This window comes from Dermacentor albipictus, chromosome 1 (assembly GCF_038994185.2).
Source record: "Dermacentor albipictus isolate Rhodes 1998 colony chromosome 1, USDA_Dalb.pri_finalv2, whole genome shotgun sequence".
Taxonomy (NCBI): Eukaryota; Metazoa; Arthropoda; class Arachnida; order Ixodida; family Ixodidae; genus Dermacentor; species Dermacentor albipictus.
In genome coordinates, this window is record NC_091821.1 from 35,629,773 (window position 1) to 36,629,772 (window position 1,000,000).

Here is a 1,000,000-nt window from a genome sequence, read left to right on the forward strand (position 1 = left end):
GACTGAGGAGATATTCAGCTTTTTGTCAGGTCTCTTGGTCCGTAAACTTTTTTGGTCGACTGTACGTACACGTACACAATATAGAGACTAAACTCACAGTTTACTTAGATATTGCCTCATCGTTAAATGCCGTGTATTTCAACGGAGTATGGCGAAGATTAGTGGCCAAAGGCTGAAGCTACAATATACTAAACTTCACATTGATTGCGTTACCACGTATTTACATAACCACGTGCAGTTTCTTTTTATAGGGGCCGTCATTCTTCTAATTAACTGCCCGTCTTTTCAGGTGTCCAACAATGCTCTGCTAATGGCTTACTCAGTTTCAAATAATAATTTGAAATATGTTACAGTGGATGGTAATCATTAGTATGAATAATATTTATATCATATTATGAATTTAGTCCAGGAACTCGTCTGCGTCACACCATCCACTGATGACTATTTACTGAGGTCACTTATTCTAATGAACAGCTACTTCTAAACTCTAGCCTAAATAAACTTTTTTCATGGTGTAACCATATGCGTAATAATCGGTGACAAAATTTATTCTTTTATGGAAAACACCAAGAAAAGCCTTTCCTATCAGTAGAATTTTCATGATGACATCGAAAGCAACTAAGCTTGCCCCTCTCCTTGCCACACTTAATTACCTTATGCAAGAACCACCAAGGAAAGTGGCCATTTGTTGTCATTCCAAGCCAACCTTTCAGAGCCTGTTGTCAAGCCTACGCCATGGAACCTATACGATCAGTTAATGTCCGAAAACCACAAGGCTCACCATCATGCTCTTGATAAGGGCTGCATCGTATTTTAGTGGCTGCGGGGTCATTGCGGCATCACTGGGAATGATTTCACTGACGGTGCCACTCGCTACGACCACGTCAGTATTCAAACAGTTCGGGTATACATCTGCCTATAGCGGACGCTGCAAGGACACTCGGATCACTGTTTCGTAAAGTCCCACAAGCTAAGCGGAACGCTCCCTGTCCCTCGAACTGTCGCCTGCGAATACTCAAGCTTTCCCTGACGCTGCAACTACCGCGAGGCCTCTCCCACTGCAGTGCGACGTCATTTTGTCGCTTGTGGCTAGGTGTGGCTTTCGCAAAGACTTATTCCTACCTCGTGTGGATGGGTGACATATTTTCGCGTGGCAGTTGTGGATCTGAGAAGTCCCTACGCCTGTACCCGTCACCAGGACCTACGCCTTCTGCTCCGCATCACGTAGGATCGTTTGAATTCGCGATTATGCTCGGTGGCCAAGGCTCTTGGATTGTGGCAAGATGCGTTGCAAGCCCAGAAGGCTATCAGTACATTACTCCGGTTTCTGAAGTCGACACATCTCCGTGAGTGACAGTAGTTACGGATAAAGCGGCATCCGGAGTTTTCTTTCTTTTTTTTATCATTTAACTCTCTTCCCCCTGCGTAATCGGACGTGCGTCCGGTTTAACTCCTGGCTTTCCTTCCTTTTTCTCTCTCTACCATTCCTTTACTCATTGAAGTTGACGCGTATAGATACCTTGGTGCTAATTGAACCAGAAATCCGAGCTTTGACATACGAGAACGGACGTACTTCTAGCGTATTCCGGCTCCACATGCCGCAAACTTTGTTTTGAAGGCATAAAGTAAAGTGTGATCTTTCTGTGATTCAACCTACTCACCAATCATCGATTTCAAGTTGAAATACACGTGGATTGTCTAGAACATTTACCAAAAATCAATCAATAAATCAATACATTATTTATTTACCATGCCCAGGAACAACCCAATAATAATAATAATAATAATAATAATTTCTTTGCCGTGCCCAGGAACAACCATGAGGTGTGAGTGGGGGCGCATGTATGCATTACAAAAGAAGAAAAAACAGCCGGGCAATATAAGTGAAAAAGAACTATGAATAAGAAGGCTAATCTTCAAGATTGTTAGATACCGCAAGGCGCAAGGTGAACATAAAGAAAAAGAGGAGAAATGCAGTTCAACAATATGTGAAGCTATGACACAGCAACGCAAAGCTCGGAAAAGAAGAATGAGAGTCAGTTATGAAAAATTTAAAGAGCGTGAAAATAAACGTTATTAAGACTATTTATTCTATCTACAGTGGAGTGTTGGCGATGACAGGCAGGAACATCTGAAGGTCTATGTTCTCTGGTGACTTCGAGTGGAATACCAAACATGATACAACGGAGGAGTTCGGGACAGGTGAGGATAGCGCGAAAGAATTTGAAGAGAAACAGAAGGTTAGCGCGATTACGTCGGCAGCAAAGTAAGGGTAATGACAATAATCCAACAGTGCTTGAAAAAGGTCCAGTATCCGTGTTAGCAAAGCGGTGATGATACATACTTAGTAACTTTCCTTCACCCGATCTATAATGTCACTGTTGGATCTAGAAGTGCCATTCCAGACGACCGATGCACATTCGAGTTGAATAAGAAAGATTATTGTGTACAACTTGCAGAGTAGCGTAGAAATGAATTATCTCGATAGGCTACAAACAAAGCGAAGAAAGAGCATACCTCGCATTGCAATGCCTTTAATGTGAACGGGAAAGTGTAAGGTTGTATCAAAAAGTACACCGAGATCGTTGATCTCACAAACCTTACACAATGGCATACAATCTACACAATAAGATACAGAAATACTTGCTGCTTTCCGTGTGAAAGTCGATACTTTGGTCTTAGCAGCATTCAAGGCGAGGATATTATCTTTGTAACATTTAGAAAAAGAAAACAGGTTCGACTACAGGATGCAACAGTCATCAACAGTATGAATTTCCTTAAACATCTGTACATAGAAGGAATGAAGAATTCCGAATAGCAGTAAGAACCTCTTTAATAAAAATTAACAGGAAATGTCATAATACTGATCCTTGAGAGATGTCACTAGTCGTCACGTAAAAAGAATACGTTTGGCCATTGACGTTAACATAACATGATCTATGAAGGAGATAACGGGCAAGAGATTGACAACTGACGAGTCGACACCAAAGTGCGTAAGCTTGATCAGAAGCAGTGAGTGGCTGTCTACATCAAAAGCTTTGCTGAGTTCACAGTAAATGGTGTCAACTTTGAAGTACCGGCGCGAAGATCTGTGTCATGAAACTGGCGAGATTTGTGATAGTGTACCTTCCGGTGAGAAGTCCATGCGGATTCCGAATCAATGAGTTCACAGTAAAAGGCAATATGTTGTCAAGAGCGAGCTCTAAAATCTTTGTTGTGGCACAGAGAAGAGAAATCGGACAATAAATCGGAGACATTGGTTAAACAGTCAGACCTAAATACAAGAAAAACACGTGCAATTTTTCAGATGTGAAGGAAAGTGGAAGTGCTAAAAAATTATTAAATGTAGATGTCAATACTGGGGCAAATATACTGCCGTAAGCTGTTAGAATTGCGGAGGGGTTGCCATCAGGGCCGCAGGATAGGGGAGGCTTGAAACGCTTAAGGCATTCATTGATGAGGAAGGGAACGTCGTGTGCTGATGACTCACACCAGCATTGAAACCTCAGGTCTTACATAAGGATGAGAAATGTCCAGCAAAACAATCCGCGACTGCTTGGACTTCTACCCTGCTAGAGTCGAGCTGGCGGAAACACTCTTCACCTTTACTAAGAGCGCTTGCGGATATGCTTCCAAAATTCTGCCTACAGGTTGGAGATGCTCATTTCCAAGAATCCAATGTACGTTTCGTGATTCCACATATACATCAGCAAAAAAACAAGAACGAACTGGCTTTTTTTTCTAACGCCTAAAACAAGAAACGATCAAGACAGTGCTTGGTTCGAGAAGTAGTGCTTACGTAATATGTCGAAGTTTCTTGCAATTTTTATTTCTAAGGCTAAGTCATTCCAGACCTTATTATTGGAAAATTTGATTAACCTCTCCCTGTATGCACTAAAGCACACAGGCCGTGCACTCGTCATCTAGGCTATCCGTTAATATATATGTGTAATTTTTTTCTTAACTACGCAATAACAACTTCTCCATTGATTGATTGATTGATTGATTGATTGATTGATTGATTGATTGATTGATTGATTGATTGATTGATTGATTGATTGATAAATAGCTTACTGGTAATTGTGGTGCAATTCCGACGCTCATTGCTGAGAAGATTTTGTTGACGTGGAAAATAAACGTTGTGCTCTACTGACAATTGACAAGAACTTTATTGAAGTGTCCTGAGGAATGTGATTGGGGGGGGGGGGGGCGAAGGCTCGCCAGTAAAGTTGATGGCCCCGCCCACGACGGGACCGAGAGGTGGTGACTCTCTACGACGTCGCGGGCCCTCGGGACTACAAGTTTTCTTTCCTTTAATATTATCTCAAGTCTTCCTCATATCGATCAAATTTTAAAAGATGTAATTTAGTAGATGTTGGCTGCAATGTACCAAGAGACAGCAATTAATGTGTGCCTACCAAACTCGTCATATTGGCCCATTATGCCCAATAAAACAAATGAAATCCTGAAGTTGAGTTACCCTGATTTGATTGTGTGTAGTAGGTGAATATCCCCGCTTAATCTGAGAGCCGTTCTTGACGTGCGGAAGGTCACGCGCGCTGCCAGCAGTAAAGCACTAAATTTATCGTACCTTTTTATCCTATCGTGACCTATTCAGTCACCCAGTCATGTCCCGGGGTGCCCACACTTCAAGAGTTGCCCAAGCAGTTGGCCATCGTGAGTGCTGTCTCAGCGTCCCTCTTGCAACTTTCTAGAGAACTTGTGCCTGGCTCCATGCCTCAACGGCCACACGTGCGACGCCGCCGCCGGCTGCTAGCTGTTGCGAAATGAAACCATGTTCACGAAGTCCGTGGGATTGTGAGGACTACGGCACCGCCGGCCAAAACCAGTCGCATGCCACTGTCAGCGTCCGCAACATTCTCCCCTGTATCTTCGACCGCTGCCTATAGAGCACTGAATCCTGTCGAAGCGTATGGGTCGGCGGCGAAGGGCATACATACATTTCGCATTTAGATATGGTGGGTCATGGGTCTAATCAGCCATTTCCTTTCCCCTTTTTGCATTCCCCCTCCATCCCCGCTTGCCGCATACACGGTCAAAAAGGTTTTATAGTGTTTTGAGTATTGTTTTTGTTAAACTTAGACGGACAAACTCCATTTTCTCCGCCGTGAGCCAAAAGAAAGACGTTTATCCTACTGGATTATATGGGGCCGTGGCTGCAGTCCCGATTCCGCTTTAATGAAGTGCTGCAACAACTTTGTGGAAGCGATTTGCCTTGATCTTTCATTCTCCGACACATGATAGAGGAGTGGACAGCAAAGTGCACACAGTGTTGAAACATATTTTGGCGTTGTTTGGGAAGGCTGAAATTCATATGGTCGCGCTTGCTAAACTCTACGAGAATGTTACTCTGTTGTATATTTATATTATGCCTGACCCATACGGCTGTGATACCGCTACAGTGTTTCACATGTCCACGGCTCTGTCAGTGCTGTCGAGAAATAGCCTTTAGACTGGCTTCATCGGCTATTGTTTAAATATAGGATGGCGGAATAAATAATTGAAATAAGTATTTTTGCTAGGGATGTGCTTGGGGCGGACGGTATCTCGTGCCGATATCAGCGTAACGTGCCATAACTGTCTCGCTCGGTGTGGCCATACACCTAATGGGACAAAGGGGTAACGCAAAAGCGGATATTTGACTTAACAGTGGGTGAATGAGGTAAGCCTCAGCCCGGATCAATCTTTCGACAAGGGGATTTGCCTTCATCACCACCATGACGAAGACAAGCTCCTTGTTCGAACAATGATTCGCGGATGAGGTTCCATGCGTTCACGTAATGTTAATCAGCGTGATGAGCTTCCCGCCATTCATGCGGACTATGATAACCGTCCTCGCTACGATGTACAGAGACGATCTCTCGCAGCTGCGCTATAGCTAGTGTTGATCACAGACAACACGGCATTTAAAAAAAACGCCATTCACAACTACTCGAGAACATTTATAATAATGCTGTGTGAGTATTTATATTGTGTGAATATCTAAATTATTGCACGCGAACTTTATGTGCGCGAAAATCAATGTGACTATTTTTTCTCATTGTTTTTTTTTTTGTAATAATATCACGAACACAACTGCCCTCTCGCGGAAGGAGTATAGTCGGCGCCCCATGTAGGCATCCACCTTTCTTCAAGTACAGTTAATAGTGAAAAAAATAGTGACACCAAAATACTCTGGAATGCCGACGTCTTAAACCATCACAACCGAGGGCGAAGAAAGCCCTGGTGCAATTCTTGAGGGCAACAATCCTGCACAACTGGCTTTAGACCCCAGTGATGTTCATTGTGCTGCATGTGAACCTGTGCTGCATGGGGACAGTGTGCGGTGGTCGTGACCCATTGTGATCGTGTGTATGTGCTCTCTCTTTTTCTCTCCCTTTATCTCGCTATTCCTTTCCGATCTTTCTAACGCTCCCGTCCTCAAGTGTGAGGTAGCAAAGCGGTTTTTTCCATTCTGGTTAACTTCCCTGTCTTTTCTTTTATTGAAACGAAAGCAAAATATAGAGATGTAGTCACCTATATACAATGGTAACAGCTACTCCTTTTCATGTGATAGTCTTTCTCCTTTCTTTCGTATATCTCGTTTTGGTGAGTACGTCTAAGACAAGAACCTTATAATCCAGCAAGAGCGTGCGTGCGCATCTGTTTGTGCACAGAAGTGAAAACGGGCCAGTTATACGCTGTAGACGCTAAAAAACAGCACGAACAGCGCAAGACGTTCAGTCTGTTCTTCTTCTACAGTTATTTTGCCATATCTAGAGATGTATTCGATTCAGCTTGGCTTCTCTGCACTTTCTGCACTCATCCACGGTGCGCTGCACCTTAACCCTCCACTCCCCGAGGTGCAGAGGCGCCCCCTGCACTCTCGTTCTCGAGTGCGTGGGGTGCGAGGTTAGGTGTCGAAGTGGTGCAGTACACCTTTGAACCTTACTGGAAAGAGGTGCAGCCGCGCGAACCCACCGCCATAGCAGACGGGTTGCAGCTAGACGATGGTAAGTGTCTGCGTTTGTCGAAATTGATCGCAGACCGACAGAGCTATTCCCGATTCTTGACGAGCTTGGCGTGATCTCCTTTGACGGAGACGCCGAGCTGTAGACTACAGAAGGCAACTTTGCCATTATACTCTGCAAACATAATAGCATGGTTTATATGCCTGCGTAGTGGTGACATTTCTTCCCTTATTTTTGCAGATGGAAGAATGGTGCGGGTACTTTGCACGCCGGGCGGTTCGGCCGCCGATCCCGCTCACACAAAGCAGCCAGGAGCCGCAACTTCGCGTTGCGGAGACGCCACGCCGCGGACCACTGAAGATGCTGCCGTGGACGTGTCAGCCATGCCATCTCGGCAACACGACGCCGAAAAAGCTTTGTGAAGCGGCCGAAGGACAAAATTACTTGCAGAAAGCTATAAGGAGCACTTAGGCCACATCGGGCAAAAGGGGGGACTATGGCGAGGCTTAGCATTCAATGCGTTTGCATTTGCGTTGCATTTTGTATTCTGTTTTTAACGGACGCCCTGAATGAACAATTCGGGTGCTCCCTCACCGTGTTCACGTGACTAATAAATGGAAGTCCCTTGAGAGGGCTTACTAGAGAGTGCGCGTCAACAATAATAAATCCGGCAGTGCTGCTGCCGAGTGCAGTTTTGAGTGGTAAGTATTCGCAGTGCTGCTTTCATTTTATTCGTGGCCTCTTATGCCAGTGCATAGTTAAGCTAACATGTACCTAACGTCTTATTCACAGCGTGTACATGAAATATGTAACAAAACTGACTGTTTCTTACCCAACAAGTCCCTGAAATGCTTTATCCTAAAGCATTCAAATATGACTGAATATATCATATAGAAAACTCCTACATCATGCCAGCTAGGTTAACGAGACTGAATACTAAGAGCAGGTTAAGCATATCAAAGCAGGGGCAGAAATACAAAATAGATTGGGCATTATGTGTATGTTACGCATGGAGAGTCTAACGTTGCGTGCGCTTGCAAACATATGCAACTGCAAAAAGAAATCTGTGAGATTATTCTTTGTATGATTTAACCTGAGACACAGGCCGCCATTGGAATCTGAACCTGGCAACGTTTAACGTTAGAACGTTATCTAGTGAGGCGAGTCTAGCAGTGTTATTCGAGGAATTAGAGGGTAGTAAATGGGATATAATAGGGCTCAGAGAGGTTAGGAGCACAAAAGAAGCATATACAGCGCTAAAAAGCGGGCACGTACTGTGCTACCGGGGCCTAGCGGAGAGACGAGAACTAGGAGTCGTATTCCTGATTAATAAGGATGTAGCTGGTAACATACAGGAATTCTATAGCATCAACGAGAGGGTGGCAGGTCTTGTTGTGAAACTTAATAAGAGGTACAAATTGAAGGTAATACAGGTGTACGCCCCTACATCCAGTCATGATGACCAGGAAGTCGAAAGCTTTTATGAATACGTGGAATCGGTGATGGGTCAAGTCAAAACAAAATACACTATACTGATGGGCGACTTCAATGCCAAGGTAGGCAAGAAGCAGGCTGGAGACAAGGCAGTGGGGAAATATGGCATAGGCACTAGGAATAGCAGAGGAGAGTTATTAGTAGAGTTTGCGGAACAGAATATTATGCGTATAATGAATAGCTTCTTCCGCAAGCGGGATAGCCGAAAGTGGACGTAGAAGAGCCCGAACGGCGAGACTAGAAATGAAATAGACTTTATACTCTGCGCTAACCCTGGCATCATACAAGATGTGGACGTCCTCGGCAAGGTACGCTACAGTGACCATAGGATGGTAAGAACTCGAATTAGCCTATAGTTGACTAGGGAACGGAAGAAGATGCTACATAAGAAGCCGATCAAGGAGTTAGCGGTAAGAGGGAAGCTAGAGGAATTCCGGATCAAGCTACAGAACAGGTATTCGGCTTTAACTCAGGAAGAGCACCTTAGTGTTGAAGCAATGAACGACAATCTTATGGGCATCATTAAGGACTGTGCAATAGAAGTCGGTGGTAACTCCGTTAGACAGGATACCAGTAAGCTATCGTAAGAGACGAAAGATCTGATCAAGAAACGCCAATGTATGAAAGCTTCTAACCCTACAGCTAGTATAGAACTGGCAGAACTTTCTAAGTTAATCAACAAGCGTAAGACAGCTGACATAAGGAAGTATAATATAGACAGAATTGAACATGCTCTCAGGAACGGAGGAAGCCTAAAAGCAGTGGAGAAGAAACGAGGAATAGGCAAGAATCAGATGTATGCATTAAGAGACAAAGCCGGCAATATCGTTACTAATATGGATGAGATAGTTCAAGTGGCTGAAGAGTTCTATAGAGATTTATACAGCACCAGTGGCACCCACGACGATAATGTGAGAGAGAATAGTCTAGAGGAATTTGAAATACCACAAATAACGCCGGAAGAAGTGAAGAACGCCTTGGGAGCTATGCAAAGGGGGAAGGCAGCTGGGAGGATCAGGTAACAGCAGATTTGTTGAAGGATGGTGGGAACATTGTTCTAGAAAGACTGGCCACCCTATATACACAATGCCTCATGACCTCGAGCGTACCGGAATCCTGGAAGAACGCTAACATAATCCTAATCCATAAGAAAGGGGACGCCAAAGACTTGAAAAATTATAGACCGATCAGCTTACTGTCAGTTGCCTACAAAGTATTTACTAAGGTAATCGCAAATAGAATCAGGAACACCTTAGATTTCTGTCAACCAAAGGACCAGGCAGGATTCCGTAAAGGCTACTCAACAATAGACCATATTCACACTATCAATCAGGTGATAGAGAAATGTGCGGAATATAACCAACCCTTATATATAAGTTTCATTTATTACGAAAAAGCGTTTGATTCAGTCGAATCCTCAGCAGTCATGGAGGCATTACGGAATCAGGGTGTAGATGAGCCATATGTAAAAATACTGAAAGATATCTATAGCGGCTCCACAGCCACCGTAGTCCTCCATAAAAAAAGCAACAATATCCCAATAAAGAAAGGCGTCAGACAGGGAGATACGATCTCTCCAATGCTATTCACAGCGCGTTGACAGGAGGTATTCATAGACCTGGAGTGTGAAGAATTGGGGATAAAAGTTGATGGAGAATACCTTAGCAACTTGCGATTCGCTGATGATATTGACTTGCTTAGTAACTCAGGAGACCAATTGCAATGCATGCTCACTGACCCGGAGAGGTAAAGTAGAAGGGTGGGTCTGAAAATTATTCTGTAGAAAACTAAAGTAATGTTTAACAGTCTCGGAAGAGAACAGCAGTTTACGATAGGTAGCGAGGCACTGGAAGTGGTAAGGGAATACATCTACTTAGGGCAGACAGTGACCACGGATCCGGATCATGAGACTGAAATAACCAGAAGAATAAGAGTGGGCTGGGTTGCGTTTGGCAGGCATTCTCAAATCATGAACAGCAGGCTGCCACAATCCCTCAAGAGAAAAGTGTATAACAGCTGTGTCTTACCAGTACTCACGTACGGGGCAAAAACCTGGAAGCTTACGAAAAGGGTTCTACTGAAATTGAGGACGACGCAACGACCTATGAAAAGAAGAATGATAGGTGTGACGTTAAGAGATAAGAAAAGAGCAGATTGGGTGAGGGAACAAACGCGACTTTATGACATCTTAGTTGAAACCAAGAAAAAGAAATGGGCATGGGCAGGACACGTAATGAGGAGGGAAGATAACCGATGGTCATTAAGGGTTACGGACTGGATTCTAAGGGAAGGGAAGCGTAGCAAGGGGCGGCAGAAAGTTAGGTGGGCGGATGACATTACGAAGTTTACAGGGACATGGCCACAATTAGTACATGACCGGGGTAGTTGGAGAAGTATGGGAGAGGCATTTGCCCTGCAGTGGGCGTACCCATGATGATGATGATGATTATGATGACGTGATATGTGTCTAGCGCAAACAGAGCACGCGAGACGACAGAGAGGGCCAACATTTTTGTCCCTTAGAATACTCCTTTACAGGTGCACATCGCTTTAGTAAAGTTTGTAATCTCCTTGGAACGGAAGCAACTTAGGTATCATCGATCAAGAACATCTGCCAGTCAATAAATGACTTGCGTGTTTAATGTGTACCGTTCAGTTATAGTTTGCACGTGAATCCATGGCTTTTCTCATTCCACCTTTTAAACTTGGCCCAATTTTCTTACGATGAAGCAAACAACTGGCCTGCATGTAGTTCAATAGATAGTGCACGAACTTCGAACTATTCACGATTTATAGACAATACCGTTTCCGCCGCATCACTCCACGACACGGACGAAAACAGCGGCGTGCAACTGGAGTAACTGTTGCCGTTCGTCCTCCTGTTGCTCTCGTTTCGACCAGGGATTAAGCACTTACTCTCCTAAATTTACACACTGCACGAACACTCCTACAGTTAGTACCTTGAGGGACGAAGGCGCCCTTTATAGGGTTAAATGTCCAATTACTCCCGTTTTCCCCTGCACTTTTTTTTAGTGCAGTTGTTTTCAAAAACAGCTCTTTCTTACGATGCGCATGACGTCGTCTTCGTCCGCTAATGTACTGCCTGCTGCGGTCGTCAAAAGCTATGCTTAGGAAGATGCATCCCTTTCATAGCCTTATGTCCGAACAAAGAAACTAAGACGCTAGTACAAAGATGAAAGAGTAAGAAATACAACAAAGACAAGCGGAAAAATGGCTTCAAACGCAAGCTTAGCGAAAGATAAAAAATAAATCAGCAAGTAGTACGTGTATATACTCCGTACTGGGTATTTCTGGATCTTTCAAACCTAAAATAAAGTCCACTTCAGGTTTTGGACCATCCAAAGGGATGTATCCATAAATGCTTCCCTGCAGGACAGGCAGCTGCCCTTCATCGCATGACCGTAATAACGACGATTACGATACGACCACAACCACGGCATGGCAATGGATACAGGACCGTGACGGCGATGACGACTCACACTTCTCTTACCTGCAATAAAATCCTGCATGGGTGGAGGCACACATAGCATTTCATTTCGGACAATTTCCTCTTCCAAGGAGACATCACGATGAAGCGACAGACACCGTCAATAAGCTGAATAACAATAATGTCGTTCTTCAGCAACTGCACCAACGAAGCAGCCTGGCCCACTTTGGCACGTGGCCATGCTTATTTGCAAAATACAGCTATCGCCGAGCAAATGTGTTCTCGTTACAATAATTTGTTCTCGCAGTCAATAATTTACATGCTTGCCTTACGTGTATTTCTCCCTGCCTATGAAGTCATTACCAAGAAGGTAGACGACTATTTGTAAATTTGTTATGCAAAGAAGCTGCCACTCGACGCTCATTTTCGGCGTCTTCGATAACCGCGGCGATACGACGCTGCCTCCTTTTAATCCTTCGCAGACACTCACATAATTACCGCGAACGTTGCTTGTAAAATGCGATTACGAGCAAAAGCGGGAAGGAAAATGGCTCATTGGCGTCATGCTTCCTGCATGACGACTTTCCGTCTACAAGGCTCTGCTTCGCTTTTGATTTAGTGGCGAAAGCTGCTTCGATGCACATTTAATGCACCAGATTCATCTGTCTGGACTATTTTTTGCAATTACTAATGCAATGATTCTTCATGGGCCTGTGACATCCCTCCGCGTTGATATCCTTACAACGAGGTTCTTGCCGCAGCAAAAGAGACAGCAGGGCAGATGAGGTGCTCGCTGTTCTTCTTCTATCCTGATTGACCGTGCATGGTTATAGCATAATTATGCAAGTGAGCAGCTAGCTCTCCATGCCACTATGACGTACGTCACTGAAGAGCCAACAGAGAAATGGGTCGTATTTTGTGATTATAAGGCAGCTCTTCGCAGCATCAAGTCTGCATTACAATCATAGAACTTATGAGCAGATGATATCTGACATCAGGGAAGGGCACCACCATGCTCTGGAAAGAGGGCGCAACATTATGTTTCAATGGATTCCTGCTCACCGTGGCATCATCGGCAACAAATTAGCTGACAAGGCTGCCCGGTCTGCCCACGAAGACACCCAGACACGTCCAACACCTCTGGCGAGGTTGGACGCTGCCAGGGAACTTCGCCTACTTGCACGCAAAAAGACACAAGATCTCTGGAGTTCAAGTGCTTTCAATTGCCGATTAGATAAACTGGATCCCACGCTACAGCTACAACTGCCATCTAGCCTTTCCCGCGGCGGAACAACCTTGATGTGCCGCTTGTGGCTGGAAGTGGCGTTCACGAACGCATACTCCTATCGTTTGGGAATGGCCGAGAGACCGATGTGGGACTCCTGTGGGTGCGAGGACGCCATCGAGCACCTATTGTGTACCTGCCCTCGCTACAATGTACAACGCCTCTCTCTGCGGGCAACTTTACACCGACTGGACTCAAGACCGTTCACCGAGTCAAAGGTACTCGGACCGTGGCCTCACCCGTCACTGCCACGAAAATCTATTTGTGCACTAGTGCAATACTTGAAGTGCACCGGCTTAAGAGACCGTTTGTAGTGTCCCTGCGTATATCGTCCCGCCCACACGCACTCAGTGCTCACTCTCTCCCTTTTTTCCTCTTTCTATTCCCGTTTCCCCAACCCGCAGTGTAGGGTAGCAAGCCGGGCGCTCTTCTGGTTGACCTCCCTGCCTTTCCTGTCCTTGCATTCTCTCTCTATATTCAAGTGACGAAATAAGAGCGCTTCATTGAAGGCTCGACCACCAGCTACACGTGGTCACTGCAGAATAAACCCAGTGTTGTAAATTCATTGTAATGAAGGCTCATTAGAGCCATCTGATAAACACACGATTTTTAATTAGAAGTATTATATGTCCCATGAGGCAGAAAATCCGGCGTGATCAAGTGACGGTACTAAAAATCATAATCATCAGTGACGTCATCAGTGTCTTGCATGATGTCACTAGTATTACAGAAGATAGTAAAAGCTATAACAACGTTAGTTAGTAGTAAATATGGTTAATGAACCTAATTAGAATGAATTAATGTGAACGGAACCAAGGAAAATTAGAGTGAATAAAAGTTAGAAGAAGTTAGAGTAAAATTACTTAAGGTGGAGTAGGGTGAATTAAGGTCAAGTAAGGTGAATGAAAGTGAACTAAAGTGGATTACAGTGGATTAAGGTTGGTACAAATGAGAACAAGGGGATAAGTCGGATTAAAATGGATTAAGGTGCAATAAAGTGTATTAAAGCAGAGTTGTGAAGTACACGTGAGAATGTGTGACGTCACGCACTAAGGACGTAACCAATTAATTACAGACGTCATCATGCTTTCGTGTTGAAATCACGTGACGATACTTAAGTGACTCCCAATTGTGGGTTCCGCTGGAGTGACACACAGTTCCCCAAACGGTGTGTCAAACGGTGTGCGGTGACATATATATATATATATATATATATATATATATATATATATATATATATATATATATATATATATATATATATATATATATATATTTTTTTTTTTACGAGCGTCCGTCTCCGTCTCCAAGCTGCTCCTAAATTGGTCCATTTGACTAGATCTAGTCTTCATGTCTATCGGCAGAAAGGGGAAATAGGTTGAAAACTAGAGAAATTTCAAATAAAGCACTGCGGTGTCAAGCCTCGGCCTATAGTAACTGCCAGATCAGAGTTCTATAGTGGGCTCCGCGTACTCTTTTCTAGGTAGAAAGCGCGATTTACCGAGATTGTTCTGACCTTGCGACTTCAACGCGTATGTGCATTTAAAGTAAGATGCACAGGTGACTTCCTCGGCTATTTCTCGGCGTGAATCAACAATGTTTTAAGCATGACTATTTCGCTTTGTACAGCCACATCATTTCAGCTTGAAGCATCATCGCTCCTTCTGCTCGGGGTCTCGCAGCAATACTTCGCTAGCCGTACGCACCATTAACAAAGGTCTTGTAACAACGGAACAATACTTAATGCATTGCTTTGAAATCAGGTACCCTCGAAAAAATATTTAGTGTGAAAGGCAACCGCCAAACAGTATCATTCCCCTTGGCGCGGCACACGCCTCGCGCGCGTGCTTGCTGAGCCGGCTCCCCACAATCGCCCCCCGCCGCCCTTACTGCTCGGTACTGCTGTCGCAGCTTCAATATGAGCACTTCAATACGCATGCGCCGCACTCATGGCTGAGTCAGGATCACGCGGTAGAATCCGTCGGCACGTGCAGTAAATGACATGGTGATCGAAGCGGAGACATGGGCTGCCATGCAGAGAGGACGGTGCGACGACAACATGACGAACACGGCATGTCGACATGCCTGCGCGGGACGCATGGGAAGAAGCTTCCGTCGTGATGTCACCAGCGACTGTGTTTTTTCACGGATATCCTGATAACAAGATCATAACTGCTTAGTCAAGTAGTATCGTTCTTGTCTTCTACACCACCTCCAACCCCGCCTTCCGCTGCAGGGTCGTAAACAGGATTTCTGTTCTGGTTAACGTCCTCGCATTTCTTCTTTTTTTCGTCAATCTGTCGGTGGAGTAAAATACAGCAGTAATACGGAGACGACAATGACAGGACAGGCACTAAGACGTGGTTGCGCCCAGCAGGACGCTGGGACATGTATACACCTAAAGAATTACAAAAGAAAAAGAAAGAATTGTAAAACACGGATTTAATAATGTTAAAGTACAGGATGTATCAGACGTATCTTGGAGCATCTAGAGGTACGCGGTCATGGGCTTTGACCGACGTATGTTACATCAGTGGCTCGCTGTACGTCGCCATAATGAGTGCTGACGTGCGAGAGCGCGCGGCTCGCGAGCCCATGGAAGGACTGACAGCGTAAGCTTTCCTCAACTCACTTGCAACACGCAAAGAAAGGTTTACTCAACTTACTTGCAACACGCAAAAAATATAATAAAAGAACGAGTGTTTTGATTCTGCAAATGCAAGCAACGCAAAGACATTATGGCTGCGGTTGCGCAGGCCTCTTCGCCGAAATATGAAAACTGGCGTTGCCGTCGAAACAGTCGTGCGAACACACTGGCGGGCGGTATAAAGTAGCCTCTTGTTTTTCATTGCTGCTGTTTTTTCGTTGTATATTCAATAGTGAGGAGAGCATGGGGCGCTGTTCTGAAGTGATGTCTCGTGCTTCTTTATCATTTGGCTACGAAAAAAAAATAAGAGGGGGGTATACTACGAAAAAGAATATATGTGACGTAGAGGGAGGGATGAATGCATCGGGTACAGGTGGTCGCGTTTGTATAAGCACTTTCCCCGTGAGTAGTGGCTGAATATTGGCTTGTGTCACAAGGAAAGACATGTCTCAGTGGAGACGCGCGTATTAGTGAGCATAAATTGTTTTCTTTATGCAGAAAAGCCATCTCAGTGAGTCAGGATTTTCGCCGCACAGCTCAGGTGAAACTAGGAGTGGTCGCCGACCACTTGTATAGTGCACTGCATTTGGCTATCTTAAACTGCTTCCTAATTGTTCTGGTCATTGTCATCACTGTTGGAAATGAGTCGCCCCATCTTATACAAACGCAGAAGGACCATAGCGGAGATTGACCATCAAGTCGCTCGGTATCACTAAGTGTTATATGAGCGCAGACAAAAAAGCGGGGTTAGTTTAAGCCCCATTGTTCGGAAACATGATTCTATCATCTGCATCGCGTTTGTGCAAGCAACAAGAATTTACGGTTGCGATGTTCGGCCCCTTGCATATCACTGAAGTGACCATGCAGCGAGAACAGCGTTTTTCCAATTATATGATATGACGAGGGCTTCCAGTAGAATATCTTATTTTTACTTTATGCTATATGTTTACCTACCATATGAATTAAACCTTCTACACAAGTACAGCAATTATCAGGATCAAAAGCATACAATATGAAACGCAAAACTCGGCGTGGCAATGCAAATAGATGTCTGGAAAAGGTTGGGCGAAATTAACGCGTTTTGCGACGCTGACATCTACTTCCGGCTTTCTGGGAAAATTGACGCACTTGCGATATGTCGGGAGGCAACAAAAAAAAAGGAAAGAAACCCGCAAGGTGTGTGTAAGCGAACGAAAGAGGATATGGCGCGCCAAATGTCACGTTAATGACCCAGCTGTCGGACTCTTCGCTCTCATCTTTCGCTCCGGAAGCTCATTAACAGCAGAGACGATAGCAGCCAGTTCGGTCGAGGGAAGGCCGCTTGGCTGTCCAGAACTTGACCGGTACATAACGCCGGCCAACGGAACCTTGGCCCGAATATAAGAGCAAATTGAAAGAAACAGCGGTACAGAAACAAGTGGACAAGAGGGTTAAAGGAACGATGTTGATGCGTGGCAAGAGCCCCTCACACGTGTTTTGCAATCTGGATCGTGTCTTCCGGCACGTACGTCTGCACCCACGTCTGCACACACACACTCGTCCAAACACACTCACGCATATATCACCTCTGATCGCGCTTTAGTTCCGCTCGCCCCTATCCTATCCCAGTGCAGGGAGCATTTAAAAAAGAAATGCACATACCGGAATGCTTCGTGAAGTCCAAATCAATCTGTTTTTGTGTCCCATTGGCACCACATGCATGGTTGTCCATGCATTTTCGATCGTCTTGCTACTAAAACAAGGAACGTGTGCAAAAGGCCTCGCTTTTCAAGCGGAAGAGCCTTTTAAACTTATCAATTCGGGTACAGCGATGTACTGAAATTATGAATCACCCTTTCGAGAATGACAAAAAGAAAGGTTCTCACCAGCTTATTTTTGCTTGTCGTGAGTCCCAAACGAACAAGCACACCAACGAAAACGGGTGAGATCCTTCGTACCTCCACGCACTCTGCCAGGAGCAGAAACGCTTTGAAGACTCTAAAACCACCATTTCCGCTGCCATATCCTGTACCAGGCAAAGAAAGGGCGTCGGCAACATTTGCGCCCAAAAAACTATAAGGAAGATATCTCAAGTTAAGCGTGACGCACGTTTCTTGTTTCTTTTTCTTTTTTTTGGAAGGGGGGGCAAGGGGGGGCGAAATGGTTTCACACAATCGCACTTTCGAAGCGAAACCGCGGTGTCTCCAGGGCCGCTTCAATGCCTACTGCGCTGTGGTCTACGCGGTATCTGTAGCACTCCACGCAGTCGGATCACATCTGCGGCCACCTTCTCATTAAATGCTTTGGAACGTCGATTTCAACGCAATATATCAGCAAGGTATATCGCTAATTTTAGTGCGTGCCACATGCACTGCTTTGCTTGCAACCAGTTGTTTAGGGGCACTGAACTGTATACCCACGGCTCAGGAACATACAATGGGTCTCGCATTCGGCGTCTCGAATGCGAGACGCCGAATGCGTCCCGCACTCGTCTTTACCCGCTCCTTTTTTCTCTGTACGGCAGCGCATATCTTACCTAGCTTATTGGGAGCAGTGAAAGCAACAATAAAATCATATCTACTTGCAACTTTTTTTAAGCCTGTGCGACGCTGAATGAATATATGGAATAGCCACTACTCTTTTTTTTTGCTATTACTGCTTTCTGTAATCACGTCCGTCCCTCTCGAAACCGGCTTCTTTAGGCGCGCAGCCACAGTGGCCACTGCTACACTAGGATAACCTGCTTCTAATAGGCGCCGGACCTGCGCACTAAAACTGGCACTCATTTTGTGCATGCAGGATCTGGTAAGGGAAAACTTAAGGCACGACATGGCAATTCCGTTTTTTACTGCTTTGGAATGCTTAGATTGAAAGTTTAGCAACGGCTTCGAAGATCTTGGGGAGTACTGCCAACAAACATGATGCCAACATGCCAACAAACATGGGTAAAAGGCAAAAGACCAACAGATATTTGTCCAGTGAAGCACAATAAGAACAACAGTTTTACTGACTGTCATATGAGTATGGTTTATAAAATTCCCCTTAGCTGTGGCCAGTTCTACGTAGGGCAAACGGGACGGTGTATCAATCAGAGGCTAATGGAACATAAAAGGTCGTTCACCGGTGGATCGCCTTCTAATCTTTCGCTACATTGCCGAGATTGTAACTGCACACCAGAGTTAGATGAGTGCGTGATATTGTACAGGCATACGAATGAAGATACGCGTCTTATGGTAGAGGCATGGCATATCTATAATGGTGGAGGTGCGTGCGTGAGTCAGCCTTCGATTACTTTACATAAGGAAGAGATTAAGTGCCTTAACAGTTATCTCTCACGTAGACCGGCACGTGTACCCGACTGACACGGTGTTACCATTCCTGAGCTTGCGCAGATGAGTTTTGTGTCTTCTTTCTTTTTTCGCCTCGGTGCTTCCTTCAGTTGATAGTCGGCGTTCGTGTTGTCCACTTCTCTACTCTTGTGTCCTGTCTGCACGCCTCACTTCTTTTTTGCATAATGAATCCCAGGCCTTACTTGCTATACGCTTTAAAAGCACAAACACACGGGCTATTGCGCATTTTCGACAAAACTTGGCTTCAGCCGAAGCGATGGTACGCCACGTATACAGAGGTGGCGATAACCCAGGCTCGCAGCCAGATGCTTGTAGAATGCCTTCTATGCGCATTCAAGACATCTGTGAGTACTAAGCATGTTTTCGGTCGTTCCTAAGACAGAAATTTCCAGGCACACGCTACAGGTTTTTGAGCCCCCTGGCGTTATCTTTTACGCCTTCTCCCTGCGCAAGCAACACACTCCCATGTTATCGCTCCTGGCGATCGTTCGTCGCGTTTTCGACAAGTGTGAGCACCGAAAGAAGGTATATGTTGTTGCGGGGCCATAAAAAGCGTCACAAATTTGTCCGACTGCGATTCAGTACACGCCAAACAATGTCACCACGGCCGAGCTACGTTTCACTAAGTGCACCGCAACGCCCGGTGCACCCAGTGCGGCCAAAAACTACCCCAAAAGTACCCAGATAGGTTCCAATAACATTGGGGTCAGAGAAAGCATCACATTATGTCCAAGTAAGATTCAGCACACACCAAACTGCGTCACATAATGCAGCGCAGACTGTCACGCAGACTGCATGTCAAAGAAAATTTGTCACCTTGCCGTGTTACAATAGCGCAGGGATGCGGTGCCAAAAAGCAGCAGGAATACGCAAATATGCCGAGAGCTCAAGTAACCAGAGCTACATTAAATAAAATAAATAGACAGGTCGCCGATCGAACTCTTACGTGAGCAGCGCCGGCCTCGCCTCGCTCGCCTCGGTGGCGTGTCTATGGCGCATGCAGCATGCATCTGGCGTGTCATGGGCTTGTCGCTATAGATAACGCGAGAAAAATAGGTCGCCAAGTTTGATACGCAAAAAAAAATTATTTTTTAGTTTGAGATGGAAAGAAGAATAAAAAATCAAAGAACATTGTCTATTAATTTTATTCCACATTCTTCTCTTTTTTTTTTCCTATGCTCGCGTCCGTTAACGGATGGTGTGAACACTAGGCGTGACGCGTTTCTTGTTGCCAGTTTTCGCCGAGTGTCCACTCTTGTTGAATTTCTCCGTGGTCAATGCGGTAAAGCTCGATAACTATCGGCCTGAGAAAACGTGTGTCAATATTTTCGGATTGAAACGGGGAATGTTCAAAGTATATATACGATTTATATCGAAGTCAGAATCACGTCAAAGGACCCACTCTGGCATTCACGCTTGCATCATAGTACAAGCCGAGGTGGCTCAGCCGTTATGCTGTTCTGCTGCATCAACCCGCGCCTCTTGTGCCACCCTCTGACGCACCACAAAGGTCGATTTAAAGCGCACCGTGAAATGTATTGCTGTTCCATCTAACAGATTTTCTTTACGGCATTATCCCACACTGCGGACTTATACATCGAAACTGCAAGAACACCGCACCTACTTTTTAGGGAAAGGTTATGCTTTGAGTACTGGCTAAATTTTTTTTCTGCAATCACAACATGACCCTTAATGCCAGTAATGAAAAAGCTAATTTGGGAAATTTTGTCCACGGTTGTATTGGCGAGTACCGCACAAATTATGAATTCCTCGCTGCTATGAAGCTCGGTCACAAAAAGCAAGTACCACTTTGTCTCGAATCCCGTTTTCTATTAATCTTAGAGAACCGCGTTGCAGAAATCGGGCGCTATTAGCCGCCTGTTGCGCGCTATTAAAAAAATTAAATTATGGGGTTTTACGTGTCAAAACCACTTTCTGATCGTGTGGCACGCCGTAGTGGAGGACTCCGGAAATTTCGGCCACCTTGGGTTCGTTAACATGCACCTAAGCACACGGGTGTTTTCGCCTTCATCGGAATGCGGCCGCCGTGGCTGGTATTCGATCCCGCGACCTCGTGCGCAGCAGCCCAACACCATAGCCACTGAGCAACCACGGCGGGTTAGCGCGCTATTAGCCGCCGCTTGTGCGTTAATACAGGAAACGCTCACTGTTGTCCTAATTAAGATTTTTCAATCAGCTTCAATCTAAACAAATCGTGCTAGACATTCCAGGCGATAGCGACGAACAAGCATCGAGAGATTTACAGCTAAGGATATAAAAGCACATTGGCCTATATTCGTACATAAGTCTCACGAGCAAAAGAACAGCCTGCCTAACGTGACAATGGAATAGCTTTTCCTATTTATTTACGGATGCGATAGCGTGCGTAATGGAATGCTTCACTAGGCAAGTAGAGGGCGCTTGTACGGCGACCGATTGTTGCATACGCGCAGAAATCTATGCAAGGAACACACACACACAACATGCATGTATATATGTAGTTTTTTTTTTTTCTTAGCAGCGCCAATATTTTTAAAGATTGCTCATGGCAGATAGAACAATACCAACCATTCGTCTAAATTATTCGATGAGGTGGCCATTATTTCTACGGTAAATCAAAATGTTCAATAGAATAATTACCGTAATTAAGCTAATTAGCTTTCTAATTAATTACTTTACTCCACGTATGTCATTCTACGAATTACTGCCGCTGAGTTCACACGGTGTCTCCACTCGGAATGAATTCTCTGGACAGCACCAGTTCCGAGATATTAATTTTCAAGGTGTCCAGTGAAATGCATTAATGTTCCGGTGACTTCTGTGTTCCAATGCATAAAACCGCAGTTTATTAATAGCGTAACTGGAACGCCAATGCATTTGCGGTTAGAACTGTGGTATCTGCCGCAGGCAATCTTTAAAATACTTGGTGCAGCTAAAAAAATAGACACACGTGGGGCATATATATACCCCACCTGCGGGCAGTTGTTTTTTCATCCGCTTTCATTTTCATTAGTTTATCATTTCTTTAATTCAATCAATAAGTACATGTAATTTTCCCTGTGCTGTCCTTGGTGTCCTTGTATCACTATACGAGAAGAAAGGGGGTTAAGTGAGGAGCCCGATTTTATTAATCACATCATAAGAAACCAACAAACAAGGACACCAAGGACAACATAGGGGAAATTACTTTGCACTTACTAATTGAATTTAAGAATGCTAAGTTAGTGGAAATGAAAGCGGATGAAAAAACAAGTTGACGCTGGTGGGGAACGATTACACGTCTTCGCATTACGCGTGCGATGCTCTACCAATTGAGCTACCGCGGCGCCGTTCTCCCAACCACTTTCCGGGGTATTCATGTGATACTACTAGAATTAACGCTGGGAGTGTTAGCCGGCGCCACCACTCACAAGCCTTGGCGGCGGATGTAGAACATTCTTTCCGCCGCAGGCATCGCGAGTACTTGATCTTTTTGGGTGAAGGCAACTGGTCAATAAACCCACACGTGCTACCTGAAGGCATCAATGTTGCCGGATTCGAAATATATATGGGTGGGTCGGGAGGCGAGGTTAAATATGCCAGTGCGATCTTGATAAGATGCGAATAGTGAAAGCGATAGGACACCAAAGTTTGAACTGTATTGAGAGTTTCCTTCCAAAAGTCAAGCTTTTATCCAGGATTTATGCGTGCGGGCTCGACGGGACCATCGATGCCGATGGGTCAGCTGCTCCAAGAAGCCAAAACTAGCCGGAACTCGTCGGTGACGCCCCTTCCTGTGCATACTGGCGAGCAAGAGAAAGTGGGGAGGGGCAGAAGGAATGCCGCAAAGGGGCCCGTTGCGGGGGTCATTCTTTGACTGCTCTCGTCCCGAAGGTTGACCCGTGGCCGTCAGAAGACGCGAGAACAGATTCCAGTGTCGCGATAAGTTCGAAGAACACCTGGTCGTCGTTCCGTTCTTCTGTTGCCCGATATTTTTTTAATAATTTACATCGTTATTGCCATCGGCGCAGCATTGATTCTGCAATTCATCTGTGAGGCAAGTTGTACTCTTTTTTTCTCTCCTATTCTTATGTAACGCGGTCACGCGTCCTGTGCAGCGCACGCCAGTAAAACTCTGGTTACGGCGGCCGCAGAGAAGGTCAAGGCCATTCCGAGTTCGAGCGGTGTCTTTTTTTTTCTTTTTTTTTTTTGACGGGGGGTGGGAGTGGGGAGCAGCATACACGCGTTCGGTCCGAGAATGACGGCGTGCGTAGAGCGTGCCGCTTCGTCGGCGACCGCCCCCATTTGCTGAAGGCCTGTCGCAGCATGTTCGCTGCTCGCCCTTCGACCGTAGCCAGCAGCATGGATTTTGCATTGTAGTATAATCGCTGAAATTTTGCTTGCATGCTGCTATCTTTGTGACCATTCTTATGCCGACGTCGTTTCAAGTTTGAATCTTGTTGGTATTGCATTTGGAAGACTTCATTTCAACAGTATGACATATCTATTGCAAAAAACTTTGATGTGTAGAACCCACCGCGTTGAGTTCATGCAGAAGCGATGCGAGAGTAATATGTCTCTCAAATATATGCTTGTTTTGCTGAAGCGATGAATGCATAAGCCTATTTAATCGTCCTGGCTAGACTTCTCAAATGTCTGTCGCCCTGCCAAAGGGGCGTTAATCTCGAGCAGTCCTAAACTAAATACTCCATCTTATCATTGCACTGCCTTGCTCAGTACGCTACACTCGGTTCACTGAACATAAAAGCACCACAACCGCCGAACTACCTGCCACTGCTTTAATTTTCAAGCGACGTTCGTTGGTGCGTGCGCATGCTCACTATTTCGAATATTAATTTCTAGCACTTCCGTTTCAAATCGAAGTATCCATTTCGAGAATTTGTCGATGAATATCTGAATATTCTTGGAAAGTGGAACTGAGTCGCAATGCGGGCTTTATGACTATGCTCAATTAGCGTACAGGGCAAGGACATAACACGGCGCTGTGTGTGTCCCTGCGCTCTACTTACAGGTGAGGGCAAAAAAGTTGAGTCCCTTTAGCATACGCTAAAGAGGATGAAGGCGAAAGAATGCGTGCTACCGAGGCATTCATTAAATTACTTTGACATTTGGATTCCTTGATACTTCCTATTACTTGTTTTCTCTTTATTAGTTTTTTCTCTTTACTTCTGTTTCGGTCGCCTAGACATCGCCACTGGTTCTGCGTGGTTAATGGTACGTTAGAACGGTCATGGCAAGTCCATGAAGAGAATTAAGACGCATACGCAGGTTCACTGAACGATCTTTTTTGTTTTAATTTTAACACCTCGATGAAAGGCGATAGCCACATATTCTTGCATATATGGTGCCTTCTCCTTTCTTGTAAAGCAGGCAGAATGAGAGGGACGGGGAAAGGCAAATTAGACACACACAGCGCTAGCTTTCAACAAGATTTATTTCCAGTTCTCGCTGGCTTACTTATGCTCTTCAAAACGTCATAAGACACGTGTGCAATGTTCGGCAAACATAAACGAAACCCGGAAAATCGCACGCAGACACTTTTGTGGCCAGTGATTACTTAGAAGGGTGTCTGTTCAACGCAAACCGAGATAATCGAGCTCTTCTTTTTATTGATAGAGAAATACTCGCGCATGCGCTTGGATTTTGGTGCCATAATGCCGGATGGTCAATTTTTCGACCCATGAGTCACCGAAGGATTTCACCTTAGTGCGGGATCTGCTTGCAGGCATCCCACACTACACTCCTGCGCCTTCTGGCGAAGCCAGCGCCTGTTTTCGAGGCATGTCACTGCGCATGCGCGCCCTTCCGTGCTCGCATGTCTGCCTGTTAGCCAACTTCTTGCCAGCTTGCTGTCAGAATCCTGTTGACTGCAAAAGATTACGCTGGAATAGCGGTGTATGTTTCGGCCGTTGTGACGTGCGACCATCCACTGTACTCTCTCCGTGTGGCGTATAACCATTTATGGTTGCAGCGCACAATGTAGTCCACATAGCGTCGTTATCCGATATGCCACTTCATAATGCCGACACTAGTGCTGCAAATTCATTCTAGAGAGAGCGACAGGATGCATAGAGAAATGTAAAAGTGCAAGCATTGCTTTCTGCCCGATGCGTTTGGCACATCGTCCATCGGTACGGGGTGTTTTCGGCCTTGACGCTGCTCCTCGTATTTGAGAATTGTTTTGCTTTTCTACTGTACTGTGCACACACACACACGAGCCCTGACAGCATGGGCAACGGTGAGAAGCAGGACCAAGGAGGTCTAATAGACGCTCTCTGCATACACATCGCGACGTCTAAATAATTTTACTTGCCCGCCACTCCGAAAATGTCGCCGCCTCCTTGTGTTAGAAAAGAGCCATTAGCATTGGGGACAGCAAAATAAAAAAAAAATCACCGACAGTTACGAAGTTGCGATACTCCCTAATGCGAAATCTGAGCGCAGCTGTCTTCGCTTCGCCGTATATTGAGGCATCGCACCGACCGTCGCGAGTCGCGACGCAGTCACGGCGCGCGGCGCTGTTTCCCGGCAACTGTACAACCGGAAAACGCTTGCGGCGAACGCTATGCACGAAGGCAATCGAGCTTTCTGGCTCCTTAGAGCGATAGCTCTACTACACTTTCAAACCCAGAAAACGCCTCCCTCCGTCAGGCTGAGCTTCAAACTCAGCCAAGGTCAAATTGGGTCTTAGCCTGCCACACTGGCGGCTGCTGCGTAAGCCGCGTGGCCGCACATATATTGAAAGCGATATTCGATGAGGACAAAGTGCGCCGAGTGCTGACAGCTTCGTATGCGTTCTGCTTTTAACGCTTTGTTCGCGTTGAAGCGAGACGCATCATGGTCAATTCGCTCACTTCTTTACTCGGGCGTTTTGACAGCGAGTTTCCGCGGTGTTACATGTGTTGATGCTTACCTGTGTGACACCATCCTTGTTAATTTACGTAGTGAGCAAATGCTTACAAGTTTAAACAGCCGCTAAAACTACTATCCTTACTTCCTATTGCTGTGCATTAATTTTCTATCACAATCGCTGCTTCGACTTTAGGCCGAAATGCGATTTTTTTTTTTCCCTGGACGGCCGGCGCCGCCGCTGCTGCGCATGCGCGTACGTGAGCGCCATGCGGTGGTGCTTCGAGGTGGCTTCCTCCGCTTTCCTCCTGGCGCTCTCATCGTTATTGCCGTCTCTCCGGGCGCACGCTGGTGCAACACGCGCACGCTGGTGCGCGAGCTCTGTGTTGCTAGTTCGTCTGCTACGCGTGCACGTGTTTTGCGATGTCCTCGACATCATCATTGTCGTCGTCCTCGTTTTCTTCGTCCAGCGGCGACGATTTCCTGCAAGCGGGAGTCACCGCCGCATAAGACGTGGCCAATCACTTTCGATTCGACCCACTAGAAAGCAGCGACTCCGATATCGCGGCCGGCGTCAGCGAGGACGAACCTCGAGACCCTCGCATCAGCCACGTTCTGTGGTCAGTGCAGCGCAGTCAAGCCGAGGGAAATCTGGGACATGTCAAAAACTGACGCTTAATTCTGCAGTCGCAGCAACACGGACAGCGTCCCACTACAAGCAACAACTGAGAAGAGCACATGCCAGCTCTGACAGCCAACGAAAACTTGTACTAGTGTACTAGACAACCTATTTCTGACATATCGTTTTCGCAGTTGTTTACAATCCTTCCTTGATGTCGATGTCGCGAGGTGCGTCGCTTTGCGGTTGGCTGCACGCACGTACTTTACAATCGATTCTACATATGTTCTAAGTTATATTTGCTGTTACTATTTTGTAGACGATGCGTGTGTGCCCACGTAAAAAGATCTCAGGTGTTCTCTACTTCAAAACTTTGTTAGTACTCCTTTAAGCACGGTAATTCTATCTTGCCGAAATATCAATGTTCGCGGTGTCGTATAGCTGTCTGCAACTACATGGTACCTCCTCAATTATAATAGTAACTAACAACCTATGCAATTATTTCATTTGCCTACTATAGTCGGATAGAACTTAAGTCTGCAGTGAAGCCCGCCCACGCCCTTATAACCACCAACGCGAGGCTGCCAATAGTTGGTACTTAACAAACTTTCCCTGTTACCTAAATAAAGCGGTAACCACACACACAAAAAAAATTATAAGCGCGTAATTTTATACATTTTCACTCGTGTATTATAGTGGAATGGTGAAAGTCTAATCCTTTATTGAACGGAAATAAAACGCTTGCTTCGTTGCAACCTAAGTTTCACTTAAGTTGGCAGTGAAGTTTCATGAGTAAAACGGGCTCAGCAGTGAAATGAACTGTACCGCGGACTTTTGAAAAGTGAAATGCTCAGACTCCATACACTTCGTTCATGTCTGTTGCACGCCTCATCGCGTCCGCCGATGAAAAGACTTCGAGAACAGCGTCTGGTACGACGCCACTTTGAAAAGGTCACGTGACGACAATGTGATTGGCATGCGGAGTAACATAATCCCGTGTGCTCCGTGTGACTTGTTTGCCAACTGCTGTTTTCTATGAGTTGTATCCTGTTATAGACCTTTTTTCTTCCCGTAAGCGGCTCCTCTAACGTCTACCATGCACTTCAACTAAATTTGGCGGGCCATGGCCTCAAAGAATACAGCACGCGCCGCCCAATCTCGTAGGCCATAGCGAGTAGTCCCTGACTACGGCGTGACTCATAAGATCGTGGTTCTGGCACGTGAAACCCCACAATTTAACGCTTACCTCCACTGTTTCCTGGGCCGCAACAAGTCTGGCTTGCAAAGACCCACAACAGTGCACTTTCTTGTTTTTGTTTGTCACCTTTTTTAGCGCTGCAATGATTTTCCCAGTCATGTACGAACTACGTCATCAACATACATTATATAGGTGCATCCGTTTGTAAATATGTTCTAGCTTTTTTAATATCACTTTTAAATATAGCATAAGAATGCCAGCATAAGTTGTTGCGAAGTGGCTGCACGCCTTGGCAATGAAAACCTTTTGTCAGAAGTTAAGCAAAGTGTTTCGGGAACGTAAAAATCTGCATCCTCGTTGCAAAAGTATTGTTGTTTGGGGAATGCTAGGAGCTTGTCTTTGCGTGGTGTACAGCATTATATATATTCCGGTGTCACCTGCTCATTCATTGATACACTGTAGTGCGTCATGGCTTTACGCGTAAATGCCACAAGTTCATGTTTATCAGATTATATCTCCGGGCCCTGTTTGCGGACGAGGATAATCTGAGTGGCACAGCTTCTTGGAGCCTCGCGCTCACGTGTAACTTGTCGCTCCAGACGCCCACACTCATATGCCGTCTAGTACATGTATAATTTAACTGTGCTTGGAAGGGGATCAAGGGGACCAGTCAGCGCGAGATTAAACAACGTATGGCTCGGGACTCCGCCCAGGGGGATGCCACAGTAGGTGTAATGCATAGGAGTGTGGCCGTCCTCGGTGCTCAAAGGATAGCATAGATACTTCTGTATCTCTCGAAACATCCAACCACCGAGGCCTATACCTGCTCGAGAGCGGCGAGGATGGCTTCATATGTAACGTTGTCGTACGCCCCTTTGTTGGCGAGGAACAAAGTGCAGAGACGGCAATACAAGTAATTTATGTTGGACGAACAACCTGCAAAAGTTCTACATGCGTAATTCTGGGGCTTTACGTGCCAGAGCACCCATATGAATATGAGCCACGCCGTAGTGGGGGACTCCGGATTAATTTTTACCACCTCGGGTTTTTAACGTGCACGCAGTGCCCGGTATACCATGGACGTTTTATCATTTCGTCCCTATTGATATGCGGCCGCTGCGGCCGCATATCAATGCTGATCAATATGCCGCTGCGGCCGCATATTGATCCCTTGCCCTCGCACTTAGCAGCGCAATGCCAGCGATACTACGCCACCACGGCGGGTTTCACTCGTACTGCGAGTGCGCTGCAGGGTAAGTGCTCTTTCTGTCGAGATGTAACGTATGACACGTTGGCACAGAAGGGGAGCAGACGCAACACGTACGTTGTTTTGCCAGGCGTGTACAGCTTCCTTTGCTTACCAAATTAGACTCCTAGTCCTGTATAATGCGACACAGCTGTTGTGTCACTTTCGTCTCGTGTGATGCATTCCGATGGGCTTTGGGACGACTTCATTTCTCGCTTGGCCGCACGTAACCCAACCAATACTGCCGTGATGGATGCAGTAACGCGCTCGTTAGTCCATAGTACGAATCATACGTCATACGTACTGGTAGATTAGTGCTTACAACTTGTCACAAGTCCACTCGTCGTAGGTAAACTTGTCGGCAAGGCCACCTTGCCATGAGGCATGACTTACGAAATAATGCCCCTTCCGAGGATTCCTCGTGCCACTATTCGTCACGCGGAAAATTCTAGTTAAGAGCTGGTTTTTAGTTGTAACAAACAATTCGGTTCTGCTTACCACGCGTCACCCACCACACTTCAGAGCGGGTCCACACATGGGGCACTCTGTGTATGCTTCGCCAGCCATGAACGTGAAGTTCAATGTAACGTGCTAATAAATATCAATGCGATATCAATTATATGGACACGCCAGCCGCATTTCCGCCGTCGCCGTGATGTACCGTATAGATTCCAAGGGCGATACCATCCTCGCCACGCGCGTATGCTCTATGTACCATTGAAAGCGTCCGAGGGTAAGCCGATGACGGTGCATCGCGCACGCAAGAGAGGAAAGCGGGCAGGAAGCGCGCCGTCTTCGGTCGCGCGCAAGCAACCTTCCGTAGAGGAGGGAGGGGGAGTGGGGGCGTTGTACTCCTACGGCAACCGCGTAGGGCGCGACAACGCGGACCCTATTTTAAAGCGATCTGCGATGGGGACACAGTTTAGGTGCGCCGACGGCTCATATAGCTTCATGTGCGTTGTATTTTCATCGCTCAGTTTGCATTGAAGCGATAGGCAGCTCGAAGGTCACTTCGCTCGCTGCTGCTGCCAGGCTTTCTCACTCCAGCGTTTTGACGGCAAGTGCCTGCGGTCACCTAGTATGTGTTCATGTTAGCATCTGTGCGCTTGACACCATGCTTGTTAATTTACTTAGTAAAGGAATGTGTGCAAGTTTATACGGCCGATAAAACTACTATCCTTACTTCTTATAGCCGTCTACTAATGCGCTGTTGCCATCCATGCTCGGGCGGAACTACGACTTTTTCACAATAAAACGAATTCGCAGTTAGAACGTGTTCATTGGTCTGCGGCCGCTAAAGTGGCATCTCCCTAACCGCTCTACCTCTCAGGAACCATCCCTGTCAGGCGTGATGGTGAAGCACAGAAAAAAGGAACATGTACTGCAGAAGTCAAATGGTGAATTAGTAAAATGCTACAGCAATATTTCACCACGTATCTTCCCCGCATCAGTTCTCATTCCTCAGCATATGCGGCTGTTTGCGCCCAATTTTCTGTACGCCCCACCCTTCCTGCGTAGACAATAGAAAACAACAAAGAAGAAATTATCTCCAATTGTCAACGCCAGATGAATACCCACTTCCCATTCCATTCTGCGCTCAGTGATTTCGTTCGCAAAGTGGCAGTGAAACGAAATTTGACGAAAAGGCACTCTCCCCGAGAATTCCTATTTCAGATGGCATCGAACCAGATGGCCGGTGTGACGAGTTTCCCTATGACAACTTTTCGCGCGACGAGTGGGATCAGTGGCGTAGCTAGGTCAATCAATACCCGGGCCCATAGGTCTTGTGTCACCTCCCCTCCCCCCCGGGTGTAGTGAGGAAGGCGAGGATATAGAAAATTTTCGGGGAGGGGGAGTATTGTTTCAGCATCAGCACAGCCGCCTTGGATACCGCACATGTCCCCCCCTCTCCCTCCCTTCACTTTCGTTCCCAGAGATCGTGAATGTAGCATGTATACACGCTGTGTTATTTTCTGCGCTAAATACCACAGGGGGGCCCTACACTGATAACGTGTCATAAGCGCATTTGCACATCTGCTGCCAGACTGTAACGCTTGGCAGTCAATACAGATGCGGCATTGTGGTAAATATGGCTCACAAGTAGCGAAACAATTCTAATGGAATTTTAATTAGCCATTTTAGAGACGATATTATATTTCCAAAATTCAAGCCCGTCAGTCATGTTCTCCCAACAACAACGTCACAGAATTCGTCGTAGGTACTACGGCGTGCAGTATTTTGACTGTGAGCAGCCCTGAACCCAAACGAATATTAAATAGCACGTCAGTGACGATGATTTGCTCATCCTATTAGGAAACTCCATCTGCTTTCCTGCTGCGCGGTTGACAACGCTATGACAATTACGAGTTCTCTTCATTCTGATCCATAATGCTTTTCTTTATTTGCCGTTATTGGCAAACCTGATTATTCGAGCTTCGGTACCACCACAACCTTGGGAACGGAACAGAGCTCGCTTCGCGTCGATTCCGGGCGTTACCATGCCAAAAAAAAAGAGAGAGGGGGGGGGGGGGGTCCAATGAAGCCAGTGCCAGCGAAAGCTTACGCTACTGTGGCTCTGCACTCGCAATGGAGAGGATAGAAATATCGACGTCACTGGTGCAGTATTTCATATGTATTTCCGTACTGCCATACTCGGCCACCCACAGTGTCAAAGTACTGCAGGCTTTAGCACCCAAGACGATCTTGTTCAGAGAAGGAATCTTTAAGTTATTAATATGGCTTTGGGGTCCTCAATTCCAGAATTGCAATGTTTCCTCTAAGATTGTTATCTAAGCTGTTGCTTAAGATATCATACTTTAAGATTGCGCGGACTAAACGGAAGAGGCACCCAAGAGCCACATGGCCTAACTATGTTTAGCGACCTCCGCTCCTATCATGAGCGCACGGCGAGTGGTTTAGCGACCACTTAGCAAATTAGCCAGCGCATTCATGCAATTACGTAGGATGTTGATAAAGCTGCAGCCGCAATTCTGCGGCCCTACACTTCTGGTACATGGGGTACAACATGAGCTCGGGCTGCTGGTTACCGGAGCATCTTAAGCAGTTAGGCCCAGTCAAGCCGGCGGAAAGAGCGGTGTCTTCAGACATGACTCAGTTTTGTACTAAAAATGATCAAATCTTTTTTTTTCCTTTAAAGCGTATTCTATGTCAGCTGTGACACCCTGTATAAGATACACAACCTGTTTATACTGCACAACCTAGCTGTCTAAGCTGAATAGTAAGCTATTCGAATTAAATACGCTAAAAGCTAGGTGCATGCGTTTGTGCGTGCGTGTGTAAAGTGTTCTCGAAAAGCCGGTGACATGGTTTTCTTCTCGATAGTCGTCTTCGAAAGTATGCATGTTTATCTAACACGCTTATCTCCAGCACCGTTACGAAAAGTTGTGGCTGACGTTATGGCGTCCGCGGCGTTCCGTCTGTATTTTCTTATTGGAATGCACGCAGTTGTTCCTCCACCCACAAACCTCGAGAAATCCTTAATTGTTCAGTCTGCCGCTCTTGACGTGCTTTCCCTTTCTTTTTTCCTTTCTTTTCTCCTTTCCTTTCTTTCTTTTTTTTGGCAGGCCCGCATTGACGCAAATGGGTGATGTTATTGGTTCCGCCTGCCAATGCAGTCACCGACATGCCGTCATGCATTGCGACTCGCTCCAGTGACGGTGGTAGCTTGCATACCAAGAAATCGACGATGCGCCCAAACAATGACGAAATTGGCATCCACCGATATCGTAGCCACACAATGTTATGTTGCAATGACGTCTTGAACGAGCCGTGCCCATAAAATAGCCTGGATCATTTCTTTCTCGTTCCGAGGTCAGGCACGAGCGCCGAGGCTAGAGACCAAACCCGTGACGTCATACACAGCAGGATAATTCTAACCGCTACAGCAGCTGTTCTCTGCTATTTGGCTACGCTGATTTCTAAGGCTTTCGATTACTTTCATAGAATGCCATGTACCATCATAACTGACCTACAAGTATTATGCAAATCGAAAGCACATGTTGGAATCGATGTGAAGCGAAGCTTTAGTGGAGCAGTTACTAAATAGTATGCGCCATTGCGTATACCGGAATACTGGACTCACTAAAGCTCTCTAATATCTAGTAGCTGCAGGGACCTTGATGGTTCTGTGTGGAGGCCACCATATATTTATTGTATTACTGTGTATTACTTCCTGCATTTACTGCTGTGCTACTAGTGAACCAACTGTGACATATATTTGATTTGGGACGCAGCGTGAATAGACAATAGATTGTGAAAATTTAAACTCCATACTCCTGGTCTGTAGCAAAGGTGAAAGCGCAATTTTCATATTTTGCACACATCAGCGCTTGTACGAACATTGAGGAGACTTTCAACGATGAACAATTATGATAAACGCTAAACCACGTGCCAGTCTCCTTTGCGCATCTTTTCAAGCGCAGACAAATATGTCGAAAGCACTCGCGCACAGCCTCGGGAATCTTTTGCACAACGCTATGCTAGGGTAATGCCCGGCTTAGAGGCGTCAAGGGTGCGTTAACCCATGACGGGTAAATACCTTTCGTGCCATTCGCCGCGCAGGTAGCGTACTGAGATTGTGACAACCTTCACTTTTGGCAACAGAGTTACGTTACAAGAAGACGCCCGCTGTTTTTGTTGGCTTCCGATTTTGTTCTCCGAGCACTTTTTTCCGTTCTACGTTTCTCTAGGCCGTGTGTGTTCTGGGATTTCCTAGTTATTACAACACTTTATTTTATTTGTTCATTGTGGCTTCTTAGGAGACCTAGGCGAAAGACCAAACTGTTCAACGCAAATGTTTATGCCATGGAACCTAATGGGCAATGTTTGAACACGCACCTAAGCTGTCATGATTTGAACCTGCAAGGGTGTCTACCGACGTGGCCGTATTTGCCGACGCATAGCCAGCTTCAGTCTCCATACTCGCCTAGTCAATAATCGAATATAGTCCTTGCTTTTCTGTTCGTATTCGATTCGTGCTTTCGCTATTCGAAACTGTCGAATCCTCGTTCTGTTCGAATACGATAATGGGCAGGAACACCTGTTGCATTCTACAGGGAGAAAGACTGCTGCAAGTGCAGACTTCCATATCATTCTGCTGCATGAGAACCGCAGTTTTTGAGCAGATGAACCATCTCCTGAGCGAATACGTGGTGACCATTTCTGCGTAGTCGTCAAATAAGCATTTATCGCATTCGCCTGCTTAAGAATTGGCTGTCTCGATTTAGGCAAGGTGATTCCTTTGAACGGTGTGCTGTATTATTGCGCTTAGCAGAATGTAGTGCTCGTTGAAGGAGCTATGTCCATCTGGTGGTGACGTGCTGTTCCCGTTTTTTTTTTATTAAGGCGATTGTCATGATGTACCAAATATGATCACTTTTCGTCAGTTGACCTGAAATCTAGTTGATTATTAACGACGCCATATGCATCAAATAACGCGAATAACTATTATTACCAAACAAGACTCCACGGAAGCATTATATTTCACTTTGTTTACAAATTTGAAGTATTCGATATTTAATTTGATATTTTCGCATTTCGCAATATTGGCATTTCGTCCGGGTCAGAAATTTCGCTATTCAAACGCATCTTAACATTCCAATGAGCAGCTCATGCTGAGTCCTGGTGAGTTATAATGCTCCCATTCTGAATGCGCGATTTCGTGAGTCCGAGTGAGCCAGCTTACGTTTAATTCTGGTGAGTCTGAACCAATGGCGTAGTAACAAGGGGAGGGGGGCGTGGTCCCCGGGTGCCAGTTGGGAGTGGGGGGTGTCATATATGTCTGAAGATACCTCTCTTTCCGCCGGTTTGACAGGGCGTAAATGGTAAAGAATGCTCCAGTAACCAGCAGCCCGAGCTCATGTACCCGATGTACCAGAAGTGTAGTGCCGCATAATTGTCGGCTGCGGCTTTACCAACATCCTACATAATAATTACATGAATGTGCTGGATAAAATATTTGCTAAGTGGTCGCTAAACCACTCGCCGTGTACTCATGATCGGAGCGGACGTCGCTAAACATAGTTAGGCCACGTTGCTCTTCGGTGCCTCTTCCATTTAGTCCGCGCGATCTTAAAGTATGATACCTTAAGTAACAGCTCAAATAGAAATCATAGAGGAAACATTGCAATTCTGGAATCGAGGACCCAAAAGTCATATTAATCCCTTAACAAAAATTTCTTATCTAAACAAGATCGTCTTGGGTGCTAGAGCCTCTGACGCGAAGCGAGCTCTGTTCCGTTCCCAAGGTTGTGGTGGTACAGAAGCTCGAATAATCAGGTTTGCCAATAGCACCAAATAAAGAAAAGCGTTATGGATCAGAATGAAGAGAACTCGTAATTGTAATAGCGCTGTCAACCGCGCAGCAGGAAAGCAGATGGTGTTTCCTAATAGGATGAGGAAATCATCGTCACTGACGCGCTATTTAATTTTCGTTTGGGTTCAGGGCTGCTCACAGTCAAAATACTACATGCCGTAGTACCTACGACGAATTCTGTGACGTTGTTGGGAGAACATATGAATGACGGGCTTTAATTTTGGAAATGTAATATCGTCTCTAAAATTGCTAATTAAAATTCCATTAGAATTGTTTTGCTACTTGTGAGCCATATTTTCCACAATGCCGCATCTGTATTGGCTGCGAAGCGTTAGTCTGGCAGATGTGCAAATGCGCTTATGACACGTTATCAGTGTAGTGCCCCTTGTGGTATTTAGCGCAGAAAATAAAACAGCGTGTATACCTGCTACATTCGCGATCTCTAGGAACGAAAGTGAAGTGAGGGAGAGGGGGCACATGTGCGATATCCAAGGCGGCTGTGCTGATGCTGAAACAATACTCCCCCTCCCCCAAAATTTTCGATATCCTCGCCTTCCTCCCTACACCCGTGGGGAAGGGGGGGGGGGGGGAGGTTGACAGAAGACTTATGGGCCCCGGGTGCCGAACGACCTAGCTACGCCATTGGTCTGAACAAGTCCGAGCGGGTCTGCTTTTGGTGAGTCTGGGTGAGCGCGGATAGGACTGCTCTTGGTGAGCATGAATCCGAGCGAGCCCTAAGCTAAATATTTTGAGTCTGAGTGAATTCCGCCTTCATGGCTGACCTATCGGTAAAACAGAATCAAGGAGCGCCTTTGGAGATGCACTGGAAGTATCCCCTCGCGCACTCTCATGGGTAAACAGGAATAACCAAAGCAAGCGGCTGCGAGCGGAGTTAAAAAGATGGGGAGAGGAAAGTGATCAGCGCGCGGTATTGATCATGTGGCATCGGATGGCTGCGTATATTATGCTTTCCTCATTTTGATTGATCACCACGCCTCCTTAATATGACATGCGAGCGTGTCTCGTTAGATTCAGCTTGTGTTGTACCACAGCCACACCGTCGCTTTCAATGACCATTGAAATCAAAGAACATCGAAATCCACGAGTGTGTGATTGGAGTACTATACCGCAATCAAGCATTCACTTTCGACAACCATTGAAACCGAAGCCCACTGAAATTTGTCTAATTGGATCCGTGTTTGAGCTCGCGAGAGACAGCCAATGAGGCTTGCTAACTTCAGTGACCTTTGATTTCAATGTTCATTGAAAGCGAGTGTTTGGCATAGGCTGAATCGATTTTTGACTGGCAGTGGACGCAGTAAGCTTAGTGCAGTGAGTCAGCTCAGCTTCATATATCCACCCCTCTAGCGAACTCTGTAAGCTACGGATGTCAAAACGCATTGAGATAGTTTAATTCGTCATATTTCATTTAAACCTCGCAACCCCATTTTCCCATGCTGCCTCCACAAACACTTGCATTATCCAATTTACACACCCATTCAATGCCTTGCTCATACAATTCGTAGGGAAGGCCCAAGTTATCCAGAGAGCGGTGGCTAGTTTACGCCGTGGGTCAACGTGGTAAACAGCAGGGACACCCCGTCGTAAGCTGGCCGACACACGTGTTCTTGGGAGAAGTGAGGAATGCCCGAGATGGCACGGAGCGCGTCGTCTTTCTGGTAAGGTGGTCGTGCTGCAACCGACGGCCAATTCAGTCCGGCGCTCCTTTCCCAGCACCCTGACGGTGGAAGCAGCCCGAACGCGATGTCGTCGGTGGGACTTTCCGCGTTTAGGAGAGCGCGCCCGTCGACGATGACAAACTTTGCTCGCTCGGGAGACGTTTCCACTTCTGCCAGCCACCCCGTAGTTCGGCTTTCCTGCCAACCACACGTGCCCTCTCCACGCCAGCGCGACCGAGAGGATGCAAGAAATGTAAAAAAAAAAAAAGCGCGCGCGTGTTCCTCCTCACGCGCTCGCGCGTACTCCAGCGTTTTCCCTCCGCTCACGTCGCGCGCCCATTCATGATGAAGAAAAAAAAAAGTGGTCATTTGGTGAATGCTACATAAGCAATTGCGAATCTTTTTTTTTTTTTACTCATATGAATTATGGCAAGCAAACTTCAAAGCGAGATGAAAGCGCAGTTAGCTGAGCTAGCACCTCTTCTATATCACTCCGCCTTCTCTCTCGCCGCACGCGAAAGCGTTACTGAAGGCGAAGAGTGGCGGTGGGAGCCCGGTGAAGGTCCTTCGGCGAGCGACTGGAAACGGGCTTAGCGCTGGCAGCGTCGCCGATATACGATAACCTCCTCCGTCCCTTTCCCACAAAGCCAGCAGCAATCCGGCTCGTCTCGACAGAACTCCTCTCCGATTGTGAGCCCCTCCCAGCGCTTGCGGATGATTTTCTTCCTCTCTTTCGATGAACAGCAGGGAGGAGAGAACTGGAAGCCAGAGGCACACAAAAATTCGTCATGCTCCTTTCCCAAATCTGAAAGCCGCAACCATGCAGACGCCCCCCTTTCTCCCCTTTTACTGTTCTTTGTCACCGTGCTCCTTTCTCTCTACTCACACCCTTCGCCCTTCCGTTTCTTCACTCAAGAAGGTGGGTGGTGAGTGGGGGAAGGGTCCTGGCCTGAGGTTTTTACTTTACCTTTCTCTGTTGGTTCTTGCCCCTTTTTCTCGTCGCTTGTCGTCGGGAAGCGGTATTTAAGAAAGGCAGTCAGCTGCTAGGCTTCCAATAACCCTCCGCGAGTCAGCCCGAGACCGCTCTATTCTATTGCGCGGGCAGACGTGCAAGCCCTTCGGCATCAGCGAGCTTGTGTGCCCCGGACTGCTTGCTTAGCTTCGACTTCCGAGCAGCTCCGGCGTTCGCAGGTCGCCGCACGTGTGCCTCACCAGTGACTGACGCGTGTGATACCCGTCTGTCCAGTCGTCGGGACTCGAGGATTTACTCTTGCCTGGACGCCTGAGAGGAACACCTGCAATCTTCTCGAGTGCGCGCCTCACTTCGAGCCCCTTCTATATATATATATATATATATAATAGTACTGCCCGCTCTTTATACCCGCGCGAGGCCTGTGTCTTCGGCTGCTGACACCGTCCTAATAGGTAAGCTCACGGCTTTTTCTTCTTCCGCAGACAATGCAGTAAACAAGATTGGACTTGTTCTGGCGTGTTCACTGCATTCGTGCGGCCGCTTCTGTTAAGTCATGTTATTGTGAATCACTTACTTCACGACTCTTGGTCTTTCTGGTGACCGCGATAAGACAGCGATTCTTTTCAGGTATCTTTTTATATTTTCTTTCTCTGACGAGTAGCAGCCGATGCGACCTAATCCTCCTTTAAATTTCAATCTAAGGTAACAGTGCCTCGGCTGAGCTATTCGGTGAACACTCAAGTGGCGCGTCTTGTTTTTGCTTCTAAATATCTTTTTGAAGGCAGGACTCGTGTTGAAGAGTGAAAGAAAAGCTTTACGCTATGGGAGTCCGTAGTTCTCCTGCTGAAAGCAGTGTTACCATCCGAAAACAAAAGGTTCTTATGTGAAAATCACTCTTGCTATTATCGCAGAAACCCAGGCCGAACGACGCTGTAACTTCAGTACTTTCTCATCTTTAGAATTGTCCTCTTAATAACCGCTGTTTTCTGCGTGTCTGGTGTCGCACAACAGAGGCAACTAGCCAACCTTACCATCAATTATTAAACATCATAAAACCGATAGATGTCTAATGAAAAGCTCGAGTTGATTCATGCTACCAGCGCAAAATTAGATGGGGCAGAAAGAGAAGCAGACACTACAAATCAATTGTATTAGCACCGCTTCTGCTGGCATCACGTATATCTGAGGATGAACGGAGTGCATGCGTGTTAGCAATGCTTTGCTTCTGGTTCTTGCTTTATGTAGCCCTGCGTTTAGTAAATCTGTTGTCCATCGTTTGCAGTGTCTGCGTCTTCTGTGTCCCCTTTAATTAAGCCCTGGTAATACGAATGGAGAATTCGGCGACCAATTGGCCCGCCTAAGTGAATTACAACTTACAATTCTTCACACTCTTTCATTTAAACGCAAACGTCAGTTCTTGTGCTGACTTGCAGTGAAGATTTATTTTTTCCAAAATATTGTTTCAAAGATGTTCAATGTTACTCGTGGAGAAAGAAAAGTTCCTTTGATTCATTTATTGCGCAGGTATAGAAAATTAGAGCTGTGCCAGCACGCATTCATCGCTAGCCTCAAAGTGGTGAAAGCGTGTTGTCGGCAGCCTGCCAAATCTCGCACCTCCGTAAATCCTTAACGGAAGATGATCAACTCCCGTAGTTTCCGTCCTGACGTTTTTTCTCTTTCCTTTTACATGTGCCAGTGCCTCTGCTCGCGAGTCGGAGGTTGTGTTGTGGAGGGAGGCGATTGCGCTTTCGTCCATGGCGCTCTTTTCGGGCGCCTCGTGCATGTCAGAAAGAGCACCAACGCGCACCAGAAAGCAGTGGCCTGGTTGGCCAGTACATAGGCGAATTACTGGCATTCCGTATAGTAGCGATTCTCGCCTTTTCCCGCTGGACAAACTATTTGGTTTTATAACATGTGGCTCATTATTCTGGAGTTTTCCTGTTCGTGGCACAGTAGCGCGCGATAACAAAGCGCGACGCCCGCTTCGGCAGGACCGCTTCCTTGCCAGCAGTCCTAACTGGCAAGCCCCGAAGAACTATTAGAAGGCCGTCCGCTCTGATGCCCGTAGGCTTGCTTCAACTAACCACACAGTGACGCTTGGTTCGATTAGATCAGCTGACGTTGTGAACGGCACTGCACGTGCACAACGAAACGGCTTGTCGTTCCGTCCTATAACGTCACGATAAGTGCTTATCGGCAACCGATATCTCCCGGGCCCGTTCACAACGGATGCGCAGGTCCAATATAATCGACTCGGGAAGTGTGTTTGGAAAGCGCAGCAGATGGTTGCGTGTGCGCCATGAAGTAAGAAAACAAGGGCAGCGTGGCGGAAACTCGCCGATTCGAAACTCGGTGGAGTGCAGAGCGGTCTGCCCGGTATTTATACGCCCTTATCATAGTCTCGTATCCGATAAGCCACTGCAACGCGCCCGTGACCATGGGACCGCGTATATTGGAACGCGTTTCGAAATCACTTTCTGCACTACCTCGCACAGCGCGGCTCGGCGATATTGGCGAAACAAGGAATCGCGTGACCCCCACGAGCTCGACGCAACTTTCGATTTCGCGAGGATTATACATTGCAAGAGCGTGTGTGGAACGACCGCAGACTTCAGCTTACCCGTTGATCTGTAACTATGCCTTGGAAGTTTTGCTTGCCTCTGCTTGCTTTCGACAGAACGCAGCAATGTGTAAAATTTGGATTTCCGGCAACAGACAGTTTGCTGCGCTTGCAAAGCAAAACGAGGAACTGTATCCGAAATGCGAAAACAGCCCGCTTAAGTAAACAGCGCGCGCACGCGCCGCAAGAACGAAATCAAAAACCGCGCGGTGCACTTTCACCGGTGTCACCTTCGTTACAAAACTGTCCTCGCCGACGAAAATACGGCTGCTGAAACATTTCGTAGAGGAGCCCGCGCAGTTCGAGTGCAGTAGCCTGGTATAACGGCATGGCTATTGTCATTTCACCTGCCCATGGCACCCTTACGCCACCGAGTTCCTGGTGGCGACGACATGTATTACTTGGGCTTTAATGCTACAGATTTAGGGCATTGAAGGAATCTATCTCTTGCGCAGTAGCGCGAAAATCAATACTCGCGTTCAATATTACGGAAATAATTCTGAAAACTTGTCTGCCGGATTCAATATCGCTTACGTTTATCATTAGTATTCCTTATTACGCGGGAGGATGCTTCACTGTTTTTTCGACATGTCTCCTTATCACGACGAAAGGACCGCGTTTGTAAGTTGCACCCCAAAGGGTGGCTATTGGGCTGGTTGCTGAAACGTTGTCACCTTGTGCCTTCCTACCTACGAATTGCGCACTGCAAAAGTTTTTTTCCTTGTTTAAACAAAGTTGTACATATCGGAACAAGAAAACTTACCCCATAAAATCGAGCAAAAGAAAGCATGGACAAAGCGCTATGCGCAATGCGTTCAATTCAAAGCAGTCTACCCGCCACGGTTGCTTAGTGGTTATGGTGTTGAGCTGCTAAGCACGACGTCGCGGGATCAAATCCCGGCCGTGGCGGCGGCATGTCGATGGGGGCGAAATGCGAAAACGCACATGTACTTAGATTTAAGTGCACGTTAAAGAACCCCAGGTGGTCGAAATTTCCGGAGTCCCCTACTACGGAATGCCTCATAATCAGATGGTGGTTTTGGCACGTAAAACCCCATAATTTAATTCCAAGGCACAGTATTTTAAAGAGTGAGCTTTGTAAAGGCCGTACTTGGTAGCGTTGACGACTGCATGTTCGGTACTTACGCATGTTTCCTTAATAGTCACTGCTCAACGCAGATTCCTCGGAATGGCAATGCGCCCGTTCACTAAAAGGTTGATGCGCGCGTGTGAAAGTGCTCAACGAGCTGGTAATCATTCCCTTGTCATTTAAAGGGCTGACCACTTGGCATCGCGTAGTGGAACCTCGATTGTCCGCAGCGCAGCACTTGGCTTCCCCTCAAGCAAAATCTTAGTTTTTAGGGCAGCGTACACGCAGTGAAATGGGCACAGAGCTACGAGTAGCCGGGACCAAATTGGTCGCAACATCCCCGTCTAGTTAGTGAGCGATCGCACCCTATCCTACCATACCCGGGAGCCAAGGCACTCGGGCTCCATTTCTACCGGGCCAGCGTCTGGACTAATCAATAACATTTCGCTGTTTCTCTGGTGAATCTGTGAAACATCCAGCGAACAAAGAAACGTTTCGCGTGGACTTCGAGTCCGCAATGACCGGTGGTTTGTCGCCCCACCAAGGCTGCTCGCAAGGTTAATTACCATCGTAGGACAAGCAGCGCAAGTGCGTAACGAGTAGCGACCCCGACTTTCGGGCGGCTGACAAGTATAGAGGAGCGAGGAAAGAAATTTGCCTGGACCGATGGTGCTGGGCGTCACGGATAGAGCAGTGATATATAAATTGCCGACGTACGGTGAAGGCCGGAAATAATGTGCACTCTTTTCTCTACAATGGGCACCCCGTGAGGCGGATTGGAGTTCAAGGCTTTAGTTCGACGACAGCCGGTGATCATCGTTTGTAAGTGGCACGACTTTCGTGTGCCCACGAGTTTCGTACGCGTGGGCACACGCGTACGAAACATCTGGATAAGCTTGACGGGGCCGTAACAGCACCGTTTAAGGGCCCGTTGGCACATTTAAGTAAAGCAGTGAATCAGAGAAACTATACGAAGCAGGGTCTGGTTTTAAAAAAAAACGAAAAAAAAGAGGGGGGGGGGGTTGGTAGGTAGGCTAGAAGGCGTAGTATGCTATACTTAATAACCGTCACATAACGCTCACAAACACTCAAAACAGCCTAAATATGTCGTAAGAGCGGTTATGAGGGCGCGTATGTGCCGACAGAGCTTGTATAACTGCAAAGGGCTTAGATGTGTGGAAAGACGCACCTTCTCAAATGTTACCGATTGAGGAATTGGTGATGCTTCGACGCTTTCAGTCAACTATAATTGCTGTCTCCAGTTAGCTACTCACATTGATATCCCTGTCTTGTGTGCGCAGACCATCTCATGTTACCAGATTAATTTGCTGACTCTCTTTGGCGCAGGACTTGTTTCGCGCTAACAGCCATGGCTCCCCGGACCGAGACTGCAACCATCGTAGCGACCGAGGCACGCTCCAAGGTGGACCTCGAGCCAGCCAGTACCAATGAGGAAGACGTAATGACGCAAATGCCACCCCTCAAGTCAGAGCCCATGGAGATCATCTGGATCAACGTCTTCAAAATTCTCGTCATCCATGTGATGGCACTGTATGGCCTCTATGTTGCTGTCTTCGAAGCCAAGTGGATGACTATTCACTTCAGTAAGTTCCTTTCGTATCTCTTTGAGCATGATTCAAAATTAGCCATTGCCTTACAAAAACTTCCGACTGCACCCCGCTATGGCCAACATAGGAATGGTGAAACAGTCGTGCAGGTGCATTTCGCATTACACTAATGTGTAATACAAGGCGGCCGCTCGCAGAAGCCTGCTTGCCTCGGCAGACCTCTGCGTCGTCGTCGGTGCTATATACGTGGCGCATGGCGTGCACGTCGATTGCGTAGTAGTCGGGCGGCGCGCTTGGTTTACATCAGGTGCATTCCCGCGTTGCGAAGTTGGCGCACTTGCGCAGTTTACTTGGGCGCGGCGTTGCCGCACTACGGCACCAAATCTGTACCAGCAGAGCGGGCGTTCGCTCCAGGATTTACCACGCCGCGCATATGAAGATGGCAGCAAACGGGGGCTGTAATGGTAGCGAGGGAGCGAAAATAGTGCACTAAATATTCTAATTAATGACGAGCCAGCTTGGATGGCTCCAGATATAGGAAACAGGACTCGCGACGGACCAGAACAAAGCTTTCCTCAGTCCCCATGACAGCCTCCGTAAATACCCCCCCCCCCCCACCCCCGTCTCCCTTTCACATACCCGAGAACGTCGACATTAGCACTATACGCTTTATCGCACTGCATTTCAACATTTAATTTGCCCATAGCATGCTTGGGGAATTCCTTCCTTTCGATCAAAACGAAATGTTTGCAGGTGGGCGTGTAACGTGTGTGTAAAGTCGTTGAAACCTCCCTCTCACTTCAGACGTACACTTGTGCGCATGCAAACGCCCTTAAAATACCGCGAGGCCACCGTAGGCTTCGCTGATGGGTGATGAAGCACCGCGTAAAGGGTGGCCATGAAAACCGCACGCTCGCTGTTTGCGGAGCTCCTGGCCGCACGGTATATCTCGTATTTTGCAAGAAACGCAAACCAATCCGCATCGTTCTAAGAAAAAAAAAAAGCCTGAACGGGCGTACACAAGGTCCTAATGATTACGCGACTGAGTCACTCTCGAAACGCTTGCCGTCGTGGCGCCTGTCTCTGTTTCCGGGTGGAGTTAGTGTATATGCTACCACAGGTACCCTTTGGGAGCAATATACAGAAACTCTATTACCGGATAGCTCTTGCGACGACGATATACGGAGTGAGCGTTTCGATTGAACATTGCTCATTTCCGAAAATATGTCATCAGTGGTTACGGAAGCCCAAATGACAAACGACAAACCTTCGACATCGTCGAGGTTTGATAAGGGCTTTTCTGTATTGCTGCATTCTTTAACTTGCTCTTCTAATATTAACTACCACTATAGCAGTGCGTGAGAGTGGTTTGAGAAAACAGCACGGCTACTGCGTTGTGCCGATAGCGAAGAGTGTGACAGTGTTTACTCTGTGCACTCTTATCATTGTGAACTCTATAATAGAATAGTTTATTATTGTCCAAAATCAATCTTCCCGCCAGCCAAGTTTAGACAAATGTCAAGTCGCCAGTGGTGACCAATGGCGGTTATAATGACGATGATAATTAGCGTTCAGTTGCATGCAAAGAACGGGCGAACTGAATACGCACTTCTAGATGCAGTGCTCGATGACAGTAGCACCAAATCAAAGCGCTGCCTTAAGCTGCACTGAAGATGAACGTAGCAAAGCAGCTGAGTCACTCACCGCGGTTATACCTCCGAAATTGCGCTATGCGGAGTCCGAGGCCAAAGGTTCGATTTACGGCCGCAGTGATGGTAAACTTGGGGCGGGAGACTGGCGAGCACTGGGGTTCGGAGATATTACTGCCAGCGAAATACTGCTGGGTGGTAAAATTAATCCGGAGTCATCGAACTACAGTAACTGGCCATATTCGTGTTTGCCAAGACATTTGAATATTCACCACTCAATCAACACGACAGAAGTAAACTACACGCACTTCTTGACTGTGTCTGCAGCGATTTGGCCCTCAAGTAACATACGTATTCTGCCTGGGATGTTTTAAGTGGTAGTTGTTCAGGTAATAACTACAAACTTGTGCGAAGCCTTCGATCATCTGCTTGTTCGATGACGCCCTTTTCCTCATCCTTTCTGCATGGTCTTAAAAAGTTGGGGTCAGAAGTGTAATCGACTTCCGCGCTATTCCTGTCGAAGCTGGTGGCAAGTATATACAGGGAAATTGGACAGCGTCACTGTCCTCAATCCCACATCGCAAGTACTTTCCTGTGAGAGCTCAAATCCTCCGTCAGGTGACCCGTACGCTTCAACCTTTCTATCAGCTTATTCCTACGGCGAGCCCGGCTCTAATGGGCGTCGACACCAGCGCTCGGAAAGGAGAAAATGCCGACAGCTGTCTTCCGCCTCGTTTGTCAAATGCAAGCCAATCCGAGGCACCGAGGGGGCGTCAAAAAACAGACGCTCTCGGCTCCCGTCGGCTCCGTTTTGTGATAGCCTCGACCACGCGTCCCACACAGGGTGTGAACGGGTCGTGTCGTGTTCTTCTGACATATGAGTACCTCGTGGTAATCCCCACCATTTACATTAGCTTCCTGCCAAAAGCGTGTATGGGATGTGGTATTTGGCTAGAGCTCCTACAAGAGGCCCTCCAGCAGCTTATTTATGCATTCTGGTTCGGGATGAGATGTTTCCTGTCGTGGCGCTCTTCACTGCAGTTGAATTTCCTACCGTTGTTATTAATGGCTGAACACCGCAGCAAAGAAAAATCAGCGCCCGAAGAAAGCAAGTCTAGCGATATAATTTCGCAGGATGCGCACTGCATCACTCTTTATGCGCGAAAAGCAGGGAATAGAAATGACGTGCTGCAAGCCGGACCTGTTGCGGGAACAGCAGTGCCATTCTAAGTGACAGGTCTGGCTTATTGGGTGGATTGTTTAGACGTTTCTGTTCACACCGACAGTCGCGGGGGGGGAGCATCAGTTGCCTCTGATAATCCTGCCTCGCATTTCGGCTCTTTAGTGCGTGCATAAATTACAGCAGCCGCCGTCGCCATATGTATCTGTGCAACGGCGAGCAGAGCAACCGAGGAAACAAAACCTGAGCATTACCACCGCGGCACACTACTCGCAACACAACGTAAATTCGCGTCGCAACGAGAAAGGGGCGGCGATGGTGAAAGCAGCCAGTAAACTAACCCATCTATTTGCATTCTTCAGCCAGTTCCATGTTTGATTTCTTCTATACGGTGCCGACAGCGGCTGTCACAGCGAATGCGCCCTTCGTTGGTGTGTGGGCGATACGCAGAACTTCCCCAGTTGCTCCGTTTCGTCAAGCTTTCGTTCAGCCTTTCGCACACAAGTTTTTTTCTTTTTATACAAGTGAGCGCAGTTTTGCTCCCAACGCAATTGACGATGCTTAACAGAAACCTGTACTATTACTCTCTTATTGCGCACTATGTGGCTTATTTTTTCTTTATTTATAGGGGAATGGAGAAACGAACGTAAGGTATATATTGTTTTGTGCAACACCTCCACTGATTCTTTGGCAAATTGAGAAATCTCTCTGCGTGTTTAGCGCTGCCTTGAAGCATATTGCGTCTGTTCAGTTTTCATCAAGGTGCTTTTCCAAAGGCAAGCGTTTAACTCGTTCGCCAGTGAAGCATCTTGCCGAAATTGCTTTATCTTTCCTCCCCGTAGCGACTATAGGCGGTTATCTTAATGATGTTGAATAAAACATGGATCTTTTTTTTTTTCAGAACGGGCGCTTTCGTTTATTGCTAGATTGATTTTGTCCGTGTCGGTGGCTTTAAATGTGGCTTGTTTCTAAACGATGGGCGCGCGCTCTTCGTGTGTGTCATCTCCGACCTATCATCCCGTGCTTGGCTCGTGACCATTATAACATCTCCGATTTTCGTTAATGTCCTTTTCCTTCGCTTGCGCTTCGTGCGCTTCCTGCTTCCTTCCGAAGGCCTTTCCGCACCCGAGAGAGGAAAGGACACGTCATTCGTCCCATGACGTTCGCCCTGTGAAGGTGCTTAATTCTGCATAGAACTTTTGTTCGAAACACTATAGCCGGGCTGAGACGAACGAACGCCATTAGAGCAGTTATTTTAGGACCATATTCAAGCTCTGCTAGAAGCAGCGGCCGTTACAGAGTAACTAAAAGTGCGACAATCAGTGGGCAGCTTATCAACGTTCTTATTATTGTTGCCGTTTCAGTACTTTTACAAACATGAGTAAAAAAGTAGCGCGCATGATTGAGTACATAACGCGACTCTGTTATTTAAATCTAAAAGGGTCTATAAACAGTGCCTAAAAACTTAAAAAGAACTTGTCCGATAGATTGTATGGGCGGTACAAAACAAAACAAGGTAACATTAAAGCAGAGTTGTTTATGCAAAACGCATGCTTAACACGTATTGGATATTCTGATTTTTCTTTACAGTATTCACGGTGTATTCTTTAGAGTGGCAAATAAATGATTATATAAAATACTGATACAATCAAATTAAACGAATTGATTTCACCGGAAGAGTACCGATGGCGAAGGGTGCAGCAAACGAACACAACAAACGTCCTACATTATGCTCTATATTTATTACGCAGGACAGTGGAGTAGCCAAGTAGCTGTTTGGTACCTTTGTCACTGAATTTTCCCGAGGATACATCACCACGCAACCGCTTCCTTACCCTGATACGCCGTATAAACTGAAATCTTGCTGTATTGCGCCTATGTGGAGTGCGTACGTACTTATCGTTCCTACTTGGTTTTGCGTTTGCGTCTACTACGCAGGTGCATGATTTAGGTGATAAACATGTAGTACGGAAAAACAAAAATCAACCCAACAGACAAGTAGAACGGCGAAAGCGAACAACCACTGCTGCGTCACGTTCGCCGCACGCAGTACGCGTTCAGTGAAAGCCGACTTTGTATGCATGAATGCTCGCCCGTGGTCCGTGCGTCAGTCAGACCACTGCGGAAAGCGCGGAGCGCCATAACAAGGAAAGATGCGCCGCTAGTGAGTGTTCTCCGGCGGCCCCCGATTTTTCTTCTGCGTCACAATTCTTTTGTTTCAAGCGCACCGTCGTTGTAGCGGCGCGCGGCAGAATGCGCCACGTTCACTACACGCAATAGTAGATACGTGCCGGCGATAACGACAAAGGAGCCGCTCAATGGGCCCTTTCCCGTTCGACTACTCCCTGTATCTTTTTTTTTCTCCCTCGCTTGTGTCGAGCACCATTTATTCAACCTCACGCAGGTGATTGCTTCTTTCGTTTTTGGCTTTGGGTTCTGAACTGGCCGGTCTGAAAGCGATTTCCATTTTGTGCTTGCGTTGCGCGTCTCTGGAACCAGAAGAAACCGCCGGGGAGGCGTGGTGGCTATGGCGTAGCGCTACGAAGCCTGAGAGTGCGGGACCAAATCCCGGCCGCGGCGACCGCACTCCTTACGCGTGACATCTACTAAACGAAAGCTGCACGGTAGGATCAGTGGCACACAACGGACAAGCCATCCTCCCTTCTACGGAACATGCCACTGGCCGACCCGAGGCCCAGCCTTCGCTGCTCTGCCGGCAGTTGGAGTTGTGCTTATAGGGTGCAGGCAGAAGCTCCCCCGAGTCTTCGAAGTCTATTCAGCGCCATGCACGACCACAACTTTGGACATGGCGAGCGCGGGCGCGTCACAAGATCGAGACGCGCTATGAATGGACCTAAACCTTTCACCTTTAAGCACGTGCTGCTTTACACAACAGCACCCGGTGCAAGGGCTCGGTACTTCTGCGTGTCAGCGCTGCCACATTCCGCCTTTCGGACAGTGAGTATTCGCCCCAAAATGAGAACCGGTCTTCTAGTTATTTTCCCGCCGTTGGGTCAGCCGTGTCGAACTGGGACGAGTGCGACAGCGCAGCGAGAGAGACAAAGCGAGCTATTCAGAGCCATTCATGCCACGGAATGACATTGTCGCAGAGGCTTTTCAAGCACTCAAGGATCATAGTGGGGCCAAAGGGGGGGTGGCGGCGGGACGCAGCCGCGGCGCAGGATGTGACACCCTCTCAGCGGCAAATGAGAGCTTTGTTGTCGTTGCCCCGAAAATATCCCCCCCCCCCCAAACACACTCCCACAACTTCCTAGTACCCCAGTCCGTCACCATTCTTGCCCTTCCCGAGGCGCGAAACCGTAGTCGTGTCAGCTACTGGGGAAAATTGCTGTACCAAAAAGATACAGCTAGGCACGTCTGTACCTTTGGGTTTCATTTCCCAACTATTCTTGAAGTGTAAATTTCGGCGTTTCTCAGTTAACTTTTAGGCTGAGAAGCCTTTAGTTCTCATCCTTAGGTGCAATGGAGTAGCTGGAAGCAAACTACTCCCGACCTTTTAGCTCTATCCTTTCTGCTAAGTCTACCCTCCCCTATCGGTCACACTACAATTTCAGGCGTTCAGCCGGAAAGAATCCCGCGTCGGCGAACTGTGGGTACCGTGAGCTGAGAAGAGGAGCCCAATTCTCAGACTTTGCTTGCACCATCACACGACGGTGACGGGGTGGAATTCCAGCGCACAGGACGAAGCTAGGTCAAGGCACTGCCACCGCTTTTCAGAATTCTCTTCAGAAAGGCTTCACGCAGAGACCTGCAGAAGGCAAAGTCGTCGTTGCGCAGTAGCCCACCTGTTCATGGCGACATGTGATGGCTTTGCTGACTTTCAAGCGCACCTGACGCACTCTAGAAAAGTTTCCCCTCCCCCACCGCCCTTGCTTACTGAATAAGTGTTGTCAGATCAGGTGTGTCACTTTGTGCAGGCGGAAACAATGATTCCGAATCCCTTAGGAATCCGTTCTTCGGAAAACCACTTCGTGACCGCCAGCTTTCATTGTACGCTTCTTGCTTACGCAAGGGTGGCCTTGACCGACGTTTCAAACGTCTGTCAAGGCTGAGTGTGAAAAAGTACGACCCCCTTCTCCCTCTGTCATACATATATACAGAAATTTTGTTCCGTGGACTCCTAGGACAGCGATGCTGTAGCCGGCGGCGTTTATGGGCGCCTTCCAGCGGCACGTTGCGCGCAACGATATCTCTCCTCTGGAGACATGTCAGGCGTGGGGAGGCTGCGGCGCGGCAGTTCGTTCACATGTGAGCGCTGATGTTAAGTCATAGCTTCCGTGGCGACAGGCTGCGGCCAGTAGGGAACAAGTGGATTGTGGGCGCAAACGTAGCTGGCTGATCTGGCTTCGAGCTCCCGGCCGTGCTCTCTAGAAGGGCAACTGGCGGATTAGCTGCGTGGGTTGCCGTTGACTCGAAATGGCGACCCGACCCAGAGTGTGCTGTTCCGGAATGATTTGTACTAAAGATCGGGTAATAAGATATTAAAACTGGTTTGCTTTTTAAATTGTTTATTCCACACTGTTTACATTAGTGTCATGAGTTCACCCTAATAATTCTCTAATTACTTTCGTCATCCATGTGCGTCGGCGCTACTGTGTAAATAATGCCATACAACCTAGCCCACCAGTCTGTCCTTTTAATTATTGTGGTAGTCCTGAATTGTATTAACCCCACCCCCTTTGCATTCCTCTCTCAGGGCCTTTAGAGGTAATTTTTGAAATAAAAATAAAAAGGGTGACACACGATCGGATTCTATTCCTAAGCGCTAACGGGTTCTGGCGAATGACTGCTTAAGGGTGAGAAATCGGGAGCCACGATTCTATCTATGTACTTATTGACCGGAGTTCATTTTAAAGTTTTTTTTTCTTTTTTTTTTTCTTTGCAGCCTTGTTCTACGTCGTTTGCTCCGGCCTGAGTGTGACGGCTGGTGCCCATCGCTTATGGAGTCACCGTGCCTACAAGGCCAAGCTACCACTCCGAATGATTCTGATGCTGTTCAACTGCATGGCCGGACAGGTAGGGATGAAAGCTTTTGAATTTGTTACATCTGGTACTCGTATTTAAGCTTCTCTTTTTGGGAACGAGATGAAAAGCTTATTGCTTGTACAGTATATGGAACAAACAGGCCTCGTTTCCAGGAAAACACAAAAGAAAAATCTGAGGGGGCTTCCTAGTATAATTATATAAAACAAATTTGCTGTGCACTCAGCTATCAACTGGGGTAGCTAAATAATCTTCTATTCAAAACAATGTCTAATAAAAGGACAGCAGGCATGGACATCCTCAACTCTAACCCAGGTGGTGCAAGAAGTTTGTATTTTCATTTGGCAGAGGGAATGCAAGTAAGCATATATTTTTCATAGCCCAGATAAAACTGTGCTGCGGCAACATTGTCCAGTAGTATTCTATATGGAGATGGCACTGAAACAGGCAGTTTTTTTCTCCGTGGTTAGGGGCGACATTGGGAAGAAAGAACTGCGGAATCTTGTTTTTTTTTTCGCAAAGATCTACGAGGTTAGTTGTCGGTAGCCCCGTTTCGCGTCGTAAGGTTATGGCTCTCGCAATTCCTTCTACGCTTATCGTCGAGGGCTTCAGTGCGAACGGATATTGGAGTTTGTACGTGCGTGTTCGGTTAGGTTAACTTGCTTGACGCCGGCTTTCTTATTAGACGGATAAAACTAAGAGGAAGTGACACAAATCTCGGCGAAATGCTTTGCAGTGGAAATCAGCTGCATAGTTCGTGTTTTTCATAGATAGGAAGATGGCTGGTAATCTGCAGGCTGTAGTAACCAACAGGTGTACGTCAGCACGGGGAGAACGTTCGCATTTCAGTACACGTTTAAAGACTGCACTGCCGCCATATTGCGGCAGCCGGGCGTCCCGAAATGATCGTTTAGCCTTTCGCACTTTGGGACGTGCCAGCGATTCAAATCGATCTCATTGAGGGCCGCAAACAACCTCTGCTGGCAACTTCGCTGGAAGAAAGCGCGTGCTAGATGAGTGCTAGAAAATCTAGAAAATGAGTGCTAGATGAGAAAAAATAAAGTAAAGCTAGTAATCGAACAGCAGCATGTCAACACATTCTGCTTCCTTATTTTCAGCATGCGCATAGTCATAGCTTATTGAAGAAATGTGAATACCAAGGATCGCGGGCAACATGACCTGCCTGAGTGTTCTCTCGCCATTTTGCATCCCACATCGATCAATTTTTCCGGATGTTTCACCTTGCCCAATTTAGCTGGCGGCGGCAGATGCCCTTACATATGGGTATAAACAACTAGCCCACCTGTGTCTTGAATACCCTTACAAAAGGCGGTCACCACCCTAAAACAAGACTTGAATGTAGGCTCCCTAGTTGATGCTGCATTTTAACCAACTCACCAAAACCAGCAAACACAGAACTATAGCGAGAGTTTTTGACTTTGCGGCACTGACATACGGTCAAAGTGAGATTTGCGTCGCAAGAAGAAAGCGCCATCGCACGACCAAGGTCTGAGGCATACCACCCGAAGCAAGTAGAAACGGAGCGTGCTAGGTTTTCGCGATAGAAGCAGGAAGTGGGCGGGAGAGAAACTGGGCGTTTGTTGCATGCACCATCGAAGCGAAGCAAATCACTGGGTGAGGAGTGTCATTTAGAGGCTTTCACCTTCAGAAGTGAGGAAGTTGGGGTCGCTAATTGAAGACGGCGTCGGTGGGCATCGCGGATATTGCCAATGCTTAGCCTAAATATAGCGTTCTCGCCGGTGCCCTTAAGTGGACTGAGTACATGGTTACCTATTGTACATCTATCCCGGGGCCGCATTTGTACCTACACTTCAAAGGAGGCCGGCGTATGCAGAAGCGTGACCTTGCGCGTTGTCTCTGGCGGTCCTCTTGCTTTTGCTTCCACTTTGCAGGGAATTGAACGCTCAGTGACAGGATAATTCGCATATTTCCGCCACTTATACTTCCATAACGGAGGCATGCTCGGGAGATGTCATATGGAGAGCAACTGCAATGACATTTACTGCGTGTCTTTGTAGTCTTATGTAGTTGAAAAGAGTACAGATATCATTAGCTTAGAATGAAAGGTTGCTGAAACAATTTTCGCAGTAGAATCAGAACTTCGTTTTTTTTCTTTTTATAGAACGTCGAGGTTATTGCGCTATCTGTAAAGACGGCAGTATGATACACTATGTGCCACTGAACTCGTTCACTTCAGAAAGCATGAAGAGCCGTAGCATTTTGCACTCCATGTACCTCCTCTTACAATGCGTACACTGTTTTAATAATGCTACGTGCGACTGCAATATGAACTTCTGCGGGTGCAGTCTTGATTGTATGTCTTGCGTTTGTGCGCTCGTGTACTTCCACTCTTGTTTCACTCCGGCTGTACAGGTGTACGTTTATCATTGTCCCTTTCTCTCTGATGGAAGTTGCCAACCTGCTCCTCGCTTTCCTGTCAAGTGTCTATATGTTTTTAAATAAAATAATCCTAATTATTCTCATTTCATGCACAGAATGACATCTATGACTGGGTGCGCGACCACCGCGTCCACCACAAGTACTCCGAGACTGATGCCGACCCGCACAACGTGAACCGCGGCTTCTTCTTTGCTCACGTTGGCTGGCTTATGTGTCGCAAGCATCCCGAGGTTACCAGGAAGGGCAAAGCCATCGACTGCTCAGACGTCGCCAATGACCCCGTTGTCAAATTCCAGATGCGGTGAGCTGCTGCTTTTTTTTCTGCTGATGTTTTCGCAGGTCTGAAAATAATGAGCAACATTGCGCTGTTCGGCACTAAAGTATACCTTGCAAGATGCCTCACTCTACGAGATATATTGTGGTGGACAGAACACGTTGGTTTTGCTGCGCTTGGTCACAGTTGTACACTTTAAGTAGTCATTTACGCATTGCAAATAACGAGAGATAGCTTAATAGTATCTTTAAAGGTTAGCTCAGCGACCGGCTTTGCATGCTACTTAAGGTGAGATGGTGAGCATTGCGAAAAAAAAAAAGGTTAACAGCTGCGTAAATTCGGCTGTACACTTAGCCAGAGGACACTGCAAGCAAAAGTAATTAATGCCTTTAGATATCACGCAATTTGTGGACTTCAAACACGCTACTAGCCTTCTGCATGGTAGCCGCCATTGCGCGTATATGCGGCCGTATTCTTGTACGATCACTCTTGGCGGTGCATTCCCGTTATCCAGATTTTTCGTAACCAGCGCCAGACGTATCGGCATCTACGAGTGACAGCATTCTCCTCACCATGCCAACCAATTGGTCTTGCCATAGTGCCAGAAATGCTGCCGCCGCTCTACGCTGACGTGTCCGGTACTAGTATCGTGAAAGGATGGGATCGTCCGAGAATACCTTTCCCCATTATTTTGGTCTGCACCGGCTAACAATAGCTAAAATGTGCTACCTTGTGCAGGGCACTGACTAAGCAACTGCACTTTCGTAAGCCACTCGCTAAAGGTTCCACTCCCTTGCACCCAGGTACCACATCCCGATGACAATCCTGTTCTGCTTCATCGTGCCGACCGTGGTGCCGTACCGGTTCTGGGGCGAGAGCCGCTGGAACGCCTTCTTCGTGGCCGCCATCTTGCGCTGGGTGTTTCAGCTCAACTCCACCTGGCTGGTGAACAGTGCCGCGCACATCTGGGGCCAGAAGCCGTACGACAAGAACATCTCGCCGGCCGAGAACTTGGTCGTCTCCTTCCTGGCCATCGGCGAAGGCTTCCACAACTACCACCACACATTCCCCTGGGACTACTCGACCAGCGAGCTTGGATGGAAGTTCAACATCTCCACGATGTTCATCGACCTCATGGCCAAGATCGGCTGGGCGTACGACCTGCGTCAGCCCACCCGCGAGATGATCGATCAGCGGATAGCGCGAACGGGCGACGGCAGTCACCCGTCGCAACGGCACCACCACGAGCACGAATATTGAGTTAGATAGATGCCGCCCCGGACGCACCTGCTCTTCTGTCTGCCTCTTGGTTGGCCCCGCTCAGGCGCAGTGCACCCCTGCTGGGCAGCGCGGAACCACTGTTGAACATTCGTATGATTCCGGTGCTTGACGTCACGCGCCCATCTGGAAGATTACTTAAGTCCTGTACCCGGCCGCAGTGTTTTCGCTACTACATGTCATCACGCATCAACACCCACGAGGGCCCCCGCGACGCTATTTTTTTGCTGCTCAGGTTTCTCATTCGCTGCTTCACCGCGTGGCACGGGGCACAGACTACCGCGCGCACGACTGCGCAGGAAGGCTGCAACCTTCTGGAAGACGGCACTTTCACTCGGGGGTAGCGTGCTGCCTGTCAAGGTGTAACTCTTCTGTGCGTCGCGACGGCCCTCGTGAATAGTCCGCTGGACCCGCGTACTCGCGGACTAAAGACGTGTGATGCGTGGTGTTTGCATAGCCGTAGATTAGTACGCTAATGCTCGGTTATGCCATCGTGGAACCAGAATCTTGCGACCACAACTTTCCTTCGTAACGTGACAGATTTACGTGACATTTGTTTTTCTTTTGCTGGTGATACTCGCGAGAAACCATTTCGCCATGGAGACGGAAGAGTAGTGTTCGTGGCGCGCAGTTTGGACTTTTTTGTCTATTTATCGCAGGTAGTGCCTTAGGAAAAAGTAGTCAAAGTGCAAGTGGCCTCATTCGATTATCTCCCCAGAAGTCCCTAGAAGGCTACTGGTAGGAAGGCAATGAAGAAAACTGTAGGAAGCGTTGCCGAGGCTGAGTCTACCTACTTTTGACTCTTCACTAATTTATCGCACACAAGCGGTAAAAAGAAACCACCTCTGGTCTCATGTGAAATCGCTGTGTTGTACTTTGTGCGCTTTCCGCAGGCCAAGCCCGCCATGACGCGGACACGCTCACAGTATTTGAAAGAATGAAATATTCGTGTATTTGTTTTATGTTGTCGTTGTTAGCGTGTGTCGTCCACTTCCTTGATGTGACACTAAAATCATGTCACAAGGGGCTTGAAGTTATCCTATTGATGTCGCTAGCGGCACACGCCTATGTATTGTACCTTATTATTTTTGTGTTCTCGAGGGCATGTCATGTCGTTAGTGTTTAACATACTAGGTGTATCTGTAGGCAGTTTTGTCCAGTCAATTCGTTCCAATATGTTGTCTTTACCTACAGTGCAACTAATTGTGTTTGATGTTGCGCATTAACAACGCCCACGTATGCCTACCACCGATATTACTTAGCTACATCTAAGCATGTATATATCTACTTCACCATGTTGTTGCCCAAATAAAGTTATAAACTGAGTACTTGTGATTAAGGCTGCTTCATTACTCTTATGAAAGAGTGGAGTGTTTTGATGTTGCCATGTATATATGCATGTGAACTACACGTACTATGCATGCGCTGCCTTGCATGCTATACGCGAGGCAACGTGAAAACACTAGTCATCGACAGGCGTCTGTCGAGTTCCTGAAGTCTGCGCTAGTGTAGGGAAACGCTGACCGCTCTAAGGATTAAGTACCACAATGCGGATTGCGGGCGCTGCGATGCGGATTGCGAGATCAGCACAACCGTGTGGGTCAATTCAGCTCCTCCCGAGGCTAAAACAAAACAGCTCGAAAAGAGTTTCCCGGTCATGCCACGAAGGACCATGTCGTTGTGGCTGGAGAAACACGCGACATCTGTCGTGTATTCGTCCCTCGACTATCGCTTGGCGTCGTTAGATCGGGTAAAATATTCTTTGTAAACGATTTTCACTAATTTGGCGAGAGAACAATGATGACCAGTGGGGAAAAAATCGCAAAGCCAACGCAATGTTGGCATCTAAACTAAGCAAAGTTTTGTGCGTCGTTTAGGTGTGTGATTTTTCAAGGTAACGACAGGTTTGAGTGTTGCACGCCACGTTCATTAAAGGTGCAGTTCAGTGCCCTCGGCTGAAGTGCTGAAACCATGAGTTGAAAGCTCATGTGTTTATTTATCTGCTTCATTTTTTTCGTTCACTCGTGTGTGTGTGTGTGTGTGTGTGTGTGTGTGTGTGTGTGTGTGTGTGTGCGCGCGCGCACGCGTGTGCGTGCGTGCAAAGAGGTGCACATGTTGCGCCTCCGGATATATAAGTGGTGTCTTTCTTACAGTGAGCAAAATGAATTAGTTCCATGAGAGGGTCTTGAGGGCGGCAGCAATGAGGGCGATACAAAGAGGCACATTTTCACACGCTTAGATGGTTTCCTCTTCGTCGTCCCGCACAGCAGGATCGCGCGGGGATGCCGGCCGGTGCGTGCAGTAGTACGACACGTGCATGCTTACGGCATTCAACCCGCGTGAAATGACGGGGTCGATTGCACCCCTACTGCGAGACACAGTACCGGTGGGTTGGGGTCGTGTCGAGAGGTGACAAACTTGAATCCGCGGGTGCCTTTCGTGAAATCGTACATGTTTTGATGTTAGTGAAGACCGACATTAAAGTTCTCGGGGACGATCAGAGGCGTCCACTTGTCGTTGTGTCCGGGGTTTGCGCTCATGACGGCAAACTAAACGTAGTGCCCTCCACGTAGTGAGGTCAACTAGTTTCTGGCTCCGCCCCACGCGGCCTCCATCATATGGAAGCGTTTCGCTTCTCCGCAACTCTGGAACGTTGCTGATTTCTTTCGTTAGTGTTAGTAATTTATTCTTCACTTCTTTGTTTTTTTTTTCTTTGGGAGGGTTTCTACTAAGGTTTCCCTTTGAGTTCTAGGAGGTGAGAGCACGTTAGGGTGCGAAACTTCACAACTTACCACTACAGTGTGTCTCTGTGTGTGCGCGCGTACGAGTTTCTGAACTCAAAGAAGGTACCCCTAAATTCACTTATGGGAATTTCGTGCCAAAGCCTGTTGTGCCAAAGCCTGTTGTGAATTCCGTGAAGTGTGATACACTTCACGGAATTCACAACAATTTCTTTTATTTTTGCCGTTCTAGCCCGTGAAATGTTCTAAAATCTGGATAAAGCGTGTATGTGGTTGCCTTTGAATGGGGGGCAATGTGTTATGTGCTTTCTTTACCAATAAACAGTTGACTAGAACCAAGCAGACACCGTCGAAATCTATGACGTCACGCGAACTGCTTTTATGGCAGCGTCGAGGCCGCCGGTCGTTTGCATCTACATTTTTCTTTTTTTCTGGTTCACCAAGTCTGTCACCGTTAAATTGGTTGTTCTGCTACTGCAGGGGTTTACATTACTTACTAATGCAACTAAATATTCTTCTTCAGTGTCTCCCCCTTTAGAGTTGAAAAAAAAAACTTCCCTTCATCCCTTTTCTCGCGCTCCTCTGTAACAAAGAGCCACATATTGCTAATTCGCTTTGGTATGCGCATATCGTCACACGGTAGTGACGGTCAAGAACACAGTAGCGAAGCTGTGTATGGCGAAACTAATTCTTTATTGGGTGCACCTGTGCCCAGAAAAACAGGCTACACTCAAAGCATAAGGAAACGGCGAACACAGTCGGTGATCGTCGAAAACCTGGTCAGCGGGTAAAGCGCCTCGGCTTTTATACATGAGGCATCGAATGTTCTAGAGAAAAAGCTTATTCCCGCATGTCTTCCAGAAAGGATTACCGAATTCGCGTTACGCATACATGCAATCAGATCACACAAGGTTTGGTGACAAAAGACAGCGGACAGAACCATCGATAACATTTGTTAGACGGTGAAACGCGGACACCCAGTGAGCAAGTACACGCGCCAATATGGAAGCAAAAGACACACCAGAGAACGGTGAAAATGGGAATATGGCGATTTATGATCGATAACGTAGGGAAAGTTACCGAAAAAGCGCAGCATGGCACGCCGACTTTACGCTTCCCGTGACGTTATTAGTAATATTGTTCGTCCTTATGAGCGCGCTGTTCTCAACCCAAAGGCTGGCTGGCTGGCTGGTTGTGATTTCGCAACATACGAAACTAAAAGGAAGCCTTGTCACCTGCTCCATCAAAAGATACGGCAGTGAAAGTAAGATCGAGAAGGTAGAAAAGGAGAAAGCTGGATGTGAACATTAGGATCAAAAGAATAGAAAAGAAGGCGAATGAATATAGCTGAAAAGAAGTATAACACCCATTGATAGGTAGACAGGGAGAAATAAAAAGCAATGACAGTGAGGTTAACCGGAGGATGTCTTCGATAGGCGATGCTTTACTGGATAAGGGAGAAATTGGTACGAAAGATGAGAGAAGAAGACAGGGAGGATGAGCATTATGGAACAGTACGTGTGGGTGTCCTCGTGCCGTTTGTAAAGATACGTTACCCGGCTACTTCTCCATCTGGTCTCTTTACCTGCTGAAAGGCCATGCATAACTTTCGGTCGTATATAATTGCGGCCAATACTACTTTATTGCCATCAAACTACATGGCACAACCACCCTTGCCTTTATGGTACCTTCATCGACTTGTAGTGCTCCTCACCTTTCCAGGTATGTGGTCGGTTTCCCTCAGACACAGTGGCGCGCAATTCAGCCGCCTTCGTGCTTACACCGGTGGTTCAGTCACGTCTATATACAAGTTCAACTGCCGTGGTGGTCATTCCAGCAAGATCTGTCAAAATACAGCTCAAACCATCTCGTGTAACATCAACGACAGTTGCAAACCTCGTTGTTGGTAGAAGTTGCCCTTTTCCGATGCTCCTCAAGGGAGTAACGGTATTTCTTTCCGATGCTCCGCAAAGGTAGAATTAATGAAATTAGGCATTTATATGCATTTATACCCTAATAAAACATTACTGAGCTGAAAAAAAAAGCGCACCCGAACGTAACATTCGAACTCAAGTCCTCTCGCTCACAAGTCTGGTACTCTAACCGTTTGACCTCGATGGTCTCTTTCTTTCCCTTTCTTTCATGGTATTTATTACAGTAGCAATCAACCCGACATTCACACGTTGTGCATAGTCAGAGAATGAAGAGCACAATGAAAGTCACCTGGAGAAAAGGCATCGTTCATACTGTGGGTAGAAATGTTGGTTTCACTTTAGAAGGGTGGTAAGGATAGGCACCTCAGCAAAATGGGGTACCAGTCCGGTTGTGTATCAAGTCCATCATAAACCTGTTTTAGGTGTAGTGTCATATGGATGAAATGTACCCTTGTAGGTACAACCGTTTCGGCGTTTCGGTCTATCATAATGCAAAATTGAAGTGAGGCGTGCAGACAGGACACAAGAGTAGAGAAGTGGACAACACGAACGCCGACTATCAACTGAAGGGAGCACTGAGGCGAAAAATGAAAGAAGACACAAAACTCATCTGCGCATGCTCAGGAATGGTAACACCACGTGTCAATCGGGTACACGTGCTGGTCTACGTGAGAGATAACTGTTAAGGCACTTAATCTCTTCCTTATGTAAAGTAATCGAAGGCTGACTCACGCACGCACTTCCACCATTATAGATATGCCATGCCTCTACCATAAGACGCGTATCTTCATTCTTATGCCTGTACAGTATCGCGCATTCATCTAACTCTGGCTTGCAGTTACAATCTCGGCAATGTAGCGAAAGATTAGAAGGCGATCCACCGGTTAACGACCTTTTATGCTCCATTAGCCTTTGATTGATACACCGTCCCGTTTGCCCTACGTAGAACTGGCCACAGCTAAGGGGAATTTCTGCGGTGTCGAGGAAACCATAGAACACCTACTGTGCTACTGCCCATCTTATGAAAACGAAAGGCGAGACCTCTGCACAGCTCTCAATCAGCTAGATGGGAAGCCGTTCACCTTGAAGAAGATCTTGGGACCATGGCCTCGCATATCGCAGCTACAAAAGGCCAGAAAAGCGCTGCTGCGATATCTGAAAGCGACCGGATTGAGTGAGCGCCTGTGATTCGGACTGAGTGACCGACTGATATCTCCAGTGGACTTTCTCTTCTTTTCATCTTTCCGTCCCCCTCTCCCTTTCCCCAGTGTAGGGTAGCCAACCGGGCTCAGTCCTGGTTAACCTCCCTGCCTTTCTTTTATCATTTTCTCTCTCTCTCTCTAAGGGGAATTTGATAAACCACACCCATACGACATTCAGTAAAACTGTTGTTCTTATTGTGCTTCACTGGACAAATATCTGTTCGTTTTTTGCCTTTAACCCGCTCCTTTTTATTCTGTACGGCAGCGCATATCTTACCTAGCTTATTGGGAGCAGTGAAAGCAACATTAACATCATATCTACTAGCAACTTTTTTAAGCCTGTGCGACACTGAATGAATATACGGAATAGCCACTACTCTTTTTTTGCGATTACTGCTCTCTGTAATTACGTCCGTCCCTCTCGAAACCGACTTCTTTAGGCGCTCAGCTACAGTGGCCACCGCTACACTAGGATAACCTGCTTCTAATAGGCGCCGGACCTGCGCATTAAAACTGGCGCTCATTTTGTGCAAGCAAGATCTTGTGAGGGAAGACTTAAGGCACGACATGGCGATTCCGTTTTTTACTAATTTAGAATGCTTGGATTGAAAGTTTAGCAACGGCTTCGAAGATCTTGGGGAGTACTGCCAACAAACATGATTTTGTTCGAAGATCAAGGAAATGTCAAGAAACTGAATTACGCTTCGCTGAGGTAATTCCTTGGTAAACTTTAATCCTCCCCCATAAAGTTTAAATTGCTCACTTACCGAGGTAGCAGCAGAGTCTAATTCTTCCCTATTGCAGAAAATCAGGTAATCATCAACGTAACGAAATATCTTGATAACGCTATCACCTAAGGCTTTCTCTAAGCAGTTGTCAACCTTAGTCAGGTAAATGTTGCTAAGAATAGGGGCAACCTTTGAGCCAATGCAAATGCCTGATTTCTGCAGAAAAACGCCATCTCTCCACCCAAACAGCGTCGACTTCAAGTACATTGAAAGAATTTCTAGAAAAGCTCCCGTGGAAACACCGCATCTGTCAATAAAAGCCGACTCTTGCACTTGTTCTTTAATGCTATGCTAAGGGTCTATCATTCGCGTTTTCCGCAAACTGCGCATTCCGATGAGAAAAAAAACATATCGAAAGGTGCACTATTATCAGAGGTCGTCAGCACGCAATTTCGCCACAAGTCGCAACACACACACTCACTACGTGGTCTTGGGAGGCGAGACTCTCCGAACTGGACCTGGGAAGCCAACTGGCGACCCTCGACCAGGCCCGGCGAGCCGCGATCGCCAGTGGAGCCCTGTCAGAGGGAACCACCCAGGAATAAACCGCGCAACGGTTTCTGCAATAATAAAGTTTCTCCTCCTCCTCCTCCTCCGTCAGCAGGTATCGCACAGTATGAGCGTTAATCTCAAAGCCTTTTTTTTTAAAGTCCGTTGGAGGACATCTCAAAATAGTATGGCGTCGGCGCAGCTAATAAAACAATGTTCAACCGTCTCTGGCACGTCACAAAGGCGACAGTTAACAGAAGAGACAAAGATACCCTTTTTCTGTAGCCATGTTTTTCACCGATATGGTTTCACTATGAAGTTTATAAAAGAATGTTTTGCAGCAAGGGGATATATACATTTTACGAACTCTCTTTAGTACATTGTGACCTGGCCATTGAATGTATAGTGATCAGTAAAATGGAGGCGGAAATAGCATGGACAATAAATCTTTGTATAACGTTAATCTTTATAACGTTTTACGTGACACAGAGTACAAGTATTCAGTGGAAAACCGAACTGTCAGGAAACGAACCCCCAGTAAACTTCTTGCATTAACTCCTACAAGCATAAAGGAGAAGAAAAAATTGAAGCAAGAATTAAATCAGGTAACGCATTAACAAGTGCTACTTGCATGAATGACCGAATTATAGTATGCGATGTATCGTGAAAAAAGAAGAAACAAGACTCTATTTTCCGCACATAAAGATGTACTAAACCCAGCCCACCTTCACTAACGGGCCTGAAAATATTGCCTCGCCTCATGGGCTCAGAAGTTGAAGACCATGCGAAGGTTGCAAATATCCTGTGAAAGCGTTGGATGTAGAGCCTGGCACAAGGAATAACTTGCAATACATAGTAAATTTTTGTTGCCAAGTGCTTATTGCAGGCTTCGGCTTTCCCAACAATAGAAAGTCGGTGTGGAACGAATGTCTGGGCGTAACTTTTGCAGGGCCGAAACCCGTTCTTTCCAATAGTGGGCGCTTAATTTATACGCATCTAGCGGCACGCAAAGATACATCGGCGGGACACCGGTCCACTTAACGCCAGCAAACTGTTCTAGTATGTAGCACCATGAGCGAAACCATAAGCCTAAACTTTTTGAGGAGTTCATTCGTGCTCCTGACACGCTGACAAATTCCTCTATTGTCGATACTACCTTTTCAACACTGGACTTATCCGTGCAGAAGAACGCTAGATTATCTGCGTAAGCTAAAACTTTTACTTCATTACCCACTACAATGAAGCCATGGATGTAACTCGACTGAGTTACGCTTAAGCATAGAGGTTCCAGGTAAAGGGCGAATAGTAGTGAGGACATCGGGCATCTTTGTTTTACTGAAGAGCAAATGGAAACGGGTTCAGAGAGTTGGCCATTAAGAACTAAATGAGTAGTACAACAGGTATAGCAAAGTTTAACGGCTTTAAGCACAACGGAGCCAACATTGGCATGCTCCAGAAAAGAAAATAAATAGGAGTGACTGACACGATCAAAAGCTTTAGCAAGGTCTACCTGCAGCATTGCAAGCTGTTCAGTGGAACCGTAACACTAATGAAGAAGTGTACGGGCGATATGTATGTTGTTTGAATGGATCGGCCCCGAATTCCACACGTCTGATTGGAACCAGTGAGAATGGACATCGTAAATTGCAATCTATTCGATAAAACATTTGAAAAATTTTCATAATCCACGTTTGACAATGTGATTGGTCGATAGCTTTCAACAGAACGCAGTTTTTCCTTATCTGAACTTTTGGAAATTAAAACTGTGTGGGTTTTGCAAAAAGATTGCAGAAGGGAATCCACCTCTAAACATGGAATAAAAATGTCCAATAATATGGGACTGATAATTTATTTGAAAGCTTTGTAAAATTCACAGGAAAGGCCATCAGGGCCGGGTATTTTCGACAGAGGCAGCTGATCAATAGCTAGCTCAATTTCCTGTATCGTAAGGGCATCACTGATGAATGCACAGTCATCATCCTGCAAAAGTTTTAAAAGAGACACAAAACTTTCTAAGACCTTTGCGTCGTGATCATCGGGCCCGGCACTAAACAACACACTGTAGTAAGTTTCGAACTTGGAAATGATGTCATTCGTATTTGTTAGAAGACCACATTCAGAGTATATTTCCGGAATTACTTTGGAAATAGCGTGACGTCACTCGTCAAGTAAAGCTTGACGTGTTGGCTGCTCAGACTGCGGAGCACGCTTATTTCGAGATCGAACTCGCACACCTCTGTAACGCAGTGCATCATACTTTTGTAACTCACATTTCAGATTTTCTATGTCAACAATGTAAGTGCCTGGTATTTCGCATTCCATCTGACAAAGGTTGTATAGGCTCTTAAGAAGCATTTTTTCTTCATTCTTTCTATAGAATGCTTTCAGCGATTCAATTTCTATAGCAACTGTACGAACCTCTTGTTTAAATAGTTCTCAAGCTGCAAATAGCGGCAAGTCCGTAGAGAGAGAAGTTGTTAGGGCAATTCGCATGCGATAAATGAATTCCTGATCATTTAGGGGCTCAGAGTTACAAGCTTCCAGAGTGCCCACTGTGGTCGGAAATTAGTTACAGATTTTTCACCAATCTTTGCGATAACCATACGATGATCAGAGAATGAAACTCAGATGGTAATACAGGACAGTCATCGGGAGAAGAGTGATGAAGAAACAAATCCGATCAAGGCGGGCGTAGGGGCGACCTTGAATTCGTGTATAAGAGCGAGGTCACTGTCCCGACACTCCTATATCAATGAGCCCTGTATTTTCCGTTACGTTAGACAAAACTTTACCACCCCTGTCCCGCTGAGTGTTAATGTCGCTTCGATCACTCGGATTCCATACACAATTGAAATCTCCCATTAACACAATGCAACAATCACAGTCCATTAAACTACGCACAGTATCAAATAAGAGAATTCGTTTTGCAGCGTCATTAAATGCATAGACGTTGACTATTCGCCATTGCATACCCTGCTACACAAAATCACAAAATATATATCGACCTTCAGTGTCTATCTGCATGGTAACTAAATGCTGAACAAAGTAGGCTCTTTTTCAGAAACAGGAGACAGGACAGGCCGCGCATAAACCAAGAGCGTGTGAAACGCAGACATTATATTCAGACAGAAAAGGTCGCAAACCCCTTTATGTCTCGTCATCACTCTCAATCTTCGTCTCCTGCACAGCGATGAAGCCAAGGCGCTTCCTAGACAAAAGCCGGTGAAGCTGCGCCTGTTTCTGCAAAGACCCAAGGCCTCGTACGTTCATAGTTGGGAAGAGAAGTTGCTGAGACAGGGCCATGGTGACTACCCACTATTTAGACTTAATTCTCTATGTGGTCATTCCTAGAGGGCAACGGTGAGGCTCCCTCCGAACCCTCACCAGGCCTCCTGGACCGTGATCGTCGGCACTTTCCTGAGTGTTTTGATGTTTTGCGGTGACGTGCTTTTCTGGTGGTACCAGTCATCTCGCTGTTCGTGCTTGATTCCGATCTGATAGTCGCACGGTGCTTCGGAAATGACGTATCCGCGCTACTTCGTCTGTCCTCTGCCAGCATAGCGCACGTGTTGAGATGCTTCGGTGTAGCAGATGAGTCATCAGCGGCTGCCTCATTCGCATGGCTGGGAAGCAGCTGGTAGCGTGGTCACAGATGCTTCTTTCTCTTCGCTACTTTCCTTTTCCACGGGAAGTTCTGCGATGCCATTGTCTTTAACATGTAGATGGGCCTTACTGGCACAGCTGGTATCCGCGGAAGAGGTAACGTCTCCAGTCGCGTCGAAAACCTCAGTAATATCCATTATATGATCTTGCAAGCTTTCATTTGGTGGCCTTGTTTTGTGTCGTAACTTATCGGCGTATGTTACAACACATTCTTCAGCTGTGTGGCCAGAGCTCCGGCAGGCTTCACAACGTGGGATCCTGCTGTTTCGACGAATGTGCCCAATGTTGTTACAGCGGAGACAAAGTGGGGTCCGGCCTGGAATCAATACAAAGCTCTGCACTCCACAAACAGGTAGCAGATGTGGAACGTCCCCCCCGCCGACTCCATCGGCAAGAGTCAACACCACGTCTCGATTTAGGATACGCATTTGTTCAATTTCCGATACTCTCCAGCTTTTTGCTGATATAGACTTGACTTTTCCGTAAGCCTGGAGCGCATCTGCAATGTAGTCGTCTTCCAAACTCTGAGGAAGGCATAAAAGCTTCTTTTTACTTCCGTGTGCCGGGATCAATAATGACGTAGCGTCTACCTTTTACGGATAATTCTCCGCACGTGACTAGCTTTGATTTTGTGATTGCTGATTTGCATGCCACCATCCACACGTGCGACATCTGAAATTGATCGATGGTACTTATTTCCTTCAGGTCAATAACGTTCAGAAGGGCGTCTCTGAAGTCTTGGGCTCTGTACGGTCGACCACTTAAGTTAGCATGCAGGAAAACGGAGTCCACAACCAGCTTACCGGTAGGAAGACGAGGTATCACAACACGGTAGTCATTGCTGCTGGCTAAAGCCTGAGCAGCACCTCGGCCAGGGGCCGATAAATCCTTTGGAGCGGAGAACATGAAAAAAGCGACCGTTCTGAACGCCGTCTTTTTCTTTCTCCCCTTGACCACGGTGGTCGGTTGACAGGACCGGATATTGAGACAAGGTTTAGCATCGAAACCTCAGTGTGGCAATATAAAAATGACTCAGCATTCTGTGCGTGCTATGCACTGAGAGTCTAACGTTGAGTGTACTTGCAACCATAGGCGACTGCGAAAAGAAATCAGTTCGAGTATTCTTAGGGTCATTTGAACTGAGGCACACATGTATACGTGTAGCGAGCTCAAACGGGGCACCCAAGACGACAGATAAAGCCAATTTCTCTGTCGCTCAACGTGTCCAGTTTGAGCTGCACATCATGTCAGTTACATTCGTAACCTCCTTGGAACGGAAGGAACTTAGGAACTATTGATCAAGAAAATCTAGCCGTCTATCAATGACTTGGGCGTCTAATGTGTAAGGCTCACTTATGGTGCATGCGCACGAAGAGCATGGCTCTTCACATTCCAGCTTTAAAGTTTCGTGCAATTTTCTGACGAAGAGACAAGGTGCTGCTTTGCATGTAGCTTAGTAGACAGTGCACGAACTTCGAATTATTCACGATTTATAGACAATATCGTTTTCGCCGCATCACTCCATGACACGGACGAAAACAGCGAAGTGCATGGGGAGTAACTGTTGTCGTTCGTCCTCCCATTGCTCTCTTTCCGACCAGGGACTAAACACTTACTCTCAGAAATATGCACACGGCACGCACATTCATGCAGTTAGTCCTTTGAAGGACGAAAGCCCCCTTCTTGGAACTAATGGTGCAGTTACTTCCGTTTTCCCCGGGATTTTTCTTAGGGTGTAAGAGTATAGAAATATAACTGCAAATAAGCGAAATATTGCTTGATCTATGTTACATTGGCAGTGGGCAAAGGATACAACAGAAGAAGGTCCCTGGACTGATGTATGCGGACTACATAGTGCTACTAGCGGGCAATGCAAGGTGTCTGCAGAGACTTGCGAATATGGGTGGCAACGCAGCGACAAATCTAGGGCTAAAGTGTAGCTCAGAGAAATCGAGAATTATGATCTTTAATGAAGAAACGAGTAATTACGTGGTATCAATTCAACACATGCTCATAGTCAAGCAATATAGATACATTGGCGCATACATAAACGATGGAAAGACTTAAGCACCCACCAAGATAACCTGAAACTAAAGGGGAAGCGGAATGCAGCAATAATGAAACATAGAGCCCTCTGGGGCTACGATAAATATCCTGTGGTGCGTCAAATCTGAAAGGAGCAGTGGTGCCAGCGCTAACGTTCTCAAATGCCATTCTATGCGTAAAACCGGATATCTTGTCAGGGTTGGAGATATATAGTATATATCGAGACGACAGGCCCTTCACAGAGATCTTGGGCCATGGCCTCGTGTGTCTGCGATGTGCAAAACCATAAAGGCAGTGGTGCATGTATATATATATATATATATATATATATATATATATATATATATATATATATATATATATATATATATATATATATAGAGAGAGAGAGAGAGAGAGATAGATAGATAGATAGATAGATAGATAGATAGATAGATAGATAGATAGATAGATAGATAGATAGATAGATAGATAGATAGATAGATAGATAGATAGATAGATAGATAGATAGATAGATAGATAGATAGATAGATAGATAGATAGATAGATAGATAGATAGATAGATAGATCTGGGGCCCATGGCCTCGGGCGCCTGCTATGTGCAAAACTATAAAGGCACAGTGCCTTTACGGTTTTGCACATAGCAGGCGCCCGAGGCCACGGGGTGGCAATTACACTGCCAACCACAATGCCAGTAAATCTTAATTGCACAGTAAATCCTAATTACACACTAAATCTTAATTGCAATCATCGCACTCTCAGTTAAAACTCCGTAACACTCATTGTTCCTAGTATCCGGGCTGCCATGGACTTCGTTGCAGCTGTCAATCAAGCGGCCGTGCTCGACACGAAGGTGTTTGTTGCAAATGGAGCAGGAGCGTAGCCAGGGTGCTTATGGGGCTTCAGCCCCCCCCTCCCCCCTAAATCTTTTCGTGCGGTCCTGCACCACCGACCAAACAACCCCCGGCGCCGGAAATCATTCTGGATTTTGTCTACAATGTATTTTTCACGCTAGAGAAGACATTTCAGCGCGAACATTGCGAACTCGGCCTGGAGTCACATAAGGAGCCTCATCCTAGCACAAAGTTTCAAGAGCGTTTCGATGGCGAGTGGACTCGTCGCGGCATCTTGTGCAGGCCGCGGAATCTACGGAGCGCAGAGATTTCAATTCCGAAACTTTATGGGTATAAAGTTTTCATGAACTTTTAATGCGAAAGATGCAGTGACATTCCAAAGTCGTGCTTTATATTTTCAGTTCCGGAACTCTGTGGGTTTAATGATGTTATAAACATTTGGCGCAAACGGTACATTAACTTTTCTAAGGTCGTACATCGGACCATACAACGAGATAAGCCAAATCAACACACTAACAGACAAGTTGGCCAATCAAGCAGCGAGGTCCGATGAGACGAAGCTTTGTGATGGTTCATTTGTGCCGCCATGTTACAGGAAAGAATATCAACATTTTTTTCAGTTGTGCCAAAGCATCCATGTCAAGACACTAAAGCGAGCAAGGGTAACTACGTTCTTATTTATTTGTTCTACTTTGACTTTTATTCTTTTCAAATTTATTGTTCTCGCTACCCGCGGGCTGCCAAAGCCAGCCAAAGCGAATGTGTTTTTCTCGTGTTGCGCCGTACGGCGCATTTCGGTGCGCTTTCATTTTTCTCTGGCCGAGTGGATTTTCGCCTGGCAGAGTTTTGGACGCTTTGTGGCTAGCATACGAGAAAACGAAACAATGGTCGCTCGCCACCATCACTGCAGAGATTCGACGGATTGCAACGCGTTCGCTTGAGAGCAACCTCTCCAGAAAGTTTTATCTCGCCAGTTTAAGATACCGGGCAGTATGCGTATGGTTCACTGTGGACCAAGCGTCTCACGTTTTCTTCGACATTCCTTCGGTAGCCACATTAGGTGCCCAAAGTAGGCATTCGATTGTGGCCAACATGCTTTCTATTGCGTTTTTTTTTATTCATTTCGGTGCCCCGGTCTCACAAAAGAAGAAAAAAAGACATTGTTGCGGCGCAGAGAATTGTCGCATGGTGAAAGTTTAATTTTGTTGCTTCTTCTTTTGCAGCAAGTAATGGGCAGCGGGACGCTTCATTTGCCGCATACTCTTATTATAATAGTAGTAATAGTAATAGGGAAAAGGGGCTGTGATCTGTGAATCTGTGTTTGCGCAACATGTTTATTTGCCTTCTTTGACGCATTATATACGATCACTTTTTCTTAGAAAAGTAGATTTATTGGAGACTTATACGTATATTTAAATATCTTATTGCGAGGTTTTGTGTATACCTGCAGTGAATTTTGTTCCCAGTGACACTTTCTTGCCCTTTATAAAGCTGTATCCTCGCATTCCTAGTATACGAGAGCGAGTCAAATGAAAGTGTGCCAATTCATCCCGCGCAATAATGACTCGGTTCATTATCTGCAAGGCATGCGCATAGCACATAAGCATCTCATTTAAAAACGTGACGTGCAGGTGTGAGGATAAACTTCCTTTAATGCTTTCATACATTGGGTTGAACATGGTTGCGTGATATAATGGACGCTCCAAAAGTTGAACTGCGTAGTGTCATGAGGTTTTTGATAGCTGAAGGTGTTTCTCACAAAGAAATTATTCGCCGTATGGCTGCCGTGTATGTTGAACATTGCATTTCATTTGCCACTTTGAAGCGTTGGAGCAAACGGTTCAAAGAAGGACGTGAAAGTTGCAAAGACGATACAAGCCCGGGCCAAAACCACCGTGCAATCACCCCTAAAGCCATTGCAAAGGTTGATGAGCTGATTATACAAGAACGGAGGATAAGCATCGATGAACTGGCTGAGCGTGTGAACATCAGTCGCAGATCGGTTCACATCATAATTCATGAACATCTCGGTTATCGGCTCTTGTGTGCGCAATGGATGCCCAAGATTTTGAAGCACCGCCAGAAGACGGAGAGTTACGGCGCTGCCTTGTCTCATCTGATCCGGTATCAGAATGAGGGTGACGACTTCTTGTCTGCAGTTGTCACCGAGGACGAATCATGGTGCCGCTATTACGAGCCTGAAACACGACGGCACTACTTACAGTGGAAACATTCGAATTCACCACCCCCAAAGAAAGCAAAGGTCGTCGTCATTACCGCCGGAAAGCTGTTGACTTTTTTTCGATCGTCAGGAGCCATTACTGATCGAATTTGCTAAACCTGGAGAGTCGATCAATCGTTTCCGATATTGTGAAACACCGGATCAACTGCGTGTCGCAATAAATAACAAATGATGCGGAAAATTAACGAATCGGGTTATTTTTCTCCACGACAAGGCTTGTCCCCACGTCGTTGATGTGGTTAACACAAAACTGGCAAAGCTCAAGTGGGAAACGTTGCAACATCCGCCATACAACCCAGACCTGTCGCCTTGCGACTTCATCATTTAAAGAAAAGAAACAGTTAAAGGGCAGTTAAAGGGCAGTTAAAGAAACGGCTCAGGGAACCAGACTCGGGTCGGACGATGACGTGAAAGAGTCAGTTACAGAATTTTTGAAGCAGCAACCCAAGGATATTTATGAGACGGAATTCACGCGACTAGTTAATCATGCAGTGGGACAAATGTATCTTGAGACTACTTTTAAATAAAGTGGCCAGTTTGTTATATTCGCATTGGCTCACTTTCATTTGAGTCGCCCTCGTATATTTTGCAGAACTCTTGCTTTCTATATGTGCTCTCTGTTGCGACTATAATTTCGGTGTACTTACAATACACGACCGGTGACAGCTGCTCCTGAGCAATACATTGAAACGAAGGACAGCGTCATTGAGATTTTTCTCTGGCCGTTCCATGTGTACAAAAATGTAAACGAGGTTCTTGAATGTCAAAGTTACATTGAAATATTTCTCCTCAACTTGTTCATTTCACAGCCTTTACATCTGTCAAATGAGCGGCATGCACTTTTCTGGTTTCGCACTGATATAGTTCTAAAGTTCGTGTGGTATTTCCTTTACTTATTAAATAGACCAAAAAACATGGAAGCATTGCTATCAGTCAATTCGGGCAAAATTTTCGGGACATACGAGTATATTCTTTTACAACAAAATACATATTTTGCTTGTCTTGGCAGTGCGTAGCATTCAAGGATTCGTTTGCAGCATGTTTGGCAATGGTGAGGCAGTTATTATTTATGTATTTGATCCCTCGACAAATTCTATAAGGAGGAAGCCTAGGTGCAACGTTACCCCCCCCCCCGAACAAAAATTCTGGCAAGGCCACTGAGATGGGGTGCTATCGATTTATTATATTTAAGTCTACATACCCCTTGTGTCACGTTGGCCCACCCATTACGGGGGTTCGACCAAGAGTGGGCACGCACCAGTATCATGTACGTGCAGTGGCGAATTGTCTGTTCGCCCACGTTTTCTGCTCGGCAAGACAGCAGCCGGCGCATAACTAGTGACCACTAGCCTCCCATAAACGGCCAGGTACATACAAACCGCCAGGTGTGGGGAAGAGCCAAAGAAAGGTTATCACCTTAAAAACGGAACTTGCCGGTAACTGTTTCACCTCCGGTAATGGAATGCGTCTGTTTGTTTTTTGCTCATCCTCTGCTTCTCTTTGTGCTAGTTTTGTTAATTAGTTTTCCTCTCCTTTTTTACATTCAGTGTTCCACAACACTTACATTCCCCGACTATGACATGCGCTACCGGATTCAAATTTCCAATTACATTCGCAAGTGAAACGTTCTAGCAAGGCACAGGCTGCCAACTCCTCTATATATATGGTTTGTTGAGCTGACCCTATATATAATGAAAACGGCAATGTACTATGTCAGTCCACTGACTCCTGGCTTACTTCATTGTCGTGAGAATAACCTGAGAAAATTTATGTTTTCCTAATCACGGTGTATGACAGATCTAGAGTCTGGCTTTGTCCTACTTCCATGATTATCTAGTGAACAACCAGTCAGCGCGTTCAAATATGTTTAGATTACGTGCATAGGTTCAGAGGGAATGAAAACAAGCGTCTTTACTTTTCTGTATGCTTGTTAGAGGTCCCGCGCCTTTAGCACAGAGAGTGAATGAGAAATAACAAGAAATTTCTTCAAGACCACCAACGTCTTGGCCCCTGGAGATAGTCATCACTGACACGAACGAGCTCCCGCAAAGAGCAGAAAATAGAAGGAAAAGGGAAACAAGAAGAACACAAAAGAAAACATTGCTGGAGGCCGGTGGAAACAAACAATAAGAAGAAAATACACAGAGAAAGCGCACAGAAGAAGCTTCACTCGGCAGGCAAAGCCCCACGGAAAGTCAATAAATGACGCACGAAGGCTTTTCAGCGCAAGCACACGTAGTATGCGTCGAACTGTCGCTTCCTCTCCAGAGCCCTCGCATGGCTATTTGCTGGTTAGGGCGGACAAGGAGGAGGAAAGAAGGAATTCCGATGAGTTATGCGTGAAGCTATTTGCCTTGGTCTACGCAGTATGGTTCGAGACTACGCGGGAAACGGCAGGACCGAAGCCAATTACGGGGAATTGCCCTGAATTGCCTATATTCCATGGTCGTCAAGAGGCTTTCAATTTCGTGGGTCTGTTCAGCGTCGTTTTATGTGCGAGCTTTAATTACATATATAGATATATACATGTCACCGTTCGCATAGCTATGTGCACTACAGAACAAAGACATGTCATAGAATGACGGATGGAAAAACAAAGAGAAGCGATGACTTTCAACTGACATTTATTTTCAAAGGACGCGAAATACATACGCAAAGGAACACGAGGCCCCACATGAACCAGCAATAAGAGTAAAAAAATAAACAAACAAGTACAAGAACTGATAATGAACCTCTTTATATAGACACGATGACGTCAGTTGTCACGGCGCATGACCCACAGGGCATCCCAGGTATGACAGTTCTTTTTTGTACAGGAAAACTGCAGGTTTGGCAACGCAATTTCCTTTTGTGATGGCGGCAGCTTCAATGATAACTCTGAATTTATCATTACAATGTATTGCGGCAACGGTTCCTTTTTCAAGTTGCTGGGTACAACCATCCTCCTTACAATGAATTTCGAGGAATCCCTCGTTGCCCTTTTGCACCTTCATCTTGTGTTCCTGTAACCGTACATTTAAACGCCTACAGGTATGCCCCACATATTTAGGCCACACGTGAGCGGAACGCCATAAACTGCGCCTGACACGCAATCCCCTGAGCGGTTCCTATGCTTGACATTACACATGCGCGAACCCTTTAGAACTGGACACGTCCGTGTTGAGAAAGTGTTTTTGATGCACAGAAACAACAGAAACACCTGCTATTTGTATAATATTTCTCAGCCAATAGAATATACCATGCAGGTAAGGAATTACAGCCACATTCATTTATGCTTCTTTTTGCGTTTAAGGAACGGTGTCAGCATTTCGTATAGCTTCCTGCGTAGCGCCTGCGACACAGAAACGAGCAAGTGTCGTGGGTGGCTTCATGCCTCCAAACGGGCAATCTGCATGCTAAATCTCTCATGAACTCCGTGTAAACAGGACTTGTTCAAGGTGCTGCTCAAAAAGGAAAATGCTATTCCATGCTTGACAAGCTCACTGTGCTCAAGCTCGCGAATTAGCTGTCGAAATATGGATATATGAGCCCCCCCCCCCCCCCCCTTTGTTGCGTTTCGAATCAACTTCGAGGTCACAGTGCCACTTACTGAAAGAATGGTACAATACTGATTAGCAAAATTAGGCAATATTTCCAGAGTCATCTGTCCACCCAGTTTCCCTCCTGCCCATTTTTTTCCTTTCTGTTTGCGGTTTCTTGCCTAGATACTTATTAGTATAGTATTTATGCCATAATCGTACGTCACCCTACTGCGTAAGCTCACTGGCTTTGGCGTTTGGCTGCCGAGCACGAGACCAAGAGTTTCGATTCCCTGCCACGGCGGCCGCATTCTGTCGGGGGCCGGAATTCAAAAAGACTCGTGCACCGAGCTTTAGGTGCACGTTCGGGAACCCCATGCACTCAAGAAGCCGTTAAAATAATCCGGAGCCCTGCCTTACGTCTCTCTCGCGCGCCCTGCCCGTGTTGCATCGGAATGTTGAACTCCGTCAATCAGCAAGGTTGTAAATAGAGAAGAAAAGGCGGAAGCTCGGCGCTCGGGAAAGTTGCAATCATTAAGGAGAGAGATGGAACGAACTAAATGACGAATAATTGGGAACGCTAATGGCTCATTGTTCGGCTACGCAGAAAACAAGTTAAGGGCACGTGCGCGTAACAGCCGCTCCTTAAGTACGGCGCTGTTCCAGGGAGCCCGACAACGCATGCTCGCGTGGATGAGCTGTGCCTGCACCGGCGTGCGCAATTCAGCATACACGCGCACGTTCCTACCACTTCAGCTCTCGGCGGGGCCAGAGTGAATTTCGAAATGGTGTTGCAGCACCATCGGCACATCGTTCCTATTGATCGCCATGGTAGGGTTGAATTCCAGTTTCTTCCAAGCGTACCAAAGTTGAAGTGTAATCGAGAGTTCGACGGAAGCCCGTCTGGTCGGTATGAGGCATGACAAAGAAAGACGTACACCGACCTAGTAAAATTTATAAAAAGACAAGACGCTTCGGCTTCCGTGCAGAAGCCTTGTCCAGAATGGAGCGAAAAGTGTTGAAGCGCCTGTTTTAATAGGTTTCAGCAAGGGGCGTGAACACCGCGCGTAAGATGGGCGGAGGGTTCCTTCGCTTCGATTTAGCGCGTGTCCTGTTGAACGTATTTTGAGAGACTCCAGCTACAGAAGTGACTAGTTTCCTGTTTCTTTCCTGGCCGATTAAACTAGACTTCATCTAGACTTCATCAACGACTACGCACAATATCGACTGGATGAAGTCTAGTCTAATCGGTCAGGAAAGAAACTGGAAGTTACGTCAGCACCTGGTGTTTCTCGAGATACAATTAACAGGACACGCGCTCAATCAAAACGAAGGAACCTTCCCCCCGTCTAGCGCGTGGTGCTTGCGCCACATGCTAAAACCTATTTAAACAGGCACTTCAACCTTTTTCGCCCCATTGAATGTGGGCAAGGCTTCCGTACGGAAGCCGAAACGTCTTGTCTTTTTAATAAGTTTTACTTGGTCGGTGTACGTATTTTTTTGCCAAGTTGAAGTGCAACCTCATACTTGATTAATTCGCTCTGAGAGAAGGTTTATTGGCGGCTCCTAATGCAAAGGCACAGCAACCGGGAACGGCGAAGCAGCCCGAAGCACTGTCCAAACGGACGCCAGCAATCAACAGCGCGAGCCGAGACGAGCCGCGCGTTGGTGATGCGGCTGTGCCGCAAGGCGCGTCTTCTTCTTCACAATCTCCCCCCGGACAAAAAGAGCCATCCTGGCGCCTTAAGAATCGGGAGGCAGAGGGTCGTGGTAGGGCTTGAGACGCGAGACGTGGACAATGTCACGTCCACGCCGGCGCAAGTCTTCAGGTGGTGACAGGGGCTCAATGAGAAAATTCACCGGGGATGTTTGCTCCAAGACTCGGTAAGGCCCTTCGAATTTTGGGACGAGTTTCGAGGAAAGCCCCGGCGTTTGGAAAGGGATCGACAACCACACAAGAACGCCTGGAGCGTAGGTCGTATTTGGATGCGTGTCGATGCGGTTTTCTTTCTGGCGCTGCTGTTGCTCTGCCGTAAAGGAGCGCGCTAGCTGGCGGCATTCTTCGGCTTGTCGGGCGACGTCGGAAACAGGTAGACACTCGGAGGCGTCAGGACGGTATGGAAGGAGCGTGTCGATGGTATGCGTAGGCTCGCGGCCATACAGGAGGGAGGAAGAAAGGTGAAAATCCCGTAGTGGCCTGGATCGCGGTGTTGTACGCGAACGTGATGAATGGAAGGATGCGGTCCCAGTTACCATGATCAGATGCCACGTACATAGAGAGCATATCACCAAGTGTACGGTTAAATCGCTCGGTGAGCCCGTTAGTCTGTGGATGGTATGCCGTGCTTGTCCGATGAATAATATGGCATTCCGAAAGCAAACTTTCGACGACTTCGGAGAGGAAGGCGCGACCTCGATCGCTGAGGAGTTCCCGAGGTGCGCCGTGTCGAAGCACGAAGCGATGTAGGACGAAAGAGGCTACATCCCGCGCTGTAGCACTTGGTAAAGCAGCAGTTTCGGCGTAGCGTGTCAAATGATCAATAGCAACTACGATCCACCGATTGCCGTCTGGTGTCATAGGAAGCGGGCCGTATAGGTCGATGCCGACGCGATCGAAGGGTGTCGCAGGGCACGGGAGCGGCTGCAAGGCACCAGATGGGCGTAAAGGCGGCGATTTGCGGCGTTGACAGTCAAGACAGCACCGAACAAACTTGTGTACAAAATTGTACATGCCGCGCCAGTAGTAGCGGTGGCGAATTCGTTCGTATGTCTTGAAGACTCCGGCATGGCCACACTGCGGATCGTTGTGGAAAGCGGCACATATTTGAGACCTTAAGCTGCGGGGAACCACCAGAAGCCACCGACGACCGTCAGGAGTGTAATTGCGTCGGTGCAGCAGCTGGTCACGAATGGCAAAATGAACTGCTTGGCGTCGGAGGGTTCGGGATACAGGGATGGTCGACGATCCAGAAAGATAGTCGAAAAGAGAAGCGATCCACGGGTCACGACGTTGTGCGGTTGCAAAGGAGTCCATGTCGAGAGATGACACGTAATGTGCGGAAGTTGTTGCACAGGCCGAGTCTGGAGGTAAAGGTGAACGAGACAAGGCGTCTGCGTCGGAGTGTGTGCGTCCACTGCGGTATACGACGCGAATGTCGTACTCCTGGATGCGTAGTGCCCAACGGGCTAGGCGGCCAGTGGGATCTTTCAAGTTGGCGAGCCAACAAAGCGCATGGTGATCTGTGACCAAGTCGAATGGGCGCCCGTACAGATATGGTCGGAACTTGCCAAGTGCCCATACTAAAGCCAAGCACTCTTTTTCGGTCACGCTGTAATTGGCCTCAGGCTTCGTCAGTGTGCGACTCGCATAGGCGACTACATATTCGGGGTAGCCCGCCTTTCGTTGGGCGAGTACGGCGCCGAGACCGACCCCGCTGGCATCTGTATGTACTTCAGTTGCAGCTGACGGGTCGAAATGGCGAAGAATAGGTGGGGAGATGAGAAGACGACGCAGCGTAGCAAAGGCGGAGTCACATGCAGGGGACCAGCAGGAGAGGGCGGCGTCACCGCGTAGAAGCTGAGTCAATGGCGCCATGATCGATGCGAAATTTCGAACAAAGCGCCGGAAATATGAGCATAGGCCCACGAAGCTTCGAAGTTCTTTGATGGTCTGAGGCTTCGGAAACTCGGCGACTGCTCGAAGTTTTGCAGGATCGGGTAGAACGCCGTGCTTGGACACAACGTGGCCTAAAATGGTGAGCTCTCGCGCGGCGAAGCGGCACTTCTTGAGGTTGAGTTGAAGGCCAGCGTTCGTTAGACAGATCAAAACTTGTCTGAGGCGGAGCAGGTGAGTAGGAAAATCAGGCGAGAAAACCACGACATCGTCGAGGTAACACAGACATATAGACCACTTGAGGCCACGCAGCGTGTTGTCCATGAGTCGTTCAAAGGTGGCAGGGGCGTTACAAAGCCCGAAAGGCATCACCTTAAATTCATATAAACCGTCAGGCGTAATGAATGCGGTTTTCTGGCGATCGGCCGCAGCCATCGGGACCTGCCAGTACCCTGAACGCAAGTCAAGGGACGAGAAGAATTCTGCTCCCTGAAGACTGTCGAGGGCGTCATCGATGCGCGGCAAAGGATAGACGTCTTTGCGCGTTACCTTATTTAACCGACGGTAGTCGACGCAAAAGCGAATAGACCCGTCCTTCTTGCGAACGAGAACGACAGGAGATGCCCAGGGACTGTGCGAAGGTTGAATAACATCACGGCGCAGCATATCTTCGACTTGGGTGGTAATGACACGACGCTCTTCGGCAGAGACGCGATATGGTCGTTGACGTAACGGCGGATGTGAACCGGTGTCAACGTAGTGCTGCACTTCCGACGTGCGGCCCAGGTGAGGTTGTGAAACGTCGAATGAACTTCTAAATTTGTGCAGGAGATCAAGAAGGTCGGCGCGTTCGCCAGGTGTGAGGGTATCGGCGATGGCAGGCGAGAACGCAACCCTGGACGTTTCCTCAAGCGCGGACATCGAAGATGGTTGGCCGGGGTCGACGTCAAAAGAGTCTCCAGGGACGTCAACCAAAGAAGAAGAGCCGAGGAGTTCCACGAAGCCAAGGCATTCACCAACGAGCAACGTAATAGGCGCACAGAGGGGATTGTAAAAGGATATATTGCTGCAGCCGCCAGCCATGTCAAGCGTCGCGAAGGGTAGTGGGAGAGATTTACGGCTCATGAAGACGTCGGACGGCGTGAAGAGGACCGTTGCATCAGCGATGGCATCGCAAAAGACGGGTACGAGGGCGAAGGAGCCAGGTGGAATATCTGTGTCCTCGCGCACGGTAAGCTTAGAAGGGCGGTCGCAATCTTCGTCCAAGGGTGCGTCACAGGGGGAAAATTCAACTTCGGCGCGTGCGCAGTCGATCACGGCTTTATGACTGGATAAGAAGTCCCATCCGAGGATGACGTCATGCGAGCAGGTGGGAAGAACAATACACTCGACGATATAAACAATGCCGTGAATAAGCACACGTACAGTACAGGCTGCGTGCGGAGTGACGTGCTGCGCGCTTGCCGTACGAAGCGACAGTCCAGAAAGCGGCGTGGTCACCTTGCGCAGCGAACGGCACAGTTTGGCGGCTATCACAGAAACAGCTGCGCCGGTATCCACAAGAGCGAATGCTGGAACACCTTCTACACAAATTGCGACCACGTTAGCAGGAGAGACGCGAGGACTTTGACAGTTCGAATGGGGCGCAGTTCTTGCCTCTTGAACTGCGACGTTCAGTTTTCCTGGTCAGGTGGTGCGGGTCGCCGACGCATTGGGGAGAGCGAGCGTCGGCGAGGGGATGGCGAGCGACGCGAAGGAAATGCTGGGATGTCAGCACGAGCATACGGTTGGGGGGCAGGAGCGGCGTATTGGCGAAATGGCTGGCTGCCGTACTGGAAGGGCCGCGAGGCGTCGCCGAACGCTTGAGGACGACGGCGGCAATATCGGGCGACGTGTCCGGGAGTGCAGCAAGAATAACAGATGGGTCGATTGTCAGGTGTCCGCCAAGGATTAGCACGCGGTGCGGTCCAAGATGTAGCATGGGCTTCCGGTGGCAGCGGTTGGGACTGGGTCGTGAAAGACGCCGGTGGAGGCCTGCGTACTGCCTGGGCGTACGTAAGAGGCGCGGCCACAGGCAGGACTGGCTGCGCATAGGTGAGAGGCGTGGCGACAGGCTGCACTGCCCGCGTAGAGTTGAGATTCATGGCTGCAGGCGGCTGATGTGGTGCGAAAGGGACAACTTGGGCGACCTCTTCGGAAATGAGGGTGCGGAGCGTGTTTGGAAGACGGGACGTGGGCTCCTGAGTGAAGGGGACTAAAGAAAGTTGGCGGGCAACATCCTCACGCACAAAGTCCTTTACCCGCTGAAAGAATGAAGATGGGTCGTACATGTTGTCAAGGCTCGCCAACAAGTCGTCGCTACCCAAAGGACGCCGAGTCGAAGCGCGTTGCTTCCTTAACTCATCGTAACTTTGGCAGAGGCTGACAACTTCAGACACAGTGCGCGGATTCCTGGCTAGGAGCATCTGGAATGCGCCGTCATCGATGCCTTTCAGTATATGGCGAATTCGCTCAGCTTCGGGCATTGCGGCGTTGACTCGTTTACAAAGGTCCACGACGTCTTCTATGTAGCTTGTGAACGTTTCCGCCGTCTGCTGTGCTCGGGCGCGCAAGCGCTGTTCGGCACGCAGCTTGCGAACAGCGGGTCGGCCGAACACTTCCGTAAAGGTAGTCTTGAAGACTGACCATGTGGGCACGTCACTTTCGTGGTTGTGAAACCACAGTTGGGCAACACCAGCCAGATAAAATATGACGTGAGTTAACTTGGCTGGATCATCCCACTTGTTGTGTGCGCTCACCCGTTCATATGACGCAAACCAGTCTTCTACGTCTTCGTCGTCTGCACCGCTGAAGACCTTGGGGTCCCGTTGTCGTGGAACGCCGGTGCAGGTGACGGACTGTGGCGTCGGTGCCGTTTGGGAGGAGCTGTCGGTCATGGCGGGTGGTAACGTTCTTGATCGCAGCTCCAGGGTTTCAAGCGACGGGGTTTGAGTCCCAGCACCTCCACCAATTGAGAGAAGGTTTATTGGCGGCTCCTAATGCAAAGGCACAGCAACCGGGAACGGCGAAGCAGCCCGAAGCACTGTCCAAACGGACGCCAGCAATCAACAGCGCGAGCCGAGACGAGCCGCGCGTTGGTGATGCGGCTGTGATGATGATGATGATGATGATGTCCTGGATGAGTTTGGCGCTTACCCACTCGCGGGGATTGGCCAAGAGTCGGGCAGACTTTGCTTATGTGTTCAGAAAAGGAGGTAAAAATCTAAAATTTTGTTACATGAATTTAGGCGAGGGCAAATCGAAATGGTTCAGTAGATTGTCATGCTACGTAAAGGAGAAAAAAAAAAGTATCTTGAATATATCAATGAGGCAATAGAGGAGGAATGAATAAAATAATATGGTCATCAATGAAATCGGTTTGATTCAATAAGAAATTTTTCTAAGGCGAAGCAAACATTCCTGTGTGAGTGCCCAAGCACAGACGCTCCGAAAGACAGCAGTACCGGAGTGTTCAATGGCAGACCAAGCTGTCGCACTGTAATTTCTAATGTCATTTTCCTCGTGGAGGAGAAACGCCGGCATTCCAGTAGGTAGTGCTCAATCGTCTCTAATGCATTGCAAAAATGGCACAATGGGGATATTGCCAGACCAGATCGGTGCATGTAAAAATTTAGAGATGGGACTCGACAACGTAGTCTCGTTAATGTAACCTCCGTTTGTCTTGTTTTGCAAAACTTCCTGCTCCAAGGGAATTGTAAGTGGCGTAGTTCCAATGATGAATTGAGGTTCGAGTGAGATGTTAAAAGGATGTATCTTCTGAACCTGGCGGACGTGATAAAGCCCGTTGTTGGAAGAAGGGGAAGCACTGGGCCGCTGATAGAAGCCTTGGCCAAGCTGTCTGCCACCTCATTCATAAATATGCCTTTGTGGCCAGGTACCCATATTAATCGTAAACTTCTCAAATGACTTGGAGCCAGTGAGTTCAAAGTTTTCAATATGTGTGTCTCGCCGGGAGCAGTAAGTGAGGTGCACAGCGACAAAGAATCTGTGATTATTACCGCCGTTGACCTGGAAGACTGCAGCTTTCGTAAAGCTAGGACAACAGCTAGGAATTCCGCTAGGTATATTGGAGTGAAGTCGGGAAGCCGAATAGAAAAAGACCAGTCCAATGATGATGAGAAGATTCCAACTCCTGCCTTTTCATCAATCTGCGAAGCATCCGTTGCTATAATTACGTTAGTGTGGAGTTGATTCAAGTGATCCTGGAGTAAGCCGTTAAGAATATGTGAGGGAAGCTGCTTTGCATTATTTGGGTATAGGTCATCATAAGTAATAACTAGTGAATTTGAGATTCTGTTTTCCGTGATTATATCATTTATATTTACGTCTAACGGATTCAATAATGATTGCGATACAATGACTTGTGGCGTGTGAAACCGTGGCCATCTGACTCCAAAAAATTGGACTCGTTGTTTGATGAAGATCGAATGAGACCTTCTTAGTGGGGATTCATAGAGCCTTATAAACGCTTGAACGGTGAGTATTTTAAATCTCATTTCAAGGGAAGGTAATCGTGCTTCCTTGTAGAGTACAGCGTTGGCTACAAACTTTGGAAGCCCCAGACATAAGCGAAGCGCTTCCCGTTCTAGCAAAACTAGTGGGCGTAGCTTGTAAGCCGCGGCGCCGGAGAATAATACACAACCGAACTCTAGTATAGGTCGAATGTACATGCGGTAAATCATTATGAGTGTGTCTCTGCGCATGCCCCATCGATAATTACTTATCCTTCGTAATATCCCCATTGCACGAGAAGCTTTTGAAGTTATATGTTCAATATACGGATGCCAATCAAGATTACCATTATAAATAATTCCAAGGTACTTGACCTTTTCCACTTGTGGGATAGTGGAGTGACGGTATGAAAGGGATATAGTAACTGGGTCTCGTAGGGGAAAGACAAGAACGGCACTCTTATTTACATTAAGGGACAAGCGAATACTGTCCAGCCATGCTTCTAGCTCGCATAAGTATTTCTGCAAGCATTCGTACAGTGACTGAATATCACTTGCTGATGCAAAAAACGCTATATCATCAGCATAAACGTACGTGCTTACATTTTGATGATGAGGAATGGAGCTGAGTAGGATGTTAAACAGCAGCGGGGACAAAACTGCCCCTTGAGGAACCCCGCGTGTTTGTCTGAATTTTCCCGATGAAATTCCGCTTTGTGCACAGTAAAACTCCCTGCCCTGCAAGAACTCTGCAGTCCACGTCACGAAGTAGTCTGGCAATCCAATATCCTGCATCCTTTTTATTAATAAAGGGTATTCCACACTATCGTATGCTTTAGAAATGTCTAACGTGACTAGGGCAGCATATTGTTTTTGGTAACGAGCCAACTGAATTCGGCTTTCTAGGTCGATATGTGCGCACCAAATGGACATCCCTGGTCGAAAGCCAATTTGGCAGGGGCTCAATAATTCTCTTGTGGTTACAAACTGAACCATACGTGCGTTTAATAACCTTTCTATTAATTTTACGAAATTTGATGTTAGAGAAATAGGCCGAATATTGTCTAGGACAAACCCTTTGGTTTGGTCTTTCAGCAGAGGAATCACCTTCGCAATTCTCCACACAGGAGGGAACCATGCATATTTTACTGAGTAATTTATGGTATCTAACAAGCCGTTAGGAGCGACTTCAAAGAGAAGTTTAATCATCTTGGTAGTGACTCCATCGTGACCTGGGGCTGCAACTGGTAAACAGGAAACGGCTTGGGACAATTCTGACATGGAAAACTCTTCGAAATCTTCTGAAGTGCCCTGCGCGTAAGGAGAGAAGGGAAGAGAGGTAGCGAAGCGGGTCTCTAACCCTTGCGCGATAACATTTAGAGAGTCAGCTTTCTCACTTGTGGTTAAAACTACCGACTCCCAGTTGAAGGGGCGTGGAATCATTTTTTGGGATCTTAAAAACCGAAATAATGCACGCTTATTATTTGCTTTCGAAAGGAATTCGAAATGTCGGACATTGTAAGCGTCTTTTGCCTTACCTACCGTTCTTTTAAATGTTCCAGCAATAAATTTATAGTTTTTCCAGTTTTTCGGAGATTGGTTATGCATGAGTTGTTTCCATGCAGCCTTGCGTCGCTTGTAGTCCCGCGAGCAATCGTCATTCCACCAATTTGTAGAAGCAGTGTTTTTACATGCCTTTAACTGGAACTCTGATCTTTTGCGCGAAGTATCAATGATGGAGCAAATATCCTCGGCTTGCAATGGAGAATTTTCCATTGATTTGAAAGTAGTCCGCAGGCAATTTTTAAATGTACGGTAATCCACAAAAGAGTGGATGCGAGCCTGCACGGTGGACTGCGGAACTACCACTTCAAACACAACAGGCAAATGATCGCTTGTAGTCCCGACATTCACCGTTTCCCATGCGGATGTGGGAATACCTGGACCTGAAAATGTAAGATCCAGCACAGATATGAACTGTCCGCGAAGAAACGTAACTGATCCCGAATTTTGACACGAAAAGTTATTTGTGATTGCCCAGTCCCATAGACGCTTTCCGCACGAGTCTGTCCTGGATCCCCATGATGCATGATGAGAGTTGAAGTCACCTGCCAAAATTATATCTTTACCGCATTTCGCCATAACCGAGTCTAGTGGGTGTGTATCCTGCACACCCGAAGGAAAGTATATATTGACTAATGAAAAAGGCCTACTGCCAGGGAGAGTAATTTCTACTGCTAGAATTTCACATTCTGGAGACATCAGCTGGAATGATATATTTGCCCTGTGGCAAAACTTGCTTGAGACCATAATTAACAGTCCCCCACCTCTAGATGGGCGATCTAGGCGGAAGGACCTAAAATTGCGCAGAGAAAATTGTTTTTCAGGGGATAACCAGGTTTCTTGCAGTAAAATTACATCTGGAGAAATTTGAGACGATAGAACGTTTAAATCTGTAGAAGCAGCGAATACTGATCTGCAGTTCCACTGCAATACCCTCATCTACCTTCCAGTGATGAGAGCACCGCAGAGGCCACAGCCTCCTCCAATATGTTACCCTTCGGGTTGACTTCAGGGAGGATTTTCTTGGATTTACTAACTGAGTGGGAAGTGGTAGCCTCAAGGGGAGAACACCTCCTTTTATGTGCCCTCACGTCAATTTCCATGTTTGAGGTATCTGGATGATCAGGGTTGTCTGGGCTATTAGTTGCCTTGGTTGAGGTACCTGCGGCAGACCTGACTTGCTCTATATGGGTTGCGGACGCAATTGCTCCATTTTCCTGAGAGTGGGTTAAACAAGCATTCATGTCAGAGCATGATGGCATGGCAGGAACACTCGGTAATAATTTTTCTAACTTTGAGGTAACCAGTCCATTGAAGCATTCTGTGACGCTTTCTACTATGCGCTCCATAATTTTAGCCATAGACTTTTCAATAGCTTGTGCGATTACCTCTGACAGGCTTCCATCAACGACAGCTTGGGTTCGTGCTGTCACACTCGCATAACCATGGGCTCTTTCTTTTACCGCCGCAATTGCCTCTTGACGTGAGCAGCGCCTTTTGTCCATAACCTCCATTATTTGGACTTCTTGAGTTCTCGCAGGGCAGTTTGAGCAATCAGCTTTGTGGTCTCCACCACAGAGGCAGCAAGAGTCCGACTCGGCCGAGCAATTACTAGCGGAATGGCTCCCGCCGCAGACGCAACAACGAAGGCTGGATTTGCAACCACCCATGCTGTGACCATAGCGCCAACAATTTCGACATTGTAATGGACGCGAGGCAAGCGGGTCCACTCTGAATATTAGAGGCCAGACTTTTATCTCTGAAGGGCAAGACGTACCTGCAAACGTGGCAATTACTGACTCAGTAGGGACGCGTGTATTGTCCACCATTCTGTTGCACCGGTAAACCGCAATTACTCCAGCCGCGGAGAGCTTTTCTAGGGTCTCTGTCGGACTTAAGGAGGAGTCTACACCACGAACTATTCCCTTAGTGCAGGCAAGATGTGGGGGAATGAAGGCACTTACTTGCATCGATCCAAATGATGAGCACTTAAGTAAGTCGTACACACACGCCTGGTCTGGCGAACGGCAAACAATCCCACCTCTGCCAAACTGTCGCACATCAGTGATGTGCAAGTAGTGATGCGTTGCCGCCTGAAGTTCCGCCTGCACTGCCTTCGGGTTGTTGAGCCGGATGGCTCCTCCATGCAGAGGCACCAGCGCCACAGGAATGCTGCTCACCCCACTACGAAAGAAAGCTTCAAGAGGCATTTGATCAGGTGGTAGCGAGGCCGACCAGGGCGGAGATCGCCCTGTGCCGTCCCCTGGAGAACATTTAGACATTTGTGGCTCTATCTCCGTAGCAGACAATGTAAATTTATCTTAAAACCCTGCTAGGTATCTACAAAGCTGGACTAAGTCCGCCCGACACTTAGCCAAAACCCCGAAAGCTCACTGTTACGATCCGAACGACGCCGAGCTTGCCTTGCGGCAAGCTCCTTGCGCGCCTTGCGGCACAGCCGCAAGGCGCGTCTTCTTCTTCACAGCTCAAACAAACGTGCAAGCATGCGATGAAGAAGAGGGCCGACGTGCGACTTGTACCTTCATGTTCGCCTCAGAGCTTGACTGCAGGTGCCGCAGAGCGGGGGCGTAGATCCCATGAACCGAAATGAGGAATCAGTTGAGGAATGTGAAATAGGAATAGAAATGAATGTAGAATAGGAATAGGAATACGAAATGAGGAATAGCACCTGCGCGCGACTAGAACAAGATGGGAAAACATCAATGTGCAGGTAACTCCTGAGCAAGCGTGCACAAACGGGAGCCCGCAACGAGCCTTCTCGTTAATAGGGCGCCGAAGTTCGCCCTCCATACGCTGTGTGTATCGCGCAGCTTTAACCGGACTTTAAAAGTGGTACATCGTAGGTACACCGAGGGCATACTTTTCTTTGCTGTCTTGGCTTACTTAAGTACCTTGTAGTGTACGTGGGTATCTTAAGTTCACTATTTTAAACGTTCACTTTCTGTCATGTAAGTCGTATTTAGAAAAACGCAAAGCCCGTTCCGAAGCACGCAATGAATTTCAGACGAAGCCAGTTACCTTTAAGGTGCTTTTTTTTTTCACCCTATGGAGAATCACGTTGGAGACAAAAAAAAAAAAGAACTACGCCGCTGTACGCGCTTGCGCACATGCATTGCAACACTCTCAACAAGTTTTCAAAAACAAAACCCGAACATCACGAAATTTAAAGGGGTGGAGACATCAAAATTTTCGTTCATGCGTTTGTTGATTCAAACGTTGCGTCATGCTTCAGGGAGCACGATACACACAGCGGGATTCATATATATCCGATAAATAATTTAATTTATTATACCGAGCGATTTCGGTTTCGGTTTCTGGGCTCCGGGGGATGCTATGACGTCACAGAGGAGGAAACGCAACATGGCTTGGTCACGTGGGCCACATAAAATAGTGACGTAAATCTATGCTGCGTCGTCTGCTCGCGCATACGAGTGCTCTGCCAGCAGAGGTCAACTGGCGATTCGAAGTGCATGTCGCGATTATTATAATTATTGCGAAGAGCGACAACAACGGAAAGAAAATATTGCGGCTTGTGAAAGTCGGTGATTCATTCCGAAGCGCCGTAAGCTTTAGCTTCGAAGTGAACCGGAAAAGGCCTAGCCACGATATCGGCGGCGCCGAACGATCAGAGGCGGTGAAGCTGCCGTCGGTGCACAGAGTGACCACTCCTCGGACGCTGATTGGCCGCTTCGCCGTACGGCTGCCGCACAAATGGGTCTCGGGCCCGTGCTCTCTACAGCTAGGAAATCTCGCCGTTCGCGAGCAAAACCGCCGTCGCACGGGGGCCCGCGAACGGCAAACGGCGTGCGGCGAGTTTCCGTGCCGGTAACGTGGACGGGCCTTCACATTGAGAAAGGCCAAGCGAAGGAGAGACCGCTCCGAGCTGCCGAACTATGCGACTATGCGAGGAGAGAAGCGGACAACACGAACGCCGCATATCCTGGTCGGCCGGCTACTGTTTTACACTCAAACGTGCAAAGGCCCGTCGGCACGGCAACTCGCTGCACGCGGTTTGCCATTCGCGGGCCGCCGTGCGGCGTTCGTGTTGTCCACTTCTCTCCTCCTGTGTCTGTGTCTGCACGCCTTACCCCTTCTTTGCATTAAGAAAGGATTTCTATATGCCTGTAGCTCGGTCATAGTGGAGGTTATGCTCGGTCGCTCGGCTCAGCAGGCTCCGTAATCGGCATTTCATCGCTACTCATCATACGTCACGTTTTTGTGCTGGTGTGCTATGACGTCAATATTTTCGTTCCTCCTCTGTGACGTAGTAGCTGCCGCGCTAGCGATGGGTCTCGACTACGAGAAGGAGTTTTTAATGACTTTTTGGAGCTGAATTAAAATTATTTTGAAATGTTTGCAGCGTCCGATACCTCGTTCTGGGTGTCCTTGCATACGGAAGCAGCCTGCAACATGCCTTTTATAGCCTCAAAATTTGGTGTCCCAACCCCTTTAAAGGGCCACTGAAACGGTTCGGACAAATTTTGTAGGCGCGTAGGGTACAGCTTAAGTAGAACATTCGCACCCCAATTTAAGTGAAGCGTTACGTATTAATGGAGCTGCAAGCGATTAGAAGTTACCCTCCTCCCTAGCTATGCTTTTCCTCCTCAACTCGCTCGCCGAGCGAGCAGCGCTAAGCTCCGCCTTCACTGGTTCAGCGTCACGATGCGACGTCACTTCGCTCACTTCCGGTTGTTGAGGAGCACGCCCCCTCCCGCGCGAGGCCTCTCCGCTAGCCGCTTGGCCGTCGACCGAGAGCTATCGAAGCAGCGTGCGTTGCGAGCATTCTGTCGTAGCGCCGAACGTGTCCGGTACTCCGCTAAAAACAGGCAAGCTGGTCATTTCGGCAAATGACTGGAGGCATAAACTCAAGATGATGAAGTGACTTCAGCGTAGACGTACGAGAGCAGCCTGATCGGTCTGCACGGTCCAGACACTTGCTGGCGCAGCGCTTAACCAGTCAAACAAAGCGCTAATATTGCTTTAACCAAGTGTAAAGCATTTTAAACATTTATAAATCAACGTGTTGATGATTATACTCCTGCGAAAAATACACACCCGCAGCAAAGAAGAATACACTTCGTTGCTGCTACTGTGTATGGTTGAGCTCTGTGCCACCAGGTGGCTGCACCATGCAGACCATTCACATTTGCCCTTCTGCTCATCTCGTGGCTCATCCCGGCACAGTCAAGCGGCCAGACCCTGTCCCCTTGCGCTTGCGTTTGCCCTTATACTGGACTCGCGAAACGGTATTGTGTTAGTAATCTTCCGGTGTAAAGTGACGGCCACAAACGCGCTAAGCAGACGACACTTGCTGTGTGCCGGAAGTGCTGAAGTGTACTGAAAAATTGTTCTTGTGCATTCTCTTTATGTTACTTTCTTTTTATAAAAACAAATGAACTAACATTCCAACTATTACGAAGATTATTTGTTTACCATACAGTTGGAAAAATTATCGACCACGCACACTGGTCAGCCAATCAGATAGCTCACCCACGTGACGTCATATGGGTTATTTGCATCATATGGGTAGGGGCGGCTTAAAATTCCGCCGAGCAGTGCGCTACGATCGGCAGCGATGTGTATATTTAAAACCTTATAATAAATTACACGCTTTACGCAGAGCACTTAGATGCATCAATTAATGATCAGAAGGACCTACTCTAACGACTCAGTACGTTTGTAGAAAATCGCCAAAATCGTTTCAGGGTCCCTTTAAGAAAAAGGAAATTGATTCACCTCATTGTTTAGGGTAAACCAGGTAACCACGTCACCATCTTCGTCGCGAAATCTGTATCGTTGTCCACAGCCGTAAATCGTAAGTTATAGGCCAGCGCTGAAAGGCCAGCGCTAACTGGAGGATCAGACTAAGCACGCAGCCCACTCTTCCCCCTTCAGGCTAAGAGGTTGAAGGCATACGTGTTTCCTGCTACTCCATTTCACGTCTACAGAGGCTAACGCGCTATGATAAAACATGCTAAAAAGACGTAATGAAAAAGGAAGAAATGGCGGATGACGTAACGTTACACTTGAGCTCCAGATTAAAAAATAACAACAGAGTTTGAACGTCTTCACACGGCCAGTACTTCGAGGCTATAGGTTGCACGAAACGGCGCTCAAAACCGACGGAAACACTTTGGTCAGCTCTTAAGCCAAGAAAGGAGCTAAGAGATGGAGTAGCACACTGCGGTATATATAAAGGTATAAAGCCCAGCGGGAATAAGATCATCATGGAATGGCGTCTGGATAGCGCACCAAAACACGGACACAAGAAGAAACGACCGCCGAAGACAAGCTTGGCTTCGTCTGTCGTTTCTTCTTGTGTCCGTGTTTTGCTGCGCTATCCAGATACCATTCCATGATGACCAACCAGTCCATATCACCACCCTCGGGGGATGAGGGACCTCAGAATGGCTGGCCAACGTTTCGACAGGAGGACCTATGTTCGTCGAAGGCGGCCTCGTCATTCACTTGTTTGAGCTAACCTGCCGAGGGGCAGGTTAGCTCAAACAAGTGAGTAGAGTGATGTCACGTGTGGTCGTTGTCGGTGGTGGCTGGCTCTAAAGGTAGAGAATGAAAATAAAAGAATATGCGGATCCCACGCACTGTGGAAATCGATGTAAGCGAAGCTTTCTGTGCTGGTTGTTTTGATTTACAATAATTAGCGGTGATGCTGGCAGCAAATGTGTAATTCTTTCAGCGTTTAGTTCGATACGAGAGGGGCGAATCGGTGTTAAACGTTACCTTGCGTGCACCACTGCTGTTTGTCTGCGTAGTCCACAGAGAACACAGGGAGACGTGCTTGCTTGAGGCATTGTTACGCCTCATTGTGCATAATTTCTCAGAGTTGAGCATTATCACTGCCTCCCATGGCACATTGCATGGTGGCAGAAGTGTTAAACTTTAATTGAATTATGGCGCTCTACGTTATTCAATCAATTAATATAAAAGTGTGTGTATACATTGTTTAGATACGTTCGCGGTCTGCACCACGCTTCGCTGCGCTGCGAAGACGCTCCTGTTCCGCGCGACGCTTCTTTCGGGTCTGGGTGTCCTCGACGCTGAGTGCACGCTTTGGAGCCATTTTGCTGACACGTATTTACGTGCTCCTTGTGCATACCTGACGAGCACACTGTTGAGACGCCAGCTTCCAGCGCTCTCTTCAGGCTATGGACGATTGTAATGTTTAAACTATCACAGCTCATCACGTGACCTACAGCCCAGCACCTGTATTTTTGTAACATAGGTAAGCAAACACAGCACGTGCCATGGATGGATGGATGGATGGATTTTATGAGCGTCCCCTTTGGAACGGGGCGGTGGGTTGCGCCACCAAGCTCTTGCTATTATACTACCTAATGTCCTACCTAGGTTAAACAATAAAAAAAGAAAAAAAAACACTATGAACTCTCACAACCAAATTTTCTGATCCCCTATTGCGAACTGTGCTTTTGTACGTCTCCGTTTTTTTTTTTTTTTGTCGTTTCCCTACTTTTATTCCACCAATCCTCCAATCGCCTCTTACTAATCCCTATTGCGGACATGTTTACTTTTCCACTGCTCTCGCTGAACCCAAGGGCTTCAAGGAGGCCAGTGGTGCCTAAATCGACCGCTGGATAGACGTCTTCACATTCTAATAAAACATGCCCCATAGTTTCCCTAGCTTTACCGCAGCAAGCACATGCTTGTTCTTCCTTCTTATATCTCGCTTTATAGGTGCGTGTTCTAAGGCATCCCGATCTCGCTTCGAAAAGTGATGAGCTTCCCTTTGAGTTATCATAAATTGTTTCTTTCCTGATTTCGTTTTTTCCTCTTAAGTAGTTAGTTACTCATGGCAGGTTTCTTTTCCATTGCCGCCACCCATGAGGTTATTTCGGCCTCTCTGACTTTCCGCTTGACGTTCTTTGTTGCTGTGTTGCCCACCATACAGGCCGCATACTTGCTGGTAAGCTTCGTAGTCTTTTTCCTCCTCTGTGAATCAATGTTTTTCCAGTACAGATACCTCAACACTCTCCGAGCCCATTTACTTTCTTCCATATTCCTCAGTCGTTCTTCATACTCAATTTTACTGCGAGCTTCCCTCACTTCCAAACTAGTCCAGCCCATATGATCCTGCACAGCTTCATTTGTAGTCTTCCCGTGAGCGCCCAATGCGAGGCGACCCACTGACCTTTGGTTCCCATCGACTCCTGATTGCAACCCTGATTTAAAGCAAACAACCGCATTTCCAAAAGTAAGTCCTGGAACCATTACACCTTTCCACTTACCTCGGAGCACCTCGTACCTATTCTATTCCCATAGCGCTCTGTGCTTCATTATGGCTGCATTTCTCTTCCCTTCACTGTTATTGTTTTTTTCCTGTGTTTCCATATCGTTTATATCCATATCCATATCGTTTCGTTTATCCATATACCAAGGTATTTATATTCTGTTACCGGAGGTATTTCCTGACCCTGTATCACCACTGTTTGTTCACTGTTTTCATTGAATAGCATAACACCTGATTTTCTAACACTAAATTTCAAATCAAATCAAAATCAAATCAAATCAAATCAAGTTTATTTCAACATACAACAGATGCTGAGGACCATGGACAAAAAGCCAGCAAGGCTTGACGTGGTCCATGGCCCCGTTTTACAGGCAGCAACAAATGCAACAAAGGATTAGCATGGTTAAATACAATAGTAATTGGAAAAATAGGATTTCCACACTAATAATTACGAAACATTAATCATGATAACTATGAGTAAGTGTAACGAAAACACAAAAATGTACGAAAACAACAGCTATTCATGAAATACATCACAAATACACAAGATATAATAAAACAAATGCAGCACTATGTACATCGTTATTACGACACAATATATAACATTATTTAATACAGTAACATATACAGAAGGATTCGATACGCACAATAAAAATAAAATGTTTATACAAGAATTGAGCCTGTTCAAAGAAGATTCATACGTCTATGTACATATTCGCATCTAGATATATGTTTATCGTAGCTAAGAAGTAAGCATTACTTTATGTTTGCCTTGTTTAAATGGTAGGGTAGTCGAAAACGTAACATTTGATAAGTATAATTTGTTCTAGGCCTTGGTAGATCCCATATTTCAGAACTCCTTGTACTGACCGCCTTATGTTTTACTATTAAGTTGGAAATACGTTTTAGGGTGTCGTTGTTTCTTTTAATACTTTAATATTTTAATAATAAATATTTAATAATTTAATATTTTCTTTAATAAATTGTTGCCTTCCTGTCCGCAGATATTAGCTAGACGTTGCAAATCCCTTTGCTTGTTAACTAGCAACACAATATTGTCCGCATAAAATAAACCTGGAAGCTGCTGCTCTACTACTGTACCCTGTAGCCTGTTTGCATGAGAGATTAAAACCGATATTACTTCCTTCTAGCGTCCTCTCCATCCTCATGGATGGATGGATGGATGTTATGAGCGTCCCCTTTGGAACGGGGCGGTGGCTTGCGCCACCAAGCTCTTGCTACGCACTGAGGCGAGCGCCATCTGGTGCAAGAAACCCAGCGGCACGCGTGGCAAGACCATCGCAGCAGCGCCCGGAAAGTCGGGAGAAGAGGGGGATTGCACGTATCCAGCACTTGTGCACAAATGACCGTTTACACTGTGTGCACAGTGTATACCTTACACATTGTAAACCGAAATTTGTGCGCAAGTGTTTGATACGTGCAATATTTCGCGCGACCGCACGCGTGTGGTGCGGCTTGCGGCGATGGGCGGCTCGAGCGTAAATCGACCCTAAGCCCCACTTCAGCCCCGGAACGTCGGAAAGAGTGAGTACTGCTCGTTACGCAGTGACACATAGTGACAAAGGGAGTATAGCACCGCTTCCTGGCATGTAAGTTTCTCGCACGTTATACAAATCCACCCCAACACACACTCACACTTACGCTCACTCTGTAACACGGTGTAAGAATACACCGTGCTCTATAATCAAAAATAAGTGAATGGAATTAATGGATGGTACAGCAATGGGTGACGACTGTACCGACAGTTCATGAATGTTCTAAACTGTATGTTTAGCGACTGTCCAAAGAGTAAACGAGTGACCAGCAATAATATGTCGATGCTACCAGCTATTACAAATACAGAGCGCCCACGCTCCAAGCCTTAATTGTGCGCGGCAGGAATAAATCTACAGCAACTGATCACACCCGGGAGCAGTTCGGCATGAAAGAAACAATCGGATAGCGACCGCACCGAGGAAGGTTACTTAGTCATTTATACAGGGTGTTTCAGCTAAATTAAGCCAGAGCTTAAAAATGTGCCTATGCATTCTAAGACTACGCGACCAAATGCATGTTGCCCCCTTTTGTATGTGTGTTACGCTATCTTTTGTATTTTGCTTAATTAGATAATTAGTCAAGATTAATTAACCAACTTCTGAAGTAAGGAAGCTGGGAAAAAAATTCTGATTAGAAAGTTGCCGAGCGGTTTGTAAAACGACCGAATAAATAGTTTCTATCTTTCTATCTATTAAGTATTAGTGTTTTTCAGCTGACTGCGCATGCCAGCGAAATAAAAAGAATAAAAACACCACATGGCATGCCCGCTTGCGCGTCATGATTGCACTGCTCCCAAGCGTTCCGCGCACAAACGAACATAGCATTTAGCCGGGTGTGCTACCGCTGCGTCTGCTTATCGCTATCATGAACCGCCGCGAGGGAAGCACATCGCTGTCGTAAATCGCACAGCCAACGCCTTCGTCACTGCCCTGCCGCCTTTTAAGCGGTAGCACGCCCTGCTAGATGCTAACTTCGTTTGCACGCGGACAGTTTGGGAGCGCTGCAAACACGGTGCGCAAGCGGATATGTCACGTGGTATTTTTTTTGTATTTTGCGGGCATCCGCAGTAAGCTGAAAAACATTAATACCTAATAGAAAGACAGAAACTCTTTATTCAGGCGTTTTGCAAACCGCTCTGCAACTTTCTAATTCGCATTTTTTTCTAGCTTGGTTTCAACTTGGCTTCAACTTTCTAATTCGAATTTTTTTTTCTAGCTCCGGGGTTAGAGCCCCTCCGGAGTTTTCCGGGGGGGGGGGGGGGAGTCGCACCCCCCCCCCCCTACGCAGACACCCTATGCACACACCCAGAAGTGTCAGTACTAGAGCTTTGTCACCCACACCATTTGAGGTTTCTTTTAAATTTCCTCGACCTTTTCACTTAAAATTTTACTGGGGCTAATAGCTTACTGCATCATTGTTGGCGCGGACCGTGCACGGCTTTTAATTCCTACTTTCGCTTTATTTTGCAAATGCTGACAATAGGAGGAAACGTGCATTAGAAGCACTAGCGGCGGCTGCCTCATTGGTATTTTCTCACTTCAACATTGTTTTAAATTTCCACTGTAAACACCATGCACGTGCACACTATACTTAAATACACACACAGGACAACGTTTAATCAAAGAGATGGAGGTAGCCAATTACCAATTATTTCTAAAGGTATGGATAGCCTATGCCTAGAGAATTAATATGTTGTTGTATGTTCAACACGCTCCAAATTGCTTTGCGGGCTTTCTTGACCATGAAAAAAATCAATAGACTTCAGTAACCCCTTCCCTGCCTTTCCCATACCCTTTATCTCTCTCTCTCTCTCTCTCTCTCTCTCAGCAGAGTCTTTTATCAATGGCGTGTGAAATGCACGTGAATCTTGTGGGCCTCAGTATTGCTTCTCTTTCCAGTAAGCAACGCTAAAGACACGAAAAAAGCAACATTTCTAATAATTTACAACATTTATTATGGATGGAAACATTGTCAGTTGCATGCAAAGGACACAAATATATGCAGGGTATCCCAATTAACTATCATGCACCAAGATTTAAAAAGCAATGCGTTACTCGAAGAAAACTATGTGCATATTGTTTACAGTACAATGGAGTCGCTGCCAGTAATTTTTCAATTACTGAGATTTAATTAGGTAATTGAAGTAATTATCTAGCTCGAGATGTACTATCATAATTATCAAAGTATTAACAAGGCATATGAAGGCACAGCCAAGGGACATCTAACTGCGGTATTTTCAGCGACCTACTAATTGCGTACTAATTTTTTTCCGACTGATAAATAAACCCACGAAATATGGAGAATACCACGTGACTGCTCTCCCACCGGATCATCAAGCAGCGCCATGTATGTATGTATGTATGTATGTATGTATGTATGTATGTATGTATGTATGTATGTATGTATGTATGTATGTATGTATGCATTAGTCATGGAAGTGTGGCGGTAGACCAAACGCATCGACTATCCATCAGAAATTACGAAAACCTCAGATAAATCGGCTGCTTTAAGAAGCAGCGGCGGATAACTGCATCTTTGAGTTGTAGCCTACGCACGGATATTCTAGCATTTATGGCGTCAAACCATCATACTAGTGTGCCGGATGTGGCCGACCAGGTACCAGTTTCCAAGTAATCAGATTGGAGAATTCTAAATGACGGCCTTTCATCCGTATCCCTTTAACCAGCACCAATGCTTGGAAGATAGGGACCTGTATAGCATCTTCTAGATTCCTCGAATTCGGCAACATCATGTGCGCAGATGAAGAAAATTTTCACAAAAACGCCTAAGTAAATTTGCATAATGCACACTTTTAGAGGGACTCCAATCCACACTGGGTAAAGCGCAATCGGCACCAGTACCAGTGGTCACTCAATGCGTGGTTCAGAATTTACGCCGGTGCTATAATCGGTCCCATCTTCGTCGATCCCACACTGAATAAACAGCGTTACGTGAACGAAATCCTTGAATGAGTGGTGGATGAGTTTCTCAACGAAGTCCCGCTGCCACGCCTTCCCCTTGCATGGTATCAGCAAGATGGGGCATCCGCACGCAGCAGCACCCGAGCACGAAACTGGCTGAATGCGACTTTTCATGCGCAATAGATTGGAACCCACCGGGCTGTAAATTGGCCGGCTAGGTCACCTGACCTTTCTGCACTCGACTTCTTTCTTTGGGGTTACGTGAAAGATCGTGCTTACATGACGAAGACGGACGTCAGATTAGTTCAAGGCAAGGATAACGGATATCTGCCGTATAATTCCGGCGTTGGTCATCAAGGAGGCCACTGAAGATGTGATAAAGCAGACTCAGTACTGCCTAGCTGCAGAAGCGGACCTATTCGAACACGTCCTCTAGACTGGTGTTCAACGGAGCATACGATTTCATAGATTTTAAGGGCACAGTGAAATCCGATGTTCTTTTTTTTTTTTTTGCTGACATCCTGATTGCGAATTCGGCTCATTTAGAATATGTGTATTTACTTTCTTAAACGCATCGGTGTTGCCTTTTCTCTACACGTTGGTCGCTTCTCGATCCATTTCTTTCGCTTTTATTTTTTGACACCCACCTGTCTTTGCAGCACGCATACAGTTTCATGAAAAATAAAACGCACCCTTTAATTTGGCTTTGGTCCGAAGGAAGTTTCTGGCGCGAAATACAGGTGGGCGCGCACTCGTTCGATGCGGTGCGAGCAAAGCCGGGATTCTGAAACATTCCATGTCAATTTATTGCTTTTCGCATTTTGTGCGTGGTCAGCGGGGCGCTGCTGCCGCGTTATCAAGGGGCTTTTGTTATCAATGTGATCAGTCGGCCTTCAGAGATGCATAATAAGGGTGACGTAGAAACGAGAGGAAGGAATAGCTGCGTAGCCGGAAAACCTGCTGTTGGTGCTTCTTACGTACTATTATCAAGATGATGCGCTGTCTCTTCGGGATTGCGACAGGCAATGCATTTCCTCTCAATCAGTCACGATGCGGGAGGGAGCGCAGTCACGTGGTATTTTCATACATCGCGAGCTTTTCTGCAAGTCCGAAAAAGTTGTACGCAATTAGTACGTCACCGAAAACACCACAGTTAGATGTCATTTTGGGGTGCCTACAAATGCCTCATTGACACTTTAAAAATTAGGATAGCACTTCTCGAGTAACATAATCATTTGCCACTACCGCATTGGATCCCAGTAACGAAAAAATTACTGGCTGCTACTCCACTGTACTGGAAACAATATGCAATAGGTTTTCTTCGGGTAACGGAGCTGCTCTTTCTTTAAGTTGTGGTGCATGATAATTGGGGAACACTATATAGTTCACTCAGTAACCAAAATATCAAATATATATATATATATATATATATATATATATATATATATATATGGGGGGGTCGGAAAGCTGGTTGCCCCTCCCCCCCTCCGAGAAAATGAAAACTTTTTTTCTGCCCACGGTCGGAGCATAAACTCAGCTCGCACTCTTCTGTGCACGCGAACTGCATGCCGCCACATATGCCGGTCATGTTAGCACAGGGTGCATTCTGGTTCAGCATATGGTGGTTCCGGCGTGAGGTCATAATTCCCCGTGTGCATTATATTGTACATTGCATTGAATATTTTTCAAAATTAACTCATAAGCGATTACGCTAAATAATAATTATGGATTCTTATTCCGGTGCATGTGGAACTGCGTTGAAGTGATTCACTCAGATTCTTGTAATCCGCTTTCGGCAAACTTGACACTGAATTGATCTAGACCTCTGTGTCGTCACAGACGGCGGAAAGCAATATTGAAGTGTGTTTCGAATTGCTCGAGCTTGCGTGAAAATTCAGGACGCAGCAGCAATATGGCAATATACTACACCTAGATCCATCTTCAGCATATCTCCAAACGCAATTTTTACCATAGTGAACATGAAGATATATATATATATATATATATATATATATATATATATATATATATATATATATATATATATATATATATATATATATATATATATATATATATATATATATAGTCATATCATAAGAAGCCAACAAACATTGACACCAAGGACAACATAGGGGAAATTACTTCCACTTAATTACATCCACTTTAATTTCCATTAATTCTTCGTTTCTTTATTTCATTTATTAAGCTCAAGTAATCTCCCCTATGTTGTCCTTGGTGTCAATGTTTGTTGTCTTCTTATGATATGACTAATAAAATCGGGACCCTCGGTTAACCCCCTTTCTTCTCGTTTATATATATATATATATATATATATATATATATATATATATATATATATATATATATATATATATATATATATATATATATATATATATATATATATATATATATATATATATATTCCGTGACTTCCGTAACATACCAGTAGACAATAAGCACGAGCTTGAAAAGCGCTTATGGTTCTTAGTTGTATTATGGCCTCGGGAGGATATAGGACGTATAGGACAGCAGCACTTGCCTCGCGTGCTGAGTAGTTGTTGTTGTTAAAAACTTTATTCAAACGAAGGTGTTCGGGGCACGCAGGCCCCTGGGACCCGGCACGACCGTACTCCACTCAAGAGAAAACATGTCAGCATGGCGTGTCATTGGGGCACTGGGCGTGGAGCGCGACCGCAACCCTAAAGCTTCTATGGACGTCATTGCTTTGCTCTTACGGGCGTACAATACATCTTAGCGTATTAGTACATCTAAAGCGGACAAAATTCATATGTTTTACATGAATCTCAAAACATTTAGTAATATGAAAATACACCTTTTGCAGAACCCTTGTAAACAACGTAACAAATTGACGTAAGATGTAAAATGACATAACGAATTTGTCCGCTTTCAATGGTCTAATGGATACCGTTTACAGAACCGCGATATCTGCTCCTGATGAAGAGCTATAAGTTTGTAAACTTCGTGCTTCTATTTTTTCAAACTTTCGCATTTTTGAAAATTCTTGTAACAATATTCAGGACCTAAATCGCAATTCGGCTTCCAACAGTCACTAGAATTTAACTTTATCTTTCTAATGCAACAAATTTCCTTAAAATCGGTCGAGGAGTTATCTCAGAAAAAACATTTTTGCATTTTACATGTATTTGAATAGGCCACGTGGGAGTTGGGCCCGAGCTAAAGCTTCCTCCTAACAGCGTAATTGAAATCGGGCAGTATTGAAGTCATTTCCGTTTAACAAAAATCCAGAGACATAGCATCTGTTCGCGATCATTAACCGCCACCTAATCCCATATAAGATATGCCTCGAAAATTTCAGGTGAAAGTTTTTTGACATAACTATTGAATAAATGTAGAAGGAAATTCGGCAAATCACAATTCAGGATTTGCCCAAGGACGACCAATTCGCACGCGCTTCCATTCTTTCACATTTGGTTCCCCCGTACGTCGTGTATGTATACGGCGCAAGAAATGCACGCAGCAATGCTTTCCGCACTCACTCTGAAGGCGTGCGCGGACGATGTGCATGCTGGTCGTTCAGGGTCGATGCAACCGATCCGCGGAATGGGCGGTGAATGAGGAGGTCTTCCGGCTGGCTGACTATGTGTACACGCAAAATTATCTTGTGATGCAGCGTTGCCATCTAACTACTTCTGCACATAGTATCTTAATGATTGGGGGAAGAGCTGCAAGTCCTCGGTGTTGTTTGTTTGCCACGTAAGCGTCATTTATTTTTCCTCGCGTGGCGGCCGAGTGGGTCGTGTGGCACGCGGTGAAGTATACAGGTATTGCCTTCGGTGCGGCTACTTGCATTCGTCCCTGTCGCGGCCGGCAATCCCGCTCCTTGAACAAACGAAATCTAAAGCGTGTCAGACCAAACGTTTTAAGCCACACTTGTTTGGAAAGTACGACAAGGTACTTCTTCTGGTAAGACCGTTAAACGAAGGCCCTACGTAAGAGACTAAGAATTCCCAGCGCTTGTCGGGTGTCGCCGTTTGCGCTCAGACAACTATTAGGGCTTTATAGAAGGCGTCTTTAGCGGCATTTATAATGTTGCGACAGTGACATCCAACAGTAGCACATTACGTCACATATGTAGGGCTTCATATCCATGTTAACATGGATGATGCGCTAGCAATACGAATATAAAGCATGAGTGCGATATGTTAGCATTGCATGCATGTAAATGCGGCTCTTGAAATATCTTCTGAACTCAGCCGTAAACGTTCGCATCGCCAGTGGTATCGTTGTCCTTTTATAACTCCTTTTAGTAGCCCCAACATCTAAGTATATCACGCATCTACATGCAAGCACTGAAGCATCAATGACGTGGTAACTCCTACGCTCACCCAATGGAGTGGCTTAGCGGCTATGGCGTTGCGCTGCTAAGCACGAGGTCGCGGGATCAAATACAGGCCGCTGCGGCCCTATTTCAATGGGGGTGAAATGCAAAAACGCTCCTGTCCCGTGCATTATAGGGTACGTTAAAGGTCCCCAGATGGTCAAAATAAATCCGATCGAGTCCCACTACAGGATGCCTCATAATCAGATCGTAGTTTTGGAATGCAAAACCCCAGAATATAATTTCTAATTTAACTCCTAACTTTTCACATCAGCGCATCTTGCGCAATGCGCCATTTTTCATGTTCATGTGCTGCCCTCTACCGCACGCCGTTGGAAATGTTTTGCAAGGAAGTCGGGGCTGCCGGTTGATTTTACTCTTAAGTCCGTTACGTCTCAACACGGCCAGAGGTGTTAATGAGACGTTTGCCACGAGGCGACCCCCACCCACCCAAGAAATCAACGCAGCGTTGACACCGACGGCTGACGGGTCCACAAAAGGCACCCACCCCCCACCACTACCTGAACTGATGACGAAAAGTGCCCTCGTCGAATTCTATACCGGAGCCCGGGGCCGACCGCCGATCCCCATCCTGCCGCATCTTCCACGCCATCGGGCTTCGGAGGCGGGGTTACTGCGAAGCGTTGCGATAGCATGGGCGTGGTATCGCAACGGATTCGATTATTGTGATTTGCTGCCAGACAGTCTTCAGATTTCCTAGTCCACTCACCGAGGGAAGACAACGGCATTAAAAGCGGATACTTTTCGTGCAGTAGGGCCGAGGGTCCTGTTGTGAACTCGGACGTTTAACTTGCTCCTGCGTGGAGTGGGCTTCCGCAACTGGAGCCATGTAACTAAGCCAATAAATTCTTTTTTCCTTCCTTTCCGCTATTGGACGTACTCGTCGATGGGCTTGGTGCATTCCTTGCCCTAGCTAAAGCCAGCCTAAGCCGCAGCAGCACCTGTGTCCATGTTGAGGGTGCGTCGGTTGTGCGTTTCGTGGATCTCAATGAAATATTAGTGACTTCTTCGGGGCAGCGTGTGAGTTTCTGAAAGCCATGTAGCACTCACCGACTACTGGGTGAGAAGTCCTGAGAGCGCTGTTGTGCTAACAGTGCGGCTGATAAAGGCGCACCGAGTTCCGTCTGCCGACGAGCGCGGCTGCCTTGGAGTTTATGTCACCGATGTCGGCTCTTACAGCTAGCTTCTTGTGTTCCTTTTATGCATTCTTTAGAGATTTTTCATATTCAAGAAGTTTTCGAGTGCAGCCTTCCGCGTCGGATTTGCCAAAGCGGTGCATTTGCTTACATGGACACCTACAGCAACAGATCATTGTTAGTTTCGAATATTTTGGGAACGGCGCACCGCTGATATTAAATGTCAAAACGTAGCACCACTTACATATCTGCGCATATTAGCCGCGTCGTTCCACCCTGAGACGAGTCAATGTGTGCGGCTGAGCCACGACAACTGCGATCCAGACACACATATTACGGGCTGTACTGTTTCTCGCGTTTCTTTAACTTCATCATATAGGTGAAAGAGTTGAGGCAGTGACGATGGAGAGGTCGCTAGACGGGTCGCAGAATCCGCACGGCTTTGGAAGCCTAGAAGGTCGCGTGGGATCCACTCGACAGATATTGGCTGCGGTATGCGTGCCGCCAGAAGATGGATCTGTTGGCATATGTCAGGGCTGCGACTGACGCGTCGCAGAAGCCGCGTCGCCTGGAGGGCATCATTGCGGATGACGATGCGGGCCGTGGGGACCATGGGAAAGGCGGCCACAGAGCACAACGCTTCTCGGACAGCAAGGAGTTCAGCACAAAAGGAGGAAGGAGGTTCTTGGACTTGAAACCGGGTCGTCTTATTAAGGGCAGGTGCGCATGGGCAATAAATTGCAGTGGTTGTTTCACAGCCCTTAATGCTTGCATCAACGTAAAGGACGATGGAGCCAAGCGGCAGGTGGGCATCTTGAGCTACAATTCGGTCACGAAGCGACGCCGCCGCGTGAGTTGATGTCAGGCGATGTATATCAGTTGGCTTGTTATCACTCAGCTGTACAAAACTCCAGGGAGGAAGAACTGGCGATGGTGGTGGTAGAAGCGAGTTCGAGAAAGCGTAAGCCCTGAGAGCACACGGTGCGTGTGAAAGGCTGGTCTTTCACCTAGATGATGCCACCCTCCTTTTAACAAGAAAGGAGCACCTCCGGCGCCGCACACGTGCTCTCATACCTCCGTGTGCGGTAAACCTCCCCCGCAGTCTGACCCGTGCAGAGGAGGTTGCGCTTCGGAGGATCCGGGTCGGGGTAGCCCTCACTCCTGCCGTGAATAGGAAGTGGCCGCACTTTCGCCCGCTATATCCTCGTCCTGAGTGTCCACTCTGCAAGTCGCGAAATATTGAAGCCGACATCCACCACCTGCTGTGGGTTTGCCCTGCACTAAAACCGACGAGGCTCCGGCACCTCGCAGCAGCGGGACTCTCGCTGCATAATCGGAGCCATTATACTGCTTGGACTCGGGGACCGCATTATCGATCCCTCTTGGACTTCATTAAGTCAGCAAATCTTTTTTCATTCATTTAATCATCCTTATTCACCCCCATCCCATACCCTTGTATGCCCTGAGGCATTTATCCTCGCATTAAAAAAAAAAGCTTCATCATACTTACCCTTTGCGTGTTCCATAAAATATTATTAGAGAAAACTGTGCTCGGAATAAGCACTCATTCATAGGACGTGTAGGTCTCTCGGGAAAACACGGATGCTATTGATGACACCGTTGGTAACTGAGTGAGGCTATTGTTTATGCTGCTGTACCGAATAAACTATCTCTTCTTTCCAGTTTGAGGCAGAGGTAAACAGTGCTCCTCTGGGATCAACAAATGTGTGAGCATAATAACACGCACAGACCCACCCATCTACGTGACGAATGCGATCGGTAGCTTACGGGTACGGTGACGTACAGATATAGGCACAGCGCTGTGTCGCCACTTGCAGCTTGTTGTGTACGTGCCGGACGAAGTAAAGAGTAGTTGATATCAAATCACTCGAGGGTAACAACTGAACTATAATAGCAGTTTACTTCGTCCTAACTCCTTATTCTTAAGTTCAGGTCCACCGGTAGCGAGTGCACGAACTCGACGCAGCCAGGCCTATAGCCCTATACCTTCACTAAACATGGTCAACATTGGCTCAAACTTCATGTGCGCAGCTTGAAAGGACTGAAGCTTCTACATTTCAACTTCTAAGCCACTTTTCAACATTTTGAGCGCGTATAATTATATATACAAGCGAAGAAGCAGCGGCTTGGGCTGCTGAGCACGTGGTCGCGGGATCGAATCTCGCCCACGGCGGCCGCATTTCGATGGGGGCGAAATGCAAAAACACCCGTGTACTTTGATTTAGGCGCACGTTAAAGGACCCCAGGTGGTCGAAATTTCCGGAGTCTTTCACTACGGCGTGCCTCATAATCAGGAAATGGTTTCGGCACGTAAAACCTCATAATTAAATTTTTTAAAGGAGCAGCGGCTATCGCGTTGTTGGTTTGACGGCCTACAGCATGGGGTTCGGTCGAACGATCACGGTCCGCACGCTGATTTTGTCGCTGCCGCCGACAAGAAAGCTCGTCGCGCTACAACTCGAGCCCATCGGTTGCATCGTTGTCAGCCTGTTGTGATAAAATGGTCTCAGCGACACACTGCGCTGATTAGTTGGTCAATCGCTGGCGTCAGCGTCCTGTCGGTCTTGATTGTCTCGTATCGACCCAGTGTTACCGCGCTGTATGTGAAGTCAGGCACGCGCTGCCACCACCAGCAAGAGAGGGCCGACGCTGCAAGAAGACTTCGTCAGCAACGTTATGTTTTTGATGTGTTGCCCAAGTGTAACGCAGGGGTTTTTCGATAAATTTGTTAGCCATCAATGCAGAGCGGTAACTACGTCCTTAACGGTGCTGTCCAGACGAAGGCCTGGCCGCTTTTTGTTTTAAAGTGGAGTTGCGCTCCATCGCTACGCGCGTTTTCAGAAGAGCAGCGACGTAGAGCCACCAGTGGAGTTCCAACGCGGTACACGGCACGAGTTTTTGCTGCTGTGCGCATCCGGCCACATTCTTTTCGTTCTCTTCTTTTTTTCGGGGCACTCTCCACCGATATCAAGCCGCGAGGCGGCGCGCGCGTCCCTTGCAAAACGTTTCACGACTGCAAAACGAAAGCATGGCTAGTCATCCAATGCCTCTGTGACGTAGAATCCGCAAGCTGATGCCGATTGGTGCTTTGCGCGGCTCTCGACTGATGGCGTAGTCGTTTCAGTGGCAGAGGCGAAGCGAACCGCCTTTATTCGCGCGTCATGGCAAAACTTCGTTTTACGCCACCCCAGTACGTCATACGCTGCCAGACGAAGATGCGGAGGACACAAACGGAACATTGCTCATGACGGTAGAACAATGGCGTAGTAAAAGGGGGGCCGTGGGCCCCGGGTGCCCGGTGCCAGTTGGGGGTGGGGAGGTGTCATATATGTTTGAAGACACCCCTCTTTCCGACGGCTTGGCTGGCCGTAATTGGTTAAGATGCTCCGGTAACCAGCAGCCTGAGTTTATGTACCCGATGTACCAGAAGTGTAGTGCGCAGAATTGTCGGCTGCAGCTTTATCAACATCCTACGTAATTGCATGAATGTGCTGGCTAAAAAATTTAATTTGCTGAGTGGTCGCTAAACCACTCGCCGTGCGCTCATGATAGGAGCGGAGGTCGCTAAACATAGTTAGGCCATGTAGCTCTTGGGGGCCTCTTTTGTTTAGTCCGCGTGCTCTTAAAGTATGATACCTTAAGCAACAGCTTAAATAACAATCACAGAGGAAACATTGCAATTCTGAAATTCAGGACCCCAAAGTCATATTAATAACTTAATAAAAATTTCTTCTCTAAACAAGATCATCTTGGGTGCTAGAACCTGCAGTGCTTTGGCACTGTGGGTGGCCCAGTGTGGCAGTACCGAAATAAATATGAAATACTGCACCAGTGACGTCGATATTTCTATCCTCTCCATTGCGAGTGTAGAGCAACAGTAGCGCAAGCTTTCGCTGGCACGGGCTTCATTGCGCCTCTCTCTCTCTCTCTCTCTCTCTCTCTCTCTCTCTCATTTTTTTTACATGGTAACGCCAGGAATCGACGCGAAGCGAGCTCTGTTCCGTTGACAACCTTGTGGCGGTACCGAAGCTCGGATAATGACATTTGCCAATAGCAGCAAATAAAGAAAAGCTTTATGGATCAGAATGAAGAGAACTCGTAATTGTCATAGCGTTGTCAACCGCGCAGCAGGAAAGCAGATGGAGTTTCCTAATAGGATGAGGAAATCATCGTCACTGATGCGTTATTTAATTTTCGTTTGGGTTCAGGGCTGCCCACAGTCAAAATACTGCACGCAGTAGTACCTACGACGAATTCTGTGACGTTGTTGTTGGGAGAACATATGACTGTCGGGCTTGAAGTTTGGAAATGTAATATCGTCTCTAAAATGGCTAATTAAAATTCCATTAGAATTGTTTTGCTACTTGTGCATGAGCCATATTTACCATATTTGTATGATGAGCCATATTGAGCCATATGAGCCATATTTGTATTGGCTGCCCAGCGTTACAGTCTGGCAGCAGATGTGCAAATGCGCTTACGACACGTTATCAGTGCCGTGCCCCTGTGGTATTTAGCGCAGCAAATAAAACAGCGTGTATACCTGCTACATTCGCGATCTCTGGGAACGAAAGTGAAGGGAGGGAGAGGGGGGACATGTGCGGTATCCAAGGCGGCTGTGCTGATGCTGAAACAATACTTCCCCTCCCCAAAAACTTTCGATGTCCCCGCCTTCATCTCTACACCCGGGGCGGCGGGGGGGGGGGGGGGCGACGAAAGACCTGTGGACCTCGGGTGCCGAACGACCTAGCTACGCCACTGCTCAAGAATGACAATTTTCTGCCTAACAAAATGTGAAAAGTATACGTTAGTTGCTTTCCTTTATTATATTAAACAAATCATGAATTTTACGAGTTCTCCAATCCTTATAACGGCGCACGATGTGGCACTTTTCGAAATTCAGTGTATACAGTCACAAAGAAGGTGTTGAAAAGTCTCCTCGTTACCACATCATCACACGAGGCGTCGTCGGCCAATCCAATTTGGTAAGCGAAAGACTTGGTGAAAGCCACCCCTAGCCATGGTCGACAAAGCAGGGTAGCTTCGCGACGGCAGAGTCCAGCTGGAATACAAAGGCGTAGAGAGGAGTCAAGATTGTGGAGTCGGTAGTCGTGAAAACTTCCAGCGTTCCACAAGGAGAACGTGATGTCACGGCTGATCATTCGAAGTTTTCGAGCGGCATCTGTCCTTGATAACGGTATCGGCTCCTCTTCGTCCCCTTGAAGAGCCGACCGAGCAGCGTTATCGGCGTGTTCGTTCCCTATGACTCCGCAGTGACTTGGAAGTCACTGAAATGTCACGTGGGGTCCTTTCTCAGTTAAGGTATGAATGAGTTCTCTAATCTCAAATACCAGTTGTTCGTGTGGTCCGCGCCGCAGGGCCGATAGCAAAGATTTCAGTGCAGCCTTCGAGTCACTGAATATTGACCATCTTCGAGGTTGTTCTTGGCTGACGAGACGAAGTGCAGCGCGAAGGGCTGCAAGTTCCGCGGCCATCGGTGTCGTTGGGTGACATGTCTTGAAACTGATGGTGGTGGCTTTCGCTGGGAAGACCACGGCTCCAGAGGAACACTAGAGAGTTGCCGATCCAACAGTATAAATATGTACGTGTTCGGCGTACCTCTCGTGCAAAAGGACAACCGCGATAGCACGCTTTGACCAAAGACCCCTCACAGAGGAACTTATTTTAAAATACCGCCATCATAGGCCATCGCAGCAGAGGGCGACGAGGGCACTGTTGCGGTTTTTGAGGGCGACAGAATTGGACAGGCGGCTGTAGCCTGAACAGATGTTGATAGTGCGGCAAGTGTCACTGTGCTGTGCGATGGCAGTATTCGGTGACAGTGACGATTGTGATTGTGTGTCTACGCTCCTTCCTTTCCTTATCTCTACTTTGTTACCACTTTACCTCCCCCTCCCCTCTCTCCCCAGCGTAGGGTAGCCAACCGGATCTTTTTCTCTGGTTAACCTCCCTGCCTTTCCCATTTCCTCCATACCCAGGAATTCTGGACATGCGTTTAGTTTCTTTTTTCGCCACCACGTGGAGTATCAACCTTAAATATTTGAAATTCGCGCCGTGACGTATGCAATGACGCACAACTAAAGAAAACACAATAAAAAGAAGCACACCCTGAGACTGTTGCTTCCCCTCGGCACTTGGAAACGAGCGCGCTTATGTATCAGCGTTATCTTGAAGACAACCTGCTACTTGCTCGACTTGCAATGAATCCACGATTTTATAGACACCTTGCCAGACAGCTCGTCAACATTCCGGGTGAGATGTCTGGCCGAGATAACAGCTCCCGCAAAGCTTGCGTTGGGTTCCCTTTCTTCGTTGTTTTTCTGTTTATTTGTGCACAACTGCGGCCGCGGGCTTCGGCATAGTCAGCGTTATTTTTCTTGTGTTTTATAAGAACCAGTGTGATTCAATAAGAGGAAGCTTTAGCTCGGGCCCTTCGATGCCGGCTGTTCAAATACATGTAAAACGCATAAATGATTTTATGAGAAAATCGCTCAACCGATATGAATGAGAATTGTTGCATTCAAGAGAGAACGTTAGATCACAGTGATCGCTGCAATAGTAATTTTGATCTAGGCCATGGCATTACTGACAAGAATTATCGGAAATCGGCAAATTTGAAAAAGAAGTACAAAATTTACAAATCCGTTAGTGCGGAGGAAAACTGATATCGCATCCCTCTAAACTGCATCCCTTGGAGCATTTCAATCGGACAAATTCGATGTATGAATTTATAACTTATGTGAAGTCACAATGCCTGTTAAGATTTTGCGAATACCATATTCAGGAGTTGTTGGTGTATTTCAGGGTGGCATATGATATATCATTTTTGTCTGCATTAAATGAAATATTAGGTGCAGCTTAGCGAATTCCGACATCATCTTTAGTTGCTGAGGTACAGAGTCGTATACTTCGAGTATTGTTTCTTGAGATTTCGTAATTTTTTTTAGTTTAGAAAACTGGAAGGTAAATAAAAATTGGGTTTCTGAAATCTAATTTTAACTGTTTCTTTTAAGTTCAACATAACTCATGAATTGCGGTGCAGTGGTCGTAAGTAGAAAGGATTAATGATTTCCTAGGTAGGAGCTAAAGCTTCCCGTTAAGTTAGGTTTAGACTAATACTTTTGTATTAGTCTAAACTTGTATTTGTAGAGAAGAAGCAAGACGAGTAGCGCATAAACATTGTGGCGGCCGCAGTTCGATGGGGGCGAAATGCGAAGACACACGTGTACTTAGATTTAGGTGTACGTTAAGGATGCCCAGGTGGTCTAAATTTTCCAGATTCCCCAACTACGCCATGCCTCACAATCAGATCATGGTCTTGTCACGTAATACCGCATATTTTTTTTTAATTTACAGAATGTACAGTTTTTTACAGTAATTGAAAAAGCAGGCTAGTCATTAAAACGTTCACTTCTTCAGACCTAAGCTCGTGCTCATGTTCCTCAGCTTTGTGCAGAGCTGCGTAACATATTTCCACTTGGCGTGGAAGCGCCGTCCCGCTGCTTTTTAGGCAGAAAAGGACTCGTAGCGTTTTAGGCGGCTGACCTGAAAGACGTCATGGGAAGTTTGGATGAAGCGAGTAGTAGTTGTGACCGGAGACATATCGTAGGTTACGTAGGTTACCTGACAGAGGAGCCGGTAAGCGCGGGAGTAGCTGGATATAAGTTTTTCCGAGAGGCGGAAACGGCGGGTGGGAGATCGAAGAGGGACAAGATCCCCGAGAATATAATCGGCGCCCGGTGACTACTGTCGCAAATGCTTTTACTCTTGTTCTGAGAAGCACAAAGGCGACGGTGAGCAACTTGGCGTGTTTCTTGGGCTCGAACACTGACATCGCTTGTATACTAAGACACGGACTCTTGAGGGGTAGACAGTATTGTATTAAAAAGCAATACTGAATCTCGGCCGCACAACAAATAAAACGGCGAGTAACGTGCAGTGTCGTGGCGTGATGAATTATACGCTAATATGACAAACAGGCGAGCAGTATCCCAGTCACGATGGTCATCAGAAACATATATGAAGAGCATGTCTGTTATTATTCGATGAAGCCGCTCCGAAAGACCATTGGTCTGCGGATGGCATGCATTAGTAAATTTGTGCTTGGTAGAATAAGGACGTAATAAGGAATGTGACTTGAGCAGCTGGTCGCGCAGCAATATATATATATATGTGTGTGTGTGTGTGTGTGTGTGCATGTGTGTGTGTATGTGTATGTGTGTGTATGTATGTGTGTATGTGTAGGTATGTGTGTATGTATGCGTGTGTATGTATGTGTATATATGTATGTATGTGTGTATATGTGTGCGTGTGTGTGTGCATGTGCATGTTTGAAGAACTACGTAGAGTGGGAATATACACGAAGAAATATACACCTTATTGACTCTCGTCTATAGACAGTCTAAAGACGAAGAATGAACAACAATAGAGACTGTATCGACTTTTTTCTGTAGACTGTCTATAGGCTGCGAGTAGACAAAAAGAAATAGAATTCTTATCGACATTCGTCTATAGAATGTCTATAGACAAATAACAGAGAAAAATAAATAGAGGCTGTATAGACTTTCGTCTATATGTAGTGTATAGAGAGGAAGTAGACAAAAAAGGAAGGAACACCGTATCAACTTTTTTCTATAGACTGTCTATAGACTGCGAATAGACAAAACGAAATAAAAATCTTATCGACTTTTGTCTATAGAAAGTCTATAGACAAATGATAGAGAAAAATAAATAGAGGCAGTATCGACTTTTGTCTATAGGTGTCTGTTGTGGGAAAGCAGACAAAAAAGAAACGAACACCATATCGAGTTTTTTCTATACACTGTCTATAGACTGCGCATAGACAAAAAGAAATAGAAACTTTATCGACTTTTGTCTATAGACAGTCTATAGACTTTGTATCAACAAAAGTCCAAATCTATAGATTCTATATTAAAGGCAAGGCCGTCTATAAAAAGTCTATAGACTTTCTAAAGACAGTCTAAAGTCATTTTTGTAAGGGTTAGCAGCCCAACACCACACACACTAAGCAAGCACGGCGCGGATATAGAGTTTACTTGAATCTTATTTATATCCACAGAGACAAGATTGAATGGCACTGCCTTTATACCATTATCACTTTCTGAAAGCGAAACCAACGCACAAAGAAAAAAATATATATTAGGAACCATTCCACACTATGGAGATGGATGACCAGTTAAGCTGTAGCACATCAGACAGGATTAGACAAGGGGTCATGTATTTATTTTCACCATTTGGTAATGGTAGTGACGATAGCCTTGTGGTTACTGTGATATATGCGGTTAGCCCGGTTACAACCTTAGACAGAATCTTGGCCAAAGTAGAATCTATGCACGACCGTTGCTACTTAATTGAGTTACTTCGATTGGTCTAGCACTTCAAACCAAATTCTTGTTGCACAAGCTCAGTGAACCATTTCTTTTCTGGTTTTGAAATGCCCACATTGAAGCCTGCAATGGTGATCACTAGGGAAGTGTCATCGCGGCTAACCAATGCAAAGTGCGTGGTCATGAACTTCTTAATACCACAGTTTGGTGTGCCTGTATATAGACAGTGGATATCATAATTCCGTCTTTCGTTTGTACAGCACACACAACTCCACAGTCGGTGCCCCTCTCCTCTTAAGAGTTAAGGTTGTATGGTAGTATACATACATTTCCTCCTCTGCATATATGGCAATGCCTTCTGCGCGTGAAGCCATGTGCGATTCCAGCATACCCATCGACGGAAAATGCATCTTCATTATATTTATCATCATCATCATCATCATTATTATTATTATTATTATTATTATTATTATTATTATTATTATTATTATTATTATTATTATTATTATTATTATTATTATTATTATTATTATTATTATTATTATTATTGGCGGAGCACTCGAAGCCTGCTTTCACCTCCGCCGCATGACAGTCCGATACTCCGCAACCTCCGGGATCGGCCGGCATTTTTGCTCCCTGAAACGACGAATGCATTTCGGGCCAAAGGTACATAGCTTCGCTGTGAACGCGCCTGCGCAGTTAGTACTGCTGCCCTGTATTTTGTCTCGACGGCACTATCACCATCGGCACGGTCTCGCGAGGAGCTGCTAGCGGTTCGCTTTCGTTATCTCCCTTGCCTCTTGACGGCGATGACGCGCTAAATCTGCACCATCATTGCGTCGTGCATCCCTCCTTCGACCAAGCAAGTTTTCGGCGGCACACGTTCACTTTTTTATTGACATTAAAGCATTAAACTGCTCGATTTCGAGAGAAAAAACGAATGTAGTACAGTGCTCACGGAATGAAACGCGTCAATTTAGGGCTAAGTAATGCGCATACTTTAGCTTCAACCGGCTGCAGTTCGTGTCACATCGACGTAATTCTGGCGCGTACACTTACATCGGAGTCCTCGTCACCTTTGGTGACCAAATTCCTAGTGACATGACATGGTGCTCTCGCGTACTTTGCACATATATAGGGTTGTACTAAATGCTCCGTGTCCTATTTCAATCCGTGAGCACTGTACAGCCGCGGTCACGTCTGTGTAGAGCGCGCGAGCAGACGGCCTTGCTCTGCGGGGCGACACCGTGCGGTAGTTGCGGGATCTGACGCACTGTGCCCATGAGCATGCGCGGCCTAATAGACGTGCAGGTCGGCGCACGCTGCTTTAAACCAGCAATTATGTTGGCAAGCGCACGTGTTTTGCCGGTTGTGCGCATTACCCGAGGGCGCCATCCTCCTACGCGCGATGACAAGGGAATTGCGCACGTGAGTGATAGCGTGTGCGATTCTGTTAGGGCACTTGATATGAAAAACTATTGCTTCACCAATCCGAGATAATGTTATTGGCCAATGAAATGACAACATCGCATGCGTGCTGCCTATATTAGACATAGAAGTCAAACCTTTTCGCAGAATTTATTCGCAATAGCTCCCCGACTCACAGCGGATGAGCGACGCGCAATTGCTATTATGGGGCGCACAATGTCCCAAAGAGCGATAGAGTCGGGCGCGTGTTATCAGCTGAAACGCGTAATCTTTTGGCATGGCGATACCGAGAGCGCCCTGAGGAAGCGTACACATTCGGTTAAAGGGGTGGAGACATCAAAATTTTCGTTCATGCGTTTGTTGATTCAAACGTTGCGTCATGCTTCAGGGAGCACGATACACACAGCGGGATTCATATATATCCGATAAATAATTTAATAATAGCATTATTATACCGAGCGATTTCGGTTTCGGTTTCTGGGCTCCGGGGGATGCTATGACGTCACAGAGGAGGAAACGCAACATGGCTTGGTCACGTGGGCCACATAAAATAGTGACGTAAATCTATGCTGCGTCGTCTGCTCGCGCATACGAGTGCTCTGCCAGCAGAGGTCAACTGGCGATTCGAAGTGCATGTCGCGATTATTATAATTATTGCGAAGAGCGACAACAACGGAAAGAAAATATTGCGGCTTGTGAAAGTCGGTGATTCATTCCGAAGCGCCGTAAGCTTTAGCTTCGAAGTGAACCGGAAAAGGCCTAGCGACGATATCGGCGGCGCCGAACGATCAGAGGCGGTGAAGCTGCCGTCGGTGCCAGAGTGACCACTCCTCGGTCGCTGATTGACCGCTTCGCCGTACGGCTGCCGCACAAATGGGTCCCGGGCCCGTCCTCTCTACGGCAAGCAAATCTCGCCGTTCGCGAGCAAAACCGCCGTCGCACGGGGGCCCGCGAACGGCAAACGGCGTGCGGCGAGTTTCCGTGCCGGTAACATGGACGGGCCCTCACATGGAGAAAGGCCAAGCGAACGAGAGACCGCTCCGAGCTGCCAAACTATGCGACTATGCGAAAAGAGAAGCAGACAACAGGAACGCCGCATATCCTGGTCCTTTTCGGAGTCGGCCGGCTATAGTGACTCAAACGTGAAGGCCCGTCCGCACGGCGACTCGCCGCACGCAGTTTGCCGTTCGCGGGCCGCCGTGCGGCGTTCGTGTCGTCCACTTCTCTCCTCTTGTGTTCGTGTCTGCACGCCTTACCCCTTCTTTGCATTAAGAAAGGATTTCTATGTGCCTGTAGCTCGGTCATAGTGGAGGCTATGCTCGGTCGCTCGGCTCAGCAGGCTCCGTAATCGGCATTTCATCGCTACTCATCATACGTCACGTTTTTGTGCTAGTGTGCTATGACGTCGATATTTTCGTTCCTCCTCTGTGACGTAGTAACTGCCGCGCTAGCGATGGGTCTCGACTACGAGAAAGAGTTTTTAATGACTTTTTGGAGCTGAATTAAAATTATTTTGAAATGTTTGCAGCTTCCAATACCTCGTTCTGGGTGTCCTTGCATACGGAAGCAGCCTACAACATGCTTTTTATAGCCTCAAAATTTGGTGTCCCAACCCCTTTAAACGACTGCCCGTTTCAACGTTGCCACTCGTGCAATGCAGTTCTGCATATATATTAGGCCACGCATGCTCCTGGGCACAGTGCGTCAGATCCCGCAACTGCCGCACGGTGTCGCCCCGCAGAGCAAGGCCGTCTGCTCGCGCGCTCTACACAGACGTGGCCGCGGCTGTACATCGAAAGCGGACGGGCCGCAAGGAATGTACAGTACTCACGGAGCGATGCCATTGATCAGATTATCACAAAAGACTTGGCTCGGTCAGGTCGCCCTTATAAACGTTCTTTTTCAGCATCAGTTATGCTTTCAAATAGATTACTTCTAAAACATTTGTGCAATACAGACGCACGTTTAATAATTATTCGCTCAGCTAGATAATCTCGAGGACTGGCTCCAAGCTAATCATGTCCGTTAGCTGCCTAAGATCAATTATTGACAATTTAATTATCGTACCTTCGTTTATTACGCAAACAACAATAAACTTACACCGTATCTAGAGGCTAGCAATTTCAACACTCGAATGATAATAATAATGTAAGGAAGATTTATGTTGCTCTATTAAAGTTTGGCGCCGTTAAAAAATAACTGCCTTGATATTCATGGTGCAGTAGGCTTCTTAAAAAGCAGGTGCGATTGCTTCGATGGGTCTTTTTGGCGCAATTCAACTTCATCAACTTAAGCACCTGTGCCCAACAGTGCACTTCTGCTTCTGCTCCTACGCTATACAAGAAACACTTCAGCGCTACGGTATATCACACAAGGTGTGCGAGAACATTGTGCGTGCTCCCGATTACTATATAAGCCTTGGTGGCATCAGGGTCGGTTTTCTGGCGTGATTAAGCTGCCGGGTGGAGAGCAACGGATAATTTTTAGTACATTGTATGAAATAGAGTAGCGCGCACGTGTGTGTTAGAACAAAAAGTACTGAAGTATTGGGGTGAGTTCCTTGTGGAATATATTTTAAGTGTCTATTGTGAACACATAAAGAAATAAAATACCGGATTTTTTAAAGAATTAATGTTGACATAAGTATGCTAGTCAAGGGAAACATGAGTTCCGACCCTAGTGCCCGAGGTGGAAGCAGCCCCAAACCGCACGGCTACATTGGCACACGGTTTATTAAGGCGAAGGGCTCAAGTGGCTCGTAGCAATTGCTCATACACCCCCCCCCTCCCCCAATAAGCGGTGTCTAGTCCAGTGATACAAAGTAGAAGAGTGATACAAGAAAAGTAGAGGAATGGTACAAAAAATACCACCAGCAATGGCTCCTTCCCGAAAAAAGAACGACAATCAGGAATGGCTAATACCTTCGTAAGGAAGCAAAGATGCAGTGGCTGAATATGAATGAAGGAACCAAAGGAAAAAAAGAACGAAGGAAAGAAAGAAGGAACAAAAGAATGAAAGAGAGAACAAAGAAAGAAACGAAAAAAGAAAGACAAAGAGAAAGTAAAAAAAAATCATGAGCCATTCCACTCCGTGAAGGTGGTTGACGAGCGAAGCTATTTAGCACATGACTCGGAGGTGACATAATTTTGAACAAAAGGTACAAACTCATTTATTGTCCTGAGGGTCGTCATTATTTCACTCGCAACTGCAATCACATTCTTTGAGAATGTCAAATCGGTGCACGTACGCCGCTGGATGGACGGTTGGGCCGGATCAGTGTGGCATCGCAAGGGATATGTCTGCAGCACGGAACGCGTAAACCGCTCCCTTTTCAATACCCACCCATACACATTGAAGTCACCGACAACAGCAACAGAGATAGTGTCATCGCAGCTAATTCACGCAAAGTGAGTAGCCATGAAACTTACGGGACTATGAGTCATTGCATTTTTTGCTTGCTTACTGGGGTATGAGCCATTGATGATGACATTCTTCGACATGCTGCTTTGTATGGTGTATGCGTGATTAGAAAGAATTTAAATACTGTTCGCTTGACTTTACTGAGGGCTCGTAGCCTCTGTCTTAGGGGGCTATGAGGCATTGCATTTTTTGTTTGATTGGGAGTATTCGTGTTGCTATACAGTTTTTTTATTGACACTTTCAACCGAATTATAATATTTGAGAAGTTGAATAATTAATTAGGGCTAGTTATTTAATTAGGCCAAATAAAAAAATTAATCTGAGTATCTCCAAGCGATGGCAAACAACATTACCTTGAGTCTGTTCAGCTACGTTGTATTTGCATATTTTTAATGTTTCTCTCAAGTTACGTGGGACACCCTGTATATACGCATAGGTATATACATTGCTTGACTATGCGTATGACTTGCTGTTGAATTGACACCATGTAAATATTCGTCCTTTCATTACTGATTATAAGTCCCGATTTCTCTGTGTAAACTTAAGGTCTAGGTTTGTCGCTGCCTTGCCACAAATATTCGCAAGTGTCTAAATCACACGCGTTGTCCGTTAGTGGCAGAATGTCGTCATCCTACAACAGTTCGGGGACCTTCTGTTGCGCGATTTGTCTAATACTCATGCAAGATAAATCAGACCCTAATTAACTGTTTTCCAGTAGCCCCCCCCCCCCCCCCCCGCCCCCGACAACAGTGCCACATTGAAGTGATCGCGCATCGCGACAAGCTTGGAGAGGTCGGTTTTCACGCCTCCCATTTCCAGCCACCCTAAAGCTGTGACTTCGGCGTGGCGCCGCTAAGTCAGAGGGTGTGGGTTGGAATGCCAGCCGAGGCGAGCGCATTTGCACGGCAACGAAATGCAAGAAGTGTAGCGTACCGTGCCTTGTGTGTAAGTTGAAAGAACGCCCAGGTAGGCAAAATTAATCGGGAGTCCGCGACTACGATGTGCCTGATAATTATATCGTCGTTTTCGCTCGTGAAACCGAAGGATTTATTATAATTCACTTTAAACAATCAATCTATTCGCGGCAAAGCACTCAACTTAAAATTCCGATATTTTCCGTCCCAACCCATATCTAATCGGGTCCGCACTGCCCCATCTGTTACGAATTACGGAAAAACATTATCCAATGCTTTCCCCCAGAGAGTTGCTATTAAGGTAAATAGCATTATTTGCCTTTATTCAGTCATTTCGAACATATCTGTCCGTCCGTCCGTCCGTCCGTCCGTCCGTCCGTCCGTCCGTCCGTCCGTCCGTCCGTCTGTCCGTCTGTCTGTCTGTAATCTTACGCCGACCCAGTGGCGGAAGTAGTCTATCTGCTTGGGCCCCTAGCTATGTGATCCTTTCATTCCTGATGACGCAAGGAAACCAAGCCTGATGCCACCAATGTTCAGAAATCTATTAGCGCAAATAATGCTCTCGCACAGCTTTTTTGATGTACCATGGCGCGGAGGCGTTTCTTGTACAATGTAGGAGAAAACATCGTAAAGGAAGAGGTGAACGGTTGGGTGCATCTGTTCTAAGTTCAACTTGAATTGCATCAAGAAAACCTGTCCGAGTATTCGCACCTGCTTTATTAGGTGCCTACTGCACCAACAATATACAGGCGGTCTTCTTTAACGGCACCGAATATTAAGGAATAGATCAATGTAAATCTTCCTGACATTATTGTTATCATTCGAGCGTTCAGATAGTAACCTCCGGATACGGATCAAGTTGAGCAGTTGTGTGCGCAATTTACGAATGTATGTTAATTACCATTTAAATAATTGTTTTGGGTGGCTAAAGCAAATTAGCAGTCTGGAGCCTGTCTTCGACATATTGTAGTTGAGCGAATATATGCTTATTAATCATGCTTCCGTAAGAGCTAAGAACAAATATTTTGTAATTAAGCGTTGTCTGAAAGCCTACTGACGCGGAAAACGATCGTGGGTAGCATCGACCTGACCGCTTCCAGCCTTTCGAGATATTGCGATGAATGGCACGGCTCCGTGAGCATGTTCCTTGCGGCCAGGCGACTGTCGGTATTTATTCACATCGTTTTTCCGAAGGCAAGCCGTTTAAAGTTTAAATGTCAATGTAGCAACGAACGTGCGCTGCCGAAAGCGTGCTTGGTCGCAGAAACGATGCACGATTGAATGATAGTGCAGATTTAGCGCGTCTTTGCTCTCAAGGCATTGCGCTGCCGCCAACGGAAGCAAGATAACGAAGTTGAACTGCTTGGCTGCTTCTTACGGGGCCGCGCCAGCCAAGGGCGGCAATACTGACGTCACAGGCGCATTTTTTTGTCGGTTTCGCTTTCACAAAGAGATAATGCTACAAATGCAGTGTCATTCGTTCTTGTCTCGAGGATTTAAACGCGGGTTTTAATGCTCTCCACACTGCGTTTGTTTCCAAGAGTAGGTGTAAGCAGGAAAATGTTCACTCACACCCGAAAACACACAAACACCCTCGCACGCACACATACGCACTCTCTCTCCCTCGCACAAGCACTCGCACGCTCTCTCCATCGCACGCACATATATCCATGCGCGCACAAACACGCACTTTTGCCCGCAGGCATGCATGCTGAAAGACGAATACGCACGGTCGCACACGTGCACATTCACACGCCGCCATGCATGAGCCGCAAGCACGCAAGCGCACGCACACATGCACTAACACGCAGATCCAGGCATGCACACACACCGCGAACACTCACACACACATACACGTACTCGCGTGCATGCATATGCAAATATGGAGGCACTAGCACGCGCACACACTCTCCCCTTGCACGCACACACACGCAGTCTCTCTCTCCCTCGCGCATACAACGCTCTTTCTCCCTCGCACACAAACACACTTTCTGTCGCCCCCGCACACAAACGCACTCTCCCTCACACGCACGTACTCTCTCTCCATCCGTCATACGCACGCACGCACGCACACACACACACACGCACACACACACACACACAAACACACACACACACACACACACACTATACGCACGTACAGCCATCCACACAAACACGCACACATTTCTTCGCAATCGTGCATGCTGAAATTCGAAAACCCGTTGGCACGCGTACACGTTCACACGCGGCCACGCATGCACCGTAAGCGCGCGCACGTGCGCACGCACACACGCTGCGAACGCCCACATACGCTGCGAACGCTCACACACGTCGCGAACGCTGACACACGCATACACGCACTCGCGCGCATGCAAACGCAAATACGGAGGCACATGCCCGCACACTCATACACAGAGCGAACATGCGCATAGAACCATACCCAGGCACGCTCAAGACATGCACATGCATAACCACTCTGTACCATCTCGGCTGCTTCTCAAAAGTCTGCACGTGCCAACAGGCTGCATAACACTCCCTCTACCAATACCTTCTCAATGCTAACTGTAATAAATCGCTTTATGGTTTAAATTTGGCGCTTTTTCAAGCCAATGTGCCCTCTGGCGGGAGGGTGCAAAACGATTTTCTCCTGTCGTTGGACTTCACCTCGCCTGTCTGATTTTCTTTAACTGCTTTAACGTACCACCAATGTTCCGACTAAGTGCCAAAATGCATATGTTGCTAGAAGGGACTACCCTCTTCTTGTAGTCATTTGAAACTTTTTGACCCTCGCCCTATATTCTGAAATATAAATTCGAAAAAAAATTTTCCCATTGAGTTACACTTGTGCGTTGCTGTGAAGTTCCGAAGGAGAATGTCCAGAATTCCTGGACATGTCTCTCTCTCTCAGCATGCTTGCGTGTATACACGCAAGCATGCTGTTGGGGGCCGGCTCGGTGCCATTCCAGCCAGTGTTCTGTAGGCGTGTATAGGCGTGCTCCCGTAACCGCTCACAACTGCTCACTTCACCAATGTAGCTGCGACTAAACAAGAGTGGAGTAGGAAGCAGTTCATGCCGGAGCAAAAGCAGATGTCTGTGTACGCGCTCCTTCCATATGTTTATTATAGTCAATGAAGTTACTTCCTTTTCTTATAGTGAGTAATCGTTTGCTTGCGGAGTTTCCTTCGTCGGCCGGCTGCATATAAAGAAGGCGCATGAATAATAAAATAATGGCCGTTAGGCAGCGCCATTTGCGCGTTTTCTATGTTTTGCCTTGTCCTTAGCGATGTTTTTCTTGAATATGTTACCAGTTCCCCAACGAGCCTTTTGACTCCTGATATCTTGTTGAGGCAAAATATGCTTGGCGTTCGAGAAATGAATCGCGGCAATCGAAACATTTGAACTTTGTTACATTCTGCAATGCCGTAAAGCCCTGCGAGAAGCATACCGACTCGCGCAGAGACATTTAACGCTGTCACTCTAAACTTGTCGTGACCAGAAAGTTTCGCAGTATTTACAGATTGTGAAGTACTGAATGACCTGAAGTTCGTACTCAAGTATATAAGCCCGTTATTTTTAACATGTTTTGTTCGCTGAGGATTGTATTTTTGCAACCACGCAGAGTGCAGAGCGATTTGCACATGCATTCTAAAACTGCTGCAACACACACACACACACACATATATATATATATATATATATATATATATATATATATATATATATATATATATATATATATATATATATATATATATATATATAAGCGCACGTACACATACGCATGCATGCACACAATTTTTGCCCTCGTAAAAGTGATGCCTATTAAGGGGGTGAAAACAATTCTATGTTGTTGAGATTGACCTGAAATAGCCTCCAGTATCTTTTTGTGCCCTTCTTAATAAACTCGTTTGTAGTTATAAGCTAACCAGCTTTTAATTGTTACATTTACAACAAATATGTCAGCGCTACATGTTTCCGAACACATTCGAAAGCCCAGTTTCGTTTGTCTGTGGTGCGCTATTTTTCTCGGGTATCTTCTGCTCAAGTTTAATAGATTGCCTGCGAAATTAAAAGTAGGAAGCTGTTGCGAGCTCCAGCCTGCGCGACAGCGCAGTGCTGCCCTCAAAAAGATATTAACATGATTTGTTTTCAATAATTATGAGCGAGGGTTAAACTTGCGATAAGCTTCATATTCTTTACAAAGGAAAAGAGAAATAACAATTTCCCGTAATTTATCGCCGGACCCACAACCACCGCCTAATGCTCTACAGTACCTATTGAGCTAAAGCGGCGGTTGTCCATCCCTCCACTTTCTCGGGTATCTAGGTGCATGTACTAAGCCTAGTTGGGTGAGTGTTAGCCAGCGCCACATTGTCACAGTGAGAAATAGGGAAAACACTACAAATCGTGAAGATATATACTGCATTACCTGTATAATGCATTATTTACAAACCAGGTAAAAACCCGCTATATAACAAACCCGGTATAAACCCGGTTTGCCCACAGAAACAGTTCTGTAACGTGTGCATGTATGTGTGGTTTTTTGTTTGCTTTCTTTTACATTATATTTCTCTCTCTCACCTATCGCATCCCTTTGCGCCTCCCCTGGTAGAGGGTAGCCAACCGGAGATAATGTCTGGTTAACCTCACCATCTTTCCTTTGCCTTTCTCTCTCTCTCTCTCTCTCTCTCTCTCTCTCTATATATATATATATATATATATATATATATATATATATATATATATATATATATATATATATATATATATATATATATATAAATAACCGGATGTTTTATGTAAAATTGAACAAAATCTTTCAGAATCACCTGTGCCATTTCGCACAAAGCTGATTATCGAGCTGAATTGCTTGAAAAGGTGTACGTTACATACGCTGGAAACCAACACGCAGAAATGACTATTTAATTTAATTTCACTAATTATCTTTTCAACTAACTACTTCAGCGCACATATTGCAATGCACGAAATGAAGCCGGTGATTTGATAAGGCGATGCATCCACTTGAAACAAATTTCGAAACTAGCTCCAGTTTTCAGGAAAGCTCAACTCAAACTTGCTGTAAAAGTTCACTGTTGTTCCGCTTGCTTTTGTAGGAAAACGCCTTTTTATGCATAGAAGTTCAAAAGTTACCGGAACACTGATGCATTTCGTCGGACACCTTGGGAACGCATACCTCGAAACTGGTGACGTCCTCCGAATTCGTTCTAAGTGGATATGACTTTAAAAGTTACCTGCTACAATTCGTAAATTGCAATATGTGGCGTAAAGTAATTAGTTTAAACGTTAATCAGCAAAAAATTGTTAATTAGTCAAATTTTGACTTTTATTAGCGCAAATTATGTATGACTCTGAGATGAGTAACCTAGTTCACGAAGAATAATTCTGCTACAGGTCACGGGTCAATTTTCAAAATTCTTTTATCGATAAAATAAAACGCCACGCGTATATCACGGGGCTACTGTATGAGAAATGAGCTTTCTTCTTTTCCGTGCCTTAGCTGCCAGTTGTGCCGGAATGCGACCTCCCAGAAAAGCTAGCGCTTGCGCCGAACACTTGTGCTTCTAACACCACCTTCACTCCTTTCGCAGTTCTCTCCCTGTGATGCCGGTGCAAGCATTTTCGATGCACAGAATCTTGTATATACAGCCGAAACATGTGAAACATCTTGCGGCAGCGGCGGGACACCGTTCGCCGAAGCGCTTCACATCACAGAAAAGCGGCATCCATTTCCATAACACCTCATTCATGTAAAACGTTGGAGCACATCATTCATAACCATACAATGTAATTACGCGAAACAAACAATCTTTAACGCGTTTCCAGCAAGGTTTCAGCCGTGGATTTAGCACAGTAACCCAAATTATTGAATTGTTCGCGGCATCTCTAAAAGATGACCTAAGATATCAAAGTTATGCTATTTTCATTGATTGCTCTAAAACATTTGACACCACAATACATTCAAAGTTAATAATAAAGCTTGACACCATTCTGAATAAACCTCATTTAATATATTGGATTTCCAGGAGTCATCTGTCGTTGACGTTTCATCAGGAGTATACCGCAGGGGCCGTTCCTGAGTCCTTTATTATTTGAATCAATATTAATGACCTCCCGCATAATGTCACGTCGAATATTCGACTATATGATGATGAATGCATACTTTATGCGAAAATTACACCAGCATGCAACTGATCATCACCGGCCGTCTCCATGACTCTTTCTCATATATCTGTTCATGGCGTGACACATAGCCGATGAATATGAACATAAGTAAAATACTCCTAATGACATTCACCAATAAACTAACCCCATCATATTGTGCTTATTTTTGTAATAACATTTCTGTACAGAAAGAGTATCAGCATTTCAATACTTAGTTGTTATCTCAACTAACTTTTCGTGGCACAAACACATAACCCAAAGTTGTGCTATGGCTCTAAAAAAGACAGTAAACTGCAATTATATAAACCATCATTCTGCCTGATTTTATAATCTGTTTCTATGGTTTAGACTCCCTTACAAGGACCTTGAAATCAATATGATAGAAGGTACAAAAAAAAAAGGCGATTCTGTTTGGCTACCGTTTGGTATGTCCGCTAACTTTTCGCCGCTCTCCAATCTGTAAACTTGCGATCTTTTCGCCTGCACGTCGGCTGCTTAAAGTTATTACATTCAGTTATAATAAATGTTCTCCCCTGGCTGGCAGCAAGTAGATAAGTTTCACAGTGAATCTGTCTACTCGTCGCCATCATGACCTTAACATAACTCCTTTCTATACATTGGTGCTGTTTAGCCACATCATGGCCCTTGCTCCAATGAACTCCAATAATCATCATCATCTGTTCGATCATCACACTAACATCTTCAAACACAGCTTCTTTTTTTTTCTCTCGCTCCATTGATAGTTGCAACTCGTCACCAGGTCCACTCGTTCATTGCCATTTCTTAGCTTTATTGAAGAAATTGGCGATCAATAATGTTTTTGGCCCTTCTTCCTATTTGGCCTTTCCGTTTCTTGGTCCTTCCTTTTGTTTGCGTTGGACGTTTTTTTATAAGCACTGTATTGTTGGATTTCCGACTTTTACATATTACCTTCTACAATGCGCAAAAGCATCTTAGTTTGTGTCTTAGCTTGTTTTTCGTGCGGGCAAACTTTTTCATTATTTGTTTACCTCCACACTCCTGCTATAGCCCCATAGGACTGCAGTATGTAAAACTAAAAAAATTAAAGGAAACAGACAACGCTTGACTGTGTTGCCAGCATGGAATTCGTTCTTCCTGATCTGGGGATATTGTGCATCAGTTAGAGGGAAAGGAGATATTGGTCCTAATCTAGGTTAATTTTGAAAGATTTACGCAAGTCTTCCCGTTCTCGGCAACTATAATTGCAAAAATAAGGGTTATTGCTGGCATCAACATGTTTTCTCTACAACTATGGTATGGTGTTCAACCATACCATATTTGTCGGTCAATGCTGGTATAATCTTTCGCAGAACAAAACTCATTCCACACTCTGAAACCACAGGAGGTAATTCGAATATAGGTTAGGTTTTGTATCACTATTTGACATTCCACTCGTACGATTTGGCTCCATGAAATAAATACTGTTCAAAACACAACATATATAAACTGCTAAATCATTGGCACTTAAGCGCAATGACTACAGAATTGAAATGTTTTAAAAGCAGTTGAGAAAAAAATTTCAACCATAAAATTGGTCAGTTTGAATAAGGTAGGACGTAAGTTAACTTTTATGTATAAAAAAAACCACATAGGTACAGACTGACGAACCAACCACGTAGTGCTGGCAACACTCTGTTAAAAATCGCCGGAATTTTTATCCTTGTCCCGAACAAAGCTCGTTACTAGCACCGGTACTTGATGTCACACGTGCCGTTCTTGTTAAAACATCTCGGGCCAGGACATTCACGCTGCGCTGAGCTTGCCCAGCTACAGCGAGGCGTCAGGCCGCGCGCCACCGCAGCCTCGAAAACACTCCAGTCAAGCCTTGCCGTGAGCGTGAAGTAGACCTCGCCATCTCTCAAGGCCACCTAAAATCAAGTAGGCAAATCTCGCGTTTCCTCGTAGCACGTTTTTTTCCGGCACGCTGAACCCATCAACGTTTTGCTGATGCGTCAGACCTGGCGCATTAAATAGCTGGCACCCAGACGCGGAATTATTGCCCGGCGGACTTTTGCACATTGAATGTCGCGTGCAGGCAGAACCACCTTCTCCCTCCATCAAAAAGACAAACAAAAACACAAATTGAGCGCTTTTACGCTTTCCACACTCATCTTGATAGTATGAGTCCTACATACCAGTCTTATTCAGGGAGTATTTAAAGGGAAGCTTTCATTGCCTACCCTCCCTGGTTTGGCCGGGCTGCTGCTGCCTGCTGCTGCATTGGTTGATACGTCGGCCGATGTGTTGGTGGATATGTATACGAAGGTTATATGTACGCCGATTGTTATTACCAGCAAATGAGCTTATATAACCCCTGCATAATGACCAACAAAGTAGTGCCACTAAGTTCACCTACGTTCAGAGTAAATAAAGTTTAAATCCATATATAAAGCCTGAACAGGAAATTTCGGCTCATAGATATCTCTAAAGCACACATACCTGTTAATGAAGCAGCGGGGTATATTCAACGGACTCATTGATTCCCTTGATTTTCTTTGATTTAGCCATTCCGCATGTGCCACTGGGTGTGTACCCATTTTTGGCCAATCCTCCATGCAGAATACCCGCGTATGCGTCACGGTGACACACGAGTTACAGAATCCTTAAATGTATATACCTAGCTATGTGTCGCACTTCTCCTAAATTAGTCATATTTTCACCGCGGACACGTTTGCATGGACGGTTCCACCAGTTCTAGTAGATCTACAGGAGCAGTGGTCGATGTTTAAACTTTCTCACATTACGACGTTGACAGCGGCAGAATTTGTGGCTATTGAAGGTGCAATCAATCACGTACTCCAGCAGCCACCTAATCCTTAGGCCATTTTGTGCGTGCCTAAGAACCTATTGCTCTGCCTTATCCATCGCGAAAAATAATATATATTTTGCACATGATCTTCCATCCCTTATAAAAACTAATCCTAAAAAGTTCTGGAAGCAAATATGCCCTGATCGTGACACTAAATCCATTTCCCTACAAAGCAACAATACCCCATCCCAGACAATGAGTGTCCCACAATATTCAACACCTTCTTCTCATCGATGTTCACTTCTGAAGATCACTAATCTTCCTGAAGTTCCCGATCTAAATTATCACTACATGACACCCATTGAAATAACGGACGAAGGCATCGTGTGTCTCATAAATAACCTTAAGGTATCTACTTCAGCCGGTATTGATGGCATTCATTCTAGAATATTAAGAAAACACCATTTCTGGGACTAGTAAATTTTTATTTCACATTTTCAGTAATCCTTAGCTACTGGAATACTGCCCTCTGACTGGAAGATAGCTAAAGTAATACTCATATTTAAAACTGGAAACAAAACCTCAGCTGAAAATTAGCGTCCTATATCTCTTACGTGCATCTGCTGCAAAAATGCTGGAACATATTATTGCTTCTCATGTTTTCCGTCATATTGAGCACGATAACTTTTTTACGTTAATCAACATGGGTTTAGAAAGCGCCATTCCTATGAAACATAGTTATTCGAACTAACCACTTACTTGCCTTTTAATATGAACAATAACCTGCAAACTGATTCTTCGACCGCGTAGCTTACTGGCGCATGATTTCAAAATTATCATCACTCCGTCTAGACTCGTTAACTTCATCATGGCTTCGTAAATCCCTTTCGTATCGCCAACAGTTCATACCTGTTAATAATCTGTCCTCTAATATTTCCCCTGTTACCTTCGGTGCGCCGCAGGGCAGCGTAGTCGGCCCATTATTATTCCTTATTAACATAAATGAGTTACCTAATAACATTTCATCCTGTATGCGAATTTTCGCGGATGATTGTATTATCTATCGCCCCATTAAATATGCTAATGGCCACCTGGCACTCCAGTCAGATCTTCATCTTATTAACGATTGGTGCAACACACGGTTAATGACCCTTAACGTATCGAAATGTAAAGTCATCTCAATCAGCCACAAACGTAACAGTTCTAACTATGCATACCATATTCAAAACGACTTATTGTCTGACGTATCCCATTACAAATACCTCGGTGTTAACCATTCTTCAGACCTTTCATGGTAATTTCATATCACATCCATATGCGCCGTCGCTTCAAAGTCTTTAGGGTACCTAAGCCGTAACCTCAGAAATTCCCCTGCTAATATTCGCAAACTGGCTTACTTTACTTTCGTTGGCCCACAACTTGAGTTTGCACCCTGCATTTGGTCTCCCTATCATAACAGCATGGTCACCACATTTAATCCACGTAAAATATGGCAGCACGACTAATCTGAAGAAACTATAACTACCACTCAAGCGTCATTCAGATTAAAACTAATCTATCTCTGCAATCTTTACGAACACGCCGTAACATAGCTCTACTAACATTATTTCACAAGTATCTACACTCCAATAGATCATGCTCATTTCACATCGATGTCCCAGCCAGCACGTCCAACAGACTGCACAATCATTTGAGTTCTACACTTATATGTGGTAGCTTACAGTTCATCAGCGCTTCCACGAGCCATCATAATATGGAATAACCTGCCAGACAACATCGGTTCTCTGTCTAATCCTGATTGGTTCATTCCGCTTGCTCAGGCGCACGTTTCGTGTTTGTGTGACTCAAGAGCATGCCGAGCGAATGAGTGGGCGGTGCGAACCGAGTGCGCTAACGCTATCGCGTTCCGCTCTTGAAGGCGAAGCTTAAGCGTCCTCCAATTTTCTTTTTAATGTTATTGTGTCACTTAACCTATGTACCATTTCTATTGTTATTTCCACGCTGCTTGGTCTTCTATTCTGTACTATGATTATGTTATTCATTCATTCAAATAACTTTATTCAGTGCCCTGCGATTTGGTGGGGTGGGCTTGGACCCCGCCTTGGTTTCAGCCAAGGGTTGTGCTCAAGTTTTGTTTATCACGTACAGGAATTGTTTTCTTTTTTGTTCTTATTGTGCATTCACTGTGGGGGTTTCGACCCCCCCTTACACAATGCCCTACGGGCCTGTAAGGTATTCCAAATGAATGAATGAATTAATTAATTAATTTTCTGCAGTTCGAAGGCAGCCCTAAACACTATTCAGTTTGCCCTACGGCATGGTTTACACGAGCGGGTAGTGTACGAAATCATCCAATCTCACCACCAAGCGCTCGAGAAAGGGTACGAAGTTCTATTTCTATAGCGCAGGTGAAACTGAGTGCTCGACCCATCATCAAGATCTGCGGGTGCCTATACCGCTCTCGAAACCGGGTGCTGCGCGCCAAATTCGATTCCTTGCTCGCCTCATCCCCCTTTGACAATGCAATTCAGCGGGTTTCACCAACTCCCGCTGGAATTCTCTCGACGCTTACTTGCGACTTCGCCTGTCAGCCACTCTCCCGTCGCGAAACAACATTATTGTGTTGCATGTGATTGAGCGTCGCATTTACGAATGCCTATTCTAGGAAGGACCAACAGTGCCGCGAAGCCCATGCGTCCTTCGACGCTCAACAATGTGCTCTTCGAGCTGGTGTAAGCCACTTGAATGACAGACCACTCTCGGGGAAAAAAATCCGAAGAGCTTGGCCCAGGCACTCTTGCAAGTACAAGGCCCCAAAACCTCTGTATTGCGCTTCTCGAAGGCCACTTCACTGGATGAACGCTTGTGAGTAAAAACATGGGCCGATTCCGGTGACAGTGCAGGCAGGCACAGTGGCTCATACCCCAGTGAGGCACTAGGCTTCAAGCGCTTGGCAAAGGGAGGCTAACAGCGCATATATTCTTTGAAATCACGCGTGCAACATACAGGACAGCATACGTTTCAATGAAGAACGAGCACAAAAGAAGCATCCGAACCATATAATTTATAATAAGGCGCTCCTGATAGTCATGCGAAAGACGCTGCGCTCCCCGCATACGTTTCCCGGTAAAGATTACTGTTGCGCAAGCTGCCGCGGCGACGGCAGTTTGCGACGTGGGGAGTGACGTCCCTAGCCTTTCGTAAATAAAAGAACCAGCCTATGGCAATCGATTTCAATGTTGTTGCAGCACTGCTATGGGCGGCGGTGCGCTGTCAAAGTTACCATTACTCCCATCACTCTACATTGTCATTACACCCATTACTCGGCCGCGGCGGCCGCATTTCGATGGGGGCGAAATGCGAAAACACCCGGGGTACTTAGATTTAGGTGCACGTTAAAGAACCCCAGGTGGTAGAAATTTCCGGAGTCCTCCACTACGGCGTGCCTCATAATCAGAAAGTGGTTTTGGCGCATAAAACCCCATAATTTTTTTCAACCATTACTGTAAAGCAATAAAGCATTGCACACACCCCTCAGCACTTGTAGTGGTGGTTTTTAACAAGTTCGCTGAATATTCACTTCCGCAGGGCCGGTATGGTGAGTCAACTTTTTTTATTTTTAAGTATAACTGTTTCCACCTGTATGCGACGTGACCAGGTTCCGCTGCCGTCTCGTCGGTGCTTTTCGCTATTCGCCTTCCAAGCCAAGCTTCTTTGCGTATCGACCATCGTACCGACGCTGCTCAGTTTCACGCTTCCAGACAAAGCCGCGATTGCAGCGACAGAATTGTGGCTTAATCTATCGGGCTCTGTAATGTCGCATAAAGTCAAGACATCTAGCCGTAGGCGGTATACGATGCCTTGGCGACAGCAACAGTAGCACGACGACGACGGCGACGAAGAGAGCATCACGACTGATTGACTGTATACTCCACGGCCGAAGAAATGCTACAACCCATTCAGTTACGACCTGGGAACAGACTGAAGGTTGTGCATACGCTAAACTGGGCCGATCCCGAAGGTGGTGCAATGTGATATAACGTCTCAAAGAACTAGCTTCCCCTAACGAAGGACAGGGGAAATTGGTCCCTTCTCGCTTTTATAACGAAATTGTTGGTACAGCGCGAGGTACCGCCAACCATCTTTTCGCGGCATCGCAGCATAATTGAGTCACCGCAGAGCCAGATAGGTGCCAGATAGGCGCCAGATAGGATGAGCGCCTATCGTTCAGCTGAGAATGTTTCTGAGCGCCTCGCAATTCCCACAGGATGATGATGAAAAACTTTATTTATCCCTCATTAAAGGGAAGGGGGCAACGGAATAGAGGGTGGGGGGAGGAACTACTTGAAGTAGGCCTCATCTATCCTCTCAGCCCACTCCAGCATGGCCTCCCGAAGGTCGGGCCTCGAGCTGCGCAAGGTAGCCTCCCACTGCTCCTCACTAGACATTAATTGCTTGAGGAAAGGGGGAAGGAGGTGCTCCCACAGGAGGAAATGACGGTTAAGCCAGGAACGCGAAACTTGTATGATACATTGACACTTGGGCGGCGGCCATTTCGAAGCCTTCCTGGTACAGTCGATAAATTTAATTGACTAACGAAAATTAACGCAGTTTTCAGCGCAACCGAAAAGATGTACTCGCTTACTTTGAAAATAATCTGAAATCACTTCTTTCGAAATTCATTTGGAAACAAAATTTTTGCTCGTTGCGAACAGATTTACCACCTTTGAAAACTCCCAGATGTGCCACTGGGATCGTTCCTGAAGAAAAATACGGTCGTAGCCCACATTTCTTGTCCCAGATATGTTCCACAATAAAATCGATCGCTAGCAAGTTGTGTTTAGTGTTTTCTAACAAATAGGAATTATTGGCTAAATTGTGAACTGAAATGAGATTCGGGAATTGTATTGACAATATGAATAAATACAAGCTCTCTCTTTTTCCTATATTGGTGGGGTTTGCTGATCGAAGGTTCACCTGAAGCGCCATTTCGCTCCTCGCAGCCGCGGAGACGTCGCGATGAAAGCAACATTCTGATCCTAAAATTGTTATTTCGCTCCTTTCCTAGACTTTATGTCAGAACGTAACTGAATGAATGAATAGAATTTATTGATAGGAAAGACAGAGAGGTCGACCTGAGCTAGTGCGCTCTAGTCTGCTACTCAAAATAATGAAAAAATATACAGGTCCAATCCACATATTAGAATCTTAGAAGGGAAGCTTTCGCGAAGCTGTTAAAAAAATATCAGTGAACTGACTATATTAGCATTCTCCACCATTGCGATTATACCTGCCTGCTCGTCAAGACGGCAAGACGCCGAGACTCCCACCACATGACCCACGTGGCCGCTAACTATACCGTCTCCTGCATTGGCTTTCTCTGCTATGGCACTGTATCCAGAGTCGGCGCGCCGACTGCCGCAGAGGGCCGGTACTGGAGATGCTGGAACAGTAAACTGCACTTGACGAATGATCGACCAAGCACGTTCGCAAAGCCCCAAACTCGAGGAAAGGTCCATTTCATTAACTAAAGTGTGCTCCTAATGACGTATGTTTGTTTCAATTATGCTTTTATTGCGGGAGCAATTACATGGACACTCCAGGCGCATTTCTGCCGTCGTCGTGGCTGTCGCCGCCGCCGTGAGGTTCCGTATCAAGTCGAAGGGCGATAAAATCGTCGCCGCGCGCCGTGAAAGCGTGCGAGGGTGGGCCGGCAAACGGGGGCCAATCTCGCGTGTGCGAGCAGGGAAGGCGTGCCGGAAGCGCGCGCCCTCTCCTGTCGCGCGCGAGGCACGTGCGTGAGGCGAGGGATGGGAGAGGAGGGTGTTCTTCTCCGGCGATCATGCGGGCGCCGTATCTTAAAGGGACCCTGAAAGGCTTTTGACGATTTTCTACAAACGTACTGAGTCGTTAGAGTAGGTCCTTCTGATCATTAATTGACACATCTAAGTGCTCTGCGTAAAGCGTGTAATTTATTATAAGGTTTTAAAAATGCACATCGCTGCCGATCGCAGCGCACTGCTCGGCGGAATTTTAAGCCGCCCCTACCCATATGACCGAAATCACCCATATGACGTCAGTGGGGCGAGCTATCCGATTGGCTGACCAGGGCGCGTGATCGATAATTTTTCCAACTTTATGGTAAACAAATGATCTTCGTAATAGTTGGAATGTTAGTTAATTTGTTTTTATAAAGAGAAAGTAGCAGAAAGAGAATGCACAAGAACAATTTTTCAGTACACTTAAGCACTTCCGGCACACAGCAAGTGTCGTCTGCTTGTGTTACAATGTATTCCATTTTGACGAGAGCTCCGCGGTCACAGTTGGTCTCAGTCTTTTCGCGAGCACTACGATTCGACTTTGTTGCCTTGTGGAATGCAAACGTAGCGACTGGCAATATGTCAAGCTGCGACATCGTGTCCCTCTGCAGGGCAGCGTACGAGCGAACTGTCTGCTGCGCATCGGACTGCCGCTATCCAATCGGCGCCAGGATTTGCACGTTTGTGGCCGTCACTTTACACCGGAAGAATACTAACGCACTAGCGTTTCGCGAGTCCCGTATTAGGGCAAACGTAAGCGCAAGGGGACAGGGTCTGGCCGCTTGACTGTGCCGTAACGGGATGAGCCGAGATGAGCAGAAGGGCAAAGATGAATGGTCTGCACGGTGCAGCCACCTGGTGGCATAGAGCTCAACCATACACAGTAGCAGCAACGAAGCGCATTCTTTTTTGCTAGTGGTGCGTATTTTTCTCAGGAGTGTAATCATCAACACGTTGTTTTTATAAATGTTTAAAATGTTTTACACTTGGTTAGAGCAATATTAGCGCTTTGTTTGGCTGGTTAAGCGCTGCGCCAACAAGTGTCTGGACCGTGCAGACCGATCAGGCCGCTCACGTACGTCTGCGCCAAAGTTCCTTCATCAGCTTGAGTTTATGCCTCCAGTCATTTGCCGATATGACCAGCTTGCCTGTGGCTAACGGAATACCAGACACGTTCGGCGCTACAACAGAATGCTCGCAACGCACGCTGCTTCGATAGCTCTCGCTTGGGGTCGACAGCCAAGCGGCTAGCGGAGAGGTTTCGCGTGGGCGGGGGCGGGCTTCAAAACAACCGGAAGTGGACGATATGACGTCGCATCGGGACGCAGGACCAGTGAAGGCGGAGCTTAGCCCCGCTCGCTCGGCGAACGAGTTGAGGAGGAAAAGCATGGCTGGGGAGGAGGGTAACTTCTAATCGCTTGTAGTTCGATTAATACGTAACGCTTCACTTAAATTGTGGTGCGAATGTTCTACTTAAGCTGTACCCTACGCGTCTACAAAATTTGTCCGAACCGTTTCAGGGGCCCTTTAAAAGCGATCTGCGAGGTTTGCAGAGTGCGCGTAGTGCCGACAGCTTCTTATGCGCTGCGCTTTCGATGTTTCGTTCCCGTTGAAGCGAGAGATGCATGAAGGTCAATTCGATCGCTGCTGCTTTCGCGATTCCTCACTCCAGCATTCTGAGAGCGTGTTTCCGCGCTCATCGAGCGAGAGGTGTTCATATTTATCTGCGCGTGCGTGACACCGTGCTTGTTAATTTAGTTAGAACACGTTGGTGGGCTAGTTGGTTTGAGTGCATGATAGAATGTGTAAGCGCGACTGAACGAAGACGTAGAAAGAAACCGAACGCACAGAGACAGCGCTGTCTGTGTCTGTTTTTTTTTTTCTACATCCTCGTTTAGTTGCACTTACAGATTATGTCATTGTTAATTTAGTTAGTAAGGGAATGTTTACAAGTTTACACGGCCGATAAAACTACTATCGTTGCTATCTACTAATTTGCTATCGCAATCGGTGCTTCGCCTTTCGGGCGAAACTGCGACCTTTGTAGGTATCATCAGTTTTACACTGAGTAATTCCGTAGAAAACAAGGCCAACAGCCAGCAGACCTGTAATTGTACTAAATATGGTAGTGTGTAAATATCCTGTGTGTAAGGTATTCGGCAAGACAGCCACGGTCAGAAAAGTCCGGTAGGGTTCACAGCGAAACCTTCCCTTCAAAATCAGGAATTGTTTCAATAAAGCACCTTGATTAATTCAAGTCAAATTTGAGTTTACGTCCTTACCATTACCTTTGTTTAATTATTTATTTTTGCGAATTCTTATTTAGTTTTTATTATCCTTCCCTCGACAGACACCCCCACTGGCTGTCAATCCTGCGCTCTGACCGAAACGGTTGGAGACCCCTGCCCTAGACCAACGAGCCGGTGACACTTGACCAGTGGGCCATGTTTTCACCTTCGCGATATCTTGGCTGACTGTAATAACTAATTAACCAAATTAATAAATAAATAATAAAGGATAAGTAAATAAATAAATAATGAAGACAAAAATAAGTACACTAAGGCTATGTCATCTATTCACCCATATTTGAATTCTCTCTTGTAGGCACTTGCCTGCACTGTGTGTTGCGAAAGCGCGTGACTATATAGCCACACAAACAACCGCATCCAAAAAGCTTCTAATGGCAGTTATACCAGCAGTCGAAGCAGCCATCATGAGCGCAGCACACGTGCGCTAGAATTATGCGATTTGCCTTATGCGACTATACACTCGCTGCCATAAAGGCATCAGACAGTTTTCCAAGTGCTGAAAGGCTTCCAACAGTTCCAGCAGTTTGCAAATCTCCGATCAGCCACCTTCAGATGCATCAACCGAAGGATCGGATTGTTTTGACTCACCCTTGCAAATTTTTAATAATATCACGCGGAACTTGTTTTGGAACTCGTTTTGAATGTGGCGTTTTTAAAAGCGCGAACAAAAATTCACCAACGAATACGATACTCCCTACTCCGAAATTTGAGCGCAGCTCTATACGTGTTATCATTTCGCGATATATTGAAGCAAAGAAATTGAGAGAGACACGTAGCAGAGTTGGCGATCGTCAAAAATCCAATCTGCGGGTCAAGCGCATCGGCTTTTATACATGACACGTCGAAGGTGCCAGTGTAATCGCTGGTGCCGCGTGGCTTCCAGAAAGTACTACACAATTCGCGTCGCGCATACAATCATATCACAATACGATCGCAAATCATGACAATCGAAACGAGCACGAACGATACCAAACCAAGCAAACAGAGAGCTTACGCGAGCAGATGATAGTACGAAACGAGTGGTCCGGCTGAGACCAGATACGAGTACGCGTCGAGCGGTTGTGCGGGTCCGTATGAGCCCACTTTTCCGCGCGCACGTCACTGAAGGATCCGCTCTCATTGGTCTCCGCCGTGTGCGGCTCGCGTTTTTCAACTCCCGCTCCGCGTTCGCTTTTTCGTCTTTCGCTTTGGTCGTTCGCTCGGTTACGCCGTCGACGCCCACGCTCCCCTAAGTAAAGGGCCCTTAAGAGTTTTGCTCTAAAGAAATACGAGTCAGTGGTCAATGGTCATTGGTCTGTGGTCCCATTCAGCCGCATACAGCGAAACGAAAAAAAAAATTTTCGATTTCTACGATAGGACTCTACTGCTGTCATACACTCAACAGCTTTTCACCTGGATGACACCCGACAATTTCGTTGGAAATAAACATATCGCAATCGTAAACTTAATTGGCTTTAGAAATACTACCTCGAGCACCGTGGTGCTAAGAGCTCTACATCACTTATTTACCTCCTCTGAAGAAGGTGACAGTCTTGCCCGAAGCGCGAGGGTAGAGTTTTTCGATGCCCGAACAAAAAGCTGACATGATTAGAGAGCTTTAGTTAAAAGGACGCAAGGCGTTGAGGCCCCTGGCGCTTGGGTGCGTTTGCGTTTGCGTACACAAGCAGGAACCCGTTATAGGTTAGCGGCCCCAAACGCAAGCCGCAGTGAGGTCGCATGCGCTCGCAGCGCCATCAACGTCTGATCGTTGCTGCCTTGTCCTTATTTAAAATATGAAATCAAGCATATGAAGTAAACTTAAAACATTAAACAGTAAACATTAAACTATTTTTATTAGAAGTAAGTAGAAGCAGTTTATTAGAAGCGATCGCTCCCGATCGCAGCAAACTGCTCGGCGGAATTTTAAGCCGCCCCGACCCATATGACGGAAATTGCCCATAGGACGTCAGTGGGGCGAGCTGTCCGATTGGCTGACCAGGGCGCGTGATCGATAATTTTTCCAACTTTATGGTAAACAAATTATGTTGGTAATATTCGGAATGTTAGTTCATTTGTTTTTATAAAGAGAAAGTAACATAAAGAGAATGCACAAAAACAATTTTTCAGTACACTTAAGCACTTCCGGTGCACAGCAAGTATCGTCTGCTTGTGTTACAACGTGCTCCGTCTTTGACGAGAGCTCCGCCGTCAGTGGCGGTCTGTCTTTCCGCGAGCGCTATGATTCGACTTAGTTGCGTTGTGGACTGCAATTTTAGCGACTGGCAATATGTTAAGCTGCGACATCGTGTCCCTCTACAAGGCAGCAGACGAGCGTACTGGCTGCAGCGCATCGAGCTGCCGCTATCCGATCGGCGCCAGGATTTGCGCGATTGTGGCCGTCACTTAACACCGGAAGATTACTACCGCAATAGCGTTTCGCGAGTCAGGCATTAGAGTAAACGCAAGCGCAAGGAGACAGGGCCTGGCCGTGTGATAGCCGTGTCCCCTTGCGTGTCGCTTCAGGGGGATGAACAGAAGCGCTAACGTGAATGGTCTGCATGGTGCAGCCACCTGGTGGCATAGAGCTCAACCACACACAGTAGCAGTAACAAAATATTCTTCTTTGCTGCTGGCGTAAATTTTTCGCAGGAGTGTAATCGTTAACACGTTGTTTTTGTAAATGTTTAAAATGTTTTACACTCGTTTAGAGCAATATTCCAATGGCGGACAGGCCGCCATTGGAATATGAAGCTGGCAACGTTTAACGCTAGAACGTTAACTAGTGAAGCGAGTCTAGCAGTGCTATTGGAGGAATTAGAGGGCAGTAAATGGGATATAATAGGGCTCAGTGAAGTTAGGAGGCCAAAAGAAGCATATACAGTGCTAAAAAGCGGGCACGTCCTGTGCTACCGGGGCTTAGCGGAGAGAAGAGAACTAGGAGTCGGATTCCTGATTAATAAGAATATAGCTGGTAACATACAGGAATTCTATAGCATTAACGAGAGGGTGGCAGGTCTTGTTGTGAAACTTAATAAGAGGTACAAAATGAAGATTGTACAGGTCTACGCCCCTACATCCAGTCATGATGACCAGGAAGTCGAAAGCTTCTATGAAGACGTGGAATCGGCGATGGGTAGAGTGAAAACCAAATACACTATACTAATGGGCGACTTTAATGCCAAGGTAGGCAAGAAGCAGGCTGGAGACAAAGCAGTGGGGGAATATGGCATAGGCACTAGGAATAGCAGGGGAGAGTTATTAGTAGAGTTTGCGGAACAAAATAATATGAAGATAATGAATACCTTCTTCCGCAAGCGGGATAGCCGAAAGTGGACGTGGAGGAGCCCGAACGGCGAGACTAGAAATGAAATAGACCTCATACTCTGCGCTAACCCTGGCATCATACAAGATGTGGACGTGCTCGGCAAGGTGCGCTGCAGTGACCACAGGATGGTAAGAACTCGAATTAGCCTAGACCTGAGAAGGGAACGGAAGAAACTGGTACATAAGAAACCGATCAATGAGTTAGCGGTAAGAGGGAAAATAGAGGAATTCCAGATCAAGCTACAGAACAGGTACTCGGCTTTAACTCAGGAAGAGGACCTTAGTGTTGAAGCAATGAACGACAATCTTGTGGGCATCATTAAGGAGTGTGCAATGGAAGTCGGTAGCAACTCCGTTAGGCCGGATACCAGTAAACTATCACAGGAGACGAAAGATCTGATCAAGAAACGCCAATGTATGAAAACCTCTAACCCTACAGCTAGAATAGAACTGGCAGAACTTTCGAAGTTAATCAACAAGCGTAAGACAGCTGACATCAGGAAGTATAATATGGATAGAATTGAATATGCTCTCAGGAACGGAGGAAGCCTAAAAACAGTGAAGAAGAAACTAGGAATTGGCAAGAATCAGATCTATGCGTTAAGAGACAAAGCCGGCAATATTATAACTAATATGGATGAGATAGTTCAAGTGGCTGAGGACTTCTATAGAGATTTATACAGTACCAGTGGCACCCACGACGATAATGGAAGAGAAAATAGTCTAGAGGAATTCGAAATCCCAAAGGTAACGCCGGAAGAAGTAAAGAAAGCCTTAGGAGATATGCAAATAAGGGGGGAGGCAGCTGGGGAGGATCAGGTAACAGCAGATTTGTTGAAGGATGGTGGGCAGATTGTTCTAGAGAAACTGGCCACCCTGTATACGCAATGCCTCATGACCTCGAGCGTACCGGAATCTTGAAAGAACGCTAACATAATCCTAATCCATAAGAAAGGGGACGCCAAAGACTTGAAAAATTATAGACCGATCAGCTTACTGTCCGTTGCCTACAAACTATTTACTAAGGTAATCGCAAATAGAATCCGGAACACCTTAGACTTCTGTCAAGCAAAGGACCAGGCAGGATTCCGTAAAGGCTACTCAACAATAGATCATATTCACACTATCAATCAGGTGATAGAGAAATGTGCGGAATATAACCAACCCTTATATATAGCTTTCATTGATTACGAGAAAGCGTTTGATTCTGTCGAAACCTCAGCAGTCATGGAGGCATTACGGAATCAGGGTGTAGACGAGCCGTATGTAAAAATACTGAAAGATATCTATAGCGGCTCCACAGCCACCGTACTCCTCCATAAAGAAAGCAACAAAATCCCAATAAAGAAAGGCGTCAGACAGGGAGATACGATCTCTCCAATGCTATTCACAGCGTGTTTACAGGAGGTATTCAGAGGCCTGGATTGGGAAGAATTGGGGACAAAAGTTAACGGAGAATACCTTAGTAACTTGCGATTCGCTGATGATATTGCCTTGCTTAGTAAATCAGGGGACCAATTGCAATGCATGCTCACTGACCTGGAGAGGCAAAGTAGAAGAGTGGGTTTAAAAATTAATCTGCAGAAAACTAAAGTAATGTTTAACAGTCTCGGAAGAGAACGACAATTTACAATAGGCAGCGAGGCCCTGGAAGTAGTAAGGGAATACATCTACTTAGGGCAGGTAGTGACGGCAGATCCGGATCATGAGACAGAAATAATCAGAAGAATAAGAATGGGCTGGGGTGCGTTTGGCAGGCATTCTCAGATCATGAACAGCAGGTTGCCATTATCCCTCAAGAGGAAAGTGTATAATAGCTGCGTCTTACCAGTACTCACCTACGGGGCAGAAACCTGGAGGCTTACGAAAAGGGTTCTACTCAAATTGAGGACGACGCAACGAGCTATGGAAAGAAGAATGATAGGTGTAACGTTAAGGGATAAGAAAAGAGCAGATTGGGTGAGAGAACAAACGCGAGTTAATGACATCTTAGTTAAAATCAAGAAAAAGAAATGGGAATGTGCAGGACATGTAATGAGGAGGGAGGATAACTGATGGCCATTAAGGGTTACGGACCGGATCCCAAGGGAAGGGAAGCGTAGCAGGGGGCGGCAGAAAGTTAGGTGGGCGGATGAGATTAAGAAGTTTGCAGGGACGGCATGGCCACAATTAGTACATGACCGGGGTTGTTGGAGAAGTATGGGAGAGGCCTTTGCCCTGCAGTGGGCGTAACCAGGATGATGATGATGATGGTGATGAAGATGATGATGAGAGCAATATTAGCTCTTTCTTTGGCTGGTTAAGCTCTGCGCCAACGGGTGGCTGGACCGTGGAGAGCGATCAGGCAGCTTATGTGCGTCTACGCTAAAGTTCGTTCATCAGCTTGAGTTCATGCCTCTACCGTTCCGTCGAAAAGTTCAGCTATGTGTGATTACCGGAATACCAGACACGTTCGGCGCTACGACAGAATGCTCGCAACGCAAGCTGCTTCGATAGCTCTACTCGCCGTGGTTGCTCAGTGGCTATGGTATCGGGCTGCTGAGCACGAGGTCGCGGGATTGAATCCCGGCCACGGCGGCCGCATTTCTATGGGGGCGAAAACACCCGTGTGCTCAGATTTAGGTGCACGTTAAAGAACCCCAGGTGGTCAAAATTTACGGAGTCCTCCACTACGGCGTTCCTCATAATCAGAAAGGGGTTTTGGCACGTAAAACCACATAATTTAATTTTTTTCGATAGCTCTCGCTTGGGGTCGACGGCCAAGCGGCTAGAGGAGAGGTTTCGAGCGGGCGGGGGCGGGCTCCAAAACAACCGGAAGTGGACCATGTGACGTCGCGTCGGGACGCAGAACCAGTGAAGGCGGAGCTCAGCCCCGATCGCTCGGCGAACGAGTTGAGGAGCAAAAGCGTGGCTAGGGAGGAGGGTAACTTGTAATCGCTTGTAGCTCCATTAATACGTAACACTTCACTTAAATTGTGGTGCGAATGTTCTACTTAAACTGCACCCTACGCGTCTAAAAAATTTGTCCGAACCGTTTCAGGGGCCCTTTAACATGCCGCCGTTGCGGCGACAGCATGTCGGTGTGCTCTGCGACCAGTTTCTTTACCACGTCGGCCGTGAAATGCACACTTGCAAACGTCCTCGCCTGCGCAGCCGCTGCCCCTAAGCGGTCACGTGGGTAACGTGACCGTTTAGGGGCATCGATGTTTTTGGCAGCCCCAACCACCTCAGGACGCAAGACGTAGCGATCTGCCCATGCGCAGTACCGTCGCCCCTAGTTCTTGCGTACGCCAGCCGCTTGCTTCCCCTAAACTAAAACTCTCCCCTGCACTGTCTGCTAAAACATTGGTTCTTCCGCCTTCAAGCAGACGGTATAGCTTAACGTGTGCGCCAGCGACGTTCGAATTAGGGACTATTCACGAGGACATCGTTAAGAGGGAACTACGTTCATTAGTTAATTTGAACACAGCATGACGTCAATTATACCTCGGCATTTCAAACGATCGTCTGTCTGAAAATTCGTAAATGCGCGGCGGAGGAAAACTACTTGAAAAGCTGGCAAAGTATAGTGCACGTGCTGCCATCTCTTGAGAATACATTGACCGAATGATCACGGCCTCCCAGATAAGGCACCGCGCGCGGGCTTTTCCAAAATTTTCGTAAGCCATTCCACTCGTACGGAAAGCTCGTAGTCGGAGTCGAACACGTTCCTTCTACCGCCGGGCCTAGCTCACGACCCGGTTTAATATAAATATAATACTATCTTAATATATCAATATCATAATAAATGTATCTCTATGTTTGAACAATATGAATACCTAGGTCAGTGGCAGAAAGTTGCAGTCTCACCCGAAAGGCGAATCTTCGTTTGCGATAGCGGATAGACAGCTATACAAAGTAGAGATAATAGTTTTATCGGCCGTATAAATTTGTTAACATTCACTTACTAGCTTAATTACCAAGCATGGTGTCAGCGCGCACAGGCAGACGTAAACACATCAAGCTCGACAAGTGCGGACGCTTGCTCACAAAACGCTAGCTTCAGGAAGCGTAGCAGCAGCAGCGAGCTAAGTGATCTTCATACTAGACAGTTTTAGTTTAGCGTACGTAACTATAGCGTACGCTATACGCTATCATATAGCGTACGCTAAGCAGCGAACGTTTTCGACAGTTTTAATTGGCCGGTGATATCTTCGGATCTCAGAGGCCATGTGCCGTCGTTGCGGCTATTTCGTACCTGTCGCGATAGGTGGCGCTGACATCTCGAACGTTTCTTTTGCTAGGCTTTGACTCGTTCGAAACTAGAAGCGATCTGGAAAACACCACGAGGTTATCCATAATACTCGGTCGTCGAAGCGGCCTGAGACTAAGCGAAAGCCGTTTACACAGTCATTTGCTACGAACGAAGTGCATTTTACAAAAGCAACGCCAAATTCAATTCGAAGCGGGCAGCCGGGACCACCGCCATGTTTTTGCAAACCCCGCAAAAACGCTAACGCCAACTCGTTTGCGTTGCATACGCCCGCTATACCCGCTATTTCATTTAGCGTTCAGCGCATGCGCAGTGACGACCCGCTATTTTTTTACGTACGCAATAGAGTGTTTTAGTTGAGCGTCCTTACGGTACGCTCCGCTCTGAGCTGCCCCGCTAAGCCACAGGGGAGCGGCGGGCGATTTTCATGTTTTAGTTATACGTTTAGCGTAGCGGAGCGGACCTTTCATAGTTGCAGCGCCCCCTGGCTAAACTCAGGGTAATGAAAGAAAATAAAAACAATTAATGATCACTCTTACACAGTAAAACGCATATCCGTTCTGACGCCAACACTAGCCAAAGTGCTGCGCGGCACGCTCCGCTCAGGCAGCTTCTAAGCGGACCGTGTTCCTCGCTCCGCTATCCCGCTTACGGCTAAGCGGACGACGCATGCGCAATCGTGCTTCCGCTCCGCTTAACTGCTTGGCGGAGCGTAAACACACTCAACTAAAACACTCTATTGGTATAGCGTACGCTATACTAAAACTAGAGTGTTTTAGTTGAGCGTCTTTACGGTACGCTCCGCTCCGAGCTGCCCAGCTAAGCCACAGCGGAGCGGCGGGTGATTAGAGACTTTTAGCGTGTCCGGTATTCGGGCAAGCGCGGGGGTTTGCCGGTTTAGCGGGAGCGCAAACGTGAGCGGCCAGATTGGTGGCGCCAGCTGTTGGCGCAAATCTCAATCACACAAACACAGAGCTAATTACTATATTCTGCTTAGCTGCTGGTGTAAATATAACGAGCTTGATGGCATTGGCCACTACTTTGTTTCAAAAGGGGACGCGCATAATATCCGTTCGTCCATACGCACAATAAAAAACAGCGCTAAACAACAGGACGAGTGAAGGGACACAGACAACAGCGCTGACTAACAACCAAAGTGTATTTATTCTTTCAGTCAGCACATATATATTCCGCCACTATCTCAAACCACAGAATCAACAGAATTGGGCATGCGCAGGGGGGATTGCAATTAATGCGATAGGAAGGCAATCTCCTTCGGAAGGAGAGAAATAGAGGGAAGGCTTACACATGCTTCGCCGCTAACATGAATGTGGAAAGCTTCCGAAATAAGGAGTGCGTGGTCATCGCGGTATTTTGACAGGTAGGTCGCATCTTTGAAAGACGGCTTGCAGCCGCATTCATTGCAGTGCAGTGATAACTGACTATCTTTAGCTCGTTTTTGAACTTTGAGTGCTCGCGCATGCGGTCATTGATGCACCGCCCTGTTTGGCCGATATAAAAACGCTTGCATGAAAGGGGAATCTTATACACCACGCAGTCACAACAGTCCCCAACAAACCTCTGTCTGTGCTGCTTTTTACAACTTTTGTTGTTGTTCTTGGTTACCCGATTGGCTTGATGGCACAGGCTACCTAACTTATTTTTGGCAGTGAACAGCAACCTGACGCCTGCCCTGATGACAACGTTTTTGAGATTATGCTCAACCTGGTGCACATATAGTATAACCGCAATTATTTGCCGTGAGCGATTCTCAAATGGAGCCGCTGCCGACTGATTTTCTCTAAGGCTTGTTGCGAGGCTTTCAGCGATGCTGGTCAAAAGCGGTACCACGAAACCTGCGAGCTTCAGCCTGGCTACTTGCTTTTCGACGCTTACATCCACTTGGTGGTCACAAGACCTGATGAGGGCCGCCTTCGTGCAACATCTTGCAGACAACAAGACAACAAGCTCCGTTTCTTAGACTTTGAGCTATCGTTCTCAAGCAATCATGTATGTTGGAGTTACGCTCCTCGATCTCATAAGAGCCTTCTCCCCTCTTTTTGTCCGCGCACTCAAAGATAGTCAAGCGCTGTATAACATAATATAACATAACATAACATAATACACCGATGATACAAGCGAGTTAGAAAACAGATATGTTGCTGTAAACGCCTCCCGTCCATCCGGTAAAACGGCCTGTCGGCCTGCGTTTACCGGAATGCCGGTCCAGCTAAAGCTCTCTATTATTACATGCAGCATAAATTTTGTACACGTTGGAGACGGGCATCTTTGGATGAGGCACGTTCGAAGCTACAAAACCTTTCCTGTACTTAACTAAGACTGAGCACAAAATGCATTTACAGTCGTAAAATTATCCACAGTTAGTGGGCTGTGTTTGTAATCCACCAAAAATATATTTTTTAAATAGATAGTGCTAAGGTGCTCATTATTTTCATTTGTGCATTGAAGTAGTCGTCAATAATTCCTTCGTTTGATGTGTACAAGCAATGCGGCTGATTTCGTTGTCGAAGGCATTTTATTACGCCTACACATTTTTACTTACGATTAATCTCTACGGCCCAAACAATGAAACGTTCCTTTCCTTCGAGCGCTTCCTAACCTTACGTGAGGCCTCCTTACAGCGAAGGACCGATGGAGGAAGCAAGCATACTCAGAAAGCTCCCTTCATGCGTCCTCACGTAAGGAGCGGTTGCCGCCATGCCTGGGTTCGAGATTACCTCTTAAAAGCTTTAGGCGAACACCAGAACACCACTATTCAATAAAAAAGGTTGTATCGTCGCACAATCTCTAAGTTGATGAGCTAATATAGAGAAGCGTGGACGCTATTTTTTAGTTTTGTTTACTAAATCTAAAGAAGCAGTGCATTACAGTGCGAAACTTGATGTGCTCCAGCAACGCTGGCACGCCGGCGTCGTGCAACGCCTAGCAACGCCTAGCAACGCTTCCATGCCGCACGCGTGACTGAAACGAACGTGCCTGGCAAAACGTACCGTGCTCGCGCTTCTCCGAAGGTGGGCGACAGCACGCACGCGCAAGCAAACGTCACGTGGTTAAGCAGTGAGGCGAAGCGCTCGTTCAGGGTCAGGAGCGGCGTAAGGACGCATGAAGGTAGCTTGGCCCAAACAATAAAACGTTCCTTTTAGGGGTGTGCGAATATTGAAATTTTCGATTACGAATCGAATACGAATAAGGCGAAGAACTCTCTTCGAATATCGAATCGAATATCGAATACATGTGTAGTATTAAAAAATTGCAAGAGAGGTAACAATAGCTTTATTACCCTTTTAAAAATAACATTGCATTTTACAAGGTTGCTTCAAATTAAAGAGGTACTCAATTATAGATAATGGACTCAGGTAATGCCCTCAGTGAGGTAAAACGCTTGTTACAGATTGTCGTGAAGGAAAATTACCTGCTCAATATGGCCAGAAAGTAAACGCTCTCTATGCACTGTCACATTTCTACCGGTAGAAAAGACTCTTTCACTAGGAACTGAAGTGGCAGGGATCGCCAAGTACTTCCGGGCGAGTGCACTTAAAAGCGGGTACCTGAAGCGGCCAATGGGCTGCCACCACTCACAAGGATTCATGCCCCTTTCCAGAAGAGGCTTTTGCGCGTAGTCTGTAACTTCCCTCTCAGGGGCAGCTGCCAAATGTGTCTTCTCTTTGTTCATCACTAGATCGTCAAAAGCATTCCATACACTCGATGCCACCAGTGGACACGAAGTCGACGCTGGCACGGCGGTGTCCCCACGGTGTTCCACGACGGCTTCCTGGAGCTCCCTTGTCACAAGGTTTTTCAGCCAGATCATCTGACCAGATGCCTGATGAACTGTGGCCATAAAGCGCGGATCAAGAAACATGCCTAGGCTGGCCACTTCATCAAATTTCCACTTCGCACAAAGAGCCTTGATACATTTTGAATCAATGTTAGCAAACCCTGAGTTGCCTTTGCAACCTTCAAGGCAATGGAGCATTCCAAAAATAATTGGAATAATAAAGCTTGGTGAAAAAGAAACCGAAACTGATCATGTCTCAAATGCCTGAAGCAGATAGACTGAAACAGAGCATACAGATAATGGCAACTCAGGGTTGCAAAGGCAACCCTGAGTTGCCTTTGCAACCTTCAAGGCAATGGGGCATTCCAAAATAATTGGAATTATAAAGCTTGGTGAAAAAGAAACCGAAACTGATCATGTCTCAAATGCCTGAAGCAGATAGACTGAAACAGAGCATACAGATAATGAGCGGATCATGCGAAGTTCTCAGTTAATAAACATATTCTTAGGAGAATGCGCAGCAAGCATACAATTGGTTAATTGCTCAATTATTCGCAGTCTATCCGAACATTCGCCGTTTCCACCGTTATTCGGCCGTCCTTGGATATTCGTGAATTTCCGAACATGCATTTCTCGAATCGAATACGCTTCGAATATGGAAAATATTCGATTCGTATTCGAAATTCCGAATATTCCAACACCCATAGTTCCTTTCCTTCGAGCGCTTCTTAACCTTACGTGAGGCCTCCTTACAGCGAAGGACCGATTGAGGAAGCAAGCGTACTCTGAAAGCTCCCTTCACCCGTCCTCACCTAAGGAGCGGTTGCCGCGTGCCTGGGTTCGAGATTATCTCTTGAAATCTTTCCGCGAACACCATTATTCTATTAAAAATGTTGTATCGTCGCACAATCTTTAAATTGAATAGCTAATATAGAGAAGCGTGGACGCTTTCTTCTAGTTTCGTTTACTAAAGTTAAAAAAAAGTTGCGCATTACAGTGCAAAACTTGATGTGCTCCAGCAACGCTGGCACGCCGGCGTCTTGCAACGCCTAGCAACGCCTAGCAATGCTTGCATGCCGCACGCGTGACTGAAACGAACATGCCTGGCAAGACGTACCGTACTCGCGCTTCTCCGCAGGTGGGCGACAGTGAGCATGCGCAAGCGAATGCCACGTGGTTAAGCAGTGAGGTGAAGCGCTCGTTCAGGGCCAGGAGCGGCGTAAGGACGCATGAAGGTAGCTTTGGAGCTACCTTATGCTGAGGAAGCACCAAGGAAGCCTTCACCGAGGGCCCCTCAGTAAGGAAGCTTTCAGAGTGACATAAGGTAGCCTCACCCCAATGAAGGCTTCCTTAGTGAGGTAAGGAAGATTTCATTGTTTGGCTTCTTATGCTGAGGAAGTACCAAGGAAGCACCAAGGAAGCCTTCACCGAGGGCGCCTCAGTAAGGAACCTTTCAGAGTGACATAAGGAAGCCTCACTGCAATGAAGGCTTCCTTACTGAGGTAAGGAAGATTTCATTGTCTGGCCCTACGTCTAGGTTCACGCAAACTAAGCACACGTTCTTAAGCGTCCTATATGGATCATGGTCTTAGGCCCTTTAGAAAGTTATCTGTTTTTTTTTTCAATTTTGATACTAATGTGCGCGAATATCTCCAATCGGTCACGTTGCATATATGGCGGCAATGTTTGGTCCCCGTAAAATGCTGAGATTATCATATGAGGCGCAATTGTGCCAACCTGCCGTGGTTGCTTAGTGGCTATGGTGTTGGGCTGCTAAGCACGAGGTCACGGGATCGAATCCCGGCCACGGCGGTCGCATTTCAATGGGGGTGAAATGTGAAAACACCCGTGTACTCAGATTTAGGTGCACGTTAAAGATCCCCAGGTGGTCCAAATTTTTGTAGTACCCCCCCCCCCCTACGGCGTGCCTCATAATCAGAAAGTGGTTTTGGCATGTAAAACCACATAATTTCAATTGAATTTTGCCAGTGTGTTTCAGAGCCGCCACCCATTTCAATCAAACCACCCTCCATCTGTTGGATGCGCTAATCGCGAAACAAAAACCTGAGCTTATGCAGCTCGTACAGAGCTAGGACACTCCTTCCAAAAGAAGCTCCTGAGCAGACACAAAATTTTGATCAAGAACTAACTCACTCTGGTTCATCACACAATGTTCATACGTCATGACAAAGAGGTATCTGTGCAATTTGCGTCTGTAAATAATACCGCTGGGTGGATGCAACGTACGCCGGCTAGAAGAGCGGCAAGATGCTTCTGTAGCCAACGCACCTTGTCGCTCGCGGTCTAACTGGTGCAGTTGATCCATGGGCTCTGAGATATCGCGCGGCGCACGCTGGCAGGTCTCGCAGGAATAGAGAGTTTTAGAAGAGGGGCCCCAAACGTTTGGGGTTCCAAAAAAATAGCGCCGAAGCCACTGCGCATGCGCGAGATGCAAACTGCGTTTGGGTTTTGCATCGGGCTGGCTATTTCACTGATTCAGTGGGAGTCCCAAAAGCTGCTCCGAAAGCTCTGCGTCAATAAACGTGACGGCACCCATCGAAGCGACGGCTCTAACCTAGCACCAAACTGAGCTCGATTCGTGGTAATCAGTGCAGTTCACAAGCTAGAAGTGAGTGCGGCTATCGCTTTCTCTCAACTATAGTTGAGAGAAAGTGATAGCGTCTGTTATGAAGATTGATTCATTGTACGCCACTGATACCGAATTCGATTGTCCATATCATCGCTCGTAGGCCTAACACGGCTTAGCTTGGCTGGTGAAGGCACGTAAAGTTGGTTACTCAAAACTAAGCGCAGCTAATTGCTTGCTGCTGAAGGAAAAACCTCTAGATTGTAATTAAACGGGGAAACACGAACGTCCAAATCACTCTTCTTATCATAAAATGGTATATTTTATTTAGTTATTTATCATAGCTTTTCTTTGACGCCGTAGCAACGCTTCAAGCGCAAGACGCTATATCCGCAAACGCAAAGCCCTATTCTAAAACCCATCACTCCTGCGGGCCCCAACGCTAACACCCGCAAAGCTCTTTGGGGCCCCAAACTTTTGGGGCCCCTATTTAAGACTCTCTAATAATCTACTTGCTTTGAAACTGTGAACCGAGCACTGCGCAGAAGAAGGGGACATCGAAAGAAAGACCCCTACTCACCCAAGCCTCTACCCTCGTTTACTTTTGAAATTATCTCTGTACGTAACGTTACAAAATGTCAACTAGAATAGGGAGTTTGGTTTAAGTAAACTCAAATAAAAGGCGCGAGGAGGAAAGTCGTTAAATGGGGAGACAACGCTCGCCAAACCGAGGCACCAGCAATTCAGATGGGTCGCTTCTTCTCTTCTCTTTTATACAATACACATTCTACGTCCATATTTTCGCGTTGTAGTGACGGGGGAGATGCAGAGAGTAGTGGAAACAGTGAGCAACGAAAACTAACTCTTTATTGGGTGAACCTGTGTCCTGAAATAATAAAAATAAATAAAAATTCACCTCATGCAGGTATTACATTTATGTCGATGAACATTATTCCGCGAGATTGCAGTGAAATCTTACGGCACCTTGCCCATCCTCTCGCGTATGACAACAACCTGTTGTTTGCCAGTACGGCGAACTGTCTACATAGAACTCCAGAGATGTTCATAAATACGTTAATATTAGCAAAATGTCTGAAGTTGTCGGCAAGGTAAAACACACGTACTTCATCACAGAGGCTCGGTTACACCTTCGGAATATACTGAAGAATAAAAAAAATGAGCCAGGAATGAAGAAAAATATAAAGACGAATAATCATAAGTGGTTCACATTTGGAGCTAAGAGCGAAAAGACGAAAAGTTGTTGAGTTAGTCCGGAATTTGAACCCGCGACCTCTCGCCCGCTACGCGAGAATCATAGACCAAAGAGGCTTTCCTTCTTTTGTCTAACATGGTATTTATTGCATTAAAAATGTTTATGCGAGAAACGTACTATACGCGAGACACGTACGTGCAAGTATTAACCTAAAAATCTTACTTTCATGGCCTAGAAAGGACCTATAAATCACTATACACCCTATGCACCACACAAAAACAAGTAGTTTTCAACTAAAAAAAGTGCCATGAACAAGCAACTTATCAAGAGGTCGCACCAGTCCAGTTAAAACTATTTTAAGTCATACATGTTCTTCAAGTGGCCAGTCAGTGGAGCATACTGAAATTTCGACGAAACAATGGGTTCAGCGTTTCGGTTCAACATGTGTGTCTTCCATCAGTGTGTGTAACTGACGACCAAGGAACCTTTCCTATTCGTACGCGGTATTTATTGCCTCCTCTGTAATACTATACACGAGAAGCGTGAAAGCACTAGCCAGAACATCCCATATTGATTGCCTAGAAAGGACCTATAAATCACGATGTGCACACCATGAACCACAGAAAAACTACGATAAGTTTTGCACTTAATATAGTGCCAACGGCAGGCAATTTACCATGAAGTGGTTCCAGCCTGATTGAAGCTCTGTTAAGTCACACTGTTAGGTCAGTAAGCTCAAGTGACCAACCACTTGAGCTTACTGAAATTTCGTCGAAACAATGGGTTCAGTGTTTCAGTCCAACATGCATGTCTTCCATAAGCTATGTCCAATTATGAAAAACATATCAAATGGCACGTCTTCTTCGTGGGGTGCAATGAAGCATCGGATGGTATGCTGATTCAAACTGAAGTCCTTTGAAGCGTATCACCAAATAATACTGCATCTTTACAACTTATGAAGCAATGCTCTATACATAGTTTTGGGTACATCACACAGGCGACAATTCGCTGTAGATACAAAAATGCCTGTCTCATGCAACCAAGTTCTTGCAGGTGGCCTTTCACTGTGTAATTCAAGGAAAAATGCTTTTGTAGATGGGGATAAATGCATCTGGCGGACTCGCTGAAGTACGTGATACCCTGGCAGACTGAAGAATTGCGAACGGCTAAGGGGAGGTGAGAAAATCATTGATATGAAATCTTTATACAGGTGTTTTCTCGACACTGTGTAGAGATATTCAGTATAAAACAAAACCAAGAAGAATTTGCACTGTGAAATATACTTAATAATTAAAACCCCACAAACAAAGTCACTCAGAATATAGGGATGAAACTACAGGTTCGGTAATGCACTAAGTTAACTTATATGGATGCTAGTAGAATTGGGTGTGAAACACCTCGAAAAAAGAAGAAACGATAAACGATCTATCGCACAAATAGATCCGGCAGACCAATTCCGTTAGTACATAAGGGTCTGAAGGTATTATGTCGCCTCATCGGTAAGTAGGTAGAAGGTCACACAAAAGTACACAGAAGTAGCGAATATTCTATAAGAATGTAGAATGTAAGTCGAGGCGCAATGAAGTATCTGCAGTATATACAATACTTTTGTAGCCAGGAACAAGTTACAAGCCTCCGCCCTAGCCAAATATAGAAATGCGGGGTGGCGTAAGAGCATCCGCATCGCGTTGAAGCGCCGGTGCACGTTCTTGCCAGAAATATGCACTATGCTTATATGCCTCCAAAGGAACTCCGAGGTATTTAAGCGATACGCTTTCCATTCTATACCAGCATAGGGAGTCGGTGTAAAATATCATAAATCAAACCAAAAACCTGAGCTTTTTCAACAATTTGTCTGGGCACTAGATGGCATACAAAATTTTTCAGACACTGATAGACTAACGAGCCTTTTCTTTTCTTTGACGCCTTATTTAGACACATAATCTTTATAAACAGTTCACAAAAGGGCTAAAACCTTAACCCGCACTTGGACTGGTTTAAAAACTTTCAATCCTGCCAATTCATTACATAGCAAAATTCATTCAGGTTGCTCTTCCAGATACAAAAATCATATATAGATACTACTTCCTATGAAGCATTCCCGTACCATTCGGACATCTTTATCGGCATGGCGTGCGGCCATCCTTTTCGCCATATGTTTTGGCGCACGAGCAACATAACCATGTCGTAAAACACGTCATTCTCATTTTCGACAGTCAAAAATCGGGTACCCTATGGCGTGTAAGGGAGGTCCCTTCTTAAAGTGCGCTGCAAGATGCCCCACAACAAAAATACTGCATCCCACCTGTCTACGAAAACGTAGTTGATCGGTTCGAGTTTCTTGTACATAAGACAATCTAACGACGACAAAACTTAACCTCCTCACCCTCCCCCCATTTTTCTTTTGCAGCCGCAGCTTAACCTGCAATGCATATCTGTGCAAGTGGAAGAAATACGTTTACATGAATCCGCGACCGGTCATCATCCTTATCTTTTTCAGAAACTCCCTTATACCGCTAGACACACGATCCGGTAACACTTGACATACACGGCATATTTAAACCTTCGTGATATCTTGCCTGAGTGCAAAATGAAGAAGGAAGAAACATGAGCACGAATGAGCATCCCGATCACATACAGCCTGACAGGTAAAACAAAAAATGAAAGGGCTCGTCCGGGATCTGTGCCCGGGACCTCTCGCACCCGAAGCGAGAATCATAACCGTAGACCAAGAACCGGTGATGCGCGAAATATGCGGCATATTTATACCTTCTTGATATCTTGATTGGCTGCAAAACATAAAGAAGAATCTAGCGGACGAGTAAGCAAAGCGGTCGCATTCGGTACGACAGAGAAAGCATGAAAATGAACGGGCTTTTCCGAGATTTTGACCCGGAACCTCTCACACCCGAAGCGAGAATCATACCCCTAGACCAAAGAGCCAGTGATGCTAGAAATCGGTGGCGTATTTATTCCTTCTTGATATCTTGATTGACTGCAAAACATAAAGAAGAAACTAGCGGACGAGTAAGTACAATGGTCGCATTCGGTACGACAAAGAAAGCATGAAAATGAACGGGCTTTTCCGGGATTTCAACCCGGGGCCTCCCGCACCCGAAGCGAGAATCATAGCACTAGACCAAACAGCCGGTGATGCTAGAAATCGGCGGCGTATTTATACCTTCTTGATATCTTGATTGACTTCAAATCATGAAGAACAACCTAGCGGAAGAGTAAGCAAAGCGGTCGCATTCGGTACGACAGAGAAAGCATGAAAATGAACGGCCTCTTCCGGGATTTCAACGCGGGACCTCCCGCACCCAAAGAAAGAATCCTACCCCTACACCGTCGAGCCAGTGATGCGCGAAATGTGCGGCACATTTAAACTTTCTTCATATCTTGATTGACTGCAAAATATAAAGAAGAAACTAGAGGACGAGTAAGCATCGTGGTCGCATTCGGGCTGACAGGGAAAACAATAGATTAAAGGGCTCGTCCGGGATATGAACACGGGACCTCTCACACCCGAAGCGAGAATCATACCCCTAGACCAACGAGCTTTTTTTTGTTTATTTCCGGTTTTGCAACCACAATAGACATACAACACATGAAAAGTCAAGAGGAGGTTAGAATACAATTTGTGAATACATTCAGCGAAATGCCATCAGTCGTGTTGGGACTGGTGTTGTCACTTAAAATTCCCTTAGAGTGACTAAGGGGTCTACCCTGGCTACCCAGGGAGAAACACATTCTTTTGTTTTTTCAACTTTTAATAAACGAGCGATGCTTTCTCGAAAATACGGCCTGGCTGGTCTTCCATCCGGTTCACAGTAGAAACCGACCATTCGTGAGTGCCATATACTGTGCAGGCCTGACAACATGATTAGATCAAAAGGAACTCCTTCTTCGTTGCCTATTGCAAGATACCTTATACCATGGGTGTCTAGTGGGAATTGTTTTTTGATTGTCCTCTGCAACACATCCCGGAGCAACACCGCTTCCCAACAGTGAAAAAAAACATAATCAATCGTTTCTGTCTTTTTGCAAACAATGCAGTCAGAACCCCATGTCATATAAAACCCACGCTCCTCTAGGAAGGTTCTTACAGGAAGAGTTCCGGTATGAAGTTTGAAAAAGAAAGTTTTCGCACTTGGTGCTACTTGCATCCTTTTAACCCGTTTGAGTACGTTCTGACCCTTGCCTGCACTGTATATCGCCCTGTACAACGGGACTGGCAACACTTTATAAGTCTTTATACAATTTCCTCTTTTTAACAGAATATAAATAATCGTTAGAAAAACGAACGCTCAAAACTATCACACTTGCGACTACTTCCCGAAGATAACCTTGTAGCGCCGCCGTCCGGACGTGGGTGCTAATAACATATTCAGGTAAAAGTCGCCCTAATCTTGTCCGGCACACCGTTTGCAGAAATGGGTCCCTGACCTCACGGAAAAAGAAAAATCTATTCACTAATTGTTTGAGAAAAAGATGTGCCAGCCCAAGTCCCCCACATTTTACACTCCTGAACAAATTTGTGTGACTGCACCTTTCCCACGTAGATCCCCACACAAAGATCGCAAAAACCCTATGCAGTTTCTGAACATTTACCCTGGAACAGTGCATCACTTGTATCACATACCATAGCTTAGCCACAAAAAACATGTTTCACACGGTTGCCCTCGCAAACATGGAGAGATAATTAGCCCTCCATGCATTCGCCTTTTCTCGTAGGAGTTCTGCTTGTTGCTGCCAGCAGTCATTACTATATTTGCAGGACTCAAGTGGCACACCAAGGTACTTCACAGGCGTTTTCTGCCATACAACATTGGCAAAAATCACCGGGGTCAACGGCCACACGCCGTGCCAAAACCCCAGACACTTTCCCCAGTTTCTCGGCTTCCTGTTACGTCGCTAGAAAATTTAACACTTCGAATGGTCTCTTCAATGCCTTCGTAGTCAATCCAACATACCGCCACATCATCGGCATATGCGAGCAGTTTGACCTCTGAAGATTGTAAGCAAAAACCATGAATGGAATTATTTTCAATTATTTACAAACATAAAGTTTCAATATATATACAAAACAAAAGTGGACTGATGGGACAGCCCTGACGCACTGAACACTGCACTTCAATGGGGGCCCCCAATTCCTTGTGAATAATTAGTCTGGTAGAGCAGTTCCAATACGCCAGAGCTACACCGTCCGTGACGATGCATCCGACATTATTGTGTTGCAATATTGCAAACAAAATAACATGCGCTACGCAATCAAACGCCTTCTCCAGATCCAGCTGGAGTACGGCCACACACGCTTCAAGTGAGTCGCAACATTCATGAACTGAGCGTATCTTGTGAACATTCGTCGCTATAGTGGCTATAGTTCGACCCTTAATCCCGCACGTTTTGTGCGGGCCGGCTATGTCTTTAATAACCGACTGAAGTCTAGCTGCTAAGACTTTCATTAGAATTTATTGGTCGACATTTGTGAGTGCTATTGGTCTGTATGATGTTACACTCTTCAACTTTTCTACATCCTCTGTCTTCGGAATCAACACCGTGTTTGATTGACCGAAAGATGGCGGTAACGCGTTACCCTCGTACGCTTCGTTAAAAAGTGCTACAAGTATTGCTGACAATTCTTTTTTAAACCGATTGTACCACGTAGCGCAAAACCTATCAGTGCCCGGCGACTTGCCAGGATTCAAATTGTCAATTGCGTGTTCCACTTCAAAAACAGTTATCGGCGCTTCTAATGCTTCTAACGCAACTTTTCTTTCTTCGCTCAGTTGAGGCATTTGGTTCAAAAAATTCGTCTTAAAGCATTCTAGGTCCACCTGCCTAAATGCAAACAGGTTTTCGTAGTGTTCAAAGAACGCACATGCGATACTACCATTATCTGTAACTTCTTTACCACCCACCTCGATCACGTCAATATGATTACGTCGAGCATGCGACTTTTCCAGTCCGAGCACCCTTTTTATGGGCGTCTCCCCTACCGCAAAGCATTCTGCTCGAGCACGAACTATCGCTCTGCGATAGCGTTGCTGGTTATGCAGTTCAAGTTTCTGTTTAATATCTCGTATGTCACTTTTGTATGCTCCCGGTTCTTGGCACTCCAGTTCTGTCAGCTTTTCCAATATTATTCTCTGTTCTTTTTCCTTCTTTCTTGTTTCATACATTTTTGCGAAGGACCGATCGATGGCTTTCATTTTAATACACTGTTTAAGCTCTTCCCATCGATCTGTTATTTCACCCTCACCACTCATTAAATTTTGTTCGATGCAGTCCGACACACGTTCTCCGAAACTTTCGTCAGTATAGTTAAGTTTGAATTCATTTTCCACAGCTCCCAAGAGAAGCTGCCGCCTTTTTCCTTCCTTCCTATGTCACATTTAACTAGACAATAATCAGTGAAGGAAATAGGAAACACACTGTAACTATTACACATTAGTATTGCTTGAAGCGACAAGTAAATACGATCTAAGCGCGCATGGCTATTTCCTTAAAAGTGCATGAAACGCACATCTCGCGTCCCTAGCATACATTCAGCCACATCTGCTAATTCGCATTCTGTAATTATCTCGTTCAAAGCATCCCTAATTTTATCGCTCCTTAATCCTCTATTAGACCAATCTCGGGCACTGAGAACACAATTAAAATCACCTAACAACACCATCTGCTTTTCAGAAGACATATGCTCTTTTTGGTTGGAAAAAAACAAAGTCCGTTCCTCCAACGCGTTTGGTGCATAAGTACATACCACCACGCCATTCAATTCCACTCAAAGCAAAATCACATAAAGCTAATCTACCAGACGGGCATGAAAAAAAAAACCTTGCACCGTGATACCGGATAATTTTTTAACAAACAGCACGCAGCCCGCCGACACCCCTATGGCGTGGCTCACTATCGCGTAGTACCATGGCGTAAGCCGCTGCACCATGCTACGGGTCTCTTCGTCACCATCCACTTTTGTCTCTTGCACGGCTAACACGTCAAGGTCATGGTCGACCAGCAGCCTACACACTTGGCTCTGCTTTCGCTTGGCGACCAGACCTCGAACGTTTAGCGTGGCCAATCTAAGCGACGGGTTGGGAGCCATGGCTATATGTCTAGTGAAGAGTTGGCCCGGAGCATGGTGTTTACCTTTAGCGCCTAGCATCACGATCAATTAGCATCCGATACAAGATTTCTCACATTACAACATCGACCGGATCGGAGCTTGTTGCCCTCCGAGGTGCCGTTGATTACATTAACAACCAACTCGCTAATCGGTGGGCAATATTCTGCGATTCGAAGGCGGCCTTACAATGTCTTCTGTCATCTCTTCGTCGGGGGTCGTGTGAACAACTAGTGTCGGAGATACGAGAAATGCACCATCGTATGATAGCGAAAGGACATCACGTCGTATTTCAGTGGCTGCCTGGCCATTGCGGTATCTCCGGCAACGACCTCACTGACGAAGCTGCTAAGAAAGCACACGAAGGAGCAACCCTTGTTTCTGTACCTTTATCGCGGACCGACGCAGCCCAACACCTAAGCAAGGTAGCACACCGTATGACATTAGAGAAGTGGCACACACCTCAATTCACCCAAGAACGATTGCATTCCCTCGACCCCTCTATGCAACTGCGGATGTTACCAGGGCTTCTGCGAAATGAAGAAACAATGCCGTGCCGCTTACGCTTGGGCGTCGCATTCACCAATGCATATACGTTTTTGATTGGAATGACTGATAGCGCCGACTGTAGTGTCTGCGGTGTCGAGGAAAATATAGAACGTCTACTGTGCTACTGCCCATCTTTTCAAAATGAAAGACATGACCTCTGCCCACCTTGAAGATCTTGGGACCATGGCCTCGTATATCGCAGCTACAAAAGGCCAGAAAAGCTCTGCTGCGATATTTGAAAGCCACTGGATTGAGTCAGCGTCTGTGATCCGGACTGAGTGACCGCACGATATACCCAGCAGACTTTATCTTCTTCTTTTAATCTTTCCGTCCCCTTTTCCCTTTCCCCTGTGTAGGATAGCCAACCGGGCTCAGTCCTGGTTAACCTCCCTACCTTTCCTTTATCATTTGCTCTCCCCCCCCACTTTAGCGCCTAGCACCCAGCTAGACGTCCCCGGGGATGCCCGGTGGACCGGTACCACATGAGAGCGGTGGTCACTTCTTCTCGGCCTTTAAATCTGAGGTAGCAGTGTTCGGTCGTGGCTTGTAGCTGCTGCGCCTGCCCATTGGCGTCTTCGAAGGCCGCCCATCTTCCCCACTTCCTTGATTCTCTGCGTTGCTGTCTGCAGCCTTCTCAAGAGGCCGTTTGACCAAGGCTCCGGCATTGCTGCTCATAGGGTCATCCTTAGCCGACTGGTCCTCAGCTGTCTCCATTCGCTCGGAGGCTTCCGTTAGGCTGCTCTTGCTTTCTTCCTTGGTCGCTTCTGCTGCCTCTTGTTCCGCACCTTCAGTAGTGCTTTCCTTGTCCGGTGGTGTCCCCGCGCCCGCATCAGGTGCAAGCACAACGCCTAGAGCACATGGGGTTGCCTGGTCTTCTGCCTCCTTCGCCGAGTCTACAGCCTCGGCCACATCCATCACCAACCTTGTCGTGTCCTCGCCTTCGGCTGGCCCAGTCATAGAGGCGTATGTACGTACGCACTGGTCCTCGGCGTGTCCAAACCGACGGCATTGCGAGCACCGGGGAACCTTGCAGTCTCGTTGTACATGACCAGTGTCTTGACATCGCAAGCACTGCATTGGCCTGCCAGGAACGAAGACTAGGGCCAGCTCACCGGCGACCCTAATTTGGTGTGGGAGATCTTCCACCTTTACGCCACTGTTGAGCTTGAGCAAGACGGACCGGGTAGTCGTGCCCTTGTCGTTGATACCCTGAACGCGCCATCGCTCTCGGGTGACCTGTACGGCTTTACCGAAAGCCGCCAACGCCAATCTTACATCTTCATCGGCCACACCATGTATTAACCCTGCTGGTCCTGAGGGTCGACCACGATGCAGCGCCGCCCCTTTACCTTCAACTCCTTGACCTCCAGCATCCGTTTCATGGTGATCGCGGTGTTCATGGTCACAGCCCAGACGTGGTTAATCTAGTAGGCCCCCAGGGCCAATACCTCCGGCAGCAATCCTGTTGAGCCAAGAGCGCCCCGGAAATCTTCTACTCTGTAGGGTCTAGCTCGCACGTCGCCGTGCAAAACACGGTGTTTAGCACGACACGTCCCTTTGGCAGTGGAGGCGAAATAATCTGATAGCCTGCGTGATCTTCGCTGTTCCACCTGTTTCCGCGGCCAACAAAGGCCGCTGTCGCCGCTCCACAGGAGCCCATGATTCTGAGAACCGCTCTGCTCGGCTGCCGGAAGCAGAATGACCCAGACCAACGAGCCGGCTGTATTCGAAATGGGCGGCACATTTATACCTCCTTGATACCTCGTCTGACTGCAAAATATAAAGAAGAAACTATAAGACGAGTAAGCATCGCGGTCGCATTTGGGCTGACAAGGAAAACAAAATATTAAAGGGCTCGTCCGGGATTTGAACCCGGGACCTCTCGCACCCGAAGCGAGAATCATACCCCTAGACCAACGAGCCGGCGGTACTCGAAACGTGCGGCACATTTATACCTCCTTGATACCTCGTCTGACTGCAAAATATAAAGAAGAAACTAGAGGACGAGTAAGCATCGCGGTCGCATTCGGGCTGACAAGGAAAACAAAAGATTAAAGGGCTCGTCCGGGATTTGAACCCGGGACCTCTCGCACCCGAAGCGAGAATCATACCCCTAGACCAACGAGCCTTTTTTTTTCTTTATTACGGGTTTCGCAACCACAATACACTTACAACACATGAAAAGTCAAGACAGGGTTACAATATACTTTGTCAACACAATGAGCGAAAAGCCATCAGTCATGTTGTGACTGACGTTGTCACTTAAAATTCCCTTAGTGTGACTAAGGGTTCTACCCTGGCTACCCAGGGAGAAAGACATTCTTTTGTTTTTTCAACTTCTAATAACCGAGCAATGCTCTCTCGAAAGTACAGCCTTGCTGGTCTTCCGTCCGGTTCACAGTAGAAGCCAGCCATTCGTGAGCGCCATATACTGTGCAGGCCTGTCAGCATGATTAGGTCGAAAGGTACTCCTTCTTCATTGTCTATGGCAAGGTACCTAATTCCATGCGCGTCTAGTGGGAATTCTTTTTTGATTGTCCTCTGCAACACATCCCACAAGAACACCGCATTCCAACAGTGAAGGAAAACGTGGTCGATCGTTTCCGGCTTTTTGCAAATAATGCAGTGAGACCCCCATGGCATATAAAACCCACGCTCCTCTAAGAAGGTTCTTACAGGGAGAGTTCCGGTATGCAGTTTGAAAAAGAAAGTTTTTGCACTTGGTGCTACTTGCATTCTTTTAACCCGTTTGAGTACGTTCTGGCCCAGGCCTGCGCTGTATATCGCCCTGTACAACGGTATTGATAACACTATATCACATAAGTCTTTATACAGTTTCCTCTTTTTAACAGAATATAAGTAATCATTAGAAAAACGCGCACACAAAAATCGCACACTCGCCACTACTTCCCGAAAAAAACCTTGTGCTGTCCCCGTCAGGACTTCCGTGCTAATAACATATTCAGGTAGCAGTCGCCCTAATCTGGCCTGGCACACCGTTTGCAGAAATGGGTCGCTGACCTCACGAAAAAAGAAAAATCTATTAACTAATTGTTTGAGAAAAAGGTGTGCCAGTCCAAGTCCCCCACACTTTACACTCCTGAACAAATTTGTACGACTGCACTTTTCCCACGTAGATCCCCACACAAAGATCGCAAAAACCCTATGAAGTTTCTGCACATTTACCCTAGAACAGTGCATCACTTGTATCACATACCATAGTTTAGCCACAAAAAACATGTTACACACGGTCGCCCTCGCAAACATGGAGAGATAATTCGCCCTCCAAGCATTCGCCTTTTCGCGTAAGAGTTCTGCTTGTTGCTGCCAGTAGTCATTATTATTTTTGTAGACCTCAAGTGGGACACCAAGGTATTTCACAGGCGTTTTCTGCCATACAACATTGGCAAAAATGCCCGGGGTGGACGGCCACACGCCGTGCCAAAACCCCAGACACTTTCCCCAGTTTACTCGGCTTCCTGTAACGTCGCTGAAAAATTTAACACTTCGAATGGTTTCTTCAATGCCTTCGTAGTCAATACAACATACCGCCACATCATCGGCATATGCAAGCAGTTTTACCTCTGAAGATTGTAAGCAAAAACCACGGATAGAATTATTTTCAATTATTGACAAACATAAGGTTTCAATATATATACAAAACAAAAGTGGACTGATGGGACAGCCTTGACGCACGGAACGCTGCACTTTAATGGGGGCCCCCAATTCCTTGTGAATAATTAGTCTGGTAGAGCAGTTCCAATACGCCAGAGCTACACCGTCCGTGACGATGCATCCGACATTATTGTGTTGCAATATTGCAAACAAAATAGCATGCGCTACGCAATCAAATGCCTTCTCCAGATCCAGCTGAAGTATGGCCACACACGCTTCAAGAGTGCCACAACACTCAAGAACTGAGCGCATCTTGTGAATATTCGTCGCTATAGTGCGACCCTTAATTCCACACGTTTGGTGTGGTCCGACTATGTCTTTAACAACCGACTGAAGTCTAGCTGCTAAGACTTTCATTAGTATCTTATAGTCTACATTTGTGAGTGCTATCGGTCTGTATGATGTTACACTTTTCAACTTATCTACATCCTCTGTCTTCGGGATCAACACCGTGTGTGATTGACCGAAAGATGGCGGTAACGCCTTACCATCGTACGCTTCGTTAAAAATTGCTACAAGTACCGCTGACAATTCCTTTTTAAACCGCTTGTACCACAGAGCGCAAAGCCCATCAGGGCCAGGTGACTTGCCAGGATTCAAATTGTCAATGGCGCGTTCCACTTCAAAAACAGTTATCGGCGTTTCTAATGCAACTTTTCTTTCTTCAGTCAGTTGAGGCATTCTTTTCAAGAAGTTCGTCTTAAACCGTTCTAGGTCCACCTGCCTAAATGCGAACAGATTTTCGTAGTGTTCAAAAAACGCACGTGCGATACTATCATTATCTGTAACTTCGTTACCACCCACCTCGATCACGTCAATATGATTTCGTCGAGCGTGCGATTTTTCCAGTCCGAGCGCCCTTTTTGTGGGCGCCTCCCCTATCGCAAAGGATTCGGATCGAGCACGCACAATCGCTCCGCGATAGCGTTCCTCATCATGCAGTTCAAGTTTCTGTTTAATATTCCGTATATCGCTTTTGTATGCTCCCGGTTCTTGGCACTCCAGTTCTGTCAGCTTTTCCAAGATTATTCGCAGTTCCTTCTCTTTCTTTTTTGTTTCATGCATTATTGCGACGGAACGATCGATGGCTTTCATTTTAATGCACTGTTTAAACTCTTCCCATCGATCCTTTAATTCACCCTCGCCACTCATTAGAATTTTTTTGATGCAGTCCGATACATATTCTCCGAAACTTTCGTCAGTAGTTAAGTTTGAATTCATTTTCCACAGCTCCCAAGAGAAGCTGCCGCCTTTTCCCTTCCTTCCTATGTCGCATTTAACCAGACAATGATCAGTGAAGAAAATAGGATATACACTGTAACTATTACACATTGGTATTGCTTGAAGCGACAAGTAAATTCGATCTAAGCGCGCATGGCTATTTCCTTGGTAGTGCGTGAAACGCACATCTCGCGTCCCTATCATACATTCAGCCACATCCACTAATTCGTATTCAGTAATTATCTCGTTCAAAACATCCCTACTTTTATCGCTCCTTAATGCTCTATTAGAGCGATCTCGGGCACTGAGAACACAATTAAAATCACCTAACAGAACCATCTGCTTTTTGGAAGATATATACTCTTTTAACATGGAAAAAAACAAAGCCCGTTCCTCCAACGCATTTGGTGCATAAATACATACAACCCGCCATTCAATTCCATGCAAAGCAAAATCACAGAAAACTAATCTACCGGATGGACATGAATAAAAACCTTGCACCGTTACACCGGGTAATTTTCTAACAAACAGCACGCAGCCCGCCGACGTCCCTAAGGCGTGGCTCACTACCGCGTAGTACCGTGGCGTAAACCGCTGCACCATGCTGCGGGTCTCTTCATCACCATCTACTTTTGTCTCTTGCACGGCTAACACGTCAAGGTCATAGTCCACCAGCAGCCTACACAATTGGCTCTGCTTTCGCTTGGCGGCCAGACCTCGAACGTTTAGCGTCGCCAATCTAAGCGACTGGTTGGGAGCCATGATTATAGGTCTAGTGAAAAGATTTGGCCCGGAGCATGGTGTTTACCTTTTGCGCCTAGCACACCGCTAGACGCCCCCGGAGCCACCCGGTGGACCGGTACCACTGGAGAGCGGTGGCAGCTTCTTCTCGGACTTCTTGTCTGCGTTAGCGGTGTTCGGTCGTGGCTTGTAGCTGCTGCGCCTGCCCGTTGGCGTCTTCGAAGGCGGCCCGTCTTCCCCTCTTCCTTGGTTCGCTGCGCTGCTGTCCGTAGCCTTCTCAAGAGGCCGTTTGACCGAGGCTCCGGCATTGCTGCTCGTAGGGTCACTCTTCGCCGACTGGTCCTCAGCTGTCTCCATTTGCTCGCTGGCTTCCGTTAGGCTGCTCTTGCTTTCTTCCTTGGTCGCTTCTGCTGCCTCTTGTTCCGCACCTTCAGTAGTGCTTTCCTTGTCCGGTGGTGTCCCCGCGCCCGCATCAGGTGCAAGCACAACGCCTAGAGCACATGGGGTTGCCTGGTCTTCTGCCTCCTTCGCCGAGTCTACAGCCTCGGCCACATCCATCACCAACCTTGCCGTGTCGTCGCCTTCGGCTGGCCCAGTCATAGAGGCGTATGTACGTACGCACTGGTCCTCGGCGTGTCCAAAGCGACGGCATTGCGAGCACCGGGGAACCTTGCAGTCTCGTCGTACGTGACCGGTGCCTTGACAGCGCAAGCACTGCATTGGCCTGCCAGGAACGACGACTAGGGCCAGCTCACCGGCGACCCTAATTTGGTGCGGAAGATCTTCCACCTTTACGCCGCTGTTGAGCTTGAGCAAGACGGACCGTGTAGTCGTCCCCTTGTCGCTGATACCCTGAACTCGCCATCGCTCTCGGGTCACTTGTACGGCTTTACCGAAAGCCGCCAACGCCGTTCTTACATCCTCATCGGCCACACCATGTATTAACCAATGAAGACGCAGCCGCACCTGCTGGTCTTGAGGGTCGACCACGATACAGCGCCGCCCCTTTACCTTCAGCTCCTTGACTTCCAGCATCCTTTTCGTGGCGTCCGCGGTGTTCATGGTCACAGCCCAGACGTGGTTAATCTGGTAGGCCCCCAGGGCCAGCACTTCCGGCAACAATCCTGTTAGGCCAAGAGCGTCCCGGAAATCTTCTACTTTGTAGGGTCTAGCTCGCACGTCGCCGTGCAAAAACACGGTGTTTAGCACGACGCGCCCCTTTGGCAGTGGAGGCAAAATAATCTGATAGCCTGCGTCATCTTCAGTGTTCCACCTGTTTCCGCGGCCAACAAAGGCCGCTGTCGCCGCTCCACTGGAGCTCATGATTCGCCGTCCGTCACGCTCGGTGGCCGGAAGTAGAATGTCTAGACCAACGAGCCGGCGGTACTCGAAATGCGCGGCACATTGATACCTCCTTGATACCTCGTCTGACTGCAAAATATAAAGAAGAAACTAGAGGACGAGTAAGCATCGCGGTCGCATTCGGGCTGACAAGGAAGGAAAACAAAAGATTAAAGGGGTCGTCCGGGATTTGAACCCGGGACCTCTCGCACCCGAAGCGAGAATCATACCCCTAGACCAACGAGCCGGCGGTACTCGAAATGCGTGGCACATTGATACCTCCTTGATACCTCGTCTGACTGCAAAATATAAAGAAGAAACTAGAGGATGAGTAAGCATCGCGGTCGCATTCGGGCTGACAAGGAAGGAAAACAAAAGATTAAAGGGCTCGTCCGGGATTTGAACCCGGGACCTCTCGCACCCGAAGCGAGAATCATACCCCTAGACCAACGAGCTTTTTTTTTCTTTATTGCCGGTTTGCAATACATACAAATATGAACAAAACACTGCGAGAAACAATTTTAAAAGCGTCTGCCACTCTGAGGCTGACGCGAGGCATTTAAAAGCACTTCATAGATGCCAACTCATCTAATACTGAAATCCAGTCATTGTCCTCGTTTCTGGCCTTGTACACTTCCCGCATGAGGACCATGCTCTCAATAAAGTTTTCCTTTGAAGACTGAATATTAATATGCTCATGACGTATCGCCATTCGTGTTTTCCATAGACTGTGTAGACACAATAACATCAACATATCTTGAGGGACTCCATCGTCATTTGATGTAGGGAGAAAACGGATTCCGTACGGCGTCACCGGTAGCTCCTTTTTTAATGTTCGTTGCAAAATGTCCCACAAGAATACTGCGTCTGGGCAGTCCAGGAACATGTGCTCTATGGTTTCTGGTTTTCTGCATATCAAACAGTTTACTGACCATGCTACAAACAAGCCTTTTTGTTCGAGCCATGGCTTAACCGGTAACGTTTCACTGTGAAGTTGAAAGAAAAAGGACTTGGCTGACGAGCGCACCGGCATCCGCTTTACCCTTTTTAACACATTTCCTCCATTTTCTATACAAAACTTCGTCCTATATATAGGTGTAGGCAGCAATGTGTCGACAACATCTTTGTGGAGTTTCTTTCGCTTAACACTGCTTAAATACTCTAAAGAAAAACGCGTGCACAAGAATTGGTACGCCCATACAACTTCACGCAGGAAGCCCTTGATAGTTGTTCTCGCTGGTCGTGTTGACACAATATAATTTGGTAAAGCGTCACTCAGACACTCCTGAAACACAGTTAATAAAAATACATTTTGTTGATCGCGCAAGAACATAAAACGTGAAACCACTTGCCTCAAAAACAAGTGAGCTAGGCCCAGGCCGCCTCGTTTAACCGATGTGAACAAATTGGTGCGGCTGGTACGTTCCCACACAGATCCCCAGATAAATACGGCAAATTCCCGGTGCAGTTTTTGTATGCTCGTTCTTGATGCGCATATGGCCTGCAGCACGAACCAAATCTTGGCGACGAGAAAGAGGTTGCATACGGTTGCTCTCGCGAACATGGACAGGTCCCTCCCACCAAATTGTTTTGTCTTTTCCTTCACTTCTGTGCATTGCTCTTTCCAGTAATCTTTCGTGTCCCGAAAATGCTGTAGTGGTACACCGAGGTACCTCATAGGGGTAGTCGTCCACTGTACACTTTCCATTTCACTGGGAAAATGTTCCCAACCCCCATGCAATATGCCTACTGATTTTCCCCAATTAATGACACTTCCTGACATTTTACAAAAACTTTTGGCCACATCAACCGCTTTATTAACGCTTTCTTTATCCCGGCAGAACACTGCTACGTCATCTGCGTATGCTAGTATCTTTATTTCACTAGTGCCTACCCTATAACCTACGATTTCACTACACAAAAGTACCTTTAAACAAAATGGCTCTAAATATAATGCGAAAAGCAAAGGTGACAAACAGCAACCTTGTCTCAAAGAAGATTGGATTTGTATATTTTCTGATAATGTATTATTAATTATAATCTTAGAAACTATTTGATTGTAACACATTTTAACACCTTCTAGTAACATACATCCAACGTTCACATGTTCAAGTATAAGAAAAAGGATTTTATGCGCCACCCTATCGAATGCCTTTTCAAGGTCCAACTGTAATATTGCCACCTTCTCTGAAAAGGCATCACAACACTCAAGGACCGTGCGTACCACATGGATGTTTGTCATAATGGAACGTCCTTTTATTCCACACGTTTGGTGTGGTCCAACTAACTTCTGTATGACCGACTGTAGTCGCCTCCCGAGAACTTTCGTGTATATTTTGTAGTCTGTATTTGTAAGGCTAATGGGACGATATGCCCGCACCGAGAGTAGAGTTTGAGGGTCTTGACTCTTTGGTATTAATACCACATGGCTCTCACGAAACGAAGGTGGTAGAACTTGTTTCTCATATGCCTCATTAATTACCTGATGCAAAATTATTGCCATTTCCTTTTTAAACGCCTTACAAAATGCGGCGCCTAATCCGTCAGGCTCTGGCGCTTTACGTACATCTAAATCTTTTATTGCTTGTTCTATTTCTGCGATAGTAATTGGCTGCTCAAGGTTCAGCCTTGCGTCCTCCTCCAACTTTGGAAGCAGCGTTAAAAATTCACTATCGAAACCTTTCGAGTGCTCGCGTTTACTGCCTAACAACTCGCTGTAATATTCATAAAAGGCCTGCTGAATGTGTTGGTTTTCATGTACAATTGCGTTTCCATACGTGATGGCCCTTATCTCCTTTCGTGAAGCGTAGCCTTTTTCGTCCGACAGAGCTCTTTTGGTCAGTACTTCACCGCACCATAATCTTTCTGCGCGCGCACGTATAACCGCACCACGATATTTCTCTTGATCGCCGCTTTCTAACTGAGCTTTTACTTCTTTTATTCCCTTCGCAAAGCTACCTGGGCAAGCACCTTCCATTGTTAAGTAGAAGTTAAGTTGACACTGCAACTCTTTTTCTTTTCTTTGTTCCTCCCGTCGTAAGGTGCATGATCTTTCCATTGCCATTAACTTCGTTTCCTGCTTGAACCATTCCCATGCTTCTGCAATACTTTGATGGTCCTTTTCTAATAGGTTATGAATATGATCTTTAATTTTCTGAACAAAAACATCATCATCTAGTAGTTTAGAGTTTAATTTCCACAACGCCCAATTAAATTTTGGTTTTCTAGGGCCCAACGCAAACATAACTAAACAGTGGTCCTCAAGGGACCTCTTCGGCGCCGTACCACTTGGGCCACTGGTGTCCATAGGGGTTGCCTTCTCCGGTTCCGTCTTCTTTTTGTCTTTGCTGCTGTCCTTTGTGGCGACCTTAGTCACTGCGTCCTTGGCAGACTTTTCCGCGTCCGCCTCTGTTCTTTGCACTTTATCGTCCTTTCCATGCTTGACAGTGCTGCTGGCCCCGTCAGGCTTAGCGAGGACTTTTGCCTTTGAGCCTTGCGTAACGTCGGACCCACCAGCCGCTTCCTCGGCATCAGCGGCATCCATGACGTGCTCTTGTAACACCTCGTCAGACTTTGCGGGGCCTGCGATGTTCGCATACGTCCGCACACACTGGCTGTCGTCGTGGCCAAAGCGCCGGCAAATAGCGCAGCGTGGTACGCGACAATCCCTCCTGATATGTCCCGTGCGGTTGCACCTCAAGCATAAGGGAGCCCTTCCAGGGGCTACGAGAAGTGCCAACATACCGGCTACTCGAAACTGATGTGGCAGATCCTCGATGGTCACTCCCGCCTTCAGCTTCAAGGTTACGGTGCGCGTTGTCGAACCTTTGTCCGTGATGCCTTGCACACGCCAGCGTTGTCTGGTCACGTCTCCGGCTTTTCCATATGCTGCGAGTGCCGCGCGTACGTCTTCGTCTGTAACATGGTGAAGGAGCCAGAAAACCTTTACGCGTATCTCCTGGTTAGCCGGGTCAAACACTAGGCACCTTCTTTCTTTCACCTCAGCTTCGCCGCACGCCAACATATTTTTTTTTTGTAGATTCCGAGTTCCTGAACGTAACCGCCCAAACGTGGTTCATCTGGAACGCACCCAAGGTGACAACCTCGGACAGTAGTCCCAGACGAGCCAGCATGTCCCGGAAATCTTCGGCACGAAAAGGTCTTGCCGTCACGTCCCCGTGAAGGAATACAGTATTCAAAACGCAGGGTCCTGTAGGCAATTGCGGCAAAACAACTTGGTATTCTTTGTCTTCATCGCCAATAAACCTGTTTCCGCGGCTCGGCTGGCCGCAAACACCGCCCCACCGGAGCAAGTCATTCTGCGTCCGCACCGAACGGTAGCCGGAAGTAGAATCCCTAGACCAACGAGCCGGCGGTACTCGAAATGCGCGGCACATTGATACCTCCTTGATACCTCGTCTGACTGCAAAATATAAAGAAGAAACTAGAGGACGAGTAAGCATCGCGGTCGCATTCGGGCTGACAAGGAAGGAAAACGAAAGATTAAAGGGGTCGTCCGGGATTTGAACCCGGGACCTCTCGCACCCGAAGCGAGAATCATACCCCTAGACCAACGAGCCGGCGGTACTCGAAGTGCGCGGCACATTGATACCTCTTTGATACCTCGTCTGACTGCAAAATATAAAGAAGAAACTAGAGGACGAGTAAGCATCGCGGTCGCATTCGGGCTGACAAGGAAGGAAAACAAAAGATTGAAGGGGTCGTCCGGGATTTGAACCCTGGACCTCTCGCACCCGAAGCGAGAATCATACCCCTAGACCAACGAGCCGGCGGTACTCGAAATGCGCGGCACATTGATACCTCCTTGATACCTCGTCTGACTGCAAAATATAAAGAAGAAGCTAGAGGACGAGTAAGCATCGCGGTCGCATTCGGGCTGACAAGGAAGGAAAACAAAAGATTAAAGGGGTCGTCCGGGATTTGAACCCGGGACCTCTCGCACCCGAAGCGAGAATCATACCCCTAGACCAACGAGCCGGCGGTACTCGAAATGCGCGGCACATTGATACCTCCTTGATACCTCGTCTGACTGCAAAATATAAAGAAGAAACTAGAGGACGAGTAAGCATCGCGGTCGCATTCGGGCTGACAAGGAAGGAAAACAAAAGATTAAAGGGGTCGTCCGGGATTTGAACCCGGGACCTCTCGCACCCGAAGCGAGAATCATACCCCTAGACCAACGAGCCGGCGGTACTCGAAATGCGCGGCACATTGATACCTCCTTGATACCTCGTCTGACTGCAAAATATAAAGAAGAAACTAGAGGACGAGTAAGCATCGCGGTCATTCTGCTTCCGGCAGCCGAGCTGAGCGGTCAGCAGAATCATGGGCTCCAGTGGAGCAGCGACAGCGGCCACTTCTGGCCGCGGAACCAGGCTAAACGATGATAAGGAGTACGCCTTTATTTTGCCGCAACTGCCTAAAGGTCAAGTAGTGATTAATACCGTCTTTTTGCACGGTGATGTACGTGCGAGACCGTACAAGGTGGAAGATTTCAGGGACGCCCTTTTGCCGACGGGCCTGCTGCCTGATGTGGTATGCATAGGGGCGTACCAGATCAACCACGTCTGGGCAGTGACCTTCAACGAGGCGACTGCCACAAGAAGGATGCTGGACCTTAAGGAACTTCAAGTTAAGGGACGGCGGTGCGTCATCGTTGACCCGCAGGATCAGCAGGTGAAGCTACGGCTTCACTGGCTGCTGTACGGCGTTGCCGACGAGGACGTTCGGACGGCATTCGCGGCCTTCGGCAAGGTGGAGGAGGTGAGCCGGGAGCGATGGCGCGTCGAAGGCATGGGAGCGAAGACCTCAACCACAAGGACCATCATTCTGAAATTGAAGAGCGGCATGAAAGTAGAGGACCTGCCACATCAGATACGCGTCGGCGGAGAGTTGGCCTTGGTCGTCGTGCCCGGTCGACCGATGCAGTGCCTGCGCTGCCACGGCACGGGACACGTCCGCCGTGAGTGCAGGGTCCCCCGCTGTACCTTATGCAGACGTTTCGGCCACGTCGACGCTGACTGCGTAAGATCTTATGCCACCGTAACAGGCCCAGTAGCTAGCGACGTTGCGGCAGAGCATGTCATGGACGTGGCCGAAGCGGAGGACGCTGCTAAAGGAACGCTAGACACGGTCTCGACAGCGACAGCCAGTGGGACGACGAGTTCGGCCGTAGACTGCAAGGTGGCTGAGCCTACCCTGAAACCGCGTGGGACGGTACAGGTCGCGACCGCTATGAGCCCGTCCACGCGGAGCAGTAGTGAAGACCCGCTCGACAACGGCACGACGGCGATGCAGCAGGACGGGGCCGTCCTTGACGGCGACCGGACTTCGACTCCTGGTGCCCCAGTCAAGCGCCCTCATGACCAGACTAAGGACCGCAACGACGGTGCGACCAGCACCAGCGAAGGGCCGCCGACAAAGACACCACTTTGGAGGCGGATGAGCTTAAAACCGAAGCCGAATGTCCCACCTGAGCGAAAGCCTGCGGACAAAGTGCCGGCCACAAACAACGCCGGGAAACCGGGAGGTCCCGGAGGCGGCTAGCCGAGGGCTAGTCGTGAACGGTAAGCACCATGCTCCGGGCCTACTTTTCTCTTTAGCTCACCATGGCTCAGATACCGTCCCTTAATATAGCCACTTTAAACGTGAGAGGGTTGGCGGCTAGTCGTAGGCAAAGTCGGGTCCTACGGTTGGTCACTGACCACGATGTCGGCGTACTAGCCGTCCAGGAAACTAAGGTTGACGGGGAGGAGGAGACCGGGAGCATGGTGCGCCGTTTCACGACTAGGTATTTTGCGGTGGTAAGCCATGCGTTAGGCACGGCTGGGGGGTGCATTCTTTTTGTAAAGAAACTGCCAGGACTGGAAATTCAAAGTACCTTTTCTTGTCAGTCTGGAAGGATTGTTTTTTGCGATATTGTTTTTTGCGAATTTCAGTTCCGCATCATATGCGTATATGCATCCAATACAGTGGAAGAGCGTGCCCGTTTCTTTTCGAACCTTTCGCAGCATGTTCGATGCGATAAGCGCGTTATGCTGTTAGGAGACTTCAATTGTGTAATGAGCGCTAGAGACAGAGCCAATAATGCCGGTGTGCGTGACAGAAGCAGTGAAGTCTTGTCCAAACTAATCAGTGAAAATGAACTCGATGACGTTTTTGAGTGTCTGGAAGGGGGGCGTGGCGTGACTTTTACACGTTTTCAGGGCAGTAGCCATGCGCGGTTGGACCGAATCTACATTTCGCTGGATACAATTCCAAGCTGCCACGGTTTTTCTGTAGTGCCCGTATCGTTCTCAGATCATTGTCTCGTAATATGTAATGTCGGTATAGGGAAACGCAAACATGAGTTTAATTGGGAGATGTGGAAAATGAATGCCGTGTTATTAAATGATGAATCTTTTGTAAAGGCAGTACGGGATGCCATTAATGGAATACGAGAAGATGCAGCTGAAACAATAGCTGAAAAGTGGGAATGTTTTAAACAAGAAGTTAAAATGAAAGCCTTAGAAAGGTCAAGTTGCCTCAAATTTGAGAGGGAATATAAAGAAAAGGGTTTGCGAACGCTACTTCAGCAGCTGATAACTCTTGAGTGCAGAGAGCCTGGTCTGTACAAAGACGATGTGCGGAGCGTCAAGGAAAAGCTTGAACAGTTCGATAAAGAACGTTATCAAGGTGCCATCGTGCGAGCACGAGCAGATGTATTAGCGGCGGGGGAGACGCCCACAAAAAGGGCGCTTGGACTCGAGAAGGCGCACGGACGGCGAAACCATGTCGATAAGATTTTAATGAACGGGGTTGTTGTCGACGAGAACGAAAGCATACGACGCGCCTTCTTTCAGTACTACCAGTCGCTCTTTGCATTTCAGGCAGCGAATGTAGAGAGTTTCAAAGCCGAGTTTCTTCAGCGGATGCCGAGACTGGGAGATGACGCTAAAGAACGATTGGAAGGCAACATTACCGAGCACGAGGTTGAAAAGGCAATCGAGGATTTGAACTCAGGCAAGTCGCCTGGACCTGATGGACTCTGTGCGGGGTTATATAAGGATTTCAAAAGAGAACTGGCCCCATTGTTAGCAGACGTATTTAATGACGCGTACGAGAAGAAATTATTGCCCCCATCATTTGGAAAAGCGCACACAATACTAATCCCTAAGAGTGATCAAGCTGACAAACTCAGATTCGTGTCATCCTATAGACCTATATCACTAACAAACATTGATTACAAGATCTTTATGAAGGTTTTAGCTGCGAGACTTCAAGGCGTCATCAAGGAAATTGTCGGAGACCACCAAACTTGCGGCATCAAGGGGCGGTCCATTTTTTCTAACATCCATCAAATGCGGTGCGTGCTCGAGTGCTGTGACGTCACCGACGGTGGCGTTGCAGTTCTTCAGCTCGATTTGGAGAAAGCGTTCGATTGTGTCGCTCACGTTATTTTGTTTGCCATCTTGGATCATGTTAATGTCGGCTCCATCATCAGTGAGGGCGTGGCCTTGGCGTACCAGAATTGCACAACAAGATTAATTGTCAATAAGTCTCTGGGGGCCCCCATTAACATCAGGCGTTCAGTACGCCAAGGCTGTCCCCTCAGTCCACTGTTATTTGCCATCTACATTGAAGCAATGTGTGTAGTAATTAACGGAAACGACAAAATACGTGGTTTCAAATTAGCAGCGACAGAGGTGAAGTTGCTCGCATACGCAGATGACATTGCAGTGTGTTGCACAGACAAACCAAGTGTAACGGAAACAGTGTCGGTAGTGAAACATTTCTGTGATGTCACGGGTAGTAGAATAAATTGGGGCAAATCCCTAGGCCTGTGGCACGGCAAATGGGTGTCTGCACCGGACAACTTCGCGAACCTAAGATGGGTCAAAACGCCGACGAGGTATTTGGGTGTTCCTCTCAATAGCTACAATAGTAGTGATGAATATTGGAGGAGTCAAGCCGATGAAATGAAAGAAAAGGCGGACAGATGGAAGGGTGCGAAGCTGTCTATTTTTGCAAGGGCTACAGTATGTAATATGTTTTTTGTCACCAAGTTATATTATGTCATGCAAGCGTTGTATTGTTCGAGAGCAAATGTGCAAATGCTGCACAGAGTGTTTGCTGTTTTCATCTGGGGGTCAACATGGGAAAGGTGCAGCCGAACAAATTTGTTTAGAAGAGTGAAGGACGGGGGTGTGGGTTTGGTTCATCTTTTTGTTAGACAACTGGTAAACCGATTCTTGTTTTTTCGCGATGTGCGCCAACCTTTTCTGCGCACCGTATGCCAGCTCAGGTTGAGCGGCGCTTTGCCGGCACATGTTGTTAGTACGGCAAGCGTTACCGGATCACTTCGTGGCTACTTTAAGGAAGTGGTCGACAGCGTAAGATTTCTTTCTGTTCGATTTTCCATGGATTACCTTTGCGAAGTGAAAAGGAAAAGATTGTATAAAGATGTGTGTGACATTGTTTTTCCAGTGCCGTTATACAGAGCCATTTACAGTGGAGGGCCAGGACTTGATGTACTTAAACGGGTAAAACGCATGGAGGTGCCACTAGGGGTAAAAACATTTTTTTTTAAGCTTCACACCGGAACGCTCTCCGTGAAGACTTTCATTGAAGAGCGAGGATGTATCGTACCATGGGGAACCCATTGCTTGATCTGCAAAAAGCAGGAGACCATAGATCATGTTTTCTTGGAATGTTGGGAGGGCTTTTTTTTCTGGGACGTGTTAAAGCGAACCCTGAAAAAAGAGCTACCAGTGGACCCCCAAGGGATAAGGTATCTGACAATTAAGGATGATGACGGGGTTCCATATGATTTTATTATGTTAAACGCTCTCCACTGTATATGGCGCGCTCGTATGGCAGGGTACTATTGTGATCCTGACGCTAGGCCCGCGCGCGTTTATTTCAGAGAATGTATGTCACGATTTATAGAAATACAGAAAATGCAACAATGTGTTCCGGAATGGCTGTGGAGGCTAGAACCTCTGACAGCCATGAAGGAATTTTAAGTTGACAACGCCTGTCCAATAGGGACAGACGGCTTTTATTGTACGGTGTGACTCTTTTCTTTGTTTTTTTTTTTGTATTGCAAGTGTAATACTGTAATGTGTTGAAACTGCACGTTCTGCGAAAAACCGGTAATAAATAAAAAAGAAAAAAGAGTAAGCATCGCGGTCGCATTCGGGCTGACAAGGAAGGAAAACAAAAGATTAAAGGGCTCGTCCGGGATTTGAACCCGGGACCTCTCGCACCCGAAGCGAGAATCATACCCCTAGACCAACGAGCCGGTGGTACTCGAAATGCGCGGCACATTGATACCTCCTTGATACCTCGTCTGACTGCAAAATATAAAGAAGAAACTAGAGGACGAGTAAGCATCGCGGTCGCATTCGGGCTGACAAGGAAGGAAAACAAAAGATTAAAGGGCTCGTCCGGGATTTGAACCCGGGACCTCTCGCACCCGAAGCGAGAATCATACCCCTAGACCAACGAGCTTTTTTTTTTCTTTTTTTAAACACTTTTATTCAGAAAAGGCATGTACATACATAAAACCCACCTTGGTCTGCTTGACCAGTGTGGTTACTTAAAAAAATTTTTCCTTCGTACCAACTCAAGTACCCAAATCCATGCTGGTGGCTCGGTTAAAGTACTATATACCTCGCGCATGCAGGTTATGCTCTCTATAAAGTTTTCTCTGGCTGACTTTGCCTTGGGGTCTGCGTGCCTGACTCCCATTCTTGTGATCCAAAGGCTATGTAGCCCCAGTATCATGATCATGTCATAGGGGAAGCTGTTTTCATTCTGTACTGAGAGATCGAATTCCGTGTGGTGTTATCGGTAACTCTTTCTTCAGGATTCGTTGCAAAACATCCCAAAAAAAGACAGGATCCAAACAATCAATGAACGCGTGTTCGATTGTTTCTGGTTTCTTGCACAAAAGGCAGTTTGTTGTCCACGGTACAAATATTCCCTTTTCATCGAGCCATGTTTTTACAGGGAGTGTGTTTGTATGTAATTTGAAAAAGAATGTTTTAACAGCTCCTCTAACAGTCATTTTTCGAACTCTTTTTAATACATCTTGCCCTGGGCCCGCAATGTTTGGCGATCTGTATAGTGGTACTGGCATCATTACATCGATTAAATCTTTATATAGTTTCTTTCTCGGTACAAGGCTCAGGTACTCAAATGAGAAGCGTGTTTTAAGTATCCTAAACGACGTGACTAATTCCCTGAAGTAACCTTTTACACCACAGTCGATTGCAGCCGCACTAGACACAACAAATTCGGGCAGTACATTCTTAAGGCGCATTTGCATCATCGCTCTCAAAAAACGGGTCTCTCGGTTCCCGCAGGAACATAAAACGCGACACAATTTGTCGGATGAACAGATGAGAAAGGCCGAGGCCTTCGTCTTTCACTGGGCGAAACAGATTAGTGCGGCTGATTCTCTCCCAATTGGAGCCCCAAATAAAAACCGCAAATATTCGATGCAGTTTCTGCACGTTGACGCGTGACATTGACAAAAACTGCAACGCATACCACACTTTGGCAATCAAAAAAACATTGCACGCACTGGCCCTAGCAAACAGCGATAATTCGCGGCCTTGCCACCCTCCAACTTTTTCCTTCACCCTTGGCGTCAGGTCATCCCAGTAATCTGCAGTTTGTTTATATTGCTCGAGAGGCACGCCTAAATACGCAGAAGGACTTCTTGCCCACGTGATGGTCGCAAATCTTTCTGGTTTAAAGTCCCATATTCCGTGCCAGAAACCGACACTTTTTTCCCAGTTTATCGCGGAACCTGTCTGTTTGCAAAAATCTTTGGTGACGCTTATGGCTTATTCTATGCTATTGCGGTCAGTGCAAAAGATTCCTACATCATCAGCGTTGGCAAGGATTTTCACATGATGCGTCTGAAGCCTGAAACCGTGTACTTTTTCATTAATAATAAGACTGAGGCAGAAGGGTTCATGATAAAGAGCGAAAAGCAGCGATGTCAACGCACATCCTTGTTTTATAGATGACCGGACGTCAATACTCTGGGTGAGGTTCTTGTTAACTATGATGCGTACAGTACAATCATTATAAGCCATGTTTAAACCTTCTAATAACACTTTGCCAATATTGACATGTTCAAGCACCGAGAAAAGAACATCGTGTGCGACACGGTCGAAAGCCTTGGCGAGATCGAGTTGTAACGTAGCAACTCGTCCCGAGATGGCATCACAACATCCTAGAACGCTGCGGGCCACATGCACACTTGTACATATCGAGCGTCCTTTTATTCCACATGTCTGGTGCGGCCCAACGAGAAGCATAACGCTTTGCAAACGTTTAGCTAAAATTTTGGTATAGATCTTATAGTCCAGATTTGTAAGGGGTATTGGGCGATAGGTCCCTACTGATAACAGTCTAGTTGGATCATATGTCTTCGGTATCAAAACAATATGGGCAGCGCTGAAGGAAGGCGGTAATCGTTTTTCCTCATAGGCTTTGCTAATAACGTTATGCGAAATTGGGCTGATTTCTTCAATGAATATTTTGTAAAAGGCTGCTCCTATTCCGTCCGGCCCAGGTGTTTTTCCTGGAGTTAATTCTTTTATGGCACTTTTCACTTCCTCTATGCTTATTGGCTGTTCTACTCGCGTCTTACATTCTTCATCGAGCTTAGGCATTAGATTAATAACCTCGGTTCTCAGCCCAGTTCTATCGCCTTTTTTATTCGCAAATAATTCGCTGTAATGTTCGCCAAATGCCTGCTCAATTTTACTCCTATCTGATGTCTGTTCGTTACGGTAGTTGATCTGTTGTATTTCGTTTTGAGCCGCGTATCTTCTTTCGTCACACATCACTCGCTTGTTGGGCGTTTCACCCAACCATATCTTTTCGGCTCGCGCCCTTATCACTGCTGCTCTGTACTTTTCGGTTGCAATTACTTCTAGTTTGCTTTTCACTTCGCGAATTGCTTTTATATACATGCCGGGATTGCCGCTTTACATACATATAAGAAAATCGAGTTGGCACTGGAGTTCTTTTTCATTACACTTTTGCTTTTCACTAATAATGGTTCCCCTTTCAATGGCAATAATCTTGACGTCGTTCTTAAAGTTTTCCCACTCAGCTGCCCACCCATGTGGCCCTTTGGATGTCATTTTTTTAACTCTTTTTGTCACACACTCCATAAATTTTTCATCTTGCAAAAGTTTCACGTTGAACTTCCACCAAGCCCAATTAAAACGGCTTTTTCTGAGGTTGCTTCCTAGTGTAGTCATGACAAGGCTATGGTCACTGAAAGACACATGTTTCACTTCATAGTGGCCACAATCCCTTGCAAGGTCAACTGTGACATAGATTCTATCCAGCCTAGCACAGCTTCCGCGCTGGTTACCATCACCATAGCTTCACTAGGTTTCCCTTGATGACATTTTCCATTCATTTTGTTGTGCGCGTCGTCACTGTTTGCACCAGCCTGATTTTTTACACACGTTATTGTTTGAATAGCTGGCTCACGTTGTTGTACCGCTGCCGGAGGCGTTTCCACAGGTTTTTGCTCCTTCGTCACCGTGGCAGAAGCTTCTTCAGCTTCAGCCTCGTCCATAATATTATCCAATATGTCAGCGTCCTTTCTGTGGCCCGTTATATTTGCGTACGTGGGCACGCACTCGCTTTAATAATATATAATATTTGGGGTTTTACGTGCCAAAACCACTTTCTGATTATGAGGCACGCCGTAGTGGAGGACTCCGGAAATTTTGACCACCTGGGGTTCTTTAACGTGCACCTAAATCTAAGCACACGGGTGTTTTCGCATTTCGCTCCCATCGAAATGCGGCCGCCGTGGCCGGGATTCGATCCCGCGGCCTCGTGCTCAGCAGCCCAACACCATAGCCACTGAGCAACCACGGCGGGTACGCACTCGCTTTCGTCATGGCCGAAGCATCGGCACCGTGAGCATCACGGGATCCGGCAGTCGCGGCGGATATGCCCTTTACCCTGGCAGCGCAAGCAAAGTGGCGCCTTGCCTGGAATACCTACGAGAATAGGCTCCCCAGCGACACGTACTTGATATGGAATATATTCAGTCGTGACCCCGGCCTTCAGCTTGAGGTTCAGCACGCGCGTTGTCGTACCTTTTTCAGAAATACCAAGGACACACCAGCGCTCCTTTGTCGTTTCCATAACCTCGCCGTATGGCTCAAAGGCCACACGTATGTCGTCGTTCGTCACATTAGGGAGGACCCAGTGAATTTTCACTCGGACATCTTGGTTGTTTGGGTCTACTACCAGACGTTTTCTGCCTTTCACAGTAATATTCCCCGCAGTCAACAACTTCTTCATGCTTTCATGGCTCTTGAACGCAACAGCCCACACATGATTCATCTCAAATGCTCCTAAGGCGTCAACCTCAGGCAGCAGTTTCAAATGTCAAAGGGCATCCCGGTAGTCTTCAACTCTGTACGGCCTTGCTCCTAGGTCACCGTGCAAAAAAAAAGTGTATTCAAAACAATACGACCTTTTGGCAAATGAGGCAGGAGCACTTGGTAGTCCTGGCTGTCTTCCATGTCGTCCCTGTTTCCGCGGCTAAACTGGGCCGCTAACACTGCTAACACCGCTCCGTTGGAGCACATGAAAAACACGTCCGAAGGCTTTTGCGGCCGGAAGTGTAATCCCCCTGGACCAACGAGCCGGTGGTACGTGAAATGTGCGGCACATTTATACCTCCTTGAAACCTTGTCTGACTGCAAAATATAAAGAAGAAACTAGAAGACGAGTAAGCATCGCGGTCGCATTCGGGCTGACAAGGAAAACAAAAATTTAAAGGGCTCGTCCGGGATTTAAACCCGGGACCTCTCGCACCCGAAGCGAGAATCATACCCCTAGACCAACGAGCCTTTGTTTTTCTTTATTGCCGGTAATCAGCAGTACATCGGAAGAGTAACATAAGGAACATATATACAAAGACAGATGAACTTCTCATCCGTTAAGAAAAATTAATTAGTAAAAGCCGCCTGTTATATGTTAGCTGGCATTGTTTAAGATTCTTTAAGATTAGCCAGGGGTTCTATCCTGGCCATCCAAGGCGGAGGACACTCATGTGTAGCAAGCATATCAAGAAAACATGTTATTTGTTCTCGAAAGAAAACATGGGCTGGTCTTGCATAGGAATCGCAAGAGAAGCCTGCCATGCGGGCTTGCCATATACAGTAGAGGCCAGTTAACATTATCTGATCGAAAGTTGTTCCGTCCTCATAATCTATCGGTAGATACCTTATGCCACGTGGATCAAGAGGAAATTCTTTCTTCATTGTTCGCTGTAGAACATCCCAAAACAAAACTCCCTCCCAACAGTGTAAAAAAACATGGTCTATTTGTCTCTGCTTGTTTGCATATGAAGCAATGTGAGCCCTATGACATGTAAAAGCCCCTTTCTTCTAAAAACTTTGCAACTGAGAGTGTACCTGTGTGTAGTTGGAAAAAGAAAGGTTTTATACCAGGCGGTACCTGCATTTTTTTTAACGCTTTTCAAAACATTCTGGCCTGGGCCTCGACTACATATAGTTCGGTACCGAGGTGGGGGGAAAAGGCTGTCCAACAGATCATTGCGCAGCCTTTTTCTTGTGACCGTAAACAAATATTCTTTGGAAAACCATACAGCAAAGAAACGAACACTCAGCAGAATTTCGTTATAGAAACCGAACACGGCCCTCGGTACACATTGAGAGCATATAATAAACTCTGGTAACAAATGCGCAAGTCTAACCTTGCGAACCGATTGAAGAAATGGATCATAATTGTTCCTGAAGAAAAAGAACTGTCCGACTAATTGCCTCACAAACAAGTGGGCCAGCCCTAACCCTCCCTCTTTCACTCGTCTGAACAGATTGTTGCGGCTGCATCTCTCCCATCCAGAACTCCACACAAACACGGCAAATACTCTAATTTCTGTACATTGGCTCTGTTACAAAAAATGAATTGCATAACGTACCATAGCTTAGCTACGAAAAACAAGTTGCAGACAGTAGCCCTGGCAAATACTGAAAAGTGTTTGGCTTTCCACGCCTCAGCCTTCTCTTTAACCCTTTTAAGCTCGCACTGCCAGTATTCATTGCTCTGTTTATAAGCTTCAACTGGTACACCCAAGTATTTTGCTGGCGTTGTCGACACGTGAGGCCACTCCCCATGCCAAATACCGGGGCACTTGCTCCAGTTTACTTCCAGTGATTTGACCAAAGTTTTTTAACAACATTTTGTTGTTTGCAAAACACTCTCCTTGTCTTTGCAACACATGGCTACGACATCAGCATAGGCCAGGATTTTAAATTCTGATGCTTGTATCGTAAACCCATGAATACATTTGTTTTCAATCACTGCCAAACACAAAGTTTCTAGATTAAATTATGGGGTTTTACGTGCCAAAACCCCTTTCTGATTATGAGGCATGCCGTAGTGGGGGACGCCGGAAATTTCGACCACCTGGGGTTCTTCAACGTGCACCTAAATCTCAGTACACTGGTGTTTTCGCATTTCACCCCCACCGAAATGCGGCCGCCGTGGCCGGGATTCGATCCCGCGACCTCGTGCTCAGCAGCCTGACACCATAGCCACTGAGCAACCACGGCGGGTACGAAGTTTCTAGATAAATGCAGAACAGGAGTGTCTGGCTGGGCAGCCCTGACGCACGGAACGTTGAATGCTGATGGGGGCCCCCTGTGACTTCCTAATTATAAGCGTAGTACTACCGTTCCGGTACGCCATGGCCACACCGTCAGTAATTACGGACCCGGCATTTACATGCTTTAGAATGGCAATTAAATTAACATGAGCAACATAGTCAAAAGCTTTCTCCAAATCAAGTTGGAGAATTGCAACTCGCGACCTTAAGGCATCACAACATTCTAGAATTGATCGCATTATGTGTATGTTTGTGCTAATGGTACGTCCCTTGACGCCGCATGTTTGGTGCCTACCTACCATGATTTCCATTACTGATTGTAACCTGCCAGCGATGATCTTCATCAATACTTTGTAATTATTGTTGGTAAGTGATATTGGTCTGTACGACGTTACACGTTTTAGTTTCGCCGGCTCGTCGGTCTTAGGGATGAGCACAGTGTGTGCTTCCCCGAAAGAATACGGCAATGCGTTTACGTCATACGCTTCGTTAAAGACGTCAGCGAGAAGAGGCGACAAGTCTGATTCAAACTTTTTATAAAAAGCGGCGCAAAGGCCATCCGGACCAGGCGATTTTCCAGTTTTTAAATTATCAATTGCCCTTTCCACTTCATGTGCTGATATCGGTGCCTCTAGTCTGTTCTTCGTGTCGTCGATGAGTTGTGGCAGGCGTCCCAAAAACGTGGCTCTAAAGGCGTCTACGTCAACAGTACTCGATGCAAACAGCTGTTGAAAATGCCGGAAAAACACTTGTGCTATGTACTCACAGTCGATTATTTCGTGATAAGTACATCTGCGTGGTTACGCCGTGCATGCCTCCTTTCAAGACCGAGCGCGCGTTTATATGGAGCCTCGTCTGCTGTCAATGCCTGAGCCCTTGCGCGCATAATCGCTCCCCGATATTGCTCTTCATCGCATAGCTCCAATTTCGATTTGATGCTACGCAGATCGTCCTTGCATGCGCCCGGTTGGCTGCACTCTAAGGCCGTTAACTTTTCCAACACCACCCTTAGTTCTCTCTCTTTAACTCTTTCTTCGTACTTTATTTTGCAGGAGCGATCGATGGCGGCTAGTTTAATTCGTTGTTTAAATCTTTCCCACCTTTCGGTGACTCGCAACAAGTTATTTCCCACTTCTTTCAAATATTCCTGTACTTTGCTTAGAAAAAGCTCGTCGGTTAACAATTTGGAATTCATTTTCCACATCTCCCACGTGAAATTGTGGTGTTTTGCTTTGCGTCCAAGATACGTCTCGACCAAACAGTGATCAGTGAATGAAAGAGGCGTGACACCGTAGCTGTTAGACAGGAGTATTACGTCTAGTGACACGTACATTCTGTCTAGACGAGCGTGCTATTGCCCTGGAAGTGTGTGTAATGAACCTCGCGTGTTCCAACCAGACAGTCAGCCACGTTGTCCAGGTCGAACTCGGCTAATAACTCAGTAAGGACATGGCAGCTTTTGTCATTTGTTCTTCGGCCTGTTCTCTCCCGATCTTGGAGTACACAATTAAAATCACCCAGAATTATCACTTCTCTGTTCATGCAAATGTGCATCCTTAAGGATGAAAAAAACAGAGTGCGCTCTTCACAAACATTAGGTGCATATACTCACAGAACACGCCACGAATCATTACCAACATTAAAGTCAACGTACACTAACCTGCCTGAAGGGCATGAGAAATAATTTTCGATAGTTTCCTAATAAATAAAATAACACCCACCGACGCACCTTTAGCATGGCTCACTACCGCGTAGTACAAAGACGTAAACCTTAGCACCATGCCCCGGGTCTCCTCCTCCCCTTCAACCTTTGTCTCTTGCACGGCCAGAACGTCGAGGTCTTGGTCCACCATCATCCGGTACACTTGGCTTTGTTTACGCTTGGCGGCCAGACCTCTTACGTTTAGCGTGCCTAAGCTAAGCGTTGGGTTGGTTGCCATTGCTAATACGAGAAAGTTACAGAGGCCCGGAGCACGGTGCTCAACACAGCGTCTAGCCAGGGGCTAGACGCCTCCGGGCCCATCTGGTGGTCTGGTGTGGTCCGCGGACGGCTGTGGCTTGTCGCCGGCCTTCCTATCCCGATGAATGTTTGGAGAGGGCTTGAAACTGCTCCTTCTCGTCAAAGTTGTCTTTGCAGGTGGCCCGTCGGCATGGTTCTTTGCAGCTGTTTTCCCGTCGGCAGCGTCTAGCGGCCTCTTAAAGGTAGCGTTGCCGCTCGTATCCATAGGGTCGCTGCTTGGGGGCGGATCCCCACCTTCTGTCTCGCATGCGGCTTCATCAACTACAACGCAGTTTTCCTTGCTTTTCTCCCGCTCTTCTGCAGGACCCGTTGTCGTCCCATCTTTCTTTTCGAGGGTAACAAATACATCTGTATCTTTCGCTGCCTTCGATGTCGCTTCTGCATTGCTGGCGCTCTCCTTGTCACCAGCCCCCTCTAGACCAATGAGCCGGCAGTGCTCGAAATGTGCGACATATTTATACCTTCCTGATATCTTGTCAGACTGCAAAATATAAAGAAGAGACTAAAGGACAAGTAAGCATGGGGTCGTATTCGGGCTGACAGGAAAAACAAAAGATTAAAGGGCTCGTCCGGGATTTGAACCCGGACGAACCCGAAGCGAGAATCATACCCCTAGACCAACGAGCCGGCAGTACGCGCAATGTGCGACACATTTATACCTTCTTGATATCTTGTCTGACCGCAAAATATAAAGAAACAAGAGGACAAGTAAGCATTGGGGTCGCATTCGGGCTGACAGGAGAAAAAACTAGAGGACAATTAAGCATTGGGGTCGCATTCGGGCTGACAGGGAAAACAAAAGATTAAAGGGCTCGTCCGGGATTTGAACCCGGGGCCTCTCGCACCCGAAGCGAGAATCATACCCCTAGACCAACGAGCCGGCGGTACTCGAATTGTGCGACCCATTTATACCTTCTCGATATCTTGTCTGACTGCAAAATATAAAGAAGAAACTAGAGGACGTGTAAGCATCGCGGTCGCATTTGGGCTGACAGGGAAAAACAAAAGAGTAAAGGGCTCGTCGGGGATTTGAACCCGGAACCTCTCGCACCCGAAGCGAGAATCCTACCACTAGACCATGACGAGCTTTTTTTTCCTTATTTCCGGATTTCGTCAGTTAGACGTCACACAGTAATTCGTATCTCTGAATTCAACATAACTGGACACATGTCGATACATACTAAAAACGGGACTTTCAGCTCGTACCGCGTAGGTTGGTTATTATGGTTTAACCTGCCATAACTATTCGATTATGGGCAACCATTCAGGTGGCCCGTTAACAGCCTTTAACCCATCTCTAACATATGAAATACTTTCAGCAAAATATATCTTGGCTGGCTTGGGATCAACATGCTCGTGTCTGACATCCATTCTTGTTTTCCAGACACTGTGCATTGTAACCAGCGTCATGACATCATATGGCACGTCTCCTGTTTGCGCAAATGGCAAGAACCGAATTCTGAATGGCGTTAGGGGAAAATCCTTTTTAAGCGTGTCCTCTGTAGGACGTCCCACAAGAAAATTGAATCAGAGCAATCTAAGAAAACATGTTCAATTGTTCAAAGATAGCAAAAATTATATTGATCTTTCGCACACACGTGCACGACATGCGTAGCACCTGTAACATATAAAAAGTTTCTTCTACGAGAAGCATATTGCAAACTATTGCGCGCGCAAATATCGACAGGTTGCATCCACCCTACTTGTTGTCTTTGTCCTAATGTGTTCCACTTGATCAGCCCTCTGTTCGGTATTTTCCTGATAACACCCTAAAGGTACGCAAAGATGCTTGGATGGAGAAGTAAAGTTGATCCCCTCAAGCTGTTGTGGTCTAGAATCCCACTCCCCATGCGAAAACCCTATACACTTTTTCCAACTAATGGCACTTCCAGTGAATCTACAGAAGCCTCTTGCATCACTGACTGCCTCTTGGATGCTCTCTTTATTTTCATAAAAAATCGCCATGTCATCTGCATGGGCCAGAACTTTTATTTCATGCGATAAAAACTGGTAACCCGTTATTTTTTCATTGCTCAACACTCTTAAACAAAATGGCTCTAAGTAAATTGTAAACAACAAGGCTGAGGTGGGACATCCTTGACGGACACTAGAACGCACGGCTATATCTTCGCTTAGTTTACTGTTAATTACGAGTTCAGCCTGGCAATTATTGTATGCCATTTTCGCACTGTCTCTTATTACCTCTCATACATTGACGTAGTCCAGCAAAGCAATGCAAAAATTATGTTATGACACACCCTGTCAAATGCTTTTTCCAAATCTAACTGAATCATGGCTATACGACCACATGACGCATCACAGCATTCTAAAATTGTTCCTGCAGTATGAATATTGTTAAAGATACTTCTTTCTCTTATTCCACACGTTTGGTGTGCACCAACAATATCGGTAATTACTGTTTGAAATCTTTTTGCAATAACCTTCATATACGCTTTGTAATCCCCATTTGTGAGACTTATGGGCCTATAATTTTCTACCGACTGCAATATTTCAGGGTCTTCAGTTTTCGGTATAAGCATAATATGGCTTTTCCTAAAAGACATGGGCATTTGTTTACCGTCATATGCCTCCATTATAATACGGTGAAGCATTTCTGAAATTTCTGCTTTGAAAGATTTATAAAAGGCAGCCCCGATGCCATCTGCTCCAGGTGTCTGGCCATTGCTAAGGCCATCAATCGCTTTCTGAACTTCTTCTATTGGTATTGGCCTTTCAAGACCGATTTTAACGTCCTCATCCAGTTTGGTCATAAGTTAGTTAAATGTGGTTTAATGGCGCAAAGCGGCTAAGGCTATACTGCGCCAAATACAAGGCGTTTTAAAATCCAGTTTAGGAAGGAAAAGGCTGTGTCAATAATCCATATTTTATGTAAAAATCCAGTGTCGTCTAGAAATTTATGGACGTCACATAATGGTACTAGCGGATCATCACCTAAAATTAGAGCAGGGTGTAAAGGTATCTGTAGTTGATATAATTTGTACAAGAGTGTTCATCTGTGTATTTCAACGTGTGTACATGTCAGTAATGTTTGCATAACTGTTAGTGTCTCTAGACATTTCTCGCATGTTGGTGTGTCTTCTTTCGTAAGTAAATAATTGTGTGTGAGGTGTGTGTGCCCAATGCGTAGTCGGCATAAAACTACTTCGATGAACCGCTCCTGACGATAACATGATTTCCACTCGCCAACTATGGGTTTAGTAAGATGTAGCTTGTTGTCGGCACAATGGTCCCATTCGTGTTGCCATTTTGACGTTAAGGTTTTTCTAAGAGCATGGATACTGCCTTTATATGGAAGTGTTGTGTTTGTTATGTCTTTTTGCGCTGCCATCGATGCACATCTATCAGCCGTTTCGTTACCCGGTGTCCCAACATGGCTAAGAACCCAGCAGAAACAAATTGACCTCCCGTGTTTGTTAGGCGGCACCATGTTTAAAATGTCTCCTATAAGGGGTTCCCACTCATATTTCAGATGTAGAGCCTTCAGTGTCCTTAAAGAATCAATGTATATAACTGCATTTTTGTGTTTATCAGCGATAATCTTTTCAACAACCCATATAGCGTAAACTTCGGCCGTGAGAACAGAGGCGTGTTATGGCAATCGTATACTTGTTTCCCAATTTTCCGTTAAGGCCCCCACACCCACGTGTTCTTTCGTTTTAGAGCCATCAGTGTAATATTTCATGTTATTTTGATATGTGTCCTGAAGAGCACGGAATTCTTGCATAATGTGTTCGTGCGGGGTGTCTCTTTCTTTAGATGTGTTTAGATGTGTTTAGATGTATCCAGTCACATAACTGTGTGAAATCGTACCACGGGGGCAACCGTTGTGGTTTTTTGGCAATCTGGAAGACTTCATGAGGAATGTCATAATCCCGACAATATTGCTCATACCGCAGGACAAGTGACCTAATCATGTTCGGTTTATTTATATAGTGTAAGCGTGAGTTGCATTGCGTGAGGATGCTGTAGCATATGTGTTGCGGTGATGACTGAATTCTGAGTACGTAAGAGAAAGTGAGTAATGTTCTGCGCTGCTGTAATGAGGGTTCATTACACTCAACTTATAAACTTTGAATAGGTGACTTTCTGTAGGCACCGCTGGCCAGTCGCAGTCTTAGGTTATGTACTGCATCAAGTGGTCGGACGTAGGTCTGTCTGGCTGAGCCGTAAACAATGGAGCCGAAGTCTGAAAGGCTACGAACAAGATATCGGTAAATACATAAAAGACAGGTTCGGTCGGAACCCCAGGGCTTATGAGATAACACTTTGAGGATATTCAATGCTTTATTTGCCTTGATCTTTAGTGTTTTAATGTGGGCTAGGAAGTTTAGTTTTTTATCAAAGATTACTCCCAAGAATTTATATTGTTGTTTTATCGGCAGCACGACATCATTCAATTTTAAATCCGGGTCTACATACAACCCTCGTTTTTGCGAGAATAGCACTGCAACAGTTTTCTGAGTAGAGAAGCGGAACCCATTTTTCTCAGCCCACTCCATTAGTTTATTTATTGCTATCTGGAGCTGCCTTTCACATGTCGGTAAGTTTGAGGCGTGGCACATTATTCGCAGATCATCGGCTTATATAGAGTGCATAACATAGGGGGGAATGACTATGTTTATAAAGTTCATTTTTACTATAAAGAGTGTTGTGCTAAGTACGCAACATTGTGGCACGCCGTTTTCCTGGATAAATGTGCGCGAGAGCACAGTACCTAGACGGGTTTGGAGTGTTCTGTAGGACATAAAATCAGCGAGAGAGTTTAGCATTTTGCCACGGATTCCTAACACAACGAGGTCACGTAAGATTCCGAATCTCCAAGTGGTGTCATACACTTTTTCTAGATCGAAGAACACTGCCAGGCAGTGCTGTTTGTGCAAGAATACTTCACGTATTTCGTGTTCAAGTCGGACGAGGGGGTCCATCGTTGAACACCCTTTTTTATATCCGCACTGATGAAAATCAATTAGGTTCGTATATAAAGCGTGAATGTTAATCTCGTATTTACGAAACTTTCATACGATTTCGCCAAACAGCTTGTCAGGGCAATGGGTCGAAAGTTGCTTGGGTATGTGGGAGATGTACCTGTTTTTAAAAAAGGCACAACTATTGCGTTTTCCTAACATGTTGGCATGATTCCAGATTCAAATACTTTGTGGAAAAATTTACGAAGAGCATCTACGGATGCTGAGTACAAGTGTGCAAGCATGGAATAATGGATCCGGTCAGGACCTACTGCAGTTTTTTTGCCAGAACAGGGAACCCTGTTAAGTTCTTGTAACGTGAATGGAGCGTTGTATTCGTCCCTTGACATACTAGCAGTTGGTATTTTCTCCTTTTCTGCCGACAGTTTTTATTTTAAGAACGTGTTTGAATAATTAGCCGAGCTACAGACTTTATAGAAATGCTCCCCAAGAATATTTGCTTGTTCTTGTAGTGTTGTCTGAGTACCTGCAGGTGTAAGTATGGGTATCGTGTATGATGAGTACTCCCCCTTAAACTTCCTGACCTGTTCCCACATCCTTTTCGATGTGACGGTGCTATTAATTGCAGGTATATATTTCTGTCAAGACAATTTTTTCCGCCTGTCTCCGAATATATCGAGCTTTCGCTTTGGCTTGTTTGAAATTCAGAAAGTTGTTATGTGTTGGCTATCTGCGTAAGATTCCCCCTGCCTTATTTTGCCGCTTTTTTGCGACGGTGCATTCATGTGTCCACCTAGGATTCAGCTTTTTCCGAACCACGCCAGAAGATTGTGAAATGGCCTTTTCAGTTGCAGAAATAATGCAGTTAGTAAACGTTTCATTAAGTTCGTCAATGCTTAGGTCTGTTAAAATAAGCTCCTCCAGCCTGGCACTTTCTGTGAAAACAGACCAGTCTGCCATTTGTGATTTCCAATGGCGTGGTTTGTGCGATATAATGGGTAGCGTTAATGTGAGGTGGATTATAGAAGGTAGATGATCACTGCCATATGAAGTCTCCAGTACATCCCATCTAAAATCGGTAAAGATATCCGGAGAGCAAATTGCTAAATCAAGGCAGCTAAAATTATGGGAACTAGATGAAAACTGTGTTGGTGCATCTGAATTCAAAAGACAGATGTTGTTTGTCAAAATAAAATCTTCGATAAGTTGTCCTCTGTGGTCGTTTTTATCGCTGCCCCAAAGAGTGCAATGAGCATTAAAATCTGCAACTAAAACAAAAGGCTCCGGCAGCTGGCCAATTAAATTTTTCAGGTCTCGAGTTGTGAAATGGCTGTGGGGAGTAATGTACAATGAACAGATGGTGACAGTCTTAAATGATAAAAGGGTGGCAGCTACTGCCTCGTACGGAGTATTTAGTAAAACGTTCCGTGTGGGGATGCCGCCTTGGACGACAGTAGTGACACCTCCTGATAGACGGTTGGAGTGCTCGCGGTCCTTTCTTACTACAGTAAAACCTTTAAGAAAATGTGTATGTTTGGGTCCTAGGTTCGTTTCTTGAAGGTAGAAAGCTACTGGTGATAACTTATTTATAATGTCTTTGATGTCACCCATATAGTTAATCAGGCTTATGCAATTCCAATTATATATGAAAACCATTTTCTTGGAATTGAAAAAAAAAATATTTGTGTGTGAGCTTACAAGTTGTGGGTGACATGTATTAAAAAGCTGATTGAAGCAGAGGTAATCCAAATTTCTGGAGTCCCCCCCCCCCCCCCCCTACGGCGTGCCTCATAATCAGAAAGTGGTTTTGGCACGTAAAACCCCATAATTTAATTTTTAAGGTCGAAGTGCAGAGGCTCTGGTCAGAAGTCGGCCTGCCTCGTTTTCCTTCCCGCGTTGCTTTTGCGATGTGCACGTTTAGTGTGGATTACCAATTAGCCCAGTCAGCCAGCCACATTACTAAGTTACATTTCTAGTCATTCGTTTTTGTTTTTTTTCCCCCATGTGTTTCGGTCACCCCTCGATTTTGATCAGCCTCGTTGCAATATAATGTGCCGGGCCCGCGCTCTTACCTTGCGCATTCACTCGAAGCATTTACCTCCTGACATAAACGTCTTGTTTAGCGGCTTCGGTCCTTCAACCAGCCACGGCACCAGAGTTTGCAACCTTCTCAATACAGAATGGCAAAAGCAAGCAAGGCTGTTCAGGTAATTCCTGCGCTTAACTGCAACCTCAGCATCGCGTCGTAGTTGGGAATAGAAGATGGCACGAATATACAGCACGCATTGATAATCTCGATCACGTCATCGACCATTTGTGGAAGGGCGAGCAACGGAGGCTCTGGCCAGTGCTTGTTCCATCTTGTTTTGGTCCACGTGTTGCTTTTGCGCTGTTCACAGTTAGCTTTATCTCAACTTGTCAGCAAACTTCGGGCGTTATCTCGGCGCGGTCTTCTTGACATTGGTTCTCGATATCGAAGGATGAAGCGGGATGAAGGCCTTGCCTATGGTCACACACAGGCAGCTGACGACGTCACTGCAACGAAACGGTGGCATCATCTGCCAGCGCTACGGCAAAACACGGCAAAACACGTCAAAACACGCCACTCGGTGACAGATGACGCCACCGTTCCGTTGAAGGGAAATCGGATTTCAAAGGCGAAAGCCTTAAGTGGCTCGTTGCGCGATAGCCTTGAAAAAAAAAAACACGGCATTTAGTCGAGCTGTGCAAAAAAGAAAAAGAGCACGTGACCACCTCCGAGTGAGCGGCGGGTTGAGAGGGGTTGATATAGTGATGTGTCACGGTCACATACGATTATATGTTGACCGCAACATATATACGCGGTCAAGCGCATCATTCCTTCAATAAATCAAATTGAATTCCTTGGCACTTTCTGCCATTTTAAAGCGACTACCTTTATTAGAGACAGCTAATATCCGCCCCTAGCCTCAAGAAAGAAGCATATAGGTGCATGCACGTGTGTTCAGTGAAACATCTATATCTTGATTTTCGTGTAAGTTCCACTGCAGCGCAATAGAAAGCGAGAAAATGCTTTTCCCGAGTATCCATTCATTCCGACCATTGTTGCAAACGAGATTGACCCAATATTTTCAGGGTTTCATATGGGGAAACGAATGAAACAGTATGGCTAATGCAGTGCGGTTTCTTTGCTACGATGACACTGCTGCACTGCACATCGATGCCCCGGCAAAACAACCTGTTATAGTTTACTGCTGGCGCATACAGTGAGCGCAAGCATCCCGATCTATGACGTTCACAATACCCGAGGAACCGGTGGAACGTTACAGTGAGTCCGAGGAGCCACAGAGCGCGTCATATTTATGATGTCAAAAGATACTGTAGCTTGGTACATGGCCGCTCGTGCTGACCTTAAAATTATATTAAATATGTGCAAGGCAACGTTCGCCGTCAATAGTATCTCAATCAAGGGTATCTACGTATGCAAAGGAATGGAACAGTGCAAACCGCACATCATGACTACTGTTTTAGCGCACGAAAGACGAAAAACGAGCATCTCATGTTTAAAGTTCTTTATCAGTGCTCATTTAAGCTGCTTGAAATTATTCTGTAGAGCGTTCAAGACAGCGCACCCATAAGGTCACCGAGAACTGTCTCTGTAATGTTAAATTCTGTGATGAAAGCAAAAAGGGAAATAAGAAGCCCTATACGAGCACGGCACATTTGATCGGAGCGCCTACTTGCTCCGTTGTCCAGGGTCGATACCGGCTGAGGCCAAATGAAGTTTTACGAAAACTTAATTTTCGTTTTGTCACTCCTAACCACTTTGACGCAGAATAGACTGCCATGATCACAAAACTGCAATTCTCAAAGCAGGACAAAGGAAAAAGAAGGTAACATGAGAAAATATGGAAAAGCATATCATCGCTAGCTTCGAATGCAGTAGTGTTGCACTTTGACCAATGGGAAAGGATTAAAAAAACATAAAATGATGGATAATGGCCGCTTATCGTAAAAAAAAAACTATAAGCAGCCAATAATTCTTGTGCAATTCGGCGCATGTCCCTGCATTCAAGCTTTTCTTTCTCTTTCTCTCTGATACGTTTGTCATGAATTATGCATTTTAACAATGAAGAGTTGAACCTTTCAAATTAAAGCAGCTGTCGACACATGCGTGTTGCCTGAAAAGTGTTTCACTTTGGAAAGAAAATTTTATTTCGTTTCGAATACAGTTGATTCGTAAGTCGTGCGTCCGCAGCAGACACGATGCGTATCCAGAATTTTCTATCACTGAGCGTCTGCGTGGTGGCCATTCTTCCTGCTTTAATCACTGGAGCACGCCATATGTTTCTTGTCGTTCGAGGAGAAAGTCACCAAGAATGTCCTGATCTGCATGGGCGTCAGGTACACGTAGTATTCCGGGCCATATACAGGCGTTGATCTCTCGTGGTCACCTGCGAGCAAATGTGTATAACGAAATGGATGAATCGCGCGATCATATCGTTCTTTCTTTTCTTGTTTTTCTTCAGTTTGCCCTAAAAAGGGTGAATATGCTTAATAACTTCGCAAATAAGGTTATACACTAGGTAAGTCTGAAAATAATTTTAGGTTTATATTACGTTTACCTTAAAGAGATCCTTAAATGTGTATAGATGCATAGATTAGCAGCCTTCTTACTGCGCAATTCGGGCGGTGAAAGTTTAATTAGATCGCTATGAATGTGCAGTTGTAACGCATGTTTTTATAACGCATTTATAACGCGCGTCCGTTCGTCCGTGTGCATGTGTGTGTGCGCGCGTGCGCATGCGTGCGTGCGTGAGTGTTTAATAAAGTGAGCTGTGCGTCACCTTTCAGGTGCCTGAGATAACGAAACGAAGAGCGTCTTTGCATGCCCGTGTTGTAAAGCACATGCAACCCAACTCGCTTGGACATGTAACCTCAAAATAAAATCGAAGAATGTCTCTGTAAAACAGTTTAACACTTATAGGGGCGAGCGCACTGGTGCGCCACGGAGCTCTAATAGGCACTAGCGGGAAATAGCGGGAAAGCCCAATTTTCAGTGGCAGGGTGCGATCTGAGACCACTAGACCAGGTGTTGACTGGCATGCACGCTTCAGCTGCATGTGATACCACGTGGCCGCTACCTTTGCATATCAGCGATGACACTTTCTGCATGGAACCACATTTCGAACGGTTCCAATTAGATAAAAATATTTCAAACACATATGAAGCAAGGCTTCATACCGTGATTGTCAACGGCTACGCAGTCAGGCAAAAAAAACGTAGAAGAGAAATACGGAAGCGCAACAAAAACTTAATGTTATTAAGGCTCCTTGGTCGTCACCCAAACAACTTCTGCGGTAATGGGCCTACAGCCTACTTGTACCAACGATAGCGACTTTTGCGTGTTCCCAGCCATATCTCTGACGAAGGATCTTTGTGCTTACTATATCAACGCGTTTCAAGCTGCAATACTTCGCGAATACACAAGCTGCTTATTTATGAGAAAAGAGGGCTCTGCGACGCACACTTTGAAGCAGGGCACTTAGGCAGCAAGGGCTTAGGAAAAAAAAAAGCAGACTAGTTCGTTGGCTCTCCGCTTCTTTGCTATATGCTTTTTAGCACAATAATTCCGGTAAACACTCTTGCAAACTTTCTCCCACGTATTATACCCTCCCTGCAACAAAACTGCACTTGAATTAAAATTAAATTATGGCGTTTTACGTGTCAAAACCACTTTCCGATTATGAGGCACGCCGTAGTGGAGGGCTCCGGAGATTTCGACCACCTGTGGTCCTTTAACGTGCACCCAAATCTAAGTACACTGGTGTTGTCGCATTTCGCCCCCATCGAAATGCGGCCGCCGAGGCCGGGATGCGATCCCACGACCTCGTGCTCAGCAGCCCAACACCATAGCCACTGAGCAACCACGGCGGGTTCCACTTGAATGAAATTATTTACAAATGAGCAGTACAAACACTTGAGAAACATAGCACTAAATAAAGAAGAGGACGAAGAAAGGCAGTTAGTATACACATCTTAATGAAGAAATCTTGGCAAAGCTGCAGCACTGGTAACTGTCTAACTTTCATATTAGCAGCCTTTAAATAACAAGCAGACGACGCGTCCACCTGGTCGTCAGCGAATAATGACGCAAATCCCAGCACGCCACCTCTGTGAAGATTTCAGCACGCCGCGGGCGCCGCCTGATTTCGGACATAATGCCGAGGAGCTGCACTGGTTTCAACGTTCCGGGCCATGCACCACTTCCGGCGAGTGGTAATGGCGGCGCTAGTTCGTTTTCTTTTCCTTTTTTTTAGTTTTGCGGTGGAAAACATCTGCTTCTGCGAGATTTTCAGAACTCGTATATTTCGCGTAAAGCTTTGTACGCAGGCCTGCCCAACATGTACACAATGTTAGCCTTTAACGTGGTCCAGAATTTCGTCGAAGTTGACCTTTAATCTCGTATATCGAGTAAACCTACACCTGTAGACTTTCCTGCAATCGTATCACGCCGACGGGCCCGCGCTCACGCACGTCACCCACTGGGGACGGCCACGTCCCATTGACTGCACCGAAATTGGTGGCGGCGCCACCGCCTCCCGTCGTCGTGACGCCAAGTTTTTCACCTTGCTCAGACAATATCTAGTACCGTGTCCTTTAAGTGCTGTTGAACAAGGACACGTGCGCGCAAGCAATACACGCCGTGGAAACACACATGTCACACACCTGACATGTAGCGCTTCGTTTTGTAGCTCAACTTGGTCTGGAATTGGAGACGCACGGTCTCCTCTTTCGTTTTCGTGGCGGCCAAGTTCATCTCTACCATGCTTGCTATCGTCCGCACAAACACAGCCTGAAATAAAGACAAAAAACGCAAGTAAGCTTCTACTCCTGCGTGCTCTAACACACACACACATTATATCTATCTATCTATCTATCTATCTATCTATCTATCTATCTATCTATCTATCTATCTATCTATCTATCTATCTATCTATCTATCTATCTATCTATCTATCTATATAATGAAGAAGTACGACGTAGGTTCAGTAAGCACAGTATATTTGACTGACGTTTCGGCTGGTGGACCAGCCGAAACGTCAGTCAAATACAGTGTGCTTATTGAACGTACGTCGTACTCTTCTTCATTTTACTACCGGGGCCAGCGTGACATATATATATATATATATATATATATATATATATATATATATATATATATATATATATATATATATATATATATATATATATATATATATATATATATATATATATATATATAGTTGCCATACAGTTGCGGCTGCAAGGATACCTGCTGTTTCGATCTCGATTGAAGAAAAGGTTCGCTGTGGAAAATAGTAGTAGTAGGCATGATTCTTTGTCAATTGAAAACACGAGTGACCATATGATAAAACGTATAGCAAAGGTGAGCAGTAATTTACCTAGAGCATCGCAATTTTTTTTCGCCTTGGACGTCACCTCATAGCTGATAAATTTAACTTTAAAAAAAAAGGGCAGTTTCGCCCAAGGTGAAGCACGGAAAGCGGTAGCAAGGTCTAGTGTTGGCGCTTGAGCTGCTCACACGGTGTTCGGTAACAGTATGCGCGGAAGCCACACGGGGCGAGGCAGCACTGGCAAATCGAAGAACGCCGCCAACTGCGTTACCGGCGTCGCACCTCGAAGGTGCTCACGAGATGAGGCCAACCTCTAAACTGTCGGCGTCCTTAGCGCCCAATAAAATAATTAGATTGATAATTATAGCTTGACGTTTAGTCTCCATTATGCTCAGACACCTGTCCGTGCGCCACGGTGTGGTATGCACAAAGCTCCTCATCAACAGGAACGCAAATGTGCGTGCGCAGAACACTTGTGCGAGCCGCGGTAAGCCGAGAATGCTGCGTGGGCAGCGGTAGAGCCGAGTGAGTGGACCGAGACGGTGCGTCCGCGTGGCTTTGTCGTTTGTGAAACCAAGCGCACTGCGCCTCTCTGGAGACCTTGCAACCTCTCTCCACGCGCGGGCCCGGCAAGCGCCGTCGTCGGTACCAACACAGCACGACAGCAACGCTAACGGGGCGAGCGCACCTCGAGTGTTCGTATAATCGTTATCAGAACAATAATATATATATTGTTACCTAGTGTGTCGGAACGAAACGAAAAAAGAAAACGAAATTTTTGACACCGGATTGAAAACGTAACCGAAACGTTATTTATTGTTTTGTTCCGGAGTGAAGCCGAAATATTTTGTACCGGTTGCCGGTTCAACGCGAAAGTTGGCATTCCGAAGCAACCGACGTCAGGCAACGTCAGCATTAACGTGTTTCTCAGACAGGGACAGTGCGAGCGATAGCCACTCGAGCGCTCCACTAGCCTAAGCCTGCCGCTCGGTTCACCAGCAGATCAGCATCGTAGCAAAACACAGGGCTTGAGCGCTGCAGAGCTTGTCGTTTCATTTTCTACGGTTGCAACGCTTTGTTCCCGAAGTTTTATCATTCGCTTAAGTTCGTTTTATCAGAACAGCGGTCTCGCATTTGGGCGAGTGCACTCGATGACGTGCTGCTTCTAAGATCATGTTCAGTGCCTTGACTCTGAATTATGAATTATGAGATCATGCTCAGTACCTTGACTCAAGGCAGGGAGCATGATTTCCGAATTCAGTTATGGAGAAAAATAAATACTATGTTTTTATCATTACTCTGCTTCGCAAACGTTTGCATGCAAAAAAAAAAACGTTATGAACCGTTACGGATCTTTTTTTTTTTCTTTCTAGAGCAGAACCGGAAGGGAACTTTAATCAGTGGAACGAAACCAGAACCATAACAAAAAAACATTTCATTCCGACACCCTGTTGTTAACCTTGTCCCCGATGCACTTTGGCCATTTCGGGAGACACAGGGGGGGGGGGGGGGGGATGCAGTTGGCTTTGAGAAAGTACGCTCCTTTGGGTATTCGCAGCGGGCAAATATGACACCATCGTTCCATTGTTTCGGAGGCTAAAGTTTTGACAGTGCTATACATAACTTAGAGAGCTAAAAAGCGAAGCTATAGATATGGCTAGGTGATCGCGATAAAAATGCGCTAATACCTTCACAGCGGCGCTCGTACTCCTGCACACATAACGCTAGACCAACGGAGACGGGCTCGCTATCACCACGCTGTCGCCATTCGCAAAGCATACACGCTCTCTCGACTACGAAAGAAGTCACCAGAACCTCTCACCTGTAGGCTAAAATTGGCCGGCTTAGAGAGGTCTCCTGCGCGGTCCTTATACTCGAAGAAGTGTTCCAGTCGCAGCAAAACCTCGTCTCCCTTGTTCCAATGCTCGAGGGTCAGCAGGTGCACGTTGGGGGGCAGTGACTTCGCAAGGGCCGAGCACTGCGTACAAGCATTTGTGCGTTGATGAGACGTTACGATGAAGCTTTTGGCTGTATAGAAGGAGCGCAAACACACGAAGCATAGCGTACAGGAACCACTTCTAAATTTTGTGTTACAATAGCCCGGGGAACGCCACCGAGAAATGTCATGAGAATCAAAAGGAGCGTGATCTTCTGTCTTTTACTTCCGCCCGCACATAAGATGAAATCGAAATGGTGCATGTAAAGTACAGGGCGCGCGCCATACTCCGCGGACGTACAAAACGTCGAGCACTGTAGTAACAGAGGGAAGCGCCAAGAAATAAACGTTTTAACTCTCTCGAAATGCCTTGCCTGAGCCATTTCAATGTTGTGAATGTTATAATATATAACTTCAGTGATTCGCATACCTCCTTTCCTACGCGACTCTATATAGTGACCGTCTGTCTTTAGTGTTACTCGAAGGGAACTTGCTGCGTAAGTTAACACTGCACATTGACCCGTACCAAGAGTGTATTTAATGGGTCCGTATGCATAGTGTTAGCTTGATGAGCGATCTCCTTTACCAAAGCTGCAGCAACTAACTGAACAAGATGTTCTAGATAGTGTTGACTCAGACCCTTGCGGTTGCCGCTAACTTGTGGTATCATGAGCGCTCAAAATTTCCTGAATGCGAGGACGCGAGCTTTTGTTCCCATCCAGAGCGTTCAAACGCTAATGACGCAATACGAGGACCACACTATGCGGCTTGGACCGACCTTTGTTAACAACTGCGCCTTAAAGTTTGAATAAAAGGGGTAGTTACAGTTTTTTTATGGAAACACCAGAAGGCATAAATCACCTAAATGCCGTTTCATTTGCTGCGTGCGGCGCAACAGAATCTGAACCGATCGAAAAAGAAGAGAAAAGAACTGGCGAGCTGCAGTTATCCTTTGATTCCCTTAACTAAATTACTTCGAACAACAATTATTGGTATTATCTCGTGGCTCTTTTATTTTCCCGGTACGCTTCGTTTCAAGCTGCTGCTACAGCGGCCTGGCGGTTTTGAAGAGCACGCGTCCGCTCCCGGGCTGCTTCCCTTTGGGCTTCTGTCTTTTCAGCCTGAGCCATTCGCGTATTACGCGATTTCGGGCTTCGTTTCCGGTCCGATGGCAAGCGTCTTCTTTGCTTCCGTAGTACCGCACTGCTGGCGACAACCGACGCGAAGGTTTTCTCTTATACTCGCCTGTAGCTTCACACACGCCGTGCCGAAGCCCGCGCCCTCTTACTGCGCATCCTTCGGTACAGTTCGGGTAATCTCCTAAGCCGGGGACGGACATCTTTATACCATTTCGTAGCTTATAACGATTGATCGCAGTAGCAGACGGTCCTGGATTAGTGGTTAGAGGTCGGTAAGTCGGAAGATTCATGAAAGGGATAAATTTTCGCACACCCGACTGTATGCACAAAGCAACAAAGGAAACCCATACGGGTTTCTCAGAGAGAACGCATCTCAGTTGCAAGATAGACAAGCGGCCTAGTTGGTTGACATTCATCTTCAGAGCTTTTTAAAGCCCAACGAAAAGCCTAAAGACAGAAGAACGACGGATAATGGACGAAGAAAAAAACTGCTACAACTACGACGCTTCCCTTCTATGAAACCCGTACGGGTTTACTTTGTAACTTCCTGCTACTGTCGGGTGCATGACATTTCTTTTACTTTCAGAACTTTTTTTTATTAGAGTGCTTGTGAACGGACAGGAACGTTGAGCCAATCCCCTAGGTTCGAACTGCTATTCGCATTAACGATAATGATAACTAAAGACTATATACTGATCCTGTGCTGATTGTTCTCTTTAAAAAATTTCATTCATGGGCTCTGTGATTTAGAGCAGTGTGCGCCGTCTAAAATTCATAGTTTCGCCATCCTCATTATAATCATCAGCAGCAGAATATTCTAGGCCCACTGCAGGCCGAAGTCCTCTTCTAGTGATCTCCAATTACCCTGTGCCTGTAATGACGCCTATGGCTGTAAGTTTACTAATAGCAGGCGTAGCGCATGAGCAAACGCGTGACCGCTTTGGTCGTGCGGAATGGTGGAATTCTAAGAAAAGATAATATATAACAACTGAATTCAACTGTATATCGGAAATTTTCAAACTTGACGTACGCGACGTGTGATATAAGTGAAATCCGAAACACGTAATACGCGACGATAGCGTTGTCATGCCAGCCAATGCAAACGTCGTTAATAGCCTGTGCTCAGTGTTCACTTCCGTATGGATTAAAAATAACCGTAATGTGACATTTACCTGGAAATCTTACGCTGCAAGTATACGTATATTGGTTGTAGGGGCAGTTAAAACGAAGTGTCTACGTAAAGAATGCTCCGAAACAAAAAAGGCCACTTATTTTTCTGCAAGGCGGTTCACCGAAAACCTTTCGCGCGGAAAAGTGTTCCGGAGGCCACCTATTGTAGGAAAACGTCGGTGCATTGCTACCAAGCTTACCACTCGAAAAAAAAAACAGCATTGCTTTACAGTGTGAAAAAGTCTCACATCGTAGCGACATTGGAATGCGCGGCGCTAGTTACCGTAGCGTACCCGAGGTAGCCCTGCCCTCAACAGCCTCGGACTTGCACTTACGTTGGTTCTGCACTCAGACGTGTAGGCTGCGCTGTCGACGGGTGCAAAGTAGAGAGTAGGGGCGGCGTACGTCGCCATGGCCAGCGGCCGGTGGACTTGCGCCGCTTGGGTCATGGGGCACAGGGAGACCCGGTGGGTTCCGCGCACCACCAGGCCCCGGCCGTTGTAGTACGACTCGTTGAGGGCCTCGTCGACGCCAAATGCGTCGTCGTACAACAGCCGCCGGTGAACCTGCAGGCATGTGCCATGTAACAATGTCAGGCAACGTATTGTTACACGGCCGACGCGTGGTCGCCTGTTTCGGTTCGCTCTGGCCAAATCAAATTTCGTTCGTACTCACAAAACGTTTATTGCGTCAAAGCGATGCCCTGTTTGGAGCGCGTTCGGGCCCCTGTCAATCGGGGTAGTGATGGGCGAGATAATCATCACGATCGCCAAGCTAAGGGTCAATCGCGGACCGTACTTACGTAACAGAAGTGCTGTAAGTATGATGCCCTGAGGCGACTTGCACGAACATTTAATAGCGAAAATATTAACGAATTTAAGAACGGTTTCTTAAATGCTCCCTAGAGAACACCTAGTCTGCACTAAAACGCGTTCCTAAATTGGTTACTGTTTTAGTTATTAAATGTTCGTGCAAGCCGCACCCGGTCTTCTTGGCTCTCGACAGGCTCGATTCACAGTACCTCTGCCAACATGGGGAAGTCAAGCGAACGAGTAGACGCAGTCTACAGAATCATATAGAGGCATGCAAAATGTGAAGCTGAAGGGCTTGAGCTGTTTCTACGGTTCAAGTGGTTCAGCCACCTAATGACAACGCCAGTGCGCATACACGGAACGTGCAGCCCGGAGTAGTATTCTACGTCACCAAAAACTCTGGGGCCCAAGTTACAAAGAACGTCGTTCATAAGTCCGCTGTGTCACTAACTGGCCGCCTGCACTGATTCTAACGTCAGAGATATTTTTTTTTCTTTTTCTCCCTTTTTTTTTGCGGATATGGGTCCTGCTCCTGGCCAAAGTGGCCAGGCGGAATGCGGAACGTATAGTTCCATGCAACGTTCGCATACAGACTAACCATGCTGCGCTGGGAAGTTTGAGTTAAGCAAAAACATTTTTTGTTTTGTTTTTGGTACTTAACTTGCTTAGTGCATGCTTAGGACTTAATGTACGCAGCGATCTAATGAGGTCGTAATGAGGTCGTTTTATATGAGGGCATCAGCTGTCGCTGAAAGCCCTCATATAAAGCATTCCTTAATCCCTCTAGACCGGAGAGAAGCAACAATAGGGGCGTGCGAATAGTTATTTTTGAGGTCGAATCGAATACGAATCGAATCGTGCCGGAAGAGAATCGAATCGAATGTCGAAAACTTTTCGAATAGTTTTCGAGTATGCTTTTGTCATTCATTACATTGCACATCCTGAAACTTCCCTTATTAAAATCATAAGTGGAGCATTATGGCCGTGGGGATTAAATTTCTCGTACCTTTGCACCAATTTTATGTTTCAGCACAGTTGACGTCTCTAAAATATTCGAAGACTATGCAGAAAGACTCGTGTTCACGAATAGTGAAGATTCGATTCGAAGACCGAATCGGGTAGGACAATATTAAATTCGTTATTCGAAAGTTTCGAATATTGGCCCACCTCTAGGTGGCAATCATTCCTTGATTAGGACGGCGAGACACTTTCCATAGCATGACCTGTACACATCTAGCTAAAGAACGTTTCTTCGTTGCGAGAAAAGCCGGGAAAAGAAAACACCTTACAAACAAAACCTTCCGACGTTGCACAGCGCTCTTAGTGTTCTTGACAGGACGCATTGCGTCCCTACGAGTTGTACATCAAGCCACGTGCCAAGCAATTAGTTTGCTTTAAAAGTAATATCTGTAGAAACCTTTTATGTTCTGTTAGTCCCATACCTTTTCTGCCTTTTTCGTACAGAAATGGCACACAATTCACGACGAATCGATATCCCTTATCTCTTAAATTACTAAAAACAAACGTAATTAGTGTATTGCATACGAGGACGTTTCAATAAGCTTAACGTATAACGAAGTGTGAGTAAGCAAACATGTCGCAGGAAAGCTATTTAATCACGGCGCGCTACGCAAAGAGAAGCACATCTTCCCCATCGAGTTTGTGTACATGCTTTGCTATCAACCTCGAAAAATTTATTTTGTCTGTATTTTTCCAGAACAAAAAATCAAACACTGCCATAAACGAAGAAAACGCACTAAGCGCCTTCATTGATCGTCTGTCTGCTACAAGTCGCTTCAAAATCAATGTTCAACAAAAGGACACTCAGTGTATTTTACAAAAATAAAATGTAACGTAAATAGCAAGTTTGTAACAATTAAGGCCAAGAAAATTGCATTTCTGTCGGAAACTCGCCCATTTATCTCGCATAAGCGTGACAGCATTCTACAAACGTGTCCACCGTGCTGAACACGCAATAGATCTTCGCGATAAAAAACACGCAGTATCGACTCTTCATAGATATTCCAAAATTAAGCGCGACAGCTCGTTATATTGCCTGCATGTGCGGCTTTACCGAGGTTCTCGAAATCCTCGCGCAAATGAGAAGCAAAAGTCCTGACGCTTCGACGTCGTCGCTATATGAGTTTCTGCCGCTGACGGGAGTCGCATGTCGACCACCAAGGAGACGAGAATGAAGGCTAACAATGCCGATTGATAATTTTCCGCTGAGTTTCCAGCAATCAAAACCCTCGAGCGAAAAGAAAGAAAGAATCCTGTGCTTCAGACGCTCGTTTGCAGACATTTATAAGGCGACTATAATGCTTTTATAGAATTTCCTAAACCCATTACGAAACGCAGCGCCTTATTCACATTGACACGTATTCATATTTTAAAGGTGGGCGCTTGCTATTCAACTATTTCGGCAGGCAAGGAATGCGAAGAACCATAGCAGGCCTGGCACACAAGTCTGGCAGGCTAGGTGGAAAAATCAAATTGGACAATCTACGTCACCATTCCGTGCGTTTAAAAGTAAAAATCAATCTTCTCCTCATACATACACAACACACACACACACACACGCACACACACACACACACACATATATATATATATATATATATATATATATATATATATATATATATATATATATATATATATATATATATATAACGTCCCTTAGCTGAACATCGGCCTGTGAAACACGTCGTAGCGGCGATGGGCCCGGATTAATTAGGACAATCCAGGTGTCCTTTAACGTGCAGAAAAAGTGCCGTACACGAGCGTTCTCGTACTCCGCGCACATCAGAATGCGGCCGCCGCTGCTGGGAGTCGAACTCGCAACCTCGTGCTCGGTGGTATAACTCGATATAGCCACTGAGCCACCGCAAGGTTCATTCTCGTAGAAAAGAAAGGAATATCCTCGAAGCTGAGTTGGGTTCTCAAGCTGTCGCAATAGGAGCAATAAATATAGAGCAATATGTTTCGCAATATGCTAAATAGAGCAATATGTTTCGAGCAGGAGCACGCAGCCGGACCAGTCGACATGAATTACCGCTGAACGGCCGTGCAAGAGTGGACGAAGAAGCGTATATGCAAGAACTAAAGGAGAGAAATGAGTGGACACAGCATGGTATCTTTTTTTTTATCGTCCTTGTATGTACTCATCCGCATGAGCACAGTAGTGCCCCCCTGTTTGAAAAAAAGAAAAAAAAAGTCTGCGCTTACCATCAGCTCTACTGAGCCGTTGCGCAGACTGCTGCCTCCCTGAGAACGATCGGTGAGCACGGTGAACTGAAGGTGCCTATTGGTGTCCTGGAAAAAAAAAAACGGAAAAACGACACGCAAAACCAAAATACTGTGAGTTAGTTAGAACGAACAATCAAGATAAACCAACACAGGGTCAATTGATGCGTAAGCATAATGAAGGCACGACGAGTCATCGCTTGAGTATAAAATCCATGCAGGATTGCAACGGCGATAATTTCAAAAACGATTCTGAACAACGAAAAGTTTAGTGGATTCACTATGCGCACACAGCGGGGAACAAAAGTAAGCAGAGGTAATGCACTATGAGCGTCGGAATAAATTCAGAGAATTTCTAATTGCGCCCCCATTGGTAACGTCTATTCTGTCGGAATCGACAATAGAATTCCGCGGCATAGTACAATGCGCGTGGCGCAACGTAATTGAAATCGTGATTCTGTTTCATCCCGTTAATGCTCACACTGCCATACAACACTTCTGGAGCCAAATTCACACAGTTTTGCTTTCGCAAGTACGTTTTTGCCGTTCGCCGGCCGCATCGGGATTGAATGGCATTTTCTCTTACGAACAACACTAGCGTAAAAAGCATTTTGTGAATGAGGGCCTTGTTCTCCCCCGCATGTGTTTCAGTCGGTCATGATTCGTCAACAAATGTGCAGTATGGTGCAAGAAATCAGGCCCCGCGCATTCACGAAAGGGGTATTGAGCTAGACTTGTTCGTAAGGGCACTTGCCAGCCAGCCGTGATATTGAAGATATTATGAGCCAAAGTAGCTAGCCAATGGCAAACGGCACTTACGAACGAAAATCTTTGTAAATTCTGCCCCTGTTCAGTGAAAATAAAAGAGGTCATTTAACGGTATTATTGAACAAGAGAATTCCCTAGTTCAGAGCATGGACAAAATCACGTCGGCATAGCACTTCAAAAAAAAAAAAGAAAGAAATATTAATAAATAGAATGTTATAGCCTGACTGCGTGCGACCGTTGGGCTGAGTATATAATATAGCGTGGACATTGCCTGTGCTGCACCGAGTCCGATACAACTCTCTTGCTCTAAGTCTCTCTTTAAATCTCTCTTTAAGTCTTTATCTCTAACTCTGTATTTTTCTCTTTTTTCTCTTTTTCTAAGAACAACGGGAAAGTCGCAGGGGCAGTCCGCAGTTTATATTATTTGAAACGTGTTGCAAAGCCCTTGCGGGTTAGACCACATGAGTGCGGTGACTTACAAAGTCGCACGACAACGAACGAACGGTGTTCCCTATACAGGCAGCACTGAGGAAGCCGTTCGCTGAACCAGGCAGAAGTACCTAACAACGCGCAAGGCGTTTCCGCCGTCGTATACTCTCGAGAAACGAAATATGCGCTCCTCGTCAAAGCCAGCCACTACTGCTTATCGCGCGTGCAAGGACCTGCGCGCGCGAGAGAGATAAACGGGATGGGTTAACCGTATAAGACTGGTTTCCTACCCTGTACTGAGGGGAAGGGTAGGGTGAAAGATGGAAAGCACAGCATAGAGAAAAAGCAAAGAAACGAAATACACAACAAAAAGAATAGGGAAGGTTGTGATCGTCCATAATAACTACAGTCTACGCAATAGGCCACTCGAACGTAAAACATGAGCTCGCGTAAAGAACAATTGCTCAAGGAGATGATGACGAACCATCTGTCTGCCTGGATATTCAGCGTCCCGACAGCTGGGAGGAGTGTACCACTCCCCCAGGAAAGATTGAGAAACTACGGTTGCCGCTTGGGGTGCAGCGCGTCAAGAACGTGCTGCAGACCAGGAGGCATGAGCTTACCAGGAGGCCTGGACTAGGGCCTTAGTACCTTTGGGACTTATAAACGTCATTTCTCTCTCTCTCTCTCTCCCTCTCTCTATGGATATAACTTTGAGCTGCCTAAATCTAAAAAGCGCACAACCGCTGATAGCCAGTTCTCTCTCACATCACTGTAGAGGACAGACGTCGCTACGGAAGTGGGATGTGCATGTTTCAGCCATTTTACTCAACTTAAACTGGCAGAAGCTCGATGTGTACATGTTCAAGGTGCGCCAAGTGTCTCAACCATGGCGATCAGCCGGTTTCGATTGTTGTTTTTCTTATGTGTCTTTTTCGTTAGCGTCCTATAAATAATGTTCCCGTTGGATATCAGTGTATCTGGAGAAAACTCTAGTTTTTCTTCCTCACATGTGGGTGATGCACCTTTTTCATGCTGTGACTTTTCTTTTGGTGGGGGCAGGGGGGCTAATGAGTGCTTACATCTGTTTATGTAAAAGTGATTTCAGTAAATACAAATTCGTCCTGTTTGTTGTCCACTGTTAAACATAATCTAATTACCAGGTCTTTCTCTATATTTTGAGAGAGAAAGCAGCTTACATCTCTAGCTATAATTTCAATTTAGTTAAGCGTACTATTGAGACAAACTTCGCAAAATTATTTTTAGAGCCGGAAAGCGCATATCGGTGTGAAAAACTCAACTTTAAGTTAGCAAGAATAAAAAAAAACGTCGTTTCAGCCGACAGTACGCGCGTATGTGATAGAATGGAGAATCTACAGTGCTATGTGTATTATTTCTTGCATGCCGTGAACTCTGAAAATACAAGAGCAATTCCTGCAAAAATAGCACTTAAACGTCGCGGACCCAGACACGCAGGCATAGATCAACATCTGTCTTTCTATCAGTGCCCGCGTCGCTTATAGTACCAGATCAACTAGCCCAAAGGTAAATTCCCTTTGCCTCTCACAAACTGGTTCGACTCAAAATGATAATTCGTCTTTACCTCTGCACTGTAGAACACCCTTACACACTTATTCACGCACCTTCAAGGGTTTCAAAGTGTTGTTTTCACTGGCTTTACTTAACGAAAAATAACAAAAAAACATAGACGTTTCGCCACCTATGCAGGTGTTGAAACGTCTATGTTTTTTTGTTATTTTTCGTTAAGTAAAGCCAGTGAAAACAACACTTTGAAGCATGAGTTCCCCTGGCTTTTGGAGCATTTTCTCACCTTCAAGGGTGTAAATTATTTTTACAGTGTAGGCCATGCCATGTACATAAGGACATCAGCACGAGCCTATTTTGTTGCGCTTTCAATATTTACCTACGAGCTTACCCTTATGAAAATCCTGCTGTTGACAGGGTAATAGTTCCCGGCCACTGGCTCTCTGATTTTAACCTTCCAGGACGGCCTGTAATTTAGGCTGAAAGTGAAGAACGGGAATTGTTAGCTCATCCACGAGGGTTCTCATCAAACCTGAACTGACGAAAATGGGGAACTTGCTTTCCTTTCCTACTCAATTAAGTCCCTGAGATTCAGAACCCGTATTCACAAAAGAGATCTAACGCTAGAATGTTTAGTAGAGAAAATTCCAGCCAATCCAGAGCGTATGATACAACAGCCGCGTAAATCGAACGCTGCGCATGAATACTGAACTTTCGAAAACGAAATATTACATATTAAATTATTGGAATTTTATTCGCACTTGACCCAAGGATTTAGACATTCAGTCTTTCTTTTTTTTCATATCGCTATTTTTTGTCGAATGCACGGGAGTACTGAAATTGACGGACCTTGGATGAGTACAGACCTAAGTAAATGGCAGCTACCTAGACAAGTCACATTCAGTGCAGGCAGCATAAGTTAATTAAAATTCAGCAAGAAATATTTATTACCAGGTGTGCTACCATTGTTCAGAGCCAAATATAATCTACTGAGGGTCGAAAAATATGCACTGCTCACAGAGGTGCTATGCTGAGTGAGCAAGTTGAGTAATGGCCGAATTCACAGACGTTCGTTTGTAAGTGCTCTTTGCCATCGACCGGCCATCTTTGTTAATGATAGGTCCAGCTTCAGGATCACTCAGAATTTTCTCTTACGAGCAATTCTAGCGTAAGGGGCGTTTGTGAATACGGGCCCAGTTTTTATTACCACGCGCAGACAGGTACCTATAACAACGATGCATCGTTGCTAAGTTGTTTCCAGATTTACAGCTTCGATCTCGAACGTTATACGCAGTGTTTTCTAATTCTGCAAGCTTTCTCAGTAACAATAACGCCAATTTTTAACCGCACATGAAAAGAGTAATACTCTCCTGCAACAAGTCATGTGCCATTCTTTAGCCCCTTACTGCTAACGTCGTTTTTGACGAATTGTGACAATCATTGCGTTACTGTCGTTCACAAGCTTTCACTCTCGACCTTCCAGTATACATTGCATGCGTCACGAGAGTCAAAAGCACCTGCGACCTCAAACACCATTTTAAAAAAAATAATAGTGACAACAACAACGTGCTTGGGCTTTTTGCGCATTACTGGAGATTTGTTTCCGTGCAATTCAGAGTTGTTCGATCATAGTTGACTGTGGCGTAGTTGAGCGTTGAGACCCCGAAAATTCGTGAGTGAACGAGGCTGTTCTAACTGTCCTCACGGCTCTCAGCCATTTCACGGAAGATGTCTATCTGTTGCAAGCCCACGAGAACGAGAACAAATTGGAAGTTGTGCAAGTGTCACCACAACAAGCGACTTTGTAGTGTATTAGGCCGCGAAGCACACTCAACATAAGAGCTATGGCCACACCTTTAAGTGCTCGTTTCTTTAAATTTGCGTCGGTATATTGCTAATGTATGGTTTGTTTTCTTTGAGCCCGTATAGTATACCGGCAAGCAATATCTTTTAATAGGTTTGCGCGCTCCAGCTTGGCCCTTTGTCAAACTTAGCCAATTTTCTCTATTATGAGCTACTTAATTATTCATATAATTTTAACCTTTCATTCCTAGGCGGAACATTATTTTCTGGAAGATGATAGATTACACGAAAGGACCATGCAGTAAATTAAGAAAAACCGAGAACCATAACTGCATGATTTTTCTACAACAAGCAGAGAAGCATGTCGCAACTACACTTGTCTATTACCTCTCTCGACGCCTCGCATGAAGGTAGAGGTTAAAAAATGAGGGGAAGTAGGAGCAGGGGGGGAGGGAAGAAACATGTTACGGATGCTCACCTTCGCTGAAGAATTTCTCTTCCATTTGCATCTGTGTAAAACACGCCGTAATTCTTGAGGTCGGTGTCGAACCGCGTGATGATTTCTTTTCCATTGTTATCGCTTTAGAGGAGGAGAGAACAAGTACGGTCACAAGATAGAAAAACGTGAAAAAAATAACACAAGAACAAAGATAACAGCATTCTGCATTTAATATTTCTCAAAACAAGTCGCTGACCAATGTCAAGAACAGACATTGGCATTTCGGGAGTTGTAGCAATCCTGAAACGTCGGACTGCGGTCATCAAATTGGTCAGTGACCTGTTTTATTAATGACGATTTTGCCTAACGACAGGGTATCCGTGGGGCCCTCAAGTGCATTTAATACTTACTGAGTAAGTCACCGTTCTGTGTCGAATGTTTCGTATCACTAGGAGATCAGGATGGCGATTTAAGTCATCTTAATTCTACCAGAAAATAGCGATAGGCCAGCAGTTTTCATCGAAGCAGAACCTGAACAATCACCTCCGGTGTTTTGAGCAATCTCTTTGGCATAACAACCTTTCTAGCTTTGATCAAAGTAGGAATCCGATCGCTGGCAGTGCAACATGGTCATCGGTTCTCAAATGGCGGTCAGCGGTACCCGATGATTGCCTCAGAAATTTCTACCTAAACAATTCTATGGATATGCCATTCAAGGACCTCCAAAGGAGAAAGTGAGACAAGTGGCGTGACTTTTCCGACAGCCTGCCTCAGCAAGCTTACACTTTTCACACAAATCCTGATAAGTTGAAATCACCACAAATGACGCTAGAAGATATACAGGAATCAGAAGGTGCATATTTTTGGTGCTACAAAAAAGCGTGCATTGCACTGTTCGTTTATACGGGGTGATTATTTTAAAGTTTATTGGAAATTTTAGACAACGCCTGTGGTAGATAGCATAATTGTTGTCCCTGAGCTGGTTTACTTCAAGAGGCAGACATTACTAGCACGAGAAGTTGAAATATATATTCGACTAACTAATAAAACAACACTATTTAAATTCTTAAATAATTATTTTACAGCACATATTGCATTCTGGGAAATGTGGCGGGTGAGTCTGCCCAGTTTACCCAGCTACCCAGACCCCAGTTTTGAGATATTATTTCCCACAGTGTCGGACGAAATACATGGGCATTCCCGTTACTTTTTTGCTTCAGTGCATAAAAGAGCGTTTTGTTGAAAAAGTAACTGGAACAACCGTGCATTTTTACGGCGAGTTTGATGGCGCACATCCCCAAATTGGTGTCATTCTGGAAATTCATTCCAAGTGAATATGCCCTGCAAACTCACCGGCTGCAATTCGCGAATTGCAATATGTGCAGTAAACTAATTAATTAACAACTGAAGTAGTGATTTTTTTATGAGTTGAACACGTGGTTCTAATTGTCCTGCTAGTAACGTCCGCTTCTTAGAAGAATCAAGCTCAAGGATTAGAATCGTGTTTTGTGCAACAAGCGACTTTTTCTTTTATTCCAGAAAACTTAAAAATGATGACCCCGCATACCATCGAAGCAATCTTGGCAAAGCTACATACAAGGCTAATAATTGTAAATTTTCTTATTAACCGCATTTAAGTTGCACTTAAACAGACGACGCATGCGCCTAGTAGTTAGCGGGCATGACGAAAATCCCAGCGCAGCTCGGGCGCCGGCTAATATCGGACGTCATGTCGAGGAACCGCGCTGGCTCGCAACATTCCCGGTTAATATTGGCGCGGTTCTTCATTTACTATCGCTCTTTTTTTAATTTACGACAACAAGAACATAAATTTTTGCGGGCTATTCTTAACGCATCCACTAGTATTTCAAACGTAACATTTTGCACGGAGGCTGTTCTGTCTCCACGCTTATCAGAAACTAGGTATTTTACACCGTCCAAAATTTCTTTGCAGTTCGCCTTTAAAATGACCCCGTGCAAAAAACAAACATTATATACTTTACGACCAGCCGCTTAAAGCAACAAGACTTCCGTAAGCGCATGGCATACCAGCAGAAAAAAAGACTAGAAAAATAAACGAAGAGAATCAGCCAGTAATAGCGGGCCGCTAATAGCGGTAGCGATAAGCTTGCCGCTGTAGTACTCGCACACTACATGAGAATGTCGTGTCTATTGCAGGATGCTCTTTTGCAGCTCGCATATTTTAGCTTTTCCATTTGCCGTACCACTTCTACACATGTGGAGGCTTGTTCTTCCGTCGTTCGACTTGGAAACTTACCGCACATAGCCATTTTTTTAAAAACGCCAGCTGTTCATTTCACGCATGTGACTTGTCTCCGTAAAAAGCCTCGCCGACGACTGTGAATCTGCTTGTAAGTCTTGCTTCGGCCACATTAATGTGTTAAATATCGCGCGCGAAAACATAAAGCACAAGCGGGATTTTGATTATGAGCACGAAAGCGTAATGCGTCGCGACAGTGATAGGTAACAAGTCACATTCTGCCATGCGCAGTCATACTTACTCCACAGGAATTGAGCCGACCACCCAGTCAAACTCGACAAAATCTGCATCGTCGTAGACTCGTATCACTTGCGTCAGCCAGTCCGAGAACTTTTGGTGAACTTCCTGGACAATTGAGCCATTTTTCTAGGGAGAAAACAAAGTCGGGAATGACTTTCAGTTATGTTGGTTCGTCATGAGCACTGCAAGCCATGCATCGACATATTCTAGCTTGACCATGTGAAACTAAATCTGTTACTGAGCAGTAATGTATCATCACCTAATGAGTGGTGAATATGCCTGACATTAACAAGACGTATTGTCAAGGAAACCGTTGAACGTCAATCACAATTGAAGCATATAGCAAAGTTAGTGGATTTAGATGCTTTATAAAAATATCCAAAGCGTGCGGGCTTTGGGCATGATGAGCCAGTTCAACTCATTTGCGTTCGTTTGTACCGACGGTATTTGCCTAACTGCCACCAGATAACAACATATATGCCATGTGAGCAACTGAAATTTTTTTGAAGCTCGCGAACAATTACCGTTTTGAGATCTTATTCTTAACAAAAGCGCCATACAAACATAAGAGTCCAGCATTTTAAACAGAAAAAGAAATAAAGTTGTTTGTTTTTTTCGCCAGCATTCATTTTCAACCAACGAAGGTCAATGACAGCTAATTTACCAGAGAGCTAAGACGGTGATGGGTCCGCAGCTGCGAGCCTACATGCACTCCGATGCAAGGAGCCTGGCGAGATGTGCTTGTCGGAAACTTTGCTATTCTATGTATTGGGCATAATTAGTATTAAGCTATGGGGTTTTACGTGCCACAACCACGCTGTGATTGTGAGGCACGCCGTAGTCGGGTACTCCAGAAATTTAGACCACCAGGGGTTTTTTAACGTGCACCTAAATCTAAGTACACGGGTGTTGTCGCGTTTCGCCCCCATCGAAATGCGGCCCCTTGGCCGGAATTCTATCCCTCGACTTCGCGCTTAGCAGTCCAACACCATAGCCACTAAGCAACCACGGCGGGTTATTAGCGTTGAAGAGAAATATCTGCGTATTACACATTTCAACGTATACAAAATTAGCCAACCAGGGGTGCTATGCAGGATGCGCCGAGTTTGGCGAAACTCGGGATCTTCACGAGCTCTGGCGACACCCCAAGATGAAAGCACGAATGGTACCGAGACACAGTTTGTCTTTCGACAAGCCTCCAGTTTCATTGGTTTATCTAGATTCACTCTGGCTGGCTATCATTCCTTGGGCGTTGCCTTCTGGGCGGTCGACAAACTGGGGCTCACGTGATCATACCGTCGGTGCATGGTCGTGCCTTCTTTCACTTGTTTGTCGTTCCACCGAGTGCATTACATGCAGAAGCAAGTTGTAAAACAAATGCATTTAGTACAATATTATTAGTTACTTTAACGTGGTTTAGAAGCATTTTGAAGCTTACGAGATGTGCACTGAATGCGTCTTAGACTAACTTGTAATTTAGTACGCTTCGCATTATACCACGAGGGAGCGCTGTAGTGGCGTCATCACATCCATTCACCGGGCAAGCATGGCGGCTAAGCATCGGAGAGGCCCAGTGTAAACAAACCCGTACAACGAGCTTGCAGTGCGCAACGTAGTGATTAGGCTCGACGAAGGCCACTATTTCTTGGATAGTTCTGTTCCTCCGTGGGCAATCTTCCCGTGCACACGGTAAGACTGCCAATAGCTTCGGCGATTTTACAGATCGCAACGCGCACCTACTGCTCACGGCGAAGTGCTGAAGAAACAACTTGTCCGGTGCTGCTTCTGCGAGTGCGCCGACTTCCTCCACTCTGCGTGACTGCGAGCGTCACGAACATTACATAGTGTGGGCAAAAGGCAGACATCCTATATAGCTACCATGCGACAAGGAGGTGGTACCGACGATGGATCTCGCTACCAACACAGTGAAGGAGACATCGACCAACTGCAGATAAGTATATTTCTACTGTTTCATATTTAGCATAATAAGAGTGCACGGATTAAGTCACTTTCGTAGTAACGAACTGAATGTCCAGCAGTTTAAAGAAGGCAGTGAGAACCAATGAGTGTTCGTGCTTTTACGTGCAAGTGGGCCCGCGAAAATATGGTATAGATGAAGGTAACCTTCACTAACTTGGTGAGGCAACAGAAATTCATGAGTGACATTAAGCTAGCAAAATTTATGGAAGAGTATCTTTATCCAAGTGAAATATCAATAGCAAGTACTGATATAAAGCAGGAAACTTTTACAAAAATTTCATGGGTTGAACAGCACATGGAAGGCATTACCGAATCGTGATCGCCACGTTACCGATATCCTTGAAAAAAGTCTAGAATCATTGCATTCCACCGATTATGCAATATGGGACATAAACCTGGAGGTTAACAAAGAAACTTGAGATGTCAAGGACTGTGTAGAAAGCGAAGTAACAAAAATTGTTGCAGATAGCATTAAGGCAGGAAGACAGTGGCGTAGTAAACCGTGGCAACTGATATGCTAGTTGAGATTAAAAAAGAAAGGAATCGGCAGGCAGGCCATGCACGTATTCGATCACTTGTTGCCAATTCATATCAGGTGATTACATAAGCATTACAGAATGAATGTCAAGGAGAGAGAACTACAGCCAAGGATGGTAGAAAATTGCGTAATGGGACAAGAATATGATGTTTGTAGGCATAGGATGCAATTAGCTCGTATAAGACGGGATTGTAGGGTGAGGCATTTGTTTTGCAGCGAACAAAAATAGGTTTGTGGTGCTGACAGTAGAGACTCGTGAAGGTGCGGGGACACCTCAGCTGCTGGCACACTAATCAACATGACAATTGGCTCTGAAAAAGAAAACCCCAGTTTTGAAAAATAAAGCAATGTTGTCCCAACGCATTGTTTTACTATGCATACTACACTAGAGGCTTCCACATTTAAGGGCACTTAGTACTAATAGTGCAACGAGCATTTTTCTTTGTAAATAATGGTTTGTACGTGGCTGATTCATTCCAATACACTTTTTTGCAGCAAAACATTCTGCTGCTGGAGCCACTCAACCGCCTGGTGGCAGTAGGCAAGCGCCAGGCACGTGCTCTTGAGAGTGTGGCAAAGGTCCAGAGGGCTGCTCCGCAACAGTAGTATCGGTGCCCTCACTGCTGTCCTGTCGAGCCCACAGAAGGCACCTTATAAAGGAGCTTTCAGTTTAATGTTTTGTTTATTATTCAAGAACATGAATAAAATTATTGCAGTAAACATTGTGCTGTGCATATTAGGAGGCTTGTAACATGCACTTGGTGTCCCTTCAAAATAGGCAAAAACATAAGACAACCTGTGCCACTCTTGGACCATGTAAATAAAAAATACACTAATGCAGCATACACGTCATCATGCTGTTTGTTCTTTCTATGTGCAAGAATACAGTGCGTGTTCATTAGCCACAAGATGAACGGTGTGTGTAATTCACAATGAAGAAAGGAAACAGCAGGAGCTTAATAATGCTATCACCTATAGACTGTGCATATGACTGCAACACTCCCCGATTCAAATGTGCCATTACATGCATGTTCGAGACCACATATTCTTTAACATTGTCTTATAATTGCATGTACCATATTTCACACATCTTAAGCCCTTGCATAGCACACTTCTGATGTATCCATTTCATAGGCCAAATAATTGTACACTTTGTCCTTTTGTGCTGTATGAAAAGCAGCATCCTTTACAGTCGGATAAAGCTTCAGAAGACAGGAGAGGCCCCACCCAGATGACCAAAGCGCAGCAGCCGATTGCCCACACGTCTAAAGAAATAGTCCCTCTCCAACGAGCAATACTAGTCTGTCTGGCGGCACGATAACAGTCTCGAGTGCGTGCCCATTGGTGCAGGCTTGTGTTCACCTGCCTTAAAGTGCAGATTCCGCAGCCTCCTAAACTTGTATCCGACTATAGAAACACGTAATGCCTTGCACCAGTTGCATAGACTTCTGCAACTTGATAGCACACAATGATCAGGAGCAGAAATCTATAAAGGCATCCATGCAAAGCTGGCTGGCCACACTTCCATTATGAGGGGCTGAAAAAGGTCTCGCCAAATATTCCCATGACGTCCTTGAAAAAGAGGTGGTGTTTGGCACCTCTTTAGAATCAAAAACAGATTACACTGAATGTTGTGTAGCACGTCAAAACAAACTGAGCTTGGTTATTTGCACAGCATGTAATGGGAGGTTGAGCTTCACATAGGAAACAAACTGCTCTGTCCAGTACAATTTTTAGGCCGGTATGGCACCGGTATGGCACCTATTATGTCAACAGTGTCTATATACAAATTACACTTTTCACAGGCCATTGATTTCACCATTATTTTTGTGTGATGGTGCTTTCAATCAGCGCTTGTATTACATGAGCAGGTGGATTTGAAAGCAAAGCTTTGTTTGCAAACCTTCCGACTTCCATAAGTGTGTGGCAAGGCACTGGCATGTTGTCGAATAGCTCACACTTCCTCGGTCCTGCACCAAAGAAGCCCAATGCTCTATTTTAAGTTGGATCGCACAACAATTCAACGGCACACAAAGAAGTGTAACACACACAGCAAAGCATTCTGCTGTGTGTATTTCTCTTTGTGTCCCGTCGAATTGTTGTGCAATTAAACTTCAAGCTTCGATACCAATACACCGTCTTCAACCTCACCAATGCTCTAGTTATTAGGCCACAATGGTGCACATCTTTGAAATTTCCCAACACAAATTAGCTCTCCGAAAAATCACAAATGTTAAATTTTGCAGCACAGCTGTATTTATGAACGTGCCATAATCTTCACCACTAAACTCACAGGAATCAAAGAGGCAAGCATTAACCAGCCTTGCTGCTGCCGTTACCATTATCATGACACCAATGGAAAGACAGTGCCACGTTTCGGTAAAGGGAGTGCTGGAGGGAAAGGTGTGACAGCGAGGGCTTACAATAAAAATAACGGTTACGAGACATGTTCAATGCCAATATATGCTGCATGTCGCTCAGCCTACTTTGGCAACGCGGCAAGTGTTTACTCGTTTGGGCATATCACGTTTTGTGTAATCATCGCTCTAAAGCTGTACAAATGGTCTATTTGCTCTGCAAGTTTAATTTTTTTCATGGTAGGTTAAAGACCCACTTTTCATTGGCATTTGCACCACATTTCTCCCGATATGTAATAATGCCTTGGTGGTTCATGACATCTTCACGTACAGAGAGTTCTGCAGAGTATCGGATGTGCATTGTTCTAATGCTTAAGAATTAGAGCCCCATTATGAGACGAAAATATACAATTTATCCATCCAGAATAACGCCCCCCCCCCCAAAAAAAAAAGAAGATGCACTGAACCTCTGGCACATGCATCGACAGTGAACAGAGCAAACAATCTGAAGTATTTTCTTCATGCAAGCCAAAACACTAAGATTCTCAATGCATTTTCATTTCGCCACAAATGCATAGGCACAACCGGCTTGGTGCAACATCCACATCTCGCGCTGCAACAAATTGTGCAATGCCTCGCTGTTTCATAGTGCGGCCGATAGATTACGCATGACCAAAATTCAGCATTGTGCATACTTAGTAACTTCACCAATGAAGAACCCCAAGTTCTTTATGAGATTAGGATTCATAGGTTACTTCACACAATTAGTGATATCCATTTATCTATCTTTACTTAACCCCTTTCCCAAGAAAGTGAGCCATTTGGAAGGCACCCTGACAGATAAGTAGAACAATCGACAAAAAGTGATCAACCAGCGAAAAAGTCTGTTAATCATAGTAACGCTGACACTGAAGGCGCCTTAATTCCTACGTACGTTCCGTCGACACACCCGACTACGTTCGTAATGTTCCCACGAAGTAGGAAGCATTCTTTTATATATGCCCGCTCCGCCGCAGTATTCTGGAAAGCTAGCCACCGCTTACGCACTGCCTCATCGATAAGCGCGTCAGACACATCTCTGACACAGTTGCTAACAGTAGTTTGATGGCGTCCGATGTAACGCTCGGCGCCGACGCTTCCCTGAAAACTCCCAGTCCCGTAGAAACGGAGGGCACAGATGACTTGCTCTACGACGGTGAGCGAATGAAGCCCGCCACGCTGTCTCCGCAGACGAGAGTCTTCGCCTAGCTCGTCACACAGCCAGCACACTGATGTCTTCGACAGGCGAAAATGACGCTGAAACTCCCCGTCGGTCATGCAGGTGAACGGGTCCGGACGGTCATACTGACGCTTGCTGCCGCTGGATGCAATGAAACAGGCTGCTGCTGCCGCCGCCATGTTCCCGAGTTGAACTCGGAGGGGGTTTCGCGATGTACGAGTTTAGCACGAGTTCGCCTGTCAATCAAAACCAGAGGTCACGCCCCGCGCGAGGCATGTAACTATTGCGCGCGCACCCACTACAGTTGGGCCACGCCCAACTTTTCTTCCGGCAACAGCGACGCGGTGTCGAGCTGAGAGCATCAACAATCTTGACCGCCGACATAAAACACGCACAACGCACTGTCATCGGTGATGTACTGAGCACCACTATCAAAAACAAAGCGTTGACTGTCGCTGGCATACATCTTCTCGGGCTCAGATGGCCGCACAACACGGTTTCATTGCCTGCATTGCGGCGCGTAGCGCACAGTAATTAATTATCGGCACGTCACTGTAGGTGGTTGCAAGGCGTCGAGGCGTCGAGGGGGACGACGATGCTGAGGAGTGCTTATTGCAGCAGTCGTTTCAGATGGCTGCTCTGTCATCGGTGATGAAACGGAGCCACAACGTCGTAAACACGATCAGCGTCCGAGAATCGCTCGCTCTTCTAGGCCCAGTGCAATGGCATTTCTTCATCACAAGCACTGCGCACTCAACAGTTCCAACACCTCTCTCCGTTCGAAATCTGATTTCATAACTGCACACAAGAGCCCTCACCTGCCAAAATGCGAGTGCTGCGGTGTCGTTACGATATCCATCTGCAATCGCTGCTGGCTCCAGCAGAGGTAATCCGCAAGCACCTTCGACTGCACAACACACTCATATACTGCGTACATGCGCTCAGAGGCGCCTTCACTGGGCAAGCGATGACAAGCGATGAATTCTGTCGCTGGGGAAGCACGCACGTTTCGCAATGTATCGCAGAGGCTTCGCGCACAAAGATAAACTGGTACATTTTCACTGAACTGCGTCACTACGCACTCCAAAATAACATACCGCCATTTTACAGCGACAGCTGTTGTGTCGTTTTTAGTTGGTGAAGCGGGGGCCTTAATAGCCTAGTGAAGCGCCTGCGATGAACAGCCGTACCGCGGCGCTGCGTTTCTATTCCCCTAATAGAGAAAGAGTGGCCATGACCCTCCTTGGATCATGACCGACTTTATTGAGAATAGCACTGCAGCGCCCCTAGGCGACTTATCACCGTATGAACGCCCTCGTGCGTGCGACCCGCTTCAATGTACCGCTTCTAAGCTTTCGCCTCCCTGTCGCCACTCACGGCAAGAAGTGCAAAATTTATTAATTTGCTTGATCTCCGTTTGTCATCACAAATTTCTAGCATTGAAAACGAAAAACAGATACCTAAAGAAATAAAAATGTGCGTTATTTTATTTGTCGTATTTTAACGTATTCGTTTGAGTGAAAGTGTAGGTGCAAGAATGCGCCGCATGTACCCCGTTCGCATTCGATGGAGGATAGATAGATAGCGCCCGAAAGATGAGGCACGCCCTGGACGCGCCCGGGAAAGGCGTGGCAAACGGTTCACGGCAAGTGTGCTGACAGACAGCGGGGCAGTCACGGTATCGCAAAGTTGCGATAATCCGTTGATAACAATACGCGGCGCTGGCGCGTTGCGTTGTGCAGCCTTCTGCGCGTGAAACGTGGAAGCAGCGTGCCGCGCAGGGTGCGCTCATGTTGTCATACGCGACTTTTTGTCTACATATTTTTTTACCTGCACCTTCAGCCCGTTCCGCGCTATCTCCGTTGACTGACTGCCGTCGAGCAAACTCGGGCAAAACTCGGGTGAACGAGAAACTCGACGCATCCTGCATAGCACCCCAGGGATCGAATTAATCAATCTTATTTCGTAAGTGCACCTTGTAATTGGCTGGTGGCCTTCACCAATAGTATGTCCAGCATCCGGATTGGCTAAAGCTTTCTCTTACGAAACATTCTAGCGTAAAAGCTTATTTCTTTAAAATACAGGGCCCTGATATTTACGAATAAAAAAAAGAAACCGTCAGCTTGAAATTAAAAGTTCTGTGAATTTTTATGTCGGAATAAAAGCCTAAGAAAAGTGTGCCTAATTTTGGCAATGTAAAAAAAAAAGCAAGAACACTGAATCCGAAATGTATTGAACAGTAAGAAGACTACTCCTAAATGGAAAACATGATTATTTTTTGTTAAGCACTGATTACTGCTCATCTTTGATAAGGAAGTCCGAAGAATGGGTTTTTATAAAGAGATGTATGCCTAACAAATGAAATCATGCAAGCAGATATTTCTTATGAAATTAAAATGTCCAAGCTATGTGGACTTCAATATTTGTTTTTAAATGTAGACCTATGCCGTAAAATGTTCTAGACCCTGTTATAACACATTGTACCAGTTTTAAGTAAATGGTACCGGTGTTTTTGAAGTAATCCTTTTTACAGGTATCACTTTTGAAGAAACGGTTTTAGAAAAGCGCTGCCATTTGGTTGCGTCGCAAAGTCGGCATTCACTCAACAGTGAAACAGTGAAATGATCTGGAACTGATAAAACGCCTGCACTACTGCTGGATTAGTCAGATTTGAATCTCGAGTAACACTTGTACAAGGTTATAATTGCCGCAGATATGGCACAACGTTTTATGCTTTATTTCTTCACGGTAAAAAAAAGACGTTTTAATATGTGGGCCAGAGGTACCATTCCGAAGTGAGCACTGCACGTTTATCTTCGTATTCGTTTTTAAAGCGAAGCTTCCTTTGCCTACCCTCCCAAGTTTGGCGTGGCTGTCGCTGTTGTCTGCTGCTGATAGATTGGTCGGTATCTCATCAGCGGATGTATTTATGGATGTATATACGAAGGTTATATGTGCGCCGAATTTAAGTAGCCGCGAACGCACCTATGTAACCCTTGTATGGATGACCAATAAACTAGTGCCAACAAGCGCCCCACTGTTTGCATAGCAAACAAATAAATTGCTACCTAAAGTCTGAACATAAAATGTCGGCTCATAGGTATATTCACAACACGTCAAACTCTGAATAGAATATCGCATTAGCTTCAACGAATTTCTTTGATTTACTTGATTTTCTTTGATTTAGCCATTCCGTATGAACCACTGGATGTGTGCCATTCTTGGCCGATCCTCCAGAATAGCCGGACAAGAAAACAAAAGTTCAGGATCGCCAGTAGCCCTATAGGGTCTGTAAAGGAGTACGTCTATCTAGGTCAATTACTCACAGGATACCCTGATCATGAGAAGGAAATTTACAGAAGAATAAAAATTGGTTGGAGTGCATACTGCAGGCATTGCCAGATCCTAAGGGGGAGCTTACCACTACCATTAAGAAACAGTTGTACAATCACTGAATTCTACCGGTGCTAACATATGAGGCAGAAATTTGGAGGTTGACAAAGAAGCTCGAGAACGAGTTAAGGACCGCGCAAGGAGCGATGAAATGAAAAATGTTACGCGTGACGGTAAGAGACAGGAAGAAAGCGGTGCGGATCAGAGAGCAAACGGGGATAGCCGATATCCTAATTGACATTAAGATTTAAAAAAGATGGCGCTGGGCAGGCCATGTAATGCGCAGGATGCATAACCGGTGGACATTTAGAGTTACAGAATGGGTGCCAAGAGAAGGGAAGCGCAGTCGAGGACGGCAGAAAATTAGGTGGGGTGATGAAATAAGGAAATTTGTAGGCGCAAGTTGGAATCAGTTCGCGGACAGGGTTAATTGGAGATCACACAGAGATGCATTCTCCTACAGTGGACATAAAAAGAAGAAGAAGAAGCTGATGATGATGATGATGATGATGATGATGATGATGATTGTGTACCATTCCTGGCCGATCCTCCGGAATGGACAGGTGTTATTGTGACACAAGAGGTACCCAATCCTTAAATGCACCTAGATATGTGTCGTGCTTCTCTCGGCATGCATTTGTCATCGCCATTATTTCCTCAACAAGCCTCATACATCGCCTTCGTCCTCTCGTAGACATCTCACACTGTGCATGCGACTGATTGGGGTGTTTGAATTTCTGCATTGCTTGTTAGCGGTGTAGTACACAAACATAAAAATTGCATGACAGTAAAGTCGTGAACTTTGCGGTGGATAAACAAAAACATTGCATAAGATTTTACCCTGTATAGGATGAAAGTAAACACAGTTGTACGCACCGCCATTAGTTTTAAAGCGTTTGCTTAACTGCTTCACTAAAGCTCTGTTTCACATACATTCCAAAATATGCGTTAGACCTGCATATTTCGTTTTATTTTTTATTTTTTATTGTGTGTGTGAAGGAAATGAACTTACCTCAATGTAGACCAGCTCAGCTTTATTCGCCACCGGTAACGGTTCCTGATTCTCAGGTCGAAAGATGTAGGCGCCAGAAGCTCGGTAAAGGAACTGTGAGTTGTTGCCCGGGTAACCCAGGTACCAGTAGAAGGACTGATTCACACGAATGGTGGTCCCCTTCCATGAGATGGCGCTGAGGAGGCCACTTTCGCAGTCGATGAATGCGCTTGTAACCTGGACGGTAGCAATGTGTCGTCATCGTTCCTCGAAGTTACAGCTCCTCAACAAAACACTCGGAAACCTAAATTTTCCAATCAATTACCGCACGCTTGAGTGGCTGAATTAAGAATTCACAGGCTTTTCGTTCTTAAGAACGATTTCACATCGGCCAATCGGTCTTCGCTACCGCTACGTTCGCTAGCACGACTCCTGGGCCTGTATACGAACTGCTTAAGCGCACGAACTGCTTTGTGAATGTGGGCCCAGATCCAGAGAGTAAACACTTATTTGATGATTGTTTCCACCCGTTCCTTTACCACATTTCAAAGAGTCATGATAAGTACTCTTAATGAAGTCCATTGTCCTTCATGACAAGTCCATGTAGTCCATATTTTATCAAGATTATGAAGTTTATTGCGTCCCACGGTGATTCCCAAGGTTTATGGCGTCCCAAGGTGATTAATGTTTTGGAATGTTCGCAGAAATAGTCGAACTAAAAAATAAAATCCTCGTTTACAATCCTCGTTACTTTTCGGTCCTCTCTCGTATTATATAGGCTACCCTAGCTAAGGTGTCGTTAATACAGTATCTATAGCTGTATTTATACAAATACCTAATGTTTCTTTGTATGGCGTAGTGGATGAAACTTACGCATTTATGTGCAATACCTATGTACAGCCCCGTTCCAATGTAATAGACCTCACAGTTAATTTTTTTCAGGCGTTACCATACACCTAAAGACCATTCTCAAGTAGAAAGAGCGACGACATTCTTGCAACCTGATCAAAAATTTGAAGTGAAAACAAAAGCGGCGCGCGTTTGCTGCTTTTGCTCACGAAGGCATGCATGTCGGTCCCGTGAAAACACTTGAGCATTTGTTAGACTAATTACGAACGTCTAGTTGAACATCTCGTCAACGCTTGTGAGAGACAGCTCGGAAAAGTTCGTAAGGTAGGCATGTCGCGTAATGGCTTGACAACGATATCAAGGAACCGCGCTCGAAACTAGCGCCAGTATCACCTCGGCCACCACATGTATTGTGTTGCAGTTGACATAGATGCAAGAATGCTTGCGAGGGCCTGTGACGTTTCCAGTTTTGCAAGTGGGGTGAGGGATGGTTGAGGCTCCAAGGACGGTGGTGACAGCTGTGTCGATCCACAGTATCTAGTTCAGAGTCCTTGCATAGGGCGCAATGCATCGTCGACGCAAAACAAACGAAGAAAAAGAAAGCAGTTTCGCCCGAAAGGTGGATCATTGATTGCGATAGCAAATCATTAGACAGCTATACGCATTAAGGTTGGTAGTTTTATCAGCTATATAAACTGCTATACACATTCGCTTACTAATTAAATTAACAAGCACGGCGTCACGCGCGCACAGCCAAAGATGAACATACGTCCAAGCACGAGAAGACGCCCCCGCACCAATCACCAATCTTCTCGGCTCACCCACGCATGCTTTCCCTTGCACTTGCAGCACAAAGTGAGCGGTCGCGATCTTATCGCACGCGGACTTTATACGGAACATCATGGCGACGTCGACACCAACGCCCAACGGCGAACATTTGCCTGGGATGTCCATATATATGCTATCGCCGTAATAAAGTGCGAGCAGCTGGTGATGAGTCACTCCAACAGCGCGAATAGCAGCAGTGCCGTGGCGTTGTGTGTACCAGCAACGAGCAATGAGTTTCGCATGGCTAACATCGGTGATAGCGTGCAACGTAAGTTCTATCTGTTGTCGCCTGTGCAGTGCGTCTCTAAAAAACGAATAGTGAGCGCCTAAAAGGGGGACTTAGTGTGCGTTACGAGGAACCTTTAGATCTCGGGGCAGAATACGATTTTCCTATCCAAATACATGCAACACACAAAAATGCTTCGGAGACAACCACTAAACCAATTTGAATGTAATTTCTTGCATTTGAGAGAGAAAGTTAAATTATATTGACTCTAGCAAGCAGAATTTTGATTTACGACCCGGTATTTTTCACAAAACATTCTTGAAATCTGTAAGTTCAAAAACCACTCAAAGTTTGCAAATTCGCACCAAAAATATTAAATTATGGGGTTTTACGTGCCAAATCTACTTTCTGATTATGAGGCACGCCGTAATGGAGGACTCTTGAAAGCTTAACCACCCGGAGTTCTTTAAAGTGCATTTAAGTCTAAGTACACGGATGTTTTCGCATTTCACCCCCATCGAAATGCGGCCGCCGTGGCCTGGATTGCCCAGCAGCCCAACACCACAGCCACTGAGCAACCACGGCGGGTACCAAAAATATACATATCGCAGTTCTGTAAACTACATTTGTTATAATATCCAAAGCAGACAAATTTGACTTATGAATCTACAGCTCCGTGGAACGGCTACAATGTTTAGGATGGGTCTGCAAAGACCTACTCACAATGCAGAGATATATAACAAAACATCAATTTCATCATCGATACATCAACTTTGTCCGCTTGATATTGTTTTATTAGGTGAAGTTTAGAGAAATATCGCTTTTTATTGCTGAATCGCACAGTTGTAAAGCTGATACTCGAGCGTTCTTCACTTTTGCAATTTTCCATCAATAACTGTAAATAATACTGACGGCCTAAATAAAAAATCTGCTGATATAGACACTAGATTTTACGTTTAAAGCGAAAGCTTTAATGGCCGCGAACTTGCGATGTCGCCGTCACGGTGCTCCGAGGAGGCACATGACGTCACAACGCGCGCCTCGCCGCGGATATTTCTCTCTCTCTCTCTCTCTCTCTCTCTCTCGCTCCCTAGTCACTACTGCACAGCCGCCGCTGCGCAGCGCCGCGCCCTGTCTCCGCCGCCGTTTGGTATGACGTCACAGCGTGTTCCTCGTCGTTGCACTCGCCTCCGCTCGCTTGGAACTCCTGATAAACGGAACTTATTTCTTTGGTCCCTTGAGGTTCTTTTTAACAAGAATCCATTGTGCTTTATTACTCCCGGCACTATATACAGTGAGAGAAAATAGCGACAATTCTTATCATTGAATCAATTTCTACCCCACTGTGCTTTCTTTAAAAACAACACGTACTGGGTCGGCCTCGGAAAGCCTACACGCTATAGCATAGTCAAAAACATTTTCTCGTGACGTATCTCCGAGTAAGGAGAGCACGGAATTTAACTTGGCCGGGGTAGTGTAAGAATTCGCTTGGCTTGATTTTATTACTTTCTTATCACCCACTATTCACGTCCGGTTGAGTGATAACACAGTCATAGCGCTCTTCGGATCACTGTTGAACTGCAGAAAGGAACAAAATCAGAATATAATCCTTACATCATCCGGCCCTGATCAACGTCTCACTTCAACTATGCTTATAGACTGCATAACTGAGTTGAAGACTTACATTTCCTTTCAGGACCATTTCCTTAGTACCGGCATCGTAGCACGTTGCCGTGGTGTCTATCGGAAGGTCTGGAGGACAAAACAGAATGCAATACTCATCTGTAAATGAAACTTGCAAAGCGACGTGCATATAGTGACGCAGTAGCACATGCAGCTTGGCTGAGTCACGCCGCAAGAATAATATGGGACGCTTAAAATTTCTAGCTAAAGAGATTTATCAGCAATAATCAAACTGAATTAGCGCCGAAAAATTATTGTGTTATGCCAAGTGGTCTCACTTCACAGTTGCTTTCTTCAGAGAGGGATATGTATTTAGAAATGAAAATTCCCAATTCATTTTGCAAGTATGAGTATTTTGCTTTATATGGTATATTATAAAGTTCTAAGCGATTGTCATCCGATGGAAAGCGCTTTTCAATGACTTCCTCAACGAATGCCTCGTGCTTTGAGAAATCGGCGGTTAAAGGAGGCTCTCAGTTACGCAGCAGCTAACGGGCAACTCGAAAGAAAGCAAATTTTTTAAATGGTACATCGATTCTTCAACCACAGTGCAGTTATTACTGTTTTTTTTTTAATACGGAAGAGAGGAAATTTGCCATCGTGATCAAATAAGAAACGAATATGGAATAAGACAAATAAGGCTAGTGCGGCCACCTTTCTTGGTGTGCCTGGGCCGCTTTAATAAGACGTTGTCGGCTTCGATGAAGTACGTCGTGAAGCCCAGCGCCGGCAGGTCGGCCGTAAAGATGATTTCCTGGTCGGCCTTGCTGAACCTTTCCGGAAGTGTTGTCACGCCCGTCGGTATCTTTGTGACCTGTCAACCAAGAAAAGTGAGCAGCTTAGAAAACGCTTCCGCGCACGGTTCCTCCAAAGAAAGGGGGATATTATAAGGCAGCGCACTTTCCAACGCTTGTTGCGCGCACTGTCGAAATCGAAAAGGACAGAATGAAAGTGTAAAGAAAACAACCCTACAATTTACGTGTCGACCTCGCGCTTTAAGAAACAAGAGCTGTTACCCTGCTTGAAACACCAATGTTATTTTTTTATACAACTATGACTTACACACGAATAGCGTGCAGAATAACAGTGGAATCAACTCGCTTACTTTTACAACTAGCTTAATCTGGTCGGCCGCGGTGTATAGGTGTCTTGCCGCGGCCGGTAAGGGACTGCTGATGAGCACCAGGTTAGCGGGCTCCGTTCTCGTTTTGCGGTAGCCGCATTCAAATTGACACACAACTAAAACTACATCCGTGTAGCGAGGTTAGGCCGCGCGCACTGTTTTAGAAATCAATTCCAAGTCCCCGACTGCGCGCATCTCCCTCAGCCAGGCACAAGTTTACATCACGTGCAATACGCGACCGGCGGAACAATCCTCGCCAAGTTGCTCAAAACAAGCGCACGGGTTTACAGCGCACTAGAAAATAACATTTATACAGTTTAGAATCGGGATGTGTTCTTTCGGGGCCCTGCACTTATGAAAGGGCTTCATTATGCCAGCGTAGAAAATGAAGACGAAACTTCCAAATTTTGAAATTCTGCGCCCAAACCGCGTGGTACTGTGTAGTAGGCGCCATGTCAGGGATTTCGAAGTGGTCTTCGCGTTCTTTAATTCGATGTTAATAAGAAACGCTCTTAAAGCATGCGAGGGTGAGACTTTCGTTACATTAAAATGCAGTGTAGAGCTCGTTTGCCCATCAACTATAATTACAAGCAGACGTATTTAAAGTTCACGACGTCACGAGGAATTGGTGCAAGAGGTTCAATGCTCCGCCACCACTCGTCTTTCTGTCTAAACGTCTGTTCCTGGGCACACCAAGGCCGCGCTCGCACGACAAGACTGACCTTTTCGGTATTCCACGTGCGCAATGTAGCAGCCCAGGCTGCACTAACATTCCTCCCTCTATAGTGTCTCCAAAACACGTGAGACGGTACGGGGCTGTCCCAGTCATTAGAGGAGATTGCGAGCTCCTTCCCCTCGCTTATGCTGGCCATGCTGAGCACGGCAAGACTGCATCTTTATGTACAAATAAAAAAGAATGTTACGCAGGTGTTCACTTTCGGTATAGTCACCCTACCTGCGCAGGCACTTCCTTGCGGTTACTATCGAGAACACGCCAAGCGGTGCCTAAAACTGGAATTCTGAGATGGGCGTGGAAGGGCGTCGCTTGAGGGTTGTACACCACGACGGAAACCTGGCAACAAAAAAAGAAAATTAAGAAAGAGCGCAGAGAAAAAAATTGCACCGGGAGGCACAGTATATGCATTAAAACAAGAGAACAAATTCACGAAGCTTTTCTTTCGTAACTACTTCTTGCCATTGGCCAAGCCGCGTTCGCTAACAATATGGTCAGCATCAGGATAGGGTGGAATTCGCTCTTACGAAACGTTTTAGCGTAAGAGGTCTTTGCGAATACGGGTCAAGGAGTGTTCGGAAAATGCTTACCGAAAACAAGGGGACCTGTTTGGAATCGGGAGCCCTAAACATAATTGCTTCACAAAACTTTTCCTTCATGTGAACGTTTCCTTTCTTTCTTTCTTTCTCCCCCCCCCCTCCGTGTCCAACGTGTTCGCTATAAGCTCAACCACTATTTCGGCTGGCTGGTGACCTTGCTTTCAAGAATCTTCACCGTGTCCGAATGGCTTCGTGCACACGAGCCCAGGGGCTCAAATTTACAGGATGCGTTCAATTCGCCGTGCTGGACTGCCCACGGCTGCTCGATACCCTGCGTACACCAATGTTCATAGGCTGAAAGCAGCCTCTCGAGTACTCATGTGCAGCTTGGGACGACCAATCGAAGAGGCATATAAAGGAACCGTTTTCACACGCGAATCGCTTTGTGAAACTGGGCGTCTAATCACAAGTAAAGATCTTACGCTCAATCTGTGCGTAAGAGGAGGTACCAGCCAATCGTGATTTCGTACATACTATTATCCAAGCTTAATTTCTAAAATGAAAGAAGGAATTAGATATTTTACGGTGGTACCTTTATTGTGAGCAATACCATTTTGTGAATACGAAAACAAGGTCATAATACATATTATTATTATTATTATTATTATTATTATTATTATTATTATTATTATTATTATTATTATTATTATTATTATTATTATTATTATTATTATTATTATTATTATTATTATTATTCAGGCTTGCGGTGTGGTATTGGAGCAGTGGTGAGCACCCCTATAACAGCCGTGGGGTTCTAAGTTTGAAGCCAACAAATGACGAGAATTTTTGTCTCACATTATTTACGAAGTCGAGGTGTTCGAGCGTAATATGATAGGGGTAGCCGGGCACCGAGTTCGTAATCGGTTAGTGCATTATGAAATCTTATTGAACGCCTTTTGTGCATTTACTCTAAAGCCGAGGCGGTTGTTTTCTTTATGTGCACAAGCGTTATTTAAGTGCAAATGCAACGAAGTTTTTTCAGCACACAGGCACTGACCTGCCTAGACGTTTCCGTGATTTCGCAGGCGCTAATGTTCAAAGTGTGGCAACGCACGAGCTTCGGGACCTTTGACTGCAGGTTCAGGGGCAATAGCTTTTCGAATGCGTAGTTCGTGTATTTCTGGAATAAAGAAAAAAAGAAATAACGCATGACGGGGAATCGACATCACTTCGGAGCTAAAGGACAGACACGTGAACACAAAAGCAAACTTACATCACTTGCGTTGAGGCCGCGTGCAATGTGCTTCACATAGTCATTGGCTACAGCCTGCTTAGCGGTTCCCCTAAAGAAAAAGACAGAGGAACAACACGCAAGCAGATTAAATGAACTGAACGCGCAAGAAAGAAAGTGATCACCGGCACTAACAACGTACAAGCGACAAGCAGCATACGCGTCATCAAAAGTTTTTTTATTCAGTTAAAGGCCAGTGTAATGATGGCGACAACCGCTCGCATCGAAGTATCAAGGCCGAAAGCTGAATATCAGGATTGGCCAGTGCCATGAGCCTGTGCATTATGGTCGCTGAATAGCTGAGGGTAACTCTGCAGCAATGCTACACACGAGTTCAATGACCCGAAGTGCGCGCAGGGTACTTACGAAGGACGGTAACTCGGGGGCTTGGATGCAACAAGAGGCCGGCAGGCAACCGCCCGAGTCGTTCACTGCAGCCTTAGTACTAAGTAGGCGGAACTGACGCCGAATCCAACGAGCCTTTAGTTCGTCAGACCTGTTCGTGATTATACAGGCATCTTCGCTAATAGTACGCTTGCCCACTACCGCGTCTCCAGCCCTTTATTCTTGATAAGCACTCTAGCGTAGGAATTAGTTTGCGAGCACAGACTCTGAAAAAGGAGTGACCAGACAGGACTTAGACTGGGCAGCTTGTGAAGAGCCACTCAAATGAAAGTTTCATCGGCAGACGCCACGCGCCCGTCGATGCTCAAGAAATGGCGCATATAGAGCGCTGGTCCTCAAAGACCTTTAAAAGTATGTGTTGTGCCACAAACAACATGAATGCTCACACATCGTGGTCGAGCTTACGATTCGCCGAATTTCAGATGAGCACGTTACAAACTTGGGCGATACGAAAACAAGCTCATTGCATCGGTTTTTCTAATTAACAGCCTCCAAGATCTTGGCACAATATGCAAAAAACAGTGAATGCCGCCTTGCGCAAACGATTTTATCGGGGAAGACTGTACGTACGTAATGGCGTCGTGGTGCTGACCGACAGCCAAGGCTTCACCTGCAAAAAAGCAGAGATATGCCTTCGACTTATCATTTTCGGAACAGACGTAACATTTACTTGAAGAGGATGAAACAGACATGTTTACACTGGATCAAGTATACTGGCGATACACTGGATCAATGGAACAGGCAGGGTCACAGTAGCCATTATTGCGGCTATGCAGCGCACTTCGCTTCGACATGTACAACCAACTAGCTGCCCCAACCATGGCCCTTCTGTGTGTGGTTACGGTCAATAGAGAAGGACGTAGTGGCTAAAACCAATGGCTATTTAAAGTGGGCCAACGGGAGCAGTCAGGGATCCTCTAAAATCACTCTTGCGGCGGCTCGCGATAGCCTCGGTGGTGTCATCGAGAGAGGCGCGAGCCTTCACACGGGCGTTTTCAAAGTAGTTCAATGTGCGCCCCATAGCTCCCCGAAAAACGTCGCATGTGGCACTTGAAAAGTTGTCGAAGTGTTCGGCCGGAAAGTGAGAAGGGTGTGAACGCCCCCCTTCCCTAGTCTCCAACGTCCACCACTCAGGAGACCATTTGCACCTCAAGTGCAATGATGTGAGCATTACTTGTCGCTCAGAGTGTAACCTACAAAGTGAATACTGAGGGTCCCAGCCAACGCTAGCCAAACTGTTAAATAATTACGGCAGAGCAGCTCCCTGGGCCTGAGCTAGCATCGGGTCGCTTCCGCATGTTACAGATCAGTTCGTGCATAAGCACAAACCACATCTTACTTCGAGGCACAAAGTTACCCTTTCGTTATTGAGGATAAACCTTGCATTACTATTTTTCCTCTCGATAAAGTACTTAATATAACGCCAACAATACATTTAGAGCTTCCACCCAATTTGACTTGTGATTTTAGGGTCAACAGAGTGAGCAAGCAGCACGTACATACAAATAAAGCACCAAAAGTACTTACGTAATACGTTAAGGGCTGCCTCAGTAACTTCCCTGGGACCAGACAAGACACCCAGTTGCTTCGCCGCCTGAAATAGTGTTTTGTCAGCGTAATTAGCTTCCACGCAAGAAATTTACAATCAGGAGAGGCTTGTTGCAGCAATAATGACTACCACGAGCGCATAAGCCCCTGTGTTCCTTTCTATGTGTCCTAGACAGATGTGCACAACGCAGTTGACAAAGAGCTTTGATAAGCGCAATGGACGGAGGTCGAGCAAAGCGCAAAGCTGAGGTCGAGTTTGCCAGGGCGAAGGGGTGCAAGTGAATGACGTCGTATGCCTGACCCGAACTATGATCACATTTCGTGAACTTGTCATATCTTTTATACCCCCCCCCCCGCGCCATATCACCTTGTATATAAGCGCGTTATTTAACAGTATTAAACAGTTGGTAGTTTGTGCTACGTCCGTCCACGTCCTGTCCTTCCTTAATATCGTCTGTGTAAAACTGAGCGCAATATAACCATGAACGTTCACCAACTAGCCCCCTTCATTGCTTTACTAAATCGTACATTATCCTTTGAAATTATTAAAGTACCGGCCTGCATTCGAGAAAATGCTGTAACCATCATGCCCACGATCGCCACGCCAGAGTTCTCTCTAATAAATTTTGTAGGAAACTTCAAGGTTTGACTTGGCCGAGCGCGCACGCACCTGTAGCTGGTTGTTGGCGTATCGGTCGAGGAACTTGAATGCTGGTCGGCTGGTAAAATATCCAGTCCAGAAGGAGTGCGGGTCGCTGGCGTACGGAAAGAAGTCGTCCGTCTTGGTGGTCCAGCCGGCTTTGGACTCTTGCAGCGCCTTCAGGTAGCACGACGGTGTGGAGTAGAGCAGGTGGACTTTGGTTTTGTCCGACTGAAACGACAGTTGCACACGAAAGGCGGTGAGAAACAGACAATCTCGACTATGCGTATAAGCAGATTTAAAGTCGCTTGCTTTGCTGTCTCCACTCCATACAAAATGCTGACATGCGAGCACTCACGCATGTGCCGCGATATTCGCTCGCAAACCGCCCTATGGCACCGCTGCATGATATACTGGTTTCTTCACAACAACTTTTAGGTTCGAACAGACTTGTTTTTTTTTTTTTAATCGCGTGGTCATATAGCGAAATGTTGTCTATTCCGGTGGATTACCTGAAGAGGCAGACATCACTTGCACAGAAAGTCGTCATATTAAGATCGCTGAATTAAAATATTCAGTAATTATTCACTTTAGTGTGCACGTTACAATTGAGAAATCCAAGTCGAGCAGTCAAACTCAGCAAGCATTCACTACTGCCAGAATCCACCGCCGATCAGCCTGACGCCTGGCCGAAGAAAGAGGAGATGATTGCGACGAGCAAGAAGAACTGGATTTCGAAGAATCAGGTCTCCGTTAAAAGGCTGAATGGAAAGCTGCACTCAAAAATATGATCGCCGTTGAAGGGGACCCACTGCCGGGCAGCAATGGTCCGTCTGTGGAGAAGGACTGGCACATCCATGACTCCTGCAAGGCGAGCGTTCTTCGACTCCCATAAGCGGCAAGTCTACCAGCAAGAACACGAAGAATCATCCCCATGCCAGCCAACATCGGCCAAGCGCGACGAATGTCGCAGACAAAGCTCAAAACAAACACGATCATGGCGCACATCCGGACGAGACATGCCCTTCGTACCCGGTCCTATCAGAAAAGGCAAATCTGGAGCACCTCATTTGGCAGTGCTCGGGCCTTGGTTGTATTCAGCACCGGGTAATCGAAGACCTCCCTATTGAGCAACAATAGGGATGTCTTCCGTGAGTGGATTCACCCCACGAGATGGCCGCCGGAGTGAGAGGAAATACTGGACAGTATCTTGGACTCCAGTACTTCATTTAGCCCTTATAACCTCGCCACAGGGGAAGTCATGAGGTCTGAGATGCTTAGTAGTTATTTGGCTCAGTAGAGTGATTTCAAACAACAAACAAAACAAGTAGTAAAGTCACCTTTGCTTAGCGGAAATCCTAAGACTATCATGCCACTATCGAGATAACCATCCCCAATATTGGTTAAAATGCGCATTGCCCTTCCAGTAAATATAGTCCTGAACGGCTAGAGGGGCGTCTTTCGGAAGCTATTAGCTGGAACGCCGATGCATGGCGCATTTTAAGCTAACGCACGCGCAGTGTAGCGTGTCTAGTTGCCCCGCCGCACGTGCGTCGAGCTTGCATAACATGTTCCAACTACCCCGTCATTTGAAAAAAAAATAAACTGATGTGGCGCAGAGATTGAACTGGCTCGCGATCGAGAAATGTTATGAGTTGGAACCTCGCCAAGGAGCGAGATGTTTATTGTCCTGCTCCATGGCATTTTAATGACGGACACACCGGCCGGTCGGCTGACAGAAGGAAGGCATTGCGCGAAGACCCGCTTGTGGGTCTGTACAGTGGCAGTCGCCTTCAAAAGAACCACGCTCGTAATTTAATTTATTTGAGGACTTTTGAATATCACAGAAAGAAGGACAACGAAAGTGAGGCAAAAAAAATCAACAACGAGAACTATCATTCTCGTTTTAACGGCGTCGTTGTGCGCAGTACATTGTGCACAACATTGTCTGCGGGATAAGAACACCAACGTGCGAAGTACAAAACAATACGAGAGAGCTGTACTCATACCTGTGTTCTATCCTACATCCCTTCTTCCTCGCACCTTTTTTGTTGTATTCACAACGCATTCAGCCCCTATGAGCGCCGGCGCGGCACTTCGGCGGCACTGTCACGGCTTTTCATGAGGATGCATGCTGATAGCCCGAGGGGAAGGGCGACTGCAAAATATTCCATAGTGTTGCCGCGAACAATGTACAGCGATTAACCAAGATTGCAGGCCCGTGCTTCGCAATGTCATATAAAGGGAGCAAAGGTACACAATACGTCATCGCTCGATGACGTAGTTTTGGAGCAAGCGCGCGACGCATAGACGAAGAGAAAGGTTGCAGGAGGGCAGAGAAGGGTGAAATTGCACCGAAGTTATTGTGTTACATTATTAACGCTAACAAGCGGAATCTTCCCGGTTTATTTAAAGCTCATGCTGAAACCGCGCTATAGCATCTTTCGAAAAAGCAAAAAAAAGTTTTTCGAGAAGGTCTTTTGGGCCGATGCCTTAAACAATGCCAGTATTGTAATCAATTTTCACAAGTTTTTCTTTCACGAGCCCTTTATATTATAGCATACTGTGCGTAAAGGCATCCGAGAGCAACTCTGTTTTTTACACTGGCTGTACACGTAATGATAATTTAAACTTATATTCAAACATTGTTGCGTGAAGTGGCCACGTGGCTAGATACTTAAATCTACCTGCTCTATTTAAGAATGTATTTAGTACAGGATAGCGATGACATTTCATGCGCGTCAGTGAAATTTTGCATATATAACCACCTTACCCTGAGATTAGCGTGATGAATCAGCTTGTCCAAGTTGATGAACCAATGACCGGCGCTCTGGTAGTTGAAGTCATTGCCCATAGTGACCGGGATATTTTTCGTCCTGTAGTATTTTGCCTGCGGCATGAGGTACAAAAAAAAAGTAAATTCACGGCATAAAAAGAAATAGCGATAGGGGGGCGTCTTTGCTGAACTCAGCACCGATCATCTCCGCTTTCACTGCGTGCTGCGAAACACTCGTTCCTCAAGCCTTCTTCACCGAAAGATGTTCGGTACACCAACCCAACGTTAGCAGTACTGTTTCAGCAACTAGTAGTGATTTTTTTTATTCCTGAGATTCTTTCTTAGGAGCCTCCTCTCTTGAGCAATGTCAAAAAGGTGCTTGCTCAGCCGTTGAATAATTTTTAATTGTTTCAAGACGATTTTGTTGCGAAATTTTGAAGCGAAGCTTTCTTTGCCTCTGTCACGATCCGCCCGGGTTCATGAACGAGGGAAGGCTCGAGGCACCCTCCGTTAGACAGACGCTCCGTTGCGTGGTGGTGAGGAACGATGACTGACCGCCGAGCAGCTGTGCGCGTCGGTGTTTATTGGTGCGGTGACCAATGTTGCCTACCGAGCCTGGCAGGCCACCGAGCCTGGCGGGCCAACGAAGATTATGCCCGAGGGGGCGTCACATGCTTCTTACATCCTCATTCCCTCCACTTTGCGGATGCTGCTGTCTTGCAACTTTCTGCTGGCTGCTGTCTTAGCAGACAACAGCTGAGGCCACTGGGTAGGTGCCCGAATACAGGGAACTTGGGCGACTGCAGATGCAGCTGGGTATTTGGCACTATGACTCGAGAGGTATGTAGGAGCCCTAAATTTAATTATGTATGTATCATGCTTCTCTTGGAAATACACCTCTCGTGGACATTATTCTCTCGACAAGCATTATTTTGCCCTCGTGACACCAACAGCTAACAGCCACAGCCGACGGACTCTGCACGAGCCATCCGCTATTGCTGCTGATACCTCGCTAACGTAAACAAGCTTCGGGCCATTTAGACTCCAATATTGCATTGTATCTGTCCGTCTTCTTTGATTTATTTTTTTCATTCCTGTTATTATTCTCTAAATGTTTCCGTTGTTTTCTTGTCAGAACCAAATGTATTCTTCTAATTTCATTCAAATCATGATCTGTCCCCATAGTGGGTATGCGCCCGCCATCAGAAATGGGAAACCAAACCAAATCAACGTCGTACAGCCCTCGTGCTTCCCCGCGTCGCGTCGTGGTGCACGAGCCAGTCTTAAAACATAAACAAGGTCAAAAAAGTTAAGCGATACTGACAGATGTTTGGCGTTTACAATTAGCATTTGAAAGCTACTCAGATGAACGCGAATCTTTTATGAAATTAGATCTCGATCTAATGCGGCTCGGCTCAGATAGCGCTGCTCTATGCAGACCACTTCGGTGGCTCAGTGGCTATGTCTCCTATGCCTCCAACGAAGACACGGATTCGGCTTCCCGCCGCAGCGCCCGCATTTTGATGGGGGGGAGGGGGGGCGAAGCGAAAACGCTGCAAGTTTACCGATCATTGGGCGCACGTTGAAGAAGCTTAGGTGCTCTAAATTATAACGCTCACCTCTATACGGCGTCTGTCATAGCCCCTGAGTTGATTGGGGACGTTAAACCCAATTAATCAATCAGCCAGTCGACAAACCGCCTAAAATTGGTTCTAAGCAGCACTGCATTGTTTTATAGAGGCAGGAAAATGGGAAAACTAATAAGAACGAGAAAGCGCTTCTAACAACCGCAGCGCTATTTCAAACCAATGTTATTTCACCCGCCGTGGTGACGCAGTGGCTGTGGCGTTCCAGTGCTGAGCACAGGCTGCGGGTTCGGTTCTCGACCACGGCGAAAGAGTGCAAAGTATAAAAAAAGGAGCTCGTGTAAGTATACATTCAGCTTCCCGTTAAGGAATACCTGCGGGCGGTCAAATTTAACCAGCAGCTCTCCCCTACGGTTTATCTCTAAGCCCCAGTGTTGATTTGGCAGGTTAAACTCAATCACCCAATCAATCAATCAATCAATCAATCAATCAATCAATCAATCAATTGTTCTTCCTACTAGCACCCCCCCCCCCCCAACACAAGCCTAAATTTCCGAAAATAACACCGAGCTACAGCACTCGCGCACCAGGAAAGGATTCAGTATAATTAAACGAGTGCTCCTCAAGGCAAAAACGTCGAACGGAGTCATCATAGCGTACTGTACGTACCGTTGCCCTTGCGTAGCTGAGAAACTCGTCCACCTTGTATTTGACATTGTATTCATCACTGTCAGGGTCATCCTGTAACAGAAAGGATACAACCAGACTGAGCAACTTTGATCCGCCTATATGCGTGTTATTACCAGCTATATATACTTGTTGACTACCGCATCATAAGAGCGCCCTACATCTCATTCTCGCGGAGAATTGCCGCGCACGCGTTGTTTTACCGTTTGTCGGCCATCGCTTTCACTGAGTTCTTGATACCCTTATGTTTCTTGCTACCGGCAGTTTAGAGATGCACTGCATTCCGTTCCAAGCATAGCAGGCAATGCTACGAAGGCGAGAGAGACTTCTCGCACAGCTCGTGCTCGCGACCAATAAATAGTGCGCCACGTAAGAAAGATATGTGATTCGATGCAACGCTAAATCGCATACGTTTATCTCGCAAAACATGGCTTAAGTATTGCATGGAAGGTATGGCAGATATAAACCTACTTACCACCGAACAGGTGGAGTGACACGTAATTGTGACCAGCGGCCACGGTGAACCTCTTGCGCTCGCGACCAAAACATATAGTGGGTCGCATATAGCACAGACGTGCACAAACAATACCCGATTTGATGTTCCCTCACGTGCGAAAATTGTAGCTGAACTGTCAGAAGTACAGCTATTCCGTAAAATGCGTCTCAAATAAAAAAAAACAAGACGAAAAATTCGAAACGTGCGGAGCGAAACTTCTACGAGCGCAGTACTCGCGTGCTATTGCTTGCTACGCACGTTTCCGCAGATAACAGTTAAGCGACATACATGGAGGCTAAAAAGACTTACATTAATCTTGCATACCACATTAAAAAAATGCGTTATTCGGATCACGAACACACGAACAAACACGCGCGAATCGCGCGAGAAAATGAAAACACAAGTCGAAAACTGTCAGCGCCTTCGCTAATAGCTATCACGCGGAGGATTGCTTTAGCACAGATGTACGGCGGCGACTGCACACAGAATGGCAGGTGCCGTTGCTTGCATCATTTCACCCGAGTGTATTCAACCGATAGGCGGAATATAAAAAAAAACATTATCGCTTAATATCGTTAACTGCAAACTTAACTGATTAAGGACCCCTCCCGAAATCCCTTAAATCACTGGAAAGGGAGATGTGGTAATATTCAGCCGCCGTCAAACTTAACCCACTCAGTCAAGAAACATCTATAGCTGTTTAACATTACTAACGAACACGGGTTGTAAGGAGCCAACATAGAATGATATGGAAGGAAGACGCATTAGAGCTAACACCCTTCAAGGCACCCCAACTAGAAATACTCAGCACTCCGCGAGAGAGCCAAAAAAGGGGGCTTACAGTTTGTTAAGTTTATGTATGACGCTGAACGTACTTCCAACTCCCAACCCCCAATTTTATTTTCTCTTTCTCTCAAACAATGTAAAATACATTTCCAGTTGTCTAACTTCATTCTCGAAAGTTTTATTAAATGCATGTGTTTTTTTATGCACTGATTCAGGCTGGCATTGGCCACATGCATCAGCTTTAACATTAGCAGGACCCATACGCATCACATACTGGAACTCATAACGAATCGTGGCACAATGACGCTCACGTTACCTATCGCCTGTCCAAAGGGGATAAGTCTCCGTACCCGGCCTACACTGTGGTAACACGCACACACAAACAAAAATAGACAAAAAAAGGGGATACTTGCCACTATGGCCTCGTCGGAGCAGTATATGTCGAAGCAAAATCCACTCGGCGGACTGTACGTATTTGGGAGAATACCCGTGAAAATGTTGGCATCCTTTCCTGTGTAATGCGTAGAACAAGCACCTCGGAATTTCCTTTTGGGTACAACAAATACGAAGTGCCCATATGGGCGCTTTTAGGTGGCGCCGGCCATTCTCCGTCGCGCATTGTACGGCGCAAAGATGTTAGCAATTTTAAGAACGCGCTCACTCGTACGTTTTACAATTACGCTTGCACACAGCATAAACACTGTCCTCGTGACACGCTTCGTGTTTCAAAAGGGTCATTTAACTCGTCTATTTCGAAAGCCGAATTCGCGGGAGTGTCATTGGTCATTTCAGTACAAGCTGATGCGTTCCTTTTTTCCATGAGCGGCACACATATTTAGTTAAGTACAGAAGGGAACGAGGCCATCAAGTACTACAAGCACAAGTATCAGGGCACAACATACCCTTTAAGTACATTACTCTTGATATTCGCAATCAAATTGATGCGTTATTTGTAGACTTTTTCAAAGCTTTCGACATGGTTATACACAACAAGCTACTAAGTAAATTAAACATAAATTTAAATAATCCTCGACTGATCGACTGGATAGCTAGCTTTCGTAACTCGCGCTCTCAATTCGTTTCAATTAATTCCACTTCGTCCTCAATTGTAAATGTAATATCAGGTGTTCCGCAAGGCTCTGTTCTGGGACCCTTGTTATGTTTACTATTTATAAATGACCTTCCCAACAATATTAAGTCAAAAGTCCGTCTTTTATGCCGACGACTGCGTCCTATACTAGGTAATTTCTTCTCCTAGTGATCACGCCTTACTTCAGGATTCTTTCAACAGATTTTGCACCTGGTGTACGGACTGGCAGATGCGCATTAACTTTCAAAAAGCCGCAGCAGTGTCATTTACAAACAGCCATTTTCCTTCACAGCATGTGTACGCTTTGAATAACACAATAGTTCCCCGGACACAGGTGTACAAATACCTTGGAGTTATCTTCACGCACAACATGCAGTGGTCCCAGCATATTGATCACATTACATCTATAGCACTGAGAAAATTAGGTTACTTGAGACAAACATTATATAAATCGCCAGAACACACTAAATTACTAATGTACAAAACACTCATTCGTCCTGTACGCTTCATGCGTCTGGAACCCGTATAAAGTGCGCGACATTAACCAAGTTGAATCGGTACAAAGGAAGGCCGCTCGTTTCATTTGTCATCGCTACGATCGTGATTTTTCGTCCCCATCCGCAATGAATTCCTTGAATTTATTTCTTCTATGCACAGGGCGGCGTATAGATTCCATGAAGCTATTACATTCAATTATTCACTCATGTTGTCGACTATCCGCTGATGATTACATCGCGTACGCCAGTGCTCTTCCAACTGGGCATTGTCGCACCCTCAACCTAAAGCTTTTCTTTGCGCGCACTAACATCTTCAAACACAGTTATTTCCCGAGAGTTGTCGACTGCTGGAACGAGTTACCCGGTTCTGTTCGTGAATTGGCATTGTCCGATTTTGTAGAAGTACTATAGTGCCATAAGATTGTTGTCCCTTTTTCTTTTAATCTATTCTGTTCAACTGCCTTTTTTTTCTGTTTCTTGCGTTTGTTGCACTCCACTCCTGCAATAGCCCTGAATAGGACTGTAGCATTTGAAAATAAATAAATAAACAAATTTGGAACTCTAATAGAGGCAATGCCGGTGAGCATATGGTTCCAGTCGTTACACGTTTGAGGAAGGAAAAAGTGGAAGTGTGGTTTGCACGTCAACGAGAAACGAACATCTTATGACGACGGTCGACACGAGATGCTATAAAAAATTGCACATGTTGATATAAAAGCGTGGAAAATACATAGCATGCAAACTTGACCTTAACAATTGCTTGGTGTTCGGTCATTACCATAGAAGCGTTATTGCGGTCGCTTTTATTCGCTCTTGACGATGGTTAAAACCATGAAATATAAGGGAGCATCCTTATGGTTCTCCTTGTGTTTATTTCATTTTTTAAATTTATTTCCTAGGGACTGCCACACGAAAAACGGTACCGGAATGCTCACCAAGGTTGTCACTGGCCCTCCAAATAAACTCCAGCCGGTGCTCCTTCTTGCGTGCTGCAAAATCTTGGTAGTCAAGTCGCCCAAAGAAGTACCCATCCATTCCCATCTGTAAAAAAGAAAACAAAACCCTTAGCTCTCGGCGGGCTGAGTTTTTCAGAAAGCCCGAACGACGCCTACAAAAAAAGAAAAAAGAAAGAAAGAAAGAGAAAAATTGAAGTAAATTACGCGATTTCTAAGAGCTGAACCCCACCACCAGTTGGAGGAAGCTTTCGAAATTACGGTCCCTTACAATGTTCACTTGCCACCCCCGCCTTCCCTCCTCCTTTTTTTTTCTTTTTTTAGTGCACAGCCTGAAGGCAATAAAAAAAAAGAACAGTGTAGAGGCCGGATATATCTGTTAACTTAAATCATTACGTTCACGCTACGCGGACAGCGGATAGGTACAAGAGTCAAAACTTGCATGGTGTTCTTAATCAATCTTTATTTAGCATTCATTCATTTACAAAAAAATTAACACTAGGACAAGAACTAAATGCTGCTTTTTTGCAGCTTGACAAAAAATAACAGCAGTGTACAATGTTGCGCAGAACAGCAAGGCGGAAATCATTATTGAAGCAATGATAATATTCTTCAACGATGGCAAACATTACTGCATAATGAATCAATAACGTCCATGTTGCACACTAACTGCAGCCGCCGAAGAAACCACTTTTTTCCCCTTTTCTGCGTTTAATCGACATATCTCCTCCAAAACAGCAGCTTTTCATTCTCGATCGAGAAGTGCCTGCAAAGGAGAAGGCATTTACGTGACCCGACAGCGGCATTTGCGTCGACTTCAGACTTAAAGGAGCACTGGACAAAGATTTTCGGAGTTCCAGAAGCTCTACCGCACGCTTCTCGCAAGTCAAAGGAAGGCACACTTGGCGAGTACGTAGCCTGGGAAGCGCTTTTACGTTAATTTGACACAAAAAGCCAGCTTCGAGATGACGGACCTGGCGCCATCGACATTGCCATGACGTCATTACAACGTAAAATTTGCAGACGCCATGTTGCAATAAGGCTACGGCGTTGTTCATACAAGATAAACAGGAGCACGTTTTTTTTTTTTTTTTCTGGCGGGGCTCGCGTGTGGCAACCGCAACGAGGAATGGAGCCAGCCGGTGAATCATGACGTCGTGATGGATCCACCTCCCGGGTAGAGGAACCGAAACTGGGGCCATCCTCACAAAGCTTTTCGTTCCTAAGTGATTCTTGCAATTGGCCAGCCGCTGTCGCTAATAATATGTCCAGCATCGGGACTGGCTGGAATTTTGCTCTTTTAAGAACAAACTCTAGCGTAAGAGTGAATTGCGAATACGGGCCTTCGTTCGTACAAGCGGGTATTTTAGTAAATTGTTTACGGCGCTCTAATAATCGCAATTATTTTTTCTGCGGACTAGAAGGTCTCGGCCTTCATTCAACGCAAGAAAAATTAAAAAAAGAGAGGTTGAAAATGTCATGTCACTATACTCCAGGCTTCATGCTACACCTCTCGCATTTCAGACTAATAAGTAGATCGCCAATTCGCTCCGCTTCCCATTTTGTTCGGCACGGGAAGATGTTTCGGAAGAGGCACGAGCTGAGCGAAAACATTGCGCACGCACGAATACGCTCAGTCACAAACATCATCCACGGCACGCGCAAGTCCCTATCGTGGAAACCAGAGCGGACAGCGGAGCCTGACTGGGCGAACTGATAATAAATTTTGCTATAAAAAGAAACAAAATTGTACAACCACCGTAGCAGTCGCGTCGCATGAGGCACCATCTGCCGCTTTATGTGCCATCACAAGTGCACCATTTCACATGCCATCAATGAGACTACGAACAACAGCTCTTGGCTCGCACTTGGGTTGGCGCCGCGATCATTGAGGCCATCGACGCTTCAGAAAGGCGGTATACGGGTAAAGCTCCTGGATCGACGCTGTGTAGGCGCTTGAGAGGCAAAGATATTGCCGCCCTCCCCCTTCACACCTCCATGTCTTTCCTCGGGAGTTCGGGTGATTTTCTTGCGAACACACAGTCCGTATGCAGGAGTGGCGAACGTGTGCTCTGCCACCATGTAATTGAATGTTTTCGCATGGTACGAGCTGCTGGAGCGAGCAGCCCAGGCGCGTTAGCGCCAGGCCATCTGCCAAGTACGGAAAATGCGGTTTTAGGTAACGTATCGACTGCGACTGCATGACGATGGAAACTCTTATGCAGACAATCTGAAAATGGCCTGTGAAATTTGGTGCCTGACCACTCTGGCTCTCTTACCTGCGCCAGCAGGGAGGCGTATTCCCTGGAGTGACCGAACGGATCAATCTGCCATCCTATCTTAGGCACGCCGCACTTGCCGAAAGTGTCCTTGAGCAGGCGTATGCCGTAGGTCATTTGGTCGATCGTGTTGCTGTAGTGGACGCAGGCCTCGTCGTTCATCACCCAGCCACCGCTGATAAACTCCATGCGACCTGCATGGCGATGCGGTCTATATTAAACGGCACATGTTCATTAGTAAATCATGTAATGTTCAGTCCTATTCATTTACTATACGAATTGAAAAGTGTCGTTTCCTGTATAGGGGCCCCAATCTGATGACAGGCGCTTGCGATATCGCCACACACTCGATTCCCCAACTAGGCGCACTTTGAAAAGTTATAAGCAAAAACAAACTTGTCTATCAGTTTCGACTTTGCCGTACTCCTCGGTCGCGTAGCTTGACAGAATCAAAGTTATGTTGTTTGCCGTCACTCGGAGCAAGTCATAGTTTTTATTTGGCCTAATTGCATAATTAGTTGTTATTAATTAACTTCTCATTATATTATTTGCAAGATATATATATATATATATATATATATATATATATATATATATATATATATATATATATATATATATATATATATATATATATATATATATATATATATATATATATATATATACGATATATACGATATATATATATATATATATATATATATATATATATATATATATATATATATATATATATATATATATATATATATATATATATATTACAACAGAGAGTTAGCTTTATCCACATAATAGCCTCACTTCACTTAATTTGAGACACCCTGAATTTATTTATTTATTTATTTATTATATTTATTCGAGAGACGGTATAGAAGACATGCCAATCCGACCCCGACCCTTGGCAAAGCCCCTTCGCGGTGCCCCAATATTAATTCACGTCACCATGCCACCCACGATAGCAAGAATAGAAACCTTACCAGACTGCACGAGCGCGTTGAAGCGTGCCTTCCTGGTTTCATTGAGCTTCTTCCACCATAGGTTGAAGAAGCCCGTCTCCACGAAGATGAACCGCCTGCTCGGGTCATTCTCCAGTTCGTTCAGCACGCTCTCGAAGATGTAGCGCACGCCCACGTTTGCGTAATAGTTTTTGGCTGCGAAGAAAAGAAAAAAAAACGATAACAACGTCGCAAAGATGCAGGAGTCGGAAGGAGCTACCGAAGCTGCACCTAAAGTCCACGCATCATCCATCGCTCGGATAGCACATTCCCGCTGCTCCAGCTCGGTTTTATACAATAAACTAATGATGATAATGATGACGTCAATGTATCCAGTGTAAACTTGTTTAAATAACCGTCAGGTTTCCCACATTTTCCTCGCAACCTACAGGGGACACTTCTCCGGCGAGTGGCTCAGACCCTTGCCCTCTAGAGCGTCGATCATTTCAGCTCAGTAAGGAAACTATTCTCGCCACTGGGTTCAATTTTTCTCAGAAATGTTTGGTATGTGCTGCCATGTAAAATTAAACAACGATGAAGTCACCACGAAGATGCAAGGATTTACGGATGGGCCAGCAGTGCTCGCATGGAAGCAAATTTTACTCGCCGCCTAAAATAAATTATGTACGCTTCGTCGGCTGCTGCGGGCGCCATTATCGCTTAACACTGGCCCCGCTTAATCCTATGGCTGAATATATCCTGATTAGTTTGCGTTCACCATTAGCTGAAGCTTCTGCTCGGCACAACACCAGGACCCGGCCGTATAAAGAAAACGTTGTTACAGTATAATTGTTCGTAAGAGAAAATTCCAGCAAATCATGATACTGCACCTACTATTAACTATAAGGAGGCCGACCAAAGGCAAACAGCACTTACGAACGAAACGGTTTGTGAATTCGGCCCCACGGCTCATATTCGCAAGAAATTTCTTACGATAGGATTGTTCGTAAAAGCAGAGTGCAACCAATCGTAAGGTCAAAAATATTATTAGCCAAAGCAGCCGGTCAATGCCAAGCAGCACTTACGAACGAAAACCTTTGTGAATTTGTGAACAACCGCACGAAAAAAACTGACAACGAAGCCAGAGAAACCAAGGGGGAAATCAATTCTTACGCTTAATAGACATGTAGAAGTATTAAGGCAAAGACAAACGAAAGTGGACCAAAAGATAACTTGCCGCAGAGGCGGGAGCCAAGCCCACATCTTCCGCATCATATGGGTGAGTGCTCCCGCGGCCGCCATCGTCCCGTATACTTTCTAGGGAATCGATGTATGCGTAGAAGATTAACCCTGCTAATGTGAACGCTTCGCACGAAAGAAGTGCCACACGTGACCTGCAGCTACAGAGATGCTCGAGTGCCCTCAAACATACGCCTCGAACGAATGATCCTTGCTGCACACATCCAGCCCCTGTGAACAGGTCGCACGTGGCGGTGATGAATCTAAGGCAGCAGTTTCGGCGCCCATTTGGAAAACATAATTCGCCCACGAAAATTATTCGGTCCCTCGAGATGGCGATAAAGAGCGCGTGATAGCTCTCGAAGCCCTGTGAGTGTTTTTGGTGTCGAGAGGCTATACGGAAAGTGTGAGGACGCCATGGCGGCGAGGTACGATGGACTTGACGCAACTGCCGTGGTGAGGTCACCGGCCGTAGCCTCAGATTCAACGTTTTCGTTCTTACTGCCTGTTCGTATATGTTCAGTTTACGGTTATTTCATATTGTTTGTTTGAAGTTTCACCCCACCGATGATGCATGCGCCGCTTTCTTTTGAACTCTAAAAAAAATTAAACACACAAAAACTATACTCGTGGAAACAATTCTAGGGAATGCTTCTCAGCACTTTCTGCAACTGTCTTCATTGACAACTTTAGTGATTAGTTATTTTGGATTTGTTAATTAGCCAACTATTTCAATGAGAGAGAAAGAAAAAGACTGAATTGCTGAAAACGACATCCAACAATATGCGCTTGTTCCATTCACCAAGCGCGCGCCTGCTTTCCGCACCTTATAGCTGGAGTACCTCGTATATGGCGCTTACTAGCAACGCATGAATTGGGCAGAGTAATAATGATAGTTCGCTTTTAATCGCCAGCTCATTATCCGTGTATTTTACTTTTCGCGGTAAAAGCTCACTTCTTATCTTTGCTCGGTAATATGCTTACTTGCCGTCGCGTGGAAGGCATTCAACTAACGCCGTGTGATGTGATTACAAACCGTGCCTAGTATGAAGACTTCGTGTAAAGCTACCAGCTCATGGCAAAGGCCAAAATTTGTCACGTGGCGCTACAGTTTGTCTCTTTTTTCCCCAAAGTTGAACGGCCCGTCGACGTAAATTCAGAGAACTGCAGGGAGGTCTGCCTGCAGCTCTTATAGTGACATCGGACGGCTTGTATCATACTGGCAAAGAACAGCGCTTGCACATTTTCTCTCTGCACAAGTGAAATTCTCGTTGCCTTGCAGTGATTATTCATAAAAAGAAAGCGCAGCTGTCACATGCCTCGAAAAAACTCTCTCGCGACATGAAAATCGAGAGTGGTTTTCTTTTACAATGGATCCATTGTCAACGCTCATATACGACGTTAGTGGCCGCAACGTGACGTCAAGAAACGTTTCCGCGACCTCGAGCCCTGCAGAGAACAAAACGTTTAGCGCCCACCCCTTAGCACTCTAGGCCACGTGCTGCGAAAAATATGTATTTAAAGAAACAGGAGGAAAAGGGGGGAGGGAGGTGAGAGAGAAACGGCAGCAATACGATTGTCGCAAAACAGTGCCGCCACGTGTGAAGTAATTCCCAATTTCTTTCTTTCACGTTCTTTGAAAAGCGTAAGCATTTCTATGCCTACCCAACGAGGAAACCCATCCGTCCGTCCGTCGGTCCGTCACGTAAGACGATCGCTTTCATGATGGGACCCGCAGCAGCGAGCTAATTGACCTTCGCGCTGCCTCTCGCTTCAACGCGAACAAAGTGGCGAAAAGACAGCGCACACGAAGCTATCAGCACTCGGCGGACTGTGTCCTCATCGCAGATCGCTTTCAAGATGGGGCCCACGTGGCCGCGCCATACGCAGCCGTCGCCGAAGTACGATTGATCACGGTTGATAATGGTTCGCAGCGAGAGGATGCAGTTTCATCGACCACGTCTACGTACGACGTCTACCAAACGTGACACTGTTCGATTACGTCCCGTACTACAGCACCTGTTGGCCAGTGCTCATCTTCCACGAAGCAGCGGCATCATCCAAGCGCACCATCGTCCCATATGAAGATGAAGAACAAACGCAACAAGGAGAACCAAACAAGAAACAGTGTTCATGATAAATGTTGTATATTGGTTCATTACAAAATCGCTCTCGTCATTTCATCCCACGTCCACTTCATCTGAGAGCTATACATAACATGAGTTAATGTTGCTAATGCACTCCTCTTCTTTGTAGTCTCATGCTGGTCTCAGTTAACATTTTGGTGTAGCAACCGCGCTTCTCCATTTCACGATTATTTCGCAGTGTTTCTCGCAATTATCCCAAACACAGTAGCGTACGACGACGAAACAGCAGGTGCATGATTAGAATGCTTACGCATCATTTAGATAACTCCCACAAGATAATCTGCGCGTATTTTTTATATTTTTTTTCCATGCGCAAATGTGGTTACGCACAAGTGTGAGCGTAATGCTCAAGACGGTTATGGAAGCTTGTTTTTTTTTTTTGCCAGTGGTGGTCGCGTTAGCTAGGCAAAGCAAATGCAGCGTTTTATCCTCTTTCAGTACACCTCGTCCTAATATTCAATGCTCTTTTCTTCTTTTCTCTCTCTGACTTTTTTTTTTTTTTGAAGCCGTCCGCCGTCATTTCTCCGGCTGCCGAGCCATTATAGTTGAAACAGGTCTTTTTTCTTCCTATTTGAGTACACTGCACACTAACTGTTTTAGAGATTATACACGGCCAGAATAAGCAGACCGTATTACTTTTGCTGGCCTCTTATACGTTCCGTCAGATTAGCCTATGGATTTTCATGCTACGTTCGCTTCCCTGGGAAATGGAGCATGCAGGACAAGCGAACTCGCGCATTGGGATGGCGATGGTTTAGTTTCCGTTCTATGCCGTCTCACATGCTCCAGTTTTCGCGTTGCAGTCACCGACGTATGGCCCCTCTCGACGGATAGATTGCATTGCGACTGCTGTTGAGCGTGCTCAACATTGGCCAACTAATTCTTAGCTCATCGGTGAAATGACACAAAACCAGTGAAATCGTTGAGAACTTCGTCAGAGGTGCGGAGTCCAGTAGATTGCGCTGTTAAGGTAAATATAAAACTACCAATATTACAGGGGTCAGTTATGTACTGTCAGGGAATTACCTCTCTAAGGACTTTCCAGTGTTACCGTTGCATGGACCCACATCATCGAGATTTTCGTTCGTAAGTGCTCTTTGCCACTGGCTCTTACGAACAGTTAGATTGAAGAGGTGCTCATAAGACAAGTGCAAGCCCATTTAGCAGCACTCTGAGTGTTCCTGTCCGCTGCTGGAAAGCTTGATAAATGGTGCATTGTTTACAAAAAAAAATGAAATAATTAGGACCCGTTTTCGAAAAAAAAAAACGTTTTTACTCTGAAGCTGCCAGCAGAGCAGAAGCGAGCCGATAGTGATGTCAGACATATCAATCAATCAATCAATCAATCAATCAATCAATCAAGTTTTATTTTCGCCGCAGACAATGCATTGTTACTGCGAAAATAGGGGACCAGAGAAAAAAGCTGCATCTGTGCAGCTTGACTAAGCTCTAGCCACCCGTACAGCAGCAGTGCCACGACGATTTGTTATATGGATTAAGTTATATAAACACCAGCAAATAAAGAAACGATCAGACACTTCCATCACAAATGGCAGTTACAAGAACAATTACACAGCATACATATTTCAATGAACAATTAGAAGCATAAGCAGTTTCAATACAGTCAAACAAACAGGTCAAGTATGAGCGAAGGCGATCGGCGAATACGAAACACTGTTTACGAACGAAAAGTTTTGTGAATTGGGCCGAAGAGGAAGAAGGGAGGAAAAGTGGACTCACTTCCATAAAAGTACTGGTCAACCGTCTTTAGCCATCCCAGATCCATGTGCGTGTGGGCCAGCAAGTGAACGTTCAACATGCCCGGTCTAGTCGCCGGACAACTCTGAGAAAGAAAACATATACAGCAGTGGACTACTTGAAGCTGCCGCAAAGTAGGTGCAAATTAGAAAACGAAGAAAGCTGGTAAGTCGGCGCAGATTGACCTGAGTCATGTCACTCTCTCATGACCTGGGTCGGGAAGAAATGCCATACAGTGAACAATTGAATAAAATTTTATTCGACCTTATATGGCCGGGCATCTTCAAGCTTTGTACGGCACCTTACCGATGTCCTTACATTATATTGCATTCTCCCACCACAAACTTATTTATTGGACTGATAGTTGCAGAATAACAAACAAGCTTGAGAACCTACGAACAGCGCAACAAATGATGGAACGGGACATGACAGCTGTATAACGTCACGAGACAGGAGGATGTTAGTATTTAATAGAGAGTGAAGGACCGATTGATGGTGTTCTATCTGCAGATTAACAGGAACAAGTGGAGCAGGGCAGGTCATGAATATCGCAGTGCAGATAACTATCGGGTCTGTTAGAGTTACGGAATTGGTGCCGAGGGGATGTAATGCACAGTCGAGGGCAGTAGAGGAAAAATTGGTTTGACGATATTAGAAAATGTGTAGGCATACAGATGCAGTCAGCTGACGCACGACATGGGTCAGCTGACATCCCTAGGAAAAACATCCCTAGGAAAGGTTTTCGTTATCCAGTCGACGTATAATACAGTGGTGATTACAATTACGATGATGATGAACCAGCGAAAAATTACTCGATTTACCTATTTAACTGGTTCAATGCATTCGTGTTTAATCAGTTATACGACCTATCTTCGTTTCCTCACAATCAATAGCGTCACCTCTGGCACGTGCCAGCACGAAAGAGCGCTCTCTCTCTTTGTCTACGAATCTGTTGCCAATATTTACCGAGCAACCTGCGTTGTGAACTTTAGCAGCAAATTAGGGGTGGCCTCTGTGACATTTTATAGGCCTCGTTATCTAACTGCGGACAAGGCTCACTTATACTCCATCCTAATATTCTGGTCTGTGCGCACCCCCCCCCCCCTTCAAATTTTTTTTCTACCTTTCAGTTTTCGCATGAAGCCAATGTCACTGACTGATTTTTTCCTCTTTTTTTTGTGTGTGTGACACGATCTTTTACCTGCACCTGCAAAATGTTTATAAGATCTCGGCGATAACGAACACTTCATTATGCCCCGTTCTGCGAGATGAGCGACTTATTAAAAATGCGGCCCCTTCATAGCTATCCAAGCGAATGCCAAACGAGTGCAAACATTAACTCTCTTCCAAATACTTCGGGCCAGCGTTCAAATGTCGAAGTCGCGGTGGGCAATTTCGCCGCAAGCAAGCTTTCTACTTCCTCTATGCTATAGCAGCAGCAGCAACCACAACCGCAGCAACAACAATAGTTACTGGACTGTGCTTTCGTTGCTGTTGCCCGTACAGACATTCCCTTGTGCGCAGGTGTTTGTGTGTGTATATGGTTGTATTATATTTTCATCTTTGTTTTCTTTCTTTATTGTTGCTAGAGTAACGAATTTGAGATTTGGGTATAGCCGGCTCCGATTAGCCTACCTTACCATGTTTCTACATTTACAACAACAACAGCAAAGACAACAACAAAATCTTCCCCATCTAATGAGCCACAAACTTCATGCAACATTGCCTCAGTGCCACTTTGACACCCATCGTTAAAGATGAGTTATATACTTTCAGCGGCTCATAAGGTGGTAATCGTTTGATGTGCTGATTTCAGCGACTGCGTCCCTGTAGCTTTAAGTGTCATAACAATCTACATCAGTTTACAAAGGATTATGATCTTGTTTTTCTTACCTATCTGCACAACTACTCATGTTTATCACAGATGAAATTGGTGCGTTTAAAGTGTGTAAGCTGTCGCTCAGTTTGTTTCAATATATACATTTTCTTTTTGCCGTTCTGTGTCCTTCGCTGCAGAATTGCTCCGGAGGCTGTTTTCCTTCCTCTACTGCTTGCATACCAGTCACTCGCCCGGCCCGTCGACAAAGCTGGCTTTAGTAAATTTAAACGAACCATCTCACAGAACGCGATCCCCAACAAAAAGAAACAAAAGCAATAAAACACGCTGTTTAGCGCTTGAAAAAAGGAATCGAGCGCTGAACACACAACGGGGACCGAATGTGGATACATCGGGCGCTGCGTGCCTCTCTGGTATGGATGGCCGGCACACGCAGCGAGCTCCAGCGCCAGCCTGTCGCACACGCAAAGCATCGTTTTCACCTCTCAGGAAGCGCACGGTAGCTAATTAGCGATATCATAAACACCGTAGCAAGCATTAACAGCACTTTGCAAAACCTCGAATCACATTAGCCTCTTGACAGCTGTAATTATCCGTGACGCCCCACCCCCTCCGCAAAAGCACTACAGAATGAAAAATAAACGCGAAGCAAATATGTCCAGGGGACAGTTTAGGCAAGGCGTGCAGAAGCAGAGCCACATTAATTAAAGCGCACCGCAGGGTCTAGGCGTCACTGCGGAAGCGGTCACACGTCAAATCAGCACCTCTGTGCCCGCTGCGGTAGCTTTGCGTCTATGGCGTTGCTCGAGGTCGGGGATTCGATTCCCACCACGGCATCCGCATTTCGACAGGGGCGAAACAAAAAAAAAACGCTAGTGCACTGAGATTTAGAGGCACGTTAAAGAACATCACGGTGTCAAAATCAATCCGGAGTCCACCACTACACCGTGCCTCGTAATCCGATTGTTGTTTTGGCACGTACATCCCCATAATCCAATTCAAGTTTAATAATTCTTCCAGGGTGCGATGTGCCATGTGAGACAATGACGATGCTCAACCCTCTCGGAGGTTATGAAATATGGCGCACAACAACGCCTCAGGCAAACACCTCTCCCTGCGTGTTCTGTGTATTACGCATACAAAGAGCAGTGGTGCACTCAAGGTAACGTTTAATATCAACTCACCACTTTCATGCTAGACGAAACATTGAAGAAATTAAACATTCGCTGTCAACGTCACCGCTGATTATCGTCAATCAAATCAAACAGCACAGAAAGCTTCGCTTACATCGATTCCCACAGTGCGTGGGGTCTGCAGAATTTTTTCCGCTGTGTTCCTTCTTTTTTTCTCACTACACTGCAGACTCATTCCATCATTACCGGCGCTGCCCTTGCACCACTCGTAACTCTCACGTATCATTTCTACTTTCAGTATTGTCTGCTCCGCCTCCGAAACCACTGTATCTTCCCACTGCAGCACAGTCGCGAAAACACCACTGCGTTATACCCCGAAGGTATACTACTACCGTTCAAATAAAACTATGCAGATGGGGACTTTCTTGTTCAATGATGCACCTGTGCGCCACTTGTTTCAAACAGGCGGCGAAAAAACAGTGATGTACAGAATTGGAACGCAGTGAAATTACATGTAAAGATGTTGCGGGAGCACATTTTAGTTCAGGTTATCGCGTTACAACGACTAATAAAGCTGCGCGAATACTTTCAATGACCGAGTTAATCCTGTGCGAGGATACACATTGGTGAAGAGTTAAAGCATCCGGACTAACGCTTTAATATCTCGAAACAATTTTCTTCAATTGTTTCCAGCTATTAAGCGTACATCAAGGGTATTTCACTATAAGATGTCAGTCACTGCGAGAAAGCCTGTGGAATTGCACGCGTGACAGTGAAATGCACCAAACCTTACAAATGCTCCAGGAGATCATCTTGAACGTTACTCCCACACTCAAGACAACCCCCTTCCTTTATATTTTTTGTTCGTGCTCTACGGCCAGCTCCGTTCGAGACTTTGTTTTAGATCCACAATGAATTAAGCTCCTACTCACCTCGTATCCACAGTTGAGATTCCTGCGTTTCACGGAAGGCGCCGCAGATACGGAAGCTCCCAGAAGAAAGGCTGCCAGGATGATGGCTTGCGTTAGCTTCATGATGGACCCTTCCCTTTCGGCGTCAAAGGAGGTGAAAAACTCTAATGGTTTTTGATGAATGCCACCACCTGCAGCGGTCCCTGTCGAAGTACAACGAAGAGGGGCAAATGAAGCAGCAGCAGCACTGCTCGGCGCACCACGCGTTGCGAACTGCCCGTAGCGCGTGTAATCAGGGCCGGCAGGAAGTACGGCGGGCGCTGACGGCAGTGAACTCGCAGCCGACTGACGAGGGACCGCGGCCGCGGCTTCAAGTTTCCTACTCGCAATCAGATCTGAGCGATAAATAACGGGTGTCTGGGAAGAAGTGTACGCGGGTGTACGTGCTCTATCGTGTAGCGGGGGAGGGGGGGGGGGGGTAACCTGGTTGCTTCCTATAGACGATTGGGAGAAGCTGCCGGCAGCCTGCCGAGAGAGCTGTCGCAGCTTCGATGAATAAACGTCCGCAGCAATCAGTTGACGTCGCGGGGGTGTTGTTGGGGGTGCATGCACCGCATTATCAGACGCTCCTCCGTGGTTGTCACCCGCAGTACGACTGACAGCGACAGCGTGCGTTCGCGAGATATGTGCGAGATCGATCGGCGCTGCCGCGACGGTCAAATCGCACCCAGCGGGGGAGGGGAAAGGGTTGGCTCCGTACGTCATCATACATCGGAGAGGCGATAACGATAATCTCTCTGTGTACCTATGGTAAGTCATTACTCGCTCTGTGGAAAGTTCTTTCTTATTTTGTGAGCACTGCCAGTCCCGACTGACAGTGCTCTGTGTTTACCACGGGCAAGGAATATGTAAGTCCGCATGTTCCAGGGTCGCATGTTCCACAAAAAGCTCCTACGCTAGAATTGTTCGTAAGAGAAAATTACAGCCTCTCCTCTTGCTGGACATAGTACCGGGGGCGACCAGCCAATGGCAAAGAACGCTTACGAATGACAAGCTCTGTGAATTCGGCTCACGGTCATTGGTACATTCGTTTTTCTAAATGGGGTCGTGGGTCAGGCCAGCTAGCTGTACTGGATCCCACCCATAATTCGGGCAGAAACGCTGGAGTGCAAGAAATGGTGGATTTACGGAAGGCCGGCTTTGCCAACCAAACACTGCATGAAGGTGCTAATGAGAGCCAGTTTTTCCTTATTCCAAAGGAAGTTCTGCGACAATTGCTCCCAAAATTCTGAACGCAAACCCCAGATTTCGTGTTTCACAAAAATTGTGCGAAAATCACCGCTTAGGAAGAACTCTGCAAAGCATGGGTCATCACGTGTGCATGAGCAAAAGGAACCCAGATACCACACATAGTATTGTAACTCGAAAAACATAAACTTTATCTTAAAAGGAAAAAAAAAAGAAAACGGCCGAAGGAAGATGGGAAAGTGCACACCATACAGGGTGTTTCAGGGTGCACATTCAATTTTTTTTTTAATTGCCTGTGGCAGATAGCACAGTTCCAGTCGATGAGCTGCTGGTCTACTCGAAGACGCGGACATTTTTTTCAAAAAGATTTAAATGCATGATTGACTAATTAGCAAAACCTAACTAATTAGGTTTTATCTAATTGCCTTATAGGCATAATGCAATTTACAAATTCTAGTGGGTGAGACTGCAAGGCATTTTCATCATGGCCATTAGCCTATCTTTATGTCCACTGCAGGACGAGGGCCTCTCTTAGCGACATCCAATTACCCCTATCCTGCGCCAAATGATTCCAACTTACACCAGCAAATTTCCTCATTTGATCATTCCACTTAGTTTTCTGCCGTCCTCGACTGTGCTTCCCTTCTTTTGGCACCCATTCTGTAACTATAACGGGTGTAAAGTTTGGAGTCGGGCATGAAATAGATGGTAGCTGGCCCATGCCGTCGTCCAACTCATCCACGCTGAGGACGTTGTTGAAGTGAGAGACTTGTTCTCATCGAGAACGAAGAATATGGGTTTATTTACAGTATCTACATAAGGACGTTGCACTTCATCAGTCTAGCATGACTGCGAGAGAAAGCACCCTGAGGAGCCGCGCAACAGCTCCTTAAATACACTCTGTCCTCCCTAGATACCTAGGTGAGGGAAAACGTTCGATCAGAGTCATCGTAGCCGAGCCGCCTTTGAGGGGGAGGGCTCACCCACACACTACCGCACATGTTTCACTGCCCCCACCGAGGCGAGATGGTCTTCGCAGAACCGAGTCTTGCGTCTTGAAAGGCGTTGGGACGGTACAGCCAAATACATTCCCTCAGGAACTCCCCCGCTCCCGACAGACCAGGTCGGTGATGGCGAGTTCACTAACAAAGCCTGGTTCGCCGACCTCGTCCCGGCATACCGGCGACGAAGAGTTCCTGACTCGGCGTATTGTCCTCCTCACACAGTCAGTCGCCGCAGCAGACATCGTGACGCCAAGAGGCTGCGGAATGACGCCTTGTCGTCCTTTCAAGGAAGTCTCCACAGTAGACCTAGTGGCACCGTTCGGCTGGAGAGTGACGGTCGGTTCCTAGAAAACGCCAATCCCGCTTCTGCAGGTGGCTCGGAAAACTTTGCTTGTCGGCTCCTCTGCAGGCCGTTCCTAACACGGGCCACCGGTTATCTGCGTTACGCATTACACTGCCTGCCCAGTTTCATTTTTTTTTCTTAATGTCAGTTAGAATACCGGCTATCCCCGTTTGCTCTCTGATCCACACCGCTATCTGCCTGTCTCTTGACGTTACGCCTAACATTTTTCGTTACATCGCTCTTTGCGCGGTCCTCAACTCGTTCTCGAGCTTCTTTGTCAACCTCCAAGTTTCTGCCCCATATGTTCGCACCGGTAGAATGCACCGATTGTGCACTTTTCTTTTCAATTATAGTGTTAAGCTCCCATTCAGGATCAGGCAATGCCTGCCGTGTGCACTTCAACCTATTTTTATTCTTCTCTAAATTTCATTCTCATGATCAGGGTCCCCTGTGAGTAATTGACCTAGGTATTACTCCTTTACAGACTCTATAGGCTGACTGGCGATCCTGAACTATTGTTCCCTTGCCAGGCTATTGAACATTATCTTTGTCTGCTGCAAATTAATATTCAACCCAATCTTACATTTTCTCCGTTAAGGTCCTCCATCATTTGTTGTAATTTGTCCCAAGCATTGCTCAACAGGACAATGTCAACTGCAAACCGAAGGTTGTGGAGATATTCGCCATCGATCATCACTCCTAAGCCTTCCCAGTTTAATAGCTTGAGCACTTCTGCCATGCATGCAGTGAAAAGCATTGGAAAGATTGTGTCTCCTTGCCTACCCCTTTCCTTATAGCTATATTTCTACTTGTGGAGAATTAAGGTAGCTGTGAAATCTCTGTAGATACTTTCCAAGATATTTACGTAAGCGTCCTGTACTCCTTGATTACGTAATGCCTCTATGACTGCTGATATCTCTACTGAATAAAATGCCTTTTCATAATTTATGAGAGCCATATAGAGAGGTTGATTGTACTCTGCAGATTTATCGATTACCTGATTATGACATGGATGTGATTCATTGCATAATATACCTTCCTGAAGCCAGCCTGTTCTCTTGGCTGAATGAAGTGAAGTGTTGCCGTGTTTTTACTAGAAATTATCTTGGTGAATAGTTTATAGAATGCCGAAGGCAAGCTAATGGGCCTATAATTTTTCAATTCGTTAATGTCTCCCTTGTTGTGGATTAATATAATGTTGGCCTTCTTCCAGTTCTCTGGTACATTTGAAGTCGTGAGGCATTGCGTATATAGGTGCCGCAAGCTTTTCAAGCAGGTTATCTCCTCCATTGGCCATTAAATCGACTTTTATTCCATCTTCTCCTGCCGCTTTACACCGGGTCATGTCGTGGAAGGCCCTCCTAACTTGGTTGCTAGTTATAAAAGGAGCCTCTCTATCTTGTTCATTACTACTTCGAATGAAGGTAGCGTGGCTACTCTGGGTACTGTACAGGTCAGTATAGAATTATTTCACTGCTTTTACTATGTCTTCGAAACTGCTGATGATATTACCCTACTTATCTCCTAGTACATACACCTTGGCTTGTCCTATGCAAACTTCTCACTGATTTCATGCTGCGCCCATTTTTTCACTGGTTCCTCAGTCTTTTTCCCGTATGCAAGGCATATCCACTTGAAGATAATTGTGTGGAAGACACTATTTACCAGATATGCGCCATCAAAATTGCGGTAAAAATGCAGTGTCGTTCCGCTTACTTTCTTATCAGAACGTCTTTTTACGCATTGAAGCCCAAAAGTAACTGGAACGTCAATGCATTTCTCCGCAAAGTTGGTTTATTAATATCTCGGAACTTCTGTCATCCTAAGAATTCATTACAAGTGGATCCGCCTTGCGAACTCCTCGGCTAGAATTTGTAAATTGCAATATGTGCCATAAGGTAAATAGTGTATTTTTCAGTGAATTAGTGGATGTTTGTTAATTAATTAATCATGTATCTCAATTTTTTCGCAAGTAATGTGCGCCCCTTCGAGTAGACCAGCTCATGGACTAGAATTGTGCTATCTGCCAGAAGAATTTTTTTTTAATTTCAAAGTGTTCGCTGAAACACCCGGTATAAAAAGCACTCTGTGCTTGGTCTCTGCGCTCCATTCTTTACTGCGCAGCAATGACACAGCATAAAACCGCAAGCGCACCGTTATAAATTTGCTGGGAGACTTTGCCAGCCATGTAAGCTCGGTTCCACGTCTTCACTTCAGAGAACTCTGGCATCACGGAGACTGTGCCATGCATTTCATTTATTTCGCAGTAATTTAGGCCGGAATTCGAAAACAAAGAAAAAACTTTTATGCTAGAATTGTCCGTAAAAGTGAACGCCCGACGTTCCTGATGCTGGGCATATAATTAACGAAGGCGGCCGGCCAATGGCAAACAGCACTTCCGAAAGAAGAGCTCCGTGAATTCGGACCCTGGGACCGAATTCCCCAAACATTTATTTCATATGTGCTGCTTGGTTTTGGCTCATCGCCTTCGCTAATAAGATGCCCTGCATCAGGAATGGCTAAAATTTTCTTTCCAGAAGAATTCGAGAATAAGAACTTTTTTTTTTTTTGCGAATACGGGCCTTGAACCTGTATTCGCGAAACTTTACGTAAGTGTCGTCCACGACTGGCCCTCGTCGCATGGATCACTTCACTTTCATGACGATCGCTATCATGAGTGGCGGACAACAAAGCTTATCACGAAACGCCGTTACGTAAAAGCTGTTTTCTGAATACGGGCGTTCGCTCGCGTTCGGCGCAAGCTGGAGCTCTGGGAACACATCCAATTGAGCTGTAACTCCGCCCATAGTCGCAAAAACGCTTTACATTACAACTGTCCGTGCGACCGAGTGCCAGCCGATCGTGATGTCGGGCATATACTTAGCGAAGGCAGCCGGCCGATGGCAAAAAGCTCTCGCGAACGAAACGCCTTGTGACTACTGTCCCTTAGCTCTCAAATAAAAGAAGTAAAAACAGTCAGAAATAAGGAAAAGAGAGGCAGCTTAGAATAGGAAACCACGCCTCCTTACCTAATTCGCTTCCTCGAGGAAGTCTGACGTCACAGCAGTACCCATAAGACTAAAACTCGTTGGCTGTTTAATCGACGTTAACCACTGGTCCAGCTGGTCGAGCGACCAGCTCGACTCTGCGTGCGCCTCAGTTACACGCGACGTAAAGGAATGACAAAACCTCTCCTACCATTCTGACCTGCGTTTGCGCTTCACAAGACAATGATGTGGTTTGTCGTTCAAGGTATTATTGGTAAAAGAACAAGGGGACAAGGAAGACGAGAGACGCATTTAAAGCGCTGTGGCGTAACCGCAGATATGTACAGGAGGCGCCCTGCTCTTACTGTCTATTGTACAATGCGTGAACCTCACGCATTATTTATGCATACAGAAACATTGCGTTCCGACTCGGGAGTCTACGTCTCGGCACAACGACTTTCAGTGAACATGCCTCATGACACCCGCAACAAAGAAGTTAGCATTTCTGATAATGTTTAACAGTGTTATCAGTAATTTTTATTTTACTTCCAGTAAAAAAAAATATAGAATAAGTCCAATAGCATTGCAGAATTCTTGATGAAGTCTGTGCAGTATCAAACACGCGAAACATGCCCATTGTATTCTAGCTCTCCGCAAACAGCGGGCGAACGAAGTCAACAGGTGCACCGGTACGCCAACAATAGTGTATTTCGCAAAACAAGCGTCACAACGTGCCGTGCTTTCAACAGCAACGAGATATATCTTCGGCTTAATTACGATGGTCGACAAAAGTAACGGATCCTGCTGCGCAAGACAGCTTGTACAAGCCGAAATTATTCTCCCGTTGGAAAACTAAATATTCCGTCTTAATTTCACCCCCTTTCACCGATATTGACTCCAGAGCAGTATGCCCCTCTCAGGAAAAGTTGTTTCTTCTCGCGTCTGGGTGGTCTCCAGAGCGCGCATCTCTTTTTACTTACGTCGATCCCGGCATCAAGGGGTGTAATTCCCAAGGCTTCTAATTCGTTAGTGTTGTTTGCCACTTGCCGGCGGCCTTCGCTAATAATATGTCCAGCATAAGGATTTGCTCTTACGAAGAATTCTGGCATAAGCGCTTTTTGTGAGTACGGGTCAAGGTTCTGTGGTGTGTACGTAGGCGCTATAACGTAAAGATATTACAAACTTTCCTATTCCAATTCCGGAATCAGTCCTCCACGAATGTGCGAAATATTTTCGGGCTACCCCCCCCCCCCTTCGCCTGTCTGTCACGCGACGTCACAAAAACCGCGATAGCTCCCCATCTGATACAACGTGCAGGCAATGGTTATGCGTGATTATACCAAACAAAAGAAAAACAAATATTTTTTATTTGACGCCTGTTTGCCATTAGCCCTCTGATATTGGTGAAAAGCTATCAGGCTGCGACCACTTCTCCTATCTTTCACGCGACGTCACAAAACCGCAAGAACTCCCTGCGTAAAAATTACGAGTACACGTTAAAGATGTACTACTACGCCGAACAAAGCTGCATTTTTTTTCTGAATAGCCGGAAACTGCCCCGTTCCAAAAGTAATAGAAAATGGCTGCCCGCAGATCGCACAAGCACTGGCTGCTCGCCCCTACCGGAGAGCGTAGATCTATTTGTGCATAATTTATATTTCTTCCGTGGCAGTATAACGTTATTGAGTCCTTTCGGCACGCATACGATATCGCTCTGCAAACTCTTTGCTGAGGATCCTTTTTTGGCATTTTTAACCTTCCCTTGCACGCAGCCGCCATTTTCGACCAGCCATCGCAAGTTAACTAAGGAGAAGCGGACCAAGAGCTGATGCCGGCACCACCCTATTCATCTGGTTATTTATTTTCACTGTGCTGGCTCGGCCCCATCGAAACGCTCTCCCCTTGGCATGCTCCTCGCCTCTTGTCAGCCAATTAGATAAGAAAAACCTGTCAAGGTAGGCAATGTTATTCGTTTTGAAAGCGAACAAAGGCGACCTCCTATAAGCGAGAAAAGCGTTTGATTGGGCTGTTCAGGCAACGCTGCGGGTAACTGCCCGATGCTTGCGTCAGCGGTTACGTAAATTTGACGTCAGGAGATTGGAATAATAGGACATTGGAATAGTTTCACGTTATGCGGCCCGTAATATGGATGGCTGCGCAGGCCAAAGCTAACTGGATAACACACGGGCCACACACGAGAAGTGGTGACGTCGCTCAATGGTGGACCGGCATCTCGTGAAATCCAATAGGAAGGCCGACAATCGAGTAGCGGCGCTCATGGCGCTCGTTGTGTCGTCGATTTCCTCACTCCGAGCTTGGCAGTTAAAATGTCGGCCCCCTTGCGTTGTGCGACATCACAGCTCCACGCGCGCCAGCTTGGCTTTATATTGGTGAGTCACAGGACCACCTAGCGAGAAGGTTCTTATCCGCTGTCTCGTACTCACTTCAAGAGGTGGCTCGAGGAGCCGTGCATGTGTGCGCCGGCAGGTTGTGTCCATGAGTCAACTTCGTCTGGCTGAGCGGTCTGCACGGAATGTGTGCAGAGACATCTTCAGCTGGAGACCTGTCTTGACACCGGCCCGAGGGTGTGCGCGGCGACATGCAGTAAATGATGATGATGATGATGATAGCATCCTACTATGGCTTATACCCACTGGGGGATTGGCCAAGAATTGTGTGCTGAAACTTTTACTTAATGTTTTGCAGTACTACATATTCGATTTTTTTCAATAAAGGAAGAGAAAAGAAACACACAACAAATATTCAAAAACTTATTCGTTTACTTGATTGTATGTAACCGCAAACTGCATCAAACACGTTCCTGTGTCTAAAACCTATAACTGACGCACCGAAAATAGTATTATTCTGATGATAAGATTAACCCTAACTTATCAAGCGGAATTTCTAGAAGTCCTTTTCTTAATAATTTGTATCGGTGACGCAACAAAAACTAGTGACCTAGGCATGCTGTTTCTTAGCAGTATGGACACAGAGGCGACAAGTTCAGACACGTCCTGTGTAAATAAAGGTTTAAAAGGGGGACACGGCAGCTTAATCTGGTTATGGCTACCTTCGATTGTCTTGATGGACACCACCTGATTGTCCACAGAAATTTAGGTGCTAAAATTCTGTCCATGTTGTTATTGGTCCAATGACATCTCTACGAGTTGAAGATTTTCGATATCTAATCGCTGTTATGTGCGCCACTGCTGGAAGAGCCGACATTATCGGTCCACTCAGGTACGCTCGCGCTAGTTAATCTGCCATTTCAATTAAATTTAGTGTACAGTGACCTGGGGCCCTATAACGTAAAACTATTCCAATATGTTTCTATTCCAATCTCCTGACGTCAAATTTGCGTAACCACCGACGTAAGCACCGGCCGGTCACCCACAGGGTTGTCTGTAAAGACCAATCAAACACTCTCCTCGTTCATAGGAGGTGACGTTTCTTTGCTTTAAAAACGAATAACATTGCCTACACTGAGCGGCTTGTCGTATCTAATTGGCTGACAAGAGGCGACGAGAACACTCAAGTGGAGAGGGATCCGCTGGGGCAGAGCCAGTGCACTGAATATCGATACCCGGGTGAAGAGGGTGGTGCCGGCGTCTGCGATTGGTCGGCTTTCCCTTACTTAGCTTGTGATGGCTGGTCGAAAATCGCGGCGGCATGCAACGGAAGCTTAAGAATGACGCTAAAACTGACCCTCAGGAAAGAAGAGTTGGCAGAATGAGGTGGCAAACCTGCCGAAAGTGCTCGAAAACGTTACATGGCCACACAAGAAGATTTATTATACGCAAATACACCCATGCTCTCCGGCAAGTGCGAGTAGCCAGCGTCTCAGCGATCGGCGGCAGCAATCTTTTATTCCTTTCGGAACGGGGCAGCCTGGGGCTATTCCGAAGAAAATTCAGTTTTGTTCGGCATATTAATGCATCTTTATCGCGTACACGTCACTTTGACGCGGTGAGATTGTGTGGTTTTGTGACGTCGCGTGACAGGCAGGGGAAGTGGGTGCAGCCCGAAAACTTTTTACCAATAGCCGAGGGCTAATGGCGAAAAGGGGTCAAATCAGAAATAACTGTTTTTCTTTTTTCTGTCAAATCATGCATAATCAGTGCGTACACATCATATCAGATGGGGAGTTACCGCGGTTTTCGTGACGTCGCGTGACAGGCAGGTGAAGCGGGAGTGGTCCAAAAAAGTTTTTCACCAATCAGAGAGGGCTGATTGCAGAAACGGAATAGAAAAGTTTGGAATAGTTTTACGTTATAGTGCCCCTGGTACCCATAATTGTTTTAGAAAATTCAACTGTGGCAGAACTAATGTTAGAAACGTCTTTAGAATTGGTGAATTGGATGAAGCTGTAAGCGAAGTACAGACGGAAAGAGTATCTGTTACAATAACCACCCTTATTGCGTTCGAAGGGAGCTCGCGAAGCGCTAAAATCATTGCCAAAAGCTCGGCTTCAAGAACGGGAGTGAAATCAGGCAGTCTCACAGAGAATGACCAGCCAAGAGGAAGCGAGAAAACGCCTACGCCCGCCTTATCGTTGTTCACAGAAGCCTCTGTTGCCTGATTGTACGTGTGCAAGGTAATCTTGCAACAGGTTATTTAAGAACGTGACTGATTGAAACCTAAGTTTTCGGGATAAAATGTCGTCAAATTCTATCTTAATATTCTGATCTGATTAAGTTGATGGAATTACCTCTCGAATGTTCGCATCTAGACTATCTAATTGTTTTTGTGCAAATACAATCTGTGTAGTGTGAAAACGAGGCCAATCCGCAAGAAAGAATGAATTTGGATCATTAATAAACGCGTATTCAGATCGCCTAAGCGAAAAGCTGTAACATTGGAGAAATGTTGGAATTGTTCAGATGCGAAATCTGCAGGGCAATGTTGGTAGGCGCGCTTCTTGATAGATAACATTAATAGCCACTGACCTGGAGAGTCCCAGACACAGGCGCAAGGCTTCACGCTCCAAAAGAACCAGAGGCTTTGTTTTATAGGCAGGGCCACCTGAGAACAATACACACCCTAATTCCAATATTGGACGAATATACATTTAATAAATCATTAGCAGGGAATCCCTACGTAGTCCATATTGTCAGTTACTTAGTCTGCGCAGTAGACTTAAGAAAGGTTGTGCTTTAGATACTACATTTTCTATGCGAAGACTCCAGTTGAGTTTCCTACCATAGATGGTTCCCAAATATTTTAGAGGCTCAACCTGGGAAATGGGTACCTGTTTACAGGATATAGAAATTGAAATCGGATCCGTGAGCGGGAACGCTATATCACTTTGCGCTTTTACTTACATTAAATGACGTGCAGATTGTCTAAACAAATCTAAACACATTGTATAAAACCTAAATGTCACTGTCAGCCGCGAATAATGCAATTTCATCCGCATACATATAACCTTACACGTCCTGACGAAGGGGGATGGAGCTCATTAGTATATTAAATAATACTGCAGACAGGACTGCTCCTTGGGGAACACCGCGATTCTGTCTGAATTTAGATGAGGAACAGCCATCCTTGAAGTAATAAAAACTCTTGATCTCAAAAATTCTGCCGACCATGCAATAATATAATTTGGGAAATTATTACTCTGTATAATATCCAGTAGAAGTGGATGTTCAACGCTGTCATATGCTTTAGATATATCTAATTTCACTAAACCAGAATATTGTCTCCTTTTCCAAACAAGTTGTATGCGTCTCTCTAAATCAGCATGGGTACACCATATTGATCAATCAACTCTGAAGCCTATTTAATTTGGACTTAATATAAGTTATTCGTCCTCCAGGTAGTAATTGTGCAATGCAATACACTCTCTATGAGCTTGACCATATTAGAAGAGAAATAGGTCGTGCACCTCTTCTTATTATTATTTTTCACCCTTCTACCTGGCACATACGCATGGTTGCAGATAGGTAAATACGTCTTTAACTCAAATTAGAGGGTTTATTATATGCAGCCGCAACGGTATTCCTTCATTTTTATACTCTTCTTAACACAAACGTGGGCTTCGGAAACAAAATAATATTTTTCTCTCTCTCTCTTCTGTCTGTCGCCTGTCGCAAAACTGCGGGAAGGAGTTTCACCGCCCAGAACTATATAATCGTTAATAAGTGTCCACATCTGGAAAATCAGAAGTTACAGGGCACTTAAGTCATCTTACGTGCATTGAATGCGAAAGCACTCCGACTCTCCCTCGCCATACTTTTCGCTTGGTCATGGGCTCGAATTGGGCAAAGTCAATTTTGAGGGTTGACCAGGTAAGCTTTCAACGTGGGTCAACTCAGTTTTTGTATTGAGAAAAGTCGTCTCTTTTTTTTTTTTGGGGGGGGGGGGAGGGGTCGTGGCATCCGAGCGACACCGTTGCTGTTCACCGTGGTATGTCGCAGTGCGAGCCGCAGCAGGACCGGCGCCGGGATCGTAACGTCATCATTTGGTCCCCTAAGTTTTGGTACAATCGGATGTTAACTGCAAGGTTCGTAACAGCGCAACACAAGCCGCGGCCATAAGGAAGTTAAAAACGACGGCACGGCGCTGACTCTCAACTGATCAGTTGAGAGTCAGCGCCATGATGTCGTTTTTACCTTTCTTTTGTTCTTGTCATATGTTGCGCTGTTACGAACCTGACAATGAATCCTAACCAACTGGCCCAACTTGCCGTCTTGATGCAGTATGTCAGAGGTTAACGCCGGACGCTCTCCGGATATTCCGCTTCGCGGGGCATATTAATGCTTTCGCATTAAAATAATGCTTACAAAGAGAGCGGTTGCCGAAGAAGCCTGTGCTACTGTCTTACGCGCCGGTCGCTTTCCTTCGTCAAATGCGTGCTGACGTCGATGCGAAGCAGAAAGCTGCGGTTCACGACTTGAGCAAGGGCGGGCACACACGCTAGGTCACTCGACACTTGCAAAAGAGTCAACAGTGGGTCGGTTGCAAAAAACCCAACATTGCGAATATCACAGCTAGGGCCTCCTCTATTTCACTGAGAAGAAACGGCACGTAACCGGGAGGTGGTACAGGTCGGCTCATTACCACGTAGGAACCCACCATGGTTGCTTAGTGGCTATGGTGGTGGGCTGCTAAGCACGAGGTCGCGGGATCGAATCCCGGCCACGGCTGCCGCATTTCGATGGGGGCGAAATGCGAAAGCGCCCGTGTACTTAGATTTAGGTGCACGTTAAAGAACCCCATGCAGGTGGTCCAAATTTGCGGAGTCCCCCACTACGTCGTGCCTCATAATCAGAAAGTGGTTTTGGCACTTAAAACACCATAATTTAATTTCAACAGATAGGAAGAAAAATTATTATGGAGGATAACGAATTTCGTCTAGACTTTACACGCTACGGAGAGAAAGATAAAAAAGACAACGAAGGAAAAGAAATAAAAGAAAGAATCTAAAGAAGGCACTCCACCCGTAACCGCGAGGTTCATGGTTCTATGACTCACGCGCTAAGCCGCCATGTCCGTTTCTAACGCCACTTCTTCCGTGCCTGCTTAAAATGGTTGCTCATGCTGAAGGAAAACATATCGATTTCAGTGTGTATGTTTTGCACCCGAGAAAAAAGAAACTGAAGCTTTTTGTTTTTTTCTATACTTCCAAGTGAAAAATCTCACGCATGCAGGGCGTTTGTTTGAGTGCACAGCGTTTCCTACTACAAGAAGACAATAAAAGAAACAAAGAAGAGCAGAGACAGTCGCATTGTAAATGTGCGAAAGTTGGTAGCGCGCAGAAACGGGCTTGTCGCTAGCTCTGACTCGCACCTGCAAGTTTTATTCGAAAGCGTTATAACGTATGCGGCTATTGTTAGATGAAAGGAAACAAATACAAAGGGAAAAAATATGGGCGACCCACGAGGCAGAGATATGAAAAATGAAAACGCTTCTTCCTATTAGGTGCATGCGCGTAACGGATATTGAAAATCCTTATCGGAAAGTGCGATCGAACATGTGATTCACATAACGTTACTCTGTTTTTATTATATGAAGTACAAACAGCATCCTTGTCTGACGAAGACGGAAAACATGCGTCACGCCTTTATTTTCGCTGTGGCATGATTATTTTTAATGTTATTTTTAATCCTTTGCTTCGTGTAGTCGATATACACGGTCGTTTTCTTTTATTTTTCTTCTTTTTTTATTGTTGCCTTCGTCATGGTAAACCATCAGCTATACATTATGCCTCTTACGAACAATATATATATGTATACTTCCGGCTGAGAGTCAGGGCGCCTATTTGCGTCCTTTACCGCGGAGGGACCCTGTGGCGCAGTTAAAGTGCCGGACACGAGTTTACTCAACTTGCTTATAAATAGGACCCGCGAGACCTCTAAAGTACGCAGCTGTTTATTTGCGTATCCTCTGCCATTCCCTCTTATTTTGTCATTGTAAGCGTGCTCGATCGGCCTGGCGATGTATCCGATACACCTGCGACACTCACTCGGGCGTGCTGCGTCTTTTGCCTTGCGACCATACTGCTCTAGAAAAGTTTGGAGCTTTACGTGCCACAACCACGATCTGATTATGAGGCACGGCGTATTGGGGAACTACGAATTAATTTTGACCACCTGGAATTTTTTAACGCGAACCTGCACCTAAGCATAGGAATGTTTTTGTTTTCACCCCCATCAAAATGCGGTCGCAGCGGCCAGGCTCGAACCCACGACCTCGAGCATAGCATGGCAACGCCCTAGCCACAAAGCTACCGCGGCGGGTGACCAAGCTGCGTCTTTATTCTTTTTTTTTTTAAGTGAAGCTTTCTTTGAGAACCTTTCCGGACTTCGTCGACGGTGACTGCTGCTGCCGTCGACGTCGCCTTGCCGGATAGCTGAACACGTTATTGTAATACGAAAGCGCTAACCTACCACCTATTCCGCCGACGTTGCCACCACGGGATGATTTGCCAAGGATAAAAGTAGACCCCATTACAAAAAATATATATGCACCCGGAAAATAATCGAAAACGACGATAAAAAATATAAATGTAGCAGACAGGACTATCAAAACACATACTGCACTTAAGCCAGTCATAACGCAGAAAGCAGCAAAACAGCAGCAGTGGGGCGCGAATCGACGGTTGCGAAAAAGTGCTCGAGAGTCCCAACGCTTCAAGACGCGGAACTGATGGCAAAAATGCTTGCCATAACGGAAATGACACGCACATCTGACACGATTACAATCCGAACAGACAGTCAAGGCGCTTACAGAGACATTCGCAATGATGACTTGCCTTTACACATGTGCACAAAGGTCCACGTGTACATGCATGCTCACCCTCATCTACACGTACGTATACAATGGATTCCAGGCCACCAACGATTCCGAGGAAACTTAAGAGCAGACCAGCTCTCCCGCGCAGAAAATCCGCGATTTCTTATCGTTTGGCCTGTCGAAGATACATATAGTTACAACCCCAGAAAAGAGCGGAAGATGCAACCGAACGAAAGGCTACATATTTTGAAGTGTCACAGGGAAGAACCAACACTTCTCAACACACCATCCTACACGCATTCGAGAGAAGACACCTCAATCGTACGAAAAGCACAAACACACACATTACTCACGCCACAATATGCGCACTACATTAAGAAGCACCCAGGCTCGCCCACTTGCAAACACTGTGGAGCCTAATCATCAAAAAACACACCTTGTGGGAGCATCCCGGCAGCTGGGAGGAGTGGACCACTCCCCCAAGAAAATTTGGAAACTATGGTGGCCGCTTATGGTGCAGCACGGCAAGAACGTGCTGGGCCAGGAGGCATGAGCCTACACCAGGAGGCCCGGACTGGGGCCTTAGTTCCTTTTGGACTAATAAATGCTATTTCTCTATCACTCTCTCTCTCTCTCATTCATATATAGAGAACAGCACTAATATGTAATTCTTTGTTGGCCGGCCTCAGATGTAGTGCTCAGAGGCCGAATTCACATAGCTCACCGTTCGTGTAAGAGCTGACTGCCGTTCGTCGATTCGCTTCGTTAATTGTCGCTATCACCGGTGGCTTACGCCTTCACTTGCGAACCACCGCAGTGTGCGAAGTGTTGTCACAATATGTGCCCTGTTCTCTGTGTACAGTTGCCTTTATACCGACGCCTTTGTAACGAAGCGCTTTCGGACCTCCAAAATCGTTGGTCTTAGAGATCACTTCGTTGTAAAGCTCGCGCCAAATACCGTTCGCTATAGAACAGGCTGAGCACGTTCGGCCAAGTAATATCTTTATTTAGCATGAATTCAAGAGGTACCTAGTGAATTAAGTCGCTAATTTTTTTTTCTCTGCACAATTTGACGGAATGCGTGACTGCAGCCGGGTTTGCGGCATCCTCGGCGGCTAAATCTTGGCGTGACGCATGAAAGTATACAGAGCATCAAATGCCGCTGTTACGTGCCTGGTCAAAGTTCTTGTTTAGTCTACAGACTCTGCTGCCTTCGTCGAACATCACCTCCTTGATGGCCTCGACTCTGTCCTCAGTTCCAAGCAGATCATCACGTCGGTTTAAAGTTGGGCTATCCTTGCTACTGAGGTGTCGGAAACATTCCGCTCGGTGGCGGCTCCTATGTGCCCGGCCGGCCTGTGGCGGCTACGGAGGGATGTGGCGGCGCTGCTACGCGCCATTCATTACAAAGCAACAAATCAGCACTCGGCGAGGCCTATATTTATTCGGTGTGCAGGCAAACTTGTTGCAGTGGTCCCCGCTGTATACGCGTTAACAATGAACACGGCGGATAAAAATTCGGCCGAGAGATAGGAAAGTCTTCGTTAGACAGCTAATTTCGTTGTAGAGGCGCTCCACTGTAGTTCGAAAACAGCCGCCAATACGACTTACGTATTCAGTAGTGCGATGGCGTGCATCCTGATGGCGCGTTTACGCGAATGCGACGCTTGCGCGTCTCATTTCCTCACTCATCGTGCTAACGTGATGCGCCGCCGTTCACTCGTATAGTGTATCATTCCTCGTGCGTCGGCGCCCAAAATAAGTTCGGGCGTGGTTTTAGCTATAGTGCGCGCCTTCCCTGTAAGCGAAGGGGAGCAAAAGCCAGGCGCCTCACTTTCGCTTTCACCCCCATTTGATTCGATGAGGTAAGAAATTATGTGGTTTTACGTGCCAAAACCACTTTCTGATTATGAGGCACGCCGTAGTGGAGGACTCCGGAAATTTCGACCCCCTGGGGTTCTTTAAAATGCACCTAAATCAAAGTACACGGGTGTTTTCGCATTCGCCCCCAACGAAATGCGGCCGCCGTGGCCGGGATTCGATCCCGCGACCTCGTACTCAGCAGCCTAACACCATAGCCACTGAGCAACCACGGCGGGTGGTGCGATGGGCTAGCCATTTAAATAAATTCTCCAGGAACAACTCCACCCACTTAAAATCAAGCCCCCTGCTGACGCGTTAAGAAAATCCGTCTTCATAGTGTACAGACACTTTTACATAAATGCGATGCACTAAATGTATACGATACGCTATTGCCGCTACTTCCGGAACATCGTAATAGTCTATGGCCCGTATTCAGAAACAGAACTTAAGTAGGGCGTCACTAAGTGCGGGAAAAGTACAAGTGTTAGGAAAGTTTTAAGCGAGTACTTCAAAAACGACACTTAAGTATCACTTTCGAAAGTAACACTTTTCGAGTCAAGTATGTCGTCTGGTGTCAAGGATACGTAAATATATTACGTCTACGATAGGTTCAATTGCAAAAAAAATAATTTTTGCAGCAGGGTAATGTGGACACAACTGTTGCAGTGCTTGCCCGCGCATTCTTCTGGGTAAAATACAAGGAACGGTTTGGTTTTAGCACCTTACTCAAACTCGTCTGGTCACAAGTTCACGTTGGTTCTCGCAGCCACTGCGGTTCTGTGTGTCGCCATCCCGACTTTTTTGGTTTTGCTGCTGAAAACTTGCGGTGTTCTTGCGCAGAGAGTGGGCGTGCGTTGCGTGTTTTCAACCCGCGCGGACGATGGAAAAAAGGAAAACAAACTTTTCCAAGGAAGAACGCGCCGTGCTCCTTGAGTTCGTTTCGCGCCATCACAGTCTTTCGACAGCGAAAAACCTCCGCGTCGTCTCCTCCGGGACTTCTGATGGGTACATGAGTGCAGTAAATGCACCCGCTCACACCAGGAAACCATGCGATGGTGTATAGAACTCCTCCATTACGGATGCCAAATCATTAGCATCTGGCAACTTCACGAGCTGCGGGAACAAAGTCTCGGCAATCATTCTTGACATTCGTGCAATGATCCTAGACACAGTTGCTTGCGAAACATTAAGCAGGTTCCCGGTGACAACCTGAAATGTTCCGGCGCCGTAGAATCGCAGCGCGATTAGAAGCTAGAGCAGCGGCTGCCCGGGGGGACCGCGTTCGTTGTCTTTGGGGACCAGTGGCAACATTTCCAACAGCCGTAGCACCGCTTGCTTAGAAAAGTGGTATCGCCACGAGAATTCCGCGTCGTTCTATACTTCCGTGGGATTCTGTCGATCCTTAAGCCGTGACCGTAATGGCGACACGTATCGGTATGCCTCATCCTCCGTAATATTGCGCACACGTCCGGCGAGATCGTCAAAGTCATCGAGGCTGCCGTAGCAGGCGGCCATCTTGCTTGCCATGCGAAAGTAGCAAAAGTCGCACTTAAGGTTGCCAATGACCGTACTTTACTTTCCGCCACTCAAGTGTCCATTAAAGTTTACTTTAAGTACAGGATTTGCCTATGAAACGCGTTAAGCATCGACCGGCTACTTAAGTCATAAGTTAAGGGTAAGTTCCGTTTGTGAATACGGGCCTGTTTGTCGCGAAAATATTAAACAGTTAAGCACCACAAATGCACACACGCGCTTATGCATCCTACATTATTCGGTTGTAATCCACGAGACGTGCTCTGGGTCAGCAACTAACTGTGTCAGTTGACATGACTGTGAGCAAACAAGCCGGCAACACAGAAGCATATCTGCACTTGCTTTTGAAAACTGCGCTGTTTTCTGAAGGGCGAACGCCCGTGTTATCGCCTCACTGAACGCGATGGTCTTCGTTTGGTTGATGGTCCGAGCGTACCGCAAACACGACTCGTGTGAAATGGCCTTCTCGTCTTTGGGCGATGATCTGTACACAAAAGGCTAGGAAAGGTCTAGTTGTTCATGGAAAGCTATACTGGGCTACAGTGAGGTTCTACATGTTAGACGCGGCGATGCAAATTAGCGAGTTTTTTGAGGCCGTGCGGTCACGTATACTTCACGCGGGCTTCAAAGCGTATATACATGCTGTAATGTCAGCGTAAGGTACACGTCGTATTTGCAAAGACAGCAACATTGTCACTGGTGCTGCTGAAATAATTTTTTTTCTTCCTCCTTTTTTAAGTTAATAGAATTTCAAAAATCGCCCATTTGACATAACAGAAGTTCATTCCTTGAGCCTCGAGTTAGGTTACTCTAAAAAGGGGACATTAGTTCCACGAAAAATAAAAACGCATAACCCACTAATTACAAAGGTTTCGGTAAATAACTTTTAAAGTGATTAGACACATATTGCAATTCACGAATTGCAGCCTGTGAGTACGCAAGGCAAATCCAACTTGGAACGAATTCTGAGGATGACACCACCTTCCAGACATGCGTTCTCGAAATGTATACCACATATACATTGGTGTTCCAGCTATTTCTGAGCTTCAATGCATAAAAAGGCTTTTGGATAAAAAATAAACGAGAACAAAGGCTTTTTACCGCACGTTTGGCATCGCCTATCTCAAAAATGGTGCTAGTTTTAACATTCGTTCCAAAGGGATGTGCCTTAAGAGCTTGCTGGCTTCAATTCGTAAATTGCAGTATGTATCCTAAAGAAATTTGTTTAAAGTTTGACTAGCGAAATTTTATGCAGTAGTCAGTTATGTCTCTTGATTTCTCCCTCAAGTAATGTCCCTCTCTTTAGATTCGTCCTATATGCAACACGCGATTTCTTTTTTTCATTTTTATTCACATTAAAAAAACTATATGTATTAGTGTGACAACTTAACTGCCCGGATTCTCCTGCTAAGTAGGGCCACTGATGCAATTCATTAGACGAATTATGTAGGTACGTCAAGACGTTCTCAGCAATATCGCGTTTTCACAAACATGCATTAGCTAGTTTTTGCTTAAAAACGTATTCCCGGGTATTCTACTTTCGCTCGTAAATTATGAAACCGAAATTTTAACTAGAAGACAGCCATGCATGCGCGCACATAAAAGAATGGTATATATATATATATATATATATATATATATATATATATATATATATATATATATATATATATATATATATATATATATATATATATATATATATATACCTCTGGTGCTTAACTGCCCACATTTGATACTCGTGCCATAGCCAGCACTGTAAAAAGCTCTGTTTATACAAAGATGTAGTTACGGTCACCTTCCTATTCTTACTGAAAGGAGTAAAAAAAATGGCGCTTTAATGCGTCATCCCAGCGCCCTTGTACGTGATGTTTACTACAAGTGCACGCATTTTGCTCGCAAATGTCAAAACAAGGTCTCGCTTTCGCGTTGGTTAATGGTATTCCGCGTATATAAAAAAAAAATCCGCGCTATATTCAAAATTTCCACGCATATTAAACCGTTCATATTTGTGAAAAGGTACACGCTTCCGAAAGAAGGGGGTCTAAAATATGGGCATTAGGAATGCAATTCGCCGCCGCCCATACCGCATTTTTTCATCAAAGCAGGCGATAATTGAAGAGCAGGTTTGTCACATGCCTGAGCGCAACATAATTCGCCTTTTCGACAGCCCTTGGTCATCTGCGGTCATCCTCGTAACAAAACAAAATATGTCTCAGTGCGCCCTTTCATAAACTGTAAAGCCCGCTAAACAAGAGCACCCACCATGATGCGAACACGGCGTCACTGATGGACAACGCGTTAGACAGGTTACAGGGCGCCGACTACTCAACCAGTGCACAAGGCAAACATTTTTTTAAAGTAGCAAGAAAAGACGGCGCTTGCAACACCTGGCAGACTTTTCGAACTAACGCGGAGCCTGTTGGCCTTTAGTTGTAACGCACCGCCTACGTTCCAACGGAAGATCGACACTGCGCTTCGTGGTCTTAAATGGAAGACATGACTGTGCTACATGCACGACATCGTCATTTTTACAAGAGATCCTCTGATCTGAGATTTAGAGCGGCTAGATGATGTGCACACGTACGTGTTTCGCCAACGCCGGTCTTTAGCTAAATACAAAGAAGTGCCAGTTTTTTATCAGAATCCGAATCAGAATCGCTTTTTATTGTGATGATTAGAACGATTACAAGATGTTAATATACAGAAGGAGGTCCCGAAGTCAAAGACTGCAATGGGACTTCCTTTACAAAACGTAATAAAACACAAATTACAGCAGTTTCAACAAATCGTTAACATGGAAGAATTACAGGTTGTAGTATGAATAGCATGACTCAAGAATTACATGTGCATAAATGTCACAAAAAAAGCACTGTAACATAATCTCGTTGACAACTAATAAAGTAACAGCGTAAGTGACGTGGCGAATTAACAAAGTATAATTTGCTAACTCGAATGTATGGGTAAGGCAGAAACAGAAACCTAGTGGTATGACAATGAAAATGAAATGAAGGCACCCTGAAAGAATGGTTGTGAGTATGAAATAGGCATCAGTATACGACAGAATGTAATCTTTATTTGTTTCTTGAATTCGTGAATTTTAAGTGTTTTTATATCTAATGGTGGTGTGTTCCAGAATGCGATAGATGAAACATGGACGCTTTGCGTGCCATAATTAGTACGTATTTTGGGTAAAATGAAGTTCCCATTTATTGCAAACCTGGTAATATTAGTATTTATTAGAGAAGATTGTGGTATCAAGCTATCACATCGTGTGTAATTGATTTCACGGAACAATAAGGTACCTAGGTTATATTTAACGAGTTGTGTGACTGAAAGAATGTGATTACTTCGTAAAAGATATGAGGTGTTGTGGTTATATGAGCTAAATGTAATTATCCTCATAGGCTGATTCTGTAGGATTTGCAATAAGTTTAAATGGATTACGCAAGTTTTTCCCCAGCAAGTAACTGAGTAGTTAATGTGGGAATGAATAAATGAAAAGTATAATGATAGTAAAATTTGATGGTGTCAGGATTGGGGGCTCAATCCCGTCGCTCGTGGTCCGTTGTCAAGATTGGAGTCCGGCATGAATTAGAAGGTAGCTGGCCCATCCCGTCGTCCAAATTATCCACGCTGAGGACGTTGATGAAGGGAAGGACTGCTTCTCATCGAGGACGAGGAATATGGGATTATTTACAATATATATATCAGTCTAACAACACTGTTCGAGAAAGTACATCAGTCTAACATTACTGCTCAAGAGAAGTGTGTCGAGCATCCGCACAACAGCAGTTTTTAAATACTCGGTCCGCCGGCGATACAAGGCGGCGAACGTTCGTTTCGTCATCGCAAAACTAGCCGCCTCCCGCAGGACGGCCTACGCACACAAAGGCACACACGTTCCAATGTCCGGAGCCGACGTCAGAGGGGCCCCGTAGAACTCGAAGCCGTTCCGGGTAGCGCGTTGGGGAGTTTGGGAACAATAGTTGGCTCGCCGAACTCATTCCGTCACAAAGTCGATTTAGTCACGCTGTGGCTAGAAGTTGGCGGCGAAGCTCCCGGTATGTTGGCCGTCGTAGTCATAAGCGGGTGGCAATCTTGCACTGCAGCTCGCCATTCTTAACAGCGCCGGGATGTTGCCGTCATTGTCGTAAGTGGCTGGCAATCCTGCACGGCAGCTGGCCATTCTTAACAGCGCCTCCATGGCCCGAAAAATCTCGACTGTCTAGCGCTGCTAACCGCTGGGCAAGAAGAGAATGGCTGGTGGTTAGGGGGTGATTGATGCCTTGGCTCGCAGCGACCACTTGTGTATTGATGTCACCGCCCCAAAACATACAACAAGGACAGGCAACTGCAAAATGAACCCCACAACACGGCTCTGCGCCGAGATGACGTGCCTTGGCTCTCACTTTAGACCCGCTAGGCTTTAAAAAAAACATAAGTGCAGCAAGAAAAAAAAATGCTGCATTTCAATATGCCAATTTCTGAAGCAATTTCGTTCTGACAAATTCAGCAATCATGGAGAGAATCCTGTTAAATGAGAGGAGATCTTCTTGGCTTAAAAAAATTAACACTAATAACCCTAAAATTTAGGCGGGACCCTCAAACGCAGAATTCAAATTAGCCTGCTCAAACCATTCGCATTGCTATGCAACTTTCCCTTCTTATCTCTAACGGAGAAGCTGTACTCTTGGAGAGTGAGGCTCCATCTGAGCAAGCGGCCAATTTTGTGTGACATTTGATTGAGCCAGTCAGAGGACAGTGGTCGGTCTCGAAGATGAACTTCGCTCCGTAGAAGTAACACGACAACTTCTGGGCGGCCCAAACTAAACAAGCGCATTCCTTCTCTGAAGCGCTGTAGGCTTCCTCCCTTACATTTAGTTTACGGCTGGCATAGAGGATAGGATGCTCCTCGTTATCGTCGCCGACCTGACTAAGTACCACACCCATACCTCTGTCGCTTGCGTCGCATTGAACTATGAATCCTTTTGTGTAGTCTGGCGCGCGAAGCACAGGACGAGAAACCAATAGCGTTTTCAAACTTTGGAAAGCGTTCTCTTTGTCCTTATCCCAGTGTACGTTACTCGGTGCTCCCTTTCGGAGGTCGTCTGTCAATGGACTTGCCAATTGCGAGTAATTCGGAATGTACCGTTGATAGTACCCCACAAGTCCCAAAAATGAACGAAGGTCCGTTTTCGTGCGCGGCTGAGAAAATTCTCCAATCGTAGCTATTTTCAGCACAGCCGGCCGTCTCATGCCCTGACCGACAACATGGCCCAGATAAGTAACCTGCGAACAACCAAACCTACACGTTTCCGCTTTCATCGTTCAGCCGGCTTCCCTCAACCGTCAGAACACCTGTTTGAGGTGCGATACGTGTTGTTCCCAGCTGTCCGAAAAAATGGCCACATCATCAAGATAAGGCAAGGCGAACTCCTGCAAGTCTTTTAGGACAATATCCATTAACTTAGAGAAGCTAAACGCCGCGTTCTTCAGCCCGAAGCTGAGTGCGAGAAGGTGAAAAGTGCCTACAGGTGAGATGAATGCGGCATAGCGGCTGGCACCTTCTGAAAGGGGAACTTGCCAGTACCCCCCCACGAGATCTATAGTTGAAATGTATTTAGCAGCGCTAACTCTTTCAATTCGTTCCTCAATGTTGGGTATCGGGTACAGCTGATCCCTAGTGATGGCATTTAACTTCCTGTAGTCAACACACGGACGAGGGTCCTTGTTAGGGGTTTCTACGAGTATTAGTGGTGACGTGTAGTCACTCTCAGCGGGCTCAATAACTCCCAACTCTAGCATGCACTGTATCTCTGCCTCCATAATCTCTCTCTGTCTTGGAGACACCCTGTAAGGCTTTGATCTTACTGGTTCGGTTGATGTCAGCTCTATTTCATGCGTTATTAGTTCGGTTCTACCCGGCCGATCGCTGAATCTGTCGAGATATTCCCCTAACACCTCTTTTAGCTCATCTAGCTGCTGAGCCACTGAGAGAGCAAATACGAAATTATCATGCAGGAAGGACCTGATGGCAAATTAGACGAGATGGCACTCATAACTTTCTGCTACAAATTGGGGTACATCTAAAAAAAGAGCACGAAAGGCCCGTTGCAGGGAGTTGAAAGCTTTCACAAGGGGAAACTATACCTACATAACTCCACAAAAAAATACATATGAACCAGGCACTTGATATGATCCTAAACGAGTCCAATGGGGGGGGGGGGGGGGGAATTAGGTAAGATAATTTCATAGAGGCAATTCAAGTTCTAATTAGAGTTGCGCTACTAAATAATGCATGTGTACGCGCATTTTCTTTTTTTTCCTATATTCGAAAGCATCAAATGACCCTTTGCGCGAAAAAGTCGGCGTCTGCCGTCTGGACAAGCGAAAAAATTTGGAGGGCGCTAAAAGGGACCCTGAATCAATTTTGACAATTTTGTACAAACGTACAAAGTTGTTAGAGTAGGTCCTTCCGATCATTAATTGACGCATCTAAGTGCTCCGCGTAAAGCATGTAATTTATTATAAGGTTTTAAAAATGTACATCACTGCCGATCGCAGCACATCGCTCTGCTGAATTTTAAGCCACCCCTACCCATTTGATGTCCTTTTCCCTAATGACGTTAGTAGGGCGAGATATCCGACTGGTTGCCCAGGGTGCGTCATCAACAATTTTTCCAACTTTATGGCGAACAAGTGCTGTTTGGAATAGTTGGAATGTTAGTTACTTTGTTTCTATAAAAAGAAAATAAAGAGAATGCACAAGAACAATTTCTCACTACACTTAAGCACTTCCAGCACACAGCAAGCGTCGTCTGCTTGTTTTACAACGAGCTCTATTTTGAAGAGAGCTCCGCAGCCAGAGTCGGTCTAAGTCTTTTCGCGAGCACCATGATTCGACTTTGTTGCGTTGTGGGCTGTACACGTAGCGACTGGCAATATGTCGATCGTGTCCTTCTACAAGGCAGCAGACAAGCGGGGTGGCTGCAGCACATCGTACTGTCGCTAGCTGATCGGTGCCAGGATTTGCGCGTTTGCGGCCGTCACTTTACACCGGAAGATTACTACCACAACAGCATTTCGCGAGTCCGGTATTCGGGTAAACGCAAGAGCAAGGGCACAGGGCCTGGCCGTTTGACCATGCTGTTTCACAGGATGTGCAGAAGCGCAAACATGAATGCTCTGCATGGTGCAGCCACCTGGTGGCACAGAGCTCTACCAAACACTGTAGTAGTAACGAAGCGCATTCTTCTTTGCTGTTGGTGTAAATTTTTCGCAGGAGCGTAATCGTTAACACATTGTTTTTGTAAATGTTTAAAATGTTTCACACTTGGTTAGAGCAATATTAGCTCTTTGTGTGGTTGGTTAAGCTCTGCGCTAAAAGGTGGATGGACCGTGCAGACCGACCAGGCTGCTCACGTACGTCTACGCTAAAGTTGCTTCACCAGCTTGAGTTTAGGCCTCCACCCATCCGTCGAAAGGCCCAGCTCGCCTGTGGTTACCGGAATACCAGACACGTTCGGCACTTCGACAGAATCCTCGTAATGCACGCAGCTTTGATAGCTGTCGCTTGGGGTCGACTGTCAAGCAGCTGGCGGAGAGGTTGGAGAGGCTTCACGCACTCACTCCGAGAGGATAGGAAGTAGGCGACACGACGTGCCATAATGATGCAGAGCCAGTGAAGGCGGAGCTTAGCCCCGGTCACTAGGCGAACGAGTTGAGGAGAAAATGCATGGCTATGGAGGAGGGTAACTTGGTAATCATCCATAGCTCTCTTAATATGACTCCTCACACAAATTGTGGTGCGAATTATTAACTTTAGCTGTATCCTACACATCTACAAAATTTTTCCGAACCGTTTCAAGGGTCCTTTAAGCTTCGCCTTTAAGAGTGGTATGCAATAGCACTCAAACATCCCTGACTGCTTGTCACGCTTCCCAGCAACCACGAATTTCTTGCGGATGCGTAGAGGTGAGTGACATCTGGATGGTGTTGTGCAAGGAACCAAGTGGGCTGCACTGCTCTATGAATGGTAGAAATGCTAGAAAAGGGGTTTATGTTTGAGTTTCCTCGTAACATAGTTACGTTTTCTGGTATATTCAAGTTACAATCTGACGCTATCATGTCTGTAGGTTGTGTTTAGGTTGCACTTTTTGATTTTTCTGACTCATTTTACTTTGAGGCATTTAATTAGTTCAGTAACGCCTCCATGCCATGCAGAGGGCCTACGTGGTTGTGGTTCGGAATGATTTTTCGCAAAACACTGTCTGACGCAGACACCGGATTTCTTGCGCCAAGGGGCTCTTAATGAGGTATCGTGTTAAAACGGCACCTAAATTCTCACTGTCTATGATGCCACATCCCGAGCGCACCTTGGCGGAGCAGAGCAGGCAGGAGAACACCTGCCGCTACATTAATGCGCCAGGTGTTGCGCGAGGGAAGAGGGCATCGTCGCGAAGCCACATCGCCCTTGCTCTTGGAAGCCTGTGTTATCCGCGTGTTCCTTCTCCACGCCGGCTATCACCTGCGTTGCAACTGTGCCTCGGCATGGCCTCAGTTTATAAGGCCAAATCATAACGCACCAACCCAAGATTCCCATTAGATTCTATGGCAGTCGGGCAAGGTTGCATATTATGTCACAGTTCGAAGCGCACCGGCCTTTTGCAAGCTAGGAGGCATTCGACAAGTGACTCAATGTGTTCACTTGCCCGCGAGGAGTTCATAACTCAAAGGACCACTCAGCGGCATTCAACTGGAGATGAATGCCTTTACATCCACATTTCTGTCATAAGTGCTTAGGTACCCTCGGATTTTTTTTCTTTCCCCAGAAGATACACATCTAAATGTTGATTAAGTTACTGATAAGTCACCAGAAGACGACAACGATGAGGTGCACACTTCCTTTTGATGCTGTAAGGCAAACTAACGCAATAAAAAAAGTAAAGAAAGAAAGAAAGCGCGAAGGTATTGGCGCTTTTGGCACGAACTCGCCTCACGGATCGAACGCCTCCGCCAGCGCTCGCCCCGACGCCTGAACGCCTGTATGTTAATATGTTCCTGGTTCCTTGAGTTTATTTAATCGTCGGCAGCCAACCACGGCATGTAGAGACGCAACAGATATATATACATTCGATAAGTGTTGCGTCTGTGCAATTAAATTACACACCAGTCATATAAGAGACACTTTCGAGTGCGTTCGAATTTCTGGATAGCCATGGCTCGAGTTTGCGCAAAGGACCCAATCGAGACCGAGATATTGAATACCGATCGTGCTCGATCGCGCACAATCGAGCATCAAGAAGGAAAATACACCGAGGCTCCATATTTTTCTTTCACATGCGCACAAGGGTCGGGCAAATATGAGAAAGAAGCTCTTGAGATCATGCTCAAAAGGGTGTACGCCATCTTTAGGAGCGCGTTCCAGTGCCAAGCTGCCCAAGTTATATAGGGATATTTTTTGCCCAACGCGGTAACGATTTAGTGCCAGCTAGGCGGATTGGAATGTCTACTAAAACCCTTCCGAGAATTGACGCGACGTCCAATAGCGACTAAAACGTTTCGCAGACAGTTTACGCCTTAACAAAGTGCGCGTGCATGGACATCCCGAAACTACACATTCGCCAGGAGATTACATTTATGTACGATCGCGAAATTGCACTCACTGAATGACATCATCTAGATATGTAAATTTAAGGCAAAGGCGATGCCCTGGATCATACTTCAGCATGGCACCGGCGATCAATCACGGAAGGGACAAAGAATCAAAACTGTCACTGCTTCCATAAAATCAAGTTTCGCGGTAATAGCAGAACTTCCTAGATTAACTTCATGAAGGCGGGAGAGCTGCAGCACTCTAAGTACAAGAGGCGTGTGGAATAAAAGAGCAGCTTACCAATATATGAATGCTCCTCGGCGGTGCACACAGCTCTGTAAGTGTTCGAACACCACGGTACGGAAGACGGAATGCGTGAACCCAGGCCCACTCGAAGCGCGTGCGTCCACGCGCGTGCACAGCGACGATGCTGATAGGTTCTCTGCGACGAGTACTGGTTTCGCTTTCAAAACCTAACCCACCTAAGCCTTTTCGTTTTAACAAGAGGCTTCGGTTTTCCAAGGCGAGACGATGTCGTCAGGCGGAGGCTACAAAGAAATACGTAGACAACTACACGTACCTACACTCTTTCAAAAGTTTGCACCCTTTGGGGCTGATCTTGTCCCACAACGATAATCGTCATCTGTCTTGCCAGCGTTTGATTTCTCGAAAACACTGCACTCGCTACCTTCCTGTCGACAATGCTATGTCACGATGATAACGACGCGCTAAACGTCAACAAACACGAAGTACAAATTGCAAAGGCACTGCGGAGTGCCATACGGCTACTCAAGGAAGTCAAGGTTAACGGGCTGCCGGAAAGCATCAAAGCGGAGCTGGCCTGGTTTCACCAAAGCTTTTTTTTTTTTTTTTGAAGGCTTGGTAGACTCTGCTGCTGAATGCAAATATGCAGCTGGATTTGTATACATGCTTCCCGCCAATCTGTTTTCCGTGCGCTCGCTCAAGGGTCCAAATTTTGGAATGCATCATGTAACCGCGCAAACAACAAGGGACAAAGAAGGAAACACACATGACAGGCGCGGATCTTCAACTGAGATTCTCTCCGGGAAATCCCACATTTAGACATGCATCATAGTCACACTTGCTAATCATCAGACAACCATCACTCGACGTTGGCATGCGGGCGTGAGTGGCACAAATTTCCATGTAAATATTTGAACTCTTTATCGCTCAATGACACTGAAGAGCTGCTTACGCAGCTGCCAGATTGCATTTTTATACAGTAAGCTTCCTTCTTTGTCCCTTGTTGTTTGCGCGGTTACATGATGCATTCCAATATCGATCACCAACTATCCCGCCTATCCCTGTTAAATCAAGGGTCCAACACAAAGTTGTTCCCTTAGTGAATGAAGCCTTGATTGTTCATGCTCAATTAAAGGCTTCTGCAGTGCAGTCTTGGGTGTAGTTGAGAAGGATACTGTAGAACTTGCTAGCATTCTTGTTTCTCCTTGCTTTTTTGTAGGCAGTTCAGTTAGCTCAGGCTGCCCAGGTCGAACTGCAGCTTGCCTTGTTTGATTAAATGATTTTGCTCTGAAGGCGTTGAGATGTGTTCATCTGTCAAGGTTGCTGCAAGGCTTGGGAGCCTGCCTACTTCCAGATAGTGGTGCTGCTGAGGACAGTGGGTCAACACAATGAGGAATAGACTGATTGAATAAGTAAGTCTCAGTCTGACACGATTCTTTTGCAGGCTTGGCTAGTGAAGATGCGGTTGACTCTGGTGCTGTAGTACACACCATCGCTGGTATTACATATGATCCTTTTCTATCACAGGGCACTATACTTGGTTGTGTTTGCTACCAATGGTCTCAATGGGGCACCATCTTAAGCCTTTTTCTCACTGGTAAGGCTCACTGTATTTGATAAATTGCAGTTTTCTGTGCGCATTTCCTTCGCTACGGTTGTTACAAAAGTCGTTTCTAGCCCTTCCCACTGCCATCTTGAATATGCTTGTGTGAGAACTGATCTCCATGTCTCGCCAACTGTGTTGTTTGTTTTCTGACAGCTTGTGATAATTTTCTGTCGATGAGTAGCACCATTGCAGACAGAGCCCCAGCCAGGCTTCCTTTTGCAGTGCTCTTGTTAAGGCTTCGTGGTGTGCCCACGCATGTAGTCTTAAAGAATGAAGGCACGATAAGCGCTGCGCTTAGTTTCTGAAGACAATGTAGGTCACCTGGCTTGGGTCAGGGACTCCTTCCTTAGGCTGACCACACGCGATCGGCTGCTGTTTCGTGCTTGCTTGACCGAGATCCCGGCAGGTCTGGGGAATGGAAGTCGTAGGTGGGATGATTTTCTTCTTTAAGTTGGTTCTTAAAGTACCAGAAAGGAGGAAGGGAAATCCGTACAGTAGGAAATGGTATGGTACACTCGGCTAAGGTGTTTCAATCAATGAACTGTTTCGATCCTTGGTTTTAATAGTGCCACTATGTACCACCATACTAGAGTGCACAGGGGCCGTATTCTTAAACGATCCACTTCGGCTAAAACAACCAATCAGCGCGCACCTGAGTGCGAACTATCGCCAAAGTGCATCGTTTCAGAATATGGCTGCAAGTGGCACAGCTAACACCACAACACGTGCACAGGTGTACACTCAAGCCTCAGCTTATGGCGGATTCCGACAAAACCACCTTAGTCTTGTCGTCTCCGAGATTGGGCGACATGCCGCCGCATCTCGAGGGCAAAGAGTGCCTAGTTTAGGCGGTGTGTGTCGTCTTGTCCTTGTTTTTGTGGTTGTAGCCTGTGCGCTATACAACCCGACAATCACGAACCAACAAGCCCAAATTTTCAAATCTATGTGTCTATAGTGGGATAAAAATTTAAAAAAACGCACTTGGCAACCAACGTACACGGACTACACGGGGTTGTGTTACTCTGCTAGCCAATCACAGAAGCATACAAACCGTAGTCATGCGATCTTTTCAAAATGGCTTCGTACTTGATACCTCCGGAGCGCCTGCTGTCCTTGAAGAGTCTTTTCATCGGGGGAAGCAATCAGGTATGCAACAGACATGGGTATAAAGTGTATGGAGACGGAGCATTTCCTTCTTGAACAGTCTGCCGTACAGTTCATTTCACTGCTGAGCCTGTTTTGCTCATGAAACTTGACAATAAAGAGTTGCAGCAAAGTAAGCATTTTATTTCAGTTCAATAAATTAGGCCTTCACCGTTCCACTATATTAGACGGGTGAAAACGTGTAAAATTGCGTGCTTATAATTTTTGCGGTTACCACCTTATTTAGGTAACAGGGAAAATTCGAAGTACAAACTACTTGCAGCCTCTCCAAGGAACCGTAGCTGGCGGTTATGAGGGCGTGGGTGGGACTTCACTGGAGCCTTAAGTCGTATTCAACAATAGAGAGTTTTAGATTAGGGGACACAAGCGGCTTGCGTACGCATGAACTAGAGGCAATGGTAATGCACATGCGCAGACCCCTACGTCTGCGCATGAGCAGTACCATTCACCCTAGTTCTTGGTACGCAAGATTCTCAGCAGCCTACATCAGCAGAAGAGCCACCATGTGGAAATGAAGGCAGTCCACCTCTTGAGGTTGAACAAGAATGAGCATTGTAGAGAAGTCACATTCCACACAAGGAATTATTTCGTCACCATGCAATAGTTGCAAACCAGGATACACAAGTTGATGTTGCTCGTGTTAGCTTACTTACAACAGAGAGCGCAAAATAACGACAAAAACACAGGGACCTGAAGAAGTGAACAGGACTCCATAAGACAGTAGACTCCTATTAAAAGTAAATAAAGAAAGTTATGCGAGATTGCAATTTTAGTGACATCACCTATGTCAGAGAGCAAGCAAAGCAACAAGACCTCACGTACGTCTTCCTACGAGACCAAATTACAAATTTTCAGCGCAAGAATCCAACATAGACAGAAGATGTGAGACACTACATAGTGCGTCGACATCTGTAAAGGAAAGCTTACGAGCGTGCTAGAGTAGAAAAGCTACTTAAATTACCCAGCAGAAACACACCACAGAACTTCACAGAGAGCAGTTGTGGAAATGCCGGCTTCAATGACTTGATAAAAGCACGGTTGAAGGCAGAGAGTGATAAGATTGAAGTGTGAGAGCACCACAGTCCCAGGCTTTGCTCTCTTATAGTTGACGAGATGAGCATTAAGCTAAAGCTACAGTATAATAAGCTTGGAAGACTGCTTTGTTGACCAAGTAGACATGAATTAGAATGAAGTCCAAGTGAGCCTGTACTGGCAAATTCCTTGCTTTGTTTTTTGATCAATGGACCTTCTACAGCATACAGAATACCAGTTTCTTACTTCTTTTACCAAGGGTTGAATAGCATCCAGCTGTCAGAACAAGTTCGCTATGTTATGAAGGAGGTTGAAGACACAGATTTCAATGTTGTTTATTTGGTAACCGATAAACACAACTTTAATGTAAGTGCAATGAGTCTTGTGTAGCGGTTTCGTAAGGTACCGGATTGAACATCCAAATGACAGTGAGACGCTTCTGTTTTTAAGCTTTGATTATTCTCACATATCGAAAAACATAAGATCCCATTTTTTGACAAGAGATTTTGGGAAGAATGATGAAATTTCATCATTTGATTTAAAGAAGCTCTACAAGATGCAGAAGGCGTGGAAAGTAAAGCCTAAGAGAAATTTGAGCAGGAAAAATGTGTTTCCAAGCAATGTGAGATAAATGAATGTCAAGTGAGCTGTTGAAATGCTGGCTCCAGATCTGACATCAGCTCTTGATTTCCTGAAGGAGCAAGCAGGTCACGGCTGCCACCCTTACTTCGCTGCTGCAGGACCATCAATTTTGTTCATGAAGAACATTTACCGATAGTTTCTTCTACACGACCCCAGCAACAGACATCAGTAAATTCACCACAACTGCCCTGATGTTAGGCACTACGATAATGCTGATAACAGTCCTCTCGAATGGTTGGAGGTAACTTTGTCATTGTACATCGAGGAGCTCACGAAAAATTCTACTTCACCCTGTCAGTTCCTGACAAATTAAACTTGTGAAGCATTGCTGCTCACCACATAATCGCCTGTAGCATGCATACACTTCCTGCCTAGCGGTTGTCAGCGCTAGACAGTCGAGATTTTTCGGGCCATGGATGCGCTCTAAAGAATGGCGAGCTGCAATGCAAGATTGCCACCCAGTTACGACTGGGGGAAAGCAACATCTCGGGAGCATCGCCGCGAACTTCTAGCCTCATCGCCGTTGTGACGGAATGAGTTCGACGGGCGAACTATTGTGCCCCAACCTCCCCAGCGCGGGCCTGATCTGCTACGCGTGCGCGAGCAGCTGCCGCGAGAAAGCCGTTTTTTGTTGCTTCCCACGCGCCGACCGGGACGCAGGACAGCGAGCTACCCAGAATGGCTCCGAGCTACCCGGAACGGCTCCCCTCTGACGGTTCTGGACATTCGCCCGTGGGTGCCTTTGTGTGTGTAAACGGTCCTGCGGGGCGGCGGCGAGTTCACAATGAGTAAACGAACGTTCGCGTCACCTTGTATTGCGGGAGGACCGAGTGTTTAAAAATTGTTGTGGTGCGAATGCTCGAGACACTTTTCTTAAGCAGTCATGTTGGACTGACACTTTTCTTAAGCAGCCATGTTAGACTGATGCACTTTTCTCAAGCAGTCATGTTAGACTGATATAAATACTGTAAATAAGCCCATATTCCTCGTTCTCGATGAGAAGCAGTTCTTCCCTTCATCAACGTCCTCAGCGTGGATAAGTTGGACGACGGCATGGGCCAGCTACCTTCGAATTCATGCCGGACTCCAATCTTGACAACGGATCACGAGCGATGGGATTGAGCCCCCAATCCTGACAACTGGCTGACAGCGGTGAGATGGACTTTGTGACATGGTGCTGTATCTGCGGTGAGTGCTTGGTTCTTGCTTTGACTCTCTAGGCTTCATTTTGTGGTTGTTCTGCTTAGAACTGTAGGGAAGCTAGAGTGTTGAGTGTTAGCTAGGTTGTGTTTTCCTAGCTAGATTTAGAGAGCAGAATCAAGGCAGTAAAGCAGCAATCATGAACTTAAGGACACTGCTGAGAGACGAGTTGTTGATTGTTGGTGAGGAACTGGGCCTATAGATGTACGCAAGGAAATGTTAAAATTGGAATTATTGGAGCTAATTTCCGAAAAAGCAAGTGAGGAAGAAATTGAAACGGGGTTTGCACTTCTGAAAAGGAGACAAGAACGAGAGAGAAAAGAACAAGACAGAGAGGAACGCGAGTTAAGAAAAATGCAACTTCAACTTGAAAGCAAACGTTTGGAGTTGTCTCAAGGGAGTGAAGGCGCTCTGGGACAATCAAGTGAGGCAGAATTATACCGCATGGACAGGCTATTAAAGCCATTTGAGGTCGGGACCGACATAGGCTTGTTCCTAAGCAATTTTGAAAGGACTTGCGAAAAGATGAGCTTCGGCCCGAGTACACGGCCACAGCGGTTGCTATCTATGTTACCGTGTGAGGCAGCGGAGGTAATCGCCAGGTTGAGTGCACAGGATGCATATGATTATGCAAAAGGTAAGGCTAGTCTCCTGAAGAAATACCGCCTTTAAGCCGAAGCTTTTCGGCAAAGGTTTAGGAACACAGACAAGAAAGATAGCGAGGGATATCCGGAGTTTGCATATAGCTTAAAGGCCAACCTAGTCGAGTGGCTTAAAAGCGCGGAAGCGTACGACAGCAGAGACATGATCATTGCATGCATGTGTCTAGAGCAGTTTTACAAAACCATCCCCCAAGCTGTGAAACTGTGGGTGCAAGATACAGGTAATGTAAACACTGTGAAAAGGGCGGCTGAATTAGCCGAAGAGTAGGCAATCCGTAGAAAGTTGAACGCCGAGGAAGGAAACTGGGACGGTCGAAATGGACCGCGGAAACCATTTCCGTTCAAAAAGGGTGCGCAGACTAGACGATAGGAGCCGGTAGACATGGCGGTAAAGCCCGAAGAAACGAGCGAGGAGAAATTTAACGGAGAAACCGCGCAAAAAGAACAGAAAAGAAAATTCGAACCTTTTAGACCAATTTGCTGTTACAAATGCCACAAACAGGGACATATAGCACTAAACTGCGGGAAGCCTAGCGTAGTTTTATCCTACGTGGAGGAAAAAGACGAGAATATGGAACTTTTAAGTCCATATCTTCACGACCTGCAAGTTAATGGGAAACCATGCCGAGTGCTAAGAGACAGTGCCGCCACGATGGACATTGTCCATCGGTCTTACGTAACGGTAGATGACTTCACCGGAGAAGTAGCATGGATAAAACAAGTTGTAGAAGAACACAGCGTGTGTCTGCCCATGGCCAAAGTCAAAATCAGTGGACCATTCGGGGAGCTAGAGACTGAGGCTGCAGTTTCCAAATTTCTGTCACTGCAGTATCCTTACATCTTTTCGAATCGTTCGAATCAGTTACTGCGTGACAAAAGGCTCAAAGTGGGAGAGGGCATAGTACAGGCATTGACCCGAGGCCAAGCTCGTAAGATCGCGGCGCTTTTGACTGAAAATGCACAAGCTCCTTTAGCGGAAGCAGAAAAGGGGATAACTCCAATACCCGAATCCGAGCTACGCCCGAGGGACCAAAGAACAGTTGAGGAGAGCCTGCCAGCCGACCAGCTCAATGAGAGCGTAGCACTAGAGTTTCAAGATTATAGCCTGCAGGAAGAGCAAGTAGACGCACTCACAAGCGAGACAGGGTCGTTATTCGCACCGGCCTCAAAGAACTTTGATCAGCTCTTACGTGTGGCTAGAGAGTCACTGGCAGCCGAGCAAAAAAATGATGAGACCTTAACTAAATTACATGACACAGCTAAAGAAGGCATTGCTAGGCGCAACGTGACGATACATGAGAGAGGAGGATTGTTGTATCGGAACTACAGAGATCGAAAGGGTAGGATTTTAGGTCAGTTAGCCGTACCTACTAAGTACAGGGAGGACCTTTTGAGCCTATGTCATGGAAATGGGTGGTCCGGCCACATGGGCATAAACAAATCAAAGGAAAGATTGCTTATGGAATACTACTGGCCTGGCTGTTTCAAAGACGTAGAAAACTTTGTAAGATCATGCGACGCCTGCCAGCGTTCTGGTAAACCAGGAGAGACATGGAAAGCTCCACTGAAGGTAGTGCCCTTAATAACAGAGCCTTTCAGGCGACTTGTAATAGACATGGTAGGGCCTCTTCCAAAAACAAAATCGGGCTACAGGTACTCGTTTACCATGCTGTGTCCGGCTACCAAGTTTCCAGAAGCAATCCCTTTGAAAGAGCTCAGCTCCACCGAAGTAGTAGACGCGCTTTTACAGTGTGTGCGCGAGTTGGGTTTCCAGCCGAAATTCAGGCAGATCAAGGGCCAGTATTCACGAGCGCACTGCCTTCCACATTCTTGCAGAAGTGCGGGGTAAAGTTAATACACAGTTCTGTCTATCACCCTCAGTCAAACAGTGTAGAGAGGTGGCGTTCGGTGCTTAAGCGAGTTTTGCGTGCGCTCTGTTACGAGCATAAGGAGGACAGGGAGAACTGTCTGCCGGCAACTTTGTTTGCTTTGCGAACGGTTCCACTTGAAGCGACAGGGTTCTCACCAGCAGAACTAGTGTATGGGGGGACACTCCGTTCTCCACTGAGAATGTTAAGAGAGATGTGGGAGGAAAGAGGGGACAGTCCAACAGTGGTTGAATACGTGCTAAATTTACTAGAACGGCTAAGCGCAACCCAAAAACTAGTCGGAAAGAACATGGCGATAGCTCAAAACAACGCTAAATTCTATTATGACAAGAATGCGAGGCTTCGTACGTTTAACGCCGGAGACCAGGTAATGATCCTCAAACCGTCAAGAAAGAACAAGCTTGAAGTTCACTGGGACGGGCCCGTTAAAGTGTTGCACAAACTTTCAGATACTAACTATGCTCTGAAAATGCGCGGTAGCAGGAACTAGGTGAGGATATATCACTGCAATTTGATGAAGCCGTATATAGCGCGGAACGAAGTCCTTAACTATACCATCAAAGAGCAGGATGGCACTAGTACCAAGTTTAAGGAGTATAGGGCGACCTCCAACTCTGAAATCGGCATAGAAGAAGTAGTAGAACACTCGGTAAGCTCGCACGCTCTAAGACCCGAGCAGCTAGATGAGCTAAAAGAGGTGTTAGGGGAATATCTCGACAGATTCAGCGATCGGCCGGGTAGAACCGAACTAATAACGCATGAAATTGAGCTGACATCAACCGAACCAGTAAGATCAAAGCCTTACAGGGTGTCTCCAAGACAGAGAGAGATTATGCAGGCAGATCTCGAGATACAGCGCATGCTAAAGTTGGGAGTTATTGAGCCCGCTGAGAGTGACTACACGTCACCGCTAATACTCGTAGAAACCCCTAACAAGGACCCTCGTCCGTGTGTTGACTACAGGAAGTTAAATGCCATCACTAGGGATCAGCTGTACCCGATACCCAACATTGAGGAACGACTTGAAAGAGTTAGCGCTGCTAAATACATTTCAACTATAGATCTCCTGCAGGGGTACTGGCAAGTTCCCCTTTCAGAAAGTGCCAGCCGCTATGCCGCATTCATCTCACCTGTAGGCACTTTTCGCCCTCTCGCACTCAGCTTCGGGCTGAAGAACGCACCGTTTAGCATCTCTAAGTTAATGGATATTGTCCTAAAAGACTTGCAGGAGTTCGCCTTGCCCTATCTTGATGATGTAGCAATTTTTTCGGACGGCTGGGAACAACACGTATCGCACCTCAAACAGGTGTTCTGACGGTTGAGGGAAGCCGGCTGAACGATGAAAGCGGAAACGTGTAGGTTTGGTTGTTCGCAGGTTACTTATCTGGGCCATGTTGTCGGTCAGGGCATGAGACGGCCGGCTGTGCTGAAAATAGCTACGATTGGAGAATTTTCTCAGCCGCGCACGAAAACGGACCTTCGTTCCTTTTTGGGACTTGTGGGGTACTATCAACGCTACATTTCGAATTATACTCGCAATTATGAAGTCCATTAACGGACGCCCTCCGAAAGGGAGCACCTAGTAACGTACACTGGGATAAGGACAAAGAGAACGCTTTCCAAAGTTTGAGAACGCTATTGGTTTCACGCCCTGTGCTTCGCGCGCCAGACTACACAAACGAATTCACAGTTCAGTGCGACGCAAGCGAAAGACGTATGGGCGTGGTACTTAGTCAGGTCGGCGATGATAACGAGGAGCATCCTATCCTCTATGCCAGCTGTAAACTAAATGTAAGAGAGGAAGCCTACAGCGCTTCAGAGAAGGAATGTGCTTGTTTAGTTCGGGCCACCCAGAAGTTGTCGTGTTACTTGTACGGAGCGAAGTTCATCTTCGAGACCAACCACTGTCCTCTGACGTGGCTCAATCAAATGTCACACAAAAATGGCCGCTTGCTCCGATGGAGCCTCACTCTCCACGAGTACAACTTTTCCGTTAGATATAAGAAGGGAAAGTTGCATGGCAATGCGGATGGATTGAGCAGGCCAAGTTGAATTATGCGTTTGAGGGTCCCGCCTAAATTTTAGGGTTACTAGTGTTATTATATTAAGCGAAGAACATCCCCTCTTATTTAGCAGGATTCCCTCCATGATTGCTGAATTTGTCAGCAGGAATTTGCTTCCGAAATTGGCATAGCGAAATGCAGCATTTTTTTTTTGTTTCTGCACTTATGTTGTTTTATTTGAAGCCCAGCGGGTCTAAGGTGAGAGCCAATGCACGTCATCTCGGCGCAGAGCCGTGTTGTCAGGTTCATTTTGCAGTTGCCTGTACTTGGATGTTTTGGGGCGGTGACATCAATACACAAGTGGTCGCTGAGATTACACAGTCGAGATTTTTCGGGCCATGGAGGCGCTGTTAAGAATGACGAGCTGCAATGCAAGATTGCCACCCAGTTACGACTGGGGGAAAGCAACATCTCGGGAGCATCGCCGCGAACTTCTAGCCTCATCGCCGTTGTGACGGAATGAGTTCGACGGGCGAACTTTTGTGCCCCAAACTCCCCAGCGCGGGCCTGATCTGCTACGCATGCGCGAGCTCCCGCGGGAAAGCCGTTTTTTGTTGCTTCCCACGCGTCGACCGGGACGCAAGACAACGAGCTACCCAGAATGGCTCCCCTCTGACGTCGGTTCTAGACATTCGCCTGTGGGTGCCTTTTTGTGTGTAAACGGTCCTGCGGGGCGGCGGCGAGTTTACAATGAGTAAACGAACGTTCGCGCCACCTTGTATCGCGGGAGGACCGAGTGTTTAAAAATTGCTGTCGTGCGAATGCTCGAGACACTTTTCTTAAGCAGTCATGTCGGACTGACACTTTTCTTAAGCAGCCATGTTAGACTGATGCACTTTTCTCAAGCAGTCATGTTAGACTGATATAAATACTGTAAATAAACCCATATTCCTCGTTCTCGATGAGAAGCAATTCTTCCCTTCATCAACGTCCTCAGCGTGGATAAGTTGGACGACGGCATGGGCCAGCTACCTTCGAATTCATGCCGGACTCCAGTCTTGACAACGGATCACGAGCGATGGGATTGAGCCCCCAATCCTGACAATGCCTGGGAATACGTGTGCTGAGTACCGGCGCTTTCGAGATACATCAATTTTCGTCGCGAAAATGAATTTTACGTGCAACTTTTCCAATGTTGCGGGGAAATTTTTGTTTGCCTAATCGTTCATTTTTCGCGTTAGGCGGCGTCTATGCATGCCTGGGAATATCTGTGTTGAGTACCGCCGCTTTCGAGAGCCTGCAATTTTCGTCGCAAAAATGAATTATCAGTGCCACATTTCCAATATTGTGGGGAAATTTTTTGTTTGCCGAATCGTTCATTTTTCGCGTTAGGCGGCGTCTATGCATGCCTGGGAATATATGTGTTGAGTACCGGCGCTTTCGAGAGTCTTCAATTTTAGTCAAAAAATGAATTATCAGTGCCACATTTCCAATGTTGTGGGGAAATTTTTTGTTTGCCGAATCGTTCATTTTTCCCGTTAGGCGGCGTCTATGCATGCCTGGGATTATATGTGTTGAGTACCGGCGCTTTCGAGAGACTTCAATTTTAGTCACAAAATGAATTATCAGTGCCACATTTCCAATGTTGTGGCGAAATTTTTTGTTTGCCGAATCCTTCATTTTTCGCGTTAGGCGGCGTCTATGCATGATGCCTGGGAATATATGTGTTGAGTACCGGCGCCTTCGAGAGACTTTCAATTTTCGTCGCAAAAATGAATTATCAGTGCCACTTTTTCAATATTGTGGGGAAAATTTCTGTTTGCCGAATCGTTCATTTTTCGCGTTAGGCGTTTCTATGAATGCCTGGGAACATATGTGATGAGTACCGGCGCTTTCGAGACACTTCAATTTTCGTCGCAAAAATTAATTATCAATGCCACTTTTCCAATCTTGTGGGGAAAATTTTTGTTTGCCGAATCGTTCATTTTTCGCGTTAGGCGGCGTCTATGCACTCCTTGGAATACATGTGCTGAGTACCGGCGCTTTCGAGAGACTTCAATTTTCGTCGCAAAAATGAATTATCAATGCCACTTTTGCAATGTTGTGGGGAAAATTTTTGTTTCCCGAATCGTTCATTTTTCGCGTTAGGCGGCGTCTATGCACTCCTTGGAATACATGTGCTGAGTACCGGCGCTTTCGAGAGACTTCAATTTTCGTCGCAAAAATGAATTATCAATGCCACTTTTGCAATGTTGTGGGGAAAATTTTTGTTTCCCGAATCGTTCATTTTTCGCGTTAGGCGTTTCTATGAATGCCTGGGAATATATGTGCTGAGTACCGGCGCTTTCGAGAGACTTCAATTTTCGTCGCAAAAATGAATTATCAATGCCACTTTTGCAATGTTGTGGGGAAAATTTTTGTTTGCCGAATCGTTCATTTTTCCCGTTAGGAGGCGTCTATGCATGCCTTGGAATATATGTGTTGAGTACCGGCGCTTTCGAGAGACTTCAATTTTAGTCACAATATGAATTATCAGTGGCACTTTTCCAATGTTGTGGGGAAAATTTTTGTTTGCCGAATCGTTCATTTTTCGCGTTAGGCGGCGTCTATGCATGCCCACGAATACATGTTGCCAGGATTGGGGGCTCAATCCCATCGGTCGTGATCCGTTGTCAAGATTGGAGCAATTGGAGTCCGGCGTGAATTCGAAGGTAGCTGGCCCATGCCGTCGTCCAACTTATCCACGCTGAGGACAGAACTGCTTCTCATAGAGAACGAGGAATATGGGTTTATTTACAGTATTTAAATCAGTCTAACAAGACTGCTTGAGAAAGTACATCAGTCTAACATGACCGCTTCAGAGAGAGTGTCAGTCCAACATGACTGCTCGAGAGAAGTGTCGAGCATTCGCACCACAGCAGTTTTTAAACACTCGGTCCTCCCGCGATACAAGGTGACGCGAACGTTCTATTACTCATTGTAAATTCGCCGCCGCCCCGCAGAACAGTTTACGCACACAAAGGCACACACATTCCGATGTCCGGAGCCGACGTCAGAGGGGCGCCGTTCCGGGAAGCTCGGAGCCATTCTGGGTAGCTCGTTGTCTTGCGTCCCGGTCGGCGCGTGGGAAGCAACAAAAAACGGCTTTCCCGCGGCAGCTCGCTCACGCGTAGCAGATCAGGTCCGCGCTGGGGAGTTTGGGTACAATAGTTCGCCCGCCGAACTCGTTCCGTCACAACGGCGATTAGGTTAGAGGATGGCGGCGGTGTCAGCACAAAGCCCGCTTCATCGAACGCATCCTAGCTGAAGCGACGGAGAGTGGGGGATGCGCGTCTTGTGCCCCGGTCGTAACTGGGTGGAAATCCTGCATTGCAGCTCGCCATTCTTAACAGCGTGCAGTGAGCACGTAAACATGCCTCGAACAATAGAGCCTCCCGCGAAGTGCGTAGAGCAGTGGCGTAGCAACAGGGGGGGGCCGTGGGCCCCGGGTGCACGGGGCCAGTAGGGGGGAGGGGGGGTGTCATACGTCTGAAGACACCCGAAAATTGTCGATATCCTCTCCTTCCTCGATTACACCCGGGGAGGGGGGGGGGTGACAGAAGAGCTAAGGGCCCCGGGTGCCAGACGACCTAGCTACGCCACTGGCGTAGAGTGTGCTGTCATTCAATTTCTGCATGCCAAGGAGTGCAATATGTAGCCAAAATTCATCAATGAATGAGTAGTGTGTACGATTCAACTTTCACGAGTGACAGCAAAGTGCGACAGTGGTGCAGGAACTGAAGCAGGACACACAGACGTTCATGATGCAGGCGGGCAGGAAAGAAAGAGAGTGTCAACTGATGATCTTGTTCAGCGAGTAGATCAGGCAATTCAAGAGAATCATCAGTTCACAATTTCTGTGTTGAGTGATTTGTTTCCAGAAATTTCTCGGTCATGCAGCTCTCTATACCATCCTGAGTGAGAGACTCCAGTACCGCAAATTCTGTGCGAGGTGGGTTCCCAAGGTTCTGACCGACCCCCACAAAATATAGCGAATGGGCGCAGCCTTAACATTTCTGCAGTGCTACTATGATGAAGGAGAAGATCTTTTGAAGAAAATCGTCACAGGGAATGAGACATGTGTCCGTTTCGAAACCGAAGGAATAAAAGAGCAATCCAAACAGTGGATGCACTCTGATTCCCTGAAAGCAAAGTAGCTCAAGTGAACCTTCTCCAGCAGAAAGTGTGGCTACTGTGTTGTGGGAGATCAATGGTACTCTCCTGGTTGAATTCATGGAACGTGACACAACCATCACTTGAATCTCGTACAGCATGACTCTTGAATGCCTATGAAAGGCAATTCAGAACAAGTGATTAGGAATGTTGCCGTCGCGCATTGTTCTTTTTCATAACAATGAGCGGCCGCACAGTGCAGATACAACAAAGAAGCTCCTGCAGCGTTTTCGATGGGAAGTGTTTGATCACCCACAGTACAGCCAGGACTTGGCTCCCTCTGATGACCATCTCTTAACTCACATGAAATGCTGGCTAGGAGGACAGGAGTTCGACTCAGACAACGAGCTGCGGACCAGTGTACAGAATTGGCTGAAAGCACAGCCGGCTGCCTTTCTTGTGACGAGGGTATAGGAAAGTTGGTACCACGCTATGACAAATGTCTCAATCGGAGCGGCAACTATAGAGAGAAGTAGCTAGAAAGTGTATCTAAATATTCCAAATGTATCAGCTTTAATTTTCACTGCGGTTTTCATTTCACGACTGATCCGACCTTGAAAAAGAAATAGCCCTCGTAGTAATAATGTTCAATAAAATAAAAGTGCACAAAAGCACGCTCGCACAGGTCCAGCTGAGCCGCCAGTTCACCAGTTACTTTCAATTGGTTGACTACAGAGGACTAATTGCATGACCACTTAGATGCCAGTTAGATCCAATAGGCTTGCAACGGACATCTAGATGGGCAGTAAGTTTTATTTAGTTAACTCCAGTCATATCTAACTGGTTGACCAACTGGTCACCAGTTTTTTTTATGTTGACTACCATTTGAATACAATTCAAAATCTAATTGGATTCAAACAGCGTTTACAATTCATTATGAATGGTATGGTCCAATGGATATGGCAAAAATCTAATTGATCCAACACCAGTTGGGAGTAGTTCGAAAATTTCTAATTGGACCCATTGAACTTTTTTGACTGGATGGTGTTGTACATGGTTGTGTGGGAGTGGGATCGCCATAGCACTTGGTCTTGTTGGCTGCCGGGGTAGGTGTGTAGTAACTGCTTCAGGGCCTTGTATCCTTCTCCTTTGCTTTTGGTGAGGTCTAGGATTGCTTCGCGTATGTGCCATGTCTTTTCCGTATCTGCAGGGTGCATCGAGGGAGTCACAGAATCTATACCAGTTCGTCGAGGTGAGTTGCATGGCATATTCTTCTGCTTCCGCTGTTATATGTGCTATGCGTGTGTTCAGTTTTCTGTTGTTCTTCTGTGTTTTCCAGCAGCAGGTGAGGCCTCATCTGCACTGGGTGTAGCAAGTTGGAATCCACCTCTGGGGTCTTGGCAGTTCCGGCGATTTCATTGCGTACTGTCTACCGTTAGGTCACCCATACTAGCCCCATCTGTAATTAGTGAACCAATTCATGTGTGTTTCACACACACACAAATGCTGCTCTACTGCTCGTAGAGCATCATACCAATATGGCAAGTTCAGAAGTTCGAACAAGGGGACACCCCACCCCCTCGGCCTTCAAAAATATTTTTGGCTACACCACTGCCATACTGTAAAACAATGGGCTTGGAAACAAAACAGATCTAGGCTTTCTGACTGATTAAACTTTAGTTAAATGAATATTTGCCTGATGACGATCACCAAAGTAGCAGTGCATGAATTTCTTCAGCACTTAATTGTGACAATGAATGTACATGAATGTCTATTTTTGGTCGAGTCTTTATTAGAGTATATTTCTACTGTGCTTATATTTATTTGTGTGCATGTTGGTGCATGTGCATGTATTTGTGTGCATGTGCATGTTATGCTGTGTGCTATCTAATAATTATGCAAGAAAGATTTGTGTTTATTTTGTGGAAATAGGAGGCAGTCACTTATTTAGGTGTCCTTTAGCATCTCAATTTTTTTCTTTTTATCCAAAAATGGAAATAAAGTATTGGACACCTTACAAAACCTTGAAGGCGACTTCTTTACACAGCAAGAAATGCTGTTGTGGTCTCCATGGTGACGGAAACGAAGCAAAATTTTGGAGCAATACTGACCATTTCAAACAATGAGGCAGATACACAGGAACCTTGCGTAACAGGAAGCAAGGGTGGTTAGATGCCACCCAGCACCTGGTTTCTGGCTAGACAGTCAGCTGCACAATCATGCTGGAGTGTTCACTCAGCAGGCAAGCTGTCTTAGAGGTTGTGCAAAGTGTCTGCTATGCCAATATTGCTGCTGTTAGGGGTAGCAAGCATCTAGAAGCATGTGAAGCCTCCATGCTGATGGTTGATAACTAGCAAACAGCCTTCCTGGCCTTGTATACATGCATCCAGTTACTATGACTGTTTGAGACTTTTGTGCTTGCATGCCATGAAGGGGAAGCACTTTATGGTTAGGCTTACTTAATGCTACTTAGCTATAAAGAATTTAGTGTACAGTAGTACTGCTCTATGTTATGCAACATTCATAAGCACCTTCCTGAAAACACAAGCCAGCTTTACATGCATTCTACCGGCTTCACACATGCAGTCACAATGTTCATTGAGTAAAGCCCGTCGAGTTCAACAGTAGCTGCAGCTGCATGTTGATTGGATTACAAGTTGGGTAAGCAACCAATGCAGGCGGCCCATTTACCTGCACAAAGGAGCTTGATAGGTTCAATGGCCATAGCATTCAGTTACCAGTGAGAGAGACTTTCTGTTATAAAGCTAACTGGAATTTATACACAATTAACAGACCACTTGCTTGTAAAGTGAAATTTTGCTCACCCAATCCCACTAAATTATTTAAGTGAGCACTAAGTAGCCCAGCAACATGTCCTCCCCAATAATTCAGCGATGACACTGGCCTCAGCTGGCAGTAGCATGCTTAATTTTTTTATAGATTATTTGCAGAATAAAGTATTGCTGCATGTGTCTGTGCCTTGACAAATGTGCAAAGAAAAAGGGAGCTGTGACATGGACTTTTTAAAATATCAGTGTTCCACATGAACATGGGGAAAAAAGAATTGTGGAAACACAAGTGTTCCACACTGAAGCTCACATTTTCAAATATTATCTACATTTTTTGAATTGAAGAAGCTGGGCCCTCACATCAATATTTCAATATACAGGGAGTTCCATCTATCATACAGCGCATTTTTATATTAGACGGGCCATTCTAAGTGAAGATAACCAAGTGCATATTGTTCAGTTGAGTAGAGCAGCCACCAGTAATTTTTAAAAATTTAACTATGGGGTTTTACGTGCCAAAACCACTTTCTGATTATGAGGCACGCCGTAGTGAAGGACTCCGGAAATTTCGACCACCTGGCGTTCTTCAACGTGCACCTAAATCTAAGTACACAGGTGTTTTCACATTTCGTTCCCATCAAAATGCCACCGCCGTGGCCAGGATTCGATCCCACGACCTCGTGCTCAGCAGCCCAAGACCATAGCCACTGAGCAACCACGGGGGGTAATTTTTTTATGCTATTCAATTTATTAATTGCAACTACCTAATTTGCTAATTACTGTTCTGAATGGAGTGCTGTCAATGAACACTTTGTAGAATATTGAAACTTAAAACTGGCATGCTTTCAGCGAGGTATTTTTTGCCTGTTTATTCTTTCCGGCTGATAATAAAAGCCCGACAAAAATGAAAAATATCACTTAACTGCCCACCTGCACCAAAAAGCAGTGCCCTCAAACACGCTCCACAGATGCTAGTGAGCACACTCTTTCCACGACGCATCAACCACCAGTTATCGGCACGCTTTGCTTATCAACACCAAGAAGCTGCACTGTCGCAGGCACTAACTGCTATGTAGTTTGCTTGAGGGAGCTGCTTTTTGATGCGGGCTGATAGTTAGTCCCAGGTTATTTTTCATTTATCGCTGGCTTTTTTTATCAGCTGGAAGAAATAAACAGGCAAAAAGTATTTGGCAAACAACATGCCAGCTTTAAGTTTTCTTCAAATTCTTCAGTGACAACACAGCATTCAGAGCAGTAATTAAAAAAATACCTATTTGCAATTAATTATTTAACTGAATGGCATCAACAAACATTATTGGTGGCTACTTTACTCAACAGTGAATATGCGCTTGGTTATCTTCGCATAGAATGGCCAGTATTTTGTTTCAAAATGTGATGCATGATAACTGGGACACCCTGTATAAGCTTCACTGACAGTCCGATGTCACTACAATTTTCATTGTAATACTACTACTGCAATGGCTGTCAGTAATTGTAGTTTTTAGCCGACTGAAAGGCAACTATGGCTGCTATGTCGACTATGGCCTTCTTTCACCAATGCATTCATCATAACACAGAGAAATCAATCGTCGGATGTATTTTCTAGCATGTATGCCAAAATGCGATTAAAATAACCCACTGGGAAAACATTCAACATGCCTAACAACCTAAGTTCACTTGAGGCTGCCTTGAAGCTGTGTACACAAGGAAAGTGGAAAGGAATAGAATCAGGGTGCTTGCACAACCATAAATTTTCTGAAACATGGGAACTTATGCAAACATTTAAGAAGCTATCTTAATTTAGTTAAATCAGCAAGAAAACACAAACAGTGACACTTTTGCAGCATAGCTAACAATGCAGTAGTTTTGGCACATGTTAATTGGGACACCCAATACGACAAACACATGTATAGAGGAATGAAGCCATAACATCCGATATTGATTACAATGGTACAAACAATCTCTTTATTTAATAAAGTGCACTCTTTGCACTAATAAAAGGTTAATGGCAGGGTGCAAACAGTTCTACATGAGGGTTGACGACTCCTCAAGCTCCAACAAAACCACTTCCTTTCCACCCTCGGCACCTTGGCTGCTGACACCTGGACGTCTTGCCCAACTGCCTGGATGTACTTAATAAAGTGCACGCTTTGCACTAATAAAAGGTTAATGGCAGGGTGCAAACAGTTCTACATGAGGGTTGACGACTTCTCAAGCTCCAACAAAACCACTTCATTTCCACCCTCGGCACCTTGGCTGCTGACCACCTGGACGTCTTGCCCAACTGCCTGGATGTACTTAATAAAGTGCACTCTTTGCACTAATAAAAGGTTAATGGCAGGGTGCGAACAGTTCTACATGAGGGTTGACGACTCCTCAAGCTCCAACAAAACCACTTCATTTCCACCCTCGGCACCTTGGCTGCTGACCACCTGGACGTCTTGCCCAACTGCCTGGATGTACTGCCCTTTGACAACTTGCATGCCTTCCTGAGAAATAAGCTCCATCGCCTGCTCACCAGAAACAATCTGGATCCCATCTTCACCAACAACTTGAATGGCACCTTCGCCAACTACTTCGATGCCATCTTCACCGACAATATGCACATTTTCTTCGCCTATGACCTCCGTTCCATCCTCCCCAACAACATGAATGGTCTCTTCCCCAACGATCATGCTCTCATCCATCATTTCTATAGCTTCAGTGCCACCAGCACCAACCATTTCGAGGTTGTGCTCCTTGACCACTATAGCATTGTGAACAGTTCTGAGATGCCTCTTGAGGTCAAAGATAGACACACAGCCCTTGCTGCAAAATGGGCAAGTTGTTTTGAACCTGCGCGTGTGCATGACGACCTGGTGAGTACGGCATCCTACATATGACTGGAAGCAGCGTTCACAGTGCTTGCACTTGTACTTCTCGTTTGTGTGCTTCCGAAGGTGCTGTGAGAGGGCCAGCTTGGAGCCTAGCTTGCGCTGGCAGTAGCTGCACTGGAGTGACTCGCCCTCAGTTGATGGGTGGTGGAAGGCCATGTGTGCTTGCTGGCTGCTCAAGTATTTGAACCGGATTCCACATATGTCACAGCCAAGGGGCCAGTGATCCATGCGCGAGTTGCCAACATGGCGAGGACGCTTGGCATGGTGGTGCTGCTGCTTGTGGAAGGTCAAACCCTGGGGTGCACTAAAACGTTTGCCACAGTCAGTGCATTCATATGGCGTCTTGCCTGAATGGCGTAGTTGGTGGTTTTCCAGGTAACCCTGTGTCTCAAACAGCTGGCCACAGACTGGACATGTGAAGCCCCAGTTTTCCTGGTGAGCAGACAGGTGCTTCTCAAACCGCTCCTTGATGAAGAAAATACGGGAGCACAGGTGGCAATGCAGCTTCTGATGCAGGTGACGCCTTGCATGGTGGGCTGTCAACTCAAACCGGAACACGAAGCCACGATTGCAGATTTCACATGTGAATGGGTATGTGCCTGTGTGGCTGTATACATGGCGACGGATGGTGCGCTCACTGTACGATGTGAAACCACATTCTTCACACTGGAAGTTATGAATAAGGCCCAATCCAGCCACTTGTTCTTCTGTAAGTTTTGACCGATGACTCATGACCAGGTGCTGTTGCAGGTGGCGCTCAAAGTAGAAGCGCTTGGAACAATGGGTACAAGCAAAAGGCAGCAGTCGAGCATGCACAGCCTCCTCATGGCGTTTAAGAAATTGCTTCGCTGTGAAGATCTTGGGGCACTGAGAGCAAGGGAAGCGACGACGCTCAACCTGTGTGTTGTGCTTACGGGTATGAATGTACAAGCTTGCCTTGCCCCGAAATCGAGACGGGCATATTTCACACGCATAGGGCTTTACATTGGGATCACGGTGGTGCTGCTGCAAGTGACGAACCAAGGCTTTTCGGTGAGTGAGCACTTCACTGCACAAATTACAGTGGTAGTCTTTAAATCCTGGCGAAGACTGGCTGGGAGTTACTTTCACAATGTGGCTGCTGCTGTGTGCCCCATATTCCTCCTCATTAGAAAACACAAGGGTGCAACGTTTGCAGGCATACACACCCGCAGTGGGGTGTTCGTCACTGATATGGTTGCACACTTCTCGGAAACTCATGCCTGTACACTTGTCACAGAGCGTGCAGCGAAACTTCCCTTCATCAGGGCCAGTTTCAGGGTCTTTTTCAATGCCATTAAATGGACTGAAGTCAACAGGATACATGTCAAGCTTTTCAGCATGATGCTTAGATACATGCTGCCGGTAGAAGTGGCCTGTCAAATACACCTCAGAACAGAACTCGCAGAAGAAGATTTCCTCTTCAGCAGAAGCCGAGTACGAGCGCCTCTCTGGGCAGGAAAGTTCCTCTCTGACTTCCTCAGAATTAACTGCACTTCGAGCTTGTGGCCTGTTCTCTGTTCTTGTTACAAGTTCCTGATGTGCACGCAGTTTCCCCACATGTGGTTTGGCTTTATGGCCAAGGAGCTCCCTCTTAGTAATAAAGCCTTTCTTGCACTCTGCACAACGAAAAGGAAGCCTGCTGCGAGGCAAGTGTGACCACATGTGGCGTACCAGGCTGAATTTGCTGGGGAACTTCTTACTGCAATGCTTGCAGGCCTCCAGTAAGCCATGTTCCAGTGCACCGTGTTTCTGCAGCTCTGACTCGAAGTGAAATGCCACAGGGCATTGATCGCAACGAAATGCGCCAACCTCATCACCGTCGGACGCCGTACTTTCGGCAGCACCATCGCCGACGTCGTCGAAAGGTGAACCTGGCCGTGACCCAACCGACGCATCGCTGTCGCTGTGATCGTCGACACCACCGTTAGCCTCCGCTGATTTCGGCACAGTAGCTTGCAGAGCCGCGGATTTCAATGTCGCAGAGACCGCCGCCACAGGTGTTACGACCGCAGGCTCGGCACACGCTGGCCCGCCACTTGTAGCATTTGTTGTTGCATTTTTAGTGGGCACGTCTGTGTCGTCTACTTCCTCTTCATTTTCTTCTTCGTCGTCCAAGTCGATGGTCATGGGGAACTCAGAATCTGGTGGCGCTTGTTTCCGCTGCTGTGACGGTTGTGGCAATGCTGGAAGTGGGGACTTTTTGAGAAGGCTCACCGTCTTGTTTGGTTTCGGGACCAGTGGTGGTTCAGCGCCTTCTTTAACGAGAGAGATTCGGATAAAGCATTGTGGGCTGCCATCGACGAGTGGAGACGATACGCGGAACTTCTGGCTCACCATACGGGCAAACTCTTCGGTGAACTTGGTTGTTTTGACAGGCTGTCCTTTCTGGAAGGCACCAAACACGAGGGACACTGAACCGCCCTTAGGGACGCCCTGAGGAAACACGAGCTCCGCCGTGAACGGGTCGATGTCAAAGTTGAGGTAGATGAAAGTCCGCTGCTCGTTACTCGCCATCGTGAACCGCGTGCGGAAGGTAAGCGCGCCTCGCGCAACTGTGTAGTAGACGGAGAAGCACGAAAGATAGCGACCTCACTTCAAATGTCCTCACACACACCGCACAAAAACGGTCTATCCTCGCGTTTGTTTACGACGCACATTTTTGGGGCAGCGTTCCTGAGCGCGTCCAATCTGCGTAGTCTCCGTAGGTACAGCAACCACAGCAACTTCGAACAACCACGCGCCGCACAGATTGATCAAAAAAGAGATGCGGTGCAAAATAATGGATATATGAATGCTACTAGCACGTCCCCATCCCAAACATTCATTTAGCGATATTATTGCGTCAACCGTTGTGCTTATCCCTCTTGGCGTTTTTAAGTACTGGATTGGATTGACTTCAAAAACATAGGCTCAACAAAGGCGCAATTAAATTTTACTTATTTTGTTTATAAGTATTATTCTGGTAAAAAAAACAACTAAAATTGCATATTTACGTGCTGTAGAGCACAAAATTCTTTATAAGGATCTCTAAATAGCACTGAAGGCATCACTGAAGGAGGTGTGACCTGTTGTACCGGTAGTATTCTGTACCGGTGGTCGCGCGGGTCAAGCGATCGGCACTGCATCACGATGGAGCGATGGAGCATACTTGTGTGTGTTGTGGAAGAGTGGAGTGTGCTGTTGTAGCTGTGGTGTGTTGTCAAAGTTGTTTAAATAGTTGTTGGAGCCCCAGGAGACTTGGACAAGAAGCGCATTCAATACACATGTTTCAGGAATGACACTGTGGAAGCTAGTTCTGTACCTGTTTTACACAGTATCGCTAATTTTATTGGCAGTGCAGCCGTGCCAGTCACAGGTTAGTTGGTGCCCGTAACTGCAGTTTTCTGTTTCACCTCTTTTCGACTGTTGCTGTTTCTCTGCTTTTACTAGCACGCCAGCGAGACCGTTGATGCAAAGATCTCCGAGTTCTTCAGATCTGGCCACACTAACAACTGGGCTGTTCTCGTGTGTACATCGAGATTTTGGTTCAACTACCGGCACGTCGCGAACGTGCTTTCCATCTACCGAAGCGTGAAGCGTTTCGGCATTCCTGACAGGTAGGACATTTCAAGTGTGCGTGAAAAAATGTGAAAGCGACAATTTGGCCGCTTATTTATTACTTTGTGATTTCACCACACATTTAGCCAGATAATTTTGATGATCGCCGATGACATGCCTTGCAACCTCCGCAATCCGAAACCGGCCACCGTGTTCAATAACGCTCACCACCACATCAACGTCTACGGCGACAACGTGGAAGTCGATTACAGAGGGTATGAGGTAAGGTTGTCCCCTCCTCCCGTTCATGGCCCCTGTGGCTGGCTATACCATGGTTGTGGCTACCTCAAGTTTGTGCACAGAGTAATTGAAATTGAAATTGATTTTATTCATTATAGACTCCAGCTTATAAAAACAAATAATATACAGAAGGAGGTCTCACAGTCAATGACTGTACCGGGACCTCCTGTTATTTATAAATATGCGTTTTCTAAAGCAACGAATTGAACTACATTAAAATCATATATAAGCAAACATGAAAGAAAGTAAGTACTGGAGAATGCAAAACAAAATTACGAGTTAGTTACAAGAAATCTAACGAAAGAAATTATACAATTGCAAGGAGCAAATGCAGCAAAACCAAATGAACTAAACGAATTGAACAGTAACGGACATTTTACCCAAACATGCAATAAAAAAAAATTTCAAATATACATGACCATAAATGCGACAGTAGAAACAACAACAACAAAACAACTTCGAAATACACATGACTATTAATAAAAAAGAAAGGTATCAGAACAGTGGAATATTTGAAGTAATATGGGTGAAGAAGAAAGAGGGAAAAAAAAGAAAAGAAAAAAGAAGTTAATGTTAAATATTTTCTGCTAGAAGAAAATTCTTCAGATATTTTTTAAATGCGGATGTTGAATGCGAAGTTTGACGCAAAGTGGTATGGAATTCCGAAATGAAAAGGCAGCAAAATGAACTGATTGTTTGCCATAGTTAGTGCACACCTGAAGTAAAATTAGATTATTGTGCAAAGCAAATCTAGTGACATTAGTGTTTATCGGGCAGGTTTTAGGAATTATACATGCAGGAACTTCATTATTCAATAACTTAAAAATAAATATACCCAGATTTTACGTCACAGTTTTTTTGACAGACGGAATGTTATTACAGTGTAGCAATGGGAGAGCGCTAATATTATAGGGACTAGAGGATACTATTCTAATTGCTTGGTTTTGCAAAGTTTGAAGTGAACTGAGGCGAGTATTGTGTGTATTTCCCCAACATATTAACAAGTAGTTAATGTGTGAGTGTATAAAAGCGTAATATAGCGACACAAGTGTAGAACAGTTAAAGAATTGGCAGGCTCTAATCAGTAACCGAATACCGTAAGCAACTTTCTTTTTAATATTCGAGACATGATGATGGAAATTGAGGTTAGAGTCTAGTTCTACCCCTAAGAATGAGCAACGAGTGCTAGAAGGGATTAAATGGGAACCAAGAATTGTTCCGGGGGGGAATTGAATACAATAAACTTGGTTTTCGAGGGATTAATAACAAGATTATTATTTATACACCAGTTTCTAACCTTAGCCAAGTCATTATTTGGTTTAGTAAGTAAGGACGAAATATTTTTATCGTAGTTAATTATGGTTGTGTCGTCGGCGTACAACACACATTGTGAGGATGTTAGACAGTCAGGCAGATCATTAATGTAAATTAAAAATAATAAAGGTCCCAGAATAGAACCCTGTGGTACCACTAGGTTAGTAACCTTAGCTTCGGAAATAGAAATATTAACTATGTTATGTCTATCCTGCAGGTAGGTTCGTAGTAATGTTAGTGCTGGCCCAGTTATGCCTAGAGCTTCCAACTTTAAAAACAAAATGTGATGGTTGATAGTGTCAAAAGCTTTCATAAAATCAATAAGAACTGAACCAGCTAAATACCCTTTATCAATAGCTTCCTTTAAGTGATCCGTTAGGAAGATAAGAGCAAGGTTGGTCGAATAGCCAGGACGAAAACCATACTGAGAATTGGAAAGAATATTAAATTTAGACAGGTAATTGGTTAATCGAGTAACAGTCAACTTTTCAATCACTTTACTAAAGAATGGCAGTATGCATATTGGGCGGTAATTTGTTAGTAAAGAATAATCGCCTCTCTTAAAAACTGGAATTACATTTGCTCGTTTCAGCTCAGATGGAAAAATGCCGGTCCTGAATATTAAATTGATAATAAAACATAAAACATCCCATATGAGATGAGCAACTAGTTTTATGTTACTAGGATGAATATTATCAAGACCGGCACTGGTTACTTTCAGCTTGCGAATGACATCAAGAACCTCATGGGGAGTTGTAGGGTAAAGAAAAAATGAATGCGGCACACGATTCAGTGACAAAGGACGGCTACTGATGACTGGTTTGTCCACACAAGCACTGCAGGTAACACGGCAGAATAGAACGCCAGAAAGCGCGGTAAGGTTCTGACTGGTGGGACTGGAGAGAAAGATTTCGAGGTTGTAGAAGTAAACAGGGAAGTGAGGTGTGGTTTCCAACGAGACGGGATCCACTTCAATCACAGGCTTGGACGAGAAGTGGGTTGGCGACTTGCTGGTCGCGCAGTTGCCTTTTTGGGGGCCCACAGGCGATCAGGAGGCCAGTGTAGGTAGCAATGAAGAAGGTCCCCTAGGGGAACCTCGGAATAGCATCGCTGTCAATAAAAGAAAAAGGAGAAAACAAGAAAGCGAGCTCACCGTGCAATAGGCTACATAAACATGCAGGGCGGCAGAAGAAAGGAAAAGTGGGTAGAGATTGAGGAGCAGTTAAATAGAGAAGAAATAGGAGTGTCTGCAGTTACAGAAACGCACCTTAGAGACTCAGAAAAGCCGCCAGTGATTGCGAACTATGTTTGGGAAGGGTGCAACAGAAATAAATTGGAAAGAAAAGGAGGGGGAGTCGGAATGCTCATCCATCAGGAGGCCAAATGGAAAAAAAAAATGGCTGTGGCTTAGGTAAGGTTAAGCCCAGGATGCGAAGCATACTAGCCTTTATTTTAGTTGTTGAACCACTGTTTAGCTTGGTGAACTGCTGTTGCTTGGCTATATTTGGTTCGGCTAGACGAAGAAACAACTCATGCGTTACTCTGCTTCGCCTTGGACGCCCCGCATTGGACGCGGTGAGCGTCGAGCAACGCAGCGTTCGGCGCGGCAACGAAATGTGCGCCTGAGCAAGAGACGCATGCCTGAGCCTTAGAAACAGCTCGTTTCTAAGGCAACACCGCATTCACTAGAGGCGCTTTTGTACCGCTTTGAAGCATTGTACTCGTGGCTCAGTGGTAGCGTCTCCGTCTCACACTCCGGAGACCCAGGTTCGATTCCCACCCAGCCCATCTTGCAAGAGTTGAGCCAAAGCCACTTCTCCTCTGTCGTGACGTCACGGTGTCACGTGGTATTCAAGGCGACACCGCCGCGCCTGAGGAGCTGGGTTGAGCCCTCGCAATATGCTTCGCATAAAAATTAAATTCAGAATGTGAAGAGCATCTTTAGTTGTCATGTACAATTAGTGGACAAAAACTTGGCTGGGCGTAATGTATTCGTGGGCCAGAAATAATTGCAGAGAGAAAATCAAGAGTTAGTGGAATGCCTAAGTGCTGATATGAAGGGTTTCGGGAATGATGCCGAAGTTATCGTATTAAGTGACATGAATGCTCACTTACAGGATCTAGATGGCCATACCGACAACAACAGGCAGTCAACACTAGATCATTCTGAGCAACATAACCTTGTTATCGTGAATACAGGGCTTAAGTGTGACGGGCAGACCATGCGGAAAGTGGGAAATCGGCAATCGACCGTTGATTTCTGCTTGATGACGGAAGGAATTCATGATAATTTGAGAGAAATGGTCATTGACGAGGAAGGGTATAGCAGCATAGAGAGTGACCATAAAAGCATCATTTTGAAAATGAGACGTGTAGTTGGGAAAGAGAGCAAGGAGCACAATATGGCCAGTCCAAATTTGAATGCTGAGCAAATAACGAATATAGTCATGAGAGTCGAGGAAGAACTTGGCAAGTGGCCAAGCAAAGAGTGGGAATATGGTAAGCTTCTAAGTGTAATAACGACAGAAATGCGGCAAGAGAAACAACTTGCTCTTGGAAAGGAAAAAAGAAACCAAAAGCTGGTGGAACAGGGAGATATGAGAAGCGATCGCCGAATGTGGAAGGCCTCTCGAGAGCACAGGGAGGCAAAAGAAGCGCAGTTGCCGCAGGATGAAGTAGCCAGAAAATGGGAAATATACTGGGGAAAAAAATCTATGGTTCAAATACTGGTTCAGGCAAAGATAAAAGGTGAATGTTGATTGTAAGAAATACGTGAGAAAAAGAAGGCCGCACCTGGAATATTTTGGAACCACATAAACTTATTAGGCAGGAAGTCTCGAACAATACAACAACATATCCTAGGCGTAGATGGAAACAAACTGGAAGGGGACGTGGCATTAAATTACATCCGAAAAATAACAACTGAATCTTTGCCAAGGCAATGACGAGGTTTTACTTGAGGAAAACAAGAGCGTGAAAGAGAACCAGGTGGGAAAGGAGTTGGTGCCGACAAATTTCAACTGAAAGAAAGCCGAAGAGAAAATTTCGAAGTGCATAGCCGCAGGGCTAGACGAGGTTCTCGTTAGGCTAATTAATGAACTAGGTCCAAAAAGTAAGGAAGCTCTGTTGAAAGCAGTAGAAAAAAGTTTAAAAGATAGGCGAATACCAGATAGTCGGCGACAAAGTAGAATGAGTTTAATTTATAAAGGTAACGGGGAGAAAGATAGAATTCATTCATATAGACCATTGACCTTTACATCAGTAATGTACAAGTCATCAATGCAGGCAGTTAAATTAAAGCTGCAAGCATGGGCAGACAATAATGGCATTTTGAGAGAACTTCAGAATGGCTTCAGAATAGGTAGGCGTCTGGATGAGAACTTATTTGTTCTTACTCAGTGTATTGAAATATCAAAAGTAGGAAGCACACCGTTATATGTGGCCTTTTTAGACATTACAGGAACCTATGACAACGTAGACTGCAACATTTTGTGGGATATTCTGGAAGGGGAAGGCTTAGGTGACAATCGTCTACAGCTTTTGAGAGAGATTTACCTATAAAATACCGTTTACGTTGAATGGAAAGGGATGAGCAGTGAGGAGAAAGTTGATATCAACAAGGGACCGAGCAGGGGTGCCCTTTATCCCCACTGCTGTTTATGATGTACATGGTGAGGATGGAGAGTGCGTTAGAAGGAAGTAATATCGGATTTAATCTCTCATACAAACAGGCAGGTACTTACAGTAGTAGAGCAGAATCTTCCAGGTTTGTTTTATGCGGACGACATTGTGCTACTAGCTAAAAAGCAAAGTGATATGCAACATCTGGCTAATATCTGTAGTCAGAAAGGCAAAAAGTTACGTCTGACATTTAGCGTTTAAAAAATCAGGTGTTATGGTGTTTGATGAAAGCAGTGAACAGACGGTGTTAATTCAGGGCCAGAAAATACCTCAGGTAAAGGAATATAAATATCTTGGTATGTGGATAAACAAAGGCAATAAATATATGGAAACACAGGAAGGAAAAAACAGTAACAGCAAAGGGGAAAAGAAATGTGGCCATAATGAAACAGAGCGCTATGGGGATACAATAGGTACGAGGTGCTCCGGGGTATGTGGAAAGGCGTAATGGTCAGGACTTACATTTGGCAATGCGGTTGTTTGCTTGAAATCAGGGGTGCAATCAGGACTTGATGGCAACCAAAGGTCAGTGGGACACCTTGCATTGGGCGCTCACGGGAAGACTACAAATGGAGCTGTGTAGGGTGGTATGGGCTGGACAAGCTTTGAAGTGAAAGAAGCTCACAGTAAAACTGATTATGAAGAGCAACTGAGGAATATGGAACAAAGTAAATAGGCTGGTAGAGTTTTCAGGTATTTGTACAGGAAAAACATTGATTCATAGTGGAGACAAAGAACTAGGAAGCTTACCAGCAAGTATGCGACTTGTATGGTGAGAAACATGGCAACGAAGAACATGAAGCGGAAAATCAGAGAGGCTGAGATAATCTTATGGGTGGTGGCAATGGGAAAAGACACCTGCTATAAGTAACTGCTTAAGAGGGAGAAAACGAAATCAGGAAAGAAACAATTTATGATAACTCAAAGGGAAACTCATTACTTTTTGAAGGGAGATCAGGATGCCTTAGAACATTCACTTATAAAGCGAGACCTAAGAAGGGAGAAGCAGCATGTGCTTTCTGTGGTCAAGCTAGGGAAATGATTGAGCATGTTTTATTAGAATGTGAAGATGCCTGGCCAGCGGCCGATTTAGGCATCTCTGGCCTCCTTGAAGCCCTTGGGTTCAGTGAAAGCAGAGGGAAAGTAAACGTGTCTGTCTGCATTAGAGACTAGTAAGCAGCGATTGGAAGATTGGTGGAAGTAGGGAAACGACAAACAATAGCGGCGGGTAAAAACAAAGTTCATAATAGAGGTTCAGCAAGGTTGGTTATAGGAATGCATCATGGGTTTTTTTTCCTTTCCTTTTTTTAACATAGGTAGGACATTAGGCAATATAATAAGAGCTTGGTGGCACAACCCACCGCCCCGTTTCACAGGGGACACTCAAAGCATCCATCCATCCATGGTGTTGCAGAAGTCGTGGGGCGCAGTAGCGCTGAACTTAGCGTCGGAAGTTGGTGGCTGGGCGTTATCATATGTATTTATTGTGTGTGTGTGTGCGTGTGCGTGTGCGTGTGCGTGTGTGTGTGTGTGTGTGTGTGTGTGTGTGTGTGTGTGTGTGTGTGTGTGTGTGTGTGCCCTTTTACTAATTGTAACAACGTGTCATTATTTTGTATTGTTGGTGGCGCCTCCAGGACACTAAAGCGGCAACGGGGACACAAAGCTAGAAACAGGACTGGTTCATGGGTTGGGAGTTCGTCGAGGCCTGGGCGTGCCAGGGGTGTCTAAAATTGTATGCGAACACCTCCTGGCACACTGCGGCCTCGGCGGCCCCAACCCACGGACCACCCTGCATCCAGCTTTGATCCTCCCTCTGCCCTTTGGGTGCCCTGGTGAACCTCTGCTTCCTATTTTATATTAATCTCAGGTTCTCTTGAGACTACCGTTTGCCGGTTGCATGTGCCCTCCTGAAGCAGCACTTGTAAAAAATTCAATACCTCGCTTCGCTTTGAAAAAAGTGCCCTGCGACTTCTGCAACACCAGTCAGAAACTTGCCCATGGCACTACCTACAATTAACATTTTATTACACATTATCTATATGTACCCACAACAGCAAAAGCTTTAGGTTCATGAGTCTCGAGAAAACGAATTTACGTGCAGCCGATGCATCCGCCCTCAATTCGAAAGGTGCAGTGGACAGTTTCTCAAATGGCCACCACATTATTCACCTAAACTTCACACTGTATGGGAAGATCATGACGAAATTTAAAGGGACCCTGAAATTATTTTGACGATTTTCTACAAACGTACTGAGTCGTTAGAGTAGGTCCTTCTGATCATTAATTGACACACCTAAGTGCTCCGCGTAAAGCATGTAATTTATTATAAGGTTTTAAAAATGCACATCACTGCCGATCGCAGCACACTGCTCGGCGGAATTTTAAGCCGCCCCTACCCATATGACGCTAATCACCCACATGACGTCAGTAGGGCGAGCTATCCGATTGACTGACCAGGGTACATGATCGATAATTTTTCCAACTTTAAGGTAAACAAATTATGTTCGTAATAGTTGGAATGTTAATTAATTTGTTTTTATACAAAGTAACATAAAGGGAATGCACAAGAAAAATTTTCAGTACACTTAGGCACTTCCGGCACACAGCAAGTGTCTTCTGCTTGTGTTACAGTGTCGGTCCGTCTTTTCGCAAGCGCTATGATTCTACTTTGTTGCGTTGTGGACTGCAAATGTAGCGACTGGCAATATGTCAAGCATACATATCTCTTTTTTTTCATGCTGCCTGCCGCCCAGCCACCATTAAATGCAAGCGGCAGCTAGTAACTATAAACTCTGCACCTTAATTTTCAAAGCTTATGTGCACAAGGAGTACTAGTTATTTGTCTATGCCATTTTTAGAACAAATGGGAATGATGCTTCACTTCACTAGTTTACAATGAGCTGACTGGGCTTTGTTCCTTTGGACTTCTAGCATTGGCATACATCTGTTAGAGAAATGAGGCGTGAGACCTAAAATCTGAACAGTTCCATTAATAGGCAGTTCATATGTCAGGATCTGAAAATTCATGATGATCGCCAGTCGGCTTCTAGTTTCTGTGCAGGAGGACGTTTATATAGGCCAGTTAATCACAGGGGACCTTGATCATGAAAAAGAAATTTACAGAAGCATAAGAATGGGTTGTTGTGCATACTACAGGCATTACCAAATCCTCACTGCGAGCTTACCACTGTTGTTGAAAAGTGTACAATCATTGCATTCTACTGGTGCTAACATATTGGGAAGAAACTTCAAGGTTAACAAAGAAGCTCTGTAACAAGTCAAGGACAGTGCAAAGAGCGATGGAATGAAAAATGTGTAACGTTAAGAGACAGAAAGAGAGCAATGTGGATCGGAGAGCAAACGGGGATGGCCAATATTCTAACTGACATTCAGAGGGGGAAAAAAATGGAGCTGGGAAGGCCATGTAATGCATAGAGCAGATAACCGGTGAACCATTAGACTTAAGGAAGCGCAGTCGAGGATGGCAGAAAATTAAGTGGGGTGATGAGATTAGGGAATTCGCAGGCGCAAGTTGGAATGCGCTAGTCCAAGACAGGTAATTGGAGACCACTGGGAGGTTGCTTCAGTGGACATAAAAATAGGCTGTCAGGATCAGAGTCAATGGGCAATTACACAGTCCTGAACAAGACGTTGTAGAAGCTCGACATATATTGAGTGTAATAAAATATAATTGTCAACATCTCTAACATTATTGCCATGTCTTATTTTACTTCAATGCACAGAATTCTATAAATTGTGCATGATGCAATACCATCTAGCCCATAAGTCCTTTGTTTTAAACATTATATTCTAACTGCAATATGATAGCTGTGAACATGAAACCTCTGAACAGTTAAGAAGCAACTTGCCAAGAAGATGGAATGAGATATAGCATGGCAACATACAACACACTCAAGTAGTTCGTAGGAAAAGGCTCTGCATTGCACCTCACCTGCATCCCTTTCTATGCTTCTACCCCTGTATTTTTGTCATATGTACAATCATGGTTTCAAAGTTTTCAGTATCAGATTGCCTGAGCATCACCACTGTCAAACAAACGAACAGAAAAAAAAAGCTGGAAAACTGTTATGTACCAGTCAGCTTGTGCACATTCCTTTCTTCCCTGTTTTGCAGGTCACAGTAGAGAACTTCATCCGTATCCTGACAGGACGCCTGCCTGCTAACACTCCACGCTCGAAGCGACTTTTAACGGATGAGTACAGCAACATTCTCATTTACATGACAGGTATGTAAAGAATGCTGCCACAGCTTATTAACAAGAATCATTTCTAAATGGTATTTCATGTGTGACAACAAGGCTGGAGCTGCAGCATTATTCTATGAATTGTTTAATAGAAAGTCAAGTGCCTATCCCACTACTTCTTTTTATTGCTCTCCTCAGCTCTGTTTGCACTGTTTCTCAAGATTTATTGACTGCTATGCGAATAATGGCACAGCAGGACAGACAAGTTGATGAATTGAGTATAACTATCCCCATTTCGGTCTATGTTTAGAAGCACCCAAGTTCAGAAGTTAACCCAAAAGCATACACCGCTGCATCTCATATGGCTGGCATTTCACAAGGAGGAGACTGAATTTTTTAACGTGTTGATGAATGTGGTCCCTTCCTGGGGACGTCTGTCTGCTTATCATCAGAAATGATGCTGGCGAAAAAAGAAATCCTTGTGTTCCGTAGTGATTCAAATCTTTGACATTCTGTTTGTGAATTGGATGCTCTACCCATTGCACTGAGGTAATTTTATAGGAGTGGAGGAATAATGGCAGTATGTTATGGAGCTTAACACACATGTAGCGAGGCAATTAGGTGTGCCACTTTTCACGTGCTTCATGCAAAGGACCTGAGTGTGGTATATCAAGTGTTTAGACCTCATGTGTAACATTGACAATGCAAATTTATTTGTTGGTACAGCCAGACTGCTACTGTAATGAATAAGAAACATGAACTCTTGTTAGAGAGCATGTCAATGAATAAGCAGCTTCAAAGTATTTTAATGTGGTAACAGGTTTAAATGACATAACTGTGTGGTGAAGTGCTTGCGTTGGCATTTATCATATCAAATGTGGGTTCCTCTTGGCTATTACTGTGACGTTTCGTTTGCTGGGAAAAGGGAACAGTCTCATATTGTTGTTTTGTCTCATTCTTTAATTTGTGACAAGTTATCCCCAATCTTTTCTTTATTGTGCTGCAGATCTACTACTTCTAAATTATCACAGTTAAATCTGTACTACAACATTGTAATGTTGCAACTCATTTACCAATTTGCAAATGCACATTCACTCAACTAATGCCAGCACTGGTCATTGTTCAAATGAAGACGATGTTATGAGCAGTGCATGCTAGCACTTAGCTGTGGCATGTGGCTTTATTTTCATCTCATAAAATCCAGAAACTGTGCACATAGGCTCTGATTAAAAAATTGAATTGGCAGAAAGCATTGTGGGAAACCTAGCTTTACAGTTAAAGGGTTTATTTCTTGTTGGGCGCTGACTATCCGCGGGGAATTTTATGCTTAGAATTTCATCAGCCTTGCAAAGTTCTCTAGCACAATGTGACCTTGGGATTATGCAATGCAGAGCTAGACTAGCATTGATTGCCTTCTGTGGTTGAAGGGGAGAGATGTATACATCCACAATTGATTCTGACACAGAATATGGAAGCAAGTAGAGCTCCAGTGTGCTTGTAACATGCTTTAACCATTCCTTACTTTGATGATTCAGGCCATGGTGGTGATGGATTCCTCAAGTTCCAAGATTCTGAAGAAGTCACCAATGTTGAGCTGGCTGATGCATTTGAGCAGATGTGGCAGAAACGGAGGTAGGTTATTATTGCATAAGATCTCAGCATCAGAGTTCTTAACTTGCAGTAAACTTGCTGCTGAAAATAAAAATATCCGCAGTAGTGTTATGAGAAAGTTTCACAAGATGACATGAGTACCGTAGTGGTGTGAAATTCGTCGTTTCTGCAGCAGCACTGGAGGTAGCTAAATATGAGCAGACTGCATTAACCAGCTGCATTGCACTGTGCTAATAGTACACTTGCATGGTAGCCATGATGATATCTGTACATACTTCCATGTGTCAGAGGTTGCATGTTTGCAGGTGTGAAGTCAGTTAGCAATAGACAGCTTTAGTTTAGTGTAATAGCAGGCTTAATCAAATAGCAAGATTAAAATGTACATGCGCCCATAGAATTTAGCGTATGCACGCTATTCCTCATATTTAACATTGTTGTGTTTACGCGGCTTGCATAGTTTAGGTAAAACATGGCGGTGGTCCTGGCAGCCCGCTTCGAACTGAATTGGGTGTTGCTTTTGTAAAATTCACTTCGTTCTTAGCAAATGAACGTGTAAACAGCTTTCACTTAGTCTTAGGCCGGTTTGACAACATGAATAACCTTGCAGAATTTTTGAGATTGCTTCTCATTTCATATGCGTTGAGAACTAATGAGAGAAATGATTGTGATGGTGATCATTTATTGGCATCTCCTTTGACATGGGGTGGTGACAAATTATAACATAGCCTGCTTGAGTTAATCTGATAGGCTATACATGCTTTTCAATCTGCATTTTTCTATAAATCTCCTTAACCTCTTTTTCTATTCCTCAAACCTTTTGGTATAGCAGCACCACCTATTGGTGAAATCACGAGCTAATAGGAATCGCATGTAGCCTCCAAGATCTCTGAGGCCATGGACGGCAGGCTTGTACTGATTTCATCGCAGATCAGCAGACATGGGGAGTACGAATACGTGCTCCTGGCTGTCATTGTGCTGCCTCTCACACTTTTCGGATGCACAGGCAAAGTTGGCGAATAGATAAAATCGTTTATGCGCACTATGTATGCGAGGATTTAATGTAATTGAATGGTGTCCCGCACTTAAAATACACTACCACACTATACTAAATCTCGGGTTCTGCATAGTTCGCTTGCGAAACGATGATGCCATTTCCCTTAACCCTGCCATTACGCTAACATTAAATGGTCCCTGCAACAGTTTGGACAAATTTTTTAGGTGCATAGGGTACAGCTACGGTAAAACATTGACACCACAATTTAAGTGTCTCATATTATGAGAGCTTCAGACAATTACAAGTTACGCCCCTCCCTAGCCATGCTATTTTTCCTCAACTTGTTTGCCGAGCGATTTGGGCTCAGCTCCGCCTTCACCAGCTCTGCGTCATGATGTGGTGTCATGGTGTCTACTTCCGGTGTCTTGGAGCCAGTGCCCAAAGTCTCTCCAACCTCTCTGGCTGTCGAAGCCTGGCTGTCGATGCCCCGCAAGGGCTATCCAAGCAGTGTGTGATGCGAGTGTTCTGTGGCAGTGCCAGGTAGGTCCAGTATTCTAGTAAATGCAGGCAAGCTGGGAATTTTGACGGATGGAAGGAGGCGTGAACTAAAGTACCTCTATACTACTGTACTACTGCTGTGATGAAGGGGCTTTAGCCTAAACATGAGCCACCTGCATGGTGCAGAGTTTAACCAGCCAAATACAGAGCTAATCATTGCTCTAACCAAGTCTAAAGCATTTGAAACATTTGAAACGATATGTTCATGATTACGCTGCTGCCGAAAATTTGCATCAGCAGCAAAGTAGGGTACACTCGGTTATTGCTTTATTAGCTCTGTGTTTGTCTGGTTGAGCTCTGTGCCACCAGGTGGCTGCACCCTGCTCATGTTTGTGCCTCTGCCCATCTGGCAGAATGCCCAGCGTGCCTGTGTTTACCAAAATACCAGACATACGAAAATTCTCTATTGTGGTAGTAATCCTCTGGTGTGGTGAGGTGATGGCTGCAAACACATAGATCTTGGCGCCAACCAGATACCAACACTCCGATGCACTGCAGCCACTCTGCTCACCTGTTGCCTTGCAGAGGAATACAACGTCACAGCTTGGCATATCACTTATCGCTAGGTTTGCAGCTTGCAACACAACGAAGGCAATTCATGGTCCTCGTGAAAAAAAACCTCGAAACCAACACTGGCTGCGCAGTTCGCCTCAACACGGAGCATGTTGTAACACAAGCAGTTGACACTTGATGTGTGCCAGATGTGCTTGAGTGTAGTGATAAATTGTCGTGGGGTATTCTCTTTGTTACTTCTTTTATATATATAGAAACCAATTAACGAATATGCCAACTATTACAAACATTTGTTCACCGTAAAGTTGGTAAAATTATAGATGGCACAACCTGGGTAGCCAATCAGATAGCTCGCCCAACTGGCATCACGCATGCCAGCTCTGTAGATTGTAATGGGGCGGCTGAAAACTCAGGGGAGCGGCGCTGCTGCGATTGGTAGCAGTGCACATTTTTAAAATCTGGTAAATTACCTTACTTGCACAATTCTATTGCGCCCCCGATTGTAATGCAGTTATTTTACTGCCCAAATATCCAAAAAAGCAGCTTGGTGCCGATTCTACCGCACAGATCAAGTAACGAAACCTGAGTCGACGTGTACCGTGTTGAAGTGATCTTATGGAACAGACAAAGGTGCACAGACACACACAGCTGAATCTTAGCGGCTATAGTTGATTTTGAATTCCGATGACATCTCCTTTTCGCTGTCTACCGACCACAAAGTCATCTTCAGTTCCTTCTAATGCATTAGAAATTGCTTTGTTGCCGCCAGTTGCAGACACACGTCTCATGAACGCCTAACACATGTGACCCTGCCCAGTTACCCTGTTCTTTGGCCAGAAGGATCACCTTACGCTTGAAGGATCCCTCGTAATGATGTCTGTTTTTCCATCCTGCCACTGGACTAGCTCCACTAAAGGCAGTTGAGCAGAAGCATTGCGACTGGCATATAAAGCAAACTGGAAAATGGCGACCGCAAACCAAGGCATTAAACGTCCGTTTGATGGCAGTGTGGCTAGCTACCTTGCAATGAGCTTTCTTATTATTGAGTCTCAGTTCTGTTTTTGACCTTGAATAGAAATAGTTACGATTGTAACCTGCATAAGAATATGAAGCATTTCTTATTCAAAAAATGTGCGCGTTAGAATTGTGCAAATATGGTACACGCTTTACGCGGAGCACTTAAATGCATCAGCAGGACCTACCCTAACGACTTAGTGCGGTTGTACAAAATCATTTCAGGGTCCCTTTAAAGTAAGCCTGTGTAATGAGATGGGAACCACAGTGGCAGATAAGGGATAAATACATTTACAAAATGATGCTCCAGGTCTTTCTTTCTCTTGTAACATTTCTTCTTGCACCTCAATCTTTGACGCTAAACCCTGGGCTACCCGAGTTCAGATTTCCTTCTCTCACAGTGCACGTCCCGTGTACACCATGCTATGTCATGGAACATGTAAATGTCTAAAATATGATAAAAACATGCTTAGTCTAGGGTACTACATTTGTTCCGCATCGCAAGGTGCTGCACAAGTCACAAGCAATGTGAAGGCATCCAAAAAGTTTTACTTCTTACTATCATGCATGGAACACATGATGCCCATTTTGTCTGTAGAGCTCGAGGTCAAGGGTTTGATCTCGACTGTGGCAGCTTTTGATGGGGACAAAATGTGAAAAAAATGTGAAAAGGCTCGTGTGCTCAGATTTAGGTGCACATCAGAAAACCCCAGATGCTCAAAATTAATTTGGAGTTTCCCACTACAGTGTGCCTCATATTCAGATAATTGTTTTGGCACATAAAATCCCAGAATTCAAACATTTTGTCTGCATTTGTGGCTGTTATTAAGTCTAAAATATAATCCTGAGTAGCCTTTCATGCTGTTCTGTTCTGAGCAAATGGTTTTTTTCCTTATTGTCTTTTCAGAAAGTGTTGTGTGGTTCTTAAGAAATGCTTGGCTATAGTCTATTTCATGATATGTTGGCAGCAAAGTGGAAGCTACAGCTGGCTTCATCCAATCGGGAGCATGAATGCACCGTGTGCCTCCACGGCACAGCATCATGTGCTTTAAAAACACGGTGTGGTATTAAACTGCTCTGCCAGCAATAAACCGTATACCCTCGTCTCGACCGATTCAATGCAAGGAAAGCAGTTGAGCACAATGTCGCAGGATAGATCCTGACTGTGGTGGCTGCATTCCAGCGGAGGAAAGTATGCAAAAACCTCATGTACCGTGCTTTGAGTGCATATCAAAGTAACCCAGGTGGTCAAAATTGCTCCCCTCAACTCCCTCCTGCCCCCATCTTAAAAAGAGGAAGGTGAAAAGCATGTTTGTCAATTTCTGAGCCATTAATTGTGTCACTTCTGTGTAAATTTATGGAAAATCAGCTGGTGATGTAGGTATTTTTCTGTTTGTCTTAGTCAAAATTCCTAAACAGTCAGCTTTGTTATTTTCCTTTTTTCCGCATTGTCTTGTCGCATTGGACACAAAGTAGAGAGCCTTGTTTAGTGCACACCACACTTGTTACGGTGACATTTATGTTTCTCGGCAGTTTTCATAATATGCTGCAGAGAGCAATGGAAGGTGCTTCCTTATTTTGTTTTAGCTGGAACGGTACCTGGTGAAGCCTCGAGTTGAGCAGCTAACATTTTCAGATATTTAAACTGCAAGTCTCCGAAGCAGATAGCAGACGGCAATACTGAAGTACGACGTCAAGTTCCTCCATGGCGCTGTAATTCATGGCATGCATTAAAATAGTGTTGATTTTTAAATTTTTTTATTTAATGAATAGAAGTTGCTTTGCTCAATATCTGTGCAGTTTTCATTCCTCCAACATTTTTGGGCAGCATGAATATTCATATATTTAAACCAATTTATTTTAAACATTTGTGTGTATATTAAAAATTCACATTTTATTTTTAGTTATTGCATTTGATACATGTAACTAACTTTCCATTAAGATTAAAATGGAAACGAATGTGTCCACGTGCGGAAATGCAATTTTAAAATATATTAGTGCCTCAGCTTTGATTGAACCAAATCTAGAAGTTTTTGTTGTTTTGCATGGTGTGCAATTGCTTTCAGAAGGGCACATTGTGTTGTGTAGCTCACAGCATTTGCAGCACACGTGTACTAAAATTATCTGCATGCAGGCATTTATGCTATAGGTCTTTTGTCATGGCAGACTTTAAAGACAAATATGGTTTTTTGATAACACAGCCCTATATTTACTGGAAGGGATTGACAACTAATTTTCATGGTAACCCCTCTTCTTCTCTTTTTCTATTATTTAGTGCAATGGAAAACTTACCGGTCATAGTGTCTAAATATGAAGTGGTGATGCGGAAAATGCTGTGGAACATTATTTAGCAGACTTTTTCAATCAAGTTGGTTCGCTCGGTCAAACGCAGGGCCCCTCCCCTGACAGAGGAGGGAAACTTGGCGGAACCCGAGTCCAGTAGCATCCTATTGGGAATTAAGCAGTCGATTAGCTCTTTGCAGCTAATGGTCCAGCAACTAGCAGAAAGCATGGTAGCGCTCGCAGCAAGAGTGACACGTATTGAAGCACACATGGTGCCTGCAGGTGCTAAACAAATCCAAGGTATCAATCATGGCGAACAACTCAACTAGAAGCTGGTTGTGTGGCAGTGAATGGACAAGCGAATACGCGGACCTAGACAGCCTTTTTAGAAGGCTCAAAGAAGACGTTAGCACTGCGACAAGGGTTGTCCAAACCGAACTGAACATGGAAACGATGGACGCAAGATTGGCACACCTATTAGAGGCAAAGAATTGCATCATGGCCAGGTGGAAAACGCAAAGACTATATCGCAGACTGTGAAAGAAAGTAGCGGCACTAAACCGGGAAATAGAAGCGCATCCGATCAAGCTTTCCAAGCAACAGTGGAACGAGGTGTGTGCATCAGTAGACGGACAAATGAGAACCGGGCGAAAATGGAACCTCCTAAAGAAACTGTTAGACAACAGGAAATCTAAAGGCAATCAGAGATTGGCAATCGATAGGATTTTACACAAGCAAAAGGAGCAGGGCAAAACAGAGAGCAAGTTCCTAAAGGAGCTGGCGGAGACGTATCTGCCACTGGGCTCGTCAGGCTATGGCAACTATCCACAATATGCCGGCACAGATGTCGAAAAACTCGACACGCCCTTCACGGAATCGGAAATTTGGGATGCCTTACAAGGCCTCAACGAACGCTCTGCGGCAGGCTCTGACAGGGTTTCGAACAAACTGTTGAGAAACCTAGACGGAAAGTCGGTGGAGAAGTCATCGAAGAAATCAACAAAGCATGGGAAACGGGACGAGTACCAGAGGTCTGGAAAGAGGCCTCGATCATACTAATACCGAAACCTGGTAAACCACTTGCAGCGGAGAACATGCAGCCAATTTCGCTTACCTTGTGCGTAGGCAAGACGGTGGAACATGCCATACATAAGCGAGTATCGCGGTACATAGAGAGGGCCTCTTCCCGCATAACATGGTGGGCTTCAGACCGGGCCTTTCCACACAGGACGTGATGTTACTACTCAAAAAGCATATAATCTACGGCATGACCAGAGACACCAGAGGCCTACTGGCCCTGGACCTAATGAAAGCGTTCGACACTGTCAAACACAGATTTCTAATGGAAGCGATCTTGGTGATGGGGCTCGGCCGGAAATTCCACTCTTACATAGGCTCCTTCCTCAGAGACAGGATCAAAACAGGACAGGCCACGTCCGATTGGTACATGCTGGGCGCGAGGGGCACCCTACAAGGGCTAGTGCTCTCCCCACTATTATTCAACCTAGCAATGAAAGGGCTCTCGGACCGGCTGACGAGAGTGACCAACGTCAATCACGCCCTGTACGCAGACGACATTACGGTGTGGTGCCCGGCAGGGTCCGACGCAGAAGTCAAGCAGGCTCTTCAAGAGGCGCTGGACACAACGGAAGAGTACCTGAAGGAAACGGGACTGCGTCTGTCACCCAGCAAATCGGCACTGTTGCTGTACAGGCCCTCGAAACAAGGCATGAGGAATTTGACGCCTATCGATCAAATACCGATCAAATCAAACACGAGTGCCGGCCAGCTGGTCCCCAGAGTGGGCACTATAAGAATCCTGGGGCTGCTAATTGAGGCTAAAGGCGGCAACACGCAAATGGTCATGAGGCTCACATCTAAAACGGAGAACATGCTCCGGCTGATCCTCAGGGTGACGAACCGCAGGGGAGGGCTCAGCGAGAGCAATCTCATCAGGCTTTACCACGCTTTCCTCATGAGTCATGTAAATTACGTAGCCTCGGTGCTAAAATGGACCAAGAGAGATGCAGCTAAGATAGACACACTGATGCGCAAAAGCATCAAAAGGGTACTAGGTCTTCCGATCACTACAAGCACGGAGCGGTTCGATCGGCTAGGGGTCCACAATTCGCTAGCACAAATCATCAAAGCACAGACCAAGGCACAGGTCGTGCGGCTGTCGACCACCAGGGCCGGCAGACGCATCCTTGAAGAAGCAGGCATAAATGCAGAGGCAGAGTGCAACGCACGCAAGGTCGCACTCAGCGCGGCGGTCAGGGGCACCTTCAAGGTAGAACCGCTTCTGAGAAACGTCCACCCACAATCCAATGAGGGGCACCGAAAGGCGAGGGCCCCAGCACATCTGAAATCGACCGCCAACTGCCCGGGACTGGCAGCATTTGTAGACGCTGCCCAGTACGGCCGCAGCGACCGGTACGCGGCCGTCTCGATACGCTGGGATGGTACGATAATTAACGCAGCATCGGTCAAGGGGGTAATGTCCGAAGGGGCCGAACAGGTGGCAATAGCCATGGCAATGAGGGACCCCGAACGGCCTTACGTCTACACAGATTCGCGATCAGCGGCCAGAGTATTCGCCTCGGGCTCGATATCGTGGGAAGCGACGGCCGTCCTCGGCAGCGACGGAGCCGCGGGTCATCACATCGTCAAATGGTTTCCAGCCCACATGGGGGCCGACGTGAACCCCGACTTACCCAACGTCAACGAGCTGGCGCACGGACGTGCACAAGGACTCGCGCACCGCGGCGATCGTGGCGAGCGAAGTGGCGGGGAGGGAGGGGGCATCGAGACCCGCTACTCACCTTCAACGAAATAACAACGCACTATCAGCTGTCGAGGAGGACCTTTCCACTCCCCCACGCTAAACTCGCTAGACTACAGTCGTCTATATTCAGAATGCTTCAGACAGGGTCGTTCCCCTCGAGAGGCAGACTGAGCCTGTATTCACCAGAATTAGAGCCGCATTGTCTGGATTGTGACGAATCGTACTGCTCGCTAGCGCACATGCTCTGGCAATGCTCCGCGTTAAGCGGCACGGTGTTCAGTAAAGAAGAAAACTGGGTGGACGCCCTGCAAAGCGACGACCACCAGACCAAGCTCTGGGCCGTCCAGAGGGCTCACGAAAGGGTGGAGGCTCACGGGCTTCCTGTCCCAACGTGGGTGGGGCCCGCAACCCCTTCCGACCACTAAACCAAGAGTGGGTGAGGAGGGGCTCCTCAGGACTCAATAAAGTTATTTCCTCCTCCTTTCAATCTGCAGTGACGATGTAATTGTTCACTAAAAGCATGCTGAAAGCAGTGATAGGTGAACGCGATAGCGATTATATGCCAGCAATTGTGGGAGGCTGATGACAAGTGCGGGCGTAGCTGTGAGAAAGTATTATTTTGTTTTATCAAGCCGTTGTGCCTGCAATTCACGTTTTCCGAAGTTTTATTATTTCTACAAGCTTCTGTGGTTTCCTGTCCAACTGCTTTGATCGTTAACCAGCCAAGAGCGTTTCTTTAGCCAAGCTAAAATTAAGTTCTCGAAAGCAAAACAACATTTTTATGCATGAATGCAGTTCAGCGTGTTGCCGAAGCCACACGTGTGCTAATACAGTATTGTAGTGCTGGCATGTATTAATGGCACAACTAGTAGATGGCATATTGTATCTCTCAGGGAGACCACACAACTCTGGATACCTACTCATGAATTTGCGTGCGTGCAACAGCATGTGTACTGCTCGTTAGCGTAGCCTTCCTTTACTTCGTAATACACATAGAATAAAGTGCAAGCATCTAATAATATACGAACTGCAATTTTATAGGGAGACGCTCCTCGAAAAAACATTTCTTTAATATTTGTATAGAGATTTGAATATCCACTCACTTATAGAGCATTTCAAGCAGATTTCAAATATGTAGTTAGTTTCTGTGTAGCTGCTATAGTTCTTAAGTCCTACACAATGGCAAAATAGTGATTTTGCAGGTACTTTATTGGGTGTAATAAATTTTCGCGAAACGCTTTGTGCTGTAGTTTATTTAGCTCTTTGAGACTGCAGAGTGCCGATATGCATTCAGTGTGTTCAATTACTGGAGCTATAAAAAAAATTATCATGAAAATAACTTTCTACAATTACAATTGTCTTATACTAACGAAATTTGGCCTGCATACTCTTGAAAACATGTACAGTGCTAATATCTACTTGAAATTGCAATATCTCCAAGCCGTAAGTTGCGAATGTACATGTTATATTTCAGAGAATTGAGAAAGAAAATTGGTTGAAATATTCAATTTTTTTTTTCATAGTTTCAGTAATTGTACACACTGGCTAGATATCGGCACTTTGCGATCTATAAGAGCTAAACAAGCTACATCACAATGCTTTTTGTAAAAATGTATTACATAAAAAAGTGCACATAAAGATGACTATATTTTGCCATTGTGCATCACATAACTCTAATACTATAACAGCTACACAAAACGTAGTGCCATATTTGAAATCTGCATAGAAAACTCTATACTTGACTGAATTTCAAAACCTCTAATACAAGTAATAAAAAAAAAATTGTTTCGAGGAGCGTCTCCCCTTAAGCACTAAGTATGCTGAACTTAACAGCCAACTTACGTACTGTAATCTTGTCTACTACATCTCGAAAGATTTCACCACCAGGTCATACCACTTGCTAATTTTTGAGACTTTCTTCGCCAATTTAAAATTATAATTCATACTTAAATTGCGAACAGCATGCTGGATTCTATCATTTCAATTCCATCAGTGTCTCGCTACACATTCTGGCCAATTGTCAGCCCCTTTAAGCTTTGCATGACACTTGTCACTTAGTGAATGCACCACCACAGTCTTTCGTGTACATGTTGTGTCCACTTTTGTAGAATCACTGCGAGTCAGCCAGAGTTATTGAGGGCAATCACTCTTCTTGTAGTACTTCTTCATTCCAAGGCTTGGTATGCTTTGAAAACAACTGCGATGTGAAACAGTTCACTTGTTTTCCAAATCTTGTAATGTGCACATGTTTACTTGCTTGCAGGTACCACGAGATTTTCTTTATGATTGACACATGCCAGGCAGAGTCCATGTTTAAGCGTTTTTACTCGCCTAACATCCTTGCCGTGGCCAGCAGCAAGATTGGTGAGGACTCGCTCTCGGTGAGCTCACTGATGGCAGGTGTGCTGTCTCTAGCTTTTTTATATGTTTATGTTTTGCTACAGTATATGTACCCAATAGAAGAGATCTCAGTGTGAGAGTTGCATAGTGAGTGCATGAACTTTGTAGCACTGAGCTGCTCATAAGCAGTGTTCTTTTGCAGCATTTTAGCAATTTCCTTTCTACTCAAAACTGTGAAAACTTTTTAGGCAGACTAAACAAAATCATAGTATTCAGCTACTTGACCTTACCCAGCATATTCCACTGTCTGTGACACTGATATGAGTTTTGAACAGAAACAGCCTACTGAGAATACAGAATCTTGCATCATGAAATGTGTCTGCTTCTGTTTAATTTTGTCTGGAGTTTAGCACAGTATAAATACAATATAGATTTACAAACTCGTACGGCTGCTGGTTCTTTGTGCCAAGCTCCTGAACTTTTGGATTCAACAGATGTCTTCAGTCAGGGGTAGCAAACAGCAAAAAATGCTGCTACATGCAGGTTCTAGCTTTGAACAGGATAAGCATGTGCAAACTATATTGCAATGAGGACATTGTGCTATACAAGGAGTACACAGTTTCTCCTGTCTGGATGGTCACAGTGAACTGATTCATCATTAGTACAATGAAAAGACAACATTTGCGGAAGATGGGGCAGGTGCTAGTTCCATCCTCCACGTGTGTCGTCTTATTGTTGTGTTAGTATGTGTCAAATGAAGCACAACTAATTAGGCCAGCAACAAGTTTTGACGAACCACAGTAAGATGGCAACTGCAGCACAGCGAATATGGGAAATTCTGCACACTAATAACTGATGTAAAATATGAACGAGCATAAAAGATAAATGGTGAAATTTTTATATTGAATATTGGTTTACTCTATTGTGGTTTAGAGGCTTTACTGTGCCATTGCACTCATATGCAACTTTATTGCAGCACCATGGTGACCCGACGATAGGAGTGTATGTCATTGACCGGTACACTTACTACGCACTCATGTTCCTTGAGGAGGTTAGCACCAACAACACCAAGACTATGGCTCAATTTGTGAGTGTTGCATTGATTGATGCTTACTAAATGCTAGCCACAACTACTAACTCAGAGATGATGTGTAAGGTTTCTTCACTGGCAACGCTGTATTTCATTCACACATGTTTATTTAAAGGTATGCTTGAGCTAACAGGCGTGTTTATTTTTTATGCGAAAGTGTCAAATGGCTCATTGAGCGAAAAACCTGATGTCCCGCATCTGTAGCTGCACCTAAGTTCCCATTAGCTGCAACGCCACGTCACGAGCACACTTTGACGGAGAAGTGTGGATGAACGGAAACACCTGCTGCCGCAGTAGTGTGCCAGGTGTTGTGTGAGGGGAAAGGGCATGCCAGCAATGCCAGATCACCCTCAAGGCTGTTTCACATGGCGCGATTGGGGCGAAAAAAATAGCTCTGTCGCGCACCTCGCAGAGCGATTTTCGCTGACAGCTTTCACATGCGTTAAATTAAATAGATTGTTACAAAATGCAACATCTGCTCCTCAGTGATTGCTCAACTTATCAAAGTTTTGTGAACATGCTGGTGGAGCACTGCAACCCTCTAATGTGCCGGCCAACTTTCACAATTTCATTGTAATATGCGCACTTTATGGAGCTTGATTATGATTGCCATAGTGACACTAATAACTTTGATTCTCTCATTTGTGCCTAATACTATAGAAGGAAACTTATTTCTAAAGAATACAAATACAGTCGCCAACTAATTTTTTCATAACGACTTTTCAGACCTGTTCATTATATGGGCCTACCTGTGCAGCAGCTACACGAACTTAACCAGTGTACAGTGGCAACTGAAATTTAGGCAGACATTTACACAAACATTTCATGAATAAGCTTCGTAAACATTTGTAACACAGATCATCCTAGCTGCAAAAACATAGAGCAGAGCATCTGTTGAAAGCTTCCCTACAGAGGAAAGCCCTCACATTTTTAGTGAATAGTCAGTCTTGAGCAATCAACAGTTTTTTGTATTTTTCACTTCACTTCAGTATTTTTTTCGCTACGACTGTAGTATTCTCGAAGTACCAAGGCTGGCAGGTCTGCTTTAATTTTGTATGCTTGTTGCTTTATGCGAGTGAACACATCCAAACAACAACAAAAACATTTCTTTACGTTGGTATCCAGTGACGCATGTCGCACGAAATCGGAGACCTCCAGCACTCCACCTGCACATTCACAAAATGTTCCAAGACTTATTGCACCGTTACTTCTATGCGCATGACAACAGTGAAAATGGATTAGCATTGACAGCTGCATTAGAGAAAGAAGTCACCTCATTAACGAAAACATGGCAAAAACATTCATTTGTGGTGCTTTGGAGAGCACTTTGGGCTTTTCCATTGGTTTCGACTCACTATTTGGTAATTTATTGCAGTCACCCTGCTCCCCTCCTTATGTTGGCCGTGGTGGGCATTCATTATAATGAAGTAAATTCAGCTCTCCTTTCAACTTCATTATAATGAAGCTTTATTGTAGTTATGGTTAACCTGACAGAACCCATTGTAATGTGTAACATAATGTTTTATGAGGTCTGTTTTCATTGCATGGTTAAATGTGCCATGTTTACCTTTTCATGCTGTCAGGCCATTGCATACTCACAGTAGTGGCTGTGTGGCCGTGATTTTTGCCACTGCACACAAGGCTGTGGGTTTGATTCCTGGCATTCCGATTAGGGTGCACCTAAAGAAGCGTTTATCAAGAGTGTGGTAATCAATCCAGAGCTCTCCAGTATGGCATCAATGTTGTGCCTTCTGTGCAGGTGTGGGACACAAGACCGCTACAGTTAGTGACCTTTATTTTTTGAACAACTTTAAGAGATGATCTTGGATGTATCACAGCTTTGATATTGCTCAAGTTTGCAGCAAAATTATTTTTGGGTCTGCCTCATTAAATTAAAGACATTGGGACCTTGGTATGTGGTTCCTGTAGAACAAAAAAAAAAAGAAAACTATAAGAATACACTATATGAAACTTGACTTACAGAGACTGACAACCTAGAGAGACTGACAACCTAGAGAGACTGACACCTAGAGAGACTGACAACTTAGACTGACAACTTAGAGAGACTGACAACCGATATTTAAGGACCTAGTTTTCTATGGCGCAATGCAGAGCTCACCCTTAGTAGTGTTTACATTGGCAGCGGTTACACGGATATTTAGTAAGCAGAATTTTTTTTTCACTCACTCTCTCTCTCTCTCTCTCTCATTTTTTTTATCTGAGCAGCCTCTAAAAACAAAGCAAGAGTCCCTCCTCCAGCAACACTGAGATAGTTGATAGCCCGCATAGCAAATTGTAAAATCCGCCCATCATTCTGTTCTCACAGGAGTAAGTGTAACTGTGATTAACCACCTACATTTTGACCTTTTCAACCAGAAAACACCCGTGTACTTAGATTTAGGTGCACGTTAAAGAACCCCAGGTGGTCGAAATTTCCGGAGCCCCCCACTACGGCGTGCCTCATAATCAGAAGGTGGTTTTGGCACGTAAAACCCCATAATTTAATTTTAACCTTTTCAAGCACTTTTGAAAGTAAATATCTGGTGCAAGAAGTCCACGATGTTGTGCAGACATTTCTTATATTTCTACTGCGTTTTTCCCTAAGTACACGCCTGCATCAGGACTGACTGGCCACCATCATCGTTGTTCTGTTGATAGACGAGCCAAGCCAGGAACTGCGCACACTAGTAGAAGGTCATGTGGTGGGCCTCTTATGCAGCTTCATGTTTTTACCGCGTGGGGTGCCAAAGGTAATTTTTCGCAACTCTTAGCGATGAACTAAAGTTATAAGCGTTTAATGAGAAAAACATGGCTTGTTTTGGCCACTATGATAGGAAATCATTCCATAAGCGGGGTTATCTCTATTCATGTTCCGGGCGGTTGTCTGTCCCTTTAAAGCAGCAAGTTGCAGCAGAAATCTTGACTGCTTTTGCAGCTTGTTGGCAAGTAAATTTATGTCCAAAGAAAATGCATAAACAGTGATGCCAAGCTTTCTTTCTTTATTTTTTTTTTCAATGATGCGAACCCAAAGAAATGCAGTGTTGCTGCAAAAGTTGAGGAGAAATAAATCAGTGGTGAGCACAAAATTTTAAAGCTTTTCTAATAAAAATGCAGGTCAGTGCAGGGGTGGATCCATCGTAACATCAAGGACGAACCTTCAACACTATTAGAGAATGGGGATGTGTGTTAACTGTTCAATTTTACCGGCACAGGAGTATCAGCATGTCTCTTTCTCAGAAGGGGGGAAGGACCTTAAGGCTCACTCTCCGGATCTCCCAATGAGTCAGTGTGTCCTTATTAGGATACTCCAGGATCAATTTATACTGCGCTGCAAGTGTGGCTGGTACTAATCAGCAACAACTTTGTACTTCTTTTTAACAAGCTCTTCCTTAATGCCAATGAGCATGAATGTACTAATCACTTAGTAATGAGCTAGCAGTTGTCAAAGCTTCATGGTGTTTAGACCCGCCTTCACCACATACGCTGCCCATATTCTCTGTTGCAGTTACGTGTCTGTCCCAAGTCAGTGTGCATCTCAACAGCAGTGTCACGCAAAGACTTGTTTACACGTAACCTGGACCAAGTGCCTCTGACAGATTTCTTTGGGAGTGTGCGCAATGTTGAGCTCACTCAACAGAAGGTCACATTGAAGCCCCTGCCACCACCAAGCACATTGCTGTGAGTGTGGCAGCCAGCTCTTATAGTACGTTTGCAGTATTACAGGCACTGTCATTGTTGTCTTGCAGAGACTATGGTAATTTTTCAGGATAACATTTAGTGTTGTAATACTAGAAAAATATTACTGTTATGCCTCTTCCATGTGTGATTAATGTAAATGACTGTGGCACTTCACCAAAAAAGGTTCCATATTTTACTTTTCAACCTGGGGGGGTGGCGGGTTTATCCTGTAAATGTCCACCTAATGGACTTCATTTCGGCCACCGCTGATTGGTTGAAGCTGTCTGGCAGCACCAGCCCAACCAATCAGCACTTCGGCAGCAGCCGAAATGGACAGTCCACAAGGTGGGAACTTAAAGAATTCTTTCCCCCCACCCACCCTGCACACCTGGTTCACACGCTTCTGTTCAACTGAGTAAGCAGTTACGGTAGGTACTGAAATATTGCTTCTTCTGAAATAAATTTATTGTAGCACTTTTGATTACGGTGGCGATTAAAACAATCTCAGACTATGATTTCATGAGAAACAGGTGATTTTAGTGACATAGTTTTCAGTTTATGCAACAATTGTGCTACAGTGTATTGATTGCTTTAACTAGAACTCAGCATTGTTAATCTACTGCCTGCATCAGAAGTGCGTGGGTCACAAATTTTGTGAAGAAGCTCAATTTCTTTCAGTTTGTGCGTAGACTTCTAAATGACTAGAGTCCTGCGTTGGTCATATGTTACTGCAGACTGCAGTTCCTCCATTTCAGGCTACGAGCACAAGCTACATGAAAATTCTGTCTTTCCACAGATCCTGCACCCTGTAAACTTCTGATGCTTACAATATTTGTTGTTGTTGATCATAACAGGAAGCACTGTTATGTTATTACTGAAAGGCACAGAAGAATTTCATGAACATTTCTGTGAAGTAACATATGAGAACATGGCAACAATGCAGGTGTTTTTGGAATAGTGTGTTCATATAGACTAAATATAGCTCAGAGTGTTGTATTTTTGTGGAAGTTTATTGAGTGGAAGGGCAAAGGGTTAACCCTTTTAGGCACTGCATGTATTGTTGTACTTGACAAAATAATGCCTCAAAAGCCTAATTAAATTAGCTAATAAAAATAATGTTACTTAATACGTGTTGCCTACATTTTAAGATGCTTCTGATCACACCTAAATATGCTGTAAAGTTGATTAATATATGTAAGTTGCTTCATTTTAGTCTAATAATCTTTCGTAAGGGAATCCATTAACTCTTTACAGCTTTCTGTTCATGACGAGGAAGATGCACTAGAAGCTCCATGGTTACCCTCGCATTCAGGGAGTTTAATCGAACTTTTAGTGAAGGGAGTACTCTTCTTCTGGGTGATTCCACGAGATCAAACATGCATGACCACTTGATATTTATTATTACCTATTATTACTATTATTATTACCTCCGATTACCATAATGTTTTCCAGTATCATGGCCGAATTAAATGCAAACTAAAACGTTGTGTCGAAAAACTTCTCTGCTCATTTTAATACACTTCACAGTAAATTAGTTCCATGCATTTTTTTATGCTGTCCACAAACAAAAGAAATGTAAAATTCCAAACAAGGCCCAAATCAGAAAAATTTTGTAACTTTGATGCATTTTGATGCGTTTTCTATTTCACACAAAAACTTGAAGAATGTGTCAAACATAGAACATCTTTTTTTTCCAACATTTACACAAAACAATATCTTCCAACATGAAACACAAAGGAAGAAAAAAATACTTAAATAAACAAGCTTTTTCAAAACTCATTTTCAAAAAATGAAATAAATAAAAAAACCGGTTACAATTTTTGAAAAAGCTTTGGATGGAAGTCTACTTATGTCATGGAAAAGTGGGTGGGATATATTTCCTCATTTGCTTTATTCACAAAATATAACAGGCCAAAGTGGCCCATGTTGAGCATGCTGGCTTTAGTGCTGCGATTACTCATTCTGGTTTAACATTTACTCTCTTAAAAAAAGGAAAGGCAATGGTTGCCACAAATGAAGGAAGGTTTACCTTTACAAATGCGTTCAAGAGGCAGTCCCAGCTGTCACATTGTATGTGCTCAGAAAGGCCCGAAATTGGTGCGAGAAGCATTGAAAGTGGTCAGATTTTGATCCATACACGAGGTAAAGGTAAAGCCCGTCGAATGTTCAAGCTGCGCTCGACTACTTCACCTAGGACAAACTTTTTCAAGCTCAGCCAAGAGCACCCAAGAATGACGTTGTCAGTCATCACGAACGGCCAGAGAGATTACGTCTCAAAGTGGTTTATGACACATTCTATCCACGAGACATCCCCGATATTCAAAGCAGCTCACCCCGAATGTGCCATAGCCCTGTCGAAGTTTTACAGCATGCGTCCAAAATGGGTGCTGCTCGCACCACAGCAAGTGGTTTGCTTTTATTGTGCTAATGCCAACCTTTGTGCCTCCGTGCTTGAGAATGTGGCCAGCATGGAAATGTTATTGGAAGGCATGAAAACATTGTGCCTTTGTGGCTCCCCAACCACAGATTGTATGTTGCATGAATGCAAATGCTGCCCATGGAGTGAAATACTCACTTTGGCCAGTCTGGGAATGGTCGACGAGAAGGAGGTCACATTTACTGTTTGGGGAAGCGGTGACTTGATCAAGATGTCCTCTCCAACCCTTTTTGTGAAAGAGCTCAGTAAATGGGTGACCAAATGGATTCCTCGCGTATACATACGCCACACTCAAGCCGCGGCTATTCATGAGGCAAAGAAGTGCAAGCAGCGCGGAAGCATTGTTCTGCATTTTGATTTTGTGGAAAACTGGACAGCCCTTCTCTCAAATGAAACACAATTGCACCATTGGCACAAGAGACAAATATCCATTCTCATCTGTACCGCCACAACAAGGAAAGCGACACACAGCTTTGCTCTCATAAGCGACGACATGCGTCACGACGCAGTGCACGCCCACTACGCCCTAGGTAGAGTGCACGAAGCGTTAGATGAAAGAGCACCCCTCTGCTGTCACGTAACATACGCCAGCAATGGTGCAGCGAGCAATTTTAAAAATAGGTGCCAACTGTACGAGTTGTGCCATTCCAAGTGTACGTCTGTGAGGTGTATATTTTCTTCTACCGGGCAAGGTAAGAGTGCCTGTGATGGCGTGGGTGGACTCCTTAAACAGCAAGCTTCCCTGCACTACCTGAAGTCTGAAAGTGCCGCATCCATTCAGTCGGCTCATGAGATGGTCTCCCAACTTAGCAGCAACCTCAAGAGTGTGGCCCTGCTTCTTACTCCTGCTGCAGCCATCGAGGAGCATCAGCAGCAGAAGTCAGTGGAGTGGCATATGTGGATGTGTGCATGGTATGTGTGGATGAGTGCCTGTGATCTGTCGAGCGGACGTGCACTGCCCGTTGTGAGAACTGCCGCTAGCCAGCTGACGGTCATTAAACCCTTTTAAATACTAACTGCAAAGAACATGCAATAAATTTGTTCAAGCACCACAAGTAGTGTCAAGTTTGTTCTCTCTTGTGTCCCAGAAAACAAAGCAGAAAACACGTTCTCTGTTCTTGCCACAATAAAAAAAAAAAAAACAGGTGAACCTTCCTACGTTTGTGGCAACCGTTGCCTTTTGTTTTTTTTTAAGCGAGTAAATATTAAATGGGAATGAGTCGTCCTGGCACTAAAGCCAGCACGCTCAGCGTGGGCCAGTTTGGCCCGTTATATGTTGTGAATAAAGCAAATGAGGAAATATATTATCACACCCACGTTTTGCACGACATAAGTGAACTTCCATCCAAAATTTCTTTTTAAATTGGAAGTTTTTTTTTTGAAATTTTGAAGATTACTTTTTTTTACATGTCTATTTAACTATATTTTTTCTTCTCTTGTGTTTCATGTAGGGAGATCATCTTTTGCATAAGTGTTGCAAAGAGAATGTTAAATGTTTGACACATTTTTCAAGTTTCTGTGTAAAATATAAAATGCGCCAAGACGCATCAAAGTTACAAAATTTTTCTGATTTGGGCCATGTTAGGACTTTTTACATTTTTTTCGTTTGTGAACAGCATTAAAAAAATGCATGGGACTAATGTACTGTGAAGTGTACTAAAATGAGCAGAAAAGTTCTACGACACAACGTTTTTAGTTTGCATTTATTTCGGCCGTGAATTAAAAAAATATCGTGGTAAGTAATAGAAGGGTGCTGGGGAGGACGCTTTTTGGGAATAACATTTTCGGTTCCATGCAGTTTGAATATTCCTACATGACAAATAAAAACCAAACAAAACAAAAATGTCAAGCGGACACGCATGCTTGATCTCTCATGGAATTGCCCTTCTCAGAGTGCTTGAGATACAACTGAAATGTTTATTTTTGCAATGCCTTGCTGAAAGTATGGTTACGCTATGATAACAACAAGAACAGAAAAGAGTAACTGTGACAACACCATACACAAAAACAAGTGCAAGGTTGCCAGTGTTACTATCGGCATTAGTGCTTAGCGAGTGCACTTTTGAGAAATAGTAACTGTTTCACATGAAATTTTTACAGCATCTTCTTTATAGAGCCAACATAATAGCTTTATATGTAATTAAATGTGAAATTCTTGTGTGCATACATACACCAAACATCGTTTAATAGGCCCCTGGTGGCATGCGTGAAAACGGTGTTAGTGGCCATGTGAAATGACCACAATTACCTTGAGGTTGAAGTGTGGGTGTTTCGTGGTCTTATCTCATTGTACGGTTCTCCATATGATGGGGGCATTACTCTGAGGTGATCAAAAAAAGCAAGATTACCGTGCTGAGTTGGTTCTTGGGCTCTGCATACAGCACTGGCATTTACAATATTAGATTTAACATAGGATTTGCATGTTTCAGAAGTGCAGCACAAAATTAACCAAGTCTGCATAGTGACACCAACTACAGCACCTTCTGGACTGTGAAAATGTGAAAGCATTTTGCATCTGAGGACCTCAACATCGGGATACAGCAATATATACCAGCAATACCTCAAGGGGCTTGCTGGTTTTTGTAGAATAACCTTTCAGTTTCTCGAGGCAGTTAATTCTGCTACAAACTATAAAACAACCCGCAGTTGGTTAGCGAGATAATGCAACCAAGGGGTTAATTTTTCTGAGGTACAAGAGCTCCTGCAAAGTAGCATACAATGTGCAGGAGGCTAGGCTTCTTACGCTCTCAATGCGTCTGTGAAAGTACTTTTCATGGCACCCGCATGCCCTCATCTTAAGGAGGTTCATGGATGTCCATATGACAGGTGCATTACCTTGAGGCAGTCAAAAAAGCCAAATGCCTTGCAGAGTGCAGGGCCTCACACCCATGTGTTTTGCCTAAGACTGAGCTCTGCATGGCTCATCCAATGTGTGAGCACATTACACCAATTTTGAGCTTTTTATGCAACTTCTTTCTATAGAAGGCCAGTTGACTTGAGCCAGTACAAAGAGTTTGGCGCTATCAGCAATAATGTTTTCATGTGTTGAATTTTTATGTTTGCAGCAAATATCGTAACACTTGCCACATTAATGAGGCACAAAAAATATTCCTGCTCTGACTGGAGTGAAAAGAATCTACACAAATTAGGCTCTAGAAAATAAATTTATTTCTGTGGGATCCCCTGCTGACAACTACCACTCCTCCCCCTTCTTCGCCTTTCTCTCTCCCTCTCTCGCTATATATATATGTATATCATGCACATGTTTGCGTTGCCGAAACAACACTTTGCTTAATTTCCGACAAAAGTTTTTCATTGTTAAGGCATGCAGCCACTTTGCATCAAATTATGGTATCATCCTTATGCTATTTTTCAGAATAATTATATTTGAAAAGAACAAAAATTTCGTTTACGAATTGATGTATTTATATGATGTATGTCAATGACCTAGCTTGTACATGACTTGTAAAATGACCAGCACTAAAAATGGCGCCAAACAAAAGCAAGACAGTGCACTATAGCATGTTTTCTTGTTTGTTCGCCAGACTTGTTGCAGCCCAGGTTACAGTGGAGATAACCGTTGTTTTCCAGCCAGATCTTCCATGGCTACGTACGGAAGAGGGCGGGCACTATTTTGCAAGTCGTCTGTCAGTCAATCGCACTTTTGGCATTGTGGGCATGCTATATTATTCTACATTTAAATGTACAGGAACAAAGCTTTGCACTAGAACTTCAGTAGTATCATGTGATGCAAGATACACTCACTTTTGGTGACCTGCTGTCCAACTTGTTTGAAGAGCTGTTTGGAAGTGACTTGCGGTCATGGTATGGTAGTCATCACACGACGCATGTCATTTGATCACCCTCGGCAACTGATAGGCAGACAGTCGGAAGCAGGGCTGATTCCTGTTTAGAAGTCGCGAAAATTACGGCATCGTAGTTTGCCGTAAAATAAGGGCCAGTAGCTTCAAGAGATCTTAAATTTAGTGTCGTGTCTCCTGAAACCCATCTATTCTGAAAATTACCAAGATGTTTAGATAGGCTTTCCGCAGCAAGCAGCACATGTTACGACAGGGTCGGAGAGCCTCAGCTAGGCAACTCACCATGCCATCTGGTGTTGAGCGATCAGGCAGTGACGAGAACCTCTCCCTATGTCCTGTTTGATCCGCACCGATGGCACCGGCTGTTGGAATCTCAGCGCGGCCACCAGCTGTTGGAACCTCAGTGCTGACGCCCGTTATTGCAACTGGGTCGCAAGCCCCAAGGGTAGCGTTGGCCTGGCGGCCTGGGGCACACTGGAAGCATCCGAAGGTCCCAGCAAAGCATGAGGCGACTGCTAACAGAACAACTTGTTTATTCTAGCATCGCAAAGAGCGGGCGGTCAGGTCGACCGAAGTAGAGAGACGGGAGAGCACGTTACTCAACAGAAGAAATCGGAGCCTCTCTCCTGGCGTCCGGGGGCAGCTGCTCTTATACTCTTGCCGTCGCGGGCAAGAAGGAAGGTCACGAGATGACACCACGTGACAGCGAGGCACGGACGGACTGAAAGACATGTAGAGACAAGGAGGTGACGCATCAGCCGGGCCGGCGCCGTTCAGACCTCCTCGCTTCACACTGGGGGAGCTCCTCTCCCCGGCTGCCGCGCTTTGACAAGCGTGGGCACACACACACACAAAGACACGTGGCACTGAACATGCCGGGACGCGCTCGGCGGGGATGCGTCGCGGCCGCTCCGAACGGGCCAAAATGTCCGCCGCTTGGAACGAAGCCCCGGCGTCCGTTGAATCCGCGCCGGCTACTGCGCGCGTCATAGGCGAAACGTAACAGACCGCCCCGCCGGGGGAAGGACATCCCGATGGTCAGGGGACTGCATCCGCTGTCCGGAGGGATGTCGCTCGATGATGCTCATTACCGAAGTCGGTCGTCCCTCGGCGTTTCTTGAGCGCAGCGCACCGAGAAGGCCTCGTTCTCACGTGCAGGTTCACAGAGGACACTGCAAAGTGACTTCGGGAGAGTTCTCATTTTTCTCTCGTTCCCAGCAAGCGTTAGAACTACGCCGAAACTCAGCCGCTCAGTCAGCAAGCACGGCACAATCCTCACTAAGCCATGCCAGGCTCTTTCCCCTTTTATACTACTGCCTAGTTCCTTACAGTAGTCTAGCAGCACTCAGAACGCGTCCACAAATCGGAAAATTGCACTACAAAGTACATCATCACTTTGAAACACTACACAAAAGCAATATGTTAAAAATCCTGCCTCAGGAAGAAAAACATCAATAACAAACAATTTTGAGGCTGATTCCCACGTTAGGGGCTTCGACTTAAGCCATCGGCGTTACCGTTGAGACTCCCCTTTTTGTAACGCACCTCAAAGGAATATTGTTGCAAAGCGAGGCTCCAGTGCAGGAGGCGGCCATTTGTGAAAGAGATAGTCTGCAGCCATTGGAGAGCGCAGTGATCCGTTTCGAAGCATGCGAAGCGGAGATCGCAGCGAGCGACCGTACACTAGCTCAGCTGGCGAAAATCCCGTAGCCACATGCGGCGCGGTCCTCAATGCAAATATCACCCCAGGCAGACACAGCTCTCAGTCAGTTTGTTGTTCAAACCACAAGGCTCTCAACACGCGCTTCATGACGGAGTGAAGCTTCTCAACGGAATTCGACTGGGGGTGGTGCACTGAGCTGTGTAACAGCTTTACCCCGCACCTTTCGAGAAAGGCTGTCGTCAAAGCGCTAGTAAACACTGTGCCCTGATCTGATTGGATTTCCGCAGGAAAACCAACTCGCGCAAATATGGACAGTAGTGCATTGACTATCTCAACTGAGCTGAGTTCTTTAAGCGGCACTGCTTCAGGGAACTTTGTCGCTGGGCAGATCACAGTCAAAATGTGTCTGTACCCCGTGGCTGTTACCGGCAGAGGTCCCACTGTATCAATAACGAGCCGTCTAAAAGGCTCCGTAATGATAGGTACCAACTTCAACGGCGCCCTCGATTTGTCCCCTGGTTTGCCCACCCGCTGACAGGTGTCACATGTCTTCACAAAGTGGTCTGCGTCCCGAAAACACCCTGGCCAATAGTACTCTTGCGAGAGACGGTCCTTAGTTTTCTTAACTCCTAGGTGTCCGGACCACGAACCACCATGAGACAAGCGCAACAGATCCTGACGGTAGCACTGAGGCACGATCAGCTGATCGAACTCCACTCCCCTGCGGTCTATATACTTCCGGTACAGGACCCCACCTCTTTCCACAAAGCGAGCATTTTTCTTGGCGATACCTTCTTTGACAATGCAGCGTATGTTTTCTAGGCTGCCATCCTTCTTTTGCTCGGCTATCAAAGCCGACCGGCTGACTTTTAGCAACCTATCAAGTCCGTCTGACGTAGGCGCTATGAGCAAATCTGCAGATAGCTCTTCTAGCTTTCCCGCATCGGACATTTCCTCTCCAGTATCTGGTGCCTTCAACGCTACAGGCTCAATTTTATTCAGTTCGGGCGTGCTCTGAATATCAGCTTGCTGTGCCTCTGACCCTTTCTCATCGTTCGACAACGTCGGCCCCGCAACTACCGCCTTTGCAGCGAGCTCCCGAACCTTCGATCTGGTTAAGGCCTGAACGCTAGCCTCACCAAACAAAAGCCCCTTCTCGCGCAGGAGGTGATCGGACCTGTTCGAAAATAGGTACGGGTACTGGGGGGGCAGCATAGATGACACTGCCGCTTCCGTCTCAAGTGCTCCGAAAGGACCTTCAATAAGCACTTTTGCTACGGGCAGACACACGCTGTGAGCTTCCACGGCTTGCTTGATCCATGCGCACTCGCCCGTGAACATATCGGGTTCTACGTAAGAGGGGTGAACTACATCCATCGTAGCTGCGGAATCGCGAAGCACTCGGCACTCCTTCCCGTTCACGAGGAGGTCTCGCATGTAAGGCTCGAGAAGCTTCATGTTCTCGTCAGTGCTGCATAATGACAAAAACACTACTTTTGTTTTTGTTTCCGGACACTGCGCCGAAAAATGACCCGGCTTCTGACACGTATAACAAACGCGCGCTTGCCTCGTCTCAAACCGCTTTCTGCGTTCGGCTTCGGCTGTCGCCGTCTCCTTACGTTCGGTCGGACTGCTTTCACTCGCATCCGCACTACGTGTGTCCCCCTTTGCTCTCATGGGCGTGAACTTCGGCCTCTCAAACTTGGAGCCAAATTCACCCTTTTCACCGTCCTTAGCTCCGCGAGCCCGACGCGTCACGAACTCTTCGGCTAGCTCAGCGGCTCTAGCCACCGTACTAACGTCTGGCCTATCCAAGACCCAGTACCGCACGTTCTCAGGTAACCGACTATAAAACTGTTCTAGCCCGAAACACTGCAGAACTTTCTCGTGGTCACCAAACGCTTTCTCTTCTTTGAGCCACTCCTGCATGTTTGACATTAGCCTGTAGGCAAACTCTGTATATGACTCACTTTTGCCTTTCTCATTTTCTTGAAACTTCCGACGGAACTCCTCCGCCGACAGCCTGTACTTTTTTAGCAGACTCGATTTCACTTTGTCGAAATCCTCTGCCTCCTCTCTATCCAAGCAAGCGACTACGTCGGCCGCCTCGCCGGGTAACAAAGTGAGCAAGCGCTGTGGCCACGTTTCCCGAGAGAACCCCTGCTTCTCGCACGTTCGCTCAAAGTTAACCAGGAACAAACCAATGTCCTCTCCAAGCTTAAACGGCCGCATTAGGTCAGTCATTTTGAACAATACTCGTTCTCCTGCACCGTGTGCCTGACTTCCATTACGAGCGCGTTCCATCTCCACCTCGAGACGCTTCATTTCCAAAGCGTGTTGACGGTCGCGCTCTTCTTTTTCTTTCTCTTTTCGTTCTTTTCGTTCAAGCTCATCTTTTTGCTCTTTAAGTTCGCGCTCCTGTCTTTTTGCAGTCTCCCTCTCCTCAATGGTCTCAAGGCATTCCGACAGCTCGTCATCCTCAGCTCCTAACTCAAGAATAGCCCTTAGCAGTTCTGGTTTTCTGAGTTTGTCTGAGACATCCAGACCCAACTCTCTTGCAAGCTCCAACAATTTCGGTTTGCGCAACGACTTCAAATCCATGGCTGCTCTGAATGCTGCTTTCTCTACTGCCTACTATTGTCTTGCCGCAACTAACCCGGCAGCAACGACAACCCCAATTACCAGCTCTGTTTCTGACACTAACAAAAGCCTGGCAAAACTCAGAAGAAGAAAGTCCCGCACTCACCAAACCTCGCAGCCAAGAATTCAGCGCAGTCGTTCCGCTGCAGGCAACCAGTCATCACACAGGGCTCGTTGCACTGCTCCCGGATGGTCGTTGTGCTGCTCAACATACAGTCAACCGCATATCTTCGCTGCTGGCCTCCGTTGTCGCGATCTCACCGCTGGCAACCAGCTGTATGAACCGCACCGATGGCACCGGCTGTTGGAATCTCAGCGCGGCCACCAGCTGTTGGAACCTCAGTGCTGACGCCCGTTATTGCAACTGGGTCGCAAGCCCCAAGGGTAGCGTTGGCCTGGCGGCCTGGGGCACACTGGAAGCATCCGAAGGTCCCAGCAAAGCATGAGGCGACTGCTAACAGAACAACTTGTTTATTCTAGCATCGCAAAGAGCGGGCGGTCAGGTCGACCGAAGTAGAGAGACGGGAGAGCACGTTACTCAACAGAAGAAATCGGAGCCTCTCTCCTGGCGTCCGGGGGCAGCTGCTCTTATACTCTTGCCGTCGCGGGCAAGAAGGAAGGTCACGAGATGACACCACGTGACAGCGAGGCACGGACGGACTGAAAGACATGTAGAGACAAGGAAGTGACGCATCAGCCGGGCCGGCGCCGTTCAGACCTCCTCGCTTCACACTGGGGGAGCTCCTCTCCCCGGCTGCCGCGCTTTGACAAGCGTGGGCACACACACACACACGCACACACAAAGACACGTGGCACTGAACATGCCGGGACGCGCTCGGCGGGGATGCGTCGCGGCCGCTCCGAACGGGCCAAAATGTCCGCCGCTTGGAACGAAGCCCCGGCGTCCGTTGAATCCGCGCCGGCTACTGCGCGCGTCATAGGCGAAACGTAACAGTCCATAATTATCCGCTAGTTTCATTCTTGACACCCTTTATGTGCGTCCTCCCTCACTCCCTCATCGTATCCATCACCGCCCCCTCCTTAAAATTATTTTCTAGTAGTCACTGTTGCACTCAACATTCACTAGGCTATGGAACGCCATGGTGGCGGCCCCTAACATTCCTATATTTCTGTTTCTGCATGAATTTCGAGGCCATTCACCTACCTGCCCTCCCACCTGTTTGTTGTGGCAGTTTCTTAGCTTCCCTGGCCCAGCACCCCCGTCCATGATATAATTTGCCGTGTGCAAATCAGCGTTCTATAGGTCTTTCTTTGTTGTCCCGTTTTTCCCCTCTCCTGTTTTCATTCTTAACAGCATGTACAGTGCTCAGCAATTGAAAGGCGATACTTGGACAGTATAGCGGCCGATGATTCTTGTGCCACCGTTGAGCACTGGGTGATCGCTGAGGGGGCCCGATTGCGTCATGATGCATCGAAATGACCCTCGTTTTTATGTGACACAAGAGTGTATCAGCTCAATGACCCCAGCGTCCAACGGTGGCACAAAAAAGTGCCGGCCGTCATGCTGTCTGAGTATCGCATTTCAGTTGCTGAACACTACAAACGAGCTTTACAGCAAGCTATTCTCAAGTTTACTAACATAATGAAAGTCAGAGACAAGGGAAAGAAGAACAACAATAAAAAAATGGAGGGGGGGGGGTGCTTAGTATGCATTTCCTAGATAAACAAGTCGCAATATTTTCGGAATGCTTTTCTTCCGCACAGTGTGGTCGACGAATCGGTCAAGTACCAAAAATTAGAAGCTCTTTGACAACAGACATGAAGGCCTGGTAGGGAGCAACAGTGCCCCCAAGTTTTATGCATGTGCTTGTCCCATCTTTATGTGGAATTTTTACCGCTCATTCCCCCCTCAGCAGTTATCGTTAACACGATCCGAAATGAGGTAGAGGCTGTAATGTTTGGGGTCGGGCATGAAATAGATGGTAGCTGGCCCATGCCATTGTCCAACTTATCCACACTGACGACGTTGTTGAAGGGAGAGACTTGTTTTCATCAAGAACGAGGAACATGAGTTTACTTATAGTATTTACATGAGAACGTTACAGTTCATCAGTCTAACATGACAGAAAGAGAATGCACACTCAGCAGCCATGCCACGGCTGCTTATAAACACTCTGTCCTCCCTAGATCCCTAGGTGAGGGAAAACGGCCGTTCAACCTGCTACCAATTCGGAGCGTTCAAAGTCATCGTAGTCGACCCGCCTTCGAGGGGGAGGGTTTACACACTCGCTTCCACACAGGTTTCACTGACTACACCAAAGGGAGAGGATTTTCGCAGACACGGGTCTTGCCCCGAGCAGGCGCCTCTTCATCTCAGTGTTAACCCTGCAGACAATGGCCGTTGTTTCTGTCCATGACTTCTAAGCCCCGCGAGACGGCCGTAATACATCTTCTCCCGGGATTTCCACCGCTTCTAACAAGCCGTCATGGCCACAGCAAATCCACTAACAATACTTGGTCTGCCGACTGCATTTAGTCATAGCGGCGCCGAGGGGTTCGCCCCTACAATATGAGTTGCCGCAGCAGGTGGGGAAGGGTTCTACGGTCGCTTCTCGGAAGTTCGCCATCTCCGCAGCTGCAGCTGGCTGGGAAAATTTTGTAGGTCGGTACCCTTGTAGGCCATTCCTAACAACTCCATTTCCTGGAAAATCTCGACTGGCCAGTGCTGATAACCACTGGGCAGGAAGAGAATGGCTGGTGGCAAGAGGGGGGGGGGGACGCCTTGGCTTGCAGCGACCAGCTGTAAAATGACACCGCCCCAAAACATCCAACAAGGACAGGCAACTGCAAAGCGAACCCCACAACACAGCTCTGCACCGAGATGACATATCTTGGATCTCACTTTAGACCCGCTAGGTTTCAAAGAAAACATAAGTGCAGGAACAACAAATGCTGCATTTCGCTATGCCAATTTATGAAGCAATTTCGTGCTGACAAATTCAGCAATCATGGAGGGAATCCTGCTAAATGAGAGGGGATCTTCTTCGCTTAATAAAATTAACACTAGTAACCCTAAAATTTTGGCGGGACCCTCAAACGCAGAATTCAAATTAGCCTGCTCAAAGCATCCGCATTGCTATGCAACTTTCCCTTCTTATATCTAACAGAAAAGTTCTACTTTTGGAGAGTGAGGCTCCATTGGAGCAAGCGGCCATTTTTGTGCGACATTTGATTGAGCCACGTCAGAGGACAGTGGTCGGTCTCGAAGATCAACTTCGCTCCGTACAGCTTAACACGACAACTTCTGGGCGGCCCAAACTAAACAAGCACATTCCTTCTCTGAAGCACTGTAGGCTTCCTCCCTTACATTTAGTTTACGGCTGGCATAGAGGATAGGATGCTCCTCGTTATCGTCGCCGACCTAAGTACCACGCCCATACCTCTGTCGCTTGCGTCGCATTGAACTATGAATTCCTTTGTGTAGTCTGGCGCGTGAAGCACAGGGCGAGAAACTAATAGCGTTTTCAAACTTTGGAAAGCGTTCTCTTTGTCCTTATCCCAGTGTACGTTACTCCGTGCTCCCTTTCAGAGGGCGTCTGTTAATGGACTTGCCAGTTGCGAGTAATTCGGAATGTACCGTTGATAGTACCCCACAAGTCCCAAAAATGAACGAAGGTCCGTTTTCGTGCGCGGCTGAGAAAATTCTCCAATCGTAGCTATTTTCAACTCAGCCGGCCGTCTCATGCCCTGACCGACAACATGGCCCAGATAAGTAACCTGAGAACAACCAAACCTACACTTTTCCGCTTTCACCGTTAAGCCGGCTTCCCTCAACCGTCAGAACACCTGTTTGAGGTGCGATACGTGTTGTTCCCAGCTGTCCGAAAAAATGGCCACATCATCAAGATAAGGCAAGGCGAACTCCTGCAAGTCTTTTAGGACAATATCCATTAATTTAGAGAAGCTAAACGGCGCGTTCTTCAGCCCGAAGCTGAGTGCGAGAGGGCGAAAAGTGCCTACAGGTGAGATGAATGCGGCATAGCAGCTGACACTTTCTGGAAGGGGAACTTGCCAGTAACACCGCACGAGATGTATAGTTGAAATGTATTTAGCAGCGCGAACTCTTTCAATTCGTTCCTCAATGTTGGGTATCGGGTACAGCTGATCCCTAGTGATGGCATTTAACTTCCTGTAGTCAACACACAGTCGAGGGTCCTTGTTAGGGGTTTCTACGAGTATTAGCGGTGACGTGTATTCACTCTCAGCGGGCTCAATAACTTCCAACTCCAGCATGCACTGTATCTCTGCCTCCATAATTTCTTTCTGTCGTGAAGACGCTGTAAGGCTTTGATCTTACAGGTTCGGTTGACGTCAGCTCTATTTCATGTGTTATTAGTTCGGTTCCACCTGGCCGATCGCTGAATCCATCAAAATATTCCCCTAACATCCCTTTTAGCTCATCTAGCTGCTCGGGTCTAAGAGCGTGCGAGCTTACCGAATGTTTTACTACTTCTAGGCTGATTTCAGAGTTGGAGGTCACCTTATACTCATTAAAGGTTGGTACTAGTGTCATCCTGCTCTTTGATAGTATAGCTAACGACTCTGCTCTGCTCTACATACGGCTTCATCGAATTGCAGTGGTATATCCTCACCTCCTTCCTGTGACTTTGCATAGTTAGTATCTGAAAGTTTGTGCAACGCTTTAACAGGCCCGTCCCAGTGAACTTCAAGCTTGTTCTTTCTTGAATGTTTGAGGATCATTACCTGGTCTCCGGCATTAAACGTACGAAGCCTCGCATTCCTGTCGTAATAGAATTTGGCGTTCTTTTGAGCTACTCCCATGTTCTTTTCGACTAGTTCTTGGCTTGCACTTAGCCGTTGTAGCAGATTTAGCACATATTCTACCACTGTTGGACTTTCTCCTCTTTCCTCCCACATCTCTCTTAACATTCTCAGTGGAGAACGGAGTGTCCTCCCATACACTAGTTCTGCTGGCGAGAACCTTGTAGCCTCATGAGGAACCGTTCGTAAAGCAAACAAAGTGGCCGGAAGGCAATTCTCCCAGTCCTCCCTGTGTTCGTAACAGAGCGCCCGCAAAACTCACTTAAGCACTGAATGCCATTTCTCTACACTATTTGACTGAGGGTGATAGACGGAACTGTGTATCAACTTTACCCTGCACTTTTGTAAGAATGTGGTAGTCGGTGCTCTGGTGAATACTGACCCTTGATCCGCCTGAATTTTGGCTGGAAACCCAACTCGTGCAAACACTGTCAAAAGTGCGTCTACTACTTCGGTGGAGCTGAGCTCTTTCAGGGGGATTGCTTCTGGAAACTTTGTAGCTGTACACAGCATGGTAAACAAGTACCTGTAACCCGAATTTGTCTTTGGTAGAGGCCCTACCGTGTCTATCACAAGTCGTCTGAAAGGTTGTTATTAAGGGCCCTACCTTTAGTGGAGCTTTCCATGTTTCTCCTGGTTTACCCGAGCGCTGGAAGGCATCGCATGATCTTACAAAGTTTTCTATGTCTTTGAAACAGCCAGGCCAGTAGTATTCCATAAACAATCTTTCCTTCGATTTGTTTATGCCTAGGTGGCCAGACCAGCCATTTCCATGACAGAGACTCAAAGGTCCTCCCTGTACTTAGTACGTGCCACTAACTGATCTAGAATCCTACTCTTTCGGTCTCTGTAGTGCCGATACAACAATCCTCCTCTCTCGTATTGTCACGTTGCGCCTAGCAATGCCTTCTTTAGCTGTGTGATGTAGTTTAGGTAAGCTGTCATCCTTCCTTTGCTCTGCTGCCAGTGAATCTCTGTCCATACATAAGAGCTGATCAAAGTTCTTTGAGGCCGGTGATAGTAACGACCCTGTCTCGCTTGCGATTGCGTCAGCTGGCTCTTCCTGCAGGCATGAACTTTGACACCCTAGTGACCCACTCTCATTGAGCTCGTCAGCTGGCAGTGTTTCCTCAACCATATTTCCATCCCTCGAGCCTAGCTCGGATTTGGTTACTGAAGTTGCCTCTTTTGCTACTTCCGCTGGAGCAGCCTTTGCATTTTCAGCCAAAAGTGATGCAATTTTACGAGCTTGGCCTCGCGTCAACGCCTGTACTATGCCCTCTCCCAGTTTAAGCCCTTTGTCATGCAGTAACTGATCCGACTGATTCGAAAAAATGTAAGGGTACTGCAGCGACAAGAATTTGGAAACTGCAGCTTCCATCACGAGCTCCCCGAACGGTCCACTAATTTTGACTTTGGCCATGGGCGGACACACGCTGTGTCCTTCTACAACCTGTTTGATCCATGCTACTTCTCCAGTGAAGTCATCTACCGTCACGTAAGACGGATGGACAATGTCCATCGTGGCGGCACTGTCTCACAGCACCCTGCATGGTTTGCCATTAACTTGCAGGTCGTGAAGATATGGGCTTAAAAGTTCCATATTCTTGTCTTTTTCATCCACGTAGGAGAAAACTACGCTGGGCTTCCCACAGTTTACAGCGATATGTCCCAGTTTGTGGCCCTTATAGCAGCGGATTGGTCTGAAAGATTTGAACTTTCTTTTCTGCTCTTTTTGTACGGTTTCCCCATTTGATTTCACCTCACTCTTTTCGGAGGGCTTTTCCTCCACGTCTACAGGCTCCGGTCATCTAGTCTGCGAACCCTTTTTGAACGGAAATGGTTTCCGCGGTCGTTTTCGACTGTCCCAATTTCCATCCTCGGCGTTCAGCTTTCTACGCGTTGAGTACTCTTCGGCTAATTCAGCCGCCCTTTCCACAGTGTTTACATTTCCTCTGTCTGGCACCCACAGCTTCACAGATTGAGGGATGCTTTTGTAAAGCTGCTCTAGACACATGCATTTGACAATCGTGTCTCGGCTCTCGTACGCTTCCGCGCTTTTCAGCCATTCGACTAGGTTGGCCTTTAAGCTATATGCAAACTCTGAATATCCCTCGCTATCCTTCTTGCCTGTGCTTCTAAACCTCTGCCAAAAAGCTTTGGCTGAAAGGCGGTACTTTTTGAAAAGACTAGCCTTAACCTTTGCATAATCATATGCATACTGCACATCAAGTCTGGCGATTACTTCTGCAGCCTTAAACGGCAACATAGGCAATAACCGCTGTGGCCATGTACTCGGACCAAAGTTCATCTTCTCACAAGTCCTTTCAAAATTTCTTACGAACAATCCTATCTCGTTCCCGACCTCAAATGGCTTTAGCAGCCTGTCCATGTGGTAATTCTGCCTCACTTGATCATCCTAGAGCCCCTTCACTTCCTTGAGATAATTCCAAACGTTTGCTTTCAAGTTCAAGTTGCATTTTCCTTAACTCGCCATCTTTCTCGCGTTCCTCTCTCTCTCTGTCCCGTTCTTCTCTTTCCCGTTCTTCTCTTTTCCTACCCGCCGTGGTTGCTCAGTGGCTATGGTGTTGGGCTGCTGAGCACGAGGTCGCGGGATCGAATCCCGGCCACGGCGGCCGCATTTCGATGGGGGCGAAATGCGAAAACACCCGTGTGCTTAGATTTAGGTGCACGTTAAAGAACCCCAGGTGGTCAAAATTTCCGGAGTCCTCCACTACGGCGTGCCTCATAATCAGAAAGTGGTTTTGGCACGTAAAACCTCAAATATTATTCTCTTTTCCTGAAAGGTTGTAATACAATTTCAATGTCTTCCTCACTGGTCTGTTCGGAAATTAGCTGCAATAATTCCGATTTTAGCATTTCCTTGGGTACATCTAGGCCCAGTCCCTTACCAACAATCAACAATTTGTCTCTCAGCAGTGTCCTTAACTCCATGATTGCTGCTTTACTGCCTTGATCCTGCACGCTAAACCTACCTAGGAAAACACAACCTAGCTAACAATCAAGAATCCAGCTTCCCTACTGTTCTAAACAGAACAACCACAAAATGAAGTGTAGAGAGTCAAAGCAAGAACCAAGCACTCACCGCAGACACAGCACCACGTCGCAAAGTCCGTCTCACCGCTGTCAGCCAGTTGTAATGTTTGGGGGTCTGGCATGAAATAGGTGGTAGCTGGCCCATGCCGTCGTCCACCTCATCCACACCGAGGACGTTGTTGAAGGGAAGAATTTGTTCTTGTTGAAGGGAAGGATTTGTTCTCATCGAGAATGAGGAATATGGGATTTATTTACAGTATCTACATGAGAACGTTACAGTTCATCAGTCTAGCATGACAGAAAGAGAATGCACACTCAGCAGCCATGCCACGGCTGCTTATAAACACTCTGTCCTCCCTAGATCCCTAGGTGAGGGAAAACGGCTGTTCAACCTGCTACCAATTCGGAGCGTTCAAAGTCATCGTAGCCGACCATCTTCGAGGGGGAGGGTTTACACACTCGCTTCCGCACAGGTTTCACTGACTACACCAAGGTGAGAGGATTTTTGCAGACACGGGTCTTGCCCCGAGCAGGCGCCTCTTCATCTCAGTGTTAACCCTGTAGACAATGGCCGCCGTGTCTGTCCATGACTTCTAAGCCCCGTGAGACAGCCGCAAGACTTCTCCCAGGATTTCCACCGCTTCTAACAAGCCGTGACGGCGACGGCGAATCTACTAACAATACTAGGTCTGCCAACCCCATTTAGTCATAGCAGTGCCGAGGGGGTGTTGATGTGGCACATCGTCGCCCCTACAATACGAGTCACCACAGCTTGTGAGGAAGGATTGCACAGGAGCTCGGGAGCTCGCCACCTCCGCAGCTGCAGCTGGGTGGTAAAATTTTGTAGGTCGGTACCCTTGCAGGCCGTTCGTAACAAGGCGCACTATGAGTGGGGCCACAATGTTCTCTGCATGGGAGAGGGGATCGCCCCCATGACACCCCTTCCCTCCTTTTGACCACCACTAGCCTTCGCCTTGCTTTCACATTCGGGCTTTTCCTTTCATCCATGTTGCTCTTCTGGAGTGCATCTCCTGTTCTGTCTGTACTTTCTGTTCCATGGAGAAGGAGGAAGAAGGGAGGAGGGTTCGTCAGAAAATTTTGGGTAAGGGGGGTTTCGACCCCCTTAGCCATGCCAATGCTCTAGGCTGATTGCTGGTTCACAATTTTCTGCAGACTTGGTCCCACATGACCTTGTCCTGGTCTTGCTAGCAATAAATATCTTGTCAAGTGGAAGAATTATAATTGCACTCTGTGCATACTGGACATTTCAGCAAAGAATGACAAACTCTCGTGGACATTGCAGTAGCTTATAAAAGCAGTTTAGGGCAGCATATTGAAGGCAGCAGCCATCAGGAATTATGTTAAATTGTAAATAACAAAATTTTAATTCTATTGGGCACATATGCTTGTCGAATTGAAGCTAGCCAGGTGCTCAAAACATGTAACTCTCTTAGTCCCGAGGATGGTGCTACTCGAGTTTATAGGCCCGAAGTACATGGTGAAATTCATTCCACACGTTCTCTCCAAAAGCCTTACTCATGCACTTTGTGACAATACTACACAGCGCACCAGTTTATTTCACTGCTCATTTTGCTGGTGGATATCCCCAAATTGCTGATTTGGGGTAAAGGTCCACCGTGGCATTTTCTGTTGACCTAGTGAAGTAGTGGCAATCTATTCTCCTTAGATCTTTCCAAATTTGTGTAGGTGTAGAAGCACCGCCATGTTCTTCTCGCTGAACTTTGAAGCATACTGAGCCGAATGGTGGTACATCTACATATAAAGAAACAATTCTGCATTGAACGTAGCTAGTGTCACGTCACTCACTGGAGCTTTACAAATTTTGGCGGCTTATTGGATATGTGCCTTGAGCAGTGCCAGAATTCAATTCGTAAGTTACCACAAGGTAATTAATTAACCTATTAAATGCAGCTGAGCTTGAATATAATGAATTTGGATTATAACAAAGTTGGTCTAAAATATTTCTCACCAATATCACCTTGTAACAAATAAAGAATATGATGAAGATATTTTCGTGTCGAACACAACCTTATAAGATGCCTCGACTGTACTACCGGACATCCACTGCCGTGAGTAGTGCATTGGTGAAAAAAACTTCACTCTTTAGTAGGTATTTTGGAACCTCAGATAAATCGATTTTGCAACAGGATGACAAAACTTGAGACTTCAATGACACAGTATGCAGTTTGAGACTACAGTCAAGTGCCTCTTCAACAAACGTCTCTACAACAAAATGACCTGTATAATAAGGAATAATTCTGTCCCGGTTCTGTGTTGAGCTGTGTGGTGCGCGACCTTTACAACGAAGTGAGCTGTCTACTGAATGATTCTGGGACGTCCAAGCACTTCGTTATAAAGACGTTCGACCTTACTCTGAGAAACTAATTATTTTCTCAGAAATTTGATATTTGACTCATGACCTTTTATATTTTTCAGAAGCAAACCACAGGAAAACACCACTGTCAAGCAAAAGCAAGGCTGGCATAAAATTGGCCAATTTTCATTCCTTTCATAGCAGTGCCACATCCACTTAGAGCAACTCGAATTGATACTTAATTAACATGTGCACGACAACCAAGGATAGAATGTCCTTGCTCTTCCGTTGTACAGTCACGCACAAATTGTAAATAAGCACTTGTAGCAGCCTATTACTTAAGATATTTAATAAAGAAATTTAATTGTCTGAGTGCCAAGATTCCTTTTTTTGCTGTGTTGTGAGTCATGATACGTTCTATTTAGAAGGCATGCACTTGAGTTGTGCACTTGAGTAAAATGAAAATATTGTGCTCCTGTAACCAGGAATTGATCATAACAAAGCAATTACATTGAGATGTAGTATATTGGCTCAATCAAAAGGTAGAACTGAAGGAGGGGGCAGCAGTGAGAGGAAGGAAATAAAAGGAAATGGTAACATGTCTACCTCTCATGGCTTGTTTGGCAGTCAGTGCAGTAATCATAAGGCGTGGTCTGCATAGAAAAGGAATTTGATGCAATGCACCACCACATAATAATTACACCAATGTTCCATGCACTGTAGATGGCAAACTCCAGTTTGGTAGCGTTCCTAGTACTGCTGCAAAAGATTGGTAGTGTTTACTATCCAAACTGTGACTGTAATAAATAGCAATGTTTAATAATTCTTGATAAAAATATTGCTATTAAAAGATGGCTGGGGAACTGGTTAGCTTATGGATAGGAAACAAAAAATAAACTCGAGTGAAACGAATTACAGTAGACCCTATTTGAATGAATGAATGAATTGTGGGGTTTTACATGCCAAAACCACGATTTGATTATGAGGCATGCCGTGGGGGTTCCGTATTAATTTTGGCCACCAAGGGATCTTTAACGTGCCCCCAATGCACAAGACACGGGCGTTTTTGCAATTCGCCCCCATCTAAATGTGGCCGCTGTGGCCAGGATTTAAACCCACAACCTCGTGCATAGCAGTCCAACACCATAGCTGCTAAGCCACCACAGTGGGTGACCCTAGTTGAGATAAGCGTGAGGGCACTTTGGTAATAAGTTATGCCTAATGGTACTATAGAAACAACCAGAAAATCTTTAGCTTACCGGAGAATTCTGTCTGAAACAGAGTTCCAGTGATTTACTACCTCGGGCCATTTTGGAGCAGCCAGACGTGTTTCGGAGCAGTAAAATGGGCTTTCAGGGCAGGTTAATGAAAGAAATCACAAAAATGAATGCGTGGAGCTGTTTTAGTGGGCAAGCCATGTGAGAGCAATATGTGGTCGCTGGTCCATAAGCTCAATTGAAACATTAAAAATGAGACCACCGCTTCACCACCGTCCTCACTACGGACAACGATGAAGCAGTGGTGTCCAAAAATGTGCTTTAAAAAATTCACCAATGATTATGATACTCCCTAATGCAAAATTTGAGCGCAACTCTATGCGTGTTTTCATTTCGCTATATATTGGCTGGTGCGGACACGTTGCAAATGGAGCGAAGTGTGGGGCAACTGCCTTGCTAATCGGGAGATTGTGAGAGGCAGCATGTGGGCACAATTCACAGCAGCTGCCGCAGGCCGACGTCAGCTCATGCAGCGCTTTGTTTTCACACTGACTACGCATGCCACTTTGGCACCATCTTGTAGCCGTCATCGCCGCAAAGTCCTTCTTGCGCACCACTATTCTTGTATCACGCTTTTGCCATACCCTCCTCCTACGATTTCCTCCAGCCTCACGCTCTCTTCGCTATCGCATAGTTTCCTACAGTATACTAGAGGGAACTCTGGCGCTGCACTCGTTGAGCCACCATGGGAATCATGGGAAGCACATGGATTTGTCTGATCTTCGTGCTTGTGGATTTAGACGTTCTTGTGGATTTGTTTATTACGCTTTATATGCCTTCGTTCTTGTAAATTTCAGAGCAATTTATACACTTCGAAGTGCAGAAGACACTGCAAACATGCACAATCTCTACTAATTGCAACGATTGAGCTTGTTGAGGTGGCCAAATTGAAGTGCGCCAAGCGTCTCAAGGTACTGGCTTGCCCGTGATAAATTCATATGGCGTTTCATATCGCTTGTCGATGCATGCGTCCGTGGTGTAATGGTTTCAATATCGGGCCTAAGTGCTAGATGACCTGCGTTTGAATCCTGCCATCGGACAATTTTTATGATGTTTCTCTAATCACTTAATATGCAGTACATTGTTGAAAACAAAGAGTTTACAAAGTCACGAAGCTGTTTGAAGCTAGAAGGACGAAGTTTGGGCAAATCCATGTGCTTCCCCTAATTCCCATGCTGGCTGAACCTGCAGCTCCAGTGGACACTAGCGCCAGAGTCCCCCCTAGTAATTAATGTATGGAACTCTATGCACTATCTCCCGCTGCGCTTCGCGTTCGCCTTCGTCTTTCGCTGTGCTCGTTCGCTCGGTTAAGAGGGACATCGCCAACGCTTGCCGCAGGTAAAGGCGTGCACATAGTCCGACGTAGCGTAAAGGCGCGCGCACACTCTGCGTCACGCTGGCGAGAGCAACAACTTCAATAGTTCGACGCACTGGCGCAGCCAACGTAACCGGACGCGGCCAACGCGATCCCCCGGCCTCGAGCTGCACCACTGGAAAAGCTGGCGCCACCGTCGGCGTGACGTGCTAGGAGGGATCACGTGGACATAGCGGCCGCGTCGGCTGCTTCGGGAGCGCCGAAGCGAGCTGAAAACGAGTTTAAATTCCCTCGTACGCTGCGGTCCTCATTTAGCGGCGAAATTTTCCCGCTTCGAGTGTCTCCTTTACAACGCTTGAAAGCATTACAATAGGTACTGGCTGCCTTTGAAGGCGCGCGCTACATGGTAGGCTACTGCTCGGTGCCGCAGGGCCGAACGCACGTAACGGAGGCCGGTGTCAGCCTCATTCACACGTAGCCGCAGGACAAGAAGCTGCGTGAAGCTTGGCTCGCGAAACATAAAACCGGCAAACAGTCATCAGCTACAACTCGGGTATGCAGCAAGCACAGACGCGAGGAAGATTTCTGTTACGGCGCCCGGTCTCCGATGTTCTGAAAACGCGCACCGAGACGCTCGCCCGAGTCCGCTGCCCGACTAATGTCATGACGGTTTGGCCTATAAACTTGTCGATGCTATAGATACTGGCAAGTTGAGTGGAGTGAAAAGGCAACGGTAAGAAGCACATTTAAAAAAAGCATAGCATGTGGTCATGTTTGTGTTATGAATTAATGCACTGGATTAGAAAAAAAGGAGCAGCGGGAAATGGCATGCCGAGAACACCGATAAACATACAGTGCGACGCAACTCGAGAAATAATATTGAAAGGTCAAAGAATTTAGAAGAAAGAAAAGATTGAATCGTCGCGACGGCACATTACAGTGCCCGTAGGCGTCGAAGTCTCTACAGTGAAATTATTTTTGAACAGCTCTGATAGCACCCACGCAACAATGGTTGCTTGCATACTGTCAAATGCTCGTATTCTGCGGCCTGAAGCTCATGGCACGGTGCGAAAACGCGCGCGCGGAGAAAGCGAAACAGTGCGCGGGCAAGCATGCAGACGCGCAGTCGGTCGCTGCGAATCTACGCGATCGCTGCATTGAGGCTTCGTTCTATTACGCTCCATTTAGTTATACAAACATTATAAGAACATATTTCACATAGTTTGCTCTCGGCGTTTACCTACCTTTCACGCAAGAAGCCGGTTCGGGAGACTCCATCGCGGCAACCGCGCGCAGTGGCGTTCACTGTACGTATTCTGTAAAGAGATAGCGTCTGTAAACGATTGTGTGCTTTCAGTTTGCCCAAGATTATTATTTAGACAGTAAAAAACTTCTCTCGTTTCGAAAGTACTTACAGAAATGTCCGGGAGAGCTCGCGCGTGGTGTTTTCAGTGAGCGCTGACAGCAAAACCTACGAGGAGCGCGCCACGTGATCCCTCATACTACGCCAGCGAGGCGCTTCCGATAGATGGCGACTCCGTAACTCCTCGCCGCCAATCTTTTGCTCCATCCGCGCGTTGATCGCGCCAACCCACAATGCATTGCGCGAAGCAAAAATGGCGCCCACGCCGCTTCGCCGACGTAGCCGACGGTCGCAGGCAGCCCACAGTTGGTTCTTTATTCTATGGACAGCCGTTCGAAGCGGCGCGTGGGCTGGGTATCGCTCTGCGCATGCTTCGAAGAGAGCAGCCGACGGCGCGCGCGTGTAGGTATTGACCCTTTTCGCGAAGCTCTAGTGAAACGAGATATGACGCCTGCGCGCCGCACGTTGCCTCAGCGAATTTGGTCCAGTGACCCTCTGGACTAGAATAGGACACACGGAAGAAGTCATATAGGCGTTGCAAAAAGCGGCGTACACAGTACAAGCTTCGCTGATGGTAACAGCCCGAAATGCTCATCCGAAAAATCGGAGCCCTATGTGGACAGAAAAGCTGCCCCGCTCGAGCAGAAAAACTAAGCTAAAAATCATTGTCAATGAGGAAATTGTACCACATGTCTACACCATCAGAGTCCTAGGACTACTAATAGAAGAGGAAGACAGCTGAAGAAACCATCAAGAGGCTGCGCCTCCAAACAAGCTATAGGACTATTGAAAAGAATAACCGGGAAAAGGCTAGCTAAGAGAGAAGGAAGCATGCATGCCCATCCAAGCATACCTCATATGCAGAATGCATGCCTCTTCCTCCAACTGAAAAACTCTGACGTACGTGAGCAAGATATACGTCCTGCTCCGCAGCGTCTACAGAGTAGCCATAGACCTGGCCACCTGGGTAAGCAACGACAAACTCGTGCAGCTATAGGACTTGGCAACACCGTCTCGAAAACCATGCAAGCACAAAGGGCGACGCAGTGGTGGAGATTGTCCTGCGCGCAACAGGGCATGAAGTCTTGAGGATGTTAAACCTCACCCCACACACCGGCCCAAGCAAAAAATTGAAGATCCCAAAGGAAATTAGAAATCAAAATTACACCCCTGCCAAAGAAGATGGATGCGCATAATGCTGGCCAACGGTGACGAAGAGCAGAAGCCCTGCGAAGGTCATTGCCGATAAACCAACGGTGTACGACGCGTCACCCGTCGGAATAGACAAGCAGCTCGGTGGTAGATGTCAGCGGCAAACATGGCAGCGCCCACAGGATCGCCGCGAAAAGGGTCCATAAGGGCGATGGCATTTCGGATGGTGCAACGCAAGCTGAGTGACTGGCCGCAAGCGACGCTCGCCCGCGCGCCGAAAACTTCAAACACGCTGGAGACGTTCCCGGACACTCGAAGCGAGCGGTCGCATCGCCCCTCGCTCCGACGACTACGGCTCGCCCGCCACTTCTCGCACGCGTACGTCTCCGCATTCGACCGCGCTTACGAGCGCAGCCCTTTTCAGGGCTCGCACGACAGACGGAGGCCCCATCTGATGGGCGACCCTCCGAAGAAACAGCAGAGGAAGAGGCCGACGAAGCAAACTCCTGACTGCACCGATGGCCCGGCGTACAGACGAGCCCTGCAGCTCCCCCCACGTGGCCGGCAGTCACGCTCCGGCTGATCGCCTCCTGCCTTACGTTGGAAGCGCGGGCTGAAAGCTCGTACGCTACGCGCACTCTCGGCGGACTCGACGAGCTCCGCGCCGTCATGCACGCCTCCTCAAGTGAGCGCGACACCATCCACGCGCGCCCCACCTGCGCTGGATACTCCCTTCCGCGCATTTCCCTTTGATGCGCCGAAAACTACCGCCAGCGACTACCACGCCGCGCCGTCCGCTTCAACGGACACCACCGCGGCTGCCACTTCGGCTGCCTCCACCGACGACAGTGCCAGCTGCCCGTCGACCGACGACAGTGCCGGCACCTTCTTCTTGCCAACCGCAAGCATGATTGACTCCGACACTGCGTCCTCCCGCACGGACGCGACCGCCTCACCCGAGGCAAGTCCTATCCGCCCGGAGAGCCCCTTGCTTTCGTCGCCGGAAGCTTCCTCGTCGCCTCCGCTCAACACCGCGGAGTTCACCGCACCAGACGAGGGTCCGTGCGCGACGACGGCGGTGGTTCCTCCCGGCGATCACGAGAATCCCGCCGACGGCCCCTCTTCCAACCACAGCCGGCCGAGAACGCGTACCCCAGTTCCTGAGTGAACAGGGAAGCATTTGCTCGAGAACTCTCCGCTGCCGCACGCGGCCGCTAAAGATTCCCAAGCCTGCCAGCCCGCAGCGGAAAAGCTGAAAAACGCCGCAAGAAGGCGACGCCAATTCCGACGGATCGTCGACTTTGAGCCGCATTCCCCACCCGTTGACGGCGGCATCGTTCACGATGGCGCCGTCACGATCCTCTACCGGCCCATCGAGCGCGGGGCCACGTTCCTGGCTCTCTCGCGAGACAGCAGTGTCGCCGCTCAGCTATCCGCCGTACCGGGCGTGGGGCGCGTTCGTGTCAACTTCCGTCGCAACGTGGTAGCTGTGGACGTGACACGCGGTGCCGACTCGGCGCCCCTTCTCGAGGTGTGCGTCATTGGTGACGTGGCGGTGCGCTCGAAGGCACTGCACAGCAACTCCTGTGTAGGTATCATTTATGGGGTCGACTCTTCTTTCGACGCCCGCACAGTGAGCGAAAACCTGGAAGCGCCCGTCGCGGTGCTGTCATGCTCGAGGAGTGGCGCAGGCGTCACCGTCACTTTCGACGGGAGTGTCGTGCCTCCAAGCGTGCGACTTTTCAAACAGCTGCGTGCCGTTCGTGCCCGTCTTCCCCGACCACTACAGTGCGACCGCTGCGGCGTTTTCGGCCACGCCGGCGCCACCTGTTTCCGCGACGCCCGCTGCCTCCGCTGCGGTGAGTCGCATCCTACAGGAGACTGCCCCGCGGAGAAGCCACGCTGCGTCAATTGCGATGACCGACACCCTTCGACAGAGCCGAGCTGTCCCGAGTGGCAGCGCGAGAGGAAGGCGGCCGTGTTGTTGTCTTCGTCTGAGCGGCCCCTTCCGAGGAAAAAAAGCGCTTGAGCTGGCCGGCGCCACATCGTACGAGCCGCATACAGCCGCTCCTTCGACGTCTGCTCGCACCCCGCAGGGCCGATCTTACAGTGACGCCCTGCGTGGCCGCAACACCCAGACGGCCGCTCCTGAGCCGTTACGCGGTCCACAAACCGCTCCGAGCAGCGACCCCAGGGACGCGCTCATAGCCGCTCTCGCGGCTGCACTCCGTGCCCTGCTGGTCCAGTGCCCAGCCATCGACAGCAACGTCCGACAGATGTGCGACGCGGCTCTCGCCGCGCAGGAAGCTCTGCTTCACCACGACTATATAGGCGCGTCACCGCGCCACATAAGCGAATGTCAACAACTTGCCCACGCGCGCTGTTTGGGCAGCCGCCGCCGCGTCTCTTTCACCCTTCTTTCAATTCCCTCTCCCTCTTGTGCTGCGCGGTTGAGGTGTCCTCATCTGAGAGACAGTTACTGCGCTGCACTTTACCCCAATTTTTCCTTCCACCAACAAGAATCTCTATCTCTCTCAAACGCGCTGCGCTCAAATGGTGTTAGGAATGGCCGTACGGGGTGGCAACGTGCCAGCTTCAGCCCGCTGCACGTGTTCCAATCCCATCAGACGGGGCGCACTTCGGAGAACTGCGAATGGCCGGCAGCCACTTGGCGCGCGGTCAGCTCAGGAATGTGGTACTCCGCCGCGCCACCCGGGACGGAGCTGAGTTCTATAAAGCCCTCTGACGTCGGCACCGAGAGCTATGCGGCACCGAGAGTTCTACGAAGCCCTCTGACGTCGGCTCCGGGCTCGAACGTGTGAGCCTTTGTGTGTGTGGGCCGTCCTGCGGGGGGGGGCGGCTAGTTTACAATGCCTGGACGAACGTTTCCGTCCACTGGGACTCCGTCCACGGGGCCCTCGAACGGTGACGTCGAACTATGACGTCAAGCGGAGAGGATATAAGCAGCGTTTGCCGCCTGCTAGAGTGTGCTCGTCGTCGGAAGCTGAGTGCTCGTTGTCATGCTCGAAATGTAGTAGTGAGCTGTGTGCTCGTAAGCTGTTTGCTGTATGTTAGTTTTGCGGGCTCCATATGGGAGTCGCGCTAGACTGCCAATGTACCTCATGCTTTAAATGTAAATACTGCCATTAAACCCTGCTCGCCTAGTCCTGTCGCCTCAAGGTCCTCCCTACAGCTACGACCGCTCCAAATCCGACAACAGGCGCTGAGCCGCGATCCCTATAGGTTGCAGAAAATAGCGCCTTTTCCTCACTCCCGAAAAAGAACGTCGTCAGTATCACAATTTATGGTATATGATTATACCAGGCACGTACGCAGGACTTTTTTCGGGGGGGGGGGGGGGGGCATCCCAAGGTAACTTTTCTATGCAAATGAGGGGGAGGTTACTTTTACTAGTACAAATGTGAATGTCTACCATTTGCCATAAAGATGAGTGAACCGTAAAAGAGAATTGAAATAACGTATATGAAGTAACGTGTATCTCACTGGTACGCCTGTGAGATACACCTCTTCTTTACTTGGCAAACAAAGAACCACCTCAAATGGACTCGCACATGAAAGACGCGCAGGAAGAACCTTGCCAAGAACAAGTTAACAAGCGAAAGTGCAAAATAAAAATTTCTAGTAGCGATTTTTGAATTAGCTCTGGAAGAATTATAGAGAAATGTATATTTGCGGAACAATCACAGTTCTTTTGGATCCTTCGTTTACTGCTCTACCAAGTGCCAAAGCCGACTCGTGTTGTTATTTGGGAAGTTGCGTAACGATGCGTGGTCACCAGTCCCGTACAAATGCGTAGAGCGCAGGACGCTGCGGTTCTAGACGTACTGCGCCCACCGCGGAAGGTTGGAAAAACACCCCCATTCGCACAGCAGGGAAGTGGCTACGTCAGGCGGCTCGACTGACAGCTGTAGAAGCGTCATTCAAAGCACGCGGAATCATTCTCCACTTCCGACGGCATTCTCTTTACTACCTTTTTAAATAAAAAGATGTTGATCCATAAATATTTTCACAATCACTTTTCGCTTTTCCTCCTTGTTTGGCTGTTGCCTGGGCTCTCTTAGTAGATCGCTTAATTACTCATCTCCTTGCAGCTCTTCTTTCCAGTTGCCAATTTGCACGAAAAGTGTTGTACAATTAGGGCAAAACCAGACGAGATAACGGGTGACAGTCATATTGCTTATGGGTTGAACGGTTATTGCAGGATCTGATTATGGACGCTGTTTCGCAATATTTTATTTTGCACCTTATCTAACCCATATCGCAAACATATGGTTCCGAGGATCTGCCAGCGTCGCGGCGAGCCGTCACTCGAGAAAATAATGAAGCAAAAGGCAAAGCTAAACGCAACTGGCGTTTTCTCTGGCCACAACTGATTCCACGAGCATACAGACCAGCTGACTATGAACCGAATCCCTTTACTGGCCCCTGGATCAGTCTAGACAAAGGAGGTTAAAACTAACGAAGCAACAGCAACGCGCGTGATCGCTGAATAGATGGTGACATAAAAACTGTGTTGGGCATTATAAATAAAATAAAACATTATAATTAAAACAATAAACTACGCCCTGCCTGCTGCAATAGATGGTGACAACTGAATTCATCATGAGTTAATCGCGCGGGCACCGAATCGATGAGAAAACTGGCCTCCGCACCCTAGGAGATGCTGATAACTACCGCCATCCAAAAGGAGTGAAAAAATTGACAACCATTACACTCTGTGAAGATGGAATGACAGCGAAAGCTGACGACAATCAAAGTTCTCAAACGAAAAGCAAAGTGTTTCACCTCCGCTGCGGGTCAGCCTTAAGATATTGCAATACCGGGCCCACCCACGGCAAAGGTGAAGCAGGCGTTAAGCACTGGCAATACGTGGGCTGATCCCGAAGATAGGGAAACACCGGGCCGGCCCCTGGCGGAGGTGAAGCATTAATTAAGAACTCACCATACGCAGGCCGATCCCGAATATGTTGCAATATCGGGCCGACCCGCGGCGGATCGTGAAACAGGCGTTAAGCACCCCGCATACGTCGGCCGATCCCGAGGATAATTGCAATACCGGGTCCATCCGCGGCGGAGGTGAAGCAGGCGTTAAGCGCTCCCCATATGCGGGTCCATCCCGAAGATAGTGCAACACCGGGCCGACCCCTGGCGGAGGTGAAGCAGTTATTAAGAACTCCCCATACGTAGGGTGATCCCGAAGATCTTGCAATACCGGGCCCACAGGCGGCGGAGGTATACGTGGGCCATCTCGAAGATCATGGAGAAAGGAAACTGAGGAGAGGCCCTACTATAGTCGGATACAACTTTAGAAAAAAGGGGAGGCCCCGCCCAGATGACCGAAGCGGCGAAGTCACCGGCCGTCCGGCGCATGACGTCGGTCCAGAATGCGCGCCCATTGGTGCACCCGCCTCGGAGGAGTAAACGCCCCCTTTTTTCTAAAGTTGTATCCGACTATAGAGCTGTGCACGGGCCGCAATTCTGAGCCCTGTAGGGGTTGCAGGACGGACGTCGGGATGAAAACCAAACTTGGGAGTATTTATTCTACATTATATACAGAGAGGTGAGCGTCAACTAACAGACGTACAGTCATTACGGGCCGGCAGCAACTCGGACGCTGCGGCCCGCGGCAAGAAGTTCGAGAGAGGTCAATCAGGGAATCAGGGCATTGTCTGGTCTCTCTGGAAGGCTTCTTATAAACCCTTCGAGCACTGTAAGTCACGTCATGTTTGACCAATGGGAGAGTCCGCTCCGATGACGCCACTTTCAGCCAATGGTAGGCGCCCGTGCGATGGTGTCATACCCGGCGAAGAGAGTCGGCGCCTGGTCCTCCTCCCTTGATCACTCGATCCCGGTGCTGCGCTCTTGCCTCGCAGAATTGCAATCCACTTCTAAGCTGGAGAAGGAGGGGGGGCGCTCATGCTCCATTGCACAAGGGCCCACCTGCTCCCGGTGGCTCGGCTCCTGCAGTGGTGGCAAATGCCTTCTTCAAAGGCGAAGGGGATGATTGGGCTTCATTGTCCGAGGCCCCCGTCTAATCCCGGCGGCGCACGACCTGGGGGCCGCAAACTCGTTTGCGCTTGTCTGGTGCTCCTCTGGAATGTGCTTTCCTGCTTCTGCATTCCTCAATTACCTGCGCTGCGATTCGAAGTGGTTTGGGGAACTCGAAGTAGCCTCAGGAAACGGCGCCATATCTAACAGCTCGTCCTCGCCCCGGTTGTTCTGAATGGCCGGTGAACTCAATTCGCCGGCCATGGGGAACGCTGAAAGAAGCTGCAGGGTACTGGGGTCGAGCCTCGTTTGACGAACTTCGGGATCCTAGGCCCTGGAGAACAAACGTCAAACAAACCAAACAACACAGCGCTGCACCACGCGTAAGCGCAGGCTCTTCGCCCCTGACTCGCCAGGCTATTACTGAGTCAAAATGAACCCTGATCTTTTATTTCCCCAATTTTGACAAAACAGTTCCAACCACTCCTCCAAACAGCCATGCATTTCTCCTCGATTGCCGACAAGACCAGAGTACCATTGTTGTTGCAAAACAAAAGGGTCGTTGACGATGCAAACAACAAATGAAAACAGCCGAACATAACTTAAGTGGCCTAACTACACGAACAGCATGTTTTCAATCTATCGCAGTGGCGTACTTATCGCACGTATTGGTGCCACTGAACAATCTGGTCAACCTCACAAGTACGTAATCACAAGCGCACTAGCCTTGTGGTCAGTAAACAGAACGCGTACTTGCGTTGTAGGCAAACTTTGCATTCACGCTTACTCACGTTTCTTCCCTGAAAGTCCTACAGGACACGTGACATAAACGAACAATTAAACTTGCGGGACTTACACACTCCGCAGAACTCTTAAAATAATGCGTCTTTTAATAACTCATTCCACGCGTACTTATCAGAGAAGTCAGAATACGGCTGCCCTCCACACACACTAGCAACCCAGTCATAAAGTCTGCTTCCTTCCGTCCACACAGGACACGCGCTAATGGAACTAAGAACGCTTCTCCGTGCAAATCATGCACTCACTGAAAATCTACGCGCTTAACCTTAGAAAATTCAACACTTAAAAAGAAAGAAGGTTAAATAAAACACGCGCGTTACGATAGGCCTCTCAACAATAACCTTGACCCTCAGGTTACTCACACACACAAAAAAAAGCCTATCTACTTATTAATGAGCATCTCGCGAGACTACAGGTTTACCTAAAACGCATCTTTCAAATCTCGAGCTTCTCGAACGACAACATAAACAAAGCTCAAACCTTACACATTGAAAGAAGTCCTAGTCTCAAATCGCGAAAACCTTCCGATGATCAAAACAAAACACTCCATTTCTACGGAAGCTCTCTTGGCCTCCCTTTCCAAACGCTTATGCCTGACTCCTACTTTGAGTCTGACTCGAGGTGGGCGTGGTCTGAAAGCTACTCTGGCTGCCGAGAGACAACAAAAGGGCTGACTCACTATCAGCTCCCCCAAGACGTTACGGTCTCCTGCCAATTTGCGTCCTGACGCCCCGCTTTCAACACGAACTCGATTGACCGCGTCGCTACTCCCCACCTGGTCTCGTCCTGCCACCTTGCGTTTCTTCGAACTGCACGCTGAGCTATGAAAAGAACTACGGAACGACGAGGAGTTTAACAGCCTCGTGCCCTTTGTCCGCGTCCGTGCAGAACATTCTTCGCGGTCCCCCTTGGACCTGTGGCTTGAACGTTCTGGATGCGTCAACATCGTCCTAGACGACCGCACCTTCTTCCTCGCGCCCTGCCCTTTTGGGTTTCTCGCCATCTTTGGCGGCGCTACATTAATTACAGACTTTCGGTCTTTACCGCGCTTCTTTTTACGGCGCTTTCTCTTTGCACTCGCTTTCATGTCGCCTTCTCGTGCCTCGTGCTGGCCGGTACACATTTCGTCGGCCCGGATCGGTCTCTTACCCGCACCGTCTCAGTGATTTACATTTAAATCTACACTCTCTCTGCCTCGACTGGCGGACAGCTCAACCGACTCTGGAACAATGCAGCAGGCTTTACTCGAGTAAGACAACTCGCACTCTTGCAAACTGCCCTCTACTACATTGCCCAGCTCACGCTGTGCATCGGCACACAGCCCGTCGGTATCGATCGCTGTCTCACGCGCACAGTCCGAATGATTAATAACTGAACCATCCCTATCTAGGCTATCTAGACTGGCGCAGAGCCGCACCGATCCCTGAACAATGCAGTTGTTCTCTCGTGGACTACGGAGCTCGCCATCCCGAGAACTACTCTCAACTACATCGTCCAGTTCGCACTTCACTTCTGCACGCACATCTGGCTCTACATGGGTGCTCGCTTCTGTCGCGTCAACAGTACCCTTTTCTTCGCTAGCAACCTCGCTAACATTACCAGCGACGCACACGCGCGGTAACTGTGCCAATTTGTTCGCAGCTGGCCTAGCTGTCTCTACAGTCATCTGTTGGCACAGCACCTCGTCGCTCTCCTTGCGGCCTTTAACGGCCTCTGTTGCCACTAAGGCATCGTTAGCAGCTAGCCTTTTCCCTTCACTTATGAATCTGCAGCTAATCTCACAGGCACTACTCTTCTCGTCGGCTTTTGGCGAAAGTCCGCTAGACACTTCCTCATTCTTTCGCTCTGTACTACCTACAGAATTCTCAGACAGCCGTTGTCTCTGTGCTAATAACTGATCACAATGCTGTATCTCTTTGATCAGTGCTGCCTTCTCTCTCTCATACTTTTGTTCACGCTCAAGCTTACGTTCCCGATACTCGCGTTTGCGTTCATTCTCACGTTCGTGACGCTCACACCTAAGAGTAAGTTCTTGAAGCTCCTGCTTCCGTTCATTCTCGCGTTCTTCACGCTTACTCTTACTCTTAAGTTCACGACGCTCTCGCACACGTACACGACGCTCGCGCTCCCGTGGCTCCTGTATCACCTCCCAAGCAAGTTCAATGCTTTTGTCATCATTGCCACTATCCTTAATCGCCTTTATGATAGCTGGCGTTTTCATCCGTTCGTCCGCCTCAACTCCCAAATCGTCGCACACCAACAACAAGTCTAACCTCGTCAACCTTCTAAGATCCATGGCAGCTGCCCCGACAGGTGGTTAAAACTGTTTTCCTTAATTAATTTGTGCAAACACACAATGCAACAAACTCCCGATTCCCAGAACTATCAAAATGAACACACAACATTTGAGTCTGGCGAATCAAAAGGAAAAAAACCACGCGCTCACTTACGGTTGCAGCACCCTGCCATCCGGTTCATTTGTCCGCTGTTCCCGGTTCCTCCGGACTCCCTGGGTCGAAGGCTCGCTCCTTCTTCGCTACTCCCAGTTTCTTCGGACCTCTTTCGACGAAGGCTCTCTCTTCTTCGCTCTTCCCGGTTCCTTACGATCTCTCTCGACGAAGGTTGATCCGTAGCGCTGCCACCAGCTGATGCATTCGGAGGCGATCCTACCGCTGCCAACCAGATGTAGGGGTTGAGGGACGGACGTCGGGATGAAAACCAAACTTGGGAGTATTTATTCTACATTATATACAGAGAGGTGAGCGTCAACTAACAGACGTACAGTCATTACGGGCCGGCAGCAACTCGGACGCTGCGGCCCGCGGCAAGAAGTTCGAGAGAGGTCAATCAGGGAATCAGGGCATTGTCTGGTCTCTCTGGAAGGCTTCTTATAAACCCTTCGAGCACTGTAAGTCACGTCATGTTTGACCAATGGGAGAGTCCGCTCCGAAGACGCCACTTTCAGCCAATGGTAGGCGCCCGTGCGATGGTGTCATACCCGGCGAAGAGAGTCGGCGCCTGGTCCTCCTCCCTTGATCACTCGATCCCGGTGCTGCGCTCTTGCCTCGCAGAATTGCAATCCACTTCTAAGCTGGAGAAGGAGGGGGGGCGCTCATGCTCCATTGCACAAGGGCCCACCTGCTCCCGGTGGCTCGGCTCCTGCAGTGGTGGCAAATGCCTTCTTCAAAGGCGAAGGGGATGATTGGGCTTCATTGTCCGAGGCCCCCGTCTAATCCCGGCGGCGCACGACCTGGGGGCCGCAAACTCGTTTGCGCTTGTCTGGTGCTCCTCTGGAATGTGCTTTCCTGCTTCTGCATTCCTCAATTAGCTGCGCTGCGATTCGAAGTGGTTTGGGGAACTCGAAGTAGCCTCAGGAAACGGCGCCATATCTAACAGCCCGCGCCCGGCCCGGGCCCGGCCCGACCTGCAATGAAGCGACGCCGACACAAAAAGAAACAATATCAGGAAAATCAGTTTATTTAAATGACCTTATAATGTTGAACTCTTGCATTCCATATGACAAAATCGTGAATATATGCAGATGCAGCGCGCGCACGCAATTGTTATTCTAAGTTATTGTGAAAAAACAAGTTGTCCATTGATGAAGGGTTAAGGCAAGCGCTTCCGGGTGTGCGTCTTCAGTGCATTGTGAAACCTCGTCCTGGGAATGCCACAAAACACCCGATCGTCCCCTTTTTTGGGTGCCGACAGCGACGAGTTGAAAAAAGTTCACCCGTTTCTAAGGTGCTGCTGAAAGAAAACAGTGGCCTTTCTATAGCATGGGCAGTGACGACGTGTGCTTCCTGTCGACTTCGGTCAACGACTAGTCTTCAAGCAATACCACTGCCCATTGGAAAAGCCCCCTATACGCCGCCGCTTGGCTAATTTGTATGTGTGGCAAAGGCGACCCCGCGTGCGCCGTACAGAGACTTCGCTTCGCAAACGCTTCCCTTCTCAGCATTTTTACTGGGAGGCGCCTGCTTGCAGCGGCTTTTCCACAGCGTCGGTACTTGGTAGAACCGAAAACGCATTCCGAGTTTCCGCTAGCTTTCGTTTGCCTTTTGTTAGCGTTTGTACTTTTCTCCCGTCCCTGTAGATTCCATTTTTGATGAATAAATACTTTGCACTCCCTGCTGTGCCTACATGCGAGACGACAAGCATACTTTCGCATAAGGTACACAGTCGAGATCGGGGAGCCCGACCGGTCCTTCCGAAACATAGAAACCCTGGCCCGTGCCCGGCCCGCGGGCCGGGCCGGGTCCGGGCTTTCGGGCCGGCCCGAGCCCGTGCACAGCTCTAGGCCCAACCCCGCGCGCTAGGAGAAAAGTGTGGAGGAAATGACGTAGTAGGTTCTCCATTTCTTGCTGTCTTTTTTATTTGCTGTAGCGGCCCCGTCTTTCGGGCCACAATGGCGGCTTTCTTATGGCTCTGTGCGCTCACACGTGTTGCTCCGTAGGTTTCTTACCGTATCATAGGCGCCGTGCGGGTAGGTTTGCGTTGGTCTCCGTGTTTTGTTGCGCTGTGTTATCTGGACCATGCTCTCTAGGTGGGACAGGAGGAACTAAAGTTCGTAAAATGAAAGCGCATGCAACCCTGTACGCAATGTACCGCGCCACGGCAATGGACGAAGGAATATGCGTGGCAGATTTCGCCCTCTTTGGCGGAATCATGCTAACGCGTCATCGCAGGCCGAAACCGATGCGTTTGAGAATCTGTACAATGAACGCCTTGCAGCTCAGTGATTCCTACTTTTGACAGCGCATGGTGCATTTGCGGCACGTAGAACGTACGTTATGAATGCATAGTTCGCGTTCAGTAACAACTTGCTTTTGTGCATATTATAAAACACATGTTGCTTAACTGTTGCTTGTTCCTCGCAGTACTCGCGACAGTACGAAGTCGTTTAAGCAGAGCGCGTTCGAGCTTCATGCACACCTGCACAGGTGTACCTCAATGCACGTGCTAGCTGATAGAGCGTTACGTAGAATATGTGCATTTTGCTGCCCTCGGCACCGTGCGCCTGCCAGCCGACGCTTCATCCTGGAAGATGAGAAAGAAGCGGCTGCTTTGACTTAAGGAACGAATCCTCCCTACCTCAGGCGTATCTTATCTGTGCGCACGAGAAGCGCAGGGAAGTGAAGGCTAGCGGATGCGCTGCAGGAGTCGGCAAGGGATCCACAGAACGTACGCCCGCGAACACATCAAACGGCTGTTCCATGGTCGCACGTAGGCCGGCTCTACGCGCGTACTGTTCTGCACCGTGCGCCGGCTGGCTATAGCAAAACTTTGGTTCCGTGAAGCTTCGCTTACCGTGGGCAGGCAGGCACCCCAGGGTGCGCAGTCGATGAATCTAAACGCGGAGTCAGAAATGACATTCTGCCTCCTCGCAGGTGCGCTGTCGTAGAGATGCGTGGCCACCTGAAGTTTGTTCAATAAAGCACGACGATTCCTAAAGCCACAGCGAGAATATGTGTTTGTGCTCATAAACTCCAAATGGATCGCAAATGGGTCGGTATGTCGTACGACGTGTCTCCAGTGCGTTCTTGCAGTGCAGTGAGAATGCGTACATTTTTTTCGTATCGCCAGACGTCGAGCCCGCGAGACCGTCTGATAGCCCCTGGAAGCGCAAGCAGAGAAAATAAGTAGAAGGCAGCGATAAAGGTGAGCTTTAAAAAAAAAAAAACACGCAAGAACTGGGCAGCGGCCAGTACCTGCGGTTGACGAGAACAGTTCAGTTCGCTGGCCTTAAAGGCATGTTTATGTTCATAAAAGCCGGTAAAAGCAGCCGATTCGACCTCACAGCCCAATTTGCGAAGTTCATTATGAACTTCTGTCAACATGACTTCGGCAACGGTAATGCAATGAGACATCGCGATTGTTTAATGTTGCTGCTGAGCGCGCGCGTCCGAGCAGCCCGGTTGCGCGCAGCGCGGCGTGGTTTCGCGAGAAATGTAAACAAGAGGCAGTGACTACAGTGACGGGGCCCGGCACTTTAACATCTGTACTACAGTGACGGGGCCCGGTACTTTAACATATGCGTGCACTACAGTGACGGGGCCCGGCACTTTAACATCTGTACTACAGTGACGGGGCCCGGCATTTTAACATATACACTACAGTGACGGGGCCCGTCTCCTTAACCACAGACGGGACCGGCACTTTACGTCAACACTGTAGCGACGTCAATGTCCGCACAAGCTTCTTTCAAACATTCTATGCAAACAACTTCGAGCACTTCACGGCAGGCAGTGAACTTTATGAAGGTCTTGAGGAGCGACTCCGAAACCCCCTTATGAGGGAGGGGGCCGCCGCGAGCCGTTCCGACGTTGGGAAGGGCAGGCCGTGCCTGACCGCCTCCTCCCACTCTTCTTCTGTGGTGAGATGACCTTGGTCCCGTAACGAGGGACACCGCCAGAGCATGTGTTCTAAAGTGCAGAATGGATCTCCGCAATCCGGATACCTGCGCCGCACGGACGCGGCGTTAGGTTGCCCCTGTGATCCACCACGGCCGCCGCGAGCCGGTCGGACTAACCATATTGGGCGACGTCGACGAACGCGACCGATCGTGGATCGTCGGCGACGGATCCGAGAAGTACGGCCGCTCGGGCCCGGCGTGTGCCTACATTGCGTTGCGGGTGCACGTTGCGCGGGAACGGCGAGACCGTGACGGCCTCCCGCGACCACGCGTCGAGCACGCACCGCCTTTCCCTGACGGGTTCCAGCGCCTCCAGGATCCGCCTCCCCGCAGGCGAAGAAGCGAGCCTGGCAACCTGGACTAACTTCTGTGACCCAACTTCATCGAAAGTGTTGTGGACCCCCAGCTGCATGAGCTTCTCGGTGCTGGCGCCTATGGGGATGCCAAGCACTTCACGGACCGCGGTATTTTATTCCAGTACTGTCCACAACACCACGTGAATTTCACAATGTCAGCAACTTCCGTGCAGTAATCGAATACATTGATTGCACACATACGGATCGAACGACCGCAATGGGTACTTGTCCACGAATGTACAATCTTTTGCGTATGCACTGTAACACGTATGATGATTATAATAAAGAAAGAAAGTTCACTGTAATGGAAGGCGAACGGTAAAAACACATTTAAAAAGGCACGGCCCATGTTCCTGCTTGTGTAGCACCAGACAATGAATATTCTACTGAATTAAGAAAAAGAAGCAGCGGGTAATTGCTCGCTTAGAAGACCGATAAACATGCAGTTCGATGAAATTTGAGAAATAATGATATTGAAGCTTCCAAGACTTTAGAAGAAAAGAAAAAGAAAATTAAGACTGAATCATCGCGACGGAACATCACAAGTCGCCGTAGGCGTCGAAGACCCTAGCTATAACGAAATTATTTTTGAACAGCTCCGACAGTGTCCATGCAACAGTGGTAGCTTGCGTACTGTCAAGTGCTCATATGCTGCGGCATAAAGCTCACGGCACGGTGCGAAAACGTGCTCGGCGCGAAAGCGAAGCATTGCGCGAGGACATGCATGCAGACGCGAAGTCGGTCACCGCGAACCCGTGCGATCGCTGCATTGCAGCTTCATTCTGTTATGCTACATTTATTTACACAGACAGCCATCCCACTATAAGAACATATTTCACATAGTTTTCTCAGCGATTGCTTACGTTTCGCGCAAACCGGTTCGGTGGAATCGATTGCGGCGACCGCTCGCAGTGTCCCAGCTTACTGTACGTAGTAGGCAAAGAGATAGCGTTTGTAAACCATTCTGTGCTTTCTGTTTGTCCAACCCGCCGTGGTTGCTCAGTGGCTATGGTGTTAGGCTGCTGAGCACGAGGTCGCGGGATCGAATCCCGGCCACGGCGGCCGCATTTCGATGGGGGCGAAATGCGAAAACACCCGTGTACTTAGATTTAGGTGCACGTTAAAGAACCCCAGGTGGTCAAAATTTCCGGAGTCCCCCACTACGGCGTGCCTCATAATCAGAAAGTGGTTTTGGCACGTAAAACCCCATATATTATTATTATTATTTCTGTTTGTCCAACATGATTATTTTAAAGGTAGAATACTGCCATTTCGAGAGTACTTGCAAAATTGCTCAGGAGGGCTGCCGCGTAGTATGTTTATTTAACTTTTATTTAACGCCGACGCATGTGAGGCGCTTCCGACAGATGGTGACTCCGTAAGTCGTCCTCGCCCCCAATACCGACATCTTTATAGTGACGGCCCCGTCGGTGTAGTGTTGTTGTTAAAGCGACGGGCCCCGTCACCGTAGTGTGGATGTTAAAGTACCGGGCCCCGTCACTGTAGCGCAGATGTTAAAGTGCCGGGCCCCGTCACTGTAGTCACTACCTAAACAAGAGAGGAGAACCGGTCCGATAGGTAGAGCAACGCGAACTTCCGGCTTCGCTTTAGCTTCACAAAGAGTGACGTCAGGGCCCCTCCTGAGTTTTCTTCCTCCATGCCGCAGATAGTGCAACACCGGGCCGACCCCTGGCGGAGGTGAAGCATGTATTAAGAACTCCCCATACGTAGGGCGACCCCGAAGATATTGCAATACTGGGCCCACCCGCGGCGGAGGTGAAACAGGTATTAAGAACTCCCCATACGCCGGGTGATACCGAAGATATTGCAATATTGGGTCGACCCGCGGCGGAGGTGAAGCAGGCGTTAAGCACCCCGCATACGTGGGCCGATCCCGAATAAATTGCAATACCGGGCCCACCCGCGGCGGAGGTGAAGCAGGCGTTAAGCGCTCGCCATGCGTGGGTCCATCCCGAAGGTAGTGCAATGCTGGACCGACCCGCGGCGACGGTGAAGCAGGCATTACCCCATACGTAGGCCGATCCCGTAGATATTGCAATACTGGGCCCACCCGCGGCGGAGGTGAAGCAGGCGTTAAGCGGTCGCCATACGTGGGTTCATACCGAAGGTAGTGCAATGCCAGGCCGACCCGCGGCGGACGTGAAGCAGTCGTTAACGCTCCCCATACGTGGGTCCATCCCGAAGGTAGTGCAATGCTGGGCCGACCCGCGGTGGAAGTGAAGCAGGCGTTAAGCACTCCCCATACGTGGGCCCATCTCGAAGATTTCGAAGGGCGTGTTATAGGTTCCCGACTCCACATGGGTATGTGCCATTGTTCTTGGACCTTTTCTGCACTATCACCAGGATCGGCCCTTATTATTCTGTTAACGTACGCCGAAAAAAAAAACTACGGAAGTTAGTCATACACTGCTTTCGCTGTAAAAGGCAGCAAAATGTTGACCGCCGAGTAGATGGATTTGTCGACGCTTTAGGAATGTGTGTGAGGTGTGGTGCCTTGAGCGGATAGGGGGATGGGCGCCCCCCCCCCCCTCGGGCCCCCCCTGGGTGCGTGCCTGGATTATATATACTAAGAACTTGAGCATTTTCGAATACAACTTTACATTGAATCTTCGAACACTTTCGTTGGCGGGTGTTCCAACACATACCCATTGGAAATCTTGCTTTTGCCAACTGAGAGAAGGAGTGCAGCTATAAACAGCTCCGCCAGGCTTTATTTGTAAATGCTCCACTTCTATTGTACTTATTATAATTGTTATTTTCCTTGGTGTCTGTGACCTTGTTGTACCTTATTATTGTAAATAATCCTCCCCCTATGTATAATGCCCTCTGGGCCTTCAGGGCATTGAAATAAAAAAATAAAGAGGCATACTATAGCTACGACCGTAAATCATCTACGTCACTTGGTTGGTTCGTACGCATTTGCTCCGAGACTGCCGCGCCTCCGAGTTCGGAATTCGCATACTGAGTGTCAGATTTGATTATGAATACAAGCGACAGCCGATTTTCCGCAGAAACGTCCTAGTAATCTGCCAGTCCGAAAAAAAAAATCAAAGCCCCTTTCTTAAAGAAAGATGGTTGAACGCGAAACTTTCCCCCAATGCAAACTGAATCAAAGTACAAAGCCAACGACCACGCAACGAACCCAAGAAATGCTCAGGGACCGATGCTACGCATATGTGATTTGATTTTTTAGAATTGTACTTTTTGAACGTTGAAATTGAATGAAGACACATTTCGTTAAATTGCATAGCCTTTATTTCAGATCACGTAGCCGTTGATTATACACGCACATACTCACACTTTCACGGACGACTCTACACTTGCACAGTATTACCTTGTGATAGTGTGGTAAACGGTCAGAGGCTCTGCCATCGTAACGTGACACAGCCTGCTTGCAACATGAGCTAGATCAATGCAGTAACGGTGTTGCATCGTGGGTCTTTGTAGCGTCTTCAGTTTCAACGAGTAGCGATCTAGCGCGAAACTCTATTTGCCGTTGTTAGATATGGGGCTCTTTCTTGAACCTACTTCGAGTTCCCCAGACCACATCGAATCGCGCCACTGCTAATTGAGAAGCGCAGAAACACGGAAAGCACATTCCAGAGGTGCGCACGTGCAAACAAGTTGAAGGCCTCCAATTCGTACGCCGCCGGTGGAGCTATTCAATGCTTGACTCTTCCAGAAAGCGAGGGGATAGCCCGGCACTGTTCCAGGTAACGTGAGTCCCGAAGCCAGACGGCTGTGATGTACCGGGAAGGCCGGGCAGCGTCGCACCGGCCGCTTTTGAAGAGGGCATTTGCAAGCCAGCGAGGACATACCGCCGGGAGTAGGGGGCCCTCGGACAATTGGAGCCCAAGCGTCGCCCCCCGTCCGCCTTTGTGACGGCGCGTAAGTCAGCATCGTAAGTCAGCAAGGCAAGACCACTGGGAGCGGCCGGGTGTGACACCACCGCACGGGCGCCTACCATTGGCCGAAAATGGCGTCATCTGAGCGGACTCTCCCATTGGCCGAACATGACACGTCTTCCCAACCTCGAAGGGTTTAAAAGACGGAGACCGCGAGCAGCAGAGAGCATTCGAGAGATACCAGAGCATTCCATGATTCATCTCTCTCGAACGTCTTGCCGCGGGCCGCAGCGTCCGAGTTGCTGCCGGCCCGTAATGACTGTACGACTGTTACTTGACTCTCACCTCTCTGTATATAATGTAAAATAAATCCTCCAAGTTTTTTTTTCATACCGAAGTCCGTCCTCAGCTCCTACAACTGGTGGCAGCGGTGGGATCGCCTCTGAATGCAACAGATGGTGGCAGCGCTACGGATCAACCTTCGTCGAGAGAGATCCTAAGGAACCGGGAAGAGCGAAGAAGAGAGAGCCTTCGTCGAAAGAGGTCCGAAGAAACTGGGAGTAGCGAAGAAGAGCGAGCCTTCGACCCAGGGAGTCCGGAGGACAGGGGGAACAGCGGACAAATGAATCGGATGGCAGGGTGCTGCAACCGTAAGTGAGCGCGTGGTTTTTTTCCTTTTGATTCGCCAGACTCAGATGTTGTGTGTTCATTTTGATAGTTCTGGGAATCGGGAGTTTGTTGCATTGTGTGTTTGCACAAATTAAGGAAAACAGTTCTAACCACCTGTCGGGACAGTTGCCATGGATCTTAGAAGGTTGACGAGGTTAGACTTGTTGGTGTGCGACGACTTGGGAGTTGAGGCGGACGAACAGATGAAAACGCCAGCTATCATAAAGGCGATTGAAGATAGTGGCAATGATGACAAAAGCATTGAGCTTGCTTGGGAGGTGATACAGGAACCACGGGAGCGTGAGCGCCGTGAACGTAAGAGTGAGCGTAAGCGTGAAGAACGCGAGAATAAACGGAAGCGTGAGCTTCAAGAACTTACTCTTAAGTGTGAGCGTCACGAACGTGAGAATGAACGCGAACGTGAGTATCAGGGACGGAAGCGTGAGCGTGAGCAAAAGTATGAGAGAGAGAAGGCAGCACTGATCAAAGAGATACAGTATTGTGATCAGCTAATGGCGCAGAGACAACGGCTGTCTGAGAATTCTGTAGGTAGTACAGAGCGAAAGAATGAGGCAGCATCGAGTGGATTTTCGCCAAAAGCCGACGAGAAGAGTAGTGCCTGTGAGATTGGCTGCAGATTCATAAGTGAAGGGAAAATGCTAGCTGCTAACGATGCCTTAGTGGCAACAGAGGCCGTTGAAGGCCGCAAGGAGAGCGACGAGGTGCTGTGCCAACAGATGACTGTAGAGACAGCTAGGCCAGCTGCGAACAAATTGGCACAGTTACCGCGCGTGTGCGTCGCTTGTAATGTTAGCGAGGTTGCTAGCGAAGAAAAGGGTACTGCTGACCTGACAGACGCGAGCACCCATGTACAGCCAGATCTGCGTGCAGAAGTGAAGTGCTAACTGGACGATGCAGTTGAGAGTAGTTCTCGGGATGGCGAGCTCCGTAGTTCACGAGAGAACAACTGCACTGTTCAGGGATCGGTGCGGCTCTCCGCCAGTCTAGATAGCCTAGATAGGGATGATTCCGTTGCTAATCATTCGGACTGTGCGCGTGAGACAGCGATCGATACCGACGGGCTGTGTGCCGATGCACAGCGTGAGCTGGGCCATGCAGTAGAGGGCAGTTCGCAAGAGTGCGAGTTGCATAACTCGAGTAAAGCCTGCTGCATTGTGCCAGAGTCGGTTGAGCTGTCCGCCAGTCGAGGCAAAGTTAGAGTAGATTTAAATGTAAATCACTAAGACTGTGCGGGTAAGAGACCGATCCGGGCCGACGAAATGTGTACCGGCCAGCACGAGGCATGAGAAGGCGACATGAAAGCGAGTGCAAAGAGAAAGCACCGTAAAAAGAAGCGCGGTAAAGACCAAAAGACGGCAACTAATGTAGTGCCGCCAAAGATGGCGAGAAACCCAAAAGGGCAGGGCGCGAGGAAAAAGGTGCGGTCGTCACGGACGATGTTGACGCATCCAAAACGTTCGAGCCACCGGTCAAAGGGGGACCGCGGAGCATGTTCTGCACGGACGCGGACAAAGGGCACGGGGCAGTTAAACTCCTCGTCGTTCCGTAGTTCTTTTCAAAGCTCAGCGTGCAGTACGAAGAAGCGCAAGGTGGCAGGACGAGACCAGGTGGGGAGTAGCGACGCGGTCAATCGAGTTTGTGAGGAAAGCGGGGCGCCAGGACGCGAATTGGCAGGAGACCGTAACGTCTCGGGGGAGCTGATAGTGAGTCAGCCCTTTTGTTGTTCATCGGCAGCCAGAGTAGCTTTCAAACCGCGACCACCTCGGGTACGGCTCAAAGTATGAGTCAGACATAAGCGTTTGGAAAGGGAGGCCAAGAGCGCTTCCGTAGAAATGAAGTGTTTTGTTTTTTATTTTGAGCATCAGAAAGTTTTCGCGAATTGAGACTAGGATTTCGTTCAATGTGTAAGGTTTGAGCTTTGTTTGTGTTTTCGTTTGAGACGCTCCGAGATTTGAAAGATGAGGTTTGTGTAAACATGTAGTCTCGCGAGTGTTAGTTAATGAGTAAATAGGCTTTCTTTTTTTGTGTGTGAGTAACCTGAGGGTCTAGGTTATCGGTGAGGGGCCTATCATAACGCGCGTGTGTTTTAGTTAACCTTCTTTTTTATGTGTTTTTTTTATTTTCTAAGGCTAACCGCGTGGGTTTTCAGTGAGTGCATGATTTGCACCGAAAAGCGTTCTTAGTTCCATTAGCGCGTGTCCTGTGTGGACGGAAGGAAGCAGATTTATGACTGGGTTGCTCGTGTGATGAGGGCAGCCGTATTCTGACTTCTCTTATAAGTATGCGTGGAACAAGTTATTAAAAGACGCATTATTTTAAGGGTTCTGCGGATTGGGTAAGTCCCGCAAGTTTAATTGTTCGTTTAAGTCACGTGTCCTGTAGGACTTTCAGGGAAGAAACGTGAGTAAGCGTAAATGAAAAGTTTGCCTACAACGCAAGTACGCGTTCTGTTTAGTGACCACAAGGCTAGTACGCTTGTGATTACGTACTTGTGAGGTTGACCAGATTGTTCAGTGGCACCAATACGTGCGATAAGGACGCCACTGCGATAGCTTGGAAACATGCTTTTCGTGTAGTTAGGCCACTTAAGTTATGTTCGGCTGTTTTCATTTGTTGTTTGCAACGTCAACGACCCTTTGTTTTGCTACAACAATAGTACTCTCGTCTTGTCGGCATTCAGGGAGAAATGGATAGTGGTTTGGAAGGGTGGTTGGAACTGCTTTCTCAAAATTGGGGAAATAAAAGATCAGGGTTGATTTTGACTCAGTAATAGCCTGGCGAGTCAGGGGTGAAGAGCCTGCGCTTACGCGTGGTGCAGCGCTGTGTTGTTTTGTTTGTTTGATGTATGTTCTCCAGGGCCCAGGATCCCGAAGTTCGTCAAACGAGTCTCGACACCAATACTCTGCAGGTTTTTTCAGCGTTCCTCATGGCCAGCGAATTGAGTTCACTGGCCATTCAGAACATCCGGGGCGAGGACGAGCTGTTAGATATGGGGCTGTTTCTTGAGCCTACTTCGAGTTCCCCAGACCACATCGAATCGCGCCACTGCTAATTGAGAAGCGCAGAAACACGGAAAGCACATTCCAGAGGTGCGCACGTGCAAACAAGTTGAAGGCCTCCAATTCGTACGCCGCCGGTGGAGCTATTCAATGCTTGACTCTTCCAGAAAGCGAGGGGATAGCCCGGCACTGTTCCAGGTAACCGTGAGTCCCGAAGCCAGACGGCTGTGATGTACCGGGAAGGCCTGGCAGCGTCGCACCGGCCGCCTTTGAAGAGGGCATTTGCAAGCCAGCGAGGACATACCGCCGGGAGTAGGGGGCCCTCGGACAATTGGAGCCCAAGCGTCGCCCCCCGTCCGCCTTTGTGACGGCGCGTAAGTCAGCATCGTAAGTCAGCAAGGCAAGACCGCAGGGAGCCGCCGGGTGTGACACCACCGCGCGGGCGCCTACCATTGGCCGAAAATGGCGTCATCTGAGCGGACTCTCCCATTGGCCGAACATGACACGTCTTCCAGACCTCGAAGGGTTTAAAAGACGCAGACCGCGAGCAGCAGAGAGCATTCGAGAGATACCAGAGCATTCCCTGATTCATCTCTCTCGAACTTCTTGCCGCGGGCCGCAGCGTCCGAGTTGCTGCCGGCCCGTAATGACTGTACGACTGTTACTTGACTCTCACCTCTCTGTATATAATGTAAAAGAAATCCTCGAAGTTTTTTTTTCATGCCGAAGTCCGTCCTCAACTCCTACACCGTGCCCTCGCTACATTAAAGTCACCGCACACGAGGATCGGCATACGATGTGGCTCATCATTTCTCCCAGGAACGTTTCCGCGTCACAACGAGACGTGTTCGATCTGATGTACACGCTGACGATCACAAGATCACCAGTAGGCATCTCGACTGCCACAAGTGTCTCCCACATATAGCTTCTGCATGCCGTTGCCGATACACGGGATCGGCCTTACGGGCACGATGGTGTTCGCGCTTACATTCGCGTACGGCAATTCTGCCGTGCGCTGCACCCGCGGTCTACCCATGGTGACGGCCGGGAATGCATTGCGTGACGTGCATAATGCAATGCAGATACATACAGTTCGTATGGGTAGCGTGGCGTTCAGCCATCTTTTTTAAAAAAAACGAGCTTTGAACTTTTTAAATTGCCATATCCTAAGACGAGCTCGTGTTCAGGTGCACTTGCTGTCTCTGATAAGCAGGGAAGCTCAGAATCGCGACAGGGGTCGTGTCATATGCCTAGCAGACTTCGGGGTGCAGGATGAAAGACGGGACTCGTTCCGTAGACGAAGAAGAAACGAAAAACTTGATACAATATTTACAGATCGTGGATGATAGCGTGCAGTGTCAGGATTGGGGGCTCAATCCCATCGACCGTGGTCCTTTGCCAAGATTGGAGTACGGCATGAATTCGAAGGTAGCTGGCCCATGCCGTCGTCCAACTTATTTACGCTGAGGACGTTGATGAAGTGAAGAACTGCTTCTCATCGAGAACGAGGAATATGGGTTTATTTACAGAAATTAAATCAGTCTAACATGACTGCTTGAGAAAAAGAGTGTCAGTCCAACATGACTGCACGAGAGAAGTGTGTCCAGCATTCGCACAACAGTTTTTATACACTCGGTCCGTTGGCCATACGAGGCGGCGACTGTTCGTTTACTCATCGCCAACTTGCCGCCGCTCCGCAGAACAGTTTACGTACACAAAGGCACACACATTCCGATGCCCGACGACAGCGTTGGAGGGGTGCCGTTCCGGGAAGTATCGGTGCCAATCGTGGGTAGCTCGTTGTCTTGCGTCTGGCCGAGGCATGGGAAGCACCAAAAAACGGCTTTCCCGCGGCAGCTTGTTCATGCGTATCAGATCAGGTCCGCTCTGGAGAACTCCGGCACCATTGTTCGTCCACCGAACTCGTTCCGTCACAATGGCGATGGGGCTGGTGGATGGAGGCGGTTTTGAGCACAAAGCCAGCTTCTTCGAACGCCTCCTAGCTGCAGCGACGGAGAGTGGGGTATGCGCGTCTTGTCCCCTAGTCATAATTGGGTGGCAATTTTGCCTTGCAGCTCGCCATTCTTAACAGCGCTTCCATGGCCCGAAAAATCTCGACTGTCTAGCGCTGACAACCGCTAGGCAGGAAGAGAACGGCTGGTGGTCAGGGGGGATTGATGTCTTGGCTCGCAGCGACCACTTGTGCATTGATGTCACCGCCCCAAAACATCCAACAAGCACAGGCAGCTGCAAAATGAAACCCACAACACGGCTCTGCGCCGAGATGACGCGCATTGGCTCTCACTATAGACTCGCTAGGCTTCAAAAAAAAAAAACATAAGTGCAGAAACAAAAAAAAATGGCTGTGGCTTAGCAAAGGTTAAGCCCAGGATGCGAAGCATACTAGCCTTTATTTTAACGCGACAGCGTTAAGGAGCTCGTGTCGCAGAAAAGCCGGTGTCGTCGGCGTCGGCTCAGGCATGCGGCGCTTGCTCAGGCGCACATTTCGTTGTCGCGCCGAACACTGCGTTGCTCGACGCTCACCGCGTCCGATGCGGGGCGCGTAGTCGCTGCGCCGTAGCAAAGCCACCTAGAAACAGTCTCTGTAGCACGCCGCAACCTTCGCTTCTCATTCCAACGAGCAGCTCTGTCTCCAGGAGGCATCTCACCTCGTGAGTGTCTAGCAGAGGCAAGCCCAGCTGCTTATATACCGCCGCGACGCTGCGAGCGACGGCGCGAGTTGGGAGCCCCGTTTCTCCTCTGTCGTGACGTCACGGTGTCACGTGGTATTGAAGGCGACACCGCCGCGCCTGAGGAGCTGGGTTGAGCTCTAGTAATATGCTTCGCATAAAAAAATGCTGCATTTCGCTGTGCCAATTTCTGAAGCAAATTCCTGTTGACACATTCAGCAATCATGGAGGGAATCCTGCTAAATGAGAGGGGATCTTCTTCGCTTAATAAAATTAACACTAGTAACCCTAAAATTTAGGCGGGACCCTCAAACGCAGAATTCAAATTAGCCTGCTCAAACCATCCGCATTGCTGTGCAACTTTCCCTTCTTATATCTAACGGAGAAGTTGTACTCTTGGAGAGTGAGGCTCCATCGGAGCAAGCGGCCATTTTTGTGTGACATTTGATTGAGCCACGTCAGAGCACAGTGGTCGGTCTCGAAGATGAACTTCGCTCCGTACAAGTAACACAACTTCTGGGCGGCCCAAACCAAACAAGCGCATTCCTTCTCTGAAGCGCTGTAAACTTCCTCTCTTACATTTAGTTTACGGCTGGCATAGAGGATAGAATGCTCCTCGTTAACTAAGTACCACGCCCATACCTCTGTCGCTTGCGTCGCATTGAACTATGAATTCCTTTGTGTAGTCTGGCGCGCGAAGCACAGGGCGAGAAACCAATAGCGTTTTCAAACTTTGGAAAGCGTTCTCTTTGTCCTTATCCCAGTGTACGTTACTCGGTGCTCCCTTTCGGAGGGCGTCTGTTAATGGACTTGCCAAATGCGAGTAATTCGGAATGTACCGTTGATAGTACCCCACAAGTCCCAAAAATGAACGAAGGTCCGTTTTCGTGCGCGGCTGAGAAAATTCTCCAATCGTAGCTATTTTCAACTCAGCCGGCCGTCTCATGCCCTGAACGACAACATGGACCAGATAAGTAACCTGCGAACAACCAAACCTACACTTTTCCGCTGTCATCGTTAAGCCGGCTTCCCTCAACCGTGAGAACACCTGTTTGAGGTGCGATACGTGTTGTTCCCAGCTGTCCGAAAAAATGGCCACATCATCAAGATAAGGCAAGGCGAACTCCTGCAAGTCTTTTAGGACAATATCCATTAATTTAAAGAAGCTAAACGGCGCGTTCTTCAGCCCGAAGCTGATTGCGAGAGGGCGAAAAGTGCCTACAGGCGAGATGAATGCGGCATAGCGGCTGGCACTTTCTGAAAGGGGAACTTGCCAGTACCCCCGCACGAGATCTATAGTTGAAATGTATTTAGCAGCGCTAACTCTTTCAATTGGTTCCTCAATGTTGGGTATCGGGTACAGCTGATCCCTAGTGATGGCATTTAACTTCCTGTAGTCAACACACGGACGAGGGTCCTTGTTAGGGGTTTCTACGAGTATTAGCGGTGACGTGTAGTCACTCTCAGCGGGCTCAATAACTCCCAACTCTAGCATGCGCTGTATCTCTGCCTCCATGAGCTCTCTGTCTTGGAGACACCCTGTAAGGTTTTGATCTTACTGGTTCGGTTGATGTCAGCTCAATTTCATGCGTTATCAGTTCGGTTCTACCCGGCCGATCGCTGAATCTGTCGAGATATTCCCCTAACACCCCTTTTAGCTCATCTAGCTGCTCGGGTCTTTATATATGTATATGTATAGTTTTTATACACTCGGTCCGTCGGCCATACGAGGCGGCGACTGTTCGTTTACTCATCGCCAACTTGCCGCCGCTCCGCAGAACAGTTTACGTGCACAAAGGCACACACATTCCGATGCCCGACGACGGCGTTGGAGGGGTGCCGTTCCGGAAAGTATCGGTGCCAATCGTGGGTAGCTTGTTGTCTTGCGTCTGGCCGAGGCATGGGAAGCACCAAAAAACGGCTTTCCCGCGGCAGCCTGTTCATGCGTATCAGATCAGGTCCGCGCTGGAGAACTCCGGCACCATTGTTCGTCCACCGAACTCGTTCCGTCACAATGGCGATGGGGCTGGTGGAAGGAGGCGGTTTTGAGCACAAAGCCCGCTTCTTCGAACGCCTCCTAGCTGCAGCGACGGAGAGTGGGGGATGCGCGTCTTGTCCCCTAGTCGTAATTGGGTGGCAATTTTGCCTTACAGCTCGCCATTCTTAACAGCAGGTAGCAGTAGGAGCGCATCAGACCGTCTGGGCGGCTGCAAGCGACTCTGTTCTCACAATGGGCCTGTTCTCCCTTAAATCCCTTCGGCGACACTTGGTCGGCAGGAACCGGTTTGGGCGAGTTCTCGTCAGCAGGAACCGAGCGGGGCAGGGTGATGACCTCACCCGTGTCGAATTCTCGATTCGTCGCGGAGAAGAGGGAGTTCTCGTCGCCTCGTGGTAGCCACGTGGCGCATGTAATATGACAGCTCCCGTCGCCTCGTGGTCGCCACGTGGTGCTCGTAGCATGGCACAACACACTTTGCGCTTCCAGTGAACTTTGTGCGCATGCGCTACTCTTGCTGAGCTCGTCGCTTCGCGCCGTTATCAGGCACTAACCGGCCGGCCAGTCGACGCTGGCACGGTACTGCGAATGTAAACTAGCTGTAGTGTTCTACGCAGATGTGCAAGTTGGCTTTCCTGCGGTGTGTTTTTGGCGCTCACGGACGATTCAGTGAGACATAGAAAGCTTGGCTTGAAAACGAACTTGGGTCGTTTGGTGGAAAATTCAATTGGTGGAAAATTCAATTTCGTTGCTTTTTTACAATCCCACGGAGTGCTACAGAAATTTTAATTTTACGCTGTGCGGCACTTCACTGACATGATATCTATTCGAAATACCGCGATGGTCGAGACAGCAGGGTGGCGGGGGCGCTTCGCGCTCGCTCATCGCACAGCCCGATATGCGTCGCGCGTGGTCGCAAAGTGCACATTTGAACGTGCGTCTTTGACTCTGCGGCGTTGTCAGATTAGGTTGTGTTGCACTCAGTTTGGAGATTTCGGCTTACACACGAGCATACGCCGTTCCATCCAGTAAGCGCGCAAACAATCTCGGCAGGTGTTCACGGTAGTTGACCCGACCGCGGATCCGATCTTCTACAACCATTAGTTTAGCCTGTGCGCGTAATCTCACGTCCGATCGCTGAATAGGTCTGCTGGTCCGAACGTACACTGGCCGCAAGCTTATAGCGCAAGGGTGAATTTCCATCGAGAGCCAACTAGCTAGGCCTAACCAACGCCTCTAAAGTTGCGGATTGGTGCGGAGTCGCTGAAAATCGTATTGTATGACACTCCTAAAAAGCCGTGAAATCTCGCAAACGAAAGTGGGTGTCAGACTGGCGCAAGTACGATCACTTGCTGCCGCCTATACAGGGAGACCGGAACCGACCCCATTGCCTAAGGAGTTAATATGGATAAGCCACCCGCATGTAGGCTGTGCAGGCAGTGGCACAGCGGATGCGCAGTGGCCCTGCAGGAGCTATAGGTCACGAGAAAAAAGTCACAGGCCTGCGCGGCACACCCAGCCAGAGATGTAAAATTTCATGAAATTTTGAGGGACATAAAAAAAATACTGGTTTCTTTCACATTTCTTTCTCAGAATTGAAAAAAAAAAAGACGATTGCGCACAGAGCTATTAAAAACCCGACACGTTTATTTCTCTAACACTGAAAATAATATAATCATTACATTATTGAATCACAAAAGGCCCAGCAGCGTTTCTGGGTTCAAAACCTAGGCACGATTTCACGTCAAGGCATTGCTGGCCGGCACATCAAAGCGCCCGACATTTGTATTAATCTGCATCCGACCCATTTCCGCTTGATGCGTAAACGCTTCGCTGTGCAGTGGACAAAGCCTTCCGGACATTGAGGGAGCCTTTTGCGTAGCTTGTTGTACACATTTCCAAACTCGGACCAGTTTTTTTCACATGCCGCATAAGGGGGAATCTGCAGTACGCGAAAGGTGACATGCTCAAGGGTTGGTTGAAGGACCGGTGTGTTCGATGTGTCATCGCCAAACAGTTGAGCCAGGGCTTGTGCACTTGCCCTCCTTCGGCCTTTTGACGGTCAGGGTGCATATTGCGCGGAACTGGGGCCACGTGCATTTTCTTGCAAATGCTAAGCGCAAGAAGTGTGCGGTCTTCCTGTCGTGGTTTTCTTGGTGTTTGGTATCCTAGCCGGGATAGAATGAGGCACCCTTGCATTGTTCGTTGGAGACGTTGCAATTGGCTAAGATGACCAACTAGTTCGCGGATGGTGTTGTGCACCACGAGTCGTAGTAGGAGCGTGGACGCCTGTTGGGGTAGTCCCAGCGCTGCCTTTAGTGCTGTACGGAGGAGGGTGTCCATCTGGTGCATCTCGGTCTGATTCAGGTTATGATAGGGGAGGTGGTAGGTTAATCTGCTAATTATGAGGGCTTGCACGATCCGGAGTACATCTTTTTCTTGGAGTCCTTGTCGGCGGTTTGTAATGCGCTTTATCATGTGCGTTATTTGGGCAACTTGTTGGCGGAGCATGTGTAGGGTATGTGTGGCCTTCCCGTTGTGTTGTATGTGAAGGCCTAGTACACGTAGTCTGTCTACCCTTGGAATAACGTTGCCATTGAGATGCAATGTGATGGCTGGTGGAATATCGGCCTTATTGCGGTTTTTTTTAATACAAGCAGGAGGTCGGACTTCTCAGCTGCACAGGTGAGTCCTCCGGCTGTTGCATACTCTTGCACTATATTTACTGCTTCGTGTAGTGCGTCTTGAATGCTGCCGTCCGACCCTGTGCTCACCCAGATTGTTAAGATCAACGGCGTACAGGGCGGGCTGCACGTTCGGAAGTTTGTCGAGCAGCGGTGGTAGATTTGCCATCGCCACGTTGAACAGGGTGGGTGAGATAACCGAACCTTGGGGAGTCCCTCTGCCGTAAAGTTTTATGATATCTGACCGAATATCACCTAGGCCGATGGTAGCCGTGCGGTCAGATAAAAAAGGCTCGGACATAATCATAGATGCGTTTTCCGCATCGGGAGAATGCAAGATTTAGAATGAGGTCATGTGAGACGTTATCGAAGGCCCCCTTTAGGTCCAACGCCAGAATGGCTCTTGTTTGAGCTTTACTCGGACCATCCACAACATCCTCCTTAAGCTGCAGGAGTATGTCCTGCGCAGACAGACCTGGTCGATAGCCAAATAAGGTATCGGGGAAGAATAGGTTCGCTTCGAGGTGGCGGTGGAGGCGCATTAGAACTACGTGCTCGAAGAGTTTGCCAATACACGAAGTCAGGGAAATGGGTCTGAGATTTTGGAGGGACAACGGTTTCCCGGGTTTCGGAATTAAGGTAATATCGGCGTGTCGCCGTTCCTGTGGAAGCGTTACGTTTTTACAATTGTCGTAGTATGCAGTCAGTTGCCGTATGGCCTGATCGGAGAGGCTGCGTAGTAGTGCATAGTGAATGCGGTATGCTCCAGGCGCCGTGTTACGTCTTATGCCGTATAGGGCTGCCCTCACTTCTGGCTCTGTAATATCGCCGTCCAACTGTGTTTCTTCCTCGTGTGGATAGTCTTTGTACTCCGGTCGGTGATCTGTAGCAATGTCTCTCTATCGAGGCCACGCAGCGCACATGTAGATGTAGAGCCTAGATGTTAGTGGCACGTACATACCCACTCTGGGGGATTGACCAAGAACGGGGTAGTCCCATATAACAAGAAAGAATTACAAAAGAACTGCAAACGAAATCGGAGAATAGGTATATGGGAAGTGAGATTCTAGCTTATGATTTTAATAGGATAAATGGAAACAAAAATACAGCTAACATAATGACCCGTGGCACACTATGATGATGTTGATGCTAATGATTTATTTGCATCCCCTTTTATACGGGGCGGTGACAAATAGTCACCTAGCTGCAAGAGTTAACGATTGAGGTCCAGTTACATGCAACTGCTACATGCAACTGCCACCATGTCGGGACACCTGGTGTAATACAATGCAACTGCAATGCAAATTTGCATGTATCGACACTACATATCGCGTGACGTGTGGCACTCTGGATGGTTATTTATTGGCATCCACTTTGAAGCGTGACGGTGAGTCACCTAGCCTGCTTGATCTAATCAGGTATGCATACATGATTTTCATTATGGTATTTATATACACATATCCTTAATCTTTTTCTTCCTTAAGACAATCCAACCATTTTTTGACCAATCCCCCAAAGAGGGTAGGAGCCTGGCAACAGCTCCAACGGACATTGCCTATTGAAACGGCTACAGGATTGAGCCCAGAACAGCTTACGCTGTAAAAATTTGCCGACTGCGTAGCTCTGGCTGAGCACGAACTATTGTGTGCTAGCACCGTTAAACCTAGTTTTGCATAGTCTGTCTCAGCTTATCACGGGTATGTGCCACTAGGTCTGTGCTAGTCTCCAATGAACCTCTTTGATGCCAATTGGGTTATTGTGTGTGCCAGTATAGGCGCGTGCCACTTTTAAATGAACGTATTTGACCAAGCGCGCGATGTACTCTTCGGCAGTCTCCTTCGCTCGTCGAGTCCTCATAACTTGAACGTTGCAATGGCGCCTACACGGCGTAGTCGCTGTTCAGGAGTTTCGTCAGTCCACGCATTTCTCGTGGCCTCGACATCAGCGTCGAGGCAGCATTCCCTTTGTGCAGAAGTTTCATATGCATGTTCTGATTTTCTCAACCTGTCTGCTTCCAACTTCTCTTGTTTAGCTACAATGTCAGGATCAGTCGACGCGTGCTTACATTGTGGTTTCAGCTGTAGTTGCGCATTCTGTCTAGCCCGGAGCTCCGTGTCGACCAACCCAGATGGACCCGCCGCCTCATCCATGGCCCATCTCCGAAGAACTGCAATACGACTTGTTCTGACGCGCTGCTAAACTATCTGGGAGCGGTGGTTCTGAATTAGAAAGGGAAAGGTTGGCACTATCTTCTGCAGCCCTTGAGGGAGCATGGCTCAGCGCCAAACATCTGCTGGACGTGGAGAACCGCGCACGGCGCTTCTCCCCCACCAGCCGCAACTGTGGCCTAGCATAGCCTCCTATTGGGGACGAGGAGTTACGGAGTCGCTATCTGTCGGAAGCGCCTCCCTTGCGTAGTACGAGGGATCACGCGGCGAGCTCCCCATAGGTTTCGCTTGTGGCGCTCAATAAAAACACCACGCGGCAGTCCTCCTGGACATTTATGTAGGTGCTCTCAAAACGAAGGAAGTTGTTGACTGCCGATATAATAATCATGGGCGAACTGAAAGCACAGAATCGTTTACAGACGCTATCTCTTTACCGAATACGTACAGTGAACGCCACTGCGCACGGTTGCCGCGATGGAGCCTCCCGAACCGGCTTCTTGCGTGAAAGGTAAGCAAACGCTGAGAGTAAGCTATGTGAAATATGTTCTTATAGCGGGCTGTCTGTATAACCAAATAGGGCATAACAGAGTGAAGCCTCAATGCAGCGATCGCACGGGTTTGCCGCGACCGACTGTGCGTCTGCATGTACGTCCACGCACAATGTTTTGCTTTCCTTGCGAGCGCGTTTTCTCACCGTGCCGCTGCAGCATATGATTTTAGCACACGAGCAACCATTGCTGCGTGGAAGCTATCAGAACTGTTCAAAAATAATTTCGTTATAGAGACTTCGACACCTACGGCGACTGTGATGTGCCGTCGCGACGATTCAATCTTTTTTTATCTTCTAAATTCTTGGACATTTCAGTATTTATCAAGTTGCGTCGCACTGTATGTTCACCGGTCTTCTCAGAGTGCGATTTCCCTCTGCTTCTTTTTCGTAATCCAGTGCATTAATTCGTAACACAAACACGACCATATGCCATGCCTACTTTTAATGCGCTTCATACCGCTCCCTTTCCATTCCAGTGAACTTGCCAGAATCTAGTATCAACAAGTTCATACACCCAGCGCTGGATTAGGGGGGGGGGGGTCTAAGAGGGCTGCAGCCCAGGGCCTCACCTCGGACAGTAGGAGAAGGGGGCCCATTTATTCTAACCTGCTTAGTATATGGAACCATGGGCAACGGAACTTCGAGCGACATGCATGATGCGAGGAAATCAGAACGAGCAGACGGGGCCCCCCGCCTAATGTAACAGCATGCGTTTAGCCCGATCATTTGGGGACAGCTTGTCGAGCTGCTAAAAAGAATCCCCCGCCACCCCGGTGGGGCCCTCTTTCTTACGAAGCGAGGTGCGTTTGCTTGGAAGAGTTTTAGTGGTTTCCTGTCAGTCCGTCTGTCCACTGCTGTCTGTAGAGGAGGGGCAAGGGGGCAACACTAAAACATGTAATGTGGACCTAAATATCCCTTGCCCCTCGTCGCTACCACGCCACCCTCCACCTCTCAAATAGTTCCACCGCTGTCCTCTGTCTCATAGAAAGGATGTGCTGCAGTACCCAACAGTGCCTTCCATTCGACTTTTCTTTACCGTGATAATAATTTGGGCGGGGGAGGTCGAGTCCGATAGCAGATGATGATGAGTCTGATGACAGAGTCTAGGCAGGAAAGAAAAGAATACGTCACACGTGCTCTTGTCCGCGTGCCGTGGGGCATGGAATGTTCACTGTTCGGGCTTCGGCCCGTCTCCAGGGCCCATTCCTGCCTAATGGCTGCACACCCTCGCGCGCTCGACGGAAAAAGTAGGACAGACTGGCCGCCGAACTTTCCAGAAAGAAGTAGAAAAAGATAACTCAGAGGCGACGGAGGGCGCATAACTTCGCCCGCGCTAGGAGTCGCCCTCTCCCCTTCGTTCTCGCACTCGGCGTCGACGGGGCGAAAGAAAAATCGAGAACCTCCCAGAACAGGCGATTGCTCCTAGCCAACAGGAAGACGAGACCGGAACGGGAGGAGTGAGTTTGTACGGAGGAGGGAATTTGTGCAAGGAACTCTACGCATATGTGGACGCTGCTAGATATGGCGCCGTTTCCTGAGGCTACTTCGAGTTCCCCAAACCACTTCGAATCGCAGCACAGCTAATTGAGGAATGCAGAAGCAGGGGAAAGCACATTCCAGAGGAGCGCCCGAGCAAACAAGTTGAAGGCCACAATACACGTGCAAACAAGTTCGCGGCCCCCAGGTCGTGTGCCGCCGGGATTAGAAGGGGCCCTAGGACAATGGAGCCCAATCGTCCCCCCTCATCGCCTTTGAAGAAGACATTTGCTACCGCTGCGCGGCCGTAGCACCGGGAGCAGGTGGGTCCTAGGACAATGGAGCATGAGCACCCCCCTCCCCTTCTCCTCCTTGGAAGAAGCGCATTGCCAGTCTGCGAGGCAAGATCGCAGGGGGATCAAGTGATCAAGAGAGGAGGACCAAGCGCCGACTCTCTTCGCCGGGTATGACACCATCGCACGGGCGCCTACCATTGGCTGAAAATGGCGTCATCTGAGCGGACTCTCCCATTGGTCAAACATGACGCGACTTCCAGTGCTCGAAGGGTTTATAAGAAGCATTCCAGAGAGACCAGAGCATTCCCTGATTCACCTCTCTCGAACTTCTTGCCGCGGGCCGCAGCGTCCGAGTTGCTGCCGGCCCGTAATGACTGTACGACTGTTACATGACTCTCACCTCTCTGTATATAATGTAAAATAAATCCTCCCAAGTTTGGTCTTCATCCCGAAGTCCGTCCCTCAACCCCTACAACGCCTGCTTTGGCGCTAGTGACAGACAGACGCGGCGCGCGTCTATAAACGGAAGTTGATCGCGGGAGGCGATTCAGCCCCGAGCCGCCGATTAAGCTTATATAAGCCCGCCTGCTGAGGAGCTCCTGGGGAACGCAACACTCTCGGCCAGCCACGGACCATCCAGGCAGCGTGCGCCAGTCATCGGGACGGCCACCGTTGGACACCTGCGGTCGCGTCGGACTGACAAAGTGCCCGGTGAACAATTAGCATCCATTCATGCGAAAATGCTCGGTCGGAAGCATCAAAGTGGTGGGTCTAAACGAAAGGCGAAGTTAGAAAGAGAAGAGCATGAAAAGAAGCTACCAAAGATGACGAAGTACCGACTGAATGCAGCTTCCGCGGAGCAGTATGATCGCTTTACCCAGAGTCCGTGTCAAACTCCCAATAGTACCGACTGTGCATCTGTGGAGGACTTGCCAACTCCATCACCACGGTTTCCTGGCAAGAAGGTTTGACTCATCTTGGTTATCTGGATCCTGTGAAAACAGTGCCAACTTCGCTCGTCCATATTTTTGAGCAACCGACGCTAAACAAGCCCTGTCCTGTTCCTGAGTCGGCAACGTCTAAGCTACTTGGCCGGGCCCCTGCCACAGAGCTCCAGGTGTACGGTCCGCCATGCCCGATTTCTACTATTGCTGACCAATGGGTGCCAAACCACCCTGATGAGCCTCCTTTTACTGACGAGCGCCAGGAAACAACACTCCAAGAACCGACTCGCTTGTTTCCTGTTAGTTTGGCTTCAAATAATCATGTTCCCACCCACAAAGTGTGCCTCGAGAGGACGAATGAGACATTACTGACAGCTTTCAAAGTGTATGCCTTGACAAAGGGCCATTGTATTTTCAAAATCGCGTAAAAAACCTTACGTCTTCCAAAAGGCAATACAAAACTCAGAAACGCTATATGCCACCTCATCTTTTCCTGCGAAAGGCTGTAAATGGGGAGGCGTACGAGCGACACTGGCTAATGAACTCGGAGTCCAAAGGTTCCATTTACTGTTTCATGTGAAAACTATTTTCGATTTCAAGCAACCCCACTGCTTTCACCACGCATGGCTTTTCTGATTGGAAAAGAGTAGAAGAAAAGGTTTGCACACATGAAAATAGCGTCGAGCACCAGAACTACGTGGCAGCATGACTCGCCCGCTCTAACTCGAGCAGAACAATAGACAAGGAGCTGCTTAAGCATCTTGTCACTGAGACCACTTACTGGTCAGACGTGTTGAAGCACGTAGTTGTTGTAGTTAAGCTTCTAGCTGAGTGCAACCTAGCGTTTAGGGGCAGTGAGGAGATTTTTGCTTCACCGAGAAATGGCAATTATATGGGAGTGCTTGAGGCCATTGCCAAGTTTGATCCCTTTCTAGAGCAGCACATCAAATGCTACGGGAACAAAGGAAAAGGTCACCCATCGTATCTGTCAAAAACCATTTGTGATAAATTTATCGAGCATATGGCAAAGGCTGTCAAGGAACGTCTCGTTGACGAAGTGAAACATGCAAAATACTTCTTTAATTGTTGATTCGACTCCAGACCTTACTCACGTTGATCAGCTGTCAGTTGTTTTATGATACTATTTAAATGGGAAAGTGTATGAACGCTTTCTCGGATTTGTTTCAATTGAATCACGTACCGGCTTATATCTTTTCGATACCGTGACGTCCCTCTCGACGACCAATGGCATCTCAATTGACGATTGTAGGGGCCAGGCTTATGATAATGCGAGTAATATGTCAGGAAAATACAAAGGACTGCAAGCTCAAATCAAACACCTGAACGAATTGGCAGTCTGTGTCCCGTGTGCTGGTCATTCACTGAACATAGTTGACGTGTGTAGCATTGACAGTTGCCTCGAGGCAGTCAAATTTTCCACTGTAATTCAGAGACTGTATGTGTTCTTTGCTGCCTCACCTAAGCGATGAAGGTATCTTTTGGACAGCATGGTCGGAACTGGCCAGCAGCTTGTTTTGAAAAGTTTCTCAGAGATCAGGTGGTCAAGACACGCTGAATCATGTAAGGCCATTCTGAAAAATTTCAATGCACACTCTTGTGTTGCCTTGAAGCTATATCAAAGAACGAGGAAGAAAACGGTGACACTAGGAACGAAGCGCACTCTCTCTTCAAGAAAATGACAAAACTAGAGACTGCATTCATGGCGATTTTCTGGAGTGAAATCTTGGAGCGCTTTAACAGAACGAGCGTAGCACTTCAGAAACCAGGCCTAGACATTTCAACTGCTGTAGACCTGCTGAGCTCTCTAGAAGGCTTTGTTAATTATTTGCGACCTCTCTTTAGTACCTTCGAAGAGAGAGCACGCACGCTAAGTACCAATCAATTTTATCAGAATGAGGGCAAATGCATCATTTTGAGTAAGCACCCAGACGGAAAAAGCCACAGTGCGCTACAAGGCAGAAAGAAGTTTATCGTAGAGACCTACAATGTTGTACTCGACAGTCTAGGCTCTGCTTTGCGAGTGCGAAAGGCTGCCTACACTGAACTCTGCGAAAGGTTCGGATTCTTAAAATTGCTGACACAAGTTGGCAGCGAGGCCTCTCTGGCACAGCAGGCTGAGAAGTTGGTGAAAACCTAGAAAAATGATTTGGAGCCAGCATTTTCCGCTGAAATCGTTCAGTTCGCAAACTTTCCGCACAACTCTGTGTGCACGAGTCCCCTGGGAATAATGAAGTTGTTGCACGAAAGAAAGCTTTTTGATGCGTTTCCGAAGCTTTCTATTGCTTTGCGAATGTACTTCAGCATACCCGTGGCAAACTGCGAGACCGAACGATCGTTTTCCCAAGTTGTCGTTGATAAAAAATCACCTCTGTTCGAGCCTCCTTGACAAGGTGAACTCGCATGCTATCATGTCCATTGAAAGTGACCTCCTCCGTGATCTATCGTTCGAACAGACTATATTTGATTTCGCCAAAGCGAAGGCGCAAAAGATTTTAAAATAGGAGTGTTTGCGCTATACATGAATAGTTCCAATAAGTTCGTTGTGTCGCCTTCCAGCCTCCACGTTGCCAACGAAACGCTGAGCAGTGCAATTCAAGATATGCAAATCTTCGTTGTTCGTCTCGTTTCTTCTTGCAATATTTAGCGTGCTTATAAAGAACTATTTTTGTTGTTTTTGATAGTGCCACATTTATTTGGTGTCGTCCTTGCTTGTCTTGCTTTTAACGAAAATATTTTCAAATAATGTTTTGTAATTACAGTTGGTAATTTTCATCTGTATTCTAGTGTATTTTTATGGTTTTTGTATTGCCTTAAGTATTGTATATATCTATTGCATACTTATGTGTATAACGATACTGCAGTCTGATGATTGAATTTTAATAAAGAATGTTTTAGACAAAACCATGCGTCTCCTCTCGGGATTAAACTTGGTGATGCAAACAAAGCCTAGCTTCAGAAGGGTTGACATCTGAGCTGTGTTGTCTTTTCTACGTTCTTGTTCGTCTTGAGTGCACTAAACTTTTCCTTAAAGCCTAGCTTTTGCTGAAAACAGAATGCAGATTAATCACAAAGTGAACACGTGTTGGTGTTTACAACAGCACGCGTTTCAAGCAAGTTTTGTTGTTTTCCTTATAACAACAATAATAATCCTGTTGATTGCACTTCATTATTTTTAATTTGGTGGAATTAAAATGAAACATGGCATATTTCCAGCAGCGTAACAGGCGACAGGAGCGGGGTTCAGTATAGGGAAAGGGGGCCTGCAGGCACATTAGCCCAGGGCCCCCATTTTTCTTAATCCAGCCCTGCATAGACCTAATAAAGCGTTATGACATTAGCCGGGCAGCGGGTGCGGGCAAGCGTCTCGGTGCACATTTTCTGCTACTCACCGAAAATCATGCAGTCCCGGCACCGTAACAGAAATCTTCCTCGCGCCTGTGCTTGCTGCATACACAAGTTATAGCCGATGGCTGTCTGCCAGTTCTAAGTTTCGCCAGCCAAGCTTCACACAGCTCCTTGCATCCTTGTACGTCCGGCACTGCGGCACCAAGCAGTAGCCTACCGTGCTGCACAGCTCCAAAGGCAGCCACTACCTATTATAGTACTTTCAAATGTCGTCAAGCAGACACCCCAGGCGGTAAAGCCTCGCCACTTAATCAGAACCGCAGCGAAGCTGGAACTTTACACTTTCGTTTTGAGCTCGCTTCGGCACTTCCGAAGCAGCCGCTGTGTCCACGTGATCCCTCATGCCACGTCACGCTGACGGTGGCGCCAGGTTTTCCAGTGGTGGAGCTCGCCTCAATTTGGCTGCAGCTGTCGTGGCGCGCACACTGATTGGCTGCGTCGTGCGAGGCGGGAGCGTGTCATTGGCTGCAAGTGGTTACTTGCCTCCAATGCGTGAACTTGGCTTTCGAGATTTGCACGTGCTGGCTGGTTTTCCTCCGGCCATCCCCATTAAAGCCCCTCCATCAGCTAACACCGGTAGTAGCGTGGAGAGGCTTTAGACCCAACCGACTGGAGAGAGCTTAATTTCAGCAAGGGTAGCGATGGGGGCTTGGTGAATCATTAGGAACACTTGATGCAGCGTGAAACGTGACAAAAGGCACATATAAAAAAAAGGCAACATACAGCGTTGTGTTGCCTTTCTATATGCGACTGCTTGTGTGAGTGTCACGTTTCGCGCTGCATCAAATGTGTTCCCGGTAATGTCAGAGGTGGATGGGACTGGAACCTCTTCCGCGCCGCTCACAAATGTCTATTCACACAGGGAGACAAACGCGTTTGCTTGAGGCGTGTTGTGCCATTGTTCATGACCTTTAAGAGGGTTGAGCATTATAATCACCTCACACAGCACATTGCATCGTGGCATAAGTGCGAAACTCATTCTCTTCACTCAATTCATAAACATTTCACATCGCATTGATCATCCATCACAAGGTAGTGACCAATCTGTGTAACACTAAAGCTCAATGCCTTTCAGACCTCGCAAAACACAATGGAGGCACCTTCAAGCTGACGTTGCTTCAATAAACAATGACCATGCCTTTAACCAAGCATTAGCGAACATTGTATAAATAGCCATTATTAGTACTACCCATTACGTATTACTTTGTTTCACTGCTTTGTCATTTGCTTTAAGTTTATACTTTTTATAATTAGTAATTAGGTAACATTGTATTAGCATCAAAGCTTTTAGTATATTTTATCCTACTGCGCATTTCATTTATTCTTGTTGATTGTTCATAACCACTACCCTCTGCAGTGCCTTTGGCCCCGAGGGCATACTAACAAATAAATAAATTGCTTAACCCTTTCAGCATCACTGATGTATTTGTACACGTTCACAGTTCTGTCCCGGCATGCCACTGACACCAGACAGGAATGAGAAGACCATACAAAGTGAGCATTTTCCCATTATACTGCCATTCTTTTCCTTCTGCATAATCGAAAATAAAACGGTATTGCTTTATAATATCCGAAAAAAGAACAATGCTGAAGATGCTTCACGCCCGGGAAAAAAAAATTGAATGGGTTAATAATGTTTGCACACTATATTGACGCTATTGCTGGCAATCTTGACAGGTATTTAACAGTTTCACGAACTCTTGTGTAGGTTCTGATCTAGGAGAATCTATGCAAGAAAATATGACAACACTGTCAACTTCGAAAGGAAGTTTCAGCACTTATAGGTTCCTTATCATCACTTTAAAAAAAGCCACTAGTAGTTGCATGCCACATCAGCAGACTAGCATCAGTCCAAAAATTGCTCTTCTGAAAGGTTTTATACAGTTATGTGAAAGGAAAAGATACCAATGACTCAGCAACAATAAATAATCCCTGATAGCATTTTAATTACTTAAAATCACAGGTTGATTCACCGCTGGTCCTTTCATGCAGTACCGGAAGGCCTATGAAAGAAGACAATAAATACACGGGTTAAGAATAATCTCCCAGAAGCTGAATTAAAGTGGCATGCACAAGAACTGCCTTCAAATGCACGCACAAATTACACATTAGATATACCGCCCCATAGGAGTCGCTTATCTGGTATAAGTTGCCAAGGCAGATTTGAAAACAGCATATGACAACTTTGAGTTATGTTATACAAGGTGAGCACAGTTGAGCTGATTGGGTACTTCTTAATAGTACATATTTTTGAGTAGCCCTCTATGCCAAACTTGGACAACTCATGCAATAACATATGCAGTCTAGTAAGAAGCACCGCATTTATCGGCGAATTCTTTTTCCCAGAATCCTTGGCCTAAAAGCCACCCCTTGGCTTATACGCGAGGGATAGATGCAGTAACTGCTTCAATATGACAGCAGCGCCATATATTCAATGATCCTAATTTTAATGGCAATGCAAATTCTAGCAACTAATACGGGCGTCACAGGGTGCACATTCAATAGCGATGGAGCTCAGTCAGGATATAATATGAACCATGATCGGCTCTCTTTTGCGGCTTACATGTGTGAACCAATCGTGACCGAGAAATTCAATCCTGATAAGGCTCGAAAATGCACTATGTGACAGCCGTAACTCCGGTGAGTGAAGCAGTGTTTCCCATCACACCAATGCAAAGTGAATGCCGCTGATCATCAACAAGACATCTAAAAAAAAAAAAAAAAAGTGCTGCGTCGACAGCTGGCGGAGAGCAGTTGTGAAACATGCCAGAAAGTGGCATTTAGAGTGAAATCCGGTTATAACAAATCGCAATGTGCACTGCGCTTAGTTAGACACATCCAATAGTTCGAACCAAAACCACATACAGTTGAACCAACTTATAAAGATCCCAGCTACAACGTTTGATCGGTTATAATGACCACATTTCGGCGTACTTATGAATTTTTGACCCTCCCTACGGAAACTGTTTCCAGATATAACAAACATTTTTATGTTGCCGTACTGGTACAACAGACACTTTGAACCTGTTCAAGGAAAAAAGAGGGCACATGCGAAGAGCGAAATCACAGAAGCGCTACTAAACTGGCTGCATGGCAGCGTGCCCTGCTGCAGTCCAACCTCGACGATAATACGGCCTTTAAGATGAGTGAGCGATGGCCTTGCTCGGATTTCGGAAACTGCGAAGAAGGTCACGTGTTTTCAAGACACACCAGCAGGGCAGAGTTGTGCTGCATACAGCATAAGCAGCATGGCGCAGGGTGTGTGCTGGCGCGACATTGGATGCCACGACGGTGTCATTCTCGTTTCTGTGCAAATGTTCGTGCGGCACCATGTGCATTACGCTACAACGATACAGAACTACCATTTATGTCTATCCACCATGGAAACAATGGCTGCTCAAGTGTTCTCGTCGACGTGGTCTGACTGTGAGAACGGTGCACCCCTTGCTGCCACCACCACCAATGTCTCTAAGTGGCCACCATGCAACGTTGCAAAGGGTTGGCGGTTACCACCTTGTTATAAGGAGATCACGGTTCAGCGGCACTTCATTTACGCGTTGCTGATTACTGATAACAGTTCGCGGTGCCATTTTACCTTTCGAGCATCGCTTGCTTTTTTTTTTTTCCCACCAGAAGCGACATAGATAAGGCAATTTTATGGCTCTTGTGTGGCTGACTCGCAGTCATAATGCCAAGACTATGATGCCCGACAACTTTGCAGAATTGCGGCACGCCGCAGTAGTTTCTAGTTTACACTTCCGGGCAACTAGAACGCTTCACTCTTGTGTGCAGAATGCAGTCATGTCCTGCTGGTAGTAAAATATATAACAAGCTCTCGAATAAAAGATGGTGGCTGTGCTTTCAATTTCGAAATGACAGGTGTTCAGACCCGGGCACCGTTTTGAAAGAGCTACACAATACCGGATTAAGTTCTTTAGATGGACGTTGCTAATGGAAGTTTGCAGCTAGGTGCAGGAAACAAGAATGACACCGAAAATCTGGTTTTCGAGATCGGACCAAAGTGCTACTAAATTACAACTGCTGATGCCAGCTTCAGTGCGGTTAATTTTTGAGCATCTTTAAGGGCAAGACCATGTATAATAAAGTAATGATATAATGAAATAAAATTAAATTCTGGTATTTTACATGCCAAAACCATGATTTGATCAGGAGACACGCCGTAGTAGGGGCTCTGGATTAATGTTGAGTGCTAGGGGATTTTTAACATGCCCCTAGCACGGGACACAGGCATTTTGCATTTCACCCCCATCGAAATACGGCTGCTGCGGCCTAGCAGCAGCGCAACACCATAGCCGCTAAGCCACCGCAGCGGGTACTGATGTAACAACCACTTTTTGAGGAACTGTGGAGTTCGTTATAAGTGAGTTCAACTGTACAAGTTTTCATAACAAGTTCAGTGTACACAGAATAAGTGTCGCATTGAAATGAACAATAATCAAATTATACAGTCGCCAACCGATCATTTGAATGCCAATGGCTTGGTGTGCAAAAGAACCTATCTGCCCAATGTGCCTGCGGTCAACCCTGCCTTCCTCCGCAAGCAAACCGACTTGTTTAGTTTGTCTGGCTGGCCTTCCCGCAATGCCAACGCGCATTGTGTGGAAGTTAGCCACAGGCACGTTTTGGCGGTACAGCTGTGGGCACGCGGAGTTCAATATATTAGATGTGTAGTTTGTTATGAGGAACTTATTTATATGCATTTTGGCAAGACTTTTTTCTTCAATACATAACGTAATTTGCTCTATCTGGAGTTATTATAAACAGGTTTGACTGTGTACTAGGATGTGTTTATTTCATTAAGTTTTTTGTCCTGTGTTAGAGCAGGAATGAACTAAAGTTTGTGAATCGGTTGCAGTCACCGGCCAATTTTTTATTGCAATTTTTATTTATCGCATTATTTCAAAAAAAAAGGAAGAAAAAAACAAGATAGGCTTCTACTTTCAGTGTCCAGACTGCAAATTCTCCCAGTTGAACTTATTTGCCTCTTATCGAAGCTCTCTTTCAGGCTAAGGACTTTACACATGTGCGTGTGTGCACATGTGTGTGTGAAAGACAAAGTGTAGCCAACATTCGTGTCACTGGCAGTGGTGTGGAATGGCTGGCTGGCACAGTGAAGTGCTGGCTGCAATGGCAGGCATATCACTAGAAACTATTTTATCAGCTTCTTTTTTTTTTAGGATGGGAACAATATGCTTACACAGGACGAAGTGAGGATGACAGACTAGTGACTAGTCTGTTGTCCTCACTTCGTCCTGTCCAAGCACTGCTTGTTCCCGTCCCAATGATGTACCAACCTGCCCAGTCCAGCACACTCCTTCAGTTTATTTTATAGCAGACAGGAAAATCTTGCTGTTGTGCAAGAAAACTGCCATTTATCGGCAGAAAGCATCCGGAAAATGGCAGACATCAAGGCACCATGCTGCTATTGTATTTGTATGATTATAATGTAAATCCATTTATTTTGCCTTCAATATTTTTCCTCGTTTTTATGATTGCTTTGAATTCCAATAAATGCTAGACTGTAGAACATCTGAAGTCTATTTCACAGCATACAGCAGCTCTAATATTCTTGACACATTGACCTTTAGATACAACAGAACCTTCTCACTCAATTACTGCGGTCTGTTGTAAATGAATAGTTCACAATATTTACAATAATGCCATCACAGCTCAAAATTGTAGCTGTAACTCCACTGCTTAGGGTTTGGACTGAGTAGCAAATAAAAAGGTTCCAAATGAATACAGCACCGAATGGCAACTGCATCACCACTTACTTCGCCCATTCCACAGAAAGGATGAGGTTGTCGTAGCCAAAGCCATTGACATTAGCAATAGCCCGCGCAGCATCTTCACGATGCACAAAATTGATGAACGCAAATCCCTGCAAAAAAAGAAAAGACCAGCAAGTTTTGCTCACGTGGTCAAACACAGAAACATATGTGCAACCAAGATTTTAGGTTACACCTTTGTAACTGAAATACAGTGAAACCTCGTTAAACCGTAGTCGGCCGGAGCTCGGAAAAAGTACGTACTAAACGGTAGTACTGTTTAAGCGAAATAGCATGAGATTGCCCACTTATCTGTCGAAAACGGAACTCAGAGAGAGTGCGATGAAAGGGGAAAACGTGCAGTATTTATTCACTTCGCGGGATGTAAATGTTATTTTCGTTTGATATCGCAGCGGCCTAGCACGACGACAGCGGCCTCAAACTTACTGAAGCTGCGTGCCAGCTTCTCAGCCAGCCCCCCTCCTCTCGGCAAACACTTGCACGGTAGATTCCTCGTTGGCGTTACGTATTCTCCGTGCACGCGCGCAGTAGTGCTGCATAAGTCCCGGGGCGCCTTTTTCATTGCCGGGTGCCGGAGTTCGGAGAACTTTCCGTTTGGAATAGTTACGTTATCGCGCCCCTGTTCTCCTTGCGACGATCGCATTCATGAGGCTGACGTAACGCGCAGCTTCTGCTACTGTCGGGCCTGAATAGCCCGTGCTGTCGCTTTCCGTGTCGTCCTCATCACTGTCGCTAGTTGACACTTCGGCAACAACAGCGGCAACGATGGTGAAAAGTCGAACTTCGTAGCCCACATCTCTTCGCGGTCGCAGCAGCGCTGCCGAGCAACTTCGCATTCCAAATGCCACACACTGTAGTCAACAGCAGATCCATATCGCGGGCCAGCGCCGACTTCTTCGTGTCATGTTCGGTAGCACGGACGATGTCTACTTTTTCTTTTATGCTGAGCACCCGGCGTCTTTTTTATCCTAGCTTCGGCATGACGCGAGTCCTCGCTTGCACGACGCCACAACGCTCACCGGCACGGCGTCCATGCGGTGTCGAAATGATGTTGATGTTGATGCGGCTTCACGTGCAAACGCACAGGGCGCTTGGAGGCCGTTGTACCGATCTCTGAGGCTTGTTGTTCTGCCGGGCCGCCCGATGGAGACGACGCACCGCCGTGTTTGCGCGACGAAAAGTGGAAACACTACGTTTTAACCGATGCGTACGCAATAAGCTGGTACGGTTTATGCGGATACAAAATACATTATGTTCAATGGCCGCCGAGTCGGGGAATTGACTTTACTACTTTTAAACCGAAACTACTGTTTAAGCGGGTACGGTTTAACGAGGTTTTACTGTAGATGGAAAAAGCCAATAAATAAAACTAAACTAGTCAGCAGTACTATCACATGATATGACTGAATATGTAGAACAGTGACTGAACACAGGTGTTTGGACTGTATGAAAGGAGCAGTTTCCAAGTTGTGAAAGTTCTTGGATTTGGCTTCAGTAGTGCTGTCGCTTATAATGCCACTATAGAACTTGCATGCTTTCATAATAGCGCTATAGCAAAGCCTCATTAATGTAGCATATTGGACAATTCAGTCATGCTGTGTGGGGGTGTCACCCATGCTCTTGGAACAAAGGAACGACAACTTAGTAGTGCAAACAATCACACGGGCATTTATTGCACCTTGCATAGACTAATACCTGCTAGCCAAGTTCAGGGTGTCTACCAAGTTTGGTAGATGCGGCATCCCCGCAGATTGTGCACAAGATAAATATACTTATTCGAAAAAAAAAAGTCATTTATGCCGTTTGCCAACTACTGGTGATCTGCATTTCGTGCACAGCGTGACTGTTCATGAGCAACGGGGTGCGCGTTTGGCCGCCGCTCACGCGCAGTGAACTCCGTGCTGATGCGGCATTGGCGAATATTGCACAAGAGGTGACTATGGCGAGACCGCATTCATGTTCACCTTTGCCCACTGCCACACTGCAACTTGCGCTTTACACAAGACAGCAGAGCATTTACAAAATCAAAGCTTACAATAACAAAGCGAGTCTCCATCGCATCTGAGCCAGCCGCGGCTGCATCAGCATGAGTGAGAAAATCAGATTTTCGCTTGGCAGCCGGCTTTGAAGCAAAAGTCTTGCACTTTTTCTTGAGCCTTCACTTTTTCCAAATCATCCGAGCTGCAGTAGTTTTGCTGGAATGCTGCATGAACACCGGTCACTGCCAGAACCACTTCCATTTGCCAAGCCTATCCCATTATTGCAGGGGGAGGCTTCGGCGGTGCTCGGCACGGGTAGCAAACTATTTTCAGCATTTTCTAAAGCTACCGCGCACTTTCACAAAAGCTTAACACCCCTCTTTTCTTCTGTTCGCTGAATTTATGGTTTTTAGCAAACTGAATTTGACATCGTTTAGCACAGAGTTTTGCACGCTCGAGCCGACGACTGCGAAAATCCACCAATGGCATGGCGTGCTTACGGTCACGTGTCTCAGTTGACTAATGGAATTGCGCATTGGGATAACTTTTTTGCTGGCTTTCTTCATAACCATTCAGCACAGAGTAGCAGTGATGTGAAAACTAAATGAGAAGTGTGGCTCTTTCAAACAAGGCCAAAACGATTGCGATCACGAAAAAAAGGCCCCTTTTTTTTGCATGTTCATTAGCAAAAAGTGCAGCTCGCCGACGCGATAAAAACGCCATTATGACCAAAATATTGGTCGAAGATGCGTGAACATTTTTGAGATAATGCGTCAGACACTAGAATTTAAGAATGTTTTAAAAAGTTAGTTTTCTGTAATTTTTTGGACTTAACCCTTTGAGGGTGGATTTTTTTCGCCATGTGCGACCGCCCAGGGTCGATTTTTTTTATTGCAGATTTCTATTCTTAAGGGGGGACACGGCTCTTTGCGGCGAAAAAAATCGCGAAAAAAAATCGATTTCTTGAGAACGAAATTTACGATGTCTACAGCTAATATTCCTTTATTTCACCAAGTTTCGAATCTCGGGGAAGAGTATTTCGTCCGCAGTATCAATTTATAACATCACTGTGAGCTGAATTCCGCGCAAAAACAGCTCTTTTTATCGCGGCGCGTAGCTCTTTTTCTACGCGCGCGATCGCATTCATCTTGGTCTCATTGGAAAGAGGAGCTTTCCTTCTTTAATTTCCCGCCAAAAGTGACTCCGTCAGTACGCCAGTGACGTTGAAATCCGGGGAGAAAAAAAGCCCGAACGCGCGATCCGATTCGTTGACTAGCGCGCGTGACCAAAAACGCGTGCTGTGGTTGGCTGCGCGAGGTTCCCATCGTCTGCTCCACTCCGCAGGCGACGCGACTGCGCGTCTCGTAGGTTTGTTGGCACATGCCCAACGATGTCCGATCCACCGGGAAAGTTCGCCACGAGGCACAAGTTCGGCAAAAAGAAGAAGCGATCAGCTTATAACTTTCAAAAGCGCTCCATTCCTTCCGAGAGCATCGAGAGTAGCTCGCCGCCAACCGCAAATGATGCCGAAGTAGGCCAAGCCAGCTCACAAATGAGTGAAATCGCTATAGACAGCGGCTGCGTTCGGCGTGACACTGCAATGTTGCAGCGTGCGGATTTGTTGCTGAGAGAGATGAATGCTCAAAAAAACTTCGAGTTTTTGCGTCAACGCCAGCAGCAAAGCGGGTGTTGGATTCGCTCACTCGCGCCGACGGCGTTGCAGTCGCGCCAGTCGACGCCTAGGCAGGCTTCGCTTTCCTCAGTAGGACTCCGTGAACGGACTGATGTCGTCAAGTGCAAGGTTTGCGGCGGCAGCGTCGCAGTAGGCAAAAGCGAACGGTAATCTGGCCTCGCCGTAAAGATCGTTATCACGTGCGCGTGTTGCGGCGATATCGCGTCGGCATGGAGCTCGACCCGCGTGAACAACCTTGCCGCGCGGTCGATGCAAGACACCGGAAATCGGCGAACGGCGCTAAACGATGTTTTTGCCGCATTTGGGTGGCCGTGGTCAGAGCGACTACATTCCTGGTGGACTTTAGCCACTTTCACTGAAAAATAATGCAAAATGATTTCTGTACTTTTGATTACATGTGAATGTATTCCTTTTTTCTCGTTTTCTCAAAACACCGACTTTTCACTTGTACACAATGTAGGGTCAGATTTTGGAATTTATGCTTTAAAATTTTACAATTCTGCTTTAGGTCAGACAGTAGGGTAGCCACAATTCGAACAGTAAAGATTGAATTGCTATAAAATTACTAATATTTGATATATCAAAATAGAATTCCTACCATTATGTTCCTTGTGTTTTCTAGTACCCAGGCATGTGCCAATACGAATTTCGCAGCGCATTTTTTCCCCTATTGTGTCTGCAAATTATGAACAATGAATTTCATTTATCTTCATAACTACAGTCGCCGACCGTTTATTCGGACCTCACGGGGACTGCGAAAATGTCCGAATAAACAGGTGTCCGAAAAAACAGATTAAGAGAAAAAAAATTTAAATCCTTTATTTCCACGCACTTATTCGGGCTCGGCAGTAGGCTTGGAAGAAATCGTGAATGCGCCGTTGCACGCTGTTCCGTTTACGCGCAATTAGATAAGCCTGAATCTCGGAGAGGGTCGTACGGTCACTATTAGCGGCTGAAAGCACAGTCACTGCTTGTACACGCTCCGCATGCGACGGCAGCGTAGCACATGGTGCGTCATCTTCCGACTCAGAGTCATCGTCCGGCGGTGCAGCAGAAACCTGACGAATGATCTTGCCGTCGTCGAGTTCTGCGCATGTCAATACAGCAGTGTCAGCACCTATGAAACTGTCAAATGAGACGGTGTCCGGAATCGCAATGCAACCACTGCACAGTTCTCGGCAGTACATTTTCCGCGTCAGTAGGGAGCACATCGGAAGGTGACAAGTCTTAGGCCTCCCGGCACCCGCTTGCCGGCGTTCCCCAGCGCAGTCTGCGCGGGCACTGTCGGCGCCATTAGACCCTTGACGCGATGTTTACGTATGCCGCGTTGGCTAACCGAAACCTCGACACAGCACACAAAGCAAACGCCACCGTGCCGGCACCAGTCGCACAAACGAAAAACGCGGCCTGCTCGCAGCGTCTTGCGCGAAAAAACAAGTCAGCTGCTGGATTGTCTTGACATGGCTTACTAAGCTGAAACCGGAACTGCCGCAGAGCCACTCTAGCTAACCAGCCAGAAACAATGATGATGAGCGGGGATTTCCAGTAGCGCCACTTCGTGGGGCAGCAAGGAAGCTCCGTTCAAAACAAAAATGGCGTTCAGCAAATCGAACCATGCACCGGTCAGAGTCGGTGCATGGCACTCTTGACCGAGTTGGCTCAAGGAGTGTCCGAAAAATCAGACGAGAGGTTGCAAGGTGTCCGAACTTTCGGCAGTTGTTATACATTATGGTCTATGGGGAGAATGGCGGTGCCGCGAGGCTGACCGAATAATCGGGCATGTCCGAATTTTCGGAGTCCGGAAAATCGGTCGGCGACTGTAAATGGCCTATTGGAAAAATAATTACATATTTGAAATCAGCACAAAAGTCTTAACAAGAATGGAAAGTTTCATGAATATTGATGGAAAACATCATGAACATTATTTGAATTACAGTGTCCCCCCTTAAAGAAGCGAAAGTTTCATTCTTGCCTGGTTGGACCCCTGTATCATCCTTGATCAATTTAGTATTCAAGCATTTGCCGTAACCACCATGAACATGTCCTGAAATGTTTTTTCTCGTTTTCTCGAAACGACATTTTTGATGGCAGTGTAGCTTTGGAGTGACGATATCTCTGGTTCTACTCATCTTATTGCAATAATTCTTTTTTCATCAGAAAGGTGGACAAATTGGGAGTGCAGTAGGCCTTAAATGTGAACAAATATCATTACAGAAATTTTGAAAAAGTAATAATTTCTCCAGGGTTTCACTAATGCCTTCTGCTTACAAAAGTTTGACATACTGTAACTTCGGCATAAATCAGTTTAGAACATTCATTCTTGTAGCACTGCAACCTCTGATCATTCAACATCATTTTGATGTACCAGTCTCCTTCATTAACAGCCAGCATTGTAGAGAGAACTTGCCTCCAAATTAGTCCATACAAAAAAACATGAATTGCTTATATTTTGAAAAGTACTTGTTGCATGGGAAAACCAATTGAATATTTGAAATCAGCATGTCAAAATACATAAGTGGTGGAAGTTTTATGAAATTGTGGCCACAAATAAAAAATGAAAATTTAAGTGGGGTGTCCCCCCTTAAGGCTTCTTTCGAAAAAAAAAAAATTACCGCAATTTTTCTAGGGTGACGGTAAAGTGAGAAAAAGATATGTTGCGTTGGTATATATGTACTTTCATTCATGAATAACAAAAATAAACAAGGAAATAAACTTAGAATTAAAAATTTGATGCATTTTTATATACAGTAGAACCCCGCTGTTACGTTCCTCACTGCTGCGTTTTCCCGGCTGCTACGTCGTTTTCATCCGGTCCCGGCATAGCTTCCATAGGATCCAATGTATAAGGAACCCCGCTGTTACGTTATAGCTGTGAAAACGTTCCTGCATGATACGTCGCAACATAGCACCGCGAACCCGCCTGGGCTAAAGTAGGCAACGCGCTCCAACCGCCATTTTGACTTTTGACGAGTTTTGGCTGGGCTTGGCTATGGAACTGGCTGCAAGAAGCCGCACGCCAGTTCGAGAGGCCGCCACTATCGTGCCACTAAGTGGCCATTCGTGAAAAATGCTCTCACTATCATCACTGTGATTACGATCACCGCATGGTTGTTGTTGGACGGGTTGACTCACGGAAGAAAGAAACTCAGGAGAGGCCCTGACGTCACTCTTTGTGAAGCTAAAGTGAAACCGGAAGTTGGCGTTGCTCGTGGCGTTGCTCCGCCTATCGGGCCTGCTCTCCTTTCTTGTTTACATTTCTCCCACACCGCGCTGCGCGCAACCGGGCTGCTCGGACGCGCGCGCTCCGCAGCAATACTAAACAATCGTTAGCACGTTAGCATGATTACGCCAAAGAGGGCAAAATTTCCCGCCGATATTCCTTCGTCCGTTGCCATTGCCGTGGCGCGGTGACGACGAGGAGCACGAGCCGCATGATGCCGGGGAGTTGCCACATCGTAGCTTTGGAGAAGCCGTCGTGGCTCTGGAGCTCCTCCGCAGGTACGTCGCACCTCACAGTGACGCTGACAGCAATGCGGCCTTCCAGGCTATTGAGAAATGTGTGGCGATTTCTAGTGAGCGAAAGGAACGGCAAGCCACCATTATAGACTTTTTAAAGTCCTAAGCGCACTCTGTGGAAATAAATTGTCTATAGTTGAAGCTGCATTTTTTCATTCATTTTCGGAGCTTTCCTCACTGTTGCGTTTTCCCGGCTGTTACGTTTTTTTTCCCCCGGTCCGGTGAAAAACATGAACGGGGTTCCACTGTATTTCCTTTAACGTAGCGAGCCCAGTACTTCCAAGTCACGAATGGCTTGCGCGTTGTCAGCGTGACACAGCATTCTCAACAGGAAAGTAGAGTAGTGAGCGCAGAGTTTTCAAGAAAGGAAGTGCAAGCAAGGCAGATTATTGTAGTGGGACAAATATACACCCCAAAGGGTGCAGCTTTTTTTTTTTTTTGAGAGTGTGCGAAGTTCAGAAAATCGGTCGGCGAAGTACATATTTGAAACAGCTTGGAAATATGTGAATACAACAGACTCTTGCTGCTGTAACCTGCTCGATGTCTGGCTACAAACATACCTTCGACTGCCCAGTGACCTTGTCCTTGGCCAGGTAAATTCTTGCAATCTGACCAAAGGGCCGGAACAAATCCTGAAGGTCCGAGTCTCTCACATCCTCTGACAGATTAGTCACTCTTATTGTCGCTGCCTCATCTGTGAAAAGTAAGGGCAAAATAGTTTATGATCACAAAACCACAACTAAAGTTAACCAAAGCCAATAAACTAAGACCACAACTATTACAAAAAGAATAGCAAAATTAAGTTACTTGGCTATGCAAGCATGCTCAGTAGATTACGCCGCTATAGTCACTATTCTTGAAACAGAGCCTCAAGGGACCAGGAAAATTTGTTCCATTTACCAGGAGTTCCATTTACTGAGGGAGAAAGCTCAATACATTTGCATGAATGCAAAACCAATCAACCATAAGGATGGTGTTCCGTTTAAGAGGCAGTTCCGTTTGACGGATTTATGTTTATCGAGATTCCACTGTATATTTCGATTCTGTAGACTCCAAGGACTGCAAGAATACCATTACAAAAATGTGCGGAGAAAAATTCCAATAACAGTTCTTTTTGTCAGCAGCTGAAAGTTTTACAAAGGAAGGCTTCAACATAGTTGCACTTTGCACACCAACTAATGACTAAATTCCTGCAAAAATCGCTTTTATCACATAGCACGTCGTCTTGAGCCACAGTCCAAATACGCAGTTCAGGAATAGGGTACCTATCCCACAAGAGGTTTTAGATTCCCTATTTTTATAGCCCTTTCCCACACTTGTTATGCTTCACCACAATACTTTTGTGTATGCTTCATCAAGTAACATTTCTGTACAGAGGTGAAGCCGACTTTCGGGAACTGGCATTATGCAATGCACCATGCTTTCCGATCGTCGAAGCCAATCGTGAGGACCGCAAAGGCACAGTCGGTGTCACTGCTGACAGCCGCTAATTCTTTCAATGAAAAACACGGCACCCAATGGCAAGAAGCTTAATAGCAAACGTTGAAACAGCTAGGCCTAGCATTGCCACAGTGGTGGCTACAGCTTCCAGCAAATCTGCATGCGAGAGCGCTGGTTCAAGGTGGTAAGGTAATCAAACGGCAGCGGTGGTGATTTTGATTAATGCCATTTCAGACCTGCGATTGCGGCAAAATGTATGGAAAATCTGACAGCGAAGGGTCATTGCGCCTGAAATTACATTCTTATACATTGACTCTACGGGGCATGTGGTGGTGCCGCGAAGCTGTCCACATTATTGGGCATTTCCCTAAAATTGGGTGTCCGGAAAATCTTGACTGTACACTGGCAACTCCTCCACCTGACGACATGGCGTGAAAGACAATTCGTTACGATTCCCCTCTTTTACTCGAGCCAGCAGTAGGATGACTTTCGTTCCCTTTCAATAAAGTACCAGCCAATATTACCTGATTGAAGCACAAATTCCCCAATTTTTCCCAGAGTTTTTCCAGACTATTCAAAATCCCAGAGAATTCTGTTTTCCCTGTTGGTAGACACCCTGCAACAGATACTTGCTGACCACTACAAATGGCAAAAATGGCAGCATGAGTGACAATTTAAGAAGTGGCTAGCATACTCTTAGTTTAGAATGATGACAAACAAAATATTGAAAATTTTAGCCGTAACATTGTTATGAAGGTGAGGAAGCAATCTTCAGCCACTACATTCATATTTGGGGGGCAAATTAACAGCAAGCTATCTTTGAGAAGTGCCATTTCTGGAATTTTCTGAAAAGAACAATTCCAGCAGTGGAATGTTTAAACATTACAGATGCTACTAAACAAAACTGATTAACTGGTGATAGCATATAACACAGAAAGCAAAAACAAAAATTATAATAACCAGAAAATTAAGCACAAAGGAACAATTCACTCACCCCTGGTGCGGGACTGTGTCATCGACTCTCCACGGCGGTTGGCACCTTCACGCATGCTTGGTGGAATGTACTTTCCAGATTTCACCTTCTCTTCAACCTCAACAGCAGCAACTGCATAAGTAAAAAAAAAAAAAAAAAGCAACAGTCCAAAGCTGATGCATGCACCCATCTACTGCTGCTAACCATCTACAAAAGCAGAGCAATACTAGTAGAACACCTGGCAACAAGACCATATCTGATGCACCCTGCTTCAAATAAGGAATTTTTTCAGAACTATACATGTCTCATGGCTCAAGCGAGTTCGAGATCGACAGCTACCAAATTTAACTGCTGCAGACAGGGAACCTAAAAGTTTTTCATTACACACAATTAAGAGGAAAACAATATTGAAGTTCATGTAAGTGCCATAAGGCCCTCCTCCTTGGAATTAGGAAAAGGAAACAGGCCCAGTCTGCTTTAATGTGTCAAAAGCTTTTAGAGAATGGAGAGAAATGGGCAAACCTACCCGGCTTGGCCTCCTCCTTGAGGTGCTCAGGCAGAGCCACCTTGTCCTTAAATGGGCACTGCGTAGTCCAGTGGTCCTCCTTGCAGATGCGGCACTTGACCATTTTGGTCTTTTGGCTGCGTAGCTTGGCCAGCATGTCCTCCTCAGGGCTTGTTTCCTCCTCTTGGGCACTCACAAACTGCATCTGGATCTCCTCACCCACCACTGTGGTGGCTGCATTTGGGCCTGGCGGGTCATTCTTGGCTGCTCCAAACTTCTTCCATGACTGAGCACAGAAAAGTGGTGTGGAGAACAATAAAGGGATGCTAAAGAGACACTGAATCAGTTTAGATTGACAAAGTACATATTCTTTTGAAATTTTATTTTAGTTAACTTTGATGTAAGTGGTTGATTATGGGAAGTGGAAATGAAGTGCAAACATCCATTTCGAGAAAATTCACAACAAAAACCCAAGTTTTGGAATGTTAATGTGATGTCACAGATTTCAAAGTATTTTCTCATAAAGGGGCTGTTGTGGTGCAGCAAAAGTTGTCAGAAAGCTTTAAGTTTGACCAAGTGCTGTCAAAATCCATCACGTCGTCATGGCGAGCCGGTGCAAGACTAAGGCAGCATAACCACCTATCTTTCATTATTGCATCCTTTATGGCGTTATCAAGCCTCCTATAACGGTAGGATAGCTTTTCTTGGTATTGCAAAGTACCATTTACTTATACAGCCCAACTTATTTTTCCCTTTTGTGTCCCTTCAGGAACTGTGCTGCCTTCTGAGCACTGTGATTTACAGCACTTTTAACTTGCTTGGCTATAAAAACCTATGCCACTACACACTTACTAGTTTACTTATTTCATAAATACTATGCCACATTCTTGGTATAAAGCAGCAAAAACGCAGCCCTTATCTCGTGAAAAATGAATTCAGCAGGGTAGACATGACTAAATATTTGTATTTAGCTCCATTGTATGTGAAGAACCTTTAGCTGGGTAGACATCTTGCAGTATGCAGATGGCCCACAGTGCACGACTTAGAGATGCAGTAATACACAGGCGAGATTTATATGGCTCACCCATGTGACATTATTGTATAGCTGCAAAGCGATCCACGCAATACGTGCCTAACTTTTCAACAATGTGCCTAGTTGAAGCATTTGAATATTAAATATTTTGTGGCCATTTTAACAGCGACAGCATGGCAAACCTCAGGTGGCAGCATGGAAACACTTGAGGGCACAAATATTTCCTTCCCTTTGGTTCTTGACATATAACATCGGCAATTCAAATCAAACATGAAAACTTGTCAATGCTTGGCTAGCATCTGCTGCACCACATGCCACAGGTATGTTGCACATGTTATAGAACTGCATGTGCCGAATGGCATAGCCAGTGGGGGGGAGTTGCACAGGGCACATGTCCCCCCTCTCCCTTTCCCCCAAATTTCTCCAAGTATGTGGCCTGCCCAGCCTCCCCTTACCCCCTCTTTCTATCTTCCCATCCCTGATAGGTGCTCATCTGCTAGTAGTTAATATGATAGCAAATGAGGTTATGAGATGACAGCACACTGGCGAATCACAGGCTGCACTTATTTAAAAGAAAAAAAAAAGGAAAACAAAAGGGGGCCTGAGAATTTGAAACCACATCATCAAAAGGACCTCTCATAGTTAAGAGGAAAAAGTGCTTTGTAATTCCTTTTTTTTATCAATTTTTATATTCACTATTCCTACATGCTGAGAAAGAAACTGCAAATAGTACTATGTGTTTCACTGCCAAATCCACGTATAGATACACTACTGCTACTTCATCCTTTATTTAGAAAAGCCTGGTAATATGACAAAAACAATTGCTACACTGCTGCATTTCTTTACAAACAAAGCTCAAACAGCCCAACAATTATTTTAGTAATGCACGCTATGTTTTTGTGGGACAGGTGAGCAGCATGCATGCTGGGGAATAAAAAGTTAAATTATAGGGCTTTAAGAGACAAAACCACTTTCCGATTATGAGGCACGTCGTAGTGGAGAACTCCGGAAATTTTGACCACCTGGGGTTCTTTAATGTGCACATAAATCTTAGTGTAGGGGTATTTTCGCAGTTCGCCACCATCAAAATGCGACTGCCCTAGCAATCCGATCCTGCAATGCCAGAGAATATTTCTTGCAATAGGCTTATCTTTTTTACGTGTGTGTGTGTGTGTGTGTGTGTGTGTGTGTGTGTGTGTGTGCATATGTTTAAGCGTTGCAGCTCCAGTGCGACAAAGATGCACACGAGAAAGGAAAGGAGACTCTTTCAGCTTCAATCTCGAAGATCTACAGCTGAGAAGCGATATGGCATGAAGCACTGCCAAGCCATTTCAATGACTTCAAGACAAACAACTTTGTTGGTCAGACATGACATGCAAGTGCTGGCTAGCCTTCATCACCCACTTCAGGCCCTTCCGAGCTAGTAAGAGGGCAAAACACTGCCAATTTCTCCCAAAACCTAATTTCAACGAAGGGAAGAGGTAGAGAGGATAAGAATAAAATCCTCTAAGGGGTTCAAAGAGAAAAGCGGCAGAATTTTAGAGCTTTAATGTGCACCTAAATGTGAACATTAGCTCTAAAAGGCACTCGTCGTGTAGCTCTTAGGCACCTGTTCCTGCAGTGAGCGTCAGCCTAACCAAGCGAACGAGCACAGTGAGGGATAAAAATCCGAGGAGAAAGCGGAGGAAGAGGCTATGCCAAAAGTAAAAAAAGCATAGTGTGGCGACAATGGCTACAAGATGGTGCACATTATCTGTGAGGTCTGTCTGCGGCCGCTGCTGTATATAGTGCCCACATGTTACCCACGCATTGGCTCTTACGATCTCCAGGTTAGCGAGGCAGTCGTGCTACACTTTGCTTCACTTGTAGATCAGAGATATTGTAGATCAGAGATAGAGATCAGAGAGAGATTGTCCGCGCCAGCCAATATATTGTCAAATGAAAACACATATAGAGCTGTGCTCCAATTTCACATTAGGGAGTATCGTGATCATAGGTGAATTTTTTACCTATCTTGATGGGTTGCAATGACCAGGAACGAAAACACTGACAAAGCAAAAAAAATTTGCCGAAACAATGTTGTAAATGCACTGTCTTGAACAGGTTGCCGCACCGCAACACACAAGAGCTAGCAGGTAAGAACAAATAGGATACAACCAAGAAACTATTACACATTACTCTCTCACAGGGTGTTTACTATGCTGGCATTTTTAAAGGGACACTAAAGCGAATACACTAAAGGCAAATACTAACTAAAGCTAAAGTGATAGATTCATGCTCGAGGATATCTAAGGCGTCAATGTTACCGTGAACAGAGCCTTAATAATCGAGAAATCGAGGTAAATGCAGTACATGATCAGAGACTCCTCCAGGACATTCAAGCACTTGCTGGATGACGAAAGCACTCAGTTAAATTCTGTCACTAGTGCTCAACTACTCGTTGCAAAAAACATCTGTGTATTCTAAGATCAGATAAAATGCGACTTGATTTCAGTTCATTTCATGTTTAGAAGAAAGAATGCATTGAAATTACCATTGACGACGGCGTGGGCAGTCGAAAGGTTTCGTTTTCACTCGACTCTGCGCCGCACACGCTTCCGCGTTTACAGTACTTTCCTGATCGAGTAGTGCTGCAGTGGTTTTGCTGTCTCGCAAAACTTGCACAAACTGCAAGTAGCAGAGAATCTAACTTCCATGTCATGTCGCAGGATGCCTGAACCGTCTACGCCACTTGACCAAAAAGCAGCTGCAGCGGCGAATCCGCCGCTCTCTCTTGGCTCGGTGCCACTGTCTGTTTGGCGCCATTTTACTCACCGATGGCAGCACACTCTTAAGCAAATGTACACCCTTTGTGTGCAGTGCTCACAGAATTATGCACACGGAATGAAATGAGTCAATTTAGGGCTAACTAATACGCTTATTTTCGTTTCTACCGGCTGCAGTTCGTGTCACATCGACATAATCTTGGCGCGTACACTAAGATCGCAGTCCACGTCACCATTGGTGACCAAATTCCTAGCGACATATGGTACTCTCGAGTACCTTGTACATATGCCGGGTTCTACTTCATTCTCCCTGTCGCGTTTTATTCCATAAGCACCGTACATTTGGGGTGTACATCGACTACGCGACCGGCGTTATTCAGTTGGAACTGCCTCAACTCGCAGATGCTCCGAGCATTGCCCCATCGCACTTGTGCTCGCTTCACGATGCAAGTCCGTCACCCGAGGCAGTTACTTGTGTCATTTTGACCACCCAGCCACAGGTTGCTGACCGTGACTATGTCCTTCGCCCCATCATCAACGTGCTTCTGAATCTGAACGTTGCTGTTCCGCATACGCTGGTCACGGTTACTAATAACGACGTCGTTCTACCGCTTCTGAATTTCAGCCTGTGCCCTCAAGCGATTCCGGCAGGCATGTTCTTGGCCAATGTTTCTAGTCGTTCCGAATTTGACATTGAAAGTCTGAATGCTGACAGTTTATTTGCGCCAATTGCAGCCCACAGCTCTGGTTCCTTAAAGGGACCCTGAAACGCTTTTGACGATTTTCTACAAACGTATTGAGTTGTTAGAGTAGGTCCTTCTGATCATTAATTGACACATCTAAGTGCTCCGCGTAAAGCGTGTAATTTATTATAAGGTTTTAAATATGCACATCGCTGCCGATCGCAGCACACTGCTCGGCGGAATTTTAAGCCGCCCCCCCTACCCATATGACCGAAATCACCCATACGACGTCAGTGGGGCGAGCTATCCGATTGGCTGACAAGGGCGCGTGATCGATAATTTTTCCAACTTTATGGTAAACAACTGATCTTCGTAATAGTTGGAATGTTAGTTAATTTGTTTTTATGAAAAGAAAGTAACACAAAGAGAATCCACAAGAATAATTTTTCAGTACACTTAAGCACTTCCGGCACACAGCAAGTGTCGTCTGCTTGTGTTACAACGTACTGCATTTTGACGAGAGCTCCTCGGTCAGAGTCGGTCTCAGTCTTTCCGTGAGCACTACGATTTGACTTTGTCGCCTTGTGGACTGAAAACATAGCGACTGGCAATACGTGAAACTGCGACATCGTGTCCCTCTGCAAGGCAGCGTACGAGCGAATTGGCTGCTGCGCATCGGACTGCCGCTATCCGATCGGCGCCAGGATTTGCGCGTTTGTTGCCGTCACTTTACACCGGAAGATTACTAATGGCGTTTTTCACTGGTCGATCTGGAGCAGCCGCCTGAATCCTCGAGCGAGCGCTCGGCTTTCACCAATCCGAGTCTGCCAGTGGAGCGCACGAACGCTCCGCGGGAGTTCACACAGGAAGTCTGCGTGCACGTGATACAAACCGGTTCCGCAAACTATGCCCAACACAATGTTGTGCGTACCGACCGGGTACCGATTTCGCTTGAAGACGGAAGTGACGCCATGTGACGCGTTCTATTTCCGCCCGAATCCGCGTCTCGGCGGCGGAGCAAGTGAGAGCGATCCGGCGCGGAGCGAGTTGATCCGAAACGACCAGTGGAACGCGCGAACCCGCTCCAGATCGACCAGTGAAATTCGGATTCGTTGCCGCGGAGCAAAAGATCCTGCTCCGAATCGACCAGTGAAAAACGCCATTACGCAATAGCGTTTCGGGAGTCCCGTATTAGGGCAAATGCAAGCGCAAGGGGACAGAGTCTGGCCGCTCGACTGTGCCGTAACGGGATGAGCCATGAGATGAGCAGAAGGGCAAATGCGAATGGTCTGCACGGTGCAGCCACCTGGTGGCACAGAGCTCAACCATACACAGTAGCAGCAACGAAGTGTATTCTTTGCTGCTGGTGTGTATTTTTCGCAGGAGTATAATCATGGACACGTTTTTAGAAATGTTTAAAATGTTTTACACTTGGTTAGAGCAATATTAGCGCTTTGTTTGACTGGTTAAGCGCTGCGCCAACAAGTGTATGGACCGTGCAGACCGATCAGGCCGCTCACGTACGTCTACACTAAAGTTCCTTCATCAGCTTGAGTTTATGCCTCCAGTCATTTGCCGAAATGACCAGCTTGCCCGTGGTTACCAGAATACAAGACACGTTCGGCGCTACGACAGAATGCTCGCAACGCACCCTGCCTCCATAGCTCTCGCTTGGGGTCGACGGCCAAGCGGCTAGCGGAGAGGTCTCGCGCGGGCGGGGGCGGGCTCCAAAACAACCGGAAGTGGACGATATGACGTCGCATCGTGACGCTGAACCAGTGGAGGCGGAGCTTAGCCCCGCTTGCTCGGCGAACGAGTTGAGAAGGAAAAGCATGGCTAGGGAGGAGGGCAACTTCTAATCGCTTGTAGCTCCATTAATACATAACGCTTCACTTAAATTGTGGTGCGAATGTTCTACTTAAGCTTTACCCTACGCGTCTACAAAATTTGTCCGAACCGTTTCAGGGGCCCTTTAACGGATGACTTCGTGAAAATGATTGCACCTGACATCCCCTCTGCACAGGCCACGAACGTACATCTCCTGCTTACATCGTACAGTGACATCTTTGATTTTGGCAACAAGCCTTCAGGCCAAACATCTGTTGTTCAGTATCGTATAAACACCTGAGACACGAATCCTATTCTTAGGTGTCCCTATCGTGTATTGCATGCTGAACATCGAGTCATCCAATCATAGTGGACAAAATGCTCCGCAAAGGGGCCATCGAGCCATAAGCCAGTCCTTGGGCTTCGCCTGTCATCCTTGTGAAAAAGAAAGATGACACCTGGCATTGTTGCGTCGATTATCGCCACTTAAACAAGATCACGTGAAAAGATGTCTACCCACTACCACGCATCGAGGATGCCTTGGACTGTTTGCATGGAGCTAAATACTTCTGGTCCGTGATCTTCGATCCGGCTAGTGGTAGATTTCAGTTGATGAAATGGACCGCGAGAAGACAGCCTTCATCATGCCGCATGGCTTATATCAGTTCAAAGTCATGTCCTTTGGCCTATGCAATGCTCCTGCAACATTTGAACGTATTATGGACTCTCTTCTGCGAGGCTACAAATGGACCACCTGTTTCTGTTACGTTGACGATGTTGTTTTTTCGCCCACGCTCGGCAGCCACCTTACCTGACTTGCTGCCATTCTTGCGGTCTTCCGAAAAGCCGGCCTCCAACTGAACTCCACGAAGTGTCAATTTGGGCGCAGTCAGATTACCGTGTTGGGACACCTCGTTGATGCATCCGGTGTCCACCCAAATCCAGAAAAAGTTCGTGCCGTACGCAGTTTGCCTGTGTCACGTTCTCCTGATGTGCGCTGCTTCGTTGGCCTGTGTTCTTACTTTCGCCGTTTTGTCAAAAACTTCGCCGACATTGCTCAGCCCTTGACAGATCTTCTAAAGAACATGCCATTCTCTTGGGGCCCGGAGCAGGCTCACTCGTTCACCGCTCTCATCGGATTTCTGACCACCCCTCCCATATTTGCCCACTTTGATCCATCTGCACCGACCGAAGTCCACACTGACGCAAGCGACCATGGCATCGGCGCTGTTCTTGCCCAACAACAGAATAGTACCAAGTGCGCGATAGCTTACACCAGCTGCCTTGCTGTCCCTTGCTGAGAGAAACTGCGCAGCATTTTCTTCCTTGAAAATGCTGTGTTTGCTACTTTCTTGTCGAAAATGCTGTCATGCTGATAATGGGCATGCCATTTGTGACTTGAAGTACCAGGCTCGCCACGTTAAAGAATGGAAATGCGGACAAGGCAGAACAGGATTATTGTGGCGAAAGAGTAATTTTGCTTAAGAGTGCAAAGGGCAGTGATGCGTATGCAACGTCACCACCCCCCGGGTTGGGTGGCGAGAGATTTGAATTTCGGAAAAGGTACTTGGACCCTTCAAATACAATTTTCTCATAAACTAAGTCTTTTCTTGGCACGAAACAAGCATTGCGAGGTTTCTGGAAAAGTATTTAAACAGTCCACACCAACTTAGTACTTGCCTTTAGTGTCCCTTTAAGCTCCCCAATTTTCATGTTTTCCTTTACTATTTTAAGATGACACTGAAGGTTAAAGCGGAGAGAAAAAGAAAAATGTGGGTTATAGCTTTCGAAGTAACTATGCTAGCCCATAATATTCAACTATATGAACAACAAGCAGTAGATCATTTAGCATGCACCAGTATCAGGTTTGACTGAATCATGTGTTCCATGATATTCCAACCACCTGTATAGTATATGTAAATAGTTCCTTTCTTTGCTACAGGTGAACCCAGATATATCGAATTACTGCCTATATCGAACAGTTTAAAAACCCCCTTGGGAATCCCATGCAAAAGTATAGCGCTAGTGTTCGCATATATAGAACTCCCATGCACCGGCATATCGATGTATCGACTCCGTGCTGAGCTGCGCCATGGCAAGTGCGCTTCTCCCACCATACCCCACTCCTGCAGGTGTGCTTCTCCCATCACATCCCACCCCGCACTCTGAGAAAGGGGTGTGTGGGTAAAAGGCACGTGACGAGAAGGACTTGGAGTGCGATTCGGTGTGAAAGGGAAGCGGGAGGGAGAAACCACGCTGACTGCAGGCGCAGCGAGACGAACGAGGTCAGTGCAGCTTGGGCTTGTGGTAGTGCGGAGAGGTGGAGCGGTGCATCTTTCGATTCGCTTTGTTCCTTTTATTCACGAAGCCAATGCGGAGGCTTGAGACTCGTGTGGTGCAGTGCTGCAGACGACGGATGTCTTGACAGTGAAGACGATGACGCTGGATGCCTGGACAGTGAATTTTGCGAGCTCTCGGCATTCACAGGTGCCATCCTAGGCTGAGCTACAGCATGCAATTTCGTCAGCGCTGACGACGGTGTGCAAGCTGTAGCGGATCGAGCTGATGCGGAGATTGTGGTGGACATCATGGGTGATGAGGACGCAGACTCAAGCAGCGGCGAAGGTTCCGACGAAGAGTACCAACCACCATGCACTGCAGCTGAACTTTCATCAGCTTTCAGCGTCATTCGCCGCTGTTGTGGCACAATGGAAGGGGAGCTGGCCTTTCTCATTTGGACACTGTCAACAAGCTTGAGGACAGCTTAATGAACTTGATGGTGCAGAAGAAAAAGCGAGCAAGGGTCACAGATTCTCTTATTCCGAAATAAAGTGCTCTGGTCCTGGCGCTGCGTTTTTGTTTTTTACGCGCCTCGGAGGCACAGATCGGCAAGTTCCCGTTAGTCACGACATCGGGAAACTGCCTTGAGATGTGTGGAGTTGTTAGAGAAGCTTTTGACATGCACATTTTATATTTTGAATTATCGATACATCAAACTATTTCACCATCCCCTTCAAGTTCGATATATCTGGGATCGACTGTATATCCTCTCTGTCCTTTTACAACCCCCTGTGACAGCTGTTTAGGTCTCGGCAGTAATTTCCCTCCCTTTATTTTATTTCAATAAACAAACAATTACATACAAGGCTCACGCCCTTAAAACCAACACGACACCGTCGTGGTGGCATCAGCCAAATTCGTATCACCGAGATTCCACTGTATAATGTTTTCCATGATTGCCAAAATCTTAAGCTGTCAATGAATATTAAGAGATGGAGAAAACAGAACTCACCTTCCTTCTTGCTACAGACTTCGAGACCTGCCTTCTCTCTATCTTGTAGTGCCGCAACACCTGGAACCACCAGGACAACAAATCAGGTTACTGGAGCAAGCTAGGTGGCGCTGTGTTTTTGCTTTCTGCTGTCCCACCCTTAAGTGATGCTTTGCCCATTGAATATTGTCTGATCAGGGAAGTGACGATAGCATCCAAGCCACATGCAGCTGCTAGTCCTGCGACAGGCTTCTCCTGCCAAGTAACACCTTAATGTTACCTCCCTCTGATCAGCTGTCCAATTGATCAGCCCTGCAAACCAGTTAAGATGTCTTCCCCATGCAAGTAACAAAAATCATGAAGTGAGACAACATTTGGTACCTCAGCTTTCCAGCACCACATTCAATACAAGTCAAACATGTCAAAAGCTCTAATAGAATGAGGAACATGATCTCTCAAGTGACCTGTTCCTGCAGCCTTAATGTCATGTTCTGGAGGGAACAAAAACACAGGTTTCATAAAAGTGAAAGCAAGTTCCCCCCATGCAGTGCTGCATCCTCAGTAAAAGCGACCAAATTTCGTGCATTTACAGCATCAGCAAAATTAATGAACATGTATGGAACGACGTGAAATTTTAGACGTGCACGAATTTGTGAGGAATAGTTGACTCGTTCACATTTCACTGGACATTTAACTCAAAGTGAATAATTTCTGATACAGGGCAAGGTAAGCTGCCAGAAATAACTTTGCCATGACTTGAACTGTACTTACATTTAAAAAAAAAAAGTAAAAATCTGGGGTTTAGCAAGCAGTTCACAGCAAGCAGCTGCTGTGAACATCTCAGCCAAATTTAGCAGTCGTGGGTAGCATGTGGATCTAGCAATCTGAGCACGAAGTCGCCTTTCTCTCAAATGCTCTCTTTTCAACAGAAGCCTGCTCCTCACTTTTTTTTGATGCTTTATTTTGTGATATATATTAGATTCCCATACACAGCTGCTACTGGCCAAGAGCCGACATCAATCAAGAAGGGTATTTGGATCAATGCACTTCTTTCTATAGCAACTGGTAGCAAAGTGGACAGTCTGGTTAACCTCCCTGCCTTTCCTTCTTCCTCCTTTCTCTCGCTCTCTTCCTTCTGTTACTTCTGGCACCAGGATTTGCGCATTTGTGGCCGTCACTTTACACCGGAAGATTAACGCAATAGCGTTTCGCGAGTCTAGTATTAGGGTAAACGCAAGCGCAACGGGACAAGGCCTGGCCATTTGACCGTGTCATTTCACGGAATGAGCAGAAGCGCCACCTGGTGGCACAGAGCTCGACCACACACAGTAGCAGTAACGAAATGTATTCTTTGCTGCTGGTGTAAATTTTTTCGCAGGAGTGTATCCTTAACACGTTTTTGTAAATGTTTAAAATGTTTTACACCTGGTTAGAGCAACATTAGCTCTTTGTTTGGCTGGTTAAGCTCTGCGCCTATGGGTGGCTGGACCGTGGAGACCAATCGACAGCTCGCGTACGTCTACGCTAAAGTTCCTTCATCAGGTCCAGTTTATGCCTCCACCGTTTCGTCGAAATGCCCAGCTTGCCTGTGGTTACAGGAATACCCGACCCGTTCGGCGCTGTGACAGAATGCTGCTACTTCGATAGCTCTCGCTTGGGGTCGACTGGACTGCCAAGCAGCTGGCCGAGAGTTTGGAGAGGCTTCACGCGCTCGCTCCTAGAGAACCGGAAGTCGACAACATGACGTGCCATCATGACGCAGAGCAAGCGAAGCCGGAGCTTAGCCTCGATCACTTGACGAACGAGTTAAGAAAATGCATGGCTATGAAGGAGGGTAACTTGTAATCGTCCGTAGCTGTCTTAATATAAGATGTTTCACACAAATTGTGGTACGAATGATTAACTTTAACTGTACCCTAAGCATCTACAAAATTTGTCCAAAATGTTTCAGGGGCCCTTTAAAGAAAAATTTTTCGAATATGAGCTATTTATATCAACCATAGCAAGCTCATTGGTATGAGGCCTGAACTTTATCACAAGCGAGATTCTTTCCGAGCAGCTGGAAAGTCAACCTTAACTGTCCTGACACACTCTCAGCCCACGCACCTCGCTACCGTGTTGCGCTTCACTGCTTAAAGAGTGATTTTGGTTTGGATGAGGGGCGCCTGCATCTCTGCCGGTGAACACTGCCTTTTTGAGCTCAAACGCCTTCAAAAAAGCGGCAGCACACGGCCCCGAACAGCAAGAAACCTAATAGCGAACGTCGAAGTAGCTTTGCCTAGCGTTGCCGTAGTGGTGGCTTTGATTAATGCCGTTTTGGACCAGCGGTGATGGCAAAACGTCCAGAAAATCTGACGGCAAAGGGTTCTTGCATCCGAAATTTTCGTTCTTATACATTGAGTCTAAAGAGTACGTGGTGGTGCCGCGAAGCCCTTTGAATTATCGGGCATGTTTCCAAAAATCGGGTGTTCGGAAAATTGGTCTTAGACTGTACACTGGTAACTCCTCCAGCTGATGAAATGGCATTAAAGAATATTCGTTACGATTGGTCTCCGTTACTTGAGCCAGCATTAGCGAGACTTTCATTCCCTTTCAATAAAATTGCAGCTAATTTTCCCAGAAAGAAGCACAAATTCCCCAGAGTTTTCCGCGAGTATTTCCAGACTATTCAAAATCTGAGAATTTCTGGTTTTCCCAGTTGGTAGGCACCCTGAGACAGGTGCACATGAACACGAGCACGCCCTCTAGCTCTGTCGTGCACAAAGCAAACGCTGCAGTTGTATGTAGCTTGTGGTCTGCTATGTAGCGTGGATACCGCGGCCGCCACAAGGTGCTGCAACGACTCTACTGCCTGAGCGTAAGTGGCTCGCTGAAGACAACCGCATTTGGCATGCTGTTGGCACCAAAATCAGAAAGAGCGGCGTATACGTGAAGATCCAAAATCAATCTTGAAATGCACGCCACGGTGGCATTCAATATGTGGTCCATTGTGGGGACACCCCCCTCTGTTGTAGCCTTCGTAGTTTCAATCACTGAAGGAGTGGAAGCACGGGAAACGTTACGATTGCCAATAATTCCATTTCTGCTGAACGCATTGAAGAACATTTTGCGGCAAAGCATTTATGAAATAGTCCAATTGAGCTTCAAATGCATTTCTCGACTTTGATAAAAAGTGGTTCAGGGCCTTTTAAATAGTCATACACTGGATTGCCTTCTGTTGACAAAAATTGTGCTTTGTGCAATAGAAACAGCAAACTTTTTTGTTGTCCAGTTTATTTCATCACTTCTGCTTTATTGTAACTAGAGCACCACAACATGCTTAATTTAGTGCTGCAAATAGATAGAAGAGCAACAATCTGTCCGATATTTTATTCAGAATCCACAACTTCTGAAAATGTGGAAACCAATTCCAATTTGCACGCTTTCAGCGTTCAAGTTCTTAGTTACTAGAGGCAAACTTACTTCAAGATAGGATTTGTTTTGGCCTCTTCTGACACGCCAGTAATGCACCTTTATTTGTTCAAAACATTGTGTTCACTTGCTTGCAGTGGCGTAGCTAGGTCGTCTGGCACCCGGGGCCCATAGGTCTTATCACCCCACCGGGTGTAGTCGATGAAGGCGAGGATATCAACAATTTCCGGGTGTCTTCAGACGTATATGACACCCCTCCCCCCACTGGCCCCGTTGCTACGCGTGGCCGCTTGCTTGTAACGATGACGAAAACGCAACCACATTATCTGTACAAGTACTTTGTTGAAGCCCTCTGAAAAAAAAAAAATCCAGACTGTTCGCTAAACTGAAAGCGCACTCGTTCAAGTCTCAAGCTCTCTTCCGTAGAGAACTTTTGCGTGCACCGTCATCCATTACAAGTCTCAAGCTCTCTTATGTAGAGAAGAACTTTCGCGTGCACCGTCATTCATTACCTCATGAGCCTCATCCAATTTGGCCGGGGAAAACATTCCTTTAGTGTATTAATTCGCTTCTCGTCCAGCCTGTCACAGGCCCCGCTGCCATATGCTTCTCTTCAACGCGTCAATCTTACATGACAGATTTAGCGATCGCGTCGGCAGGCCGGCATTCGTACAAATACTGCAAGTGTCTCACTTGCTACGCAAGTCTACGCACCTTAACCTTCCTTCCTTCTTCGTCTTCGCGAAATTCGGTAGTGACTTTCTCTTCCCCATCAGCGACTTCAACTTGTGGCACATGCGGAACTTGCGAAACTTGCGGGGGCAGGGCCGGCAGAGGGACATCTGCGAACAGACGGACCAGCAATTAAGCAAGCTCAGTGTCAACACAGCAATACCTAAAACCGTGTCATCTGAAGCGTGATTGGTGTCACATGTAGCACTGAAAACGGCGAATATCTTAGAATGAATACTAGGCCTACTGCCTGGACGTGGAAAACGGCTCAACCACACAAGAGAAAATGACCCAGGGCAAAAGGGATGAAGGCAGTATTACTATGATCTCTTCTGCGCTGAAGTATTTCGCAATGAACGCAAACTAACAAGCCCAAGATTCACCTACGTATCAGCTTAAGCTTACTGTTGAAGAGAAACTGGCGCTCACCTTCACCCTGCTCGACCCGATCAGCCCAGCTAGGAGTTATGCTAGAATAAGAAAAGAGTGGTAAGAAAAGCAACTGCGACATTTAAATAGCACTATAAACAAGAGTAATGGAACCTACGAGTTGTCAGCAACAGGCATTGTTAAACACTTATAAAGCTTTGTGCACGGGGGCACGGTGCGCGAGGAGAGCTTAGCACAGAAAGCCACAAGAACACCAATACATACGCCATAAGTATAGTGCCTAGAATGTACTGGCTAGTGTGCCGTGCACCAGCTCTTTTCAATGGACGAGCGTGGCGCCGCTTGCAATGAATGCCCACGATGGCCGGCAGAGGTCGCTGCCACACGGGTGGGTGCAGACTGCGCGTGTCGTCTGCTTCGCATATCAGTTTCGCAGTTGTTGCGTCGGTTTCTGTGTTTGCGTTTTCAGTGTTATTACAGCGTTGCGTGTTTGTGATTGGTGTTGTCAAAGAGTGAGTGCGTGGCTGTTATGTTCGTGTGCCTGTCATTGCGAGAACTATGCGGCGGCGGTGAAAAAATGCCGAAGCTGAGACAGTGCAAGGAGAGGACCTGCTTTGTGCCGTTGTGTGGAAGCGGTTACCACTTGAACAAAGGGCGTGTATCTTTGTTCACTCTACCATCTGATACGAAGCGGCAGCAGAATGGGCAAGAATGATCAGGAGAACGAACAGAAGGCCGGCACCAACTGCTGCGGTTTGTGGAAAATCAGTTCGAAAACAGCTTAGTCGAGCGCGCGTTCTCTATCACCGTGATCGAATGACGTTGTCCACGAGATTCCCCGCGATAAAACACGCCCACGGTGGAAGTATTCTTCCATCGTGACCACGCCTGAAACCCTAAGCTATACCCACGATATTTCCTGAGTTTGCTAAGCATTCAGCTTACTTTTCCTACCAGGGGGAAAAAAAAGAAGAAAAAACGAGCAGTAGTGCTTTGATCTGATATATACTGCAGGTTATGTTGCACGATAGATTACTGCCCAAAATTCTTGACCACATTGTGCAGGCTTCCTTTGCGTAAGTAAAGCTGAAGCTAGTACAGACGCTGCTTCATTCACTTAATTGTAACGCTATGATATCCGGTTTTTGGTCCAATTTATCAACGAATAGTTGTAACTCCCCTATCTTGTTTCTAATACTCCTACAGTTCCATTGAAATAACACCGCAGTCTCTTTCTGCTTTCCTTTAGTCTTCGTCATTTTCTACTTTTTGAGCGGTAGATTTGCGCACGGAACCAACTTTTCGCGGCCTGACCCGTAGATTAAGCCGTGGTGACTTCATCTTGGCAACGGTGAGATGCTTATTTTTCGCATCCATCGTCATGACTCTAACGGAGAGTTGGCTGCATTTGGCCTGGAAGACCAGCTCGTCCTGATCTCCAGGGGCCAGGCGGCTAGGGAAGCATATGGGTCCCGTGAAGAGGGAACCACTTCCATCGACGGCGTCTAAGAAGATGTCGAGCTCGGCTCAATAAAGTTGTTTCTCTCTCTCTCTCTCTTCATTCACTTCCCATTTTGACAATGGAGGCCTTGCTTATCTATCTTAGCCAGACGTCAACCGCTGTGAAGGCCGGGGAAGATGCTTTTACTGTGTTCTTCAGCAAAAACAAGTTACATGTAGCGAATATAGCTGATTTTTCAGGTCAGCTGCAGACAGCTGGCCTTTCTCCAACCAGGGTGCCCAGAGCATGAAAAACCAGCTTTTGACAGCAGTTGCAAAGTTCTTTGTTTTCTAGAGGTTTCGTTTTTTTTTTTTTGTAAAAGGCATCAACAAAGAGAGGGAAGCGCAAAGGCAACGGCAGGAGCTCCTGAAACTGCGTCACTGCGCGATCTATTCATGTATGTGTGCATTATCTCATCTAGGGCTGTCTTATATGCCTGCGATTGACTGTTGTTACGCATGAATAAAATCTTTGTTACGCTTAAATGAAATATCTGTTTCCTATTTTTGTTCACGTATATCAGACATAAAAAGAAATTTGCACGTATTTACCAGGTATAAAAAAAATGTATACTACACGGAACACCACGTGCAGTCCATTTTACAGGCAATTTTTTTTTTGCTTATTATCCTATCCCCGAGGCCCAATGGGAATTATGAGGAGATGGGTACATGGTTTACAAACCATCAAAATCATTCAAACCTATGAGGACAACAATAAGATAGTAGGCAGAAATAGCAGCAAATAAAATAAAAAGAAAGAACACAGAAATTCAAGTCATTTCAAAAGATGATCGGTTACAGCGGTTTTGAATGGTTATGCATTAATATAACATCAATAGAACAGTAACGTAACCGTATACTTCCTTTACTTTATTAGAATGAAAAATGTAACCTGAAACTTACCCTTAAAAAATTACGCATCATCGCTAGAATAAAAAAACAAGTGTCCTTAGCTATCGCCGAAGATATACACGTACGAAGGCGAAAGCCTTGTAAAGCCTACTCTAATTCACTCTAATACTCCTTAATTAATACACCTTAATCCCTCTAATTCAGCCTTATCCCCTTAATCCAATCACTATAATGAATAATTAAATTTGCTAATCACTATAGCATCTCCTATACACGGCTGGACATGCTTTGGTTCGTTTCTGGCCTTCCTTGGATCGTGTGATATGTTCTGAACCTCGCAACACGGCCTTGGAACATGGAGATCATGGCATTTGCCTTAGAAATTACGTTTTCTCTTCGGCAGCATAGAAACACATCAGCAGGTTCCCCGCTCGAAGCCCAGCTGAGCTAGCACACGCTTTTCACGCAAGCGACAAGCGCTAGAGAAGCCTGTTGTAATCAAAACAAACCCTGATTTATAAATCAGCTGCCCACATTTGAACTGTGCTGCTGCTATAGCTTAATAAAAACAAAAAGCGCAGCAGCCCGCTTGCCGATGCTGTGGAAACACGGCGGGCTACGAAGACCGGATGCTGCCGCGGCACCCACCTGCACTGCAGCGCCCCTAGTGGCAGCCGCCGGCATTCATTGCATTTGGTGCCACCCGAAAGGCCGCGGACGGCACACTAGCCAGTATATTCTAGGCACTATAGCCATAAGTTGCAGTCGCGCACACGTGACGCAGACTATCGTATAACCGTATACGATGTAGGCAACGTAATAAGGGTGTAAACGTACTCCAAAAAAGCGCCTTTAAAACGAGAAATATTTAAATAAATATAAGAGTCATATAATTTTAGGTACAATGAGTTATTACTTTTTGTAGCGGTGGGGGGGGGGGGGGGGAGGAGAGAAGGAATTGGGAATCGCATTTGCGGCACAAGCCGTTCTGCGAGCCACATGGAGCCACTAACGCACTAATCTGTCACGATCTTGTGTGTTTTAAAATGTGAGTTATGTGCGAGTCTGGTTTTCTCGATCATTCAAAGCGCTTCGGAAGTTATTCGCGTTATTTTGTTAGTGTTTAGAACAAGTTGTGTCTTCTACTAATTAAAGATCCCTTCACTATCGTGAAAACATTGTCAGGATGTCCGTTACGCGCGTCATCTTAACTCCCAGATAAACAAAAGCTTGCTTTTAATCACGTTCATTTTGATAATTCAATTTTTAAAATGAACCGGCAAGTCGCAACGTGGTCGTAGGTGACATGAACTTTCTGTGAGGGTCAAGGAACGCTTGTGATTTCATGACATCGTGATTTTTTCGCTTGCAACGAAATTCATTGCGCGCGATGTTAAGCACCAACAAATATGATTCTCGCTGCATGTTCTGCTTTCTCCAGCTTTTCAGAAACTTTGAAAGTGTCGGGAGTTCCTGAACATCTCGGCTTTGTGGCACCTACCTGCCCAAAAAATGGCTTGTGGACAGGGATGTATGCGACCAAACCCGGTGGGTGGCTACGTGCGTCGTCTTGTTTGCTCGCATCGACAAGTAGCGATTCTGACAGTGACAGCCATGTGTTTGTGTATTTCTTGTTTGAATGGCAGGATTTTCTTTTTCATCCTATACGCACGGTAAACGTTACGGCTGGAGGCGAATCTGTCTGTGCTGAATCCGTGAACCTGGTCGCAGCGTCGTCGAGGTTTGGATTGATCTTTGCAGCATTTGATCAGGGTGAGTAAAAGACTACTATGGTAATGTCCCTTTTATTATTATTATTATTATTATTCTCGGCAAATGGCTACTAGCCATAAGTGTATTATCACGGATTCCCACGGAAAGCACGCTTGCCGATTCGCAAGTGTGAACGTAGCCTACGTTCATCATCGGGTGAATGCAACAAACTCGCCTTACTTGATCGTGCAACTTCACTATTGGTGCGCCAGTGGCAGAAAAAGTAGTCTGTTCTACAACAAGGTAGCCAAGTGCATGGTAAATATGTATGTATAGGAAAACTTCCTGCGCCAAACCTTGGCTCTGGGTATTGTGGCCGACTAAGGATTGATTGGTCCAGGCTTGGCAAAGTAGCTTACGCTGATCTGGCTGATGCTGATGTTGGGTCAACTACTTTTGCCAACCTGGCCACTGCTTTGTCTTGCATGGACAGACTATCTGAGAATAAAAAAAAAGTATGGGTACTTAGCCTGAGTTGGACATCTGATTCTAATACGTGTAAATTCTAAATAATTTTACACGCAAAATGATTTAGTAATCATGATACTCTTGCACGTCATTGTGATGCATTACTGCTTCATTGAATTTCATTGTGCCTGCTTTGATAGACCACCTGATAACCACCAAATTGAAGTAAATTTTGCTTTTAACTAAAGCCCCTTTCACATGGTGTGAATTTGACTGCGTTTTCACACTTGCGGCAAATGGGCTGCTGGACTCTTCGTGCGTGTGATTTTTCGGTCTTCAGAGCACTAAACTCCGCGAAAATGCACATGCGCCAAGGACAGGGAACCAATCATAACGTGGATCATAGACACGTCACTGTGGCCTTCCTACTTAATTTTTGTTTTGATAAAGTAACGCACTCAATCACAAATAACTTTCACGAAAACAGTTTTAAAGTTGCTTTACTTTGTTCTTACGCAAGTGATCTGATGCCAAGAATAGTTCGGTTCTCTGCTAGGTAGTTTGCAAATGCGAAAATCGTAGCGGGAGCCTATGTTCATTGGCTCCCGCTTTTATCTTGTTCTCCCCTTGTCGAAACGTTGGTTCCCGCTTTTACCTTGTTCTCATTTTGCTCGTCTTGAATTTTCATCTCCCACCTTCCCCGTGTTTTCCCATGTTTTAGTGGAGTTATTGGCTATCAAAGGCTGCCACTACCATGCCTTATGGCCTTCATTTAATTGCTTGTGCTGCACTCTATGCTGTGCTGCCTTGCCCACACAAACAATGCCTACCCTACTTGATCTGTGATCACACTGAGTTTTGGTGGTGGCTTTACCTCAAGGTCATATAATGCAACCCACTGTTGCGCCACCTGATTTCGAGCCTATATTGTTGGCACTGTGGTATCATTATCTGCTACCAAATGATGCCTCTTCCTTGTTACTAGCAAAATTTGTCTCAGTTTGGCTCTGTCTGATGCACATATTCATGATTTTTAAAGAAATCCAGCCAGTGGTCATCGTGTTTATAAGTGTGTAGGAATATACACGAAATGAGATGAGGATTTCAAGGAGGTGTAGGGAAGAGCGGGCAGTTTTGAATTAAGCTGTAGGCTTCCTGCTGCTAGTATAGGAATATGAAGCTCATTTGTCCATGACATTATTGTCCAGTGACTCGGCAGGTTTTTACCATGTTTTAAAAGTCCCACAGGGCCCCTTTCTGCATGGTGCTTTTTTGCCTGATCTGAGAACTGTTGAACATATAATATATATATATAAATATATAACCACTGATGCGGTAGGCTTGGACCAAGCGCTATATAGAACAAAGATATATGTAATCCAGCACCTACCACTGCTTAGGACGCTCGCGCAGTTCGTAAACAGTCCCTTTGCTGGACAAGCTTAATTCAGACTGTGAGGTATGCTGCTATTACTTGCCAAAACTATTTTATTCAGGGGCGGAAACCTCATCCATCGAACCAAGTAGTCACGCAATGTAACCTGCAGCCCACAGTTTGAACGCTTGTCAAAGTATAACACCACAGCTCCTATCGCAGCAAAACGGTACCCACGCTGTTACGGTCGTTGCATATGTTTCATGGCTCCTAAACCACAGCTTAGAAATAGAGGATAATACTGCAATAAGGTGACATTAGTGAACGGAACATTCAGAATTACACGATCGATCTCCGAGACTGATTGTAGGCTGAAATGTGCGCACGCACATCGCGCTGCGTGTTCCGTTCACCTCGCCGCCACCAAAAACTCCGGCCATGACGCCTTAAACCAATTCAGCACGTCTCGCAGAACCGTTTACACGTAGGCGACGCACGTCATACTAAACAGAACGCATGACTGCGAAAACAAACGCCAGAACCTACTGCCGAGTGTATACCTGCCATGCAAAACACCGCTTTCACTCAAGCCAGTATGGTGCTGCTCATAGGCGGCACCACTGCATTCACAATATGGCGGCGCCTACGAAAGAACGGTGTATAAACAGTGCCGTTGGAGTCGCATTACAATCTTTATTTTCTACCTATGCTGCAATGGTGTCTGCACATTGTTTTGTTTATGCTTGTATTTATTGTTTACCAGTTATCTTTGAAAATAGTTTTGTGTCCATTGCCAGCAGCAGAAGACTGATACACTGAATTTAATGGGAGGAAAGGCGCACTAATTTTGTGGTTGATATTATGTGCAGTGTCGCTATATTATAGACTGTTTAGGTCATGGAGCTAAAACATTATGCAGATCCAACTTGCATGTTGAAACCTGAGAAGCGAATTATTTGTGTAGCGGTTGAAGTCCGTGCAACTGATTATATTTTGCACAATGTATTGCTCCATAGCTTTTACCTACCTTCCAGTGAAGACTGCAATATTGAGAGGCCCCCACCACGTGACTGCACATTATGCTTTCTCCGGGATTTGGCTCGCTCTGCTATGACACTGCATCCAGGGTCAGCATGCTGATCCTGGAGATAGTGCAAAAGTAAACAGCACTTTACTTCGAAAAAGACTTGCCAAGCAGATACCCCAAATCCTAGGAAAATAGGCATAAAAAGCTTTTCTTTATTAAAGGAATTGTGCTTTTGGTGACATATATTTGTTGCAACGAGGTTATCTAGGCATCGTTTCTTCTATCACTGAGTTATTCCGTAGAAAACAAGGCCAGCAGCCAGGACACTTGTAAGGGTAGCAAAGATTATATTGTCCTGTGTGTTAAGCTACTTGGCAAGAGAACGGCACCCAGCCTCGGCCAGGAAAATCTGGGATGGTCCGTGAAGAAAGCTTCGCTTTATAAATTTTACAGTATGCAGACCGCCTTTGCTTTTATAACATGTGCTCCTCTCATTTGCACATACCTGCAGGTGTGAAGATCTGCACCATTGAAGATATCCTAAACTGTGATGCGGAGGAGGGGCCAGGCAGCAAGGGACCAGCTGACAATTGCCCCTTTCGTGTACTGCCAACGACAGGGCCTGTCCTTTTGGTGGCACTTAGTGCAGATGACACTACGCTGGCGGTTGGATTGTTGCGGGATGGCATACCTGTTGCCGACATGTATGATGTTCGAGGCTTTTCAGGCCAGGTAAAAGTTTGAGATAGCCTTGTGCTTCTCTTGCCATACAATTTTAAACTGGCATTGTTCATGGTCGCAACGTGGCATATTATTTGATTTATTGCTGCAGGCACTAGAGACACGACCTATCGCAACGGTACGGCTCAGTGCACAGCCAGGCGTGACTCTGCAGGACTTTGCATGGAATCCAGCGGTGTGCGAAATGTTTGCTGTCTGCCTCGGCAGTGGCTCAGTGTCCATCTATGAGCTTTCTGGAGAATCTCTCAAAATTCTCGGCACACTTCCACCCTCTGCAGGAGGCACCGCTTGTGAGTACTTCTTTATTGCAGCCAATATTGCTTTAATATACTACTGGTATTCTCACAGTTAGGTTCACGCAAGATTTTTTTTTTTTTTTAATCGTGTGGTGAGGTAAGGGTTTGAGCTAGGCAGAAAGTTTTCATTTTTCCCAAAGAGGGTTCCAGCTTTCCGAATCCCATGTATATATACGCCGTATTTACTCTCATGATAAACACACTTGCAAAATGAACGCAGGCCCCTTTTTTCCAATCAAAAAGTGTTTTTTTCTTTTTCTCACATAATGTTCGCACCCTAAACTTGCTGTTGTAAGTAGGAGATGCAGGGTACGATTCAGCATCTGATATGGCGTTCAGCGGGTGCGATTGTGTCCGACGCCGTGTCGGAGGCTGAATTGTACTGTGTCTCCTACTTTTATTGCGATAGCAATTATGTGGACGCTCCAGGTGCATTTTTGCCATCTTCGTCGTCGGCACTCGCGCATGGTGTAAGTGTTGAGTGAAAGCGTGTGAGGGAAGCCAACGATTGCGGCTCAATCTCACATGCCGTCTTTCGTTGCGCAAAAAGCCCCGGGAGGGAGGGGGTGCGGCGTTGTATTCTGGCAGCAACTGCGTATTGGGACAACCGGACCCTAGGGGTGCCGACGATCGTGGCTCAATCTCCCGCGTACGAGGGAGGAAAGCGGGAAGGAAACACACCGTCTTTCGTCGTGAGCATGGCGGTGGGGGGTGTGGGGTGGGGGGGTTACTCATGCAGCAACTGCACCTTGCGTGCCCTATCTTTACAGCAATCTACGTCAGGGGCCGAGTTTATGGCAGCTCATACCTTTGTGCGTGCGGTGTTCTCGCTGCTCAGTTTATGTGAAGTGAATGTTTGAAAGTTTATACGGCCGATAAAACTACTGTCCTTATTTTCGTGTAGCTGTCTACACATTTGCTATCACAATCGATGGTTCGCTTTTTGGGCGAAACGGACTTTTTTAGAGGTGGCCGTGGAAAAAAAGAATTGCTCAAAATTTTACCTCGCATAATGAACATGCCCCCCCCCCCCCCATCCAACTTAGCACATATGTTTCGGGGAAAAAAGTGCATTCATTATACAAGTAAATACGATATATAAATATAATCTATATATATATATATATATATATATATACACACAACAATATTCAAGTGCCACGAAAATTACATTGTTGTAACCAGTAATTGTTATAACCAGCTTGCATGAAAAAATCAAAATAGGGGGATGGCAGAGCTTGATGTGAGAAAACTATACAGGTGGCGAGGCCAGTACCCCTCCCCACCACTTTCCTCCGCCCGGCTGCTGATTGTGTTTACTCATTGAACTGCTTCCTGGGTGCTCTGATCGTGTGTAACAAGTTACGGCTGTCGGCGTTAAAGAATAGCACTGCTATTGGCAGCGAGGAGTTACGGAGTCGCCATCTATCGGAAGCGCCTCGCTGGCGTAGTATGAGGGATCACGTGGCGCGCTCCTCGTAGGTTTTGCTGTCAGCGCTCACTGAAAACACCACGCGCGAGCTCTCCCGGACATTTCTGTAAGTACTTTCGAAACGAGAGAAGTTTCTTGCAGTCTAAATAATAATCTTGGGCAAACTGAAAGCACACAATCGTTTACAGACACTCTCTCTTTACCGAATACGTACAGTGAACACCACTGTGCGCGGTCGCCGCGATGGAGTCTCCCGAACCGGCTTCTTGCGTGAAAGGTAGGTAAACGCTGAGATCAAACTATGTGAAATATGTTCTTATAGTGTTTGTATAACTAAATGGAGTGTAATAGAACGAAGCCTCAATGCAGTGATCGCGCAGATTCGCAGCGACCGACTGCGCGTCTGCATGCCTGTCCGCGCACTGTTTCGCTTTCTCCGCGCGCGCGTTTTCGCACCGTGCCATGAGCTTCAGGCCGCAGAATATGAGCATTTGACAGTATACAAGCAACCATTGTTGTGTGGGCGCTATCAGAGCTGTTCAAAAATAATTTCATTGTAGAGACTTCGATGCCTGCCATGTGCCGTCGCGACGATTCAATCTTTTTTTTCTTCTAAGTTCTTTCACCTTTCAATATTATTTCTCGAGTTGCCTCGCACTGTTTGTTTATCGGTGTTCTCAGCGTGCAATTTCCCGCTGCTTCTTTTTTGTAATCCAGTTCATTAATTCATAACACAAACATGACCATATGCCATGCTTTTTTAAAATGTGCTTCTTACCGCTGCCTTTCCACTCCACTGAACTTGCCAGTATATATAGCATCGACAAGTTCATAGACCAAACCGTCATGACATTAGTCGGGCAGCGGACTCAAGCGAGCGTCTCAGTGCGCGTTTTCAGAACATCGCAGACCGGGCGCCGTAGCAGAAATCATCCTCGCGTCTGTGCTTGCTGCATACCCGAGTTGTAGCCGATGACTGTTTGCCGGTTTTATGTTTCGCGAGCCAAGCTTCACGCAGCTTCTTGTCCTGCGGCTACGGCTACGTGTGAATAAGGCTGACACCGGCCTCCGTTACGTGCGTCCGGCCCTGCGGCACCGAGCAGTAGCCTACCATGTTGCGCGCCTTCAAGGGCAGCCACCACCTATTGTAGTGCTTTCAAGCGTTGTAAAGGAGACACTCGAAGCGGGAAAATTTCGCCACTAAATGAGGACCGCAGCGTACGAGGGAATTTAAACTCGTTTTCAGCTCGCTTCGGCGCGCCCGAAGCAGCCGACGCGGCCGCTTTGTCCACGTGATCCCTCCTAGCACGTCACGCCGACGGTGGCGCCAGCTTTTCCAGTGGTGGAGCTCGAGGCCAATAACAACTGCAAAGAGGTGCCACGTGTGGCAAGCGATATGCGAGCACCGCCGAGGCATCGCTTTGGTGGCCTCAAAAGGGGCCTTTCAAAAATTGCGAGAAGGCTGTTGCGGCAGCCTGTCAGCATGAGAAATCCAGAAAAAACGCTGAGGAGAGATAGCCACAAGCATCTCGTTACATATTTCTCACTGGCTTGCACAAGAAAAGTCTGTCTGTCGGCCATGCATGCTTTACGCAAAGCGTGCCAACGTCCTTCTCCAAGGCATCCAAGTGCTCCACGTAGTGCAGCAGAAGGTTCCTCGTGAAAACAAAGCCCTGGAAGGACTGAATCATCTGCCATGCCTTTTGTGAGGACAATGTTGAGGCAGCCTGCCCTTCTGCGTCGTCGCTGCCGTTGTGGCCGTCGCTATCTGATGCAGTCGCGTTCGCGACGATAGTCTCATCTGTTAGAAGCACTTAGTTTCCAAATATATAGCTGTGTGCTTTCTTTTCACCGGCAACGTTGTGCATTGCTGATGATCAGAGGGCGGGTCAGCTATCTTCTGTTTTGGCAGCGAGTCAAGCTAAGCTGAGAAACCGCGTGGTCAGGAGCGACTTTGACGCAACCGACAAAGACGAACGCGAGCGCAGAACTGTGCTGAATGAGGAGCCACTGAGCAACATGCGAGCAATATGCTTGCGGCGCAGTTACCGCGGTCCATTTGTGTTCGGAGGGATAGAAGACTGACGGGAGAGAGCCGTGTGGAGATGGCTGGAAAATGAGCGCGCAGTGGCTGTTAAAGCAGCGGCCCATCGTGCAGCAGTTCAAATTTCTCGTTTTGTTTTTTTATTTTCAAGGATTTCGCATTTCACTACTTTTCGGCTCTGACATCCAGCAGCCAGACTTCGTTATAACCGATAATGCGGCATTGGGGCATTGTAGTAAGCAGGCTATGTCATCATGGAAAACACAAAAGTTGATGGTGCAGCAGCTTCTCATTGTTATAACTGATATAGTGTTAAAACTGGTATCGTTATTGTAAGTATGCGCACTGTCATGTTAACACGGGCCCTTACAGTACGAAGTGCGCGTGCTCATATTTGTGCCTGTCCTTATATAAGCAGCCCCTTGTCTTATAATAAACACACTTTGTTCCCTGCCTCCCGACCGTTCACATGGTGTCGGAAGTGGGGCGGCGACAAGTTTCGCAAGCCGTGCTCACCACTGTTCTTCCCCACACCCTCGCCCAGCTGCACCCCTAGTACACTCCAGAGAAAGAAGTATGGCGTCGACAGTTCTACCACTGCCAAAGCCACTGGAAAGTACAGGTGGCGCTTACCAGAACTGGATTATTTGGAAAAGTGAGTTTACTCGATTCTCTACGGCGACCAGACTAAGGAAGCAGCCTAAAGAAGTTCAAGCAGCAACACTTCTTGTCACAACTGGTGAAGAAGCAAGGCGGGTGTTCTATACTTTCAAATTCGCAAATGAGGACGAAAAGCAAGACCACGATAAGCTTTCGATAATTCGAGGCCCAGTACAAACCAGTGACGAATTTAACGTTCGAGTTTCATTTCGGCTCCCGAGATCAACGTGCAGGCGAATCTTTTAGCGAGTGGCTGATTGATATCCGAACTCTTGCTTGCTTGTGCGAATTCGGAGAGCTAGGGGACAGATTACTGCGCAGTTGAATAATTCTAGGAGTTAAGAGACAAGGACCTGCAGCAGAAACTTTTGTCTGAAAATCCGTTGTATGCCAAAACATTGGAAATATGCCGAGAAGGGAACAAGCGAAGGAGCACTTTAACGAGATCAGGGAGGCAGCAGTAAAAGCAACTGATGAGGCCACCGTACATGCTGTGAAATCAAAAGTTAGCCTCGGAATTTGCCCAAACTGCACTTTCACACACGGAAAAGAACAGTGCCCTGTGCATAGCAAGCGCTGTAACAAGTGTGGCGGCCGAAATCACTTCGCGCGTGGTTGTCGTCAACCAGAAGCGAGACCGAGGGGCCAAGCATGCAAGATAAAACAGGTTGAAATGGCAGAGGACGAGGGCTATTTTCTTCAAACCCTCAGTCAATGCAATTGATGGCCACGACTGCTGGTCAGCGGCTGTCGACATTGCAGGTTCCGCCATACGCTGCAAAATTGATACCGGAGCCAATTGCTACGTCATGCCCGAAGTGACACTTGGAAACATAACTACGAAGGCAGCACAAGACTGCTGCTCTACGCTACGGCCGTTTTTCAGGCACATAGAAAAGGCGACGAAGAAGATCGAACTTCAGGTCGCCAGTACAACGCAGTCTACCACGGCACTATTCTTTATCGTGAAGCAAGCTGTTCCTGTTACATTGAGTGGCAAGGTGGCTGAACGCTTAGGGCTGATTGGCCGCATAAACACCTTGGACGCCTTGGACACTAAGGAAATAGTAGAAAGATTTCGAGATGTTTTCCAGGGGCTGGAAGAAATCAAAGACGTAGCCTACCACATGGAGCTGAAGCCTGAAGCTCGAGGCGTTGTCAAGCCAGCGCGACGAATCACCATCGCCCTTCAGGAGTGCGTCCGAGCTGAGCTGGACGTTCAAACCAGGAAAGGAGTTGTTTCTAGCTGATGCGCTTTCTCGCTTCCCGAGTGCTACGGAACTAACCGACGAGGCAGAAGAATTTCAATTCAGCATTATTTCTTCGCTTCCTGTGTCAGATCAGCAGCTCGAGAGTATTCGGCACGAAACTAACAAAGACCCAGTATGTCTGAACTGCGCCATTATTGAGCACAGAATGGCTGGAAACAAAAACCATGTGCCGCATGCCCTGCGTCCATACTGGTGTTACTGCAACAAGCTGCATGTTGCGGAAGGCCTGCTACTCAGGACCAACAAAATAGTCATACCTCCTGCCAAGCGACCAGAAATTCTGTGCTTGCTACACATTGCACATGGAGGCGAAGAAAAAATGAAGATGAGAGCCAGAGAAGTAATGTTCTGGCCCGGCATGAACGCAGACATCTCTGCTGTGGCTAAGTCATGCGCAGCTTGCGAAAAGTACAAGCACAGGAACACTAGACTGCCTATGCTGAGCCACGAGATACCAGGCCTGCCAGGGCAATTAGTAGGGCTTGAAATTTTCCACCACAATGACCAGTCCTACCTAATCCCCGTTGATTTCTACTCGTTCTTTTTCGAGGTTCAAAAGCTACGTCAGACAACAGCGACAGCGGTAAACAATGCGTGCATGCTCGTCTTCGTGACTCATGGAATCCCGGCAAAGCTGTGCAGTGATAACGGCCCACCTTTCAACAGCACGTGCTTCTGCTCTTTTGCTGCGCAGCTCGGATTTGCCCACGTAACTTCAAGCCCGTACTATCCTCATGGTAATGGCATGACAGAGTGTGCAGTGCAGGAGGTGAAAAAACTGCTAACGAAGTGTCCTTTCGCAACCCTGGAATTTTACAGCGCCCTGCTGGAGTGGCGAAACATGCCAAGGGACGAGCAACTGAAGTCACCCGTTCAAAGGTTGATGGGCCGCCAAACAAGGACGCAGTTGCCAGTTCTACCCATGAGGACATCCTTCGTAGAAGTGACCGTTGGCGTAGACCGCCACAACGTTACCCCCTGCCAGAGAGACCACAGCATTAGGTCCCTGACATGCGAACTTGTAAACTTTTTTGTTCTCTTTGTTTTCTCTTCGAAAAGAAGGAAGATGTAAGTATGCGCACTGTCATGTTAACACGTGCCCTTACGGTACGAAGTGCGCATGCTCATATTTGTACCTGTCCTTATATATAAGAAGCCCCTTGTCTTATAATAAACACACTTTGTTCCCTGCCTCCTGACCGTTCACAGTTATAAGTGGGTTCGACTGTGTCTATGAATTCATAAGCCCTGTTGAACACCAGCTGCTGCTTAGAGGACGTGTTCGCATAGGTCTCCTTCTGCAGCTACGCAGTACTCAGTCAGCTTTATCACATCTTCAATGGCATTCTTGATGACCGACGCTGGAATTCTACAGCAGACATCCGTTATCCTTGCCTTGAGCTGATCTCACGTCGTCATCTCGATCATGTAAACACAATATTTCATATAACCCTAAAGAAGAAATCGAGTAGAGAGAGGTCAGGTGACCTAGCTGGCCAATTTACGGGCCCATGCCTTCCAATCTATTGCGCATGAAAAGTCTCATCCAGCCAGTTTCGTGCTCGGCTGTTGCTGTGTGTGGATGCTCCATTTCGCTGATGCGACAGAAGTGGAAGATGTGACAGCGAGACTTCGCTGAAAAATTAATCAACCACTCCATCGAGAATTTCGTCCGCGTAATGCCATTCAGTCAGTGTGTGATCGAAAAAGATGGGACAAACTGTAGCACCAGCATAAATTCCGCACCACACATTGAACAACCACTAGTACTGGTGCTGATTACGCTTTACCCAGTGTAGATTGAAGTCACTTCAATAGTGTGCATTATGCAAATTTACCTAGGCATTTCTGCGAAAATTGGCGCCATCTGTGCACATCATGTTGCTCAAAAAAGTCCGGTGACGCATCGGCTTTTCTGAGGGCCCAATTCGAGAAATCTAGGCAATTCTACAGGTCTCTATCATCCAAGCATTGGTGCTGGTTAAGGTGGTACGGGTGAAAGGCCATCATTTAGAATGCTCCAAACTGATAACTTGGAAATAAGTACCTTGGCAGCCACGTCGCGCATGCTAGTGTCGTACCCCACCCCCACCCCAGAAAACTCTGGAGGAGGCTCGGGCCCTGGTGCCCCCCCCCCCCCCCCCTGTAGTGGACGCCTATGGGTTGGGGTAAATATAATGCAACCATTTCTGCAATCAAGTACATGCATTCTTGGTGGGTAGGTGCCAATTAAAGGTTTGTCCAGCCACCATATTTTTCCGCATATAATCCGCACCCCCAATTACAACAGCCCGGGAAGAAAAAAAAGAAAAGAAAATCAGCGTATATAATCCGCAGAAATAACCACATACAACAATGCTCAAATCTTTGCAAAAAACAGTCTCCATTTGCATATGCGTGACTCGTCCATGTCGTATCCTCGGCCAGCGGCTGTGTTCCTCTATTCTTCGCACAAAGCTGGATTAAACAAAACAGACTGGTGGGCTTGTTGGTATTGCATGTTAATAGTTTTTAGTGCTATGAAACGCACGACACGAGAGAAGGCACTGTAGAAGCGCTGTGTCCTGTGTGCCTTCTCTCATGTGTGCGTTTCTTTGCACTAAATACTATTAAAAGCTGGATTCTCATGCTGGACTCTATCCCGGATGAATCAGTCCCGTGGTATGTGGCGTGAATCGGATCACCTCATAGCTAGCATTGACATGACAGCGGTTGAGAGCGCGGACAGAGCAGCCCTTGCATGGGCAATGGCGATGAAGAAAACGCCACCGAACCAAAAATTGCATTGGTGATGTGGCCCACCGATGTATCACGAAGCGCGGACCGAGGGAGCGCAGCGGAAACGAGTGACGTACGAGTTTGCCAGTGCCTTTTGTGTGATTGGCTAACTGCTAAACGCAAAATGGCAACCCGTAAAGGGGACGAAAATGGGCGACCATGAAGCAGGGGAGAAGGAAGCTTTGATGTGCTGGAGTGGAGAGAGGGCAGAGTTCCCTAGGAGATTAAACTTTGAATGGCGGAGAAGCTTGCCTTGAGGTGTTGAGTTACGGCAGCGCGGCGCGTGCTGCCGTGAAGCCACACTTCAAGGCGAAATTCGCATATAATCTGCACCCGAACTTTATTAACTTTCTTGAAATATTGGTGCAGGTTGTACGTGTAAAAATATGGTATGTAAGCCTGGGAAAAAACGTTTTATGAGAATCCTGTTTTTGGTAAACTTATATTGACCAAATTAGTGCCGCATAGGGATGGTAAGGGCCACACAGTTATGACAGAAGTGATGCCCTGGATGTTGAATAAGTTTTGGTTGTCTTGTAACCTTTAGCGATGTAATGGTTGGGGTCAGGCATGAAATAGATGGTAGCTGGCCCATGCCGTCGTCCAACTTATCCACGCTGAGGACGTTGTTGAAGGGAGAGATTTGTTCTCATGGAGAACGGGGAATGTGGGATTTATTTACAGTATGTACATGAGAACGTTACAGTTCATCAGTCTAACATGACTGAAAGGGGAATGCACACTCAGCAGCTGTGCAACAACTGCTTAAAAGCACTCTGTCCTCCCTAGATCCCTAGGTGAGGGAAATATGGCCGTTCAGCGAAACGTAGCGTCCAAAGTCATCGTAGCCGACCCGTCTTTGAAGGGGAGGGTTTACGCACTCACTTCCGCGCAGGTTTCACTGACCACACCAAGGTGAGAGGGTTCTCGCAGACACTGGTCCTGCCCCGAGCAGGTGCCTCTTCATTCCAGTGTTGACCCTGCATGCAATGGCTGCCGCCTCTGTCCATGAATTCTAAGCCCCGTGAGACGACCGCAAGACATCTTCTCCCATGAGTTCCACCGCTTCAAACAAGCCGTGGCGACCACGGCGAATCCGCTAACGATACTTGGTCCGCTGACCGCGTTTTGGTGTAGCGACGCCGAGGGGGTGTTGGTGCGGCACATCGTCGTCCCTACAAAACTAGTCGCAGCAGGTGGGGAAGGGTTCCAAAGTCGCATCTGGGAAGCTTGCCACCTCCGCAGCTGCAGCTGGCTGGGAAAATTTTGTAGGTCTGTACCCTTGCAGGCCATTCATAACAGCGAGCTTTTGGCAGAATCTACCAAAGAAACTGAAGTTGTCTCGCTTTCATGCTTCATGCTTAAGACAATAATCAACTTTTTGTAATTTGGTTCTTTAGTAAATCGTATAATTTATAAATTGAATGGAAAAACTTAATATAAACTCTCAAGTACACATTCTTGCAGAACACACTACTATTAATAGTGATGTTGGCTACCATGTGCTTTGCTTGATCCTCGTAGCCATGACGTTCTTACCAGGAGCTTGGACAATAGTTTTATGTTGTTTACATTGAAGTGCTCTTAATCATGGAAACCTTATATTGCCTGTACTCCATATTCTTGAATGGGGAAATAGTCTTTTCAAATTTTCTGGTGAAAGGGAACGTGGCATAGTGGATGCTCTGGTTATCATAATGTATGTGGTGTGAAATTTCGGCGCATAAACAATCAAGAAACACCATACAAATGAAATGTATTGATGATGTGAAAAAAAGTGCTCGATAAGAGAGCACCAGTAGTGTGGCCACTGCATGTGGAAAAACAATGCAAAAATAGCACATAGTGATCCAAACATTGAAAACGAAATAGCCCTGGCAACAGCATGTCAGGCACTGAAGCACTTGGGAAGCCATGAATAGAAAATGTTATTTGCCTTTAAAAGTACATTTATTATGAACAGCATTGTTATTCATTATGACTCAAGCACTCTGTGAATAGGAGAACTGTCTTCAGCTGGTAAGGAGGATAGCAAGGGTAGGAATCCTTCAGTGATTGCACCATCTTGTTACTCCTGTAAATTGCCATGCCAAATTGTGCTGAAAGCGGAAAAAGGACTGAAATCATACCACAATGTGCCAAAACAGCTTTGACTCTGGCAGGCGTCAGCGCGAGATCGCCAGAGCTCTGCAGGGCATTGTGTGGTTGGTCTTGGAGCTCTTGTAAAAGTAGCTTTCGTATTCTGGCTGCTAATTGGTGCCAACAGCAGCACCCAATCAGGCTCCCTGAATAAAACTAAAAGTAGCAAAATTCTTATATCCTGCTGCCCAAGCCAGTGAGTGAGGGCAGGCGAGGAAATTGAGGGCTTATCCATGCCTCCCTGTTGGTGGAGTGGAGTCACGTGGTTGTGCTTTCACCGTTTCCGCAGAAACAAGTGCATGAGTATCGGTGTGCTGCCGGCTGCACCTTTTATTTTATCGTCTTTTTTTTACCTTGTGCTCGTGCCGTGGTAGTTGCTGTTGATTGGGGGGCTGTCGCAGCAATTACAGCAATTGCACTGATAATGGATTTTCCTTGTGCTCGTGCCGTGACAGTTGCTGTTGATTGCGGGGCTGTCGTGGCAGTCGCACTGATTGTGGATCCTGATATCGCTGCGAACACCGCGATCAAAAAGAACAAACTGAGGGTGTGAGCAGTGAGGGGAGGCACGTGTGTTGAGGGGACTTTGATAAGAAGAGGAGGAAGTCGCTACTTTTAGCATATTCAGGTATCTTGCATCCCATCCCTCAATGTGAACTCCAGTTTGTACAGTGCTTCTAGTGAGTTAGGGAGTGGCAAAGTCAGTCACGTGTAGAATGTTGGTTTGAGCTAGTTGGTGCGGTCAGATTACCTAGAAATGTTTTTGACTAAAACACTGGTGTTCATTACCCCTAGATTCGTTACATCTGTTTGAAAACACCTCCACTCACATCATCAGCACTTAGTACAGAAATAGTATCAAAAATGCATTTAGGCTTCTTTTCAACCCTTCTTTAGTGCTGCAGAATGCAGGGTTTTGTGACTGTTACCCCACCTACTCATATTAATGCTCTAAATTAAAATTTGCGTGCTCCAGACTGCTCCAGTAATAAAAATATATGGGCTATGGGCTGCTCCGGAATCAGAATTTGCCTGCTCTCATCTTTTCAGAATGACATTTCACCTGCTCCAAAAATTGCTACAAAATGATTTTGGGAAGTCTCAGCCCTTGGATAGCCTAACTCCCTGGTTATGTTGTGTGCTGCTAGATTATCTTCTTAATTATGCATTCATGCTTCACAGAAGTTTTCCTCCGAATTATCATCTAATGCTGCTTGGATCCTGCTCCTGTTTCACTCCCTTCACACTCAAAAGCTCATGAGTGCAACAGAAGGTGTGGTGTAAAGGATATCACTTCTTTGTTCATTTTAGGTTGTTCGAAAGAGCCTCGATGGGGAAATCCAGATAGTGCGTATGTCATGATTTTGCCTTGAATCTCTAAATTAGTGTTTGTTAACTTTTATTATTATTTTTGCTAACGGACAATGTCCATTTTTCTTACAAAATGGACTTTGTCTCAAGGCAAGCTACAGAGCAAATTTAGGCTTACCAAATTGATTGAGATGGGCCAGATTTACAAGACTGGAGGTAAATAATAAATGCAAATTTGCATTTTGCAAGATGTTGGTGAAAATAGTTTTCTTCTTCCTGTGTCTTGTGGCGCAGTGTGTTGGAGCCCCAAAGGAAAGCAGCTTGTGGTGGGCAAGAAGGATGGCAGCCTGACCCAGTATAAGCCGAACATGCAAGAGGCCAAAAACATTCCACCCCCTATGGTCTCTGAGAACAGCGTCTTGGGTGTGTCTCTGTCCTCCATTCCTTTTTTTCTCATTTTTATTTTTATTGTGATGGCAATAACATGGATGCTCAAGGTGCACTCATGCCTCCGTCGCTGTATTGTCCCTGACAATGCATATATGGCCTATGCACTGTGTGTTCGAGGTCATGTCATTTGCTGTGACCGCCAGGGCGATCCGAGAAAGCTGGTGCCTTTATACATGCTGTCTTCCGGTGCATCCAGTGTTTCAGAGGCACGGCACAGTGAAACAATAAAAAGAGTGGCAGCACAGAACATTCACGTTGGGCCGCGTAGACATTCTCCGCTGCCAGCACTCCTCATTGTTCATGTTTGTGTTTGGGCACGTGACATCAAACGTGTTTAAATGGATTGTTCGACTACATCTCATCTGGTCGAGAGGAATGTTGAACGAATGAAATAGTGAAAATGCCAATCAGGAAGGGTAGGGTAAAAGACTTGTAAGATGTTAGTGGCTTTCATACAGAAGCCTTGTTGACAGAAAAATAAACTGCCTAAACCATAGAAAATAAGCTGCAGTTTATTTTTGGTCGTCGTTTTCACTATTTCATCCGTTTGAAAAGTGTTTAGTAAGTAAGCAATTGTTTACTGCAATTTATTGCAACTTATACCGCCCATAAATCTATGAGCCTTACTTTGTGCAATACTATAATTTTTTGCTATTGCTTTCAGTGATTGGGTGAAACTGCAACATTTTCTAGGTCATATTTTAGTGCTTGTAACTTCAGTGATGCAATTGCTGTGCCAAACTGTGCTACATCATGCTCAGCCACAGCCTGACTGAATGTGCAGCTTACCAGCAGGCTTATATATCTGTACTTTTGTGTTTTTTTTTACTGTGTTATGAAGATAGCAATTTTGCTACATCTGTCCATTTCCTTCCTTTTTCTTTAGAGACTTGCAGTTATGACATGCTTGAAAGTGTAGTTTTTGAAGTTAGTAAAACACCTGCAATATTCCAGTAATCACCATAGTTTCTTTGCAGATTACTTTTCACAGCTCGAAAAAGCCTTGAAATTTTGGCGGTTCCCATGGGCTCACGTACTTTAAATATTGAGCGCATTTCGGAATGGGTTTTCGGCTGCAAAAAACTACTGCTAATATTGGATGTGGGGCTAGAGGTTGCCTGTGGACATTTTTGAATGACAGCATTTGTGATAAGTTATTCAGGAAAAAAAGGCACTTTCCCATAGAAACATCACCTTTTTCTAGCTTGCGGCAGAGTCCTTCCATTTTTTTTCTGGTCACGAAACTGCCGCCTCAGTTTCATATAGAGCCAGCGCCCGCCGCTAGAGGTGCAACCGTGCATGAGAGGGCATGCGAACGCCGCTACCGCTGTGGTTGTGTGTGGGGCAGTCTCGGTAGTCTAGCTTTCTCAACTTCCTCAACCATCGCTCTAGTTTCACGTAACTATTGTTAGCATTGAATATGCTTAAATTACTGCCTGAGCGCGTCTTCTGCCATGATATGAGCGCCTGGGACGAAAAAAAAAAAAGCCGCTCATAACATGGAGCTTGCGGCGGTCTCAGATAAATAAATAAATAAATAAATAAATAATCTGGGATTTCAAGAGCCAAAACCACTATACGATTATGAGGCATGCTGTAGTGGGGGACTCAGAATTAATTTTGACCACCTGGGATCCTCTAAAGTGCACCTGAATTTAAATAAACGTAAATAAACGTCTGAATTGAGATTTAGGTAGGATTAATGCAAGACAAACTTCGCTACTAAATGTCTTTAAATGCACCTAAAGGTCTGCAAAGCGATGCCATTTCTGAATGAGATTTAGGTAGGAGTAATGCAAAACAAACTTCACTACTAGATGTCTTTAAAATGCACCTGAATTTAAATAAACTGGTGTTTTGCCTTTCGCCCCCGTCGAAATGCGTCCGCTGTACACGGCCGGCTGGTCTCGGTTCACATTTCTACATCAACGCCGTTCGCCTCAACACTTTGGTGGTCTCCGCTTTTTAATATTTGCCTGAGATTAAACTCCGCGCATTCGCAACAAAGCGCCAGTGGTCCCACTTTTCACCAGATGCAAACATATGGGCTGTTGCACCGCCGCTTACCAGTAAGCGCCAACTCCCCGTTGCGCATAGCGCGAGATTGTTCGCCGAGCACAGCTGTTCACTTTCTGTTTAACTGTGGCAGAGAAGGACTCTGACTGTGGGCAGTATCTTATAAGGAGATCAAAAGAATGAAATTGTTATTGCAAAGGGCTGCTACCGTAGAATACTTAATGACAAAGAAAAGGAAATTGAGCTGCTCCATGCGCTTACGATTTCTCAGCAAAGCGATGCCATTTCTGAATGAGATTTAGGTAGGATTAATGCAAGACAAACTTCGCTTCGGTGCGGCTTTTAGCAACGGATTGAGGCGAACGTAAAGTGTTAGGACCTGCGCAGTTGAAACTAGCTGTATTGTAATTAGGCAATTGCTTTAGCAAACAGTCGTTTAGAAGCGTCAGTAAGCCCAGCACTTATTCACGCTGCTCGTGGTTTCGACGCAGAAACGGCGAGACTAGGTATTTTGGTTCTTAATGCGCAACTATTTACAATATGTTAAAAACTTTATAATTCGATTAAGAAAAGAAATAGAACGTGTTGGTGCAAAAACAACATACAAGCATGATCATTCATTTATCATTAAAATAAGCGGACAGAAATACAGACAGCACAGAGGCGTCCGGTCACGAATGGTCCGCCATTCACAATGCAAGAAGTTTGTTAAAAGCATGACACTGATATAAATAAGCGTAAAGAAATAACATCAAACGTGAGAGATATGCATTGGGGGGCAGGAAACAAACACGAGCAAACGAATGGCAATAAATACAGAATGCATAATCGATTGTTTCTATCAACAAGAAAGTCTAAAGCATTTCATAACACATGGCAAGACAACTCTCAAACGAACACAAGTAGCCGCATCACAAATACAGCAATTTTTTTTTTAAGTGGCTTGTTAGAGATGATACCACCATTCTACTTCATCAGCTGTTACTTGCAACACGTGTTCAGCATCGTTGTCCCACCCCGCCACTTCAACTAAACAGCCCAGCACTCGAAAAATTGCGCAGCACATGCACAGGACGCACCCGATCACTCGGCTCGCCTCGCACTGCGCACGCGTTTCGGTACGCGAACGATGCCCTCTGTGGCACAGTGGCGCCGCGTCGCGGCACCTTTGGGCAGTATATGAACCTCTCCCATAGCGTGACGGCGGAGTTTCGTGACCAGAAAAACATGGAAGGACTCTGCTTGCGGCCTCTAGTGATACTGGTTGTTGATGTCTATAATTCTTAGTTATGGTGGAGCTCATGTTGTTGCATGCTTCAAAGTAGCTTTAAAGATGGTGCATGTCAGACATGCATGAGGATTTTTTTTTATTGTTCTGAACTTATTTCTGTCTTATTTATTACTCTTTTTTTCAGTTCTAAGTGTGTGTTGGTTGGCCCCGACTGTCTTTGCTGTTGTTTATGGTCCAGCAACCCGCACAACAGATTCCCAGGCAAACCTTGTGATTGTCGCATTCACGGTGAGTGATAATTTAAAGAACCTTTGTCTTTTCGTAACAACCCTATAATGCAATGCAGTCGAATCTCGTTAATTCAAATATGCTCAATTCGAACTTTCGCTTTATTCGAATTGGCACTGTGGTCCTGTCAAAGTTGTGCGTATTCCAATGGGCGAAAACGCCTGGTAATTCGAACGCACAAGCGTTTGCAAGGGTTAACATACTGCGCTCCGATAATGCACTCAGCAGCGCACCAAATCACGCGGCGGCGCCTCCGACCAGCATTGCGCTGTCTCTGCCATAGAAGAAAGGCTTAAGAGGAACCCCTCAACGCCGCACTTTTTATTCTCTCTTAAATGGCAAGGTTGCCGTTTTTGCGTTGCGCCGTAATGCCCCAGCCACACGAGTGACAAAACATGTGCCGCAGGAGGGATTGTTCCTGGGCCGATTTTTTTGTGATTCGCCCCGATGGCAAGCGAGCCGTGAACGGAGGAGACCAATAAGAGTGGCCCCTACAGTGACGTACGCGCAGAAAACTTATTATGCGGACCCACCCGACCGCTCTATTCCTACTTGCGTCTGGCTCAGGTGGACCGCTTGTTTCGTACTATCATCTGTTTGCGTCAGCTCTCGCTTGCACTTGTTTTGGTTGGTCTCGTTGGTGCTTGTTTTTTCACAATGACCCGTCTAAACTGAGACGTCCTGATGAAAAGGTTGTAGGAGACGGTGTGCCATATCCAGTTCTGTACGACAAGACAGATCCTGAATACAAAGACGCGAAGGTGACACCCAGTATATCATTCTCATTGTCTTTTGAATGCGGTGATGCCGCAACAGAACGAAGCACACCAACATGATTATGATCTGCGGCATTGACTTTGTCATCTTGATAAGACATGACTCACATTAAGAATGCAGGATGAAGAAGGTAAGCACAGTGCCGATCTGTCAGCAGACGAAGGAAAAAACATATGAGCACGCAGAGGGAAGCAGCAGCAATGGAGGCCCAGTCAAGTCTCGGCAACTCCGCTGCTTCGGTGGCAGAGGTAATTAGCGCCATCCAGCAAGCTGGCGGGAAAGCAAATCCTCTTCTTTCCTGCTCTTCCAGGGTGTCTACCAACCGGGAAAATTGGGAATTCTCACGGATTTTGAGTAGTCTGGAAAAACTGAGGGAGAACTAGGGGAATTTGTGCTTCTATCAGGGAAAATTGGTTGTAATTTTATTGAAAGGGAATGAAAATTGTGGTAATGCTGGCTCGAATAACAGGCAGGAATCGTAACCAATTGTCTTTGACGCCATGTCGTCAGCTGGAGAAGTTGCCAGTGTACAGTCAACGACCGACTTACCGATGGATGGTCGTTAAATTGGATGACTTCGCGACACCACCATGTGCCCCATAGAGTCAATGTATCAGAACGTCTGAAATTTCGCACACAAGAACCCTTCACTGTCCGATTTTCCAGACTTTTTTCCACAACTCCCAGGTGTGAAACGGCATTAATCAAAGCCACCACCGCTGCTGTTTTGATTACCTCGCTGCCTCGAACCGGCGCTTTCGCACGCAGATTTACTGGCAGCTGTAGTCACCCCTGCAGCAACGCTAGGCCTAGCTGCTTCGATGTTCGATATTAAGCTTCTTGCCATGCGGTGCTGTTTTTCATTGAAAGAATTCACCACTGTTAGCAATGACACCGACTCCGCCTTTGTAATCCTCGCCATTGGCTTCGAAGCTCGCAGAGCACAGTGCGTTGCGTAATGCCAGTTTTTAAAAGTTAGCTTTGCCTTAGTACAGGAGTGTCATGCGGTGAAGGATAACAAGCGTGAGAAGGGGCAATTCTCACGGGACACGGTATGTATTCCTTAATTATACACTATGTATTCCTTAATTTTACACATGTGCACCCCGATCTCCTGGCACAGTATGAGCACTGATATGTCTAATGAGCGTGCTGGCAGGCCTTAAGAGCTTTTTCGGACGTGCCTGTGCCAATTTTAGCCCTTGAGGGCAGTTAAAGACATGCATTCATTTTTTTCGGACTGCCAGATTTTTCAGATGTTTTTGCGGTACATAGGGAGTCCGAAAAATCAGACATTGACTGTACAACTGACCAAGAGGATGCTTCAAAGGATCCATGAGGTGAACGCATGGCAGTAGGAGGATGAGAACCGAAAGGATCGACGCACTGAGGAATGAACGAGAAACGAAGCGTGCTGCCGCCTCTTTGAAGAAGCTTGAGCGCAAAAAACAAAGTGTTGGCTGACACCGAAATGCAGGTGTTCCTCATTCAAACCAAAATAAGTTCTTCAAACCCAACACTGAGATGTTGTGTACGGGCTGAGAGTATGTCAGGGCAGTTGAGGTTGACTTTGCAGCTGCTGAGAATCTTAGTTGTGACAAAGCTCAGGCCTCATACCGATGAGCTTGCTATCAGTTGATAAAAATAGCTCATATTCAAAAATATTTACTCATGTATGCATCTCCTTATCATTCGTATTTGAAAAGGTTCGACTCAATTCGGAATGGGTTTTACGATTTTTTTCGCTGTGCATTTTACTAACACCTTCCCTCTGTTTTCTTTTTAAATAGACATTACTCCTTACTATTCAAGCTGGATTAAGTCATTTTTGTGTCTCAACGTGCTTACTAGAGAGTGACAGCATCGAGCAACATGGTGTCGGCCTGCCTTGACATAAAACAAAGTTCTGGCTCATTCAGGGAATTTAGCGAAAGTGCTCAGGGAAAACCTGGAAAACTCAGGGAATTTGGAAATGTCAACTTAGTAGACACCCTGAAAATGCTTCAGGCAAGCGAGGCAGCAAAGCGCGCTTATCAACAAGGTGCGCCGGCCAATGGGGGAGCGACGAGGGTGATGCTCAGGAGGAGGAGATGTGGAGCGAACAAATGATCAAGGAATGGAGGAAAAAACAGAAAAGGAAATGCCGTGGCTGCAGCATGCTGGGCCTCGGCGAGTGTGTGCACAGGGTTTACCTAGTCTAGCCTAGGTGACCAAAAGCGGTCGCATTGTCGCACTTTGGTGCTTCAGTTTATGTGCAGAAAGTAAACAGAGTTGCTGACTGATTTTTTTGTACACGGACGGGGTCACAAAAATGTCTGAATATATTGATAGTTAATTAATTAATAATTGCACTACTAATATTCAGGTAATTGCATTGTATTTCAAGATGACAGAAGATGCAGATTGGCCGATTTTATTGCCTTTTTCTACGAAATTCACTAATGCTGGCTCTTCACACTGCTGTGTTGGCGCTACATATTTGTGGGTGTGTGGTGCTCCTTTGTGTGGCCCTCTGTTTCAGAGGAGATGGTAGCAATTGGCAGAACATGACTTCTGGAAAAACTCCAGTGCAGTGCACAATTTCTGAATCGCACATACCACCCTGTCTGTAGGAGGTGACTTCTCTGCTACTATTTTCTCTCTTGGTGTAAAGCAAATGTTGTAAGGTAGATTCAGTTCTTGCTTATAGTAGTGCATCTCTAAAACAGATGACTGCAACTTGTGTCTTTACGTTGTGGGCACTCCAGTAATTGTCGCACTTGCAAATTACTCTTCCCTCAGCAGCATGTATTAAAGTTCTGAATGTCAAATGTGCATAGCGAATATAATTGTAATGAAATTAATTCAATTTGTATTTAAGGTCTTGAAGGCATGCCCATGTTTTTGCTTTAATATTTTTAGCTGCAGAAATGCTCACCAAGCAAAAATTTTAGGGGTGTGTGAATGTACAAAAAGTTTGAATACTTTGAATATTTTATATATTTAATATTTTTTTAGAAAATAGATATTCGAAAATGTTCGAATATTCTAATCAGATCGAATATATTGCAGGCTGCGCAGAAGCAAAGACGGTTCTTAGCATTTGCTTTTATCTAATCTGAGAATATTGAGGTGATTTCGTGCAGAATTTTGTGATGATTTCGTGCTACTAGCGAAATTTCACCTCTAAAGCTTACTTAGCCACTATACGTCTAAACTGTGCTCGAAAGCCAGCCTCTCGGTTGCAAGGGGCACGAGTTTGTCGACAACAAGTTTGTCTTTTCCTTTCATTTCTTCTTCTTCATTTCTTTTTGCAGCACCATCCGCAATTCTTCGCTTATTGCTTGACAGTGCAAGTACGATGAGTGATGACTGGCATAAGGTCAAATGTCCCCAAGTTTACGGGCATTTGATGCGGTATAATAAGGTGCAGGCTGGCGAGGACAGCTAGTGGGAATTAATAAATTTACCAAGTTGCTAGTCTAATCTTTTAACATTAGCAATGCAATTGCAATGTTCCAACATAACAAATTAACCCAACTTGTTAATAAGTGCACGTGCATATCATAATTCAATATTCGATTCATATTCGAAAATTTTTATATTCGCACACCTTCAAAAATTTTCAAAGGAGAAAAAGAGAGTTCATCTCCAAAGTTGCTACAAGGTGTACTTTGACATATGCTCGAGGCAATGATTGAAATTTTCTTACTCCTTATCATGACAATGCTCCTTTTATATGTACAGAAAACATCTCCAGTTGTCTACACTGATTTTGGAGAACCATGCCTGCAGACGGGGGAGCACCCAAAGGAACGTTTTTGGCTTTACCATCAGCCAGATTGGTGAGCACCTTGTAAGCTTGTTCTGAATGCAGATGTGCATATGCTTTCTTGCAAATCATAATATAAATGATGGCATGTTCAATTGCACCAGTCTGCACTACCTATGTCACAGTGTTGTCTACAACACTGAATCTGGATCATTCAAATAAACTTCAAAGTTTTGGCTAGCCTGCTGACTTCTACCATGTTTACCCGAATCTAACACGCATCTTTTCGTAAAAATGGGTTAAAAAATTGCCTGCACGTTTCAGTCAGATATGAAATCAAAACAGTGTTAGCAGTCTTGGCAACAGCCTACCGTCAGTCGTCAGATGCAGTGCCATCGCCATCTCAAAATGGTGACAGCACGTTTTTGCGAAGGTTGCTGTTGTTTCACTTTGTGCTTAACTATAATCTAGAGCTGTATTCTCGGCCAATAACTTTTGGAGATGCTGTCACTTTCGCCAGATTTTGCGTTACTCGGCACCGAATGCGTCGGTGTAATCCACTAGCAGCACTTCTGGTACTGTGTCAAGCTCACTATCTGCGCACGGTGCCAGGAATGCTGTTGGCCACATACTTCGACAAGTACGAGCCGAGCTTCGTGAAAGTTATAGCAGTATCTAAAGTGATCGCTCAAGAATACTGCTGCTCTGTATTTGGTATCTGGGGCCAACGTAGTGCGAAATGTGTTGGTCTCTACGAGTGACATCATTCTTCGCATGGTGCCAAGCACGCTATCTTATCACAGTGCGGAAACATTGCAATTTATCGGCGTGTCTGGTGCTAGTGACGTCATATATAGTGAAAATGAAAGTATCTTTAGAAAGTAATCGTCAACGAATACGACCCAAGTTTGCCAATGCATGGTGCTGCACGCACATATGCTTTCCTTTGGCCTAGACATTCTGTGGCTACGATTTTCTAGCAATTTCCTTTATGCTTTCGGTTTTCACGCTTTGTCAATGGCCAGAGGGACATTCTCAACATATTATCAATTGGATCAGCTGGCCATGAACAGTGGATGATAAAAGTGGCATAGAATTGAGTGGAAAGAAATGCTACAAAACCATTGCAGCCTGTACCTCAACCATTGTCATGCTGTTGATTCAGATAGACAAAAGTACTGTCAGTGTACAGTATTTACTTGCATAATGATGTCACTTGCATAATGATCGCATCCCTGAATTTTGTCGTCGAAATTCGACTTTTTTCTTTCCCGTGTAATGATTGCACCCCGAACTTGTTGCAGCGATATGTCGTGTGCCAAGTCTAGCTAATGATGGTTACACTTACCATCTGTCGAATGCTACGTGAACGACTCTCGAAGACATACCAAGCGGTCTGCTTGCACCAAGCATTCTTAAGCAGATGCCCAATTCCATTCCTTTCATCACTTTCCACGCTTCCATGAAAAAGAAAGCTACAACCAAACTTACCTTGGCTTTATTATTTGTAGGCTTCATAATGGTTTTGGTCAACAACAACAAAAAAAGGCGCCTTTTGATTCTTTTCGTCTGCACACGTAGGTACGCAACAAATCGCGAGCGGCAATGATAGTAGCCGCCTTTACACTGATACGTTAGAAGTGTACCCTATACAGTCAATCCAGAATATGTCGAACTCGAAGCCTTTGTTGAAAAATCCAAATTCTTGCATTTTTTTGCGGCCATGGCTCCGGAACACGTGCCAAAAGCAGAAAGAAAAACGCACTGCACCACACGAGTCTCAAGCCTCCGCGTTGGCCTCGTGAATAAAAGGAACAAAGCGAATCGAAATACGCACCGCTCTGCGTCTCTGCACTACCACAAGCCCAAGCTGCACTGACCTCGTTCGTCTCGCTGCGCCAGCGGTGTCAGCCAACCAAAACACAGGAAACGGGTGCCTGCGGTCTGCGTGGTTTCTCCCTCCCGCTTCTCTTTCACACCCAGTCACACTCCAAGTGTTCCTCGTCACGTGCCTTTTACCCACACGCCCCTTTCTCGGAGTGCGGGGCGGCGTGCGTGAGATCGCGGGAACATCGTGAGAGCTTCGTGAGCAGAAGCGCACTTGCGGGGGTGGGATGCGATGGGAGAAGCGCACTTGCCGGGCTGCAGCTCAGCACGGTGTTCGATACATAGATATGCCGGTGCATGGGAGTTCTATATACGCGAACAATAGCGCTATGCTTTTGCATGGGATTCCCAAGGGGATTTTTCAATTGTTCGATATAGGCAATAATTCGATATATCCGGGTTCGATATATCTGGGATCGACTGTATATACACCCACGCTTGTAACACAGCTAAGATATTTGCCCACCCTTAGCGGAAACATGCTGTATTAGGATAGTAGTGAAGACAAATGCCGCAGTTTCCGCAGCGTGCCCGCCATGTGTTTCAATGTCACTGGCAGCTAAGTGCACCCATCTCTGTTTCTGTCCCCTCAAAGTGGACGTGGCTATGTTATTGTTGCAAACTTGCTGATATTAACAATATTATTCATTACTGATATGGAAGAAGCTGTTTTATTGTGCATAATGTACTCGCGAGAAGGAAAAAAAAATTGCGTTCGGCCTGCTCCGTCGGCCGACATTATTGTTTTGGTGTCCTGTGCTGTTACAGCGGAAGCCGCCTGTTTGTTGTCATAAAAAAAAAAAAAAAATTTGGCTGGAAATTTAACCGATGTAATGATCGCACCCCTGAATTTGCGTCAATTTTTTTTAGAAAAAAGTGTGATTATTATGAGAGTATATACAGTATGCACCGAATTCTCATCGGCAACTACTAGATTGACTAGGCATCGGGAGTTTTGGTTTTTGCAGTGTCAATGACGCAGACTACCACCACGCTGACAGAGTGTCAGTATGAAAATATAATTATTTCTGCTCGACTCAGTTTCCATATTAACACACGGTCGTGGAGTCAAAGTCGGAATTATCGCACGACGCATTGTAAGGTGTCCGAAATTTTGGTCGTCCTTATACATGCCTATAGGGCTAGTGGTGGTACCATGGAACTGTCCGAATAATCAAGCATGTCCAAATTATCGGTGGAAATAATCGGTCGTTGACTGTACAATGAAACTTGACTGCAGCAACCTCTAATTCTGCCTGTGGGATGATACATTTCAATCTGAGCCTTACTTGAGCCTGTGATTCAATCCTTTTTTTCTCCTTGTTTTTCTTTTCTTTCCAGGGGCATCCTCATGTGCATGTCCAGAAACTCTATTGAATCTGCAGTTTTTGGCTGCAAATCTGCTGACAAGGTGGGCAGTGTAGCCATATACTTTTGCCTTAGGCCCTTTATTTTGTATGAAAGAAAACTTTTCGCTTTACTTTCACCTGGAGCAGTTCCAACTTTATTACATCTTGAAAACTTACATTCACCAAACTACAGTGGTTATAGGTATAATGAAGGCCTGCTCTTGCTGAAATGCCGTCAGCAATTTTCTGAGGGGATTTTTGGAGAGTAAAGGAATATTGTAAAACACAGTGTGTGGTGATAAAATAAAGAAAACAGAGTGAATGTGTCTAAAGGCCCACCACTGGCATGAATTGGCACACTTCAACACGTGCCGACAAGCAAAAGTGTCACTTCACGTGCCGATAAGCGAAAGTGTCGCTTTGCGTTGGTTGGAGGAAAATTGCATACAACCACGGCACATGAGTTCTGGTTCGTTGACGTTCGGCCCTTGGCTGTGGTGCACTGTTGCTTGACCATTTTGTCGTCAACCGTCCAAGTCCGGCCTAAAACAGCCTGCTGTAAACTGAGCTTGAAACAGTAAGTTAGTGATTTGTATGCTCTTTTAGATATAAAAAACACGTTTGTATAATGAATGTACGCCTGCTGCAACAGTTTTATTTTTACCTTCGATGTAACAATAGTGCACAAAATATCGACATCGGCACTTCTGCTCACGTCGTCATCTGTCTACAAGATCGCTTTGCAAACACCTGCATGATCAGGCCATATCGTATCAAAAGCTTTCATACGATTTTATTTTTGGTTGCACGTTGCACAACCGTGTAAGAATTAGGCGTGCAAACTATTATTGAAAAATCTGTATTAGAAATAGTATTGTCACATTCTAGTAAAGGTGAAGAAGGATGCAGGGTCAAAACTGGGAGTTATAAATTTAACTCTTTATAGACCATTTCATCGGGCGAGGAGGATAGGGCGCGCGGAGAGCCTTTCCTCCTCTCTGGCTTGGGCAATCCGGCGTGGTGCTGCTTGAAAGTATTGCTGTCACGTGCTGCGGAACGATTTCGAGATGTTTTAGATGGCACTTTGTGAAATTTACACCATGTCCGTTCATATAAGGTCGTCAGGGAAGCCTTTCGGTGGATCATTAACTACAGTAGGCGAAAATATATCTCTTGGGGGTGCAAAAATGTGACTCGCTTTATCAGCTGCGCTGTACACACATTATCTGTCACGGTGTGTGTATGTGTTGTGAACTATTTTGCTTATATCGGTTTTAATTCAACAAAGAAAACCGGTGTCTCTGTATTAGTAGCATGAAATGGTAAATCTGCTCACTATCTGATCGCTTGGCGTTGGGAGTAAAACATTAAGCATAAGAGCGCATGCTCGTGCACGGCCAACCTAAGGCAACCACGAAATAACTAAGCGGCAGGCACTATCAAATATTTGTGATGCAATGGCATCGTTCTCGCGCATTTCTAGTCTAGTAGGCTTGAAATTACCATATGTCTACGCTAGCCTTCCTGCATGAGGTGGATGGCGCTGCTCAACGCAGCGATCACTGCGGTTGGTGATTCAGCACGGTACATATATGTAAGCTGTGCGCTTCGGCATTGCCTTTTTGGCCTGCATACAGCCATAATATATGAGGGATGGCATAAAAAGAATGCGATGCCTATTTTTGAGGACAAAATTTCCGTAATACGTGTGAGTGCATCGTAGAGAACGGAACGAACACAACCAAAAAAGAAATTCGGTTATCATCCTCTTTCCAGAAAACGCAAGAGAAAACGGGCTAACACCGCAACAGGGCCTCGCATAGTCACGCCGCACAACGTTTATAAATATATAACCGCTGATGCGGTATGCTTGGACCAAGCGCTATATAGAACAAAGATATATGTAATCCAGCACCTACCACTGCTTAGGACGCTCGCGCAGTTCGTAAACAGTCCCTTTGCTGGACAAGCTTAATTCAGACTGTAAGGTATGCTGCTATTACTTGCCAAAACTATTTTATTCAGGGGCAAAAACCTCATCCATCGAACCAAGTAGTCACGCAATGTAACCTGCAGCGAACAGTTTGAACGCTTGTCAAAGTATAACAGCACAACTCCTATCGTAGCAGAATGGTACTCACGCTGTTACGATCGTCGCGTATGTTTCATGGCTGCTAAACCGCAGCTTAGAAATAGAGGATAATACTGCAATAAGGTCACATTAGTGATTGGAACATTCAGAAATACACAATTGATCTCTGAGGCTGATTGTAGGCTTTAATATGCGCGCCCACGTCGCGCTGCGTGTTTCGTCCACCTCAACGCCAGCAGAAATTCCAGCCATGACGCTTTAAACCACTTCAGCGCGTCTCACAGAACCGTTTACCACGTAGAAAATGCGCGTCATACTAAACAGACCGCACGACCGCGAAAACAAACGCCAGAACCTACCGCTGAACGTATACCTGCCATGCAAAAAGCCGCTTTCACCCAAGCCAGTATGGCGCTGCTCATAGGCGGCGCCACTGTGTTCACAATATTGGCGCCTACGAAAAAACGGTCTATAGGACGAACTTGTGCCCAGCAATACAAGTAACACTCAATCGCAACGATAGCGGTAAGCAAAGTCTGTGATCATCGAAAATCTGATCTGCAGGTCGAGCACATCGGCGTTTATACATCAGTCATTGAAAGTCCAGCTTATTTACTGGTTCCCATGCGCCTTTCAGAAACTCCTACAGAATTTGTGTCGCGTATGCAATCAGATTGTACAAGGTTCATCAACAATGGACAACGAATAAAACCATCGGTAATATATTCACGAAATTTCTGATACATGCAGGCGCATCCTGCGCCGAGCGATAACATCTTAACATTTGTGGCCTGGTGAAATATGGTCACCAGATACAGATAAAGATGTATGCGTGTCAATGTAATTATGCTTGTTGGCGTATAAGAGAAATGTGAAAATTGGTTTCTGAGAAAATCGACAAAAAGAATTGAAACACCTGCAGTGTTCTAAATAAACATATAGAACAGCTAAAATTCACCTAATTTGTAGCTTGTCTCCACCCTATTCTTGTTTCTGTCTAGTCTTGCCCATGGAGCACTTTATTTTTCCAGGTTGTTTTGAAGCATCAACACCGCATTGGTTGGCTTTCACATTGAGTGGCATTGAATGTATTGCTAGAAAAGTTTTGACAATTTAAAAGCCATGTTCTATTGTAACTGGTTTCAACATGTCAAGTCTTCCTTTCTCGGCATTCTTGAAATGACACACCGTCAGATACATCAAACCTGACAATTGGAGGGTTTTAACAGGTGTCTTTCATCGCCCTTTGACAAGTCGTACAGTCGAACACAACTATATTGAACCCATTTACATCGAATTATTCGATATATCAAACAATTTCTGGTCACGGTATAGTTACAATAAGTATATATAGCAAAAATTACGCTTACATTGAACAAAAATGGCGGCTCCTGATATATGGAACGTCAAGCGGCGGAAAAGTGTCCCAGAAGTTTGCTTTCCTTCGTGGTAGCGGGGAAACCCAGCGGCGCGGCTCCATCCAACCGCTCTCCCTGCGTGACCGCGCTGCCTCGAGCTGCTCAGGCTAGCCGTCGACCCCCCCTCGCAAAAAATGATCCTGGCCCGCCCGCAGCTCTTCCTCAGACAGTCAATCAGAGGCTCTTGTGCGCTCGTCGTGCAAGATTGCGAAAGTGCGAGTTGTGTTTGCGCCTTGTGGGCCTTATCCCGCAGCGTTGCCGTGATGAAATGGCAGAATTCGCCTTTCGTTGTGAAGCTCGAAATCATAAATCGGGTCGGACGCGATGAGAAGTTGGATGTCCCTGCAGCGTGCAAGATTCCGAGGAGTGCTCTTGGCACGATTAGGGCTAAAGTGGCCAAACTCCCGACCCGGTGCTCGTGGCGCCCGACGCATACACATGGCCGTGTACAAGTGATTCTTAATATATGTTGGTTTCCACGTGCTCGGGGATGACCGTAAATTCTGATGAATGTGACGAAGCCTTTGCCAGTGTTGCCGAAGTTTGGAGCGAGCTGTCAGAATTTCCGGAAGCTGTTGACGAATCAACGGTGGACGAGTTTGTGAGTGCAGATGATGGTGTCGCGACCATGGGAGAGCCCGAAAATGAAGACTGCATTGCCGACATCGTACCGAGCACAAATGAAAGTGGGCATAATGAAGAAAGCAGTGATGGTCCTTTTTGCCCACATCCTCCGAAGTGATTGGTGCACTCACACTAGTCCGGTGCTTCTGTGTGAATGCCGAAGGTTGCAGCCTCAGCTGCTCCGACTCGTTAGACAATGTGGGGAAGTGCGTGCGTCGCAGGCAGCGAACTTGGCCGAGCAGAAGTAAATGCAGGACTAATTTATGCGAAACTAGCTAGTTTCATCAATACAGTGATATTATAAATGGTATGTGCTATTATGACATCCAATTATTTAGCAGGCTTATATTGAATTATGCTCTATATCGAACTGATAGGCGTTTTTTCGTGAGTTCGATGTAGCTGGGTTCGACTGTACTATTAAGCACTTACTCAAATGTAAGGGGGCAGTTCATTTGCATGACACACACGCACACACACAGTTTACTCTCGTTACAACGGACCCTGATAACGAAACCGAAGTCTGTAATATACGAAACGCCTTACTTTCAAAACTTCGATCGTGATGTGTAACGACGTTATTACAAAAAGTGAGTGACAAACACCAAAAACACCAACACCAAAAAAGAAGAGTTCCAGTTTTGCCCGAAAGGCGAAGCATTGATTGTGATAGCAAATTAGTAGATAGCTATGCGAAGTAAGGATAGTAGTTTTATCAGCGGTGTAAAGTTGTAAACATTTGCTTACTAACTAAACTGACAAGTATGGTGTCACGCTCACGCAGGTAAACATGAACACATCTTGCTCGATCACCGCGGACAGTCGCTGTCAAAATGTTGGCGTGAGGAAGCACGGTCGAAACAGCAGGCGAATTGACCTTGGCGCTGTCTCTCGCTTCAACACGAACTAAACGTTGAAAGCACAGTGCATACGAAGCTACCGGCACTGGGTGCACTTTGTCCACATTGCAGATCGCTTTAAAGATACGGCGCTTGCGTGGCTGTGCTGTAAGCAGCAGCCACTGGTGTAGTACTCCCCCCCCCCCTTCCATGCCTCGCATGCGAAAGACGACGGCGCGTTTCTGTCCTGCCTTCCTTTCTCGCATGCACGATATTGAGCCGTGATTGTTGGCTGACTCCCGCAAGTCAGTTGCCAGCCCATGTCAACACGGCAAAAGTTCGTATTATACGCCCGATTTTGGCAAAATTTGCCGCTAATTTCGTCCACTGTAGCCGATAGTTCGTCGTAGCGCGGTCCATTAAAACTGGACTTTGTTGCATTAATAAAATAGGTGGAGCAAACTAAGGTTCAAATATAGTCTGTTATATCTGAAAGTTTGTTGTACGCGGGTCCGTTGTATTGAGTGTAGACTGTGTGCATATATATATATATATATATATATATATATATATATATATATATATATATATATATATATATATATATATATATATATATATATATATATATACAGTATTTACTTGCATAATGATCGCACCCCTGAATTTTGTCATCAAAATTCAATTTTTTTTCTTTCCCTTGTAATGATCGCACCCCGAACTTGTCGCGACCGTTTGCGACCGAACTTCAGGGACTGTTGCACAACCCTGATGCTATCGGCATTCGAGATTTCACTGCAAGCAGCAGCAGGCGAGCCATCCGATGTTCTGTGCTCACACCTTCTGCTTATGCATGGCCTACCGAAGTTTTGCAGGAGCCGCTCTTCCATCTGGTTTCTTCAGCTCGACAATCACTTCTACGTTAACGAAGTGAGTGATCACACTTGCGCTATCTCCATGCAAGTCACGAGCTACCAGACGGTCTTTTTGTGGAGCTGTGATTTCTACCAGGCCCGGGCATCTACGATAACCTGCGGCAGGTTGCGATTTTGGACTACAGCATCACTGTGGCTGTGCCTCGCTTGCAACCTATGCTGCCGCTGCTGTGTGGTACATCTCTTTCGGACTTCATGAACCCGACACTAGTAACGATGACACCATCTGCACACTTTACCTGGACTTTGCCATTGGCCTTTATTTCAGTCGCGCTTGGCACTAGGAGGGAGGCCCTGTAGCTGTGCGACTATCGCCTCTAAAGCAGGTGAAGACGAAGGTGGGCTCACATGCAGGCAGCACAAGAATAGAACACGCTAGCGCGCTTGACCTGAGCGGCCGCGGTGTCGGCTGCTCCCATGAGATCCTGCTGCACCATGGCTTGCTAGCCTAAATAAACCGTGGATTCGCTGGCTACCTCTTCGTGCAGCCTTCCCACAATGCTTTTGCCCCTTCACCCTAAAAATATGAGGAATATTGCGCCCCAATATGTTAAGCCTGGTTGTATATGATTGAGTCCTTACAGAATTAATGTGGGTTTGTGTGTGCATGCAAGCGTCCATGTTTTAATGTTGTATCTTATGTGCAAAGAATTATGAGTGATAAGTGAGATATTCGGAAGCAGCAGGGCATGAGAGGAGTGTATCAAAAGTCAAACGTCAAACACTGTTTCAATTTAATGAAGTTTTTGGGCATTTCAAACATGTACTTAGAGCCTGTGTGGCTAGTAAATCTGGCTAAGTGCTATAAAAATGTTGGCTGAGACAAAAGTTATTTCAGGCGTCCTTCTGCATAAGAAGTTTGAGGAGCAAAAATGTTGTCAAAAGTGCGCATGCCATGACATGGTAGGTAGGAAACACTGATGTGCCATTTGTTGTGCTGGTATACAACTTGCGGAGGCCATGGGGCACGCAGCAGTACCCAGTCTTTGGAGAAACAACAGTGCTGACTATTCCTTCTGCGCAAGGGGGATAGAGAGGGATAATGTGCTATATCGTGATCAAGTACATGTTGGGAGGTGGGGCAGGAACGTGCGCCTATATGCCCTCTCTTCCTAGTGTGCACGTTGATATGTGTGCCAAGTGCCATATCTTGGAGATAATTTCTCCACAGCCAGTGCATTGAGCAAGCCGGACAGTTGATGCCTTGATGCACATTGGCTTCTGGTGCGTGTAATGTTGGCGCTTGCGTAGTCTCAAGTTTTCTAGACATGTTGCGAAGCGTTAGCTTGCATTGTGACAGTGCGTTCGTGGTCATCGAGTGAGTTTTATTAATGTTTGCCTGAGCGCATGTGACACCGATAAAGCTGCGAACCTTTCTTCGTGTGGTTGTCCTCTTTGCTATCGCCATCAATACTCCGCCTTTCTGGCAAAACTGCCTTTTCTTTTTTTTTCTTTTCTTTTTTGCTCAGGATGGGTATTCATATCTTATTACACTTTTGTTTGGATTTGAGGGTGCCGGCTACTGGCACTAAGCGTGGTCAGCCATGGCATCCAAGATTTATGGTGTTGAATGACGCAACACATGCAAATCTCGGACACCGTGAGCCACATCGATGCATTTCTCTCAGCGTGATCTGTGCCACACATGCTGGTGCTTGTAACCACGCTATTATGGCCTGACTTTCTTGTGATTTGTTTATAAATCTTACTAACATTTGTTATAAATGCTTATTACTAACAAGGTAGTATCCACTAGGAATTTGTGAAGTTGTTATTACTTCTGAAACTTTAAAACCTCGAATTAATGAAATTCACAATTAACGAAGTTTTCCACTGCAAGTTGTACTTCGTTATATCGAGGTTTGACTGTATAGTTCAAACTCACAGAATCGTTTTTGCCTTGGTTACAGATGCAGTGGGAGCTCTGGGAGCTCGACAGCCACGGGAGAGCTGAGGTGCCTTTGAAGAATAAAGATGAGACATTTCCACTGGGAATGGCAGTCTCGTACAACGCCCAGCGCAACATCATTAGTGAGTACTGTTGTGTTTTACCACTGTCCGCTGCATGTATTGAAGTGTAGCCTGTTATTTTTCTGATGCTCTTAAGTGAAAGTTACCTCCACTGTTGGTGGAAGCTTCGGCCATTTTTAGCCAGTGGGAAAGACTAGTGCTTGATGCAAGAAGGGATGACCGACCCATTCAGTGCCAGGAGCTGTCAATCTGTACATGCAACAGAGTAGAATGAACGTTTTTTTAGTTCTACCATGTTGCGATTTACAATGAGTAAGGTGCAGTACAGTTGCCTGACTAACACGGCTACCAATACAGATAGCAGTAATGTGAATGGTTAAAGGGCAACTCTGGCAATTTTTCGATCGCATCGGATGTCAATGAAATTCACTGGGTACGTTCCTCTGAACACTTCCATGGTGTCCTCAAAAAAGCAGATTTGAGAGTTTCAGATTTTTTACAAATTAATTTAATTAATTGCCTCAAACACCCTACTTTACCTCCTCCTTAGTTACAGGCCACATTGTGTATGGCATCAGGAGCAGGGTGTCTACCAGCCGGGAAAACTGGGACTTCTCAGGGATTTTGAATAGTCTGGAAATACAGGTGAAACTCGGGGAATTTGTGCTTCTGTCGGGAAAATTAGCTATCATTTTATTGAAGGCAGACAAAAGTCGTCCTAATGCTGGCTCAAGTAAAAGAGAGGAATTGTAGCGAGTTGTCTTTGATGCTGTGTCGTCAGTTGAAGGAGTTGGCAGTGTACAGTCAACGACCGATTTTCTGGGCGCCCGATTTTTGGGACATGCCCGATAATGCAGAGGCATTGCGGCACCACTACGTACCCCATAGAGTCAATGTATAACAACGTCTGAAATTTTGCACACAAGAACCCTTCACTGTTCGATTTTCCAGACTTTTTGCCGCAACCGCAAGTCCGAAACGGCATTAATCAAAGTGAACACTGCCGTTTTGATTATTTCACCGCCTTAAACCGGCACTCTTGCATACAGATCCACTGGTAGCTGTAGCCACAACCGCAGCAACGCGAGGCATAGCTGCTTCGATGTTCACTATTAAGGTTCTTGCCATTCGATGCTGTGTTTGCCATTGAAAGAAATCGCCGCTGTCAGCATGACTGATGTATAAAAACCGACGCGCTTGACCCGCTGATCAGATTTTTTGACGATCGCTGACTGTGTTCGCCGCTATTGTTGTGCTTTGAGTGTACTTGCTTTTGAGGGCACAGGTTCAATAAAACACGAGTTTCGCCATTAACAGTTTTTCTGCTTTCTTCACCATCACTACCACGTGACAATATTTTATTCGCTGTGCATTTTACTACCCCTCCCTTCAGTTTTCTATTTTGAATAAAATAAACATTACTGCATAGTATTTAAACTGGATTAGGTCGTTTTTTCATTTTTTAACATGCTTACTTAGAGAGTGACACCATTGGGCGACGTGGTGTCAGGCTGTCTTGACATAAGACACAAGTTCTCTGTCACTCATGGAATTTTGCAAAGGTACTCAGGGAAAACCTGGAAAACTTGGGGAATTTGAAAATGCCAACTTGGTAGACACCCTGAGGAATGCTCCATGCATAGCATGCCAGGATCATGGAAACGACAGCGTCGAGAGCGTCAAGGAGTCGACGATCGTGAGCTACTGCACGGTGTGAGAAGTGTCTGTCGTGAAAAGTTGCGTGCCCTGTAGACAGGCAAGAGATGGGAGGAAAGTGGTGTTGCATTGTTGGCTGCACGAACTTCAGCCCTCGCCATCTGCACACACAGGTTGAGCCCATGCTGATCGTGTTCAGCCGAGGCTAAGCTTATATGTCACAGTTGCATAATTTGTGCGCCTACTGCTAGCAGACCTGAGTGACTGACCTCGAGCTAATTAAGCCATCAGGATGAAGAAAACTCCTCCTGTAGTTCAATTTTGACCATACGGATTTGAAATAAACCATTCCTCATTTTATACAGTGCACACATAAAAAGCGAGAAGCGATGACATGGAGCAGTATCGACATCAGTACGTTGCCATTTTCGACGGAAAGCTGCCAGCCGCACTCGCCAACACTTTCCTAAATTAAATGCAACTAGGAACATGGGTCTCTTTCTATGTATGGTCAGGCAGACTCATTATTTAGCTTCCAAGGTGCACTGCTTGCCTCGTATCCCAAATTGGCAGCAAACCTAGGCCCCTTCGATACAGCAGCATAAACAACTGCCTCGTTCAGCTGCCAACGGTATCAATACTGGCATCAGTGGTTCCGCAAGAAAACTGTGTGTTCTCTAACTGAATGATCATACGCACAAAGTCTTCATCTGTGTCTGCTTTACGGAACATATTGTGTGAGTGAGGAGAATACGAGGAATGATAAGTAGGCAGCATAACAATGCTCTTGTACTAAGGTCTCCCGCTCGCTGTTTTCGAAGGCGTGTGGTCGCTCATATCAGCGCGATTCAGAATGATGCAGTGGTGCTTAAATACAGAAAATCTGCCTGTTTTCATATGTTGTGACATTAATTGGTGTCACTGATCAGCGGCTAGCATATCTCAAACAAACGGTGAGTGGTCGCTGTACCTGCCGATGTAAACAAATGCAGCAGTCGGTGCTTTGGACTATCAGCGGCGTTCTTGCGGGATACAAATGCGGAAAGTCGTGCTCCGTGTCTTACAGTGAGCATGCGAAGCGCTTCGCTGAGAAGGGGTAAAACAAGTTAAATAGCAAGCAGCACATATAAAATCAGTGGTTAGGGCTACCTTTGGTGCTCATGTTGCAGCACGATATGTAGCGCATGGGCCCTGGGCCTCGTGGTGGGGGGTCGAATGCGAACGGCGATTCGGGGCTATTGAATTCGTTGGAATCATAACTGTCAATATTTGACAGACCCGAAGAGCTGGTGCAGCTGATGTCACCCGAAGGTCTGGCTCGGTCACTAATCAGCTGAGCGTCTGCTCTTCGCTGGTTATGGTCGCCCAGCGGGTGAGACCGGCATGCCTTGCGCGCCTTCCCTGCTGGTACACTAGCGAACAAAGACGTTGCACGAAGAGGTTCGCTCGGCTCCTTGGTCAGGGTTCAGTTTCGTTTGCGTGCTTTTTTGCTTATATAAAATAATTTTCAAATTTGCACCACAATTCTACTATCAGACGCATGACAGAGGGGTCTCTGGAACCCAAATATTCCATTACCTTGACATGGTAAAAAAATCGCTGGAGTTGCCTGTTCAGGCCTACAACAGAACTAGAACCATGACAAAAATGAGACAGCCTTTATGCACTATGCAACAGAACACAAAAAGGAAGACTGTGCCAACGATCTGTGAGGCATTATAAAAAAGGGAATCTGGTCTATTTATTGTTATCCAGTAGAAAAAGAAGCAAAAGTCAGTACAATTGGCCGTCCTGACTGGGTCAAGGTGGGACACATGACATTTGCTCAAAAGTCTGAACTGCCTCACTAAATTTGGGACAGTTGGCAACCCTAGTGTATGTGCTGGTTACAAGTCGCAATTTCATAATGCACAAGAGGCCTTTCCTTGCACAAAAAGCTTACTGAATATATCGTTGTGGGATGTGCATGCTGCAAATAATAATACAGTGTGGCTAGTGGAGCCTCCTTTTAGTAGTGAAATGTTTTTAATACATGCAATAATCTCATTTTCTGTAAAGATGAAAATTTCGCATTAGACTTGTTATAGATATGGCAGCTATAATAATTAATTGGGGCCCCAATGCTGTAAAGTGTAGCCATCAATCTTCGCCTGATAATTAGTACATTGATGAGGATGTTGTTCACTGTTAGCACATTGCTCGTCATCATCAGCAGCAGCAGCCTATTTTATGTCCACTGCAGGACGAAGGCCTCTCCCTGTGATTTCCAATTACCCCTGTCCTGCGCTGACCGATTCCAACTAGAACCTGCAAATTTCCTAATTTCGTTGCACCACCTAGTCTTCTGCTGTCCTCTACTGCACTTCCCTTCTCTTGGTATCCATTCTGTCACCCTAATTGTCCAACAGTTATCTAATCTGCGCATTACATGACCTGCCCAATGCCATTTTTTTCTCTTAGTGTCACTTAGAATATCGGCTATACTCGTTTGCTCTCTGATCCAAACCGCTCTCTTGCTGTCTCTTAACGTTACGCCTAGCATTCTTCGTTCCATCGCTCTTTGCGCGGTCCTTAACTTGTTCTCAAGCTTCTTTGTCAGTCTCCAAGTCTCTGCCCCACATGTCAGCACCGGCAAAATGCACTGATTGTATACCATCCTTTTCAGTGATAACGGTAAGCTTCTAGTCAGGAGCTCACGATGTCTGCCGCATGTGATCCAACCCATTTTTATTCTCCTGTGAATTTCCTTCTCATCGTCAGGGTTCCCTGTGATTAGTTGACCAAAGCAAACGTACTCCTTCACAGACTCTAGAGGCTAACTTGCGATCTTGAACTCTTGTTCCCTTGCCCGGTTATTTATCGTTATTTTTGTCTTCTGCTTATTAATCTTCGACCCCACTCTTACACTCTCTCTGTTAAGATCCTCGATCATTTGTTGTAACTCGTCCGCAGTGTTGCTGAATAGAACAATGTCATTGGCAAACCAAAGGTTGCTGAGGTATTCGCCGTCGATTCTTACTCCTAAACCTTCCCAGTTTAATAGCTTGAATATTTCTTCCAAGCATGCTGTGAATAGCATAGGAGAGATTGTGTCACTTTGTCTGACCCCTTTCTTTATAGGTATCTTCCTACTTTTGTTGTGTAGAATTAAGGTGGCTGTGAAATCTCTGTAGATATTTTCTAGGGTATTTATGTAAGCAGTCAGTACTCCTTGATTACGCAATGCCTCTATGACTGCCGGTATCTCTACTGAATCAAATGCTTTCTCCTAATCTCTGAAAGCCATATAGAGAGGCTTATTGTGCTTTGCGGATTTCTCGATAACCTGATTAATGACATGCATGTGATCCATTGTAGAGTATCCCTTCCTGAAGCCAGCCTGTTCCCTTGGTTGACTAAAGTCCAGTGTTGCCCTTATTCTATTGGAGATTATTTTGGTAAATATATTGTATAATGCTGGGAGTAAGCTAATGGGCCTATAATTTTTCAGTTCTTTAACGTCTCCCTTTTTGTGGATTAGTATAATGTTTGCTTTCTTCGAGTTTTCTGGGAACCTTGCAGTTGATAGACACTTTCTATGGAGAGCCACCAGTTTTTCTAGCATTATGTCTCCTCCATCTTTGATTAAATCGACTGTTATTCCATCTTCTCCTGCCGCTCTTCCTCGTTTTATGTCTTGTGACCTCATCGCTAGTTATAGGAGGAGTTTCTGTATCCTTTTCTTTACTGTTTCTAATGGAGGTATCCTGACTCCTCTGGGTATTGTACAGGTCAGCATAGAATTCCTCCGCTTCTTTTACTATATCTTTGAAATTGCTGATGATATTACCCTGCTTATCTTTCAGTGCATACATCTTGGTTTGTTCTATGCCAAGTTTCCTTCTTACAGATTTCAGGCTGTGTCCATTTTTTATGGCTTCTTCAGTCTTTCTCACATTTTAATTTTGAATATCACTCATTTTCGCTATGTTAATCAGTTTTGACAGTTCCGCAAATTCTATTTTATCTCTTGAGTTGGACACTTTCATTCTTTATTGTTTCTTTATTAGGTCCTTTGTTACTTGGGAGAGCTTGCCTACTGGTTGCCTTGGTGCCTTGCCTCCCACTTCATTTGCTGCCTCTGAAGCCAGCCTCGATATCGTTTCATTCATTACCTCTATGTCATCATCGTCATCTCGCTGTTCTAAGGCTGCACATTTGTTTGCAATTACCAGCTTCAATTTGTCTGCTTGTACCCTTACAGCCTCTAAGTTGATCTGTTTTTTCTTGACCAATTTTACTCTTTCTTTGTTCAAATTGAGGTGAATCCTAGCCCTCACTAACCTATGATCACTGCACTTTACCCTACCTATCACTTCTACATCCTGCACTCTGCTGGGATCGGCAGAAAGTATGAAATCAATTTCATTTCTTGTTTCACCATTAGGGCTTTTTCAGGTCCACTTTCTGTTGCTACGTTTCCTGAAGAAGGTGTTCATTATTCTCAGCTTATTGCTTTCTGCAAATTCAACCAGCATCTCTCCTCTAGCGTTTCTAGAATCGACTCCGTAGTTGCCAATTGCCTGTTCACCCACCTGCTTTTTCCCCACCTTTGCATTGAAGTCATTCATTACTACTGTGTAAGGAATTTATTTCCAAGCCTTGTTTATGTACAGTCAAATCTCAATATAATGAATCACACGGGACATCCAAAAATTGTTCCTTATTCTGAAAGGGCGTTATAGTGAAAGCCCTGTAATTAGCGATTCCGTCCATCAACCCATCAGTTCATAAGCTGTCACTGTTTGAGCTATCCAAGAAAATGACGCTGTTGGCTCTCGGCCTGCGCTGTTGCTATTTTCCACAGATTTCGCCACCATGCACCACCGAAGCACCGTATAATAAGAGTGATGCATTCAAAGCTGAAACTCAGAAAACTACTGACAAAAAGGAAGCTCCATGTCACCTCCAGAGTGCAATGTTTCTTGTTGTTTGTTTGTTTTTCACATTCTTGCCGTGGACACCGCAACTGTCTCACTTAAGATGGACACCTGAACTATTCTGAAGTACAAGCGCCCGTGAACTCCACCGTTCGAAAAGTGTGGCCGTGTGGTATCCCAGTGAGTGCGGAGGTTACATTTTGCCACACGTAGCTAGTACGGCCGCAGAAATAAATGCAAAAGAAAGAGGCATGTGCAGAAAGAAGGACGAAAGAAGGAAGAGACGTGGCTCCCGTGCTAGGTGACACTTGCTTTGGCGGAACATGTGCTTGGAAAACCCGATGCGTCGTTGCCTCCGCAATAGATTAAAAAAAGTTATCTCTCGCACTTTTTTTACTGAGTGCTGTCTCAGGTTTTCCTTACCCATGCGCGCTGGCATCCAATTTCTGCACCTTCTCCTCTGCTAATCTACTGTTTCGGCTGCCGTGAAGGATACACGGAAATCTAAGAATTCCCAGATTTGGGAATATTAGTTCATCGTACTGAGTCATTGTTAACATAATACAGAAACTGAGTAATGATCCTTATTCTGAAAAATTCAGTATTCTGAAATTCGTAGTTCTGAAATATTTTTACATTGAAACCATAAGAAGTCAGCAGGGGATTTTTGAAAAGTATGTGTATCTGGTGGTTGTAGTAACGAGGTTTCACTGTATAATTTTTGTCTCTCTTGCTTGCATGCTTATCTTACAGGCAAGACAGAGTCGTGGGCTCCAATGCCTATTCTCCTGGTGCTGTCAACTTGCGGAGGCCTCTCCCCATTCCACATGAAGAACTTGGCTACGGGAGCACCCTCTCTTGTGCGGCCCCCCGAGCCTCTACTTCCAAATGGCCAGCGCAGGCCCATGGGTTAGTGTCTATGTACTTCATATTCACCTGTCTAGGGGCACCAAAAATAGAAAAGGAGTTCTGACACATATTTTCAAATTTCCAAAAACTTTGCCACATGCTTCTGTGCAAGATGAGACTTGCTAAGCGTGATGGTTGAAACGTAAGATTGTTATATTTAATATACAGCAGAACCCCAGTGATACGTTTTCAAGCGACTGCTCCGAATGGCTGCCAGTACAGTTATTAATTGAACGCCACTTTAACAGACGTCATTCTAACTGGCCTTTGCACGAACTTGACGTGTGCCTTCCTATTTGCAAACCGACAGCAAGCAGCAAATGATGCTAAACCCAAAAGTGAAAAGGCAACCGTACTTTACTGTCGGTGCCAACCGTGGCTGACTTGTGCTGTGCCGATGACCGTGCTGAGTGGCGCTGAGTCATGTGATGCACAGTCACCGCTTTTTATCTGTTGCACAGATTAGCCAGATGATAACGAGCTGATTATAACCCACAGAAGCCACCTGCCATAAAGATAGAGAAACCTCTCTGCTTTCTGGAAGAAAACTGGAAAGCAGAGCTTTCTAAGCTATAGAAGATTTCTATTAAGCACAGTATGGCCTGCTATTAAACAGAAAACCACATTGGTGTTCAGGATGACATAACTTCTCTATTTCCTTAGCTTCGGGGGGAAAAAAGCACTAGAGGCTATTCAACAGACATTCTATTAATCAAAAATATTTTCCAGACCTGCATATAAGAACTGGGTTGTTATCACTGCTGTCATACTAATTTAGTGTTCCCTTTAACCCGTAACTGCCATTATGAATTTCGAAAAAGTTATTAGAGGTGCATAATTTTACTTAGACCTACATATTTCGTGCCAGTCTTTTCTAAAAAATACCAGGAATGCCTATTGCATTTTTACTCGTCTTGTTGACAAAAAAAGCAAAATTCATTATGTATTATTTTCATGCCAAAACTACAACCTTCACATATACACATGTGCCAAAATTGCAGAAAGTTCACAATGAGTTAACTCGTCATGGGGACCAGAGGACACTCGTTGTGATGACAAGTTACCTCATCATTGGCAATAACCGGTTAATAAGAGTAGACCATGCCATACATCTCGATTCCTAGTTTCCTAAGTTACTGATAGCTAGCAACACTTTTGTTATGTAGTGTGAGTAGATTCCTGAGCATGTGCAGCACCATGTTTTCTTGCAGAAAATGTGTAAGCATAAAACTGTGTTGAATTTTCCGGTAAAGTCGAACCGACTTATAACAATATTCATGTGCCACGAAAATTCCATTATTATAACCAGTGATTGTTATAACCGGGTTGCATGAAAAAATCAAAATAGGGGGATGGCAGAGCTGTTGTGAGAAAACTATAATGGCGAGGGGGCCAGTGTCCCTTCCCACCACCTTCCTCCATCCTGCTGCTGATTGTGTTCACTCATTTAACTGCTTCCTGGGCGCTCTGATCGCGTGTAACAGGCCGCGGCTGTAGGCGTTTAAAGAATGGCACTGCTATAACTGCAAAAGAAGGGTCACGGGTGGCAAGCGATATGCAAGCTCTGCTGAGGCATTGCTTTGGTGGCCCCAAAAGGGGCCTTTTAAAATGTCATGAAGGTTGCTGCGACAGCCTATAAGCTTGAGAATTCCACAAGAAATGCTCGCCGTGCACTTCTCGCTGGCTTGCATGAGAAAATCCTATGTTCGTCAGCCTTGCAGGCATTATGGGAAGCTTGCCGACATCCTTCTCCAAGGCATCCAGATGCTCCACGTAGTGCAGCGGAAGGTTCCTCGCGAAAATTAAGCATCGGAGGGACTGAATCATCTGCCAGGCCTCCTGTGAGGACAACACTGAGGCAGCCTGCCCTACTGTGTCATGGCTGGTGTCGTTGCCGTTGCTATCTGATGCAAGCACGTTCGCGACGATCGCCTCATTGGTTAGAATTACTTAGTTTCCAAATCTATAGCCGTGCGCTTTCTTTTCACCGGCAACGTCGTGCATTGCCGATGATCAGCGGGCAGATCAGCGATCTTCCATTTCGGCGGCGAGTCAAACGAGGCTGAGAAACCACATGGCCAGGAACAATTTCAACGCAACCAACAAAGAGGAACGTGAACAATTAAGCTGTTTGCAGAACTGCGCTGAATGAGGAGCCAGCGAGCAATCTGGGAGAAGCGCAGTTGTGGCGGTCTATTCGTGTTTCAGAGGGTGGCGTGGTGTAGAGCTATGGGTGCAGCCCATGCGTGTTAGGAGGGGTAGAAGGGCAATGGGAGAGAGGTGCGTGGAGGATGCTGGAAGACCAGTGCGCGGCTGCTATTGGGGCTGCGGGCCATCCTTCAGTGGCTCAAATTTCTCGTTTTCTTTTTTAAAGCGCAGCTTTCTTTGCCTTTTCCTTTGACTTTCCCACTGCTGCTGCTGATGTGGGCTGCTGTGGTGCACATGGCTTCAGGGGGGTGGTGGTTCAGAGTGTGTATATACATGACAGGCCTGAGTAAGAGAGGAAAGGGGACAGGAGAAACTCGTTTTGTCTGCTAATGTCCTTGACAGCTGTAATTTCCATGACTCCCCTCAGAAGCATTGCAGAAACTGCAGCGCTTCCCTTTCTACTAACTTGGGAGGCCAGAGGGGACGCAGACAGAACTGTAGAGAAGAGAAGAGGGAGGAGAAGAGGCAGTCCCATACAAGAGAGGGGGAAGGTGACGTGAGAAGGCAAGTAAACCCCACTACTATAGGACAGCGGTTGCAGGGAAACAGGATAAGCTTAAGTTCAAGGTATGGTACTTGCTGCTATTTGTGAAAAATAAACGCCATGCAAATTTGCCAAGGGGGTAACTTACGCAGGGCGTGCAGAAGCATAGCCGCATTAATTAAAGTGCACCACAGGGTCCAGGAGACACTACGGAAATGGTCGATTGTCAAATCAACACTTCTGTACTGACCGCATTAGCTTTGTGGCTATGTCATTGCTAGATGTTGTGGATTTGTTCTCAATTGCGGCAGCTGCATTTCGATGGGGGTGAAATAGAAAACGCACGTGCACTTAGATTTGGAATGTGTTAAAGAACTTCACGGTCTCAAAATTAATCCCGAGTCTGCCACTACGGCGTGCCTCATAATCCGAGTGTGGTTTTGGTGCCTACAGCCCCATAATCCAATTCAAGTGTAATCCTTCTGCCACAATGCATTGTGCCATGTGAGGCAATGACAACGCGCAGCCCTCTCAGAGGTTATAAAATATGGCGCACAAAACGCCTCGTGCAAACACCTCTCCCTGTGTGTTCTGTGTACTATGCAGACAAACAGCAGTGGTGCACGCAAGGTAACGTTTAACATCAACTCACCACTCTTGTGTTAGCCTAAACTTTGAAGAAATTAAGCTTTAGCCATCAATATCACCGCGAATTATCGTCAATCAAAGCATCCAGCACGGAAAGCTTCGCTTACATCGATTCCCACAGTGCGTGGGATCTGCATAATTTTTTCTTTTCAAGGATTTTGCATTTCACTACCCTTCGGCACGGACACCCAGGAGCCACACTTCATCATTATAACTGATAATTTGGCATTGGGCCATTGTAGTAAGTGGATTATTTCACCATGGAAAACATACAAAAGTTGACAGTATAGCAGCTTCTCATTGTTGTAACCGATATATTGTGTGGTGTTCTCCTCCCGTACTCTTGGGACAAAGGAGCGACAACACAGTAGTGCAAACAATCACAAGGGCATTTATTGCACTTTTCATAGATCAGTGCCTGCTAGCCGAGTTGCTATCCACAAAACATGCCGATGGGCGCGCGACAAATCTAGGAAGTCCGACTCACCGCGACCAGATAGCGAGCGAATATGTTCGCCCCATGCTGGATCCCAACGCCTGGTCGTTCGTGCGTACGGTCACGCGAACGGTGTCGCGTTCCAAGGCGGCCACGCGAGGCGGTCTCGCAGAAGCATTGGTCCGCGTGTGCACGGGACATCCACGCTGTTCGCCGATCCGCCAGGAAAGGGGAAGCGCCTTGTTTCTCGGCGCCCAAGTAACCCCTCCTGTCGGCGGCGTTAGCAGCGCAACACTCGTGCCATCTCTCGTACTGCGCCTCAACCACTCCGACCGCCGCGGGCGCCAGGCCATGCAAGCCGTGCGGGAAAACAAAATATTAGGGGACGCGTGAGTGTTGCGCATCCCCACATCTCCCCAACGTTAAATCACTACATATTCCGGCGAAATATGTCGCACGCTCTAACATCAACGCGTGCTTCGCGAACAAGGTAGTACATGCAACATTGGCCGTGCCGAGGAAATGTCCACACGCTGTCCACAACATGCGAGCCGACTGTCCTTGGGGTACACCGCTGGCATCCGCCGGTAATCCGCCGTCGAGCTTTGCAGATTCGACGGCACGATTCCAGGCCAGGACTCCGGAAACGGCGACGCAGTAGTTGGAACGAGCAAGCGTCACTCGCGCCGACGCGCCCTGCTGGCGAGAGCCGCAATAGCTGTCGGTGACCGCCGGCTCTTTTGTCTGCCGCGGAGGGTTGTGAGCTGGATACAGGAGGCCGCCAAAGTCGCTGCGCCGAAACTGGCCACAGCATCACCATCGTCTGGGAAGGCTCAATCGTAGTCCGGGGCAACAGCGCAGACGATGTGCAGGTGACGGCAAACAAGGGGTGACTCCGTTCACACTGCGTACAATCCACACACTCGGCAAAAACTAACGCAGTGCAAGGGAGAGGAAGTCTGCATGCGCATCGCCCACGTGGTACGATGTTCAACTCGGCTAGCAAAAGATCGGGCGGCTACTCAGTTGCTAAGTTCACGTGAAGGAAGCTCGCTTCCTTGAGTCGAACGAGTAATATCAATTCGTGCGAGGCTAACTAGAATGAGGGAAGCGAAGTGCAACACCTCAACGCCAGGGTCCACCAGGTTGTGTCCCTCCACGTGCGACAGGCAGCTTCGTAAAGCCTTAGGCCTAAAGCGTCGCTATCCTGACAACAACCGGCATCCCAAAACAACACTAAAAATGAGCGCAAAACAGGCAGCCGCGAGAAGACGTCAGTTCTGTTAGGTGGTCCAACTCTGCTCGGTGCACGCAGCATCCGAGTTGATAACGCCCACCGTCCCAGACGGTGTCGGAGCACCCGGTGCCAGGCCGCAATACCAGTCAGCCCGTAGTGGCACCCGTGGCCCGCGGCCACCCGGCTCCCAGAGCTGCGACTTCATCCGAGTCAAAGAGATAGTAGAAGCTATTTACATAAGAAATTCGGACCACCCACGAGGCTTCCGTACTCACTCGCTTCAGGCTTGGCAATGCTCCGCGGGCGCTGAGCCTCGCTCTCCCAGGATGCAGACCACATGGCTCTCGTACCGACGAATGCCATTAAAAAAACACTTGCTAAAAGGCTTAGCATGTTGACATGTTCAAACACACTACAGCCACCGGCGCCTCGCTCAAGAAAGCACGCCGCCAACGCTAGCGATCAAAATCCACGCTAGCCCTATGCTTCGGTTCAAACAAAGGTCTCGAACGAAGCAAAACTGTTAAATCTATGGTTCGATGCCCCAAGAGCCCCACGTTGGGCAGCCAGACGTGGGGTCTCTCACCCATGCTCTTCGGACAAAGGAACGACAACACAGTAATGCAAACAATCACAAGGGCATTTATTGCACCTTTCATAGATCAATGCCTGCTAGCCGAGTTGCTATCCACAAAACATGCCGATGGGCGCGCGACAAATCTAGGAAGTCCGACTCACCGCGACCGGATAGCGAGCGAATATGTTCGCCCCATGCTGGATCCCAACGCCAGGTCGTTCACGCGTACGGTCACGCGAACGGTGTCGTGTTCCAAGGTGGCCACGCGAGGCAGTCTCGAAGAAGCGTGGGTCGGCGCGCGCGCGGGACGTCCACGCTGTTCGCCGATCCGCCGGGAAAGAGGAAGCGCCTTGTCTCTCGGCGCCCAAGTCGGCGGTGTTAGCAGCACAACACTCGCGCCATCTCTCGTACTGCGCCTCAACCACTCCGACCGCCGCGGGCGCCAGGCCACGCGAGTCGTGTGGGAAAACAACATATCAGGGGACGCGTGAGAGTCGCGCATCCCCACAATTGTTAAAACCAGTATCGTTATAAATGGGTTCGCGACTGTACAGTAGACTCACGATAATTAAAACTCTGATAATTCGTACTTTCGGTTAATCCAAACAAAAAACAAATTTTTGGTTGGTTCGCCATGTTTTCAATGTATTTTAAGGCCGCTTAATTCAAACACCGCAATTCGGTTAATTCGTACGTTTTGCTTGTCCATACCAGAAAATTATCGGCTATCGTTGCCACCACTGGTGAAAAATCTGACTTTTTATATCACCACAACAGCGGAAAATGTTAAAATAAGTGCACTATGGCCAAAAAAAATAAAAGAAAGCGAACAAGAGCCTAACAAACAAACGTTCGAAACAAAAGCCTCCCAAAGAGCACATTGTTGCTCCACTTTCCGTGGCTTGCTAGCATGCTTGCTAGCCAGTTCAAAGCAGGAAGTTCGAAATTAAAACACATAACCCTCAAAACTTGTGGAAATGACAACTGTCCACCTGCGTTTGTCAAAACGCTCAAAACTGACGTAAAACCTGACGTAAAAACAAAGAGCATGAGAAAAGGAAAAAAAAAAAAAGGTGCGAAAGTGACGCAAGTAGCATCGGCCGATTCCGAATCACGTGACCGCTCGCGCTTTTCTTTCCCTGGTCGGTCGCCCGCGTTGGTAGCATCATGTCTCCGCGAGGGAAGTACCGAACCCTTTCTGTGAAAGAAAAATTGGCAGCCATAGAAGAAGTTGAGGCTGGAGCGAAGAAGACTTCTGTGGCATTGAAGTATGGAATCACAATAAGTACGCTGACAACGATTGTGAAAGCGAAAGACAAGCTGTGAAACAACGCAGGCCATTTCAATCCCGACAGAAAAATGCTTAGGGAGGCGGCGCATCCGGAGCTTGAGAAGGCAGTTTTTCTTTGGCTGAAGCGCGCTCGGAGCTGCAGTCTACCAGTAAGTGGACCAATCCTGCGAGAGAAGGCCGAACAACTGTCTTTGCGCTTTGGAATTGAAGACTTCAAGTGTAGTGATCGATGGGTGTCGCGATTCAAGGAGCGACATGGCCTCACTTTCAAAACAGTAAGTGGAGAAGCGGCAGCGGTCGATGAGGCGGTTACTACCGACTGGCAGCAGACGAGTCTTCAGAGCCTACTGCTTGAATACTCCCCGGCTGACATTTATAATGCTGACGAAATGGGACTGTTCTTCAAGTGCCTTCCTCAGCAAACATTGTGTCGCAAGGGGGAACGTTGCACCGGCGGAAAGCTGAGCAAGGAGCGGCTCACAGTCATGGTTTATGCCAATATGGATGGTAGTCACAAGCCCGAACTTTTCGTTGTTGGCAAATCGAAGCAGCCGAGATGCTTTAAAGGCGTCCGAACTCTTCCCGTTTCTTATGCAGCAAATACACGTGCATGGATGACGCAGTCTTTGTTTGAGGATTGGCTGCGGAAACTTGACGTGCGGTTTAAGCGCGATAAAAGAAAAGTGCTGATGATAGTGGATAATTGTCCCGCTCACGGTGACGTGGAGGGGCTGGAGGCAATTCGTCTTGAATTCCTCCCTCCAAACACAACAGCTGTCCTCCAGCCTCTGGATCAGGGGGTAATCAAATGTCTGAAGATAAACTACAGAAAGCTACTCCTTAAGAGGATGCTAATATGCATGGATAATTCCATGTCGTACAGCGTATCACTGCTGTCTGTGGGAATGCTAGCTGACGCATGGAGTGCAGTAACATCGGCAACGATACGGAACTGCTTCCAGCATGCCTTCCGCATACCAGGCCACACCAGTGATACCTTGCCTGACTGCGCTCGAAATGAAGGTGAAGACTGCCTCCAAATGGAGAGCGATGAAGCAAGGCTAGGGCTTTCTGCACTCCAAGCACACAACATAGCTGCTGACCTCAGTGAATTTGCGGCTGCCGATGATAACCTCTGTGTGTTCAGGGAAGACACCCTGGACGACTTGGTGGCTGAGGTGCTGCCAGCACAGTACAGCAGCGAAAGTGAAGAGGAATCAGAAGAGCAATCCTCTGTGACAGCAGCACAGGCCTTCCACTACCTTGCCGAGGTCCGCAAATTTCTGACTGTAGAAGAAAATTCTCAAGAACAACTGGCTGCTCTTAATGGCTGCTCAAAGTTCTCTATTCCATTAGAGAACTTTGTTCTTAATGCACATGTAAAGAAAAAACAATCAACAATTCATAATTTCTTCAAACGGTCTAGTCAGCTATAGATTTCCATTAAACTTGTTCTGGATCCTTCACCTCTGCTCTGTTTTTACTGTGTAATTAAAGAGTGAAATGTTTAAAATATGATTTAAGTGGATAATTAATTGTAATGTGCGCTGTAATCTTGCTCAGAGTCATATATGCGAGAACTTCTGATAATTCAAACTTCCTGATAATTCAAACAAAATCCTGGGGTCCCTTCGAGTTTGAATTAACGAGAGTCTACTGTATTTGATATTCGACTTTTCTTTATTTGATTTAATATTCGATTCAAAATCTACTACAGTCGATGCCGAATATATCGAATGCAAAGAGGAGCACTAAATGGTTCGATATATCAATAATTCGAAATATAAAATATGCCTATCTGAAGCTTCTCCAAGATCTCCGCAAGTCTTGGATAGCTTCCTGAGATAGTGAAAAGTGGAAACTTGCTGATTTGCTGCTTCGAAACCATATTGAACGCACAAGTGTTGACTTATTTTTGCTCATGAGTGTCGCTCGCGCTGCAGAATGGTTGTTGCAAAGCTAACCCCAAAATCCTGCATCACCCAGATGCCTGACAGCGGTGCTCCTTGCGCTTGGCAAACGCTTGTTGCTTATTTCTTAGGGGTGTGCAATTACTGAGTAGTACATTTTGAATCGAATATCGAATATAAGAAAATTTAGCACAAGCTTCTTTGCTTCCAGACTTTGTGCAAAAACGGTGCTGCAAATGCTCAGGATGCTAATCACATTACATAACTAGAATCATGCTACCTATGAGCTAATTAAGTAGTGTACCTGTGAATCGAGATGTATAGTATGCTCTACTCTTATTAATGGGAACACCAAATTAGTATGCCAGCGGTGATAACAACTTGGCTTGTATACGAAGGTCTCTAAAATATTTTGCATCTATACAATGTTTGTCAAGTAGAATTAAGTGCTTTTTTCCCTCTGAAGCTGAAGAAAGAGTAAAGTTGTCCTAAATACCAATGGGGTTTTAAGTTAGTTAAATAGTGTGCCATACTTGAGATTGCTTCATGGCAGTCCTCAACTGCTTAGAAAGTATTGCTTTCCTGTGCTATTCCAGAAAACAGGTGGGTTTTTCCATCTTTATGGCAGGTGGTTTCTGCGGGTTATCGTCAGTTCATTAAAGTCAGTCTGCTCAACAGACAAAAGCGGAGAATACGTATCATGTCTCTTGGTACCGGTCATCATGGTCATCGGCGCCTCATGTGTCGACCGTGGTTGGCACCGACTGGAAAGAGTTTTCAAATCGGAAGGTCCACGGCAAGTTTGTGCAACGTCCCTTCCCCCGTATATGCATCTGCAGCTGGGGGGCATATTTAGAATTGCTAGTCGGTACAGTGGGGCGTGGCACTTGCGGAGATGACGGACGTTTGCACGCGTGCACGAGTAAGAGCGGGTGCAAGAGAGGACATGTGGGGACTTTTGCTCCTTGAATATACGACTCTGCCTAGGCACTACAGAGGAGTTTCTTAGCGTGCGTTGTATGCGTTTGTCCCTAGGCGTTCCGGCAGAAGTCGCGGGGTGCGGTAGTGCTGAATTAGCATCGCAGGTTGGCAGCTGGACGTAGGTATATTTATTCAATTGTGTTTTTTACTAATTAAAACAATGTGTCATTATTTCGCATTATTGGCGGTGCCTCCAGGACAGCAAAGCGGCAACGGGGACATCAAAGCTAGAGCCTGGACTGGTTCATGGGTTGGGGCTTGCCGAGGCCTGCGCGTGCCAGGGGAGTATAAAATCGGCTGTCCGCTGTTGCAGACAGCCAATTTTTTATGCGAACACCGCTTCGGCCTCCGCGGCCTAAACCCACAGGCTGGCCCTGCTTCCAGCTTTGATCCCCCCGCGACCGGTTGGGTGCCCTGGAGATCCTGCGCCGCCTGCTTTAATATAACCTCAGGTGCTCTCCTGAGGCCTTTGTTTGCTGGTTACATGTGCCCTCCTGGAGCAGTGCTTGTAAAAAATGCAATCTATCGTCGCGACTAAAAAATAGAGCCACGACTTATGCAACACCAGTCAGAACCTTGCCCCTTCAGACAAAGCAATCACCAAATGGGGCTTCTGTGCCCACTGCTCACTGCACGGGCAGCCAGCGGCGGAGTGTAAACAAACTGTACCACACTCCACTATGCCGGCATGCCTAGGGGACAAACGCATACAACACACGTTCAGGAACCTCCTCTGTTGTGCCTAGGCAGACTCGCATCTTCAAGGAGCAAAGGCCTCCAGATTTTCTCTCTCGCACCCGCTCTGCCTGCGCAGAAACGTTGAGCGCCGTGAGAAGCGCCACACCCTGCTGTACCTTTTTTAAAATTTATTTTATTTCGAATACTGTTTGCCCTTTTCGGGCTGGTACAGGGTGGGAGGATTGACACATTTTGTCAACACATCAAGCAATGAAACAAAATAAATAGATCATGAGAGGTACATTTCCAGCTTCCGTTCAAATGATTTTACAGTCATTGTGTCATCAAAAATCTGTACATCAAGGCCATTCCAGTCTTCAATTGTCTTAGCAAGGGGAGAATATTTAAAAACATCAATTCTGGCATTGTAAGGCATAAAAACATAAGGGTGATTCACACGGGGAGAGACTCTGCCAGGACGTAACAAATAGCGCGACTGATCTAAGTTAAATTTATTAGTAGAGAGCTGGTACAAAAACTTCAGTTGTGCGATTTTTCTGCGTGTTGCCAGTGTCAATAAATTTGCCCTAGCGAGAAAAGCGGTTACGGACTGTGTTTTGCGATATGCTGAATATATAAACCGTGCTGCAAGTCTCTGAATGCGTTCAAGTTGGTTAATCTGATATTGCTGGTGAGGATCCCATATAACACTAGCATATTCCAAAGAAGGGTGTACAACAGCTGTATAGGCTTTAAGTTTAACTGCAGGCGTTGCATGCACCAATTTTCTCTTCAAAAATCCAAGTTTTCCCTGAGCAGATCCACATATGCTGTTCACATAATTCTTCCAATTGAGGTTATTTGAGATGGTGACACCAAGATACTTCAGTTTTGTCGTGCGGGCCATTTGTTTGTTGCCTACAAAGTAATTAAAACACAGTGGTATTTTCTTGTTCGAGACAGTCATACACGCGGTCTTTTCAAAATTAATTTCCATATTCCATTTGGAGCACCAATTGTGGATTCCTTCCAAGGATTTATTCAGTAATTTTTGATCATCTATTGATTTCACGGGGCAGTACAATACAGTCGCCGACCATTTATTCGGACCTCACGGGGACTGCAGAAATGTCAGAATGAACAGGTGTCCGAAAAAGCAGATTAAGAAAAAAAATCCTTTATTTCCACGCACTTATTCGGGCTCGGCATTAGGTATGAAGAAATCGTGAATGCGCCGATGCACGCTGTTCCGTTTACGCGCAGTCAGATAAGCCTGAACCTCGGAGAGGGTCGTACGGTCACTATAGGCGGCTGAAAGCACAGGCACTGCTTGTACACGCTCCGCATGCGACTGCAGTGTAGCACATGGTGCGTCATCTTCTGACTCGGAGTCATCGTCCGGCGGTGCAGCAGAAACCTGACGAATGATCTCGCCGTCGTTGAGTTCTGCGCATGTCAATACAGCAGTATCAGCACCTGTGAAACTGTCAAATGAGACGGTGTCCGGAATCTCAATGCAACCACTGCGCAGGTCTCGGCAGAACATTTTCGGCGTCAGTAGGGAGCACATCGGAAGGCGACAAATTCTAGCCCTCCCGGCACCCGCTTGCCGGCATTCCCCAGTGCAGTATGCGCGGGCAATGTCGGCGCCATTAGACACTTGACGCAATGTTTCCGTATGCTGCATTGCATCACCGCAACGTCGACACAGCACACAAAGCAAGCATCACCACGCCGTCACGCCGACATCAGTCGCACATACGAAAAACCTGGCCTACTCGCAGCCTCGTGCACGAAGAAACAAACAAATCAGCTGCTGGATTGTCTTGACATGGCATACTAAGCTGAGACCGGAACTGCTATAGCTACAAACCGGGCAGAAACGATGATGATGAGCAGGGATTTGCAGTAGCGTCACTTCGTGGGGCAGCAAGGAGGCTCCGTTCAAAACAAAAATGGCGTTCAGCAACTCGAACCATGCAACGGTCAGAGTCGGTGCATGGTGTTCTCGATCGAGTTGGCTCAAGGAGTGTCCGAAAAATCAAACGAGAGGTTGCAAGGCGTCCGAGCTTTTGGAAGTTATACATTATGGTCTATGGGAAGAATAGCGGTGCCGCGAAGCAGACCTGAATAATCGAGCATGTCCGAATTTTTGGGGTCCGGAAAATCAGTTGGCGACTGTATACAATCGTCCGCAAATAAACGAACCTCAACACTAGTATCTATATGCTCGGATATATCATTAATGTAAATCAAGAATAATATCGGCCCCAACACAGACCCTTGCGGTACACCAGAAGAAAGAAGTAAACTTTGGGAGTGTTGGCCATTAATTTCAACTAATTGCAGCCTATTTGTCAAGTATGCCTGAATCCAATTAATAATTTGTTCGTTGACCCCAAAGTCATAAAGCTTGCTGATAGCTTGTTGTGACAGACCTTATCGAATGCCTTTGACATGTCAATTGAAATTACGTCAACTTGCGCTTTCGAGTCGACTGCCCCAGCAAAGCTGTGGATAGTTTCACACAGCTGGGTCACAGTTTATAGACTTCTTCAAAAGCCATGCTGCTTACTGTAGAAAAGATTATTATTTTCTATGTACTGAACTAACTCCTTAGCAATTATGTCTTCCAGGACCTTGCATATTGTGCACGTAATAGAAATCGGGTGATAATTCCCAATGGCAAGCTTGCTTCCAGATTTGAAAATTGGTTTTACTTTTGCCATCAGCCAGTCAGTAGGTATAATACCACTATAAAGCGATAACGAAAAAAAACTTTTCGAGAAAGCATGCCACCCACTCAGAATAACATTTAAGAAAAGTGTTTGGAATCTATCCGGGCCCGGTGTCTTTTTGTTGCCTAGTCTTGGCAAGACGGCAATTATACCTTCTTTGGTGATAACAATATAGTTGTTGGAAAGATTCATGTCAAAGGTGACCGCGAGGTCACCTTTGTCTCGAACTCTCTCTGCTGCAGCCTTCTCCTCACCCGTTTTGGGGCTGCTGGTGCATGCCATAATTCATCATATATTCTTATACATGGCTGCTATTGGGCAATAGCTGACACTAATAGAAAAGCGTGAGCAGATGATAGCGTGCCCATGTAGGAATAAAGTTTGGCCATACTGCTTATCGGTGTCGTAGCTGTCGGGTCTCACCAATTCTGTTTAGTCTGGAACACTCAACTAGCCTTGACCTATGCGAAACTTAACCCCATACCACACGTACGCTATGCCTGCCGCACCTCATGGTGAATGGCAGTTAGCATCTGCAAGAGACACGTGCCATTGTGTGCACACTCCCAGCCACTCCGCTCTAGACGTGCTTCGTGCTGAGCGCTGCAAAGTTGGGTACAATCTGGATTTGCCTGCTATCTGTGCAGGAGAAGACTCGTCTCCACAACATAGCATGGCCATCCTGGAGCATGCGAGCATGCACTGCGGCCCTGCTGTGCACTTACAGTTGTACGTAGCTGTGTAGCTACGCTTGCTGTTTAGAGTAAATACAGTCGAACCCACTAATGTCGATAGTTAATTGCCAAGAAAATCCCATGGTTATAATGAATAATTGTTATAACTGGGTTGCAAAAAAAATCTGCATGGACGAACATCAAAACATTTTACCATAAATCCTCGTTAACAGATGTTTCAAGATATCACATTTCTAGAAGTCAAAACTTTTTCCCGCTGTGGTGTCAACCCACATGTTTTTCACCTCTTATATCGAAAAGCTTTTGCGCCGGACTCCGAATATCTTGAAATCTTGACTTGGAAAATACCAAGGAAAAGACAAAAGGGCGATGAGGATGGGATCCTCGTGACACTGGCAACGAGGATGGCGACGAGTAACCACGGAGCGTCCCACGCCGCCGCGAGCGGTGAAACACCGCCCCCCGTTGCTGTCGTCATGCCGCTCTGTGGAAGGCTCGTGCCGTTCGAGGGAGATGGGTCCGCCTGGCAAATTTACGAGGAGCAAGTCCACGTGTTCTTCCGGGCAAACGACACACCCGAGGGCAAACCGCGGGACATTTTCCTGGCCAGCTGCGGGACCCGCGTCTTCAGCCTCCTGCTCGACCTTCTCAAGCCAGCCACACCGCACGTTAAGACGCTGGGTGAGCTGCTCGCCATACTGCGCTCGCATTTCAACTCGGCACTGTCCACACTAATGGAGCGTTTCCACTTCAACAACTGGAGTCGCCGCCGGGAAGGAGAGACCCTCGGGCAATTCGTTGCTGTGCTACAAGGGTTAGCGAGTGCCTGCGCCTTCAGGGACCAACTGGACTCGCTGCTCCGGGACCGTTTCGTCTGCGGAATCAACAACCCCACCATGCAGACGCGACTCCTGGAGCTTCCCGACCCCTCGCTGGACGACGCCGTGAAGGCAGCGCTGGCAATGGAAGCTGCCGCCAAGGACGCGGGCGAGATTTCCCGTGCGACTGGCTCACCGTCAGCGGAAGCGGTGGTCAACGCTTTGACGACAAATTGCAGTACCTGCGGTCGCTGTGGTGGTGCCCACTCCCCCTCACAGTGCCAGTTCTCTCAAGCACAATGCTTTACGTGCGGGAAAACTGGGCACCTGGCACGTGTATGCCGAAGGGGGAGGATGAACAGCAAACAGCATCAGCAGCCTGATTCAAGCCCAGGTAACACACAAGCCCGCGGTCAGGGTAGCCATTGCAAGGGTATGCGGCGGAGGCGTGCGGCAGCAAGCTCAAGTTTTTCTGCGGCCAGGCTCCACGTCGTGGCTGAGGACCCGCCGATTTTTGACATGTGGCACACAGGCTTTGTACCGTCGTCTGTGCCGCCGTACATGCTTACCGTCGAAATCTGCGGGCACCGTTGCCATGGAGCTGGGCACGGGGGCCAGCGTGTCACTAATGGCTGGGAAACTTTTCAGGTGTACTTTCCCCGGCGTGTCCGTCGAGGTTTCGGGCGTGATGCTGCGCAGCTACTCCGGGCAACTCTCCCAGGTTCAGGGTCAGGCACAGGCCGGCGTTCGTTTTGGCGACAGGGAGGCAACCCTTCCCCTTTACTTAACGAAGGGGTCGTCGCCGACGCGGCTGGGCCGAAACTGGATTCATGCACTGGGCGTTCGTCTGCCAGAGTATCCGGAAGCCAGCCTGCATGGGGTGCAGAGCTGCCAAATCTGCCAGGAGCGTCAGCGAGCCTCGCGTCATGTGGAAAGCACCCCCTGGCCGTTCCTACAGAGACCCTGGTCCTGCCTGATTTTGGGGGACCCTTCAAGGGCCATTACTTCCTGGTGGTGGTGGCCGCCTTTTCAAAGTGGGTGGAGGTTCTGCCTGTCACCACTCCATCGGTAGGCTTGACCATTGCAGCGCTAAGACAGGTCTTCGCCGCCCAAGGGTTGCCGGATGTCATCGTGTCCGACAATGGTCCTGCTTTCGCCAGCGCAGAGTACCTGGCCTGGCTGTCGAAAAACGGAATCCGCCGGATGATGGTTCCGCTGTACCACCCTGCTTCAAATAGTGCAGCCGAGCGGGTGGTGCAAACCATCAAAGACAAGCTCAAGAAGAGCCAGACTGGGGATTTCCGCACGCAGATTGCCCGGATACTATTTCATTACCGGACCACGCCCCACGATGTCACTGGCCGTGCCCCCTGTGAGCTCCTGCTGGGTCGGATGGTCAAGACACCCTTGGACGACTTGCATCCGGACCTGCGATCCACAGTGCTTTTAAAGCAGCTGAAGCAGAAGCTGGCTTCTGACCAAGGGTGCCGTCCCGGGCCTATGCCAGAGCCGGGAGCTCCAGTTTTCGCCAGGAACGTCCGTCCTGGCCCACCCTGGTCTGCCGGACAGGTGGTGTCTCCTGCCAGCGCCTCATCGCTGGTCGTGCGCATGCCAGACGGGGCCATGTGGCACAGACACGCCGACCATGTCAAGCCTCGCCTCGGCACCTGGCCAGCACCATCGACTGCCACTTCTGAGTTCCAGCCCGCAGGAGGACTAGCGGCCGCACCAGTCGCTTCCAGCGGGGCACCACCCACCTCGGAGGCGGCAACAGTTTCCAGTGGTGCGGCACCCGTTGGACCGGTGTCGAGCCCAGCATCACTCACGAGGCCGACCACTACGGACCCTCCGGATGGAGCGAGGCTTGCTTAGGCAGCACCCGGCGTTGCCACACCCGACCCATCAACACCGGTGCCCAGGCGGAGTAGTCGACGGCGGAGGCCACCGGACCGTTACTCGCCTGGGTAGCAGGCAGCATCGACCCAGCTAGGGTGGAGGCAGAGCCTCATATTTTGAACATGAACGTTTGTTTTTTATTTAACAAACAAACTGGGGGTAAGGGGGTGTAGCAAACATGTGACACCCCCTCAGGCATAATGTTCATTTGCCGCCAGGCTCGGGGGCCTGCTAAGCTCGGCAGGCAACATTGGTCACCGCACCGCAGTAAACACCGACGAGCACGGCTGCTCCGCGGTCAGTCATCGTTCAGCACCACCATGCTGCGGAACATCCGTCCAACGGAGGTTGCCTCGAACCCTCCCTCGTTCACGAGCCCGAGTGGATCATGACAGTTGCTTGCTCTCACTTTTCACCTGGTAAGAGCTCGCTAACAGAGCCAGGCGCGGAGCTGCTTTCCCCGCTTTACTTTTCCCCCTTCTGTCTTCTATCACAGCTCACGCACACTTGCTTGGCTGCTCACTGCCATTTTGTTGTGGCCTCATGCAGCTTCGGTAAGCTGGGAGTAGTTTTTTTCTTCACCCCTCCCCCTCCTCATTTAGGACGCTGTCAGTGATGCATCAATATGGTCACAGCGCATTAACCATGACCTTAAGAGAGAGAAAACATCTTTAATGAGCCTAAAGATGGCTTGATTTGCAGGAGTGGTTCCCTCTTCACGGGAATCCATGTGCCATCTTGCCTGCGACCGTCCTCTCAACCAACATGATCTGGTCCTAGAGGCAGGAGCTGTACAGCAGCGTCTCTTTGCTCTTGGGGGTGGGGGGTAGGCGGTAGACGAGCCAAGTCTGGATTTTGTTTGCAATCTATGAGAATGTGCCGGAAGGTTCCTAGCTGTTCGCAGTATTTACATTGTTCGTCATATTGAGTAGGGAACATGAGATGAAGCCTCCTTTGGTGTGGGAACGTGTTGGTTTGCAACAATCTGAGTGTCATCTCTTGAGTCTGATCAACACTATATCAACATATTGTGAGATTGCAGTTTGATAAGGATGCTTGTTTTATGCTCGCAAGATGATGAGGCGTAAATGTTTTGTCACTCGTACGTGCATGTCTGCTAAAGGCGTGAAAATTGCGCTCTTCTTCAGTTCAGTTTCAGTTTTTGAATTGAAATTGTCCAGAATTCATTACAATGCAGAAAGTAGCAACGTCAGCTTTTTGGATGTCTGGAACTGCTAATGTAGGGATCACTGGCTTCAAATGTTGCATTAAGATCAATCATTTCGGTTCTTGGCACAGTACCAGTAATGCCGTTGCCCGTAGACACCAACAGGTCTGTTGCTGATGCATGTGAAAGTGACTGAGAATATTACTGGCCGCATTTTAGAAATGCTCTTTGTGGTCTATGTGCCACCAGCGAGCTTCTGTTTTCGTGATTTCGCTTATCTTGATATTTTTCAAGTTCTTGCAGCTTTCAGTCAACAGGGTCTTACTGTTAAGTATTAGGCAGAAAGAAGCATACGTACTACACTGGAACCCACTTATAGCATTACTGGTTTTAGCAATACTTGGATGTAATAGTAAGCAGCCCAGGCACTGAACTTTTGTGTGTGTTCTATGCTAAAATAAACTGCTTACTACAATGTTCCCATCCCACATAGTGGCTATAACAAATAAACCTGGGTATGGGGTAGTGTCTGCACCAAAAAAAATCAAATGTGAACTATAGGGGAGAAAACAAATGGAGCCGCTTCGCTATACCTTTCTTTGTACCGTGCAGCATGCATGGCATGCCATTGTTGCCCCTCAGCCCTCGCACGGCTTTGTTGTCCCTTTCTTCCACCCTCCGACATTGGCAGAGGGTGGAAGGTAGACAAGAGAGAAAGTGTGCAGTGCCGGATACGCGTGTGGCTGTTTCTCGTTTGGAACAGGGGACGTTGAATGGCGAATAGGAAAGGTAAATATCGCACTCAAAGTATCTATGGCACATACTAGGTCTCCTTGAAAAATTATTTCGGTGATACGTTCCTTGGAGGTACCATACTGATTCCAAGGCCTTTTGTGGGCTTTGTAGGAGTTGAGGAGGACTTCGGGATGAAAACTTGGGAGGTTTATTTACATTATGTACAGTGGGAGTCAATTAACAGTCGTAGAGTCATTACGGGCCGGCAGCAACTCGGACGCTGCGGCCCGTCGCAAGAAGTTCGAGAGAGATGAATCAAGGAATGCTCTAGGCACTGCTGTCTAGGAATGCTCTCGGTCTGCATCTTTTAAGCCCTTCGGTGTCGATAAGACACGTCACGTTCGGCCAATGGGCGAGCCCGCTCAGATGATGCCATTTTCGGCCAATGGTAGGCGCCCGTGCGATGGAGTCACACCAGGCGAAGAGAGTCGCTGCTCGGGTGTTTGTCCGAGGGCTTTCTTCTCCCTGCGGTCTTGCCTTGCTGACTTGCAATGCGCCGTCACCATAGAGGGTAGGGGGGCGACGCCGCCAGGTTGTCACGGCGCATTACAGCCGTCTTTCTTTGGGACCCACTTTACCCGCAACAGTGCCAGGACGGAAGAGTCCCTTCCCTTCACTTTCGGGAAGAGCCAAGCAGTGAATAGCTCCACCGGCTGCACACGAAGTGGGGTCCGCCAACTTGTTTGCATGTGCCGTGCCTCAGGAATGTGGCATCCGTGTTTCTGCTCTCCTTAATTAGCTGTGGTGCGATTCGATGTGGTGTGGGGAACTCGAAGTAGGCTCAGGAAATGGTCCCGTATCTAACAGCTTCAAAGGAATATGGTTCGGGACCCCTTTAAGGTCATTAGCAATGTCAGTGTTTTCCTTTCCAATCTGGTTTGGTGAACACTAATATATTTAACTTTTCCTTTCTGTACAAGGCCTTTGATTTATTTGTAATCATGACTGTGCTGTGACTGTAGGGTGTGGCAAGAGCAATGCATACTGGTGTTACCATGTGACCCTGTCATGCAAAGTGCTACAGAAAAGATTTGACAGTGGCCTGAATGCAACCTTATGCCTTCTCTTCATGCTCAAATGCTGAGGCTCAGTGAACTTGTACATTAAGGCACTCTTCATTGTTTTTTGCCATGCATTATCCCATCAGTATACGGGAAAATTTGAAGCTGCAAGGAAATCATCATCTGAGAATGCACTAATTGCCGTAAACAGGCATTATTCTCTGTCATGAACACATGACAACTGGGAAGTTTCATAAAACAAAGCCATGTCTGCGAGCTTTATTTCATTTTCTTCAAGTGGCCCAATCACGCTGGAATTCTTTTCTTCCCTTATACTTAATAGTTGAAAACAAAGCTAGCCTGTCTTTTTTTTTTTTTTGCAGCCAACCCTCCGCAGCCACCAATGCAACAGACACCGCAACTGGTGTCGCCGACTACATCAACTGGCTTCTTGCCTGTTGGTCACGCTGCTGCCTCTCCAGCAGCAGCTTCAGCTGCTCCTGGCAGTCGTATCAGGTATGTGTTGAAGGGACCCTCAAACAATTTTGACGATTTTGTGCAAACATACTGATTCTTTAGTGTAGGTCCTTCTGATCAATAAGTGACACATTTCAGCACTCAGGGTAAGGAGTATAATTTTTTTACAGTCGAACCCACTTTTAACAATATTCAAGTGCCACGAAAATTCATTTGTTACAACCGGTAATAGTTATAACCGGGTTGCATGAGGAGGAGGAATAAACTTTATTAGTAGGAATGAGCCGACGGTAAAATCTTCCGAGGTGGGCGGCTTCCCTAGTCCAGGATGCCGTGGGCCTGAGCTGATAACTTGGCCCTGCTCACCAGGCAATGCTGGTCTTCAGGGCTCGAGCTTGTCAGCTGGGCCTCCCACTGCTCGACGGTTGGTCCGGTGATGGGCGGTGTCGATGGGTTTTGCTGACATTCCCATACCATGTGGTAGAGGGTATTGGGCCTAGAGCAGAAAGCGCATTTGTGGGTATAGCTCGTAGGGTACATCGCGTGTAGCAGGGTGCCGTGCGGGAATGTGCCGGTCTGTAGTTTTCGGAACACCACCGCCTCTTCTCTTGTCAGCTGGGGATGCGGGGGTGGATAGATCCTCCTACTCAGCCTGTAGTGGCTCAGGATATCGGCGTATCTTTTCGGGACGCTATCTTGTTGGTCTACCGGTGCTCGTGAACCTGGTGGGATAGCCCGGAGAATGTGATCTCGGGCAGCGGCATTAGCCGCTACATTACCCGCCAGGGACTCGTGTCCCGGGGCCCAGACAATGTACAGTTCAGGAAAATTGTCTCGTTTTTCGAGGATGCTCAGGGCTTGTTTGGAAATGCGGCCCTTTTGGTAATTTCTACATGCTGTTTGCGAGTCGGTGATGATTGTGATTAGTTCTTCCTCTCGCTGGCCCGTAGTGGCCGCCAGGGCTATCGCCGTTTCTTCCGTGCAGTCGATGTCTGTAGTGTTTACCGAGGCCGCAGCTACCTCTTGTCCTTGGCCGTTGATCACGCTGATAGCATGGGCCGCTCTGTTCTTGTACTTTGCCGCGTTGGTGTATCGTACTTCTCCTTGTTTTGGTCCTTCGTAGGCCTTACGTAGAGCTTTCACTCTCGCTTGCCTCCTTTCTCTGTGGTATTCAGGGTGCATGTTTCTCGGGATGCTGGCCACCGTGATCTTCTCCCTCAGGGGTAGAGGAACCCGCTGTTTTGTAGACTCATATTCGACTGGGTAGCCCAGTCTTATTAGCATGTCCCTACCCGTGCTGGTGAGCTTGAGTCGCTCTATCTGGCTGGTCTTGTGGGCCTCTACAAGTTCCTCCCAAGTATTGTGTATGCCCAGGCTGAGCAGCTTCTCCATCGACGTCGTCGGTGGAAGCCCCAGGGCCAGCTTGTAGGTTTTTCGTATTAGGGTGTTCAATTTGTCTCTCTCGCTGTTCTTGAGACCCAGGTACGGGGTGCCGTAAGTGATTCTGCTGATTATCAGGGCTTGTATTAATCTGATTGTGTCCTGCTCTTTCAGGCCGTGCTTTTTGTTTGTCACTCTTCGCACCAAGTGCGCGACTTGGATAACTGTCGCTTGCAGTTTTTTAATGGCGGCGAGACCGGCACCGTCCTTCTGGAAAGTGAGGCCCAGAATACGAAGTGTGTCCACCTTGGGTATGTTGACTCCATTTAGTGTCAACGTTGGGTCAGGTGTGTCCTGCGGAGGCCGCCCTCTTGTCCTCTTTTTGAGGATCAGGAGCTCCGACTTTTCCGACGCGCATGAAAGACCGCAGTGGTGTAGATAATGCTCGGTCCTGTCGATGGCTTCCTGCAGGGCGTCTTGTTGTTCGCCCGCCGATCCCGTGCACGTCCACATTGTCAGGTCGTCTGCATACATTGCGTGACGGATACCCCTGATGTTCTCCAAGAGGTTCGGCAATCCCCTCATCGCTATATTGAACAGCAACGGGGAGATCACCGACCCCTGGGGGGTTCCTTTCTGCGGTACTGGGAACTTCTCGGTCCTGAGATTCCCCAGGCCTATGGTCGCCGTTCTACCCGTCAGGAAGTCCCGGACGTAGTTGTATGTCCGCCGTCCGCAGTTGGTATGTTGTAGGCTGTTTAGCACCGCTTCGTGTGAGACGTTGTCGAAGGCTCCCTTCACGTCGAGTGCCAGGATGGCACTCTTGTGGCATGTGCTGAGGCCGTCGATGACTTCTTCTTTAAGCTGAAGTAGAATGTCCTGGGTGGAGAGGTTAGGCCGGAAACCGAACATAGTGTTCGGCAGGTGCCCACCTTCTTCCAGGTAGGGCGAGAGACGATTGTGGACCATGTGCTCAAAGAGTTTTCCCGCGCATGACGTAAGAGAGATCGGACGCAGGTTCTGTAGGTTGATGGGCTTGCCGGGTTTCGGGATCATCGTTACGTCCGCGTGCTTCCAGGAAGCCGGTATACTGCCCGTCTCCCAGATTTCATTGATATACTTTAACAAACTCTCCGTCGCCCCGTCGTCCAGGTTACGGAGGGTCTTGTTGTTAATTTTATCCCTGCCGGGCGTCGTGTTTCTTGTGAGATTTCTTATGGCTGCCACGATCTCCGACTTGGTGAAAGGTTGGTCTAAATCCGGATTGGGTTCCCCCTCGTACTCCGGGTGAATGACTGGCTGCGTCTTCCGTTGTTGCTCGTCTCCGATGTATTTCGCAGTGATGGCTTCGAGCGCTTCTTCTTCGGTTCCCTGGAAGTTGTGTATAAGTCTTTGTATGTGTTGCCCCGTGGCAGTTTTTGATTCCGTCTTCGCCAGAAGGGTCTTTAAAATGGCCCAGGTCTTTCGGTTGCTGAGGGTTCCCTGTAACTGGTCGCACACTTGATTCCAGTTCTGACGTCCGAGTTTTTCAGCATACTCCTCCGCCTGCCGCGAGATTGCGGCAATGCGGATCTTGAGTTTGCGGTTTCTCTTCTGCTTCTTCCATCTCTTCAAAAGTCCTCGCCTGGCCTCCCAGAGGTGAAGTAGGTGTGGGTCGACTTCGGGATTGTCCGCAGTGAGTTGGATGGTCTTTGTGTACTTGGTAACCAAGTCCATCACGTTCTTGGTCCACTCCTCGATGTTCTCTAGGCTGCTGGGGTGTTCATCTTTGCGGAAAGCAGGCCAGTCTGTAATTTTGGCTTGACCTAATCTCACAGGGGTTTTGTGGTGTATGATTTCGGTCTGGATGATATGATGGTCGCTGCCCAGAGTCTCGTCCAGTCTCGACCACTCGACTTGCCTGAAGCCAGTGGAGAAGGTCAGGTCTGGGCTGGTGTCTCTGGAGACACTGTTGCCGATTCTAGTTGGTATTAGAGGATCGGTCCACAACGTCAGCTGGTGGTGTTGTGCCGTGTTGTGCACGTCCATACCCTTCTTGTTGGTTGATCGGTAGCCCCAAGCCACGTGTGGAGCGTTAAAGTCACCCACCACGAGAAGTTTCTGACCGTCGGTGACTTTCTTCACTTCTCTCAGTAACTTGTCCAAGTCCTTTAGTGTGTCGCGCGGAGGACTGTATACATTCAGGATGTAGAGGCTCTGCAGGGTTTTCTTGGGAGGAACCAGCTCAATCAGAGTGTGCTCGATTCTGTGGTTGATTTCGTGCTGCTGCGTCGTGTAGTGCTTCTTGATGAGGACGGCGGTCCTGGTCCTTCCTTGGGCAATGTGCGTTTTGTAGCCACGCATCGTAATATTATTTGTCTCTGTTTCCTGTAACGCGATGACGTCAGGTTGGTGTAGGGTGCATAGGTGAAGTAAATTTTGCCGTTTCCGATTTATTCCTCTGCAATTCCACTGCCAAATTTTGAGGGTTTCGGTCGCTTCTTTCTTCTTTGCTATTTTATTCGCCATCTTGGCTTCCCAGAGTCTCGTTCATCTGGGCTTCTCTGATGGGGTATTTTGGCTTTTTCCTTGCCTGCTCTTTTTCCCTTTCTAGGATGGAGATGCGTTGGTTGAGCTCGTTGCCCATCTGGGTGATCTCCTGGCGGAGCGTTTGTAAGGCTGCTTGGACGGTGGCTGCCACAGACTTGCTTATGGTGTCGACGGCCTGAGCCAGTTCGGCTCGGAATTCATTTCTCAGTTCGGTCTTGTCTTCGGTTCGGGCCTTGTTCACCTTGTACTCTATTCCCGATTCTAGGTCCTCTATCGGGGGAGTATGTTCCCTCGGCGGCGTTGGCGTTATGGTCGGTGTCTGCTGTTTTTGCAATTGCTCAATGACATGTTGGAGCTTCCTCTCCAGGGCTTGTTCCCTGGCCTGAGCTCTTTTGTCCCGTTCCTCCTGACGTCCTTCTTGCTCTTCTAGACGCTTCATGAGCACTTCATTCCGCTTCATCAGGTCGGCGTTTTGCCTTCTGAGGGAGGCGATGGTTTCCTCATATCTCGAATTTCGCTCTTGTGTCGGCAGTGAGGGAAATTGGTCGGTTGTCGACTTGGAACTGGCTATCACTTCCGCCCAGCTGATCTTCTGCTGTTCTTGCTGTGGCTTACTTGTTCGATATTCCGAGGAGCTTGAACTTGTCTCCCTTGTTATAGGTGGTTGTCGGCCTCTTGATTTACTTCTCTCCCTCACGTACAGGGGTGGGGGTCTTGGCTTGAGCCTTTTCTCGCACTCCTTGCTTGCCGTCTCGTGAGGTAGCCCACATAGTTTGCACTGCAACTGGCAATCATGATCTGTTTGTGGGTTCTGCACCCCGCACCTGTTGCAAATGTGTTTGTCTGGGTTGGGGCATACGTCCTGCCGGTGGCCGATTTCTCCGCAGGCCTTGCAATACTGTACCGATCTGCGGTATGGGCGGCAACGTGTGTACGAGCCGGCCACCTTCACATAGAAAGGGATGTGCGGACCTTCGAAGGTGATAACTGCTGAGGTGGATTTGCCGAGCATCCTCGCATGCAGGATGCCACAGTTGTTGGCTGCCAGCAGTTCCGCAAGTCGTTTCTCCGTTGTACACGCAGTGATGCCGTGCACGACTCCCCGTACTGTTCCTGGGAGCGGTTTGATGTACGGCGTCATCTCGTATGTGGCCGCCCCAAGTTCGATGCCGTTGATGGAACCGAGTTTCAGTGCGTAGTCCTCGTCTGCGGTGCTGGCAATTATCAGGTTCTGCTTCCACTGCGTTTGGATGGTTACGTTCGCGCAAAATTCTTTGAAAGGGGAACCACTTGCCCTTGCAAGTCCTTCGGTGATCTTCTCGTCCGGCCAGCTTGACAGTTTCATGCCGGTTCTTGGTCGGTATACCACCTTGTAATCATTCTCTGGCAGCGGCGGCGTCACGCGTCGCGGCGGTGGCTTGCCGTTGGTTCGGCTTCCCTGATCTTGCTGCCGTTGGTGGTTGCTGGTGGCTTGCATGCTTGCTTCTACTCTCGGGTTGCTCCTCGCGCTCAGTCCTCCTTGCTGGTTCTGGGGGTTTCCTTGCTTTCCTCTCTCTTGTATGCGGTCCTCGTTCGGCGCCTTCTTGTTTTTTCTTGCCTTGATTGCTTGGAACCATGGGCCAGCTTGACTCAGCGTCTTGCCGCTGTTCTCATCGAATTCCATGTTGCTCTGGACCGCTGTGGAGTCTTGGCTATTGTTCTCTGTGTCCATTTCGTGAGCACTGCCGTTCGTTTCCCCTGCCATTCTCGGTGCTCGCGAGGCCACGCGGGCCCGCTCCTGGGGCGCGTGCGGCGTTCGGAGAACGGTGTTCGAATATGCCGAGGTGCTCGTTGCTCGGTGCGTCAGGGTAAACAAATCCACTCACCGTGGTAATTCTGGCGACTTTCGATGCCGATTGCCTTGTTGAGTTCAGTGGGACAAAATCGTGAAGGTTGGTTAAGGTTAACCGCAATAACTCACGATAAAAGCAGCAGCCCATGCGAAGCGCGTCCGCTCCACTCGGCCCCCTGGTGGCTTTTTTCGGGTTGCATGAAAAAATAAAAATAGGGGGATGGCAGATTAAGCGTTTCAGCGATTAAGCTGTTTGCAGAACTGCACTGAATGAGGAGCTGGACGAGCCAGCGAGCAACATGCGAGCAATCTGTGAGCAATCTGTGAGCACTGCAGTTTCATCGGTCCATTCGTGTATCGGAGGGTGGGGCTGTGTAGAGCTATGGGTGCAGCCCATTCATGTTCGGAGGGGTGGAAGGGCAACTGGAGAGAGCCGCACAAAGATGGCTGGAAAATGAGCGCGTGGCGGCTGTTGGAGCAGCGGCCCATTGTGGAGCGACTCGAATTTCTCGTTTTCTTTTTTTCTTTTCAAGGATTTCGCATTTCACTACCTTTGCTTGGACACCCACCCAGTAGCCAGACTTCATTGTTATACATCCCTGCCACAGACCTAAAGCTTTTTCTACGCCATAAATTGAGGAATCGTTGGCAAGGCGAGTGGGATACACAAGCAATGAATAAGCTTCACATAAAAACACCAAAACTGGTAAACTGGATAAATGGGAAAATAGCAAAGTACAAGGAAGTACTTCTTTGCCGATTAAGGATAGGCCACACATACGGTACCCACTCTCATCTCTTGACTGGGAGCGATCCTCTAACTTGTGTTGAGTGCGGCAATAGTCTCACAGTCCTCCATGTTCTTATTCAGTGCCCTGCAATAGAAACAGAGAGGAAAAAGTACTTCCCTACTGCGTATCGTAAAAATATACCTCTTCACCCTTCATTCTTTCTTAGCAATGAACGATTTTTTAAATCTGCAAATAGTTTTAGATTTCTTAGCCGAAACCGACACCCTGAAAATCATTTGTCCAGGCAACTTTTAGCACATGACTAAAGGCCTGCATTCAAGGGCTCTCTTGGAACTCTGGTTTCATTGTTATGCTTTGTTGCCTCATGTTTTTAACGAAAGCCCATTGTCATAGCCTGCATCACTACCCACTCAGTGTCATTATTTTAGCACGTATATATTCTACGCCACTTACAGTGGAAGTTTTTAGGCCCGTTTACAGCCATGTCACATCTACCATGATGAATTCATTGTGCACGTCATCCATAATACATCGTTAACATTACCACTTGTCATGGCGCTCTTTGGCCAAACCTGGCCCTTGCGCCATAAAACACCACACACACACATATCATCATCATCATATCATCATCATCATCACTTCATCGTTATAACCGATAATGCGGCATCAGGGCATTGTAGTAAGCAGGTGATTTCACCATGGAAAACATACAAAAATTCATAGTGCAGCAGCATCTCATTGTTATAACCTATATATTGTTAAAACCACTATTGTGATAAGTTGGTTCGACTGTATAGGGTTTTTAAAATATGCATCGCTACAGATCGCAGCAACGCCGCTCCCCTGAGTTTTCAGCTGCCCCTTTACAACCTACACAGTGGGATGTCATTTGGGCGAGCTATCCTATTGACTACCCATGTTGCATCACTGACCATTTTTACAGCTTTATGAGCAAAAGTTGTTCATAATAGTTGGAATATTGGTTAACTTGTTTCTGCTAGTTACTCCCAAGAAAATGTCATTTGGGCGAGCTATCCTATTGACTACCCATGTTGCATCACTGACCATTTTTACAGCTTTATGAGCAAAAGTTGTTCATAATAGTGGGAATATTGGTTAACTTGTTTCTGCTAGTTACTCCCAAGAAAAAGTAACAGAAAGAGAGCACACAACAATAATTTATCTCTGCACTCGAGCACTTCCAGCACACAACAAGTGTCCACTTGTGTTACAACGTGCTCCATATTGACATGAGCTGCCCAGTCACTGTTGGTGTTGAGGTTTCTCTTCGCAAGAACCATGAATCACCCTTGTTGCTTTGTGGGCTGCAAATCTAGCGATTGGCAACATATCCAGCTGTGACATTGTGTCCCTCTGCAAGGCAACTGGCGAGCGGAGTGGCTGCAGCACATTGGGCTGTCAGTATCCGGTCGGTGCCAAGACCTACGCATTTGCAGCAGTCACTTCACGCCAGAGGATTATTGCCACAATACCGTGCTCGTGCAATGATTGGACACAGACGTGAATTTCCCCAGTGATCGTTGTCATTGTGGCGGGAATCTGGCGAGTTTGACGGTGGTGAATAGTTGCTTCCATCGGCAACGTGGAGCTCAGGATTGTGAAATAAGCACACTGCTATATGGGTCAAAACCCATCTCTTCACTCAACTGGCCCAATCACTCCTCAAGCTCTGGGTCTGTTATACGAACAATGTTCGAAACTGGGGTCGAAACAGAATGCTCGCAGTGCACGCTGCTTTGACAGCTCTCGCTAGGGATCGACGGCCAGATGGCATGTGGAGAAGTCGGAAAGGCTTCGCGCGCTGGCTCCAAAGCACCAGAAGTAGGCAACACGACGTCACATCACGATGTAAAGCCAATGAATGCAGAGCTTAGCTCCAATTGCCTCGGGGAACAAGCTGTGGAGGAAAATCATAGTTCAGTAGAAGGGTAACTTGTAATCGCCCGTAGCTCTCTTAGAAGGACCCTGAAACACATTTTGAACATAGTAGTAAAAAAGCAGTGCTAATTTGTCGAAGAAGCTTCTGTGAACATGTGCGTCAAATATCACTACTGCGCTGCATGTGGCAGGGAATTGGCATTCTCGTGCCAAACACAGCGAAAAATTGGTTGCCCCCACTGCTGCATTGCCATCATATTGAAAACATCTGGCCAAGCAGTGCTGTTAAATGATTTTGTGATCATAAAAGCATTCTCAGTTGTACATAATTGCTAATTTTGAGTGCAACTATTTTAAAAGAAAGTTTCAGAAATTGGTATTGAAATAAGTGGAAGCACAAAGTTTACAAATTCATAGGTCTGCACTAACAATAGATATTGCAGTTCTGTAAACTGCATCCGTTAGTGCATTCAAAGCAGACAAATTTGATTTACAAATTTACACCTTACGCGAATTTGTTACATTGTTTGCAAGGGTTTTGCAAAAGTCCTACTTACATATTAGTGGTTTATTTGAAAGTCATGTAGAATACATCAATTTTGTCCTCTTTAGATGTACTATTCATACAATTTACTGAATTGTGATATTGAGTTAGAGTTGTAAACTTCATAGCATTGTTTTCTGAAAATTTGCGATTTTCAACAATTTTTATTAACGCAATGATGGCCTAAATCAAGAATTTGTTACCAGCAGTCACTAGATTTTAACTTTTTCTTTTAAATGCAACAAACGTCACCAAAATAGGTGCAGTGGTTGCCCAGAAAAAGGATTTCTCTTGTACAATGTATTTAGATCAGAGGCCCCGAGCTAAAGCTTCCTCTCAAGTTTTCGGGACTTCCTTGCAGCTTCATAAATCTACGCGTAGCACTCTCTCACTCATCTTGCATATTATATCTTTGCCATAGTTTGACTAATGTCTTTAGGAATGCAACCAGATTGGACTAGAGCGGGGTGCACATTGCCGTCGCACTGCGGTCGCACTTCCGTGCTTCATAAATTCACGTGTACCTTTCTCTCACTCTGTTTTTAAAGCATGAAATGCTTTTAGCTCCCGTTGTCGGCGACCTTCAAGTGACCTTGAGCTAAAAGCCAGAGCCGTTATCCACGTACTGAAACGAGGACATCCGGGCAAGTTGTGAGAATAAAACGAGATTACCTCCTCCCCCCACCCATTGTACAGGACTGCATTACATATGCTAGTTACTCCCAAACAAGTTGCAAAAAAATATTGCTTCCGAGTTCTTCCTAATGTTCATTCACAATATCACTCAAGCTGTAACTTCTAGTATGCTGAAGTTTTATTTGTCATTCCCAATAGGCGGCGTTCAAAAGGCAGATACAGGGCAACATACACCACAATTTTGGGAAACGGAATTTGGTGCGGATCTACAGCGCTCTTTGAGTTGCGGCGGGGTGTGACGCTGGAACCGTCTGATGCGCTGCTTTGCCCAAGGAGGTTTAAAAACGTCCGTGGCTTTGCCTTCATGGAGGGAGGAAAAAGGTAGAGAGCATTATGTTATGCAGTTAGCCTTGGCAAGAGAATGCTCCATGAAGCCAGCCCTTTGCTCAGTGGCGGCCCAACACGTGACCTCTTGCGTCGAGATCACGGAGCAAGAATCTAGATTTGCTGAGATGTTTAGTCGCGCATCCTTCAGGCGCTTTATTCTACCTAGGCACCGTCCATATGGACCGGTGCACAGTATGGCATGGTGCGGTGTGTTGTTGTGGGGTATGCCGTTGCGAACATGCACTACACCCATTTTAACATTGTGGCTAGTATCACCTCCAACCAGCCTGCTTTGCTGGTTACCATTTCATGCTTACATCTACTCTCCATTATGGGAGGGCCAGCATTGTGTACGATGGCTACAACGGGACAGAAGTGATTGCTTTGCCTTGCTTTGTGTCGGGTAATACCATATTTACTCAATTGTAACGCGCACCCGTTTTTCACGACCAAAAAAAAAGGAAAAAAAGGACGCTCTAGATTTTAAGATCTACCCATTTGCTGTGACCTAAAAAAAAAAAAAAGTCTTTTACAGTACCGCGCACCTCATTCTTTCATACAGAAATACAACTTTTTCTAATTTGGAAGAAACAGATGGGCGGTGTTTCGTTCAAACTTTCAGGCAGTGTTCAATGCTTCCTTTTGCAGGGACCTTGCTGTAGCAGACTTTGCTCACTTCAAAAATTTGTTGGAGTAGCTTTGCTCAAAACATGGTCCAGACTTATGGCCCTTCACTAGCAGCAGGTGTTGGAGGGTTGTGTTGCACATTGATGAGTGGAATTCAGTCCTAGTTTTTCACACCATGCTAAAAACCCTACCACACTCTGCATTGCTATGCTGGGTCACGAGTAAATCCAGCATCACCTTGGCAACTCGGTGAAACATCTGCTTTCCATCAGTGTTTTTCATTTTTCCAACCCTAGACCACTGCACATCGCACCTTTCTTCATTCAGAATGTCCTCTGGAAAACTGTATGCCTGTAGTGTGGTAAACTTGGCTTCGAGAGCATTTAAAGCATCTTCAGCAGGTTCATTGCCATATGAATCTCAGGGCAGCAGCTGAGGGAAACTCTGAATAAAGAAACGAAGACTCGAGAGCGACGCCTCTGAAATAAATTTTAGGTTGACCACCTCCGTATTCTTCAGAGTTGCGTTTTCAAGTGGGAACTTGTGCCTCATGTAATGGCACACAGTGGTAAAGTAAGAGTGGACACAAGTGAAAAATTGTGTCTGATCATGTTGACTAAGTTTCTCTACTGATGCTGCTGTACGACACCCAATGACTAGATCACTGTCTGCCTTCTGATTGCGGATATCTTGGCGGATATCTTGATACAGAACTTCAAGCGGAGAAGGAGCACCCTTTATAGTAGTTGGCAAGACAAACCTATTCAAAAGCTCATTTTGGAGTTGGAGCAGAACCGACTGCAGAACATGTATATTTGAGGCGCCTGTGATTGTAGCTGGCAATTGGCTTTCTCAAAAAGCGGGATCACACCTTAAAAAAAAAAATCCGATAGCCAAGTTAATGTCGGAGGTAAAAAAATGAAGCAGCCTTTCTTCATGAGTCAGAACAGCTTCTTGTCTTGCAGACTCTGATAACACTTTGGCTTTTTTTTTACTGCTGGGGCATCCTTCTTCTCGGTTGGTGCTTTACGCCTGCGACTGGCTTTGTCGGGCTTTGCACCTACTGATGGTTTGGGCCTACGAGGAATCTGATAAGACTCTAAAAAGGCTGGGCACTGCTTCTTTGCTTTGAGTTCACTTAAGAAAAAGCTAACCAGAGGTTGCGCCACCCAAAATTAATACTCCAAAAATAGCCGGCAAACTTTCCGGAAGGGAGCAGTGGGAGACTTGGCTCGCCAGCGAGGATCGGGAGATGCAACTAGCGCTTCTCGACCAAGCACGGCGGACCGCTCAAGCCAGTGGGGCCCTGGACTAGGGGCTCCACCCACTCGCTTTCTGCATTTTTTTTTCTCTTTTAAATAAACGTTTTGATATATATGTCAGGCACTTGCCTAGGGACAACCAACGAGTCGGTGCATGCTTCAAAATTTTTCACATTTCTGCATTGTGCATTTCTTGAAATTTAGGCAGTTTGCCCTTGCGTTTAGAGCTTTTCTCCATATACAGTGAAACCTCGTTAAACCGTATTCGGCCGGAGCTCGGAAAAAGTACGTACTAAACGGTAGTACTGTTTAAGCGAAATAGCATGAGATCGCCCACTTACCTGTCGAAAACGGAACTCAGAGAGAGTGCGATGAAAGGGGGAAAACATGCAGTATTTATTCACTTCGCGGGACATAAGTGTTATTTTCATTTGATGTCGCGGCGGCCTAGCACGACGACAGCGGCCTCAAACTTACTGAAGCTGCGTGCCAGCTTCTCAGCCAGCCCCCCTCCTCTCGGCAAACACTCGCACGGCCGATTCCTCGTTGGCGTTACGTATTCTCCGTGCACGCGCGCAGTAGTGCTGCATAAGTCCCGGGGCGCCTTTTTCATTGCCGGGTGCCTGAGTTCGGAAAACTTTTCGTTTGGAATAGTTACGTTATCGCGCCCCTGTTCTCCTTGCGACGATCGCATTCATGAGGCTGACATAACGCGCAGCTTCTGCCACTGTCGGGCCTGAATAGCCCTTGCTGTCGCTTTCTGTGTCGTCCTCATCACTGTCGCTAGTTGACACTTCGGCAACAACAGCGGCAACGATGGTGAAAAGTCGAACCTCGTAGCCGATATATCTCTTCGCGGTCGCAGCAGCGCTGCCGAGCAACTTCGCATTCCAAATGCCACACACTGTAGTCAACAGCAGATCCATGTCGCAGGCCAGTGCCGACTTCTTCGTGTCATGTTCGGTAACACGGATGATGTCCAATTTTTCTTCTATGCTGAGCACCCGGCGTCTTTTTTATCCTAGCTTCGGCATGACGCGAGTCCTCGCTTGCACGACGCCACAACGCTCTCTGGCACGGCGTCCATGCGTCGTCGAAATGATGTTGATGTTGATGCGGCTTCACGTGCAAACGCACAGGGTGCTTGGAGGCCATTGTACGGATCTCTGAGGCTTGTTGTTCTGCCGGCCCGCCCGATGAAGACGACGCACCGCCGTGTTTGCGCGACGAAAAGTGGAAATGCTACGTTTTAACCGATGCGTACGGAATAAGCTGGTACGGTTTATGCGGATACAAAATACATTATGTTCAATGGCCGCTGAGTCGGGGAATTGACTTTACTACTTCTAAACCGAAACTACTGTTTAAGCGGGTACGGTTTAACGAGGTTTTACTGTAATAAGATATCCACAAGAACCTCATCAAACTTAGCCGGCAAGCACGCGGCTCCTTTCTCGGCAGCAAGGTTAATTAGATGGCACGGGCAGCCAATCACAACCAAGTCTTCTTGCATCTCCTTTAAGACTGCGGTGACGTTTTTTTCCCCCTAACATAACGTTTGCGTTGTCGGCGCAAAATGTAATGCAGTTTGGCACGGGCATGTCAAAGGTCTCCATTGCCTTCAACACGAGGTTCCCGATTTTTCTTCCCATCGCCTCCCCGTGAAGTTCCTGAATGCTGAGTAACCTACATTCAATGCGCGAGCATTCCTCGATGTAGTACGTCACCACGATCGGGTACAGCTGTGCAGTAGTGTTGTTGCTTCCGTCGACCGCAACAGCAAAAGCACGATGCTTGATGGTCTCCAGCATCGTGGTCTGCACCTTTTATGCCACATCTCCTACAATTGCTTTTGCCTCCATACGTCCACATCCATAACGCTTCGCCTCATCACATTTCAGAAGCATTTTCCATAGAAGAGACCCAACGTGGTCGCTGACACTAAGGGGTAGGTTGTGTTTGATGAGGAATCCCGTAAACAGTCACTCCGCATGTATGACACTATCGTCGCAATTGTTTCGGAGAAAGTTCACTGTGTTGTCTTGCTGCTCAGTGGTGCGAACACAGCTTTGATGCTTCGCCGTGGAAACGTAAGTGCCTTTGCCACCGTGTGACACGCTGACGTCACATCCACACATTGTACAAAATGCAAAATGTTCTCCTTTTCTTGATGTCAAAATGCATGGAAATTCAGAAGTATAAGATCGCAAAAACTTCTACAGATACTTTTTCTTGGGCTTTGATAGCGCCATGGCATCAAGCACACGAGGATTCTAACGTTACACGCTGCACCGCACACAGACGGCCTAGCCAACACTAATCATACACACAAGCAGCAACAACAAGATGCACCATGGAGGAAGGCATGCATGAAATGCGAGAGCTACGTTGGCTCTGGCTTTGGTTGGTTTACTAGGCACCGTAGTCTGCTCCTTAGTCGATGATACCGATGGTGCTAGTGCGGCCGTTGTTGGTGATGCTGACGATTGCGATGTGGCTACCAATTCTGCGGTGACGGTTTCTCAAAAACCATCAATGCGCAAACAGAGACCACTTTTCGGGAGATATAAGACAGTGATCATACAATCGGAAAGTTCAGTAAAAAAATCGGGTGTCTCCCGGGCGAATCGGAAGGGTTGGCAGGTATGCAGTGCTTCAAGGCAGAAGTGTTAAACATTGAAATTGTGAGGGTTTTACATGCCAAGCCCACAACCTGGTTATGAGGCATACAGCAGGGATGCTCTGTTTTAATTTTGATCACCTGGGATTCTTTAACGTGCACTTTAATCTGAGTACACGTGTGTTTTTGCATTTTGGCCTCGTTGATATGTGGCTGCCAAGGCAGGGATTGAATTCGTGACCTTCAGCAATGCCATTACCATAATTCAGCAGGTACAGAAGTGTTCATTTGATGGGTGGCTGCTTTCTTAGTATCATCTAGGTGCTGTGGTGCTTTAATGCAGCTTTGCATCCACACAACCTATGTCAGTTGTCCACTTAACAAATTTTGCATGGGGTTTATTTTTCAGGAATAGTAGAAATATACTGTAGTGTACGTTGAATTTAAATTTAGCTAGTTTGTCCACAACTGCTGCCATGTCTTGTAGTAGCGTTTCGTTGCCTTATTACTTCGCCTTTTCCCTCTTCGTCCTGCTCCCATGTATGCAAGCTGTGAGCGAAGAGTGGCAAGACTGCTTTTACTCATTTCATGACTGCCTCGACTCTACCCATTCTCTGCCTCCTCTCCCTAACTCCTCTCTAACATTCTCTCTACCTCCCCTCCGGACTGTTGCACATTAGTAGAAATGTAAGCGCTGCAGTTTCTGTGATGCCTTTGAGAGAAGTTCATGGTTAATCACAGCAGTTCAGTGGGTATTGCGGCGATACCCAGGCAGCTCTAATGGGAATTGTGGTGACACAGTGGAAAGATCTAAACGAGTTTCATTGCCTTTCCTCTCTTCTATGTTCCCGCCATGTATATACACACTCTGAACCACTTTCAATGTGGCGTGCAAGTCAGCAGCAGCAGTGGAAAAGTTAAAGGAAGAGGCAAAGAAAGCTTCGTTTAAAAATTTTTTTTTTCTGGATGCAGTTTCAATAGGCAGGGCCAAAAAAGTGTAAATGCACTTAAATGTGGTCATTATAACCGATACATCGTCTTGCAGTGAAACCTCGATATAACGAGCCTTGATTTAACAAAGTTCGTGATGTAACAAACTATTCTCATTTTCAAATTTTATTTCATTGAAAACTATGTTTTTTGCTATTTTGAGGTAAGTTCATGAGAAGATTTCAGTGTAATTAAGTTTTCAGCCATTTATTTCAAGCATATACTTGGAGCCTGTATGGCTGGTTAACCTAGCAAAAAACTTAAAAAATGACTGCCGAGGCAAAAGGTATCTTCAAGTGTCCTTCTGCATGCAGAAACAGCGTCGAAGCGTGCGAGCCAGAACGCAGTAGGAAGGAAACACCGTTCTACCTTTTGTTGTGTTAGTGAGCAACTTGCGAGGACATGTGGCAGCTTGGAGTGCTCCCGGAGAAACACAAGAGGTGACGAATCCTTCAATGCAAGGTGGATGTGGAAGGAGTGAATGCGTGGTAACCCGATCGAGCACGTGGATGGGAACGGGTGTAAGAGACACGCACCTATCTGCCCTTTCCCCCTATGCATTCAACTCCTCATGTACCCTGGCCGTAACTGCGCTTGGTGGTCTGTATGTGGGCTGCACGTTGTCTCTTAAAGGTAATCTAAAGCAGGTGCTGAGGTATAACGAAGATCGTTGGTATTTTGATGGGCATTGTTTTCCCCCACCTCTAGAGTTGGAGGTTTTGTAATTTTAAGTTTCAGAGTCATGGTGCAAAGTGTTCGCTCACGTGGTCACAGTGAGTGTTGTCACTGTAAGCGATTTAATGTAGTTTTTTATTGCAAGTACAACTTCATTATAAATATAAAAGTCTGACGGCACCTGAAATCGTTAGAAGTGGGTCCAACTGTATCTACTAGTGCTTAGCACCGTAGCTTGAAGAACAAAGATATCAAAAATGTTTTGCCAAAGACCAAACTTCTTCCTCAAGAAGTTTATATTTCAGAAATGGCAGTTTACTCCCCAACTTGTTCTTTTGTTGAAATGCACTTAGAACATATTCAGTGTTCTTCAGTTTGGTCTGTTGGCTGGTGCACAAAAAAAACAAAAAGTTGCTTACTTCTGTTTGGTCTGCAGCTAAAAATATTATGGCACATACCACTCCTTTCCCATCCATGCTCAGTACACTGAGCTAAAGTAAGGATGCTTCTAATTTTAGCTGCAACCTAAAGAATGTGGGGTTGCATAGATGTCATACAATGAATTTGTTGTCTTGCACTGAGCACAATCTGACCACCAGATAGCATCAAACACTTGACATTTCTTTTGGATAGGGTCATAGGCATGGTACATCCAGGCAAGAAAAACATTGTAAAATTCATGGCCAGATGCTATAATTGGCATTAGTCAGGTTTTCATGCTGTTTGCTTTCAATTTCTTTAAGACACGCTTTGAGTGTGTCATGACAGGTGGTCAAACTTGTGGGGTCTCAAGTGCTTGGTAAGAAAGGAAACGACTGCACAGTGGTGCAAACACAAAAGAGGCACTTAGTGCTCATTCTATAAGAGTGCTAGTTAGCTGAAACACAGGCAAGGAATAGTTTCTTGATGGAACAGTGCGGAATTGAGGAACTTCGACTCACCATTCAAGGCAGGGTGTCTACCAACCGGGAAAACCGGGAATTCTCAGGGAATTTGAACAGTCTGGAAAAACTCAGGGAAAACTCGGGGAATTTGTGCTTCCATCAGGGAAAATTAGCTGTAACTTTATTGAAAGGGAACGAAAGTCGTGTTTATGCTGGCTCCAGTAACAGAGGAATCGCAACGAATCATTATTGACGCCGTGTCATCGGCACGATGTATTGCCAGAGTAGTTAACGACCGATTTTCTAGACGCCCGATTTTTCGGACATGCCCGATAATTTGCACGGTTTTGCGGCACCACCACGTACTCCATATGGTCAATGTATATTGCCCCGACTGCAGGTCCGAAATGGCATTAATCAAAGCCGCCACCGCCGCTATTTCGATTATCTCGCCGCCTCGAACCAGCACTCTCGCAGGCAAATCCGCAAATCCGTAACCACCACCGCGGCAACGTCAGGCCTAGCTACTTCTATGTTCGCTATTAAGCTTCTTGCCGTGCGGTGCCGTGTTTTTCATTGAAAGAATTCGCCGTTATCACCAATGGCACCGACTCCGCCTTTGTAATCCTAGCGATTGGCTTTGAAGCTCGCAGAGCTCAGCGTGTTGCGTAATGCCAGTCTGCGAAAGTTAGCTTCGCCTCGGTACACTAGTGTTAGGCGGTGAAGCATAAGCGTGGGAAGGGGGCAATTGTCGCGGGACACAGTATACATTACTTAATTACACATGCGTGCACGTCGTCTTCTGTCACAGTACAAGCCCTGATATGCCTAAAAAGCGTACTGGCAGGCCTTCAAAGCTTTTTGAGACGTGCCTGTGGTAATTTTAGCCCTTAAAGGCAGTTAAAGACATGCATTAATTTTTTTCAGACTGCCCGTTTTTTTCAATTTTTTTTTTGCGGCCCCTCGGAAGTCCAAGAAATCGACTGTTGATTGTACAACTGACCAAGAGGATGCTTCAGATGATCCATGTGGTGAAAGGGTGGTAGAAGGAGGATGAGAACAGAAAGGACCAACGCACTGAGGAATTAACGGGAAAGGAAGGGTGCCGCCACCTTTTTGAAGGAGCTTGAGCTAAAAAAACTAAGTGATGGCTGATGCTGAGACACAGGTGTCCCTCATCCAAACCAAAATAAATTGTTTACGCAGTGAAACCCAACACTGAGATGTTGTCTACGGGCTGAGAGTATGTCAGGACAGTTGAGGTTGACTTCCCAGCTGCTGAGAGAAAACCTTAGTTGTGACAAAGTTCAGGACCTCATACAGATGAGCTTGCTATCAGTTGATAGAAATAGCTGATATTAAAAAAAATATTTACTTATGTATGCATCTCCTTTTCATTCGTATTTGAAAATGTTCGACTCAATTTGGAATGGGCTTTACCATTTATTTCGCTGTGCATTTTACTAACACCTTCCTTCTGTTTTCTTTTTAAATAAAATATATATTACTCCTTACTAGTCAAACTGGATTAAGTCATTTTTTTTTGTTTCAGCATGCTTACTAGAGAGTGACAGCATCGGGCAACGTGGTGTCAGCCTGTCTTGACATAAAACAAAGATCTGACTCAGGGAAGGTGCTCAGGGAAAACCTAGAAAACTCAGGGAATTTGGAAATGTCAACTTGGTAGACACCCTGCAAGGTTATGCAGTCAATGTTCACTCATGTTCAACATTGACACTTAAGTTGTTTGCTGGTGTGGTCCCATGAACAGAAATGCATCCAAGTGATCTTGTTCACACATGAAAGTGCCACGCTCTGAAGCTGGATGAGGAGCCCTTCGTGGGACAATCTTGTGGAGTGCACCGAGGTCCCACAGCTTAAAAGAAGCAAATTCCTCTTGCACTCAAGTAATCCATGCCGTCAAGTGGCGCTTGCATTAGAAAAATCACATCATCTCTCATTGCAGCTATACTTGGACTCTACAGTCCAAGTATAGGAACTACAGCTTGGACTACTTGGAACTACAGTTTGGACTCCTGTGATGGTGTTAGGATCGTCACGTTGCAAAGCGTGTGACGCAAGGAAGATGGAGGAGACGGTGCATGATGAGCAAACACACAATTATATTAGACGGCACTTGAACACGAAAAAAATATCTTAAACTAGCCCCACACATACATGGTTGTTCGTAAACAAGACAAATATAGTCTCACGAGGTTGCGGTAGAAGTACGGACTGTGGTGAGGCGTAGAGTTCTTGAAGTGGAACACTCGCTCGTCGACTGATGACCGGCGTGGTGGTAGAGCAGACGCAGCGGCACGGGGCAGGAAAAGGTGGACGGCCCACAGCTCCGTGGACGCGAACAGGCCACTCTGGAGTCTCGAGCAGGCCCCAGGCGCTCGTTTTGATGACGGACGCCTGGTCACCCGAACCACGCGCGTAGAAGCGGGTTCGAGGCCGCAGCAGGCCGTTCCGGGGTCTCGTGCATGGCAGCGACCTGAGGCGTTCCCAGTCCCGAAGACGGACGCCCGGTCAGGTGAACCTCGCCAGGAGATGTCGGTTCCGAAGGCCCGGTGGCCCTAGTCGCGTCGGCGTTCGAACGATCTCCGTTGCGCGAGCCCCTTATCATGCGCTGCACGAGCCTCCTTCCTCTTTCTTTTTCTCTTGTTGAGGACCGCCGCAATGTCGTCTGCTCTTGCGCTCGGTCCTTTTTGTGTACTTCTTCACAATCACCCCCTACTTAAGAAAGTTCTTTCGTTCAAAGAACTTGAGGGTACTCGCTATCTGCTGGTCTACCGTATCACACACGCACCACAATAGCATTAACACTGCACCACAGTTCCGAGCACCGCACACTCGGTAAGTAAGAACACACACAAAGATTACAACACTAGAGTTTTGAGCACCGCACACTCGGTATAATGACAACATGAAGAAGTCACAACACCACGATATAAGGTGAAAACAAAAATCCACTAAACTAACATGCCAGCAAATGTTGTTTGACATTAAAGTTACACTAGTTTGAAGTGCATGCTTTTAGACCATCATGTTGAAAACCCCATGGGAGGGCGACGCCGATAGCTTCCCGTCGGCCGCCGATTCTTTCCCTTCAAACGGTAGGCATGATCATTTTCGGTGTCATCAGTCTGACAAGCAGCTGACGCTTTCGTTAATGGCGGTGATATAGGCGGTCGTTCCTCATACTTTTTCAGTAAATTTATGTGGAACAGTGTCGTCCTTGTCCCGAGGTCAATGACGTAATCGACGTCATTTCTCCTCTCAAGTACAGTGAATGGCCCTTTCCACGTAAGAATCAATTTGTTGTTGTCCGAAGGCAGCAGTAGCAAAACCTTGTCTCCAACAGCTAAGTGACGTGGTCTGGTCTTACGGTCGTAGTGCTTCTTCTGTACAAGTTTTGCTTTTTGAAGCTCCTCCTTGGCCAAACGACAAGTGTCTTCAAGACGCTTCCGTAGCTCAACTACATACCCGTATGAGGTTTTCGCGTCATCATCAATATGATGACCTGTCCATAATTCTTTCAATATCGCCATGGGTCCTCTGACATAACGGCCATACAACAAGTCGAAGGGTGAAAAACCCAGGCTTGACTGAGGGACTTCGCGATAAGCAAAAAGTAATGGTGCCAAGTACCGGTCCCATTGTTTCGGGCTCTCTTGACACATTCGTCTTATCATTTGCTTAAGGGTGCCGTTGAACCTCTCCACAAGGCCATTTGCCATTGGATGATATGGAGTTGTTGGCAACTGCGTAAAAGAGAGAAGACGGCTCAGTTCCTTCATCAGGCGTGACGAGAATGATGTGCCTCTGTCACTGATGATCTCCTGTGGGACTCCCACACGAGAGAACATCTCTAGAAGTGCCTCAGCTATTTTTTCTGTTTCAATACTTGGCAGTGCCACAGCGTCAGGATACCGCGTTGCCATATCGACCATTGTCAGAACGTACTTAATCCCTTTCTCTGACATGGGAGTTAATGGTCCCACAATGTCAATGGCAACTCTCAATGACGGGGTATCAATGACGGGAGTATTTCCCAGTGGTACTCGACCTATTAGATGTTTGGGAAAAGTCCTCTGGCACGTATCGCACGATTTAACAAATCGCGTGATGTCTGATTGGAATCCAGGCCAGTAGAACTCTTCACTCACACGGTCTGTGGTTCGCTTTATTCCTTGATGTCCGGCAAGGATCCCTTCGTGAGCCATTTTCATCACGAAATGACGAAGGCTTCTGGGTACGACAAGCTGTTCCATTTGTTTCTTTGACCGCAGCGTGTATCATCGGTAAAGAATTCCCTCCTTTATAAAGAATTGGACGTCGGCGAACCTAGTCTTCATCTCTTTGTCCACTGCTTCAAAGCATTTACGTAGACTGCTGTCCTCCTTTTGCCTGCTTTTCAAGTCGATTGGGCTGATGTCTAGGGGGTTTATAGCTGGTGCTGGTAATGAAGGCGGACTTGATCTTGGCTGTCTGGTTGTCGCCGCCACTTCCGAGTTGTCCCTGGTTTCTCTAGCAGACGATGATAAAGTGTCAGCAGAGATGGATTCGTTGCTAGAACAGTTTCCACCTTCTGCTCTAAATGATTCATCTGCAGCGCTCGGTGTATAAAGATGTCTTTTCCATTCATTGTCAGGATTGGAGGCATTCCGTACACCTTTCACATTTCCCAGGACAATATCATATAAAGGGTTGTCCATGCATAAAACCCGAGTCTTGCCTGTGAAGAAAGGTGACGCGATTTCCACGGTTGCTTCAAGTAGCTTCAACACTCTTCTGTCCAGAAGACAGACCGAGGAAATTTTTCCTGTCAGCTTACTGTCTGGTACAAGGGACCTCTTGACAATAATAGAGTCACATCCCGTATCTCGCAAGACAGTAGCGGGATGTCCTTCAAGCACACCTTCGGCAGTAGGCATAGACTTTTCGTCTTGTTTACGCGTCTGCGTTCTCCCACGTTCCAAACTTCCGGGAACTCGACGCAAGGTCTGTGTCTCTTCGGTTACTGCCTTGGACATGTCTACTTGTTGCATCGAGCACGAAGCCTTCTCGGTACTGTTGCCTTTTTTCGGGCAGTCACCTGTCTTATGCTCTTGCGCCGGTCCTTTTTGTGTACTTCTTCACAACTCCCCTTCTTGCGAGTGTGTTATGCAGGGAAGTTAAATGCGAGGGGATGCGACAGAGTCTTGCCTTCATCGCAAACTGCTAAGGTGCTGATGTCTCAGTCTCAGCAAGCAATGTCTCGGCAAGCAATGACACACCGCTGAATGCCGCAGTTTTTATTTAAATTTGGAGCCATCGTGTGTGCAGCTTTGCTGCTCAGCTCATTACATTCACTGCTTCTGTATGTCTATACTGTATATCCTCTGTAATGTCCAGACTTGGTAAATTACATGGGGACTCGTACACTTTTTGGAATACTGCACTTATGCCATAGATGGTCTTTATTTGGTTTTTAATCTTGTAGAAAGACGTGAAAAAACTTTCAGTGGTTGCATCCTTGTATGTTTGCAGATTGTGCACATACAGTTGAACCCACTTATGACTATCCCAGGTATAACCAGTTATCGGTTATCAATCACATTTTACTGCATTTACGATTTTCTGTCCCTGCCTATTGAAACTGTGCCCAGACATAATGAACATTTTGAAAAGCTCCGTACTGTTGGAACAAACGCTTCAAAACCAGTCACGGTAAAAGGAGAATGCGGAAGCGCAACCAAACTGGGCACATGGCAGTGCACCCCCCCCGCTCCACTACAACAGTGATGAAAATAAGACTCCAGAGAATAACGAGCAGGGCTGCATGCAGATTTCAAAGGCCGCAAAAGTCACTTGCTTTCAGCCATGCTAGGGTAACCATGCTTTCAAGGCATGTCTCCAGCATGCTTCAGGGTGAGACAGTACAGTGGCCGTGGCCTCCGAGATAGCACTGGTGTACGTGACTGTGCAATATCAAAGGCCACGACAGCGGCACTCTTGTTATTCCGCAGTCATTTGTGTAGTAGCGCATACACTATGCCTATTTTGACTATTTCAACCTATTTGAACAAAAGGCTGCTCAAGCGTTGCCAGTTTATCATTGCTGTAGATATGAATGCGGCCTTAGTCCGCATGAACTCGATACAATGCAGCTCTGTCACACAGCTGCAAAGAGTCGGTGGTTACTACCAGGGTGTCGGAACGTAATGCTTTTCGTTCTGGTTTTAGTTTTGTTCGACTGAAAAAAGTTCCTTTCCTGTTCTCCTCTGAACCGAAAAAAGAAAAAAAAGTATCTGTAATGGTTCGTAACGATTTTTCCTTGCATGCTGGGCACCACTTTGAAAGAGCTATGATGCCGCATTTCGTTCTTTAGATAATGTTTTTAACTGAGACTTGCAGCTAGATGCGGGAAAGTGCCAGGAACAAAAATGAAGACGCTAAAAATACAATTTTGGACCAAACATGTGTTGAGTCGGAACAGCCAACGCCAGCTTCTGTGTTAATTTTTGCATGTTTTGAAGAGAGAGTAATCATATAACGAAATATTCATACAATGATCACTTTTTGTGGAACTACCAAGTTTGTTGCTGAGAAAAAAAGAAGAAAAAGAGACTAAAGTGAGCGCTTATGAATGCATTCTCAAAAACATATAACATAAAATTCCTGAAAATTAAGGGCGTCCTTTTTAATCTAATGCACATAGAAGAAATACTATATTCAATTTGCATTTGAAATTTGAAATGTGAACACCTTCTAAACCTACAATCTTGGGGCCTATAATTTCAGATTATACAAAGTAATTAAAGCTTATGCCTACATTTTTGTAGTTGAAGAGGAGAAGCAGAAAAGCATGCCATTTTAGTAGTGCTGCCATGTTATGTCTGTACCATGTGCTTTCTTTCTGTGTTTAGGAAACCATCAGTGGGATCTAGTGCTGCTCCTCAGCTTCCAACCACAGGCAAGTAAAATGAAATTTTCATAATAAAATTATTGTAGTAAAGTGATACTTGATACCATTGTCTGTGTCTGCATTTTTGAGTATTAAATTAGTTTGCTACAAATCATTATCTATAATTATCTTAATTACAGTACATAATTAGCTAATTATGCACTGATTTAAATATTTTTGCCCTTTCCATGCCACGGTATTATCTCGAGCTCTGACCAAAAATCGCCAAATTTTTTTAAAAGACCCCAATTGCTAACACATTTTTCCTCCTCAGAAAGAACAAATGCACTTCTGCTTGCGCTGTCATTGTCTGCTGCCATCTGCCAAAAGCATGAGTAAGAACTTGACAAAACTAGGCTTGTCCATGCAATTGCTAAAAAATGTAGAGGACTGCTGACGAGCTGGGCTTTCATCCTTGGCCATTTTTACCAGAAACATGTGGGTGAATCCAGCTCGTCCAAGACACAGAATAGGTTAAGAAGGTTCCCATATATATATATATATACATACACACACATATAATCTCATACAGAATACTCTAGACTTTACAAAAGTCCTAGCAGGAAGGCCTAAACAAACAAAATAACTTCAAGTATAATACTACATATATAAAGAAAGATAAAAGGTGGAGATCTTTGGCTATTGTACACATGACATTAGAAGCTTCAGTCACAGCAACAGTATAGGAAGCTTCACATAGGAAGTTCTGGAAATAGTCGGCCGGTATGTCTTTTGGGCAATTTAATCGAGTCCTCACCTGTCCATTGAAAATAAGAGTACTTATTAATACTTAATAAGAGTGCTCTTATTAATATTTAATAAGAGTGAGGAAGTGCTGCTGCACTTCCTCACTCCAGCGTTTTGACCGCAAGTTCCCGTAGTCGTTGAGTGAGATGTGTTTATGTTTGCTTGCGCACGTGGGACACCATGCTTGTTAATTTAGTTAGTGTGCCTATGCTGATCAAACTGCTATTCTTACTTCGTATGGCTGTCCACTAAATTACTGTCGCCATCGACGCTTCACCTTTCGGGTGAAACTGCGACCTTTTTGGCCAAATTGGTGACAGCCAATTTGGTCAAAAATTTGGTCGTAGTTGAGACTCGCGCCACTAATGCCAGCCACATCAGGACGGGGTTAAGACGTGGCCATGCCATAAAAACATAAAAGGCATGCCCTGTTGGTGTTTTGTTTCATGACATTTATTTATGAGCTGTCATTCTCAAAATTCCGAGGAATAACTTTGTAAAGAATGTAAGACAACGTATGCACCACGAAGGCCTGTGCAGAAGTGGTTCAGAATGATTATTCGCCAAGCGATGCCCGCGGCGTTGACACAGCATTTTCTGGGACACGGGGCCCTGAATGCTATCGTGTTAGTATATGACAGGAGTGTGGTACAAACAAAAGACGACCAGAGAAGCTTGTGTCAACATTTACACTGCTTCGCATATATACAATGCCCTCTGAATGCCGTAGCTAGGCATGACCCCCCACAAATGCAATGCAGGAGCTGCCGTGCCTGTCCCCGTGCTCACCTGCAACAGCAATGACAGTAGAGGGAGGATGTGGGCAGAATGTTAGTGAGGGAATAGATAGAGAGAGGAGGCAGTTTTGTGAGCTATGATGCTACAATTCAGAATGGCGATGCAGTGTGCATTTAGTGCCAAGGAGACAGAGGCTCGCATAAAGCGTCGAGTAAAGCAAGAAGAACAAACACAAGCAGAGTGGGCAAGGTAACATTTCACATCGCATCACGACTGTTGTAAGGTGTCAATAAATCACCGCCAAATAATGTCAATGAACGCAAACAGCAGACAAAGCTTTACACACATCGATTCCCAGAGTGCGTGGGATCTGCATATTTTTTCTTTTCTTTTTATGTTTATATCTTTGTTCGTTTAACAGAAATTCGCAAGAGCGACACAAACCATGACAACCCTCTTCAGCCGCCGGGTTGCTTCCCATGGTTTTTAAGGAAGTGGTACAATTTGATGCCGACATCCCCTTCGCGATTGTGACAGTCCTTAACGTAGCAGTTTCTGCGCTTGTTTGTTTTGTTCACACTTCTCACAGAGGAGCTGCCGAGAGGACGCAATGAATCCATTGAAAAATTGGAAAAGAAGGCTTTCAGGTGGGCCTGAGCGCAATACAAGCGGTGGGAAAGTGGCGGCGAGGGCCTACTCGCGGGGGCTCACAACCGCTGCTAGGTGGTGCGACATGTACAGCCAAACTTCATTGCAGGGTGCCTATTGGCCGAGGGGTGCGGCGCTCCCTAGCTGAGGCGCATAACAATGAAAAGTAGACTGAGGGCACTGCGAGCAACTTAGAACCTTTTTAACTGTTTTTCCCTCATGTCCATGGCTTCATTATCTTGTTGCCACTGTAGCCTCTGGCTCTGGTTTTGCTTTTGTACTGTTGGCATGAATAGAAACGCATTACCGTAACGAACGCCTTTTACGTGTAATTACAGTCAACGACCAATTTTTCGGACATGCCTGATAATTTGGATGCCTTCGCGGATCCGCCACATACCCGAATATCAAGCCACTGCCATTTGGATTTTATCGCAGCCTCGAACCGGCGCTCTCGCACACTGATTCGTTGGCCGCCACTATCGCGGGAATGCTAGGCCTAACTGCTTTAGACGCTCGCTGCCAAGCTTCTTGCTGTTTGGCGCTGTTATTTTCATTGAAAAAATTTGCCACTGTCAGCAATGGAGCCGAATCCACCTTTGTTATTCTGGCTGATGGCTTCGAAGCGCAGAAAGCATGCCACGTTGCATAATGTCAATTCCCAAAAGTCAGCTTCGCTGCTATACTCCTCTTGCGCTCAGTTGGGGGCGCCACCACTCTCCAAGTGCGCAGCGCCAATGCGGCCACATTGCGCATTTTGTCCCTGTTCCCTTCCCGGCGCGCAGCTCGAAGTTGTGTCACGTTGTGTTCGGTGAACGTCAGTGCGTGAAAATGGCAACGCAAAACGAGCCCAGCTTGCTGTTTTGCGGCTACGGATGAATAGCAAACATTCAAGAATACTTCAAACGAAGTAGTTTGCTTGGTGGTGGCGACTTGTACACCGCTAATCACGTTTACTGTGTGAGCGTAGAACTACACAGTGCCGTTGGTCCGTAGGAAATCATAGGAAAATGCATCGCACAATTGAAGAGCCAAGAAAAGTAGCCAAGAAATGCACAGCTGCACTTGTTCGGTCCAATAGCTGTAGTTTATACAGAGGCACCTGCTTGTACACATTTCTCAACAATGTTGGTTATGGCAAACTAGTGAGATGCGGCGCCTTCTGCTGTCACAGAGAGGAACAGAGTGCAAACAACTCCGTTAAAATCTGCATCTGTCTGGGTCATCTGAAAAGTTGTAGGAAAGCATCTCGTCAAGTTTTGTTTTAAGTGCTTGGGAAGAACTTGAATGTATTGAAATGTTGCGTTAATCTCAAGCAAAAGAATAATATCTTGGTTGATAGGAAGAATTGAGTAATGAGATATTAGTTAAATGGAGTCGCGATCGAATACATGTTCCCTGGCATTAGGACCACTTATGATCTTTGGTGCATGAAATGAAATGCCTCGAAACACTGCTTGAATTCAGACACAACACAGTGCTTGCAGCAAACGCTTACAACTGGTGTGTGGCCAGAGGGTGGTACATCATGGCAAGTGTCACTCCCAAATAATTTTTTTCTGTTTACTATGGAACACTGAGCACGAAAGGTAAACACATGTCTACCCAGCACCTATTCCGTGTCAAGGGCGTGCCTAATCCGCTAGACCACTGATGCAAACGAAACATGCCTGAAGGCTAGTCTCTCTAAATAATAATAAATATATAGCACTTTTGCTCACCACAGATGTGGATGTGCCAGTTTCTTCCGGTGAGGCAATGATTTCGTTGGCAAGGTCAGTCGAGGAGTTCTCAAAGGAATCTGCATTCACCGTGATTGCGCTCTTGGATGTCAGGGCTTGAAGCACTGCGCGACGTCGCTAAACCCTATAAAAAAAAACCGCTGTAAGCACGCTTAATGAATACCGCAATACGTTTTCGGTTTTCATGGAGACGCAACAATTTCTTTGAACTATCGGTTGAGCCGCGCTTCAAAGTTGTAAAGAACTGTAGCATCACAGCAATTTTTCTCACAGCCGACTCTAACCACTTCACTGGTAACCTTTTTACTAATAACACTCACCTCTTATATCTGTCGAGCTTTGATGCCGGTAGTACTGCATCACATCTGTAACACGGCGGGAACACAGTTGGCACATATGCGGGATGGCCGGCAATCGTGTTCGATTTGTTACCGACAAAGTGAGCACTGCAGATGACTGTCTTGCGTTGCATTGGTTGCCAGAAATCTCCATTCGGGCTAAAAATAATAAAAGAAAACAAGGGAACCAACAATGTGTTAATATTACCTTGAGAGAAAGCGATAGAAACCGCGCGAAGACAGGACGCGTTCGCTTACCGGGCGCGCTGAACGGCAGCGATCCAACGTTGTCGCCGATCAGCCTCGTACAATTTTCAAGGAAAATGATAAAATTCCATCTTCGGCAGTTTCCCGGCGGTATTCATGTAGCTGTTATGACATCCGCACACGCAACAGTAGATAGAAGTCGACTGTTTTCACCGCGTACACACGCTTGCGCTGCTAGGGGTCATCGTCCACCTGCTGCGGCTAGGCGCGGCTGTGCGGAGGGAACAGGGACATTTCGCCAGCCGCCGCCGCCGCAGTGGCACTGCATGTCTGATTTGAAACAGCAGTGCTCGAGGCCTATACAGCAATGCCACGCGGTCAAGCATACTAAGAGTGTGAAAGGACAACTGTCGCGGGACATTTATTTATTTATAGTACCCTCAGGGCATACATGAAGCATTACAGAGGGAAGGCGCTAATAGATACAGATAACTATACAAAGAAGTAAACGCAATAATAAGATAACACTGCATAGTCCAATGTTAAAATAACAAGTTAGAGCAACAGAGTAAGCATATCATAAAATAGACACAATATAATACAGACGGGTAGTACAGACGAAATATAAATGCGTAGTATACATAGTGAAAGTTAGAGTGAGAAGATAAGCACATATTGATAGAAGGTACATCATATTACAAGGTATACTGTTTGTAGATTAGATAGTACAATGGAAATAACTTATAAACACTACTGGTCAGAAGAAAACAGAGCTACTCTACATGTGTAAATATATTAAAGTCAAGGTATACTAGATAACGTTAGTAAGTGGCTTGCGGAAGCCATTGGTGTTAATAATACAGACTAGTGGGTCCGGTAGGTGATTCCATTTCTGGCATGTTTTTGAATGAAACAAGTTACCATAGGTAGATGTTCTGGGGGATGGGATGTTCACTTTATGATGATGGTCTAAGTGTGCAGAAGTAAAAGAGACTGGTTCGATATAGCGTGATTTGAGTGTGGGAATTGAATGGTATATTTTATGGAACAAACAAAGCCGAGCGATTTTTCTGCATTTGGTAAAGGGATATATATTGAGGGCAAGTTTCATGCTAGTTACGCTTGCTGTGTGCTGGTAATTAAGAATAAAATGAACAGAACGATTCTGTATGGCTTCTATGGTGTTAATTAGTATTAATTGACGAGGGTCCCATATTGATTATGTGTATTCTAGATTAGATCGAATGTAGGTGACATATATAGCTGTTGCTTCAGAAAAGGAGGTGCTTGCGCAAAATTGTGCTTCAGGTAGCCCAGCATGTGATTAGCTTTGGATGTATGTTCAATATGTCGCTTACATGAAAGATTATTTCTGATGTGCACTCCGAGGTACATATAACATGATACTGATTCGATTGAGATGTTGTTAACATAGTAATTAGGAAAAGTTACTTGGTTACATGAGATTCTCATGAATTTACATTTTGAGGTGTTACGATTCATGTGCCAGCGAGAGCACCAGGTTGTTACATTATTTAAATCTGATTGTAATGTAACCATGTCAGAATCATTAGTTATCTTCTGGTAAATAACGCAATCGTCGACAAATAAACAAGCAGAACTGTTGATTTAATTAGACAGGTCATTAATATAAATGAGGAAAAGTAAAGGCGCTAACACAGAGCCTTGAGGTACTACCGATTCTACTTATAACTCTGGTGAGTCATTGTCATTAATAGTTGCATATTGAGTGCGACTAGAAAGAAAGCTACAAATCCATTTGAATATGAAAGGGTCAATATTTAAAATTATGGGGTTTAACGTGCCAAAACCACCTTCTGATTATGAGGCACGCCGTAGTGGGGGACTCCGGAAATTTCGACCACCTGGGGTTCTTTAACGTGCACCTAAATCTAAGTACACGGGTGTTTTCGCATTTCGCCCCCATCGAAATGCGGCCGCCGCGGCCGGGATTCGATCCCGCGACCTCGTGCTCAGCAGCCCAACACCATAGCCACTGAGCAACCACGACGGGTTGGGTCAATATTTAGAAGGCTTAGCTTATAGATAAGTAGTATGTGATTATTTTTATCAAAGGCTTGAAAAAGTCTAAAAAGATACAGTCTGTCGCAAAACCAGATTCCAAAAACCCATGCAAGTCATTAGTAAATGTTAATAGTTGTGTTTTGCAAGAATATGATTTCCTAAACGCGTGTTGTTAACAGCTAAAAAAAATTATTTGATTCAAGGAAATTTGTAAGGTGAGGGAAAATTATGTTCAAAGATATTGCAAGGTACCGAGGTTAATGAAATAGGTCTGTAATTCAGTGGGTTATGTAAGTTCCTCCATTTAAAAAGTGGGATCACCTTACCGATTTTCCAGTCAATGGGTAGGGCACTGTCGTTAAGTGATCTAGTAAAAATAAGGGTAAGTATGATGGAGCTGTATTCTGCAGTTCTCTGGAGGAACTTGGAATTAATACCATCAATGCCACACGACGATGACCACTTTATCTTGGAAATTCTGGCTCGGGTGCCTGCTGGGTCGAGGGTAATGAGATCCATTGCCAGAAAGTTTACAGATGGCAAAGGTGGATAGTCACTGATGTTTGCTGTGCAGAATGATTGCGAAAACGTGCTGTTAAGTAGAGAAGCTCAAAGATGATTCAGAACTTGAGCCCCTGAATTGTTTACGAGGCTTATACTGTTATCTTTGGTACATTTAATAATGTTCCAGAAGCGTCTTGAGTTAGTTTTTATCTGAGACAGTAGGGTCGAGTTAAAGAAGTTAAATTTGGACGTGTTTACAAATTAGTAGTCATACTCAAAAGGAACAATTCAGAACTAGAGTTTATAGCAATTAAAACACCACCGCTTATGCTATCGGCACGGTTTAGCCGGTATACAGTAAATATTTTGTTGCAGCGAAACAGCTCGCCTGTCTCTGTTTTGTCAGAGAGCCAGGTTTCTGTTAGTACAACAATATCAGCTCCAGTATCGTTAATTAGACTGTTCAAACTATCTCTTTTAGGAAAAATGCTCCGAATGTTAGTAAAAGTTACGGATGCTGTTGATGAGCCTCCACCCCTCGTGTGTGCCTACTTTTTTTCCCACATAGGCATGCCTTGAACGGGTTGCTCCTACGGACATGGTGACAGCATTGGCCGTTTGTCTGCCGGTAGTCACTTTGATAATAGAATTTTCGTCAGCATTGAACATGTAGCACTTTCCCTCTGAAAATAGTCTCTTGTAGCTTAATTTAAAGTTAGTGTTTAAGCCTCTGCCGAATTCCAGAAGTCTCTTCCGGACATGACGTGTTCCAGTGCAAAAGTCTTCGCTTATGCTGATAGCAGTTCCCCCGAAAGGGCACTGTTCGGAAAACACTAGTTCTTTTGTCTTAAAAGTGGCAAACTTCGGTACTACAGGCCTATTTTTTCCGCTAACAAATTTACCGATTTTATGTATCTGTTATGTATGTATGTACATGGTATGTATTCACTAATTATACATGCACACATGCGCCAACTCTTGTCGAAATATGAGCTACAATACGCCAGATAGATACCTGTGATGACTTGAGCTTTTGGGGCAGTAAAGCACATGCATTAATTTTTTCTGGTGTTTTCGTGGCCCCTAGGGGGTCTGAAAAATTAGGCTTTGACTGGTAGCTAGTTTCTAAGCATAGATTAGTGCCATGTGTACGTTTCAAAGTCTTAATTAAGCCACTGTTACAAATGTTCTCAGTTTCACCTAAACTGGAAACAAAATAACGCATTAGAGTAGTCTCGGAATGGTTTGCATTTGTATTTATTACTTATCGTGCGTTCATGTTATTTTCTATGTAGAGTGAAACCTCTCATAAACCCATACCTAGAAAGAGAATAATGAAGTATGTGGCTATATGGTAGTTAAACAAGTCGGGGCTAACTAGAACGCATTCTTTCTTATCTGTTTTCACCAATATGTAATAACGTAATTTTGGCTTCAAGCTTAGTGTGAGCCCTGTGCCACCTCTGCCAACTGGATAAGCAGTGGCATGAGTAGTGTGAGCCCTGTGCCGCCTCTACCAACCGGATATGTAGCAGCGTGAGATCATGCCAGTGAGATATTAAAGTGGCGGCCTTCAGTGCCTCATGGGTCGAAAAATCCATTGTCTGGCAGTATGGCACCAAAATTCAATGGGAGTCGAACCCACGACCATTGGTGGGAGTCGAAACCTTGAACTTTGGTGGGACCAAAGTTCAATGGCACCAAAATTTGTGGTGCCACCATAGATGGTTGAACCTACAACTATTAGTGGGAGTCGAGGCACTTGAAGGCACTTGAACTCACGACCTTTCATGTTAATTAAGGTTAAGTAAGGCATAGTTAAAATAGAGGTAGTTAAGGCACCCAAACCCACAACCTTTGGTGTAATAAGGCAAAGTTAAGGCACTCGAACCCATGACCTTCGGTGAGAGCAAAATCTAATTGCACCAAAACTGATAGTCCCACAATTGATGGTCGAACCCACGACCATTGGTGGGAGCTGAACCCACAACCTTTGGTGAGAGAAAACAATAGGAAGTAACAGTGCATTCGAATATTGAGTAATTTAATGAAAATCTCGTGAGCATGCAGGCTTTCTCACCTTCATCCTCTTTAGCGTATGCTAAAGTGACTGCCAACTTTTACTTAAGAAAGGTGTTCTACTTTGGGATTTCTCATTTACATTTCATTTGTTTGTGATGGTACATCTATTTAAATAAAAAGGTTTAGCAGTTATGACATGGAAATTAAGTGCTGGCCAAACATTTGATTTCGTGGAATGCAAAGGAATCCTGTATTACGGAGGCACACACTGAAAGAGGTTTAGTGGAGAACAGCACTGTCTCTTTGTTCCCTTCTGTTGTCATATGTGCTATACAGTGGAATCTCGATGATACGATCACGGCTAATACGAATTTCCGGATGATACGAATTTTTCTGTAGTCCCGGCCGAGCCCCATTACTTTGCAACGTGCTAGAGAACGGTTGTTACGAATCAATTTTCGACCCGCGTCGGTTGAAACGAAAATTACCGAAGACACTTGGGAAATTCTAAAGTGTGCTTGGCGAAAGCCAAACGCTGCTGCCGTCTGCACTCCAATTCATTCGCTTTGGTGTTCGGCGATATCGCCTGTCGCAGCTGCCGCTTTGGTTCTGCTTCCCTGCCTTTGGTACCCGGCGATCTAATCAGTCGCTGTTAGCGTATCCGGTCTGCCTCCCTTGCTTTCGCATCTGATGACGTGTTCAGTCGTCGCAGGTGCATTCGCTCCTTGTTCTGGCGTTGGGGGAATCGGGCGTCCGCTGCCGCTTCTCCGAACCGTTTGGCGCGGAATCACTGGGCCGCTTCGGAGCCATGCGTCCCACTCACTCGACTATAACGAGTCGTCTGGTGAAGGAGCGGCGGTGCAGCTGCCACCGCCGACAAGCGCGCTCGTTCTACCGCTACCATAGAGAAAGCAATGCCGCTACTGTGTGACGTCACGGTTGCTATGTACAGCGGCGCCCCCCACCGGCGCGCCGATTATTAAGGAGGGGAGGAGGTTGCGCAGCTGCGCGGAGGAGAGGCCACAGTTGGCACGATTCCAGCGCACGGACGGACGCGACCGCGAGCATGAGCCATTAAAGGCTTTCGCTTTGATAAACGCCGCCCCACCGACGGCCGCGAAAAGAGCAGTGCGCAGTCACGCGATTTCTCCCTTTCTCTTTTGGTGAGGAGGCGCGTACGCGGCGCCGGACAGCGTGGAGGCCGCGACTGGGCGCGAAGAGTTTGAAGCGGTGACGCTTTTGCTGCTTTTGTGCTTTTCCTTCTTTTCCGCGTGCCATCGGAGGAGTAGCTGCTGTGCTTCGCGATCTTTGTGTTAGACGTGGGTGACGGCGAAGGTCCACCATCGGCGGCTGAAACGCTGCACGCGCTCGAAGTTCTGAGGTGTGCTATGGCCGCGGATAAAATCAGCGACGACACGTGCACACGTTTTTATGGATTTGAACAAAGTCTGCTAAGCGACCTGACAAAGAAAAAGAGGCAGAAGGACAATAGAGACTTCTTGTTCAAGAAATAAATGCTTTCTACATACGTGTGCCTGAGTGAATTCACCTCCGACTCCTTAATTTAGCTAGTTTTAATTGTTTCGATGATACGAATTTCGGCTAATACGAATATTTTTCGTGACCCCGTGAAATTCGTATCGAGATTCCACTGTATTGCACTTTGCCTCAAGTTAAGGGTTCAGTGGGTGTGCGCCTCTGTCCCCAGGGCTATTCCATTCTGTTTTTGGGCCCATATGGGAGAGGCCTGAGCCATTTTGACCTATCATGAAGGGCTAATGGTGAATTCAGAATAAAAACATATTGGAATAGTTTTATGTTATACTGGCCCAGGGTCGATTGCGGCTCTCTGGGTCTGCAGTGACATATGGTGACCCGGAAATAATGTTACCGCGTCAACTGGACTGCACAATTTGAGTACATTTACTGATATCATCATGAGCGTCAGTGCAGGAATGATATATTCTTCCAAATGTAGTTTTATAGTGCCACCAATGTTTTCGGCTTTAAGAAAGCATGCGTTGTGCCACCACTCGACCCCCTCTTCCATATTATGGTAGGCTATAGCTACAAAGTGCACTTCTATCGCCCTGCATTCTGATTGGCTTGTGTCAAGGTGAAATTATTTCTATTATGTAGAAATTGCTTTCTGTAAACCACAGTAGTTCATAACTCTGGCCTCTCCTTATGGGCTGTTGGTGAAGCGCATTCCCAGGCACTTCACCCACACTGTCGAGGCATTAAAGGGCCCCCTCACCAGACCACATAGTAAATTTGTGTTATACACTGGAACTTGTTACGTGTCCTCTAGGGAGTGTTCTGCCGTAAACTTTTTCCAGATCTGTTTGTTATTAGCCGAGATAAAAGAATTTCATTTCCGTGAACCCAAGATTTCAGGAGGAGAGCTCTACTGCCAAGAAAGACACTCTCTCCATTTTCCCCCTCTAGCCTCCGCAAGTAAAATTCCTTGCCGGCGTTCTTTCATACCAGAGCTTGAGGATTATGTGACGCATATGTCATGGCGCATACGCCCTGCCTTCTGATTTTTTTTCGCGCATTTTTGCATCACGCGCAAGCTGTTGTGATTGTCTTATTTCACACAGCGCACGATTTTGTGCACTGTGCACAAAGACACCTGACTAGAGGTGTAAGTCAGTGCTACATGAATACGAAGGCAGACACGAGCGGATCACTGCAGGATCACGCACTGGAACACGGTAGAAAATGACATAGTTTTGGTGTCTGCATGTGCAGCCGTGTGACGTGGGAACAAGCAGACGAAACGGAAGTACATTCCTCTTGCCATGGTGCGAAGTAAAACACGAACATGCAGACATTCGATTTGTGTGTTTTGTTATTTCTCGAAACATTAATTAGTTTATTGAACCAACAGATTCAGGGTGTCTACAAACTGGAAAAACCAGGAATTCTCAGTGATTTTGAATATTCTGGAAATACTCAGGGAAAACTCTGGGAATTTGTGCTTCTATCAGGGAAAAGTAGCTGTCATTTTATTGAAAGGGAATGAGAGTCGCCCTAATGCTGGCTCTAATAAAAGAGAGAAATCGTAACAAATTGTCTTTGACACCATGTCGTCGGTTGGAGGAGTTGCCAGTTCACAGTCAACAACTGGTCCGGATGCCCGATTTTGGGACATGCCAGATAATACGGACAGTTTTGCGGCACCACCACATACAGTCAACGTACAAGAATATCTAAACTTTCGGATGCAAGAACCTGTCACCGTCCGATTTTCCCGACTTTTTGCCGTGACTGCAGGTCTGAAACAGCATTAATGAAAGCCAACACCGCCGTTTTGATTATCTCGCCATCTCGAACTGGTGCTCTCACACGTAGATCTGCTGCTACGTAGCCGCCACCGCGACAATGTGAGGCCTAGCTGCTTCGACATTCGCTATTAAGGTTTTCCATTCGGTGCCGTGTTTTTCATTGAAATAATTTGCTGCTGTCGGCAATGGCACCGACTCCACCTCTGTAACCCTCGCGATTGGCTTTGAAGCTTAGAAAGCACGGCGCTTTGCATAATGCTGGTGCCCAAAAGGCAGCTTCGCCTCAGCACAGCAATGTTAAATGATGAAGCATACATAAAGTATTGTGGTGAAGCTTAACAAGCGTGGGAAGGGGCAGTTGTCATGGGACACAGTACGTATTGTCTAATTATACATGCGCGCACCTGCCATCTCCTGTCAGTATGAGCACCGATATGCCTAATAAGTGTACTGGCAGGCCTTCGGAGCTTTTTCGGACGTGCCTGTGGCAATTTGAGCCCTTAAGGGCAGTAAAAGAGATGCATTAATTTTTTCGGACGGCCCGATTTTTCGGAAGTTTTAGTCGCTCCTAGGGAGTCTGAAAAAGTGGGTGTTGACTGGAAAACTGACAAAGATGATGATTCAGTGGTCCATGGGGTGAACGTGGGGCGAACACATGGCAGGACGAGGACAAAAACAGAAAAGATCGTCGCATTCAGGAATGATAGGGAAAGGAACTGTGCTGCCTCTTCTTTGAAGGAGCTTTAGCTCAAAAAGGAGAGTGTTGGCTGACGTCAAGCTTCAGATGACCCTTATCCAAACCAAAGTGAAACCGAATGAAACGCAACATTGAGGCATTGTGCGTGGGCTGAGAGTATGTCAGGACAGTTGAGGTTGACTTTCCAGCTGCTGAGAGAAGCTCACTTGTGACAAAGTTCAGGCCTAATACTAATGAGCTTGCTATCAATTGCTAGAAATAGCTCATTTTCGAAAATATTTCTTTTGTATGCATCTAGTTTAATTTGTATTTGAAAACGTTCGACTCGATTTGCAATGGGATTTACCATTTTCCTAAAGATATTTTATTCGCTGTGCATTTTACTAACCCCTCCCTTCAGTTTTCTATTCTGTATAAAATAAACCTTACTTCTTGTATAAAATAAACATTACTTCTTGCTATTCGAACTGCAATAAATCTTTTATTTTTTAACATGCTTACTAGAAAGTGACAGCACCGGGCGACATGGTGTCGCCAGTCTTTACATAAAACAAAGTTCTGTGTCACTCAGGGAATTTCGCAAAGTTACTCAGGGAAAAGCTGGAAAACTGGGAATTTGAAAATGTCAACTTGGTAGACACTCTGAGATTGCACAAATAACAGATGTTGCCTTAAATAATTCTTGAAGTTACGTGTCACTATGAGTGACGTCACAGCACGAACACATGTACATAGGCGCACTAGCACGTATACGTCACCCTCTGGCTTGGAGCGCAGAACCTGCGAGAAGGGCAAAGGGCATTCGGTTTGAAATTTCAGGTCTTCTTGCGGCGCGTAGTTATGTAATACTTAACAGACACGATTGTTAGTGCTTATTGTACGCACTGCACTTGTCAACTGAAAATGGCCGTACCTGGTGAGGGGCCCTTTAAAGAAAAATGTATCTTTAAAAAATGTCTTGGGTTACTTTTGGAAGTTTTGAACTCCCTATTTCAGAATGCATGTTTTTGTGATTGCTGCTAGTAATTAAATATCTACGGTACTATTACCAAAATTTGCATGCACTAGACGGTTTCAGTATCAGGGTAATCCGATTCAAAATTCAGTTTAAGACAGCTGCAATATAGCGCTCGTGTTCTGTCATAGTTTCAAAGTGCACTGCCATATTCCATATTCCATTATTCCACCAAAATTCAGATTGGTGTGCTCCAAACTGCTTCAAAATAAAATTTTATCTGCTCTAAATTGCCCCAAAATGAAATTAGTCTGCTCCAAGCTGCTCCAAAATGCAGTTTTGTCGGCTCCAAACTGCTCCAAGATGCAGCTTCACTTGCTCCAAAAATAGCTTCAAAATGACTTTGGGCAGTCCCAACCCTGGATATGCATCTTCAGCTATTTGTTTCATAGCATGTGTGGCGTAGTGCCATTCCTTTTGCAGGTAGCGCGAAGTGAGCATCATGTTATGCTCTGGTGACATCGTATTCCGGCATCGCCTGCCAACTCAATTTTGTTTTGGTTTCTTGTCACCGGCTTGAAACACGACACAATAGGAAGATGACAACATGCGTCCCTGGCCAGTCAGGCCCCACCAGCTTAGGGCGGGATGGCTTCTCATGCTGCAACAGTTCTCGCTGAGTGGGCATGTCAAAACTTTCCGTCAAAATGCCCTGCTCGAAGAAGGTGCTGATCCAGGCTGAATTCGAGTAGTGCAATTGAAGCTTGCCCGAAGCCACAAAAACAACAAATGTGCATCCTAGGCCGCTCGAGCCCCTTCAGCTTAGCACATTGGTGTTTTCTGCTACAACAATTTGTGCAATGCTTTTCATTATGAAGGTGTTAACGACAGTTGAGTCTGCCAAATGTTTTAGTCTTTGGATCATATGCTTTCTGGAATAGGAAGCCTTTTCTCTCTCTCTCTTTTTTTTAAGCGTATGAACCAGGTTCTACTGCACACACCTGCTTTAGACGCATTAAGGGTTAAGTTGCAAGTTGCGATAAATGCCCGACCCAGTTTTTATATAGCCGAATGTATAAGTTGACTGCTTAAGCCATCGTGGCTTGCTGTACGCTTATCAATAGGTGCAGACCCTGATCACTTCTTTTCACTTAGAATCTAGTTGTCATGTTTTGATTTGTGGTGTACATATGCTGCACTGTGCTACAGAAGATTTTACACCTTTTTGTAAATGCAAAGGCCAGTATGCTAATTATTTTGGCTATAGTGTGAGTGCATCACTGCCTATATGGATAAGCATATGAAATGCATGGAGGTGTGACCATGGCCACAGCATAGAACACAGGCACTCAGGCTTTGCAGGTGACCTGTCGCTGGAAGCCCTATCTTGATAAGTCTGCACCTATCTGCTTAGCAATGCATGTGGCATTTTGCGTAGCAGCATTCAAAGCATATTGCATGCTTTCAACAGTCAATAGCCCACACGCACTGCCTCTTAGAGTTTTGTTGGTCTAAGTGTGCACTGCTTGCTGAAAAAAAAGCAGCTTGTCATCACCGCAGTGGCTCAGTAAATGCAATAGCTTAACAGCCATGAAAAGTGCTGTATGCATGGTATGATTGTGATCAAGTGGTGGCAAATGCCGTATTTCAGAGAAGCAACACTGGTTCTCGCACAGTAGATTCTTGTATAGACAAATGCATCAGGGAAAGTTTGGCAAGTCAATAACAATGTGCTTTGATTGGTGTAGTGCTCCCTACCAAAGCTTCAAGAGGCTGTATAGTATTGCCTGTCCTCTATCACACCATTGTGGAAAACAGCTGAAAATGTTTTTCACCACTATAGGAAAAAAAAAAAAGGAATCTATTTGCGTGTATTTAGGCAACATTTCCTGTGATGCAGCTTTTCTGCTTTATTGGCAACAGCACACATGAACAGACACAAACTTGTAGTTGCTGGTTAGTACTACAGACCCTTGTTCATATGTTTTAGAAAAAAACACAAGAAAAGACATACTAATTGGACAAACTTATGACCTGAAGCCACTAAATAATATGACAGACTCAACTGTAGTTGACATCTATGTAATGCAAAGTGTTGCGTAAAGCATTGCAGCACGAGTCGTCATGCCAAGCTGGTGGAGTTCAAGTAGCCCGTGACGCCTGTTGTCATTTTTGTAGCTTTGGCAAGCTTTGATTACCCGCTGTAGTGTCATAGTGGCTTTGTCGTTGTTCTGCGAAATCTGAGGACATGGGATGGAATCTTGGCCACAGCAGCGGCATTTCGATGGGGGTGAAATGCAAAAATACCACGCATTTGGTGCACGATAAAAAAATACCCAGGTGGTCAAAATTAACCCGGAGTGCTCTGCTAAGGCGTGCCTCTCAATCATATCATGGTATTGGCACGTAACTCCCCCCAAACAGAAAAAACTTAATTGCACCTTTGAATCATTTTGTCTGGGAAATTTTGACTTGCCCACTAGGTGAGAATCAATTGGCACGAGATGCCGACGTGCGTCAAGTTGGTGGGACCCGAGTGGCCCAGATTGTGCCTTGTCGTTTTCCTTTTGCAGACTGTTTTAATACACTGACAAGTAACTGAAATGAAATTGACATGATGGGCGATGCCGTGAATCGATGCCATCTGAGCGAAACAAGACACTCACTTTGTACCGCCTAAAGCAGGAAATGGCACGTGTTTGGTTATCGCCTATTAAAGAAACTGTTAAAACAGAAGCATAACTGGATTTAGTCATTTTTTGTGTGTTCTCGATTGTGAACTTTGGCGCCGGGAAATTGTATGAGATTGGATCATATCAACGAGATTATACTGTGCGTAATACCTTTTAGTGTTGTTATGCCACATTTCCACCATGTATGAACTAACTAATGAGGTTTCACTTGCACAGAGCTTGCATGGATTTCATATTTTGTATGGCTATCAGGGTTTAATTATAGTGTTAAATGCTAGCTTTTAGGTTCCAATTGCAACCACCAAGGCTCATAGGCTGCTAAATTTTGGTGCTGGTTTATTGTAAGCATTGTACAAGGAATTCTTGGGCAAGCTGGCTTCCACAATTTTTTAGGTTACTTTTCGACTCTAAGAGATTAACTGAACTTTCTATACATGTTATTTTAATGCAGGAGCTGCAGGATTTCCTCCTTTCACCAGCCAGCCTTTCTCCACTAGTACTTCATTTGTGCCTGTATCCACATCTTCTGTGGCAGCTGCTGCTTCCTCTGGCAGCACTGTTGCACCTCCGTCACTGTTCTCATCAGTAAAAGCCTCATCTGCGACAACAGCTTTTTCGTTTGGCTCTACTGGTGGTAGCGTCTTTTCATTTGGTGCCAGTGGAGGTGGGAATGCTTTCTCCTTTGCTCCAGCTACTGTACCCACAGTGTCAAAGTCGACGCCATCTTTGGCTACATCCACAACTCCAAGTCAAGGACTGTTTTCCGTGCCTCTGCCCATGTTTTCAAGTGCAACGACGGCTGCTGCACCACCAGCCTTGGCCTCCATGCCTTCAGCAGTTCCTCCACCCTTTAGTGTTCCTACTACATCCAGCTCATCAGGCTTCCTTTTCAAGCCGGCACCCAAAGCCGATACAGAAGCTAAGGGCTCCCCAGTGTCCCCTGCTCCAGTGCCAATACCAGATCAACCTGTGTCAACAGTCACACAGACAACTTCAGCACAGGAAGCAAAAGCTTCTTCATTGCAACTGAAGACTTCTGCTCCTACGGCAGTAGCAGTTGCAGAAAAGGTGAAGCCCTTATTTCTTGCATTATTTTTCTATGCAAATGCCTGTCATCACTGACTGTGTTGCCATATGACAAAAATTTTTTAAACATTGCATTTGCATACCTTCCAGATTTTACAATTTCTTCATTAAATGCTCAACTATTAGAGCCTGCTTGCAAATATTGTATTGACACCAATAATTGTAAAATTAATTGGGTGTATGTTAGGACAAAAATTATTACAAAGAATACAAATACAGTCGTGGACCAATTTTCCTAGAGTAATTATTGGGGCAGATTGATTACATGAACCTATTCACACATCAGTGACACCAACTTTTAAAATAAAGGTATAATGGCAATTGAGATTTTGGTCTCCAGTGTGTAAGTATTTGACAAATTAATTATTAACTTTGTGGTGCAGATGATTCTTCCTACAGCTATAGAGCAGGGTACCCTTTCACAACGTCCCTGCAGAACAAAGTCTGTGAATATTTGATAAACAGTCGATGTGTTGAGTATTTAAACATTTTTATTTTTTTAGAAGTTCTACTATTTTTTGGCTTCAACTGTAGTGTATTTCAAGTTTCAAGGTCAGCACTTGGAGTCATAGTCTTATAGCAAAGAGCTGTTGCAATTCATTACATGGCTTTCGTGTTATTTGTATGTTTTTAACCAAGGCTAGTGTAAATTATCCTTAAGGATCCCTTTCGCTCGGCCCTGTTCCTTTCTTACTATACACCACTCACAACCTACCTAACTGTCCTCTCCTGGTGATAACGCAGGCGTAGCTCCACTCGAACTGCTGACAAAATGTGCAAAACAAAAGAAAAATTGGAATAGAATGAATACATTGTCCTTTCTCAGTATCATTAAGTGCACTGCGTGCAGAAATGCACAAGTTTGTAAAATAATTCCATCCCAGCTGCCAAAATACTTTGCCAAATTTTTTGCTCTTTAGGGTGCTTGTATATATAGGAGAGTCTTTTGACTAAGTAACATAGAAAGGCAGAGTGGCGATGGATTTATGTTATAGGATACTGCAGCACTGCCACTAAGAGTCTGCATGATTGCTCTGGATTGGGTAGATTTTGCACTACATTGCACAATATTACACATAAGTGCTCTGAATTGGGTGCAAAATAGCTGCAGGGACCTAATGTGATTTATTATTCTCTTACAGCCTTACAAATTGGAGCCATCTAAGGATGCTATCATTGCAGCTATGCATGATGAGGTGAGCATGTTACTGCTATACTGTCCCATATGCTCAGACTGACTTGCATCGCTGGGCACAGACACAGGATGTTTCATATTCACATCTACTGAAATAATGTACAGCCACATGTGTACAGTATACAGTTCTGTTAACTTGCAGAAGCACTTATATTTTGTCTATTTTAGTATTCTGAGATTGTATGTCATAAATAGTATAGTTAAACTTTGGTAGAATGAAAGTGAAAATCAGCACTCTACGTTGTCACAGAAAAATTTTGTTGCATTGAAATACCCTATAGTGTTCTGTAAAGGCTGCACCCCTCTTTCTCAAGCATGCACCTCATGAGTTGTGGCTGCGCGGCACATGTGCGCTACCTCTGTCTGGTATCGACATGGTACATAAAGGCATATGGGTTTCCTCTTCTGTTGTTTCTGAACTTGATAAGTGACAGGGCAATGATGCAGTCATTGGCTGCACAATTTATGCACTTACTGTGCTTCCCTCGGGCTGTATCATGATGTCGATAAGGAGACTGCCCTGTCACTAACCTGTCAACTTTTGAGTGGCAGTGCACCAGGCTAAATGCATTGTTTATTGGTATATGGCATGTTTGAGAGCACTGCAATTGCGGTGTGCAAGTTGACATGTCACATGTCCTTTTTCATAGTTTGTGGGCTTTCTTAAGGATGTAGTAAAAATGATGACGCAACAAACAGGAAGTTGGAAGCTGCTGAATTACATGTTTCCTGAAACACACTACAACCTTCCTATTAGAAGTTATACCCTAAAGTTATTCCTTGGGAATTTTGGTTAGTTAACCTTGACCAATTATGCACTTTAACAGAATACAAAAAATAGTGTGATTCTCTCCATATAATAGCCAACAACATGCATTTGGTTTCCTCTTCCTAGAGCGCATTCACTTATTTTTAAACCTTGGCTAAGGTTAGCTGGGACTCCCTGTACTGCCTTATTTTGCTACACATTGTCAGGAAATTTTGCTCTTTGTCATGACAGTGATAATGGCAGTGATGTCAGGTTTAACATTTTGAGACCAACTTTAGTATAAAATTAGAATATTGTTTTGTTTCACAAATAAGTCAACACTCATTACAATGGATTACAGTAGTCCAGCAAGAAAGGTCCATTGTATCCGAAGTTCGTACCATCCAAAATGAGGGTCACAGTATTTTGTGTAATGGCAGAACTTCGCAAGTGCTTAGCGTTTTATTATTGGAACTGTAGACGAAAAAATGAAATTAAAATAAATGAATAAATGGACATGCGCATGATTCCACAAACACAGTAGCGACATGGCACCTTCGTGTCCACCGTTATCCAGACACTGGAAAGAGCGGATAAATGGCAGCTTCCCTGCTAGAGCTCTGCCCTGCACATTGGAAAAATTTTCCGGCTGGTGAAATATTGAAATCGTGCGACATTTCTGCCATTGCGGCCAGCTCCCTAAAATGCCGGCCACCCGTTGGAAAAATTTTCCGGCAGGTGAAATATTGAAATCATGCGACATTTCTGCCATTGCGGCCAGCTCCCTAAAATGCCGGCCACCCGGCCTGAGCATGTTGCTGCTGCTGCTGATAACACGAACATCGACTACAGTTTGTTTTTTACTAGGATTAATGGTTACTAGAATAAGCTAACGTATTAATTTTATTTTTCGGGACAAACGAGAACCAATGTCAAACCTTTAGCTTGAATGAAAGGTGTGATACGAGGAAAGTTCAACTCGGAGCCTATGTCTAACTGCCTCTGCACTGTATACAAAATGTCTTGAACGCATCATGTGCTTTGCAGTTTGGATGTCACAATTGATGGCCTATCTTCTTTTTTGTGTGAATTGATGCAGTGAGAAACAAAGAATTCTCAAAATGATGCAATTCGCGATCGTAATCAGTTTTTCAAGCACTGCATGCGACGGCTTCTAAGCAAAGTGGATAAGTCATAGTGGCACAAAGCCTGCAGTGGTGGGTGGCGGTTAGCCTGTGGGGTCATCCCGAAAACTCTCTATTTGGTGGGGTATTGCTCGGCATGCGGTTGCTGGAAGTTTGCCGCTAGTGTGTGCATTCCTTAAGAAAAAGTGCATTTTTGCACATTCCACAAGTGGCCGGAAATAGTTTGATGCAGTGCACCACCTCACTCACGCATCGCTGCAGCAAAGTATGTCGTATATGCAACATCATTACATGTAATAAAAAATTTGTCCAAAATATTGTCCCTTGTAGCTGATAGCACATTATAGCCGGGTGAAATTGGTTGCAGGAATAATATAGACAGTCCAAACTAAATAAGAAGAATGGTCTGTTATATCTGAAAGTGTGTTGTATGCTGATCCATTGTAACATGTGTGGACTGTATGTGTGACAGCCTTCATACTCGTTAAAGAACCCCAGGTGGTCAAAATTTCCGGAGTCCTCCACTACGGCGTGCCTCATAATCAGAAAGTGGTTTTGGCACGTAAAAACCATATAATTTTTTTTTTAAGCCTTCATACTGTCAGGATTGGGGGCTCAATCCCATCGCTCGTGGTCCTTTGCCAAGATTGGAGTACGGCATGAATTCGAAGGTAGCTGGCCCATGCCGTCGTCCAACTTATTTACGCTGAGATTGTTGATGAAGTGAAGAACTGTTTCTCATCGAGAACGAGGAAAAAGGGTTTATTTACAGAAATTAAATCAGTCTAACATGACTGCTTGAGAAAAAGAGTATCAGTCCAACATGACTGCATGAGAGAAGTGAATCAGTCTAACATGACTGCTCAAGAGAAGTGTATCAGTCTAACATGGCTGCTCAAGAGAAGTGTCCCCAGCATTCGCACAACAACAGTTTTTATACACTCGGTCCGCCGGCCATACGAGGCGGCGACTGTTCGTTTACTCATCACCAACTCGCCGCTGCTCCACAGATCAGTTTACGTACACAAAGGCAACCCCATTCTGATGCCTGACGCCGGCGTTGGAGGGGTGCCGTTCCGGGAAGTATCGGCGCCCATCGTGAGTAGCTCGTTGTCTTGCGCCTGGACGAGCATGAGAAGCACCAAAATACGGCTTCCCCACGGCAGCTTGTCCATGCGTGTCATATCAGGTCCACGTTGGGGAACTCCGAAACCATTGTTCACACACCGAACTCGTCCCGTCACAATGTCGATGGGGCTGGAGGAAGGAGGCAGTTTTCAGCACAAAGGCCGCTTCTTCGAACGCCTCCTAGCTGCAGTGACGGAGAGGGTGCGGAATGCGCGTCTTGCCCCCCTTGTCGTAATCGGGTGGCAATCTTGCTTTGCAGCTCGCCATTCTTAACAGCGCAAAGGCCGCTTATTCGAACGCCTCCTAGCTGTAGCGACGGAGAGTGCGGAATGCGCGTCTTGCCCCCCTTGTCGTAATTGGGTGGCAATTTTGCCTTGTAGCTCGCCATTCTTAACAATACTTGCCAAGTGTCATCCTGTTACTCATGAGAAGTGTGTGGTAGTTTCTCTACAACTTCAAAAATATGTGTTGGTGCTCCTTATGAGGGTAAGCATGTAACAGCCTTTGCTGCTATGGGCATATCTCGCATTGAATGCTCTCATAATACTGTGTGAAGTGAACTAGGGCTGATTCATTCTGCTCAGTCGAAGCTGGAGGATAAAATTTGTAGCCTCTCCTCGCGAGTCAACGCCCTAGAAAAAATTGCCGAAGCAAATCAGTTTAGTTGTGCAATCTCTGTAGCCGATCCTGATATGACTAAACTTTCCTCAGATATTAAACTAATTTCGAACAAATGCGACGACGCTGAGAATCGACTTCACCGCTCAAACTTACTGTTTTACGAGATCACCGATAAGTAAGATGAAACGTGGTCACAGTCTGAATCGCATATCATTTCATTCTGCTCCCAGGAGCTCGATATCACCATTAATAGTCATGATATTGAACGTGCCCACAGACTTGGCCGCTTCCAGCCAGGAAAGAACCACCCGATAATTGTCAGTTTCATGGAGATTCAAAGACAAAGGGGAAATTCTGTCTGCCAGTTCTGCTAAAAAAACTCGTCGTTTTCAGTCCATGAAGATTGTTCTGCACGTGTGCGCTTGGCAAGGAAGAAACTTTTTTCGTATGGTCAGCAAAGTACTGCTTTTTTCAAAATTCATTTTGATAAGCTTATTATGAATAACAAACAGTTTGTGTATGATGCTGGAACGGATTCTGTGGTCAAGCTAAGTTCATAGCGCTCACCGCATGCACCTAAGTCTTTGGTGCACCACCCTTTGGGAACTCCCCAGCGCACTAACCCTGCCCCAAGAAATAAATCTGTGTCAGTTTTAATAACCAATATCTGAAGCTATTTCCCAAAGAAAGACGCTGTCGAAGCTTTATTGGATGACAACAGCACCGATATCGCCATCTTCACCAAAACTTGGCTCACACCTGATATACAGAATGACGAACTTTTGCACGATCACCAGTCTTTCGCTTTTTTCTGGTGTTACAGATGTGGTCGCCAGGGAGGTGGCGTGATGGTCCTTGTTAAGGGCACCCTGGTTCTTCTGTTGAAATCAACAGTAAAAGTGAAATCTTTTGTGTGAACATTTCATTGGCTCATCGCGCTACTATTATCATTACCTGCTACCAGCCACTTGATTCTGATCACTCCTTCATTGACGACCTAAGTACCATTCTACTTGATATCAAAAACCAGTTTCTCGGCGCTAACCTCATTATTTGCGGTGATTTTAACTTTGCAGACATTGATTGGGACAACCTAACTGCATCTTCACGTCATTCCAGAGATTTCTTTAATCTAATTCCTTCTTTCAACCTCACTGAAACTGTCCGAATACCAACTCGTGGTAGTAACACCCTTGATCTTGTCCTTGTGTCAAATCCTGAGCTAATTCATTCATTGTCATCCACCGACGGCCTTAGCGATCATATGTTAGTGTTGTTCAACCTCGATATTTCAATTCCTTCGCGCCATCATTCAGTAAAGTACATTTGCGACTACAGCAAAGCAGATTTTTCCAAAATCAATGAGGAAATGGTCAAATTTCTCCAACACTTTGAACAATCAGCTCCTAATAGGTGTATTGATGAAAACTGGACTTGCTGTAAAGAAAAAATTATCTCTCTAATAGAATCCTATGTACCCCTCATCTGCATTTGCGGTGATGCCAGGAAACCGTGGTTTACAAATTCATTAAGAAAATTATGTAACAAGAAAAAGCGGTTCAGAGAAGCCAAGAGCTCCAATTCAGCACTAAAATGGGAAAAGTACTTAGAGTGTCTGTATAATTATACGAAGTTGCTGAGGAGCATGAAACGACACTTCTACAACAAGGACTTACTTGACATCCTCTGAAATAGCCCCAAAAAAGTTTTGGAGTTTAACTCCCAACCGTAGTGGCTCACATAACATCTTTCAACTATATCAGGATGGTTCTGTTGTTCCGAAGGAGCTTCGTTTTGACGTTTTGAATGCGTACTTCATGTCCATTTTCACCCAGGAACCAGCTGCTAATACAGTCGAACATGGATATATCGAACTCGAAGGGGATCACGAATTAATTCGATATATTAAAAATTCGATATAAAAAATACAGGCCCAGAGGCGACCTGTGGCGGACGATGACCTACCGATCGGCACATTCAAAAATGACAACTATTTCCGCACACACGACGCAACGTAATGATTTATTTGCCGGAAAAAAATCGCTTATGTTGATCTGCTTCTTCGCCTTGCAAATGAAATTAAAGACGCCAACCTCGATCTTATCGAGGCTGTTCAGGTGCGAAAGCCCGGTTCCTTCCATGTCGCCGCAACAACGGCGAGTCAAGCTGAACGCGGCCGCCACTTCAGTGGCGGAGTACGAGCGTGTAGGCCCCCTCGTCCGGACGATCTTTGTCGCCACTCGAGCTGTCGGCCTGGGTCCCTGCGACTGCAGCTACAATGTTCTCGTCGGCGAGGCTCGAAACAGCCTGAACATTGGTGTCACCATTCACAAAATTGTCAGCAGACACTTCGGCTGGAACGGCAGCCTCCGGGAAAAGGGACGACAACGCGCAAAACGCGTCGTCCATGCACTCGTCGCCGTCGCCGTCTTCGCAGGTTTCGGGAAGTTTGGCCGTCACAAGGCCTGCCTTCCGGAAGCAGTTGGCCACGGTATCCTGCTTCACGTCTCTCCAGGCGCCCGTCATCATTTGAATGGCCTCGAGCAGGTCAACCTTAAGCTCGGTGCCCATGCGGAGGTTCACCAAAAGCCTATCAATGAGTCGCCTCCTGTAGCCGACTTTGAACGACTTAATGATGCCCTGGTCGAGCGGCTGCAACTTCGCTGTCGTGTTCGCCGACAGAAACTTGAGCGCGATGTTTTCGAGCTCGCAGGTGGTGTGATGGGCCGAGCAATTATCGACGAGAAGGCAAGCGTGACGCCCCGACTTGCCCAGTTCGGCGTCCCACGCTTGCAGCCATTCTGTAAACAGCTGACGCGTCATCCACGCCTTCTTATTGAAGGCGTAGCGAACGGGGAGCTGCTTACAGTTTTTGAAGCAGCGCGGTGCCCTTGCTTTGCCGATCACAAAGGGCTGGAGCTTTTGAGAGCCATCCATGTTTGCAGCGCGCAGAACGCTCACGCGGACTTTGCTCATCTTGCCCCCGTGACGCGTGCTGCCCCGGACGTCGAGCGTCTTGCTGGGCAGCATCTGCCAAAACAACCCGGTCTCGTCGGCGTTGAAGATTTCCGCGGGTGAAAACTTCGCGCAAATTTCCGGCCATTCCTTCGAAATCCACTGCTGGATATCCTGGCTGATGACAGCTCCGCTTTCCCCAGAAATGGTTTTGCCAACTATCTTGTGGTGGATCTTAAACCTCTGCAGCCACCCTGTGTTGTGGGAGAAGTTGTCATCACCGAGTGCAGCGGCAAACCATTTAGCTTTAGCCATTAGCATTGGGCCATGCACCGGAATGTTCTTAGCCCGCACCTCTAAACCCCACGCATAGAGGGCCTTTTCAACTTTCTCGTGGGCAGGACTGCGCACACGACAAGCTCCCGACGTGCGTTGCTCCGCCGATTTCGACTTTATGTCCGCCTTGTTTTTTAACAAGGTGCTTAGGGTGCTCCGAGGAATCCCGAAGTCGTCTGCCACCGTCGCGCTTTTCTCGCCCGCCTCAACACGCTGAATGGATTTCAGTTTTGTCGCAAAGTCCAGGTTCTTCCGCTTCTTGACGATGCTTGTGCTTGCTGCGGCCATTGCTTCCGCGTCAGCCCACTACGATCCAGTCACACGTGTCGTGAGACGCACGCAAAACAATAATGAACACGAAACACAAGAATGCGCACAAAACACAAGAATTCACGTGCGCAGCCTCCGCCAACAAAGCGCTCGCGATGGCCACCTCCGAGGGCGACAGCGACGTACGAAAGGCACGAGCTGTGGTTGGCTGAGCAAAACTCGTGAAAAAGCAACAGGAAAAAAAAGGCAAAAGGAGGAGGCCGTCGGTGCCTTCGTTCCCGGCTACATTTTCCGAGCCGATCACTATGGTTACGCGGGGGAAGGATGAGACATTGGGAGAGAGAAAAAAAAGCAGTTCCGCAAGTCTGAGAGCGTGCGCAGCGGGAGTACAGTCCGAGCCTCCCTCTCGCTCTCACATTTTCCGAGCCTTTCGGGGGAGGTGCGGAGCTCGCGGGTGCAGCGAGTGCCGAGATCGCGCAGTGTTCTATATATCCAATGGCGGGTAAAAATATCGTTCGATATAAACGTACGAATTTCTATACTTTAACACAGAATTTTCAAGGGGATAATTTACGAGTTCGATACAGACAATAATTCGATATATGTGGGTTCGATATATCCGTGTTCGGCTGTATTCCAATACTGCTCAGCCCAAATTTTGCTCAAATGCCACCAGTTAGTATCTCGGCAGAAGGAATCTGTAAAATAATTGATAATTTAAATATATCCAGTGCCTCTGGGCCTGACAACATATCTCTTAAAATACTTAAAGGCACAAAAGTAATATCCAGTCACGTGCTACAAATAATTTTCATGCAGTCTATTTCCAGTGGCGAAATTCTGTTCGAGTGGAAGGTAAGCAGAGTGGTACCGGTTTTTAAGACAGGAAGACGCTCTGATTCGTCAAATTATAGTCCTATCTCGTTAACGTGCATTGCATGCAAACTTATTGCATGCAATGCATGTTAACTTATTGTCCTTACGTCCTTGTTTGCTGGCGCTAAATATGCTTTCAATTTACCAACACGCCCAACAAATGGCAATGCTACAAAACTTATTGAACATATAATTGACTCTCACGTGGCAAAGCACCTGGATAATAATTCCTTTTTCTTCCCAAACCAACATGGATTTCAGTCTGGCTTTTCTTGCGAATCTCAACTTTTTGAATTCACGACTGACCTGCACCTAAACGTAGACTCGTCCTTTCAAACTGACGTCATTTACCTTGATTTTTGTAAGGCTTTTGACCGTGTCATTCACCAGCGTCTCATGACTAAACTTTCTTGCCTTTCACTGGACCCGCTGATACTTTCATGGATTCACTGCTTTTTAACTAATTGTTCGCAGTACACCGTCATCAAAAGTCATCCATCTGCCGCTACTAATGTTATCTCCGGAGCCCCTCAGGGCTCTGTTCTTTGCCCGCTTCTGTTCCTAATCTTTATCAATGACCTTCCTGCTGAAATTTCATCGTCCATTCGTCTGTTTGCGGATGATTGCGTTCTCTACCAACGTATCTCTACTATTAACGATCAGTCATTGTTGCAGGATGATTTAACCTTAATACAAAATTGATGTTCGACCTGGCTCATGCAGTTAAATGTATCAAAATGTAAGTTTATGCACGTGTCTCGTAAAAGATCTAACCTACACTTCTCATACACGCTAAACACTACCGCACTATCAGAAGTAGAATCTTATAGGTATCTAGGCATAGAAATAACAACTAAGCTGGTCAAAGCACATCACGTTGCTCTCTGCAAGCGTTTCCAAATCACTAGGTTTCATTAGATGATCACTCATGTTTGCTTCGCCTACGGTTAGATTAATTGCATACGAAACTTTAATCCGTACCAAACTTCAATACGCATCCCCTATCTGGAACCCCCATCAAGAGTACCTAATCCAGGTGTTAGAGGCAATACAAAATCGAGCTGCTCATTTTATAACGTTCAAATATGATTCTCGATTGAGCATTACTGACATCAAAGCTTCGATTGGTCTAACCCACCTGGCATCCCGTCGTAAAATATCAAGTCTCTGCCTTTTTCATAAGCTATATTATCATTTTCCTCATTTACGTGAGAGCCTAATTCTGCCTCCCGTGAGGTCATCACGACGTCTGTTTAATTGTCACAGTGTTCAACGCATTCGTGGTTCAACTAGTTCTTGCAAATTGTATTAATGTGTTTTATCTTTGATCCATGGTTACCATTTCTTATCCCCCTCCCCCCCCCCTTATGTAATGCCCCACCAGGGCTCTTAAGGGTAAATAAATGATCATGATGATGAATGCTTTACACTACAGTCTTGCTGTTATATATAAGGAACAAAAGGGACCAAGCTTACTACGTAAGAGCCGCATCCCCAACTTGGCAGCTCGTAATTTGGAAAAAATTATTTCCAACATAGAAGCAATCGCGTTCGGTGCCCCAAGGCTGTGTGCGCACATTGGCTCATTTTCATGCGCTCCATGCCACTGCTAGATGGCGGGAGCTGTGCATTGACCTCTGATGCATTGGTACATCCGGGGATCTGGGGTGTGCACACGTCGTCAGATGCACCAGTACCATTTTGACCAAACGGGTTGGTTTCACATGAGGGCCGGTTCATGTTGTCAAAATTGTGAAAAAAAAAAAGTGCAGCCTTTACACGAGTCTATACGGTATCTGTTTTCAATTTATTGTGACTGTCCATCATGAGGAGAATGTACTGAAGGACATGTAAAGGGGGCCATTTTCTTCACAAACATGAACATCATTATATCAAGCCTTATTGCTACAAGATATCACTAGACTTTGTTCTCAGTCATGATGTCACAATAAATTCCATTAATTCACATTTTGTAAGGCACGGCAGCGCTATTTTTTGTTGGTTGTGATGAGTGATTTGGAAGAACAAGTAAATGTGAAGTTTTGTATCTAACTAGGAGAAAGGTCAGTTGAGGCAGCTAAACAGCTAAACATAATAGTTGTTGAACCGGTTCAAGATCAGAATGTCTGTGGTAGGGGTGAATGCTGCAGACGTTCAACTGGCATGACAGGTGCAAGTGCAGTGAGAGCTTACAAAAAAACTCGCAAACATTGCTGCTTAGCCATCCACGAACTGTCTGAAGGGCTTGACTTTTTATGGGGAACTTACCACAGAATTTTGATAGATGTATAAGGAATGTGCTGGACCTAGAAAAATTTATGCCCGGCCTCCTCACCACTGAATAAAATGAGGATCTATGCTAGTTTGCACAAATAAAGTGAACAAAGTAGTGTGCTTGCACACACAAGCACATGCATGCATGTAAGTCATCATAGTAAGCATGAAACATCTCTATCATACCATTACAAAAGTGCATGATGTGAAAGAAAACCATGTTACTATCTTACTAAAAGAAACTTCCAGGTTAGCTCTTTACTAATAGCAGAGGTACTCTTTAATAGTGGAGCAGTGCAACATTCTCTCTTCAGGTTGGGCAGATTCTGGGAACTTTTGAATTGCCTCTCTTAGTCCTGCACTGTTTTGCTTCTGTAAACAATTCTTAGTACTTCACGATTCCTTTGAAATCTCTTGTTCCAATAATACGCTGTTTACAATTACACAACTGTTGCATTTTATTGTGTTCTTAGGTAGTTAATATGTAATAGTGTGTGTGTGTGTGTGTGTGTGTGTGTGTGTGTGTGTGTGTGTGTGCGTAGTGTGTGTGTGCGTAGTGTGCAGTCAACGTCCGATTTTTCGGACTCCCTAGGGGCCACGAAGATGTCAGAAAAATTGGGCAATCTGAGAAAAATAATGCATGCCTTTTACGCCCCCCCCCCCCCTCTGTGTGAGGAACACAGGGGGAGGGGGACGCCATCTGTGTTGCTTACAACATTGTGTGTAAAGAACACAGATGGTGCTCTTACACACTTCTCGGGGCCAAGTTTATAGATGCGATGGGCTTCAATGAACTCTCTTTCCTACTGAGTCTTAGCCTTCCCCAAGATTGAAACATCACTGAAGATGGGATGACAACCGCACTCCTTACAGTGCAGCAGAAGATTACCTCCTGTGCCTGTGGATATTAGATTTGCATGCTCACGCATCCAATCATTCACACAGGGACTGGTTTGTCCTATGTAATCTCTACCACATTTCAAAGGAATACTGTGCACTACACATATGTCGCATGTGCGGTGCTTCGTGACATGCTTGGTATTGCACGTACTCTTTCGCCAACTGTGTTGTGAGACCCTCGTGCAAAGTTTTGCAAGCTTACAAGGCGCGGAACAAACAATCTGATGTCGTTTCTTGCCGCAACCTTTTTCAATCTGTGTGAAATGCCATGTACATATGGCATAACCACCAAGTTCTTTTTTATTTTGTCTCGCACTTCGCGACCCCCTCTGTTTTTCATTTTCAAACGTTTGTACACAGATTCAGCCACTGCAGTGATCAAAGTCTTTGGATAGCCTGTCGGTAACATCTCCTCTCTTGCTGGGCGGCAATGTCTTGCATTTGATGCATACAACCATTTTCTACCGCATTTGACAAGCACAAAAAGGCTATGACACGCTTGACCAGTTTCGAGTGAGCGGATTGGTACGGTAGCAACGTCTTTTTTGTTTTTGGATTATAAGTCCAGCAAATGTGACCTTGAGTATGAAAGGTTAGAGTCGAATCTAAAAACCTGATAGAATTTTCTTGTGGTACTTCGTGGGTCAAACTAAGATGTCGAGAGCAATGCTGAAAAGCTGATAAGATACTGCAAACGATGTCAGTGAGACAATCACTTCGTCTGATATTTAAGAGAACAAGGAAATCGTCAACATACCTAAACACACGGGCAACACGGTAATCGGTAATGGCGTCTGAAAGAGACTTGTCGAATTTCGCGAAGAAAATACCGCACAGTACCGGCGCAACACTTGACCCTATACATATACCATTCTTCTGTAAAAACGCCTTGCCATCGAATTTAAGAAAACTTGCTGACAAGTAAAAAGATAAGTTTCATAAAACTCTCAGTCGAGAGGCCGCAACTACCTTGAAAAGAAGTCTCTCCAATAGCTTCCCGCACTGCCACAAAAAGTTCATGTGGAATAGAATAATACAGTTCTTCAATGTCCACAGAAAAGGCTGTGTTCACTGTTAGCACTCCCGATCTCAAGGCGTCGATCACTACGTTTAAGCTGTCAATGCTGAAAGGGTCCTCAGTATCAAGTGCTTTCAAGGAACATTGCAAGAACCTTCCAACAGGCTGCTGTTGGAACAGGCTTCACAAACTTGGCCCCAAGAAGTGTGTAAGCCCACCATCTGTGTTCCTTACCAGGAAAGAGCTTTTATTTCTTGATAAGTGCAGACATGTAAAGATAAGGTGTTGACCGTGTTTTTATGTTGTCCCTTGCGCATGTTCAGTATGGACTTGGGGGACGTAGTTTTCATGAGTGAAGTTCACTTGTTAGTCCTGCCACCTTCCTGTCACTTTATCTATGTCTGCTTCTCGATTTTTTCTACTTTCAAGTTTGCTGGCATTCTCCTAGTATAACCATGTACCAACTAGCCCAACAAGCCACTCTCGTGAACATATTGTGTCCCGGGATAATTGCTCCTCTTAGTATGCTTCACCGCAGTGCGTGGCATATGCTTCATTGCGTTGCAATATGTGTCGAGGCGAAGCTGACTTTTGGGAACCACCAATATTCAACGTGTGTGCGCGCACACGCACACACACACACTTTTTTCATCCACTTTCTTTACATTGATTTATCGTTTCTTTAATTCAATTAAGAACTGCAAATACTTTCCCCTATGCTGTCTGTCCTTCGTATCATTGTTTGTTGGCTACTTACGATATGACTAATAAAAATCGGGCCCCTTGGTTTCCTTTCTTTTCCTTCATTACATGGCAAGGGTCTCGAATCCGGCAGCTTTGATGCCTTCAGATTGCATGTGTAGGTTATTTGACCAGTTGCTTTCACCCAAGAAGTTCACGTAGATGTGATGCCTGCGACAGAAAGGATGTTTCACATCCGCCGCCAAGGCTTGTGAGTGGTGGTGCTGGCTACCACTCCCGGGGTTAATTTTAGTGGATAAAGTACCCCAGAAAGTGGATAGGAAAACTGCACCACGGTAGCTGAATTGGTAAGACCATCACGCGTAATGCAAAGAAGTTGGTTGGTATCCCACCTGTGGCCAGTTTTCTTCACCCACTTTCATATCCACTTATTTATAATTGCTTTAATTCAATTAAGAACTGCAGATAATTTCCCCCATGCTGTCCTTGGTATCATTGTATGTTGGCTTATGATACGACTAATAAAAAGTGGGCCCCTTGGTTTCCTTTTTTTCTCGTTCATGTCTATATATGTGCGATTGATAACACTTCTAAATCAGGTTCTGTGTAACTCGAGCCACTGTAAAGAGATTTCATATAATCAGTTGCATGTTGCCATCTGGCTTCTTACATAAATAATGATAATTTTATTGGCTGAACATGGCTCAGTTGGTTGACAAGAAGAGGAACCCTCCTGCCAAATCCTTTGTTGGGCAGAAATTATATGTATTGATAGTTATAGCAACATGCAAGGTCAGTTTGGGATTCACTACTTCTTTATGAACACAGGAAATTGCCAGTGATGAGCTTGTGCCTTGGTGTGAAAAATGGTTTTTAGTGCCAATTTGGTGTTTATGTATGTTTTATGGACATCAGAAAAACTCATAGGAGGTTGTTTTGATTTCCCTTGATTTGTTGTAACTTGCCAGTTGTACAGAATTCAGTGTCATTGCATATGTGACAAGCTTCCCATACTTTTAATCACTCCCTGCTCTTTCTCTCTCTACTTTTTTTCAGATAAAAGAGTTTGGAAAGGAAGTAAAGGCTTTGAAAGAAAAATCACTGAGCATAGTCATTGAGTCTGCCGGCAGTGATTCCGGCTTGATGGAGATGAAGAAGCTAGGCATTGACTTGGAGAACACTGCTGAGTGTTTGAAGAGTGACATGGAGGTTTGATTTCCCATTGCCCGCCTTTCTTGAAATTGTATTGTGCTTACCCCTTTCAGATGCTGATCATAATAAAGTTAAAGGGACCATAGCACTTCTGTCACCGGGACCCGGTAGAATGACAGGACATCCAACAGAACAGGACATGATGGACGACAACAGGACAGGATAGTGCACATCCTGTTGTTCTTCCTTAAATGCTTAATTTAAGTGCTATGATCCCTATAACTGAATCAAATCAACTAGCCCAAAAGTCGGCACTGCTAATCATAACTTGCAGAGAAAAAAAAAAAAGTTTTTTTGCAATAAACTGTTATGTCGGCCTCAGTAAAATGATATAGGTCAGTGAAAACAAGGGCAGGGTGTGCACAGGTCCTTGAAACTCTTGAAAAGCCCTTGAAATTGAAAAGTATGTTTTCAAGGCCCTTGAAAGTCCTGGAATTCATTCTTGTTCTTAAAAGCCCTTGTATTTCTTGAGTAATACAGTAAGACTGATTATGCAACTTGCTTCTTATGGTGGATTAGCGTGGACCTGGAAAACTTTCAATTTTAGGAACAATGGTAAAATAAAAATAAAAATGAAAAAATTTTTTTTTAAAGTTGTGAGTCGTCGTATCCATCTTCATGCCACACATCTTTGCCACACCCGTCTTTGTGCTGCACACCACACATGGCACGCCTTCATCGCACCTTCGCATGTCTCTGTCCCATCTCCCTACAACCCCTTCCCTGTCAGCACTGCTGACTCGTGTTTCGGAGAGGTAGAAGGAAGACGAAAGAAAGATGGGCAATGCGGCGAAATTCTGCTGCATTGGGTGCGTGGCACAAAGGCGGGTACAGCGGCTTGCTTTCTTTCTTTTCTTTTTCTTTTTTTAAAGTGGGTTTTGTTTCGCTAGTTCCTTCGGCACAACCACCCAGTAGCCAGATGCAATTGTTATTGATCCTCTTCGTGGCGATCCTGTGGGGGCTACCGTGTTTGATCACGTAGTGATGAGTGCATTGCTTGCCTCAACTGCCTCCATTGTCTCCGCATTTACAATGGGTGTGCAAGACGCCGGTGCGGCTTAGCAAACCTCTGTTTCAGGACATATCGTAGACGGTGACTGGGTGAACAACACGAAGCTTTGGCCACAGCTTCAGAGAATGTGCAGTTTAGAAGAAGCTATGTCCAAAGGGTGCGAGCAGCGTATATGGTGCTTGTTTTAAAAGTGAGGCTAAATATGTATTCCAAGCTGTCCAAACATTCTGCTCATGAATTTAATCAGGATTAGTGCGTTTTGCTCTTCATTCTTTATTTGCCAAATATTTTGAAGCAGCACTTTGTCACATTTCTGACTCGGTAAATTTTCTTGGTGCAGTCACTATCTGATTATTTCTGCCTAATCGCTTGTGGGTGTGCTCAATTCCGATAGATTTGTTCTTGCTGCACACAAGGCTTGAAACATGGCCATTTTGTACATTGTAATACCTTGTGACAAAGATGTATTATCGCTAGTAACTCGCTTACTCTTGTGGACCGTCACAAAACATTCAGCTTCGACCATTCGTGCACTATCGGTATAGTCCGTCATTTTTTGTGCGTATAGGGTGCACATATATTCAAGTGTGTGCCCATTCAGTTACCGTATATACTCGTGTAAGGGCCGCCCTCGTGTAAGGGCCGCACCCCAACTTTGAAAGCGGATATTTCGAAAAAAAAAAAACAAAAGTTCAAAATGTCCCGCCAGAAAAGTGTAGTTAGTTCATTTACAGCCAGATGGCGCTGCACGCTTTTCCGCTTTTATTCTACTTCCGCCGACGCGCCGACCACGCTGTTGACAGCGCGCCGCCATATTTGCCTTGTGCGGCCTCTTTGTTGGCATCGTTCCTAGCATCGTGTCGATACGTTGGCAGCGCGACTTCAGATCGGTGTCGTCGGTGTCACTTTGTTGGTTGTAGTGAACCCTGCAGAAGCCAGCGCACGTGACGGACGATGGGCCGGCATCTGAGATCATTCACTGCAGCATTTAAGCTGCAAGTGATTGACTATGCCGAGGAGCACGGGAAGCGGGAAGCTGGACGAAAGTACGACGTCGATGAGAAGCGCGTGCGTTACTGGATGAATCAGAAAGATGCCCTCGCCGCTACTAACAGGAGCCGAAAGGCGTTTCGCGGGAAAAAGTGCAAGTACCCGCAACTCGAAAGCGAGCTCGTCAACTACGTCGTCGACACACGAAGGGACGGCTACGCCGTATCGACTGACATGATACGCGTCAAAGCCCTCAGCATCGCTCGCCACATGGAAATACCCCCGGCACAATTCAAGGCAAGTCGGGGCTGGGCTACGCGGTTTATGAACCGTAACCAGCTTTCTATTCGGCGCCGAACGACGATTTGCCAAAAACTGCCGCGCGAGTACGAAGACCACGTCATTAAGTTTCATCGCTTCGTGAATGCTCTCAGGAGGGAGCATGAATACGACCTGTCCCAAATTGGGAATGCGGACCAGACACCTGTGTGGTTCGATGCACCGGAAAGCACCACAGTGGATTTAAAAGGTGCGAAAAGTGTGTCTGTGCGCACGACTGGTGCAGAACGCCAAAGGTGCACTGTGATGTTGTGCATCACGGCAGACGGCAGGAGGCTTCCGCCGTACGTCGTATTTAAAAGGAAGACTCTCCCAAAAGAGAAGTTCCCTCAGGGAATCGTCGTACGTGCGCAAGAGAAGGGCTGGATGTCCGAGGAACTGGTCGTTGACTGGATTAAGACCGTCTGGGCAAACAGACCTGGAGGGCTGTTACAACGGAAAGCCCTCCTTGTTTTGGACAGCTTTAGGGGCCACTTGACCGACCGCGTCAAGAACCGAGTTGCCGCAACTCGTACGGACTTGGCCGTCATTCCCGGTGGCCTGACGAGTGTGCTGCAGCCGCTCGACGTATGCGTCAACAGACCATTCAAAGTGGAATTTCGCCGATGTTACTCTGAATGGATGGCTGGAGGCGTCCACGAGAAGACCCCTACAGGACGGCTGAAGCGGGCGTCGCTCCAACAGGTGTGTGAATGGATTTTGAATGCGTGGCGTGCCATGTCAGTAGAAGTAGTTGCTAAAAGCTTCAAGGTAACGGGAATTTCGAACTCCATGAACGGCACCGAAGATGACCGTCTCTGGGAAGACGCGGACGCCGAGGCGAGCTCCTCCGAGAACGAGGACAGCGAAATGGAATCCGAATAAAAACATTTCTGGCATGTCATTTGTGACTCTTGCACTCTGCTACTGTTGCATAAACAGTACAGACCTTTGGCCTGTACTGCCTGTACTAAATCGGCCTGATTCGTGTAAGGGCCGCACCTAGCAAAATTTTCGAAGAAAAAGTGCGGCCCTTACACGAGTATATACGGTATTGACACATTAGAGTGGGCGGAGGATTCCGTGCCAGTTAGGGTACATGTGTGTAAACGCTCTGTGCAAAATGTACTATGACAAGAAGCAGTGCTATTCCTGTAACAGGTGTAGCTGAGGAGTTCCGAGAGGCAAACTGACTCTGCAGTCACCATCAACAGTTACACCCAATCAACAGAAACCAACGATATGTACTGCAGCACGACCATACATTCGGGATCACGCTTGCAACTGATCCCGTGCTGTTTATTTCCCATGCCTTTACAAGGTGGCGCAAGTGGCGCGATGCTACATACAGCCATCTGAAATGAAACTGTAACAGTCCTCCCTTCTTAGATCATTCAAGAAAAACATTACGTGGAGTAGCGCTTTACTGGCTTTCAACTTCTGGTACTTCTTCGCAACTGAGGTGTGCTGCATACCGAGTTGGGACAGTTCACAGCAGTCTCTTCTGGGCCACTAGTCACGTTCACGGCTGGCTCAGAGTTTGCAGAAACAGCCAGATGAGTATCGCACACAGTTGTTGGATGGTAAGCGATGTCTGGTGTTGGAGGTTCAGGCTCCAATGGTCCTGCAGTTGGCGCAGAGACTTCTTCGCGTTGAGGACATAGGTGGTTGCTGTGCTGTTACAGCACATCACTGAGCACCGTCACTGAGATGGACGGTAGCTGCTGACGGACCTGTGGTGCTCACGACATGTGCAGGTAACCGCAGTGGGCCTTGATGGAAGTTCTTTGCTATTACATTGTCTCCCACATTCGGCAGTGGAGGACGGCACCCTCTTTCGGCATGCAGCTTCTGCTTGATTGTAAGCAGGACTGAAGTATGTAAACTTTGGCAAAGAACATCCTAAGGTGTCTTGAACGTCCTTCCCATGAGCATTTCACATGGTGCTGTGCCAGTAACCTCATGTGGTGTGGTTCTATAATGAAAAATAACCTTTAAATTTGGGTTTGAAAGGATCCACAACTGCTCTTCTTGATCTTGTTCTTGACAGTCTGTAGAACACGCTCTGCCGCACTGTTGGAAGCTGGATGGTACGGTGGTACAAGCATGCGACGTAGCCCATTCCATGTCAGGAGTTCCAAGTATTGCTCACTTGCAAAGGTGAGTCAGTTATCAGACACAATGACATCCGGCAGTCCATGCTGTGCAAATGCTGTACGCAATGCTGTGATGACAGCATCCGCTGATGTTGATGCCACTGGACAGACTTTGACCCATTTTGAATAGGTGTCAATAATGACAAGAAATGTATTTCCCAAGAACGGGCCCCCAAAGTCAACGTGAAGCCTTGACCAAGGCCTCTGTGCAAGAAGCCAGGGTGTGTGCTGAATGCATTGAGACGTACGCTGCTAAGCTTGGCATGTAGCACAACCCTTTACGCTCTTGGCGATGTCACTATCAATTTCCGGCCACCAGACATGGCTTCTGGCAGTCGACTTGCTTTTCTCAATGCCAGGATGCCCAGCATGAAGAAGAGTCAGGACTTTGCCTTGCAGAGATTTTGGGATAACAACTCTGGAATCGTCCAGCAAGCAACCTTCATGGAAGCTGGGTTCACTGCTCCTTGCTGTGAAGGAATTGCTCTCTGGTCTGACTGGAAGCCCTTCTCGCAGGAGAGCAAGAACTATGTGACTCAGGAGTCGATCGTTTCTTATAGCCAGTGCTTTAATGGCTGGTGACAAGAGTCTCGGGCATGCTTGTCCAAGCATGAAGATTTCAGCAGGTGCAGGCTGTTAGATACGGGACCTTTTCCTGGCATCCTTCAAGTTCACCAGACCACATCGAATCGTTGTTGCACCTAATTAAGCTGCGCAGAAGTGCATCTACCACATTCCCGAGGCGCAGCACGTCCAGAAAAGTTGGCGTCCCCCACCTCGTGCGCCGCATGTAAAGCTGTTGTCCCACTGCTTGACTCTTTCCGAAAGTGTAGCGGGAGCCTGGCACGATTCCAGGTAAGCTGGGTCCTGAGCAAAGCTGCTTTGCGGCTCTGAAAGGTCACTCCAGAACGACGGCGGTAAGTCACCGTGAAGCCCTCGGAACCCCCATCCGCCTATTGTGACGGCGCTTACAAACCTGGAGGGAACGACAGCTGTAATTCACCGTGAAGCCCTGGGAGCAACCCCCCCATCCGCCTATTGTGACGGCAGTTGCAGACCAGAAGGGCACTACCGGGGGCAAGTCATCCCTCGGACAGTGAAGCCTACGGAGCCACCCCCTGAGCCGAATGTGACTGCATTCGCACGGGCGCCTACCATTGGCCGAAAGTGGCGACACCTGAGCGGGCTCGACGATTGGCCGAACAGGACGTGACCTCGAGACACCGAAGGGGTTAATAGCCAGAGACTGGGAGCAGCAAGAGAGCATTTCTTCATTCATCTCTTTCGGGCTTCTTGCCACGGGCCGCAGCGTCCGACTTGCTGCCGGCCATCAATGACTTATTTACTGTTATTTTTTTTTGTATTTCTCTGTTAATTTCTTTGTATTTCTTTGTCTTTTCGCTGTAAATAATGTAAATAAACCTCCAGTTTTCATCTCAAAGTCCTCCTCAACCTCGGCTAACTCCCGCACTCAACGGCAAGGTCCAGTATCCGCTTGGCAGCGGCGGGTTTGCCCTCCAGATCCAACAATTCAGATCAACGCTGTGTGTTGGCAGGGGTAACCTGTTGAGGGCAACGGCATGACCCAAGTTCAGACCTGGCTTGTACTTGAGCTTGTACTTGTAAGCAGAAAGTTTCAGCGCCCATCTGACTAGTCATGGTGAAGCTTCCAGAAGAATGGGCTTATGAGCACTCAAGAATTCCAGCAGTGGTTTATGATCCATGTAAGCGATGAAAGGAATGCTCCACAAGTACTGGTGGAACTTTTCAAAGCCGAATACAAAGGCTAGTGCCTCTTTTAAGTTGGCTATAGTTTTGCTCTGCATGAGACAGACTTCTGGATGCAAAGGCAATGGGCAGTTCTCGACCATCAGCTTCTCGACGTGCCAAAACTGCACCAATCCCATATAGAGAAGCATCAGAACTGAGACACAGTGGTTTCTCTGGATCAAAATGTACTTAGACGGGAGCTGATGTTACCAACTGCTTCACTGTAGTGAATGCATTTTCTTGCTCTTTTCCCCACACCTATTTTTTCTCATTCAGGCGAAGCGAATGCAGAGGGCGGAAGCTTCCAAAAATGTTTGGAAGGAAACACCTGTAGAAATTCACAAGCCCCAAAAAGCTTTGGAGTTTTTTGACTTCACAGGGTGCAGGTGCATGAAGGATTGCAGATACATTGCTCAAGCTTGGAGAGAGCTCACCTTTGCTTGCTTATGATGTACCCTAGGTAGTCCACCTGTGGCACAAAAATTGACACTTGTTGAAATTTAACTTGAGTCCGACATCGCGAAGTTTAGAGAGAACAACACTAAGGTTGCAAAGGTGCTCTGAATCATTCAGACCAGTGACAAGAATGTCCTAAAAATATACTGCATTATGTGGCAGTCCTCGAAAAAGGTTCTCCATTTTTCTTTGGAATTGTCACGTGGTAGTGACAGTGAAGAAGGCAGGAAAACTGTGAATGATGAAACTAGTATTTTATTGGGTGAACCTGTGCCCTCAAAAGCAAGTTGCACTCAAAGAAAAGCGATAACAGCGAACACAGTCGGCGATCGTCTGATCAGCGGGTCAAGCGTGTTGACTTTTATACATCAGTCATCGAAGGTTCCAGAGTAATCGCTGGTGCTCGTGTGTCTTCCAGAAAGTTCTAGACCATTCACGTGGCACGATGAAATCATATTGCACAAGGTTCGGTGACAACAGGCAGCAGATAGAACCATTGATAACTTTCGAGAAACTTTCAATACATGCAGGCGCGTCCTACGCTGTGCGATAACATTTGTTAGGAGGTGAAACGTGGTCACCCAATAAAGATGAACAAGCACACATATCCATACCCCCTTCTTAAAAAGCATCGTCACGATGCTACAAACATAAGAAAGTGAAACACAGAAGGATGTTTATTAAACAATACTAACGAAGAAACAAAGTCGTAAGTAAGTAACACAGCCCATAAATAGAAGGTCCAGAGTTATGCACAAAGTCGAAAGCCCAAAATTCGTTAGCACTGGTAGAACAGCTTAAGTCGCACCACATGGACTCTTTCAGGTTGTGCATGGTGCCACTGTGATAGCGAAATGCCATCTGGTACGACCTCATAGTCGAATACGCCAATGCGTCGGATGATCATGTAGGGTCCGAAGTAGCGGCGTAAAAGCTTCTCCCTAAGTCCTCGGCATATTGGGGTGCAAACCCAAACACGATCGCCGGTCTGATACTCGACGTAGCGTCATTGAAGAGTGTAGTGTCAGCCGTCGGTCCTCCGCTGGTTCTTGATCCGCAGGCAGGTGAGCTGTCGGGCTTCTTCGGCGCGCTGGAGATAGGTGGCAATGTCAAGGTTCTCTTCTTCGGCGACATGCGGCAGCATGGCGTTGAGCGTCGTCGTCAGGCTCCTGCTGTAAATCAGTATGAATGGCATGATCTGTGTTGTTCCTTGCACTGCCATAATGTAAGCGAAGGTTACATACGGTAGGACAGTATCCCAGGTCTTGTGTTCAATGTCGACGTACATTGCTAGCATGTCGGCTACGGTCTTATTCAGGCGTTCCGCAAGACCATTCGCCTGCGGGTGGTAGGCAGTGTCCTCCTCTGGCTTGTCTGGCTGTATTGCAGAATGGCTTGGGTGAGCTCCGCTGTAAAGGCCGTTCCTCTGTTGGTGATCAGGACTTCTGAGGCACCATGTCGCAGCAGGATGTTCTCAACGAAGAATTTCGTCACTTTGGCTGCGCTACCTTTCGGCAGAGCTTTCATTTCAGTGAAGTGGGTGAGGTAGTCTGTCGCCACGGCGATCCAGTTATTTCTGGTTGTTGACATTGGAAAGGGCCCCAACAAGTCCATCCCAATCTGCTGAAATGGTCGGCAAGGAGGCCTGATTGGCTGTAGTAATCCCGCTGGCCTTGTCGGTGGTGTCTTGCGTTGCTGACAGTCTCGGCATGTCTTGACGTAACAGGCGATGTCGGTGGTCAGGCGCGGCCAGTAATACTTTTCCTGTATCCTCGATAGCGTCCGGGAGAATATGAGGTGCCCAGCAGTCGGATGGTCATGTAGGGCATGCAGTACTTCTGGACGCAGCACTGAGGGAACAAGAAGTTAGTTGGCGCAGACTGGTGAGTTGTTCTTTACAAGTAGGTTGTTTTGAAGACAGAACGAAGACAATCCTCGCTTAAATGCCCTAGGGACAACGTCGGTGTGCCCTTCCAAATGTTTGACGAGGCTTTTTAGCTCCGGGACTGCTTGTTGCTGCTCAGCGAAGTGTTCTGCGCGTATTATTCCAAGGAAGGTGTCGCCATCCTCGTCATCTTGCGGCGGTGGGTCAATGGGGGTAATCGGCATGGAAGTGTTTTTGTCCGGACTTGTAGGTTACAGTGATGCCATATTCTTGCAGTCTGAGGCTCCACCGCGGTAGCCGTCCTGAAGGGTCCTTTAAATTCACTACCCAACACAATGTGTGATGGTCCCTGACGACTTTGAATGGCCTGCCATATAGGTAAGGGCGAAATTTTGCTGTAGCCCAAACGATGGCGACGCATTCCTTTTCGGTCATAGAATAACTGCCTTCCACTTTGAGAGTGACCAGCTAACGTAAGCTATCACCACTTCAAGTCAGTCTCTCCTCTGGACTAGGATGGCACCGAGGCCTAAGCTACTGGCGTCAGCGTGGATTTCTGTATCGGCTTCATCGTCGAAGTACGCAAGTACTGGTGGCGACTGCATGCGTCGTTTGAGTTCGTGAAATGCGTTGGCCTGCGGCATTTCCACTTCACTCAACATCAGAGTTAGTTAGATGTGTCAGCGGCTCAGCAATGCATGAAATCTCCTTGACAAAGCGCCTGTTGTAGGCACACATGCCAAGGAATCTACGCACTGCCTTCTTGTCGATGGGCTGCTGGAACTTTGTGATGGAAGCTGTCCTATGCCCATAACTAACCCCCCTACTATCCCCACCCTTTACGAGCGATGGGCGATCATCGATGGACGATGGGCCCTGGAAGCATATAGAACACGTGAAGAGGGAGCCACCCCATCAGGCGCTTAACGCACCCCATTTCATTATGGCTCAATAAAGTTTCTTTCTCTCTCTCTCTCCCTTTAGAGCACTAGGCTGTGAGTGCACTGCTTCCATAAGGATTTGGAGAAGCTGTGCGGCTGTGGTGTGCAGCAGCGTTTGCTCCGGGCCAAGTGCGGCGGTCTGAGAGGGGCCAACCTGCACCTGATCTCCCAAATGCATGCCCGACCCTGAGGGGCCAGTAAACGGCATAGAGGAGAGCTGGGTTGCCAGTCCGACAGGTGCATGCGGCATCACATGACTGACAAACGGATGGAAGGCGGAGTGGGGAGGCTCATGCGCGTCGAAAATGTCACCTAGCTGTGCATGAAGCAAACGGTAGTCAGAAAGCGCAGCGACATTGTTGGCTGAGCGAGCTGGCTTGCACTCGACATTGCCTACCAGCTGCGCTCGGGACGAGGAGAGGCCAGCAAGGGGTTTTGCACCAACAGTGAGGCAAGGAGGCTCCGCTGCGGCGCACTGGGCATTGAACTGTGCTCCGGACAAAAAGGGGCCAGCGAGCCAGCTCGCGCCTACAGCAGAACGGGTAGTCTGCTCCGCGGCGAATCCATCCGAGAAAGGCGCTCGGGGCAAAGAGAGCCTGGTGAGCGAGTTTGTGCCAGCACCTAAGCGGGGCGGCTCCGATACGGCACATTGGGTACTCAACTGTGCTCGGGACGAAAAGGGGCCAGCGAGCAGGAACAGCACGTCAGACGGGCTTTTAGGCACCTGCTCCGTGCGCATCTCAAACAGTTGAGGAAACCCAAAACTGGCAAGGCTTGGACTAGGGTACACATCTGAGCGGTCAACATCATCAAGGGGCTGTCCAAAGAAGGGATCGCGCCCGGTGGCCAAAAGCAGAGGGTCACCGAGGCGAAAATACCTCATGCTGTCGGTGTCGTCGGCTTTAGAGGACATTAAGTCTGTAGCCAGGGGATCAACCAGGAACAAGGGCCGTGAAGGGGCCTGCTCTGATGCCATGCCCAAACCAAGCGAGTTGGGCGCTAGTTATGTGGAGATAAGTTTGCAGAAGGCTCACCTTACGAGTGACAGTCAGGAAAGGGCACGACGCTCCTCCACTCTGCAATGCACAAAGGTGCTACGGCAGGGTTAGGGTTCACCGACTCTCCGACACGGCGTAGAGAAGGCTCAAGAGTCAGATCGCCAACAAACGCGGGTTTATTCACCCAAGATACAGCATAGTGTGACAGTCACGGTGCTTACGAGCAAAGGCTCACCGCAAGACTGATTGATTACGCACGCCCGCTGCACTAGGGCTGTCCTGTAAGTGGTCCACCTAGTGCACAAGCGAGTAGTCGCAGGAGCAAAGGTCCCATGTAGCGAACTCGTTGCGGGCCTGTGAGCATCTGCCGCGGCGATGAAGCGCTCAGCGGAAGGGAGCTCGGGTGGAGAGGGCGCTTGGAGACCGCCACTCAAGAGGCCAATCAGGGCGCGTCCCGGTGACACTTGCTCATGTGGGGACTCGAGCTGAGGAAAGAGAAGCACGGCTTGCACAGGAAGTTAGCTCCAGCGTAGTAGCCATGTCCGCCATTTATCCGTTACAACGGTGGTTCCCGGAGATCGAGCTAAGCACAACGCACAAGCTTGGGGACGAGGCGCGGGGAGGCACTTCGATCCCCACATTGGTGAGGTGGTTCCTCCACTTTCCAAATGCCGTACAGCCACTCTGAAGCATTTCGTTGACTCTGCACCAAACCGCAACTTTGGCCACAAGCTCCCGACCAGACGGTGCTGGTTAGGCCGAGCCAGCAGGGGTGTTGGGCGGCATGCCGTTGTGGAAAGCTTGCCCTTATTGTATGTTCATACCCGTAGACGAATAGCTGGAGATCTGGCTTGAGGTGACGAACACAGACTGTGCTGATGGCAGTGCGTGTGAAGCGAGGTTTGCGAGTGATCAGCCAGCAAGTACCACAAATGTGTAGCATTTCGTGTAGCAAAATTTGTGTAGCACTGAAAAAAACCGCTAGTCATGTGTCCTTGTGTACAGCGCGCAAAATCGTGCGCTGCACGATGCCATGAGCTGAAGTGCATAGTGCCGAGAAAAGAAAAAAAAAAGCGAGGAGAAAAAAAATATGAAGGCGGGGCCTGTGACGTATGCGTCACTCAATCCTCGAGGTTCGGTATGGGAGAATGCAAGGAAGGAATTTCGCTTGCGGAGTCTAAACAGGATGAGTGGAGAGAGTGTCTTGCTTGCCAGTGGAGCCCTCCTGCTGAAATCATGGGTTCGCGGCACTGAAATATTTCTGTCTCGGCTATTAATGAGCAGATTTGAAAAATTTTTGCGGCAGAATGCTCTCTAGAGAACATGTAAGAACTTCCAGCATATAACCAAAATTTGCTATGGGGCCTGGTGAGGGGTTCTTTAAAAAACTTATTACCTCTTTTCGATTCTGTTTTTCAGTCTTTAAGCCATTTTTTTGCTTACCAATACCATTCAGCTCCAAAATTATATTTATCATTTTGCAATGCATCAATTATTGTTGCACGAGCTGCTGTCATGTTCCAGACCCTTAATGCACACCTAAACAATTTCAGTTTTGGTTGCTGAAATAGCAGTTAGCATATTTAGGTCTTAACAGAGAGCATGTTTAGATAAGCAGTGGTATGCCAGCGATTGGCCAATGTCTAGCCCATAGAATTTTCACATCCGTGGGCTGCATGGCTGTGAGCTGTGGTGTAGTACAATTATGTTGCTTGTTCAACACATAAGTCATGTAAGGCATGAGTGGGCCACAAGTATGGCAGCTCCTGTACAACTGCTCAATTTGAAAGCTAGGGTTCAGGTAGAATTGGTTGCATAGGTGTATGTGCTGTCAGCTTCAAAGGTCTACAGAGTGCAGGACTTGAGAGAAAACTGCACCTCTCCATAGCTTGTGTTTACTTCTTGCAATGAAGGGACCACATGGTGTTGTTACACACACAGGTGCAATTTCCACCTTTCAGTACATCATTTGAACAGGACGCTGTTCAAATGTGTGGACGCTTTTTTGCCGCTGAAGCCTCGCAAATGTTTTCAAATTTGCTTTTTAGAAGCACCAAAAAAAGTCCTCTTAAGGTCCATTTGCACAAGTGTGCACCATGTGCTTGCAAAAGAGAAATTGGGCTGCTCATAAACATGAATGTTTGCCCGTTATTTTTTATTTTGCAGCAGACTTTTTTTAACAATGAAACTGCTTATCTGCTTCTGTGACTGAAAGTACAACCACCAGAATAAGATCTCTATGAAATGGCTATGTTTTTCTATCTTTTTATAAATAACAGGATTTTTCCCTGCTTTTACAGAAGACTCATGCAGATGTGCATGCCCTACGGAGCCTGGTGTTTGAGACCTTTGCACTGTTGGAAGAGGCTCGTACAAGGTACTTGCGAAACTGTGATCCCCAGTTTGCAGGACTTCTTAGTGATCGAGGCCTGGACCCTGTCTCAGCCAGCCGATTGTCGGAGGCTCGGCGCCTGCAGCACTATGTTGAAGAACAGCTGCAGGAAGTACATGCACGCCTCGATCTAGATTGGAAGGAGCAGGTTGCCCAGCGCTACAACATGTAAGTCCTTTCTGCTACTCGTAAGAGTACCACACAAAACAGCTTTCCGGTTTTGATAGACCACACTGTAGTTGTGCACTGTTCAGAGTAATGATAAATTAATCTATGTGAATAAAATGTTACAACCCAAATAAGTTACAAAGTATGCTAATAGTTTGTAAACAGTTGTATACAGGTGATCCCAATTATAACGATCCCATATTATGCGAACTTTCAGCCACGATGAACAGTTTATTCACACCCATAAAGTTGTGCAAGGATTCTGAGAGAGCAGTCCACTTATAACGACCCGGTGAGCCTGCTTAGTTCGATTACAACGAACGGATTGAACTGATTGTACAGCTAGGTGTGGCCATGTCTCGGTGAGCTGAGAGAAACCAGGAATGTCACATGGTAAGGCGCAGCCAATCAGCGCATCACTTTTATCTTTATCCCATTTTTTTTCCTTTCTGGCTGATAGATGTGCCCTCACAGCAGTTGCATCACATTGGCACTTATGGTTGGGCTGCCTGTAGCAAAGTCAAGGATCTCAATCACTCTGAAGCAAAAAGGCAAGGGCTACAGTAAGCGATAATGGCAAAGCTACGAAGAAGTTAACATTGTGTCCATAATGTTGAAGATCCCCTCTTTAATATTTTGTGAGCGCCAATATGTCAAATGTTCCCATCCATGGTCCTCTGATGCTTGCTAAAGTCAAGGATATTTGTCTCTTATGGGAAACTGCAAGAATAAGCTACTTTCGGAAAGCTGGCATTTCCTTCTGCTCAATCTCTACAAAAACCTAGTGCAGGACACCAGCTCAGCCTTGTGGACATTGCTGATGAGGACAATTAGTGTAACACAAAAAAAAATGCACACAAGAAGGGAAACCAAAACAAATGTTACTCAACTGTTTAATTGCAGGAATGGTTTCGCATATGCAGTAGAACCTCGCTCCTACTTTTTTGAAAAAGATTCTACAAAAATATGTTAACCAGGAAAATGCACGATCTGAAGTCACTAAAAAAATTTGGCAGGCTCAACTGTACTTGACATGTACGTAATTTGAAGCGTTATGCGAATCTTTGTGTCATGAGACGGCCAAGGTGCGTCACTCTGGAGCCCAAGCAACTCAAGACTCGCACATTGTCATTTTTCAGTTGCTTAGTATTTTTAGACCGCATGGGAAACTGAAATGTAATACGATGTCTGCGATGCCGCCAGAGTGAAACACAATGCTGCACTTCACTGCCTGCTGCAGGGAACGATGAAGATCCTAGGTTATCACCTATTAAAAGTGTGGAGTACACTAACAATGGCACTTTACCCCACGCGCTGGGAAACAGATAGGTGAAAATTCTTATTGCAATAGGGTTTGTTTGTTTGTTTGTTTATTTGTTTGTTTGTTTGTTTATTGACAAAACAACGCTCAAGAGCGGTTTGTCTTGGTGCCATGGCAAAAGGCTGAACTAAAAGCCACCTGACTAGGCCTTTGACACCAGACAGCACGCGCAGCACACAACATGAGCGCAACATGCTTGAAAACACACTGCAAAATATCAAACACATACAAATAAAAATGCATGTACAGAGTATCAAGCACGATAAAGCAAGATAAGGAAGAATGACAGAATTAGTCGTCATCACATTCATCGTCAACAAGACACAGAACTATTAAGGCCAATGGACTACAAATGGATTTGAAGAGAACAAAACAAATGTACAACAAAATTACAACTGTTGGAGGAAATACATTTTAGTTAGTTTTCTGAAGGCAAGCAAGGAGGGAGAACTCTCCATTGTATCTAAAAACGATGGATAACAATTCAGTAGGTTCGAAATTTGCCATTTTAATAATTGCCTACCGTATCTAGTTCTCGTTTTAATCTTCACAAAGTATTTATTTCTGAAGTAATATGGTGTCTCCATATATGTATGAAAAAACAGCTCACAATTTGCTTTTATTTCTAGAAATATCAATTCCAACAAATGCTGTTTATATAACATTTCTATGTATCCGGTTCTCGGCAAAGTATGGGGATGTATGATCACGACTAGATAAGTTTTGAATGAATCGTATACTCTTCTTCTGCATTATGTATAGTCGTTCCAAATTATACTTTGATGTAACCCCCCAAACTAGTAGACAATATTGTATACGGGAATGTACAGTACTAAAATGAAGTTGCTGTTTTAATCTTATTGGCAACAACGTCCGAAATCTATTTAGCATTCCAATTGATTTAGCAATGATACTTTTTATAAAATTCACGTGACTTGTCCATCGAAAATTTTCATGAAATATTGCCCCTAAAAACTTGTATTCTGAAGCCTGCTCTAATGGACATGATTTAAACATTATAGAGCTATCAAGGTGAACTGGTTTATTAACGGATGAGAAGACAATGTATTTGGTTTTCCTAACATTCAATAAGAGTTTATTTGCATCTAACCAGCAGGACAGATTTTGAAGCCATAAATTATCAGTACGAGTGAGAGACGAAAGGTCATTAGATGTGGAAAAAAAAAAAAAAAACATTTGTATCATCTGCGTAAAGGACAATGTCTGTGGTCAGAGGGATGTTGACTATATCGTTTATATACAGCAAGAATATTGTTGGTCCTAATATAGATCCTTGCAGAACTCCATAACCTATGAATTCCATATCTGACTGTACATTCTTAATTACAACGAACTGAGTACGGTTAGTCAGGTAACTACGCAGTAACTTAAGTAAAAGTCCTCTTATTCCATAATAAGGTAACTTTGCAAATAGTATGGGATGTTTAATAGAATCGAAGGCTTTCTTAAAATCTAGGAAAATGCCTATTGTATACAGTTGATTTTCTATATTACAATTTTTTCTCTGATGTTTAATAATGCTGACTCAGTCGATTTACCTTGTTGAAATCGGTACTGATATTCGGATATTAGGCTGTGCTTACATAAATGCTGAGAAATTCTAGAATTTATAACTTTCTCTGCTATTTTGGAAAATAGCGGAAGTACTGATATTGGTCTGTAGTTAGAAATACAGTCAAAAGCACCACCTTATGCAGAACTGAAACCTTAGCAACTTTCATTTTATCTGGAAATATTCCTGTCAACAAAATAATGTAGTATTCATTAAGTGGCAAACTACGTCGGATAGCAAATCTCAGACCGCTTTAATTGGGCTGCTTTAATGCCATCGAAACCACACGAAACATTACTTTTACGACTGTTAATTATAGCAGTAATTTCAACTTCGGTAACCGGGTAAAGAAATAAAGTTTATGGCGAATTGTGTTCTATATGTTTAAAAATCCTCACAGGTGGTCCCTTCCGACGCTCCAAAAGTCAAAAAGTGGTGGTTAAACTCATTAGCGAGAGCCTTACCAGCTAATCTCTGCCCATCTGTTTTCATTTCTTGAGGGACGTCAGTTCGCGTTTTCCGTAGTAAGTCTTTGATAGTGCACCAGGTTTTCTGAGGGTCATAATATATTTCGGCAAATTTACTAGCATAATGAGAAATTCGGGACTTCTTAATATCTGAGCTCAGCTTATTTCTGATCTTTTTAAATTCTACAAGCATTGCCAAGTCTCTGTGTTTTATAAATTTATGGAAGAGTTTATTTTTTTCTTTTATTCGACGCAATAGCTCTCAGGTTATCCAAGGTTTTCTTGCTTTCTTACATTTCTTAATTATCTTGATCGGGAACGCACGATCATATGCTCCAATAATTTTATCAAGAAATCCATCATAGAGGTCATTAGGATTAGTCTCTTGCATTAATCTACCCCATCTATCAACGATACAAGTTGTCGAAAATTATCAATACAACTCGACGTTATAGGCCTAACAGTAATGCTTGTAGCTATGGGTGTCACCCTATGCACCGAGCGTTTCGGAGCAAAACAATAAAGAGACATGGTCACTGATAGCAGTAGTAAGTACACCAGCATTAATATCGCTATTATCAAGATTTGTGAGACATAAGTCAGTGTCAGAAGTGGCCGTTATGCGTGTGGGAACATCAATAACATTCGAAAAACCATTTAACGATATAATGTCAACAAATTCTGTAACTAAATTCGTTTGGTTTAAAATGTTTATATTGAAATCCCCTAAAATAATTACTGCCGATGGGAAAGATGAAAAATACTCCAACATTGGTTCAAAAAAGCGGTAAAATTCTTCTAAGGATCCAGAGGGCGGGCGGTAGATAACTCCAAGTGTGAATACGTTAGCTGTGATGAAAAGGGACTCAAAATCTGGATTAACAGCAGAGTATTCGGGTATAACATTATATGAAAATTCATTTTTGATGTAAAGGGCCATGCCACCACCTCTCCTGTACATAGTGCCTCGCAATTGTAGCCATCGAGCTGTACGACATCCCAGTCACAAGTAAACCACATTTCACTAAACGCCAGTACATCGAAAGTGTAGTGTACAGAAGACAAAAAAGAGTGCAGTTCTTCCTCTTTATCCCTTAAGCTCTGCGCATTTAAATGGTAATAAGAAAAAAAACTTGATTGCTTCTGTTGCACAGATACAGCGTTGCGGAAAGATGCGATATCATGATAACGGCAGGAATCCTTTGCGACGGGCATTGGAAATCTCTATCGCATTTAAGAACAAAGGTTTAACCACCTACACCATTTTTTCGAGGTCATGTTCGTTGCGGATACGAATGACGCCATCGCCCTCGTCCTTACGGACAAGCACATGTCCATTCTTTTGCCACACAAAACGGTAGCATTTTTCTTCCGCCTTCTTTCGCGCAAGGCACAGGAGATGTTTGTTGAAAGCAGTCATGTTGCAAAGATACGCATGTTAGGCTTTTTTAACTTAAGGACAGAGCAGCTCTGTAACCACGCTTCCTTAAGGGTGGTTGAACGAAACCGAACAATTACAACAGATTCTTTACCAGGCCGTGCTGGCAGTTGGTGAAGGGCGTCAACGTCGGAGCTCATTATCTCGGGCAGTTCCAGTGTTCGGGCCAGGTCGTTAGTCTTTTCGAGCAAGTTTTCATTCTCAGTTTTTACAATACCGTGAATTTCAATGTTCAGGCGTCGGCTGTACTGCTCCAGGTCATTCAATTGATGCTTCATTTGCTCAACTACTGGCGAGGTACCCGATTCAATGCGTTCTACCCGCTTCTTCAGAGAAGTAACATCCTTCTCTTGTTTGTTAAGTTTGTCCATTATTTGGTCGTACTTTTCAGAGATAAGAGCGAGTGACGATTCAATGCTGGTCACTTTTGTGACCAGTTCAGGAAGGCCGTCTACTTTTGCGACAAGCGGAAGGAGCATGGAAAACTTATCAATAAGCTCAGTTTGCGCTCAATGTTGGAGGCGTTTGATTCACCAGGGACACATGCGCTTCTACTACTAGCCACTACACAGGTTGCACAGTTGCAAGTAGCTTTCAAAGAGTCCTTTTGTTTGTGGAATTTAGAGGTGCTAAGGCCAGAGCAATCTCCAAGGTGGTAAGGGTAATCACAGGAAGCACATATTATGAACAAATCACCCTCAGACACTTGGCCATGACACTTTAGGCACTCTATCAAGCTTTCCTTAGACATCGCAGAGAAAACGGCAGCGGCAGCAGCAGCAGCAACGGTAGCACAAGAAATAACTTATAGTACAGAAAGGCCGAAAAGCAACCAACCTGCAAAGTAGCTGGGCAAAAATTAGGCAACGTTGAAGCGTGCGCCTGTTCCGCTGCTGCGTGGGAAATGTCAGGGCCCCCGGTGGTCCGTTCCTTTATACGCTCCCAGTGTCCGTCGTCGATGCTGTCGGTGCCATGCAACTTTCGCCGAGCCAGTAGCTTCTTATCCGGTCCGTAGGTCAGGTGACGGTGATAGCGCAGCGGATGCTTCTGCAAAGTAGTTGGGCAAAAATTAGGCAACGTTGAAGCGTGTGCCCGTTGCCGCTGCTGCGGGCGAAAATGGTGGTGATAGCTGTGAATTCGGCGTGCAACAAACTGCGAGGAGATTTGCTGGTGCCGGAATAGGAAACTGTGTGCATGCTGGCATTCTGAAGTGAGACGAGCGGGCAAGTATTGCAAGGAAGCTGCTGCGGTGGGTGGTGTTGCGTACTCCAGGGTAGCGTATCGTACTGCTGCTGAGTTGTAGCGACGCCTGCTTATCGAAGCAGACCGACATTACTATTGGGTAGCGGGGCGTTGTCGGCGGGCTGCAGGCATCCGGTAGATCATGGTGACCGGGCGAGGACGAGACGGTTTCTAGTGCGAAACTTGCATGGTTTATTCAAAGGTTGATGAAAGATGATAACAGAATGAAGTGTTCTAAAAAAGTACATTTCGGAGCCCCTTAAATAGGCTCTCTACAATCGTGGGAGGGATCTTGCTTCCGTCGGCGTCACGTGACCGGCACAGTCTTATTCGCGGAAAGAGGGCCCCTCCTCCTCCGGCTCTACTGAGCCTGCTGCAAGGAGGAGGGCATCCCGCCTCCGGTTATACCAAGCCTCAGGTCCGGGAATCGCAGATGCTTGTCTTTCTCTTTTGGGCATTGCTGGTTCGCGGAAGTTCCCCTGTAGAGCTTGACAGCTCAAGGAAAGGGTCCCTCTAAAGTCGCACGCACGCACACACAGAAAAGAGGCCTGTTAACACTGCGGGGCTTCCGCCAGACCGGCAGACACTCGAGATGACCATGGCGAATTAGGAAGTCACGCTTCATTTTGACGAGGCATGGTGGGTGAAAGTCTTTTATGCACGAGGTGCTAGACGCCAACCGTAACAGAAGTCACGCTTCATTTCAACGAGGCATGGTGGGTGAAAGTCCTTTTTGCTCGAGGTGCTAGACGCCAACCGTAACAGAAGTCGCGCTTCATTTTGGTGAGGCATGGTGGGTGAAAGTCCTTTCTGCACGAGGTGCTAGACGCCAGCCGTAACAGTGGCTACTGTTCTCAATCTCACGCGCTTTGAGTTTTTTATTTACAAGGAATCTTGCAACCAGAAAACATATCATATGATTGCAGTTTGGCAATGTACTGATGGTTGGTGTCAAAAGATATTGTTTTCCAGGAACGTATGAACTGGCTATAAAGAAGTGTAACTCTCTTTGGTTATTTTTGTTCCCTCTATTGCAAACGTTGGTACCGAGAATCGTTCGGAATAAAGTGGCATCAACAAAGCTCTACTGTATATCGCCTTGTCACACACACAATAAAATAATGCCGACACATCACGGACAGAACACATGTACGTCAAAGATGGTTGCGCAAGAAGTCAAACTCTGAGTTAAGTAGTGCAGTTGACAGCTCACTTAGACAACAATCTCTGTTCTTTTTGACAAAAAAACATCTTCCAAAGCAAGTCTAGAAGGAACTTTATGGCATTACCGTACACATATGGTGGCTCACATTACTGCGTGTGGTTGTGAGGCTAATTTCTTGGAGAGTACCATTCTTCGCAGGAGTGGTAACACTTTTTCTATACTTGCTTTGGAAGCCTTTTTTATCAAAAAGAACAAAGATGGTTGTATAAGTGAGCCGTCAATTGCACTACTTAACTAGAGATTTGTTGCGCAACTCTCTTTGATATACATGTGTTGTTCCTATGATGCCTCTATTTTTATGCTGTGCATGCGTGAAAAGGTGATCTATATGTGAAACTTTTCTCGCTATTAAACAGTTGTGAGTCGCGCTTGACTTTGTCCTTCCTTTCTGTGGGCGGCATCTTCTTGTTGTGCTAATTTTCCTCATCAGCAGTGCAAGACCAAGTAGCTCAACAGTTAAGTCTATTGGACATAGGTGTTCAATGCATGCCTTTCTGACAGCGGGTCAACATGGGAAGACTATGCAAGTTGCGTTTTTTTCTTCCAGAAAGTATTAGACTTATTTTGTACAAATCACTGTTGTTACCACATATAAACTATTGCCATCTTGTCTGGGGCACTACAACGCTTTTTAATATCAATGTACTGCATAGAGTACAGGAAAAGGCTGTACGTTGTATACTCGATGTCCCTTACTTAACACATACTTGTCCTCTATTTGTAAAGCTCAATTTGCTGTCAATACCTAACATTTATGAAAATATGTTACTACGAAATTATATGATCAGTATTAAAAGAAACAACGCCCTAAAACGTATTTCCAACTTCAAACATAAGTACAAGGAGTCCTGAAATATGGGAGCTACCAAGGCCTAGAACAAATCATACTTATCAAATGCTATGTTTTCGACTACCCTACTATTTAAACAAGGCAAACATTAAGTAATGCTTATTTCTGTGCTCGGATAAACATATATCTAGATGCAGTGATGTATATAGACGTATGAATGTTCTTTGAACAGGTTCAATTTTTGTATAATGTTATTTTTTTGTATTGTGCGTATCGAATCCTTCTGTATATGTTACTGTATCAAATATTTTCATATATTGTGTTGTAATAGAGATGTACATAGTGCTGCATTTGTTTTATTATCTCTTGTGTATTTTGTTATGTATTTCATGACTAGCTGCATTTATGAGAATTACTCATCGTGTAAGCTTTACTTTTTTTAATATTTGCTCATAGTTATCATGATTAATGTTTCGCAGTTATTAGTGTGGAAATCCTATTTTTCCAATTACTATTGTATTTAGCCGTGCTAATCCTTTGTTGTATTTGTTGCTGCCTGTAAAACGGGGTCATGGACCACGTCAAGCCTTGCTGGCTTTTTGTCCATGGTCCTCAGCATCAGTTGTATGTTGAAATAAATTTGATTTGATTTGACTTGCAGCTGACTGTAGTGTAAATGCCTCTGAAAAGATCTATGATGAAGCAGTTTTGGAGCGATGCATTAACTTCTTCATATAAAGAGATCCAGTGACGAGTATGACCGGGAAACTACCAATCTCACAATATGCCCCTCCTGTGGTATCAATAACCTGTGCCTCAAGCAAAAATTTTAATGCTATTGTTACTAGTGGATATAAATTTAAAATAGGTCATTCAATGTGCTACTAGTTGTAAATATGCAACTAGTTTTTTTTTTCTCTACATAATAAAGCAAATATTTTATACAATTCCTTCTGTTCCAAGTTTTTGGAAAGACTGGCAAGAAGTTTTACTGTAAGCAAACTAAAAGTTATCTGAATGTGTTCCTGAATACTGAAGGAGTGAAATGAGCATTGAATCATGTTTCTGCCTCTATTCTATCCCCACAGGAGTGTGTCCGGGGAAAGGGGATCATGGGGTTGAGCTGATGCCGAGTATTCTGACTTTTAAGGCCCCTCAGCAGAGGCAACACATCCCTTTGGCCTTAGCTTCACGTAGACGGCACCCTCGGACTGACCCACAAGGGAGAAATTGGCAGTTACCTTTTCCTGTCCCCCTCTCCAATCTTTGTCTTTCTCTCTGTTTTTGAATCTTTCGTGTCCACTCTTTATTTCCTTCTACTTCCAATTTTCTAGGATTAACCTTGTGTGGTTAGCCAACCGTGGGTACACCGTATTTGGTTATAGTAGTGCCGTACAGCTGGCATAGGCAGGACCTGTTCTGTCAAGGTCCTGTAGTGTCCCCTCGTTGAGTTCCATGGTGGCGCTGCCGAATCTATCATGTATATCCATGGCAACTTCCTTCCCCCCACTTCCTGATTGCTCTCAGAAACGAGGGCACACCGAAGACGTCTTTCAATATTTTGGTAACCGAACACAGAATTTTTCTTGCTTTTACATAATCTGCTCTGATAAACCTGAAAAGACTGCAAGAATTACCTCACCCTTCGTCATCTCGAAATCTCTGACTGAAGTTTTTGGTCCTGGTTACAAAGCATCAAAAATGGCAAGCAGTGATCTGCTTCTGGAGCTCCAGGATCAGAAACAACATGAAAAACTGCCCAATCTTGTGTCCTTTGGGGATGTTCCAGTAACAGTGACCCCACACTGTACCATGAATACCTCCCGCGGCGTTATCTCCAATGCTGATTTGATACAGAATTGTCTGAAGCTGAACTCCTAGAGGGTTGGACTGATCAGAATGTGATCAATGTTAAATGAGGTGTGATGGAAAAAAAATTGATACCAAACACCTAATACTTACATTTGGCTCAAGCATCCTGCCTGACATTTAAGGGTCGGTTATATTCCGCACATTTCTCTATCACCTGATTGATAGTGTGAATATGATCTATTGTTGAGTAGCCTTTACGGAATCCTGCCTGGTCCTTCGCTTGACAGAAGTCTAAGGTGTTCCTACTATCGAAGCAGGATATGTGAGGATTCGGGTCAGGCCCTATGTCCCAAATCCCCTGTGATGCTTTAAGTGCCAGCATTTCGACCTCAGTTTACAGAACTGCTGAGGCTGTCAGATTTGTGCAAAATGTGATGCAAATGAACACCTCTTCGAATCACGTGTAAACTCCCTCCACTGTGTGAACTGTGATGGGGAGCATGCCGCGTACTTGTGGTCATGGCCATCCTGGAAAAAATTAAAATAAATTATGACAATAAAAGTAAAAGAAAATATATAATTGTTATGTACTGGGAATTACTTTATTCCTCACATAGTACACATACAGAACGTAGCCTTGTCGGAGAGATGGCGACCACACTACATTACTCGGCGCGAACACACTGTCCATGTCATTGTCCCACACCAGGCCTTGCCAGGTATGTGGCTCCACCCATCGGCACAGTGGGGAACGTTCACATGTAGTTCCGGACACTGCCACTATGCGGCTGCACCCGTCCGCATCCGAGGACCGAAACCAGAACTAATCACGGACACAACACCTTTTCCCCCTTTGAAGGATGCCTTGTACCAAATAGGCTGCCGTCTGATCCGTGCCGGTCGTTTCGGTATGCTCGATTCGGATTCGAGTGGACGTGAAGATGGCATAGCTGGTGTGCTTTCCGCTGGATCACTGTCCGTGCCCCACGCGAGCGTTGCTGAGGCTTGTCTGTCCAGCTTTACTTTGCCAGTGCACTTCCTGAGCTGGTTTAGATGGCATCTAACAATTCTTCCTGCGCATTTCACAAGCCAGGATCTGTGGCCTATCCTTTTAACCAGAGTTCCTTCTGCCCAGTCTGGCCCCTTGCCGAATTGTTTTACCCATGCGGCTTCTCCTTGCATGAGTTGACGACTCTTGGGTAGGTCAGGTTGTGCAGCCTCCTGTCCTTCCGATGCAATGATGAGGTCCAACTGGTTTGGCAGCTCCCGCCCGAACATGGCTTTAGCCGGTGTTAGCCCGGTTGACTGATGTACAGTGGTATGCTGCCGAAACAGAAAACGTGACAAGCGAACACTAAGCGAACCGGATGGTTCTCTGGCCAGTGCCCTCTTCAGTTCTCCAACATAACGTTCTGCTTGCCCGTTTGTAGCAGGGTGGTAAGGGGCTGACGTTACGCTTCGAATGCCATTTCTCTGGTAGAAGTCTTGTATCTCTGAAGACATCAATGCAGACCCATTGTCCGACACAACCTTGCGTGGTATGCCAAATGTGGCAAACAAAGAGTGCAGCACACTAATGACTGCTGTTGATGTTGGGCTGTTCACCAGTCGCACCTCCACCCACTTGGTGAAAGCGTCGACAACAACTAAAAAGGTATGTCCTTCTACCGGACCTGCAAAGTCCACGTGCAATGTGTGCCATGGTGTCGTTGGCTGCGTCCAATTTGGAACTGGAGCCTTTTTTGGCTGGCACTGGTCGCATGACTTGACAGTTGTTTCGATCTCGGCGTCCAAGCCAGGCCACCAAAGGTAACTACGCGCACAAGCTTTCATGGCAACAATTCCACGATGGCCTGCGTGAACTAATGAAATGGCCTGTTCTCGTGCTCCTGCCGGTATGACAATTCTTGAGCCCCAGCTGATGCATCCTCAATGGATAGCAAGTTCGGTGGCTCTTCTGCGGTATGGGGTGAAACTGTCTCCCTGCAGACGCTGCACGATGCCATTCTGTACTGCTGAAAATACCTTTGCTAGGATTGGATCCTCTCGCGTTAGTGTGGTTACAACCTCGGCTGTCAACGGCGGTCGTGGTAACGCCTCGAACATGAGCACGTCTCCAGGTGGGTTAGGCTCTTCAATGCGGTCTGGCAGAGGTAGTCTACTCAGCGCATCTGCATTCTGATGACGACTACTGGCACGATACTGGAGGTTGTAGTTGTATGCTGACAGTTTAAGGCACCACCTTTTCATTCAAGGCGAAAGTATTTCTGGTACCGGCTTCCGTGGTCCGAGAATCCCCAGTAACGGCTGATGGTCAGTCATGAACGTGACTTCTCGACCCACAATGTACTTGTGGAAGTGTGTGGCTGCAAAGACTACAGCAAGACCTTCACGGTCAAGTTGTGCATAGTTACGTTCAGCAGCACCCAATGTCCGGGATGCAAACACAATCGGTGCCTCTCTGCCTTGGCTGTCCAGCTGAGCAAGCACGGCACCTACGCCATAAGGGGAAGCATCACATCAAATCAAGAGGGGCTTGCTTTCGTCCTAGTGTGACAAGACAGTCCTCGACAACAAGCACCGTTTCAGCTCATCAAACGCCTTTTGATGCCGTTGCTCCCACTTCCAAGTCTTGTCCTTTGCCAGAAGTTCATACAGGGTTGCTGCAACTGTAGCACGACGCTCTAGAAATCGATCATAGAAGGCCAACATGCCTAAAAATGACTGCAGTGTCTGCTTACTTGTGGGCGCTGGTGCCTTCACGATAGCTTCCACTTTTTCGTCAGATGTGTGAATCCCTGCTGCATCAATCTTGTGACCCACGAATTTTACCTCTGCCACACCAAACTGACACTTGGATTTGCACAATCGTAGGTTTGCCTGAGCCAGCCGCTGGAGAACTGACGCTAGGCGGTCCTTGCGTTCTTTTGCTGTTGCTCCACTCACGATGATATCGTCCAGGTAAACACTAACTCCCGGCAACCCGCTCAAAGTGGTCTCCATAAACCGCTGGAAAATTGCTGGGGCTGCTGAAACACCAAAAGGAAGCCTGTTTACCTTGTACAGCCCCTTTGTAGTGTTTACTGTGAGAATCTGTGCTGTCGCTGGAGTCGCATGAAGTTGAATGTAAGCTTGAGCCAAGTCCAAGGTGCTGAAAACCCGGCCACCTTTCAAAGCGCTAAACACTTCCTCTGTTGTAGGCAGGGGGTATGAAGCCTTTTTTCACAGCTTCATTCACTGTACAGCGGTAGTCACCGTAGGCGCACAAGCTTCCACCTTTTTTCCGCACCCATACTAGCGGTGTAGCCCAGTCTGAGTGTTGGACTGGCTCCCAAATACCGTCTTTTACGTACTTGTCAATCTGTGCCTCAGTTGATGTGTGCATAGCAAAGGGCACAGGCCGTGCCTTGAAAAACTTGGTGCTTGCCCCTTCCTTCAGTTCCAGATTCACTGGCGCACCCGTGTGTCCTGTGGTGTCTTCATGAAAAATGTCTTCATGCTTCCGTAGCAACTCGGTCAAACTGCCTTCCTCCATTGCCTGGTGAATGCCGTGAAGCTCGATGCCCAGCTTGTCAAACCAGTTCCGTCCCAACAAGCTGCATCCAGTGCCCTCGACAACGAGAAGTGGTAGCTTGCAAGCTGCGTTCTTGTGACGAACCATTACTGTTGCCGTTCCGACAACCTGCAATTGCTGACCTGACCAGGTGCACAGATGTATGTCGTCCTGCCTCAGAGAGGGTGGGTGTGCCTGCCATACGGTTTGAAATGTGTCTCTGCTAACCATGGTGCACACTGCACTGGAGTCGATCTCAAAAGTCACAGGTCTGCTGTGCACTGTAAGCGTCAGAGTAAACTTCGGGGTGCTGAATTTGTCTGCCACTGCGTAGAGGTCATGCAACGTTGAAACCTCATGTTTGGTTTCGTTAGTCACTTCCGCAGTTCGTGAAGTTTCTAAGGAGATGCTACGTTGGTAAGTCTTTTTCTCAGCCTTCTTCCTGGAAATGCAAGCCTTGGCAATGTGCCCTTGTTTCCGGCAGTAATTGCAAATAGTTGTGCTGAACTTACAAGTCTTGCGACTGTGCGGACCGTCGCAGCGCCAGCAGCGTTGCGCTTGGTGAGAATGCGTCTTGGACGTCGAAGCGTTCTCGCCGGCGCGCGTTCTCGCCGGCGCGCGTAGCCGCCTTGTTGACTTCCGCATGATCTGCTTTTATCTGTCGTTGCTGCTGGACGGCGCTTTCCGCTCGAATAGCAAAATCATAAGCCTTGCAAAAAGTCAGATCCTTCTCTGCAAACAGTCGCTGTTGAAGATTCTGGTACCGGAGACCACACACGAAGCGATCGCGCAACATCACATCTAACGGCAGAAGCGTTGGATTGCAGCCCGTAGCTTCCTGCTGTGTTGATGATGGCGTTCCCTCAGCTGGCGTCGCCGTAGCTGTTGTTGCCGTCGGCAGCGTGCCGAAATTGCAGCTCGTAGCCAACTTGCATAGAGCGGCCACGTAGTCGTTTACCGATTCACCTGGAAGCTGATCTCGCCTTTGGAACATCGCACGACTGTAGACTTCGGACGGTCGAGGGTCATAGTGTGCCTGAAGTGCGGCCACGATCTCGGCATAGCTCACTTGGTCGGGCGTCTTCGGTTGAAGCAGCGTACAAACCACGTCGTAAATTTGAGCACCACACAGTGTAAGCAAGTGTGCTCGTTGCTTGACAGGGTTAGTCACATCGTTGGCCTCGAAGAAAAACTGTAGCCGGCCGAACCGCGATGCCCAGTTGGAGCCAGTAAACTCCTCCAAACGTGCAGAAAAATCATGCTGGCGCTCAGCCATGACTTACTGGATGCTCCACGATGCCCTAGGCTTCCCTGCCACGGGTTATGTACTGGGAATTACTTTATTCCTCACATAGTACACTTACAGAACGTAGCCTTGTCGGAGTGATGGCGACCACACTACATCACTTGGCGCGAACACAATGTCCACGTCATTGTCCCACACCAGGCCTTGCCAGGGACGTGGCTCCACCCATCGGCACAGTGGGGAACGTTCACATGTAGTTCCGGACACTGCCACTATGCGGCTGCACCCGTCCGCATCCGAGAACTGAAACCAGAACTAATCACGGACACAACAATAATTCAAGGAGGCACACAGACGGGTGTCCTACCTGCCCAAAGTCAGTTTTGCTAAAGTGGTGCATCAGGGGGCAGCACCACAATGGCGCCTGGCAACTGTCCGGCCCACACAGTGTGAGGCGGCGGTGACGCCATCCGCCCCTCGGCGGCTGCAGCTACTGTTGCTCCGCCATCCCAGAAGAAGGGGCCATCTACTTCCGGGCTGGTGGCCGCACGGGTCTCGTCCCCTGAGACGAGGCCTTCACATCAAACACAGCGCTCGCAAGAATGGCTGTCCAATGCACCGCGAGATGTGATGGACATGACTCCCTACCAAACATTGCAGCTAGCACCTAAGGAGCAGCGAGGATCTCTTCACTGCTTCAAAAAAGAGAATCCTCGAATCACAGGGCCTGTAAAGACCTCTATAAGCTAACTTTCTTTCCTTAAACATACTGCATGAAACTCTTTTTAATATAGGCACTCAAATAGTTGATTGGAACGTCGGAGGTCTCCTCCATAATTTCGATGACGTTAAAGAACTCCTCACCAAACTTAGTTCCAGGCTGCTGTGTGCTCAAGAAACGCATCTCAAACACAAACAAATTTTCTTCCACAATATACTATTCTTCATAAAGACCGTGATAATGCAGTTGCGTCATCTGGTGTATCTATTATGGTTGATAGATGTGTAGCCTGTCATGAAGATAAGCTCCATGCACCCCTAGAGGCAGTTGCTGTTCAAGCGGTGTTGCTTAATAAGCTAGTTATTATCAGCTCTGTATACATCCCTTCCAGCTATCACCTTCATAAAACAAAATTTCAAAATTACATTGATGCACTCTCTGAGCCATATATTGTTGTCGGAGATCTAAATGCGCATAACACTGGGGGGGGACTCCCATTGTGATCAAAGAGGGTGGTTAATAGAAAACTTTTTCTATTCATCTGGTGCATGCTTGCTCAATAAGAAGGTGCCGACGTACTATAGCGTTGCGCACAACGCCTACTCCTCAATTGACTTAAGCATAGTATCCAGCACTCAGCTGCTGTACCTCGAGTGAAATGTTATTAAGAACCTTTACGGAAGACTGCTTCCGGATAGTTCTAATCTCAACACAGGATGACTGCTCCCCACATCCTCCTCGATGGAAGGTTGACTCGGCGAACTGAGAATTATTCTGAGAATGTACACGTTGAGACAAGGACATTGCTGGTCTTAATATAGACAGTGCTGTGGCTTACTTGACAGGTTTATAAGAGACGCTGCCATGAAATGCATCCAGCAAACAAACAAACTTGTCTAATAAACGCCGCATCCCGTGGTGGTATGACGAATGTCAAAAGGCAAGGAAAAAACAAAACAGAGCTTGGGGTCTGCTACATGACTGTCCAACTGCTGAAAACCTCATTAATTTTAAACAAGCAAAGTCGCAGGGCAGAAGAACTCATCGACAAGCCGAAAGGGATAGTTGGGAGAAGTATATATCCAGCATTAATTCGTACACTGACGAGAGAAAGGTCTGGAACTGGGTAAAAAAATTAAAAGGCTGGACAGCCGCATCCTCTATCTCTAGTAAATACCGAAGGAGACAACCTGGAAAATCGGGCTAGATTTTCTAGGTGAGCACTTTGAACAAATCTCAAGTGCAGAGCGACAGCACCTTGAATGCAAATGTGGAAGAAATTAAGTGTACAATCGCTCATTCAGTTTAGCTGAACTTCAGGCATCTCTCAATAGTTACAAAGACTCGGCACCAGGTAGTGATCGCATCATTTACGAAGTGATCAAACCCATACACTCAGAAACTCTAAAAACACTTCTATCTCTTTTCAGTGCTTTGTGCGAAGCTGGATACATTCAATCTGCTTGAGAAAGCTATTGTGATACCCATACTTAAACAAGGGAAGGACCAGTCTCTAGCCAGCAGTTACAGACCAATAACTCTAACAAACTGTCTGTGCAAGCTATTTGAGAAAATGATAAACTGGCGCCTAATCTGTTTCTTAAAAAATAACGAAATACTAGACCCCTTCCAGTCTGGTTTCCGAGAAGGTAGGTTGACGACAGAACACCTCGTTCATATTGAGGCCAACATTAGGGATGTCTGTATACATAAACAATTCCTTCTTTCAGTGTTTTTCGGCCTGGAGAAAGCATACGATACGACATGGCGTTTCGGTATTCTTCAGGCCCTTTCCGCAATGGGTGTCTGTGGCAACATGCTGAACACAATCAAAAGCTACTTCTCTGATCGCATCTTTCATGTAAGAGTGGGGAGCAGTTTGTCTAGAACATTTACCCAAGAGACTGGTGTGCCCCAGGGAGGCGGGCTTAGTTGCACACTCTGTCGTAAAAATGAATTCACTTCATACAGTTATTCCATGCACCATGTTTTATTCTGTGTATGTCGATGATACACAGATAGGCTCTAAATCATGAAATATTGCTATCTGTGGATGCCAACTCCAGCTTGGTTTAAATAGATTATCTAGATGGGCATATGAAAACAGGTTTAAACTGAATACGCAGAAAAGTACTTGCGTGCTCTTCTCCAATAAAAGAGGTGCAACACCGATCCCTAGTATTTTTATCAATGGGCATGAACTCACTATCAGCAGTGAACAGAAATTCTTAGGTATTATCTTGGATTGAAACTAACATTTATACCCTATATTAAGTATCTCGGCACGAAATGCATGAAAACAATGAACCTCGTAAAACTTTTGTCACGCACCACGTAGGGTAGCGACAGGAAGTGCCCATTGAACCTGTACAAAAGCGTTATGCATACACATTTAGACTATAGTGCCGTGGTCCACGTACCACTCCGCCGCACCGTGCGCGTTCAATATGCTGGATCTGATTCACCATTTGGGTATTCGCCTGGCCACAGGTGGGTTCAGAACAAGTCTATTGCAAAGCCTCTACACAGAATCGAACGAATGGTTGCTTAGCTTGCAAAGGTCCTACTCTACCTTTACATATTTTCTGAAGGTACACACAAACCCTGAACATCTGTGTTATGCTACTATAAATGATTTGACATGCACCACACTGTTCGCAACCGACTCACAGCAAAGACATTATTCTCACTGTGTGTGAGGAAGCTCAGTGATGAAATAGGTGTCCCACTTTTAGAACCTCGTCTAAAGGCCCCAGTAAAGCTCTTACTGCCATGGCAATGGCAGCGTATTGAATGTGACATGTCATTTGTTCATGTTACAAAGCACACTGCAGAGGAATGCATCCAAATGCACTTTCTAGAACTCCAGTTAAAGTACTCAGGCCCAGAATTTTATACTGATGCATCAAAGTCCCATGCTGGCGTGTCTTTTGCAGCGGTTAGTCCATCATTCTCAGAATCTGATGTTTTGCACCTGGAAACAAGTATCCTTTTCGCTGATGCATATACAGTAATGTCGACTGTTAATTGTATCAGGAAAACCGACCTACCCAGTGCCATCATATTCCCTGGCTCTTTGAGTGTAGTAAGGTCCTTAATGTCACTCTGCGAAAACAAAAATTCTGTACTCAACGAGCTTTAGTCACTTTTATGCACTGCGTGCATGTCAAACCAGCTTGCTGTGATCTGCTGGGTGCCCAGCCACAGAGGCATCAAGGGAAACGTGCTGGCAGACGAGATGGCTACATATGTTACAAGGAAAGCAAGCAACACATTTATACCTGTCCCTGTGAAAGATTCGATGCCTTTTCTCCACGGAAAAATTAAGGCATACTGGCAGCGAATTTGGGATACTGAAATGTCAAATAAGCTTCATTTAATTAAGCCTCAGTTGGGTAATTGGCGATCAAAAATGAAAATATGGTGAACTGAAGTAATTCTTTTTCGACTTAGGATAGGCCATACCCATGGGACCCACTCTTACTTGCAGTGTGGGGGTAACCTTCCCATTGGCGCTAAATGTGGAGAGATGCTGGCCATCCTACATGTCCTGGTGGAGTGCTGTGGACCGTAAGCTGAATAAAAAAAAACATGTTCCTCTAGTTTACAAACAGAATATTCCTCTTCATCCAGCAATGTTCCTTCATGTGGACTAATTTTTCAGCAGCAAATCACTTTTAAAATATTCAAATGATCATTGATTACAAGTTCTCCACCCAGTGAATTCATAGCATGACCTCTTAACAGGGGCTGCTGCTGCGATAGTAACATTTGTATGGCACATGCCTCCAAAGCATTGCATCCATGGTTTCTGATGAGGCAGCAGTGCCAAAGGCACGTACATATCTTAAAAGCCCATTCTTTCAAAACATGTCTTTTATGTTCACTGAACACTTCAAAACCATTGTCATAATTTTAATACATTTATGTTTTACGCACTGCACGATGACACTATTTTCAGGCCCATATACAGCCATATTCCATCAGTACTTTCCACTTCATTCTCCTATTAAATACTCATACTCGCTTTCATGGCACTCTTTGGCCAGACCTGGCCCTTGTGCCTTTAAACATCACATATCGTCATCTACCTCTGTTCTGTCCAGTCTTACGAAAGTTCGAGATTGTAACTTGATATCTGAATACCTTTCCTTTTTTAATATTCAAAATTTCAAAATGTTTCAGGGTGCAGTAACATAGTATTGTATACTTAGTGCATTCCTTGGAATCCTAGATATCAGATGAAGTAATTAAAATTGGTTGAGTAGGAGAGTAACCATGCCTCGTAAAATTGCTGATGGCCAAAAAAGGTTATTTTCGAAATATGGGGAAAGGTAGTCAATGACCGATTTTCCAGACGCCTGATTATTTGGACATGCCTGAAAATTTGGAAGCCTTCGCGGCACCACTACATAAGTGGAAAGTTTTTATTTGTCTGGGGGGGGGGGGGGGAGACAGCTTTGCAAACCCTATATATATATATAACCTTTAATACCAGTTGCATTGAAGAAACATCGTCTTACCCCGAAGAATTGTTCACTGAATTGACGGCCTTATATGAGAATTTACTAGACCTCATAGTAGGAGACAGTTAATTTTCACAGCCTGAGTCCTCTCTCACATCCAAGAATCTGGCGTCTCTCGGTGGTGTCATCTGCCTTCTTATAATTGTCTTATACTTCACAAACACTCGTACTGCTTCACCTTTCCAGCGAAACTGCAGCCTCTCTTTTTCTACTGTGAGTCCGAGTATAAGCGTTGCTGCACATGACTGCTATTGATACTGATTTTGAGTGAATCCACCTTGGCCTCATTTCGTTTACTGAGTGAATTATATATATTTATCACCTCTGCATGCAAGTGGCGATGTTTCCATGCCTAATAAATTTTGTAAATTATAAGAAGAGTTTTTTTTTTCATGAGTTGTTAGCAATGCTTACTGGAAAGATAAGCAATACTGAGACACATGTCATTCACGTGCATTTCACATGCCATTGATAAAAGACTCTGCCAAAGGTGTCACTGAAGTCTGCAGGTTTTTTTTTTTTTTCAGGGTCAAAAAATTGTGCAAAGCAATTTAAAGCAAGGTGAACATACAGCAACATATTCATTCTTTAGGCACAGGCTATCCATACCATTAGAAATAATTGTTAGTTGGCTACTTGCTGAGACTGAAATAATCAGAAGAATAAGAATGGGCTGGGGTGCGTTTGGCAGGCATTCTCAGATCATAAACAGCAGGTTGCCATTATCCCTCAAGAGAAAAGTGTATAACAGCTGTGTCTTACCAGTACTCACGTACGGGGCAGAAACCTGGAGGCTTAAGAAAAGGGTTCTACTTAAATTGAGGATGACGCAACGGGCTATAGAAAGAAGAATGATGGGTGTAACGTTAAGGGATAAGAAAAGAGCAGTTGGGTGAGGGAACAAACGTGAGTAAATGACATCATAGTTGAAATCAAGAAAAAGAAATGGGCATGGGCAGGACATTTAATGAGGAGGGAAGATAACCGATAGTCATTAAGGGTTACGGACTGGATTCCAAGGGAAGGGAAGCGTAGCAGGGGGCGGCAGAAAGTTAGATTGGCGGATGAAATCAAGAAGTTTGCAGGGACAACATGGCCACAATTAGTACATGACAGGGGTTGTTGGAGAAGTATGGGAGAGGCCTTTGCCCTGCAGTGGGCGTAACCAGGCTGATGATGATGATACCTGCTTCTCTTTCAAAAATATTAACTTTGTCCTGTGTATATATTAAAATATATCGTGTCTGTGCATTGTCTTTACAGTGTAAATGAAAAAAAAATGGCCAGGCTTAGCTTGGTTAAGCCAAGAATGCGTTGCATATTGCGCGAGTTGGGGCCCAGCTTTTCCTTTGGCTGTCGTGACGTCACGTCACGTGGTTGCGCTAAAGGTCAATGGTGGCTGCCCGGCCGCGCCCAAGGGCTGAACTGAGTGATTGCAATATACAACGCATAAAAATAGAAGCAACTTAATAACAAACATAGCAAACTTAAAAGAGAATAGACCCACATATGAGACGCGCAGCAATGAACAATGGCTCATACCCTCAATGGTGGCTGCCCGGCCGCGCCCAAGGGCTGAACTGAGTTATTGCAATATGCAACGCATAAAAAATGTTGAAGTGAGAAAATATAGATGAGGTAGCCACCGCTGGTGCTCCTAATGCGCTTGTCCTATTGTCAGGATTTGCAATAATAAAGAAAAAGTCTAAATTAAAGGCTGTGCATGTCCGCGCCATTAGTGATGCAGTAAGCTGTAGCCACTATAGAGAGTTTTAGTATCAGGGCCCCAAACGTTTGGGGCCCCAGAGAAATAGAGTGAAAACCGACACAAACTGCATTTGGGTTTTATGTCGAGCACGCTATTTCACTGATTTAGTGGGAGCCCCAAAAGCTTTGCGTCTAACAAACATGGCGGCACCCATCGAAGCGATAACTCTAACCTAGCACCAAACTGGGCTAGATTCGTGGTAACACATTAAGTTCGCGAGCTTAGGGGAAGTGACTGTGGTTGTCGCTTTCTTTCAACTAGCGTGCGTTATGAAGGTTGTTTCATTATACGCTGCTTATTCCTAATTCCATTGTCGATTTCATTGCACATAGGCCTAACACGGCTTAACTTGGCTGGTGAAGGCACGCAAAGTTGGTTACTCAAAACTAAGTGCAATTAATTGCTTGCTGCTAATAGAGTAACCTCAAAATTGTAATTAAATGCAGAAACACAAATGTCAAAATTACTCTTCTTATCATGAAATGGTATATTTTAATTAATTATTTATAGTAGCTTTTCTTTGATGCCGTAGTGGTGCTGCAAGCACAAGACTATCCGCAGACACGAAGCCCTATTCTAAAACTCTTCACTCCTCCGTGCCCCAATGCTAACAGCGGCAAAGGTCTTTGGGGCCCCTATTCTAAAACTCATAAATAAAATTTTAAGTGAAAAGGTAGAGGCAGCTCAAAAGGAACATCAAATGATGTGGGTAACAGAACTCTGGTAATGACACTTAAGTGGGGGAGGGGCGTGTAGGCATCGGCATCGCCGGTGGAGAGGGGGGGGGAGAGCTCCCTCCCCCTGAAAAACTTAGGAGGGGACTCGTGCAACGGAACCTCCCGTAGTCAGCACCTAGCACCACCATGTACCCCATAGAGTCAGGGCATAATGAAATTTCAGACGCGCAAGTTCTTCGCCGTGTGATTTTCCGGACTTCTTGCCACAACCGCATGTCCGAAACACCGTTGATCGAAGCCACCACTACCGCCATTTTGATTATCGCACGCAGATTCGCAGGCAGCCGTAGCCACCACCGCGGCAACGCCAGGCCTAGCTGCTTCGATGTTCGCTACAAAGCTTCTTGCTGTTTGGTGCCATGTTTTTCATTAAAAGAATTCGCTGCTGTCAGCAATGACTGACTCCATGTTTGTTATTCTCCCCAACGGCTTTGAAGCTCGGAAAGCACGGCGCGTTGCATAAGTTGGTTCCAGAAAGTCAGCTTCGCCTCAATACAGAAATGTTACGCGGTGAAGCATACGCAAAAGTATTGCAGTGAAGCATGAGCGTGGGAAGGGGCTATTGTCAGGGACACAGTATGTATTCTTTATTTTTAGGCGCGTGACCTGCTGTCTCGTGTTGAGTACAAGCACCGATACACCTATAAGTCTACTGGCAGGGCTGCAGAGTTCTTTTGGACATGCTTGTGGCGATTTGAGCCCTTGAGGGCAGTAAAAGGCATGTATTCATTTTTTCTGAATGCCCGATTTCTCAGACGTTTTCACGTCCACTAGGGAGTCCGAAAAATTGGACGTTGACTATAATCGCCTTGTGAGAGAAGCATTCTATACTTCTGGTTCAGGAAAGTTTGGCAGAAAAGCAAGCCAGAAAAGATGCTCTTTCAAACGAGACCAGTATGGCGGGGCTCTGATAAGTGATATTAGAATGGTAAATGGCAAAATGGGTGATTTTCAGCCCTTTCATGGGCAAAACAGAGCATTTCATAGGATAAACATGTTTCTCTTTTTCTCAGTGTCTTGTCATTTTAAGCTAGTTCTATTTTTTTTAATAGATGCACCATGATACATAGATTAGAAAATAAAAAAATTGAAAAATTGATTTTTCAGTGATATTTTTCTCTCTAACACCCAGATCTCCCTTAATCTGCCTTGCACAAACATCTGGTATGCATATAGGCCCTAGGTTTCACCTACAGCATTATTGGGTTGACACTACTACAGACCCCTATCACCAATCTCTACAAATAAGTGCAGTGCCTTGATGCGGCGGCGCCAAGGCACCAACCGGGGGCAGAAAGAGGGGCGAAGTAGTGCACATCTCAGCTTCTACTCCAGCTATGGCTGCGCATGGTATGGCTGAGCGCTGCCACGTGCGTCCTATCTTGGACGTAATCTGCAGTGGGTTCGAAGGCAAGCTAACCCGAAATAGCTGATGTGTTTCTGTGTGCTGTGTTCTCGTGCACATAGTTGTCATTAACCCTTTCGCTGTCGGACCTTTCTGGCCGTGACGCACCCCCAGTGTCAGCTTGGTTTCAGGGAACGTGCATAACAGGAAATGAACATAGCAATTTATTTTTATTATGATTGGTATACAAATAACATAGTCAATGGAATATGCACATTTCAGTGTTCTGCAGCTGTTGTTAGTAAACATCATCATCATCATCATCAGCCTGACTATAACATCCGTTCAACATCCGAATCTGACGATGCGGAACTCATCTCTTCCCCGCATGAGACGCTGTCCGAGTCCGAATCCGAGCTTGGCTCGTATTCTGAATTGGAAGAACCATCGCTCCAATGAGCAGATGAAGGTCCCGCGCACTCAGCCATCCGAAAGTAATTGCGCGCAGGGAGGATGCGCTTTCAGTCGCCCGCACAATGGAGAAAAATAGGAGGTTGTGTGATCAGGAAGACAGTGGGAGATGGAAAAAGGCTAAAACAAAGTTTGAGGGGCTTTACGTTTACTGATGCAAGCCGGAAGCGAGGGTGCGGCGAGAGAGCGAAAGCAGCAATAGGTCTCTTTTCGGAGAAGCAATGGCACGTGCCCCTGATTTTGACGCGCCGTAGCAGACACACCAACAGAAGAAAAATAAAAACCTTCAAACAAGCGGAGATAGCAGAACAACCCTTGAACACATAACCATACGCGCGCGACGCATGATCCAGCGAATGCAGAGCGACCGCGCCACGCAGCAAAGAGAAAGGGGGGAGTGGCAGTCGTACCCCTTCCAATCCCTTCAACCCCTTCCCTTCCAACCCCTTCCCTGTCAGCACTGCTGACTCGTGTTTCGGAAGGGTGGAAGGAAGACAGAAGAAAGATGGGCAATGTGGTGAAATTCTGCTGCATTGGGCGCGTGGCACAAAGGCGGCTACAGCGGCTTGCTTTTTTTCTTTTTTTTCTTTTTCTTTAAAGTGGGTTTTGTTTTGCTTGTTCTTTCGGCACAACCACCCAGTAGCCAGATGCAATTGTTATTGATCCTCTACGCGGCGATCCCGTGGGGGCTACCGTGTTTGATCACATAGTGACGAGTGCATTGCTTGCTTCAACTGCCTCCATTGTCTCCGCATTTACAATGGGTGTGTATGACGCCGGTGCGGCTTAGCAAACCTCTGTTTCAGGAGATATCGTAGACGATGACTGGGTGAACAACACGAAGCTTTGGCCACAGCTTCAGAGAACGTGCAGTTTAGAAGAAGCTATGTCCAAAGGGTGCGAGTAGCATATATGGTGCTTGTTTTAAAAGTGAGGCTAAATACGTATTCCAAGCTATCCAAACTCTCCACTTGTGAATTGAATCAGGATCAGTGCATTTTGCTCTTCGTTCTTTATTTGGCAAATATTTTGAAGCAGCGGTTTGTCACATTGCTGACTGTAAATTTTCTTGGTGCAGTCACCATCTGAGTATTTCTGCTTAATTGCTTGTGGGTGTGCTCAGTTCCGATAGATTTGTTCTTTCTTTGCGCGAGGCTTCAAACATGGTCGTTTTGTACATTGTAATGCCTTGTAGCAAAGATGTATCATCGCTAGTAACTCGCTTACTCTTGTGGACCGTCGCGAAACATTCAGCTTCGACCATTTGTGCGCTACCAGTGTATTCCGTCATTTATTGTGCGTACATGGTGCGCATGTATTCAAGGGACCGCACATTCACTTTCTGACATGTTGGCGATAGAGTAGGCGTAAGATTCCGTGCCAGTTTGGGTAGATGTGTGTAGGTACTGTGCGTGAAAACATACTATGACAGAAAGCAGCGCTACTACCTTTGTCATTGTTTAACACGAGTGGTACTCCCCCTTGCTGATGTTCTGGGGCTGAAGCACTTTCTCTGAAGGTTAGCGATACAACGCTGATGAACGACGAAATTTCTGTATCCTCGAAGAAAGCCGTACATCTCGTAGTGCCGGTAACACATACAGACAATTGCAGCAGTGGTCTGCAAACTTGACTACACAGATTCATTCCATTCCTTAATATGCCAGTCACTATTTTTGCAGCTGACTACTGCACACATCTTTAATCCACATGATTCAATCCAGCATGATTGGAGCACAGTGCGCTATAGAAAACACAGTTGCATTTCCGATAGCTGATGGCACAGAAACAAGGTGGAATCGGTAGTGGTTTCGTATTCGTGTGCTGGTCACTGAAGCTACGTGTGACGTGTTGCTGAAAGTGCCATCTCGTTCCTCTAGGACAAACTGCTCTGCGAAGATGGTCAATAGGTCTCTAAAACATTATCCGAATGTTAAGTGCATTATGTGTTCTTGTTTCACTGTTTCTTTTAGTCAAACATACATGTCATGTTTTCATCCAAATGCCTCCATACTTTTAAAATTTCCCTGAGGGCTAAGGCATTTGAATAGCCCTTTTTGTAATCTCTTTTCCAATCTTTGTGCTTACAAATGTGTATATTGTTTGTGTGTGTAATGGCCACCACCATTTGTTACCTGACTGTGCTTTGCAGACTGTCTCTTTCACCCTCCATACATTCTTTTTCTTTTTCCGCATTGCAGTAAGGATACAGCGGAGCTTTCATCAGCTGAGGCTATCTATCGAGCCTTGCGTGACTGCCGCAACACTGCTGAACTGCTCTGCAAAACTGTGAACTCATTGGAAGCACGAGCAAAAAAGTTGCGAGTGGATAGCAAGCAGAGCAAGTCGTCACCAAGGCCTTATTGGAATGACGCCAGCGACATGGCCAGGCCAGTCTCTTTCCCACCCTGCTTTTATCATTGTGTGTTTGTGTGTGTGTTTTTACCTTTTTGTTTACGTGTTAGTGTATTTCAAAAACCTTGGTTACTGGGCTAGGCATGTCAATGACGAGTGTGCAAATATAAAGATATTCTAGTGCAATGAATAGACATTTACCATCAATATTGAATATCTAATCGAATAACAACGTGCACATGCATTAGCAAGCTTTTTAACATGTTGGTATGTAACAAAAATACTGGGTTGTCGAGATAAATTTTTAACATTCAGCCTGGCAACAATGTACCGAAAATAAACGACACATTTGCTCTGTACCAGAACTTTATTCAAAGACAAACCACGGGCACACTATTGACACGTGCACTTATCTTTATCGGGCAAGCACGTTTCGCCAACTAACAAATGTAATCGCACAGCGTGGGACGCGCCTGCATGTATCCGAAGTTTCTGGAAAGTTATCGATGCTTCTATCCGATGTCTGTTGTCGCCGAACCTTATGTTATCTGATTTCGTCACCTGACGCGAATGGTGTAGAACTTTGTGGAAGGCACGCGGGTGCGAACGATTAGTCTGGAACATTCGACGACTGCTCTATAAAAGCCGACGCGCTTGACCCGCTGATCAGATTTTCAACGATCGCCGAGCGTGTTCGCTGCTATCGTTGTGCTATAAGTGTAGCCTGTTTTGTGGCCACAGGTTCGCCCAATAAAAGTTAGTTTTGTCATTCACAGTATTGCTACTGTGTTCCTTGATGTCACGACCACGTGACACTATGCAAGTTGTCACTTGCTCAATGATGAGCTGCAAGTACCACAGAAGGGTGGCAATACAGTAGACTCTCTTTAAGAGAAACTCGAAGGGACTGTGAAAACTTGTTCGTCTTATCAGAAGTTTGGCTTGTCAGAGGTGCCTCCCTCCCTGTCACGGGGTTGGGGGGGGGGGGGGGGAGTGGCAACATGGTCACATACTCCACCAAGACCACAAGCAATTGTCTGAAATACATGTACTCAATTCACCAGAAATTAAGGGACTTTGTCCCACAAGTGCTTCAGAAAAGGTATGCTGCATTCTTGGATCATCACTGTTGAGGATACCTTTGCAGCACCTACCGACGCTGCTATGCGAGGACTCTATGGTCGACGCTTTCAGCTGGCACCTTGGTGCCTGCTGCAAAGGAAGAGAAAAATAAAGTTTTGCGACGCATGCTTGATGCGCAAGCAGGGCACAGGCATTGTTGTTCTAGAAGCCTGCTGCGCTGGTCTTCTTGGTCGGGTGCTCGACTACTACCCCTCATTTCCCGACATTGGTAACCCAGGAAAATGCGCCTTTCACTGAGTGACACACTGCCATGGCTAACTGGCCAGAGCCCCACTTCAGCCCACCACTACTGTCGTTCCGGTCCCCCTTCGTTGGTGCATGGTTAGCGCAGTTTGAGGTGGCTCTCGAGCTCGGAGGATGTTCAATCCCATGGTACACTGCAGCACCTACAAGCCAGTGAGAGTGACGCAGCTGCAGCAGTGATCTTCGTCCCTTCCCTACACTGCCTGTCCTCTCCTTCGGTTGGCTGGCTGTCAAAAGCCCTTCTGGCAACAGCTCTGACAAATCAGACATTGAAGGCTGTGAACAACATCATGCAACATGGATAAGGCAGATAGATTGACACCACCATCCTGCGACACGAGTCCTGATGGTGTCTCGCATCCACCACCTCATCCTATCCTTCGCGTCATGCCCGCATTGGAGCTCACCAAGCAGCATGAATCGACTGCTGCTGTTCTGACTTTCACAGATTTTCGCCAGCCCGAGTTAATGCCGTCATTGAGCGTCATCTGACAACACCTTCGTAGCTGTCTAAGATGCCACTCGCATCCAAAGCCATTAACCATAGTAAGAACCAAGCTCCAGCCGGCTTGCACCAGACCCCCTTGTCGTTACACTGGCAATGTCGCACGTAAAAGTCTGCAACTTGCGACGTCGACCACAAGTCTGGCAACACAGGACAAGCACATGAACAGGCTAAATCCACCAAGGCTCACGCAATTGTAAAAGTGGGACGATAAAGCTTGCGGCTTGTCATGTTTACCACTTACAAGACCCGGTCCTCGTTCGTTTCACATGGTCTACGTGAAGTGCTACAGAGGCACCTGCCTTCACATTCTCCGTGCAAAAGTACTGTATACCATTCATCCGCAGCACAACTCCCAGCATCGATTTCTTGAATGTCTTCACCGAACCATTTGCTCCCAACGGACTGGCAGTACTTAGGCTGACCACGGACCATTTTGAAACTCTGTTTCACTAACTTACCTTATCGCCGTTCCGTCTGGGCGGGGTGCCTTGTTGCACCTACTGATGCCTCAACGCGGGGACGCTCTGGTCGGTGTTCTGTGCCTCAGTGCCGGCTGCAAATGAAGAGGAAAATAAAGTTGGGCAGCGGATGCCCGATGCGCAAGCAGGGCACGGGCATTTCTGTTCTAGAGGCCAGCTGTGCTGGTCCTCTTGGTTGGGCGCTCTGCTGCGCCTTCTTGGTTCCCGAGGCCTTTTATTTCACATGACTAGCGCTAGGCGCATAGGCATCTACGAGTGATGGCATTCTTGGTGCAGTGCCAAGCATGATATCTTTCACACAACTAGCGCAAGATGCATTAGCATCTATGAGCGACTGCATTCTTGGCACAGTGCCAAGCATGTTATCACAGTGTGGAAGCGCTGCCGCACAGTGACACATCCGGGGATGGTCATGCGAAATCTTGCTAACGCCACCATATCTTTGAAAGTTATCTTCCAAGAATATGGCCCAAATTTGCCAATGCCTTGCTATGCGCACATATGCTTGCCTTTGGCCAAGGCAGACTGTGGCTGCGTTTTAGCAATGCCATTTATGATGTTCCTTTTCACGCTTTTTGTGCTTTTTCAGTGGTCGTAGCGACGCTCCACCCATGTTACTAGTGGGATCAACCGGCCATGAACAGTTCATGACAAGAATGAACGAAACTCGCATGAGGAATTGCACAAATAAAAAATGCAGCCTTTACAGCTTAGTGGCTTGACTTGGCTTTTCTTGCGGTTTGAGCATGGCCGGTGAGTACTAGATCGTCTAGGCACTTTGGTTTCAAGGAGGCGCCGGCAGCATGGCCAGCAACCATGCCAGAAACATATAAAAACCAAAATATTGCCATTTCTGCTCAACTAAGAGACACATTGCGACATGCAAGATATATTTTTGTTTTATTCCCCCTCACTTTTCTCGCTCTCTCCCTGCATGGTTCCACTGTGCCAGAGTTTTTTTCTTCTTTCTCTTTTTTAGAGTGAAAGCTCTACTACGCCATCATCTCTTAGGGTCGTTCATTGGTTCACAATGACCTTGAGCCACCAGATCACGAGTGGCAGGTGTGACGTCATGCCACAAGATCCGCTGTGAAGAAGCGTTGCAGGTGCACTCGCTGGGAGCTGTTAAGAATGGCGAGCCGCTAAGCAAGATTGCCACCTTGCCACCCGATTACGACAAGGGGTGCAAGACGCGCACCTCTCCCTCTCCGTCGCTGCAGCTGGGAGGCGTTTAAAGAAGCGGCCTTTGCGTTGGAATCCGCCGCCTTCCTCCAGCCCCTTCGACATTGTGACGGAACTAGTTCGGTGCGTGAACAATGATTCCGGAGTTCCCCAACGCGGAGCTGATTTGAAACGCATGGACAAGCTGCCGCGGGAACGACGTATTTTTGTGCTTCTCACGGTTCGGAGTGGCACGGAACAACGAGCGACCCTCGAGCGGCAACGATAGTTCCCGGAACGGCACCCGCCAACGTCGTCGTCGGGCATCAGAGCGCGGTTGCCTTTGTGTACGTAAACTGTTCTGCAGAGCAGCGGCGCGTTGGTGATGAGTAAACGAACAGTCGCCGCGTCGTAGGACCGGCGGATCGAGTGTATAAAAACTGTGGTTGTGCGAATGCTGAGGACACTTCTCTTGAGCAGTCATGTTAGACTGAGTCACTTCTCTTGAGCAGTCATGTTAGACTGAGTCACTTCTCTCATGCAGTCCTGTTGGACTAATACTCTTTTTCTCAAGCAGTCATGTTAGACTGATTTAATTTCTGTAAATAAACCCTTTTCCTCGTTCTCGATGAGAAACAGTTCTTCACTTCATCAACGATCTCAGCGTAAATAAGTTGGACGACGGCATGGGCCAGCTACCTACGAATTCATGCCGTACTCCAATCTTGGCAAAGGACCACGGACGATGGGATTGAGCCCCCAATCCTGACAGAGCCTCGCCGCTGCGGTACCACATGACTAGGCGAGGGTTAAAGGGCTAAATATTGTCCGACATAGCATGAGGGCGCACATGTTACATCACGTTAGCAAGAACAACAGCATTTATAGTTTGACCAATGGTTCGACGCACTGGCGCAGCCAACGTATCCAGATGGACCAACGTGCTCTGACGTGCCTGGCGTCGAGCAATGCTCACCCGTGCGCCGATAACGTGAGACTATAAACATGCCTTTACCGTCTGCTTCTCCTGCACTTGGACACTCAGTCTCACCATGAATGGCACACTGGCTGGGCTGTCTGTGCATGCGCTTCAGTGCAAGCGACAGGCTGAATCCAATCATCCAGTAGGTAGCTAGATGACAGGCCACAAAATGTCAAGCAAAGGCAAAGTTGCCTGCTGAAACACTGGAGCAAAGGCAGGTCAAATTAGCATGTTTTATGGAACCTTGCCAAGTGCAGAAGTGTGCCAAGATCGAAGCTATTGCAACAGCCGCTGTCGTTCAGCAACATGAACAACAAGGAGAAGGAGAAGAAGCCATGGATGCAAGAAACGGCACCCAGAACGAACATTTGACGAACCACACGCTTTGGCTGGTGGCACGCTTGACTGCAACAGCCAGGTTTCACAACAGCCAGGTTTCACCGTGACTTCACTTCATGGACAACCCATTCGGCAGTGTGTTTAACGTGTGTGAAAGACTGTGGCCTAACTTTAATGGAACACTGTGTGCATAATCTTTGCAAAACTAAGCCAAACAGACCTTTCGCTCGTGATAACTGGTTCACAAGAGTTAACCTCGGCCAATTTTTTTTCTTTTCCTTTGGTGTCCTGCAGACGCCCTGCCATGACTGCAATCCTTACTGCAAAAGCTCATCTTAACCGAAGAGTATATGCAAAGCATTTCATATTAAGTGTCTTTTTTTTATAGTGAGTCTATGGAAAACAGACCAAACATTCCTACTTCTATTCCTATTATTATTTGGTATATCTGACAATTCAGCTTAACTGAGTTCGTCTTAATGAGAGTTTACTGTACAGTGAAACCTCGTTAAACCGTAGTTGGCCGGAGCTCGGAAAAAGTATGTACTAAACGGCAGTACTGCTTAACTGAAATAGCATTAGATCGCCCACCCACCTGTCAAAAATAGAACTCGGAGAGAGTGCGATGAAAGGGGAAAAAGACGTGCACTATTTATCCACTTCGCGCGAAAAGAGTGTTAGTTTCGTTTGATGCTGCAGTGGCCTAGCAGCGATGAAAGTGTCCTCAAACTTACTGAAGCTACGAGCCAGCTTTTCAGCTAGCCCCCTCTTCTCGGCAAACACTCGCATGGCAGATTCCTTGTTGGCGTTGCATGTTCTCCGTGCACGCGGGCAGTAGCACTGCAGAAATCGCCGGGTGCCTTTTTCATTACGAGGTGCTGTTCTCATCGCGACGATTGCATTAGTGAGGCTGAAGTAACGCGCAGCTTCTGCCACTGTCAGGCCTGAATTGCCCGTGCTGTCGCTTACCGTGTTGTCCACATCACTTTGGCAACAACAGAGCAACAATGGTGAAGAGTCGAATCTCGTAGCCGACATCTCTACGTGGTCGCAGCAGCACTGCCGAGCAACTTCCTCGCATTCCAAATGCCACTACCGTAGTCAACAGTAGATCCCTGTCGCTTGCCAGTGCTGACTTTGTGTCACGTACGATAGCGCAAATTATGTCTAATTTGTCGTCTTTTTTATCCGAGCTTCGGCATGACAGGAGTCCTTGTTTGCACCATGCCACAACGCTCTCTGGCACAGTTCTTTACTCTATGGCAGGGCGGCAAAATTATATTGATGTTGGTGTGGCTTGACGCGCAAACGCACAGGGCACTTGGAGGCCGTTGTTCTGATCTCTGAGGCTTGTTCTGCCGGGCTGCCCGATGGAGATGATGCACTGCCTTGTTCGCGTGACGAAAAGTGGAAACGCTACGTGTTAACTGTTACGTGCGCAATAAGCTGGTACGGTTTATGCAGATGCATAGCACATTATGTTCAATTGCCCCTGAGTCGGGGATTTGACTTAACTACTTTTAAAACGAAACCACTGTTCAAGCATATACAGTTTAACGAGGTTTTACTGTATTTGAAATGCTTCACACCAGGAAGATGCTGCAGCAAATTATTGCATAGTTTGGCTACAAAAAAATGCATGTGTGCTGCATAGCCAAGACTTTAAAGGAATGCACCATACAGGAAGATGTCACTGCAAACCGAGCCAAGCACAGAAAGTGAATAAATTGTCAAAGAACAGCAGAATTTTGCCGAGGATTGAAGAAAACAATTGACCAAGACCCTGGGCTAAACATAAATGGCCTCACAAATGCAATGGGCGTGACAAGGCCCGTCATCAGCGTGGCAGTGCGGGAAGACCTGCATTATACATCCTTTTTTACTGAGAAACCAGCAACTGTTAATTGAGAAGAACAAGGTTCACAGGAAGATGAAGGTCAAGGCGTTCCTGAACAACCTGAAGCAGACCAGTGCTGGTTTATCGAGGTTCTTCTCGGTCGAAAAAAATTTCATTCAACATGGGACAAAATAACTGCCAAAAGGACTGCTGGATATGCCAGAATGAGGCTGATGTACCAACTGTCATGCACACCAATTTTCCCATGTCTGTGATAGTGCTGGGTGTGGTTAGCAGTGAGGGTGATGTGATGGCACCCCACTTTTTGGTTGATGGTCTGAGGGTGACTTCTGACAGCTATGTCAGCTTGTTGGAGATGGTTGTGAAGCTCTAGATGAACAAAGTGGCCACTGGAATGAAGTATGTGTTTCAACAAAGCTCAGCTCCAGCGCAGAAGGCAAGGAAGGTGCAATCATGGGTTTGTGAACACCAAGAACACCCTGAAGGCATTCATAAAACAGGACATGAAGAACCTGGACAGAGAGGAGGTGAAGCATGCCTGTAGCCATTTCAGGTCTAGGCTTGGGAAGGTTCTGGCAGCAGACGGAGATTAGAGTAAATAGTTCATTTGACAATGCTTTTTTTAACTCTACAAAGCTTGTACAAACGCATTTATTTTTTTCATTTTATTTTAGTTGTTCTTCCTTGTATAATAAATTTTCCTGATTTACTTCGATGACCCGGTATACGGTACTAAACCAATATGATAAAAAGTTATTTGACTTTTGTTAATCTGAAAAATTGAGTAACTGTCCTGTCTTCCCAATTTGTGCATTATTGAGAGTTTTAGCATGTTCGGTACTTTGCTAAATGCAGACTGGTCAGGTGGAGTAGTAGGTGAGTGTGGGCACAAACATAAGTGCCTGTACATAGTGCAGCCACCTGGTGGCACAGAGCTTAACCAGACAAACACAGAGCGATCACTGCAGTTACCAAGTGTATTCTACTCTGCTTATGGTGTAAATTTTTGGCAGTGGCATAATTGTGTCCATGATGTGTATAAGAGGACAGAGAAGGAGAGTGTTTAGAGTGACAGCTCTATCACTCCAGGTACAAACCTTGAAAATATCTCGTTCCATCAGGCTGACCTTGAAGGTCACCCATGTTCAAACTGGGACTTAACCTGTCATTACCGGGTGCTGGTAGCTTTGTATACGATGTGCTTTCGACGCTTAGTTCGCGTTGAAGCAAGGCGCAGCATGAAGGTCAATTCGCTCGCTGCTGCTTCTGCTGCATCTGCACTTCCTCACTCCAGTGTTTTGATGGCGAGTTTCTCTGGTGATTGAGTGAGATGTGTTCATGTTTATCTGTGTATGCATGACACCGTGCTTGTTAATCTATTTAGTAAGCTAATGTTTAAACGTTTATACGGCCGATAAAACTACTATCCTTACTTTGTACAGCTGTGTAGTAATTTGCTATCACAGTCGATGCTTCGCCTTTCGGGCAAAACTGCAAATTTTTATGGAGTGGGTGAAAACTAAAACTACACACTACCGGAAGTTGCGTTTAACGTGTTGCAAGAATAGCTTCTGTCAGCCAAGGTAATAAACTACACAGAGAAGAGTTGTTCAAAACAGCTGCACAAGAAACTCTCCTTCCTCACACCCACGTAGTGGCACATTGTGCTTGCTGTGTTTTGCTATAGCTGTGACAGATGGTGTCACCTTTGATTCTCAAATACTTAAATACTGCAGAAAAATGCAGTAAAACTGTTAGCTTGAACATCAATTCATTTCACGACACATGTTGAGTCTGTTTTTCCCAGAAATTGTTCTTAGCACATTTTGTAGCAAATAGCAGGCTGACTTCAATGCTGCAGTTGGATCATTCCACTTGATGACGATACAGTCCAACCGCGTCATAACAAAGTTGTATCTGTCATGAAAATACCTTAGCTATATCCAATATTCATAATAAGCTCACACTTGTGTGCAAATAGTGGCGAGAAACATTTTATTTACTTTATTGATAATTCGTTACACTATCTATGTTCACTATATCTAGGTTTGACTATAATTATGAAGTTAATTATGGTAAATATTAATACTTGTACTACACAGCAGCCAAATTTCTCAATTGTATGTGGTTGTGAGCATAAAAACGTGGTCTCTTAGAATGAACGTTACCTGCTTTCATTTGTTAGCTACCAATGACTATGGGTTTCTTTTCTGGGTTTTCCTATAGGTGTCACTTGAATCCTATTGAACACAATAGTTCATAGGAGGCATTGAAAATACAGATACTGATACTTGTCGTGTCGAATGTATCATTATGCAGATGCAAGATACCAAAAGAGTATCAGGGGAGATCAGGGTTGAAAAATTGCACACAGTTTAACATTGCAATAACGAAATCTGCGGGGAACCTGAAAAAATTCGCTTTTGTGAGAATTTCGTTGTTGCGAAATGAGACAGCACAGATAGGTAATGCGTGAAAGAACGAAACTTTACTGTCGAAATTCCGATAGCCTACTTTGGCAAGCTTTGCCGCATTGCCGACAAGCGCTTTGCCGACAAGCGCATTGCCGACAACCGTATTGGCGGCAGTACACTGTACGCTGCATGCATTGATCACCAGTGGTAGGCAGCACTGCCGTGGAGCATTATTCTTTGTCATTTGTTTTCGAAAATGCTATCACTTTTGCAAAATTTTGCGCAACTCGACACTCGACGCAGAGCAACAGCACGCCATGCAAGCGGCAGCATAATTTTCTCCAGCGCACGCTGTCGCCCATAGTCGCCGACGCATATAGTGCCAAGCGCGAAAGTGATTGTATCTCGTATACCCAAAGGCAATCGATTAAGATTATGGCCTCTTAGTGCAAGTCTAAGTCCGGTACCGAATCCGCACACAATGCCTGTCGGGTGGCACCGAAACCAGTGTTCTTGAAGCCATGGAAGCGTATTTCCGGATGATCACTTAATCACAACCCGATCCGTGCTGCGACTGCCATCTCAAGCACCATATTCCACGTTGGTGGGACATGGATTTCCTTGTTTTTGCTGCATTTTGCTCACCAAGGCGCACATTACACACTGCACTAGCAGTTTGCAAAAACCGTAGTTGCATGCTGGTAGCAACATGCGTGCTGCTTTGAATGGGTATGGTGATCATCAAACAAGATGGCAGCCATGACGTGTTTCCGGCACACGCGATTATGTCTCCCTGCGCTTGGTTGTTTTTGTAAACAAAAATGGCGGTGCCCACGTTAGTGTAATGTTGCGATATTTTACGCAATTTTAGTGCAAAGCAATTGCATTTGAGCACATTTTGGAGCATTCTAGCCTTGCAGAAGTAGGCAAATTTCATTGATGCCGGATTGTGATACAGCGACATTTCATTGTCGAGAGGTACGAAATGCATTGAATCCTATGGGTGTTCGCTGGGGATACGAAAATATTTTGTTGTCGTGGGGTTTTGTTATTGCGGTGTTTCGACTGTATTTATCTTTTTAAAAAGTAATTTCTTATAGTTTGGTTGCAAGATTGCACTTCAGCATTATGTTTTTATGCATAAAATATCAACGCATTTCTCCATCCAGAAGACTGGGAAAAATGATTCCATTCGAGGCACGATGACTCTAGGGACCTCTTTTTTCCATTCATGCTTGACTCATGATGGTTACGGTCACAAGTTTTGCTTAAATTCTGAGCTTTCCTGGTGTAAGAATGAGCTAGCAGTAGACCTGACTGAGCCGTCACCAGCTTATTTACCATTGCTCAGCCGAATTCATGCACTGTTGTGAAGATGGCCACTTCCATAGCTGCACTATGGTTCAACAAAGGCCACAAAGGCTGTAGAACTTCCACAAAGGAGGTTCTACAGGAGCTAGGCACGCTTCAATCTTTTCAGAAAGCTTGCAAGTGTAAAGCTTGCTTTGCACTTCTGTAAAGACTGGTCTGCATTCTGGCCAAATTTTAAGCAGATGGACTATCTTCGGTAGTAATAAGCATCTTTAGAACTTTGAACTTTGTTTTTCTCTTTTCCCAATATTAGGCTGTTTTTACTGCTGGTGCACAATAATTCTTTTACTTAATATGAATGAATGTTAGCCAAATTTTGCATGCATATATGCAAGGATGTATATAATGCAAATCTCTAGGTCTTCTTATAATTTTTAGCTGTTTGGTAGTATGTTATTTAGGAAAGCACTCATCGATGCTCTCAATAATCAAAATTAATTTTTTTCTTTAGATTAAGTGAGTGTAAAATTATTTTTGAGCTTATTTGCAATGAGGTATCCATAAGGAGCAATATATGCCATTTTATAACACGCACTTATGCCTGGTATGAAGCCTGAACCTTGCATTAGAGACTGTACTTTTCCCACTTCCAGAGTAGTCACAGAAAAACAACATATTGAAAACTAAAAATGTATTCGAAAATAGGCAATTGAACTCTATATTTACAGGGTGTCTACCAACTGGGAATTCTCATGGATTTTGAGTAGTCTAAAAAACTCGAGGAAAACTCACGGAATTTGTGCCTCTATCAGGAAAAATTAGCTGTAATTTTATTGAAAGGTTTGAAAGTCGCAGTAATGCTGGCTCGAGTAACAGACAGGAATCGTGATGAACCGTCTTTGACGCCCTGTCATTGGTTGGAGGAGTTGCCAGTGCACAGTCAACTACCAACTTTCCAGATGTTCGATAGTTTGGATGGCTTCGCAGCACCACCACGTACCCCATAGAGTCAATGTATCAGAATGTCTGAAATTTTTGGCACAAGAACCCTTCGCCGTCCGATTTTCCTGACTTTTTACCGTGACTGCAGGTCCAAAACGGCATTAATCAAAGCCACCACCGCCGCCTCGAACCGGCGCTCTCGCACGCAGATCCGCTGGCAGCCGTAGCCACCACTGCGGCAAAACTAGACCTAGCTGGTTCGACGTTCGCTATTAAAGGGTCACTAAAGAGAAAAATGATTTCTTCTGCATCAGTAAATTACTTTTCTACAATGCCAAAACCACCACTCATACCACAATAAGACGTTTGCTAAGCCAGAGAAAGTGCAAGAACGAAAGACGCGTGGCGACGCCTCCTTGAAGTTCCCGCACCTGGTCGCTGTGACATCATAGATATTGATGCCATCTTCTAGGGCCTACTTAAGTATATAGCAGCACAGATTGACTACATTGTGTTCTAAAGGAACCAAATAGTAAACATGGCAAGTTTCGGAAACCTTAAATTAGCCAAGGCAGCCCAAACGCGAAAACATACTTTGGAATCCCTGACGTCTGACATATGGTGTTGGGGTTTTGGCGCGAAATTCAAATACTGATACTTCGACCTCCATTTTCTCATCTAATATTCAAACTATTATTTTGAAATGACTGCCTGCAGAGTTCTCAAACAATGCTTTCGTGATTGGCTTAGCTTGGAAAGCACGGTGCGTTGCATAAAGCCAATTTCTAAAAGTCAGCTTCGCTTCTGTACGGAAATGTTACTTGGTGAAGCATACGCAAAAGTATTGCAGTGAAGCATAACAAGCATGGGAAGGGGCTATTGCCACGGGACACAGCATGTATTCCTTCATTATACACGTGTGCACCCGGTATTTCCTGTCACAGAACAAGCACCAATATGCCTAATACGTGTACCGACAGGCCTTTGGAACTTTTTTGAATATGCCTGTGGCAGTTTGAGCCTTTAAGGGCAGTAAAAGACATTCATCCATTTTTTTCAAGTGACCGATTTTTCGGACATTTTTGCTGCCCCTAGGCAGTTCAAAAAATCGGACATTGTCTGTACAACTGACCAAGAAGATGCTTCAAATGGTCCATGGGGCGAATGAGCGGCAGAAGGAGTACGAGAACAGAAAGGACCTACACATTGAGGAATGAACGGGAAAGAAAGTGTGCTGCCGCCATTTTGAGGGAGCTTGAGCTCAAAAAACAATGTGTTGACTGATGCCAAGATGCAGTTGTCCCCTTCATCTAAACCAAAATAAACTTTTTAAAGCAGTGAAACACAACACTGAGGCGTCGTGTGTGGGCTGAGAGTATGTCAGGACAGTTGAGGTTGATTTACGAGCTGTTTAGAGAGAATGTTAATTGTGACAAAGTTCAGGCCTCATACCACTGAGCTTTCTATCAGTTGATAAAAATAGGTCATATTCAAAAATATTTGCTTCTGTGTGCGTCTCCTTTTTGTTCGTATTTGAGAATGTCCGACCCGATTTGCAATTTTTTTCGAAGACATCCTATTTGCTGTGCATTTTACTAACCCCTCCCTTCTGTTCTCTTTTGGAATAACTTAAACACTACACCTTAGTATTCAAATTGGATTAAGTTATTTTTTTTATTTTTTTCATGTGCTTACTAGAAAGTGACAGCATCGAGCAATATGGTTTCAGCTCGTCTTGATGTAGAACATAGTTCTGCATCACTCAGGGAATTTTGCAAAGGCACTCAAGGAAAACCTGCGAAACTCAGGGAATTTGGAAATGTCAACTTGGTAGACACCCTGATTTAGCACAAATGTCATTCAATCACAACTTGATTATAAACGAAACTGGATCTCTGAGGTGCATCGTTCCTCAAGATAATATCGAAGATACATGTCTTTTTGATACTGCCCAGCCTTGGTTTTGACACTGTGCTTCTGTTGATGTGTTCCTTTCTTGTTGGTCTGTAAATTGTGCTGAAGCTGAAACATGAATTAATACATTGTAGCTTAATTTGCCCCACTGCAAATATGAATAAAATTAGGAAATATATTGCTCAGCTGGCCTGAGTATTAGTACATTGTCCAGCACTCATGAAAGTCATTATGAAAAATTGTATTTAAATAATGGGAAGTGATTCCACCCAGAATTGGATTATCTGGGTAAAAAAACGTAAACCAGTTGCAACTGAATGAGCCCTTTTTTATTGCTGGATATTTTATCATCATGTATCATGTTGTTCGCTTGTTTGTCACAGGTCACTAGCTAAGCTACTCCAGCTCCTTGAAAAGACCGTAATCTATCTGCTTTGGCTTTTACTCTACTGCAGGGAAGAAGAAATAGCTGCATTGGCAGACTGCCTTTTGTCAACCAGCCTTTCACTAGCTTCTGGCAAGGCTGATGGGACAAAACACACTAAGCCACGCAGGGTTGCCCTCAGTGCTGAGAAGAAGTGTTCTCTGGCCGATTATTTTGGTCACAGAGAGGTGACGGTGATTGAGCCTCGAGTGATTGGTGAGCTGTTGTGATTTTATAGACGTCTTTTAGTTTTTTCTTACACCCCAATCACACATACATCTTTAATAGCAATTCATCCAAGGGCGATAGACATGTGTCATTACCACATTGTGCATTTCAGTGGTCATTGAGAAACTTGCATATGTTTGGAAGGAAGATGCTAGGCATGATAGAAAACTTGATTTGAAATAAAAACAAAAAAAAAGAACTTTAGAATGAAGCTAAAAACAAGATTACAGGCATACAATGCAATAAGAAATGAAACTTATTGAGTTGTACCAACAGTCTATTTTGATCATTTCAGCTCTCTATATTCATACACACCACATGAGTTAAGGCATTATTGGACAATTTCGTGCCTTCGGGATGTTTGGAGTGTAGCCGTTACAGCCGTCTTGTTCATGGTTAATTTTGCATTAATCAAGCTAAACATGCTGTTTTTGTGTGTTCATGCTATGTTTTTGCTGCAGCCTATGCTGGAAATGAGTGCTTACTGAAAGCACCATGCTGTTGTGGTGCGATAGAAAATGCATGCTCCAAGCGCATACATGCCAATAGTTAAATGAGAGGAAGCTGAAGACAAACATTCGCTTATATCTGACTACCGTATTTATTCGAATCTAGGCCAATAGCTTTTTTTTCAAATAATCATATACCAAACTCTAGGGTCGGCTTAGATTCGAGGATTTTAAAAATAGCTCTAGTTTGTAATTGAAAATGTTAAGTATGGTGAATAGCTAGCGCCATCTAGAAAAAGCAGTATCGCAGCTGCTATTAGCCATACCAGTAGCCAACTGAAGTACACGAGCGGTGTCGCTGTTTTGACCTGTCGCCGATCGGCGTGGCCTATGGGCGTCTTGCGCTGGAGTTTGAGGTATAGTAGCGGCGCCTGGTGGCGGCGCGGGAAACGACATCTGGGTCGTACCAGCTTGGGTCGTAATGAGCCCTGGCTGTGGCGAAGCACATTTCTAGGCCGAGTTTTGCGTCGATTTGCACTTTTTTCTGCTATGTTGCGAGTGCAAAAAGGCTCGTCACTTCTTATAGACCATGCCGACCACGCTGCGAGCTCGCCGCAGCCTATAGTTTAACGAAAACGGACTCTCCATGTGCCGTGGGACGTAATGCTGGGAGCAGAAGCATTCGGTGACGCCGATGCGGAGAGAACTAGCCCAGTCTCGAAAAGGCGTCAGTGCATTACTTCTGCATCGTGGGCTGCCATGAACAAGAAGGCCTGAATCCCAACATCAGATTCTACCGTTTTCCTTCAAGACCTCACGAAGTGGAGTGCCGGGCGCGCTGCATAGCTGCAGTTCGTCGCGCAGAGGAAGCGAAACTTCGCGCTATGCTGACTGCTTCGCCTGTCTTGAAGCTTGCTTGATTATCTGCATTCTAAATTTTGGTCTTTTGCGCCTACAGACCCAACAGCAAACCGACATAGCAGCAGGCATGGCTGGTAATTCACAATTCGAGACCCGGCCACAGCGACGATTAACAATTCGACCGATGCGAAGTGGTGAAGTGACCAGGTGTGTGCAAATGACCACAAATGGCCGGGCAGATTCGGTGACCATTCACTACCTCACTACGAGCAGCACAGGTTAGAGACTTAAATGTGCTCATACTTGACCTCAAGCCAGCATGTTGAGGCAGCGCAGCAAGGTAGTATTGATTACAGCAGATCGATGTTCGAGCGCTGTCATTAAAAGCTACATCAAGCGAGCAGCGCACGAGCTCGCGCTCATATGCATTGCATCAGTTATTACTAGTTACTAAAAGGGACGAATGGCCGCTACTACAACGCAAGCATAACTACTTGTTTAGCGGCATGCAGTCAACAAAGATTGCAGGAGGCCCGCCATTTCGCGGCATGGCGAAAGACCGCTGCCGTCGCGGCGCGTACGATCGCGCGCTCGAGCAGTTCGTACATCGCGGCGCGTACCGTAGTGTGCTCGAGCAGTTCCGTACACATGATGTCTGCTTATCACTGCTGTGGATCATTTATAGCAAGCATTTCCTCGCGTTTGTGCGCCTGAATTGGGCAGCGTGCAAACCTTAACTGAAGTTCCACTTTGTACGCGACTCGCTTCACTTGCGATTGACACGGTGCTAAAACTTCGCCGCCCAATTCTTGAACGGCGTACACGTATTCGGCACTGCATAATTTCTTGCCCTTACACAGCGTGCCACCCCTGAAAAAATCTTCGGCGGCCAATATTTGCTGCAGGCCGTGATACAACACAACCGAAAGTGGCGGGTCCATATTGTAAACGTGCTTTCCGAAGCAGACGACCGAGCTTGGTACGACCCATTTTAGGACAGAGGGCGCTTTTTAGCACCTTTTTAGCAGCGCCCCCTGGGCAATGCAAGAGCCCCATAGCCTGGTGTTATCGTACACTCAAGAAAAGTTCGCACCATTTGGAGTGTATCTCTGCGACACAACGATAATCGTCATCTGCCTTGATGCGTTTCCTTTCTTGAAAACGCCGTGCCCGCTACTTTCCTGTCGGGAATGCTATGCCATGCTGATAACGTGCATGCCGTTCGTCACTGGAAAGTACCGGGCTCGCAGCGTTAAAGGAAACGCGTCAAGGCAGATGACGATTATTGTTGTGTGGCAGATATACACCCCAAAGGGTGCAAACTTTTTTTGGAGTGTAATGGCGCCAAATAGGCGATACCACTATAATGCCGCTTCCAAACGAAAAGTTATGCTAGCCACAGAGGCATCGTCAAACGTTCAGGCTGAGCGGGACTCCAGCATCGACGAGGAAACAGGGCTACGGGGGACGCTTTTTGCAAGTGCCGCAGTGAGGAGATGACATTGATAAGGAAAATAAGCGTGCGATAACAGAGAGCAGCTGTTCACCGAGATAGCGTTGCGTTTCAATGTGTGTGAGCCGTGCCGCACTGTCTGCACATGCATGTGCGCCCTGACGGGAGCTTGCACGTGTCCGCAAGCGTGCGCGTGGTCTGAGCTGTAGTGACGAAGCTAGCAGCGATGGTAACGCAGAGTGAGCCCGGCATGTTCCTATTAAATAAATGCCGTTTTCATTTTGTGAACGCTGTCCTCACTTTTTTGTTTGGCCTACATGCGCATTCGAGGAAAGTATTTTAATTTTTCTGTCTTCGGACATTCGGAGGTCGGCTTAGAATCGAAGCCGGCCTAGATTCGAGTAAATATAGTATCATATTTATTCGAATCTAGGCCGATATTTTTTTTCGAACAATCATATAGCAAACTCTAGGGTCGGCTTAGATTCGAGGATTTTACAAAACGCGCCAGTTTTTCATTTAAAACTGCTAAATATGATGCATAGCTAGCGCCATCTGGAAAAGTCAGTATCGCAGCCGCTGCTAGCCGTGCGAGTAGCCAACCATGCACAAGCGAGGTCGCCATTTTGGCCTGTGTTGTGTCGGCAAGTTGTTCTTTATTCCATGGTGTCGGCCGTGTCGGTATAGAGGCTATAGCATCGGTGTGCAGCGTGGTGGTATCGTGATGGCACCAAGCAGGAAATGCCACTGCAGTGCCGTTTTTAAGCGAAAAGTTGTGATAGCCGCAGAGGCATCGTCGAACCTTCAAGCCGGGCGGGACTTCGGCGTCGACGAGAAAAACGTCCGTCCTTGGAGGGGACAACGACAGTAGCTTTTTGCGTGCGCCGCAACGAGGATGGCATTTAGCAGACCAAAGAAAAGCCGTCGCCACAAAGTGGAGACAGTTTTGGTCGACTTTGTTTGGACGCAGAGAGGAGCTGCCCTTCCAGTGACAACAGAAGTGCTCCAAGCGAAAGCGAGGGAGCCTGTCAGCGAGATAAGGTGCTGTCGCGCATGGTTCTGCTTGTGAGGAGGGTTGTGTTTCCCTCTCCTTTCGTGAATGCGAGGCTGGTAAAAAGGACAGCGCAGCCACGCCGTGGATGCATTTGTATCAACCGGCAGCAGCTATGCCTGAATAAAGTAACATCGTTCGGCGTAGTGTTCCTGTCTCGGCTCGTAGCCCTGCTCGGCCGAAACGTAACAGGGCCATCAGTTAGAGATTTCTGAAATTTGTGGCATCTGTAGTGCTCTTGGTAATTAAGGAAATTGCACAGATGGCTGCAAACACAAACTGGGTATATATTGCTGCTGCTGTACACGAACACCAGCTAGACCGAAATACATACAAGGAGTGGAACATGCTAAAGAATACACTGAGGAATCAAGCAAGTTCAACTCGCCATGTAAATATATCAGGTTGATGTTTGCCCATGCCATACACCAATGCCTAAGTCGCTTGCAGATGCAGTCTTGCAAGCGTAGGCACATCCAAGTGATCATCTTCCCTGATGCTGCTCTCCAAAGCCAAACAGAAAGCTTTCTGTGGGACAGTCCTGTGAAGTGTACTGAAGAGCGCACAGTCAGTTCGCACATGCTACTTTCCTCCAGCTGAAGAGTAGGAAAGAAGTTCCTCTCGGGCACTTGAGTTATCCATGCAGTCAGGTGGTGCTCACATCGGAACACTTCCGTTGTCTCTCGTCACAGTTGCATACAGTAGTGAACACAACAGTATATTTTGCATTTTGAGTCCTCCGAGATAAACTGCTCAGAAATTTGGTGCTGTATTATGCCAGACCACAAGCCCAAGGGATCAGCCCCTTGAACCCCCACTACTTCGTTATGTTATTAGCACCACATAGCCCGCCCATCGTGCATACAACTTGCGTATTCTAAGAACGAGCATAAAAAAATGTATTCATAAACTGTTATGTGAAAATATGTGCGCACTGGTTAGAAACATTTTAATGATAACTTGTGAGGTTATCCAAATTAAAGGCTTGGCATACTACGGCAGGTCTACTTATATCACAAAAGATCAAAGAAAGAGCAAAAAGTCTCGGGTGTGTGAGATTAAATCCCAGCCGCGGCACTTGTGTTTTGACGGGGGCGAAATACAAAAATGCCCATGTACCATGCATTGGGTGCACGTTAAAGAACCACAGGTGGTCAAAATTAATCCTGGGTTCCCTACTATGGCATTCCCCATAATCATATTGTGGTTTGAGCACACAAAATTCCACAAATTTTTTTTTAAGAAGCGAAAAGAAAAATGTTCTACAGATATCCACTTGTGCACAAACTCGGAAATGTAGGAAACAGCAAGCACCATGAAATTAACAAAGTAGAGCTTTTGGCACTGTCGGCAAATGAAGTCACAATCACTTGAACATGCCTAAAGAGGGGGATGAAGGCTAAAGCCTGCGTGCACACGAGACATTCATTGCATTACTTGACGTTTTCATTCTAATGCATTGTTACTTCCTATGACTTGTTTTCTCCCACCAAGGTTGTGGATTCGAGTACCTTAATTAACTCTACTTTAATTAACTGTGCATTAGTTAACTTCACCCTCATTAACACCAAAGGTTGCTGGTCCAACTCCCACCAAAGGATGTGGGTTCGAGTGCCTTAATTATTTCTATTTTAATTGTGCCTTAAGCTTACTTTAAGGGTTATACGCTGGAAGTTACATGCCCTCTAGGGCACGTTCTACCGTAATAATTTTTGAAATTGGTTCGTTAATAGCTGAGATATAACTGTTTCAGTGCCATGAACCCTTGATTTCAAAAGACGAGTGCCACTTCCAAGAGAGACACTTTCCACTTGCGCCATCTAGCCTCTGCAAGTGAAATTCCTTCCTTACGTTCTCCCATGCCCTAGCCGGAGAATCGTGCAGCGCATATATGACGGGTCCCCCTCTTTGTTTTTTTTTTTTTCCCCTCGCTTTCTTTGCTGCGCAATGCACTTCCGGTGATGGCCTCAAGCGTGAGCTGTTGCGTGTGTCCAATATTGTGCAGCGCACAATTTTGCACGCTGTGCACGAGAACAGTCGACTAGCGGTCAAGTCAGTGCTGCACGAACACTGTAGCAGACGCAAGTGGATCACAGAGCATGATTTCACACTGGAATGCGGTAGAAAATGACATAGTTTTTTGTCAGGGTGCGCAACTGTATGATGTGGGAACAAGCAGACGAAACAAAAGTATGTCTCTCTTGCTGCGGTGCGAAGTAAATCAAAACACGCATACATTTGGTAGCAAGTTGGTAGGTAGCATATGTGGCTGGTTGTTTCTTCATCCACTTTCATTTCCATTAATTTGTTTCTTTATTTCATTTATTAAGCACAAGTAATTTCCCCTATGTTGTCCTTGGCGTCAGTGCTTGTTGGCTTCTTGTTCATCATCATCAGCCTGGTTACGCCCCCTGCAGGGCAAAGGCCTCTCCCATACTTCTCCAACTACCCCGGTCGTGTTATGTCGGCTTCTTATGATATGACTAATAAAAAATTGGGCCCCCTTGGTTAACCCCCTTTCTTCTCATTTAATACATTTGGTTTGTGTGTTTTATTATTTCTCTAAACTTTAATTTGTCTACTGAAGTAACAGATTACACAAATAACAGATGTTACCTTGAATAATTCTTGAAGTCACGTGTCACTATGAGCAATGTCACAGCCTGAACACATGTACAGTGCTCACGGAATGAAATGAAACACGGAGCATTTAGTAGAGCCCTACATATGTGCAAAGCACGCGAGAGCACCATGTCATGTCGCTAGGAATTTGGTCACCAAAGGTGACGGGACTCCGATGTAAGTATACACGCCAGAATTACGTCGATGCAACACGAACTGCAGCCAATTGAAACTAAAGTATGCGCATTACTTAGCCCTAAATTGACGTGTTTCATTCCGTGAAGATTGTACCTAGGCACACATGCTCATATACATCAACCCTCTGGCTTGGAGAATGGCACCCGCGAGGGGAAGGGTAAAATGGCGTTCGGTTTGAAATTTCAGCTGTTTCCGCGGCATGTAGTGATGTATTACTTGGCAAACACAATCGTTAGTGTCCATTTTATGCACTGCGTTTGTCAGCTCAAAATGCCCAGACCTGGTGCGGGGCCCTTTAACACCAAAGGTAGTGGGTTTGACTCTCGACCTTCGTGATATCAATTGGAATCCAAGTTGGAGGTATCGCTGGTTAGCTCATATTTCCAAGTGGGTTCGACTGCCACCACAGGTCAAGGGTTCGACTCCCGCTAAAGGTTGTGGGTACGAGTGACTTTGTTAACTCTATTTTAATTAACTGTGCTTTAACTAACTTCACCTTAATTAACAATAGAGGTAAGGGCTTGAATCTTGACCTTGACTATGTCAATTGGAAGCCAACTTGGAGATATGGCTGATTTGCCCATATCGCCGTGTGTGTTCGATTCCCACCAAAGGTTGTTGTTAAGTGCCTTAACACAATTTTACTGAACTGTGCCTTACTTAACTTTGCCGTAATTAACATCAAAGGTTGTGGGTTCACCTCCCACCAAAGGTCGAAGGTTTGACCCCCAATTTCAGTGGCATTGAACTTTGATGCCCTAACGGCAGATGGTCAGGTTTTCGTCTCATGAGCCATCTAAGGCTTTTGCCTTAAAACTGTTATCCATCTCTGTCCCTTTGGCTGCAGCAATGCACACCCTGCTTGACATAATTGAGAAAATAACAAGAACTAATAGCTTAGAAACATAGGTAATGAATTTCTCACAGGAAACAACAATATCATATCCGTTTTGTTCACTACTGTAACTACGACGCAGGCTTCCGCCATCTAATGTGTGTCATGTGGGGAAGTCAAGCAGGAAGTGCGAAAGACTTCACATATTCCGTGCTCTTCAGCAGATGCTGAAATCAACATCAATAGATGTGAGGAACTCTAGCGTCCCCGCATTTGCCTAAACTTAAATTGCTACTTACTCTGATGAAAACACATTGCAGTGGCTAATACCGTAAACCGGACTATAGGTTAGACCGAAATATAGGTCGATCCCCCATTCTAAAAATGAAAAAAATCTTTTTCAATGGCAAATGTACCGAAAGACACCCTTACCTTGAAACAGATGCGAATCATACACAACAGTGACAATAGTTATTTAAATGCTTGCATGTGCACCCGGCCAATTTTTAACAGTATCGCGCGACCATCGACCTGCATGATTGTCAGCATTTTATTAATGGCGCTGAAAGGCGAAACAAACGCGATATGCGCAGGTGTACACGTGCGCTTACTTTCGCTATTTCGCCGCTCTGTGCCATGATGATAAGGTGCTGGCAAACGCGCAGGTTGATGGTCGCGCGATACTGTTAAGAATTGGCCAGGTGTACAGTTCACAGAAAGGCACAAAGTGCGCAAGCACTACTCCGAATCAGAGCAACGCCTTTGATCAGAGTCGTCCGAACTAGAGTCAGATGACGAGTGCTTCTCGCTGCCCAGTCCAGAGGGGCGCGCGATCTCTACCACTTTCAAACGGATGCATTCGGCAGTCACAGGCAGCGATCTTACACGCAGCTCCTGGACAAATTCTGCAACCATGTCTTCCAGTTCTGCGGTCTGCCCACGAAATGACGTTCTCTGTTGGTTTGCTGCTTCTGCCTCCGCCAGTACCGAATGCTCTTTTCGGATACTCCAAATTCGCACTGTGCGGCGAGGTTGCCATGGTCTTCCGCGCACTCAATCGCCTTTTTCTTGAAGGCGATGGGGAATTGGCGTCGGCTTCTGCTCATTTTGAAACAAAATGTGAAAAAGCAGTCTTTAACCAAAATAACTTTGTGACAATGTAAACCAAAGTGGCGGTGCCACAATGTCGCCGCGCCGCTACTGATGGCGAAGGCGGCTCTTTACTTCATCCGCGCATTGTTGCAAGACTTCCGTTTTTCGCCAATGTCCGGTATATAAGACGAGGGTCGACTTTTCACAATGGTTTTTTGAAAAAAGTTCGACCTATATTGCGGTTTTTACGGTAGCTGTGCATGATCTATGAGCTAGAGACGGTACATGTGGTGGATGCTGCACTAAGGAAATGTCTATGTATCCATGTCCATTACACGCACACGACAATGCCACAGGTTTACATCACCAGCTTGTGTTGCTTGCTGAATGCCATACATGCTGCAGCAGCTCTGCAAGCCACTCGAATGCTCTGCAGGTGGCACGTCTGCAGGATTGACACGAACTCAGTCCAGAACTTATTAAATGTGATGGGGTAGCCAGGATGAACAAGCGTCGCTTGCACTGACACACATTCCCACTGTAGGGAGCCACAACAGTAACTCGGGACTGCTGGGGCCATTCCCAGCAGCTGAGAGTTGCCAGCCAGGTACAGTCAACTGCTCCATCGAACTGGCCACAGGCATATCATTTCCTGGTGGGACTTCGTCGTAATCTCAGGGCAGAAAATGTTAGCGTAGTACACGTGCAAACGAAGGCAAGCCATGGTGACTGCTCATGCTGCACACACTTAGTCTAGACAAACCAATCAATTTGAACAAGGGTGACTAGCTCTGCATATGCATCGTCCTTGGGGTACAATGTTCAGTTTAGCTAGAAAAAGTCTTTCATGGCTTTTCAAATGCTAAAATCACATGATCAAATCACTTTTATGAATTGAACAAGTCATCTTAATTCATGCAAGATGGCAAAGTGCGACCTTCTCGAGGCCACAGTATCACAGGTTGTGTGTCTCCATGTGGGACAGGTAGCTCCAAAAAGCCTTAAAGGGACACTAAAGGCAAATACTAAGTCAAGCTAAAGTGATAGATTAGTGCTCAAGAATCTCTTAAGGCATCAATATTATCGTGAAAAGAGCCTTAACAATCGAGAAATCGAGGTAAATGCAGGACATGATTTTAGACTCCCCTGGAAAATTCAAGCACTTGCCCGATGACGAGAGTACTCCTCAGTTAAATTCTGTCACTGGTAGTCAACTACTCGTCGCAAAAAACATCCTCGTATTGTATTATAAGATGAAATAAAATGCTACTTGTCCAGTTCCATTTCATGTTTAGAAAAAAGAACTCGTTGAACTTACCGTTGACAACGACGCGGGTGGTCCAAAGGTTTCGTTTTCGCTCGACTCTGCGCCGCCCATGCTTTCGCATTTCAATGCTTTCCTGATCACACAGTGCTGCGCTGTTTTTGCTGGCTCACGAAACTGGCACAAACTGCAAGTAGCAGAGAATTCAACTTCCATGTGATCTTGCGGGATGCCCGAAATGTCTAGGCCACTTGACCAAAAAGCAGTTGCAGCGCTGAATCCGCCGTTTTACTCACCGACGGCAGCAGCAGGTGGTGATGGTGCATGCAACGTCACCACTCCCCCAGTTGGGTGGCAGGAGACTTGAATTTCGAAAAAGGTATTTGGGCCCTTCAGATGCAATTTTCTCGTAAACTAAGCCTTTTCTTGGCATGAAATAAACGTTGCAAGGTTTCTGTAAAGGTATTTAAACAGTCCATGTCGATTTAGTATGTCACTTTACTGTCCCTTTAAGTTGATGGAGTCACTACTGACAGCTGGCATCCAACAAAATACCCAGAACAGACACAAAAGAGACAGTGGCCTAAAGACATGGACTTAGTGTAATGGTCTTACCCTGTTCATTGCATGTAGCAGCTTCTGAACAGACAGCGCCGCAGCGCCCAGCACCGGGCTACAGTAGCAGACAGCCTGTAACGACATGCATGGCTTGTAGCCACCTGGCTTCCAGAGCTGCAACTCTCATTGTGAAAGAAAGAAAAGAAGCAGAAGAAGCTGTGTACAGAAAAACTTGGACCACCCATGATGCTTCCGTACTTAATTGCTTCAGGCAAGCTGATGCTCCGCAGGCTCTGTACCTCATGCTTCCATGATGCAGACTATATAGCTGTCGTACTGACAAATATTCTTCCAAATGCATACGAAAAGCATAGCATGTCGAGAAGTTCACACACACCACAGCAACCATGGCCTTGCTCTAATGAAAGCACGCTGCCGATTTTAGTAATAAAAATCCATGCCAGACCTGCCTTCGTATGGCTCAAGCAAAAGCTGTCTTGAAACAAAAGAAACTGTCATCCAATGTTCCATGAGCCCTATGTTGGGCACCAAAATATAGTACCTCAAGGGCTCTCGAGAAGAAAGGAAACAACACAGTATTGCAAATGCATTTATTGCATTTTTGACATCTAGTGGAAATGCATTTGATACAGTCTAACCCACTTATAACAATATTCAAGTGCCTCGAAAATTCCATTGTTATAACTGATAATTGTTATAACCGGGTTGCACGGAAAAATTGAAACAAGAGAATAGCAGAGCTGATATGGAGAAAACTATATAGGCAGGGAGGCCAGTGCCCCTTCCTACCACCTTCCTCCACCCAGCTGCTCATTGTGTTCACTTGTTTAACTGCTTCCTGAGCACTCTGATTACGTGTAACAAGCCGCGGCTGTCGCTGTTAAAGAATGGCACTGCCAGAACAACTACAAAGAGACGTCACGGGTGGCAAGAGATATGCGAGCACTGCCGCAGCATCGCATTGGTGGCCCCAAAAGGGGCCTTTTAAAATTTGCGAGAAGGCTGGCACGGCAGCCTGCCAGCTTGAGAAATCCAAAAGAAATGCTGAGGAGAGAACACCACAAGTATCTTGTCACATACATCTCACTGGGCTTCTTCGATTTTCCACTTCTGCCTACCTGTGGGTTGCCAGAGCCAGCCAGAGCACCTCCGTTTTTCTCGGATTGCTCCGCCCACCACGCCACGCACTTCCGTCGGGCGTTCCTTTTGCTCAGGCTGGATGGTTCTGGTTACCCGGGGGCTGCCACAACGATTTCGGTTTGGCTGCTCTTTGGAAGTTCGTTGGCTAGCAGACGACTAAAAGAGGCGATGGGCGCTTGCCGCCATCTTTGCGGGGACTTCTTGGATTGCAACGCTGGCGCTTGAGGACTTAAATTTACCTCGCTCAGCCAACTGTCTGCGGTCATCTACAGATTTCCTTACTTGTAGCATTCTCTTTTTAGGTGCTAATGCTCCGTTCCGCATTGCGAAGCGATGTGATACGAGCAGTGGTGAACCATTTGAAGCTTTTGTGTGTGTATGTGTGTGTGTCCTCTGAAGGCTTTTTTGCGGCGATCAGCGGGCCGGGCTCTCATGCGTGCATGTTATCTGCATCATGTTCCATGCAAGTTGTAGACACTCATTCACATATATTGCAGTACGTTTTCAGTTCGTCTTTCTCTGGTGGTGTTCCTTTTTACATATCTCGCGTATGTATGCGGAGATATCTCCTTTTTCTGCAGTTAGCAAAGGCGTGGCAGCTAGCTCGTGTTCACTCAGTCTCTCTGTCGTATGCTTGGGTGGAAGCTCGAAACCGATATGTGTCCGAACTGCAGGCCATTGAGTAAGAAAGCACTGGTTGAGTAATAGGCACACGTACATTAGACACACGTACATTGGCTTACTGCTCTCATGATCGTCACCAATGTTGTTTTTCGGGTGAAACTTTTCGCTGGTCACAGGCGGTGTGCATTTTCACGCACCAGCCGCGTTCCCAGCTCCTTAGGGTCAAAATGATAACAGGGTGTCTACCAACCAGGAATTCTCGGGAATTTTGAGTAGTCTGGAACAACTCAGGAAAAGTCAGGCAATTTGTGGCTCTATCAGGGAAAATTAGCTGTAATATTATTGAAAGGGTCGAAAGTTGCGGTAATGCTGGCTCAAGTAACAGACAGGAATCGTAATGAATCGTCTTTGACGCCCTGTCGTCGGCTGGAGGAGTTGCCAGTGCACAGTCAACGACCGACTTTCCAGATGCTCGATAATTTGGACGCCTTTGTGGCACTGCCACGTACCCCATAGAGTCCATGTATCAGAACGTTTGAAACTTCGGACGCAAGAACCCTTAGCCGTCCGATTTTCCAGACTTTCTGCCGTGACCGCAGGTCCGAAACACCATTAATCAAAGCCGCCACCATTGCCATTTTGATTACCTCGCTGCCTCGAATCGGCGCTCTTGCACGCAGATCCGCTAGCAGCCGTAGCCACCACAGTGGCAACGCAAGACCCTCAACGTTGCCTCGACTTTCGTTATTAAGCTTCTTGCCCGTGGGTGCCATGTTTTTCATTGAAAGAATTCGCAGCTGTCAACAATGGCACCGACTCCGCCTCTGTGGTCCTTACGATTGGCTTAGAAGCTTGGAAAGCATGGTGCGTTGCATAATGCCAGTTTCCGAAAGTCAGCGTCACCTCTGTACAGAAATGTTGCTTGGTGAAGCATACGCAAAAGTATTGCAGTGAAGCGTAACAAGCGTGGGAAGGGGCTATTGCGACGGGACACAGCATGTATTCCTTAGAACGACAGAAAGCTGAGCTAGTTGGTAAGGATTCATTATGCAAAAAAGAGGTGAGGCGTGCAGACAGGACACAAGAGAAGACAACACACAACGCGGCGTTCGTGTTGTCCACTTCTCTTCTCTTGTGTCCTGTCTGCATGCCTCACCTCTTTTTTGCACAATGTATTCCTTTATTATACACGCGTGCACCCGGTATCTCCTGTCACAGTACGAGAACCAATATGCCTTATACATGTACCGACAGGCCTTCAGAGCGTTTTCAAATGTGCCTGTAGCGGTTTGAGCCCTTAAGGGCAGTAAATGACATGCATTTACTTTTTCCAACTGGCCGATTTTTCAGAATGTTTTCGCGGCCCCTAGGGAGTTCGAAAAATTGGATGCGGGCTCTGCAATTGACCAAGAAGGTGCTTCAAATGGTCCATGGGGCGAATGAGGGGCGAAAGGAGGACGAAGAACAGAAAGGACCTACACATTGAGGAATGAACTGGAAAGGAAGCGTGCTGTCGCCGTTTTGAGGGAGCTTGAGCTCAAAAAGCAAAGTGTTGCCTGAAGCCGAGATGCAGTTGTCCCCCCTCATCCAAACCAAAATAAACTTTTTAAAGGAGTGAAACACAACACTGAGGCGTTGTGCGTGGGCTGAGAGTATGTCAGGACAGTTGAGGTTGACTTACGAGCTGTTGAGAGAGAATCTCAATTGTGACAAAGTTCGTTCCTCATACCGCTGAGCTTGCTATCAGTTGATAGAAATAGCTCATATTCGAAAATATTTGCTTCTGTATGCATCTCCTTTTTATTCGTATTTGAGAATGTCCAACCCGATTTGCAATTTTTTTCGAAGACATCCTATTTGCTGTGCATTTTACTAACCCCTCCCTTCTGTTCTCTTTTGGAATAACTTAAACACTACACCTTAGTATTCAAATTGGATTAAGTTATTTTTTTTTTTTTTCATGTGCTTACTAGAGAGTGACAGCATCAGGCAATATGATTTCAGCCCGTCTTGATGTAGAACATAGTTATGCATCACTCAGGGAATTTTGCAAAGGCACTCAGGGAAAACCTGGAAAACTCAGGGAATTTAGACATGTCAACTTGGTAGACACCCTGGAGAAGCGCACCATCAGCCACGACAACCTTTCTGAAATCGAAGCCCAAGCATGTCGGCATAAAATTTTATGCGTATAAGACGTACCCGATATCCTACTTTTTCATGTCTTGTGAACTGATGACACAACGCCAACTCATCAACATCGCTGGTGGGCGACGTGATAGCTGCGAGCAGAAATCCTCGAGCTATCGCTTTCGAGGTTACAATCGCTTGCGCACAATTTTGCGTCTTGTCACCGGACGCGTTTAGGCCATCTGTTGCGCTGCACAAGGTGAGGTTGACCCAGTGCGCGTCCTGTGCCGAGTTGCGCGAAATCGTGCAAAAGTGATTGTATCCCTGAATGCAACTATATATTTTCAAGCTGGCAACTCCACAAGTGGGCCAACTACGCCGGGCACGCGCCGGCCTCGCCAGGCGCTGCCATGCCGGTAGCATGTTTACATTCGGCCAGCTGTCCTGGCGTTCGATTTTGGAAACTTCGGGCAGGTTCAGGTTGTCTTGTGATCCCAGCCCACGTGACTTCCTATCAGGACCGGAACTAGTTGGCTGCCATCTGGCTGCCAGCAGGCTGTCAGAACACCGAAAATCGAAGAGGCCCACTGGCTTGCACGAGAAACGCCGATGTCTGTCAGCCATGCATGCTTTACGCAAGCTTGCTGAAATCCTTCTCCAAGGCATCCAAGCACTCCACGTAGTGCAGCAAAAGGCTTCTCGCAAAAACGAAGCCCCGGAGGGACTGAATCATGCCGGCCCTCCTGTGAGGACAACGTTGAGGCAGCCTGCTCTACCGCGTCATTGCTGCCGTCTTCGCCGTTGCTATTCGATGAAAGCATGTTCGCGATGATCGTCTTCTAAGTAAAAAGCACTTAGTTTCCAAATCTATAGCCGTGGACTTTTTTTTCACCGGCAACATCATGCATTGCCGATGATCAGCGGGTAGGTCAGCCTCCTTCTGTTTCGGCAGCGAGTCAAGCGAAGTTGAGAAATCACGTGGCCAGGAACGACTTCAGCGCAACCGACAAAGACGAATGCGAGTGCAGAACTGTGCTGAATGAGGAGCCACCGAGCAACATGCACGCAATCTGCTTGCAGCGCAGTTGGCGCGGTCAATTTGTGTTTCAGAGAGTGGGGCGGCGTAGAGCTATGGGCGCGCAGCCCATTCGTGTTCTGAGGGGTAGAAGGGCGACGGAAGAGAGCCACGCGGAGATGGCTGGAAAATGAGCGTGCTGCGTCTGTTGGAGCAGCGGCTCATCGTGGAGTGGCTCAGATTTCTCATTTTCATATTTTCCTTTAAAGTTTAAGTTTAAGCTCGATATAACAAAGTATTTAACTTTTCAGAACGTCTTGTCCATAGAACAGCATGTATTTAGAACCTCAATATAATGAAGTGTGTTTGTATGTGGTTTCAATATAACGAAATTTTGCTTCTGCCGTGAAGGAATGCTGAGAGAATAAATAAACTTTCACGGACGCAGATGGTCAAATGATTCAATTACAAGCGGCCGCTTGCGAATGCACCTCTCAAATCACGTGCAGCGCAACAAGAGCAACCGCGGAAGTGGAGCCATATCATGTTTCATACAAAGCCCCAGTGCGATAAGATCTTATCGTGGCCTGCACACTTTGCGCTTTAGGTGCGAGTGAAAGTGTTCAAGGGTGAGAAAAGAAAGATGGTGGCTTCACAAGTGCAGCCTTCATGTGCGAGCAAAGGAAAAGAGGGAGAGAGGAGCTCACTCACGGTAATATGATCAAGCGTACGCGAGGGGTGGGTGCGGCGGGTAAGTTGGCGCGCGTCGTTATTTCTGCAGTGCGTCTCAGCCGTGACTGCGCATGGCTGTAAGCACAGCTGAGCGCCTACGCAGCTGTGCACCTTTCTGTGATAGAAAAGGGGTTCGTGGGCCCAGGCGTTCAACACACAGTGAGGAGAGCACAGACATTGCCTTTATCTTGTTCAGGTTCTGGTCATATACGGCACTTAGACACACAACAAAACAATACCTAAAACACTTGAGCATATAAGAGAAGGCTTCATTAACCTAGCCTAACTGTCCTTGCATACGCGGCATACTGTAGTTCGCTAGCATATGTGTCTATTTTCACTTAATAGTCTACTATCACATGCGCAGTCTTGTGCACTCAGGGTACATAGATTTATATGGGTACGTCAGCTGTCCACGCCCTGGCACCGGGTAGGCACGGCTACCCCTCGGAGGGTTCAAGGGCCATGGCAGGTAAAAAGCTCCAATGGCTTCTGCCAGTGCAATTGTGCCAAAGGCAGTGCTGGCGGCCACTCGAGCTGTAGCGCTGTGTGGTTGCGGCGGTGGGCCTCAGGCGGGACTGCAGGCATGGCCAACAGGGCAGACTGTCAGCTGCTGGAGCCGTTCTTTGGTCCCGATGGTTCCCGGACGGCTGCCCGAGCGGACCGTTAGCCAATCATGTGTGGTTTGACCTGGCTGTGTCCGTGAACAGGCAGGCGCCAGGGTGGACCGGTAGCCGTCTCGATCACCCCCGCTGGAACACGTTCTGCCAAATCCTCGCCGGTGCGCGCTCCTTCTCCCGAGTCTTTCGCAATTGAATCTTGGCATGCGCTCTCCTCGTATGCCACACCACCGCGCACCATCACGCGCACATCTTTTACTTGGTCGCACTGCTGCCACGCATTGTAATTATTCCAGGCCACTCATCATACTGCCCTCCACTTTCAGTACGTTGTGTTGCGAGTTTGAGTCACTGCCCTCCACTTTCAGTACGTTGTCTTGCGAGTTTGAGTCCGCAGGCGGCACAATGGAAAACGCTTGAGCCCAGGTCACACACAAGCAATAACTTGCAAACTCTCTAGAACATTTCAACGTATACACTGCACACAGCAGTTCGTAGAGCGTGTCTCGACTCATGTGAGGGGCATTAACAGTCTAATTTTGGGGGTTTTCATACGTTAGTGTAGTGTCTTCGCATGTAATTCACTCTTAGGCACTAGCTCACCTTTGAGATTGGGTGGAGGCGTGCTCAGCTCTTGTAGTAAGGCTGGTCGGCGTGACTATGCCTCTGCCTGCAAAACACATTGCTCCTATAAATTCGTGTTGGTTGTCTATAGGTCATATCGTCTCTGAAAAATCAGTGTAGAGTCCTCCTTCCCGCTGAACTTGTTGGTTGCAGCCTGTCCGGCCACTGGGCCACATCGATGGCTTGCCATGGTTGCGTCTGGTTCAGTGCAAGGTGGAAACAGTCTTTGGTAACAATGGTGTTTTTTTTTTTTTTTTTGAACCCTCTCGTTCGGGGAAACTTTAGCTACCGCCTTCGGAAGCCCGAGTTCTCGATTCGTAGTCTTTATCTCAAAGTGTCTGTTCCACAGTGAATGTGCTTTATCGCATTCTTTTTTCATTGAGCATGCCGCGCATGTCCTTCCATGTCCTTATCTTTGTCATAGGATGTTACCTCCGACTTGACGTGGTCTTTCCTATCAGTCCATGTTGTATGGCTTTGCACCCGTTTCAGACCGTACAGTGAGGCTGTTCCTTCTATATTTCCAAGTACAACATCATAAATCGGGTCCCACATGCACTTAGTGTGAACCTCTCCTACGAAAAGTGGCATATTCAGGAAGATCATAGCTTTTGGTAGATAACGCACCGTGCGGTCCAATAGGACTACCTGGCTGTAAGTCCCAGTAAACATTTCCTTGGGCACCAATGATGATGAATAGCCGGGCAAGGGAACAAGAGTTCAGGATTGCCAGTCAGCCTCTAGAGTCTGTGAAGAGGCACGTTTTCCTAGGTCAATTAATTGCAGGGAACCGTGATCATGAGAAGGAAATTCATAGAAGAATAAAAATGGGTTGGGTCACATACGGCAGACATTGTCAGCTCCTGACTGGAAGCTTACCATTATCATTGAAAAGGAAGGTGTACAATCAGTGCATTTTACTGGTGCTGACATAAGAGGCAGAGACTTAGAGACTGACAAAAAAGCTTGAGAACAAGTTAAGGACCGTGCAAAGAGCGATGGAACGAAGAATGCTAGGCACAACCTTAAGAGACAGAAAGAGAACAGTTTGGATCAGAGAGCAAATGGGTATAGCCAATATTCTAATTGACATTAAGAGCAAAAAAATGGAGCTGGGCAAGTCATGTAATGCGCAGGTTAGATAAACGTTGGACCATTAGAGTTACAGAATGGGTACCAAGAGAAGGGAAGCACAGTCGAGGATGGCAGAAGACTAGATGGGGCGATTAAATTAGGAAATTCGCAAGTGCTAGTTGGAATCGGTTGGTGAAGGATAGGGTAATTGGAGATCGCAGGGAGAGGCCTTGTCCTGCAGTGGACATAAAATGGGCTGATGATGATGATCATGATGACTGCCGCACCACAACGATGTTGCATGCAGTGTCACGCAGTACTCTAATGGGACAGTTTTCCAGCAACCTTTTTGCCACAGGCATGTTCCAATTTGGTCATCAGACATGCCAACTGAATGTTGCGCCGACAACCGGTATTCTTTCCCCATCGTTAAGAATGAGGTAACCCTTCTCTGTCGACCTGTCCTATGATTTGTCCAACATCGCCATGCAGGAGGCTTCCCTGTTGTCCACGTTACAGGCTGGCCAAATATTGCCGTTGTGACCCATCTTGGCACCCATCTGCCCATGTGCGGGGAAACTTCTTTTTGTCCCCGACCAGCAATCCGCCGCCCTGTGTCCCGCTTTGTTGTACAGGAAACAATGCTCAGTCACCCCAGTCCGTCTTCTTGCCCGACTACGTCTTTGATGTGGACGCAACTGTTATCTTGGTATTCCCCTCCTTGCTCAAGTTTTGCAACATCTGGGCTTCCATGAAGCTGTCCGCATTCCTTCAGCGTTCGGCAGCTCCTCTCCTTCAAGAACACCCGTTGAGCTGGAGAGCAGCCCTTGACGAATTGTTCGGTAAAAATCATGTCCCCAAGGCTATCATAACTTTTCTTCATCTTTTGCAATTCAACCCAGTGATCAAAATAGTCGGCCAGTCTGGCGGCATACTGCATAGCAGTCTCGTTGTCTTCAGGCCTGGCATGGTGAAACTTTTCACGGTATCCCTCCTGCACTGAAAACGGTGCAGGAGTGTCGTCTTGAGCTAATCGTAGTCCAGGGCAGCATGCGGATCAAAGCGACCAATGACCATTAGCGTTTCCTCAGTCATGCACAGGCTCAATGAGAGCTCCCATTTCTCTCGCGGCCTTTCCTGGTACGTTGCGACACGTTGAAAACATTGCAGATAAGCATCTAGGTCATCTCTTGATTCATTAGATGCTGGGATCAGTCGATGTGGACTACGAAGTTGTCATCATGGGTGCACTTGAGCTAGCCTGCGCGGTGGCCTCGGCAGCCTGTGCGTTACTGTCACCCTCCTGAAGTTTGAGCTTAAGTTCTAGGACTTTCTGCTCTTGCTCTAGCAGTTTCTGCTGCAGAACCATTTGTTCATTCGCTGCGTTGTGCTTCTCTGCTCTCTCATGGCACAGTCTCGCACGCTGCGCCTCCACCCATTCTCTTAACGCTGCCTCTTTCAGACCCAGCTCTCGACCTAGACTGTACAAATTGTCAGTTTCCATGTCATGCATGAACATAGGCAGTGAATGTTATAAGCCAATCCTGGCAGGCTCGCCAAATGTGATAAAAAAGGGGTTCGTTGGCCCAGGGGCTCAACACACTGTGAGGAGCAGTGGCGTAGCTAGGTCGTCTGGCACCCGGGGCCCATAGGTCCTCTGTCACCCCCCCCCCCCCTCGGGTGTAGTCGAGGAAGGCGAGGATATCGACAATTTCCGGGTTTCAGCACCAGTACAGCCGCCTTGGACAGCACGCACGTCCCCCAGGTCTCCTCTCCTTCGCTTTCTTTCCCAGAGGTCGCGAATGCAGCAGGTATTGGCGGCGAGGAGTTACGGAGTCCCCATCTATCGGAAGCGCCTCGCTGGCGTAGTATGAGGGATCACGCGGTGCGCTCCTCATAGGTTTTGCTGTCAGCGCTCACTGAAAACACCACCCGGGTGCTCTCCCAAAAATTTCTGTAAGTACTTTCGAAACGAGAGAAGTTTTTTACAGCCTAAATAATAATTTCGGGCAAACTGAAAGCACAGAATCGTTTACAGATGCTATCTCTTTACCGAATACGTACAGTGGACGCCACTGTGCGCGGTCGCCGCGATTTAGTCTCCCGACCTGGCTTCTTGCGTGGAAGGTAGGCAAACGCCGAGACCAAACTATGTGAAATATGTTCTCATAGTGTTTGTATATCTAAATGGAGCACATTACAATGAAGCCTCAGTGCAGCGACCGACTGCGTGTCTGCATGCTTGTCCGCGCACTGTTTCGCTTTCGCCGCGTGCGCGTTTTCGCACCGTGCCATGAGCTTTAAGCTGCGGAATATGAGCATTTGACAGTATACAAGCAACCAATGTTGCGTAGGCGCTATCAGAGCTGTTCAAAAATAATTTCACTGTAGAGACTTCGACGCCTACGGGGACTGATGTGCCGGACGTCGCGACGATTCAATCTTTTTTTTTCTAAATTCTTGGACGTTTCAATATTATTTCCCGAGTTGCGTCGCACTATATGTTTATCGGTGTTCTCAGCGTGCGATTTGCCGCTGCTTTTTTTTCGTAATCCAGTGCATTAATTCATAGCACAAACATGACCATATGCCATATTTTTTTTTTTAAATGTGCTTCTTACCACTCCCTTTCCACTGCAGTGAAGTTGCCAATATCTATAGCATCGACAAGTTCATGGACGAAACCGTCATGACATTAGTCGGGCAGCGGACTCGGGCGAGCATCTCAGTGCTCGTTTTTCGAACATTACAGACCCGGCGCCGAAGCAGAAATCTTCCTCGCCTCTGTGCTTGCTGCATACCCGTGTTGTAGACGATGACTGTTTGCCAGTTTATGATATGCGAGCGAAGCTTCACGCAGCTTTTTGTGCTGCGGCTATGTATGAATAAGGCTGACACCGGGCTCCGTTGCATACCTCCGGCACTGCGGCACCGAGCAGTAGTGGCTACCTTTGAAGGTAGTAGCACCTTCAAAGGTAGCCACTACCTATTCTAGTGCTTTCAATCGTTGTAAAGGAGACACTCGAAGAGGGAAAATCCCGCCAATAAATGAGGACCGCAGCGTACGAGGGAACTTAAACTTTCCTTTTCAGCTCGCTTCGGCGCTCCCGAAGCAGCCGACGCGGCCGCTATGTCCCCGTATGTGATCCCTAATAACACGTCACGTCGACAGTGGCGCCAGCTTTTCCAGTGGTGGAACTCGAGGCCAATACAGGCTGTTTTTTTCTGCGCCAAATAACACAGTGTGCTTCACTGATAACTTGTGATAAGCGCATGTGCACATCTTCTGTCAGACTGTAAGGCTTGGCAACCAAAACAAATGCGGCTTCGTGGCAAATACGACTCACGTCACAAGTAAAAAAAATTTATAGAGCTTTAATTACCAATTTTAGCGGCAACATTGCATTTGCAAAATTGAAGGCCGACATTCATATCTTGCCTAACAACAACTTCACAAAAATCGTCGTAGGTACTATGGCCCGCAGTATTTTGGCTGTGGGCAGCCCTGAACGAAAACAAAAATTAACTTGTGTTTCAGTGACGCTGATCTCCCCACCATATTAGGATAACGGAAAACGCCACCTGCCTCCCTGCTGTCGGGCGCCAATGTTATGACAATTACGATTTCTCTTTATTGTGATCAACAAAGCCTTGCTTTTATTTGCTGCTATAGGGACGAACGTGATTATCCTAGCTGCGGTACCACCAAAAGATTGGGAACAGAATAGAGCACGCTTCGTGTCGACTCTTGGCGTCACCATAAAAAGAAAAGAACCTCGATGAAGCCCGTGCCAGCGAAACCTGTTGGTCTGCACTCGCAATGGAGAGGGTTGCGGGATCAACCTCACTGGTCCACTATTTCATATTTCTTTTGCTACTGCCATACTGGGCGCCGCCCGCATTGCCAAAGTACTGTAGGTTGTAGCACCCAAAACGATTTTGTTTAAGAAGTTTTTGTTGAGTTAATAATATGAATTCGAATCCTCAATTCCTGAATTGAAGTGCTTCCTCTATAAGTACTAATTAGGGGATTATTAAGGATATGGTTATTACTTACCTGCCATATTTTTCACGCTACTGAGTTCCTAGTAATCACAGTCACATAAGTTCATAGAATATCCGGAAATATCCATACAAAATTCACGTTTTTTTTTTCAATTCTGTGCAGCTGACACAGACACTGTACTTATGACATGAAGTCACACAATAACAACAGTTTTCTGAAACTTTCGAGGGTAAGAAGGAAAGCGCGAAACATAACGGCAGGTTTCGCAGCGGCTTCTCGGAGCGAGCGGGAGATTGGAAGTAAAAGCAAGCTGAACATCGCGGCGCCCGTGACTATATACAGCCTGTCGAGTCATACGCCGCCAAACTCTTCGGCCGCACCCAATCTGAAGACGATCCAGAGAATCCCATTCGCGACTTTTGAGGGCCGCACTTATGCAACGTCGATCTCAACGAACGCTTCGCTGTAAACGAGAGCGCCGGGCGCGCTCGTTGAACGCCCTCGTGCTGTCTTTGTTCGTCTTCGCTGCGCGTTCTGAACGGATGAGGGACCCAAGAGCTTTTGTTTAGCGACTCCTGCTCCCAGCATGAACGCACGGCACACCCCACATGAAAAATTCCGCTAAGGCAAATAGTTTAGCGACCATTTTTGTAATTAAATTTTTTTAGCCCGCACATTCGTGCAATTATTTTATGGGGTGCTGATAGAGCTGCAGCCGACAATTCTGCGGCGCAACGCATCGGGTACATGAGCTCGGGCTACTGGATACCGGAGCATTCTTTACCATTTGCGCCCAGTCAAGCCGGCGGAAAAAGGGGTGTCTTCAGGCGTATGACACCCCCCCCCCCCCCCCCTCCCGCTGGCCCCTTGCACCCGGGGCCCACGGCCCCCCGGCCCCCCCTGTAGCTACGCCACTGGTGAGGAGAGCGTGGAGCACAGATGTTGCCTTTATCTCATTCAGGTTCTGGTCACATACGGCACTTAGACACACAACAAAACAATACATAGAGCACTTGAGCATATAAAAGAAGGTTCCGTTAGCCTAGCCTAACCGTCCTTGCATGCGCGATATTGTTCACTAACATATGTGCCCATTTTCACTTAATAGTCTACTAGCACATGCACAGTCTTGTGATGGTGCACTCACGGTACATAGATTTGTACGGGTACGTCTCCTGTCCATGCCTTGGCACTGGTTAGCATAGCTACCCCTCTGAGGGCTCGAGGTTTGTGGCAGATGAAAAGCTCCGCTGGCCAAAGGCCGTAGCTGCTGGTTGCACCGAATTCTGCCGAAGGCAGTGCTGGCGGCCACTCGAACTACAGCGCTGTGTGGTTGCAGCGGCGGGCCGCAGGCATGGCCAACAAGGTGCACAGTCAGCCGCCGGAGCCATTCTGTGGTCTCTATGGTTCCCGACGGCTGCCTGAGCGGACCGTTAGCCGCTCGTGTGTGGGCTGACCCGGCTGTGTTCGTGAACAGGCAGGCACCGAGGCAGACCAGTAGCTGTCCCGGCTGGAACACATTCGGCCACATCATCGGCAGTCCGAGCTCCTTCTACCAAGCCTTCAGCAATCGGATCTCTGCACATGCTCTCTTCGCGTGCCACGCTGCCGCGCACCACTACGCACACTTCTTTTACTTTGTCGCGCTGCTGCCAAGCATTGTAATTATTCCAGTTGAACGGAGGCAGCATTGCATCATGTAAGCTGTCTTCCAGCGCGTTTAGTGTTGGTGGTTGCGTAAACTCAAGTTTCATTGATTCGTTGGAACGAGAGGCAGACGAAGCATTCGCTCTGCACTGCCGGCGCTTTTAATGGTACGGTCGTTCCAGTGCAGGCAACGCTATCAGCCACGAGGGCCGAGTGTAAGCGAAAGCGTGGCTGGCTTCGCTTTATTCGTACCACCAATGTGATGATATCGTCAACACGGCATCAAACTGTGTTATTCATCGCTGACTCCCAAATGCTTCAAAATGGATTGTTTTCTCATTCAAATTTGCTTTTTTCGATTGCCCGATAATTCAGAAAATTCTGTGGCCCCTTGTAAGGAAAATCTATCTGCAACTGTACTTATTTGGCTGAAAGGTGAAATTTCAATCCAACGAAATTTCTATGTAACGAAGCAATTTACCGATTTTACTTACTTCGTTATGTCGAGGTTTCACTATATAAAGTTCAACAGCTTTATACGAGCTCACTGAGCTTTGTGATAGTTTGTAAATGCTGCCATCTTCACTGTCTCTATTTTTGGACCACTGTATAACATCTGACACCGATCCACGGGACTCATCGGCCAACAATTGTGAAGTTCCCAGTGCATCATTCCCGCCAAAACTACATGCATTCATCGACTGTTCTTAGCGATTCATTTTGTATCTGCAAAAACCTTCTGGATTCATCATAAGTGTTAATAAGTCTTATTGCAACACAAGAACAGCGTATACTGAATCGCTAGGTATTTTGGGAACTGCAGTCAAATTCTGAGCTCACTATTTCAAATGCTGCTGCCACTTCTCTCCTTTGTTTCAACAGCGCCACCCCTCGAATATGCAAAAAGATAGTTATAACAGTTGCAGTTTTATATTGTATGTGGTAGCACAGCCTGGGAGATTTTTATGCGTGGGTCAACCATGAGCCACGCCGCACACAGAATGCAAATGTTTTCATTGAGTGCATTGTGGGTCACTGGTGGCTCACAGCATTTCACCTCAGCCCAATATTCTTCTAGCTATTGGTAACCTCATACAATAAATATACCTCTGGGTTCATGTGCTGTAAAGTTATCGCAGCCACAAGCAGATGAACACATATAATTTGGCTGCCGCATAGCCGAGTACAGGCCGTGACCCACAAGTGACCCATGACACAGGAAACATGTTAACCTTTTCGGGGTCAATGACGTAAATATACGGCGCCGTCTGTACATTTAAAAATCGCACCAATTTCCAAACTTTTTCTTTCTTGGCATGTGCTGCCGCTATGTGGAAATACATGGAATTTTTTTTCGTGCCTCCCTCTCTGTTTTCGTTGCATGGTTTGTTTTAGAGCTAGTTTGCTCCGGCGCACCTATATACTACAGCTCGTGCATTGGTGCACGCGGGCTTGCGGTGGTTTGGGTTTTTTTCCGTTTGCAGTTTCGGCTTCTTGCGCTCGCAAAACTGATGGCTATCTCGTTACTAAGCGCTCAAAGGGCAGCCACCTATTTCTCGCTCGTTTAGTGCTCACAGAGGTGAGCATAAGAATGGTGCCGCTGTGCATGCGTTTCCTTTTCCTTTCCTTTTTTCTGGGAGACTTGCGAAAACTAATCGCCTCTGGCTGGCGATAAGATGAAGATTAGCAGAAGTTTGTCACACGTTTTGCTTTTTTGACGGGCACACAACTACACAGTTTCCTTCAGTGTGCTCACCTACGCAGTTTGATTACGCTATGGACGTAAATATTAGTGTAAGAGCAGGAACATTTGACACTTGCGAAATATTCTTGTTTGCGCATTTTCTGAGCTTTGAACTATGTGTATAACAATGCATCAAATTTTTTATTCTTATAAGTTTATTTCCTTTCTTTATTGTTGTTATTCATGAGTAAACAATACATATATACCAACGCAAAATATTTTTTCCTCGCTTTACGGTCACCCTAGAAAAATTAGGTAATTTTTTTTCTGAATAAGTCCCTCAGAAGAATTGGAATCAGCAATGAAAAAAATCTACCCTGAAAGGGTTAACTGCCAGTGAATGCTTGTATATGCCACCTGAAACTCCTCCCCCATTTTCTCTTTTTCAGAAACTTTATTTTCTGCAATTTATTTTTATGCAGACACATCACTATAAGCAATTCCTAATTAAACTTACTATCAAGCTTTGCAAGAACTAGGATAATTGAAAACAGTAACCTTTAGTGTTGCGATGCTTCATCAGAAAAGATCATTTTTCATTCCTTCACTCCAGTTGGGAGCTGATTGTCAACATACCAGGCATACCTGGATCAGGACAAGGAGAATCGGGTACCGGGGGTCGCCTTTTCCTTGTATTCAGGGTCTGTCTTGTTGTACAGAATCGGATATGGCGCATTATCTCCAACAACCTTTTCATTGGTACGACTCCGTTTAGACTCGTCATTGTAAAAAAACAAGTGGGAACGACACCAAGCCAACCAAAACAAGTGTGAGCGAGAGCTGACAGGAGAAGATGATAGTGCGAAACAAGCAGCCCACCTGTACCAGACACAAGTACAAATATGGCGGTTGGGCGAGTCCACACGACACCAGTTTCCCATGCGTACGTCACTCTAGAGGCCACTCTTACAGGTCTCCTCCGCTCATGGCTCTCCGCGAAAAATTGGCCGAGGACCAATCCCTCCCACGGTGTGCGTTTTGCCACTAGTGTGGCTGCGGCATTATGGCATGACGCAGAAACGACTACCTTGCCATTTGAGAGAGGGTGAAATTTCTGCTACATTTTTTTTTCTTCGCGTGTGGCATTGAGGGGTCTCTCCTAAGCTTTTCCTCTATGGCGGGGTGAGAGTACTGCTGGTCGTAGGCGCCGCCATGTGATTTGGCGCACTGATGAGAACAGTGTCAAAGCGCGGTATGTCAGAATTAACCGTTGCAAATTATTGCGCTTTCGAATTTTCTCCCATTGAAATACACGTAACTTTGACGGGACCACAGCATCTGTTTGAATAAACTGGAAGTTCGAATTAACAAGATTCGACTGCATGAATTAAACGAATGTCGAATTATCGAAAGTATGAGGAAAACAATAAACAGATGCTTACATCGACACGCTTTTATTTACTGAACAAATCAGCAAATCCTGTTTCTATTTTCCACAATATCTCTGTGAAGCTGCATAATCCTTGTCATCTTGTAAGTTCCTTCGCAGCATGGCCACTACGCATGTCCTCATCTAACACGCGCTTTTCGCTACCGCGCGCACATCCCAATTCTTTTTTCGCCAATGAGCTGGTCGCCAAGAAATCGTCCATCTATCATGATGTAGCCGGCGCTCTTCATCATTGACAGCTTTGCACAGTGTCAAAGTGAAACTACTTTCTGCTGCAACCATAGCGGACGAAATCACGGCCGCTATCGATGCAATCATAGACAGCGACCTTGCAGTTCTGAAGGCACACAGCCGACTCGCAGACCAAGTCAAAACGAAACAAACATTTGCTGCAACAACTGCGTATTAAAGCGCGGTCGCTATCAAGGCGATAAAGGATGCCGACTGTAGATTTGAAGGCACGTGGCCAATGCACTCACCGAGTCAAAACGAAACTACTGTTCGTTGTGAATGTAATCCTTGGGAATGAAACTGTGGTGGCTGCCGATGCGATCATGGATGGCGACTATGCAGCTGTGCAGGCACGCGGCCGACATGCGCACAGAGTCAAAACAATACTGTTTGCTGCAGTCGCTGTGAACGAAACTGTGGTGGCTATTGACTTAATCATGGATGGTTACTACACAGTTGCGAAGGGATGGGGCCAATGTGGTGCTATGCACGGCGGTAAACGCAGTAATAAAGCAGGCACAGAGCGTTCTGTCGTTGCTGGCTGTCGTACTTGTACCATTTCCACTGATGACTATGGTGATGCGTACTCTGACACTTCATTTCGTTGTACGCAAGCGCCGATTTTGCTCTATTACGTCGCACATTCGTGGCACTTTGCACTTGCCCAACTCCGAGAGTTGGCAGAATTTAGCAATGTGTGGCCAGATATGTCTGAATTAACAAGAGTTTCACTGCATTAAATAATGCATATGCTTGCCAGGACCGGAGGATGGGTCCGAATGATCAGATTTTCCTAATTAACAAGGGTTGAATTAATGAGGTTTTACTTGAATTGTCAAAGATGCAGCCAAAAGAAAGAAAAGAAAGCTTTAGAGATACAATATTTGAGTGTTTTGTCACATAAACTACAAATGTAACCATCAGTGGGCCCAGTACTTTCTGCTTTTGCAGCACTATGCCAATCACATTAGCACCATCATTTTTGTAACCATTATAAATGTGTGCAGCCTAGAATGTTAACATAAACAGTTTCAACATATTTGACTTTTCAGACAAGCAGTCAGAGTCAAGGTTGCTTTCCAAGTTAGCATTGGTTCTGGAACAGTCTTTTGCAAAGGATCAAGCACACGAAGAGCAGGCAAATCAGGTGTGTATACTCTGTCTCGAATATAATTCTCTCCCATAGTGCGTGTTTTCATGTTGCGGTTCTTTATTGCATAACCATGAGCATACATTTCTCATTTTGCATGTTCTACAGGGCACCTACCCGGTGCACAGCAAGCTGTAAGCACAAGATTTTGGCATTAAAAGAAACAACTGAAGTTATTGCAGGTTATTTTTGGCCGGCTTTACACTGCTACATACACAGCTCTGATTCTCTATATTACCTGTGAAATTGAAATGGTATAGTGTTCACCTCATGTGCGGGAGATCCTAGGTTCGAGTCCTTGCAGCAGTAAGCCCATCAATTTTTCTAATGGGTTGAAATGTACAACTACCTAGTGCTCAGTTGTTTATGAGTTCTCATCTCAAAAGGGGGCCCTATGGAGATTTGCAAAGGTCTTTGGGTGCCTCTTGTCCTGCCACAGCTTTAGTTGAAATGTTCAACCACCCGCTGCCGCTGTGGGAGGCAGATGAGTGCTGCCACCGGGTACCTGCCGGTAAAATAGGTACGAGCGTGTTCCAGGCCCTGTTCTCAATCACTATGAGAGTCCTAGACGTTTCGAAGAACACCCACCTGATGGAAAGTTGGTGGCACGGGACCACCAAACTTCTTTTTGGCAGGCATTGGTGGGCATTGGCTGTGAAGCATGCATAATGTGGATGATGCATTGCGTCGTCGTCTGCTAGCCACTGCACGTTAACATGTACCCATATGGGGTGCATATTCTCCAAAGACTGTTTACTCTATAGCTTTAATGCAGTTATAAATGCTGCTAGCCATTTTTGACTGTGTACAGAAACATTTAGCCTTGCTCTGTAGTCTTTGTGCATTAAAGGGTCCCTGAAACAGTTCGGACAGATTTTGTAGACGTGTAGGGTACAGCTACAGTAAGTCATACGCACCACAATTTCTGTGAAGCATCTCATATTAAGAAAGCTACGGGCGATTACAAGTTACCGTCCTCCATAGCCATGCATTTTCTCCTTCGACTCGTTCGCCGAGTGATCGGGGCTAAGCTCCACCTTGACTGGGTCTGCGTCATGATGGCACGTCGTGTCGTCTATTTCCGGTTGTCTTGGAGCCAGCGCATGAACTCTCCAACCTCTCCACCAGCCGTCTGGCAGTCGATCCCAAGCGAGAGCTATCGAAGCAGCTTGAGTTGTGAGGATTCTGTTACAGCGCCAAGCATGTCTGGTATTGCGGTAACCACAGGCAACTGGGTGTTTCGATGGATGGGTGGAGGCATAAACTAAAGCCTCTTTGCTGTGATGAAGGAGTTTTAGCTTAGATGTAAGTGATCGGTCTGCATGGCCCAGCCACATAATGGCACAGAGCTTAACCAGACAAACAAAGAGCTAATATTGCTCTAACCAAGTGCAAAACATTTTAAACATTGATAAAAACAATGTGTTCACGATTACACTCCTGCCAAAAAATACACCAGCAGCAAAGTAAAATACACTTTGTCGCTGCTAATTGGGGGCGAGCTCCACCACTGGAAAATCTGGTGCCACCATCGGCATGACGTGGCATGAGGGATCACGTGGACACAGCGGCTGCGTCGGCTGCTTCGGAAGCGCTGAAGTGAGCTGAAAACGAAAGTTTAATGTCCCACCTGCTCTGCGGTTCTGATTAAGTGGCGAGGCTTTCCTGCCTTGGGTGTCTGCTTCACAACATTTGAAAGCACTACAATAGGTAGTGGCGTCCTTTGGAAGCGTGTAGCATGGTAGGCTACTGTTCGGTGCCGCAGCGCCGGACGTACACAACAGAGCCCGGTGTCAGCCTTATTTACACATAGCCGCCGGACAAGAAGCTGCGTGAAGCTTGGCTCACGAAACTTAGAACCGGCAAACAGTCATCGGCTGCAACTCGTGTATGCAGCAGCACAGACATGAGGAAGATTTCTGCTACGGTGCCGGGACGGCCATGTTCAGTAAATAGCAGAAAATGCGCAGTGAGGTGTTCGCCCGCGCTCGACTGCCAGGCTAATGTCATGACGGTTTGGTCTATGAAGTTGTTGATGCTAGATACTGGCAAGGTCAGCGGAATGGAAGGGAGTGGTAAGAAGCACATTAAAAAAAAGTATGGAATATGGTCATGTTTGTGGTATGAATTAACGCACTGGATTAGGATACAGACACAGTGGGAAATTGCACGCTGCAGAATACTGGGAAACATTCAGTACGACGCAACTTGAGAAATAATATTGAAACGTCCAAGAACTTAGAAAAAAGAAAGATTGAATCGTCGCAACGGCACATCACAGTCGCCGTAGGCATCAGTCTCTATAACGAAATTATTTTTGAACAGCTCTAATAGCGTCCACTCTACAATGTTCGCTTGTGTACTGTCAAATGCTTATATTCTGCGGCCTAAATCTCACGGCACGTTGCGAAAACGCGCTCACAGCGAAAGCAAAACATTGTGCACGGACATGCATGCAGGCACGCAGTCGGTCGCTGCGTACCCGTGCGATCGCAGCAATGAGGCTTCATTCTTTTATGCTCCATTTGGTTATACAGACAGCCCACTATAAGAAGATATTTCACATAGTTTGCTCTCAGCATTTGCCTACCTTTCACTCAAGAAGCCAGTTTGAGAGACTCCAACGTGGTGATCGCGTACAGTGGCGTTCACTGAACGTATTTGGTAAACAGATAGAGTCTGTAAACAATTCTGAGCTTTCAGTTTGCTCAAGATTATTATTTCGACAGTAAGAAACTTCCCCCGTTTTGAGAGTACTTACAGAAATGTCCAGGAGGGCTGCCACGGGGTGTTTTTACTGAGCGCCGTAAGCCAAACCTATGAGGAGCACGCCGCGTGATCCCGCATACTGCGCAAGGGAGGCGCCTTCTGACAGATGGCGACTTCGTAAGTCCTTGCCCCCAATTATAATGCTATGTTTGGTTGAGCTCTGTGCCACCAGGTGGCTGCACCGTGCTTACCGTTCACGCTTGCATGTCTGTTTATGCCGTCAAACGCCCAAGCCCAGTCTTTTTGCCCTTGCGTTTAATCTAATACTGGACACACGAAACACTACTGTGAAGGTAATCTTCCGGCGTAAAGTGATGGCCACAAACGCGCAAATCCTTGTACCGATCGGCTGCCGACAGTCTGATGCACTGCAGCCACTCTGCTCATCTGCTGCCTTGCACAGGGACACGATGTCACAGCTCGACAGTCCAGTCGCTACGTTTGCTGCCCACAACGTAACAAGGGTGAACCATGGTGCTCGCAAAAAGAGAGATCAACACAGACCGCACACGAGGTCGCGGGATCGAATCCCGGCCACGGCGGCCGCATTTCGATGGGGGCGAAATGCGAAAACACCCGTGTACTTAGATTTAGGTGCACGTTAAAGAACCCCAGGTGGTCAAAATTTCCGGAGTCCCCCACTACGGCGTGCCTCATAATCAGAAAGTGGTTTTGGCACGTAAAACCCCATATATTATTATTATTAACACAGACCGCAGAGCTCTTGTCAATACGGATCACATTGTAACACAAACGGACGACACTTGCTGTGTGCCAGAAGTCTTTAGTGTAGCCATAAATTGTCCTTGTGTATTCTCTTTCTGTTACTTTGTTTTTTATACAGACAAATTAACTGACATTCCAACTATTATCAACACTATCGAATCCCAGCCATGGTGGCTGCATTTCGATGGGGACGAAATGCGGAAAGACCCGTGTGCTTAGACTTAGGTGCACATAAAAAAAAAAAAACAAGTTGCCCAATCTCCGGAGTCCCCCACTACGGTGTGCCTAATAATCAGAAAGTTGTTTTGGCACGTAAAACCCTATAATATTTTTTAACTATCATGAACATTTGTTCGCCATAAGGTTGGAAAAATTATCAGTGTTGCATCCTGGGACGAGTGGCGTGCTGCGATCGGTAACGACGTACAGTTTTAGAACATTATAATAAATTACACGCTTTACGCGGAGCACTTAGACGTGCCAAATAATGATCAGAAGGGCGTACTCCAATGACTCAGTACATTTGAAAGATCGTCAAAATTGTTTCAGGGTCTTATTAGCGACATATTACCCAAGAAAACTTTTTTTCTTTTTTTTTTTAAACTAGGAGGCTCGAATTTTCGCATTTGGTATAACTTGAGCTCCTCTTGTGAAATATGCAATCAGTTTTATAATAGCTTCTCTGACTGAGTTCTTGTGGACGATGACATGCATAAAACATGCCTGTTTTGTGCACACAATGTTTCTAGGTGATTATTACAAACCAAAATTTTAGTGCACCACAAGTGGTTACTAATAAACTGTAGAGTGGAGAAATGTAGTTGAACGAATTATATGTCAGTCTTTTATCAACAGAAAAGAAAAAAAAATGCTTCAAGAAATTATGTCATTTTCTTTAGTATTCCTTTGTTCTACAGCGCTCAAAAAGATTGAGTGACACTAATCGCACAAGTTAAGTAGATTTCCCCACTCTATGTAACCTGAGGAACTGTGCAAAATTTCATTGGCTGCATGACAAGTGCAAAGGGTAAAAATAGCATGCACAGATTTAGGAAACAGGCAAGAACACTGTTTTGAGAAAAACGCAATTGAAAGCTTATTTCTGTGCCAAATGGCAAAATGCTCACTCAAAGCAGCTGAAACTAGGTGCGGATATAGTTCAAAGTGTTCACAAGCACTTCTCGCTAGAAGTGGCTGCGGTAGATGAGGATACCACAAAACCTCGCAAACGACATCAATCATGTAAAACACAGTGAGCGCTGCGTTTTGCAAAACTTTCCAGCAGAATTCCACTGCACTTTTCTGGGTCACAGTCAGCATGGCCAGCAGCAGCAGCGTAGCGTGACATGTATGCAGAAGAAATAATTGCTGAGGGGCACCCACCATTCATACACTTGAACGTGAGTAGAGAAGCAAGGCCCTTGTGTTTGCTTACGGCCTCCAAAAAGACTGCATTACGGCTTCGCAACTGGCTCCACTTGCACCGCTCCAATGGCTGCCTGTCTCATTCTCTTAAAATGTTGCCATCTTCTCTGACAAACTCGTGAAATCGATAGCATCACAGATATAATCACAGACTCGTTTGCTCGAAGACCACCATGGTGTGCTTGCCGCTTAGGTCAAATTTGTCCCACTCGTTTGCTTCTGTTTGCATTTTCCCTTGAACAATTTGCAACTCCCCTTCTCTCGAAGATGAAAGTCACGCTCTTCAAAGTTTGTTGTAAAAAACTCTAGATACACAAAGCAGAAAAGGTACTTCACTCAGAGGTGATAGGCACCACTCCAGTATGGTGGTATCCAATGGCAGTCTTGCATTCGCATCACATGATTTAAAGGGTCAGTGTAAGCTCTCGAAAGGCATGGCAAAAAAGTATTTTATATATATGTTTTCCATGAATATACAATGCCAATGCATGCTCTGATCAAGAGAAGAGACCTGAAGCTACCTCCTGAAAGGCGGCAATAGTGGCTGACTGTGCTGGCATGCGAGATAGCCGCTCAGAGCGGCAAATTTCGATTGTATTCTGCAATTTCTTGAGGCGCCGCAACTCATTCAGATGCATTTTTTTAGTTACTGCTTGCACATATTTTGTGTTCATTTCTTGCTGCACAGAAGTAGGGTGTTCAACGACAAACAAGCGTAAACGAACAAAAAGAAAAAGTTTTTAATATTTTTTTTTTTCTGACTCGCATCTCTTCTTAAATAAGATCAGTGACTGCATTTGATATCACTGATATCTGATTGTCACACTCTCCATTCACAATCATGTCAATGTCATTGCCATTTTGTGTTTTATCTTATCCTAACAAACGAAGTGGTCACAGCCAGACGGGAGTGCAATGCTCTGGCAATCTTTTTGTGGGATGTGGTTGTGATTCTGCAATCTTTGTGATACCAAGAAACGTTAACTCTTTCATTACCGGTAGAAATGTGCCCATGTTTGGTGTGTTTGTTTTCACATTTTATTTAAAGATGTAGTAGTTGGAACATATACCACACTACAGTAAAAGCTTGTTAATTCAGAACTGATTAATTTCACATTTCGTATAATTTGAAGTAGTCACCGCAGTCCGTCCAATGTATTGAAAGCAATATGCAACGTATCCTGCTAATTCATAATTAAATCTGCACCGCCACCAATAATTCAAATTTCGTGCCATCGTGGATGGGTATAGTGCTAGTGCAAAGGACCACATTGGCGACATTGCCATCACCATGCAGGTCGCGCAGCTTCGCTCTTTCCATCTGTGGCCTTTTGTTTAGGCCTGACTGGAGACAGACGCGTTTGCGCATGGCCAGGCATGGCCAACGGCTCTGTTGCAGGTCGGTTCTCGCCCTCTCTCAGGACCTTGAAGATAAAAGCACAAATGTGACACTGCACATTTAATTTTGTCTTTTTCTTTCTTTGCATTTTTACATCTTGCTGTTACATCTTGGAGACCATGCTCTTTCTCTACGAGGTGTTCTGATGAGAAGCGGCATCGGGTAATGTCTGAAACATGGTGGCCGTGACGTTTATCGGCGCTTGCAGTACTAAACAGCATAGCCTTTGAGATTCGTGGCTATTAAACATATCCCAGCATCACTGGGATACGTGTTTGGCCACCTATACGTATAGTGGAACTGTGCAGCCTGCAGCTATGAAATTACAACGGAGAACAACGTCGCTGCAGGTTGGGGTGTGTTTTGCAAGTGCGTTTTAGAGCACAGCTTTTGCCGAGCGTCGGCAGCGCTAAGGCATGTTTAAAAGAACTGACAACCGATTTTTAAGGGCCTAGTTTTCTATGGCGCAACGCAAAGCTCACCCTTGGTAGTGTTTACATCTTCAGCGGTTACTTCCAAAAGCTGTTGGATATTTAGTAAGCAGAATTTTTTTATCTGAGCAGCCTCTAAAAAAGTAAGAGTCCCTCCTCCAGCAACGCTGAGGAGTGAGAGCGATGTTGATAACCTGCCTCGCAAATTTTGAAAGCCGCCCATCGTTCTGTTTCACAGGAGTGAGTGTAACTGTGATTAAACACCTACATTTTGACCTTTTCAACCACTTTTGAAAATAAAAAGCTGGTGAAACAAGTTTGCATTGTTGTACAGGCATTTCTTATACTTGTACTGCGTTTTTCCCCAAGTACACGCCTATGTCATGGCTGGCTGGCCCCCGTCTTTGTTGTTCTGTCGATAGACGAGCCAAGACGACTCATTGAAAACTAAGGAGAAGGTAGCGCCACTTTTCTGCTCACTACAAACAAAGGCTTATCTGCATATTGTAAGTCAGGAAAAACTTATAATAATGAAAAGTATTCTGCATTTTGATAAAAAGACCAGTAACCGCATGCACTAGTAGAACGTCATGTGGTGGACTTCCTATACAGCTTCATGTTTTTGTCTCATCCTCGCAGAATTCGAATTAATGAGCTTTTACTGTACATAAAGTTATAACTTGATCACTGGTGTTGATTGATGATTGTTGAACCATATTTTAAGGTGTCCATCTGACGTATGTATTTGCCACTTTCCACATTCCAAAAGATAAACTACATTCCCTGAATCACAGTCGAGTTCATATTTAATTAGGTGCTTGAACTTGGACTCGGTACTTTCTGCCACTGAAGTTGTCTGCGTGGGTTCGCATACCTTGCATCTGCTTTTCTTGCAAGGACGACAGCCGATGCAAGGCATTGTTTATGTTTTTGAGTCTATGATGTAATCTCTTATGCTTTTTGGCCACCTACGATTACATGTGTATAATTGTAGGGTTTATCAACATATTGCTGATTGATACATTCTGTATAATTCATCAATCGTTCAGCAACACATTGTCAACGTACAGTGTTGTGTCATATATAGGGGTGAGCAAATACTGAATAGTATATTTTGAATCCAATGTTGAATATCAGAAAATTTATCACAGTTGAATGCTTACAAATTTTGGACAAGAAAGCACTGTGCTTCACATGCTATGTAGTCTACTAGCATTGCATAAAAAAAAATATACCAAGCTATCATATCGGTCTCTTAGGTACATAGAAATTAAGATACTGTACTGTACGGTCTATTCTATTTAACCCTTTTAGGTGCTGTGTACACAATTGTGTACGCTAAGACAGTGCATCAGCAGCAAAGGCAGTGATGAAAGTAGTGATATTTAAAATGTGTTGCATATATCTTGCAACATTTGTGATTGGAATTGAGCTACAAGTTTCATTAACACTTGCAAAATGTTTTGGTAAAATGAGTAGGAAAATAGACAAGTGTTTTTTCTCATGTCACTATGTCATTGTATGTTGATGGTCAACTTCTTTCATTGTTGTTCAGTGTTTTGCACCAAGATAATTTTCAAATGGCTGAATAGGTGCTTTTAGAGCCTGCTAAGCATGAAATAGTTGATCTTCTCATACAGGATGTACCAGCAATGAGTTTTCACATGAAATCCGCATTTTGTAAACAGCACACGTGCCCTGCAGGGACATGCACAGCACAATATGAGACGAAAAATAAACCACAAAACATTTTTGCCATTTTTCGCCATTTCTGTTCGGTTAGAGTGTGCAATTCCAAAAACATGTTCTTTGAGCGCTGACAAAGTGCTGCCATCTATGTAGTAGAAAACAAAGACCACAATAAACATGCCCCTTCAACACTGACAAAATCGCTGACATCTACGTTGTAGAACACGAAAACTGAGTCAGCTTCAAGGTGCTGAAAAAGTGCTGACGTGCATAGTAAAACGAAAAAGAGGGAAATAACTGCAGATTTCAAATGCTGGCACTGCAGTTGTCTATGTAGTAGAAGAAAAACAAAGTGGACATTCTGAGTTCGTCCAAATCACTTGGAACACGAGATTATTGCCATTGATGAGCTGAGCTATTCCGAAGTAAAATTAACCACGACCACGTTGACGAGCAGAGCTTGTTCAAAACACTTAATGGTTTAACAAGGGTTTATGCCATTAGAATAGTGCATGTATTGGATGGGATTTCCTTGATTAACGGGGGTAAAACTGCCTCAGTTCTTGCTGTATTTTGAGTTTGCGCTTATTTTCACCACAATCATTACATTGCTCTGGCACAAATATGCATAGAAACAAAAAGAAACTGTAGTGGGGAAGGTGGAAGAACAAGCTGCAGTTTGAAACTCAGCTTGACTGGCCCCACCTCGCAGCAAAACAAGGTGGCAAAGTAGCAGCATTTAAAAATGTAATATATGTTATAAAATATATAATACATGTTATAATACGCACAAAAGTCCATTTATCCATTGAACGCAAGCTTAGAAGAACTACAAAATATACCATAGAATATTTTTACTGGTATTAGCTCATACAGAACTATGCGTTTCCAACAATCCCATCGAGACTTAAACACGTCATTTCGTGAAAGAAGGCGCAGTTAGTTGCTCAGATGTAACATTAAATTCATTAAGTTGGTTCGGAAGTGTGCAATTTAGCATTTGGAAACCATAGTTTGTTTGGCACCGGGGAATGTTCCAGTACTCACTGTGCGTAGTCAGTCGGGTTGAGGCGTTTCACTCTAGGCATTAAAATATTGGGGGCTCCTCAGTGGGAGATATACAAAAGCATAGGACAGGTGATATCCATATTGGTCTTCTTGTGTGCTACATGTTTAGGTGTTTTTTGCTCTGTTGCTTGTCCTGGTCATTGTTTGTTCTGGTCATTGGACTCCGTATCAGTCTGCATACCTACCAACTATCGCAAATTTTTTGTAGAGTTTATGAATTTGGGCGTGTTTTACGATTTTACAAATGTTAAACCAATATTTAAGAAAAATAAATCCTGTTTGGGGAAGTCATTTTGCTCATTGGTCTCCAAGTTAATTTCCTAGACATATCTCATTCCATCCTAACCATCAGATTCTGCCTCACAGGTGAGGTACAGTCTGATGCACAAAAGTATGTCTGAGCTCTCGCACTTTTTGCGTAAGCAAGAATTGTAAAGCAAGGGGCCCGGACAACCCAGAGTAATTTAACATGTGTGCCTGTAGCGAGTTCATCTAAGCCCCTATATCTATTTTAGTAATTATTTTAGAATTGATGTACTAGTACTTATAGATCTAGCTTAGGTATAGGCCTCTATACAGACTTGCTTTTAGGTCATAGTCTAAACTTACAATCTTGATAAATCAAAACACATGTCCTGGCGCTCTTTGGCCTTAGATGCCCTAGCGCCAATAAACTTCAATCATCATCATCATGCTCATTGTTCTCCAACTGTTCCATCGCAAGTCTTGTAATGGTGAAAGGACACCAAAGGGGTCCTTGCTTTAAGCAAATTCATATGGACAATTTCACAAAGCAGGCAGAATCGGCAATAGCAAGGTTGCTGTAAAAGTAAAGTTTATATTGTTACGTGAAGGATGAGTCAGTAAGACGAGCAGCTATTTACAGGTTATATTTACAATAGCGGTTGCAGCGCTGACCGATTTGATACACAGCACGAGCCCAGTTTGTTCTTCCTCCTCTTTTTTTTCGAGTGATGGTGCCCACGCGCCTCGTTCAAACAATCGAATATCACATGCGTGTAGCATAATCCCCCGGCAGCAGAAGCGACGTCCCGGAGCTTGTAAGTCATCACTGGGAGGGTGATACTGCTTCAGTCGTGTAATGTGCACAATGTCGCTGAACTGGGAAGCAGATGAGGCGTCAGGGGCGATCTCGTAGACGATGGGAGTCACGGTACGAAGCACTTGGTATGGGCCTGTGTAATGAGACAGCAGTTTTTCTGACAGGCCGACCTGACGCGACGGAGACCATAGAAGCACCAAAGAACCAGGCGGGAAATGCACATCTTGGTGTCGCCGGTTGTACAAACGCCTTTGACTCCCTTCGGACTTCAGAAGGCAGTCACGGGCAATTTTCCTTGCTTGGGCACAGCGGCCGATAGCGTCAAGTGCATATTCACTGGTCGGTGCCACAGGAACAGGGAGGGTTGTGTCCAGGGGCAGTGCTGGTTTTCGGCCGAACAGGTGGAAAAATGGGGAATAACCGGCTGTGTCGTGGCACGAAGAATTATAAGCAAACATGCCAAACGGTAGAGCGAGGTCCCAGTCAGCGGGGTCTGAAGAGACATATTTCGCGAGCATATCTGTGAGAGTGCGATTGAGACGCTCCGTGAGGCCATTTGTTTGCGGATGGTGTGACGTCGATAGCTTGTGTCTCGTGGCACAGGACTGCAGGATGTCCACGATAACTTTTGATAGGAATGTCCGGCCATGGTGTGTGAGAAGTTGTTGCAGAGCTAGATGTAATACAATCACGTCGCGTAGAAGAAAATCGGCGACATCTGTGGCGCAGCTTGTAGCAAGCGCTCGGGTGATGGCGTAGCGCGTGGCGTAATCCGTGGCCACAGCGGTCCACCTGTTCCCAGAGGTAGAAAGAGGAAAAGGGCCAAGTAAATCCAAACCACCCCGAAAGAAGGGTTCCTCGGGAATGTCGAGTGGTTGAAGGTACCCAGCAGGGAGCGTCGATGGTGCCTTGCGTCGCTGGCATTTCTCACATGCAGCTACGTATCTTCAAACGGAGTGAGCAAGCCCTGGCCAAAAGAAGCTTTGGCGGATCTGATCGTAGGTACGTGACACACCCAGGTGACCGGCAGTGGGGAGGTCGTGAAGTTAGTGGAGAACAGCCGAGCGAAGGTGTTTAGGGATCACGAGTAGTACAGGGCCATCGGGGTGAACATTGTGGCGGTAGAGTACGCCATCTTGCAGTGTGAATAAGCAAAGGGAACTGTCAGCAAGCGACAATTCCAGGCAGCCAATGATGATACGCAAAAACGGGTCACGGCGCTGCTCGTCGGCGACATGGAGCAGTGGAAAAACAAAGAGAACACAGGCGTCGGTGTCAGTATCAGACGTAGAGGTCACGTCTTCGACGTGGTAGTGAGAGAGGCAATCTGCGTCCTGGTGTTGGCGTCCCAACTTGTAAGCCACTGTGTAGGGATATTCTTGTAGTCGGAGGGCGCAACGACTGAGCCGGCCAGTAGGATCCTTGAGCGATGAATGCCAACAGCGCACATGATGGTCTGTGATTGCTGAGGAGGGCTTGCCATATAAGTATGGGCAGAACTTTTAAACAGCCCAGACGAGAGCAAGACATTCGTGCTCAGTAATCGAATAGTTGCGCTCTGCAGTTGTCAGGAGCCGGCTAGTGTGGGCTATAATGCGGTCGTGTCTGTGTTGGCGTTGCGATAAGACGCCGCCGATCCCATAACCACTGGCATTGGTTCGGACCTCTGTAGGTGCGGACGAGTCAAAGTGGGCCAAGACCGGTGGATTCATGAGAATCGGGATAAGGCGTGAAAATGCGGCAGCCTGAGACCCCACATGAAAGACACGTCCTTCTTCAGAAGTTCAGGGAGTGGTCAAGCCATTGCTGCAAAATCTTTCACGAACCATCGGAAATAAGAACAGAGCCCCACAAAACTCCGCACGTCTTTGACAGACTGAGGTACAGGAAAAGCCGTTACTGGTCGAACCTTTTCTGGGTCGGGTTGTACTCCGGAAGCATCGACGAGATGGCCTAGCACTGTACTCCGTCGGCGCTTAAAGTGGCACTTCGATGAGTTTAATTGGAGCCCAGCCTTGCGGAAGACGTCAAGGATAGCTGCGACGTGCTCAAGATGTGTCTCAAATGTAGGAGAAAACACAAGGACGTCGTCGAGGTAACAAAGGCAAGTTGATCATTTGAAACCTTGAAGCAGAGAGTCCATCATCCGTTCGAACGTGGCGGGGGCATTGCATAAACCGAACGGCATAACTTTGAATTGGTAGTGGCCATCTGGAGTGATGAAAGCGGTCTTTTCTTGGTCTTGCTCATAGATGGAAATCTGCCAATAACCTGATCGAAGGTCGACGGACGAAAAGTATTTGGCACCGTGAAGACAATCAAGAGCGTCGTCGATTCGTGGTAAAGGGTAATGTCCTTTTCAGTAATTCGGTTGAGGTGGCGATAATCAACGCAGAAATACCACGAGCCATCCTTCTTTTTGGTGAGCACGACCGGCGACACCCAAGGACTTGACGAGGGCTCAACAATACCTCTGGCGAGCATCTTGTTTACTTCCTGCTGAATAACTTGCTGCTCTGCCATGGACACGCGATAGGGTCAGCAGTGAATGGGAACAGCATCACCAGTGTTTATTCGATGCTTAACAAGGGACGTCTGACCAAGTGGTCGATATTCAGTGTCAAATATCTCATGGTAGAAAAGCAAAAGGTGGTATAGGGCTGCTGCTTGGTCAGGTGCGAGGTCCGGAGTGACCATAGGACGTAATCGGCCGTCGAGGTTCAAAGCATTCTGCGGGTAATCAGGAGGATCTGGAGATGCGTCGGCTGCAAAAGCAGTGACGTGGTCGTCTTTCACTGACCGGAGCGTGGCCAGGGCTGTGCCTTCAGGTAACAATTGCTTCGTTAAGCCAAAATTGATAATGGGGAGACACATGCGATTAGCTGCAAGGGTTACAACAGAGTGTGACTCAGCGATGTCGCGCACCAGAAGGACATCACGAATAGGCGTGATGACATAGTCGCCATCAGGCACGGTTGCCGTTGAGGCCAATTTGACGGAGGTTAGGGCTTTTGGAGGTAAGCGAACAAACACTGTAGTGCAGAGGGTGTTCGGTTGTTCGAGGCGAACGTCTGAAAGAAGAGGAAGCTCGAGGCACAGTGTACTGGTGGAACAGTCGATGAGGGCAGAATGCGTCGTCAGAAACGAGCCCGAACATTAGGTCACGAGGGCATCTGGTCAGCATGGTGAACAGGACTGGAACTTGGCGGCCAGCAATTCCTATGCGAGCAGTGCACATACACCTGACGGAAACAGTGGCGCCATTGGCGACACGTATGGCTCGAGTGATAGCAGTTGTAAGAACTTTTTTGAGGCGACGACATAGATTAGCGTTGTGGGGGTTCCACTCTGCGTGCGGCTAGGGCTGAAGGCGAGCTCCGGATCTAGCCCCACGCAGTCGCTTCGTGGTACTCCCAACCCGTAGCGCGGGAATCGCGGCTACGCCGGGTTCGGACGAATAAGGCAACCAGCGGTGTCAACGGTAACAACGTTTATTGCTATTAGCAATATCGAACACTCGCAGAGGGACGTCCTCTCAGTAAAAGTAGTAAAAGGCTTGCCTCGTTGTCTCGGTGGGTAAGACAAACGAGGTCACTCACGGGATGCGGCAGGTGCTGTGCAGGCGGTCCAAGGCGGCGGCGTCCCAAGAGAGCGAGTCTCTCCCGGTAGCGTGCTTTTATGCCTTTTTACCTTTTTGCGAGGGGAAGTCCTCCTCGCCCGCCGGATACGTTTCCCTTTCCCGTGAGCTGCGTAGTGGAAGAGGGGTACGCGCGTCATCAGAGCGGCGGAGAAGGGGAGGGCGCGTAGTGCCTCTCTCCCATCTACGCCAGCGCGACCCGTCGGCCACTTGCGAACGGGACGACGCGTGTACGCGGGAGGAAATGGAGGCGGGTGCTCCCCACAGCGTTCATTGTGGACCCTTGGGCTCCAGTACCAATTAATGCAGTCAACGGAACGCCATCTACGTCTACTTCAATTAAGTTCATGTTGGTGAGGAGCGTCAATGAAGGATTTGGACAGGACGAACGTGATGCAGCATTACCTCCAAGAGTTGCATGGCCTAGTTTTTAATCCGGGATGGTCCATAATTGGTCGGCGATGAATCGTGGTGGGGCTGGGGCGACGGGGACCGATGGCGCTGAGGTGATGGCGAACGAGCAGGAGGACTGACATCGACGGATACGTCAGAGGTAGGAGGCATACGGCAAGGCGATTGATGGCGTGGGTCCGCAAATGGGCGAGGGAACGGGGAAAAGGAGCTCGAATATGGTGACGTCCAGGAGGTGCGGCAGTGGCGAGTGACGTGGCCAATGCGGTGGCAACGTAAGCAAATGTGCTTGTTGTCAGGAGTTCTCCACTCGGCAGGGTTGCGGTATCTGGGATGGGAATACAGATCGCCGTGAGGCGGAGCAGTCGGTACCGGTCGGGCATCAGGTCGGGCGTCAGGTCGGGAGAAGGAGCAGGCAGCAGGAAAACCTAGGTTTGCAAATTCTTGCCATACAACTGCCTGAATGAAGGAGATCGCTGGGGCTGGTTGGTCAACGGTGGGTTCACATGAGCGTGAATGGAACGGTGCAGGACTTGTAGCCTCGAGTTCGCAGCAAACAATGCGTGTGACATCCTCATTTAAGGGTGGTGAAGGGGTAAGGTCCACGCAAGGTGACGTCGCAGCCTTGTTAGGGATCCGGGAGAACTGTGGAATAATGCAGCGGCTTTTGGCGAGCTCAAAGCGGCAGCACTCCTTGACAATGATGTCGATGGTGGGCACATTGTTGAAGACCAACAAGTTGAAGGCGATCTCTTTAAGTACGTGGCCGACTTTGTCAACTTGGGCCATTTTCTCGTCGGCTTTCCGGCAAAGAGCGAGCACGTTTTGTATGTATGAGACATACGATTCAGTGGAAGACTTAACTCGGGTAGAAAGCTCTTTTCTAGCAGCCAGCTGCCGACTGGTGGGATTTCCAAAAAGGTCGACAAGCTTCTCCTTGAAAGCATCCCAGCTATAGATCTCGCCCTCGTGTGTCCGAAACCAGACATGAGGAGTTCCGCCCATGTAGAAGAGGACATTGGCTAGAATATTGGTAGGGCCCCAGCGGTTGCTTTGGCTAACACGCTCATACAGGTTGAGCCAGTCGTCAATGTCATTATCTTGGTCGGAGAATAGGCCAGGGTCGGGGGGATTGGTAACCGTAACGTACGTTGTTGTTGGGGTCACAGGAGTAGAGGGAGACACGGTGTCGTCACCGGGAGCCATGGCGGAAAGCAGGACGGTTCGGAACTCCTTGACGAGGACGGGAAATGGCACCCTCTACCACAATGTTACGCAAAGGATGAGTCAGGAGGATGAGCAACTATTTACAGGTTACATTTACAACAGCGGTTGCAGCGCTGACCGGTTAGATTCACAGTGCAAGCCCAGTTCGTTCTACCTCCTCTTTTTTTCGAGTGATGGCGCCCACGGGCCTCATTCTAACTATCAAATATCACATGCGTGTAGCAATATTACAAAAATGTGTTGCTTGTCAGTCTTCGCTGTTCCTAGTTCAATGCTTCTTGCTTGATGCATCCAAAAGCAAAGCATTTTAAATAAAATGCATATGTATGTCTCAAGATATGTGCATTCAGGCAATGCTTTGAAGAAGGAATGCATAGTAGCCACCTCTCCTCATCGGTTTCATGTTCCCAGGATATTACAAACTTTAATTTTGACATGTTGGCAGGGAAGTCTGATATATATCTACTCATTATGGTTAATTCCCTAAGCCTCATGTATAGCAACAACCGATCGTAGCACATGCCACCCATTCAAGTGCCACACGAGTCTCGTCCCTGTTCACACATCTTGTGGGAACCATCTTGTGAAGTATAAGCATACGCAATATTTCCTCTACTCTGCTGTACACCCATTAAGACGCGGCCCTTGTTCTTCCACTGTCTTGTTTTCTAGGTGCTTAGACTTCACTCCAAAGTCTTTCCAAACCTGTACTTGAAACCCTTGTGCCTAGCAGTCTTTGCAGTTTTATGTGCCTGGCTGCCTTTCATTGCCTCTCTTCCATCCCCACATGGTGCGTTCTGCCTCAGCACTCCTCACCTTCTTGTTATCACGCACTCTCCTCGGGAGGCGTTTTTGGGTGCAGATGCTGGTGAGGTCCAGCACCTTTCCTGTATAACTCTCTCACAGTTTCTTAGAAACTCCGGATGGTCAAAATAATCCTAAGCCCTCCCTTGTGTTAGCCGTCATAGCTCACCATGTAGGTTTTGGACATAATGCCCCAACAATTGAAAGAACTGATATGTAGTAGAAATGTAGGCAACATCTGATAGACACCTTCTGTCTTTTGGAAATAATGCCTGAATAGTTAGCTCAGTGTGCTCCCAGTTCTTAAGAATGAACTTCAGTTTGTATGTTGTATTGGATACCATCGTGGCTAAAGCATTGGGGAAAACCTGCTTGAAGGTTATAACATTGTATACCTTCAGAAAATATGTCCATGAAAGCAGGCCATGTCAGGTTTGAAGAAAATTTACCCTCTTGATAAGAAAAGGAAGAGAAAGGAGCGGAAGCTAACACTATATATGGCATGGCAGAGGACATGCCATATATGCATCTGTGCATGTAACAATTCTTGTAGAAGAACAGGGGAATATTGCAGTGTCTGTGTTATATAGTTTGCGTAATGCCTGCTAACTGCTCCAGAAGATTGCTTTGCTGCCTTAAAGTGAGCTTTTAGCTGCTTTGAAAAGTGCTCCTACTTGACTTCGACGAGTTGGATCGCTCCAGTGTCTGTTTAATAGACGTGTGCCTAATCCATAATGTTAAAGAATTTGCTGTAAGTAAACAGCTCTTACGTGCAAAGTATACTCGAATACTGGTTGGTCATTGAGACTAAACATGATTGGTGGCATACCTGTTTTGCGCACAAGCACTGTCATATCGTTGCACAGCATTGCTGCATTCATGTGAAAGTGGCTTATTTGCATGAATGCTTAAATGTTAGGGAATTGCATTTGTTGCCTAAATAAAGATTCTGGATGCTTTACAGCAGGCAGCCCAGCCTTCCGTAGCAAAGCCAGCTGACGGTCAGCAGCACGGGTCAGTCTTGACATCAACTCCTCCCAGGTCAACCTTGCCATCAGACACTAAGGATGGCATCTTGACACCAAAACCGTTTGTGTCGTCTGAAGGGGGTGCACAGTCATTTCTTACGTCAACACCTCTCGCGCGCACTGAAGCAGCAGCATCAAGCAGTGGTTCATCTGGTGTTCCATTGGCACGGTCCGTGCCCTCAGACTCAACTTGTCCTCAATTGGTGCGTATTTATTATTCCTGAAAAAGAAAAAAGTGCTCAGTGCAGTACGAATAGTCACTTCATCCATCTGTGGTGGCGCTTTATTTTATTTTATGTATTTTATTTATTAGAATAATTTTGTCTACAGCTAATGGCAGGGTTAGTAGTATTGGTTTAATTGTGCAGTGGTGTGCGATAACTCACTACACGTGGAGTCATAAATAAATTCCAGAATTTTAGTTGCACCTCAATAGTATAACAAACCTCGATGAATGTGAGGTGTAACAAACTTTTTTTAATTTCCCGATCTTAGTTTTCTCGAAACTGATCTACAGTAAATACTCATAAACTTGACGGCTTTAGAACTGTGGGAAAATTCCTACATGACCAAATAAGTTTCAAGCTATGCAAATATTCTTTGTACTGGCCGTGCATTGTGAATTTAGGAACTTGAATTAATCTGCAATCCAGCAGCTGCTGTCTACACGTAAAAGCAGCAGCATATTACTTAAAGCATGGCGATATTGGCACTGGCCTTCTGAAGAATACACTGGTGTGTCGGAGTCCAGAGTGTGCTCAGTCGTGCTTGTCAAGTACATACTCATGCGGCCCACTGCCAGTTGTTCTGCTGCTCATGATGTGAATGTTAATTAATCAAACGGTGTGTATTTTAATTAATTATGGGGCTTTACGTCTCGAAAAACCACAGTAGTGGGTGAGTCCGGAATAATTTTGACCACCTGAGGTTCTTTAACGTGAACCTAAATCTAAGTACAGGGGTGTTTTTGCATTTTACCCCCATCAAAATGCAGCTGCCATGGTTGGGATTTGATCCCTCAGCTTCGTGCTTAGCAGCGCAACGCCAAAGCCACTACGCTACCACAGCGGGTAATTCATACCAAGTGGATAGGCATGTGTATGTGAACAATGCGCATGTGCAAATCTCACTGGTAATGTTGATAAAATCTTAAATGCACTGCAAAAAAAGGAGTAAGGAATCGGCACCCCCGGCAAGAGGTACCATCTAGATAATCTCTCTGCTGTTGTTTCCCTTTTTTTGCATCCCTCTTTTCTGCTTGTTTGTCCTGCGGGTTCACAGTGCTTTGCACCCATCACAAAAAAAAAAAAACTAAGTTGTAAATATACATTGGTGAAAAGCCTTGGTTAGGTCTTGGTTAAGTCATCTTGGTGGGGTCTGACAAGATGTAAAGAAGTGCATTTCTGGATATTACTTGTATAATCTGTTATTGCTTGAGATTCTTGCAATATTTTCTTCATACGTGTGTACAGAGCAGATGCAAAAAGAATACATCTCAATTCATGGTGCATTACCTGTAAAATAATGTAATGCTCCATGTCCGTGTATAGTGCGAGGGTCTGGTATACTGATCCCTCACGATAGCTACAGTGCATTGTTTGGCCTTCTTATAGGGCCTTCTGAACCTGAACATTATTGTATTATCCCACCTGTGTACTGTTTTGTTGGTCAACCTTCCATTTTTCCCACTTTTGCACTGTGGTGCTGCAGTTCTTTGTTCAATTTGGCTTTATCACCCTTCATACATTATATGTAACCTTTGCTTATGGATTACCTGTACTAAACTGTGCAGCAGAATCCAACCAATATGTGCTTTAAAATGCATAGTTGCCGCTTAAAAGACACAAATGCACAAACATAGATACATTGACAACATGCACACATTGACAAACATGTAGTGTGGGTCTTTTAGGCGACAAATAGTTATTTCGGTAAGTACCAACTAGGCCAAGAAGCAGTTCTTCTCAATGTGTGTTTTGTTGGACATCAGGAATAGATCATAGTAATAACAGGAAGAGCATATTGACATGGAACATATTAGCACTGTATACATGTTATTTTGTATACTGCATACTCCTGTGAGCAAAACTGTACATGCTTCAGTTATCAGGAAAAATCAGTTTCTTGGCAGCCTGTGTTTAAGTCCTAAAAGTGACAAGTGCAGTGCAGCACTTCGCACATTGAGGATGTATGCTTAGACCCCACTGTAGGTTGGCTTTTTTTTTTTTATGGACCATATATATTTGCTCAAAGGGGTACACTAAGGTAAACAAAAAATTTTAGGGCATATCTTGGAAACTGAATTTCCTCTGTGTACCTCTGCCTTGGCCACTTGGCACTACTAGCGAGAGAGAGTTTTGGTATAGCGTCAAATGCTTATGTTAGCATCAGCGAGCTATACAAGGCTAACACTGTTGTATGCTGCAGAGCGTGGCATGAACTAGTCCTTTAAAGTAGCGGAATTGAGTGAAACGTAAACATAAATGACTGCCACCTAGATGTTAAAGTTTGCAAGTACAGGTAAATCAAATATACATACAAAATATTAATCTAACCCTATGCTGTATCCGTATTATCAGCACAACACCGATCACAATGGCAATGACCAATTCGTAAAAAATTAAGCTGTGCTGCCATCTATACAAAATACAAAGTTAAAGCAAAAATTCGTAACCATGGCTTCTGAAATCTGGCAGCACACTTTGCTTGTGATGTGCAGTGCAAAATCTCAAAGGCCAGGTACAGCCAATATATAACGGTTCCTGTTAAGCCTAAACCTCTGGAAAATCAAGAATGAATTTAGAAACAGCGCCATATTGTCTGTAATGCTTTGCTGTCGAAGCATAGTGAGGCAAACCTAAAGCAAATACGGTACATGTATCAGTTGAGAACATGTGGAAAAAGTGTGTAGGATGGCGACAGTGGCTACTGTGACAGGTGGTATCACGTTTCCTCATGCAAGGCTTCCCTTATGTGCGTTAGTGTTTGTAACGCTAAATTCCAGAAATAGTGTATGCTCGCAATAGCTGTAGCATCGCTGATGCGCTCGACATAAGCGCTATGTATCATACAACACTAAATCTTTGTTTGCTGCTATACTCTGGCTAAAACTCTCTATTACTTCGCTTATTGTAAAAAAGCAACTGAATGAAGTAACCAACTATCAAAACTCTTTACATCTCTAATCAAGAAAAAAAAATTTGTTGATGCACCAGGCCCTTTTGCTGCTCAGTAGGTGTACTAAAACAATTAAATGTCTGTTCAAGTTCCTTGCAGTAGGCTGAAAGCCTACGATGAAAATGCGTATCTCATTACGAAAGTGCTGGAGATGTGAAATTAGTGAAAATGATGACAATAACTTCATAAGCTCATTTACAAATGCTACGAAGTGTCTAGTGAGCCTAAAACGAAACTGCATGAAAAAAGTCGCATCCTTTTAGCAAATTGTAAAATAAGTTACAGGCAGGAACAGAGCTAAGCACATGGGCAAAGTGAAGGCACACAGAAAATGACACGTTGCGCTGATTGACAACTGTTATTTCTGTCTGGCAATGTGTCATTTTTCTGTGTACCTTCACCTTTGTCTGTGGGCTTATCGCTGTTTCCACCTGAATATACAAAAAAACGGCCAGCCGATGCCATCACGTTAATCTGAAATAAGTGTTTTTGTTCACCAATTTCCAAAATAGGCATTTATGGGCACTATAAAAGTGATGTGAAACAACCTAATCTGAGACTAGAGTGTAGTAGACAGTGATCGAGTCGGCCGAACAGCGCTCTCCCACCAAGCCGCCGTGTGTGGAAAAATTGTGCAAGGGCGCTGCAAGCGAATTGGATTGGGGCGGGGACACACTTTCTGGCATATTCAACGTAATTTTGCTATGCACGCTGAGACCTATTGCATGCGTAAGCTCTTATAATGGTGCTTTATTTCAACTGCAAAGTTATATTGATTCTTTTTGCTACATATACATGTTTGAAACGGGTTATATAACATGACGTCTTTAATTGTCAAGTGTTGTCAAGTGCGTCGTCTGCTAGCAAGCAAGCATTCGTTGCATGGGTGTTGGCGGACGTCCAGTTTTTCTTGCAGAAGGTCTGTGCAGTGCAATTGTTTATCGTTTTACTTGCTTTGTAGCACCCGCGACTCTTGTTGGCCTGTACCAAATGTAGCTTTAGCTAGGTGAACTGCTGTATTTAACACTGTTTTCCAAAGATAACACACAATTTTTGCCACAGAAGCCGCCTATCTCCAACATGGTGGTACGTAAGAAAATTTTATTGATATTGTGTCATTTTGCGCACACTTCCTGTTGGTGGGCTATTGATCAGGGACAATAACGATCAAAGAAAACAATATTATGGTGAAATAAACCAGGTTTATTAAATGCATGTCGTGAAGAGATGCAGATGACCAATGCACTTGCAGGTACATCTAAGGGTGCATGGCATATATATCCACAACCTATATGTAAGAGAAAAATTATAAGATATGCTAAATGCATTGACTGAAAGTGTAAAAACTCCCGACCGGAATAAGCGTGTTTCTTTTAAAAGCTGCACCAGCCCCAGGTGAACTAATAGACTTTCCGAGAAAAGGAATCAAGGCAATTATTGGATGTTAATATGAACAACAGTTTTAGGGAAAATATCTTGCCTATAAACTCAGACTGAATCGGGGAGACCGGGAAGTCTACCAATGTCATACTTGCCAACCCTCCCGACTCGCCCGGGAGACTCCCGATTTTTTACTGAACTTTCCGATTGTACAATCACTGCCTTATATCTCCCAAAAAGTTGTCTCTGTTTGTGCAATAATGGTTTTTGCGAAACCGGCACTGCAATATCTACAGCCACATCGTAATCGTTAGCATCACCAACAACGGCTGCACTAGCACCATCGGTATCATAGACTAAGCAGCCGACTACAATGCCTAGTAAGCTGACCAAAGGAAGATCCAATGTAGCTCTTGCATTTCATGCATGCCTTCCTCCATGGTGCATCTTGTTCTTGCTGCTCGTGTGTACAATTAGTGTTGGCTAGGCCGCCTGTGTGCAGTGCACTGTGTAAAGTTAGAATTCTCGTGTGCTTGATGCCATGGCGCTATCAAAGCCCAAGAAAAGGTATTTGCAGAAGTTTTTGCGGTCTTATACTTCTGAAGTTCCGTGCTTTTTGGCATCAAGAAAAGGAGAACATTTTGCATTTTGCACGTGTGGGTGCGACGTCAGCGTGTCTCACGGTGTCAAAGGCGACTTGAAACTGCACGTTTCCACGGCGAAGCATCAAAGCTATGTTAGCACTGCTGAGCAGCAAGGCAACGTAGTGAACTTTCTCCAGAAGTGTGACGACAGTGTTGTACATGTGGAGTGCCTGTTTACAGGATTCCTCGTCGAACACAACCTACCCTTTAGTGTCAGCGACTACGTTGGGCCTCTTCTACGGAAAACATTTCCGAAATCTGAAACTCTGAACCGCAACTCTGAAGAATGCGGAGGTGGCCAACCTGAAATTTATTTCGCAGGCATTGCTCTCGAGTCTTCGTTTCTTTATTCAGAGTTTTCCTCAGCTGCTGCCCCGTGATTCCAATGAATCTGCCGAAGACGCTTTAGATGCTCTCGAAGCTACAGTACAGGCACACAGTATTCCAGAGGAGATTCTGAAAGATGAAAGGTGGGATGTGCAGTGGTCTAGGGTTGAAAAAATGAAAAGCACTGATGGAAAACAGATGTTTCACCGAGTTGCCACGGTAATGCTGGATTTACTCGTGATACCGCATAGCAACGCAGAGTGAGAGGATTTTTAGCACGGCGCGAAAAACTAGGACTGAGTTCCGCTCATCAATGTGCAACACAACCCTCCAACACCTGCTGCTAGTGAAGGGCCATCAGTCTGGACCATGTTTTGAGCAAAGCTACTCCGACAAATTTTTGAAGTGAGCGAAGTCTGCTAATGCAAGGTCCTGCAAAAGGATTCATCGAACACTGACTGAAAGTTTGAACGAAACATCGCCCCCCCCCCAGCCCCACCGAAAGTTGAAACAGTGAACGCACCCCCCACCCTTCCTCCCTTGTTGGCACGAATAAAAAGTCTCCCGATTTTTTATCTCGCCAGGTTGGCAGGTATGCAATATAATCTCTTTGGCCTGTCTTTGGGTCTCCTTCAATGTGCCAACAGGCGATGTAAAGTAGAAACATATAGTCTGATCAAATGGTATTTGCTATTCTGATCGTATTCGACTTCAGAATTCACTATTAAAAATTCAGAGCCATTCCACTCTGTGAAGGTGGATGACCAGCGGAGCTGTATGTAACTGTAAAGAAAAAAAAATGAAACAGCAAAACAGTATAACACTAATCTGCACATTGTTATGTTTCTTTGTTTTTACGTTTATCTCGTGACCACAGTAATTACGGCTTTGTAGTCGCAGTGATAGATGGTCATGGTCTCTGTAATAACACTGGAGTTGTTCTTTGTGAATGTTAGTTTTATGCTCGACCGATGGTGCGGCGTGGAGACATTGGTCTTGGTGTAACATTGCAGGCCATACCTTTCCAAGAGAAACACCAAGAACCATTTTCCATCGGGACTAGACACATCAACGTTAGTCGCCTACAATGACGATGGGATTGGAGTCCATGAGAACGATGCACCCAAATATGTTGATCATGAAGTCTTCAAGGTCCCTCTTTGACATTTCGGGATGAACGTATACGGTGGCAACAACGATTCTGTCCCCAGTCTGTACGGCACAAGCATCGGCACATTCCATGGCAAGCCTATCGGCTGTCATCGGCAAGACATAGGGCGCAACAGCTACGCTATCATTTGCTTAGATAGCAGTGCATCAAACCATCATCCATCGCCCATCACCACTTTTGACGCATCTGGCCTCAAATGCAGCTGGGACACATACGCTGATACGATTTTGCCTTATGCTTAAGCTATTTTAGCTCTATATTCGCCATCATCGTTTTTGCCTACACACATCATAAAACGCTGGAAACTAGCCTAAGACAGCTCCACTGCAAAATTATCTAATAGCCGTTTCCATTTGAACAGCACTTTTGAAGTGTCAAAGGTGAAGGGCCGTTGCAAGTGAGAACTCTTATTCCGAATGATGTGCTGCTAGAGAGTCGCGGCTGTTGAGCAGAGGCACACCAGTTATTGAGAGAATTAATGCATTCGCAATTGCAATTAATGCATGCTAATCGGTTCTGCTCAACAAGTTCCTAGCTGCCATCCAATATAAGGGTCCCGTTTTGGGGCACTTTGTAAATCTGCTAACTTGATTCAGGCAAGGAAAATTTTTTTTTTTTTACAGTCTCACTATGTCTGCAAGGCATTAAAACTGGGCGCCTAATGTGGTACCACACTTACCTTCTTCAGTGAACACAGCAGATCTACAAATATCTCTCCATGTATGTGAGGCATGCTGTTCCTTTAATTGCTTCATTATGTTCCTTATGATAGTGCACTGGATAACTGAAAGTAGCTGTTTATAATTCAGAAGCTGCTTAGTTGAGCGAACGTACAGTTGGGAACGGCATTACATTTACGAGAGGTGTGCAATGGCTGCGGCCGTGGTGGCAGCCTCGAATGCTTCCTTTCTCTCGTAGGTCGAAATATAAGATAAGCATGACGTGGTTTTCTCAGAAATCAGACTCGAGAATAATTTCTTTCATTTTCACCCCTAAAAATAAAGCCGAAGGACACAGCTAGCTTCTTTCTTTTTCTGTTCCTATTTTTAAATAAACCAATTCTGGCGTTTGACTTCTGGCGATATGATTATGAAGCATCCTGTTCGATTCTCGCCACCTGGGGTTCTTTAACGTCCAGGATGGAGCTGACGTCGACAGACAAAGGCGTCAAGGGCGGGACTGTCGCTGCTTGTAGAGCGAAATAATCTGTAACTTGGGTGATGTCGTCGCAATACACAATTGCGGTACCCTTCTGGATGTGATGGCATTCGTTGCTGAAGCTCATTGGAAGAACTTCCGCATGCCCATGAGTCATGTCGAGTACGCCTCTAGCAATGGAAACGCCTTGTGTGAGCAATAGTGCAACGATTTGCTTGACAATCACATCCCCATGGTAGGGCTTCTTGCATGATACAGATACAAGGCGGCAGGATCGCGGCAACATGGGGCCTCGTCCCTAGGATGAGGTCTTTGCAGCAGTTGAGGAGAATGACAAAAGTGACAACAAAGCTGGAATTACCAATGTGGATTCGGGCGGTGCATGTTCCCGTTGGTGTCATTAGCTGACCCCAGACACTTCTGATGTGGGGCCCTGTCCACGGCGTCTTCACTTTCCTAATTCAGTCGGCCAGTTCTTGCCGCATAAGCGAGAAGTCTGCACCAGTGTCGACAAGTGCGGTGACGTGATGTCCATACTCCAGAAGGCTGAGATCGGCACAGGCAACGTCGTCGGCGTGAGTATTCGTCGTTGTCATATAGTCTTCATCGGCGTGAGTAGTCGTCGTCATCATGTCGTCTTTGTGGGGAGCTTGGTGGGTATTTTTGGCGTCTTGACACTGGGCAACCTTCCCCCTGGAGGTCGCTGCCATTAGCTTCCCCGGCGTGGACTAGGGGAGAGACCACCCCTGCCGACGTCAGTGATGAAACTCTGACGGTTTGGGGAATTGTAACACAGAGGTAACGGGGACTGCCAGTGACGGCATGGTGAAGCTACCTGGCTGGTCGATAGCTGATCACTGTGCGGGGCACGACGGTCATCGAAGTGCATGGAAATGGCAGGTGAAAAGGAGCCGACTCCAGTGTCTGGATGGGGGCGGTAGCAGGCAATGTAGCCTGGTTCGCTGCAGTGGAAGCAGAGCGGTCGACGGTAGGCCGTGTGCCACAATTTGGTATGACGAACTGGAGGTCGTCTCACAAACTGCCACCACTGCACAGGAGTGGTGGCAACGGGAGCGGTAGCATTGACAGGTCTGGAGGAGATAACAATGCTCCATCTGATGGCCATCACTCGAGAGTGGAAATGCAGAGCTGAAGTCCCTTATTTTATGTTTTGAGATCACAAACATTGTGATTTTCAAATAGAAAAGTCCAATAACAATGACAATGTTCAGGATGTTTTTGGTCATGCCAGAGGCTCTCGTGTTGTGACATCTAGAAAATTTTAGCCAGTTCCCATTGTGTTTTGTTGACCACCATACAGTTTAGCCCACTTACAACGGCCCCAGTTATAACGAATGCTTGGTTATTAGGAATGAGGGTGGTGCGACCATCAAATACGTATTACCGTAATGGCACTACTCCTGACATACAATGAACATCTATGGCCGTAAACTGAACCACGCTGTATAAAAGTTTGCACTTCCTGCAGCTGTGACAGTCGAAGAGAGTTTCCGAGCTTCATGACATACGACCTTCCCCCGTTCCTCCACTACTCCCCCACTTCCCCCATCTCCAAGAACGAAACTAGCAATCCAAAAGACAAAAAAAAATGGAGCACTAGAACCGCAAAAAGCACACCTATTGAGCGCCGTTGGGTGCGTCAGCATTGTCTAGTGGTACTCAGCTTGTCACGTGGCTTGTCTTGATTCCCCAATCAGTGTTCCACATTGTGCACTGCTACCATGGGCAGGCAGTGCACAATTGATGCGTTGCTCATTTGTACAGTTGTTACTTTCTTGGTGCCCGTGGTTTCTACTAGCCTCGTTGCTGCATCTTTACAATTTAGGGAGTATCGGAGGCTCCAAGACGGCTTCATCACAAGATTACGAGAGCTGCAAATCTGCCTAGTGTGATGACGGACTGTGCGCAGTGTTCAACTTTGGCTGTGAAAAGAAAGGCTGTCATCGTTGCAACAAAGAAAGCTATTCTTAATGAACTTGCTTAAGGAGCAAAGAACGGCAGAAGGGTGAAGAAATATGGTCTCCCAAAGTCAACCATTTTGACAATAGCCAAAGAAAAGGACAAGGTTTTAGGTGTAAGTATTAACGCTGACCCAATGACAGGAAAGCGCCTTGGGAAAGCGACCTACATGGATGTTGAAGATGCATTGTTTAAGTGGTTAATTGAGTTGATGCCTGCTCCTGAAACATTCCCATCAGTGGACCGCTGATGCTTTCCAAGGCAAGAAGCTTTGCTTCCCTTTTGGACTTTCCTGATTTCAGCCTAGACAATTGGTGGTGTTGTAATCTCAGCGCTGACGCCCGTTGTTGCAATCGCCACCGCTGGCACGAGTTGTTGCAAATGGGTCGCAAGCCCCAAGGGTAGTGTTGGCCTGGCGGCCTGGGGCACAACTGGAAGCATCCGAAGGTCCCGGCAAAGCATGAGTCGACTGCTAACAGAACAACTTGTTTATTCTAGCATCACAAAGAGCGGCCGGTCAGGTCGACCGAAGAGGAGAGACGGGAGAGCACGCTACTCAACGGAAGAAATCGGAGCCTCTCTCCTGGCGTCCGGGGGCAGCTGCTTTTATACTCTCGGAGTTGAGGGCAAGAGGGAACGTCACAGGACGAGGCCACGTGACGGCGGGGCACGGACAAGCTGAGAGACATGTTGAGACGAGTGTAGTGACTCATCCGCCGGGCCGGCGCCGGTCAGACCTCCTCGCTTCACACTTGGGGAACTCCTCTCCCCGGCTGCCGCGCTTTGACAAGCGTGGGCACACACGAAGACACGTGGCACTGAAACATGCCTGGACGCGCTTGGCGGGGAAGCATTGCGGCAGCTCCGAACGGGCCAAAATGTCCGCCGCTTTGAACAAAGACCGGCGTCCGTTGCATCCGCGCCGGCTATACCGCGCGTCGTAGGTGAAACGTAACAGTGGCTGCACGGTTTTAAAGCTCGCCATGGAATAGTGTTCAAAACTGTCACCGACAAAGCAGCCTCAGTGAACATTGAGGACGTCGATGTGTGGCTCTCTGCCAACGTTCCAACGATAGCAAGCTAGGCTCAGCAGGGCGTATACAGAGCCAAAAAAACTGCCCTCAAAGATCCATAAGCTTTGCATTACCATCCCATTGTGCATGAACATGCGCAGCAGTGACTGGTGGCTACCATTTGTCATCGAAAATTCTCGCAAGCCGCGGTGCTTTAGAAGTTGCATTCCTGTGTTCTTCAGACTCAACAAAAGCTTGGATGACATGTGAATTCAGCCAGCCAAATTCGACCAGGATTTGCTGATGCAGAACAGGAAGGTCCTACTTGTGCTCGACAACTGTTCAGCACACCACATGCCGCTTTCCCTGACTACAGTGGCCATGCTCTTTCTGCCCCCGAATGCGACATCCAAGATTCAGTTGCCGCACATAGGCATCATGCACGCGCTCATGGTGTCCTATCAGTGACGCATAATCTAGTGGATGCTGATAACACTTTATTGAGCAGATGGCAGTGTCGCACTTTGATCTTTTTGTTCACCACTGTGGAAAGGCTTAAGGCTGCCTGGATTGAGGTAGTTGTGCAGGGCATCGCAAATTGCTTCCATAAGGCAGGGTTCTTGGGCCCAGGAACAACGAACGAGGTTGTACAACTACCTCTTGATCCAACACAAGTGGAGCTGCGGTAATGGGTCATTGACACGCAACTGGCCAGACCTGATGTTGCTTGGAATGACTTTGTGGGTATGGACAACGACGCTGAGATTGCAGAGCCATGCGCTGATGAAGCCATTGCACAAGAAATATGAGCACTACTCAAAGGCGAACGCTCTAACAAAAATGTAGAGGATGCTGACCTGCTACCAGTTGCCATAAGCATTTCAACAGCGGTTAGTTACATCGCGTCGATGAAACAGTTTGTTAGCAGCAAAAGCCTTGGAAAGGAGCATATGACCACCCTAGAGAGGCTAGAAGACTGTGTGCTTTCAAAAAGAAGACGCACATAACATACTTCTTTAAGAAATAAACTGTTCTTAATAGACTTTTTATTAGTCAGTTATATGGCAAGTCCCCTTACTTCTATGAAATTCAGATATAACAAATGCAATCAGTGGGATCAGGTTCGTTGGGGGTCTAGGTGGGGGTCTCGAAAAGCTATTTGCTGCAAGTACAGAAATAGCATTTGGCTCAGTCATCCATGACAGTGTTGTCTAGGCTCTAGTAACTGCTCTAGGGCCTATTTAATTATTGGGCAAGATATTTTTGGCTTTCCTCAGAAGGTCTGTACTTATATAGACTAACTAGCGAGAATTTTGTTTTCCTTTCTTTAAGCTGGTTTTTATAGTTAAGTGTTTGTTACCAGAAGAAAGTGTCATTTTTAGTTTATTGAGGTAAATTTTTATCAATGACTTAATACAGTTGAACTAGGAACTACACTAGGAAGGAAAATATGTGTGCAGGAAGACAGTAGCAGAAGAGAAGGACGAAGCACACGATGATTGTGTGACTGCTAAATATTGTGTTGAACCCAGTAAGGTGTCCGTATAGCAATATTAAACTTTAAACTGTGGTGCAGTGTACGGGTATGATAAAGTTTTGTGGTTATTTTTGAGCACTGCAGCAGCTTTAGAAATGTGCAGTGTAATTGTAGGGCAAGTGTGTCCTTGCTTCTACCACTGCGGTACCACTGATAATGCTGAGCCATTTACAGTCATTGTGAAAAGTTGAAGCCACTGCACAAGGACCAGACATGTCGCTAGACACTGTAGCGAAGCTTCTATCACACTCCTGGGGCCTCAAAGTAGTGAGGAGTACTAATTTTTTCAGTCTTCCGAGCTTTGCAATATTGAAAGTTGTAACAGCTCCTGCAGCAAAGTGGCTTCAAAAAATGTTTTTGTATGACTTTCTGCGAGTTAACATGTCTGGAACAAGTTGCCGCTATTTATTGGCTATTCTGTATGCTGCAGTATTTTTCATAGCTCACTTTATTGTGAGAGCAACTATATGGACACTATAGACAATTTTCGTCGTCACCATCGGCATTGCCGTGGTGCTCCACATATATTTAGGCATGTGTATGCTATATGTTTATACATGCCATAAATGCAAGGTAGATTGCTATACTATTCAACCACCAAAGTTGCTCAAACCAGTTTCTATGTTTTTGAATAAATTAATCCTCAGAATTTTGAGCATGGCAGCCCACAAACAAACATCATGAAACATAGCATTCACAGCGCATGGCTTTTATCTTGAATCATCTAAGACTATTAAATATTAAAAGTGCAAAACAGTGTCAGTGCTCAAGCCTGGAAGTTATGTAATTTTACTGTTGCAGCTCTTTACAGGCAGTATAGTGGCACCTTTGTGATGTCATTGCAGGCCGTATACGTCATCTTAAAGCTTTTAACGGCGCCAGAAATATTGGTGCGCTGGCGTATGTCCCGTCTGCGTTAGTTAGACCTGCATATAGTCGGAACACCATTCAAGTAATTCTAGCACAACACTAAATCTTGCTATTGCAGTCAGAGCTGTGACCTTCAGGCAAAACTGCCAATTTTTTCCTTGAGGAAGGTGATATTAAGATGTGTCTGGCGTACAAGAACAATGTAGTTTGAGTCTAAAACTGGGCTCTTTATGTAGGATTTGCTGCGTAAGGGGAGCTTAAGATAGGTCAGCCTCACTTTTCTGGGCCTGTTCCCGTGTTGTCAGCTGTGCAGAATGAACTACTACCATGATGGGTGTGTATTGATAACTTATTCCTTAACATTTTTTTTTTCCAGCCTCTGACAAAGGTGATCGAGGTTTCAGTACAAGGCAGCAACAGTGGTCCAGACCACAAGGGCTCAGCAGCACTTCCCACCATGCTTCCTAGTGAGCTCACTATTAGCCCGCTGACCATGGCACCACCAGAAATATCATCTGCAGCTGTCACGAATGTGGTGACAAAGCCACTTCCAACCCGCTCAGATGCCATTGTCACCACCAAGGAGACTGTTTCACCATCTCCTTTCACACCACCTAGTAAGAATGGCTTCCTTCCAAAGCTTTTAGTGGAGTGCCCAAGGGTATTAGCTAAAATGTTGCATTCCGCATTTAAACCAGTCATACCTGCAAAACTAAGTGTTGAGTGCAGTCAAATTCACTTACACCAATATTCAATTGCCGAGAAAATTGAATTATAAACGAGCTGCACAAAGAAAAAAATGAAAAATAAAGAGAACGGAGGGGTCAGCTATCAGAACATTTTAGACAGAAAGAAGTATAGTCGAACCTACTGATATCATTACTGGCTTTAACTTTTAACCGTACTCAGATGTAACAATGAGCAGGGCACCGTGAACTTTTGTGTATTCTACGGTAAAATAAACCGCTTCTGCAATGTTCCCATGCCGCACTATCGCCTATAACAATTAAATCTGGCTTCTTGGTGCATGCTGCAAGGAAAGAAAATGGAAAATTCTTGAAAGAGAAAAAAAAGATGCGAGCTCTGACACCTACCCATATACAGCGCACGCAGCATGGTGCGCCGTCACTGCATCGCCAGCCTCACATGCCTGTTTCCTGACTCCCATTTGCACACCTGTCACCCCTCCAACGTTCGGTGCAGTCAACTTGTGTTTTGGAGGGCTGGAATAGAGATGGGAGAGAGGCATGCTGTGCAGCGTATGCAGTACACGGATGCCTTAAGGGGGCGGTTCACTTTTTTTTTTCCTTTCAAATATTTTGCCTCTTTCTTTTTCGTGCAGATACCCAGTGGCCAGATTTAATTCTTATAGCCAATAATGCGGCATTGAAACATTGTAGTAAGCAGTTTATTTTACCATAAAAGGCACGCAAACGTTTACTACTCATTGTTGTATCCAATATATTAATATTAAATTTGTTGTTGTTGTAAGTGGTTTTGACTGTAGGTGGATGCAGCTCCTGTTCCTTCCTCGTTTAGTAGACTTCTGCCTACATAAAGGTAAGGTGAAGACTTCTACTATCAGATGGCAGCCATGCCTGCCATCTAATGGATGCCTCTTGGCAATATTGCGAATGGCAGCTCATTAGCCTCTTCCCCTCCTCTCCATTTTACAAAGTGCTCCCTTTGTAAAAGAAAAAGTATGATTGGGCCAATTTCTCATTCAATATGTAGAAAAAAAGAAAGCTGCATACATTTAGGTCAGTGTTGTTATGGGTGGCAAGTAGCATGTGCCCAGACGAGAGTCTAAAATTAATGCGACGGATAGTTGGCTTTTAATGAACCTCCTTCTTGCAGCAGAGTGGCAGGCCTATGATTGCAACTATCTGGACCCAGAGTGGTTACTCTGCACAGTGTAGGAAGGTATCTTAAAGGGGATCTTTTATGCTGCACTTAATTTTGCTGTAGTTGACCGATATGTTGGATGCCCAATTTTCAAACCTGCTTGATTATTCTAACTTACCTGCGACAACGCCACCTACACTGTAGAACCAGCGTATAACAACGACCAAAATTTCGGACACCGCCAATGTGTCGCTTCATTCTTTAGACTAGTGGCGGCGCGTCCATCACCTCCTGAGCTGGTGAAGATGGGCTCATGTGCATGTAGCGTGAGAAAAGGAACACGCTGGCGCGCTCGGCCTGAGGCGCCACGGTATTGGCCGCTCCCGAGACCTCGCAGCAGCATGGCTGGCCGGACTCAATAAACTGTGGACTCTATAAACCTCTTCACGCCACCTCACACAGATTGGTTACACCGGACGACCGAGCCCAGACATGCCTGCGTCAGTGCACTGACGCTACCAAGGCGAGAGTGACGTGGCCTCGCGCAGTCCAGCAGAGGTCCTACGGTTATAGGGTGACCAGGAATTGTACATCGACATCTGGTTCATCCAGCTCGACAGCCGCTTCTGTATGAACAAGATTGCAGCCTCCAGCTGCGTTCTAGGCTCCAGCTGCCACCTCCCGGCCCCGACTTCTACAGCTCTCGCCATTTGAACCGTCGCATCATTCCAGGTCTTGTCATCTCGCATCGCCTACGTCCATCTGTGCCGATCGTTGGCACACACCGGCCCAAACATCAAACCTCTACTCAATCCGTGAGCCTTCTCCCTATTTCAAAGGCAGCTGCGCGACGACTCTTTCCAAGGAATTCACTGGGCCAAACACAAGTGTTTTCCACTACCCTACGGCCTGTCGCTCTTCTTCCTTGGACGTTCCCGCAAGCTATCCGCTTTCTGTTCAGGGGGCACCTCACTTGTCGCCGATTCAGAGGCTCTCCCACCGGCTTCACTAGGCGCACATTTCACTCTCACAGGCACGGCGGCACCACAAGCACAACCTTCACAATGCCTACAGCGACTACCACAACCGTGATGCTATCGGCATTCAACATTTCACCACAAGCATCAGCAGGCAAGCCTTCCGATTGTGTTCTGTGCTCACACCTTCCGTGGCTGCATGGCCTACCGAAGTTTTGCAGGAGCAACTCTGCCATCTGGTTTCTTCAGCTCAAGCATCACTTCTACGTATATATTGTGAGGGACCAACACTTGGGCTACCTCCACACAAGTCCCGAGCTGCCAGGCGGTCTTCTTTTGGAGCTCTTGACTTCTACAGGCCCAGGCTTCTATGAGAACCTGTAGCAGGTCGCGATTTCGCGCTACAGAATCACTGTTGCTGCACCTTGCTCACAACCTATTCTGCCGTTGCTGCCCGGTATAGTCGAAACCCACAACAACATCATTCTCGTGAAAATGAAATATTTTCGTATCCCCGGTGAACGGCCATAGGACCACAAGATGGTATACTTGAGAAGGCGCCAATCGAGCTTTCTACCCGTGAAAAATGGAGTACCACAAGGATGCCTCTTAGGCCCTCTTTTGTTTAATGTTTTTATACATGATATCGTAATCACCGACAGACCAGTGAAGTTTATCATATATGCCGATGATTGTTCCTTACTTATGCCAGGTCCAGATGCAGATACATTAAGGAAGCAATGCGAAGATTTTCTTGGAAAGTTACCCACGTGGACGCACTCAAACGGCCTGAAACTTAGTGCTTCTAAAACTAAAATACTTGTTTTCAGAGCAAAAAATAAAACATTTCATTCAAATCATGTCATAACCTATGAAGAACAGAATATTGAAATTGTAGAATCATATAAAATACTTGGAGTTACATTTAATAGTAACATCAACTGGGACTTGCATGTTGTAAACATATGCAAAAAAGTCTCTACAGTCATTGGGGCGGTCTCTCGCTACCGAACGTTTCTTCCAACGCAAATAAAGTTAAACCTATATCACGCATTGTTTGCCTCCCAAATAAACTACAGTCAAACCCACTTACAACAATATTCAAGTGCCACGAAAATTCCATTGTTATAACGGATAATTGTTATAACCGGGTTGCATCAAAAAATCAAAATGGGGGATGGCAGAGCTGATGTGAGAAGAGAAAATGGTGGGGAGGCCAGTGCCCACCACCTTCCTCCGCCTGGCTGCTGATGGTGTTCACTCATTTAACTGTTTCCTGGGCACTCCAATCGCGTGTAACAAGCCGCGGCTGCTGGAATTAAAGAATGGCACTGCTGTAACAACTGCAAAGAGGTGTCACAGGTGGCAAGCAATATGCGAGCACTGCTAAAGCATCACTTAGGTGGCGCCAAAAGGGACCTTTCAAAAATTGCGAGAAGGCTGCCGCGGCAGCCTGTCAGCTTGAGAAATCCAGAAGAAACGCTGAGGAGAGATCACCACAAGCATCTCGCTGCATGCTTTACGCGAAGCTTGCCGACATCCTTCTCCAAGGCATCGAAGTGCTCCACATAGTGCAGGGGAAAGTTCTTTGTGAAAAGGAAGCCCTGGAGGGACTGAATCATGCCGGACCTCCTGTGAGGACAACGTTGAGGCAGCGTGCCCTACCGCATCATCACTGCCATCATCGCTGTCGCTATCCGATGCAAGCATGTTGGCAATGATCGTCTCATTGGTTAGAAGCACTTAGTTTCCGAATCTATAGCCGTGCGCTTTCTTTTCACCGGCAACTTCCTGCATTGCCGATGATCAGTGGGCAGATCAGCGATCTTCCGTTTGAGCGGCCAGTCAAGCGAAGTTGAAAAACCACGTGGCCAGGAACGACTTCGACACAACCAACAAAAACGAATGCAAGCAATTAAGCTGTTCACAGAACTGCACTGAATGAGGAGCCAGCGAGCAACATGCGAGCAATCTGCCTAATCTGCTTGTGGCACAGTTGGTGCGGTCCATTTGTGTTTCAGAGGGAGGGGCGCGTAGATCTATAGGCACAACCCATTCGTCTTCTGAGGGGTGGAATGGCGACGGGAGAGAGCCGCATTGAGATGGCTGGAAAATGAGTGCGCGGCGGCTGTTGGAGCAGCGGCCCATCATGCAGCAGCTCGAATTTCTCCTTTTTTCTTTTCAAGGATTTTGCATTTCACTACCTTTCGGCTCAGACACCCAGCAGCCATACTTCGTTATAACCGATAACGCGACATCGGGGCATTGTAGTAAGCCGGTTATTTCACCATGAAAAACACACAAAAGTCGATTTGCAGCAGCTTCTCATTGTTATAACTGACATATTGTTAAAACCGGTATCATTATAAGTGGGTTCGACTGTACTGCCATCTTGTCTGGGGCACCACAACGAAAACTAACAAGGATAAAATCCTTACAGTGCAAAAAAAGAATAACCCGGTACATTGCAAATCGCCCACGCCTCTGTCACACCAGTCCCTTGTTCGTGACCTATAATATCATTCCAGTGACAGCTTTGTACAAGTTTCAAATTTTATGCGTACTTTATTCTTCAAAAAGCCTCTTTCATGACTTCTTAACCGCAAGTGCATCACTAGAACGGCATGAACATATTGTTTCCACAAGAAGTACTGATAACTGGTGTGTTCCTCGCTTTAGAACTAATTATAAGCATCAGTCACTAAGACATGATCTCCCTTCAGTTTTAAATAACTACACATTTCATACTAGGCCTATGTTAAACCAATTGAGGCAGCAATTTCTTAACACGTAATGACATATCTATGTATTGAAAAGTTTGTTGATCTTGATTTTCATTTTGTAGGACCTCTGCAGTGTTCCACTGTTGTAATTTCTTTTATTGTGTTTACTTTTTGTTGAACTACTTTCCTTTCTTAGTTTTACTTATGTATGAAATGGTTTCATGTATCAGCTACATTAGTGTATGTGTAACTTTGTTGAACTTTCAAACAGTGTCTATTTCAAGGTGTCAAATTTCAAAGTGTGGATGCTGAACACCTAACGAGATCTTGGCTGCTGATACCGTATTTAACTATGTGTTTTGTATTAGCTGCCTGCCTTTATTTTGTCGTTTATTTTATTTTTTTAGTGATGTCTACATTGTCGCGCTGCTCTACCTTGATGTGGTCTCTTGGGCCCAGTCAAGCTGTTTCGCACAGCTTTTTGCCCAAGAGCTCTGACCATGTGTATGGTGAGATAAAATGAATTGAATTGATTCGATGCATTTCGTACTTCCTGACAACAAAATGTATCTGTACTACAATCCCGCATCAATGAAATTTGCAGGAACGTAACCCCACAACATATTACTTACTCGTACAAGGCTAGCGGGCTCCAAAATGTGCTCAAATGTGACTGCTTTGCTGTAAAATTGTGGAAAATACCACCACATTACACTTGCAAGGGCGGCACAATTTTTGTTTACAAAAGCAACCAAGTGCCAAAAGGAACCGTATGCGCTGGAAACACTTCATGGCTGCCGTCTTATTTGTTCATCGCCCGTCTTAAGCGGCACGTGCGTTACTACCGGCATGTGATAACTGTTTTTGCACACCTAGTGCAGTGCGTAATGTGGACCTTGGTGAGAAAAATGCAGCAAAAAGAAGGGAATCCACGTCTCACCAAGATGGAATTGTTTATGGCGCTTGATATGGCGGTCGCAACATGGAGTGCTACGCATCAGGCTGTGATTGAGCGATCGTCCTGGAATACACATGATTGCTTCAAGAATGCTGGTTTTGGTGCCACCCAACAGGCATCGCCTGCGGATTCGGCACCGGACATAGGTTTGCGCGAAGAGGCTGTAATCTCGATCGATTCCCTTCGGTTATATGAGATGCAATCACTTTCGAACTTGGCTCTGGATGTGTCGGTGCATACGGGCGACAGCGTGCACTGGAGAAATGCTGGTGCCGGCATGGAGCGCCTTTGCTCTGTGTCCTGTGCTGAGATACGCAAAATCTCGCAAAAGTGATCATATCTCCGAAAGTAATTAACCGAGAAAACTGCTCAATGGCAGTGGTGCCAGTGCTGATCAAGGCATGCGGCACACTTTGTACTGCCAGAAATGCAGTTCTATATCCTCCAGCAAGCTTGCCGAAGTGAAGTAATGGAATTTCGACAGTAAAGTTTCGTCCTGCGACGCATTACCTATCTGTGCTGTCTCATTTCACTACAACAAAATTCTCATGAAAGCAAAATTTTTCATGGTGCCCGTCAATTTTGTTATCGCGAGGTTCAACTGTACATATCTCTCGGATTGCATGAACCTAACATCCTCAATGCACAAGACAATGTGTGCCTATGTGCGCTCTGTTTCCATTGCAGACATCCTGATGCAGGACTGGACTTCTTAACGGGCGCTACGCTTTGTATACGCACACCTATTGCATGTCTTTCAATCGTGCTTCGCACTAGGAGGGGGGCCCTGTAGCGGCACAATTATCGCCTCCAGGACTGGTGAATAAGATGGGCTCACATGCATGTAGTGTGAGGAGGAGGAAAAACTTTATTATCATATGTTTGATTTCTTTGAATTACTGGGTTCTTTCTTCTGCCAGGCGGCGTGAGGTGGCCGTAAGCCCTCGACTTTTGGCAATCTCCAAAACCCAGTTGATGGTCCACGGCTGGACTGTGGGATCCAAGCTGGACACCGCTACCACCCAGTCCAAAGTGATATTAAGTTGGAGTTCCACCCTAGATTTAGCCCAAAACAGTCGCTAAATATATGTGTCAGGTCCACCTTATGGGCATTGCAGTTTTTGCATTTAGGTGAGAAGTAGCTCGGATATATTAGTGAATACTTGTAAGGGTTGGCAAATGAGTCAGTCTGCAAATGTCTCCAGGTAACTTCCAGGTAACATCACATGCGAACCCTCGCTGAACCTAGGTCGAGGCCTCCCAACGCCCGGCTGACAAAACCTCGAGCGTAATGCAAACATGGCAGCTGCAAAGATGCTGCCATTCGGGCTGTCATCAATGCTGTCACTTTCATTGCTAAGGCGATTCCTCAGATTTTTTAGTATTGCATGGCCGCTGTGAAGAGAATTTCGTCAACTCAGAACCAAACTACCATTTTGGTCACCGACGCTTGATCAAGTGGCTCTGGTTACTCAGTGGTGGTTAGGTTACTAGTTGGTGGGTTGGCGAGCAGCAAGCTTTTGTGGCAATCTTGCTCTTGGTGTGTTTGTACCACTCTACATGGGAGATAAAGCTTGAGATCAGGTGTATGGACTGGACTGATGGCCCTATGTGTGAAGTATAGTTTGGGTCTGTGGGCAATCCGCTGGCAGCTACCATGAGCACCTACTAAGTTTGTATGTGCACTTACTGGATGAAGCAGCGTAAGCTCACGTGGGCACAAAGTCTAAAAAGCTCAAAATTTATTTTGTACAGTATAGCCTAAAGTGAAAATCCTACAGAATGAAGGTTGCACGTGGGGTATCTCCACTCCACAACTACTTGCGACTCGCATCGAGGTGCACAAGGAAGAACGCAGAACTCACTCATAACTTCTGCCAGCATGAAATTTCTAGTACAATGAAGCACAAAACCGAGCTACAGCCTGTAATCAATTTCTTCTTTTTTCTGGTCTTTTGAAAACAATGAAATTGATTTCACTGTTGAATTCTTTCTGACTGGGTCATTTTTAGTGAAAAAAATTGATCTGTGACTGTACTTGTTGATTCTAGCAACTCAAGTTTTTGAGATTAATTGATTAATTAATAGATTAATTATTTTTTAGATTAATTTTTGAGAATAATTGAGATTTAAACAAAGAACAAAGGCATCTTTTGCAGCTGGTCAGACTTTCGATACAGGCAAACATCCCGACTTTTCTATCATAATAAATTTTATCTTGGCTCCAAAAAAAATTTCATTTTTGGTAAAATATTCAATGCCTCAACAAGCATCTATAACATGTAAGGTACAGATTGAATAGCTTATGCACTAATAGACAGCCATTTTTCCTGCTTTGTTTTTAAATATTCTAATGCATTCTGCTGCCATTATTGGAAGGGGCAGTGGGCATGCTCACCATATGCCGTTTGAAGAAAAATGCCATGATGAGAGAGTGAATGAGATAATCCCTGAGGGAGGCGTAAAGAGAAATTGCATGGGATGTGTGCGATCTGAAGTACCAGGTAGGGAATAATGGGCACTAAGCCACACACAGTTGGCATTGTAATAATGAAATCGTTATTGATAAACTACGCTTTTTGTTCAGTAAATCATTACTAAAATTAGTGCTAATATCACTGATACTGATGCATTTTCTTTTCCTTTAATAGATTCACTTTCATATTTTTATAACTAATCAGTCAAAGAAAACCTGCAGTAACTTTAACTGCACATATTTCTTCATGAAATGCAGTATCTTGCAAAACAGGCCTTCATTTCAGGGCACATGAGCGAAAATTCCTTAGCTTTAAATTGATGCATTGACTGCACACTAGGGAAGTATATAATGAGCAGTACTTGGTAGCAAAGTCTCATGAGCCATGACCGTATGCATGTGTTGGCTGCTGCCATCAAAAGAACTCATTTTTGTGTTCATGATTTGTATCATTCTAAACAGCTTAAAACTTATATGTGGGCCCATTCCCACAGAGAGAGAGAGAGAGAGAGAGAGAGAGAGAAACACTTTATACTGCACTGCAAAATATTTTACTACATTCTTCACAGTCCGAAAATCACGTCCTGAATATGAGCTGTTTTGGCAGCAACAGGTGGGCAGCTGTGCCTGCGTACCTGAAAGTGCTCCTCAAAACGGCTGCATGGCAGCCTACAGTGGTGCCTCTACAGGCGGGGCACATGAGGCATATGAGTACAGTTGAACTAGTTATATTGAACACATATACAGTCGAATCTCAATAATTCAGACTCGAAGGGGCCTGAGAATTTGTTCGAAATTAATGGAGTTCGAATTAAAGGAAGCGTGTTGAACAGAGGACTTAGGTGCAGCACTGCATTAGGTGACACATTAGTGTTGAGTTCCGGAAGTGTGGCTTCAAGGCTGTTGTGAAGCCATACCTCAAGGCAAAATTCGCCTATGATCCACGCCCCGAATTTACTGTTAAATTCTTTAAATTTTTGGCGTGCATTACATGCACCAAAATACAGTATTTGCAACAGGAGGCAGGAGCAGCAGCCGACGAGCAGCCGCACTGTTGGGTTGGAAGCGCCGCCACGGGAGTTGGCATGCGGGTGAGAGCATGGTCGGAGGTGCGGTATGTTCGAAATCTGACTGAGCTGTCGCAGTGGCTTACGTGTTCAAATTACCAGCGTTTTCACACATCGAAATGCGCATAATTTTGACAGGACCACAGCATCAGTTCCAATAAACCTGACTTTGAATTAACGAGATTCCGCTGTATAACTAGTCATCAGATATAACAAAGTAAATAAGAAACAGTCTCACCACTATTGCACTGTAACAAATATATGTTTATAACGAATATTAGATATGATGAAGCTATTTTTGTGTCAGATGTGACTACGTTATAACAAGGCTAAACCGTATTTGCAACTGCTGCTGCAGCACCTTTTATTGTGCTAAATGTGGAGCTGTCAACAGTATCAACTGTCGACAAATTTTGCACTGTTTGGAAACCATGAACGCTGTCATCATTTGCTCTGTGTGAAGCACTGTATACACTGCCTTGTACAAAAGTAAAAATAGAGCATACTGCAGCACTCTCACTTCGCTGTAGCATTTAAACCCTTTGCTTCCGTTCATTTGGTGTTCTGCAGCACATCTTCCTGCTTCATTGAGCATGTTCGGTGTTGTAAGAAAATTGCTCTAAAATGTGCTACAAAATTTACAGATCTAATTTATTCTGTTCACAAAAGGCTTTGTTGTCAGGTAAAGTTGAAGAGAAAAGAAAAAGCTTAAAACATGCAGGAATGCAGAGTGCACTTTTGCATTTCTTGCCCTAAGAACAACTCTTAAATTTTTGAACTTGGCCCTTGAAAACCAAGCACAGCATCGAATACATCTACTTCACAGTTTTCGGTGGCATGTGCTGGAAAAAAAAAAAGAGAGAGAGAGAGCGCACTTTGAAGCCTGGGCACTTTTTTTTTTTTTAAGCCTGGTACTCTGGTTGCAACGGCTAAAACGACAGAGTGAAGTCTGGCATGCAGGAGACTTTCCATTGTTTTACAAACAACACCTGCTGAAAGGGTAGAAAAATATGTCCATCTAGTGTGCAAAACCTAACACAACTAGAAAATAGCCTGCAATGTGCTGCCATCTATGAAGAATAGCCAGGAACAGCCGTTCTTTGAGCAGCTGGTGAATTGCCGGTCACTCTGACATTGGCCTTTGCCGTCGCAGCAGGCTGATTGCCGGCTGCCGAAGCGAATGGGTTTAGGGTGCTCATACTTATCCAGAGTATCCTTAAAGGGCCCTTCACCAGGTCTGGCCATATTGAGCTTACAAGAGCAGTGCACACAATGTGCAGTAACAATCGTGTCTGCTAAGTATTGCACTGCTATGCGCTGTGGAAAGAGCATAAATTTCAAACCAAACAGCGTTTGCCCTTCTCCTCATTGGCGGCAGGCTCCCAGCCGGAGAGGCGACGTGCATATGCAAATGCGCCTACGTACATGTCTGTGCTGTGACGTCGCTCATAGTGGCACTTGACTTAGAGAAATATTCAAGGCAACATCTCTTATTTGTCTAATCTGTCGCTTCAGTAGACGAGTTAAAGTTTAGGGAAATAATAAAACACACAAACCGAAAGTCTGCGTGTTTTTGTTTTACTTCGCACCGCAGCAAGAGGGATGTGCTTCCGTTTCGTCTGCTTGTTCCCATGTCGTGCAATCGCGCGCGCAGGCACCAAAACTGCATCAATTTCTACCGTGTTCCAGCAACGCAATCATGCTCTTTCATCTTCTCACGCCTGCCTCAGTGCTCGCTAATCAGGTGTTGTCCTGCACAGCGTGCAAAATTGTGTGCTGTGCGAAACGAGACAAACCCAACAGCTCGCGCGCGACACCGTCAGCAGAAGTGCACCGCACAGAAAAAAGCGAGAAAAAAAAAAGGCAGGGTCTGTGAGGTATGTGACATGTGATCCTCGAGCGCCGGTATGGGAGAATGCAGGGAAGGAGTTTAGCTTGCAGTGGCTATATGAGGCAAGTAGAGAGAGAGCCTATGTTGGCGGTGACACTCGCCTCCTGAAATCGTGGGTTTGCGGCACTGAAATATTTCTATCTCGACTATTAATGAACCAGTTTGGAATATTCTTTCAGTAGAACACTCTCTAGAGGGCACGTAACAACTTCCAGCATATAACTGAAATTTTCTTATGTGGCCTGGTAAGGGGCCCTTTCAGGGTGTCCATAATTATCCAGAAAATTGGGGAAAGAAGCATGAAGTGTTTCTGGTGAACTTACTTGCATTTGCCTCCCCTCTCCCACCAAGATCAGCAAGGTTGCATGCTGGTGACACCGAGGTGCTCCCAGGAAATCTCGTAAGATAATCTGTCCCCAGCCATGACAACCTTTCGTGGCTCTTATATATGAGCAGTCACACTTCTTCAGGGTCATGCCACCCTAGGCATGTCGTCATTGTCCAATACTGCACTGTCCTAGAAATAGGGAAGTGGAATCCTCTCTCATGTCAGTACCTGTGAAGTAGCATAATATAAAAAGTTCACTGTGTTAACATGAAATGCCATCACTGACATAATGAGATGTGGCCACTACAACACCAAGACCACACCATGCCACATAATTACTGCTGGAATGTGTGCTTTTATTTTTCTTTCCTTTTTCCTTTGTTTTTTTTTACGCTTAGTATCCTGTTATTTGTTTCTAAATTTTTTTTGTAAATGTTCTTTTAACAGTCACGCAGCATGAATTCAAGTTTAAGCTTGCCGGGCAAGGTTCATCAAGTGCAACAACACTTGCTTCAGCATTCTCTTTTAGGCCTACTAGCACCATACCTGTCAGCTCCGGTGCTCTGGCCCAGGCTCCCACCTTTCCCAAGCCCAGTGTGACAGCATCAGCAGCATCAACTGGCTTCAAGTTTGGTGACCCATCTGCATCCAAGCCTGGTTTTGTGGCTGTCAAGCCATCTATGGGGCCGTCTTTCATGCCTCGTTCGCAGGCATCTGCACTGCAGTCTGGAGCTGTCAATGAGAGGAAGGCAGATACTTCAAGTGTCGCAAAAGGTAGGTGTTGTATAATCATCTCATATTACATTTCAATATGTAAGCTATGGAGCTGCTTAGAAAAAGTTCTGGGTTCAATATTTAGCCCCAGCACCTGCCTTTGTTTTTTTTTTTTTTGCAAAATTTTGTAAAATTAAATTCTTGGGTTTCACATGCAAAACCATGATATGATTATGAGGCATGCCATAGTGGGGAGCTTCGCATTAATTTTGACCTCTTGGGTTTCTTTAATGTGCAGGTAAACATAAGTACACAAGTTTTTTTGCCTTTCATTCTCATCGAAATGCGGCTGCCACGGCCGGGAATTGAACCTGCGACCTCGAGATTAGAAGTACGATGCCATAGCCACTAAACTACCGCTGTACGTTTCCCAGATCCACCATAGAAAATTGGAGCAACCCTACTATGGTGTTCTGCACAACATAGCTTGTTTTATAGTAGGTACAGGCGTGAAGTGCTTATGGGCAAATTGTTACTCACATGTTCCAAACAATGTGGTCTGTATGCAGACCACCCTTTACATGTAGTTACAGAGGGCTTTCGTTAATTTGACCTCTGTGGGACTGACAGAATCAATTGAATTATTTGTTGGATCAAATTAAAATAGGAACAAAAAGTGTCCAAACCCATGGCTGGTTTATTTGGCAGTATTTACCAGATTCTAACGAGCACCCAGTTTGTCCAAAGTAGAAAAAATGTCCACTGATGTCTAACATGTGCCCAATTTTATAAGAAGAAAAATTAAGCTTTCCTCACTCTGGCAGTTAGAAAAGAATGAAACCAGCTGGTTTGCTTTCACAGAATGGAAATTTATTTGCACTTAAGGTAGGGGTACCACAGCAGCCATCTTGCAAGTAATTCAAATTTCACTACCAGGCGACAACATGCACTCATGACTGGAAAAACAAATACTGTGCCGGTTCAGCGCAATTGTAGTGACAGGTGATCTGCTTTTGGTAGAAAAAAGTATCTTCCCCAGTCCACCCCTTGTGTTTCGCGAGCGACAACTGCTGCCTTGGTGCGCCATCGTCGTTTTGTTGCTGCGTGCAGTATCAATAGAAATACAACTTAACATTGGCATGACGATTCCTTCTCACCGGGAAGCACATTGCCAGTCATCAGGCCTGAGTAGTGTCTATTTTGTAGTAAAAGTAGCATTAGTGAAGACTGCACAAAAGAAAAGCACTTTCGTCCATCAACCCAGAGTGTGTCCACGACAATCGGAAATTCCCAGAGCAGACCACTGTGTTCGTCTCCTCATATCTCCATTTTTAGGGTCGCATTCCTGACCGTCACGATGCACTTGCTGCATGCAAAGGATGAGCAAACTATTTTATTCGTGGTCGCAAGAACAAAAGGAGAGAGTTCTGTTGGCCGAACCATAACTGTCTTGCGGACAGCTAGCAGCTGAACATCAGCCAGCAGTGGGATAGGGTAAAGAGCTGTGGACAGCCCACGAGAAAGTAGAGATAGGCAGAATGAGAGAGAACAACAAAGAAACGAGAATAGGGGCTATTTTCTGTGTTTGTATTATTTTTAAATGCTGGGGAAAGTTCCGCGCTAACAGCAGTGCCAGCCCTGAGTTTTATATACATACGTAGGTGCAGCCGGATATCAAACACCGACTGCTCCAGAAAGTTGCACAGGCTCTAATGAACTGCATGGTCACTGTAGATGGTTCAGTGCTATCAGCAGGTGACCTGCGCGGGGTAGTAGCAGTAGCTCAGCATACTCCCACGTTGCATAGCGAGACTGTCTTGTTCTCTGAGACATACAGTCTCGTCTATGCAGGCCGTGGACACAAGCTCGCATGTGCATTCGCCTAGTGTCCACGAGCTATGCTCTCCTAGTACATGAGAAAAATAGGAAAGAATCGGATCAAAAAGCGCTGCAGCTACTGTGCGTTTCCCAAGGGGAACATATATAGTAACTCCCAAAGCGCATCCTTGTGGTGCTTCCTGTGCAAACGGCAAAATTGCATGTCAGCCTTGAACAGCCTTTGGAAGCATGTCGAAATGGAAAAAAAAATTAAATCTACTAAAGCTGAATAAAATCTCTGAGAATGTGTATGGTAAACAAAAGGCAATAAAGATTATTATTAGTATTAAGAGTGCTGATCATTCATGTGTATAGACAGCTGTTCCGAGTATATGCATGCACATGCAAGAAAGTGTGATGGAGGCTATTACTTTTTGCAGGTAGCACACATATTCCAGTAAAGAAAAAAAGAAAGAAAGAAGGGTTGGTCCAACGCGATCTCAGAACGAATCGCGCTAGGCATGATCCTCGCTCCACCAACGGATTAGTGAACTCTTCCAAGATTTTACACTGACCTTGCCGGTGCAGGCGTTTGGTATTCACCCATGATCATTTGGGCACTGCAGAGTAAGGACAAAGTAAATAGGCAGATTAAAAATGCACCTCATAATAGAAGCAGGACACCTGTGTCTCAGATATGCCATGTATAAAAAATGGAGTGGACTACTTTAGGCAGCATACTTACTTTATTTCTCTCTTGGCAAACTTGGAATTAAGGTTAGCTCTTCAAGTCTGTGTACCTAAACAGTGGAAAACCAAAGTGATGTCCAGCAAAAATATCTAATACACAGCACAGTATATTGTTTTAAGAAATAGTACATTAAGATGTGTTGCTTGCACTGGTCCTTGCCTCATTTTCAATACGCAGGCATGAACAAAGCCATCGCCTTTGCAAACGTGTCGTTAGCCAAAAATAATGTGCACGTACAGCATGTAACTGCATGTGTTTTTTTTGCAACGTTACCGGGAGTTCCAAATGCTTGTTACACAGATGATTTTGCATATCTCTTCCATCAAAATGCAGTAGCCGCAGCATAATATCAAACTCGCGACCTTGAGATGGGCAGCTTAAGTGCCTTTCATGTGTCAGGTGAAAAGTGCGAGACAAGGGGATAAATATAATTTTATCCCCAATTTTCACAGATGGTAGCTGTGCCACGAAGTTTGTGAACCAGTGGTGTGAGGATCAGATTTGGTGGTTCAGGCGTGGAAAGAACTGCGGGTGACTCGCCTATCAATGCCTTTCCAAAGTATTTGAGTATTCTTGTTTATTATTCATGTTTCAGGTGGAAAGCACCCGACAAGGGGATAAATATAATTTCATAGAAAAGAACAATAGTAAAAAAATTCTGTGGGACTAATGTGCCACTTTCGAACACATATATGGGGTGATTATGTTTTAAGGGGTCCTGAACAACCCCTTGGGCTTGGTGATAAAAACATAATTCATACAGCACGGTGTAAGAACAGGTGATCTGACGATGTGGGGGGCCACTAGGTAGAAACGTGTCTCACTAATGGTGGTGTTTCATGTCTGAACCGCAGCACGGGAGCACGCGTAAGGAGGCTGAAAAGGTGGGAAATTTCAGAGGTTAAATAGTTATAGTTGCACGTAAAATGCATTGAAACAAATAAAAGCTAATTTATTTAGTGTGTCTTTCATTCACTGTAATCATTCAAGTTTCTCAGGTGCCGTAACAGACGATAATGTCTCCAACATTGGAGTCGCGTCGCTTTGCTCTAGCAGATGGCGTTTGACAAAGCCTGGAACCAGTGTGGGCAGACGATAAGTTCTCTTTTTTTGTTGCAATGTTTGCTTTACCATTGAGCAATTAGTCATCCTTGTTCTCAGTAGAGACTTAATGATGGAAATAATGGAAAAGGATGAATAAGCTTAGTTTTTCTTCATCTTGAAAAAGTTTCGACTGGAAGTTCCTGTGGGGCCTAACGAGCCTGCTTTGATGTTTATGAAAAACTACCTTGAAGTCGACGACCAGATGAATACCCGTGTGATTATTATGGGTAAAGCTATACCTCCAGAAAAACGTGGAATGATGAGTAAGCTGTCAGCGCTAAGATTTGAACATTGCCTTGCTCCGAATCGACAAGGTCAGTGTCGATGCCTACGTCGATGTATCCGGCCACTGGAGGCGCAGGGAATGTTCCATGTGGCTAGAACCCAGTGAGGAAACTTGCATGCAGTCGCTGTGGAAGGTTGCCGGATACACTTCACATTCATCACAAGAGGCTTCTTCGGAAGAAACAAAAGCGAAGGCCGTACCAGCGATTTCGCACACCATCTAGCCCTCAACAAATGGCAGCCTTAAGGAGGGCAAGATATGCAGTGATGAAGTCAAAGTCGGGAAGTACACGAGCACGGTTCAAGTCAACTGCGGATTCGACAAGAGATTCTTCACTGCATTACAGAAAAGATGGCCACGAAGGATTCTTACCAGCGTCGTGGTATTCTTGTCTTCGACGAAATTCAAGTGCGTCAAGAGATGACTGTTCACTCAAGAACAATGACATGCTCTGGGTTCACTGACTTCGGCAAATCTTTGCCATGCAAAGAACAACTAGCCGACCACGGACTTGTTTTTAAGTTCTGTTCTTTTGGGGATGCACACTCGCAGCCGGTTGCCGTTTTTGCCAGCAAAGGCCCAACAAAGAGGACTGACCTCGCTCGTCTGGTCATGAAAGCAGTAATACTTTTGGAGCAGGCAGGGGCATTCGTTGGTGCTTTGGTCTGCGACGGCACTGCTACCAACCGCAGGATATGGAAAGAGTGAGTGACAAGTTGGAAAATCCCTTCAATTATTTTATCCATCCTCTTGATCATGATCGCAAGGTCTTCGTCTTTGCAGATGCCCCAGACTTGATCGAATGTGTTAGAAACTGCCTGCACATGCAAAAAAATCTTCAAACTGCTGAAGATTGCGTCTTCTGGGCTCACTATGACAAATTACTTATTGCAGACACCAGCAATCTTGGTTGCTTGTGCGTATGTCCGAAGTTGTCATCTGCCCACCTGAATCCTACAAATGCCAAAAAAATGAGGGTGAAGCTGGTGACACAGATATTAAGTAGAAGTGTGGCTGATGGCCTACAGTACTATTCTAAACGAGGTTCTTTTTGGACTGGAAAATATCCAAGGAACAGTCAAGTTTACCATGATGTTCAGTGATGTGTTTGATGCGTTAAACAGGCGTTTTCCTGCACGCGGCATAAGGCGAGACAGCAAGGACTTTGAAGTCTTAAAGTATTTCTCCACATGGCTCGATTCTTGGGAAACAGAAGTGTCTACAGGAAGAATCCCGAAAGAACGCTTTTTAACCGAGTCAACGGCTGAGGGACTTCGAGTGACACTTTTATCTACAATAGAGTTAACAACCTACTTACTCGAAGTCTGCCACTTCAAGTATGTGCTGACATCTCGCTTCAACCAGGACGTTTTGGAAAGCTTTTTTTTTTTTTGGCACTATTCACCAAGCCGGGGTTCAGAATGATCATCCTTCTATGTCAGCTTTTCTCCAGTTGTATAACATGCTGTCTTTTTACAGCCTGGTAGAAGTTTGGCAACTGCAGCATTGCAGATGGCTGCGACAATCGTCTCCTCACGCTTTCGGATCTCACAACAGCCTTCCAATCCAATTACGGAGAGTCAAAGCTGGAAAAGCTTAAGAAAAAACTTGACCAGAATGTAGATGATGAAGTGAAATGTGAGACCCTTTTTGACCATGTTTACTCTTTGCCAGAAACAGCGGACTCTATAGTCTACTACATAACCAGCTACATGTGCCGCAAGCTCTTAAAGAACGCACCATGCGAATACTGCACCCGTGGACTGGCAGTCTCACTTGTCAAGTCAGACCATTCTGAAGCTTCCCTTGTTAACTTGAAGACTAAAGGCAAGCTGATTCATCCCGCCATTCACATATTTCGCATGCTACAATCCGCAAAGAGCGTCTTTCAGAAAAACGCTGCAGAACGTTCTGCATACTGCCTTACCATAGATGAATTGCTCGAGGAGGACAACTTTTCATTTCCATGCCCTCTGTGCAAAGGCGATGTGGTTGCAGATATTTTGCACTACTATGTCTCTATGAGTATGAGGCAATACGCCAAGCAAAAACGATCCAATAGCAGCAAGTCGCACAACTTAAGAAAGCTGGATAAGCTCGTTTAAAACTCAGCTATGAAGAATGTCTCAGGGATATGTGTATCCTACACCGATAAACTTCCTTTCTCTTGGTTTGCAAGTTGATTCCATATTGGTTTTCTGTTGCCTCATGAATGTTGAATAAAAAGAAACAAGAAAACGATCAGCATCTTCTATCATGAACATTTTATTAAGGAGCATGCACACACTGATTCCATTGAATGCTATAAATGCATGAAAGGCGCAGCATGGTTCATAAGAAACAAGCAGCCTTTGTATTGGTGCTTTATGAACTCTACTATTCACAGAGCCCGTATGTGATACACGCAATATTTAATTTTCGTTTGAGTCTATGCAACAATGATGGTACAGCTCACTCCATTACGAGAAAGCGCTTATATACACGCAGGAGAACATCGTACGCGGTATTCCCCAACACACTGGCTTCACATGAGAAATGAGAAAGGGGACGCAGCGTAGAGTGACGACAGATAGCAACTCTTCATCTAAACGGAACTTGCAAATTGAATTGTCAGCTGCTCCAACAAAAATGCGGACTGCGATCACCGCATTCAGCAAAATATACGTTTTTGATTAAAAATGCAGAATGTGTTGCGGCATTGTCAAATAACTCTGTAAGCTTTTGGGAAATTAAGATAGTACAGTGAAACCTCGTTAAACCGTAGTTGGCCAGAGCTCGGAAAAACTACGTACTAAACGGTAGTACTGTTTAACCAAAATAGCATGAGGTCGCCCTCTTACCTGTCGAAAACAGAACTCAGAGAGAGTGCGATGAAAGGGGAAAAAAACATGCAGTATTTATTCACTTCGCGCGACAAAAGTGTTATTTTCGTTTGATGCCGCGGCGGCCTAGCACGACGACAGCGGCCTCAAACTTACTTAAGCTGCGTGCCAGCTTTTCAGCCAGCCCCCTCTTCTCGGCAAACACTCGCATGGCAGATTCCTCGTTGGCGTTACGTATTCTCCGTGTGCGCACGCAGTAGTGCTGCTGAAGTCCCGGGGGAGCATTTTCATTGCTGGGTGCCGGAGTTTTGAATACTTTTCGTTTGAAACAGAGTTACGTTATCGCGCTCCTGCTCTCGTCGCGATGATTGCATTTATGAGGCTGACGTAACGCGTAGCTTCTGCCACTGTCGGGCCTGAATCGCCCGTGCTGTCGCTTTCCGTGTCGTCCTTATCACTGTCGCTAGGTGACACTTCGGCAACAACAGAGGCAACGATGGTGAAAAGTCGAACCTCGTAGCCGACATGTCTTCGCGGTCGCAGCAGCGCTGCTGAGCAACTTCTTCGCATTCCAAATGCCACACACCATAGTCAACAGCAGATCCTTGTCGCGTGCCAGCGCCGACTTCTCCGTGTCACGTTCGATAGCACAGACGATGTCTAATTTTTCTTCTATGCTGAGCACCCGGCGTCTTTTTTATCCGAGCTTCGGAATGACGCGAGTCCTTGCTTGCACGACGCCATAACGCTCTCTGGCACAGCGTCGAAATGATGTTGATGTTGATGTGGCTTCACGCGCAAACGCACAGGGTGCTTGGAGGCCGTTGTTCAGATCTCTGAGGCTTGTTGTTCTGCCGAGTTGCCCGATGGAGACGACGCACCGCCGTGTTTGCACGACGAAAAGTTGAAACGCAATAAGCTGGTACGGTTTATGCGGATACAAAACACATTATGTTCAATAGCCGCTGAGTCGGGGATTTGACTTTACTACTTTTAAAACGAAGCTACTGTTTAAGCGGGTACAGTTTAACAAGGTTTTACTGTAACCTCAACATGAAAGTGTTAACACTTACATGCACTCTGAAAAATGCAGGCTGAAATATGCATGCTTGAGGCTTGTCAGCCTCCGGTGCCAGCCTCCTAACCAGCCTCCTAGTCACGTGTGCCACCTGCTGGCTCTCCAACATTAGTGAGACGCACTGCCGTCGGACCACCTGTTCTTCTTACAGCGTGGTCCACGGATAGCATACGCTGTTGTGAATATCTCAGCCAAGTTTTGCTGTCATACATAGTGCGTGGATCTTGCAAGTGGAGCGTGAATCACCTTTCTCTCAAATACTGTCTTTTCAACAGAAGCCTTCTCATTCTCTTCTGGATGCTTTATTTTTAAATCAAGCGGATTCCCATACTACGGCTGCTATTGGCCAGTAGTTCACGTCAGCCAAGAAGGGTGTTCAGATCAGTGCGCTTCTTCCTCCTGTTACTGTGTATGTTTATTAACGAAGTTCAATAAACAGGCTGAAATAAGTGAAAATGTGCTTTCAAATTTCTATAATAATTACATACTTCAGGAAGAAGCTGACTATCACCTGCTGAGGCTCGGCCGCTCGCATAGGAATTAAACTTTGGGCACCCTGCTTATCGGTGTCATAGCCAGCAGGTCTCGCTGATTTCATCTAGTTTTGAATGCTCAACTAGCCTCAAACCCCATGAAACCTAAGGTCAGGCCACGCACACGCTTACCAGCACGTGCTTACTCATGGCCGCTCCTGGTTAGACGCCTTGGCAGACTAATAATTGATAGTAAAAAAAAATGTCCGACGAAAACAATGCTTCTTAATGTGAAATTTGAGCGTAGCTTTATGCGTGTTTTCACTTCACGATATATTGAGATAAAGAATTTGAGACCGAAATCACCGCATCGACTGGCAGGCAGTGGGCCAGTGCCGCCAGCGCCTTCGCAGAGGGAGGGCAGTATGGGAACGCTGGCATGATGAGCAGCATCTCTGAGCCAGCTGTGGAAGATGACGACAATGAAGGCGCGAACAGTATATTGAGGCAAAGAATTTTACACCGAAATCACCACACCGACTGACAGTGGGTCAGTGCCGTGAGTGCCTTTGCATAGGGAGGGGCAGTATGGCAGCGCTAGCATGATGAGCAGCATCCGAGCCAGCTGTGGGAGATGACGACAAAGGCGCGAGCAGTGGCATGAGCGCAAGGGGCAATATGGGAACACGGGCATGATGAGTGGCATCAGAGCCAGCTGTGATAGAAAACAATGGGCCTCTTCAATTTTCGGAGTTCTGGCAGCCAGATGGCAGCCAGATAGTTCCGGTTCTGTTAGGAAGTCACGTGGGCTGCGATCCCAAGACAACCTGAACCTGCCCGAAGTTTGCAAAATCGAACGCTGGTACAGCTGGCGAAATGTAAATAAGCTACCTGCATGGCAGCGCCCGGTGAGGCCGGTGCACGCTCGGCGTAGTCGGCCCATTTATGCGTTGCCAGCTTGAAAGTATATAGTTGCATTCAGGGATACAATCACTTTCGCGCGATTTCGCGCAACTCTGTGCAAGACGCGCACTGGGTCAACCTCACCTTGCGCAGCACAACAGGTGGCCTCCAACGCGGCGGATGTCAAGATGCGAAATTGCGCGTAAGTGATTGTAAACTCGAAAGCGATAGATCGAGGATTCCTGCTCGCAGCGATCACGTCGCCCACCAGCGACATTGATTAGTTGGCGTGTCATTGCAAGACATGAAAAAGTAGGTTATCGGGTACATCTCATACGCATAAAATTTCATGCCGACCTGCTTGGGCTTCGATTTCAGAAAGTTTGTTATAGCTGATGGTGCTTCTCATTTTGACCCTAAGGAGCTGGGGACGCGGCTGGCGCATGAAAATGCACGCCCCCTGTGACCAGAAAAACGTTTCACACGAAAAACAACATTGGTCGCAATCATAAGAGCAATAAGCCAATGTATGTGTGTTCTTAGATCAACGGCCTGCAGTTCGAACATATATCGGTTTCAAGCTGCCACCTAAGCATACGACGGAGAGACGGAGCGAACACGGGCTAGCTGCAAAGCCTTCGCTAACTGCAGAAAAAGGAGCTAGATATATACATACGCGAAATATATGAAAACGAACGCCACCAGAGAAAGACGAACCGAAAATGTACCGCAATGTATGAATGAGCGTCTACAACTTGCGTGGAACACGATGCAGTTAACATGCACACATGAGAGCACGGCGCGCTGATCACCGCCGCGAAGAAACCATCAGGGGACACACACACAAAAGCTTCAAGCGGTTCACCACGGCTCGTATCACGCCGCTTCGCAATGCGGAACAGAGCATTAGCACCTAAAGAGATAACGCCAGAAGTAAGGAAATCCAAGGATGACCATAGACAGTTGACTGAGCAAGGTAAATTTTAAGTCCTCAAGCGCCCGCTTTGCAATCCGTGAAGTCCCCACAAAGATGGCAGCGAGCGCCCATCGCCTCTTTTAGTCGTCTGCTAGCCAGAGAACCTCCAGAGAGCAGCCAGACCAAAATAGTCCTGGCAGGTTCTGGCAGCTCGCTGGTAGCCAGAACCGTCCAGCCCGAGCAAAATGAACGCCCGGCGGAAGTGCGTAGCGCGGTGGGCGGAGCAACCCGACAAAAACGAAGACGCTGTGGCTGGCTCTGGCAGCCTGCGGGTAGCCAGAAGGGGAAAATCGAAGAAGCCCAATGACAAATGCGCGAACAGTGGCACGCGCGCGTTCACATGGTTACGCCGATGCGAAAACTTAACCCAGGAACGGGCACTTAAGAGCTGCGCTCTAAAATGCGCAAGTTGGATGTTGCTACGATCCATCGGTCAAGCTGGTGAAGGACAAATCCGGTCGACACCACCTAGCATGGTTGGACTGTAGCATATGAGTGCGAGCACGCACTCAAGCCCTGCCGTGCACAAAGCAAACGCTGCACTGTACTGCAATTGCATGTAGCTGCAGTCTGCTACGTAGCGTAGATACCGCCTAATGTTGCCTAATTGTGGTCGCTATATTAAGAAAAGTATTAAACACACATGAACAAAAATTTGCATTCTAAGTGGGAGTTCTTTGAGCTATACAGTCTCCTTTAGCTTCCCTTCAGCTTCCTCTAGCAAATAGTTGCCGGGCTGTTTACAACGCAAGTTGCTATACTTGTCTATTTTCACTTGCAAAATAGCAATAAAGTAAATATTCAACATTCTTGAACTACATCTAGGAAATAGATAAATATGTTGTCAAGTTACGGCAGGGGGCGGACACTCCGTATACATCCCATTGGCCGTTTTTGAGCAGACGCTCTTTCGACGCTAGCGCCAAGGTCCCCGTCAGTTACGGCCCTAATGAAGGGGCGACGCATTAGGCAAAATGGCGGCGCACATGATTGTTTACGTTGCCATGGCAACAGCAACAGCAGCCGCGCGGCGCCTCCTCTCCCAAACGTTTTTCTTTCCTTTTTGTTTTTATTATGCCGACCCGCTCCACTCTCTTTCTCTCTTTCCCCCATGTCGCGCGCGCCGCTCACTTTTTTTTTGTTTTTACCCGTAAGCGGCGCGTTTTTTCTTTTTTATAGCGCGCTTGTTACCGCGCGCCACGCGCCAGCTCGCAAGCAATGCGCGCGCTACGCGGCGCATTGGCATTGCTTGCGAGCTGGCGCGTGGTGCGCCGTGGGCTATGCATTGGCACGCACGCAGTCTTGCCCATACTTATATTATACCAGCATGTGGCGGGACATAAAAAAAATTCTACTTCCAACACAACAGATGTTTAGCCTCGCTTTATTGACTTCGTTTCCGAAAAGAGATTTTTCTTACAACGTGGTGTGATACACGCTCCAAAAATGAGCAAAAGTGAGAGGTGCATGACATATATAAGAGTACTAAAGACAAAAGTTCACAGATGGTGAAATAACAAAAGAAAGCGTGCAGTGAAAGCGCTAGAAAACGCGAAGGCCATTCCATGTACACACATATAAAAACAACATTTTTATATAACGTCCTCAAGACCTAAATGTAGACGAGCTCCTGATATGTGCACTAAGATATTGCACAAAATTGGACGACGTGTATGACGTAGTCATGACAACTATAAAAAGGGAAAACTCACTAGTAATGGCAAAAACAAGGACACGCAAAACACCTGAAAGATAGAATAAAATGCTAACATTGTTTGATTGAGAGCCATACCAAAAGAAAGCTCACTTATAGATCTGCACGAAAATATATGAAATGCTTGACATGTTCATTACTACTGAACAAATTGAAAAAAAAACATGGCAGAAAAAAATAACATCGTACTAAAAACTGAAACAAACATTATCACATTATTTCGCACTTGGTCACAACTTGAGTAAAGGTGGCAAGGGAACAGGAGATAGTCGGCTTTTGCAGCAGCACATAGAAAACATTCGCAGAAAGGCGTATTCCTCAATCAAAGACCAGGTAAAACAAGCCAACACGACCCTTCTTTCTACCCGAATGCAATGCTTAGCAGTAAAATTACGTCACTTAAGGCACTAAGTCGTACCTACTGGGCTGTCCCTTGTATAATAAACATGAACTGCAAAAATCTGCATGTAGGACACTTGCAATGCTCATGCTTTCCAGAGGAAAAAAAAGCGTATCATGCCTACACATGAAGGTTGTTCGCGCGGTTTTCCCATCGGGGGTTACTGAGATAGTACACAAACACTAACAGTAATTTTTCAGCTGTTAGTTGGTTTGTAGAACGTGATACACAGAAAAAGCACTGAGGGCGGTATGGAAAGCTGGGCAAGTTACTGAAGTTGCAGAATGAGACTTGGCACAGAAAAACACAAGTCACAGACCAGGTGACAATGAGGAGGAACATCTATTTGTCAGCTTTCTCTACCGGGAAGAGGCAAGTGTAGCACAATCAAGGCGCAACGACGTCCGGAGCCTCATGGAGTACACAAATGGACAGGGCTGTGTTCGTGTACATGCGCCTTCTGATGTCCTTGGGTCTGAGCGCTCACCTGTTGTCTTTGGGCACCCGGAACAACCTTGCAGGGCTTGTTTTTGAGGTATTTGTGCACCACTGCACGATGCACGAGCGGTACGAGTCGTGAAACGGGTGAAACATCGCGGAGCACAAGCACACAGCTACCGAGGAACACAGAACTGACTAAACTAGCCACGTCGGTAAACGCACAGCAGCGCACGTATCTCGATGACAGCAGATAACAAAAATAAAGCGTTACGTAGCGGACTAAGCAGCAGCCGGGCCGGCGGGGATGGCACGGCGGCGCGGCGCGTAGACAGTCGAAGGTGAGGGAGTTGAGAGTGTATTACGAGAGAGGGCGTAGGGAGAGGAGCCTAGCGGGGGGAAGGGCTTGGCCACCTGGATCGGCGCGCGTGCGCGCGATAATCTACGAGGCCATGCAAGGGAAACGGATTTTTGCGTCGCCCTGTACACAGATGGCGCCAATTTCCTGCGCCACCGGAACCGAGGAGTGTCCCCCCCCTGGTTACGGTGCAAGTCACAATGCTGTAGATTTTTCAATATATTGTCACAACCTAGACCTGGTTAGCAAAAACCCTGTATCTAAAGGCCAAACTACAAGTAAAGGCCAAACTACACCACTTGTGGGCGAAAGACGCTTTTAGGAACAGATCCTCAAGCGCGATTTCACCGACGTTGTGGACTACGAAATGTTTACCAAAGATGCAGTAATATGGCGCTTCCCCTCATGCAACGTGATTATGGCAGCAAACCCTCGTAGAGATCAGAGCAACAAGCTACGAAAGAACCCTGCGTAAATTACGATGTCAGGATTTCTGTGCCGGCGCTTGCGGAGCTTGTCATCGCGTACATGTTGCATCATGCTCGATCAGGATCTGGAAGTGAAAGATTCCATGGCTGATGCATTTTCTTTTTGAGTGAAATTAGTTTTAATATCATGCTCAATAAAGCTTCCTTGCGTTTGTGTTCCTGCACGTTAAACTAAAGGTCTTGAAGAGACGCACACCAAAACATCCCACAAAGCTGCTTGCGTTTAATTTGCAGAAGGTGTCAAAAGCTATTCTAAAGCTGTCTATCTTCTCCAGACAAATGTTGGTGCTCTTGCTGCCTTTAAAAAATACTAAACAACCTCTAACAAAAGGAAAATGTGAGCCAAGTGGGCACGCGCTGCCGCGTCCACTTGTAGATTCAAACTACCACGGGGCACAGCAAACGCAAGGCATGTGAGCATAAGCTTTCACACGCCAGCATGCGTACATGTTGTTTCGCCTTTAGGCTTATTCTTGGAGGGCATTTATTTTTAAAGCTTGCATATCCACTATATATAATATATATGTATACGGAATTTACAAGAATTAAACTTTTCAATGGTATATACGACAACTTAATGCAATGAGTAGAATAGCTGCACGAAAAGTACTGAAAATGGAGTGTTTGTGCCGCTGGAGTGCGACTGCCGCTGTCCATTGTCATCACTGTCAGACAGCTCTTCATCACTATGGACTACAACCTGCCATTCACAGTGCGGTCCACTTCGTTATCCTTCAAGAGTGCTCATGCAATGTAATTCTCGGCATGGACTTTCTGTATCAACACGGCGCAGTCATTGACCTAAAGTCGAAGTCGATAGCGCTGTCCACAGACCCAGCGATACCGCCGGAGAGGACTTCCAGTGAGTGTGCCATTAGAGTACTTGAACACCAAAGTCAGCATCCCACATTGCATTGTCATTTCCGGCAGCACCGAAACACCTGCAGATGTAGAAGGCATCATCGAGGGTTACCAATGTCTACTGCTCGAGCGTGAAATTTGCATTGCAAGAGGGATTGCTCGAGTGCACAGAGGAAAATTGAAAGTGATGCTGACAAACTTCAGCCAGGAGTTCAAGCAGATCAACAAAGGCATGACGATCGCATACATAGAGGAAATTGTGGAAACCAGCAATACGTTCATCCTCTCGGATTCTATCGGATCTACCTCGGAACGAGTCTTCGACATAAATCCAGTCTCCCCATGAGTCAGCAGCAACTGCTTAAAAGTCTGCTCCAACGACACAAAGACTGCTTTGCGACATCGTTTATTCGACAAATACCAGTTGGAAGACATCGCATAATAACCAAACAATTCGCCAGAGGAGCCCTTACAGAATTTCCAGGCGAGAATGTGATGCTATAAGTTGACAAGTCAATGAAATGCTGCGCGACATCATCCAGCCATTGAAAAGCCCGTGTGCTTCTCCTGTAGTCTTCGTGCAGAAAAAAAATTCACCGACGATTACTGTAATCCCTAATGCTAAATTTGAGTGCAGCTATATGTGTGTTTTTATTTCGCGATATATTAAGGCAAAGAATTTGACAATGATGTAGCTGAGGTCAAGCGCATCGTCTTTTATAGATGATTCAATGAAGGTTTCAGTGTAATCGCTGGTGCTGCTTGGCTTCCATAAAGTACTACACAATTCATGTCGTGCATACAATCAGGTTATAAAACAATTGAAACAAGCACTAGCGAGAGCTGATGCGAGCACACGATAGTACGGAATGAGCGGTTGAGTGGGTCTGCATGTATCAAGTTTCCCGCGTGCATGTCGCAGAAGGGGCTGCTATCATTGGTCTGCGTCTCTCCGCCATTTGCATCTATCATTTGCCGCTCCGCATTCGCTGTTTCACCTTTCACTGGTGTGCTCGTGCACTCAGTTATGACAACGTTCGCCAAAGCTGCGCTCTGAAAGGACGGAACTCTGCGTTTCTGTGTCCATTATCGTCGGTTGAACAAGATCACAAAGAAGGCTGTATACTCCCTCCAACACATTGGATCAGCACTGCAACGCTAAGTACAGGCGGCTTCACCTTTGTGTAGAGCGCGGGAACAGCGGCCACCAGGCCACTCCCGAGGTAGCCAACGACATCTAACAATAGCTGCTGGACTCGAGATAAGTGTCTGGGCATGTGCGGCTGGCGCACCTAAACTCGGGCCCAGCCACTACCGTTAGACGTCGCTGGCTGGCTGCGGAGCACCCTGGTGACAGCTGTTCCCACGCTCTAAGCAACGGTGACATTGACTGTACTTCTCGTCAATAGATCTCAAGACTGGCTACCAGCAAATAGAAGTCGACGAGAAGGGTTGCGAGAAGACCGCCTTCATCACGCCAGACGGCCTCCATGAGTTCAAGGCCATGTCATTCAGACTGTGCTGGCGCACCTAAACTCGGGCCCAGCCACTACCGTTAGACGTCGCTGGCTGGCTGCGGAGCACCCTGGTGACAGCTGTTCCCGCGCTCTAAGCAACGGTGACATTGACTGTACTTCTCGTCAATAGATCTCAAGACTGGCTACCAGCAAATAGAAGTCGACGAGAAGGGTTGCGAGAAGACCGCCTTCATCACGCCAGACGGCCTCCATGAGTTCAAGGCCATGTCATTCAGACTGTGCTCGACACCTGCAACGTTCCAGCCCGTGATGGACACTGTGTTAGCAGGGCTGAAGTGGAGGACCTTGTCTCGTCTGTTTGGATGATGTTGTCATCTTCGCCAGGAATTTCGACGATCACCTTAGGTGGCTTGGAACAGTACTAGAGGCCATCAAGTCATCAGGGCTCACTCTGAAGCTGGAAAAGTGCCACTTCACTTACGATGAGCTTCTGTTCTTGGACCACGTCATCAGCAAAGCTGGAGTCCACCCTTATCCGCAGAAGACATTTGCCATCGCTAAATTTTCGCAGCCCACCAACAAGAAGGTAGTGCGCAGATTTCTTGGCTTGTATGCCTATTACAGGCGCTTTGTCAAGAACTTTTCGCCCAACACCGAGCTATTAACCTTTCTCACGAAATCAGATGTCGAGCTTAGGTGGGAAATGCCGCAAACTGAAGCATTTGAAGTGCTTAAATGACACCTGCAGTCACCACCAGTGCCCGCCCATATTGATGAATACGCTGACACCGAAATCCACACTGGCGCCAGTAGTCTAGACATCAGGGCTGTGCTAGTCTAGAGGAAAGATGTATTTCAAAGGGTCATTGCTTATGCTAGTCGGTCGCTGTCAGAAGCTGATGCCAATTATTCGACCATGGAAAAAAGAATGCCTTGCCATCATTTGGGCTACCACGAAATTTCGTCCTCACCTTTACGGCAGGCCCTTCAAAGTTGTAAGCGACCACCATGCCTTGTGTTGGCTGGCAAATTTAAAGGGACTTCAGGATGCCTCGCATGTTGAAGTCTCAGCCAATAAGCCCGGAAGAGTTCGCTGAACAACAATGAGCAGGCCCAGAGCTAAAAAGCCTCGTCGAATTTTTGAGAAGCGACACCGATGTTGTAGTTAATGCATCTAGCCGAAGGTTGTCTTCATTTTCCCTTCAAAATGACGTCCTCGTAAAGAACTTCTCTCCAGTCCGGGCTACCTACCTTCTCATTGTGCCCGTAGCAATGCGGCCAGAAATCCTGCATGCCCTGCATGATGATCAGACAGCAGGGCACCTCGGATTTTCCCGTGCGCTCACAAGGATACAGAAGAAGTTCTACTGGCCACGCCTCACCATCGACGTCGCTCGTTACTTCAAGACATGCCCAGACTGTCAGCGACGCAAGACATCAAGACAACAAGGCCATCAATACTGCTACAGCCAATCGAGCCCCCTTGCCGACTGTTCCAGCAAAGCAGGATCGACTTATTTGGGTCATTTCCAATGGCAACATCCGGAAATAAGTAGATTGCCCTGGCTACCGACTACCTTACCGGCCACACTGAAACGAAAGCCCTGCCTAAAGGTAGTGCAGCTGAAGTGGTGAAATTCTTCGTCGAGGATATGCTGCTACGACATAGTGCCCTGAAGTGCTCATCACCGACCGAGGAACGGCTTTTACACTGGAACTTGTGCAAGCAATTCTGCAATACAGCCAGATAAGCCACACGAGGACAGCTGCCTACCACCACGGACGAATAGTCTTACGGAGAGGCTAAACATAACCCTCGCCTACATGTTGGCAATGTACGTCGACGTCAAACGCAAGATTTGGGATGTTGTCTTTCCATGTGTAACATTCACTTATAATACGTCCGTGCAGGAAACCGCAAATCGCGCCATTCAAGCTGGTTTATGGAAGGAACCCGACGACGACTCTCGATGCTATGCTGCCGCACATCACCGCCCATCTCCGGTGCACTGAAGAAGCCCGACAGCTGGCACTATAATCTCCGACGACGATACATGGAATTCCAGCCCGGTGATCGTGTGTTTGGGTTTGGACCCCACTATGCCGACGAGGTCTTAGTGAGAAACTTCTGCGACGCTACTTCGGACCCTACAAGATCATCTGATGAATTGGTGCACTGGACTATCAGGTCGCGCCAGACGGCAAAAAGCTGTCCCACCAGCACTGACAAACTTTGGGACTCTGTTTCTTTGTTACTTTTTCTTTGCTAAGCGTGCATATTTTTTTTCTCCTGTTATCTTTGTAGCATCAGTACGATGCTTTCTAAGAGGAGCGGGGCATTGACATGTGTACTTGTTTATATTTTCCGGGTGACCATTTTTTCACCAGCCAACAAAGGTTAAATGATTACTGACACAAAATTTCGAAGTTGAGTTAACATGAGATCAATTTATGTGGGCACACACACATCGTCTGCAAAATATCAACGGCGAATACAGCTTAGAACATATTTAAAATCAATTTTAAAGTACATGCACGCAGCCAACCGCAATACGCAGCACCTCGCGACATCGACATCAAGAAAGGAATGTAAAAACCTAGAAAATGCTACATAACGAGTTTGCGCTGCCGTCAAGGCGGGTCCTGCAAGCAAGTTTCTCACTGCTCCAATCGTCCCGGTCTTTTTTTTTTTTCCTGGTCATGACGCTGACCTCTTTCGCCACTGATGGCGGCACAAAAATCGGCCAAAATTTGTTTCTCACGTGATATAACTCGTAAAGTGACCTCGAAAGTGTGCATGTTATAGAACGTTGCGCAAAAAGTAAATTGTTAGTGTGATTTTGATTCGCAGGTATCGCAAGTGGTCAGTGCAGCCGCTGCTGCAATCGTCTCTGCAAAGCGGCTCGCCCAGCTAATGTTTTTTCATTGCTACCAACGCCGTCGGGAACACTAATTGTATTGTCACTCATGAGTGACATAAATGTGCAGACGTTGATTGTGTTGACGAATATAGATGCTTTATTACTAGCTGCGGACGGTTTGCAAGGGCCGTAGGCCTCGAATCTGATGGCCAGTGAGCTAGGCCTATATACTGTTTATCAGCAATCGCCAGCTCGCTTGGCTTGCTCGTTGGCTATACCTTCAGCATCGATAAGCAGCAGAAGTGGTCCAAGTTCGTGCGCCCCGCTGCATGCTTATAATGGACCCCACTGAAGAGCAGCCAGATTGGCTCGTTTCATTTCGAGCGTGCCTAGTATAAACAAAACCAGTCGAGCTTAGAGCAGTCCTATGATCTTCCACCAAGACTACGTACCCCCGAGCCTGATGCTGTGTCGACTTTTACCTCGCCTTGTGTCCTGCTCTGGAATATGCTTCATTCCCAAAGCACCTTCGGCGAATGGCTCGTACTACTTGTACCGGTGTGTATGTATATTGATAGCTGTCGCTAGCCGCACTTTTCGAGTCGCCGCTTTGTAGTGGATCAAATCAAATGTAGTTGACCACGTCTAATTCGGCATTGACTACCGCATGCAGGAAATAGTCGCCGCTGGAGAATGAAAACGAGGACAACAATGATGGCGAGGACATCGCAAAGCACGTGCAGGCGTAGCAGACTAACTAGCAACACGAAGCTCGCGATGGCTCGCGTACCAGCGTGCATACATCACAGTTTTGTGCGATCACGTGTCCAGCTGTGTTTACATTCCTTCTTTGGCCATCTCGTTGCTCTCTCAAACCGGAACTTGGAATGATTGCTACAAACAAGGCTCCAAATAATTACCTGTCGCACTCTGAAGCCAATAATGTTTCGTGCTGTGATTACTGGGTCATTAGTTACTTGTTGCAGTAGAAAAAACAAGATAAAAAATTTTTGTGGCAGTACTCCTTTAAACATTATCGCTCAGCGCATGACGCGCCTGCATCTATCGCACATGCAATCAGATTGCACGAGGTTCAGTGACAAGAGACAACGGATAGAACCATCATAACATTCCAGAAACTTCCATTACATGCAGGCGTGTCCTGCGCTGAGCGATAACGTTCAACATTTGTTAGCTGGTGAAAGGCGGTCAACTGAGAAAGCTAAACAAGTACACATGTCAATATGCAGGATCTGTTTTTTAGCTGCACAAAATTCCTGAGGATTCGTTCCAAGTGAATACGCCCGGTGAACTTGCTGTCTGTAATTTGTAGATTGAAATAGTGGCCGTAATGTTACTAATTAATAAGTTAATTCCCCCAATTATGCTAATTATTTAAGTATTTTGATTTCTCATAGAATTAATGGCCACCTGATTATTTAGATCAAGGATTAGAATTACACTATCTGCTACAGGCAATTTTTAAAAATTTGGCGCAGCTATAAAAAGACACCCTTTATTTAGGGCACCATAGGGAGTTTCTCCAAAGTGCCATCAGAGCATTTAAAATTCTCCTTCAAGCAGTAAAATAAAATTTAGAATGGTTGCTGTCTGCAAATGGCTCAGCATTTCTTATTGAAATTTTGCAATCATACATGGGAGACTTGGTACACTTAGAATCAATCATTGAGCATATTTTAAGTTCGAGAGTTAATTTGAGAATTGTGAATGGAGAAGGACATTTTTTAATCATTTCTTTGCCGCTGATGAGTATAGTCGTTGCCAGACTTTGTACCAGTATAGCAGAGTATAGTCGACATGAAGCCATGTTTCTGGAAATTGCCGTGGCTGCCACTATTACAAGAGCTGGGGCTTGGCTGTGCACACACAGATGGTGTGGAGGGCGCACAAGGGATGTGTAAAAGTTCTACAGGAACTGGAAATGCCTCTTTAGTGGGAAAATCATGTAGAGCTATGACAAAGAGTACATCTTGGGGGGGATAGAAGCAGAGATTGTGAAGTGTTTAGTCTGGCCATTTCCGTGCTTCCTGAAAGCAGGCAGTTATAAATTGTTGCTTGCAATTTCAATGAGCCACTGCATTAGTGTATTGATTTCTTCATGCAACAGCAAGGTATTGCACGTGCATTTGGCAACAGTACTTTGGAATTAAAATGCAGCGTGGTTACTAGGGTTTGGAAATTCATTTCTCTCTTCATAAGCAGTTCACTGAGTTTCAACATTTTGTTGGGAAGATATTCAAAGAGGCTACAAAGAATCATTGTCATGAACAGCCGAGTTCAGCACACCTCGTCTTCAAGTAGATAATTTCCTGTTTCGTACAATGGAAACATTACTAATGAGGCTCTAGCATTGTAAGGCATAGCACAGTATGTGAAAAAGCAGAAGTATGTAGCAGTAGATTAACTTTTGCATTTAGTAGTAAATTGGTTAGCTTACCATGTATATTGACTATATCACTTACTACACAGCATTTCTTCAGCATTCCATTTTAAATCCAAGCCACGGCGGCTGCATTTCGATGAAGACAAAATGCAAAAATGCTTCTGTATTGTGCATTGAGTGCACACTAAAGAACCTCAGGCAGTCAAAATTAATCCGGAGTCCCACACTATGGCATGCCTCATATTTATATCGTGGTTTTGGCACGTGAAACCCCAGAAATAAATTTTTTATTTAGCATTCCATTTTATATCTTCTGTAGGAGATGCAGAGCCACTTTATGAAGATGTGACACCTCCAGGGTCCCCAACACCAGAACAAGAAAACGAAGGAGCTGTTTCTACCGCAAAAGGCATTCCCATCTCCACTGCAGGTCAGTTAGTTCACTTCATTTGAAGTTAAAGTACTATTCATTTTGGCACGTATCAGTGATTGCAATCGTGGCTAACAAAGAGCAAAAAGCAAAAGAAATTGACCAATAAGAGAAATAACGCAAATGCTGCATTAAACATGATGTAAATGATGCTCATCTTGTGAAGCTGACTGTATTTTCCAGCAAGACATCGTGCCTTTCTCTATTGAAAGAAAAAGTTGATAGAACACCTTCCGCACGTGCACTCCCGGTTTACAGACCATGGTACCATATAATTTTGTTTATTCAATTGCAGTTAGGTTAATTTTTGCTTAATTCGATCTTGTGGGAAGGTCCCAGCTACTGCTAATACAGTTGACTTCCGTTGATTCAACCCTGACTTGACATATTGGTACTGCAGACGTCACACGCGAAACTCAGTGTATATTCATGTTCCATTCACAGCAGGGGCACTGACACAACATTGTACTGTGCGAGTCATGGGAAGCAAGAAAAGCTTGATGGGAATTAAGCTAACATTGTCATGATACTGTGAGATTTGAGATTGTGTTGTGATCATATGTGAACCTTATGGTTTCAATAAGAGGTATCCGAAAGGCTTACTGCATTATTCAACCAAATAATCATTTCAAACCAGGATCAGAACTTCACTTTTGGCCATATCTGTACAGTTTGTGGATCACAGTTGCGTTGAAGAGACACTGTTTATTTAGGCATGCACTGTAAAATTTGAAAGTGTAATCTTAATCATTGTGTCCAAGTACTGTAGTCCACATGTCTTTTTTGTAGGTCTGATTCTAGGCAGCAAGAAAATTCATGTTTTTGCGGCACTTGGAGTCCACACAATTTCTGCCCTGACTGAGCGTAAAAGGGAGATATATGGTGCCACGAGGCTATACACTGCATGTGTATTGCAGAATTCCTTAATGTACATTTATATTCTTTACAAACTTGGATGTGGTTTTAATATACAGACATTGAATCTCTGGGCATAGATAACATACTATGTAATTTGATTTGTTCCTCATTTTTTTTGGTAACTTCTCAATATGCACAAGAGCCTTTTGCTTCAGCAGCTGTTAGCTAAAAGCCATGCATGTATGTGGAACATATCTGGAGATATGTAAAAATTATTTTTACATTCTTAATTTAGTGCACTACAGGGACATTGTTGTATAACTAAAACAAAATATGCTACAGTTTTTTCTTGCCGTATCAGCAAACGCAGTCACAAAAAGTTCGGTAAGGGCATTAAGTTTGGTAAGTAGAACATATTTGCTTTTCCTAATCACTGCCTTTTACAAATCTGGTTTTCCTATTTTGCAATGCAAGACTTCTATCCCATAACTGTAACAAGGCCACATTCTTGCGAGCCTACTCCTCCAGAGTGTTGCGCTTTACTTTTGCGCACAGTCATGCGTGTTTATTAATGTTTTAATAATGAGTTTTTTTTAATCAAGTTGCACAACTGCAAGTTATCAGAAATTGCTTGCAGTGAAAGTGGATGTACACTTTTTTTTCTCTTGAGGATGATGGGAGTTTTGCTGTTGCTTCCTTTCTGGTTGTATTTTAGTAGCATAATCTATGATACAGTCCCTCAGCATATTTTGAGGAAGAAGTTATGGGGACAGATTTTAGGATGAAAAGAAACTATTTTAGGTTTAATTTTCAGTGCTCTTGTACTATTGGCTTAATATATTGCATGGTCTGGCTGTGCATTACATGCAACATGTCACATTTTGTGACATGTTGCACTTGCCACAGACTTCCCAATTGGTTTTTTATTGCACCCTGTAAGTGGCATGGTTGTAATGTAGAACATTGGACCATACTTGTGAATTGTCGGGCATTCATGATCCAGGCCAAAATGTCTATGGCAGTGAAAGCATTCAGGAATACCAAGAGCTTGCTTTCAGCTAACTTTGGCTGTATTCTTAGCAAACCTTCAACACATTCTTGCATACACCAATGCACCTGTTTTTACATGCTCATGTTCATAGATCAGCTCATGCTCGGTACCTAGAACTTGTAAGGTACCCTTAAATGTAACATTAAGTCAGGCAGCCAGCTAATTTGTTTTGTTATCTCACAAAACACAAATAAAGTAACACGAATCATTGCATTCATCTCCAAATGAGGTTAAGCATTATAATAACAAGTTTATCTACTACATTGCACAAGTGTGATGGGTAAATTAACAGAGCCGTCTGCATACAACACTTTATCGTCTGCTTTATTTTCCTTCCGTTTCTATCTTTTGTTTCTGCCTTCGTACTTTTGCACCTTTCATTCAGTTTCCGTAGTAGAGCACTGACCTATCTTTCTTTTCTTTCATCCACCAGTTTCCCCATTCCCAGCTGCAGTGCCAGCAACTGTGCCAGCAACTGTGCCAGCAACTGTGCCAGCAACTGCGCCAGCAACTGCGCCAGCAACTGCGCCAGCAACTGCGCCAGCAACTGTGCCAGCGCCAGCACAAGTCTTTCCCTTCTTGAAAAGCACAACTGCAGCGCCCCCTTTCTCGGGCTTTGGTGCAGCCAGCTCTGGACCCCTTTTCAAGCAAGGCTTTGTAAGTCTGCCATAATGAAATCACCCCTCTCCTCCCTCCCCTCCCTCATCATTCATAATGGTGGCTGTGATGATCATACATAGTTAATTTTCAAGACTATTTCCCAGTCTCTGTTCTGTTGCATGTCCACAAAGGCTTTCTTTATTTTTTCATAAGCTTTGACTATATGCAGTGCTATGACAGTAATGAGAAAGATAAGGTGATAGAGTGAAAAGATAAACTAGGAATGAGTATGTTAAGCACTGTACGCTTTTAGATCAGTGTGGTATTACACTCAATGAGACGGCAATGGCTGGCGTGTGAACATTGGAAAAATATGGGCAGGAACAGAGGCGCTGTGAACTGATCCCTATCCCTGTGCAGAAAAAATCCCCAAAGAGCACTTGTGATTGAATGGTGCAGCAGAAGTGGTAGTGCCTATTCACATGTAAAAAAAAAGTGCTATCACACCAACAGTATACTCTGCTACTGCACTTACCGTTGCTGCCAGTCTAAACTACCTTTCTTCTGCTGATGGTTGTACAGCATAAGTGGATCTCCTGCACTAAGGCCACAAAGCGCTTCATAGCTGCATTAAGCATCTGAATAGAATTAGTCTTAGAAGCAGTTATTACTTCCATGTAAATAAAATGCTTGGAGAAACAATTTCATGGCTCTAGCTCCAGTGCAGCAGCAGTGAGTGCACTTTCTCATTGAAAATTCTGTTGTAAACAAGTTCCTGCAGAAATTTGGGAAGCATAGCATCAGAGATCAGTTTGTTTAACCAATATAGGAAGCATTAGAATGTGTTATAACGATTGACAGCAAGTGCATTGCCGCTTGTCATAGCAATAGGACCACATTGGCCATTTTCATTGGTGTTAACTAATCAGAGGGTTTTTTTTTTTAAAAGAGTGTGTCTGCTATGATGAGAATCAAAATATGGCCTCCACTGTTAAGAACAGGTTGTGTAAGGTACATTAAAGGAGTGCAGGACAGAGAAGTGGATATTTGTGTTTCTCTCATGCGAGGAAATGCAAAGCAATGACAGTAAAAGCTCGTTAATTCACAACTCGTTAATTCAAAATTTCAGATAATTTGAAGTAACTGCCTTGGTCCATCCAGCAATGTATCAAAAGCAGTATTTAACACATACCACTAATTCACACTGAAATATGCACCGCCACGGATTATTCGAACTTTGCGCCATCATGGATGGGTAGAGTGCTAGTGTGCTGGAGCACGTTGGTGTTGCCGCGTGCGCCGCACAGCTTTCCTTTTTTTATCTGCAGCCCTTTGTTTATTCCTGACTGGAGAGAGGCGCGTTTGTGCCTAGCCAGGCATGGCCAATGCCTCTGTTGCAGGTCGCTTCTCTCCTGTGAGGTTCTGTATAAAGCTCAAGAGCAATAAAATCGGCGCTGTGCTCCGGATGCTGTATGTGCGAGCGAAAGCATGCGAGGGTGAGCCGGCAAACGCGGCTCAATCACGCGTGTGCGAGCGAGGAAAGCGGAGTGGATGCACGCCCTCTTCTGTCGTGCCCTCTCTTGTCCACCTCAGGCGGAGGGAGGGAGGGAGAGAAGGGGAGGGACGTTGTTCTCCGGCGGCTTCTGTTTACGGCGCGGCCATGCAGGCATCATATCTTGAAAGCAATCTGTGACGTGGCTAAAGTGCATGCCCGCGTGGCCCTCATCTTTAAAGCGATCTGCCATGTTTGCAGAGTGCGCACAGTGCCGGTAGCTTTGTATGTGATGTCCTTTCTGCGTTTTGTTCGCCTTGAAGCGAGCGCTGTATGAAGGTCAATTCGCTCGCTGCTACTGCCGCGATTCCTCACTCCAGCGTTTTTCAGCAAGTTTCCACGGTCATCGAGCGAGCTGTGCTCATGTTTACCGGTGCGCGCGTGACACTGTACTTGGTAATTTAGTTAGTAAGCGAATGTTTACAAGTTTACACAGCTAATAATACTACTATCCTTACTTCATATAGCTATCTACTAATTTGCTATCGCAATCGATGCTTCGCTTTTTTGGCGAAACTGCAACATTTTTTTTTCTCTACGTCAGTTGGCGCAACGAACGCGCGGATGGAGCAAGAGCCATCTCGACCTCGGGCGCGTCGGACCGAGCGATTTCTTTCTCTGGTTTTCATTAGTTTGAATTTTCGTAGCATCCCCGCAGAATTTGAATTAATGAGCTTTTACCCATGTATTGCAAATAGTAATTGAAGCTTTAAACAGCACACAGAGCAAATAAACTGTGTGCAGAAAGTAATTGGCTCTTAAGTTCTGGCAAAACGTCCAGATTGCGGTGAATGAGGTTGAAAGGAATGCATACTCTCCTGTGACCCTGTGACTAACACACCGGGGCACAATATGCATTTTTCTCATTGGTAGGGCAAGATGTTTTTTTTTTTTTTATTCTCTGTTCTTGTTACTAGCTGGAGGAGCCAGATATGTGAAACAGTTTCCACACACATTAACCTTTTCAGGGTCGATTTTTTTTATTGCAGATTTAATTTCTTCAGAGGGACCTATTTTGAAAAAAATTTACTGTAATTTTTCAAGGGTGACCATAAAGTGAGAAAAAAATATTTTGCGTTGGTATATAAGTACTGTTTATTCATGAACACAACACTAAAATAAACATATATGAATTAAAAACTTGATGCATTGTTATACACATAGTTCAAGGCTTAGAAAATATGCACACGAGAATATTTCCCATGTCTCAAATGTTCCTGCTTTTACACTAATATTTACGTACATAGTGTCATCGAACTACGTAGGTGAGCTACTCAAGAAAACTGTGCGGTTGTGCACCTGCCAGAAAAGCAAAACGCGTGACAAACTTCCACAAATCTTCATCTTATCGCCAACCAGAGGCATTTAGTTGTCGCGGGTCTCCAAAGAAAAGAAAAAAAGGAAACGCCTGCACGGCGGCATGCTTTGCATATGCGAAGGATGCTGCTGTGCATGCGAGCCTTAAGCTCTGTGACCAATAAACGAGTGAGTAACAGGCGATCACCCTTTAAGCGATTAGTAATGAGATAGTCATAGTTTTGCGAGCGCAAGAAACAGAAACTGCCCGTGGAACAAAACTATGTGGCCGCCGTAGTGGTAGTATATAGACGCGCCGGAGCAAACAAACCGTGCAACGAAAACAAAAAGAGGGTGGCTCAAAAAAAAGGATTCCCTGTATTCCCGCATAATGGCAGCATAATGGCAGCACATGCCAGGAATGAAAAAGTTAGGAAATTGGCACGCTTTTTAAATGTACAGACGGCGCCGTAAATATATGGCATCGACCATTTTGGACTTATTAGCGGCGTCTTATATTTACACCATTGTCCCTGAAAGGGTTAATAAAATTTGCAAATTCTCTTGTTGATTCACAGTAGTTTATGGTGATATGCATGGCTCTTGACAAAACATTGCGCATTCTTGGACTTAAATGTGTTTTAGTTCACTTCAAACTTACCTAAGCATATAAGATCTTTCTCCTCACCAATGTCTGTCAACTGATTATTCTTTGGCATTCTCTTATGTGTGTAGCCTATAACAAGTGTTTGCACCGTGTATACATTCTCCCATTACAAATCTATCTGCATAATTTGCACAGTCATTCTATATGTAGTTAGTCTGCGAAGTGGGATGCCACCTGTGAATGTAGCCATGCTACATTCGCAAAAGTTGTGCATTGAAGTTACCCATCGTGGTAGCTTAGTGTCTATGGCATTGTGCTGCCGTTGAGGTCATGGGTTTGACCCCGGCCATAGCAGCCACATTTCAATGGGGGTGAAATGCAAAAACGCTCGTCTACTTAGATTTAAGTGCACATTAAAGAACCCCAGGTGGTCAAAATTATAATGGTGTCGCCCACTTCAGCATGCCTCATAAATGTATCGTCACTTTAGCACGTAATACCACAGAATTAAATTTTTAATTTTTGTGCACTCGGGCTGCTTGAATTGTTCTTTATGCCTGCCGAGTTGGAACTCCTGGAGACTGTTTCATTTACCATGCTCTCACTGAAAGGATGCAGTGTAATGCCGCACTTATGTCGGTGTGTTTACTTCTAGGACCAGCAGAGCACAACACCCGGGAAGTCACTGTTTGGCAATGCCAGTGTGTCATCAGTGTCATCTGCTGCAGCAACCTTCAACTTTACCCTGTCATCTACTAAGGACAAGCCTGCCAGTACACCTCCAACTGGCAGTGTCTTTGCGCCCCTTCAAGCCAAAGCTCCTGGCTCTGAGGACATGCGTTCCTCACCTGGTTCCACACTACCTTCTAAAGACAATTCCCTCAAGGATGCTGGAAAGCCTCAACTGTCATTTCTTTCACTTGCACCATCTATCCTGAAGCAGTCAGCAGCCAGCAGCGCTGCAGTCTCTGGAACACAGGTGACTGTCTCCACGTCGCCATTCCAGCCAGTCTCGTCTGCAGCAAGTCAGCCAGACAGTCTCAACCTGACAGCTGCTGCTACTTTTCCTGCTCATGCGCCAGAAGTGAGTGTAATACAATCACCATCAAGACCTGAGCAGCCCTCTACGGAAAACAAACAGGTCACTTGAAAAAGCCCTCTTTCCGACAAATGGTTTCCACCATGCTTGCAAAAAGCCTTACAAAAGCACGAAACATAGCACTTTTATTCTGGTAGTAAGTTTGAAACTTAAGTAACAAAAGTACTTGAAATTCTTGAAATAATATAATCTAATAATTCTTGAAAAACAATTTAATAAGCGTTGGCTTTAATTCGAAATGGTAAAAATTCAACCTGTATGTCTCATAAATTTTTGTACATGGGGATAATTGGCTTACTTATAGCAATGGTTGGCACTCGTACTAATTTCATTTGCTCTTGCATACCAGTAGATATGATAATTTGCATTACATAGCAGCCGGGTTGGTTCCTTAGTTTCTTTTCTCTGTTTTGTTCAGCTCTAAAATTTTGGAATACTGACCTGCAAACAATGATATCCAAAGGCTTTTGACTGAAATGCAAGAATTTATTTACTTTATATGCCCCACAATCAACTGTATTTGCATGCAACTGTCAATCCATGATGGGAGCAATGTAGTGCATGCAACTGACAATGCATTGTGGCCATATGTGCATGCTGTGAAAGCTTCTGTTTACAAAGCGGATTCATTCTTGTTGTCATTTTTAGCATTATAGTTTGTTGTGCCAGTGTTTTTTTGTTTTTTATCTCTCACTATGCAGGCTCACCCACTTCTTCCAAAGGTAGCCTCCAGTGAATCGAGTCAGACGCATGCTGTTTCCACGATGGCTGCTGCTTCTTTACCAGAATCACCAAGCATTGCATCTACTCCTCCACTTGTGTCCCCTTCCAGCCAGACATCAACACTGCCAGGCACAGTGCCAAGTATGCACGCTGCTGCTGCAGCAGCTCAGGTTGTTTCTACAACATCAAGCCCACCGCAATCCCCACCTGTACCTACTGAGCCAGGAGCAGCAGCACCTAGTACTGTAGCTGTGTTTGGCCAAGGGTCTTCATCAGTGCTCACAGTGGCACCTATGGCAAAAACAACTGGCACCACGTTTTTTGTCCAACCAGCAATGTCTACAGCTCCAACATCATTCATAAGTCCAGTTTTCAGCCAGGCCTCTACAACTTCGAGCCAGTCTGCCTTGCCGGGAACAACTGCAATTACCGCTCCTACATTTGGTCAAGCTCCCACAACAACCACAGCATCTTCACCTGCCCCTGCACCTGCCCCTGCACCACATGCCTTCAGCATGCCACAGGTGGCAGCGGCATCATCGACTGCTCCGCTGTCTTTTGGTGCACAGCAAACAGCTGCCACCACCACATCAGTGCCGTTAACATTTGGCCAGGCAGCTGCAACCACAACAACAGCAGTGTCAGCACCATCATTGTTTGGACAGTCAACCGGTAGTGCTCCTGGTGGTGCTGGTGGTGGTACAAATGTGTCAAGTGGGGCAAATGTGTCAATATTTGGTGCCACAACAACGTCAGCTACATCTGCAACTAGTACACCTTCCATTTTTGGTGGAACAACATTCACCTCATCTACAACGACAGCTGCTACTGCACCGTTCTGGAAGCCAGTGGCATCATCTGCTCCCATGTTTCCACAGTCTGCCGCTACAGGACAATCAGTCTTTGGGCAGGCACCGACAACAGCAACCTCTCCGTTTAGCCAGCAAGTGGGAGCAGCACCAACGTTTGGCCAAACAGGTGGATTTGGCTTCGGCCAGACAGGAGCAGCATCAACTGCTGCAAGCACTTCTCCATTTGGCCAAATGGTTCCAACAACTGCTGCTGGAGGCACAGGCACCTCTTTGTTTGGGCAGAAGTCTTCCTTCGGCTCAGGTTCTGGACAGACACCATCCCTCTTTGGTCAGAGGTAAGAAGAATTTGGCATCATATGGGAGCCAGTGCTAAGCCTGTTGCTTTTAATGCCTATAATTGACATCTGAGCAAGCTATAGACATTATTTTGAAACAGCAACATTATACTCATTCAGTAGTTCCGTGCAGCAGTAGTTCAAGCTACATGACGTGCAAGTGGAGATTCTTGCGCAGCGATAGTGCCACAGTTAGGAACCCATTGGACAAATAAATGGCCTTGACAAGTGGTCTTGTTGGCAGGTGTTTACTTGGGAGCTTCTCTGCAGGTTGCCGGGCACTTTATTCGGTGATTTTGCTTCGCTCTTTAATAAAATATGCACTGAGGCTCTATGATACTGAAAATGGAGTTCTTCACTTGTTCGAATGAAAAGGTGCAGAGAGCAAAAAGTTAATGTAATGCTGCCGTACAGACATTAATTTGCATTTAAAAAGTACAAATAATTAATTGATTTGATGTTGGCCAAATTCATCCATGCACTCGTCACAGCCACAACACCCTGGAGGACTCCGTCCTGAATAGTGCTTTGTCCTTCGAAACAATGGCGTCTACGGACTTGCTTGTGCAGGATCATTCCAACAGGGTGTCTACCAACCGGGAAAACCAGGAATTCTCAGGGATATTGAATACTCTGGAAATACTCAGGGAGAAACTCAGGGAATTTGTGCTTCTGTCAGGGAAAATTAGTTCGAATTTTGTTGAAAGGGAGCGAAAGTGGCAGTAATGCTGGCTCGAGTCACACAGAGGAATTGTAACAAATCGTGTTTGACTCCGTGTCATCGGCTGGAGGAATTGCCAGTGTACAGTCAATGACCGACCTTCTGGATGCCCGATAATTCGGACGGCTTCGCAGCACCGCCACGTACCCCATAGAGTGAATGTATAGGAACGTCTGAAATTTCGGATGCAAGAACCCTTCGCCGTCCGATTTTCCGTACTTTTTGCCATGACCGAAGGTCCGAAACGACATTAACCAAAGCCACCACAGCCGCCATTTTGATTACCTCGCCGCCTCGAACCGGCGTTCTCGCATGCAGATCCGCTGGCAGCCGCAGCCACTCACGTCGCAACGCTATGCCTAGCAGCTTTGACGTTCGTTATTAAGCTTCTTACTCTTCTGTGCCGTGTTTCTTCATTATAGAATTCGCCGCTGTCAGCCATGGTACCGACTCCGCCTTCATGGTCCTCGCGATTGGCTTCGAAGCTCGGAAAGCACGGCGCATTGCGTGAGCCAGTCTCCAAAGTCAGCTTCGCCTCAATACGCAAAAGTATTGCGGTGAAGCGTAAGCGTGGGAAGAGTCAATTGTCACGGCACACAGTATTATTCCTTAATTATAGACGCGTGCACCCGCCATCTCCTGTCACAGTACGAGCACTGATATGCCTAATAAGCCTACTGGCTGGCCTTCGGAGCGGTTTCGGATGTGCCTGTGGCGACTTGAGCTCTTAAAGGCAGTGAAAGACATGCATTCATTTTTTCGAACTGCCCGATTTTTCGGATGTCTTCGCGGCCCCTAGGCAGTCTAAGTGGATGCTTCAAATGGTCCGTTGGGCGAACGTGCGGCGCAAGGAGGACGCGAACTGGAAGGACCTACACATTGAAGAATGAACGCGAAAGGAAGTGGCCGCCGCTTCTTTGAAGGAGCTTGAGTTAAGAAAACAGAGTGTAGGTTGAAGCCAATATGCAGGTGTCCCTCTATCCAAACTAAGATAAACTATTTAAAGCAGTGAAACGCAACACTGAGGCATTGTGCACGGGCTGAGAGTATGTCAGGTCACATCATTATCGTGGTAACAGCGCAAAGGGACACGGACAAAAGGAAGAAACACGACAACACGGGCGCCTGTGTTGTTGTGTTTCTTCCTTTTCTCCATGTCCCTTTTTGGTGTTACCAAGAGTATGATGAATCCTAACCAACTCGCCCACCTTGCTATCTTGCTTCAGCATATGTCAGGACAGTTGAGGTTGACTTACCAGCTGTTGAGAGAGAATCTCACTTGTGACAAAGTTTTGCTTTATGCCAATGAGCTTACTATTAGTTAGAAATAGCTTATGTTCGAAAATGTTGGTTTCTGTATGCCTATCAATTTTATACGTATTTGAGAATGTTAGACTCAATTTGCAATGGGTGTTACCATTTTTTTCTAAGATATTTTATCGCTGTGCCTTTTACTAACCCCTTCCTTCTGTTTTCTTTTTGAATAATATAAACACTACTCCTTAATATTCAAACTGGATTAAGTTGTTTTTATTTTTTAACATGCTTACTAGAGAGTGAAAGCATTTGGCGACGTGATGTGAGCTCGTCTTGACATAAAACAAAGTTCTGTGTCACTGAGGGAATATTGCAAAGGCACCCAGGGAAAACCTGGAAAACTCGGGGAATTTTGAGATGTCAACTTGGTAGACACCCTATTCAAGCTTTTCTTTTACGTGAAAGGAATGAATAAGTTGCCATTAAACATGCTTAGAACAGTGCGGAAGGAGTGCAACAAACCTGCATGAATTCTAATTAAGAAAGCGGCTGGACTTACGAATGTTGGCGAGTGCACCTTGTGCAAAGGAATGTTACAAGAGGGATGAAGAGATGGTGCCACCATCCATTGCAACAAGCTGGCCAAGTGCTCCTTTTAAACCGTCCGCTTACACCGTCTCTCCAACTCTTCTCCTCTGTATCTCGAAATATCTTGGGCACACGCATTTTTGGTGTCAGAGCGAATATGGAACGAATTTTCTACCGCTGGTATCACAACAGCTGATCTCACTGCCCAGTTGCAGTCTTCGTAGATGTTGCCTTCGCCTGTGCTGCAGCACTCGGCACTAGCAGACGACAGGGTGCGGAAGAGCACCTTAAAGATGTGTCCGCCTCCCCAACTTGTCAATAACCCTGTAGCTCCACAGTGCTGCACGGAACTACTGAAACAGGGTATAGGTAGTGCCGGGATAATACATGGCTTCCATCGGTCTTGCGCGCTAAATGCATTCTCTGAAAATACTTCTAACAGATTACTAGTTATGTATCATATTTTGTGTTATGAAACTGGGCAAAAATACACCAGATGGCTGTTGGGTTTGCCGGAGAATAAATCTTCTCTCATTCTGGTGGACTGGTAGCTTAGTGTTGTGACAAAACCAAATTTATTTACAGTCTATTCCGGATATATTGAACCTGGATATATCAAAGTATTGCCTATATCGAACAGTTGAAAAATCCCCTTGGGAATCCCATGCAAAAGTATAGCACTATTGTTCGCGTATATAGAACTCCCGTGCACCGGCATATCGATGTATCGAACTCCATGCTGAACTGCGTCCCGGCAAGTGCGCTTCTCCCACCATACCCCACCCCTGCAAGTGCGCTTCTCCCATCGCATCCCACCCCCGCAAGTGCGCTTCTCCTCTCGAAGATCTCGTGATGTTCCCGCAATCTCACGCCCGCTGCCCCGCACTCTGAGAAAGGGGCGTGTGGGTAAAAGGCACGTGATGAGGAGCACTTGGAGTGTGATTGGGTGTGAAAGGGAAGAGGGAGGGAGAAACCACGCTGACCGCAGGCGCCCGTTTCCTGTGTTTTGGTTGACTGACACCGCTGGTGCAGCGAGACGAACGAGGTCAGTGCAGCTTGGGCTTGTGGTAGTGCAGAGACGCGGAGCGGTGCGTCTTTCGATTCGCTTTGTTCCTTTTATTCACTAGGCCAACGCAAAGGCTTGAGACTCGTGTGGTGCAGTGAGTTTTTCTTTCCGCTTTTGGCACGTGTTCTGGAGCCATGGCCGCGAAAAAAATGCAAGAATATGGATTTTTCAACAAAGGCGGACATCATTAGACGGGTGGAGGCTGGCGAGAAAAAGTCATCGGTCGCCGCGGCATTCGGAATTCCTTACAACACCCTGAGTACGATCGTCAAGAACAAAGCCGATGTTAAGCTGAAGGCAGTGCAGTCCAGTCGCCCTGGAGTGTGTCGTGTGCACATCCCAACCTTTGACAAGGTCGAGAAGGCATTGTACACCTGGTTGTCTCGGCATTCCTAGGCGCCATCGCAGGCAGCGTTACAACGCACGATTTCGTCAGCGCTGACGACGGCGTGCAAGCTGTTGCAGATCGCGCTGATGCAGAGATTGTGGCTTACATCATGGGTGACCAGGACGCAGACTCGAGCAGCAGCGAAGGTTCTGATGAAGAGGACCAACCACCACGCACTGCAGCTGAACTTGCATCAGCTTTCAGCATCATTCGCTGCTGTTGTGGCACAATGGAAGGAGCTGGCCTTTCTCATTTGGACACTGTCAACAAGCTTGAGGACAACTTATGAACTTATGGTGCAGAAGAAAAAGCAAGCAAAGGTCACAGATTTTTTTCTTCCGAAATAAGGTGCTCTGGTCATCGCGCTGTGTTTTTGTTTTTTTTACACGCCTTGGAGGCACAAATTGGTAAGTTCCCGTTAGTCACGACATCGGGAAACTGCCTTGAGATGTGTGGAGTTGTTAGAGAAGCTTTTGACATGCATATTTTATAGTTCAAATTATCGATATATCGAACTATTTCGCGATCCCCTTCGAGTTCGATATATCCGGGATCGACTGTATTAGTACTCCGAGGAAAAGCACACACACACATTTACAAAATGGAACATGTTCTGTGTACTGACCAGTGCTTCTCTACTCACATTTGTCTGCTGAGTTCACCAGACTTGGTGCAGAAGTTTAATGTGTGATTAAGAGCACTGGTTGAATCGGAGCTTTACGGACTAGCAGAATTATGCAAATTATCATTCTGAAAATATGACGGGAGGGCCTCTTCACTCTCCCACCCTCCTTCTTCGGAAGAAAAACACTCATCTGCTAGGCACTTCCAGTACCTTTAATTGCAACCACATGGTGATGTGAAGTGGGAACAACTGAACATCAGTAAGGTGCACTTGTAGCAGATGGCCAAGAGGCTTGGTATTCCTCAAAACATTACCCACAAATACTCAAGTACCCACAAATACTACAAAATCTGACATCCACTCAAAAGTGTCTTAGGCACTACAGATTGGGTACAAAATTAAAAAAGTTTGGCATTCATTTTCTCTTCCAATAAACTGCATTTTCGTGCCAAACAAACGTAGCGACAGTTCCAAAAGAGTAATCTGCTAGTCCTACCTAATTCATTTTCACCATTTAGTGTCCCTTTATGTGATCCTGATTGCAAGATATCTAACTTAATACAGTGGAATCTAAATAAACAGAAATAACTTAAACAAAACGGTCTCTTAAACGGGACACCGACCTCATGGTTGGTTGGTTTTGTACTCATGCAGTTGTATTTAGCTTTGTCTCTCAGTAAATGTACCTCCTGATAAGCGGAACCAATTTCCCTGGTCCCTTGAGGTCCCGTTTAAAGGAGTCCACTGTACTTCCTGGACTAATCACAAATGCTTGTTTCTTTGCCAAGCTCTTGAACATTAGTTTTCTGTGTATTACCTTCTGCAGTCACTCAGTTTCTTTGTCACTCTTCTGCTGTCAGCAAGTTCATGGGTTCAGTCCCCATCTGCAGTGACTGCATTCCAATGGGGACGAAATGCAAGGATGATTGTGTGCCCACCACACTTAGAAGACATGTTAAAGGAGCCAGATGGTCGGAATTCTAATTCTCAGCCCTCCAAGAGTGTCCCTCTTTTAAGCGCTGTGTTGCTTTGGGACATTAAACCCCATCAATCACAGTTCTCTGCATATTTGTCTTCAAACCTTAGATTATAATGGTTCAGGTCCTCAATCATTTGTTGTTAGTCATCTCCGTTGTTGCTAAACAGGACAATGTCATCTATAAAATCTAGGGGCTTGAAATATTTCCCTTTAATCCTTGCTCACCTTGCATTTTGAATACTTTTTGCAAGCAGGCAGTGAATAATAATGCAGACATTGTCTCTCCTTGCCTAGGCTTCTTCTTTTCTTTTTTTTTTTTATCTGGCGTTTTGCAATTGGAAAGAACTATGGTAGCTGTGGAATCCCTATAGATTTCTTTTATTTTTGCATATTTGTGTCTTTTCTATGGAACGGAAGTTGGTGCATTCATTGTTGTTCATTTTTTAATGGAGTGTTCCTTTTCATTTCTAAACAATTAACTGGCCATGGCCAGGCATTGTCATAATCTGACACATGGTCACGGTGAGCTGTAGCATGATATAGCTGTCATTGCCACCAGTTTTTTTCACCTTGCTTTTTATATATGGCGTGCATCATTTCTTGATGAAACTTACTAAAGGTAAAATCTACCAGAATATAGCTTACCTTATACAATTTAAGCTTGTTACAATGAAGTTGCAGCCGAAGCGAAAATACAGTAAACTCTCATTAAGACGAACTCTGTTAACACGAATTATCGCATATAACAAACAACATGGGAATGTTTGTTTGGTTTTCCATAGATCCAGTGGCAAAAAAAATTCACTTAAGACAAACCTGTCTCAGACGTGCTCTTCGGTTAAGACGAACATTCCGAGTGACTGCCACCGCTACCGATCCTGGAGGCTAGGGTGTTGCGATGGACTGCGGGCGGGGGTGGGCGCCTCAAGGCACCCTGCTGGAGGCCTGCGGGCGCACATCACCTGTGGACAGAGGCGAAAACAAGAGGAGGAAACAAAATGAGACCGACATTTCATTTCGTGAATGTAGGTGACGCGCAAGCGTATGGGTGCTATAGCACATACGAAGCTATCGGCCCTCATTGTACCTAGATTGTCCACATCACAGATTGTATTCAAGACATGGCTCGCGCGGCCGTGCCTTACGCAGCAGCCGCCAGAGTAGAACACCCCTTGTAAACGTTGGCTTACTAACTAAACTAACAAGCATGATGTCAGTGTGCACAGGCAAACATGAACACATCCCACTCGATGATCACAGACGTTCGCTGTCAAAACGCTGGTGTGAGGAATCGCGGCAAGTGCAGCGAGCGAAGTGACCTTCACTCTGTCTATCGCTTCCACGCAAACTGAACGGTGAGAACCCATCGCCTACAAAACTACGAGCCATTAGCCCTCCTAGACTGTGCCCCCAATGCAGATTCTGTTCAAGATAAAGCCCGCGTGCAGCCGAAGTACAACACCCCCCTCCCTCCCCTCCCCTCCCTGGTGCCATGCGCACGACGGAAGACAGCGTGCTCCTTCCTCCCTTTCCTTTGCGCACATGAGATTGAGCCGCCATCGTCGGGTCACTGTCGCACACTTTCACTCGCACACAGCGTAGGATGACGTTATAACGAGACGAACCTGGCACATCCGTATCACAAATGAAACCTGTAGCAACTTCCAGAGGAGGTCAGCTCAGCGGGCCTCCACCTACCTTCCTCCTCTGCAGCGCTTCGCCTTGTTTCTCCTTTGCCACTTCGCTCAATGTTACCTAGACTGATGTCTAGGCTGGGGTGCTTCACCGCGTGCTCAGCGCAGTCCTTCGTACTTTCGTTAGCTCAAGCCTGTGCCGATAACCTGTAAGGCTGCAGATGCCTGGCTTTAACTCCCTAGCAAACTTTTTGCAGCAGCACGAAGGCACAGAAGGATTTTTAAGGTAATTAAGTGAGATGACATCGGTTGTGGTTGCTGGTAGATTTGCACTGAAGCGCCGTGCATCCATCATGGACTGGATGAAACTAAGCAAGAGTACCACTTGAAAATAGTTTTCTATTAAGTTCAGCTAAATAAATGCTTTTATGTCATGCTTCCCCCGTTTTAAGCCTATTTCATTTACCATTTCGAAGTAATATATTTGGATGCACCTGATCATGTTGCTAATTATCCTTCTGATAAGACGAACAAATTTTGATGGTCCCTTCGAGTTTGTCTTAAAGGCTGTCTACTGTAATTTTGTTGTCTGATATTCATTATAAGCATATATTTGTTACACGCTGATATCAACTGGAAACATTTTAAGTATACTGTTAATCCGGTGATTCTTTATATCCATGTTTGTTATATCAAGGTTCAACTGTATTTGCTTTAGTGCCCCTTTAATGTATAAATGTTTCAAATTGGCAGAAAATAAATCATATGTCTGTGTTGCTCAAGCTATTTACCTCTTGTGTAGTAAAAGCATTGGAATACGTTTGAAAAATGTAGCCACAGTTTCCCAATAAAAAAAAAATTATAGGTTCTGTGTCACTATTTGCCCCATTTATTTATTTAAAAATGGCCAGGGGGGATGGTGGCATGAGCAGTAGCTCGATGGCTGAACATTTGTCCACTGGCTTCGCGCATATCAATGTGCCCTGCTGTCTATTGCATTTCATGATAAACTTTGATTGTACGAGTACCTATTGCAGCCTCTTTGGCCAGTCCAGCACTCCCACATTTGGCCAGCCACAGGCTGCGAGGTAAATCACGGTCTTAAGTGCTTGGAGCAAGTGCATGAAAACTGAAGCATGCTAAAGCAGATTAGTGACCTGCATTACATGTACCATGAATGCATGCATACATGCATGCCAATTCTTTTCAGCAATGGAACACATGTTCATGAAGGCATGAAAGCGCACCTGTGCACACATGCATGTAAGCTCACTAGATGTTTGCAGGTACGGGCAGATAGTGCCTGGAAACACTGTGTCTTTTGTTTCCACGAGTTTTAATGATGTACTATGAGTCTAGATTGTTTCAAGAACCAGTTGAGTGTGTCATGGCTTATAAGACAGAGTGAGAGTAAGGATGGTAACATTTTTGATGTGAGCGCTAGCAGAACCTTCTAATTTAGCTGAAGCTTCTCCTGGGAGTGGGTGAGAAAACATCCCAGCTGTGACACTGATGGTACAAAAGCAAAGCCCCTGATGCCACAGTCTATCTGCTCACTGTCTTATTTGAAGGCAGTGATTTTATAAGTGTACATTCAGTAATTTCTGATCCATTTCTAAAATAAGTACAGGCCAGCCTCTTACAAGTTCAAGCAAATCATTTTATGCAGTGGGCTTTCCAACATTTAAGATGCTGAATGTGTTGAGTGCACTCATGCCTTAATAAGTGACTATAAAAGCAAACAGAAGCCAAGTTCATGACTGTTGCATACATAATAAGGGGACTCAGTAGGATTAGTACAAGTGTAAGTCCTTGCAGAGCTGTTGACCTGAACAAAAGGTGATGTCCTGAACCAGTGCAAATAATGTTAAACTCCGAAATACAATAGGTGGCTGCATTCATCAGTGGCAAGTGACTACCGATGGGAGCAATTACGGCACAGTGGTGGAAGTGCACTTAAATATATATAGGTATTCTAATAAACGAATGTTTGGCATATTTTCTATTGTATCTTGATGAGAGAGGGTAAGGTAAAGCTTGCAAATGAAATAGTTTTATAGTGTCTGAAGTAATAGTGTCGATTAAAAAGCAAAAATGCGGAGGGTCTGAATTGCAGTGGCATGTATATTCCATGTTTTTGATGCATGGTAATTAATTTGAGCTATGAAGTGTTGAAGATCAGCTTTCGTTGCATTTAACTTATATAATTCAATGTTTTGTTCCTTGTTTTTCCAGCCCTGTGTGTTACAAAATTGCAAGTGAAAAATATAATGCAAGGAAAAGGAGTAATATTTACCTTGGACAAAATAAGTGCAAGAAGATTGTGAAAGGATAGTATGTAAAACAAGTGTACTTTTGTTCTAAGGCTGCACATTTAGATTGCAAGAATATATATGCCTGCTTGTCCAGTTTTTCTTTTTTCTTATCACTTTATTAAGGAACACCATCTGAACCTTCTTAACTACTACTGTCTGCATCGTCTGAACTACTCCCAGCTCTACACCATCTAAACAACTCCCAGTTCCAAAAGCTTATGAGGCTTAGAGTATATGGAAAAGCTGAATTTATGCGTAACTTGAACTTGCCACTTGTAATCAACCACTGAGCAAGAGTCAAACTCTGTGGTCTGTGGCACCAATGTAGTGCTTCTCACATTTATAGATTGCATACTGTAACGGTGCAAAAGTTAATCTTTTTCAAGAGACGTATGACCCTTAAACTTTTGGAGCCAATTATACCTACAATGAACCTGCATTTTGTATTTGAAATACTTTTGCTGTTCTTTCAGTGCCTTTGGCCAGCAGTCGCAAGAACAACAGCAGGGAAGTGGATCCACTCTCTTTGGTGGAGGTGGCTCCGGTTTTCTCTCGGGCCTTGGAGGAAAGCCAGCCTCAGATGCATCCAACAAGAACGTGTTTGGTGGCTCATCATCCTTCAATTCGGCTGCGCAGACCACAAGTATGTCAGCACTACCGTATTCTTTAATATAGGCTGGTACTTTTATGAAAAAACAGTAGGAAACTCAGTGGCCAGCTTAGATTCGAGGATGGGGTTTGGCCACAGGCACCTCGCAGCCACAAAATTCTAGGCACTGTAGGTGTGTTCCAGTTCTAACCAGCGTTGCAAACAGTCTACATTGATGGCTAAGATAGCCTAGAGCCAAAGTAATAGACCCCATCTTGAAGATGTCTGCAACTTGATGCAAGCTCGCATGGATAAGAATGAACTAAGAAAAGCATATAGTATAGCTGTATTTGTATGCTTCGTGTATGCATATTGTCGCAACGTCAGAAACAGTGGTCGTAGAGCGCTGTTCAGGAGACACAGCAGTGGGTCGCCTTTTTTAATGCCGAGCACAACAGCGACTTCTCCTTCACTGCACCTTGACAAAAACGCTCAGGCCTACTCGCGTTGTCCGCTTCTTCATCGGAGTATTGGCGCGGCATTTGCATCCCTCCGAAGGAAGCATCGTCCCGATCCGCAATTTAATCGAGACAGTGGGACAGAGTACAACAGGACAGACTCACACACATACAAAAAAAAAACGAGAACAAAAAAAGACAAAAGTTAGGTCGACAAATACGGCTTCATCCGTACCACATGCACCACTTCGGGTAAGTGCTTGCGGCGACTGGAGCATGGGGGTCCCAGAGAGCAGTCGCCCCCAAAAGCGACCTGGGTGTTTGATATGCGGCGGGCTTCGTGCCCGTCAAGCGTGTCCCCAGTATCGCTCCCGTGGATCCCATCGCTAACGTCTGCAGCCTCATCCGCTTGATGCGTTAGGGGCTGGTTGTCGGACGACGCTTTCTCCACGATATCGAGTTGTGTTCCGCATCGTCCTCGGACGAGTCAAATACAAAAGCGCCGAAGGCGCGGGCGTGACCCGTCACCTGGCGGCTTTGCCGTCTCGGCTACGTTGCAAGTGTCGGTCGGTTCACTCTCAGGAACTCTCAGGAACGACCTCGTAATTCACGTCGCTCAGGCGGTGGATCACTCTGTATGGCCCAGGGTACCGTCGTAGGAGATTTTCGGAGAGCCCACGATGGCATATGGCTATCTAGACCCATACTTTGTCGCCGGGGGTGTAGAAAACAGACCTATGTTGAAGATCGTACCGTTTTGCATCTTGGTCTTGCTTAATGCAAATACGTTTGCGGGCAAGCTGTCTGGCTTCTTCAGCGCGCTGAGTAAATTCGTCAACGTTGGTAGGTAGGTTGTCAAACTTGTGCGGCAGCATGGCATCCAGCGTTGTCGTGGCTTCGCAACCATGGACCAAGCTGAACGGTGTCATTCCAGTAGTTTCCTGTCGAGTGGTATTGTATGCGAATGTTACGTAGGGCAAAATCTGATCCCAGTTCTTATGTTCTATGTCGACATACATGCATAGCATGTCTGCGACGGTCTTAGACGCTCGGTTAGTCCGTTCGTCTGGGGATGATAAGCGCTCATTTTCCGGTAATCTTCACCAGCACCTCCGAACTGAGGTCACTGTATGTAACATAGGCTGGTGTCGTCCTTGTCCATCGATATCTTTAGAACCGAGTGGACTGTGGTGCCACTAATGGTAGTAGCTGCCTTTTCAATGGTGGCTGCGGCCATATAGGCATTGAAGGCAGATCCAGGCATCGTGTACAGCCAGTTGTAGGTGTCCTTCAGCAAGTTGAGTTTGTATGTCTTCTCACAGCCGGCCGGGCTCGTGAGAAACAGTCTTGATAAGCTCCGCATCAGGAAGCATGGAGAACTGAATCACTTCTAGGATGAGGGAGTGCTGCTCAGTTTTGGTTAGATGCATGATGGCGCAGTAATCGCTGGCCATTTAAATGTCGTCCCTGACACAGATGGCACAGCAGGTTTCGACACTTCTAGATACCACGTGCACAATGTCGACCTTTACGCTTTCTGGTTGGTCTGCACAGTGTGCGGTGCCATCTGCCGCCGCTGCGTCGCCGATAGCCGTTTGCTACTGCTGTTGGTCCACGTTGCTGAGAAGTTGTCTGCAGGTGTCTTCGAGGGCGGCATCGGGGGTATTACCCTCAAACTCCTCCCTTTTCTGTACAATGGCGTTTAGGTGCATTTCATAGTGTGTTTTGTACTCTTTTAAAATATCGAGATCGCACCAGGAGGGAAGAAAGAGGGTGACTATCTCTCTGACAAAGTTGTTGGTATCCTCTCGGAGATAGGCGCGGTGTGCGTGATGATGTGAGGCACGTCTCTTCAACTGTATTTACCTTGTGAGACATTGAATGTGTAATAAGCGACAAAGTCTGTGAAGTGTATGTCAGTGAGTTCTTGGGAGGCAGTCCTCGTACTTTTTCACAAGGTTTATACTGCATTTCAGGCAGCAGGTGCCACGCTGTGTGGAAGCTATGCAAGAAGTTCAGTCAGACTATTTATCACTCCATGCGTTTCGTCTATGCTTTGTTGCGCACCAACAGCGTTTGCTCACATGAGCACGCACGCGAGGTTGCCGCCACAACCTGCGAATAAATAAATAACAGTTTTTTAAATAGAAAGAAAAACAATGAAAAACAAATTGATGTAAAAAAACATTAGTAGCCGTCTACCACAGTTTGTTTCTAAGGGCTAAGACGTTTTTCATTCAATACTGAGCCCATATAAAGAACAGTTTCACACGATTGTGGTACAAAACATCAAACTATTTCCAAGTGTGAATGCAGCCACTGCAAAAAGTATCTTTAGTCTCCACAGTATTGCACCTGATGTCTGAAACGGAGTTTAGCTACTCCACCTTCGTGGAGTCTGCTTCCTCTACGAGCTCCCATTGCTGCTTGTGGACGCGGACTTATTCCTTCAGGTGCAAAGTAGCCATAAAGGTGACCTGGCGGCTGCACTTGGACATACCGAGGTGAAGCAGGATCCACATGGCATCCATACTGCTCATCTTGACGCTGTTCAGCATGAGCTTGCCTAACCCCCACCAACAGCCTGTCGAGCCTGAGGTCGGGGCACTGTTTGTGAATGTCTGCGAGCGTATTTGTGCAAGTTGGAGAAACCGGGGTTCGCCTTGTTTACACAGTCCACCACGTACATGGCACACGAGTATGTGTCCACAAAGAGCTGAACGTCCATGTTCAATTATAAAACAGGCAGTGCAGCAGTTAAAGGCGTTCACAATCTTTTAGCACAGCTCTCGTTTCAAAAACACGATCGACTGGTTGATGTCTGCCCTAAATACCCTGAAGTAGTCTTCTTTGTAGCATATGCCATTGTGGGTCAAAAAGTCCTTCATGGAGTTATAGTCAACCTCTTCGAGCCGCTGGTGCATATCGTGGAACTTTGTGCGCAGCACCTCAAGTTCGATCGCGTTAACATTGTGCTTCAGCATGAGTGTGAGCACGAGCTTCTATCATCGGCCAAACAATGCACAGAATCAGCACACCCTCTTGGTCATGTTGCACTTGCAGTACGTGAAAATGGGCTGCTGAATTTGGACCGCTCCCCCCTCGAGCAGATTAATATGGAGACTCATGAGTGATTCTAGTAGGACGACTGACTGAGGCACGTTATCACCAAGCCCTTCTTCGGGTGCCTCATCAAGCCAAATGAGCATGTGTGCATGGATGCTCTCCCTCTGTGAAAACTCTCTTTGCTTGAAGGAGTCTATGACTCGGTGCTTTCCAAAAGAGGAGGTCTCTGTGCTCTGCAGCATTTTTATTATGGTGCACACCATCTTATAAAAGTAGAGGGTGCACACCACAGGGTCATTGTTTACGAGTTCTGCCGTGCATGTCGGTGAACGGGTGGCGGTGCTCCTCCATGGGTTCCTTGAGGCTCTTGATGACTGTCAAGAGGCACTCGTCTTACTGCTTGGACATGCTCAGGGTCATGAAGAGGGTAGGCTTTCCGAGTTGTCGAATCATGAACACGTCTTGCTTGCGTTGCGCCGGATTCCTCAAAGGAAGGGAAAGTCTGATTGCAAGCATTTCTTAACAATGCTTCGATTTGCGAGCACCTTCTTGGTGATGTTTGCCATTGCCTCACAGTTTGGAAAGGTAATGGCAAGCCTCATGTGAATGTGGAACTGCAGAACCTTCATTGCCACAAACAAGACGTGGCATGGTACAATGCCACGATGATCCGTGCACTGGATCTCACTTTTAACAAAGTCAAAGACTGTAGGCCACACGTTCTGGCAGAGCCGCCGCAGCTGCCCGGGATAGATCTGGGGAACCGATAGTTCTTCTACATGTTCATCGTACAGAAGGCTCTGCAACACCTTGTTCTCACCGGGGCTGATGTCGAGGTAGTGGGTCTCATCCCACTACCAGCGTCAGCAGCGTCAGCAGGTGGTTCGCTTACACTGGATCTTAAATGCAGGCTTCATCTAATCGCTGGGCTGTTTGCGCTTCTTAGCGTGCACCAGCTCCTCTGGGCAGCAGTTGATTGCCACCTCCTGAACCGTGACAATGTAGAGTATGTACAGAGAGCATATACAGGACATATGCTCTCTCTGTATTGTAGAGTGTATACAGGGGACTCTAACAGAGGTAGTCTAGCCAGGCGTTCAAGTCTTCTTTGTGCACTGTACCCGAGACATAGACGAACTTGGGGATCTTCATCTTTCTTAAATTGACAAAGATGTCTACCGAACTATACTGAACTGGTTGTCATGTAAGAAGCGGTGGGAACACCAGTCGCTTGCCGATGGTGGTGAGCGGAGGCAGGTGCGCCAATTTTGGCAGGTGCATAAACCTGTTGACTGGAAAAGACACGGTATCTTGCCCTTAATCAGGCTACCCTAGCATGTAGCACACAGTGCGAACCGGCGCACATCCTCATTAGCAAACTCATGCGCCAGAAAAGAAAGGAACTGTTTTGAACCAGGGACACATCTGACACAAACCAGAGCCGGTCAGTCACACTGCACGACGTACCGAAAGGATCATTCAGGAAATTTTGCTCAAAATACTTTTCTGCGTTGGCGTACCGGCTAACGGTGTGGTTTGCTGTCCCACTTTCACTGCAGTCGGATGGACAGACCGTTCTTCGTCCGTCTCCTCGGCGTGGCGCTGGTATTTGGTAGCCCGCGCTCGCTCCACCCTGGCTCCTTGTTCCTCGTCCATCTCCTCGGCACAGTGCTGGTTTTCGGTAGTGCAGTCACTCCAACCTGGATGCTTGTTCTTCGTCCGTCTCCTCGGTGTGGCACTGCTTTTCGATAGCCTGCACTTGCTCCAACCTGGCTGCTCATTCCTTGTCAGTCTTCTTGGTGTAGTGCTGGTATCAGTAGCGCGTCCTCGCTCCAACCTGGCTGCTCGTTCCTCATCTGTCTCCTCGGCGCAGTGCTGGTGTTCAGTGGCGCGCTTGTTCCAACCTGGATGCTCATTCCTCGTGTGTCTGCTCGGCGTTGCACTGGTTTTTGGTAGCCCACGCTCGATTCAACCTGGCTGCTCCTTCTTCGTCTGTCACCTCAGCACAGTGCTGGTGTTCGGCAGCGCATGCTTGCTCCAACCTGAATGCCCGTTCCTCGTCAGTCTCCTCAGGCCGGCGCTGGTGTTGAGTAGCACATAGAATGACTCTAAAAGTGTGCACCCGCTCCAACCTGACTGCCTGTTCCTCGTTCGTCTTCTCGGCACAGTGCTGATGTATAGTAGCCCGCATTTTCTCCAAATGAGCAGCTCGTGCTTCCACCATCTTTGCCGTGTAGCAGTAGTGAGCGGCTTTGGTATGTTGCCACTTGCGTTCTTCTAGTTCCTCATCAGTAAGAACCTCCTTGGACAGGGGTGGGGCATGGCAGACAGCAGGGTGCAGTGGTGCTGATGATGATGGACCTCTTTTATGGCTCGTACCAACTAAGGGAGATAGGCCAAGAATCGGGCTGCAGGAGGTAGCTCAAAAAAGTTTATTTGAATACAAGAAACTCAAAGTAAAAGAAAAAAACAAAAGGATGAACATGTCATCATCTATGAGCTCTCGCTGCTGCTTGCCTAGGTTGTCTTCCTCTTCCTCTCAAGCTCCCGCACCTACTTTTGCAAATGGCTGATTTGGGAAAAATACTGGTACAGTACGGTGAAGTCATGTTGCTGCTTTCGTTGTTGAACTTCTTGGTGGTAAGATCCTTCTTCTGGCAAGGCCTGCCGGACAGCATCGCACAATCCCTTGCTTGCTCATTATTTCATGGCACTTACCCACTACGATTGATTGGCCAAGAAGTCAATGTGCGATGCTGCTAGCAGGCAGAGCTGTCATCGAGTTCCCGCATTTTCACAGATCATTTTATGTTCTACAGTGCTAAATGCATAGATGTTTTTATATTTATTCTTCATTATAAATTGGATCCTTGGCCAATTGCCTATAGGGGGTGGGAGCCACATGTTTGACAGAAAACAATGTCCACTTGCAGCAATACCCAGTTTGCAGTAGTTCGAAACCAACCGAAACCGCAGCTAGTTTTGAACCCTGTTCCCTCAGTCCACACCCAGTGGCACATACCCAGTGCTCCAAATTGGCATCAGAGTTCTGGGGTGCGATCTTGTACGCGTTCCAAACTCGAACGGAGGCGGTCCGTTCTTTCCGTCGCGAAATTGGCGGTCCGTTCCGTTGCGTTTGTCCTATAGCAGACAACACGGAATGATCGACAGCAGATATCACTTCACAATTGACGTCATGGCGTTCGACACCGTTCAAACTGACCAAGCGTGTGTGGCTCGGTGGAACGGACCGCCTCCATTCTATTTTGGAACGCGTACAAGATCGCACCCCTGTTGAACAGCAGCACCTACCTAGTCCCACATCTGCAGTGGCCCATGTCGGCATGAAGGAGGTTCGATGAAGGGTGACATGTACCAATTGCCACATACTCTTTCACCCATGTCGATGCCATGATTGGTTTTGAACTGCGTTACCTCAGCACAGCAGCACAGGACACTATTAGCCCAGTGACCCTGGTAGGCAGGAACGGTTAAAAACATACATTGACAAACATACATGGATACATAGATAGTCCCGGAAAGTGCGTGAAGTATCCTAAGAATGCAAATGCATTAAAAACTGAACAGCAGCACTGATAGAATCCACGGACAGAATGTTTCAAAAAGAACTGTCGCAATTTCTTCTGCTTCTATGACAGTGAAGATGATACATGTGCTTCTTCGAATTAGCAGTAGCAACAGTGCCACACAGCCTGCAATGTGATATTTCAGCATTGTAGCCACAAGGCAGCATAGTATGCAAAGTTCGTGCCCTTTTATTTGGTGGCCAAAGAGCTGTGCGTGATGAAACATTACTCTTGTTTCAAGTTGTCACCTTCTCCCATACTTTTATAGTCCATGCCACTGTGGCTATGTTCCACTCACTGAGTGATGCAAGTGCCATCTGCTTCCAGTTGGTTCACATGAGTATGCTCCTGCATCTATTACTATAGCCAGTTTGTTCCACCACATTTTTTACCATTACTATCGCTGTGGCAGCCTTGTGGGGAAAATTATGTGCAGCATTCAACACTGTCTAGTGCCTACACCTGCTGATCAGAGATGTCCCATACCACCAGTGCACACTAGAACTCATAATTCTTTCCTAAACCACTAGGTAATGCAACATAATCCCCCCTCTGTGCCACAGAGGCATCTGTTACCATTGCATTATTCTTAGCCTTTTCTCCCCTCTCCACTGTCCCCTCATCTTCATCCATGCTGCCCACGAAGTCTTTTCTCCCCTCTCCACTGTCCGCTCATCTTCCTCCATGCTGCCCACCAAGTCTTCCCTTTTCTTGCTCAGACATGTACTTCATGCACTGATGCCCACACACACAGCAGCATTAAAGGGACCCTGAAACGCTTTTGACGATTTTCTACAAACGTACTGAGTCGTTAGAGTAGGTTCTTCTGATCATTAATTGACACGTCTAAGTGCTCCACGTAAAGCGTGTAATTTAGTATAAGGTTTTAAAAATGCACGTCGCTGCCGATCGCAGCACGCTGCTTCGGCGGAATTTTAAGCCGCCCCTACCCATATGACGGAAATCACCCATATGACGTCATTGGGGCGAGCTATTCGATTGGCTGACTAGGGCGCGTGATCGATAATTTTTCCAACTTTATGGTAAACAAATGATCTTCGTAATAGTTGGAATGTTAGTTAATTTGTTTTTATAAAATGAAAGTAACATAAAGAGAAAGCACAAGAACTATTTTTCATTCCACTTAAGCACTTCCGGCACACAGCAAGTGTCGTCTGCTTGTGTTACAACCTACTCCAATTTGACGAGAGCTCCGCGGTCAGAGTCGGTCTCAGTCTTTTCGCGAGCACTATGATTCGACTTTGTTGCCTTGTGGACTGCAAATGTAGCGACTGGCAATATGTCAAGCTGCGACATCATGTCCCTCTGCAAGGCAGCATACGAGCGAACTGGCTGCTGCGCATCGGACTGCCGCTATCCGATCGGCGCCAGGATTTGCGCGTTTGTGGCCGTCACTTTACACTGGAAGATTACTAACGCAATAGCGTTTCGCGAGTCCGGTATTAGGGCAAACGCAAGCGCAAGGGGACAGGGTCTGGCCGCTTGACTGTGCCGTAACGGGATGAGCCATGAGATGAGCAGAAGGGCAAATGTGAATGGTCTGCACGGTGCAGCCACCTGGTGGCATAGAGCTCAACCATACACACTAGCAGCAACGAAGTGTATTCTTCGTTGCTGCTGGTGTGTATTTTTCGCAGGAGTGTAATCATCAAAACGTTGTTTTTATAAATGTTGAAAATGTTTTACACTTGGTTAGAGCAATATTAGCGCTTTGTTTGGCTGGTTAAGTGCTGCGCCAACAAGTGTCTGGACCGTGCTGACCGATCAGGCTGCTTACGTACATCTACACTAAAGTTCCTTCATCAGCTTGAGTTTATGCCTCCAGGCATTTGCCGAAATGACCAGCTTGCCTGTAGTTACCGGAATACCAGACACGTTCGGGGCTACGACAGAATGCTTGCAACACACGCTGCTTAGATAGCTCTCGCTTGGGGTCGATGGCCAAACGGCTAGCGGAGAGGTCTCGCGCAGGCGGGGGCGGGCTCCAAAACAACCGGAAGTGGACGATGTGACGTCGCATCGTGACGCAGAACCAGGGAAAGTGGAGCTTAGCCCTGCTCGCTTGGCGAACGAGTTGAGGAGGAAAAGCATGGCTAGGGTGGAGGGCAACTTGTAATCGCTTGTAGCTCCATTAATACATAACGCTTCACTTAAATTGTGGTGCGAATGTTCTACTTAAGCTGTACCCTACGAGTCTACAAAATTTGTCCGAACCGTTTCAGGGGCCCTTTAAAGGGGTGGAGACATCAAAATTTTCGTTCATGCGTTTGTTGATTCAAACGTTGCGTCATGCTTCAGGGAGCACGATACACACAGCGGGATTCATATATATCCTAAAAATAATTTAATAATAGCATTATTATACCGAGCGATTTCGGTTTCTGGGCTTCGGGGGATGCTATGACGTCACAGAGGAAGAAAGGCAACATGGCTTGGTCACGTGGGCCACAAAAAATAGTGACGTAAAACGATGCTGCATCGTCTGCTCACGCGTACGCGTGCTTTCCCAGCAGAGGTAAACAACTGGCGATTCGAAGTGCATGTCGCGATTATTATAATTATTGCAAAGGGCGACAACAACGGTAAGAAAATATTGCGGCTTGTGAGAGTCGGTGATTAATTCCGAAGCGCCGTAAGCTTTAGCTTTGAAGCGCACCAGAAAAGGCCTAGCGACGATATCGGCGGCGCCGAACGATCAGAGGCGGTGAGGCCGCCGTCGGTGCCAGAGTGACCACTCCTCGGTCGCTGATTGGCCGCTTCGCCGTACGGCTGCCGCACAAATGTGTCCCGGGCTCGTCCTCTCTACGGCAAGGAAACCTCGCCGTTCGCGAGCAAAACCGCCGTCGCATGGGGGCCCGCAAACGGCGTGCGGCGAGTCTCCGTGCCGGCAACGTCGACGGGCCCTCACATTGAGAAAGGCCAAGCGAACGAGAGACCGCTCCGAGCTGCCGAACTATGCGACTATGCGAGGAGAGAAGCGGACAACACGAACGCCGCATATCCTGGTTCCTTTCGGAGTCGGTCGGCTAGTGTTACACGCAGTTTGACGTTCGCGGGCCGCCGTGCGGCGTTCGTGTTGTCCACTTCTCTCCTCTTGTGTCTGTGTCTGCACACCTTACCCCTTCTTTGCTTTAAGAAATAATTTGTATATGCCTGTAGCTCAGTCATAGTGAAGGCCACGGTGTTCTCAGCAGGCTCCGTAATCGGCATTTCATCGCTACTCCTCATACGCCACGTATTTGTGCTAGCGTGCTATGACGTCAATATTTTCGTTCCTCCTCTGTGGCGTCATAACTGCTGCGCTAGCGATGGGTCTTGACCACGAGGAGTCTTTAATGACTTTTTGGAGCTGAATTAAAATTATTTTGAAATGTTTGCAGCGTCCAATACCTCGTTCTGGGTGTCCTTGCATACGGAAGCAGCCTACAACATGCTTTTTATAGCCTCAAAATTTGGTGTCCCAACCCCTTGAATGGTTCAGATTCTAACCAGAAGTGCACCTTCGCTCTGAAGAATATAGATTTATTTCCTTTGTATCTTTATTATTACAAGAAAAACAAATTACAGTCAACGACTGATTTTGCAGACGCCGGATTTTTCGGACGTGACCGGTAATTCGGGCGGCTTCGTGGCACCACCATAATGTATAAGAACGTCAGAAATTTCGGACCCAAGAACCAGGGTAGAACCAGGGTGTCTACCAATCGGGAAAACCGGGAATTCTCAGCGATGCTGAATAGTCTAGAAATGCTCAGGGAATTTGTACTTCTGCCGGGGAAAATGATCCAATTTTATTGAAAGGGAATGAAAGTCGCGGTAGTGGTGGCTCGACTAACAGAGAGGAATCGTAACGAATCGTTTTTGACGCCATGTCGTCGGCTGGAGTTGCCAGTGCGCGGTCAACGAACGACTTTCCGGACGCCCGATAATTCGGACTGCTTCGTGGCACCACCACATATCCCATAGAGTCGGTGTTTAAGAAAGTCTGAAATTTGTGCGCAGGAACCCTTCGCAGACCGATTTTCTGTACATTTTGCCGTGACCGCAGGTCCGAAACGGCAATCAAAGCCACCACCGTCGCCATTTTGATTACCTTGCCGCCTCGAACCCGCGCTCTCGCAGGCAGTCCCTCTGGCAGCCGCAGCCAACACGGCGGCAACGCTAGGCCTAGCAATGGCACCGACTCCACCTTTGTGGTTGTCGCGATTGGCTTCGAAGCTCGAAAGCACGGCGCATTGCATAATGTTGGTTCCCGAAAGTCAGCTTCGCCTCAATGCAGAAATGTTGCGCGGTGATGCTTAACAAGCGTGGGAAGGGGCAATTGTCACGGGACACAGTATGTATTCAATGAGAGCAGCCTTCCGGGCAAGTTGGTAATCCATTACTCAAGTATTATTGCGCAATAAAAAAGACACGGACGTAAGAGAAGAAGAACACACACCAAGCGCAAGCTTTCAACTGCGGAGTTGAAAGCTTGCGCTTGGTGTGTGCTCTCTTACGTCTGTCATTTTTGTTGCGTAAGGACACTGGAGTATGTATTCCTTAATTATACGCGCGTGCATTTGCAATCTTCTGTCACAGTACAAGCACCGATATGCCTAATAAGTATACTGGAGGCCTTAAGGGCAGTAAAAGACATGCATTCATTTTTTCGAACTGACCGATTTTTCGGACATTTTCGCGGCCCCTAGGGAGTTCGAAAAATAGTACGTTGTCTGAGGATGCTTCAAATGGTATGTGGGGTGAATGCGCTGTGGAAGGACGACAACAGAAAGGTCCTATGCATTGAGAAATTCGGAAAAAAGGAAGCGAGCCGCCGCTTCTTTGAAGGAGCTTGAGCTCAAAAAACAAAGTGTTGGCTGACGTCGAGATGCAGGTGTCCCCCATACAACCCAAAATAAACTCTTCAAAGCAGTGAAACGCAACACCGAGGTGTTGTGCCGGAGCTGAGAGTATATCAGGACAGTTGAAGTTGGCAAATACCAGCTGTTGAGAGAGAATCTCACTTGTGACAAAGTTTGGGCCTCATACCTATGAGCTTCCTATCAGTTGACAAGAAATAGCTCATATTCTAAACGATTTGCTTCTGTATGCATCTCCTTTTTATTTGTATTTGAGAAATGGGTTTTACCTTTTTTTTCGAAGATATTTTATTCGCTGTGCATTTTACTAACCCCTCGCTTCTTTTTCTTTATGAATAAAATAAGCACTACTCCTTACTATTCAAACTGGATTAAGTCACTATTCGAACATGATTAAGTAGTTTTTTATTTTTTTAACATGCTTACTAGGGAGTGACAGCATCGGGCGACGTGGCGCCAGCCCGTCTTGTCATGATGCAAAGTTCTGTGTCACTCAGGAAATTTTGCAATGGCACTCCAGGAAAACCTGGAAAACTCGGAATTTGGAAATGTCAACTTGGTAGACACCCTGAGAACCCTGCGCTGTCCGATTTTCCAAACTTTTTGCCATGCATAATGCCGGTTCCAGAAAGTCAGCTTCGCCTCGATACAGCAATGCTACGGGATGACGCATATGCGAAGTATTGCAGTGAAGCATAACAAAAGTGAGAAAGAACAATTGTCACGGGACACAGTATGTAATTTATTAACTATACACTCGTGCACCTGCCGTCTTCAATATGCCTAATAAGCGTACTGGCAGGCCTCCAGAGCCTTTTCGGACATGCCTGTTGCTATTTCAACTCTTGAGGGCAGTTTTGGACTGCCCGATTTTTCTGACGTTCTTGCAGCCCTTAGGGAATCCAAAAAATTTTATGTTGGCTGTACAAAGTACTACAATGCTATCGAAAGTACTATGGCAGATTACATGGCAGATGATGTGGTTTAGAGCCATAATTAAGCTCACCTGTGACTCCATGGGAAGTTTTCACCTTTCCCTTCTCAGCTGGGCACTTCAAGTGTCAGCTCCTTAGTGGTGCAGGAAGCATGGGGCTTTAATTACACCCACATATGCTCCGAAGTTGGCGACACTTGTTCTGAGCTGCATGATTGCTTTGAACAAACTATTTCTTACTTTACTGTTTGATCTTTTACAACCAAAGGAAACAAGGGAGAGGGTTTTGTTGTTGATGCCCAAAAAATGTGAATGGGCACAGACATTTTATATATATATATATATATATATATATATATATATATATATATATATATATATATATATATATACTAATGGTTACAGGACACCCTAGTGAAAATTCTCCAGGAAAATATATTTTGGCATAAAAATATTAGTGGAGTTTCAGCATTTTGAAGCAGATAAGCGCAGTGCCACGTTCACTTCCACAATGTTCAGTGCACTTCCTGAGCTAGTCTATGACAGCCAGGATGAAAATGTGCCTTTGCTCGCTTCTGGGGAAAGTCCCCATGACTACACAGACTGTAACTTGCCAGTGTGATTGTTGATCAGATGCATGAACGTAAGGAGTTTGGCAGTTTAGGGCATCATGTTTTGGTAAATTTTATGCAGTACCAGTGGCACCCATGACGATAATGAAAGAGGGAATAGTATCGAGGAATTTGACATGTCACAAGTAACGCCAGAAGAAGTAAAGAAAACCTTGGGAGCTATGCAAAAGGGGAAGGCAGCTGGGAAGGACCAGGTAACAGCAGATTTGCTGAAGGAGGGTGGGCAGGTTGTTCTAGAAAAACTGGCCACCCTGTATACGCAATACCTCATGACCTCGAGTGGACCGGAATCTTGGAAGAACGCCAACATAATCTTAATCATAAGAAAGGGGACGTCAAAGACTTGAAAAATTATAGACCGAGCAGCTTATTGTCCGTTGCCTACAAAGTATTTACTAAGGTAATCGCAAATAGAATCAGGAACACCTTAGACTTCTGTCAACCAAAGGACCAGGCAGGATTTCATAAAGGCTACTCAACAATATACCATATTCACACTATCAATCAGGTGATAGAGAAATGTGCGGAATATAACCAACCCTTATATATAGCTTTCATTGATTACGAGAAAGCGTTTGATTCAGTCGCAACCTCAGCAGTCATGCAGGCATTACGGAATCAGGGTGTAGACGAGCCGTATGTAAAAATACTGAAAGATATCTATAGCGGCTCCACAGCCACCGTAGTCCTCCATAAAGAAATCAACAAAATCCCAATAAAGAAGGGCATCAGGCAGGGAGATACGATTTCTCCAATGCTATTCACAGCGTGTTTACAGGAGGTATTCAGAGACCTGGATTGGGAAGAATTGGGGATAAGAGTTAATGGAGAATACCTTAGTAATATCCGGACGCCCGATAATTCGGACTGCTTCGCGGCACCACCACGTACCCCATAAAGTCAGTGTTTAAGAATGTCTGAAATTTTGGGCACAGGAACCCTTCGCTGACCAATTTTCCAAACTTTTTGCCGTGATCGCAGGTCCGAAATGGCAATCAAAGCTACCACCACCGCCATTTTGATTACCTCGCCGCCTCGAACCGGCGCTCTCGCGGGCAGCCCCTCTGGCAGCGATCATGAGCCATTCGCTGATGATATTTCCTTGCTTAGTAACTCAGGGCACCAATTGCAATGCATGCTCTCTGGCCTGGACAGGCAAAGCCAGAAGGGTGGGTCTAAAAATTAATCTGCAGAAAACGAAAGCAATGTTTAACAGTTTTGGAGGAAAGCAGCAGTTTATGATAGGTAGCGAGGCACTAGAAGTGGCACGAGAATACATCTACTTAGGGCAGGTAGTGATCGTGGATCCGGATCATGAGACTGAAATAATCAGAAGAATAAGAACAGGTTGGGGTGCGTTGGACAGGCGTTCTCAGATCATGAACAACAGGTTGCCATTATCCCTCAAGAGAAAAGTGTATAACAGCTGTGTATTACCAGTACTCACCTAGGGGCAAGAAACCTGGAGATTTACGAAAAGGGTTCTACTTAAATTGAGGACGACGCAATGAGCTATGGAAAGAAGAATGATGGGTGTAATGTTAAGGGGGGATAAGAAGAGAGCAGATTGGGTGAGGGAACAAACGCGAGTTAATGACATCTTAGTTGAAATCAAGAAAAAGAAATGGGCATGGGCAGGGCATGTAATGAGGAGGGAAGATAACCGATGGTCATTAAGGGTTACGGACTGCATTCCAAGAGAAGGGAAGCGTAGCAGGGGGCAGCAGAAAGTTAGGTGGGCAGATGAGATTAAGAAGTTTGTAGGGACAACATGGCCACAATTAGCACATCACCGGGGTAGTTGGAGAAGTATGAGAGAGGCCTTTGCCCTGCAGTGGGTGGAGACAGGATGATGATGATCGTGATGACGATGACGATGATTTTAGTACACGCTGCTGAAGTGGGTAAAGGGACTTTATACCTGGCCTGGTTGCAAAGCGACACATTATCAGGGGTCTTGAAATGAATTTAAATTTCGCGTGTATATTGTAGATCATGTCATGTAAGTCACTAAAGCACCATATAGCTTAGGTTCTCCGCCTGCACTCCTTTCACCATGGTCTTGTGCGGTGTACAGTCTGGACCCTAGATGGTGCCTCCACTTTTTGCCGGTAAAGCTGAATTTGAAACCTTGAACCAAGCCCCTGTGGGGCATGAAGGGACACGCAAGGAAGCCTGTGTTCATATGCCCTACAATGGAATAGTTTGCCAGCTGGCTTCCTTTGCATGAGAAAGAAGTCCACTCACAACATATTTTGTTCTAGGACATAGATACAGGAGGGTGTTTCCCACGCTGTATACACACAGGAGCGACTTTCCTTAAGGAAAGAACCATGTGCCAAATACATTGCATGCAGGCATCCCTACAACCACCTCCATTTTAGGCGACAGTAGCTATCTGGGCCTAAAACCCCTCCATACGTGTCTTTGCTGACCTGGTATAAAAGCGGTGGCAGCATGTGCATGTAAGGGTTTAGATGAGCCAATGTAATGAAGCCTAGAGTCAAAAAGCATGATGCTGTTCGGGTATAAATGGGCTTCTTTCAACCTGTCTTTAGCAATAATGCTGTTTAAATTGAATCTGTATACTTCGTGTAAGAGAATCTGGATTTATATTTCTAGAAGCAACAAAGCAGCAGCTATAAGATTGCTTTTAGTGTCCATTTAAGGGGGGATGCAAGGCTAAAACCGCAATTTTCACAAAAAAGTATGCAATTTTAGATGTATGTATGTTGTTTTGGATTCCTCAGCTAAAAAAGAATCCTCTCACAAAGCTTATTTGCTACCTGCACTGTAGAAAAGAAGATAAGCTTCTTTTTTTTTCTTGTGACACTGGCATGCACTTGCCATCAAAAGCATTTATCAACGCTGTTGTCAAAATGCACCACAGAGCAATAGAAAAACTGGATGCACATTAAGTGTCCTCATTTGAAAGATAGTTGTTCACACTTTTAGCCATAATAGAGACCTATCAAGGCTGCATCATAACGCAAGATAGTGCCAGAACAAAAGAAAAATTTATGCCTATAGTGAGCCAAGATTTAACATAGTATGTAGTTTTATCAGCTGTATGAACTTGTAAACATTCGCTTACTAACTAAATTAACAAGCATGGTGTCACGCGCACACAGACAAACATGAACGCATCTCACTCTATGAATGCGAACACTCGCTGTCGAAACGCTGGTATGAGGAAGCACGGCAGCAGCAGCGAGCAAATTGACCTCTGTGCTGCCTCTTGCTTCAATGCCAACGAAGCATCAAAAACACAGTGCACACAAAACTACCAGCCCTCAGCATGAATAGACTCTGTCCCTATCACAGATCACTTTCAAGATAGGGGTCGCACTCAGCCACGCCATACGCAGCCTCCGCCTATGTATAACCCCGCCCCCCCTGATGCTTTGTGCGTGATGGCAGACTGTGCGCTTTCTTACCGCCTTTCTCCCTTGTGTGTGTGAGATCGAGCCTCCATCCTCAGCTCACCCTCGCACACTTTGAGTTGCACACACAGCTTGTGGCATACGGCCACGATGATTTCACACTTCGACTTTATACAGAACATCACGGCAATGGTGGAAATGCGCCTGGAGTGTCTACAAGATTGCTATCGCAATAAAGGCTAGTGTGTCTGTACTACAGGCAGAGTGACATAAGGCACACTCGGTCCTACAACGTGACCCGTGTCACTGCCGTGCCACCGAAAGCCACTGCCAAAGCACAGCAGTATCATGATCTGTATGAAGTCCTACTGTTAAGATCCTATTGCTCCCAGTGCACTGTGTGCTTTAGGTGCAAGTGAAAGCATACGAGAGTGAGCCGAGAATGATGGGGGCTTGATGGGTGCCTTCTACTCGCGCGAGCAAGGAGGTGTGGGGGCCAGGTTTGCGCATGTCTCCTTTTATAGAGTGGCTGTGGCTGCACATGGCTGAGTGCATACACAGCCCGCATGTCAGCATTCAGAGGAAATCTATCGTGTGTGCAAAGATTGGACAAGCTGAGATGGTGTAGAATCGTATGCTGTCTTCTCAGTCGTTTACTGCTGGAGGTTGCATAATCTCGAGTTTCGGAGACGTGTTGAAGCAAGAGGCATACGAAGAATTCACTCCTCACTGCCGGTGCACCACTATCAGGGACAGAGTGGATGTGACAGCGTGGCTGGCTTCGCTTCATACTGTCGATGGGAAGATGTCGTCAACATAGCAGGAAATTATATCTTTCGTCGCTGACTCTCAAATTCAACAAAATTATTATTTTTTTTTTCACATTCAAATTTCCTTTATCTAATTGCCTGATAATTTGTAAAATTTTTCAGCGCCTTCCATGCAAGAAAAATTTGGCGGAGATTGTACTTGTTTGCTTAAAGAACCTAATTTCAATATACCAAAGCAAATTGTCAATTTTGCTGACTTCATTATATTGGGGCTTTAATCGTATTTCCCTCAGCTTGGCTCCTTCTTTGATTACATTCTGAACACAATGTACCCACTGCTGATCAGTTACCTTACATTCTGAACAAGGGTTTCAACATACACTGTCTCGAAGGAGGTCTTAGTTACCTCATTTAGAGTTGGCTGAAAATGATACCCAGTGAATGCATAGCACAAGGGCAATGCAACAAGTAACATTCAACTTGCCAAGCTTTCGGTAATGCTAAGTGCCCGGCAAACCTTTGAGCTGAACTAACAAACGCTATCAAAAGTAAGTGCTCGTCTGCTCAGCAGATATAGCAGAAGACGAAACTGAAGCAGAACCTCGAATTACTCCACGGTGCTGTAAAAGAATTCATACATGAGGCTTTGATGTTACTGAATTTATTATAAGGTGTAAAAAAAAAAAGTTTCGTAATAGACTTACTGCAGATTTACCAGCAAAGGCTGTGTTGGCATAGTCTGGGAAAAGTTGGGGTAGCAGGGGTCTTCCTCTCGCTGTTGTCTTGTACATTTAATTTCGGTCATCGGTAGCATTCACTCTCTAGAACATGTCATTCTTTTGTTTTCTTTATTATTATTTTTTTTACATTTTCTCATCATTTCGTACTGCGTGCTTTTGATGTCAGCTGCATTGAATTTCCATATTACTGTATAATATAGCCAACATTTCTGTTGCAGTTTCATTAGCCTCGATTTTCACGTGTGCAGAAGCTTTGAGCACGCAAGTGTCAGAATTCTATATGCGTTATGTGCCACACTCTCGAATAGCTTTATGTGCGCAAGATTTAAGATTTAGGTTGTGGCACAATTTGTAGGAAATGCAAAGTACAAGCAACCATTCAAAATTTATGGTCTCTAAGATCTGGCAGCAATGCCTGGCTTTCCACTTGCCACAAAATCTGACGAGGCCATGTACAGGGACAAGTGTTTTGCCACTAAAAATCGTATTAAAAAGATATTGCGCTTACAACACTGCTCTGTTCTTGCTAAAATTTCTTAGCAAGATCACATTTTCTAGTTTGGATCATTCAATGTAGCATTTGGTAATGTTAGTTGCCTGGTTTTAAAAAAAGAATGCCAAGTTCCTTCATCTACATCTCAGATGCACCCTCAAGCAATTAATGGACGCCAATCTCGAAGGCCATGTTTTGTGGTATTGCACGCAACTGAAGTGGCATAGCCGCCATGTTTTAAGCATTACTTACTATAAGGGGTGCTAACGATGGGGAATTCAAAGTTTCTAGGCAATTAACAGTGCCAAGTACTACGTTTATTGTAACCCCAAAGTGTTCTGTTTCATTATTGCTGCATTTCATTTCCCCTTCATTTTGGTGAGTGCTTCAGTTGGTCTTTCGTATGTATACACCCAGGCATTTATATTGCTTGATTATGGGTACAACTTGCTGTTAGTATAAAAGTGTGCTGGTCTGGACAAGGGTAACAAAAATCAAACAGCATTCGATAACCTTATAGATGCAAGTTGGGGATTTGAGAGGATAGGTGGAAGACCAGACTGATACTTTAACAAAAATGAATCCACAACTAAGCGCAAATTATAAATTGATGCCACGTCATTACTCATCTCATCATTTTTCTTCAAAAACCACAGCTTTTACCCAGAATTTCAAGAGATGTCTCTAATATCAAACATTGCAGACCTCTTTGGCAACCAGGGAGCAACCTCTTTTAAGTCCGCCTTTGGAAGCACAATGGGCAGTGGCACCTTCTCTGGAAGTGGCAGTTTTAGCATGGGTGGTGGCAGTGTGGCACAGTCTGGCTTTGGAGCCTTCCAGCAACAGCAGCAACAACAACAGCAGCAGCAGCAACAGCAGACACCCCCCAAGCCAGGTAGGTGTATGTGCTAGCATGCCAGCGGTAAGGGCACCGTGTAAGAAGTAGCTTAGGTGACTGAACGGCGTGGGCTGGGCGCTAAGCGGAGGGAAGGCTTGGAGTTCTCCTTTCTCGACATGTCAAAAGAGGGCGTTGGAAACTAGCGCCCACTTTGCGCGTGCGCCGAGATGACTGACTGGTTTGCCGCTGTGCCGTCGCGACGCGTTTGTTGCAAACCCTGTTTTGTCACCGCATTTTCAACTTGCCTGTCAGGTACGTCTCAACCTTCGAACGGTTTCATGAGCCTGCATAATGCGAAAGTCTTTCGTACCGTTTTGCAACAGTGGTTACAAGTCTTGCAAACAAAAGTACTAGCTTTTCAAGCCGCCAAACGAAGAAGCAAGGCTTGAAGCATGGAGACGGGCTATACCTCGTAAAGACCGCATACTCCAAAGGACAGATCAAGTTTGTGAAAAAAATTTTGCTTGTCATTTTATCCTGAAGACATGGTCTGCCGAAATTGGTGGTCATATCTTGATGTCTGGAACAAGAAGAGCGGGCCTTTCAAAAGACGCTGTGCTGTCAATTTTGAAGGTGCACCAACCTACCTCTCTAGGAAAATTGAAAGCCCTCGAAAGCAAGTGACACGGCCAGCACTTCCCATGGCTGCTTCTGTGAGTAACCTGAGCAGTTACAACAGCAGCGTGCCGACGTCAGCGAGCAACATAGATGTTTCTGCTGCAGACACCATGGGAACGTCTGCCGACAATAGCAGTTGGGTCGCAAAGTCCAGTGAGAATGACTCATCTCATTCATTGTTCGAACAGCTTTTCACTCAGTGCAGTATCTTGCATTAGCCTACCACAGCCCCTTCATGGGCAGTGAATCTAATCGACGTAGCAGGAGTGAGGGACGTGTTTATTGATGCTGCAGTGGCGCATAGGGCAAGTGACGGATCATCGGTACTGTTTAACAGGAAGGCGCTCCATATCAAAAGTGACATGACAGTCCAAGTCTACATCTTAGACAAGTTAACAGACTCTACTGTAGTGGGGCAAGTCCCTTCGCCACGTCAAGCCTAAAAGTTGAATCCACGGTGAAAGTTTTAGACAGCACAGATGTGTGCAGGGGAGGGCCAAGTTTAAAGGGCTTTCTTGATGTATCCCCGGAATATGCTGTTGTGGACTGTCAAAAGACCTGGAGACACAACAAATGCCTCTTGGTAACGCCTCAAGGTGCAATCTGTCGTCTATGTTCTGGCGTTGCTGACACTAACTTATGGAGGAGGCAATGAGCCGTACACGAGATTTTGATTGGTTTGGGTTGTTCGGAGATGAGAAATGAGCATTAAAGGCCATTTTCACTTTGGCCAACCTTCAACCAGACAGCTACCAGATTCTCAGAAAGGTTCGACAAAGAACAGTTCGATTCGTCGTTCATGCAGTTGACAAGATTTCAGAAGCTACTGGTATGACTTAGCACTCATGTGAGTGGAATTTGAGTGTGGAATTCAGCATGAGACTCATTGCCCGGATGTCGTTGCCAGAGAAGAACAAAAAAATAAAGTTTTGCTTGATTATATGCCTGGATATGAGAAATCATGTCGAAAGTGACCCAGACCTTCTTTCGAAGATCATCAGGGGGGATGTAAGCTGATGCTATACGCCTAGTGCACCACCTAAAGAGGCGCCACTGATAGCCACCTAGCGGGTGCTTCCAACAGTATACACGGGAGCAGTAGCAGGCGACAACCCTTTGCAGCAAGGATGGCTGAAGTTCGCGGCCGCGATTTCTCCTTTGTTCGGGTGCCAGACTGCTTCTTCTGCGGTGACAGCTGTAGGGAAGACGCTGACCTCTGTGGGTGCGGGTATGAAGATGATGTTACTGGTGTTTGGGACAACCCGGTCCACATACGTGCCAGGTGCGTCCCACAGACAAGCGCCATGAACCCCATTTACATGAAGTGGAGCTCATGTTAACTAGCCGATAAATTTTGTTGAGTAATGTGATGTCTCGATCATTTTTTTTTTTTTTTTCAAATCCTACCCTTGCTGTAATGCTGCTTCTGTACCTCAATAACAAGCACCAGTCGTTAGTGCAGACTTATATCAAACAAATCCACACGGTGCGATGTCTGCAAATGTCGTTGTGATTTTTCTTCCAATGAATACATGTGACGTCGCCAAATAAGTGCGGTCAAATTCGCCTCAAGAAGAGTAATTGCGAATTTATTGATGGAAACACATACACTAGTCAACGAAGTCACCAAACACATGGGTTAATAAAAGCACATGTTAGCGCTGTGCCGCCAACGCAGTTCTGCTGCATACACCGGTGAACTGCTGTTCCCGTTGCAGTTTTTGCTATTTTAAATTCCCCAAGGGAGCTGCTTAGATACGTACAAAGCTAAAGTCTGACTAACTTTTCAGTACTTAAGACACCGTGGGATTTATACCCTTTACCAACGACGCAGGGTGAAAACCTCGCAGCTCAAAAGAATCAACAAGATTTATGCATGAAGCAACTAGCAACAGTTAAACATGTGCGAAGCCACGCATAAGATAGATGTAAAAACATGAAGTGCGCGACAGCTGGTGCAAGGATTTACGGGGCCACATAAAACCAACAAGTTCCATTTTTGCAAACTTCTGTAGCTTTAACATACAACACAATGCGCTCGTGCAGTCGTGCTGCCTAGCTAGCGTAACGCGGTAAAGCAGCGGAAAACAATATAAGCGGCAAACGGCATTCCGAACTTGAGCGAAATGCCTTTAAACCGCATGCTGCACTGCAGACAAACTGCGTCGCTTTTGCGTCTAACTATGATAGAGTGGAAAAAAACACCGACACGAAAAAGGAAAGGATGAGAACAAGAAATTTCCTACTGAAGCGACGATCCATTGCTACTGTTGCTCCCGCTGATGAGGCTTTGTGGGGAATGATTAAAACCATATCGCCGGCACGTTTTCGCTGGTATTTGAGCCCCCCACCCTGCAACAGTTCTTCTCAGACATTTCTTGAAGCTTTGGCCACCCCACACATGCGAAGGGTGTTGCCTATTTTGCTCTGAAAACGTGAATAAGACAGGGAAGCACTATCAACGACACAACAAACTACGGCACGTGGCTGGCTCCTCTCTCGTGTGTTCTGCGCAAGGCCACCCCCAGTGGCACGTCCATTGGCGCACACTACGCATATAGGTATGACTCCGAAACCAAGCAAGTTTCGGGCCATATGAAGGCATCTTCAACAAGACCAAAAAAATTCTAAAGTGCACTCATGCAAAGACTATAATCATTCTCTTTTCTTCTCCCCCCCCCCCCCTTTGAGTAGCATTTGTGTAATTATGCAGCAACGATTTGCTCCTTCTGGACAGACTGCCAATCGCCAATTTTAGTTGGAATTATTAAGGCAGTTAAGAAGGAATGTGCTACAAAAAAGCGCAAAATTGAGCAATGTGGTTGACTGGTTTCCTCATTTTGACAGTGCCGCATCTCCAACTGCTTTGACTGTGATGTGGTAATTAGCGTCTCAGTGATAAGCCGCCATTCCCCACACACCGTGTTTGTCAGTCTCAGCTCAGGGCGATTTTTTTTATTATTAATATTTTTAAGGGAGAGATTCGATAAAGAAAGGAGATTTATCATTGTGGACGAGGTGAAGGCAACTTCACAAGGGGCACCCAACCGCATTAGAGGGGTCCTGAAACACTTTTCTAACTAATCGTAGAATGGCCTTACTATTAAAAGACATCGTCCCACAAATCTCATGCTGTAAAAATTTTCCTAATCTTAGCAACTATTAGTGGAGGCATCGCATCGATACCTGGCTTTCTCTTTTTGTCTCCGCTAGCGCGCTGGAGGATACACAGCAAAGAAGCTAAGCGGGCAAAGCCCTGCCCAAAAGTTGGGTGTCGCGGTGGTGAAAGAGCTTGTCGCGGCACCTTGTGGTGACGGCAGTAGACTACGCTACCCAGAACGCCACTGCTACAGTGAAACCTTGTTAATTCGGATTTCACGGGGCCGGAAAAAAAAAATGCCCGAGTTAATTGAATGTCGAAATATTGAGGGTATCAAGAAAACAATAGACAAATGCTTACTATGTCAACATGCTTTTATTTACTGAATGAATGAGCTAATCCTGTTTCTATATTGCACAAAAGTAGTGCGGAAGGTGCAGTTCTCGTCATCTTGTGGCTGATTAGCGCTCGCAGCGGTGAAGGCCTCGCGACTTCTTTCACAGCACAGCCGCAGCGCGTGTCTTCATCTGACACAGGCTTTTTACTACCACATGTACATCCCGATAATTTTTTTGCCAGTGAGCAGGTCGCTGTCCATTGCGATATAGCTGGTGCTGTTCATCTTCAAAATCTTGTCAAAGCTAAACTACTGTTTGCCGCAGCTGCTGAGAACGAAACCGTGGCCGCTGTCGGCGCGATCGTGGACGACGACCTTGCAGTTCTAAAGGCATGCAGCCGACACAGGTGCCGAGTCAAAATGCAACTACTGTTTGCTGCAATTGCAGACAAAACCACGGTCACTCTCAACGTGATCATAGATAGTGACTACGCAGTTATGAAGGCATGCAGCCAACATGGGTACCAAGTCAAAACAAAACTATGTGTACTGTTTGCCGCAACCGCTATCAGCGCGATCATGTATGGCAGCTACGCAGTCATGAAGGCACGCGGCCAAAGCGGGGCTCTGCAGAACAAGTGCAAGAATAAAGGCTTTAGAGGCACAATGCGTTCTGGCGTTGCTGTCATTCACATGATTTCTCTTGATGACTTTGGCAATGTGGACACCACCGCTTCATTTCAGTGTACGCTCACGCCATTTTTGCTGTTTTGCATCTCACATTTATGGTTCTCTGGCATCCCCGAGCTCAGTGTGTTGTCCGAATTAACCGATGTGCAGCCGAATACGTCCAAATTAACGAGAGTGTCATTGCATTCAATAATACATACACCTGCTGAGACCATAGTATGAGTCTCAATTATCCGATTGTTCGAATTACCCGATTGCCCGAATTAACGAGAGTGTCATTGCATTAAATAATGCATACACCTGCTGGGACCAAAGTATGAGTCCGAATTATCTGATTGTCCAAATTAATGAGGGTCAAAGTAACAAGGGTCAAATTAACTAGGTTTTACTGTATATTGGAGGCTACGGCCAGCAGACGCAGCTACACGCAATTGTCGTATGTAGACCGGCAGTGCAAAGATAAAATGATCGGTCTTTTGAGATCTTAGGACATATATATGTTTAATTTATTTAACTCAAAATTAGCAATTGTGTATTACTGAGAATGTTCTCGCAATCACAAAATCAGCTGCTTGCGATGACACTGCATGTCGACTTTGCTGAAGTGGGAGCAAGCAATGTTTTGCTGTGTTTGACACAAAACTGTAAATACCCTGCTGCACACAGCATAGTAATATTTGGCTCACATGTTCTCAGAAGCCTCTACTACAGATCAGCAATGTTTCATACTATGTTCAACAATTGTTTAAAGGTCCCTTTAAGCTTAAAGAGTTCCAGAGTTGCTTTGAACAGTGGGAGAAAGCTCTGTATTGGGGCATTGACTCCGTTAGAAATTATTTTGAAGAGAACTAAGTGCTTTTTATCCTACATGAAATTCTTTTTTAGGAGACAGTCCGTTTTTTGGGTCCCTCCTCTTATTGGTTCCCATTTCCTGTGGCCATTATAGTGTGAAAATGATTTCTGTTCATCTCAATGTGCTGAAATCCTGTGTCTTTTGATCACTGATTTTATTGCGCTTGCTTCTAGTAATATGTATTTGTTATGTGTTCTTTTTTTCTTCCTAATGCTGTTTGAACTGCTTTTCTCCTTTGTGCACAACAGCCTTTGGAAGCCCAGCGGCATTTGGGAGCAGCCCCACTTTTGGTGGACCTCCGCAATTTGGTGGGTCACCTACGTTTGGCAGCAGCCCATCATTTGGTGCTGCAGCCACATTTGGCACTGCAGCTCCCCAGCAGACGCCTCAGACACAGCAGTCAGGTTTCATGATGTGAGTCGGGACTTTACTCTCTCTGTTTTTCTTATTGGACCAAACATTTCAAGGACAACCCAGGGTGGCAGTTTAAGCGTGTTGGTACTTTTATAAGGAAGAATAAAGAAGCGTCAGTTAGCATGGACAGAAGGAAGGCACATTCACACACAAAATGAACATTGTGTGCATTTTGTATTTGTATGTGCCTTTTTTCTGTCTTTGTCCAGTTTGCGCTTTTGTAGTCTTGAAGGATAAGTCTGTATGCAAGCCTGAGTGCTCTATATTATACACTCCATATACAAAACGAAGATTTTCAACATGGGAACCCTCAATGGTATAACTTAAAATAGTGATAGCAACTGGCTATCTAATTAGAGCAATTGTTACATCATTACATTTTAAATAAATTCCACATTTTGGCTTTTTGTGTTCATATAATTACAGTGGAATCCATTTATAGCAACATTCAAGTGCCACAAGAATTCCATTTTTATAACCGGGTTGCATAGGGGGATGGCTGAACTGATGTGAGAAAACTATAATGGCAGGGAGGCCAGTGCCCCTCCCCACCTTCCTCCATCCGGCTGCTGATTGTGTTTACTCGTTTAACTGCTTTCTGGGCGCTCCAATTGCGTCTTAACAAGCCACTGCTATAACAACTGCAAAGAGGGGTCACGAGTGGCAAGCGATATGCGAGCATATATGTTCAGAGGGGTGGTAGGGCGACAGGAGAGAGGCACGCGGAGAGGGCTGGAAAATAAGCACGCGGCGGCTGTTGGAGCAGCGGCCAATCGTGCAGCGGTTCGAACTTCTCGTTTTCTTTCTTTCTTTTCAAGGATTTCGCATTTCACTTCCTCTCAGCTTGGACACCCAGCAGCAAAACTTCATCGTTATAACCGATAATGCGGCATCGAGACATTGTAGTAAGCTGGTTATTTCACCATGGAAAACATACAAAAGTTGATGGTGCAGCAGCTTCTCATTGTTAAAACCGATATATTGTTAAAACTGGTATCATTGTAAGTGGGTTCGACTGTATTTGAGGTCACATATTTGCCGAAGTTACATCTGTTTTCTTCTGTCTGTCCTTTTTCTTGCACTGTTACTCACTTTAACTTCAACATATACCAACCGACCCAAGTTAGCATCTGTCCCATATGTGTATTCACTTTTTTGCTTGTTTAGTAGGCTTCTTCAAGACAAACATGAAGGGTAACTGGAAATAGGTAGTATCAGAAGTTCAGCATAACAGAAGTGCCCTGAATATGTGGGGAAGGGAACAGTTACCCGAGCTGCACAATTTAGCATAATGTTGTGCTTAGCAAAATTTGTCTCAGTGGGAGTCGATTCTACTTGTTTTGCAATAGTGCCTGAGTAACTGGTCCATAGTAAGTACATCATTCACATTTGCAGTAGTAGTAGATTATTGAGCAATGGAGACACAACAGAGGACTATATTGTTAGTACAAGCCATCAGTAAAAAGGTGCAGCATTTGTCAAAATTTAAATTAAAATTTGCCAAATTGAATATTAGCTCAATGGGAACCCTGATGGTGCATTTATGAAGTCTTGAATCTCCATCAAGTCCGAATTTTTTTTAGTCAAGCACCTGCGCGCCCGCTTTAGTGGCGGTTATTGATTCCGTGAACACCGTCCGCAGCATCCGTCTGCAGCTTTGTTAAGTGCAGCCTCTTTATAATTACAGTAAAACCTCAATAATTCAGACTCGGTTGGTTCGAAGAATTTCAATGGTCCCATCATTTTCAATGCAAATTGTACCAGATAATTTGAATAGCCTACGCGGCTCTACTGGATAATTCGTAGTTTCCAGCTGGCAGCAACATGTGACTTAGATTAGGATGTTAGGGCGCTCCATACAGTCGCCGAGCCATGTTCCGGACCTCGCAGAGACTGAAAAATAGTCCCAAAAACTCGTTCAGCCCTCAAAAAATAAAATTTATTAGGCTTAGAGCAGCTTAAAAAATCTCTAATAACGCCCTGCGTTATACTACACTTGAAGGCGATCAGACTTGCTTGGATTTGTACAAGAGGGACATCTTCTCCATATACTTGCATGGCAGATTCCTCGTTGGCGTTGCATGTTCTCCATGCACGTGGGCGGTAGGGCTGCAGAAGTCGCGGGGTGCCTTTTTCATTACGGGGTGCTGTTCTCGTCGCGACGATTGCATTCATGAGGCTGATGTAACACGCAGCTTCTGCCACTGTCGGGCCGGAATCGGCTGTGCTGTCACTTTCCGTGCTGTCCTCATCACTGTCGCTAGTCGACACTTCTGCAACAACAGAGGCAACGATGGCGAAAAGTCGAACCTCGTAGCCAATATCTCTTCACGGTCGCAGCAGCGCTTCCAAGCAACTTCTTCGTATTCCAAATGCCACACACCATAGTCAACAGTAAATCCCTGTCGCGTACCAACGCCGACTCTTTCCTGTCATGTTCGATAGCATGAACGATGTCTAATTTTTCTTCTATGCTGAGCGCCCGGCATCTTTTTTATCCGAGCTCCAGCATGACGCAAGTCCTTGTTTGCACGACGCCACACCGCTCTTTGGCACAGCGCCGAAATGATGTTGATGTTGATGTGGCCTTACGCGCAAATGCACAAGGCGCTTGGAGGCCATTGTTCTGATCTCTGAGGCTTGTTCTGCCGGGCCACCCGATAGAGACAACGTACCACCATGTTTGCATGACGAAAAGTGAAAACACTACGTGTTAACCGATACGTATGCAATAAACTGGTATGGTTTATGTGGATACAAAACACATTATGTTCAATGGCCACTGAGTTGGGGATTTGACTTTACTACTTTTAAAACAAAACTAATGTTTAAGCAGGTACGGTTTAACGAGGTTGTACTGTACTAGGAAACATAAATACCCAAGAAAGTGGATGGGGAAATGGCACCGCAGTAGCTCAATTGGTAGAGCATCACACGTGTAATGCGAAGGTTGTGGGATCGTTCCCCACCTGCCGCAAGTTGTTTTTTCATCCACTTTTCTTTCCATTAATTATTTGTTTCTTTAATTCATTAAACACAAGTAATTTCCTCAATGTTGTCGTTGGGGTCACTGTTGGCTTCATATGATATTTTCCAGTGCAGTTACAGGACTCTTACATGTGTATGAATCCTTGTTCCTGTGTTTTCTGTGTAAATTCTTACATGCTGACATGAAAATGCCTTTTTTTGTACTGCTTCATCAAGGTATACCTTGTTTAAAATTGAAAGGCCAATTATAATTGTAGTGATGTATCTTTCAGGTGATGTTCCCGTAATTTCTTGCAAACGAATATATAAAATGAAGATCGCTAGTTTCCACAGCTTTCAGTTCTAAAATTAAATTAAGATTTTAAATTAAATTTGCAAAGGCTTCTTGACTTCAATATCTTAACTCCTCCTTGTGAGTGTAGGTGACCACTGTCCCTATTATTTTTTTTTATTGTTATTATTTCAAAGTACTGCAGGCCAATGCGGTGGCCCAAGCAGGTGTGGGTTACATCCAACATGAATGTACAAAACAACAGACAACAAAAAGCAAGAAAGAAAGAAAGAAAAAACTAACTGAAGGAGTAGTCATTGCTCTGCACTGGAGCTTCTTGGCTAGTTTTGTAGTAAGGTATTGCTTGAGCAATATATTTCTCCTCTTCAGTGCCTTCGCGTGTAATCAGAAAGTGCCTGATTACGAAATTGTATCTCATAAATCATCAAGCATTATTGAAGAGGGCTATACTGATTACTTCAAGTAAGGCCTAGCATTGTCATTCACTCAGATAGAATTGAAAGTTTGTTGCGTGATTACTTTACGTAAACTGCATCCCTGTGCATCGCATAAAATACATTGAACTTTTTAGTGCATCATGAAAATTATATTACACTCATACAGCATGAGAATGCATAGTCTCCAGTGGGATGTATTGCATATTATGTTCCCCTTTGGATACCATTTATGTTATTGCTGAGATACAATAACAGAGTACAATAGGCATGAGAACAATAGGCTATAGTGCAGCAGTCAATTGCAGTTTTGTAGAGCTTACAGAAGCTAAGACAAAATGTAACACCTTGCCATACTTCATGCACTGGAGCAGGAGACACACAATATGTTTTTATCGGAGTATCATTCGTTATCTGCAGACTAATGCGCCAGAACCATTCATGCTATGAAACCATCAAGAGGAGTGCAAATGTGCATGGATATCACTCTTGTTAACTCATGAGCACTCTGGGAAAGTTTCCCTTTGCAGTCAGTGGCAGAAACACTCACACTCTTGGGTGAGGTCACAGTCTTTCCTAGACTTGGTGCTAACTCAGACTTTCACCAGGGAGAAAGAGTTTGTCTTTCTCACTGACTACATTTATTGCAACAATTGGTCACAATTGTTTCACAAGGCTACCATTTCGCATCACATCAGCACCAGTGTTCACTTAAAGGGAAGCTGAAACACTTTCCGAAAAAAATGAGTTCTCTGCGGCATTCTACAGTTTTGAGTCCTCTGCACACGAATATCTGGTTAAAAAAAAGCAGAAACAAACGCAAGCGGCTGTTTTTTTCAAGAAAACGCGCACCAGCGCCTCAGGGCATCGCGCGAACGCCGCTGTTGCCCGTGATTGGCCGGGGCCACTGTGACGTCAATCGCGGCAATCGCCGGTCGGCGCTCCGTTTCAGAGGGTAGCACGCTGTTCTGTTCTGGCTTCATAGCTGAGTTGTAAGCATTATGGAACGTTCTCGCTGTCTCGGACAGCTTGTATTTTCGCCATACATGCTCGAACCGACAGCTGATACGGAAAACGATGGCGGCAACAGCGGTAACGACGATGTTGAGCGTGCCAACAGTGAGGGCGATTTGTGCACCTTCTCGCGCGTTGGAAATCTTAGCTGGTGCGTGTGTCTTTTTTTTTTTGCATGTAGCTGCACGTTCCAATGACGGGAGAAAAAATGCGCTAAAGTGTCGCTGGGAACTTGCTGCTGGAAGAATGCCGAAGCACTAACTTCTCGTTAGATTGTAAACACGGGTGCAATTCCGCAATGTCAAGCACCTTGCCGCTGCTTGTCTAAAGTCCCGTGGTTTTTTTAGTGTTGATACACGATCGCGAACATAAGTGCGCACATGCAGTGAACATAAGTTGAACATAAGTTGAACATAAGTTTCAAAGTGCGCACATGCAGTGCTGCGAGGTACAGTCACGGAAGTTGCTTATCATACACATCCAGAGATGGCCAGAGGTATTATATGTGCAATATTCATACTATGGTTCGACGACTTTGCGATTGTGGCTCGATCAAGAATCGGTATGCGTGCTCCATGCTAGTGTTGACATGAAGATATTGGGCAGTTTTAGCACCGCCGTGTGGTAAACACGATAACTGCAACCATACGTCGAATTTCACTAGGCAAGCCTATACTCCATTTCATACCTCAGGTGCAATACTGTGGAAGCTACGCACGAAGTCCGGTCACCAAAATTCATTACTGCGCGCGTTTCCGTCTATGCTTCGCAGCCTGCCAGCGGCGTTTGCTCGCGCGAGCATGCACGTGAAGCTGCCGCGACAGGCAGCGTCACAAAAGAACAGTTTACGAAAATCGCAAAAGAAAACAAACGTGAGCGGCGGCGGTGGCAGATCTCATAGCGTCGTTCAGTAAAGCGCAGGACAGAAAGAGGCATGCCAGCACATGCCAGCACGCCGGTCCGGCAGCTCGGTCCCCGCGAATGACGTCACTCTCGCCGGTTCTCTCCTCTGGCAACCACCTCACCGGCACTCCGGGAAGCGATGGGGGCGTGTCCACGGGGGTGACTTAGAAAGTGATTTCCGCCCCTTATATTAACGAAACGAAGAAAAAAAATTCGGAACCGTAAATTATTAGGTCTGTTCTTCCCAATCCCAGCAATTCATGGAAATTGAAAACCATTTCAGCTTCCCTTTAAATAACATGCATTCCAAAAATGGAATAGAATGTTGGGAACAGCCAACCGAATGGTTGACATTCGTGCCTCTCGCCATGGTCAAGTGGAGCATGGCCAAAAATGTGACACAATGCTCAAGTAACTCACCTCTTCAGGAATAACCCTCAGTAATTCAAAATGCATCCTCAGACTCATTCCAAGTTGCGAAATGCAATCCTGCTACGTCCAGCCAGAGTGAACCAAGTGACCAGTGACACTTGCCTCGAGATCTTTACCTGCCATGGTGGCGTAGTAGCTTTGGCGTTGCGCTACTAAGCCTGAGAGCGCTGGATCAAATCCAGTCACGGCGGCCGAATTTGGATGGGGGCAAAATGCAAAAATACCTACGTACCATGCATTGTGTGCATGGTAAAGAACCCTATGTAGTCAAAATTAATCCAGAGTCCTACACTACGGCATGCGTTTTGGCACGTAAAACCCCAGAATGTAATGTAAAAATGAGATCCCCTACACCAACTAAAATGTGCGTTTGCTACACTCAGGTGGAAAAGAAAGTATTTCTTTGCACCTGGGGACCGAACAATCTGAAAAATACCTGCACAGTATCATGGCAGACCATCAGCCTTTGATCATTATTTTGGGAAGGGGTTCTTTTGATCTTCTTCTTACACGAATTCAATGCTTCCACACGTATTCCTTGTGTTTCAGCTACACGAAGCAAACGTTCCATAGAATGGGAACAACCAAAATGCTCTTGAAGACACTTGCAACAAATGATCTGTTGGCAGGGAGGCTCATTTGCAATGGGGTCAATGCTTGCAGGGCGTGCTCATGGGTCTCCAGTGTGCTACCCTTGATGCCATGCAGATAGTGCCGAAAAAGGATAAAGTCAGTAGTTACCTACTTTCGGTTAGCCTTTATTGGTGGCCAGAAAAATATTTCTCTAAAACCCATCTCGCACTGAATTTTGAAGTTAATGCAATTAGCGTTGAAGCAATGTAGCAGACTTCTTTAATTTTCTGTTGCCATCGTCTTCTTCACTTCTCTGTAGTTTGACCATGCACGCTCTGGTCCCATTCTGGTATTCACTGCCTTTCTTTCTCGACACTCATCAGCTTTTGTAGCCGACTTCTTCAATTTTCTGTTGCTGACTTCCTGCCCCTTGTTCTGCTTGTCTATCTGGGCACCCACCCATTGGCAAATACCCATTCTGGAGGATTGGCCAAGAGTAGTCACATACCTAATGTTGCACGTCCAGTTACACATACCCAATGGTTCAAGTTTTCTATTTGGGTACACATCCAGTGGCACATGCTCAGTTGCTTATGTCCAGTGGCCCAAGTTGTCTAGTATTCAGGCACACAACCACTGGCACGTGCCCAGTTGCACATACCCAATGGACTAAGTTGTCTATTCGGGCACATACCCACTGGCACATACCCATTAACCCAAATTGGCTTCAAAATGCTCATTGAAGATCGGCATATACCCAGTGGCACTTTGTTCGAAAGGGAATGTGTTCGGTCACTGCAATGTCACAAAGTGGGCAGTCCACCAAATTTGTAAGAACGAGAGGGAGAGAGCAGCCAATCGGCAAGCGATGAACTCCCCAGAAGTTAACGTGACTCATTTGTCATCTGCTTGGTGGCAGTATACGAGGGCAAATCAGTCTTTGCCCCCCCCCCCCCCCCCCCTTTTTTAAGCCGAATTATGGCTGTAAATGCGAAGTCAACAAATCCATTTCCAGCGGTGGACCTTTCTTGGACCGGCCCGGCCTTATCTGCTGATAGGGCCACGGCACAGCACTGCTGTCAGTTGAAGATGGCGTTAGTGCTTCACACACCTGCGGCATACAAGCAACGCAGTGTGATTTGTTTTCTATGGAGCAAGGGATGAACACCCATTGAAATCCACAGGGAAATGCAGCCCACGTATGGGGAAATATCTTTGCTTTGAGAAGTGTGAGGTGGTGGTGTTGTGAAATCACAAAAGGCCGTGAAGACTTGCATGACAATGAGTGTTCTGGGAGGCCGCATGCATCGCTGACTGACGACAACATGGCACAGGGGCATCTCAAATTTGGTGCTGCGATGGGAGAAATGTCTGACCCGGTATGGGGACTATGTGGAAAAATAGTGCAAGGAACGTAGAATACTATGTATATTTGTAATTTCCTGTATGTACCTTATTTTGGCTAATAAAAAATAGGGGCAGAGACTTTTTGATTCACCCTCGTACTATAAAACGAAGTTTTTCTCACTTTCTAATCAAGAAAAATTTTATATGAAAAAAAAATGGATTTTGTCTTCTCAAGGCTAAACTCGCTTTCAAATAGTAATATGTGTGACTACTATAATTGATTATGATTACTTTCCCTGCATGATCACTAGGTTGTGTCACGCACCGTGGAAAAAAAAAGACAACGGCAACAGTGGCACCTTTTCAAAAGGCAACAATAACATGTAGCACCGCAATGTCCGACGTGGCCCCCACGTCTCGGCGTGTCAGAGGGAGCTGTTAAACACACTGTTAGTTCCGAGAAACAAAAGAGGTGCCGCAGTTGCTTTCTGCCATCACTTCAAATGCATTTTGCACTTCCAACCACTCCACTTTCTCCTCTAGGAACGCCAACGCAAGAACCGAAGCTGCCATTGCAACTGCCATTTTCTCAAATTAGACTGAGTTAGATCCGAACGTGCCATTCTGTTGTCACAGCTGCCGTTTGGATCCAATCCACGAGACGTGCCATGCAAAGCCAGTCTTGTAGTGAGCCCAAGATCAGTCGAATGGAACACCTCGTCTTCTGCTCCTAGCCGACGACGTGCTTGGTTTCAAAATGATAGACAGGAGTGTATCGTCATTTTGGCGTTGCCAAAAACGTGACCACACCTCGCGGCTGAAGTTGTCGGCACTGCCTAGGCCAATTGCATGAGGTGAAACAGAACATCCATTCCAAACAACGACCTCCGATCACGCCCTAGGACTGTCATCCAACTTTAAAATGTTTGCTAAAAGCATCATCAAAATACACTTATGCCTTGATGTAACAAAAGCGCTAAAATTGGCAATTTGCTTCGTTATATTGAAATTTCAGTTTATATTGAAATTCAACCTTTAATGCAAGTAAGTACGGTCACTGATGAATTTTCCTTACATGGAAAGAGCTGCAAAATTTTCAGAATTATCAGTCTATAAGAAAAAGCAAATTTGAATGAGAAAAAGAATGAATTTTGTTGAATTCGAGCGTCGGTGATGAAAGGTAGCATTTCATGCCATGCTGACGATATGTGCACATTGGCGGTTTAAAGCAAAGCCAGCCACGCCTTCACGTCCACTCTGCTCCCACGGCTGGTAGTGTCGCTCGCAGTGGGATGGCACTATCATGAAAAGCGGTGGCAGCAAGGAGCCAATGCTTCGTATGCCTTCTCGGTTCAACGCGTCTTCAAAACTTGGAGATTACACAAGCTCCAGTATCCGTGTGGGAAGACAGCACACATTCTCGGCACGCCCACTTCTTGAACACGCGACAGGTTACCTCTAAAACAGGGCGTGGGGGCTGCATATGCACTCTGCCATGCTGACATCCTTGCAAAGCCAGAGCCGCGCCAGAAAAATAGATGCAAGGCAAACTGCCCTCTCTCTCCCCTACCCCCTTATGTGCACTTGATCGTGTTACCATGAGCTGGCTCTCCTGCCCTCTTTACCCTTGGTCGTGCAAGAAAACAGCGCTCATCAAGCCACCATCTTTCTCAGCTCACCCTTGCGTGCTTTCACTCACACGCAAAACATACAGCGTGCATGGTGCTCAGGATCTAATTGCACTTGGACTTTATAACGGAATATGACTTTCATATGAATATGAGGTGGGCTTGGCGGCTTTGCCACTGCGCAGGCCACTAATCCTTTCGTCTTCGTTATGCAGGTGCTCGGAACATTCATCGCGTGCCTTTTCCTTCCTGGACTGGCGACTACGCCACTGACCGCACCTTCATATTTACCAACCCATCTCGTCGTGGATGTATCAGGCGCCCGTCAACGAGCCACTGCCATCGCTTCACTCGTCTTTGGAACGAAACACCCGTCCTTGGATTATCTGCCCCTCGCAGAAGAATGGGAAGCCCCATCGCATCCAACATCATTACTAGGGCCAGCTATAAAACAGGAGCAACCACCAGTGGCACTTTGTGGGCTTGGCGGCTTTGCCACTGCGCAGGCCACTAATCCTTTCGTCTTCGTTATGCAGGTGCTCGGAACATTCATCGCGTGCCTTTTCCTTCCTGGACTGGCGACTACGCCACTGACCGCACCTTCATATTTACCAACCCATCTCGTCGTGGATGTATCAGGCGCCCGTCAACGAGCCACTGCCATCGCTTCACTCGTCTTTGGAACGAAACACCCGTCCTTGGATTATCTGCCCCTCGCAGAAGAATGGGAAGCCCCATCGCATCCAACATCATTACTAGGGCCAGCTATAAAACAGGAGCAACCACCAGTGGCACTTTGTGGGCTTGGCGGCTTTGCCACTGCGCAGGCCACTAATCCTTTCGTCTTCGTTATGCAGGTTGGTGAGCGTTTCAGCCTCTTTGCTAAAAAGTCTAACAACTACTTCTTAGTACAGCTGCCAAGCCCACAGTGCCTTAACGCTGTTCTTGCTGATTGTTTTCATGTCGTTTTTTCGCTGTTACTCCTACTTTCCGGTGATATAGAAACTAACCCCGGTCCGGATAATGCAGCTATCCTCGCAGAGCTAAAGAAGATATCTACTGGCCAGTCCAAGCTTATTTCTGAGGTTCAAGATCTGAAATCTCAGTTATTAGCGACAGACAGAAATGTATCTGACCTCGGCAAACGAATGGCCGTACTTGAGAGCCATTACGAAAGCCTTAAAACACTTAAAACAGACACAGAAGTTCTCCGCGCCGACGCAACTAAAGCTACTCGCTCAATTTCAAAACTGGAGGCACGTTTTGATGATGCGGAAAACCGAACGCGACGGAACAACTTGGTATTCTACGGTATCCCTGAAACTACACCTGAATCGTACGCACAATCAGAACAACTTATCATTAAACATTGCCGCGAGCATTTAGATATACACATCGACACAAAAGAGATAGAGCGCGCCCATCGTCTCGGACGTCATTCGAACGACAAACCCCGTCCAATAATAACAAAATTCACATTTTTCAAAACAAAAGAAACTGTCCTGTCGAGCGCCCGGAAACTAAAAGGTACCAATTATAGTATTGGCGAAGATTTTTCTCGTGCAGTTCGAATTGCTCGCAGCCAGCTCGTTGCATTTGCCAGAAAGCAATCTGCCCCATTTAATCTGCGCTACAAAACATTGCACATCGGACCGAAGCGCTACGTGTTTGATAGCGTATCTGAAACTGTAAGAGAAGTGCTATAGCAATCGTCCACCCGGAAAAATGTGATTACCCGCCCCCAAACCATGCCAAGGAATAACCTTTCATTGTCTGTCATATTCACAAATATTCGCAGTTTCCTACCTAAGCGTGAACTCGTGTCTAACATCATGATTTCTTCAAACAGCAGCATACTTATACTAACCGAAACGCGGCTTACCCCTGATGTCACTGATACAGAAGTACTTGCCGACTTGGCAGGTTTCCAAGTTTTCAGTAATGACCGCAGATGCACTCGAGGGGGCGGTGTCTTGATTGCTGTGGGCCCCAATTTATCGTGCACACCATTAGACATCGTCTCTGATCTAGAAATGTTATGGTTAATTTTTCGCTCATCGGCGCAATCCGTTTTGCTTGGTGTTTGCTACAGGGCTCCGCATACTTCACCTAACTTTGCAAGTGAGCTGAACAATATTCTGAGTGATCTCGGTACTGCACATCCAAATTCACATATATTGCTGTTCGGAGATTTCAATTATCCCGGTATCGACTGGCAGAAACTAGTTCCCTCAGGTGCGAACCACAGAGAATTAAAGGATTTTATAGAAGTATGTTTGAATGCCAATCTCACTCAGTTAGTAGGGGAACCAACGCGTGTTGCTGGCGTCAGTGCTAATATCTTGGATCTTATACTAACTACGAATCCAGAGAGCTTATCACATATAACTTACCTGCAAGAAATTAGTGATCACAAAGTTATCCACGCCGAGTTTTCGTTCTGCCTTGAACAGAACGAAAAACGTAAGAAAACAATCCTTCTATATGAAAAAGGTAACTATGACGCAATTAACAACGAGCTTAGAAATTTTTTCCCTTCATTTGAAGCCCAATTTTACAGCATGCCTATCCAGGAGAGCTGGGAGGTATTCAAATACAAAATGCAGGACTTGACCAACAAATTCATTCCTAAAATTACTTTCCGTGAAAATCGCCAAAAGCCATGGTACACCAAGACACTTAAAACATTAGAAGGCAGAAAAAAGCGCTTCTTTCGTGCTGCTAAGGTAAGAGCATCGGCTAATGCGTGGCAGCGCTACTATACTGCCGAGAATGCCTACCTGATTGCTGTGAGAAATGCTAAGTTCAAATTTTTCAACAACGATTTGACAAAATTGCTAAATGATAACCCGAGAAAATTTTGGAAGGTCATCAACCCTATCGAATCGCGCGCTATCACTCTGACCAACGAATTGGGTGAAACCATCGGGGACCTCGAATGCGCTAACACCTTCAACATTGCTTTTAGCACAGTTTTCACAAAAGAACCCAGCACACCACTGCTTACGACACCAGCTAAAACTCTGTCTACTATGCCTGCTATAACAATAACTCATGACGGAATTTTATCCTTGTTAGATAACATTAAGCTTTCTTCATCGACAGGCGTCGATGAAATCAATTCCAAGCTGTTAAAGAACACCAGACATACCATTACTGCGTATCTGTGCATTTTGTTTTCTCATTCACTCTCAGTAGGTCACTTGCCAAATGATTGGAAAGTGGGGAAGGTTGTTCCTGTCTACAAATCTGGTAAAAAAGATTCGCCACTAAATTACCGCCCCATATCATTAACGAGCGTCCCGTGCAAAATCATGGAGCATGTCATTTATTCTAATATCATGGCATTTCTCGATAAAAATAACTTTTTTCATCCATCTCAGCATGGCTTTCGAAAGGGCTTTTCATGCGAGACCCAACTGGCCATTTTCATTCATGACTTGCATGTTAACCTCGACACCAACATACTAACTGATGCCATTTTCTTAGATTACGCAAAAGCGTTTGATAAAGTGCCGCATCAACGATTACTTTTAAAACTAAACCAGTTAAACCTGGACCACAACATTCTTATTTGGATCAAAGAATTCTTGTCTAACCGGTCCCAACACGTACTTGTTAATAATCATACCTCCGACCCTGTTCCTGTAACATCTGGTGTACCCCAAGGTTCTGTTCTCGGTCCTCTCCTATTTCTAATATATATTAACGACTTGCCTCAACACTTGTCTTGCCAAATCCGAATGTTCGCTGACGACTGTGTAATTTACCGATCAATTTCTAATCATTGCGACGCAGCAAAACTTCAGCATGATCTAGACCGTGTCCAGGAATGGTGCGACCGCTGGCTAATGACCCTTAATCCGACTAAATGTAAACTTCTTTCCATTACTCGCCAAAAGCACCCCGTTACATTCCCCTACATAATTGCTAACGAACCTATACAAGCAATAACATCGTTCAAATACTTAGGCGTTACTTTGTCCAATGATCTCTCATGGCATGCACATACTACAAACATCATATCATCGGCAAATAGAACTCTCGGTTTTCTGAAACGTCACCTTCGCAATGCTCCCCAACACGTTAAATTACTAGCCTATAAGTCACTTATCCGTTCAAAACTAGAGTATGCGTCACCCATATGGTCCCCACATCAAGCATGCCTCGTAGATGACCTTGAAGCGGTACAAAATCGTGCCGCCAGATTCATTCACTCATCTTATTCTCACAAAATCAGTGTTACCGCCCTCAAAGCGGAATCTGGGCTGCAAGCTTTATCCCTCCGCCGACGCATAGCAACACTTTGTCTATTTTATAAGCTTTACCATTCATCACTTAACAGTGCCCCTTATATAACACCACCCGCATACATATCTCCTCGCACTGGTCACCAACTGCAAGTTTCCCGTACACGTACAAGAACTGTTAATTTTTCAGCATCTTTTTTTCCTCGTGCAGCCAAAGACTGGAACAGCCTTCCTCGCAATATCGTCGTTCTCACCTGTCCATCATCTTTTTCTACCAATGTGACTGAGTACCTGTTGTCACAAATTTGAGTGTTATATTTTTATGTACACCCACCCCTTATGTAATACCCCCTAGTGGGGTCTTTAAGGTAAATAAATGAAATGAAATGAAATGACTCTTCTCCGCTTCAGTGGCCGCTCTTGGTCAGGCAGCAAGCGATTTGAGAGCTGTGTTTGCTAGGAGTTGCTTGTAATTCAACCATTTGCCAATCTGGGTCCATGGAAGCTTTCATTTATTGTCTGTATATTCCTTCGTGGTGCAAGTAAAATTTTGATATATTAAAATCATGCATAGACACACTTCGTTATATTGAGGTTCTGAATGCATGGTATTCTATGGACAAGAAGTTATAAAAAGTGAAGTACTTTGTTATGTCAAGAATATCGTTATGCAGTAAAAGCTTGTTCATTCGAATTCTGCGGGAATGCTAAGAAAATTTGAATTATACAACATTCGAACTAATGAAAGTCAGAGAAAGAAAGTCATTCGGTTAAGGCACATATATAGTCCGACGGATCATGAGCGTACGCGCACACTTACTACGTCATGTTGACGAGAACAATGTCTATAGTTCAAAGCACTGCCACAGACAGTAACCAGATGCGGCCAACGCGGTCCGACATGCTCGACGTCGAGATGGCTGTTGCTCCATCCACACGTTTGTCGCACTGACTGTGCCGACCCACAATGTATGGCATGGAGAAAAAAAGTGCCCATGCAACTTTACTGACCGCAGACAGCCGTTCAAAGTGGCGCGCGAGTTGGGGATCTCTGCGCATGCTCCGAAGGGAGCAGCCAACGGCGCGCGTGGAAGTCTAGAGGGGATGGCATTTTGGCTGGCGCAGTGCCAGTGGCGCAGCGTGACTGGCCGCAAGCAGTTGCGGCCAGTCACATATTGCACGGCTATTACACATATCCCAGTGATGCTGGGATACGTGCAATAGCCTTGAATTTCAAAAGCTATGCTTTTTGGTGCCAATAAATGTCGGGGCCGCTATGTTTCAGACGTTACCTGGTGCTGCTTCTTGGCAGAACACCTCGTAGAGAAAGAGCATAGCCTCCAAGATGTAATAGAAACATGTAAAGATGTAAAGAAAGAAAAAGAAAAAAAACACGCAGCGCCGCGTTTTTATCTTTAAGACCTTGAAAGTGGGAGAGAAGCGACCTGCAACAGAGGCGTTGGCCATGGCTGGCCAAGCACGAACGCGTCTCTCTCTAGTCAGGCTTAAACAAAGGGCCGCAGATGGAAAGAGCAAAGTGGCATGGCCGTAGCCAACGTGCTCCCACGCATGACCACTCTCCCCATCCACTATGGCGCAGAGTTCGAATTATCGGTGGGGGTGCGGATTTCAGTGTGAATTGGCAAGATGCGTTGCATATTGCTTTTAAATACATTGTTGGATGGACCACGGCAGCTACTTCGAATTATCCGAAATTTCGAATTAACAAGTTGTGAATTAACAAGCTTTTACTGTATTGGAGCTTGTTATATCAAGGTTTAACTGTATTGAACCCATACTGCCGACAACTAGTCTGGAGCTCCCGTGGCAGATGGTGAGCACGAACTTCTTCCAGCTTTGGAGTAAGCCCTGTCTCATCTGTGTGCATTATTGTGATATCCAGAGATAGTACACCTGGCGTCCTGAATACCTTTGCCTGTCACAGTATTCTAGTGACTGTGGTGCGTGACAACCCTAGATTTTTGGGTCAGTCACAGCCATGAAGCCAAACAGCTCTACACTCATTTAACAGACTTGCATGCAGTCTTGAACTACGAAGTGGAGATGCTAAGCCAAGCTGAGACTCCATAATCATACTGGAACCAAACAAGCTCTGGGAACACATGCCGCAACAAGAGAATGTTAGATAGTTCTTGTGCAACAATCATTGCAGGGAATAGATAATATTCTTGGTTCCTCTGATGCCCTTACTCACAAAGAAACGACTGGCTGTGTAGAGGAGTCATAAGAGGAGTCGACGTGGAAGTCAGCGAGGCTCAACTCAGAGCGAGAATTGTGAATAATTGGAATCCGGGCGCTTTGGAGGCCAGGCGGATCAAGAACACTACAGCGGTGGTGGTACTTTTTGAGGGAATGAGGGTGCCCAACTACATGGCATGCGGCGTGAGCATGTTTCGCTGCATGCTCTACCGACGCCACACGGAAGTCTGCTACAGTTGCGGAGGACTGGGACACACCGGGTTGACATGTGTCCCAACCCAGGAAGCAAGTGGTGTCGCACCTGCGGCAAACGATCGCCGGCGGAAGCTCACCAGTGCGATTCGCAATGCACGTTGTGCGGTGGCCCGCACCCCACAGCGGCCAAAGAGTGTAGGGACAAATTTCAAGTTCCACATATCGCCAGAAGAAGACGGCGGCAGTGGCGTCGACGCGCCAAGCAGCTGAAGCTGGGAACCGACGTCATCACGGCTGGCGGCAGGAGCCGCTTGCGTACGCCAGCTGTGCAGGAGCGCAGCACTGAAAGAAGCCGCTCTCGCACACCAGCTGCGCAGAAGCGCGGTGCAATCAGGCAGCGCTCCAGATCAAGAGGGCGCTCGGTGTCCAGCATGCGGATCCAGGAGGAGCCTACCTGGGCGGATCGATTCATAGGGAAGAAGAAGAAGGAGCTACAGAGACCCACGGAGGTAACGCGGTCGGCTTTGCCAGAGCATGGTAGTAGGTGACACGTGGACGCATTACTTAAGGAAGTTAAGGAGCTTAGAGAGGAGGTACGCCAACTCAAAGCCGCCAAGGCAAACCCAAAGTGCATTGAAATAGAGGCAAGCAACCAGACGCCACAGGTAGTCGAACATATACCCCGCGTAGGACTCACTAAAGCAAAGCGTAAGGCCCCCCTTCCTAACGACGAGAGCGACTCGGAAACGTCTGAGGGAGAGGTCCAGCAAAGAAAGACGTTGGAAGAACTAGTACTTAGGATAAGTAGAGAAAATCAGGAAAGCGTAAAGCTTTTGATCCAAAGAGTGACCGTACTAGAAAAAAAGGCGGTGATTAAGGCCAAAGCCAAGGTCCGAGCGCAAAGCAAGGCAGTGAATCACTCCAAGGTTGCTCCGGCTGTGGAGCAAGGTATGTTGTTGTAGCATCATGGCGGGCGATCACAAAGAGCTGGTAACATGGCAGTGGAACTGCGCTAATTTTCAAAGGCACAAGGCTCCGCTACGGCAACTTTTGGCGAATGAGGTGGAAAAACCGCAGATTTTGTTATTACAGGAGACACCATGTGACGACCCTACCCTCTCTGGCTTCAACACTGTGTCGGTCAGGAACGAGGGCAGCAGAGGACTAGCTACGATGATCAAAAAAAATCTAGCCTTTGTTGAACATCCAATCCAATCTGGACGGGGTAAGATGGAGGCCCTTTTCGTGGAGGTTATACCGCACGGGCGTCTCAAGCAGAGCGTCTTTGTGCTTAATGTCTATAGCCCGCCGTCGGACCAGAGACAGACGTTTAACTCCCTGCTTAGGAAGGCGACGTCAATAGCCAAGCACTCTCCTCTGATAGTTGCCAGGGACTTTAACCCCCCTCATAATGCATGGCGCTGCGTCAGACGGACTCCAAAAGGAGACAATCTGGCGAGGATCCGGGATGATCTCGCATTTTCGGTAATCATGGACCCAGGGTTCCCCACTAGGCTGGGCGCGTCAGTTGCGCGATACACAACGCCTGATTTGGCCTGTGTAAGGAACGTAGGTAATGTAACCTGGGTCAATAAGCAGGAGAACCTGGGAAGTGACCACTTCATAGTAGCGGTAGCATTAACGGCGGACGCCCGACCGGCCAGGGTATTTCGAGTCACGGACTGGGAGGAGTTCAGGAAACTTAGGAAGGAGCGAACGAGCACATTTTCCTCGTTTGACGAGGCTATCGAATCGCTAACGGAGGACGTCGAGAGCGCTACTAAGGTAGTACAAACAGAAGCGGAGGTCCTAAGAATGGATCCGCACCTAGCGCATCTGTTGGAGGCGAAATCGTCAGTTCTGATGAGGTGGACAACACAAAGGTTAAATCGTAGGCTGAGGAAAAAGGTTGCGGAGCCTAATAGAGAGATCAAGAGATATTGCGCGGAGCTCAATAGGCTACAATGGGACGAAGTCTGCGCGGCAGTAGACGGGTCCATGCGCTCAGGAGGGAAGTGGAACCTCCTCAAGCACCTCCTGGGCGACGCACAGACAAAGCATAATCAAAGGCAAACACTTAGTAAAGTCATACACCGGCACAAACAGGAGGGCGGTACTGAAGAGTCACTTTGGAATGTGATCACGGATAGATACCTTACTATAGGGCCGACACAGGAAGAGGATTATCCGCAGATCGAGTGCGCGACGGTAGAGGAACTGGACACGCGCTTCACAGAATCGGAGATCAGGGTGGTGATCTACAAATTAAACAGCAGATCGGCTCCGGGTCCGGATAAAGTTTCTAACAGGCTATTACGAAACCTGGACGATAAAGCAGTGGAACTACTAACTAAGGAGGTAAACAAGGTATGGGAGACAGGACAGGTGCCTGACGGATGGCAGTCGGCTATAGTGACACTCAACCCTAAACCAGGAAAACCCCTTCATTTGGACAACATGAAGCCAATATCACTAACCTCGTGCATAGGCAAGGTAGCGGAGCACGCGATCTTGAACAGGGTTTCTGGGTACATAGAGCACAGAAACCTCTTCCCACATAATATGGTTGGTTTTCGGCCCGGCCTATCAACGCAGGAGGTTATGCTAATGCTAAGGCAGCAAATCTTTGATAGCAGCACCTGGGACATGAGAGAGATTCTCGCCCTGGATCTCACTAAGGTGTTCGACACGGTGTTTCATAGATACATTCTGCAAGCCACGGCCGGGATAGGCCTGGGAGTCAAATTCCAGGCCTTTGTCAGGTCCTTTCTCATGAATAGAACTGCTACTATTCAGGTGGGGCCGATTCGGTTGAGCGTGTACGGATAGGGAGCTCGGGGTACCCCTCAGGGATCAGTCATCTCGCCACTGCTCTTCAGTATAGTCATGAAGGGTCTCTCAGGTACTGGGTGGCCTCCAGGGCATAGGTCACGCACTTTACGCAGATGACATCACGATCTGGTGCCCAGGGGGCTCCCTAGCTGAAATGGAGCAAGCTCTACAAGCGGCCTTGGACGAGATGGAGGCTTACCTCGCGGACATGGGTCTCAAGCTGTCTACGAGTAAATCAAAGCTGTTGCTTTACAGACCCACAAGGCAAGGGGTTTGGCGTCTGACACCCCTCAACCAGCTACCCGTGGCATTATACGCGAATAATGGGCAGAAAATTCCTAGAGTCGACTCAGTTAAGATACTAGGCCTGCTCATAGACGCGAGGAGCTGTAATGCCTGAACAATTACCCACGTTACAGCCAAAACGGAGAACATGTTGTGGCTAATTGCTAGGGTGTCCAACCGAAAGTAGGGGTTAGGTGAAGACAACCTCCTTCGGATGTACAACGCGTTCCTCATGAGCCATATTAACTATGTGGCGTCAGCTCTAGTGCGGACAAAAACGGAAAAGACCAAATTAAATACACTCATGCGCAAGAGCATCAAGATAGTGCTAGGCTTGCTTATTGCCACGAGCTCCGACAGGCTAGATCAACTCGGTATGCACAATAGCATAGACAAGATTATAGAGGCACAGGTCCCTGCCCAGGTGGTTAAGCTATCGTCGACCCAAGCTGGCAGGCAAATTCTCGACGAGGTTGGCAAGGCTCCTAGGATAATGGAGGACTGGCGTATAACATTGACACGAGAAACGAGGGCGACCTACCTAGTGAGGCCCTTCCCGCGGAACGTACATCCGCAGCATAACGAGGGTAGACGTAAAGCCAGTGCACGAGCCATATTGAAGAAAGTTAGAGATGACAGAGACACCGCAGTCTTTGTCGATGTGGCGCAGTACGGGAACAGGAGAGTGTTCGCGTTGTTGGTTATAGAGGGGCGGGGGGGGGGCTTCGCTCCTCGGCCTCGGTCAGAGCGGCCACCGCGAGTATAGCAGAGCAAATTGCGGTTGCGCTGGCCTAGTGGGACCCAGAGCGTTTCTACATTTACACTGACTCGAGAGACGCAATCAGAGCTTTTGAGTTGGGTAACCTCGCACGAGAAGCGGCCTCTGTTTTAGAGAAAAGGACTAGCCCCGGTTTTCATTATATCACGTGGTTCCCCGCACACATGGGGACGAACGTTCTCGGGGGCTTCCCAAACCTCAACGAGCTTGCCCACGACCGTGCGCGAGAACTCACGCGCCGCGACAGTCTGGAGCCGAATGGGAGGAGGCCATCAGAAGCACGGTACTCCGTAAGCAAGCCCAGGCTATCCAGAGGGCCCAGGAAAGAGCGGAGCGTCACGGCGTTCTGTCTTTTACGTGGGCGCAGCCAGCGGCTACAATGGCCTCCCGTTAGGAGGTCCTGACAGTAGCTCCTCAGGATTAAATAAAGTTTGTTGTCTGTCTGTCTGTCTGTCTGTGTCAGCATTGTTACAGGCCACAGCATTGTCACAGACTGACAGCATTGTCAGCAGATCACATTGGAAAAGCTTTGTGTCGCTATGCCGTCGATAGGTCAGCAGGAACACTAACCAGTGACACCTGACAGCTCTCAAGCTACAACTATAAGCATTACCATCCCTTGCCTCAGGCATGAGGTGTCCATGCCTGATCGTCCATGCCTGACGGGGAGAGAGATGTGACACAACACCTCGTAGTAGCACACACCTTAGCATGCACCTTGTAGTGCGACGAGAGAGCACAGGTCAAAGGGGCAAGCAAGCACATGTGCGCTCACACTTCTTGGCAATAAATGCTTTTCAGCCAGCTGCCTTGTTAAACTGTCTATGTTCCACCTGCTTCAAACCCATGACAATGACTTTGAATGTTTCAAGGTGTACGAGTGTGGAGTTTTCTTTTTCTTCTTAATTTCTTTTTTTTTTTAAGATATCTTCTACCTTAAAGACGAAACCAATGTAGGGAACATGAAATCTAAAAACCAGCTCATGGAAATGTGAGAAATCATGCTGTAGACATTTTTCTAGATCTTCTGCATCATTTTGTCTGCCCCAAAATATGCCATTATCGGCTTATTTTGAGGCAAATTAGCAGACATTTCCTGTGAAGTTTTTTTTTTCTGCATAACAAAAAAAATTTTAGCCTAGAAAAAAAAAATTTTTTTCCCCACACTTCTCCACACTTGATCTCCGCATTTACCCTAAAGGGGCCCTGCAGCACTTTCTAATGAAGCTGTAGAATGCATTCGCAGCATTCAGCAAGAGGCAGTTGAAGGAGTTGCATATGAAAGGAGTTGTCGGCTACCAAAGATTGCCCTTCAAATCGTGCGTTGGGCTCCTGCTCCTTCCATGACATGCATTGTGAAGGCTATGAAGAAAGACATTGCCTGAAATTCTCTGCTCGCTATGCACAACTAGGGCATGGAATTTTTAACACAAAACTGATGGTGAACCTTGGCATAAAAATGCCAGGGTCCACCATCAATTTCGTGTAACAGATGTGATATCGGCGCCAACATGAAAATATGCTTTATCTTGACAGGGATTGCGCCACCATCTAGGAGTGGTGAAGTACTGCATCATGACACTAACGAGCACTGACAGTGAGCACTTCGGTAGTCTCAACAGTGCGGAGGCTCCAACATGGTGTAGCCTGGTGTAGGCCTTCTGCTGAGATGATGACGCAGTTTCCACACATGGTTTGTCTTTCGCGTCGGATTAGCCTGCAACACTTCGTCACCTACGGACTGCAGCTTTAACATGCATCAGCATCAGTGACTTCGCTTGCGATGGCGCCAACTAAGAAAACTGCTATGCTAAGCAGCGCAGAAAGGCAATGTCGTCGACGGGTGAATCTCGTTTTGGTCTGGTGAGAGACACGCCACCATGAAGCAGAACACCTTCGCACATTTGCTGGGCACGCTTCAAACTCTGCCATTTTCATTCCTGAAGCTAAGCACGTCGCAACTCAACCGGCCCCCCAAGACACTATGGATCCGGACCAAAATGCTCGTACCTTCGCTGAAGCGACTCAGAAGCAGGACACTATGTGCCAAGCAAACCTTGTCACACGGTCGCAGACCCTCAAATCATGTGCCTTTTGCTGCAGTGGACCATGAGTTCACGAAGCAATTTACTAAAAACCCGTTCGGTTTCGCATGTACAGTTTGTGAACGCCTGTGGTTTATGGTGGGTTTGTGCAGGGCTCCGGTGCATGCAATGAACAGCTTCTGTGAAGGCACGTTTCACTTTTGTGTTCAACCGATTCCTATGAAAGTGGGATCAAGCATCATCTTTTTATTGCTTTTCATTGATAATGTGATAACCACTACTTTGAGGTTTGGCACATGCAGCTTGTAGAAGTTCTCATTCACCTTAATTACTATATTATGCATTGTATATATTCCAGCATGAAGCACTTATGCTTAGCCAGCACTGAAATTTTCTGAACTGACAGCAGCTTTGTAACACTTTGCATAGTGAGTGGAAGAATCAAGTTTTAGTGGAACATGTTGCAGTTTTGAGACGTTGCCTTTCATATCTGATTGAAGCGCAGCTGCTTGTGACAAAGGAGTAACTGCGTGACGCGCATCTCTTGCCATTTGTAAAGTCATCCCATTTTCACGAACATCCAAGCAGCTGATGTCATGGGTGGCTAGGCATCACCGCAAAGTGCGTAGAGCTCCAGCATGCTTGCTGGAGCTGTACGTCTTGGGTCAATCAATGTATAACTTTTATGTTACTATCTGTTCCTTTGCAGCCAACAAATGCACAGATGCATTTTAATTTCACATTACCATTGAGCACTGTAACTGCAAACAAGATGACCACAGCATCTGCACTAGTTGCTTTTAAAGAAGGACAAATCTAGAATAACCAACAATAACTCTGCTTGCATTCAGATGAATCCAGGTGTTTGCAGGGAATTCGCAGGCCGAAATGCAGACCAGAAGGCACTATTGCAATTTAAAGGGGTTCTGAACTTAAAGGGGTCCTGTACCACCCTTCGGGCTTGGTGAAAAAACACGGTCTGCAGATAGTACACCTGTAAACATCTCAGTAAAATTTTGCAGTTGCATGCAGCGCATGGAGCTCACAAGCAGAGTGCAAAGTCACATATTTCTCAAACACTCTCTTTTTAAAGAAGGCCTGCTCCTCACCTGCTTTTAATAGACCAGAATAGGACAGACAGACACAGACAGGAGGCAGATCACTGCAGAACACTGGGGCTAATGTACACTAATCTGTGGAGCGTATCGGTTGTGGCCTGCCTCAACTTTCCCATAAACCGACTGTCACCACTGACCTACAATTAAATCTAGCATGTCTCCTTTGGAAATGAAATGGGCAGGTACCTTTAGCACCCGAGTTAATTTTGTATTGTTTGGTTCTGTAAATTCAAAGCAATATCTTAAAATTTGACATTTGTTTCAAATCACACTTACTTATTGCCATTGCTCATTAGGCAAATAATGCTTGAGCAAATATTTCACTCTTTTCTCACCACTATGCGTGTTTCATGGGGGTATGGGCAGTTATCTTCAGGTCGCAACTTCTGGATGAATTAAACACAGGTTGTTCATTTTAGCTCAAGGATGTAAGAAGCTGCTGCAAGGAGTGCTGACATGACATCTTTTACTTATCATTTCTTGCTTTATATGGAGGTCCACGACCTGAAAACCTTGCAAAAAAATAATAGCAAGCTTTAGAGCAACCTAAATAATTTACTGTAATAACTTTTTTACAAAATACCTTTGGTTTCATTTTTCACCTTGTTTGAGGATTTGAAACACAGTTATGCACACATCATGTGGTGAGAATTGTGTCTGCTAACTTTTGTCGATGTGTGCTGCGTAAACAGTTAAAAGTTTAAATAAAATGTATACATGCTCTTCTCCTCAAAGGAACCACTGGGGCATCAAGTAAGTATTGTCACATGCAATGGCAGAACAAAAGTGCACAGAACCACTCCTTGAAATGCACTGGAAAGGCGTAAGCCGGTGGGGTAGGGGTCTTGACAAAAGAGAAAAGGGGGCCTTTGGAAGATGGTAGGGTAATGGCGCTTGCAGCCACTGGGAGCGAGTGAGGGTTTTGTTTCAAGAGGGATAACTAATCTTTTTGCATGCCATTTCATTTGCTTCTGTCTTGGCTACTGCCAAACCCTTTCTGAAATTCTTGTGGTAGAATGCCCCCTGGAAGACAATTTATGATTCCTAATGCATAACAAGAATTTCTGAAGGGGCCTGGTGAGGGACCTGGTGAGGGGCCTTTTAGTGCATATCTTGCCAACTCATTCCTTCTCTCTCTCTCTCTTTCTCTCTCTCTGATATTTTTTTATGTGTGTGTGTGTGTGTGTGTGTGTGTGAAAATGTGCCATGTGACGGCTACACCTGTTGCCTTTATTTCTTTATGTTCCTTCAATACAGTCATGCGACGTAAGTAAAAAAGCTCTATTCTATACATTTTTATGCTTCAGTGAAGCTTCCTCAGAGTCGCTTCACTCCTCGGAGTGAAGCTTCCTTGGAGTCATGCAGCTCATAAAATCAGTAAGTTTTAAAGGGCTGTTTCATGCTTTGTGTCCATTTTTTCTCGCCTTGTGCAACAGGTTCAGCAATGTGGAAGGCCCAACTTTCGGAGGCTTAGCTGCACAGACCAGCCCTCAGCAACCAGCAATGGGCTTTGGAGGAGGGGGTTTTGGCTCCCCAGGCTTTGGAGGTGAGGCCTCTACATATTTCATGAAACTATTGTCCTTCCTCATGCTTTGGTCTTGTAGCTGTGTGTGGATCAGTACTGTCTGTGTTCTTATGTATTCTTTTCAATATTGGAATTAGTAGCGGTGAAACTAAGGCATTTGCAGCAATGTAATGTCGCTGTGAATTCACTGTAGTTTTTCATTCAAAGGCATTTGTACAGACACTGTTAATTTGTATACATTCTCTGGTTTAGATGAGTAAGCGCGGGTCTATACATGTTTTCATTTCGTGATGTATTGGCGGGTGCGGGCAATCTGTCTCGTGTAGCACATTGTGAATGGAGTGAAGTGTGTCACGACTGCCTCGCTAATTGAGAGATCATAACAGGCAGCGCGTGGTTGACACGTGAGTGCGATTCACAGCAGTCGCCACAGACAGACCAGCACATTGTTTCCATATATGGTATTGTGCAGCGCACTCTCCACATGCCATTGGTGAACAGACGACGGCATGCTCCTCTGGCGCCATCTTGTAGTGGCCATTGCAAGTCTTGTGCAGCACTACACTTTTCTTCTCATACTGCGGTCCTTGTTCGCTTTTATCTTCCACTGTGCTCATTCGCTCGGTTACGCTGAGGGACAATGCCGACGCTCGCCGCAGGAACGGCCACCTAAGACTATGCTCTATACTGGATGAAATAATGGCACAAAAGGACTAAATGGTTCAGATGGCAATATGTTCAAGGCAGAGCTGAAAAACTGCCTGTGATATATCCCGTGAAAATCTTCCCCAACACGTGAAAAGAGAGGCAACACGCACATTGAAAACGTGTGGTTTGCCTTCCAAGGCCGCCACCACAGGTGCCAGAGCCCTTGGCTAACAGCGCCCCCTTGGGGCAGCTGGGTGCGCGTGGCAGATCACTTTTCTGCTGGCGAGCGTGCCGAATGGGACGACCAGAGCAAAACCTGCCAGCAAGCACAGTCTCGAAGGTCTTGGTAATACAGTAAACCCTTATTAACCCCAACTCTGATTTCTCGAAATGTGGGGTAAGCTGAATTTTTTTTTCTGGCCATGGGTTCGATGCATGTGTTTTTCACCTCTTATCTAAAAAATATTTAGCACCGGACTCCGGATATCTCGAAATCTCCACTTGGGAAATACCAGGTAAATGGTGCAGCATCGGCAGCATCTCTTGCACTCTCTTTTCTTCCAGCAGTGGCTCACTAGCTGAGCCAGATGCCATGTCACCGCTCCCGTGCACTTGCTCGGCTGCTCGCTGCCACTTTGTTCTGGCCTCTCGTGGCATCAATGGGTTCACAGCATTCGCTACAATTGAGCTCTTCCGTAGTTTCAGTTAAAGTTAAATTGTCCGGAATCCATTATGATGCAGAAAGCAGCAGCGTCTGCTTTTTGGCTGTGTGGAAACGGTTATGCTTGGATGACTGGCTTCAAATATTGCATTAGGATCAATCACCTTGACTGTGCCAAGCACATTGCCCTGCCACAGTGCTTGCAATGCCGTTGTCCCTAGATGCCAACTTGTCTGGTGCCGATGCACGGGAAAGTGACCGAGAATATTACTGGTGGCATTTTGCAAAGGTTTCATGTGGTCTATGTGCGGCCAAAGGACTTCTGTATTCGTGCTTTCGCATAACTCGATTTTCTTTTTTTTTTAATAGTTGCGAGTTAACAGGTGCTTAATGGATTATTCATATGCGATATTCACTAAACACTAAGTGAAAATTCACTATATGCTCAAATAAAAACTTGAATAATATATGTTATATTCAGCGCATGCTGACCTTCAGTGAAAAAATGTGTTTCTTTTTTAGTAGCCACATTTACATGAATACAACAATGGCCTATTTACATCGCATTTCCTGCACATGGCATGCATGTAAACAGCAATGGTGGGCTAAGAAGCAAATGCAGCGCAGATGTTGCTGTGCATTGCAAATGGCAGCTGTGACGTTGAGAGGATGTTTATTCAACTAGGTTACAATCAAAGAAGGTTAACAGATTAGCCTAGTTGGTATTCCATTAATTTTCTTGCAAGAGCATATGTGGTGATGCAGTAAAACAGGATGACAACAGGCAAGGATTGAAGGCTCTGCAGTTCTAGGATGGACACAGAAATGTTAAAAATGCAAGATAATGTACATCAATGTGGGCTTGTAAGAAAAAAAATGTCTCCCCTCTTGCAAAGCATGCCCACGTGTGCTACTGTACTTCTTTTGTAAATAAAGTGTAGAGAACAAAGAGGGGAATCACCAAACACATCACTGTTTGTTGGTTTTCTTTATGTGGTTTCTTTTACAAGTATTCCTGCCATTGAGGATTTGCATAACTTTGTTTGTCCAAAAAGACCATTATATATGTTAATCATTCATGCAAGTTGCCAGGAAATATCAAAAACTCCGATATCTTCCTGGTTTTCCACTTCAAAAACAACACCTGATTTTCGCCCATGGAATTTTAATTTTAAAAATATAAAACTGGAAAATGAACAACCCTACCCATATCCTGCTTGTTACTTTGGGACATTTAACTTCACAGTCAGTCAACTTTTGATCTGTCTTCCATATAATATGCGATTAATTTGTAATAACCTCATGATGCAGTGTGTTAGTAAAGATGAATACTGGGCACGTCTTTTATCTGTTTGCAGTCTGGTGAAGCAGGAGGCTTGCAAAGCTTTTATAAGTTTATTCACTTTCACATATTGCCTCTCTGGAATGAGCACGTTGCCTTCCTAGAGGTCCTCTGGAAACACCTAAACAGCTTCTCCTATGTCTGTCCATACATAAATGTACTAGTCGCTATTCATGAAATGTAGACTTGGCTGACTACTTGCACTATTATACTCACAATATTACTATAATCAGGTCTCTTTTTCTTTTACCTCATTTGTGTACCACTATTTTACAGGTTCTTCTCCTGGCTTTGGAAATCAGAGGTGAGTTTCACATGTTCATTTAGAAGAGTGGTAATGTTAAAAGGATTGTCATTGGGATGTGTCCTCGTGTAAAAGAAGTGGAAAAGGAGGCCGATTGGATGGCTGAAGTGAAACATGCAAGGAAGACATGTAAATTGATAGTGTTACTCTATTTATTCTGTTCAGGCCAACACATACTATAGCTGCTGAAGCAATTTTATATTCTGAGCAATTGGTTTGAGAGAAGTACTGATGCGTCAGTGTTCAATTGTCTTGTTTTTTCGGTTGAATGATAGTCGGAGCCCTCTAAACCCTAGGAAGGATCCTGGCAAGCATTTGTTTTTGGTTATGTTGCCTTTTTTTCTTAATTCAAACATGCTGAGACGTCCCGACAGGAAACCATATACAGTTGATTCAGTCTTGGGTAATTCGACTTTTTGCATAATTCAAACACACTGTGAGACATCCCAGTGAAAAACCATATATTGCTTTAAGGAACACTTGTTGAGTTCAAACATGAAAGCATGCCACTTCGCGTTATTCGACTCCATCTGCACCCCTTAATGCGCGCAAGCTTGAAAAAAAAAACATCATCAGGTGTCACTACTGCTTCCCTAGGCGTGAAGCTGCTTTATTTTTATTTTTTAGTGGCCGACCCTCCTATCGCCAGTGAAGCCAACCGTTCCTACTTGGTTCATGTCATGTCACAGCAATCTCTCGACACTCTTCCCCGTGTGCTTGTCGATTTGCACTTCAGGAGCAAGAAGCAGAGAGACTATGTAAAGACTACTTCAAACAATAAAAAAGGATTTAAATTTGTTCAATTTGCAGCCGTTTGTTAATGCGAACTTTCTAATAACTTGACAAGGGTGGAAGTGCTGGGCCAATCGCACCATCATGCGCCAAGACACGAATTTCAAAGGAAAGTGCTAAATGTATCTGAATGTGTGTGTTCAGTGGCAACCACACAGCCAGCCATAGCCATGTGTTGGCTAGCGTTTAGCTTTGGAATCCAAGCCTAAGCAATCCTTTACAGTGTCTGCGTCTCTTGAGTATAGTGTGTAGGTGTTTGGGGGCACATTGTAACTTGGCCGCAGGAAAATGAAAATTTTGTGCTGTGCAGTGCACTACGAATGTCTATAAGTCTTTCACATATGCGTACTATGCATGCCAGCTAAATATTATTCGAACTGGCACGCTTTTTATGGGCAGTCAGAACAAATTCCGGGCTGTCAGCTGAGTGAATAAGTCATAAGGTCTCTTCAGCATGTAGCTTTATCAGTAACTCTGCCAGATTAATGGTGGACAATGTGTGTGTACATACTTTCCAAATTCGCATGTGCATGATATCCGGTCGTCAAGATGACAGTGTGGCACGGTGAAAACAACCTGTTTGCCTTCATGAAACTTCTTGACGAAAAATCTGTGGCAAAAAATTTGGATTCTGGCTACTCCATTTTCGGCATGACCACGACCACATCGAATCAGATTTGCCGCCAGGGACCTAAATTTTCGCAAGCCAAGGATCTAAAGTTTTGGTTTTAGTCCGCCGTACCGGCGAAAGGGCAGTTGTAAAAAGTCAGTGAAAACACAAACAACAGAAACTGAGTTTGCGGCAATGATGTTTGCGACTCAGCTTGTGCAGATTGAGTCTGCAAAATTCAATAAACCATAGTTCAGCATCCAAAGATAAGTTGTTGTTTTACATAGGCTCTATGGGACCTGTGTCGTGCCGCAAATAAGTCTGAATAATAGAAATTGTGCAAGAAATTTAACGGTGGTTGTATATCTCTACAGCATTAGCTGTGAACGCAGCACAGAAAGCGAGTGAATATTTTTTCTTTCTCTTTGTTTTGTTCAAATAAATGTCAGTGCTTTATTGTTTCATGGGTGTAGTTGAGTATTTTTGTTTTCATTGTGAACGAATAATTTAACTTTAATTGGCTAACTTTTATTAACTTAATTAATTAATGAAGTGTCAGTGTAAATGTTTTGGAGGATGTAGAGAAATAACCCATAACGTCACTTAAAGCAGCCTAGGTTTTGTTCAGACCTTTTCTCTTTTTTAATTAAAAAGAAAGCCTGTCAAACCGATCAAGCCAACACCAGAACATCACCGCAAAGGCAACGACTCTGAAAAATTGGCTTGAGTGTCCCTATAATTGCAGTCGCCATAAATATATGCCGTAAATACAGGCCTAGCTTATGGCACTGGGAACAAGTGCGTGCACTCCTTTGACGCTTCAGCAGCTTTTGGTGCGCATCTTCGGTCCTTATTAAATGGCAAATCCCGACCTGTAGGGCGATCTTGTATTGATTTGAAAAACAGACCCTTTGCTTGCCCTCGCGTGATTGGTCAGAATCTGGCTTTTGCTCATGAAAGTCCGGTTCTGATCAATCACACTAGGGCAAGTGAACAATTTGCATTCCCGGCCGTTAAGGGAGTACTGACATAATAATTTAGGTGTGTGTGTTTTAAATAAAGGTCCTAGACCTCTGAACTCTAAAAATAATAGTGACAAGCCTTACAGTGCCCTAAATAATTTTATAATAGCATTTCTACAGCCAGTTTTGGTTTCATTTCTACTATGTCGTGACGTCATAATGCAAGGTATTTATGTGTGAGCAGGGCATTGCAAGGTGTTGACATTCGTTCAGTCTGCTATGCTGTTAAATCGGCTCTCACAACAAGTAGCAGCATAGGAGGTGACCAGGCAAGCAGGAGCAAGTGTGAAAACGTGCAATGGCATGTTCACACATGACTACCTACTGTGTCCGGTCATCATGACATAGCAAACTCCCAGGAAACGAAACCAAAAGTAGCTGTAGTAAAGCTATATTGCATTATTTGGAGCACTGTGAGGTTTGCCTTTTTTTTTTTTTTTGAGGTTTACTGATCTAGGATCATCACTCAAAGCAACAAAAAAAATTTTGTACTCTCCTTTAAATGGCCACGCCCCTAGTTAGCATGTGCGTAAGGTGCAGAATGTACTAGATGATTATGTATGAGACCACTGCTTTCACTGGGCGCTATTAGGAAAGAAGCAAAGATTAGGCAGGAACACACTTAGCATTCACAAGACAACATCGTCTGAAACCACTCCTTTCTATTGAGTGCATTGCATGCACACTGGGAACTTTACATAGACAGAATGGGGGGAAAAAAAAGACAAAAGAACCTGTGTGAGCACAAGTGACAAGCAGGTAAAGTGCACATCGAGGACACACCGACCAAACGAAGGAACCCACCTGAGCACAGGCGACAAGCATACGCCGAGGCCGGACATGTGTAGCACAGCTTGCCTATTATGTTACATGATCACATGCACGATAGAATTCCCAGCATCCCCTTGTATTTCTTTTTCTCGGCTGGCTGAGAATATCACCGATAGCGTTGCGTGTGCAAGAGGTATCCGTTTGTGCCACGCAAGTGCTGGCACTGCCATCTCTTGTTCACTTCGCTGCTTACCCGCACCGCGTGAGGAAACTTCATGGTGCCGCCTTGTGTACATTTCTTGTGTACAATATAAATTAAAAAGCTGCCAATTCCATAACTTCTGATGATGCAAAAAGTCATTACTCTTGATTACAACACAAATGCAGTGTTGAAAAGGGCAATAAGTCACAGGTTTGTAATGTTCAACCAAGATTAGTTCAAATAAAGGTGTTTTTTTTTAATATGGTGGCCCAAAACACAAATTCCACCATCAGCCGAGAGCGAAGTAAATGCTATGAGCACGTGGGATGAACAAAAGATTTTCATGGCCCCAAACGATGGGGAAAATGCAGCAATATGCATGCCTCTCTGTTGCCATTGCATATGGCCGCTCATTAGCATAATTCGCGCGGCTCATCGCACCACCAATTATGACGAAAAATATCTGCAATGGCGGCCCAGCGCAACGTGAAATTGATGTTTACAAAACAGCCCCTCCTGTGACACTCCACATGGCATATTCCTTCAGCCAATCATCAAGCTGACATGGCGGCTATCTTGGATCACCACCACATATTCATGAAATTGCAGATGCATTGCACGGGCTTTTGCACACTACCGCTTACCTTCTTATTGAAGTGCTAACGTCGTAATATTGTGGCCAAGGACCAGAAAAAAAAAGTATTCGTCGATAGCATTTGCATCTCCGCGTCGCGCTTTGTCATCTTGAGGAAAACGCAAAATTGCATTTTGCAAAACTTCCACTTCCCTGCACAAACTTCAAAACACGTGGCCTCTCTACAGTCAATCGGAGAGTCAACATGGCGGATAATGGCAGCCGTGCAGAGGCCATGTGTTTCAAGAATGGAGCCCTAGAACTACAGTGAACTAGAAAATTCTAGTTCACTGTACCTAGAACACTAGTCACGGGAGCAGCGATTGAAGCGCCACCTATGTGAGGAGGGAACAAACCTTCAGAAAGAAACACCGTTTTTACAGCTAGCCAGTTCGTCCGTCTGTCGCCCGTACGCCAAAAACTCCTCCGGCGCAACCCCATGCGCATGCGCGGAAAGGAGCACAATTGGCAGCGCCAGTAGTGACGTCGTTGCTCTCCGTAGCAGACGAGCGCGCGCAGCTGTTTCTCTCCTCGTGCAGCCAAGCGCACGCGGCAACTGCGTACCAAGGATCCGGCAGCCTACCAAGCCGTCGTTTAATTGATCGTCTGAGTTAACCCAGTACTAAACCCCGGGGCCGCACATTTCAGCTCCGCTGGTTAACCAACTCTACGGAGTGCTTGGCCATTGAATTCTTTAATGAAAAGGGACAGTTGGATTTCATTCGGCAACAATTAAATTCCTAATCAATGTTATATACTTGCAGCAAGAAAAGGAAAGACAACTCTTCTTTTACCTAATGATTAACAAAGAATGCCTCCTTCGCAGCCGCTATACAAGGGGGCGTTCATGCCGCTATCAAATGTAATGCAGTGCAGCTATTGAATGCGCGCACTTAAACTTCACGTGTTGCTTTGCTTGTAAACGCACGGCCGGACTCGACTCTCTCCTCTGCGCGGAGGATAGGGTGGAGTCCGGCCGTGGTCAACGTTTATTGTCTAAATTCTGGTGGCGCAGCGTTTGCGTGGTGTGTTTCATCATTGTTCCACGTGCTCAGTCAGAAGTAGTGAATTGTAACCGCCATATAATTGTTTATTTTTAGCTGCCTTTGAGCGGTTGTGCTGGCCGATGGACTTTGGCGTCCGATGGTGCGGCCATCGCTCAACACCCAAAGCTTTGTTCGGCCTGCGAAGAAACGATGTTCTGTGAATGGAAGCGATTTGTACACACGCACAGCTGGCGTTTTGTTGCATCGCTTTCCGCGCTAAAAGCTCGAAATGCCCATAGAGTCGAATAGCGGGTCATTTGAAAATACAGCCCCAATAGCAGGGCACAAAAAGAAATTTCGCGCGTTTGACAACATGACGTCATTTCCGTTTTTAACAGAATTGGCGTTTTGTTATTTCTTGCTCCGCCAGAAGTGGTCCCTCGTCACAAAGGATGGCACTAAGCCCCATGAGTCGCTGCTGAGCCGCCATATTTTGAACGAATGGGCTTCTATGGAAGCTTCGCTACCAGGTGTATTTTATTTGCCTTGCTCCTATCCTGTGAATGCGGCCTTGCCCGGTGGCGCCTGCGGCAAGTGACCACTTAGCTGTTTAGCCGACGAACCAGGCCGGATTTTGCCCTCCCGTGTGAATCCAGCTTTAACAATTGGGCAGTTTCGCCCCAAGGGCGAGTCAAATTATGGGGTTTTACGTGCCAAAACCACTTTCCGATTATGAGGCACGCCGCAGTGGAGGACTCCGGAAATTTTGACCACCTGGGGTTCTTTAACGTGCACCTAAATCTAAGTACACTGGTGTTTTCGCATTTCGCCCCCATCGAAATGCGGCCGCCGTGGCCGGGATTTTATCCCGCGACCTCGTGCTCAGCAGCCTAACACCATAGCCACTGAGCAACCGCGGCGGGTCCCGAGGGCGAGTCATTGAAAGCGATAACAGTGTTTAGCGTTGCGCTGAAGCTCTTCAGACGGTGCGCGAGAAATACGCGGGGACGACAGGTTGACGCGACACAGCACGCAAGACAGCCTATTGTGCGCGCAATGGTCATGCCAGCAGTGCTAGGCAGAATGCTGCCTTCGTTTCGCTGCGGAGCTGATTGAGCGGAGTGTGACGGTGCGACCTCTTGGCTTCGTTGTTTTTGCTGCCACATGCACTGCAAGGTAAATATACCTGGTAGCGAAGCTTCCATAGGAACCCATACGTTCAAAACATGGTGGTCCATCGCCGGTTCATGGGGCTTAGCGCCATCTGTATGTGGTGGGAACACTTCCGGCGGAAGAAAAAAATAATGTGACGCCATGTCCGTTAAAAGCAGAAGTGACGTCATTTTGTTTTCGAAGGCGCGAAATTTGTTTTGTTGTTCTTCCTTTGGAGCTATATATTCAAGTGCCCCGCCATTCGACTTGGTGAGCGTTTCGAGCTTTCAGCGTGGAAAGCGATGCAGGAAAAGGCCAGCCGTACGGTTGTCGAAATCGCATCCCTGCACAGAACATACTTTCTTTGGAGGCCGACGAAAGCTTTAGGTGTAGAGTGCTGATCCTATTGTCGGATGCCAAGCCCGTCGGCCGGCGCAGTCGCACGAAAACAACTACACAATTATCTGGCGGTCGTAACTCACCACTTTTGACTGAACAGATTAAGAAGCAATGAAGCTACCCGCGTCACCAAATTCAGACAAACTTCGACTAGCAAGAAAGCACAAATTGTGAGGGGGGCGTATTTCAACAGGTGATACGAGTGCGCCTTTCTGCCCATTTCAAGACGTGCATTGCACTGCGAGTGATAGTGGCGTCAACGCCCCCTGTAGCGATGGGCGCTGAAACGAAATGCATTTATTAATAATAATAAAATTAAACGTATTTTCTTAACTCATCACGAATATATAAAATTGACTAGGAATTTTATTTTCGTTGAATGAATCTAACTGTGTCTCGTTTGAATTAAAAAACGCGTTTTTCTTTCCCAATGTTTGTTCCCTTCAAACATAGTCGCGCTTCAATCGCTGCTCCCATAACCCCCCATGCTGATGTCGGTGACAATCTGTACTGAACCGCTTTTCGCCCGAAGCTTCGCGACCTATTTGAATTGACCTTGTGCACTGCGTGTCCCTCGCGTTCTCTGGGGACCGTGTAACTCTACAGGCGCGGGCTGCACGCGCGTGCGCCGTCGATACCATGACAGCACGGCGGCGACGCCGACGATGCGGACGCGCCTCGTGTGTCCACATAATCGATATCGCAATAAGAATCCGGCACCTCGGGTTCCCCCTTTCCTTATCGTTCAATATGAACGCCGCTTTTTTTTTTCTTTCAGTCTTTAAAAAGTTTCCACCCTTTGGGTCGTATCTTGTCCCACAACGATAATCGTAATCTGCCTTGCTTGCGTTTCCTTTCTTGAAAACTCGGCGCTCGCTACTTTCCTGTCGAGAATGTTGTGTCACGCTCATAATGCGCAAGCCGCTCTTGACTTTGAAGTACCGAGCTCGCAGCGTTAAAGAAAGGAAAAGTGGGCCAGTCAGATGATTATCGTTGTGGGACAAGATACGACTCAAAGCGCATCAACGTTCTTTAAGAGTGTAAAGGGACACTAAACGCAAGTATTAAGTCAAGCTAAAATGAGAGATTAGTGCTCGAGAACGTCTGAGGTGCTGAGATTATAGTGAACAGAGCTTTAATAATCGAGATGTTGAGGTAAATGCACGACACGATTACAGACTGCCCCGGGACATTCAAGTACTAGCCCGATTACGAAGGCACTGCTCGTTATTATTGCGTCACTGGTACTCAACCACAAACAATAGAAAATATCATTGTATTGCATCATAAAGCGAATGAAAATGATACTTCTCCAGTTCTATTTGATTTCTAGAAAAAAATTCGTCAGAGGCACTTAAGACTGCTTACGTGTGGGAATGCGAAAGCATTGTAGTCGCTTCATTTATTTATTTATTTATTTATTTATTTATTTATTTATTTATTTATTATACCATCAAAGTACAGTTGTACGTTGCATAGGGGCCCCTAGGGGGCAAAAGTAGATATCGAGGCAAAATACGCATAGCTGATTATAGATACAAAATACAAATAATAAAAAAGTCGAAGAAAAGATCAAAATCAAACACGTCGAAGTCAATAATTAATAAAAAAAAGGAGAGAAGGGAGAAGAATTGGACTGGTACTGTTAGATAAGTACAGTCGACTCTCGATCGTTACAACGGACCCTGATAATCCGACAACAAACGTCCGCTTTATCCGAAGTCCGTAATATCCGAAACGCCTCACTTCTGAAACTTTCGGTGTCTAACTTTATTGCAAAGAGTGAGTTACGAACTCCAAAGCAAAAAACAAACAAAAAAGTCGCAGTTTCGCTCGAAAGGCGGAGCATCGATTGCGATTAAGCAAGATAAGCGCTACAGCAGCAGCGACCGAATTCACGCTCGGAAAAACTTTTACGTAGCACGTATTGAGCAACAGAAAACTGTATTGGGAGTTTTTCATGTCGCTTTACAATTTTCTCATTGACACTTTATAATATTATAATATAACATTTGAGAAGTTTATTAATTATGACTATCTAATTCAGCGGAATGAAAACATTTTGAGTATCTCCAAGCGACAGCAAACAACATTACCTTGGTTCTGTCCAGCTACGCGGCATTCGCATCATTAAAAACTGTGGCTAAACTTAGCTGGGACACCCTGTATATGCCTATCTCTGGCCCGTAAGCCGTGTGAAAATTTTTATCAGTCCATGCTTAAAAAAGAAAGCAAAAAAAGCGGCGCGGTAGTCTTAGTGGCTACATAGTGGATATGGCGTTGCGCTGCTAAACTCGATCTCACTGGTTCAAACCAGGTCGCGGAATTCGATGGGAACGATATCGTAATACACTCTTGTACCTTTGTTTAGAAGCACGTTAAAGAAACCCAGGTGGTGAAAACGCCACAATTTGTTTAAAGAAAGAAAAAAAAAGGTAGCTGCGTCCTTGGATGGATGGATACAACTTTCTTGTACGTCCGGCGAGGTTTAACGCGACCCGGGCTCAGGTCTCCCACGGGGGAACGTCAAGGCCCTGCCTCAACGCCGCCTCACAGGCTTGCTGGACTGCTCACGTCTGGATTCCGAGGTCTGAGCTGCGCAGAGCGGCGGCCCACCTCGACGACAGGGTCTCCGGAGCAACTGCCATCCTTCCTATAACTACATTGCACTCCCACAGCATGTGTTTGAGTGTTGCTAGTCCTTCCTGACACAATTTGAGCGTGTCGTCCTGATGCTTATCTGGAAAAATACGTTTCAGACGGAACGGATTAGGGAAGGTGTTCGTCTGGAGTTGTCTCCAGGCGACGGCCTGCCTCCTTTTTCAATTCGGGACTCGGCTGTGGGTATATCCTTCTGGCGTTTAGATATGCACTGGTTATGTCGTTGTATCAGGTGAGCCTGTCCCGTTCTGCGCGAGGAATGTTCGCTATCGTGTGAGAGGCGTTGCCCTGTTCGGCGCGGCGGGTCATCTCTCGCGCCGTCCGGTGCACCGCCTCGTTTATATTCGTGAGCGCGTCGCCTTCCGTGGTGACGTGTGCGGGGAACCATATGATCCTCGAGCTCGCGGTTTTGGGTCTGCCCGCTTTGGCCAGAATGGACAGGGCTTCCTTGGAAATTCTACCATTGGCGTAATCCTTTACTGCCGTTTGCGAGTCGCTTAGTACGACTTCGCATTCCTGTTCTGTGAGGGCCAGCGTGATCGCTACTTCCTCCGCTATTTCCGAGTGTTTGGTGTATACGCTGCATGCGGTTTTGATTTTGGAGTTTGGGTCTATGACCATGTCGGTGTATTTTTGGCCGTTCGGATATTCGGCTGCGTCGACAATGTGCGCGTTTCTCTCCCTGCCGAATGAACGGAGCAGAGCCTCGGCTCTTGCCTTTCTTGTATCTCGGTTGTAATCGGGGTGCACGTTTCTTGGGATGGTTGCCACCGTAATGGTCTCTCTGATTTTGTTGGGGATTTGAATTTTCTGGCCGTGCTGGTTGTGGTACGTTATGCCGAGCGTGTTCATAATATACCTTCCCGTCGTTGTGGTCGACAGGCGTTCGAGCTGCGAGATGCGTTGTGGTTCGGCTATTTCTTCCAGGGTGTTGTATATGCCCAGCTGAGTCAGGAGCTCGGTGCTCGTCGATTCCGGGAGGCCCAGGGCTATCTTGTATGTTTTCCTTATGAGCGTGTTGATCTTGTTCTTTTCCGCAACGTACCAGTTGTGGTAGGCGGCTACGTAGGTGATGTCCTTCGGCTTTATTTTTTTTAAGGTTCTACATTTCATACCTAAATGTAATGCCGTTCTGAACTGTACGTCCGCTCAACTAAGCGACTTCTGTATTATAAACCGCTGCTTTCAGTTATCCGGTGCACTAGCCTAAGTACAATAATAAAACAATTAAAGGAACGGCATGCCTCACATACACGTAGAGATATTTGTAGATCTGCTATGTTCGTTGTAGAAAATAAGTGCGGTACCACATTGGCCAACCAGTTTTAATGGGGTGCAGACATGTCTATAAAATGTTTTCCTTGCCTGTGTCAAATTAACAGATTTACAGGCGTTTTTTAATACTGTTTTATTTAAAATCTTGTTTCTTCAAAAAAACATTTAGTTGAAAGTAGCGCCTTGTCCGTCGTACATGTTCCTCTTTTAGTCCGTGTCTTCGTAGCCCTCTTTTCTTCAAGTATACAGTTGGTTCCGGCCGACAAGGGTCGCGGCCGCGCCAATGCAAGTAAAACCATAAAAATTTTCACTGCACAGACTTTCTGATCTTTCTTCGAGAAAAACAGCGTCCGCTAGCACACGACACACTTGACAACGACAGCGAACTTGAAGACTTCATGTTGAATAACCCATGCCTCAAATACGTATACGTAGCAAAAAGGTGTCGCTATAAATTTGCAGTTGAAATGCGGCACCATTGTAAGAGCGTACGCGCGCAATTGGTCTCGGCGCCCGTAGCGAAGTTACGTTAAATATGCCGCGAAGCGCGTCTCGGTCCCAATCCAGGTCGCCCCCAGCGCCCTCGCACTATTTTTCCACACGCGGCGCCTCGGCAGGAGAGTGCCGCTCGGTCCACTCAACCATTGTCTAGTAGAGCTACAGTGTACTAGATAGGGGCAGCGTTACAGTGTAGTAGAGCCTAGTTCACTCTGGTTCCCTCGTATGTTTCTCTTTCCTCCATGCATTTGGTCAACGAGAACCGTGGAGTCGCCGTGGTGTCACGGAAGCGTGCTGGTCTCGCACTCTGGAGGCCAGGGTTCGATTCCCTGCCAGACCGAAATTTATCCAACTTTCTTTTTAAAAGCAATAATATATTTTCAGGAACCTGACGTCACTTTATTTTTTATGTGGTTTTACTTTTTGCTTTTCAATAGATGAAGCGCCAAAAGTGACGGCACACAAGAAGAAATGCAGACAGGAAGCGCTTTGTCCTGTCTGTATTTCTTCTTGTGTGCCGTCACTTTTGGCGCTTCATCTATTGAAAGCTATGCACCAACAAGCCCCACAACGTGTTTTACTGCATTACTCTTTGCCGTCGGCCATTTTTGTGACCATCATTCGGTCACGCGCAGACTACAACGCCGGATTTTTGCGTAATGAGGCGTATAATCGTTTCGCATTAAAAAGAACTGATTGACGTTACCCTTGACAACGACGCGCGCAGTCGAAAGGTTTCGCCTTTCTCCTCTCTGTGCCGCCCGCTCTTTCGTGCTTCACTAATTTCGTCGTCGCTTAGTGCGGTGCTGCTTTTCCTGGTTTGCGAAACTCGCCCAAACTGCAAGTAGCAGAGGATGCCACGCCCGTGTGATGTCGCGAAATTCCCAAGTGGTCTACGCTGCTTGACCAAGAACAGCTGCAGCGGCGAGTAGAACGCTCTGTCCTGGCTCGGTTTCTCCACGGCCGCGCGTTTGCCTTTTGAGCAGTAGGGTGCGCTCACGCATCGAGGCACCCAATTTAGCAGTATTGAGCAAGAAATCGTAGCGCCGTCTGTCGGGTGCCGCTTTACTCACCCGCGGAACAAAAGGGCAGTGATGGCATGTGCAACGTCACCACTCCCCCGCTCGGGGGCAGGTGACTTGAATTGCGCTAACGTTATGCGGACCCTTCAGATGCAATTTTCTCGTAAACTAAGTATTTTCTTGACACCTAATAAGCACTGCAAGGTTTCTGGAAGGGTATTTTAACAGTGCATGTTGAATTGGTATTTGCCTTTTGTGTCCCTTTAACTGGTGAAATAGATCGTCAGTTTAACAAAATTGGACTGAACTAAAATGTTTACGTTTATTATTATTTTTCTCTGGGACATTACATATGCGTAGTTCATTCCTTCTGTGGGCTTTGTGAAGTAGGCTTATAGTGCCATTCAATTTCATAAAGTATTCGTGCATTGCACGGCACTTTACTGACATAGCGGGAGCGACCCGCACGGACGTTGGCGAAAAAGCATTGCTCTCTCTTGCGATAGCAATTGTATGGACACTGCAGGCGAACGTCCACCGTCGCTGTCGCCGTGATGTTCCGTATATGTCCAAGTGCGATAACGTTGCGGCCACGCGCCTATGCGGTCGTACGAGGGAAAGCGTGAGGTGAGCGGAGGATTCTCGATCTCGCGCGCGCAAGGGAGGAAGTGCGCAGTCTTCCATCACGCGCAAGTCAGCAGAGGGGCGTTGTACTCCGGCGGCGGCTGCGTATGACGCGGCGACACGGGTCCTATTTTGAAAGCGATCTGCGGTCAGTACAGAGGCGCGCCGAGAGCCTCTGGCTTCGTATGCGCTGTGTTCTCGCCGCTTATTTCACGTTGAAGCGAGGTGCAGCACGAACACTCAAAAAACAGTTGCACCTTTTGGGGTGTATATTCGCCACACAACACTAATCGTCATCTGTCTTGCCCGCATTTCCTTTCTTTAACGCTGCGAGCCCGGTACTTCCAGGTCACGAACGGCATGCTCGTTATCAGGGTGACGCAGAATTCTCGACAGTAAAGTAGCGAGCGCCGAGTTTTCAGGAAAGGAAACGCAAGCAACGCAGATGACGATTATCGTTGTGGGGCAAATATACACCCCAAATGGCGCAATCGTTTTAAAAGTGTGCACTCTCTTCGGAAAATTTACACCCTTTGGGGCGTATTTTGTCCCACAACGATAATCGTCATCTGTCTTGCCCGCGTTTCCTTTCTTTAACGCTGCGAGCCCGGTACTTCCCAGTCACGAACGGCATGCGCGTTATCAGTGTGACGCAGCGTTCTTGACAGGAAAGTAGCGAGCGCCGAGTTTTCCAGAAGGGAAACGCAAGCAAGGCAGATGACGATTATTGTTGTGGGACAAATATTATTATTGTTGTGGACAAATATAGAGTAGGTCGTGAAATCCACGATCGAATTCGGAATCAGCGGCGTCTAATGAATCAATCTACATAACACACGCTAGTTGAGAGAAAGCGATAAGCACAGTCACTTCTCCTAGCTTGTGAACTTCACGCGTTACCACGAATCGAACCCAGTTTGGTGCTAGGTTAGAGCCGTCGCTTCGATGGGTGCCGCCATGTTTGCTGACGCAAAGCTTTTGGGGCCGCTGTTTGGGCTCCCGCTAAATCGGTGAAATAGCGTTTCCAACGCAAAACCCAAACGCAGTTTGCGTCTCGCGCATGCGCAGTGGCTTCGACGCTATTTATTTGGGACACCTATTCTAAAACTCTCTATTATTTATCTTTCTGGCGTAAGGACGATAGCGGTTGCGGGCAAACGGGATAAATTTAAGTTCAGTGCACATTACTGTACGTTTCTGCTATTTCTGAAAAATAAACATCATACAAATTTGTCAAGCGGGCAACTTACACAGGGCTTGCAGTAGCAGCGCCGCATTAGAGCGCACCGTAGGGTCTGGGCGACACTAGGGAAGCGGTCACATGTCAAATAAACACTTCTGTGCCCGCCGCGGTAGCTTTGCGGCTATGGCATTGCTCGAGGTCGCGGGTTTGATTCCGACCGCGGCAGCTGCATTTTGACGGAGGCAAAAAACAAAAAAAAAACGCCCGTGCACTTAGATTCAGGGACACGTTAACCCCTTAACTGGCAAGATAAGAAAGAATTCTCCTAGGTTGCATTTATTGCTTTAATTCTCCTTCCTATTGTTCAAATACATACGTTATAAATATGAAAGGGTTTCTCTAAAAACTAAGTGACATACGGTGGGTCGGAAATATTGTTGACCGGCGGGTTAAAGGCAAATTCGAAAACTTGTGTTTGGCACTCACTGCCTTTGACAAGGTAAATGTGTGTTCTTGAGATGCACATCAATGGATAAAAAAAAAGCTTTTTTAAACAAAGGAAAATATTTAGCATTAACGATAATATGACCACCGCGTTCGCTACGAAGACAACGACGAGGTCTTAAAGTTTTGTCACCAAAACATCTGCTGCTGCTCACGGTCGACATTTTTGTGGATACCACTGTTGAGCAGGTACATATATCTAAATTGAAAGCCACAGACTAATGTTCAATTTCGTCTAGTGTTAGTAGATGTTTTTGTAAGGTCAACAATATTGTTGAGCTGCCAGTTAAGGGGTTAAACAACACCACAGTGTCATAATTAATCCGGAGCCCGCCACTACGGCTGCTTCGTAATCCGATTGTGGTCTTGGCACTTACAGCCACATAATCCAATTCAAGTTTAATACTTCTGCCACGATGCGATATGCCATGTGAGGCAATGAATATGCTCAACCCTCTCGGAGGTTATGAACTATGGCACCCAACAACGCCTCAAGCGAACACAGCCCCCTCTGTGTTCTGTGTACTACGCCGCAGTCAAACAGCAGTGATGCACGCAAGGTAACGTTTAACATCAACTCACCACTTTCGTGTTGGACTAAACGTTGAAGAAATTAAATATTCGCCGTCATCATCAACGCTAGTTATCGTCAATCAAAGCAAACAGCACAGAAAGCTTCGCTTACGTCAATTGCCACACTGCGTCAGATCCGTTTTTTTTTTTAATTTTTGAAGTGTGAGCTATTCGGCAAGACAGCTGCAGCAGCCACGGCCAGAAAAGTCCGGGAGGGTTCGCTTTAATAAATTTGTTTCGTGTCCGTGATCGCGCTTCGTTTACACGACCTAGTGTCATATTTCGTGGAAGCTCATGACTCTAGTACTTCCACTAAAGAGTCATGGCCGCCGTTTATTTGTTTGTTATGTGTGCGTGTGTTTGAGAGAGAGGGGGGGTGGCTCTATGGTGGCTTGTGTCGTGTCAGACAAAGGCCTTCGCGACTAAAAATACCTTGCCGCACCATAAAAACGATGCCTCACGTTCGCTCCCCCTACTTTCATTCCCTAACCCCTGTGCAGCGCGGTTGAGGTGTCCTCTGCTGAGAGACAGTTACTGCGCTGCACTTTACCCCAACCTTTCCTTCCCATCATCAACAATCTCCTTCTCTCTCTCTCTCTCTCTCTCTCTCACTCACGTTCGCGCAATGCCGACCTTTAGCTCGCGTGGCTCCGCATAATGGGCCTGGACACTCGATTTTTGTTTCTTTATTAACATTTTATATATATATATATATATATATATATATATATATATATATATATATATATATATATATATATATATATTCCGTTTACAGTGTGCCAGGCAAGAGGGCTTTTGTGGATATGTATAAAATTTAAAATTTGCGCTGGTAAGAAATAAAAACCTCGATTTGCCGAAATCTTCGGTCTAGCTAAGTTCTTGTCTGCACGTGTGATTTCGTTAACTTGAGAGTCGACTATTATGCTGTCGCACGCATAGAACATTTAAGAGTAGATTAGGCTGTTTGTTATCTTTTGAATTCTAACTTTATAGATGAAATCCCAAGGTATGTACACTTCAGTCCTGTTTTGTGAGTGGCTGCTTATGATGTTTTCACTGTTCCCTTACTAGCGCAGAGCTTTCGTATGTGAAATAACCTTGTCTTCTTTTTCATTCCCTCCCCCATTTGCAGCGGCCAACCAAGTGCGGCACCAGCTTTCTCTCAGTGGCGCAACTGAACTTTACCAGAGATTCTCTGTTTTTATGTTACGTGCATGGAACATTGCTGCGGCGTCCTGCTGTCAAATGCTTACAGCAAGTTTCGCTCGTCTCTGTGCAATAGCACGGAAAGTGGTGCTCTGTGCAACATCTATTCTGAACACATAGTCTTCACAGTTATATTCATTTTGGACGAGAGAAAAGTCTGAACTGTGATGTACCGGTACTACCGTTTTAAATGATGATATAATAAAGAAGCTGGTTCAATCACGGTGTTATTTGCTTCGCTGGCAATTTCAGGTGCTAACTGTACATGTATTGTGAGTATGGTTTATTGTCAGCAACCTTTTACGAGGTTCACGGTGGTGGTGAGTTGTGGGGAAGGAGCGGGGAGAGAGGGAATGTGCTCAAAAAGTAAATGGGCCGTGAATGCGCAGTTTGGTCACTTTAGCAATCCTTAGGGGACTGAATCGCCAGGTTGTGTTCCTGAGGTAGCGAATTCCATTCCTTGCTGCGGAGCACCGCTGCGGCATTATTTGGCATGCGCTCTCGTACCGCAATCGCCGGCGCTACGCGGATCATGTACTCGCCGTGCGCGATCTCCTCCACCGGGTTCGTGTTACGTGCGCGGTCACCAGAGAAACGGCAGGCGCCGGCCTTCAACGCTCTCCTGGGCGTCCCTTTCAAGGCGTTGAAGGCATGCAGGTGACGTCTCGCTCGGCGCAGACTAATGCATGCGGCATCTTCGACTGCAGGACGCAGATGCGTGCCCTTATTCCGGCAGTGCTGCAGTGCGGTCTCCTTCGACAAACTTTGCTTGCGTGCAGCGCAGTGCCGCACATCTCGGAAGCTCTTCAGTTGCAGACTGCCACTGCCGCACATGCCACGTAAGCATGCGAACTCCAGCCTAGTCGGCGCGAGCACTTGGAGCGTGTGTGTACCTTAAGGTGAGCCTCAACTCGACGCTGTGTCCCATGCACTGCCGTACGCGTAGCCGCAGGCTGAGGGGCGGCCGCCGGTGGGTAGAGCTTTTTGGTGGGGGCCGACGGACGAATAGGTGTGCGCTAAATTCTATCAGTACAATCTAATTATGACAATTTTATTAAAATAGGGTTATATTTTGAGCACGGCTTTGCGTATGTGAACGGCACCATTTGCGCGCCGGCGAGTTTTCTTTCTCGCTGATGTATTAATTTGGCTCTACATAGCGCCTAACTGCTGGCAAGGGCGCGGTCATTACCGTGCAGCTCTGCGTTTCCGATATGGAGCGAAACTAAAACGGTCTATGCGTTGACGTTAAACGTGCAGGGCGCATGTGTAGAAACGCGAATCGCTTGTCTTTCATAAATGCTAGTGACATTCCTGCCGGCGCAGTCTACTGTATCCTGGCAGCGTGTTGTGAATCGCGGTAGCTTGAGGCGGCTGCGTCTTAGTGACGACCGTATGACCATGGTGCCGCAACATGGCGTTTCCTTTGAACAATATACAGGGAACCTTGGCGCTATCAATGTGACGTCACTTCTCTGAAGACGGATATTAGGACTTTGTCATCTTGGCGGGCCACCTCCCTTCGCTTATTCGCTTACTACCCTTTCATTAAAACATTTCCCTATGGGCTTGGTAGCTATTGTCTAGCTCGCGTTGCGCCGAAACAAGGCGTGGCGACAAAGCGACCCTTCCGTGCTCATTGCCATGCAGTTTTGCACAGAGTGCGGTGTGAGTACACAGACGGCTGCGCAACGGTCCTCAACGGAACCTGGCGCGGTAGCTATGACGACGTAAATGTTTCTCCCACCTGTCCCAAATCTGCTTTGCGGAGGAGGCGGTGGTTTTCGATGACTGAAGCGAGAGTGATTTCTTGTGTGCACCTGTCATTCTTGGCGCACTTGATTGGAAGCCAAACAATCTATGTTAAAAAGATAGAAAACGCAACGGCTGAACAGGAGACTCAGGAAGCGCATAGCAATGTTGAATAGGGAGATTGAAGAACACTCCAGAAATTTACAGAAACAACAATGGGATGAGCTTTGTAATTCCATAAATGGTCGAATCAGATGTGGTGGAAATTGGAACTTACTTAGACATTTGCTGCATGAGAACGACACGAAATCTAATAGGAGAACAGCAGTAGCACGACTCGTCCATCGTGAGAGTCATGACACAACGGAGGAGGCCATTCTGGATCGGCTCGCAGCTAAGTATTTACCACTTAAGGATAGCAATGAGAGTACAGACCTGCCTGAATATACAGGGGAAAACTGTGAGCCTATGGGTCAAGACTTCACAGACAGCGAAGTTCGCGCAGCCCTGTACGACCTCAACAGTAGATCTGCTGCCGGTCCAGATGGCATTTCCAATAGGCTGTTGAAAATTTTGGACGATGATTCTATAAAATATTTAACAGAGTATTTCAACGAACTCTGGAAGAACGGTGATTATCCGAAGGAATGGAGAATTGCTAACACAATTCTTATTCCCAAACCAGGCAAGCAACTCAGTCTAGATAACCTAAGACCCATATCATTAACATCATGTCTGGGCAAAACTATGGAGCATGTCATACTCAATATACTGACTAAGTATGTAGAAAATAGAAATGTTCTTTCGCATAACCTGATCGGTTTCCGTCCTGGACTTTCAACTCAAGATGCAATGCTTTTAATCAAACATCAGCTTATTCTTGCTAGCCCGCTACATACGAGAGCTCTTCTAGGCCTAGATGTAGAAAAGGCCTTTGATCGCATCAAGCACAGGGCCATATTGGATATCCTCTCGGAGATGGGATTGCGTAAGCGATTGCACAATATAGTCAAAGCCTTTCTCGGTGGCCGTTCTGCTTTTCTCAGGTTAGGCGAACTCCAATCGACAACCCTGGAACTTGGGAATCGTGGGGCACCACAAGGGTCTGTCCTATCTCCCATGTTATTTAATTTGGCAATGTCAAAAGTGGCTCGAGGTCTCGCGCAGATTGAGGGTATCCACTTTGCTATATATGCAGATAATGTAACAATCTGGAGTGCGGAAGGTAATATGGGACAAACAGAGACCAAACTACAGGAAAGCATTTATGTGGTAGAAACAACACTTGAGGGTATGGGACTGAACTGCTCTGCTAAAAAATCAGAACTATTGGTATTACGGAGCAGTAAGCGTGGGCGCAAGCCGAACGGATATATCCCTTAGGAAGAACCCCGCATTGACATATACGCCAAGAATGGAGAACCAATCAGGCAGGTGGAGACTATTAGAGTGCTAGGACTTCTCCTGCAAGCGAATGGATCTAATGGCAGGATGATAGAACACATCTCTAACAAGTCAGAAGAAGTCATTAGTCTTCTGCGTAGAGTTACCAACAAGCATAAGGGGCTAGGAGAAGACGGTGCCATAAGATTGGTGCATGCATTCGCCTTTTGCCACTTCTCGTACGTGGCTGGCATGCTACAATGGACACAGGCTGATAAGAATAAGCTAAACGCTCTAATCAGACGACTTATAAAGACTGCACTAGGACTTCCCATCAGCACGGCCAATGATAGCTTATTGCGCCTAGGGCTGCATAACACACTAGATGAGATAGCTGAGGCTCAACAGGTGGCCCACCAGGAGAGACTAATGGGGACACGACCTTAGAGGGCGCTACTTGAAGAAATTGGCGTAGAAATTAACAACCACACCAACGAAGGAGAATTATTAACACAATTACAAGAGGGGCTACGAGAAACAATAAAGACGACCCCGTTCCCTAGGAACATGCTCCCGACACATAACCTCGAGAGACGGAAGGCAAGGGCGAAGGCACTCCTTCAAGACATAGATCAACATAAGCAGCAGGCGGTGTTCGTCGACGCTGCCTGGGTTAAAAATAAGGATGCGTATACCTCCATTGTTGTAGACACTCAAGGTAACATACGGGATGCCATCACCGTCTATACCAAGGACCCAACAGTAGCAGAACAAGTAGCAATCGCCTTAGTCATCCGGGCTAATCGGTGGACACATATTTACAGCGACTCTAGAACAGCCATACGCAACTTTACCAATGGATATGTAACACGGATAGCAACAAAATTACTAGAGAAGGTCAACAGTGAGAGGATTGAAATCCGCTGGTTTCCTGCACATCTGGGGGTGTTGGACGGAGCTCGGAGAAACCTCAATGAGGTGGCAAATGAAGCAGCACGAGGACTTTCTAGCCGTGCTCTTCAAGACCGAGCAACTTACATTTCACCCGGAGAACACAGGGATCGATTATTAACATTTAATGAAATCGTGAAGCATTATTATTTAAGCAGAAGGGAATACCCATTGCCACACGGTAAGCTTTGCAGAGCCCAAGCGGTCACATTACGTTTGCTACAGAAAAGAACATACCCAAGTCCAGATTTTATTAACAGGACCTATCCGGAGAGGGAAACTCAAATCAACTGTAATAAGTGCAATGGCATCATTACTCTTGACCACATGCTTTAGCAGTGCCCCGCGGCCTTCACAGACTGTGACAAAGAACAATAATGGTGGCGGCAAATTCTACACAGCGAATCACTCTCTGACCAATTACGGGCATTCCAGAAGGCCCGCGATGTGGCTGAAGGGCTCGGCCTGACAGTCCCAACGTGGGAGCGGCCCGCGTCAACCTGGGGTTGGCCTTCAGGACCCAATAAAGTTCTTCTTACCTTACCTTACCACACCATCAATGTAATCCGCGCAACAGGTGCCAAGTCATGATATTATATGAGAAAAAAAAGTCATGGTTGTGCCTCATCAATGAACCCTTTGTCGTAAGGATGGTGCAACCCGGCCCAAGTAGTAGAATGCCGTGTCATGCATGTGTATTCGTCCCAACGGTTATGCTTGAAGGGTTGCAGTCCTGATAGATTATATAGGGTCGTCCAGGAAGCATGATTTCCTTCCACTCCTTTGACGCCACCGCTGTTTTCCTCTGAGGACCACCTGCGCATTTACCCTTGGGAGATAGACCCAGCATGGTTGCCGGACCTTTCAATGAATCATTTGGTTCATAGTACACTCTACTTCATAGTAGTTCTTCGTGAATCCCTCGTCACGATGAGCCCTAGCTATACCCCCCCCCCTACTTTCCTCACGGTTCTACCGCGATTGTCTTTACCTCCCAGATCTCCATGGACGTTGAGCCGTGCTTCCTGCGAGGAAGCAGAAAATAGTTCTATTTCCCGTCAAATCTACATATTTCCCATAATTATTGCGCGCTCAGTGGCCTAAAAGTTACCCCTAGGTTACCACGTGTTGAGGGCTTATTTCCCATGAGCTTTCCCTTCACATTTTTTCATGACCAGACTTCAAAATTGACGCCCCTCTAGTCTTTCCTTCCTCCATGCGTATACGTACCATATGCTGGATCAACCACGTCGATGTTTATGCTGAGCTTCCAAGGCATGGTAAATACCTATGAGGAAGAAAGGCCTCTCAGCGAGAAATGAAACTACAAACAAATTTATTTTTTTAATGCGTTACCATTCTTAGGGTATTTCACGCACCTTCCGGGGCTATCTATTTACTAACCGTTTTCCCGCCTACCTGGGTCACTGGGTAGTCCGTGGTCAAATGGGTAGCGCATCGGACTGCTGTTCTAAGATAACACGGTCCGAAACCAACCATCAGACCAACTTGGGTCACTTAATTTGTGACAATGTGTGGATACGTGCCGCTCTTAACGGATCTCTTTCGCGCCAACATCGGTCACTGTAGACGCGGAACTAGGTAGGTACCGTTGTTCGAAGAAACTTTGACTCCGATTTGGAGTACTGGATATGTGCCACTGGGTCTGTGCTAGTCTCCAATGAACCTCTTTGATGCCAATTTGCGTTACTGTGTATGTGCGAGTAGGTGTGTGCCGCTCTTCAATGAACGACTATGACGCCAAATTGGGTAACTATAGGTAAGTCACACTGGGAATGTGCCGTTCTACATTGATAAAAAAGATCCCTTAAATTTATCCGATGCTTCGCGGAATCGAACCCACCTCAAGGGATCTCCAAGTACAGCAGCCGTATGCAATGCAATGAACGGCTTTCACGCCAGCGCTTTAGCAAGCTGCGCCATGAATTCACTAGGCATGTGCCGCTCTTCAATTAACATCTCGCCAACTTGGATTACTGAGTATGTGCCACTGAGTGTGCAGCAAGCGAAGGAACGATTCTCATCGTTCGCAGGCAACGGCGCGCCATGCTTCTCGTCTCGGAGGCCACGTGCTAACTACGCGGCAGTGCCACTAGATGGCGCAGCATGTCGAGGAGCCCGGTTGCCGCATGGCGCGTTTATCGGCGTTTTCACGCACCGGCGCGCCATACATTTCGGAGGCCACGCGCAGGCTTCGCGGCGCTAGCTGGCGTAGTGTGTTCTATGGAAACTGTTGCAACCGGGTCGCAAGCCCCAAGGGTAGCGTTGGCCTGGCGGCCTGGGGCACAGCTGGAAGCATCCGGAGGTCCTGGCAAAGGATGAGTCGACTGCTAACAGAACAACTTGTTTATTTTAGCATCGCAAAAGAGCGGCCGGTCAGGTCGATCGAAGTGGAGAAACGGGAGACCACGTTACTCGACGGAAGAAATCGAAGCCTCTCTCGGCGTCCGGGGGCAGCTGCTTTTATACTCTCGGAGTCGAGGGCAAGAAGGAACGGCTCGGAAGAGGTGCCCGTGACGGCGGCGCACGGACACGTTGTGACAAGAAGTGACGTATCCGCCGGGCCGGCGCCGGTCAGACCTCGCTTCACAGTTGGGGAGCTCCTCTCCCCGGCTGCCGCGCTTTGACAAGCGTGGGCACCAACACGCACACACACACACACGAAGACACGTGGCATTGAAACATGCCTGGACGCGCTTAGCAGGCGTTGGGACAGCGCTGAACTGGCCAAAATGTCCGCCGCTTTGAACGAAGCCCTGGCGTCCGTTGCATCCGCGCCGGCTGTACCGCACATCGGAGGCGAAACGTGACAAAGCGCAAAAGAGGAGTCCCGCTGGCGTACACGCCTTATACCTACCTCGTTTTGACGGTGGCAGTACGTTGTGTCGCTGTATTGATTCAATGCTAACGCATTCCCGTCGACAGTGGACGGAAATGGGTTCTGTCGCAATTTTATTTATTTATTTGTGTCACCCTCAGGGCCAGCGGTAATATAGAGGAAAGTGGTACGTATGCAGACAAGTAATTACAGGCTTTAATGGATTCCTGTTAATACAACTTTAGCTGAAGTAATACAAAGGCAGTAATTACTAACAGTGAACAAAATGCTTAGTAAGTTAAAACGCATGGATACAGGCATCTTTTTTGTCGCTTGATGATACAGTGTGTAGAGCAATGCAAAATCTGGAGTGACTAAGAGTCGACGTCACCAGTGTGGAAATGTTCCAGTCCTGTGAGATCATGAGTTAAGGATTGAGAGCATGCTTGTGTTAGGCATGACATGATTCCCCTCTTTTGTGCAAAGTCAAAAGGAGAGGAAGTACCGAATTTTAGAGCGCAGCTCTTACGGCGCCAGTTCCTGCGACGAACGTCGCCGTGCCTCGGCGTCGTAGCTCTGCGTAACCGAGTGAACGAGCACAGCGAAAGATTAAGTGAACGCGGAACGCAGCGGGAATGAAAGACGCGAGGAAAGCAGAGAGAAGGTGCAGTGGATCTATATACGAGGCGGAAAGTGGAGGAGGGTATGGCAAAAGCGTGAGAAGAAAAGCGTAGTGCGGCGGCAATGGCTACGAGATGACGCTAGAGCAGCGCGCGTCGTCAGAGAGGTCTAGCTGTCGGCGGCGGCCGCTGTCAATCGCGCCCACGCGACACCCACGTGCTGGCTCTCGCGATCTCCAGATTAGCGAGGCAGTCGTGCCACACATCGCTGCATTTGCAACGTACCGCACGAGACAGACTGTCCGCGCCAGCCAATATATCACGAAATGAAAACACGTATAGAACCGAGCTCAGATTTCTCGTTAGGGAGTATCATAATCGTCGGTTGCTTTTTTTAAATGAAAGATGAAATCGAGCGTATGGATTTGGAATAAAACTGAGAAATACTGCATAACTTATATAATAAATACGCTAGAAAAATGACGCAGACGCAGCATCTCTAACAATGTAGTGTATGATGCTTCAATTGTGGAGTTCAGCGCTGTCTTCCCTGTGGCTGCGGCCAAACTGAAAAGCTACAAACATGACATTTTCGCTGAAAATTTTGCGCAAGGATGTGAGTCGTCGGGAAAAAAGTGATCAACCATTACAGAGGAATCAACCACATCGATTTGTTTTCCGTCAGCTCGAGCTTACATCGTCTTCCGGTGTGTTTCTTTTGCAAGCGAGGTCAGCTTGAGCCTCGCGCAGGTAAATGTATTATACCGGGTATTCAAAATTAAGCTTTATGGTTTTCTTAAAATTAGGTACGCGAAGACCACCTATGCATATAAGTAATGTGGCCAAGGGGACACAAAGTGAGATGATAACTATCGCTGTCAGCAGACCAACTAACTAAAATTGAATAATTAACTTTTTGTTGACTGCAGTAAGTGGGTATGTTTGCACTGAAAAGTTAGGGGCAGTCGTGTTTCTACACGTATCATTGTCGTTCGCATGATTACGCATGCAAGAAAGTGAGGATTGGCGCAAAGCTTCTCCCTGATGTGACGTGGACGTTGCGTGCGGCGTTTAGTGTGACAACAGGGCGGAGGCATAGGCAAAGATAACTGTTCCTCTTCCCCTCTCGGCTGGCGAAAGCCTTACAATACTTGGAAATAAGCAGTCACTTTATTTGCGTAGCACAGGCAAGGACCATGCCCGCTCGTCTAGTCACCATTACGCACGCGCAGTGCCCTCCGGCTTCTCCGCTCGCGCCATTATCTTGGCATGGCAGCTGCCGCCATCGTGACAGGCTGCGCGGTCACGTGTTACGACAGTGGTTCTGGGTTCTTCGATTTTTTATTTCGCCAGCCGAGAGGGGAAGGGGGACAGTTATAATCTTTACCAATGCCTCCGCCCCATTGTCCGACTAAGCGCCGTACGCAATAGCCGCGTCACGTCAGGGAGGAGCTTTGCGCCGATCCTAACTCTCGCATGCGTGATCATGCGAACGACGATTAAAATTTGGAAACGGATATCCCGGAGCACAAACACGCTAGAATTCTTCCAACTGATACCGAGTAGAAACACGACTGGCTCTAACTTTTCAATACAAACATACCCACTAATTACTGCAGTCAACAACAAGTTCATTATTCAATTTTAGTTAATTAGGCTGCTGACAGCGGTAATTATAATTTTTGGTCCCCCTGGCCACATAACTTAATTGCACAGGTCGTCTTCGCGTGCCTCTCACTGCCTAATTTTAAGAAAACTGAATCGCTGATGTTTTGGCACAAATAACCGGTTGCATTTTTCATGATCACGCGAAAACATTTTTATAAAAAAATCCGAAGAAACAAAATTTCTTGAAGTTCGTCTGGGCGAAATTCGAGAAAGTGGTCTTCAGTTTCTCTCGTAATGATTAACCCTCTTGCGTCAAATGAATAAAAGGGGATTTTTTAAAAAGCACCAGCCTATAAATGATTTAATGTTTCTCCAAGTGTCCGTTTAATGTGTGGTCGCGTATTCACAATAAGTAAGCGAAAAAAACTGAAATATATATGCTACTGAAACCGCCGCGTGGTAAGCGTAGACTTCGTCTCACCTCCAAGTTAAACGTCCCGCCCGTGGCACTGCGCATAGTCAATATTAGTATTCAGTGTAATAATAAATTGTTACATAATAACATACCAGATACACAACACTGTTACACCACATACTTACAGAGGGAGCAATAATCCTCGTGGATGACGCGCGTCTTCGAGCTAGGTGTGCTGGCTCTCGACGATACCAATCCGAGGTTCCCCATCCTTTCCCTTGCCGGCATTCCCATGCTTATAACCAAGGCCACCGTGTACTTCTCACGTCACAAACAACAGCTGCTCTACGCTACTTCTCCCTAGAGGTGATAGACCGTTTTCGCGGCGATCCCGTGAGCACCGCCGTGTTTGATCATGTGGTGACGCGTCCATTGCTTGCCTCAGCTGCCTTCATGTTTACAATGGATGTGCATGACGCTCCCGTGCGTCTCAGCAAAGCTCTGTTTCGGCGGATACCGTATAGACTGAGACTGGGTAACGGCACGAAGCTTTGACCACAGCTTCAAAGGTCGTGTAAGCGCTTTCGGAGCTCATTACGCTTTGTACAGACGACGCGAGCCGCGTATACGGTGTTTGTACTAAAAGCGGTGCTAGAAATGTATTACAAGCTGTCCAAACTTTCGGAGTGTTTTAGAGCGGAGCTCTTAGGAACCCGTTCCTGCAGCGGGCGTCGGTGTCGTACCTCGTAACCGAGCGAACGAGCACAGCTACAGATGAGAGCAAACGCGCGGAGCGCAGCGGGCAATGAAAGACGGCGAGAAAGACAACGCGATGAGCAAAGCGGAGGAGAAGGGTGCAGCGGAACTATAATGCAGAAAGCGGAGGAAGAGAGTATGACGAAAGCGTGAGAAGAAAAGCGTAGTGCCGCGCAAGAGGACTACGGCGACGATGGCTGCGCCATCGCGCGTCCTTGTAGGGTGCCTCGATGCGCTCGCTCGCCTCCACTCATGCGGCGCTTTAGTGAACAGACGACGCATAGAGCTCGATGCGCTCGCTCGCTTCCGCTCCGTTCGCGGGGACGCGCGCATGGAGCTCTTTATAATATTATAGGCACTCTATGCGTCGTCTGTTCACTAAAGCGCCGCATGAGTGGGGGGTCTGCCTGCGGCGGCTGCTGTGAATCGCGCCCACGCGTCAGCCACTCGCTGCCTCTCGCGATCTCCGGATTAGCGAGGCAGCTAGTCGCTCCACCCTTCGCTCCGCTGGGGTCGTACCGCACGAGACACTGTACGCGCCAGCCAATATATCGCGAAATTAAAACACGTAGACAGCAGCGCTCAAATTTCGCATTAGGTAGTATCGCAGTCGTCGGTGAATATTTTTACTCTTCTTTCTTTATTTGGCAAAACTTTGAAGAAGCGGCTTGTCGTGTTTCTGACCCAGTAACGTTCTTCGGTGCGATCACTATGTGATTGTTTATTTTCTGCTTTATCGCTCGCGGGTGCACTCAATTGCGACAGATTTAAGTGGCGGTAACTCGAAGCAAATCTGATTGAGGTTTACAGCTGTTTGCAGCACACAGAAAGGAATGTACCAATATCGATTCCCTTTCCGTGCTACACGTTCAATTCACTTGAGCAATTTACTGGTGCTTCCTGCTTGAGAAACAGACATGATGAATCTGTTTGGAGAACTGACACAGGCTGCTGTGGTCAAATATTTGAGTGAAATATGCCTCTTGGACCGGTTCGCTGCAGCCAGCAAGAAGCCTAAGGCCCATTCATTAGTAGTGTTGCACATATTCAGGATATCATTGTTCCTCAGTGGAGGTCAAGTGTTCATGTGAGACTTGTGTCTTCTTTAAGAGGCGAGTACGCGAGGTTTTCTTTTATGCACTGACGGAGCAAATAGTTTTCAGTCTGTGTAATTAAAAAACGCAGGATCGAGACATGTTGAGGCAGGATGTGTTTGCATTTTCCATTTCAACGCAGCCTAAGCTGCGCTGTAGTGCCTCGAGTATGCTATAGGCGTTGTAATTGGAGCTGTAAAGAGCTACTTCATGGTTTCAATTCGAAGTTATAGTGAAATGGTGGGTTTCGCGAACAAAGCGCGCCTCGCCATAACGACAGTCGGTTGCTTCCGTTGCAGGAGGGGTGTGCCATATCGTCGATAAAAGCTAGCGAGGGCGACTATATGACACATTTCATCGCTTGCAGGTGATTGCGTGGTTCTCGATCTTAACCACAAAATTTTCTTTCATGGGATTGCTGTTATGGTGCTCGTGACGTATATATATACTATGATGCGCCGTCGTGTTAACAGCCAATGCGTTTCTGGGTGCCTATTTAAGAGAACGGTGAAAGTAGTACCATTTCACACAAAATGCGCGCCTATCTCTTCCATTTAGGCCTTAATACAGTTGCCACATTTGACTAATACAACTCACCAGAGTCATAAGAATTATGATGAAAGCTTCGCTGGGCAGTGTCCTTCTAACACGGATATATAATGTTGACACCAAATATCAAGGTATTTCTTCCATTTAAAATGCTACGTCTCTCATACTTGAGTAATAAGGGAATAATAAGTGTTTAGAGGAGCATCATAAATAACTTCGCGTGTTGAACTTGCAGACGTTCTTTTTAAGCAAAATTTATGAACAGACAGGGTGCATATACGCATTGCAAGACCAGTACGTAGACCCCTTCAGCGCTACATAGCTTGCGATATCCAAGTCGCAAATTTTCATGACTCACGCGGTTTCAAAGAAGAAACTGCGTTCCACGCATGACAACAGAAATAATCCGAAATAACCTTCTGTAAGTACGGTTCAAGCCGCCAATACTCCAAGCACGCACCAAGAAAACGAGCGTGCGCGGCAGCCGAGCGAGCCGGAGCAAGCGGCGCCCTGGCCGTGACGTCACTCGCGAGAGGGCGCCACTCCAAATAATCGCCGCTAATAGATGCTGTTGATGCGGTTGGCAGTGTGACCCGTGTCGACGAAGCCCGGCTGCCGAGCTGTCAGTTCGTTTGGGTGCCTAGAACATCGCCCGACATTATATTCCTGAAGGCTATAGGCAGTTAGCTCGGCCCGCAAGGCCAGTGGGAGACCTGTCGTACCACGGCGTTTACAGCCTCCAAAAATAGCGCGCCGCCGCGCTCAAACGCCCACCCAACTGTTCCCGACATTGGTATCTTATTTTTGTGTCCTGCAGCCTTAAAGCTTGCTCGCCCACGGGAGAAAAACCAATAAGAAAAAAAAGTATCCTACCAGATCTACGCAACTCAGCATTGGTCGGGCAGCCTTCCGTCACCTATAGCTGCAAGGATATGGGTTCGAAATTCCGCGATGAGTTTCGTTTATTCACTATTGTATGCTCCCTCATTCTTTACCCTACAAGAGCAGTAGCTGGTCTAACGACGACGCCATGGCTTTCGTTTTTTTCGTTCTCGTTGCAAAAACCTTCGCAACACTTTGGGAGAAGGTGGCTCTCTGTACGCATGACAAATGCGCCGTTTGAACTGATGCTGTGAATCCCTTCCACTCTGAGCGATGTAACCCACACGTCCGTATTCCATTATCGCTGTTAGGCTCGCGCGAAAACTATCATTGTAGCTGTGATGGTCGCGTAACTGTGTGGCGCGCCGATGCCATCGATAATCATTTCACGCAGTCAATTCCGTCGTACGGTTTCTCACGCTATGTATAAGCTGAGCCCGATGTACAAAGGAGATGGACACACGCGCCATATCGTTTCAGAGTATCCTGAAAACGGAAAAAAATGAACATTAAAATAAAGAGGGGGGGGGTGTTAATGGAGAACCATGCAGGCAGTCATTTAAAAAAGAATAGTTTGATTATTAGATGAGAAAATAAAGGTCGAAGTATCAGTATTTGAATTTCGCGCCGAAATCCCAGCGCCGGTACGTCAGCGTGACGTCAGGGATTCCAAAGTATGTTTACGCATTTGGGCCACGTTGGCTGAATAAAGGTTCGCGAAACTTGCCATGTTTAATATTTCGTTCCTTCAGAACACAATGTAGTCAATCTGTACCACTATATATAATTAGTAGGCCCTAGAAGCTGCTATCAATATCCAAGACGTCAAAGCCCCCAGATGCGGGAACTTAAGTAGGCGTCGCCACCCGTATTTCGTTCTTGCGCTTTTTTCTGGCTTACCAAACGTCTTATCGTTGTAAGAGTGGTGTTTTTGGTGTTGTAGAACGGTAATTTACTGATGCAGAAGAAATGATTTTTCCCTTTAGTGTGCCTTTAAGATGCGTGTGTATTCGGTGTAAATGGTGCTCTTGTTATGTGACATTATCAGTGGCACATAACCAGCCTAACCACTATAACGAGCAAAACCATAATTCAGCCTTCCCCTTTGGATTAGTAAATGAATGCCTGGGATTGCGATGGAACACTCGCGCACCTTCTTTGGGTCCGCCCGCGTTACACTACGCAGAAGGTTGTGCTGCAACTTCGTTGTATGCTTCATCTTTATTTTTAACTTTCTATTTCTTTTTTTTTACTTTATACATATTGCCGCGAGACAGAAGTCTGTCGCATTTGGCCGGCATCGATGAAGAGGTAGAAGTCGCTCCTAGCCATCCTGGCTGCTGTGACTCCTATGCTGCTCGCCTTACTTGTAAATATTTGTAAATATACGTTTTTTGTGCAACATTTTTGGTTCAAGTGCTGGGCCTGTTCTGTTGCTGGTGGAGTGCTGGTGATGCCTGTTCACCATCACCCCAGCATGGAACTCCGAAGTGGTCGCCGCGTTGTTCCCTCGGCGATGGCCACTGAAAGCACCCACCGCGCCGGAACTTACCGCGCAGCCGCCGTCCCCGCCGTCTGTCATCTTATCGCTTTTAAAAGATCCAGGCACCTTCTGTGGCACAGATGACGTGGACATTGAGGATTGGATTTCATGGTACGAGCGTGTCAGCAAACAGAATAGGTGGGAAGAAATGCTTATGCTGGCAAATGTGGTATTTTATCTTAAGGCAACCGCACGCGTCTGGTACGAGACGCATGAGCACGTTCTCACCTGCTGAGACCTGTGCAAAGAAAAACCGAATGACTTGTTCGGCAAGCCATTGGGTCGTCAGCTAGCCGCTAAAGAAGAACTTGGCTCTTGCGCAGTCATCTACAGAATCATACATCTCGTATATTCAGGAGCGATTTGCTGCAACGTTGACGGTAACATGTTTCTAAGTAGACAAGATCGGGCACATAGTCAAAGGTATCGCCGACGATGCTTTCAACCTCTTGGTATAGACGAGAAAACCATGGCCAGGCGGCGCTACTGCGCCTCCTGACAGCGCCCCAATGTGGAAACGCCAAGCAGCGCGGTCGCGTCGTGGCGTAGTCTCCGCTTTGTTTACGTTGTGCCGTCCGCGCTTTTCTTCGCTGCTCGTTCTCGCGGCGCTCCGTTTTCGACGGCGGCAGATCGCCTGCTTGCGCAAAAGCGATGCAAAGATTGCCGTGCGGTTTCAAGAAGGTTGGCGACGCCGACAGCTTTTTTTTTCGTGGCGGCAACCTCACGGTAGGGGAGCGTCTGCTTCCGAACGTGTACGGCGTTGAACACATTGTGGACGGTGATGTGAGAGTGAAAGCCAAGTGCGTGTCACAGGTGTCCGACAAGATCGTTGACGACGTCGAGTTAGAGGTACACACCATGTTCAGAAATTTAGCCACTTTTATTTCAATTAGAACATAAGTCACACTGGCAGCAGGAACTTCTGTTGTCATACTACTCGATGACTGCAGATCCATTGGGCTGCTTCTTGACGGTTCCGTCACTTCACAAAGGCATGTTCTGGAGTCTGTTTCACACGTGTCTTGCTGCTGCTCAAGAGCTGTGTGGCTGCAGTAAGAAAGCACATGTCCCGGTGGTGCTGACTGCTGAGAAGACTGTTGTGATTGCCAGTGGTCTGTTTGGCGCCGCTTCCATCTGCATTGCATATAAATGAAACAGTATGTGTGCCTGTTTGTTGTGGGGATTAAATTACTTCCAATAATATGTTTGTAAAGGTAACGTTCCTGTGAGTGTGTTTATATTATTCTACAAGAGTGGTACCACTACAAGTTATGATACTTGCACACTTAGATACTTAGAAAGCATGGGCAAACAACAAACATAACACGCACGTCTCGAGCGGCTGCTTCCCGACGCACGCGACGACCGCGGCTTGCATTAAATACGGTCTGCTACCACACAAAAGTAGCGCGCGGCCCCTTTCGTTACCTGCACAACTAATAATTTAAGTTGCAGCGTTTGGAAAAGGGAAATAATTCTCTTGAGCTCGTCCATGCCGATCGCGAGGGAAGCCACAGTGCAATCAAATAAATTCGGTGGTTCTAAGTGCCAAAACCATGCCAAAACCACGAAATCATTATGAGGCCCGCTGTAATGGGTAGTCTCAGGAATAATTTTAACCTCCGGGGGTTCTTTAACGTGCACAAAAATCAAAGCACACGGTAACAAGGGTGTTCTTGCATTTTGCCCCTTTCGAAATGCGGCCGCCGTGGCTGGGAATCGAGCACGCGTCGTAGAGCTTAGCGGTGCAACACGCACGCATTTACCGCTAACAAACGGCGGATCCCACCACAATTCAACAACGCGACGCGACTACACAAACGGCCGTGCACTAAAAACAGGCTTATGAGTATTCCGCTTTCAAGATATTACACGCGAATGCGAAAGTATGAGACTTACTTGACTCGGCCGCGCACTGCAGTTATCCATGCTTGTCGTCTGTCCTTCTCGTACCACTTCCCAGGAAATCTGTAGAACTTCACGGGCGGCGTAGGACCTTTCGTGTTTTCGAGGCTGCTGTGGCAATCGACAACACATCAGTATTGCGTGCCACCTTTCCTGGCTGATGAGGTCGCACTCGGCATCGCAAAAATCACACGCACGAGCGCTCCCGCCGTACAGAACACGGGCGCGCGCCAGCGCAGCGACGACCCTCGAAACTTCCATCGGTCCGCTAGGGGAGCATTCGGCGCTGGTGCCGCGCGGGCAAACTTTAGGTTGCCTCGTCAATTCGGGAACTGTGCTACCGTGGGTGCCTTTGTGAAAGAGTGTCGGCGATTCGAACAAGCAAAATCTCGCCGCATCGCCCAGCAAATTCACCAGGCTCCCCAATACTGCCACATCGTCATCATGCGAAGAACCGCCACCGACTTTACAATCGCCTGCTTCGGACACTTTGACACGTATCGTTCGTTGTGAAATAGAAGCGATGTCACCAGCTCCTCTTGCGCCCGATGTCTAGACTGCCAACCAGCCTATATGGTTTCCTTAATTCAAGCCGTGGTTCGACAGGAGATCACTAATTTGGGACTCTCCTCTGTGTGCACCGTGCGCGTTTCACCAGTAATACCAGTCACATGATCACTTCTACCAATCGCACAGAGGGACCAGCCTGTTTACTCGGGATACCGCAATCCCGCCGAGTGGAGGACGCCGGATGATCGCCCAATATGTTTCGCGTGCTCTCGAGTTGGGCATATTGCGCGGCACTGCTGGACAAGAAATCTAAAAACGCTGCTGCTGGTGCCGTCGAACGTCGCCGACTGGCTGGAGCACCCAGAACCCTCCTCCTGAAGGCTACTCCCGTACAACATCGATGTGCTCTCTGCCGACTGACACGCCCGATGTCGACACTCGCACCGCTGCTACAGTGTACTGTACCGCTGTGTATATGGTAGTTCACCATCACCGCTCGACCGCCGATCTCGCTCGCCGCAAGCCCGCCCACCGTTTCCCGTCGCCTGCCAACCCTCGACGCTACGCTCCGGAAAACTAACGAGTGCATGCAGCTCCCGGAGGTGACGCTGCATTATTGACCCGGCTTCGGAGACCTCGTCTGACTACCCCTACCCGCGTTAATTTGCTCGAAGTGACGGTGTTACTGTTACGGCCCTTATTGGCACCGGTGCACAAATCTTGGTGATGAGCGCTTGTCTTCGTGGGAAGATGAAGGAAGTCCTGACACGTGCCGTGCAACGTTCAGTAAGAGTCACTGATGGAAGCACACCTAGCGTTGTTGGAACATTTCTTGCCCGCGTCACTATATCTGACCATCGGACAAGTGCTCTGTTTCTTATGCTTGAGCAGTGCCCATAGGACGTGATCTTGGGCATTGACTTTTTGTCTACACATTCAGCCTTCGTCGACTATGGCGCAGGTGTCCTTCAACTTGGATCCGTCAGCTTGCCCACCAGTGAATTCGACAAAATGGTAACCGCGGACCTTTCACCTGCACACGCTGATGAACTTTGCCGTGTGTTAGCGCCGTATCGGGATGTTTTTGACTTCGACAACCGCCCGCTTGGCCAGAAAATGGTTGTCATGCATCGAATCGACACCGGCGACGCAAACCCTATTCATCGTCGTCCGTATCGCGTTTCTGCTGCTGAACGAGTGATTATACAAAAAGAAGTCAACAAGATGGCAGAAAAAGGTATTACAGAACCTTCGAGTAGCCCATGGGCATCTCCACTTGTGCTCGTCAAGAAAAAGGACGGCACGGGTTTAGGCAACAGTGTTCATCGCTCCGGTGCATTGTTTTTGTCAACATCATGGCTTCGTTGTTTCTTTTATCTTTTGTGTGTTTTTGGCATTTCTATTTTCCTTATTTTTGTTTATTTGTTATTTAAAAAAAATAGTATTATTTTTTTCCTTCATTTTTTACGACGAACGCGCGAACACTGGCCCTAGCGCGTTTGCCCGGTTGGCGCCGAGAATTTTTTAACAGTCCGTTTCTTACATTTTTTTTCGAGAACATTCTTGTGCGTGGGACCTCTTTGAGTCCCACGTGTGACAAGAGTAGTTGAAGTTCGTGTTACAAGTCCCCGAGCCCACAGCGGTATGCGCCATTGAGCGTGGACCCTTTCTGCACTATCACTAGGATCGGCCCACATGAGGATTCGTTTTTGTCAACATCTCGGACACATTTTTTTCCAGAACCTAGCCATAGACAGCTTCGCTGTAAAACTGGACAGAATACTGTCGTCGGACCAGTAAAAGATATTGGGGAAGTAGCCACAACGGACGTCTGTGCTAAAGGCAGCTGGAGCGCTATAGTTCAATGTTGCAGTACTTCGAGATAGGCTATAGCTGTGACAGCGATGCGTGCCGCGTCTTATTTCGTCGCGCGCCGATTTGCGTTTCTTTGTTAATCTAGCTCTTCCGTTCTCTTCCCCTTCCCCCGTGTGGGGCGGCAAACCGGAGGCGTTTCTGGTTAACTTCTTTCTTTTCTTTCACACACACTCTTACCTCCCCTGTTACTCTTCTCCTTGTAATCTTATTTCCCCATTCCCCCAACAGCGCACTTGAGGTCCTCCCCCAGTGTGTGAGACAATTACCGCGGTTTTCCCTCTATTTTGTAGCCAGCTCCTCTTCCTCCTCCAGGAGTGCATGGTCAACGGGAGTTGGCAGAGGACGAGTTTCGTTAATTTTCCTATTGCTCGTGGTAGGAGTGCCTCACCTCGCCAGCGGCCGTATGTACCTAAAGGTATTTTTGGTTTGCTCTTGCAAGACTTCCTTCCGCTAGATTCTATTCGTCTCGTCATCCACCCTTCACGACCAGCCTATCCAAGCAGTAACGCGGGCGGAGCGCCGCTCGAACCATGACGAAGTGCAAAAACGAATAGCGTTGAAATAGAACCGTTACATGTACCCAATAATGCGTAAAACAAAACGTTAGCGCCAACCAAAAATCTAAAGCGACTATCCCTAAATAACTGTTGCCCCTTTCACTGCAGGAGGTCGAAGGAGCAAGCTGTAAAAACGAGCAAGTTGCTGTCTTTGTTGCCTCAATCAGCGCACGACGAGAAAAGAACGCAGCACGTTGCTTGCCTGCTGCAGGATCTGAATCACACTTGCGTTTATTTTAGGCAGGAGACACACGGTACGATTCGGCGTCCGATCCGACGTGCGGCACTGCATGCTCCGACGTGCTAGGCTTTACAACATGCGGCATGCGACGATTCGGGGCACGCGGTGCGTGCATCCGAACGATCGAGCGGTGCGCAATCTCCGAGTTCGTCGAAGAGCGCTTATTTCTGCCAAAACAATTAACACTGCACACAGTTTGGTCGCCCGTAATTAAACACAATTGGTTTACTAGACGCAGTCGTTGCGAAAGGCAAACGTGCAAGCGAAGCGAGCAGCCTCGCTCAGACGGTCGGTGCGTATACTGTCTGCCCGCGAAATGCCCTCGCATCGCGGCTCCCGATCTCGCCAGTAGCTTAGTACTAGTCTACTAGGCGCTGCTTTGCAAAAAAGGCACACGTTCGAGATAATTTTACTGAACTGGTAACTATCGTGTCGGAAACAAACGGCAGCTGGCAAAAGAAAAAAAAAAACGGCGAGAAACCGACCCGCCGGCGCCGCCTCTGTGGAGGGAACGTTAGAGAACGTCACATGCCAGCCGGGCTATAATTGGCTGCGGCCAAATGACGGTGCGGTTGTCGGATGCGTCTGACGATGAAAATCTGCCCTGTTTGTCGCACGCCGCGCGTCCGATCCGGCGATTCAACACGGCACATACCCAGGAATTCTGGACGTGCGTTTAGTTTCTTTTTCCGCCACCACGTGGCGTATCGACTTTAAAGATTTGAAATTCTCGCCGTGACGTATGCCATGACGCACAACTAAAGAAAACATAATAAAAAGAAGCTCACCCTGAGACTTTTGCTTCACCTCGGCACTTGGAAACGAGTGCGCTTATGTGTCAGCCTTATCTTGAAGACAACCTGCAATGAATCGACTTGCATTGAATCAATGATTTTGCTAGACACCTTGCCAGACAACTCGTCGGCATTCCGGGTGAGATGTCTGGCCGAGATAACGGCTCCCGCAAAGCTTCCGGTGGGTTTCCTTTCTTCGTTGTTTTTTCTTACTATTTGTGCTCGACTGCGACCGCGGGCTTCCCTATACACCAGAACACCGTGAATTCAAAAGGCGCCGCCATATTGATGAGCGCCGGTCGCGCCATCTATCCCAAGCGCCGCGAAGTAGCAGGCCTGGGCTGCCACGCCGGGAGATGCGGCCCGGCGCGAAAGCGAAACTTCGGCTTTTTAGCTGGGCGGAAGGCGTGTTTCACGTTTTTTCTAACCTGTCATTTTCGCTGTCTGGATTCAATAAAACTTCAAGACCTCGTGCAAGTCCACAATGGACGCACTGAGTGCTGTGCAGACTGCAGAAGCAAATACATCGGGTAGGTACGCTATTGCGTTTGTACAAACCGCGCGCTATATGCTAGAACACCTGTGAGCTTTTTGGCACGTAACCTGTGAAGGAATTTACAGCACTGTGTTGGTGCCATATATTATTAAAGCACGCAGAACACTGTCATCTGCACTTTCAGTTTGGTCTTGTTTGTAATGGTCTCTACTGGGTTGGCCGCGCTTGGCAACCAACTGGCGAGGTCGTTTGACTGCCTGGTTAGCAGACGCCTGCCCTTCACCACCTGCACACTGAAAACAAAATAGATGTTATAGTAACAAGGGCTGTAGTTCTTTCCCATGCCATCACTTTTGCGAAGATATAAAGTCCTCTCAAAATGAAATAGAAAATACACCAGGCCAATTGTATCGTGCAACCACTTAAGAGTACAACATTCAGAACAAAAGCCTACAGCACTCGAACAAGCAGCATATGATGCTAAACCTGCACTCATTGGAAAATGAGGTACTACAGTAGTTATAATGTTCAACTACATGTGCAGTCAAAGCCCGTATAACAGGGCGAGCATGACAGATGCAGGTGTTGTACAGTTGCACAAACCATGACAGGGCACGTAAAATTACCATCCCTACTTAAAGCTGCATCATCAGGACCCCTTTGGTACAAGACAACAACCGCACCTGCATTCCAAGAAATTAGCCCCACCAACTGCAGCTACCTGGTACCAGACCTGTTTCGCTTATGCGAGGCCATCGGATTGTTGGCGCTCCCTTAGAAAAGAAAACAGTAAAAAAAAACTAGTGAGAACGATCAAAATTTTGTTACAAAATACAAGAATAATTAAGCACCTTATTTTCCTCGCCATATGAACGGAAATATTTTGCGCTTTGCCCCGCATAACAGCCCGCACGCAGTTTAGAGTTCAGGAGGCTCAAATGAATTCGTTACGAATGACACCTGCAACACCAGCTCGTAAAGGTAGGTGCGCTGCAAGAACACCTTCGGCGACGAGTAGTCGTCGTTTACGTTTTTGTGGACGCATGCTACGTGACGAGCAGACTTCGGTTTACTTTCATTAGCAATAACGCTCACCAGCAAGGCCTACAACTTGTCGTTCACGCTTAATGGTCATTCCGTGCACCAGCTGCAAGTACCGCTAACCGCAAACTCAACTGTTCCGCTTAACCGTCGGGAGCTCTGCCTGAATGAAAACACGAAAAGGCTTGCCTTTTTGTTATAGCCAAGGCGAAGCACCGGCGCGGGATTCTGCTCTGTAGGCTTGTTGCCCAGAAAGTGCTCGGAGCAAACCTGCGTATTACGTTTGTAGGGCGCAAAGTTGAACGTGGCACCAAAATATACACAGATCGAATACTCACTCGTGCATTTTCACTGGGTTGGTAGTTCTTCCTATTCACTGCAGCTATCCACCGGTGGCGCAGCTTGGCATTCTTCGTTGCGGATGGAAATCGGCGCAGGCTGAAAACACCGCACCGGCACGATTCCCTACGTGTGTTGTGCTCTTCGCAAACAGCGCTAAGCAACCTGCTCCTTTTCCGCTGGTTGTTTTGGCATCCAAACACGACGCAATGATGCCCAGATGACTTCTTCTACTTTGGATCCGAGTGAACGGGCACATTTCCGCACTTTGGAGCCCTAGAGCTGGCGCTTGCCATGTCTACTGGTCGCCGGCGAACACACTTTGGCAGCCCAGTACAAAATAGCGCCGATCGACCGGGCAACCCGGGTGCGAGAGTATGCGTTCGGTTAGTCTGGATGCGAGACTAGCGTGTTCTGGTCTATAGTCAGCGTTATGTTTCATGTGTTTTCTAAGAACCGGTGTGATTCAATAAGAGGAAGCTTTAGCTCGGGCCCTTTTTCGATACTGGCTGCTGAAATACATGTAAAACGCATAAATGATTTTATGAGAAAGTCGCTCAACCGATCTGCATGAGAATTGATGCATTCAAGAGAGAACGTTAGACCACAGTGATCGCTGCAATAATAATTTTAATTTAGGTCATGGTATTATTGACAACAATTATCGGAAATCGGTAAATCTGAAAAAAGAATAGAAGTACGAAGTTTACCAATCCGTTAGTTGGGATAAAAACTGATATCGCATCCCTCTAAACTGCATCCCTTGGAGCATCTCAATCGACCAAATTCGATGTACGAATTTATAACTTATGTGAAGTTGTTACAATGCCTGCAAAGATTTTGCGAATGCCATATTCAGGAGTTAGGGGTGTATTTCAGGGTGGCATATGATATATCATTTTTGTCCGCATTAGATGAAATATCAGGTGCAGCTTACAGAATTCCGATATCGTTTTTAGTTGCCGAGGTACAGAGTCGTATACTTCGAGTATTGTTTCTTGAAATTTCGAGTTCTTTTAGAATTTAAAAAAGTGGAAGCTAAATAAAAATTCGCTTTCTGAAATGTCATTTTAACTATTCCTTTTAAGTTCAACATAACTCATGAATTGCGGTGCAGTGGTTGTAAGAAGAAAGGATAGCTCATTTCCCATGTAGGAGCTAAAGCTTCCCGTTCATGCAGTTAGGTTTAGAATAATATTTTTCCTGAAAGAAGAACCAAGACGGGTAACGTATTTACATTATGGCGGCCGCAGTACGATGGGGCCGAAATGCGAAGACACACGTGTACTTAGATTTAGGTGTACGTTAAATATGCCCAGGTGGTCGAAATTTTCCATATTACCCCACTACACCGTGTCTCATAATCTGATCGTGGTCTTGGCGCGTAATACCTCATAATTTTTTTATCTACAGAATGTACAGTAATTTACAGTAATTGACAACGACAAGCCTACAGCAGGCCAGTCATTGAAGCGTTCACTTCTTCAGACCTAAGCTCGTGCTCATCTTCCTCAGCTTTGTGCAGAGCTACGCAAAACATTTCCACTTGGCGTGGAAGCGCCGTCCCGCTGCTTTTCAGGCAGAAAAGGACTGGTAGCGTTTTAGGCGGCTGACCTCAACGACGTGATGTGAAGTCTGGATGGAGCGAGTAGTAGGTGCGACTGGAGACATCTCACAGGGTTACGTTGATTACCTGACAGAGGACCCGGTAAGGGCCGGAGTAGCGGGACAAAAGTTTTTTCCGAGAGGCCGAAACAGCGGGTGGGAGATCACAGAGGGACATACCCGGGAATATAATCGGCGTCCCGGTGACTACTGTCGCAAATGCTTTTCCGCTTGTTCTGAGAAGCACAAAGGCGACGGTGAACAACTTCGCGTGTTTCTTGGACTCGAACAATGACATCGCTTGTATACTGAGACACGGACTCTTGAGTGGAGGGCAGTATTGTATTAAAAGGCAATACTGGGTTTCGGTCGCACAACAAATAAAATGGCGAGTAACGTACAGTGTCGTGGCGTGATGAATTGTACGCGAATATGACAAACAGGAGAGCAGTATCCCAGTCATGATGGCCATCAGAAACATACATGAACAGCATGTCTGTTATTGTTCGATTAAGCCCCTCCGTAAGACCGTTCGTCGGCGGATGTCATGCATTAGTAAATTTGTGCTTGGTAGAATAAGAACAGAGGAAGTCGTCCACAATTAAATGGATGGATGTTATGAGCGTCCCCTTTGGAACGGGGTGGTGGCTTGCGCCACCAAGCTCTTGCTAAATGTAAAGAGGAAGGAGCGACCCCTGTCGGTAAGAAGTTGACGAGGAGCGCCGTGCTGAAGAATGACGTTGTGAAACAGGAATAACGCTACGTCTGTTGGAAAGGCTCTGGTGAACGCGTACCAAGTTGTATAATCTGTTACGACGGCAATCCGCTTGTTGGATCAGTCAGATGTGGGGAAAGGTGCCAAGAGGTCTACACGAACGCGATCGGTAGGAACGCCAAGAGTTAGGAGTAAACTAGCAGTGAGCACAGATGGCTTCTTCTAGCGTTGACATAACTCACAAGAAGCGGCAGACAGATCGGTACAGACCAGGCCGAAAGAATCATCGCCGGCCATGGTCGTACGCATTGATTCCCCGAAATGAACAAAAGTTGGTAGATTCTGCAGCTTGGACCGAACAGTGGTGCGAACATGCCGGGGAATGACCAGCACCATCTCAAATTCACTGGGATACATGCTACGCCGATATAAATAAAGTACCGTCCTTGAGTAGGAACATGCCAAGAGAAGGATCACATGACCAAGATGTTAACTTTTCCGTGATACCACGTATGCTTGGATCTCGGCGCTGTTCGGTAGCGAGGTCAGCTAAGCAGATAACGATAACACAGAGAAGAAGCGTAGGTCGCAGGAACATCGTCTGGGTGGCGGTACAAGCAGTCGGCATCTTGATATAAACGGTCGGACTTGTAAGCAACGGCGTACGAGTATTCGTGTAGGCGTAGCGTAAACGCCAAATGAAGCCTTCTGTGCTCACTGCTGGTTTACTCCTACCTCTTGGCGCTCCTACCGAACCCTTCTATCGCGTTGGTGTAGACCTCTTGGCACATTTCCCCACATTGGACTGATGCAACAAGTGGATTGCCGTCGCAACAAATTATACAACTTGGTTCGCGTTCACGAGAGCCCTTCCAACAGACGTAGCCTACTTCCTGTTGCACAACGTCATTGTTCACCACGGCGCTCCTCGTCAACTTCTTACCGACAGGGGTCACTCCTTCCTCTGGATTTCCTTTGGATTTTGTGGCGAATGGACGTGCTTTTCGGGGCTCCGTGGCGGCGACGAAATCATGTTTTTATGCATGCTTTGAGCTTGCTTCTGTTTTTGATTTGCTGATTTTTTTGCCTTTAAATAGTAATTGAGTGGTTTTCTTTTTCTTTCTTTTTTTCTTTATCTCTCGTATTTCGGGTGAGCGGGTGTGTTTTGTGTACATTTGGTTTTGCAGGATGGTTAAAGCGTCCTTTCGCGCCACGTGCTTGTACACGTGCAGCCGGGTGGGACGTTGAGTGTTTGTAGTCTTTAAATGGTAGCTTGGAAGTGGCAAAACTAATAGCTATTAGTGGTTTTACTGTGTGTGTTTTGGTAGAAAAGTGAGAGCGTGGCCACGTGGTTGAGCGCGTGCGAGCGCGTGTCATACCTTCGGTCTCCGCGTCATTGATTGCTTTTCAAACAGCGGTGAGAGTTGCTTTGTGGCATCTTGAGGATTTGGATCCTGTGTGTATCGGTTTTTGCTAAAAGGCACGTGCTCTGCATTGATATAGTATTATAGTATTTGCATCAGTAGTAGTATTATTATAGTATTTGCAAAAAGCCGTGCACAACATGGCGAGAAAGCTGGTAAAGCAGGCAGTGCGCGGGGGGTCCCTCAAGACAGATGATGAGACGGATGAGAATGGAGAAGGCGTCGAAACAACCGGCACACAATGTGAGGTCGATATTAGGCTGCAGAAAATGGATGCTTTCCAGGAAGAGCTTGTCAACCAGCTGCAAGAGCTCAAAAATGAGCTAAACAGGGAGCGTGATGCACGAAAGGTAGTTGAAAAGAGACTTGAAGCAGCCGAGGAAAAGCTGAACAGGGCCGCCATTGTGACCGAGAATGTGCGTGACAATGGAACGCAGACCCCCAACGCGACAGGCGCGGGAGGGTCAGAGAAATACGTGGAACGCAGGCAGGGTGATGATGGGTTAGCTGGAAAGAGCAGCACCTACCTTGAGGCCGCTACGCGGAAAAAGCAGGAGCCGAGGGGACAATGCCCCTTGTCGAGTCCGAATCACGCGGAAAATGACAAAGGGAAGCAGGGAGAGGTAGGAGAGAGTGAAAGGGTGATTATTGCAGGCGATTCAAACCTGGCTGGGTGCTCAAAAGCAATTGTGGAAAGGGTGAAAGGCGACAAAAGAGTAGCGGTAGGGACATTTCCAGGGCGCACACTGGATTCTGTCATGGAGCGAGCAAAAGAAAAGCTCGCGGAAAATGCCCACGTGCGCAACCTTGTCATAGTAGCAGGTGTACTAAATCACGTCCTAAACAGGAAAGGGACCGGACTAGGCCAGCGCTTGGCGAAGGGGGTGGATGACTTGCGCGAGCTATCCTTTCAGGTGCAGATCGTGGTGTGCACGGTGCCGGAGGTGCCTGTGCGTGACAGTCACGTACAAAGAGCCGCAGTGGCTGCTAATGAGGCGATATGGAAAATGAGCCGAGTGAAAGGCTTCGAGGTTGTCGAAGTAAACAGGGAATTGAGAAGGTGTGGTGGTTTTAAATGAGGCGATATCCACTTTAATTAGAGGCTGGCACGAGAAGTGGGCTGGCGACTTGGTGGTCGCGCTGTTGGTTTTTTAGGGGGCCTGCGGGCGCTCAGGAGGCCAGAGTAGGTAGTAATGAAGAAGGTCCCCCAGGGAAACCTCAGAAGAGCATCACCTTCGATAGCAGAAAAAGGAGGAAAGCAAGAAAGAGAGCTCGCCATACAATAGGCTACATAAACATGCATGGCGGCAGAAGAAAGGAAAAGTGGGCAGAGATTGAGGAGCAGTTAAATAGCGAACAAATATGGGTGTATGCGGTTACAGAAACGCACCTTAGGGACTCAGAAGAGCCGTCAGTTATTGATAATTATGTTTGGGAAGGGCCCAACAGAACTAAGTCGGAAAGAAAGGGAGGGGGAGTCGGAATGCTCAATCATCAGGGAGCCAAATGGAAAAGAGTAAATTCACAATGTCAAGAGCATCTTTGGTTATCAGGTACAATGAGTGGAAAAAAAAACTTGGCTGGGTGTAATGTATTTGTGGACCGGAAATAATTGCACAGAGAAGAATAAAGGGCTAGTGGAATGCATACGCGCTGATGTTAAGGGTTTCGGGAATGGTGCTGAAATTGTCCTATTAGGTGACATGAATGCCCACATACAGGATTTAGATGGCTATACCGACAACAACGGGAAGTCAATGCTAGACCTTTGTGCGCAACATAACCTCGTTATCGTAAATACAGCGCCTAATTGTGAAGGGCAGATCACGTGGGAAGTGGGAAACTGGCAATCGACCATTGATTACTGTCTGATGACAGAAGAAATTCATGATAAGTTGAAAGAAATGGTCATCGATGAGGAAGGGTTTAGCAGCATAGGGAGTGACCGTAAACGCATCATTTTGAAAATGGGATATGTAGTTGGGAAAGAGAGCAAGGAGCGCAGAATGGCCAGTCCAACTTTGAACGTTGAACAAATAGCAAATATAGTCACTAGAGTTGAGGAAGAACTTGGCAAATGGCCAAGTAATGAGTGGGAATATGGTGAGCTTCTAAGCGTAATAACGACAGAAATACGGAAAGATAAACATGTTCCTTGGAAAATAAAAAAAGAAACCGAAAAGCTGGTGGAACAGGGAGATGCGAGAAGCAATTCCCGAACGACAGAAAGCATCTCGAGAGCACAGGCAGGCAAAGAAGGTGCAGTTGCCGCAGGATGAAGTAGCCAGACAGACAGACAGACAAAGAACTTTAATAATGAAGTAGCCAGTAAATGGGAAATATACCGGGAGAAAAAGTCTATGGTTCAAATACTGGTGCAAGCAAAATTAAAAGCTAGAAGTGAATGTTGTTTGTCAGAAATACGTGAGAAAAAGAAGGCCGCACCTAGAATATCTTGGAACCACATAAAATTATTAGGCAGGAAGTCAACAACAACACAACGGCATATCCTAGACGAAGATGAAAACAAACTGGAAGGAAAAGCGGCAATAAATTACATCCGAAAAATAACAGCCGAATCTTTCCAAGGCAATGACGAGGTTGTATTTGAAGAAAAAAAGAGCGTGAAAGAGACCCAAGTGGAAACGGAGCTGGTGCTGACAAATTTCAACTGGAAGAAAGCGGAAGAGAAAATTCTTAAGCGCACAGCCACAGGGCTAGACAAGGTTCCCCTTTGATTAATGAACTAGGATAAAAACGTAAGGAAGCTCTAGTGAAAGCAGTGGAAAAAGTTTTAAAAGATAGACGAATACCAGACAGTTGGCGACAAAGTAGAATGAATTTAATTTATAAAGGTAAGGGGGAGAAAGATAAATTCACTCGTATCGACCGCTGACCATTACATAGGTAATATACAGGCTAGCAATGCAGGCAATCAAGTTAAAGCTTCAAGCATGGGCAGAGAATAATGACAGTTTGGGAGAACGTCAGAAAGGCTTCAGAATAGGTAGGCGTTTAGATGATGACTTATTTGTTCTTACTCAGTGTATTGAAATATCGAAAGTAGAAAACAGGCCGTTGTATGGGGCCTCTTTAGACATTACAGGAGCCTATGGCAACTTAGACCGCAACATTTTGTGGGATATTCTGAAAGGGGACGGCTTAGGTGACGATTGCCTACAGCTTTTGAGAGAGATTTACCTAGAAAATACCGTTTGCGTTGAATGGGAAGAGATGAGGAGCAAGGAGAAAATTCATATCAACAAGGACCTGAGGCAGGGGTGCCCTTTATCCCCGCTGCTGTTTATGATGTACATGATGAGGATGGAGAGGGCGCTAGAAGAAAGTTTTATCGGGTTTAATCTCATACAAACAGGCGGGTACAGTAGTAGAGCAGCAGCTCCCAGGCTTATTTTATGCGGACGACATTGTGTTGCTAGCTAACAGGCAAAGGGATTTGCAACGTCTGGCTAATATCTGTGGACAGGAAGGCAACAATTTAGGTTTGAAATTTAGTGTTAGGAAATCAGGTGTTATGGTATTCAATGAAAACAGTGAACAGACAATGGAGTTACGGGGCCAGGAAATACCTCGGGTAACAGGATATAAATACCTTGGTATATGGATAAACGAAGACAATAGATATATGGAAACACAGGAAAAAGAATAACGGTGAACGGGAAGAGAAATTCAGCCGTAATGAAGCGCAGAGCGCTATGGGGATACAATAGGTACGAGGTCCTCCGAGGTATGTGGAAAGGTGTAATGGTTCCAGGACTTACTTTTGGAAATGCGGTCGTTTGCTTTAAATCAGGGGTACAATCAGAACTCGAAGGGGACCAAAGGTCAGTGGGTCGCCTCGCATTGGGCGCTCACGATAAGACTACAAATGAAGCTGTGCAGGGTGATATGGGCTGGACTAGTTTTGAAGTGAGGGAAGCTGGCAGTAAAATTGACTATGAAGAACGGCTGTGGAATATGAAAGAAAGTAAATGGGCTGGGAGAGTGTTCAGGTATCTGTACAGGACAAACATTGATTCACAGTGGAGGAAAATAACTAGGAAGCTTACCAGCAAGTATGCGGCCTGTAGGGTGGGCAACACCGCAACAAAGAAGGTCAAGCGGAAAGTCAGAGAGGCTGAAATAATGTCATGGGTGGCGGCAATGGAAAAGATACCTGCCATGAGTAACTACTTAAGAGGAAATGGTTTAAGTGGAAATGGCGTAAGTGGAAATGGCTTATGTGGAAAAGGGCGGATATGGTTTTGCCTCTAGCTGCGTCAAGTGGACATAGAAGGCGCGCAGTTGAGCTATTTCAACGTTGGCATCCAGGTATGCGTCCGAGCTCAATTGTACGTGCATATGAAACGCTGAGACAGTCTGGGACTTTTACGAAGAAACGACATAAATCTTCAGTCCTGGACGAGGACGTGGAGACAGATATTCCGTCAAAGTTTTCTTCAGACCCACATGCAAGTGTTCGTAGTGTGGGTGCTGAAGCCGGAGTGTCAAAGTCTTCAGTGTGGAGATTACTTAAGAAGAGGCAACTTCATCCATACCACGTGCAACTGCACCAGATGTTGGAGCCCCGTGATTTCCAAAATCGAAAGGACTTTGCAAACTGGCTTATAATCGAGACTGAAGAGGACCCGTGCTTTGTCAACAGAATACTGTGGGCCGATGAAGCTACCTTATCACGTAATGCCCAAGTTAACATCCACAATGCTCACTGCGACGAAAACCCTCACTGTGTTTTGAAGACACATCCCCGATATCAGTGGTCCGTTAATGTGTGGTGTGGAACTTGCGGTACGTGGCACTCTCATTGGCCCCGCATTTTTTGATAACACGCTTACAGGGAAAAGATACGTCAACGACATCCTTGATGGAGCGCTTGAGGATTTTCTTTGCGAAGATCCGTTGGCTAGGATCGAGGATATTCGGTATTAGCATGATGGTGCTCCCGCGCACGGCAGCAGCAAAACTTGCAAATAGCTGCATGAAGTATTCCCGCATCAGTGGATTGGACGGCATGGGCCCATTGCTTGGCCAGCATGGTCGCCAGAATTAATTCCCCTCGATTTCTTTCTCTGGGGTTACGTCAAGGATCAAAGTATACCGGACACCAACCACAACATCAGAGAACCTAAAAGAAAAAAATAATACAAGTCTGCAACTCCATCCCTGATACCATGGTCAAGAACCCCTCGGAAAATGTGCCCGTTCACCATGTTTTGGCGCCACCGCGAAGTCGGTTTACTGCAACCGTCCATTCCACGTGGTCCGGCCAAGCATGGCGAGTGCCGAGCACGTTGGCCGTTTCTACCGAAAGGTCAGCGTCATCCTAAAACCTGCTGAACTCTGGTAGTTCCGAAACATCTGGCGATGGTAAGGCTGTAGGCGAGGATCCGGAGGTTACCCAGGCGACGTAGTCAAATTGCCCCGCGAGCAGTGAGATAGATCGCATGAGGTCCGTGAGGATGTCGGGCGATCCTCTTGAGGAACCACTAGCTGCATCCACGGAGAATACGGCAGCGGCTGCAGAACTCACGGCACCCAGACCCAAGGCCAAAGGACCTGGAACGCCATCCGTTGAGCCAGGGGCAGGGGGGGGGGGGCAACGGTCCTCATTGCAGCCGGTAGCATAGCCAGGGAAGCGTGAACGGTATCCGTTGGCTGCTCAGAAAGAAGCCGATACTGCTTCAAATAAAGTTGGATTCGTTCATTTTTGTCCCGGGGAAGATATCCATGACAAAGCAAGCGGGCACGGCCTTACCTCGCCGCAGTAGGCACCCAGGACGGCGTGGTCCTCGTGGTCCTGTCGACTGCGCCATTGTAAAGGAGGGTGGAGCAGACAATCGGCCGTCAGCCAGAACGCCTGTTTACTTCTGCCTCTTCATCTTCTCTGGCGCCCGCCGTGCGAGCACGTGAAAGTGCATCTTTCCCCTCATGACAATATATATATATATATATATATATATATATATATATATATATATATATATATATATATATATATATATATATATATTGTGAGACGAGGTTTAGGCAGCCAGTCTCTTCTTTATTCTCCGAGACAGAGCCCCACCACCAGGCCCCAAAACGGTGATGATGAGTATGTACAGGTGAGAATATGAAGCGTATGAATAATGCTCACACTAATTTCCCCGCACGCGCAAGCGGCCAGCCAGGCCGCGACTTAGCCAGGAGGGGAACGCCGAACGAATCGTTTTAGGCGCGAAACGTGAACGATCTCCGAACCACGACAACGATGGTCGGATGAAACGTCTACGGGAGTAACGCGATAGTTCACAGGGGATGTTTGTTCGTTAATGATATAGGGTCCAAGAAAGCGGGATTCAAACTTCTCGCACAAACCGGGTGCGCGAATGGGCGTCCAAAGAAGCACTTCCTCTCCGGGACGAAAGGAGACGTCGCGACGAGAGATGTCGTAACGTTGCTTGCGATCTAGCTGACTGACTTCTGTGTTGAAACGAGCACGTTGACGGCATTCCTCAAGTCTCGAAACGAACTGTTCGGGTGTACGGTCAGAGGTATTAGTTGGAGCATTGAAGAAAGCGGCGTCGATGGTGAATGTCGGTGAACGGCCGAAAACTAGGTAGAAAGGTGAGTATCCCGTTGTTCGTTGGATAGCGGTGTTGTGAGCAAAAGTCACGAAAGGTAAAAGTTTGTCCCAATTGTCGTGGTTTGGCCCGATATACATCGATATCATATCTATTAGTGTGCGATGAAATCGCTCGGTTAAGCCATTTGTTTGTGGGTGATATGCGGATGTCGTCTTATGAACTGTGCCACAAGCTCCGAGTACTTCTGCGAGCATTGTTGACATGAAAGTCTTGCCGCGGTCGCTTAACAGTACACGAGGGGCACCATGGCGCAGCACAATGGCATCTAGAAAGAAGGTGGCGACGTCGGAGGCTGAACTAGAGCGTAGAGGAGCGGTCTCTGCGTAACGTGTGAGCTGGTCAACAGCTGTCACGACCCATCGATGACCCGCTGGCGTTATGGGCAGAGGGCCGACTAGGTCTATCCCAACGATGGCAAACGGTGTCTCGGGACATGGGATGGGCTGTAAAAGCCCAGCAGGAGGCGAAGTCGGTCGTTTCCGCCGTTGACACTGAACGCAAGAAGCGACGTACTTGGCCACAAAGGTAGACATGCCTGGCCAAAAGAAACGGCTCCTAACGCGGTGGTATGTTTTGTGGAATCCCAAATGGCCAGCAGATGGGTCGTCGTGCAAGGCTTCAAGGACTTGTGTGCGCATCGAGCGTGGAAGAATAGGTACCCAGCTGTGTCCGTCGGAGTTGTATATGTAGCGGTACAGCACATCGTTGTCAAGCTTAAATAGTCGCAGTTGTCGACGTAATCTGGCATTTGGTGCAGATGTAGTTCCGCACAGGCGTTGAATGATGCTGTCGCAGTAGGGGTCAGAACGTTGACACGAGGCGAGGTGAGTGAGGTGATTGGAAGATAACACATCAGTAACCGATAGAGGTAATAACGGTAATAACGGGAGTGACGACTTAGTCTCATCATCAAGTGGCGAGCAATGGAGAGGTGTACTCGAAGCTAATAATGGCAGCGGGCAGCGAGAGAGAGCGTCGGCATCTTGATGCTTTTTCCCAGACTTGTAGACAACGTCAAAGTCGTACTCTTGTAAGCGTACCACCCAGCGACCAAGTCGTCCGGACAAATTTTTGATTGACGACAACCAGCATAAGGCGTGGTGGTCGGTATGACCGTGAAATGGCGTCCGTAAAGATATGGTCGAAATTTTTGGATCGCCCAAACTACTGCGAGACATTCCTGTTCTGTGATCGAGTAATTCGTTTCGGCAGGTGTTAGTGCGCGACTGGCATAGGCAACAACTCTCTCTCGTGAGGTGGTATCACGCTGTAAAAGTACAGCACCGATCCCATGGCCACTAGCGTCGGTATGCAAGCAAGTCGGTGCGCTGTCATCGAAGTGACAGAGGACAGGGTCGCTGGTTAATGCCTGCTTGAGGGCTTGGAAAGAAAGTTCGCATTCATCTGTCCAAGGGAAAGCAGAGCCCGACGTGAGCAACTTGTGTAGCGGCGACGCCATGGCTGCAAAATGACTGATGAAGCGGCGGAAGTAGGATGCCAGGCCTAAGAAACTTCTTAATTGCTTTTGATTTTCAGGGCGAGGGAAGCGATGCACGGCAGCAACCTTCTCGGGATCTGGTCGAATGCCATCTTTGCTGATAAGATGGCCCAATACTTTGATGTTCTTTCTGGCAAAATGGCATTTCTTTGTGTTGAGTTGGAGTCCAGCGTTGGAAATGCAAGTGAAAACTTCGTCCAAGCGCTCAAGGTGCTGACTAAAAGTTGTAGAAAAAATAACGATGTCATCTAAATAGCACAGACAGGTCTTCCACTTAAGGCCACGTAAAACTGTGTCGATCATGCGTTCAAATGTTGCAGGGGCATTACATAAACCGAACGGCATGACGTTGAACTCGTAAAATCCATCTGGCGTTGCAAAGGCTGTCTTGTCCTTGTCCGCTTCGTGCATGGGGATTTGCCAGTATCCGGATCGGAGGTCTAGACTAGAGAAATATTCTGCACCCTGGAGGGAGTCAATGGCATCGTCAATTCTTGGCATCGGATATACGTCTTTGCGCGTGATCTTATTAAGGGCTCGATAATCGATGCAGAATCGTACGGAGCCGTCTTTCTTGCGAACCAGCACGACAGGAGACGACCAAGAACTGGAGGATGGCCGAATGATGTCTCTTTTGAGCATGTCATCAACGTTATCCGCAATGATTTTCCGTTCTGCGGAAGATACGCGATACGGGCGGCGGCGTACAATCGAACTGCCTTCGGTTTCAATGCGATGTACTGCGACGGAAGTGCGCCCCAGAAGCTTGGAGTGGACGTCAAATAAGGCTCTGTGTTTGTGCAGGAGTGCCAGAAGGTCTTCTTTCTGCGCAGTGGTCAAATCGGGATTTATCGCGGCCGTTAAAGCAGCGGCAGCAGTGTGATAATCAGTTGTGGTAGACAAAGGTGGTGATTCGGTGTGAAGCGGTACCAGCGAAAGAGGTTCGGTGTCAGTAAAGCATGTCACAGTAGAGCCCTGGGAGAGCACAACTGGCGAAGAAGTAGGGTTATGAACAGCGACTGAGGCTCTACCGTCCTGAAACCGTACTAGGCTAGGAGTAAGGCTAAGCCCACCAGAAATGCAGTAACCACTCGGTGCAAGGAACACATCACCATTAATAATAGTGTCGGAAGTCAGCGTCAGAATATGCTCAGTGCCCGCGGGAATGAAACAGTCGGTAGACGTGACAAAACGCAGGCTGTGATCATTGACAGAGGACGAAGATTCAGTGTCTGTCATATGAATAGTTCGCTGACGGCAAGAGATTAAAGCTGAGGCGGAGGACAGGAAGTCCCATCCCAAAATCATCGCGTAAGTGCACGAAGACAGCACGACGAACTGAATGTGGTGGAGGATGCCATCAATGAAAACGCGCGCAGTGCAAACACTGGAGGGCTGAACAAGAACTGCATTAGCACAACGAAGGGGAGGGCCATTATACGGTGTCTTCACTTTTCGCAATCGAGAACACAAATCAGCACTAATAACGGAAAGCGATGCACCTGTGTCAACCAAGGCTTCGATTCGGACACCTTCAACAAACAGCAAAAGTACATTTGACGGGCGCTCCGGAGGCGTTTCACGTTGTCCAAAAGATGCAGCTTTCCCTCCTGAAGCTGCACCATTTAGTTTTCCGGGCGGTGGTCGGAGGACGAAGTAGCCGGTCGTAGAGGGGAAGAAGAGCGCCGCATCGGTGATGGGGAGCGACGACGCGGGAAACGCGATGAACTGGCAGTGTTGAAGTCCTGTGGAGATGGGGAACGTGGTGGATAATAAACGTAGTCAGAACGCCGACGTCGTGGTACAGGGCCAGAAAACTGATCCCTTTCAAAGCCGTCATAGCCACGTCTTTCATCTTGCTGACGGCGTCGGCAAAACCTGGAAATGTGGCCACGGATGCCGCAGTAGTAACACACCGGTCGAGGTGGGCTCCATGCGTTATAAGACGGAACAGGCGATGGTCTTGCAGTGATAGGATTCAGGGACATGTGCGGTGCAGGTGCCTGTTGAGGTGGCTGCTGGGGGGGGGGGGGGGGTGGCGCTATAGAGGCAACCTGAGCGTACGTTGGCGTATGGATAGGGTGCGGGCTCGTGATGTGCGGGCAGGTCACGGCAGCTAGCTCTTCCCTCACGATATGGCGTAGGCCGCCACCAGGAGGCGTCAGATGGACCTCAGGAGGGTTTGACGAAGCTTGGGCGTGCAGTTCCTCACGGATGATGGAGCGAATCAAAGCACGTAGCTCGCTGTCGTTGGACGCCTTGAAATCCGATGTGTCATGGTGTAAGCGGAGCATATGAAGGTCATCGAGACGCTGACACGTACTGATGATGTCGGCGACGGTAGTGGGATTCAGCACTACAAGAGCATTGAATGCTGCAGTCCCAATACCCTTGAGCAGGTGGCGTACACGGTCACTCTCTGCCATCGAGGTGTTCACGCGGCGGCAGAGGGCGAGGACGTCCTCTATGTACGAAGTGTAGGACTCGCCTGAGTGCTGTACGCGCTCAGCAAGCTTCTTCTTAGCGATATCGGAGCGGACAGGCGAGTTCGCGAAAATCTGGCGTAGCTGGTGTTTAAAGATGCTCCAGTTGACCAAATCGAGCTCATGATTGTAAAACCATGTTTTCGCAACTCCGGTTAGGTAGAAGGCGACGTGAGCAAGTTTTGCTGATTCGTTCCAGTGGTTAAAGTCACTCACGCGCTCGTATAGCTCCAACCAGTCTTCAACGTCGTCACCTGGAAGCCCAGCAAATATCGGTGGATCCTTCTGAGGGGTGGTGACTGTCCAAGAAGGGGGTCCCGCAGGAGTCGGCAAGGTGGATGTCGTGGTACTGGTCTGCTGGTCTTGCGACATGGTCGAGTGCAGTTGGTAGAGGCGGCGACCCGAGCGGAGCTCCAGGGATGTAGCGTAGGTGAAGCTGGAGAGAGACCGGGAGCGAGAGGGCGAAGGGACCGGACAGCACACTCCACCACTTGTGAGACGAGGTTTAGGCAGCCAGTCTCTTCTTTATTCTCCGAGACAGAGCCCCACCACCAGGCCCCAAAACGGTGATGATGAGTATGTACAGGTGAGAATATGAAGCGTATGAATAATGCTCACAATATATATATATATATATATACACACATATATATATATATATATATATATATATATATATATATATATATATATATATATATATATATATATATATAGCGCCTTTCTTTAGTTGCACCAAATATTTAAAAATTGCCTATAGCAGATTGCACAATTCCAACACTTGATCGAAATTACTCGATAAGGCGGCCATTACTTCTCCGAGATATCAAAACTATTAAATGAATAATTGACATAATTACGATAATGAACTTATTTTAATAATTACTCTACGCACATATTTCAATCCACGAATTATAGCCGGTGAGTTCGCAAGGCATAACACTTGGAACGAATCCTCAGGACTGCACCAGTTTTGAGATATTAATTTTCAAAGTGTCCGACGAAATGCATTGGCGTTCCAGTTACTTCTTTTAAGAAAACACTGTTTTATGCGTTGAAACACAAATCTAACAGGAACAACAATGCATTTTGTCGGACACTTTCAAAATGAATATCCCGAAACTGGCGCAGTCAAGAGAATTCGTACCAAGTGGATACGCCATGCGAACTCACCGCTGCATGTAGATTAAAATATCTGCCGTAAAATAATTAAATATAAAGTTAATTTGCATAATTATGTTAATTGTTTAATTAATCGTTTTGCTTTGTAGTAGAAGTAATGGTCGCCTCGTCGAGTGAGCGAGTGAGTGAGTGAAAAACTTCAGCTCTAGATTCGCTGGTCTTCTGCGGTCTTCAGATGGAATCGTCCATCTTCTAGCACAACGGTCGGTTGCCCTTAGTCCAGGGCTCCGCTGGATGCTGCTGCCAGTTGTGCTCGCCGAATCAGACCTTCATGGTCTACCTGGCGATCGCTGGAGAGCACTCCCTCCCATTGCTCCGCACTCGGGTTTGGTATAACGGGTACCACGTCTATCTTCTGGCGTGCCCACGTTATGTGATACAGCGTGGGTGTTTCGTGGCACCAGGGGCATTTGTCATTGTATTGTGTGGGATAAATTTTGCTGAGTACGTTTTGGTTCGAGTACGAGCCCGTTTGTAGCGGCCTCCACGTGACAGAGTCCTCTCTGCTAAGGGAGTTGTGCAGTGGTGGATACCGCTTTCTGCAGCCCTTGTAGTAATTTAGTATCGCCAAATAGTCTTGGGGTACAGGTTCGGTCTCCTCGAGGTCGCCTACGTTGGATGCTCGGTAATAAGTGTACCCTCGAGCTATCCTGTCCGCCTCTTGGTTCCCTGCCACTCCCGTGTGTCCCGGCGTCCATACTATCGTATGCCTAATTGATTTGGCCAAGTAATTTTGGCCAAGGGTTAGAATCGTGCTTCCTGCCACAGGCAATGTTTAAAAATTGCGTGCAGCTAAAAAAAAAACACACCCTCTATACACATAACAAAATGAAGCCAACAGACAATGACGTCAATTAAAGCACAGGGGGAATTCTTTGTTTATTTAATTGAAATGTACAGATTATAAATAAATAGAAATGAAAGTGCATATGAAAAAGCAATTGACCGCAGGTTATATACAAGAGGGTGGAGGAGTGGACGAGCGGTAGTGGCGCCGAGAGAGACCCCCGTTCGACGAAATAAATTTCTGGTTACGCCGCTGATGCACAGCAACATCAACTCTCCTGCTGACGACTCGTTCAGAGCATGCAGTACTCACGTTCCTACTCCTCTCATCCTCAAGACTTTAATAAGTGCTGTTATGCCTTATATTTGAACAGAAACGAATATGTGACAATTTCTCATAGTGAATTCTCGAATCGATTGCAAATGGAATACCAAGGACTATTCGATTTGTATTTTAAATGTGGAATATTCGCACACGTCTAATTTTTATTGCTTCTATGGCCTTCGAAAAAAACTATTTCCACAAAAACTCGGTTAACTTCGGCGTCAGAAACTGGACGCCAGGAAGGGAACTATATTCAAGCGTTATCGTTTCCCATTGTATAAAAATTTCAATCTTCCATTTCCGTGATGTAACGACTTGTATTTCAAGGCTGCAGCAGCGCTCCACATTACATGCGTTTGGACTGATGGTATTAGAAAGATGACATAATTATTTGTTGCGCGGCTGAGGAATTCAGGCGTCATTGGATGCCGCGATATACGAGAGCTCTCGGTTCTGTGTTATGCGTGAAATAATGAATTTGGAGGTTTTGCGTGCCAGAACCACAATACGATTATGAGGCACGCCGTGGTGGGGGATTCCGGATTAATTTTGTCCACCAAGGGATCGTTAACGTGCCCCCAATGCACGGGACACGGGCAGTTTTCAACTTCGCCCCCATGGAAATTAGGGCGCCGAAGTGGGGATTTGATCCCGCGACCTCGTGCTTATAGCAGCGCAACAACATAGCCGCTAAGCCACCGCGACGGCTGCATTATGCGTCGTCGCGTTATACGGGATGCGAAGCGTTCCCCTGCCACCTCTGCTGGCTTTCTCGTGCATCTGGGTCAACAGTGGTGGCTTGTAACGTTTCATCTCTGTTGAAGCAATCTATGTGCGATCTTTTTGTTGTTAACGCAACGTTCACTGTAAATAAAATTACACCCATCAGGGCGTAATATTGTGTAATAACTCACCTTCTAAAGAGGTGTTTGGCAACACCCTATAGTTGAGAGTGGAATTAACTTCACTCCGTAAACAGCGTCAGCTTTTCGCGGGTGTGTGTACCGAATTACGCCCTTCAGACAGGAATAACATTAGACGTAACAAAGAGATCATATTGATTACAAAGCAATTTATACTACCTCGCAAACCTGTGGCTCAATATTTACTACCTTAACAGAATCAACTGCACAAAATATTTTGCTGTCACATGTGCATCAACACCACGTCGAGAACACATGGCTCCCCTTAACTCGCCTTAACTGTAAATGCTCTTATAATGATTTTGTCAACCTTGGCTACGCGAAAGTTCAAATCAAGCAAATGCATTTACTCAGCAAAACGAAACAGAAAAATATTTCGCTCGTACGCGACAAATGTGACTCTCAGCAACAGCAGCAGCAGCAGCAGCTTGTTTACACTCTGTGGTTTCGAACATGTGGACATCGTTTCTGACAAAAGTAATTTTACATTTTTTTTTTTCGTAGCTGTGTCCATAAATACAGCCAACATTAATTCAAGGGTCACCAGGCTCCGTCGGATTAGTCTGAAATCTTAAACAGATTTATTAATCGATTCATCGCATTTCTGGATTTACGTTCGTGAGCTAAAGTAATCAACAAAGATCAGTGCGAGATTTATGAGCAAACTTTATAGAAAAGGCAAACCTTGTGTTGTTCGGATTAACACTTGCCTGTCAGCGCTACGCTGCATGAAGGGACATATCAAGCATACCATGCACACTCGACGCAATTGAAGGTCCACAGCTGTTAACCACTGTCGTAGAAAGTTCTGAAGAGGCACTTGCATAGCGTTAGATTTTCTTTCCACTGGCTCAAAGTCCGCATGAATGGCTTTTGTCCTGAGTAGCCACTTAGTTAGTCCTGTATACTAGGCGTGTCGGAACACTGAAGATATTTCGTTCCCTGTGCGTGGTTCCCCCTTGCTGTTGTGTAAGGTGACGTGAGGACGGAGGAACCCGATGTGCGCCTGATATTGCTTGTGATCTCAACCGAATAATCACAACTAAAGCATAAGTCGATTAATTGAAACGTTAATTAATCGATCAAATGACTCGTCGCCAGCGCCGTTGCATCAAAACTAGCATATAGCAACGTAACGCATATATCACTACAGAACACCTCCACAACGTGTATCGGAGCTCCGAATTTGCTTCTAAACGTAATAATGAATGATTTTAAAATAAAAGTTACCTTGCGTATATATCATTCAAATAGACAGCAACATTTATGCGCGTTTTTTTTTTTTAATCCGTAATTTTTGTTTCGCACGTCGCGTGCCGGCTCCACGTTGGAGGTCAGCTGGGACTAGATACGTGGTTACAGCCGACACGTTCGGAAAAGTCTCAGGTGATTATTGCATGTTGTCGGGCGACAAAGGTCACATGAAGGCACATAATGCTAGGCGAGCTACGTTCACGTACCGTCTGGCGCGACGGTGCCTGCATGCCGTTGAGCTACACGCTCTTCACAGCCGTCCCGGCTCGTGGAGTGTACCCCTTCTGTGGCGCTCGTGAGGACTCGGTTTATATCTTTACGCAATGTTTGCTTCCTGCAGCTCTTTTCCAAAGGATTGCTAGTCTCTTTAAGCTCCTAGGCGTTCATTATCAGACAGTTTGATTTTTGCACCCTTTGCCTAATCAGGCGATCAACCAGTTCGTGCTTCTTCTCGCTGAGTGTTCATACCAAGTTTGGTTGGCACGCTGTGATGCAGTTTTCGGAGGTAGGGCGCCGGGCCTTCACGAAGTGTTTGCGAAAGCTCGGAAGGAGGTCTGGTTCCATCTCACCCGGGAGCGGCGCCTCTTGGGCGAGAAGAAGTTTCTCGATATGTGGGCTCGTCCTGCTGTGATTTTTGATGAGTCAGGTGGAAAGCTATCCATTAAGTTATGACGCACGATCCTAAGTTCGCTCGACTCGGCCGTGTGTGCCAGTCCATCTACGGGGTTTTGTTTGGCTGAGTGGAACCCAGAGCCGAAACCGGTGGTGGGGCACCCTCGTGTGGTCACGCTGCTCCGCAGATGGCTTTGGTGCTTTTCATGGTTGTATGCATTGACCTTTTTTGTTTCAAGGCAGTCCGAGGGTCAGTCAGGCTTACGTCCTGTAAGACCGTCATGGCTGTTTGTGTGTTGAGTACAGTTCCTCAGTTGTGCTGCACTACAACAGCCCCCTTGTCCGGGAAGGACCGTTGGCCCGAATCAAGTACCCCCGCCCAATCAGCCCGGGTTGAGGGGGAGCACCAGGGTTAATGTATCGAATGATCTTGGCTTGGTGCGTACATGTAAGCTCTGGGACGCGGCGCCTCCGGGTGCCAAGTCCTCTTCCCATCTGACAGCGGTGCAATAGCGTGTGTATTACAACGGTTGCATGCCTTGTTGGGTCGGTATCCAACGCGTGCTAGACTACTGTTAAAATTAGTTGTGCACTTGCGCTGAGTGACTCTGTAAATCTACTTGTGCAAATAACCGACTGCGCATAATTAATAACACCCTGTGAGACGAAAAGCCTTAATGGTTAAACAAGAAATGAAATATATTTCATACTTTCTGCCGATCCCAGCATAGTGCAGGATGTGGAAGTGTTAGGTAGGGTAAAGTGCAGTGATCATAGGTTAGTGAGGTTTAGGATTCGCCTCAATATGAAGAGAGAAAGAGTAAAATTGGTCAAGAAGAAACAGGCCAACCTAGACGCAGTAAGGGTAAAAGCAGACCAATTCAGGCTGGTACTTGCAAACAAATATGTAGCCTTACATCAGAGAGATGAAGATCATATAGAGGTAATTAATGAAACCGTAACTAGGCTAGCTTCAGAAGCAGCAATTGAAGTGCCAGGTAAGGCACCAAAGCAACCAGTAGGCTCGCCTACTGGTTTCCAGTAGTGAGCTCGCCCAAGTAACGAAGCACTTATTAAAGAAACGACAAAGAATGAAAGCGTCATACTCAAGAGAGCAGATAGAATTCGCAGAACTGTCAAAACGGATCAACAAGAAGAAAGTAAGCGATATTCGAAATTATAACGTGAGAAAGACTGAGGAAGCGGTAAAGAATGGACGCAGCCTGAAATCAGTGAGAAGAAAACTTGGCATAGGACAAGCCAAGATGTATGCACCTAGATAAGCAGGGTATTATCATCAGCAATTTCGAAGATATAGTAAAAGCAGCGGAAGAATTCTATACTGACCTGTACAGTACCCAGAGCAGCCACGATACCTCCATTCGAAGTAGTAATGAACAGGTTACTAAGGCTCCTTCTATAACTAGTGATCAAGTTAGAAGTGCTTTGCAAGACATGAAACGGGGAAAAGCGGCCGGAAAAGATGGAATAACAGTCGATTTAATCGAAGGTGGACGGGACATCATGCTTGAAAAGCTTGCGGCCCTTTGCACGAAGTGTCTCACGACTTCAAGGTTCCCAGAGCACTGGAAGAATGCCAATCCACACAAAGGGAGGCGTTAAAGAATTGAAAAAATATAGGCCCATTAGCTTATTTCCAGTGAAGAGAGAAAGAAGTTTAATGACACGAAATGCCGAGAGGTCGGCCTGAGGTATATTCCTCTATCCAGCTACTCGGCATTGGGGGAAGGGGAAGAGGGAAAGAAAGAGGGAAGAAAGAGGTGCATGATGGGTGACGATGACGATAGAAGGAAGATGTAGAACATATGGCAAGCAATTTGGCATGCTCAAGGTCTGCAATCCAGGCCCGTAATTTTTAAAAAGTTCAGTAATGCCTTGATGGCCTTGAAACTCGACTGAGCGTCTGGCCAAGGGCCTAAAATAACGTCCTCCGACAACGGTGCGCTGTCGAGACGCGTAAGGTCCTTGACCAACCTATGACGCTCTTCCACAAACTTAGGGCAGTCGCAAAGCACATGACCTATCGTCTCAGTCACATTGCACACCTCACAGTGTGGAGACTCGGTGCGTCGCATGAGGTGCACGTATCCGCGCGTAAACGCTACCCCCAGCCTTAGTCTGTGCAGAAGACTGGCACAGCTTCGTTGAATTTTTGGTGGTAGCCTAAAATTCATGGTGGGGTCCAATCTCTGGAGTCGTCTGTGGCGATTATCCGGATTGTCCCAGTGCTGTGCTGTCAATTTTCGGATGACACTGGAGAGGAGACAGTTGGCGTCCGCTCTGGAAAAAGGAATTGAAAGCAGTGACTCTCGTTCTTCGAGTGCTTTCTTCGCTTCGGCGTCGGCCAGTTCGTTGCCCTGTATACCACAGTGACTAGGAATCCACTGAAATGTGATCTGGTGGCCGTTTTCTTGCGCCAAAGTGTAGAGCTCGGCAGTTTGAAGCGCCAACACTCTGTAAGCGCTTTCTTTCAACACCACTCCAAGTAGTTGAAGAGCCGATTTTGCGTCACTGAAAACTGTCCATATTTGAGGAGGCTGTCGCGCAATATATTGAACGGCCTCTCTTATTGCCACGAATTCCGTAGATGTTGTAGTCGTCTTGTTATGCAGACGAAACCGTCGAATGACTTGATGCGCAGGCACGACGAAAGCCGCACCAGACGCATACGACGAGACCGAGCCGTCTGTATACACTCTCACCGAGGAGTCATATTCTTTCGACATATATTCAAGTGATAAATGTCTGAGGCCGACGGTAGGTATTCGCGATTTTTTAGAAATTCCGGGAATAGATAGACGTACCGGTATTTTGGACATTACCCATGGGGGCATATGTGGAAGGTCAGCCGGGGCAAAGTATGCTGGTATGGCAGATGCTTGGCATTTAACGGATCTTGAAAAAGTGGAGTCCGGCCGTATATCGGGTAGTTTCGATAAGGGATGACGTCCATGACGGCAAAGCAGTCGCAGGAATACTCGAAGAGGTTCGCATCGTAGATAGACAGGTAAGGGGGTGACGCGAGCCTCCTCAATTGTTCCGTAGGTTGAGGTGCAACGTGGAACACCGAGATATGTTTTCCTTATTTCCAGTATTGTATAAAATACTCACGAAGATAATTCTCAATAGAATATAGGGCAGCACTGGACTTCAGTCAGCCAAGAGGTTATAGACGGGCTTCAGGAAGAGATCACATCTATGTCATCGATCAGGTAATCGAGAAATCTGCAGAGTACAATCAGCCTTTCTATATGACTTTCATAGATTACGAGAAGGCATTTGTTTCAGTACAGATACCAGCAGTCATAGAGGCATTATGTAATCAATGCGTACAGGACGCTTACGTAAATGTCTTCGAAAATATCTACAGAGATTCCACAGCTACCTTAATTCTCCACAAGAAAAGTAGGAAGATGCCTTTAAAGAAAGGGCTCAGACAAGGAGACACAATTTCTCCAATGATATTCACTGCGTGCTTGGAAGAAGTATTCAAGCTATTAAACTGGGAACGCTTAGAAGTGAGGATCAACGGCGAATATCTCAGCAACCTTCGATTTGCAGATGACGTTGTCCTGTTCAGCAACAGTGGGGACGAGTTACAACAAATTACTAAGGACCTTAACAGACAAAGTGTAAGAGTAGGGTTGACGATCAATATGCAGAAGACAGAGATAATGCTCAATAGCCTGGCAAGGGAACAAGAGTTCAGTATCGCCGGTCAGCCTAGACGCCCTAGAGAGTCTGTGAAGGAGTACGTTTACCGAGGTAAATTACTCACAGGGGCCCTGATCATGAGAAGGAAATTTACAGAAGAATAAAAATGGGTTGGAGTGCATACAGCAGGCATATTGTCAGATCCTGACTGGAAGCTTACCTCTATCCTTGAAAAGGTGTACAATCAATGCATTCTACCGGTGCTAACATATGGGACAGAAACTTAGAGATTGACAAAGAAGTTTGAGAACAAGTCAAGGACCGCGCAAAGAGCGATGGAACGAACAATCTTAGGCGTAACGTTAAAGACAGGATGAAAGTGGTATGAGTCAGAGAGCAAACGGGGATTACCGTTATTGTAATTGACATTAAGAGTAAAAAATGGAGCTGGGCAGGCCATGCAATGCGTAGGTTAGATCATCGTTGGACCATTAGTGTTACAGAATGGGTGCCAAGAGAAGGGAAGCGCAGTCGAGGACGGCAGAAGATTAGGTGAGTTGATTAAATCAGAAAGTTCGCAGGCGCTAGTTGGAATCGCTTGGCGCAGGAGAGGGGTAATTAAAGATCGCAGGGAGAGGCCTTCGTCCTGCAGTGGACATAAAATAGGCTGATGATGATGAGTGAGACCACAAGAGCCGCGTGAGTGAAAATTTCACCAGAGCGAACGAATGCCTCCCATTGCCCCAGTTTGTTCACACAAGGGAAGCGCAGTCGAGGACGGCAGAAGATTAGGTGAAGTGATTAAATTAGAAAATTCGCAGGCGCTAGTTGGAATCGGTTGGCACAGGACAGGGGTAATTAGAGATCGCAGGGAGAAGCCTTCGTCCTGCAGTGAACATAAAATAGGCTGATGATGATGAGTGAGACGACAGGAGCCGCGTGAGTGAAAATTTCACCAGAGCGAATGAACGCACTGCCCCAGTTCACACTTCACGCCAAACCATTGTTTGTGGAAATAACACGCAAGCGCTTCACCACCAATATACAGGTTGTCCCCCATAACTTGAGCCAAAGTTTTAAAATGAAAGGCACTCCGGACGCGAGTTGAACCGAATGCATAATGTTGGCATTGACCTAGAATAACTAAGGTTATTTTTTATTTTCGCCTTAACGAACGGATTAGTTGTTATTAATTAATCAACTTTTTAAGTATTGGCTGCAGACCCCAAGTATGATACGCAAAGTTGTTGAAGTTCTTGAGAAACTTCTCAATAAGTTGTTTCCAACACGATATATCTCAGGTGGTCCTTTTTTTAGCGTTCCAAAGAGAGCCCGCGAAATATGAAAAAAAAAAGAAAAGAAGTACCACGTGACGGTGCGCTTGCGCACCGTTATTGTGCTGCTCTCAAGCGTGCGATGGATGAACAAGGTCGGCTGCAGCGAGACTGCTGAGACTGGCCCGCGACAGAGCGTTATGCCGGATGTAGGTATCTGGGCATGCGGCTCTTATCGCATGACGGTGCAAATGCATGTTGCTGGCCGAGCGTTGCCGACCTTGTTCAACCATCGCACGCTTGAGAGCAGCACAACAACAGTGCTCAAGCGTCCCGTCACGTGGTATTTTTTCATATTTCGCGGGCTTTGTTTGGAACGCGAAAAAAAAATGGCTGTGGCTTAGGTAAGGTTAAGCCCAGGATGCGAAGCATACTAGCCTTTATTTTAGTTGTTGAACCACTGTTTAGCCTGGTGAACTGCTGTTGCTTGGCTATATTTGGTTCGGCTAGACGAAGAAACAACTCATGCATTACTTCTTCGCCTTCAAGAGTGGAACGCGACAGCGTTCCCGTCGACCCGCCAAGGGGTGTAAGACAATGGGCTACAGGGCAGCGACTACGCGCCCCGCATTGGACGCGGTGAGCGTCGAGCAAAGCAGCGTTCGGCGCGGCAACGAAATGTGCGCCTGAGCAAGAGACGCACGCCTTAGAAACAGCGCGTTTCTAAGGCAACACCGCATTCACTAGAGGCGCTTTTGTACCGCTTTGAAGCGTTGTACTCGTGGCTCAGTGGTAGCGTCTCCGTCCCACACTCCGGAGACCCTGGTTCGATTCCCACCCAGCCCGTCTTGCAAGAGTTGAGCCAAAGCCACTTCTCCTCTGTCGTGACGTCACGGTGTCACGTGATTTCATGGTCACCGCCGCGCCTGAGGAGCTGGGTTGAGCCCTCGTAATATGCTTCGCATAAAAAGAGAGAGAAAGGACCACGTGAGATATATTGTGTGGGAAACTATTTAGAGGTTTCTCAAGGTGCTCTGCAACTTTGCGTATCGCACTTGGGGTCTACAGTCAATATTTAAAAAGTTGAATAATTAAACATAACTAATCCGTTAGTTAAGGCGAAAATAAAAAATAACCTTAGTTATTCTAGGCCAATGCTAACATTATGCATTCGGTTCAACTCGCGTCCGAAGTGCCTTTCATTTTTAAAACTTTGACTCACATTATGTGGGACAACCTGTATACTATATATAAACACCAGAAAGTGCTGTTGGCATTTCTTTTTTTTTTAACTTTTCTAACCAGCACTCATTACGCCCCTCAGCGCGGCCTGGCAAGGCACAGCTGGCTGCAGCGCCGGTGTTGAATAGTAAAAGCAGGTCGGTAAGCCTGGCAGAGGCAAAGCCAACGTTGGGCATAGTTGGGCCAACGCCTCCTATAATATACTATGCCTAGAACGTGAGCCGCAAACGCGCTGCCCTTCCCTCGCCTGTACTCTCCTCCTTTTGGTACGGTGGCGAGCGCCTCTTGCGGCCAGCCCTTGTAAACACGCCGGTGGCACGGCTACCGAAAGACGCTACCGGGAGAGACGTCGGCAGCCAAGCGGCTGGCGCGTCGTGAGCTTTCGGCGGCGGCGGCAGTGGTTGCCATGGGGACCGGTACGGAGGCGCGCGCCGTCCTGCGGCGCATGGTCGCAATACTCGGCAGAGAGCTCCCAATGGAAAAGAGAGCGACGTTCCAGGCATATAGTTATAGGAGGCGTTGGTTGGGCAAAGCGACAGCTGTGCGGATCTGACGTCAAGTGATATCCGGCCGTTGGCCACAATGAGCACGACCGTGCTCGCTCGGCAGCTCGGCTGCTGCCTGTTCGTTTCTCGCGTGCATTGACGTCCCCCCATTCAATGGTTCAACTCCGAAAATTTTGTTGAGTGCGCGACAGTGAGCCCGCTGAGCTTGGCGATATTAACGGCTGGCCTGAAAATGGCAACGAGCCTGTGTAGAAGCAAGACTGAACGGTAAGCGGTCTGCTTCTGCGACGCAGATTCCGAGCTTTCCGATGTGCTAATGCCTATTTTATTATCAGCATTCAGCCTCTAGCTTCAGCAGGACGCAGCATCTCCTTCGAAACGGATGGACTTCCAAGTGACGATGAGACCGTGTAAGTTGCCCTCCCGCATACACAGAATATACTGTTTTACGATTTTCTTTGTAATTTTGACGCAGTCATTCTTGTTTCGTATCGTGGCGGTTTGGGGTCGGAATAGGTCGCTTTATGATCACATACTATATTTGTGGAAGTGAAGGTTGTTCAAGTAGCCAGGGCCTGTATTTCGACAACACCTGAAGGCTTATTTTGCACCAACAAAATCGAAGGTGCTTAACCGAACATTAGAATGCCGACCGTTAATTAACAGTGCTGCATGGGTATTCCGCAGGCGCGTCTCAAGCAGCCGTATGGAAAACGTTCATGACCTTTCATTTCTGCTCTTATTTGTTTGAGACTTCCTGTGCATCTCTTCGCAACAGCAGCTTTACTTAAATGTTGTTTGTGTTACATTGTATGTTCATGTCAGTAGCGTTCTTCTTGCTTAAATTATATGCCGTTACGTGGCAATTACCACGCAACTGCAGTCATCGCCGCTTGCAAGATTTTGCCGACGTAACATTTTGGTTTCGTTAACTGCTGTTTGTCTTGTCCCCTTGCAAGCAACCGTAGGATTTTCATTGCTAGATAGTTTGCTTGTTAACTGATTTGTATTGTATGCTCGCCTTGCCACGCGCTGTTTTTCGTTCCATCTGAAGGTCGAAAAGTAAGGTGTCTACGTAATCTTGATAATATGGCATGTGCTTATTCACGATTACTCTGCGTTCGTTGCGTGTTGGGGGTATTCATATGCGTATGCCAGTTAGCAAGAATTTAGGCACTCATGGCAGATTGCTTCCCATATGGTTTGTGTTGCTAAAACTGTGTGTACGTCCGCGCTCCTTGAGCGTTATTCTTTATTACCTTTCATGTCAATGTATAAAAGCAGTAAAACACGGTGAAGAAATGAGGCTGGTGGACCTAATAAGACCTGTAATATAGGTCATGTTAAAGCCCGCATTGTTTATTTTGTAGTGGGAGGCTGTGTCCTCCTGCTGAGTGTGCTTCTAATATTAGAAAATAAGCGACCAATCTCCTGAAGTCATGGTATGTAAGCGGTGGCAGGCGTTTGCATTTCCACCGAACTTTCATCATTACTTTACTGCCCCTTCCACTTCACTCCTTTTTAATGCACTAATTAAGGTACTGATATCATTGTGTGTGCGTGCGTATAAAGTGAACAGAACAGTTTCAGTACAATTTGCTTCTGCTTTTTTAGCAGGTACCTATACTAGGAAATTTTGCCTTTGAATTATGTGGCATATTTTTAGAGGTAATTTAGAGCACCATAACCATTGTGGTTATGGGGCTCTGTTGCTCAGCTTCAAGATTGTGGGTTCAACATCTCAACCACGGTGGCCACATGTGGGCAGAATGCAGAAAATTATAACCATAGGGGGTCTGATGTATTTGGAGACCTCAACTATATGGTGTACCTCAAAGCCCAGTAAGCAGTTTCAGGGCATAAAAATACGAAGATCCTACGCACTGTAGGAATCGATGTCAGAGAAGCTTTCCGTACTGGATGCTTTGATTGACGATAATTAGCGATGATGTTGACGGCTAAAGCTTAATTTCTTCAACGTTTAGGCTAACACGAGAGTGGTGAATTGAGGTTAAACGTTACCTTGCGTGCACCACAGCTGTTTGTCTGCGTACCACACAGGGAGAGGTGTTTGCTTGAGGCGTTGTGTGCCATATTTTATAACTTCAGAGAGGGTTGAGCGTTGTCATTTCCTCATATGGCACATCGCATTATGGCAGAACTATTACATTTGAATTGGATTATGGGGCTCTAGGTGCCAAAACCACACTCGGATTATGAGGCACGCCGTAGGGCTGGACTCCGGATTAATTTTGACACCGTGATGTTCTATAACGTGTTCCAAATCTAAGTGCACGTGCGTTTTCTATTTCGCCCTCGTCGAAATGCGGCTGCCGCGATTGGGATCAAATCCACGACCTCTAGCAATGACATCGCCGCAAAGCTAATGTGGCGGGCACAGAAGTGTTGATCTGACGGTCGACCACTTCCATAGTTTCTTCTGGACGTTGTGGTGCGCTTTAATTAATGCGGCTCTGCTTCTGCACACCCTGCATGAGTTGCCCGCTGGACATATTTGCATGGCGTTGATTTTTCACAAATGCACTCTTAAAACGGTTGCACCCTTTGGGGTGTATATTTGTCCCACAACAATTATCGTCATCTGCCTTGCTTGCGTTTCCTTTCCTGAAAGCTCGGCGCTCGCTACTTTCCTGTCGAGAATGCTGCGTCACACTGATAACTCGCATGTCGTTCGTGACTGGGAAGTACCGGGCTCGCAGCGTTAAAGAAAGGAAACGCGGGCAACACGAATGACGATTATCGTTGGGGGACAAGATAAGCTCCAAAGGGTGTAAATTTTTCTAAGAGTGTAGCAGCAAGTACCATACCTTAAACTTAAGCTTATCCTGTTTCCCCGCAACCGCTCTGGGCTTTCCTTGCCATCTCACGTCACCTCCCCCATCTCTTATATTGGAACTGCCTCTTCTCCCACTCCTTCTTTTCCTCCCTACAGTTCTATTTGCGTCCCTTCTGGCCACGCACGTTGCACTCTAAAAAAAGTTTGCACCCTTTGGAGTGTATCTCTGCCACACAACGATAATCGTCATCTGCCTTGATGCGTTTCCTTTCTTGAAAACGCCGCGCCCGCTACTTTTCTGTCGGGAATGCTATGTCATGCTGATAACGCGCATGCCGTTCGTTACTGGGAAATACCGGGCTCGCAGCGTTAAAGAAAGGAAACGCATCAAGGCAGATGACGATTATCGTTGTGTGGCAGAGATACTCTTAGAAAAATTTACACCCTTTGGGGCGTATCTTGTCCCACAACAGTAATCGTCATCTGTCTTGCCCGCGTTTCCTCTCTTTAATGCTGCGAGCCCGGTACTTCCCAGTCACGGACAACATGCGCGTTATCAGTGTGACGCAGCGTTCTTGACAGGAAAGTAGCGAGCGCCGAGTTTTCAAGAAAGGAAACGCAAGCGAGGCAGATGACGATTATTGTTGTGGGACAATACACCCCAAAGGGTGCAACCGTTTTAAGAGTACACTCTAAAGGGTGCAAACTTTTTTTAGAGTGTAGTAGAAAGGGAAGAGCTGGGCTGTCTCTGCAATGCTTCTGTGAGGAGTCGCGGATAATTGCAGCTGTCAAGCGGCTAATGTGGTGACGGCCAGGGAGCTCCAGAGGGCATTGTGCGCATTCGACGTGGTGGGCTGAAAACGAGTTTCTCCCGTCGCCTTTTCTATTACTGGTGCTGTCATCTATATACACGCTCTGAACCACCCCCCCGGCGCGGTGTGCGCGACAGCAGCAGTGGGAAAGTTGAAGGAAGAGGCAAAAAAACTTCGCTTTAAAAAGATAAATTTCGTACCCTGTTAAATATAATAATTTCGCCCTAGTGGGCTTGGTTGGAGCTAAAGTTGCACGGAAGGTGATTAGCACCCGCTGCTTATAAAATGGATTGGGTGTATATGGCAAAAGCAGCAAAAGAAGTACATGCTGAAGTCAATAAAAGGGGAAAATGGGCTGGTGAGGATGAAAGCGAGTTGCCACAGAAATAACAACCCTAGCAGACGGAAGCGCGCGTGCTTTCGGAAATGTAGCTTTCGAATCCACACATCGCGAGTAACGTCTTGAAAATTTCGGCGACGATTACGATACTCCCTTGTGCGAATTTTGAGCGCAGCCGTTTAGGTGTTTTGAATTCTCGATATATTGTGGCAAAGAATTTGATTCTGAACGACAGGGTCCTCTCGGCGACGGCGCTGTCCGAAACTCTGCTCGGGCGAGCAGCTCGTTAAAGGGCCCCTCGCCAGGCCCCATAGCAAATTTTGGTTACGCGCTGGAAGTTGTTACTTTTCCTCTAGGGAGCGTTCTGCCGCAAAAATTTTTCAAATTGGTTTATTAGTAGCCGAGATAGAAATTTTCAGTGCCGCGAACCCATGATTTCAGCAGGCGGGCTCCACTGCCAAGCAAGACGCTCTCTCCACTCGCCCCGTCTAGCCTACGCAAGCGAAATTCCTACCCTGCGTTATCCCATATCGGACCTGGAGGATCGCGTGACGCATACGTCACAGGCCCCACCTTAATTTTTTTTTTGCTCCTCGCTTTTTTTTTTCCGGCGCTACACATTTCCGACGACGGCGTAGCGCGCGGGCTGTTGCCTCGTTCGCGCAGCGGACGATTTAGCGCGCTGTGCACAAGGAAACATGACTAGCGGTACGATTCAGTGCTACACGAATACTGAGGCAGTACAAGCGGATCGCAGAGCGTGATCACGGCGCTTGAACACGGTAGAAAATGGCATAGTTTCGGTACCTGCGCACGTGACCGCACGACCGTGGGAACATGCAGACGAAGCGGAAGTGCATCTCTCTTGCTTCGGTGCACGCAGACATTCCGTTTGTGTGTTTTATTATTTCTCTAAACTTCAATTCGTCAATTCAAGCAACAGATCGCACAGATAACAGATGTTGTCTTGAATAATTCTCGAAGTCACGTGTCCCCACGAGCGACGTCACACTGCAGACACTATTACGTAGGCGCAGGAGCCCGACTACGTCACCGTCCGTCTCCGGGCGCATTCGCCGCCACGAGTGAAGAGGGAAACAGCGTTCAGATTGAAATTTCAGGCATTTCCGTGGCGCGTAGCAATGTAATATTTTGCAGTCACGATTGTTATCGCGCAATGTATGCTCTGCGCCTGTCAGCTCAATATGGCCGGACCTGGGCAGGGGCCCTTTAAGCAGCGGCAGACGAAGAATTTGCACTGGTTTAGTCGCACTTTGTTCTGAAAACGCGAACACGGGAACGCGTGGCTCGCGCGGCGGCGTCGCACGCGAAGTAGCGCATGCGCAGTGGGTCCGAAGCCCACGCCAGTGCTTTGTTTCCATATATGGCATTGGTGGACGCGGTCGTCGCATGCCTGGTTGCCGCTGTGGACCACATGACGTGCGGAACTCTACTTTCCTCCTTCCGCCATACTCAGCTCCTCCCCTTTCCTCTTCACTCTCGCCGTCTTTCATCCTCGATGCGCTCCGCGTTCGTTCTTTCATCCTTCGCAGTGCTCGTTCGCTTGGTTACATCGAGGGACGCCACCACACAACGCAGGAATGTGCACCTACGAGCTTTGCCCAAAAACCTCAGCTATATGAAGATTTAAGAACTTGCTGGTGAAATGCAGATGTGCAATAGAGAAAAGTTAGCATATTGCAAGCACACATGCGTGAAAGAAATGAAGGTATAGGCAGTTTAAAGGGAAATATAGAATATAGCATGGTTCCTGCTTCTGTTAGAGAGAAAGTGTGAGTTAGAAATTTAAAATGTTCAAGCCAGTTTAGGACCCCTTTAGGTTAGCTAGAGCGATCTGATATAAGCACGACATTTGATGACCCTCTCTTTTATCATGCTGAGTATCTTGTACCCCCTACTATAGTCGGGTACAACTTAATTCTACAGTGAAGCTCTGCTCATGCCCTCATAACTGCCAGCCATTGTTCCTCCGCGAGGCTAGAAATAGTTTGTACTTTAATCTTTCCCTACTACCTAAATAAGGCGGTAACCACAAAAATGAAATTATAAGCGCTTAATTATATACGTTTTCACTCGTCTATTATAGTGGAACAGTGGAAGCCTAATTCTTTATTGAACTGAAATAAAACGCTTGCTTCGCTGCAACTATTTATTGTCAAGTTTCACTTCAGTTGGCACTGAAGTTTCATGAGTACAACGGTGTCAGCAGTGAAATGAATTGTGCTGTGGGCTTTTGAAGAGTGAAATGCTGAGACACCGTACACATTGTCCATGTCTGTTGCACACCTCATCGCTTCTGCCGATGAAAAGACTCTTCAAGAACAGTGGACGCTCTGGAGGTATCAAGTACGATGCCATTTTGAAATGGTCGCATGACAACGATTTTGTTTGCTTATGTAATTGGCTGACGGAGTAACAACCCCCACGTAGTTTGTGTGCTTTGGTTGCCAACTGCTGTTTTTTTAAGTTGTATCCTACTATAGTGAAATGCTTAATTAATGTCAGCTAAAGTCTATGCCAGTGCCTATAATTGCATCTCTGCTGATGAAGATGTGCACTTTTTTTCCTTGCGGGGCCACATTTATGCAAGCAGGAGTTGTGCTGGTGGTCTGTCTGCCTTAAACACAGGATCACATTTCACAAAGCAAGAGAATGTAAAGCTTGTATCTGATTGTAAAATGTGGTATGCACTTTAATGGCATCTTATATACCTCTTTGTCCATTGCGACCAAAGCCACGTTGCCATTGTGCTCACCGCTAGCTTAAGTATAGCAGCTACAGCTGGTGGTACTAATAAATGAGCCCACTTCATCCCGCATGTGGTGACCAATTGTGTTTCTTCCACCATTGAGACAGGCAACAACTTGGAGCTGTATGCATTTACTTGCAGAGTGTCATTGTACATTGTAGAAATGTATGCCATTAAAACGTGCTTGAGCCGAGGGGTGGAATACAACATTGTTTTATTTCCAGGGCACATTGCTGCTGCTGCAGCTGTTATCTTGCAGTTTGCAATGAATCTGGGTATATAAAATCAGCTTATGTTGTTATACAGTAGAATCTTGGTAAACAGAAATCGTTTAAGTGGAACTGCTGCTTAAATGGAACAACATCCTCTAAATTAGTTTTTGTATTTGTGTAATGCAAAAAAACTTTTTGTTAAACAGAACCAGAATTTTCGAAACTCTCTCAAAAGTGAACCACAGAAACAAGCTTTAAAACATTTTTTCAGAAAGAGGCAGGATCCTGATTGTATTTTAATGCATAGCTTGTATGAACCAGGACAGCTTCATGGCACCAGCACTCGCCCCATAGATGTGCCCAAAATAAGGACAGTCAAAATTTCGAACACCTTAGAACACCGTTGCATAATTTCGTTTCCTCCCTGCATGAACGTGCGTTATTAGACCACTGACTGGAGCAGTAAGAGCGGTGTTTTTCTTTTGATTCGTCTCCGGCACCTCCTTGAAACCAAGACTAGCAAAACCTAGCTAGTCTAGTAGCCGTGCTCAAACCATGGGACAAACTAGCTGTTGCATTGACTTTTTATGCTTAAGGGGCTGACAATAGATTTTTAAAGACCTAGTTTTTTATGGCACAACGCAAAGCTCACCCTCAGTAGTGTTTACATCTGCAGCGGTTACTTCAAAAAATGCGTGTTTTATTAAGCAGAATTTTTCGATCTCAGCAGCCTCTAAAAAAGTAAGTCACTCCTCCAGCAACGCTGAGAAGTGAGAGCGATGTTGATACCCTGCCTCGCAAATTGTGAAAGCCACCCATCGTTCTGCTTTCACAGAACTGAGTGTAACTGTGGTTAACCACCTAAAGTTTGATCTTTTCAACCACTTTTGAAAATAAAAAGCTGTTGCAATAAGTTTGCATTGTTGTACAGACATTTCGTATATTTGTACCACATTTTTCCCCAAGTACATGCCTACATCATGGCCGTCTGGCCCCCTGTCGTCATTGTTCTGTAGAGCCAAGCCAATTCATCGAAGGCGAAGGCAGCGCCATTTTTCTGCTCACTACAAACGAAGGCTTATCTGCGCTTTGTAAGTCAGGAAAAACTTATAATAATAAAAAGTATACTGCATTTCAGTACTAATAAAAAGACCAGCAGCCGCTTATACTAGTAGAAGGTCTCATGGTGGGCCTCTTATGCAGCCACGTGGAGCGCCAAAGGTTATTTTTCGCTACTTTTAGTGATGAATTAAAAATAGAAATCCATGTTTAATGAGAAAAACATGGCTCGTTTTAACCACTACGATAGGGAATCATTCCATCAGCGGGGTTATCTAAATTCATGTTCTGACTGGTTGTCTGTCCCTTTAACATATCTAAAAGCATTAACAGGATGTATGGCGTATAGTGCGGCACTCCTGCACATGTTTCTCAGTAAACAAAACTCCTGTTAATCAGAACATACTTTTCTGGTCCCTAGAGGTTCTGTTTAATAAGATTATACTGTATTGTTAAGTGTATCTCTGTTTTCCTCACATGCTGAACTGCTGGCTTTATACCCATGTTTGTTACCTGACTTAGCACTTTATTATTTCTCCTCTTTTTATTTATAGAGTGTACTGCATGGACTGCTCCAGTGCTGCAGCTTTCAGTCCTTGGTCAGAGCAGACTGCACCGACTGGCAATTCCTCATGGGATGAAGTATGTAAAATTTTGTCAGTGAAAGTTTATTGCTTTTCTAATAGCTTTTTTTTTTTCTACTTGTTGTGCATCAAGATTGGTAACGCATGTACAACACACCCTTTGAGGCATGTGGACTAAACATACTTGTGTGTGGCTGGGTATGTTTAGTTGAAAACTTAACTGTTGTGCACGTAGATCAAGTTGATTTGAAAGTGAGTTGCTTTATGTGTCAGCAGCAAGCTGTCACTGCATGAATAAGTGCTTTCTCATATCCTGTGATTCATTTAAAGAATGACTACATAGATGAAGTTGTGCAATCTGGCAAATACAATTTAAAATATATAAAGTAATTAATTTCTGTTAACTTAAGCTGTTGAAAGTGTTTTAATGGGGCTAAAGATGTTAAAGGATGCTTTGAGATGATTTGATGCATTTCAGCAACAATTTTGGTTCATCAAGGTGTTGAAATTTTGCCTCTTTTTGTAAGGTGTTTTTGTGCTTCACACACACAGACACATAAGCAACAGTGACCGTGTAACATCTTTTATGATGACTCTGTCATTAATAAAATGAAGAATTGTGATTGAAGAGCTAGGATTGACATTCGTCCTACTCAACTAAAGTAGTTCAAAAAGATGGGCTCGTCCTTCACCCTTTAAGTGTTAAGCTGAAGAAGTAAAGAAAAATGTGCAGTGCACAGGTTCCGGTAAGTGATGTATGCTCGTCAACAAACTGCAGTAGTTTGCAATGCCTTATGCAAGCAAGTACTTTAAAATAAAATGTGAAAAATAACTGGGCTATTTTTTTTAATGCCATGTGGCTTAAAACCTTTCAGTCTGCTGTAGTGTCAGATGTTGTCAATGCAAGATGGTGAACATCATGCTTGTTCATGGTTTAATGTACGGACAAGAAACTGTTGCAGAACTCAATGTAGACAACTATCTTTGTTGAAACGGACGAGATGCAGCCCTTTGTAAAATTAAGCTATTGGTTATTTTCAAATTTTCAAGGTATTGAAGAGGGATACAGTATAAGCTTTCAGACATATTAAAAAAAAGAAAAAGGGAAAATGTTTGCTTGAGCATACAAATTATTCTGTGCTGCATCAACATACCTTTGCTGAACATGATTGTTGGTGCAGATGGTAGAAAGACATGCCAAAATTGTGAAAAAAAACAGCAAACAATGAAGTTAGCAGTGCGGCAGCTCCTTTGCTGCCACCAGAAGTGGCTAACTTGGTGCGGCCTGAAAGCTCTTTTTTATAATTTTTTAACTGTTGAACTGGTTTGCAAGTTTTCATACTGCAAACAGTGCGAAAAAGCATGAACAAGCGAGACTACGCCATTCCTCTACGAGCTCCCTTTCCAAAGGAGGAGTACAACTACAGCCAATCTCTGTTAATCTGATCTTGATGGCACCGACAAAAATGATTGAATTATCAGGCAGGCCATATTAACCCTTTCAGCATCACTGATGTATTGCTATGTTTTCATGTTTCTGTCCTGCTAAGTTCTTTTTGGCATTCCTTTTGCGAAATAGGAATGTGAGGACCACACCATGAGAGCATTTGCCATTATCCATGTCATATCTTAATTTCTTCACAACCAAAGATAAACCGTTATGTTTGTTTTGTAATGTCCAAGAAAAGAAACCGGACGTAGGGGGTAAGTCTACTCCGAAAAAACCCGACACTGAAAGAGTTAAGAACAAAAGAAAACGTACAAACACACTATTGCTTCATTTGACAGTACTTGCCAGATCCTAACGTGCCCTCAAATCAGATGTGGACCGATGGGTTAATAGTTACAAAATAATGATGTGCCTCCCAAACCTAACGACACATGCAAGCACACAGCATGCATAGGATTCTTGCAATTACAAGTAAAATGAAACGTGTACAGTTTTGCTTCACAAAATGGAAGTTTATGCGCACCTAATGATCGGCAATATCAAACAGCCATTTATCACTGCACATAGACTGCAACATGATGTCTTCCGTGCAGTTCATTATGTTTGATTTAGCGCATTTCCCGAATGACTCCGTTGCAATTACGAATGGAATGGCGGCGTATTGCTACAGTGACACTACACCAGTTCAAGTTCACCCTGCAATGTGTGCAAGTCTGCAGACCGCCAAAAAGCGTGACTCTGTTGCTGCTACCAGAAAACTTATCTTTTGAATGAGTTTTCGTAATCAAAACTGAAAGCGGCATGTCGTAACTCTGTTGCTCTTATGTGATGGCAATGGCGATGATGCTGGCTAGATGCATCTTACTGTAGGTTGTGAATGCCACGTGTTTTGGTTTTACATGCTATTATAAAGCACAGGTAATTTACAGACCACATTGTGGAAGAAAAATTGCGTATTAGAATCGGGTAAAAAGGTTAAAGTAAGCAGCCATTTTCGCTTCAAAAAATAAATCGGTGTTTTTGGTGGGAGATAACGTGTCTTCAACACATTCACTGTCCCATAAGTGCTGCCAAGACGGACGCAGCCACTAGTGGGGTCAATATTAGGGTCAGGCGCACGCTTGCTGACCAGTCAAGTTTAAATTGTGTGGTGAAGGCCAATTCTTGGATCAAAATAATGCAAAGCTTGGGCTCATAGAAATGTATGCGCACCAGCTGGTACATTTGGTCGGGATCAAATTAACAGAAAAACTTAATGAACTATAGTCTAATTAATGGAACTCTACTTATCACTAAACATTTCATAAACTGCAAACACATACACATCTACACAAAGACATTTATAGCATAGCACTAAATGCATGCTGCTACTGCCACCATTCTGGCTACCTGCCAGCTTTTAGCTGCTTTGTTCAAGGTGCTTGCACAGTGCTAATCAGCTAGGATGTGTGAATGTTGGCAGGTCTTATTTGTTTCCGACCCAGGAACAAATGCACCAGAAGGCGCAGGAATTTCCCATGCTTAAATGTGGCCAGGACAGTACCAGTAACAGTACATGCAGGGTTTAGAACCTCTATATTCCCGTAAATGACGTACCCATTACACCCCCAGAGTGACAGGTCCCTCAAGGTAGGAAGGCAAGAGGATGTGTCAAAAAGAAAGGGGGGGGCGGGTAATACTGGTAAAACTTTGCATTGCTCTGGCGCTTGGCATGAAATAGGCGAAGAACTGATATAGAAGCACTGTGCTTTTATAAAGTACTGTCGTACTTCATAATATGTTGGCGAACCTTTGTATATTAAATAGTTTTGCATGGTCTTGCAGATCGCAGTGTTTGGCTGTTGCTACAATGCAGTGTGCTGTAATTTTAAGAGGCAATGCTTTTGGTGGATTGCGACGTCACTGTTAATCCTCAGACAATTAGAATGCACCATGCATGAACTCAGATGCATGGAAAAAGCCTAGGTCATTTTAATACATTAGGTGTCAGTGGTCAAGAGTGTACTCAAAAACACTAATTGGCATCAGCTTACTGGGGCAACAATATGAAATGATAAGGGCTGGATACAATAGGTAAGTTAACATCCATTGTGTTTTAGACAAAAACACACTTGATGTTTTATTGCCGAATGCTCCTGGCACCTGCTCTTTCGTATTGATGCCCTGGTAGGCTGCTATGCACGAATGTCTTACAGTTGGCTCTTCACTTCAGAATTGAATTTGGAGCGCCCCTGATGCTCTAAATTCAATTAAATTGAATGAACTCTGCTTTTTTTTTGTGCTTTTCAACTTGTGTGCGTTTGGCTTGTGTGAGGATAGTTGATGATGTAGCAGATTATGTAGTAGATTATGGCGTGCTGTGCTTTTGCAACAATGGAGTGCCATGGAGTCCATCTATAAACAATGCACATTCATAACTTTGTTGGAGTGTCATTATAATGGGTGGCACTTTATGAAAATATAATGCTTGAATATCATTTTTTGGCCTGCTCTACTAGTGTGAGCAAGCTGTAGGGCAACACCAGATCCACTCTTGCGTTTATTTTGCCCTCCTTGTAATGTTAAGTTTTTTGGTTTCCGATCCGAGGGAACCATAGCAGGGGGGGGGGGGAGCATATGTTATGTAGATGTCAAAATTGTATCACTGCATCTTACATCGCTGCACTCCCTTGTGCTGCTCCTTCCCCTGTTGAAGGATGGTTGCCTGCCGCTGTAGCCCATTCGCCATGGCGTTGCAATGCTGAGGTAAAGGTCGCGGGTTTGCTTCTGGCTGTGGTGGCCGCATTTTGATGGGGGTGAAATGCAAAAAATGTTTGTGTACTTAAAGTTAGGTGCAAGTTAAACAACCCCAGATGGCCAAATTAATGCAGAGTCTCACTACAATGTGCCTCATAATTCGGGTTCCATGTTCTCGCTTTATACTGATAAGCACTGAAAATTAACCCCCGAGTTGGTTTTCTCTGAGTTGGTGAAAACTGAAAAATCCCAAATTAGAGCTGTCCTTGAAAAAGAAAAAAACGAAGAAAAGAAAAAAAAACTGGCAGCTTCACGGGAAGAAATCCACCCTACTTTTTTTTCTTGTTGACCCAGAACACAGGCACATTCAACTGCCCTTGGGGTCGTTCCTTTTTACCGAAACCACATTCCTTGACCCGTTCCCTTCTCTCATCTTTACCAGCATGACGGTTTCCAAGTACTATTTAGGCCTGGCGTAGGTTTCCTGGAACAAGGCAGAAAAAAGGACACAAAAGTACCTAGGACAAGCCCCCTCCCCTGCAAAGCCCTCTACACTTTCAATTTGAGCAGACTGAGCAGAGGAGAGGAGGCGAGTTCCTCCTCACCCTTCGGCATTTTCTTTCTTTCTTCGCCATCTGGAAGCCCCAATAAACGTCGATTTCTTTCCGGCATTGAATTTAGACACTAAAGAACACCAATTCAAAGGGAAGAAAATGAATACCGAAAATACAGAACCATATACTCATGATCAGATTGTGGTTTTGGCACATAAACTCCGAAACTTAATTTAAATTTTTCTGGGGGATGGTTGTGTAAGTGACAACTGTATGCGGTTAATATGATGTGGAAGTTGCAGCTTTTGATTGTCCTTTTTTGTCGCTTGGTACAGGGCATTTTGGTAGAACTACACTGGTGTCGTCTGCTTTTGTGAACAGAACACAGCACTGCATTTGCGAGGGCTTCTGTTTTGGTGTCCTCTTGTACTCGCAACTTTTTTGCCAACATTGTGCAACAATTGTTCAAGTAGTAGAGCTTTTGTGGACAGACGGGAATACTTCAACCTCATTAAGTGTACAAAAGAAGTTGTCATCATAAACATTTGAAAATTAACCCTAACTGTCTTCACAAAGCGAACATTGTTTAACTGCGCTAACAAACGGACCACAGCTAGAGACAGCATGGGACAAGGACGGGCGCCCGTCCTTGTCCCATGCTGTCTCTGTGGTCCGTTTGTTAGCGCAGATAAACAATGTTCGCTAATATGCACCAACTCGCCCAACAACAAGTTCTTCTAAACTACACATGAGTACTCCCCTGATAATCAGGGTGTCTACCAACCGGGAAAACCGGGAATTCTCAGGGATTTGGATAGTCTGGAAAACTCAGGGAAAACTAGGGGAATTTGTGCTTCTATCAGGGAAAATTAGCTGTCATTTTATTGAAAGGCGACGAAATTTGTACGTCCTAATGCTGGCTCGAGTAAAAGAGAGGAATCGTAACTAATTGTCTTTGACACCGTGTCGTCGGCTGGAGGAGTTGCCAGTGTACAGTCAACGACCGATTTTCCGGACGCCCGATTTTTGGAACATGCCCGATAATGCGGACGGCTTCGCGGCACCACCAAGTACCCCATCGAGTCAATGTATAAGAACGTGTGAAATTTCTAACACAAGAGCCCTTCGCCATCTGATTTTCCGGAGTTTTTTCCGCGATCGCAGGTCCGGAACGGCAATAATCAAAGCCAACACCACCGTTTTGATTATCTCGCCGGTTCGAACTGGCGCTCTCGCACGCAGATCCACTGGCTGCCGTAACCACTACTGCGGCAACGCTAGGCCTAGATGCTTCGACGTTCACTGTTAAGGTTTTTGCGGTCCGGTGCCGTGTTTTTCATTGAAAAAATTCGCCACTGTCAGCAAATGGCACTGACTCCGCCTCTGTAATCGTCGCGATTGGCTTCGAAGCTTATTGAAAGCATGGCGCATTGCATAATGTCGGTTCCCAAAAGGCAGCTTCGCCTCAGCACAGCAATGTTGCGCAGTGAAGCTTAACAAGCGTGGGAAGGGGCAATTGTCACGGGGCACAGTGTGTATTCCCTAATCATACACGCATGCACCCGCCGTTTCCTGTCACAGTACGAGAACCAATATCTCTAATAAGTGTACTGGCAGGCCGTCGGAGCTTTTTTGCACGTGCCTGTGGCGATTTGAGCCCTTGGAGGCAGTAAAAGGCATTTCTTTTTTTTTTCCCAGACATTTTCGCGGTCCCTAGGGAGTCCGAAAAATCGGACGTTGACTGTACAACTTACCAAGAGGGTGCTTCAAATGGTCTGTGGGGCGAACGCGCGGCGGAACGAGGACGAGAACAGAAACGACCGTCGCATTGAGGAATGATCGGGAAATTAACTGTGCCGCTTCTTTGAAGGAGCGTGAGCTCTAAAAGGAAAGTGTTGACTGACGCCGAGATGCAGGTGACCCTCATCCAAACCAAAATAAACTCTGTAAAGCAGTGAAACGCAACACTGAGGCATTGTGCGTGGGCCGAGAGTATGTCAGGACAGTTGAGGTTGACTTACTTACGAGCTGTTGAGAGAGAATCTCTCTTGTGACAAAGTTTGGGCCTAATACCAATGAGCTTGCTATCAGTTGATGGAAATAACTCATTTTCGAAAATATTTGCTTCTGTACGCATCTCTTTTTATTCGTACTTGAAAATGTTCGACTCAATTTGCAATGGGCTTTACCATATCTTTTTTTTTCGAATGTATTTTATTCGCTCTGCATTTTACTAACCCCTCCCTTGAGTTTTCTGTTTTGAATAAAGTAAACATTACTCCTTACTGTTCAAACTGGATTAGGTCGTTTTTTTTAAATTTTTAACATGCTCACTAGAGAGTGACAGCATTGGGCGACGTGGCGTCAACCTGTATTGACAGAAAAAGTTCTGTGTCACTCGAGAAATTTTGTGAAGGCACTCAGGGAAAACCTGGAAAACTCAGGGAATTTGAAAAGGTCAGCTTGGTAGATACCCTGAAAATTTGTAGTACCAACAGTACTGCTAAAGAGCAGTTCCTTTAAGTACACGTCGCACATTTCAATGACATCTGCAGCCGCAGTTCATTTTGGCAGAGTTGTGCCACCAGGTTCTCCCACTGTGTTGATGTGGTATTATAAGGTTGCAGAAGCAAGCAATTAGGTGTAGCACTGTCTGCCGTACTGCCTTCCTTTTCTAATGAAACTGCTGTTAATGGCTTGCCTTCCAAGTGCACAGGTCAAGCACTTCAGGTGCATTTGCAGTCTTGCATCATTTTGCCAGAGGTGTCCCACGAGATGGCAGCATTAGTTCAAGCTTTGGTTATGCCTGCAGCCAAATGCAAATTCAGCCAATTCCTGTAACTCGTGGATGCAAATCGAATTGACCAGTTTTTGGTGGCCCACTCTGCAGCTTTGAACATGTTCAAGACACCGTGTTAGGCGTGAATGCATGTTGCACTCAAATTGTCAAGCCAGGAAAAGATATTGGGTTGGTTCTGAAGCTAATATTGATACATGCTACACGTGTAAGAGTAATAAGCAAGCACCTAATTGCGAGCAGCTGAAGTATCATAGCCCTGGTGTGTTCCAGATTAGAACCCAGGACTTGAAACTTTAGAGGCCGTTTCATGCAAAAATTTTAATATTTGGAGAACGTCATTGCAACTAGCATACATTTTGGGATACACCACAAATTGAATGAAATTCAAAGGGAATTTTTTAACCTTCCCATTCTCCCCACAAAAATTGCAAAACAAACATGTTTTATGTAAAAAAGGATTTTTTTTTGTCATTTTACAAACATTGCAACATGAGCATAGGACTTGGTCCCAGTCACCTTTTAAAAAAAAGGAGTTATTACAATTCTTTTGTGTACCTATGTAATAATACCAGTTTAGCTTTGCTTACTCTCTAGGCTGAAGGTGCCACAGTGCTCTTTTGGGTGTCTAAGCACTTTTTTATGCATGGATTTTGATATTTGCACTGTTATTTTCACTTGCGAATTTCAAGATCCATGACCTTCACAGCATGCACAAGCACGTTACATAAAGAAAGAATAGCACTTGTATACAGTGGTGATTCGCAATTAAAGCTTTATTGGCACTACATGTGATAAAAGTACCATTGCAGTTAAACCTTTGAAGGAAAAAAACAAAGAGTGCAAACAAGAAATGACGGTAGTGAAGAGGAATCTGCAAATATCAGTTAACAGTGAAGATGCTACACGAGGTAAGGGAAGAGTAGTTCAAAAGACTAAGGAAAATTAACCTTGATCTGTCTGGAAGGGCCCAGTCTGTAAGCATACCAGTAAATTGTGATGGCATTCAAACAAAGCAGCACCTAAAAATATAACACGTATAACAAATATATGGCAACGCGAAAGCAGAAAAGATCGTTATCAGGTTAGTCTGGTAACAAAAAAAATCAGTTTTCTTTCGTGAGCATAAAATTGAGGGTGTGGTGATGCAAAAGTTCCAAATCACCCTAGCCTGCATCCTAGTAAGTTTCAAGATTCAGTCAATTCTTTTCTACAACTAATCAGACACAAAAAAAAGGTGTAATAAAAGAGTCAAGTCAGGTAAGGGAAGAGTAGTTCAAAAGACTAATGAAAATTAACCTTGATCTGTCTGGAAGGGCCCAGTCTGTAAGCATACCAGTAAATTGTGATGGCATTCAAACAAAGCAGCACCTAAAAATATAACACGTATAACAAATATATGGCAATGCGAAAGCAGAAAAGATCGTTATCAGGTTAGTCTGGTAACAAAAAAAATCAGTTTTCTTTCGTGAGCATAAAATTGAGGGTGTGGTGATGCAAAAGTTCCAAATCACCCTAGCCTGCATCCTAGTAAGTTTCAAGATTCAGTCAATTCTATTCTACAACTAATCAGACACAAAAAAAAGGTGTAATAAAAGAGTCAAACAACAAAATCATAGAGCATAACGCAAGAATCGGCCTATGAGTGCCATGCCTTTTCACATGCAAGACTCCTCTCAGCTTGCATGATTAACATAGTGTGCTAGTACAGCGGATTGTGCAATTATGTTGAATAACTGCCCATTCATTTTTGCTGACATGGCTGTTTTTCACAATTTATACATTTGCATTGTGACATGTCCTGCAGGAATGGCTTAGGGTGGCATAATATCGTGTGGAATATAAAGCAGTGGAGTGCTTTGGCATGGTCCCTGCAACAGTATTGTGCAAATGTAATTGGGAACATATTCAGGGAGTTTTAGTATGTTTGTTAAATGCAGTGAGGTCAGAAAAAAAGGCATAACATTTGAACAGCTTTTTATGTGAACTTGTTGGTCTGGTGATGTTTGCATGTGCACAGACGAATTGTAGGCAGCTCATGTTAGCATAGATGAAGCATTGATCTTATTTCCTCTGTAAAGATATATCTGTGCAAATACATCTGATATGTCTTAGTGTACTGCAGTCGACTTTCGTTACTTCAATCTTGATGGGACGAGCAGAATTCTAATTATACAGTGGGTGAAAATAAAAAAAGAGGCAGAAAGAGCATCCAAGCACCACTGCATTATTTGTGTGTACTTACAAGGTTCAAACATACTCAGTTTTTGTGTTCGAAGTATTCAAAGTAGAAAGCAATGTCCGCTCACATATAATGCACACCTGATTGTTTAACAAGAAATATATGGCACGCCTCTAATTCTAACAGCGAGAAAAAGATGTAGCACGCAGAGTTTACGGAAATTTCTTTATGCTTAATGAACAGCGACGTCACTCTCTTGCAGCTTTTTATCACCATGGGCCACATGTCATCCTCTGAGTGGTGCAATGCAATTGATGATGCGCATTTCTTGGATTCAACCGCCATTGTGAACAGAGTGGTGGTCCATGTCTAGACTAGCCAGTTCACCCTGCGACGCACGCAAAACTGCTGTGCACCAAAAATAAATTTTGTTTGGGTTTTTGCTTTGAAAGTAGAGTGTGAGCTTACCTATGTGAAAACTTGTCCCGTCACCATCGTGTGATGCTAGTGATGATGATGCTGGCACTGATGGTAAGCTGTTGCCAATGCTGTGCATGTGGCTTGCATTCATGTCCAATTGTAACGAGCAGGCAGTTTTCAGACGTTTTTAGAAAAAGGCACGCATTAGAATCGGGGCAAATACAGTGGTCATTCATTATGAACTGTTGTTTCTGTTTGGAACTTTAAGGGCAGGCTTGAAAGTGATTGTTTTGGGTGGGAGATTTCGTGTCTTTGACACATATGCTGTCTCGTAGTGTTTCTTAGACAGATTCTGCAACCATTAGGGTCACTATTGGGGTATGATGGGGGTGAAATACAAAAATGGCTGTGTCCCACATATTGGGGCACATTAAAGGTCCCCTGGTGGTCAAAATTAATCCGGAGTCCCCCACTACAATGTGCCTGATAATCAAATTGTGGTTTTGCATGTAAAACCCCAGAATTCAATTCAGTTCAACTGTTGGGGTCAGATGCTTGCATGCTGACCGGTCAACTTCCATCACTGTGATAAGTTTAAGATAATGGAGCCTTAAATAATTTTCAGACGACCTTGAATTCAAGAATGTACGGTAAAGAGGGGCCTTTATACCGAAGTGTTCGGGACCTCAAAAATTCTTCGTTATGCAGCCCATTTTGTTGCAAAGGTTGCGCACCATACTGCTCACAGTAGAGCAGGCTAAGCACGTTCAACAAAGCAGTCTTTATCTGACATGAATTCAAGACATACTTAGTGAAAAAAGTTGCACATTTTTTCATGCACAATTTGTCTGATAGAATGTACGGAAGACTGCAGCCAACCTTATTGTGCTCAGCTTCACGCCATGCTTTGCCCAAAATGCAGAACCTACGCAAAGTAAATGTGCATACCGTCAAGTGCCGCTATCACCTCCTTTTCCATCAAAATTCTCGGTTTGATTACAGTAACTTCATGGCCTTCATCGACATTCATGTCCTTTCAGTCCTAGATTACTTTAAAGATGTTGTCGGTTATCAGTTATATTGCATCTTAACATCATCTACTGCAATATATTTGTCAGCCATTGCACCTGCTGATGCGTTACACGAAGTGGTGGAGTTGAGCAATTTCTGGAGCAGTGCAGCAGGACTACATCTTACATAAGCATGCTCCTCAAGTGCATCCCTAGTGCTGCCGTTAACGCTGTCACAGAGCACAACTTGGTGGCTTCTGTGGAGAGCAGTGGCTGCACTGCTCTGTGGCATTCATTGTAAAGCAACAAATTGGCCATTGGGGGACGCCTAAGTTCACTCGCTGTAGAGGCATTCATAGTGCACATGAAAGATAGATATAGGGCCGGGTCATGATCAATTCTTTGTTACATAGGTCATTTCATTGTAGAGGCATTCTTTGGCGCGGTGTTCAGCTATAGTCTGTACATTTTTGTGTGGCCAATGCTTATCCAACGTTTGAATAAGAGCGGATGAAGTAAACAGGCATTTTAGTGTTATAATTGTGGGGTCACAAATGCTGGAAAGGCAAAGCACAAGAAATATTTCATCACATGAATTATGTTTAAACTGGTGGTAAAGTGTTTATTTGAATACATTTAGAACAGTGAGCAATGTGTTATAATTTTCCCATGTGTTAATTTTTATATCTGGGTGGTTATCACTTTCACCTAAGTATCGCTGTTATGGGATCACTCTTGGGCAAGATGTGTTTGCTGTGTTGAAATATATGTGAACATTGCCATCACTTCAGTAGCAAGAAGGGCCCATCATCATTAACTACTAGTATATAAGATACATTTTCACAATAATAGACACAACCAAGCTTCTTTTGACTCTTGCACTTAGCCACGTGCTTACTCTCAAAAAAGAGAGAGAGAATTGGATATATACGTTCTAGATTAGAGCCCTTGCTTCAATTTAAGCATGAAATCTCTTTTTGCTCTCTGACATGCTTTCACCTTTTGCAATGGAGGTGTTATTGTGGATACCCTAGCAGCTCAAGTCACTATTATCACTCTTATTCGTAGTTGTTCTCGTTTATGACATAGTGAAATCAAGTGCTTAATGAAACTGTATTAAACATCAATTTTGAGGATTGGTTCTTACCGGCCACATGCTTAAGCATATTGCTGTTAGGTCGGCCCCCATGCTATACCCACGCAAAGCTATTGCTTGAAGTAGTGTTGTTGCACTATATCAAAATTGCGTGGAAGAGCTCACTTTAAAACAATATTACCTTTAACCAAGCATTTTGTTTTTGTGCGGTAAAATAAAACCCAGTGCATTTTTTATTCCTCTGTGTCTAGGACTTCAACACTAGTGCTACAGCCCAAGTTCAGCAAACCCTTGAAGCCATAGACAGTTACTTGTATGAAGAAAAAGATAATGAACCTGGAGGTGCTGACTTGAATGATGAACTCAAGCTTGAGTGTGAACGGTGGAAGCAACAGTTCCCATACCTTCGGTGAACACTTCTGCTCTATTCCTGCTAATAGCTTTGTTTTAAGTTAGCACTATAGAAATCCAGAGCTCAGAGCAGCACACACAGCTTTGTGCCCCATGAAGTATTGCTGTATTTGTTGCATCATGTCACTGTAAGGTCATTCGCTCACAGGAAAACTGTTGAAGATCTTTCAAATTATTGCTAGTGGCTTTTCTGACACTTGAATGTGGACAACATGAAGAAAGTCCATAGGAGGTAGTACAGTCACGTAGAGAATCTGACAGCCGTGAAGCTAGGGAGTACAAAGTCCCCACAAGATAGATTAGTGTTACGCTGCTACAGCTAAGTTATCAACCATCTCTTGTGGTTAAACTAACCATAGTTGCAAGCCCTGGAAAAGTTTACAGATGTACTGTGACATTTTTAATAAATCATTAGCAAGTAGGCTTCATTTTTCAACTGTTATGTAGTGTGCCCTTAAGTGAAATGTAGTTAAAGCGCAAGGGGCCAAGAAGTTCTTATTGTCTGAGTTGCTTATCCTGTCTCCCAAACTCATAATAGCTGCTACATGTAATTTATTTTGAACCATTCCAGTGAAACTTCACTTAAAAAGACCTCATTTTAGTGAAGTTTCCTGGACTTTTTTCACAGCAGTGATGTTACACTTTCTGAAAATTATAGTTAAGTAAATTGGTCTTCTGCATTAAAAATATCAAATCTTGGCCTACATTGGCTTTCACAAAGTTAAGCTTTATGCCAAGTAGTTTAAGTTTGTGTTGATCATGCTTTTTTAGGTATGCTGTATTTTTTTTCCCAACAGTGTAATTGGCAAGAAGCTTGCCTCTCCAACGGCAACTGTTGCTAAAAGTATCATTATAAATGGTGGTTCTACCTCAACAGAAAGGTACTGTAGATCTGTCTTGCTGTATTTTCAGAATAGCACACTGCATGTATGAAACTAAGGGACTTGCAAAAACACGGGGAAACCTGTAACAGCATTTTGTGAACTGTGAGAATGCCATGCACAAGTTTTCTAAATTGTTTCAAGCAAGCCACGTTATGTGCTGTAGGAATGAGTCATGTGGAGTTTGAGAAATAGCTACGTCGTGGCTTTTGTTTCACCTTTTAACACTGTAGTCAAAGCAAAAATGGATGCTGACCACAAATATAAATAGTAACAAAAGATTGTGAACAAGGTTCTCTTACAGGAGCTGAGACGTCTTGTTATTATTTGTTTGTGGTTGGCGTCAATTTTTCCTTTGACTGTGACTAACCCTGACCAGACGAGTTTTCATCAAACCCTTGACTTCAACACTTTCAGATGCTATGCACACAATTGGGTACTTTGCTAACTTGCTCTTTTTCCTCCGGGTGTGTTACTGATGCTACCATTTTCGGGGGTTTTAGCTGAATTTTACACTCCTTGTCTTGTGACTGTGGAGTTTACTGCACCATATAGTGAACGCAGATAAGACTAATGTGCAAAATATTCAGCATGGCGGTATTGAGTTTGGTGTTGTCAGATAAACTTTTGATTTATTTTTCTGTATTTTCAGCATTGCCTATGACTTAAAAAATTGCCCATTGATAAGACAATCATGAGAATGTCTCAAGATCAAATTACAGCACCTGCACTCACCAGGTGTCCTCTCGGTGCTGGAATTTGTGTACAGTCACAAACATGCTCAAAGTGTCATTACGGATGCGTTCGGAATGCTCGATGCAAAGTGGCATGCAGCGTGGAGCAGGGCTCGTCTCTGCTAGCTCGATAACTGCTTGTATATATCGCTGTAGAGTTTGTTGTGCTGCAAATGCCTTCTTATTCAGTTTATGAGAAGAAATGTGTCAATGCAAACAAGCAATGCGGACACAAGCTTTTGGAGGAAATGCATAGAGAAACATTTCGGATGTCGACTCAAGTAAGGACAAGTAGGAGGAGGTTGCTCTAGTTGAATTGATTCTGCTTGCATTGAAGATGCAGATGACGAGAGGGTGCAATATGTAGAATTTGCAGGTATATTGCTAAAAAAGATTGCAAAGGAAACTTTTAATAATAAATATTGCTTTTTCTCTTCCCGCCTCCCTGTCTCCACCCAACACCACCACAACCACCACCAACACTGCACTCGGTGGACATCCCTAAAACCTCTTGAATGCGGATGACACCCCAATGCCAATAACACCCAAATGTCGTACACTTTTTAGGATACATGCCAGAGCTGATCTTCAGTTGACAAATACGTGGCAAGTGAAGTGACAAATACCTGAAGCAATAAAAAAAAATGTAAAAAATACGAATGTGAACATGCCTTTCGGAGAAGGGAAGAAGGCTATGGCCAGAAGCTTGCAATCCTGCCAGAATCTGAGCCAGTTCAGAGCTATCACACTGTAAATTAGAGGGCTGCAGAAGCTGATCGATGATGTGCTGCTTTGCCTGACAAAAGGCCACAGCTGCTTTCACAGTTACCATGCAAGGGAAGCATTGTTGAATTTATTGACCACCATGACGCTTTGTACACAATTGTGCACATACCAATAAAAAGAATAATGATGGTAGTCTCTTGCTTGCCAAATGGCCTGTTTAGTTACACTGAGGCGTACTTTTCTTTTCATATGGTGAGTGACATAGTAGCATAGAGTTAACACTATAGTTCATAATGACTGGTCATGGTGATGTTTTCATAGAAATGCTCGCTCAACAAGAGAATAAAACCTTGCTGCTTAATTTTGCAGTAGAGAAATACATTAGGATGTACTTTTGAACCTAATATGGTATTTGTACGGTGGTTGTGAAACATTAGTTATTGTTTCAAAGGAGCCAGGTAATGTGTCCTCTTTATTATTTCATTCAGCAAGTGTGACTCGGAGGCAAGCTGGTCGGCAGAGGACGAGGTGCTAAAGAAAAATGTTATAGATCATCTATGTGCCATTTTTTGGCCTGAGGTACTGTGTGACGCAACCTGCATAGGTTGATAATTTGCATCATTATGCTTAGTTTAGCTTCTTTGCCATTTGGTTTCTTGCACATCTGCCATGCTGTATGGCATTGTTTCACAGCTGTGCGAGTGCTTGCTTGGAAAGGCTAAATAGTTAGACGGTGGTGTCTAAATTAGCAAAAGAAGGAAGGGGCAGGTTATTTACATCAGTCCATGTATAGGGAGACTTTGTTTCCACGTTTCAAATTAAAGGTGACATTACTTTAAATCATTTTTATTAAATATAAATTTCCCGCTTGTCCACGTTCTCAGCCTGCTGCGGTAGAGTGAGATATTCCCTTTCCGCTTTGTGTGTTGTGCATGATACATTGCATTTGCTGAGTCAAAGCATTGTCTCGCAGAATGTGAAGTTAGAAAACATATCATACTCATGTGTATATTGTTGTTAAACAGGGATGGTACAATAAGTTTATAAATTTCTTTTCCTTGGCCAGGCTAACCACTGATTATACAATCCTGCAACTATCTAAAATCAATCACCCCTTACATATGTAACTTTCTCCAACTTGCATTTCTTTCTGTAAGTGAATAGCAAGCTCAGAATGTCAGAATGTTGCCTTTCTCCCTAGACAGGCCATTGCTTGCCAGAATTACTGTCCTTAAAATCCACAACATAGCTTACTTTAACCTGTACTTTCAGATAATAGCCAAAATTAGCAGTTGGTGCAGGTGAGAATCATTGTCTCTTGTGTGGTTGCAGTCAGAGCATTTAAAGCTGACACTTGAATAAGAAAGCTTGCTTTTGTTCATTTGTGCCAGATCTGCTTATTATACGCTGTACTTCTGGTTGTCTTTTACATAGATACAACATTCTAGATGCACTGCTGTTTCATTTGCCAAAACTTGTGACGTTTTAAAACAAACAGTTGTCCTCTTCTTTGACATTTGAGACTTGTTGACCATTATATGAAACCACCTTGTAGTCTGGAATGAAATCTTGTAGCCTTTGCTTTATTACAGCAAATGTTTTGCACAAGCACACAGCAATTGCATGCATTGAAATTTAAAAGCACCACTTTTGACTCGCTGGAATTTATCTTGCACTGCACTATGTGAAGGATTGCACACTTTTTCGGACTGTTGTTTTTTGAAGATAAGTAATGTCATTGTAGCTAGAGCTTTGTTTTCTGTAATTTTATTTCTATATGTGCACACAAGTATCTTTACTTCATAGCAGGTATCCACTCAGCTTTATATTTTGCACATTTTTAAAATCAAGTTGATACTAAGTGAACCTGTGTTTTTCCTAGGTTCAGCTTTGGCTAGACATCTCTCATCAGCATCTTGACTTTGACCACTTGAGTAAGACCCATTTTCCTTTTATAATTATCGCATATTCTTCTTAAGCCTCTACTTGTTAAGTATTACTCATCAAAATAAAGTGGTTTTGCATCAGATTTATTGGTTAAAAGGTGATTATAGTTGGTTGTAAGTGCTGTATGTTAAAGAAACATTGATTTGCCTCTAAGATATAACTGGAGAACCTCAGCACCTGAATTAAAAGAAGGATAGAGGAACAGCTTGAATCGTCTTTGAAGTGCTCAAGACACAGCAGCTGGTGCCTTGGTTGTTTGACGTGAGCTGTGTATCACTGGCAGGTTCAAATGACCTCTACTGTACATGTGGTTTCACTGTTTGACGTATGACACCAAAATTAATGACTACGCTGACCAAATACTTTTATTCTTTTCCTATTTAGGTACCTTGAATGATGTTCCACCTCAGTATTGGGCTGTTTTTTTTTTTAATCAGGTTACTGGCAGTACACTTCAATTGTTCACCCATAATCATAAAAGAGACTCTTAGGGATTAAATTTATTGAAGATGGTGCTCAAGTATGTGTCCTCGTGTTGTAATGTATAGACCTTAACATTTGATTAAATATTGGGAAGATCTGCGTAACTTTCTAAATTTTTTTGCAAAACCTTTCTCACCTCATTGCTAGTTCACGATGGCCTCATGGGTCATAGTGTAGTGCAGTATGGTTCAAAGGCTGTACTGAGCTACTTCTCTATCTTTTGCAAAGGCAAGGGTCTCGTGAGTCACAAAGGATGAGGGGTCAAAGGGCAACAAGGGAGGGGAGTTTAATCATGCAGTGGAACAGGACAGGCGGTGGGTGCTGAAGACAACTGTTCTGTGCAAAAGTAAAAAAAAGCATCTGCTTCCCATTGATGAGATGCTTTCTGTAGAACTACTACAAGCTGTTTCTTGTGTGTCGCACTGCAGTGCATCTTTATACCTCTGTCAGATGGGCACACCTGAACCCTTAGAAACCTAAGTCCTTTGCCTCAAATGTGCCTTGGTTACTGCCTACTCATTGCTGCTTTGACATTGTTGCATCAGCACATTGCTATATTGTCCTCTTTCATTTCTTCCTGTTTTGCCTTGTCAGTTCATTGATCACACATAACATTTCTTATTCTTGATAACACTTATATTGTAATTGATCTTATGGGGAACATTAATATACTAGAAAATGGGAAGTCATGTTCATTTGATAGTCACGCTTTTGTTCAGGCTTAGTGCTACATAAAAAAGAAGGGAATCTTAGTAGATGCATTCGAGATCGAACCAATGATGATGGGTTAGCTGAGCATTCTAACCACTACGCCATGGCTGGACCTGTAATGTACCAATCGGTTTTTGCATTTGCTGCACAAAAAAGAATGGGTATGTTGCAATTACTCATGGTTCAGCATTGCAACATGAGATTTTTTAAACATGTAGTAATAGTGCCAACTTGACAGTCAACTTTTGCACATTTTTGTAACCTTAGAATGGTTTTGTAAGTGGCATGAATGGTCCTTACAGGGCCTCCCACTAGGCTTGGTCACCATAATGAAGCAAGCGCTCTGCATAGATCACAAAATGTTGATTGTGTCTGCATAGTATAACATTCATGTATGTGGTGAAAATATCCAAAAGATTCCAGTGAAATCCTGTTTGTGCTTATTCTCAGAGCAACCAGTCTGTCATCAGTGGAAACGTCATCACTTCTCTCACCTACTATTTCATGGGTTTCATGCAGTACACAAATAGTCAGTAGCAGCAGTGTGAGCAATGCGGGGATCCATATGAAATAAGAGCTCTCTAAACTGCTGCTGGAAACGTGTCGTGCTCCAAGAAAGGGAGAGAAAAAAAAGGAGGTGCAGGCTGTGATGTGTACACCATGTGGGCCCTTGCTCTGATATGGGAAGAGCCAAGGGAACAGTGCTGCTTTCTGGTGCTGGCAGGGTTGAGGCTCCTCTCCATGCGGACTTCTCTTGCCCCATTCCTCACAAATTTTAATAGGCTTCTGTCTCTGCTATTACTAAACCCTTGTAAAAAATTCGTTCAGCAGAACACTTCCTGAACAGTGCTTTGCAACTTCTAGCAATTAATAAACATTTCTGGTGGGGCCTGGTGAAAGGCCTGTTGAGTGATCACTTACTCATTGTTGTGAGAGCACTAGCTGCTTGAAAGTTTTGATTTTTTTTAACAACACCTAATTTACCAAGTTTTGAGATGCTGTGCAAGTGGAGAGAGGTGAAACCTGCAGACGTTTTCTCTATCCATCCTCCCCACTAGTTACAGTATCTTCCTCAGGCAATGAGGTTTTTCAAGGCAGTAGTGGTGCAATGTAAGCGCTGGTTGCTAGTAAAGTGCAAGATAAAGCGCAAGAACAGGACCTAAACATCGGAATGTGACCTGCAAGATGTGTGTAACTTTTGGGTCTGTTCACTAAGGAGTGTGTCACTGCAATATTGTTGGGGTGCAAGATGATGTTTTTCTGGTTTTTCAGAGCTTGGCTCAGAGTGGTTGTAAGAATTTGGGCACATGGCATATAAATGTTTAACTTCTTGTTTTTGTGCTGGCTTTTGATGACACAGATCTAAGGCACTTGCACTGGGACCTAGACAAGGAGGTACACAACAGCCAGCAAAACTTGGAAGGAGTGTTGACAGTGACACCAAAGCTCCTAAGTGATCGTTTCTCAGAAAGAGCCTGGTGAGTTGACTTTATTTTCATTTGACTCAGGTTGCTAATATTGAAAACATATAGGCAGTCTAGTATTCATATCCGAGGTGACTCTGCATTAGCTTACTTGTGCTGAGTAATGCTTTTTACTGTGAATAGGAAGTTATGAGCTGAAAAGTGGGCCAATTGAATTTGTTTCTTTGTGCATTTGTTTATTCATTCATCGCATGACTCATTTGCACACAGAATGTCTCAATTAAACATGGCAGTTGGGAACAAAGTTACCGCCTTTCAGGGCTGTCACCTGGGCCCTCACTTTCATTGTTGAGCTGGTTCCTTGGTTTTCCGAGTGCTGTACTGCCGCTGCGAAAAGAGTACTGTCAAGTTAGTAGCAAACCATAACTTTGATTGCTAACTGCTGATGGAGCAGGGCTGGTTAGGCCTAGCCTGTGGGGTTGGTGGCTAGTAAGCTGTTATGGCAATATGGTCCTTGAAATGTCTGTACCTGTAGACTACACAGGAGATATGGTATGAGACCACGTACACAGGCCGGACTGACGACCATGTGCTTGAAGCAGAGTATAGGTCCACAGGTAATTAAGTGGAAACTGCCGCAAACACCTACACAGTTTAAAGTGCGTACTGCATGAAATGGTTCAAGTTTGTGTTTTGGCATAAAGTTGCATGCTATATTTTTGAAATATGGTCTAAACTGACACTGGCACGGTGTCAAGGTAGCAGACGCGATATGTGCACTTTGCGATGATGCGCGATGTACATCAAGCTGCGTGGCAGCCAAATGCAAAACACATGTATGGTCTCGATCATCACAAAATTTCATGTAGATGTTGCTGCATTATCTTCATCGTGTTGAAATTCTCCATTGACGCTCCCAACGAACCAGAACTTACTTGATGTTCATGTCGATGGTGTCCCTTTGGCAGCGTTAATAGATACTGGTGCCCAGGTGTCCACAATGAGTTGTAACCTCTGTCGTCGACTGAGGAAGGTTCTCACGCCTGCTACTACACTAACCGTATGCGTGGCCGATGGCAGCACTGTTGACGTCACTGGAATGTGTACTTCCCGTATAAGTATTGCCGACCTCCACGTTTCTGTTCTTTTTACAATGCTGACCAATTGTCCCCATGACCTAATCCTCAGCCTCGACTTTCTTACGGCACATTCAGCTTTGCTTGACTGTTCTGCTGGTACCCTTTGCCTCGAACTTCCTCTACTCACGCATACTCGTGCCGAACTGCCGAACAACTTTAGTATGACTGCCTTTGTCCGCCTGCCACCTAAAGGCTTGACTTTCGTCGATTTGGTATCATCTTTTCCTGTCCCTGATCGTGATTACGTCGCCACACCTGTTCCTGGTGACCTTTTGATGCGCAATATCACTGTGCCCCACTCCGTCGTCACCGTCGCCGATAACCGGACATGCCTCCCCGTCGTCAACTTTGGCCTGACAAAGGAAGTTCTTCCCCAAGGCATATCGGTTGCAATGCTGCGTGCTATAGGAGATGACCACGTCACGACATTTTCAGTTGACGCCTGCTTAGTTTCTATGGGAGACTATTTACAACCATCCGTGTAAATAGTCTCCAGTTCTTAATCTTTCGTTCGTGTAACAATATTATTTCGCATAAACACATTAGAGACGTTTAGCTTGTACGCTATTCCGGTAAACGGGAGCGGTTTGGGCGGATTACCGGATGGTCGGGGCGTAAATGTGAGCGGTGAAGCCGCCTGGTGTTGTAGAGCTCAACCAGACAAACGCATAGCTAAAACTGCCGTAACTCACCATATCCGGCTTCGCCACTCGTGCAAATTTTTGGCAGCGGCGTAATTGTGAACACGATTATGCCACTGTCGAAAATTTACGTCAGCAGCTAAGCAGAACACAGTAATTAGCTCTGTGTTTGTGTGGTTGAGCTTTGCGCCACCAGCTGGCGCCACCGATCGGGCCGCTCACCTTGACGCCCCCGCTAAACCGGAACACCGCCCGCGCTTGCCCGGATACCGGACACGCTAAAGGTCTCTATTATTGAGCGAAATTCTGTAAGCAAATTGTTCTTTGTGCTGGCGTTGTGAAAAAATCATGCAATTGATTTTATCATCGCACTTCATTTTCCTTCTTCTCAGATCAGTTTTTTTCTGACAGTGGCATGCAGCTGTAACCTTAACGTTGAACAGCAGGATGGTCTAGTGTGGTGACGTCCACGTTGTAATTTTGCTCCCTCAGCCTTTTGTTGAGGCAGTGGTGTGTCTGCACCACAAACACTTTATTACAGTGCAGTGGGATGGAATAAATAGACAATATTGTGAACACACTGTGCAAACTTACACCAGTATTTTCTTTTCGCTTTTTGCTTCATTTTTCTTTTTGCATTGGCGCATAGTAAAGGCATTAGGAGTTGAATGCCTGTACAGACTGCTTGAGGAACGATTAGGTGTGGAAAAGGTGACTACTCTAGCCTCTTTGCCTATCTTATGTTGTGCAGGAGCCATTGTGTAAAAGGAATATGGAAAATTTTGGTGTGCTGCCTAACTAAGTCTTATTTATTACTAGAAGCTTGCTTTGATTTTTTGAGGTGGTATTTCATGACCAACAATGGGAGGGGTTTAACGCCTGCTTTTCGAGGCCGTGAAGCTTGAGAGAGGAGGGTTGCATCAACTTTCACAATAAATTTGAAAATTTTATTATGTTCTCCTGCCCTGTTTTAAAGGATGCGGAAGATGCTAGGAATGTGTTACACTCCTGCCAGGTGTGGGCAATAATTACTAACATGTGCGCAGCAGTTCATGACATTCACATTAATGTTAATGACTTTCTCACAACTCATTTGCCTATATAAGATGTCTTATTGCTCCCAGTAATCATAAAACTCCCCTTCATATTTGACATGCTTCCCATGGACGGTGTGTACTTGTCACTATACTTACAAACAGAATCCTTTCCTTGTTTGGGCATGAGGATTTGTAAAAAGATAACTGAAATACTGAATTGAAGTTTTCATACTCACTCTCAGGTGGATTCCTGCCACTGTGACATCTCCCATTGCTTGGTGCAGGGTGTCTTCATCCACTTATCGGCATCTTTTCTATTGCTGGGAGGCATGTGTTCCCGGAGTGATTGCACTTTTCATCTTCCTTGCTCTTGCTGCTATTCCATTTTGTGTTCATTATAGGAGATGTCATGCCTTGAAATCTGCGTGCATACTCCTCGTCATCTGCATTGCTGAGACAGCTGTCGTGACTGTAGTGTTTAAATGGAAGGTGCGTCTCGAGCTTACTTGATCCGTAAAAAAATATGTGCAGCCATTCTATGAAATGAGCACCAACACTTTGCGATTAGTTCAAACCCTTGTCCGAGCCATGCCCCTGCGGTCAAAACTGAACAAAGCGTGTGAGCGTAACATACAGCTATGCACTCGATGCTGTAATGCAGCAGCAGAATCCATAAAATAGAAGATTCAAAGCACTGCCAGTGTCACCACAATGATGTCTGTGGTCTGGCTACTCACCTCATCTTACCAGCGCTGCTGAATCGCATCCCTATTTGTTTACTCCTCGTACAATCCATCCACTTCCAAGTAACTATGGGAGTACACTACAAGGCACGAATGCTTGTTGTCCTGAATTTGTGACAAAGTGGAAATTCAGGCATTCTGCTGCTAGACTTGCATTCTGGTATATTTATGATCGAAAGGATAGGGTTCTAGTTAATGAAAAGAAAAAGCAATTTTTTTTTATAACGGCCAGCCTCATCTGCTACAGTTAGACCTCGATATAGCGAATTTCAGTATAACCAAATTCTTCACATAGCGAAGTGTGTCAAGAATTTTTGTCCATAGAACACCATGTATTTAGAACTTAAATATAACTAAGTGTATTTATACATGATTTCAAGATGAAATCGAGGGTTCGATGGAAGCCCCTCTGGTCGGGATGAAGCATGAAGTAATAAAGCGAAGGACACCAACCAACAGAAGTGCTAAAAATGAATAAATCTAAAAGACGTTTCGGCTTTGCTACGGAAGCCTTGTTCACAATGGGATTACTTCATACATGATTTCACTATAACAAAATTTTACTGCTGCCTCGAAGGAATACCAAGACGATAAAGGCAAGGTTCTGCTGACACAGATGGTGAAGTGGTTGAATTGCAAGCGACTGCTTGCAAATGAACTGCATACACATTTCTGTTTTGGAGGTAATCTGTGGCATGTGCAAAGAGTGGGCCTGCTGAAATGGTGTATCATCATGTGCGCTGTCTTCTCGCACATTTAGTACTAAGGGGCTATTCTGTAAGTGTCCACTTAGTGGACATGTCCATTTCATCTGCTGTTGAAGTGCTAATTGGCTGAGGGTGCCTGCCTCCTTCTGATGCGTACCTCAGCCCAGCCAATCGGGAATTAAGCAGCAGACGAAATTGACATGTCCACATGGTGGACACTCACTGAAAACTCTTCCTGGAGGTTGCATAATCTCGAGTTTCGGAGATGCATTGAAGCGAGAGACAGACAAAGCATACGCCGCTGGCAATTCTTGAGATACCGTCGTCCCACTGCAGGCGACACTAACAGCTACGGGAGTGAATAGGATGCGAAAGCGTGGCTGTCTTTGCTTCGTATCGCCGATGTGGAGATATCATCCAACATGGCACGAAACTGTATCCTTCGTTGCCGACTTTCAAGTTCAACAAAATTAATTTTCCTGTCATTCAAATTGCTTTTTCCAGTTGCCAGCAAATTTCGAAAATTTTGTGGCCCCTTCTGTGTAAAAAAAGTTCATTGGCGACTGTACTTATTTGCATCAAAGGTTGTATTTCAATTTAATGAAATTTCGGTATAACAAAGCAAGTTGTCGACTTTACCGACTTCAATATATATTGAGGTTTAGCTGTTTATCATACAATGATGATGGGAAAGTGTGGTCTATGGGGTCTAGTCCAGGCTCACTGTCATGATATATGCGTGCTTCTTGTTCAGTTTATGGCTGCGAGTTGCCCTGAGTGTCATGTTTTCATACAAAGTGGCACCTACGTAGTATACACAAAGACTTAGCCTAGAAAACGTAGCCTATAGCAGGGTTTTTTAAGCTGGAGTGAGTTTTCTATTTGTGGATAGTTCAGCAAACCAATTATCGAATTAATAATTATTCAAGTAATTAAGTTTTCACTCAAATAATGCTTAATACAGTCAAACCCACTTATAATGATACCTGTTTTAACAATATATCGGTTATAACAATGAGAAGCTGCTGCACCGTTAACTTTTGTATGTTTTCCATGGTGAAGTAACCCGCTTACTACAATGCCCTGATGCCGATTTACCGGTTATAATTTAGAAGTCTGGCTCCTGGGTGTTCGTGCTGAAGGGTAGTGAAATGCTAAATCGTTGAAAAGAAAAAAAGGAACATGAGAAATTCGAACTGCTAAACAATGCCCCGCTGCCCTAACAACCCCTGCGCGCTAATTTTCGAGCCTTCTCCATGCACTTCTCACCTGTTGCCCTTCCACCCCTCCAAACTCGAATGGGCTTCGCCCATAGCTCTACGCCATGCCACTCTCTGAAACACGAATAGACCGCGCCAACTGTGCAGCTGCCAGATTGCTTGTTGGCTCTTCATTCAGCGCATTTCTGCAAACAGCTTCGCTTGCATTCATCTTTGTTGGTTGCGTCGAAATGGTTCCTGGCCTTGTGGTTTCTCAGCCTTGTTTGACTCGCCACTGAAACGGAAGATGGCTGATCCACCCGCCGATCATCGGTAATGCACGACGTTGCCGGTGAAAAGAAAGCGCACAGCTGTAAATTTGGAAAGTAAGTGCTTCTAACCAATGAGGCAATCGTCGTGAACTTGCTTGCATCAAAGAGCGACGGCGACGATGGCAGCGATGACGCGGTAGGGCATGCTGCCTCAATGTTGTCCTCACAAGAGGCCCGGCAGATAGTTCAGTCCCTCTGGTGCTTTGTTTTCGCGAGGAACCTTCCACTGCACTACGTGGAGTACCTGGATGCCTTGGGAGAAGGATGTTGCCAAGCTTTGCATAAAGCCTGAAAAGCTGACAGACATAAGGTTTTCTCGTGCAAGCCAGTGAGAAGTATGTGGTGATATGCTTGTGGCGATCTCGCCTCAACAATTCTTCTGGATTTCTCAAGCTGACAGGCTGTCACAGCAACCTTCTCAAATTTTTAAAAGGCCCTTTTGGGGCCACCAAAGCGATGTTTCGGCAGAACTCGCATATCACTTGCCGCCCATCACCCCTCTTTGCAGTTGTTACAGCAGTGCCATTCTTGAACGCCGATAGCCGCGGCTTGTTACACGCGATCGGAGTGCCCAGGAAGGAGTTGAACGGGTGAACACAATCAGCAGCTGGATAGAGGAATGTGGTGGGGAGGGGCACTGGCCTCTCCGCCATTATAGTTTTGCCACAACAGCTCTGCCATCCTCCTATTTCGATTTTTTCATGCGACCCGACCATAACAATTATCGGTTATAGCAATGGAATTTTCGTGGCACTTGAATATTGTTATAAGTGGGTTCGACTGTAGTGTCTTTTTTATACAAATGTACTCTTCAAGGCTATAAATACAGGTGAACAGGTTGTTCCAATTTTTCTTGATGCAGAACTGTGTTTGGGAATTACAGGTTTAAGCAACTTATGGCATTAGACACCAAATGTAATTTTGTTAGTGCAATTTTGCCAGAGATTTTTGTTAGTTGGGTACCAATTACCAAGCTGTGTGGTGAAAGGGGGTCACTTTTGACAGTTACAGATCATACAGTCCATCCTATTTGCGTTATGCCTGGATGTTTTAAATTACTGTTTATATACCTTTCCATTGGCGGGGGGGTGGGAGCCCAATCTGTTTACTGTTCCGTGGGAGTACAAATGCATGTGCTGCAGCTTCTGCTCTGCTTTTAACCCCTTTAGGCACAGTGTACAGAATTGTGCTCACCGAGATAATGCATGAAAATCGAAGGCACTGATGAAAAAATGGATTTTTAAAATGTGTTGCAGACATCTTGAAAAACTTCTAATTGGACCTGTGCTCAAGTTTGAATAATATATATAAGGTGTTTTAGTAAAACTAGTTGGAAGGTTAACAGCTGGATGTTTGCTCTTGGTGTCAGTGTGTTGTCACATATGTTTAGCGGGTTCACGTCTTTCATTGTTTTTCACAATGTTTCACATCCAGCATACATTTGAAGTGGCTGGATGGATACTTTCAAAATATGTGAGATATGAGTTGATGTTCTCATATTCAATGTTCCTGTAAGGAGTTCTCTTATGGAGTTGACATTCTGTTGTAAACTTGACAGAACTCACTGAACAATTAAATATTCTTAGTCTGCTCTGCAGTTGTGCACTTTTCATGATTTTTAAAGTGTAAAAAGTGTCATGAAACTAAATTTTCGAAGGAAAGAATTAATCAGCGCCTGAAAGTGTTAAGGGGCGCTCTCGCATGTTAACAACAGCCCAGAGAGCATTGCACTGACACCCAAGGGGCTCTTGGAAAATTCTATTCCAAGCAGTGGTATTATCTCAAGGAAATCAAAACCAAGTACACGGGTGTCACCCTTAGTGAATGAAATGCATCTGACTGTAGACTTGGTATATTAAAATATGTGAAGCACCGTACTCCTGTAATGTGTGCATTCCCTTCACCATTTCTCCCTGTTGGCACTTTCTTGACTGGTATGTGAAGAGCCTTTCATCTTGGATCATCCATGACTGGTCTTCTCGAGTATTTAGGACTATCATCACTGCAACAGGTGATTGATGATTGCCCTCAGGTGTGGCATGAGGCGATATCGAGTTGTGTCATCTATATAAATGCCTTTCATAACCATGGCAGTGTATTTGCCTCCATGCCCTCTTTGTTGAGCAATGGCCAACAATACTACAATGTTGTTGCATGCTAAATTCAGTGTGCCATGTGGCACTGTATATATGCATGTGCACACAATGGAAATAACAAAAACAAAATAATGGAAATCTTTACTGGCAGCTCTGGTTCTTCACTTTTCCCTGCCATCAAATTCCAAAGGTGCTTTAAGATGACCATATGGTGAGGCATGTGTGATGTGCATACCATGTGGGATTCACATACTGCATCTTAGAAGATTAAAATTGTGTTACTCATTGCTGTGTTTCAGCTCTTCCACATTTTCCTCAAGGTCAAGCACTGCACAATCCATGCTCAGGCAGGGCTCCAGGCAGCAGTGGTCATGTGATAAACAGCAGCGGCAGTATCAACCACCAGTGGCTTCCAGATGCACTTCAAGGCCACGGCCCTTGCTGCCACCGTTAAGCTCTGGCAGTAATGGCAGTAGCTCCAGCAAAGTGCCTGTGAGTGTTTCTATAGCTGAATTTTTTTAGTCTGTCTACACAGTCATGTAAGGCTTTATAACATAAATGCTATAGTGTTGTGCATCTCAGCATAGTGTCATGAGCCTAATTTCTGGCTGTCACCTCTGCATTCAGGTGGAGGAAAGATGTAAGGACATCTCCCTGTGCCTAGATTTAGGTGCAGATTCAAGAGCCTTTGGTGGTCGAAGCTAAACTTAACCCCACTGCAGTGGCATATCTTAGATAACGTACTAAACAGAAATTATTTACACAGCATTAGTAAATTACGCTGCTTTTACTAGTAAAAAGCCACTTTTACTGTGCAGGGAAGCTTGATAAGCCATAAAAAGTGAAAACAAAATACAGGTGATGATGTTGCTTTGATGTTCCCTCACCAGCTTGCCACAATGTCGTGGATTTTGACACATCTACTCGGGCCTAGTTGACCCTTTCCTTGCCATTCTATTATCACAAATTCTGATCAAGAGTGGCCAAATTATTTTTAAAGACCGCAGTGGCTAACATGTTTTACTTCCTCCACCAGAATAAACTTGCTCCTGCTTATACTGCCCTACAATTGTGGGCTGCTATCTATGAGAAGCAGGACAACACTGAGATGAACCAGCTTGTCAATGGCATTGCTAGAAAATTGAAAGTACTGTTGACAAGCTGAGCTGTTGTCCTTTGCCATTTTTACCTGAAACGCGTGGATGAACCCAGCTCGTCCATAGCACAGAAGGGGTTAACTTGTTATAGGTAAAGATCACTGTATTTGGCACAGCATTGTATTGTATCATTGTATCGGGCCATTGTATCTGATGAACAATTGTATTCTAAGGAAGCCAAAGACCGAACTTTGTGAGTTTGATGGACATTTACTGAGCCACGATAGCCAACTTATGAAAAAATTTGGAGGACGCTTAAGCTTTGCCTTTAAGAGTGGAACTCGATAGCACTCAAGGATCCCCAACTGCTTCTCACACTTCCCGGCAACTGCAGCTTATGTAACCATAATGTTTACTGTGAAACACTGGTAGTGAACATTATGCATAAAGGCGAGCTTTCTGGTAGAAACGTGGCCTCTTGCATGGGTCAATCTTCTGTTGTTTCGGACTTTTCATGTTTCAGTCCAAGAATATTGAACATAAAAGGCATGTGCTGTCAGTGTTTTGTTTCATGATGTTTGTTTGTGGGCTGTCATTCTCAAAATTCCGAGGAGTAACTTTGTAAAGATTGTAAGACACGATATGAGCAACTTTAGTGATAGAAAAATAACTTTAGTGCCATAAAGAATATATACGGCAATTTTCGCTCACGCGATGCCGGACACTGACACTGGATTTGCTGCGACTATAAATCATTAAAGTATATCTTAATATCTGTGGACATAATTTGTGGGTTTTGGCAGCAAATTTAGTTCAACATGGAGAATGTTGACCTCAGTTTTCTCACCTGATAGTCAACCTATTACCCCATATTAACAAGAGTACAGTTTTTAAAATAATACTTTATCGGTCTAAACTGTTCAGTGTTTCTCTTTGCGTCCCTTTAATGCCCAGGGAATGCATTGGGATTTAACACTTTGATAATTGGAGCATTGGTGCTGATCAAGGTGCTTTCACACAAAATAGGCCCCATGTGTCAGAAGAGCATTTTTGATTTTGATGAAATAGATAAGTGTGGCAGTTGTCAAACTAAAATACTAATATATACTCACCGCCTTTGTTCATTGGGTATATGGCATCTTCCTGCTTGATAAGGGGTTATGGGTTTGATCCCCAGCTGTGACAGCCACATTTTGATAGGGGAGAAGGCAGAAATACTTTGTGGTTGGAAATAAAAATAGAGCGATACATCACATGATTTAGGTTAACCTGGCTGTGTAGTAGCAAACAACTGGAAGGGACTGCTTATTGTAAAGGATCTACACATAATTTGGCCAACATGCATTGTGTTAGTAAACATTAGCTTGATCCACTGAGAATACCAAGATTTGCACAGATCAATTGAATTCTGGAAGCACCCCTAAGGTGGAGTCAACAGCCATATAGTAATTTCATATGTTAACTGTAACAAAATACAGTAGATTTACGTTAACTTTACTCAGGGTTATTCAATTTTTCAGTGGCACTGATACATGTCTTTGACTAAATTGCTTCATTATTGCAATATTGACATTGATCCTTGCCAGAACTGTAATGGGTCAACATGCATTCTGTTTAAATAGGCATAAGTTCAGATTCCTTTATTCTGTTTTAAATTTGTAGTTGGTCTACTTTTTCTTACCTTTTTTATTCTTTTTTCATCTACACTAAAGATGTTGTCGGGATCCATCCGGCTATACTTGTGTGAAAACATCCACAATCCTTTGCCTTGTGAGCAAGCCTATACAGCAACAGAGTGAGCTACTTTTTGTCTGCTAGTGTGTACAAATTGTAAGTTCGCATGAACCACTGAGTGACATCCAAATATATACTTTCAATTTATGCTGTAAGCTGCAACATTCCTGTATTCACCTTTATTACCAAGGAAGCCACATTAGGCAGAAGTGTGCTGTTAATAGCTGCTTAGGAAAATGGAGCCTTGCTTTTTCTTCTAAATGCTGTTTATCATGCTTGCTGGCAAGTTATATTAACCAGAGGCTGCTGCACCTTTGTCATATTGGAAAAGTGTTAGAGTGGGCAGTTGAGGAAACCAAACGGGCACATCTGTTGCAGGCCATTAAACATGGAGTTTTTGAATGAGCACAAGTTCTGCAGGCTGCATGCAGTATTTGGAGTTTTAGAGTGTAGTTTGTATGGGTACTTTTACCCACTACCCCCCTCTGCTTCAGATAAAGGCCAGCTGCGATTGAAATCTGGACTGTGTAAAGCCTAGCTTCAGATAGTGCAGGTATTGAGAAGCCTCTGTGTCAAATTTTTCGTTGTGAATACATGGGAATGCATCACAAAAAGCTTTCAAAAATGGATGTTTTCTATGCTGAAACTTGAAAAAGAAGTTGCTGCTATTATCATTTGGCATTTGCTGAGAATGATTCCAAACTCATAACATTAAGAACTAGGGCCGCTTCTTGGCATGACCTCTCTTGTCCGCTAACCACCAGCCACACATATCTGCTTAGGTGCTTATGCTCAAATGCTGCTAATAAAAAAATTGGACTATTTCCAGCCCTGCAGCTTTGCCAAGATTGCTTCAGTAGTAGTATATACAACTTGCAACCAGTTTAGCAGACTGTGGATTTTTAAGCATTAAAAGATCTGTGCACCACTTTTTAAAATATAACGTTTTTGCTTCAGTTGGGTTCTTAGCATGTTAAGGAAGTACCGTATTTACTCGATTCTAAGCACCCCCTTTTTTTCACGATGGCAATGCCCAAAGTGAGGGGGGGTGCTTAGATTCGAAAAATCTAGAATGACCCCTCTCCTCTTTTCACTGCTACATCATGACAAGATGGGCGCGAGAAATAACATTTTATTTTGCAAACATTCAAAAGAAAAATTGATGCAGACAGTAAACCCACCGTTTGTGTAGGATGCTCAGTCACTATCACTGCCACTCGAGCTCATCGCACCACTTGAACCGCTGCTCTCGGTATCCCACAGCAGGTCGTCTTCCGTTCCGTCGAAGTTGTTTGTGATCGAGCATTTCTTAAATGATTTGACCACAACGTCCACTTGAACCCTCTTCCACGCGTCCAAAATCCACTTTGTGATGGTTGATGGGGACGCTTTCTGCAGCTTTCCCGTCGGCGTCTTCTTCCGGTCAGGGTTCCTCACCCACTCTTCGTACTCCTGTTGGAGATTGGTGTTGAAGGGCTTGTTGACTGAAACGTCGAGGGGTTGCAGCACTGGCGTCATGCCACCCGGAATCACAACCACGTCGCTATTGATGTTCCAAAGCTTTGTCTTTACCTCCGGGGTCAGATGGCCGCAAAACGCGTCCAACAGAAGCATCAACCGTGTGCCTGCAGGTCTGCCGAGCAATGATTCCAGAGTGAGCAAGCGCGTTTGGCGGCCTTGGCTACGCGCTCTTCCTAACAAATAGGGGGGTGCTTAGATTCGCATGCAAACTTTTTTCCTAACTTTTTCGCGAAAATAGAGGGGGGTGCTTAGAATCGGGGGGTGCTTAGAATCGCGAAAATACGGTAATTGCAATACAGCAGTAAAAATTGGTGCATGCAAAGGAAGGTTAGTTTATCAAGACATAGTAAAGTACAAGGAAACAAAAAGCTGCTCTCAACTCAAATTTCGGCAGCTTCCACTTTTGCATTTCATCCTTGTGATGATGTTTTTCTGTGCAGCAAACTGCAGAAAACTATTGGATAGTGTGAGAGCTACTTATTTAGTAGGAATGCAGAACTTCTGAAGAGTGGCTTAGCCACATCCAGAAGCTGCTTTCTTGAGGAAATTGAGGATTAGCGGACGTTGCACCACTGATGTTGAATTCACTTGCACATTTGCTAGAATGGTTTTATTCCTGCGTACACACTCACCACCTTGTGGTGAAGTTAATCTAAAATGTTCAAGCCATAATGTAAGTAACCAGAGCTGCTCCTGCTGCTGGGTTGCATGGTACAGCTCCTTTGGCGGTGCAGAGCTGTGGGTGTTGAGAAAGAGTTTTTCCCCCACTCCAGAAATGTGGAGTGCTGGGGATACAATTTAGCCCCACTGTAAGGACAGTGGTGAGCTCTGATGACAAGCTCAGTGCCCTGCAAGTGTTAGAAAATGGGTGTATTTCTTCCACAAATCATGACATGGATCTCCTCCAGTGGTGCCATTTTGTGGGAAACCTAAAATTTTGGCATTGGCCTGATGGTTTTCTCATCATGGCAGCTCGCAGCTTTCAGTAATTTCATTATAAGAAAGCTCACATCTGAAACTGTTATTTTGGTCTCTTTAGAATTTCCTCCTTGTTTCTTCTTTAGCTGTCTTCACTGTCCAGCAGATCTGAAAGGACAAGTAGTGGATCTTCGACATCCAAACTACCACCTATTGACTCTGCCTGTAAGTATACTACAGTAAAACCTTGTTAATGCATAGCCACTTAATAAGTAATTCCGGTTTAAATATAGTCGCTATGAATTCCCTGCCCTGTTGCCATTGAACCTAATGTATTGGCTGACTGCAAAAAGGGGCCCTGAACCACCTCTCGGGCTTGGTGAAATAACATAATATGCAGGTAGCATATGTGGCTGTGAACATCTCAGCCAAGTTTTTCTGTTGTACAGTGTGGAGCTTGCAAGCGGATTGCGAAGTAACCTTTTTCTCAAACGCTCTTTTCAACAGAAGGCCCTGTCCTCACTCTCTTCTAGATGCACTATTTTGTAATTGGACGCACTATTTCATCATTTACTTAGATGGCTGCTATTGGCTGATAGCTGACATCAAGCTGCGGTTGGCTGCATGGCGTAGATACCGTGGCCGCCGCGGGGTGCCGCCATGAGTCCACTGGCTAAGCGCACTGCGGTTCGCTGAGGACAACTGCGTTTGGCTTATGTTTAGCGCATTGTAGGCACCAAAGGCAGCAGTCTTGGCGTCTACGTTAACATCCAAAATGAAATTTGAACTGCGTACCATGGTGACATTTAGAGGGCGGAGCGTTGTGGGCACGCCACACTGCGCCATAGCCTTCACAGTGCAAGGCATTGAGGAAGGAATGAGAGCACAGCGGAGGCCATGTTTGATTGCCTATAAGTCTACTTCTGCTGAACACTTTGAAGTACTTTTTGCGGCAAATCATTTTGGAAATAGCCTATTTTCACTTCAAATGCCTTTCTCCACTTCAATAAAAAGTGGTTCAGGGCCCCTTTAAGCTGTAGTCTCGCAACGCATGCCAAACGGTTAGTGCGTAGTATTTAGTTCATTTTTTGTGGCGCGTACAAGTGTGGAATCGGTGAAATGTCGTATGCGCAGACCATAGATAGGGGCAAAATTGTGGCACATGGGCCTTTCCCGGACTGTATTAGCCACCGATCGTGACGTCAAAACATGGTAGCCACGACGTGTTTCCTGCTCCCATAGCTTCTAGCCCTTCTATGTCGTCATCATGGATGACGATGTGGCTGATAGCCCTTTTGTGTCCAGTGCGCCTAGTGCATTGACCGTCATGAGGGCATTCACAGAGAAATGGTGTCTAATGGAGAAACTGGCTCATGGCCTTGCTTAGATTGAGGATGTTGCTGAATCGCAGACTTCTTGCTTCCTGCTTGCAAAGAAAACTTGTCTGTGTGTGTTTGAGTGAAAATTAACGTTTTTTTTTTGGGGGGGGGGGGGGGGGCGGTAAGTCTATAGCCACTCATCTGCTGTTGTCGGTAATTAGTACATTGCTTAGTGCATACCTGACCCACATTCCCTGATGTCTATATATTAACGAGGATTTACTGTACTCATTCTGATACCTAAATGCATCAGGCTGATACAGAATGCAGCATATTCTTCAAAGATTGCTAGACACACCAGCAGCACAATGAAGTGTAGATGTGTTTAAAACTGGAGGGTTCATCCTTTACAGTTTCTGAGGAAAATTACTGGAGATGAAACTTGCATTGCAGCTGTTCCACCATCATGGGAATGATGGGTAGTAAATGAATTTTTCTACGATTTGATTTGGCTTTGTTGAGAAAGGGAACAGCTTCATTTGTTGCTGTTTGAAGTGCAGCTGTATTGTGTACTAATTGCAGTACTTTAGAGCAGTGGAATGTTTTAAGTTGACCACTGCTTCATTCTGTTATGTTGACTGCATAAATAAGTCTCGATGCTTCTGAGTATGTGTGTCACTAGATCTAGATGGCTTTTGGAAAGTAACACTCGCCGTGGGTGGCTATTTTAGATATTTGGAAAGATTTCTTTTTGCTTGTAATGTTCTGAAAATAACATGATTCTATGAAGTACAGGGTAAAGGAGGCTAACCACTGCCATAGAGTAAATTTTGCAGAATTATAGTAAGTTATAACAAAATGCCAGAAGATTGTCCATAGCTAGAAGGACAAAGTTTAGACAAATCTATGTACTACCTGTCATCTTCATGTTGGATGAAGTGCCATTCTGGTGGGGTGTGTGTACACTAGCTCCAGTATTTCCCTCTAGTAATTTTAGTATGAAGCTCTGTTTCATCCTACTATAAGTTGATTTAAAGCGAGTGTCTATTTTATAATATGCTTGTTGTTAAAAACTGCGCTTTAATTGTAATCAACAAAAGTAATGGGATCAATATGTATACAACTCCTCTTGCCATTGCTGTGTACTTTTCACTAGCTCTGTGAAAGCTTTGATCGTTACAAAAACCAAATTTTGTCATTGACTCTCTCAGCTCTTCAGTCTATGTATGTAGAAGGACATCGTATCAATGTGTCAGAGCGACCCCTGTCTCGAAGTGTGACTAGCTGTTGCCGCAGGCCCAGGGCGGAAAAGTGATGTCTACAGTGTCATGCTGGTGAGTCTTCTGGAAGCAAGTAATATTTAGGTGCTTTGGACTTGCATTTTGTGCAACATTCCATCTGATTTTTCATTAATACATTTCTATCATGCATTGCACCTAATGGCCCATCCCATTGTTAGGGAAGTGTGGCAGCATCCAAGCCTCTAACAAGGGGTGAAAAGAATAGAAAAAGAAATCGTCCATTTCAAAATATGGCTCCTAGTCACCGTTACGGAACGCAGTGCAGAGCAGTGTTAATCTTTGATTGTCAGATTAAGTAATGGACTGCTCGCTGCATACTGCAGCGTTCAGGGCAATGTTTACTCAAGACTAGCCATTTTGTAAAATAGTGCATATGGGTTTCAGCATTGAAATGTTGGTTACTTTAAAAGAACTCGCTGAAATCTATGGAAATCTCTCAGTTAAAGTGCACATCTCTTTGCTGGAACATTGGCTCAATTTGGTGGATGTGCATGCCAAGTGTGTTTTGATCTCTTCATTTTTTACTAGAGGTGAACGAATATAAACTTTTTCAAATACGAATAGTCAATATTGAATATCAAATAGGCAGTATAAAATATGGAATAGTCAGTATCAAATTTCGAATTGTCAAACGCAGATGGATACATTTACAGGAATTATGTGTAATTAGGTACCATGCTTGTACTGTCTAGTGAAAAAATGTACTGGTAACAGTCAAGGACAATTAGCATGAGTTTTAAGCATTAAATTAATAATGGTCTTGTCTTACTAATAACTACACGTATTGCCACTCAACATCTTTAGAGCCTGGTTGCAAACAAGCTTTTTTTAGAATGAATGGACTGCTGTATTGCTAGATTTCCAAAAACGCTAAATAAATGGTTGTTGGAAGAGCCACTGAAGGACTTGTGTGCCATAGACACATTAAAAAAAGGAACCTGTTGCCAGCAAAACCTCACTGGTTATAGCGTGAAAGATAAAACTGCTACAGTAACATTGCTACAGTAACAGACAGTAACATTAAATATCAGACTATAAAAGAAAAGAAATTGCAAGTTGTCATGTATGGTTCTGCCGTGAAACAGAAAAGAACGCTTGCATTGCCCATTTTGTTTCTTCATTTCTTCAAAAACTTCTGTCATTTCACTTCTCATAATTTGCAATACTTTCTTTAGCAGATGGAGAACAGTAACCCGAACTTAAAGGGCCCCTGAAACGGTTCGGACAAATTTTGTAGATGCGTAGGGTACAGCTTAAGTAGAACATTCGCACCACAATTTAAGTGAAGTGTTACATATTAATGGAGCTACAAGCGATTAGAAGTTACCCTCCTCCCCAGCCATGCTTTGCCTCCTCAACTCGTTCGCCGAGCGAGCGGGGCTAAGCTCCGCCTTCACTGGTCCTGCGTCATGATGCGACGTCACATCGTCCACTTCCGGTTGTTTTGGAGCCCACCCCAGCCCGCTCGAAACCTCTCCGCTAGCCGCTTGGCTGTCGACCCCAAGCCAGAGCTATCGAAGCAGCATGCGTTGCGAGCATTCTGTCGTAGCGCCGAACGTGTCTGGTATTCCGTTAACCCCAGGCAAGCTGGTCATTTCGGCAAATGACTGGAGGCATAAACTCAAGCTGGTGAAGGAACTTTGGTGTAGACGTACGTGAGCCGCCTGATCGGTCTGCACGGTCCAGACACTTGTTGGCGCAGCGCTTAACCAGACAAACAAAGCGCTAATATTGCTCTAACCAAGTGTAAAACATTTTAAACATTTATAAAAACGTGTTGATGATTACACTCCTGCGAAAAATACGCATGAGCAGCAAAGAAGAATACGCTTCGTTGCTGCTACTGTGTATGGTTGAGCTCTATGCCACCAGGTGGCTGCACCTTGCAGACCATTCACATTTGCCCTTCTGCTCATCTCGGCTCATCCCATTACGGCACAGTCAAGCGGCCAGACCCTGTCCCCTTGCGCTTTTGTTTGCCCTACGGGACTCGCGAAACGCTATTGCGTTAGTAATCTTCCGGTGTAAAGTGACGGCCTCAAACGCGCAAATCCTGGCGCCGATCGGATAGCGGCAGTCTGATGCGCAGCAGCCAGTTCGCTTGTACGCTGCCTTGCAGAGGGACACGATGTCGCAGCTTGACATATTGCCAGTCGCTACGTTTGTAGTCCACAAGGCAACAAAGTAGAATCATAGTGCTCGCGAAAAGACTGAGACCAACTCTGACCGTGGAGCTCTCGTCAAAATGGAGTACGTTGTAACGCAAGCAGACGACACTTGCTGTGTGCCGGAAGTGCTTAAGTGTACTGAAAAATTGTTCTTGTGCATTCTCTTTATGCTACTTTCTTTTTATAAAAACAAATGAACTAACGTTCCAACTATTACTAAAATCATTTGTTTACCATAAAGTTGGAAAAATTATCGATCACGTGCCTTGGTCAGCCAGTCGGATAGCTCGCCCCACTGACGTCATATGGGTGATTTCGGTCATATGGGTAGGGGCGGCTTAAAATTCCGCTGAGCAGTGCGCTGCGATCGGCAGCGATGTGCATTTTTAAAACCTTATAATAAATTACATGCTTTACGCAGAGCACTTAGATGTGTCAATTAATGATCAGAAGGACCTACCCTAACGACTCAGTACGTTTGTAGAAAATCGTCAAAAGCGTTTCAGGGTCCCTTTAACAGTCGGTTGTTGCGAAATATGCAGTTAGTTTTGTTATTTGAAAAATACTGAATAGTTCAGTTTTGAATATGGGTACAAATAGTCAGTTTGTAATATTCAATTCGTATCTGAAACTTTGAATATGTGCCCACCCCTAGTTTTTTCAACTATAATTCTGCCACAAAATTTTTGCATTTTTTCTTATTAATGGACAACCTTCATCCAGTAAGCATGGTATAAAGCTTCAGTTCATCTAGTACACAAAAACTAATGATTTCTCATTTTAAGTCCACCAGTTCAAAATGTGCTAAAGTGCAGTGTGACTTTATATCAGGTGACGTCACAGCACATGTCGGTGATAATGAAATGGCATTACAATCCACTGCTGTGTATACAAGTCAGCTCAATGTAGTGGTCCCAGAATGCACCGTGCCATTCGAAGACAAGCAGTCATCTGCTGTGCTGCAGAATTCGTCCTTTCCTTCTGGCTCACTTTACATTTCTTCACGTTCCTTTCTGGATTGAAGGGTTCTCCATTGTCTTAGCGCATAGAGCATCACACTCACCTTTCTGACTTCTAATTTCTTTTTTAAATGCACATTTAGTCTCTGTGGCAAAGTCATCTGCAGCTACTACATTTGGCTGATGTCGCCTGTCATTGGTTGGCCCTGATACTCCCACAAGATCACTACTTCTGATTGCCATGTCACTTTTCATCCAAAGCCACATTGCACTAGGCACCCATTTCAAGCTGGTCATTGTAAAGGATTCCATTATTTTTAGTGAGTGACTGTTTATATTGTGAATACTGGGTCAGTAGCTGCTTATAAAAACAAAAATAAAAGAAGTCCCTAGATGTTATCAACACCAAAGCATGTTTTGGTGCAGTCTTGTATAGCATCAAGGTATTTGAGGATGAGTTTTGATTACAGTTATTTATCAGAAACATATTTTACTCAGTTTGTAGACAAGTAAACATTGTTTCACTGTGACATTAATGCTCTACTACAAGCATTGCATTTTCTCTCATGTCAACATTTATGTGTGATAATATAACAAGTTTATAAATAGCTGCTACCAAGCAAGGTTGGTGATGTTAGCATTAAAGTGGTGAATAGTATACTGAAACTTTGTGAATAATGTTTTTTTTTACAATTACCATACATCGTTTTTTCGCAAAATCAAATTCTTTGTCTATGCGAGCAATGATAGCTTGGCACATTATGAACACATTCCAGTGATACTTATTTGCTGGGGTGGCTTAGTGGTTATGGCGTTGCTCTGCTAAGCATGAGGTTGCGGATCAAATGCTGGCTGTGGCAGCTACATTTCGATGGGGACGAAATGCGAAAACGTGTATCGTGCATTGGATGCATGTTAAAGAATCCTAGGTGGTCAAAATTAATCCCCCTTGAGACTCTGGAGACATCCCTTGTTCGACCAGTGTTGATCCCTTCAAGTGTCCATACTCCCGTGTGCCTCTTTTCTTTAAACATGTAGTAAGTAATTTAATATCAAGGTGGTGGCATACCTTAAGTCTCTATTATCATGGACAAATGAAACATGAATGGGACAATGGGCACAAAACCACGGAGGTTTCGAATGTGACAGCCCTAACCCTTTCTCAATATTCGTATTGGGTTTTGTACCAATATATCCATTGATGAATATAGTTGTCTTGATGCCATGATTCTGGAAACCTCTGAGAAATTTGGTAGATGTTTTGTCATTTCATTCTGTATGGAAAGGGTTGACATTTGCATGATTTGTTTTTGCCTAAATAGAGTTGCCATTGGCTTTATTGAACACCAGAAGTACAGAGGTGCTGTGTTGTTATCTGATCTCCCTGAACTACACACTCCTTACTTTGCTTTCTGCATTGTCTTGTTCACACTTCATTAGTCCATGATAAAGTGTCAACCATGTGTTTATTGTCTGATCTTTGGTGTTAAACCATTAAGAATTTGTATACCTGACTATCTTTCAAGATGTGGTTGTCAACAATTATGTCTGATCACTTGCATAGTGTGCTTTTACTAACATTCCAAATAAGTGTAGAGGGGATTATGCACTCCCGTTAAGACGTACTCTAAGGGACTGTGAAAATCTATTAGTCTTGGCAGAAGTCATCTGCAATACTGAAGATCTGCTTTTCTAAGGGTGCCCAAATGTCTGCGACATGAAACAGTAAACATAACAGCATTAAAACCAAAGTGCAGATTTAAAAAGAGTTATTAGAGTTGTATGCTGCATATTATTGTTTTATGCATCTTGTATGCAATTCTTGCTTGCAAGCGCTGCACAAACCTTTGCAACCCGCCGTGGTTGCTCAGTGGCTATGGTGTTAGGCTGCTGAGCACGAGGTCGCGGGATCGAATCCTGGCCACGGCAGCCGCATTTCGATGGGGGCGAAATGCGAAAACACCCGTGTACTTAGATTTAGGTGCACGTTAAAGAACTCCAGGTGGTCAAAATTTCCGGAGTCCCCCACTACGGCGTGCCTCATAATCAGAAAGTGGTTTTGGCATGTAAAACCCCATATATTATTATTACAAACCTTTGCACTTTAACAAAAAGCAGACGTCTTGCCTAGCTTGCTGAAATATTATTCAGTGCCTTCATGCTGAAAAAAAAAAAATGCACCCAAATATTCAAAGCATTTTCACAGCTGCATTGTGTTCGAAATCTGCTAGTTCTTATGGCTCCTTGGCAATGTCCTCATTATCATTATCTGCCTGCAAGGGAACCATGAAGACCTCCTCAATTAATGCTTTTATACTGCAAGCCCTGAATATTTTCATGTCATGTTGGTACTGGCGTGGATGTTTATGTCCACAGAAGTGTCATTTTCATCTTCTGTAGCTGGAAGAATTGTCTCCTTCAAGTCTGTCCATTCGAGCCTCTCACTGAGACCAGTAGCAAACATCAATGATGGCTGCGGAAATTCGGCTTAACCGAATGTGCGGTTCATGTAAATAGGATTGTCTTCCCCATTGCTCCATGGAAAACCAGCCAAATCTTTAGGTTGTTCCTCATATCCAAAAAGTAGACTTATCCCTGTTTGTCTTAATGAGAGTCTACTGTAATTAATTGTGAAATTTTTTTTGTAGTTGTTAGAGGTGGCCCTATGTGATGCCTACGCTTACCAAGTTCCTTTTTCCCTTTTATTCCTTGCAGAGTGGTGTACTATAGCATTGTGCCAAATCTGTACAGATGTTGAATGGAAGTGGTGCACACTCCAGGACAGCTGTCTCGCAAAATGAGACACCTTAGCTCATTGTTCTTTTGTTTTTTCCAAGGTGAGCTGATACTTTATGCAGTCAAAGTTCTGTTCAGAATGTCATTGTGCATGCTCATCTTGCTGTGAACCATGTTCTGCTGAAACTGCAGGGAGTGAAAGGCTTGTGCTGCAAAGCCCTGGTGGTCCTGACTCTGCTCTTTTCCTTCCTCCGGTGTCTTTGTATCCCCTTGCTAGCTCATACAGGAAGTTTTGCATGTTACAAAAATGCAAAGTATTTGTAATATTTTAAAGTTACCTGCATCTGCATGGTTGATTGGACTGGGTTGTAGTTAAATTTGCTTTTTGAGAACACGTAAATTTTGTAATATGCAGTTACTGTCGTCTTGTTCATGTTTCAGTGTTTTTGGTGTGTATTTGTTGGAGTTCAGCTCTTTCATGTATGGTTTCCGCATGATGTGTGAATAAATGATTGTTCTGCTTGTCTCAACTGACTTGTAACTGTGTTGCACGGCTTTATTTATCACTGATTTATTTAAAATCTGTCTTTTTATGAATGCTTGTTGGCACAATTGGTATTCCTACTTGGACATAACGAAATATAAGCGCAGGTAATGGAACGTACATGCATTCTCCAGCACTTATAGTGTATAGATTTTTTTAGGGCTTGGTGCTTAAAACTTACCCATTGATATCTTTCTGTGTTGCTTTTGTGCACTGATATGGTTACATTTATGGTAGTACCTTTGTTACCAAGTGCCAAAGAGGGAGAGAGTTCTCCCTCCTTGGCATCTGCGTTAACCTTAATTAGTTTTCGCACGCAACAAGCAAATTTTGCCAAATCAACCCTTGCTTATGGTGTGCAATTAGTCTTGTCACTCGGCAACTGCAGTTTTGTATGTTTCGTGAATAAAACCTATCGCGGTATGCATAACTTGTTCCGTGCATTGTTTTCGTCTCATTTTGAGAGCAGCTCATTAATACTTATACAAAAGGGAACCATATCTGGCACAATTTTCTCATGTCGTCTGACACGCCATTTGTCATCGAAAAATACCTCGCCTCCCGACTTTCAAAAACAGAAGGTAAGCGGGCAGAAATATTTGGACACCGTGCTTGAGTTGGTTTCAACGGGGCAATGCGTTTTAATTTTGAGTCAGAATTACTGCTGGAGCGAGAAAAAATAAAATAAAAGGAGCGCCGCGAAAAACGCGCGCGCGCGCGCTCTTGGCCTCTTGGCGCGCACGGCGGCGCCATGCGCCCCCTGACGTCATTGCGACGTAGCCGAGAGTCTGTGCATGCGCAGTGACCACGCTCGCAAAGATGGCGGACCGTCGGGAGGCATTGTGTACTTCACCCGCTTATAAGCGACCTAGGCTGGAAAACGACAGCAATTTGCTCGGATTGAGTATACCAAACGACGTAGTAATGCCCCCGAAAGAGTTTAAGCGGCAGAGGTTTGCGTCGGACGCGGCAAATGGTAAGATTGACCCTTCAAAACCAGCGCTTCCTTGTCCGATAGTCTGCGAGGCCTGCGCTCAGCGCACCAGCAGCCTTGCCCGCTTGGCATACGCTCATTGGATGAGCTGCGCGCGCTAGGCCTAACCTAATGCTGCCCTCCTGGCCGGGGAGGAATGGCCGATCACGGACGTGCTAGGGCTGTCCTGTTGCGGATGCCGCTAGGCGTTGGGGCTCAGCGGCTTGAATAAATCCGAATATAGGTCGAAATTTTCTGCCCTGCCTTATTTTTTTTTCGCTATTGGCGCGATAGCAGTCAGAATTTCTAGTGTACTGTCACGTTGGTTTGTTTACATCGTTCAGCGCCGTGGTTTCATCAGCTGATGACAGTGGTACGGTTGGACCCGTGGTCGACATGCTTTCGAAGCGATTCACTATAACATTATATGGCGTGCTGGCAGTTTAATTTTACGTTAATTTTTCATGTTATTATTTTCTTTTGTATCGCGCCGCTCCATGTGGGGGTCTATTTTTCTGAAGGAGATTTAGGAGGTGTAACGGTACTCGTACGTATTCGCGTGCGCAAGTGTCGCTTGCTGGTAGGTAATCGCTCATCTTCTTCTTCATACTTTTTTTTTTTTGCGTTTGCAGAGGTAACATCATCAAGCGACGCAAATTCTGAAATGTGTAACGGGGATTCCGGTTTTCACGAACTAACCTCCACTACCGGCGGCGATCTCGCCAGCGCTGATGGAGTATGCCCGGATAATGACAACCTTGTGACAGGTGAGCGGTGGCGGCACGCGCGAATCGCGCGTTCATGCGTGCCTTGAAGTGGCGCAAGACCACTCGTAAACATTTTGTGCCGATATTTCGGCGTCAGGATCATGTTAAACGTGTTTAACGGTGATGTTTGTTAAATATGAGTAGGAAATTTTGCCGACTGCGCATTGCCGATTGTGATCAAACGGCCACCGTGGCTGGCGTTTTAGTCATTTTGTGCATTAGTGAATTCAAATTGCGGAAAGTTGTACGTGGAGCTTGTAAATTCGGTGTGCAGCTTGGATCATTAATTTGGACGTGGCCGATCTGATGGCGTAAGCATCTGTTGATAAGTATATTTCGGATATAGATTTTTCGCGGACATTTTGCAAGAAAATTTGCGTTGATTTGCTTACGTTTAAGTTGTTTTACCAGCAAATTGATCTTACTTGAAGTCTTTGCTGTTTAATTCCAGTACATCGTCCATTCTGTGCCTTCACTTTGCTGTAGTTACGGCGGCTTAAATGTTTACGTTTAGTTGTGTTTGCACAAATGGGAAAAAAGAGAATCCTTGCTATCGTGGTCTGCTGAGTGATTCTTGGATTACAACATTGTATGCCACATCATAAAATTTGCAGGTTACGTTTATTTCATTCCTTGTCCTTCAGGCCATTCAAAGCCAAATGTCTTGGCTTACAGCGCCTGTTAGCTTATTGAGGGTATCGAGTTATGTCATGTTGAAATTAGTGGCTTCTAGAGGCCACTTAAGTGCCCTGTGGTTGCAAACATGAAAGCATGGCTGTGTGACCTTATTTGGTGGTTTTCAGCCCATTAGTTCAGCTTTTCATTTGCCAGCATGCACGGCTATTTGGTATGTACATTTTCTTGCAGGCTTTTCAATAAAGTAGATGCTGGTGAGGTTCTTGATTTTTTTTTTTAAGCTTAAAAAGTCCCATCCCTTGTACTCTTCGCTTCATGTTTTGCTTTTTACTAAAGCGCAACTTGTTGCTGGGCATGCTGGGTGGGTACTGATGTTGATATTCTTATTGGCTTTTTACTGCTTCAAGTGTACTTCAGAATGTTTCGTTGAAATTGTCCCTGCTACTTAATTATGCAGTGTCAACATTTCATCTTCAAAATTGACCTCTGTGAATAATAATTTGCTGTTGCTTGTGAATTTCATATCGCAGTCTAGTCAGATTATGCTGAAGCAGGTGTTGTTAGCACATGTTTCTGCATAATTGTCAAAGTGTGCAGAAATGTGTGCTCAGAAATGTGTATGGGAGATCCAAAAATACTGTTCTTTGTAGCTGCTCGTGACGATCTGCCTGCAAGTGTGCTGCTAGTTGACCTGTAGGTGATCGTGAATTGAAGGAGGTGACAAGTAATTACGGTTTCACACACTAGTTTGTGTGCAACAGTGTAGCTGGTTGCTGTAATGGCACCCTACAGCTTTTAAGGTAGCAAGCACTGTTAGCATTTCTAAATATGTACATGTATGTCTAGGGATATGTTCTGTGGTCATGGCATTCTACTACTGAGCATGATGTTGTAGCTTAAATTTCTGGTCATTGCAGAATGCCTCGTGCATTTAGATTTACATTCACATTAGGACAACTCAGATTTGGGTTGTAAAACTTCATCAATTGAAGGCAATGAACACTGTGGCATTAGCGAAGTGCTCACAAGCTAATGCCTTCCATTTTGCTTTGCACAGCAGATGTAGTTTCTGTGCAGAATCTGTTGCAGAATGGCTAATATTTACTAACATTTTGTTCACCTGTATGATGTAACCAAATTGTATACAATACCAATGCATGATCGAACATTGACACATGCCTCCTCTAGCACAATTTACAGCTATGACTTCTAGCATGAACTATTTTTCGACATGGCTGAACAGTGTAACAAAGCATGCAAGGTGTAATAAATATGTCAGTAAAATAAGACAAATTTTTTATAGTTATACAGCACTAGCCAACTTGGGTGCATTTCAGTATATTGGTGTAGCAGCATGACTTCAACATGTATGTAATCGGTGAAAGCGGGCTGTTGGCTAACCTTGCTGTTATTATCAGTCAGCTGCAGATTGCAATTGTTTGTAGTATACTGAAAAAGAAAAAAAATATTATAACATATTGCATGGACTGAAACACGTTAAAGATCAGTTCTGTGAAGCCATAGCTATTCTCTCAAGAGAACATGCTTAGCCACCTGCTTGCACAAGCAGACCAAAGCACCAAGAAAGAATGCTTGTGAGAGCTGGAAGACACTTCATGTGATTGCTTGTCTGCCATATTTTGATCTACGTATTTATAAAATTGTGGCTTCCTGTTTAAGCTCTTCAAAGATCTTGACAATGTGTCATTTTTGGGCTCGTGATGGCACCTCATCAGGTGTATTTTGCCACTTTCTGAATGGTTTGAACCCACAGAGGACATCACTGTTTTTTATATATGTGTGCTAGTAAATACAGGGTGTTTAAGCGAATCAAAATTTTTTAAAGGTTGCCTGTGGCAGATGGCTCAATTCTAGTCTGTGAGCCAATCTACTCAAAGTAGCGGGACACTACTTGCACAAAAAAAAATTTATGCAAAATTGACTTAATTAACATGAATCCACTAATTAACTTGATAGCTAATTATCGTCTGACCCATATTGCAATTTACAAATTCTAGCTGGACTTCGCAAGGCGGATTCACTTGGAACGAATTCTCAGGACAACACCAGTTTCGAGATATAAATTCCCGAATTTTGCGGAGAAATGCATTGGCGTTCCAGTTACTTGTGTGTTTCAGTGCATGAAATGATGTTTTGTAACGGATTAACTGGAACACCAATGCATTTCTCGGCAAAGTTCGGGAATTTATATCTCGAAATTGGTGTCGTCTTGAAAATTCGTTCGAAGTGGATCCGCCTTGCGAACTCCACAGCTAGAATTTCTAAATTGCAATATTGGCCATAATGTCATTAGTTAAAATTTCATTAGTGAATTTTTATTAATTAGTCGATTTTGCATCTCAATTTTTTATGCAAGTATTGTCCGTCGCTTCGTGTAGACCAGCTCATGAACTAGAAATGTGATACTGCCACTGGCAACTTCTAAATATTTTTTAAAATGTTTGCTGAAACACTTTGCATACAGGGGCTGTATTTGTGTACCGAGGTCACGCTATTTGTGACAAGAGATTTTTGCATGGTTAAAATAAGCACAGTATCTACCGTGTAGTGTGGAAATGCAGCATGTTCCCAACCATCAGATGATTAGCTGATTATAGTCGAACATGACGAAGATGTTGACTGTCTTTCGCTCAAGTGAAGACAGTAATGACACTCTAGATAGGAGAAGCCCTATGTTGTGACCACTATTGTTGGTAATCTCTAGTAGTGTGCATAACAGTTGTGAAGAATGCTGCAACCTTTATTACTGTCATTCAAAATAGTGTTTCTTTAAGTTCCAAGGAGGGAAGTGTTGGCCATTCGTTCCTGTAAATAAATGTTTATTCTTTGCTGTACAAAATTTGTAGTCATGTTTGATTTATTGAGTTCACTTCAAACTTGCAGGCATATCATGGATCTGTGTGTAGTCATATTATTAAAGAATTTCGTGGCATAAAGAAAATGAGGCATTATGGTACCATTTTCTTGGAAAGAAAAAGGTACCCTTAAAGCACTCACTCATATTCACAGCTATTGAATAAGTGTGAGTGAGTGTGCCGAATGAGATTCAGTGGCAACATGTCACGGCAGCTGACAGTATATGGCTCTCTGCTACTACTGCACACGAGTCAAGGGGAAAATAAATAAGTGGAGCCAAATGAGATGTATGTATTTTGTACTGTTACTGTGCAGGGTGAGCAGTTGCGCAGAGAGCCTGCAGAAATTGACACATTCCAAACACTTCAAAATTCTTTTTCAATAGCAACCATGTCTGAAGAATCACAGCAAGACTACACAAGCTCTTGCTGAGGTCAGAGAATAGTTAATTTAGGTCAAACTATTAGCAGAATATGAGAGGAAGTACTACCAACAAGTTAGTTTTGTCTTGGGCAAACTTTATAAAATAATTTGCATGCTGGGTTGTCTGGCTTTGAATGGGTCTTGACAATGTGTGATTACTAGTCATTTCTGAGGCATGTAATTGTAGTGGAGCAAGACAAGGAAGTACTTTTTACTGGTAATAATAAATGTTCTTTTTGTTAAATTTTTAACGCAACCATTCTGGTTCTTACAAGTTGTAGCAATTACTATATGTCGAAATATGCCTTTATTAATTCGGTAGTGCACCATGATTCATAATAAAAAGTTTTGTGCCTTGTTTGTGTCTCGTTTTTTTAAGGCTTCAAGAGAGCAGCATATGCCTGCTGCTGTGCTCGAAGGCTGATAACAAAGCACTTAACTGTTGTGCAAGCTATTTTGTGTTGCATACTAGGCTGAGATAGTGTAATGATTCTACTCCAATTCTTTTCCTTGTCACGCTTTGTCAGTGGTTCGAGCTACTCTGCTGCATCATCACCAGGACCATCTGGTCGTGAGCGGTAGATGGCAAGAATTGTGCAAAAGGAATCATTCCATTGTATCGGCTCTAGTCACTGAAATAGGAGTAGCCGGTCAGGTGGTGCTTAGAAGTCGTTTAATCGTCAATGATCACCTTGTTTGGCTTTTTCGACGGAGAAATTTCTTGCAAGTTATGTTCTTGCAGCGAAACTCTGCTTTTCGCTGTAGGTGCATAGACATGCCATATTTATTTTGAAGCTTTCTCTTTGAGGATCTCATATATAATTAAGGTTTGTTGTCACCTCTGCACATCTTATTCTCTGTTACTAAAATCAGTGCCAAGAAAGAGCACGGGCTAATTGTATGCCTAATGGTATAATCTGCATGAATGTTTCAGCTTAATTAATACTGAGGCTTTCTTGAGTACTCTTACTTGGCATTGAAAGGTTGCAGTTTTCAGTGTTGCATAAGGTCATGTTGTGTTTAAATGCTGACACAAATAGTTTACTATGGCATCACTGTTACCACAGCGAGTAAGACCTAAGGCTTTGTGCAACTGCAGATGTACTCTTAAAAAAAAAATGCATATATTTAGCACAGTTAATTTGGCAAAGAAGGAAAAGGCTGGGAAGGCTCTACTCATGCCAGTAGTATGACATGAAATGCAAGTTGCTTATGCCTGGACACTCTTGGCCAGCTACTGTTAACCGTGGTGCATTAGGCTTCTAGCAATCTAGCAATCTAGCATTTGGTGGAATTTAGGAGTGGGAAGAGGCATGATGAATAAAAGAAAGAGTACGCCAACCAAGAACTGAAGAACATTTAGTGAAAATTAAAGAATGTCATGGCTCTCACTCGGGAGCCTTGCTCACAATTGTTTTTCAATAAATTCAGTTCTTGGTTATCGTTCTTTCAGTAATCTTGGTACTGGGCACAAAGATTTACTTTGCTGACACTCTGGAGGAGATGCAGACAAAAATATGTTCTCGATAGGGTGAGGAGTTTCTCAAAATGCTGTAAGACTTCATGGCTGCTTCATTGTTTGCTTTCCATAATGTCGCGTTAAGTGGGGCCTGGTGTGCTCCACCAAAACATCAATTAGTTCTGCAAATCTTCAGTCTGTGCATGCTAAGGGTTTCATATCGCTTACTTTAGTAAAGAGTTAATTGTTTCGGCTTGAAGCTGAATCACTTTCAGAAAGGAAGCTGAATTCCGCTTCTAAGAAATTCTTTTTCACTGCACCACTATTTGTAAACTCCTGTCTTTCATACTAAATGATAACATAGTGATGTGTGAAGCATTTAAATGTACATTAATGAATTACAATAATCACAGTGTTGGCCATTGTTTAGGAAGTGAGACCTTGTTTTATTTAGACCATTTATCAATATGGAGGCTGCAGAGAAGCCAGATAAGATGCAGGCAAGTGAGTGGTATGCCTGGTTCATAAATGCTGGTTGCTGGCATCATCGAGTATAGCATGCTAGGCTCTCAAGAGTGGAAACATGCCTTATGCTGCCTTGCACAGTATCTGTGTGGGGACATGAATGGCCTTTAATGCTTATGAGAACTCTACAGCAGTTCCTGATTTTTATATGTGCATGTGTGCATCCATGCAAAAACGCTATTAATAATCGCTCTGTATCAGCACTGCCTAATGTGCATGTATGTAACGTACATTTACATGCATGCATGTAAATGATTTTATGCGAGTTATCCAAAAGGCATTATATTAACTAATAAATGTTGGGGTTTGATAGCTCAGGTGGTTGAGCGTAACTTGCACATGAAACTACTTGCACTCACTGTGGTCATGATATTAGTAGCCATTGCTCGGAGCACATTCCTCTACATAAAATTACTTTCAGCTAAGCTCACATGACAAATGTAATTAATTGATAGGAGTAGTACGAGTGATGAATATGAAAATTTTAACAAAGATGGGGTAGCTGTGTGCGACAGCATAGCTGTCATAGTCATTTAAAACTATGCTGTTTAGTGCATATGCACTTAGCCAAAAAAAGGTCAGGGCAGCTAGTTTGTATCTATGCCTTTTCGTGTTCGTGAGTGGTCAAAGTGGCACTTCGACCCAAACACACGTGAACATAAAAATGCAACGCTACAAAATGGCAGTCCCGGTGTGACACTAGTTTTGGATGTGGCATGCAAATCGTAGGACACAAACCAAAGTTCATCATATTTAAACTTTTTTTAAAAATTTGCCGTAGCAGTGGCTGAATGGATTGTGGCTCAATGGCAATGATATTCTGCTGCTAATTCCCCGGCTGTGGCAGCCGCATTGCAATAGGGCAGAATGTGAAACATTGGACGCATGTTAAGTAAAAATAATCTGGAGCCTCCACACTGGCATCTCTCGTTGAGCCTGGGTTGCTTTGGGATGTTAACCTCTAGCAAATGTCACTGTTTTCGAAACTATGAAGTTTGAGAAGTTGGCAGCTGGCCCAGTTGAATTTTCTTTTATCGTTATGCACTGTTTGCAACATGCTTTTGATCGAGAGTGCACTCTGCAGCATCACTATCTGAAGCTGATGCAAACACTGAAAAACAATCATTTGGAGTAACTGATTCTTTTCAGAGGTATAGGTACTTTACATGATAGTAGTTCTATTTGCATGTAGCTTTGACATTTCTGTTTGAGATTAGTCGTGTAGTTAGCAAAGCAATGTTTGAGTAAATAGTTATGGGCTGGTGCTTAAAATGACACATTCGAGTGCAACTCTTGTAGAGAGCTGTTTGTCATAGCTGCTAATGATCGGTTCCTTCATGGGGATTGATGTCTTAAAGCAACACTGGGCCTCTGAGAGATGTTATGGTGGAGGAGTTTTGACCACCTAGAGTTTTCTGACATGCATGCAAATTTCTCTAGTAGAGTTTTTGCCGCCACAGCTGTAAATTGATCCCATGACCTCATGCTTAGTAGCAAAACATCATAGCTGCAGAGTCACTGTGATGCGTATAGCTGTTAATGCTGTCTGCACAGCGTTGCTGAGGTGTAGTGCTTTGTGTTGGTGTGCAGGCTTAACTACTATGACTCTGTAAGCAATGGTAAGCTGCCGCACGAGATGCAACTTGTGTGATGGGCCTTTTTGTTGTATCTTTTTCGTGAGCTGCATGTGCCACCAGCAAATTATGCTTAGTTGTTTACAAATACTCTAAATTCCTTCACTTTTGCAATGGGAAAGCGTTCAAAATTTTCAGGGAAGACATATGGACACTATCCTGAAAAACTGAAAATTTATTTTACCGGCCAGTACTGTAGGCTCCGGGCTATGCCCCCTAAAACATGGCACATTCAATTTCCTTTGCTGCGCAAATCGTGCATGACGAACAAGTGTGATTGAAGTGCTTTATAGAAGGCTAAAGATGGACTGCGGTGTTTTCAAGAAGACGTTATAAAAATGCAAAGGTGCTTTTGTGGCCCAAGTGAGCCACAAATGAAAGCCCAAAACTGCCAAGTTGAGCAGCCGCGAATATACCCAAAGTTTCCAATCCGTGAACAATTGGGACCATACCATTTCATGATTTTGCAGTATTTAAAATTCAAGATTAAAAAAAAAAGTTGGTAATGACATCATGCTCACTGGTCCTGTTGGGCTTACAATTACTAACTGCAGATTACTTGGAGTTCGGAAGCATGAATAATGTGCATAGCTTTAGATTTTTATGCTCAATGGTATTGTGGGAAGCACGTGTGCTTTGAACCAAAGACTTAGTGTGCTTTGCTGGCTTCCCACAATGCAAGTCTCCAGGCCAAGCTCTGCATGCAGTTTAGTTGATTCATGATGATTTCACTGTCTGCTAGATCGGCTGTAATCTGTACACTGCATCAAATTGATGTATTCTAGTTGGTGGGCACATCGCCATGTGAGCAACATACCGTGAATATGGAAGGAGACAGTGAATTCTTGTGCACTGTGACCTTTCTGTGTGGCTCAAGTGCAGCATGTGCGCTAATTTTGCTTGTTGTGATAAAAAAAGTGGCTTGTGGTTTTCATGACTGCTTTGTTTTGCTATCTTTTACTGCACTTTATCATGATACAACATAACACAATAATCGCCATTAGTTTGAGTTAGGTGCATGTTTAGAAGCACAACATATGCATTTGATTTTTTTTGTACATTGGAGTAATTCTCTTCCATGCTGTTTTTTTTATTTCCTTTTGTAATACATTAGTAGATGTAGTCTTTAGACCAAGTGACTAGCCTTTCACCATTAGTGGCCAGTTCAAGCCATGTTCTTATGTAGCATCTCTCACGGTGGTCTTGCAGCGGGTGTGGCACGTGAAGTGGACAGTTCGGGCCATCTCTTTCTTGGAGCTCTAGGTGCCATTGATATGGCGCCCAAGGATGACAATATCTGCGATGATGATGCAGATGAGGTGGCTTCTACCATCAGTGAACTGTCTGGCCTCTCGGACCTCTCAGACCTAGCTGGGGCTGAATGGAAGCCCACCAGTGAAGGTGGGTAGGCCTCTCACTCTCACTTGCATGCACTGTGAAAGAAGGATTGGGTTGCAACTTTACACTGATGGTTATGGTTTTAAAGCATCAAAATGCCAGAAGTGCCAAGTTATGCCAAAAAATGTGCTAAAAACATTTAAATCTTAGTCTGAAACCTTTTAAGTTCCAAGTTATTCTGAAAAGGAATGCAAAAATTCCGAATTTAAAATTGTTGTATTCTGATGTGTACTCACTGGCAACATTTCGGAGGTTTACCCTGCCAGATATTCCACTAGAATCAGTACAGTGAGAGGGCAAAACCAGCAGCACGGAAAAATGGTTGGTTGCAGTGAACACTTGTGCACTTTAAGCAATGACACACTTTCAGTCATGAGACCATGGAAGCCATCCTGTTGAGGTTACATTTAGTGAAATAGTGAATGAAATATAACCTTGCAGATTGCCTTCCTGCAAACATTGCACATACTAAGATTTCTTCTGGACCCCTTTGAATGTTGTGGCTATACACTACGCAGACACTTCTCTGGTTTCCTCTCTAGAAGAAACACTTTTGAAGCAGAAGACGTACAGATGATAATGCCCAAGTTTGATGTTGTGGAGGAGTTGTAGGATTCGTTCACATTGCTCGGAGTATCAGGAAATGCAAGGTAAATGTGGCAAGTTCGGCTTGTTCACGACACTCGTGATGGTAAATCTTTAGGTGCTGGGGGGTAAGGCGAAGAACCAGCTGTAGTTGCTTAGTGGCTTTGGTTTTGCGCTGCTAAGCACAAGGTCGCAGGATCAAATACCAGCCACAGCGGTCACATTTCGATGGAGGTGAAATGCAAAAGCACCCGTGGGTGCTTAGATTAGGTGCATGTTAAAGAACCCCAGGTGGTAAAAATTACTCCAGAACCCCCCACTACAACGTGCCTCATAATCAGATTGTGGTTTTGGCATGTAAAACCCCATAATTAAATGATTAATTTTGGCAAAAGAAAGCATCGAGAAAATGACATTTAAAAAATTGCACATCTGGAAGCAAATTTTTGCAGATTCTAAATATAGCATTGGGGTAATTATTTCACAATTTGTGTTTGAAAATAATAAATAACAAGAACCAGACTCCGTCCATGTAATAACTTCGTCCACTGCTGCATCATATCAAAACTATCATTGAAGTCGTTTATATCAGAGTCACTTTATGTCTCTATAGCACTGAAAACACTGCCATCACTGTCAATGCTTTCAGTCACTGTCCATGCATTCATCCAGAAGCAAATTATCTTTGGAGCTTGATGACTCAATCAAATGAAAGCTACACTTCCGCGACGTTTGCTGCAACAGGCGACTGGATGCCACCATTATTAAAATCTCTGCTGGATGAACGGAGTCTGTAGGCCCTCCATCGGGGGGGCCAGAGAGGGAAATTGCCAAAATGTTCAAATGGATTGGACGACTCCAACCTGTTACCGGTGCTTAGAAAAAGCACCCAACACATGGACGAGACAGATTCATCCACGGCACTTCTTGTGAAAAAAAATTGTAACCAAGTAAGGCAGGGTACTTGGCACCTAAAGGGTTAATCAGAGGCAAAAGAATGATTGCCTGTGGTGCGATTTACATTGATTCCACTCAGGTATTCGGTCTTTCTCTGATTTGGTGATTGTGGGCACAAGGCACATATTGTGGTATTGTGGGCGTAGCAGGTTTCAGAGTTGCCTGATTTGTGTTTATTAGCAGCAAACCAACTTATTTGTGCTTATGACTGTACAGAGAACTCTCATGGTGTGGATGCAGGACCAATGGGCTGGGTGCAACGCCAGATGAGCGTAGGCGCAGACCCACGTGCTCTTTTGGAACGCCTGCTGCCAGACGGAGCAGTGATCCCCCCCAGTCTTGATCGGCTTACCCTGTGGAAAGTGCTGATCAGTATGCTAAGTGAGGAGGAGCCTCCCCGACGCACCAAGCTGGCACATGTTAACACCCTGGATGACGTGGTCCACCTGCTGCGAACCTGCCAGCGCGTCCTTGTGCTCACTGGTGCAGGCGTGAGTAGTCTGACAGAAGTTTTGGTGTTGTACTAATGTAGGCAGTGAGCTGACATGTTCTGGAAACCGCATCTTTGCACGGTTTGCACTGTGATAATTAACTTAATGCAGTTAATCCTGGATATATCAAACTCAAAGGAATCCCAAAATAGTTTGCTATATGAATAATTGGAAATACAACATATGCCTATCGGAAGTTTTATCTAATACCTCAGACACACGGACAAAACTACAGTCCTTTGCAGTAAACTCCTTTTGTTACTTTGAAGGACCCTTTGTAGAAAGGAGTTGCGCCTATGACACATGGCACCGCACTAACTTTCTTAGGGGGTTCCTCAGATGAATGCTGCAAGAAAAATAGCGCCGATTGTTAAAGCAGCAAGAGGGAAAATATTTTTCAAAAGCTGCATATTTGGATTACATTTAGCTACTGTAGAACCCCCCAAATTTTTTTTTGTGTTTGATGGCTTATAATGTGCATATTTGTTTACCGTAAAAACCCACGTATAATACGAACTTGCATATACAGTCGAACCTTGCTACAACGAAACTCACGGGACGCGCGAACAATTTCATTGTGGCGAAATTTGCCCCAAAACACTGTCAAATTTGACTACACACTCACAAACATCATTTATTTCCAGAAAAAGTCGTTTACCTTTCGTTGTGATGAAACTGACCTAAAACACTGTCAGATTTGACTACACATTAAAAAATGTCATTCATTTCCGAAAATCGTCGGTCATATTTGTTTGCCTCCGTCCTTTGGTCATCATCGCCGTGGTGCGATGTTCGCACTCGGTCAGCAGCTGCATTGCGACGTCGTCATCGTGGGCGCCAATGAAATTACGAATGACGTCAAAAGCGTCCATTCCATCCAGTGCACGAGGCAGGGCCGATGCATCTTGTTCGCCGCACAACACTTTCGCAACGATGTCGTGTCGGGCCTTGAAGCGGGTCAGCCAACCTGTGCTTGCCTTAAAATCGTTGATGCTGAGCATGCAAGCATAGTCAAGTGCATTTTGCTGCAGCACGCTTCCACTGATTGGCATTTTCTTGGCACAGATGTCGAGGAACGCCTTTTCAAGATCCTTGTGTGCAGCTTGAGTCAACTTCTGCCGTTTGGCGGACACACTCGCAGAAAGAGCACTGGTGATTGCTTCCTTCGACTTCAAAATTGTCGACGGCGTGCTGTTGGAGATGCCGAACTCTGCTACAACGTCTCCTTTCTTTCAGCCACTCGAAGCCTCGCTGATGATTCGCGTCTTCACCTCCAAGGAAAGAATGTTCCGCTTTGTCGCCATGCTGGCTGCGCGCACAAGCACAAAGAAAAATCTGCGTCGTTGCGTTGCGCCAGCGATCGTGTGACCTCGGATGGATACGGATTGGCTGTGGCTCCCGTTTGGCAAAGTGGGCCTGCGCCTTGTCGCAAGGCGGCTAGCCCCATCGTCATCACCACCAAACAATGGCGCCCCTCCATGAGTTTGTTTATCGGCGACGGTGCAGTGGGCGTATGTTTTCGGTGAACCTAAGCGGCCTGGATGTATGAAAAATTGCAGACGATTGGGGTTATGTTTATTTTATCGCAAAACAAATTTTAAAGCCCGGCTCAACCGAGGGAAAATTCTGTTGAAGCGAAAACAAGCCCGAAAAATTGTTTGTTGTGGCGAGAACTTTTTCGCATTGACTTCTATGGCTAGCTGACGGGGAGTTGGAAATATTTCGTTAAAGCGGCGTTCATTGTAGCAGGGTTCGACTGTAGTACGAGGTGAAATCTTTGGGATGTGAAATGGAAAAAAAGAAAGTTTAATCCGAGTATAATACAAGTTAGGAAAACTAGACGAAAACATTCATTTAAGGGGGGAGGCTACACTTGAAATACAACTTTTTTATTTGTGGACAGATCTCAACGAAATTTTCACACATTGTGTATTTTAATATGCAGATTCTAAAAATATAATTAATTTTGCCATAGGATAAGTAGTTTCTGATATACTCCAAATGCATTGTATAAGCCGAGTCCTTTGTTTGGAGGAAAATTAGCTTCTAAACAGAAAACCCTAACACAGTAATTTGAGTATAAAGACTATCTAGGATGTTCAGGGAGTGCCATAAGGTATTATTCAATGTTGTAGGCTAATCTGAGCAAGAGTTAGAGCTCATCAAAGATGTGAGAAAAAAATGCCATCTTGGCATGTCAAGCATGTGACCCATTTCAAAAACTTTTTGAGAAGAGTGCTGCTTTGAAAAGGTGCATATTGCTTACTGCATACATTTATCTTTCTGGCAAAAAAAAATTATGTTAATAGCTGAAATAGGACAGAAGCTATTTTACCTCCAAAATTGGAAGTCTGTCGGAATTCTCGTTTTGAGAAATCAAGGAAAAACGTTCTGCAACATCTTTATTGATAATATACCAATAAAATCTCAAGGAAATTCACTAGGGGCATAATCTGGATACATCCTATCTTTTTGCCGCTTTTTGGCCAGCTTCCTTGCGCTCAAAGAGGCTTCTCGCTTCTTGATGGAGTTAGCACTTCGAAGGTCCGGCGCTCCGGACGTTTTCCAGCGCTCGCTGCGCGCTCGCTACTTTCTTCAGTCGTGAAGGAAACGGTGCCTGCACGATCTGTGCCAACACGCGTGGCGTGGGCGGACGAGGTGTTGACGCTAGACGCGCCAGTTTGCAGCTCGGAACTCGATCCGGTAGAATGTCCAGGCAGACCAGCAACCGGCAACTCCGCGAGTATGACAGGCCTAGCCGCCTTCCGTCGCGCATTGCACAGCCGCTTGACGCGTAGTAGCGTTGAGACGACAATCTTTTCCAGCCATCCAGGCAGCGAAATGAGCATCTTATCAAACGTCGCGAAGCAAGCGGCTGAACAAACGTAGACAGCGGCGCGATGAAACCAGAGATAAACACACGTAGCGAGACGCGAGAGCGGTCGAGCGCGCGCCGACGAGCACCGGACCAATAGGAGCGAGGCGCGCGGGGGTGTGCGCGCTTTGGCCAATCGGCGGCACGGACGCAACCTCCAGAAATGACGCGATAGCGTTGGTTTCCCTTCACCGACGCCATTTTGAACTGGTGCAAAATGCGCACAAAGAAAACAGCTTCAAAACAAGCGCAAGATGGCGGCCATCGGCCACCGCGTTCGCAAATGGTGACGGCGCGAAGTTTGAACATTTTTGACCAAATTTTGCTGATTTCGCGTTCACCTTGGCCCCTTTAAGCGCGATTTTTTATTATTTTCCGATTAAATTTAGCTTCTAGATTTCGCGGAGGGATTCTTGAATGTATAAACGTAGCGAAAATGCACTTTTCCGAAAATCGACTTTTTTGTGATTTTTTGCCGTTTCAAGACCCGCGTCCCCCCTTAAATTGCACCCTGCACTTCAATCGCTGTCTTTTTCAGCTGCACTCTATTTTGTCGTACATATCTTCCAAGAGGTATGTATTCATCCTCTGGGCCACCGAGCGCGTTCGAGATGCCGCACTTCTTGAATGCGCAGTGCACAACGTCAGCTGGTATGCTGTACCATGCATCCACAATCCATTTGCATAGCGTGGCTGGCGAAGCCTCCTTCAGCCGTCTGGTCGGCGTCACTGCAGGCTCACCTGAGCGCATCTAATCTGCATAACATCGCTTGACTGCGTCCTTGAACAGCTTGTTCACGCAAACGTCTAAAGGCTGCAGCTGAGACGTCATTCCACCCGAGATCACGACGAGTTCAGTGCCGGATTCGCGCAACAGCCTATTCACCGAGTCAGCCAAATGGCAACGAAATGCGTCCAGCACGAGGATGGACGGGAACATCAACAGTGCACCGGGCCGCCTACACCAGATGGACTTTATCCAGTCGAGCACAAGATTCTCATTCATCCAGCCTTTCTCATAGCATCTGATGACCACGTTTTTTGGCAGCTTCTCACCTTTAGGCACTGTCTTGCGCTTAAAGAGGACATAGGGCGGGAGCTTGCGTCCGTCTGCCGTGCACGACAACATGACGGTTTCTCACATTTTCTCGTTGCTAGTGGACCAGACGTAAACTTGTTTAGAGCCCTTTTTGTGCTCGGTGAGGGGTGATGGCATGTCCAGATAAACCGCCGTTTGGTCAGCATTGCCGATTTGCCCTAGCTGGAAGTTCTTGGACCTGCGCAGCGAAGTAATGTGGCGCTGGAAAGCCACAAGCAGCTCTTTGAATGATTCGGGCAGCTATTGTGAAATCAAAGTTCGGCTGCGTAAGGAAAATCCAGCACGACAGGTGTAGCGATAAATCCAGTGCTTGCTCGCTTTGAAGGCGGAGCTCGGTAGTCCTTTTTCTCTTGCAAGCTCCTTGGCTTTTGCCTGCATAAGCTCCACGCTCATAGCTATATGCACGGCTCGCTGTTGGCGTATGAACTCCGTCAGGGCGAGTTCGATTTCCGGGAATGTCCCACTCTCTGGGCCGTGAAAGCTTTTTCGCATTCCGCTGCACGTCGAAAGGGCTTCCTTCTGTTGACGCCAATCTACCTCCCGACCGCACTGCTGCCGATGACCTGTGCGGCTAAAATAACCTTTCTCTTGAAAGCAGCTGAGTACTGTTTTCGTGGTCCAGACATCATGGTCATTCAATGCGGAATAAAAAAGATGCACGTTGCGAAGCGTGGTTTGCACATGTGCTGCCAAGGTGCGCACTCAACAATAAAGAAACGATGCTGTAGTCATGCAGCAAGAACGAAACCAAGCCGTAGCCACGCAGCAGTAAGGAAGTCAAGCCATAGCCACGCAGCAACAACAAAACCAAAACTTCTAGCCCAAATTTCTGACTTAAATTTTTGTTCGTATCCGCATATAGTATGAGGCGAAAATTTGGGATGCTAATAATAGGGAAAAAAACTCATATTATACGTGGGTTTTTACGGTATTTCATTTGCGTTTTTGTGCTCTCAGCAGCAATCTAAATTGGTCCAGCAAGAATGTGCAGTCGGTGTTTTGCTATGCTACAGTGTACTAGAATAGCTGTGCATGCTGTTTATTCTGGTGCTGGCCACCTTTCTGTCGTCCTTTTTCACATCTTTGTTCTCCCTTCTTTCGTGCGTGCAGGCGTAACATGTTTTATTCAATGTGTTATTTGTACAATCGTGATTGCGTGACAGAACTGCGCATTTGCATCATGGCTCAGCAAAACACTAGTGATGAAGCAAGAGTTGAAGTCGCTCTGACGCTTGTCGCTCTCGGATCTCTTGAAGATGCGATAAATGCAGCCAAGGTTAAAGTGGAAAACATCAGATGTCCACTCACCATGAGCATGCTTCATGTTGACTGCTTCGACAGTGTCCCCTCGAGCCACCAACCGCGGAAGGTGGGCCTATGTGCGCAGCGAACGATGGTTTCACAATGCTAATACATCAAAGACGATGCAGGAAATGACACTGCCGGAATTCAACATGGCGGAAATAGCGACGTGATGCGAGCATTCAAAAATATAGCTAGAGTAAATCTTCACTGTTCGACAAATCACATTACCACTAAAAATGAGAAGATTTTCGCATGGTAAAAAAAATACCTAAGGGGCACCGTAGTTGTGTGGCAGGTTTACTTCTATTGACGAGTTGTGCATGCTTTATGTGAGAGTAACTCCTTTTCCGCTCGAAAAGTAGATGCGCAATCTCCTTTCCCGCAAAGGAACTTTGCATTAAGGGAGATACTCCTTTATTGTGCGTCCCTGCGCTTGAATGCCTTTCTGGTAGATGTCCCCTTACCTAAAGGACATTAGAGTGCCCGTGTGTCAGGGGTACTCTGCATGTCTCGCAGTGAAAAGCAGGAATCTATCAATTTCCTTCTGCAAGGCTGTGTCAAATGTACAAAAGTTTACTTATTTTTTGTAGATGAATATCGGAAGTCGCATGCTCTGTGGTATAATCTTTGAATCTTTTATATACTGATCGCAACGCTTACTGTAAAAGCCTGTGTTGCCTGGCCATTAGACTATGGTGCGCCCCACGCATGTCAAAATGCCTTTGGCACATTTATATCAAGGATAAGGCAGAAATGGACGCAGCACAGTAGCAAACCACCCTGTAAGGATATGCTCCATACCGTCATCAGTGCACTTCTACAGCTAATTGCGCATGAACATGCCTTGCTGCATGCTGTTTGCATGGCTAATTGTCGCACGTCAGCAAGGAGTTAATCAGTCGGACTATTGTGTCAAGTTTTGGTTTTGGAACTAAATCTGGGCGCTCTTTTCGTTTTGGAGCCAGTCGTCATCACTCCTCGTCCACGTTTCCCTTGTGTGCTGCTCGTGTGCTGCTCGGCACTCTGGCACCTCGCATCCCATTCCTTCTTGGCCCTTTCCCTTTGGCCACTGCATCTGTCACTGCATCTGTGTCTGCTGAATATGCACAGATGCTGTTAGATTTGAAAGGCGCTTTCAGTGTGTAGAATATTCGAGTTCATTCCCATTCTCTTGTAACTCTACAAGTAGGAATGAAAGGCACTCAGCGTGGAATCTAAACTCGTGAAGCGCACAGTCTTGTGTGCTGCTACCATGATGGTCTTGCCACTAAGTGCGGAAGTGGTGCATGGTGGTTTGGTTAAATCCGAATTGTAATGTAAAAACCGGTCCGAGTGAAGGTCGGGGCTGGATTCGTTTTGGCTGTACACGGTATCCTAAGATACCATTCATGGAAAGTCTTTGTTGACAAGAAGACAAACCTGGTTGCACAGATGTTTCCAGTTTGGCATCCCGTGGCCAGAGCCACCCAGTGAAAAGGTCATCCAAATTTCTTGTGTGATGCATGTCGGATCAGGAAGCCTTGTGCGTTCTTGAAGCAGAGTGGTGATCTGCTCTTACTGATAATGAACAACTGCAGTCTGCAGCCATCCATTGCGCAGTGAGCAAAACTGGCACACACACCCTGCTAATTTTTCCTCCATGGCTTGTACTGTCCTTCAGATTCAGTTAGTGTTTGACAGAATCTAGCAAAATAGTGCCGTTTCGAATTTTTCAGCATTAAATATTTCTGACAGTGCAAGACATGATCGCTTGACCATTAGGAGAAGTGCACTTGCGAGTGTGAGGTGTGTTGTAGCATTAGAATGTGGTAGTTAATGGGAGTTCGATACACTCATAGAACTTGTTATACTTTTGCGTGGCATTTCCAAGGTGATGTTACAACTGTTTGATATTGGCGATAATACTATATAGGTACAGTCAAACCTCGACGCGGTAGGCAGGAAACACCGCTGCACCGTTTGTCGTGTGGTGAACAACTCGGAGAAACACTAGAGCTGACAATTCCTTCTGTGCAAGAGGGATGCAGAGGGAGTAAATGCATAGTAACGTGATGAAGGGCACGTGCTGGTGGGGGGGGATCAAGAATGCACACCTATTTGAGTTCTCCTCGCGCGCATCCGTGCTTAGGCCATGCGCCATATCGATTTTGGAGGTAATCTTTATTTTGGAGGTAATCTCTCCGTAGCAAGCCGAAATTAATGGTGCCTTTGCACACATTTTGTTGTTCCCGCACATCTAGCGTTCGCGGTCGCGTAATCTCAAGTGTCCGAGACATGGTATGAAGCGCTCGCTAGTGTTGTGACTGCGAGTTTGTGGTCATCGAGTGAGATCTGTTAGTGTTTGCCTAGGTGTATGTGACACCAATAAAAATACGAACAGTACTTTGTGTACCTCTTAGTCTCTTTGCTATCTCCATCAGTGCTTCGCCTTTCTAGCGAGATTGACTGTTTATTTTTCTTTTTTGGCTAAGGACCAATATTTGTATCTTCTTACACTTCTGTTTTTAATTTGTGGGCGCCGGCTGCGGGCACCAAGCACGGTCAGCTATGGCGTCCCAAGATTTACGGTGATGTGTGATGCAACACATGCAAATCTCGGACGTTGGGAGCCACATCGATGCATTGCTCTCGGTGTGATGTGCACCGCACGCACTGGTGTTTTTAACTGCTCCATTATGGCCCACCTTGCAATTTGTTTACAAGTGCTTACTAACAAGTTATTATCCACCTGGAATGATCTGGGAAATTGTGAAGTTGCTTTTAATGCTGAAACTTTAAAGCTTTGAAGTCACGAAATCAGTGATTTAACCAAGTTTTTCACTGCAAGTACAACTTCGTTACATCGAGGTTTGGCTGTACAGTAAAACCTCGTTAAATCGTACCTGCTTAAAGAGTAGTTTCCTTCCAAAAGTAGTAAAGTCAAATCCCCGACTCGGAGCGGCCATTGAACATAATGCATTTTGTATCTGCATAAACCGTACCAGCTTATTGCGTAAGTATTGGTTAACACGTAGGAGGAGGAAATAACTTTATTGGGTCCTTAGGAACCCCTCCCCACCCATTCTTGGTTTAGTGGTCGGCAGGGGTCGCGGGCCGCATCCACGTTGGGACGGGAAACCCGTGAGCCTCCGCCCTTTCGTGAGCCCTCTGGACGGCCCGGAGCTGGGTCTGGTGGTCGTCGCTTCGCAGGGCGTCCACCCAGTCTTCTTCTTTAGTGAACACGGTGCCGCTTAACGCCGAGCATTGCCAGAGCATATGCGCTAGCGAGCAGTACGATGCGCCACAATCTGGACATTGCGGCTCTACTTCTGGTGAATAACGGCTCAGTCTGCCTCTCGAGAGGAACGACCCTGTCTGAAGCATTCTGAATATCGATGACTGTGGTCTAGTGAGTTTAGCGTGGGGCAGCGGGAAGGTTCTCCTCGACAGCTGATAGTGCGTTATTTCGTTGAAGGTGAGCAGCGGGTCTCGGTGCTCCCCTCCCTTCCTGCCACTTCGCTCGCCACGATCGCCGCGGTGCGTGAGTCCTCGCGTGCGTCCGTGCGCCAGCTCGTTGGCGTTGGGAAATTTGGGGTGCACGTTGGCCCCCATGTGGGCTGGAAACCATTTGACGATGTGATGACCCGTGGCTCCCTCGCTGCCGAGGACGGCCACCGCTTCCCGGGATATCGAGCCCGAGGCGAATGCTCTGGCCGCCGATCGCGAATCAGTGTAGACGGAAGGACGTTCGGGGTCCCTCATTGCTATGGCTATTGCCACCTGTTCGGCCACTTCGGACGTTACCCCCTTGACCGATGCTGCGTTAATTATCGTGCCATCCCAGCGTATCGAGACGGCCGCGTACCAGTCGCTGCGCCCATACTGGGCCGCGTCTACAAATGCCGCCAGTCCCGGGCAGTTGGCGGTCGATTTCAGCAGTGCTCGGGCCCTCGCCTTTCGGCGCCCCTCGTTGAATTGCGGCTGGACGTTTCTCGGAAGCGGCTCTACCTTGAAAGTGCTCCTGACCGCCGCGCTGAGCGCGACGCTGTGTGCGTTGCACTCTGCCTCTGCATTTACCCTGCTTCTTCTAGGATGCGTCTGCCAGCCCTGGTGGTCGACAGTCGCACGACCTGTGCCTTGGTCTGCGCTTCGATTATTTCTGATAGTGAATTGTGGACCCCTAACCGATCGAGCCGCTCCGTGTTTGTAGTGATCGGAAGACCTAGCACCCTTTTGATGCTCTTGCGCATCAGTGTCTCTATCTTGGCCGCGTCTTTCTTGGTCAATTTTAGCGCTGAGGCTACGTAATTTACGTGACTCATGAGGAAGGCGTGGTAAAGTCTGATGAGATTGCTCTCGCTGAGGCCCCCCCTGCGATTCGTCACCCTGAGGATCAGCTGGAGCATGTTCTCCGTTTTGGACGCGAGTTTCTTGACAGTTTGCGTGTTACCGCCTTTAGCCTCAATTAGCAGTCCCAGGATTCTTATAGTGTCCACTCTGGGAATCGGCTGGCTGGCACTCATGTGTAATTTGATCGGTATTTGATCGATCGGCGTCAAATTCCTCATGCCTTGTTTCGAGGGCCTGTACAGCAACAGTTCCAATTTGCTGGGTGACAGACGGAGTCCCGTTTCCTGCAGGTACTCTTCTGTTGTGTCCAGCGCCTCTTGACACGTGAAACCCAAACACTACGTGGTTAACACGTAGTGTTTCCACTTTTCATCACGCAGTCACGGTGGTAGGTCGGCCCGTTGTGTCCAGCGCCTCTTGACACGTGAAACCCAAACACTATGTGGTTAAACACGTAGTGTTTCCACTTTTCATCACGCAGTCACGGTGGTAGGTCGGTCCGTTGTGTCCAGCGCCTCTTGACACGTGAAACCCAAACACTACGTGGTTAACACGTAGTGTTTCCACTTTTCATCACACAGTCACGGTGGTAGGTCGGCCCGGCAGAACAATGAGCCTCTGAGTTCAGAACGGCCTCCAAGCGCAAACGCAGAGGGCACTTGGAAGGGTGAAGCCACATCAACATCAACATGATTTTGGTGCCGTACCAGATAGCGTTCTGAATGTGGCCTTTGTTGAGGTGTCGTGCAAGCTAGGACTCGTGTCATGCCGAAGCTCGGACAAAAACCTGGTGCTCAGTATAGAAGATAAATTGGACATCGTTCGGGCTATCGAACATGGTACAAAGTCAGTGCTGGCATGCAAGAGGGATTTATTGTTGACTACGGTGTATGGCATTTGGAATGTGAAGAAGTTGCTTGGCAGTGCTGTTGCGCCACAACCGTTTAGGAGAACAACTGCTTTGACCGCGAAAAGATATCGGCTATGAGGTTCGACCTTGTGCCATCGTTGCCTCTGTTATTGCTGTAGTGTCGCCTAACGACAGCAATGAGAAAGACAAGGAAAGCGACAGCACGGGTGATTCGTGCCGGACAGTGGCAGAAGCTGCACGTTACGTCAGCCTCATGCGGGTGTTTGCCGAGAAGAGGTTGCTGGCAGAAAAGCTGGCTCACAGCTTGAGTTTGAGGCCGCTGTCGCCACTGCTATGCTGCCAAGGCATCAAACAGAAATAACAGACTTTGTGTGCGAAGTGAACAAATAGTGAATATTTTTTGCCCTTTCATTGCACTCTCTCCGAGTTCCGTTTTTGACAGGTAAGTGGGCAGTCTCACGTTGTTTTGGCTAAGCAGTACTACCGTTTAGTACATACAGGGGAACCCCGGTTATAGAACGACAGAAAGCTGAGCTAGTTGGTAAGGATTCATTATGCGGTTTATTGCACGTGTTCTTCGTCGTAATCCTAGCGACCAGCGTTCAGCAGAGGTCTTGAGTTGTGTGGAGCAACGCGAGCACAGCAAGACGGAAAAAAAAAAAGATCACTGTGCTCGACGCCATGCATTTTATTGCCAGTTCGTGGAAACCAGTGTCGCGAAGCACAATCGCTAACTCGTTCAAGCACTGTGGCTCTAAACGAGAGACTGTCTCCTCTGCTGGGGTCGCAACAACCTCGATGCCGCTCGAGGCCGATGCAGGCTTCGTCGACAACGATTTTGATGGTTTAAGCCTCACCACGACCTTTGCCGAGTACATGAAGGCAGACGACAACGTTGCGATCTGCAGCGAGGTGTCGCTGGATGACGCCATCGAGGAGGCTTTGCCTAGTGCCGACACCGCTGCGACATTGGACGAGGACGACGATGACACCACAGATGCCGTGCCTGTGCCTACCACGTTCGCTGAGGTGCTACGGCATATAGACGGCATCCGGAACTTCATCTGTTCACAGATGCCACAGAGGACCTCCTTTTGGACGTTGCCCAACTCGAATGAAAGCTCTTGGTTCACGGATCAAACAAAGTCCAAAAGAAACTTGCCGACTTTTTTAAAAGTTTGCGCCGGCTGGTGGGAATCGTGGCAGCAGGCAGTGGAGTGCCGTAAAGGTTCATTTGAATAAAGCATGATTAGTACCTGTACTGCAACATTAATTCTTATCGCATTTTTTTTGGTAATTTGGGTTTCCAAGCCCTGCAGAATATGTTAGTAGTTTACATTGAAGTTTCTCGTAAATCCGTTGCGCGATATAATTTGTATTTTTATAGGCATAATTTATGTTAGGATTTTACGACGCCCGCATTTTAAGATGCTTTTTTTGCGGTCCTGAGAAAGTTGTATAATCGGGGTTCCACTGTACTTATTCCGAGCATCGGCCAACTGTGGTTTAACGAGCTCTCACTGTATCCTAGTTTGACGTATCTAGAATCGACTGTAATTAAACTACTGTAGGACAAGGTCCTCACTCAAATGCTCCTTATTGCACCTATTATGACTATTGTGCATGCTGTTTGCTTTAGCTAAATCTCTCTCTCTCTCTTTGCTACAGGTTTCGGTCTCCTGTGGAATTCCAGACTTTCGTTCACGAAATGGAATTTATGCACGCTTGAGCAAAGATTTCCCAGCGCTGCCAGATCCCCAGGCTATGTTTGATATTCACTATTTTCGTAAGGACCCAAGACCTTTCTTCAAGTTTGCCAAGGTAAACCTCATAGCCTGTTATATGTATTTTTTATTCCAGAAAAGCACGTCATCTTTTAGTGGATCTTTTAGCAGAGGTGCTCGATTATGTTTGTGATTGCCTAAACATTAAAATAATGTGCTAGAAAGAGTGTTTAAACATGTTTATTTTTTATGGTTTAATTACCATTTGAAATTGAGGTTAGCTTGGGACATTACTTTATGTAATTTGAAACAAACATCCATAATGTGGTGTTTACCAGCATTTTAAGAGATTTAGAACGTAACTAGTTGCACTTTGATCTTTACACCTTGACGCTTCAGTCCTGTATCATTTTTTTTTTACTTGTATCTACTTTTGTATTGCCTGCTTACTGCATGGTACTTTCATGTTGTCATACTACAGTCGAACCCTACTCTATCAAACTCATTTATATAGAATTATCCTCTATATCGAACAGTTTCTTTAATGGTATAGCTACAATGAGTATATATAGCAAAAATTATGCTTACATCGAAGAAAAGTAGCAGTGACTCCCAATATATCGAATTCTTGAAGTGGCACAAAACTGCTCCCGGAAATTGTCTTTTCCTCGCAGCAGCAGGGAAACCTGCCGACTAGGGGTGCGCGAATATTCAAAAAATTAGAATATTATCAACTATTATATCTTTAATATTCGTATTCAATTGGAAAACTAGGTATCCAGAACTAGGTACTAGGAAAACTAGAATACGAATATTCGAAACAAATTGAATATATTGCTGGCTGTGAGGGAGCAAACCTGGTTCTTGACGTTTATTTCTATCTAATATAAGAAAATGTGTCCGATGTTGTGGTTAACTTTGCGATGATTTCCTGCTGCTGGCGAAATTTTGAAACAAGCTTACCCACTGGACGTACAAGCTGTGTTGAAAAGCCAGCCTCTCAGTAGCAAGGGGCACAGGTTTGCAAACAACGAAGAAGCACTTTTGTGCAGGTTCCACCTTCGAGTCCTGAGCTTATTGATTGACAGCAAATGCGATGAGTGACGGCTGGTATAGGGTCAAATGGTTCCGAGTTTACGGGAAATTGATGCGGTATAATAAGGTGCAGGTTGGTGAGAACAGACAACTAGAGGAAATTACTCAATTTTTCAAACCTAACATGAGCCAAATATGCAATCTTTTAGTATAAAGACTAACTAGGTTAATTGTTTTGCCAATAACAATGTAATTGCAATGTTCCAATATCTTAAAATAAACCAACTTGCTAATAAGTGCATGTGCATATCATTGTTCGATATTTGATCCGATATTCGATGCTAAATATTCCTGTTCGATTCGTAATCGGAAATTTTGATATTTGCACACCTCTACTGCCGACACATCCTAAAGGTGATTTAGTCCGGCGGCACGGCTCCATCCACCTGCTCTCCCTACCATGACCGCGCCATGTTGGGCGAGCTGTCGACACACCCTTGCAAAAAAATTATCCAGGCCCGCCCACAGCGCTTGCTCAGACAGCCAATCAGAGGCTCTTGTGCCCTTGTCATGCAAGAATGAGTTGTCTCGCTGCTTTTCTCGTTCATTGTGTTTGCGCCTTGGGGGCCTTCTACCGCAGTGTTGCCGTGATGGCTAGCGCGAAGCGGCAGTATTAGCCTTTCGCCATGAAGCTCAAAATCGTAAATTGAGTCGGACGCGGTGAGAAGTCGGATGCCGCTGCAGCGTACAAGATTCTGAGAAGCACTCGCACCACCATCTTGAAGAATGAGGGGGAATTGGAGCTAAAGCGGAGAAACGACCAGGTGTCCGTGGTGCCTGACGCGCATGCACGGCCGTGTATATAAGACGTCGAGGCAGCCGTGTACAAATGGTTCATCCAAAATTGCTTCAGGCGTGCCGGCTTTGGTGGGCCCAGTAATGACTCTGAGAACTCTGAGAGTGCGACGAAGCCATTGCTGGTGTTGCTGAAGTTTGGAGCGAGCTGTCAGAATTTCCGGAAGCCGTTGACAGATCAACGGTTGACGAGTTTGTGAGTGTGGATGGTAGTGTCGTGACCACGGGAGAGTCCGAAAACAAATACTACCGTATGTACATAATTAAGTCGACCTAATATTTAAAATGAAAATCAGAAGAATCAAAATCAGAAGACCAAAACATGGCAACGTCAAAAAAGCAAGACCAATGAGATATCAGGGGAGCTACAACGTAGTTAAAATTTTATGTTTGCTCTCCGGCCCTACCCGTAGCTTTCCACTATCCCGCATGTTTGTTCGCTTTTCGGAAGGTTTTTCAACATTTTTGAGAGTTTTACAGTGCACACAGCACTCATGGTGGTGTCGATAGTTCATGGAAGAACAGACACTGCTCATGTGTTTCTCTTTCCCTGTAGCTCTTAGTTTGACGCATTCGACTTGACTGCCGGCCATATGCTACTTCTGTGCTTCCTCAGTAGGCATGAGTGCTCCGGGTCCACTAAACATTCGGCGCTCGTTCACAGCAGAATTCAAGAAGGCTGCCATTCTTTACGCTGAAGAAACAAAAAACTGCGCAGTGGGCCACAAGTTCGATGGTTCTGAACAGGTGGTGTGAGAGTGACAACTGCAGCGAAGCAAAATTTTTACCTGTGATGGCAAGTTGCTGAAATGCGCGATCGGTCCCTGCCTGTGACATGTGACATAGTTGTGAAACAAGCCCAGATCTTCGCCTTTTAAGGGCCTGCTCCGCTGTGAGTACAAGTGGCTGGTGACAGAAGACTGGCAAACCTACGCCAACTGGACGTATCAAAAGAGCCTTGCTCATGGCTGTGTGTGGTTGGGTGCTTTTGGCGTGGGCGGCTGTTCCACAAAATGTCGTGGTGGGGTCGTTAGGAAAATGCAGAATTTCGCTGGACAGCAATGCGCTGTGAGACCGTAGCAGCGATGGCAGCACTAGTGAGGACAATATCACAATTGAAGACGAGTAGTCCAGTGACCCTGCCAGCTACGAATAAATTTTCATTAAGGAATGCGCCTGCGGTTATGCCCTTCTTCTTTTTTATGAGTTGGGCCCTATATCGAACTGGTGGATCTTTTTTTGTGAGTTCGATATTACCGAGAGGATCCACAGTGTACAATAATATGTATTGCAACAATTGATCTGTTATGCAGGCATTATTAAGGCAATTGAAATGGTCAGTTTGGTCAAAATTTTCTATTTGCCAATCTATTTATATTTTTCGTGATCCTCGGGCCTTCCTTTACCTTGTAGGGAAATATTATAACTAGAGCTGTGTGAATAGCAAAATTTTGAGTGCAAAGCAAATTCGAATATGAAAAATTGACTGCAAATCCAATATTTTTCTAATATTTTGCAAATCGAATCGAATAATTTGCGAATATTTTGCAGATATTTTCTGAATGCTGCCAAGTTAAAATTATAGATGAGAAGTTCTGGGAAACATGGCTGGAAAAAAATAAACTAATGTATTACACAACCAATATTTCAAAAATGTACTTTCACATAGTTGTTCACAGAAGAAAGAACAGTCCCAGTGTAGGAGTTCTGCTGAATGGATGGTTGAAAGTTGAATTACTTCATGTTGTCTTGGAGGAAAGGGAGTTGTTCAACGTGTCCAGAAAGTAGGCATGCTCTTCTACTGCTAACAACTGCACCAGACACAGAACAGGCGCTCACTAGACTCACTTGTGGCTGGTATGGGTAGTTATCTCTTTGCAAGCTGAGCCAGCAGAGGGTAAGCTTTTGCACCTTGCTCTAGCCACCAGCGGCAAGGGTCCTTCTTTCGGTCAAGAATCGCATCTTGTATCTTTCTATTTCTACCTCTGGCTGTGAATGCTGTTGCTGGCTTACAAGGGTGTCAAGTTTTTTCCACAGTGCTTAGGTAGATTGCACAGCTTCCTGGGCCATCAACACATGGGACACCTGTGTGCTATTCGGTACGCCACTAACTTTTTCCGCATTTTCAGCTACCAAGTTCTTCAGCCAGTTACCCATTGCTCCATCCTCTTCGTACACCACTAGATTGAAATGAGGATCCAAGAACATTGCCAAGATTGCTGCTTAGTCATCTTTGTAGTTGTGAAACCTTGTTTTCAGGCACTTTGCCAAATTAGCAATAAATGCAGGTGTTGCGAACTGTTGCGTCTCAGCATTACTAGGTGTGTGAGTAAGCAGTAAAGGATAGGTATAAGAGCTGAAAGTGTTGGGTAGCTATCAGCTCCAGCTATGGTTGTTGCTTCTTCAAGCGGTTTCCAAGCAATAACATACTCGTTCATTTCCCTCCATTCTGTCGCTGAAAAGCTTTCAATGTGTTCATATGCAGATGCAGATATCGCCTCTCTCAGCTCCACAAGCCTGGAAAACATTGCAACTTTGCTATTCCACCTTGTTTCAACATCTTGCACAACTCGAATAGGCGGCTTGTTTAGTTTTTTTCTGGCAACAATTCAGTCTGTCATGTACCTTTGGGCTGTGCTTGTCATGCCCAACAATGGCTCTTGCTTTTTTACAAAGCAAAGAAAGGCCTGTGTTCATTTCCTTAGCATCGTTGATAGCCAGCTGCAAGGTGTGGCCAGAACAGGTTCTTTCAGACCAAGAAAGAGTATGCATGGCTGCCCTGATATTGCGCGCATTGTCAGTGACCACATAAATTGGAAAAGCCTTCTCTGGATTGTCCCATTTGGCAACCAGACTTTCAAACATTGAAGAAATTCTAGTTGCTGTGTGCTTTCCTGGAAAATAAGCAGTGCTCAGGTTGCTCAGTGCCTTGCTTTATTGCGGCGCGCCGCATCCGTTGACAACGTCGCGCGTGAGCTGTGATTGTCTTGTTTCATGCAAATCATGATTTTGTGCAATGTGCACGAGGGCACCTGACTAGCGGTATAAGTCAGTGGTCAGGGCTACATGAATACTGAGGCACACACGAGCGGATCACAGCATGATCCTGCAGTTGAACACGGTAGAAAATGACATTGTTACGATGTCTGTGTGCGCGACTGCACAACGTGGGAACAAGCAGGTGAAACAGAAGTACATCTCTCTTGCTGTGGTGCAAAGTAAAACAAAAACATGCAGACATTTGGTTTGTGTGTTTTATTATTTCTCTGAGCTTTAAGTCGTCTATTCAAGCAACATATTACGCAAATAACAGATGTTGCCTTGAATAATTCTCAAAGTCACGTGTCACCACAAGCGACGTCGCAGCAAAAACACGTGTAGTAGGCACACTGCACGTGTATGTCATGCTCCGGCTTCAAGCGGGGCGGTCATGAAGAAAAGGGAAAACGGCGTTCAGTTTAAAATTTCAGATCTTTCTGCGGCACTTAGCGATGTAATACGTTGAAGACACGATCGTTATGGCGCAGTGTATGCTCTGCACTTGTCAGCTTAAAATGGCCAGACCTGGTGAGGAGCCCTTTAAGAACATTTGCTTTGACCTTTCACATCACCATTCTTGACCATGACATTTTTTGCATCTTTGCAGGAGATCTACCCAGGTCAATTCACACCATCTGCTAGCCACAGGTTCATAAAGCAACTGGAGGATAACAACAAACTCCTGAGAAACTACACACAGAACATTGATACGCTTGAACAAACCTGTGGTATTCGTAATGTCATCACATGCCATGGTGAGTTTGGCAGAACCATTTTTTCAGGCTAGTCTTTGTGCATGTTCCTGGGGCTAGTAGGTACAGTTGAGTCAAATTATAAGGTAATGAGTCTGTTCATTATATCAGATTTATTTGTTGATAATGCTCATTTTACTATTCAGGGTTGGTGTGATAACATGTTTCCAGGTTGTTTAGTGTATACAAGTAAACCTGGACGTAATGAAATTGAAAAATAAATGCCAATCCTGGTTAACCCACCTCTGAAACATTTATTTAGCAGAAAAAAACTGCATGAATTTTGCTTGCTGTTTCTTTACAAAGCATGGCGTTACACAGTGCTCCAATGAAACTAAATCATCCAAGGTTGCCTCATCATTCTGTGAGCCAACGTGACACCGCAGAACGTCCGTGTCCATAACCTCCCTCATGGTAGGCAACGCGAACAGGGCGTCTGCCTCTGACAAACCATCACTGTCACTGCGATCTTAAATTGTTTCCACAATTGTCGCATCTGAGATCTCTTCCATAGATACAGCACCATTATCTGCACACAAGAAGTCTGCACCATTATCTGCATACAAGAAGCCTTGGGTTACCTTAGATATCTAGGCCTTTATAAATCAATTAGCTACTGTCTCTTCTTTAACTTCCTGCCAGGACGCAGCAAGCATCTCGATCGCTTGATAGTTGTCTATCTTCATCTGCCAGTCAAAATGGATATCCAGGAGAATCTTGTCTATTAAGTGACGGCGATAGCAGCACCTAAAGCTGTTAATGACTCCTTTGTCTAAGAACTGAATGTGCAATTTGCAAGAAAACACTGCAGCTCGTTGTTCGAGAGCTGAAGGCCTTCGACGTGGTGCATGAAGCAATTGTCAAGCAGCAGGCACGTTTGACGCCCTTGTCGCTTGACGTCATTGTTGAACTGCTTCAACCAGTCGGAGAAGATTTCCTGGGTCATCCAAGCTTTCAAATTGGCCACATATTTCACTGGCATTCGCTTGGTTCCTTTGAAACATCTTGGCTGAGCATTTCTCCCAATAACAAATAAAATTCTCTTATCACTACTGTCACTGTTGGTGCAAAGCAAAACCGTCACGCAAAGTATGCTTTGTTTGCCGTCGCATCAATCATCTCCTTTGAGCCCCAGCGTGCAATTCGGCAGCATCTGATACAGTAAAACCTCGTTAAACCGTACCCGCTTAAACAGTAGTTTCGGTTTAAAAGTAGTAAAGTCAATTCCCCAACTCAGCGGCCATTGAACATAATGTATTTTGTATCCGCATAAACCGTACCAGCTTATTGCGTACGCATCGGTTAAAACGTAGCGTTTCCACTTTTCGTCGCGCAAACACGGCGGTGCGTCGTCTCCATCGGGCGGCCCGGCAGAACAACAAGCCTCAGAGATCGGTACAACGGCCTCCAAGCGCCCTGTGCGTTTGCACGTGAAGCCGCATCAACATCAACATCATTTCGACGCCGCATGGACGCCGTGCCAGAGAGCGTTGTGGCGTCGTGCAAGCGAGGACTTGCGTCATGCCGAAGCTAGGATAAAAAAGACGCCGGGTGCTCAGCATAGAAGAAAAATTAGACATCGTCTGTGCTACCGAACGTGACACGAAGAAGTCAGTGCTGGCCCGCGACATGGATCTACTGTTGACTACAGTGTGTGGCATTTGGAATGTGAAGTTGCTCGGCAGCGCTGCTGCGACCGCGAAGAGATGTCGGCTACGAGGTTCGACTTTTCACCATCGTTGCCGCTGTTGTTGCCGAAGTGTCAACTAGCGACAGTGATGAGGACGACACAGAAAGCGACAGCACGGGCTATTCAGGCCCGACAGTGGCAGAAGCTGCGCGTTACGTCAGCCTCATGAATGCGATCGTCGCAAGGAGAACAAGGGCGCGATAACGTAACTATTCCAAACGAAAAATTTTCCGAACTCCGGCACCCGGCAATGAAAAAGGCGCCCCGGGACTTATGCAGCACTACTGCGCACGTGCACGGAGAATACGTAACGCCAACAAGGAATCTGCCGTGCGAGTGTTTGCCGAAAGGAGGGGGCGCTGGCTGAGAAGCTGGCACGCAGCTTCAGTAAGTTTGAGTCCGCTGTCGTCGTGCTAGGCTGCCGCGACATCAAACGAAAATAACACTTACGTCCCGCGAAGTGAATAAATACTGCATGTTTTTTTCCCTTTCATGGCACTCTCTCTGAGTTCCGTTTTCGACAGGTAAGTGGGCGATCTCATGCTATTTCGCTTAAACAGTACTACCGTTTAGTACGTACTTTTTCCGAGCTCCGGCCGACTACGGTTTAACGAGGTTTCACTGTAGAACAAAGCCATCTCATTGACATTTGACAAGTCCGCTGCCTCATAGCGGCCGATAATGTCAGGCAGCTTGTCAGTCACCCACGAACCAGAGGCATCGCTGTCTGCAAGGGCAGGCTTGCCGCTAATGACTCTACTGACGACACCGTTCTTGCCCTTGAAACCTTGTAACCAGTCGTTACTTGCCTTGAAGTCGTGGTCAAGGATGCATGCAAAATCCTTAGTTTTCCCCTGCAGGATCGTGCCACTTATTGGCACGTTTTGTGCCCTTATGTCCAGAAACCACATAAAAACAGCCTTGTCCATATCAGCGTACGTAGACATCTTCAGCCTTTTTTTCTTGCAGCCCAGATCCACTGCATTGCAGATACAGTTAACCCTGGATGTAACAAAATTGAAGAAAGCTCACAATATTTTGTTATGTACAGGTTTGTTACATGCATTTTCACATGAAAACCGGGAAGTATCGTGCAAAAACAAAGGCAAAATGAGGCGGATTTTTTTTAGGTGACCTCACCTCTGAAACATTTATTCAGGTGGAAAGAAACTGCATGATTAGCTTTTTGTTCTGCATGATGACATCAAGCAGCAGCGCTCTAAAGAATCTAAAGCATGCAATGTGACTTCATCATCCTGCGCGCCGACGGAACGATGCGAGACATCCAATGCGTCCATCACCTCTCTCGTAGCAGGCACGGCAAACAACAGGTCTGCCTCTGATGCACCTTCATTGTCACTGCGACATTGCACAATTTTAACAAGCATCGCATCTGACATTTGTGCAGTACATTGTCAGCATACAAAAATATGCCAAGTTCGACGTCGTCGGGCACTCCACCATTCGCACGTAGTGCATTCCACGCTTCAGTGACATTGGGTGGGTTTTCAGGCTCCTGCACGTCGTCATTGATTTTTGCTTGAACAACCTTTAGTTGGGCCTTGGCGAAGCAATTTTAAACCGTCTGGGTTCCAACTTCCTGCAACGATGCAGCAAGCATCTCGATCGCTTGATATAGTATGTTTGTCTTCGTCTGCTGTACAAAATGGATGTCTTGAAGAATCTTATATATCACCCAATGGCTGTAGCAGCATTTGAAGCTGTTGCTTCCTTTGTCCAGTGACTGTATCAGGGATGTGCAATTGGGAGGAAAATATATCAACTCATGTTTGACAGCCAAAGGCCGTCAACGTGGTGCGTGGAGCAATTGTGAAGCAGCAAGTCGATTTGGCAGTCTCATCGCTTGATGTCTTCGTTGAACTCTTTCAACCAGTCGGAAGAGATTGCACGTGACATCCACGCTGTAGAATTGGCCACATATTTAACTGGCATTTGCTTCGTTCCCTTGAAGCATCTGGGCTGGACACCTTTCCCGATAACTAACAGGATTCGTTTGTCACTGCTATCACTGTTGGCACAAAGTAAAACTGTCACGCGGAGTTTGCTTTGCGTGCCACCGTGGCAGTCTTCTCCTTTAAGCACCAGCGTGGGATTTGGCAACATCTGATAAAACGGAGCCGTCTTATCAGCGTTGTAGACTTCAGCCGCCTCGTAGTGGCTGATGAAGACAGCAGGCAGCTTCTTGGCAACTCGCAATGCAGAAGCATCGCTGTCGTCAGGGGTAGACTCACCGGTAATGATTTTCCCGAAGACTCCGTTTCAGCTTTTAAATCCTTGCAAGCAGTTGTTGCTAGATTTCAAGTCCTCATGGCCCAGGATACATGCAACATCCTTTGCTTTCTGCTGCAAGATCGCGCCACCTATAGGCACGTTTGATGCTCGTGTGTCCAAAAACTACGTAAACATGGCTTTGTCCACATCGGCATAAGTCGACAACTTCATCCTTTTTTTCTTTGAACTTCTGCTCGACTCCACTGCACTGCGAATGCTTTATTTTCGCAGTTAAGATAGTCAACGGGTGCTGGCTGGGATGCTGACCCAGGCAGTTACATTCTTCTTCTTCTTGCCCTCAGCAACCGTATTCATAATTGATACCCGCCGTGGTTGCTCAGTGGCTATGGTGTTGGGCTGCTGAGCACGAGGTCGCGGGATCGAATCCCAGCCACGGCGGCCGCATTTCTATGGGGGTGAAATGCGAAAACACCCGTGTGCTTAGATTTAGGTGCACGTTAAAGAACCCCAGGTGCTCGAAATTTCCGGAGTCCTCCACTACGGCGTGCCTCATAATCAGAAAGTTGTTTTGGTACGTAAAACCCCATAATTTAAAAATAATTGATAGCTTGTCCTCGAAAGACAAACTTTGCGCTTCCTTGCCGAACTCGTTTTCGAAGCAAACACCGTGAGAAACATGTGATACACTCCTAAAGTTAATACTCGCGTCGCGTCTGCTCTCATGTTCACACAACTGTCACCGTGCCACACCAACATGCATAAGCCTAAGATAACTAATATAGCCAGCCACAGTAGTGACACCTGGCTGCCTTAATGAACATTTACGTGAGCATGCACACAGTGCCAAGAATAAAATTGGCAGTAATCTAGTTGTTCATTGGGCAAAGTGCGGCTGTTCACCCCCGCCTTGAAGACACATATGCTGAGGAGGTACAGCGATCAGATGGCCAGGGAAATCTTTAAGGCCTTTTAAAATTGTCAGTTAGGAGCCACTAGCGTAAGCGCCCCTTTTGTAGCTCTTTGTGATAAAGAACTTGGGTTCCTGAGAAGTTAATCAGTTTGGATTGTGTCCATATTGCGTATTTTACATTTGTGTAGTTTTACATTTGTGACGCATGCGCAGCAAGAGTTGACTGACGATGACTCGCCTGCCCTTTCTTCCTTTCTTTCAGCCCGCTGTGAATAGTGTATATTTGTGCAGACTTCAATAAACGTGTTGTTAGCAGTCAGCACTGGTCCTGTACTCTTTGTCCGTGCGTTTTTTGGCACTGTTTAAAATGAATGATCTGTACCAACTAGCTCGCGCCCAAACCGTTCTAAATCATCTGTTATATTACATTATTTAGGGCACTATGAGGCTTGCCAGTAATTTTATGTTTTCTACATAGTTTTACATAGCAGTGGGGCATTTTTTATTTTTTTGAGAGAATGGATTTCTTTCACTATAGAGTTCCCTCCTCACACTGTTTCATGTGTATTGTAACAACTGGTAAGAGTCCTGTTACAGCACCACTCCCAATTAAGCAGTGCTTTCACAAAGTGAAGAGTTTGTTTTAACAGAAGCGTGCAAGTGTTTTGCCCATGGAGGACCAACCAAATTCAATGCCCATATTCTGTTTATCTAGCACTTCTCGTTAGATATTATTGAACTGGAGTCTACTGTAATTTTGCTGAAAACTGTCTGCCTTGTTTAGCAACCTTATGACTGTTTACGTAACACGACGGATATTGGCTGGATTCTTTTAAATGTCATAGCGAATCAGTACCTTTGGCAAGAGCAAAAGTGTCCTAGTAGGAAGGTAGAAATCTTGAATGTCTCATCAGTGTAGAAAGTTAAGTAAAGTACCATAATTTTGGACTTCCGGTCTTGAGCGACTGTTCTTGAGCGACTGTGTCGCGTGCTTGAGTCGTTCTGCCTTTTACATAGTGCACAGCAATGTCCTCTTAATACATTAAGCAACTTTCTTAAAAGGCATTGCAAAGCCTTTTTAACAGTTCAGCTCTCCATATTTGAAGGAAGTTGTGAAGTGAGGGAAAACCAAAAAGTTTTTGCCATGTGTTTTCATGCTGCCTCCGTGAGAGTGCCCCTTACAGCACGTTAACCGGCACGTTTGTGATAAGACGATGGGTGCACAGAGGAGTGTAGTAATAGCTTTTTCAACAAGTGATGCAAGCTTGTATTGTAACAGAGTTTAAAATTTTCTAGGCAGTTTGACACATTTGCCTAGACTTTTTTTCTTTTTTGAAGGCGTTTCATAATCGGAAGCAATTTTGTTGTAAAGTGGCGCATAATTAATATGACCTGTTGTAGGTGCTGATGCCTCCATTTTTCTCTTGTAGGTTCTTTTGCAACAGCTTCGTGCACAAGATGTCATCACAAAGTGGACTGCAACATGATCAAAGAGGAGATATTTAGCCAGGTACATATGTGCATCTAATGCACACTTTCACTGTATAGCAGACTAACACAAAATACCTACAAAATATGTTTTTACCAGGACAGCTTAATAGAAGTGCAATAAATTTAAATTATGCTGTTATAATGTTTGGGAGCTGTTTAGCTTTATCTGAGAACCCTTCTTGAAAGTTTGCCTTGAGAGAGGTCTACTGTGGTAAGTTTTTTGAGGTCGGCATCTACTGACAGTCAAGCTAGCTTTTAAGTAACAAGACACGATTACTGGTTCATAATAAAATTTTACTTGGAGTAGGTATAGTAAAACCTTGTTAATATGGAAAAATCAGATAAGTCAAACTTGTCTTCTAATTCCAGCAAGTGTATGCATTACCTAATGGCATCAAACTCAATAATTGGGATGCATTTGGCTCCATGCTGGTTAATTTGGACAACCCTTGAATCATGCAGCATTGCAAATGTATGATGCAAAATAGCAGAAGAGGTGCTAACTTCCAACCAAAATGAAGCAGTGCTGTCTGCATTGCCATAGTCATCAGTGGGAACTGCTGAAACTGTGTGGGAACGCCGGAACTCTGTGTGCTTATTTCTGCTCTTGTGGCTTTTAGTCGTGTGTTTACCGCCGCACATGACACCACATTGGCCGAGTGCCTTCAGAACTGTGTAGTCACCATCCATGATCACGTTGATAGTAACCATGGTTTCGTTCTGATTTCGTGCATGTGCAATGTCACAAACACGGCAGAAGCTGTCGAGGATGATGAGCAATTCTACCATGGCTAGCGTACTGACATTGAACCCGCTGGCTACGTCACGATATATGGACAAACTGCTGTTGACCAGCTCATTGATTAAAAAATGATGGGGATGTGCCCATGGTAGTGAAAAGCACATCTACTGGGATAAGGACCGCGGGTCTTACGCTGCATTTCCGCTGCGAAAGAAGTAGCGAGACTCGCACCATTGCGAGTGTTAATCATTCGCGAATTTAGGAAAATTGCAGCTTACACACTGCTTTTGTGCAAACTAGAAACTGGATTTGTTTATTTACACTGTAAATGAAAGCGTGTTGATGTAGCATGCATTTTTTTATTGCTCACTTGATACCCTCGGGTAATTTGGAGGGCAAATAGTTGCTTTGTGTACCATGAGCAAATATCATTAGTCATAGCTGGAGTATTCAGCGAGTTTAGACAGTCAGACAATTTATAGGCGATGTGGTGACTGTTTGCTTGTGAACGGTAAAATATTATGTAAACAGAGCAAAATTATATAATTATAACTATATAATTATTGTTACTATGTAATTATATAATATTAGTAAAAGCAGAAATTATACAGTGTGTCCCAGCTAACTTTAGCCAGAGTTCAAAAATATGCAAATGCCACGTAGCTGGACAGAACAAAGGTAATGTTCGCCGTCGCTTGGAGATAAACTATTTTTTTCACTCCACCTAATTAGAGAATTAGTCATAATTAATGTACTTCTCAAATATTATAATTAGATGAAAAGTGACCTTGTCAGTAATCATGTATGAATAGAATTTGTTCTGGCACACTGAGGGTCATCTTCTGGCACTGGGGTTGCCTAGATGCCCTTCCATGTACTGACATTACTGGTATAAAGTCGCCGACCGATTTTCCGGACTCCAAAAATTCGGACATGCCCGATTATTCGGTCAGCTTCGCGGCACCGCCATTCTCCCCATAGACCATAATGTATAACAACTGCCAAAAGTTCGGACACCTTGCAACCTCTTGTCTGATTTTTCGGACACTCCTTGAGCCATCTCGATCGAGGGCATCATGCACCGACTCTGACCGGCGCATAGTTCGACTTGCTAAACGCCATTTTTGTTTTGAACGGAGCCTCCTTGTTGCCCCACGAAGTGGCGCTATTGGAAATCCCCGCTCATCATCATCGTTTCTGCCTGCTTCGATAGAGTGGCCATACAGCAGTTCTGGTCTCAGCTTAGTAAGCCATGTCAAGACAATCCAGCAGCTGATTTGTTTCTTTCGCGCACGACGCTGCGAGCAGGCCACGTTTTTCGTTTGTGCTACTGGTGTCGGCACGGTGGTGTTTGCTTTGTGTGCTGTGTCGAGGTTTCGGTGATCCAACGCGGCGTACGGAAACGTCGCGTGAAGTGTCTAATGGCGCCGACAGTGCCCACGCAGACTGCGCTGGGGAATGCCGGCAAGCGGGTGCCGGGATAGATTTGTCGCCTTCCGATGTGCTCCCTACTGACGCGGAAAATATTCTGCCGAGACCTGTGCAGTGGTTGCATTGCGATTCCGGACACCGTCTCATTTGACAGTTTCACAGGTGCTGACACTGCTGTACTGACATGCGCAGAACTCGACGACGGCGAGATCATTTGTCAGGTGTTAGATATGGAGCTGTTTCCTGCGATTACTTCGAGTTCCCCAAACCACTTCGAGTCGCAGCACAGCTAATTGAGGAATGCAGAAGCAGGAAAGCGCATTCCAGAGGAGACACGTGCAAACAAGTTTGCGGCCCCCAGGTCGTGTGCCGCCGGGATTAGAAGGGGCCCTGGGACAATGGAGCTCAATCGTCCCCCTTCGGCTTTGAAGAAGGCATCTGCTACCGCTGCGGAGCCGAGCCACCGGGTGCAGGTGGGCCCTTGTGCAATGATGCATGAGCGCCCCCCCTCCTTCTCCAGCCTAGAAGAAGTGGATTGCCAGTCTGCGAGGCAAGACCGCAGAGAGCCGCCAGGTGCGACACCGCGACACGGGCGCCTACCATTGGCTGAAAGTGGCGTCATCGGAGCGGACTCTCCCATTGGTGAAACATGACGTGACTTACAGTGCTCGAAGGGTTTATAAGAAGCCTTCCAGAGAGACCTGAGCATTCTGGAACATGCCCTGATTCCCTGATTCACCTCTCTCGAACTTCTTACCGCGGGCCGCAGCGTCCGAGTTGCTGCCGGCCCGTAATGTCTGTACGAATGTTAATTGTCTCTCACCTCCCTGTACATAATGTAGAATAAATACTCTCAAGTTTTGGGTTTTCATCACGACGCCCGTCCTTCAACCCCTACACAGGTTTCTGCTGCACCGCCGGAGGATGACTCAGAGTCGGAAGATGACGCACGATGTGCTACGCTGCCGTCGCATGCGGAGCGTGCACAGGCAGGGACTGGGCTTTCAGCCGCCTATAGTGACCGTATGACCCTCTCCGAGATTCAGGCTTATCTGATTGCGCGTAAACGGAACAGCGTGCAACGGCGCACTCACGATTTCTTCAAGCCCACTGCCGAGCCCGAATAAGTGCGTGGAAATAGAGGATTTCATTTTTTTTTCTTAATCTGCTTTTTCAGACACCTGTTTATTCGGACATTTCCGCAGTCCCCGTGAAGTCCGAATAAACGGTCAGCGACTGTACTAATTGTAATTTTTTAAACAATTGAATTGGGCTGGAAGAATGTTGAATAGTTTTTGAATAGGTAACCTAACCTAACCCAACTAATCGGTAGTGCATAGCTACATTCATATCCTAGTGTTCACCATTTTAACAAGTCTGTCATTACGCTGAACTACATGAAGCATGCATTATTAGGAGAAGCTTTACTTTGGGAGCTCCTATAAAAATACTTGAGAACAAAGAAATTGTTTCATTTGCTATCAACTGAACAGATTTTGAAGAGGCTTGTTGCATTTCAAATATAAGAAGTTGAAGATCTACCAACTGTTGAAAGCAAAAGTTTTTTGTTCAGGCTACCATTTTTTTTTTTACAAAAAAATTACTGCAAATCAGGAAATTCTGAAAAAATGAAAAATCAAGTTTACAACTCTTAACTCACGATAAATTCAATCAAGTGACTGTAATATAAATATATTGGTGGATATATTGAAACTTTGGAATTTATTTGAAAATTTGCAAAGCTATTTGTAACCATTGGAGTTGTAACGGTGGCATTTGTGGTTCCTTGTCTTTGCAGAGAATTCCATTGTGTCCCAAATGTAGCCTGGAGGAAGTGGAAGCAAGTGGGGAAATGGCAGTCATGAAGCCTGACATTGTGTTCTTTGGAGAGGGCCTCTCCCAGGAGTTCCACCAGGCCATGAGTCGGGACAAAACCCAGTGTGACCTGCTTATTGTCATGGGGTCCTCGCTCAAAGTGCGCCCAGTAGCCCTTATCCCTAGTGAGTGCCCTTTTTTTTTATGTGTGGCACTGACTGTTATTTGGTTCATACTTTGCTCATGTTCTCTCAAGCTATTTGTGTCTGCTAAATACTTGACCTGGTCATGAGTTCTCACTTTGTGTTGCTAAAGGTAGAAAACGAAGGTTTTCAATGTAGCCCAAATATTTGGGTGTGAGAGTGCAACTATTGAAATTAAATCTGCAACCACTGCAGTGGAGGCTATATCTAGTATTTTTGGGTGCATAGGTGCAGTGCATTGTACATGTTTAAAAAAAATTTAGAAAAGATACAGTAGAACCTCATACATACATTTAAAAAAAATTGCAGAAAAAAGACATACTAACCGGGGAAACGTACGATCCGAAGTAACTAAAAAAAAATAGACGCTCAACTGTCGTTGACATCTAGGTAAAGTGAAGCGTTGCGCGAATCATTGCGGCACGAAACACAGGTGCATGTTGAACTGGTAGTGCTCTGGCAGCCCAAGACAAGATGCATTTTGTTGTTTTCCTATTGCATAGCGTTTTAGAATGGCAACGGGAAACTGAAACAAAATCGATCTGGTGGGTGGCGCCAGATGCCGCCAGAGCAAAATGTGACGCTCACATCACGCCGTTTCCAAAGGCACTACACCCCACACGCTGTAAAGCAGATAGGTGAAGGTGCTTATCGCAGTAGGGTTGGTGGCAATAGGTGTGAATGTGGCCTGTGACGACCTGGGAGGAAATTTGCTGGTACCAGAATAAGAAACTGAGTGTGCGCCTGCATTTCATGTGAGACGCGCGGGCCAGTATTGTGAAGGTAGCCAATGTGGGGGGGCGGCTACTGTGACTACTGTTCTCAATTGCGCGCGCCTCGTGCCTTTTCTTGTTTACATGAGATCTAGCGGCTGGAAAACGTATCATACGTTCACAGTCTGCAGCAATGAATGGCGCGCCGCATTTGGGTTATCGCCTACTTAAAGCGTGCTGTACACTTCCAACGGCACCATGCACTGTGAAACAGATAGGTGAAGATGCTCATCGCAATATGGTAGGCGGAGATAGTGTTGAATGCAGTGTGCGACGACCCAGGAGATTGGCCGGTACCAGAACAAAAAACCTAGTGCACGCCGGCGTTTTCACGTGAGACGTGCGGACGAGTATTGCGGCGAAAGAGCCGCAGTGGGCAGCTACTGCTTTCAATCACGCATGCATCGCGCATTTTTTTAACATGGCACCTAGCGGCCGGAAAACATGTCATACAATCACAGTTTACCAATGTATTGAACGTTGGTGCCGAAAGATAGGGTTATTCAGGAACGTATGAACCGGCAAAAAATAACTCAATTGGATCATGTTTTGTTTTTCTCAATCACGAATGTTGGTGCCGGGAAATCGTATAGACGAGGTTCTACTGTATTCCTGCACATGTGTAATGTGACGTTTCTTGACTTAATTCACATTCTTAGCTTCTGAGCATTTGAGCAGGGATGTCTAGGTTGTTCAGACTTTGTCTTTCTTGTTAGAGCTTGTCATAGTAGAGCTATCCTATGTCTGTATTCTGTAGGTTCGATTCCTCCAGAGGTGCCCCAGATACTGATCAACCGAGAATCACTGAAACACGTCACTTTTGATGTTGAGCTCTTGGGTGACTGTGATGTCATCATCAAAGAATTGTGCAACAGGTGGGTTGTTCTGTCCATTGGCATCAGCTGGCATTGTTTGAATGTGGTAACAATTGATCATAACTGTGGCATTTTTCCTCGCCTTGAAGGCTCGGCTGGGATGTGGCTCCTAGTGACGGGCCTGTGGCACCATTAACAGAACTCACATCACTGCCTCCTCAAGTATCCACCAAGTCATTATCAGAAGTCAAAGAACCTGCCGAGCAGAATGGGACCACAGCAGCAGATGAGAATGGAAACACCCCGACTAGCAGCACATCTGTGGGTGTGTAAACTCTTGTGACATTAATCAGTTTTTGCATGAAAATGTGTTGAATTAAGTTCAGATGCTTTTCTGCAGTGATTCTTGTTTTAAGTGCTAGTTTAAGTGAAAGTGGGATATCGAACTCACAGCACATGGCTCCCCACATGCCACACTGCAGTGAAACCTTGTTAAACCATAGTTGGCCGGAGCTCGGAAAAAGTATGTACTAAACGGTAGTACTGCTTAACCGAAATAGCATGAGATCGAGCATGAGATCGCCCACCTACCTGTCAAAACGAAACTCGGAGAGAGTGCGATGAAAGGGGAAAAAATATGCAGTATTTATTCACTTCGCGCGACAAAAGTGTTATTTTCGTTTGATGCCGCTGCAGCCTAGCAGCGACGACAGCGGCCTCGAACTTACTGAAGCTGTGAGCCAGCTTTTCAGCCTGCCCCCTCTCCTCGGCAAACACTCGCATGGCAGATTCCTCGTTGGCGTTGCATATTCTCCGTGCACGGGCACGGTAGCTTTGCAGAAGTCGCGGGGCGCCTTTTTCATTACGGAGTGCTGTTCTCGTCACGACGATTGCATTCATGGGGCTGACGTAACGCGCAGCTTCTGCCACTTTCGGGCCTGAATTGCCCGTGTTGTCGCTTTCCGAGTTGTCCTCATCACTGTCGCTAGGCAACACTTCGGCAACAACAGAGGCAACGATGGTGAAAAGTCGAACCTCATCAAAATCGTGGCAGTTTGGGCGAGTTGGTAGGCGACCTTGCTATCGTAGCCGACATGGCATCTCTTCGTGGTCGCAGCAGCGCTGCCGAGCAACATCTTCGCATTCCAAATGCCACTCACCGTAGTCAATAGTAAATCCCTGTCGTGTGCCAGTGCTGAACGCGTGTCACGTTCGATAGCACGAACGATGTCCAATTTTTCTTTTATGCTGAGCACCCGGTGTCTTTTTTTATCCGAGCTTCGGCATGATGCGAGTCCTTGCTTGCACGACGCCACAACACTCTCTGGCACGGCACCGAAGTAATGATGATGGGGCTTCACGTGCAAATGCACAGGGTGCTTGAAGGCCGTTCTGATCTCTGAGGCTTGTTGTTCTGCTGGGCTGCCCGATGGAGACGACGCACTGCCATGTTTGCGCGATCAAAAGTGGAAACACTATGTGTTAACTGATACGTACGCAGTAAGCTGGTACGGGTTTTGTGGATACAAAACGCATTATGTTCAATGGTCGTTGAGTCGGGGATATGACTTTACTACTTTTAAAATGAAACTGCTGTTTAAGGCGGGTACGGTTTAACGAGGTTTTACTGTATATTGTTTTGTGGAAGAGGATGATGAATGAATTTTTTGTTGGTTGAGGTGCACTTCATTTTTAGTGGGCTATGTGCAGTATGCACTAATGGGGACAAGGTGAACGCTGAATGGGAATGAATATGTAAACTGCCACGAAGAAGTGCAACTTCTTGTCAGTTTGTGTCTTTGTTCCCATTGAGTGTCCATCTTGTCCCTGTAAGTGTGTACTGCACATAGCACAGTAACAATGAACGTACTCCAACTAGCCCAATTCATCGCTCTGTTGATTGAGGAGCATTACTTGAAGGCCATGCGGTCTGCATGCATATGTTTCTTGTGATAAAGATGGCATGCTTCAGTAGGTAATCCTTGATTGTATACAGACTGTTTTTTTTGGTCTGTGTGCATTCATATTGCTCACACCATAGAAATATGTTCACAGTGCGTACTGCTAAGTCATAGCTTGTGTTATTAATATAGTTGAATCCACTTAAACAAATTATCGGTTGTAACGGTCACATTTTACTGCATTTATGATTTTCCGACCCAGCCGATATTTAAACTATCCAGATATAAACAAACATTTTCAAAAGCGCTGTACTGTTACAACGAACACTTTGACCACGGTAGTGGTAAAAGGAAGGGTGCTTCAAAGTTTTGAAGCACAGAAGTATGACTGAACTGGGCGCATGGCAGCACATCTTCCCCTCTAGTCCAACTGCAATGAAGATACGTCCAACCTCATAAGAAAGTGTTGTGCATGGATTTCTGAAGATGCGAGAAAAGTCATTCACTTTGAACCATGCTAGGTTAACCGTGCCATCAAGGCATGTCTCCGGCGTGCTTCAGGGCGAGGCGGTACAGCAGCCGTGGGCTTAGAGATAAGTGCAGTCTTGGAGGCCACGGCAGCGGCACTCTTTTTGCACAGTTTTCCATGCGGCACAGTGTGCACTCACTCCTATTTAGGCGATATGGACAAACTGCCACTCGCATGTAGCTGTCTTCTCTTTGCTGTTGATATCCATGCACAGCGTGTCGTGCTGCCATGAAGCCACACCTCAAGACAAAATTCACATATAACTCGCGACTAACTGTAGTGGTAAATTTTTCAGATTTTAGAGCGCACCTCTTAGGCAGCCATTCCTGTGGTGAGCGTCAGAGTTGTCCCTCAGTGTAACCGAGTGAACGAGCACAGCAAAAAAAAAAGGGAGGGGGTGTGTAAGAGCGATCGCGAAGCACGGATGAAAGACTGCAATGGTAAAGAGAGAGCACTAGGAAGGAAGCAGAGGAGGAGAGTATAGCGAAAGTGTGAGAAGAAAAGCGTTGTGCCACGCATGATGGGTTCTGTGGAGACAATAGCTACGAGATGGCACCAGAGTAGCACTCATTGTCTTTATGGAAACAAAGCGCTGCATGAGTAGAGGTCTGTCTGCGGCGGCTGCTGTGAATTGTGCCCATGCGTCATGGTTAGCGAGGCAGTCACAGCACACTTCACTCTATTTGCAACGTGCCGCATGAGACAGATTGTCCTCGCGAGCCAATATATCGTTAAATGAAAAACGTATACAGCTGGGCTCAAATTTCGCTTTGGGAGTATTGTAATTGTCGGTGAATTTTTGGTGCAGGTTATATGTGAAAGCATATCGAATGTTGCGTTTTTGTAAGTCAAAAGTGTGATTTAAGCAAGGGAAATGTGACACATATTTTAAGTAGTGTTGGTAATACTGTACTAATAAACTTCTAATTCAAATAACATTTCATTTTTCTTTTAATATAGTCTTCATGGTGAGAAATGAAGGTGCAAAAATTGTTCTAATCTTTCTTGGTGTGGAACTGTGTTCGGGGATTACAGGTGTAAAGGCTTATAGGTTTGTCATAAATTTCTTTTTGTTGTTAACCTGATCACAATAATAATTGCTTATAGCAATTACCATTCTTGCAAATCTTTAATATTGTTAATAGGGGTTTGACTAAATGTGGTGAATGTTTTGGGACATTGTTTATTAAGCAATCTTGCTTTTATTATGATCCAATACCCAGAAATATTGGTCCAGAGCTGGCAAAAAAATTTCCAGCTGGGGGATTGATCATCAGTGATGTGTATTTTTGTTTTGTGTACATGGATATTGCATTTCTTATATTCATGTGTTGGGATCTGATGTTTATATACAGCAGAAGAAGTCATGCCAGATTCTACCAGTGCTGATATGGTTCCCACGGTGGAGAGCCAAGTGGACAGCTTGGATTGCTCGTCTGAGTGTCTTTGGAAGCCAAGAACAAGAGACAGCGTTGCCTCCAGACTACCAGGTGGGTAGTCTGACTTGTTCACTAACTAAATAAAATGAAATGTTGTGGTGCAGTCCTGGTGATAATCTTTAAACATATTTATTAGGTGCCAATAGGTTGATTGCTGAGACTTTGCATGTTTTTCTTAGCTGTCGCTGACCGTTTAATTGCATTTACTACAATTAATGTGCCACATTTCACATTTTTACTACTTTTCTTCTTCAAGCAATATTCATAGTAAAAGAGTAACACTCAGTTGTGCTTCTCCTAAACAAATTGCATGAATTGAGCAGTGGTGTTTGCTATTGGAAGATAGCCATGTAAACTCATGATAATGGCACATCTTTTTTTAGAGATTTTAGTCGGGAAGTTAGGCTGTGACTACAGTCGAGCACTTCTACAATGAACGCTTCTACAATGAAATGACCTGTGTAACAAAGGAATAATTCTTGGCGCTATTGTGAGCTGTGTGATGTGCAGCCTTTGCAACGAAGTGGCCTGCATAAAAAATGATTTTGGAACCCCCAAGCACTTCATTATAAGCCGTTTGACAGTAGTTGAGTGTGCCTAAATCAATCCTGAATAGAGTGGGACCTTGATTATAGGTCCCTCGGTCATGCGACGACCTGCATTTTATGACGAATTGGTTTGGTCCCTGTAAAACTCCCATAAAAATAATGCATTAAAAACCTTAATTATATGACGCAATTTTACGGCGACTCTCTAGTACCATCTTAAAAAAAAGGAAAAAGAAAAGAAAAATGCTCTAAGCAGATGCAGGCTGGCACGTGAGCACACTGCAGCGGGCTGATCGTGGGTTTTATTCGCATTACATTCTAATAATGGCAAAATTCGCAATCTTAAAGCAAATATCCTAAATTCTGTGGTTTTTAGTGTTACATTGACAACCTGTACCTTTACGTCTCGATCCAATCCATAGACAATTCGACTGAAGACGAGACTTGTTTTTAGTTGGAATACCCTGTGGTCTTTTGCGCTTCGACTCAGCTTATTCATGATGTTACCATGACATGCCGTATTCGATATGATGCCTGCATCAAGAGACGAGCAATTTTGATGGCCAAGGAGGAGGGAAACTCCATTGTGGCTCAGCGGTTCAAGATCCCTGATTCACGCATGGCAGGACCCGCAGGAGGCCCTCTTTAAATGCTAAGCTGGTCGGAAGGGCTCTGTGGACCTCGTAGTGGCCTGGTACCGTCCCCAAATCAAATGGTTGTTGGGTCTCTTAAGAAGTACTTATCTCAAACAAGCTCGAATGTGATGCGTGCTCGTGCGATCACTTACGGAGATAATTCGCTTTCGCGAGATTCAGCTCGTCCCGGCTCCGATCCCCTTGAAATGTATGCCTAATAGTGCTCTTGGCACTGATAACGAGCTTGGCACAGCGGCAGGAACACTTGTTGGGGACGCTTTTGGTGCAGAGTCACGTGAAATTTCACGAAAGTGAAAATGGAGAGTTTTAGATTAGGGGACGCAAGAGGCTTGCGTAGGCAAGAACTGGGGGCGACGGTACTGCGCATGCGCAGACCGCTACGTCTACTTTCGTCCTTCGGTTGTTGGGGCGGCCGAAAACATCGCTGACCCTAAGAGTATGGTCCCTAGAATATTGGCTAGTCGGCTGTGCGCCGACGGGAGTGAATACCGTTTTCGAATGATGGTGACGGTGGCACTGCGAGCAGTCCCCATGCTACGGTGCAGCGCTCGGCCACCCGGCTGCGTGTTGGCGAAGCACATGCGCTTGGCATATTGTTTAGCCGTTTATCTCTTTTAACCCTTTCAGGCGCCACTTGCAATTATGCATAGAAAAATTTTTTTTTATATATAAACATTCTTTTTGGGACCTAAGAAACACAAAACCATCGAATTCTTGAAAGTTATCATGAAACTTTATCATGAAACTTTATTATTTGCAACATCGTACACAATTGTGTACACAGCGCCTCGGTGGTCACAAAATTCACTAGTGGAATGCGAGGAAGCAATTTCTCTCTTTTGTCAGGCACAGTGGCACGGCGCATTTCATGCAGAATATCCGGCCGCCTCGTGTGCACTTCTCGAGCTTGCACCTAATTCGCACTTTCTGGTCGCGGGATTCGGGCCAATGGTCAAAGGAGTCGTAGTGCACGTCGGTGCAAGGAAGCGATATTCTTGCTTTTTTGCCCTATCTTTGGTTGTGGTGCTTGGATCTCTGCAAGAGAAGGCCTTCCACGCTTTTTCTCGGGTAGTACCGACTTAATTAATGGTTCGGCAGCTTGCAAGCGAAAATTCATCAAATATAGGAGTTTAGCTCTAGGCAGCGTTTGATTGTCGTGGTGGTAGTCCAGCAAAGAATTGCAGATACCCAGGTTCACAAAAGGAAAAAGCACTCTCAGTGTCCATTTCTTCAGCTTGCGTTTCCCCTGCAGCAGCATCTTCCTCTTCTGCGAGGTTGGTGAACGCAGCTGCAACGCAGGCGTCGGTCGTTTCACACGTGGCTTCTTCTTCGTCGCTTTCCCCCGACGTCTGAAACATTTATCAGCTATGAGCTCCAAAAGCCTTTCAGCTGTCTTTTGGGTTTTCTTATGCTTGTTTGCACTGTAGAAAGAAGAACGACAAATGGCCAAAAAACCTGGAAAGAAAATCAAAGCAACTCTCAGCGTTCTTCATTTCTGCAGTGACCATGGCGCTTTGTACACAATCGTGTACACATGCGCGTGCGAGCGTTAGCGTTCGGTCATCACCTCAGAATGGATGAAATTATCACTCCTCGGTACTTCATATGATGCACAAGCGCGTCTAATTTTTTTCGCTTGCCACAATAAAAAAAAGCGGCTCTAACAAAATAAGAACTTGACTCACCGCTCTTTGCTGCTCCGGCGTCCGCCATTTCTTGTTTAGATATGAACATCTTCACCGAAATGCGACAGATGGCGCCCAAAATGCACATGGTTGTCAGTTTAAGTTTGGGAATGCGCTAAAGCCAACCTAATAGAAAATTGCGGGCCCTAAACGTGAAAAAAACACCAGAAGTACAATGTACACAATTGTGTACAAGGCGCCTTAAAGGGTTAAATAATTTTCTGCCGCTGCATACTTGCACCAGATTAGAGCAGTATTTGTTACGGGTGTGATGAGAGGTTTTAGCTGCGTAAAGTGGTATTCGTTCTCGAAGACTTTTTGTTAAGCTGTATGAAGCATTCGACACAGAACACCAAACGATTGCTCAGTCTGGAATAGCTTGAGCACTGAATTTATTTAGTCATGCAATACTGCTGCCCTTTGGCAGACAAGGCCGCAGTGCTTAAAAGCGAAACAATAAAATTGAAGGGGCCCTTAGTTATCCCAATGCGAAAGCATTGCGACCACGTCGCTATGCCTATGCATTTTCAGTCGTCTTAATTTAACTTCATTCACCATAAATAACACCAAAGGTCATGGGTTGGACTCTCACCAGAAGTTGTGAGTTCGAGTGTCTTAACTCAACTTTAACTTTGTCAGGCTTCAAGCTTAACAGAGAATACAACAGGTACACCAGTGACACTGAAAGGGTTAAGGTGCTATTTGCCTTAGCACATTCAGCCTAAACAACCTGCTGTGCCAGGGTGGCTGGGTGTGTATGCAAGTTTCTAAGCCCAACAGTGTCTTGGCAGTACAGTTGCGGGTGCTGCAAAGAAAACGTCGCTGACACCTAATCAGATTGAAATGAGATTGCTGGAGAACAGAGAGGGAATGAATGTCTCTTCAGAGTAGAGCAAAGGGAACGAGCACATGGATATGGCAAAAGCAGTTTGAGTTGTTCAGTAAAAGGTTAAGGGGGGACACGGGTTGTGGCGACCAAAAATCGCGAAAAAAACTCGATTTTTTTTATTGCATTTTTGGAATGTACAGCTATTATTGCATCTATATTGTTAATTTCATACCGATAACATCAGTATTTTAGCCGCAGTGACGCCTTATACGACATGTACTAGCTGAATTTCAGGTGGAACTTGCGCTGCAACGGCATATTTTCCGAAACGCGCGCCTGCTCTTCCACGTGCGCTAGCGCGGACATCTTGGTCTCATTTGAAAGAGGCGACTTTTCCCATCAAATTCCCGCCAGAACGGGCCCCATTCAGCCATTGGCCACTTAGAAAATGCGCGGCAAAAGAAGGTACTAGAACGCCCTCCTATTCGTCACTCGGTGCACGTGACTTGAGCTTGCCTCCCGATTGGCGGAACTGCATGGCCATCGTCTGCTCCGCGCTTGGAGCCGCGCACTGAGGTGCGCCATCTTGCCCCAGTGTCAACGCGATGTCTGAAACGGAAGCGCAAATTTCGAACGCGGTACAAGTATGGTGCACAAAAAGTGCGACGAACGCTCATCGAAAACCTAAAAAAACGCTGCTCAACACTGCAAAACGCTCAGGACGCCACAACCCCAGCGACCGATGCCGAAATCGTCGATGCAGCAACGGCAGGCCTAACGACCGCATCGGCTGCTGCGGATACTGTGACAAGTCCGCCTGCCGCGGACCCTTCGACCAGCGCTCGCGTACGGCAAGATACGATCTACCGGCAACCCTCCGAGCGGGAGGAGGAGGAAGCGAAAGCCAAAGCAAAGCTATCGGAGTTGTCTTCCGCTCCAGCGACGGAGAGGAAACGCGAGATTTTGGGTGACGGTACCGACGACGCACTTCGCCCGCCTGATGGGACTATGTTTACGATTGTGGATTTGAGTGCCGTGAACACTTTATTAACATTTGCGAACTGCAACAGCTGCAGTGGTGCCTTAGAAATCGTCCGAGATGAGCGGGAATACGGACTCGCGCTCGCTTTGAAGTTGCGTTTTATGTGCGCAAACTGTGGAGAGATTGCGTCGGTGTGGAGCTCGCCGCGCGTTCACAGTGCTGAAGGAATGAAACCCTTTGCTGTGAACGTTTTGGCTACGCGTGCCATGCAGGCAAAGGGGGACCGGCAGACCGCGTTCAATGACGTTTGTCTCGTTGATGGGCATCGGCCGTCGGGCTCTTCACACGAAAACGTGCCAGAGCTATGTGAAGACGAAGTTGACGCCAGCGGCCGATCGCGCGGCGCGTAATCTGACGTGCGCGCGGTCGGTTCGCGAACTTTACGCCGAAATGAACGTGGGTCATACTGGGAACATCGTTGTGTGCAAGGGAAAGGGCCTCAGAGGCCATAATTAAAGAACTATGTCTAAATGCGAGCGAACAAAGTCGCACCCTCATGGCCGAGAAAGATAGGCGTCAAATGGCAGCATCAGCCAAGAAGTGCAAAGCATGAGAAAATTTGTGCCAGTCCCTCAAAAAGCGGCACACAGGGGCTGGGAGTCAGCAGGACTACATGCCTGGTGCCTACTGAGCTGTTCCAGCTGTAAATTTGTAAATAAAGTAGGGTTTTGCACGTTTTCTCACTTATCTCAAAACATGTTTATGGCTCACTTCACTAGACTGTCGGAGTGATAGCTCATGATCTACAACAGCTAGAGCGCTAATTCTTTCTTTAGCAGAAAGCCTAATCTACATATTAAAAAGTGCTGAGAGCAGAATTTCAAATTTGTGCATATGTATATTTCCATTTTATGAATTTTCTTTTGGTGTGGTAGCCTTAGGTCAAGGAAAGAATTTTGATCACCTCCTGAATGGCTAATTAAAATTTGATTTGAAAACTTTTTGCAGCATTGCAGTTATTGCACATTATAGTATCTAGCCATGCAATAATATTCACTTTCTGCAGAGCCGTTTTTTTTTCATTGTCTCCGGAAACAATAGAGTGGCAGCACGGTCAATCTCCTGAACTAATGAACCTACAAGAAAAATTATTGCATATTTGAAATCAGCACGAAAAACTATGTAAGCTTGTGCATTTTCATCAGATTTGGCCATAAGATGCAGGAAATAATCGCCACAACCCATGTCCCCCCTTAAGGCTTGTAATTTGAGAAGTTGTTTTTTAAATTTAATGAATTTAATGCTCTCCCTGTCATTGTGCTTGCTTTCTGCTGCTATTTTCTCTAGTTCCGCATTTTTGTTTGGTTCTGCTAAGACTCTGCCTCAACTCAGAACTGTGTTGAGCAGTGCGAAAAAAATGTGTGAAGCACTGCCATGAACGCATTAGATGGGGAATCTCTGTCTCAGCAAATCGTTCAATATTGCTGCAAAGCATAAATTATTATTTTTAGCTAATAGTATTTTGGACGAGCACTAGCTTAGGTCTCTCTGTGACTGGCGTGTAACTTGAACATAGCATTATAGACAGCTCTGCACGGCTGGTAAATGGGTAACTCAAACTCCAGAACAGCATGGTGTCACGTTATAAAATGCATTCTCAGTCAGTGAAACAACCTGACCTTGCACATTGTCACTTATTCAAGTGACATTCTACTGTTTATCACAGCGTTCAGCCCAGCAACGGCACTGAGTAGGCATGTCTGCTCCAATCTTTGTTGTCTAGATGTCAGGTGCCAAATCATTTTCCTGTCATTACATACACAGAATTTTAAAGATTCCCAGTGGCCTTCCGCCTTCCCTTTTTTTCCTCACTCATGCCAGTCTGAAAAGTATGTGTGGCACTGTTACAGAGGGCCACTACCTCTTCACACCACCATCCACATACATCTTTTCTGGGGCGGAAGTCTACATGGAATCTGAAGACTCTGACAGTCCAGGGGCCTCATTTACTGGTGAAGAAGAGGAAGATGCTGAGTCAGATTCCGAGTCATCACGCTCATCCTTCAGCTCAGATGAGGAAGAAAGCCCTACGCACACATCTGGCCTGGAGAGTCCATCGCAGGGTAACACCATGGACTGTGAGCCAACTGAGCAAAGTACCACCACAGCCAGCACTGCACCACTTGTTAACAACATAAACGAATCCATTGTCATCAAGGCACGTGTTTCTGAAGAAGAAGGCTCCAGTGATGTAGAATGCAACACTCTTCGCTGCTCCTGAGGTTCTGGTCTCCTCTGCCCGTTAAGAACCATGGCTCCCACTCTTGCTTATTTATTGGTAGCGCATTCCCCACAGCCTTTTGTGATCCGGCTCTCCCTGTGGCCAGTAGACTTGCAGATGAGCAGGTCCAATTGGTCTTCATTGGTTGTTAAGATGGTTTCTGGCTTTGTGTTGCCCTCGCTGCCTTGGGCAAGGTCATTTGGGGAAAGTGTGTAAACTTTGGAGGGGCTGTTGCACATTCCCTCCGAGTGGCTGTGGGCCTGCTGCATGTTTTATTGTCTCTGATGGCTTTTTACTTTTGTGAGCCCTACAAATCCTAGGGCAGTGTTCCCCTGCTAATGTTATCACATTTTGTTTTCCTTTTGAGCTATGTTGCATCTTTCTTGCGCTATCTGTAATATGCTCAGGCAGTGCATGTCACTTAGACAATTCTGTTGAGCCTGGCAGCGGCGCATGTTGTCCAAGTGCAGCTCCAGAGCATTTGTGGTCTTTCTACTACTACTCTCGATGGAGAAGTTCTTTTGTGTCATGTTGTGACTGTTGTGTACTGCTTGCCCCCTGTGGGATGGAAATGTTGGCATACAGCCCCCCAGCCAGTACACATGATAGAGACACTTTGCCAAGACTCTTCAAGGTCCTTTGCCACTACGTGCATGTACATATGCTGCCCCATCTCCACTTTTGGAACTATTGTTTTATAATCTTGTTTCTGTTACTTTGTTGAGATGTTAAAATCATGCCCTCCTTGATTTCTTTCTAAATTGTCACCATATTCTTACATGGCAGAGGTAATAATTCCAGACGTGGAATGGTGCAGAGGATTCAGTTGGGATGGTGTAATTGTTGGTTTTGTATACAAGATGTAAATACAGTTCTGTTGTCCTCAGCCACGTGTGTTTTTGCTGCCTCAGCACATTTTGCAACACAACCATTTCATTAGAAAATTTACCTTTTCGCACAGTGTCACTAAAGCCCTTGCACACCTCTGTGCTGTTTCTATTCATTAAATGATCACTTTTCGCCTTTTCTTAGATATTCTTACTGTGTGAATACTTGTGTGGATATGTTAAAACATAGATTTCAACTTTGTAAGACATATTTACTTGTATGCAGTGTGTCAGGTTGGAATGCTGACTTGTTGTTTGCTGTCTTGTGCTGTTATGAGAAAGAAAAAAAAAAGCAATTTTCCCGTTACACATATTAACAGCTGGGAATGGTATGTTGCAAGCAGTTTGGCTTCATTCGAAGTGCGATAGTGTATGGGTGTTCCTAAGCTAGGGTCAACCTTGCTCAGGTTTGGGTGCAAGTTTCCTAGAAAAACATATGCTGTGTGCCTGTTCACATAACTTTGTTGATATCCCCTTATTTTTTAAAATTTTTTCTTAACTCCCATTACTTGTGTCTTGGGCAATATCCTTGAAAGAGTTCATTGAGTTCTTGGGTTCACTTTGTCTTTTTTGAGCCTATTATCACAATTGTTGCTGTGTGTGTGTGCATGCCGTTACCTCTGCATCGCTGAGTTGTTTGCTGTTATTGTGATGTTTTGGTAGTGCAGCTATGACTCGATGCCCAGACTTGTATTATTCACTGCTAGGTTGTAGTCTGTCATAGTGGCACATAATGACAGCGCACATCCCAATTTATGTGCCCCTCAGTATGCATCTACAGTAAGGTCAAAAGAAGCAATACAAAAGCATCTGCACAAAAGGTAAAGCCGAGGTGCAACTTTCTGTGCCATCAAATACAATTACTTCGTAAAACACACACACAGCAGCTTTTGGTCTTTTGTTGCTATTGCAGTTTAATTCACTATGTATTTTGTCATTGCTGCGTAAGTCTTCTTTTGTATGTCCAGTCGGGCATTGTCTTGCTTTTTCTTGTGTGTTAGTGTTCTGCAAAGTATAGGGCTGAGTGCAATTGTACATCTGTGTGTATCCTGCCATTTCTTTTTTGTCAAAGATGTTCCTTCATATCTCTATTGTCTTAGTTATCGTGGGTGAGCGAGATTGCCACCGTTTGAAGCTGTTACTTCAAGCTGCTGCTCTTTGCAGGGCTAGGAGCAATGTTTTCCTTCTACTTGCCCATTTTGTCTTTGCAAGTGTGATCCCGTCTGAAATGGCAGAGTCTACCAAAGGTTCTGGAACTTTAATGTTTGTGTAGGTAACTGATTTTTGGAACAGGCAGAATCCTTACTGTATTGATCTACTAAACTGTGTTTGTCCTCAGTTTTAATGGGTGTAAATCACCAATCTTTCTTTATTGCCATTCAGTTGACTCTTGTAATATATGCTGAAATATTTGTAAATAGCTTAATATTCTTGTGTTGTGGCACAATTTTTTATGGTTTCTGTATATACCCCTGCGCCTTATTTATTGAAAGTGTCTAGGAAAGGATTTACCCTTTTTTATTCAACAAATGTGGAGCTAAAATTAACTCTGGAAAGGAAATGAATGAGGTAGCATTAGGCCTTGTGTACTGTCTATTATATTGTTGTGTGCTTGGTGGTTTTATGTAAAAAAAAAATACAATATCGTTATCTTTCTATGTGTCTGGCTCATTAGATTGCAGCATGATGTTCTGAAGTCTCAAGGACACAGAACATTTCAGAATAATGTGAAATGAAACTTGACATGCACAAGTTGGCATTATTGCCGAAGACATTCATGTGTACTTTCTATGTGTAATAACATCCAGCCAAACCCCTATACAATGAAGAACTTGGTTCCACTATTATCATTTCTTGTAAAGATGTTGCAACATACTGCGTGCAATAGGATAGGGTAAGCAGCTTCAGCAAAAAAACACCTTTATTTAACATGAATTTACTGAAAGTAGCCGCTAAATTTCTTCTACATTCATTGTCTGACTGAATGTGCAACTGAAGCCAACCTCATGGTATTGAGGTTTGTGGAATGTTTGTGCCACTCATGAAATTTTTTGGCTGGTAGGTAGTTCCCCCCCCCCCCCTTTTTTTTCAGTGGGGCTGGGCAGGGAGGGTGTGTACTACATTTATTGCAGAGTCCGGAACCTTCCGTGGACAGGGTCTTTGTGTTGTGTAGGTCGGATGCAGTGGGCAGTGGTGATGCCACTGCGTGCATTCATTGTAAAGCAACAAATTGACCATCAGGGATGCCTAAATTCCTTCATTCGTTGTAGTGTTTCATGGTGTAGAGGCATTAACAAGACATACTAAAGATTGAATTTGCCCGGGACACAGTATCCTTTTTTATTCAGGTCATTTCATCGTGGAGGTGTTATGACTGTATTCAGCTAATGAAAACAATGTGCTAGACTCCGCTAGTGATATATTTCAGTTGTACTTAATACTGCTGCACAGAGCGATGAAGGGACAGGACTTGAGTGAGAAAACAACACACGACAGCTGAGTGCATATCAACTAGCGTACTTTTCCGTGAACGAAGTGCACATATAGCCTACACACATGCACAGGGGTGCTCTTCCTGGTCTAGCTATGCCCTCTAGGCAACAAGGAAGTCATGCGAACACACTGTGGAAATCGGTGTTCGGATGCAGATCGAGTGCTAGAAGAGTAAATACCCGCACGACTTCATAGCTTGCATCATGAATGCTTTGCTTCAAAGAAACTATGGTGAGCAAGGTCCCAAGGAAGATGCGAGGAGCAAACCTTTCATAACCATGCCCTACATACACACAGTATCATACCGACTGAAAAAAAAGTAGCTGCTAGGTATGGCGTTCGCGTGGTCCTCACAGCACCACAAAAGGTAAAGGGATTGTGCGCAAAGGTAAATGGAATGACTAGAGAAAGGGACACCCAGAATGCATGCACTACAAACCACAATAAAATATTTATTCACTGTGCGACGGGGTGCTCTACGGGATACCTTTGTCATGCGGGGCTAATTACGTGGGCCAAACGGGCAGGTGCGTAAATGACGGACTGCGCGAACATCGTTACAACTGCAGCCTTATACAAGCACCAGGGCACATAGCCACTCATTGCGCTTCAGGTAAGTGCAAGGCTATGTTCCACAAACGGTGATCCTGCTAAAAAGTAGGAACCAAAGGAAAAGAGAAGTCGTGGAAGCATACAACATCAAGATGGACCCATGGCTCATGTGTCAACGCACCGTCTATTTCACTCAACAATAGATAGATAAGCTAATCACTGACAATAGAGGGCGTAGGTAGACCGGGAAGAGTAAGGGGAAGAGCACCCCTGCGCATGCATGTAGGCTATATGTACGCTTCGTTCGCGGAAAAGTAAACCAGTGGGTAGTTTGCGCTCGGGTGTCGTGTGTTGTTTTCTCGCTCAAGTCCTGTCCCTTTGTCGCTCTTGTTACGAACTTCAACCGCTGCACCACGATAACGGCTTTGTGGTCCCGTAGCGCTCGTCACCCGTTTCGTGACAGAGCGTTGGTAGCGAAGACTCCGAGCCTGGCGTCGATGAGAATAACAAAAGGGACTTTATACATTATATACAGGTTATCATACAGGACATGAACGGGTCGGCACTGGGGCCGAGTGCTCACAACAAACGCGACTGTTCTCGCACGACGACGTCCGGCGAAAACGCGTTTCACATCTCACCCCAGTCGGGAGCGATACTCTCTCCCGGTGGGGTCGGCAGATCCTGTTTTCGAGCGGCGTGTCTCTGCTTTTATAATCCCCGAGGCCCATTGTCACTCAACCGGCCCAATACAAAGTCAGCACACGACGGTCGTCCGAGGGGTCCAACCAGCGACCGCGCTGGCCACCCGGTTCAAAGTTCGCGCGCGCGGTGACCTCCAGGCAAGGGAGGTGCGGCGCCGGGCCGTCGGGCACACGCGGACACGTCAAAACACGCTGCTCCGCCGAGGCTTCTCCCGCACGAAGGCGCAGCATCTTGACTTGTGAAGGGAGAGTTATGGCGCTCGCAGGATAGATTCTGCATCTTGCAGATTCGGGATCCGGGCTTGTGGTAATGGCACAACACTCTGCGCAACAGTGTTAAGTATGTCCAACCAACTCGTTGCGGAATTTTCCTGTATTCAGTGGTAATTTTCGAGCACTCGCCTCTGGCCTAGATGCTTAGTGACATATTGTGTGCGAGGACATACGGTAGCACTATTTTCCGGAAGTACACAACTAAAGTGGTATGCTGGATAACAGTGTGCTTCTAAGGAGGGAGATGAACACTTTCAAATCAATCATGGAGCTGGTGGAGGCCCTCAGTCCAAAGACTCGCTGGTGCAATCCTTCAATGCAGCAACGATAAACTTCACCAGGTACTCTAGTGCTGGTAAGGTGGTTGCTTGTGTCAGCCACATAGCCCATGGGGTGAAGGGACAAGGTAAGGAGAGGGATGAAAAAATGGGTGGGGTGGGGGACAGCGCCACAGAAGGTGTTGGGAGTTAAAGTGACCTCCGCAAGAAGGGCAGACAGTTGAGGGTTCGTCTTCGAAAGCACGAAGAAAGTGTAGGTGGGTTGGATAGAGCTAAGAGTCTGACTGCACCTGGCGCAGTAGTATGTAGTAGTATGTGACTTTAAAGGAAGGAAGTGAGAAAAGTGCGGTGGCCGTAACTGTACAGTTACGGCCGCCGCACTGTGAGGACATCTCAACAGCACTGCACAGGGGAGGGGTGAGGGAAAAAAACGCAGTTCCGCCAGAAAGGCGAAGCATCGATTGTGATAGCAAGTTAGTAGGCATTATACAAAGTAAGGATAGCAGTATTTATAGGCCGTATGAAGTTGTAAGCATTCGCTTACTGAAATAACAAGCACGGTGTCGCGCGCATAGGCCAACATGAACACATCGCGCTCGATGACCGCGTAAATTCGCTGTCAAAACGCTGGAGGGAGGAAACGCGGCAGCAGCAGCGAGCAAATTGACCATCGTGCTGTCTCTCGCTTCAACGCGAACTAAACGTCGAAAGCACAGCGCGTGCGAAGCTACTGGCACTCGGCGCATGCACTTTGTCCACATCGCAGGTCGCTTCGATCTGACCTCTCTCTCTCACTCTCTCTAGTTGGTACGCCACTGTTCAAAGTACAAAATATCTGAAACGCAGAGTTCTAGCTCTTGGGGCATTAGGAAACCTATAGTTAATAACAGCAGCGTGATACTTTTGAACCCTTGCTTACAATTCTTTTAACGCTGTATTTCATCAACACGCATTTACCATCGCACATGAACTTGCCGTATTGTTCCTTTTATGGTCGCAAAATTTGACCTTAGTTGTAATTGTGCCAGCGCATGTCCAAGTTTTACACCGCTCGTAAAACAAAATAGTAACGCTATGACCACTTGAATGCAAGTGATATTCTACCGGAAATGCGCAAAATATTCTACCATATTCTACGTATTCTACCGGAAAATACGCATTAACCCACCCGTTTGGAACATTGCCTACACATTGGCCATATCATGCCCGTAATTTTCCCCGATAAAAACAAGATGTGTTTAGCTCGTCGAGGACACCGGAGGAACAAACTACGAATCTCGTAAAATGCGCGAGAACACATGAAAAAACGGGTGTTTAGTGATGAGCTGCAACACTTGCATTTAAAGCAGGAAAGTGAAAGTTTCACAACGCATGGCGTTTAAAATTCTGTTTATTTTCACAGAATTTCAACCATCTTTCGTGCTGTACGTTGTTTTAGAAGTCTGGGAAACATTTTGATTGCGGCAGTATGACACTCTGGAATGCTTCAATGAGTAACTTCCTACAAGGGCGGCAATGAACATACACAAAATAAACATATATCGCCCATCACTCAGAACATTGCTTCGTACTTCGAATAAGTATAAACACCGTGCCCCGCATATTTTACCGAGGATAGCGGGGGAGAACAACTAAATGCCATGTATAACTCATAAAAATTGGCAGAAAGTGACTATTCAGCAACCGTTTCAGAGCACATAAGCAACCTACACGGTGCAAATTTTCGGTACACGTCACCAAAAAGTGGCCCTAATTTTTTTCAAAATACGAAATATCTGCTGTTTTTACTCCTGCAGAGAAACAAGTAATAGTGCATCTCTTATTTAGAAACAGCCTGAAAATGAAATCGTCAAAGTCGGAAGTGACCCATGCGCGCGTGTAACCCTTTCCTGCCCTTTCCCTCCCCGACGGAAGCGAAACTGCTCTGATTGATTGCGCGCGTGGCGTGAGCGCGCGCCTATGCAACTGGAATTCTTGCTATGACTCACGCTCCGGCGCCGGCGCAGCTGTCAACTCATCAAACCGCCCTTTCCCGCAGCTGCTCTGCTCTGGGTGCAAATGGATTTTTTTTTTGCGTGACCACGACAACGCCACTTGTGAGTTACTACAAACTTCACTTGAAAACTGCAGCCCTATGCAAATTTTAGGTCAGTGGTGTCTGTCGGTTTATGGGGAAGTCGAGGCAGGCAGGCCACGACAGAGCAGCTGTACGTTGCACAGATTAGTGTACACTAGCGGCGCTCTTCGGACACTGAGAAAACGGTACCAGTGGTCAACCGCGCCCACTGTACGCCTCGCTTTTTAACCCTTTCCCTACCATGGGGAAAATGTTTTTTTTTATGTTACCCCAGACTTCTTTTCTGAAGAAGCTACTGCACTCAATATTTTAGTAATGTATAAAAAAAGCAGACTAAATGAACTTTTCACTCATAAAAGTTTTATTAACGAGATATATGTCATAAAAATATATAAATTACCAGAAGCAAGATTCTGGGATAAAATTTAACGAGGTTTGTAAAGACACGCGTGTATCTACTGAGAAAAATATGGAAAAATATTATGAGATATACAATATGTAACGCCGTCTAATGGCAATATCTCCGAAAAAAATCTGAATTTTTAATTGAACAGGTATTTTACTATACAAATTAAATGCAAGCACTACAGTTTGGCGTGCCGAGTAGCAGCCGCCCATGTTCCGGGGGGGGGGGGGCGCTTGCGTCGTCGTCGCTCTCAAAGTCCGACGAAAAGGCAACATCGTCAGACTCGCTGCTGCTCGATCCATCGATAAAATCGGCCGCAGACGCGGCGGAATCAAAAGATCTGCGATGTTTCGAAGTGCGCGCGCCGCTCCTGAAGGCGGACATTTTTGCTTCCTACTTTGGCGATCGCGAAACTACGGAGCGCGTTTAAAAATTAACGCCTGGCGGGGGAGAAGAAGAAGCCACGGAGTGCGGATGCTCGTCGCGTCAGCTCCGCATTTTTCTTATGATTCTCGGCGGAAAATAGCATTTTGTGGAGAAATCCATTGATAATCAAAAGAACAAGTGCCAAGGACCCCAAGGATACCATTCTCTACCTGGTGGGCCAGTTTTTCGGTCGTCAATCGTTCTTTGCCCTCGCTACGCGTGGCGGGGGATCTACGCCCAACGCGTACACCTCGAACATCTCCGCCGCGGCAGTGGCAGAGAGAGCTCTGCCTAGCGCGCCGACGGAGATATCCAGGCCCCCCTCCATGATGGAACTCGTGAGCGTGGAAAGCTAAGAAATGCAACCGGGGGAGTTCGGGAGAGAATCAGGCTGGTGTGAAGCGCGAAGACGCGATGCAGCGGTTGGGCCGGATTGGCGGGACACAAGCAGCAGGGAAGAATCTTCGTCGGGGAAGCAACAAATGGAAACAAATGGAACAACGAACGCAAGGTGCGACAAATCATCGAAGCAAGGCTACCTAACCTGCCAAAATATGATTACAGAGTTATTGTGCGTCCAGGTGGCGGACTTAACGTATCAGACTACAAGCTGGATCGCATTTACTGCTGCCTGCGTAACGCTGCCGGGGTCGGTCGAGAGTCAGCGGAAGAAGACAGCATATGCATAAACAGCAAGCAAAATATAGTGGTACTCAGCACGCCTTCCGAGGACCGGGCCAGGAAATATGGGGCTATCAATAAGCTCCACCTTGGAGAACAAGAATTTGAAGCAAGTACTTACAGAGCAACTTAGAGAGATTATGAGAGAGAGGTTATGGGAGCGTTTAAAGAAATGTTCGGTGGGTTACATCAACAAATCACAAACATGTATGTAGAGATTAAACAAAGATACGATGGATTAGAGAATAGAGTAGCGGCACTAGAAAGCACACCAAAGGATATTCGGCCAGCAGGCGCAGTGCCGGTTGAAAGCAAGCCGCATAGCAAACCGAATGCGGTAGAAGATAGCAAGGCCACCGGGGAAGAACAGATAAATCAGCATGGCGCCGCGTAACCAATACGCGATTTCGCAATGGAACTGCCGCGGGTATCGTCGGAAGCGAGGAAACCTGCAGCAGTTCGTAACAAGTAAGGAGACGCCAGATGTCATCGCCCTGCAGGAGACCGGGGGGATGGCAGATTATTGCACATGGGGGAACCGAAAGGTAGTATGCTGAAAAGGTGGAAAAAGCAAAAACAATAGGGAATTAAAAAGGATAAATGTGGAATTAAACAAGGAAATCGAGATATATGCAAATAGGTTAACGCAACAAAAGTAGGAAGCCACGTGCAACTTGATGGAAAAGTAGATGGGAATGTCCAAGAACTGGACATTCTTCGATGCTTCTTGGAACCCGGGAGTACAAAAACCATACAAAGACACAATATACAAAAGGTTATACACAGCTACGACGGTGCAGAAGAAGAGCTCTTTCGAGAGCTTCAAAAGATTTATGTTGGAGATGCGGATAGAGAACGACTATCTGATTACCTAGGTAACGGGAAACCTGACCTCGATACCCCCATTACGGAGGCAGAAGTCAGATATGAACTTACCAGGCTCAACCCGAAATATGCACCAGGACCCGATTGGATAAGCAACAAAACACTCAGGATCCTCGACGATGTATCCATCCGAGCTCTCACGGACTACATGAATAACTGCTGGGCGCAAGGTGGTATTCCAAGTCAATGGAAATGAGCCCAAAACATGTATTTTTACACCGAAGCCTGAAAGAAACCATAACTGACGAACTGCAGGCCCGTATCGCTAACATCCTGTGTCGGCAAACTCGTGGAACATGTGGTTCTCACACGCCTCACGAGATACATGGATGATGGAGGACTTTACCCACATACCATTGTTGGCTTTCGACCCAAGTTATCAATGCAAAATATTATGCTCGAACTAAAACATCAGATCATGATGCGGGTGAGAAAACTCTAGACACCAAGGCGATACTAGGTCTCGATCTAACTAAGGCCTTTGACGCTGTCACGTACAAGGCAATACTACATCTCCAAGAGCAGGATGTAGGACGTAAAACATACGCGTACATCAAAGACTTCTTGACGGATCGTGCGGCAAAGATTTCAATTGGAGAAACCAAATCGGAGGCGCTCAAACTAGGTAATAGGGGTATCCCACAGGGATCAGTCCTTCCCCCTTTATATTCAACGCGGCAATGATCGGTCTTCCTGCGAGACTCGAAAATATAGACTGGATAGAGCCTATACGCGGAAGGCATCGCCTTCAGGGTGGCGGCTGGAAGCGATGGGCATGTGGAAGAAATCCTTCAAAAAGCATTTAACACGGTCGAAAACTACATCAGAGACAAGGGACTGAGATGTTCCCCGCAAAAATCAGGACTTCTGCTCTACAGACCCCCATGCAGGGGTCGAAAAAGCATTAAGGAAAGGCCGGGCATTGTGGTCACAGTAGAAGGCACCATGATACCGATAGTGGAGAGCCTGAGAATACTGGGACTCCGCATATCCGAAAACGGCCATAATGGAGAAACCATTAGACTACTGGACAATAGTGCTCAACAAACAATCAGGCTAATGAAGCGGATATCCAACAGGCACTGTGGCATGAAAGAGCAAAATCTCATCCTATTCACAGAAACATTCGTAATCAGTCGTGTTGTATATGTGGTCCCTTACCTCAAGCTCTACGCTGCAAAGAAAGCCAAGATAGAATGTATTATTAGAAGGGCGTATTAGCAAGCCTTGGGACTTCCGGCAAATACGTCAAACGAGAAATTCTTGGCGCTCGGCGTGCACAACACACTAGACGAACTTATTGCGGCCCAGAGAGCGTAGTATGAAAGACTTACACAGAGTTTGACGGGGAGACACATCTTTAACGACATCGGAATGACATACGACGCACAGCACGGAGAGCGGAGAGGCATCCCAAGGAAAATAAGGCAACATCTGTCAATGCCCCCAATCCCCAGAAAGTGCACCCGGAGTTTCACCAATATAGAAGAATCGTAAGAGCGAGAGCTCTCCCCAAAAGATTCCGTAGTTCCAGGGATGTGGTCTATGTCGACGCGGCGGAGTACACAAATAGAGTATTTCGGTAGTTGGTACGAGTCTAGAGGGTGACTCCAGAGTTAGTGGTACGGTAAAAACAGGAAAGGCGGAGGTGGCGGAGGAGGCTGCCTTAGCATTGATAATAGCCTCCAGGGAGGCTAACATCGTAGTCAGCGACTCCAAGACAGCCGCAAAGGACTATGCCAACGGAAGAATCTTGCCGGAAGCCCTGAGAATTTTAACCAACTTTCGTGAAGATCGAGGCGTTCACATTATATGGGAACCCGCACACTCCTTTCTTCCCGGGAACGAAATAGCGCACAACCTGGCTCGAGAACTGACGGGCCGAGCAGGTGACATGTAAATACTGGGAACGGAGAGAGACCGGATAACCAGCTTTACCGAGATCACCAAACACTGTAAATTGGGAAGGGCCCACTTCCCCCCGGCACACTCCTCGCTAAGTAGACGGCATGGCGCCTCTTAAAAACATACACATATCTGAACCCGGTGGCCTACCACCGTTACTACCCGTATCTTTACACGGATAGATGTAGATTCGGTCAAGAAAGGGCGAACTTACAACATATGGTTTGGGCTTGTCATCGGACACTCAAATAGAATGATGTACACAAGACCAGAGAGCAGTGGGAGACCGCGTTGCTCATCTGTGCACCGGAAGACCAACTCAAGGCAATCCAGCAGGCCGAAGATGCCGCCAGGGCCCAAGAGCTCCAGGCCGTCATCTAGGTAGAGAGGCCTAGGTCTCAAATCTGCTGTCCTAAAATAAAGTTTATTCCTACTCCTGGCGGGGAAAAACAGCACTACTTAGAAAACAAAATCATAGTTCTCCTCCTTCACGTCCGATGCCGAAGTGTGTCCATGAAGGGCGTGGAAGCTCCAATAGGTGTTCTGTGGAAGCTTTCGAAAGCGGCGTTCCAAACCACCAATAGCGGGCGGCCATTTTTACTTTTTACTTTGACGATCGCGATACATTAAAGAGCTTTAAAAATCACCGCTTGGCGAGAAAAAAAAGCAAACTGCTAAGAAAAAATATAGTTTTCCTTCGCGTCCGTTAGCGCAGTGTGTCCGTGAGCGTCGCGGAAGGTCTCGAAAGCGGCGTTTCAAACCATCGTTAGCGGGCTAACATGAACACAATGAGCGTGGTACGGAAAGAGTTAATGCGTTCACCATTCTTTGCCGCTTTCAGGAACTTTATCTATCTATCTATCTATCTATCTATCTATCTATCTATCTATCTATCTATCTATCTATCTATCTATCTATCTATCTATCTATCTATCTATCTATCTATCTATCTATCTATCTATCTATCTATCTATCTATCTATCTATCTATCTATCTATCTATCTATCTATCTATCTATCTATCTATCTATCTATCTATCTATCTATCTATCTATCTATCTATCTATCTATCTATCTATCTATCTATCTATCTATCTATCTTGCGCTATGTGACCCAATTGTAGCCTAACTTAAACCACTATACGTATGTCCTCGGAGTCATGGTATAGTTCCATCGTCGCCATACAGTCATGATCATCCCGTTGTAGTCATGTTCTCGTACGGTTGTCCTACCATTGTCATCATTCCAGAACCACAATCAAAGTGTCCTAATACCCACATCGTAATGCCGCCTTCGCATTTTATCGACGTCGTTCCATCGTAATCGTGCTGTTATTCAATCGTGATTATGTCGCAGTTGCCATGCCATCGTCGTAATTGCGTCGTCGGCATACGCTCATCGTCGTGCATTTTTGTCACACCGCGGTCGTGATACCGTCGTTCCATCGTTGTCATTCCAACTTCGTCATCTGATTCTCGTCGTGCTGCCGTCGTCCCGCCATTTTCGTCATACAGTCGTCGCGCTGTTGTCGCACCGTCGCCACCATTTCAGAAATTGTCATCGTTCCATCAGCATAATTTCTCCTTCGTTCTGTTATAATTGTGCTATAGTCGCTCAATCGTCATTCTGACACCGTTGTCATGACGTTGCAATTGCGTCGTGGGTATTTATCGTCCTCACTTCAGACTCATTCCATCGTCGTCGTATAGCCTCGTCCTCATAATGCCTTCGTCGTTGTGACTGCACGCGCCGCCGGCGTACGGTCCTCGTCCTGCCGTCACGAGACAACATCGGCGAGCGATGGTCTCAGCGGGCCAACCACAGCTTTAGTGTACGTCGAATATAGTCGAAGGACTTTGAATCTCTGGAGGACTACTACAGTCAATACGGTGTGTCGCTACGTGGTCGCTACAATGCGTGAATGCTAATCGCAATAACTGCGATAGTCATTTTAAGATAGATTCTGCCGGAATTCTTTCGTCTTCGTGACACTAAAATACTCTCGTTAATATTGTTCCCTAGTTATGAGGAGCCCGAATTCTTAGAGGTGATCGTGCTCAGTCGTGAGACGGAGGACCTGACGTTCGATGTAAGTAGCGCTGTGATTGTGTCAGCGGCCCGCCTATCCATAAGAGGAAGCGCAATTGGGTGGTTGGGAGTGGTGGCGAAAGGCAAACTTCAAGAGTTGCTAGACATCACAGAGTGAAATCAATATGACGAAGAGCTAGAGCAATATTTGCATTGAAATCGCGCTGAAGGAATTGTAAACTATTTAATTGGTGCGAGACTCCCTGAAAAAAAAAAGATCAAAAATAGCCTATCTTCAGGTCCAAGCTATCTTTCGTATAGCAGCCACATGAGGAATCAATGAGAGGAGTTTCGGTACAGCTGGTTACATTTTTCAAGAGCAGAAGATGTGCCTAGAGGCAGAGTCGTCTGGAATATTTTCTTGCTGCACAAAAATAGGTAGGTTTTCGACGGCGGTCACTGATGTGGCGCTTTGCACTGACTGTGCGAGATCATTATTATATAAAAACAAAAATTCAATACATTTTCTACAAGTTCTTAGAGTAAATAAATAAAGTGGTATCAAATAAATTCTCAAAAGTTCATTCACAATTTCTTTTTATGTTCAGGCATAGTGCAACTCGCTACTGGTTTCCATTATTTTTCTACATTATTTGTTCAAGCGACTTGAATATTCTACCCTAGTTTATCGCACAAATAGTCCTACTAACTAAATTTAGACTATCAAGTGTCCATTGTTTTTAGATAAATACTTTAAGCCTACACGAATGCTGCAAAATTTCTCAGCATTGGTGAGAGGGACGCAAAAAAGAAAACAGAACACAGAAAATTTGATTGTCTCAGTGAAATTTTCTTTTGAATGCTATTTTCACACGTTCAGTGGCTCAACCCTCGTGTTTGCAGCCTTGTATATGTTTTTCTAGCACTAAGTGGTTTACCTGCGAAGTTACGCGAAAAAACAAGCAGGTCATATTCCAATTTGACGGGAAAAATGTTGGGTTGCCTACGTTGTACATGCACTGTACTGAAACAAAAGTAGACAGAGTCCGAATTTGCATATACTGAGAAACAAGGATGCCTAAATTATCGACTGAAAAACTGACACCATTATAATGAGGCCTAATAAAGCAATAACAATGACATGTTCCGTGTGAAAATATGATTGAACATCACCAGTCTCTGTTTATTGGGGATGTTTATTGGTGATGTATTATTTATTCGCTCGAGTTCCATCGCTGTGCGTCCCAATGATTATATGAGACCCGAAGTGAGATGAAATTGCTGGCGGTGTGTACGGGAGTGTTCACCTATGCCTTCGGTGTGCAGTCGAACCTCGATATAGCGAAGTTGTACTTGTAAAGAAAACTCGGTTAAATCGCGAATTTTGTTAATTCGATGTTTCAAAATTTCACCATTAAAACAACTTCACAAATTCCCAGAGCATTACCTTCTTAGTAAGCATTTATAAACAAAGCGCGAGAAGGTCGGGTCATAACAGCGAGATTATGAGCGCCAGCGCGTGCGGTGCAGATCGCACCGAGAGCAACGCATCGACGGGGCGTGCTTCATCACTTTTCATCACTGCTTCAAACTTTTCATGCAGAAGGACACTTGAAATAACTTTTGCCTTAGCCGGCAAAATTTCTGCTAGATTTACTAGCCATACAGGCTCCAAGTACATGATTGAAATGGCCGAAAACTTCGTTAAATAGAAACTGTGTCACGTGAAGTTACTTCGTTAAATCGCGAAAAATAAATACACGGTTTTCAATGAAACTAAAATAGGGAAATGAAAATAGTTCGTTGCATCGCGAATTTTATTAAGTTAAGGTTTGACTGCATATTGTCTATTACCGCGCAACTATTTAGAAAATGTAGTTCGGCTGTTCATGTAACACTAAAGCACGAGCATGGTGACCAACGGATGTGGTTTTCTACATCATAATAATAATAATAATAATAATAATAATAATAATAATAATTTTTTATGTCCACTGCAGGACGAAGGCCTCTCCCTGCGATCTCCAATTACCCCTGTCCTGCGCCAACCGATTCCAACTAGCGCCTGCGAAATTGTTAATTTCATCGCCCCACCTAGTCTTCTGCCGTCCTCGACTGCGCTTCCCTTCTCGGCACCAATTCTTTAACCATAATGGTCCACCGGTTATCTAACCTACGCATTACATGACCTGCCCAGCTCCATTTTTTTCTCTTAATGTCAATTAGAATATATCCCTGTTTGCTCTCTGATCCACACAGCTCTCTTCCTGTCTCTTAATGTTACGCCTAACATTATTCGTTCCATCGCACTTTGCGCGATCCTTAACTTGTTTTCGAGCTTCTTTGAAAGTGTGCAAGTTTCTGCCCCATATAATAGCACCGGTAGAATGCATTGATTGTACGGCTTTCTTTTCAATGATAATGGTAAGCTTTCAGTCAGGATCTGACAATGCCTGCCGTATGTGCTCCAACGCATTTTACTCTTCTGTAAGTTTCCGTCTCATGATCAGGGCCCCTGTGAGTAATTGACCTATGTAAACGTACTCCTTCACAGGCTATAGAGGCTGACTGGCGATCCTGAACTCTTGTTCCCTTGCTTGGCTACTGATAATTATCTTTGTCTTCTGCATATTAATCTTCAACCCCACTCTTACACTCTCTCTGTCAAGATCCTCAATAATTTATTGTAACTGGTCTGCATTGTTGGTGAGTAGAACAATGTCATCGGCAAACCGGAAGTTGCTGAGATATTCGCCGTTGATCCTTACTCCTAAGCCTTCCCAGTTTAATAGCTTGAATACTTCTTCCAAACATGCAGTGAATAGCATTGGAGAGATTGTGTCTCCTTGTCTGACCCCTTTCTTTACAGGTATCTTCCTGCTTTTCTTGTGTAGAATTAAGGTAGCTGTAGAACTTCTGTAGATATTTTCAAAATATTTACGTAAGCGTTCTGTACTCCTTGATTACATAATGCCTCTACGACTGCTGGCATCTCTACTGAATCAAATGCCTTTTCATAATCTATGAAAGCCATATAGAGAGGCCTATTGTACTCTGCGGATTTCTCGATAACCTTATTAATGACATGGATGTGATCCATTGTAGAGTATCCCTTCCTGAAGCCAGCCTGTTCCCTTGGTTGACTAAAGTCCAGTGTTGCCCTTATTCTATTGGAGATTATTTTGGTAAATATTTTATATAATACTGGGAGTAAGCTAATGGGCCTATAATTTTTCAATTCTTAAACGTCTCCCTTTTTGTGGATTAGTATAACGTTTGCATTCTTCCAGTTTTCTGGAACCCTTGCAGTCGATAGACACTTCGTATAAAGAGACGCCAGTTTTCCAGGCATTATGTCTCCTCCATCTTTGATTAAATCGACTGTTATTCCATCTTCTCCTGCCGCTCTTCCTCGTTTCATGTCTTGTGACCTCATCACTAGTTATAGGAGGAGTTTCTGTATCCTTTCCTTTACTGTTTCTAATGGAGGTATCCTGACTCCTCTGGGTATTGTACAGGTCAGCATAGAATTCCTCCGCTTCTTTTACTATATCTTTGAGATTGCTGATGATATTACCCTGCTTGTCTTTCAGTGCATACATCTTCGTTTTTCCTATGCCAAGTTTCCTTCTCACTGTTTTCAGGCTGTGTCCATATCTTTATGGCTTATTCAGTCTTTCTCTCATTGTAGTTTCAAATATCAATTAGTTTCGCCTTGTTGATCAGCTTTGACAGTTCCGCGAATTCGATCTTATCTCTTGAGTTGGACACTTTCATTCTTTGTCGTTCTTTATTAGGTCCTTTCCTACTTGGGAGAGCTTGCCTACTGGTTGCCTTGGTGCCTTGCCTACCTCTTCAATTGCTGCTTCTGAAGCCAGCCTAGTTACGGTTTCATTCATTAGCTCTATATCATTATCATCTCTCTGTTATAAGGCTGCATAATTGTTTGCAATTACCAGCCTGAATTTGCCTGCTTTTACCCTTACTGCCTCTAGGTTGACCTGTTTCTTCTTGAACAATTTACTCTTTCTCTCTTCAAATTGAGGTGAATCCTAGCCCTCACTAACCTATGATCACTGCACTTTACCCTACCTATCACTTCTACATCCTGCACTATGCTGGGATCAGCAGAAAGTATGAAGTCAATTTTATTTCTAGTTTCACCATTAGGGCTTTTCCAGGTCCACTTTCTGTTGCTATGCTGCCTGAAAAAAGTGTTCATTATTCGAAGCTTTTTTTTTTCTGTGAATGCTACCAGCATCTATCCTCTAGCGTTCCTAGAATCGATGCCGTAGTTGCCAATTGCTTGTTCACCAGCCTGCCTTTTCCCCACTTTTGCATTGAAGTCGCCCAATACTATAGTATACTGAATTTGAACTTTTCTCATCGCTAATTCAACATCTTCATAAAACTGATCTACTTCCTCATCATCGTGACTGGATATTGGAGCGTAGGCTTGTACTACCCTTAATCTATACCTTTTATTAAGTTTGATTACGACTACAGCTACCCTCTCAATAATGCTGTAGAATTCGTCGATGTTACTCGCTATGTCCTTATGGATTAGGAATCCTATCTCGTATTGCTTCTTATCTAGAGACCTCTATAGTAGAGGACATGTCCGTTATTCAGCAATCTATAAGCCTCACCAGTTCTTCTGATCTCACTAAGGCCGATGATGTCCCAAACAATGTCTGATAGTTCCTCAGAGTCCTGCTAAGCTAGCCTCATTTGAGAGGGTTCGGGTGTTAAACGTTGCAAGGCTCAGTTTCCATTGGCGGTCTGTCCGGATCCAAAGATTCTTAGCACCCTCTTACAGGTCTGACCGCCGCCTTGATCAGGTGCTTCGCAGCTGCTGTATTGGGTAATTGAGTGAGTCATTTGGGGTGGGGGGAGAGGAGGGAGTAACCGAATACTGCACCAGGGAGGCCAATTCCTGTTCTGGTGAGGGAGCGCCTTGCTGAAGCTTAGTGGGCCTTCCTAATTTGTTTGTACCTGGATTAGTATAGCCCCACTCGCTCTCGGCATCTTTTGGCGGTGTCTGTTGCCAGTCGGATCCCTCCCTAGTTTTCTGAGTGTCAATTGTATATGTGTGTTTTCATACCACATATTTGAAATATGTGTGCGTGTTCGTCTAGCAATGAAAGTAAATGTTTATTTCTCTCACAATTTTTTATTTCTCTCAAATGTTTATTTCTCTCACAGTAGCCAGGAAGAGGGGACGCAAGGCAAAAAGCTGCTTTGATGCAGCTTGAAGACCGCCCGGCGGCCGTTGATCACATGGCAGCATCTTCACAATAACTGAGAACGCTACCTAGCTTCGCTAGGCTCAAGGTCTAATGGATCGAACAGAATGGGGCCAGGTCGGGCCGGGCTGGAATCGTTCAGGCCCGGGCCGTGTGCGGGCCAGGTTTAAAATCACCTAGCCGGGCTCTGGCGGGTCAATGCATGGTACTTTAGGGCTCGGGCCGGGCCCGGGCCTGAAAAGCCGGCCCGTGCAGTGCTCTAGGTTAGGCCAATAGTGCTAGCAGCAGAAGAGGTGACATTGAATGCATTATGTAAGGTATCCTGAATTTGACCAGGGGAGCCAGAAGCCATCCACAAATAATATCATCGACATATAATGCATGCTGTAATGGATATCCGATAGGGAAGAAAGAGCCCGATCGATGAAACATATAGTGCTATATTGAAAAGAGGAGGAGAAAGAACAGAGCCTTGAGAGAGAGAGAGAGAGAGAGAGAGAGAGAGAGTAAAGTTTATAGAAAAGAGCACACGAGCGTAGGTAGCTCTTCCGCTTTGCAGTGGGTGGTTCCCTCAATCCAAGAATCCAGCGGCCTTAGCTGCCCTTGCTCGGTTGACCAGGTTGAGCTGGTCCGCCGAGTCTGAGCTGGACAGCGCTGCCTCTTATTGCCTTGTGGTGGGGTGTGTTATGGGTATGAGCTGCGGTGTGCTTTCGCAAGCCGATACTATGTGGAAAAGCGTTGCGCATTGATCGCAATGGGAGCGCAGGGTGTATGGCGTGGTAGAGTCTGAAATGTCGGTATGTGTTTGTTTGGAGTTTTCGCCACATTACGGCTTACTCTCGCGTCAGAGCATTATGAGGCGGCGGTAGTGTTCTTCGTGAAAGGCGATAGTGTTGTAGGATGTGCGTGTAGGTTAATGGTATGGGCTCGGCGTGTAACTGCTCGGTGTGACCCTCTCGCGGCTCCCGGTGTGCATGCGCTCAGGCGTAGGCGTGTGCCTGCTGATTGCCGAGTAAGGACTCATGTACCCGGAGTACACACGACTTGTGGAATACGTCGCTGCGCTTGTGGAAATGTGGTTGATGAAGCGGCGTCTGCTACGCAATTCGAAGAGAGTAGGTGCTTGCCCGAAAAAAGGTGCGAACATAATTATCAACGCGAGCACAGCATTTTGCGCGGGCCAGTTATCGGAGCATAGCGTAATGAGCCACGTTGTTGAATGCTTTTCTCAGATCTATAGCGAGAATAACACAAAGCTGGACAGCGCTAGGGTGTATAAGCATGTCATTATGCGTAGATCTGAAGAGCGTTCTGAGTCGAGATATGTGCGCGGTAACCTATGTGTTTATGTGATAAGCAGAAGTGGGCAAATGCTCTAATTTTTAGAGCGCGAGCGCCGACGTCTTACCTCGTAACCGAGCGAACGAGCACAGCAAAATATGAGAGTGAACGCGGAGCGCAGTGGGGATTAGAAAAGCGGCGAGAGTGAAGATAGAGTAAGGAGGAAAGCGGAAGAAGAGGGTATGGCGAAAGCGTGAGCACAAAAGTGAGGTGCAGCACACGAGGGGCTTTGCGGCGACGACTGCTAAGAGATGGCACCAGAGTAGCGCGCGTCGTCTGTACGGAAACAAAGCGCTGCATGAGCGGAGGTCGTCTGCGGTAGTCTGCGGCGGCTGCTATGAATCGCGCCCACGCGGAACCCACGCGCTTCCTCTTCCGATCTTCCGATTAACGAGGAAGTCGCGCCACACTTCGCTCCGTTTGCGACGTGCTGCAAGAGACACATTGTCCGCGCCAGCCAATATATCGCGAAATGAAAACGCGTGTATAGCTGCTCTCAAATTTCGCATTAAGGAGTGTCGTAATCGTTGATAATTTTTTTTTGCTTTCCTCCCTCACCTTCACGACGTAAGTACAGTCCTTACCTCACCCTCACGTTGAAAAATTTGACCAACCTCACTCACCCTCGACCTCACCTATAAAAAAAATTATCCACCCTCCATCAGAACAAAAAGCTTTACCCGCCCTTCCTCACCCTCCCCTCACTCTGAAAGGGCTACCATCCTTCTCTTACTTTCCGCTTTCTACAATTTCAAATAAACCATTTGCTCGGCCCGCGAGCTTAGTTTACTAAGCTGATTGTCTAGTGCCATTCCTATTGTCAAAGTGTGCCACACTGCTTTGCTTTTAGGCGCTTGACCACAGGTCGGCAAAATAACCAAACTCACTCAGACTCATTCCCAAAATATTTTTGCTCAGGGCTCACTCGGACTCAGACTCATGGGTCGGTCTGAGTCTGTGTCCGTTTGTGTCTACTCATGAGTGAGTTTAGCTAAACTATGTGCTTGACTAAACCTAAATATTAGGCTGTCCGCAAAACGCGCGGAGCTACCATCACTTTTCTTTCTTACTACCATAAAGCCCACTTTTTAACGTGAGAATCAAACGGCGAAATAAGACAGTGTCATATTTCCGCAGTTGCTAGGGTTAGCTGCTTATTTAATTCTTAACTGCATGCTGTTGCGTAGCCACTATTTTTTTCGGGAAAGTTGGGGGTATGGCATATCGACTTGTCAGAGAACGATATGGGGGAGGCATTGGGCTGGCGATACCGGGCCTTCGCGTAAGCACTTGTGACTGCACCACACACATCGAATCCTCTCCTCTGTCCCCCCTCCCGCGTTACACAGGGTGTGTATCGTCTGGACTCCTGGACACGTCTATCTCCATGTTAATGGATCACGTTAATGCGGTAGCCCGAGGTCTGTCCGGCCGGGCACCATCGGAAGAGCTGTCCAGCCCAGACCAGGCACCGGCAGAGCCCCTACACTACACTGCGACGCTTGAGTAATACCAACAAGGAAGGCATAACTATCGCTTTCCTAATCCTTCGCTTAATAGGGCAGATGCCGTTGCCTGGTGGCAACTGCAGACCATTTCTTTTCCTTGTCTCCACATGCTACGTATCTTTCATACCACCCTATACTTTTCCCATTGTCTCTACTGTGGGGCCGAACCCATGGTGTACCACTCCCCATGGGAATGCCCTAGCCTTTCGGGTGTTCCTCCTATAACCAACCTTACCCTTTCCTCTTGGGAGGTCGCGCTGCTCAGCATAAGCAAGCTGGAATAGCAAAGGCTGATGCAACGGGCTCAGGAAGCCACGCATGGCAATGGAGCCCTGGACTGAGGGCCCCACTCATCGAGGAAAATTTCCTACTTGTATGCCAAATAAAAGTCTATTCTCTGTTCTCTTGACTGGCGACATTCTATGGCGCAGAGAAATTTAGGAAATCACGCGGGAAGGGGGGGAGGGGGGGATAGGGCACATACCCAGTGTGCCTTCCTCCCCACACCTGACTACGCCTCCCGCCGTATGCATGCACAATCGACGAAGTTATCTCTTGGACAGTCATGTTTCATCGCGTACTCGACAACTCGCCCATGAAGGGATTGTACTGAGTTTCTTGGCACTGCGATCGAGCTAACATGCCACAAGGAAACACTCCTGAGGACACGAGGAAAAGTGCTCCCTTGCGTACGTGAGGCGGCTTCAGGTAGCCAATGCAGTAACATCGTTACAGTCTTGCTCACTATAACTTTCAGCCGTTCAAGCATCTGCGAGTAACGTGCGTATATATATACGCACGTTCTCTGTCCAAGAGAAAAATAAAATAAAGACTGAATTGAAATATATATATATATATATATATATATATATATATATATATATATATATATATATATATATATATATATATATATATATATATATATATATATTGTCGCAGTACTGCGCGACTACGGCAGAGAAAGAGGAAGTAGAGTGGGCGCGCGTGTTCTCGTGGTACTCTGCGCTGGCTGGGCCTGGCCTGTAGCTTCCATCTCGGACCTCGTTTCACCTTGTAAATAAACATCATTCGTAACATCTTTGGTGGACGTGCGGGGTAAATCTTGGACGATCCTGGACGACCCAGCGCTACCAACTGTCCGACGGAGTAGGCGCTTGGCCGGTTTACGACCACAAGCAACGGACATGGCCGATTCCGGAGAAAGCAATGACGACCCCACCTGCGGCGGACCAGACAGCAATCACGGAGGTCAGGCTTTTCGGGGAAGGCGAACGAAGACGTCGACGACTGGCTTAAACACTACAACAGAGTGAGTCGCCACAACCACTGGAGCACTACGAAGCAGCTCGATAACGTGTTTTTTTTTCTCGCTGGAACCGCGCTCCTCTGGTTTGAAAACCACGAGAGCGTTCTGACAAGCTGGGATAATTTTGTAGAAGAATTCACCAAGTGCTTCGGGGACCCGATCTCTAAGAAAAAGAAGGGTGAGCGGACGCTTTCCCGACGAGCTCAATTACCTGGCGAAACGTGTACAACGTACATAGAGGCTGTTCTTAAATTATGCGGAATCGTCAGCGCTACCATGACAGACGAAGACAAAGTAGGACATCTGCTTAAAGGAATCGCAGAAGATGTTTATAATTTTCATATAACGAAGGAAGATCTCAGCACTCCGTCTGATCTGAGGAAACACTGCCGGGCGTTTGAAGCGCTGAAAATGAGAAGGATTGGGCCAAAGTTTGGACGCTTGGACAATGTTACTACTGTTGCAAGCGTGTCCGTCCGAACCCACGACGACATCTCCTCGGCGATTGGGCAAGTGGTTAAAGAAGAGCTTGAAGGCCTTAAAGTTGTTGACGACGCTCATGTGTGCGATCAGTGTGCATTTGATCATCGCTCTCGTGTGCCACCGGCCACCTGGGCACCTCAGAGTTACCGAGAACCTCGCAGGACCTATGCTGATCGTATGGAGAGCAGCAACTTGCCACCGCAACCGACAAGTCTGGGACGCCGACAAGATGCACCACAACGACTTGTTCCGCGGGCTCTTCCCTCCTACAACCAGCCTGAGAGTACGTTTCCACCCATGACGCCCATGTCACCGGTGTCACCCGCGACAAGCCGCGACTCCCGCATTTTCTACAGCTGCGGTGTGCCTGTACACATTGCTAGGTATTGCCACCACCGCCAGCAGCGTGCTCCACGGTTTAACTCCTACACACCCCGCGTGCCCGCTGACGAGCCCTGGCCGTATTCCAGTTCCTTCCAGCGGCTGCAGCAGGGACGCGCGAACCGCAGTGACTCCCCCGTTTCCGATCGCAGCCTCACACCACCACCGACACGACAACGACGCTTTCCATCACCTCGTCGTCGCTCGTTATCACCGCCGCCGCTGGGAAACTAGCTGGTGCGACCGACGGGGGTGAGGCCGCAATATGTTCATCTTCATCAAGACCCCCTTGTGTAAAATTGTTTAAAAACAAAGTGTGCGTTTTAGTTGACCATGTGAGTGCTCTTGCTTTAGTTGACACATGGCGGCAGTTTCTGTTATGAGCCTGGCCTTCAAAAATCGTCTTGGACAAAAAGTTATGTTTTCTTGGGATCGGAACGCTACCTTTCGTGGAGTTGGCGGGGAAATGTTACGCCCACTTGGGGTTTGTTCTGTTTCAGTTACGATAGGGGACCAGACATTTCGAAGTGAATTTACTGTGCTTGGACGTACAACGCATGACATTATTTTAGGAATTGATTTCTTGCGTGAGTGGGGGGCAACTTTGGATTGTGGAAGTGGCGCGATTTCTCTTCGCCGCGACGCGCGAACTTCAATGACAGATAGCACCAGTGATGCCGCCGACGTTCTCTCCGTGTCACAAGATGTGTGTTTGCCCCCTCAGACTGCAATGTTTGTACCTGTGAATACCTCTCGCCCTCGTACAGGTTCTTGTTGTGGTTTAGCCGAGCCCGATTATAACAATGCGCTCAAGAAAAATGCGATAGTCCCTCGCTCCCTCGTTGTCACCACTGATGGTTGTACTCGTTTGTGGACAGTGAACGTTCCAACCCAACCCATAACATTGCCGCTAGGACTTAAACTGGCAAGTTTTGATGAACAAGCCATTGTCAGCGTCGGAACGGTCGAAATCTCAACCGAAAAAAAAAAGTCCAACCCCGATTCCAACCATGATCATTCTGCTGACATTAAGCGCATGATTAACAAGTCGCTGTCTTCTAGTGAGCAGTGTCTGCTGGAAGCTGTGCTTGCTCGCTACGCCAGATTGTTTGATTTTGCTCAAGGCCAACGAGCGTCCCATACACCACCGGCGTCTCGTATGCAACACCGCATCCATACAGGGCAAGTAACGCCAATTCGTCAGAAGCCCTACCGCGTTTCACCTTCCGAGAGAAAAGTCATCGCCGAGCAGGTCGAAGAAATGTTACAGAAAGGAGTGATCCAGGAATCATGTAGCCCTTGGGCTGCTCCTGTGATCCTAGTGAAGAAAAAAGACAACTCATGGAGATTCTGTGTGGACTATCGCCGCCTAAACACCGTCACAAAGAAAGACGTGTACCCCCTACCACGAATAGATGACGCCGTCGACTGCCTCCACTCCGCGTCGTATTTCTCTTCTGTTGATTTGCGGTCAGGATATTGGCAAATTCCCATGCACCCCTCAGACAAGGAGAAGACAGCCTTCGTGAAACCTGACGGTCTCTTTGAATTCAACGTTATGCCCTTTGGCTTATGCAACGCTCCAGCGACATTCGAGCGATTTATGGATACGTGCTCCGCGGACTCAAATGGGAAATTTGCATGTGCTATTTAGACGACGTCATTATCTACGGCCGGACATTTCACGAGCACAATCAGCGCCTGTCGATCGTTCTTGACTGTATCCAGCAAGCTGGCCTTATTTTAAACTCGAAGAAATGTCATTTCGGTGAGCGTCAAGCCCTCGTACTAGGCTTTCTGGTCGACAAAGACGGCATACGACCAGACCCTGAAAAGATAGCAGCGGTTCGCGACTTCCAACAGCCACAAACGGTGAAAGATCTGCGAAGCTTTTTGGGCCTTTGTTCATATTTCCGACGCTTTATCAAGAATTTCGCACAGCTTGCCTCTCCCCTCACGTCTCTCCTTCACAAAGACACCCCATACTTGTGGACTGCTGACTGCGAGTCGGCGTTTCAACAGCTGAAATTTTCTTGACTTCTGGACCGGTACTGCGGCATTTTGATCCGGAGGCGTCAACTGAGCTGCACACTGACGCCAGCGGTGCGGGTGTTGGTGCTGTGCTTGTTCAACTCTGCGATGGCCGTGAGCATGTCATTGCCTACGCTAGTCGGACACTTACAAAAGCGGAGACAAACTACACCGTTACTGAACTCGAGTGCCTAGCACTCGTCTTCGCCATTCAGAAGTTTCATCCCTATCTACATGGCCGCGCATTCACGATAGTGACTGACCATCATTCACTCTGTTGGCTGGTTGGGCTGCGTGACACGTCTGGCCGGTTGGCCCGCTGGGCTTTGCGCCTTCAAGAGTACAGCTTTTCCGTTAACTACAAGAGCCGACGCTGTCACACGGATGCTGATTGCCTATCCCGTCTCCCTTCGCCGCACACTAAAGCTGAGGATGATCACTATGTCTGCATTTTTGCCTCCTGTATGAGGCCGATGGCGTTGCTCAGCACAGCGATCACTGCGTTTGGTAAACCAGCATGATACAAAGCATAAAAGCTTTGTGCTTCGGCATTGCCTTTTTGCCCTCTAAAGCAGTACTATACAAAGGGGATCGCATAAAAAAAGAATCTGACGGCGCACGCACGCACGCACGCACACATTTGTTTTCATTATCTTTTGTCGCACAAAAAACGAACGCTGCAATAAGATCTAACGCGAAGTCCGCAACAGTCGCTCAACCACATGACAAGTGCGAGTCATACTGTACGGTTTTTGGTTATTACTAACCAAAACATTTTTATTGAAGGGCGGAAATCTTGTGCAACAAACGAGGTAGACGTACAGCTAAGGGCTAAGGAGACAGCCGAGAGAGCTTCGAGGCCATCTAATGGAACGCGCTCCGAACCAACGTAGCGATGCTCCGAACCGCCCGGAAGGCGTATGGAAGACGTTTCTGCGACATGACGCCACCTCGCGGCGACAAGAAAAAGCTGAGAAAAGCACGAATTATTTCTACATTTTATTACTTTGTGCCTGCGAACCCTATGAAAAAATTGGAGGACGCTTAAGCTTCGCCTTCAAGAGTGGAACGCGATAGCGTTATCGCACCCCGTTCGCACCGCCCACTCATTCGCTCGGCATGCTCTTGACGAGACGAAGGGGGAGAAGTGGGCGAGTGGCGTGCCACCTGTCGGGGCAGCGCCTTACATTGCGAGGAGGGGGTCTTCTGTGTTTGCCGCAAGATGGCTCTGCGTGTGCGCCAAGCGCAGAAGAAATGTAGCGGAAACGTACTTCGCTACTCGTTTAACTGCGACTTCTGTAATTTACATGCTCATAATTACCGATATACACCGCAGTATAACTTTCTACGGTACGTTTCTAAGGCGACACCGCATTCTCTAAAGGTGCTTTTGTCCCGTTTGAGCCATCGAACTTATGGCTGAGTGGTAGCGTCTCGGTCTCATCCTCCAGAGACCCTGGTTTGATTCCCACCCAGCCCACCTTGCAAGTTGTATTCATTTATGAATTGCCTTCCGCGATTTTTCGCTCATGGCTAACGCCGCCGACGACACCGGCTTTTCTGCGACACGAGCTCTTTTAACGCTGTCGCGTTAAAACGCGATGTTACTCATATGTGATGCCGCGACCTCATGCTAAGTAGCGCAACACCATAGCCGCTAAGCTAACCCCCGGAAGGCGAGCGTTAGTTTTAAGGAACATGCGCGCTACAGGCGGTTGCCGGACATCCTAACTTATTTTGTATGTCTCTTTTTGTTAATTTTAAATCGGGCAACACGCGGGAAGTGGTTGTCTTCGTTTGTCCGTCGAGCTCACCCTTGCCACTCGCTCAGCGAAATCACAAGTCGCATCGCGCTTGATCACCTGCTTCGGTTGTCTTCCCAAGTACGAAGATGGGAAAGATAAGACAGAGAAGCTTGATCAGGCGCGCAACGAACGAAAGACGCAGGTCAACCAAGCATTAAGCGAATTTGGCTGAATCGGGGCATCACATGTGTTGCACGGCTTTGTGGTGTTCTAATACTGGGAATCCCAGTAATGCCAAGTTTTTCAGGTTTCCTAATGACAGCAGGTAAGCACAAATATTTCACTATATTTTCTGAGCTGGTATTCATTTTGCACGAGTAAACCAGTTCTGTGCTAGCCTGAGTGGACTGACATAGGAACAGTGCCGCTCGACCCATTCGTCATGACGGCGTTCCGTCTGCTGTTGGCGAAATACTTGTGCTGAAGGGCTTGAGTGCGTATTTGTTTTAAGGCGAAAGCCTTTTTAGGCTCATGGTGAAGTTTGTGTCAGCAGACCGCCGGAGTGTCCGCCGAAGCGTCATCACGCCATATGAAGACAGGTTAAAGACAGACTAAAGAATGAAAGATGATTGATAATGACAGTTAGTGAATCATAACGTTATAATAGAGATTGGTAGATGTCAATTGAAGCGGTCTGCGCTGGACGCATGAAAGAAGACGAAGGAAGGTGCTAGGGGAGAAGTGAAAAGGAAGAAGTTGGAATAAAATGGCGGACGACACCCGTCTCACTTAGATTATGTCATTTCTGTTGCCGTTCTAGTTAGGAACGCTACATTTTGGCGCAGCCGACAGTTTTCGAAGACCAGCGATGCGGGTGACGTTTTTCGTCGACCAGGCGTCATCAGAGTCTGTTGTGTTCACCCGATACCAAGTGCACGGTGAGCCAGCGACGGACCTTCCTCTTGAAGTTAGTTCTACCGCGCTGATCAACGTGGTACTGCAACAAGCTGCAATCAGCCACCAAGCCCTCGTGCAAACAGGATCGGTGACAGTGAATCTACAACTGCAGACACTGAGCGAACTCGTTCTGGAACCCATACGACGTGGCACCCTCAAAGAGGAAACGCCTGCCGGGAAGGTGAGCCTAGACTTGAGTGTTATGGAACTGCAAAGGAACATTATACAACAGATCGAAATAATGAGAACTTTCGTCCAAGCGCTTAGTCGAGAGCAGTCAGCACGAAGTATTGTTGAACCAGATGTTTTTGAAGGAAAATCGCAAAATGCACACTACTGGCTGTGTTTTTTCGAGTACGCCTGTGACAAGAATCTGTGGCACTCCGACGACACAAAGATTTTGCATATGCGCCGCTATTTGGGCGGTATAGCCAGGAAATGGTATGACGTGCAACTCATGGATTATGGAACAACATGTTGGGAACTGTGGAAAAGCAACTTTTTAGGGGCTTTCGAAGGCAACGCAGTAGAAAGATGGGATGCGGCACTGCGGTTCAGTTATACAGGTGGCTCTCTGCTTGAGTACTGTCTTGAGAAGCGTCGCCTGTTGTATTCTGCAGAACCGAAGCTGTCGTCTTCTGCTGTTGTAGCTTTGATAACGCAAGGGTTGTGTATCGAGATCCGTAGTCATGTCCAGCTCAAAGGTCCAAGAACGTTTGATGACCTTCTGAACTTTCTACAGACCTCAGTGCCAAGAATTACATCGAGAAGACAGCCAGATGGTAGAACAGAGCAACTTGATTCCAATCTAGAGTCGTTGCCGCCAACTGAATGTGAACACAGCTTCATAAACAAATCTCTGGGAAGCGTAAATCATGACTGTGAGGATGGTGAAGAACCAATTACCGCAGTTCACGGCAACCTACTTCCACATAATCTGTCTACCGTGCATCACAAGCCCCAGAAAAAGAGCTTCAGTGAGACAGTATATTTGGTGTCGTCAAGCTTATTGTACGCCCCCATTAAGGTAGATGGCATTGAAGTGAAGGCTCTCGTTGACAGTGGAGCTTCGGTATCTATTATCAACAAGACTCGAGTGGATGCCAGTCGTCTGCACGCTGGTAGAACATTGCGTGTCCAAGCCTACGATGGGTCAGTGACCATGCATAGCGAATGGGTAACCCTGGCTATTGAATTTCAAGGAAATGCTATTACCAGTGACGTGTTGGCCATTCCCAATGTCACCTACGATTTTCTTTTGTCCCGTCCAGACATGAAAAAACTTAAGATGAACCTCTATTGGGATGACAAGGTAATGGCCGAAGACACGATAAGAACAGAAGACCCTGGTGAAGAACCTAGTGTATCAAGGCTAATTTTTCACCACGAAGACATCAAGACTAAGTACCCAGAGCTTATATGCATAGGAAGCTACCCTCCAGCAATGAAATCCCATGTCGTTCCTTTCGAGCTCGCAGATAAAACAGTGGTTCGTAGAACCCCCTATAATATGTCCAGAGATAAAAAGGTGTGGCTGAAAAAGGAGTTGCAAGAAATGTTAGACGCAGGTATCATCCGGCCTTCTGTATCCCCATTTGCTTCTCCTATCACTATTGCACCTAAAGAAGACGGGACATTCCGCCTCTGCACAGACTACCGGGCTCTAAATCGTCAAACTGAATTGATACCTTATCCAATGCCGAGAATCGACGACATCATTGACGAAACCGGTGGTTGCCATTGGTTTTCACGAATAGATCTCTGCAAGGGCTTTTGGCAGATTCCACTAAGTGAAGAAACGAAGAAGTACACCGCGTTCATAACCCCATTTGACTTGTTTGAGTACAACCGCCTACCATTTGGTTGGAAAAACTCCCCTGCGTGGTTTCAGAAGATTATGACGGACATTCTGAAACCTTACCTGGGCACATTTTGCAATGTGTACATCGACGACATCATCATCTACTCAAAGACAAAGGACGAACACCGTAGTCATCTTTCAAAAGTTCTTCATGCCCTCAGTCTTGCCCAACTCAAAGTCAACTTCAAGAAAAGTGCGTTCTTTCAAGATACCGTAGTATTTCTTGGCAGGGTGTTTGATGGACAGACTAAAAGCACCAAGCAAGAATCGGTAGAGAGAATCTCCAAGCTGGTAAAGCCTTATGATGTGCACTCCCTGCGCGTTTTTCTTGGCCTTGCAAGACACTTCCGGGCGTTTATCAAAGACTACGCACTGAGAACAAGGTGCCTCACACGTTTAACTCACAAAGACGTGCCTTTTCATTGGGACGAGAAGTGCGAAGCTGTCTATCGTGAGCTTGTAAAACTAATATCGTCGGACCCCATCTTGCGAATACCGGATTTTTCCTTGCCTTTCGTGCTGAACACGGACGCATCACATTATGCTACCGGTGCAGTTCTATACCAGAAGCCATCCAAACAAGCTGATCAAACCAAACACTACGTCGTGGGGTACTACAGCTATACCCTGAAACCCGCCGAAATCAATTACTGTACCACAGAAAAGGAAGCTCTGGCCGTCTTAAAAGCTGTGCAGTACTTTCGTACTTACCTGGAAGGTGCCAAATTCATACTTTTCACGGACCATCAAGCATTGACTCAACTTCTGAGCATGGCCCAGCCAAGAGGCCGCATTGCTAGATGGGTGAACTATCTGCAACAATTTGATTTCGTAATTTCGCACCGTCCTGGCCCACTCCTCACTGACGCTGACGCACTATCAAGATTACTTGTACAGGAATCAAGCAATAATCCAGATACAATCAATCATATTAAGCTATGGGAAGGTACAGAAGAGCTCCAGTTTATCAATGGAAGGTATCACGTACCACCAACTATGATTCCAAGGATTCTTCATCTATACCACGACACCCCTGAATCGGGTGGACATGATGGCTTCTGGCGCACTTATAAGAAATTGCTCATGAGATTCACATGGCCGGGCATGAAAAACGACATCAGCCATTACATCCGCACATGCCACCTCTGCCAGGTGAACAAAGTTAAATTCAAGCAATCGACAGACGTTATGACAAACCCTGAATATTCAAGCATCCCGTTCGAAGTAATTCATTTGGACTTCGCGGAGCTCAAAAAGAAGGGGGAAGGAGTCAAGCGAACGCAAGCTTTCTTGCTCTCCATAGATGAGTGCACACGGACGATTGCGGCTAAAGCTGGCAAAGAAGACGCAAACAGCGTAATAGACCTCCTCAAAGCTGAGTGTTTTAAACACACAAAGACGCTCGTCTGCGACAACGGGCCGGCTTTTCGGAGTGCCAAATTATCAAAGTGGGCCCAGGAGCACGGCATCATGATAAAGTATTCTTCTCCATACCACCCGGCAGCAAACGGCCTAGCGGAACGTGCCATACGAGACATCAAACAGTATCTGAAGATGTATCCAGACTTTGCCGGTGGCTGGAAGTGCTGTCTCGAGGCCGCTGTGAAGCATCACAACAGATCATACACCACGAGTTTAGGCTGCAGCCCTCATTTTGTAACTTCAGGTACAGCGCCCATACTTCCTGCAGATCGTGAGCTAGGTCTCCTAGAGAACCTCGAACTTGCGGAAGTAAGGAAAACTGTCAAAGAACAGGAGATCTACAAGCGCCGCATGAAGCGAAACTTTGATAAAAGGCACAGTAGCGAGATACCGGACATACAGCCTGGAGACTATGTCCTTGTAAGGAAAGGAGCTGTGCCCTCAAATTCAAAATATTGCGGACCATTTCAAGTTATTAAGACTGCATGCCAGCATGGAATATTGAAGAATGTCTGGTACGCCGGAGCCTCGGGCCAAACGGAGTGCGCCGCTATTGGAAACGTATTCAAGTATTACCCCAGGAGGTGTAATTAAAAGAAATCCGGAAGAGTGAAGCGGTCTGCGCTGGACGCATGAAAGAAGACGAAGGAAGGTGCTAGGGGAGAAGTGAAAAGGAAGAAGTTGGAATAAAATGGCGGACGACACCCGTCTCACTTAGATTATGTCATTTCTGTTGCCGTTCTAGTTAGGAACGCTACATTAATAATGACTAGTAAGGACTAATAATGATTACTAATTACTTGTAATGACTACTAATGACTCCAAAATGACCAATACGTCTAACGACGGCTTGTAACGACCACAATTGATTAGAAATGTCTAGTAATAAGTAGTAATGACTAAAATGACTACTAATGACTTGTAATGACTACGGAATGACCAGTATGTCTAACGACGGCTTGTAATGACCACACCTGATTACAAATGACTAAAAGTGCTTACTAGTGAGCAGTTCGACGGAAAATAAGCGCACAGGAAGACACACTACAACAGCCGAGAAAGACACAGGACAGGCGCTACCTGTGTCTGTCCTGTGGACAGGTAGCGCCTGTCCTGTGTCTTTCTCGGCTGTTCGTGTGTGTCTTCCTGTGCGCTTATTTTCTGTCGACCTGCAATGCACCATCTAGCCCGCCTGCAGGTGTTAAACTAGTGAGCAGTAATGACTAACAATGACTGAAATGACTTATAATGACTAGTACTGACTATGAAATGACCAATATGTCTAACGACAAATTGTAACGACTGCAATTGATTAGAAATGACTAAAGATGCTTAGTAATGACCAGTAATTACTAATAATGAGTGAAATGACTTGTAATGACTACTGATGACTATGATATGACCAACATGTCTAACGGTGGCTAGTCATTACCGCAATTGATTACAAATGACTAAAAATGCTTAGTAGTGAGCAGTAATGACTAAAAGAAAGAGAAAGAGAAGAAAAGAGGCTAAAAGAAATAGGCGAATGATAAGAAGAGGAAGAGTAGGCTTTCGCCGTTCCCCTCTTAAAAGAGATCTTAAGACACCCTATAATTTTTTAAAAGTACTGTGTATTATATGAGTGTGTGTGTGTGTGTGTGTGTGTGTGTGTGTGTGTGTGAGAGAGAGAGAGAGATGGAGAGAGAGAGAGAGAGAGAGAGAGAGAGAGAGAGAGAGAGAGAGAGAGACTGTCCTGGGTCAGTCGCTCGGCTGCTCGATCGCCGGTCGGAATGAGCCCATAAGGCTACTTCGTGGCTGCGATGCAGGCTGCTTTGCTGGCTGTCTTGTGGCTGTAATTAGATATCTACCACGTCGCGACACGTTGCCGCCGCCTCACGAAAACCGTTGGGGAACTACCCCAAGCAGCTTCGCTGCAAAACTGTGGGAGGGACTATAAATGGTGCTGTCACGACCATTTGATAAGCACACATGGAGACGAAGCCGTGTCAAAGCTTAGCTTACAGTCGCGCGCGCTATTAATGTGGTTACCTTCATGCTTACAGGCATTTGCTTGCCACGAAACAGTCCACAATGTCAACTCCAGTCGGACACCTTCATAAAGAAGTGCTTGGGGCCTCTGAAATCATTCGTTATAGACGCCAATTCATTGTAAATGTGGCACACCGCACAACCCACGATACAATCGGGACAGAATTATTCCTTCGTTATACTTGTCCTTTCGTTGTACAGACGTTCGTTGTAGAGGCGCTTGACTGTATATTGTGACGCGCAGCGAGCTGTTCGTCTATGCGCAGTTTCAAGCGAAAGACAACGAAGAAAAGAAAGAAGGTTAACTAGGCGCACGTCCAGTTTGCCTGGTGCACACGCGCCCGTGCCCATAACAATTACGTGCGACTCTTGTAGGCGTGAAAAGACAACTGACGCCTCATGTGCTTCTGTCTTTGCATGCGACGTCCAGCGCCTTTTTTTTTTTTCAGAAGCGAAAATCCTAGTATATGCGGCCGCGGAAGAAATCAAGGTTGCAGTTTTTCCACACAGCAAGTCTCGGGGACCGTTTACGGTGTTGTCAAACGATGAAGCAATGTTGCTGTGGTCCCTATACCATGAGATGGCTAGCTATTTCCACAAGTCATTAGAAGTGAGCGTCGGCTCTTTAGGCAGTTTGCACGCCGGCAAAGGCGGGGTCTCGGGGCGACTGGCGCGCTTGGAGCCGGTGACCCAATCGGCCAAGCGGGACACGGCGAGCAGCGTGATGCCGGACAGGAGCATGGTGGTCGTTTTGAAAGGGAATAGCTGCCTGCCGTCGTCGTAGAGTGGATACTGCATGATGGCCGGGATGCCCAGCACAGGCTCCCCACCCAGAACGCGCAGTGCCAGGCCCAGAGTGAAGGCGGTCACCGAACCGGCCGCGTTACACCACCGGCGGCCCAGGAACACGGCGGCTAGGAGCTGGGGCAGAAGCACCACGTACACCAGGTCGGCGCTCAACGCCCACAGGTCGTAGACCGAGCGCACCGCCACGGCCATGATGGCCGATAAAGCGGCCACGGTGACCACGCACAGCCGAAGCACCCACACCACCTCGGTGTCCGAGGCCTGCCCCAGAGAGAGACATGAACCTCAGTTAGGTGCACGTCCTACGTTTATATATAGGATAATTATCTTCAAGCCAGATATAGTAGATTCTCGATATATATAGGCTTAATTACTCTATATTTCACGTACACAGGGTGTTTCAGCGAAATCTTTAAAAAAAACTGTTTAATTGCCTGTGGCAGATAGCACAATTATAGTCCATGAGCTGGTATACTTGAAGAGGCGCACAGTACTTTCACAAAAAATTGAAATGCATACTCGACGAATTAACAAAAATTTACTATATAAGCTTTTATCTAATTACCTTCTGGCAAATATTGCAATTTACAAATTCTAGCAGGGGGAGTTTGCAAGACGGATCCACTTGTAAGGAATTCTCAGGATGACACCAGTTTCGAGATATTAACTTCCGAACTTTGCGGAGAAATGGCGTTCCACTTACATTCTGTACAAAACGTCGTTTTAAGCATTGAAGTAGAAAAGTAACTGAAACGCCAATGCATCTATCCGCCGAGAACAGCTTGCACGTGAAATCATAGAGGCTGACAAGATACAGCGGCTGGGTGACCTTTGCATCAACATGCCGTCTATTGCCCTCACCAAAAACGAAATCAAGTATCTGGCTGTGATGCAACAGGGGTTCAAGTGTGACATAATGCAAAAGTAGTTATTTTCATTACTTTTGCTCGTGTATATAGTTCTGGCGATTTCGCAAATAAAGATCAGTTGAAGTCAGCGCCTGTGTTGTGTCAGTCCTCGTCCTTTGCGCTGTGCAAACATGTCGATATCGGATGTTGGTGCTCGGGCCGGCTCGCCACGCGCTTGTAGCCACGTCACCCACAGAGAGCACGCGATTGTCTTCCGCAAACTGCAGTGAGCTTAGCGAGCGGACTCGTCGCGGCACCCCGTGGCGGCCGTGCGTGTACGCAGTGTTTGCTTTCTGCACGGCAGTGCTTGAGTGCGCGCTCATATGCTCAAATCTGCCTGAGATGTTCACAGCAGCGTGTGCTGTCCGCGGACTGCGTTTTTTCACCAAGCTCTATGGGTGGTTCAGGCCCTCTTTAAGGCTATCTACTGGAGGGCACCCTCTTCACGTGCAAAAAAATAAAATAATAAATAAATAAATACTAGAGCATACGTCGCCTCCGGCACTGCGCAACGCTTAAAAGTGGCGTCAAACAGCAATTTTTGCTAATAATTTGATGCTGTTGTTTTCTTCATCAACTGTTCCAGTACACGTGAAAAATATGCTTCAATAATTGAGGCTATCATGCTATGACCTTCACCGTAGTTTCAGAGCCCGATATGGCGCACGCGAATGATAAGTGCTTGGCTGAACAGGATTGTTAATGCGCGGAAAGGCATTATCGCGGCTCCCGTGGCATTTTGTTAACTTCTAGTCAGTCCCCGTATTGCTCTGCAACTTTGAAACTGAGCCAGCACGTTCTTCAAGGTATGTAGCCTACTATTACATATTTTCAAGATTTATCGTGTTGTGTACTTCTCAGAAAGCTACAATGGCTCCAACAAGCAATTAATAAAACTGATTATTTCTCGCAGCTCTCCCAATTGGTGGTGATGATGAGCTTTGTACGTGATAAAGGTTCTCTTCAATAGTCGTTAAACCTTTCTTGTCTCTCCAAAGCGTCTTCGCAGCTGTTCTTCCCAGAACAGATGGGAAGCAGGACTTCATGAGTTTGACATGTGCCGTACGCTGACGCTGAGCACACAAATTTTAAGGCGCGGGAGAGGGGGAGGTCAGGACACCCGGATATCCCCTCTAGGTCTGCGTATAGCTACATCATATACTCCGAGAGTATAAATCATATACTTCGAGAACATGCGTACTAGCTGAAAGGTTTGGTTAGCAGCCATCTAGCTGAATACTGAAAGAGATGTAATCGGTAATCCATGCTTGGCGAGTGCACAATTTAGGTAGATACCATGAGCAACGTGAACGCGAAATTTTCAAAGCCATCACCATCCATTAATGTGGGTGAAATTGTGTCAGTGTGCCTTCGCTGTCGTAACGTCATAATGAAGACATGTACTTATCAAGCACGTGACACCACTCTGTTAGCGGGGATGTCGTATGTCCTTGCTTTTTCCTGATAGTGATTGCACTCCCAGTATGCATTGGCGTAGACAAGCAATGAAGTTAGTTATTAGTCAGCGCTGTGTTTGTCTACTTTCGTATTCGTCCTGTTTTTAACGCTGTTACCTTCACTGGGGTATGTCACCACCCCTCCAGCAATCCACTGTCATTAAGGAATGGAATAAGATGTGAAGCTTCGTTGCAGTCCTATGATGGGCCTTCCTGTAAACGCAAAGTGTCGCAGGCGCGCAAGTGGAAGGCTTCTCTTAAGTAGATTTAGTAAATTCCCAAGAAGAGCGTCCCTTTCCGTGCCATTACTCGAACACGACCAAAAGGAGTGTTTCACGTATTCTGCATTTTCGCATAAATACAGATCGGAGAATTGGTACGCTCTGTCTCCCGGCCCCAGCTGAACCCTTAGCCCTTAGTTTTTAACCCTTGGTTTTTAGCCTGACAGTGCTCTTCCCGGTCACGTCGCAAGCGCCCCCCTCCTCCCCCAAATAGCGCATATACTAAATATATCGAATGACGCTCCCGTAATAACTTTCATATTGCGCCAAACTTCGCAACTGCGGCGCACTCCAGTAGCTCACCCGAATCTTAGTTGTGCACAGATGACTTCTCCACAATAAGAGTTATTGTAAGAAAAAGCCCGCTTCAGTGATTGTTTTTGCTTTACACGTGATAACCTTCATATCGCATGTGACACGAAGAGCACAGGAAGCAATTCTGTAGCGCATGAATGCAACGTTGTACGCATCGCAAATAAGCTCTTGAGAAGACGATGATGTCCGCTGTAATAGCCTACTGCTGTTCTGAAATGAATTCAGAGCTGGAGTGGATTTTTGAAGTCTGCTAATCCTAAGCATCCGTGTCCCTCCTCTAAGAAAGGCAATCGTTCATATCTAAACAATTACCGACCTCCATCTCTGCAATAAACTTCTGCTCTACAGCCATGAAAGATCTTATGTATTCAAATGTTGCGGGTTTCCTTTCAAATGTTTATTTTTTTTATCACAGTCAGCATGGGTTCCTGAAAAACCATTCATGCGACACAACTTGCACTTTTCTCTCATGACTTGCACTCTTCCGTTGACTTAAACGTTCCTGTAAATGAGCTTTTCCTTGACTTCGAGAACTCCTTCGAGGAGGTCCCTCATATAGCCGTTTACTGCTTAAACTCTCATGTCAGCATCTACACCCAATGGACACCAATTTGTGTATACCAATTTCAGCTCTTCCTCCTTCTCTACCATACTATGAGGCATGCCGCAAGGCACCTTTCTTGGGCGACTTCCTTTTCTTATATATACAGGGTGTTTTTTCTCGACCATACAGAATTTTTAAAAGCCATCTGTGGCAGATACGGTAATTGTGGTCCTTGAGCTGGATTACTCGAAGCAGCCGACATTACTCGCATGACCAATCAAAATGCATAATCGGCTAATTAACAGAGTCTCACCAATTAACGTTTCAATTATTTACTGAAGGCACATATTGCAATTTACGAATATTGCATATATTGCAATCTTTGGTCTACCGAAATCAATGTGCATGCGTGATCTAAGATTCTACGGAAACGGTCAAGGCGTAGATTGCGCTGGTTGCGGCATATGCTAATGTTCTTGGCATACAGTGAGTGCAAGACTTGACCTTCCTAACAATATCGCGGTCGATGTTGGGCTACCGGACGGGACTTCGGGCTATAGACTTCATTTTCCCAATACCTGGACGACCGTCACGCGAAAGTTTTAGCACTTCATCTTGAAGTACAGTTAGGATAGTGACTCTTGTTCCTTAGAGAATAGCTTTGTCCTGAAAACTGAGCTCAAAATCACGAACCTTGAATCGTTTCCATTCAGCCTCCTGTGGAAGTTGCGCTCCTTGCAAAATTATGTCATGAACTTGATACAACACAGAGTTTTTTTTTTCTAGGCCTGTGCTATTGCTGCAGATGACAAAACTCGGGGGTAACGTTCTTACAACATTAATATGTCTGAGGAACGTCCGATCATGAAGTTGTCGCATTTCAGTGGCAAACGACTCAGTCTATCACCATGCCCTATCTTGATTCCTGCACTATATATCAAGGTATAGTTGTAAGCAAGTAACATAAGGCCTCAACGCACAATGCTAGGAGAACTGCATTCTGGAATGGCCTGGTCTCGGCCAACAAATCAGAGTAACAGCTTGTGATCTGTAACAGCGACAAAATGTCTTCCCCAGAGATACTCGTGGAATCTTGTAACACCGTAGGTTGACGTTAAGGCTTCTTTGTCGAGCTGACAGTAATTCTTCTCGGCAGGTCGCAGGCTTCTAGATGCCAATGCGATTAAATGGTCTAACTGATGAGCTAAGAGGGCCCCAAGGCCCGTTGGAGACGCATTGCAGATTAGGAACAGTTCTTTCTTATAGTCATAGTGAACCAATATAGGAGCTGTACATATAAGTTGCTTTGCTTCTAGAAATAAATCTTCATGCTCTGTTTTTCAAAGTCCATGGGACGTTATTAATTAGTCGGAAGATAATGCAGAAGATTGAGAACTGAAGCCAAGTTTGGCAAAAACTTCCTGTAGTAATTCACCAAACCAAGGAAACTGTGTAGGTATTTGACGTTGCTTGGCACAGGCACACAAAGAACTGCCTCAACCTTGCGTGGAGCAGGGTGCAGACTGTTGACATTAATGACATGGTCTAAGTACTCGACAGAGGACGTAATGAATTTGCATTTGCTATATTGAGCTTCAGGCGTGTCTTCTCCATTCGCTAGGATATTTTAAATAGATTGTTCACATGGTCCTTGTTGTCGATGCCTGTCATCAAGATGTCGTCAAAGTAGATTGCAACATGATAGAACTTGAAGAACAATTTCCATCTCCCTTTGGAAAATGAATGGCGCTGACGTAATCCCAAAAAGGAAGTGTCCCATATTTGAAGATACCTTTTGGCGTGTTCATTTGCATCTACCTTAGTAAATTTGATTTCACCTTACATCTTCGGCTACGATTCTTCAGCCTTTGAGATTAGGTACTTGTTCACAATTGCAACGGCATTCGCAGTCCCCTTGTAGTCTCCACAGATGCACGTCCGGCCATCTTTCTTGAGGACTCGAATAGGTGCTGCCCAGTCAGACGAGCGTGCAGGTTGTATGATGTCTTCCCGCTGCAACCTTTGCAGTTCTGAAGACATTTCATCCATCAACGCAAACGGAACTGTTCTAGAATTGAAAAAAAAAAACGGGCACTTGCTCCCTCTTTGAAAGCAAGTTTAACTGTGACGTCTAGGAAAGCTCTTGGCCCATCAAAAAACAACGCACGATGGTTCTGTACAAGCTGCTGGGAATCACTCATTGATTATATTTCAGCGACATTGAAGAGGGACGTGTTGAATGACATATTCAACGCCTCTGCCCAGTTACGTCCAAGAAGCAATGGTGCTTTACCATGCGCTACCACTAATAGAAGATTATGATGGTTATCGTTGTACTTTGATAATACCACAACTATTCCAAGGACATGTTTGATTTCACCGGTGTAACTCCTTAGTTGAACGTTTGAAGGTGTACAATGCAGCGTCGGAAACTCACGGTGTAATGTCACCTTCCAAGTTATGGATACGCTTGCTTCTTTGTCACGCTCAATCTTAAATGGTCTTCCTTATATTTCAATTAGAAGAATGAAATGATTGACCTTGTAGCACCAGTGTGACGTCGAAGAAAATTTTCACATATCGTAGGTGTCTGTGCTAGCTGCATGAAGTTCCAACCTGGCTTCCTGGCTCATCTACTGCATGCACTACAGCTTGCTTGCCGGCATTCCTCATCTGGTGATATTTTTTGCTTGGGTACGATAGATTTCTGAATAGAATTAGCGCTTCTTGTCTCGCATACCTTAGCTGTATGCCCTTTCTTGTGGCAATTGATAGTTGCAAGCATCATGAACGTGGGAACACTTGGTCACGGAGTGCGTGTCACCGCAGCGGTAGCAACTACCACGCTTTGTATGAGGAGCCTGGATAGCATTAACTGCTGTAGAACACGCTTCTGAAGCAGTACAGAGTTCTGACGCTTCACGTTTCGCAGGTTCCGTATCCAGTGCCGACGTTACTGTGGATTTTAACGTGAGGTTAGGGTCGTCTAGTAGCCTGGTTTGCACTTGAGGATCGTTGATCCTACAAAGGATGCGGTCTCTAAGCAAGTCGCTGAGAAACGTTCCGAAATTGCAGTTTGATAACGCAACTCTGGCGTTGTCCGTCGGCGTCAGCGTAACCGAGCGAACTAGCGCCGCGAAGGATGAAAACGAACGTGGAGCGCAGCAGGAGATGAAAAAAAAAAGGCGATAGCGCAGGATGAAGTTGTAGCCGAACCATGAGGTGGAAATTGCAGGAGGGGCGGAGGGAAGACGGCCTGCGCATGCGCAGAGTTGCCGGCGGCCTAGGTATCCGCAGCCGCGTGGGCGATCTCATTTGCGCTTCCGAGAGGGAAATTGCTTGGAAAGGTGCCGTGAGGTGGGGAAGGCTACGCCAGGAAGGCGCCAGCTGCTGAGGTCAGTCTGAGGTACCAGCGTGTGTCGGTGATCACTGCTCCTGCAAGCGACGGCTAGCGGCTACGAGTAAGGCTCGATGTAACACTCCCTTGGGTGTTGTCGCCGCTGACAATGGTGGCATGACTTGCCCACGACGAAGGGCCGCTCTTGTCATTGGTGGAACGAAAGCGTGAGAAGAAAACCGTAGTGCCACGCAAGACGGGCTGTATGGAGGTGATGACTACGATATGGCGACAAAGTAGCGCGCGTCGTCTCTATGAAAACAAAGCGCTGCATGAGCGGAGGTCTGTCTGCGGCTGCTGCTGTTAATCACACCCACGCGTCACCCACGCGCTGCCTCTCCCTTTCTCTCAATTAGCGGGCAAACGCGCCACACTTTTATCCGCTTGGGACGTGCCGCACGAGACAGAATGTCCGCGCCAGCCAATATATCGCGAAATGAAAACACGTATAGAGGTGCGCTCAAATTTCGCATTAGGGAGTATTGTAATCCTCGGTGATTTTTTTCTGAGAGGTTCTTGAGCGCGGCTGCGTTGTCGCTAACCGACTCGGCCCCTTCGCGGATGCGAGAATTAAACTTGAAACAACTCATCACAACTGAAGCTTTCGGCGAAAAGTGGTTACTGAGGATTTGTAGGCAAATCGCCAGGGTAGCTTCCGTAGATTTCCCTGGCGCAAGAAGGCTCCGCAGGATGGATGGAGTACCTCCTGGAACCACAGCAACTGAGAAAGACGTTGCGACGCTCGTTTACTGGCGCGTCTTTGGCACCGATGTACCGCTTCATTCGTTCCAAATACCTTTCTATGTATGGACGTGGGGCTCGAAGAGCTCAAGAGAACCGTACAATAGCATCTTGCAATTACCAGTTGATCCTCGTCGCCGAAATTATGATTGTCCCAGAAGAAAACAGGTGCACACCATGTTGGATCGAAGCACGTGCTACGACTGCCGATGACTTTGTGCGCACACATCTTTTATTCGGAGCTTAATAAGCACCACTAGCTTTTAGTGGCGCTAGTTTTCATATGCATGTACTGTAACAGACGCACTCTGAGGTGTCTGGATGGCATGGTAGAATGGTGTCAATGATATGAGAAGGGTGACGAGCGTAAAGGAGAAAAAAAAAACACAGTAGTAGACTGCATTGCGGTGTTGTATGCATACGTTACGAAGGGACGAACACGGTCCTAATTAGTTTGATCGTATGCGATGTACATTGCGAGCATGTTACAGGGAGTGCGATTGAAACGCTCTGTAAGGTCGTTAGTTTGGGGGTGATGTGCTGTGCTGGTGCGGCGTAGAATGGGGCATTCAGCAAGAAAGGCTAGTACGACGTCAGACAGAAAGGCACGGCCTCTGTCGCTGAGGTGTTCTCTGGGGGCGTCATGACGCCGGATTATGTTTCGAAGAAGAAAGGAAGCAACTTCGCGCTTCCTGGCGGCTGGTAGAGGGTCGTTTTCGGCATATCGCGTCGAACGGTCCACCGCGACAATAACCCGATGGCTTCCACCTGCAGTAAGTGATAACGGGCCGTAGAGGTCCACACCGACATGGTAGAATGGGCGAGCGGTGCAGGGGAGAGGTTGCATGATACCAGCTTGATGATCCGGTGGTAGTTTGCGGCGTTGACAGTCTATGCATAAGCGAACAAACTTGCGAACGAAGTTGAACATGCCACACCAGTCGAAGACGCTCGTAAGCTCCAAAAGCGCCAGCGTGAGCACACTGTGAATCGATGTGTAAGGAGGCGCAAGTTCCTGAGCGCAAGGTTCTTGGAATGACGAGAGGCCATTTACGACTGTCTGGCGTGTGACTTCACCTGTAGAAGAGCGCAAACACATGTACGTTGCGCAAAAACAGCACTGATCGAGGTCAATACCGCTAGCGTCTGTATGGGCTTCGATAGGTGTGTGAGGGTCGAAGTGACGTAAAATAGAAGGTGACGTCAAAAGGCGACGAAGGGTGGTAAAAGCAGCGTCGCATTCTGGGGACCACAACGACAGGTCACAGGAGCTCGCCGAAGGTGTTGAACGAGAGAGATAGATGGTTGTCGCGAAGTTGCGAACAAATCGGTGGAAATAGAAACAAATTCCGCCGAAACTTCGAAATTCCCGCATGTTCGTGTGCTTAGGGAACTCGGTGACGGCACGAAACATCGCAGCGTCAGGGAGAATTCCATCCTTCCACGCCACGTGTCCTAAAACAGACAGTTTCCGCGTGGCGAAGGGGCACTTTTTAAGGTTGAGTTGTAGGCCAGCGTCTGTCAGACATGTGAACACGTGTTTTAGGCGAAAAAGGTGAGTCGTAAAGTCAGAAGCGAAGACAACGATGCCGTCAAAGTAACAAAGACATATATGCCCCTTCAAGCCACGCAAGATGTCCATCATGCGTTAGAATGTTGCAGGCGCATTACAAGGTCCGAAGGACATAGCGTTCAATTCGTACAAACCATCTGGAGTGATGAATGCGGTCTTTTAGCGATCAGCTTCCTCCATGGGAAGCCGCCAGTAGCCAATGACTTAAAGGAACTCTGCGCCCTGTAAGCTGTATAGAGCGTCGTTAATTCAGGGAAGATGGTAGACGACCTTGCTGGTGATATTGTTCAGTCACGATAGTCAACACAAGAACGCATATAATTATCTTTATCTGTGACGAGGATGACGGGAGAGGCCCAAGGGCTGTGGAAGACCGAATGACGCCCAGACGAAGCATCATCGACCTGCTCTGTGATGACCTTGCGTCCGGTGGCGGAAACACGATACGGCCGTTTGTGCAAAGGCTTGTGGGATCCAGCTTCGATGTCATGCTGAAGTTCGTCCCAGCGAAGACTGCGCGAAGTCGAAAGAAGCACGAAACTGCTGAAGCAAGTGAAGCAGCTGCGAGCGCTGTACAGACGTAAGGTCATCGGCAGAGCCGCCTAAGGCAACCGTGGAGGAAGGTGGTACACAGTTCATTGAGAGCTGCGCTCAGCGGGACATGCATCACCACCTAGTGCGCCCGCATTGAGTGTGGCGTCATCGGGCTGGACATGGCCAAGACATTCTCAATGGAGCAATATGAGAGGAGAAGCCAGCGTGTTGGGAACGAGCAATGTACTGGAGCCTGCTGAGACGCCAAGGCTGGCGAAGGGAAGCGGGATAACTTTGCCTGTGATGAAGAGGTATGAATGAGTAAAAAGGACTGTCGCGTCCGGTACATTGCCGCAGGATACAGACACAAGAGCTGAAGAGAAGGGGGGATCAAAAACAGTATCGTCCTGGACGACCATTTTGGTTGAAGTATAGGCGGAATGTCGTCGAAAATTGCGTTACACAACGGAGAGAAGAGGGCAACTTCATCACGTGCACAGCCAATGACGACATGACAGCGAGACATGAAATCTCAGCCTAGGATGATCTCGTGCGAGCAGGCGGATAGTATGCCGAACTCAGTCGCGTACAGAACATCCTTTATTTTTATTCTTTATTCATCAATTACCCCGCAGCGCCCAAAGGCATTAGGCATTACAGCAGGGGTTTACAACATGGAATAAAATACATCTTCATTCACACAATGCACTTGCTTTTCAGTCAGCCTATTCCACTGTTTAATTGTTGGAACAAAAAACGAGTTGGCATACATGTTCGTCTCGGCAGGGTACTCGAGGATTTTGCAACTATGATCAGCTCGTTTTGAAATGTAATGAACTTTCCGTAGGTAAATTTCCCTATTAATTCCATTCTTATGATAGTAAATTGAATATAAAATTTTCAGTCTCAGTGTTTTTGCGGCGGGCAGAAAGAGATTCCCATCCTAGCACAGCCTTCATTGCAGTGCAGCTCTCCCTCCTTCCGTACCGCCCCAAGACGAACCAGGCAGCACGGTTTTGTATTTGTTCTAGAGCGACAATAAAGGTTATTTCGGGGCGGGGGGGTCCCACACAACACAGCCATATTCTAAGGTTGGTCGAACACAAGCTGTATATGCCATACGTTTTAGATTTGCATGTGAACATCGCAGGTTTATCTGAATGAAATTCAAAGCTGTACCAGCTTTGGCTATGATACTGCCTACCTGTAGTTTCCACGAACATTCAGACGACAGTCGCACGCCTAGATACTTATACGTAGTGCCTTGTTTCAATAGTACATTGTTCAGATGATACCGTGACTGAATTGGTTTCTTCATTTTAGCAAATGAGAGATGTACACACTTTGCGGTGTTCAAAGTCATTTTCCATTTAGTACACCAGTCATGAATAAGTGATAAGTCGTTCTGAAGTTCAATTGTATCATTGTGATGGGCAATTTTTTGTACACAACACAGTCATCCGCAAACAACCGTATAGAAGATGAAATTCCGCAGAAATATTATTAATATAGATTAAAAATAATAGCGGACACAGAACAAGCCCTGTGGGACTCCTGACGTAGCATCTGCATATTCGTAGCACTTTCCATTCAGTATTACACATTGCCTTCTTCGGGAAAGGTAACATTCAATCCATTTAAAAACAGTTGCATCAATGTTTAGGGTATTAAGTTTAAACAATAAGAGCGAATGTGATACCGTGTCGAAAGCTTTCCAAAAATCGAGGAACACACCATCTACCTGTCCTCCTTCATCTACGCTCGATATTATGTCATGATAAAACTCAACTACTTGTGTTGTGCAAGATAGTCCCCTATGAAATCCATGTTGCTCGTTAATTAGTACCTTATGCTCATTTAAATGATTTATTATTTTTATATAACATATGTTCAAGTATTTTACACGGGACAGACGTAAGTGATATTGCCCCATGGTTACCGATGTCTTTTTTGGACCCACCATTATGTATCGGAACAACGTGCGCAATTTTCCAGTCATGTGGTAAAATACCTGTCGATAAAGATTTTTCAAAAATTAAATAAAGGTACATAGAAATTGGCCCCGCGCAACGTTTGAGCACACGTGGGGAAATTCCATCCGGACCACTAGATTTACTCTCATCAACATCCTTCAATAGTTTTTCTATTCCATTAACACTTAACTCAACAGAAAGCATATAGGCGAAATATTCATTGTAGGTGGATGAATATGACAGGTGTGGTTGGGTAAGAACACCGAATGAAAGAAGGTGTTCAGGCAGACAGCTTTATTTTTGTCTTCCGTAATTATCTTACCATTATAATTGAACTCCTGCATTCCGAAGGAATCTGAAACACGCTGTTTTATGTACTTCCAAAACATTTTAGGGTTTGATTTCATTTTGTTGCTCAGTTCGATGAAGTAAGTCATCTTTAGGTTTTCCTATCTCTAGCTTATATTCACGCGCAATCGTATGTAGTTTTGCCAAATGAGCAGCTGATTTGCTTTTCTTGAATGTGTTAAATGTCCTCCTCCTTTTCTTGATAAGTTTTAGTATATGTGTTGTTACCCATGGCTGTTTGTGCTTTTTAAGCTGGGAATAATCAACATTGGGGATACGTGCACTTACCACTGCATCGTAGTCACCCTTCTCATAAACGTAGACTCTTCTACTCGTAGATAACTTCGTACGATTTTTTTATTTTCAGATACCGGCAACAACAGCAAGATGTTCGCTAATTTCCCGGAATGATAGTCACATTTGTTACGAAATCCGGTGAGTTACAAAACAGTAAGTCTAACACAGCGTTATTGCGAGTAGGATCGGTAACGTACTGCGTCAGACCAAATGTGTCCACGATATTTTTCATCGCAAGATTCATGCGCCCGCCAGAACTTATACACTTATACACTTCTACACGCATCATTGCACGAAGATAACCCAGGCGTATTAAAATCACCCCCAAGAAGCATCGTCTGAGCTGACACCTCGGTGAGAATTCCATGTAATGTTTGCACTGTGCTAATATCTGAGCTGTGCGAGTGATAAACCACTCCAACAGTGAACGTGAAATTACCAGATAGGACTATCTTGCACCCTACAGATTCCAGTGCATTGCATTCGTAATCAATTGCTGAAAACTGTAATGATGAATGAACAAGCAAAAAGACACCCCCACCTGCAGTGGGCCTATCTTTGCGATAGACGACGTAGTTTTCTGGAAACACCTGACTATCAGCAATTCAAGGCTTTAACCAAGATTCGGCGCCGAGGGCTATGCCAGCGTCAACACTTTCTATCAACTCAGAAAGCTCGGCTGTTTTGTTATAACTATGCTTCGGCAGTTCACGATGACAGCAACGAATTCTCGACATTGGTACTTCTGCTTTTTTCTAGTCTGTCACTAGAGGTCGAAGGGCTTGTGCGCTTGTGTGGAGTGACAACTCATGGAGCGACGTCGTGACTTTTCTTAACATGTGACGGAAACAGCAGCGCCGGTGTTCACAAGCGCTAAAGTACAAATACCTTCGACAGCAACTTCGATAACGTTCGTAGGCGACGCAATTCTTGCCGCAGGAATTGCGGAGCTCAGTTTTCTGGTTCGACAGGCGCAGTACGACTACGCATTGGCGACAATTAGCGACTGCGCGGCGTGGAAAAGCGACGCTTTACGAACGACGGAGAAACAGGGGTCGTCAGGGTTCAACGGTGACTGCATCTCGTCGGTGCACCGAGTGTAGCGAGTCGTCGTGGGCGTGGCAGCAGACGATTGCATGCGATGTCGACAGAAGCAGGTGACATGTCTAGGGCAACCACACGCGAAGTATATCGGGTGATTGTCTGGTGTGCGCCTAACATTAGCGAAGACAGGGGCGGCCCAGGAAACACGAGTAGGGACTGGAGTCACTGGAGTCGGCGGCGGATGAAAAAACGACCGGCGCACTTGCTGGCGAGACCACAAAACGGCTTCGGTATTAGTCAAAAGCGCAGCGACAGGCTGTTCTTGGCAGGGAACTAATAGAGATGCGATCACTTGTACGATCGCTTGCTGTAGCGTCGGAGCCATGATAGAGGATGCAGGCGACTGCTGGTTCGATTGGTGTTCTTATTGCTGAGAAAAGGACAGCAAGGATAGCTGTCGTGCTACGTTTTCCCGCGCAAACCCTTTTGTCTCAGTGAGCAGCAACGACTGATCCTGTGCGACAGCGAGTGCTGAAAGCCACTCGTCGTGCAAAACGGTGCGCCTAGTCAAAGAACCTTGCTTGCGGAACTCATCGTATCTCTGGCACAGCTGTATTGCCTCAGATACAGTTCCCGGGCTCTTGGAAAGGAGCATGTGAAAAACCTAGTCGTTGACGCCCTTCATGAATGGTCGGACTTTGTTCGACTCTTGCATTGATGCGTTGACGCGTTTGCAGATGTCTATGACGTCCAGTGGCGTAGCCAGAAATTTTGTTCGGGGGGGGCTACGCCACTGGCCCAATATATATATATATGTATATATATATATGTATATATATATATATATATATATATATATATGTATATATATATATATATATATCTGCACGTTGCAGCTCAGCCTCCTCCTTAAGAGGAAGCTTTAGCTCGGGTGCTCCTATTTAAGTACATGTAGAAGGGGAATTCGTTTTTCCCTGCAACCACTTCACCAAATTTGAGGAGGTGTGTTGCATTTAAAAGGAAAAATTTCATTCTAGTGACTACTGGCTTCGAATTTTTCATTTAGGTGGTCAATTATTGATTAAAAATTGGCCAAAATTGAAAATTTTCAGAAAACGAAACTATCAACTTTAAAACTCCGTGACTCAGCAATGAAAAATGATATCACCATTCTGTGAATTGCATCTAATAGTACATCTACAGCGGACAAAATAGATATGTTACACATGAATCTCAAAAAAATTTAGTATTGTGGAAATACGGCTTTTGCAGAACCCTTGCACACAACGTACCCAATTCACGTAAGATACAAATTGACACAGCAAACTTGTCCGCTTTGACTGTTATAATAAATGCCGTTTACAGAACCACAATATCCGTTCTTCATGCATAGCTATAAGTTTGTAAACGTCGTGCTTCTATTTTTTCGAATTTTCCAAAATATTTTAAACAAAATTCAGGCCCTAAATCGAAGTTCTGTTTCCAACAGACACTAGAATTTAACTTTCTCGCTCAAATGCAACCAATTTCAATAAAAGCGATTAGCAGGATTATCTCAGAAAAGCGTGTCTGCGTTTTACAAGTATTTGAATAGGCCGCGTCGGATTGGGCCCGAGCTAAAGCTTCCTCTTAAACAATTTATCGAGGGATCAAATACATGAATAATAACTGCATTGTCATTGCCAAAGATGCTGCAAACGAATTCTTGAAAGCTACGCTCTGTAAATACAAGTAAAATATGTATTCTTTCATAAAATATTATACTCGTATGTGCCAAAAATTGTGCCCAACATAACTGACGTCAATGCTTCCATGTTTTTTGTCTATTTATTAAGTAAAGAAAATATCACACGAACTTTAGAAGTATATCAGTTCGTAACCAGGAAAGCAGTGCATGCCGCTGATATGAAAAATTTAAAGGCAATGAGCTGAACAAGTTGAGGACAAATATGTCAATGAAACTTTGTCATTCAAGAACCGTGCTTACATTCTTGTATATATGCAATGGCCAGTGAAAAATCTCCATGACGCTGTCGTTTGTTCCAATGTATTACGCAGGAGTAGCTGTCCCTTGTCGTGTATCGTGAGTAATTGCACCGAAGTTATAGCCGCGACAGAGAGCACGTATAAAAAGCAGGAGTTCTGCAAGATATATGAGGGCAAGTCAAATGAATGAGCCAACAACGGGCTACTTTATTTAAAAGTAGTCTTCATGAGAATTTAGACATTTGTCCTATTGATTAACGAGTTGCGTGATTTCCGTCTTATAAAACTCCTTGGGTTGCTGCTTCAAAAAGTCTGTATCTGATTTCCTTGAGCTGTTTTTTCGGTTGCCCCAAAATGTAGAAGTCGCAAGGTGACAGTTCCGAGCTGTAAGGCGGATGTTGCAGCGTTTCCCACTTGAACTTTGCCAGTTTTGTATTAACCACATAAGCGACGTGGGGACAGGCATTGTCGTGGAACAAGATGACCCCATTCGTCAATTTTCCACGTTGTTCGTTCTTGATTGCGACACGCTGCCGTTCTGGCGTTTCACAATATCGGAAACAATTGATAGCCTCTCAAGATTTAGCAAATTCTATCAGTAATGGACCCTGTCGATCGAAAAAAAAGTCAACAACACCTTTCCAGCGGAAATGATGGCCTTTACGTTCTTTGGGCGTGGTAAATTCGAATGTTTCCACTGTAAGCTTTGCCGTCGTGTTTCAGGCTCGTAGTAGTGGCACCACGGTTCATCCCCGATCACAGTTGCAAACAAGAAGTCGTCATGCTCATTGTGATACCCCATCAGATGAGTCAAGGCAGCGCGAAACTTCTCCGTCTTCTCGCGATGGATAAAAATCTTGGGGATCCATTGCGCACCAAAGAGCCGATAACCGAGAAGCTAATGAATTATGGCGTGAACCGAACCGTAACTGATGTTCAGATGGTCTGCCAGTTCATCGATGCTTATCCTCCGTTCTTGTTTCAGCAGCTCATGAACCTTTGAAATTGTGTGGGGGGTGATTGCACGATGGTTTTGGCCCGGCCTTGGAATGACTTTGCAACGTCCTTTGAACCGTTTGCTCCAACGCTTCACAGTGGTCAATGAAATGCAGTATTAAACGTACACGGCAGTCATATGGTGATTAATTTCTGTTTTGGAAACACCTTCAGCTGTCAAAAACTTCGCGACACCGAGCTGTTCAACTTTTGAAGTGTCCATTATGTCACGCAACCATATTCGACCCAGTGTATGAGAGCATTAAAGAACATTTATCTTCACACCTGCGTGTCACTTTTGTAAATGAGACATGCCGTTCTCCTACGCGCATGCCTCGCAGATAATGAACCGAACCGTTATTGCGCGGTTAGGGTAGGCTTACTTTCATTTGACTCGCCCTCGTACATTAGAAATGCAAGATACAATGGGATATGCAAATGCGAAAATACGGCTTGATAAAGGACAAAAAAGTGTCACTGGAAACAAAGTTCACTGCATGTATACACAAAACCTCGCAACAAGATATTTAAGCATTCGTTATAAGTCTCCAATGAGTCTATGTATGTAAGAAGAAGTAACTGTATATAATGCGTCAAACAAGGCAAATAAACATGTTGCACAATCATAGATTCACAGAATCCTAGATTCTGCCCCCATTCCATCCACTCCCCCCAATGTATCGCGCGCGACGGAAGGCGGCGCGCTTGCTCCCCGCTTTTCTCCTTTGCGCACACAAGACTGAGCCACCATCGTCGGCTCAACCATGCCACCTCCCCTCCTACGCTTTCACTCGCACATACAACATGCAGCGCGTGGTCACGATGTTATCACACTTGGACTTTATACGAAACATCAGGGCGATGGCAGGAATGCGCCTGGAGTGTCCATATAATTGCTTTCGCAATAATATAACAAACGTATCCGGCAACTGAAGCGTCCCGTCGCCCATTACTTTCCGCAAAAGAAGCATCAAAATCGAACTTTCACCATGCGACAATTCGCTGCGCCGCAATAATGTATTTTTTACTGTGAGGCGGAGGCACCGAAATGAAAAAAAAAGACATAGGAAAGTACGTTGGCCAGAATCTAATGCCTACTTCGGGCACCTAATGGGGCTACGGAAGGAATAACGAAGAAAACATGACACGCTTGGTCCACTGAGAACCATACGCATAGTGCTCAATATCCTACAGCGGCGAAACAAGACTTTTCGGAAAGGTTCCGCTCAAGGAATGCGGTGCAATCCTTCGAGTCCCCACACTGATGGCGGCGAGCGACCATATTTTTTTCTCGTCTGCCAGCCAGAAAGCATCCAAAACTCTGTCCGGTGAAAATCCACTCGGCCAGAGCAAACCGAACGCGCACCGAAGTGCACCGCACGGTGGTCGGGGCCATACGAGAAAAACGTATGCGCTCTGACTGGCTCTGGCAGCCCGCGGCTAGGGTAGCGAGAACAAAAAGAAATTGAAGAGGCTCAATGTGTCCTCGCGAATAAAAGTCAAAATAGAAAAAAATAAATAAGAACGTAGTTACTTTGGCTGGCTTTAGTGTCTTGACATGGATGTTCTGGCGTAGGTTTAAAAAAATGTTGATATTTTTTATGTGACATGACGGCACAAATGAACCACCCCAACGCTTCGTCTCATTCGACCTCGCTGCCTGCTTTGTCAACTCGTCTGCTAGTGTGTTGATTTGGCTTGTCTCGTTGTATGTTCCGATGTAAGACTTTAGAAAAGTCAATAGACCTTTGGCGTCAAATGTTTATAACAACATTAAACCCACAAAGTTCCGCAATTGAAAATCTAAAGTACAACTTTGGAAATGTCAATGCACCTTTCACATCAAGAGCTTATGAGATTTATACCCATAAAGTTTCGAAATTGATATCCATGCGCTCCATAGATTCGGTGGCCTCAGTGAGATGCCGCGGCGAGCCCGCTCACCATCAAAGCGCCCTTGAAACTTTGTGCTCGGATGGGACTGCTTGGCGTTATGTGACTCTCGGTGTATGGGCGTTGCCACGAAATCCAGTCCGAGTTTGCAATCTTCGCGGTTAAATGTCTTTTCGAGCGTCAAAAAGACATTCTAGACAAAATCCAGAGTGATTTCCGGCGCCGGGGGTCGCTTTGGTCGACGGTGCATGGACAGCACGAAAAAATTTCAGGGGGGGGGGGCTGAAGCCCCATAAGCCCCCCCCCCCCCTGGCTACGCCCCTGATGACGTCCTCTATGTAGCTCGTCAATGTCTCATTTGATTACTGTGCCCGTTCGCGCAAACATTCTTCGGTGCGTAACTTGTGGACAGCCGGACGACTAAAAACACCAGTGAAGGTGGCCTTGAAGGCTGACCATGTTGGGGAGCCCGCCTCGTGATTTTTAAACCACAAGTTCACAATGTGCGCGAGGTAGAATGCTACGTCGGCCAACTTCGTGACGTCGTCTCACCGGTTGTGCCACCTTCGACGTCACTGTCACTTACACCGCTGAATGTGGGCGGATCTCTCTTGCAGAGAGCACCAGGGATGGTGACGGGTTGTTGCAGTGAGGTCTGGTGGACGGTGTCGGGCATGGTAGCTCGCAGTGTCCGGGAGTAGAGTTTCACAATGGTAGTTGTGACGGCTGCTCAGCACTTCCACCAGTTATACTGGGGTTTGTTGCAATGGACGAGCAGCCTCTGGTAGGACGCCTACCCACAACACAGGGTCCGAACCAGAGCTCTCGAGCCATGTGTTCGTGGTGCCACTGACTGTGCTGCTCTTCTTCCTTACGGACAAAACATCAGCAGTATACTTTCACCACTTATCACCACAACACTCCCCCCCCCCCCCCCCTACTTTCTTAACAAGCAATCGACAGCTACTGCTGATACATATAACTACTTATAGGCGTTCATTTTAGCCACAACTTGACTGGGACGTACTACATTAATCAAATTACAAACTACGCCACCCATGTCCTTGGGTACTTGCACCATAGTCTGTCAATGGCCGCTCTTCCTTCTTTAAAATTGTTAGCATATAATGCCTTATAGTTTGGCGCCCTAAATTAGAATATCCTTCCTCTACTTTGGATCCACAACAAGGCAGCCTAATTAATAGCCTCGAATTCATTCAGCAAGAAAGAAAAAGAAAAAAATTGGGGTTTTACGAGCAAAACCACGATTTGATTATGAGGTACGCCGTAGCGGGGGCTCCGGGATAATTTAGACTACCTGGAATTATTTAACGTGCACCTAAATCTAAGTACAAGGGTGTTTTACATTTCGCCTCCATCTAAATGCGGCCACCGTTGCCGGGATTCGATCCCACTACCTCGTCCTTAGCAGCTCAACACCATAGCCACTAAGCAACTGCTACGGGTAGTTCATTCAGAACCAAGCCACTCGATTTGCTCTATGCGATTACACTTATAAAAACAGAATTTCGGCGTTAAAAGCGCGTGTTCAGCTTTGCGCACTCTCCACCACTAAAAAGGGAGCCCGACTTTGTCTTTTCCGAAAGTTCTTACCGTACACTCTCCCCAGACTTGCAGTTCATGAGGCCACGTACCTCACGGCCATTGCATGTCACAGCCACCCTAATGCTGCATACGTTCTTCACGCCCATACAGCAGCATTACAGCACTTCTTCCTTTTACGAACGGCTGGTGTTGCGCTTATTACTGATTCACTACGTTTCAGGAAAGCTGTTGAAGGCATGCCCATTACTCAAATTCCCCGCAATAACCCATTGATGGCCTTATTATGCCAACCTCCGCATGTAATGTCCCAGCCCTGACATCCTTGATAAATAAATAAATAAATAAATAAATAAATAAATAAATAAATAAATAAATAAATAAATAAATAAATAAATAAATAAATTGGGATCCAGGAAGGCGTCGCTCATATGGTCTGTAAGAAAAAAAAAGGAGAGTAAAAAAATTTTGCATTGTGCCGACGAATGCAGTCTGACCTGGAAAAACGTCAAACCAGCGAAACCCACATGAGCTCATTCGCTCCCACGACAGCAGTCGTAATTTGTATGATTGCAGGACATGAAGAGCTCTCATACCAGACAATTCACTCGTCTTCCTACAACTCACTCATCGTCGTAGGTACCTGGTGGCCGTCAGATGACGCAAAGTGCGTTAAAGTTGTCTCAATAATATCATCCTCATAGCACGCAATATAAACGATCTGCAAGAGTTGGGAGGTATTTGTGAAAAGCAGGCAGACGTTTTAGGCTCGCGATTTAGTTTTAGTATATATGGTGTTACTAACGCGTGCGAACGCTTGCGTGCGTGTGTGTGAGGGCATGCGCTTATGGTTCGGACAGATTTCTAAAAAAAATTGCCTCTGCAAGATAGTGTAATTATGACTTTTGAGGTAGATTACCTAAAGAGGCGAATATTATATCTAGCTGGTAGAGCGCACTGTCCAGATAGCTAACTAAAATTTAAAATTGTCTTTTAATTATTCGCTTCAGGGGACACATTGAAGCCGAGCAGTTGTGAAGTCATGTTCAGCAGAAATCATCCTAATCTAGATGCCGGAAGTTTCGGGATCGCAATGTATCCCGGAATTTCCCTTCTAAATTGATGTCCCTAGATTACGCTGATCACGCCCATCATATGAAGCAATAGCATCGCCAGCATTCCAGGAAACTCCGCTGCCGCTGCATGACACTTGCTTGCACTCGCGCCCTTATGCATTCGCGCTGCTCGCACATGAATGCGAGTTACGCATGCGCACAATTCGAACCCTGATTGTGGGCGAAACCTGCCTTCGGCCTAAGGAGCGGCACGTAGATATTCCTGGCTGCCATGGATCCGCAGCTGAGAAGGCACGAGTCGGCGGAAGACATGACGGCTGCCGCCACCACGCCGAGCCCCAAGCACGAGACCGCGGTCGGCGTGAGGTATTGCAGCGCCAGGGGCAGCATCATGGGCGCGTACTTCTCGTCCGTCGGATCGACGCCACTTGGGAACGTCGTCTCGTTCCATCCTGCTCGGAGGAAGGAAGCGCCATTGAGGCCGCGCTCATAGGTGGCGGCCGTCCGTTTTTGCACACTCTCTACACGACAGGCTCGGGACCGGCGGACGATAACCGCTACATGCCGTGCTCCATGCCTGTTTGTGAATTTCCGCGCACATTGCGCACACAACTAGGGAGAGCGCGCCGCTTGATCTGCTGGCGTGACCATCGATAGCTACGAAATGTAGCTGTGTGCCCAGCATATGCAATCATATCCGTGAGAAGATACTTCTTGTAGTATCGAGTGTTCACAATCTTCAACTACCAAACGGAAAAACAGACCCAACGTCATCAAAGAGCAGGACTGAAGAAATCTAGGGGATACGTCCAACACTTTAAGTATTTAATTGATTGATTGTAAACTAATTGATGCTCTTGACAGAGATCAGATAACGACACACACCGGACGTGCAGGAAATGCAGGTTGTAGAAATGCATAATAATAAAAAAAAACGAAATAAACCTCGCTTACTCACTTGTTGCTTTGACGGCAACACCGATGAGCACGGGCGGCACAGCCATGGCGAGCGTGCCCACGAACCCTACAAGGGACAAGGCCCTGGCGCGAAATTCGCTCTTGGTCGACAGTATTCTCTGGAAATAATCCTGTGGACAAGAAACGAGAGTGGACAGGAAGTATATTACGCGCATTTTTAAGAACTTTGCCCAGGTTACGCACCTTACCCCCTCCCTATGCGCACGCCCTTTATTATTTATTTACCTTCAGACGCAGCCGCACAAGCAGCATAAAACTTAGAACAGCAAAGACGGACGAGCAATAAATTGTCTTTAGATGACGCCGACTTTTTCAGCGACTTTATTGCCGATTTTGCGAGCTTGAGGTACTATACTGGATAAACTTGCTCAAAGCAAGTACCCCACTAGTGTACGGCGTCTTGCACTGCCTCAAGAAAGGGGTGCAAGTAACACACAATTACTTTTTCCGTGCATTTCTAGGAATCATGCGTCACCCCCTCTCTCTCACACACAAACATCTTATCAACACCTTTAAAACTTTTTTCGCAAACAGAATTTACTTTTCGTAAAAAGCACATGATGCAACATTCGTAAAATCGTAGTACGAACCTAAATTCACAAACATTACGAAAAATTCGGGATTGTTGGTATGGTGTGCCGCATGTGCTTCACATGTCATTGAAGCGGAAAAAGAGCTCTTGTATTCGCTGCTTGCGCAGATTTGCGACCGTATACTTGCTTATCAGGTCAAGATCCACAGCACGACGCCGTCGTAGGCTGCTTACCGCTCATTCTAGTTCCCGAGATGTGAAAGGGGGCGTCTATATGGAAGCAGTAGAAGGTATTAAAGGGCCTGTGGACTTTCCTTGGTCGACGAGACGAGAAGACATCGCAAAATCTTCCGCTAAGGCCAGAAAAGTCTTGCCTCATTTTAAAACGAGGTCTTCATGCAGAATCTCAACAGTGGTGTCAATAACTGCCCAGACTATTGAGATGGGGATAAACAGCCACAAGCTGGCGCAGTATGCCACCCACTGTTCTCTTTTTAATCTTTTGGTATGCCTCTGAACCACGGAATCGATTTGATTAAACGTCGTTTTCAGCAAAGGACCTCCCGAGTTCTTCAAGAACATAGGCTTCAATTTTCTACAGGCCTCGCAAATGTTCTGTAAACGTCTGGGGCAGTGAAATGGTTAGCAGTTTAATAAATTTGGTAGTCGCTTTCTTGCTGCCCAGCATACAATATGACTGCAAAAAATCAGCAGGCTTTAGTAATTTCTCCGGCTCTGAACAGATACTGCGACAGGAGCATGTTCTCACATCTGTCATGCACCGCTATATTCTCGAGAACAACGTCTCTGAGATGCGCAGAACTTTCTCTTTCGACCGACACTGTTTTCTGCTGCGGCCTCCGATGTACATGCACAGACAACAACGTTGTCACACTTAGCGTGGCACCACAGGTTCTCCGCATCCATGGCCCCAACAAGGTGCTTCCCCAAAGCGTGGACGAGCTCGTTACCCCACAGCGAATGGTGCACATTGAAATCTCCACAATATATTCTAGGACGAAGAGGAGGCGAAGGGCAACGGTTGCAAAAATGTTTGAATTATGGGGTTTTACGTGCCAAAACCACTTTCTGATTATGAGGCATGCCGTAATGGGGAACTTCGGAAATTTGCACCACCTGCGGTTCTTTACAGTGCACCTAAATCTAAGTACACGGGTGTTTTCGCATTTCGCCCCCATCGAAATGCGGCCGCAGTGGCCGGGATTCGATCCCGCGACCTCGTGCTTAGCAGCCTAGCACCATAGCTACTAAGCAACCACGGCAGGTAAAGATGTTTCAAGAAATATTTTACGAGCACCACTTGCCGGGGGATAATGAGAACTGACACCGTAATAAGGCTCCTGCCTAACTGCACTTGCACGAAGACTATTGGGGGCGAGCTCCACCACCGGAAAAGCTGGCGCCACCATCGGCGTGACGTAGCATGAGGGATCACGTGGACACAGCGGCCGCGTCGGCTCCTTCAGAAGCGCCGAAGTGAGCTGAAAACGAAAGTTTAAAGTCTGCGCTGCGGTTCTGATTAAGTGGCGAGGCTTTCCAGCCTTGGGTGTCTGCTTGACAACATTTCAAATCACTATAACAGGTAATGACTGCCTTTGTAGGCGTGTAGCTTGGTAAGCTACTGCTCGGTGCCGCAGTGCCGGAGGTACGCAACAGAGCCAGATGTCAGCCTTTTATTCACACATAGCCGCAGGACAAGAAACTGCGTGAAGCTTGGCTCGCGAAACTTAGGACCGGCAAACAGCCATCGGCTACAACTCGGGTATGCAGCAAACACAGACGCGAGGAATATTTCTGCTACGGCGCCGGGACTGAGATGCTCGGTGAGTAGCAGAAAACGCGCACTGGGACGTTCGCCCGCGCTCGCTGCCCGGATAATGTCACGGCGGTTTGGTCTGTGAACTTGTTGATGCTAGACACCGGCAAGTTTACTGCAATGGAAAGGGAGTGGTAAGAAGCGCATTAAAAAAAGGCATGGCATAGGGTCGTGTTTGTGTTATGAATTAAAGCACTGGATTACGAAAAAGAAGCAGCGCGAAATCGCCTGCTGAGTGCATACAGTGTGACGCAACTTTAGAAGTAATATTGAAACGCCCAAGAATTTAGAAAAAAAAATATACTGAAACGTCGCGACGGCCCATATCACAGACGCCGTAGACGTCGAAGTCCCTTGTTAAAACGAAATTATTTTTGAACAGCTCTGATAGCGTCCACGCAACAATGGTTTGCTTGTGAACTGTCAAATGCTCATATTCTACGGGCTAAAGCTCGCAGCATGGTGCGAAAACGCTCTCAGCGAAAGCGAAATATTGTGCGCGGACATGCATGCAGACGCGCAGTCGGTCGCCGCGAACCCGTGCGATCGCTGCATGTATTGATGCTTCATTCTGTTATGCGCCATTTAGTTATACAGACCGCCCACTAAAGGAACATATTTCACATAGTTTGCGCTCGGCGACTGCCGACCTTTCACGCAAGCCGGTTCGGGAGACTCCATCACGGCGACCACGCACAGTGGCTTTCACTGTACGTATTCGGTAAAGAGATGGCGTCTGTAAAGGATTCTGTGCTTTCAGTTTACCCAAGATGATTATTTCAATGGCAATAACGTTCCCTGGTTTTGAGAGTACTTACAGAAATGTACAGGAGGGCTGCCGCGTGATGTTTTTATTAAGCGCCGTAAGCCAAACCTACGAAGAGCGCGCCGCGTGATCCCTCATACTGCGAAAGGGTGGCGCTTCCGACAGACGGCGACTCCGTATGTCCTCGCCCCCAATATTGTTCCGCAGCAGGGATGCAAAGATCTCGAACTAGCAGAATTGTGATATTTCGCGCCGGTTGAAAAACGTAGCACTACCACTGAGAAACGAGGTAATTGTCTCGTTTCCGCAACGAACGTAGCCGAGCATAAAACGATGGTGGACCAGCCTCAGAAAAGGCGATGGTGAAGACCGGCACAGTTCCACTGCATTATAATAAGGGACACTTTGGGGCTGGAATAGTACTCATAATATGGCAACTCATTAACAGCCACATGTTCATGTCAGTATTACTTGGCTTAGGATCACTGGCTGATCAAGAGCCAGTACTGCTTCCATGTCCTTCGCAAAATTTTTAGGCGTTATGGCAATGTACGAGCACAAGGGCACCCACCACTTGAATAAGTCATCCGACTGACGTACGTTGTGTGTAGCTCGCGTTTGCATCAGCGTGTACGCTTAAGATTGGTCACAAGGCCTTGCAGGCACGTTCTCAGTCGCACTAGCACCAGTTGGTGAAGGTGTCTTGCTAGTTGCTTCGAAATCCCGCAGCGCGTCCTCATGTGCTCGCTGTGAACATCATTCAGGTAATCCATTCTTGATCCTTGTGGCGTCAGGCTTTCCGACTGTCACGGCGGCTACTTTGGAAGCCCGCTTCGTCGGCTTAAGGCGACGAAAATCATTTGTATAATCTAAGCCTGGACCACCATCTTGAGACGGTTAGACAGCTGCTTTACGGCAGAGCGGACAGCACTGGGTCATACGATCCTCTGACTGCGCAGGGCTTAATGTCAGGGCCCTGACTGTAGATTGTCGGATGGTGGTTGCTAAAGTTGACGCACACAAATCAATCTGTGTTATTACAGGCCCATCACAGCGCTTGTTATCGGCAGGTGTGTGCCTAGCACCTACTTAAAGAACACACGCGTTATGGTAATAAGCCCTCCTTATCGGTTGGAGACCACAATTAAGAAATGTTTCCTGCAAGAAGGGTGGCTCACTGAGCCCGCACCACGGATTCCACGCGTGAGACAAGACGTACCGAGTTTGTGGTTCTGACCTTAGCTGCAAAAATACTGAACCTACGGACAAAATCAATCTCGGCGACAAAAAACATGAAGTGGTTGACTACGTGGGGGTACCATGAAAGTGTTTGAAGGGTCAGAGTTTTCTGCACGCAGCGAAGTATCTGTTACCGTAGTGTTTGGTGGTAGAGAGAGAGAAAATGATAAAGGAAAGGTAGGGAGGTTAACCAGGACTGAGCCCGGTTGGCTACCCTACACTGGGGAAAGGGAAAAGGGGACTGAAAGGTTAAAAGAAGAAGAGAAAGTCCACTGGGGATATCGTTCGGTCACTCAGTCCGGGTCACAGACGCTGACTCAGTCCAGTAGCCTTCAAATATCGCAGCAGAGCTTGGTGGTAGGTAATCAATCAGCAGAGCAGCATGTTCATTATAACACGTAAGGACTCGTTACCTTTATCGTTTTGTTTGTCTTAAGCTTTACGGGCGGGAACGAATGCTCGTGCTTCCAGACCACGCTAGTTCTCATGCTCATTATCAGAGTGTCATATAAGATGCAGGCTTCAACCTAAGTCGCCAATCGTGCGTAATTGCAGCTCTTGTCAAAGACATCATGCCCAATATTTTATGACGAGTTTCCGTTCGATTTTTCTGTCTTTTCGTTGTCAACGTTTTCGCTACTCCCCGCGAGCAGCCTGACATTTTGACATACCAAAATGAACGAGGAAGATCGCTGTTGCGTATCCATTCACATGCCTCCCAGTTCCGGAGAAAGCTGAAGTACCGCCTATGGGTCATAAAAGCATATTTGTACTTACCGCAATTTTTCCTCAGTGGTTACATTAATGGACGACCGGCGGGTCGTGTTCTAAGACTCTCGTTCTTAAATGAAGTGACCCACGTCTTCACAGACCAATATGACGGTGCACTGACCACGTGCATGATCTTCACAAGCTCAAGTAAACTTGAGGATGGGTGAGCTAATCCTTTGTTAGGTCAGTATTCGATAATGCCACCATGCGGGTGGTTTTCTGCTCCAGCAATTGCAACCAAATTTCCTTGAACGTAGTGCGACACCACATCGAATGAGAGAAGTGAGACACGTCATTTATAAGCATTACTCAAAAGGATGACGAGATATTGCGTGGTGCACTAGTTTCGAAGGAATGATGTGCTTTTAGAGCTATCGCGAAATTTACTGATGGCGGATCGTTTCGGAAGTTTATATTCTGCCGAAAACACACTTATAATGCATGATATAGAGCTCACGAATAAAGATAAATGTTTATAGTCACATATATCACACTGCAACATAGTCAATAGGAAGATTTTTGTAGAATTTAGTTATTACCTTGACGAGCATGCTTCTATAGAAAAACTTTTGAAGAGCCTACGCAGCGGATTCAAAGATGCTTAAAAAATTGCTATGGTAGCCAAGGATCCGGACAATCTCGAGCCGGCCGTATACATGCGAAGCTGCTTTGTGGATGTATGCCGCTAGTTTTCTATGAGTTCATGTGCCTGCAAGTTCCGTGATGCAACTTCAGCTTCACTGGACAAAAATCAACAGGAGATTTGGGATCAATTCTAGATAATTTGTGGCATACCAGCACAAAGACTGTTTGTGGACAAAGGTGTACGCTGTAGTTCTCACCTGCCACGGGATGCCACCCAAAATGAACAGGAGCATGGTGTCCACGTAGCTGGGTATCTCGTTCATGGCCACAGAACCGAGCAGCTCATCCTTTGGCACAGACCAGATGGGGTCGGTGTGCCCGTTGAGAAGCATAAACGGCACACAGATCCACTGCGACACGAAATAGGTTAGTTTGTCAGCATCAGCTTGGACCTCAGGATCTATGCTACCAGGCAGTACTTACTGATCTAAGAACGAAAAGAAAATGGAACGAAATACGTGGGCGCTGCCTACACGATCGTATCGCGCGCTCTGCATCGGAAAAGAGTATCTCGGCGTGCTCGCGCGAAACCACGTTGGTGCCACACTATACCGCGGGAACTCACTAGGCCTTCTGCCATTTCTGCGAGCTAAGTATGCAGGCCGCACGCGGTTGCACTTCGAACAACTCGTGCACTCGTAAAGCGGACATCTCATTACCGGCGATATTTCATATGTGCACGGTATACGGCGGCAGGGTGCATTGCCGTCATGATCACGAAAGCGGCAACGTTGCGGGACAGTTCGTCTGGATAACAGCACCACAAACACTG

General features: G+C 46.1%; 10 protein-coding genes, 2 long non-coding RNA genes and 11 other non-coding genes across 44 annotated transcripts in view; 6 read left to right on the top strand and 17 right to left on the bottom strand.

Moving 5' to 3' along the window:
* The first annotated feature begins 22,969 nt into the window (after window positions 1-22,969).
* On the top strand, window positions 22,970-56,484 carry LOC135901055 (stearoyl-CoA desaturase 5-like). Of its 2 annotated transcripts, none has more exons than XM_065430700.1 (5): window positions 22,970-23,210; window positions 43,130-43,386; window positions 51,086-51,216; window positions 53,700-53,905; window positions 54,682-56,484. In XM_065430700.1, exons 2-5 carry the CDS (start codon window positions 43,152-43,154, stop codon window positions 55,136-55,138), a joined length of 1,029 nt encoding a protein of 342 aa, XP_065286772.1. In that variant the 5' UTR covers window positions 22,970-23,210; window positions 43,130-43,151; the 3' UTR covers window positions 55,139-56,484. The 2 variants fall into 2 exon arrangements, with proteins under 2 accessions (XP_065286772.1, XP_065286774.1); XM_065430702.1 differs by lacking the exon at window positions 22,970-23,210 and adding an exon at window positions 38,161-38,524.
* Window positions 56,485-159,500: 103,016 nt separating this feature from the next.
* TRNAP-CGG (transfer RNA proline (anticodon CGG)) lies at window positions 159,501-159,572 on the bottom strand. The gene has a single exon. It is a non-coding gene; the product is annotated as a tRNA-Pro (tRNA).
* Window positions 159,573-159,705: 133 nt separating this feature from the next.
* On the bottom strand, window positions 159,706-159,777 carry TRNAP-CGG (transfer RNA proline (anticodon CGG)). The gene has a single exon. It is a non-coding gene; the product is annotated as a tRNA-Pro (tRNA).
* A 135-nt stretch (window positions 159,778-159,912) lies between these two features.
* LOC139054853 (uncharacterized) lies at window positions 159,913-164,680 on the bottom strand. The gene is made up of 2 exons (XM_070532519.1): window positions 163,354-164,680; window positions 159,913-160,190 (listed from the first exon to the last, which is right to left on the bottom strand). Exon 1 carries the CDS (start codon window positions 164,607-164,609, stop codon window positions 163,374-163,376), a length of 1,236 nt encoding a protein of 411 aa, XP_070388620.1. The 5' UTR covers window positions 164,610-164,680; the 3' UTR covers window positions 159,913-160,190; window positions 163,354-163,373.
* Window positions 164,681-164,802: 122 nt separating this feature from the next.
* On the bottom strand, window positions 164,803-164,874 carry TRNAP-CGG (transfer RNA proline (anticodon CGG)). The gene has a single exon. It is a non-coding gene; the product is annotated as a tRNA-Pro (tRNA).
* A 137-nt stretch (window positions 164,875-165,011) lies between these two features.
* Window positions 165,012-165,083, bottom strand: TRNAP-CGG (transfer RNA proline (anticodon CGG)). The gene has a single exon. It is a non-coding gene; the product is annotated as a tRNA-Pro (tRNA).
* A 4,052-nt stretch (window positions 165,084-169,135) lies between these two features.
* TRNAP-CGG (transfer RNA proline (anticodon CGG)) lies at window positions 169,136-169,207 on the bottom strand. The gene has a single exon. It is a non-coding gene; the product is annotated as a tRNA-Pro (tRNA).
* A 346-nt stretch (window positions 169,208-169,553) lies between these two features.
* On the bottom strand, window positions 169,554-169,625 carry TRNAP-CGG (transfer RNA proline (anticodon CGG)). Its single transcript has one exon. It is a non-coding gene; the product is annotated as a tRNA-Pro (tRNA).
* A 137-nt stretch (window positions 169,626-169,762) lies between these two features.
* TRNAP-CGG (transfer RNA proline (anticodon CGG)) lies at window positions 169,763-169,834 on the bottom strand. The gene has a single exon. It is a non-coding gene; the product is annotated as a tRNA-Pro (tRNA).
* A 5,024-nt stretch (window positions 169,835-174,858) lies between these two features.
* On the bottom strand, window positions 174,859-174,930 carry TRNAP-CGG (transfer RNA proline (anticodon CGG)). The gene has a single exon. It is a non-coding gene; the product is annotated as a tRNA-Pro (tRNA).
* Window positions 174,931-175,067: 137 nt separating this feature from the next.
* TRNAP-CGG (transfer RNA proline (anticodon CGG)) lies at window positions 175,068-175,139 on the bottom strand. The gene has a single exon. It is a non-coding gene; the product is annotated as a tRNA-Pro (tRNA).
* Window positions 175,140-179,464: 4,325 nt separating this feature from the next.
* Window positions 179,465-179,536, bottom strand: TRNAP-CGG (transfer RNA proline (anticodon CGG)). Its single transcript has one exon. It is a non-coding gene; the product is annotated as a tRNA-Pro (tRNA).
* Window positions 179,537-184,145: 4,609 nt separating this feature from the next.
* Window positions 184,146-184,217, bottom strand: TRNAP-CGG (transfer RNA proline (anticodon CGG)). Its single transcript has one exon. It is a non-coding gene; the product is annotated as a tRNA-Pro (tRNA).
* Window positions 184,218-192,453: 8,236 nt separating this feature from the next.
* LOC135901056 (lysosomal alpha-mannosidase-like) lies at window positions 192,454-266,047 on the bottom strand. Of its 5 annotated transcripts, none has more exons than XM_065430704.1 (28): window positions 265,982-266,047; window positions 263,455-263,530; window positions 260,953-261,071; window positions 252,948-253,129; window positions 249,028-249,130; window positions 243,944-244,117; window positions 242,964-243,157; window positions 240,667-240,772; window positions 238,558-238,655; window positions 236,845-236,916; window positions 234,587-234,703; window positions 231,844-232,044; window positions 231,153-231,219; window positions 230,196-230,235; window positions 229,203-229,272; window positions 228,987-229,109; window positions 227,613-227,729; window positions 226,189-226,348; window positions 225,536-225,603; window positions 221,970-222,185; window positions 211,472-211,596; window positions 208,989-209,090; window positions 207,099-207,186; window positions 203,948-204,034; window positions 200,243-200,473; window positions 197,485-197,640; window positions 194,992-195,118; window positions 192,454-192,716 (listed from the first exon to the last, which is right to left on the bottom strand). In XM_065430704.1, the coding sequence occupies exons 4-28, from the start codon at window positions 253,047-253,049 to the stop codon at window positions 192,586-192,588; spliced, it is 3,075 nt and encodes a 1,024-aa protein (XP_065286776.1). In that variant the 5' UTR covers window positions 253,050-253,129; window positions 260,953-261,071; window positions 263,455-263,530; window positions 265,982-266,047; the 3' UTR covers window positions 192,454-192,585. The 5 variants fall into 5 exon arrangements, with proteins under 5 accessions (XP_065286776.1, XP_065286777.1, XP_065286780.1 ...); XM_065430705.1 differs by having other exon boundaries at window positions 260,953-261,032; window positions 265,982-266,030; XM_065430708.1 differs by lacking the exons at window positions 260,953-261,071; window positions 265,982-266,047.
* A 27,807-nt stretch (window positions 266,048-293,854) lies between these two features.
* On the top strand, window positions 293,855-297,355 carry LOC135901121 (uncharacterized). Of its 2 annotated transcripts, none has more exons than XR_010564021.1 (3): window positions 293,855-293,909; window positions 296,561-296,602; window positions 296,693-297,355. It is a non-coding gene; the product is annotated as an uncharacterized lncRNA (long non-coding RNA). The 2 variants fall into 2 exon arrangements; XR_010564022.1 differs by having other exon boundaries at window positions 293,857-293,909; window positions 296,690-297,355.
* A 2,726-nt stretch (window positions 297,356-300,081) lies between these two features.
* LOC135901057 (zinc finger protein 11-like) lies at window positions 300,082-303,926 on the bottom strand. The gene has a single exon (XM_065430709.1). It carries the CDS (start codon window positions 303,548-303,550, stop codon window positions 300,494-300,496), a length of 3,057 nt encoding a protein of 1,018 aa, XP_065286781.1. The 5' UTR covers window positions 303,551-303,926; the 3' UTR covers window positions 300,082-300,493.
* Window positions 303,927-304,112: 186 nt separating this feature from the next.
* On the top strand, window positions 304,113-352,066 carry PIG-K (Phosphatidylinositol glycan anchor biosynthesis class K). Of its 2 annotated transcripts, none has more exons than XM_065430711.1 (9): window positions 304,113-304,391; window positions 304,466-304,632; window positions 304,720-304,855; window positions 314,003-314,114; window positions 315,608-315,704; window positions 326,094-326,211; window positions 327,147-327,257; window positions 330,766-330,963; window positions 351,817-352,066. In XM_065430711.1, exons 1-8 carry the CDS (start codon window positions 304,311-304,313, stop codon window positions 330,940-330,942), a joined length of 999 nt encoding a protein of 332 aa, XP_065286783.1. In that variant the 5' UTR covers window positions 304,113-304,310; the 3' UTR covers window positions 330,943-330,963; window positions 351,817-352,066. The 2 variants fall into 2 exon arrangements, with proteins under 2 accessions (XP_065286783.1, XP_065286782.1); XM_065430710.1 differs by having other exon boundaries at window positions 330,766-330,938.
* A 44,027-nt stretch (window positions 352,067-396,093) lies between these two features.
* Window positions 396,094-424,486, bottom strand: LOC135901059 (eukaryotic translation initiation factor 3 subunit G-like). The gene is made up of 9 exons (XM_065430713.2): window positions 424,353-424,486; window positions 424,235-424,275; window positions 423,788-423,915; window positions 419,684-419,743; window positions 410,105-410,369; window positions 409,600-409,710; window positions 407,726-407,859; window positions 399,963-400,069; window positions 396,094-396,170 (listed from the first exon to the last, which is right to left on the bottom strand). The coding sequence occupies exons 1-9, from the start codon at window positions 424,370-424,372 to the stop codon at window positions 396,152-396,154; spliced, it is 885 nt and encodes a 294-aa protein (XP_065286785.1). The 5' UTR covers window positions 424,373-424,486; the 3' UTR covers window positions 396,094-396,151.
* A 3,016-nt stretch (window positions 424,487-427,502) lies between these two features.
* Window positions 427,503-784,826, top strand: Nup214 (nuclear pore complex protein Nup214). 10 transcript variants are annotated; one of them, XM_065430714.1, is made up of 35 exons: window positions 427,503-427,598; window positions 427,992-428,098; window positions 428,197-428,323; window positions 431,645-431,865; window positions 431,966-432,164; window positions 444,100-444,228; window positions 447,687-447,790; window positions 452,294-452,391; window positions 455,547-455,616; window positions 463,373-463,493; window positions 470,762-470,917; window positions 490,862-490,994; window positions 514,886-514,932; window positions 532,002-532,618; window positions 533,779-533,832; window positions 547,861-548,013; window positions 560,843-561,102; window positions 587,539-587,727; window positions 601,442-601,626; window positions 630,072-630,166; window positions 647,783-648,049; window positions 661,480-661,720; window positions 673,816-674,142; window positions 695,615-695,725; window positions 696,926-696,985; window positions 698,068-698,291; window positions 702,345-702,830; window positions 703,490-704,658; window positions 712,954-713,004; window positions 714,705-714,874; window positions 734,470-734,661; window positions 740,511-740,676; window positions 765,447-765,556; window positions 768,463-768,490; window positions 784,534-784,826. In XM_065430714.1, the coding sequence occupies exons 2-35, from the start codon at window positions 428,063-428,065 to the stop codon at window positions 784,577-784,579; spliced, it is 6,642 nt and encodes a 2,213-aa protein (XP_065286786.1). In that variant the 5' UTR covers window positions 427,503-427,598; window positions 427,992-428,062; the 3' UTR covers window positions 784,580-784,826. The 10 variants fall into 10 exon arrangements, with proteins under 10 accessions (XP_065286786.1, XP_065286791.1, XP_065286793.1 ...); XM_065430719.1 differs by having other exon boundaries at window positions 702,345-702,773; XM_065430721.1 differs by having other exon boundaries at window positions 673,885-674,142.
* A 431-nt stretch (window positions 784,827-785,257) lies between these two features.
* LOC135901062 (uncharacterized) lies at window positions 785,258-883,221 on the top strand. Of its 3 annotated transcripts, XM_065430730.2 has the most exons (14): window positions 832,738-833,175; window positions 833,244-833,318; window positions 841,453-841,540; window positions 853,979-854,136; window positions 854,936-855,019; window positions 856,968-857,058; window positions 858,362-858,413; window positions 860,981-861,098; window positions 869,238-869,430; window positions 871,748-871,830; window positions 874,355-874,433; window positions 876,739-876,861; window positions 882,671-882,792; window positions 882,884-883,221. In XM_065430730.2, exons 1-12 carry the CDS (start codon window positions 833,141-833,143, stop codon window positions 876,757-876,759), a joined length of 1,077 nt encoding a protein of 358 aa, XP_065286802.1. In that variant the 5' UTR covers window positions 832,738-833,140; the 3' UTR covers window positions 876,760-876,861; window positions 882,671-882,792; window positions 882,884-883,221. The 3 variants fall into 3 exon arrangements, with proteins under 3 accessions (XP_065286803.1, XP_065286802.1, XP_065286801.1); XM_065430729.2 differs by lacking the exon at window positions 871,748-871,830 and having other exon boundaries at window positions 832,767-833,175; XM_065430731.2 differs by lacking the exons at window positions 832,738-833,175; window positions 833,244-833,318; window positions 871,748-871,830 and adding an exon at window positions 785,258-785,506.
* LOC135901122 (uncharacterized) lies at window positions 805,551-807,046 on the bottom strand. The gene is made up of 2 exons (XR_010564023.2): window positions 806,757-807,046; window positions 805,551-805,670 (listed from the first exon to the last, which is right to left on the bottom strand). It is a non-coding gene; the product is annotated as an uncharacterized lncRNA (long non-coding RNA).
* Window positions 883,222-884,021: 800 nt separating the features above from the next.
* Sirt1 (Sirtuin 1) lies at window positions 884,022-939,362 on the top strand. 4 transcript variants are annotated; one of them, XM_065430726.1, is made up of 12 exons: window positions 884,022-884,211; window positions 884,841-884,975; window positions 893,739-893,930; window positions 895,686-895,960; window positions 908,108-908,260; window positions 913,700-913,847; window positions 920,128-920,207; window positions 924,160-924,361; window positions 925,910-926,027; window positions 926,117-926,292; window positions 929,756-929,887; window positions 936,447-939,362. In XM_065430726.1, exons 1-12 carry the CDS (start codon window positions 884,055-884,057, stop codon window positions 936,815-936,817), a joined length of 2,139 nt encoding a protein of 712 aa, XP_065286798.1. In that variant the 5' UTR covers window positions 884,022-884,054; the 3' UTR covers window positions 936,818-939,362. The 4 variants fall into 4 exon arrangements, with proteins under 4 accessions (XP_065286798.1, XP_065286797.1, XP_065286799.1 ...); XM_065430725.1 differs by having other exon boundaries at window positions 884,023-884,211; window positions 929,753-929,887; XM_065430727.1 differs by having other exon boundaries at window positions 884,024-884,211; window positions 895,710-895,960; window positions 929,753-929,887.
* Window positions 939,363-969,838: 30,476 nt separating this feature from the next.
* The window catches only part of LOC135901065 (high-affinity choline transporter 1-like), a 99,829-nt gene continuing 69,667 nt past the window's right edge, over window positions 969,839-1,000,000 (bottom strand). The window contains exons 7-10 of the mRNA XM_065430733.1: window positions 999,426-999,578; window positions 993,419-993,548; window positions 992,692-992,912; window positions 969,839-971,795 (exon numbers count right to left, since the gene is read on the bottom strand). Of these exons, the coding sequence (XP_065286805.1) occupies window positions 971,316-971,795; window positions 992,692-992,912; window positions 993,419-993,548; window positions 999,426-999,578 (984 nt within the window). The 3' untranslated portion in view covers window positions 969,839-971,315. The remainder of the gene's footprint in view (window positions 971,796-992,691; window positions 992,913-993,418; window positions 993,549-999,425; window positions 999,579-1,000,000) is intronic.

Coding starts and splice junctions, on each gene's coding strand:
- LOC135901055 (XM_065430700.1), top strand. CDS start 43,152: ATGGCTCCCCGGACCGAGACTGCAACCATCGTAGCGACCGAGGCACGC. Junction 43,387..51,085: donor GTGGATGACTATTCACTTCA/GTAAGTTCCTTT, acceptor TTTTCTTTGCAG/CCTTGTTCTACGTCGTTTGC. Junction 53,906..54,681: donor GTTGTCAAATTCCAGATGCG/GTGAGCTGCTGC, acceptor CCTTGCACCCAG/GTACCACATCCCGATGACAA.
- LOC139054853 (XM_070532519.1), bottom strand. CDS start 164,609: ATGAGCTCCAGTGGAGCGGCGACAGCGGCCTTTGTTGGCCGCGGAAAC.
- LOC135901056 (XM_065430704.1), bottom strand. CDS start 253,049: ATGAAGCTAACGCAAGCCATCATCCTGGCAGCCTTTCTTCTGGGAGCT. Junction 232,045..234,586: donor TTCATCACGCTAATCTCAGG/GTAAGGTGGTTA, acceptor CTGTCGTTTCAG/TCGGACAAAACCAAAGTCCA. Junction 195,119..197,484: donor CGGCCAATTTTAGCCTACAG/GTGAGAGGTTCT, acceptor TCTTTATTTCAG/GCTGTGTTTGTGCGGACGAT.
- LOC135901057 (XM_065430709.1), bottom strand. CDS start 303,550: ATGGCGAGTAACGAGCAGCGGACTTTCATCTACCTCAACTTTGACATC.
- PIG-K (XM_065430710.1), top strand. CDS start 304,311: ATGACACTGTGGAAGCTAGTTCTGTACCTGTTTTACACAGTATCGCTA. Junction 304,392..304,465: donor TGCAGCCGTGCCAGTCACAG/GTTAGTTGGTGC, acceptor TGCTTTTACTAG/CACGCCAGCGAGACCGTTGA. Junction 304,856..314,002: donor TCGATTACAGAGGGTATGAG/GTAAGGTTGTCC, acceptor CCTGTTTTGCAG/GTCACAGTAGAGAACTTCAT.
- LOC135901059 (XM_065430713.2), bottom strand. CDS start 424,372: ATGCCTGTTGCTGACAACTC. Junction 424,276..424,352: donor ATGCCTGTTGCTGACAACTC/GTAGGTTCCATT, acceptor TTCTTATTCTAG/CATAACTCCTAGCTGGGCTG. Junction 419,744..423,787: donor AAGAAGGAAGGAAGGTTAAG/GTGCGTAGACTT, acceptor TGGTGGTTCCAG/GTGTTGCGGCACTACAAGAT.
- Nup214 (XM_065430714.1), top strand. CDS start 428,063: ATGGCTTGTGGACAGGGATGTATGCGACCAAACCCG. Junction 455,617..463,372: donor GCTGCAAATCTGCTGACAAG/GTGGGCAGTGTA, acceptor CCTTGGTTACAG/ATGCAGTGGGAGCTCTGGGA. Junction 601,627..630,071: donor GATTGAGCCTCGAGTGATTG/GTGAGCTGTTGT, acceptor TTGACTTTTCAG/ACAAGCAGTCAGAGTCAAGG.
- LOC135901062 (XM_065430730.2), top strand. CDS start 833,141: ATGGCAACGAGCCTGTGTAGAAGCAAGACTGAACG. Junction 833,176..833,243: donor TGTAGAAGCAAGACTGAACG/GTAAGCGGTCTG, acceptor TTTTATTATCAG/CATTCAGCCTCTAGCTTCAG. Junction 857,059..858,361: donor GTGCCATTTTTTGGCCTGAG/GTACTGTGTGAC, acceptor TGTTTTTCCTAG/GTTCAGCTTTGGCTAGACAT.
- Sirt1 (XM_065430725.1), top strand. CDS start 884,055: ATGGCGGACCGTCGGGAGGCATTGTGTACTTCACCCGCTTATAAGCGA. Junction 908,261..913,699: donor CTTTCTTCAAGTTTGCCAAG/GTAAACCTCATA, acceptor GCATCTTTGCAG/GAGATCTACCCAGGTCAATT. Junction 929,888..936,446: donor CGTTGCCTCCAGACTACCAG/GTGGGTAGTCTG, acceptor GCACTGTTACAG/AGGGCCACTACCTCTTCACA.